This window comes from Pipistrellus kuhlii, unplaced genomic scaffold, assembly GCF_014108245.1.
Source record: "Pipistrellus kuhlii isolate mPipKuh1 unplaced genomic scaffold, mPipKuh1.p scaffold_m20_p_1, whole genome shotgun sequence".
In the NCBI taxonomy this organism is placed as follows: domain Eukaryota; kingdom Metazoa; phylum Chordata; class Mammalia; order Chiroptera; family Vespertilionidae; genus Pipistrellus; species Pipistrellus kuhlii.
This window is the reverse complement of record NW_023425404.1, coordinates 84,775,786-85,929,218: the sequence shown is the minus strand read 5'-3', so window position 1 is coordinate 85,929,218 and position 1,153,433 is coordinate 84,775,786. Positions and strand designations below refer to the sequence as shown.

General features: G+C 39.4%; 3 protein-coding genes, 1 non-coding gene and 1 pseudogene across 39 annotated transcripts; 3 read left to right on the top strand and 2 right to left on the bottom strand.

Annotated features, from left to right (window-relative positions):
* The first annotated feature begins 19,267 nt into the window (after nucleotides 1–19,267).
* CUL2 (cullin 2) lies at nucleotides 19,268–143,295 on the top strand. 4 transcript variants are annotated; one of them, XM_045586344.1, is made up of 21 exons: nucleotides 19,268–19,415; nucleotides 63,269–63,409; nucleotides 71,788–71,890; nucleotides 74,218–74,312; nucleotides 86,275–86,380; nucleotides 90,122–90,204; nucleotides 92,133–92,229; nucleotides 92,315–92,425; nucleotides 96,205–96,367; nucleotides 99,441–99,565; nucleotides 101,792–101,899; nucleotides 103,291–103,350; nucleotides 104,167–104,295; nucleotides 104,403–104,489; nucleotides 106,602–106,754; nucleotides 107,053–107,130; nucleotides 132,682–132,748; nucleotides 137,364–137,566; nucleotides 139,746–139,847; nucleotides 141,300–141,416; nucleotides 142,711–143,295. In XM_045586344.1, exons 2-21 carry the CDS (start codon nucleotides 63,291–63,293, stop codon nucleotides 142,840–142,842), a joined length of 2,238 nt encoding a protein of 745 aa, XP_045442300.1. In that variant the 5' UTR covers nucleotides 19,268–19,415; nucleotides 63,269–63,290; the 3' UTR covers nucleotides 142,843–143,295. The 4 variants fall into 4 exon arrangements, with proteins under 4 accessions (XP_045442300.1, XP_045442309.1, XP_036310325.1 ...); XM_036454432.2 differs by lacking the exon at nucleotides 19,268–19,415 and adding an exon at nucleotides 19,481–19,656; XM_045586347.1 differs by lacking the exon at nucleotides 19,268–19,415 and adding an exon at nucleotides 50,194–50,214.
* On the bottom strand, nucleotides 103,617–103,718 carry LOC118710219. The gene has a single exon (XR_004985335.1). It is a non-coding gene; the product is annotated as a U6 spliceosomal RNA (small nuclear RNA).
* A 74,549-nt stretch (nucleotides 143,296–217,844) lies between the features above and the next one.
* On the top strand, nucleotides 217,845–219,340 carry LOC118705627 (annotated as a pseudogene).
* A 19,099-nt stretch (nucleotides 219,341–238,439) lies between these two features.
* On the bottom strand, nucleotides 238,440–240,672 carry LOC118705586 (F-box/LRR-repeat protein 18-like). The gene is given in 4 exon segments (XM_036414510.2): nucleotides 238,440–239,137; nucleotides 239,140–239,666; nucleotides 239,669–239,718; nucleotides 239,720–240,672. Coding segments are annotated over 4 exon segments (1,983 nt in total). The 3' UTR covers nucleotides 238,440–238,684.
* Nucleotides 240,673–318,022: 77,350 nt separating this feature from the next.
* PARD3 (par-3 family cell polarity regulator) lies at nucleotides 318,023–887,078 on the top strand. Of its 33 annotated transcripts, none has more exons than XM_036454275.2 (25): nucleotides 318,024–318,419; nucleotides 409,894–409,995; nucleotides 457,790–457,970; nucleotides 500,015–500,193; nucleotides 508,561–508,692; nucleotides 559,476–559,564; nucleotides 561,668–561,751; nucleotides 578,383–578,508; nucleotides 580,566–580,948; nucleotides 585,272–585,411; nucleotides 588,482–588,610; nucleotides 592,254–592,292; nucleotides 607,289–607,477; nucleotides 609,920–610,090; nucleotides 617,299–617,449; nucleotides 624,426–624,615; nucleotides 631,016–631,077; nucleotides 632,204–632,248; nucleotides 637,177–637,404; nucleotides 659,654–659,885; nucleotides 695,498–695,608; nucleotides 709,481–709,723; nucleotides 866,082–866,202; nucleotides 877,007–877,134; nucleotides 885,087–887,078. In XM_036454275.2, exons 1-25 carry the CDS (start codon nucleotides 318,300–318,302, stop codon nucleotides 885,478–885,480), a joined length of 3,969 nt encoding a protein of 1,322 aa, XP_036310168.1. In that variant the 5' UTR covers nucleotides 318,024–318,299; the 3' UTR covers nucleotides 885,481–887,078. The 33 variants fall into 33 exon arrangements, with proteins under 33 accessions (XP_045442246.1, XP_036310296.1, XP_045442294.1 ...); XM_036454226.2 differs by having other exon boundaries at nucleotides 631,016–631,164; XM_036454223.2 differs by having other exon boundaries at nucleotides 631,016–631,167.
* Nucleotides 887,079–1,153,433: the final 266,355 nt, after the last annotated feature.

Sequence of the window (1,153,433 nt, the reverse complement as noted above, 5' to 3'; positions counted from 1 at the left end):
TTCCAACATTGATGTTTTGCACACTTAAGCACTTAAAACCAATTTGGCACTTTTTATCAACTACCTTCCTTTGCCCAGAGACTATGTTTTCTTTTTAGCCCATTTACTAGTATCATTGTTCTAAATTAGCTTCCTTCCAGACTTGTTACATTTGATTTGCTCTGCTTTCTTTGTTTCTTTCTTCTATCATCACTTTTATCTGGGTGGATCATGATTCATGTTCTAACTCCAGTGACACACATCCTTTAAATATGATGTAACAGTTAAGAAAAATACCTTCTCTTTCACTTGTCACATATTACTTATTGCATTCCTTTACTCAGATTCACTCTCGAGTCCCAGTTCTGAGAAATCACCTTCTAAATGAACTCTCAAATGATGTAAATATTGGTATTTCTTTAAAATCAGCTCTCAACAGAGCCTTAATCTTGTTAAGTTACCTTTCTGAATGTGACTGCAAAAAAACGTAAAGGACTCATAGATAATTTTTTTTTATGTAAAAAATAATACATTTTCTTTTATTTTTTACTAGTGACCCAGTGCATGAAATTCGTGCATATTAAAAGGGGATTAATTAGAGGAAATAATTTATAATAACATTGCTATTTGCCCTTTCTCTTTAATAGAAGTGTCAGAGATGAAAGAAAATTAGTTAAATGTATATGAAAACCCTCTCCTGTCAGAGTCTGGGGCATACCACGGGACCCAGAGTCAAGTCCCCGCCCATCCACATGCACCTCAAAATCATGTGAGACCCAGTCACGGCTGACCCTCCTCCCCCATTGGGCTAGATTCAGACCCGGCCAGTCCCACCTTTGTCAAGCCCTTCTGGGCAGGGGACATAGCCTCACATCCCATGGCCTGAGGTCCCCCAGCCCAGACGGAGGCGAGGGGCGTGCCTTGAGGTCCACCATCAAGCCCTGCCAGGTAGGGGACACAGTCTAAGATCCCCTGTCAAGCCCTGCTGGGTGAGGGGAATGGCCTGAGGTTCCCCGTCAAGCCTCGCCAGGTGGGGGTGAGGGGGAGGGGGATGGCAGCGCAGCCTCAAGTTCCCCAATCCAGCACCTGGAGGGGTACATAGCTTCAGGTCCCCCATCAAGCTCCGCTGGGCAGGGGCTCCACCTGAGTTCCCCCAACCTAGCACTGGGGGTGCACCTTGAGGTCCCCATCAAGCTCCACCGGGCAGGGGGCATGGCCTCAGGTCCCCTGGCCTGGCACTGAGGTGGTGGTGCAGCCTGAAGTCCCCTGTCAAGTTCCAGGGGTTGGGGGAGGGCATAGCCACAGGTCCCTGGTGATTGCTCATTAAGGCTCCTTATGGGAACTTGGCCTCAGCTGTGGGTGCAGCCATCTTTGTGACAGAGGGATGGCAAAGTAGCATATTCCCTCTTTATTAGATAGGATTGCCTAAGTCCACACTTCATTCCCATTTCCTTAGCTTTTCTCTGATGTTCCATTCCTGACCCATTTGCCACCCAGGATTCCATACTGTTTATTCCTCAGGCTCCTCTGGGCTATGACAGTTTCTCAGAGGATCCTGTTCAGAACATCTCTCCCTGAGACTGCCTGATGTTTCTCCCAGGACATCCTCCTGGTTACTGCCTCTCTACCCTCACAGTCCAGTGCCATCAGCCTCCTGGGCTCTGGGCTCAACAAGTCATATTTTCAGCATCTGGGTTTCTGCTCAGAAAGTCACAGTTCTATTCCTGACCTGAAGTGACAGCACAGTGAGAAGAGAAAAGGACAGTGTCCTGAGAGAACACCTAGGTGGAGCGCGTCCGGGAGCCGGCACCCGCGGCTGCATGTCGAGGTGTGCACCTTCTCACTAGGCAGACCTCTGTGGAGGGGACGCTGTGGGAAACAGGCCACAGTCAAGCAGGTGAGCAGGAAAGGCTTTCCCAGGAGAGGGCATGTCGGGGGAGGGAGGACGGGGAGACAGCCTGCTCAGCCTGGGCCCAGGCAGCTCCGCCAGCCCTGCGCACACCTACTGCTGGGTCCACCTCGGCCCCAAGTGTCACTCCGGAGTGGAGCTGTTCTTTCCTTTCTTGCTTTCTTGCTTTCTCTCTCTCTCTCTCTCTCTCTCTCTCTCTCTCTCTCTCTCTCTCTCTCTCTCTCTCTCTCTCTCTTTCCTTTCTTAAATACTTTAAAAAAATACATTTTATTGACTTTTTTACAGAGAAGGAAGAGAGAGGGATAGAGAGCTGGAAACATAGATGAGAATCATCTATCAGCTGCCTCCTGCACACCCCCTCCTGGGGATGTGCCTGCAACTAAGGTACATGCCCTTGACCCGAATTGAACCTGGGACCCTTCAGTTCGCAGGCCCACGCTCTATCCATTGATCCAAACTGGCCAGGGCAGAGTGGAGCTGCTCTAAGCGTGTGCCACTGTCCCCTGGACACACTGCGTCGCCTCCCGGCAGGCGGTGCTCTCCGCGGGGCGGACAGACAGCGGTGGTGGAGAGGCTTGCTGGCTGCGCCAGCTGTCCATGGCACTGGCTTCCTCTCAGCCTCTGCTCCATGGCCCTCAAAAGCAGCTGTTCGCTTGGCTGAAACTCTATAATTAGTACGCTGCAAGGAATTCTAACCAGCCGTTTCCATGGCAATCTGGCGTCTTGACGGCTTGTCTTCTCCTGGGCAAGGCTTGCCAGGATGCTCGGATGCTCGGGCAAACATGAATGACGAGCTCGGCGTCCCTGTGCTGAGAGGACAGAGGCCTCCTCCAGTTCCATCTGCGTGGGCACCGTGCAGGGGTCACCTTCACCACTGTGAGCAGCTGACCCGGTGGGAGCTGCACATCTCACTTCCCCACGGAGCTCCTCAGGAGTGGGCGTCCCATTCAGGCTGGTGATCTGGATGTCCCTGCACGCGTGGGATTTGAATAAGTGAGCGCTGATCTTGGTGGGCGCTTTTGAGAGCAGCAGTGTCACAGTTGAGCTCTGAGGACTAGGTGTCCCAATTCAGTCCCCAGAGAGAGGCAAGAGTAAGGCAGGAAAAGCAGGAAGGAAAGGGAGGATGATCTGGACCTGGGAACGAACCCAGGGTGCAGCCCAGGGCAGAAAAGGGTGTGGGAGGAAGGGGAGAACTGGAAGAGGAGGGAGAGGAAAGGGAAGGGCAAAGAAATGCAAAAGAGGAGAGGGAAAGAGGAGATGGGGAAAGGGAGGAAGGAGCAGAGGTCTGGAAGGGAAGGAAGGACGTTTTCTTTTCTTTTGAAATAGCTTTGAACCAGAATTTTCTAGGAGAGTAAAAGACACAACGTGTTCATTTCGTTCCACCTTCCCATACAGAAAATCTTAGGGGCTCCTAGCTTTTCTGATTAGAGACTTTGTATTTTTGTTTTTCTTTGAAGTGTACAGTTGGGTGGTTTTAAAAAAATTAATGACTATTTTTTAGAATATCTTTAGAATTTACACAAAAATTGAACAGTTAATAAGAAGTTCCCATTTACCTTCTTTCACTCACTGCATCCCGTTTTCTATATTAACATCTTACATTAATATGAAAATTTGTTACAATTGATGAATCTATTTTGATATTGTTAATTAAAATCTAAAGGTTCAGATTTTCTTGTGTTTTGTTTTGTTTTGTTTTTCCTAATGGCCTTTTTCTGTTTAGGATCCTATCCAGTATATCACAACACATTCACTACTCATGTCTCCTCTTGTGACTATTTCTCAGGGATGTTTTTGATAACCTTTTTTTTTTTTAAATAAATCTTTATTGTTCATATTGTTACAAATGTTCCTCATTTCCCCCCTCTTCATTGCTCCCCTCCACCAGGTTCCCACCCCACACTCTGCTCTTTCCCCATCCCCCATTGTCCTCATCCATAGGTGCACAGTTTATGTTCAGTCTCTTCCAACACCCCCCACCCCTTTTCCCTGAAAATCGTCAGTTCACTTATATTCACCAGTTAATATTGTTCATCAGATTTTTTAATTCCCTTGGTTTTTAGATTCACTTGTTGATAGTTATGTATTTGTTGTTCATAATTTTTATCTTTATTTTCTTCCTCTTCCTAAAGAACCCCCTTCAGCAATTCATATAATTCTGGTTTGTACTCCTTTAGTACAATTCATATAATTCTGGTTTGTACTCCTTTAGTACATCTGGTGATGTACTCCTTTAGCTTTTTTTTAAAAAATTTTTTATTAGTGAAGCTCTTTATCTGGCCTTCAATTGTGAGTGATAGATTTGCTGGGTAGAGTATTTTTAGCTGTAGGTTCTTGCTATTCATCACCTTGAATATTTCTTGCCATTCCTGTCTGGCCTGCATGGTTTCTGTTGAGAAATCAGCTGACAATCGTATGGTGCTCCTTTATAGGTAACTACCTGCTTTTCTCTTGCTGCTTTTAATATTCTCTCTTTGTCTTTTGCTCTTGGAATTTTAATTATGATTTGTCTTGGTGTGGTTCTCTTTGGATTCCTTTTGTTTGGGGTTCTGTGCACTTCCTGGACTTGTAAGTCTAGTATTTTTACCAGAAGGGGGAAGTTTTCTGTCACTATTTCTTCCAATATGCTTTCAGTACCTTGCTCTCTCTCATCTTCTGGGACCCCCATAATTCTGATATTGGTTCTCTTGAAGTTGTCCCAGAGGTTTCTCACATTATCTTCAACTTCCTGGATTCTCTTGTCTTTTTGCTTCTGCGGAGGAGTGTCTTCTGGCTCTTTATGTTCCAAATCTTTGACTTGATTCTTGCGATCTTCCATTCTGTTTTTAGGACTCTGTATAATATTTTTTTATTTCAGACAATGTATTCTTTATTTCTAGTTGATCCCTTTTCATATCCTCATGGGTCTCCTTTATTTTATCGGCCTTTTCTAGGAAATTCTTGAAAAATCTTATAAGTGTGGTTTTGAACTCTATCCAGTCGCTTTTTGTCCTCCATTTCCTTCGTTTGTGATCTGTTTCCTTGTCTCGGCATTTTTGCAGCTTCCCTGATTTGGTAGCCTTAAAAGTTTCTGTGTTCAGCTTGGATGGGGTGGAATTTCAGGGTGGAGCCTACAGCCTTGGCTTCCGTCAGCCCCACCCTATGAGGTTCCTGAGTCTCAATGTTCCTCAGGGTCCTTTAGTACTTGCTGCAAGCACCTCTGAGAGAAAGGTGCCCTCGAGTTTAGTCTAGGCTCTCCCCCAATGAGTCTGGAACTGGGGTTCAGTTCAGTTGGAAGTGGGGTTGAAAGTAGGGTTCAGAGCAGTCTGGAGCTTTTATCTCCTTCTTGATAGGGCAATCCAGCAGCACAGTCAACTGTCCTTCTCTGAGCGCAATGTGTGTGCCTCCAGGACTTCCTTTTGCTGCTCCCCTGAGTTTCTGCCTTACAGCCCAGGCTCCCTCTGTATGAGCCTGGGTCCCCAGGGTCTGGCCTAGAACTGGGGTTCAGTGCAGTCGGAACTGGGGCTCAGCACAGTCTGGAGCTTTTGTCTCCTTCCCGCTAGGGAATGCCAGCCAGGCACTCAGCTTCCTTCTCCTCTCCGGCTCCATCCTCTCTGTGTGCGCAGCATGTCTCCGTACCTTAGGCTTTTACAGCTCCTCTGATTTTCCTTCTGGTTTTCTCTTTCCTTCTCGTTGTAGAATTTCCAGTCAGTCGACTTTCCTGTAGTTCTGGGAAATGTCCATTTTGTATTTTATTTGTATTTTATTGAAATTGTTGTGTGAGGCTGCAGTTAGGTGTTTACCTATGCCACCATCTGGGTTTCTCTCTGAAATCAGTTGTTTTTGATAACCTTGATAGTTTGAAGAATACCAGTCAGGTATTTTGTAGAATGCCCCTCAATTGGAATTTATATGATGTTTTTATCATGATTAGATTGGAATATATGGGTTTGAAGTAGGAAGATCACAGAGGTAAAGTGCCATTGTGGCACTGATTATCAACAATGAGTTATCATTGTTAATGCTGACCATAATCATTTAGCTGAGGTGGTATTTGTCAGGGTTCAGCACTGTAAAGTTACCCATTTATTTATTTATTTGTTTGTTTTAGACAGTTCTGTCTTTACCCAATGAGAGTGAGAAATTCCTCGTCCAGGAGCTCACAGCTTCTGGGTTTGGGCCCGAGAGCCAGTCCTATTTATTTATTTATTGTTGATTTTTAAATAATTCTTTATTGTTCAAAGTGTTACATATGTCTCATTTTTACCTCCATTAACCTGCTCCAGTTTGCCCCTGTTCCCTGCCCCAGGCCCTCATCACCCTATTGTCTGTGGGCCATGCATATATGCATGAATGATTCTTGGTTGATTTTTTCCTACCCACCCATCCTCCCCCACCTTCTCTCCAAAATTCCATACTCTGTTCCATGCTTCCATGTCTCTGGAGCCACTCCATCAGTTTATTTTGTTAATTAGATTCCACATGTGAGTGAGATCATATGATACTTGTCTTTCTCTTTCTGACTTCTTTCACTTAGCATAATACTCTACAAGTCCCTCCATGCTGTTTCAAAGCATAAGAGATCCTTCTGGATCTTATTTACTGCTACATAGTACTCCATGGTATAAATGTACACTGCTTTTTTATCCACTCCTCTACTGATGGGCAGTTGGGCTGTTTCCAGACCTTACCTATTGTAAATTGTGCTGCTATGATTGGTGTTTGGTTTTCTTAGGATATATTCCTAGAAGTGGGATCACTGGGTCAAATGGAAGTTCCATGTGTAATTTTTTTGAGGAAACTTCATACTGTTTTTCATATTGGCTGCACTAGTCTGCCTTGCCATCAGCAATATACTAAGCTTCCCTTTATTCCACATCCTCTTCAGCATTTCTTATGTGTTGATTTGTTGATGGTAGCCGTTCTGACAGGTGTGAGGTGATACCTCATTGTCATTTTAATTTGCATCTCTCTGATGATCAGTGACTGAGCATTTTTTCTGATGTCTCTTGGCCATCTGTATGTCCTCTTTGGAGAGGTCCTTTGCCCATTTGTTAATTGGATTGTTTGTCTTCCTTTTGTTAAATTGTATGAGTTCCTTATATATTTTAGATATTAACTCTTCATCAGATGTATTATTGCCAATTATGTTATCCTATACATTGGGTTCCCTTTCTCTTTTGGTGTGCAGAAGCATTTTGTTTTGCTGTAGTCCCATTTGTTTATTTTCTCTTTAGTTTCTTTTGCCCTAGGAGATATATCCATAAACATATTGCTAAAAGAGATGTCTGAGATTTTTCTGCTTATGGTTTCTTCTAGGATTTTTATGATTTCAAGACTTACATTTAAGTATTTTATTCATTTTTTTTAGTTTATTATTGTATATGGTGTAAGTTGGTGGTTTAGTTTTATTTTTTTTGCATGTATCTGTCCAATTTTTCCAACACCTTTTATTGAAGAGACTGTCCTGGCTCCATTGTCAAATATGAATTGAGTGTAATGACTTGGGTCAATTTCTGGGGTCTCTGTTCTGTTCCTTTGATCTGTATGCCTGTTCCTGTGCCAGTAGTAGGCTGTTTTGATTGCAGTGGCTTTGTAGTATAACTTGAGACCTGGTATTGTGATTCCTCCAACTTTGATTTTCTTTTTCAAGATTGCTGTAGCTATTTGGGGTCTTTCTTAAACTCATATACATTTTGGTGTATTTGTTCTAGGTCTGTGAAATATGCTGTTGGTATTTTAATTGGAATTACATTGAATCTGTAGATTGCCTTGAGTAGTATGGACATTTTAATGCTTTTGATTCTACCAATTCATGAACATGGTATATTCTTCCACTTGTTTATATCTTTTTTCAACATCCTGTAGTTTTCCAAATACTGGTCTTTTGCTTTATTGGTTAAGTTTATTCCTAAGAAACTTAAATTTTTTGTTGCAATGCTAAATGGGATTGTTTAGTTTCTCTTTCTGAGAATTCATTATTTATTATAAAAAAGTCACTGATTTTTGGGTGTTGATTTTGTATTCTGCTGCATTGCCAAATTCATTTTGTTGCAGAAGACCAAAGAAAAAACAAGCGATGCCTTAAAAAAGAGGAGGGACACTGTTTAATACACCGGACTCAGGGAACAGTCTTCCAAATCTGAGTGAAGGAACATGCATGGGGCTTTCCTTTATATCTCCCTCCCTGTGGTCCTTGTCCCACAAACATGGATTATACTTCTGGTCTTTTTGCAGGCCTTGCAAGAAGGCCCCAGGTGTTGTGGGTCTCCAGGCCATATCTGCTGGTCTGGCCTGGCGCCAGCCTTAATAACCCTCCCTCCAAGGCAGCGCACTGTTCACAGCAACAGGTTCTGCAAGACCAGTATCTGGGAAGGAAGTAGTGACTTAATTATAGGTTATCAGGAATGTATACTGAACTTGCTGGCATGGATTCAGATTGCTAGCCCCCAAATATCAGGGTTACATTGGAATTAACCCTTTGTACCCTTTTCACTTTATTAAATACAGTAGTTTTTTGGTGGTCTTTAGGGTTTTCTATGTACCATATCATGTCATCTGTGGAAAATGAGAATCTTACTTCCTCCTTTCCAATTTGGATGCCTTTTATTTCTATTTCTTGTCTGATCACTGTGGCTAGGACTTCCATTACTATGTTGAATAAGAGTGGTGAAAGTGGACTTCCTGTCTTGTTCCTGTTCCTAGGGTAAATGGTTTCAGGGTTTGCCACTTCTGTGTGATGTTTGTTGTGGTTTTGTCATATATGACATTTATTATGTTGAGATATTGTAAAGTTATGCTTTTAAAATTCCGTTTTGCCCTGGCCAGGTAGCTCAGTTTGTTAGAGCATCATCCCAATATGCCCAGGTTTGGGGTTTAACCTTGCATTAGGGCACCTACAAGAAGCAACCAATGAATGCATAAATAAGTGGAACAGCAAATTGATCTCTCTCTCTCTCTCTCTCTCTCTCTCTCTCTCTCTCTCTCTCTCCTTCCTCCTCTTTCTTCTCTCCCAAATCAATAAAACAAAATTCCCCCTGGCTAGTATGGCTCATTTGGTTGGGCATCATTCCATGCACCAAAAGGTTGCCAGGTCAGGTCACATGCCAGGGTTACAGGCTCAATCCATGGTGTGGGATGTGCAGGAGGCAATCAATTGATGTTATACTGCTTCATTGATGTCTCTCTCTCCCTCTCCCCTCTCTCCCTTGCTCTCTTTCTAAAAATCAATAAACTGTTTTTTAAAAATTTTCTCTTCATATTATATTCTTTGGAAGGAAGTCACTCTTTCTGGTCTGCACTTTGGTGAAGAGTTATGCCACCTTCCCCTTTTGGGGTGAAGTATCTACATAATTTATTTGGAACTCTCCTGCATATGACTGTTCTCCCCCATTTATTAATTTATTCAATCATTTATGTATATGAATGTGTGTCCATGAATATTTATTTTATTTTATTTTTAAAATATATTTTATTGATTTCTTACGGAGAGGAAGAAAGAGGGACAGAGAGTGAGAAACATCGATGAGAGAGAATCATTGATCAGCTGCCTCTTGCACACTCCCTACTGGGGATGTGCCCGCAACCAAGGTACATTCCTTGGACCGGAATCCAACCTGGGACTTTCAGTCTGCAAGCCGAAGCTCTATCCTCTGAGCCAAACCAGTTTCGGCTATTTTATTTTTGGGGTTATAATCCTCAACTGCATTATTTTCATGCTCAAATTTTCTAGTGTTGGCCACAGGGAGCTCTTTCAGTTGATTCCTGTGCCCTTAGATAGAACACATATCAACCTAGATGTTTTTATTTTTGAACATTTCCTTACTTTCTTACATTGCAACATGCTCCAGGCTCATCATGTGTATACCTGATACAGTCCTACAGTCAAGATATTTTTCCAAAGAGGAGCCTGTCACTTTTATAAGAATAAAACTGCCCAGTAAATATTTAAGAAATAGTTATTCTGATTTACTATATAGAATATGAAAATGTGATAAATTATTTAAAATCATAAGTGTCTCAGAAAAGATAGGGCTCTTTGGGTTTCATGTCCATAAAGAAATAGTTTACTTAAAATATTTTTCATGGGAGGATCCAAGATGGCTTCATAGGTAAACACCTAACCTCAGCATCACACAACAATTTCAATAAAATACAAATAAAATACAAAATGGACATAACCCAGAACTACAGGAAAGTCAACTGACTAGAAATTCTACAATGAGAAGGAAAGAGAAAACCAGAAGGAAAAGCAGAGGAGCTATAAAAGCCTAAGGTACCGAGACACGCTGTGCACTCAGAGAGGACGAAGTCGGAGAGGAGGGGGAGGCTGAGTGCCTGGCTGGCGTTCCCTAGCGGGAAAGAGATAAAAGTTCCGACTGTGCTTAACCCCAGATCTGACAGCACTGAACACCAGTTCTAGGCCAGACCCTGGGGACCCAGGCTTATACAGAGGTAGCCTGGGCTATAAGGCGGAATCTCCGGGGAGCGACAAAAGGCAGTCCCGTAGGCGCGCACATTTTGCACAGAGGACAGACTGTTGACTCTGCTGCTAGATTGCCCTAGTGGGAAGGAGACAAAAGCTCTGGATTGTGCTTAGCTCCAATTCTGACTGCACTGAACCCCAGTTCTAGGCCAGACCCTGGGGACCCAGGCTCATACAGAGGGAGCCTGGGCTGTAAGGCAGAAACCCAGGGGAGCGGCGAAAGGACGTCCCGAAGGTGCGCACATTGCGGCAAAGAATGGATGGTTGACTGTGCCGCTGATTGCCCTAGCGAGAAGGAGACAAAAGCTCCAGACTGCTCTGAACTCCACTTCCAACTCCACTTTCACCTGAACTGAACCCCAGTTCCGGGCTCATTGGGGGAGAGTCTAGACTGTTTGGTGGCAGGCGAAACTCGAGGGCACCTTTCTCTCAGAGGTGCTTGCAGTGAGCACTGAAGGACACTGAGGAACACTGAGACTCAGGAGCCTCATTGGGTGGGGCTGAGGGAAGCCAAGGCTGTAGACTCCACCCTGAAACTCAGCCCCATCCAAGCTGAACACAGAGACTTTTAAGGCTACCAACTCAGGGAAGCTGCGAAAATGCCGAGACAGGGAAACAGATCACAAATGAAGGAAATGGAGGACAAAAAGTGACTGGATAGAGTTCAAAACCACACTTATAAGATTTTTCAATAATTTCCTAGAAAAGGCCGATAAAATAAAGGAGACCTTGAGGATATGAAAAGGGATCAACTAGAAATAATAAGGGATCAACAGAAATAATAAGGGATCAACAAGAAATTAAGAATACATTCTCTGAAATAAAAAAATATTATACCTAAATGTATAAAAACAGAATAGAAGATCACAAGAATCAAGCCAAAGATTTGGAACATAAAGAGCCAAAAGATACTCCTTCACAGAAGCAAGAAGACAAGAGAATCCAGAAAGTTGAAGATAGTGTAAGAAATCTCTGGGACAACTTCAAGTGAACCAACATCAGAATTATGGGGGTCTCAGAAGATGAGAGAGAGCAAGGTACTGAAAACATACTGGAAGAAATAGTGATAGGAAACTTCCCCCACCTGGTGAAAGAATTAGACTTACAAGTCCAGGAAGTGCACAGAACCCCAAACAAAAGGAATCCAAAGAGGACCACACCAAGACAAATCATAATTAAAATTCCAAGAGCAAAAAACAAAGAGAGAATATTAAAAGCAGCAAGAGCAAAGCAGGTAGTTACCTATAAAGGAGCGCCTATACAATTGTCAGCTGATTTCTCAACAGAAACCATGCAGGCCAGACAGGAATGGCAAGAAATATTCAAGGTGATGAATAGCAAGAACCTACAGCTAAAAATAATCTACCCAGCAATGCTATCACTCAGAATTGAAGGCCAGATAAAGAGTTTCACTAAAAAAAAAAAGCTAAAAGAGTTCATCACTGCCAAATCAGAATTATATGAATTGCTGAAGGGGTTTTTTTCAGAAGAGAAAGTAAATAAAGATAAAAATTATGAACAACAAATACATAACTATCAACAAGTGAATCTAAAATCCAAGGGAATTAAAAAAAAATCTGATGAACAATATTAACTGGTGAATAAAATAGAATCAGAGGTAATGAAGGGGAGTGAACTGACGATTCTCGGGAAAAGGGTAGCGGGGGGTGTGGGAAGAGACTGAACATAAACTGTGCACCTATGGATGAGGACAATGGGGCGTTGGGAAAGGGCAGAGTGTGGGGTGGGAACGTGGTGGAGGGAAGCAATGGAGGGGGGGGGGAATGAGGAACATTTGTAATAATGTGAACAATAAAGATTAAAAAAATAAAAAATAAAATATTTTTCATTAATTTTCTTTCTTAAACATTAATTTATAAATTATTTGCCTAAGAATTATTTAATTGTGCTGATAAAGATCAAGAAGTGGCTAAAAAATAGCATTTATATTTTAAAAATATTAGCATATCTATAATAGGATCTAACTTGTATATTTAATCATATTCATAGTAAACTAGGGGCCCAGTGCATGAATTTGAGCACTTTTAAAGGAACTGTGGGCCACGAGGCTGCAGTGGGCATAGGGGTGGGTCTAGGTCCGTCCTCTGTGCCCCCATCCAGCCCCTCCCCCCATAGCCCCTATCCCCTGTCTGCCAACAGCCCCCTCCCACCACTGCAGCTCCCACTTGCTGACCGCATCAGCCCCACTCGCACCCACTTATAGTTCTGAGTGATCAGGATCAGTGCAATACTGGCAGTGTGTGCGAGCAGCGGCTCTAGCACCAGCTGTGGGTGCAAGCAAAGCAGGAGCTAGCAGTGGGTGCCAGTGGTGGGCGGGACTGCAGCACATGGCAGCAAATAATTTTCAGTAACCACCAGAGGCTCATGCTGATGACAGTGACCAGAGCCCCACCTTGGTCTGGCGCCCCCACTCACCTGCTCCACCATCCTGTTGAGGCTGATGCTCACCATGTTCCAAGCTCTGCCTCCTACTGCTGATGCTCGCCATGTTCTACACACGCCCACTGGTGGTTAGCGCACATGATAGCCACCAATTGTTCAGTTATTTGGTTGTTCAGTCTATGTGCTTATTAGCCTTTTATTATATAGATATATTAAGGAATATTTATCAACCTTAACATGGCTGCCTATTTCTGTAATATTGGCAGTTTTTTTTTGGTTTGTTTTTGTTTTTTTGTTTGTTTGTTTACAAAAAAGCATTTATTACTTTTGAAATTAAAAAAATAGAGGAGTTTTCCCTACCAAATTTGCTCAGTGGTTGGAGCTTTGGTCCATGGACTAAAAGGTCCAAGGTTCAATTCCAGTCAGGGGCATATACTTTGTACCTCCTTTACAGGCTCGATTTCCCACTCTGGTCCAGGTGCCTGTTGGAGGCAAGAAACCATGTGCTTCTCTCACATCAATATTTCTGTCTGTCTGTATCTCCTTTTCCCTTCAACTCTGTCTAAAAATCAATGGATGATTTTAGCTGGATTGGCTCAGTGGATAGAGCAGCATCAGCCTGTGGACTGAAGAGTCCGGGTTCGATTCTGGACAAGGGCACATGCCCAGGTTGTGGGCTTGATCCCCAGTAGGGAGTGTGCAGGAGGCAGCTGATCAATGATTCTCTCTCATCATCGATGTTTCTAGGTATCTCTCCCTCTCTCTTCCTCTTTGAAGTCAATAAAAATATATTAAAATAAAAAGAATATAACATGCACACACACAAATAAAAAGCCTAAACATATCTAGTCTTTGTTAAAAAGTAAAACAAGGAAAGAATTTATAGATGAACTAGGATTTGAGGTTTAATTTGGAGATGAAGACCATCCATTGGTTGAATTGGTGGTTTGAAAGGTTGGCTAAAGGGTACCTTTTTTATTTCCCCAGAAGGAAAAAATTAAACTAAATTTAATATTAGGGGGTTGGATGCTATAACTTTTTATGAAATGTCTTGGTTGAATAAGCTATGATAGGATGAGAGAAACTTTGAAATTTAGAAATAGAGGGATGTTGTAGTGATACATGTTTCACACTCTTTATGCTAGTTCATATCTCTCAATAAAGTTCATTTTTAAAAAATTGTATTTATTGCCGAAACCGGTTTGGCTCAGTGGACAGAGCGTTGGGCCGAGGACTGAAGGGTCCCAGGTACGATTCCGGTGAAGGGCATGTACCTTGGTTGCGAGCACATCCCCGGTAGGGGGTGAGCAGGCTGCAGGTGATCGACGATTCTCTCTCATCGATTTTTCTAGCTCTCTATTCCTCTCTCTTCCTCTCTGTGAAAAATCAATAAAATATGTTTTTTTAAAAATTGTATTTATTGCTTTGAGAGAGAGAGAGAGAGAGAGAGAGAGAGAGAGAGATTGAGAAACATTCATGTGTTGTTTCACCCATCCATGGACTTATTATGGGTTGTTTCCTGTATGTACCCTGATGGGAAGTAGCCGGCAACCTTGATGTATTAAAGGATTCTCTAACCAATTGAGCTACCCGACCAGGGTTCTAGCTAGAGTTTAAAAGGAAGCGGTGAGAGCAGAGGTGGTTATGAGTCACAGCAATGGTTCTCAGACTTTTTGTTCTCTGAAACATTTTATACTCTTGAAAAGTATTAAGGTACTCAAAGTGCTTGTGTTTGTGTGGGTTATATCTATCAATAGTTACCAATTTAGAATTAAAAAATATCTTTAAAATTATTTATTTAAAAATAATAAACTTAAGCACATGTTAACATAAATTAAATGTTTCTATGAAAAGTAACTATTTTCCAAAATAAAAATTTTAGTGAGAAGAATGACATTGTTTTCCATTTTGCATATTTCTTTCATATCTGGCTTACTAGAAGATAGCTAGGTTCTCTACAGTTGAAATATATGAAGAAAATAGGAGGCCTTCGGAAAATAACTTAATAGTCTTTTTGCATAAATATGAATATTCCTTCTGACACTATAGAAAACTTGACAAGTGGTAGTTTCTTACAGGTTAATTGTAATGAAGAATCTAAAACCACATCAAAGAACCTTTGTATTCTGCTTTTATGTATGAAAGATTAAAGTTGGTGGTGCTGTCCTAGCCGGTTTGGCTCAGTGGATAGAGCATCAGCCTGTGGACTGAGAGGTCCCAGGTTAGATTCTGGCCAAGAGCACATGCCTGGATTGCAGGCTCCCTCCCCAGTAGGGGGCATGCAGGAGGCAGCGGTCAATGATTCTCATCACTGATGTTTTTATCTCTTTCTCCTTTCCCCTTCTTCTCTGAAATCAAAATAAATAAAATTAAAATAAAAAATAAAAGTTGGTGGTGCTACACTGGCAGGCTAAATAGCCATCTTAGTCAGTGATTTTTTAAAGCATTGAATTGATTTAAGGAAAAGGGGGCAGGGTTTGGGATATCCAAAGGGAAGAGCTACACTGAGAAAAGGGGGCCTTGGAGACAGGTTCAGGGGGTTAGCCATGGAAGAGCTGCCATTGCCCATTGCAAGCCTCATGAAGCCCCTTAGAGGTTATAGGAAATGTGCCTGCGAGGGAAGTAAAGAGCAAAGAAAATGTCAGGAGTGTGCTCCTTGGAGGAGAGTAACACTGGGTCCTTTGTCCTGAGCATGTTTATCTCTCTCTTGCAGTGGAAATCTTAGGGAAGGTCTCAGAAGAATGGCTCAATAGAATACCCATCAGCTTTCCAGGTGTGCTCTTTCAGGGTTCTGGTCTCTACTGATTGGTCGGTGTCAAAGCAGGGGCTTATTAATCAATGTAGCTGCTCCTGAGGCAGCCACTGAATCTTTTATCTGGTTTTGCTGCTTTTCTGGGCTTGGGGCTGAAATAAACTGAGGCCTAGATCTTTAGAGAGGAAAAGATTAGGGGGTTAAAACTGCCTGACCAGAGATTTGAATGATCCAGGATCCAAACCGCATGACCAGTGATATGCTAGGGAAGGATAGATTACCTTGGGAGTGAGGTTCTTGTTTTCCCAGATTTCCCAGCTAGGCATTCGGAGCTTTCTGCCTTGGTGAGTATCTTCACCTGGCCCATTGTCCTTGCTTTGCTCATCTCTAACAATGTGTGCACACACATACACATATGTGCACACATACCTATATGTCCACTGGTCTATCTTGCAAGCTGGGTGAATCTTTTATCCATACATGATTTTGTAATGTACTGCATTGGTCATTTGGAAAATGTTGGTTCATTGTGTCATGTAGATGACCCATATGTTTACATACTTCATAAGATATCAAAATGTCATATTCATTAATCACACTGCAGTTTCCTTAGGAAAGTCTGTAAGCTGTCAAATTCATGGTGGTGAGCACAATTTCTGCAAATTTTCAAATTTCACTTGAACACTAAATTGTATCACTGGTAACAAATACTGTCAAGAGTTCTGCTTGAAGTGTTAGGCTTATTTTGGAGAAATATTGCTTAATTCCTAAGTCAAAGTAACATTAGTTTGTTAATTGTTCTCTTAAGGAAAAATGATGTTCCATGAGAAAATTACATAGTTCAGCTTATAACTCAGTCACACAGGTGTCTTTCTTTCAGTCATTTTAGCATGTGTATTTCCCATTACTTCTCACAGACTATTAGAAAGATATATACACAGGGTTGACACTTAAAAATTTGATACTTTTTACTACCTCATCAAGGATATTCTGAAGTTAATTTTTTAAACAGTTTTGGCAAAGTTATATAAATGGCATGCCTATATCTAGTTTTCTCTTTCCCCCTTTCCTGTTAAGTAATAACCAGGTTATCACAATGACTAGTAGGGTAGTTTTGTGTCACCCTCTTGATTCCTGATAATGCAATGTCAGTAATATTACTATTGTTTTGTACATCACTAGTACAAATGTGACCTCCACACGCCTAAAAAGACAAAAAGCATGTATGATTATGAAAATTGTTTTTTTAAAATATATTTTATTGATTTTGTACAGAGAGGAAGGGAGAGAGATAGAGAGTTAGAAACATCAGTGAGAGAGAGTCATCTATCAGCTGCCTCTTGCATACCCCCTACTGGGGATATGCGCGCAACCAAGGTACATGCCCTTGACCGGAATCGAACCCGGGACCTTTCAGTCCCCAAGCCGACGCTCTATCTATTGAGCCAAACCGGTTTCAGCTGAAAATTGTTTTTTAACCTCTGGATCCCAAAAGACTTTCAGATTTCCAGAGGTCCGGGAACCACCCTTTAATTGCAGAATTAATAGAGGGAGAACATGTGAGAAAAAGGTCATATAATGGAAATGTAGTAGGCAGTTAGACAGATGAACAGAGCAAGGACGATGGGCCAGGTACAGAAGGTCACCAGGAAAGAAAACCCCAGGTGCCTAGCAATGGACAATTGTAGATTGGGACCTCATCCCCAGGGTGACCTTTCTTCCCCTAGCATATCCATGGTCATGCGGTTGGGACTCCTTGACCTTTCCTCCCTTGAGATAACATCTAGGCCTCAGCTGTATTTCAGCTGTATATCCAGAAAAGCAGCAAAACCAGACCAGTGACCCCCTGGCTGACCTTAGGACCAATTGCATTGAATAATGACTCCCTGCCTTGGAGCCCACCAGTGAGTCAGTGGAGGCCTAAACCCTGGAAGGATACACCTGGAAAGCTGCTGAATATTCTATTAAGATCTTCCCCTGAGCCCTCCCCTAAAATCTCCCTCCTAAAAACACTTAAGGTGGAGGGCCCAGTCAGCTCTCCCTCTCGGAGGCATGCCTGTGCCTCCCCCACTCCTCCAGGCTTGTTAGTTTCAAGCTTCAAGGGCCCTTCCTTTGCCTCTAAAACTTGTTTTCTAAGCCCATCTCTTCTACCAATTACCTTTTCCACCTCTGTGCTTTTATAAATAAACTAGAGGCCCGGTGCACGAATTTGTCCACATTGAAAGAAAATTAATTAGAAGAAATATTTTAGAGGCCAGGGAGGGATCGAGGGAAGATTCCAGGGTATATCCTGCCCATCTTGCCCAGTCCTGATCTGCCAGACCCCAGCAGCAAGCTAACCTATCACTCAGAACGTCTGCCCCTCATGGTCAGTGCGCGTCATAGCCACTGGTTATGGATGTTCTTTTACAATTGGAGTCTGAAGTCTTCCCTAGCCAAGGTTAACAAAGGTTGCTGAATCCAGGTCCAGTCTGATCCTATGGGTCTAACACCCAGTGCTGTCAAGCAGCCTACAGCAGAAACAAACAGTTGAATTGACTTTAGTATATAATTTTATTAAAACAAAGGATACAGACTTCAAGTACCAGGAGAAGCAGATTAGGAGAAAGACCAGTGGGAGACAGGATTTTAAATGGGCCTTGAAGGATTTGTACAAATTGTCTGAAGAAAGGGTTGGAAGGTAAAGGCTTGCTCAAAACATGCAAAAAAAAAACATGCAAAAAAACATGCAAAAAAAAACTAACCAAGGCTCTGACTAGACTGACCACTAAGATCTTGTGGAGATGAAAGGCAAGTAAAGAATAATACCAGGCTTTTGTTCCATTGTGGTCCTATATATAGGAGGTGATCAGTAAATCTAGGTTGTCAATATTACCTTCAAAATTGTGAGGGAGCCCTATCGGTGGTTGAGTGGTTGAGTGTTGATCTATGAACCAGGTCATAGTTCAGTTCCCCGGGTTGCAGGCTTGATCCCTGGAGTGGGGGATAAAGGAGGCAGCCAATAAATGATTCTCTCTCATCATCTCTCTCTCCCTCCCTCACCTTTCCTTTCTGAAATCAATAAAAATATGTTAAAATAAAATAAAATTGTGAGGGAGGCCCTGGCCAGGTAGCTCAGTTGATTACAGCCTCTTCCTAATACACCTAGGTTGTGGTTTGACCCCGCATCAGGGCACATACAAAAATCGCCTAACGAATGCATGAATGGGTGGAACAGTCGATCTTTCTCTCTCCTTCCCTCAATGAATTAAAAAAAAAAAAAAAAAAAAAAAAAAAGTGAAGGAGGAAAGTTCTTTACACTGATAGACGGTAATGATGGGGAGGTCAAGACTCAGCATTTGTCTGTAGATGAAAATCTACTAGAAAAGGAGTATGTCAGAGAGAAAAGCAGTTTTGCTAATGTATTCCTGATTATTGGAAAAGCTCATAGGAGCAACTTTTCAGCCTTTTGGCTGAAATCAAGTGAAAAGCCCGTGGAATCGTTTGGCAAGGAAATGGGGGTGTCTGAGAATATTCACACAGGTCTGGAAAAACTCAAAGGAAAATACTTGTGTTGAAAACAGCATTCCAACATATTATGAGTATTGCAGATCCAAATTCGGTGGGCTCCAAGTCTCTTGAGCTCAATGAATGGACCCTGGCAGCATCCCTTCAGCCCGGGGCTGCCAGGCTTTTCGCGATTGCATAAAACGGGCCCTCTGCGCTTGCCGTAACGCGGACTCTACCATTGCGCTCCGAGGGGGGATTTGGCGGCAGCGGAAGAAGGCGAGCACAGGGTGTGTGTTGGGAAGCCGGGCCCTCAGGAGGACAGTGGTTTCACGGATCCTCAACCAACCCTTCCTTCTCCCCTTCACCCCTCCCCTCCGCCCCTGTCCGGCCCGGGCCTCTGTGTCTCCTCGCGGTGGCAGGTGAGCGTGGGGCGCGCGGGCTCCCGGGTTTCGCCGCGCACCCCCTGAGTCCCGGGGCGGATGGCGGCGGCCGGCCGGGGAGGCGGCCTCGGCACAGTAATGGCAGCGCTGTGAGCGGGGGAACGCGAGTGACAGCCGCCGCCGCCGCCGCCGCCCACTCTCCGCGCCTGGGCTTCGTCTTTCATTCCTTCGAGCTGCCTCCCCTCCCCTTGCCCCTGTCCGCGTCCCGCTTCTGTAGAAGGTAACCCCTCGGAGGGGCCGGGAGCCGGCTGCGGGCGCCGGGAAACTTGCCTCCCGGCTGATGGGTGGCGGGGATGGGGCGGGGGAAGGAGTTGGGGGCAAGGACGGGGGATCGGGAGGGGGGAGCGGGTGGCCTGGGAAGATGGTGTCCTCTAAGTGTGCCCGGCGTCCCAGAGCGCTGTCCCCTGAGTCCAGCCACCCCCTGCACCGGGTCCCTGGCCTCCACGACCTGGCCTTGGCCGCCCCTCCCTTGGCCCCGTTTTCCTCGGGAGGAAGGAAGGTGAGGGTGCGTGTACTCCAGTGCTTATTGACGTGCTCACAGGGACTCACAACTCTGCGTTTGTGGTGGGGGGCGGCGTCAGTCTCTGGCATCCTTACCACGAGTATTTTCACTTTTGTTTCCGCAGACAACGAGGATTGATAGCTATGGGGAGGAGTAGCCTGTGTACATGCTAGCCTGGCTTAACAATTAGGGTCTGATGAAATAAGATCCTTAGGCTCTCTTCAGAGCACTTACACACGAGGAAGTCTGGACCATTCCCTACCACCCCACAAATGACGTGCTTGTAAATAAGACATCTGTGAATTGCACGCCGATTATTGTTACATCTCCCCCACCCCCCCACCCCCCCACGGGTTACTATTACCATTGAAGGACCTTACTTTGGAAGTTTAAAGTTTGAAAATAATAAGATATAAACTGTTAACAGTATCTGTAGATCTATCCTCTACCCTGTGATTTTTCCATGTTTTATAAGTGTGAAGTTAGTTTACACGTCTTTTATGATCACCAGCCTGTCACTAAATTTAATGTTGTGGATCTTCTCTAAAGTCATTTTTGCCTTGTCTATCAGTTAAATATTTATTAAGCACCTGGTTCTTATGCGAAGCTTAAAACACTGAAATTTCAGTTCTGAAGTTTCAGTTTTGGTGGTAGGGTGGGAGAGATAGCCAATGAATGAGACATAGGAATAATTTCAGAAAATCATGTGTTATAAATAAAATAAAATAGGGAGTTGTGATAGTGACTGGGAAACTACTTCAGATGCTGTGATCAGGAAAGCTCTGAAATGACATTTGGCTTGATATCAGGAAAGTGAGAGGGACCTAGCCTTTGGAAATCTGACTGAAGTGTTCCTGTCTGAGGGAGCAACAAATGGAAATGCCCAGAAGTAGTATCAAGTTTGGTTTAGGGAACTGAAAAAGCTCTGATAAGGCTCTAGTGAAAGATAAGAAGTAAGGTCACAGCCTGCGGCCAGATTGCGTAGGGTCTTATTGCCCAAAGGCAGTTGGCTTTTATTTTTTTAAAGTACTTGTATTGGAATTTTTGCAAAGCTGGGAGTGTTAGGGACTGATTTACAATCTGACTGTGGAAGAGTTAGGATGAAAAAAAAAAAGGAAGCAGGAAAACTCTAAAGACTGTGGCAGGCTGAGTAGAGTAGTGCTAGGGACAAGTAAAAAAAGGTTTTGAGGTAGATTTTGGAGTTAAAGGTATTGAATTTGTGGTTTGGATGGAAGTGCATTTGGTTGGGACTGATGCTTTCTGGGTTTTGGGCTTTAACTGGAGGATGGCAATACCATGTATAGAGATGGGGAAGAATTGAGGGAAGCAGGTTATATGGGGATAAAGTAGGATTGGACATGCTAAATAGAAACTATTAGATGTTCAAGTGGAGATTAGAAGTAGGCATTTGGATATGCAAATTTGGAATTTAGTGGAGAGGTTAAGGAGTTGTTTATTCAACAAATATTTTCCAAGCACCAGCTATGGACCAGGCAGTGGGGATATACTAGTAGTGAGAAAATAGATAAAAATCTCTGCCTTCATGGGACTTAACTTTTGATGAGGAGAGAAAGAGATGGGGACTCATCAGCATTTATCTCTTGGGTTATTTATGCTTTGAATAAAAACTACATTCACGTGAGTCAAAATTTAAAATGTTTAAAAAAATGTTTAATGGAGTATAGAATGAAAATCTATATTTTTTGTCTTCCATTACCAGTTTTGCTTGGAGCCAAACAATATAAATGTTTCCACATATAAGCAAATATGTACATATTCTCCCTACTTTGCAAAATTGGTAGCATAATTCACCTGCTTTGACATCTTCCATTTTTTTTAGAGTATTAAATAGTATTTAAAAGTTATGAAACATGAAGGGCCCATCTAAGAAAACACGTGGAAAGAAGAGAAGAAAGTCATGGGGCGTGGCAACATTTTCTGTGTTGTTCTTTGCCCTCTGAGTTTTGGACCTATAGATGTGGAGTTGTTTAAAGAGCTTTTTGTGAGATGTTTTATAAAAGTTAGCATTGTTTATTTTGTGTCCCTTTCTTATCTGCCTGTTTCCTTTAAAAAGTTAAAAAAAATTGATTTCAGAGAGACGAAGGGAGAGGGAGAGAAAACTAGAAACATCAATGATGAGAGAGAATCATTGATCTGCTGCCTCCTCACACCCAGTACTGGGGATGGAGCCCACAACCCAGTTCCGTCCTGAAGGGAAATCAAACCATGGCCTCCTGGATTATGGGTTGACGCTCAACCACTGAGCCATATCACAGGGCTGCATGTCCTCTTTATATGCTGGAAAAATATTTGATTATTATCGAAAGCACTTTTTTCATGTATGTATTCTCAAAGTAAATTGGTGATGGGATCAGGCCTTGAATCTTAATATGTTGAACACTTTTTACTGGCTAATGTTAAATCTTGGAAAAAGAAGCAGAAATTTGGAATGTTACTATCTTACCTAATAATAAACAAACATGTAAATTGACCATACCTTTGTTATGCCCATGGCCAATCAGAGTGACTATGCAAATTAACCCAAAACAAATGGTGGGTAATTTGCATACACAGGCACACAGATCATTGTGAGGTAAGCCCTGGGCAAGAGCGGACCTCTGCGATTGATCAAAGGGAGTGGGGGCTCTCATCCTCTCCAGGCCGAAAGCCCCAGGGATCAATCTCAGGCAGTTGGGGCTTGGAGCAGGAGCGGACCCCCATAGATCCCTTCTGCCTTCAGCCTGGGCAGGAGCGGACCCCCTGTGATCTATGGCAAGGAGCTGGGGCTCCACCCCTGCCCAAGAGGCTTTCTGGCCTGGGCGGGCCTGGGCAGGGGCGGAGTCCGTGATCAGAGGGAGCTGGAGGGGCCCTATCCAGGCTTTGCCAAGAGGCTTTAGGCCTGGGCAGGGTCCAGCCTGCGATTGGTGTGAACTATAAAGGAAACACCTTTTCTTTTCTTCTTTTTTTTTTTTTTTTAATAAACCTTTATTGTTCATATTATTTCAAAAGTTCCTCATTCCCCCCCTCCCCCCTCCAGGTTCCTACCCCACCCTCTGCCCTTTCCCCACCCCCCATTGTCCTCATCCATAGATGTACAGTTTATGTTCAGTCTCTTCCCACACCCCCCACTCCTCTTTTCCCCTAGAATCATCAGTCCACTCCCCTTCCATACCTCTGATTCTATTATATTCACCAGTTAATATTGTTCATCAGGTTTTTTGATTCACTTGTTGATAGTTATGTATTTGTTGTTCATAATTTTTATCTTTATTTTCTTTCTCTTCCGAAAGAACCCCCTTCAGCAATTCATGTAATTCTGGTTTGGCGGTAATGAACTCCTTTAGCTTTTTTTTATTAGTGAAACTCTTTATCTGGTCTTTGATTCTGAGTGATAGCTTTGCTGGGTAGATTATTTTTGGCTGTAGGTTCTTGCTATTCATCACCTTGAATATTTCTTGCCATTCCTATCTGGCCTGCATGGTGTCTGTTGAGAAATCAGCTGACAATCGTATGGTGCTCCTGTATAGGTAACTACATGTTTCTCTCTTGCTGCTTTTCATATTCTCTCTTTGTCTTTTGCTCTTGGAATTTTAATTATGATGTGTCTTGGTGTGGTCCTCTTTGGATTCCTTTTGAATGGGGTTCTGTGTGCTTCCTGGACTTGTAGGTCTAATTCTTTCACCAGGTGGGGGAAGTTTTCTGTCACTATTTCTTTCAGTATGTTTTCAGTATCTTGCTCTCTGTCATCTTCTGGGACCCCCATAATTCTGATGTTGGTTCTCTTGAAGTTGTCCCAGAGGTTTCTTACATTATCTTCAACTTTCTGGATTCTCTTGTCTTCTTGCTTCTGCGGAGGAGTATCTTTTGGCTCTTTATGTTCCAAATCTTTGGCTTGATTCTTGCGATCTTCCATTCTGTTTTTAGGACTCTGTATAATATTTTTTATTTCAGAGAATGTATTCTTAATTTCTTGTTGATCCCTTATTATTTCTTGTTGATCCCTTATTATTTCTAGTTGATCCCTTTTCATATCCTCATAGGTCTTATTGATCTTTTCTGGGAAATTCTTGAAAAAACCTTATAAGCGTGGTTTTGAACTCTATATCCAGTGGCTTTTTGTCCTCCATTTCTTTCGTTTGTGATCTGTTTCCTTGTCTCGGCATTTTTACAGCTTCCCTGAGTTGGTAGCCTTAAAAGTCTCTGTGTTCAGCTTGGATGGGGCAGAGTTTCAGAGTGGAACTTCCGTCAGTCACGCCTTATGAAGCTCCTGAGTCTCAGTACTCCTTAGGGTCCTTCAATACTCGTTGCAAGCACCTCTGAGAGAAAGGTGCCCTTGAGTTTCGCCTGCTACCAAAGGTGCCCTTGAGTTTCATCTAGGCTCTCCCCGAATGAGCCCGGAACTGGGGTTCAGTTCATTTGGAAGTGGGGTTCAGAGCAGTCTGGAACTTTTGTCTACTTTCTGCTAGGGCAATCCAGCAGCACAGTCAACCACCTATTCTCTGAGTGCAATGTGCGCGCCTCTGGGACTTCCTTTCGCCGCTCCCTTGGGTTTCCTCCTTATAGCTCAGGCTTCCTCTGTATGAGCCTGGGTCCCTGGGATCTGGCCTAGAACTGGGGTTCAGTGTAGTTGGAACTGGGGCTCAGCACAGTCCAGAGCTTTTGTCTCCTTCCCACTAGGGCAATCTAGCAGTAGAGTCAACAGTCCCTCCTCTGCGCGTAATGTGCTCTCCTCCGGGGGCTCTGCCTTTCGCCGCTCCCCTGAGATTCCGCCTAACAGCCCAGGCTCCCTTTGTATGAGCCTGGGTCCCCAGGGTCTGGCCTAGAACTGGGGTTCAGTGCTGTCCGATCTGAGGCTCAGCACAGTCCGGAGCTTTTATCTCCTTCCCGCTAGGGAACGCCAGTCAGGCACTCAGCCGCCCCTCCTCTCCGTCTCAGTCCTTTTTGTTTGTGCAACTTGTCTCCGTACCTTAGGCTTTTACAGCTCCTCTGCCTTTCCTTCTGGTTTTCTTTTTAAAATATTTTATTGATTTTTCACAGAGAGGAAGGGAGAGGGATAAAGAGCTAGAAACATCGGTGAGAGAAAAACATCGACCAGCTGCCTCCTGCACACCCCCTACTGGGGATGCGCCTGCAACCAACATACACGCCCCTGACCGGAATTGAACCCAGAACCCTTGAGTCCGCAGGCTGATACTCTATCCACTGAGCCAAACCAGTTTTGGCTCGGGGTCTTTTTTTATTCCAGATGAATTTTTAGGGAGTTCTTTCTAGATCTGTGAAATATGCCGTTGGTATTTTAATGGGGAGTGCATTGAACCTATAGATTGCTTTGGGTAGTATGGGCATTTTAATGATGTTGATTCTACTAATCCATGAATGTGTTATGTTTTTCCATCTGTTTACATCTTCCTCTATCTCTTTTTTCAGTGTCCTGTAGCTTTCTGTGTATAGGTCCTTTACCTCTTTACTTAAATTTATTCCTAGGTATCTTAATTTTTTTGGTGCGATGGTAAATGGGATTGCTTTATTAGTCTCTCTGTAAGTTCACTATTGGTGTATAGTAAGGCCATAAGTTTCTTGGCATTAATTTTGTATCCTGCTACATTGCTGAAATCATTTATTAAGTCTATTAGTCTTTTGATGGAGTCTTCTGGTTTTTTTATGTACAATATCATGTCATCTGCAAATAAGGACAGCTTTACTTCTTCTTTTCCAATTTGGATGCCTTTTATTTCTTCTTCTTTAATTGCAATGGCTAATACTTCCAGTACTATTGTCAAACTGGAGTGGTGAGAGTGGGCATCCCTGTCTTGTTACTGTTCTTAGAAGGAATGGATTTAGTTTTTGTCTATTGAGTATGATGTTTGCTGTGGGTTTATTGTATATAGCTTTTATTATGTTGAGGTATGATCCTTTATTCCCACCTTGTTGAGAGTTTTTACCAGGAAAGGGTGTTGGATTTTGTCAAATGCTTTTTCTGCATCAATTGATATGACTATGTAATTTTTATCTCTCAATTTGTTTATGTGATATACCACATTTATTGATTTGCGGATATTGTATCATCCTTGCATTCCCGTGATAAATCCTACTTGGTCATGGTGTAGGATCTTTCTGATGTAGTGCTGGAGCCGATTAATTAGAATTTTATTGAGGATTTTGGCATCTATGTTCATGTGGGATATTGGCCTGTAATTCTCTTTCATTGAGTTGTCTTTATCTGGTTTTGGTTATTAGGGTGATGCTGGCTTCATCGAATGAGCTTGGATGTGTTCCTCTTAAATTTTTTGCAATCGTCTGAGGAGGATAGGTTTTAATTCTTCCTTGAATGTTTGGTAAACTCCCCTTTGAAGCCATCTGGCCCCAGTCTTTTGTTTGCTGGAAATTTTTTGATGATTGATTTAATTTTTTACATAGTTGTCAGCTTTTGAGTTTTTAGAATCTTCCTGATTGAATTTTGAAAGCCTAAGTGTCCTTCAGCAGATGAGTGGATTTAAAAACTGTGGTATATCCATAAGTGGAATACTATACTGCTATATTCAAGGAATATGTACATTTCCTCCAGGTTGTCTAGTTTGCAGAATAGAGTTGTTTATATATATATATATATATATATATATATATATATATATATATATGTATGTATATATATATATATATATATATATTTTTTTTTTTTTAGCAATCCTTTGTATTTTTGTGGGGTCTATTGTTATTTCTCCTCTTTCATTTCTAATTTTGTTTATTCTCTCTGTTTGCTTCTTGGTTTGTCTGGCTAGAGGTTCATCAATCTTTTTTTTTTTTTTTTCATTTCTAAGAACCAGCTTTTGGTTTCATGGATCCTTTGTATTATTATTATTATTTTTTTATTTTCTTTTGGTCTTTCTGTCATTCATTTCTTCTCTGATCTTTATTATCTCCTTTCTTCTGTTCACTCTGGGCTTTTCTTGTTGCTCTCTTTCTAATTATTTGAGTTGTAGAGTTAGATTATTTATTACCGTATTTTTCGTGTTTTTTTTTTTTTTTTTTTTTTTTTTTTTTTTTTTTTTTTTTTTTTTTTTTTTTTTTTTTTTTTTTTTAACTTTCCTCTCAGGACAGCTTTCATTGTGTCCCATGGATTGTTGTATTTTTATTGTCATTAGTTTCCAGGATGTTTTAAATTTCTTCTTTGATCTATTTGATAACCTAGTCATTGTTTAGTAGCATGCTATTCAGCTTCCAAGTGTTTGAATTTTTTGGATTGTTTTTATTGTAGTTTTTTTCTAATATTATTCCACTGTTGTCTTAGAAAATGCTTGATATAATTTTAATCTTCTTGAATTTGGAGAGACTTTGCTTGTGACCCAATATGTTGTCTGTTTTTGAAAATATACATTGTAGCCAAAACCGGTTTGGCTCAATGGATAGAGTGTCGGCTTGGGGACTGAAAGGTCCCTGGTTGGATTCCTGTCAAGGGCATGTACCTTGGTTGCGGGCATATCCCCAGTAGGGGGTGTGCAAGAGGCAGCTGGTCGATGACTCTCTCTCATCGATGTTTCTAACTATCTCTCTCTCTTCCTCTCTGTACAAAATCAATAAAATATATTAAAAAAAAAAAAGAAAAAGAAAATATCCATTGTGCACTTGAGAAAAACATATATTCTGTGGCTTTGAGGTGAAATGTTCTGAAGATGTCAGTTAAGTCCATCTGACCTAGTAAGTAAGTTATTTAGGATTGCTGTTTGTTTGCTGATTTTTTGTCTCTAGTGATGTCAGTGGTATATTAAAGTCTTGTGCAGCTGCTGCTCCTCGGATGAGGGACAGGTTGCTTGCTCAGCTGATGCTCCTCGGGCGGGAGTGAGCTGCATGTGCTGCTGCTGCTCCTTGGATGGGGGTGCGCTGCTGGTCGGACAGGTGCCAACTGTGTGTGGCTGTTGCTCCTAGTACCAGTGTGAACTGTGCAGGGCTGCTGCTCCTCAGATGTGGGCAGTCTGCTCATGTGGCTGCTGCTCCTCAGACTGGGGCTAGCTGCTTGGGTGGCTGCTGCTCCTTGAATTGGGGCGAATTGCTCACGGCACTGCTGCTCCTCAGGTGGGAAAAATGGCCATTTAGTTAAGGTTATGTGTTTCTCTACTTATAAAATTACTATCTTTCTCTTTGTAAATACTATCTTGGGGAGATTCTTTGAAATTCTGCAGATAACTTTTACATTTTCTCTGCTGCAACCCTGGAATCAATCATTCTTCCAAGGGTCTTAAATATTTTCCGTACTTAGAATATAAATTTTTCTAAACCTGTTCATTTAAAAAACTAATTATAGTATATTATCTTACCTGAAATTTAGGCTCCGGTATTATATTTTATGGGTAATTTTTTGAATGGCCACATATATATCTAAATATATTTTTTATTAATTTTAGTGATAAAGGGAGAGGGGGAGAGAGATAGAAACATCAGTGATGAGAGAGAATCATCAATTGGCTGCCTTGATTTTCTTAATTGCTTCTTTATTCTCATCTTTACATTAGGTTACCTAGCTGTTCTCTTACAACTGGTAACTGATTTTAAAATTGTTGATGTCAAATTATTAATATTTACTGATTTTTATGGGCATAATAAGGAAAGCATGGTCTTATTATTATTTTTGTTCATTCCAAAGAGGAAGAGAGATAGAAACATCAATATTGAGAGAGAATCATTGATTGGCTGCTTCCTGCACAACCCTATTGGGGATCAAGCCTGAAATCTAAGCATGTACCCAGACTGGGAAATTGAGCCGTGGCTTCTGGTTCATAGGTTGATACTCAACCACTGAGCCATGCTAGCTGGGCTGTTGTTGTTGTTGTTGTTGTTGTTATTATTATTATTTTGCTAATCTTTACCCATGGATATTTTTTCCATTGTTTTTTAGAAAGAGTGTGAGGGAGGGGAAGAGATAGAGATAGAGAGAGATAGAGATAGAGATAGAGAGATAGAGAGAGAGAGAGAGAAACATTAATATGAGAGACACACATTGATTAGTTGCTTTTACTTGTGCCTTGAGTGGGTTTGGGGATTGAATCTGCAACCCAGGTACATGCCCTTCACTGGGAATCGAACCCGGGACCCTTCGGTGTGCAGGTTAACGCTCTAACCACTGAGTAATACCAATCAGAGCAAGTTTTATTTTTATTTTAAAATATGTTTTTATTGATTTTGGAGAGTAAGGGAGAGGGAGAGAGACATAGAAATAGAAACATCATTGATGAGAGAGAATCATCGATAGGCTACTTTCTGCATGCTGCTGATTGATGATCGAGCTCACAAACCCGGCATGTGCCCTGATAAGGAGTTGAACATTGACCTCCTGTTTCATGCTTTGATGCTCAACCACACAGCTATACTGGATGGGCAAGTTTTATTTTTTTATTAAACAAACAAACAAAAATATATATATATTTTCCCAATAGGCCGTTCCTTATTTATTAGATTCCAGATACACGGGGCCAATCCTAGGGGGGTTGCATGTACAGGGGCGTCCTGGGGGTAACACATACAGAGGAAATACCATAGGTGCTGATGCAATGAGAGATGCCATTTAAAAATATACACACATCTTAAGCCATTCCAGCCACATTAGCATTATTAGAAAATAAAATCATCTTTCCCCGTAGTGCTTTTCTTTGGTGCTGTCCCCTGGGCATGGGCCCCTCTGCTTGTCCGAGGTTTGCCACCACTTCCCCAGGCTCACTCCTCCCCACCTCTCCCACCTGCACAGGGGGGAGTATTAAACAAAATATTTGATACATACTAGATTGTAAGTTAAAGTGTTTGAAGAATTTTAAGCATAGGGCACGATATAATTAGATTTGTATTTGGAAAGCTTCCATTGGTCATGGGATGTGGGGCAAAAAAAGATACAGGCAGATCATGTAGGAGGTTATTGGGTGGTAGTTGGGTTAGAGGTGGTGGTTTGGATTAGGTTGATGTTAGTGGAAATGGGAAGAAATGTGTTCAAGAAATGGTTAGGCCCTGGCCCATGTAGTTTGGTTTGTTAGAGGATTGCCCCATACACTGAAAGGTCATATGTTGGATTTCCATTCAGGGGGTTTGGTCCTTGGTTTGGATGTCTAAGAAAGCCAACCAATTAATGTTTCTCATGTCAATGTGTATCTCTCCTTTCTTCTCTCTAAAAATCAATAAAGATATCCGTAGGTGAGGTTAAAAAAAAGAAGTGGCTTGAACATAGAGTTGGCAGAAATTGATTGATTGGATTAATTTGTAGAGGAGAGTAGGAAATCCTACATAATAATAGAGTAATATGCAAACTAACCATTACTCCGCTATACCCACAAACTATGCCCACCAGCCAGTCAGAGTGAGTTTGCAAATTAACCCAACAAAGATGGCGGTTAATTTGCATACACAGAGGGAGGGAGGAGTGTAGACTGAAGACAGCATAGAAGAAAGGGAGGGAAAGCGGAAAGCAAGGTGGCTGTGGCTGCTGGAGGGAAAGCATTGGCAGTGCAAGCGGGGCGGGGCGAGGTATGCAGCGGTGGCGAGAGGTAGCAGGGGCGGTGGCATGGCAGGGCAGATTGTGCAGCAGAGTTGCGCACATGCCCTCAAAGGCGGTGGCATTGGCCATGGAAGGTGGGGGGGGGCGGGGGGGGGGGCGCGAGAGAGGTGGTGGTGGGGGAGGGAAGCCCACCAAAGTCTTGCAGGAATAATCCTGCAACAGGTCGCTAGTCCAGAATAATTATAAAATTAAATTTCTAGCTTGAGTGAGGTGCATGACAATGTCATTACTGATATGTGGCATACTAGAAAAGGATGGACATCTTTCATTTTGATGGGTTACATTTGTTGAGGTATTACTTACATAGAGTAAGTTTCACCCTAAAAAAGATACAATTCTTTGAATTTTGGAGAAAAATTTTAAAAAATCTTCAAACGAGGATGTTTTTTAAAAATTGATTTTAGAGAAAGAGGAAGTGAGATAAAGATTGAGAGAAAACATCGTTGTGAGAAAGAAACATCTATTGGTTGCTCCTATATGTGCCCAGTCTGGGATTGAACCTGCAACTTTTATTTTTATTATTTTTATTTTTTAAAGGATATTTCTTTATTGATTTCAGAGAGGAATGGAGGAGAGAGAAATAGAAACATCAGTGAGAGAGAATCATTGATGAGAGAGAATTATTGATTGGCTGCCTCCTTCACGCCCCCTACTGGGGATCTAGCCCGCAACCCAGGCATGTTGGCCTGAATTGAACCTGGGACCTTTCAGTCCACAGGGTGACACTTTATCCACTGAGCCAAGCTGACTAGGGCCGAACCTGCAACCTTTAGATACACAGAATGATCCTCCAACCAACTGAGCTACCTGGCCAGGGCTTGTCTCTGATGGCTTGTAGATCATTCTGAGCCTCTGACAACAAATGATCTGATGTATGTTCCTATATTTTGGCCTTTTACAAAGTCATATTATTGAATAATATTGTACAATATGTAGCTAATGAGTCTGTCTTCTTTCACTTAGCATAATTATTTTGAGACTCACCTACTGTTTTCTGTGTATCGGTAGTTTGTTACATTTTATTGCTGAATAATAGTATACCGTTGTGTGAATGCATTACATTTTGATTTTCTAGTAGTTAGTTGATGGACATTTGGATTGTTTCTACTTTTTGGCAATTATGAGTAAAGGTGCTCTCAAAATTTGTGTTTAGGTTTTTTTGTAAGTATGTGCTATTTTTCATATATAAATACACAAATGGGATTGCTGGGTCACATGGAAACTGTAGTAGAAACTGTGTAGATGGTTAATTTATTTTAAATTTCTACCTGCAGTAAAGGAGAGTTTCAGTTGTTCATGTCCTCATTATCATTTGATACTGTTAGTTTTTTTGAGCCTTTCTAACAAGTGTGTAGTGTGATATTTTGTAGAGGTTTTAATATGAATTTCCCTAATGACTAATGAATTGGGTATCTTTTATGTACTTAATTTGCCATCAGTATATCTGAACTCTGTCTTTTGGCCATTTATTAGTTTGATTGTGTATTTTCTTCTTATTGAGCTTTGAGAGTTTTTAATATATTTTGCATACTTTTTCTCCCAGCCTGTGGCTTATGTTTCATTTTCTTTTTCTTTTTTATTGAGATGTTAGAGGCCTGGTGCATAGATTTGTGCACCAGTGGGGTCCCTTGACCTGGCCTGCTCCCTCTTGCAATCCGGGACCCCTTTGAAGGATGTCGGACTGCCCGTTTCAGTGTGATCCTGGCAGGCCAGGCTGAGGGACCGCACCGGTGCATGCACCAGGCCTTTAGTATGCATATAAGATTCATGCACCAGGGCTCCAGTATGCATATGAGATCTTCAATTAATCTCTTCCCGCCCTCCCCTCTTCCCTCTGAGATTCATCAGTTTGTTCCATGTTTCCATGCCTGTGCATTGAGCATCTGCCCCCTGGTGGTCAGTGCGCATCATAGGTATTGGTTGAACAGTTGCTTAGGCTTTTATATCCTACTAGAGGCCCAGTGCAAGAAATTCATGCAAGGAGGGGTTTGTCCCTCAGCCTGCACCCTCTCCAATCTGGGACCCCATGAGGGATGGGATCGGGCCTAAATGAACAGTTGGACATCCATCTCACAACCCAGGACTGCTGGCTCCCGACTGCTTGCCTGCCTGCCTTCCTTTTTGCCCCTAACCGCTTCTGCCTGCCAGCCTGATCACCCCCTAACCATTTTCCTGCCAGCCCGATTGATGCCTAACTGCTCCCCTGCTAGCCTGTTTGCCCTTAACTGCCCTCCTCTGCAGGCCTGGTCAGCCCCCCAACTGTTCTCCCCTGCAGGTCTGCCTCTCCCCTCAATTGCCCTTCCTTGCAGGCCCAGTCACCCCCAATTTCCCTCTTCTGCCGGCCTGGTCACCCCTAACTGCCCTCCCCTGCAGGCTTGATCGCCCCCAACTGCCCTCTCTTGCAGGCCTGGTCCTTCCCTACTGTCCTCCCCTGCTGGCCATCTTGTGGTGGCCATCTTGTGTCTTCATGGGGGACAGGATCTTTGACCACATGGAGGCAGCCATCTTGTGTGTTGGAGTGATGGCCAATCTGCTTATTACTCTTTTATTAGATAAGATAGAGGCTGGTGCATGGGTGGAGGCCGACTGGTTTGCCCTGAAGGGTGTCCCGGATTAGGGTGGGGGTTCCCTTGGGGTGTGGGGAGGCCTGGGTGAGAAGCCTATGGAGGTTTGCAGGCTGGCCACATCCCCTGGCAACCCAAGCGGAGGTCCTGGTATCTGGGGTTTATTTATCTTCTACAATTGAAACTTTGTAGCCTGGAGCGGAGCCAAGCCTTCTGCTTTCTCCTTGGCACAACCATTTCTGTTGGGACTTATGTATCTTTTATAATTGAAACTTGTAGCCTTAAGCGGAGGCCTGAGCCGGCAAGGGTGTGCAGAAAGCTTGGCTTCCTCCATTGTTGGCGGCAACCCTAACCTCCTGCTCTTTCCAGCTCCATGGCTGCTGCCATTTCTGTTTGGATTTATGTATCTTATATCATTGAAACTTTGTAGTCTTGAGTGGAGGCTTAGGCTGGCAAGGGCAGGCGGAAAGCGTGGCTTCTTCCATTGCCTGGGAAACCCAAGCCTCCCTCCTGCTCTCTGTGGCTGTAGCCATCTTGCTTGGGTTTATTTGCATATTCGCTCCTGATTTGCTGGTGGACATGGGTTGTAGGCATGAGTTGTAGGTGTAGCGGAGTGATGGTTAATTTGCACATTACTCTTTATTAGATAGGATACTAGTAACCCTGCACATGAATTCGTGCTCCAGTAGCTCTCTGCTGCCCTCCTGTAGTTCCTCCCTCCCTACTCCCCCTTTATAGCTTAATGCCCTGCCCTTGCCCCACTCTTCTTCAGGTCCATGATCCAGTTGTTACACCTCATGATGTAATGCATAATTAGCATATTCCTCTCTTATTATATAGGTTAATAAAGAGCTAATGTGCTAATTAGAACAAATGGGGGAATGACCTTTTGGAACAACCAATGAGGCAGCCGGGGCTGTGGGCGCCTACTCTTGCACATATTTTGTGCATAGGGCCTCTAGTATATAGATAATTGACATATAATATTATTAGTTTCAGGTGTACAACATAATGATTTAGTGTTTGTGTATATTGCCAGATGATCACCACAATATGTCTACTTAATATCTATTATCATATAAAGTTATACATTTTTTCTTATAATGAAAAACTTAAACTTTATTTTCTTTATCAGCTTCCAGATGTGCAATATAGTATCATTCACCATAGTTATCATGCTGAACGTTACATCCCTATGACTAATTTATCTTATAACTGGAAGTTTGTACCTTTTGACATTCTTTACTCATTTTGCCAACCCTCCACCCTGCCTCACCTCTGGCAACCACCAATCCTTTTTAAAAAATATATATATTTTATTGATTTTTTTTTTTTTTTTACAGAGAGGAAGGGAGAAGGATAGAGAGCTAGAAACATCAATAAGAGAGAGAGACATTGATCAGCTGCCTCCTGCACACCCCCCACTGGGGATGTGCCCACAACCAAGGTACATGCCCTGACCAGAATCGAACCTGGGACTCATCTGCAGGCCGATGCTCTAACCACTGAGGTAAACCAGTCTCAGCGCAACCACCAATCTTTATCTGTATCTGTGAGTTTGGTTTTTTGGTTTTATTTTTTATACAAATTTTAGCATTGTTTTTTCTATTTGTGAAAAATGCCTTTGGAGTTTTGATGGGAAGTGCATTGAATCTTTAGATTGCTTTGGCTAGGATGGACATTTATAAAAATGTTTTAAATCCATAAACATGGCATATCTTTCCATTTATTGTGTCTTCATTTTTTTTATTAGTGTTTTATAATTTTATGTGCTGATCTCTCACTTTGTTGCTTAAATTTATTGCTAGGTTTTTTGTTTTATTTGTTTTTTAAATACACTTTTATTGATTTCAGAAGGAAGAATGAGAGAGAGATAGAAACATCAATGATGAGCGAGAATCATTGATCAGGAGTCTCCTGCTTGCCTCCCACTGGGGATCGAGTCTGCAACCTGGGCTTGTGCCCTTGACCTGAATTGAACCTGGGATCCTTCTGCCCACAGGCTGATGCTTTATCCACTGAACAAACCCAGCTAGCGCTATTCCTAAGTTTCTGATTTTTTTTGGATGCAATTGTAAATGGGATTGTTTTAATTTCTCTTTCTGATAGTTCATTATACTAATAAAAGGGTAATATGCTAATTAGACCGGATAGAGAGGACATCTGGGGTGAGGGGTTAGGTGCAATCAGGCTGGCAGGGGAGAGCAGTTAGGGGCAATCAGGTGGGCAGGCTGAGGTGGTTATGAGTGATCAGGCAGGCAGGCAGGCAGGTGAACAGTTAGGAGCCAGGGGTCCCAGATTGCAAGAGGGATGTCCACGTGCCAGTTTAAGCCCAACCTCTGATTTTGTGCACTGAGCCTCTAGTTCACATGTGTCAAACACAAGGCCCGCGGGCCAAATCCGTCCCGCCAGGCCTTGCAATGTGGCCCCCACCGCGCTGTCATCACTGCACTCCGCTGAGTTTCCATCACAATGACAGTTTATGACTGTTCAGTAAACCATTCGGCCTGCGATTTAGGCTGGATTTTAGATTTTGGCCCCTTCTCTGATTGAGTTCGACACCCCTACTCTAGTTAATGTATAAAAAATGACTATTTTTTGCATATTGATTTTGTATTGTTCAACTTTACTTTTGATTCTAATAGTTTTTTGGTGGAGTTTTTAGGTTTTTGTTTTTTTTTTTGTATGTAATGTGCCATCTACAGTGACAATTTTACTTTTTTCTCTCCTGATTTTGATGCCTTTTATTTCTTTATTTTTCTTGTCTAATTGCTTTGCCTAGGATTTCCAATATTATGTTGAATAATAGTGACAAGAGTATAGGATATTAAGGTGGTTTGTCACATATGGCTTTATTTTGTTGAGTATGTTCCCTCTATATCCACTTTGTTCAGTATCTGTACAATAAAAGACAATTGAATTTTTAATGCTTGTTCTGTATCTTTTGAAATCATCATTTGATTTTTATCTTTCCTTTTGTTGATGGTATATTACATTGATTGATTTGTGCATGTTGAACCATCATACCCCTGGAATAAATCCCACTTGGTCATGGTTTATGATCCTTTTAATGTATTGTTGAATCTGGTGTGCTAATATTTTGTTGAGGATTTTGGGATATTGGCCTATCGTTGTCTGTTCTTGTGGCATGCTTGTATGGTTTTGGCATCAGGGTAGTGCTGGCCTTATAAAAGGAGTATGGAAGTATTCCTTCCTCTTCTGTTTTCTGGAAGAATTTGATGAGGATTGCTATTAATTCTTATTTGAATGGTTGACAGAATTCGCCAGTGAAGCCATCTGGTCCTGAACTTATATTTGTTGGGAGGTTTTTTTTTTAAATAAGTTTTTATTGTTCATATTATTACAAATGTTCCTTTTCCCCTCTCCCCACCATTGCTCTCCTCCACCAGGTTCCCACCCCACCTCTGCCCTTTCCCCACCCCCCATTGTCCTCATCCATAGGTGCACAGTTTATGTTCAGTCTCTTCCCACATTCCCCTCTCCCCTTTCCCCCAAGAATCGTCAGTTCACTCCCCTTCCATACCTCTGATTCTATTATATTCACCAGTTAATATTGTTCATCAGATTTTTTTTTAATTTCCTTGGTTTTTAGATTCACTTGTTGATAGTTACGTATTTGTTGTTCATAATTTTTATCTTTATTTACTTTCTCTTCTGAAAGAACCCCCTTCAGCAATTCATATAATTCTGGTTTGGCGGTGATGAACTCCTTTAGCTTTTTTTATTTTTTTTCTTAGTGAAGCTCTTTATCTGGCCTTCGATTCTGAGTGATAGCTTTGCTGGGTAGATTATTTTTGGCTGTAGGTTCTTGCTATTCATCACCTTGAATATTTCTTGCCATTCCTATCTGGCCTGCATGGTGTCTGTTGAGAAATTAGCTGACAATCGTATGGTACTCCTGTATAGGTAACTACATGTTTCTCTCTTGCTGCTTTTAATATCCTCTCTTTGTCTTTTGCTCTTGGAATTTTAATTATGATGTGTCTTGGTGTGGTCCTCTTTGGTTTCCTTTTGTTTGGGGTTCTGTGTGCTTCCTGGACTTGTAGGTCTAATTCTTTCACCAGGTGGGGAAAGTTTTCTGTCACTATTTCTTTCAGTATATTTTTCGGTATCTTGCTCTCTCTCTTCTTCTGGGACCCCCATAATTCTGATGTTGGTTCTCTTGAAGTTCTCCCAGAGGTTTCTTACATTATCTTCAACTTTCTGGATTCTCTTGTCTTCTTGCTTCTGTGAAGGATTATCTTCTGGGTCTTTATGTTCCAAATCTTTGGCTTGATTCTTGCGATCTTCCATTCTGTTTTTAGGACTCTGTATAATATTTTTTATTTCAGAGAATGTATTCTTAATTTCTTGTTGATCCCTTATTATTTCTGTTGATCCCTTATTATTTCTAGTTGATCCCTTTTCCTATCCTCATAGGTCTTATCGACCTTTTCTGGGAAATTCTTGAAAAACCTTATAAGCGTGGTTTTAAACTCTATATCCAATGGCTTTTTGTCCTCCATTTCTTTCGTTTGTGATCTGTTTCCTTGTCTCGGCATTTTCGCAACTTCCCTGAGTTGGTAGCCTTAAAAGTCTCTGTGTTCAGTTTGGATGGGGCGGAGTTTCAGGGTGGAGCCTACAGCATTGGCTTCCGTCAGCCCCACCCTATGAGGTTCCTGAGTCTCAGTGTTCCTCAGGGTCCTTCGGTACTTGCTGCAAGCACCTCTGAGAGAAAGGTGCCCTCGAGTTTCACCTGCTACCAAACAGTCTAGGCTCTCCCGCAATGAGCCTGGAACTGGTTTTCAGTTCAGTTGGAAGTGGGGTTCAGAGCAGTCTGGAACTTTTGTCTACTTCCTGCTAGGGCAATCCAGCCGCACAGTCAACTGTCCTTCTCTGAGCACAATGTGCGCGGCCCTGGGACTTCCTTTTGTCCTTTTCCTGGGTTTCTGCCTTACAGCCCAAGCTCCCTCTGTATAAGCCCCAGGGTCTGGCCTAGAACTGGGGTTCAGTGCAGTCGGAACTGGGCCTCAGCACAGTTCAGAGCTTTTGTCTCCTTCCCACTAGTGCAATCTAGCAGCAGAGTCAGTGGTCCATCCTCTGTGCGTAATGTGTGTGCCTCTGGGGGTCTGCCTTTCACCGCTCCCCTGAGATTCTGCCTAACAGCCCAGGCTCCCTTTGTATGAGCCCGGGTCCCCAGGGTCTGGCCTAGAACTGGGGTTCAGTGCTGTCGGATCTGGGGTTCAGCACAGTTTGGTGCTTTTATCTCTTTAACACTAGGGAATGCCAGCTAGTCACTCAGCCTTCCCCTCCTCTCCGGCTTCATCCTTTCCGCGCGTGCAACATATCTCCTCTTATTTTCCTTTTGGTTTTCTCTTTCCTTCTCGTTGTAGAATTTCCAGTCAGTTGACTTTCCTGTAGTTCTGGGTTATGTCCATTTTGTATTTTAGTTGTATTTTATTGAAATTGTTGTGTGAGGCTGCAGTTAGGTGTTACCTATGCCGCCATCTTGGATTCTCTGTTGGGAGGTTTTTGATGCAATGTCTTTAGTGTGTTCATATTTTCTGTTTTTTTTGTTTTGTTATTTTTTTCTTCATGAATCAGTCTTGGTTGGTTTTATGTTTCTAAGAATTTATCCACTTCTTGGTTGTTGAAATTGTTGCATATAATTATTCATGGTAGTCTTCTCTGATCTTTTATATTTCTGTGCTATCAGTTATAATGTCTCCTTCATTTCTGATTTTATTGTTTGAGTTCTTGCTTTTTTGTTCGTGGTAAGTCTAGCAAAAGTTTTGTCAATTTTGTTTATTTTTTTTAAAAGCCAGCTCTTAGTTTCATTGATCTTTTCTATTGCCTTTTCAAGTCTATTTCGTTTATTTCTACTCTGGTCTTTGTTATTTCATTTTTTTGTATTTTGGGTTTTTATAGTTTTTTGATTTTTGAAGTTAGGTTGTTTATTTGAAATTTTTTGTTCCTTGATGTGGACATTTCTTCCCTCTTAACACTGGTGTTGCTGTAGTCCATAAGTTTTGGTTTGTTGGGTTTCCATTTTCATTTGTCACAAGGTAGTTTAAAATTTTTTATTTCTTCTTTAACTCATTGTTTAACCTCCATATACATGGATAGGCAAAAGTAGGTTTACAGTTATTCCTATAAAAAAAGATATGCAGGTTATGATTTTTACAATAGCTTTATTTATTTTATGTTTTAAAATACACTTTTATTGATTTTAGAGAAAGAGGAAGTGAGAAGGAGAGAGAGATAGAAACATTGGTCAGCTGCCTCCTGCACACCCCCAAATGGGGATTGAGTCTGCAACTCAGGCATGTGCTTTGACCTGGAATCGAACCAGTCACCTCTTGGTTCATGGGTTGATGCTCAGTGACTGAGCCACATTGACCAGCACTACAATAGCTTTATGAACTCAAAAGAATAAACTTGGTTTTGCATGCTTAAAACTATAAACCTACTTTTGCCAATCCTGTATTTGTGACTGAGTTTTTTTCTTGTAATTCATTTCTTGTTTATACCATTATGGTTAGAGAAGATGCTTGATATGATTTCAATTTCTTCAAGTTATTTTAAGACTTGTTTTGTGGCCTAATATATAATCTGTCCTAGAGAGTGCTCTGTGTGCATTTGAGAAGAATATGTATTTTGTTGCTTTTGGGCAAAATGTTCCATGTACATTTGTTTATCTGCTCTAACGTGTTGTTTAAGGCTGATGCTTCCTTATGATTTTCTGTCGGGATGACCTATCCATTGATGCATAGGGGGTATTAAATTCTTCTCCTGTTATTGGATTGCTGTTTATTTCTTCCTTTAGGTCTGTTAATAATTTGTTTTATATATTTAGACATTCCTATGTTGGATGAATAAATAATTATAAATATGATATTCTCTTAAATTGACCCCTTTATCATCAAGTCCCTTTATTAATGTTTCTTGTTAGTCTTTGTTTTAGGCTGCTTTTTTTCTGGTACAGGTGTAGCTGCCACACTTTGGTTTCTATTTGCATGGAATGTTTTTTTCTTTATTCACTTTCAGTCTGTGTGTATTTTTACATCTGAACTGGGGTCTCTTGAAGGCAGTGTATAGATGAGTCTTGTTGTTTTTAATCCATTCAGACATTCTGTATCTTTTAAAAATGTTTTTATTGATTTTAGAGAAAGGGAGAGAGATAGAAACACCAATGAGAGAGAAATATCGATTGGCTGCCTCCTGCACGACCCTCACCAGGGATGTGCCCTGACTGGGGATTGAACCTGGGACCTCTAGGTTCATGGTTTGATGCTCAACCGTTGAGCCACATCAGCTGGGACCAAGCTATATCTTTTGATTGGAGAATTTAGTTCACTTACATTGGAAGAATTATTAAGTATGTACTTATTGCAATTTTTTTTATTGTTTTCTGGTTGTTTTATAGTTCTTGTTTGTTTCTTTTATTCTATTTTTTTGTGGTTTGATGATTTTCTTTAGTGGTCTGCTTAGCGTACTTTATCAAGTCTTCTTGAATTTGTAGAGACTTAGACTTATGTGTGATCTTTCTTTGATAATGTCCCATGTGTTTTTTTTTTTTTTTTTTTTTTTTTTTTTTTTTTTATATATATTTTATTGATTTTGTACAGAGAGGAAGGGAGAGAGATAGAGAGTTAGAAACATCGATGAGAGAGAGTCATCGATCAGTTGCCTCTTGCACACCCCCTACTGGGGATATGCCCGCAACCAAGGTACATGCCCTTGACCGGAATCAAACCCGGGTCCCTTCAGTCCCCAAGCCGACGCTCTATCCATTGAGCTAAACCGGTCTCGGCTCCCATGTGTTTTTGAGAAAAATTTATATTTTCCAGCTTTGTTGTGAAATGTATCTGTAAATGTCAATTAAACCCATTTGATCTAGTGTGTCATTTAGGGTCTTGTTTTCTTGTTGATTTTTTTTTTTTTTTTGTCTAGAAAATCTATCCATTGATGTCATTGGGGTGTCAAAACCTCCTACTATGACTGTATTGTGGTTTATCTCTTCAAGTTCTCCAGAAGTCTTTTTATATATTTGGTTGCTTCTGTATTGGGTACATATATGCTTACCAGGCTTATATCCTCTTGTTGTATTGGTCTCCTTAGTATTATGAAGTAGCCTTCATTTTCTCTTATGGCTATTTTGTCAGGTGTAGTATTCCTACCCTAGGTTTTTTTGTTTTTGTTTTCATTTCCATTTGCATGAAATATTTTTTCCCATCGCTTCACTTTCAGTCTTTGAATCTTCTGATTTGAGCTGGATCTCTTATAAACAGCATATATATGTGGGTTATGTTTTCTTATCCATTTAGCTATCCTATATCTTTTTATTGTAGCTTTTTAAGCCATTTACAACTAAGACTATCTATAATAATAAAAGCCTAAGTGACCATTGCAACCAAACAGACGACTGAATAGGCTGTGTGGGGCAACTAAGCCAACAGGGTGGTTAGTGAGGGACGACCAAACAACTGAGCAGCAGGCTGCGTGGGGTGATCAGACCAGCAGGGGGGTTAGTGAGGGGTTATCAAACAATTGAAGAACAGGCTGCATGGGGCAACCAGGCCAGCATGGGGATTAGTAAGGGGTGACCAAATGACCGAACAGCAGACCGTGTGGGGCAACCAGGCCAGCAAGGGGGGGTAGTGAAGGGCAACCAGGCCAGCAGAAGGGGGTCGTGAGGGGCGACCAGGCTGGTTGGGAGCAGTTGGGGGCTACCAGGCTGGCGGGAGGGGGGGGGCAGTAAGGGGCGACCAGGCTGGCATGGGAGGCGACAGTTAGGGGTGACCAGGCCTGCGTGGGGGGCAGTTCAGGGTTACTAGGCCGGCAGGTGGGGTAGTTAGGGGTGACCAGGCCAACAGGGGTGCAGGTAGGGGCGATCAGGCAGGCAGGCAGGCAGGCAGGTGAGCAGTTTGTGAGAGGGATGGACAATTGCCGGTTTAGATCCAATCCGAGAGGTCCTGGATTGGAGAGGGTGCCGGCTGGGCTGAGGGGACCCCTCTCTGGCCTCTAATCTATATATATAAAAGCCTAATCGACCAGCTGACTGGTCAACCGTAGCTATGACATGCACTGACCACCAGGAGGTAGACATTCAACACAGGAGTGGAAACCACAGACATGGAAACATGGAACAGATTAATGAATTTCAGAGGGAAAGGGGGAGGGTGGGGGAGGGGCAGAGATTAACCAAAGATCTTATATGCTTACTAGAGGCTGATGCATGGATTTGTGCACTGTGGGGTCCCTTGCCTGGCCTGCAGGAATTAGGCCAAAACCAGCCTGATGCACAAATTCATGAACTGTTGGGGTCCCTTGGCCAGGCTTGTGAGGATCAGGCTAAAACCGGCAGTCTGACATCCCCCAGGGACCCCTGAATGTGAGAGGGTGCAGGCCAGGCCTCTAGTCTCTGTATGTAAAAGGATAAGTGACTGGCTAAGCAGCTGACTGGCTGGTAAATATGATGTGCACTGACCACCAGGGGATAGATGCAACAACAACTTCGCAGATTGCCTCTTGCACTCAGGGATCCCTTAGGGCACATGTGTCAAACACAAGGCCCGCGGGCCAAATCCGTCCCGCCAGGCCTTGCAATGTGGCCCGCACCGCGCTGTCATCACTGCACTCTGCTGCGTTTCCATCACAATGACAGTTTATGACTGTTCAGTAAACCATTTGGCCCGAGATTTAGGCTGGATTTTAGATTTTGGCCCCTTCTCTGATTGAGTTCGACACCCCTATCTTCGGGGATGTTGGACTGCCAATTTTGTCCAGATTCCTGCAGACCAGGCTGAGGGACCCCACCTGCTGGAGAGAACCTGCTCACTCTGCAGATGCCCTTTGAGCCCTGGCGTTGCTCCAGGTCAGAAAGGGACCATGGGAGATTGGCTCCAGGGCATGTCTGGCCCATCTCACCAGCCCTGCCCCACTGGCTACCTTTTTTTTAATTAAAAAAAAAAATTTTTTTTTTAGTACGTTTTATTGATTTTTTACGGAGAGGAAAAGAGAGGGATAGAGAGTTAGAAACATCGAAGAGAGAGAAACAACTTCTACTAGGGATTTGCCCACAACCAAGGTACATGCCCTTGACCAGAATCAAACCAAGGACCTTTCAGTCTGCAGGCCAACACTCTATCCTCTGAGCCAAATGGTCACGGCTCTTTGGCTACCTTCTAATTAATTTCCTTTTAATGTGCATGGGTCAGTGTACCGGGCCTCTAGTTTTTAATAGATAGTACTTATATGTTGCCATTTTTATTCTTTATGCCTGTGTTCCCCTCTTTCTCTCTCCATTTCTTCTTCTTACAACAGTCTCTTTAGCATTTCTTACAGTGCTGGTTTGGTGGTGATAATCTCTTTTAGCCTTTTTTTTTTTTTTTTTTTTTTTTTTTTTTTTTTGTCTCCATAACTGCTTGTTTCATTGCTGGATAGAGTGGTCTTGGATTCAGTCCCTTCGTTTTTATTACTTTGTATACTTCATGCTATTCCTTTCTGGCCTGAAGTGTTTCTATTGATAAATAAGCTGACAATCAAATGTGAGCTCCCCTGTAAGTAAGTTTCTGTCTCTCTTGCAGCTTTTAAGATTCTTTCTTTGTCTCTAATGTTTACCATTTAAATTATAATGTGTCTTGGTGTGAGTCTTTTTTAATTCATTTTGATTGGGACTCTTTTTCCTGAATTTGAGTGACTTTTTCCTTCACATGATTAGGGAAGTTTTCTGTCATTATTTCTTCAAACAGATTCTCTGTTCCTTGCTTAGATTCTTCTTCTGGAACTCCTATAATTCATATGTTGTTATTTTCATGTTTTCTCAAAGATCTCTTAAATTCCCCTCCTGCTTTTTAATTGTTTTAACAATTGCTGCTCTGAATGGGTTTACTTTCTACCCATGTTCTATTTGCTGATTCGGTCTTCTGCTTCTTCTAGCCTACTATTGATTTCTTCCAAGGTATTTTTATTTTATATGCCATTCTTCATTTCTACTTGATTCTTATTCATGTTTTTTACCCCCCTCTCTACTTTTTTTTTAATGCTGGTATAGTTCTCATTAAGTTGCTTAATCTCATTAAATTGCTTCTATTTTTCATTAAGTTGTTTGAGTACCCTTCTAACCATTACTTTGAAATCTTTATCTGACATAATGCTTGCTTCCAGTTTATTTAGTTCCTTTTCTGGTGATTTCTCCTTTTCTTTCATTTGGGGATTGCTTCTGTGTCTTCCCATTTGCACTGTCCCTTTGTATTGTTTCTGTGTATTAGATTAAACTGTTAAACCCCCCAGTCTTTGTGCAGTGGTCTTATGTCATAGATGTCCTTTTGTACCCAGTGGTGCAGTCTCTTAGATCTAATGAGTTTGGTGCTCTAGGAATGACCCTTGTTTGAGTTATTTGGGTTCTCAGGTTGTAATTGGGTCATGAATGTTATCCCAGTTTTTGATGGAATCTGTTCTCAGCATGGCTGATTGAAGCTCACCTCTATCACACAGTCCAAGCTCTTATGGAGGTGCTGGCAGAACAAAACTAAATATAACAAAGCAAAACATGAAATAAAATAGAAATGTTCACAAACATTTGTACAAAATGTACATCAAAAGAAACCACAAAATAAGAGAGAATTAGGAAAGAGAAGAGAGAGCAAGAATGATAGAAAAAAACAGAAGAAAAAGGATTATGAAAGGACAGAAGTGTAATAAAGTAAATAAGACAACAGAATAGAGGAAGACTGTAAAAGAAAGGAAGAAAAAAATTAAAAAAATATATATTTTATTGATTTTTACAGAGAGGAAGGGAGAGGGATAGAGAGTCAGAAACATTGATGAGAGAGAATCATGGATCATCTGCCTCTTGCACCCCTCCTCCCACTGGGGATGTGCCCGAAACCAAGGTACATGCCCTTGACCAGAATCGAACCTGGGACCTTTCTTTCCGCAGGCTGACACTCTATCTACTGAGCCAAACCGGTTTCAGCACAGAAGAAGAAAGTTTGAAAAGGAAGATAGAGGAGAAATCAATAAAGAAATATAAAAAAAGAAAAAGAAAAAAAACTCTTTGGCTTTCAGCAACCTTTTTAAAGCTCCAAGCATTCCACAGTTTTTGTCTGTGTCCACTACTTGACTGCACACAGGAGGGGCCAGGCTGCCCTTAAAGCAGGTTTGTTAACAGGACTGGGCCAGCAAACTTCCCTAGGTTCTCCAGGCCCTGCCTCCTCCTGCCTTTGTCTGCTAGCTAGCTGTCGATATTAATCACTCAAAAGTCTGTTTCTGAAAGGGCTTTAGGGGGAATTAGGAGTATGTATAGACTTCTGGGTTTCCTGTGTGAGGGAGGTGCTCTTCAGATTTCAGGGAAAGTGGTGTATTTCCCTGTCCTAGAGCTACTCCTTTCAGAGTGACCCAGACAGAGTGGCTAGCGGAGATTCCTGTAAGCAGTCCAGTGGAATCAGCTGGAAACTTAGAATTCCTATCATTTCTCCCATGAGGCGGAAGCACCACTCAGGTTCCCACCCCCAATGCACTTCCTGATGCTTCCTGAGACTGTTCAAACATGTAGACTTGGCCTCTGTTGCCATCTCCTCTGCAAAAGAGGTGATGGCAGAGTGTGGCAGTCAGGGCTTCGGAGGTTGTGGTGGGCTATATCACCTAGGGTGGTTTTTTGGTTTTTTTTTCTCCTGAGCTGTGAATTCTGGAAGGGGCTATTTGGTTTTGGGGTGTGTGTGACTGAATACAGGGCTCCCAGCTGCCTTTATTCCACATCTCCCCCCAATGCTTCCCACCCCAACATTATCCCTCAAGCAGAGGCTAGGATGAGTAGCTGTTAATGAAATTCCTGCTGTGTTCTGGTTTAAGAAAAAGAAAGAAAAAACAAACAAACGAGGCTTTCTCTCAAAAGAGCTCTGGCCTACTAAGCCCAATCTGGTTTCTGGGCCTCCATCTTCTTAGAAAAATCCTCTCATAGCCGAGCAATCCCTCATCACTCTTGACTTGTCAGCCCACAAAAGCTTGTCAGCCCTTCTCCAGGTGTTTTCCTTGATATAAATCTCCTCAACTGGACCTCAGTAGGTAATTTCAGGTGAATGTTCCCCAATTTACTTTTATTTCCAGTCTGGCCCTGGGAGGAAGTGCAAGAAAGACCTGCCTATTCCTTCCTTTAAAATCTTGCTCATTGCTTGTAAACGATTGGAAATTGTTTGCTGGGCAATGTTTAATCTTTCTGAGTTTGTTTAATGTTTCTGAGTTTGACATGCATCTTCATCCAATAATGCTTGTAATTGTTGGTCTTCAAACATATTTGGTTGACCTGGACATTCTTTGTCTTTTCCATTGAAAGCATCACTTTTAAAGCGTTCACAAGTATTTTGAGATGGAGCACGTTCACCATAAGCTTCCCGAAGTATATAATAACGTTCAGCAGCACTTTTCTTCAAAACAAAATAATGAATTAAAATTTTCCACAAATGCTCTTTTTTTGTCACAAAATTTGACATTTTTTAAAATAAATTTTTATTGTTCATATTATTACAAATGTTCCTTTCCCCCCCTTCTCACCCCTCCCTCTGCCCTTTCCCCACCCCCCATTGTCCTCATCCATAGGTGCACAGTTTATGTTCAGTCTCTTCCCACATCCCCCTCTCCCCTTTTCCCCAAGAATAACCAGTTCACTCCCCTTCCATACCTCTGATTCTATTATATTCAACAGTTAATATTGTTCCTCAGATTTTTTTGTTTTAGTTTCCTTGGTTTTTAGATTCACTTGTTGATAGTTACGTATTTGTTGTTCATAATTTTTATCTTTATTTACTTGCTCTTCTGAAAGAACCCCCTTCAGCAATTCATATAATTCTGGTTTGGTGGTGATGAACTCCTTTAGCTTTTTTTTATTAGTGAAGCTCTTTATCTGACCTTTGAATCTGAGTGATAGCTTTGCTGGATAGATTATCTTTGGCTGTAGGTTCTTGCTATTCATCACCTTGAATATTTCTTGCCATTCCTGTCTGGCCTGCATGGTTTCTGTTGAGAAATCAGCTGACAATCGTATAGGTGCTACTTTATAGGTAACTACCTTCTTTGCTCTTGCTTCTTTTAATATTCTCTCTTTGTCTTTTGCTCTTGGAATCTTAATTATGATTTGTCTTGGTGTGGTCCTCTTTGGATTTCTTTTGTTTGGAGTTCTGTGCGCTTCCTGGACTTGTAAGTCTAATTCTTTCACCAGGTAGGGAAAGTTTTCTGTCACTATTTCTTTCAGTATGTTTTCGATATCTTGCTCTCTCTCATCTTCTGGGTCCCCCATAATTCTGATGTTGGTTCGCTTGAAGTTGTCCCAGAGGTTTCTTACATTATCTTCAACTTTCTGGATTCTCTGGCCTTTTTGCGTCTGCGGAGGAGTGTCTTCTGGCTCTTTATGTTCCAAATCTTTGACTTGATTCTTGCGATCTTCCATTCTGTTTTTAGGACTCCATAAAATATTTTTTATTTCAGACAATATATTCTTTATTTCTTGTTGATCTCTTATTATTTCTAGTTGATCCCTTTTCATATCCTCATAGGTCTTGTTTATTTTATCGGCCTTTTCTAGGAGATTCTTGAACAACCTTATACGTGTGGTTTTGAACTCTATATCCAGTCGCTTTTTGTCCTCCATTTCTTTCGTTTGTGATCTATTTGGTTTAGGCATTTTCGCAGGCAGCTTTCCTGATGGGGCGGGGTTTCAGGGTGGAGCCTACAGCCTTGGCTTCCGTCAGCCCTGCCCTATGCGACTCCTGAGACTCAGGGTCCTTCAGTACTTGTTGCGAGCGCCTCTGAGACAAAGGTGCCCTCGATTTTCACCTGCTGCCAAACTGTCTATGCTTTCCCCCAATGAGTCCGGTATTGGGGTTCAGTTCAGTTGGTAGTGGGATTGGAGGTGGCGTTCAGAGCAGTCTGGAGCCCCTGTCTCCTTCCCGTCAGGGCAATCCCGCGGCACAGCCGGCCGGCCCTTCTCTGCGCGCAGTGTGCGCGCTTCCCGGACCTCCTTTTGCCGCTTCCCCGGAGTCCCGCCTTACAGCCCGGCTCCCTATGGATGAGCCTGGGTCCCCAGGGTCTGGCCTAGAATTGGGGTTCAGAGCAGTTGGAGCTGGGCCCAGCACAGTTGGAGCTTTTCTCTCCTTCCCGCTTGGGACCGCCAGCCAGGCACTCGGCCTCCCTCCTCTCTGGCTCTGTCCTCTCCGCGCGCACCGCGTGTCTCCGTACCTTGGGCTTTTACAGCTCCTCCGCGCTTCCTTCTGGTTTTCTCCTTGCTTCTTGTTGTAGAATTTCCAGTCAGTCGACTTTCCTGTAGTTCTGGGTAATGTCCATTTTATATTTTAGTTGTATTTTGTTGAAATTGTTGTGTGCGGCTGCGGCTAGTTGCCTACCCGAGCAGCCATCTTGGATTCTCTCCAAAATTTGACATTTTTAAGTGTAAAAATATCTATGATATTAACACCTTTAGAAGATTTGTCATATGAACGTTTGAAGCTTGCTGTCAATACAACAAAATAGCATACATATCAAATCACATATATATCAACATATGTGTAATTCCATCTACTGGAAAAAAAATGTGCATTATTAACTGGTACACCTGGTAGAATCAATCAATGAGTGTATAAATAAGTGGAACAAGTCGATTTTTCTCTCTCTCCTTTCATCTCGCTCTCTAAAATTAATAATATTGATAAAAGGGCCTCATTTTAGAATTATTATAATTATACAAATAAATTCTTTAAAGTCAGATATCCCAGCATCATTTTTTTTTTTTTAAATCCCACCAGCAATATAAAAGTGTTAAATCTGCCCAGCCAGCATGGCTCAGTGGTTGAGCATCAGTCTATGAATCAGATCACACATAGTTCAATTCCCAATTAGGGCACAAACCTGGGCTGCGGGCTGTATCCCAGGTGGGGTTATATAAGAGGCAGCCGATTGATGCTTGTCTCTCATCATTGGTGTTTCTATCTCTCTCTTCCTCTCTGAAATGAATAAAAGTATATTTAAAAAAATAAAAGTATTAAATCTAGATCCAAATAAGATTAATCACTATTTCATTAATGTCCTTTTTAGTCTATTTTAGGACAGTTCCCCTTTCATATGTCTCTCCTCTCTATTTTTCTCCTCTCTCTGTCTCCTATGTGTGTGCATAGTTTATTGAAGGAATTTGATAATCCAGGAGTTTCCTACAGACTGGATTTTGCTGACTTGTAGGTTGAACATTAGTTATGCTTGTATATATGACATATATGTACATATATGGGATATGTATATGTAGTGAAAAGTATATAGAAGGCATTTAATCAATAAATATATATAGCAAATGTAACTTTGTCAAAATCTTTATAAGAAAACTTTGTAAAGAGAACTTACTAATCCATTTTTAAAAAACCACTTAACTCAAAATTATTGATATTAAACAAGGCATTTTAATTGTGGGGAAGTCATCGTTTGTCAAACCAAACATAGTAGAATGGATCCAGATACAGGCAAATGAAATAGTACTAAGATTAAGGAAATCCTATGTATTAATATGGGATACTTCCCCAGGATACTGTTAACTGAATATACTATTGAGTAGTATAATACAATTTATGTAAAACAGATGAAAAATATGTATATTTGATTTGTATAAAGGGGCAGAATAACAAATCCTATATGTGTAAATTATACCCAGATATATATATATATATATATATATATATATATATATATATATATATATATATACACATACACATAGCCTCTGGGAGGAGCTGGTGGACTAGAGCATAGGAGTAAAAGGGACACTGAAATTTCAGAATTTGCAATCATGTAAATATACCTATTCTTCCTTCCCTCATTAAATTGCACTGAAGTTTTGATAGAATTCTGATTTCATTTTTTAAATGTATAACATCTTTATTGAGATGTATTTCACATACCATCAAGTGTACCTATTTGAAGTGTACAATTCAGTAGTTTTTAGTACATTTACAGTATTGTGCAACCATCATGACAATCAATTTTAGAACATTTTTATCACCTAATTTATTTTATTTTATTTTTATTTATTTATTTTTAAATATATATTTTATTGATTTTTTTTACAGAGAGGAAGAGAGTCAGAAACATCAATCAGCCGCCTCCTGCACACCCCCTACTGGGGATGTGCCTGCAACCAAGGTACATGCCCTTGACCAGAATCGAACATGGGACCTTTCAGTCCGCAGGCCGATGCTCTATCCACTGAGCTAAACCGGTTTTGGCTTATCACCTAATTTAGCAGTTTCTTTCCAATCTCTCCAAGTCCCCTAGCTCTTACCAACCACTAAAACTCTTTCTGTCTCTACAGATAGATCTATTCTGCATATTTCATATAAATGAAATCAAATAGTATGTTTTTTTGTGACCAACTTCTTTCTCCAAGGATAATGTTTTTGAGCTTCATCCATATCATAGCATTTGTCAGTGCTTCATTACTTTATATTGTAGAATACATTTGTATGGTTATATATATTTATATATTTATTTACCCATTAATCAATTGATAGACATTGGAATTATTTCTACTTTCTGACCTTTATGAGTTTACAGAGAACCGGAATAAATCAAGCAATGCTCGGAGAGTTTGGAGTCACACTTTATTCACTGGTGGGCTCAGAGAAAATGAATTCAAATTACAAGCAGAACTTCCCTTTTTATTAAAGAGCCAGCCTCTGTGTGCTTGGTGGTTATCTCGCTGGTGGTCTTGAAAACAACATTGTTCTATCCAATTAGAAAATACACCTGGAATGGCATTGAGAACATGGGCGTACCTAGTCTCTGGCCTACAAGGTCAGACAGCTAAATTTATCTTCCTCATTATTCAAGCAGGCTAGAGCAGGCTGAAAAGCAAAGTTATTATTACTATTTAAAAAAAAAATAAATAAATAAGAGGCCCTCTAAAAAAAATAGCAGAGAATTCCAAACAGTAATTTTACAAAATAGGGCTTAGCCTTCTCACTCGGGTTACAGATGTCCGTGCCTATAGTATGACTTAACACAATTTTTGCCATAAGTTGGAAACCACCTATATAAGTACCTACATCACTCACGTGGATCACATATACAACAGTAATGAAGTGACACAGTAAAATTAAAAGATAACAATTCCTGACCTTTACTTGTGGTAAATAAATAATAAAAAAAACGTAAAGCACATGTATACATATCGAAATGAAGGAACTTTTTTTTCCTTTATTTTTTAAATTTTCTTTATTGATTACGGTATTATATATGTGTCCTTATCCCTCCATTACTCCCCCATCCACCCCTACTCATGCCCTCACCCCCCTGTTGTCTGTGTCCATTGGAACTTTTTCTTAAACAAATAAATGGGAGATGGCAACGTAACCACGAAATGCCGTACGTCCAGTTTGACGTAACCCGAGGACTGCCTGTAATGCTGCTTTGAACATTTGTGTATAAGTTTTTGTGTAGACATGTTTTCTCTTGAGTAGGAGTTGAATTGCTGGGTAATACGGTAACTGTTTATATAAATCACTTTTGTAATTATTTAATTTACTATTGATAGTTTAGAGATGGAGCTCTAGTGAGAAAAATCTAATCTACACATTGTTTTCAAATAAAGGAAAAAGTTTAAAATATAGTTAATATTGCCATCTGAAAACGTAATTAAACATGAATTTTTATTTTGCCTTTTAAAAATATTTATAACCTATGATTTATTTTTAGGCACAGTATCTATGTGCCAAAGAGTTAAAAAACCAATATTGCAAGACTCAGAAGAAAGCTAGAGGAGATTATGATAATTCGAGATTTGAACTTTGCCAGACACTCAGTGGGACATAATTTAACTGAAAGTGGATGGAAGTGGTCCTGACAAGACATCAGGGATAGGACCATGATGTCCCTAGTTAGGTCTAGGAATGAATAAGACTCATATTTTTATGAGTTGTCTGACAGCTTGAGAGGCAGAGAAGAATAGTGCAGTGGTCATGGCTTTTTCTCTAGCCTTTCTCTTTCACATCCTTACATAAATTCTCCATGAATAAATTATCACTTAAACAATTTATTAAAATGAAAGAACTTACATTTTTTTATTGTATGTGCTTTCTTATTGGGCAAGCAATTTCAGCATACTTTCTGTTATTGGTTTATTAGCTTTAAAAAATATTTTTTATTGATTTTTTTACAGAGAGGAAGGCAGAGGGAAAGAGAGTCAGAAACATCGATGAGAAAGAAACATCTATTAGCTGCCTCCTGCACATGTGCAGGAGGCAGCTAATAGATGTTTCTTTCACCTACTGGAGATGTGCCCGCAACCAAGGTGCATGCCCTTGACCAGAATTGAACCTGGGACCTTTCAGTCCGAAGGCCGACGCTCTATCCACTCACTGAGCCAAACCAGTTAGGGCGGTATATTAGCTTTTGAAAATATATTTTTGTTGATTCCAGAAAGGAAGGAAGAGAGAGAGAGAGAAACATTAGTGATAAGAATCATTGATCATCTGGCTCCTGCATGCCCCCTACTGCAGGGATCTAACCTGCAAACCGGGCATGTGCCCTTGACTGGAATCAAACCAGGATCCTTCAATCTGTAGGCCGACTATTCACTGAGCCAAACTGGCTAGGGTGGTTTGTTAGTTTTTAATGTGTTTCACTGGGCTTGTGCTTCTCTCATCTTGATTTCCATATGTATCATTCATCTAAGAATTGGTTATCACTATACTTGAATCCATTCTATCATAAATCTGCTGGTCTCTGCAGAGAAGTCTGTGATAGTGATTCTGTCAAAACTTGATAAGGCTAAAAGACAATCTCTGCAACAATTAAAATGATTTTAAGCAGTGTGTATAATATCCCATTTTTATAAGGGGGGCAAAATAATATGAATTGGACATTGCCAACTTTTTGGTATACAGTTATAAAATAGTCCCTATCCTTAAGAAACGTTCAGATACTTATAGTAGAGGTAAGCATAGAGTTCTCATTTCATATGTAAAATACCTTATCAAGCTTAAGTGGACTCAGTTTAGGTTTAAAAACAGATGCATTGGACCAAGGCTTTTTTTTTTTTTTTTCATGTGTACAAATATTTATTTATGATATAATAGATCTTTATTGTTCAGATTATTACAGGTGTTCCTCTTCCCCCACCCCCCCATAGCTCCCTTCCACCTGATTCCCCACCCCACCCCATGCCCTTACCCCCGCCACTGTATTCATCCATAGGTGTAAGATTTTTGTCCAGTCTCTTCTTGTACCCTTCAGACCCCCTTCTCCCCGAGAATTGTTAGTCCACTCCTTTCTATGTCCCTGATTCTGTTATATTCACCAGTCCATTTTGTTCTTCAGATTTTTTTTATTCACTTGTTGGTAGGTATGTATTTGATGTCTTTTTGTTGTTCATAATTTTTATCTTTACCTTTTTCTTCTCTTCTTAAAGAATATCCTTCAGCATTTCGTGTAATCCTGGTTTGGTGGTGATGAACTCCTTTAACTTTTTCTTGTCTCTGAAGCTCTTTATCTGACCTTCAATTCTGGATGGTAGCTTTGCTGGGTAGAGTAATCTTGGTTGTAGGTTCTTGCTGTTCATCACTTGGACTATTTCTTGCCACTCCCTTCTGGCCTGTATAATCTCTGTTGAGAAATCAGCTGACAGTCATATGGGTACTCCCTTGTAGGTAACTATCTGTTTTTCTCTTGCTGCTTTCAAGATTCTCTCTTTGTCTTTTGCCCTTGACATTTTAATTATATGTCTTGGTGTGGTCCTCTTTGGAATCCTCTTGTTTGGGGTTCTGTGCGCTTCCTGGACTTGTAAGTCTGTTTCTTTCACCAGGTGGGTGCCGTTTTCAGTTACTATTTCCTCAAATAGGTTTTCAGTATCTTGCTCTCTTCTTCTGCCACCACAAAAATGTGGATGTTGGTACGCTTAAAGCCGTCTTAGAGGCTCCTTACACTATTCTCACATTTTTGGATTCTTTCTTTCTGTCTCTCTGGTTGGGTGTTTTTTGCTTCCTCATATTCCAGGTCTTTGGTTTGACACTTGGAGTATGTTGATTGACAGTTGAATTTCTGTAATTCTTTATTTTAGACAGTGAATGCTTAATTTCTGACTGGTTCTTTTCCTTTTTTTTTTTTTTTTTTTTTTTGCATTCTTATTTAGGTCCTTGAAGGTCTCACTAAGCTTCTTGGAGGACTTATCAAGTTTCTCAGCAGTTTTTAGAAGATTTTTGAGTAACCTTATAAATGTGATTCTGAACTCTGTGTCGTCCAGTTGTTTACTTTCCTCCATCTCTCCCATTTGTGACATGCTTCTGTGTCTCTGCATTTTGGCTGCCTCCCTGTGTTGACTGAGTGGCTTTGTGTGGTATTATATGTGTCCTATAGGGGCCAGTAGCTCAGCTTCCCCAGTCACCTGAGATGGTTGCTCTTGTTACACCCCTTTGTGGGTTGAGTGCAGAGTCTTGGTGTAATTAAGCCTTGATTGTTCTTGGTACACTGGAAGGAATTGATCTCCAGGCCAATTGGCTGTGAGGACCCACAGTGTCTATAAAGTAAGAACTGCTGCGCTGGAGATGCGCCTTGTTTCAGTGGGGCTTTGGTGCTCACTGACTCCGTCTTCCGAATATGTCACTTATGGGTGTGAGGAGTTGAAACTGACCACTAGGAACACTGGCTTCTGGATCTCCAATGGAGTGCAGTTCAACTACTGTCTGAGGCAACTCTGCAGGAGCTATAGCAAGAGCCACAGTCCTCCCTCCTTAGAGCTTGGAGGCTTTGGAGCTGTCTGCACAAGGTTGCAAGTTTCCTAGGTTAAAATGTACTAGAGAAGGCCATTCATATGCAAAAGTCATTGCTTGGAGCTTGGGTGTGTTTGTAGATTGTGTGGGGCGGAGTCTCAGTGTGTCTTAGGTTAAGGCGTAGCTAACAGTGATGTCCTCAGCCATCTCTACCTCTCTCACCATGTCCCTGCGTCTCCCTGTTTCTAGTGCCCCCGCACAGCAAACAATTATTCTTGCTCGCAGCTCTGCAAGCAAGCCACCCTCACTTTCCAACCCGATGGCAGGCAGTCCAGCTTCTCTCCAGAAACTGGATTTCAGAGAGATTGGGAGCTTGTCTGTCTCCGGTTGAAGAAAGCAACGCCCTCTGCTAGCCAGGATCTGCCGTCAGCCCGTATCGTGCGTGCCCTCGTACCTCAGTTTTTGAGCACTTGTGCCCTGAATGCTCCTTTCTCTTTCAGTCTAGTTGTAGAGCTTCCACCCAGCCAGCTTTCCCATGGTTCTGGGTGATAGACGTTTTGTCTTTTAGTTGTACTTTTGATTTTTCACAGAGAGGAAGGGAGAGGGATAGTTAGAAACATCAATGAGAATCATCAATCAGCTGCCTCTTGCACGTCCCCCACTGGGGATGTGCCCGCAATCAATGTACATGCCCTTGACAGGAATCGAACCTGGGTCCTTTCAGTCTGCAGGCCGATGCTCTATCCACTGAGCCAAACTGGTTTTGGCTAGTTATAGTTTTGAAATTGTTGTGCATGGCAGCAGTTTAGGTGTGTTTTCCTACGCTGCCCATCTTGGATCCCCTGGACTAAGGCTTTAATGTTAGTAAGAGTTAGTTGAATGGGGGAAGATGGAAGTAGGAAACAGAAGAATTTTAGGTGTAGAAAACAAAGGTAAAGGCAGGGTGTGTGAATCGGTTCACTGACCTCTAAGCACAAGTTACTGATTATATTGTTGAAGAGTTTCTCATAAGAAGAAGCTGGAGAGGTGCTTTAGTATAAGTAGGGTCAAATGGAAGTTTGGTGTGCCATGTGGACATTAAACTGAATGCTGTGCATAGTGGAAATTATTAAAAAAATGATAACATTCTCAACTTTTTGGTTTAGGTAGGTTATTTTGGTCTTTGAGTGCCTATTCTGATATTCTAATTTTTTTGAAGGTCAAAACTGTGTTTATTGATCCTAGAACAGTACCTGGCAAATATCTAAGTATTCCCTAAAAATGTTAGTAAGGCAGTATAGTTTGCATATAGCAGTTTGAGAGCTTGGGCTCCTGCACAGTTCTGAATCTTGATGCCACCATTAAATGACTCTGTGACCTTGAGCATATTTCTAAACCACTTAATTTTCTTATCTAGGAAATATAAAGAACAGCAGAACCTACCTAATCAGATAAAATGAGTTTATATAAAGCACTTAGAATAGTGCTTGGCTCATATTAAACACTATATAAATATTAACAGTTCTTTCTTTTATGAATGAAAGATACAATACAAACTAGAGCTGCTAAGAGCTTGATCCCAGAGCATACGCAGAGTTACATAGTAAAGGATGGAGTTAAGAAATATTCAGAAACACAGTTGGATAGGATATGGTAAATAAGGATTAGAAGGAATTAAGCTTACTTCTCTGATAGGGCTTTAGGTTTTCTCTCCAGGGTTCCTGTCCCTTCCACAACACTCAACACACACACAAAGAGTAACTAGTAAATGATGACTAATTTATTCTAGTTAGTACAGGAAATTTAAGGCCAGGAGATGAAGTCTTTGGTAGGTTGAGGAAAGCATTGATGAATTGTGGCACATCCTCTTTTGGATTTTTGTTTGGTTTTTCTCTGGTTCCTATTCTTTCTCTTTAAAAAAAATTTTTTTTTAATTTAATAAATCTTTATTGTTCAAATTATTACAATTGTTTCTCTTTTTTCTCCCCATAGCTCCCCTCCACCAGCTTGCTATCCCACCCTCTGCCCTTACTTCCCCTTAACTGTCCTCATCCATAGGTGTACGCTTTTTGTCCAGTCTCTTCCCACACCTCCCACTTTCTCTTTCCCCCAAGAATTGTCAGTCCACTCCCTTTCTATGCCCTTCATTCTATTATATTCACCAGTTTATTCTGTTCATCAGATTTTTTTATTCCCTTAGTTTTTCATTCACTTGTTGGTAGGTATGTATTTGTTGTTCATAATTTTTATCTTTACTCTTTTCTTCTTCTTCCTCTTTTTTAAAAAAATATATTTTATTGGTTTTGTACAGAGAGGAAGGGAGAGAGATAGAGAGTTAGAAACATCAATGAGAGAGAGTCATCCATCAGCTGCCTCTTGCATACCCCCTACTGGGGATATGCCCGCAACCAAGGTACATGCCCTTGACTGGAATCGAACCCGGGACCTTTCGGTCCCCAAGCCGATGCTCTATCCATTGAGCCAATCCGGTTTCGGCTCTTCTTCCTCTTCTTAAACAATACCTTTCAGCAGTTCATATAATATTGGTTTGGTGGTGATGAACTCCTTTAACTTTTTCTTATCTGTGAAGCTCTTTATCCAACCTTAAATTCTGAATGATAGCTTTGCTGGGTAGAGTAATCTTGGTTGTAGGTTCTTGCTGTTCATCACTTTGACTATTTCTTGCCACTCTCTTCTGGCCTGCATAGTTTCTGTTGAGAAATCAGCTGACAGTCATATAGGTGCTCCCTTGTAGGTAACTAACTGTTTTTCTCTTGCTACTTTCAAGATTCTCTCTTTGTCTTTTGCCCTTGGCATTTTAATTATACTGTGTTGGTGTGGTCCTCTTTGGATTCCTTTTGTTTGGGTTTCTGTGCGCTTCCTGGACTTGTAAGTCTGTTTCTTTCACCAGGTGGGTGACATTTTCAGTTACTATTTCTTCAAATAGGTTTTCAGTATCTTGCTCTCTCTCTTCTTCTAGCATCCCCATAATTTTGATGTTGGTATGCTTGAAGTTGTCCCAGAGGCTTCTTACACTATTTTCAACTTTTTGGATTTTTTTTCCTTTTCCTTTTCCAGTTGGGTGTTTTTTGTTTCTTTGTATTCCAAATCTTTGACTTGATTCTTGCGTTCCTCTAGTCTGCTGTTGCGTCTCTATAATATTTTCTATTTATTTAAAAAATATATATTTCATTGATGTTTTACAAAGAGGAAGGGAGAGAGATAAAGAGTTAGAAACATCGATGAGAAAGAATCACCAATCAGCTGCCTCCTGCATGCCCCCCACTGGGGATGTGCCCACAACCAATGCACATGCCCTTGACCAGAATCCAACCTGGGACCCTTCAGTCCGCAGGCCGACACTATCTACTGAGCCAAACCGGTTTCAGCTGTATACATTTTTTTTTTTTTTCTTTTTCTGTCAGTGTATGTTTAATTTCTAGTTGATCCTTTCTCATATCTTTGAGAGTCTCATTAAATTTATTGGCCATTTCTAGGAAATTCTTGAAAAACCTTTTAACCATGGTTTTTAACTATATATCTAGTCGTTTACTTTTTTCTATTACCTTCATTTGTGACCTGTTTCTTTGTCTCCACATTTTGGCTGCTTCCCTGAGTTGATGGAGTGGCTTTGTGTGCTAGATGTCCTAGCAAGGCCCAATGGCTCAGCCTCCTCAGTTACCTGAGGTGGATACTCTTGGTGTGCACCTTTGTGGACTGTGTGTGCAGTCTTGTAGTTAAGCCTAGATTGTTGTTAGTATCACTGTGGGGAGTTGACCTCAAGGCCAATTGGCTGTGCGGATCAGCTGTGTCTCCACTGGGAGAGCTTCTGTGCTACCCTTGGATGGGGTGAAGTCTAAGAGCTGAGCAGACATCCTTGGTTTCCTCTCAGCCCCGCCTTATGAGGCCCCTGTTTCTCAATGTCCCGTGGAAATGGCTGCACGCACCTCTCAGAGAAATCTGCCCTGAGTTTTGCCCATTGCCAGACAGTCCAGTTTCTCCCCAAATGAGTGAATATTTAAAGTCTCTCTCGGAACTGGATTTCATTGCAGTCAGGAGGTTTTGTTTTCCTCCTGAACAAGAAAGCTAGCCTGTGCTTGCTGCCTGCCCCTCTCTGAGAGCTGCAAATAAGCCAATCATGTATTCAGCCACCTGCCCTTTCTATACACGTGGGTTTCCGCAACTGTGTCCTCCACAGCTCCTCTGAGTCTCAGGGTCCTTTTTATATTATTATTATTTTTTTTAAAATAAATCTTTATTGTTCAGATTATTAGATTATTATAGGTGTTTCTCTTTTTAATTTTTCCCCCCCATAGCTCCCCTCCACCAGATTCCCCACCCCACCCCATGCCCTTACCCCCCACTACAGTCTTTATCCATAGGTGTAAGACTTTTATCTCATCTCTTCCCACACACTTCAAACCCCCTTCCCCCTGAGAATCATCAGTCCACTCCCTTTCTATGTCCCTGATTCCATTATATTCACCAGTCCATTCTGTTCATCAAACTTTTTATTCACTTGATTTTTACAGTAGATTCACTTGTTGGTAGGTATATATTTGATATCTTTTTGTTGTTCATAATTATTATCTTTATCTTTATCTTTTTCTTCTTCTTCCTCTTCTTAAAGAATATCCTTCAGCATTTCATGTAATCCTGGTTTGGTGGTGATGAACTCCTTTAACTTTTTCTTGTTTGTGAAGCTCTTTGACCTTCATTGATACCTTTGCTGAGTAGAGCAATCTTGGTTGTAGGTTCTTGCTGTTCATCACTTGGACTATTTCTTGCCACTCCCTTCTGGCCTGCATAATCTCTGTTGAGAAATCAGCTGACGGTCATATGGGTACGCCCTTGTAGCTAACTAACTGTTTTTCTCTTGCTGCTTTCAAGATTCTCTCTTTGTCTTTTTCCCTTGGCATTTTAATTATGATATGTCTTGGTGTGGTCCTCTTTGGAATCCTCTTATTTGGGGTTCTGTGTGCTTCCTGGACTTATAAGTCTGTTTCTTTCACCAGGTGGGGAAAGTTTTCTGCCATTATTTATTCTAATAGGTTTTCAATATTTTGTTCTCTCTCTTCTTCTGGCACCTCAAAAATATGGATGTTGGTATGCTTAAAGCTGTCCCAGAGGCTCTTTACGTTATCTTTGTATTTTTGGATTCTTTTTTCTTTTTGTTTTCCTGGTTGGGTGTTTTTTTTGTTTCCTTGTATTCCAGATCTTTGGTTTGACTCTTGGAGTATGTTGATCAACAGTTGAGTTTCTGTAAATTCTTTATTTCAGACAGTGTATGGTTAATTTCTGACTGGTCCTTTTCCTTTTCCTTTTCCTTTTTTTTTTTTTTTTTTTTTTTTTTTTTTTATACATTCTCATTAAAGTCCTTGAAGTTCTCATCAAGTTTCTCAGCAGTTTTTAGAAGATTCTTGAGTAACCTTATAAATGTGGTCCTGGACTCTATATCGTCCTGTAGTTTGCTTTCCTTCATTGTCCCCTTTCACAACATGCCTCTGTTTCTCTGCATTTTGGCTGCTTCCCCATGTTGATGGAGTGGCTTTGTGTGGTAGGTGATCCACAGGGGCCAGTAGCTCAGCCTCCCCAGTCACCAGAGGTGGTTGTTTTTGGTACACCCCTTTGTGGGCTGAGTGCAAAGTCTTGGTGTAGTTAAGCCTTGATTGCTCTTGGTACCCTGGGAGGAATTGTTCTCCAGGCCAATTGGCTGTGGGGATCTGCTGTGTCTATAATGGAAGAACTGCTGCGCTGGAGACATGCTTATGATGCAGGACTTGTTTCAGAGGGGCTTTGGTGTATACTGAGTCTGCCTCTTGAATGTGGCAGTTATTGATGGGAGGAGTTGAAATCTGTGTCTCACAGTGACCACTATGTTCCCTGGCTTCTGGATCTCCAATGAGGTGCAGGTCAGCTACTGTCTGAGGCCACCCTGTAGGAGCTACAGCAAGAACTGCAGTCCTCTCCTCCCTGCTTGGGATTTGTACATTATGGAGCTGTCTGCACCAGTTTGCAAGTTAGCAGCAAGTTAGCAGAGATAGAGAAGGCTATTCGTATGCAAAAGCTATTCATATGCTTTGGGCTTGGGTGTGTTTGTAGATTGTGCAGTCTTAGGGTGTTACTATGTTAGGGAGTGGCAAACAGCAATGGCTACTAGTCAGCCATCCCGCACCTCCAACCACATCCCCACGTCTTGCGCCCCAGCACAGCAAACAATTATTCCTCTGTGCCGCTCTGCAAGCCAGTCACCCTCACTTTCCTATCTGATGGCAGACAGTCCAGTTTGTTTCCGTAGGAATTTCGGTCTCTAGCTTCTCCCTTTCTGGTTGAAGATAGCAATGCCTACTGACAGCCGGGATCCGCCATCAGCCCATATAGTGCGCACCCCCGTACCTCAGTTTTTTAGCATTTGTGTACTGAATATTCCTCTCTCTTTCTATCTGGTTGTAGAACTTCCACTAAGCCTGCCATCCCGTGGCTCTGGGTGATAAATATTTTGTCTTTTAGTTGTAGTTTTGAAATTGTTGTGCACAGCCGCAGTTTATGTGTGTTTATCTACGCTGCCATCTTGGGTTCCTGAAAAATATATGCCTGGTGCTGTTAGGTGTAGAGACGTGAGAGCAGTGCTCCCAGGAGGATGTGTCTCAGTGGCCTTTTATCTTTCCTTCTAATTGTAGAATTTCCACTCAGCCAGCTTTCCGGTGGTTCTGGACGATGTCCACTCTGTCTTCCTGTTGCAGTTTTGAAATTGTTGTGCGAGGCAACAGTATAGGTGTTTTACCTATGCCGCCATCTTTGTTTCTTCCTCTTTCTCTTTCTTGAAGTCTATTTCTTGGACTCCTTTTGAGTCCTTTTCTTTACAAGTCAGAAACATAAGAAGGACTTATGACCACCTTGACCTATTTTCCTTCCTTGCCTCCTTTTCTCTTTCTCTTTCTGTCCCCTCCCAAACCCCATTATTTTCCTAGCCTTTTTTTTTTTGCCACAGTGGGAGACTAGAGAATAGATGTACCTTCCTTGTTTGGCCTGGCTCCAGACTAGTTTGGTGTTTCACAATCCTCAGTAATAAGGAAAAAATAAATACGTTTTTCTTAGTACCAGCAGTTATTCTCTTGTGCACTTAAATTTAACTTTAAGAGGTTTCTCTTTTAATTCTGTTCTCATATGATATTGAGAAAGATTTGAATCTAGCTTTTGAAGCAAGTTTCTATAATCTTTTTTGCTTTAGAAACCAGCTAACTCCTAGAATACAGCTTGTCTGCTAGGCAAAAGGAATCTTTTAGTTCACGATTAGGCTGGTGAAGTTCACCTGAGTCAAGGGTTCCAAGCCAGAGTTGTGCTGTTTATTAGTGTAGTGGGGCTGGAATATCATGAGAATCTGAGAAGGAGCAACCCTTCTTTTTCGTTTTTCTTTTTTAAATATATTTTTATTGATTTCAGAGGAAGGGAGAGGAAGAGAGAGAGAGAAATATCAATGATGACAGAGAATCATTGATTGGTTGCCTATTGCATGTCCCCCACTGGGAATCGAGTCCGCCCTTGACCGGAATTGAACCTGCGACCCTTCAGAGTTCGTAGGCCGACTCTCTATCCACTGAGTCAGATCAGCTAGGGCCCTGCTCTTTTTTTGAAATCTTTATTTTAATATAGTAGTTTTTAACCTTTCTGATGCCATGACCCTTTAATACAGTTCTGCAAGTTGTGGTGACCCCCAGCCATAAAATTATTTTCATTACTCCATAACTAATTTTGCTACTGGTATGAATTGTAATGTAAATATGTGTGTTTTCTGATGGTCTTAAGCGACCCTCCTAGCGGTTCTCAGCCTGTGTATTTTCGTTGCTACTTCATAACAGTAGCAAAATTACAGTTATGAAGTAGCAATGAAAATAATTTTATGGTTATGGGTCACCACCACATGAGGAACTGTATTAAAGGGTCGTTGCATTAGAAAGGTTGAGAACCCCTACCTTAACGATTCATGTGAATTATACATTCTGCTCTAGAATTCATCTTGGTTTGTTTTACTATACATTTTCATTTCCTTCCTGATATTTTACCTAAACTGATGCTCGGGAAGATAAAACCTTCCGTTTTCTTATGTGTTCTCCTGGTCCCCTGCATACCACCTCATTTTCCAGCTTTTAAGGATTTTCGGCCAAAACCTTTTTATTAAGTGTCTCTTGCATATTTCTCATGGTGGTAGATGGCCTTTGGCTAACTGAGTTACAACTTCTTAGCTTTAACACATTAAATAATGCTTCTAAATCCTGATTATAAATAATTTGTACTAAAAGCTTTTCCATTGTAAAAAATGCAAATATTCTGTGGAATTCCTTGTCTAGGTAGTCATAAGAAGGTAATAGTCAATGTTTATTGTGATTTTACTGTGTGCCAGTTTCTGTTCTCACCCCTCTAATCTATCATGCTATTTAATTATGCAGTGATTTAAAAATAAATAACTGATCTTATGGAACTCATGCTACATTACTATTATTTATAATTAACAGATTTCAACACTAAACTTGCACAATGTCTTTGAAACCAAGAGTAGTAGATTTTGATGAAACATGGAACAAACTTTTAACGACAATCAAAGCTGTTGTCATGTTGGAATATGTTGAAAGAGCAACATGGAATGATCGCTTCTCGTATCCTTTCAGTGACATTGATACATGGTCTTCTATTGATAATGATATTATATTGATAAATATATCAATTATCATGATAAATGTTCTAAAATTGATGCACTTGTTCAAAAGTGAGAACAGGTTCAAACATAAATGGGAGAATATTCCAGTGTTCTTGTATTACTGTATACATTTCCAAGTTCATCACCTATATGTGGCAGTCATTAATCTTTGATATCCTTTCAATCAACTTATATGTCAGGTTTTACTTTAGGGGATTCATTTGTGAATAAAATAAACTACTTTCTGTTCACTCTACTAAGTGAAACAAACAATAAACATATTAAAAAATCTAATGCCAGTGCTTCTAACAGGGAGTGATAAATACTGTGGAGAAAGTAAAGCAGGATAAGGGCCATCAATTCCAAAGGAGACTAGCCAAGAAATGAAGAGAAGGCTAGACTCAGAAGGGTAGCAATGAGAGAATTCGGAAAGATCACCAAGAGCAAAAATGTGTCATTAGAGACAAGGCTAAGATCATCTACCCTTGTGTTTCCAATTATTGTGTACTGATGCAAAAGCTGGCAGTGAAGAAGGCTGATAGGAAAAAAATGGATTCATTTGAAATATGGTGTTGGAGGATAGCTCTATAGAAACCTGAATTGGAAGAAAGACAAGTGAGTCCAAGAGCAAATTAAGCCTGAAACATCTCTGGAGGTAAAAATGAAAAAAATGAAACTGTCCTATGTCAGACATTTCATGAGCAGGCAGGGTTCTTTGGGAAAGCTAATAATGCTGGGAAAAGTAAAAGCCAGCAGGAAAAGGGAAAGACAAAAATGAGTTGGATTGATTCCATAAAAGAAGCCACACGCTTGAGTCTGCAGGAGCTGAGTGGGGGATATCACTCATTCATGGGGTGGTAGAAAGCCAACTCAACAACACAACAGTGGTGTGGAGAATGGTTGAAGTACATACATGAATGGCTCTTTTGGAAGGGATATCAAAGAAGGCCTTTTTGAGGAGGATGATAATTGAGGATTGGCTGGAACAAAGTGAGGGACTAAGTCCTATAGATATCTGAGGGGAGGGACTGAGACAGAAACATGTTTTGTTTTATTTTAAATATATTTTATTGATTTTTTACAGAGAAGAAGGGAGAGGGAGAGTGAGTTAGAAACATTGATGAGACAGAAACATCGATTCAGCTGTCTTCTGTATATTTCCTACTGGGGATGTGCCTACAACCAAGATACCTTGGCCCCTCAATCTGCAGGCTGATGCTCTATCCACTGAGCCAAACTGGGTAGGGCACCATGTGTTTTTTTTTATTGGGCTGTCTATATCTGTGAATTTGGAGTTGCGTATGAAGAAACAAATATGAGGTTTCCCATTCTAAAACCTGGTGTCCTGCATTTCTATTATACATGATGGCAATCTTAAAAAAAAAAAAGTATTAATGTGTACAGTATATGATTACTTATATAATAAGTATATTTATTTGTATAATAAAATGTAATTTAAATAGTATCGTGTATATAAGAGCCACACTGCAAACCTAGCACTTTGGGTATAAACTCTGGCACCAAGAAAAAAAAACCCAAATATTAAAATACTTTAGCTTCTTGGGATTTGACAGGTTAAGGGATCTCTGGGAATCCTTTGCTATAGGTTATGGACAGAGTTGTTGTGGACAGCAGTCTTAACAACACTGCCTAGTGTTTGCCAGGGACCATAGTGGGGTAAACATGGGGATAACATATGTACATTGAAATATGTATACTGTCAGACTCCTGTGCCACTTCAGTCTTTTACCACAGGAAATAACCACATGTGTCACATCTCAGGGTGAAAAGGGGGGCAGGGTAGAGGCCTGGGTTTTGGGTCCAAATAGTTTGGCAGTATCCTAGGGTCCTGAAGGAGGACTTGAGGACTGGATGGACACTCTAGGATCAGAGATTCTTTCTGAAAAAAAGCGAGGTGAGAAGTATTCAGAATGTGTATGGAGGTTCAGAGTTTTTTCAGGCTCTATGCTGCCTCTCTAGCAATCTCATGGGGCTAAAGGATGGGTACTTTTAAGGCTATTTGAACTAAAATAATGAGCAGAGAGAGAAGAAATTGTTGATTACAAAAAAATATGGAAAATGAATATAAGATAGAAAAGAATAGATGTGTTCTTCATTATTGTACAGAATATAGAGCTTAATTGGTTGGTTTGTAAATGGTTTTGAAATAGCTGACATACCTGGAAAGTCAGTTATTATTTTTAAGATGTTTATTGTTTGGTACATCTAAGATGGACTAGTTATTCTTGACTTGATCATGGATTTTTCTCCTGCTCCCCTTAAAATAATAATAAAAAAAATCTACAAAAACAATAAATTAAAAGTAATCTCTCACTTTAATTTGTAATTAAGAAAATAAAGGGCTGTGTTACTAATTGTCCCAAAGTAGAATTTCCTCCATTTCCCTGTTATTTTGCCCAAGAATATATGATTGATTTCTGACCTTAAGTAGAATTTTAAATGCCATAAAACTTTAATATATTTTGAAGATGAAAAATGCTCCTTGAAAACTGTGTACTGCCATATGTATTAGTACTTGGGGGTGTGTGAAATATAATACATATGTGGAAAAGCTTGTAAGATATACATGTAGAGTTCAATAAATAATTATAGCACCTGTATAATCACCACCCAGGTTGGTTAAGAACTAGAACACTGCCAGCATCCATCAACTCCACATCACCACATGTCACAGTATAACTACCTATATACACAACCTTAAACAATATTGGTTAATTCTTTCTGTGTTTTGAACTTTATATAAATAGAATTGTACTATATACATTTGTCATTTTTTTCAATTAGTTGTTCAGTTAAATTTTTACAAATGACCTTATAAAATATGCATTATTAGTCCAGTTTTGCAGTTAAGAATATTGTGGCCCAAAATGGGTAAGATGACTTACTGGTATTGTAGGATAGAATGTTGGGGTAAAAATGCCCAAGGCTTGCAGTTGGCATTTAAGGAAGCTTGACTGCCAATCGAAGTTAGGAAAGCTTTTCTCTGTAGTCATCTCTGGTTGGTGCACCAGCAATACTTTTATTCTATGTTTCTAAATTAAATCAAACCAATATCTGATGTTGATGCTGATTCTAGTTAATGGTTTTTATTTTATATATTTTAAAAAAATATATTTTATTGATTTTTTTACAGAGAGGTAGGGAGAGAGATAGTTAGAAACATCGATGAGAGTCATCGATCAACTGCCTCTTGCACGCCACGCTCCCTACTGGGGATGTGCCCACAACCAAGGTACATGGCCTTGATAGGAATTGAACCCGGGACCTTTCAGTCAGCAGGCCGATGCTCTATCCACTGAGCCAAACCGGTTTTGGCTAATTAATGATTTTTACATATTCATTTTTAAATGTGGCATTTTATTCTTTAGAAATGTCAAACATCTCTTCATTATAAATAAAAAAATTTTTTGTTTGTTGTCTTATTATTTTCAATGTTAAGATAATTTTTACTTTTATCACCATTTCAAAACTCATTGTGACCCACTACACACTAGGATTAATAGAGTTAAAACTCAAAATTAAGTCCAAATATAGGAAGCACCTTTTAATGGAGAAAAATGAATTAAATAATTTTGCTGCTGGCCAACACTATTGTGGTTGTAACAGTTCAGAGCTTTTGCTCTGGAACAATTTTGTTTTTGACTGAGAATTTTTAAGTGAAAAGTTCACAAACAGGAATTTTTATATTCCTGAAGAAAGATTTAAGGAAAAGATAACTTTGGGGAACTGAATGTTTAAATCTGACCTCCAGATATTTCTCGCTTTTTGACTTTTAAAATATGCTTTTATTGATTTTTTTTTCTTCCTTTTTTAGAGAGAGGAAGGGAGAGGGAGATAGAAACATCCATGAAAAAGAAACATCAATGTGGATTGGCTGCCTCCACAGCCCCATCATTTTTAAAGTGTCTTTTAAAGTGTCTTGAAAAATGCTCTTCTTGGGTTGTTTTTCCTAAGGCCTAAACATATCCATTGAATATTTGAATAAGTTAGAGAAAAAGAACATATTTAGGAATATATTTTAGGCAGTTGAATAAAATTAAAAAAATGGTTAACTGAGATGAGTGAAATATTAATTTAAAAATGTCGTTAAAAAGGTGAGTCCAGCCAAAACTGGTTTAGCTCGGTGGATAGAGCATCGGCTTGCAGGTTGAAGGTTCTTAGGTTTGATTCCGGCCAGGAGCATGTACATTGGTTGTGGGCACATCCCCAGTGAGGGGTGTGCAGGAGGCAGCTTATTAATGTTTCTCTCTCATCAATGTTTCTGGCTATCTATCCCTCTCTCTTCCTCTCTGTGAAAAAAATCAATGAAATATATTGAAAAAAAAAAAACTAAACAAACAAACAAAAACAGGTGAGTCCATTAAAATATTGGAGCATCGTATCATACACCAGAAGGTGGCGGGTTTGATCCCCTCTCAGAGTGAGTGCAAGAGGCAGCCGATTCATCTCTCTCTCTCCCTCTTTCTTCCCTTCCTTCCTCTTTCTTAAATCAATAAAAATATTTTTTAAAATATATGAATACATTCTCACTTATATTTGTAATGAAAAGGGAAAGTAGCCCTAAATTGCCTCCCCTGCAGAAAAAAAAGGTAAGCCCTATGTTGTGAATTCTTATAGTCAATTTCGTGTACATGTACATGCAATAGATATATTGAGAAACCATTTGAGCCCATAATTATCATATGGTGAATTTATGGAATTGAATAATTTTATTTTTTAATAGGTTTTTATTGATTTAAGAGGGAGAGGAAGGGAGGATAGACATGACATCCATGCACATCCCCACTGGTGACTGAGTCTAAAGCCCGGGCATGTGCCCTAACAGGGAATCAAACCAGTAACCTCTTGGTTCATGGGTTGATGCTCAACCACTGAGCCATGCTAGCTGGGCTGGTATTGAATCATTTTAATTTTTTAGTATTGAGTAAGTTGTGTATTGTAGAAATAAGTGCATATAGCTTAAGGAAAAAATGGGTGAAGCAAATATTTTGGATGAAAATTCTGTAAGTAGGTATTTAGAACTTAATAATATTAAATAAATCACATTTTTACTAAAAGGGTTATTGATCTAAATTCTGGCTGAATTTAATCTTAAAAACACACATGAGGAATACAAATGAATTTTCACAAAGTGAACGTACTTGTGTATTCAATAACTAGAACACTTTAAAAAATATCCTTACCAGAGGATATGTTTATTGATGGGAGAGAGAGAGAGAGAGAGAGAGAGAGAGAGAGAGAGAATATATATGAATGAGAGAGAAACATTGATTGGTTGCCTTTTGTACATACCCGCCTCATAGTCGAACCCACAACCTAGGCATGTGCCTTGACCAGGAATTACACCTTTTTTGTTGTACCAGATGATGTTCCAACCAACGGAGTGACCAGACCAGGGCAATAAATAAAACACTCTTAGCACCCTCAAAAACTTCTTGTTCCCTCTCAGTTACTAACCTTAACTACTATCCTACACCTAATACATTTAATTCAAACAGCTCTTTTGTATTTGATTTTACTAGGGTAGTGAGTGATGAGTAATGGAGATCGAGTATAACTCTGTTAGGACAAACACAACAAAACTTTTAGAGATTTAAATTATGTAGTGAACTAGAACTTTTTAAAAAAATATATATTTTATTGATTTTTTTACAGAGAGGAAGAGAGAGGGATAGAGAGTTAGAAACATCGATGAGAGAGAATCATGGATCAGCTGCCTCTTGCACACCCCCCACTGGGGATGTGCCCACAACCAAGGTACATGCCCTTCACCGGAATCGAACCCAGGACCTTTCATTCTGCAGGCCAATGCTCTATCCACGGAGCCAAACCGGTTTTGGCAAACTAGAACTTTTTTTAAATAAAAGGAGTTTGTAGCTGAAACCTAGGGGGAATCCAAGTAGGATCCAGAGCTCATATAGTACCTTTTTTTGAAGCTCCTTTATTGATGCCTGTTTCGTCTCCCATCCACCAAACCATTATTATTAATTTTCTATAGACTTTGTGTCCAGATAAATTCTTACCGGTACTTAGGTGGTGTATATTCAGATCTCTACTTTCTTTGTAATATAGGTTAATATTTTGATATGTTATTGCTGATCTTATATAGTATTTTACTTAGATAATCTTTTCATTATTTTATCTGAGTTGATTTAAAACAATTGTAGTAGTTTCCTATTTGTGTATATATGTACATATCCTATATAATAAAAGGCAAATTGTCCCCACAGGCAGGTGTTAGACCTATCGGGAGTTAGATATGCGCTGATCACGAGGGGGCAGTGGTGACAGGCAGCGGTGCGGGAGGGAGGGGAGGGGGGAAGGCTCCAGCCAGTGGCCAGCAGCTGCTAGGGACCCTACCTGTGCATGAATTTATGAAAAAATCTGGCACAGTGATGTTACACTTTATGGATATTTTTGGTTCACTTTTTTTAATATACAGAAAATTTTAGCCCTAGTAGGTAGGTCAGTTGCTTAGAGTAGTGGTGGCTAGCCAGTAGTCCGTGGATCACCGATGGTCCATGAGGTCTGAAAGGTTGGTGACCACTGGTTTAAGGAAACCTTTGGAGCAACAGTTGCTAACTGGTGGTCCGTGGGATCTGAAGGTTGGTGACCACTGGCTTAGAGCATTGTCCTGATATGGCAAGGTTGCAGGTTCGATTGCTGGTCAGGGCACATATAAGAATCAACTAATGAATGTATAAACAAATGGAACAGCAAATCAATGTCCCTCCCTCTCTCTAAAATCAAAACCTTTAAAAAAGAAAATACTTTTATTTAATAAAATAATATTGAAGAAATATATACATATATACATGAAGATAGTTTATTTTTTACTAATATTAATTAGTAAAAGGAACATGGGAAAGTCTGACTGATATCTACCAGACTTCCATGTGAGGAAGACTGCTTGCTCTTTCCAGAGTAATGATACTAGGTTAATAGGCAGAACATGTGTGATTTGATTCCTAATTCCTTTGCATCACAAAGCATTGACTAAGTGTCTGTTACATGCCATGAACTCTGCCAGGAGGCTGGGAATATAGAGATGATTAAGAATAGGATAGTGTGGATAACAAAGCTATAAATAATTTTTACTGTATAAAAATAAGTTTTATAGAAGAAGAATATATAAACTAGTAGCTCTGTCCATGAATCCATGTGCCAGTAGCTCGCTTCCACCCTCCTGAAGCTCTCCACGTGCTGCCCTGCCCTCCTGTAAACCGCCCTCACCCCCCCCCCCACCCCGCCGACCCTATACGTAGTATATTGCCCTGCCTCTCCTGTAGCTCCACCTCCAGCTTGTAGTTCACTGCCCCACCCTCCTGCAGATCTGTGATCTGTTACATGGTAATTAGCATATTCCTCTCTTATACAGGATGTTATGGGGATTATAGATGGGAAGAACCTACATTTTATCTCTGGTATATTTTTAAAGTACACATTTTTATTTTGTCATATTTCCTGATTCTATGTTCAATAGAAATACTTGACTCCATCCCACATAACCTTATTTTCAGATTTTATCTGCATCTCTAATTAGGCTGGTTTCAGATTGCTTCAAGTGTGTTTTTTCCACATTTGGTGCTTTTACATAGATGAATTTACTTGGGTCTTATAAGAATCTATAGAGATGTCCTACGTAATGTTATCTTTATCTTAGAGATGAGGAAATAGCCTGGAGAGGTTAAGAGACTTGGCCAAGATCACTGGCTAGTAAATGCCTCAAGCCAAAAATCATTTTCTCTGACTCTTGATAAAGAACTCTGTACAGCATATGACCTGTGATACCTAGCAAAGTACTTAGTGGGTGTTCAAAAACTTAATTGATATTGCTGATCATACTATAATTCTTCTAATAGATTAAATGTTAAAGGACAGCAGATAGGCTGTAGAATATTCTGATGGATACTATGGTTGGGAAAATATATCAAGTGAGTAATTTTTGTAACTCGATTTTCAAAATTGCTTGAGTCCATATCTGCCGCTTGTGATATTCTATAGCCCTTTGTTGGTATTATGTTTATGTCCTTTTTTACATAAACCGTATTTTGTAGCTGCCCCTCTGAATTTTAATTTCTCTGAGAGGAACAGTTTTCTTTACCATCAAATAATCCTCAATAAATATTTGTTGAATGAGTAAATGAACATATCTTCTAATGCTTTTAAGTAAGCATGGTCATAATTTCCCTTTTGTTCTTTATCTATGTCTGTATAATCTTAAACCACAAAAATGTGTGAAGCTTGAGTTAAATAAATCTCATTTGTTGTAAAGAATATTTCCAATAAATGTGAAAACCTTAACAGTTTAACTAGAGATATCTATGCTTTATGTGTGGCCTATCCTGAACCTCTTGGAGAAAGACTTTATACAGAAACTAAGATTTTTTTGGAAAATCACGTACGGCATTTGCACAAGGTAAGGAATGATACATACATGATATAAATATGTTTATAGTTGCATAGTTATTTGCTTAGTTCACTGTTTTGCACTGCAGAACTAAGATCAAATTAAGGTTTATTTGTTTTGTTTCCTAAATGGCATTTTTTCTAGTTATATATATTTAAGATCTATTTGTCAAGAACTGTGCTTTTCCCACAAGGGAAATTAGTGTAGTTGCTCAAGATTATGTAAGTAGTAAGTGAAAGAGGAGGGTTTATTCACTTTTAAAATGTGTTCCTATGTTCTCTGGGAAGGATCAAATTTTCTCTTATTGTTGCTTCCCACCTCTTGGTATATCTGTCTTTATTATTATCTGTCAACTTGTTAGCTGCCTCTTCATATCCTGTTTAAAGTCTTACAAAAACCTAAAATTAAAAAGAGAACCGGTAAATTTAAAAGCATGATTGAATTTTTTTCTGACCAATTTATTAGGTTAGTATATCATGTATATAAGAATAACATCACAGACTTGTTCTGTGCAAAAATAAATTTGCAGTGTCTGACTTGCCTACTGATCTTGTTCAGGCGTTGAGTGAGGTCATTTATTATCTGAGCTAGTAACTTGACTCTCACCTTTTAGTAGCTGTGTGACCATGGACAACTCACATAACCTACTTTAAGTTTATAAAATGGAGATAAAATAACACAGTCTAATGCCTAACCCTTAGAACAGATAGTTTTCAAAGTGTAAATAACTCATAAGTAAAGTCCAGTTGATTGATCATATGATAGTTTCCTTTAAAACATTCAGAGGATATGCTCTATTTTCTTTTGTATATGGCAGAATCAGTGGTTCTTAATATGTACATTTACTAGTTCATGAAAGCGATGTTGATCACAAGTACTTCAAATCAGTCTTAAAATATTTCCTATGTTAAGTTAGTTTTAAAATTAAAGTTCTGCTAGGGTGAGCATAATTGATAATTGTTTAAGGCAGTTATTAATTTTGTAATTTTATATTTTAGCATAGGTTGTAAGTGATTTAAAAAAAACTGTGAAGTAATTTTAGATTTATGGAGAAGTTACAAAAATAGTAGATCTTGTTCTCATATACTTTTAATCCAGTTTCTTAATGATAATGTCATGCATAATAGTGGTATGGTTAAAAATTGTATTTTGAAGTAGTTTTATGATAGTTTATAATAGTTATACACTATATGTTCTCATATCCAGTGACAAAAAAAGAAGTTGGCTAATGTGTAGATGATAAAGTAAATTGTTAATATAGCCAACAAAATCAGTTTCACCTCTGAGAAGAAAAGAAAATTAAATATATCTTTATTGATTTCAGAGATGAAGGGGAGGGAGAGAGAGATGGAAACATCAATGATGAGAGAATCATTGATAGGCTGCCTCTTGCACGTCCCCCACCTGGGGGATTGAGCCCACAACCCAGGCATGTGCCCTTGACTGGAATTAAACCCAGGATCCTTCAGTCCACAGGCTGACGCTCTATCAACTAAGCCAAACCAGCTAGGGCTGAGAAAAAAATTTGATTTGATTCGGGGAGGGAACTTTTTAAATTACTAAAGTATTATATTACCATTACAAATAATTTAGGATATACAGATAAGCAATAAAGAAGAAAGTAAACATCACCATACATAACTCCAGAATTAATCATTGTTAATAGTTTCCGTATATGTTTATTAAAATAAATCTCTTTTGGTACATACTAATACACATGTAATTTGATTTAATGATTACTATAATGTATATTTTTGCTTTGTGTAGACTTCTATTTTTTATTAGAAAGGTAACTTTAAAATATTGAACCTCAGATTTAAGTTTGATTTTCACTTTTTCAAAAAATAGCATTTTCTCTTAAGTAAATAAAATAAAAAATCTTGCTTGGGGTATGTGGAAAAAGTATCAATTTTCATAAATATTCTTATTCACAAAAGTGAATAATTTGAAGTAATGATATATCAGTCTGATTTACTTATATACTAGCAGGTTGATCACATGTTATAGATTTGAGGAAACACATAGAAACATGACAATAGAATTGTATTCTATATGAACTGATCTTAATATATTCTAGTCCAAAGAAAATTTCAAATCATTACACTTGTCCTTTTATCTTAGAGAATGAAACAGTTACTCTCCAGTATGATGCTTCACTTTCATATCTAAGACTCACATGTTTTTCTAGTTGTTTCTTAGAATGGAATTTATAAATGTAATTTATAATGTTTAAATTATGTCTGTTACTTTAAAATACTAACTTTTGACAAATTTTATAGCTTACAAATGAAAGTGATTAGTGCTTTCCAAGTGAAAAATTTTTCTTCTTTGTCTAGAGAGTTCTGGAATCTGAAGAGCAAGTACTTGTTATGTATCATAGGTATTGGGAGGAATATAGCAAGGGTGCAGACTATATGGACTGCTTGTATAGGTAAGTATTCTTTTAAGCTCTATGACAATTTCAACAGTATTGCTTGCATTTATAATTGAAGTGTTTTTAAAGATATTTTTATTTTTTAACTTTATTTTTATTGTTGACACTATTATAGATACCCCATTTTCCCTCCCTTTGCCTACCTCCACAATCCTCACCCCTCTTCCCTCTGACTCTTATCACTGCTGTCTGTGTCTATAGGTTATGCACATATGCTTTTTGGCTAATCCCTTCACCTTTCATCCAGTACCCACTCCCCTGTCCCCGCTGACTCTGCTTCTACTTTGTTCATTAAATTCCACATATTATTGAGATCATATGGTATTTGCCTTTTTCTGACTGTTACAAAAGGTAAGAAAGATTTTCTTTTCTTTTTAAAAAAAAATATAATCTTTATTGTTCAGATTATTACAGGTGTTCCTCTCCCCCCCTCCCCCCATAGCTTCCCTCCACCTGATTCCCCACACCACCCTACCCCATGCCCTTACCCCCTGCCACTGTCTTCATCCATAGGTGTAAGATTTTTGTCCAATCTATTCCCGCACCCCTCAGACCCTCTTCCCCCTGAGAATTGTCAGTCCACTCTCTTTCTATGTCCCTGATGCTATTATATCCAACAGTCCATTCTGTTTTTCAAACTTTTTATTCACTTGATTTTTAGATTCACTTGTTGGTAGGTATGTATTTGATGCCTTTTTGTTGTTCATAATTTTTATCTTTACCTTTTTCTTCTTCCTCTTCTTAAAGAATACCTTTCAGCATTTCATGTAATCCTGGTTTGGTGGTGATGAACTCCTTTAACTTTTTCTTGTCTGTGAAGCTTTTTATCTGACCTTCAATTCTAAATGATAGCTTTGCTGGGTAGAGTAATCTTGGTTGTAGGTTCTTGTTGTTCATCATTTTGAATATTTCTTGCTACTCCCTTCTAGCCTGCATAGTTTCTTTTGAGAAATCAGCTGACAGTCGTATGGGTACTCCCTTGTAGGTAACTAACTTTTTCTCTTGCTGCTTTCAAGATTCTCTCTTTGTCTTTTGCCATTGGCATTTTAATTATGATGTGTCTTGGTGTGGTCCTCTTTGGATTCCTCTTGTTTGGGGTTCTGTGCGCTTCCTGGACTTGTAAGTCTGTTTCTTTTACCAGGTAGGGAAAGTTTTCTGTCATTATTTCTTTCAATAGGCCTTCAATATTTTGCTCTCTCTCTTCTTCTGCCACCCCAAAAATGTGGATGTTGGTACACTTAAAGCCGTCTTAGATGCTCCTTACACTATCCTCACATTTTTGGATTGTTCTTTTTTCTGCCTCTCTGGTTGGGTGTTTTTTTGCTTCCTCATATTCCAGATCTTTGGTTTGATTCTTAGGGTATGTTGATTGACAGTTGAGTTTCTATAAATTCTTTATTTCAGACAGTGTATGCTTAATTTCTGACTGGTCCTTTTCCAATTTTTTGGTATTCTCATTAAGGTCCTTGAAGGTCTCATCAAATTTCTCAGCGGTTTTTAGAAGATTTTTGAGTAGCCTTATAAATGTGACTCTGAACTCTGTGTCGTCCAGTAGTTTACTTTCCTCCATCTCTCCCATTTGTGACATGCTTCTGTGTCTCCACATTTTGGCTGCCTCCCTGTGTTGACTGAGTGGCTTTGTGTGGTATGTGTCCTATAGGGGCCAGTAGCTCAGCTTCCCCAATCACCTGAGATGGTTACTCTTGGCACACCCCTTTGTGGGCTGAGTACAAAGTCTTGGTGTAGTTAAGCCTTGATTGCTGTTGGTACACTGGGAGGAATTGATCTGTGATCAATTGGCTGTGAGGACCTGCTGTGTCTATAATGGAAGAACTGCTATGCTGGAGACACGCTTATTATGTAGGCCTTGTTTCAGTGGGGCTTTGGTGCTCACTGAGTCCGAATGTGGCACTTATAGAAGTGAGGAGTTGAAATCTGGTGTCTCACACTGACCATTAGATACACTGGCTTCTGTATCTCCAATGGGGTGCAGTTCTGCGGTCACCCTGCAGGAGCTACAGTGAGAACCACAGTCCTCTCCTCCCTGCTTGGAGGTTGGAGGCTTTGGAGCTGTCTGCACCAGGTTGCAAGTTGCTAGGTTAAACTGCAATAGAGAAGGCCATTCATATGCAAAAGCTGCTACTTGGAGCTTGGGTGTATTTGTAGATTGTGTGGGGTGGGGTCTCAGGGCATCACTAGATTAGGGCATGGCAAATAGCGATGGCTGCCAGTCAGCCTTCTTTGCCTCTCTGTCTGCGTCCCCATGTCTCGCGCCCCCGCACAGCAAACAATTATTCTTGCTCGCAGCTCTGCAAGCAAGCCACCCTCACTTTCCAACCCGATGACAGGCAGTCCAGCTTCTCTCCAGAAACTGGATTTCAGAGAGATTGGGAGCTTGTCTCTCTTCGGGTTGAAGAAAGCAACACCCTCCGCTAGCTGGGATCCGCTGTCAGCCCGTATCGCGCGTGCCCTCGTACTCAGTTTTTGAGCACTTGTGCCCTGAATGCTGCTTTCTCTTTCAGTCTAGTTGTAGAGCTTCTACCCAGCCAGCTTTCCTGTGGTTCTGGGTGATAGACGTTTTGTCTTTTAGTTGTAGTTTTGAAATTGTTGGGTATGGCAGCAGTTTAGGTGTGTTTACCTAAGCCACCATCTTGGATCTCTCCTTTTCTTTTTAAGCTGGTGTAGTATTGGTTTGTGTAAATGTACCACAACTATGTATGTATGTATGTATGTATGTATGTATGTATGTATTTACATATTGATCTTAGAGGAAGGGGATTACATCTACATATATATCTATATCTATATCCTTATATATCTATATCTATATCTATATCTGTATCTATATTATTTCAGAGAGGCAGGGAGAGGGAGAGAAAGATAGAAACATCAATGATGAGAGAGAATCATTGATCAGCTGCCTCCTGAATCCTATTGGGATCGAGCCCACAACCCACACATGTGTCCTAACTGAGAATTGAACCATAACCTCCTGGGTCATAGGGCGATGCTCAACCACCCAGCCATGCTGGCTGGGCTACATAGCTTTTTTACATACTCATCTACTGATGTGCACTTGGGCTGTTTCCAGATTTTGGCTATCCTATATAAAAAAAGGCTAGTATGTAAATAATGCCCTTGGGAGTTTGACCAACTGGGAGTTTGACTGCTTGCTATGACATGTGCTGACCACCAGGGGGTGGTGCCGAATGAAGGAAAGGTCTGGCAGCTGGGGAAGGAATGATCGCAGGTCAGGGACCCTACCCATGCATGAATTTCGTGCACTGGGCCTCAAGTTGTAAATAATGCTGATGTGAACATATTCTTTTGAATTGCTATTTTGGGATCCTTAGGATACATTCCTAGAAGTGGGATCGCTGAGTCAAAACAGTTGCATTTTTTATTTTTTGAAGAAACTCCATGCTGTTTTCCACAATGGTGGCACCAGTCTGCATTCCCGCCATCAATATAATAGGGTTCTCTTTTCTCTACATCCTCTTTAGCACTTGTCATTTTTTATTTTGTTGATGGTAGCCTTTCTGACAGGTGTGAGGTGATACCCCATTGTTGTTTTAATTTGCATCTCTCTGATGATCAGTGACTCTGAGCATTTTTACATGTCTCTTGGCCATCTGTAAATCTCTTGGAGAAGTGTCTATTTAGGTCCTTTGCCCATATTTTTAAATTGGATTTCTTCCTTTTGTTAAATTGTATGAGTTCCTGCCTTAGCTGGTTTTGCCCACTGGGCAGAGCATTGGTCTGTGGACTGAGAGGTCCTGGGTTTGATTTTGGTCAGGGGCACATGCCCACATGGCCAGCTCAATTCGCAGTAGGGGGAGTGCAGGAGTCAGCCAATCAATGGTTCTTTCTCATTGATGTTTCTACCTCTCCCTCTCCCTTCCTCTCTGAAATAAAAATATATTTAAAAAAAAAAGTTTCATGAGTTCCTTATATATTTTGGATATTAATCCTTCATTAGATGTATCATTGCCAAATATGTTCTCCCATACAGTGGGCTCCCTTTTCATTCTATTGATGGTTTCTTTTGCTTTGCAGAAGCTTTTTAATTTGATGTAGTCTCATTTCTTTTCTCCTTAGTTTCCTTTGCCCTAGTAGATGTGTCCATAAACATGTTGCTATAAGAGATATCTCAGATTTTGCTGCTTCTGGTTTCTTCTAGGATTTTTATGGTTTCTCACATTTAAGTCTTTTATCCATTTTAACTTTATTCTTGTATATGATGTAAGTTGGTTGTCTACTTTTTTTCGGTTTTTTTTTTTTTTTTTTTTTTTTTTTGCACATATCTGCCCCAATTTTCCCAATACCATTTGATAGACTGTCTTGAGTCCATTGTATGTTCTTGCCTCCTTTTTAAATATTAGTTGAATGTAATGGCTTGGGTTGATTTCTGTCTTCTCGGTTCTGTTCCATAGATATACACTGAGTGGCCAGATAATTATGATCTCTGAACATGTAATAATCTGACCACTCAGTGTGTGTGTGTGTGTGTGTGTGTGTGTGTGTGTGTGTGTGTATGTAGAGGCCCGGTCCATGAAATTCGTGTATGGGGAGAGGGGAGGGTCTATCTGTCCCTCAGCCCAGCCTGAACCCTCTCCAATCTGGGATCCCTCTCATAATCCAGGACTGCTGGCTCACAACTGTTCTCCTGCTTGCCTGCTTCATCACTCCCTAACCACTGCCCCACCAGCCTGATTGATGCCTAACTGCTCCCCTGCTGGCCAGATTGCCCCTAATTGCCCTCCCCTAAGGCCTGGTTGCCCCCAACTGCCCTCCCCTGTGGGCCTCGTCCCCCCTAACTGCCCTCCCCTGCAGGCCTGTTTGCCCCCAACTGCTTTCCTCTGCTGTCCCAGTCACCCCTAACTGCCCTCCCCTGCTGGCCTGATTGCCCACAACTACGCTCCTCTGCAGGCCTGGGTCCCTCCCAACAGCCCTCCCCTGTAGGCCTGGTCCCTCCCCACTGCCCTCCTCTGTTGGCCATCTTGTGGCGGCCATCTTTGATCACATGGGGGTGGCCATCTTATGTTTATGTGTTAGAGCACATGTGTCAAACACAAGGCCCGCGGGCCAAATCCGTCCTGCCAGGCCTTGCAATGTGGCCCACACCGCGCTGTCATCACTGCACTCCGCTGTGTTTCCATCACAATGACAGTTTATGACTGTTCAGTAAACCATTTGGCCCGCGATTTAGGCTGGCTTTTAGATTTTGGCCCCTTCTCTGATTGAGTTCGACACCCCTATGTTAGAGTGTCAGTCAATCTGCATATTACCCTTTTATTAGATAGGATATTAGAGGCCCTGTGCATGAATTTGTGCATGGGTGGGGTCCAGCCAGCCTGGCCAGGGGGAGGGGAAATAGGCAGTTAGCCATCCTTCCTGCTGGTCGAACTCCTTGGTCGAGGGGACAATTTGCATATTAGCCTTTTATTATATAGAATAATATAATAAAATACACTGAGTGGCCAAATCATTCTGTGTTCAGAATCATAATAATCTTGCCACTCAGTGTATATGCCTTTTACTGTGCCACTACTAGGCTGTTTTGATTATGGTGGTATAATTTGATATCTGGTATTGTGATTCTTCCAACTTTCTTCTTATTTTTCAAGATTGCTGTGGATATTTGGGATCTTTTTTGGTTCTATATAAATTTTTGGAGTATTTGTTCTAGATCTGTAAAATATGCTGTTTAATAGGTATTGCATTAGATCTGTAGATTGCCTTTGGTAGTATGGACATTTTAATGATGTTGATTCTACCAGTCTATGAACATGGTATATTCTTCCACTTGTTTATGTCTTCCTCAATCTCTTTTTTCAATGTCCTGAAGTTTTTCGAGTACAAGTCTTTTGACTCTGGTTAAGTTTATTCCTAAGTATCTTCATTTTTTTTGTTTTGTTGCTGTGGTAAATGGGATTGTTTAGTTTCTCTTTCTGATAATTCATTATTGGTGTATTAAAAAGCCATGGGGGTGGGGGAGAAGCCATCAATATTTGGGGTGTTGATTTTTATATTTTGCTACATTTCCAAATTCTTTTCTTAACTCTGGTAGATTTTCTTGTGGAGTTTTTTGGGCTTTCTATGTACAATATCATGTCATCTGAGAATAATGAGAGTTTTACTTCCTCATTTTCCATTTGGATGCCTTTTATTTCTTCTTTTCTGATCTCTGTGGCTAGGACTTCCATAACTATGTTGAATAAGAGTAGTGAAAGCAGACATCCCTGTCTTGTTCCTTTTCTTAAGGGAAACGGTTGTTATTTTTTCCCATTGATATGATGTTTGATGTAGCTTTGTCATATATAACCTTTATCATGTTGAGATAATGTTCCCTCGGTTCCCACTTTGCTGAGAGTTTTTATCAAAAATGGCCCTTGATTTTTGTTGAATGCTTTTTTTGCGTCTTTTGATATGATCCTGTGATTTTTGTTTTTCAATTTGTTTATGTAATGTATTACATATATTGATTTGTGAATATTGTACCAGCCTGAATCCCTGGAATAAATTCCCACTTTGCTTTGGTTTATGATCTTTTAAATATATTGTTGGGTCCGATTTGCTAATATTTTATTGAGTATTTTAGCATCTTTGTTTATTTTGGAATTAGGATAATGCTGCCTTATAAAAAAGTTTGTAAGTATTCCTTCCTCTTGGATGTTTTGGAATAGTTTAAGGAGTATAGGTGTTCTTTTTTTAAATGTTTGGTAAAACTCCCCTGTGAAGCCTTCCCAACCTGGGCTTTTGTTTGCTGAAAGTTTTTTGTTTAGTGTTTCAATTTGATCTTTTGTTCTTGGTCTATTCAGGTTTTCTGATTTTTCCTGATTTAGTTTTGGGAGATTGTATTTTTCTAGGAATTTGTCCATTTCATCTACATTGTCCACCTTGTTGGCATATAGTTATTAATAGTATTTTCTTTCAATCCTTTGTATTTCTATTGTGGCAGGGTTTTTTCAGTTTTTGTTTCTGATTTTATTTACTTGGGTCCTCTCTTTTTGTTTCTTGATGAATCTGGCTAATGGTTCACCAATCTTTTTTATCTTTTAAAAGAATCAGATCTTGGTTTCATTGATTTTTTTTTTTCTTTTTCTTTTTGGTCTCTATGCCATTTATTTCTGCTCTAATCTTCAGTAATCCCTTGTCTCTACTTCCTCGGAGCTTTTCTTGTTGTTCTCTTTTTTTAATTCTTAAGTTGTAGGGTAAATAGTTTATTACTAATTTTACTTGGTTTTTTTTTTGAGGTATGCCTGTAGTGCTAAGAACCATGTCCTAGAGATTTTTGGTTGTTGTGTGTTCATTTTATTCATTTTCATTTGTGCCCAGGAAGTTTTTTCATTTCTTGATTTCATTGGAATCCATTCATTGTTTAATAACATGTTATTTAGCCTCCATATGTTTAAATGTTTTTACTGTAGTTGATTCTAATTTCATTCCACTGTGATCTAAGAAGATGCTTGATATGATTTCAATCTTCTTTAACTTGTAGAGACTTCTTTTGTGTCTTGACATGTGTCCTATCTTTGTGCATGACCCATGCACACTTGACAAGAATGTATATTATGCAACTTGGCACAAAATATTTTATAAATGTTAGTTAAATCCATCTGGTCCAGTGTATCATTTAGATTCACTGTTTTCTTATTAAATTTTTGTCTGAAAGATCTATCCATTGAGGTCAGCAGTGTGTTAAAGTCCCCTACAATAACTGTTTTGTTGTTGATCTCTCCCTTCAAGTCCTCCAGAATTTTTTTTTAAAAATATATATACAGGTGGTCCTATATTGGGTGTATATATGTTTACCAGAGTTATATCCATGTGTTGGATCTATGCATTTAGTATTTTTAGAGACCTTTATTGTCTCTTCTGATGGCCTTCTTTTAGAAATCTATTTGGTCTGATATAAGTATTGCTATCCCAAGTTCTTTTTTGTTTTCATTTGCATGACAGATTTTCCCTAATCCTTTCACTCTCATTCCGTGTGAACCTTCTTTATTTTTATTTTGTAGCTAGAGGCCTGGTGCATGAAATACATGCACTTGGGCGGGGGGTTAGGCGGGGGGTCCTTCAGCCCAGCCTGCACCCTTTCACAGTCTGGGAGCCGTCATGGGGAGTGAGTCTACACCATCAGTCAGACATCCCTAGTGCTGCTGCAGAAGCCTGAGAGGCTCCCACCACTGCCACTGCACTTGGCAGCCCTGAGTCTGGCTTCTGGATGAGTGGTGCTTCCCCTGTGGGAGCACACTGACCACCAGGGGGCAGTTCCTGCATTGAGCATTGGCCTGTGGTGGTCAGTGCATGTCAGTGCATGTTTGCTGTTTGGTCAGTTTCCATATTAACCTTTTATTATATAAGATGGATTTCAGAGAGGAAGGAGATAGAAATACCAGTTATGAGAAAGAATCACTGGCTAGCTGCCTTCTGAATGGCCCCCACTAAGGATCGAGCATGCATCCCAGGTATGTGCTCTTAACTAGAATTGAACCTGGGAATCTTCAATCTGCAGGCTGACACTCTATCCACTGAGCCATACCAGTTAGGGCAGTGTATGAGTCTTTTGTTGTGAGCTGAGTCTCTTGTAGACAGCATATAATTGGCTCATGCTTTTTCATCCATTCAGCTACATATTGTCTTTTGATTGCAGCATTTAATTCACTTACATTTAAAGTTATTATTGATAGAGATGCTTATTTATTGTCATTTTAGATCTCTATGCCTACATTTTTCTTTCTTTTTTTATTTTTATTGATTTTTTTACAGAGAGGAAGAGAGAGGGATAGAAAGTTAGAAACATCGATGAGAGAGAATCATCGATCAGCTGCCTCTTGCACACCCCCTACTGGGGATGTGTCTGCAACCAAGGTACATGCCCTTGACCGGAATCGAACCCGGGACCTTTCAGTCCGCAGACGCTCTAGCCAAACTGGTTTAGGCTCTATGCCTACATTTTTCTTTCTATTTCTTCTCATTACAGCAGTTCCATTAGCATTTCTTGTAGTGCTGGTTTGGTGGTGATAAACTCCTTTAGCCTTTTTATTTTTATTTTTATTTTTTATTTTTTATTGTCTGGGAAGCCCTTTATTTCACTATCTATTTCGAATGATAGCTTTGCTGAATGTTGTAATCTTGTTTTTGGATTCTCACTTTTTATTACTTTGAGTACTTCATTCCATTCCTTTCTGTCCTGTAGAGTTTCTGTTGAGAAATCAGCCAGCAGCCTTATGCAGCTCCTTTGTAGGTAACAAATTGCTTTTCTCTTGCTGACTTTAAGATTCCCTCTTTTTAAAATTTTTTTTGTCATTTTATTTATGAAGTATCTGGGTGGGTGTCTGTTTGGATTCATCTTGCTTGGAACTCTCTGTGCTTCCTGATTTGTGTGACTTTTTCCTTTACCAAGTTAGCGAAGTTTTCTGCCATTATTTTTTTCAAACCAGTTCTCTAGCCCTTGCTCACTTTCTTCTCCTTTTGGCATATCTATTATGTGAATATTGTTACATTTTATTTTGTCCTACAGCTCCCTTAAGCTGTCCTCTTGTTTTTTTATTGTTTTCTCTTTTTGGTTGCCTGATTGAGTGATTTTTTTCCCCCTACCTTATCTTTTAATCCACTAATTTGATTCTTTGCTTTCCCTAATCTGCTCTGTATTCCTTGCAGTGTGCTTGATATTAGAGCCATGTCATTCTTCATAACTCTCATATCTTTTCTCATGGTTTGAGCATTTTTACCATCATAATTCTAAACTCTATGTTTCATAAATTTCTTATCTCCATTTTATTTAGCTCTTCTAGAGAATTCTTTTTTCTTTCTGTTGGAGGTTTTTTGTCTTCCCATTTTGGCTGCTTATTTGGGTTTGTGACTGTATTAGGTAGATCTTACCTAATCTTTAGTGCAAGACAATGTCACACACTGTTTCTGACTAATTAGATCAGATGCCTCTTGATCTAATTAGATCAAAGCCTCTAGAGTAGGGGTGTCGAACTCAATCAGAGAAGGGGCCAAAATCTAAAATCCAGCCTAAATCACGGGCTGAATGGTTTACTGAACAGTCATAAACTGTCATTGTGATGGAAACACAGCGGAGTGCAGTGATGACAGCGCGGTGCGGGCCACATTGCAAGGCCTGGTGGGACGGATTTGGCCCGCGGGCCTTGTGTTTGACACATGTGCTCTAGAGACTACCACTGCCTGTAGAGTGATTGTATTGTCTAGAGTTGCCTCAGGCAATCCTCCACAGGTGGAGCAAGAGGTTTTCCTACAGCATGGGGCACTTATTTCTGCCAGAAGCTAATTGTTATTCTCAGTCTCTTAATGGCCCTCAGAAACTCCACAGGATGGGGCCCAGGTTTTCCAATAGGGTGGGTCAACTGTCTACCCCTCCAGTCAAAAACCCATTTTGATAGCAAAGGTCTCCCCCAGAAAGATGACCTCTGCGTGGTGAGGAAATGACTTACTATAGGAAACCGGGGTATCTGCTCTCCGGGATCTAACCCCAGAGCCCTTAACCCTGGCTTCTGCTCACACAGCTCCAAACCACTCTTTCCTTTCTCTGCTGGTGCACAAGGTGAGTGGCTGCACACTAAATTTTGTGTGTTGGCTCTTTAACCAGTTGACTGCCTCAATATTTTGAATATAATTAAAAAGGTCCTACGTTTGCATCCACAGATGCAACCTTGCTGCTTTTCACAGCCAAATGTTATGTGGGCACCTTTCTCAGTTCTGATGCTCTCTGCTAGAGGCCTAGCTTGGGGATTAGATCACAGAATTCTCAGTGACAACCCCTTATCGCTGAGATACCTCTCTGGAACTTCAGCTGCTATCTCTGGGGGCCTTCACAGCTCTTCTGTGCCTCTGCCTTTCCTACCAGTATCTATGCGGTCTCCACTTTCCATCCTTGGAAAAATTATTGCTAGTTTTAAGTTGATTATTTAGGAAGATTATTTTGTATTTTAGTTGCAATTCCAGTTTTCTCCTGGGTTTGTGTGTATAGCATCCATTTACTCCACCACTATTTTTAATCTCTTAGAAACATTTTCTTTATAAAGCTGTTTTTCTCAGGTAGACAGAGCGATCAAAATGTCAGCTTTATTCATACTTCTTACGTTCTGTAACAATTAATTTCATTTTCTTACTCACTGATTGTAAATTTTTTTGTTTAAAATTGAAACCTTCAATCCCCAACCCTCTCTCTCCCACCGCCCCCCGGCAGGGAAAAGTATAAATTAGAGAACATACCTGACTTTGAGTTTTTAACCATTTTCTTTTTTAATTATTTGCAAAGCAATCTTATTTCGACTTACCGAGAATGATCTGGAAATGATCTAATGAGATTGTTAAAGGGTTGTCTGTTGGATAGATCCATTAGGCTATAGGCTTTTGGAGTTTCTACATCCCTCCCTCCCTCCTTCCCTCCCTTCCTCCCTTCCTTCTTCTCTCCCTCCTTTTTTTTTGTTTTTCTTCTTTTCTTCCCCTCATCCAAGTATATGTTTATTGTTTATTGACTTTAGAGAGAAGAAGAGAGATATGTGAGAGAGGAAGAAACATCAATGCCTCCCATATGTTCCCTGATTAGGGATCGAACCTATAACTATGTATAGACTCTGACCAGAAATTGAAACTACAATCTTTTGGTGTATAGGATGATGCTCCAACTAACTGAGCCACCTGGCAAGGATCCCTTGAGTTTTTTAAATTGAAACTGTGATTATAGGTTGTTTTGTTTTTGTTTTGTTTTGTTTTGTTTTGTTTTTGCTGCTCTAACGGTCTTATCCTTTGTCTCTTAATTCCTTACATAGAAAGTTGGGTAATAATTTTAAATCTTTGGATATATTACTCAACTACGTATTCTGTATTTGATTTGTAACCCTAAAATTATTGTTCCAAAGTTGCAAGCTATTTGTTTTCCTACCTATTTGACATACTTTTCAATGATATTACATTTGTTTTTCAGGTATCTTAATACCCAGTTTATTAAAAAAAATAAATTGACAGAAGCTGACCTTCAGTATGGCTATGGTGGTGTAGATATGAATGAACCGCTTATGGAAATAGGAGAGGTAAAAAATTCTTTAAAATACTGTCAAGCATAAGAATGTTTTTTATTTATTTAAAAATATTTGGTTCACTGTCCTTTTTTAAAGGACACTGAATTAACTAGGTTAAAATTCAAAACATTCTAAATTTTAAATAAATAAAATACTGTAATGATTTTCTAAGAAACTTCAAATAGATAAGAAGAACAGAAAAGATATAAGAATTTTATATTTTAAATTTTAAAAGTAATTTAAAGTAAAACAGTGATATATGCAGCTCAGGTAGTTTATTCAAATTTAAGTGTGGAGAATTATATAATGCATGTGCTGATTGTGAAAGAAATACTCTAGTATAATGTTTGCTTTTCCAGGTAATATGTATTTGTTGAGTAGCCAGAAATGGTAGATGCAGTGGTGAACAAACATAAGGTCCCTGTCCTCATGGAAAGCAGATGCCAAAGAAGTAAAGAAATTAATGTTAAATTATGATGAAGGAAATAAACATAAGATGTGGTTATTGAAGGAAATAAACATAAGATGTAGTATTATTAGAGATTTACATTAGAATCATCCTTTTAAGAAATTTGTTGGAAATTTGTTTGAAAGTATTCCTTGCAGTCAAATTTATAATGGATAGACAATATAAATTTCCAGTGGCCAACAATAAAAAGCTTATATGGAAGAATATATCCAGTATGATTTTGTTATAAAAGTGGGCAAATGAATAAAACAGTAGTAGAAAATGGTTCATAGGACCTTTAATGGTATACTTAATAGGAATAAAATTGAAGGGGGAAAAAGGATACCGTGAAGCACATTAGTGAGAAATACCAGTATCTTAACAATGGTTGCTTTAATTTAGTCGGTTTATAAGTGAGTATTTTATTGTACTTAATGATTATTCTTTATTAACCCATCAAACCTGCTCCTTTTCCCTGAGGAAATCACTATACACAATTTGATTTATATCTTTTCTGAATTTTACCTGTGTATTTGCATATAAATTTCATGCATACATGGATAATAGTTTTTATTTTATTTTTTAAACTATGGTGTCATACCATATCTAAAGTCCTCGAACTTGTATTTTATACCCTTTTTGTTAACATGTCTAAGAGTTCTTTTCACATTAGTTAATTTTTGTGTGAGTGGTTAATATTCTACATTAGGCAAATAACAATAATTTATTAATAATTTATTAAATGATTTGTCTTTTTTTTTTTTAGAATCTTTTTAAAAAATATATATTTTATTGATTTTGTACAGAGAGGAAGGGAGAGAGATAGAGAGTTAGAAACATCGATGAGAGAGAGTCATCGATCAGCTGCCTCCTGCACATCCCCTACTGGGGATATGCCCGCAACCAAGGTACATGCCCTTGACCGGAATCGAACCCGGGACCCTTCAGTCCCCAAGCCGACGCTCTATCCATTGAGCCAAACCGGTCTCGGCTTGTCTTTTCTTTTTTTGTTATTACAAACAATATTACAGTGAACATCATTTATTTATTAAATATTTTTGAATCCCTCTGTGTGCCAGGCACTGTTCTGTATTTTAGGAATACAGTAGTGAACAAAGTAGACAAAAAAGTTACACTCATGGAATTATATTTATGTATGTATCTTTATATAGAAGCAGAAATTTTTATAGAGTGGGTACCTGGAACTTGATTTTCTGGGTTAAAGCTTGCTCTGCCAACTTGCCTTTCAAAAGGCTTTACCAGTTTGCCTTCCCACCACAGCTCAGATTTAAGTGTGGAGAATTGTATAATGCATATGCTGATTGCGAAATAAATACTCTAGAGTAATGTTTGCATTAAAACATTTGTATTAAAATCTCATTTTATGTATTACCTTCTATTTTTACTTGTTCATGCTATTTTAAAAAAATGCAAAACTTGAAGAATGTTCCTTGTAAGAGGACAGATGCTTTTATTTATTTGAAATAGAATTACCAATGGACCTGAGTAGAGTTACTCCAGAGAAACAGAATATAGAGGCAAAAAAAGTCTTATATCTCTGTTGATGCAGTTCAGTTAGAAACAGGAGCAATTAGTTTTTGATTCTGGAATAATTTGTACTATGTACAGGAAAAATATACAGTAGTTTAAAGGCTTAAATGTGAAAGGGAAAACTTGAAAACTTTTGGGAGACAATATAGAAGACCTTATGATCCTATGACCATACCCTTATGATCTTAGGGGAGGGAAAGAGTCCTTAAAAGTCACAAAAAATACAAATGATAAAGGAAAAGATTGATAACTTTGAGCATATTATAATATATTTTTACAAAAAAAAAAAGTAAAAAGTCAAGTCACAAACTATAATATGTTAAACTGTCAAGGGGTTAATTTCTATAATATATAAAGAACTCCTAGGTTTCATTAAGAATGAGATAAATATTAATGAGATAATGGGCAAGAGGTGAATTTCACAAGAAAAAAACTGATATGCACCATAAACATATAAAATGATACTCAATTTCATTTGAGAAAAGGCCATTTAAAATTACAGGAGATGCTATTTTACATCCAACAGATTGGCAAAGTTTAAAGTCATACTTGTTGCCAAGGACGTTAACTAATGGGAACTCTCATTCATTGCTTATCTTCTTCTATAATAATAAAAGTATAATATGCTAATTAGACTGGATGACCTTCCGGATGAAGCCAGGGCTGTGAGGGAAGCTTGGGTCCTGGGTGCCTGGGGTGCCTGTTGGCTGCTGGAGGGAAGCCAATGCCGGCAGCCAGGGGAAGGAAGGCCTTCTTTTGCACGAATTTCGTGCATGGGCCTGTAGTGTGAGCACATATTGGAAAACCATTTGGCTTGACTTAATAAAGCTGTATATGTCCCTAGCCCTATAAAGCAGCATCTCCAATGATAGGTGTATATCCGAGAACTTTTTGCTTATGTTCAACAGAAGATATATACAAGATAGTAGCATTTTTCTCAAATAGCAAAACTGGAATCACAAACATGTCATGGGCAGTAAAAGGGAAAAATAAATCATGGTGTATTTATACAATAGGTTACTATGTAGCAGTGTCAATGATTAAACTATATAGCTGTATCTTTCAATTTAGATAATTTCAGTAACAGTTAAAAAATTTAAAAAACCATTCATAAAAAAAGTATACAGTGTGATTTCATTAGCAAGGTCAGAAATGGTCAACTTTAAAAATATTATATGGGGATACTTATATATTTGGTCCAATTGTAAGTGAGGGAATGATTAGCACAGATTCAGGATAGCAGAAACATCTGAGGGGGAAGTAGGAGTACATTTGGGGCAATGGTAATGGTGAAGTCGTATTTCATAAATCTGGTAAATACAGATTTATTTTATTTTACTATCCTTTAAGTTGACTTATCCTTTTATGTTTGTATGAGAGGCTTTATAATTTAAAAAATTAGCTAATAGCCAAATTACATTATTTTATTCAATGTAACTCCTTTGGTTGTTACAATCTTGGCATCAATAGTCCCTCCATAATACTGAGCATTTAATAGTTATATAAGGTTTTATAAAAATTAATTATTTCTGTAAAATTTCAACTAATTTAAAGAAGGTTTATTCTGTTTTTTGTACAAGTCTAATATGTCATTTAAAATTAGACATTAATTTTCCTTACATTTATTAAATTTTATTTGAATTTTGAAATATTTTAGATAATTCTTTTGCTGGATATTTTTTAAAAGTCTTAAACAAATGTTATAAAGAAATACTAAGTAATTCAGTCTTTGATAGTTTTTATTTTTTTGGCAGCTAGCATTGGACATGTGGAAGAAATTACTGGTTGAACCACTTCAGACCATCCTTATCCGAATGCTGCTCAGAGAAATCAAAAAGTGAGTTCTGATATTTACCTTCTTGAGTCAGTTCTAATTTGCTGTTTTGATATTGTTTAATAGTTGCTTGGCTATTGACCAGACATAGGTCTCATTTTATTGTAATGAGCCTCATTTTCTATCTTAATGCCGATGTTTAAAAATTGTTGTTAATTTTTGGGGGCAAGTCTTTGGTCTATACTTATAGCTTAAATGTGCTTAGTAAATAAATAAGTCCTTGAGGGAAGTAAGTCCCTTACTGTTTTTCAGTTCTGAAACCTCTTGGACTTTATAGGGAGTGCTGAGTTGTTTGAACATATTATTTCAGTTTAAAGCCTGATGAGGATAACCTATTCAAGAAAGCAGATTATTCTAGTTAGTTCCTTTTCTCTTAGCCTCAGTGTTAAACCAGTAACTTGCCTGTTACTGTCTAGCAGATTTATGGGAAATAGCTTTCCATTCTACTCATGGCCCGGAGTGATTAACTCTTTACCTAATTGTTATGTGAATCGAGGTTGAGACAAAGGAAGTTTTCCTATGGAGTTCAGAATAGAATATCCGTGGGTCAGCTCTGGCTTAAAAGATTTTTACTAGGAAGTCAGAAGAATTAAATCAGCTTTGGAGAAACAAAAGCATTAAAAATCAGTTATGCAATTTCAGGTTACTGGAACTAATGTTTATAGGAATTACTTAGACTAGTGAATTGCAGTGTGATAATGACCACTCTATCGGAATCTTCTTTCTTTTTTACTTCTTTCTTATTTTTTAAAATTTAATTTTAAAATTTTTATTTTATTATTAAATTACAGTTTATAGTCTATTATTTTGTGTTAATTTCAGGTCTATACATAAGCACATATTTTTTACAGTGTTCCCCTGATATTTCCAGTACCCACCTGGCACCATACATAGTCATTATTGGCTATAGTAGAGGCCCGGTGCACAGAATTCATGCACAAGTAAGGTCCCTAGGCCTGCCTGGTGATCAGGGCCGATCTGTGGAGTGACCAGCAGGGCGATCGGGGGACCCCCACTGGCACCCGCCTTGGCAGACCTGGCGCTGCCCACTCATCAGCCCTACCCCCTGCTGCCGCCACTGGTTGCCTCCCTCTGCAGGAGGTGACCAGTAGGGCGATTGGGGGGCACCATTGGCCTGCTCACCAGCCAGCCCCAGCCGCTCACCAGTTAACCCCTCCTGCTCCCTTGGCTGTTGAACAGTATAAGAAAAGATTTCCCTTAAAGGTAAAAAGACTCCTGTGCTTGAATGGGAAGAAACTCAGCAACTCTTGCAGATCTCTCTCTCTCTCTCTCTCTCTCTTTTTTTTTTTTTTAATATATTTTATTGATTTTGTACAGAAAGGAAAGGAGAGGGATAGAGAGTTAGAAACATCGATGAGAGAGAGTCATTGATCAGCTGCCTCTTGCACACTCCCTACTGGGAATATGCCCGAAACCAAGGTACATGCCCTTGACCAAAATCGAACCCGGGTCCCTTCAGTCTCCAAGCCGACACTCTATCCATTGAGCCAAACCGGTTTCGGCTCTTCCAGATCTCTTAGAGAGAACTAGTTATTAGCCATTTCAGTGAGTGATATGTTCTATAGACAAATCTTATAATAGTGTTTTTGGTGAGTGAAGTTCAGATATTCTTGACCACCAACATTAAAGTATTGAATTGATGGGCAACAGAATAGGCTTAGTAGCAACAGAATAGGCTTAATTTTACAATCAAGGCTTTTATTTATTGAAATGACATCCAATGTGTTCACTAAGTATCAAATATTAATTTGGCTGTTAAGTGAAAAAGTTAAAATTTTAAGTGTTATGACACATTGATGCTTTACAATTTAATTCAACTAATAGAATAAGCAGTCATGTTTTGTCATACTTTGGTATTTCCATAGATAATTTGTGTTCTTAAGAATATTTTGTGTCATACCTTCTTTTAGTGATCGTGGTGGTGAAGACCCAAACCAGAAAGTAATCCACGGGGTTATTAACTCCTTTGTTCATGTTGAACAGTATAAGAAAAAATTCCCCTTAAAGGTAAAAATCTTGTGTAATCAGACCTTTAATTTCTTAAATTGCTTGTTTTTATTTTTTTCAATCTGATTTTAATTAATTTATTTAGTTTTATCAGGAAATCTTTGAGCTCCCCTTTCTGACTGAAACAGGAGAGTATTACAAACAAGAAGCTTCAAATTTATTACAAGAATCAAACTGCTCACAATATATGGAAAAGGTAAGAAAGAAACGTATGTTAAACACATAATTTCTTATATTCAGGCATGGTTTTATGGAACAGTTTTCTTGTTAATATATATTTTTGATGAAAAAGTTTCTGTTTGGTATTTACTCCGAGTTATAGTTAATGTACAATACCTATTGATAAATTATTTTTCTTGCTGTAGCATATTCCATGAAGAAATGTGCTTTTCTGATTTTTATCATAATTGATACTTTTTGATAAATCCTGATTGCTTGATTTGCTTGTCTTTAAAATTAACATGTATTTATGTTTTGGCAAAATCTATCTTTCATGCTTAGTGGATATGTTTAGGGAATAGTATAGATGCTAGGTGTTTAGGTTTTTATCTTCTTCCTTTAAAATGGAAGGAAAAATATAATAATTTTGTAGATACTTGGATAGATCACTCTTCTGGTCTATAAAGTTTTTAATGAAAAAAATTTAATTTCTCCACAAGAAATTTTTATTTTTGAAATTGATTTCAGAAAGGAAGGGAGAAGGGGAGAGGAACAGAAACATCATTGATGAGAGAGAATCAGTGATCAGCTGCCTCCTGCATGTCCCCCACTGGGGAGCGAGCCCGCATCCCTGGTATGTGCCCTAACCGGGAATCGAACCATAACGTCTTGGTTCATAGGTCGATACTCAGCCACTGAGCCACAGTAGCTGGGCTCTCCACAAGAAATTTTAATCATTAAACCAACACATATTGATGACCATATTTAAAATTCTATGTGTATTTTCTCAGTAAAAGTATTAGTCATAGTATAAATTCAGTCATCACACAATATATGTAAGAAATTTTAATAAGGTTTTTTTTTTCTCCCATCTGCAGTATTGGATTTCAAGCATTTCATTATAGGATGATTTTTCTAATTTAAGCAAGAAAGATAAATATAAGTAGAATAGCTATAGTATGTACATAGTTCATAGTATAGAACATAGGTCAAGAAATACCATTACTTACTGATAAGCTGTTATATATAATATTTCACAAAATCCAGGCCTAGAAGTCTTAGCTGTTTAGCCTCTTCCTTTTTTTTGTCACTCATTAGCTCTTGAGTAAGTCTGGGGCATTTTCCTCCATCTATTGCATGCAGGTTACACATTAGTCCTCAGCTCTTAGCCTTTATGCATCTTAGACTCTTGTTAAAGGATCTAGATCCAATCTAGAAAAGTGCTCACAAAATTAAGTGATGCATACACCTCATTATATCTGGCTCTCAAAAGAGGCCATTGGCAAAAATATTTTATACTTTTTAGATGAAATATCTAGAATAGGCTAATTCTTAGAGACAGAAAGTAGATTAGAAGTTTTTAGAAGGTGTGGATAGGGAGTTATTGCTTAATGTTATAGAGTTTGGTGTGATGAAAGAGTTTTAGAAATTGTTCATTGTGAATATAATGCCATTTAATTATATATTTAAAAATGGTTAAAATGGCAAATTTTATGTTATATACATTTTATCACAATTTTGAAAACACTAATAATCTAATATACCAAAAACTTGAATTCACCCTTGCATGGGTGAATCATATGATATGTAAATCTTATATCAAACTGTTAAAAGCTCTGTTGGGAAAATAGCATTTATAAGAGTAATCAAACTAAATAATGTAGCCTTCCTACTTCCCTTTCTATATATATTTCCTCTTAATTTTTGCCTTTCCCCCCAGCTATAGTGGTTTTATAGCTATTGAAGCCCTGATCCCGACACTCCAGCCTTGTCTGTTTCTCTTAATATGCACCTAAGCCTCAGCCCCACCCAGTTAGCAGTTTTCTTTTTCTCCTCCTCCCTTAGCTCCCTCAGACCCACACTCTTAATTAGTGTTGCATTTAGTTAATCCATAAAATATTAAAGTTAGAGTATGGTATAAATAACTACTAGACATGCTACTTTTAGTACATTTTTATTTTAATTAATTTTTAATTGAACTTATGGGTATTTGTCTATCTTCACATAATCATCTTCCCTCTGTATAAGAACTTATTTATTTTTATTTTTTTAAAATATATTTTATTGATTTTTTAAAGAGAGGAGGAGAGAGGGATAGAGAGCTAGAAACGTCGATGAGAGAGAAACATCGACCAGCTGCCTCTTGCACACCCCCTAGTGGGGATGAGCCCTCAACCAATGTACATGCCCTTGACCAGAATCAAACCTGGGACCTTTCAGTTCGCAGACCGACGCTCTACCACTGAGCCAAACCGGTTTCGGCAAGAACTTATTTTTTAAATCTTAAAAATATACTTTTATTAATTTCAGAGAGGAAGGGAGAAGGAGAGAGAAATAGAAACATCAATGATGAGAGAGAATCACTGATCATTTGCCTCCTGCATACCCCCACTGGGGATTAAGCTGGCAACCTGGACATGTAACCTGACTGGGAATCATAGATTGATGCTCAACCACTGAGCCATGTTGGTCGGGCAGGACTATTTTTATTTTAAAAGAAAAACATGATGACCAAAATGACTTACTTTGTTGATGAAATACTCTAGACCCCACCTTTGGTTTCTATGACTTTGCCCTGAACTCCTGGCTCCACACAACATGGTAGCACAATAAGAAAGATAGGATTGTATCTCTCAGTCTTGACCTCACTTTCATCGAAAGATATCTGAGAGGTTTCCAGGAATGTGTTATTTCCCCTCTCAACATCATTTTCTCTCTCAGCATCACCTTATGCACAGGCGAACTCAAGCAGTTCTTCCCAAAGGCTTAAATGCACAAAGTTCCTGGGACCAGTTCAGAAACTCTAGATCCATAGTTTTACATTACAGAATACTTTCCTTTTTCTGTTTTGTTAATCATCACCTGAAAATATATTTTTCATTGATTTTTAGAGAAGGTATAGGAGAGGGAGGGATGGGGGGCGGGGAGAGGGAGGAATGGGAAGGAGACATCAATGTGAGAAAGACACATCAGTTGGTTGCCTTCCACAAGGAATGGAACCTGCAACCCAAGTAATGTGCCCTTGACTGAGAATCAAACCCAAGATCCTTCAGTGCATGCGCTGACGCTCTAACCACTGAACATGTCAGTCAGGATCAGAATATTTTCAAATCTAAACATTTGTGTATGTATGCTCTGTGCTGGCATGATTTTCATTGCAAATTAGTTTTGTTTTGAGGTAGAAATTAGCCCAATTCCCTGGCTGTTATCTTTCTTAGTTCTTGTTAATGTTAACCAGTGTATTGTTTGTAGCTCAGTGCTTTTTATGTAGGAAAAATAAAAATAAAGGTCTTGATCGACATATTTAACTATGCCTAAGTATATTTTGACTTAAAAAATTTTAATGAAATCTTTACTGTGATAGTTAACTATGATATTAATACCATTTTCAAGGCACCAACATAAAATAATCAGATTAATCTACTTGATCCAGTTAATATGACTTATTTTTATATTAATAATTAGATATTTATAAAGTGACTATCTGTTTGGTTTTTAATAATCTTTACTCGCTTGTCCTATTGCATGTTAGGTTGTCTATATGATAGGATGATCAGGATCAGTAAATGAAGACAAAATGTAGACTACATAACTTTAGTTCTTTTTCATAAGACTGTGGTGAAATATAGGTGACAGCTAGTAGCTTAAATTAAATTTGAATTCATTTATGGAATGTGGATTTAAATTGCTTGTGTAATCATTATTCATTACTTGGCCATGTTTAACTGAACCATTAAATTAGGCTACCTAAGCTACTTACTGATATTACAGTTTTTTTCTCCTGGTAGTTTATGCTATAACAATATATTTCTAAAGGTTCTAGGTAGATTAAAAGATGAAGAAATTCGATGTCGAAAATACTTGCACCCAAGTTCATATACTAAAGTGATTAATGAATGTCAGCAACGAATGGTAGCAGACCACTTACAGTTCTTACATGCAGAATGTCATAATATCATTCGACAAGAGAAAAAAAATGGTAAGTGACACGAAATATAAATGTAAATTAAAATAGAATTATAAACCACTTTTTATGGAGTCAAGTTAACTTAAATTTAAAGTATATTTTAGTCATAATCTCTAAATTCATAATTTATTTTAAAGGACTATTTTGGAACCAAGTATATTCACAAAGGGCATTCTAAACTAAAAGAAAAACCTGAGAAAATAGGTTTGCACATTTTTATGTATTATAAGAGCTAATTGCCTTAATTAAGAATTTTAATAACAATAGGAAAAAGGAAAAGAATATAGCAGGGAAATATAAATGAATTTTAAATATATGGAGATGCACAATCTCACTCAAAATAGGTGGCAGACAAAATAAAAATACAGCAGCTCTCTCTATAGAGCATGCCTGCACCTTTTCCCAGGTGCATTTTCCTGGTCCTGGTCTCTCTCTTCCTCCTAAGCTCCAAGAGCCTTTTTTGCTTCTGTAACTTGTTTTTTAAGCCCATTTATTCTACAGATCACTACTTGTAACTCTCTGACTTTCTAAATGAACTTTCTCTTATGGCTTCTGGTAAATAAATAATTAAAAATGAAAATACTTGATTTAAGGCAAAAGGGGCACTACAGAGTATTAGGTGAAAGATGATAGTCTTTTCAACCCATAATGTTGAGTCAACTGGCTATTCATTAGAGAAATATGAAATTTGATCTCTACCTTAGACACTATATAAAAATCAAGTTATTATAGGCTTTTTAAAATCCTCACCCAAAGAGTGAGGATATTTTTTTCTACTGATAACTAGAAAGAGTAGAAGGAAGGAGGGAGGTGGAGAAAGAGAGAGAGAGAAACAAGACACATTGATTGGTTGCCTCCCATACAGGTCAGGAATCGTACCTGGGACACAGGTTCATGCTCTCAATTAAGCAGGAATGGAACCTTTGAAATTCTGGTGTGTAGGCTGACACTCTAACCACTGATTCATGCTAGGCAGGGTCATTGTAGGCATTTTTTTTTTTTTTTTTTACTATATATATTTTATTGATTTTTTTACAGAGAGGAAGGGAGAGGGATAGAGAGTTAGAAACATCGATGAGAGAGAAACATCAATCAGCTGCTTCCTGCACACCCCCTACCGGGGATGTGTCTACAACCAAGATACATGCCCTTGACCGGAATCGAACTTGGGACCCTTCAGTCCACAGGCTGATGCTCTATCCACTGAGCCAAACTGGTTTTGGCTCATTGTAGGCTTTTGATCTAAATGTAAAACAAAAATAATTCTAGGAGATAATATAGGAGAATAACTTCATGACCCTGAAATAGGGAAAGATATTTTAAGTAAGACAGAAAAAGCACCAACCACAAGGAAAGATTGATCAAGTGGACTGCTTTAAAATTAAGAACTCTGGATTATCAAAAGATAGTCATAGGGTAAATATATATTTGCAGTGACTACAAAAGGTTTATGTTCAAATGTAAAATGGCCAAGAAATTTGAACAGGCACAGGAGAGTAGAGGATATCCAGATGGCCAATAAACATAAAAAGGCATTTAATCTCATTAAAACAGGGGAATGCAAATTAAAACCACACTAAGCTATCAATACTTCTGATTGAAACTTTAAAAATTAAAAATAATAATTTTGGACCCTGGTCAATGTGGCTCAGTATTTTGGGCATCATCGCAGGCACTGAAAGGTTGTCAGTTAGATTCCCAGTCAGGGCACATGCAGGGATTTGGGCTTGATTCCCAGTAGGGGCTGTGCAGGAGCAGGCAATCGGTGTTCACTCTCACATAGATGTTTCTCTTTCCCTCTCCCTTCCTCTCTTTCTAAAAATCAATTATAAAAATCTAAAATAATAATAAGTGTTGGGAAGCATGTAGAATAGTGGGAATTTGTTATATACTGGGCTGAGAATATAAATTGATGCAACCACTTTGAAAAAACTGGCATTAACTGCTAAAGTTGAATATATGAAAGCTATCCCTTTCCTATACATATAATTCCCTGGCAAAAGAATATGCAAATATATACAAAAAAGTTCATAGCAGCATTTTTTTGTAATAACCAAATGGAACAACTCAAATGTCTAATAACAATAGAATAGATGAAGTACAGTATATTTATACAGTGGGATATAATAGAAGAGTGAAAATGAACAAATTACATTTACATATAACAACATACATATAAACATTTGAACAAAAGAAGGTAAACATAAAAGAATTGTATTGATTCCATTTTTATAGATAGTTCAAAATAGGCAAAAGTAATCTTTGGTTTAGTTCTTATGACAGTGATTACCATTGCAGAAGAGCAAGAGGAGTAATGATTGGGAAGAGGGGGGAAGGGGACTTCTAGGTGTAGGTAATGTGTTTTTTATCCTGTGTAGTGATTACATGAAGGTGTTTGTTTGTGTTCACTTGTGATAATTTATTGAGATACACACTTTTCTGTATGTATATTATATACTTTAATAAAAAAAAGTTTAAAAAGAAGCCTTTCGACAGACATTTTTCACCTCTCATTGGCACAGGTCAAAATGCTTGATAATACATTGTTGGCAAGGGAGCTTCCTGCTATTGGGAGCCCTGTTTAGAAGGATCCTTCTAGAAGATTAAGCTTTGACCCAGCAATACCACTTCTAGGGATTTATACCATAGATGTTTATGTCCATATACAGAACTATTAATTGTAACATTGTAGTATCAAGAGATTGGAAGCAACCAAACTTCCAACAGTTGTTAAGTAATTTTATATATAATAGAGTGCTTTAGAGTTGTAAAATATGAAGAAATGCTCAGTGTACTGATAAAAAAAAAAATCTCTGAGTAAAAATGTATTTTGCAGTTACAAATAATACACAAAATAAACTAAACTCTTATAAAAAGGGGCAGAGGGAAGAATATATGTACTTGCTTGAGTGTGCATGAAAGAGCTTTGAAAGAACAATATTGCTTTCCCATGGGAAGGAGGACTGGGTGGTTGGGAAACAGGACTTGGGGATTTTCTCTGCATACTCTTTCTGCATTTTGAGCCATATATTACCTAATATTTTAAACATATTTGGAAATCTAATACAAATTTTTCCCCCCTCAGACATGGCAAATATGTATGTCTTACTCCGTGCTGTGTCCACTGGTTTACCTCATATGATACAGGAGCTGCAAAATCATGTCCATGATGAGGGCCTTAGAGCGACCAGTAATCTTACTCAGGAAAATGTGAGTTATATAAGGAACTGGGGGATTTTTCTCTTAATCAGATTATCATGCATTTAGGTTTTTTGTTATCACTTTACTGTCTTTAAACAATGAAAAAAAAGTCTTACCATGCCAATAGATTAAACATCTTTATTAAAATGTTTCAAGCCTAAAATTTATTGGACACACTTTGGAGTAATCAAATTATTAGAAAATAATTGAATGAGATATGTTTTTTCTTAGATATATTAATATGTTCACTTAGCATTTTAAACAATTGTATTTCTATATAACTAGCACTAATAGTTGTAGTGGTAATGAAATTAATCAATAGTAATATGGAGAACTGACAATTAGCTTTCTTTATATATACTATGAGTTTGATAGCCCAGGAAGCAAAGTTAGATTAAAATGATCTTCCCTAAATATATGCTTACTACCCAATGGTTACCACTATGTCCCTAATACCCACTTTTCTTTAAGAGTTCTCTGACAATCAATGACTATTTACAAAAAGGCATCTTTTCTATCACTGTATTCCTATCATCAATCTTGTTGGACCACCTTGTTTTTACTAGTGATGTTTGATGAATAAATAGATATGACATGAGATGTTCTTTATCCCAAGTAGACCTATTTACTTGTCATCTATAATGCAGTAATTGATAATAGACAACATTATTCAGATGATTATCACTTTAGTTGTAGATTTATTTGTCTTTGGCAAATCTTAGGTTTTATGTCCTACCACTGTAATACAAACTATTAGTTGCCCTATCTGGTTTGGCTCAGTGGATAGAGCATCCGCCTGTGGACTGAGGGGGTCCCAGGTTCAATTCTGATCAAGTGCACATCCCCATTAGGGGGCATGCAGGAGGCAGCCAATCAGTGATTCTCTCTCATTATTGATGTTTCTCTCTCTCTCTTTCTCTCTCTCTCTCCCTCCCTTCCTCCCTCCCTCTTCCTCTCTGAAATCAATAAAAATATATTTAAAAAAATAAAAATAAACTATTAGTTGATATATTTTTATGTTTATTAATCTATTATTTATTGGGTTTATTAGTCTACGGCCATACCACCCTGAACGTGCCCGATCTTGTCTGATTGGGTTTATTAATTAATTTTATTAGTTTTACAGATTCAGGGTGTTAAATCATATTCAGCATGGAGGCATAGAGTTTGCTTCAAGGACTGGGAGATAGAAATAAAAGAGAATGAATTTGTAATAGATTCTAATAATTTTAGCTGACTTAGTTAACTCTTAAGTACTATATAATTATCCCCATTAAGAGGGAAAACTTACACTCTAAATGGTTGCTTAGTGGTTAGAGCATTGGCTCAAGGACTGAGGGTTTGTGGGTTTGATTCTAGTCAAGGGTATGTACCCCAGTTGCAGGCTCAGTCACCAGCCCCAAGCAGGGCATGTGCAGAAGGCAATCAATCCATATGTCTCTCTTACATGGATGTTTCTCTGTGTCTTTACCTCTCCCTTCCACTCTCTCTAAAAATCAATGGAAAAAATATCCTCGGGTAAGGATTAACAAAATAAAAAAATAAATAAAATAAAAAAAGAGTGAAAGCTAAGTATTTCCTCACTCTGAGTTGTGGGGGATTGTTCAAATCCAGGGATCTCAATTTTCACAGATACTTGCTTTTGAGCTCTGCTCTCTCTTTCAGACTTCAGCAGCTTTGGAGGCAGTTTTTGTTTATATAATCCTCTTTGAAAGTGATAGGTTTGGTGGTTCAGAGACTGTGTCTTGTTACCCTTAAGAAACAGTATTCCAATATTGGAGAGAAGTGTGTTTTCAGTGAGTTCTTCAGGCAGAGGAATTATAGCACTGCATTGCTGGTGTTGAATGACAGCTAATTTCAACATTAAAGTTTTAGATTTTTAAGACAGTTTCTAAAAATATATATATTTTAATTGATTTCAAAGAGAAAGGGAGAGGCAGGGAGAGAGAATCATTAATGATGAGAGAGAATCATCAGCTGCTTACTACACTCCCCACACTGGGATTGAGCCTGCAGCCCAGGCATATGTCATGACCAGGAATCGAACTGTGATCTTCTGGTTCATAGATCAATACTGAACTACACCGGCCAGGCAAAACAATTTTAACTAAAAATATTTTTTGAGAAAGTGTGTGCTTGCATAACATTAATTTGCTTGGAAAAAACTTAATTAAATGACAATTTTTGATAATCCTAATTATATGTTTGAACTTAAAATCTATTTTGTATTTATAGATGCCAACACTATTTGTGGAGTCAGTTTTGGAAGTACATGGTAAATTTGTTCAACTTATCAACACTGTTTTGAATGGTGACCAGCACTTTATGAGTGCATTGGATAAGGTAACTTTAATAATATCTATATCTACAGATGCTTCTCAAGTTATGACGGGGTTATGTCCTGGTAAACCTGGCATAAGTTAGAAAAATTTTAAATAAAAATTTATTTAATGCACCTAACCTACTGAACATCTTACCTTAGCTGAACCTACCTTAAACATTCTCAGGACACTATCATTAGTTATAGTTGGGCAAGGTCATCTAAATTCATGGGGGAGTATCATTATTTATGGCACACTTAACAGAAAACTGTGGCTCACTGCCACTCCCCAGCATTAGTATAGAATATTGTACCACATATCACCAGCTTTGGAAAAGATCAAAATTCAAAGTACAGCTTATTGAATACGTATCGCTTTCTCACATATTAAAGAAAAAAAAATCATCTTAAGTCAGGGAATAGTCTGTATAAATACAGTTGACCCTGGAACAATTCAGGAAATAGTAGCCCTGATACTCCTCTCCTTTAGTTGAAAATTCAGATATAACTTTTGACTTCCCCAAAACTTCACTACTAATGGCCTACTGATATTACCAGAAGCCTTACTGATAGCATAAACAGTCACTAAGTGCATATTTTATATGTTTAGAATAACTATATTATTACAAAGTAAGTTAGAGAATAAAAAATGTTATTAAGAAAATCTTAGAGAAGAAAAAATACATTTACAGTATTTGTATCAAAAATCCGGGTGTAAGTGGACCTGTGTTGTTTAAAAGTTAATTAGAATTCTGTTTCTTTATTCATTCTTTAGGGTGGTTTCAGGATTGAGGCTTCTAAATTACGAGTTTTCTAATCTTGACATGGAGATTACATAATTTAAATGTGAACATCAAAATAATAACACAACTTTCAAATTAATAACAAATAGTTAAATTGAATGTTAGAATTATATGGAGATAGAATTTCTCATGATTATGAGTACAATGATTCTAAGGGGAATTGTTAGTAAACATTCTAACATGTTCTGGAAAAACATGTATAATTTTAATGTTTTAGTGCTGATTTTTAATTTCAATATAATCTGTAGGCTATATAAGTAATATTTCAAAGAAATAAGTATATTTTACAAATTTTTGAATTTTGGTATATTATACTTTAAAGGAAATTTGCTGATATGGTTATTTTAAGATTTTTTAAAAATTTAGTTTTATTTTATCTGTGTTCAAATATCAGTAATGAGTTATAAAGAACAGCTTTCAGTAGGAATGGAATATATAATTGGTCTATAACTATCATGAGGCATATAGTTAGAGGAGTTTACCCTGTGTTCAAAATGAAAACAAAATTAACAAACTACAACCAAAATATTGTGTTTTGTGTAGGTTAATAATTTATGGATGTGCAGATTATACCCTATTACTAGTTAATTACTGGCTTGTTTTCTATTTAGGCTCTTACATCAGTTGTAAATTACAGAGAACCCAAGTCTGTTTGCAAAGCTCCTGAATTGGTAAGTTTGATGATTGCTTAAAAATAATCTTATGGACATCAATATTAGAAAATGAAAACTGAGGAGAATGTTAAATTAATATGTATTTGTAACATTTTTTCAGAAGAAAAATCCATGAAACTAAATTATTAAAAGTAAAAATTATCTACATCATATATAATTTGGCACTTATTTAAGGAATACAGTTGGGCCTATGTACTATAACCGTTTCTTGAGAAATAACTGAAGGAAAAAATATTTAATATAAAGTTTGTGTGTGTGAGTGTTTTAATATGAAATGCTTCACTGATTTGTGTGCATCTTTATGCAGAGGCCTTGCTAATTTTCTCCGTTGTTCTAATTTTTTTCAAGGCTTCTAAAATCCAAGCAGTACAGTTTGGGTTTTAAAGTATGTCTTCTTTGAAATAATTTGCATCACTTCTCATAGAGATTTTGTTTTGTCAGAAATTTGATGATAATTAAAGAAAATTTAATTATAAAATTGTGGTAAGAATAAAAAAAGTAATTATTTAATGTCGAAAATTATAGAACTACTCAAAACGCATCTAGGTGTTCTTTTGAAACTTCTGTTGTTTATGTTAGTGTTTTATTGTTCACTAAATGTTGATTGTATTTTTGACTTGTTTATAGTTTTCTTAAAAACTTGCCTTATGACATATTTTGAATTCTTTAGTGCATGTTCATAATTTTAAAAACAAAAGCTTTAGGATGGCAGAGACTTTATCCATTGATATTTTGTACTATTGTCCTTTGCCTCTGTTGAAGCATGTATATAGAAGGGCCCTTTATAAGATATACTCTCCATTTCTATTTGAGCTTGCTAAGTACTGTGACAACTTACTAAAGAAATCAGCAAAGGGGATGACTGAGAATGAAGTGGAAGACAAACTCACCAGCTTCATTACTGTTTTCAAATATATTGATGATAAGGATGTTTTTCAAAAGGTAAGTTGTAAATAAAGAAGTTTTATTTGGTTTAATCAGATTTTATTTATTTTTGAAATATAAGTCATCAGAAAGAAAGTAATCTTTAGGAATATTTTTTAATATAGTTCTACGCAAGAATGCTGGCGAAACGTTTAATTCACGGGTTATCTATGTCTATGGATTCTGAAGAAGCCATGATCAATAAATTAAAGGTAATGTGAGCCTTTCATCTGATTATGTCCTAGAAATTATTCTACTAGCACGAAGAGATATTCATTGTAGTATTAGATATAACAACAGGAAATAATCAACAGGTGATTGGTTAAATGTATAATGGTATATCTATATGATGGGATATGCAAATACTGTATTAAAGAAAGCTCTCTCTATATACAGGTGTCCCTTAAAATTTTATACACACTTTGAATATATTAGGTGTACCAGTTAATAATGTGGATTTTTTCAGTAGGTGGAGTTACACATATGTTGATATATATGCTATTTGTTGTATTGACAGCAAGCTTCAAAACTTCATATGTCAAATTTTCTGAAGGTGTTAACATCATAAATATTTTAATGCTAAAAATGTCAAATTTCATGCCAAAATAAGAGCATTTGCGTGAAGTTATAATTCATTGTTTATTTTGAAGAAAAGTGCTGCTGAAAGTTATTGTTATACCTTAGGAAGCTTATGGTGAACATGGTGTATTTCAAGATACTTGTGAACATTGGTTTAATGTGTCAAACACAAGGCCCGCGGGCCAAATCCGTCCCGCCAGGCCTTGCAATGTGGCCTGCACCGCGCTGTCATCACTGCACTCCGCTGCGTTTCCATCACAATGACAGTTTATGACTGTTCAGTAAACCATTCGGCCCGCGATTTAGGCTGGCTTTTAGATTTTGGCCCCTTCTCTGATTGAGTTCGACACCCCTAGTTTAAATGCTTTAAAAGTGATGATTTTGATGTAAAAGACAAAGAATGTCTAGGTCAATTGAAAAAGTTTGAAGACCAACAATTACAAGCATTATTGGATGAAGATTCGCATCAAACTCAAAAAACTTGCAGAAAGATTAAACATTGCTTAGCAAACAATTTCCAGTCATTTACAAGCAATGGGAAAGATTTTAAAGGAAGGAAAATGCGTGCCACATCAACTGAATGAAAGACAAATGGAAAACAAATAGTCATCAGTAAAATGTTGCTTTAATGGCACCAAAGGAAGTCTTTTTTGCCTCGAATTATGACTGGCTATGAAAAGTGGATTTATTTTGAGAATCCCAAATGCACAAAATCCTGGGTTCCAGGTCAACCATCAACATCGACAGCAAGGCCAAATCACTTTGGAAAGAAGACAATGCTCTGTGTTTGGTACAATCAGGAGTGTGTGGTGTTTCATAAGCTTCTAAAACCAGGTGAAACCGTTAACACTCATTGCTACAGATAACAAATAATCAGTTTGAACCACGCATGCTTTGATCATGAAACAACCAGAATGTGCCAGAAGACATGGTAAAGTAATTTTGCGTCATGATAATGCACCACCACACACTTCAAAACCAGTTGAAGACACATTAAAAGATCTTGCCTGGGAAGCATTAACCCACCTGCTGTATTCACTAGACCTTGCTCCTTCAGATTACCACTTGTTCCATTTGATGGCACATGCACTTTATAACAGCACTTCAAAATGTACAAAAAAGTGGAAAATTGGGTCTCTGAATGGTTTGCCTCAAAACAAGAAAAGTTTTATTGGGACGATATCCACAAATTACCTGAATGATGGCGAAATGTGTAGCTAGTGATAGACATTACTTTGAATAAAGCACTTTTGATGTTTCTCTTGAAATTATCATGTTTTCTTTGATTATTATTAACAGGTACACCTAGTAATTATAAAGGCAATGTTTATTAAAATATATTTTATTTTCATTTAACAGCTATCAGGTATTAAAAGTATATACATTTTTTGGGACATTCTGTATATTGATATAGACTTATCCACAAAATAAACAGTATTAACAAAAGATTTACATTATTTATAAATAAATGCACCTGAAATATTCCTTTAAGTACGTTTTGTAGTGCTGTTGAATTTTAGTTTATTTTTGCTTCATTTTAGGTTACACATTGGTGAAATAAGTAGTAGCTGAGACATATTTATGCTGAAATATCCAGTAGTTGATAATTTTTCTGAAGAGTAGACTTGAATATAATATGAATACCCTTGACCATAGAACTAGCAATAGTAACATGTTCTAATTAATTAATATGTTTTATTATTATTCTTTTTAAATCATGTGTTTGTTTTAAACTCTTTTTACAGCAAGCATGTGGTTATGAGTTTACCAGCAAGCTGCATCGGATGTATACAGATATGAGTGTCAGTGCTGATCTCAACAATAAGTTCAACAATTTTATCAAAAATCAAGACACAGTAATAGATTTGGGAATTAGTTTTCAAATATATGTTCTACAGGTATGACTATATGTTTTATTCTAGGCATTTACTACTCATTTCAAATAGTCTGATCCAAACAATTAATAAATAGGGACCTCATTGCATTTTCTTCAATAAATGGATTGTAGCTTCTAACGTTATATGTTATATTGATTTGGAATGAAATGTACCAAGATAGTAATCTAATGAGTTTTATCAACATTTGAGAAAAGAAAAAAAGAGGTGCTTTAGTTTAAATCATTTTTTTAAATAAATATTTATTTTCAAGTTAGATGCTTGTCTATTTAAATTTTTTATTTTACTTATTTTCTTCTAGGCTGGCGCATGGCCTCTTACTCAGGCTCCTTCATCTACATTTGCGATTCCCCAGGAATTGGAAAAAAGTGTACAGATGGTAAGTTTGCAGGATATATATTAGAAGACCTAAGGAATTTTAATAATTATCTTCATGTTAAATCACTTTAAAAATTTTCCAAAGTCTTAATTGCTTGTGATATAAAATATATATTCAGAAATCAGTTATATACGTTGTAGGAAATGTAAATTATTAGTTTTTAATATTAAAACTCATAAACAAAGGTTGTCATAGAGTTCTTTGTGAAAACATGACTCTTACAGTTAAACCTATTATCAGCTCTTAAGCAGTTTTAAATTACAAAAACTCTTGATATTAGAAGAAAGGTTAGAACTTAATATTTAAGTCACTTTCTAATTTTTTATTTGAATTTAGAGCCATTTTTATACTTCATTTATCCCTTGAAGTTTTTTATTTCTGGGCAATTTTTTTTTTTTTAAACTAAATTTATTGGGGTGACATTGGTCAACATGAACATACAGGTTTCAGGTGTGAGTTTCTATGTTACAAGATCTGTATATTGCACCAGGTGCCCACCATCCACAGTCAGATCTTTTGTCACCGTATATTAGGACCCTTTTCTATTCACAATATCTTCCCTCTGGTAACCACCACACTGCTGTTTGTGTTCATGAGTTTCAATTTTCTATCCTACATATGAATAAAATCATATGGTTCGTAGCCTTTTGTGACTGACTTATTTCCCTTAGCATAATGTTCTCAAGGTCCATCCACATTATTGCAAATGGTGCTATTTCATCCTTTCTTATGGCTTTATTAGAATTTCATTGTATGCTAGGTATATCACTTAATAATACAGATTTTGTATTCAAAGTAAGCACAATAATTTCAAGAGAAACATCAAAAGTGCTTTATTCAAAGTAAAGTCCATCGCTAGCTACACATTTTCCCCACCTTTCAAGTAATTTGTGGATAACCAATCCAAATAGAACTTTTCTGTTGAGGCAAACCATTCAGAGACCAAATTTTCCACTTTTTTGTACATTTTGAAGTGCTGCTAAGAAAGTGCATGTGCCGTCAAATGGAACAAGTGGTAATCTGAAGGAGCAAGGTCTGGTGAATACAGTGGGTGGGTTAATGCTTCCCAGGCAAGATCTTTTAATGTGTCTTCAACTGGTTTTAAAGTGTATGATGGTGTGTCATCATGAAGCAAAATTACTTTGCCATGTCTTCTGGCACATTCTGGTTGTTTCATGATCAAAGCGTGCGTGGTTCAAATTGATTGTTTGTTATCTGTAGCAATGAGTGTTAATGGTTTCACCTGGTTTTAGAAGCTTATGAAACACCACACACTCCTGATTGTCCAAACGCAGAGCATTGTCTTCTTTCCAAAGTGATTTGGCCTTGCTGTCGATGTTGATGGTTGACCTGGGACAATCCAGGATTTTGTGCATTTGGGATTCTCAAAATAAATCCACTTTTCATAGCCAGTCATAATTCGAGGCAAAAAAGACTTCCTTTGGTGCCATTAAAGCAACATTTTACTGATGACTATTTGTTTTCCATTTGTCTTTCATTCAGTTGATGTGGCACGCATTTTCCTTCCTTTAAAATCTTTCCCATTGCTTGTAAATGACTGGAAATTGTTTGCTAAGCAATGTTTAATCTTTCTGCAAGTTTTTTGAGTTTGATGCGAATCTTCATCCAATAATGCTTGTAATTGTTGGTCTTCAAACTTTTTCAGTTGACCTAGACATTCTTTGTCTTTTACATCAAAATCATCACTTTTAAAGCGTCTAAATCAGCCTTTCCAAGTATCTTGAGATGGAGCATGTTCACCATAAGCTTTCCGAAGTATTCAGCAGCACTTTTCTTTAAAACTTCCTGCACATGGGCCCAAAAAAGAGGGCGGCTGGCAGGACAGAAGTGAGGGAGAAGAAGTGAGTGAGTGAGGGTGTGAAAGGAGAGTGTGTGGATGTGTGTGGTGTGTGTATGAGTGAGTGAGGGATAGTTAAATCTTGTAGGAGCAGCAAGGGCTGGTATACCAGGCTCTCTTGGACAAGGAGAGACTACTACTGCTGTGGACACTCCCTGGATTGCAGGACTCAGACACAGGAGCCCACAGCATTTTAAAGGGAACAGCGGCCTTCTCTAGAAACTCAGGAGCACCACCACCAAGATAAGACTTTGACACTGTCCACGACCCACCAGCCATTCCAGCCAAAATCCTGCTATTGTAGCTGCAGACCCATGGACCCTGGGACCTCCACCTCCAAAGGTGCACCATTCCCACAGCAGTAAGTGCATCTTCCCCCTTCCCAGCGGCAGAACTCTGGACACCACTTTCATGCGTTTCCAGCCGCACAGGCATCCAGGGCACACCACTCTGCAGGCAGTGCCTGGGAGCCATGGAGATCCCCTGTTGGATGTGATTCTGTACAGACTAGGGTACACTACCCCACATATTTGGAGAAACTTACACATTTCTTCTAGATTATTGAATTTGGAGGCATATAGTGTTTTATAATATTCTAGTATGATTCTTCATCTATGATGTCTGATAATTTCTCCTCTTTCATTCCTGATTTTGTTTACATGGATCTTTTCCTTTTTTTCCCTTAGTGAGTAAAGCCAGTGGTTTATCATTCTTTTCAAAGAACCAGGTGTTTATTTTATCGAATTTTTGTATAGTCTTTTTTTTTCTCTGTTTCACTCAATTCTGCTCTAATTTTTATTATTGTCTTTTCTTCTGCTTTTGTTCTTTAAGATGTGATGTTAGGTTGTTTACTTGTGATTTCTCTTGTTTCTTGAGATAGGCCTGTAATGATATAAACTTACTGCTTCTGCTACATCCCAGAAGTTTTGATATATTGTATTTTCATTCTCATTTTTCTCTATATATCTTTTGATCTAATCTTTTATTTATCCTTTGACACAGATTTTTTAGTACTATGTTGTTTGATCTCCAAGTATTTGTGAATTTCCTTACTACCTTTTTGCAATCGATTTCTAATTTCAAGGCATCGTGGCTGGAGAATATGCTTGGTAAAATTTCAGTCTTTTTGAATTTGTTAATGTTAGTATGGTGACCCAACATATGGTCTATCCTTGAGAATGTTTGATGTGTAATCTGATATTGGGGGATAAAAGGTTCTGCAAATGTCAATTATCTCCATTTGGTCTAGTGTTTCATTTAAGGCTGATATTTCTTTATTGATTTTCTTTTTGGTTCATCTGTCTAAAGCTGTTAATAGAGTGTTAAGGTCCCCAACTATGATTGTGTTTGGATCTGTTTTGACCTTTAATTCTGTGAGTAATTTTATATACTAGTATTTCAGTGCTCCCTGATTTTGTGCATAAATATTAAGAAGTGTTATATTTTCGCCGGCACCGGTTTGGCTCAGTGGATAGAGCGTCGGCCTGTGGACTGAAAGGTCCCGGGTTCAATTCCGGTCAAGGGCATGTACCTTGGTTGCGGGCACACCTCCAGTAGAGGGTGTGCAAGAGGCAGCTGGTCGGTGATTCTCTCTCATCGACGTTTCTAACTCTCTATCCCTCTCTCTTCCTCTCTGTGAAAAATCAATAAAATATATTAAAAAAAAAAAAAAAAGAAGTGTTATATTTTCTTGATGTAATGTTCCATTTATCATTATAAAGTGAGATAAAAATATGCCTACACCTGCTTTTCTGTGGATATTATTTGCTTGGAGAATCATTTTCCAGTTTTTACTTTGAATCTACCTTTGTCTTTGCATCTTTAGTTGTGTCTCATGTTGGCAGCATATGGTTGGGTTTTGTTTCTTTGATCCACTCTGCTATTCAGTGCCTCTTTATTGGTGAACTCGGCCATTTACATTTAGGATAATTATTGATGTATGAGCATTTCCTATAGCCATTTTATCTTTTGTGTTCTGGTAGCTCTGGGCCTCCATTGGTTCTTTTCCTTTGTGTTTCTGTCTGTTTTTGTTTGGTGGTATTTCATACTTTTTCCCTCTGTTTCCTATTTTTTTAAGTTATGTGTCCTGGTTTGGGAATTTGTTTGTGTGGTTACCAGTAGGTTTATAAAAGATAGACTTGCATATATATCATTTTTTTTTCTTTTGAGTTCATCTGACCTTTATCCTCTTTTGCCAGCGAAGACCTTTAGCCCCTCCCGACACTCTTACCTCCTGAACCAAACCAACGGGGGCTGATAATGATTATTAGTGATTTAGTTAAGTAAGGTTTTACATCTTTTGTCTTCTTTGCTTTTTTCTCACATGAGGATATGCTTTTAAAATAGATTTTTAGATAAAGATAGAGAGATTGAGAGAGAGAGAGGAAAAAAAGTATATATAAGAGAGAAACATTAATTGCTGCCTCCTGTATATATTATGACCAAAGATCGGACCCATAACACAGGCAAGGACCCTGACTGAGAATTAAACCTGCTACTTACTGAGCACCACCAACCAGGAAATAGCTTTTGTCTTTTTTTTTTAATTTTTATTTTTATTGTCTTAAGTTTTACATATGTCTCCTTTTCCCCCTGAATTGAACTTCCCCCCACTTTCCCAACCATCCCACCCCTGGAAAGCCCCCACTACCCTAGTGTCTGTGTCCATTGGTTATGCTAATATGCATGCATGCAAGTCCTTTTTGGTTGCTCTCTAACCTCTCCTCTCCACTGCCATTTATCTCTGGATCTATTCTTATTCATCAAATTATGTTGATAATTTTATCTCACATATGAGTGAGATCAGGTGATATTTATCTTTCTCTGACTGGCTTATTTCGCTTAGTTTAATGCTCTCCAGGTTTATCCATGCTGTTGCAAATGGTAAAAGTTTCTTCTTTTTTATAGCAGCATAGTATTCCATTATATAGATGTACCACAGGTTTTTAATCGACTCATCTGCTTATAGGAACTTAGGTTGTTACTAAATCTTAGCTATTGTAAATTGTGCTGCTATCAATATAGGGGTGCATATATCCTTTCTGATTGGTGCTTCTGGTTTCTTGGAATATAGTTCTGGAAGTGGGATTACTAGGTCAAATGGGAGTTCCATTTTAACTTTTTTTTATTTTTTATAATTATCTTTTTAAATATATTTTATTGATTTTTTACAGAGAGGAAGGGAGAGGGATAGAGAGCTAGAAACGTCGATGAGAGAGAAACATCAACCAGCTGCCTCCTGCACACCCCCTACCGGGGATGTGCCCGCAACCAACGTATATGCCCCTGACCGGAATCGAACCCGGGACCTTTCAGTCCGCAGACCGACGCTCTACCACTGAGCCAAACCAGTTTCAGCTCCATTTTAACTTTTGAGGAAACTCCATACTGTCTTGCATAGTGGCTGCATGAGTCTGCATTCCCATCAGCAGTGCACAAGATTCCTTTTCCTCCACATCCTCGTCAGCACTTGTCATTTGTTGACTTGTTAATGATAGCCATCCTGACAAGTGTAAGATGGTACCTCATTGTCATATTATTATTATTATTATTATTATTATTATTATTAAGGTATTATATGTGTACATTTCTTACCATTGCCCCCCCCCTCATCCCACTCCCATACATGCCCTCACCCCCCCCCAATGTTTTGCATCTCTTGGTTATTCTTATATGCATTCATATAAGTCCTTTGGTTGATCTTTTATTTCTCCCATCTCTCCCTAACCTTCCTGCTGTAATTTGACAGTCTGTTTGATGCTTTACTGTTTCTGTATCTTTTTGTTCAACAGTTTATAATGTTTCTTATTATCCACAAGTGAGATCATGTGGAATTTTTCTTTCATTGACTGGCTTATTTCACTTAGCATAATGTTCTCCAATTCCATCCAGATTGCTGCAAATGGTAAGAATTTCTTCTTTTTTATGGCAGCATAGTATTCCATTGTATAGATGTACCATAGTTTTCTGATTCAGTCATCTGCTGATGGGCACCTAGGCTGTTTCCAAATCTTATTGTAGATATTATAAATTGTGCCTCTATGAACATAGGGGTGCATATATCCTTTCTGATTGGTGTTTCTAGTTTCTTAGGATATATTCTCAGGAGTGGGATTACTGGGTCAAATGGGAGTTCCATTTTCAGTTTTTTGAGGAAACTCCATACAGTTCTCCACAGTGGATGCACCAGTCTGCATGCCCACCATTAGTGCATGAGGGTTCCTATTTCTCTGTATCCTCGCCAAAACTTCTTTGTTGATTTGTTGATGATAGCCATTCTGACATGTGTGAGATGGTACCGCACTGTCATTTTGATTTGCATCCCTCAGATAATTACTGATTTTGAGCATATTTTCATGTGTCTCTTGTCCTTTCTTCTGTCTTCTTTAGAAAAAGATTCTATTTAGATCCTTTGCCCATTTTTTTTATTGGATCATTTATCTTTCTTTTATTAAGTTGTATATGCTGCCTATAGATGTTGGAGATTAAACCTTTATCAGTGGTAACATTTGCAAATATGTTCTCCCATACAGTGGGTTTTCTTGTTGTTTTGATGATGGTTTCTTTTGCTATGAAAAAGCTTTTTATTTGGATGCAGTCCGATTTGTTTATTTTCTCTTTAGCTTCCATTGCCCTAGGAGCAGTATCAGTGAAGAAGTTCTTTGGGCATATGTCTGAGATTTTGCTGCCTGTGGATTCCTCTAGTATTTTTATGGTTTCCTGTCTTATGTTTAAGTTCTGTATGCATTTTGAGTTTATTTTTGTGTATGGTGTAAGTTCGTGATCTAGTTTCATTTTTCTTTGCATGTATCTGTCCAACTTCCCCAACACCATTTATTGAAGAGAATATCTTGGTTCCATTGTATGTTCATGCCTCCTTTATCAAATATTAATTGAGCATAGTGGTTTGGGTCGATATTCTCCATTTTATTTCATTGATCTATATGTCTGTTCTTGTGCCAGTACCAGGCTGTTTTGAGGACAGTGGCTTCATAATACAGCTTGAAATCTGGTCTAAATTCCTCCTTCTTTATTCTTCTTTCTCAGGATTGCTGTGGCTATTCGGGGTCTTTTTTAATTAAAAATGAATTTTTGGAGAGTTCATTCTAGGTCTGTGAAATATGCCGTTGGTATTTTAATGGGGAGTGCATTGAACCTATAGATTGCTTTGGGTAGTATGGACCTTTTAATGATGTTGATTCTATCAATCCATGAACATAGTATGTTCTTCCATTTTTTTATGTCTTTCTCTGTCTCTTTTTTTTCAGTGTCCTGTAGTTTTCTGTGTATAAGTCTTTTACCTCCTTAATTAACTTTGTTCCTAGGTATCTTAATTTTGTTGGTGCGATGGTAAATGGAATTGCTTTTTTAGTCTCTCTTTCTGTAAGTTCACTATTGGTGTATAGAAATGCCATAGATTTCTTGATGTTAATATTGTATACTGCTACATTTTTGAATTCTTTATTAAGTGTGTTAGTTTTGTGATGGAATCTCTAGGGTTTTTTATGTACAATGTAAAGTCATCTGCTAATAAGGACAGCTTTGCTTCTTCTTTTTTAATTTGGATGCCTTTTATTTCTTGTTCTTGTCTAATTGTAATGGCTAATACTTCCAGTACTATGTCAAACCAGTGGTGAGAGTGAGCATCTCTGTCTTGTTCCTGTTCTTAGGAGAAATGATTTTGATTTTTGCCCTTTGAGTATATGTTAGCTTTGGGTTTATCATATATAGCTTTTATTATGTTGAGATATGATCCTTCTATTCCCACCTTGCTGAGTGTTTTTATCAACAAACGGTATTGGGCCAAATCTGGTTTGACTCAGTGGCTAGAGCATTGGTCTGCGGACTGAAAGGTCCCAGATTCGATTCCAGTCAAGGGCAAGTACCTTGGTTGCAGGTGCATCCCCAGTAGGGGGTGTGCAGGGGGCAGCTGATCAATGATTCTCTCTCATCGATGTTTGTAACTCTCTATCCCTCTCTCTTCTTCTCTGTAAAAAATCAATAATATATACACACACACACACACACACACACACACATATATATACACTTTTTTTTTAAAGGGTGTTGGATTTTGTCAAATGCTTTTTCAGCATCAATTAATATGACTATGTGATTTTTATCTCTTAATTTGTTTATGTGATGTATCACGTTTATTGATTTGGGGATATTGTACCAACCTTGCATTCCTGGAATAAATCCTACTTGGTCATGGTGTAGTATCTTTCTGATGTAGTGCTGGATACGATTTGCTAGAATTTTGTTTTTGGAAGCTTTATTTTTTTAAAAATATATTTTATTAGTTTTTTTGTTTGTTTGTTTGTTTGTTTTTTCAGAGAGGAAGAGAGAGTCAGAAACTTCAATGAGAGAGAAACATCTATCAGCTGCCTCTTGTACACCCCCTTCTGGGGATGTGCCTGCAACCAAGGTACTTGCCCTTGACCGGAATTGAACCTGGTCAGCAGGCTGATGCTCTGTCCACTGAGCTAAATTGGTTTCGGCTTGCCCGAAGTTTTTTAATGACTGCTTCAATTTCTTCCATAGTTACTGGCCTATTGAGCTTTTTAGATTCTTCCTGATTGAGTTTTGGAAGGTTATATTTTTCTAGGAATATGTCCATTTCCTCCAGGTTGTCCAGTTCGTTGGAATAGAGTTGTTGGTAGTAATTTTTAATAATCCTTTGTATTTCTGTGGGTCTGATGTAATTTCACCTCTTTCATTTTTGATTTTATTTATTTGGGTCATTTCTCTTTGCTTCTTGGTGAGCCTGGCTAGAGGTTCATCAGTCCTGTTTATCCCCTCAAAGAACCAGATCTTAGTTTTGTTGATCTTTTGTATTGTTTCTTTGGTCTCTATGTCATTTATCTCCGCTCTGATCTTTATTATATCCTTCTTTCTTCTTACACTGGATTTTCTTATTGCTCTCTTTCTAACTCTTTGAGTTGTAGGGTTAGTTAATTTATTACCATTGTTTCACTTTTTTTGCAGTAGGCTTGTAGAGCTGTGAATTTCCCTCTCAAGACTGCTTTTGCTGTGTCCCATAGATTTTGGATTGTTGTGTTTTCATTGTCATTTATTGCCATGATGTTTTTAATTTCTTCCTTGATCTCTCTAGTCATTCTTTAAAGCATGGTGTTTAGTCTCCATGTGTTTGATTTCTTTGGATTGTTTTTATTGTTGTTGATTTCTAGTTTTATGCCACTGTGGTATGTGGAGATGCTTGATATGATTTCTATCTTCTTGAATTTGAAGAGACTTTGCCTATGTCCCAACATATGGTTTATCCTCGAAAATGATAGACCCATGTGCACTTGAGAAGAATGTATATTCTGTGGCTTTGGGGTAAAGATGTCAATTAATTCCATCTAGTCTAGTGAGTCATTTAAGATTGATGTTCCTTTGCTGATTTTTTGTTTTGAGGATTTTCCCAATGGTGATAGTTGGGCATTAAAGTCTGCTACTATTAATATGATTGTATTGCTGTTAATCTCTCCCTTGATATCCTCCAGGAGTTTTTGTATGTATTTGGGTTTTCCTATATTGGGTGTGTATATGTTTGCCAGAGTTATTTCTTCTTATTGGATTGCTCCCTTAGTATTATGAAGTGGCCTTCCTTATCTCTTGTTATGTCCTTCACTTTGAGATCTAATTTGTCAGATATAAATATTGCTACCCCAGCTTTTTTTTTTTTTTCATTTCCATTCGCCTGGAGAACTTATTCCTTCCCTGCAGCCTCAGTCTGTGTGCGTCTTTTTTTCTGAGGTGTGTTTCTTGTAGACAAGATATGTGGGTCTTGTTTTCTTATCCATTCCATTACCCTATGTCTTTTAACTGGGGCATTTAAGTCATTTACATTTAAAATTGTTATTGATAGGTACTTATTTGTCGCCAATTTTATTCTTTACCCCTGTGTTCCTTGTTCACTTCCTATTTCTTTCTTTTATAGCAGACCCTTTAGCATTTCTTGCATCGATTGCTGATTTGGTGGTGATAAATTCCCTTAGTCCTGTTTTGTCTGTGAAGCTCCTCATTTCACCTTAAATTTTGATTGATAACCTTGCTGAGTACAGTATTCTTGGATTGAGACCCTTCCTTTACATAACTTTGTATATTTCATTTCATTCCCTTCTGGCCTGATGAGTTTCTGTTGAGAAATCTAGTCTGATGGGGGTTTCTTTGCTTTTATTTTTTTATTTTTATTATTATTTTTTTTAATCAACAGAACTTTTTTTTTTTAAATAAAATTTTATTGTTCATATTATTACAAATGTTCCTTCCCCCCCCCCTTCTCACCCCACCCTCTGCCCTTTTCCCACCCCCCATTGTCCTCATCCATAGGTGCACAGTTTATGTTCAGTCTCTTCCCACATCCCCCTCTCCCCTTTTCCCCAAGAATAACCAGTTCACTCCCCTTCCATACCTCTGATTCTATTATATTCAACAGTTAATATTGTTCCTCAGATTTTTTTGTTTTAGTTTCCTTGGTTTTTAGATTCACTTGTTGATAGTTACGTATTTGTTGTTCATAATTTTTATCTTTATTTACTTGCTCTTCTGAAAGAACCCCCTTCAGCAATTCATATAATTCTGGTTTGGTGGTGATGAACTCCTTTAGCTTTTTTTTATTAGTGAAGCTCTTTATCTGACCTTTGAATCTGAGTGATAGCTTTGCTGGATAGATTATCTTTGGCTGTAGGTTCTTGCTATTCATCACCTTGAATATTTCTTGCCATTCCCTTCTGGCCTGCATGGTTTCTGTTGAGAAAGAAATCAGCTGACAATCGTATAGGTGCTCCTTTATAGGTAACTACCTTCTTTGCTCTTGCTTCTTTTAATATTCTCTCTTTGTCTTTTGCTCTTGGAATCTTAATTATGATTTGTCTTGGTGTGGTCCTCTTTGGATTCCTTTTGTTTGGAGTTCTGTGCGCTTCCTGGACTTGTAAGTCTAATTCTTTCACCAGGTGGGGAAAGTTTTCTGTCACTATTTCTTTCAGTATGTTTTCAATATCTTGCTCTCTCTCATCTTCTGGGACCCCCATAATTCTGATGTTGGTTCGCTTGAAGTTGTCCCAGAGGTTTCTTACATTATCTTCAACTTTCTGGGTTCTCTGGCCTTCTTGCGTCTGCGGAGTGTCTTCTGGCTCTTTATGTTCCAAATCTTTGACTTGATTCTTGCGATCTTCCATTCTGTTTTTAGGACTCCATAAATATTTTTTATTTCAGACAATATATTCTTTATTTCTTGTTGATCCCTTATTATTTCTAGTTGATCCCTTTTCATATCCTCATAGGTCTTGTTTATTTTATCGGCCTTTTCTAGGAGATTCTTGAACAACCTTATACGTGTGGTTTTGAACTCTATATCCAGTCGCTTTTTGTCCTCCATTTCTTTCGTTTGTGATCTATTTGGTTTAGGCATTTTCGCAGGCAGCTTTCCTGATGGGGCGGGGTTTCAGGGTGGAGCCTACAGCCTTGGCTTCCGTCAGCCCTGCCCTACGCGACTCCTGAGACTCAGGGTCCTTCAGTACTTGTTGCGAGCGCCTCTGAGACAAAGGTGCCCTCTATTTTCACCTGCTGCCAAACTGTCTATGCTTTCCCCCAATGAGTCCGGTATTGGGGTTCAGTTCAGTTGGTAGTGGGATTGGAGGTGGCGTTCAGAGCAGTCTGGAGCCCCTGTCTCCTTCCCGTCAGGGCAATCCCGCGGCACAGCCGGCCGGCCCTTCTCTGCGCGCAGTGTGTGCGCCTCCGGGACCTCCTTTTGCCGCTTCCCCGGAGTCCCGCCTTACAGCCCGGCTCCCTATGGATGAGCCTGGGTCCCCAGGGTCTGGCCTAGAATTGGGGTTCAGAGCAGTTGGAGCTGGGCCCAGCACAGTTGGAGCTTTTCTCTCCTTCCCGCTTGGGACCACCAGCCAGGCACTCGGCCTCCCTCCTCTCCGGCTCTGTCCTCTCCGCGCGCGCCGCGTGTCTCCGTACCTTGGGCTTTTACAGCTCCTCCGGCTTCCTTCTGGTTTTCTCCTTGCTTCTTGTTGTAGAATTTCCAGTCAGTCAACTTTCCTGTAGTTCTGGGTAATGTCCATTTTATATTTTAGTTGTATTTTGTTGAAATTGTTGTGTGCGGTTGCGGCTAGTTGCCTACCCGAGCAGCCATCTTGGATTCTCTCTTGATGGGGGTTTCTTTGTATGTAACTTTCTGTTTCTCTCTGGCCCCTTTTAAGAGTCTTACTTTATCGTTGGTGTTTGCAATTTAATTATTATTTATTTGTTTATTTATTTTTTATATATTTTATTGATTTTACACAGAGAGGAATTGAGAGGAACAGAGAGTTAGAAACGTCGATGAGAGAGAAACATCGACCAGCTGCCTCTTGCACCCTCCCACTGGGGATGTGCCCACAACCAAGGTACGTGCCCTTGACCGGAATCGAACCCTGAACCTTTCAGTCCGCAGGCCGACGCTCTATCCACTAAGCCAAACCGGTTTTGGCAAAAAAAACATTCTTTTTTAATTAAATTTTATTACAACAAAAACCTTTTAAAAGAAAGAATAATGTTCACACTTGCATTGTTTGTTGATTTATTTTACTTGAACGGACATTGTGGTAGGCAGCCTCTAAAATGGCCCCATGCCTTGGCCAGTATGGTTCATTTGGTGGAGCACATCACATACACCAAAAAGTGGCAAGTTTGATTCCCCTTCAGAGCACATACCCACGTTGGTGGTTCTATCCCCAGTCAGGACAGGTGCAGGAAGCAACTCATTAATATTTCTCTCTCTCTCACCCCACTTCCTTTCTCTAAAATCAGTTTTTGTTTTTTTTGTTACGTTTTTGTTTTATTAAATTATTATCTGTGTATATATTTTAACATTGTTCCCCCTCCCATATATACCCTCCCTACCCAGAGTTTTATGTCCATTGGTTGTACTTATATGCATATATACAAGTCCTTCGGTTGATCTGTTATCTCCCCCAGATCTAATTTAAGTGCCTTGGTTTCAGTCTTTTAGGGTTCATTTTGCTTAGGACTGTGTGAGCTTCTTGGATTTGTGCAGGTTTTTTCTTCCCTATATCAGGGAAGTTTTCTGTCATTATTTCTGCAAACAGGTTTTCTATTTCTTGTTTAGTTTCCTTTTTTTCTGAAACCCCTATTATACGGATGTTGTTTTGTTTCATGTTGTCCCAAAGTTCCCTTAGGCTCTCCTTCGGTTTTTGGTTTGTTTTTTTTTTCTCTAGATGCTGCTCTACTTGGATATTTTTTCCCACCTTGTCTTCTAGCTCACTGATGCAGTCCTTTACTTCTAGTTTATTACAGATGCTTTCTATTGAGTTGTTTACAGCAGCAATGTCATTTTTCATTTCTTCTTGGTTCTTCATTTCCTCTTAGTTGTTACTCATATTGTCAAATTTGTCTGCCATACTTTTGAGCCACCTTATGACCATTTCTCTGAATTATTTCTTTGACAGCATACTTGCCTCTATTTCGTTTACTTCCTTTTCTGGTGATGCCTGCTTTTCTTTCATATCCTGGCTGTTTCTTTGTCTCCCCATGGTCTCTTCTCTGGTTTGCTTGTTATGTAGTTCAGCGTTTTTCAACCGCTGTTCCGCGGCACACTAGTGTGCCGCGAGATGTTGCCTGGTGTGCCGTAGGTGCAGACAAGACAAGAATTTTATAATTTTTCACTATTTTGTTTACTTAATATTTCATAATAAAGTAATTATAAAATACTTTCTTTGTGTTTATTTGATTCCTATTCAAGAGAATTACTTTATATATAGTCAATATAGGCACAGAGTTAAATTTTTTAACATTTTCTAATGGTGGTGTGCCTCGTGATTTTTTTCATGAAGCAAGTGTGCCTTTGCCCAAAAAAGGTTGAAAAACAGTGATGTAGTTCTCTCTCTCCTTATCCCAGGTGAAGTCTGACCTTTATGTGGTGGAGTGAAGGGCTCTTTTGAATCTGCGTGTTTGTCCCTATTGGGGACAGGTGTTTTGGGACTCACAGCTCTTCAGTGGTTGCTGCAGTTGTAGTTTTTCAGGCTTCTGATAAGATCCACTTTCCCCTTCAAGATGGCCTTTTCTCCGTTTCTGAGACTGCATCTCCAGGTTGGGACCCAGCAGCAGTTGGGGCTGCCTGGTCAGGGGAACCCCATCCAGCAGTCCCTCATCTTCTCCTGGAGTTTAGCTGTCCCTTAACTTGCCAACAAACAGTCCCCATTTGGCCCTCAGCTGTTCTTTCTCTCTGCTTCGGGACAAGGCTCGGAACATGGCTATCTATTCCGCTGCCATTTTCTGCCTGAGCTCATTGTCATTTTAATTTGCATCTCTCTGATGATTAATGACTTTGAACATGTTTTCATATATTTCTTGGCCTCTGTACGTCGTCTTTCAAAAAGTATCTATTTAGCCGAAGCCGGTTTGGCTCAGTGGTGGAGCGTCGGTCTGCGGACTGAAAGGTCCCAGGTTCGATTCCGGTCAAGGGCATGTACATTGGTTGCGGGCGCATCCCCGGTGGGGGGTGTGCAAGAGGCAGCTAGTCGATGCTTCTCTCTCATCGACGTTTCTAGCTCTCTATCTCTCTCCCTTCCTCCTCTCTGTGAAATATCAATAAAATATATCTCTTTAAAAAAAAAGTATCTATTTAGTTGTCTATTTTTTTTATTGGTTTGTTTATCTTCCTTTTGTTAAGTTGTATGAGTTCTCTAGATTTTGGAGATTAAACCCTTATCTGAAATAGCATTAGCAAATATGTTCACCCATGTGTGGGCTTTCTTGTTGTTTTGTTGATGGTTTATTTTGCTGTGCAGAAGCTTTTTAATTTGATGTAGTGCCATTTGTTTATTTTCTTCTTTCTGCATTGCCTTAGGAGTTGTGTTGGGTAAAGATATTGCTATGACATATATCTGATATTTTGCTGCCTGTGGAGTCTTATAGGATTTTTATAGTTTCTCGTCTTACATTTAAGTCTTTAAGCATTTGGAGTTTATGTGTATGGTGTAAGTTAGTGATCTTGTTTCATTTTTTGTATGTAGCCTACCAAATTTCCCAGCACCATTTATTGAAGAGACTGTCTTGACTTCATTGTATGTTCTTGATTCTGTCAAATATTAATTGAGCATAATGGTGTGGGTCAATTTCTGGGCTCTCTGTTCTGTTCCATTGGTCTATATGTCTGTTCTTGTGACAGTACCAGGCAGTTTTGAGAATCGTGGCTTTGTAATATAGCTTGATATGTAGTATTGTGATTCCTCCAACTTTGTTCTTCTTAAGATTGCTGTGGCTTTTTTTTTTTTTTTTAATTCCAGATGAATTTTTAGAGAGTTTATTCTAGATCTTCAAAATATGCTGTTGGTATGGAATTGCATTGAATCTGTAGATTGCTTCGGTTATTAGTATGGATATTTTAATGATGTTGATTCTTCCAGTCTATAAACATGGTATGTTCTTCCATTTTTTATGTCTTTCTCTGGCTTTTTTCAATGTCCTGTAGTTTTCTAAGTACAGATCTTTTACCTCCATAGTTAAATTTGTTCCTAGGTATCTTAATTTTTTTGGTGCAATGGTTAACATGATTGTTTGTTTAGTTTCTCTTTATTTGAGTTCATTATTGGTGTATAGAAAGGCCATAGATTTCTGGTTGTTAATTTTGTATCCTACTATAATACATTGCCGAATTCATTTATTAGGTCTAGTAGGTTTTTGATGGGGTCTTTGGGTTTTCTAAGTATAGTGTCATATTATCTGTGAATAAGTACAGCTTTACTGCTTTTCCAATTTGGATGCCTTTTATTTATTTATTTATTTATTTATTTATTTATTTCTTCTTGTCTGATCGCTATGGCTAGCACTTCCAGTACTATATTGGACAGGATTGGTGAAAGTGGGCATCCTTGTCTTGTTATTCTTAAGGGAAATGAGTTTAGTTTTTGGCCATTGAATATGATGTTGGCTGTAAGTTTGCCATGTAAGGCTTTTGTTATGTTGAGGTATGTTCCCTCTATTTCCACTTTGCTGAGATTTTTTTTTTTTTAAATCAAAAAAGGGTGTTGAATTTGTCAAATGCTTTTTCTGCATGGATTGATATGATTGTGATTTTTGTATCTCAGTTTGTTTATGTGATGTATCACATTTATTGATTTGCAGATATTGTGCCATCCTTGCATCCCTGGAAGAAACCCTGCTTGGTCATGGTGTATGATCTTTCTAATGTAATGCTGAATTTGATTTGGTAGAATTGTGTTGAGGATTGTCCATCAAAGATACTAGCCTGTAGGTCTCTTTTTTTGTGATGTCTTTATCTGGTCTTGGATTAGGGTAGAAAGAGATTGGAAATGTTCCTTTCTCTTGAATTTTTTGTAATAGTCTGAGGAAGATAGGTTTTAGTTCTTATTTGAATGTTTGGTGGAACTCCCCTGTAAAGCTATCCAGACCAGGGCTTTTATTTGCTGGTAGATTTTTTAATCACGCCTTCAATTTCTTTAGTGGTTACCGGCATATTCAGGTTTTTCCTGATTTGAGTTTGGGAGATTTTACTTTTCTAAAAATATGTCCACTTTGTCATGGTTGCCCTTTTTGTTGTAATATAGTTGTTTATAGTATTTTTTTCATTATCTTTGGATTTCTGTGGGATCAGTTGTTACCTTGCCCCTTTCATTTCTGATTTTGTTTATTTGAGTCCTCTCTCTTCTTTGATTTGTAGGGTTAATTAATTACCGTTGCTTCTTGTTTTTTGAGGTAAGCCTGTAGAATATGAACTTCCTCTCAAGACTGCAACAGCAAAACACAACACACAAGGCACCAAACACAAATGTATTCATACCAATAACCCAAAATAAATGTGACCACCAGAGAAATGAGAGTTAGGGGAGACCAAAGTGTGTAAAAATCACGAGGAAATGAAAAAATGCAAGAGAGAATAGAAAGAGAAGAAAAAAGAAGTGGGTTAAAGACATATATGGGGAGAAAAATCCAACAAACCAACTACTAATCCAAAAACTGGAAACAACAAACACTTAGAGAAGAATACAAACAACAAACAACAACTAATTAAAAAAAATGCAAACAACAAATATTCAAACAACAAATACCCAGATTATTATAATGAGATAGAGCTTATTTCTATTATAGAAGGTAAGGTCAAGGAATTCAGTGAATGGGGAAATGGCCACGATTCAGTACAGAGGAGTGAGATAGAGAATGAGTGTATAAGAAGAAAAATAATAAAATATTTACAAAAGAAAGGAAAATATATATATTAAAATATACATATTAAAAAATCCTATATAATAAATGGCTAATATGCAAATTGTCCCCTCTATTGGGAGCTTGACCAGGGAGTAGGGCTAGCCATCAAACCTCCCACATCCCCTCTCCCACAGCCAACCCGGGGCCGATCAGTCTCTATTGGGGTGGGCTGACTAGACCCAACCTATGCACAAATTTGTGCACCTGGCTTCTAGTAATGTATATGTATATATATATAAATATAGTGTGTGTGTGTGTGTGTGTGTGTGTGTGTATTTTTTTCATACACACACACACACACATTACTAGAGGTCAGGTGCACAAATTTGTGCAAGGGGGAGGTGTTGTTCCTCAGCCCACCCTGTACCCTTTCCAATCTGGGACCCCTTGAGGGATGTCCAACTGCCCATTTAGGCCCAATTCTGATGCAGTTGGATATCCTCACAGTCCAGGACTGCTGGCTCCAAACTGCTCACCTACCTGCCTTCCTGATTGCCCCAAACCACTTCTGGCTGCCAGCCTGATCACCCCCTAACCACTCCCATGCCAGCCTGATTGATGTCTAACTGCTCCCCTGCCAGCCTGTTTGCCCCCAACTTCCCTTCTCTGCTGGCCTGGTCACCCCTAACTGCCCTCCCTGGTTGCCTGATCACCCACAACTGCTCTCTCTTTCAGGTCTGGTCCTTCCCATATGCCCTCCCCTGCAGGCCATCTTGTGGTGGCCATCTTGTGCCCACATGGGAGCAGGATCTTTGTATACACGGGGGCAGCCATGTTGTGTGTTGGAGTGATGGTCAATCTGCATATTACTTTTTTATTAGATAGGATAGAGGCCTGGTGCAAAGGTGGGGACCAGCTGGTTTGCCCTGAAGGGTATCCTGGATCAGGGTGGGGGTTCTCTTGGGGTGTGGGGTGGCCTGGGCAAGGGGCTTGTGGTATTTTGCAGGCCAGCCACATCCCCCTCTTCCCCCCAGTGACACAAGCATAGGCCTTAGTATCTGGAATTTATTTACCTTGTACAATTGAAACTTTGTAGCCTGGAGTGGAGCCAAGCCTCCTGATAGCTCCATAGCTGCTGCTATTTCTATTGGAATTTATTTACTTTCTATAATTGAAACTTTGTAGCCTGGAATGGAGGTCTAGGCCATCCAGGGCTGTAGAAGCTTGGCTTCCTCCAATTCCTGGGGAAACCCTAGCCTCCTACTCTTCCAGCTCCATGGCTGCTGCCATTTCCAGCTCCGTTGCTGCTGCTGCCAGAAATGGAAGGAATTTGTTTACCTTCCATAATTGAAACTTTGTATCCTTGAGTGGAGGCCAGGGTGTGTGGAATGGTTGGCTTCTTCCATTGCCAGAGGAACCCAAGCTTCCCTCCTTCCCTCCTGTTCTCTGTGGCCGCAGCCATCTTGATTGGGGTTAATTTGCATACTTGCTCTGATTGGCTGGTGGGCATAGCAGAGGTATGGTCAATTTGCATATTACTCTTTTATTAGATATTTATATATGTATATACTCACACACACACACACACACAGCGGGGACTTTATTCTATCTATGTATTCATCTATTTTGAGAATACATGCCTGGGTTGGTGATTGAAAATAATTAAGCTATTAATAGAAGAAGAGAACAAGTGAGGAGAGAAAACACAGCACCAAAAAAAACCCCAAAACAACAACAACAACAACAACAACAACAAACCAACAACCAAAAACAACAAGACAGAAAGAAAGAAGGAAAAGGGGAGAAAAGGAAAGAAAAAAATTTGGCTAGTGAAGAAAGAGAAGAGAGAAGAGTGCATGGACTTGTGGCAGGGAGAGGGAATAATACACATGAGTAAGATCTATTTTTGACGGTGAGTGAAAAAAGGGATAGAGAAAAACTAAAGCAGGAACAGGATAAGAGAAATGGGAAAAGTGAGGAAGAGAATGTTGGCATAAAAGAAAAATTGAGATAGGGGAAAAAATGCTAAAAGGAAAATAAAAAGAATGTAGAACACTGATTCTAAAATAAAATAAAACTTTAAAAAGAAAAATAATAGTAATAAAAAATAGTAAATTAAGTGGGAAAAGATGAAAAATTAGTGTCTTAAGTAAAAGATCAAAATTTAAAAAGTGATGTAATGAAGTTCATTCACTTTAGCGGGGCTTCGGTGACGCAGGGGGCTCTTTTAAGACCCCATTTCCATTGTTGCGTCTTGCATGTCTTTTCTGTCAGGTAGTCAGCACAGTGATGAAGTTCCCTGCAGTCTACTGCTCCTGTGTCATAAGCCACAACCTTGTTTTCAAGGTGGGATGTCTCTGATCACTTTATTTCTCTGCCTGCCTTCAGTTGTATTTACATAAGAGTCAATTTCTGACACTCGCCCTCGGTTTCTAGGTTAGTTTCCAGGACCAAATGGCCACTTGAGCCAGTTTTTAGACTCTTCTTTCTCTGCCACACTTAATACTGAGTTAGAGGAATGGACCGCTTATCTCTCCTAATTGTGACACTCTGTTTCCACAAAAACAACTTTCCCCTGATCTCGATGAGAGTTTTTAATTGGAAGATCCTATGTACTGGGCTTAGCAAGCAAAAGTACGGAATTCCAAAAGACAAAGCAGTTGCACCGCCTCGTGTCTTTTCCCTCCAGCACTGTAAGGTCAATATAGAACTTCAGGCTGCCTTTCTTGGCACAGTCTCCCATGGCATCTAGAATTCCCCTCTGCCAGCAGTCCTGTGGACCCCCTTCCACATTCGAGGGCTGCACTGACCCCAAGGGCCACAGATTTGGTGGGGTGCAGTGTCCCTCTGAGACTCTAGTCTCTGCTGTGTGTATTTCTCCATCCAGCCCAGATCCCAGATCTCACCTCTGTCCAAGGGATCTCTGACCTTTCCATCCACTGCTTGCCTCACCAGTTGTGTTTAAATTGATCATTTTAGGTGGGTGTTATTTGATTTAGCTGTTCCTTCTATCTGCTCTATGAGAAAGAGCAGGACCCCACCATGTATTCGGCCACCACCTTGTCTCCCCCTAGACAAACTTTTTAGGGGCCGGTGGTCAGAGAGACTGGAGTTTGGTGTTCATCAGTTCACATTAGGTTCCTGAGTATTGTACCTGTAGATACCAGGAGGTATCTGAGGTTTCCCCAGTTGACGGTAAGGCTGGGTTTCTGAACATAGCTGCTCTCACTTCAAGATGGCGCAGTCTCTGCAGCAGAGCGGCCGCTTCTGGAGCAATTTCAGTAGTAGGAGATGCTGCCCAGCCAGGGGAGCCTGGTCTGCTAGTCCCCAACAGTCCTACGGAATATAGCTGTCCCTCACTCACAAATACCAACACTCCCTGCACATCCATGCACTCTCCTTTCGCTCTCTCACTCACTATCTTGCAGCCTACCATCCCATTGGCCACCATCTTGGATCTCAGCTTCTGTCTTTTAATACCAAATAAATTTATATTATTCTCATTTAGAACAGAATCTTTTTGTTATGATTAGCTATTCAGATATTTAATTTAAGTATAGAGTAATGGGTGTTTTTTTGGCATATCAGACGAGATCGGGCGCATTCAGGGTGGTATGGCCGTAGACGTGGCATATCAATATCATCAATAAAATTTTACTAATAGTACCAGTTGCTAGGAGTAAAGAGAGGTAAAACACGTGTCTTCAAGCTTTGAATATATACCCTTTGAATATATAAAGATCTTTTTGCAGTTAAATAATTTCTAAAGGACATTTATCAGTTGTACCGGTTAATAATAATGCGAATTTTTTTCAGTTGATGGAGTTACAAATATGTTGATATATATGTGTGCTATTTTTGTATTGACACCAAGTTTCAAAACTTCATATGTCAAATTTGCTGAAGGTGTTAACATCATAGGTATTTTTACACTTAAAAATGTCGAATTTTGTGCCCAAAAAAGAGCATTTGCAGGAAATTTTAATTCATTATTTGAAGAAAATTGCTGTTGAAAGTTATTGTATACTTCCAGAAGCTTATGGTGAACATGCTCCATCTCAAGATACTTGTGAACATTGTTTTAAATGCTTTAAAAATGATTTCGATGTGAAAGACAACATTCAAGTCAACCGAAAAAGTTTGAAGACCAACAATTAAAAGCATTATTGGATGTATCAATAGATGCATGACAAACTCAAAAACAACTTGCAGAAAGATTAAACATTGCTCAGCAAACAATTTCTAATAGTTTACAAACAATGGGAAAGATTTTAAAGGAAGGAAAATAGGTGCTACATCACTGAACAAAAGACAAAATGGAAAACCGAAAAGTCATTAGTAAAATGTTGCTTCAATGCACCAAAGAAAGTCTTTTTTTGCATCAAATTGTGACTGGCTATGAAAAGAGGACTTATTTTGAGAATCCCAAATGCACAAAATCCTGGGTTGTTCCAGGTCAACCATCAACATCGACTGCAAGGCCAAATCACTTTGGAAAGAAGACAATGCTCTGCGTTTGGTACAATCAGGAAGGTGTGGTGTATCATAAACTTCTAAAACCAGGTGAAACCATTAATACTCATTGCTACCGACAACAAATAATCGTGAAACGACCAGAATGTGCCAGAAGGCACGTCAAAGTAATTTTTCTTCATAATAATGCACCGTCACACACTTCTAAAACAGGTCAAGACACGTTTAAAGATCTTGCCTGAAAAGTATTAACACACCTGCTATATTCACTAGACTTGCTCCTTCAGATTACCACATGATCTGATCGATGGCACACACACACTCTTAGTAGCACTTCAAAACAAGATAAGTTGTATTGGGACGGTATCCACAAATTACATGAAAGATGGAGTAAATGTGTAGCTAGGTGATAGACATTACTTTGAATAAAGCATTTTTTATGTTTCTCTTAAAATCATTGTGTGTTTTTATTACAAAATCCGCGTTATTAACTGGTACACCTAGTAAACTTTTATCAGTTTCAGAAATGTTTTCATTTGCTTTTGTCCACTAATTAATTATAAATGTTTAAAATCCTATATAATATAACCCTAATATATCGATAGAAATTGACTGAATGGCTGAACAACTGGTCGCTATGATGCACACTGACCACCAGGGGGCAGACGCTCAATGCAGGAGCTGCTCTCAGCCTGCCGTCCCTGACCAGCTGTGGCAATGGGGAGCGAGTCCAACATGTGGGCAGGGCCTGGCCAGCCAAGGCAGGTGCTAGTGGGAGCCCCCCTGCAGGTCACCACGCAGATTGTCCCTGATCGCCAGCCAGGTTTAGGCATCTTATCCGTGCAGCAATTTTGTGCACCATGCCTGTAGTTAAATAATAAGCTGTGTAACAGTAACTTCATTTTATGAACACCCTTGGAGATTATTAGTTGGTCAAAGGATACTTCTGGGATCCTTTTGTGACATATTTTTATTTTCTCTTTGTCTACATTTGAATTAGGAAAGAAATCTTAAGTATTCCAGGTGCCAATCATTTCCTCTTCATCATGCAAAGTGTATGATGGATTTGCTTATAGAGGAGAATGATGCACTCTTGAAGGGAAAACAAGTGTATCTTAGTTTCCTAGGAGTGAGCAAAGTTGGAATAAACTGCTGAAAGAATTTATTAATTTTCTTAGCTGAGAGTGATTAGTTTTGTAAGGAGTGAGCATAGTGCAGTTGATTGGTCAAATGTTACTAATGGCTTTATTTAAACTTCTTTTTGAAAGTACAAATGGTAAAGTTTGATACACAAATAAAAGCTTTATATATATTATATATGACACATCATTCTAAAATGTGTGGCCACATTCTGGCCACTGTGGCTCAGTTGGTTGGGTACTGAAAGGTTACGGCTTTGATTCTCGGTCAGGGCACATGCCTGAGTTGTGGGCTTGATCCCCAGCAGGGGGTATGCAAGAGGCAGCCCATTGATGTTTCTTTCTCTCCCTCTTCCTCTCTATTAAAATCAATAAAAAAATCTTAATAAAGGTCTGTCCACAATCACAATTCAGAATTGTGACATTTCAATAAACTTGACTTTATCTTTTTAATGTATAAGTTTTATTTTCTCACTATATTTATGTAATAGCTTATTAAAGATAATAATTGAGTCTTGTCTGGGTTGCTCAGTTGGTTACAGTGTTGAACTGATATGCCAACCAACATTGCAGATTTAATTCCTGATCACTGCACATACAAGTATCAATCAATGAATGCATAAATAAGTGGCACAACAAATTGATGTTTTTCTCTTCTCTCTCTTCCCTCATTCCCTCCTCTCTAAAGAATATAAAATTATAATAAATAAATAAAGATATGAACTGTGTTTTTTGGATTAGTGTCCTACAATTGCAAATTCAGACAACAAATGAATATTTTTTAAAGTTACAATAATAGAATGTTTGATTTTTTGTAATAATATCCATAAGAGAAGATACAAAGATAAGTACTTTGAAGCTTTGCTTGTATTAGTGTTCTACTGGATGTAGAAGTTAAATATTGAATGTCGATTTATACTAACCACTGATATATTAACCTCTCCTTCCGCAAAGGTATATATATACATTGGCAAATAGATTAAAAATAAAAGTATGACTTGTATTTTCATATTGAAATTTATGATAGTGTTTTTGGTTCGCAATTAATATAAAGTCTGAATTGATAACTTTATTATTTATTTATTTTTAAAATTTAATAAGTCTTTATTGTTCAAATTATTACAATAGTTTCTCCTTTCCCCCACCCCCATAGCTCCTTTCACCCAGTTCCCACTCCACCCCCTGCCTTACCTCCCCCCAACTGTCCTCATCCATAGGTGTACAATTTTTGTCCAGTCTCTTCCTGTACTCCCCACACCTTTTCCCCCCTGATAATTATCAGTCCACTCCCTTTCTATGCCCCTCATTCTATTATATTCACCAGTTTATTCTGTTCCTCAGATTTTTAATTCACTTGATTTTTAGATTCACTTGTTGATAGATATGTATTTGTTGTTCATAATTTTTATCTTTACTTTTTTCTTCTTCCTCTTCTTAAAGAATACCTTTCAGCATTTCATATAATACCAGTTTGGTGGTGATAAACTTCTTTAGCTTTTTCTTATCTGTGAAGATCTTTATCTGACCTTCAATTCTGAATAATAGCTTTGCTGGATAGAGTAATCTTGGTTGTAGGTTCTTGCTATTCATCACTTTGAATATTTCTTGCCACTCCCTTCTGGCCTGCATAGTTTCTGCTGAAAAATTAGCTGATAGTGTTGGTGTCACTGGGAAGAATTGACCTCTGGGCTAATTGGCTGTTAGGACCCGCTGTGTCTATAGTGGAAGAATTGCTGTGCTGGAGGCATGCTTATGGGGCAGAACTTGTTTCAGTGGGGCTTTTGTGCTCACTGAGTCTGCATCTTGAATGTGTCCCTTATGAGAGTAGTTGAAATATGGTGTTGTCTCACACAGACCACTAGATTCACTAGCTTCTGGATCTCCAATGGGGTGTAGGTAAGCTGCTGTCTGAGGCCACCCAGCAGGTGCTATAGCAAGAATAGTTTTCTCCTCTTTGCTTGGGGTTTGGAGGTTTTGGAGCTGTCTGACTGGAGCTGCAGTTAGTTTGGTTAAACTGCAATAGGGCAGGCCATTTATATGCAGAAGCCTCTTTGTGGAGCTTGGGTGAGTTTGTAGATTGTGTGAGGGAGTCACTAGGGTAGAGGGTGGCAAATAGTAATGGCTGCCAGTCAGCCTTCTCTGAGTTTCCGCATTTCCAAGTCCCCGTGTCTTGTGCTCTAGTGCAGTAAACAATGATTGGTGGGTGCACCTCTGCAAGAAAGTCACCCTACTTTCCGATACTAATGACCAACAGTCCAGCTTCTCCCCGTAGGAATTTGGGTCCCTCACGTCTCCCCAGAAACTGGTTTTCAGTGTAATTGGGAGCTTGTCTCCTTTAGGGTTCAAAAAAAGTAGCACATTCAATTGCCCGCCACCAGCCCTATTCATCTGCCTCTGTACCTCAGCTTTTCAGCACTTGTGCATGTCTCAGTGCTCTTTTCTCTTTCCTTCTAGATGTAGAACTTCCACTCAGCCAGCTTTCCTCTGGTTTTGGGTGATAGACATTTTGTCTTTTAGTTGTAGTTTTGAAATTGTTGTGCGAGGCAGCAGTTTAGGTGTTTACCTATGCGGCCATCTTGGTTTCTTGATAATTTTAAAAGACGATATTGAATCACTACGTTATTTCCAATTTTATTTTTAAAAATGTCAAATTTGTAGGACTGTGTTTTAGTAGAAAGAATCCTGGACAAGGTTGTAAGTGAAAAGAGCTGGAGTAATTTTCATATGTTGTTTAGAGACTTGCACATATGTGTTTTCTCTTTTGTAAAACAAGTAGATATATCTGATGGGGTATAATGTCTTTTTATAACATAAACTTTTAAAAACTTTTTTTAGTGTAGTAATAGCCAAGTAAGTTGTTACAATCGTGGAAAATAATTTGACTTTTTTAATTTTTTACAGTTTGAATTATTTTACAGCCAGCATTTCAGTGGAAGGAAACTTACATGGTTACATTACCTCTGCACAGGTAAAACAAATTTAATTATATGTAATTTAATGAAATTTATCTGCTCTGATTATGGTAATAATTTAGAAAGAGATTTTCTGTAGCTAAATTGTAAATTGCTATTTTTCCTCCTACTGATGGTTTTTAACCTTTTCTTCTCTACCTTCATTTCTGGTTATCATTAAAGCAACTAATAATGAAATTCAAGTGCAGCACTTTAAAAAAAATTTATTTCAGAGAGGAAGAGAGATGGAGAGATAGAAACATTAATGATGAAAGAGAATCATTGATAGTCTGACTTCTGCACACCCCATATTGGGGTTTGAGCCCATAACCTGGGCATGTGCTCTGGCTGTGAATGGAACTTCGACCTCCTGATTCATAGGACAATGCTTAATACTGAGCCACAGCAGCTGGGCTGGTCTAGCACTTTAAAATAGTATTTTATAGTTATGGGGCCCGTCAGCGGAGGGTATCTGTATGGCCCTGGGCATGAAGCCAGATTTGGTGCCAGCAATCTCCCGAAGGGGGCACTTTATGGCTAGTGCTGGAGTGGAGAAAGGAAGAGAGCCAAAAATTGCTCTGGAGGAGGTATGAGATGGTGTGGTGGGAGTGGGATCTGCTAGGTAGAGTGACGAGCTCTTAGGCTGCTGAGACAGAGGAGCCATAGACTAGGGAACCGGGGGATGATCAGTGGGATCAAAAGTGGTGAAGGAGGAGGGGGATTTGAGATTCTCTGGGGGCTTAGAGTAAAGAAGGAAAAGTCTGGTGAGGGAGAGCATCTGTTACAGAGAGAAGGATGTGTCCTTGAATGTAAAAAAAAAAAAAAAGCCTAGATATATATAGAATCTCAGACCACTTATCCTGCCTATGGCAGTAATAGTCAAGATCAATTAGTATTTGGAGATTGAAAGTACCATTTTACTGAGACCAGACGTTCTGCATGAATTCTAGGGTCTGAAGGCTTTTAAGTAGACAGCTGGGAGGTGTGGTGCGGGCAGTGATCGACTGCGAATTCCCCATGGTGACTGGCAATGGCTTAACGCGTTTTTTGTCTTCCGGACGGAAAGTATAATGTCAGTCACTGGTGACTGAATAGATGCTTAACGTGTTAAGGTCTGCTTTCCATGAAGTTAAGGCCAGAAAGGCATCCCTGTCTCCCCTTAACGTTCACAAGAAATGGATGGAGCCCTCCCTCTGTGACAGGCGTCCCCATCAGGAGAATGGGCAAGGGAACCTGGTTCCCCCAGAGGACTTGTCTGGAGCAGCGCTGGATTTCCATGGGGCCGGCTGAATAGTATCAGCCCAAAGCCTGGCTCTAAACACAAAATGACAGGACAGCCTGGAAGGAGGAAAACAGGCTAAAGCCACTTACTTAAGAATCTATGCCTGGCGTCGATGCAGGGGACAAGGCAAGGAGGGGTCCCCTATCCAATCACGGGCGAGCACAAGCAGACCAGTCCCGAGGAAGGCTAGGGGGGCCAAGTAAGTGTTGTGAGTTCTGCAGAAGTTCACCTGTGCAGGAGCCTGGCTGAGGGCTTCTCCTGACACAAGGGAGCTCAGGAGCCGGACGATCATGGTTTCTCTGAGTGCCAAGTGCGGTTGCTGGAACCTTGCAACGGCTCTTACCAGACCCTTCAACTAGACCTTTCCGGCTTTTGGCACTAAATGAAATGTTCAGAGTGGGCCGGGGTGGAGCACCTATGACATGTGCCATAATGTATCAAAAAATATTTTATTCCAGGTACCTGGGTGCAGGTGGGCTGAGATAGAGAAAAACATCAGCAAAGAGAGCATTTTTAAGACTGACATTCTGGATTTGTCACATTATTTAATTGTGATGTATTTTATTTGTTTTCTGATTCCCTATATTTTCTGTTAAGTGGAAATTAGATCTAAAAGTTTCATTATAGCCGAAACTGTTTTGGCTCAGTGGTAGAGCTTTGGTCTGCGGACTGAAAGGTCCCAGGTTCGATTCCAGTCAAGGGCATGTACATTGGTTGCGGGCACATCCCCGGTAGGGGGTGTGCAAGAGGCAGCTGGTCGATGTTTCTCTCTCATCGACGTTTCTAGCTCTCTAGCTCTCTCCCTTCCTCCTCTCTGTAAAATATCAATAAAATATATTTTTTAAAAAGTCTAAATAAATAAATAAATAAATAAATAAATAAATAAATAAATAAAAGTTTCATTATATTTAGGTTAAATATTGTTGGCAAGAATACTAAGGATTCTCTGATCTTAATAGTACAATAGAGAACATGTAATATCAGATTGTTTCACTATTAGCGACACTAAAGTTGCTCACTTGATTAAGATGGTAACCAACAGATAGCTCCATTGTAAAGATATATTCCCCTTTTCATTTAGCAGGTAATTTGAAGGGCAATATTTAGGTCCCAGTCTTTTGATCCATAAGCTGACCAGTAAGAGCATGATGTGGAAAAACGGGAAGAGGTCCATGTATCCCTGATCTTGATAATTTATTTAAAAAAATATATAGCAAGAAAAAGGTGTGATACAAAGTTTACTAGTTGAGCCCTTTTTAAGTTGCAGACTATACTTGATAATAAGTTATAGACTATATTTGATAGTAAGTGACACTTTCACCCCTTATTTGCAGTCTCCTCCTGCTATTTTGATTATAGTGGTAATAAAAGACTGTTTATGTCACAAAAGACTCGTTCTGTTTCCAAACCCATGGCAGCATATTACAATATCAAGGACATGCTTTCTGATGGTCTCATTTAGTCATCGAGGTGCTTGATACATCCTATATAATAAAAGACTAATTTGCAAATTGTCCCCTTTACCAGGAGTTCTACTGGAAGTTCAACCAGGGGGCGGGGGCGGCCCAGCCCAATTGGCCCCTATGGGGTGGGCCAGCTGAACCCCACTCATGCACAAAACTATGCACTGGCCTTCAGTTGCTTTATATTTTTTTCTATACTAGTACGGCTAACAGTCGTCACACAAATAATAGAATATAGTTTATGTGATGTTTTGCTCCATGCCACATTTTCCAAACTTACATGTTGAGATGAAAGCCCTTAATGTACTCTTTATACCACATGTGTCAAACACAAGGCCCGCGGGCCAAATCTGCCCCGCCAGGCCTTGCAATGTGGCCCACACCGCGCTGTCATCACTGCACTCCGCTGCGTTTCCATCACAATGACAGTTTATGACTGTTCAGTAAACCATTTGGCCCGCGATTTAGGCTGGATTTTAGATTTTGGCCCCTTCTCTGATTGAGTTTGACACCCCTACTTTATACTAATTGTTAGTAGTGCACACTAGTGACAATTTCTTACTTAAACTCTTTGTGTGAATAGAATATTCTAATTAATATATTAAACTTTCTTTTATGAAAATTCAGAGATTAGGGATTTTTTTTCCCCCTCCCAAATAATTTTGAAGAATATTTCTGAATATCAGGTTTTATAAAAAAATAAGTCAAGGTATAATGAAACTTAAAATAGGCATGTATGTGCTGATAATAAATTGGCAAATTTATATTCTTTAAAATATTTAAATAGTGAATAAAGTACAAAATCTTGGTCAGAGTTACTAATATGGGGAATGCAGCCTCTGGGGTTCCGTTTACTAGTATGTTAAATACAGCTTCCTTCAGTTAAAATGTAGGGTTCTGAAACCAATTTTCATGCTGGGTTAGTTTACAATCCATTGACAGTCAAATAATGCAAGGTGTGTGTGTGTGTGTGTGTGTGTGTGTGTGTGTGTGTGTGTGTGAGTGAGAGAGAGAGAGAGAGAGAGAGAGAGAGAGAGAGAGAGGAGAGAGAACTAGTACAATCACTGTACCACATTTGTAGGAAGCAGTTCTTTGATTTACCTTAACTTTTTTTACTGTTACTGAGGTTTACAGAATGCATACATGTTGGTCATACAGTTTGTTGCAAGCTTTTCAGTGTTCTATTCCTAGAATATTAAAAAACTGCAGTATGCCTAAACCTGCTGTATATTTAATAGCTCTTGGGGGTAAGGTAGAGTCTAGCACACTGTTATTCTATCAGCTGTTTAAATTAAGATCTGTCTGTGTCTCCTCCCATTCTTGTTTTCCCCTAGAAAATTGCTGGGAAGAAAAATGTAATTTTAACAATTTTGGCAGAAGTTATAGTTTAATCATAGCTGTAGGATAAGCAGCATTTCCTTTGTGCTCATAGACCTCCCCATAGGCTTGACCCTTCCCTAGGATAGAGCAGATGGAGACAGCATATGAAGCCATTGCTAATAGCAATCCAACATTCTCTACCCTTTGTTTGTTTGTTTGTTTTTGTGGTTTTTTTTTTTGGTGTGTGTGTGTGTTTTCCTAACCTCAACTTCTCTTACTGTTTTTTTCCTAAGTTTTAGTTACCCTTCCATTAACTAAAGACATTGTTTAAATTCTGCTGGTAAAGTTATGATAGCTTAACCATGATTTATACTCAAAACTAAGAGCCCTACCCCCAATCCATCAAACAAACAAAATAATTGTATTGCTAGCAGGAATGGCTTTACAACAATTAATAAGTCCCTATTTCAGGAGAATAATATCTAAAATAAACAGTTATTATTTAAGTGATTTCAAAATGTTTTTTTGAATGACCAGTTTATTGTCACAATTTTGTTTTAATTGTAGGTGAAGTTAAAATGAACTATTTGGGCAAACCATATGTAGCCATGGTTACAACATACCAAATGGCAGTTCTTCTAGCCTTTAACAACAGTGAAACTGTCAGCTATAAAGAGCTTCAAGACAGCACACAGATGAATGAAAAGGAACTGACAAAAACAATCAAATCATTACTTGATGTGAAAATGATTAACCATGATTCAGAAAAGGTATGGAATTTAAAGATCTAGGAATTTAAAGTTATAAACATTAAAGCATTTTCATGGGATGTTCACAGTATTGAAAGTAGGTTATAATTGTTAATGCCCTTGGTACTTTGGAAAGCACTTGAATCAGCTACATTACTGCTGGTTTCTTACAACTGTGAACTTGAGGAATCACAGACAAGGATATGTAAATTGGTGCCTATATACCTTTTACAATTTGATTTAATTTTTCCTATACTTTGACAGTGTACTGAAAAATTGGGAAAAAACGCCATTGAGAATTTTTGATTGAGGTTGAAAACTGTAGCTTATCTTAAAATTTTCCAAGATACTTTCTCCCATATATTTGGTTAATGTTTAATTGCATGGTTCTGTAGTAGGAAATGACAGCTTATTGATGTCATTTGTATGATATTTAACATATGTAACTTCAACCCAAACACACTCATTTTCATATCCTTTAATTTTAGAACTCAATCAGATTTTTAAAATATCTATCATGAGACTAGCAAGCCAAGAGTATATTCCTTTTTCTTTATAACTTTTATTTATTATAGTAAGTTTTTGTTATTGTAATATATCTTGGATAATTAAATAGTTGTTTTTTGGGGGGGGGGTTAGTTTTGTTTTTTTAAAAATATATTTTATTGATTTTTTACAGAGAGTTGGAGAGTGGGATAGAGAACTAGAAACATCGATGAGAGAGAAACATCGACCAGCTGCCTCTTGCACACCCCCTACCGGGGATGTGCCCGCAACCAATGAATAGTTTTAAAAAAGCAACAGATATGAGTTAAATCTCCTACTTTAAATTATTGTACCTATAAGAAAAAAATTCTTGTAGATGGTATTTCATTTTTATTTTGGTGAAGTTGATAGCCTACAACTTATATCTCTCATCAATTCATTTTGCTGACATCTCTAAGATTAAGATAACATTTTATAGCCCATAGTTGAACAGCTCTAAAGTACATATATTCTGAAATTCAAATCTTTTTAAAGGCTTTTCTTAATTTTGAGAAGTGATTAATTTTTTTTACTTCAGAATCTTTACATGTTAAAATTCTTAATATTAAGATTTTAAATACAGAAATTATGACTTAAAGCAATTAATTTATTTTTTAAGGTAAAAAATGTTAAGCTTAATTGCTGAATTAGAAGTTATATATATTTTTGAAATGTGTTATTTTCACTGCCCAAAAATATAAAAAATAAATGTAGGTTGTTTGCACATTAAATTTTAAATATGAGTCTGTTGGTTTCTTAGAATTTCTTAGTTTATTATTGAAACTGAGTCTATTTACCTTACTACGTGCTTCTTCTTCTTTTTTTTTCTTTTTTTATCTACATCCAAGTAATATCTTCTTCATTGATTTTCAGAGAAAGTGGAAGGGAGGGAAGGCAGGAGGGGAGAAAGAAAGAGACATGCACATGCCTTTGACAGGAATCAAACCCTCCACCCTTCGGTGTGAGGGTCAAAGCTCTAACTACTAACCCACACTGGCCAAGGCCTACTTAAGTGCTTCTTGATCCTGCTGGTAGAGAAATTTCAGTATATGATATAAGTGGCTTTCTTAAGCCTGATAGAGAAGTTGTGATTCTAAAAGTTGCCTTAAAAACTTTCACTTGAGAAAAGGCCACTTGCTTCTGGCAGAGTGAATAAAACATGAATTGAAGAGCAGACTCCTGGCAGAATCACACCAGGGTCATGGAGAAATGATACTTGTGTGCCACTGGAAACAGCTTGCTTTTATAGTCAGGTAACTTATAATTGGTATTGTTATTGCAGCACTTAATAAAACATTTGGTTCAGTTTTTCAAAATGGGGTGATGGGGAAATTATGAGTCATCATTTCATAAAATTTGAAATGTCAAATTCTGTGTAAGCCAATAAGCTTGATTCTTTTGTCTTATACAAAAATAATAATGTAATAGGCAAGAAATTTGCTTATTTATTTAATCTAAATTGATTAAAATTCTATCAAGTGTAAATGAGAAGAATTGTTTTTTGCTTCTTTGTTTGACAGAAGACAATTATTTTTCTCTCATAATTTTTATAATGTAAAAGATTACGAGAATTTAGGACGTCTTTCCTTGGTTATCACATAGCATGTTTTTTGCAACAACTCTTATGTCATTGTTTTATGTTTTATAAATATAAGTGAATTATTTGTAATTGTAGGAAGATATTGATGCAGAATCTTCATTTTCATTAAATATGAACTTCAGCAGTAAAAGAACAAAATTTAAAATTACTACATCAATGCAGAAAGACACACCACAGGTAAGTGCTTTTCTATGTCATTTCTTTTGGAAATATTTAAGCATCGTACTTTGCAAGTAGAGAAATATTGAGAGATGATGCAAAACTCTGCACATCAAAATTAATAATATGCATATCTTTTCTGGCATATTCTTTGCACTTACTAACCTTACAAACAAAATCTCTGCCAGTAGTTTAGATTTTAAAAACAGTAGTATAATGGGTACCTAAGGAAAAGGGTGCTGCATTGCTCTTAAAGTAAATGTATTGCTTTGCTTTGCATCTTTTTAATAATTCCTATGTTGAATAGTAATATAATATCTTACATTTTTTCATTAGTAAAATAAAGGAAAGTTTTTCTTTCAAAGGAAAATTGTTAAAAATGCTTCTCAAACTTTCATGTGTAAATGAACCACCTGGGAATCTTGTCAGAACTAAAATTGTGATCTATAAGGTGTGGAATGGAGTGCAGACTACCAGATAAGCCAGTTTGCATGTGTGCTGTTGATTCTTTAACTCAGCAGTGATTATTGCTTATTTCTGGATGGCCTATTCACATCACTTATGCTTCCTTATTGCTAACTTGGGCTTGGGGCAGGATGTTAAGGTATATATGATGTAAGGCACTCTTCAGGAACTTCCCCATGGGGAAACAAATGTTAATGAATTGCTATTAAATTTGAATCCTAAAATCTTCAATATTCTATTTCCTTCAGACTAATGAATAATAATTTGTAAGATATGGGTTATATTTTTTTCTGTTAAAAGCTGTTATGAGATCCCTATTAATGTTGTATTGCCTACTTCTGTGTCTTGCTTCTATTGTTACTGTGAGCTGTATGATTTATGCTCTTTTTGGCCCATTCTTTCTGGCTTCTCTGCTTGAACCAAATAGAACCCTCCACAGTTCTTCCTCTGGAAGCCTAATCTAGTATGCATCTGGAGCCAATTACTGAAGCATCTAAAAGCATTGTGGCATATTATCTGCACTCACTGATAGGACAACAGTCTTGAAAATTACTGTTCAGTGTCATTTAAATTCTTTATTGCCTGTTTACATTAAATACAGTCTGTAATAGTGTTAATTTTTTAAAATAACCTTCCAACTTAAATCCAACAAATTGCGTATAGCTCATTGTACATATTTTTTTTGTAAAGATTATTTGATTTTGGGCTTATAATAACTGTATAATTTTAATGCTCATTTTGTTTTGTTTTGTTTTGTTTTGCCTTTTTATTGAATTTATTGGGGTGACACTGGTTAATAAAATTATACAGGTTTCAGGTGTACAGTTCTACAACACATCCTCTGTTCACTGTATCATATGTTCACCACCCTAAGTCAATCTCCAGCATTATTTATTCTCCTATACCCTCCTCTACAGAATGCTCAGTATAAATGTTCACTGATAAAATGAATTCAGAACAATTATGATTTAATGTCTCATTTGCTTTTTCCCACCTGTAAAACAGGAAATGGAACAAACTAGAAGTGCTGTAGATGAGGACCGGAAAATGTATCTCCAAGCTGCTATAGTTCGTATCATGAAAGCACGAAAAGTACTTCGGCATAATGCCCTTATTCAAGAGGTAAAAGAGGGAAAAGTCTTCAAAACTTCTTGGGGTAGAGAGTATTACCAATGTACAGATGAGCAATGTTTCTCCATTGATTTGCAAACAGCATAAAGATATGCTTCATTACATATGGGAACAGTACCCATTTACAATTTCAGAATTAAGTTCAGATTTGCTTTGGCTTGAGTTCAGATATATAAACTTTACCAGTTTATTGAGTCTTTTCTCCAGTTATTAGAGGAAGTTGATCACATCAAAGACTCATTCCATAAATAATATTGAGTGTCTATGGTGCAGTAGCACTGTGCTTGCTGTTGGGGGTTTAATGCAGAGCAAAGCAAAATGTGGTTCCTGCCCTTTTGTAGTTCAGAGTCTAATAGGGAAGAAACATATTATTGAAATAATCTCTCTATATAAAAGCCTAAGCAACCATCTGACCATTCAACGGGTAGCTATGATATGCACTGACGGGGGCAGATGCTCCATGCACAGACTGATGAATCTCAGGGGGAAAGGGTGGGAAGAGATTAACCAAAGATCTTATATGCATAATAAAGGCCCAGTGCATGGATTTGTGCACTGGTGGTGTCCCTTGGCCTGGCCTGAGGGGATCAGGCAAAAACTGGCAGTTCAACATCCCTTGAGAGGTCCTGGATTGCGAGAAGGCACAGGCCAGGCTGAGGGAACCCCACTGGTGTACAAACCCATGCACTGGGTCTCTAGTATGCACTATAAAATTACAGAAATATGCACTGAAAAAAGTTATACAATACTGTGAGAATGTACATAAAAATCTTGACTTAGAGATACTGGGGAAAACTTTCTTGAAAAAGTGTTATTTCAGCTAAGAGCTAAAAGTTGAGTAAGGGAAGCTTGAGAGTATGGGTATTTAGTAGATTAATTAGTTTTTAGTTTTATTTATGTGTGAATATTATATATATATATATGTTTTGCATTTTAATTCCTTCACAACATAAACATTAGACTTTTTCCTTTGCACAAATTATTACTTTTGGTCATTATGTCAAAATTGATCTAATTCTCTCTCCTTATGCACTGCTCTCTGAGTTTAAAATTTTAAATATTGTTATGGCATTCTCTTACTTGATATATCACGTGTATCCATTTAATATGATTTTATTCTGTTTAATATAATTTCATAATTATTTTAAGTATATTTTTCTATATGGCTTAGATATCCTTGATGGAAACTCAATAAAATTGAGAAAATTTTATAGCTGATTGGTTAAAAGTAATTATTTGTAACTGATTAATTGGCAGTAGTTTGACACCCATGTCTCTCTTACAGGTGATTAGCCAGTCAAGAGCTAGGTTTAACCCTAGTATCAGCATGATTAAGAAGTGTATTGAAGTGCTGATAGACAAACAGTACATTGAACGCAGCCAGGCTTCAGCAGATGAATACAGTTACGTAGCATGATGTTGCTCTCCTCCTGTGTGGGTGTGAGAAGATCATTGCCATCACCATTTGGTGTGTTCCTGTGGGGAAAAGAGCAGGCCTATGCCTCCATAATTTGGTCATTTGGCAGCCCCTGTTTTTCTGCTGTTTACAACATCACCAGTGCCACGTCATGAGCGTCAGAGAAAATGCCTAGAGATATTTCAAGCTCATGTCATTATGACATTTCTTAAAACTTTATTAAAGAATGAGTGAAGTATTGCTGAAATGTGGAAATTTGGTTGGGTACCATGCTTTTTCTCCCTTTCACGTTTGCAGTTGATGTGTGTTTTTTTTTTAAATGTATCTTAAAGGACATAAAATAAAAATCTTAAATATCATAATATGACAGATAACCTAATAATTGTATCTACATTAAAATGACAAACATAATATTGCTGCTTGTCAAATAAAAAAATAAAGAAGTAGAATGCCTTTTTTATGTGGATGGAGTATCACACTAAATCATATATGAATGTTCTTGAGTCATCAAAGCAGCGAATGCAGCTTTAGTTGCATTTTTATCTGAATGGTTTAATTCACTTGTACTCCTACTTAAATCTTACTGAAATATGTCGATTTTTCTAGAGTGCGTAAAAATGCATTCATCATAAAGAATATTTTCTTTTTAAGGATTAGAACTACATTGGATTTGAGCATTTTGAGTATTAAGGATTTAATTCCATCAACAGTTTCTGGTGATGTGCTACACCACAGAAATGGAGGATGAGGGGGATATGTGATGACTTCAAGTCTGGCATAAAAAGAGTCTTTCATTTAAAAGTCGTCTTCTGTTTTCATAATATATTAATTCTAACATAGAATAATGCTACCACTCTTTCGCTTTCCCCTCTCTACCTTTCTCTGAGTTGCAAGAGATCCTATCATACCAAAAGATCCTTATACCCCTCTAACATTTCCATGCTAGATTCATAAAACACAGCTATGCTTAGCAATGCATAGCCTAAACACTTTTTAAAAAGTCTGTATATTGGTACGTGTTGCCAGACTCTTGGTTAAGAAGGCCTCCTGGCCCAAGACCCTCCTCTTGAGTTACCAGCTCATCATCATCAACCAAGAGACTACGTTCATTCTAATCAAGACTTGGAAGGGAAAAAAAGTTGGAACCATCCTGGGAAGGACCCTATCTCATCTTGCTCACCACTGAGACTGCTGTTCGGACTGCAGAATGAGGTTGGACCCATCACACATGGGTTAAGGGCGGACCACCAGCTTCTCCAGGTGGAAACACCTCAACTTGGACGGCCATACCAGGACATAGCCCCTTGAAAGTAACACTAAAGAAACTGTAAGCTGTCTATTTGCTTTAGGGCCCTGGCAAATTACAGGGACTTATAATGTGGGCTGGGGAAATGTGTACAATCTAGATCATGCTTACCCAGTTAAGTTATTGATTATAGACAACTTGAATGACTTGGATATTTCAGCCTTTAGGCCAAAAGGTTGACTACCACTAGCTTTAAGAGTAGATGTCACAGGACAAGATACCCTAGGCCAATGTCACCACCATGTGAATAGAAGTAGGATATAAGGGAACGAATGCCTGGTTGGAATGGATTAAATAAAAGAGACTGTTATACTTGTATTGTCAGGAATGCTAGAGGCTCAAGTGGTCCCATTTTCATTCAGATAGACCTCAGACAGAAACGGGATGGAATATGTACTTGCCCTGTATCAGGAGAAAAATCGCCTGGGGAAACAATTCATGTAAGACTTTCTCCCTGTTCCCATCCAATAGAGGTAAAGAGCTAGGACCCTCCCTTTCCCCCCTCACCCCCCCCCCCCCAAAAAAAAAAAATGATCCGGCCTTAGTCTTCCACCGTAAACTACACCTCCTGCCTCTCAAGGTAGGAGAACAGTACGTGGAGTTTATGAGGAATTTATCCGGATGTGTAAATGGCCAAGTATCATCAGAAGCCAATCTTTCTGCACTGTCTATACCCTGTGCTGATGTCTGGTAGTATTGCAGGGGACCATTATTTGTGACCTTGCCCAGCACCTGGAGTGGAACTTGCGCTCTGCTACAATTGGCTGTCCTGTTCACTTTGGCATATTGTAAATCTTTTTCAAAGGGCAGACAGACTAGGAAGAAGAGAGAAAGAGAGAGTCCGGGGGGCTCCTGTGATCTTCATATTTACATAGATTCCATTAGGGTTCCAAGAGGGGTGCCAAATGAGTTTAAGGCTAGAAATCATATTGTGGCAGGATTTGAATCAGTCCTGTTCTGATGGCTCACTGTAAACAAGAATGTGGATTGGATTAATTATTTACTATAACTAACAAAAGATTGTTAACTATACTCGAGATGCAGTTAAAGATGTAGCTGAACAACTAGATGCCACCAGCAGGATGACCTTGGATATGATTCTGGCAGAAAGGGGAGTTTGTCTAATGTTGGGGGCCAGTGTTGTACATTAATCTCTGACAACACAGCTCCAGACAGAACCATTACTAAGGCCCTACAGGGTTGAACACCTTGAGCTATAAGTTAGCGTAGAATTCTGGAATTGAGGATCTTTCTCTGATTTAACTAGAGCAATGGTTCAGAAAATAGAAGGGAATGAAGGTGTCCATATTCACCCCTTTGATAACCAGGTTAGGAGACATTGTAATGGGATGTTATATCGTCCCCTGCATGAGAGGTCTTATCCAAAGGTTAATTGAAATCACATTGATCAAACAATCTCATTCTCCTACACACTGCAAAGCATGAAAGTCAGTGAATGTTAGCCAAGTTTGAAGAAAAGAGTTAAATAAGAAAAGGGGGAATTGTGAAAATAAACAAGTAATCTTTTTTGTCAAAGAAAGGAGTTTGGTAGATCCCCTGGGGGGCTGCCATTTTGAAACAGCAAAGGTCAACTCTTCCCTTTTTTCTTTAAATTAGCCAATCGTGTGAGAATGTGAGCCTGGCTCTGGCCAATTAAGAGTGAGGGACAGGTGACGTTCGTCAGGCATAAAACCCTGAGCAGACTGCCTGCTCATTGTACGTGCTGCCAGACTGTTCGTACATACCCTTCTGCAGAAGTGAAGATATTTTCCTTGCACACACACAAAAAAAATCTGTATATTGTATTACACCAGGTGCCACTTATATAGAGACATGTAATTCCATTATTTTGTTTATTATATATATCAACAACCAGTATTAGAATACTGTGGTCTGTTATCATATTTATTACCTACTTACCCTATTTCCCCCACCAATACAACCCACACATATACACAACTCTTTTAGGTAGAATCTTTTAAAGCATCTTCCACACAAACCATTTCACTTGCAATACTTTAGTGTACGAATATTCTAATAGATAAGGCCTTTTATAAAAAATAAAAACAATTGACTTTTACAGTTGGTTTGGTTGTACTTTTTCCAACTTATGTCTCCTAAGTGTTTAAAAAAATTCTCATGAGCTTATAATAACTTATATACTATATATCGCATTTTACCTTCCTCGAGAGAAAATAATGGCAACCATATAATATAGATTTCACTGTCAAAAAACAATCCTTTGTTCTAATAACTTTTTTTATAAAGTTTTTCAAATTGATTCTTTTTTACTTAAATATTTATAAATCTTAAATCAAGTCTTATTCCATTATCTGTTAAGAAAATACAGGGTGGGGCAAAAGTTAGTTTACAGTTCTCATATGGAAAATAATAGAATAATTCATTAATGATACAACAATAAATTCTGTGTTTTGTGTACTCACAACTATAAACTACTTTTGTCCAACCTGTGTATTATATTGGAAAGGGGGCAAAATAATGTGCTGAAGTCTACAGAAATGACTGGCAAGAGTTTTCTCCGCATCGTTTTTCCATTTTATCTGAAAGGAAATATATCGAAGTTATGCTTATGCATGAGTAAGAAAGGCCAGATATGTTTAACCAAGCCATCAGCTCCAAAGGAAACTGTTTAGAATGAATTTAGGCCATATCTTCCCCCTCAGGGTAGTGAGGGAAGGGTTACAGTCTCCTGAAATCCTTACTGCAGGAGATCTGAGCACACAGCCCAGAAGAGGTTGTATGCTTCCTGCTGTGGGCAGAAAGGGACAGAGCTTAAAAAAGGAAAGAAGAGGAAGGGAAGAGGATGGTTACTCTGTGCTTTATTTCAGAAACCAAAAATAATGTTATTAAAGCTTCAGAGCTTAAAAAATATAATACTGAGGTAGTTAACATGCATGAGTCTGATACATTTAATAGCTAGTGCAGTTCTTGTCAACAATCCATCCTTTCCCTTTGAAACCTAAAATGGTTATACATTTTATACATTGCTACAGTAAATGCAGATTCATTCTAAGATTTAGTTAAATATTTTATGATAGTTTGATTTGATACAAACAAAAGACTAGGGAGTCTGAGATTTGTGTTTTACTTTATGAAGTATATCTATAGTATTTTGTAACCTGTAAATCCTGCAGTGCTGTATTTTTTTTTTTTTTAACTTTTATTAAGTGCAGGTTAGGACAGGTGCTTCCACCTATGTTCTTTTATTTGATCTTCAGATAATCTTGTTGATGAGGCAATGTTCCTCTTGTTACTGAAACAGGTCAGGCTACTTGGTAGGTATCAACCAAAAGAACACTCCATGTTTGACTGTGTTAGTCGGAACTTTATTGCAAGCGCTGGAGCAAGGAGTGCACTGGGGATTATTCCCTGAGCGGAACCTGCCCAGAACAAAAGACCACGTGGTATAAAGGGATAGTTACTTACATCTTCATATTTTAAGGTATGGTTTGGGTGAACATGAGCAGAAGTGGGAATGGCTATACATATATTGCCTATGTAGAAGATGGTGTGTAAGTTCCACCTTGGGCAGAGATTTTAGTATTATAATGAGGGTATAATTAGAAAAGTTCATGCTATCAAAGGGTCCTCTGGTCTGGAGTGGTTTTCTAATCTGAACCTTCTAGCCCTGAAGGCAAGCTTTTGTTAGCAATCAAGCAATGACCAAGTTTAGCAAATGCTTAGGTCATTATATAGGTTTTCTCTTGTGCCTTCATCGATGAGAAAACTAATAGAGTTTTTCAGGAGTCATTGCCAGAAACTGCAAAACCTGAGTTTAATCCCATTCAAAGCTGTGATCCTAATAAATGTAGCACAGCCTATAATAGAAATAGCCTCATCTTATACATTAAGAATAGTTTTTCCTGACTTTTAAAGAAAATTTTTTTTTCTAGTTAAATAATTTGTGATACTAAACACTTCTTTTTTTGGTTCTTAAAATACTTATTTAAGATGTGAATATAATGGGTAAGTGGCTTGGCTTACAGCCGAATCATGGCATAGGGTACTTGTGAATATAATATTTTACATTCACATGTACAACTATAGAACATTTATTTCAGGTCTATTTACCGTATTTTTCGGACAATAAGACGCACTTTTTTCCCCCCAGAAGTGGGGGGGAAAAGTCCCTGCGTCTTATGGTCCAAATATAGCCTACACATATACTTAAAAAAAAAAAGTTTTTTTACTTGCCCGGCTCTGTGTGGTCTGTGTGCTTGCCCGGCTCTAAAATGGTTCTAAATGCTGCTGTTTACTTTACAGGGTTGATTACATGTGTTTATGACTGTGATGTTGGGTTTTAATGCACATAAAATATTTTAGGACACTATTTGTTTCAGAATCTTTTTTTCTTCATTTCCCTTCTCTAAAAACTGGTGCGTCTTATGGTCCGGTGCGTCTTATGGTCCGAAAAATACGGTACTTAATGCAAACCTGTTTTCAGTTAAAATGAATAATTTATTGAGCCTTTCCTTTTTGGTTCCTAAGAAAAATTTTTGGTTGAGCAAGGTCAAATGTGAAATGATATGAACTTTTAAAATTCTAATCCTAAAGGCAGTACACATGGTCCTTAGCTAAATGAATGGCAGTTAATATGGATAAGCCCACTGGTTGGAGTTCGATATGTTTATGAAGCATTTCTAAGGCTGAAGCAATTAGGCAGTCTATATACACACACACACACACACACACACACACACACACACACATATATATATATATATATATATATATATATATATATATATATATATATATAATTGAGTTTTTACAGAGAGGAAGGGAGAGGGTAGAGAGGTAAAACATCTATGAGAGAGAAACATTGACCAGCAACAAAGTACATGCCCTTGATTGAAATCGAACCCAGGACCCTTCAGTCTGCAGGCCGACGCTCTATCCGCTGAGCCAAACCGGTTTCGGCTAGGCATTCCTTATATGAAACAACTTTTAGTTTAGAATTCATTAAAAGTAGGATTGTTTTCAAATGCAGTAACTACACTTCATAGGGAATTATAAGGTATTTTCCTTTCCAGCCCTCCATATATAACTCAGGAAGTCATCTTCCTTTCTCTTATAGCAAACCTTTACTAGTGCCAAGGTATAGTGGATATAGTTGCTGCAATGATTAGACAAGAATATAAGGTTTGTGCCATATGGAACTGTTAGACATGTCATAGTCATAAATATGCTATTCCAAATATGAATACTTGTGAAGGGAAATCCTGGGTACTCTGAGGAGAATTGCATGGGAGAAGTTAAAGGGGCAATGAAAGCAGGAGAGCATATTTTTAAAAATATATATATATTATTATTAATTTTTTACAGAGAGAAAGAGAGGAATAGAAAGTTAGAAACCTCAAAAAAAACAACAAAAAACAACAACACATCAATGAGAGAGAATCATTGATCAGCTGCTGCTTGCACACCCCCTACTGGGGATGTACCCGCAACCAAGGTACATGCCCTTGACTGGAATCGAACCTAGGACCTTTCAGTCCACAGGCCGACGCTCTATCCACTGAGCCAAACTGGTTTTGGCAGGAGAGCATATTCTAACAGGAGTGACAGCTAAGAACCTGAGGTAAGAAACAGCAGCCAGAACCCAAGAATCAAAAGACCTGTATGACTGAATTATGTGGATTTTAAGCAGGGGAGTTATATTTGCATGAAAAAAATATTAATATGTTTTAACTTGGGTGATGGGTGAATGAATATTCATTTTATTATACTTTATAGCATACATATTTATATATTTTTCTTTGTGAGCTATTTCATAATATTTGCAGACTTTAGTGGGAAATGGATAATCTGGATTAAGGTGAAGAATGAACTCTAGACTCGAGGCTAGTAAGGGGGTGGGACCTCGTAGAAGATACGTAGTTTATGTGAACGGCAGTAGCTATCTCTGGGGGAATAAAGTAGGTAAAATTGACACAGTTTAATGCTGGGTTGGAACGGGTTGGATGAGTGAAGAAAAGGTTGAATCGAAGAAGACACCTAGATTTTTGGCTTTCACAACTAATGCCATTCAGTGAGTGAGGAACCCTGGACAGGGCGAAGATGGAGAACGCATATATGGTATTGACTGTAGACACCTTGCATTTGATGTGCTTTTGAGATAGGTGAGTGGAACAGGCCTGTCTGATCTCCACTACATGAAAGTTCTGATTTTGATCTTAGAAACCAATCCATAGAGACATTTTAGTCCATCTCATTTCTCTGATATGAAGCCCATGGATTAATATCTAGGTTAAATGTGACTAGAGAGTAACTAACATTTACCACATGAATATATTACTACATACATTTTTAACTCATAAACACAAGAATGAAAAGGTTGAGTGTTTAGTTGTTTAAAATGTTATAGGATATGCCTTCCTAGGACTTGAGTGGGTATCTTTGGTACTTCACCTTGAGGCAAGGAAACATTTATAGAAGTTGTGTAATTGAACCAAAAGGAAATCTGTCATCTGATTATCTCTCTTTAAAATATATAAATCATTTTATTTCTATGAATCAAAGGGCTATAAATTATTTGGCATAGATTTACAATTATTATCTTATATTCACAAATCTTTGTCAACTACTGGTTAAGCAATGCTCTTGAGGTAGAAATAAGTCAATGTTTTGCATTTTCCTGACAAGTTTAACAGTACAATTTTTCAGCAAAAGGAGAGAACCTTTGGGAATCAATTTATGGAAAAGAACTTCATTAAGAAAGAAAGGGTTTTTAAGATTTTGTTTATTATTGTTTCCTTTTCCCCTGTTGTTAGTAGCTTACTATTTATAGTTGCAGTAATTGAGAATTTCAGACAATGTTGAAGTTAGCACTGCTGGGGAAGGGATAAAGTTAGTGGATTGCTAATTTCTGTATTGACAGATAGGTATTTTCCTTGACAGAGCTCTGGTGTTGCAGAAAAAGATGTAAATTTTCTGTGACTTTATAACCAGGTTTGTTTAGGTATCAGCTAGCTCATGAGACTACTCCTAGCATAGCATGCAATCCTGTGCTGAGAGCCTCAACTTCTTAAAGTGGGTGGTTTTACCTGTTTTCTAGGGAAGAAAGGACCCACATAATAAGCAAAGATCTACTTTTTGCCTAAATAAAATGGGTTAGCATAAGTTCTTTAGCATAACATCTGCTCCAAGGAGGTAAGTGATACAAAGGAAGTACTCTGACATTAAAGGAAAAGTTAATGCTGACTAGAAAACAACAAAAAAGCTGTTTTATCATTTTAGCCTATATATAGCTGAAGTGATTAAATTCAAATCAGTGCTATGCTTTGAAGTAAATATCTGAGATTCCTTATTTAGATGATACATTTTAAAATAACTATCTCTAAACGTTGATAGCCAAGAAGAATGAGGCCCTCCAGCCACTTGGTAAGTGGAATATGGAATGGAACTACAAGGTACCAGAAGCTGCCTGCTTTCTCTAGTTGTCACCCATGTGCTTGATCCTGGTTGGGGCCACCCTCTCCACTGCTCCATAATGCAGGGAGAGAGGCACTCAGAGCAAGGATGAGGTGTCCACTTTGCTGCTCTCTTCCCACAGAGTTGGCCTGTGTCTAAAAAGGGCTCCAGTTTGCATTCCTTAGGGGGCTGCCTTTTTAGGAGGTCAACCGTGTAACCTACCAAATATACAGATTAGCAGGTAGCCTAGCAGAGACTTTTATTTAGAATTCATAGCTTGGCTAAGCTTAACCTGTAAACACACTTAGATCACCCTAGATATTATGAGGTTTGTGTAACCACAACCTATAATTTGCTGGTTTTAACAGAAGGCTGAGACTTAATTGGTTAAACCTTTATATCTGCACCCTCCCTGACATTGACAACGTCCAGACTATCTTTTCAAGGACAAGCCAAGCCCAGGATGATTTACAAGACGAGGGGCTGATCTGGCTCAAACCGCTCGAGGCTGACCAAAGTGGCTTGGAGAACCCTCTACTGACCTCCCGTGAACTTTTCTCACTATAACTTCATTTTAGTATAAAGTTCTCCCAGGGGCAGAGATTTCCCACCACTTTTGAACATATGAACCATGTTTTCTAACTGTGAAGGCACAGAAATGCCTCTACCTAAACATTCAGTGACAAAGCTCACCTTGTTTACGCATGATTTCCCCAAATAAAGACAAACCCAGTCCTTTGTTCAGAGACACATGCTTTGGGAAGTAGCCTTCTCAACTCCCCTTCGCCCCCCCCTCCCCTTTTACTCCCATTTCCTTGCCTACAGCTGACAATAATGTATATGTCTTCTCATGAAATCTCGGAGTTGTCATTTGGCTGGCAACTACTGAGTAATTGGACCCAGTTTGGTCTGGTAATGACCTTTGTTCTAAAAAAAATCAGTCAGGCTCACTGCCAGATCTCAATCCAATCTGATTAGATCAGAAAGCTCTGAGACCAATTTAAAGTCCTTGAAGCAAGCAATCTGGAATTCTCTGGGATGTAAATAAAGGAAGAGGAGGATCAGACAACTAGCTAATTCAGTTTGGTCCCTACTACACCATCAAACCTACCAGGAGTGGCTGATAGAAGAGCAAATATGTGGCAAACTGAAAACTCTCATGGGACATAGTGGAACTTAAGAGTGCTGTCGTTTCTGAAAATAAACCAGAAGTACAGTGAAGTGTGATGTGAACTCAATTAGGGTAAGTCCTTTTTTGACTTGAAGTGCTTGTTAACTTCTTTGTTTTACAGTTGGTGGGTATGTTGATTTTTATGGGAATCATCTAATACCTTGTATTTAGTTACATATTGATTGTACCCTGGTTGGGGCCATCCTATTCACTGCTCCATAAAGCAAAGAAGTTAGTTATTGCATTGGGCTGGATAAGGCCTCCTCCCCGCCCGCCTCTACCCCACCCCAATCATGTCCACTGAGAACCTGGAAGTGTGACCTTATTTGGAAATAGGCTTTTTGCAAATATAATCAAGGTCATAGTGGATTAGGGTGGGCCCTAACACAATCATGTTCTAACAAAAAAGAAAAATTTGATCACAGACACACAGGAGAGAAGACCATGTGAAGACAAGCAGAGATTGGAGTGATGTGGCAACAAACCAAGGAACACCAGGCTTCCTGAGCACCTCCTGGAACTGAAGAGACGAGAAAGAATCCTCCTCTAGAGTTCTCAGGAGAGTGCAGTCCTACCAACACCTTGGTTTTCAACTTCTAGCCTGCAGCTCTGTGAGAAAATAAATTGTGTTGTTTTAAGCCACCAAGTTGATTGTACTTTGTAACGACAGTCCTAAAAACTAATACATTTCCCTTAATAAAGGTTTTAAATTGAATTGCTTAAAATTTTTGTGGGCTTTTATATTTTAAATGTTTTATATTTTATTTAGGAGATTACACTTTAATATAAAAGCCAGCTAAACAAAATCTTCTGTTTTTTCCTTAACAAAACATAGAGAAAATAATTTCTAAAGAATCACCACTTACCAGATGAAGAATGAATGAATATAATATGTATATACATATACATATTATATTCATTCATTCTTAGTGTGTGTGTGTGTTAATAAAAGGGTAATATGCTAATTAGACCGGGAGACCTTCCGGACATCCTTCCTGATAAAGCCATGGTGGTGGACCAAGGCAGAGGTGGTTAGGGATGATCAGGCCAGGAGAGGAAGGCAGTTGGGGGTGATCAGGCCAGCAGGGGGGTAGTTGGTAAGCAGGCCAACAGGCAGAGTGATTAGAGGTGATCAGGCTGGCAGGCAGTTGAAGGGTTAGGAGCCAGTGGGCCCAGATTGCAAGAAGGATGTCTGACTGCCTGTGGCCTAAATTGCCCATTGGACATCCCTCTCACAATCGGCAGTCAGACTTCCCTTAAGGGGTTCCAGATTGGAGAGGGTGTAGGCTGGGCTAAGACACCCGCCCCCCCCAACCCCCCCGTGCACAAATTTCATGCACCCAGCCATTAGTATGTATATAGATATAAATCCTATCTAATAAAAGGGTGATATGCAAATTAGCCATCACTCTGTCACAAAGATGGTTGCGCCCATAGCAACTGGGGTGGGATGCCCGTAGCATCACCCCAGCAATGTGAGTCCAGCATTCCACCACACCCCAACCACGTGGGTGGAGGGAGGGGCTTCTTGGCCAGAGGCTGGCGTGAGGGACACTGGCACTGCAGGTTAGGCTGAGGGACACTCTCCTCCCCTTCTCCCCCCCTCCTGCACAAATTTCATGCACTGGGCCTCTAGTATATGAATAAAAAGCCAAACTTCTACCCACAGGTATGATTGGTTAGTGTATTTGGAGAGAGAAGATTTTTCTTCAACTTTGCATTTGCTGAGGTTGGAAAACAGACTATTCCATGGGAACTTGAGGAAAGAATTTCAGGGAACTACACATGGGAGACTGTGGTATGGTGGCATGGTTTATTTGTGATGTAATATCAAAAGAGTTCACTTCCTGGTTTCCAATGTCCTGTTTCCATCTGTCTTACTGTGGAAAAATACAACTGTGTTTTCACAAGGCAAAGGCCAGTGCCCAGAGTTTCTGCTTCACAGTCCTTGGAAGCCGTGCAGGCTGACGCAGCCACTAGACCTGTCGCATGCTCCCCAGCGGGAGATAACGTGAACAAACAAGTTGAGTGCAAATCAGAGAGAGAGAGATTGAGAGATTCTTTGTACATCTGGATTTTGAAATTATGTATTCTGAGGCTGGGAGGAGCCAGAAAGTTTTTGGAAATAACCATTTAGCTTTCCTGTGCTTGCATTGGCTCCACGCCTTCCAAACCCCCAGCCAATTTTCTTTGTCCCAGATTTGACTGGCAGGCCTCTATAGTCTAGCACAGTGTTTTTCAACCTTTTTTGGGCAAAGGCACACTTGTTTCATGAAAAAAATCACGAGGCACACCACCATTAGAAAATGTTAAAAAGTTTAACTCTGTGCCTATATTGACTATATATAAAGTAATTCTCTTGAATAGGAATCAAATAAACACAAAGAAAGTATTTTATAATTACTTTATTATGAAATATTAAGTAAACAAAATAGTGAAAAATTATAAAATTCTTGTCTTGTCTGCACCTATGGCACACCAGGCAACATCTCGGAACAGCGGTTGAAAAACGCTGGTCTAGCACCTCCCCTATGCCATTTTGACTTGATTACACATGTGCTTACCTCACCTTTGTTCTATCCCTTCCCCCAGTGACTTAAGAGAACAGACTGGTGATTTTCTGAGGGGAATATGAAGCTATGACTTCCTGGTGAAGCTAAAGGCCTCTGCTTACCAGAAGAATATGCTCTGATTTCCTTTTGCTCTCTTTTCTTCTTCTTTTTTTTTTTTAAATATACATATTTTATTGGTTTCAGAGAGGGAGAGAGAGATAGAAATATCAATGATGAGAGAATCATCGATCAGCTGCCTCCTGCATGACCCCTATTGGGGGCCACCACTCAACCACTGAGCCATACCAGCCAGCTCTTTCCCCTATTAATAACCAGCTACCTACAGTAGCACATTCAGTGCAATGTGTGCATATGATCTTCACTGCTCACTGGTCAATCTGCTCTGTCTCTGCAAATGTACACCAAACCCACTCCGACCAGGAAAAGTGAGGGAGATTTGAAGCAAACCCAAACCTGCAGTAAAAACTTCAAAAAAGTAATTGCTAATACCGGTAGTGAGTATGTAGCATCCTCTCTGCATATACAGCAAGGCACACACTAAAGAAACTCAATGAGGGAAAACCGCTTGGATCCTATCACGTGGCTGTGTGAATGGCTGCTAATTATTTGCCGAAGAAAGCGAGCAGTTTTCCAGTAAGCAGTCTTCTCTGCTGGTTCTTCCTCTTATTTCAGATTTCAATGTAGGAGTCTCTTGGTTCAGTCCTTAAACTTTTTCTTTTTTCTCTTTTCATCAACCTTTTGGTGACTTCATCTAATGTAATGGCCTCACTCCTATCTGTGTCCCACCAACGTCCAAAATAATAACCACACCCCTCTTCCAGTCCACACCTCTCTCCCACATTCCAGAAGTATCCAATAACTATCAGTCTCCATTCTTAGATGGTTAATCGACCTCTCTGGCTTAGCATATCCAAAAATGAACTCCTAATCGTTCCCCAATCCTATATGTGTTCCTCTTACAATCTTGCCCATTGCAATTTATGGCAATTTCTTCCTTCCAGTTTCACAGGCCAAAAGCCTTGGTTTTTTTGTTGTTGTTGTTGCTGTTGTTGTTGTTGTTGTTGTTGTGTGTGTGTGTGTGTGTGTGGTTTTTTTTTTTTTTGTTTTGTTTTTCCATTCTCATCTCTTTATTTCACATCTCATAGCTCTGCTTTCAGAACATATTCAGATCTGGCAAATGGGTTGCCCCAGAGACAGTGACAGTAGTCCAGCAGCATAGCAGATATGTATCAAAACATTCGCTGCAGATAAGCATACCAGGATTACCTGAGGTAAGGAGCACTCAATAGTATGGACAAAAAGGGAAGGAGTCAGCAAATATCAGGATGTGGAATGTGCAAGCAAAGGCCCAAGGCCTAGGGAACAGAGATCCAAGTATAAGAAGCAGGACAAATCCCCAGTTAACCTCAGTGGAGTCTTGAGCATCTCAGAAATAGGAAGACATTCACCTATCAGAATTTGGACAACAGACAAGCCTGAGTCAGCAGTGTTAGACTATAAACCTCTTTTATTGCACAGATTAGGTCTAGAGGACAAAATGGGGCTACACCTACAAAGGGTTTTGGAAATATGTGAGATACTGGGTTGGAAGTCACTCTGGCCTGACAATATACTAACAGGTTCACCAAGGAAACTTGTTTCTGAAATATTCCATTTCCAAACAAGAAGAATGGCAAAGTTATGCATATACTAGAGGCCTGGTAAAATTCATGCACAGGGTGGGATGGTGTCCCTCAGCCAGGCCTGCATCCTCTCCATTCTGGGAACCCTTGGGGTATGTCTGACTGCTGGTTTAGGCCCGATCCCAGGGCCTAAACCGGCAGTTGGATATCCCTCTCACAATCTGGGACTGCTGGCTCCTAATTGCTCGCCTGCCTGCCAGCCTGATCACCCCTTAACCCCTCCCCTACCAGCCTGATTGATGCCTAACTGCTCTCCTGCTGGCCCAATTGCCCCCAACTTCCCTCCCCTGCCAGCCATCTTGTGGTGGCCATCTTGTGATGACCTATGCTTTTAGTTGTTTAGATAGTAAGGACCTGAGATGTAGTTCCCAGGTCTTGTGTTTTATCAGACCCTGTAAGATCAATGCATTCAAGTTGGATAGGCCTTAAAGAGCAAATATTTAAAACTTTCACACTGAAAGATCCCCTTCTCAGAGCCTGACAGACTGGTCTCTGAATAGCGTTTATGATATTTAAGTCATCATAAGCCTACTGAAATGGCTCCCAGTAGGCCCTGCTTTGCTGTCTCTACCCCAGCTTCCCTAATCTTCCCTAATGCCACACAAGGCATTTCATTCCCCAGGCCCACATGCACTTTCAGCACACCATGGTCCTGTGCATACTGGGCCCATTGAAGTGACCTTAAACTATAGTGCTCCTTGTACTCTTTCTTACCTACCCCCTTTTCTCATTCCCCTGGCCAAGTGCATTGGGTTAGCTTAAAACCATGAGTCTCTTCCCTTAATTTCTGTGCAGTTACCCAGCTCCAGCCAAAGACAGCTTTTTCAGAACTCAGGTGATTATGAGGGACTTCGTCCTGTTGGCTCTGGCCCCCAACTTTTTGCCATTGGTGTTATGGTCCTTTGAGGAAGGACCAGGAACTGTTGTCTAGAATCCTTAGCTGTTGTTCAACCTACTGCATTGGAGCACCTGGTTTCAGTGACTGCCCACCTGGTGCTGAATTTACCACATTATCTGACACTAGGTTTTTTGTTTTGTTTTGTTTTTTTAATATGTTTTCTTGTTTTTGTTTTTGTTTTACAGAGAGGAAGGGAGATAGGTAGAGAGTCAGAAACATCGATGAGAGAGAAATACCAATCAGCTACCTCCTGCACACCCACTACTGGGGATGTGCCCACAACCAAGGTACATGCCTTTGACCGGAATCAAAAATGGGACCCGTGAGTCTACAGGCTGACGCTCTATCCACTGAGCCAAACCAGTCAGGGCTGATACTAGGTTTTGAGATAGCGTGAAGTTATTGCAGGAGAAAGACTCTAGCTATGTGATTTTTTCCCACTCCTTGTTTCCACAACTTCTCCACAGATCTTTTCCCTGCCTAGTTTCCAATATGCCTCATACCCAAGACAACCTATTGGTTCCAGTTTGGTTCTCTGGAGCAGCAGAAAATACATGCAATCTCCTGCTGCATAGTAATTTTTCACAACTTATTTCCTGCAAACTAAGCATCTTAATTTAATATGGTTTCCAAACCATTTTCTATAATAGTGCACACTCTTTTGCTCTCTAACTGGGAAGTCTTTGTTAGCTCAATTCTTCAAGTGTCACTGCTGAAGAGGCTCATGACTTGCCTAGAATGACCATGGGCAAAAGAGGAGTTGGGTTTTGTTTTGTTTTGTTTTTATCTTCTCCTGAGCATATACATATTGATTTGAGAGAGAAAGAAAGGGGGTGGGGAAAACATCAATGCAAGATAGAAACATTGACTGATTGGCTTCCTATTTGCCCCAACCGGGGAATGAACCTGCAATGGGGATCAAACTTACAAACTTTTGGTGTATGGTATGGTTATTTTCAGCAGATTACTGGATCAGAAAACTATGGTACATCTACACAATGGAATACTATGCTGCCATAAAAAAGAAGGAATTCTTACCATTTGCAGCAACCTGGATGGAATTGGAGAACATTATGCTAAGTGAAATAAGCCAGTCAATAAAAGAAAAACACCACATGATCTCACTCATTTATGGATAATAAAGAACATTATAAATTGATGAACAAAAAGATAGATACAGAGGCAGTAAAGCATCAAACAGACTGTCAAATTACAGAAGGAAGGTTAGGGAGAGTTGGAGGAGATAGATCAACTGAGGGACTTGTATGCATGTATATAAGCATAACCAATGGACACAAAACACTGGGGGGTAAGTGTATGTAAAGGAGTGTGGGGGGGTGGGCAATGGTAAGATATGTATACATATAATGCCTTAATAAAAAAATGAAAAAATATATAATAAATAAATAAATATTTAAAAATAAAGTAATTGGGGCTATTTAATATGATTTAAATTACATGGGAAACTTTGCTAAAGAAAAAAAATAATAAAAATATATACTATTTGGCCGAAGCCGGTTTGGCTCAGTGGTAGAGCGTCGGTCTGCGGACTGAAAGGTCCCAGGTTCGATTCCGGTCAAGGGCATGTACATTGGTTGTGGGCACATCCCCAGTAGGGGGTGTGCAAAAGGCAGCTGGTCGATGTTTCTCTCTCATCGATGTTTCTAGCTCTCTATGTCTCTCCCTTCCTCCTCTCTGTGAAATATCAATAAAATATATTTAAAATATATATATACTATTTGTATACATATATTTTTATTAAAATGAATGTTCTAAACATTTCAACCTGCCCTAGGGAGGAACTTGTGAAAATTCAAAGCCAAGTTCAAACACGGAGCTCCCAGGGATAGCAGGTGTTCTGCCAGTGACATCAGGCAAGCCAAGAATAGTTCCCTGTGGGGAATTCTGACAGTAATACTCCAGGTGTCTGTGCTCCATACATCAGGAGTTTATGAATTGTTTCTAATGCTCAATGCACATTTCTGATAAGCCATGTGCAATGTTTTAAAATCTTGCATATTATTTACTTTGTATATATTGAAATTGTGTATTTAATCTAATATATGTATGTGAGCTGGTATGTATAGATATATTTTATATACTTTACTTTATGTCATTTTACAGTAACTTTATTTACCAAGAAATTATTGTCTTGGAATGTTATATCTTATAGCAAAGCAGAGCTTTTATAATTACATTATAATCAATCTATAATCATGCCACTTTAAGTTTTTTCATTTATAGACATTGTATTACTCTAATACATTTGCAAATGTATTACATCTTTAGAAAGATCCATGAAAAGGACGCTGACTTATTCTAAATTACAGGTTTCTAAACATGTCATATTTTGTAACTAGATGAAGATTTATGTGGTAGGCAGTAGACAGATATGGGCAGAGCAAGGACAATGGATCAGGTACAGAAGATCATGAGGATGGAAAGCCTCAGGAGCCTAGTAATGGACAATCCATTCTATTATAGGATGGGACCTCGCCCCAGAGTGACTTTTTCTCCTTTAGCATATCACTGGTCATGAGGTTTGGACCCCCTGACCTTTCCTCCCAGCTCCAGACCCAAAAAAGCAGCAAACCAGCCTCAGGACCAGCTGCATTGAATTATGGCCCCTGCCCTGGTGCTGGCCAATCAGTGGAGACCACAACCCTGAATGGACACACCTGGAAACTTACAGAATCTTCCCCTGAGCCCTCCCCTAAAATCTCCACCCTTAGAGCCCGTATGATGAAGGACCCAGTGTGCTCTCCCTCTTGGGAGCAAGTGCATGACTTTCCCGTCCCCCTCTCCCTCCCTGCCCCCGGCAGTTACCATTAGCTTCCTCACGCCCAAGCTCTAAGGACCCTTCCTTTACCTCTACAACTTGCTCCCTAAGCCCATTTCTTCTGGAGATTACTTCTTCTACCTCTGTGTTAACCAAATAAATGTTCTCTTACAGTTTGGGTCTGAATTCTTCTGACCCCACTAGTCAGACATGTGGTTTGCTGTTCCTGCTGCCTACAACACTAAGAAATAATGGAATTCATGAAAATACTGGCAAATAGCCCTGGCCAGTGTGGCTTAGTTGTTTGGGTGTTGTCCTGTGCACCAAAAAGTTACAAATTCCCATTCAGGGCACATGCCCTTATTTCAGGCTTAATCCCAAGAGGAGGTTGTGCAGGAGAGAACTGATTGATTTTTCTCTCCCACATAAATGTTTCAATCTCTCCCTTTCTCTTCCTCTCTTTTTAAACATCAATTTAAAAAAAATAATTTTTTTAAGAAAAGAAAATACTGGCAAATAATAAGGATAAACAAAGAATTGGTTATGGGACTAAATGAACTGAGGATAATTATTATTCTTATGACTCTGGTTTAAATAGTGCTGATTTTAAAATCTTTTTTTCCCAAGTGTTAAACATTAGAAGAGCCCCAATGCCAGTGGTTCTGGCAGAACACAAAGGATACTTGAGAGCCAGACATCAAGGTAAATACCATATTTTTTCATGTATAAGATGCTATTTTTATCTAAAATCTTTAGACTGAAAATCAAGGGGCATCTTATACACGGAAGTCAGCCGAGGAAGAAGCCACATGAGTGGGTAGCTGTCCATACCTTGTCAAAATGGTTTGCTCCAATCACAAGCATTATTGTTACTGATGTCAGCTGACACCGTAATTAGAGGTGGTGGTGGAGAATGCGCAGATGCAACAAGGATCAGAGCATTCTGAGCCCATAAAGATATCAAAAAATAAAAAGATAAATACCAGTAAGCAATTGTCTTACTCTGCAAAATTCAAACGAAATGTAATCAGCTATGCAAAACAGCATGGAAATTGAGCTGCAGAGACAATTTGGACCTCCTCCCACTGAGTGTATGATCAGACAGTGGAGAAAACAGGAAGAACAACTCCTTAAGATGCACAAAAGGAAGAAGGCCTTAAGAGGAAAACCAGTGATACCAACAACAAGCAAGGCTTAACAACAAGACTGCACACACAGCCCACAAAGGGCTACACCAAGACTGTCCACCTCAGGTAACTGGGAGGCTGACTCACTGAACCATATAGGACACCTTAGCACACAAAGCCACCCTACCAACTCAGGGAAGCTGTGAAAATGCCAAGACAAGGAAATAGATCACAAACAAAAGAAATGGAGGAAAAGAAGAGACTGGATATAGAGTTCAAAACCATGCTTATAAGGTTTTTCAAGAATTTCCTAGAAAAGGTCAATAAGACCTATGAGGAGATGAAAAGGGATCAACAAGAGCTAATAAGGGATCAACAAGAACTAATAAGGGATCAACAAGAAATAATAAGGAATCAACAAGAAATAAAGAATACATTGTCTGAAATAAAAAATATTATACAGAGTCCTAAAAACAAAATGGAAGATTGCAAGAATCAAGTCAAAGATTTGGAACATAAAAAGCCAGAAGACACTCCTCCACAGAAGCAAGAAGACAAGAGAATCCAGAAAGTTGAAGGTAATGTAAGAAACCTCTGGGACAACTTCAAGCAAACCAACATCAGAATTATGGGGGTCCCAGAAGATGAGAGAGAGCAAGATATTGAAAACATACTGAAAGAAATAGTGACAGAAAACTTCCCCCACCTGGTGAAAGATTAGTCTTACAAGTCCAGGAAGCACACAGAACTCCAAACAAAAGGAATCCAAAGAGGACCACACCAAGACACATCATAATTAAAATTCCAAGAGCAAAAGACAAAGAGAGAATATGAAAAGCAGTAAGAGAAAAGCAGGTGGTTACCTATAAAGGAGCACCATACGATTGTCAGCTGATTTCTCAACAGTAACCATGCAGGCCAGATGGGAATGGCAAGAAATATTCAAGGTGATGAATAGCAAGAACCTACAGCCAAAAATAATCTACCCAGCAAAGCTATCACTCAGAATTGAAGGCCAGATAAAGAGCTTCATTAATAAAAATAAAAAATAAAAAGCTAAAGGAGTTCATTACCGCCAAACCAGAATTATATGAATTGCTGAAGGGTTTGTTTTTTTTTTTTTTTTTTTTTTTTTTTTTTCTGAAGAGAAAGTAAATAAAGATAAAAACTATGAACAACAAATACCTAACTATCAACAAGTGAATCTAAAAACCAAACAAATTTAAAAAAAAATCTGATGAACAATATTAACTGGTGAATATAATAGAATCAGAGGTATGGAAGGGGAGTGGACTGACGATTCTTGGGGAAAAGGGGAGAGGGGAGGTGTGGGAAGAGACTGAACATAAACTGTGCACCTATGGATGAGGACAATGGGGGGTGGGGAAAGGGCAGAGGGTGGGTGGGAACCTGGTGGAGGGGAGCAATGGAGAGGGGTGGGGGATGAGGAACATTTGTAATACTATGAACAATAAAGATTTATTTAAAAAAAAAAAAAGAGGAAAACCAGCAAAATGGGCAAACTTGGAGCAGAGGCTTAAGACTTGGATTATGTGTGTGAACCAAGCTTATTTGATGTCAGGCAAGAATGTTTGCAAGTGAGATGAACATTGTTGATTTTATAAGAAGGGCAAAATGACACTTCATTTTCATGAGGAGAGAAGGGTTAGCTATGAGAACATGAACAAAATTAACTCAAAAAATGCCAGCAATTTATGAGGATGATCTCACATATATAGACAGTGACTCAGAAGACAGAAGTAATACAATAGAAGTAGAAGAAATTGATGTGTAAAAGAATAGTGATGAAGAAGAGAGCAATGATGCAACAGAGGCTGAATAAAGTGATATGCTGCATAATATCATAGTACTGGTATGTAAACATTACCTGCAGTAACTACTAAATAAAAATGTGTTCTGTTTTATATTTAAAATATTGATTTCTTAATTTTGGGTTAGAAAAGTGGGGGCGTCTTATACATGAGGGTTTCTTAACATGGAAAAATATGTATCTTTATTTGTGCAGAGGATATTCAACCAACACAGGGTCTGGTAAGCACACATACCAAATAGGAAGTCCACTCAGATTTTTTCCCTTTCGCCTGCCTTCTTTTTTATTTATTTATTTATTTATTTATTTTTTATTGATTTTTTACAGAGAGGAAGGGAGAGAGATAGAGAGCTAGAAACGTCGATGAGAGAGAAACATCGACCAGCTGCCTCTTGCACACCCCCTACCGGGGATATGCCCGCAACCCAGGTACATGCCCTTGACCGGAATCGAACCCGGGACCTTTCAGTCCGCAGACCAACGCTCTACCACTGAGCCAAACCGATTTTGGTTCGCCTGCCTTCTTTCCCTCACTCTTGATTGGTCAGAACTTAGGTTCACATTCTTGCACAATTGAATAATTCAAAAGACTTGTGGAAGGGTTGACGTTTACAATTTCAAAATGGCAGATGCTTAAAACCCTTCTTTGACAGAAAAGATTCCTTATTTATTCTCACAATATCTCCCTTTTCTTATTTAACTGATTTCACTCTTTTCTTCAAACTCGGTCAGAAGTAGCTAATTTTCATGCTTTGCAGTATCTAGGAGAAGATTATTTTGCTGTTTGGTCAATGTGTTTTCAATTAACCTTTGGAAAAGACCTTTCATACATGGGATGACATAACCTCCCATCATTGTAACTCCTAACACAATTATCAAAGAGGTGAATAAGTATACCATCACCCCCTTCCATTTTCCGAACCATTGCTCTAGTCACTAGACTCTAGAGAATCAGAGAAAGGATCCTCAATTCCAGAATTCTCAGCTAACTCATTAGCTAAAGTTGTTCATCCCTGTGGGGCCTTAGTAATTGTTCCATCTGGAGCTGTGTTGTCTGGGTTGAATGTACAGCATTGATCCCCCAACATTACACAAACTCCTCCTTTTTCTGCCAGAATCTTTCCAAGGCCAACCTATTCCCCACATTATCCTGCTGGTGGCATCTAGTTGTTTAGCTATACCTTTAACTGTATCTCGAGTATAGTTAATAAAACTTTGTTGGTTATAGTAAATATAATTAATCCAATCCACATTCTTATTTACAGTGGACTACCAGAACAGGACAGATTCAAATCCTGCAGCAATCTGATTTTTAGTCTTAAACTCATTTGGCAGCCCTCTTGGAACCTTAATGGAATTTATGTAAATATGGAGATCAAAGGACTCTGTCAGTTTGTTGAAAAAGGTTTATGATATGCCAAAGTGAAAGGGATAGCCAATTTTATGAGTGAAAGTTCCACTCCAAGTGCTGGGCCACAAATAATGGTCCCCCGCAATATCACTAGACATCAGCACAAGGTATCGACAGCACAGAATGATTGGCTTCTGAGGACACTTGGCCATTTATGCATTGGATAAATTTCCCATAAACTCTGAGGATTTGGAGTTAGGATGTATAGTTTATATTGGAGAATGGGGGCCAGGTTGTTTTGGGGGATCCTTGCTCTTTACCTCTGTTGGATGGGAACAACAGGGAGAGAGTTTTATAGGAAGTGTTTCCTCAGGCAATTTCCTCCTGATACAGGGCAAGTACACATTCCATCCCATTACTGTCTGAGATCTATCCACTTGGGCCCTTAGCCTTTCTGCCACACAAGCATAACAGTCACTTTTATTTAGGGAGTGTACAGAATATTTAATCCATTTCACCCAGGCATTCATTTCTTTATGTCCTACTTCTATTTGCATGGTTGTGGCATTGGCCTAAAGTATCTTGTCCTGTGACTTCTACTACTAAATCTACTCTTAGCCAATATTTTGGCCTAAAGGCTGAAATATCCAAGTCATTCAAGTTGTCTATAATCAATATCTTAACTGGGTAAGATTGTACACATTGTAAGCCCACATTGTAAGCCCCAGCAATTAGGCCAGGGCCCTAAAGCAAATAGACAGCTTACAGTTTTTTAGTGTTACTTTCAAGGGGCTATGTCCTGGTATGGCTGTCCAAGTTGAGGTGTTTCCACCTGGAGAAGCTGTGGTCCGCCCTTAACCCATGTGTGATGGATCCAACCTCATTCTGCAGTATGAATAGCAGTCTCAGTGGTGAGCAAGATGAGGTATGGTTCCAACTTGTTTCCCTCCAGGTCTTGACCAGAACGTAGACTCCCAGTCGATGACAAAGAGCTGGGGATTCAAGAGGAGGGCCTTGGGTCAGGAGGCCTTCTAACCTGAGAGAGATTAAAGTAGAAGCAATACCCAGTACGTACAGTATTTCTTAAGAAACTGGTCCTTAGTCACTATTGTAGGAAGATCTTAAGGCATTCTAGGACCTATTGGAATGACCTAAAGCCAATTCTAAATCAAGAAAAAGTTTAACTTAATTTGTCCTTGGGTGTGGACAGCAAATGACTCTAATTGGATTTCTGCTGTCTCCCAGAGTACTTTGATGTAAGCTATTTGCCCTCTGGTTAGGGAGGCAAAATGCAATTCATTTACTCTTAAGTGTCCTTGGTTTAAGGAAGATGAGATTTACTAAATGGCTCCAAATTGCTGCTTACTCATCTCAATTTCCTTATTCTATATATCCTGGCTTACTGGAACGGGACATTTATATTACTTCCTTTTAACATTTCTCTTTACAAACTTTACCCTTCCTTACAAATGTTACAACTTCCAGAACCCACATTTTTTCCCTTCAAAATGACACCAAAACAATAATTTATTTCCAATTAGAGTTATTAACCCTTAGAAACGTTAATCTTTAGGTGATGTGTAAGTAATTCACATTCCTCTGATTAGCAATATATTCACATTTTTGAGAAATTTTATATAAAATACAAGACTTATTTATTAACAGATTCAAATCCATCCTTTAGTTTCTCTATACAATGCAAACTCAGATCAGTATAGTCAGTATCCTGTTATTTCAAAATTCTTTTTTTATGTATATATTTTATTGATTTTTATACAGAGAGGAAGGGAGAGAGATAGTTAGAAACATCGATGAGAGAGAGTCATCGATCAGCTGCCTCTTGCACACCCCCCACCGGGGATATGCCCTTAACCAGGGTACATGCCCTTGACTGGAATCGAACCCAGGACCCTTCAGTCCCCAAGCCGACGCTCTATCCATTGAGCCAAACCAGTCTCGGCTATTTCAAAATTTCTTGATATTTAACAATTTTACCATTTAACCCAGCAAATTTTTAAGTTACAGGCCCCAGGATGTGGGGGTCAACTTTGGAAAGTGGTCCACTCTCATCCAAGAACTGCCCATCATCATGGAAACATTAACCCTGCCCTAACTGGTTTGGCTCAATGGATAATGCATCAGCCTGCAGACTGAAGAGTCAGACTCTATTCTGGCCAAGGGCATGTACCTTGGTTGCAGGCATATCCCAAGTGGGAGGTGTGCAGGAGGCAGCTGATCGATGTTTCTCTCTCATCGATGTTTCTAACTCTCTATCCCTCTCCCTCTCTGTGAAAAATCATAAAATGTGTTTTGTTTTTTTTAAAAAGCAGATTTAAAAAAAAGAAACATTAACCTTGTTACCTAAACAATGAAATCCCACCCCAGCCCGCATTGCTTACTTCCCCATGCCTTTAATTCCTACTTCACCATGTCACACCAAGTCCCCCAAAATATAGAAAGCAAGCAAGGCAAATAAGTAACCAAAATTACATTATAGACATACAGACAAAAATCTTACTAGTTCAGAGTTTCTGATGGCTGATGCCCTGAGAGGGAAAGCAGAAAGGTCGCCAAGCTGGAATGCTCCTGTAATCTCTGCCACATGTTCAGTCTCGCCATAAATAGCTGCCTCCCCCAAAGCAGCATGTGCCACATATTTAAACAAATTAAACTAAATAACAAAGAGACACAAAAAATCAACACAAATACTCTTAGACAGGTGCACGTGACCCACAGACACCACAGAATGCCCTGCCTAAAAACCACCGAAGCAGAGCAATGTCTCCTGTGCTGAACCTCAGCATTATCCCCAATGAGCTATTTGGGGGAATGTATTCCTTAGGTCTAGAATTTTGTTTTCCATCCTTGGAAAGTCCCCAGTCACATATCCCCAACCTCTGAGGACACCCAGTCACCAAAGTGTACTCTGTCCAGTTTCCCACTTTGGCTCATGCCATGGATCTTGCTTGCTTTGGGCCTTCCTGTATTGCTGGCTGACTCTCCATCCCAAGCTCATAGTGTACCTGAGGGTAATGGCTGCCCTCCTCACTGAGGCCACCGCAACTTGGCAGCAAGGCGCACCTCCTCAGGACACCTCATAGTGACCAATGAAATCCCTGATGAGCCCCTAAATATGTTAGAAATAAGGCGAGCCCCCAAAATGTGGGGTCTTGGCAGAACACAAAGGGTACTCGGGAGCCAGACAGCAAGGCAAATATCTTCACTCCTGCAGGAGGGTGCACAGCACATGGCCAGGGAGCACAGCACCCTGAGCAGCGGTCTGCTCAGACTTTTATTCCTGACTCATGTGGTCTGTCCATAACTCCTGATTGAAAAAGCTTAGGCTCACAATCTTGCACAACTGGCTAATTTAAAGGGAGGGGTTGACCTTTGCTGTTTCAAAATGGCAGCTCCCAAGTCACATGACCCAAAATGGCTGCTGCCTAAACTCCCTTCTTTGACAGAAAAGATTTCTTGTTTACTCTCACAGACCCCTGACCTTTCCTCCCTAGAAATAACATCTAGGTCTCAAGTTGTATATATACCAGTATGTATTTCAGCTCCAGGCCCAGATAAACAACAACCAGTCTGATCTCAGGACCAGCTGCAGTGAATAATGACCCTTGTCTTGGAGCCCATAATCACTCAGTAGAGATCTAGACCAGTGTTTCCCAACCTTCTCTCATGATGAGAATCACCTGGTGGAGTTGTTAAAACAGATTCCTGAATCCCAACTAAGAAGTGCTAAACTAGAATTTTTGGGAACATATAGGTAAAATTGTATACTTAACTAGTGCTCTAAGACAGATTTTATATACAGAGCACTAAGTTAGGTATGCAATTTTACCTATATGTTCTCAAAAATTCTAGTTTAGCACTTCTTAGTTGGGATTCAGGAATCTGTGTTTTAACAACTCCACCAGGTGATTCTCATCATGAGAGAAGGTTGGGAAACACTGATCTAGACCATGTAAGGAAATACTTGGAAAGCTGCAGAGTATTTTAATAAGATCTTCCCCTGTGATTTCCCCTAAAATCTCCATCCTTATAACCCTTAAGGTGGAGGATCCAGTGAGCTCCTGGTTCATAGGTCAATGCTCAACCACTGAGCAAACCTGCTTGGGCTTAAAAATATTTTAAAAAATAAACAAAAGAACAGATAAAAAAAAAATACTTAAAATTAGATCCAGAATAAGTTACACATGAATAATAAAATTTTCAGAAAGAAATGCTAACTCTTCTGTTTTAGGAATGAATACAAACATAATGTGCTGGTTCTTGAGTCAAATTCAGAGCCATTAATGCCTTATCTTTGAAGCTGAAGTAAGGGTTAGAGTCAAGGTCTGGCAGGATGCACAATATTCCTCACTCTAGATTGGTCAGAGTTTAGGCTCACATTCTTGCACTATTGGCTAATTTATTGGAAAAAGGGAGATGTTGACCCTTGCAGTTGTCAAGTCATACAAGCCAAAATGGTGGTTTCCTATACTCCCTTCATTGACAGAAAAAATTGCTTATTTATTCTCTCAGGGATCATGGTCCTGAGTTTTTCATCCTGGGCATGGCAGGAGGCCTCCTCCCTCACCTGCCTGCTGATCTCAGCTTCTGCTACATTAGGAAAAGAAGTTGGTAGTTAAAAAGGGATTAGAAAGAAAGTGTGCTACCACTGAGTTGGTTTAATCTAGTATAAACAACCATGACAATTTCCATGAAAGGACTTATTCTTTGGCTGCAGAGAGAGATCTTTATATTTATTACTAAAGGCCTGGTGCGTGAAATTTGTGTGGGGTGGGGGTAGGGGTGGAGGGGGTGGGCTCTGCCCAGCCTGCACCCTCTCCAATTCAGGACCCTGCAGGGAATGTTCAGTGCCAAGCCTGCACCCTCTCACAATCCTGGACGGCTGGCTCCTAATCGCTCACCTGCCTGCCTAGTCACCCCTCATTGCTTCTGCATGCAGGCCTGTTTGCCCCCAACTGCCCCCTCACTGCCAACCTGGTAGCCCCAAACTGCCCCCCCACCAGCTGAGTCACCCCTCACTGCACACCCTGCCAGCCTAATCACTCCAAACTGCCTCCCAGCTGTCCTGATTATCCCCATCTGCACCCTCCTGCCAGCCTGGTTACCCTCAGCTACCTCCCCAACAGCCTGGTCACCTCTTACTGACCTCCTGCTAGCTTGGTCACCCCACACAGCCTGCTTATTCAGTTGTTTGGTCGTCCCTCACTAACCCCTCTACCAGCTTGGTTGCCCCATGCAGCCTTGCTTGTTCAGTCCTTTGGTCATCTTTCAGGCTGTCCCTGGGTGGCTGGGGGCTGAGGGGACTGGGGGGCTCTGGAGGCAGGACCATGGAGTGGCTGGGCCCACCTGGGGGCAGGCCCGGCTGTGCCATGTGCCTGCTGCCCTGAGGGCTGAGAGGACTGCGCGCTGCCACACTTGAGGGTGTGGCAGTCAATTAGCATATTACCTCTTTGCTGGCCGTGGGCACTGCCATCTTTGTGAGGGTGTGGCAGTCAGTTAGCATATTCCCTTTTCATTAGATAAGATTGAATCTATAGGCAGGCAAATATTATTTATCAAACACTTAAAATGCTAGGCTCTTCAGATAAATTATCTCCTTTAATACTCACAAGGATGCTCTGGTTATTGTTTGTTGAAAAATATTAAGGAACCTACTCAGGGTTACTGCAGGCAGCTATTTTGGAGACTAGAATTATTCAACATCTGTTGAGTGTCTATAGTTCATCATGGGGCCAGGGACCGAAACACAGCCTTCCTGACAAACTAGATTCCACATCTTTAGTTCCTGCAACTTGCACATACATCATGCACTTGCACAGGTACATATACCAGTTGTTACAACAAAAAGGTACTACCCTAGCCGAAACCGGTTTGGCTCAATGGATAGAGCTTTGGCTTGGGGACTGAAGGGTCCCGGGTTCAATTCCGGTCAAGGGCATGTACCTTGGTTGTGGGCATATCCCCAGTAGGGGTTGTGCAAGAGGCAGCTGATGGATGACTCTCATCGATGTTTCTAACTCTCTATCTCTCTCCCTTCCTCTCTGTACAAAATCAATAAAATATATTTAAAAAGAAAAAAAGGTACCACCCTCGTTGGGAAGACAAAACTTCATATTCTAAAAGAGAATAAAACTCACCCCAACATTTGAATGTGTTAAGTTACAATGTATTGCTTGTATTTGCTTAAACGCACACCACCAGAGGGAGACAAAGAGCTCTAGCTGCGAACAGTGGGAAATGTTTATTTTCCAAATTTGGGCTTCCTCTCAGTGTCTCTGCCTTTTCCACATCTCTGTGAGGTGATCCTCCCACTTCCAGGGCCCTTCAGGCTGTCTCCTTCCGACCAGAGTTCAGGATTTGTGACCCGAATCCTTCAGGTGAACAGAAAGTTAGTTGCTGGTTTGTCTGATGAAAAAGCAAAAGTATTCCAAAATGTGTGAACATTCTCAGAAAATCAGTTTGCACAACTAAATCCAAAGGAATCTTGAATAGGTAAATTTTAGACACTGAGATCAGGGTAATATTTGGAGGTTGTTTTTGGTCTGAGATTTTTCCAGACCTTTTGAATGACAGTGGCATAGAAGCCTGCAATTCTGCTTCCATTCTAGAGAACACATTTTTGGTTTCCCAAGAAATTTTATCCTAGTGTCAGGGAAGAAGATGCCCTCAGTCCTCTTTCTTATAAAAACATAGGTAAAGCATTTGTTGTGTCTCATATATCCTATTCCTCTAGACATCCTTCCACTTGGCTCTCAAAGGGAACACCTTGAACTTTATACTCTAACTAGCGGCCCGGTGCACAAAATTCGTTCACTGGGTGAGGTGGGGGGAGCTTCTCAGCCCAACCTGCCCCTCTCACATACTGGGAGCCCTCAGGGATGTCCTACTGACAGCTAAGCCACAGGCTGGCCTCCCTTTGTGGGAGTCAACCAGGCTGATCAGGGGAAGGCACCAGCCCCAACACCTGCTGCTGTAGCCACTGCCAGTCACCACAGCCACCAAGGTGTATTCATCAACATGGACTCCAGTCCCTTCACCAAGAAAAAATGACAACTTTCTTTAGGCATTTTCAAGATGTATCTTTCATAGGATATGCATTTCTTTCTTTCTTTCTTTCTTTCTTTCTTTCTTTCTTTCTTTCTTTCTTTCTTTCTTTCTTTCTTCCTTCCTTCCTTCCTTCCTTCCTTCCTTCCTTCCTTCCTTCCTTCCTTCCTTCCTTCCTTATCCTCACCTGAGGATATGTTCCCATTGACTTTTAGAGAATGTGGAAGAGAAAGGGAAAGACAGAGAGAAAGATCAAAGTGAGAGGAACACTTTGATTGGTTGTCTCCTGCATGAGCCCTGACCTGGGCCCCGGCCAGGGAGAAGCCTGCAACCAAGGTACATGCCCTTGATCAGAATCGAACCCAGACCCTGCGGTGAGCAGGCTGAGACATTATCCACTGAGTCAATCCGCTTATGGCAGGATATGACATTTCTTAGCGCTCCAGCAGCGGACCTTCATTTTTCCTCCAGGAGTGTGGTGGGAAAAGCCTAGATCACCTTTTTGGATTCTTATTACCCAAGTTACTAAGAATATTACCAGTGGCATTCAGGAAGCTTAGCCAATGTGCAGTCAGAAAAGGTGTTTCCTCTATAGTTCTCACACCGACTGTGGGCTGGGCCCTGCCCAGGCCTAAAGCCTCCAGCTCCCTCTGACCTCAGGCTCTGCCCTGCCCAGGCCTGCCCATGTCGAAGGCCTCTGGCTGAGGCTTTCTTCTTTGGGCAGGAGGGGACCCCAAGCTCTGCTCCTGCCCCCTCATTCTGATTGCAGACTTGGCCTTGCCCAGGATCCCCCTGGCTTGGGCCCTTCCCAGGGTGCTCTGGGCCCAAGGGGCCTTACCTCACAGTAACCTGGGTGCCAGGATGTTCCTGGAACACAGACGCTGGGTGCCTATGTATGCAAATTAATCACCATCTTTTTTGTTAATTTGCATACTTACTCTGATTGGCTATGGGCATAGCGAAGGTATGGTCAATTTACATGTTTGTCTATTATTATGTAAGACTAGAGGCCCGGTGCACGAGATTTGTGCACAGGCCTCTAGTGTTAACTATAATTACTGTTAGGATTTAGCCAGTGACTGGGCTGTGAAAGAACTCACAACTAAAAGAAGAGTTGCAGAGAGGAAGTTTATTTTATTTACAAAAGGAGGAAAGGGTTGGTGAATTGCTAGTCAATACATGGCAGGGAAGAAAGAGTGGCTTCTGCTTTTAAAGAGTAAGCAACTGCAGTTGCCAAGGAAGTAAGGGAGGGGATTGTGTTGAAAATGAGCACATACTAGAGGGTTGTCTTGAAAAGTTACAATTTGTTCGCTTTCCAGGAGACAGTCCAGCAGATGTCCTAAGTATTTTCCAAGCTGTAAAACATGCTTAGAGCAAAAGTTACAGAGTTCAAAAGAGGTTTGTTTGAAAGGGAGAGGACAGGGAATTTTCTATTAACTAGAGACTCCTTGGTTGAATAATCCCTGAGGTATAAAAGCACCAGGGAGGAGAGGATGCAATAATGCAACCTTGAGAGTAGTTTATCTTGTCCTTCAGTTTGAACAATCTCGAGGTTTATTTACTATGTGCTTCTCATAAATTGTGAAAGAAAAAGAGAAGCCTTTTTTATGGCCATACAATCACCATGCTGTGCATTAGATACTCAGAACTTATTTATCTTCTAACTGCAGGTGTATATCCTTTGACCAACATCTTTGCAATTTCTCCACCTGCCAGGATACCTATATTTTGGTAAGCTGTTTCCTTTGTCTAAAAAAAGATACAAAAAATTATCATCAAGACTCAATTTACAATTTAGTGTAGCTATTATGATTATTTTGTTACCTGTTATACCTGTAATAGGTGTGAGCAAGGCTGACCAACTGTAGTTAAGTCCTGCAAGCCCATGGTGAACATGTTATTAAATGTATTTTCTTCCTTTCCTTCCTTTCTGCTCTGTATACAGGATTAGTAAATCTCTGGATTTCTAATGAGCTACTCTCCATAGGATACATTACTGACTCCAAACCACTTCCTAGATCCTTTGTGACCTTTGGTTAACTCACTTGATCCCTGCTCATTGGCTGAAGTCAGGGAAGGAAAGAAAAATTATGAACAGGTAATAACAGCAAAGAGTGAAAACAGGGGTTCTGCCCACTTTTTTTTTTTTTTTCATCCCATTGATCTTTCCTCAATAGCAACATTATGTTGAACTGACCAGATGGTCCATTATCATTCCTCCTCTAATAGAAACCGTTTCCTCAATTTTTATTCTAGAACACTTCTAGCTCTTTTCTCTAGTCTTCACTTAATCACTGAGCACAAAAGGTAAAAAATCTCAAGAATAAGCTTTCCTATATGCAAAGTCATTTTCTTAGGGTTGGCATTAGTGTTAACTCTTTTTTTTCTTTCTTTTTTTAAAAAAATATATTTTTATTGATTTTACACAGAGAGGAATTGAAAGGGATAGAGAATTAGAAACGTCGAATGAGAGAGAAACATCGACCAGCTGCCTCCTGCACACCCTCTACTGGGGATGTGCCCGCAACCAAGGTACATGCCCTTGACCGGAATCGAACCTGGGACCCGTCAGTCCCCAGGCCGATGCTTTATCCACTGAGCCAAACCGGTTTTGGCAGTGTTAACTCTTTTTAAAAATCATTTTAAATATTTCAATTACAGTTGACATACAATATATATTAGTTTTAGGTGTACACCCCAGTGATTAGACATTATAAAACATATTAAGTGATCATCCCAAAAAATCTCATACCCATCTGACACCATACATAGTTATTAAAATATTATTTACTATATTCCCTATGCTATACTTTACACCACTGTGACTATACTATAACTTCTAATTTGTATTTCTAAACCTTTTCACCTTTTTCACCCATACCTCCAAACACCCTCCCATCTGGCAGCCATTCAAAATGCTCTCTGTGTCTATGAGTCTGTTTCTGTTCTGTTTATTCATCTATTTTTACTTTTTGATTAAATTTTTGATAGATATGTATTTATTGCCATTTTATTGTTCACATTTTTATCTTTTCCCCCCTTCTTCTTAAAGAAGACCCTTTAACATTTCATATAATACTGGTTTTGTGGTGATGAACTCCTTTAGCTTTTTCTGGCCTGGGAAGCTCTTTTTCTAACCTTCAATTCTAAATGATAGCTTTGCTGGGAAATCTTACTTATAGGTCCTTGCTTTTAATCAATTTGAATATTTCCTGCCAATCTCTTCTGGCCTGCAAATTTTCTGTTAAGAAATCAGCTGACATTTGTATGGGTGCTCCCTTGTAGGTAACTAACTGCTTTTCTATTGCTGTTTTTAAGATTCTCTCTTTGTCTTTAATCTTTGGCATTTTAATTATGCTTTGTTTTGGTGTGGGCTTCTTTGGGTTCCTCCTGTTTGGGACTCTGCATTCTGGGCTTGTATATTTATTTCTTCCACCAGGAAAAGGAAATTTTCTGCAGATTATTAAACTGATTGCTGTTTCCAGTTTCTTAGGATATATTCTCAGGGTCAAATGAGAGTTCCATTTTTAGTTTTTTTTTGGTTTTTTTTTAAATAAATCTTTATTGTTCGGATTATTACAAATGTGATCCTCTTCCCCCCTCAATTGCTCCCCTTCACCAGTTCCCACCCCACCCTCTGTCCTTTCCCCATCCCCCATTGTCCTCATCCATAGGTGCACAGTTTTTGTTCAGTCTCTTCCCGCACCCCCACTCCCCTTTTCCCTGAGAATCGTCAGTCCACTCCCCTTCCATACCTCTGATTCTATTATATTCACCAGTTAATATTGTTCATCAGATTTTTTAATTCCCTTGGTTTTTAGATTCACTTGTTGATAGCTACGTATTTGTTGATCATAATTTTTATCTTTATCTTCTTCCTCTTCCTAAATAACCTCCTTCAGCAATTCATATAATTCTGGTTTGGTGGTGATGAACTCTTTTAGCTTTTTTTTATTTGTGAAGCTCTTTATCTGTCCTTTGATTCTGAGTGATAGCTTTGCTGGGTAGATTATTTTTGGCTGTAGGTTCTTGTTATTCATCACCTTGAATATTTCTTGCCATTCCCGTCTGGTCTGCATGGTTTCTGTTGAGAAATCAGCTGACAATCTTATGGGTGCTCCTTTATAGGTCACTACCTGCTTTTCTCTTGCTGCTTTTCATATTCTCTCTTTGTCTTTTGCTCTTGGAATTTTAATTATGATATGTCTTGGTGTGGTCCTCCTTGGATTCCTTTTGTTTGGGGTTCTGCGGGATTCCTGGACTTGTAAGTCTATTTCTTTCCCCAGGTGGGGGAAGTTTTCTGTCACTATTTCTTCTAGTACTCTTTCGGTATCTTGCTCTCTCTCTTCTGGAATCCCCATAATTCTGATGTTGGTTCGCTTGAAATTGTCCCAGAGGTTTCTTACACTATCTTCAACTTTCTGGATTCTTTTATCTTCTCCCTTCTGCAGAGGAGTGTCCTCTGGCTCTTTGTGTTCTAAATCTTTGTCTTGATTCTTGCGATCTTCCAGTCTGTTTTTAGGACTTTGTATAATATTTTTTATTTCAGACAATGTTTTCTTTATTTCTTGTTGATCCCTTATTATTTCTAGTTGCTCCCTTTTCATAGCCTCATAGATCTCATTTATTTTATCGGCCTTTTTTAGGATATTGTTGAATAACCTTATAACTGTGGTTTTGAACTCAATGTCCAATCTTTTCTTTTCCTCCATCTCCTTCCTTTGTGTCCTTCTTCTTGTCTGCATTTTAGTTGTTTCCCTGATTTGATGGAATAGCTTTGTGTGCTATGTGTTCTGGTAGAGCCCAGTATCACAGCCTTCCCAGTTACCTGCAGTAGACAGTCTTGGTGTAGCCCTTTGTGGGCTGTGTGTGCAGTCTTGTTGTTAAGCCTTGCTTATTGTTGGTATCACTGGGAAGCTTTGATCTCCAAGCCAATTGGCTGTGAGGATCAGCAGTGTCTCAGCTAGGAGGGTTTCCGTACTCTGCTTGAATAGGGCGGGGTCTCGGGGTGGTGCAGACAATCTTTGGTTCCCTGTCAGTCTCGCCTTAGAAAAGTCCTGTTCCTGGAGAGTTTTGGAAGATTGGTTGCAGGCACGCGTGCACCTCTTTGGTAAAGGCGCAGACAAGCTTTGGATTCCTGCAAGTCCTTCCTTAGAGAAAGCCAGCCTCTGGGAGAGCTTCTGTGCTCAGCCACAGGTAGGGCGTAGTCTCGGGTTGGTGCAGACAAACTTTGTTTTCCCTTCGGCTCCTCCCCAAGTCCCGCAGTAATGGCCTCTGGCTTCACACACCTCCAAGAGATCTCTGCCCACTGCCTGACAGTCTGGCCTCTCTCTGTCTGGGGCCGTCTATCAGAGCAATAGGGTGATTCTGTTTTCCTCTCGGACAAGAAAGCCAGCGCGTTAGCTGTTCGCCCTCTCCGCGTCAGGAGTAAGCCAGTAGCGAACTCAGCCCGGCCCGCCCTCTCTGCGTGCAGGGAGTAAGCCAGCAGCAATCTCGGTCCAGCCCTTCCTCTCCGCACCTGGATTAAGCCAGCGCCTTTTTGCGCACACAGTTCTCCGTACCTTCACAGTTCCTGAGGTTCAGCGTGCCTTCTCTCTCCTTCCCAGATGGCAGAGCCTCCTCTCAGCCAGCCGTCTGGCGCTTCAGGGCAATGCCTCCCCTGTTTTTCAGTTCTAAATTCAAATTTGTTGTGGTAGGCTGCATTCGGGTGTCTACCCTATGCCGCCATCTTGGTTTCATTTTTAGTTTTTTGAGGAAACTCCATACTGTTCTCCACAATGGCTGCACCAGTCTGCATTCCCACCAGCAATGCATGCCAGCTTTTCCTTTTTCTCCGCATCTTCGTCAGCCCTTGTCATTTGTTGATTTGTTGATGATAGCCATTCTGACAAGTGTGAGATGGTACCACATTGTCGTTTTGATTTGCATCTTTCAGATAATTAGTGACTTTGAGCATGTTTTCATGTGTCTCTTGCTCTGTCTTCTTTTGAAAAGATTCTATTTAGGTCCATTGTCATTTTTTTTCATTGGATCATTTATCTTCCTTTTTTTTTTTTTAATTGTAAAAGTTGCCTGTAGATGTTGGAGATTAAACTTTAATCAGTGGTAACATTTGCAAACATGTTCTCCCATGCAGTGGGCTTTCTTGTTGTTTTGTTGATGGTTTCTTTTGCTGTGAATGTAGTCCCATTTGTTTATTTTTTCTTTAGCTTCCATTGCCCTAGGAGCAGTATTAGTGAAGAAATTCTTTGGGAATATGTCTGAGATTTTGCTGCCTGTGGATGCCTCTAGTATTTTTATGGTTTTCCATCTTATGTTTAAGTCCTTTATGCATTTTGAGTTTATTTTTGTGTATGGTGTAAGTTGGTGATCAAAGTTTCATTTTTTTGCATGCATCTGCCCAACTTCCCAACATCATTTATTGAAGAGACTGTCTTGACTCCATTGTATGTTCATACCTCCTTTGTCAAATATTAATTGAGCATAGTGGTTTGGGTCCATATTTGTATTCTCTATTTTATTCCATTGATCTATATGTCTGTTCTTGTGCCAGTACCAGGCCATTTTGAGAACAGTGGCTTTGCAATACAGCTTGAAATCTGGTATTGAGATCCCTCCTACTTTATTCTTCTTTCTCAGGATTGCTGTGGCTATTCAGGGTCTTTTTTTCTTCCAAATGAATTTTTGGAGAGTTCTTTCTATGTCTGTGAAATATGCCATTGGTATTTTAATGGGGAGTGCATTGAATCTATAGATTACTTTGGATAGTATGGACATTTTAATGATGCTGATTCTACCAATCCATGAACATGGTATGTTCTTCCATCTGGTTATGTCTTTCTCTATCTCTTTTTTCAGTGTCCTGTAGTTTTCTGCATATAGGCCTTTTACCTCCTTAGTTAAGTTTATTCCTAAGAATCTTAATTTTTTTGGTGCAATGGTAAATGGGATTGCTTTTTTAGTCTCTCTTTCTGTAACTTCACAATTGGTGTATAGAAAGGCCATAGATTCCTTGGCATTAATTTTGTATCCAGCTACATTGCCAAATTCATTTATTAAGTCTATTAGTTTTTTGTTTTTTTTTTATGGAGTCTTTCAGGTTTTTTATGTTCAATATCATGTCATCTGCAATAAGGACAATTTTACTTCTTCTTGTCTGATTGCTATGGATAATACTTCCAGTACTGTGTAAAAAAGGAGTGGTGAGAGTGGGCACTGTCTTATTCCTGTTCTTAGGAGAAATGGTTTTAGATTTTGCCTATTGAGTATGATGTTAACTGTGGTTTAATCATATATAGCTTTTATTATGTTGAGATATGATCCTTCTATTCCCACCGTGCTGAGAGTTTTTATCAAGAAAGGGTGTTGGATTTTGTCAAATGCTTTTTCTGCATCAATTGATATGACTGTGTGATTTTTATCTCTCAATTTGTTTATGTGATATATCACGTTTATTAATTTGCAGATATTGTACCAGCCTTGCATTCCTGGGATAAATCCTACTTGGTCATGGTGTATAATCTTTCTGATGTACTACTGGAGCCAATTTGCTAGAATTTTGTTGAGGATTTTGGCATCTATGTTCATGAGGGATATTGGTCTGTAATTCTCTTTTATTGAGTTGTGTTTTTTTTGTTGTTTTTTTTAATCTGGTTTTGGTATTAGGGTGATGCTGGCTTCATAGAAGGAACTTGGAAATGTTCCTTCCTCTTGAATATTTTGGAATAGTCTTAGGAGGATATGTTTTATTTCTTTCTTGAATGTTTGGTAAAACCCCCCTTTGAAGCCATTTGGCCTAAGGCTTTTGTTTGCTGAAAGCTTTTTGATGATTGCTTCAATTTCTTCCATAGTTATTGGCCTATTGAGCTGTTCAGATTCTTCCTGATTGAGTTTTGGAAGGTTATATTTTTCTAGGAATATGTCAATTTCCTCCAAGTTGTCCAGTTTGTTGGAATAAATTTGTTCATAGTATTTTTAAACAATCCTTTGTATTTCTGTGGGACTGTTGTTATTTCACCTCTTTCATTTCTGATTTTGTTTATTTGGGTCATCTCTCTTTGTTTCTTGGTGAGCCTGGCTAGAGGTTTATCTGTCTTGTTTATCCTTTCAAAGAACCAGCTCTTCACTTTGTTGGTCTTTTGTATTGTTTCTTTGGTCTCTGTGTCATTTACCTCCACTCTGATCTTTATTATTTCCTTCCTTCTGCTTACACTGGGCTTTTCTTTTTCTCTTTCTAACTCTTTGAGTTGTAGGGTTAGGTACTTTATTACTTTTTTTTTCTTTTTTTCTTTTTTTTTGTAGTAGGCTTGTAGAGCTATGAACTTCCCTTTCAAAACTGCTTTCGTTGTGTCCCATTGTGTGTATGTGTGTGTGTGTGTGTGTGTATATATATATATATATATATATATATATATATATATATATATTTGATTTTTTACAGAGAGGAAGGGAGAGGGATAGAGAGTCAGAAACATCAATGAGAGAGAAACATCAATCAGCTGCCTCCTGCACACCCCCTACTGAGAATGTGACCACAACCCAGATACATGCCCTTGACTGGACTCGAATCTGGGACCTTTCAGTCTGCAGGCCAACACTCTATCCACTGAGCCAAACTGGTTTTGGCTAGATTTTGGATTGTTTTTTCATTGTCATTTGTTGCCATGGTGTTTTTTATTTCTTCTTTGATCTATTTGGTAATCCAGTCATTGTTTAATAGCATGCTGTTTAGTCTTCATGTATTTGATTTCTTTGGATTGTTTTTATTGTAATTGATTTCTAATTTTATGCCACTGTGATTTGAGAGGATGCTTGATATAATTTATATCTTTTTGGATTTGTAGAGACTTTGCCTATGTCCCAACATATGGTCTATCTTTGAAAATGACTGATGTGCACTTGACTTGAGAAGAATGTATATTCTGTGGATTTGGGTGAAATGTTCTGAAGATGTCAATTAATTACATCTGGTCTAGTGAGTCATTTAGGATTAATGTTTCTTTGCTGATTGTTTGTTTAGAGGATTTGTCCAATGGTGATAGTGGGTTATTAAAGCCTTCTACTATGAGAGTATTGCTGTCAATCTCTCCCTTGATGTTTTCCAGGAGTTTTTGTATGTATTTGGGTATTCCTGTATTGGGTGTGTATATGTTTATCAAAGTTATTTCTTCTTGCTGGATTGCTCCCTTTAGTATTATAAAGTGGCCTTCATTATCTCTTATATGTCCTTCACTTTGAGATCTAATTTGTCAGATATAAGTATTGCTACCCCAGCTTTTTTTTCATTTCCATTCTCCTGGAAAACCATTTTCCATCCCTTCACTCTCAGTTTGTGTGTGTCTTTTTTTCTGAAATGGGTTTCTTGTAGATAGCAGATATATGGGTCTTGTTTTCTTATTCAATCCGTTACCCTAAGTCTTTTGGTTGGGGCATTTAATCCATTTACATTTAAAGTTATTATCGATTGGTACTTATTCGTCTCCATTTTTATTCTTTACCCCTGTGTTCCTTCTTCACTTCCTATTTCTTTCTTTCTTCCTTTCTTTCTTTCTTTCTTTCTTTCTTTTTATTTTTTATTTATTTATTTTTTTTTTCAGCAGACCCTTTAGCATTTCTTGCATTGCTGGTTTGGTGGTAATAAATTTTCTTAGTCCTTTTTTGTCTTTGAAGCTTCTGGTTTCATCTTCAATTTTGGTTGATAGCCTTGCTGGGTACAGTATTCTTGGTTTCAGACCCTTCCTTTGCATGAGTTTGTGTATTTCATTCCATTCCCTTCTGGCCTGATGAGTTTCTGTTGATAAATCAGTTGCTAGTCTGATGGATGTTCCTTTGTATGTAACTTTCAGTCTCTCTCTGTCTGATTTTAAGATTCTTACTTTGTCGTTGGTGTTTGACAATTTAATTATAATGTGCTTTGGCATTGGTCTTTTGCTTGAGCCTCTGGGAGCTTCTTGGATTTTTGTGGATTTTTCTTCCCTTTATCAGGGAAGTTTTATGTCATTATTTCTTTAAACAGGTTTTCTAATCTTTGCTCAGTTTCCTCTTCTACTGACACCCCTGTTATGTAAATGTTGTTTTGTTTTGTGTTGTTCTAAAGTTCCTTTAGTCTCTCCTCCTGTTTTTTAATTTTTTTCCTAGAAGCTGCTCTACTTGTTTTTTTTTTTCTACCTTGTCTTCTAGCTCACTGATGCAATCCTCTGCTTCTTCTAGTCTACTGTTGATTCTTTCTTTTGAGTTCTTTATAGCAGCAATGTCATTTTTCATTTCCTCTTGGTTCTTACTCATATTGTCCACTTTATGATCATTTCTCTGAATTCTTTCTCTGACATGTTGCTTGCCTCCATTTTGTTTACTTCCTTTCCTGTGATGGCTACTTTTCTTTTATATGCAGGCTGTTTCTTTGTCTCCCTGTGATCTCTCTTCTGCATTGATTTGAAGGGACAAAATACAACACAACTTGGCACAATGCACAAGGCACTGAACAAAAATGTATTCATAATATTAATAACTCCAAATAAAGATGACTACCAGAAAAGGCAAATTAGACTATAAGAAAAAAAGATTTAAAAAAGGAGTGCAAAAATGAAATTGGGAAAAGGAAAAAAAAGTAAGTGAGAAAAGAAGGAGAATAAGAAATAAGAGGGGAAATAATTATTTACATGTGGAAAAAGCTCCAATTAGAACAGCCACTAATTCCAACAAATGCCAGCAACAAATACCTAGAGATGAATGCAAACTACAAGCAACATCTAATATCAAGTGATGTGAGGGAAAACAGAAGCAAAAAACAAAACAAAACAAAACAAAAAAAGAAAAAGTGAAACAATCTCACAAACAAGCATAAAAAACCAATTTAGTCAACAATTAAGCAAACAACACTGAAAGACAGAGGGGAAAATTTTTGCATAGTGAAGAAAGAGAAGAGAGAGGTGTGTATGGACTTGGAGCAGGGGATTAGAAATTAGATGTATAAGTAGGGTGAAATTTTAACAGGGGGTAAAAGTAAGGAATAGGGAAAATCTAAAGCAGGAATAGGGTAAGAGAAACAGGACAAGAAAAGGGGAAAAGTGAGGAAGAGATTGTTGGTATAAAAGTAAAGTTGAGATAGCGTAAAATGATGCTAAAGGAAAGATGAAAGCAGAATGTAGAACACTAATCCCAAAGTAAAATAAAAAGAAAATAAAATGACAATTAAAAAAAAAAAAAGGTAAAATAGTAGTAGTAATAATACTGATTGAAAAGAAAAAATATAATTAAAAATGTAAAATCAAGTGAGGAAAAGAGAAAAAAATTAGTTTCTTAAGTAAAAGATGAAAACATAAATAAAAATAAAAATATGCAGTAGTGAAGGTCATTCACTTACTCTACTGTTCTGTTTGGCATGCCTGTTTCCTAGTCAGGACAGTATTGAAGTTCCCTGCTCTTCAGTGTTGTAGGCCACAGTCCTGATTTTCAAGCAGGCAGTACTTCTTTGTTTCTTATATTCCTTTATTTGAGTTTACATAAGAGTCAATTTGTAATTCAACCTCTGGGTGGCAGTGTTTCTGGATTGGCCTCTGGGTCTATAAGTCCTCTCTAGCTAGTGTTTAGGTTTTGCTTTCCCCGTGTCACTTACTACTGGTTTGGGGGAACAATCTCTGATGGTTATTCTCTGATCTGATTCCCAGGTTCCAGAAAACAAATTTCCCCTGCAGTTTCTTAGAGTGTCCCCAATTGGGTGATCCTATGTATTGGGCTCAGTAATCAAAGGCAAGGAGAGAGGAAAAAAAAAAAAGAGCCAGAGTAAGTGTGCAAACTCAGGCGCTGTGTGCAAGTCTGTGCAGTCTTTCCCTTTGGGTCTAAGCAGCCGGCACACTTTTAAAACCTTTAGGCTGTCCTTTTGCACCCAGTTCCCTTCTGTTAGCAGCTCTGCGGATCGCCTTCCACATTTGTGGATCACACCAGCCCCAAAGGCCATGGAGTTTTTTGGGTGGAGACTTCCCCGGATCTTTCAGCTCCCATAATGCTTGTTTCTCTCTCCTGCCTGGACCACAGACTTCACCTTACTCTAGGCAAAATCTGACCTTTCTGTGAGGGGGTGCAGAGCTCCTCTGAATCAACATGCTCATGCCACTTGGGGTCTGGTGTTCTCGGGTTCTCAGCTGTTCACTGCTTTAGTTGTAGATTCCTGGGCTTTTCAGGCTTCCGATATCATCCACTTTCCCCTTCAAGATGGTGCAGTCTCCACATCAGAGCCAGTCGCTCCAGGAGGGAACCCAGCAGCAGTGGGGGCTGCCTGGTCAGGGGAACCCTGTCCTGCTGTCTCCTGGAGTATAGTTGTCCTTCAACTCACCAAGGAACATTCCCTGTGTTACCACACACTCTCCCTTTTTTCTCTTACTCACACACTATCTTGCAGTCTCTAGTATCCCATCTTTAGATATTAGGCAACCAAATTATTTTACCTGTGGTAAACAGAATCGATCTTGTTCTTTCATAGCTAGCTATTGTAATAGGTATATTGTGTCCTTTTGGGAGTCTAGTAATTTTCTAGAACATCAAACAAAACCATTCACATATTGGATTAGAGTGGAATACCCTGTTTCCACCGAAAATAAGACAATGTCTTATATTAATTTTTGCTCCCAAAGATGCACTAGGTCTTATTTTCAGGGGATGTCTTATTTTTCCATGAAGAAGAATATGGTACACATTTATTGTTAAATGAAAATAAAGGAAATTTATTATCTGTATATAGTATGGCAGTATGGTAGTTGTCAACACAAACCAGACAAACTGTGAATCCTACAGTATCAAGAATTTACTCATTTATTCAATGACAATCATGTCATCATCTTCTGGAACATCATCATAACAATCCAATTCCTGAATTTTCTGGTGAATTTCTTGTGACTCCATTTCTTTCAAAATAAGTGAACCAAATCTCTCATGTTTAGCCTAGGGGGCGCCTTATTTTCGGGGAGGTATGCTTTATATTTCACTCAGAAGGAAACCTGTAAGTAGGTCTTATTTTTGGAGGATGTCTTATTTTTGGGGAAACACGGTAGCTAGGAAATTTAACATCATTTAAGTCTGCATTTAGTATCTATAACAATAAAAGCATAATATGCTAATTAGATTGGACAGCCTAACGATCTTCCAATGTCATTCCAGACATCAGACATCATTCTGGATGAAGCCATGGCAACAGGGGCTGAGACAGAGACAATTAGGGGCAATCAGGTAGGCAGAGTGGTTAGGGATAATCAGGCAGGCAGGCAGATGAGTAGTTAGGAGCTAGCAGTCCTGGATAGGGAGAGGGATGTTCAGCTGCTGGTTTAGGCCTAAACCACAGGCCTAATCTGGCAGTCAGATATCCCCCAAGGGGTCCTGGATTGCAAGAGGGTACAGGCCAGGCTAGGGACTCCTTCCACCCTTACCTCCCATGTACAAATTTCATGCACTGGGCCTCTAGTCTAAGATAATAGGTGAGATTCTTTGTATATACTTGAAGTGTTTACTATCCAAGTAAACTTTTGATTTTTCCAGGTTAAAGCAAATAAATATTGACTGTCTTTCTACTGAAATGCTGAAGAGGGCACTACATAAACTTACTATTGAAATAATTTGACAGTCCACAGGAATGGCTACAAATAAGATATTTGAATTTGAAACCATAGGATGCCTGGGAATAACTACCAGCTTATTTATAGCTCTGAAAATTTTGTACAAATCTTTGTCATTTTCCATTTGGTTTCTTTACTAGAGGATAGGAAAATTATAGGGACTTATACATGGAATTATAAGCGCCCTTTTTTATAATTTTAATTTCTCCCAAGCTATTAATAAGGAGAAATGGAAATGCCTTCTTGTAGTCCTCAGAACAGCCCTGTGCTTGTTTCTCTGGGTGTGTTTTTAAAATCCCATTACAATTCCCTATAATCCTTAAAGTGGACAGACTTTTCTACAGGGAGTACTTATTTAGTAATTCTGTTACTTTTGCTCCCAAAAACCAGTAGACATATTAGTTGAAATAGGTTAGAATAGCCAGGATCACATATTCTAATAGTTAAATTTCTTTGCAAACCCATCAAAGTTCCAGAGAATATCAGGAACAATTGCTGGTTCTTTCTGGCTGAAACCAACTTTTCTCCAAAAGGAGCTATTAGAATTCCTATTCTCATTTTCCTTTAAGTCAGTAGGGAGTGTAGTGGAGGAGATAGAAAGGGAAGGAAGAAGGATGGAGAAGGGCAAGTTCAGACAAGGAAGCTCAGCAAAGGTTACAGTAAAGGAGCTATAGAAGGGGAAGGAATGGGAGTAGGCATTTATTAGCTTTAGAAGACTTCAGAGGCAACAAAATTTCCTGAGGTATTAGTGGTAAACTGACTCATTCAGGTGCATTCTCTCCTTTGTTTATGGCCTGAGAGATGCTTTTTGTCATGCTAATGTAACTGCATGAAAGGGTTACCAAGACATATTCTCTGTGAACAACTTGGTCAAGAACCAAATTATTTGAGATGGGATACATTTGATGAAGTTTGACTGTATCTCAAACAAGCCTCAGCATACTGTTTACCTCTTGCTAAGTGGCCCCCGACCCAGCACGTGTGGCAGCCTAGCATGTGGTTCATAGATGGGCCTCTCCTGGGCACCTCTAAGCCCAGCACAAGCAGCAGCCATTTGAATATTGCTTTGTACCTCATGCAGGGTGACCCCAGACAGAACTCAGGTTGACTGATATAGGCTAGCACCTTGCAGTAGACTTCAGAGCCATCATATCCAGTGGACAGCTTCAGATCACAATGAATCACCACCCAACCAACTCCACAAGTGACACATCAGAGCCCCACTGAAGTAAGTTCTCCAACTTGGGGTGGGTTCCTAAATAGCTTATCCTTAATGGTAGTCACAGTCAGTTCTTGCAGCAGATTGGCCTGGGGGTAAATCCTTACCATTGACATGACAAGTGAAATCAAGGCTAACTACAGCAGGAAGGGGTTAAAAAAAAAAAGGTTTTGTAGGCAGTGGAAAGAGCAAATTATGGTGGGAGTGGGAGGCACAACTTGAGTGCTCAGACTGGGTGATCAGGAATGCTGTGCTACTGGACAACAGAAGACACCTCCTACACTAGGTCATTCTACCAACCGCAGGATATGTAGCACAGCTCTGCTTAATATATAGAAACAAATGCAGGGAGGATGCCAAAATGAAGAGACAAAGAAACATGTTCCAAATGAAAGAACAGACTAAAACTCCAGAAACAGAACTATACAAAACGAAGACAAGCAATCTACCAGTCACAGAGTTCAAAACACTGGTTATAAGGGTGCTCAATGAGCATAGGGGAAGAATAGATAAACTTAGAAAGAATTTTGTTAGCATAAAAATGGACATGGAAACCATAAAAAGAACCAGTCAGAAATGAAAGATACACAACTAAAATGAAAATAATTTATAGGGAATCAAAGGTAAAGTAGATGAATCTAAGAATCAAATCAGTGATTTGGAATATAAAGAAGCAAGAAATAACCAATTAGCAAAAATTGTAATTAGGAGAATAGTGTAAGGAGCCTCTGAGATCACTTCAAGAGTACCAACATTCGCATCCTGGGAGTGGTAGAAGGAGAAGAAAGAGAACAAGAAATTGAAAAGCTACTTGAAAAAATATGACAGGGAGGAAACCTAAGCCGCCACCTCACACAACAATTTCAAAACAACAACTAAAAGACAGAACGGACATCATCCAAAACCATAGGAAAGCTGGCTGAGTGGAAAAATCTGCAACTAGAAAGGAGAGAGGCTCACGGATAAGGGGAGCTGCAAAGCTCTGAGATATAGTCTGGCCTGCATAGTTTCTATTAAAAAATCAGCTGATAGTCATATGCGTGGTCCCTTATAGGTGACTGTTTTTCTCTTGTTGCTTGAAAGATTTTCTCTTTGTCTTTTGCCCTTGGCATTTTAATTATGATGTGTCTTGGTGTGGTCCTCTTTGGATTCCTTTTGTTTGGGGTTCTGTGTGCTTCCTGTACTTGTAAGTCTATTTCTTTCACCAGGAGGGGGAAGTTTTCTGACATTATTTCTTCAACTATGTCTTCAATATCTTGCTCTCTCTCTTCTTCTGGCATCCCCATAATTCTGATGTTGGTGTGTTTGAAGTTGTCCCAGAGGCTTCTTACACTATCTTCAACTTTCTGGATTCTCTTCTCTTCTTGCTTCTCCAGAGAAGTGTCCTTCGCCTCTTTGTATTCCAAATCTTTGACTTGATTCTTGCGTTCCTCTAGTCTGCTGTTGGGTCTCTGTATAATATTTCTTATTTTCATCAGTGTATATTTAATTTCTAATTGGTCCTTTTTCATATCCTCGAGGGTCTCGTTAAATTTATAGGCTTTTTCTAGAAAATTCTTGAAAAATCTTATAACCATGGTTTTGAACTCTATATCCAGTCTTTTGTTCTCAATTTCTTTCATTTCCTTGTCTCCCCATTTTCACTGCTTCCCTGAGTTGGTAGGGTGGCTTTGTGTGCTCGGTGTCCTACATGGTCTGGTGGGTCAGCTTCCCCAGTTAACTGAGGTAGACACTCTTGGTGCTCCCCTTTGTGGACTGCGTGTACAGCCTTGTTGTAGTTAAGTTTTGATTGTTGTTGGTATCACTGGGAGGAATTGACCTCCAGGCCAATTGGATGTGAGTATCACCTGTGTCTATGCCATGATACCTTCTGTATTGGAGACAGTCTTATAGGATCAGACTTGGAAAATTGCAAAAGCCTCTGTGCTCAGCTTGGATGTGGCAGAGTCTCAGGGCTGAGCTGCCAGTCTTGGCTTCCTGTCAGTCCTGCCCTTGTGCGCGTGCCTCAGACCTCTGCCTTCCACGGATCCCCTGAGTTTCTGCCTGACAGTCCAGATTCCCCTTGTAAGAGCGTGGGTGCCCCAGGTGGTCGCCCTGAACTGGGTTTCAGTGCTCAGTGCAGTCGGAGCTGGGGATTCAATGCAGTTAGGAGCTTCTGACTCCTTCCACTATGGAGAGGCTGTAGCAACCTCCACGGTCAGACCTCTCTGCATGTAGTCACGCGCTGCAGCTCCCGGCTTCCCCGCATCTCCCAGACTCTGAGTCTCCGGGTGCCTTTCTCTACAGTCCAGACTCCACTTATGTGAGCCTGTGTCCACAGGGTTTCGGCAGGGGCTGGGGTTCAGTGCAGTTGCAACTGGGGTTCAATGCAATTGGGGGCTTCCTTTTTCCTCCCGCCAGCCTGCACTTGGCTGCCCTTCCTCTCTGTGCGAGTGTCTCTCTACCTCAACGCTTTGCGGCTCCCAATCAGCTCTGCGAGCCTCTCTCCTTTCTAGTTGTAGATTTCCTGCTCGGCCAGCTTTCCTGTGGTTTTGGATGATGTCTGTTCTTTCTTTTAGTTGTTATTTTGAAATTGTTGTGCAAGGCAGCAGTTTAGCTGCTTACCTAGGCCACCATCTTGGTTCTCCTCACAATTTGTACTTAATCACTTTCTTTTCACTCATCACCCCCAACCCTTTTTCATCTTGCAATTGTCAAAAATGTTCTATGTATCTACGAGTTGGTTTTTAGTCTGCTTGTTCTTTATTTTTGGTTTTTCAATTCAATTGTTGCCAGATATGTTAATTGCTATTTTATTGTTGATAATTTTGTTCTTTTTCCTTCTTCCTCTCCTCCTCCTCCTCCTCCTCCTTCTTCTTCTTCTTCTTCTTCTTCTTCTTCTTCTTCTTCTTCTTCTTCTTCTTCTTCTTCTTCTTCTTCTTCTGGAAGACTCTTTAACATTTCATGTAATACTGGTTTGGTGGTACTGTAATAAACTTCTTTAGCCTTTTCTGGTCTGGAAAGCTCTATATTTGTCCTTTGGTTCTAAATTATAACTTTTCTGGGTAAAGTAATATTTGTTGTCATCCCTTGCTTTTCATCACTTTGAATATTTCATGCCAATCCATTCAGATATGCAAAGTTCTGTTGAGAAATCATCTGACAGCTAAATGGGGGCTCCTGAAAAGCAGGTAACTAACTGTTTTTCTATTGCTGTTTTTAAGATTCTTTCTTTGTCTTTAACCTTTGGAATTTTAATTATGATTTGTCTTTGTGTGGGTTCTTCTTATATGAAATTCTGAAATTACTGTATTTTGTATGTTTATTTCCTTCACCAGGTTAGAAATGTTTTCTGTCATAATTTTTTCAAATAGAGTTTAAATTTTTTGTTCTCTTTTCTCCTTCTAGCATCCCCATGATACAAATGATGGTATACTTAAGTTGTCATATGGGCTCCTCATTGTTTTTGGATTTTTTTTCCTTTTTGCTGTTATGATTGGTTGTTTCTGCTTCTTATATTCCCAATTGATGGTTTGATTCTTGGTTTCATCTACTTTTACTGTTGACTCCCTGTAAATCATTCTTGGTTTCAATTGTGCAGCCTTCATTTCTGACTAGTCTTTTTTTAATGCTGATGAGGTTCTCACTAAGTTCATTGAACAGCCTTATAACCAGTGGTTTAAACTCTGCATCTAAGAGATTGCTTGTCTCCATTTTGTTTAGTTCATTTTTCTGGAGTTTTGTTCTTTTCTTTTATTTTGGGACATGTTTCTTAGTTTCCTCGTTTTGGCAGCCTCCCTCAGTTAGTTTCTACGTATTAGATAGAGCTGCTCTGTCTCCCAGGCTTGGTAGAGTGGCCTAATGTAGTGGCACCCCCAGGCTTGGTAGAGTGCCAAAGCCTCCCTGATCACCCAATCTGGTCCCTGAAGATGCAGCTCCCATGTGGGCTGTTTACACACTTTTGTTGTAATTGGTATTGGCATGTCAATAGGAGGGGTTTACCTCTAGGCCAATCAGCTGCAAGGACTGGCTATGAACACCAACCGCTGACCTCTAACCATTGTCAAGGAAGAGTTGTACAGAAACCTGACCCACAGAACTTACTTCATCAGGGCTCTCTGGCTGCTGAGTCTACCCCTTGAGTGTACTGCTTATAGAGAAAGGTGGTGGTGCTTTGATGTGGTCTGAAGCTGTCTACTGGGTGAACTGGCTATGGATCTTCCTGGGACTTGCCAGCCAAGATCAGCCATCATCTGTGTCCTGCCTGGGGCCACCCAGCATGTGCTATAAAGCAATTTACATATGGCTGCTACTTGTACTGGGCTTGGAGGTACCCAGGAAAGGCCAAGCTGTGAACCAAGGCCAGCTGCCACTAGTACTGGGTCTAGGGCCACTTAACAAGAGGTTTGGGGCTGGCCAAGACCAGAAAAATCTGAAGCATGAACCAAGACAGTCCATTTGTATGAAAAGCCACTGGAAATAGGATGGATAGGCCTGAAATTTGCCTGGAGTGGGGCTTCAGGGTATCACCAGGGCTGGGCAAACTGTGTGAGCCAGGTTTATGGAGTCTCAGATATGGCACGAGCCTGTTGGCTCTTTAGAGGGAGGTCTCAGAAAAGGAACAATGGCCTCTGCCAGCCTTCTCTCTGAGAGAAAGCTATCCCACCACCATCAGTTCTCACATTGATGCTGAACAATTCAGTTTCTCCTCATATATCTTTGGTGCCTTTCAAGTGCTGCACCAATGCTTGAACTCAGATGGACTGAATCTGAGTAAGTTCATGCATGGACTTTCTAAGAGGAACTGCCTGGGGCTACAGCAACCCTCTGTCCATTGTTTTTTTTTATAGCAAGAAGTTATGGTGATTTCTCTTCCTGGCACTGGATCCCTGGGCTGGGGTGCAAGTGGTAATTTGAAGGAGCAAGGTCTGGTGAATACAGCGGGTGGGTTAATACTTCCCAGGCAAGTTCTTTTAATGTGTCTTTAACTGGTTTTGAATGTGTGATGGTGCATTATCATGAAGTAAAATTACTTTGCCGTATCTTCTAGCACATTCTGATTATTTCACTATCAGAGCGTGGTTCAAATTATTTGTTGTCGGTAGTGATTAGTATTAATGTTTTCACCTGTTTTTAGAAGCTCATAATATACTACACCTTCCTGATCCCACCAAACACAGAGCATTGTCTTCTTTCTAAAGCAATTTGGCCTTGCAATCGATGTTGATGGTTGATCTGAAACAATCCATGATTTTGTGCATTTGAGATTCTCAAAATAAATCCACTTTTCATTGCCAGTCATAATTCGATACAAAAAAGACTTTCTTTGATACCGTTGAAGCAACATTTTACTGATGACTTTTCGGTTTTCCATTTGTCTTTCGTTCAGTTGATGTGGCACGTATTTTCCTTCCTTTAAAATCTTTCCCATTGCTTGTAAACTATTGGAAATTGTTTGCTGAGCAATGTTTAATCTTTCTGCAAGTTGTTTTTGAGTTTGACATGTATCTTCAACCAATAATGCTTGTAATTATTGGTTTTCAAACTTTTTTGTTTGACCTGGATGTTCTTTCTCTTTCACATCGAAATCATGACTAAAACTTTTAAACCAGCATTCACAAGTATCTTGAGATGGAGCTTGTTCACCATTAGCTTCTGGAAGTATACAATAACTTATTCTTCAAAATAAAGATTTAAAACTTTCTACAAATGCTCTTTTTTTGGCATAAAATTAGACATTTTTAATTGTAAAAATATCCATGATGTTAACACCTTCAGCAAATTTGTCATATGAAATTTTGAAGCTTTCTGTCAATACAACAAAATAGCATACATATCAAACCACATATATATATATCAACATATGTGTAACTCCATCTATTGAAAAAAATCTGCATTATTAGCTGGTCCACCTAGTAAAACTAAGAAACCAATATTGATACATTACTATTAACTGAATTCTAGACTTTATTTTTTTTTCAGTTTTGTTCCAGGATCTCAGCCAGTGCACTTAGTTGTCATGTTTCCTTGATTTCTTCTGCTCTAGGACAGTTTCTTGTTTTTTTCTTTCTTCTTCTTCTTTTTACTAGTATATCTTGTCAGTTTTGAGACATATTGGCCAAATATTTTATAAATTAGGTCTTATTTTTAAAAAAATATATTTTATTGATTTTTTACAGAGGGGAAGAGAGAGGGATAGAGAGCTAGAAACATCGATGAGAGAGGAACATCGACCAGCTGCCTCCTGCACACCCTCTACTGGGGATGTGCCCGCAACCAAGGTACATGCCCTTGACCGGAATCGAACACGGGACCTTTCAATCCGCAGGCCGACGCTCTATCCACTGAGCCAAACCGGTTTCGGCAATGGTATCTTTTAAAAAATAAAATTTCTAATTGGCTATTGTTAGTAAATAGAGTGCAACTATTGTTTATATGTTTATATCTATCATCTTGCCAAATTCAATTTCCTTTTTATATTTACTAATTTATTTGTTAATTCTTTTCAGTTTTCTATGAAAATAACCATATCATGTTATTATTTTACTTTTTGTCTTTTAACTCTTATGACTTAAATTTTTTTAAATTTTTTTTTAAATTTATTTATTGATTAAGGTGTTACATATATGTCCTTATTTCCCCATCTCTCTGAATTTATTTTTCTTGACTTATTTGTCTGGGACATGTTGACTGGACATGGTGAAAGTGGACATTTTTGTCTTCTTTCTGGTCTTAAAGGCTACTATTCCTTTTAATTTTAAAGTAAGAGTTATACTTCTTCCTGAAATGAGTTTGGAGTAATTTTTTCCCTCCATTCTCTACAAAAGTCTTTATAAAGTTAGAATGATCTATTCCTTCCTTAGGTAGACTTGCCTGTGGAGGTGAAGCCCATCTCTGACATCCATCATGCAATTTAACAAGACACTAGTTTTATTCATTTATTTCTTTACTCTAGAAATTTATTTTTATTTTTATTGAATTTATTGGAGTCGCTTTGGTTGGTAAAACCATACAGGTTTTAAGTCTACTCTAAAACACATCTGCATACTGCATTGTGCATTCACCATCCAAAGTCAAGTTTTTCTGGCTCTGGCCTACTAACTCAGTTGGTTAGAGCATCGTTCCAATATGCCAAGGTTGTGGGTTTGAACCCCAGTCAGGTAACATATAAGATTCAACCAATGAATGCATAAATAGGTGAAACAACAAACTTACATGTGTGTTTTTTCTGTCTCCCTCCCTCTCTCTCTTAAAAAACAAGTCTCTTTCTACCATCATTTATCCCCTTGTTGCCCTCCTCCAACCCAAAACACTAATTTTATAAGCAAAAACCTATTAATGACACTCATTTTGTTAATAAAAAGACTCTCCCACTGAAGCCTTTGTAGTAATTGACTGCTGACTCTGCTGTGAGGCTTTAAGGTTAAATGTTAACTGACCATTCCTGAAGAGCAAGTTCCTGATGAAAAAACTGACTTCTGCTTATGTGCATTTTAGAAGAAAACAGAGAGAGAGAGAGAGAGAGAGAGAGAGAGAGAGAGAGAGAGAGAGAGAGAGATCATATTTTCTTGCAAATATTTTAAAGAAAGTTATAACATTTTAAAGTCAGTGAATTTTCTTTGTGTAGATTTTAAAAATATATTTTGTGATCCCAGGCTGACTTTTTTTTTTTTAGACACCAAGTTAGTCTACTCATTTGCTGCCCTACTTGCTGAAACATGAATATCTGGAAAGAAAGCTCTCAGTGAAGCAGAGATTAACTGTGAGAAAGAGGAAGAAAAACAGGCATCTATAACAAGCCTGAGCAAGTTACTCAGGTATTCGTTAAGATTCAGTCCTTCATGGACAGACTAAACTCTTATTCCCAAAGATAAGATCAACTTTTTGGAGGAAATGTCAAAAATGTAAGAAAGCAGAATAAAGTCTTTATTAACCATTCACCCATTCATATAGCAGTTATTGAATGCCTGCTATGTGCAAGTAACTATGATAGACACCAACATTATGAAGAATAAATATGGAACAATTTTTGCCCTCAAGTAATTCACAGTCTAGATATAAAAGAAACTTGAGCCGAAGCTGGTTTGGCTCAGTGGTAGAGCGTCGGTCTGCGGACTGAAAGGTCCCAGGTTCGATTCCAGTCAAGGGTATGTACATTGGTTGCGGGCACATCCCCAGCAGGGGGTGTGCAAGAGGCAGCTGGCCGATGTTTCTCTCTCATCGACATTTCTAGCTCTCTATCTCTCTCTCCCTTTCTCTCTGTAAAAAATCAATAAAATATATTTTAAAATAAAATAAAAAGAAACTTGAATATGCAAAGGGTATTATGAGTGAAGATGAGTGTTCATACTCAAGACTTTGTTATCAGTAAACAAAATAAATGATAACTCAATTTCTACTATGAGATATGAGCTAAACTACATAATACTCCAATTCTCTTGTTGAAACAAAAAAACCTTAGACAACATGTTGAAAAATATATTTTATTGATTTTGTACAGAGAGGAAGGGAGAGAGATAGAAAGCTAGAAACATCGATGAGAGAGAGTCATCGATCAGCTGCCTCTTGCACACCCCCTACCGGGGATATGCCAGCAACCAAGGTACAAGCCCTTGACCGGAATCGAACCCGGGTCCCTTCAGTCCCCAAGCCGACGCTCTATCCATTGAGCCAAACCGGTCTCAGCTAGACAACATGTTTAAATAAAATAAAATAAAAAAGCCTTTCTGAAAGCATCAAGGACCTAGAAAGATAGTGAAGAGATACAAGGATAAGATCTGGGATGAGAGAAGTTCAGGTTGTTCCAGGGGTAGAAGAGGCATGAAGGATGACATTCAGGACAGATACTCTGTGGGCAGCAGGAGTGGATTTAATACTTTTAAGCGCAGGAAAAATTATGACAGAGGTTACTCTAGTCTGCTTAAGAGAGATTTGGGGGCAAAACCCCAGAATCGTTTTTTAGTGCTGCAAATTACACCAGCTTTGGAAATAATTGTATGTCTGCTGGGATACAGACCAGTTTTAGTACTTATCAGAATGGCTGTGATAGCACTCCACAATATGGAAGTAATGTTCCAAATATGCACAGTGGTATATGATCCAACAGGAATATGCATATCCTGCTACTACTGCTGCACCTATGATTGGTTATCCAATGCCAATGAGATATTCTTATTAAGACTCTAAAAGTATATGTGAATGTCTTTTTTTCATAATTGAATTTTATATTGTGTGTTATCAGAAAAGATAGTTATTTAAGGAAAATGGGTAACGCAGAAATAACTGCAGTGTAGTAGTAATTATGGTGCACTTTCCCCCCTTAAAGTTGTATATTTCTCTACATTCCTAAAACAATTTTTGTGGGTTTTTTTTTTGTACTAGAAAATGCAGGAAATATTTTCACAAACGTAAATGTACAGTTATTTGAAATATAATAAATAAAAGCAATGCATGGCCTTCCACTAAAAAAATATTTGAAGACTGAAAATCAAGGATATCTCTTATAATGACATAAAAATGATAAACTACTTAAAAGTAAGTCTTACTAAATATGTGTAAGATCTCTATGTACAAAATTATAAAATATTGTGAGAAGTGAAAAAGAGCTAAATAAAGTGAGAGTTATACCATGTTTGTGAATGGAAGACTCAGTACTAAAGATACCAAATTTCTGTAAATTGATGAATAGATTCAATGTGATTCTATCTCAACAGATTTTTTTTTTATAATCTGATTTAAAAATTTTATGGAAATACAAAGGACCAAAAATAATCAATACAGTCCCTTTAAGAAAAGTAAGGTGGAAAATCTTTTTTTAAAATATATAATTTATTTATTTTTTACAGAGAGGAAGAGAGAGGGATAGAGAGCCAGAAACATCGATGAGAGAGAAACATCGACCAACTGCCTCTTTGCACACCCCCTACTGGAGATGTGCCCACAACCAATGTACGTGCCCTTGACCAGAATCGAACCCAGGACCCTTCAGTCTGCAGGCAGACGCTCTGTCCACTGAGCCAAACCGGTTTCGGCATGGTGGAAAGTCTTATTCTTCTAAGTTCCAAGACTTATTGTCACAAATATTAAGTCAACACTGTGCTGATATGACAATCAGCAGTAGGATAGAATATAGAGCCCAGAAACAGATCTTTGAATATATAAACATTGATGTTAGCAAAGGTGTCACTGCAGAGCAGTTGGGAAAAGATGCATTTTTAAATTAATGATCCCAGAACTTTTAAATAAATGGTCATTCATAAGAAAAAAATAAAAATTGACTTCTACCTCATACCATGCATAAACCTCGGGTAGACTGTGGATTAAATGTGAAAGGCAAAACAATAAAACTTGTAGAGAAGAATATAAAAGTATCTTTATGATCTTGCATTAATATTAAAATTTTTTAGAAGATTGATATATTTGCATACATTAAAATTAAGTTTATTGGAAGATACCAACAACAGAATACAAAAGGCCAGCCATAGATTGGGAAAAGATCTTCGCACCATGTCGAACTGATGAAGGGGCTATATAAAGAATATGAAAAGAAGTGCTGCCAATATTACAACAGAAACATTGGCAAAAGATTGATTACATTTTACAAAAATAGAAACCCAGATGGTCAATATACATGAAATGATGCTTACCCTCTTCAGTAATTAGGGAAATGAAAATTAATAACACAATGATAATACTATTTCCCTCTCACCAAACTGGCTAAAATTTTAGAGACTGACTATTCCAGGTTGTGAAGCTACTGAAAATTGCATGCATTACTGGTGGGAATAAAACTGGACAATTATTTTGGGGAACTTTGGCACTGTCTCCCAAAATTGAAAATACCAATACCCTGTATCCCAGCAATTCTATTCCTAGATATATATACTCATAGAAATTAAAGAGATACATGAAGATCTCTTTTATAATGATACGTAGCAGTGTAATAGCCTATGGCTGAAAAGAATCCAATGTCTATCAACAACAGAATGGATAGACCATGGTATAATCAAGTATAAAGTGCAATGAAAATGATATTCATTGAAAGCGATGCTAATGAACTACAATATGTGCAACAATCAGGTAACAATTGAAGTGACAAGGAAGACCCTACCCTGAGTTGGAGAAAAGTGAGCACACCACACAGAGAAGCCCTGGTTGGAGATGCCTCAGTTCCCAGCTCTCAAATCCGAGGTCCCATCTGCTTCCTACTCCCCCTCGTTCTCCTTGCAGTGCTCTAGATCCTTTCTCATTTCAGAATCTTCAACTCGTTGTTTTTTTGTTTTGTTTTGTTTTGTTTTGTTTTTTAATCCTCACCCGAGGATATGTTTATTGATTTAAGAAAGAGAGGAAGGGAGAGAGAGGGATAAACAACAATGGGAGAGAGAAACACTGATTGGTTGCCTCCTACATGCCCCCTGACTGGGATAAGAACCTGAAACCTAGGATGTGCCCTGACTGTAAATTCGAAACTGCAACCAATTGAGCCACCCAGCCAAGGCCAACTGGCTGTCTTGATGAAAGTCCCCTTCTTTCTCAGGGTTCCTCATTAGCTTATCATTAGTCTCCCTACTAAGATGTAAGCTCCTCAGGGCAGATACACAAATCTGTATGGATCATTTCACTTGACGAGGGCCGGAGAGGGCATAGTCTCACAGAAGAGGCTCAGTGACTACAGTTGTCTGATTGAAACCCGGTCCCACCTTAGCCTTGACTCGCAAAGCAACACTTAGCAATGATCTTACTCTTTCCTGGGTTCCCATCTCTTCCCCTGTGAATGAGTTCTACTCCAGAATCCTACGATTCTCTGACCTTTGGTACTGGCCTTTGTAACATGTCACCCAGTATGCTAAGGAGTGGATGAAGAGGGAAATATTCTCCTTCACCTTTTCCCTCTTCCATCTTTCTCAGAGGAGGTTTGGAAAAGATCTGAAGCAGAAAGGCAAAGTGGAGTAAGTGAAGTTTAACTGAGTGCCAAGGTCTGTGATGGGCTCCCCATATTTTTTTCTCTTGTACTTAAAAATAATTTAATTATCAAAACAACCCTTTCAAATGGCTGCCATTATCTCTTTTTCACAGGAGAGTTAATGGAGGTTTAGAAAAGGTGAACAATCTGCAGAGTCATCAGATTGTATGGCAGACTGGCTGCAGGGTTCCTGTGCTGCTCTCTCTATTGTCTCCCCAGGTCTGATCAGAGGGCATAAGGTAGTAAGTGGAAAGAGGATCAGTTGTGAAATTAGCCTCTGTCTTAAGTTGGAAACGGACTTCTATCATGCTTTCTTTAGGTTGTGATGCCTTAAGCAGTTTACTTAACATCTCTGAACTTCAGGTTCCTCACCAGTAAAGTAGGCAAACGGGACAAGATCTCTGTGGCCTGATTGGTATTCACTTGGCCCTGGGGAGGTGCAGGTGAGCACTGTGCTCTGGGTGGGTTTCACCAGGTCAGGAGTTCAGGTGTGTTCCAACCTCTGCTCTGTCCTGTCTCCAAGTCTGAGAGGGGCTGGAATGATGGACACCTCAAGGGCAGCAGGTTTTTGAGGGAAGCTTCACCTCACCTGCACTGAAAACTCCAGGGGAGGATCAGAGTCCACAGGTCTGTAGTGCCTCCTAAGTGCCAACCCCTAAGTGCCACCACCTGACATGTGTGATGTGTTAGTTGCAGGACATTGCTACAGTACTTTGGATACTACAAAGTCCCCCTCTAACCCTGGGCCCATTTGTACCATCTCCTTAACTTCTACCTTAGAAAATACCTGCTGTTGAGTCTTGTTTATTCTGCTGAAGTTTTCTCAAAAAGGTCTTCATTCTTACTCCTTCAAGCTGTGAACTCTTCTACAGACTGCTGCTATGGCCTCCTCCCTTCTAATCTCCTTATACTGTTCTCTCAGCCTCTTCAGATCAAAATCCCACCCATCTTTCAAAGTTCAACAACTTGGCCACCTTCCCTAATCTCTTTAACTCAAGTTAAATCCTTTGATGCCCTTTCCAACCTTTATTATGACATTTGTTTCACAATTCTGTGGGTTTCTGTATTTCCACACATGGATGGTGAGCTCCTTAAGGGCATTTGTCTCTGTCACCTCCAGTGCTGGGCCCTCACTAAATGCTTGAGTGAGTGAATAAGGAAATGACTAAAGAATTCAATGGTCTTCATTCCTTTCCTCTGCTACTGATCAACTTGAAAGAACATTGAAACATTTCATACTGCTCTTTGCTCCTTTCTCTCAATTTTTCTTTTCTCTTCTTCCTTCTCGTGGCCCAAAATATTACAGTCAGAGTCAGGGGTGGCCAAGTAACATGCATGGGAGATTCCAAAATTCTCCAGCTGGTCTTTTTTCTTAGACCTCCAGAAATGGAGTACTTGGAATCATTTATACTGCTTATCTGGAATGCATTTACTCTCGAGATTTGACTCCCAAGACTTCTTCCACTATATTTTAGAGAAGATGTTGTAGAGATGCTCTTTTCTCCTGTATGTTCTCCATTCCTCCAGTCAGAAGGTATAATCTAGGGAGAACAAAAATGCACCCAGACCTGCATATAAGGTGAGGCTCAGGCAGTGGGTCTCTGCTCGGGCAAAGAATGTTCTCAGGATATTTTTTTCATTGCAGTTCTCTTCTTCTCCCACCTCAATTCCAAAAAGGAAATGCTCAGCTTATAGATGTTCTGAGGCTGAGTTTTGGGAGCTCCCCAGCAGTGTCAGGCTGGCTTGTGGTCGCTGCAGAATCTCAAGGAGTTGTGAGTTGGCAGTGAGGGCTCAGGGTTAGTAAGAGAAAGGAGCATGATTCTAATTCTGGGAAGGGGGTGATAAAGGTCTCTAATGTCTGTAGATACCATCAGGATTTTCTAACTTGTGGGGTTGAGAGTCTGACTCCAAGAACCTCCAAAAGACTGGTCCTGCTTATTCAGGGTCTATGACTGTTTGTAAGTCTGCTTCTTGACGGAGGCTTCCACATTCTGAGGACTGTAGCACTCGGGAGGGAGCCTAAAAGCAGGGCACCAGCCTCTGTCCTTGGCTGGAGCTCAGAGCCTTAACACTGACTATGTTCTTGCTGATACTTTCTGCCTTCAGGGTCTTCACAAGTTTGATTCTACCTATCCCATGAAAACCCCTATGCCTGCCTAATTCTCCTTACTTCATAAACTTTCTTGGCTCTGAACTTCCTCAGAGGGCATTTATTTCAAATCAACAAAAATTCCTTGAGATTCTAGAGTTTTGGTCTCTGCCTTCAAGGAGTCTTTAACTTTTGTAGTTGTTACGAAGCAGGGTCCAATTTCTCAGTAGTTGCCAGCCAAAAGACAACTTCTAGACAATGATTTTAGGAGAAGGAACAAACTTTATTGGCAGCACACAGTGTGTGTGTGTGTGTGTGTGTGTGTGTGTGTGTGTGTGTGAGAGAGAGAGAGAGAGAGAGAGAGAGAGAGAGAGAGAGAGAGAGAGAGAGAGTTTCCAAAGTGTTGTGTGTCTGAACAAAGGATTGGGTTTGCCTTTATTCAGGGATATCATGCATAAACAACAAGATGAGCTTTGTCATTGAATGGATAGGTAGGGATATTTCTGTGCCTTTGCAGTTATAAAACATATCTATACATACATCATATGTTCAAAAGTGGTGGAAAATCTCTGTCCTTGAGAGATTTTGGTATTATGATGAAGGTACAGTGAGAAAAGTTCATGGGGAGGTCAGTAGAGGGTCTTTTGGTCAGCCCTGGTTGTTCAAGTCGGATCAGCCCCCTGGTCCTACAAATTCCATCCTTGGCTTGCTCTTGAAAAGACAGCTTTGGCAGCCATCAATGTCAGGGACGGCATAGATATGAAAAAAAGTTTAACTAGCCCTTCTGTTAAAGTCTTAGCAAATTATAGGTTGTGGTTACAAAACCTTATAACATCTAGGGTAATCTAAATGGGTTTATAGGTTAATCTAAGCAAAGTTATAAATTCTAAATAAAAGTTAATCTCTTTTTTAAAACAAAAAAGCAAAAAAGAAAAGAAGAGAAAAGAAAGAGAGAGAGAGAGAGAGAGAGAGAGAGAGAGAGAGAGAGAAAGAAAGAAATAAAGAAAGAAAGAAAGAAAGAAAGAAAGAAAGAAAGAAAGAAAGAAAGAGAAAGAAAGAAAATCTCAAATAAGCTACCCAAGGTCTAATGGTGAGGCTGAGATTTGCCCCTGGGTAAGTGTGACTTTAGAGCCTGTAATCTCTACCTATGAGCTGTGATAGTTCTTAATTTTTGGTTAACTAATTTCTGAAATAATGTTAAATTCTGAGCCAGATTGATGTATAATCCTAGGTTTCTGAAATAAAAAGTATGAAGTTATTTTGGAAACTTTCAAAAAGTTATTTTGGAACTGTTGTGAATCATCTCTTAATGGAGAAGCTATGGATTTAGAGTGCCCAGTCTTGAAGAAATCATGGATAATGTGAGTATTGCTTATTTATGGCAAAGTATGAATATACATGAATATTCTATCCAATAAAGAAGGAATATGCTAATTGACTACCATGCCCTCAAAGATGGTGGTGCCCATAGACACAAGATGGCGGCGCCCAGTTCCCTCAGACCCACGGGGGGGGGGGGGGGGGGCGGCATGCGGCATGGTCAGGCCACTCCGTGTGGGTCTGGCCACTCCGTGTGGGTCTGGCCACTCTGTGTGCCTTCCTCCAGAGTCCCCCAGTCCCCTCAGACCCCAGCTGCCCAGGGCCGGCCTGAGGCACAGGCAAGCCTTGGATGGCAGCTGCACAGTAGCCCAGGCCCGGCCGAGGCTTGTGCTGCCGGCAGTGGCAGCAGAGGTGTGATGGGGCATCACCTTCCCCTGATCGCTGGGTTGCCTCCTGCCTCTGAGGGCTCCCAGACTGTGAAAGGGGCAGGTGGGCTAAGAGACCCACCTCCAGTGCATAAACTTTTATGTACTGGGCCTCTAGTCTATATATAAAAGTCTGACAATCCAACCGTCCTACTGGTAGCTATGACGTGCAATGACCACCAGGGGGCAGATGCTCAATGCAGGAGCTGCCTAGCGACAGCAACTTTGCAGAGTGCCTTCTAGCACTCTGGGACCCCTTGAGGGGTATTGGACTGCTGGTTATCAGACTCCTAATCCCTGCAAGCCAGGCTGAGGGACCCCACCTGCTGAAGAAACCCCGCTCACTCCACAGACACCCTTTGAGCACTGGCACTGCCCCAGGTACGGCTGGCCTGGGAGAGACTGTGGGAGATTGGCTCCAGGGAGTGTCTGACCCATCATGCCCAGTCCTGCCCCACTGGCCACCTTCTAATTAATTCCCTTTCAATGTGCATGAATCCATGCACCAGGCCTCTAGTAATAGTATATATATGGAACTGTATATGAATATGTTAAGATTCTATGACACACTAAAGAAAAAAAAGTTAGTCCCTGCTAGGCTACCTGCAGGGCTTTATATATAAAGTTTAGGTTACATAGTGAAAATAAGACACTTCTACAAAAAGCAAAATGTAGCATGTGGTGAGTGTTCTAGCAGTTGGGGAAGCAAAGGGCTACTGGAGCATAGAGGAGGATATTATTTCCAAATGAGTAGAGGGAAAAAGGGTAGGGTAAACTTGGGAAGGCTTCTTAGAGGAGGTGGCATTGAGTTGGGCTTAAAAGATGGCATATGCTTCAGGAAGTACAGATGGTTGGACGAGGACAGTAGACAAAGAGAGGGCATGTTTGAGGAATTACCAGCATTTTGCTATGGCTCAAGTATAGTTGAGAAAGTGAGATAGGAAGGGTGCAAAGGAAGGTCGAAATGTAATTTAGGGTCTTCATATCAAGCTCAGAAGCTTACACTTTTGTAGATAAAAGGAAGCTGGTGAAGAATTTTGAGTGAAGAAATGCCCTGCTCTCAAACTGGGAGCCATTCATATCCCCATTCAGTCACCAAATCTACATTCATAACCTCTTTAGAATCTCCCCAAGTCTCTCCTCCCTATAGTATCAAGGATTTTGTTCATGCCACAATCTCCACTCACCTGGATGATGCAACAGCACCATGACTAGCCTCCAGATTCCCCTCAAACACATCCACTTTTAATGTGTTTTCTTTGTCAAAGTGCAAATCTAATCATGTGAATTTTCTGCTTGGAGACTTTTAAGAGATTCTCTTTACCCTTGGAATAAAGTAAAAATTCCTTATGAGGCACCTGTCTCCTGCCAGCATATTAAATGATCTCTAATTCTGCAGTCCCTTTCTCAATGGGCATGCCCCCTTCACTCATCACCTGGCTGAACCTTCCAGGTTGGTGAGTCAAGGTTCAGCTCAGGTGCCACTTTCTCAGGGACCCAGGTCTGACTGCCACCCCACCCCCTGGCTTCTCCTGCTGTCTGTGCTTCCTATTGGCCTAGCACTCATCACAGTGTTGAAATTGTCTGTTGGTGTATTTCCCCTGCTCTCTATTTTACAATATGACCCATCTTCCCACAGAGAAGGTTCTTGGAGCTCCAAACAAAAAGTCATCAAAGGGATGAATAAATGCTCACTTCTCTTTTTTTTTTTTAAATCCTCACCTCAAACAGAGGAAGAAAGAGGGAGGAAGAGAGAGAAATGGGGGGTGGGGGAGAAGAGAGAGGGAGAAAAGAAACATTGATGTGAGAGAGAAACACCAATTGGTTGTCTCCTATACCCACCCTGATCAGGATTAAACCCTCAACTTGGTACATCCCCTGACTGGGAATCTAACCTGCAACCTTTTGGTGTATGGGACAACACTCAAACCAACTGAGCCACCAGCAAGGGCTACTTCCTCTTTTGACTGACTTATCCTGTCCCCCACAGGACAAATATTTTGCTCCTGTTTCTTCTTCTTCCCATCGTTTTTCTGTCCTTACTTCTGTCCAACGAGGTGACCGTGGTGCAATAGAAGAACACACAGAGTCTTTTACAAACAATAGCTATGGAAGAAGCTGGCCAAACATTAACAGTCGTGAATAAAATATAATCTCTTGTCCTTCTCCCATAGACCAAACATTAACAGTCGTGGTCTCTGGGAGAAGGACAAGAGATTATATTTTATTCTTTCTATTTTACTTTAATTTATTAAATTTATCATTGTATTTTATAATGGGAAACTACTCTTTTTTAAAAGAAAGACTACTAGGCCAAGACTGAAAGAGGTTGGTTTCAGTCAAAATAGTAGAATAGTGTATAAATTATCATATCTAAATAAAGAAAAGTAGAAAAGCATATATTTACAAAATCTTTCTGAAGGGACATAGAAGAAATGGACAATGTCAATCAGCTCCTGATAGGGCAGCATGGAGGTTGGAGCCCGGGGAGCTAACTTTACACCATACCCCTACATACATTTTGGATTTAGAACCATGTGACTCTACTAACTATGCAAAAATTAAATAACTAAAGTGTCAATTAAAAATAGCTGAGCTTGAATTCTAACCTCCTGGATAACTTGAGAAGCTTCACTTTCCCCATCTGTAAAATGGAATGCCCCAGCCTCACAGGGCCATTGCAGGAAGTGTGGATACACACATGGTGAAACAACACCTCTGGCCTTCCAATTACACCCAGTCATCTCTCCTTTTCAGCTCTTCTCAGCCTGAAAATGAAGCTGTCAAGGCCAAACTCTGTGTCTGCCAACATATCCCCACAGGAGTTGCCTCTCCTGTTGCCCTGCCTGCTGAAACACAGCCAACAGCAGGAAGGGATAGCAACATTTCGAGGATCTAGGCATTTCAAAGCAGGCAAACAGCTCTTTTTGTTTCCTCAGGCTCTTCAGTTTGCCAGCTAGTTCCACACATTAGAAATATTTTGGGTCAGCACTATAGTTGGCAACCATAGCGGAGTCATTTTGTTTCATAACAACTTTCTTATAATAGCTCTGGGAAAAGCTGCACTGAGCCTAGTCCCAACCCTTCTCTTGGGCTTTGCAAGGTCCATTCAAGATGGGGTCTTGGGTAATAATCATAAAAGACGTCAAACTCTCCTGCAACTCTCTGGGACTTAACCTAGAAAAAGGATTGTGTAGGTTGAATTTCTAAAGGGCTGCCATTGCTCCTTCCTTCCTTCCTTCCTTCCTTCCTTCCTTCCTTCCTTCCTTCTTTCCTTCCTTCCTTCCTTCCTTCCTTCCTTCCTTCCTCCCTCCCTCCCTCCCTTCCTCCTCCTCCTCCTTCTCCTCCTCCTCCTCTTCCACATCAATTGATTGGCTCCCACACATAGCTCCAACTGTGTGGCTGAGGAACTGCAACCCAAGTAGGTGCTCTTGACTGAGAATTGAATCCATCATCCTTTGACATGATCTGTCATGACCTTCTAACTGTTTGAGACAGAAAAAGGAGCTTAATTTATCATATTTCTGCTGGATTAGTTTTTCCTGCTTTTCTATGCAGCCAGTGGATTTTCTCTCCTATTTGTGAATGTTTACTGAGTGTTGATAAGAAGGAGGTACTTTCTTTGGTACCTGGGATACGGCTGTCAGCTCTTGCAAATAAAAATACAGGGCACTTAAACAAAGGTTCTAGTTACTCAATAGACACCTTTTTAATTTAAGTATGTCCCATGAAATATTTTCATACTGATATTAAATATTATTAACTAGTGGCCTGGTACACAAAATTTGTGCATGGCTGGGCAGTGGTGTCCCTCAACCCAACCTGCATCCTCTCCAATCTGGGACCCCTCAAAAGATGTCCTACTGCTGGTTTACAGGGATTGGGCCTAAATCAGCAGTCAGACTTCCCTCTCTCACCTGTCTGCCTAATTACTCCTAACCACTCTGCCTGATGGCCTGCTCTGCTTGCCCTTAAATAATGGCCCCCCCACCAGCCTGATCACCCCCACTTGACACCCTGCTGATCTGCTTGCCCCCAACTGGTCCCCCTGCTGGTCTTCACACCTTCCAACTCCCCCCCCCCCCACTCCCGCCAGCCTTATCACCTCCCATACTCACCCCCCCACCCCCGCCAGCCTGATCACCCACAACTGCCCTCCCCTCTTGGCCCCTAACTGCCTCTACCTTGGCCCCACCACCGTGGCTTTGTCCAGAAGAACGTCCAGAAGGTCTCCTGGAAGATCTCCCCAGTCTAATTAGCATATTACTTTTTTATTATATAAAGGCCTGGTGCATGGGTGGGGGCTTGCTGGTTTGCCCTGAAGGTTGTCCCAAATCAGGGTTGGGATTCCCTTGGGGTATGGGGCAGCCTAGATGAGGGGCTTGTGGTGGTTTACAGGCCAGCCACGCTCCCATGGTGAGGAGCTGAGGGCTGTTTTCAAGCTGGCCACACCCCCTTTAGGGTGGGGGTTCCTGCTGGAGTGCCAGCCTGAGTGAGGGTCTGATGGCTGTTTGCAGGCTGCCCACACCCCTCAGCAGGGACTCTTTCTCCATGGGGGCATGGTCAGTCTGTGTAAGGGGCTGAGGGCCATTTTCAGGCTGGCCATGCCCCCAGTGACCCAGGCTTCCAGCCTCTCCTTGAGCAGAGGCCATGGTGGGCAGGAAGCTTGGCTTCCTCCATTGCCAGGGGAAACCCAAGCCTCTTGCTTGCTCCAGCTCCATGGCCACCAACATCTTTGTTGGGTTAATTTGCATGCTCACTCCTGATTGGCTGGTGGGCATAGGGGAGTGACAGTCAATTTGCATGTTTCTATTTTATTAGTGTAGATTGTTGAGATTCAGATTTAATGGGTGTCCTTTATTTTATCTGGCAACCCTGTCTTTGAGAAACCAGGAGGCCCATTTCTCTTGCTCTCTTGCCTGGTCCTATTCCTTTAAACCTGAGTCACAGATTAAAACCCAAAAGGAACAAAGCCTCAGCTCACTTGCTTTGTGACACACACACTCTCTCTCTTAGGACTGTGCCTCACCCTTTCTAGCACTCTGTTTCTGGAACAGTATCTGTACAGGAACTCCCAGTTCCTGTCTTAGCACCAGGTTTTTCTTCAGGCTTCTGCTCTGCCTGGAACTCATTGCCATCCCATACAGCTTGTCTGGGGTGCCTCACTCCTTTAGCAACGCACCCACATTTTCTCTGAGTCTCTTCTGTGTCCACTCTAAATAACAATTCAGCTTGAGTCAAGGCAGCCCCTATAGCTTGCTCTGGTCCCAGACCCTTTAACTCCAGCTCTAGATGTGTCGATTCCTCTTAAGATGAGTCCTGGGTGTCAGGATTCAACTCAGAGAAGGAGATTGTAAAATACTATCAGTCTAGAGGCCCTATTTCCATAAAGCCAGTTGCTTTTATTGAAAGTCTATTATCTGAAGCTGTGGGTGGATTCAGAGGCAGGAGTAACATGCAACTGTTCTGAGTTCCAGAACAGTTGGGCTCAGTCTCTCTGGGGTAGGTGGCGATAGGGGTATACTTGCTGAAGTTTCGAGCTGGCTCAGCAGGTAAATCTCCAGTAGAATTTGGGCCAGGGTCCTCAGAAAGAGCTGTGTCATCTGAGAAGACAGAATTTAAATTAGACTCACTTTGCACTGCCAGATGCCCTGCTAGCCCTGGGAGGCCCATGTTCAATCAATGACTTTCTCACAATTGTGCCTTGTGATGTGACCCTTTAATGAGTGGCCATGTGAATAAGCTGTCTTTGCAACTGATGGTCACCAACATGGTATTCAAAGATACCCCATTTTGGCTTACTGATACCTGACATTATGCTTCATGTCTGGTATAAGTCAGAAGGCATAAAATAGCAAAATCTGTGGTGGTTTGCTAAAGCTGGTGTAACAAAGTGCCAGAAATTTATTGTCTCTGTTCTGGGGACTGGAAGTCTAGTATGGGGACCACACTGTCTCTGAAACCTGTAGGAAAGGACCCTTCGTTGCCTCTTCCTGACTTCTGGTGGTTGCATATCTCTCTTTGGTGTCCACTGGTTTGTAGACATATCAGTCCAACCCTTCATCTTTTTTAAAAATATGCATTTTTATTGGTTTCAGAGAGGAAGGGAGAGGGAGAGAGAAATAGAAACAATCATTGATCGGCTGCCTCTTGCATGTCCCCCGCTGGGGGATCGAGCCCACAACTTGGGCATGTGCCCTTGACCAGAATCAAACTTGGGACCCTTCAGGTTTGACTCTACTGAGCTAAACTGGCTAAGGCCTAATCCTTCATTTTCACATGGCTTTCTCCCTGTGCTGTCAGTCGAATGCTTCTGATACACATGAATTTTAACAAAAAGTTATTGGTTGCTAATAAATAAAAATTGAAAAATTTTACACAAGTCTGGATTACTGTAGGCCTTTGTAATTTATTTATTTGTTTGTTTATTTATTTATTTATTTCTGTTAATACTCACTCGAGGATATTTTCCTATTGATTTTCAGACAGTCAAAGAGAGAGGGAAAGACTGAAAGAAATATTGATATGAGAGAAACATGTCGATTGGTTGCCTCCTTCATGCTCTCTGACCAGAGCTAGGGCTGGGAAGGAACCTGCAACCAAGATATGTGCCCCTGAACAGAACTGAACCGGAGACACTTCTGTCTACAGGCTGACTCTCCATCCACTGAGCCAAACCAGCTAGGGCAGGCCTTTGTGATTATGATTACAGTTTAGACTTTTTCAGGGAGCAGGTGACAGTTTTGTCACACACAAGTGTAAATGAGTTTGTCATATATTTTTTTCACAGGCTCTGGGCACTTGAGGTAGGAAGTCAGAGTGACAACACCGAATGGAGTAAAAATGAGGGGAGGGTGATGGAAGCTAAAAGGTGGGTGCTGAAGGCTGTCTACCCCTTGGCAGGCAGGGGCAAGGTGGTTCAACAGGCAGAACTGAACCTCAGACTCTTCCTGTGTGCCTCTGGGCAGCAATCCTGATGCTCATTCAGCCATCCTCAATCCTCCTCTGCGTTCCAACCTCTCAAGGGTGTCATACTTCTCTAGAAAATTCCTCAGTCATGAGAAGAGGGTTTTCAAAGGGTATTTTTGGAGACATTATAATACAAACAAGTTTTGGTTAAGGAAGTATTTGCTTCAATTCCTGGTGGTACCTATTGGCATCTAGTTTTACATGATTTTTGTGGCCATCCTCAACCTTCAAGTTAGAGTTCTAATTTTCATTAATATTTTTCACTATTTTTGTATTATTTAGAGTTTTAAAAAAATATATTTTATTGATTTTTTACAGAGAGGAAGGGAGAGGGAATAAAGAGCTAGAAACATCGACCAGCTGCCTCCTGCACACCTCCTACTGGAGATGCGCCCACAACCAAGGTCCATGCCCTTGACCGGAACCGAACCCAGAACCTCCATCCACTGAGCCAAACCGGTTAGGGCTTACTTAGAGCTTTTGCTGAAAACAGTTCCACAAATTGACATCTCTCTTTATTTTTCTGTTTCTAGAGCAGAGTGTGCAGTAATTTGTTCACATCCTTGCTCCAAGCCAACACCTTAGCTAAAATTCATCCCCTTAATTTACCCCAAATTTGGACTTTCCTGGTTAACAGTCATCACTGTCTTAATTTTTTAATTTTTTTTTTTTTACCTTCATCACTGATACATAGCATTTGGCCTTTTAAGGGCTATTTCCTACAAAGCTACTAGTCTTTTAAACATTTAAAGTACAATATAATATATGCACAAGCTAAAAGGTTATAATTCTTCATGAGAGCTGGAATGAAAAGAGTTCACTGAGCTTCAACTGCTGGTGGTCAGCAAGGTGGGATGATTGGGACCCATTGTTCTGGGTTTACAATATACAAGATGCTAGCTATGTGTTTCACTTGCATGACTCTATGAGGTAGACATTACAATCACCCATGCATGGGTTAGAAAGAGAATGACGACAGCTTAGAGCCGAGGGCACTTGCCCAAGTTCACTCAGCTACTACATGGCAGAGTAAGAATTCAAACTCAGTTCCTCTCATAGTATGCCCAGTTCTTCATGACTGTGCTCCTCTGCTTTCTTGCCAAGTGACTACCTGCCACACCCCTCAGGAAAGTCTGGGAGGAAACACACTCTTTTGTGGAGAAGGTGGTGGTGGTAGTTAGCACTTGGCAATAAATAGCAATAAAATATAACTTTAGTGAAATAATGAATTAATAAAAATAAATATATTAAACATAAATGAAATTGGGAATTTAGCAAAATTGCATTATTTCATGTCATTGATTTTTATAATCTTTTGAAAGTAGTTGAAACTGCATTGTAAATCCATGAATATTAAGAGTCTATGATGGTAGCTTAACTGCCATCATCTTGTTTGAACAAACTTTAGCTCTAGATTTCTGTCTCATATGTTTACTGACTACCTTATAATTTTTTTCATGATACAAATATATTAAAAATACATGAAAAAAAATAGGAATGCACAAAAGATGTCAAGTCTCTCAGAACACTGAAACTTTTCATTGCACCTTTCACCATCTTGGGCAAATTGCATGAACATTCTCGTCCTGGGTAGACTTTGCTGGTACTGTTGGAAATAACTGGCTCTTATATGGCAATAAGAGCAAAAGATCTTTTTGCTTAGAAAAACAAAGCAATTGGAAAACAATTAAGAAATAGAAGTTATATGAGAAGGGAGACATATAGTAAGTACACTGCTTAAGTCAACAGTAAATATGTACCTAGTTAGTATTAAATGGACCATTAACATATAAGTATTAGGAGAATGAAAGAAAGAAATAAGAATAAGTAGTTATGCTAAGTTCACAAAATCCTGTCAAAACACTGGGTCCAAAGTTAAAATATACCAGAAGCATCAGCTAAACTGGTTCTGCTTGTTGCTATTAGAAGTGGGGCTTAGTGTGTGGGACTACTCTTTTTCATTAAAAACTCCTAATTCTTTATTGTTGAGGTTCTTAGTTGAGACAACAATCTTCTTGAGCCTTTACTCTTATGAATAAAGGAGTTTGTTGAGAAATAACTGTGGCTCCAAGAATAATGAGGAGGTCTGGAGAGGGAGACTTGAGGCTGTGTCCTCCCAGCAGTTCCCAAACCTTCACTGCACCGAGGGGGTGATGGTTTCTTACCAAGACCCGGGTGGCCCCAGATGCCCCCTGCTCCCGCTGTCAGCAGCAGGTTGAGCCTCCCATCACAACCGGGGCCAGCAAAACACAGGCCCCACACCCATCTCCTTGCCCACTCATTCAGTTCCAAACCACAAGTGTCCAAAGGTCAGGTGACAGCAGACCCACCTCACATATCCTGGAAGTTCCGGGACCATAAAAGTTTAAACACTCGGTTGGGAAGGTGTGTTTGCATAATGTGAAACTGTTCAATTTTTTTTAAGCCATGTAGACATATTACTTTGATGAAAATAAAAAGAATAAAACAAGAGAGGACTTCCTGATCTTTATTTTTTTAAACTATATTTTATTGATTTTTTACAGAGAGGGATAGAGAATTAGAAACATCGATGAGAGAGAATCATCAATCAGCTGCCTCTTGCACCCCCCCACACTGGGGATGTGCCCGCAACTAAGGTACATGCCCTTGACTGGAATCGAACCCGGGACCTTTCAGTCCGTAGGCCGACGCTCTATCCACTGAGCCAAACCAGTTTTGGCGGACTTTCTGATCTTTAAATAGAGCCAACTTCTAGCACTGCCAAGTACTTTTGTTTAATTCCCAAGGTAACATTTTCACACGGTGTAGGTAGAACATTATTTGAAGGTTTGATTTTTGTTTTACTTCTTTATTTTAAGAGGTTCAGAGTAGTCATTTTTCTGGCTACAGTTAAATAAAAGGTAGGTAATGAGCTATGCCTTTAATTAGGAAAGAAAGGCACACAGTGAGTGGGTGCCTTCTTCCCAGGGTCTTTTCTGAACTCATACTCTGGACCTTCCCTTTCCTCCTTTACTCAGACCCTTTGCGCTGACATTTGGAACTTGATTATCCTAAAAGCAGGCACCTGAAATCGCACTGGGTCCTTAGACGGGTAGCTGGCAGGGACAGGTGTCCATGACAGAAGGAAGAAATTGCAGTGTACGGTACATATTTCTAGTAGATGGAGCTAAACGAAAATACAACCAGCCTAATCCTAAAGCGCGTGCCAAACACAGTGGTGTGAAGACCTCCGTGATGAGTGAGTCCAGTGCGGGGGAAGAAAGGCCCACGCGTCACAGAAAGCTCTAAGGAACAGCGCTGCCCGGTGATCTGTGTTACCTGTGAAAGGGACACACAGAAGGTAAATGGCCACAGGCAGCCTGAGCTCTCGTCACACGTCTGGCTTTCCCTCCGTTAGAGGCAGACAGTAGAGCACAGAAGGGCAGCCAGGAGGAACTGCAGAAATGCTTTGGATGAAATCTGAAGGGCAAGAGAGGACTTTATAAAGCGACTGCACATTTGTTTTACTGAAATATAATTGACATATACTATTATATTAGTTTTAGGTGTGCAACATAGTAATTTGATATATGCATATATTGTGAAATGATCACTGTAAGTTTAGTTAGCTTTCATCATCTCACATCTTTTCTTTTTTAAAATATATTTTATTTATTTTTTACAGAGAGGAAGAGAGAGGGGTAGAGAATTAGAAACATCAATGAGAGAGAATCATTCATCAGCTGCCTCCTGCACACCCCCTATTGCACCTGCAACCAAGGTGCATGCCCTTTACCAGAATCGAACCCGAGACCTTTCAGTCCACAGACTGATGCTCTATCCACTGAACCAAACCAGTTTCGGCTCATCTCACATCTTTTTATTCACAGATTGAATCACTGGTAAGTTTGTCATTAGTGTACATTGTGTCTGATCTGTTGAAATGCACTTCTGGAAACATATGAAACGTTAGGGAAAACTGCTTCCACAGTGGAAATATTGTTGCAAGTTAGAAAAACCACTTTCTGAAGAAAGAAAAATGCTGGGCGGAGAAGCAGGGAGTGTGCCTCTTGGGACCCTGTGCAGAGTGGGCATGGGGATGTGGCCAGGGACCAGATCCCAGACCTCAGGGACTCTGCCAGGTAGGCCTGGGCTCACTGCACACACACAGCCAGAGACAAGCCCTGGAGAGATGTCAGCTCCTGGTACTCCCCACCATCGCCCACCACCCAGGGAGTGAGGCTGGGCGCTTGCACCACGCCCCACAGCGCTGTTTTGGAGTGAACTGGGACTGAGGAACCGGAGGACTCACTGGAGTGAGGACTGACGAAGGAGGGCCCTGGATGGCCCACACTTAAAAAATCATAAAAGAGATTTTTTTCTTTTTAATGAGAAATCTGAGCTAAAAAGAAGCATACTGACATGAGACTTGGGCACAACTACACACATTTCTCATTTCCTGGACATGTACACTTTGTTGGGTTGGTTAGTCACAGTTGGGTTGGGTTGTGGGTTCAGGCAATCACTGGGGACTTGGTCAATCACAGTTGTTGTTTTTTAAAGAATGTCTATAGCATCTTTATTACTTTTTGGGGGGAGGCAATCACAGTTTTGAGAGTTAAAACAAATAAAGAAGATTGTATATGCATGCCTCGAAGTGGCTCAAAGCGAAAGGAGAAAGCAGGGTCTGCGTGTCAGCTGGCAAATGAACTGGAAAAAACCTGTTCCCTCACATGCTGACTAAAGGGGAGGACTGTGTATATCAAATTTCCTGTGCCTTTGTCCTCTTATTTCCACCCACCCCTGCCTTGTCCTGGCCTCCAAAACAAAAGTAAGCTAAGCTAAGCCTAACTAAACCAAACAAACGAATACAAAAGTGACCATGGTGGCTAGCTTATAAATAAGAGTTGTGAAAAAAAGTCAAACTAGATTTTGAAGTCTGCCCTGCTTAAGCTACTTGCAAGTAGTTAAATCACACGTCTGGCTTCCCCTCCAGTTGGGTTGCCCTGGTTTTAGGATACCCCAGGTGTCTTTAATTATCTGAGGGCTATTGTGAAATTCTAAAAATAAAATCACTTTAAGTTCTGCAATTTAAAATAATCTCACACCTTATATTCTCTAAAGCACACAATTTTAGTGGGAAAAGTGATTGTGAAACTCAGCCCAACAGATGCCACAGAAACCAAAATACCACTTTGTGTGTTTTTAAAATATGTTTTATTGATATTTTACAGAGAGGAAGGGAGAGGGATATATTTAGAAACATTAATGAGAGAGAAACATCTACCAGCTGCCTCCTGCACATCCCCTACTGAGGATGTGCCCGCAATCAAGGTACATGCCCTTGACCGGAATCAAACCTGGAACCTTTCAGTCCACAGGCTGACACTCTATCCACTGAGTCAAACTGGTTAGGGCCAAAATTCCACTTTGTATTTGGGTAACGCTCCACAGCTTTGAGAGTATTTTCTGATTGCTGGGTTAGTGACTAAGCAAGTAAATTAATACAAAAGATGACTGTTCTAGCCTCAACACTGCACTAGAGGGAGAAACAGAAACCTGCCCCTCCTTTAGCAGGAAGCTATTGCTACCGGGACATAGTAACTCAACTGTGAAATTGGAAAGAGGCTGGTGGCTGCCCTGGTCTGCGGTAGCATTGCTTGGGCGAGGCAGATAGGGGCACTGTCGAAGAGAAGTGGGGAAGCTCCTGCTGGCTCTTCATTTGGCCCGAGCTCCTCTGGAAGCTGAAGTCCTGGGCAGAGCATGGGTGGCTGGCCAGGGCCTGAGGAAGGAGCCCCATTCTCCTCCTTTCCCTGGCTAACAACATACATTAGGATATTGTTACACAGTTCTTTGTTTTACAGTGAGAAATGGAAGTCATTAAGCCCCATATAAATAACATCGTTGTTAAGGACTGTGATTGCCATGCTATTTTCTCTGCTGCTGTTTCTCCCCTCTATAGTGCCTGGGAGGCCTGGGGGTCTTGGGGGGAAGAGTTCTCTCTAGAGAACTCGCAGTGAGGCCTGAGTCAGTGCTGGCAGGAAGCCCTCTCAGTGAGGTCAGCTCTTTTGAGGAGCTGCTCTGGGGGTCTTGAGGATCTTTCCTTCAAGATGCCCAGAGGAATCTACACTCCTTGGACTCCACCACTTTTCCAGATCAGAGCACTGAGCCTCAGGCCACCAGGTAGAAAAGCAGAGAACCCTGCCCCAGCCCACCTCTGCCTCAGCTCCCCGTCGCCAGAGCTGCTCCCCTCACTGCTGACAATGCAGGTGAACATCCTGCACTTGGGCCTGTTTCCTGGAAGAAACAGGGCTCTTGGGGATTGAGAGAGCAATTTACTTTTTCTATGTTCTTCACTGCAAGTGCTTCCTGGCAGTCCAAATAAGTTGTTAATATAAAATTCCTACAGGACTTTATAATTTTCAAAGTGCTTGACCAAATTCATTCAGACCTTCAAATGACCATGTGAGGCAATGATCAGCTAGTTAGAATGCCTACCCTGTGGTGGCAAACACAGCAGTACCTTAGTTATTCCTCAGGCAGTGAGGGTTGAGTATCCATTTTTCGGAAATATGAGATCAAATTAGTAATGGAAGACCCGACTGAGATCTGGGTCTGTTTACTCTGAGCTCACATGCTTACCAACCTGATTGGCTACCTCTCAATATAATTCTTAGAACTGAGTTGAATTCAGAGAAACAAGAGTCTGCTACCTGCAACCTTAATAGGTTTTTATTTATTTTATAGCAATACTGTGAAAATTGTAGAGTGGAGAGCAAAATTGATTGTAAAGAAAATAAATACAAGCAAAACTGAAAGAAAGGAATGTTTGTAATGGAAACCATAACTTGGAGAGATTAAGGCCTCCTGCTTAATCAAAGCTTCTTTTCCTCTTCTTGCCTCTGGATTCACCTGCATAGTGCTACCCACCCTGTCACTCCCACCTGAAGTGGGTGTTCTCCTGGTAGTTTTAATGCCGATTGGACAAGATGGCTCAGGGGCTCTTCATATGAGAGGAACAATTGAATGAGCAAATGGCCCAGGAAAGAGAAAGCAGCCGAGAAGGCTGATAGACAACCTAGAAAAAGTTAATGAAGGATATTAGTAATGAAGTTTGTGGTATTTTTCTCTAGAAATATAGTCCAGAGGGTATATTGAGTATTTAAAGAATTAATTAAAATTGGAAACATAGAAATGCATATCACTATCAATAGTTTATGTGACCACATGTGACATTCACATGTACTATATACAATTGTTCTGAATACAATTTCCAACCCATAGATGAAAATAATTTGGCAAATTAATAATTTTCACAGTCATCTACTCATCTCAGTAGATAACCATCATATAAACTCATATCCGCTCCTGGAATTTGACATAGTTTATTTGTATTTTGGGGAGTTGGAGCTACTAGTAAAGCTGCAATAAGTACATCAACACTCACTGAATCCAGAGAATACTGTCATATTATTTTATATTTTACTCTGAAGGAATAAAATAAAAAATTTAAGAATAGAAAAACATATGTAAGAAAAATCTTTATTTCCTTTGTAAATTGACCAATTCTGGCTGTATGCTTTTAATTTATTTCAACATTTTTACAATGTATAGTTAGATCTGCATAAAAATTTTATCATTCCCCAGAACATAATATACATTATAGAAAACTACTGTCCTACTGTATTTACACTGACAAACAATTACAAAATGAAAAATCTAGAAACTAGAGTCTAGTTCATTTTCTGCAATAGTCATAAAAAGCAAATGTCTGTTTTCACTTAGGAAATAGGATGAGCATTATGCTAAGTGAAATAAGCCAGTTAGAGAAAGATAAATACCACATGATATCACTCATTTATGGAATATAATGAACAACATAAACTGATGAACAAAAACAGATCCATAGATAGAAAAGCAGCGATCAGACTGTCAAACCTCAGAGGGAAGGTTGGGGAAGGTGGGGGTAAGGGGGAGAGATCAACCGGAGGACTTGTATGCGTGCATATAAACCCAACCAATGCACACAGACAACAGCGGGGTGAGGGCATGAGTGGAGGGGGGCGGTTTGGGAGTTAATGGGGTGATGAGGACACATATGTAATACCTTAATCAATAAAGAAATTAAAGATTGAAAAATAAAGAAAAATAGGATACATTTAAAAAAATGAGATTAGACTTCTGGTCAAGATGAGGCTGTAGATACATGCAGTACTCGCCTCCTCTCACAACCACGTCAAAATTACAAGTAAACACGCTCCTCCATCGCCTCAGGGACCTCGAGTGGTTTGCCAAGCAGTGACAACAGACTCCAGTAGCCAGGAGCCTGCTCCTTCAACCCCAGACGATGTCTGGCAAAAACTCCATGATTCTGGCCTACAGTGGTGGCCTGGACACTCCTTCATTCTTATGTGGCCAAGGAACAAGGCCATGATGTCACTGCCTACCTGGCCAACATCAGCCAGAAGGAAGACTTGGAGGAAGCTAGGAAGAAGGTGCTGAAGCTTGGGCCCAAAATGTGTCCATCGAGGACGTCAGCAAGGTGTTTGTGGAGGAATTTATCTGGCTCTCCATCCAGTCTACTGTGCCGTATGAGGACCATTACCTCCTGGGCACCTCTCTGGCCAGGCCCTGTGTCACCTGCAAACAAGTAGAAATCTTCCAGCAAGAGGGAGCCAAGTAGGTGTCCCACGGCGCCACGGAAAAGGGCAAAGACCAGGTCTGGTTTGAGCTCACCTGCTACTCACTGACCCACCCAGATTAAGGTCTTTGGAGAATGCCTGAGTTCTACAACCACTTCCAGGGCTGCAGCAACCTGATGGAGAACACCGAGCAATATGGAATTCACATCTCGGTCACCCCCAAGAACCGTGGAGCATCACATCAGTTACTAGGCCAGAACCCTGGAGAATCCCAAGAATCAAGCCCTTCAGGCCTCTATCCAAAGACCCAGGATGGCTAAAGGACCCAACACCCCTGATGTCCTTGAGATTGAGTTCAAGAAAGGGGTCCCCGCAAAGGTGACCAATGTCAAGGTTGGCACCACCCACCACTCTCATGATTCCCTGAGACCCTGGGAGCTCTTCATGTACCCAAGAGAAGATGGGGCAAGCATGGCTGGGCTGCCTAGACTTTGTGGAGAACTGCTTCATCTGGATGAAGTCCCTGGGTATCTACGAGACCCCAGTGGGGACGGTCCTTTACCACGCTCATTTAGACATCGAGGCCTTCATCACGGATCGGAAAGTGTGTGAAATCAAGCAAGGTCTGGGCTTGAAATTCGCCGAGCTGATGTGCCCAGGTTTCTGGCACAGCTCCGAGTGTGAATTTGTCCGTCACTGCATTGCCAGTCCCAGTAGAAGGGAAAGTCCCGGTGTCTGTTCAAGTGCCAGGTGTACATCCTCTGCCAGGAGTCCCCACTGTCCCTCTACAACGAGGAGCTGGTGAGCATGAACATGCAGGGCCAATACCAGCCGATCAATGCCACTGGTTTTATCAACATTAGCTCCCTGAGGCTGAAGGAATACCATTGCCTCTAGAGCAAGGTCATTGGGAAATAGACTAGCTGACAATGAGGAGCTGGGCCTTCTCACTTTGTCCATTTCCCAAGTACAGGCTTTGATTGTCCTGATAATTTGTAGTTGTGACTTGTTCTCTGGACGGGGCTGGCAGCTCAGTGGGGGTGCCAGACTCCAGCTTTGTTCCCTGGTCCCCTGTAGCCTACAAAAGTGGTCAGTGAAGGGAAATGACAATTAAAAAAAACAAGATACACAAAAAATATTACAACTAAATTACAGAATAATCATCATTCAAAAGCATCTGAAATCTAGCTGAATGGAAGTCCTACAAGTGAGGTTGAGGGACAAGCTCCTCCTGGGCGAGACTTGACCTCCTGGGCAAGAACAATCAGAAGAACATGCATGAACAAGCAGGAAAATGTGCCATGTTTTATGCCACACAAAAGCAGCCACAGCAGACTGGTCAGTGGCAGCTTGTATAATGCTCAAACAAGCTCAAACAAAAGTGGCTTCTCGTCAAATAGTAACATCAATATTTTGGTTACAGAAAGGCATGTTGGCGTAGTGTAAAGCTTGCAGCATCCTTGGACCTGCATGTAGTATCTTAGCCTTGAGCACCCTAATTAAGCCCAGGCTTAGAGTAGCCTTAAACATCCGGTGTATTCTAGACAGGGCCCCAAAGAGGATATAAAGAAGAAGCCACATTGCCTGGCCAGTGTGGCTCCGTAGTTGAGTGTCAACTCATGAACCAATCAGTCCCCAGTTCGATCCCCTGTAGGGGGCATGCAGAAGGCAGCTGATCAATCTCTCTCATTGATGCTTCCATTTCTCTATCCCTCTCCCTTTCTCTCTCTCTAAGATCAACAAAAACATTTTTAAAAAATAAAGAAAAAGCCACATTGAGACTGGTAGAATGAGCGGGGCTGCGAAACAGGCTGGCCCCATGCCTATGTATGGTGGATAAAAATTGGGAGGGATATCTCGGCTGTAGAGGTCATCCTTGAGGAGTGAGGGGTCATAGCCTCATATCAGAATCCCCAGTGCAGGTTTCCAGTGCTAGGAAGAGAAGTCAGCATAATTTCTAGCTGTAAAAACCAGTGTGTGTGTTTGGGGGTTGGGGGGAAGGCAATGGTGGAGGGTTGGGGGAAGAGGACAACAACAGTGAGTTTTTGACTGAGTGAGATGGAGGGCAGCTGGAGCCCCTGGCAGTTCCTCTTAAAGGGCTTATGCACAGACTTACTTTGAGTTCCATCACTGGGGAAGCAACTTGAAAGGTACCAGGAATATAGGGGGAGGAACTGAACTGTCTGATATCAGGGTAAGAGTTAGAGGGATAGATTTCTGCTAGACAGAGGTACTGGCAGAGGCCATTGTTCTTTTGATGATCCCCCCTACAGCCCCCACACAAAGCCTGCAGATGGGTGCCATAACTGAGTCTCCATCACTCTTTGTCTTGCTCTCATGATTCCCTTTCCTACCCAATTTTCATGCCTACCAAAGCTGTTTCTAGTGGCTTTTCTATATCAGTGGCCTGTCTATGCTTAAGACTTGCCTAAATTTCCTCAAACAAGAAGCATCTGGCCTCAGCATGCCCATTACCTCACCCTAAGTAATCCAAGGATGGCACTAATGGCAGCCTACCTTGGTTCACAGCTTGGCTTCTTTAGAACACCTCCAAGACCAGCACAAGTAGTAGCTATCTGCAGATCACCTTGTGGTTCATGCCAGGTGGCCCTGGGCAGAACTGAGGCAGTGACTGATTTTGGGTCCAGAGACAATGCACCTAATGGACAGCTCCGGATTACATTGAAGCACCACCGATCTACTTCTACAGGTGACACAATCAAGGGGCAAACTCAGTGGACACGAGAGCACCTGCTGAAGTAAGTCCTACTCCATGGGGCAGGCCCCTGCATAGCTGATCTTTCACAGTGGTTGCAGCCAGTTTTACAGCTGATCTATATGGGGGAAATGCCTTCAATTGACTTGCCAATAGCAATCAAGGCTCAACTACAACAGGAATGTGTGTACAGCCCACATGGGGCACACCTAGAGTGCCCACTCAGATGAATAGGAAGACTGTGCCACTGGACCCGACAGGACACTTCCTACATTAGGCCATTCTACCAACCTTGGAATATGTAGCACAGCTCTATATAATACATAGAAATAATCATAGGGAGAATGTCAAAATGAGGAGAAAAAAAAATGTCCCAAATGAGAATAGCTTGGAAACCAAGATGGTAGCATAGGTAAATGCCTAACTGCAGCCTCACATAACAATTTCAAAAAATACAACTAAAATACAAAATGGAACCACAGGAAAGTTGACTGACTGGAAATTCTACAACTAGAAGGAAAGAGAAAACCAGAAGGAAAATCAGAGGAGCTGTAAAAGCTTAAGGTACGGAGACATGGTGCGCACATGGAGAGAGGACAGAGCTGGAGAGGAGGGGGCAACTGAGTGCCTGGCTGGCATTCCCTAGCGGGAAGGAGATAAAAGCTCCGGACTGTGCTGAACCCCAGTTCTGGGCAAGACTCTGGGGACCCAGGCTCATACAGAAGAAATCTAGGCTGTAAGGCAGAAACTCAGGGGAGCAGCAAAAGGCAGAGCCCAGAAGGCATGCATGTGAATACGCGCAGAGGACGGGCTGTTGACTCTGCTGCTAGATTGCCCTAGCAGGAAGGAGACAAAAGCTCCGGGCTGTGCTGAGCCCCAGTTCCAACTGCACTGAACCCCAGTTCTAGGCCAGACCCTGGGGACCCAGGCTCATACGGAGGGAATCTGGGCTGTAAGGAGGAAATTCAGTGGAGCTGTGAAAGGCAGAGCTCTAGAGGTGTGCACGTGAATGCGCGCAGAGGACCGACTGTTGACTGTGCTGCTGGATTGCCCTAACGGGAAGGAGACAAAAGCTCTGGACTACTCTGAACCCCACTTCCAACTGCACTGAACCCCAGTTCCAGGCTCATTGGAGAGAGACTAGACTGTCTGGCAGAGGGCAAAACTCCAGGGCACCTTTCTCTCAGAGGTACTTGCAGGGAGTACCAAAGCAGCGAGTACCAAAGAACACTGAGGAACACTGAGACTCAGGAACCTCATAGGGTGGGGCTGACAGGAAGCCAAGGCTGTAGGCTCCACCCTGAAACTCTGCCCCATCCAAGCTGACACAGAGGCTTTTGCAATTTTACAAGTCTAGTCAAATAAGGCTGTCTCCTGGCATAGACACAGCTGATCCGCACAGCCAATTGGCCTGGAGGTCAGTTCCTCCCAGTGATACCAACAACAAGACTTAACTACAATAAGGCTGTACACACAGTCCACAAAGGGGTGCACCAAGAGTGTCCACCTCAGGTAACTGGGAGGCTGGCCCACTGACCCATATAGAACACCGTAGCACACAAAGCCACCCTACCAACTCAGGGAAGCCGATACAAGGAAACAAATCACAAATGAAAGAAATGGAGGACAACAAGTGACTGGATATAGAGTTCAAAACCATGGTTATAAGGTTTTCCAAGAATTTCCCAGAAAAGACTGATGAACTAAATGAGACCTATGAAGATATATGAAAAGGGATCAACTAGAAATAAAGAATACATTGTCTGAAATAAAAAAATATTATACAGAGTCCTAAAAACAGAATGGAAGATCTTAAGAATCAAGTCAAAGATTTGGAGGACAAAGGACAGAGGACACTCCTCCTCAGAAGCAAGAAAACAAGAGAATCCAGTAAGTTGAAAATAGTGTAAGAAACCTCTGGGACAACTTCAAGCAAAACCAACATCAGAATTATGGGGGTCCCAGAAGAAGAGAGAGAGCAAGATACCAAAAACATATTGGAAGAAATAGTGACAGAAAACTTCCCCCACCTAGTGAAAGAATTAGACTTACAAGTCCAGGAAACACACAGAAACCCAAACAAAAGGAATCCAAAGAGGACCACACCAAAACACATCATAATTAAAATTCCAAGAGCAAAAGACAAAGAGAGAATATTAAAAGCAGCAAGAGGAAAGCAGTAGTTACCTATAAAGGAGCAACCATACGATTGTCAGCTGATTTCTCAACAGAAAGCATGCAGGCCAGATGGGAATGGCAGGAAATATTCAAGGTGATGAATAGCAAGAACCTACAGCCAAAAATACTCTACCCAGTAAAGCTATCACTCAGAATCGAAGGCCAGATAAAGAGCTTCACAAATAAAAATAAAAAAAAGCTAAAGGAGTTCATCACCGCCAAACCAGAATTATATGAATTGCTGAAGGGGGTTCTTTAGGAAGAGGAAGAAAATAAAGATAAAAATTATGAACAACAAATACGTAACTATCAACAAGTGAATCTAAAAACCAAGGGAATTAAAAAATCTGATGAACAATATTAACTGGTGAATATAATAGAATCAGAGGTATGGAAGGGGAGTGGACTGACAATTCTCAGAGAAAAGGGGAATGGTATATGTGGGAAGAGACTGAACATAAACTGTGCACCTATGGATGAGGACAATGTGGGGTGGGGAAAGGGCAGAGGATGGGGTGGGAAACTGATGGAGGAGAGCAATGGAGGGAAAAAAAATGAGGAAGATTTGTAATAATATGAACAGTAAAGATTTATTTAAAAAAAAAAAAGGAAAAACAGAAATATCCCAAATGAAAGATCAAAACAAAACTCCAGAAAAAGAACTAAAAAAAATTGGAGACAAGCAATTTACTAGATGCAGAGTTCAAAATACTGGTTATAAGGATTCTCAATGAACTTAGGGGAAAGAGTAGATAAACATAGAGAGGACATGGAAATAATAAAAAAGCAATCAGTTGGAATTGCAGAATACACAAACTGAAATGAAGAAAAGTTTATAGTGTTGCTCGGTTGGTTGGAACATTGGCCCATACATTGAAAGGTTCTATTCCCAGTCAGTTCACATACTCAGGTTGTGATTTCAAGTTCTAGTTGGGGTGCATGTTTATCTCTCATATAGACTCTCCCCCACTTTCTTCTTCTGTTTCTAAAATCAATAAAAAAAATATTCCTCGAAGATTCTGAAATGGCAGCGAAGTAAATGAAAGTTACATTGACAGTATGCCAGGACCAAGTTGGAAATACAACTAAAATAAAGAAAAACCACCCTGATCAGCTGATGACTACCTGAAGAGAGCCCTGATAACCAAGCACAGAAAGTGGAGACTGTATAGAGACTGGAAGGAAGTGTGGAGTCATGAAAGGGCTGGCCGGGCTTCCAGAGTCAGCAGCTGAATTTCCAGAGGGATATCATAGCTGTGGGCAGTTCCCACTTAGAACTCTGGGGTTTAAACCCAAAGCTGAGTTCCCTGGCCCAGAGCACCGGAGTGATAAAGGTGCCCACATAACAGCTGTCTGTGAAAAGTTACAAGGTTGCTGTCTGCCAGTGTGAGACGCCTGGAAATGTAGGCACCCTCTTAAAGGGGCAACACAAAATTTCACCTGTAGCCACTCACCTTGGGCTCCGGCAGAGGTAGGGCAAAGTGGACTTGAGCTATGTGAGCAGAAGCCATGATTGAGGGCTCTGGGGTTGGAGTTTGGATGGCAGCCAGCCCAGTTTCCTGTGCTCGGCCATTCCCTCACACTGCAGAGAAAAGCTTACCCAGTGAACATTTGGTATACAGGCAGATTTTGTATAGTGGGAAGGCAGCTGCCCTATCCTGCTGGAAAATCTCTCACCCCACCCTGTGGACAGTAGCCTGAGGATAATCAAGTCTGAAAGTCAATGGGGCTCAGGCAGAGGAGGAGTCTCTAGAGGCTTTGAGTCTTTACCTGCTATAATCTAGAGCCCAGGCTAGAAAAGCAGACCCTGGTGCACATCATGGTCCTTTCCAAAGGTACTCAGCCCCAGGAGAGGGAGCCACAAGCCCTGGATAGCTCTAAGCAGTGTACTCAGGGCCAGTCACAAAGAGGCCTTGTCCTGCACTAGAGGCTGGGAGTCATGGTAGATCAGACCCAGTGACCTCACTTCTAGAAATATATCCTAAGAAACCTGAAACACCTATCAGAAAGAATGTATGCACCCCTATGTTCATAGCAGTGCCATTTACAATCTCTGAAACAGCCCAAGTGCCCATCAGTAGATGAGTGGATAAAAAAGCTGTGGTACAGATATACCATGGAATACCAATCAGCAGTAAAAAAGAAGGATCTCTTATCCTTTGAGACAACATGGATGGACCTGGAGAGTATCATGGCAAGTGAAATAAGTTAGTCAGAGAAAGACAAGTACCGTGTTTCCCCGAAAATAAGACCTAGCACATGGAAAGATAAGACATCCCCTGAAAATAAGACCTAGTGCAACTTTGGGAGAAAAAATTAATATAAGACACTGTCTTATTTTGGGGGAAACAGGGTATCATATGGTCTCACTCATATGTGGAATCTAAGTAACAAAATAAATTGGTGAATGGAGTGGATCCAGACATGGAAGCATGGAACAGAGTGTGGAATTTGGGAAGGAAGGCAAGGGAGGGTGGGTGGGTGGGAGATACTTTGCCAAGGACGTTGTATGCATTTATACATGGCCCATGGACACAGACAATGAGGCGGTGAGGGCCTGGGGCTGGGGGCAGCTCCTGCATTGAGCACCTGCCCCCTGGTGGTCAGTGCACATCATAGAGACTGCTCACTTTGCTGTTCAATCTATTTGCATATTATGGTTTTATATACATAGACTAGAGACCTGGTGCACAAAATTCATGCATGGGGTGAGGGGCGTCCCTCAGCCTGGCCTGGCCTGCACCCTCTCCAATTTGAGACCCTTCAGGGGATGTTAGACTGTCTCTCGCAATCCAGGGCCGCTGGCTTCTAACTGCTCACCTGCCTACCTGCCTGCCTGATAGCCCCTAACCCCTCTGCCTGCTGGCCTGATCACCCCTAACCACCTCTATCTGCCTACCTGATCCCCGCTAACTGCTCACCTACTGGCCTGATTGCACTTAACTGCTTCTGCCTTGCCCTGCACCTGGGACCCGAGCTTCCCTCACTCTGGCCAGCCTCAGGCACCCAGGACCCGGGCCAGCTTTACCCGGGCTAGCCACAACCACAGGAGACCATGGGTGGACGGCTTCTCCCAGGCTGCAGCCACAGGCACCTGGGACAGCGGAGCAGGCAGCTTGACCCTCTCCCAGGTTGCAGCCACAGGTGCTGGAGCCTGGGACCATAGGGCGGGAGGCTTGTCCCTCTCCTGGGCCTCAGCCCCAGCCGCTGATGCCCGAGACCACAGGGCAAGTGGCTTGTTCCTCTCACTGGATGAGGGTGCAGCTGCTGGCACCCGGTTCTCGGGGACCTTGGGGAGTGCAGGTTGTCCCTCTTCGGGGCTGCAGTTACTGGCACAGCCTCTGATGCCCGCAACCACAGGGCAGGCAGCTTCTCCCTCTCCCAGGTCGCAGCCCCAGCTGCTGGTGTCCGGGACTGCGAGGCATGTGATTTGTCCCTCTCCCGGGCTGCAGCCTGGCTGGTCCCCAGTCCTCTCTCCCCAGTGTTGAGTGTCTCAGCTGTTACCGTGTGATGGTGTGAGGGTGTGATGACCATTTGCATATTATCTCTTAATTATATAGGATAGGTCAGATATGGAAGCAAACGTCCATTAATCAAAGAATGGATAAAGAAGTGGTGCAGCCGAAACCGGTTTGGCTCAATGGATAGAGCGTCAGCTTGGGAACTGAAAGGTCCTGGGTTCGATTCCGGTCAAGGGCATGTACCTTGGTTGCGGGCATATCCCGAGTAGGTGGTGTGCAAGAGGCAGCTGATCGATGACTCTCTCTCATTGATATTTCTAACTCTCTATCTCTCTCCCTTCCTCTCTGTACAAAATCAATAAAATATATCAAATCTTAAAAAAAAAAAAAAGTGGTGCATATCTACAGTGAAATATTATCCATAAAAAATACTGAAATTTTGCCACCTGCAACAATATGAATGGACCTAGAGTGTATTATGCTAAGTGAAATAAGTCAGACAAAGACAAATGACATATGATTTTTTTAATATTTGAAATCTAATAAGCAAAAGAAATGAACAAACAAAACAGAAACCATGTCATAGATACAAAGAGCAGACTGGTGGTTGCCAGAGGGGGAAGGAGGGTGGAGACTGGGTGGAAAAGAGGAAAGGATTAAGAAGTATTAATAGGTAGTTACAGAATAGTCATGGGGGCCCTAGCTGGTGTGGCTCAGTGGATAGAGCATTGGCCTATGGACTGAAGGATCCCAGGTTTGATTCTGGGCAAGGGCACATTCCCAGGTTGTGGGCTCACTCCCCAGTGTGGGGCATGCAGGAGGCAATTGATAAATAATTCTCTCTCATCATTGATGTTTCTATCTCTCTCTCCCTCTCCCTTTCTCTCTGAAATCAGTAAAAATATATTTTAAAAAATAGTCATGGGAATGTAAAGTATAATCATGTGAATGTAATTTTGCTACTGTTATGAGTCTTAATGTAAATGTCTGTCTTTTCCGATGGTCTTAGGCTCTACAGCAGTGGTTCTCAACCTGTGGGTCATGATTGCCCCTTCCTCAACAAGCTTGCCTTGGGTCTTTGTCTTGAGGTATTTTTTATCTTTTTTTTTTTTTTTTTTTTTTTTTTGTGTGTGTGTGTGTGTGTGTGTGTGTGTGTGTGTTAGAAAATGTTAGGGGAGGGTTTCAGTAGAATATTTACCAGCTTTCCAGGTGCATTATTAATATGCTGATGCTCACAATGAGCATATGGGGGAATTTGGGATTATTCTTTGGTCTGCTTTACTGTTTTACTTTTATCTTGGGTCTGTCTGGCTTTAAAGGGGTTTTTGTTATTTGTTCCCAACTTCATCTGTCCTTGGGTTTAGCTGGCACAAGTGGTATTAATTGGATTTTTGTTCTCTATTTTCCCAAGTCAGGGTGATTTAAATTATGTTTTCTCTGGTTGGGGAGAAGAGGTAGAAACCACTTGCTCTCAAGTGGTTGGGGAAGATAAGGTCTTGCTATTTCCAAGCTGGTTGTAGGTTGTTCTAATTGTTTGGACTTGTTTAATTTTCTTATCTCAGTTTCCCCATTCCACTTGCTCAGGAATTTTCCTAGCATCTTATTATCCTGCCTCACTATAAGGAAAATAAATGTCTTGAATGCTGTGTTTATAAACCTTAAGGAAATATAACACTATAGCAGTATGTTTTAAAAGTAAAGGTTTGAGTATTAAAGGGTGGCTTTAAAGACAAATTAGTTGAGACACTTAGTTTATTTGGAGAAAACTCAACTTTTATACCCTTCATCTACCTGGTACCAGGAAAAGCTTCCGTAGGAACATGGAAAGTCTCCATTCTGCTGGGGCTGTAACACCTTGTGGAAAAACAATCTGTAGGGTTCTAACGGTCTCAGTGGTCTCTTTGGGACTTACCTGTAGGAAAAAAAGGAAAATTACCAATTTCCTTTCAGCGCCTGTCATGGGCCTGCTGAAAACACTTTTCCAGGAGGCCTGCTTCAAGCAGTCTGGCTCAGGACTCCTTCCTTTGCTCACCAACCCCACTCCGACCCCCAAAGAGGAAGCCTGACAGCTCTAGGCTGCAGCCAAAACTGCCATTGAAACCCCATGCTCTGATAGCTCCTGCAGAGACCACTCACGTTTTTTGCTTTGGAATCACCCTCTCCAGGAAAAGCCTTATAGGAAACATTTAAAACTATGTAAAGTCACAAAAATATTCTTACTGACAAAGAGGCAGGAAGAGCCAGAGGCTGCCTGACTTTTGGTGAGGGCCATCCTTGACTCATCCAGCCCGGGCCTGCCCGGATCTACTTCATCAGTGCAGGAACTGACCCTAGCAGCTTCTTTCTCTAAGGCCAGAAATTCCAGGGCACTGGGTGCAGGTGAGCCATGCTGTCTGCCATATCCCAACTGGAGCTGGTTATGCAGCGGCAGGCAGTCTGCGAGGACTCCTGTCAGCTCTGGACTCTGAGGCTGACTCCAGTTCACCCTTTCAAATATGCTCTCTTGATGAATGTCTGTGCTCATTCCTTAAAACTTTCTGAAACAGGCTATTAAGTAACTGATGACTTCAATCTTAAATGAAAAGGAGTAATAAAAAATATAATGAATGTTTACATAGCATCTTTCTTCAAGAAACATGAAGCACTTTGTATCCAGAGGAAGTCTTAAAATACAGTCCACAGACCCCAAAGCTCCAAGTTGCCATTTGTCTCTTGCTATAGGACTCTGGGTATATATAAATATTTTTTCAGCTCTTTAATATATTTGTTGCAATAGTCCATGCATCTGGTTTAAATAATTCCAACAGAGCACAAGGGCTTCATGGAAAGCCACAGGTTCTTGTCCTTCCTCTCTTCACCCTTTCCTCCCCCTGCCCTCTCCTTTCCTCTCGGCTTTTGTCAGGGTACTTTTCATTTTACATAGTCATGGGTAACATCCTTCAGAAATAGAACGGAATATGCTGGGCTCTATCTGTAGATTTAGTCCAAACATGTAAATGTCAAGACCTGTGTCTATGTGATCACAAAACAAAACCTGGCGTGGTCCATCTTCCAAACATCCCCTTTGGGGTGACAGGAATCATACAGGCAAAGGTTCTCCATTTCATCAGATGTACATGGCTTGTGACCAGATTTGTGAGGCATGCACAGACACTGCGCAATTACCTGAGAGGTAATTACCAACTATGTCTTGCTCACTGAGTTGCAATAAAAATCAAAGAGTAGGAGTCCACAGCTCAACCTTGTTCAGGTCACCAGAAGGCCCACTATAGACTTCTGAGCATGAGTTTTAGGCCAGAAGAAGTAGAGCTGGCAAAAGTGAAAATGCAGGCTTTTGTTTAGTTTTCAGTGCACGTTGACATCGTCCTGCATAGGCAGAAAAAAATTTTTAAAAATAAAATAAAATAAAAGATTTCTCGCTGAAACCGGTTTGGCTCAATGGATAGAGCGTCGGCTTGGGGACTGAAGGGACCCGGGTTCGATTCCGGTCAAGGGCATGTACCTTGGTTGCGGGCATATCCCCAGTGGGGGGTGTGCAAGAGGCAGCTGATCGATGACTCTCTCTCATCGATGTTTCTAGCTCTCTATCTCTCCCTTCCTCTCTGTACAAAAACAATAAAATATACTTAAAAAAAAAAAGATTTCTCAAAGCCCTTGATAGACAAAGTACTTTTTAAACAGATGCAAAAATCCTTCTCATCAAATAATGGTTATCAAGTACCCACATTCAGGCCATTGCTCTGTGAATATCAGCAAAGCAACGACGCTCCTGCTTTCAGTTTCGGAGACTGGGTTCAGATGGATGCAGGTTTGATGCTTGGCTTTGTCCCTCATGTGTTGTTGACTCTGTCAATTTAATCTCTGTAGGACTGTTTCATAAGGTGTAAATGTACCTGCTATGTATTTCTTGTGGGATAATGACCTAACATGCTCAGCACAGAGGGAATAAGAGCTGTTTCTTCTCATCTATGATTTCTTCTTTTATTCCAAGGATTTTTGGAGTTTTTACTCTAGCCGATCCTATTTCAGACAGGGTTGAGCCAACAACTGAAGACTGACTTTGTCTTCAAATGCATTTTTTAAACTAGAGTTTCTGGAAAGAATTGCAGCTATTTATCCATTCTGCTTTTACTGACTGGAATTTTTAAATTTCAAAGTATTTTACCATACAGCTTTACTAAATGGAATTTTTAAGTTCCAAGATATTTTACCTTTTCCAGGTAGGTTAAAAAATAACATTCTTTTTAATTTCTTGACATGCAATACTATAAGCATTTAAAGATATGTAAATCTCAGTCAGACTAAGCCTACTGAGTTGGAGCCAGAGTGAGATGATAAAATTCTGGTGTCTTATGATTATCTAATGGAGATACAGAATGTGTGATACGTTCCAGGTGAGAAAGCATAATATGTATCTGCATGGGCCTAATTTAGTGTTAGGATTAATTTCTAGTCCAAATTTTTAAAAGCTGACCATGAGTAAAAAAGCCTTTGTACTATATGATCTCATTTATTAAAATACTAGAAGCCTGGTGCACAAAATTTGTGCACTATGGGGGGAGGGTCTCTCAGTCTGGCCTGCACCCTCTCGCAAGGATGTCCGACTGCTGTCCGATTCCTGCAGGGCTGTGGAATTGGGCCTAAACTGGCAGTCAGACATCCTTCTCGCAATCCAGGACTGCTGGCTCCTAACTGTCCTCCTGCCTGCCTGCCTCATCACCCCTAACTCCTCTGCCTGTCTGCCTGATTGCCCCTAACCACTTGACTCTGCCTCAGCCGCCACTGCTGCGGCTTCATCCAGAAGGACATCAGGAATGATGTTTGAAAGGTTGTTCAGTTTTCCAGTCTAATTAGCATATTATGCTTTTATTATTATATTATAAATAGCTATATCTCACCTATTAAAACCACGCACATTTCCATTTAACATAGTGACAATCCTATATAATAAAGAGGCAATATGCAAATTGACCATCACTCCAACACACAAGATGGCCGCCACAAGATGGCCAGCAGTGGAGGGCAGTTGGGAAGGACCAGGCCTGCAAGGGAAGGTAGTTAGGGGTGACCAGGTCAGCAGAGTAGGGCAGTTGGAAGTGACGAGGACTGCGGAGAAGGCAGTTGGGGGCAATCAGGTCAGCAGGGGATGAATTAGGTGTTGATCAGGCTGGCAGGGGAGTGGTTACAGGATGATCAGGCTGGCAGGTGGAAGCAGTTAAAGGCAATCAGGCAGACAAACAGACAAGTGGTTGGGAGCCAGCAGTCCTGGATTGTGAGGGGGATGTCCAGTGGGATCGGGCCTAAACGGGCAGTTGGACATCCCTCAAGGGGTCACAGATTGGAGAGGGTGGGTGCAGTCTGGGCTGAGGAACACCCCCCTGCCCCCAGGCCTCTAGTAATTGAAATAAAGGAACATTATTGGTAGGTATAAATATATACAAAAATCGCCATCATTACTAAATAAGTTGTGCATTCAGAATTAATGAGCAATGAAATTACTCTTTTGCACTTTAACTCAATGTTTTTAAAAATATATATTTTATTGATTTTTTTACAGAGAGGAAGGGAGAGAGATAGAGAGCTAGAAACGTCAATGAGAGAGAAACATCAACCAGCCGCCTCTTGTACACCCCGTACCGGGGATGTGCCCTCAACCAAGGTACATGCCCTTGACCGGAATCGAACCCGGGACCTTTCAGTCCGCAGACCGACACTCTACCACTGAGCCAAACCGGTTTCGACTAACTCAATGTTTTAAAGAAACTCTTGAGGCATCTTCAAACAAAATAAATGAACAAACATAGGAGAAGCAAACTCATAGATACAGGAATCAGATCAACAGTTGCTAGCAAGTTTGGGGGGCTGGGTGAAAAAGGTGAAGGGATTAAAAAGTACAAAATTGGCAGCTACAAATGAATATATTATTTGGGGCCCACATATTTCCACAGATAAGAAAAACCTAAGGAGTTCATCACCATCAAACGAGTATGATATGAAATGCTGAAAGGTATTCTTTAAGAAGAGGAAGAAGAAGAAAAAGATAAAGATAAAAATTATGAACAACAAATACATATCTATTAACAGTGAATCTAAAAATTAAGTGAATAAAAAATCTGATGAACAGAATAAACTGGTGAATATAATAGAATCAGGGGCATAGAATCAGGGGCAATTCTCGGGGGGAGGGAAGGGGTGTGGGGGTGCGGGAAGAGACTGGACAAAAATCGTACACCTATGGACGAGAACAGTGGGGTGGGCGATAAAGGCAGAGGGTGCGGTGGGAACCAGGTGGAGGGGAGCTATGGGGGGGGGGGGGAAGAGGAACAATTGTAATAATTTGAATAATAAAGATTTATTAAAAAAATAAATTAAAAAAGGAGGTTTTCTCTATCCACCAAAATATTTAATTTGTGGCTAATCCAGATAGTTTAAGTGAGCTGTCAACTTTGGCTTCAGTAGTTGCTTTGCCTCCTGGCTTACCCCAGGAGGCTGTGAGTGGCCTGCCCTCTTTCCTTGACAGCTGTTGGAGTCAGTTCTAACCAATAGCCATCTGAGCCTCCAGCATGAAATCACCTTCGTCTGCCCTGGGTCCACTTTTAATCTGAGTGTTAAAAGAAAAGGCAGAGCAAGGAATGCGTATGCAGTGCAAGTAGAAAGTTCTGGTTATTTTGCTTAAGGAAAAAGAAGTTGGTAAGATGGAAATAAATTCATATACTTTTTAGATTTTAACAATATACTTTAGAATCTCTCTATTTCTTTCTTAGAACATATATTTCAACAGAGAACAAGTCCAAAGGCAGAGTTGGCTGTGAACATCACTAGACATAGGCTTCACCTTGCTTTTGCCGGCTGCTCAGAAGCTGGTGACCTCAGAAGCTGGGTGACCTCTGCCCTCTGCTGCCTTATCTATATTCAGCTGAAAAAAATGGCTGCTGTCAGTTGAGGCTGAACCAACTTCGTGCCATGCACTTGCTAACAATCCATGTCTTAGAAGCCTGCAGGCCAAAACGACTAATCTTTTGTTCAGTCTATTGATGAATTATGAAAAGCAGACTACTACAATTTGCCACAATGCATGAATTTAAAAAGGGGAAGCTGCAAACCTGTTGAACTTAGAAATTGCTCTGAGAATGTGTTTGGGGATATTTACAGTCCTTGAGCACAAGGCTGTCTAGTTGTCTACTTTCCATACAGTAATGGCTGATCTAGTATTTACAAGGGGCAGCTTCATCTCCATCTGGTCTATTCCAAGGAGCTACTGGAATAGGAAATGCTTTTTTTGGGTGAGGGGCTGGTTAGACTGCTTTAAATGAATTCCAGCAGAAAATTGAAAAGCCAGTGTCCTCTTTAACTTCTCCAGCCCTCTCTGCCCCTCAGTCAAGTCTTCCAGCCTTGATCAGAACAGAGCTGCTCTGTTATTCAACACTGCCCAGCTTTAGGGGGAGTAAAGTTCCCAATCTCTTACAGCTCAACCAAGTGTGAAGAATTCTACTATCAGAGAGCTTTCCTTGGTTTCCTTAGTCACTCTGGAGCCGGAGCCTTTTTTTTGAGCAGGTGCCTTTAAAACACCACGGTGTGGCCTTAGGAGGGTAATATCAAAATGCAACTTTTGTTAGTTCATATTCAGAGATCACATTTGCTAGCTGTCACCTGGAGAAGCAGAGAGCACCTACTTCTTGGTGGGGAATGGGAAAGTTGAAGTGCTGAAACAGGGAGACAAACAGAATGCTGGGGAGAGACTCCTAGAAAGTCCTTGTGGTGGTGGGTCTCCTAAGGATTATCCTAAGGATAATTTTCTTGCTTAATTTTGCATATGGCCTCTAAAATCTAAAACAAGTCAGCAAATTTCTAGAAGGGCTAGTATTATTGTGATGTAAATCACTGTTTAAAAGATTCTAGTAGTTACTAGTAATAGTTCAGTTTGAGTAGGCATCTACTGCTCATCTGTTTGCTGTTAAAGGTGTCATTGTAACATTCTTCAGCTGGCAGGAAATAAATCCTAGGTCCTGAAGGCAGATGAACAGGGGTGGCTTATGTACAATTGCTTTGGCTCAAGTTCAATTGCTTTATGACTGCCTAATAAACCCCATGGCTATTTTTAGCTACTATAATACCATTTGATTTCCCCTTTAATCTGCTATAAATACATTTATAAATTCAACATCTTTATTTTCTTCAGAATTTTTATATATATAATTGAATTATTTAGGGCCCACATATTTTCAAAAACTGCTCACTATAATTATGTCTAGTTGTTGGATCCCAAGTCTAGAGATAAATATGGTCAATATTATTTGGCATTTGCATACTAGCAGGGTATGTGCTCAATGGGCTCAACAGCACGAAATAAGAGATGATTGCTCTTCTGACCAAAAGCACTTTCTTGAATGGCAATGATGAAATGGATCTCCTGACTTGAAATCACACAGAGGAAATCAAATAGGAAAGAACCTTGGTTTTGATACATAGTGCCCAAAGGACAATGGTTGAGTTCTAAAATCCCAGTATCCTTTCTTCAAAACCATTTTATAGAGTTTTTCAATCAAAGTGCTTTCTGCAGCGAGAATCTTCCTGCAGAGGATAATGCCTTTGAACCTGCCCAGTTCCTGTGGCCCCAATGTAGGCTTGCAAGAGCTAGACAAGCATCTCTGAGTAGTTCCCAGCAAGCTGGTTCTCCTCTCATCAGTGTGTGTGCTGTGTTCAAATGCAAAAAAATATAGGCATTCATGCACCAGCAGAGTGTATGTTCAGTGAGGAGTGGGACACTAGAATTCCAATTTCTACTTGAAATTAAAAATAAAATCAAGTTTTAATTTCCAACAATTCAGGAACAATGATTACTGAATGCTTATTTGTTGAGTACCAGGCACTTTCTAGGCACTGGAGATTGCCTGGGAGTAAAGAGAGTAAATATTGCTGCCCTTATAGAGCTTACATTTTAGTAAGGAGAAAAAAGACAATAAAGTAAACAGAAAAGGAAGAATACTATGAAGCGGAGGGGGGAGAAGGAAGTTAATGAAGGGAATGGTGATGTGAGGCTTGTATTCGGAAATGTAGCAAACTGAGTTGTTTAATAGGCATGACCATGTTTTCAGCCTGGTTTATGATGAGCGGGTACGCTACCAGCCCTGGTGTCACAGCACTGTCCTTTCTTGCTTCTGGCAGAAGTGCTAGGAATACCATCATCATGTTAGTTCCATTTGAGTTATCTTATCTAATAAAAGAGTAATATGCAAATTAACCAGCATTCTGTGACAAAAATGGGGACGCCCATAGACACAAGATGGCGGTGCCCAGTCCTCTCAGGCACAGGGAGGACTGCACTGAGAGCAGGCAGTATGAGGCCCCGGCTTTGGCCTGGGAAGCGCCTTCGCACTCCGGCGCGATCAGCTCCCATCCTCAATCAGGGCAGTGGCCTGGGAGGTGGCCATGCACCTCCGCCCCCTCCTATGTATCCCCCCCTGCGTGATCAGCTCCCAGCTGCAACCTAGGCCATAGGCCTGGGAGGCAGCGTGCACTCCCTTCATGATCCACTTCCAGCGGCAACTCTAGCTGTGGCCTGGGAGGCAGCTGTGCCCCCAAGAGTTATCTCTTCCCTGGGACAGCCTGGGGTGTCAGCCTCCAAAGGGCCTGCACCCCCATGGAGTGATTCTACCCCCCCTCCCACACACACACACCTATAGCCTTGGAATTTCCCTTGCCCCCAGGAGAGTGACTAGAGACAGAAAAGGAATAAAAGGAGAAAAGAAAAAAGGACAAAAGGTGAAACATCAAGAAAAGGAAAGAGAAGGAAAAAAGGAAGAAACAACCACATGATATCACCTTTCCAAGGTCTCATGAAATTCCTGTTTTACGAGTTTATTTTATGACACCTTTAGTTTGGGTTTACATTTTTACTGGTTTGTCAAGACCATGGCAGGTACACTGTCTAATATGTTAAAGAAAAAAATCCTATCTAACAAAGAGGGAATATGCAGGGGAGGGCATTTGGGGGTGACCAGGCTCTCAGGGGAGGGCAGTTGGGAACTATCATGCCAGCAAGGGTTAGGCGTCAATCAAGCTCCCAGGTGCAGGGGCACAGCACAGGCTTCCCGCTCCCCAAGGCAGCGCCCCCTCCGGAGCGGCCCCTCCCAGCATCTATGATGCCCCTGGGAAGAGTGCCTGCTCCTGAGACCACCACCCAGGTAGGGCGAGGGGCAGGCACAGGGCCACAGCACGGGACCAGAGAGCCCAGCCCCCTGCCTTCCCCCAGGGCTGTGCCCATCCTTCCTGACCATCCTCGCAGGGTGGCCTAGAGGGCCACCTTAAAGGAATCCCAGAAACTGGGGAGGGGTGCCCCCCAGACCTTCCCCTACTGCAGAAGATGAGGGGCCGGGAGACAGGGCCAGGGTGCTGCTCCGGGCTGGGGGCTGGGTGAGGATCCGGAGGCGGGGCTTCAGGCCTGGGTGGTGGGGGGAGACGGGAGGCGCTGAGGGCAGGCAGAGCTGGCGGAACCGCTGGGAAGGAGAAAGATCCCAGAGGCCTGTGCGCCCCGGGCCGGCCCTGGGCCTCGTGCAGCCTCCACCACTGCAGGGCGCCCGGACCCTTGCCTGGCGGTCGGGGCTGAGCTGTTTGCCCTTTGGGACTCCAGGAAGGGCCTGGGTCGGTACCAAGGGGCCCGGTGCCCAGTCCGTCAGCAGCAGGTGAACCGCAGGACACATAACACAGAAGGGGGTGGCTGTCACCTTGGAAACGGAGTGGGCCGAGCTGAGGGCCAGGTTGGGCAGTGGGGTGTGGGCAGGCCTTGTGGGCTCTGCACCCCCAGCCCAGAGGGGAGGGAGGGGGGGTGAGTCAGGCCCAGCTTGGGGAGCGGCCCCGCCCAGCGATGCCCTCGGAGGGCTCGAGGTGAAGGCGGCAGGCGGGCACAGGAGCCCGCACATGGCAGGCCGGCCACGGGTGGAACAGCGTGGAGCTGGGTAAAGTGCTGCGTGAGGGCGGCTGCCGGGGTAATGCGATCGTCCTCGCCTCCTAATGAAGCCACAGCCCCTTCTCCCCAGAACCACAGGCCCCCTCCCCCGGAACTGCCATCTGAATGCCGCCTGGGAGGCCTCCCCCTGCCCCACCCAGCTCTCCCCGCTCCCAGCCCCTGCCCCACCCCCAGGTGACACTGTTGTGCCCAAGTGTCATCAACCCCAAAGACTACCAGGGAGCCGAATCCGATGCAATTGCAGAAAGCCTGTATTTATTTCGGACTAGTCCGAGCCCAGTCTCACCTACACCAACGAGGGCATGGCGAGAAAGAGGAAGAACTTAACATATCAATGGGTTTTATAGGGAGGGTGGTGCCGCTACCTTGGCTGACCTGATTGGTTGGGTTAGGCCTAGGGTCCAGTTACCTGGAGCTGTACCCGCCCCGCCCTGCCCTCTCACCCCGCCTGCCCTCTTACCCCGCCTGCGCTTACCCCGCCTGCCCTCTCAACACAACCTGGCTGAACCGCTCTGGACACTGGGGTGAGCGGTCTTCCTGGGCAGGAGCCCCACACCGCAGCCCCCCTGCGGGCTCCTCGCTGACCCTCACAGGGACCTGCGGTCGGCTTGTCGGGCTGGGCCCAGGCCGCCCCTCCACACAGCAGGTGACCAGGAACGTGTGAGCCGAGGACACTCTTGGGGTTGAAGTGGGGCGCAGCATTGGGACCCGGTCAGAGCTCCGAGAAACCGGGGCGCTGCGTTCACCTCTCAGCTGGAAAACGCTCCGGCCAGGCTGCGCCGCTGGCTGCAGACTCTTCCCACCTCTGCTCAGTCACACCGTCCACTGGAGAGGCCTCCGGGGCCGGCCTGAGGGGGGCGCTGCCTCCTCTGTGCCCCCGAGCCCGGGGCTGGACAGGCACCGGCACCGAGGCGGCCCGGCAGACGGAGGCCGCACACCCCGGAGCAGTCCCGCATCCTGGGCGCGGACACAGGAGGTGGACGGCCGTCACCACCACAGGTTGGGCCGCTCCTCGGACACGCGGCTCTTGAACAGGGTGATCTTGTCCAGGTGCGCCATGGGCACGTCCCGGATCACGTCCACCAGGCCCCCGTGCAGCAGCGGGAAGATGACCACGTTCAGCGCGGGCCGCTAGGCCTAGGAACTGCGGAGGAGGGTCTGCTGCAGGCTCCTGCAGGTGGCCGGGGACTCGCCGGTGAACATGTGGCACACGACGACGTGTGGGCAGCGGGCCATGAAGGCCAGCACGGCCTCGGGCTGCAGGGTGCTGCGGCGGGACACCAGGCACAGGCGCTGCAGCGCGGAGCACTGGCTCAGCGCCTGGAAGAACTGCCCGTTGGCGCTGAAGTAGGGCTGCTCCAGCCTGAGGTCCTTCAGCCACTTGCAGTGCTTCAGCATGTCAGACAGGGTGGACATGTACACCTCCTTCCCCATCATGCTCAGGTTGGCCAGAGAGAGGGACTGGAGCTGCTGGCACTGCAGGCCGATGCTGACCAGTCCGGAGCCTGTGAGAATGCTGGGCAGCTGGGCCAGCGTCAGGTGCCTCAGGAAGGCCAGCTGGCCGATGGCAGCCACCGCCGTGTCCCCCGCCCGCTCTGCGCCCGGCTGTAGGGCGGCAGCGAGTTGCGGTTGGCGAGCTCGTTGCAGGGCATGGCAGAGGAGAAGTTGGACCCGATCAGCTCGAGGCGCTGCAGGAAGGGCAGGCTCTTCAGCAGAGACCAGAACATGGAGGAGGGCTGCAGGCCTGCCTGCCCCGGGAATGGACTGGGACAAGCCTGCACGCCGATGCGCACCTTCTTGCTGAAGCCGCAGGGCACGGTGTGCATGGCGGGCTGGGCGGGCTTGCGGTCGGCCCACGGTGCCGAGTCGGCCACGGAGCAGACAGGCAGGGACAGGGAGCGCAGGTGGCTCAGCTGGGCCAGCAGCTGGCACAGGTGCCGGCCCGGGCCCCCGGCGCTGTGGTGGTGGGCGGCCGACAGGTTGAGGTGCCACAGGTTGCAGCAGGCAGCCACCAGCGTCTCCAGGATGCCGCTGTCGATGTCGTCCTCCACCCTGCGCAGCTGCGAGTCGCAGGCCAGGCAGTGGGTGCAGCCGCTGAGATTCAGTCTGGCCAGGCTGCACAGTCCTTGCCCCCTTTGAGGATGTGCTGGATCAGCAGCCTGCCCGACATGGTAGAAGGGGTTGTGGAAGCACATGTGCTGGAGCAGGGCCGAGCCGCTGAGCCAGGACTTGGGCAGCTGCAGGGTGTCCAGCACCACGTTGCGGGCCATGGAGTCCAGCAGGTTCTGGGTGGCCCCGCTATCAGCGAAGCTGCCGGGCACGGAGATGAGGAAGGCCTGCAGGTTCTTGGGGGTGCGGTCGCTGAGCACAGCCACGTAGAGCTGCACCACCTCCTGGTTGATGTAGCCGAGCCCCAGGCGGGCGTAGAAGACGCTCAGGTTCTGGTAGTGGGGCACGTTGCTCTGGCCCACCATGAGCTGGCCCGACAGGATGGCGCCCTCGCACGTGCGGTCCAGGATCTCGAAGTAGAGCAGCAGCTTCTCGAGGCTGGTGCAGCTGGTGCAGCAGGGCATCATGCCGTACGAGGGCGTGAACAGCGTCTGCCGGAGCTCCCGTAGGCAGCTCAGCGCGGCCTTGCACTCGCCGCTCAGCTGGCCGGCATCGGGGCTCAAGTCAATGGCCAGCGAACACTGGTGCTGCAGGGCCGACAGCACCTTGGAGAGGCGCAGGGAGATAAGGTGGCAGCCCGACAGGTCCGCCTTCACCAGGCTGCGGCAGCGGGCCACATGCTTGATGGTGGCACCCGACATCCAGTAGCAGCCGGCCATGTTGAGTTCCTGGATCTCCCGGCCGATCTCCCGCACGAGCTGCTTCACCTGGTCCTCGCAGGCCTCGTAGTCTTTCTGCAGCAGCACTGTGTGGATGAGGCTCTTGTCCAGGCACAGCTCCACCAGCTTCCAGCACGTGTGCCGCACGTTCACCACCAAGTCTGTGCTGGGGACATAGCTCAGGATGTGCAGGAGGATCTCGTGGGAGAAACCCAGCAGGTGGGCACTGCCTGCCACCGTGGCGGCCACAGGGGGCAAGTTGCCATCACTGGGGAGGTCCTCTCCCGAGCTGGCCATCTCGAGGGCCCCAGCTGCCGCCACCGCCCTGCGCCTCCTGCCTTGGTGACCCAGGACGCCCAGAGCCTGCGCGTCCGCCGCTCCACAACCCCGGGGAGGATGGACTATTGACTGTGCTGCTGGATTGCCCTAGCAAGAAAGAGACAAGGGCTCCAGACTTCACTGAACCCCGCTTCTGATCCCACTCCCAACTGCACTGAACCCCAATTCCAGGCTCATTGGGAAAGAGACTAGACTGTCGAGTAGTGGGCGAAACTCGAGGGCACCTTTCTCTCAGAGGTGCTTGCAGCGAGTACCAAAGGACACTGAGGAACACTGAGACTCAGGAACCTCGTAGGGCCGGGCTGACAGGAAGCCAAGGCTGTAGGCTCCACCCTGAAACTCCACCCCATCCAAGCTGAACACAGAGGCTTTTGCAATTTTCCAAGTCCAGTCGAATAAGACTATCTCCTGGCATAGACACAGCTGATCCTCACAGCCAATTGGCCTGGAGATCAGTTCCTCCCAGTGATACCAACAACAATCAAGACTTAACTAAAATAAGGCTGTACACATACTCCACAAAGGGGTGTACCAAGAGTGTCCACCTCAGGTAACTGGGAGGCTGACCCACTGAACCATATAGGACACCTTAGCACACAAAGCCACCCTACCAACTCAGGGAAGCAGAGAAAATGCTGAGACAAGGAAACAGATCACAAACGAAAGAAATAGAGGACAAAAAAGTGACTGGATATAGAGTTCAAAATCACGGTTATAAGGTATTTCAAGAATTTCCTAGAGCTGAAACGGGTTTGGCTCAGTGGTAGAGTGTTGATCTGAGGACTGAAAGGTCCCAGGTTCGATTCCGGTCAAGTGCATGTACATTGGTTGTGGGCACATCCCCAGTAGCGGGTGTGCAAGAGGCAGCTGGTCGATGTTTCTCTCACACAGATGTTTCTAGCTCTCTATATCTTTCCCTTCCTCTATATAAAAAAATCAATAAAATATATTAAAAAAAAAAAAAAAGAGGGGAAGGATGCGCCATCTTACCAGGAAAGGAGTAGCTTCTCTAAGGCCTGGAAAACTCACACCAGCGAGGTCCATCGAGCAGCTGAGAAGCCCGAATCGGCGCAAACACGTGGATTCAAGGGAGTTCTTCGGTCACCCACAGAAAGGAGAAGGAACACCACATAACCAGACATCCTAAAAAGAGAGGCCATGGGGAGACAAAAACATAGTCTGCACGTGAAAGAAAAGCAGGCATCACCAGAAAAGGAAGTAAATGAGTCAGAGGCAAGCAGCCTACCAGAGCAAGAATTCAGAGTAATGATCATAGGATGGCTAAAAAGAATGGAAGAGAAATTTGACAATAGCCAAGAAGAAATGAGGAAGAACCCTGAGGAACTGAAGAAGAGCCATGAGGAACTGAAGAAGAACCAAGAAGAAATGAAAAATGACATCGCTACCATGAAGAACTCAATAGAAAGCATCAAGAGTAGACTAGATAAAGCAGAGGACCGCATCAGTGATCTAGAAGATAAAATGGAAAAAAATACCCAAGTAGAGCAACTTCTAGAAAAAAAAGATTAAAAAGCAGGAGGAGAGCCTACGGGAGCTTTGGGACAATACAAAACAAAATAATATTCGAATAATAGGGGTTCCAGAAGGAAAGGAAACTGAGGTAGACATGGAAAAAGTATTTCAAGAAATAATGACAGAAAACTTTCCTGAAATAGAGAAGAAAAAACCCACACAAATCCAAGATGCTCGCAGAGTCGCAAGCAAAATGAATCCCAGAAGACAGACTGCAAGGCACATTATAATTAAATTGGCAAACAACAACGACAAAGTAAGAATCTTAAAAGCAGGCAGAAAGAGACAGAAAGTTATATACAAAGGAACCTCCATCAGACTAGCAACTGATTTCTCAACAGAAACTTATCAGGCCAGAAGGTAATGGGATGAAATATACAAAGTCACGCAAAGGAAGAGTCTGAATCCAAGAATACTGTACCCAGCAAGGCTATCAATCAAAATTGAAGGGGAAATCAGGAGATTTACAGACAAAAAAAGACTGAAGGAATTTATCTCCACCAAACCAGCAATGCAAGAAATGCTAAAGGGTCTACTGTAAAAGTAAAGAAATAAGAAGTGAAGAAGGAACACAAGTATAGAATAAAAATGGCATCAAATGAGTACCTATCAATAATAACCTTAAATGTAAATGGATTACATGCTCCAATCAAAAGACATAGGGTAACAGATTGGATAAGAAAACAAGACCCATACATCTGTTGTCTACAAGAAACCCACCTCAGAAAATGAGATGCACACAGACTGAGGGTGAAGGGTTGGGAAAAAGTTTTCCAGGCAAACGGAAATGAAAAAAAAGCTGGGGTGGCAATACTTATATCTCACAAATTAGATCTCAGAGTGAAGGACATAATAAGAGATAATGAAGGCCACTTCATAATATTGAAGGGAACAATCCAACAAGAAGAAATTGAAACAGTCATCAAAAAGCTTCCAGCAAACAAAAGCCCAGAGCCAGATGGCTTCACAGGACAGTTTTACCAAACATTCAAGGAAGAACTAAAACCTATCCTCCTCAGACTTTTCAAAAAAATCCAAGAGGAAGGAACACTTCCAAACTCCTTCTATGAAGCCAGCATCACCCTAATTCCAAAACCAGATAAAGACAACTCAATGAAAGAGAATTACAGGCCAATATCCCTCATGAACATAGATGCCAAAATCCTCAACAAAATTCTATCAAGTCGACTCCAGAAGAACATCACAAAGATCATACACCATGACCAAGTAGGATTTATTCCAGGAATGCAAGGATGGTACAATATCCGCAAATCAATAAATGTGATACATCATGTAAACAAATTGAAAGATAAAAATCGTATAGTCATATCAATTGATGCAGAAAAAGCATTTGATAAAATCCAACACCCTTTCTTGATAAAAACTCTTAACAAGGTGAGAGTACAAGGATCATACCTCAAAATAATAAAAACCATATATGATAAACCCACAGCCAACATTATACTCAATGGGCAAAAACTAAAACCATTCTCTCTAAGAACAGGAACAAGACAGGGATGCCCACTCTCACCACTCCTGTTTGACATAGTACTGGAAGTACTAGCCATTGCAATTAGACAAGAGGAGGAAATAAAAGGCATCCAAATTGGAAAAGAAAAAGTAAAGTTATCCTTATTTGCAGATGACATGATATTGTACATAAAAAAACCAAAAGACTCCATTAAAAAACTAATTGACTTAGTAAATGAATTTGGCAATGTAGCAGGATACAGAATTAACGCCAAGAATCTATGGCATTTCTATACACCAACAGTGAAACTACAGAAACAGAGACTAAAAAAGCAATTCCATTTACCATCGCACCAAAAAAATTAAGATACCTAAGAATAAATTTAACTAAGGAAGTAAAGGACCTATATGCAGAAAACTACACGACACTGAAAAAAGAGATAGAGGAAGATGTAAGGAGATGGAAGAACATACCATGTTCATGCATTGGTAGAATCAACATCATCAAAATGTCCATTCTTCCTAAAGCAATCTATAGGTTCAATGCACTCCCCATTAAAATACCAATGGCATATTTCACTGACCTAGAAAGAACTCTCCAAAAGTTCATTTGGAACAATAAAAGACCCCGAATAGCCACAGCAATCCTGAGAAAGAAGGGTAAAGTAGGAGGGATCTCAATACCAGACTTCAAACTGTATTACAAAGCCACTGTTCTCAAAACAGCCTGGTACTGACACAAGAACAGACATATAGATCAATGGAATAGAATTGAGAACCCAGATATCAACCCAAATCACTATGCTCAATTAATATTTGACAAAGGAGGCACAAATATACAATGGAGTCAAGACAGTTTCTTCAATAAATGGTGTTGGGAAAATTGGGCAGACACATGCAAAAGAATGAAACTAGATCACCAACTTACACCATACACAAAAATAAACTCAAAATGGATGCAGGACTTAAACATCAGACGGAAAACCATAAAAATACTAGAAGCAGCCACAAGCAGAAAAATCTCAGATGTATGCCAAAAGAACTTCTTCACTGATACTGCCCCTAGGGCAATGGAAGCTAAAGAGAAAATAAACAAATGGGACTACATCAAAATAAAAAGCTTTTTTACAGCAAAAGAAACCATCAACAAAACAACAAGAAAACCCATAGTGTGGGAGAACATATTTGCAAATAACACCACTGATAAAGGTTTAATCTCCAACATCTACAGACAGCTGATACAACTAAATAAAAGGAAGGTGAATGATCCAATTAAGAAATGGGCAATGGACCTAAATAGAATATTTTCAAAAGAAGACAGAAGGAAGGCCAAAAGCCACATGAAAACATACTCAAAGTCACTAATTATCCAAGAGATGCAAATCAAAACAACAATGTGGTACCATCTCACACCTGTCAGAATGGCCAACATCAACAAATCAACAAACGACAAGTGTTGGCGAGGTTGCGGAGAAAAAGGAACCCTCTTGCACTGCTGGTGGGAATGCAGACTGGTGCAACCACTGTGGAGAACAGTATGGAATTTCCTCAAAAAACTGAAAATGGAACTCCCATTTGATCCAGTAATCCCACTCCTAGGAATATATCCCAAGAAACTAGAAACACAAATCAGAAAGGATATATGCACACCTATGTTCATAGCAGCACAATCTACAATAGCCAGAATTTGGAAACAGCCTAGGTGCCTGTCAGCAGATGATTGGACCCAAAAACCATGGTATTGTACATCTACACAATGGAATACTATGCTGCCATAAAAAAGAAGGAATTCTCATCATTTGCAGCAACCTGGATGGAATTGGAGAACATCATGCTGAGCGAAATAAGCCAATCAATGAAAGAGAAACACCACATGACCTCACTCATTTGTGGATAATAAAGATCATTATAAACTGATGAACCAAAAGATAGATATAGAGACAGTAAAGCAACCAGCAGATTGTCAAATTTCAGCGGAGAGGGGAGGAGGATCTGGGGGAGATAATACATCAACCGAAGGACTTGTATACATGCATATAAGTACAACCAATGGACATAAAACTCTGGGGAGGGAGGGGATGTGTGGGAGGGAGGGAGGGGGCCAAAAAAAACCACAATAAAATATGTAAAAATAAATAAAATTAAAAACGAAGAAGGCACATGTTAGAAAGCATAAAAAAAAAAAAAAAAAAAAAAAAAAAAAAAAAAAGAATTTCCTAGAAAAGGCCAATAAAATAAATGAGACCTATGAGGATATAAAAAGGGATCAACTAGAAATAAATAATACATTGTCTGAAATAAAAATATATTATACAGAGTCCTAAAAACAGAATGGAAGATCGCAAGAATCAAGGCAAAGATTTGGAATACAAAGAGCCAGAGGACACTTCTCTGCAGAAGCAAGAAAACAAGAGAATCCAGAAAGTTGAAAGTAGTGTAAGAAACCTCTGGGACAACTTTAAGCGAACCAACATCAGAATTATGGGGGTCCCAGAAGAAGAGAGAGAGCAAGATACCAAAAACATATTGGAAGAAATAGTGACAGAAAACTTACCCCACCTGGTGAAAGAAATAGACTTATAAGTCCAAGAAGCCCACAGAACCCCAAACAAAAGGAATCCAAAGAGGACCATACCAAGACACATAATTAAAATTCCAAGAGCAAAAGACAAAGAGAGAATATTAAAAGCAGCAAGAGAAAAGCAGTTAGTTACCTATAAAGGAGCACCCATATGATTGTCAGCTGATTTCTCAACAGAAACCATGCAGGCCAGATGGGAATGGCAAGAAATATTAAAGGTGATGAATAGCAAGAACCTACAGCCAAAAATAATCTACCCAGCAAAGCTATCACTCAATCGAAGGCCAGTTAAAGAGCTTCACAAATTAAAATAAGCTAAAGGAGTTCATCACCGCCAAACCAGAATTATATGAATTGCTAAAGGGAGTTCTTTAAGAAGAGGAAGAAAATAAAGATAAAAATTATGAACAACAAACACGTAACTATCAACAAGTGAATCTAAAAACCAAGGGAATTAAAATATCTGATGAACAGCCAAAACCGGGTTTTGCACAGTGGATAGAGTGTCAGCCTGTGGACTGAAAGGTCCCAGGTTCGATTTTGGTCAAGGGCATGACCTTGGATGCGGTCACATTCCCAGTGGGAGGGTGTGCAAGAGGCACCTGGTCGATGTTTCTCTCTCATAGATGTTTCTAACTCTCTATCCCTCTCCCTTCCTCTCTTAAAAAATCAATAAAATATATTTAAAGAAAACAAATCTGATCAACTATATTAACTGGTGAATATAATAGAATCAAAGATATGGAAGGGGCGTGGACTGACGATTCTTGGGGAAAAGTGGAGTCTGGGGATGTGGGAAGAGACTGAACATAAACTCTGCACCTATGGATGAGGACAGTGGGGGGTTGGGAAAGGGCAGAGGGTGGGGTGGAAACCTAGTGAAGGGGAGCAATGGAGGGGAAAAAAGGTGAGGAAGATTTGTAATAATATGAACAATAAAGATTTATTTAAAATTTAAAAAAAAAGAGTCTTGCTGAAACCAGTTTGGCTCAGTGGATAGAGCGTCAGCTTGCGGACTGAAAGGTCCCAGGTTCGATTCCAGTCAAGGGCATGTACCTTGGTTGCAGGCACATCCCCAGTAGGGGGTGTGCAAGAGGCAGCTTGTCAATGATTCTCTCTTATCGATGTTTCTAACACTCTATCCTTCTCTCTTCCTCTCTGTAAAAAATCAATAAAATATATATATTTTAAAAAAACAGTTCTTCACCTGGTTAGATAAATTTTTCCTAAATATCATTGACTATGATATTTCCTGCTGACTTTTCATAAATGGCCTTTATTATGTTGAAGTAGTTTCCTTTTATTAAGTGTTTCTATCATATGAATGTGTTGAATTTTGTCAAAGACTTGTTTTGCATCAATATAGACTATCATGTTTTCTTTCCCTTCATTATGTTTATGTGGTATAGCACACTGATTTATTTTTAAATGTTGAACCACCCTTGCATTACAGGATGAATTCTTATTGGTGATGGTGTATAATCCTTTTAATGTGCTGTTGAATTTTGTTTGCTAGTATTTTGTTGAAGATTTTTGCCTCTATATTCATTAAAAATATTAGTCTGTAGTTTTCTTATAGTGTATTTGATTTTCATATCAAGGTGATGCTGGTCTCATAAAATGAATTTGAAAGTATCCTTCCTTCTCTTATTTTTTGGAATTAAATGAAATTTATATAAACTAACTGTTGAAAGTGTCTGTATTTAGCATTTCAAAAACTATAGTTTTATTCTAAGAAACTGAAAACCAGAGCAGTTCTACTAACCATTTCCTAACCCTTTTTCTATCCTCTTTGCAGTGTTTACAGTTTACTGTCTTCTACTCATTCCTGATGACATGAATACAGGTACAGCCCAGCAGGTGTGGCTCAGTGGTTGACTGTTGACCCATGCAGCAAGAGGTTGCTAGTTCGATTCCAGGTCAGAGTACATGAACGGGTTGTACCCTGGGCTCAATGCCCAGTAGGGTGCATGCAGGAAGCAGCTATCAATGACTCGCATTATTGATGTTTCTATATCCCTCTCCTTTTCCCTTTCTCTTTGAAATCAATAAAAATATATCTATACATATAAAAGCCACGTAACCAGAATGACCAAAATGACTGGAATGACCAGTTGCTTTGACAACCTCCCGTAGGCCTACCCCTGGCCAGCCCGGCCCCGATCACCCCCAATAGTGGTGGGGTTGGCCAGCAGACATCCCACAGCCCTCCCCACCGGCCTGGCCCCAATCAGCACTAATTAGGGTGGGCCAGCCAGACCCACCCATGCACAAATTTATGCACTGGGCCTCTAGTATTTAAATAAAAACAAATGGGTACAAACATGATTCTGTTTAACTCATCCTTCAGATAAAGAGCCTGACTCAGCTTTTTCTCACCATCTCCACTAGTATGGTTGAGGTCCAAGCATGGTCATCTTTTGTTGGCATTATTTCAGTCACTTCATATTATATTATGCATGGAATTATATCTTCCCAAAATGTATATGTTTAAGTTCTAATCCCGGTGTGACTATATTTGGAGATAGGGCCTTTAAAGAGAAGGTTAAATTCAGTTAAATGAGGTCATAATTTAATATAACTATTATCCTTACAGAAGAGGATACCAGGAATGTGCACACACAAAAGAAAGGCCACATGGAGACACACGGAGAAGATGACTATCTTCAAGGCAATGAGAGAGGCCTCAGGAGGAACCAGCCTTCCAACACCTTGATCTTGCATGCCTAACTTACAAGATTGTGAGAATGAAAATGTCTGTTTTCTTTCCAGCCATTTTATGATGGCAGCCCCAGCTGATTAATATAGCTCTTGTCTGGTCTCCCTGCTTCTGCCTTTGTCCCGGTGGTCTATTTGCAACACAGCAGAAAGGTGAGCCTGTTGAAATGTGATTATGTCATGTCTTCCTTCTGCTGAAAATCCTATTGGTTTCTTATGCAACTCAAGCCATAGCTCCTTCTCATGCTTGCCACAATCTGTTATTTAGATTTTGCTCTCTCTTTGACCTCATCTATTAAGTCACCCTTTTTTTTTTTCTTCTTCTTTTTTTTCTTTTTTATTTTCACATGACTCCAACATGGTGGCCTCTTTTCTCTTTCTCAAACATGATGAGTATGCTTCTGTCCTAGGGCTCTGGTGGTTGTCTTTTTGTCCAGAATACTCTTTGTCCAAATATCATCCAGGACTCACACATTTCTCCTTCTCCTGCAGAGTGCCCCTCAATATCATCCTTTCAGTTGATCATTCTGACCAAGCAACATAAAATAACAAACTTTACCCTCAGCCCAACACTTTTTATCCTCTTTCTGAATTTATATCTCTTTGCATTCTTACTATCCTCTGACAATACACATCTGATTCTTTATTATTAATTTTCTGAGTTTGTTTATTGAATGAACAAAGAATTAATAAAGTTTCTTTATGTTCTTTCTACCTGTAAGTATTCTACTATTGTCTGATTTTATTTCTAAGGACTTGTGATGCAAATATAAGGGGACTATTTATGCCAAGTATTAGGAATGAAGTCAGAAGATCAGGCTCCATGAGTTTCGGTGTGGTTTTACAATACTGGAGTGGGGGTCTCTCAAGACCTGGGAAGTAGCAAATGATAACATCATAAAAGCTGGGCCCTTGTTACTGTGTTTAAGTGAAACAAGTGCAAGTCAATTAAATACTGTGCTCTCGTCTTTGAGTGAGAAATAAATATATGTGAATTGCATATCCTTAACAAAAAGTTAATGGCTGTAAATTGGGGCACCAACTGCCACTGGCCATAATTAAAATAGAGTATTATGGAATTATAATTCTGTTAAATACAAATTCATCTTGCAGGGAGTGTTAACAAATGAAGAATGACTTGCATTAGACACAACTACCTACTCAAACTGTGCTATCCAGCCTGGCCAGTGTGGCTCAGTGGTTGAGCATTGACCTATGAACCAAAAGTCACTGTTTGGTTCCTGGCAAGGGCACATACCAGGTTGTAGGATCAATCCCCAGTGTGGGGTATGCAGGAGGCAGCCAATAAATGATTCTGTCTCATCATTGATGTCTCTATCACTTTCTCCCTCTTTCTTCCTCTTTTAAATCAATAAAAATATTTAACAACAACAACAACAAAAACCTGTGCTGTACAATACAAAGAGGCCTTGAAGGCCGCTTACTGTGCACCTGGGAGCTGTGGGTGGAATTGCCCCTCCTTTGACGTGTGTCACAGAGTGGCAGCTGTGCAGAGTGAAACAAAGCTCCCACCCCATCAGATTTTCAGTGATCAGGGAAGAGACACTAGAGACACAGCTGTAGTTTGGATCAGCTGGCATTAGTGATATCTAAGGGGATTTCTTTGCCTCTTAAACTTATTAGTGTCTTCATAAGAATGATTTTGCTGTGATTAGTAGGTAGATATGACTCCTCAGGAAAATGGAATGAGAAGAAAATGTGAAGGGCCTCCTTTTTGAAGCAGCTGGAAAGTCCTGTCAGGAGGTGGTAAATCCTAGAGAACAACTGATTACACAAAAGGAGAGCAGCTGAAAGGGAGTCCCTGGAAGCCACTATCCCAGAAAGCCACTGAGCTGGCAGGCCTGGAAAGGCAGAGCTCTCCAAGTTGAGCTGACAGCTGACACTTAAGCCTCATCCCCAGCAGGGTCATTTTCCTGGGCTGGAAACTGGAAAAGTGGGACTAGCATCTCTAATTCAGCTGTTTGGGTAATTCTAAGCACTTGGCATCACCTCTGGTGTTAGTGATTTGGTTACTGTTTAATATATTTCATTTCACATTGAATATTGAGGGATGAAACTAGTCACCCACAGAAGCAGAGAGTGTGGAGAAAGAACTCACTTCTGAACAAGCCCTAGGGTCACAAGGTTAATATACTTCTATGGCTGTTAATTGAAGCATGGCTCAAGTCCAAGAATACAGGAATGTTCTTCCTCTAGTCATCGCTGTATTGTTATGATTACTTCATTCAGCTCCTCCTAGTGGTGACCCCCTCTGCCTTCTCGTGGATGCTACCAACTGCTAGGATGTGGTTGTCTGTCACAATACAACATTTGTGTTTTTCTGTCACTCAACTGTAATTTAGATCTGGCTCTTTAAAAAGAAAATTTCTAATACTCAAGTTGCATCTGAGTCATTGACATGTGATAATTTCATAAGAGCAGACAGATGAAAGATAGTAAGCATGAAGCATTGCTGTTATTATTACTAGAGTCCTCAGTGGGAAAGGGAATTGTGTGTCCTTTAAATAGTGAGTCTTAGGGCAAAGCATGTGGGGTTTGGACATGGGTTTGCATTCAGATTCTGCCTCTTGAAAGTTGTGACTGTGGACGAGTCCCACAGCCTATGTCCTCTCCTCTGAGTGAAGATAACTCCAGACCACAGATGATTCCTGTGAGTCCAAGGAGACGAGCTATGCAATACAAACACGGGTGGCCTTCTCAGCCTGGAGGATTTCAAAGCTCTCCATAGCATGCATGCCTGTCGCATGTCCCCTATTCTTCCTCCAACCTTGCCCCCCCCCCCCCCCAGCATAACTCTTCTGTTCCACCTTATCTTCCTTTTCCCATTTCCATGCTCTTCCTCCTATTCTTCCTAAGCTTCAGCTACAATACATTCGTCTGGGAGAGACCTCAGTGATCTTTGAATTTGTCATCTGTGTACATCATTTAACACAGGAGTGACAGCATATCTTTCTCTACCTACCTCTGTGCCAAGTCGTCTTCTTCGTCATCTTCGTCTTTGTCTTCTTCTTCTTCTTCTTCTTCTTCTTCTTCTTCTTCTTCTTCTTCTTCTTCTTCTTTTAAAATGTATTTTATTGCTTTTTTTACAGAGAGGAAGGAAGAGGGATAGAGAGTTAGAAACATCGAAGAGAGAGAAACATCTATCAGCTGCCTCCTGCACACCTCCCACTGGGAATGTGCCTGCAACCAAGGTACATGCCCCTTGACCAGAATCGAACCTGAGACCTTTCAGTCCACAAGCTGACGCTCTATCCACTGAGCCAAACTGGTTAGGGCCCAAGTCTTCTTGAGTAGATTCTTAATCCCCCAAGAGCAAAATGAAACTTGATGTACTTTTCTGGCCATAATAGCCAGTTGGGAGGCTCAACAAACACCCAAGCGCCTACTTTTCTGATGACAGGATTGAAATGGTTTTGTTGAAATTGTGTACTAGTTTTTCAGAGTTTTCTGTTATCCTCATCCAACTTGGAATTAAAATGCCTACCATTGATAGATGGTGGGACTGCCATTCCCTGGAGAAGAGAGGAGGCCCCAGGCTGACTGGGTGCAGGAAGATGGAGGCTCCTTCCACTGCTCTGCCAGCCTCAACTGAGCTGTTTGAAGAGCATCCTCAGAATGGGGAGTGGGGCCAGCAAGAGCCAAAGAGCTCTTTTGTTTCCAGAAACAAAGGCTTTCTTGTGACTTTTCTTTCTTATTCTAAAACATCTATTGAGCTTTCACAATGAGCCAAGTACTATTTATAAAATATCTAATAAGATGGTTCTTACTCTCAGTGTCAGTTTTAAAAGCACAGTAATCATAATATTTTAGGTAGTAAAGAAATTTGTTTTCCCAAGTTGCAAATGGCTGAGCCTGCCCATGCTGTAATTTGCAGCTCAGTGGACCCACAGAGGTTGGCTTTGGCAAAGCTGGGGAAGTAAACAGTGTGGTCTCTCCAGCCCAGGTGTAGCATCCTTCTTGTTGGTGTTCTGCTGCTAGCCATGCAGCCCAACCCTAGTCCTGAGCAAACCTTTCTATATCCCTTGCTCTCTAAAAGATAAAACTTGCACTACTAGGATGAACCAGACAAAATGTAAGACAAATATCAGAAATGCCTTATAGATCATCTAGTATATGTCAGATTGACAGAAACAGATAAGCTTATTTTAGTTAATAACACAAGGTATCTTAGGCTCCAGAGTTAGACAGGCTCCAGAGTTAGACAGGCCTGAGCTCAAAACCTGATGCTGCCTCCCCGGCTGCCCAGCATGATAACTGTCTGGTCCGTTATAAAATGGAGATACTAATGCCTACAGTGGAAGTTTGGGGTGACAATTAAAATTCCAACCTGGAAGTAGGCTCTCAATAACTGGCAGGCATTTACTACTGGTAAGTCTTTTTTTTTTTTTTTTTAATACATTTTATTGATTTTTTTTACAGAGAGGAAGGGAGAGGGATAGAGAGTTAGAAACATCAACTAGAGAGAAACATTGATCAGCTGCCTCCTGCACACTTCCCACTGGAAATGTGCCCACAACCAAGTTATGTGCCCTGACCAGAATCGAACCTGGGACCTTTCAGTCTGCAGGCCAACTCTCTATCCACTGAGCCAAACTGGTTTTGGCTACTACTGGTAAGTCTTTTTTTTTTTTTTTTTTTTTTTTTTTTTCTCTTTTGATACATTTATCTCCTCCATGTATAGTCCAGGTGGCAGAAATAAAACACATGGACTTTGGGGGATATGTTTGACATTAAATACATATATGACCAGATCATGCTATTTTCATTTTAGATTTCCATTTGATGCTTCCATGTGTCATACAGCCAATAAAATACTATTGATAGTATTATAGATGATTGTATAACCTTTTACAGTTGACTTGCAGCTGAATTCTTTTTTTTTAAATAAATCTTTATTGCTCAGATTATTACACTTGTTTCTTCTTCCTCCCCCCCCCCCACCCCATAGCTCCCTTCCACCAGGTTCCTGCTACACCTTCTGCCCTTACCCCCCACACCCTCGCCATTGTCCTCATCCATAGGTTAGACGATTTTAATCCAGTCTCTTTCTGCAGCCCCATACCCCTTTCTCCCTGATAATTATCAATCCACTCCCTTTCTTTGCCCCTGATTCTATTATATTCACCAGTTTATTCTGGTCTTCAGGGGTTTTTGTTGTTGTTGTTTTGTTTGTTTTTTTGTTGCCAATGCAAAAACTAAACCACATACATGTTATTTTCAAAACTTGAATGTCAAGAGCAAAACTCTGACTATTAAATAATAACAACAATGCCAATGCAAAACAACAAAATGAGAAATCAGAATTATGGACAGACATATTAATATTTTTAGCTACTAAATGAGTCTCTTTTGTTGCTGGTGTAGATTTACTCAGAGTCCTTGGACTTGCTGCACAAGACTTTGCAGAAGACTGAAAGCTAACAAATGCTAGCATGAGCAGGAACATGATTAAAGAAGTAGCTTCCATTTCAGTCTTTAATTTCTTCAGATGACTCCATGTTGGCACCTCAGTCCCTTGTGTAGCCTTCAGTTTTTTTCTCCCACTTTGCTGTCGTCTGGGCAACTCTCAGTACTTTTGGGTGAAGGGACACAGGAGCTTCTCTGAGTCCATTCTGATGATGGACATAACACTCTGGTACCCGAATTGGCTGCATTGCTCCTTCTTTCCTTTCATTTTGTTTTTTCTTTATTTTTATTTATTTATTTATTATTTTTTAAAATATATTTTATTTATTTTTCACAGAGAGGAAGGGAGAAAGAAAGAGAGCTAGAAACATCGATGAGAGAGAGTCATCGATCAGCTGCCTCTTGCACGCCCCCTACCAGGGATGTGCCTGCAACCAATGTACATGCCCTTGACTGGAATCGAACCCGGGACCCTTCAGTCTGCAGGCGGACGCTCTATTCACTGAGCCAAACTGGTCTCGGCTTTCCTTTCATTTTGAACCCAGGGCTTGACCCCACAACACTCCGGGCCTGGCTGCTGCTGCTCCAGGCCTGGCTGCTGCTGCTTCAGGCCTGGCTACTGCTGCTCCAGGCCTTGTTGCTCCAGGCCTGGCTGCTCCAGGCCTGGCTGCTGCTGCTTCAGGCCTGGCTGCTGCTCCAGGCCTGGATGCTCTGGGCCTGGATGCTCTGGGTCTGGCTGCTCCGGGCCTGGCTGTTGCTGCTCTGGGCCTGGCTGCTGCTGCTCCGGGCCTGGCTGCTCCGGGCCTGGATGCTCTGGGCCTGGCTGCTGCTGCTCTGGGCCTGGCTGCTCTGGGCCTGGCTACTTCAGGCCTGGCTGCTCCGGGCCTGGATGCTCTGGGCCTGGCTGCTGCTGCTCCGGGCCTGGCTACTCTGGGCCTGGCTACTTCAGGCCTGGCTGCTCTAGGCCTGCCATTCTTCCATTTCTCCAGCTGGTCACATTTTAAGATCCCCATCGGTCCCTCATTGCTCTTATTATCATGTTAATTGTTGACTATTAACTACCCAGTACCTCCTTCCTGTGGTTTTGGATGATAGATGTCCTTCATATTAGTTTTAGTTTTTAAATATTTATGGGAGTGGTAGACCAGTTTTTACCTATGCCACCATCTTGGTTTCTCCTACTACTACTGGTAAGTCTTGATGGTGTATTGGTAATGGAGCAAATCTTAGACGGCAAGTTTTCCTTCATCTGTATGGAATGCTTAGTGCATACACATCAGCACTGTTCTAAATAGTTGACATGTATTATTGTGTGTAACTCAATAACAACCCTCTGAGATGCTATTATGATTATTATTCTCATTGTATAGATAAATAAATGGAAACACAGAGGGGCAATTCACACAGCTGGAAAGGGGCAGTTCTGGAAATTCAAATCCAGTCTGCCTCCAGAGCTCACATATGTAACCTTCCTGCATCTTACTTCTTTCTTATACCTGTAATCTACTAGGATATGAACTAGATTAAAAAAAAAATGTCTTATTAAAAAATGGGCAAAATACCTTAATAAGCACCTCACCAAAGAATATATATAGCCAAAACCGGTTTGGCTCAGTGGATAGAGCATTGGCCTGTGAACCGAAGGGTCCCAGGTTCGATTCTGGTCAAGGGTATATGTACATTGGTTGCAGGCACATCCAAGGGAGGGGTTGTGCAGGAGGCAGCTGGTTGCTGTTTCTCTCTCATTGATGTTTCTAGCTTTCTATCCCTCTCCCTTCCTCTCTGTAAAAAATCAATAAAATATTTCTTTAAAAAAAGAAAGAATATATACACATGATCATAAGATATGAAAAGTGCTGAACATCATATGTCACTTAGGAATTACAAATTAGAACAATAGTGAGACACCACTACATAGCTATTGGAATAACTAAAATTCAAAACACTGACAGTACCAAATGCTGGAGAGGATGTGTTACAGGAACTCTCACTCACAGCTGGTGGGAATGCAAGATGGCACAGCCACTTTGAGAGACAGTTTGGCAATTTCTTACTAAACATGCTTTTACTGTAAAATTTAGCAGTTGTGCTTTTGCATTCATCTGAACACAAAAAAACCTGAACATGGATGTTTATTGTAGCTTACTTAATAACTGCCAACACTTGGAAGCAACCTATATGTCCTTCAATAGCTGAACAAATGAATTAACTGTGGAAATTTCAGATAGTAGAAGATTATTCAGCGTTAAAAATAAATTACTATCAAGCCACGAAAAGATATGAAGGAGCTTACGTGCGTGTTAGTGAGTAAAAAAGCCAATTCAAAAAGGCTACATACAGTGTGATTCAAGGCATATGCCATTATGGAAAAGGAAAAAAAAAATACTATGGAGAAAAAAAAGATCAGTGGATGCCCGGGTGAAGGGGGATAAAGGGATGAATAGGATGGCACACAGAGGATTGTTAGGGCAGGGAAACGATTCTGTATGATGCTATGATAGCAGATATTTGTTATACATTCGTCAAACCCATCAAATATACAACATCAAGAGGTAAACTAATTGACTTTGTGTGACAATAATGTGTCAAGGCTGGTTCTTCAATTAAAACAAAAACAAGCGGAGGATCCAAGATGGCTGCTCGGGTAGACACCTAACCGCAGCAGCACACAACAATTTCAATGAAATACAACTAAAATGTAGAGTGGACATCGCCCAGAGCTACAGGTAGTCAACTGACTGAAAATTCTACAACAAGAAGGAAAGAGAAAACCAGAAAGAAAATCAGAGGAGCTGAAAAAAGCCTAAGGTACGGAGACATGGTGCGAGCTCGCACGCACGCGCGCGTGGAGAGGTCGCAGCCGAGAGGAGGAGAGGGCTGGGTGCTGCCTGACGTTCCCTAGCAGGAAGGAAGTAAAACCCCCAGCCTGGGCTGAACCCCCGAACCGGCAGCGCTGAGCCCCAGATATGAGCCAGACCCTGGGGACCCAGGCTCCGGCGGGGGAGACGGGGCTGTGAGGCGGAACCCCAAGCGAGCAGCAAAAAGCAGGGCCCCCAGAGTCGCTCGCACATTGCACGCAGAGGACTGAATGTTGACTCTGATGCTGGATTACCCTAGCGGGAAGAAAGAAAGCCTCCGGCGGCGCTGAGCCTCAGTCCAGACTGCTCTGAACCCCAGTCCTGGACCAGACCCTGGGGACCCAGGCTCGGGCAGGGGGAGATGGGGCTGTGAGGCAGAATCCCAGGGGAGTGGCGAAAAGCGGAGCCCCCAGAGTCGCGCGCATTGCGCGCAGAGGACAGTCTGTTGACTCTGATCCAAGACTCCCCTAGCGGGAAGGAGAAAAAAAAAAGCTCCAGACTGGAGGAATGCGACAGGGAGCAGGAGCCCCTGCCGGACACCAGCCAGCCGGGCGCAGGCAGAGAGCCGGGCGACGAGGCCCCCGGGGGGGGGGGGGGTGGTTTGCCCCTGAGCCTTCGACCTCTGAGCGCAGGCAACGGAGCCAAGGCCGGGGGCTGCTTCTGGGCAGCGCCGACCCGGCAACAGGCTGAAGCAGCGCAGGAGCCGGCGGAGAACAAAGGGGTGCCACAGGCCAACCTGCTGAGCTCCCAGGACAAGGAGGAAAAAACCAAAGTTCTCAATGTGAAGAAATCAAGTGAGAGCAAAAGATAGTAAAATTACTTAAGAAAGAATACAAAGAAGATCTTGAAAAATCAAAGACTAAGTCAGAACTCAACTCACCAGCCAACACTGCAACATAAATGCGTTTAAAAAAAAAAAAAAAAAAAAAAAAAAAAGACAGAATGTTGGAATAGCGGCGGCCTAGAGTGCCCAGGCACAAAGCAGTGGCAACCGGGCCTGGAGCAGCAACAGCCAGGTCCCAGAGCAGCAGCAGCCAGAACCAGAGCAACAACAGCCAGCACTGGAGCAGCCAGACCTGGGGCAGTGGCAATCAGGCCTGAGGCGGAGGCAGCCAAGCCCAGGGTGGCCAGTCCAGGAACACCCAGACCCAGAGTGGCCGGGCCCGGAGAAGCCGGGCCCAGAGCAGCCGGGTTGGGAGCAGCCAGGCCCAGAACAGCAGTAGACAAGCCCAGAGCATCCAGGCTGGGAGTGGCCAGACTCGGAGCGGCCGGGCCCGGGGCAGCTGGGCCCAGAGCAGCCGGGTCTGGTGCGGCCAGTCCCGGAGCAGCTGGGTCGGGTGCGGCCAAGCCCGGAGCAGCGGCTGCCAGGCTGGGAGCTGCCAGGCCCGGAGCAGCCGGGTCATGTGCGGCCAGGCCCGGAGCAGCAGCAGCCAGGTCCAGAGCAACTAGGTCGGGAGCAGCAGTGACCAGACCCAGAGCAGCTGGTTGTGGAACGAACCAGAGCAACAGAGGCCAGGCCCGAAGCATCCAGGCCTGGAACAGCTCACTCCTCGCCTGCCCCTGCCCCACGGCTGCCTTTCAGACATGGCTGGAAACTTTTGTGGGAACTTGAGGGTCTGCTGAATCAAGTGATGAAGGCTTAGATCTGGATGTGTTGAGTTAGTATAGGGCTGGGATGTTGATCTGTGTTGATCTGTGAGTGCCTTGGGTGAGGCCTGGATGAGGCTGGTTGACCTATTTGGAAATGTCTTGTATGTGAAATGTATCATTGGGCATGTGGTGGTATTATTGATATGAGAAAATGCTAAGTAACTGATTTACTATCTGAAAAGGGATTTACTATCAGGGAATGGAGGGAGGAAGAGACTGAACCTAAACTGCACCTATGGATGAGGACAATGGGGGATGAAGAGGGGGCGGGGGGTGGGGTGGGAACCTGGTGGAGGGGGGAAGAAATGAGGAACCTTTGTAACAATATGAACAATAAAGATTGATTAAAAAAAATAATAATAAATAAATAAATAAATAAATAAAACAAAAACAAAACAGTACACTCTGGTGAGAGATGTTAATAGTATTTAAGGTTTTAGGTGTGTGGGGACAGGGGTAAACGAGGAATCTTTGCAATTTTTAATCAGTTTTTCTGTGAAACTAAAACTGTTCTAACAAATGGTTTATTTAAAAACAGCACCACCATTTTTGGAGTGCAAAGAAAACTTTGGGCTGACTTTACCTTTAAATCCCCTAGAATCTAACTTCATCACTTAGAAAGAAAAATTTCTAGTCAAAACCGCTTTGGCTCAGTGGTAGAGTGTCAGTCTGTGGACTGAAAGGTCCCAGGTTCGATTCCAGTCAAGGGCATGTACATTGGTTGCGGGCACATCCCCAGTAGGGAGTGTGCAAGAGGCAGCTGGTCGATGTTTCTCTCTCATCGACGTTTCTAACTCTCTCTCCCTTTCCCTTCCTCTCTGTAAAAAATCAATAAAATATATAAAAAAGAAAGAAAGAAAGAAAGAAAGAAAGAAAGAAAGAAAGAAAGAAAGGCTTCTAACTTTATACTCAGAGTTCACCATACAAACATCAGGCCTTGCCAAAGTTATTTGCATGTTGATAGGGGAGAATTCCATGTTCATACATGATATTAAAACATGGAGCTGAGAAATTAGGAAGTTTCTAGATATTAGAGTGGACAGAAGAACTTTCTGGTAGCCTAAGCCCAGGATTTTCAGGCCAAGGCTCTTGGCATATTAATTATGTCTTTGACACACTTGGAGCATATGGTGTGTGGGCTCATGTCAGGCAATTACATGTGAATGAGTCCAAAGAATTTTTAAAAAATCCATGCTGTTTGTAAAGTCAATATATTAAACACATGTAGAAACATCAACACTGTGCCACTAGGAGGTAATCTTTAGACGTGTCTGATGTGGAACTAATAAACTCAGATGCTGAGTTCTGAAATATTGAAATATTTATTCTGTCCTTCATTTCTTTCTTATATTACAGTATCAAAACTCAAACCATGTAAGTCTGCCCACTAAATTAATTTTGACTAACAATTTCAGAGACTAAATGGAATTATGGCCAAGCTTAAAAAAAATCTCAGATTTGAATAAAAATTAAAATACCACTTGTAGCTAAATAGCATGGTTTTTAGGCAGTACCTCTCTTTGTAGCCAAATGCTACTTCTGTTGTACCTGAACTATAAAAGCAGATTTATAAGCTGAGTTTAAAAATTCTATCTTTAACAATTTGAGAGCATCCTATATAATAAAATGGTGATATGCAAATTGACCATCACTCCAACACACAAGATGACTGCCCCCATGTGGTCAACGATGGCTGCCCCCATGTGGACACAAGATGGCTGCAACAAGATGGCCAGCAGGGAAGGGCCGTTGGGAGGGACCAGGCCTGCAAGGGAGGGCAGTTGGGGGCAATTAAGCCTGCAGGGGAAGTCAATTGGGAAGGACCTGGCCAGCAGAGGAGGGAAGTTGGGGGCAATTGGGCTGGCAGAAAAGCAGTTAGGCATCAATCAGGCTGACAGGCGAGTGGTTAGGGATGATCAGGCTGGCAGGCAAAAGCAGTTAGGGGCAATCAGGAAGGCAAACAGGCAGGCAGTTGGGAGCCAGCAGTCCTAGATTGTGAGAGGGATGTCCGGCTGCCTGTTTAGCCCCAGTCCTACTGGGATCAGGCCTAAACAGACAGTCAGACCCTCGAGGGGTCCCAGATTGGAGAGGGTGCAAGCTGGGCTGAGGGACACCTCGCTCTCTGCACAAATTTTGTACTTTGGGCCTCTAGTATTACATAATAAGTCTGCTGTATTGGAATCGTGGTATTCAATTAGAGTAGAGGATAACTCACTTTGTTATCTTCTGGGTTTCTATTTTTCTTTAAAGAGTATTTCTTCTGGATCATTCTCCCCTTGTGAGGAGGTTAAACATTGATGAAGAAAAATACTTACCATACAAGACCCACCTTTGTTCTTTGCTTAGGCAAATCAAAAGAGTACCCAAAAATTCTGAGGGGTCTTTTGTGGTTTACAATTGCTTTAGATGTAAATTATTTGGAGTCAATACTTACCTCTATTTTTATCCACATTTTACTAGACTGTTTTTCATGCTGACATATTTAGTGTCCCTTAAGAACTAGTTATAGCTTGTTTCTATGAATAACTAGTTTTGGGAATAGAAAAGAATGTGTAGAAATAATTCATACTCTTCAAGAAGTACTCATTATCTGTGAGGTGTTCCTTCCTTTGGAAAGTCATTTGAAGGGTTCATGGTAGATAGGGCAAGAATACTCTGTTAGGGCATAAAAGAAACTTTTCTTAGATATTCTTTAACAAAAAAGTGAAATAAGTTTTTAGTCTGGCATAAAGTCTCTAGATACTACATTACTTTATGACTCTACTTAAGGGATGCTCAGGGAAATGGTTATCATTTGAGCTACTTGATCATCTTCTCAAAATGATTTAAAAAATAATTTTTATGAGGCCAGATAATGTTTTGTATGTGCATTTCTTTATCTTGCTAAGTGATTTGGACATGTAGAGACTAATTTGAAAATATATTAAGATGAAATTATGAGATTATAAGTTTAAATCAACAAGGAAAATGAGTTGTCCCTTTCACTCTGTCAAATCATTCCACAAATGAATCCCCCACCTGTGAGACTGGTGGTCAGCCATCAGGAATGTGGTTGAACTAATGAGAAGCTGAAGGTCCAGATTTCTAGGCTGTGGTTAGTGATGACAATGCCTAGACACTGTTGACATGTGTTCAGTCTGAGGAGTTCATTAAATTTCAGCTAAACAGCCTCAGCTGGTAGTTGGAATGAAACATTTGAACTTGATGCATCAAGATAATATTCTCAACTGCCATCTTTCCTAGAAGCTCATAGTTATGACATCAGGCATCACATCCCGATGTTATATGGATCCTATTACTTTGTGGCACAGTGCAGAACTGCCTAAGACCCTCCTAGCTGGGGCTGGCCTGGAGAGTGGGGCTAGCAGGGCCAGGTGGGATCCCCTGCTCTACCTAGTGCAGTGGGAGAGCTCTGGACCCAGGCTCTACCCATTCTGGGCTGTGACTACTCTTGACACACTGTGCCTATTCACTCTCATTCTCCTCTGAACATTTACATTTCCCAGAATGCTTTTCTCACATTACATTGTGTTGTGTTATTTTTTAACTAAGGCCCAATGCATGAAAATTCATGCACTGGATGGGGGATCCCTCAGCCCAGCCTGTCTCCTCTCATAGTCAGGGAGACCTCAGGGGCAGGAAGCAACCAGGCGATCAGGGGAAGGCGACACCCCCATTACACCTCTGCTGCTGCTACTGCCAGCAGTGCAAGCCTAGGCCACCCCTGGTTACCTGAGCCTTGGGCGGCCCTGGACAGCTGGGCAGCCGCCATCTGAGGCTTGACTGTGCCTTGGGCCAGCCCTGGGCAGCTGAAGGGCTGAGGGGATTGGGCACCATCATCTTGTGGCTGTGGGTGCTGCCATATTTAAGGGCATGGCAGCAATTAGTATGTGCCCTTCTTACTGGCTGTGGGCACCACCATCTTTGTGAGGGTGTGAGGGTCAATTAACATATTCCCTCTTTATTAGATAGGATTAGGCTATTGGCACTAAGTTAGAACATACTGTTTTATTTTTGTTTCATGGTGACGTGGTAGACCCTCTGTTCTGGTCACTCACAGCTCCAGGGATGATATTTAGAGAGTAAGTACTGGTAGTAAACACAGATTAATTGATTGATTGATAGATTGTTTCTGCTTTTTGCTTAATTTACTACAATGCATCCCTTTGAGAAAAGGATTGTGTGCAACTGAAGAATGGGCTTTGCAATTGGCTGAGTCTAGAAAACCTCTTGTCCAAGAGGTCCAGCTCTAAGAGACTGGATTAAAGATTAAATCCAGAGAAGCCTTAAAGCACGCAAAACCTTAGGATTAAAAAGTTATGGGGAAAAGTGAGTTCATGCGTGGCAGGCCCAGACTGTTTGCAGTCTTCTATGGCTCAGGATCATGTGCAACAAAATAAAAATAAATGTTATAGTCCTGGTTTTTGACTGAATGAATTAGTCAGAAATATGGAAGATTTATTTTCCCTTTGAGCCACATAGTCTCCTACTACAAGGAACTAGTAAAAAAAAAAAAAAAAAAAAAAAAAGGCCATTTGAATAGCAAAGAGAAGTTATAACTCTACTGGTATTCTCGAAATTGTAATGTCTATCTTTGTCTTTAGGTTAAATGTTGAGCACTGAGGATCAGAATTTTATTATAAGTCAGAGAAGATTTTAGCTGCCATTCCCAGGCTCAAACTGACTCAATGAATGCATGGGTTTTGATTTTTGTATTTATAATTCTTGGCAAAAATAATACTGGTCAGGCTAATTGCTAAATTAAGCTTAATTAAACTCAGCTGATTAATTTTAAAGGTAATTGATAATAGACACTCATTAGGAGTGTTTAACCAAGCTAATATGTATTTTTAAAACAGAAATCTTATGCTAACCATACTCTAAGCCTACTAAATAAAAACATGCATTATAAAGCCCTACCCATTATCCACAAAAGGAAAATTATAGCATATATATATTATATATTATATTTATATACCTCATCTTAGCTAAAATTCTATAATTTGTTGGGTACGATTATAGAAAAAGGATAAATAAGGAAATGGTTTTGGTTCTGATGAAATTTTAGCTATAAAATGTTACAATGGCTTGTAGCTTATTTAAAAATCCCCCTGCTCAGGTATGAAATTGATGCAGATGTTTTAGAATGAATAAAATTCAGATGCATAGGGCTTCACCTCTAAAAAGCCAAAGCATTTTTTAGCTATAAAACTATGATTCTTTTGCCAGAAGATTTAAAAATCCATGTCCCATATTCCTATAAATCATGAATACTCATTTGGCTAATTTTCCTTGTTATAATAAAGTGATCTGTTCTATAACTTGGCATTTCTATCATTGGCAGGAATGTGTCTCTAACCAGAAAAACATGTTGGCAATTTTCTGGCTCTGTGTGGCCCATGGAGCTCCATGTGAAACTCTGATTTATTTGTTAAAAGTCAACTAATATAAGTGGGGGGTAGGGACAGCCATTTCCTCGCCCCTCCTCTGGAGTATTTGGGGAAGAGTCTGGTTAGAGTTCTGCGCTCTGCCTCACAGCAAATGTTATAAGCCCAGGGTTTAGGTATTAGGCGGTGAAACTACCCCCATTGGGCCTGAGATTTGATGTTGAAGAACTGGGTCTCTTGACTTGGTGTCTTACTTTTAAAAATATTCTTTTATTTTCACAGAGGGGTATATTCTGACTTGACATAAGGATGTTTCTCAAGTCATAAAATTATAAAACACACCTGCACATATGCACACTGGAACTCAGTGGAAAATTCCAGCCCTTGATTCCCATAAACCTGGCTTCAAATATAGGTTCAGTTCTCATAGCTCTGTGATCTGAGGGAAGTTAATTTATTTTATCATTTATTTATTTATAAAATGAACACCATTATGCCTATCTTGAGAGAGATGACAGATATAATGCTCCTGGAAGAGAAAAGAGTATATTTTAAAAGGCCTGGGTACCCATACCTTCATGGTGCTGCTACGGATCAAAAGATCTATTTTAGTACCTGATGTTTACCAGTACACTAACCCATTTAGAGAATAGACTTTGAAAGTAGGGCTAAGATTTCTGGTTATTTCTCTTTCCCGATGCTAGAAGAAACACAGACGAAGAGATTGTGTTATATTTTGTTAATTGTGCAGTTTCCTCGCCACCTAAATATCTGCACAAGCTTAAAGGAGAAAAAAGTACTTGACTGAGGTACCTTTCACCTAGGTGAGTTTGAGAGAGTTGATGGATTTCTCTGAGCTTCAGTCTGTTCATCTATGAACTATAGAGATTAACGTTGAGCTTACTGAATCATTTGGACGTGTTACATAACCGAACATGAAAGGCTGCTGCCATGAACACATTGTTTCATTTCTCCAAGTACAGTCAGCAGTGCCTCTGAGGAGATCCCCTGAGAAGAGAAGACAAACTGGTCACGTGAAGCACTGACCACCTTCACAATGAGAATAGAGACTGTGCAGCTGGACACATGGTAGTTTTTCAGGAACAAATATTTCCAAATCATTATATGACCTGCTTTTGTTTTTTTCCTCTATAGGAGAATAGGAAATTTAAACTCTGAGTCATACTCCTCTTCCCCAATCCTCAGGAAATATAAACACATTTGAATAAGCATATTATTAAAATGATAAAAATATATTCCAAGGCTAGGTACATATTGTGTTAGGATTATTAGATTCATGTTGACCATAGTTTTACCTTCTTCTCTCTATGTGATAGGTTTGATAAACTTACAACAAATCATAAAGTTCTTTTTTACGAGTCAGGGACATTCAAGTGAGAGATGGGAGAATTGTTTTTCTCAACTGTTTGTTACTCAGAGTAGACATGAGCCCCTCTCCCCGCATGAGCCCACTCAGGATGTGACTGCGTGTCCCACAGGGGTCCACTGGGACTGGCCTCCACGCCTGTGCTCCTGATACCCCTTCCTGCTCCAGCCAGAGGTCAGCCATACCTACTTTCTATTCAGACCACCCACTACCAGAGAGATTGTAAGAACAAAGTCTGTACCTAACATCACTTTGATTCCCAGGAGATTTTCTCCTGACTCTGGAGTTTCTCTGACTTTTCAATCTGCACTTGACCCCCTTAGGAGGAATAACAGGTTAAGCTCCTATTACTGAAAGGAAAACAAATTCTTTTTTTTTTTTTTTTTTTTTTTATTTTTATTTTTTTTTTTTTTTTATTTTTTTAAATATATTTTATTGATTTTGTTCAGAGAGGAAGGGAGAGAGACAGAGAGTCAGAAACATCGATGAGAGAGAGTCATCGATCAGTTGCCTCTTGCACACCCCCTACTGGGGATATGCCCGCAACCAAGGTACATGCCCCCGACCGGAATCGAACCCGGGACCCTTCAGTCCCCAAGCCGACGCTCTATCCATTGAGCCAAACCGGTCCCGGCTGAAAGGAAAACAAATTCTTAAGTACATTTCTTATCCTCTCAGAGTAAGACCATACAACACTCAATGTCTAGTAACATCATATTTCATTTTCATCTTTCTGTTCAGTGCTTTCCTATTCTTTTCCCTGGCCCTCACACTTTTCCTTCTTCATTTTATTTTATTCTTAAAATAGATTTTTATTGATTTCAGAGAAGAAGGGAGGGGAAGAGAGAAAGATAGAAACATCAATGATGAGAGAGAATTATTGATTGGCTGCCTCCTGCATGCCCCACCATTGAGGACTGAGCATGAAACCTGAGCATGTGCCCTGACTGGGAATTTAACTGTGACCTCTTGGTTCATAAATCAATGCTCAACCATTGAACCACACCAGCACCTGAGCATGGGGACTTCCCTAGTGCACGAGCTCTGGCATCCTGGAGAAGGGTAGCAGGGTGAGTGAGAGTGAATTCAGCAGACACCCCACATTCTCACCACACCTTTGTCCCAGTCACCCCCACCCCCATGTAGCCTGCGAGAGGCTGCAGCCCCCCCTGGAAGGCCTAAAGGCCCACACTGCGCCCTGGCCTGTGGTGTCTGGCTGCGCTCACTTAATCTCCACATGGGGACTCGGGCACTGTGACTCAAGCAGAGGACAGTGAGTGGGGGCCTAGGGGCCTAGGTGCTGCCCAGGGCCCAGAGGGTCAGCTGGGACCTGCCCTTCCATGCCAGACACTTATGCTTTGATTGCCTGGCAGACCTAGAGACCGAACCTCTGCCCGAATTTTATACACTGGGCCTCTAGTTAGATTATAAGTCCTTCCTATCAGTTGTATCAATAGTTTGTGTTAGCATTATGAGGACCTTTTACATACTGTTTACTGCTGAGCCATACAGTATGCTATAATTACTTTTTCTTCCTTATACTTTTCCATTTCCAATGAATAATCACTTTTTTGCCTTTTTGTTTTTTTATAAACTTAATCTTTTTTTTAAAATATATTTTATTGATTTTGTACAGAGAGGAAGGGAGAGAGATAGAGAATTAGAAACATTGATGATAGAGAGTCATCGATCAGCTGCCTCTTGCACACCCCCTACTGGGGATATGCCCGCAACCAAGGTACATGCCCTTGACGGGAATCAAACCCGGGACCTTTCAGTCCCCAAGCCGATGCTCTATCCATTGAGCCAAACCGGTTTCAGCTATAAACTTAATCTTAATTTGACCCATAAGCTTCACCTAAGATATTAAAAATGTTTCAGTATTATTTTCCAAGCGATCAGATTAACCAGTTAATTTATCAATCCCAATTCTCCTGCCCTTCCCACCACAACGCCCTCCCAGAGCCCTTCACTCTGCTATTTCCGTCTGTGCTGGCCTGGACAGAACTGTCATCATGGAAAGTACCTTATTGCTTACTGCTCTCTTTTGCTGAATTCCATTTCCTGGGTTGCATGCAGTGTTTCTTTATTTATGCTCTTCATTTGCCGGGGTACATCCTTTATTCTTGAGGAAGAAGGCATGGGAGGTAATTTTGAGTCCTTGTAAAATTCATGTTAGAGACTTTCCCCAGGTGTTATCATGCTCCTTGCCTACCCATTCATTATTAAGCCCTAGTCAGTTTGGCTCTTTGGATAGAGTGTCGACCTGCAGACCAAAGGATCCAGGGTTCAATTTTGGTCAAGGGCATGTACCTCAGTTGCAGGATCTTCCCAGGCCCAGGCCCTGGTCAGAGCTTATATGGGAGGCAAGCAATCAAAGTATTTCTCTCAAATCAATGTTTCTCTCTGTCTTTCCCTCTCTTCTTCTCTCTCTGTCTTTCCCTTTCTTCCTCTCTCTCTGTTCCTCTCTTCCTCTCTCTCTCTCTCAAAAAAAAAAAAAAAGGTCAATGCAAAAATATCCTCAGGTAAGGAATAAAACAAAAAAAAAGAGCAAAGCATTCAAAAAGTTCTTCGAAAGTTCTCTGTATGGTCATGGAGCTTGTTGGCTCAGAAGCTTCCCTGTTGATGACTAGGTTGCTTTTTCACTGGCGATTCCGTAAGTGTCAGCATGTTCAGTGTATTAGAAGAATTCTTAAATCTTCTGTTCTCCTTTCCAGGGGGCTAGAGGGCATATTGCTAAGATTCTGAAACAAATTAAGAAAGAATAGAGTCAATTTGAAGAATTTCACAAAATATTCCTGCTTTCTCTCTGTCTCTTTCAGAGAATAGATTTCTGATCTCTTGACATTGTGGGAGAATGATGGTTGGGGTGATGGGGAGGAACCTGATTTCTGGGGCTTGGGGAGTGAACTTCAACTTTCACTTCCTTGTCTTCAGGTTCTGAGCCTTTCGGGAAAAGGACTAGTTGTCTCTTTAGTAATCCCTCTGCAGACACAACTATTAATCAAGTTGGTATTTCATCCTCTATTGCACATGTGTCAAACACAAGGCCCGCGGGCCAAATCCGTCCCGCCAGGCCTTGCAATGTGGCCCGCACCGCGCTGTCATCACTGCACTCCGCTGCGTTTCCATCACAATGACAGTTTATGACTATTCAGTAAACCATTCGGCCCGCGATTTAGGCTGGATTTTAGATTTTGGCCCCTTCTCTGATTGAGTTCGACACCCCTACTATTGTCTCCTTGACCAAAATATACTAGTATAAATTCTAGTGGTTTATATTTTTTTATTCTGAAAGAAAAAAAAAAGATATATGTATGACACTAATTCATCATATTTTGTCACTAATTTATCACATTTAACCAGAAGCCTTAAGTTTGTTGATTTTGCTGAAGAAATTCCTCTAGCACTGATGATAGGAGTGAAGAAACAGAGGTTCCTCCACTTTGGGGGCTAAAGTGTCTGCTGAGTATTCTGTAAAACTGGAGAGGTTGTTCCAACTGAAGTAGAACAAAATTTATTTCTAGAACATTCTCTCATCCTTTTAGGTCTTCCCCTATTCAGTCAGCCATATTCATGGCTTTGAGCATAGACCATACAGCAGAAAGGCAGAGTAAAGTTTTTAGACAAGTTTGATAGCTTGGGGTCCCTGGACTGTATGGAGTATTTGTGGATAGAATTCAAAGAGTCCATGAAGTTGGATGGAAGAAATATTATATCTTTATTTTCAATAGCTTCTAACTTAAATTTTATTCCTTCAATTATGAATGTGGTAGTAGACCACAGAGGTAATGGCTCTATCTGTGGACACTGTCATAAAATTAGGGCTCTCCTGGCAAAAAGAAATTCAGAGTGGTGGTGGCTAGCAAAGCAGTATTGCATGTTCCATTGGATGACACTTCCCCAATTTTCTTTTGGAGCCTTTGTGCTCTTGTTGAGATGGTGTTGATGTACTGTGACTCTCAACTTCCACAGACAGTATGAGCACCCCGTTCTTGTTATTTCACAAGTCTCACAAGGAACAAACTGAGGCCTCTTCAATCCTAGGAATGAGAGAACTGCCTTGGAGGGCTCCCGCTGTGTCATCTAACATCTGTCTCTTCCTCTTGTACATGCTTTATACCCCCTGCCTGGGTTGTTGGTTAGAACTCCCACTCTACTCCAGTGTCACAGGTCAGGCTCTCGTTCCCCTGAGACTTGGAGTCCCAGCACCAGTGAAGAATGCCAAGGTGCTTCATAAATGTGTCTCATGAGGATAAGGTTTATCCTAAGCAGGTGGTTCCCTAGGTCTCTGAATTGTACTTGGGATGTTCCAATGAAATAAAATCAATTTTAGATTCAGGTGAACATTTCTTTAAAAAAATTTTTTTTACTTATTTCAGAGAGGAAGGGAGAGAGGGAGAGAGATATAAAAATATCAACGATGAGGGATAATCATTGATGGGCTGTCGCCTGCAATCCCCCTACTGGGAACCACAACCTAGGCATGTGCCCTTAACCAAACCTGGGACCCTTCAGTCCAAAGGTCGATGATCTATCCATTGAGCCAAACCAGCTAGGTCTCGGGCAAATGTTTCTTTATCTTGAGTATATTGATGAGATGAAGACAGTAAGACTTTTGATACATACACACCAACATTAAATTATCTTTGGATTTTGTTGTAAAGGTTGAACCATAAATATTCAGAGTTAACACCACTCTCCTGTTAAAATTTGTTTCCTGTCACAGCCCTAGGTATTCTGATGGGATTGTAACTCCAGTTTATTTTGAAAATTGATGTTCTAGGACAGTGATTTTCAACCAGTGTGCCAAAAAATTTTTAAAGGATGCCATACATGACTATTTAGTCAGGGATACTGACCTTTCCCCCCCTTTGATTTTTAAACAAACAAACAAAAATAATAACAGCCCACACTGTGATTGAATCAAAATTATACCTATTTTTTTTGTCAAATCTGCAAAAAATATATTTTTTGGTGTGCCGCAGAATTTTAGTAGTTTATGTGTAACATGAGATGAAAAAGTTTGAAAATTGCTGTTTAAGGGTGATCTCTTGTTTTTATAATTTGCATGTCTTCCTTCCTTTATCCCAAGTGGCAGAGGCTGTTGTCATCTGGCAACATCATCTAGGGAAGGTCTGGGCAACTCTTGGCTTGCCCTCTGCAGGCTGGCTTTTATTCTGTCTTGACTGCAGTGAATTAGGGCGCATCTTCTCTCCTCTAATCATGGCATCTCTGAGATCTTACAAGGAGTTATAACATAAGGTTGAAAATCTCCCAGTTTTTGGCTTTCTGTTTTGTTTCTATATATAAACCTGAAATTCCACCTGCCCCCAATTTTCCATGAAACCATATTGCTTCTCCCTTTTCTCCTCTCCACATTGAACACAAGTAAACTTTGCTCTGAGCTGTAGAAGAGCCCAAGGCCTGGTAAGAGGAAAGATGAAGAGAATAACTTTAAACACCAACAGACAAATTCAAATATTCTTTCCTGGCAAGTGTTAGAATCTTCACCCTTGTCCACACCCATACCTGGTTGAGGGCTGACACTCTCTTACAGTACTTACTTGAAGCTAGATCCTACATATCCAGGAGCAAGTCCAGCCTGAACCAGAACTGCTTGAGGAGGCTTCTTCCAAAGGGTAGTGGCTGTAAGTTCTGTCTCCAGGGTTGCTTTTGAGCCTATGGGTCAGGGGCAGATTGAGAAGAAGGCTGTGGGCTCTCTTGGCATGGAGACCTAGGTTCACAAGCAGGTACAAAGAGGGGAGAATTCATTGAAATACTGGACAGGCAGATATGGAATGAGAACCTGACAGTTATAATTTAGGTGAGCTGCTGATTGCAGCCTAAGAATCTGCTGATTTTACAACTGCTTGCAACTATCCTGTGGTAGAAATACTAGGCTACATCAATCCTTGGCCCCAGTGCTAGCAGACTAGGCTGCCAGGTAACACTGTAGAAAGTCACTCATGCTGTGTAATATGAGGGACACCAGCTGTTTACTAGGCCCCCAGATGTCCTTTTTCTTAAGGTCTTAGTGTCTCAGATGCCTGAATCATTTACTTGGCCTACAAATAAAGAAAATCCAAAATTAAAACGCAAATTTGTTACTCTGAAGGGCATTATGGTGCAGACAATGTATCATCCATAATTACCCATTACAGAAAGGTTGTTTGTCTAAGTAAGCAGCCTGTCAGAGAAGGGGCTTGAAGAATGAAGACCAGAAATCACTCGTTTTGAGGGAAGGTGGTGCAACTGTCTAGGACTTTCTATTTTTAAAAAACCACCTTTTATTGATATTTTTACAGAGAGGAAGGGAGAGGAATAGAGAGTTAGAAACATTGAAGAGAGAGAGACATCAATCAGCTGCCTCCTGCACACCCACTACTGGGGATGGAGCTGCAACCTGGGTATGTACCCTGACCAGGAATTTAACAAGTGACCTCTGGGTTCTTGAGTTGGCACTCAACTGCTGAGCCACCTGGCCATGCCTAGGTTGCATTTTCTTAAGAATGACAACAAAATCATCCCCACATATTTTGTATATTTAATATTTTGAAAGTTATTTGTTTTTATAATTTTTGCATTAATAAATAATATCAATTTGAAATTTTTATTGTAAAAGTATGCAAACTCCGCTTTCAAAATCAATGTTTTATTTCATCAAATAATTCCAGAGTTTTCTTCTAAGATTTGAAATAATTTAAGCAAAATTAAGTACTACCTTCTTTTTAAAGATTTGGTAGACTGGTCCTGTGAAACTTGTTGGGTATTTTTGAGGGAACTCTTTAACTTTCTCTCTTTCTTATATGAAAATCAGTCTGTTTTGACTTTCTCTGTTGGGAATCAATTTTGTCAAATTACATTTTCCTAGAAAATTATGTTTCATTCACATTTTCAAATATCTTTTCATGGTGTCAAGTAAAGTAGTTTTGTTTGTTTTTTTAAATATATTTTATTGATTTTTTTTATATATTTTATTGATTTTGTACAGTGAGGAAGGGAGAGAGATAGAGAGTTAGAAACATTGATGAGAGAGTCATTGATCAGCTGCCTCTTGCACACCCCCTACAGGGGATATGCCCGCAACCAAGGTACATGCCCTTGACCAGAATCGAACCTGGGACCTTTCAGTCCCCAAGTCAACGCTCTATACATTGAGCCAAACCGGTTTTGGCTTTATTGATTTTTTTACAGAGAGGAGGAGAGAGGGATAGAGAGCTAGAAACACTGATGAGAGAGAAACATCGCCCAGCTGCCTCTTGCACACCCCCTACCGGGGATGTGCCCGCAACCAATGTACATGCCCTTGACCGGAATCGAACCTGAGACCTTTCAGTCCACAAACCGACGCTCTACCACTGAGCCAAACTGGTTTCGGCAAGTAAAATAGGTTTGTTTTTTTGTTATTTTAATTTAATATTTTTGAGGTAATTTTGCTATTATTGTTTTTTATTTTGTAAATTGCATTTCTATGTGCTTCCATATGGTGGTGGAGTAGGTGGGTCTTTCTTGTACCTCCTTCCAGAACCAAATTGGAAATAAAACTAAATTGGGAAACATTCACCCTCAATTACCAACTGAAGATTAGCTGAAGAGGAGACTTTTAACATGGAAGGGCAGAAACCACCTTGAGACTGGTGAAAAGGTAGGATCCAGAGTGGGGCTCAAATCTCACGGGCAGCAGGCTGAGAGTGAAGAGGGATAGCTTGGCTGCAGAAAGGTTTTCCCTGATATGAGTGAGGCTCAGACCCCAGGCTGAACTCCTCAGTCTGGAGCATCAGAATGGAGAACAGCAGCTCACTTAACATCTAACTGTGAAAGGCAGTGGGGCTTCTATCTACCAGGGAGAGACAAAGCCTGTCGGAGACACAGCCACTTTAAAAACATACAATAGAGCACAAGATTTTCATTTGTAGCCACTTAATGGAGGCTTCCGTGGGGAGAAGGCAGTATGGACTGGAGTCACCTGAGGAGAGTCAGGAGTGGAAAGAACTGGGGGATATGTGAAGAGGACTTTAAGGGAGAGTTTGACAATAATATAGTCATAGTAGGAGACTTTAACACCCCACTGACATCACTGGACAGATCTTCCTGACAAACACTTAATAAGGAAAGAGCAACCCTAAACAACACACTAGATCAGATGGAATTAATTGATATTTATAGAGCATTCATTCCAAAGAGGCACAATATTTATTCTTTTCAAGTGCACTTGGAACATTCTCAAAATTAGACCACATGTTAAGATACAAAATAAGTTTTAACACTTTTAAGAAGGTTGAAGTCACATTAAGTATCACAATACTGTGAAACTGGAAATCAACCACAGTAACAAACATACCCTCAAAAACATTCAAACACATGGAGTTAAATAGTATGTAATTAAACAATGAATGGTAAATAAATAAATAAATAAATAAATATTAAAAAAAATAAAAATAAAAACAATGAACGGTTTACCAATGATATTAAGGAAGAAATTAAAGCCGAAACCGGTTTGGCTCAGTGGATAGAGCGTCGGCCTATGAATTTAAGGGTCTCGGGTTCGATTCTGGTCAAGGGCATGTACCTTGGTTGTGGGCATATCCCTGGTGGGGGTCATGCAGTAGGCAGCTGATCAATGTTTCTCTCTCATTGATGTTTCTAACTCTCTATCTCTCTCCCTTCTTCTCTATAAAAAATCAATAAAATATATATGTTTTTTTTAAAGGAAGAAATTAAAAACTTCCCAGAAATAAATGAAAATGAACATACAATCCAAAATTTATGGGACATAGCAAAACAGTTCAGAGATGGAAGTTCATAGCATTACAGGCCTACCTCAAGAAGTAAGTAAATGCTCAAATAAACAATTTACCCTACAATTAAAAGAATTATAAAGAGAGCAAGAAAAGAAAAGCCCAGAGTAAGTAGAAAAAGGAAATAATAAAGTTGGTTTCATTGATTTTTTTTTAGTCTTGATGTCATTTATTTCCATTGTGATCTTCATTATGTTAAACAAAATAAGCCAGTTAAAGAAAGACAAATATCACTAATATGTGGAATATAACAAATAAAATAAGAGATTAACCATATATATAGTCCATGGACACAGACAATAGTGTGGGGAAGGCTTGGGATGGGACAGGGGCTGGGGCTGGGGCTGGGTGGAGGGGGGCAAAAGGGAAAAAATGAGGGTTATCTGTAATATTGTCAACAATACAAAATATTAACTAATAAAACATTTCATTTCTACTTTTATCCCTTAAGTTAGAAAGTTTTGCATTTTCTCTTATTAATTCCTTTTCTCTACTTTCCTTCAAATTATTTTGTTATACCTTTTTAAATCTAGATACTTGATTTATTTTTATTTACTTTTATTATTTATTTATTTAAACCTATAAATTTTCCTTTGAGTGCTGTTTTGGCACTATCTCATAGATTCTCATATGTAGGAAATTTTTTTAAATTATTTTTTATTGTTGTCATTTTCTAGGAGTTCTGCAATTTTTATCTAAAAATACTTAAAATATTAAAATTCTTTTAAAATAAATTTTAAAAATTTCTAGGTGGAAGGGAATTTTTGTTATCTGATTTTAAAAATTATTCTATAGCTTTATTGCATAGTGATCACAAAGTGTTGCTTATGTTATTTCAACTTTTAGGAATTTATTGATTTTCTTTGTGGCCTAATAATGTGGTCAGTTTTCCTGAATGTTTTATTCTTGAATGTTCTCAAAAATAAGAACACTGCCTAAAAGAGTTCGATACACCTATAATAATAAAAGTATAATATGCTAATTAAACCAGACATCCTTCAGGATGGCCTTCTGGATAAAGCAGGGTCTGCAAGGGAATCCCAGGTCCCAGGTGCCTACCAGCAGTCGGAGGGAAGCCTGGATCCTGGGTGCCAGAGGGAAGCCAGTGCCAGCAGCCAGGGGAAGGAAGACCTACTCTTGCATGAATTTCATGCATCAGTTCTCTGGTATTTTAATAAGAGCTATCATATTTAACATGTTATATGAGAGTTCTACATTATTTATTTTATCCTCTTGATTTGTCATAAACTAAAGACACAGGAATAAATCCAGCATGTTTTTATTTATTTCTCCTTTTATCTCCTTTTTATCTGCTATTGCTTTGTTCTTTGGTGGTTAGCAATTTATAACTATTATATCTTTACTGTGAATTGGCATTATAAGGAGCTTTTATTGGTCTTGTTTAATCACTTTTTTGGCCTAAACTCAATGGTCTAGAAATGTCCATTCTGTTTTCTGAACCTTCCTATTGCAATTGGTTCTTGAGTAGTGTTGTCCCTTTTGTGGGTGGCCTTGGTTCTCAGGCTGGCTGTCTATGAGACTCAACCCCAACCACGTGTGGCAGCTGTTATAAAGGAACTGACAGAATAATACAAGACAAAACAGGACCAATTCAAAAACAACACATACATAATAAAAACTAAAAACAAGAACCAAAACCACCCCACCAACATCAACACAATAAGAATAAAAGAGGAAGAAATGGAAATAAAACAAAAAAGTATAATCAAGAGACCAAAATATTTAGAGTAGAAAGAAAGAAAAGAAGGAGGGGAATTTGAAAGAAAAAAAAGGTGGAGAGAAGAAAGAAAATTCTATATAAAAGCCTAAATGACCTTTATACCTGAATGTCCGGAACATCTGGTCAACCAGTTGCTATGACCACACTGATCACCAGGGGGCAGACACTCAGTGCAGGAGCTGCTCCACGGTGGTCAGTGCATTCTCTTCCCACCACTCAATGTAGGAGGGGGTCAAAAAGCAAACAAAACAAATACAAAAACCAGCCCCTCTTGGTACTTCAATCCGTGCAGCCAGCCACCCTCTGGCAGGGCTTCTGCCCAGGTTCCATTTGGCTAGATGTCCGTGTCCCCCGCCGTAGGGGTACAGATTTCTAGCCCTGTGCCGTTTTCCTTTGGCTTGGATCACAGCAGAAGGAGAAGATCTGGCAGATTCATGGGTTGGAAGTAGAGTGCCATCAGTGCGCTTAAGGTGGAAGTGAAGTAGGGAAGTCTGATCTCATTTTCCCCCTAGACACACAGACCAGCCCTGTCTGGCTCTCTGCCTAATATTTTACCAAGATTGGAGACCCTTTCAGAGTCATTGGTGGGATCAGCTGTCTCTGCAGTTGAGCTCTGCTGAGGTGCCTTTTCTGCAGCAGCGGTTTCAGCTGCCCACGGCTCAGTGGGATTCATCAAGAGTCTCTGGTGGACAATGTTGCTGGCCCACCCTACAGGAGGGGCAAACCATTTCCTCCTTGATAGATTAAATAGAGAAGGTAGACCAGAGACCCGGATGGCAGGATACACAGGCTTTACTAGAGGGAAGGGTACCCCTGCCAGCTGCTTCCACTGAGGGATGCGGAAGAGAGAGAGCGAGGGGCTTACAAGCACCTTTAAGGATAGAGGGCGGGGCTTAGGGCACTCAGCACACACTGATTGATTAGGGGACTTATCCTGTGTGTCCTGCCACCCAGTCTCTGGTCTACCTTCTCTATTTAATCTATCACCCAAAAGGAGCTTTCCCAGGAGATACAGACCTACTAATAAAATCTCAATTCTGTGAGGACCCTCACACCACAGATCCAAGCAGGAGGGGTTCCAAAATCAGGCGCGTGCAGGACTCAGATCTCTCCGCATCGCTGGTTTCAGCCACAAAGGGCCAAGAATCCCAGCTCTGCTGGTGCTCTCATCTTGTCCTATTTTAGGCCCAATCCCCCCTATCTGCCCAGCTCCTCCATGCTGTGCTGCTAACTCCACAGGAAGAGCAGTTCCTGAGCCTCCACAGGTGGGAGTTCCAGCCCCGCAGAGGAGGAGGAAGAATCCTCCTTTTGCCCTAACCAAACTGTTTAGTCACTAATTGGAGCTCTGCACATGCCTTCCAGGAAAGTAGGGCTTCCCTCCAAGTCACTGCTGGGTGCAGGTTCCAGGCCCCCTTTTTTTGGACCCACAAACCGCAGCACAGCCTTTCCAGTAGTGACAGTCCAGGCGAACTTCCCAGGCTGGACTCCTTCCCTGGGAGTGTGTGGTCCCAGCCTCCGAGGCAGACAGAATTCCATTAGTTGTGACAATCCCTGACATTTACAGACACTGACAAGTATCTCCTGAGTAGTAAAACCACCTCTGGTTGAAAAATGCTGTTTTAAAGGAAAGATCTTGCTTTGCTGTTAAAAGGGAACCAATGTGTCTATATCTTCCTCTCTCTCCTTTTCACTTTCTAGTAATGCCTCTCAAGAAAAAGAAGGCTTCGATCCCTATCCCTGAAGTTACCAGACAACTTGTGCAAGAGGCAGCTGATCGATGACTCTCTCTCATCAATGTTTCTAACTCTCTATCTCTCTCCCTTCCTCTCTGTACAAAATCAATAAAATATATTAAAAAATTATCTTTAAACCCTCATAATAACCCAATAAAAGAATACTGTTTTTATTTGCATTTTGGGAGTTGGTTAAATCAAAGTACAGAGAAGTAACTCACCCAGAGTTACACAGTTAGTATGTGGCAGAACTAGATTTTGAATCCAAGTAATGGGCTTCCAATATGATGGTCTTATCCATAGCTGCCTCAATTCTTATCTGGTTCCAGTCCATTGTCCACACAACAGACTGAACAATTATTTTAAGGTAGATTTTATCAGGTTAGTTCTCTGCTGTAATTCCTTCAATGGATCCTCATGACCTTTAGGGAGAAATACAAACAAACAAAACCAAAACCAAACAAACAAAACTTTGATACAGTTCATAGGACCCTGCATGACCTGACCCCTGCCATTCTTTTCAATCTCATTGAAGCTCCTTTCTCCTCACTTACTACCCACCTTATTTTGGTCATACTAATCAGTACATCAAATGGTTTCCTGACTCAGGACCCTTGCACATGCTATTCTCATTACAGAGAAGCTCTGCCTCTACCCTACCCCACATCATTGGTGACACCCTCTCCTCCAAATCCAACCATATCTCCTAGTTATTTTCATTTTCACCTATGCTTTACAGCCATATTACTTATCACAATTTGAAATTATTTTTCAATTTCTGTATATAACTGGTATGACCTGCTTCACCAGCTTGGGTTGAAAATTGAGTCACAACACTTTATTCTTCAAGTCAGAACTGGCTCTAGTTCCCACTAGCCAGATTTACAGGAAGCTTATTCCCTTCCTGCTTTTGTGAGGAGGTTCTTCTCCCATCAAGTTGTCTGGTAACTTCAGGGATTTACACTTAATTCTAAGGGGCCCGTCTTAAGTAAGCTGGTGCCTCTGATTAATTCAGTAGTTCACTCTAGTTTTTTAAAATGTTAGTGCTTCCCTAAGTTTTATTTGGATTTTTGTTTGTTTGCTTTTTGTTAATCTTTACCCGAGGATATTTTCCCATTGATTTTTAGAGAGAATGGAATGGAAGAGGAGAGATGAAGAGAAAGAAAGAGCAATGTGAGAGAGACATATCCATAGGTTGCTGAAGATCAAGCCTGCAACCAAGGTACGTGACGTGCCCTTGACCAGAATTGAACCCGAGACCATTCAGTCCATGGGCTGATGCTCTATCCACTGAGCTAAATCTGCTAGGGCTTGCTTCCCTTAGTTTTAAAAACTGACCCTATATTCTGTGATGGGCCAAGTGTCCAGTGACCTTAGTACACCTTTGTCGGCCCAGAGCTCACTCTTTGGGCTTATTGGGCTGGCATGGGGATGACAGAGGTGGCCGTTGGCTTAGCCCCAGGCTGGGCTAAGGTTTGCTCCTAGACCCTAACTTCTTACATCCCCTGTGACCATAGATCCTAGCACTATACCCTCTCACCAGCCAGCCGAGCCTGTTTGTGGCATTTGATGACAAGATTCTGCTGAGATTCAGTAGGACCCCTTCCTCCCACTTCAGAGTGTAGACAGCTTATACTCCAGAGCTCCCCATGGAACCTGCTGAAGCTGCCCTCGGGAAACTCTGCTGGGAGCACATCCTCCTGCTCCTTGTCAGTCCTGCTTCCCCATTCCCTAAGCTTCTCCCGGGACAGCCGCCTCAGGAAACCACTTGCTGATGAATCCTCATTTGTCTCAGGGTATCTTCTGGAAGGGATTAAAGACACTCTGTCACTGTGAGCCCCTCTTCAGCACTCTTGATATTCTTCCTGCCAGCAGATCTCTGAAGCCATCGTCATCTTAACAGTTCTAAAACTTTGCACCCATCTCAAAGTCTCCTTCCCTTTCATTCCAGGAAGTTCCTTGGCCCCTGTCTGAGTTAGCTCACAGCCCCAGCTTACTCAGGATTGGGAAAAGCAGCTTCTATTGGGCACACACACCAAGTGCCTTATCTCCTTGTCCTAAAATAATGGGTGCCACTCACCCTCCCATCATTAAGCAGGGTCACTCAGGTGATTTCTTCTAACACAAAGACAATTTATTCCCCCAAACTGGAGATTTTCCTAAATAGAAATTGTGAGAAACTTTTACATAGAGGCTCATTTCAGATTTTTAAAATTTCAAACTTCGTCCTAGCTGGATGTCTCTCTCCCTGATTAAGTCTCAGATTTTCTGCTTTCCTGTCAGCCCAAGGCCTCATACCACTCCTGGTATCTGATGGGCATTCAATTAGTGTTTGTTGAATGAATGAATAAATGAATGAATGAATCATCAACTTCTGAATAAAACAGTGTCTAAGAATGAATAGTTTGAGAACCAAAGGATCAACAGAGGATTATCTAATTATTTAATTAAAAGCTGATCATGGCCAGATATATGTCTATATACTTGCAATTTTATACTCTTATTTTAAAGAAGAGCTTCTCCATTTTATTTTAAACTTTCAAGAAAGATTTTAGACATTCAAGATGGTATAAAAATAATATAGCAAATGCCAGGAAATCCACCCTAAAGTTTAGGAAATAAATCAGAAGTAAATTAGTTAAAGTCACCTAAGTAACCTGCCTCCCTTCCCCCCTCCCTTTCCTTCCCACTAGAGGTGACGATTGTCCTGAATTTAAGGAACTTCCACAGTCCTCAAACAATCACTCAAGGCATGGCCTTGCCCCGCCCCCTCCTAACACAGGTGATGAAGCAAAGGTGGCCTGACACACCTAGGTTATTCTGCTGCTGCTTCTCAGGAATTTGGAATTGAGAGCCTGATCAAATTTGTTATGCCAATTTAGGGGCTTAGACTTTTTTGGGGGGGTAGCTATGGTGAGCCTGGGCAAAAAGAAGAGTGTGAAAAGTGTGGAGGGATGAAAAGACAGAGCAGAGGAAAAATAATGGGGTGAGGAGGGAAAGAGCCTTTTTCCTTATTTCCAAATAGTTTTCCACTTCCCTGTTCTAGCCTTCTAAGACTTTTCCTAGTTTTGTGAGAGTTCTTTATAAACTTCCCATGATCTTCATTGTATTTGAACTAGTTTGGATAGGTTTTATTACTTTTATTGTAGTTAAGTAATCCTCAACATAAGCTTTCCCCACACAAAAAAAAAAAGAAAAAATTTTTATTCACCAGTACAAGTGGTCAATGTTCCTAGAATCATACAATTTGATTCATTTGACAGGTCTTTATTGAGCACCTACTATAGGGTGGGGCAAAAGTAGGTTTGCCATTGTGAACACAAAAAGAAACACAGAGTTTACTTTTATATTATTAGTCACTCTATTATTTTCCATAGAACAACTGTAAACCTGCTTTTGCCCCACCCTGTATATAACAGGCTTTGCACAGATCTTCAGTCCAACCTTCCAACTAGGTTGGGCTCAGTTTGTGGGGACTGTTCCAGTTTTAGTACTAAAAGAGTTACGCCCTGAAAACCACCTCAGACTGGGTGAAGTGAGGCGTTGAGTTGCATTACTTGCAACCAAAGCAGGAACCCTACTACAAAGTCCCTTACTGGTCTCCCACCTGGAGATATTACACAAGCATTTGGCTACACTTCAATGGCTAGAAAGTTCTTTTTGCTGAAGTTAATTCCATCTTTATAGAGTTTTTACTGATGTATTCTGCCCTGATTCTTCCCTTATAATCCATACTAGAAGCCCAGTGCACAACATTCCTGCACTCAAGGAGGGGAGTGCTCCTCAGCCCAGCCTGCACCCTTTAGCAGTTCAGGAGCCTTTGGGGGATGTCCCACTGATGACTTAGGCCAGCTTCCCCTGTGGGAGTGCACTGACCACCAGAGGGCAGCTCCTGTGTTCAGCATCTGCTCCTTGGTGGTCAGTGCGCCTCATGGCGACCGGTCATTCTGCTGTTTGGTTGAGTTGCATATTACCCTTTTATTATATAGGATTTTTTTCAGTGTTAAAACTTATTCCTTTCTGACCAGGAGTATGCTATAATTTAGGTCTGAATTGGTTACCTACTGCCCACCCACAAATAGGGTGCTTCCCAGGCTCCAACAATCCCGCTGTGGTGGTGCCTATCTATACCCGTCTCTTCTTTAGGAGGGGCTCTTGAGGTCTCCACTTTTTTTGCCAAGTGATCCCAAAGGGGTTATCAGTACATGTGAGCAAGACTCCTTCATTTGTTCACCAAACACACCCATAAAACCTCTGGTCTATAGACAAGTTGGGGAGAGGAGTCTTGAATGCCAATAAATATAATACAATGTCAAAAGGGCTAAATTCTGCAAGGGAGAAGGATCCAATGCTAACATGACTGAGAGGAACGAGTGACCACAGGCAGCTGTGGGAACCAATTACCTGAGATTAATACACTGTCTGGAAAAGCAGTGGCTCCACTGCACTTCTCTAAACTCACAGACCAAGCACACTGACATCATTTTCAAATTTGACTCATTTAACAAGTCAAACTTTTGGAGAATGAAAAATGTTTGTTTCATGTTCATGTCAAAGTGCTTAGAGCCCTCTTCCTTTGGGGAGTTGCACAACCTACTCCTGAACTTCATGTACATCTCTGTTTAAATAGCATCTTCGTGAAGGACTTCTCAGACCACTCTTTCTAAAATAACACCCGCAGCCACCATTCCCTAGCCCCTCATCATGCCTCTTATCAGTCTACTAATTTTAAGCTTCTGTTTGTTTAATCTCTTCCCCTGTCTGGTTAGGAGGTAAGCTACATGGCAACAGGGACATTATTTATGTGACTCTCTGTTATATCTACAGAGCCAAGAACAATAGGTGTTCAACAAATATTTGCAGAAGAGTAAAGGGAGACAGGTAAGTTTTAATGGGAGAGGAAGTGTTGCCGAAGTAGAGCAAGTTCATGCAGTGTCCCCCAGTTTTGGCACTTACTTGGCTGAGTGACCTGAACTAGTTACTTAATGTCTCTGAACCTCAGTATCCCCATCTGTCAAATGGTGATAATAACAGTACCTGTGGGCCTTGAAAAGTTGACAGATTACATGGGATTCTACATATATTGCTTAGCAAAGTGCCTGGAAGTAGGATAACATGCCCAATGCATAGCTGGAATGATTCAGGGGGTCCATGATGGAGATGCATTTGGTAGTTGGTGATGGTTGATGACCCAATCAAACCTTTGCTCTAAAAACCAGTTTTTCAAACCTCCAGATATCACAGAGTTTCTTTGAGGATCAAAAGAAATACCTTACATGAAGTTCCTTTTAAACCACAGATTGTTAGATAAAGGCCTGCCACAGCTTTACTGCTGCAAGCGTTCAGGAATCTGAAGAAGGGCTGTGTGTAAATGAATAAACCAGACATAAAATGCCAATTTTGAAGTCATGGGGAAAGCCAGGCAGAAACTTAGTTCTAGTGACTAAGTGAGCAGTTGGGAGCCAGCAATCCTGGATTGTGAGAGGGATTTGGATTGGGCCTAAATAGACAGTCGGACATCTCTTGAGAGGTCCCAGATTGGAGAGGGTGCAGGCTGGGCTGAGGGAAACACACCCCCGTGCACAAATTTCATGCACCGGGCCTCTAGTGTGTGTGTGTGTGTGTGTGTGTGTGTGTGTGTGTGTGTGTGCATGTAATCTTGGCTCATTTTTATTCCCATAATTCTCTCCTTATTCTTTTTTAATAGCATGTTTTTTTTTATTGATTAAGGTGTTACATATGTGTCCTTATCCTCCCCTTTGCCCCCTATCCCACTCCCATTCATGCTCTCACACCCCTGGTGATTTTTCGATTGGTTATGCTTATATGCATTCATATAAGTCTTTTGTTGACCTCTACCCCTTTCTCTCATCCTCCCATACTGTCCCTCTGAGGTTTGAGCATCTGATATATGCTTCTTTGTCTCTGGATTTGTTATTGTTCATCAGTTTATGTTGTTCATATAATCTGCAAATGAAGAGATCATGTGATATTTATCTTTCTGTGACTGACTTATTTCACTTAGCATAATGCTCTCCAAATCCATCCATGGTGTTGCAAATGATAGGAGTTCCTTCCTTTTTACAGCAGCATAGCATTTCATTGTACAGATGTACCACAGTTTTCTAATCCACTCAACTGCTAATGGGCACTTAGGCTGTTCTTCTTAGTTAAATCTGTTATTGTAAATTGTGCTGCTATGAACAGAGGGGTGCATATATACTTTCTGATTGGTATTTCTAGTTTCTTAGGATATACACTGAGTGGCCAGATTATGATCTGGCCACTCAGTATATATTAGGGGCCCAGTGCATGAATTCGTGCATGGGTGGGTCTGGCCAGTCTGGCCAGAGGGAGGGGACATGGGCATTTGGCCAGCCTTCCTGCTGGTCGAACTCCTGGTCAAGGGGACAATCTGCATATTAGCCTTTTATTATATAAGATATACACTGAGTGGCCAGATTATTATGCATTCAGAGATCATAATAATCTGGCTGCTCGGGGTATTCCTAGAAGTAGGATTACTGGGTTAAATGGCAGTTTCATTTTTAGTTTTTTGAGGAAACTCCATACTACTTTCTCTATAGTGGTTGCACCAGTCTGCATCCCCACTAGTAGTTGTCATTTGTTGATTTGTTGATGATAGCCATTCTGGCAGGTATGAAATGATTCCTCATTGTCATTTTGATTTGCATCTCTCTGATGATTAGAGACTTTGAGCATGTTTTCATATGTTTCTTTGCCTTCCTTATGCCCTCTTTTGAAAAGTATCTATTTATGTGCAGTGCCCATTTTTTAAATTGGATTGTTTATCTTCCTTTTGTTAAGTTCCCTATAAATCTTGGAGGTTAAACCCTTATCGGAGATCACATTGGCAAATATGTTCTCCCATGCAGTGGACTTTCTTGTTGTTTTGTTGATTTTTTTTTTTTTTTTTTTTTTGCTGTGCAGAAGCTTCTCATTTTGATGTAGTCCCATTTGTTTATTTTCTCCTTAGTTTACATTGCCCTAGGAGCTATACCTGTGAAGATATTGCTTCCGTATGTGTCTGAGATTTTGCTGCCTGTTGATTCCTCTAAGATTTTTATTGTTTCCCATCTTACATTTAAGTCCTTTATTCATTTTGAGTTTATTTTTATGTATGGAGTAAGTTGGTCTAGTTGTCCTTTATTCATTTTGAGTTTATTTTTATGTATGGAGTAAGTTGGTCTAGTTTCATTTTTTTTTTGTTTTGCATATTTCTGTCCAATCTTCCCCAAACCATTTATTGAAAAAACTGTCTTAACTCTATTGCATACTCTTGCTCCCTTTGTCAAATATTAATTGAGCATAGTGGTTTGGGTCAATTTCTGGATTTTCTATTTATTCCATTGGTCTGTATGTCTGTTCTTATGCCAGTACCAGGCAGTTTTGAGAATAGTGACCTTGTAATACAGCTTTATATCTGGTTTGAGATCCCATCTACTTTGTTCTTCTTTCTCAGGATTGCTGCAGCTATTCAGGGTCTTTTTTTATTCCAGATGAATTTTTGGAGAGTTTGTTCTAGGTCTGTGAAATATGCCATTGGTATTTTAATGGGGAGTGCATTGAATTTATAGATTGCTTTGGGTAGTATGGACATTTTAATGATGTTGATTCTACCAATCCATGAACATGGTATGTTCTTCCATCTATTTATATCTTCCCCTATCTCTTTTTTTATATAAATATATATATTTTATTGATTTTCCACAAAGAGAAAGGGAGAGGAATAGAGATCTAGAAACATCGATGAGAGAGAAACATCGACCATCTGCCCCATGCACACCCCCTACCGGGGATGTGTCCGCAACCAATGTACATGCCCTTGACCAGAATCGAACCTGGGACCTTTCAGTCTGCAGACCACAGCTCTATCCACTGAGCCAAACCGGTTTTGGCTTCCCCTATCTCTTTTTTTCAGTGTCCTGTAGTTTTTTGCATATAGGTCTTTTATCTCCTTAATTAAGTTAATTCCTATGTATATTAATTTTTTTGTGCAATGGTAAATGGGATTTTTAAAAAATCTTTCTTTCTGTAAGTTCACTATTGATGTATAAAAATTATTTATGGACATTAATTTTGTATCATACTACATTGCTAAATTCATTTATTAAGTCTAATAAATTTTGATGGAGTCTTTGGGGTTTTCTATTTATAATATTATGTCATCTGTAAATAATGACAATTTTACTTCTTCTTTTCCAATTTGGATGCTACTTATTTCTTCTTGTCTGATTGTTGTGGCTAGCACTTTCAGTACTATGTGAAACAAGCATAGTGAAAGTGGGCATCCCTGTCTTATTACTGTTCTTAGGGAGAATGGTTTTAGTTTTTGCCCATTGAGTATGATGTTGGCTGTAGGTTTGTCATATAGGCTCTTATTATTTTGAGGTATGATCTCTCTATTCTCAATTTGCTGAGCATTTTTATCAGAAAAGGCTGTTGGACTTTGTCAAATGCTTTTTCTGCATCAATTTATATGATTATGAAATTTTTGTCTCTCAATTTGTTTATGTGATGTATCAAGTTTATTGATTTGCAGATATTGTACCAGCCTTCCATTCCTGAAATAAATACCACTTGGTCATGATGTAAGATCTTTTTAATGTAATGCTGGATCCAGTTTACTAGAATTTTGTTAAGGATTTTAGCATTTATGTTCATATTTATTTGGCCTGTAATTGTCTTTCTTTGTGGTGTCTTTATCTGGTTTTGGAATTAGGGTAATGCTGGGTTCCCAGAAAGATTTTGGAAGTGTGCCTTCATCTTGAATATTTTTAAAACTCTGAGAAGGATTGGTTTTAGTTCTTCTTTGAATGTTTGGTAAAACTCCCCTGTGAAAAAATCTGGTTCAGGGCTTTTGTTTGCTGGAAGCTTTTTTTTAATTACTGTTTCAATTTCATTAGTATTTACTGGCCTATTCAGGTTTTTTTAATCTTCCTGATTGAGTTTTGGAAGATTGTATTTTTCTAGTAATGTATCATTTCATTGAGGTTATCCAGTTTGTTGGAGTAGAGTTGTTTGTAGTTGTTTGTAGTATTTATTTTAATTTATTTTTACAATCCTTTGTATATCTGTGGGGTTAGTTGTTACTTCACCTCTTTCATTTCTGATTTATGGTTATTGGGTCCTTTCTCTTTGTTTCTTGATGATCCAGGCTGGAGATTCATCAATCTTATTTATCCTTGAAAGAACCAGCTCTTGGTTTCTTTGATCTTTTGTATTGTTTCTTTTGTCTCTATGTCGTTTATTTCTTCTTTGATCTTTATTATTTTCTTCCTATGGTTACTATGGGCTTTTCTTGTTGCTCTCTTTCTAATTCTTTAAGTTGCAAGGTTAGATAATTTATTATCTTTTTTTTTTTCTTTTTCTTTTTTGAGGTAGGCCTGTACGGCTATAGCTTCCCTCTAAGGACTGCTTTCATTGTGTCCCATAGATTTTGGATTGTTCTGTTTTCAATGTCATTTGTTTCCAGTATGCTTTTTACTTCTTCTTTGATCTCTTTGGTAACCCAATCATTGTTTAATAGCATGCTATTTAGCTTCCAATTGTTTGATTTTTTTCATTGTTTTTATTGTAGTTGATTTCTAGTTTTATGCCATTATGATCCTGAGAAGATGCTTGTTATGATTTCTATCTTCTTAACTTTGAAGAGACTTTGCCTGTTTCATCACATGTGGCCTAGTTTTGAAAATGTCCTGTGTGCACTCGATAAAAATGTATAAAAATGTATATTCTGTAGCTTTTAGGGTTGCTCTTTCTTTGGCAACTTTTTGTTTAGAGGATTTGTCCAGTCGTGTCGGTGGGGTATTAAAGTCCCCTATTATGATTGTATTGCTATTGATCTCTCCCTTGATATCTTCCAGAAGTTTTTTTTTTTTGTTTTTTTTTTTTTTAATGTATTTGGGTGCTCCTATATTGGGTGCATATATGTTTACCATAATTATATCCTCTTGTTGAATTGCTCCCATTAGTATTATAAAGTGGCCTTCCTTATCTCTTGTTATGACCTTTACTTCAAGGACTATTTCATCAGATATAAGTATTGCAACCCCAGCATTTTTCTCATTTCTATTTGCCTGAAAATTCTTTTTTCCAGCCCTTCACTTTCAGTCTACGTGAATCCCTTGTTCTGAGGTGTGTCTCTTGCAGACAGCAAATATATGGGTCATGTTTTCTTATCCATTATCTACCCTATGTCTTTTGATTGGAACATTTAATTTAGGGATCAGACATGGAAAATGAGTTCTTTGTAATAGCCAATAAGGTTCACTTTTTAAATAGACCCAAGGCACTCTTCGGGGCTTCTTTGAACCAGTCAGAAATAACCCTATCTAATAAAAGAGTAATAAGCAAATTGGCTGTCACTCAAACACACAATATGGCAGCCCCCATGTGGTCAGAGATGGCTGCCTCCATGTGGACACAAGATGGCCACCACAAGATGGCCAGCGGGAGAGGGCAGTTGTGAGTAATCAGGCTAGCAGGGGAGGGCAGTTGGGAGTAACCAGGCCTGTAGGGAGGGACAATTGGGGGGAGGGGGGACCCAGGCCTGCAGGGGAGGGAAGTTGGGGGCAATCAGGCCTGCAAGGGAGGGCAGTTAGGGGTGACTAGGCCAGCAGAGGAATGATGTTGGGTGCGACCAGGCTGGCAAGGGAGGGCAGTTAGGGGTGACCAGGCTGTCAGGGGAGTGGTTATGGGATGATCAGCCTGGCAGACAGATGTGATTAGAGGCAATGAGGCAAGCAGGCAGGCAGGCAGGCATGCAAGCAATTGGGAGCCGCAGTCCTGGATTGTGAGAGAGATGTCTGACAGACATCCCTAGAGGGGTCCCAGGATGGACAAGGTGTAGGCTGGGCTGAGGGACACTCACCTCTTCCCCCCACACCCATGCAAAAATTTCATGCACTGGGCCTCTACTCTATCATAAGTTGGGTCCTCCTAACTCTGCCAGTGGACAGGTCATGGACTCAGTGTTTTGCTGTTGTAATTACCTCTTCCTCAGGAGAGAGCAGGTGGCAGGAGCTGTGCAATAACAATGCAATAACAACACAAATGGCCAGCACTTGCTAAATGTTGACTTTGCCCCAGGTGTGGTATTTAGTATTTAGATTCATTCTCTTATTTTTTAAAATATATCTTATTGATTTTTTACAGAGAGGAAGGGAGAGGGAGAGTTTAGAAATATCGACGAGAGAGAAACAATAATCAGCTGCCTCCTGCACACTTCTTATTGGGTATGGACCTGCAACCAAGGTTCATGCCCTTGATCAGAATCAAACCTGTGACCCTTGAGTCCGCAGGTCGACACTCTATCCACTGAGCCAAACTGATTAGGGCCATTCTCTTATTTAATCCCTCAAATAATACTGAGAGGTCAATGTTATTACTGTCCCATATTACACATGAGAGAATGGACAAAAGAAGAGATTCCTAAGTTTTTTCTTAAGTTAAAAGTTTATGGACCAAGGGTTCTGCAAGCTTCATGTGATCATCACCCTTTCTTATTAAACTGAAAAGTCCAATTCAAATATATCTTACAAAAATTCTGAGGCTACTTTGCAAATGGTCAGCATGTTCTCCTTTTCTTCTGTAATTTGAAGTTTGTTTTCTCAATGGACTGGTCCTTCCTTGGGCACCCTGGAGGTGTAAAGTGACATCACTATCTGAGCAGCATCTGAAAATATGTTGGCCAATTGTTTAAAAATAGAGACCTCAAATGTGCTATCTTAATTATATTTGACCATTTGAGCAGGCTGCATGGAAACCCTGGGCAACAGCCTGTTCTGCAATTTGTTTTTAAAACAAGTTCTTCAGTCTTTCAGGCTAAGAGGATTCTATTTAGAGGGTGTATAGTGTGAGTCACAGTTTCAAAGGGAAACAACAATACAAATCTCAGCCAAGCAATTTGTAAAACTGGATTGCTGGCAGAAACCTAGGAAGCAGCACGAAAACAACCCAGCACAAAGAAGTCAAGTGCCTGCATGGACGTTGAAGTAACCATGTGGAATGAGCCCAGGATGAAGCGGATGAAAGAGGGAATAAAGGATTCCAAGAGGCAGTCTTGTTCTGAAAAGCTGGCAGAGTGTGATGATCTGAGCCTGAAATCATTTGGGAGCCCAGGGTGGCAGGTTCCCCTGCATTTGGTACACAAGCTGCCTTCACCTGCTCTTAATATGTGCTCTGTTCACCATGAGAACAGGCGCCTGAGTGTACGTGGGTTTTTCTATTAGATTCTGTGCTTCATTATTTTCATTAACTCAATCAGTACAAATCTCTTTACATAATTACTTTAATATTTTTTGGTCTTTTTTTTTTTTTTAACAACAACTAATATATATTAAGCTTTCTACCTTCAAAATGTATCCAAGTCTCTCTGAATATAAGCTCCACAAAGGCAGGGAATTTTATCTATTCTGTTCACTAATGTATTTATAGAACCCAGAATAGTGCCCAGTAGGTAGTAGTAGAGGCTCAGTAAATGTTTGATGAATAATTGGATGGGTAAACAAACATCTGTTGCACTTTAGCAGGCAACATTCTAAGTGCTTTATTGATAGGTTTAGTCTCCATCACAATCCTATGAGAATTTACTATTAGTCTTGCTTTACTATTCGTCCTGTTTTTCAGATGAACCAATGAAATTCTATTGAAATTAATTAGCTTGTCCAAGGTCAGATGGTTGTAAGGAGAAGGGAGGCAGAATCAAACTTGGGCAGTCTGACTCCAGAATCCACTTCTCCACACTGTTAGTCTTCAAGCTTCATATTTTCACTTTTAGTCTTTTCCTTCATTTCCCTACATTTAATCTTATATAATAAAAGAGTGATATGCAAATTGATAATCACTCCAACACACAAGATGGCTGCCCCCAGGTGATCAAAGATGGCTGTCCCCATGTGGACATAAGATGGCCACCACAAGATGGCCTGCAAGGAAGGGCAGTTGAACCCAAAAAGAACTGCACCAAGACACATTATAATTAAATTGGCAAACACCAAGAACAAAATAAGAATCTTAAAGGCTGCCAGAGAGAGAGACAGAAAGATACCTATAATGAATCTCCTATCAGACTATCAACTGATTTCTCAACAGAAACACATCAGGCCAAAAGGGGATGAAATGAAATATACAAAGTGATGCAAGGTAAGGGACTGAATCCAAGAATACTACAGGCAGCAAAGCTATCAATCATAATTCAAGGTGAAATCAGGAGCTTCACAGACAAAAAAGGACTAAGGAAGTTTATTATCACCAAATCAGCAATGCAAGAAATGCTAAAGGGACTGCTGTTAAAAGAAAAAAATTTGAAGAAAAGAAGGAGCACAGGCATAAAGACTAAAAATGGTGCCCTAACCAGTATTGCTCAGTGGATAGAGTATCGGCCTGTAGACTGAAGGATCCCAGGTTCAAATCTAGTAAAGGGCATGTACCTTGGTTGTGGGCATATGCCCAGAATAGGATGTGCAGGAGGCAGATGATCCATGTTTCTCTCTCATCAATGTTTCTAATTATATATCCCTCTCGCTTCCTCTCTGTAAAAAATCAATAAAACATATTAGGGGGAAAAAAGAATATAAATGGTGACAAAAACATACCTATCAATAATAACTTTAAATGTTAATGGATTAAATACCCCAATCAAAATACATGGAGTGGCTGAATTGATAAGAAAACATGACCCATATATCTCTGTCTATAGGAAACCCATCTCAGAACAAAGGACTCACATAGACTGATAATGAAGGGATGAGAAAAAAATTTTCTGGTGAATGGAAATGAAAAAAAAAGTTGGGGTAGCAATAGTTATATCTGACAAATTAGACCACAAAGTAAAGGCCATAACAAGAGATAAGAAAGGGCACTTCATAATACTAAAGGGAGCAATTTAACAAGAATGTATAACTCTGGTAAACATATATACACCCAATACAGGAGCACCCAAATACATAAAAAAATACTTCTGGAAGATATCAAGGGAGAAATCAACAGCAATATAGTCATAGTTGGGGACTTTAATACCCCACTAACACCACTGGATAAATCCTCTAAACAAAAAATCAGCAAAGAAACATCAATCCTAAGTGACTCACTAGATCAGAAGGAATTAGTTGACATCTTCAGACTATTTCACCCCAAATTCATATAATACACTTTCTTTTCATGTGCATATGGGTCATTTTCAAAGATAGACCACATATTGGGACACAGGCAAAGTCTCTTCAAATTCAAGAAGATAGAAATCATGTCACGCATCTTCTCAGATCACAATGGCATAAAATTGGAAATCAACTGCAATAAAAACAATTTTAAAAATCAAACCCTTGTAGGCTAAGTAGCATGCTATTAAACATGATTTCAATGGAACTTTATTGGTTCATCTGAAAAACATGATTGGGTTACAAAAGGAACTTCATTGGTTCATCTGAAAAATAATGATTGGGTTACAAAAGAGCTCAAAGAAGAAATAAAAAGAATCCTGGCAACAAACAATAATGAAAACACAACAGTCCTAAACTATGGGACACAATGAAAGCAGTCTTAAGAGGGATATTCATAGCTCTAAAGGCCTACCTCAAAAAAACAAGAAAAAAATGGTAAAAATTGTCTAACCCTACAACACAAAGAGTTAGAAAGAGAGCAACAAGAAAAGCCCAGTGTAAAGAGAAGGAAGAAAATAATAAAGATCAGAGCAGAAATAAATGACATTAAGACCAAAAAAATATATACAAAAGATCAACAAAACCAAGAGTTGGTTGTTTCAAAAGATAAAGAAGCGGATTGGCAGCGAAGGGGCAGTGGAACTCTAAAGGAAGGTAAGGAAGGGTCCGCTGGACAGGATTTCCTGACCAAGCAACCAGTGCTGCAGCGGCGGAGACCTCTCCCGGAGCTACCGGCTCAGAGGGAAGGCTGCGCCATCTTACCAGGAAAGGAGGATCTTCTCTGAGGCCTGGAAAATCCCACAGCAGAGGAGACCAATGAGCAGCTGTGATGCCCCAATCGGTGCAAACACGTGGATTCAAGGGAGTTCTTTGATCACTCACAGAAAGGTCAGAGTTTGTGGGGATAGCGTGAGGGTTCTGAGTCCCCGCTGTGCCTGCAGCAGCTAGCCGCAGAGCTCCAGCCCCACCTCCACTGTATCCATGGAGCACCCGAGCAGCCACCTGCGCCAAGCTGCACCGAAAGAAGGCTGCACTGCAGAGAAAATCCTTCCCTAAGCGAACCAGTGCTGGGTTTGGTGTAATCTTCCCAGAAGCGGGACTTTTTTTAAAACACCAAGGGACACGGGACAGATTGTTAAGAATCGGGACTGACCCACCAATGGCGGAACATCTGGACACCTTAACGCCTGTTCCCCTTCACCCCCTTGCTTCTAAATACTAGGGAAGGAAGGCACAGTTGGGCATATCCTGGGGACTGCAGGGGAAAATTGTCTTCCTGGAAACGGGGAATCAGAGCCAGCTGGCACTCTGCCAGCTAGAGCCATAGAAAAAGAAGGCCAGAGCAACCAAAAAGACTGAAAGGTCAAACCAGAAACACTGCCACCTAGGGGCTGAACTACAAACTGCCTTTTTTTTTTTTTACTTTTAATTAATCAAAAATAAATAGACACAAATAACTATGATATAGCCTACTTAAAATTAAGGACTACCTAACAAAACTGAGGTGTAGTGGAACGATGGGAACTGCAAGAATGTCTGGTCTGAGAATCAGGAGTGCCAAATACAATAACAGAGGAAGTGAATGACCACTACTGGACATTTTTATGCTAATTTTACTATTCTTTATTTTATTTTCATTTTTTTACATCTTTTAATTTTCATTTTTTACATCTTTTACTTAAAAAACGAATTTTTTCTTTTTTTCTTACTTGATTTTACCTTTTCAATTATTACATTTTTCAATCTCAATCATCACTATTACTACTGCTATTTTGCAATTTTTGTTTCATTTTTCTTCTTTTTTTTCCTCTCCAGTACCATTTTATTTTTTTCTTTATTTTACATTGAGAGTAATCTTCAATCTATTTTAATCTCTACTATAGCATCATTCAACCCTATCTCAACTCAACTTTTACACCATCACTCTATTACTAAACTTTAACCTTTTAGTCTTCTGTTTACCCTATCCCTTTCTGGCTTGAGTTTTTCCTCTATTCTTTCTGTATACCCCCTGCTAAAGCTCTCACTATACTTATAGACCTAAGTTCCAACCCCTAATCCAAGTGTATAAATACCACTCTCTGTACTATATTAACTAGTTAAAAAAACAAAACAGGGAGGAAGATCTGGGGGAGATAATAGATCAACCGAAGGACTTTTATACATGCATATAAGTACAACCAATGGACACAAAACTCTGGGGAGGGAGGGGATGTGTGCGAGGGAGGGAGGGAGGGGGGCAAAAAAAATCAATAAAATATATTAAAAACATAAAACAAACAAACAAAAAAAACAAAAAACTGTTCTCCTCTCTATCCTTTTGTCATTGTTTGCGTGAATCTTGATTATTGTGAATTTTTATGCTTTTTAGTGAAATTGTTATGCTTAATCCTGTGTTGTTATTGTTGCTTTGTATTTTTTTAAAAAAAATCCCTTGTTTTTGTTTGTTTTTTACTTCTGTATATCATAGCCTTACTTAATAATAGTGGATATGTAGTTAGTATTAATCTCCAAGTATTGTTGCTGGCATTGGCTGGGATTAGTGGTTGTTCTATGGGAATTTTCTCCATATATATATATATATATATATATATATATATATATAGTTTGTTTCCTGTTTCTCTTTTAGTCTGCTTTTCTCTTTCTCTCTTTCTCTCTCTCTCTCTTTCTCTCTCTCTCTCTTTTCTCCCTGTTTTCCAACTTCATTTTGTCATTACTTTTTTTCCTTCTTTTTCTATCTCTTTATCCCTCTTTATTTATTTATTTATTTTTTAATTTTTCTATATTTTAATTTTATCATTCCTCCTTCTTTCCTATACCCTAATTCACCTTTCTCTAGCAGTCACCTTTATTAGAGGTTATTAATATCATAAATACATTCCTGTTAAGTGCCTCCTGTGTTGTACCTGGTAGTGTTGTATTTTGTGCCTTTAAATCAATGCAGAAGAAGGACCACATAACCATACACCCTGAAAAGAGAGACCATGGGGAGACAAAGAAATAGCCCGCACATGAAAGAAAAGCAGGCATCACCAGAAAAGGAAGTAAACGAGTTAGAGACAAGCAACCTACCAGAGCAAGAATTCAGAATAATGATCATAGGATGGCTAAAAAGAATGGAAGATAAATTTGACAATAACCAAGAAGAAATGAGGAAGAACCATGAGGAATTGAAGAAGAACCAAGAGGAATTGAAGAAGAACCAAGAAGAAATGAAAAATGACATCGCTACCATGAAGAACTCAATAGAAAGCATCAAGAGTAGACTAGATGAAGCAGAGGACCGCATCAGTGAGCTAGAAGACAAGATGGAAAAAAAATACCCAAGTAGAGCTGCTTCTAGAAAAAAAGATTAAAAAGCAGGAGGAGAGCCTATGGGAGCTTTGGGACAATATAAAACAAAATAACATTCGAATAATAGGGGTTCCAGAAGGAAAGGAAACTGAGGTAGACATGGAAAAGGTATTTCAAGAAATAATGACAGAAAACTTTCCTGAGATAGAGAAGAAAAAACCCACACAAATCCAAGATGCTCACAGAGTCCCAAGCAAAATAAATCCCAGAAGACAGATGCCAAGGAACATTATAATTAAATTGGCAAACAACAACAACAAAGTAAGAATCTTAAAAGCAGCCAGAGAGAGTCAGAAAGTTACATACAAAGGAACCCCCATTAGACTAGCAACTGATTTCTCAACAGAAACTTATCAGGCCAGAAGGGAATGGGATGAAATATACAAAGTCATGCAAAGGAAGGGTCTGAATCCAAGAATACTGTACCCAGCAAGGCTATCAATCAAAATTGAAGGGGGAATCAGAAGCTTCACAGACAAAAAAAGACTGAATAAATTTATCTCCACCAAACTAGCAATGCAAGAAATGCTAAAGAGTCTACTGTAAAAATAAAGAAATAGGAAGTGAAGAAGGAACGTGGGTATAGAATAAAAATGGAATCAAATGAGAACCTATCAATAATAACCTTAAATGTAAATGGATTAAATGCTCCAATCAAAAGACATAGGGTAACAGATTGGATAAGAAAACAAGACCCATACATCTGTTGTCTACAAGAAACCAACCTCAGAAAAAAAGACGCACATAGACTGAGGGTGAAGGGATGCAAAAAGGTTTTCCAGGCGAATGGAAATGAAAAAAAAGCTGGGGTAGCAATATTTATATCTGACAAATTAGATCTCAGAGTGAAGGACATAACAAAAGATAATGAAGGCCACTTCATAATACTAAAGGGAGCAATCCAACAAGAAGAAATAACCCTGGTAAATATATATGCACCCAATACAGGAGCACCCAAATACATAAAAAAAAAAAAAACCTGCTGGAGGACATTAAGGGAGATATTAATAGCAATACAATCATAGTAGGAGATTTTAATACCCCACTGTCACCCTTTGACAAATCATCTAAACAAAAAATCAGCAAAGAAATATCAATCCTAAATGACTCACTAGAGCAGATGGAATTAATTGACATCTTCAGAACATTCCACCCCAAAGCCACAGAATATACATTCTTCTCAAGTGCACATGGGACATTCTCAAAGATAGACCACATTTTGGGATATAGGCAAAGTCTCTTCAAGTTCAAGAAGATAGAAATCATATCAAGCATCTTCTCAGATCATAGTGGCATAAAACTGGAAATTAACTACAATAAAAATAACCCAAAGAAATCAAACACATGGAGACTAAACAGCATGTTATTAAACAAGGACTGGGTTACCAGATAAATCAAGGAAGAAATTAAAAACATCCTGGAAACAAATGACAATGAAAACACAACAATCCAAAATCTATGGGACACAGCAAAAGCAGTTTTGAGAGGGAAGTTCACATCCCTACAAGCCTATTGCAAAAAGCAAGAAAAAATGGTAACAAAGGATCTAACTCTACAACTCAAAGAGTTAGAAAAAGAGCAACAAGAAAAGCCCAGTGTAAGCAGAAGGAAGGAAATAACAAAAATCAGAGAGGAGATAGACAACATAGAGACCAAAGAAACAATACGTAAGATCAACAAAACCAAGAGCTGGTTCTTTGAAAGGATAAACAAGATAGATGAACCTCTAGCCAGGCTAACCAAGAAACAAAGAGAGAGGACCCAAATAAACAAAATGAGAAACGAAAGAGTTGAAATAACAACAGACCCCGCCAAAATACAAAGGATTGTTACAAAATACTATGAACTACTCTATTCCAACAAACCGAACAACCTGGAGGAAATGGACATATTCCTAGAAAAATACAAACTTTCAAAACTCAGTCAGGAAGAATCTAAAAATCTCAATAGACCAGTGACTTGGGAAGAAATTGAAACAGTCACCAAAAAGCTTCCAGCAAACAAAAGCCCAGGGCCAGATGGCTTCACAGAAGAGTTTTACCAAACATTCAAGGAAGAACTAAAACCGATCCTCCTCAGACTATTCCAAAAAATTCAAGAGGAAAGACTACTTCCAAACTCCTTCTATGAAGCCAGCATCACCCTAATACTAAAAGCAGATAAAGACAACTCAATGAAAGAGAATTACAGGCCAATATCCCTCATGAACATAGACGCCAAAATCCTCAACAAAATTATAGCAAATTGACTCCAGAAGAACATCACAAAGATCATACACCATGACCAAGTAGGATTTATTCCAGGAATGCAAGGATGGTACAATATCCGCAAATCAATAAATGTGATACATCACATAAACAAATTGAAAGATAAAAATCATATAGCCATATCAATTGATACAGAAAAAGCATTTGATAAAATCCAACACCCTTTCCTGATAAAAATTCTTAACAAGGTGGGAGTACAAGGATCATACCTCAACATAATAAAAGCCATATATGATAACCCCACAGCCAACATTATACTCAATGGGCAAAAACTAAAACCGTTCCCTCTAAGAACAGGAACAAGACAGGGATGCCCACTCTCACCACTCCTGTTTGACATAGTACTGGAAGTACTAGCCATTGCAATTAGACAAGAGGAGGAAATAAAAGGTATCCAAATTGGAAAAGAAGAAGAAAAGTTATCCTTATTTGCAGATGACATGATATTGTACATAAAAAACCCAAAAGACTCCATTAAAAAACTAATTGACTTAATAAATGAATTTGGCAATGTAGCAGGATACAAAGTTAACACCAAGAATCTATGGCATTTCTATACACCAACAGTGAAATTACAGAAACAGAGACTAAAAAAAAGCAATTCCATTTACCATCGCACCAAAAAAAAAATAAAGATATGTACCTAGGAATAAATTTAACTAAGGAAGTAAAGAACCTATATGCGGAAAACTACAGGACACTGAAAAAAGAGATAGTGGAAGATGTAAAGAGATGGAAGAACATACCATGTTCATGGATTGGTAGAATCAACATCATCAAAATGTCCATACTTCCTAAAGCAATCTATAGGTTCAATGCACTCCTCATTAAAATACCAACGGCGTATTTCTCTGACTTAGAAAGAACTCTCCAAAATTTCATTTGGAACAATAAAAGACCCCGAATAGCCACAGCAATCCTGAGAAAGAAGAGTAAAGTAGGAGGGATCACAATACCAGACTTCAAACTGTATTACAAAGCCACTGTTCTCAAAACAGCCTGGTACTGGCACAAGAACAGACATATAGATCAATGGAATAGAATAGAGAACCCAGATATCAACCCAAATCACTATGCTCAATTAATATTTGACAAAGGAGGCACAAATATACAATGGAGTCAAGACAGTCTCTTCAATAAATGGTGTTGGGAAAATTGGACAGATACATGCAAAAGAATGAAACTAGATCACCAACTTACACCATTCACAAAAATAAACTCAAAATGGATACAGGACTTAAACATCAGACGGGAAACCATAAAAATACTAGAAGCATCCACAGGCAGCAAAATCTCAGACATATGCCAAAAGACCTTCTTCACTGATAGTGCTCCAGGGCAATGGAAGCTAAAGAGAAAATAAACAAATGGGACTACCTCAAAATAAAAAGCTTTTTTACAGCAAAAGAAACCATCAACAAAACAACAAGAAAGCCCACGGTGTGGGAGAACATATTTGCAAATGTTACCACTGATAAAGGTTTAATCTCCAACATCTACAGACAGCTTATACAACTAAATAAAAGGAAGATGAATGATCCAATTAAGAAATGGGCAATGGACCTAAATAGAATATTTTCAAAAGAAGACAGAAGGAAAGCCAAAGGGCACATGAAAACATGCTCAAAGTCACTAATTATCTGAGAGATGCAAATCAAAACAACAATGCAGTACCATCTCACACCTGTCAGAACGGCCAACATCAACAAATCAACAAATGACACGTGTTGGCGAGGTTGCAGAGAAAAAGGAACCCTCGTGCATTGCTGGTGGGCATGCAGACTGGTGCAACCACTATGGAGAACAGTGTGGAGTTTCCTCAAAAAACTGAAAATGGAACTCCCATTTGACCCAGTAATTCCACTCCTAGGAATATATCCCAAGAAACTAAAAATACCAATCAGAAAGGATATATGCACCCCTATGTTCATAGCAGCACAATCTACAATAGCTAGAATTTGGTAACAGCCTAGGTGCCTGTCAGCAGATGATTGGATCCAAAAACTGTGGTACATCTACACAATGGAATACTATGCTGCCATAAAAAAGAAGGAATTCTCATCATTTGCGGCAACCTGGATGGAATTGGAGAACATCATGCTGAATGAAATAAGCCAATCAATGAAAGAGAAACACCACAAGACCTCACTCATTTATCAATAATAAAGAACATTATAAACTGATGAACCAAAAGATAGATATAGAGACAGTAAAGCAGCAAGCAGACTGTCAAATTACAGTGGGAAGGGGAGGGAGATCTGGGGGAGATAATAGATGAACCGAAGGACTTGTATACATGCATATAAGTACAACCAATGGACCCAAAACTCTGGGGAAGGAGGGTATGTACGGGAGGGAGGCAGGCAAAAAAAAAATCAATAAAATATATTTTAAAAAAAATAAAAATTAATAAAATGAAAAAGAATTAGGTCATTCTCAAATTAAAGGCTCCCCATTGTCACCAAAAATAAATAAATAAGTTAATTAATTAATTAGTTAATTAATTTTTTTTAAAAAAGATAAAGAAGCTTGATGAACCTCTAGTGAGGCTCATCAAGAAGCAAAGAGAGAGGACCAAAATAAACAAAATCAGAAATGAAAGAGGTGAAGTAACAACCGACCCCACAGGCATACAAATGATTATAAAAAATACTATGAACAATTCTATTCCAACAAACTGGACAACCTAGACGAAATGGACAAATACAAGCTTTCAAATCTCAATCAGGAAGAATAAAAAAAAACAAAAAAAAACCCTGACTAGGACAGTATCTACCAATGAAATTGAAGCAGTAATCAATAAACTTCCAGCAAACAAAACTCTGGTCCCAATGGCTTCAAAGGGGAGTTTAACAAACATTCAAAAAAGAACTAAAACCTATCTTCTTAAGATTATTCCAAAAAGTTTAAGAGGAAGGCATATTCCCAAGCATTACCCTAATCCCAAAACCAAATACCGACACTATAAAGAAACAGAATTGCAGGCCAATATCCCTGACAAACATAGATGCTAAAATTTTCAACAAAATTCTAGCAAATCAGATCAAGCATTATATTAGAAAGATCATACACCATGACCAAGTGATGTATCTCTCTCACGTTGATATCCCTCTCTCTCTCTCTCTCTCTCTCTCTCGCTCTCGCTCTCGCTCTCGATCTCGCTCTCGCTCTCGCTCTCTCTTTCTCTCTCTTCTGTCCCTTCCACTCTCTCTCAAAAAATCAATGAAAAAATTATCCTCAGGTGAAGATTAACATAAACACATACACAAAAGTTTATTCAGCATGTAAATTTTTTATTTTTTAATAAAAAGTGGATTTTATTAAATTTACCAATAAGTCATATACTCTGCTGCTTTATTTACTCTATTGTTCACACAATACTGAGATAAAAATTACATCATTTTTACAAATGGAGAAGTTGAGACTCAGAGAGTCTAAGTTAATAAAGTTTAGGTTATGTCACATTATAATATGAACTGAGTCTTAGAATAGACTAAGAACAAATTTTTTATTTGGGGAGGGGGTGAACTTTCCTGACACAATTGTCTAACATGGCATCCTTTGCTTCCTAACTGACTTTAAAATTTTTGTTTTAAAATAATCTTCTAGGCGAAGCCAGGTTGGCTCAGTGGATAGAACATTGGCCTGCAGACTGAGGGGTCCCAGGTTTGATTTCTGTCAAGGGCACGTACCTTGATTGCAGGCACATCCCCAGTAGGAGGTGTGCAGGAGGCAGCTATTCAATGTTTCTCTCTCATTGATGTTTCTAATTATCTCTCTTCCTTCCTCTCTGTAAGAAATCAATAAAAAATATTTTTTAAAAATTAAAATTAAAAAATCCTCTAGCTGCCGAAACCGGTTTGGCTCAGTGGTAGAGCGTCGGTCTGCGGACTGAAAGGTCCCAGGTTCGATTCCCATCGAGGGCATGTACATCAGTTGTGGGCACATCCCTGGTGGGGGATGTGCAAGAGGCAGCTGATAGATGATTCTCTCTCACCGATGTTTCTAACTCTCTATCCCTCTCTCTTCCTCTCTGTAAAAAATCAATAAAATATATATATATATATTTTTAAAATCCTCTAGCTTCATCAGTTTCCCAAGAGCCTTTCTTCATCTTTTGATGATCAAATCACTCTTATTTGAAGCAGTTACCTTGCATCACCTTTGCAGAGTCTTTATTCAGTTTTAAACAGGTCCTCCCTGGGCATAGTTCTGCCTATGATGAGAGCCATTCTCCAGCATTGTTTCTATGAAAACCCTCCTACTTCATAAGATTGCAATTCCACTCTGTTCACATCTGCACCAGATGTTTACATATTAGACAATCAGATAGTTAAACAAATAAGACTTTGATGAGCTTCATGGCAAAAGAGACATGAACCTTTAATAGAAAGATATATTGGTCATGCATGGTGCCCTTGATCTGAATTGAACCCCAGACTCTTCAGTCCTCAGGCTGATGCTCTATCCATTGAGCCAAACTTGCTAGGGCCATACTGAATAGACTTTAAAGGGTAGAGAGAAAGAAAACAAAGTGGAGTTTGTCTTACATTACTTTGTTTTACTTCATGGAAAGACTACTTTCACAAACAAGGTAAGATGTCCAGAAAGAGGATGTGCCAAACACTAGTTATCTCTGGAGGCAGGGACAGGGGAGGCACTCACTTTTTCTCTTATCTATTTCCATTTTGTTTGAATTATGGAAGCAGAACATGATTACTTTTATAATAAAAAACCATGATAATAAGTGTGATCTCTTAAAACATCAAGGGAAAGAAATCATTGCTATGAGCAAAATATTATTGATGAGAAAGAGAGCAAGCTGAAAAACAAAATAGCAATCATCATAGCTGACATTTGTAGAATACATTGCATTTTACAAGACAATTTCATTTTAATGATCTCATTTGATTATTATCCTAGAGTTATGCATTTTAATCATTCACATTGGGTAAATGTAGGAACAGAATGTCATAAATGTAGTTACATCACTTGACCAATGACACTGCTAGTGAAGTGAAGGCTCAAATTCATATTTTACAACACTGAGTATTGTATTGTGAAGATACAATAAATATTTACATGTTTATTACATATTTATTTGTCAGGAACCTGGTCTACTCCCAATGGACTGTACATGGTGTCCTCCTGGACATGACATAACAAAGTCATGTTACCACAGCCACATTGACAACACTCTTCTGAACCGTATTTCGCTTCCCTCTGTGAATGTTGGAATCTTGATGTGTTTAACACCTCATCTTTGCCCTCTAACTTCTAACTAACATTCCTGCTTAATTCCAAACCTATCATTGACCCCATCATTTTTTAGTAGTATATGCTTAAATTCCAGTTTTCTTTCCTTTCTCCTTGTCATTTTATTCCATAGTTGGTCATTTTTAAGACATTTTTTTGCTTCTCTTTCATAGGAACTCACAGATCTGTCCATTATCCATTTCCATGGATTGGATCCTCCCCACATGATTCAGTGACTTGCTGATTATCATCGATTTTTAAAAATTATCTTTTTTTTTTTGAAAGCTTTGCCTGACCACAGAGGATTCTCGCCCTTGTATCTGTGGGAACTGCACACTGCATTATGATGGCATATTTACACCACTCTCCTGCCACACCACTCCCACAACCAAGAAAAGGACATCTTGAGACAAAGATTGCATCTCACCTTATTACCATTATTTAGCACAGTGCTTTGCAAAATTCTAACTTCCCAATAAAATTTGAATGAGTTAACAATTTTTTCACAAAAGACTCAAAGATCTACAAGGACACCTTTAGAACATATGAAATATGTTGTGCAGAAGTGGGGACAGGGATGCTAAATGTCAGGAGAGGTAGGGAGATGACCAAGGCACCTAGACCTTGGGCTGAGATCCAGTTATGCTGAAGAAGAGGAGAGGCAGCCTCAGTATCATTTTATACCGGAAAAAGGAGCTGGCTTCATGCTATGGCCTACCCTTTTCCCCCGCGCCCCTAAGTCACTCCTGAGTCTGGGCAACCTATGGGAACATTTCGGAGGGACCTGCCACATCTCTAGCTAAGGGTAAGGGAGGTGAGTGAGCCAGCTCGGGTTCACTGTAGAGGTTGGGGAGCATCAGGATTGGGAGAGGTGAGCTGCAGCAGTGCAGTGGGGAACCTGTGGTCATGTCCAGAGGCAGTGACATCAAGTGATTGTATCCAAGAGGGCAGCCCAGTGAGCAAGTGAGCCCTGCTGACGGCCAGCCCTGCAGAGGGGAGGTGCTCACCATTCAGGGGAGGATGGCTTCCCAACCCCTCACTGCAACCACTTCTCGTTACTGTTTGTCAGATGATGAGGCAGGGAGATAAACCCAGATGATCTGTCTCCTTTCCCTACCAGACACTTTCACGACCCCACTCTTGTACTCCAAATCCTTCAGACTCCTCACTGACTACTGAATAAAAAGGAAAGTTTGGCATGAAAGGCCAGCCATAGTCTGGTGCCCTAGCACACCGTTCACCCTCTACCTCCAGCCACTGACTTCCAAGAATCCTCCACTTTCTTGGGCTTATTTGGTCCTCTGTGCTTCACCAAAGGCTCCTGCGGCCCTGCCTCCTGCTGGATGACTTGGAAACCATCCTCAGGACGCAGGAAGGGAGGCTCCACACTGTTGCAGAGCTGCCAGGGACCCAGGGCAGCACAGGGTGGTTGCAAATGCATGCACATGCAGAGATCCAACAGCCCCTGGCATGTCCTAAGCAAGGAGGCCCTCACTCCTCTTTTCTAGAGTCACCTTTCAGGTGGTATTAAATGTTCATTTTGAAACTTTTGAGATACTTTATTCCACAACTCGACACTAATTTTAACTTGTTTTAGATGTCACTTTGGGTTAGTTCTTCAGTACTAAGCGCTCCATACCACCCTAACATGGCCCTAAATACAATTATCCATTACATAATTTATTCAACACACAAAAGAACTTTTTCTGTGCTGTTCTCTAGGGGCTAATGGTGAGTAGGACTTGTAATGCTCTAGAAGTCCAAGGAGACAAACCGATTAACTAAGAGACTACTTTGAGATAATAGACTATTAGTTGAGTAAGGGATTAGGTGTGTTTTCATTTTGTTCATGGCTATACCCTTAGGGCCTAGTAGACACTAGTAGACATGCAATAAACATTGTTTGAATGAATGATAGAATTGCATGCAAAATGTAATGGGAACCCATAAGTGGGAGGCTGTTCTGGACAAGGGATTTTGATAATAGCTTCACAGAGGAGGTCATATTAGAAATTGAATAGGTATTTTTTTAAAAAATATGTTTTTATTGATTTTAAGAGAGAGAAAAAGGAAGAGAGATAACAGAAATAGAAACATTGATGAGAAAGGAACATCATGGATTGGCTGCCTGCTGCATGCTCCCTCAGGGAGTGATCCTGCAACCCAGGCATGTGCCCTGACCAGGAATCAAACCAGCAACCTCTTGGTTCCTGGGTCAATGATCAACTGCTGAGCCACACTATCTGGGCAGAAATTTTTATCAGGGGAGCATGTTCTAGCCAGAGAACACAACATGTAGTTGTGGAGGTGCAAGAACATGGTATGTTTGACACTCATTCCCCCTTCAGCCATTTCCTGGTCACTTCAGTTTTGACCACTTCAGCGCATGGTGACATTTCCTTTTATTTTTAGGACAACAAAGTTAGTGTTTTGATGACTTAAACTAGTGATAAGAATCAATCAAGATTTCAGAGCTGCACTCTATATCTACTGAATCAAAATCCATGTGTTTAGAAGCATCCTACATAATTATTGGCATCAAGCCATACTGCTTAAGAGGAGCCTTAAAATGTCAAGGTATTTTAAAATATAATTCAAGGAGTTTATTATATAGACATATAACTGGGAAAATAGCTCACAGGTCACAAAAAAAGAAGTGGAGTCACACCTATAAGAATGGCTATCATTGACAAATCAACCAACAAGTGCTGGTGAGGATGTAGAGAAAAGGGAACCCTCATGCATTGCTGGTGGGAATGCAGACCAGTGTAATCACTATTGAAAACAGTGTGGAGTTTCCTCAAAAAACTAATAATGGAACTGCCATTTGACCCAGTAATCCCACTTCTAGGAATATAGCCCAAGAAAACAGAAACACCAACCAGAAAAGATATATGCACCCCTATGTTCATAGCAGCACAATTTACAATAACTAAGATTTAGAAACAGACAAAGTGCCCCTCAGCGATGAACGGATTAGAAAACTATGGTACAATTACACAATGGAATAGTATCTTTTTATTTTAAATAAATCTTTATTGTTCATATTACAATTGTTCCTCTTTTTTACCCCCATAGCTCCCCTCCACTAGGTTCCCACCCCACCTTCTGCTCTTACACCCCCCCACTGTCCTCATCCATAGGTGTACGATTTTTGTCCAGTCTCTTCCCACAACCTCCACACCCCTTTACACCTGAGAATTGTCAGTCCACTCCACTTCTATGCCCATGATTCTATTATATTCTCCAGTTTATTCTGTTTCTCAGATTTTTTTATTCACTTGATTTTTAGATTTACTTGTTGATAGATATGTATTTGTTGTTCATAATTTTTATCTTTACCTTTTTCTTCTTCTTCTTCTTCTTCTTAAACAATACCATTCAGCAGTTCCTTTAATACTGGTTTGATGATGATGAACTCCTTTAGCTTTTTCTTATCTGTGAAGCTCTTTATCTGACCTTCAATTGTGAATGATAGCTTTGCTGGGTAGAGTAATCTTAATTGTAGGTTCTTGCTATTCATCACTTTGAATATTTCTTGCCACTGCCCTCTAGCCTGCATAGTTTCTGTTGAGAAATCAGTTGACAATCATATGGGTACTCCCTTGTAGGTAATTAACTGTTTTTCTCTTACTGCTTTTAATATTCTCTCTTTGTCTTTTGCTCTTGGCATTTTAATTATGATGTGTCTTGGTGTGGTCCTCTTTGGATTCCTTTTGTTTGGGGTTCTGTGCTCTTCCTGTACTTGTAAGTCTATTTCTTTCACCAGGCGGAGGAATTTTTCAGCCATTATTTCTTCAAATAGGTTTTCAGTATCTTGCTCTCTCTCTTCTGCTGGCACCCCCATAATACTGATGTTAGTTCGCTTGTTGTTGTCCCAGAGGCTCCTTACACTAACTTCATATTTTTGGATTCTTTTTTCTTTTTGCTTTTCTGTTTGGGTGTTTTTTTGCTTCTATGTATTTCAAATCTTTGACTTGATTCTTGTGATCCTCTAGTCTGCTATTGGGTCTCTCTATAATATTTTTTTAATTTAATTAAAAAATGGAACTGCTATTTGACTTAATGATCCCACTTCTAGGAATATATCCTAAGAAACCCAAAACACCAATCAAAAAGAATGTTCATAGCAGTGCTATTTACAACAGCTAAGATCTGGAGACCAAGTGCCCATCAGTAGATGAGTGGATAAAAAAGCTGTGGAACATTTATACCATGGGATACTATGCAGCTATGAAAGAGAAGTATCTCTTACCCTTTGAGAGAGCATGGAGGGACCTGAATAGTATTATGTTAAGCTAAATAAGCCAGTCAGAGAAAGACAAATACCATATGATCTGACTCATATGTGAAATGTTGTGAACATGATAAACTCATGAACAAAATAGATCCAGAAACACAGAAGCATGGAACAGACTGTGGAATCTCAGAGGAAAGGTGGGGGGGTGGGTGGGAAGAGATCAACCAAAGGACCTATATGCATAGTCCATGAACACAGACAATAGTGTGGTGAAGGCCTGGGGTGGGGAATGCAGTGTCAAGGTGGGGATCAATAGACAAGCAAAAAGGGGGACATCTGTAATACTTTGAACAATAAATATAAATTAAAAAAAAGAGGTGGAGTCAGATTTCGCCTGTGGGCTAAACAGACAACTATGCTTTAAAAATATATATATATGTAAAAAATCAAATATATATATATATATATATATATATATATATATATATATATATTATTGATTTTTTACAGAGAGGAAGAGAGAGGAACAGAGAGTTAGAAGCATTGATTAGAGAGAATCATCGATCAGCTGCCTCTTGCACACCCCCTACTGGGGATGTGCCCACAACCAAGGTACATGCCCTTGACCGGAATGGAACCTGGGACCTTTTAGTCTGCAGTCCGATGCTCTATCCACTGAGCCAAACCGGTTTCAGCGACAACTATGCTTTCATGAGTACACACCTTCTCTTTCATGGAGAGGGCAGGTCCACTCACCACAGGTACATCTATCTGAGCACACATAACCATGCACACAGATGGCATCTACTATTTTTAAAATAATAACTTAGGAATTATAATGACATCTACCTCACAAGGCTGTGCTTTGAAATGAAGATGATGCCACACATTCACTAGGTGAAAGGAAAAATTCCCAAGTGACAAGTGTCTTGCTGGTCATTATTACCGAACTTATATAACAAACTAGGGGCCCAGTGCACAAATTCATGCACCTTTGAAAGGAACTGGGGGCCAAGAGGCTGTGGTGGGCATTGGGGTGGGTCTCAGCCCATTCTCCATGCCCCTGCCCGGCCCCTCCCACCATGGCCCCCACTCCTGTCTGCCTGCAGCCCCGCTCCCACCTTTGCTGCTCCCACCCACCGACAGCTCAGAGCAATTGCGGCTGGGGCCAGCAGCGGGTGTGAGTAGTGCTGGTGCTGTCAGCAGGTGCTAGTGATGGATGCTGCCCCAATTGCCCCTCAGGAGCACAGGGAGGTGGAGAAGTCCTTAGGAGTACCCATATTTTCCGGTGTATAGGACGACCCCCTAATTTTACAGTTAAAACATAGGTTTAGGCCTATATTTGCTGTATAAGACTACCCCCTACTTCAAAGAAAAGACTTACTTTGCCGTCAAGATCTGCAGGTAATTTCTGTGCAATTTTCGTCTTTTGCCCCCAATTTTCGGTTGACTTTTTTTTGTTTCAAAAGTCATCTTATACGCTGGAAAATACGGTAGTTGGAGCTGGCTGCCTGTGCTTGCATCCACTGATAGCACAGAGTGATCCAGACCAGTGTGGGGTGCAGGCAGCAGGCGTGAGCACCGGGCAGGACTACTGTGCCCAGGAGCAAAGAATTTTCTGAAACCACCAGAGGCTCACCCCAATGACAGCGCCTGGCTACTTTGTCTTGGTCTGGCACCCCCACTCACCTGCTCCACCACCCTGCAGTGGCTGACACCTACCATGTCCTGTGCACACTGCCTAGTGATTAGCACACGTCATAGTGACTGGTTTTTCAGTTGTTCCGCCCTTTGGTCTATTTGCATATTAGCCTTTTATTATACAGACTAAGCACAATTGCAATTGCAGACACAGAGGACATAGTATGTAACAAAGTAGCAGAGGTCTCTGCTCAGGGAACTTATACACTTTTGGAAGAGATAGGCCATTAATTAATAAGCAAGTAACTATAATGTTACCATATGATATGTGCTATGGGGAAAAATTGTTATTCTATGTTACCTGGTCAGGAAATGCAAAAGTGGCATTGGGCAGAGGCTCAAGGAAGTGAAGGAGAAAGTTGAACAGATACTGGGATGAAGAGCATTCAGGCTGAGGGAACAGTAAGTACAAGGCCCCAAGAAGGTGCCTTCTGAGCCCGTTTAAGGACCAATAGGGAGACCAGGGCTCCTGGGGCAGAGTGGACAGGAAGGGTACTAGAAAAGGCTGGGGATAAAGAATGGGTAACATAGACCCTTGTATTAGTAAATCATTCTAAGGACTTTGCTTTTATCTCTGAATGTGATAGAGAGCATTGCAGGGTGCTGAGCAAAGAAATAACATGTTCTGCCTCACAAGATCACCCATTTGATAGAGGGCTGGGGGCATGGACATCTGTGACTGCTTTGTCAGCATAAAGATTTCTTGCTTCTGTGGGTCTAGCTACAGAACTGAGTCCTACTTCATCATGTTCACACAGTAAACCTCCCCAGATGACATAAGCTTGTAGCCCCTGCTTAGACACTGGGAAGATGAAATTTTGAAGCACCAGAGCAAGCTTTTGAAATTGAACTCTTAGTTTAAAAGAGTAACTTAACAGAGGAGGTAAGAATGAGGGAGCCATTTAGCAGCGATGGACACGCACTGGTATACCTGAATCATTACATAGAATGCAATGGGCTTCATCGGAGAGTAACCTCACCACCACTCACCTTCTTCTGACATAAGCAGGTCTGGCTCTGGGGGAAGAGGACTCAGTGATGGTGGGGGCATGAGAATGGTCTCAGGCTGGTAACCCAGGTATGCCCACAGCCAGGAGGCACTCTGAGAAGGTCCTGCATAGTTTGTTTACCTCTACCACACTGACTGCAGTTAAAGGTTTTTGTTTTAATTATTTCTGTATTGATTGATTTGAGAGAGAGGCAGAAACATTGATTTACAGTTCCACTTATTTATGTTCTCACTGGTTGATTCTTGTATGTGCCCTGACCAGTGATCAAACCTGCAACCTTGCCGAAACCGATTTGGCTCAGTGAATAGAGCTTCTGCCTGCGGATTGAAGGGTACTGGGTTCGATTCCGGTCAAGGGCATCTACCTTGGTTGCGGGCACATCCCCAGTAGGGGGTGTGCAAGAGGCAGCTAATTAATGATTCTCTCTCATCAATGTTTCTGACTCTCTATCCCTCTCTCTTCCTCTCTGTGAAAAATCAATAAAATACATTTAGAAAAAAAAAAACACCAAAAACCTCCAACCTTGGGGTATTAGGATGATGCTTCAACCAACTGAGCTACTGATCATGGCAGTTAAAGCTTTTCTCTTACTCATCCTCATTGTTTCAGGATTTGATAATTGCAACCATTTAATCTTGACAGGGTCAAGAAAAAAAAATATTGTTTCAATTATTTTTAATGCACTTTCCCCTTTTTTTCTTTACTAATGAAACTGCTTAAACATATTTGTTAAATAGTCTTTAAAAGCTGATTCATATTCCCTTAACAGATGTCCTTTAGAGTTCAAATTTATCTAAGCTTTGGTGAGAGATTTTATGTTAATTTATTTCATTCTTTTTATCATCAAAGGTTAAATGTCCTCTGGGTGAAGAGAATTTAACTTCATAAGAAGTTATTAAAATAATTTCCTTGATCACCTCATTTTCTCAGTTTTTTTAGAATACAAAATCACAAGTAAAAAATAAGACTCAGTACATTATGTTCCTGATAGAACCCTGCAGGAATTGTCTTCTACCCAGCAGAGAATTCTGATTCAGACACTAAAATTCCATCAACAGCAGTAATTTAACTAGCTACACCTTTGGTTTCTCCAACAAATTAGAAGGTAAGCACTCTAGGCCTCATTAGGGAACTTGACCTTGAACTTTGCTCTCTAAGATTCAGATGAAAGAACTGGCATTTACTAAGAACTCTGTGGAAACACCTCTCCACACCTCTGGATGCTCTGAACCCCCCTGCAGGATTAACAGAGTAAGTGGCTTAGCTGCTTGCTTAACCTTCCAGAAGATTGTTAAGATTTAACAATGTTTGGTATAACATAGGCAAATAATAACTATTTGGTGAATAGTGATCCAATTCACCTACTAGCCTGAACTTGTGGGAGATGAAGCATACAAAATTGTTAATCTGATTTTAAGTATAATATTCTTGACTAGGCACTCAATCCATGTGTGTGTGAAATACCCCAGAGATAACTTTAATTTCCAAAGTATGACAACATTTTAAAAACTCTTATAAGGCAATAATATATTGGGCAATACAATGCTGTTCCTATACACTTGGGGTGTGTTTTTATTTTATGAATGCTATATATATTTACATATGTACATATGAATGCTGATGGATATAGTTGAAATTATAGTCCATGTGGCCACACCTGCTCATTTGCAGATAGGCATAAAGGCTAGGTGGATCTTAATTAATCCTTGGAATGTTCTGGGGTTTTCACAACTGATTGAACTAATCAACTGTAAAAGAGACATACATCTAAGAAAAGGGTTGTAAGTTTTTACTTGAAATATGCAGATTTTGAGTAAACACACAGGAAAATATTTATGTATCGTCTGTCACTTTACTTCCATGATTTTGCTTCTCTTTGGGACTGGGTTGACTTTTATGTTCACCTCAGGCCAGAGCAATTTAAGCGGAACACTTTGCAAATGGGAAGGTAGCCTGGCCCTGAAGCTTTACGGCTAGATGTTGGGTGAATATATTAGCGAAAGTAGATACATTATTTGTGAGGAAATTTTATGAATTAGACTCAAAACACCAATGTGTTTGATATCTAAAATTAACACAGCATTAGTTTTTTTTTTATCATCAATTATTAATATGAAGGGAATCACTATCTATACTAATAAAAGCCTATGTGGTCGTCATGCCCTCATGCCGTGATGCCCTCACGATCTCACACCATAACAATCCATCACCAGGAGGCTGCATGCACAGTGGGTGTGCGTGGGTGGGCGGGGACTGGATGCTGCGTGTGCGGCACAGAGGTGGGTCCCAGAGGCTCCCTGTGGCTACAACAGGGGCGGGACCCCACAGCTCTGGCCTACCTCTTTGTGGCAATCCATCAAGGAGCCCCAGATGCTTGGGTGGGGCCTACTTCTCTGGGGAGATTGATTGCGGGGCTCCGACACCGTGAGAGGGCACAGGCTAGGCTGGGGACCCCCATACCCAAGTGCATGAATTTCATGCACCAGGCCTCTAGCATCTAGATAAAATAGGTAGGTTTGCATAAAGCTTTAAAGGCTTTATCTGGTTAGTTGGATATTATAGTTATTAAACCTACAGATCATATTTTTTAAAAATTGTCTAAACCTTTATTAGCTATTGCATAGAACAAATTTATGTAAATAAGTGATATGCATACACTCTTTTTGAAAGTAGGTCTCCCTCCCCAGAAGTACCATTAACATTTTTCTAGAACTTAATATTTAATGTCTTGAATTACAGTTATTGAAGCTATTTTATTCTAAGCTTTATATTGTCTTTCCTTACTCACCTTTATAATTCTGTAAAATTTAGCCAGTGTTTTCCACATGGAGGATTTTCTGTAACTGCATGTAGAATCTAATTGAAGTGAATTTAGTACAGGCCTGAGGGTTATAAGTCTTGGTCCAGTTCCTCAACATTCTTATCTCTAGCCCAGTTATTCTTGGACCTTGGCTCCTGCTCCCCTTGTTTTTCTTTCACCCTAACATTATAATTTGCCATTCTGTCCTGACTTTGTTACCTTTCACCTACTTTATGGTAACTGAATGGACTTTACTACACTATACATTTCCATGTGGCAGCATATACTAAATGTCTTAATATGGTACATTATTTTATTTAATCCTCATAATTTGAGATGGAGATAATCAGTTCTGCGTTTAAGCTGAAAAAAAACAACAACAAAAAACAAAACTGGAGTGAGATTGAAATCCATATTTAAGGCACTAGTTAATGGTAGAATCAGGATCTGAACCTAGATCTATGTAATGTCTGATGTACTGTGGCTATTGCCTTTTAATCAGAATTATTTTGAAAAAGCCCTATTCTAAGCTGGTATACTCCTCCCTCTCCAATACATTAAAATAGAAATATCTATAATTATCAGCAACTGCTGTGAATAGAAGTATTAAAATAAGAAGTAAAGATGACCTCAACAGGAGTAGTCATAGTTGTCACAAATTTAATCAGTGGGTAGAAAGATTGAAAGTTGCAGCAACATAGGACAGTACTATGATAACCATGGATGTGTAGAAGGAAACCTGGGTTCCATTCCTGGGTCTGTCTCAAACTTTCTCTCTGGTCTTGGGTAAGTGACTTCACCATCCCATCAATATCCTGGGGTAAGGTGGAAATGATTATAAACAGTGCTACTTATAGCACTTGGTTTACTAGGACATGAATGAGTATAATACTTGCTCCCATCTATTAGGTCTAGTAATAATTAATGTCGTTTTCTAATACTTTTTTAAATCGAATTTATTTAAACAATACAACAAAATTTAATCAACAATATAGTTGCCGTTGTTTTCTACTACTTGTGCCCAATGCTCAGGAAGCATTTTAATCCCTCTGTTGTAAAATTCTTGTAATTTTGATGCAAAAAATTCGGTCAATGCATTTTTGAGGCATTCTTCATTATTAAATTTTTTTCCAAGAAGAAAGTTTTGCAAAGAACGAAACAAATGGTAATCGGAAGGGGCAATATCAGGAGAATATGCAGGTTGAGGGAGAACTTCCCATTCCAACTGGCGCAGTTTTTCAGCAGTGATTCTTGCAGTATGCGGTCGTGCGTTATCTGGTGAAAAATTACGCTCTTCCGATTAATCAGCGCGGGTTCTTTTTCTCTTAAAGCTTGGGCTAACCTCGTCAGCAGATGATTGGATCAAAAAACTATGGTACATCTACACAATGGAATACTATGCTGCCATAAAGAAGAAGGAATTCTCATCATTTGCAGCAACCTGGATGGAATTGGAGAACATCATGCTGAGTGAAATAAGCCAATCAATGAAAGAGAAACACCACATGACCTCACTCATTTGTGGATAATAAAGAGCATTATAAACTGATGAACCAAAAGATAGATATAGAGACAGTAAAGCAACAAGCAGATTGTCAAATTACAGCGGGGAGGGGAGGAGGATCTGGGGGAGATAATAGATCAACCGAAGGACTTGTATACATGCATATAAGTACAACCAATGGACATAAAACTATGGGGAGGGAGGGGCTATGGGGGAGGGAGGGAGGGGGGCAAATAAAAAATCATTAAAATATGTAAAAAAATAAATAAATAAATAAATTTAAAAAAAAAAAAAAAAAAAAAAAAAAAAAAAAAAAAAAAGCTTGGGCTAACCTTTCCAATTGGGCACTATACACTGCACTTGTAATGGTTTGGTTAGATGGTAAAAGTTCATAATGAAGAATTCCTTTAAAATTCCACCAAACACACAACATCACTTTTTTTGCATGCAAGTCAGGTTTTGGTGTGGGCTGCAGAGACTCATTTTTGTCCAACCATTGAGGCCGCCTTTTCAAATTAACATACAGCACCCATTCTTCATCTCCGGTAACAATTTGCTCTAAAAACGGCAAACGGTTTTGACGAGAGAGGAGCGAACTGCAAATTGTGACTCTTTGATTACGGTTGTTGTCGGTCAACTCATGAGAAACCCATTTTCCAAACTTTTGGACTTTGCCAAGTGCACGCAATTGATTGGAAATTGTTTTTTGTGAACAATTTAAAGTTGTCACAAGCTCTTGTTGGGTAATTTGAGGATTTTGCACCAAAAGAGCTTGAAGAGCTTCTTGATCAAAATTGGACACACGGCCTCAACCACTCTTGTCATCTAACGAAAAATTTCCCTCGCGAAATTTCTCAAACCAACTGCTGGCATTTTCTGGCGCTAACTGCATCTTGACCAAGAGCACTACAGATGTTTTTTGCAGCCTCACTTGCTTTTCTTCCTAATTGGAACTCGTAAAGCATGCAGTGCCGAATATGCTCTTCATCTGCCATCTTCTTAGCCCTAGTTTTGCAACAAAAACCAAACCAAACACAAACTTTTTCAAGCAAAACTTGTTAATTGCACTTCACACGTTCTGTAGATACCACGTGTTTGAAGGTTATGTCAATACAAGTCAACGCCAAGCAAGATTTTAAACGAATGTTTAAAAACGACATTAATTATTACCCGATACAATGCTTCATATGATAAACTGCACTATCTCTGGGACAGTGGGGAAGGTTGCAGGGATTCTGGGGAGCAGATGGATTTCTTTCTCCTATTTTCTTATTTTAAAAGTAGAGACCCAGTGCAAGATTTCATGCACCTTGGAAGGAACTGTGGACCCTGAGGCTGTGGTGAGCACAGAAATGGGTCTTAGCCCATTCTCTATTCCCCCATCTGGCTTCTCCTGCCATGGCTCCTGATCCCCTGTCTGCCTGCAGCCCTAATCCCGCTGCTGCCACTCCCATGTGCTGACTGTGATGGCCACACTCACACCCGCTGAAGGCACAGATGTGAGGTGTCAGCAGTGGGTGCAAGTGGTGGCTGCTGCTCCTCAGGAGCAGGGGAGATGGAGAAGCCCTCAAGGGCGATTGGGCTGGCAGCTGCTGTTCATACCTGCTGATGGCGCTAAGTGATTGGGACTTTCGCCAGGCACCAGCAGTGGGTGTGATCAGTGGCTCCAGCACCGGTAGCAAGTGTGAGCGGGGCCATCACTGGCAGCAGGTGCAAGCAGTGGCTGTTGGTCCCTATCTCCCCGCAGGAGCAGGGGGAAGTGGAGAAGCCCTAGGGGCAATTGGGGCCCACAGATGCCGGTCACACCCACTGATGGTGCCTAGTGATCAGGACTAGCATTGAAAGCCGGCACTGGGTGTGAGCAGGGCCAGCACCAGCAGCAAGTGCAAGTGCCAGGTGGGAATGTGGTGTGTGGAAGCAAATAATTTTCAGTAACCACCAGAGGCTTGCCCTGATTACAGCGATCAGCGCCCCGCCTTGGTCTGGCGCCCCTGCTCACCTGCTGTACCGTCCTGCCGCAGCCAACGCCTGCCATGTTCCACACACACCCTCTGATGTCAGTACACATCAGAGTGACTTATTGTTTGGTTGTTCTGCCATTTGGTCTATTTGCATATTAGCCTTTTATTATATAGGACTAGAGGCCTGGTGTATGGATTCGTGTACTGGTGGTATTGCTCGGCCTGGCCTGTGCCCTCTTGCAATACGGGACCCCTTGGAGAATGTCAGACTGTTGGTTTCAGCCCAATTCCCGCAGGCCAGGCTGAGGGACCCCATCGGTGCACAAATCTGTGCACCAGGCCTCTAGTATGCATATAAGATCTTTGATTAATCTCTTCCTGCCCTCCTCTTCCCCTTTCCCTTTGAGATTCATCAGTCTGTTCCATGTTTCCATACCTGTGTGTTGAGTGTTTGCGCCTTGGTGGTCAGTGTGCATCATAGCTACTGGTTGAATGGTGGAGTGGTCACTTAGGCTTTTATATATATAGATTATATGGAATTAGTGGTCTGATGAATGAAATTTGTGCAAGGGTCTCGATCCTTGCAGTTGCAGCAGCTGCCTTGGCCCTCATAATCCCAGCTTCACCTGGAAGGTCATTGAGCAATCAGATCTAATTAGCATATTATGCTTTTATTATTATAGATGGTAGGTGGAGTGAAATGGATGGTCTCCAGCTCTTCCTGCTCAAAATGTTGAAATTTTACTTGAGCTCACAAGAGCTGTTAATGGCCTTCACATATTCTACAAATAGCAAAAATAAATTGACTACAGTTTGGGACATACATGGGTCAAGGACTCTTGCTGACATATGCCATTCTTTAAACACAATAGCATCCAGTTATTAAGGAATCACAGTTCACAGCTAAGGCAGAGATGAACGTCAATCACTTTTCTTGACTTGGCCCACATTCTTTTGAAATGACTCAGGTCCCACCAGCACCAAGGCACTAGAGTCCATTTTCGCCGGGGTGGTGGTGGGGGGGTGAAGGGAGGGTCAGCATCACATTAAGTGCTCCAGCATCATCCCTTCCAAATCCCCCCCACCGCATTCTGAAATTTGGTCATAAGTTTGCGTTAGGGTAAGTGGGTTGGTTCACCACGAGGTCACACAGGAAACTTGAAGGTTAATAGTGGCCCTCAAGAGAAAGGCCAGATCGAGTCAAAGCTTCACCAGCCTCTCTCCAGAGCAGACGATTAATTTTTACTTTCAAGTATAATGTGGTCTGCTAGGCCCAGCAGCCCAGCGAGAGCCGGTGCCAAACCCTGCCAGGCTGTGCGTTCCGCCGGCCCAGCCCCGTCCCACCTTCCCCAGAAGGCGGAGACCGCTCCTCTCCAAAGATCTAGGCGCCAGGAGTAAGTCTCTCACTCTGGAAGCGAAATCCCCGGTACCCCTCAGTCCAAGAAAGGGGATTAAAGCGACAAAGAAAGAAGGGGAGGGGTTGCTCCGGAGAGACGCGGGCGCCTCGGAGGGGGGCTGGGGTGGGGCGAGCGCAGCCCGCCGCGCGCCGGGCTGGCGGGGGCCGGGACGCGGAGCCCGGCTCCCGCGGCGGGGTCCCGGGCGCGCTCCGCCTCTCGCGGGGAGCCACCGCCTCCCGCCGCACGTGCGCGGTGTTGTGTGCCGCGGCTCCTCCCCCTCTCAGTCCCTCCCTCCTTCCTTCTATCCCTCCCTCTCTCCCTCCCTCCCGTCACCGCCGTCCCCTCCCCCGCCGCCGGAGCCCGAGCCCGAGCCCGAGCGCCGCCAAGCCCAGGCCGCCGCCGCCGAGCGCGCGAGACGCCGAACAGGTGGCCGGACCGCGGGCGCCGCGGGGACAGGCGGGACGGGCCCCGGGGGCGAGGGCGCCGCGCCGGGCATGTGAGCCGAGCGGCTCCTCCGCGTCGCTGCCCGCGCCCCGCAGCCACGCGCCCGCCGCCCGCCCCCGGCCAGGGCCGCTCGCCGCCGTCAGCGAGGGGCGCGGGCGCGGGCCGGCCCCGGCGGCGGCGGCATGAAAGTGACCGTGTGCTTCGGGAGGACCCGCGTCGTCGTGCCCTGCGGAGACGGCCGCATGAAAGTGTCCAGCCTCATCCAGCAGGCAGTGACCCGCTACCGCAAGGCCATCGCCAAGGTGAGGGGCCGGGGCGCGGGAGGCGGGCGGCGCGGCGCCGGGATCAATATGGCGCTTCCTGGGGAAAGGCGGAGGGAGCGGGGAGGCGGGGAGAGGGAGCGCGCGGCGCCGCGCGGCCTCCGGCGCCCCCGGCCCCGGGCTGCCGGCCGGAGTCCCCGCGTGGCCGGGTCGGAGCGCCGTCCCTGCGGCCGCGCGGGACCCGCGCCCCGGGCCGGCCGCCGGGCGCCTGTCCCCCGAGGGCCGGCGGCGGGGCGGCTGGTGCCCGGCGCCCCGGGAGCGGCCGGAGCGGCGGCGTCGGACCCCGGCCTCTCCCCGACAGCCTGCCGCGGTGGAAATCCAGCCCCAGGCCTCTCCCGCCCCCAGGCCTCGGCGGAGCTGGGACAGGCAACTTTTGGTCCGAAGGAGAGTTTCCTTATCCATCCCGCCGGAGCGTGTCTGCTGCCTCCACTCCCCGCGTCCGTCGGGGAAGGACCTCGGCGCCGAGCGAACCTCCCGCCCGCGCGATGGCCCCGCGGGCAGCGGGGGCCGCCGGCCGAGGGGGGCGGGCGCGGGGCGCTCCCCTCCGCCAGCTGGCGGGCAGCGGGGCCCGGGCCGGAGCCGCGGGGGCCCGGGAGCAGGGCTGCCTGGTGAAGCCCGAGCCTGGGATGAAAAGTTTTCCTCCGAGGCCTCAGCGCGGACCGAGTGGACTGGCTTCATGTGGTGTCGAGGCCGCGGGGCCTGTGATTTCGGAGTTGAGTAGGTTTCCCTTTTTCTGGTGGAATGATAACATTGTCCCCACTTCACTGCATTCCTGTACAATGTGTCAGAAGTGAAAAGGCATTTTGTTAAATTGTTTTATCTGCTGTGCCTGACAACAGGCCAGCCACCGAAGTTTTCTCTCAAGCAACTGAGGGTATTTTCTTTGCAGTAATGTGTGATAGAAAGCATATTCATATGTAAAATTTCCCATTTATTCCCGATAGTGATGGCTCCTGTGAGATTTGGGGCAGCAGGTGAGGGGGACGATAGCTTTATCAGCCTGAGTGTGTATGGGGTGCTCCAGGTGGCATCCCCTAATTTTCTCGAAAAAACAAAACAAAACTCACACCTTTTTATATTTTTTTTTCTTTTAGTATATATTGGAAAAATAGCTTAAGTTTGGCTTTTTAAAGGTAATCTTGGAGACGTTTAGAACCTGACACACATGTTGACTAACAATTCTAAAATGTTCCTTACAGTTAATTGAACTCTCACTGAAAGTCAAATAAATTTAGCAGAAAGTAGGCACCTGCTTATTTTGCAACGCCAATGGAGGGGGAGTGGTGGTGGTGTGATGGGTAGCACAGCAGATAAAACAATACCTACATTTAGTATTTTAAAGGATTGTTTGTGAGTGACAGTTTATGATTTAACTTTTATAAAGCACTAATCATCCAACAAAATGAATCCTGAAAGGAAAGAGAAATACATTAATATATACTTTGCGGTGTGCTTCGTTTCCTGAATAGGGAAAGGTGGTCCACATTTTCTTGCTTACATACTTGTAATTTACATGCTTAAATTATTTATATGATTAACAATTTATATGCTTAAAATGATTCACATTTCATTATGTGTACAATACACATTGGTTGAATAGTCTGGGAGATGCAGATGCAGTTGTTTGAGTCATTTGTTCATTCCACGGAAATTTTTAAGCATCTGCTGTACTAGTCTGTTCAAGGCATTGTTCTGGGTACTGTATGTTTAGGGGACCCACTAGCTGCTTTGTGGAAATTGGGCTGTAAGAGTCTAGGACCAGAGTCTCCATGGCCCTCCATGGGGAGGAGGCAGTGGAGTGAACTGGTGTGTTGTGCAGTGGGGAGAAAAGGAGTTGGGAGGCCTTGGTGGACCCTTAAAAATAATAGTACCGGTGGTTATTTCACAGTGACTTAGGAGTCTGGAAAAGTAAGTGCAGTTATCTTAAGGGAGTCTGGGAACTCACCCCAAAGGGAAGGGGCATATGGGCTGAGTTTTGAGGGAAAGTAGATTGCCAGATTGGGGAGGAAGTAAGGGTAATTCTCAGGGTGATGGTAGTATTGGAGTTGGATAAAATGAGAGTGAGGAGCCAGATGATTCAGGGGTTTGCAAAATTATTTAAATGCTCTTTAAGTGCAACTCATATTTCAGAAGGTGAATTTTCTGGTGAGCTTTGTAGTATATGAAGTTCAGCCATTGGATTATCAGACTCTTTGACTCTCAGATGTTTCAAGAGCCTGAGGATCTTCTAGGTCTATTTGTATTTCTCTCAAATCAGTGATTCTCAACCTTTCTAATGCCCCGACCCTTTAATACATACAGTGTCTAATGTTGTGGTGATCCCAACCATAAAATTATTTTCGTTGCTACTTCATAACTGTAATTTTACTAGAGTTATGAATCATAACGTAAATATCTGTGTTTTCCGATGGTCTTAGGCTACCCTGCTAGCAGTTAGTTCTCAACATGTGGGTCGAGTGCTGTAGAGCCCAAGACCATTGGAAAATTCAGATATTTACATTACGATTCATTAACAGTAGCAAAATTACAGTTATGAAGTAGCAACAAAAATAATTTTATGGTTGGGGGGTCACCACAACATGAGGAACTGTATGTATTAAAGGGTCACGGCATTAGAAAGATTGAGAACCACTGATTTAAGAGAAAAAAGTACAAATAGACCTAGACTTAATTTAAGACTTAAATTGTCAGGTAATGGTTACAAAGAAATTTCTTTATTTCTCCCACCTCATTTAAAATAAGTATGAAGCAATACATATTAACACCAATTTCACCTTTTATTTTTTATATTTTTTATCTCTTTCTTATCCCTATTGTTTAATAGAACAAAGATACATTTTGTATGAAGAATTGGGAATCTGGGAATCTGTAGAGTGGTGTTTAGGTTGCTAGGTGACATGCATGACAAACTCCTGCTCAATCTAGTAGAAAATGTGGAAAGATCATGTTTATGGCTTTGTATAAACACCAACTAAACCAAAGAAGGGAAAAGAAGGATAAGAGAAAGAAAGATCCCAAATCACTGAGGCTTTCTCTGCAGTAAGCATTTTGTGGTGTGTGTGTGTGTGTGTGTGTGTGTGTGTGTGTGTGTGTGTGTAGGGGGGCGGGGGGGGGGTGCGGAGAGAAACGCTAATTTTTTGGCATTATATTTGAGCTGTTTTCTCTTTGGGTTAAACAAATCAGTTTTTCTGACAGTGAGTGGTGTGACTTAATACCAAAAATATCCTCAATAAGCAGATATTTAACGTCTTACTCTTAGTCATAGCATTTTTTGTCTAGTGAAAACCATTTTTTGCTTATGATCATTGACTGGTGAAAATATTTTTGCTGTTCATCCCCATTCATTGATTTTCTCAAGTGCTTACAATGGGAGGACTGATTGCCTGTGTATGTGTCTGCTCTATTGCCTGTGGCCTGACTCATCCATGGTTTCCGATGAATACAGGGAGTGGAGCCCCAGCTGCAGTGGCTGTTCCTGTGGTATGCTAGGGCTTTGTTGGGGACTCCTTAATTCTTAGTGAATCAAGGGTGGCACTGAGTGAGGCTTCCCATTTTTCCTGCTGTGCTTCCAAACTTAGGAGAAAAATAAAATTGCTATGCTTGTTTTAAAAAAGGCTTCTGTGTACGAAGTGCCATGCTCTGTGAAGAAAGAGACTCAATTCTTGCACTCAAGAAACATACAATGTAGGAGTCAGGACAATTATAGAAAACTACAAATAACAGTAGGCTTTAGCATTAATTGGCAGCAGGGTGGTACAGATGGTAATTGCTTCTGGATTCAGAGATGGGAGTGGTCATAAATGGCCCTGGGTTTGCATTGGGTATAGTGAGTGGGAAGTTTTGCCTTGTTTTGGGTAATGGAGTGACCTCATAAAGCACATGCGTGGCCAGGGCATTTTGGTTATCTAGGCCTGCAGTGGGGTCCAGGCATGTGAATGTGGAAAGTGTCTGGTTGATTCTGAGGAGTAGGAGGGAGGGCTTTGTAGGATGTGAAGCAGTCTGAACAAAGGTGTGCCAGGCTTTCGGGCTCTTTTGGTTCCTGTGAAGCATCCAGGTGAGGTGGTGGGTCATGATCGAGCTGAGGAGGACGGAATGCCAGGGCGAGACAGCATTTTATGTAGTCTGGTGGTTTGCGAAGAGCTGGGGTATTTGGGTAGAGCAGCAGTGTGTACCAGTGGTCCTCTGGCAGAGGCCGGGAGCTGTGGTGTGTGGGATTCACCTCTGCTGCTGACTGCCGAGTAACAACTTAAAGAGAGAAAGGACTGAAAGGGAGGGAGGTGGGGTAGGAGTTGTGGGAACCTCTTCACTCGCTGCTCTCTGGATTGGGTGTGGAGACCTAGGTTTTTTTCACCATTTAATGTTGGGCAAACCAACCCCACAGAGCTTCACTTTCCTCATGTCTAAAATGGGACACTCCCTTGCAGGGTCAAGGTGAGTGAGTACCAAACAGGATGGTGAATGTGAAACTCAGTCCTGCATCTTAATCATGAGTATGTTTTTACTCATCAAACAGTTTTACTCGATGGGAAAGTTTCCCAAGTATGCTATTCCTGTTTGGTTTCTTCTCTGCTTAAGAAGGTAGTGTGATATGGAGGAGATAAGAGATCAACCAAAGGACTTGTATGCAAACATATAAGCATAACCAATGGATGAAAAACTCTGGGGAGGGAGGGTATGGGGAGGGAGGGCATGTAGGGGTGGGGGTGGGGATTGGTAAGGTATGTATGTACACATGTAATACCTTAAAAAAACAAACAAAAATTCCTGGAACAAACAGCAATTTAATTGGGTAGAGCAGCATGTACTGTTAATCAAAACAAGATATCTCAAAACTTTAATAAATGTAACCCTGTTGAATTTTATGTTACCACTATCACAATATCAGTAATGTTTAAAGTAACTTTTAAATATGTTTAATAATAATAATAATAAGGTAGTGTGTACTTTAAAGAATAAGTGACAAATGGTTGTTTTTTAAAAAAAATATATTTTATTGATTTTTTACAGAGAGGAAGGGAGAGATATAGAGAGCTAGAAACATTGATGAGAAAGAAACATCGACCAGCTGCCTCCTGCACACCCCCTACCGGGGATGTACCCGCAACTGATGTACATGCCCTTGACCGGAATCAAACCTGGGACCTTTCAGTCCGCAGACCGACGCTCTATCCACTGAGCCAAACCGGTTTTGGCCACAAATGTTACCGTTTGTCCCAGCAGCATCACAATCAGAAGTGCAAATTGGGTGAGCAGTGTGTGTGTATGAGGCAGGGAGTATAGTTATTATAAAAGCTACAGATATTGGCTGAATTCTAGATTGATTATCTGGTGTTTTTTTTTCTTTTGGGGGGGCAGGGGTCACTGCATCTGTCCCTCAAGCATGGAAACCTTAGAGCTATTTAAAAAACAACCAACTTGAGTTAATGGGCAGTAACTTATCTTTAAAAATGTTTTCTTTTCCAAATATATTTTTATTGATTTCAGAGAGGAGGGAAGAGGGAGAAATAGAAACATCAATGATGAGAGATAATCATTGATTGGCTGCCTCCTGCATGCCCCCAGTGAGAACCCAGCTGAAACCTCATGTGCCCTGCTGGAAATCCAGCTGTGAGCTCCTGGTTCATAGGTCTGTGCTCAACTACCGAGCCACTCCAGAGGGACGGACAGAGGGACTTTTAAAAATGTTTGCTTTTTTTTTTTTTTTGTGCTGAGAGAGGACTAGAGACTACTAAATCATGTAAGTCATGGTTTTATGAAAAATCTTGTTCTGGTTTGAGTTTTTTCTGTGAATAAGTGCATGTTGTTATAAACTTAAAAGCTTACTGAGACTTTTAGGAAAATACTTATATTATTTCAGAGTTTGAATGACAATAGAGGCAAGCATAACAATAGTCTAATAAAATAGATTTTGTTTTATTAACATTTTTTGTCTTATAAAAAAATGTTTGAAAGGCTGGTCTCTCTAAAATGCAAATCTTATTATACTTTCTGCTTAAGTGCCTCTGTGCCCCCTTTCCTCAGAGGCAAGCCCTGCTGCCTCAGCACAGCCTGCCTTGCAGGAATCCCTCCTGACTGCAGCTTCTCCCTCTCCAGACTATCCAGCCCCACACCCTTGGACTTGTTTGCATTTTTCTACCTTTGCTCTGGCATTTTCTGTTTCTTCTGCCTGGAATTCTTGCTCCTCCCATGACTGCTTATCTGTTGAGCCACAGCTCAGACCAGCCTTCTCTGCTCCTAAAGTTGGCTGAAATTCTCCCCTCTTCCTCTCAGCACCTGCGCTGACCTGGATGAATGTGCTCGCTGTAGTGTGTTTGTCTGTGGAACCCAAGAATTGTGCTCCTTCCTCCAGGCGAAACATGTGAAGGCCTCCGCCACATAGAGTTGTCTTAAAGGTTGAGTAAATAAAAAGTTAAGAATAAATACATCATACATATTCTTCCACAAAAAAAAAATACACTTTTACATAGGAGATTTTAACCAGCACTTGCTAATTTTAAGGACATTAATAAGTGTTGTGTTTGGCATATTGCCACAGAGAGCTTGCAATTGAAGTGAAGCTTTAGTGTGATTTGGAGTTTCTGGAGTTATTCTTTTGTGTCAGCTATTTTGAAGGAGCTCAGTCTGTTTTCAGACCAAGCAGAGGATAGTCCTGGGGTTTGCATTGGACCAGATTCAAGGCAGGTGGCCAGTGCAATGTGGGAATCTGGCTTGAAGCACACCTATGCTCTGTTGGTGCCTCTAATTCTGTCAGTTGGGATCTTTGGGATAGTGCCAGGAGTAAATAGAAAAGTTTAGGATCTGAGATTTGCAGGGAGAGTGACTGATGTGAAGTGCTTCTTGGCTCACAGTGAACATGCATGAATTAACTGGTCATGGAGGTAGCACTTGCACCACTAACCCATAGACAGATCCTCCATCCGTCCTGGGAGTTTTTACTGCCTGTGGAGTTGGATGCAGGTTGGTGATGGTGAACACTCAGTAGATGATTGCAGTTCAAGGATAGAAAGAAATATGTAAGATTGGTTCAGGAAGGTGCTTTCCACAGGTTAATTTTCAAGGTGCGAGAGGGAGGTGTTAGGTTAGGCCCATGTGTGCTTTCCTCCTGCATGGCCGCCCATGCAACAGTCCTGGATGGGACCAAGGTCAAGAAAGTAATGCCAGGGGGTCAGTAACTTTATATAGTTTTACTCACTTTTGTTATCTTTTTAGTTATTATTTTACCCTATTTAAATTTTTATTTTTATTTTGGAGAAATTATATAAAGACTAGAGGCTCATTGCACAAAATTCATGCACTGAGGATTGGGGGTGTCCCTCAGCCCAGCCCACACCCTCTCCAATCAGGGACCCCTTGGGGGATGTGCGACTGCCTGTTAGGCCCGATCCCACACCGGCAGTTGGACATCTCTCTCACAATATGGGACTTATCAGCTTGATCACCCCCTAACCACTCCCCTGCCAGCCTGATCGATGCCTAACTGCTCCCCTGCCAGCTCCCCAACTGCCCTCCCTTGTCAGCCCGGTCACCCCAACTACCCTCCCCTGCTGGCCTGGTTGCCCCCAACTGCCTTCCCCTGCTGGCCTGGTCACCCCTAACTGCTCTCCCTGCAAGCCTGGTCTCCCCGTCCCCCCAACTGCCCTCCCCTGAAGGTCTGGTCCCCCCTAACTGCCCTCCCCTGCTGGTCTGGTCTCCCCAACTGCCCTCCCCTGCTGGCCTGATTGCCTACAACTGCTCTCCCCTGCCAGCCATCTTTTGGTAGCTATCTTGTGACCACATGGGGGGCAGCTGTCTTGTGCGAGGGTGTGAAGGTCAATTTGCATATCACCTCTTATTATGTAGAATGACTTTTCTTCACACTCTTTGTCTTGTGTCTGGCCTGTCACCTTTTCATTTCATTTTATTTTTAAGTTTTTGTTGTTGGAAGTATTACATATGTTCCCTTTCCCCCCTATTGACCCTATCTAACCTGCCCCACCTCCCAACCTCCACCCCAGGCCTTCACCACACTATTGTCTGTGTCCATGGGTTATGCATATATATGCATACAAGTTCTTTGGTTAATCTCTTCCCATCCACCCACTCACCTATCCCCATCTTCCCTATGAGATTCAACAGTCTGTTCCATGCTTCTATGTCTCTGGATCTGTTTTATCAGTTTAATTTGTTCATTATATTCCACATATGAATCAGGTCATGTGGTACTTGTTTTTCTCTGACTGGTTTGTTTTTCTCTCCAGGTCCCTCTATGCTCTCTTAAAGGGTAAGAGATCCTTTTCTTTCATAGCTGCACAGTATTCCATGGTATAAATATACCACAGCTTTTTTGTCCACTTATTTACTGATGGGCACTGGGCTGTTACTAGATTTTAGCTGTTGTACATAGCGCTGGTATGAACATGGGGCGGGGGGGGGGGGGGGGGGAGATGGGACACACAGACACACAACACACAGATACACATATATTCTTTTTTTTTTTTCTTCACATATATTCTTTCTGATGTGCATACATTCTTTTTGATTGATGTTTCAAGCTTCTTAGGATATATTCCTAGAAGTGGGATTGCTCAGTCAAATAGTAGTTCTATTTTTAACTTTTTGAGGAGACTCCGTGCTGATTTCCACTAGAAGTGCACTAGGGATCCTTTTCCTCCACATCCTGGCTAGTACTTGTTTGTTGATTGGTTGAGGTGGTACCTCATTGTCATTTTAATTTGCATCTGTCAGATGATTAGTGAAGTATTTTTCCATATGTCTTTTGGCTTTTTGTATATCTGCTTTGGAGAAGTGTCTTTTTAGGTCTTCTGCCCATTTTTTGATTGGGTTGTTTATTTTCATTGATTTGTATGAGTATTTTATATACTATGGATATTAACCCCTTATCACGTGTCATTGGCGAATATGTTCTCCCATACAGTGGCTTCCCTTTTCATTTTGATGCTGTTTTGTTTATGTGGTGCAGAAGCTTTTTAGTTTGATTTAGTCTCATTTGTTTATTTTTTCCTTTGTTTTTATTGTGCCAGGCATTTTATCAATGTGAGATGGCTGCTATTATGCTGCCTATGTTTCCTTCAAGGATTTTATGGTTTCATGACTTATATTTACATTTTGAGTTTATTCTTGTGTATGGGGTATGTGATTTATATCATTAAATAAAAATTTTTGCTTATTTTTTCTCCATGAATTGATATTAGAACTTAGAAATAAAATTTCAAGCCTCGCCGAAACCGGTGTGGCTCAGTGGTAGAGCGTCGGTCTGCGGACTGAAAGGTCCCAGGTTCGATTCCGGTCAAGGGCATGTACATTGGTTGCGGGCACATCCCTGGTAGGGGGTGTGCAAGAGGCAGCTGGTCGATGTTTCTCTCTCATCGACGTTTCTAGCTCTCTATCCCTCTCTCCTCCTCTCTGTAAAAAAAAAAAAAAAAAAAAAAAAAAAAAAAAAAAAAAATTTCAAGCCTCATGTTTAAATGGTGTGAAATGTCAATTATTTACTTTTTCTATTAATATTATACTAGTGAGCCAGTGTACAGGTTCATGCACATTGAAAGGAAATTAGAAGGTGGCTGGAGGGTTGAGACTGGGTGAGCCAGGCTGGACACTCCCTGGAGCCAACCTGTAGAGTAAGCAGGGTCCCTCTGGCAGGTGGGGTCCCTTGGCCTGGCCTTGGGGGGATCAGGCTGAAACCAGCTCTCCGATATTCTTTCTGATTGTCGTTTCAGGCTTTTTAGGATATATTCTTAGAAGCGGGATTCCTCGATCAAATAGCAGAAGTGGGATTGCTTGGTCAAATTGTCTGATGCATGCTGAGGGGTCCCGGATTGTGAGAGGGTGGTTCTCGGGTGACGCACTCTGGAATCGGGCTCCCTCCTCTTTAGTTCCAGGGTGCATCACCAGAAAACTGCCACTGCCAAGTCATTGCAGCTCAGCAACTCCTGTGTTGAGTGTCTGCCTTCTGGTGGTTGGTGCTTGTAAATATCTACCACCTGGTTGGATGGTTGGATGGTTGCTTAGCCTTTTATATATATAGATATGAGAAATGAAAACACCTGTCTTCACACAAAAAATGTACATGAATGTCCATAGCAGCATTATTCATAACTAGAAACCTGATGCATGAAATTAGTAGAAGGAGCTCAGCCTTCACAGCCCTGGCTTCATCTTGAAGGTTGCCGGGAGGTCGTTTGGCTGTCCGGTCTAAATAACATAGTATGCTTTTATTATTATAGATAGCAAGAAAGTGGAAACAGCTCATATTTATCAACCTAACAAAATATGGTATATCCATACATTAAAATAATAGTCACAATAAAAGAATAAAGCACTGATACATGCTATGATGTGGGTAACTGTGCTTTATGAAGGAAGCCAGTCACAAAAGCCCATGTATTGTATGCCTTCATATACACTGAGTGCCAGATTATTATGATCTCTGAACGCTGTGTGTGTGTGTGTGTGTATTCATGCATGGGTGGGGTCTGGCCAGCCTGGCCAAAGGGACTGGACATGGGCTGATGGCTGGCCTGCCTGCTGGTTGAACTCCTGGTCGAGGGGACAATTTGTATATTAGCCTTTTATTATATAATGAGTGGCCAGATTATTATGCGTTCAGAGATCATAATAATCTGGCCACTCAGTGTATATGAAATGATCAGTATAGGCAAATCTATAAATAGAGAAATCAGAGTAGTGGTTCGCCTAGAAATGGAATTTGGGGGTATTGGAGAGTGACTGCTGATGGCTATGGGGCTTGGTTTTAGGGGAAACTAAATTTAGATAGTGATGATGGTTTTGTGAATATGGTTTTGTGGTATGATTTTGTGAATATACTAAAAATCATTGAATTGTATACTTTAAGTGGATGAATTTTATGGTATGTGATATTAATAAAGATTTTTTTTTTCAAAAACAGGCTACATAGCCACTGTGAATAAACTCCACTTTTAGGTATTTTATAGTTCTGAGAGTCCCATATAACATTTGTTTCTATGTCAGAGATGTTCAGAAACATTACATAAATGTGTCTATATAAATAAAAACAGGTAAGCTAACTATTAGTAATTTGTCAATTTTTTAACGTATGCATTTGGAAAACCTATTTTATTATATAACAGACTTTCAGCTTTAATGGACATCCTCTTGCCTGAATTAGTCTGTTATATTGAGGTTTTATTGTTCTTTTAAGTATAGAATAAAAACTAGATGCCTGCTGAAACCGGTTTGGCTCAATGGATAGAGCGTCGGTCTGCGGACTGAAGGGTCCCAGGTTCGATTCCGGTCAAGGCATGTATATTGGTTGTGGGCACATCCCCAGTATGAGGTGTGCAGGAGGCAGTTGGTCGATGTTTTTCTCTCATCAATGTTTCTGGCTCTCTATCCTTCTCTCTTCTTCTCTGTAAAAAAATCAATAAAATATATATTTAAACAAACAAACAAACAAACAAACAAAAAATAAACTAGATGCCTGACTGGTGTGGCTCATTGGTTGAGGGTTGATCTATGAACCAGGAAGTCACAGTTTGATTCAGGTCAGGGCATATTCCCTGGGTTGTGTGCAGGAGGAGGCATGCTGGAGGCACCTGAGAGCATCATTGATCAATGATTTTCTCTCATCATTGATCAGTGATTCTCTCTCTCATTATTGATGTTTCTATCTCTCTTCATTTCTCTTCCTCTCTGAGATCAATAAAAATATATTTTGAAAAATCTAGAAAAACTTCTCATGTCTTTATTTTAATTTTCTAAATTCAATATTAAATCCAGAATTAAAAAGTAAACTGTTTTCCTGTAAATACACTTTCTTATACCACAAAGGCAGTTAAGGTATATAATTTATAATTCTGAAGCCCATTGTGCAAAGTCATATGTGAACAATAGTCAGGTTTCTGCCCAGCAGCCTGATACTCTGCACTGAAATTTTTCTCATTGTAGCCAGCAGCACCTCTGGAAGAGGGAGGTGATATTAGTTCCTAGAATACCACCTCACAGGGCAACTAATATCTAAGCTCATTCAAGTTGAATGCAGAATTTGGCACCTTTACACTTGGTTCAAAATATGGAAAAAGCTTTCAGACAAATCAAGGGTTTCTGAAAGTGAAATGCATCATTTAGCTTGATAACGGTATAAGCAGCTACATAGGAAGATGGTGCTTTTTCAGCATTTGTACTATCCGAAGAATACAATATAGGTATATTTTAAATTATGAGGGCACATATCACCAGAGTTATCTTATTTTTTCAAGGAAACCCTGAATTTCCTGTGATGGGCTCAGTTTTATCATTGGTATTTTATGACACACTTTTTAAAATACAGATGCTTACAAAAACACAATTAGCTAAAGGTGGAAAGTTTGATGGTGGGTGTTTTTTTCTCCTAGGAGGCAGGCGTATAAGATTTCATGTTCTGGACCAGGGTTCTGAAGAGCAGTTTCCATCATTTATGTGTCTGAGAACAAAAAGGATAATCCTGTAAGCCTAAGATCTGTGGCTTCAAAAATACCTCCTTCTTCACGGGACTATTGTGACTATTGTTAGGGTTCAAACAGGACGTAAAAAAAAAAAAAAAAAAAAAAAATAGTGATGTTAGCAGTACTATTCTTTTGTTTTTGCTAAGAATGGTTACTAGTGATTTAGACTCATTGGAATAAATTTTCCTAAACTATTTCTTCTCATGTGCCTCTTGGCCTTCCTTCTGTCTTTTTTGGAAGATATTCTATTTAGGTCCATTGCCCATTTTTTAATTGGGTCATTCATTTTCCTTTTATTCAGTTATATAAGCTGTCTATAGATGTTGGAGATTAAACCTTTATCAGTGATAACATTTGCAAATATGTTCTCCCATACAGTGGGCTTTCTTCTTGTTTTGTTGATGGTTTCTTTTGCTGTAAAAAAGCTTTTTATTTTGAGGTAGTCCCATTTGTTTATTTTCTCTTTAGCTTCCATTGCCCTAGGGGCAGTATCAGTGAAGAAGTTCTTTTGGCTTATATCTGAGATTTTGCTGCGTGTGGATGCATCTAGTATTTTTATGGTTTCCCGTCTGATGTTTAAGTCCTGTATCCATTTTGAGTTTATTTTTGTGTATGGTGTCAGTTGGTGATCTAGTTTCATTCTTTTGCATGTATCTGTCCAATTTTCCCAACACCATGTATTAAAGAGACTGTCTTGACTCCATTGTATATTTGTGCCTCCTTTGTCAAATATTAATTGAGCATAGTGATTTGGGTTGATATCTGGGTTCTCTATTCTATTCCATTGATCTATATGTCTATTCTTGTGCCAGTACCAGGCTGTTTTGAGAACAGTGGCTTTGTAATACAGCTTGAAGTCTGGTATTGAGATCCCTTCTACTTTTCTTTCTCAGTATTGCTGTGGCTATTTGGGTTCTTTTATTGTTCCAAATGAACTTTTGGAGAGTTCTTTCCAGGTCAGTGAAATATGCCATTGGTATTTTAATGGGGAGTGCATTGAACCTATAGATTGCTTTAGGAAGTATGGACATTTTGATGATGTTGATTCTACCAATCCATGAACATGGTATGTTCTTCCATCTCTTTACATCATCCTCTATCTCTTTTTTCAGTGTCCTGTAGTTTTCCGCATATAGGTCCTTCCTTAGTTACGTTTATTCCTAGGTATCTTAATTTTTTTGGTGTGATGGTAAATGGAATTGCTTTTTTAGTCTCTGTTTCTGTAATTTCACTGTTGGTGTATAGAAATGCCATAGATTCTTGGCATTAATCTTGTATCCTGCTACATTGCCAAATTCATTTATTAAGTCAGTTTTTTAATGGAGTCTTTTGGTTTTTTTATGTACAATATCATGTCATCTACAAATAAGGATAACTTTACTTCTTCTTTTCCAATTTGGATGCCTTTTATTTCCTCTTCTTGTCTAATTGCAATGGCTAGTACTTCCAGTACTATGTCAAAGAGGAATGGCGATAGTGGGCATCCCTGTCTTTTTCCTGTTCTTTGAGGGAATGGTTTTAGTTTTTGCCCATTGAGTATAATGTTGGCTGTGGGTTTATCATATATGGATTTTATTATGTTGAGGTATGATCCTTGTACTCCCACCTTGTTGAGAGTTTTTATTAGGAAAGGGCGTTGGATTTTATCAAATGCTTTTTCTGTATCAATTGATATGACTATATGATTTTTATCTTTCATTTTGTTTATGTGATGTATCACATTTATTGATTTGTGGATATTGTACCATCCTTGCATTCCTGGAATAAATCCTACTTGGTCATGGTGTACGATCTTTGTGATGTTCTACTGGAGCCGATTTTCTAGAATTTTGTTGAGGATTTTGGCGTCTATGTTCATGAGGGATATTGGCCTGTAATTCTCTTTCATTGAGTTGTCTTTATCTGGTTTTGGCTCAAAGTCACTAATTATCGGAGAGATGCAAATCAAAACAACAATGCGGTACCATCTCACACCTGTAAGAATAGCCAACATCAACAAATCAACAAACGACAAGTGTTGGCGAGGTTGCGGAGAAAAAGGAACCCTCGTGCACTGCTGGTGGGAATGCAGACTGGTGCAACCACTGTGGAGAACAGTATGGAGTTTCCTCAAAAAACTGAAAATGGAACTCCCATATGACCCAGTAATCCCACTCCTAGGAATATATCCCAAGAAACTAGAAACACCAGTCAGAAAGGATATATGCACCCCTATGTTCATAGCAGCACAATCTACAGTAGCTAGAATTTGGAAACAGCCTAGGTGCCCGTCAGCAGATGATTGGATCCAAAAACCGTGGTAAATCTACACAATGGAATACTATGCTGCCATAAAAAAGAAGGAATTCTCATCATTTGCAGCAACCTGGATGGAATTGGAGAACATCATGCTAAGTGAAATAAGACAATTAATGAAAGAGAAATACCACATGACCTCACTCATTTATGGATAATAAAGAACATTATAAACTGATGAACCAAAAGATATATATAAAAACAGTAAAGCAACAAGCAGACTGTCAAATTACAGCAGGGAGGGTAGGGAGATCTGGGGGAGATAAGAGATCAACCAAAGGACTTGTATACATGCATATAAGTACAACCAATGGACCCAAAACTCTGGCGAGGGAGGATATGTATGGGAGGAGGGGGGGCAATGTTAAAATATGTACACAGATAATAATTTACTAAAAAAAAAAATATATTGTAAAAAAAAATAAATTATTTCTTCTCACATCATAAGAACAGGCTCTAGATGTGTGAAGCTGAATGTGTGCTAAAACTGTTCTCCCTTAAAAAAAATCACAGGATAAAAAATTATTTAAAAAACTTTTAACTTAAATTAAAAAGTCTTTTTAAAAAATAAAAACAATTTTTAAAAAAATCACAGAATAATTCTTATGCTATTTAAGGAAATTAAAAGGAATTTTTAAGAAATTTTACTGCCATTGATTTAGATACCACAAAGATGAGTGTAACAGAAGAGCTTTTCCAGTTTTATTTTTTATTCTTTAGTAGTTTTCAACTCTGGCAAGTTCTGTAAGTTCTTTGAGCTTCAGTTTTTCCACCTATTATTTGGGAATGCTCTCTTTTGTTGGCTTCTGTGATTTAATGTAGAGAATGCCCCTGTCATGTAATAGGCTCTTAGTCAATATTAGATCTTTTCTTTCTCTTCAAGTTTTAAACATTATTAGGCACAATTATAATGGCTAATTCATGAAGTCATCTTGATTTTCATTTTATTTATGCTGCCAAGTATTGTTTTTCAAGATGATTTGGTAAAAGATAATTTTTCCCCCTTAAAAGTATAGAAATTCCAGTGTTAGTATTTACTAAGAAATCAATAGGAAATAGATGAAAAAGGTGAAAATAGACAAAAAAGTAATAGATGAATATGAAATAGTCACCCAGTACAATAGTTAAAGATGATTCTTTTATAGGTCGAGGAGAATTGTATTTGTCCAACTATCTTAGTTATATGCCCTTTTGCTTTTACTATTAGCCATTGTTACTTTACAAAATCTGCCATACTGCTAGATCAAAGGAAATTATGTAAAATTTATTTGCTGTATTTACAATATTTTAAAAGACATTGATTACACATTTTACATTAAAACATCTTTTGAAATTTGGAAAGAATGAAACTAGCAACTGTAAATACTTTTGATATTTGTAAAATGCACAGATGTTTTAAAGTCCTTTAGTATTTATTTATTGGTAGTTCTGAGAATATCCTGGAGCTCAGAGATAATCTGAGGTATAAAATAAAATGGGAAAGTCAACATATTTGTGATCTTCTTAATTCTTTATTATACAGGCCTCTATAATTTATGTGTCCATAACCATTTACCCTTCTCTGGATCTCACGATGCTTTTGGGCAGCTAAGGCAGCAGTCAGTGAACACAGAAAGAACATCATCTCCTTAGATAGGTGGTTGTAATGGTTGACAGATTGATGCAACTTTTAATACTTAGTTCACGCTAGTCACCTGAAGACTTCACCCAAGAATTGACCTATTTATCATACTAAATAGGGAGTGGTGTCTTTAAGGCTTGCCCAGGTTCTGCGCATGGTAGTGTTCTTGCGTCAGATTTGCCAAATTGTCAACAAAGCACTGGCTTCGTGTTCAAGAGGACTAACCCTCTCATTCATATTTTCCACACCAAGATATTGTAAGTTGTCCTTTCTTTGAAGATCTTTGACATCTTATTAATTAAAATTATGCTTTCTCCCTCTCTTCATATGTGTTTAGGGAAGTTGCTAAGTAGTGATTAAAATAATAAAACTCATCTAGTTATGCAGTGCTCATATTTTGACTTTGATCTCTTACAGTATTTGTAAACATTGTTTCACATGAGTGCAGTTGAAATCCAAAACTTGTTTAAGACAGGACGTGAAAAACAGATAGAGCAGCACGGGAGACTGAAATTTATATCTAGCTCTTTCTTTTACAACTTCCTGTGTTTTTTTCCTTTGTTAATAAAAGTGAAAATTCAAAAATTTTCTAGCCGTGTCCAGTGTGGCTCAGTGGATAGAGTGTTGGCTTGTGCACAGAAAGGTTGCGGGTTCAATTCCTGTTCAAGGACACATGCCAGTTCGGTCAGGGCACATGTGAGAGACAACCAATAGATGTGTTTTTCTGACATCGCTGTTTCTCTCCTCCCTCCTCGTTCGCCGCCCCCCCCTCCCCCCAGTCTCTCATCCCTTAATCCTTTTACTTTCTAATAATTAGTGGAAAAAAACTTCCCAGAATACCCCAGCATTTTATAGTAAAACTGTAGAGAAGTAACTTGGTGGGAAATTTTTCTTTCCAGGTTTAGCCTATATAATAGTTACTATGCTAATTAGACCACACAGTGGAACAACCTACAACAACCAGAATGACCAGTTTGTGGGGGGCGGGGCCATGAGGCCGTGGGGCCATGAGGCTATGAGGCTATGAGGCTGCTGGGCTGTGAGGGCCTACGCTTGCACTATTTTCATGCATTGGGCCTCTAGTTGAGGTATAACTGACAAATAAAATACTAAGATATTGAAATAAATACATATATATTTCAGAAAGGAAAGACAAGGAAGAGATAGAAAATACCAGTGAGAGAGGATATTTGATCATCTGCCTTCTGTATGCCCCCCATTGGGGATTGAGCCTGCCTGCAACCTGGTGGGCATGTGCCCTCGCAGTTAATTGAACCATGACTTCCTGAATCATAGGTTGACACTCAACCACTGAGCCACACTGGCAGGGCAGAAAGATATTTAAAGTATACAATATGGTGATTTGATATACTGCTTACACATTGTGAAGTGCTTCCCCCATTGTGTTAATGAACACATCTATCACCTCATATTTACCTTGTTTTATTTTATTTTATTGGTTAGAATATTTCAGTTCTCTCTAGTCTGTTTTGATATGTGAAATTTTAGTCTGAAGCAGAAGAGTTTTTGGTCCTGGAGGTGTGGGTACTTTTAGTTCAGTCTATGCTTTTGGTGCCATTACATTTTTTGGGTCAGGACTGATGATTGAAAGCTCTTGTGCAAGGGGTGCTATATCAGAGGCATCTCCCTATCAGGTTTGGGAGTTGTTGAAGAAGTACCTTTAACCAGATGCCTATCATGTTTCTCAGTCCCACTTCATGGAGGGATTTCAGAGAGGTAGGAGGAGAAACTAGAAACAATGGTGTCAGGAAATTGTGGAGGTAATCCCATTATTACTGGTAATAGTGTACATTTGTGGAGCATTTTGTACTGGGTTCAGTGCTTTCTGTGTATTCTTAAATTCCATGGAGTGGTGGTGGTGTCAGTGCAATCCCAAGTTTACAGGTGAGAACACTTGGGCAAAAGAGGATGAGAAAATGGCAAAAGGACAAGAAAGACACATGTGCTGCATGGCTTGGCCTTCTCTGAGTGCAGAGCCCGCATTGTGACCACTGCCATGGCACACTGGTGTTTTTCGTACGCTAGAATGTGCAACCACAAGAGCGAGTGCCCATTGGACGAGACAGGTCCGTTCTGACTTGCATTTGCTTGGATGGCTCATGAATTTGGGGAAGAAGTGCCCTCTGGGATGACAAAGTTGGTGAGTGTGAATGAGGCTGGGTTACCTGTTGAAAACCCTTACTACTCAAGTGTGCTTTATGGACTAGCAGCATTGGCATTCCTTAGAAGCTTATTAGAAATATGGAATCATAGACCTCCTCCAGACTCTATTAGAATTTGGGCTTTAATCAGATCCCTGGATGGTACCAGAGCAGTTGTTCTCAACCCTAACTGTAAGTAGGAACTCTAAAAACGGATGCCCAGTCTCCACATAGAGCAAGGGAAGTAGATCTCGGAGTAGTGTTTGGATATTGGTATTTCTACACAGCTTCTCAGTAGTTCTCTGTGCAGTCTGGGTGGAGAGCTGTTGGTCTAGAACAACTTCTAATCTTCTAGGGTGGTTGTGTTAAGTGATGTGGGATTCTGCTCCTCTTTTTAGCTGTACACAGAAATTTCCAGAATACAAGTTGGGAGGATCAGCTAGGGTGCTCAAGGGCTGATCCTTTCTGTGGTAACTAGAGGCCCAGTGCATGAAATTTGTGCACTCGGGGAAAGGGGGTCCCTCAGCCCAGCCTGTGCCCTCTCCCAGTCCGGGAGCCCTTAGGATGTCCAACTGACGGCTTACGCCCGCTCCCCATTGGAGCTGCACACCTGCCCATGGGAAGCCTAAACCATCAGTAGGACATCCTTAGCTCTTCTGCGGAGGTGGGAGAGATCCCTCCACTGCCACTGTGCTCGCCAGCTGTGAGCCAGGCTTCTGGCTGAGGGCGCTCCCCCTGTGGGAGTGCACTCACCACCAGGGCGCAGCTCCTGTGTTGAGCGGGATCTGGCCGGCTCTCTGACATCCCCCCCGAGGGGTTCCTAGGCCTGGCCTGAGATCAGGGTCTTTCGGGGCTTTTCTTCTCCGGGCTGTAGGCAGCTGGCCCCACCACCACCATTACCACTGCTTGCCATCTGTGCAGCGCTGCCCCTCCCCCCCTTCCTGCCATTGGTCTCCTCCCTCTACAACAGGCATGGGGTGTGATGGCTTGGCTGGCCTGGGCCTCCCTCTGTGGGGTGATCGCTGGCCAGCTGCACACCTGCCACAGCGTCGCCGGCCAGTGGCCTGGGCCTCCCTCTTTCTTCTTTTAAGTAAGAGTAATGTTTACTGAGCGATATGGAACTGAGTACTATGAAGAGTTTAGCAGGATGGAAATGCACTGCACCCCGCCCCTGCCACCCCCAACACCCAGACGCTACAGTACTTAGAAGTTACACGCAACGGCCATAACTGCTGAATATCTGTTTGTAACAAACTATAGCATATTTATATTGTTTCACATCGAGTGATTATAGAAATAAATTTATATATTGCTTGTATAAAATATTTTTGTAAGAAATATTAAATGAAAATAAAAAATAAAAACGTGCATTTGAAAGCCCAGCCAGGACATCCAGTCTGTAAACATTCAGTGAGTATGTGCTTTGGAAGGGCTCCTGTGCCTCATGCCCACAGCAACTCCAGCAGGGCTGGCGAGGATGCGCCCTGGGTGGCTGCCACTTCGGGCAGGACTTAGCTGGACCACAGTGGGTGGACTGTGCCCTTCTCTAGCCTTGTATCAGGATCAGGGTCAGGGTCAGGGCTTGCGGCAGGGAGATTGCAGATTCACTCTAGTTCCATACTCAGACTAATTTTAGTTGTAATTCATGGCTTTTCCTGGCTGCTCGGAGGTCCTTTGGGTGGGTGCCCTGGTGGAGAAGCCGGAGAAGTGCCCACAGCTGCTTGGTTGGGCATCTCTCCAGCCCAGAGCCTCTGTCCTGCCTCCTGCAAGCCTGGCCCCACGCAGAAAAGTACCCTCTTCAGGATTACTTTGGTCTCAGCGCTTGGTCCTGGGTTTAATCAGCCTGAGTCTCTTCCTGGTGTGGCTGATCTGAGTTTCACAAAAAGGCTTGGCCGATGCTGGTTGTGCTGAGCCTCATTGAAGAGTTTTTCATGCAGCAAGGAAGAGCCCTCTGGGACCCTCCTCCTCCTCCCTCTTCTCACGTCCTCCTCATCTACCTTCCCAGCCCATGGTCACTTCTCCAGCTGCTCCAGCAGTGGGTTGCCTTCTGAGTTGGGAGTCTTAACACCGTCAATTCTGACAATGCAGGTGGGGCGATGCCGGCTGAGCATCAGGAAGAGCTGCTGCCTCTCCTGCTTTAGCTCATCCATCTGGGTTTCCACCTCTGCATTCATGAGCTCCAGCCACTCAGATTCCCGCTGCAGAAAGTCCTTCTTCTTGTTCCGGCATGGGGCTGCTGCCACTGTATTCTTTCCCCAGCACCTTTTCCTCCGCTCTACTTGTAAAATGCCAGTCACTAAAATTTTTATGATGATTCAATTTTATATCAACTATATATCCAGGGATTTAAGTTTTTTTTTTAAAAATATATTTTTTATTGATTTTGTACAGAGAGGAAGGGAGAGAGATAGTTAGAAACATCGATGAGAGAGAGTCATCGATCAGCTGCCTCTTGCACACCCCCCAGCGGGGATATGCCCGCAACCAAGGTACATGCCCTTGACCGGAATCGAACCCAGGACCCTTCAGTTCCCAAGCCGACGCTCTATCCATTGAGCCAAACCGGTCTCGGCCAGGGATTTAAGTTTTAATATAATATTTAGTGCCCATCCACTCCTCCTCAGCTCCTTATGATTTTAATTCTTTATTCATTGAAAAAAACTAATTACCATTCAATATATGCAAAACTTTTGTAAAATTGATTTTTAGATAGAGAGCGGAAAAAAGAAATGGAAACATCGATTTGCTGTCCACTTATTTATGCATTTATTGGTTCCCTGGAGCCTGCAGGCAGGGGAAGGGACCAAGAGGCCAGTCTGATGGCAGCATGCCTCTGAGGGGGAGAGACGAACAGGTGCTCCATGCACTTCATGGTGACCGGTCATTTTGGTTGTTTTGGTCATAAGGCCTCTTGGCCTTTTATTATTATGATGGGTCAGTCTCTACATTTTTATTTCTGACTGTTGAAGTCAATTCTCCTGCCTGTTAATTTTGAGTTTTATTTGGGGAAACGATTGACAACAGCTGTATTAGGAATTTCTTAGGTTTTATCTGTAAACTTCATTACGTTCTGATCTGAGTTTAATGACCACTTTACTAACAGAAATACGTTAAGGGGGCCAGGAGAGACAGTAGAAAGAGGAGTGGAAGGGTAGTGAATGGGAGAGGGAATGATCAACATGAGTAAAATACCTGAGTGATGGTGTGAGTCAGGTGATAGCATCTGGGTGCCTGTAACAGAGAGAAACAGGACAACTAAGATTTTGGTTTGAGGTAGAGTAAGGAAGAGAGCTTGTAGTAGATTAAATATATTCCTCTTGCTAGAGTTGCTTCAGCTTGTTTGTGGATGTACATGCTTGTGTTGGGGAAACAGTACTGTGAGAGAAGACTGTGGACGCTGTAAAAGGAAGCCCATAGGGTTCATTTTATACACTTTTCATGCCGAGGCTGGCAAATATGTGCTTCTGGTCTGAGACCTCTTGAAACATGGGTCAGATGATTTGCTTGCCTGTGGACCAGTTTTATCATCTTCAACACAGCATTGTCATTTTTGTTTTCCCTTTCTGCATGGCTCTTTATACATTTCATATACCATTAAAAGTAGGGAAAAGAGGAGACAGATTACCAAGATGCCATTCTTTGTACTGACAGCCTGAGCTCAGGCATGCACTCCTGTGCAGGCCTTTACAGCACTCCTTCCTGACCCTCCCGTAGTGCTGTGTGCACCGAGCAAGCTGAGGACTTGCATAAAACTCCCAGTGTTTGTGCCAAAACTGGTGAGAGGTGACTAAAATAGGAAATAATTTCCTCAAGAGTGCTTTCAGAGCTACAAAGCACAATTCTTGGTAACACTATTTAAAACATTGTCTTCAAATATTATGTAGCTCTAAGAACATACTAGTACTGAATTTTATAGACCTATATAGACATACTCATGTAAGAATTTTCCTTCTTATTTGGCAGTTTCAGATAGCACATAACCATAAGTTGATTAATAAAATTGTTGCTTGAAAATTAATGTATATAATATATATGTGTATGTATATATATATATATGTATATATTATATATATTGCTGCATAACAGACTAAAACTTGATGACTTACATCAATCACTATTTAATGATATCTCATGATTTGGTGGGTCAAGAATTTGTCAGGGCTCAGTTGGGTGATTCTTTTGCTCCACTTGGGGTTACAGGAGGATATTCAACTGGCAAATGACATGCTCTGAAAGGTCCTAGATAGGGCCTCTCACATGATGCCTGGTGCTTGGTGCAGATGGCTAGAAACCTGGGCTCAGCTGGGACTGTTGACTGTAGTGTTACACATGGTGTCACCAGCATGGAAACCAGCAAAGCATCATTATCCCCATCTTCTACTACCCTGTTTCCTTGAAAATAAGACAGTGTCTTATATTAATTTTTGCTCCCAAAGATACGCTAGGTCTTATTTTCAGGTGATGTCTTATTTTTCCATGAAGAAGAATACGGTACACGTTTATTATTAAATGAAAATAAAGGAAATTTATTATCTGTATACAGTACGGTAGTACGGTAAAGTTGTCAACACAAACCAGACAAACTGTGAATCCTACAATATCAAGAATTTACTCATTTATTCAATGACAATCATGTCCTCATCTTCTGGAACATCATCATAACAATCCAATTCCTGAATTTCCTGGTGAATTTCTTGTTACTCCATTTCTTTCAGAATCAGTGGACCAAATCTCTCATGTTTAGCCTAGGGAGGCCTTATTTTCGGGGGGATGCCTTATATTTCACTCAGAAGGAAACTTGTAAGTAGGTCTTATTTTTGGAGGATGTCTTATTTTCGGGGAAACATGATAGTATGTGCCAGACCAGTCACTGAGTGACCATGATCCTGGGGAGAAGGACAAAAGTTGATCTCCATTAAACAATACAAGGAGTGTAAAAAACCTTGTGGCCCCTTTTATTCCTCCATCAGTATGTGTGCATGCATATGTGTTTATTGCATGTAGCATCAAACACTTAGTCTTTTTGTTGTTCTGTGTCATGTTTTAAAATTGTTCTATTTTTGATCTGGACATGGGTAATAAAATATATATCCTGAACTTCTTTTTTTAAATGTATTTTACTGAATTTTTACAGAGAGGAAAGAAGAGAGTCAGAAACATCGATGAGAAATATTGACCAGCTGCCTCTTGCTCACCCTCTACTGGGGTTGTGCCTTCAACCAAGGTACATGTCCTTGACTGGAATCGAACCTGGGACCCCTGAGTCTGCAGGCTGATGCTCTGTCCACTGAGCCAAACTGGTTAGGGCTATATCCTGAACTTTTAAAGCTGTCAAACCTAAGAAGTAGTTTGCATTCGTAATTTATGAGTCCAAAGATCTGACAGCTTTCCCAGGCTCTGTAGTCGAAAGTAATAAGGAAAATAACACTTTAGGTGTATGTGGCATCTTCTTCTCAGAGGTTCAGAGTGGTTGTGCCACTCACAATCCCTTTATCAGAATGTCCTGTAGGGTAAATAAGCTGTAGTACCCCTAAGTTTATACATAGACTAGGAAATGAGGTCATGCCATTAGTTTGCTAATGAATAGAGGAGATCAACTTTTGTACATCAGATGATATTTTAAATTATATACCACTAGAGGCCCAGTCATGCTCTGGATGGGGCCCAGTGATCAGGAGAAAGTGACATCCCATCACATCTCTGCTGCTGTCACTGCCAGCAGCACAAACCTCGGCCGCCCCTGGTTACTTGAGCCTCGAGTGGCACTGGGTGGCTGGGCAGCTGCCATCCGAGGTTTGCCTGCACCTCAGGCTGGCCCTTGGCAGCTGGGCAGCTGACATCTGATGCACAGGCAAGTTTCGGGGGCTGAGAGGGCTGGGGGATTTCGTGCGCCTGCCACCCTGGCAGGACTGAGGGGATTGGGTGCCGCCATCTTTGAGTACATGGCAGTCAATTAGCTTATTCCCTCCTTATTGGCTGTGGGAGCCGCCATCTTTCTGAGGGTGTGGTCTATTAGCATATTCCCTCTCTATTAGATAGGATTTGCCAAGCAATGTCAAGTTTAAAGAATAGTTACTTTTCTAATGTGATTTTTTTTTTTTTTTTTTTTTTTTTTTTGTAGAGGCTTATGGGTATTTCATCACAGGAATGCTTCCCTTTAGTGGATTAAATTTTACATGCTCAGCAGAGACAGAGACACTGGAAAAGTTAAAGGTAGTGATGTGGCTGCCCCTGAGTGTGTGGCCTGGGCTGATGGTGACATTTGAAGAGGGAAATCCTTGAACCCTGTGTAGAATGCTCCTCAGTGGCGCACCCCATAGTGATCTTGCTTACATCTATTCAATTCTGCTTAAAATGAGATACTTTACATATCATTGACAGGTATCAAGTTTGGGAATAAACATATCTTCAGCCCCAATTTGTTATGGCTGTCTCCTGGTTCATGAACATCCACCCATGTGAAATGAACCCCCTACACAGTTCCTAAGGACAGATTTCCTCATAGTCTCTCCAGGACGGAAACCCATAGTTCTGCAGGGCTTTCCAAGTCACATTCAAATTCATCAGCCTGAAAATGGACCCAACCTGCCTTTCCCGTTGAGGTGCCACCGCTTCTTCTCACTTGCTATCCTATATCATGACAGAACTGACCCAAAGGTCATGCTGAGTCCATGAGTCAGTTCCCTTCACTGTGTACATGTCCCTTCACCTGGAATTCTTTCCCTCGTTTTCTCTCTCTCCTTGTTTTTTCAAGTCTTTCCTCTGTACTGCTGCCAGAGCTATGGTGGCTTTGCTTAGAAAGTTTAAGAGGCCTCCTATTGCCACCAAGACAGTTGTGCCTCTTCTTACCTCCAGTGGCATTCGAGGGTGTGCTCTGGGGGTTTCTCTCTTCCTGGGCACCACATGCCATTTCCCAAGCCCACACTGGGTCATCTTTCCACAATCCTAGGCATAGCTCAAATGGTGCCTTCTCACCACCCCACCCACAATCCTGAAATTCAAAAATAGATATGCTGAGTTAAAGAGATAAAAGAATCCCTATGCAAAATGTACTTTTTAAAAGGAACTTAATACAGTAATTTTGATTGTTACTACATGTTTTATTATAGGGAAATAATTAAAAGTGGAAGAACTTTTAAGAGCTAAGAAGTTGATACCATTAAAAAAGATTTTAAAAATACATATTTTTATTGACTTCTAAGAGGAAGGGAAAGGGAGATAAAGAGATAGAAACATCAATGATAAGAATCATCCATTGGCTGCCTCCTGCACATCTCCTACTAGAGATCAAGCTTGAAACCTGGGCATGTGCCCTGACCAGGAATTGAACGGTGACATCCTGGTTCAAAGGTTTGTGTTCAACCACCAAGCCACACTGGCCAGCTGAGAAGGATTTTTCACAAAGGTTTTTCTTTAGTGTGTAACTATTCCATTAGCCATCTCTATAAGAGACTCACAGCATCCTACACCTTACTCTGATGACAACTGTCGCTCGACACACTGGATTTTCTGTGTTCAGGTGTTGCCATAAAAATTATGGGTAGATATGTAAGTTCCAAGTGGTGGATGACTTGCCTATAAAATGGATAAAAGTGTGAAATGTATCCATTGTGGAAAAACAGAGTCCTTGAAAACTTAAGGGCAGTTATGACTGACTAGAGGTCCAGTGTACGAAATATGTGCAGGGGGGTGGTGTTCCTCAGCCAGCCTGCACCATCTCCAATCTGGGATCCCTCTCACAATATAGAACTGCTGGCTCCCAACTGCTTGCCTATCAGCCTGATTGCACCTAACTGCTTCTGACTGCCAGCCTGATCACCCCCTAACCACTCTCCTGCCAGCCTGATCAACGCCTAAATGCTCCCCTGCTGGCCTGATTGCCCGAAACTGCCCTCCCTTGCTAGCCTGGTTATCCCTAACTGCTCTCCCCTGCTGGCTTGGTACCCCTAACTGCCCTCCCCTGTGGGCATGGTCCACCCCAGCTGTCCTCCCCTGCTGGCCCTGTCACCCCTAAGTGCCCTCCGTTGCCAGCCTGGTCGCCCCTTATTGTACTCCCTTGCAGGCCTTGTTCTCTTTCCCCCACCCCCACAATTGCCCTCCCTTGGAGGCCTGGTCCCTCCCAACTGCCTTCCCCTGCAGACATGATCACCCCTAACTGCCCTCCCTTTCAGACCTGGTCACCCCTAACTGCCCTCCCCTGTTGGCCTGGTCCCTCCCAACTGCCCTCCTCTGCTGGCCATCTTGTGGTGGCCATCTTGTGTCCACATGGAGGCAGCTATCTTTGGCCACATGGGAGCAGCCATCTTGTGTGTTAGACTTAGAGTGATGGTCAATTTGCATATTACCCTTTTATTAGATAGGATGATATAGTTAATTAAATACTCCTCTGGCTCTGAAGAGGCAAACTATTTTTTAAAATTAAATCTCTTATAATTAAGCCTGAATGAATATTAAAGGTTTTTCTTTCTTTCTTTCTTTCTTTCTTTTTTTTTTTTTTTTTTTTTTTTTTGCGTTAGTTGTATTCTGAGGAGGGGCATCTATGAAAGTTGCTAATGGGAGAACATGTGCTGCTATATAAATGGGAACATTTTTGAACTGAGTGAGGAAGGAGAACTGGAAGCTGGAAATATTTATTTCTTTGCTTCTAAGAACTCAGGCTTTTTGGACTCCTTTCTGTCATCACTGGTTTTCTCTCTCTTAGTGTGGGGCAAAACAAGATTTGTGCAGAGCATGTGAGTTAAATGCACCTTGCCCAGAGGTTGACTTGGCAATTCTGGAGGTGCCTGGGAGGCTTGAGGGAGTTGGATAAAGCTGGGAAGGTGGGCAGCATCCAAAGGATTCCATGTGGAGACCAAGGACTGCATCTCAGAGTGTGCAGGCTCTGGAGTTAGACAAAGTGACACCATTTTAGCTCCCCAAGGAGATGCTGAAGGGCGGCTGTTTCTGACAGGTGGGAACCTTTGCTATTCTGTCTCTTGCTGCCCCACATCAGCATGTGTTCTTCATTCTTGTCTCTAACCAAAAGAAGTTCTTTTAAAGAACTTGTCCTTTCAATCAGAGCACAGAATTGGTTTAGCTCACAACTTCCTGTGCAGATGCCTGCTTGTCGTGAGGGGCTAGGCTGCCTTTGTCACTCACCGCTCCCAGGGTCTTGTGCTTGTTGCTGGCACAGGCTTCATGTTTTGAGAGCTTTGCAAACATTGGCTTGATGGTTGCCAGCAGCACAGTGTAACATTGACTCAGTGATGAAGACTCAGGCAAGCTGCTTCTGCCAGTGACTGTCAGGTTGCCCAGACTTAGCTTAGGGTGGTTTGAATTGACTAGTGGCCTCTGGTGTGGTTACTGCTCCGATGTGATTTCTGTCCCTCTCAGTAGCATCTTATATAAAAAAGAAGAGTACTATGCAAATTGACTCTAATGGCAGAATGCCCAGGAACGACGGGTTGCTATAATGCGCACTGACCACCAGGGAGCAGATGCTCAGTGCAGGAGCTGCCTCTTGGTGGTTAGTGCACCTCCACAGGGGGAGTGCTGCTCAGGCAGAAGCCAGCTCATGGCTGGCCAGTGCATGGGCGGTGGCAGGAGCCTCTCCTGCCTCCGTGGCAGTGCTAAGGATGCCCAACTCCTCACGTATAACTGCTGTCTTAGGCCCGATCCACTAGGGAACAGGCCCAAGCTGACAGGTGGACATTCCCCAAGGGGTCCTGGAATGTGAGAGGGCACAGGCTGGGCTTAGGAACCACTGGGCCTTTAGTAGAATATAATAGAACTAGAGGTCCGATCCATGAAAATTGCACAGGGGTGAGTGTGTGTCCCACAGCCCAGCCAGAACCGTCTCCAATCTGGGACCCCTCTCACAATATGGGACTGCTGTCTCTCAACGGCTCCTGTGCCTGCCTGCCTGATTGCTCCTAACCACTTCTGCCTGCCACCTGATCACCCCCTAACCACTACCCTGCCAGCCTGATGGCCCATTTGCCTCTCTAATTGCCCTCCCCTGCCAGCCTGATCATGCCCCAACTGCCCTGCAGGCCTGATCTCGCCCCAACTGCCCTCCTCTGCATGCCAATTTGGTTCTCATTGGTCAGTTTTTTTTAAAAATATGTTTTATTGATTTTATACAGAGAGGAAGAGAGAGAGAGATAGAAACATCGATGAGAGAGAATCATCGATCAGCTGCCTCTTGCATACCCCCTACTGGGGATGTGCCCGCAACCAAGGTACATGCCCTTGACCGGAAACGAACCTGGGACCTTTCAGTCCCTAAGCCGACGCTCTATCCATTGAGCCAAACCGGCCTCGGCTCATTGGTCAGTTTTTATGCCAGTCAGTGTCAAAAGCTTCACCTCCTAGGCAGCCATTGGTTCCTTACACTTCACCCAGATTTGATTCTGATTGGTCAGTTTCTATGCCAGTCAGCATCTCTAGGCTTATCTACACTGAGCTGATCAGCAGCCTGGCTGTAGACCTGGAGAGAAATGGAGGTGCAGCTGCTGGCCAGACTGGTAGAGAAAGAGAGAGGCAAGTCTTGATAAAAAGTTGCCACAGAGGCAACGGATCAGTCCCTGCTTCTCTCTTCAGGCCTCTCTCTGGCCCTGATTTGCAGCCCCCTCAGCAGTTTTGGGGCACCATGCCTGTAGCAGCTTTGAGTTGCCATCCTTCCCGTTGGTCAAGCCTCGGTCGTTACTGGACGTTACGACCCAGGGTTAGGATGATGACTTCAAATTAGAACCTAAGTGTGCATCTGTGAGGGTATGCCCATGTGCACTGTTGGTGAACATGTGTCCATGTATGTGCATGTGGGAGGCTGAGTTGCAAGGGATTGTTGCTACTGAACTGTGAGTTTTCTAGTGAAAGACTTGGAATTTATTTTACATTCGGAGGCTGTCTTTCCAGTAACAAGTAATTCTCTTGTGTATTTCTATGGATTAAAAAAGTTACAGCCAGTTTTTGTGTGGCTCAGCAGATTTAGAAAATTCCACTTGTATTGGGATACATTGCTGGAATATTTACTACAAAATTTGTCATCTTTTTCATTTTTGGGGAATTAACTCGACTACCACTTGATTTTTCCTGGTTTATTTTAAAGAGGATGATCACTCCCCTCTCCCCCCCACAATTTCCTGGTATTCTAACTTTTCTTGCGTGGATGCTGGCTGTGAGAGAAGTGAGTGATGGGGTGGGTATTGAAACAGAGTAAATGAAGAGCTTGCTAGCCATGTCACAGGGAGGGCACAGTTTCTTAAGTTTTTATTCTCTGTCACTTTCAGCTGACTTACCATGTGTGCACTATGCTGTTACCAGTGAAATTATTTTAGCTACTTTCCTCCCCTTTGTTTATGCAGCAGCATCATTACTGTGCATGGCCCAATGGTAATTAGTGCTGGCAGAGGAAGTAGGAAGACAGTGTGCAAGTGTGTTTTATTTAAACAGATACACTCTATAGTTTACTTAATTAGACTTTGGTTCTCTGAATGAGAACACCAGAAGAAATCCTATTACTGTTTAGGAACTGTTTGCTCATACCAGATTACAGGCTTTGGAGTGTGTTGCTTGAAAGCATGTTTTTAATAAATGAGGTAACTTCCCGATTCATCAATAATTAATCAGGAAAATGACAAGTTTTGAGTTTTTACAGAGAGGAAGGGAGAGGGATAGGAAGCTAGAAACATTGATGAGAGAGAAACACCTATCAGCTGCCTCCTGCACACCCCCCACTGGGGATGAGCCCGCAACCAAGGTACATGCCCTTGACCGGAATTGAACCTGGAACCCTTCAGTCCACAGGCGGACGCTCTATCGACTGAGCCAAACTGGTTTTGTAAGGAAAATGACAAGCTTTATCCCAACCTGAAGAGTCAGTGTGCCAGAGCAGAGGATTCTTCCAGAGATACTGGTTTCAGTGAGGCTAATGAATATTTTCTTGAAAAACGGTTAAGCATTAGTTGTTTACAATAAAATAAATAGTCTTATTGCAGGAAATTTGTAATATACGTGTGATAATTTTATAGAAGATAGAAGTCACTCATTTTGCCACCCAGAGTAATATAAAATTTGAGTATTTCTTTTCAGTCTTTCTGTATGTCTGTGTGTCTGTAAAGTATATACTTTTTAAAATAGTTGAAATCATGATGCATATACCATTGTTCTTGCTTAATGTACTTAACATATTTGCATTTTCTCTTGTCTTTAAAAACATTGTCATAATAAAATTTAAAGACTATAGTATTTTCACTTTATTGAAATATGTTACATACATATATATTTGTGTATATATGTGTGTGTATACACACACACACACACACACATATTTATTTAACTATTTGACTGTTATTGGAAATTTAGTTTCCCCCTTTTCTCAGTTAAAAATCTTGTGATATTCTGCATAAAGATTGGTCCACAGTTTGTATTATTTAAATTAAGTATATAATTATTGGGTGGAAAGTCATGAATATTTTTAAGGCTCTCAGTTCATGCATTTTGCCAGCTTGCTTTCAAGAAAAGTTGCTCCAGTGAGTGTATGCTTGGCCTGGCTGGGAGATCGCTGCCTCTTTCTGCCAGGGAGACCTCCTGGGCCAGGGGTGACAGTGCTGTTGCTCTTTTGCAGCTGTGCCTCCCTGGGCCCAGGAATGAAGTCTCCAGCTTAATTTTGATCATATTAGTTGGGGTGTCATACCAGCTTCACCTTGGAGATCAAATGAAAGACGTATATGTAAAGGGTCTGACCTAGAGTTTGGTCCAAGATAGGCAACTGATGCAAGATAGTTCCTGTGATTGATCTTATGTCCCCTCTACATTTTTCTGTGTTAATGGGCAGAGTGATGGGTTGGGAAATAAAAGCTGATTATATTTCCTTGTTTACACTTTCAGGAAGACACATATGCTTCTAGAAACAGGGATTTTATGTAAAACAATTTGAAAACCAGTATTTAATACCCAGAAACTTTTCCTTTCTGAGAATGTTATGTGGAATGGAATTCAAAGGTATCCTTGTGTAGATAATTTCTCATTTGTTGACATGACCACTGTGTCTTGTAAGACTCTTGGATGAAACTGGCCATTGGTGCTTGGTTACTGAATGTCAGCTAGCCTCTCTGCTCTGTGCTTTGGGTGTGGGATGACATTTTTCACAGCTGGATAATGGGTATGAAGGTTATCTCTGGTACATGCACTTTAAGACACATTTCATTTGCCTCTTTGATCTTTATTTTTTTTTCAACTTTAATGTGCTATAAAATTGCTGAGTATCTGCAACATTATTTATCCAACTGCTTAAATGTTCTCCAGGTTGATTTAGACCACTTGCACATATACTGTTATAAGTTTCCTTGATTATTCACATATTTGGTGACTCATATTCTCATTGAGGTGGAAACTTCTTCCGCTTACTTTATCAACATTTTGTCTTTTGTTAAGAGTCTGCCATTTTGGAATCATTGCTATTTTGTTTTCCTCTTCTTTTGAGTGTATCTTGTTCCCCCCATTTTATGTAAAGAATGTCTCCTTGTTACCTGTTGCATTTGTATTAATCTGTACTTTTTAGTACTATTCATATGAACTGGGTTTTATCTTTGTATTCTTAAAATGAATGATTTTTGATAGTCTTTAAGAATTAAGGAAAGATGTGAAAGACCCTGAGTGTTTTTGATTACTTGATTTTGAGCTGGATGTGATGCTAAATTTTAGATTAATTGCTTTAGAGAACTTTTAACAAATTTTATTGGTTTCAGAGAGATGAAGGGAGAGAGAAAGAGAGAGGGAGAGAGAGGAAGAGAGAGAAAGAAGGAAATATCAATGATGAGAGAGAATCGTAAGTTGGCTGATTGCTGCATGCCCCTACTGGGGATCGAGCTTGCAGCCCAGGCATGTGCCCTGACCAGAATCAAACCATGACCTCCTGGTTCATAGATCGACACTCAACCACTGACCTACACCAGCTGAGCACTTTAGAGAACTTTTAAAAAGTTTTTCAACTGTGTCTACTGTTCTTGGCGTTTTATCTATCTGAAATAATGTGTATTAGTTGCTTTTTCTTTGCAATCTTAATGACATTTTTGGACTTTTATAAACTAGTGCCCCAGTGCACAAATTTTTGCACATTGAAGAAATATTTTAATATTGCTATTTGCCCTTTCTCTATAATAGAAGTGTCACCCAAATTCATGACTGACAATAACAGATGGAAACACATGCATGCAGTTGGCACCAGTGACATGCATATGCAAGTCAACTTAGCCTTTCATAGATATAGAGTAAACTTGCTTAATTAGACCTGCTTTCTGATTTAGCTAAACTTCTTCCAGCCCAGTGAAACACCCCAGCTTCTCTTTCAGGTGATTGTCAGCAACACAGCAGTTAATATCAACATGAAGCAGATTATTATAGATCACACAGGGAGAACAAAGTGTAAACTATTTAACTGTAGCAGTGTTTGACTATATTCTGTACAGAAAACCTGAAGTCTGAAGTCATTTTCAAGTTCCACCATTTCTTATTTCTTTTCAGTTGGGTCAAGTTTCTAAACTTTCTAAATCTCCATTTTCTAGCTAATGAAAAGAAAATAGGATTCTACAGAGTCTCCTATCTACCTACTCCAGGACTTCTGTGAGAATTAAATGAGATGAGGCATGTGAAAAGGCTTCACAAACATTTGGTTGAAGTGTGAATGTTTGCATGTGGCTATAAAGCATGTTGTGTTACTGGGCGGAGGAAACTACGTGGAGGCTAGTTATTGCTAGGGAGAGGAAGCTGAGCGTTGCCACGTGACATCATTAACCGAATGGTTGGACGCTTAATATATTAGTTTTCATATATACATAGGCCCAGTGCACAAAATTCTTGCACTGGTAGGGTTCCTATCAGCTGCTGGCTGCTGGCCAGGTACTCTCTCCCTTCCCCCAGCTGCCTGTTGCCTCCAGGGCCTCTCTCCTTTCCTTGGCCACCAGCCAATAACAGGGCCTCCCTCCTTTCCCCTGGCCATCTGCTGCCAGGGCCTCCCTCGCTTCCCCGTGGCTGCCTGCCAGTACCAGGGCCTCCCTCCTTTCCCTTGGCTACCTGCTGCTGCCAGTGGGGTTCCTCGGCATAGCCTGTGAGGATTGGGTTGAAATTGGCAGTCCAATGTCGCCTGGCACTCCTGCCTGCCAGTCCTGCTCATCTCGGCTGCGCCTGCTGCCACCGCTGCTCAGGAGGCTCATTGCCACTCTGCTGTGGTCTGTGGGTCATGGTGGCTAGCTGTACCCTGCATCTGGCGCCTGTCGGTCAGCTGAGTGGCACTCCTTCTGTGGGAGCGCACTGACCACCAGGAGGCAGCTCTTGCAATGAGTGTCTGCCCCCTGGTGGTAAATGCATGTCATAGTGACCAGTTGTGTGGTCTCTTAGGCTTTTATATATATAGACTAGAGGCCCGGTGCATGAATTTGTGCACAGGTGGGGTCGCTCGGCCTGGCTGGCAATTGGGGCCAACTGGGGTTGTGGGAGGTTGGCTAGTGGGAAAAGGGGCCACGAGAAGTTGGCCAACTGGGGGGAGGGGCTGTGGGAAGTAGGCTGGCTGGGGGGAGGCGCCGCGGGAGGTTCTGATTGGGTCCATCGGAGCCAGCTGGCTGTAGGGAGTGGCCACTGAGGGTTGACTGGCTGCCCTGTTCGTGGCCAAAGCGGCCAGACAGCTGGGGCAAAGGACCATGGGAGGTAGGCCAGCCTGGGGGAGTGACTGTGGGAGATTGGTCAGCTGACCCTATTGGGGGCCTATTAGGGCCAGCCAGCCAAGGGGAGGGACTGCAAGAGGTTGGCTGGCTGTGGGAGGTTGGCTGTGGGAGTGCACTGACCACCAGGGGGCAGCTCCTGTGTTGAGCATCTGCCTCCTGTTGGTGAGTACGCAATATAGTGACCAGTTGTTTGGTTGTTAGGTTGCTTAAGCATATATTGGAGGATGGCTAAAGGGCTGAATGTATTCTTTGGTGATGCTAAATTTGATGTTCCTTCAGAGACTTTCAATTAAGCCAGTTGAAGGCAGTATTTTATGTGAAAACTTGTTTGTAGGGTGGGTAAATAAGTGGTGACAGATTTCATCAGGGTAGTGGTCTGAGAGCAGTGGCTGCATATGTTGTGTTATTGGAAGTCCACCAGCATTGACCATACAGAAGTCCTGATATTCAGCTGTTGCCCTCAGCACTTATCAAATAGCTGCACAGCATGACACAGAGCAGTGAGCAGTATGTGGGCCAACTGTGATTTTATGGAGAGTGAAGGTTTATTGACAGTGACATCAGTTTGAAGTTGACATAGGATGGGATAACAGTATTTATTCAGTTTTAGCAGGAGGCAGAGTTAAAGGAATTTATTGATGGAATCCTTGAAAGGGGAGGTGTTGAACATGAGTGAGTATTACCAGATATGTGCACTGAGATTGACAATGAACTAGAGTTCAATGCTGGAAACGGGATATTTACCTGTTTATACTTAAGTGAATTGTACCCATCAGAGCTCTTTCTCCTTGCACTCGGTTTTTCTAATTCTTTTCTAATTCTAGGATTTGGCCACATCCTAATTATGCTCAGCAGGTGATGGCATGTGGGTAGGGCTGAATTCAGCCAGGGCTGGGAGCCAGGGACCAAGCCATTTGCCTGGCTTCACATCCGGTGTTCAGAGAATAAAAGTGGGCCAGTGCCAAGTCAGGTCTCTCTCTCTCTCTCTCTCTCTCTCTCTCTCTCTCTCTCTCTCTCTCTCTCTCAGGTTTTTTTTTTTTTTTTTTTTTTTTTTTACTGTGTTGTGACATTCTCAGATAATTCTAGGCCTATATATGGTAAACATGGATCCTTAGATGGAACTGACAATATAAGGAGACGAATGGGAAAATTTTTGCCCATTTGTTTTCAAAAGAAATGAATGCCTGTTATAGAAAGATTGGAATCTCTTAACATTTACATTTCATCTCTTTTTCCTCTCACGCTTTATTAATTTGGAGGTCATACTAAGTACGATCATTTCCTGCTTTTAAAAACATATTAGTGTCTGGTTAGGTGGCTTAGTGGTTTGGAGCATCATCTAGTACATCAATAGGATGTGGGTTCGATTTCCAGTGAGGTCACATATTGAGATTTTGGTTCGATCCCTGGTTGAGTGAGTATAGGAGCCAATCGATTGTTTCTCTCTCACATTAATGTTTCTGTCTTTTCCCCCCTTCCTCTCTCAATACAAAAAAAAAAAAATCTCAGGTGAAGATTTAGGGAAAAAAAAGAATATAATTGAAAAGTAAGATAAAAAAGTTAATGTTTTCTTGTTAATGTTTCACACTTTCCTAATGGCTTACATGTAGTTTTAGATCCTAAGCAGAGGATATTTTTTCCTATTTTTTGAAAGAGAGAGAGAATGAAAGAGTGTGCATGCACATGGAGGAAGCAGGATGCAGGGTGGGAGAGAAACATCAGTGTGTGAGAGACACACATAGATTGGCTGCCTCCCACAGGAATTCCAGCTAGGCCAGGATGACCTGCAATGCACACCAGTCAGGGGAGCTTATATGATTCTTTGTATGGATATACACTGAGTGGCCAGATTATTATGATCTCTGAACTCATAATAATCTGACCAGTCAGTGTATATCCTGTATAATATAAGGGGAATATGCAAGTTGTCTCCTTGACCAGGAGTTTGACCAGCAGGCAGGCCTGTCAGCCACCCATGTCCCCTACCCCTGGCCAGGCTGGCTGGACCCCACCCATGCATGAATTCATGCACTGGGCCTCTAATATATATCTATATGTCTGTATGTCTATATGTCTATATGTCTAAATGTCTGTATCTATAATCCATAATCAACTGGTTGGCCAGGTTATTATGCATTCAGAGATCACAGTAATCTGGCCACTCAGTGTATGTTTATATAACTTTCATTCTTAGACACAATCTGTTGGTAGAAATATCCCTATAATGAATTTGTTTATATGTATGTAAATTCTTATCTAAATATCCAATATTATCTTGAGGTTCCAAAAGAGGAATTATTAGGTTAAATTATTATGTATCTTGCTGTGTTGCTTTTTATTATTATTTTTAATTTTATACTTTAAAGTACTACAAATACTAGTACATGTCGCCCTCCCCCCCCATTGACCTTCCCCTATCCTCTGGCACATGGCCTCACCACCCCCACTCCCCCAATGTCTTGTGTCCATTGGTTATGCTTATAGAAGTCCTTTGGTTGATCTCTTACCTCCTTCCCCCAACCCCTCCCCAGCCTTCCTGCTGTAATTTGACAGTCTGTTCGAAGCTGCTCTGCCCATATATCTATCTTTTTGATCATCAGGTTATAATGTTCTTTATTAACCATAAATGAGTAATGCAAATGGTAAGAATTCCTTCTTTTTATAGTAGTGTGGTATTCTATTGTGTAGATGTACCACAGTCTTCTAATCCACTCAACTGCTGATGGGCATTTAGGTTGTTTCCAAATCTTACTATTGTATATTGTGCTGCTGTGAACATAAGGGTACATATATCCTTTCTGATTGGCGTTTCTGTTTTCTTAGGATATATTCCTAGAATTGGTATTACTGGGTCAAAAGGCATTTCCATTTTTAAAATTTTGAGGAAACACCACATGTTTTCCACCGTGGCTTCACCAGTCTGCATTCCCACTAGCAGTGAAGGAGGGTTCTTTTTTCTCCCCATCCTCTCTAGCACTTGTCATTTGTTGATTTGTTAATGATAGCCGTTCTGACAGGTATGAGGTGGTACCTCGTTGCTTTGATTTGCATCTCTCTGATGCTCTGATGATTAGTGACTTTGAGCATGTTTTCATATGTCCCTTGACTTTCTGAACGCCCTCTTTTGCAAATTGTCTATTTAGATCATTTGCTCATTTATTGAATGGATTGTTTATCTTCCTTTTGTCAGGTTGTATGAGTTCCCTGTAAATGTTGGAGATTAAACCTTTCTCAGAAATAACATTGGCAAATAGGCTCTCCCATGCAGTGGGCTTTCTTGTTGTTTTGTTTATGGTTTCTTTTGTTGAGCAGAAGCTTTTTATTTTGATGAAGTCCCATTTGTTTATATTCTCCTTAGTCTTTTTTGCTGTAGGAGCTGTGTCTGTAAAGATATTGCTACAGCATATGCCTGCAATTTTGCTGCCTATGGAATCTTGTAGGATTTTTATGGTTTCCCGTCTTACATTCAAGTCCTTTTAGCCATTTTAAGTTTGTTTTTGTGTATGATGTAAGTTGGTGACCTAGTTTCATTTTTTTGCATGTATCTGACCAAATTTTCCAGCACCATTTATTGAAGAGATTGTTTTGACTCCATTGTATGCTCTTCCCTCTTTCGTCAAATATTAATTGAGTATCGTGGCTTGGGTCAATTTTAGGGTTCTGTATTCTATTCCATTGGTCTATCTCTGTTCTTGTGCCAGTACCTGGCAATTTTGAGAATCATGGCTTGGTAATATAGCTTGATGTCTGGTATTGTGATCCCTCCAACTTTGTTCTTCCTTTTTCAGGATAGCTGTGGCTATTTGGGGTCTTATTTAAATTCCAGATGAAATTTTGGAGAGATTGTTCTAGATTTTTGAAATATGCCGTTGGTATTTTCATAGGTATTGCATCAAATCTATAGATTGCTTTAGGTAGTATGGACATTTTAATGGTATTGATTCTACCAATCCATGAACATGGTATGTTCTTCCATTTGTTTGTCTTTTTTCCTCTATTTCTTTACTGTCCTATGGTTTTCAGAGAACAGGTCTTTTATGTCCTTAGTTAAGTTTATTCCTAGGTATCTTAATTTTTTTTGGTGTAATGGTAAATGGGATTGTTTTTTTCGTTTCTTGTTCTGTTAGTTCATTATTGTGTATAAAAAGGCCATAGATTTCTGGGTGTTAATTTTGTATCCTGCTACATTGTCAAAATCATTTATTACATCTGGTAGTTTTTTGATGGAGTCTTTGGGGTTTTTTATGTGTAGTATCACGTCATCTGCAAATAATGACAGTTTTACTTCTTTTCCAATCTGGATGCCTTTTATTTCTTCTTCTTGTCTGATAGCTATGGCTAGCACTTCCAGTACTATGTCGAACACGAGTGGTGAAAGTGGGCGTCCTTGTCTTGTTCCTGTTATTAGGGGAAATGAGTTTAATTTTTGCCCATTAAGTATGACTTTGGCTGTAGATTTATCATATAAGGCTTTTATTATGTTGAGGTATGATCACTCTATTCCCACTTTGCTGAGTGTTTTTATCAAGAAAGGGTGTTGGATTTTGTCCAATATTTTTTCTGCATCAATTGATAGGATTATGTGATTTTTGTCTCTCAGTTTGTTTATGTGATGTATCACATTTATTGGTTTGAGGATATTGTACTATCCTTGCATCCCTGAAGCAAATCTCAGTTGGTCATGGTGTATGATCTTTCTAATGTATTGCTGAATTCTAATGTATTTCTAGAATTTTGTTGGGGATATTAGCATCTATGTTCATCAAGGTTATTGGTCTGTATTTCTCTTTTTTTGTAGTGTCTTGATCTGGTTTTAGGATTAGAGTAATGCTGGCTTCATAGAAAGAGCTTGGAAGTGTGCCTTCCTCTTGAATTTTTTGAAATAGTCTGAGGAGGATAGGTTTTACTTCTTCTTTGAATGCTTGGTAGAACTCCCCTGTAAAGCTGTCCAGTCCAGGGCTTTTATTTGCTGGAAGATTTTTAAAAAATAATATATTTTATTGATTTTTTTTTCTTTTTACAAAGAGAAGGGAGAGATATAGAGAGCTAGAAACATCAATGAGAGAGAAACATCGATTAGCTGCCTCTTGCACACCTCTTACTGGGGATGCGCCCGAAACCAAAGTATATGTCCTTGACCGGAATCGACCCTGTGACCCTTAAGTCCACAGGCCGATGCTCTATCCATTGAGCCAAACTGGTTAGGGCTGCTGGAAGATTTTTGATCACTGTTTCAATTTCTTCAGTAGTTATAGGACTATTCTGTTTTTTTTTTTTTTTTTTTTTAATTCTTTTTGGTTGAGTTTTGGGAGCTTGTATTTTTCTTAGAATATGTCCATGTCCATTTTGTTGGAATAGAGTTGTTCATAGTATTTTTTCATAATCATTTGTATTTCTGTGGGATCAGTTTCTGATTTTGTTTATTTGGGTCCTCTTTCTTTGCTTCTTGGAGAGCCTGGCTAGAGGTTCATCAATCTTCTTTATCCTTTCAAAGAAGCAACTCTTGGTTTTGTTGATCTTCTGTATTGTTTTTTTGGTCTCTATGTCATATATATATCTTTGCTCTGATCTTTATTATTTCCTTCTTTTTGCTTATACTGGGCCTTTCTTGTTGCTCTCTTTATAACTCTTTGAGTTGTAGAGGTAGGTAATTTATCACTTTTATTTTTTATTTTATTTATTTATTTTTTTTTTTTGCTGTAGGCTTCCCTCTCAAGACTGCTTTCATTGTGTCCCAAAGATTTTGGATTGTTGTGTTTTCATTGTGTTTTGTTGTCATGATGCTTTTTATTTCTTCTTTGATCTCTCTGGTAACCCAGTCATTGTTTAATAGCATGCTTTTAGCCTTCAGGTGTTTGATTTTTTTTTATTGTGTTTATTTTAATTGATTTCTAGTTTATGCCTTTGTGATTTGAGAAGATGCTTGACATGATTTCTATCTTCTTGAATTTGAAGAGACTTTTGCTTGTATCCAATATATGTTCTATCTTTGAAAATGACCCATGTGCACTGAAAATAATGTATATTCTGTGGCTTTGGGCTGAAATATTTTGTAGGTGTCAACTAATTCCATCTGATCTAGCAAGTCATTTAGGATTGATGTTTTTTGCTGATTTTTTGTTTAGAGGATTGGTCCAGGGGTGTTGGTGGGGTATTAAAGTCCTCTCTATGACTATATTGCTGTTAATCTCTTCCTTGATACCTCCAGATGTGTTTTTTTTATAATCTGGGTGCTCCTGTATTGGGTGCATATATGTTTACCAGAGTTATTTCTTGTTGGATTGCTCCCTGTAGTATTATGAAGTGGCCTTCCTTATCTCTTGTTATGACCTTCCCTTTGAGGTTCTAATTTGTCAGATATAAGTATTGCTACACCAGTTTTTTTCTTCTCTTTCTTTCTTTTTTTTTTTTCATTTTCATTAGTCTGAAATACATTTTTCTATCCTTTTACCATCAGTTTGTGTGAGTCCTTTTTTTCTGAGGTGGGTTTCCTATAGACAGCAGATATAGGAATTATGTTTTCTTATCCACTTAGCTACCCTGTGTCTTATGATTGGGGTATTTAATCCATTTATGTTTAAAGTTATTATTGATAGGTACTTGTTTGTTGCCATTATTATTTTCTTTATTCCTGTGCTACTTTTTCCCTTCCTATTTCTTCTTTTTACAGTAGACCTTTTAGCATTTCTTGCATTGCTGGTTTGGTGATGTTAAAATCTCTTAGTCCATTTTGTCTGTGAAGCTCCCGATTTCACCCTCAATTTTGATTGATAGCTTTGTTGGATACAGTATTCTTAGATTCAGACCCTTCCTTTGCATGACTTTATGTATTTATTTCCATTCTCTTCTTTTCTGATGCGTTTTTGTTGAGAAATTAGTCACTAGCCTGATAGGAGATCCTTTGTAGGTATAGGTAACTGCCTGTCTGTCTCTGGATGTTTTTAAGATTCTTACTTTGTCATTGGTGTTTGCCAATCATTATATGTAAAATGCCAGCGACCAGAATGCTGTTATGACTGGAATGACCGGTCGCTATGACGCCCACTCTGACCAGTGAACTGGCTTGATTGGGGGTGGGCTGGATGTGGGTTAGGGCTGTGGGAGGTTGGCTGGCCTGCCCTACCCCCAGTTGGCCCCTTCACCCTGATCAAGGATGGGGTGGGGCTGGCTGGCCATACCCCAATCAGTCCACGACCCCTCCCCCGCTCAACTCCACCTCCTATTGGGCCCCCCACTCTGTTCAGGAGTAAGGCTGGCGGCTACCACCCTTGGCGCCTCCCCCCAAGCCAGCCCGACCCTGATAAGGCCCCAATTGGGGTAGGCTGGCTAGCCAAACCTCCCTCTGTCTTATCCTGACAGGCCTGGCCCCATCCTTGGGCTGGCTGGACCCCACCCATGCACTAATTCATGCTCTGGGCCTCTAGTTTAATTATAATTTGCTTTGGTGTCGGTCTTTGGGTTTCATTTTGTTTGGCACTCTGAGCTTCTTGGACTTGTGTGAATTTTTCCTTCCCTATATCAGGGAAATTTTCGTCATTCTTTCTTCAAACAAGTTTTCTGTTTTTTTGCTCTGTTTCATCTCCTTCTGGCAGCCCTATTATGAAGATGTTGTTTCATTTTGTATTGTCCCAAAGTTCCCTTAGGCTCTCCTCCTGTTTTTAAGTTTTTTTTTTTTTTTTTTTTTTTTTTTTTGTGTTTTTTTTTTTCTAGATGCTGTTTGCTTGGATATATTTTCCTATCTTGTCTTCTAGCTCACTGATGCAGTCCTGCACTTCTTCTACTCTACTGTTGGTGCTTTCTATTGAGCTCTTTATTGCAGTGATGTCATTTTTCATTTCTTCTTATTCTTCTTCATTTTCTCTTGGTTCTTACACATATTGTTGAATTTGTCTTCAAACCTTTTTAGCGATCTTAAGTCCATTTTTCTCAATTCTCTCTCTGATTGATGTTTCTCTCTCATTGATGTTTTCTCCATCCTCTTCCCTTCCTCTCTTTAAAAAACCAATAAAATGTATTTAAAAAGAGGAGAAAAACTATATGGGGAGAAAACTCCAATAGAACTACAACTAATCCAAAAAAAATGTAAACAGCTAACACCCAGATATGAATGCAAATTACTAACAACCACCAGTAACAAGCGAGGAGAGGAAAAACAGAAGCAAAAATAAATAAAATAAAATGACACTGTCACACAAACAAAAATACCAATCTAATCAACAATCAAACTAACAAAAAAAATAGGATAGAAAGAACAAAATGAAATAAAAAATAAATTAAAAAAACTACAAAAGACAAACAAAAAAGAGAAGAGAAAAAATTGGATAGTGAAGAGAAGAGAGAAGTGTATATGGACTTGGAGCAGGGTATCAGAAATTAGATATATAAGTAGGATAAATTTTTAATGTGGTAAAAAGAAGGAATAGGGAAATTCTAAAGCAGGAATAGGATATGAGAAACTGGACAACAAAAGGGATAAGTGACGAAGAGACTATTGGCCTAAAGGTAAAGTTGAGATAGCGTAAAATGATGCTAAAAGAAAAATGAAAATAGAATGTAGAATACTAATCCTAAAATAAAATAAAGAGAAAATAAAATGAAACGTTTAAAAAAGGTAAAATAATACTGATTAAAAATAAAATAGAATTAAAAAGAGAAAAAAATAAAAAGTAGTTTCTTAAGTAAAAGATGAAAAAATAAAAACATGCAGTAGTGAAGGTCATTGGCTTTCTCTACTGTTCTGTTTGGTATGCCTGTTTCTTGTCAGGTATTTAGGACAGTATTGAAGTTCCCTGCGTTCCACCATCCTCTGTGTTGTAAGCCACAATCTTGATTTTCAAGCAGGCAGTATTTCTTTGTTTCCCAGAGTGCCTTTAGTTGTATTTACACAAGAGTCAATTTGTGATTCAACTCGTGGGTGGCAGTGTTTCTGGATTGACTTCTGGGGTATAAATCCTCTCTAGCCAGTAATTAGATTTTGTTTTTCTTGCTGTACTTAATGCTGATTTGCGAGAATGGGCTACCACAGAGCTGGTTTTCTGATAATTTCTCCCCTCTGATCCCCAGGTTCCACAAAAACAACTTTCCCCTGCAGTCTCTGAGAGTGTTTTTCCTATGTACTGGGCTTAGTAATCAAAAGCAAGGATTTAAAGAGAAAAAGCCAGAGGAAGCGGGTGAACTCGTGACTTTTATCTCCCAGTACTGTGTGCAGCTCTGCTCATGTCTCTGTGCTTGTTTTATTCCCTGGCACAGCACAGCTGATATACTGGTGAAACTTCAGGCTGCCTTTTTGTGCCCAGCCCAGCTATGAGTTGATTTCTAGAGTTTCCTTCTGCTAGCTGCCCTGTGGATCCCCTTCCACATTTGCAGACCACACTGGCCCCAACAGCCATGGATTTTGTGGGGCACAGACTTACTATGAACCTCAAGATCCTGATGCAAGCGTTTCTCCCTCAATCCTGGATTGCAGACCTCACCTTTCTATAAGCAAAATCTGACTTTCCCTGAGAAGGTGCTGAGCTCGTCTGGGTTTGCGTATTTGTGTTGCTTGAGCCCTGATGTTTGTGGGTTTGCTGCTGGTCCCTGCGTGCAGTGGTTGTAGGGTCCTGTGAGGTATCCAGTTCTTCCCAACGGAAGGTAAGACGAGGCTTCCAATCACAGCCACTCTCCCCTTCAAGATGGCGTGGTCCCTATGGCTGAGCTGGTCACTCAGGGAGAGATTTCAGCAGCAGTAGAGGCTGCCCGGTCAGGGGAGCCAATCCGGCAGTCCCCAACAGTCCCTTGGAATATAGCTGTCCCTCACTACAAATAGACATTCACCATATGTCCACACACTCTCCTGTTGTTCTCTCACTCACTATCTTGCAGCCTGCCTTCCAGTCGGCAGCCATTTTTGATCTCCTCTACCACGTTGCTTTTTAGAAAGCCTGTAATTTTATATTCTACCAGCATATTAGTATTGTACACACTTCCACCTTTATCAATTTAATGATATAACTTCCAAATTTTGCTAACTTTTCAACAATCGCAATTAAATAAAGTGCGATGGTTTCTGGAAATTTATTGAATTTGCATCCATTAATGATTTGGATTGCAACAGAAACAGGTTTGGAGCTATTTGTCAACCAAAACCCCAAAAAGAACTGAATGCCACTTTTCAAGATGCTTTTTACTTGTATTAACAAAAAGTTGTTTGCTGAATTCCCCTTGAGGTTGAATTTAAAAGACCAGTCAGTTGAGCCTTCTCAGGCTGCACAGGTCTTCTGGAGCACCCTGTGAGGGCCTGTCAGTTACTTACCCTGTTTCCCCGAAAATAAGACAGTGTCTTATATTAATTTCTTCTCCCAAAGTTGCTCTAGGTCTTATTTTCAGGGGATGTCTTATCTTTCCATGCACTAGGTCTTATTTTCGGAGGATGTCTTATTTTCAAGGAAACACGGTATGTCTCCAGAGCTGTCTTCCTCTCTCTTCCTGTTCCCTGAAGCCACCTTTCCAGAGGAACAAGGTTCAGCAGCTAAGGGAGCACACCTGCTCTTCTCTATCTTATTATCTTGTTTTCTTTCTTTCAGTGCACTGTCATCAGCTGAAATTTGCTTATATCTTTGATTCTGTCTTGCTTCCTTAGAATCCAAGATCTCTTATTAACAAGAACTTGGTCTTTCTTACTCATGTTGTCTCCCCAGGATCTGACTACATTACGTGCTGGATATATATGTTCATTGAATGAACTCCACAGGCTTTCTGTTGCCTGTGGAAACAAGTGCAGACTTTCACCCTATCTTCAATTTGCCCTGTGCTACCTTTTCAGACCGTCTTCATGAATTACACTTTTCCAAATCCATGAGCTGCTTTCTCTGGTCCCAGGTGCGCTGCAGTGTGGGGTGGGAGTCTGGGAGTCCTTTACCTGGAATGGCTCCTTTCACATTGAGCCTGGGTCTGAAGAAATGTTGAATCTTTAGTACCCAACTCAATTTTTTACTTGTCTCCTCCACAAAATCTTTTCTAATTAATCACTTAAAATATGGCTGGTAGGAATCTTGACCAGGATCTAGTCTCATTAGAATGTGTACCTGTGTTTTTCCATTAACTTTTGCCCCAGGAGCTTCAAAGAATCTTTGGGGCTAGTAGCAAATGTGGATAATTGTTTCTTGATTAGGAGTCAGATTTGACACTTCCTACTGAAATGTTTTGCTGTCTGGGATTGAAGCAGATGGTCCTTTATGGCAGAACAGATGTGTTGTTGAATCAGATCTTTTTAATCTGCTCTTGTACCCTGAAGTGTTTCCCTGGGGCCTACGCAAATGCCCACTTCTGACCTGCTTGTTTCAGCTGTTGGTGATTTCCCCCTATTAAGGGGCAACATAGAGCATTACAAATAAATCTGACAAAATATGGTGAACAAAATACAAATTGTAATAGAATGCTGGTTAATCCTCATACTTATTCCAAGGCAAGTACAATGTTTTCATTGAAAGGTAAGCAGTGATTCATTAATAAACTCACAGTTAACACAGGCTATTGATTATAACACTTGGAACGGTAATTTCAATTAAATATAGTTTGATTCTTAGGATTATTTGTTGAGTGGTAATATCAGTGGTTAAAAGCATGGACTATAGGTGGGCTACCTGGTTTTGAAACTCAGCTCTGTCAGTTAAGACCTGTATAACTTTTAGGCAAATCACTTAACATTGCTGTGCTTGATTTCCTCATCTGTAAAATGGGAGTGGAGGAGGATGGTAATAATAGTATTTACTTTTAGGATTGGGTGAGGATTACATAAGTTAACAGATGAAAAGTGATCATAATCACTATAGAAATGTTAGCTCTGTTATTATTATCATACTTGTATCATCATCATTGTTGTCTTTTGAGAAATAAGAGCTCTCTGCTCATGTACAAAGAGTAAAGACTGGAGGAAGTACCAAATGTTATTAAGAAGTGCCTGCTGAAACCTATGAATGGTCTACCTGGTGTGGTTTTGTTTCTCCTTCTATAGGAGTGGTGGAACCAACTGTCACCTGGGAAGCGAAATGCCTGTGAACTGCATTGATTTAAAAGTATAGGTTTTTGGACATCTTGTTGAGGTTTGAGTCATCATCCTCAGATTGTACTATGTTATTCTTTGTTTGAGAATAGAAATGTTGAAAAAAGTTTTAGAAAACAAGTGTATTGAAGTTGAACTGTACTTTTTTTTTGGTAGTTATCTAAATGCTATGTAATTCCTTTTGGCCCATATAATTTCAAACATGGGGAGGATGCAAGAGTCTTATAATAGGCAAATCTGTGTTTTTCATGCTGTGGGTGGTACTAAGAACAAAGATGTCTAATTCCACCCTCCCAAAGTTTTTAACCTGATTGGAATGTAAAGTGTAGTATTGATAGTGCAGGCTATTTAGGAAGATAAATGTGGTTTTATCGGACAGTGGTTTGATTCAGTGTTGTGTGCTGGGCTGAAAAAACACACGCACACACGTGACAGCAAGGCGTTCCTCTGGAAGTGACTTGTCTCCAATCAGGTTAAAAACTTTGTACTTTGTGGTGCAAAGCTCACATGGAGAAGGAGACCCCCCCTCCCAGTCTCAGTTTTGCCTTCACTTTCTTTTCAGCAGTAGTTCCACCAGTTTTCACTTCACATTTCACATGCCTCCCTCCAAGTGTCCCCCCACATTTTTTTTTATTATGGAAATTTTCAAACTTGTAAGTAGAGAATAGAATAATGAGCCTTCAGGTATCCATTACCCAACTTCAACAGGTATTAACACATGACTGATCTTGTGTTTTTTCTTTTTAAATCCTCAACGAAGGATATTCTTTCCATTTATTTTTAGAGAGTGTGGTGTTGGGGAAAGGAGGAAGGGAGGGAGGGAGGAAGTAATGTGTGAGAGAGGCACATTGATTTGTTGCCTCCAGCATGTGCCCCACTAGGGTTAGGGATAGAACCTGCAACCAAGGTACGTTCACTTGACCGAACAGAACCTGAGATCTGTGGGTCCATGGGCGGATGCTCTACCAATGAGCAAAACTGGCCAGGGCTTAACTTCTGTTTTCTTTAACTCCTTTCCCCCTGCTGGATTATTTCAAAGTAAATTCCAGAAAATATTATTTCCCCCCTGTAAATTCTTCTGTATATATCACTCGAAGATAAGGACTTTACAGATTTTTTTATTTTAAACTGTATTTCCCACAATTTTTTATTCATGAGGATTTCATTTACTGGCAGAAATAGATAGGTTGTCTATAACAGTGTAACCCAGATTTGGATGGCATTCCTTCAGAAGTTTCAAAGGAATCCTAGGTTGCTCATTCTCCTGAGATTTTGGCAGATATCTAACCCCTATTGATAAAAAAACAAAACAAACAAACAAACAAAAACTTATATTAGCTTTTTGAGAAGCCTAAACCTGTAGTAATATATGACCAATAACTGGGTATCTCAGAACTTTAAAAAAAATACATATTTTTATCGATTTCAGAGAGAAAGAGATAGAAACATTAATGATGGGGTAGGGGAAAGAAAGAGACAGAAACATTAATGATGATAGAATCATTGATTGGCTGCCTCCTGCACGCCCCCTACTGGGGATAGGGCTCTGCAACCTGGACATGTTGCCCTGACTGGGAATCAAACCCTGACATTCTTGTTCATAGGTCGATAATCAACTAGTGAGCCACACTGGCTGGACAGAGCTTCTTAAACAGAATATAAGATGGTGATGCCCATCAGTCCTCAGGGAGGCCAGATATGAGTAGACTCAGGGTATTGTATTAATTCTATTTTAAAAATATGAAATGGAGTCAGAAAGGGTCAGGAACCACAGCCTATTGGTGATGGCCATATGGTCTGAGTTAAAATACAGCAAGATTACTCTGTTGATATTTTTTTTGTCTTGTAAATATTTGGCTGGAAGGGATAAAGTCAGTGGAATTTATTTAAAATTTGAAAAGAAGATTCTACCTGTAGAGGTTGGGAGAAGTTTTGCACAGTAAGTATGGTGGCACAAAAGTCAAATAATTGAATTGGGAGCCAGGAGATGTGGGTTTAAGTACCCTGTCTCATCTCCTGAATACCTAGGTATACTTTGGTTACATACAGCTTTCGATTTTCATTTCCTCATGTTTAGGAGATGGATTAGGAATGGGTTATAAATGAGATGAAGATTGCTTTGGCCTTCCTTTGTGGAGTGGAGTGCAGTGAATAGGTGATTTACTTTCTTATCTTAAGCTGCTGAGTTCAGAGTGGTGGTTCTCTACCCCATATGACTGAACATCCCTTTTTTCTTTTAAATTTGAAATAGTTATAGATTCACAGAAAGTTGTGCTGATAGTACAGAGAGTGCCCATGTATCATTCACTTAGCCTTCCCCAGGGAGTGGCCAAATTGATGACTCATGAAAGTGTGTAGCATTGGCCACTCAACATCACAAACAGCATTGCAAATGGTAACCAGTTTTTACACAGTTCTAGATAGTCCTTGCTCAATTTATCTGATAACTATATTCCTGAAATATTGAGTGCTGCTAAAACTGTGAAAATAATTCTGTGTTTATGTGTAAAACATATTTAAACTCAAGGCTTAGAAATCTGTAAATCTCTGACCTTCAGAAATTAAAGACAATTCCTTCTTGGAGACTGTCCAGATATTGCAGGATGTCCAGCATTCCAGACCTCTGCCACTAAATGCCAACAGTACCCCAAACAATTTTGACAACAGAAATTCCACAATGTCTCACAGGAAGTAGAATCATCACTTTGAGAGCTACTAAGAGAGGGATAGACATGACTGTTCATGATGGAATCTATCTTTTTATTTTATTTTATATTTTTATTGATTTTGTACAGAGAGAAAGGAAGAGGGATAGAGAGTTAGAAACATTGATGAGAGAAAGTCATCGATCAGCTGCCTCTTGCACACCCCCTACTGGGGATATGCCTGCAACCAAGGTACATGCCCTTGACTGGAATTGAACCCAGGACCCTTCAGTCCCCAAGCCGATGCTCTATCCATTGAGCCAAACCGGTCTCGGCGGAATCTGTCTGTGCGTACCGGTGCTGAAGAGAGAATTCTCAGGGTATGGAGTCTTGTTTTGAACCAGTATGATAATTTTGATGCTCTGAAGTTTTTTATTCTTAATAATAATAATAATTTAGTGGAGATATATGTTGGTTTGCAAAGGAACACATTGTGTGCTTTGAACTGTAACTGGCAGGTTTGCTGCTTGCTGGATGTTAGAGCTAGAAGCCTGGTCCGTCTTCTCTGTGAGTGCAGAGCTTTGCTAGTCCAAGCATAGGTAGCTGGGGTTTTTTCATCAGCAACAGTCTAACTCAGTCTCTAACCAAATAGTTAGCATCATATGGATAGAAACTTAAAAATAGTAAAGTGTTTAGTAAAATAGGTTGCTATTATAGAGATCTGGGACCAGGTGGTCAAAGATGGCTGCCCTCATGTGGACACAAGATGGCCAGCAGGGGGGGCAGTTGGAGGTACCAGGCCTGACAGAGAGGGCAGTTGGGGGTGATCAAACCTGCAGGGTGGGGGGGGGGGGCAGTTAGGGGTGACCAGGCCAGCAGAGGAGGGAAGTTGGGGGCAACTGGAGCTGCAGGGAAGGGCAGGTGGGGGGTGACCCAAGCTTGCAGGGGAGAGCAGTTGGTGGGGACCAGGCCTGCAGGGGAAGGCAGTTAGTGGTGACCAGGCCTGCAGGGGAGGGCAGTTAGGGGCAAATAGGCTGGCAGGGGAGCAGTTAGTCATCAATCAGGCTGGCAGGGGAGTGGTTAGTGGGAGATCAGGTTGGCAGACAGAAGCGGTTAGGGGCAATCAGGAAGGCAGGCAGGTGAGCAGTTGGGAGCCAGCAGTTCTGAATTGTGAGAAGGATCCCAGATTGGAGTGGGTGCATGCTAGGCTGAGGAATACACACCCTCCGTGCATGAATTTCTTACATTGGGCCTCTAGCATGTGTGTAAATGCATACACTCACACATTGTCTAACCTTGCTTTTTCACCTCTACCTTTGTGCACCTGCCTACTTGCTAAGATCTGTAACTCCAGAATCAAGGCTTTCAGAGCTTCCTTGGCCATTGGGCCCAGCCAGGGTGCAGGAACTCTGTAGACCACATGTGTCAAACACAAGGCCCGCGGGCCAAATCCGTCCCGCCAGGCCTTGCAATGTGGCCCGCACCACGCTGTCATCACTGCACTCCGCTGCGTTTCCATCACAATGACAGTTTATGACTGTTCAGTAAACCATTCGGCCCGCGATTTAGGCTGGATTTTAGATTTTGGCCCCTTCTCTGATTGAGTTCGACACCCCTACTGTAGACAGACCCATGTTCACAGTCCCAGCTGAGGTCCAACAGGTGCCACTGTTTTCTTGTTTCTGCTCTAGTACGCGAACTGGGGTCTGCCTCGCCACAGGTTCCATTGGGGCTTTGGCATTTCTCTGCTTCCTGGTGGCGTCTGGCTGTGTGGGACGGCCAAGCTGGTGTCCAGTGGCTGCTGGTTCCCTGAGCCCGAGAAGACTGCGTGGTAAAATCTGGAGAAAAGATCGCGTTGTAAGCAAGTTCAGGCTGCCCCATTTCAACCTAAGGAATCAACAGCAACCATCACATACGGTGTCCTTTCCACAGAAACACAGCGCTGCCCCGAGCAAGCACGGTGCCGGCTCACTGGGGCCCACAGACCAGCAGTGATGGCCACTTGTGTGATGCTGGTGGTGAGTCCATCCTGGCGCACGTCCGGACCTAAGCCCCACAGTGAAACCTGTGGTCAGGCACCGACAGGCGGCTCGGGGGACCGACATAGCCATGTTGCTACCACCGCATTTTCTCTATGCACGTTTAAACCACCCGTGTTCTTCTGGATAGAAGGGCTTTTTCTCCCACTCTGGATGGCCACACTACCCCTGCGGCTCCTGAGGACCTGGAGCCTCCCTGGCACTCCAGCTTGCTGACCCAGCGGGTCACACTGCCCTAACAGCTCTGTACCTCTGTGCAGCCCGCCTGCGCTGTCCAACGCAGTCTGTCCATCTGCACGTTCCTCAAAGCTGCCCAGCCACACGTTCTCGGGCTGCTCCTGCCTGGACTCTTTTTGCGGCTGGATATGGGCCTAGTGCGCCCGCACAGAGCTGCGCCTCGGTGACTGCCCTTTGAGAAGATGCCCTTCCTTTATTTTTAAAAGACTGCACCGCACAGGGGCCACCAGCGGTTTGCAGGCTGGCAGCGCCCCCGATCATGGTGGGGATCATGGTGGGGATCCCCTCTGGGGCGCTAGGCTGGCCTGGGCGAGGGCCACCAGTAGTTCCTAGGCTGGCCACATCCCTGATCCATGCGGGGTCCCCTCTCATAGTGACCAGTTGTCCGTCTGGTTGTGATGGCCCTAGTCTATTACTGTATAGATATCCTATATAATAATAGAGGAATATGAAAATTATCTGGGATGCCCTCATGGGTAACGAGTGGCAGGAGCAGGTGGACATGGTTGTGTGCAGCTCGCGGCCTGGGGACGTGAGGCTGCGTCAGATAAAATAAAATGCGCTCACATGTCCTAAAGCACCAACATCCCAGCAGATAACTCAATTCGGGTTATTATGTAATCACAACGATTACACAATAAGTCTCAATGATTACACAATATTGATTACACAATAAACTTATTTTCACCAAAATAATATAACACTTTCATTTAAAGATGCCCCAGTAAGGCTGCGGAGGCTTTCATCTGTCCCTTTCTACTCCGAAGACGACAGGGTTCAAGGAGGAAGGGCTCCAGTTTCGTTTTCTCAGCTCCCAGCTAGGCGGCCTCCCTGGGTGGCTCTCCCCTCTGAGGGAGAAAGAAAACTCATGTTTGTGCCTTGAGTAAAGCGAGAGGGAGAGAGAGAGGCTATAGTTTTTTTTTTTTTTTTTTTAAGGTAATTGAACCACTTTAGTATTAAGTTTAGAGATTTAAAAGTGTGACTAAAAGAATCCTTTGCCAAGCCAGGCTGGTGTGGCTCGTTTGCCCTAGCCTCTTCCCTTGAACCAGGAGGTCACAATTGATTTCCGGGCAGGGCACATGCCTGGATTGTGGGCTCTATCCCCCGTAAGGGTGAGTAGGAGACAGCCTATCAATGTTTCTCTCATATGAATGTTTCTCTGTTTTTCTCCCTCTCCCTGAAATCAATAAAAACATATTTAAAATAATTATTTGCCAAGTCTATGCAGTGCCACGTTCTTCAGTCTAAGAAAAATGATGTATTTTTAAAATTGATAAATGTTCATGCCGAAGCCGGTTTGGCTCAGTGGTAGAGCGTCGGTCTGCGGACTGAAAGGTCCCAGGTTCGATTCCGGTCAAGGGCATGTACCTTGGTTGTGGGCACATCCCTGGTAGGGGGTGTGCAAGAGGCAGCTGGTCGATGTTTCTCTCTCTCTCATTGACGTTTCTAGCTCTCTCTCTCTCTCTCTCTCTCTCTCTCTCTCCCTTCTCTGTAAAAAATCAATAAAATATATTTAAAAAAAATAAAATTCATAAATGTTCAAGACATATACATTAGAAAAAAATAGCATAGCCAAAACCGGTTTGGCTCAGTGGATAGAGCGTCTGCCTGCAGACTGAAAGGTCCCAGGTTTGATTCCGGTCAAAGGCATGTACCTAGGTTGCAGGCATATCCCCAGGAGGGTGTGTGCAAGAGGCAGCTGATCGATGATTCTCATCGATGTTTCTAACTCTCTATCCCTCTCTCTTCTTTGTAAAAAAAATCAATAAAATATATTAAAAAAAATAACATAGTCTTTCATATTCAAAGCTCATTTGAGTTATTTGTATTTTCAGTGCTGAGATTTGATTAATAGAAGCAGCAGTATTTTCTCTTCTTCCTTTATTTTGATTTTCATTTCTCTTCAGTGCCTATGCTTTTGTAGATTTTCTTTTTCTATTTTTTACCCTTTCTGCTCTTTTTGGGCAGCAGTGAGTATCTGAAGTCATCCTTCGTTTATCCTGTATTTGATAATCTGTTCTGTCTGACACAGCCTTCCTTCATGACTTGGTTTAGCTGTTTCAGTCACACCCATTGCAGCTTATATAATGGGGGATTTACAGTGTTATTGTGCCTTGCTTGTCACTCATCACCAAACTGAAGTTATCAGGGTTCAGATGTGCTTTCCCCAGGGGTGGGGCTTGAACTCTAGTTCTTGCTTTTATGTTAGGACATGATCTTGGAAATTTTTTTTTTTTTTTATGAATGAATAACTGAAATTAATTCAAATGCAGTGCTCCTAGGATTAAAATGTATTTACATATTACACTGTCTATAAGTTAAAGGTCCATAGTTCTTGATTGCCTCAACTGAAAAATGAGTCATACTTAGGTAGAAAGTATGACATGATACAGGAAAAAGGAAATTGCAGGTGAAACAATGACTCTTACAATTCACTTTGCTTTGCTAATATCCTTTATTTCAAAGCTTACCTCCTGCACTGAGATACAGTGCAGTGTGGTGGAGAGGCTTCAGAATGATGTTCTGCCACTTTCTAGCTGATAATTGGGAAAAATTACTAATCTTTCTGAACCTGGTTTCCTGATCTCAGAGACCAGCTTAGGTTATCTGTTATCACCAGAGTTGCAGGTCCAGTTCACAGTGGCTCTGAGCCCAGATACACTCTGTAGATAGTACCTTATGAGCTACCATTTGGACCTCCTGAAAGGAGGATTCCCTGTCAGATATCCTCTGGTGTGGGCCCTGTAGCTGTTATTGAAGCTGTGAGCCCTTCCATTGCATCTGAAAACTTTTGTCTTTGGCTTCCTACACTTGGTTTATGGATCTTGGAAAAATGACAATACCACCATTATTGAAATCTTCAATTTGTTCGTAAGTGCAGGGGATTTCTTTGTTTTTATTTTTTTTTAATTTTTAAAAAGCTTTATTGTTGAAAATATTACATGTCTCCCCTTTCCCCCACTGACCTCTTCTAGCCCACCCCTGCCCCTTACCCTAAGCCTTCACCATCCTATTATGTGCGTCCATGGGTTATGCATATATGCATACAAGTTCTTTGGTTGATCTCTTCCCATCCACATACCTTCTGCCTTCCTTTTGAGATTTGACAGTCTGTTCCATGCTTCTGTATCTCTGGGTCTATTTTGTTCATCAGTTTATTTTGTTCACTAGGTTCCACATATGAGTAAGATCATGTGAAACTTGTCTTTCTCTGACTGGCTATTTCACTTAGCATAATATTCCCCAGGTCCCTCCATGCTTTTATTATGCTGAGGTATGATCCCTGTATTCCCGCTTTGCTGGAAGTTATCAAAAACAGGTATTGGATTTAGTCAAATGGTTTTTCTACATCAATTGTTATGATCATGTGGTTTTATTATTATTTTTTGTTTTGTTTTATTTTGGCAATTTGTTTATGAGATGTATCACATTTATTGATTTTAAAATATTGTGCCAAACTTGCATCCCCAGAATAAATCCCACTTTGTTTTTGGTGAATGACTTTTTTTTTTTTTTAAATCCTCACCCAAGTACAATATATTTTCTCTCCTATCAATGTTTCTTATTTCTTCTTTGATCTCTAAAAATAGGAAATAGAAGAAAAAGGGAGAGAAAAAGTAAAAAAAAAGTGAAGTGGTGTTCGCTTCAGCCGAGGTTAGTGTCCCATGGGAGGTCGCTTTAGATCTCACTCTTCTGTCTGCCAACTCTGGCCTTCTTGTTAGGTTCTTAGGTGCTAAGCACTGTCAGGCACTGTCCTTTGGCTTTCAGCAACCTGCTTGAAGCTCCAAGCGATCCACTGATCCATCATTTGTGTCTCTTTCCACAGGCCTTGGTTGCAAGCAGAAGGGGCTAATCTGCCCTTTAAAGTTGTGTTGATAGTAGCAAAGTGCCCAGGACTGGATCAGCAAACTTCCCCTTATTCCCTGGGCTCAGCCTCTGTCCTTCTTTGCCAGCTAGCCAGCTGTCAATCATAATCATTCAGAGGTCTGTTTCTGAAAGGGCTCTAGGCAAGGGAGGTGCTGCTCAGCTTTCAGGGAATGTGCTGGGTGTTTCCCTGTCCCAGAGCTACTCTTATGTTAGTGGCCCAGAGATTCGGCTGGACAGAGATTCTTGAATGGATACCAACGGGGTCAACTGGAAACCTGGAGTTTTTATCAGTTCCCAGGGATATTGCTGGTTCCCAGGATAGTGGGGTGGACAGCCCTGTCCACAATCCAGTCAATAAGGGCTTCTGAGACTGTTCAAACCGGTAAGCTTGGCTTCTGCTTTTGTTTCCTCTGAGAAGCTAAAAATGCAGGGTGTGGCATACAGGGCTCCTGAGGGGTGGGGGTGGGGTGGGCTGAATCACTTAGGGTGGGTTTTTCCCTGTACTTGCCTCCTGGGAGTGGCTAGCTACTCTCAGGAAATTTGGCTGTTTCAGTTTGGGGACCTTTTACCAAATGTTCCTGGCTGCTGTTTTTCCAAGTTCCACCACAATCCTTCCCAGCCCAGCCTCTCCTTATGTGCCTCGAGTGTGTATCTCCCTCCCTGCACCAAAACCTTGAGTGAGTAGCTGCAAATGAAAACTCCTGTGCTATGAGTTAAAAAACAAACACACAAAAACAAACACACAAAAAACCACACACACACCTGCCCCCCAAAACTACAGCTTTCTCTTCAACCAGCTCCAGTCTCCCTTATGGCCAGCAGCCCTGCCTCCCTTTACGGCTGAATGTTACATGGGCCATTGGTCTTGGCTTTGGTGCTCTGGGCTGTGGAACCAGCCTGTATTCTAGACCCCTAATGTCTGAGGGAACAGACCCTCATAGTCCAATGTCTCCCTCATCTCTCAGCCTGCAGGACTGCGGCCCTGGAAGCTAGTTGATCTCTTTTGACCTCACCTTTCCTATGGGTCTCCAGGTGTTTTCTATCCTTCCTTGATATATCTTCTCCTCAGGTGGACCTTAGTTGATAATTCCAGGTGAATGTTCTCAAATTTAGTTGTATTTCCAGTCTGGCCCTGGGATGAGGTGTGAGACAGGTCTGCCTACTCATCACCCTTTTTTTTCAGTCTCTCAAGGGATTTCTTGCAAGAGATCCTGCATCTTTGCTAATTAACCCAATCTGTGTTCTCATTACTGTTTTTTTTTTTTTTTTTTTTGTCTTTGGTTAAGTATCTCTTCCTGTTATTAATTACTCAAATGCTATTTATCAAGATAGAATTGGGGGTTCTTCTAGAAATTTTTGTATGCTTTTATTTAAGTCTGTAATCTAACAGTCTGAAATACAAGGTGTCCCTCCATATATACACTTTAAAATCTGATAGCTCAATTTTGAAAATTAAATGTATTTTAATAAACACTGCCTTTATAATTATTCAAAATGTGTGCATACATTTTGTGGAGACACCCTATAGTTTTTGGAAGTTGGTATGGTTTCAATTTAGCCTAACTTGTTCAGAGAAGCCTAGAATTTATTGGTTTTACCAGAATATGGAAAATCTGCTTGATTTTGAAATCAGTGACTTAACAACTGTGTATATGTGATATGAAAAGGACATATTTATCTAGACAATATTCTTTATTGCAAATAAGGTATTTGAGTATGCCATGAATAGCCACATGGATGCACAGAAAATGGATTAATTTTAACCGTTTGCACTCCGAACCATTCTGGACATTGGCTACCAGCTACTCGACGCTATTTTGCAGCGGACATGTGCGTTGAATTAACTCAATTCCCCGTAATCACTAATTAACTGCAATGTCCCCCCTGAGAGGGGACATCCGAGTGATATGCTAGAATTCCAATGTCCCCTGAGAGGGGACAGCGGAGTGCAAAGGGTTAAAATATAATATTTGCTTTTAAGGAAGTTGGCTTTTGGAATACAGAGCAAGATAGAAGATGTCACCTAAGGCAGGGTTGTAGTGTTAGAAATAAGGCGAGCTCCCCAAGTCAGGGATCCTGGTAAAACACAAAACATACTTGAGAGCCAGGAAGCAAGGCAAACATTTTTACTTCTACTTAGAAGGGTGCGCACACATGGTCTAGAAGCGCACGCACCGAATAGGCTGTCTGCTCGGGTTTATAACCCCTGACGCATGTGACCTGTCCCTTACCCTTGATTGGAGATCAGGCACACAGCCTTTTGAAATTGGCTAATTCAAAGGGAGGGATTGGCCTTTGCTGTTTTAAGATGGCGGCCCCCAGGGGAGCTGCAAGCCATGTGGCCAACATGGTAGTTGCCAAGTCACACAGTCCAAAATGGCGGCTGTCTAGACTGTTCTTTGACAGGAAAGATGATTTGTGTATTCTCTCAGTGGTAATAGCCATTATGGCTTGTAAGTTTTTATTGGGTTTGTGAACAAAAACTTATATATTTTTCAATCAAAGATCCAGCAAAATTAATAAAATATGCTGTCTTCCCTTTGACAACTAATTTTTGTTTCATTTTTCTATAGTATCCTATAAATCACTTACATATAGTATGTTATTCAAAACTTTTGGTTTTTGTTATAGGCACCACCATTTTTATTTTCTTAACATGCTATAAGCCTAACAAGCACTCCTATTTTCTAAAGCATCGTACGTTAGAAATATCTGCTTCATTTGTGTTTTGAGGTTGTCGTGTGTGTCCCCCCCCCCCCCCCAACTTCCCCCCTCCCCCCACACACATACACAACCTTCTTGCTTGGCAAACTTTGAGATCACTGTTGTGGCTCCTCTTTCCCACAGCATGCTCTCTTGTGATTCTCTGCTTTTCTCTGGCTGGATTTTCTGGTCCATAATTAGTAGAAGAAGATTCGAAGGAAATGTCCTCTTGGATTTTATTAATCAAACATTGGAAATCCCCGAGTTCACACAACTTTCTGCGCTGCCCTCTGGAGACCATCTGGCTGCTTGGAGGATGTTCTCTCTTCTCAAGGAGTTCTCAGGAGTCTGGGAGCAGACTGAGACACTTGTTGTGGAAAACCAATAAAGGCACTCAGTATGGAGGGAAATAAACTTGTTTTCAGATGAAGTGTGCCACTAGATAATTCACTCCATATCACATTGATTAGTAGAGGATTTTGTAGGTTGGAAACAAAAAATGCCCATTCAGGAGATCCATATACTTTAAAAGAATGCTGTAACCATATTCAATAGCACTTGTATTTTATGGTGTGAAATAATCGATGTGTATACTTTATTCAAATGGGTTAGGATTTAAGGGAGAAAGGAGGAGAGGAAAACTTACTATCAAATTAACAAAAATTAAAAATTTGCTTTTAACTTTCAATCTTGGTCTAAAACTTCCAGTTCTCTGTGAAAAATTTATTATGCTCTAGTATCCTGTTACAATTTTTGTAAATAGCTAAATATTTACTTTTATCCTCACTATTTTGATATGCAGTAGTAAATTATAAAGTTGTATTATTTGACTGGAGTATGAGGTATTTTATATGTTACTTACCATTTCACGTGGTAAGGTCTTAGAAATATTTGTGCCTTTGGACATTTTAAATGAATACATTTCCAAGTGTCATTTGTAGTGGTCTGCTCTTCCATTGGAGCATTATTAAAGTAAAATTAATTGGTGTGTTCATTCAGCTGTGGCACCTGGTGCCAACCTGTGATTTCACAGTTGGCACCAATTTGCCTCTCCTTTGAGGTTTGCCGGAAGCTTGGATGCCAGCTTTTCCCAGGGTGTCCTAGACTCTTGGTTTGTTTTTCCATTTGTCAATTTAAGTGCCCTTTGGTTGTGAACAGTGTGCTATCCAGTTTTGCTTCTCAGTTGGGTATATGTGAAGAGGAGACTTCATTTGTACACATTGTTTTGAGGATCCGAGCCAAGCTGGAGTCTGAGGATTAGCCCTGAGGACATGTCCTTGGGGTTGGAGATGGCAACAGACTGAGGCCACCCAGTGTGTCAAGGAAGGGGTTTACTTGCTATTTTGGGTATTTTCTTTCATCCTCAAACTTCTCAGGATGGAAAATTTGGAAAAAGAGGTAGTGGTATAAGTAGAAAGAATTTCCACTCTCACTCTGAGACAATTTCTATTAATATTTTGGTGTGGAAGGATAAGCTTTTGGCTGAGACAGCTCCTGGCTCTTTATTGGTAGAAAGTACGACAAATCAACGCACTGTATTCTGGCAATTACTAAGTACCAATCTTTTTAGTGTGACAGATAATAGCATTCCTTTCCCCCTTAAGAACAGGTGTCTGTTATAAGACATCATGTGCACAGTCTGACACATTTTATTTGAATTTTTTGAGATTTCATTAAATTGAGGGACAGTAAGTATTTGATGTAAGTGATTACATCTGATCACATAAAACACTCTAAAAACCGCCACAACTGGTCTTCCTATCAGTTAGCTTCAGATGTGAACACACACGTGTGTGTGTGTGTGTGTGTGTGTGTGTGTGTGTATTCTTGCAAGACTTTATTAGCTTTTTCTGTGGCTTCAGAGTATTTGAATGACTCTTCTTAAAAAGCTATTACATAAGTAATTAAGAGGGCTGATTTAAGTTAGTAGTACAGTGATCTGTACTTACTGCCAAATTGGCAATGCTGTCTGCGCTGTCTGCACAACATGCTGACTTGGATAAGTTATTAAGGTTTGAACTTAGGATGGGAAGAAGATAGCTTTTATCATACACTTCTTCTCTGACTAGGTATGAGTTTTTCTCTTCTTGTTTACTCACCTGCAGTAGTGCATTATAATTTATAGGCACCTTAGAAGCTGTTTTTTTCTTTTTGTTGTTGTTGTTACACAGGAAAATGCCCCACAAAATAGTTATTGACCTGGCTGGTGTGGGTCAGTTGTTGGGTGTTGTCTTATGCCCAAAAAGTTTTCAGTTCCATTCTGGTCAGTACATGTCTGGGTTGTGGGCTGGATCCCTGGGGTGGGAGTGGGGCAGCAGGAGGCAGCTGTTCAATGTCTCCTTTGCATATTGATGTTTCTGTCTTTCCCTCTTCCTTCCTCTTTTTCTAAAAATCAATTTAAAAATCTTTTAAGAAACAGTTATTTGTTAGGAAAATGTGACTAAAATACAGTGTTCTGGGAAAAGCATAATGTTAAATTAGGAGAGCTACATGTCTTTGTTGTATAACCCTGTCTTACAAGCAGAGTACTATGTTAGTAGAGGTGGTGTTGCTATTGTAACCATAGTCCTCATCAGGACAGTATCCATACATTTATTATGGAATTATGTACCAGGTATGAGGCTGAGAATTTTTATTGCATTTAATATTTACAACATTTCAGTGAAGGTTTTGCAGATAAAAAATGGTCTTATAGAAAATAAGCAACTTCCCTAAGATAATGCCAGCTGTGTGGCAGAGAGGGGTTTTGAGCCTCACTTGTCTGATAGCAGAGCCTGTACTTCTTTCTCTCTGTGCCTACCATCCCCAATTTACAGTATAAAAGAGTATAAATGAGAAAAGAAAAAAACGATTCTCTGTCACTACTAAGAATAATCCAAATTGACATGAGAAAAATGTATAAACATTAGACAAGTTAATCAGAACATGCAAGAACTAAAGACTGTGCCCCTGCTCATCTCCTCTACATGTAGACATGTTAATTGTGCCTTCTGTATAGCCTTCCAGTGTGTGTGCGTGTATATGTGAGAGAGAGAAAGAGAGGGGGGGAGGATAGGGGGAGGGGAACATAATCCAATCTAGCATCCAGCTAGTTTATGATAGAGAATATAATACCAGTTTGAGTAACAATAAAAGTATGTCTATAGCTTTCTAGAAATTGGGTCATTTTTCTTTTAATAACCACTCTCTTCTGTTTTTGCTTGAAGTGTCCTCCTATATAATAAAAGGGTAATATGCAAATTAACCATCACTCCATCACAAAGATGACAGTGCCCATAGCCACAAGATGGAGTCCCCCAGTCCTGGGTGGGTGGCCGCTGAGAGTGGGCAGCATGAGTGTCCTGGTGGAATACTTGCTTTGTTGTTGTGCCTTGCTCAAGTCGGCCCCCCAGAGCCGGAGTAGACAGGACAGGGATGGGGGCTGGCCTGCAGTCTCCGTGGCTGAGCGCAGGCCCAGAGGAGATGGCAGGCCCACTTCCCATGGAAGCAGTGCGGGTCCCTCCCACCGCCCGTGGAATCGGCGCGTGTCCCTCCTGGCTCCCGCTGAAGCAATGTGGCTCCTGGTGAAGATATGTTTGACTGTTTCTGTTTCTGTATTCTGGTCCATTTACTTACTTTTCTTCTTCTCAGTTCCAAACTTTAAAATTTTAATGAGGTGCTCCCACATGGCTCTTTGTTTTCATAATTTTTTGAATTTTTTTTGCTGTATTTCAAGATTATAACTTTAGACTTATTTTGTTGAAGTCACTCATTCTGTTACCCTTGCAATTAGCTAGTTATTAATAATAGGAAGAACGCAAAAGGGAAGCCAAATGTTATAGGTATGGCCCTCTGGGCAGCTTCACCAGGAAGCCACAGCTTTGCACTCCTCAGGGAACCACTGGTCCATTCCCTGCAGATCACTGTGGGTAGGGGCTGGACAAAGGGGAGATGGACGCATGCACGGAAAAATTAGGGTGATGTGGGGTGTAGGGAAGGTGCCTTTCGCGTCAAACCTAGGTACTTAACCCTCTTGATTGCTATTGTCAACTTTTTCTTGTTATATTTATAGATAGGCTACAATTTGTATATGAGAAAGCAATTTTATTAAAATAATTTCTGTGATCTTTATGAGTTATCTTAGTTTTATAGTGCATTAAAATAATGATAATTTTGCTTCCTTTCTGTATTCATAGCATATCTTTATTTTTCTGTTCAGATATGCTGGCTAGCATTTCCAGAATCATATTAAGAAATAGGGTGTTAATAAGAATCAATATAACTATATGCTGGACTACATAATAGTGCTAACATGTAAGGTTCTCAAAGTCTACCATAAAAACATGTGACTATCTTATTTATAGTTTTTGAAGAAAAATAAACACAAAAGTACATGGGGGAGATACGAGAACAGAGAAGAGTTTGAGAGGACTAAATAATGGGAAAATCTAATGGAAGAAGATGAAAGTCAGTCGATGGATGGGTTGCCGTTGATGGTTGCTACCTATGTATTCCATTAGTGCTTCATAGTCAGGGAAATGTCAGGCAACAGCTGTGAAAATCAGGAAGTAACATCTTTTAATGAAACATTCCAGACACAGGGGGTTCTCGAACAGTTTGTGAAAGAATACATGAAGCGAGGATTTTTACTGACTGGGTGTAGTGGAATCCTGGATGTTGTAAATGTGTCATTGGGAACAGTTGTCATAGGATTTTACAACAAGGCACTTCGTCCACCTTTATGGCTGCATTCCCTGCAACCAGAACAGTGTTTGGCAAACTTAGTTATACATAATTAATAGGTTTTCAGGCATACATTAATAGAGGACAGAAATCACTACTCATGATTTTTAGCCAGTGTCATGGAGGAGGTGAGCTAGGTTTTTGCTGATAGAGAGAGTGGATGGAGAGGAAGAAATGGAAGAGTTTGGTGCAAGTGAATTATCAGAGTGGTATCAGAGTGGAGGAGCAGATCTGTTCTGTTTGAATTATAGAGTATTTGCAGGGAGCCAGGTGTGGGAGGGGAGAACATAGAATGGCAGAGAGCAGGGCTTTCTAACTGCTTCAGGTGGAGGTGTCTGGTGGCCTATATTACAACCTTTGTGTGACTGGCTGGCTTAGGCACTTGGCCCGACATTATCTGTGTTTTTCAAAAGGATTGTCCAGGTACTACTTTCCATCCATTCCTGCATGCCATCCCTGCTGTTTGGTCGGGTTTGGTTTATGCTTCATCTGTTGGAGAACTGTTTCATGTGCTCAGCACAGTTCCAAGGGATCTTTCTGCTTCCCACTCACCTTACACGAAGACAGCAAGGTTCAGAGGGGTTCAGGAATACAGTGGAACCTCGGTTCTTGAACTTAATTCTTTTGGGAAGCAATTTGTTTGAAAATGTAATAATTTTTTCCATTTAGAAATAATATAAATTTAATTAATTTGTTTTAGACCCACAATTTATCCCATTTTAAACTTTCTTATTACAGTACATACCTAATGTACTGTTTAACCTATTAACAAACACTTTTCTTAAACTTATTGAACCATCCCTACTAATCTTAAATGAATCACTTTCAGCATTCAATCTAGGGGTGTCTTTCAGGAGGTCAATATGTGGCATTTTCACTTTTCACATATCACTGCTTCTGAAATGCTGTCACCAGCTAATTGCTTTTGTTTATCTAAATTAGGGGTGTCGAACTCAATCAGAGAAGGGGCCAAAATCTAAAATCCAGCCTAAATCGCGGGCCGAATGGTTTACTGAACAGTCATAAACTGTCATTGTGATGGAAACGCAGCGGAGTGCAGTGATGACAGCGTGGTGCGGGCCACATTGCAAGGCCTGGCGGGACGGATTTGGCCCGCGGGCCTTGTGTTTGACACATGTGATCTAAATCAACAACAGATTGTCTACCTCTTCAGTTGCCTCTGAGCATTGTTTCTTTCACATCATGAGCAACATTTGCACTCTTTATGTTTTACAATTGTGCTAATTATCTATTTTACCAGCAACAAAAGGGAAAAAACCCACAAAAATATTTACAGCATAATTTCCTGAGGTGTTAACAATGTGAAGTTTAGCCGTAAACTGACTCACATTTTCTCCTTTGTTTATGGCCTGAGAGAGACTTTTTGATGTATCAGCATGAAAGGGTTGACAGGTCTAGAGCTGAAGTTCACTAACTGTGATATTATTTTCATTAACAGCTTGGTTGAGAACTGAATCGTTTGAGATGGTAGACATTTGAAAACTGAGGCAATCAGTTGCAGTGTCTGCCTCAGAACTATCCTAAAAAGCTGTTTCTGTAACTATTATTCTTTCATCCACTATATTGTGAATATATTTTAGCATCTTTCATGAGTGGTGTTTTAGTTATTGTTGGTCATGGAGCCTTTGATGAAATGAATTCTTGTGAGGGAGCTTTGTATAATGGACTATTACAAAAATAACTGCTTTGTGTTTGGGAAGGTGTTGAGAGGAAAAGAGCTAAGACCACCTATCCTATTTAATAGAGGTAATATGCAAATTGACCATCACTCCAACATACCAGATGGCCACCCCCATGTGGACACAAGATGGCTGGCAACAAAGCAAGTATTCCACCAGGACACTCATGCTGCCCACTCTCAGCGGCCACCCACCGAGGACTGGGGGACTCCATCTTGTGGCTATGAGCACTGTCATCTTTGTGATGGAGTGATGGTTAATTTGCGTGTTACCCTTTTATTATATAGGAGGACACTTCAAGCAAAAACAGGGAGGGCAGTTGTGGGCAATCAGGCCAGCAGGGGTGGGCATTTGGGAGGGACAGTCCTGAAAGGGAGGGCAGTTGGGAGGGACCAGGCCTGCAGGGGAGGGCAGTTAGGGGTAACCAGGCCGGCAGGGGAGCGCAGTTGGGAGCAGTTGGGTGGCAGGGGCGCAGTTAGGCATCGATCAAGCTGGCAGGGGAGTGGTTAGGTGGTGATCAGGCTGGCAGGCAGAAGGGGTTAAGGGCAGGCAGGTAGGCAGGCGAGTGGTTGGGAGCCAACAGTCCTTAATTGTGAGAGGGATGTCCGACTTCTCGTTTAGGCCCACTCCCAACAGAGTCAGGTCTAAATGGGAAGTCAGATACCCCTCGAGAGGGTGCAGGCTGGGGTGAGGGACACACAACACACATACCCATGCATGAATTTTGTGCACCAGGCCTCTAGTTTTACCATTATATCTCCTCTCTGGGACTTTGAGGGAGGTGAGGGATATAGGCTGGGTATTGTGGAAGCCCCTTAAAGCTCAGGAAGAATGCTGGCAAAGAGTATTTGTGATAGCAACATTTTCCACTTTTCATTGAGTGACCTAGAAGGTGGCAGTAGAAATTAGGAAGATTGACTCTACATTCATAGCTTGCAGTATTTTGCTATTATTTTTTAAAGGAGGATAATAATATGTCCTTCAGTATTTATAAGTGCCACCCTTATTGAAATACAAACCCCTGCAGGGCTTCGGTTAGTGGTAGCTCCTGAAGGAGAATGGCCAGGAGGCAAAGGAATCGGCACTTTAACCTTTTCCAAAGACAGTGCCTCTCTCCAAAGTCCTCTCTGCTTTCTGTGACTGTGGTCACACCCAGGCACTGCAGCTCTTAGAATCATGGCTCAACTGATATACCTAGAATCCATTTCCTGATTTTTAAAGCTAAGTGAAAAGAACCCAGAAAGTTAGTCAGAGGGTGGAGACATCAGAAATATTAATTTACAGTGAACAACTTTCTGTCCTCACAGTATCAGCAAAAGCAGGAGTGAGAACCAAATTCTCTTTAGTTGAATGTACTTAATTTCCACTACAAGGAAAGTTTCAACAAATCAACACAGAGGAGCAGAGACCAGGGCTCACCTTCTAATTCCTGCTGTGAAGGGCTGAGGAGCAGATATCTGAACCCGGAACTCTAGGTCTTCATGCAGAAGCCAGAGTGTTCTGCCTGAGCATGGCTAAGAGATTATTTTATATATATGTATATGTATATGTATATGTATATGTATATGCATATGTATATGTATATATATGTATTGATTTTTTTACAGAGAGGAAGGGAGAGAGATAGAGAGCTAGAAACATCGATGAGAGAGAAATATTGACCAGCTCCCTCTTGCACACCCCCTACCGGGGATGTGCCCGCAACCAATGTACATGCCCCTGACCAGAATCGAACCTGGGACCTTTCAGTCCACAGACTGACACTCTACCACTGAGCCAAACCGGTTTCAGCGGATTATTATTATTTTAAGTCTCTGGAAGAGGATATGGTTCCTTTTCAGTAAAAATTTCACAGAAATTAACTAATATTTTATAATTTAATTTCCCAGTGCTTCATTAATTGAAGTAAATAAATTCTGGTTTCTAAGAGGAGATTCCTGGAAACTTAGAAATTTGACATTGAAAGAAAATTGAATATGCAAATAACTGTTGTTTGGGTTTCTTTCATAACTTTTCACCTTTTAAAATAGTTAAGTTGGCTAAAATGTTGGACTACTTATGGGCATATTTACAGAGATACTTAGAAACCTAAATTTGAGACATTTAACTTCCATAGTTTCAAATATAAATTATGTTGCCAATATTTTGAAAATAGAATTGAGAAATTAATTTAGAGAGTTATTCTTAGAATATGCTGTGCTATTTCCTTTATACAAACAGGGTCACTAAGTTAATAAAAAACAGTTACATGTAAGATCCTAGCTTTGGGGGTGGGGAGGGAAGAAGCCCATTGCAATATTCTAAGTCAGAAGAAACTGTTTAAGGTACTTTATGTTTTAACAGGAAGTTCATGAGTGTGGGTACAGTGTGCTTTGAGAATCCTTATCAAAAAGTGTTTGTGAGTGTATCTCATTTTGGTGTGGAATTTTAGTACAGAGTTGCTTACAGAACTACCTTTAATGAACAGATTTTTGATAAATTGTTATGGGAAGGACTCTGGTATTTTTTGTTCAGTTATATCACAGAGTAGGGGTTTTGTGTATTGATACATTATTTTATTAAGTTCTCACACTAATTCTCTGAGATAGGTAGTATTATTCCCAATTTGATAATAGACTAAATTGAAGTAAAGTTAAGAAACTTGCACAATCTCCCAGGGCCTGCAGGTGAGAGAGGCAAGATTGATGCTCAGAAACGCCTGGCTCTGGAGTTCTACTGGGATGGAGGAAGTCAGGTCCCTGGGCTGTGAGGTGATTTAACCACTTATTGGAGAGCACATTGTGTAGAGGGGGCTGCTAATATTGAGAGGGAGTGGGAGCTAGGATTTCTAACTATTTAAAAAATTCAGAATTCCTCGACTGCACTGTGGTGGTAAACTTAACTGGTCAGCCACCATCAGAGCACACGTAAGTCCTGACAAACCCGTATCTTTTACAGCTTTATTTTTACACTTAGCCAGTGTTTCCCAAACTTTTGACATATGTGTACCCCTTCTATAATTTTCGTAACGCTGAGTACCCATCGTACTCATGAGAACGTAGAATTAGGCGCAGCTAAGCACGGTGCAGTGCATATCCCCACCAAACTCCGGTGCAACGCATACCCCCACCAAACTCTTCCCGTACCCCTGGGGGTGCGCGTACCACACTTTGGGAAACACTGCTCTAGGCCAAACTCATTAGTCAACAGAGCAAATATCAACAGTACAACGATTGAAATTTCTTTTGAGAGTCACATTTTTTAAACTTATACTTCTTCTAACGCCACTTCTTCAAAATATACTCACCCAGGCCGTGTTATTTTGTGGAAGAGCCACACTCAAGGGGCCTTAAGAGCCACATGTGGTTCTCAAGCTGCAGTTTGCCCACCATGGCTCTAGGTAATTTCTTTATTTCTTTTGCATTCATGAACAGTACACTGAGGTTTTCTGGGACCCCAGCACTTTGCAAGACAGTATTCATTTCTGAAATTTGTCTCCTTGATTCCCACTTGTATAAAATACAGGGCTGGTTTCTCCGTTACTGCTGTTCACTGGGGTCAGGACAGAGACTTGGTGCCTAGGAGGACCCACAGGATCCTTACCTTTGCTTTCTCCAGCTGATGCTTCATCCTGTTTGGAGGTGGAGAATTGAGCAGAAGGTTGAAGTGAAGAACAAGTGATAGGTGTGGCTGTCTCTAACCTGAAGTACCTGTGCTCCTGGGTGAGCACTAATTTCCTGACGCCTATTTATGCTCTTCTGATATCCGAGGGGAGTAGTGTGGCTTGTGATTCTGATGAACATTTTGGAGAGGAATTTTTTAAATTCCCTTCTTATCAGACAGGACCTACAAACAATCCTATTTTTATTTAAGATTTTGACATTTCATTTATCATGGATTTTTTGCATTAATTTTGATTATTTTCAAATACTATTTTAAAATACTTATGACTACTGAGATTTTGGCACCCCCTTAAATTTTGTCTCAGAGGCAGGTACCTCTCGTGCCACCCCAGACCTGGCCCTGCTCCCATCAGTGCCTTGATAAGACTATAATTTTTTTCATTTGTTGGTAAAAGTAGCTATCAAAGTCAAGTAACTTGGAAGCTTAAACATAAGATTCTAGTGATATGCTGGTAATAGATGTCTGTTTATGCTGACTTAGTGGCTGGGCAGTAGCAGTTGCAAAAACCTGACATAGAAACAGGTGTAAAGGCAGGCCGTGATAGAGCCTCCATTCTCTTCCCTTGGGGTGAAAGAAGCCTTTCACATTTTATTCCTGGAATATAACTATACACAGCCAATTATTGAATTAACTTTTAAAATTTAGTTACTTTTTATAAAACATTTTAAAATGTTTTATTGATGAGAGAGAGAGAGAGAGAGAGAGAGAGAGAGAGAGAGAGAGAGAGAGAGAAAAGGAGAGTGAGGGAGGGAGATATAGATAGATAGATAGATAGATAGATAGAGATAGAGAGAGAGAGAGACAGACAGACAGCCACAGACATCCATGTGAGAGAGAAACACCATTTGGTTGCATCCTTCATTTACTCCAGCTGGGGATCAAGTGCATGTGCCCTGACCAGGAATCTGACCTGCGAGTCTTCAGTAACCTCTCAACCAACTAAGCCACATGGACCAGAGCTTGTATTACTTTTGAGATGGTAAACGTAATACCCTTGCTATTGAATTCCTCTTAATATTGAGCATGTTTTAAAATTGGTATTTCTTACTTTAAATATTTTAAGATTAATATGGAAAATGCAAATCTTGCCCCAACGTGGGTAATGTTAGGAGAAACAGATCTGTCTGGCTTATTGCCTTTTACCGATAACATTTAATTGCTGTGCTAGTGATTATTATTTCTAAAGTAACACCATGGAGAGACCAGGATAAGATGCAGGAGTGAAGCTCTCCTTGACTGGTCTGAGCAACTGAGATTCATTTTCCTCTGTTATTTGGATGGGCCCAGGTGTGGCTGTTTATTGCTTATTCCGCAGCTCAGTGTGTGTGTGTGTGTGTGTGTGTGTGTGTATCTCTTCGACTAGCAGAGACATGCTTTTACTCTGAGCAGTTTACAGGTAGCCCTGAGGGAGTATTTGTCAGGGGCACAGCACTGCCAAATATGGCAGGGAGAGGGCAGCAGTGGGAGGACCTGCCATGCCTAGCAGGGTGCAGTCATCATGGCCATTCATGTGGCTTACTAGTGTTCTCAGATCAACCTGCTCTGTTTTCCTCTCCCCTCCTTCAACCTTGACACTGACTTTTCTATGCTGAAATGCAGGTTGAAATTTCACAATAAATGCAACATATCTCTTCAACTTTAGAGACTCATTTGCCAGTCAGTGGTGTATGTAAAATTTGTTAAGGTTGGTTAGGATATTTGTGTGGCTCAGCAAAAGTGGATTTTAAATAGAAGAGAATTTGGTGACTTGGCTTTGTGGTTCTGTGTTCTGCACTAATTGGCAAGTAATCTCAGGATCTGAAATTTAGTGTATATTTTAATCCATTTTAAGGCAAGTATGAAATACGGTCCTCTGTGTGGCAGGTGATAATTAAGTTGGATTCTATTAGGGGAGATTAATCCCATATTTAGTGTATAGTTAACAGGCCGATCAAAGCACTAGTCTAAATTTATGTCACCTTTTCTTCCAAGATGACAAAGTTATATTGGGTCTTTGGTTTTGAGCAGACAAGAGGACTAAAACTTTGAACACATTGTGTGTGTCTGGTTCTTTAGGAAACTGTTCACTTGATGAAGACAGCAGCAGACAAACACCGTGGCCAGGTGTGGGATTCTGTCAGGACATTGGCCCCTTCTATACACATGTGGTCATGGAACCTAGAAGTTCCCAGAGGGTTTCTTGCTAGAAGAAAGATATAATGGAAAAATAATAATGAGAAGATGATGATAAGATCTAATTGCAAATCTACTAAGTCCAATGCATTCTCCCAGTCTTCAACATGTACATTTATAGCCCAGTGAGTTTGGTATTATCTTTATTTTATATAAGAGGAAATTTCGGGTTGGCAGTCTTAGTAATGGTTAAAGGGGACTTGGAGCCAAGACTGTATGACTAAAGCTTTTGCTTTTAGCAAGGAATCTGTGGTAGGAATGTGCTGTCACAGTTTCTGATGATGGCAACTTGCCTTTCCCTGTTGCTGATTATAGATTCTTCACGGTGGAAGCAGATAATCTTGCCTATATAGTTTCCCTTTTTTTTTTCTTTTCAAAAAATTGGTTTTAAAAGTAATACATATAATTGTAAACAGTATGAAAACATTCCCTGTGGCCTGTCCTGTTTACAAAGTGAAAAGGTGATGTGACGAGATTGTTCGGCAGTGATCTGGTGGTTCAGTGGGCTTCTTTGTATTTTTTAGGTGCAAGTAATGACACTTGATTTTGTGATACAGTTTTACTCTTAACCTGACAGAGAAACAACAACAAAAAAAGTAAAGAACTTGGGCTGTAGGATATGTTAGATGGAAACTGCCCATGGGGGTGATGTTGTTTAGAGGCTATCAAGCCAAGAACTGGCTGGGATCAGAAAATCTGGTGTGGCAGTAGATGCAGTTAATCTTTTTGGTTCCTCACTCTGCTCTTCCATGAAATGGGGATATCACATGCATTTCCATCTCCCAAATATATTTTGTAAACTTTTATGTTTCTAATGATTTCAAAATATTAAGAATCATTCTGTGAGTTATTAAATAAAACCCAATCATTACTTTTTGTATTGAAGCATTTTACTCAACCTTTTTTTTTTAGCTTCTCTGTGTTGTATGTGCTTCATTGATTTCTATGAATAATGAGTGATTTATCCACGAAGTGGATAGCATACTTATTTCATACACGATCAGGGATAATATGATCCCAGAATCTTTTCCTTAAGGGTACCGAGTGCCATGATGGCACTGACCAGCAGGAGGAGTTTCTGTGCATACAGAGGGTATTCTCTTTGTTCTCTGGTCCACTTGCGTTTGGATGTCCTTATCTGTACTGGGACTACATTTCTGCATGTTTGGGGACATTCAGAACTATTATAATTTTTCCTGTACAACAACAACAACAACAACAAAAAGGACACAAGTGGGAATTAGCCATTCTTCTTGTTCATCAAAGATTTTTTTTAAGATAGAAATAAATATTTCTGGCCTTATAAAAACATAATAATAGGCTTTTCTATAGGCAATAACCTTATTTTTAGGTTTGCTATTTTGTTTGGAGATAAGGTCTGCCCATCTGGAAATATAACAATTTCATTAAGCCATGATATTCATTTTGGGGGGAATGTTTTGTGTAAATAAATAATTTGCATTTACACTCTCATGTGTTTTGTTAAAAGTTCAAGATTCAGTGATGTGAGATATGTACAATATTATGTGTCCACCAGATTGTTGATGTAGCGATGTTTCTACATAGACTATTAAAGTTGTTTCACATTTTAAACCACTGTTTACAAATTATACTTGGTATAATTGGTGACTAAATTTGTGTTTTTCTGTGAAATCTGAATCTAAAAAAATATTCAAATTTCTTTTAAAATTTCAAGTAAAGATTCTGTATTTGAATTACTAAGAGAGGGAAGTGAACATTATCAAGAGGCTGGTGGGGGAAACATTTTGAAGCTTCAGAAGAGATTGATGTGGAAATACAGGACGCCTAGGGGCATTTTAGATATAAGGAGTGAAAGATGGGAGGTGTGAGAATTGGGCAGGGGCCAAAGGAACAGGTCAGCTCTTTTTTTTTTTTTTTTTTTTTTAATATATTTTATTGATTTTGTACAGAGATAGCAAGTTAGAAACATCGATGAGAGAGAGTCATTGATCAGCTGCCTCTTGCACACCCCCTACTGGGGATATGCCCGCAACCAAGGTACATGCCCTTGACCGGAATCGAACCCGGGACCCTTCAGTCCCCAAGCCGATGCTCTATCCATTGAGCCAAACCGGTCTCGGCAGGTCAGCTCTTTTATAGTCCTGTCAAGAACTAAGGATAAATCTCCAGCCTATATACCGTATTTTCCGGTGTATAAGATGACTTTTGAAACGAAAAAAAAACCGAAAATCGGGGGCAAAAGACCAAAATTGCACAAAAATTACCTGCAGATCTTGACGGCAAAGTAAGTCTTTTCTTTGAAGTGGGGGGGAGTCTTATACAGCGAATATAGGCCTAAACCTATGTTTTAACTGTAAAATTAGGGGGTCGTCTTATACGCCGGAAAATACGGTAATAAAAGGCTAATATAGAAATTGACCGACCAGCGGAATGACTGGTTGCTATGATGCACACTGACCACCAGGGGGCAGATGCTCAAGGCAGAAACTGTCTGCTGATGGTCATTTTTGCTCCCACAGGGGAAGCGCACTACTCAGCCAAAAGCTGGGCTCACGGCTGGCGAGCACAGCAGAGGTGGTGGGAACCTTTCCACCTCTGCAGACGCCCTAAGCATGTCCAACTGCCAGCTTAGGCCTGCTCCCTGTCGGCTCCCGGACTGTGAGAGGGTTCAGGCCCGGCTGAGGGGACCCTCCCCTCTCCCCCTGAATTTTATGCACTGGGCCTCTAGTTTTGTTACAGCTGGCAAAAGTGATTGACAGAGGAAGTTGTTGATTTCACTGCCACTGATTCAAAAGGCTGGTGACTTTGAGATACTTGGATCATGAAAGAAGCTGAATCCTAATGGTGAATTTGTTTATGGAGAGACCAGATCTCTTGATACTTAATTTTTTTTTATTTTTTTATTTTTTTATCATTTTGCATTCAGAGCATCCATGTCTTCTTGAATTAACTACTATCACAGAATGTAGGCGAGCTCTTGGAGTCATCTCCTATCAACTCATCTTAGAGCTTTGCGGGGCCCAGCCTGACATGCACTGGTTATAATGTTGAATTGTCAGTGACATTGGGAACCTTTTTCTCTTACCTCTGCAATGGTTTCATATTGCCTTTCCTTTCCTTTCCTCTTGGGATGGCATTAGGGGCCGGCTCTCAACAGCTGCTATCTTTACTTTTCTTCATTCTTTAACTAAAGCGATCTGAATCTTTCCTCCCGCCCACTTACTTCCCTGTGACTGTGCCTCCTGTGCCAGCAGGTGGGAGTGGTGCCGGTGTTCCCACCTTTCGTGGTGATTATCATGTGCCAGTTCTGAGATCTTGTTCAGCTCTTACCTTTAACCATTTTTTTTAAACAAAGAGAGAGAATATTTCCCCTTTAGATTCATGAAAATGTTTTGTAAAGAGACCCTCTGTGTGTGAATTAGTGTTTAGTTCTAGGATATCAGTTAAGAGAACGATATTTTCTATTTTCTCTCACTTCAATAGCATAGCACTGGTGAAATTAACTGTTAAGGATGCTTCCCTAAGTTTAGGAAAAGCTGTCAGATGTGGTATTTAGAGAAGTGGAAGGTAGTGCCTGTAGGGAAATCTCTAGGAGTCTGGCACATGTCAAGGTTCTGAGGTCTTTCCCAGCTCCCCAACACAAACTCTGTTATTCTTTCCCTGCTTCCCAACTCTCTCCTGGCATTTGTGAGATTTTAGCATTTTAATTAACATAGGGCCAGTGGGCACTTACCTTGCGAGATTTTTCAGCAGTACTTGAAATGGTTGATACTTTCTATTTTCTTGAACAACCTTAGTATAGTATTAATTGCATTAAAAAATAAACTGTTAATTTCGGAATGCTTTCAGATTATAGAAAAGTTGCAAGGAGAGTACAGAGAGTTCCTCTATACCTACCACCTAGCCCTCCTTGTTCTTACCATGGTTCATTTGTCAAAACTAAGAAACCAACAATGGTGTATTACTTAACTAAACTCCAGTCTTTATTTGTTTTTTTACCAGTGTTTCTGTTAATGTCCTCTTTGTATTCTAGGATCCACTTCAGGAAATCACATTACATTTAGTTGACAACTGTATTTTAACTAAAAACTTGCATATATTTCAATGATTGGTAGTTTTGTTTAAGGGGGTTGTGGGGAGAGAGATATTTTCTATTGTTTCTTTCCATTTGTAAATATTTCATTCTAACATATCATAGCCATTTGCTGAATAGCTCCATTTGTACTTGTTCTATCTTTATGTTTTGTAGTATTGTGTACTTTAAACAAATTTATATACTACATAATAAAAGCCTAATATGCAAATTGACTGAGCGGCCGGATGTGCACTGACCATCAGGGGGCAGATGCTCAACGCAGGAGCAGTGGTCAGTGTGCTCCTACAGGCGGAGCACTGCTCAGCCAGAAGCCAGGCTCATGGTTGGTGAGTGCAGTGGTGGTGGCAGAGTCTCTTCTGCCTCCTCCGCTGCAGGCGGGTGGTAAGGAGTAAGGGGTCTCCAATTGCGAGTGCTCCAGACCCTTCGAGGGGTCCTGGACTGCAAGAGGGCACAGGCTGGGCTGAGGGGACACGATTTTATGTACTGAGCCTGTAGTTTACCAATAAAATTAGCAGTGGGTTCCCTTCCACTTAAGAGATTTTGAATACATAGCAGTTTTGATGTGCCATTGAGCTGATTAGAAATAGTATTCTACCTCTCGGCACAGGTGGGTTTAGTACCAGCTTTCCCAGTAGTTCTTGTAAAAGATTGATCATTCTCTCCAATTATCTGACAAAAGTATTTAGATGTGTGTAGCATATAGAATGGTTAGTCCAATGTATGTGGGGGAAGGGAGTGGGGAGGAGAGGTTGTGGGTTTTTTTTGTGAGTTAAACCTGGCCAGTGTCTCTCAGTGGTTGAATGTCATCCCATGTGATCAGGAGGTCACAGTTTGATTCCAATCAGTGCACATGCCTGGGTTGTGGCCTTAATTCCTAGTAGGAAGCGTGCAGCAGGAAGCTGATAGTTTCTCTTGCGTTGATTTTTCTGTCTCTTTATTCCTCTCCCTTCCTCTCTCTAAAATAAATAAAAAATATTTTTACAAAAGAGAATAAAATAGAAAATATTTGAGAACATTGCATGCATTAAGACCCATAGCCTTTAGGAGAAAAAGTTCAAAATTCCAACTTATTCAACAAGATTTTACATCTCGTCTTTGTCCTGGGCTGCCCGCTGAGATGCATCCTGTATTTTGGATTCTCTACCCGCGATCGGTATTCTGCATACCACTTGCTATCTGTCTCGGGCTTTCTGGCTGTGGCTGCCTTGCTTTCGTTTTACCTCCCTAAATATAAACTTGTTGGGGAAGGGGAAATGACTTTCACCTCTGTGGCCCTGGGGTAAGTTCTATGCAGCAATGTTTATGGCAGATGTCTTCCCAGTCCATGGTGGGGCCAAGGTTAACTGCATGACTTCACCTGTTCCTGAAGGCAAAATGGAGCCAGGACCTCCAAAAGAGCTTTTAGCTTTTGACTGCTATTATTGCAGAAACAGGATGTTGTCCTTGCCTGACCATGTAACCACAGAATAAACTTTGGCTTCTGTTAAAAAGTGAAAAGCAAATTGTATGAGTGAGATACCGTTGACCTCACACCTGTTAGTTCAGCCACCTAAATACGTACACTGTAGGACAGCGTTTTTCAACCGCTGTTCCGCGGCACACTAGTGTGCCGTGAGATGTTGCCTGGTGTGCCGTAGGTGCAGACAAGACAAGAATTTTATAGTTTTCACTATTTTGTTTACTTAATATTTCATAATAAAGTAATTATAAAATACTTTCTTTGTGTTTATTTGATTCCTATTCAAGAGAATTACTTTATATATAGTCAATATAGGCACAGAGTTAAATTTTTAACATTTTCTAATGGTGGTGTGCCTCGTGATTTTTTTCATGAAACAAGTGTGCCTTTGCCCAAAAAAGGTTGAAAAACACTGCTGTAGGATGAATTATTGGAACCAGGTCAACACCCTGCACCACTGTTCCTATCTCTATGTCCTTCATTTTTCTGATGAGATTTGGATAATCCACCTGGGATTGTGCCGTATCTCAACAATAAAAGAGGAGGGAGAGACTTGTTTCTGGAATGTCTAAAATAATCTCTTTCTTTGTTTCTAATCCTCACCTGAGATATTTTTTCCCCTTGATTAAAAAAAAAAAGATATTTTTATTGATTTCAGAGAGGAAGAGAGAGGGAGAGAGAGAGAAACATCAATGATGAGAAAGAATCATTAATTGGCTACCACCTGCACACCCACACTGGGAATTGAGCATGCAACCTGGGCATGCACTCTGGGCTGTGACCTCCTGGTTTGTAGGTCAGTGCTCTATCACTGAGCCACACCGTGGTTGAGCCATGCTGGCTGAGCTCTGTTGATTTTTAGAGGGTGTGGGAGGGAGGGAGGGAGAGAGGGAGGTAAGAAGAAAGAAAAGGAGAGGGAGAAGGAGAAGAAGAAGGAGAGAGAGATGTGAAAGGGAGAGATCCATCTGTTGACTCCCACCCTCACCCTGACTGGGATTGGGATTGAACTGTAACCCAGATATGTACCCTTGATAGAGAATCAGACCCTTGATCAATTGGTGCCCAGGTTGCCACTATAACCATTGGGAAACACAGGCCAGGGCAAAAGAACCTATTTCTAAAATTTCAAAATAGTTTGTAAGCATTCTTCTCTGCAGTTGACACCTCCTCGCCCCCCCAGCCCCACTGCTCCTGCCGGAGTGGCTCAGTTGTTTGGATGGTTGTGGGTTCATTCTTGGGTCAGGCCACACATCCAGGTTTCAGGTTCAATCTCCACTTAGGGCACATACAGGAGGCAATAGACAGATGTTTCTTCCCCTTTTTTTTCTTCACTTCCTTTCTTTAAAAAAAAAAAAAAAAAAAGGTACATTTGTTACTTAAAAAAAAAATCCTCACCTGAATATTTTTTTCCATTGATTTTTCTGACAGAATGGAAGGGAGGGCGGAGGGAGCCAGGAGAGAGAGACATTGATTGTTTGCCTCCTGCACGTGCCCTGACTAGTGTCAAACCCACAACCCATGACGCTCCAATCACTGAGCAAAACTGGCCTGGGCTAATTGTCACTTTATAATGAATAAAGACAATAGTACAGAATCACTTAAGTAACCTATTTTTTATTTTTTAAAATAACACTGTTAATGAAAAAAGTCAACTATAAATTGAGTTTAACCACACACATAATAAATGCATGTGGTGCCTGAGAAAGTGAACTTAACCTATTAGAGGAAACCATTTATCTGTTTATTCATTCCACGTTTATTAATTCTATACTTCAGACTGGATTCCATTCTAATTTGGGCTATGGTAGTGAATGGGAAACATAGCCCCTGATTTCATGCAGTTGGCTTACTGTCCAGCTGTGTGGATGGTGGTATCCATCACTGAAGTGGGGGTGTCTGGGCAAGAGCAGGCTTGGAGGGGCTCAGACGGCTGCATTTGGCCAATGTTGAGTTTCAGATGCCAGTAGTATATTTTTTTTGTTTTTGGAAAGTCCAAAATTCTGTACTTATTTTCTCATGACCAAAGAAAATCATTACACCCTCCTAATGTTTTATTTTGTAATTTAAAAAAAATTGCCGAAACCGGTTTGGCTCAGTGGATAGAGCATCGGCCTAACCCAGCGTTTTTCAACGGCTGTTCCGTGTCACACTAGTGTGCCGCGAGATGTTGCCTGGTGTGCCGTAGGTGCAGACAAGACAAGAATTTTATAGTTTTTCACTATTTTGTTTACTTAATATTTCATAATAAAGTAATTATGAAATACTTTCTTTGTGTTTATTTGATTCCTATTCAAGAGAATTACTTTATATATAGTCAATATAGGCACAGAGTTAAATTTTTAACATTTTCTAATGGTGGTGTGCCTCGTGATTTTTTTCATGAAACAAGTGTGCCTTTGCCCAAAAAAGGTTGAAAAACACTGGCCTAACCTGAGGGGTCCCAGATTCGATTCCGATTAAGGTCATGTACCTTGGTTACGGGCCCATCCCCAGTAGGGGGTGTGCAAGAGGCAGCTGATCGATGACTCTCTCTCATTGATGTTTCTGACTCTCTGTCCTCTCTCTTCCTCTCTGTAAAAAATCAATAAAATATATTAAAAAAAATTTCTATTTTACCAATATAATGGTCATCTGTTTTTCTTTTTTCAGTTATCATATATGCATTAAATAAAAATGAACATTTTATTTCGATTGTCTTCTCTTCACCCCATTGATGGGGGAGGGATTTCTTCTGTAGGGTTATGAGGATGGCCAGACACATATATTCACAGCTCAGAGGAGGAGAACACTGCTTAGCAATCAGGAACACTGATTTTTTTTAATCTTCACCTGAGAATATGTATATTGATTTTTTTTTTTTTTTTTGAGGGAGAGGGAGGGAAAGAGAAAGAGAAAGAGAAACATTGATGTGTTAGAGAAATATCCAATGGTTGCCTCTTGTACTCAACCCGGGATTGAACCTGCAGTCTAGGTATGTGCCCTGACCAGGAATAGAACCTGTGACCTTTTGGTGTACAGCACATGTGTCAAACACAAGGCCCGTGGGCCAAATCCGTCCCGCCAGGCCTTGCAATGTGGCTCGCACCGCGCTGTCATCACTGCACTCTGCTGCGTTTCCATCACAATGACAGTTTATGACTGTTCAGTAAACCATTCGGCCTGCGATTTAGGCTGGATTTTAGATTTTGGCCCCTTCTCTGATTGAGTTCGACACCCCTAGTGTACAGGATGACACTCCAGTCAACTGAACCACACTGGCCATGGCTCATTCCTACATTTTAGAGGGCAGTAAACTATTTGGGAAAATGAATGCACAGATAATATCAGTATCACAAAATATGCAATTATCATGTGAGTGACATAAGCTAGTGCCGGAGTTAACTGCATGACTTAACCCATCCATCTTCTTGTTAAGCCACGGCTTAGCTGGGGCCAGAGGACTGATTGGCAACAACTCTGTGTGGCTGGATGGAGACCAGAGCCTAAGTGGCATCTGGGAGCATTCTCTCAGTATGCATGACTGGCTAGGTCTGTAAAGGATTTTTTTTTTTTTTCCTTGAGGAGAACACATCCTCCCAGGGCCAGCTCTGTTATGAGGCCAAGGGACTTTTCTTTCTATGAAATTTTAACTTCCGTTATCCTTGCTAAAAAGAAGAAAACATGCCTGAATAAAAAACTTAGTGTTTCAGATATCGATATTTAGTTAATGATAAGTATACTGAAGTGATTATAGGGAAAGTGTACTGATATCTGCGACTTATTTTGAAATACATCAAAAAATAAGATGGAATAATGGGTATAAATATAGAGGCATGGATATACAGATTTGTGGTAAAGCAACCATGGCATACACTTAAAGTAGAATGTAAGTATTGTGTACACAGGTATTGATAGTATAGTTCTTTCAATTTTCCATGTTTGAATGATTTCTTAATAAAGTAGGATAGAACATATGGGATGTATTTTATTACTGGGAAAAACTGGTATTAAGAATTCAAATATTTGCATGCACAGATAAGACTGTTTAGTAGACTTTTTTAAACTTTGTGTTTCTGTATAATGCTGAAAATTATATTTTTTACAGTTTGAATACACTAGCCTCAGGCATTTTTCGGTGTATTAAAGAGCAGTGGTGATTTTGAGGCTCTAGAAAGATTTAGCACAGTCTTCACCTTGCAGCGTCTGCTTAGTAAAGAAGAGCTACAGTTAAGTAGATGATATTCCAAGGGTCTGAATTAATGAATTTTTGTTCAAGGAATTGATGTTGTTGAAGAATTAGCATAAGTATTAGCTCATACCATCAGCACCAGCAGTATCTTGGAATACTTGATGTATAAGTCCAATTTGCTTGTGTTGTAGCAGATCCTTTGAGGAAGAATGGGGATAATGCAGAGAATTTAGACTGCTAGTTATATTGGGGTTCAATGTCAGATTGAGTTTGGATTTCAGTTTGCATCTAGTGAGCAGTTTTACAATCATCAGTGCATATCCCATATTATTATTTGTTTCCAGGAAGTTTTTTATTTCTTTCTTGATCTGATTGGCAATCCATTCACTGTTTAAAAAAAATTAAATAGAGGGAGGGAGGGAGGGAGGGAGGGAGGGAGAGAGAGAGAGAGAGAGAGAGAGAGAGAGAGAGAGAGAGAGAGAAGGCAGAGGGACACACAGAGAGAAACATCGATGAGAGGAGAGACAGAACAACATTAATCAGCTACCTCCTGCACATCCCCCACTGGAGATCAAACCTGCAACCTGGCCATGTACCCTGTCTGGGAATCAAACCAGTGACCTCTTGGTTCATGGGTCAAGGCTCAGCTACTGAGCCACACTGGCCAAGCCCTGTATCTTTTTAAATGAAAATAACATTTCCTTTTTGTGAACTCACATAGTATTTTTATGTCTATTTTTTATGACATGTGATCTACCTATTTTAAACTATGATATTTGATGAATTTTAATTTCTCGCAGTAGATAATGATTGCTTTAACTCAGTGCTTTGCACAAAGTAAACACTCAGTGTTTTTTATTGACATGGATTTCTCAGTTACTTTTCTGATGTTATACATATATATTTTCACTTGAAAACTGGACAGGATATAGACCATTGCTGTATGCCATGGTAATGTAAGAGTAGGGCACTATTTCCAATTGCAGATACTTTTCTTGAACCTTGCTTGGGCATAATATATGAAGAGCCCCTTTGGTGGGGGTCTTTAGAGTTAGAAAAAGGGAAAACAAGTTACTGCCTATTTTTTCAAAGAAGGATTAATAGGATTAAAATTATTTTGATATGTAGTATTGCAAGGTTTTTCTCTTCCTTACATTCTTAACCTATTAATTCTGAGAAGTTGAAGAAACTGTCTTGGGAAACATTTTCCATTTTTCTTGTCTCACATATTTACTTTGTTTCTCTAGTAATTACTTAAAAATTCATTACAGCATTTACTTTTCTTGTGGTTTACTTTTAAGGTAAAGATTTAGGCAAAATATGTGGCATACTGAAAAACATATTGCACTAGTTGTTAGGATTCACTTAAAGTTCAGTGATTTTTAATGGCAAATGATTGCTTTATATTATTTTATGGCCTAGAAATTATTGTTTTATGAAGAACACTAGAGGCCCGGTGCATGAATTTGTGCACTCAGGGGGGTGTCCCTAAGGTTGAACTGCACCCTTTTGCAGTCCAGGAGCCCCATGGGATGTCCTATGGGGAATCCTATGGGAAGCGGGCCTAAGCCATCAGTTGGACATCCTTAGTGCTGCTGTAGAGGCGTGAGAGGCTCCCATCACTGCTGCTGCACTAGCTAGCTATGAGCCTGGCTTCTGGCTGAGCCGTGCTTCCCCTGTGGGAGCACACTGACCACCAGGGGACGGCTCCTGCATTGAGCATCTGCCCACTGGTGGTCAGTGCATGTCATAGTGACCGGTCGTTCTGCTGTTCAGTCGATTTGAATATTAGCCTTTTATTATATAGGCTAATATAATATAATGTCTTATTATAGGCAAGACCTCTAATTCAAGTTTTTTTTAGGTAGTTGATAGGAGGGGCAGGATTTTCACTTGAGCCTGAAGCTAAAATTGTCCTTCGCTCAAAAATCTACATACTGTCGAAACTGGTTTGGCTCAGTTGATAGAGCATTAGCCTGCAAACTGAAAGGTCCCGGGTTCGATTTCGGTCAAGGGCATGTACCCTTGTTGTGGGCACACCCCCGGTGGTTGGTGTGCAGGAGGCAGCTGATCGATGTTTCTCTCTCATTGATGTTTCTAGCTCTCTATCCCTCTCTCTTCCTCTCTGTGAAAAATCAATAAAATATATTAAAAAAAAATAAAGTCCAGAATAAAGCATTAAAAAAATCTACGTACTACTGAGACACATCCTAGTGAGGCTCATTCTGAACCCCTACACAGTTCTGTTATGTGTCTAAGAATTGGGAACCATCTTATCTCTTTAGTGAAAGGAACCTTTTGTTATGTTACAATGACTAACTCTATCTCATGAGTTGTGTTTTGGCTTCAAGCCTATATCCAGTATTCTTGCAGCAGTTTCAGCTCTTCTGTTCAATATTTATCTGGCATATCTTTTATTATCTCTAAATCTTTCTAGATTTTTATGTATTAGGTAGGAATAGCTCATGGATACAGACAATAGTCTGGTGAAGGCCTGGAAGGGGCGGGTGCAGGGTGAAAGAGATCAGTGAGGGAGTGGGGGGGGGAGAAAAACTAAACAAAGGGATATCTGTAATACAATAAAGATACATTTTAAATAAAGGAAAATATCTTAGTTGAAAAGAGGTTTATGTGAAATAAGTAATTGCTCTACACTGTACTTTATATTCTCAATTCCTCTCAAAAGATATTACACATGTGTCAAACACAAGGCCCGCGGGCCAAATCAGTCCCGCCAGGCCTTGCAATGTGGCCCACACCGTGCTGTCATCACTGCACTCCGCTGCGTTTCCATCACAATGACAGTTTATGACTGTTCAGTAAACCATTCGGCCCGCGATTTAGGCTGGATTTTAGATTTTGGCCCCTTCTCTGATTGAGTTCGACACCCCTAATTTACCCTATGTTCATTTAATGTTAATTGACCTTATGTTCATTGACTGCAGTTCTGACTTCTGCCTCACCAACCTAGCATTGACTGTCATGGGGGCTGCGATCAGACCCTGCTTTTCTCTCCTGGCCTCTGTCCAGGCTTGATGGCAGCCCCCTCAGCAGTCAGTGCTGGGTCACTGAGGTGCCTGCAGCGCCATGGTGACCCAACACTGACTGCAGGACTGACTTCTGGTGTTTGGTCAAGCCTTCAGTTGTTTTGGATGTTATGGACCCTGGCGCTTGCGTGTGCGCGCTCGCGTTCTCTCTCTCTCTCTCTCTCTCTCTCTCTCTCTCTCTCTCTCTCTCTCTTTCTCTCTCTCTCTCTCTCTCTGTGTGTGTGTATATATATAGAGCTATAGGTTTTTGTGTTGCTTCCAATGAAATTTTGAATGGTAGTTTGCTTGGCACCTACTGTAGTCAGAATTAGAGCAGTAAGTCTAAGTTAACAACTGTCAGTGTTAGCAGTGAGTGTAAAGGACTAATGTGAAAGATTAAGGTAAAATAACATCCCTCTAAAAGTTGAGTGAAATTTATAGGGCAACTGAGGAAGATCTCATACCAGATTACATACTGTTTAAAACAGCCCTAATATATAGAAGAGTTTCTAAAAGAAGGTGATCAGTCATAATAAAAATTCTGATATTTTTCTGGGTCTGAAGGCCATAAAAAGTTGAGGGGAAAATACAGTGGTATAAAGAGATAGGCCACAGCTTATTATCTCAATATCTTATTCATGTATACATTCACAGAGATATAAATATCTTTATAATGTGGATACTCTGCCTATGGAAATTCATAGCTATAAAATTCTTAAATTTGGAAACAAAATTGTATATTTTATAAAACTGGGCTGTGTAACCAGATCAGATTATGGTTATGTAGCTGTTCCCTCTTCCATTGCTTGTGCCATTAGGTCATTTCCCTTTAATGAGGAGTGTTAAAAAAAAACATGCTTTTGAAACTCAATGCAGGATTTATGAAAGAATGATTTTGAAAATATGCTTTACTATGTCTCACACAGCATTCCCTGAGAATCCACAGAGGAATTTCTTCCTGGTGATAAATGTAGTTGTGATTGTCTTCTTGTGCTCACTGAAAGGCATCCCCTCCTTGTCTAGGCTGCTAGTGCTGTCACAGCCAATCTGGAGACCTCATGCAGTGCCTTTTGAGTTTTCTAACTCATGGGTTAATTAGAAGTCTGCACCTTTACTTTCAAACATTTGGAGTTTCCAGATACCTTTATTATTGATTCATAATTCTGAGGCTAGAGAATTTATGTTGTATTATTTCAATCCTTTGAAACTTATTGAGACTTATTTTATGATTCAGCATATGATTGTCTGGGTGATATTCCAGGTGCTCTTGAAAACCCTTTTGGTTCTTATTCTAGCTAGAAAAGGAAAATAAAAAGGGATTTTTCAGTGGCTAAGGTGTGGGAGTGATGCAAGCTTTTGTGTTCACAGTGACCTTGCTATTGTATTGTGGGAAGGGAGGCTGGGAGTCCCCTTCCATGTGTGATTGACTGCAAGGCTGTAATAATGAAACAGGAGGCATTTATAGCCTATAAAAGGAAGATTTACTAATTGGTTTCTTCCTCAAATTGCAAATTTACTCATTCTTTGGGCACTAAAAAAGTGATGGAAACATAATTTGTGTTATTGAAATTCCACTTTTCAGCAGTAGGTCTATCTGTAATATGTATACATATTCTAAGGATGATAATTTTATAGGTGGATAAATTAATTTTATTGTAAAATGACAATTTATGCACTATATGTTTTCCCATTAAAATAAGTACTAAGTTTTGCTGCCTTGAGCTCTTTCTATCTTAACTTATAATTTTGTAGCTGGAGTATAGCAGGTAGAACAAAACACTCTGAGTTAGGACAAAATTATTTTCACATTCCCTTATAGAACTTAGACCAGCAAAGGACTCTATCAAATAAATAAAACTAATTTTTTTTTCTAGGAACATTAACCCAACTGAATTCCCCTAATTCCTAAACGTTGGGTTTTTAAAAAACACTTTTCCTCTACTGGATTGCCATAAATTTAAAATCATGACAAATCACAATTACAACCAAAATTATCAATTACCTCAATACTAATAATATTGATATATTGTTCAGCACACATTAAGGCCAATGAAAAGCAAAAGTAACACGTCTGAGAAAATTTGATTTCAACCATTCATTGATTTATTAAATAGTTGAAAGTTTTGAAATATTTACTATATCTTTTGGAAAGCTTGGTAACTGCCGTCTTGGTTTCTCCCAGAATTCTGTTATATTTTGAATGCAAAGTCAACTTTGGAATTGGTATCTTTATGTAGCTATTGGTCTTTGTAGAGAGTGTGACATTGCTTAAGATTTACTAGTATATGTAAGCAACTCAAGTTGCTTCACTATCCTATTTTCTTAGGCAAGCTTTTTCCAGGATACTTAGAATAAACTAATTACTTTTTTTTTTTTTTTTTTTTTTTTTTTTAGGATTTTTATATTGCCTTTCTAGCATTATGCAGCAGAATGTTTTATCAGATGCCTTCTAATTAGTCTGAAAAGTGTTTTCTTTTACTTCATAATATTGTGACTTCTCATTAAATAAGAGTGACAGCTCCTTTTTTTAATAGTACACATTTAAAATTTATTATTTTATTTCATTTTTTTTAATATATTTTATTGATTTGTACAGAGAGGAAGGGAGAGAGATAGATAGTTAGAAACATCGATGAGAGAGAGTCATCGATAAGCTGCCTCTTGCACACCCCCTACTGGGGATATGCCCGCAACCAAGGTACATGCTCTTGACCGGAATCAAACCTGGGACCCTTCAGTCCCCAAGCCGACATTCTATCCATTGAGCCAAACCGGTCTCGGCCATTTAAAAAATTTTAAATCTTTGCTTGGGGATATAGTGATGGTGGTGGGGGGAGAGAATGGGGTGGTGAGAGAAAGGAAGAGGGAGAGAGAGAGAGGGAAAACAAGAGAAAGAGAATATCTGTCAGTTGCCTTTCCTATGCTCCCTGACTGGGGATCAAACCCACAACCCAGGCATGTGCCCTATCTGGAATTAAACTGGCAACCTTTTTGTGCACGGATGACACTCAACCAACTGAGCCACTCCGGCAAGTTATTTTATTAATATGAAAAATATGGTGAATTTTTTCTTACTAAAAATTTGGAACATTTTTATGACTTAAGTTGAGGAGAATTCTTGAGACAATGCAAAATGGCATTGTTTCCAAGGCAGGTTTTAACATTTTATTTAAAAAAAAACAAACAAAAACACACCCAAGTTTCAGTAATCGACACTGCATTTATTTACTAGAGCAGTGTTTCCCAATCTTCTCTCATGATGAGAATCACCTGGTGGAGTTGTTAAAACACAGATTCCCGGATCCCAACTAAGAAGTGCTAAACTAGAATTTTTGGGAACATATAGGTAAAATTGTATACTTAACTAGTGCTCTAAGACAGATTTTATATACAGAGCACTAAGTTAGGTATGCAATTGGGAAACACTGTACTAGAGTGTGAAATTGATTCTTAACACACTTACACCGTGAACCAAAATTTTGGTGCCAGTCCTCATTTCGTAGTCCATCCAAATTACAGACAAGTTTTTGCAGGAATATCAGATGACTGTGGGGCAGGTGGGTAATGAAATTAAACTAGAGGCTTTGCATCAAAACCACTTGTGCTTTGCCTCTCCTGTGGCATCATATATTGCCGGGGCTGACTGGCAGACCGGTGAATGATTACTTTAACCTTTTGTTTCTGTGAAAGAGAGGGCTAATGCACTACGTGGCTATCACCGCCACGTAGCCCTACTCACCTACCTCCTTTGGCTTTTTTAGCTTGAACTAAAATTAACTTCTAGATGCAATCATCAGGGTTAGTATCCTTGGAAAAGTATATGCTTCTACCAGGTCCGGTCTTTAAAGACTAAACATAGAGATTCTAGTAAATCACCCCGGGGGATCAGACTTGTTTGGAAAAGTCAAAGTGGGGCTGCCACCTCAGAGGCTCCAACCTTAGAGAATCCTCCTTATAGACAAATCCTGTGCTTCCCCACAAGAATGGGCTCTGCTATTATATTTCACATATGTGGTGCTAATTTTATGCTAATTAAGTCATGTATGTGCTATTCATTAGTTCAGCTGTGCTGTGTAAGTTAAACGTTTGTTCAAATCTCAAGTTGCCTTTAGCAGAAGAAGGTAAGATGGTTGTGTGGGAACGCCTCATTGCTGCATGGCATCAAGCTCATCTACCATAAGAAGGCGGGTTGCTGTTTCTCTTGCATTTTTACTAACATATTTGTGGCCTCAGCTGTCAGACAAGTTTTGTTTTTCTTGTCTGGTCCTGTTTTATTTTAGGCTTTTGATAAACAGGAATAGCTGTTGTTATACTCTAAGGGAATGTTTGAAGAAACTATTAAACAAATTGAGAACTGAGAGTTTTATCCAGAAAGGATTTAACTTTAAAAAGGGAGGAGTTGGGGGGAGAATCAAGATAATCACACAATTCTTAATATTTAGGATAAAAAATTGGAGTCTTTTAAAATATTTTTTTCCCCTTCAAATCTCAAATTTGCTGCAGAAGCACCAACTAGTTATTTTCCTAGTTGTTTAAGGCAAGTGTGACACTTGAGGTGATGAGCTTGAGTGCTATCAGTTTTCACCCAGGTCTAAAAAGTCGCCTGTAGTCCAGCCCTCCCATGGGTCCTGTGCATGGCCAGTTCAGCTAACCCTATCGTGGTGCTGGGGGAAAGAGAGTATGGTGAAAGCCAAGTGCTGAAGGAAGTCATGCCCAGGCTTTATTCCCTGTCCTTCAGACATGCCATGCATGTTTTGGCCTCCTTGCCTTGTGCTAAGATTTCTCCGGATTGAAATGAAGTAATTTCTTCCTGAACTATTCTGTTTTTTCTGAATTTTGTAATGGTTGGCATTTTGTTTTTGTAATTGGGTATTGTTAGTGAGTTTTCCATGTGCCTATGGGTTGCCTTCCAAAATTGATATTAAATTATCATAGATTTGGCTGTGCCTCCTTTACTCCCAGTTACTTGCAGACTGAGAAGGTGGGTTGCTGTTTCTCTTGCATTTTTGCTAACATGTTTGTTGCCTCACATGTCAGACGAGTTTTGTTTTCTTAGTTGGCTGGTTGTATGCACAATGCCAGTCAACTACCTCCACTTGTTATGGTTTGCACTAACAGTGGAGATGTTTTCAGTCATTAGGAACCTCCATGTGGATGGTCTTCTTATCCTTGGCTATTCCTGCTGACAGGATCCAGCAGTCCACATGGGGCCATGATCTTGCTTGCTGTGGTGTGCTTTTCTACTGGGGGTGTGTCATGGTTCTGACATCATCACTGGACTCTGGTTTGAAAAGCTGTTCTGAGTAGATGATGTCGGCAGAGTTCAAAACTCTGCTACTGCGAGGACACATGTTTACAAACATATGGCTAACAGAGCACGTTGTAGGAAGGTTAGGCAGTTTTTAAAATTTTTATTGATTTTTAGAGAGAGAGAAAGGAATAGGAGAGAGAAACATTAATGAGAGAGAAACATCTATTAGCTGCCTCTTGCACGCCCCCTGGGGATTGAGCCCACATGTGCCCTGGCTTGTGCCCTGACCAGGAATTAAACTGACAATCTTTTGATGCATGGGAGATGCTCAACTGACTTGTGCAATGTCAGACCACTTAACTCAAAATATTTTTATTTATATAAAATATTTTATATATTTTATAAAATATATAAAACGTTGATTATATATTTAAAATATAAAAAATTTGACATATTTTATAAAACATATAAAAGGTTGGTAACTTTGGTTAATAAAGTTATATAAGTTTCAGATCTACAGGTCTACAATACATCATTTGTATATTGTATTTTGTGTTTACCATCCCAGGTCAGGCTTCCTTCCGTCATCATTTATTCCTTCTTTACCCTCTTTTACATCCCGCCACCCCCTTTTCCCTCTGGTAATCACCATACTGTTGTCTGTGTCTGTGAGTTTTTTCCTTCCAAAGAGACATTTTATTGCCCCTTTTTGTGTGACTGCTGAAATAGTATGTGCCACTAGATGCTTTTGTCATTAAAGTCCTAAATTTTGTCATTAAAGCACTGGATTCTTATTGCATCTACTCTATCTGTGCATTTTTAAAATTCTCACCCAAGGATATTTTTTCATTGATGTTTAGGGAAAGTGAAAGAGAGAGGTAAAGACAGAGAAATATCGATGTGAGAGAAACATCGATTGGTTGCCTCCTGCATGAGTCCTGACCAGGGCCTAGACTGGGTAGGAGCCTGGTACATGCCCTTGACCAGAATGGACACTCCATCCACTGAGCCAAACTGGCTAGGGCTATCTGTGTATCCTTAAAGCTTCATAAACTAGCTTTGCTCCTCTTTGTAACCAACCCTTTCTGGTACAAGTTACAAGTTTTACTGTTTTTGAGATAGTCCATTTCATACTTTAATTACTAGTTATGTAATTATGTTGTGCTTAAATTCTCATAGAGTTAATTTGTTTACTTCGATGCAAGATTTTTGTTAACATTTTACTTTTAAATATGCTACAGAATAGTAATAGTAGAGACTGTGGTATGTACTTGCTGTGTTTTTTGTTTTAGTGCTTAGATTGTTGTACTCTTCTCCCCCCCAACCCCCCATAGTATGTACTATAATTTTCAAAAGGAATAATTGAAGGCACAGATATGTAGATTTCAAATACTTCATAGGGGAAAACTTTATAAGGGCAGAAAACTAACCATATATTTAAGGAATTAAGAAATAATGTGGCACTGATGTATATAATCTCCTTTACTTGTAGTTAATAAGGTGTCTTTGAGCTCCCATTTAAACAGTCCTCATTTCATTTGCATTTGAAATTGACCAGATTGGCCTAGGTAAAATCTTAGGTCACATTAGGGACTTTTGAACCACATTAGGGACTTTCAGGAAAAATCTGAGTGCCAACAAATTTCGAAACAAATAGATTAATAAAAGAATACAGATTGCTCTTTGGCTTGAGATAATCAGTAACGTATTTCAAAGCATTCTATGGGGGTGTGAAGCTATCATTATGAAAAAGTTCCTGTGCTTTCATATACTAGACTAAATATTCTAGGAGAGTAGGGACCATATATTTGTCATCTTTGTGTCTGGTTCAGTGCCTGCCACATAATAGATGCTTCGTAAATATTTGAATGAATGCATAACCTCCACAGCCCTGTTAGGACAATAAATTGTAACGATGGACATGTACATCCTCAAAACATTGTTGTAAGTGCTATGGAGGTGTAGGATAGAAAATAAAGTGGGAATGCAGACTGATGTTGCAAAGAGATAGGATGTTAGGAATTGAAATTTGGGTAAGATTTTCTTTCACTAGTTAAGAGATGGGGAAAACTTTTCAGGAGGGCACAAATAAGCAGTAACACATTTGAGTGGCAAGGAGATCCCATAGATGACTAGCTGATATCTTGGTGTATATGAATCTACACATATATGCCCTTTGTCTGTCTGTTTTGCTCCTTTCCCTGCTGAAAACCTTTCCTAAAAGCTGACATGTAATCGGTGCCTGCAGAGATGTTCTTGGTAATAAGACTCAGGTGCACTCTGGTCTTTGTCAAATCTTTTGAAGATATTATCGTGGCTCTTCGTAAACGATAGTAGGAGTGTCCTGGGAGGAAAAGGGAACCCCACCTCTGGCATCAGCAGTCCTCAGGAGACATGTTCCTTCACTCTCCCAAGTGGGTATGGTCTGAGTCACATTCTGAGTACCGCCATCTGGTGTCCACTGCCTTGAGCCACACTTACTTCGTGATGTTACAGTGCTGTGTTACTCTCAGCTGGACCCCACGGAGTGTGGTGCTGGATTTGAGTATAGGAGCCTTAAAGTATAATACAGCTGGATACCCATTTGCTCAGGTTTCAAAAGAGGAAATCTGAGGTAGGTGCAAATCCTCTGAAAAATTTCACTAATTCCATACAGTCTTCTTCTCTGTATGAGCTTGAGAATATTTCTTTTGATACAGTCATGTTTAGTATTGCCAGGTGTAAGGAATTAATCATGTATTTTAAAGTAATTTGAGATATTTAAGAAAAATTTGGAGGTGGTTTTGGATAAAGTAATATGAGTAGGGAGTGGAGATCTGCTTTGGGGTCAACTTTTTGTTGGTTCATTGTAAAATTCTGAGCCATTTAGAGTTGATCATGTTTCATTGAGGGTTTCTTTACAGCTCAAATTCCCTTTTGTCTAACTCAGTCTCTCTTGTTTGCTAATAGGAGAGTATAAGATATGTGAGGGTAGGTTTTTCTTTTGTGAGGTTGGATGACTAACCGTAGGGATCTCTTGGGTTGGTTATTTCTTTTATAGATACTAGAAAAGTCTTCAGCATTTTAGTTCGCTTTAAAGGCTCTCACACCACATAGTGGTTAATGTCTTAGCTGCACGTGGTCTATGATAGGCCATAGAGTGAGTCTGTAACTTCAGGCATAGAGGCCTTATTTTAATGTTCACAGATTGTTTTTTCTGCAGAGTTGGATCTAGCACTATCTAGTGCTTCCTAATCAATATATCTTTGATAGATAACGTGGTGTAAATGATTATTTCCTGATATTGAAATTAGTGAAATATATTAATTAGTGAGTGGTATATTTTTCGTTTTAAGGAAATTCTTTCTTTTTTTTAATAACAGGAAGTTCTCACAGTTAAAATGTTGCATTTTCTTTTTGTGATGCTAACTTGATGCATTTGATATTTGTGTTCCTTTGTACAGGATCCAAGCTACTGGATACAGGTGCATCGCCTGGAACATGGAGATGGAGGAATATTGGATCTTGATGACATCCTCTGTGACGTAGCAGATGATAAAGACAGAGTGAGTTCAAGTGTAGGGAAGCTGCTCTGAATGCCTGTTATGAAGACTGGGAGGGAGTGGGTAGGTGGGAATACTTTCCTGTTTTAGACACACGCACTTTAAAGAACATTTGGGCCACTCACTCTGGAATATTTGTTTTATAATAAGTATTATGAATTTTCACTACCCTGAACCCTAAGGTATAATGCTTTCCTTGATACCCGGGATGCAGTGCTAAGTTTTGGAATTTTAAAATTGTAACTAAGTGGATATATCTTAAAAGGTGTTTTTTCCCCATCTCCTTCTCCCTTCCCCTCCCCCTCGTAGCATCTTTATTGACAACTCTCAAGTCCCTCATTGTGATCATTATGTGTTTCAGTGTGCGGTACATAGGTTTCTGAGTTCTCATCCCCACTTTGGCTCATCCCGATAGCTGGCCTGTGGGTTGCACAACCTGGCTACAAAACCAGTGTGCAGCCCTAGGATCTCCCTTGTGTCCTGGGCTCTCAGAAAGCCATCTTTTCCTTCATGTTACTTGGGTGCTTTTACGGGAATGCTGTCTTTAATGAAGCCTGTTATTTTGGCATGGTGAATGTGGCCACCCACAGGCACTTCATTATTTGCTTGTACTAACCCTTTTGACTGCACCCTAAGTGGGGAAGGAAGGGGAAGCGAGAGAATAATAACTCTGCATTTTAAGAATTTGTGAGAGGATATTTATTTCTGCATATTAAAATCAGCAAATTTTAAAAAAAGTATTTTTATTGATTTTAGAAAGGAAGGGAGAGGGAGAGAAATAGAAACATTAATGAGAGAGAACCATTGATTGATTGGCTACCTCTTGTATTCCCCCCACTGGGGGTGGAGCCTAGTCATGTGCCCTTACCAGGAATTGAACTGGAATTGAACCTTGACTTCCTGGTTCACAGAGCTAAGCAGTCCATACATCAGTAAATTCTTTATTGTAATAAGGTGCTGTGACTTGAATAGGCTTTGGCCACACCCTCTTTTGTGTTGCCTTATAACAAATTGTAGAAAGGCTCAGTGGCATACACAATTGTGTCATCATGGCCATGTAATAGCACAAGTTAGATTAAACCAGCGAGGATATGTCCTGGGGTTGATGGTAAAATCCACTGGGCTCTGGTCCTGCTGGGAGCTCTCTCTTATTACTGGTTCTTTGCCTCATCCTTCATCCTCCTCTTTGCTTGGCTGTAAGCTGGGTAAGCACAGCTGTTATGTCTTGTTTGCTCCTACATTAACATGGTTCCTGCCTCAGAAATAGTGGGTGTCTTATATGTTTTCTTGAAATATTAAAAAAAATTAAAAATTTCAGGTACCAAATATTATGCACATTGAGGGATATCTGATTTTATTGTTTCTGTGGGCCAGGAGCACATGGTGTTAGAAATGCAGAATTTTTCTGCCCATTTGTGATTTGCTGTCATTTATCTCTTTTGAACTTTCCAGTGGGGCAGGAGTAGGTGACTTCCAAATTCTTTGCCTGCCTTCCACATAAAGACTTAAATTATAGTCACTTTATTGTGTGGTTCAGCTCCAAAGCTTAAGGCAACTACAGAGATTTATATAGGTTTTAAATAGGTTCCCTTCCCTAGACATAATATTATGTAGCAGGCTATGGTCATGCCTTTGTTTCAGTGCTGCATGATAGATGTTAGTGTCCCCATTTTATTATTTTATTTTTTAAAAATATATTTATTGATTTTTTACAGAGAGGAAGGGAGAGAGGGATAGAAGTTAGAAACATCAATGAGAGAGAAACATTGATCAGCTGCCTCCTGCACACCCCCTACTGGGGATGTACATGCCGAGGTACATGCCCTTGACCAGAATCGAATCAGTCTTCAGGCTGATGCTTTAGCCAGACTGGTTAGGGCTGGGTAACGCTTTTAACAGTAGTGCAATATATAACAACACTTTGTTGCCTTTAAATTTCCTGTGCTTGTATCATTTATCAGTAGATATTCTGGTTTACACTAATGTTTGATTATGTAGTCTCTTCAGCTTTGTAGTTTCTTTAATGATTGCTTTATGTGGTTTTTAAAATAATAATGGCATTGCTCTTGCTAACAAGTAATAAACTCTTAAGATTATTAGATAAATTAAAAAATATTTTCTTGAATATACTGCCTTTCAGTTCATGGGTTATGCTTATGTATGTCCTAAAGCTTTGAGTTTTGTGGGCTCTAGTTTAATAGTACCGGAGTATTAATTGTGTTGTGAATATTCATAGTATTCAATGCTCACTAGAAACCTAATTCTCCTTTTTCTCATGTATTTTATTTTCATGTTCCCTCCTCACACTCAGCTTCAGTTTAGTTAGATCTGAAATGAAGTGAAGGAAAGGTACATGTGTTGACTTTTGAGGGGATACATAAACACCTCTGATCTTTTTTCTGGAACAGAGAGGTGTTTTAGACTCATTTCATTTTCTTGTGAATATTTTGTCCTATATTTATCTGAGTAAAAGGTGTATATTTAAGCATTTGATCACTCCATTTCTCATACACTGGAGGCAGAGAATGTTTAAGGAGCCAAAGGATGGTCCTGCTAAGAGCAATCCTGTTTTTGGAGTACAAGTTATGTTTTGATCCTATCCTATAACCTCTGTCTATTTTGGCAAAGAATGAGTTGGAACCTTTGAACCTGATGTGTTTACTCACACCCTGCTGACAGAAGGTGTGTTGCTACACCCTGTTTTATTCCAGTGTAACTCCCTCTGCCCTGTTTAATTGGCAAAGGTTCTTTCATTTAGTGCAGTGGAGCCTGTCCTTAGTCTCCACTAAGCCTGGATCAGTGCTGCCATAAGCAAAGTCCTCAGTCCATGGAGTGTTACTTAGCGTGGGGTGGGCTCTGTCCTTATTTCCCACTGATTTTCATTTTGCTACTTTCTTGAGGACTTAGCCTAATGCAGGTCGAATATCAGGATTTGGGGACTTTTTATTTGAGGATCATTTTATTCTGTACTTAGTTTTGGAATCAACTTCCTATGGATTTTACCTTCCTTATAGGGTGAGTGGGCAGAAAGAGTGAAGAGAAAATTACAGAGAGGTATTACTTTTTTTCTGGTTCCTCTCTAAAGGTCTTATTTAGTGAAGGCTCTGAGATTTGCAAAGTCATTGAACCTCAAACGGGCCATTTCAGAAATCAGCCAAAAGTAGGTTGGTACAAAAATTTTTCCTCTTTAAATTTCCTTTGGAGTTGAAGAAAGTAATATCTTTTTTATTATTTATTTCATAATATTCTTTTGGAAAGGTTTCTTGATTAATTTGATCATTTTTTATAGCTTCAAAGCCATATTGACATTCTCTGTGCTGTCATTCAATTTATGGATGTTTATTTTTATTGTATGTCACAAAACAAGCAGTTGTAATATTATCAGAAGATTCTGATTAATATGGAATCTTCCAAAATACTATTTTAATCAGGATCCTCATGGTACTCAAACATGTTGTTGAATGAACTAGTTGACCTGTATGCATAAACAAAATGTTAGAATAAAAGCTAATTTGTGCTTTTATAATAACACTAAAGGCCCAGTACACAAAATTCATGCATGGGTGTGTGTGTGTGTGTGTGTGTGTGTGTGTGTGTGTGTCTGTCCCCATCCATCAGCCCAGCCTAGACCCTCTCCAATCTGGGATTTCTCTCGTAATCCAGGACTGCTGGCTCCCAATCGCTTGCCTGCCTGATTGCCCCTAACTTCCCTCCCCTGCTGGCCCAGTCACCCCTAACTGCCCTCCCTTGCCAGCCTGATCACCCCCAGTTGCCCTCCTTGCAGGCCTGGTTCCCCCCAACTGCCCTCCCATGCAGGCCTGGTTGCCCCTAATTGTCCCATGTCTCTCTCCCCCCCTCCCCCCCAAGCCTGGTCTCCCCACACAGCCTGCTGTTCAGTCATTTGATCACCCCTCAGTAAACTCCTCTGCCAGCCTGGTCACCCCACACAGCCCACCGTTCACTCATTTGGTCGTCTCTCATTAATCCCTTTGCCAGCCTTGTTGTTCAATGCAGCCTGGGTTAGTCCATCCAGTTGTTTCAGGTGTGACTGCCCCTAGCTTTTTATATACTAGGATTTATTATATAGAGGCCTGGCACACTAATTCATTAACTAGTGGGGTCCCTCGGCTTGGCCTGTGGAATTGGGCTGAAACCTGCTCTTCAATATCTCCCAAGGTGTCCTGGATTGTGAGAGGATGCAGTGCAGCCCAAGGGACCCCATTAGTGTACAATTGGGCAGAAAAAGGATGTGGGATGTTGGCCAGCCAGGGAAGGACTGCCGGAGGGCTCCAGGGCATGTCTGGTCTGACTCACTTAGTTCTAATCGGCTGAACCCCAGCAGCAAGCTAACCTACTGGTTGGAGTGTCTACTTCTTGGTGGTCAGTGCATGTCAGAGCGACTTGTAAACTGGTTGACAGTCTGCCCTCTGGTGGTCAGTGCACATCATAGTCAATGGTTGAGCAGCCTTAGCATATCATTAGCATTTTATGCTTTGATTGGTTGAATGGCCAACTGGACGACCGGACACTTAGCATATTAGGCTCTTATTATGTAGGATTATTATTTCCCATATGAACAACTGTATATCTACTTTTGCCCACCCAGTATTTTTGTCTTCACATGTATGCTAAATCCTGAGTACTTTTAGTTTCATCTTCTTTTTCCTTTATTTTTTTATTTTTTTATTATCATGGAGACCATGATGTATCAGAAACAAGTCAAGTATGAGAAATTCCTAATCTCTAATATATTTTCTCCAGCAGAAACCACATTCATAATAGATATTTGTGGCTAAGAATTTTCAACAATCCTGAATTATTTCAGTGTGGCAGATTTTATGTTCAGATCAATATAATTTGAGTTAAGGACTCAGTAAAAACCTGTTTTTAAGAAATTAAACAGAATATACAGAAAGTAAAACAGCAATAAATGAGGAAATTAAGGGTGCTGATCCAGTTTGCAAAATCTTTTCTTCTGTCCCTTTGAGAAACATGGAGTTTATAAAACAGCTTTAACTTGAGGAGGGGCCCCTATGTGTTGGCATTGAAATGAATGCCATGTTTCGCCATTAATGACTTCATAGCACTGTTTATAGAAGTTGGGTTCTCTGCTCAAATCCAGTTTGTTTGATTAAGTTCTTCCGATCATTTTGAACTCCCTGCGCTAAACTACTTCTAATGGACTGTAGTTTCAGTGGTGGTAATGAACATGCTTCTAAGTTGTTAAGTTCTGAGCTGTCAGGTAATATGATACTCTTTCTCACCTTAAAGATGAGTTGTGGTCTTTTGGAGGTTGCAGGAGAAGAACTTAGACCTCCTACGCACCTGGGTCATTTTTTAATGATGAAAAAGATACTTCCCCCCTCCCCCTCAAGCAAGACATATGTCCTCTTTGGAGCATTGTTTCTCTGCTACAGCTAGTGTGTGACATTTAAGCAGTGATATAATTTCAGTTATTGCATCACTTTGAAGAAAGGTTTCCATAGAAAATGTAAGTTTCAAAATTATTGTTTTGTATATTCTTTGGGGGTTAGGAGGATGATAGTTAGAATAAGAGTATAGAGTTACCTCCATGAGTTGTCAAGTGGGTTGATATAATCCTATATAATAAAAAGCTAGTAAGCAAATTGACTGACTGGCTGAACGACAGGTGGCTGTGATGCACACTGACCACCGGGGGCAAATGCTCAATGCAGTATCCACCCCTTGGTGGTCAAGTGCTCCTACAGGGGGAGGGCTGCTCAGCCAGAAGCCCTGAGCCAGGCCACAGCTGGTGGGCACAGAAGCAGTGGTGGAGCCTCTCCCGCCTTTGCGGCAGCACTAGGCCATCAGTCGGACATCCCCCGAGGGCTCCCAGACTGTGAGAGGGCACAGGCTGGGCTAAGGGACCCCCCCAACCCCGAGTGCATAAATTTCGTGCACTGGGCCTCTAGTATCTAAATGAAAAATAATTCAGAGAAGCTGAAATGTTAAATATTGGACAGCTTGCTTGGCTAATGCAAGGTCTTCAATTTAAAGCACGTATGGTAAAAAAAAAAATCTGCCTCAACAAAAACAACATAGTTTTTGAAGTAAATGGTTGAAATTCATGTATCATGTGTTCATGTTTTAGTGAGTGGATTTCAGTCATTTTATGTTAACACCAACACTGTGATTACTTATCTATATATCTTATCTAGATGCTGATTTCTCAATCTTGGTAATATAGAAAATCATGTGCATGTAGAAGTCAGCAGAATGATACATTCCCACAAGGTAACTCAATGGTGGGAAACAATGAAACTGACTCAGAGTTACACCATTTTTAAAATTCAACAAAGAGAAACCTTAAGAGCTTTAAGTTAGATGCACAATTTACAGCTTACCTGTTAAAAAGCCTTTTGTTATAAGCAGAACACACTGAACTCAAAATAGCTGCTACAAATGTAGGTGCCCAGGTAGTGCCTCCACACAGTGCTTGTGCAGTCCTCCATCAGAGATGACTTGTTGGAGACTAAACCTTAGAAATTCAGGAGCCTGCTAAATTTGGTCCATTTAATACTTAACATCCACAGCTCCACAGCTGTATTTATTTATTTAAAAAACTTAAAAAAATATATATATTCTTTTGTTTTTTTTACAGAGAGGAAGGGAGAGAGATAGTTAGAAACATCAATGAGAGAAACATCGATCAACTGCCTCCTGGGGATGTGTCCGCAACCAAGGTACGTGCCCTTGACCAGAATTGAACCTGGGACCTTTCAGTTCTCAGGCTGATGCTCTATCCACTGAGCCAAACTGGTTTAGGCTCCACTGCTGTATTTAAATAGGACTCATTCATAGAGACTACAGACCTTTATCTTGGCGGTTCCCCAAAGGGCAGCAGGAATCTCAGCCCATCTAGGAAGTGTTAAATGAAACGATAGGTCGTGTGAGATAACCAGGCCTCTTTGAAGCCTTTGCTTGTAGGAACATCTATTTCCAGGTTTGCATCGTATTCTTTAGATTTCACATTATTACAAGGTGTTCTTGGTCTTACCAGCGACTCCTTACAACATCACCAACATGAAAAGAGGAACATTCACAACAGATCTTGAGTTTGTTTTAAGATGAAATACATCAATATTAAGAATTAAACAATAAAACATTCATGAAAGTTCTTACCATTTCTTTTAAGAATTTCTTTTGAAGCTGACTTAACATTGTTGCATTTATTACAGTCATTTTACAGCTCAATTTGGCTTTTTAGGTTTTTAAAAAATATATATTTTATTGATTTTTTATAGAGAGGGAGAGAGAGGGATAGAAAGCTAGAAACATTGATGAGAGAGAATCATCGATCAGCTGCCTTTTGCACGCCCCCCACTGGGGATGTGTCCGCAACCAAGATACATGCCCTTGACTGGAATCGAACCCAGGACCTTTCAGTCCGCAGGCTGACGCCCTATCCACTGAGCCAAACCAGTTTTAGCTGGCTTTATAGGTTTTTAATCTTGTGTTTTAAGATGATATAGCATTACATTAAGTTTCAATTCATTTATAAAAGTCAAATGTAGTTCTCAGATCCAGGTGCATCCCACATGGCAACATTAGAATGAAGAAAGTCTTTTTATTTATAAACAAACTAGAGGCCTGATGCATGAAATTCATGCAAAAGTAGGTCTTCCTGCTGGCACTGGCTTCCCTCTGGCATCTGGGACCCAGGCTTCCCTCACAGCCCCTGCTTCCAGTCTGATTAGCAAGTTACGCTTTTATTATTATAGATTTTTCATTTTTCATGAGTATTTGAGATGTGATTTGTATGTTGGGTTTCTGTCTGGAATTGGTTTCTCCACTAGCACAGAGAAGGATCATGAAACATCGCGGTCTTATTGCACCTTACTCTTTTTTTTTTTTTCCATCTTTTTTTTTTTCTTTTAATATATTTTATTGATTTTTTACAGAGAGGAAGGGAGAAGGATAGAGAGCTAGAAACATCGATGAGAGAGATACATCGACCAGTTGCCTCCTGCACACCCCCCACTGGAGATGTGCCCACAACCAATGTGCATGCCCTTAACCGGAATCGCACCTGAGACCCTTGAGTCCGCAGACCGACGCTCTATCCACTGAACCAAACCGGTTTCAGCTGCACCTTACTCTTTCACCTTGTTCTTTAAGGTTTTCTTTTAGGCCCCTGAAGCTGTGCTTAAGTGCTCCCATTCTGCTAGTTTCAAACACTATGAAGCTAGGGTTCCAAATAGGTTTACTGTTTCTTGACTAAATATTTTCGAAAGTTGACATGCCCTAGGATTTCTCTCTAATAGTAGTTAGCAACTACTAATATTGATTAAAAAACAAAAAGTGAAATTATGTTGTGCCTGCTAGCATTCAAACCAGTGTGGTACACTAATTGCTGCAAGAAAAGGAATTTTCAGAGTTTTTTCTTTCATGTACAGATGTGCTTCTGTGAGCTTAAATAGGAGTCTTTAAAGCATCCACTTTTACTTCCCTGGTACTATTTATGTCTTACAATACAAAATAACTTAAATTTTGTGGAGTTGTATTGGTAGGATTATTGTCTTTGTGAAAGCTTTGCTCAGCAGTTTTCGAAGTCACCCTCTTTATTTAATTCATCCATGCTCCCCTTGGTACATGTATGTTGAATGCTTATAATGCACTCTTCCAGTATCTGGCACAGAGTAGGTGAAGACAGGGCCTTGTCCCCAGGAGACTGTCTCTCAGCTTGTTGCTCACCAGTGGTGGGCAGTTTGAGGGTTATTTCCAGGAAGGGATGAGTAATCGGTGTTTGTTCAAAATGTGATTCCCATTAGGTATAGACATAATGAAGTTCTGTGTATAAAAAGATGTCTCACTTTATTGAAAACAACTTACCCTCCCCTGTTTACTCATAAAGTGAATGATAGCAATCAAGGTGGAATAATAAATAAAGCTCTTTGCTTAAATAAAAGCAAATGCTTTCACATTTCTAAGAAATAAATACCTCTGCCGAAACAGGTTTGGCTCAGTGGATAGAGCGTTGGTCTGCGGACTGAAGGGTCCCAGGTTTGATTCCGGTCAAGGTCATGTACATTGGTTGCAGGCACATCCCTGGTTGGGGGTGTGCAGGAGGCAGCTGGTCGATGTATCTCTCTCATCGATGTTTCCAGCTCTCTGTCCCTCTCCCTTCCTCTCTGTGAAAAATCAATAAAATATATTTAATAAAATAAATAAATAAATAAATAAATACATCTGTGGGAGGCAATATCTAAGATAAGAGGTACTTGGGAATTTGGAGAGGAAGACAGTAATTATATAAGAGAACATGCTGTTATTGAATTAGTGATGTCAGTAGGGAAAGTTCCTCTCTAAGAAACAATCGTGTGCTTCTGTGAAGACTGTTCTCTGATTGACATAAAACACTAGCAGAACTTTCCTCTCGGGCTGTGAGTAGATGATGATCATACTTTGTAACTTATTGCCAAGTTACTATTATGCTCTCTGAGGTATGAAGTGATATTAATGATCATTTTTTATCAATGAGAAATAACACTTTATAGCATTGCTATAATGTAAATATATTAAAATATGTTGCAATGGGGAAGAACACCCTGGGGAGAGAGAGAGAGAGAGATGAGACTTAGGAGTTGGGAAATTATTTGGACAGCAGAGAAAGCTTTAGGGCAAAATTTCAATAAAAAAATACATTATTTTCTAAACTATTCAGGAGGGAAGAGAGTCTTCTATTCATGTATCCCCTGGACTTAAATATTGTTACAAATAAAATGTTTAGCCAATTGTAGTCACTTATCTGCACTAATAAAAAAACAAGAAGTTATTGATAATGTTTTTTCAGAAAAAAAATTTATTTTCCCACTGTAAGCATTTAGAGTTTAAAACCGCATTCTTAGTATTTCTATTTTGTTTCATAAAAACCCATACTTTTGTACTGTCGTTATGTTTTGGGGGATAATTTCCTAGTTCCAATAACATTTAGTTTGTCAAGGTTCAGAGTTATCCTGAAAGGCAATCAGTTGAAGAATTTCTTTTTCATTTTTAATTTAGCCTAAAGTGTTATTCTTAGTAATAAAATACTATCTAATTACATAACAGAAAAATTAGAATTCATCAAATATAATAACACATTTAAGAATATTTATTTATTTATTTATTTATTTTAATAGAGTAGAAGGGGTAGAAAAAAATATCAATGAGAGAGAAACATCTGTCTGCCTCCTACCTGCCTGCCCCTTGCTGGGGATCAAGCTCACAACCTGAGCATGTGCCCTGACAGGGAATTGAACCTGTGACTCCTTGAATCACACCAGCCATGCTATAATACATTTTTATAGTTTGCTCTAAAGATCTGTTAATTAGTTGGTAACTTTCCCCTATATTTTGACTCCTCTCTGTCTCTCCCCTACCCCCCAGTTTCTTGGAATTTTTATTAATTCACTGATCCATTATTTACTGTGCTGCAGGAATCAGGTTGTGCTCAGCACAGAGAGAAGTAGCTGCCATCCCAGCCATTCCCCTTCTCCACTTCCCCCAAGATAAGAGGCCTGCCTAGATTAAGTCCTAAGCCATCTGGCAGAGGCCATGGGGCTATATTTAAGGCTCAAGCTCCAGAGGCCGTGTTGCATCAGTTCTGGGAACATAGGGACTCCAAGTAGTTATCTTGGTCCTGCTGTTCACACCCAGTGGCTTTCCCCGCTCCCCCAAGTCCCTTTACAGAGGCTGAGGAAGCTGGTGTGGCAGGAGAGCTGAGTGGTTCTAGCACTTATTCTTCAGCCCTGTCTCCGTTATCCTTAAGAGGACAGAGTCATGGAAATACTGAGGGGCTGCACAGTGGCACTTCAGAGCTCCAGAGGCCGAACCCTGGAGCCCACGGCAAGCCCATTTCCAGGGCCAGTATTTCTGCTCTTAAAGCTAAGTTTATTAATTTCTTCACGAGACCATGCGTTTCGAAAAAATGCTTAGTTGCTTTTAGTGGCAGTGTTGATTCTAGAATCCCATTATCTCTCTCTAACTTCCTTCCTTCCTCCCTCCCTCCCTCCCTCCCTCCCTCCCCCCCCCTTCCCTCCCTCCCTCCCTCTCCTCCCTCCCTCCCTCTCTCTCTCTCTCTCTCTCTCTCTCTCTCTCTCTCTCTCTCTCTCTCTCTCTTTCTCTCTTTCTCTCTTTCTCTTTCTTTCTTTCTTTCTTTCTTTCTTTCTTTTTAATATATATATTTCAGAGAAAAATTAAGAAGGAGAGGAGATAGAAACATCAATGATGTGTGAGAGAGAGTATTGATCACTGGGGATTGAGCCTGCAACCCAGGCATGTGCCCTGACCAGGAATTGAACCATAACCTTCTGGTTCATAGGTCAATGCTCAACCAATGAGCCACACTGGCTGGGCATATTATCTTGGTTCTTTATGCAGTGTAACTTTCTTCAAATCATACTATCTGCTTATTTGACACCTCTCTTGGAAAATTAGGTGAGCATCCCAACAACACAAGAAAACTTAGTGGAATATCCAGTCTTCATTTTACTCATTTTAAATACTATATATTTTTTACCCTTATTGTTGAGTCCAAGTTCCTCTTCCAGGGACTTGCCCTCTTTAGATGTCAGGAATTGGAAAAAGATATGAGTGGCTGTAGGCAGGTAGGTTATTCTTTACTGCAAACAAAGCAGCCAACCACCGGCTGGTGAGTGGCACTTTGTATACTCACTCAAACAAAAGAGGCCTCATGCCAATTAGTGACATCTGTACTAGTATTACATTAAAATAAGTAGTAGGTTATATAAGGGTGCGTCTGTGCCGTGTGTATACTGTTACTGCTGAGTCATTGCCCTCACACACGCATATGGCAAGTGGGCCTGTAGTGTCTGGCGTACTCTAGTCAGGTTCCACACTTTTTCAGCAAATCGGTTCCTTAAAATTCATAAACTGTGATCCTGGCTGGTATGTTTCAGTGGTTGGAGTGTTATCCAAAAGGTTGCTGGTTTGATTCCCAGTAGGTTCATATACCTAGGTTTCCAGTTTTTTCCCTGGTTGGAGTATGTACGAGAGGCAACCAGCCAATGTTTCTCTCTCACATCGATGCCCACCTCTCCTCCACCCCTATCAAAATCAATGAAATGTCCTCGGGTGAGGATTGGGGAAAATCTGTAGACTATAAGATTTAATTCCAATTTTCTTGTCATTGAGAATTCTAGTGCAACTGAGCTGCACATGCTGAATGGATTTTATGTGGCCACATGCTAAGATTGCATGGATGTTGTCATACCCGCTAAAGGACATCCTCCAGAAACTGGAGCCAGACTGTTATCCTTATTCTGTAGATTTGTTCTTGAAATAAGTTGCCAAGAAGATTCCCAAGATTCCATGTACACTAGTGATGTGTGAAGCACTTAGTGTGCCTAGAACCTTGTGGATGACTCCTCTCGTCAGCTGCTCTTGGCCATGTCTGCACTGTGGCACCAGAGAATACAACTGCTGCCATTGAGCAGTCATAGCTGGGCCATTGGCACTTAGTTACTACTTGCTTGAAGCAGTTTTAAAATATTAAACTTGATAAACTGAGCTGGGTAAAGACTTTGTGTCTTGCCCCAGCTGGTTTTATTCAGTAGATAGAGCATTAGCTTGTGGACTGAAAGATCCAGGGTTCGATTTCGGTCAAGAGCATGTACCTTGGGTGCAGGCTTGATTCCCTGACACTGGGGAGGCAACCAATCCATGTGTCTCTCTCACATCGATGTTTCTCTGTCTCTTCCACTCTCTAGAAATCAATGGGGGGAAGATTAACAACAGCAACAAAAAACTTCGTGTCCCTTGGATCTGCCATATTTGATGGGTTTTCAGCTGGAAGGCAATGTAGCTCCTCTGGCTACACTGTTAGGCACTAGGATGTGTACCTGGCAGGCTTGACTCTGGAAGCCCCAGAAGACACAGAGACATGGTTTGGAATATTGTTTGTTTCAGAGTTAAATATTCATTCACTGTGGGCAGCTTTACAATGTTTTGCTGCCTAAAAAAATTATGCAGGCAGTGAATGGAATAAAAATCTGAAACACAGACACACAGAGACAAACACACGCACATGTACATCCATGCATGGAGTCTTTTCCTTCTGTATGTTCTGTAGTCCTTTTTTAGATTTACATGAGAAATGATGTTATTTTAAAATATGGAGCCTTGAATTAAGCTCTTCCCAGTGGTACTATATTTATAAATGTCAAAGCACAAAAAGAATAAAAGAAAGCTTTTGTGCCCATTTGACTTATTTATTTAGACTGTAAAATCACAGAATGACTTATTCATTCACTGTACAGATGTTCTTTGAGCTTTTTCTCCCAAGCCTCGTTTTATTGAGATGCAATTAACACACGACATTGTGTAAGTCTAAGGTGAACAACATGATGATTTGATACATGTATGTATTGTGTAATGTTTTCCACAAAAAGGTTAATTCACACCTTTCTGACCAAACAGAATTACCTTTTTATGTATATGTGGTGAGAACATTTAAGATCTACTTACTTAGCAAACTTTAAGTATACAATATACAGGGTTGGGCAAAAATAGATTTACAGTTGCCTGTATGGGAAACAGTTTATTCTTGTAATATTATTCTTGTATTATTTATTTGTATTATAACTGTAAACCTACTTTTGCCCACCCCTGTAATATTGTTAACTATAGTCACAATGTACATTACATCCCCAGAAGTTATTCATCTTGTAATTGAAAGTTTGTATTCTTTCATGCATTGTCCCCACTACTGAGCCTCTGCAACCATCTGTCAACTCTTTTTCTCTTCGTTCCCATTTTGTAGATTTTACTTCTCAGTGAGAACCTATTTGTCTTTGTCTAAATTACTTCATTTAGCATAATGCCCTCAAGGTTCATGGTTTTTCAAATTTCAGGATTTCCTTTTCACAGCTGAATAATATCCCTGTGTGTGTGTTGTATGTATGTGTGATATTTACTATATCCATTGGCAGGCACTTAGGTGGTTTCCATATCTTCAGAGCTATACCCAGGAGTGGAACTTTTTTCCATAGTGTTTGAACCAATTTACATCTCCACAAACAGTGCACGAGGCTTTCCCTTTTCCACATCTTCATCAACATTTGTCTCTCCTCTTCTTAATGAACAGGGATGAGGTGATGTCTCATTGTAGTTTGGGTGTTCATTTCTCCAATGATTAGTGATGTTGATCACCTTTCCATGTACCTATTGGTCATTTGTATATTTTCTTTAGTAAAATGCCTGTTCTTGTCCTTTGCCTATTTTTGATCAGATTGGCCAAGGGAAGATGGGGGGTAGGTTCTGTCCTGCTGGGGCTGGGAAGGGCAGCAGAGTTGGAGACTCCAGTTGAAGTAGTGATTATGGCGAGACAGTTCATACCACTCACTTTGCTCAGCACCATTGTAGGCTCAGTGAAAAAGCCAAGTTTCTGTGCTTGTGATCTTTATACTATGAAGGTGGACAATGAGTGTTATTGCAATAGACAACAGTACATCAGGAGGTGGGAGTGTGGATGACTTGTAAACAGGGTGGTGACAGAGTGGCCAGAGGTATGGAATGCTGTTTTAGATAGGCTGATTCTGTGTTTTCTCTAGTGATAACACATTTCAGGCCCTTTTAGGCATAGTAAGGTTTCCGGATCAGTTATAAGATCACAGGGAGCCATTGAGGGGTTTACAAGGGAGTGACCAGATGTAGGTTTTAAGAAACAACTCCATTGCAGGTCATTAAGCCAGTGAAGAGGCTCCTTGGATCTAGAGTAAGAAGAGAGAGGGAAGAAGGTGGATTTGAGAGTGATGCCATTCAGGAGGGGAATTGACTGGTGAATGAGTCCTCCAGGGCATAGGAGAGAAGGGTGTCAGCCTTTTTGGCCTCAAGGATTCTGGCTGGTGCAACAGAGAAGGGGGGATGAGATTGGACCTGAGAGGTGATCATGAGGGGAGATATGGCCACTATGAGTGGTTGTGCTGTGACACACTGAGTGGATGTGCTGTGTGGCCCTCAGATTTCTATATTGAGCAGATCATTAGATTTGGGGCCCCGAGGAGAAATCTGGGCTGGAGAAATTACCTTGTTGTGACTGAGGAACAGAAGTGATTGGTTAGGGAGAGTGTAGGGGGTTTGAAGGTAAGAGAGCCTCTAGCATTCAAGGCTAGCTCCTGAGGGTGGGCACCCGCTGAGGTGTTCTTGAGGATGGAGGCCCTGTGGAGAGCTAGATCCTCTGCTGGGAGTGGACAAGGGGAGAACAAGCCGAGGCAGCAGGTCTGCAGAGGGAAAGGCCGGTGAGGAATTTGAAATTGCAGAGTGGGATATGGCTGAGTAGGGTTGTAGCTGAAGAGGGAAGAGGATCCAGTCCAGGATGGTGTTGGAGGAGTGGAAAGCAAAAGAATAATTTTGGGAGTTATGGTGATAGCTGAACTTGTTTACAGGGTAACTGGAAGGATGGGTGGAGAGACAGGTGGATGATACAGAGGCAGTGAGAGACAATGGACAGGGCCAGGATTGGAGGAAGCAGGAAAAGCTGGGACCATCTGGTGGGTGCTGGGGCGTAGGCACAGGGGCCTCAGGAAACGATTGGTATTTGTATGGAACTTTTGCAGTGCCATTTAATCTTTTTCACAGCTGTGTGGGAAAGAGCTTGCCCAGCCAGTAGGTGGGACCTCAGTGCTTCTCATTTCTTTTGAGCACATGACCAGCACATCTTGCCCTCTTTTCCCCTCCTCTCAACACACCATAAACATACACTGAATGTTGCACGGGACAGGATTAAGGTTCAGCCAGTGATAACCTGCTGAGCCATTCCTAACAGGCGCCTGCCTTCCAGCAGTGTTTCAGTATCCTGTTTCATAGACGAGGGGGCAGACTCAGAAGTGAGGAATTGCATCCAAGCTTGCCCAGCACTTTTTATGGCCATGCACCCATGGGCATACAAGGCCCAGGGCCCTTGGAGCAGGGGTGTGGGAGGAAGGGGGTGGGCAGCAATGTGTGTGTGTGTGTGTTTTAAAAAAAGATATTTTATTGATTTTTACATAGAGAGGAATTGAGAGAGATAGAGAGTTAGAAATGTCTTTGAGAGAGAAACATCAACCAGCTGCCTCCTGCACACCCCCCTCCCCCCCTAACCGGGGATGTGCCCGCAACCAATGTACATGCCCTTGACCGGAATCGAACCCGGGACCTTTCAATCTGCAGGCCTACACTCTATCCACTGAGCCAAACCGGTTTCGGCCAGTAATGTGTTTTGATTGGCCCTGCTGTCCTGTTTCCTGTGCATGTCCAGTATCTTCAGGACAGGATCTAAGGAGAATCTAGAGGCCCTGAGACTCTTATGTAGTACATGTTATCATTACTTAACCTGCTACTATTAAGTGCAAGGTTGGACTAGAATGTAGAATTCAAGTGCTCTTACATTTCTCCTGTTCAGAAGTTAGCTCAGGGAGGACTATGCCTTCTGCTGAAGAGGCAAAGACTGGCCCAAACCTTACGCCCACATAGCTTCTCTGAGCTCTGGTAGGCCCGAGTACAGCATGGCTGATTTCATTGCATTGCAGCTTTGGCTTCTGTCGTTTCCTCATTGGCTTCAGATGTTTTTAACACAAGTAAGAATTCAATTTTGGAGTTTGTGTAATTATAAAATACACTGTGCTCATGGTGAGGAATCATATATCACAGGAGAAGGTGAGGGAGGAAGAAGATAGAAGTGTCCTGCCATTTCCATCTCCATTTTATTCGCCACAATTAATCACAAATTACATTTTTCATGGCGCATTGCTGTAGAAATTTTAAGTCTACAGAAAGGCTTTTGTAGGTAAAATAAATTTAATATGTAATTTGGGTCTCTTTCTTGATGAGCATATTCTGTTCTTTTTAATGATCACAGAGTATTTCATATTTATTCATATATCACAGTTTCTGTCTTCATTTTTTTTTCTCTCTGTAAAAAGCAAGACTGTATTGAACTTGTTTGAATATAATTTGCAGAATATATAACTGGCAATGGAATTGCTGGATCAAGGGGAGTGTACATTTAAAATTTGGATGGGTGTTCTCAAATTATCCTCACTACAAATGCCTTTTAGTGGAGGATTTGTGAGGGCATCTAGGATTATGAAACCTCCTGGGCCAGGATGGGCAGGGATACTTCTGAGCTTCCTTGGTACCCTCATTGTCTTCAGCAGCATTTGTGCTAGTTGCAGCAGTTTCTCCTGTTCTTTCTTAAATTGGACAAGAGGAAGTCAAAGAATGCTAGTCCAAGAGGGTGGGATTGATTTCTGCCCTTAGCATAGAACCTTGGAATGTTTTGTGGAGATAAGTGGAGGGACCACCGTCGTCTGTCCTTTGTCTTCTCCCCATATGGATGTGCTCATATATAGTCTAGTGTTTGTCAAGTTTGAGATGTGTGCTCAGCGAGGTATCTATGTGAATTCTCATAACAACTTGCTCTGTCACTGCTGTTCCTCCTGCTTCACAGTTGAGGAAACAGAGGTTCATGCTGAATGGAGAAGCCTAGATCTGCTCTCACTCTGTACCCTCCCCACACTGATGGGCTGCTTTAGCCCATTTGTTTAAAACAGCCATTTTCAACCAGTGTGCTGCAGGAATATTTAAAACAATACCTGACTAGTCAGGGGCACTGATCTCCTTTCTCTTAGATGGTCAAATAAAAAACATGACAACAGCCAACACAATAGCTGTCTAGTGTGAATGAATCAAAATTATACCTATTTTTTGGTGTGCTTCGGCATTTTAGTAATTAGTTTGTGTCAATAAGATGAAAATAGTTGAACATCAGCATGTTCCTATGAGTATTAAAAGAAGTTGTAGTCATAATATATACTTTATTTTCCTGTGCACACTTCAAGAAGAGGTTTTGTATCATCTTTATTTAAACATTTTATGCCTAATTATATCTTGTTTTATGACTAGAATGAATTTGAAACCAGAGAAAAATTTAAATATGCTAAAAGGCATGAGGAGCTTAGGCCTCGTAAGAAATATTATTTGAAATAACTTAATATAGTCATATTTAATATTTCATATTTATTTTTTAAGAATTATGAAATAATTAATTTTATTTCCCCTGGAGGGAGAATTCTGAATCATAAATACAAAGATGTTTGTGGGTGGTTATAAATCAGTTTATAACTGATTTCCAAATATTGTAAAAAATAAACTCACTGAAAGCCTAAGCTTTTCTTTCAACTGTTTGGTAAAACTAGGTTGAGGGGCTGTTCTAAGACTAAATAATTGAGCTGTTCTGTGGTATTTTTATTTCAAAATACTCAGAAAGTCAATACTTTTGTCTTTTTAGAGTGTTATTCTCAGAATACCCAGCAGAGGTCACTGCCAGGTTGTGATTGAACATAATTGCAGACACCCAGGGCAAGACTGTGGCTGTGGTGCTTTCCAGAGGAAATAGATCTGAATGTGATGTGAAAATAGTTATATTTTATTTAGAATGTTTTCATTAAAATTATTATAGGTTTCATAACAGCATTTGTAAAGTATCTCAGATGACATAACTGTTTCCTACTATGTAGAAGTACTGAACATTTTACAGTTAGCCACTTATCAATATGGGGAATGATCCTAAACATGGCTTGATTCCCTACTTTGATTCCTGTCCCAAAATTGATTTGAGTTTTAGAAATGAAATTTTACTACTTATGAATTTAGGGAGCAAATATAATTTTTGGTAAAATTTTATTTTTTTGTACACTCCAGTAACCAGACATTACATAACTTAATACATGATCATTACAATAAATCCTGAACCCATCCAGCACCACACCTAGTTATTAGAATATTATTTATTATATTCCCTATGTTTTATTTTCATCCCCAAAACAACTATTCTGTAACAACCAATGTGTATTTCTTAAACCCTTCAATGTCCCCTCGCCCCCCAACCTCTTTCCCACCTGGCAACCAACAAAAAGTTCTCTGTATTTATGAGTCTGTTCTGCTTGTTCATTTTGTTTGTAGATTCAATTGTTGATAGCTACATATTTATTGACCTTTTATTATTCATATTTTTATCTTAATTGTTGGTATAATTTAATAAGTAGTAAAAAAGAAAGCATGACAAGTCCTTAAAGGTAGCTTCATGACTTTGTTGAGTTTTAATTGTTCTTAAATTTCAATAAAATATTCCTTAATCAGTTCTGAATCCTGGTAAATAACTGTGCTTTAAATGAAGAATCATATAGCCTAGTTACCGTATTTTTCGGACCATAAGACACACTTTTTTCCCCCCAGAAGTGGGGGGAAAAAGTCGCTGCGTCTTATGGTCCAAATATAGCCTACACATATACTTTAAAAAAAAAGTTTTTTTACTTGCCCGGCTCTGTGTGGTCTCTGTGTGCTTGCCCGGCTCTAAAATGGTTCTAAATGCTTCTGTTTACTTTACAGGGTTGATTACATGTGTTTATGACTGTGATGTTGGGTTTTAATGCACATAAAATATTTTAGGACACTATTTGTTTCAGAATCTTTTTTTCTTCATTTCCCTTCTCTAAAAACTGGTGCGTCTTATGGTCCAGAGCGTCTTATGGTCCGAAAAATACGGTATGTGTACTCTCCATTTTTCCTTCTCCCACAATGTCCAAATTATTATTTTTTGTATTCTTTGTCTACTAGATTAACACAGCCATTATATTTTTGTGGACTTTGAATTGCCACAGTTTTCCTCAGTATACAAATGGTGGGGTGCAATAAATGTACGTGTGTGTATTGCGTGTGTTATATATTGCACACATATAGATACAGATACATTTTGCCAAAGTTTTTCAGTAAGTAAAAGTTTTAGATAATGTCTACTAGTAGACATGTCTACATTTATGAGATTTGAGTATTTCTTGCCTGTGAACTCGAAAATTTGATGCCCATAGAATACCGTTGTATTCTTTAGCAGAGAATCATTTTATATTTTCTTAGGGTAACTTTTTCTGTTTCTTCTCCTTACATTAATTTGTTTCAGGCCTCATCTTTCTTGCTTATTTCACATTTTTTTCCCTCCCCAATTGCTCTGTGCTTCTTTAGAAATACTGTGTTGGCAGAGTCCACGAGAGGGCAGCAGAACTCTGCAGCAAAGGTCAGCTTGGCTTTCCAGTTGGCAGGTGCGAGGTGCACTTGTGAGAACAAAGCTCATTGTTACTAGAGGGCAGAAACCTCAGTGACAAAGCATTGTAGTGAATTCAAATACACAATTGGGAAATTCTCTGTCCCCATTGACTAATCTCCACCACAAGGCCTATGCACACAAAATCGCTTGTAATTAAACTAACACTGTGGATGGGATTGAGCTAAATGCTAATAGATGCCTCATTGTGGAACTTCCAAAATCTGTGGCAGGCCTCTGATAGTGAGTTATTTTTTATTGCTTGAATACTTATGAGTCATAAAAATGGAGGAAAGCTTGCTCTGGCCTCATCTTTGTTTTTTAAAGAATGGAAAATACTTGCAAATAAAGACACATGGATTGCTTTGTCCATCTTACAAGAAACTTGCTCATAATACCTGACTGAGTCCTTGCTAACAAATTAATTTTATTTATTGATTCCTAGAAAAAACTGGACTGTTTAACTATTAAGTCTTTGGAAAAGTTTGTTTTTATTTTATATTATTAAGTTTGTTTTTATATAATTTGTGTTACACTTTTTCTTGATTTTTTAAAATTCTATTTTTCAGTACAGTTGACATTTAAGATGATTTTGTATTAGTTTCAGGTGCACATCATAGTAGTTAGATAACAAGGTTCTCCCCAGACTTTACCTTGAGTTTAAGTTCTTTTTTTTCCCCCCTCAGCTTTCATGCCTTATTTTCAACTTTCTTATTGCATCACATAGAGTTTTGAATGTGATAAAGCCAGGCAAACATTTGTCTAAGAGGTTTTCATAATTTAAGCAATTGCAAAATTCCTCCACCCTTAGATCTCATGTTTAGCATACTTTTCCCAAACCCTGCACTGCTGCTCCTGCCTGTCCATTATAGCAGCCATGCCAACCTGCCCACTTTTTCTTCATGTTCTAGCCCTCTAATCTAGCATGCAGGTGAATTAGCAGAGACATAGCTAATTATGAAGTAAATCCGTTTATTCTGTTAATTAGTTGACAACATTAGCCTTGATGGGAACTGGCACTTCAGCACCACTGCTCTTTTGACTTTGGGTGGGATTTTTGTTTTTTATTCTCCTGCGTGGCAGAAGCACTTATGCAGTAACTGTGTTTTTTTTTTTTTTTTTTTTTTTTTTTTTTTGGTCTCTTGCTTCAGTCTCTCTCACCAGCAGCCTGCACAGACTGGGTGGTGAGATCGGCAAGGTACCAGCAGTGAATAAGTGTCAGAGAACTGAGACTGCTACGAAAGGTCAATAAGAGAGGAGGTGTTGGCCACAGGCCCTGATGGAGGGGTAGGGCTCATGTGGAGTAGAGTGCAGCTGTCATGGACTTGGGTCACTGGGTGGTATGGAGATGCCAGCCCTGATGGAGGGCTGGGAGGGGTTGTATTTAGATGTACAAGAGCCTAGGGCTGATGGTTGGTTTGGTTTAAACTGATGAAGGGCTTCAACACATGCAGAGGAATTAGTTCATCTTTCAGGCAGGGTAAGAAAAACCACGGGAGTCTTTTTGTTTTAAAGAAAAACAATATATTAAGAAAAGTAATTCCTACCATCATTGGAACCAAACTGATAGAATATGATGTGATGTGGGTTGTGTACAGACTCTGTACTCATCAGGCCTGGGCTTTAGACTTTGGTTTGCCACACATCATCGCATCTGTGATCTCAGATAGTTCAGAACCTGCTCAAACTTGGTCCATTGATCTGTGTAATCTCTACTCACATAGCTCATGTGGAGATTGTTAGATTATGTTTAGAAAAGTCCAGCACATTATCTGCTAAATTCCAGCAGGTGTCACACATTGGTTTTCCTTTCCACATTATCCTTTCCAATTCAATTAATAGAAAATATAGTAATTAAAACAAATATGTTGAGTATTTTCTACACGTTGATTGCTGACCTCAAGGAATGAACAGTGTAGCAGACTTGATGGATGCGTTTACGATAATAGGTGATAGAATTTTGAGCTTTGGGTTTATACCAGCTACTGTACTAAGTGCTTTATTATATTAGTCCTTTTAATAACTCTGTCAAGTTGGGAGTCCTTATCACTGCTAAACTCAGCTTACCCCTGAAGTCACTAGGGACAGACGGAAAGGCTTAACTAACGTTTCCATGATGGGAAAAGAAAGAATCAGGCCTCATGCCCATTGTCTGGCCCCAGTGCCCAAGGCCCAACCATCATGCCCAGTGCCACTCACTCACAAAGGTAGCCCAGAGCTGACCTTAGCAAAAATTGATTTACTAAATCTTTGTGGTCCTGCAGCTGAAATACCATGCCTTTAGCATTTCCATGCATATATGATGAGTGCAGGCAATGTGGTCAGTACAAGCACCCAGGGGGAAAGACACTTAAGCTTGAGCAAGTCATGTCATGCCTGCAGGCACAGTTCTCCTATTTGGTGCAGTGTTTTACATCAAGGCATTGCCAACGATCTGGAACTACAATTAGGAGTTACTATTTGGGGACCTTTTGGAGGACCGCATTCTTCAGGCTGATGTTGGGCATTAAACAGTGTTGTGTATGTTGTCTTTATTAATGCCAGCCAGCTGGCTCTTGCCTCATTCATATTCAGGATGTCACCTCTTTGCCTTTTGATGCCTTTTGTTACCAGCACTGCAGCTTCCCTCTTAACTAGAAATCACCTAACAAATGGAAAAGCTTCCAATTATGGAAATTACTAGAGGCCCAATGCACGAAATTCATGCAAGAGTAGGTCTTCCCTTCCTCGGCTGTGGGCACCGGCTTCCCTCTTAGCCCCAGCTTCATCCAGAAGGTCACCCAGAAGGACTTCCAGTCTAATTAATTAGCGTATTATGTTTTTGTTGTTACAGATATTTTGTAGCTTTCTTTTAATATGTAATGGTATCCACAAAAACAAAGCTTTTCCAAATTACATTTGCAGTGTAATTACTGTGTGTGAGGGGACTTTTAGCTATGTTTTGTTTCTTTCCTTTTTATTAAACAGAACAATTCTTGAAAACCTTGCACCTGCCCTACTTTGAAAGTTTTCTGTTCCGTTACAGCCTCAGTTTTTTTATGTTTTAAATTGTAAATGTAGTTCATGCTCATGGAAAAGAAAGTGTGTAAGTATAAAATTAAAAAAAAAAAGCCCTGAATACCACTCCCCTTCCCTGCCATGGAGGGAAAATACAATCATCTTTTTTTAAGGAGTGGACATCCTTCCAGAAACCTCTGTATGTATATGAGCATTTCAAACATCCCCTGTCACTCCCCCACACAAATATTTCTTACATACTGTTCTGCCAGTGCATCTTGGATATATTTCTGCATCAGCAAATATAGATTGACTTCATCTGTTAACAGCTCCTTAGTATTTAGGGGATAGTTTCTTATAACTCCCCTATTTTTTTATTTGTTTCACAAAAACATGTTTTGGACACATTCCCACTCCACTTCCTATTATCCTTGCTCTTCCTGTCCTGCTCCCCCAATCTACTAATATTATCCACTTAGCATTTCGTAGTTTTCGATTGCCCAGTTGTTAACCACTACCTTTTTAATTAGAAGGGTCAGGTCACAGAACTCGAGCTGGAACTATTATAGATAGGCAAATGCATTGAGTATGGAATTGGGGCGGGGTGATGGGGGGAGAGGAGGATGTCGCCTCTTTGCCATTTGATGCCTTTTGTTAAATCTCAAAACTGTAGCTTCTGACTCCGGAGAACTTCTGGGGATGAAAGTTCTGCCTGGTTATTTGATTGACAACCCAGGCTCCCCTGCCAGAACTCCACTGCTTCCTGGGTTCCTTCCTGAGTTGTCTTTGTCCTCAGGGCTCTAGTTACCATTTAGATTTAATAGGAAGTAAAAAGATGCTCAAACAGTGTATTAGAAAAGCCATAATCAAAATTATAATTGACTCATATTTGAACCAATATAAATGTTATAAGTGCTTTGATGATATTATAGTTTGCTAGGTTTATTTTCTATAACTGTGTGCTACCAACAATTTATATTTGTGTATAATCAGTATAATTAGCTCTTAACAGCATAAAATTTTCATTGTTAAAATGTACACCTTTATCCAATCCCTTTTTAATTTTTCTCTAAATTAGACACAGCAATTCTGAGTTTTTCTACCTGATGTAAATACCATAGAAGCTGGGGTTGGCAGCATAATCTATGATTATCTACACCAAACTATTCATAACACCCCTGTTTACTTTTGTTTCTGTATGTTTTGTTTGTCAATCTTTAAAAGTTAATTCCTTTATGCTAAGTACCTTAAGCCTGATGCACCGCAGTTCCTTAATCTCCTAACTGATATCAGGTGACGGCAGGGGTGGTTTGTTTGGTGCAGATTATGGAGTTAGATTCTGTGTGTGAGCACATTGCGGACAGGAGAAGGAAGGTTTAGGAAGCAGAATAGGTAAAATCGGCAAAGAGCCAGATGGTGTGGTCTTAATGGAACAGTTTTTTTTGTTTTTTTGTTTTTTGTTTTTTTGTTTTTTTAGCTGACAGCACTATGAATTTTTAATTCTCTCATATTTGTTTAAATACATATAAGTGCCAATAATTCCAAGCAATTACCAGTCCTGTATTATGTGAAGTTGGAGTAGTAGGATTTGTTCTGTTGTTTTTGCGATTCCTCTAATGCTGTGTGTCAGTTATCTGAGTAGACAGCTGGGGGAAGGTAGGGTCAGGTCCTTCACTGGCACCATAAAATGGAGAGTGAGGCTCCCAGGCTCCCTATAACCACCACCCATCCCATCCTAAGGGCGAGCTGACTGCTGGCCTGGAGAATGTTTTTTCTGCACTTGTGCCTTGACTCTCACCTTACCCTGGTCAGTATACTTACCTTGACATCATTTACATTTTCCGGCCATATATGATTATGTTTTTGTATGAAATTTAGCAGAAAGCATGTTGGATTGATTGATGGAGGGTAGCAGGGGAAGTTGGTCACATAGACATTTTGCCTCACTAGTTAGTTACATCAGCCAGTTATGATAACTTGTGGATAGAAATCACCGTGTGTGTGTGTGTGTGTGTGTGTGTGTGTCTCCTTAAAGAGAATGGTTGCATGTGGATGGAAATGTCCACGTGGGCTGGCGGCCATGGCTGGTCATGCATTTGAAGGGCAGGAACCAGGACACAGAGGAGCTGCTTCCTGCGGTGGGGCCGAGGCCAGCCTTGAGCATGGTGCGGTGGCCATGTTTTAGACAGTCATAAAGCCAAACAAGACCTAGGAATGAGTTTGTTTTTCCAGTTTTGGTGATTGGGGACCATCTCTGTGCTGAGTAAGCTCAAGACCCAAAGGGAATGGAAATATTTTTTTATTTTCTAAAATCTTGAGTTATCATTGCTGTGGCTGTCATTTTAAATCTGTCCTACCTCTTCCCTCTCCACTCTCTTCTTGTTTGATGGGGTGTCTGTTTAGGTAACTTATGTAAGAGCTGCTCATTTATGTGGGGAATACCGATCAAGTTCAACTGACTACAGTGGGGACAGCTGTATGTGTCTTCATGTATCTTACACATTATGTATTTAACTAAATATCTACATACTACATATACTCAGTATCTGAACATTCTCTGTCTATAGTATTTGCTTAGTGAATAAATAAGCACCATGGACTGTTGACCTCAGGAAAATGACAAATTATTTAAAGAAATAATCTTAAAATCTCCGAATGAAAGCTGAGTGTCTTGAATATTTTGGTGCTTGTTGTTTTAAACACGTAACTAAACACGTTTGACAACCAGATGAGGTATTTTATCTTAAGCATTTGAGCTACTGGGTGGTCTCTTTATGGGTCCTCAATAATGCAGTGCAATATTAATTTTGATCAACCTTTGTGCCTACATATGATATATGGGCATTTGGGCCCATTGAGGGCTTTCCTCTAGCAGATTGGGGGTGCCTTTATTTCTGGGGTTGTAGTAAATAGCTGCCCTAAGCAGCAGAACAAACACACTGCCATATCTGTACTCAATGACCTTAACTCCCATGAGGCAGGGAGGGAGAGAGGGAGAGAGAGAGAGAGAGAGAATATATTAAGGGAGGAAAATCCCCCCTTAGTATTTTGTTACAAGTAGACTGAAAGACTTCCTCTGCTTTTTGGTAAGACTATAAAGAGAGACTACATTAGTATAACCTTTGCCTCCTAAGGTGTGGGTGAGTGCCTTGTGGTTGGAATTTAATTTTAACAGCTTCTATCAAACTGCTAAAAGATATTGAAAATCTGTAATGTGAGAATCAGGGGCAGTAAATCACACTCAGGCTTGTTAAAATTGATGTGCATAGTGTATGGGTGCAAGGACCACGTGTTTCTGCCCAGGGACTTTTCATGACTGTGCCAAGCTGTCCGTTACTCTCACCTTATAACTTTGCAATATTAGATGGCTCATAGAGCCTGTGTTGAAGTGGGGGTTTAACACCTTCTTTCTCCTTTTTGGGACAGGGTTGAAATACCTATTATTTTTCCCATTTGTAGGTTGTTTGGCTTTTCATAAGGATTTTAAAATATTGTATTTGAAGCATATAGTTAAATAATATTAGTGTCACCTGTGACATTGAATATTTGCTTGTGAACTCTATCATCAGTGATGGAGAAGGGGTGGCGATGGGGTAATGCCACATGGGAGACTTATCCTAGCCGCAGGAGTGTTGATGTGCAGAGGCAGAATGTGGGCCTTGAGGTTGCAGTGCCCTGATGGCCCTCACCTGTTTTGACACCAGAGTCAGGTGAGCAGCCCTTGCCCTGGGTGGGTCTCTATGGGTGTCAGCTTTCTTGAGGGGCCTGCACAGGGTGGGGTGTCAGACTTCTGCAGAGGATCCAAAGGAGCAAATATAATGAAGACCTATTCTCTTCTCAGCTGCTCTGGTTATCATAGGGTGGGTCTTGCTGACTGTGTTGGCCTCTGGGCACACCTGTGACATCTCAAAGGGCTCACCTGACTTTGGGGTGACAGGGCTCACTGTCTTTCTGCTTTGGGTGTATGAACTGGATCCATTTAATTCAGTCTTGTGGCTTTAAGCAGAAATGAACTTGTCTGCCCAGATTCTGCCCTTAGTCACCACAGGTCCTTTCCTTTGTGGTTTCTATCCAGTTTCTTTTCAGAAAGTTCTTCTTTTCTCACAGTTATGTGACAGGGGTTAAAATATAGTGCTTATTATGTAAAAGTTGTGGCTTATATTCCAACTGCTAGTTTCCTAACCAAGGGGAGGGGGCTTTTTAGTTTTTTATGTACATTTTTCTGCCTAAAACACAGGCATAAACATTATAGTGGGAGACACCATCAGGAAATACAGTTTTTCACTGAGAATGTATGTATGTTTACCATGAGAGATGAAAGAAAATATTGTGCAGATGATAGCAGTGGGTACATGATTTTGTGTGAGTTTGTGGGCCAGACAGCGTGTGGCCAGCAGTGTAAGAAGGACACGTGAGTTTGGGGTGAGATTGTCCAGCAGGCCTGTTTGGAGAAGGATTTGGAGGTCAAAGAATGGATTGGATTATTACCTTTGCTGAAATGTGCCTAGTTAAATTTTTCTGGCCCCTTTTGGTTACCTGTGGAAAGTGTAGTCTCTTAGTTTTCCTTTTAAAAAATCTATATTGTTGACAGTATTACATATGACCCATCCTCCCTTATGTGGGCGCCCCCTCCCATCCCCTCCCCAACACACACATTGACCCCTTCTAGCCCCCACCCCTACCCCAGGCCTTCACCATCTATTGTCTGTGTCAATTAGTTATGCATATATGTATACAAATCCTTTGGTTGATCTCTTCCCACCTCCTTGCCCTCTTCTTTTAACCACTTGTTTTGTTAAGATGGTAAAACATTCTTGTTCCAAAAGTTTTAAATTCAAACACCTTGCTTTTAATAAAAATTGAAGCTTTTACATTAATTAAAACTGAACACGATTAGTTAGGGGAAAAGTTTGATAGCCTATTAAAAGATGCATATAAACTTCCCATTTTGGTTTAGTAGCATCCCTAAACAATGCATCTCTGATGTACAATACATCAGTAGTCATGAGCCTGGAGATGTTGTCAGACGTGGTGAAATGCTGTGCTTTCACACTGGGAGCAGCCTTTGGTGTTCTGTGCTTCATACAGTAGGTGTTACCAACACAACGTGTGAAAGTATCAATTTTCACTTTTGGGGCTATTGAAGCTCAGTTTATATTACTATGTTTTTCTGTGTCTTAGTAGGACACTATTGGGGTAGATTTTTGTTGTTTTATTGCTTTTCTTACTTTACCTTCAAGGCCCAGAAACACAAGTTTTACATGTAACCTGCAAACTCTTAAACTGTCACAAAGGCTGAAGAGCTTGAAGAAGGTTACACCATTTGTCAGGAAAAAGAGGAAATAAATACAAAAAGGTACTGAAAATGTTTATTAACACTCTTCCCCAGTGGTCATTTTGGAAGATTATAAGAAACTAGAGGCCTGGTGCAAGAAATTTGTGCACAGGGTTGTGTGTCCTTCAGCCCAGCCTGCACACTCCAATCTGGGACCCCTCTCACAATCCATGACTGCTGGCTCCCAACTGCTCATCTGCCTGCCTTCCTGATTGCCCCTAACCGCTTCTGCCTGCCAACCTGATCACCCCCTAACCACTTTGCTGCCAGCCTGATTGATGCCTAACTGCTCCCCTGCCAGCATGTTTGCCCCTAACTTCCCTCTCCCGCAGGTCTGATTACGCCTAACTGCCTTCCCCTGCAGGCCTTGTCCCCCCCAACTGCTCTACCCTGCAGGCCTGAACCCCCTATCCCCCTCATATGCCCTTACCTGCAGGCCCGGTCACCCCCAACTACCCTCCTCTGCTGACCCGGTCACCCCCAACTGTCCTCCCTTGCAGGCCTGTTCCAACTTCCCAACTTCTCTCTCCTGCTGGCCATCTTGTGGTGACCATCTTGTGTCCACATGGGGGCAACCATCTTGTGTATTGGGGTGATGGTCTATTTGCATATTACTCTTTTATTAGATAGGATAATATTCACGTGAAATATTCACTGGGCACTAAAAAACAATAACCCTGGCCAGTGGGTCTCAGTAGGTTGGAGCATCATTCCATACACTGGAAGGTCATGAGTTCAATTCCTGGTAAGGGCACTTACCTGAGTTGCAATTTTGATCCCTGGTTGGGGTGCATATGGGAAGCAACCAACTGGTGTTCCTCCCTCCCTCCCTCCTTTTTCCTCCTCTTTCCCTGCTCTCTCCTCCCTCTCTAAAGTCAAATATAGAAAAAGCAACAAAAATCACAACCCAGGCAGTACTATTCTGTCATATATATATATATATATATATATATATATATATATATTTTTTTTTTTTTTTTCTTTTCTTTTTCTTTCTTTTTTTTTTTTTGTCTAGAAAAAGAATCTTGTAAAGGAAACTAAACACCTGATTAAAGTTTATCCAATAAATTCATTCACCCATAATTTATTTATTTATTCAATGTTTTTATGTAGTCTGATGGGGCTAATTATAATTGATATCTATCTTCCTTATAGATACAAACTCACTTTATCTTTAAGTGACCCCCCCCCCCCCCACACACACACACCACAGAAGGAGGAAAGCATTCTCTTGTGACAAATACCTAACTCATCCTGTGTGATGATAGAAATGACTAGCTTGATTTAAAAAAATTATATTGTAAAATTATTTCCAGAAATTTCAAAGAAGAAAGCATAATTTCCCCCCACACATACCATTTTCTTTTTTGATATCCTTTTGTTTAATTCATGATATCTGGAGGCTTTGGATTTTAATTTAAAATATTAGCCTGCAAAATCAAAATTGATATTTATGTAGAATTTATGGAAAATATAAATCATAAAAATTAAGTTCTTTTGAATAAATGATGATCTTGAATTTTTGTTCCTGGAATGTTTTCCAAATTAAGTTCTATAAATGTATCTTTCCTTCTGGATATCTCTAATAGGTGTGTAATATATGCCCTGTTAGAAGACGTCTATTATTTGCTTTCAACAGAGATTATGGTCAGATGTAATATGAGCTTGATTGGGGTTAAGTAAAATTCTCTAATTGAAACAAGTAAAGGAATGGCCACCTTTAGGGGAACCTGGTTCTTCTACTGAATTTTACTAAATCTGTGTAAATTCAATAATAAATAAACAATTGAGATTTATGTGTTGAGAACTTTCTTTAGCTGGCACAGAATGTTATGTAAACCTGAGCTCTATGGGTTGGATACTTATAAAATTGCATTTTAAATCAAAATATACTTAGATTCCCAATCCTTTTCCAGTTTTAGTACCACGAAGCAGGTATAAGAAGAGAAAATTTTGACATTAAAAGAAATTAAATCTGTGCACTATATGATTGTATTTGTCCTTATTGGAATAGCCTGTCACTAAACTTTTAGAAATTAAAAACATTATGCATGCTTCTTCAGAAAGTATAGTGTTTAAATAAAAGTTAATATAAGATTTGTGTGCAGAGGTGTGAAGGTAGAGGGACTGGCTATTCATTTTAGTTCATGGTGGTGTTGCAGATAAGCTTCCAGGTGACGCAGGAGATTAATCAGCCAGGCACTCAGAGGGTATTCAGAAAAGTAGCCTCTATTGAAGATGCACTAGTGCTGTGACTCAGGGGAGTCAGTCTCCAAATCCTGAGTGATGGATATGGATGAAGCTTTCCCTTTATACCTTTAGTTTGTGTCCCCCAAATATGGATCAGGCTTCTGGACTTTTCTCGGACTTTGCAGCACCCCATGAGTTGGGATGGGGGAAGTGAGATTACACTCAGAGGTTGGGCCTGTCTGGCGCCAGTGCTGCTAACCCCCTTCGGGGGTTGAATATAGCTCATGGTTTATGGTCTCTGTAAAATGGGAGTATTCTGGGAAACAGGTTCAGCAAGGCAGGCCAGGCATCACAGATAGGAATGGAATTAATTTTCGGCTAGCAAGAGTATGCATCAGAATGCAGGTTACTGGCACAGATTCAGATAGCTAGCTAGGTGCCCCCTCCCCCCAAATATCTTATTTTCCCTTTCTCTCTCTCTCTCTCTCTCTCTCTCTCTCTCTCTCTCTCTCTCTCTCTCTCTCTCTCTCTCTCTCTCTCTCTCTTTTAAATAAATCTTTATTGCTCAGATTACAATTGTTTCTCCTTTTCCCCCCATAGCTCCCTTCCACCCGGTTCCCGCCCCACCCTCTGCCCTTACCTCCCCACCACCCCTGCCATTGTCCTCATTCATAGGTGTACGATTTTAATCCAGTCTCTTTCTGCACCCCCCAAACCCCTTTTCCCCCGATAATTATCAATCCACTCCCTTTTTTTGCCCCTGATTCTATTATATTCATCAGTTTATTCTGTTCCTTAGATTTTTAATTCACTTGATCTTCTTCCTCTTCTTAAACAATGCCTTTCAGCATTTCATATAATACTGGTTTGGTGGTGCTGAACTCCTTTAACTTTTTCTTATCTGTGAAGCTCTTTATTTGCCCTTCAATTTTGAATGGTAACTATGCTGGATACAGTAATCTTGGTTGTAGGTTCTCACTATTCATCACTTTGAATATTGCTTTCTCTTTTTAAAAATATATTTTATTGATTTTTTTACAGAGAGGAAGGGAGAGAGATAGAGAGCTAGAAACGTCGATGAGAGAGAAACATCGACCAGCTGCCTCTTGCACACCCCCTACTGGGGATGTGCCCGCAACCAACGTACATGCCCCTAACTGTAATCGAACCTGGGACCTTTCAGTCCGCAGACCGACACTCTACCACTGAGCCAAACCGGTTTGGGCCACTTTGAATATTTCTTGTCACTCCCTTCGGCCTGCATAGTTTCTGTTGAGAAATCAGCTGACAGTCGTATGGGTACTCCCTTGTAGGTAATTGCTTTTCTTTTGCTACTTGTAAGATCCTCTTTTTGTCTTTTGCCCTTGGCATTTTAATTATGATGTGTCTTGGTGTGTTCCTCTTTGGATTCTTCTTGTTTGGGGTTCTTTATGCTTCCTGTACTTGTAAGTCTATTTCTTTCACCATGTGGAGGAAGTTTTCTGATATTATTTCTTCAAATATGTTTTCAGTATCTTGCACTCTGTCTTCTTCTGGCACCCCCATAATTCTGATGTTGGAACACTTGAAGTTGTCCCAGAGGCTCCTTACACTATCTTCAACTTTCTGTATTCTCTTTTCTTCTTGCTTCTCTAGAGGAGTGTCTTTTGGCTCTTTGTATTCCAACTCTTTGACCTGATTCTTGTGTTCCTCCATTCTGCTGTTGGATCTCTGCATACTTTTTTCCAATTTAGTCAGTTTAGTTTAAATTTTAGTTGGGCCTCATGAAATTTATCAGCCTTTTTCTAGGAAATTCTTGCATAACCTTATAACTGTAGTTTTGAACTCTACATTCTCTATCTTAGGGGTGTCAAACTCAATCAGAGAAGGGGCCAAAATCTAAAATCCAGCCTAAATCGCGGGCCGAATGGTTTACTGAACACTCATAAACTGTCATTGTGATGGAAACGCAGCGGAGTGCAGTGATGACAGCGCGGTGCGGGCCACATTGCAAGGCCTGGCGGGACGGATTTGGCCCGCGGGCCTTGTGTTTGACACATGTGCTCTATCTCTTTCATTTGAGATCTGTTTCCGTGTCTCGGCATTTTCGCTGCTTCCCTGAGTTGGTAGGATGGCTTTGTGTGTTTGGTGTCTTATATGGCCCAGCGGGGTCAGCCTCCTCAGTTGCCTGAGGTAGACACACTTGATGCTCCCCTTTGTGGACTGTGTGTACAGCCTTGTTGTAGCTAAGTCTATTGTTGTTGGTATCCCTGGGAGGAATTGACCTTCAGGACAATTGGATGTGAGTATCAGCTGTGTCTACTCCAGGATACCTTCTGTATTGGAGACAGTCTTATAGGATCAGACTTGCAAAATTACAGAAGCCTCTGTGCTCAGCTTGGATAGGGCGGAGTCTCAGGGCTGAGCTGACAGTCTTGGCTTCCAGTCAGCCCTGCCCTTTTGCACTCGCCTGAGTTTCCACCTGACCTCTGCCTTCCACAGCTTCCCTGAATTTCTGCATGGCCATCCTAGATTCTGTGTGCAAGAGCATGGGTGCCCCAGGGGCTTGCCCAGAATTAGGTTGGGTCTCTGTAGTCTGGAGCTTCTGACTCCTTCTGCTATGGAGAGGCCACGGCAACCTCCGTGGTCAGATCTCTGTGCGTACTCACTCCCACGAGACTGTAGACCTGGTTCCCCGTCTCCCAGTCTCTATGAGTCTCTGAATGCCTTTCTCTACAGTCCAGACTCCACCCATATGAGCCCGGGTCCATGGGGTTTTGGCCGGGGTTGGGTTTCAGTACAGTCAGAAAAAGTTAAGTGCAATCGGGAATTCCTTTCCCCTCCCGCCAGCCAGCCAGGCTTTCAGCCAAACTTCCTCTCTGCGCGCGAGCGTCTTCCTACCTCAGTGCTCTGTGGCTCTCAATCTGATCTGTGAGCCTCTCTCCTTTCTAGCTGTAGATTTCCCACTCTGCCAGCTTTTTTGTTTTTGGATGAAATCCGTTCTGATTTTAGTTGTTTTTGAAATTGTTGTGCCGGGCAGCAGCTTAGGTGCTTACCAAGGCCGCCATCTTGGTTCTCTCTCTTATTTTCCCTTTCAGTGTGGAGCTAGGTGTTGTGGTCCCCACATGTATTCTGGAGCTGCTAAGAATGTACAAATATGTCATGCTCTAATGTGAAGTGTTGGAAACTACTAATCCTTCAATGTATCTTGCCAGATCAAATCTTCTGTGCAAACCTTGGAATAGAGTGTTCTCCTGCTGTGTCTGTTCAAAGATTTCTTACCAATATGTCATTGCTGAGGGAAGGCTTGAGGTCACACCTTGGCCTCCTCGGTAAACGTGTGCCATTCCTGATATTGTGGCAACACTTGCACACCATGCTCACTGAGTTGCCATGAAACTTTAGGTGACTCAGCTGGGTGATAACTAGAGAATGCACGTGGCAATATGGTGATGTCGGCCCCTCCCATTTTTAAGGTTTGAGTGCTTCTCATTGCATGTGTAGTTTTCATAAGGAATGAGAGTTGGTTCACTGTTAATGATTCAACTTTGATTCAGAAATTTCTCACTTCTTTTTCAAGCTTTTGAAACAGTTTAATTAGAGTATCCAGAAATTGCAAATTTTATTTGTAAGAATTTTAAGCTGAGAATGTGTAAGTACTGTAAAACAGAAATGCAAAAACTAATTGGGTTCTGAAGTTCATATAATCTTCAATCCCAATTTCAGTTTACTGTTTAATTCCTCAAACGGCCCCATTGTTTTCTTCAATTGTCTTTTTAATAACAAAATACGTTCCAAATTAGACAAGTTTTTGCTGATGTTGATTTAGTCTGTTTTTATAAGAAGGTTCTCTGAAAGATTTTGTTTGCAAAATGTTTTCTCCTCCTGGTTCAGAGAGTGAAATGGAGGGAAAGAGAGAGAGTTTTTATTTTACAAGTCACGTGACCAATGAGAAAGCCTTGGGGAGTGGTAGCCAGGTGACATTAGAGAGGAAACTGGGTCATTGTGGTGGACTAAACTATTTCCCTGGCATTGGGGTACATTCTCTATGATTGAATATGGAGGGAGAGGTGTTGATAAGTGAAAAAATGACGAATAAGACATGAAGAATGTAGTATTTTGGAGATCCAATTGAAAATGGTCAATGAGGGAGATAATGTAGCTAAAAAGACATTTGAAGTTTGGAAATGTCATCTGTTTTGAAATGGTTCTCCTCTTTGTTGCTTTAAACATGCATTTGGTTTATTTCGAGTCTATTACTTTTGTGGTGCATTTTCTTTAAAAGTGGGATCATAGGTATTTACCAGAGTGCTATTCTTCTTTTTTTTGAGAAATTACTTTCTCATTTCTACACTAATTGTGACTCATTTTGTCAGTGTTTTGGAAGTGTTCTCACATGCTGGTGTCACTGATGCAAGATGTCACTTAACATCTCCAGCCTTGAAAATAGCTATTTTTAGTGGGGTGGGAAAGGAAGGCATATAAATTTTTAAATGCATCACTTAATTTTCAAACAAAGGTAAGAATTTCTAGAGCTTAGATATTTGTGCATTTTGTAATGTTGGAAGGTCTTAAGTGAAAAGGCTTCAGATTTTATTCAGGTACTTTGTAGGTCATTATTAGTTATTCATTATTGAATGCTTAACAAACTTATCCTTTGTTAACATTTAAAAAATATTTTGTTATTGATTTCGGAGAGTAAGGGGGAGAGAGAGTTAAAAACATGAATTATGAGACAGAATCATTGATCAGTTGCTTTCTGCATGCTCCACACTGGGGATTGAGCCTGCAACCTGGACACATGCCTCACTGAGAATTGAATCAAGATCTCCTGGTTCATAGGTTGACCCTCAATCTCTGAGCCACATAGACTGGACAGTTCTTAACATTTTAAAATAAAGATTATGAAGACTGAATTTCAGAAGAAGTGAAAGAGAAGTTGTGCTTTTTTTTTTTTCTTCCTCCTAGTGTTAGGGTACACAGAGATCATGTTTTGAGGATCTTCTGTTGGTAAACTAATACAATTTTTGCAGCAGAGAATATAGGTGACTACCAATATTTAGAGATAGGCCATAGCTAAACTTAAATTTCAAAGTAAATTGCATTTCTTTTAATTTTTACCTCTCACTGTTTTGCCCAAAATTAATAAGTAATAAATAAATAAATAAGGATAAACATATAAAGATGTACATTTAAAGATGTAAGTTTGCTTTCTTTAAGCTCTTTGCATCCCTAGAATATAGCCCTTTATTCTTCAAGGGTAGCTGTCCCTTTTATGAGTTTAAATGTACGTATGAAACTTTTCCTTCCTTGTATGTGCTCTGTTTTCAGTGTGTAAATCTGTTAGTTAATTGTGGTCAATAGGGCCAAAATCCTAGGTTATTAATAGACAAATTGAAATATGCTTTAGAAAGCTTTCTTTTAAAATTATGTAAAAATGTCAACAGGTATGTAAAATGTTTTAACATTCGTTTAAAATTTTGCTTGGTGTTGACTTGTATTGACATAACCTTCAAACACGTGGTATCTACAGAACGTGTGAAGTGCAATTAAGTTTTGCTTGAAAAAGTTTGTGTTTGGTTTGGTTGTTGTTGCAAAACTAGGGCTAAGAAGATGGCGGATGAAGAGCATATTCGGCACTGCATGCTTTATGAGTTCCAATTAGGAAGAAAAGCAAGTGAGGCTGCAAAAAACATCTGTAGTGCTCTTGGTCAAGATGCAGTTAGCGCCAGAAAATGCCAGCGTTGGTTTGAGAAATTTCGCGAGGGAAATTTTTCGTTAGATGACAAGAGTGGTCGAGGCCGTGTGTCCAATTTTGATCAAGAAGCTCTTCAAGCTCCTCTCTCGTCAAAACCGTTTGCCGTTTTTAGAGCAAATTGTTACCAGAGATGAAGAATGGGTGCTGTATGTTAATTACAATAGAAAAGGCAGCCTCAATGGTTGGACAAAAATGAGGCTCCGCAGCCCACGCCAAAACCTGACTTGCATGCGAAAAAAGTGATGTTGTGTGTTTGGTGGAATTTTAAAGGAATTCTTCATTATGAACTTTTACCATCTAACCAAACCATTACAAGTGCAGTGTATAGTGCCCAATTGGAAAGGTTAGCCCAAGCTTTAAGAAAAAGAACCCGCGCTGATTAATCGGAAGGGCGTAATTCTTCACCACGATAACGCACGACCGCATACTGCAAGAATCACTGCTGAAAAACTGCGCCAGTTGGAATGGGAAGTTCTCCCTCAACCTGCACATTCTCCTGATATTGCCCCTTCCGATTACCATTTGTTTCGTTCTTTGCAAAACTTTCTTCTTGGGAAAAAATTTAATAATGAAGAATGCCTCAAAAATGCATTGACCGAATTTTTTGCATCAAAATCACAAGAATTTTACAACAGAGAGATTAAAATGCTTCCTGAGTGTTGGGCACAAGTAGTAGAAAACAACGGCAACTATATTGTTGATTAAATTTTGTTGTATTGTTTAAATAAATTAGATTTAAAAAAGGTATTAGAAAACGACATTAATTATTACTAGACCCAATAGTTCTTCTTTGAATGTTTGCTAAAATTACCTGTGAAGCTATCAGGTCCAAGACTTGTTTGCTGGGAGATTTTTGATTGAGTTTTGGAATATTGTGTGTTTCTAGGAATTGGTCCATTTTGCTTATGTTGTCCAATTAATTGGCTCTTGACTTCATTGATCTTTTGTATTTTTATTTTTTGGCCTCTATTTCATTTATTTCTGCTCTGATCTTTATTATTTCCTTCCTTTTTCTTACTCTGGGCTTTGTTGTTGTTATTGATTTAGAATTAAAAAAAATTACAAATACATTATTTTCTGGTAGTCTATGCAGTTTCTATTGGAAAAAATTCTCATTCCATTTTACAATTAGGGAAGATGAATCCTATTATAACTCATCTTATTAGAGCATCAGTGATGAATTTGGGCAGTGCAGGGAAAGGGTGTGAGGAGAACATCCTGGATTCTCATTCAAATTAGATTCATTAAGCTGTTCTATGTTTTCAGCAGCAAGGCCAGCCATTTGAGACGTTTACAATTTTGAGTCTGGGTTGTCATAATAGTTCAGTGCATGAGACTGGAAAGGTCTCTTGGGCAAAGATGCTAATTTAAGAATGTAATCAGTTTAAATATTCCTAAGGATTAAGAAAATTCTACAACAAATAAAAAGACATGTTTGGAAGATTTTCCCCTCAAGTAATTTCCAGAAGACTTACACGAGTCGTTCACTAAAACTAAATATGCAGTTATATTAATGAGGCCAGCTCACATGAATTGGCAGTCACTAAAGGAACTTCATCTCTAGACTTGGGTCCAGCTATATGAGCTATATACTAATTTTAATTAGAATGTATTTATAGTTAGAATCTGCTCCTGTGCTTTTCCCCTCAAGAGTCAGTCTTGCCTCCTCATTAGTATTCAGAGCTCCATCAATCGGCAGTTAAAACTCTATTTCCTTGTTTTGTCAGAGAAGATGATGGAGCAAGGTTGCTTAGAAACACTTAGCCACACTCTTAATGGGAATTATTAATCTGTTTGGTACATACACCTCTACACACAGGGAGAGAAAATTGAGTTTTGCTGTTGACAACTTTAATTGATTGAAGTTGTTTTAGTGGTTGTATGATGTTGAAAACTAGATTTCCTTTCACTTTTATGCAGTAGATGAGAGAAATGATAGTGACACATTTTACTGTAACTAAAATTATCATAGAGGTATTTAATCATAGATTTGTATGTTTTAGTTTTCAGATCTTGAAAATGGTTAGCCTATAGGATTATCTTTGGATTTTAGAGACTGTTTCTGTAGTGATTCGTTGGTTTCTAATAAATTCACATAGCAGTCTCCTTCAGTAGAGTTCTGAATACTGTAGTCAAGAAGTGACACATGTGCCGAGGCCGATTTGGCTCAGTGGATAGAGTGTCGGCCTGCGGACTGAAGGGTCCCGGGTTCGATTCTGGTCAAGGGCATGTGTATTGGTTGCAGGTGCATCCCCGGAGGGGGGTGTACAGGCGGCAGCTGGTCAGTGGTTCTGGCTCTTTATCCCTCTCTCCATAAAAAAAATCAATAAAATATATTTAAAAAAAAAAAGAAAAAAAAAGAAGTGACACATAGAATGCAGGGTGTTTAGAGGAGTGAAATGAAAACCAGCCACCATATGATTACCTCAAATTTTATATGCTTAAAACAATGCCTTTGTCTCTTTTTTTTTATTTCTGTCCTCCTCCCCTATGTTCTAGTCAGATAGTTGTCTTAAAAATTTTCTTGCCCTAAAATGTAGCGTAATGAATACAGTTTGTGTCTATGGGTGATTTCATTTGACTTGAATTCATTTTTAATGATTCTCTGAATTAGATATTTCAGCTCTTAAAAGCTGAAAGAAATGGAAACACTGCAGATGAGAGCAAGTTAAGACAAGCAAACAAATAAATATCCTTCTGACGTAGGAACAGGTAGATTTAGGGTAAGGAAGAGATGCCAGAGACAAGCAAATAATATTATTTTGTTTTGGACCTGTAGCTCTTGTCCTCCATAGCACCTAAGCCAGCTCGCATATTTAAGATATAGTGTCTTTTGCCATAACATATTTTATCAAGGACTCCCATTGAAATGAATGGCTTGAGATTTGGGGAGATTTACCTTTTACTCCTTAATACTGGTTCTTATTTATTCAAGACTACAGCTTCTAGAAAAATGTCCTTTACATTCTAGAGAGAAAGAGTAAAAACAAATAAAATCAAAGTATTATTAGGAAAATAATTATGAACCTAAGAACCCCTAAAATAGGCTTCAGGAAACCAAATGTCCATATGAATCCAGAACTAGTTCATTGTTTTAAGCTTACACAATCTTAAAAGGAAGGGCTCCTGTCCTTTAATAATTAAAAATGAGTCAAGCTATAAACTGTATTATTTCATTTATATGATACTCTGAAAAACACAAAATATAGTAATAGAGAGCAAACCAGTGGTTTATCTTAATTTTTAAGCTACTAGGATTAATCTGCTAAGAATGTAAAGTCCTTAAATTCTGAGAAATTTATGTTCTCCTTTCACTATTACATAAAAATAAAACTTGATAAAAAAATGAGGGGAAAAAAAATAAAGTGCTTTCCCTGGCCCATTTTACCTCAGGGCTGTACCAGTACATGTGCATCTACAGCTCTGACGTCTTCCCTGAATACACAGTCCTTCTCTCAAGTCCTTCTTAAACACCCACGGTGTTGTGTCACTTTCTTGCTTTCTCTCTGAAGCCAGTTGCACAAAACTTTTCACACACTCACACAAAAATATTACATCTATTTTGGCTGAAACTGGTTTGGCTCAGTGGATAGAGCGTCAGCCTGCGGACTAAAGGGTTCCAGGTTCGATCCCGGTTAAGGGTCTGTACCTTGGTTGCAGGCAAATCCCTGGTGGTGGTGGTGGTGGGTGGGTGTGTGTGTGTGTGTGTGTGCAGGAGGCAGCTGATCGATGTTTCTCTCTCATCATTGATGTTTCTAACTTTCTACCCCTCTCCCTTTCTCTCTGTAAAAAAAATCAATAAAATATATTTTAAAAATAAAAAATAAAACTCGATTTTAAGCCATGTATTAGACACACCATTTTTTAAATTAAATTATTATGTGTACATATTTTAACATTGCCCCCCCTCGCATACATACCCTCCCTCCCCAGAGTTTTGTAGACACATCATTTTTTAAGAAAGGCAAGCACTAAAAAGTATAAAGAAAGTTCTTAAGCTACCTTTTTTCAGAATTTTTCACATTCATAGGTCATTTTAAACATTCATCAACACTTTATTACCAACATGGAGTATAAGTTAATGATATGCAAAGTTTTAAACCTCTTATATTCAACTAGAGGATCTGTTAGCTTTGAAAGCAGTAAATAATAATTCCACTTACTGAATTTTAAATAGGATCTACACGTTGAATTTTCGTGTAGGGTACATAAAGCATTTTGTGTTATGCTGTGCAACTTGATGTTCTGAGATTGCAGTAACCTTTTAGCATTTAACCTAAAGCCTCTTCCTTATTTTAATATGGAGTATTTCCTCCCTTTTAATTGCTAACATGTTTTTCAAATATTTACAAATTATTTTTAAGGTGCTAATTGGCACTAGAATAACTGATGGCTGGTAAACTCTTGGGATCAACATTAACTTAATGCAAATCCATAATAAATTTTTGTATCCTGGCCTGGAATTGCTGGCATTTGTGTGTTAAATGCATCACTAGTCTAGCAGTAAAATACATAAAACAGCAGCAGGCACTTTTAGTATTTACATCACCAGAGTCTCAGGATGCCAGCTCTTGGGTCCGTTGGCTCTGACAGAAATTGATAGAGTTTTTTGTAGTATTGTAAATGTTATTGTGAGGGTCTAATTATTATTATTATTATTTTTAAACAAAGCATTCCCTATTTATGTGTTTCAGTGTTTGGTTTTTTTTTTTTTTTTTTTAAACTTCTTCTAAAACCCTTAAATTTGATTAATGTAAACTTTTGTATCTCACGCTGGCTTTTTCATGACTGCAGTGAAGGACTGAAGGTTGATTTATGGTGATTTGCACATTCTTCTAAGTCATCGCCAGGATCTCATCCAATATATGTTTGTTTTAAAGTATGGCCACATAGTTTAGTTTTTTAGTTATATTATGTAGTGTCATTTTGTGGGGTGTTTTAGTATTTGAAGTGCTGCTTTACGTAAAGGCATAGTCACTTCAAGTTATTACTGATAAAAGTTTCAGTAGGTTTCATTATTATGTTCTAACTCGTGGCCTGGTGCAAGTAATTCATGCCTGGGGTAGAGGGTCCCCTTAGCCCAGCCTGCACCCTCTCCAATCGGGGATCCCTCGGATATCCCTCTCACAATCCTGGACCGCTGGCTCTTAATCACTTGCCTGCCTGCCTGCTTGACCCTTTAACTAGTGTGTAAATTCAGTGCATTTTAGGAGATGTACATGTTTTTACTACAGAAAAAGCAAAAGTGTACAATGGGGGCAAGGAGTGGCCAGCCTTCCACACTGTGCAGAAGACCTGTGTAATCAACTACTCACTCATGCCATCACATATCATCTGACTTCATATTGTGGGTTGTGGGCTATTTTTGTCAGGGTTCAAAATGAAAGTAATTCTCAACTGTATAAAGAGAATACAGGAGCTGTGGATAAAAGAATGTTTTGTTTGTTTTTGACTTAATGGGTTTCATCATAAAATGTTAGCTTTTAGATGACCTGGGTTGTCAAGTGCCCTAGGTCAAAGGCAGTCATCAGAGTTTTGCTGCTATACAAACCCATAGCATACCCCAATAAGGCTCTTAATTCAGAGGGTTTCTCATGTGGAAACAGCACTATTGCAAGCAATTTCCAAGGTATTGGATTTTCAAAGATGCTACAATAAATGTATTAAAGAAAAATACATTGGATTGAACTTTCTATTGTTGTTGGAGGATGCCAACAAAAACATTAAAAAACTTAACTATTGAGTTGTGCGTTATCTGATGGTTGCAGTATAGTTTTCCTGCTCCTGCCCATCCTCCTTAGAGGTGCTTTGGTAGTTTGATTAGTTGGACACAGCAGAAATAAGAATGAATATGCCTGGATTATTACTCTCTGAGTAATTCAGGGTTGACTTTTTATAATATATTTTTATTGATTTCAGAGAGGAAAGGAGGAGGAGATAGAAACATCAATGACAACAGAGTATCATTGATTCACTGACTCTTACACGCCTCCTACTGGGGATCAACCCAGTAATAACTGCAACCCAGGCATATTCCCCTGACTGGAATCAAACCTGGGGCCCTTCTGTCAGCAGGTTGACGCTCCATCCACTGAGCCAAACAACCAGAGCCAAGGCTGACTTTTGAGAATGATGAACAGAAAATTATATTAGGAATGTGATAAAGACCAAAGGAATACTTGATGGAAGTGACAAACATTTAAAGCATTTACAAAAGTAAAGCCCATCACAAGCTGCCTCTGCTGTGGCTCTTTCTTTAGTTCTTGCCCTAGGTCTGGGAAACAGTGAGAAGACTGGCACTTCCCATTTAGAAGACTAGTGTTGAGGAACTTTCTTCATAAGCCACATTCAGACTACTTACTATAGGGTAAAGCCAATGCTATTTGGGTAGTGAATTTCATGCTACTTTAAATAGTAGAGAAACTTCTATAGAAAGCAAGATAGAAAAATGAAAAGAGGGTACAAATAGTTTTTGACTTATAGAACCCTGAGTTCTAGCTTTAGTAAATGTTATTGCTTTCAAATAAGTTTATTATATAAAAATAAATTTATTTATTTGCTTGCTTTTAAGAGAAAACCATAATCAGCAATCAGCATTTTCTCATGGATTTTATGAGAGAAAGAAAGAGAGAGAGAGAGAAAGAGAAAGAGAAAGAGACAGACAGACACTAGGGAGGGAGGGAGAGAAATATCGATGTGAGAAAGTCACATTGATTGGTTACCTTGGTTGCCTCTTGCATGTACCCTGACTGAGGCCTAGGTGTGAACCTGCAATCCTGGTAAGTGTACTTAACCAGGAATTGTGGGCCGATGTTCTAACCTCCTTGCAACACTGGCTGGGACTGCTTATATATTGTAATAGCTGTCCTACTACAATATATGGATGTATAGTGATTAATGTAAAGTATTTAAAAGTTTTAGTAGAATTATTACAAATATTTTTTCTTTCAATGTTTATGTTGATAGGTTCTTCTTGACATCTTGTCCATATGTTTATCTTTGCCGACAAGTGCTTTTGAGCATCAGTGGTGTTTGAACATTGTCTCTCATTTACATGAGGAAATGCCACTTTGAGAAGATTCCACCTTACAACTTGATTCATAGAGTTAAGTTCTCTCTCTCTCCTATCTAGACTCTTCTGATTGGGAAGCTGGAATTTTGGTACATTGAATTCCTGTCCATTCATTTTCCTAGCTTTTCCACACTCAGGTCCTGTTCATTCCTTCTAGCTTTTGGTGTGCAGGGGCCTTATCCATTCATCATTATAGCTTTGGCAGCTTGGTGTACGGAATTTCTCCTGTGCCATATTGCCCATTTAAGGAGGCACCCTGTTGCTCTGATTGAGTGTCTAAGGTAACACTACTGATCATTGCTCCAAGATACCTTCCCTTTTCCGAAAGGAAGAGAAACCTGCAGTCTCAGCTCTCTCCTGGTTTTGCTTCTGATTTCCATACTTGATCCAGATTTAGACTGGAGAGCTTTTCTAAACTCATAGTCACTGCCACTCAGTAACATTTCTTTAGCCTTCAACTCCCTTTCATTCCCAGTTGTCTACTGGGAATCATATATATTGAATATCTGATAGTTTTATCTGAAACTGAATATTGTTTTTTGTCCCAAAGTTGGTCCTGTGCTTGCCTTTGCCCAGTTACCCACACCACAAACCAAGCATCTCAGATTCATCCCCTTTCATGCTGCCGCCCACTCACCATGTAACAAACTCTTTTAAATAAGTCTCTGTCTGTATTTTAACAATTATACATTTTAATTGTCTTTTCACTCCACTGGGCTTTCCATTAATTTAGACCTTCATGACTTCTTTATTATCACACAAACGAGCTAGGAGTGTTTACCTTTTTGTCCTTTATTCTTGAAACCTGCAGAATAAATGCAACTTAAATATATGTGCATTCAAGGGTGAAGCCTCTTTTGGATAACCCCAATCTCTTAAAATTCTCTCAAGTGAGAATTATACTAGCTAACATTGTTTGAGTACTTGCTATTTTCAGGAACTATTCTGAGCAATTTGTTATAATTAAAGAAGATAACAGATAACACTTATCATATGCCGTCCAGTACTAAGACTTCTGTTAAAAAAAAACTGCTCAGGTTTACACAACTGGTAAATTGTGTAAACTGGACTCACCTTGGGGAACCAATTCAAGATTAGCAACCTCATGGTGGAGTGTACCGCAGGTGACAGGATACATGTGTCTCTATCTCCACTGTTCAGGTCTTCTATTTTCCTGTGAGATAATAAATGACAGGAAAGTACAGGCATTGCTTTCCTCAAATGTATTTCCCTAAAAATTAAGTTTCCAAACTTTTTGTGTTTGGCTTAATCCATTAGATGTCATTTTATTTAAAAAGATTTGCATTAAATTTCACTCATAAAGCGATTTGTGGATTGGGGGAAATGTTTAACTTGTAACATTTCTTTTACTTGTGAAATACAAGGGATAAATGATTTGCACACAATTAGTATTTATTCTCTGCTTTCCTTTTGAAAAAACATTACTAAAGAGGTTATACAGTTGAAGAGTTGTTATAATGAATTTAATTATTTGTTTTCTGAATAACCCTGCCAACTGATTAAAATTAACCTAATTTAATCAGTATTGTATTCCATACTAAAGGTAATTTAGGCTAATGTCAAGAACATTTTTATCTTTGTAGAAGGTATTGAAATAACTAATGTCACAAAAAAAGAAGTCAGAAAATGTTTGAAGTTTTCCTTCCTTGCCTCTGGGATTTTGTAAAGCTCAATTTTCCTTTTTGCATGCAGATTAAACTGAAAGGCATTTTGTAATATAACATTAGCACTTTTCACCATTTCTTTGTTCAGTTCTTTATTTGTATCATGGTGGACTCACAGATACTTAGTTTATTTCTGGGTTATGATTTATTTAGTTGTTCACAGGTTATCCCAGCTTTGGCCATTGGGATCCTCTTCAGGTTGTTACCCAATTCTCTTTGATGTGCCTCCATCATTTTTGAGTGCATCACATGAGTCCAAGCTCATCATGTTTTCTATCTGCCCCAGTCCTGGAGCTATTTTTCTAAGGAGCCTAGTTTATTTATTGGAGAATGGTAATAGAAACCAAGATCTGGGTACTTGTGTTCATTGGTACTGGGTGTTATTGATTCTATCGGGTCCAGTAATAATTAATGTCGTTTTCCAACATTCGTTTAAAATCTTGCTTGGCGTTGACTTGTATTGACATAACCTTCAAACACGTGGTATCTACAGAACGTGTGAAGTGCAATTAACAAGTTTTGCTTGAAAAAGTTTGTGTTTGGTTTGGTTTTTGTTGCAAAACTAGGGCTAAGAAGATGGCGGATGAAGAGCATATTCGGCACTGCATGCTTTACGAGTTCCAATTAGGAAGAAAAGCAAGTGAGGCTGCAAAAAACATCTGTAGTGCTCTTGGTCAAGATGCAGTTAGCGCCAGAAAATGCCAGCGTTGGTTTGAGAAATTTCGCTAGGGAAATTTTTCGTTAGATGACAAGAGTGGTCGAGGCCATGTGTCCAAATTTGATCAAGAAGCTCTTCAAGCTCTTTTGGTGCAAAATCCTCAAATTACCCAACAAGAGCTTGCGACAACTTAAAAAAAACAATTTCCAATCAATTGCGTGCACTTGGCAAAGTCCAAAAGTTTGGAAAATGGGTTCCTCATGAGTTGACCGACAACAACCGTAATCAAAGAGTCACAATTTGCAGTTCGCTCCTCTCTCGTCAAAACCATTTGCCGTTTTTAGAGCAAATTGTTACAGGAGATGAAAAATGGGTGCTGTATGTTAATTTGAAAAGGCGGCCTCAATGGTTGGACAAAAATGAGGCTCCGCAGCCCACGCCAAAACCTGACTTGCATGTGAAAAAAGTGATGTTGTGTGTTTGGTGGAATTTTAAAGGAATTCTTCGTTATGAACTTTTACCATCTAACCAAACCATTACAAGTGCAGTGTATAGTGCCCAATTGGAAAGGTTAGCCCAAGCTTTAAGAGAAAAAGAACCCGTGCTGATTAATCGGAAGGGCGTAATTCTTCACCACGATAACGCACGACCGCATACTGCAAGAATCACTGCTAAAAAACTGCGCCAGTTGGAATGGGAAGTTCTCCCTCAACATGCATATTCTCCTGATATTGCCCCTTCCGATTACCATTTGTTTCGTTCTTTGCAAAACTTTCTTCTTGGAAAAAAATTTAATAATGAAGAATGCCTCAAAAATGCATTGACCGAATTTTTTGCATCAAAATCACAAGAATTTTACAACAGAGAGATTAAAATGCACAAGTAGTAGAAAACAACGGCAACTATATTGTTGATTAAATTTTGTTGTATTGTTTAAATACATTCGATTTAAAAAAGTATTAGAAAACAACATTAATTATTACTAGACCTAATAGGATCTGGTAGTAGATGAAACTAAGAAATACATTTTTTTTTTTTTTTGCCACACATGCATTAACATCCATTTATACTCATCTGTCAGTCGACTTACCTACTTACCTACCTACCTACCTACTTATAAAAACCATGAGTTCATATTAATGCTTTTAGTTCTAACCTAATATCAAAGAGTGCATTTTCTTATTTGTATCTTTAGTTTTGACAGTAAGAATTTGGCTCCCATTATCCCAAATATTTTTCTTTTTCATTTATTGCTGGTGTGTGTGTGTGTGTGTGTGTGTGTGTGCGTGCGCGCGCGCGCGTGTGTGTGTGTGTGTGTGTGTGCTTGCACGTGAGCATGGTAATAGTAGTGGTTATGGTCTTAGTAGTGTGAGAATTTATAAACTATACACTTGTAAGAAATAAATTTACTAACCAGAATACAGTTATTTCTAAGGCAGTTCTTATTGTCATTTGCTTCACATTAAACAGTGAAAAAGTTTTTCAAAGTCACTCAGTTTATATCTTCCCTAACACCTTCAGTTGGTTGAATTTTTCATTGGTAACATATTAGGTTTATTTGTATTCCATTTTAGATTATCCTGCTCTGTGGTTGATTTCAATTATTTATTTGTGTTTTAGGTATTTGGATTATTATGATGGTTCTGAGAGCCACTTACAGAAGTATCACTGCACTAGTATTTCCATTATCATTATCATTCTTTCTCTACCTCTCTTTCACCCCTATTTCTACTAACTCATTGTAGGCAATAAATTTCATTTTATATCTTTCCTACATTTCTATCTCTCTTAGTATTCTGTGACATTAAAACATTTTTATTGTTTTTCACCCATATAATTTTGGATATGAAATGCACAACTTAGAAAGGAAAAAAGTAAAGCATCAAAATTCAGGGAAAGACAATTTCTTGAAGTTTTGCTTCCTAAAACATAACATTGCTAGTAGTATAAATATCAGTACTGCTTCTTTGTCAGAGTAATGGAAATGCCTTGGTATATAATATCCCCTTTACCTTTCTTTTCCAGCTGGTAGCAGTGTTTGATGAACAAGATCCACATCATGGAGGTGATGGCACCAGTGCTAGCTCCACAGGCACCCAGAGTCCAGAGATATTTGGCAGTGAGCTTGGCTCCAACAATGTTTCAGCCTTTCAGCCTTATCAAGCAACAAGTGAAATTGAGGTCACACCTTCAGTCCTTCGTGCAAGTAAGCGACAGTTCTTTCTTTAATGCACATTTTATCTTAAATTACAGGCATGCCAACTTTTATTATCCAGCCATGAACCTGTGAATGGGATTTTATAGAAATAGTTTTTATAAAAATTGATTAAGTTTATAATCAGAACAAATGTATTTTGCAAAAGAAATAGGCAAGGTTCTTTACATTTACATAGATTGTTCTTATTTTACTTTGGACTGGTAGACTTTTAATTGTTCACTAAAAGTATATATTTAAAAGCCTAATATGCTAAGTGTCTGACCACTCAGTTGATCGTTCGACCAGTTGCTATGATGCGCACTGACCACCAGGGGGCGGACACTTTGACAATAAGTCAGCTTGCTGCTGTGATTTGGCTGATTGGGACTAGGTGAGAGGGGCTTGACACACCCTGGAGTCAACCTCTCTCAGTGGTCCCTCCCCAGCCTCTAAAATATTTCTTCTAATGAATTTCTTTTAGTGTGCACACATTCATGCATTGGGCCTCTAGTATTAGTAGAAGAGTTAATTTCCTGAATTTTTCTTTCATATAGTTCTAACAGAAATAACTAAAGAGCTTTACATTGAAATAAAATATAGCATGTTTGATTGCCAGTCAACTTGGTTATAACCATTACTTGAACTTTGTTGAACAGGAGGAGAGACCTCAAGGCCATAATTATCTTCAGAGATCTGGAAGAGATGTATTAGAATGCCATCTCAAGGAAAGAAAACATAGGATAGAGAGAGTTTATATTAGGAATCCTAGGACCCAGAGTACGGTAGTTCCAGTACACTTGCTTGAAGAATTCTGTCAGTCATTCTTAAAAGGTTACTCAGAAAAGTGAGTAACTTTGCTGGAAAATATGTTTAGGTTTTTTTTTTTTTTTTAATTGTATAATCTTACTAGATGCCAGTGCATGAAAATTCTTGCACTGGAGGGGGGTCCCTCCACCCAGCTTGCCCCCTCTCACAATCTGGGATCTATCAGGAGCAGAAAGCAACCCGGCATTCAGGGGAAAGTGACACCCCCATCATGCCTCTCCTGCTGCCACTGCTGGCAATGCAAGTGTCAGCCACCGTCTGAGGCTTGCCTGTGCCTTGGGCTGGCCCTGGGTGGATGAGGGGACTGAGGGACTCAGGTGCTCAGAGTATTGTAGAAATAATATTTAATTATAGTACATAAATAATGTTACTAAAATTTTTCATGTTGAATTTTCTTGGGGCAAAATATTTTAAAAGATGAGGCTTAAACTATGTATAGTATACTAGATAATATATAAATGGTGTACAGGTTACCTTATTTTGTTTCCTGTTTTTAAAAACATGTTTTATTGATTTTAGAGAGGATAGGAGAGGGAGAGAGATAGAAACACCGATAAGAGAGAAATATCAACATCTGTTGGCTACCTCCTGCACTCACCCTGCTGGGGATTGAGCTTGCATCCTGGGCATGTGCCCTGATAAGGAATTGAACCAGGACCTCTTGGAGCATGGGGTGACATTTAACCACTGAGCAACACATGCAAGAGTAAGCCTTCTTTTCCCTGGCTGCTGGCACTGACTTCCCTCTGGCATCCAAGCCCCAGGCTTCCCTTGCAACCCCAGCTTTATCTGGAAGGATGTCTGGAAGGACATCTGGTCTAATTAGCATATCATGCTTTTATTATTATAGATATACCAACTCATTAAATCTGTGCTTTAATCCTTATCTGCTTAGAATAAGCATGTGTATAAAGTAGATTGCATTTAAATAAAAATTCAATTATACATATTCAAGTACCTGAGGTTTAGAATATAGTGGTTGTATGTGAATAATTACATCCTAATGTACATTATTAAATACAGAATTTTTTTGTTACTGTTACAGTTTTTTTTCTCATCCTATGTAATAAAAGGGTAATATGCAAATTGACCATCACTCCAACACATAAGATGGCTTCCCCCATGTGGTCAAAGATTGCTGCCCTATGTGGACACAATATGGCCACCATAAGATGGCCTGCAGAGGAGGGTTGTTGGGAGTGACCAGGCCTCCAGTGGAGGACAGTTGGGGGAAAGAGGGGGCAGGCCTGAAAAGGGGGAGGAGGGGCAGTTGAAAGGGACCAGGCCTGCAAGGGAGGGCAGTTCAGGATGACCAGGCCTGCAGGGGTAGGCAGTTGGAGGTGATCAGGCCAGCAGTGGAGGGGAGGTTGGAGTGACCGGGCCATCAGAGGAGGGCAGTTGGGGGAGACCAGGTCAGCAAGGGAGAGCAGTTGGGGGCAACCAGGCCTGCAGGGGAAGACAGTTAGGGATGACCAAGCCTGAAGGGGAGGGCAGTTGGGGTTGACCAGGCTGGCAGGGAGGAGAGTTAGGGGCAACCAGGTTGACAAGGGAGTGCAGTTAGGGTGACCGGGCCAGCAGAGGAGGGTAGTTGGAGGCAACCAGGTCTGCAGTGGAGGGGAGTTTGTGGGAGACCAGGCCTGAAGTGGAGGACAGTTGTGGGAGAACCTAGGCCTGCAGGAGAGGGCAGTTGTGGGACCAGGCTCCAGGGGAGGATAGTTAGGGGCAACCAGACTGGCAGGGGAGGGCAGTTAGGGGGACCAGGCTCCAGGGGAGGATAGTTAGGGGCAACCAGACTGGCAGGGGAGGGCAGTTAGGAGTGACCAGGCTGGCAGGCAATCAGGCCAGCAGGGGAGCAGTTAGGCATCTATCAGGCTGGAGAGGAGTGGTTAGGGGGTGATCAGGCTGGCAGGCAGAAGCAATGAGGGGCATTAAAGCAGAGGCAGGGAAGTGGTTGGGAGCCAGCCAGCAGTCTTGGATTGTGAGGGGCCATCTTTGACCACATTGGGGCAGCCATCTTGTGTGTTAGAGTGACATCAATTTACATATTCCTCTTTTATTAGATAAGATGGTACCTATATAATAAAAGGTTAATGTGCAAATCAACCAAATGGTGGAACAACCAGTCACTATGACATGCACTGACCACCATGGAGCAGAGCAGGCACCGAACACAGGAGCTGCCCCCTGGTGGTCAGTGCACTTCCACAGGGGGAGTGCCGCTGAGCCAGAAGCCTTGAGCCAGGCTCATGGCTGGTGAGAGCAGTGGCTGTGGCAGGAGCCCAGGCTGTCAGTTGGACATTGCCTAAGGACTCCCGGATTGTGAGGGGGTGAAGGCGGGGCTGAGGGACACCCCCTTTCCCCACCTAGTGTACCAGGCCTCTAGTTAAAAAACAAAGACTCTAGGAAATGTTACTAGAGTTACCTAAAGGGCCCTGTGGTCAAGTTTAGGCTCCCATTGCCCCAAGAGGGACAATTGAAACATGAATAAAGATAGTAACAGCAGAAAGTTCATGCATTCATAATGATAGTAAGTAAGCAAGTTGTGGAAAAAATGCTAGTGAAACAACTTTTAGTAATTGGAAAACATAAAATCAGCATCTATGGTGCATTTCATTTATAAATGGTATTATTGATTAACCAAATGGTAGATGAGGAGAGGTTTCTTTTTATAGATTTGACTAGAGGCCTGGTGCACAAAATTTGTGCATGGGGGCGGGGGTTGTCCCTTAGCCCAATCTGCACCCTCTCCAATCTGGGACTCCTCAAGGGATGTTGATGATTGCTTATTTAGGTATTGGGCCTAAATGGACAGTCGGACATCCCTCTCACAGTCCAGGACTACTGGCTCTCAACTGCTCACCTGCCTGTCTTCCTGATTGCCCCTAACCGCTTCTGCCTGCCAGCCTGATCACCCCTAACCACTCTATTGCCAGCCTGGTCACCCTCTAACTACTCTGCTGCCAGCCTGATTGCCCCTAACTGCCCCCCCTCCCCCCTGCAGGCCTGGTCACCCCTAACTGCACTTCCTTGCAGGGTTGATCACCCCCAACTGCCTTCCCTTGCAAGCCTGGTCCTTCTCAACTGCCCTCCCTTGCAGACCTGGTGCCTCCCAACTGGCCTGGTGCATGAGTAGTGGCCAGCTGGTTTGCCCTGAAGGGTGACCCAGATCAGGGTGGGGTTTCCCTTGGGTGTGGGGCAGCTTAGGCGAGGGGTTTGTGGTGGTTTGCAGGCCAGCCACAGCCCCTGGCGACCCAAGCAGAGGCCCTGGTATCTGGGATTTATTTATCTTTTACAATTGAAACTTTGTAGTCTGGATTGAAGGCCTGAGCCAACCAGGGCTGCAGAAGCTTGGCTTCCTCTATCACTCAGGGCAACCATAGCCTCCTGTTCTTCCAGCTCAGTGTCTGCTGCCATTTTTGTTGGCATTTATTTACCTTCTACAGCTCAGTGTCTGCTGCCATTTTTGTTGGCATTTATTTACCTTCTATAATTGAAATTTTGTACCCTTGAGTGGAGGCCTCGGCCAGTCATGGTATGTGGAAAGCTTGACTTCCTCCATTGCCAGGGAAACCCAAGCCTCACACCTGTTCTCTGTGGCTGCAGCCATGTTGGTTGGGGTTAATTTGTATACTCATTCTGATTGGCTGGTGGGCGTGGCTGGTAGGTATAGCAGAGTGTGGTTAATTTGCATATCACTCTTTTTATTAGATGGGATGAGTCAGGGGTCCTGTCCCTAAGCAGGTCCGCCTAGACTAGTGTGTGGATTCTTAACTTCATGAAGGAAAGATTTCACCATATGAGTCCAGGTTACTATGAGGGTACATTTGTTAAAGTTGGGGACGGTAAAGCAAAAAGGAAATTAGCATAGAAGAAGCAACAGGATAGCCTAGACTGGTTACTTTGGCTCACTGGGAAGTCAGAGAAAAGGGCGGCTTGAACACATTCAGAAGGTTACCCCAGGATGAGTTGCTGCTGCTCATTGCTTCCCTTGTTATAAGTCTTGTGGGTACCTTTTTAGTTTTGGAGATGCCAGGGGTATGCTGCCCAGATGGAGAATGCAGGCTGGGTTCTTTGTCTTGAAGGTTTTTAGACGTCTCTTATAGGCTGCAATCTTAGGGGAGTTTTTAGGAAAGGGTTTTAGCAGAATATTTATCAGTTTTCTAGGTGTTCTTTTTCAGGATCTTGGTGTCTACTCATTGGTCAATGCTAGAGGTCATTAATAATTGCAGCTGGTCCTGGTGTCCTACACCTAGTTTTGATGCTTTTCTGGGCATGGAGCTGGAATACATTTGAGGCCTAGATAATTGTTTCTAGGGAAGTGACCGGTATCCGCTGTAAATTGCTCTTCCAGTTTGTTCATCTACCTCAGTTTCCCCATTCCACTTGTCCTGGCTTAGTGGCCTATCTCAGAAATATTCCAGCTAATAAGTGAAAAAGTAATGATAGAATTAGAATATCACTATTTTACAACTTTTGTTGAAACAGTGGATCTACACATTGATCCTTAATTACTGCTAATGTAAAATCCTATCTAATAAGAGTAATATACAAATTAACCATTGCTCTGATACAAAGATGGTGATGCTCATAGCTATAAGAAGGCAGTGCCCAGTCCCCACAGCCCTGACAGAGTCCCGCAGTCCTGGGTGGGTGGCCTCTGAGAGCCAGCAGCATCAGTGGCCTGACAGAATACTTGTTTTGTCTCTGTGGTGATGAGGCAAGCATCCTGCCCTTGCCTCAGAGAGCCTCTTGGCCGTGTAGATCCTCTGGTCAGCAGGCATGGAGCGATCAGGCCCCGCAGAGAGCAGATAACCATGGAGAATTGGCCTATACCAACCAGGCTCCCGGATTGCAGAGGGCTTCGCTGAGGGCTTCACTGAGGGCTCCCAGATTGGAGAGGGTGCATGTTGGGTTGAGGGAACCAACCCCTGTGCACAAATTTCATGCACCGGGCCTCTAGTGTTATTATAAATTAAGGCATTGTATTCCTGATGGAGAAATACACACTTAGGAAGTGGTCTTAACAATAGAAACCTATGTCTCTTCAAACATCTAGATCCAACTGCCAATTTATAGGAAATACAGAACCCTGGGAAACATGTTAATACCATCGGGTTGCAATCAGCCAGGACAATACTGTGGAAATGACACAAGACAAATGACTCAAATTCTTGAATAGATCATTCGCAAGGAGGGAAAACAGAGAATTTACAGATTAAGACATTTAGGAGGCAAAGAATCCAATCATAATGTGCAGATCTTGTTTCAATCTCAATTTAAATAAAACTTAAAACAACATTTATATGCTGAAGGAGAGTTGAATGCAAATTGGGAGTTATTAAACATTTTTTAAAGAGTCTTTATATTTTAGTGATTCTTAATGAAATATGTGTGGTGGAAATTATTTATTTAGAATTTGCTTTAAAATAAAGCAGGCTGTGCAAGTTGGGAATGGATACTTCAGTGGATACATGAGGAGTTAGTATATTATTCTGTCTACTTTTGTATGTATTTAAAACCACTATTAAAGGTTTTTGTTTGTTTTAGGAAATACATATATATGACACATTTCTTTAACACTTTGAAAATTTACTTTATTCTTTTTTCCTTCTTGAGATTATATTTTTTCATTTCATATAATTCAGAATTTTAACCTAATATATTTTAAGCTTGAATGTATTTTGTTGGCCATGATTTTATATTTCTATGAAACAAAGAATATATATTGCAATTTTTAACTCTTAGATTTTCTATAAAATGTAAATGTACTGTGTGACCATTATTAGTGTACAAGTGATCAAAATATCATAAGTATAAAATTTAAAATTTTTGCTTATAAATGAAGAATATTCAAATGAGAACTATTTGTTATTCAGAGATTTCCACACAAGGGTACCAGCCACTATTACTTGCATTTGGCAGAGGCTCAAAGCAGGCAGAGGAATGGGAAAGGTTTTTAGCTGGGAGAAAAAGAGAGGGTAGGGAGTAGGTTTTAGGTGTGCCCTGACTGGAATCTGTAAATGGGCATTCTAAAAGTGGGTTATCTTTTGTGATTGGTTAAGGGTGCATTTTTGGCTTTTTCTGGTTGTTCTTAATTTTGAAGAAGCGTAAAGCATTAGGTAAGTTGTCAGTTGTAAATACGGTCCTGGCTGTTTTCAGCTGATTATTACAGGGCTATTGTTTGGCTTCTGAGCTGCTTGCTGCAGATCATAATAGTCTAACACCCTGAACTGGCTACTGTAGGTAGCAGGCTGGCTTCCTAGGCTGGTCTCCCCAGATTGTGGATAGATTTCTGTCCTTTGCATAGATTGGGCACTGTCCATTTTTATATTTAGTCTGATAAATTATAAAAGTTATTTTTATTACAAATGTATTTCTTTAAGATGGGATTTCCTCCTCCCTTAGTACTGTCATCCAGTGAAAAATATTAAATATTTGTAGACTAAGAAATCTTTTTTATAGACATAAATAGAAGGAAGTAGATGGAGTTTTATTATAACCTGATTACCTAATTCTTATAACTCCTGCCAAGGGGGGAATGTCAAGTATCAGTTATTCTTCAACACAAATTATTTTTATTGATATGTCAGAAAACAGACAACCAATTGCCTAATGTCAAAAGGAATGAACTGGAAACTAGCTGACTGGCAAAAGGATTTGTTACTCTGAGTCATTTACTTTCTCAACAGGTCACTGTATAAAATGTTCCTTTGCTTGGCATTCTGTAAGTTTTTATGTGCTGTTGTACATTGCGTCAATTGTAAGATGCAGGTTAGGTAATACTTATTTTGTATCTCATAATTTTTAATTAAAAAATTATTTTAACTAGAGGCCCAGTGCATGAAAATTCATGCACTGGAAGGGAGGGGGTGTCCCTCAGCCCAGCCGGCATGCCCCCTCTCACAGTCCAGGAATCCTCAAGGGTGGGAGGCAACCTGGTGATCAGGGGAATGTGATGCCCTCCTCATACCTCTGCTGCTGCCACTGCCAGCAGCACAAGCCTCGGGTGGCCCTGGGCAGTTGGGCAGCTGCCACTGAGGGTTGCCTGTGCCTTGGGCCTGCCCTGGATGGCTGGGGGGCTGAGGGCGGGTTAGGCTGCACAGTGTGCTTGCCACTCCCCTGGCTGGCTGAAAGGAGTGGAGGACTCAGGTGGGGCTGAGGGGACTGGGCACTGCCATCTTGTGGCTGTGGGCACCACCACCTTTGTGATGGTATGACAGTCAATTTGCATATTCCCTCTTTATTAGATAGAATTTTGTGAAGAAGGAGGACGTGCCTAATTCTTCACAGACCCCCTCCTTCCTTAATACTATCAATAACAAAAAGTACATATCATATAACCTTACATATTTCAATATTTTATTTTTTTCTGTCCTAGGTTAAATTTAATACTTTTTAATAGACCCTAAAATTATTATATTTGTATGATGTGAGAAAAATTAAAACAATGTTTTTCAACTTTCAAAGTTCATTTTTTTCCTTCTGATTTTAAGAGAAATTAAAGCATTTGGACCTTTCTTAAATATATATATATTTATCTATTTTATTTCAGAGAGGAAGGTAAAGGAAAAGATAGAAACATCAAAAACGAGATAGAATCATTGATTGGCTGCCTCCTGCATGGCTTTCCCCCCTGTCCCTTCTTCCATTGGGGACCACGCCTGCATGCAACCCAGGCATGTGCCCTGACTGGGAATGAAACTATTGACCTCCTGGTTCATAGATGATTGCTCAACCATTGAGCAACACTGGCAAACATTGGACCTTTAAAAGTACTATTGACCTTAGCACTGTGCCTCATGAATATGTTAGCCTAGGGCTATTAACAAAGGAAAACTGAGTGGGAAGAACCAGCATTTTACTTGACCTCTTTGTTTGCAGGCGAGTAGAATCATTTTAGGGAATGATGCATATGGAAGGTGAAGCTTTTGACATCAAATCCCTAAACTTCCATATTCTCTGATATGTCTTGGAAAGTCTACCTCATCCCAGGCATAAGCATATTTAAATTTAAAGCTAATTGGTTACCGAGTAACCTACATAAATTTTACTGTATTCAACCAGACTTTTGATAAGTTTGAGTGGGAGTATGTTTGACTTTAGGCTTTTTAAATATGAGTTTACTCTGCAGTCACTCCATTCTAGGATAGTAGTGAAATGTACTCATAGTTCAAACAGAGTACTGAAGATGTCACATCAGTCTGGACATTTGGGCAAGATTAGTAATCTTTCCAGCCTCAATTCTTTAATCTCTTAAGTACCTACCTCATAATTGTTATGAGTAGTAAATGAGATGTTTAGGGTACTAATACATTGCCTGACACATAAGCACTAGATTAGTAGAAGGTTGTAGAATGGTAATGATGATATCTCTTGAATGCAAAGCCACTTATTATTATTTGAAAGGGTTGAGAAGTCACAGAAACCAAATAACTAGAATATGTATTCTCTTTCTTTTTTTAATCCTCACCCAAGGATATTCTCCCATTGATTTTTACAGAGTGGAAGGGAGGGAATTTTGGAAAGAGATTGGGAGAGAGAGGAGAAAGAGAAACATGGATGTGAGAGACACATTGGTTGCCTCCTCCACATTTCCTGACCAATACTGGGGACCTAACTTGCATCTCAGGTACATGCCCTTGACCAGTAGTCTGATGGCCAACGTTCTAACCACTGAGCATGCCTGCCAGGGCAGAACATGTATTCTTGAATATGACATACTGGTCATCTTAGTTAGGTAGGGTGTAGTACTTTTATACAGAATCAAATGGACCCATTTTTCTTTTAATCTCACAATTCGGTGTTAAACATTTAACTGTCTCCAATTTCCGTGTTTACAAATCCAGACTTAAAAAAAAAAATATATATATATATATATATATATATATATATATATATATATATGTATGTATATGTATATGTATAAATATGTATATATATATATAATTTCAGAGAGGAAGGTAAAGGGAAACCTAATGTACTCAGGGCACACATATCCTATGAAATCATTGAGTCCAAGTCCAGTGATTTTTTTTCACTCATTCTTTTTCTTTTTAAATTATCAAGTTTTTTTTATAGAGGTCATATAGTTTGGGTAACCTTGCCTTAGAATGGTGGCTGGATTCCTTTTAACTCGAGAATTCTGATTTTGTTTATTTGTTTAATGTTTGTGCTGGAAGATTCAGGCTGCAGACTCAAGATTCCTTTGCAAGTGGCATATGCCCTTAGTGATGGTAAAATTTCTGGAAATAGTATTGTTATAAATTTTTTGAGTAATGAAGTATCTGATTTAGTGTGTGTGTGTGTGTGTGTGTGTGTGTGTGTATACTGTCTTTTAACATTTAAAAATTTTTCTAAGCTATGTTAATGTTTCAGTTACTTTTTATCCATTATGCAGCTAATTTTTTCTGAAATGGTGCTACTTAATTAATTGGTAAGATTTACTAGCATCCTAACTTTAGATGTAAAAAGGTATCAATAATTGTTATAGAAGGATCATGTTATAAAGTGAGCACTCCTTCCCTTTATGTCTTAATTTTTTTTTTCTTACCCAACAATATGGATATTGATTTTGTCTTACTAGGATATCCAAGATCTCTGATTTAGAGATCTATCTTCTTAACATTAACTGGTATTAGAATAATATATTCTGGATTTGATTTAAATATATATTGAAAAATAGGACTAATATTCCTATTGTGTTTCCTTTTAACTTGTGAAGTGGAGCATGGCATACAAATGATATTCTCAGTATTTCAAATAATTACCTTCTTACTGTGCAAATTCCTTTCAGCATATAAAACTCATCCAGTTTTGTTATAGATGCAATCTGATTATTTCATGTTGACAGGGTCATATATCTATTAATTGGATTGGAGATAGGATACAAAATTGCTGTAATTATTGTAATTTTCTAGCTAATTGCAGGGTTGGTAGTGAATATTTTACTTCTGCAAAATGAAAAACAGTTTTCCATCAGAAGTTGTGTTATGGGGATTCACATATTTTGTTTTATATCTTTGGTGCTTTTTGCCCACAGTATCTCTCTCTTTTCTGTGTGTGTGAGTGAGTGTATGTGTATATCAATCTGTCTCTGACTGTCAGAGTGCTCATTTTCAGGGATCAGTAGAAGCAAGCAAAGACAGAGAGCAGAGTGGTACTCTAATCTGCCTTTGTCCTGGTTTCCACCTTACCTCTATTGTTTATTTATAAATTGGAGTACTCTCCTTTCAAAACTATAGTAAAGGTTAGACGGGTCAGATCCAGTTGGAAGAGTAATTCTTTTATCTGCTCTCTTGTCACCTGTGCTCTTCTTAGAAAAGCTCCCTAAATTGAACATTTTTAAATTAAAATTCAGATTGTGTTTGCAATAAAAATTAAGTGAATTATTGGTCAGGCCACTTAGTATTGTTGTGTGGAGCCTGTTTTGCATATTGTCTCTCCTGTATTTATTTTATTTTTATTTTTATTTTTTTACCTTTATTGAAGCTAAGCAAGCTTTCAGAGCTGAAAGCCCACTTGACATTTTAAAAATAATGGCACAGTCTCCTTAAAACTCAGAAACAATCAGTAAACCTAAATAGGCCAATAGTAAACAGCTGATGGAATAGAAGCAGTAATAAAAACAAAAACAAAAACCTCCCTACAAACAAAAGCCTGGGTCCAGATGGCTTCCCAAGGGAGTTTTACCAAATATTCAAAGAACTATCACCTATACTCCTAACTATTCCAAAAAATCCAAGAGGAAGGAATACTTCCAAGATCTATTTATGAGGCCAGCATTACCTAATTCCAAAACTAGGTACAGATAGTACAAAGAAAGAGAATTACAGGCCAATATTCCTGATGAACATAGATGCTAATATCCTCAAAAGAATATTAGAAAATTGGATCCAACAATACATTAAAAAGATCTTACATCATGTATCGTAAACTATTGAATGAGATACAAGATGCCTTAATGAGCCAATTAATTAGGAGTCATTTATTCCTATGTGACCCAGAGGGAGTTGTATTTTCCAAATCTCTGAGCACCCCACACAGGAAGTTTTTCCGTATTTATACTTTTCAAGTCTCCTTGTTTGCAGATATTACAAAGGGCTCTGTGTGAGTTATTGTTACAGACAGTTATAACCTTGAAAACATAATGAGTTTGTACTTAGCAAAATTATTATCAGTATTAATCTATTAAATTGGATGGCTAGCTTGCAAGGTTAGATAACTAAGTTTATCTTTTTCTATTATTTGAATGAAAAACAAAGTCATTTTACAGAATAACAGACTGTTTTAAAGGACAAAGTTTATAATGACAGAGTTTACAGGACTAGGGACTTTCTAACAATAGCAAAGAGTTTTAAACAGTTGTTTTTTATTTAAGATGGAGGTTACTATGCCTCACATCAAAAAGTGGGATTAATTCCAGGGATGCAAGACTTGCACAATATTTGCAAATCAATAAACATGATACATCACATAAACAATTTGAAAGACAAAAATCTCATGATCATATCAGTAGACACAGAAAAAGCATTTGACAAAATCCAACACCATTTTTTTTATTAAAAACTCTCAGCAAAGTGGGAAAAAGGTATCATATCTCAATATGACAAAGGCCATATATGATAAACCTACATGTACATCATACTCAATGAGCAAAAACAAAAACCATTTTTCCTAAAAACAGAAATAGGACAGGAACGTCTGCTTTCACCACTCTTATTCAACATAGTACTGGTAGTGGTAGCCACAATGATCAGATAAGAAAAAATAAAAGGCATCCAAATTGGAAAGGAGGAAGTAAAACTCTCATTTTCCACAGATGACATGATACTGTCATCATTATAGAGTCTTTAGAAAATACTAAATATCTACCAAAAAACCCCAACTAGATTTAGTAAATCTTTTTGGCAGTGTATCAGAATATAAAATCAATATCCCAAATTGATGGCTTTCTTATACACCAATAATGAATTCTCAGAAAAAGAAACTAAACAATCCTATTTACTATTTCAACAAAAAAATTAAGATATTTAGGAATAAGCTTAATCAAGGAGGCAATAGACCTGTACTCAGAAAATGACAGGTCATTGAAAAAAGAGTACAAGAAGATATAAAGAAGTGGCAGAATATACTATGCTCATGGACTAGTAGAATAAAAATCATTAAAATGTTCATACTTCCCAAGGCAAACTACTGATTCAATGCAATCCCTATTGAAATACCAACAGCATATTTCACAGAGCTAGAACAAATACACCAAAAATTTATAGGGAACCAAAAAAGACCCCAAATAACTACAGCAATCTTGACAAAGAAAAACAAAGTTGGAAGAATCACAATACTAGATTTCAAATTATATTACAAAGCCACTGTAATGAAAACAGTCTAATACTGGCATAATAACTGGCATATAAATCAAAGAAATAGAACAGAGACCCCAGAAATTGGCCCAAGCCATTATGCTCAACTAATATTTGACAAAGGAAGCAAGAGCATACAATGGAGTCAAGATAGTCTTTTCAATAAGTGGTGTTGGGATAATTGGAGAGATACATGCAAAAAAAAAAAAAAAAAAAGAAACCAGACCAGTAACTTACACCATATACAAGAATAAACTAAAAATAGATAAAAGACTTAACTACAAGTTAGGATACTATAAAAATCCTAAAGAAACTATGGGCAGCAAAATCTCAGACATCTCTTGTTTTGTATGTTTATGGATACATCTCCTAGGGCAAAGGAAACTAAGGAGAAAATAAACAGATGGGACTACATCAAAATAAAAAAAGCTGCTGCCCAGCAAAAGTAACCAACAAAATTAAAAGGAAGTCCACTGAATGGGAGAACATATTTGTGGATGATACATCTGATAAAGAATTATTATCCAAAATATATAAGAACTCATATAACTTAACAAAAGGAAGATAAAACAGTCCAATTAAAAAATGGCAAAGGACCAATACTTATCCATTGTAGTCAGTCATACAGATGGCCAAGAGATATATGAAAAAATAATTAAAATCACTGATCATCAGAGAGATGCAATGAGGTATCACCTCACACCTGTCAGAATGACTGCCATCAACAAATGGCAAATGCTGGTGAGTATATGGAGAAAAAGGAACCCTATTACACTGGTGCCACCATTATGGAGAACAATATGACGTTTCCTCAAAAAATTAAGTATGAAACTGCCATTTGATCCAGAGATCCCACTTCTAGGAATATATCCCAAGAAACCGAAAACACCAATCAGAAAGAATGTATGCACCCCTATGTTCATAGCAGCACAATTTACAATAGCTAAGACCTGAAACAGCCCAAGTGCCCATCAGCAGATGAGTGGATAAAAAAGCTGTGGTACAGTTATACCGTGGAATACTAGGCAACAGTAAAAAAGAAGACTCTTTTACCCTTTGAGACAGCATGGAGGGATCTGGAGAGTATCATGCTAATTGAAATAAGTCAGTCAGAGAAAGACAAGTATCACATGATCTTACTCATACGTTGAATCTAATTAATAAAATAAACTGATAAATGGAGTGGATCCAGAGACATGGAAGCATGGAACAGAGAGGAATCTGAAAGGGAAGGCAGGGGAGGGTGGGTGTGAAATAATCAACCAAAGTCCTTGAATGCATATGCATAATCCAGACACAGACAGTACGGTGGTGAAAGTCTTGGGAGTGGGCGGGGGTGGGCTGGAGAGATCTATGGGGTAAAAAGAGGGACATATGTAAACTTTCAACAATAAAGTATTATTGAAAAAAAAGCCAAAACCAGTTTGGATCAGTGGATAGAGCATCAGTCTGCAGACTCAAGGGTCCCAGGTTTGATTCCGGTCAAGGGCATGTACATTGGTTGCAGGCACATCCCCGGTTGTGGGTGTGCAGGAGGCAGCTGGTTGATGTATCTCTCTCATCTATGTTTCTGTCTATCCCTCTCCCTTCCTCTCTGAAAAATCAATAAAATATATTTAAAAAAAAATAACCCCCCCCCCAAAAAAAACAAAACAAAAACCAACAACAAAGTAGCAATTATTATTAAAACCTGTTAACCGGGGAGTTCCCTTTTTAATGACGCAACCTGTAACGGGGGCGTACTCTTTCACTAGGACGTGTCAGTACGTCACGCCTGGAGGACGTAATTTCATATATATATATTTTTTATTTATACTTAATGAAAATAAATGAAATATATATATATTTTCATTTATTTATATATATAAAGCACAAAGGAAAATACAAAATTACAAAAAAAATAGAAAAGAATACTGACAAAAAACTGGACACGTCGAATTAAAAAATTATAAATTTTACAAACAATGATAAAGATTACAAAAAATAGCCGAAACTGGTTTGGCTCAGTGGATAGAGCATCGGCCTTCGGACCTAAAGGTCCCGGGTTCGATTTCGGTCAAGGGCATGTACCTTGGTTGCCGGCACATCACCAGTGGGGGGTGTGCAAGAGGCAGCTGATCGATGTTTCTCTCTCATCTCATCGATATTTCTAACTATCCCTCCCCTTTCCTTCCTCTTTGTAAAAAAACCAATAAAATATTAAAAAAAAAAAGATTACAAAAAATATATACCATCCCTCTCGGGGTTCAACATATATTTCAAGGACGTATTCATACGTCCTACCTGTTCCCGATATTGTTTACATTTGATGTATTTATAGGTCCATCTCGGTTAACAGGTTAAAAAATAAAAATAAAAAAAATAAAAAATAATCCTATATAATAAAAGCCTAATATGCTAAGTGTCTAGTCATCCAGTTGGCCATTCAATCAATCATGTCATACTTTGGTAAGATATGCTAAGGATGCTCAAATGCTTGCTATGACATGCACTGACTACCAGGAGGAAGATGCTCTGAATTGTAGGTGAGCTTACTGCTGGGATCTGGCTGATCAGGACTGAGCGAGACAGGCCGGACATTCCCTGGAGCCCTCCTGTGGTCCCAGCTGGCAAACCTCCTGCATCCCTCTCTGGCCCCAATTATGCACTGGTGGGTTCCCTCGGCCTGGCCTGCACCCTCTCACAATCCGGGCTGAGTGAAACTGCCCCTCCAAGTGCATGAATTTTGTGCACTGGCTCTCTAGTTAAAAAAATAATGGTCAGTACACAGGTGAGTCTGTTTGGAGGGTAGCATATGGGTAGAATGATGCTTCTAAGTGGGTTTGGAAGCTCACTGAGGAAGATGGTAAAAGCAGGCTGATGTTTACTCCCTTTTGAAACACACTGGAGGCGCAGGTGAAAATTGCCGAACCTAATGAGCAATTTGGCAGATAAGACAGTTCTTCAGAAGCTATCAGTTCAGCAGCAGGTGCACTGTCTATGAATGAACCAAATTGTTTGTTCCACAGGACCACATTTAAATACTGTAAATAAAACTCTTTCATTGGTATTTGGTATCACAAAAAAAGCCTTCAGTTTTCCAATTAACCAGCAAAAATCTTATTTTAACTTTGGAAAATTATTTTTAAACTTTTCTGTTCACATGTTTCATCTATAAAGAAGCAAACAAAATTTATTTTCCCTGTATTAGAATATGATACAAGTTAAAAATTAGGCTTTAAAACCAATAATAAAATGTAATTGATCATTTGCTTCATTGGACTAAAACATTCATTTGTGGTCTTTAGGTTGGAACACTCGAAAGTATCTTTATAGTCTTTTTAATGTACTGTGTTATTTATATTTACCCAGGAACCGTTTCCTTCCATTGAGCATATGAAAATTTTGGCATGTGCATATATTCTTCCCACTGTGGCTTTTAGTATATTATTTGGCACAGGAGACATTTGGGAAAGCTTTTCATATCTCTGTAGAATGTTGAAGTCCCTTAGGAAACTTCCAGATCCACATTCTTTATTTTTACCATTGGGAAGTGGTGTCAGAATCCAGTAAACCAACACAATCTGGGTGTAAGGCATAACCACAGCTTCATTTTTAATACCAGGAAAGTTATTGCTCAAAATGTGTGACTATTTACTGTATGTCAAGATGCCTCTTTTGTTTTCTTTGTGGCATATCCAAACCATCTTTGCAGTTCCTACCTGGCATCAGTATTTCTGAGGTATCCTTCAGCAAAAGAAGCATTTGCTCCTTAAATAATTTAATTATATCTATGTGAAGCACTTAATTTTTACAAATCTTCACACATATGTATTTAATAATAATTTACATTTAATAATAGTCCATTGGGTAGAAGAATGTTATTATTTTTTAAATTATCTACTCCATGTAGTCACATGGACTTCAGCCTCTAGTTAGCAGCCGATCCTTAGATAGTGTATTCATCTGAAAGGCTTGCCTATAGGGGATTCCTAGTGTTGCCTATGCAGAACTCCTCACTTTGGGGTGGGATGGTTTGAAATTAAATGGAAATCATGGGGAACTGGACATGTATACAAAGGTCTCTGTATCAGTCAAAATGTTGTGGCAGAATGCACGGGATAACAGTCGATCAGCATTCTAAGGGAGGAAAGTTTAACCTTTATTTTGCAGGTCTGCTAGTCCAGGGGAATTCCGATCCTAAGCCTGAACTGAACTCCTGGGGAGGCTCTGACCTATATATCCCCTCCTGTGGAGGGCCCCTGATGGTCCCTGCAGCTCCGCCCAAGTCAGTCTTGGTGGGCCTTGGGGGCATGCTCTGCCGCACTGCCCAAGTCAGCTGTGGCAGGGCCCTGGGGCTAGGCTCTGTGCCGCTCCATCCAAATCAATCAGAGTGGGGAAGTAAGACTACAGTTTTAACCAGATATTGAATTGGGTTGCAAACACCCATTCTCTTTTTCAAAAACTGGCTAAATCTTTGGGAAGAACTGTTTTACCGATTCCTCTTCCTCCCCCTAAAGATTTCTCCATTGTGCAATCAACTTCTTCCCTTCTAACTTCTTTTGTCCTCAGCCACTGTTTTTCTTGATCCTGAGGTCTTGCCTTGAACTCTTGCTTTTGTATGAGAATATACCTTATTTGTCCAAGTATATCCTCTTTTTAAGAAATGCAGAAACATTTGATGAATGCTACCACTTAATAGTTTTTAATAGTAATATGGCTATGAATATATTAATACAGGTATAATTTAAATCAAAGTCAGAAGGCCCATTTCCAAATTATTATATAGGGAAAATAATACTGTGAAAATGTTTCAGTTGAGAAGATTAAATTGTAAACAGATTTCATATTCATTTTCTTCCATTCTAACCAGCTATTAAGGTTCTTTTCACTATTATTGCAAGTCACAGAGAAACACATTTTAGATTGTTTTGTGACCATGAAAGCAAGGCAGAGGAAATATTTTCTTCTCTTCTTGCTGCACATGTTATAGATATCCTGTTTACTTTTTGAGACCAATATTGGAGAAATGCGTGGATGGTCTTCTCCATTGCTAGTGAGAGTGTGGTTCTTGGAGTCCTACTGGAATAAGAATTTCCAGAGGTTCTCACTGGAGTTAGAGAGTTTTATTTGCATGGAATTATATAATTGGGTCTGCAAAGTCCTATTTCCCTTATTCCAGTCCTGGAAAATGGGCAGTTGGGGATTTAGATCTAGAAACAAAGCCAGACCAGAGTTTCTGTTCCATGATGGATCTGGGTATGCTATGGCATTGGACTAGTTGCAGTCCATTAGTCCATTGGTGGGCCACGTGGGCAAATGAAGGGGAGACGAGAGTGTACACCCTGCAACAGGAGTCCCAAGAGTCCCACGGAACTAAGATGCAGAATAAAAAATTCCTTTATTTAGGAGTTTATCTCAACTCTTCCTGCACTTGCAGTGGCCACATCTACTCTGGACAATGACCTGTTCCCAGGTGTTATTGATAGGCAAGTAACTTTCCTGTATTACCTAGACTTTACTGGACGTGCGTCCATTCTCCTTCTCTGATTCCTTGCGAGTGTTAAACTGCAGCTTACTCCCATAGCTGCACTAGTGACATGTCTATAAAATTTGGCCTTCCTTTTGTTCCTTTGCAGTTATTCATAACTAGTTAATTACAACAGTATCAAGACTATGTTTGCTTCTTTATATTTTCATTGCTTTTAATGTCAGAAGTGGCTTTGCATTCCCAGTCTTGTTTGCTAGTGTTTGGGCCCAGGACCCAGTTGATCATATCTCAGAATAATTGTGTCAGTCCCACATGTTTGAAAGACCCAGAGGAAGCTACACAAAAGGCACAAGGTGCTTGGTAAATGTGACTCTGGACTCTGATCTTTTATCCCCTTCTGGAACCAACATTTTAAAGGAAAATAAGTTTAAATTAGTATATTAATTCATTATGCTGTTTTATTTACTAAATGTATTTATATTGACCTAAATTAATTTATTAATCATTATTTATCAATTCATTGTCTACATATCAGCAAATAATTCTCCTTCCTAAAGAGTCTGGGTGCTACCTTGTGTTCACATAGTGTGCCTTATGAATGTGTAAGTGCACATGAGTGTAGGTGTGCTTGAGGAACACATTTGAGAAAGGATCAATATTGCCTTTTCACAAAGAGTTCTTTTTCTTGGACCTTTTTCAGTGCTTTAGATTTGATGCTGCCTTTAAATATTTTTCTTGTATTGGCACTTGAGAGTACTTAAGTAAATCTAGAATTTTTCTAAGTCCAAAAAGCGGAGTATGTTTTCATTTCCTTACCTACTGTTTCTCTCTCTTGGTCTCATAATTCCAAATCATTGACCTAGCTTACTCTTCAATACTGTCACACACTGATTTGTAGGATGGAATGCCTTTCTGTCTGCATTATCATTACACATTTTCAGTGTTCTAAACCTTGTAGAAAGTTTTCTGTACCCTACATTTTTATATCCGTCCTGGGGATTATATGACCACTATCTTTTATTTTTTACCTCTTATGTGCAGAGTCCAGGGCAAATATAGCCATCACAGCAGCTTGTCATCTGCGTTGCTTTTGTTTTTTCTAGCACAGCATAAAAGGATCTTTTTCTTGTATTTAGAGTGGTACCCTATTTAGTGAGGCTGTATATGGAAGGAGTGTAGAAGTGGCATGTAACTTCAGGAAAACAAATTGTTTTGTAATGATGACTCCCTTGTTTAAAGATGGAAAATTATAACTGGGCCAATTTAGGAAGCCTCAGACCAACAATAATATGAAAACACACACACACACAAAAGAAACAGTGACCAAAGTCCAAGTGGTTAGGGTGTAGAGGATTACAGGTTCAATTCCTGGTCACCAACCTGGTTTTCAGGTCCTGGTCCGGGCACATGTGGGAGGTAACCAATGGATGTGTCTCTTTCACATTGACGTTTCTTTCTCTCCCCCTCCCCATGCGCCTCCCTCCTCCCTGCTCCTTTCCCTCTCTTCCACTCCTCTGAAAATCAATAGAAAAAATGTTCTCAGGTATTAAAAACAAACAAAAATAACAACAAAAAAGCATGATAAATTAGAAAAATATTTATTTTAAATATATAATTTTTGTTAATGCACTGGAAAAGAAAATTCTATGGCAGAGATGTTACAGCCTAAATATTTATGACTTAGAACACCAAAACTAGCTGCTGGTCTCTTTGCATGAGAAGTATGTATCTACTAATATTTAATGATAGCTTAATTACAGTTAATATATAGTTTATTTGCCTCCAATTTTGAACAACAAGGTGTATGTAATTTTCTTTGTATGTGTATTTACATATTACATGTATTAGTTTTCTTGCTATAACAATTTGATACAAACTTAGTGGCTTAAAATAACACAAATATCTTATAGCTCTCTAAATCTGAGCTGAAATCCAGCAGTTGGCAAGCCTGTGTTCCTTCTGGAGGCTCCGAGGGAGAATCTGTTTGCTTGTTTTGTCCAGCTTTTGGAGGTTGCCTAAGTTCCTTGGCTCACAGCCCCTTCCTCCATCTCCAGATCAGCAAGCTTGCCTCTCTGTGTAGACCCAGTGCCCCCTCTTTTCTTCTGCTCTTCCCTTCCATTTTTAAGGACTCATGTGACTATATTTGGCCCACTTATATAATTTAGGTTAATCTCCTTATTTTGAAGTCTTTATCTTAATCAAAAAAGCAGAGAAATTTTTTTTGTAAGGTAAGATACCATAACAGGATCTATGGATGAGGTTGTGGACATTTCTGCCTACCACAGTGTATTAATGTTTTAATACTGTAGAGTAGTGTGGAAAAAATACCACTTCCATTGCTTTGCTATGATGGCATTTTCTTCCCTGATCAGGTGACTGGTTATGACAATGAGCCAACAACATGCATATGGTGGTTCCTTTGATTTAAGTGCTTTGGGAGGGAAAGCAATGAACAGTGTGGCAAACCACTTCATTTGTAACTATTTCTTTGAGACTTATTTTTTATTTAGGTGTGCCCAAATGGAGAACTAGTCGTAAAACTAAAACTCTAACCATTGTTCTATGATTCTGTTTGCTTGGTAAAAATAATGTGGTAACAAATTTGATTTCTTTTACATAATTAAAAGGAATTTTCATAACAGTAATACTTTTTATGCTTATAAATATAATTTTTATTTATAAAATTATGTACACTTTGTGAATATTAAAACATTGGATAATTTTGTATTCTCTGGTGTGCTCTCTCTTACTGCTCTTTTCTACCCTTCTTTGTGATTTATTTTTTAAGCTTTACAAATTATTGTAAACTAGAGGCTTGGTGCATGGATCATGCACTGGTGGGGTCTTTTGGCCTGGCCTGTGGGGATTGGGCTGAAACTAGCCTGGTGCACTGTTGGGTTTCCTCACCCTGGCCTTTGGGGATCGGGCCGAAACTGGCAGTCCGACATTTCGTGAGGGGTCCCAGATAGTGAGAGGGTCTCTAATATGCCTATAAGATCTTTGTTTAATCTCTTCTCACCTTCCCCTTTCCCCCCTTCCCTCTGAGATTCATCAGTCTGTTCCACGTTTTCATGCCTTGTGCATTGAGCACCTGCCCCCTGGTGGTCAGTGCGCATCATAGTTACTGGTAAAATGGTCGAACACTTAGCATATTAGCCTTTTATATATAGAGATAGATGTTTACTTATGTTCTAGACTTATTCATAAGGGATCTGAAAGATGAATTCCAAGATAATTACAGAAGTTGATGAAACTTGTAAATAAATATTGAATGTAATTTTTAGTCTTGAACTTCTATATCAGTTCCTCTTATCAGGCTATTTTATTTTATTTTTATTTATTTTTATTTTATTTTTTTATTTTTTAATATATATTTTATTGATTTTTTTTTTTTTTTGCCCCCCATCCTCCCTCCCATACATACCCTCTCTCCCCAGAGTTTTATGTCCATTGGTTGTACTTATATGCACGTATGCAAGTCTTATCAGGCTATTTTAGAAGCCTCTAATAATTTGACTTTCAACAGAGGCTTAAAAGTGACTGAAGTCTAGTTCTAATGAGTATTCATGAATATATTCACTTAAAGACCTTTTGTCTGTATTACTTCATTTTTTTTAATTCTTTTGATTATTAATAAGTATATTCTTGAGCACTTACCAATCTTTTAAAGAATAATGTTTTCTTAAATATTTCATGTTTTTTTTTTGTGTTTTTTTTTTTGTGGGTCCTTATGTTGTGCTTTATTTTGTATCTACTTATGTACCTCTCTAGCATGTAAGTTGGTATACAGCAAAAATCATATTTTCATCATCGCTTTGTGTATATTGCAGCTGGCTCACTGCTTTGCATTCCACAAGGATAGTTCCCTTTCCTCTCAGTCCCATGTGACTGGAAGTGTATACAGAGGATAAAGCATGGACTCTGTCAGAGCTGGTTTAGAGGGTAGAGAGTCTATTTAATTCAGTTTCTAGATAATGTAACAAGATAAAAAGACTATTCACATCTACTGAATGTAACATTTCAACAGATCCAAATTCAAAGGTATACTTGATCTTTTAATTTTTTTTAAAATTTGCTAACATTTCTTTAGTAGGAATGTTTTTATATATCGAAGAAATATCTTTTTGAACATAATTTTTCAGATATTTCAATTTTTGTTCATTCTACAAGATAGTAAATTTACCTGGAAACCTTATAAATAACCAGTACATCTATAATCTCAATTAGATATTGAGAATATCCTGTGTTTGTTTCTATTTATTGGATAGAGCTGCTTGTTTAGTGGCTAATGTAACGCTCTATTATTGTAGAAAATATTGAGATACTTGATGAGATAAAATGTCTCCTGAAAGCACATCTAAAATGATTACTCTCTGCTTTCTAGTTTTGTAATCCACCTTCATTCACTCCCTTTATATAAAGAAACTAAGGGTCCAGTGCATGAATTCGTGTACCTTGAAAGGAATTGTGGGCCTTGAAGCTGCGGTGGGGATAGCAGTGAGTCTCGGCCCATCCTTTGTGCCCCGGCCTGGCCATTCCCACCATGGCCCTGGTTCCCTGTCTGCTCCTGCTGCCACAACTCCCGAACGCTGACAGTACTGTCTGAGCTCGCACCTGCAAACGGCACAGAGCGATTGGGGCCAGCGCCAGAAGTGGGTGCAAGCGGGGCCAGTGCTGTTGTCGGTGTGAGTGGTGGCTGTTGCCCTGATTGCCCCACAGGAGCAGAGGGAGGTGGAGAAGCCCCCAAGGGAGATCTGGCCTGACAGCTGCTGCTTGCACCCAGCATTTGGGGTCAGTCCTGAAAGCAGGTGTGAGTGCTGGGCAGGATGGTGGCAGCACATGGGAACAAAGAATTTTCAGTAACCGCCAGAGGCTCACCCCAATAACAGCCACTGGTGCCCCACCTTGGTCTAGCGGCCCTGCTTACTTGCTCCACTATCTTGTCGCAGCCGATGCCTACGCTGTTACATGTGTGCCCCCTAGTGGTTAGTGCATGTAATAGCTTACCAGTTGTTTGTTCAGTTCCGCTGTTCAGTCTAGTATTTGCATACTAGCCTTTTATTATATAGGATATTAAATTGCTGCATTTTTGTTAAAATCTTATAGTATAAGGTTTGATTGCTTCAGTAGAGAAGTTTTATTTAGCTTTTTTTAAATAGCAACATTATGTTTTTCTTTATTGTAGATGTGATACAGTACTTTTAGACACTCATTTAACTAATTGGTTTTTGAAAATATGTGTACATGATACAAATTTTAAGGGAACAAAGTACATAGAATAAAATTATTTCCTACATACTTATTTCTTTTTCAGAAGCAGTCACTTTTTAAATATGGAGTTGCATACAAATTCTATGTATATACAAATAACTCCCAACATGTGTGTATATGAGTGTAATTATAGGATAATTAAGTATCTATTCTTGGCCCGCACCCCCCAAATACGATCATGTTTCATACTATTTTGCACCTTGCTTTTTTTTGAAACTATATATTGGAAATTGTTTCATATTAGTAGATGCATGGCAACCTCTTTTTTCCTAAAAGGTACATTATATTTTGTTGCATGAATGTAGTGTCATCTTTTAAAAATTTCTTATTTTTAAACTAGTGCCCCAGAGCATGGATTTGTGTACATTGAAAGGAAATTAATTAGAAGATGGCCAGCGGGGCAGGATAGGGTGAGACAGGATGGACACGCCCTGGAGCCAACCTCCCATGGTGCCTCCCCGGCCCACAGCACCAGGGGTGGCACCACAGCTTGAAGGGAATCTGCGGACTGAGCAGGGACTCTCCAGCAGGAGCGGTCCCTCAGCCTGGTCTGTGGGGATCAGGCTGAAACCAGCTTTCTGAATTCCCCTAAGGATCCCAGATTGTGAGATGGTGGTTCTCAGGTGATGCACCCTGGAATCAGGCTCCCTCCTGTCTGCTTCTGGGTGCCTCACCGTAGAACTGCCACTGCCAAGTCACTGCAGCTCAGCAGCTCTTACATTGAGCATCAGCTCCCTGGTGGTCAGTATGCATCATAGCTACTGGCCAGAGCATCTGCCCTTTGCTGGCAATTGCGTGTCATAGCTACCAGTCTGACAGATAGTTGCTTAGCCTTTTATATATATATACACTGGAGGCCCGATGCACGAAATTCACAGCCCCACTGCCTCAGCTGGCCCTTGCAGCCCCAGTCGGCCCTCACAGCCCTTCCCAGCCTCGGCCAGCCCTCACAGCCCTGGCTTGGTCCAGCAGGTTGTTCAGCTGTCTGTTCTAATTAGCATATTATGCCTTTATTATTATAGATAAAATAATAATAAAGTTAAGTTCATTGAGTATCCTTAAAACCAGTGTTTCAAACTCTCCATCTGGAGGAGTGTTGTTTATTTTTGGAGTTTTGTTCTGTTCTTTCATTTGGGACACATTTCTTTTTCTCCTGGTTTTAGCTGCCTCCCTGTGCTTATTTCTATGTATTAAGTAGGGCTACTATATTCTTGTTCTTTGTAAAGTGGTCTTATTTAGTAAGTGTCCTGTGGGGCCCAGTGGCAGAACCTCCCTTGTTACCTGAGCTGGGTGTCCGGGTGTGCCCCCTGTGTGGGCTGTGTGCACCCTCCTGTAGTAGTTGAGCCTTGATTGCTTTAGCATGTCCATGGATGGGAATTACCTTCAGGCAAATCTGCTGCAAGGACTGGCCTAGACCTCCGTGGAAGATATGTTTGTTGTGTAGGGGCCAACCCCACACAGCACATGTCACTTCAGCAGGGCTCAGATACCTACTGAGTCCACTCTTGGAGTGTGTTGCTTATGTAGGTAATATTGCTTCACATATTAATAGCAATATTAAGGAATATCATATGACATGATACTATTTACAAAGCTGAAACACTCTTTTTCGGCATGGTTAGTATATTGTTTCTGAGTAAATGAAATGTTATATTTTCTAGATTTTAAAAAAATTTACTGTCATAAATTCTGTCCTTGAAATACACACACCCATATACATACATGCCACACACAGGTATACTTTTATAGGCATTATTAATCTGATAAACTTAATATATACTGAAGTCTAACTGCATCTGACTGCCTTTTATAATTTGCTTTTAATTTCTGTAGGTTTTATGCTGCTCACATTTGAAAGTTTTGTTTTTTTTCCCTATCTACTGATTTTATTGATAGATGTTATCTTTTTGAACATCTATTAATATGCTTCAAGGACATTTAAAATAATCTTTATATATAAAAAGCCAGCCACCGGAACAACTGGTTGTTATGACGCCCACTGTGGTCAGTGAACTGGCTCCATCAAGGTCAGGGCCCACAGCCAACCCTCCAGCAGCCCATCCCCCAGGTGGTCCCTGTCCCCAATCAGCTTCCCCACCCCAATTGGCCCACAGCCCCTCCTACCCAGCCGGCCCTGGCCCTGATCGAACCCTCACAAGCCCAATAGGTGGCGGGGCCTGTTGACCAACCTCCTGCAGCACTTCTGCACAGCTGGCCTTACCCCCAATGGCCCTCCATCCCAGTCGGGGGTGGGCCTTCTGACCAACCTCCCGCCGTCTCCTCCTCCTCACAGGCCTGCCCTGATCTGCCCTGATTCACCTATGCATGAATTTGTGCACTGATCCTCTAGTATAAGAATACCTAGTTTTCACATTCTTCACCATTTCTTATTGTGTATCACTCCACTGTTCCTTTAATTATTTTTTCAGAAAGATCTACTAGATATGTGTGGTCATAATGCAATTTCTTATTTGGTCATGATGAAATGTACTCATCTTTCTGAAAAATAAAAGAAATGAGAATAAGTTGCATTTGTGACTTAACCTTTTTAAAGTCAAGGTGCATTAAAGTAAATGGGGTTCATGCCCACATCTAGACTGACTAATCATGTTGTTAAATTTCATATTACATCTTAAGTCATTTAATTTGTAAGAAAAACCATTTTAGGAGGCTGGACTTAGGAAATCTTTTCAGTAAAGCCAAATCTCTTCTGAATGAATATTTTATAAAATTAGCACAGTTGTTCTAAAGAGATTTATTGAACTGTCGTGAAATCATTATGATGGATATGCAACTTTATAAAGGCAGCTTTCCTTTTTAAAAAACTTTATATAATTCTCTTTGTAAAAATGACTGATTTAGTATCATTGCTTGCATCTACTCATCTTTATATTTTTGTACTTTGCAAGATCATTTGTCATTTAAGTTTATGATATAAAATTTCAAACATATACAAGACTGAAGAGAGTCTATAATAATAAAAGGGTAATATGCTAATTAGATTGGACATCTTTCCAGATGAAGCCTGGGCCAGAGGAAAGCAGCCTGAGCCTCAGGTGCTTGCCCATGGCGAAGACTGGGTCCTGGGTGCCAGAGGGAAGCCGGTGCTGGCAGCCAGGGAAAGAAAGGCCTACTCTTTCATAAAGTTTCAGGCATGGAGTCTCTGTGTGTGTGTGTGTGTGTGTGTGTGTGTGTGTGTGTGTATAAAATCCTAATATGCAAATAGAATGAACGGCTGAATAACCAAATAACCAAACAACTGGATACTATGATATGCACTGACCACCAAGGGGCACACACGAAACATGGTGGGCATCGGCAGCAGTTTGGAAAATCGGAAGGAGCTGTTTGTATTGGGCTTGGAGGTGCCCAGGCAAGGTCCAGGTGTAAAGACAGGCAGGCTGGTGCTAGTGCCAGATCTTGAGTCTTTTATTGATATGTTTGGGGCATGCTGATGCCACTTGCAGTTTGTTTGAGAGATTTTAGCACAGGTGGAAGCCTGAGCAAGGACAGGCCATTTATAATGAAAAGCCTCTGCAAACATCTTGGGTAGGGCTGCAAATTGAATGGGGTGGGGTCTCAGGGGGTCACCAGGACAGAGCAAACAGTGTGGGCCACACTGATGGAAACTCAGATATGGCTGGCAGTCAGCCCTGTGATAGGAGAAGTCCCAGCATAGGAACAGTGATCCCTGTGAACACCCCATTCTGGGAGAATGCTGCCTTTGATGCCAGACAGTCCACTTCTTAACCATATGTGCCTGGGTCCCCCAGAGCTGCCCTCAGGTATTGGAGCTCAGAGGAAGTGGGACCTTGCAAGTTTGTGTGCCCGCCCTTTAAAAGGAACACCCTTGTCTCCAGTAGCCTCTGTCAATCAGCTACAATCCCCTCTGGTTTTTATAGCCTGGAATCCTGGGGATTTTCTTCCCTTCCCATCTTTGGAACCCTGGGCTGGACCCCTTGCTCCTCACAGGCAGCCTCTCCAGAGACAATCTCCCTCTCAATTAAAATAACAGCACATATGGGTGTTGGACCTGCCAGGTCCATTCCTCTGCCCCTCCTACAAGACTCAGTGTGCTTTCTTCTTTACTTCTTTAGTTGTAGGATTTCCATTCAGCCAGCTTTCAGGCAGTTCTGAATGATGGTGGTTTTGTACTTTAGTAGTTATTTTTATGTGTTTTTGGGAGGTGGTGAGTACAGGTGTTTACCTACACCACCATCTTGGTTCTCTAATTTTGATACTTTAAAACTTACTATCCATTGTGGAAATATTTGATTTACATTGTATAGACCCAATAATGTATGTTTTGATTATGGTAATATATTGATCTCTAAAATAACAGAAATAATAATCTCTAATATTGTAATAAAAGCACAATATGCTAATTAGATCGTCTGACCGTCTGTCTGACCGATCTTCCAGATGAAGCCACAGCTTTGAGAACCGAGGCAGAGGCAGCTGCCATGGGCTGCAAGGACCAAGCCCTTCGCACAAATTTCATGCATTGGGCCTCTAGTTAGGAAATAAAATTAGAGAATTATGAAAAAGGACAATGTAAGTTGGAGTTTCAAACTCAGAAAAAGGAATAGAAATGTTAGCTAGATTTATATCTTATCACATAGTTTTCAGGGCCATAGTTTTGGGTTTGTTTTCTAACAGCTAATGTGAAAAGGAAAACAAGGTTGATATTTTTAACTTTTTCTTCTTTATCAAATATTTTGACCAAGCCAGCTTTGTCAGACTCCTGGCAGCTATACACATAATTTGAGTCCATTGACTTGTGAGGATCTTTTAGCATTACCCACTTTTCTTTTAATGGCCATATTGCTTAAATTTTCTTTGAGCTTATGTTCATCTGTAAAAGCTAATTTCTGTGGTAGTTTATTGACATTAAGTGTTCTGAGTATTAAATAGTAAGAGAATATACAGAGTAAGTTAAAAAGCAAAACAACAAAAAAAAAAACCAACAACAAAAAAACCCTACAGAAAACAACAAAAAACCTGAACAAAACAAAAAACACCTCCCCCCAAAACAAATATAAGTGAATTGAAATTAATGTGTAAGAAGGTACTCACTAGCACACATGCTGCTATTTTATGGAATTTATTTTTCTATTATAAGCTGCTAATCTTGCATTATAACCACTGTTATATGAGAATGAGTATATAGCACCAGTGGAGTACTTGATTCATGAAAGAACATAGATCCAGTGAAGTCCAAAGGCAGATGATTATCTCTGGGGAATGAATTATAATACATTAATCTAGCCTTTTGGGATAGACAATTAGAAAAATGGTAAACATTCTTTCTTGGAAAGCCCCATTTTGCTTTTCATTCCTTTAATTTACCAATCATTGAGAGGTGAATTAACAGAAAAGCACCACAGTGCTCTTTGCCTGCAGCTACTAAATTGGTAGTTTTGCCTGATTGTTTAATCATTTCAACCTAAATTTCTAAATTTACGAAGCCTGGGAATGAAAGGACTACTTTGGTGGAACTATAGTTTGTTTCACAAGATTGCAGTGACACATGTGTGAGAATATAGATTAAGGGCATCCAGCACATTTCTGTTCATCCAAGTAACTATTCCTGGTATATTAGTAGGTATAAGAACAAATGCCATCATGGTTACAAAAGCTGATGTAAAGTGTAGACATTTTAACAGCCATGTAGTAGGACATTTCAAATAATATCTTGTAAAGATTAAGTGCTAAAGTGTAGATCTTACAAAGAAAAAACTTTTTACGGTAAGTGGTTTAGAATAACATACAACAAAGGGTTGAGGGCATGTGGGGGGGGGTTGGGGGTAATGGGGGAGATAAAGACATTTATGTAATATTTTAATAAAGAAGTTTAAAAAAGAATCTTTATTCTGTAAGTTATGTTTCTAGACAAACAGCCCTTCCATATTTATTTCTAAAAACCAAAAGCTGTAGAGTCAAAGGTCTTTGAGATGCACTCTAAATTCTTGTAACAGATAAGGAGACTGAAACCACGTGAGAAGGTGAACAGCCCAGTGCTGTTTTCTTTTGTGCTTTGAAATGTGGTGGAATTAAGACTTAAGTATCATATATATGAGTTTGTCTCTATAACAGAAGGTGACTTACTTCTGTTGTATGTTGTATCAATGTATGGTCATATTTTCAGAGAAAACTAAGGTTGCATGTTAAGGAATCTATACTAATCTAGCTAAATTTTGTAAAATCAAACAAGATGGATTACCACCCCTACTTAATTCAGAGCCAAAGAAGGGAATCTAATTTTTCCATGACTCATTTGCCATAATGAAAATGGCATTTTGCTTTGAATCTGTTTCAATGAAATAATTTTCAATATTATTATCTTTGTGACATTTTGACAAGTAAAATGTATTTTTGAGCCTACTGGAAATGCTGCTAATTTTTATTTTTTATTTTCCACTAGCTGTGCTTGTTGCCTAGGAAACCACTATTCTGTTTGCTTTGTTGTCAGGCTCTCGGAGTTATGGGTTTTGGTTTTCTAAATGTGGAAGTGTTTCTTAGATATTAGAAATATATTAGTAACTACATTAAAGTGCTTTATCACCTCAAAACACAGTCAAGCAGTTGTTTGATTTTTGTAATAATAAAAAGAGGATTTCCCTCCCTTGATAATTATTGAAATTTTTTGCTTTGTATTATTTTAATTGTTACATTGGTTTAGTTCTAAATATAGCACTTCAATGAAAAATTCTTTCGTAAAATTTGTGTACTGCTTTGGGACAGCTGATTCCCCAAGTATGCAAATATAAACATTATATTCTAACTATATAAAATGCTAATATGCTAAGTGTCCTTCCCTTCATTTGAGTAATGACATCAAGTAGAAGCACCTGGCTTCCTCTCCCTAGCGGTTAGCCTCCTTGCAGTTTCTGCAGCCCAGGAAAACGACTTGCTTCATAGCCAGGTGGAAACACTTCACACCATAACCAGATGTCTGTGAAGTGTTTTCCTGTACATTATTTCATTTGATCCTCTCAGACGACTTGGAGCAGGTAGATAGGAGGCTCCGTGGAATTCTTTTTTCTTTTAATTAGCTGGAAAACAGAGATTTAGAAAGCTTAGAACCGTGACCCTGAAAAAAGTAAGAAACGGTGGACCTGGAAAATGACTTCAGGTTTTCTCACTGCACAGAACATAGTCAAACACTGCTGCAGTTAAATATTTTACCCTTTGTTCTCCCTTTGTGTCTACAATAATAATGTTCTTCATGTTGATATTTACTGCTGTGTTACTGACAATTACCTGAAAGAGAAGTTGGGGTGCTTCCTTGGGCTGGAAAAAGTTTAGCTAACTCAGAAAGCAGGTCTAATTAAGCAAAGTTTATTCTATATCTATACAAGGCTAAGTTGACTCATGCATGCATTATACATATAAAGCTCTCTCTGGTGCCAATTGCATGCGTGTGTTTCCATCTGTCATTGTTGATCATGAATTCGGTTAACACTTCTATTTTAGAGAAAGGGTAAATAACAATATTAAAATATTTATTCTAATTAATTTCCTTTCATTATACACAAATTTGTGCACTAGGCCACTAGTATTACATAAAACATGTAGTGAAACCTTTGAAAATACAGGCTATTTAATCTATATCTGAGAAGCTAGAACCACTCTTGTATAACCTTTTTAAATTAAACTTAAAATGAAAGCCTCAGATATTATCCTTTCTTAGTGATTAAAAGTTTATAAAGCTGAAACTATAAAATTAGTGAATATTTAGTTGTTTATTATTTTGCTTAGCCAAACTTAGTGTTCTACAGAATTGTTTAATGCAATAAACATTTCAGAGATATGCCTTTGCACATTATGGTAGCCACTAATGCCATGTAGCTGCTGAGTCATTGACATGAGGTCGGGGTAACTGAAGGATGGAATTTAAATAGGTAGCATGGCTAGTGGCTGCTGTATGGTACAGCACAGGTAGGGGACTTGTTAGAATGCAGAATCTCTGGCAGCACACTGAACCAATACTGAATCAGAACCTGCCCTTTTTTCTTTTTACATCCTTCCTGAGGATATTTCTTCCATTCCATTGAAATTTATCGAATGATGGGAGGGGAGGAGGAGAAGGGGAGAGACAGAGAGAGAGAGAGAGAGAGAGAGAGAGAGAGAGAGAGAGAGAGAGAGAGAGAGAGAGAGAAACATCAACATGAAATAGACATATCGATTGTTTGCCTCCCACACGAGCCAGACTGAGGTCTCAAATAGAACCTGTGATGCCTCAGTTTGTAGGCCAACTGAAGGGTCAAACCGGTTAGGGCAGAACCAGTATTTTATAAAAAGATCTCTTAGGATTGATTGGCAGTGCTCTCCAGTCAAGAGAATTGATTCCCAATCTTGGCTGCACATTTGATTCGTTTGGGTAGATTTTAAAAGTAATACCTGGGCATCTCATCCTTGATCCATTTTTCAATATTTCTGGCTGTGGGCCTGGGAACTAGCATTTTACAAATATTATTTTAAGTGTCAGCTGTTCTAAAAGTTTATTTTATCCACCTATGGTTATTTTCATCTATGTACTTTGTTGCACTTATTACTCTTATGCTAACCTTTTTTTTTTTTTTTTAACTAAAATGAAAAAAAATATTTGTCCCGAGCCCATCACTGAGGTAGTCTATTAGAGTACTTGCTCCCCTTTGAATGTTCAGATTGAAATTGAATTGCAGTGATTTTTGGACAATCAGTGACTCTCAGACCCTTTAGCCATTATTTTAAAAAAAATCTATAGAATAATCATAGTGTTTAGTAGATGTCTATTGATTGAAGTAGCTAGACTTTATACCTGCTATAGCCAAACTTAATAGCACTGCTGGCTCTGCTCTGGGAGGTCTGAGTACTCCCTGGTGGGTCCTGCTAGGTGCTCAGGGTTCTGACTAACGGACCATTTCTCCTGAGCTGTGGTTTTCTTAGCAGAGGATTTTGAGACACTAAGTTTTTATGTACAGATTCAGTAGCAGGTTTATATTTTTATAATCAGGTGGTTATTTACATAACTGCCTTAGGCCTCGCCCTACCCTCTCCACTAGGAGACAGGAAGATAAAAAGCTAAAGGCTTTTCACCTCTACAGCCTATTCTTATATTCTTATACACCTTAACCACTGTTTTCTACTCTCAGGGGGATGAATGATAGGAATCACTGGATTGTAATATTATCTTTCACAATTGGGGAATATTTTGTTCTTGACTGATGTATTTTAACCAACTTCTAAAAATTTTAGTTCCTGGTGTGTGTGTGTGTGTGTGTGTGTGTGTGTGTGTGTGTGTATGCGCGTGCGCGCGCATGTGTGTGTAGGAAGGGAGGAAGGGTGGTGACAATAGAGTGAATATTTGTCCTCTAGTTAAATGACTAGCTGATGCTATCAGCAGCAGAAATTAAGTGCATTGAGAGAAAGGAACAGAGGAATTCCACTAGCATCATGAACTACATAGCTTTCTTGTGTTCCTCCAGATTCACTGTCCATTTTTGTCTCATGTTGTCAGGGCTGACCTCTCATGTGCCATCAACCAGGTTCTGGAATCTAGCTTAGGCCTGGCGATGCTCCTGGAGGGCATTGATGGAGAGTGGGAAAAGAGCAGAAAACACCTCTCATTTCTGGGCTACCTCTCTAGTTGGCTGTGGTTTGCTGGTAGCTATGTCTCTGCAAACCACAGCATAGCTCTCCTTGCTCTGGGGGTGGTAAAGGCCTTATGGGGACTTCATCGCTTGTTGCTTTTTCTTAATTCTACCATATATTTGTCAATGGTCTTTCCAATAAAAGTTCCTCTAATACCCCTTTCTGGATTAGCCACCTGTTTGCTGGTGGAACACTAATACTGTAGCTGACAAATTTGAGGAATTGGTACCTTTTGAGGAAAACCCATAGAGCTTAGGAAACTGTACAGCAAAAGTTGTAAGTGGGATAGAGGGAATATGCTGGCCAGTCTGTTGTCATTGGTAAGGTGTAGAGTTGTCCTGTTGTGAGGCATGTTGAGGAAGCCATCAGAGTGGATATTCTACAGCAAGCATGCCAAACTCAAAGGCTAACACAGGCCAAATAAACAAGGTTTAAGTTTATGTAGGCCACAAAAAAACAAAAGCTTCAATTTTAATAGAAATACAGGTTTAGCCAAAAACGGTTTGGCTCAGTGGATAGAGCGTCAGCCTGTGGATTGAAAGGTCCCGGGTTCGATTCCGGTCAAGGACATGTACCTTGGTTGCCGGCACATCCCCAGTAGGGGGTGTGCAAGCGGCAGCTGATCCATGATGACTCTCTCTCATCGATGTTTCTAGCTCTCTATCCCTCTCTCTTCCTCTCTGTAAAAAAATCAATAAAATATATTTTAAAAAAAGAAATACAGGTTTATTTCATTAGAGACAAGCTGAATACAAATGAGTAATCGTTAATATAAAATAATAGAAAATTTTAATAAAAATTAATATTTTTTTCTTGAACATTAGCTTACCAGACACTGAATAGCTGCCCAAATTAATAAGTGTAACTCAAACAAACCTATTTTTAATGTTCTCCAAAAGCGAAATATTTCCTGTTGGGCACACCAAACAAGTCAGTACAAGAATCATGACTTGGCAATTGGCTGCTAAAATACTCGCTACTAAATGGTGTGCTTGTGTGTAAGGGAAATGAATGCAACACAATTATAGTAATCAGTCATTAGCAAACATTGTAATTCCTTATTAATAATTGTGAGTAGCAGGATATTATAAAAATTATGTTGGAATTTTTATTAAAATTCAGTGAACCATTGAAGCTGTCCTATTATCTATAGAAATGTTTTACATTCAGCTTTTTCAATAAATCACCTGTTATCTCCAGTGAAATGTAAGCATAATGTGGATTTGACACATTTAGTTCTTCCCAGACAGCAGTGTGGTCAAATCCAAATTGTAAGGGCAGGGAGTCAGTTAACAAGCTTTCCTTTTACAGTTGGGTCACAGAGCAGTGTGACTTGTGACTCATCCCTAAATCTGTCTGTTTGGTTCTTAAAGCACTCATCTGTAAGTGAGATATTTTAATTTATATTTAAGGCAAATTCCAACTACAGTATTACTTATTATTTACAAATAAAATGATAACAGGGTGATAAAATTCATTTTATATCCTCTCTCTGAGTCATTTACCAATTTTTAAAGCTTATTTCTTACCTTGCTTTCCATAAATTTCTATTAAGGATTTTTATCCCAGTATGTGAAATACTAGTAAATATCTTTATAAAAAAGGGGCAATATACTGTATATTGGAAGGTCAGTTTTGCAATCTTGATGACAGGTTTTTATCTCATGGCATGTTAATAACTTGATTTTTATCCCTGGGAGATATGTCTTTGGAAACGTATAATATCCCCAAAGATTGGGAGGCAGTCTTCATTATGCATAAAAGTAATTTTTGCTTTTGGTATCATAACTTCTAATAGATCATATTAAACTATATCATTTGTAGATTTGATTACATACCTCTTTGCTTGGAGATGGTTATTTATTGCTTTGAGTGGTTAAATAATTTAGAAATCACTAGAAGAATGAAACAAGAGAAGCAATTGGAATGCTGATTAGGAGTAAGTATGGCGTATTTAACAGTTAAAAATATACACTGAGTGGCCAGATTATTATGATCTATGAATTAATAATAATCTGGCCACTCAGTATATATCCTTTATAATAAAAGGCTAATATGCAAATTGTCCCCTCTACCAGGAGTTCAACCAGCAGGCAGGTTGAACTGCCCATGTCCCCTCCCCCTGGCCAAGTTGCCAGGACTCCACCCATGCACGAATTCATTCACTGTCCTCTAATACACACACACACACACACACACACACACACACACACACACACACATTAGAGGCCCAGTGCATGAAATTCATGCACAGGGGGTGTGTGTTCCTCAGCCCAGCCTGCACCCTCTGTAATCTGGGACCCCTCGAGGGATGTCCAGCAGTCGAACATCCCTCTCACAATCCATGACTGCTGGCTCCCAACTGCTTGCCTGCCTGCCTGCCTGCCTTTCTGATTGCCCCTAACCACTTCCACCTGCCAGCCTGATTGATGCCTAACTGCCCCCTTGCCAGGCTGTTTGGCCCTAACTATCCTCCCCTACAGGCCTGGTTGCCCCCAGTTGCTCTTCCCTGCAGGCTTGGTCCCTCCCAACTGCCCTCCCCTGCTGGCCGTCTTGTGATGGCCATCTTGTGTCCACATGGGGGCAGGATCTTTTACCGCATGGGGGAAGCCATCTGGTGTGTTGGATTGACGGTCAATTTGCATATTACTCTAATTAAATAGGATAGAGGCCTAGTGCATGTGTTGGAGCTAACTGGTTTCCCTGAAGTTTCCCTTGGGGTGTAGAGGGCCTGGGCAAGGGGTTTGTGGTTGTTTGCAGGCCAGCCACACCTCTCCCATGATCCAAGCAGAGGCCCTGGTATTTGGAATTTATATATCTTCTACAATTGAAACTTTGTAGCCTCCAGCAGAGCCAAGCCTCCTGCTTGCTCCATGGTGGCAGTCATTTCTGTTGGGATTTATGTATCTTCTATAATTGAAACTTTGTAGCCTGGAGTGAAAGTCTGAGACAACCAGGGCAGCAGAAGCTTGGTCCTCCGTTGCCGGGGGCAACCCTATCCTGCTGCTCTTTCTAGCTCGTGGCTGCCGCCATTTCTGTTTGGATTTGTATATCTTCTATCATTGAAACTTTGTAGCCTTTTTTTTTTGAAATATATTTTATTGATTTTGTACAGAGAGGAAGGGAGAGAGAGTTAGAAACATTGATGAGAGAGAGTCATCGATCAGCTGCCTCTTGCACACCCCCTACTGGGGATATGCCCGCAACCAAGGTACATGCCCTTGACTGGAATCGAACCCGGGACCTTTCAGTCCCCAAGCTGACGCTCTATCCATTGAGCCAAACCGGTTTCGGCAAAACTTTGTAGCCTTGAGTGGAGGCCTAGGCCAGCAAGGGCAGGCAGAAATTCAAGCCTTCCTGCTGCTCTCTCTGGCTGTAGCCATCTTGGTTGGATTTACTTGCACATTCGCTTCTGATTGGCTGGTGGGCGTGACTTGTGGGCGTGACTTCTTTATGCAGTATATGTCTCACCAGGCTTGTGGATGTAGCAGAGTAATGGTTAATTTTCATATGACTCTTTATTAGATAGGGGACACACACACACACATACACACACACACACACACACACACACACGCACACACACACACACACACACACACACACACATAGAGTGGCCAGATTATTATGCGTTCAGAGATCAAAATAATCTGCCCACTCAGTGTTTATCTGCCTTTTTAGTATTTGCTATAATTCATTATTCAATTTGTCATTTCCCTCTTATTTCAGAGGCATCCTACCTAAAGAAGCATTAGTGCTTACAGTGAACTAGCACCACGGAGGATTTTAAATCTTGTGATGAGAGTTAATTGCTGTTTTATCACTCTTCAAAGGAATGCACACATCAAACCGTCACCACCATCCTTCTGGACCCAGTGTCATTGCACCAGTACCTATGTGCTTCAGTCAGCAGCTTAATTATTGAAAAGCCTCATCTTTGACTTTTCTTTTTAATAGAGAATAAACTTTGAAAATTTATATTAAAAAAAATCTGATATTACAGGCAGGAATTACGTTTTTAAATACATTGATTTCCTTAAATTGAGGATGAGGAATAGTAGTAACCAATGGTAATGAACAAATTACCTTAAATGAAAAACTATTATTTTAATTGTTAAGTAGTGTTTCAGTGTAGAGACAACAGATTTTTTAAAATATATTTTTATTGATTTCAGAGAAGAAGGGAGAGAGAGAGGAAAAACAAAACAAAACACATAAATGATGAGAGAGAATCATAGATCGGATGCATCCTGCATAACCCCCAATGGGGATTGAGGCAGCAACCCAGGCATGCACTGTGACCGGGAAAAGAATCATGATCTCTTGGTTCATAGGTCAGTGTTCAAACAGTGAGCCATGCTGACAGGGTGCTCCTATTAATTTTAATTACTATAAAGAACACAAATTATATAAAAATAGCAGTAATGCTGACATACACTGTTGGTCCCAGAAATATGAACAAATCATAGAGGAAAAGGCTGTATTCACATTTCTTCCACTGAGTGCAAGACAATCGTGCTTGCTTTCTTCTTTTTTTTTTTTTATATATATATATTTTTATTGATTTCAGAGAGGAAGGGAGGGGGGAAGAGAGATAGAAATGTCAATGATGAGAGAGAATCCAAATATGCATTCTTTATGCAGTATATGTCTTACCAGGACAGTGAAAGGTGAGAAACCTGTGGGATGAACCAGGCAGTAGGGTTTTATGTTTCATTGTTGATTAAGGCCCAATGTTTATAGTATTTTTTTTCTATAAAATCAGGCTCAACTTGGCACAAGGCGTCATGCCATTTGTGGCTGCATCTGCACCACTACCTATAGCTCTGGTGTTGCTTGTAATACTTTAACCAGTTTTGAGGCACCTGATAATGGTTGCTGAAAAGGCTTTGAAATGCTTTTATTATTATTTTTTAAGTACATTTTCCTTAAGTGTTATAAGTTCTGCTGGGATGAAGCTTGGCAAGTGATCACTGGTGTAGGTGTGTATAAACTTAAATGAAATAACATATTTTTGCATAAAAAAGATCTGACCCCATCAGTCCAGCCTCTGTTTTTATAGTTTTGGAGACTGAGGCCTGGAGAGGTGAGAGAACTTGCAAGGGTTGCAAGTCTAGCCAATGGTTCTTCATAGGTAGTCTATGGGTCATGTGAGTCACAAAGACCATGTCAAGGGGATAGTGAGGGCAAAAGGTGTTTTTTTTTTTTCATAAACTTACTAAGATAAATTTTGTGTTATTTGCTGGGTTGTCATCTGTGTCAGTGATGCCCTGGCACTGATGGGTAAAATGCATGCCCATAAGACATATCAAAGCAGTGACATCATATGTGTTTACCCAGAACACACACAGGGTTTCTTTTAAAGATTAGTGGTTTTTCTTCAGAAAAACTTTTATGTGATGGCTTGAGTTGAAGTAGCCATTTTTATTTGAAAGAAGGACAAAAAAAACTGTGGGTATTTAGCTGTTGGTGTCTGGAAGATTTAGAAAACGAATGAAGTTACAAGGCAAACAACTGACAGCATTTGTTGTCACAAATAACAGTAAGCTTTCAAGTGAAAATTCGATTTGGGAAAAATTACATCCTGCTGTGAACATGACAACTTCCCAATGCTCAGTGACTTTTCTGATGAAAATGGTGGTGATGTTTGTTCACACACGTAATTTTCTGATATGAGGAAATATATTAGCACTTGGAAAATCGGCATAACTCAATTACTAATATATTTCAAATAACAAATATTATAAATTTTTCATGGGTTTATGATCCATTCAAAGGATAAAAGACAAATAGATTTTAATGTAACTAAGAATGAAAAGTTTACATTTTCATTGCAGCTAATCTTTGGGAAATTCATTTATTAAGCTTGGTGTGGTATCAAAAAAGAATATTCATAATTACCTAGAAGAATGATTAAAATGCTGTTTATTTTCCAAAGGACTTGTATGCACACATATAAGAATAACCAATGAACACAGACCAGGGCAGTGAGAGCATGTGCTGGGAGTGGAGAGGGAGTGACGAGAGAGGTCAGTGGGGGAAAAAGGAGACATATGTACCGTGTTTCTCTGAAAATAAGACATCCTCTGAAAATAAGATCTAGCGCAACTTTGGGAGAAAAAATTAATATAAGACACTGTCTTATTTTCAGGGAAACAGGGTAATACTATATGCAATACTTTAAAAAATAATGAATTTTTTAAAAATGCTGTTTCTTCTTCCAGTTAAATATTTTTGAAGTTTAAAAAAATATTTTGTCATATTACAGCAGATTGAATGCAGAAGCAGAGATGAGAACCAGATGTCTTCGATTAAGCAATGTGTAAAACTCCCACTAATTTTGCTATTTTGTAAAATGGAATTTTCATATAATTCTCTCCTTTATGTTATGTAATGGTTTTATTATTAACTTAAACATGTATTAATAAAATTTTTTTCAATATTTTTTTTCATTTTTACTTCTAATATGGTAACTGTTCTTAACTATATCCCACATAAACAAAAGTTTTTGAGGTCCTCAGTAATTTTTATGGTGTGAATGGATCCTGAGAAGAAAGTTCAAGATATCTGCTACAGGGTCTTGTTTTCTGGAACATTCTTGTTAGTTTATACGCTAGTGGCCTGGTGGATGAAATTTGTGCATTGGGGTGTGTGTCCCTCAGCCCAGCCTACATCCTTTCCAATCTGGATCCCTTGGGTGATGCCCGATTGCTGGTTTAGGCCCAATCCCAGGCCTGAACTGGTAGTCAGACATCCCTCTTGCAATCTGGGACTGCTGGCTCCTAACTGCTTACTTGCCTGCCTGCCTGATCGCTCCTAAACACTCTGCCTGCTGGCCTTCTCACCCCCAACTTACCTCCCTGCTGGCCTGATCACCTCAACTCATTCCCACTGCCAGCCTGCTCACCCCCAACTGCCCCTCCTGCTGGACTAATTACCCCCAACTGCTCTTCCTCCCCTGCAAACCCAGTCGCCCCCAACTGCCCTCCCCTGCTGGCCTGGTCATCCCCAACTGGCCTGATTGTCCACAACTGCCCTCCTCTACCGGCCATCTTGTGCGAGGGCATGATGGTCAATTTGCATATCACATCTTTATTATATAGGATAACCTTTAGTGCCTGTAATTAGTTTGTCTTTAACATCCTCAAGTATCTATGAATTTGTATCATTGACCAAAGCATTAGTGTTCTAAAAATGTTTCTCATAGTGTAAATGATGAGTTTAAAATACCGCTAAATCTGTTTTCTTAGAGACCTTTTAATAAATATTTAACCTGAATCCTGGTTTTTGAAAACAGATTTAGCATATATCAAGCTAATTTTTTTTGCCTTGTTTTTAAGTGATTTTGCTTGGTTGATGAGTAGGGCTTTTGGGTCTGATTGTCAATATTATAGACTTACATACTTTCATTTTTCTCATTTTTTCTCTACATAGCAGTGATTATATCTGCCAAAATGTTCTTAATGCTACTGGTAACATATGTTAACCTGGGTGTCTTAATTGATTTTGTTACAGCATTTGCAAACTCCTTTCTTATACAAATAGTTATTAAAATGTCTTCTATGTCATTTTGTATGTGTATATGCCAGATACTTATTAGCATATACTTTTAATATTTTTAATGTTAAGGACACAAAATATGATTAACTTTCTGATAATAATTTGTTGAACAAAATAAATATTTATTGAACAGAATTCTTTAATAGTCTAGATAAACACTGTTTAGATTTATATTTTTAATCCAGTAGATATGATTTAAATTTACATGAAATTTGTTTTGTGGCTTATATTTATTAGTTATACTTTATTTTTAGAATATATATTTTATTTAGAAATATTAAGATAATAATGACAATAATGGTCATTATTACTCTCTGCTGAGTATACACTTTGTATCTGGCCCTGTGTTTTTAAAAAAAAAATATATTTTATTGATTTTTTTTACAGAGAGGAAGAGAGGGATAGAGAGTTAGAAACATTGATGAGAGAGAATCATTGATCAGCTGCCTCTTGCACACCCCCAGTTGGGGATGTGCCCGCAACCAAGGTACATGCCCTTGACTGGAATCGAACCCGGGACCTTTCAGTCCGCAGGCCGACGCTCTATCCACTGAGCCAAACCAGTTTCGGCGTATCTGGCCCTGTTTTAAGCATTTTATATCATTTAGTTCTCACAGAAAGAAATACTGCTGTTTTTGTATTTTGCCTATGAATGCACTAGAGACAGAGGCTGGATAAGCAACTTGCCCAGAACCATATGAGTGGCGAAACACAAATTCAAGCCCAATTTTACTTCAGAACAGGTCTTACCTCATACCACATTTCTTTTTCAATAAATTGTTTTAAAGGAACTAATGGAATTTCTGTCTAGAATACTGATCCATCTTAAATTGTTATTTTGCTCTTTAATCTTTGGGAATTAACTACTTTTAACATGTAGTTTCCTGTCTTGAGTTACCCTTTTTAAGAAAAACGCTGTTTTGTATTTGTAGATATGCCTCTTCATGTCCGACGAAGCAGTGACCCAGCTTTAACTGGCCTCTCAGCTTCTGTCAGTGACAGTAATTTTTCCTCTGAAGAGCCTTCACGAAAAAACCCCACACGCTGGTCAACAACTGCTGGCTTCCTTAAGCCAAACACTGCTGGTAGCCCTAAAACCTGTGACAGGAAGGTAACCGCTTCTATTTTGTCTTCTTAGTTTCTTCACGATAGTCAGTGTATGTGCTTAATGAACTTTCACCTCTAAGTTCAGATAGCTTCCTATTTTATATTGCCCTTGCATTTTATGATAACATTTGTGCTATATATGATGTACATTTATTTATCCAATTTTGAATAGATAATATATTCACAGGATTAAAATGAAAACTTTCTGATATGAAGTATCAAGTATGTGCAAGTAAAGTCCCTACCTTGTTTCCTGTCTCACCTCTCTTTTCTTTATGGGCATTGCCCTTGTTAGCTTTTTGCATGTTTTACAGGTACATTTTACACATGTATAAACAGATACTCATATTGGGACACAAGATACATTAAAGAAATTATAGCATTATCGATTTTGAAGGATGAAAATGTTCTCTATGGTCATTTATTCTAACTACACAATTGATAACTTTATTTTCCTCCAAAATGGAAGTGTTCTTTAGTCCAGTGGTCGCCAACCTTTCAAACCTCATGGACGACTAGTGGTCTGCAGAAGAACAGTTTGAGAACACTGCTAGTCTACAAAATGAAAATTTATTTTTTGACCTAATTTATTTTAGTCCTGGCCTAATTTTTTAGTCTGTTTTGTTTATTTTTTCTAATTTGTTTGTTAATGTTCTTTGTCATATATTTCTACAGAATGCTTATCATCTTATTCTGTTATACTTATAACCCTTTACCTAATGAGCTTTAACCTGTTAGTCATTTTCCGTATTGAACCTATTGAATAATGTTCAGTAAAAATCTACTGAGTGAATTAATAAATATTTTTCAATAGTAGCAGTTATGTATTGTGTGTATGTGTATATGTGTGTGTGTGTGTGTGTATTGAGAAATGTGGAACTATACTAATTACATGTTAATATAAAAATGAATGTGGCTTGAAGTTTTCTTTATTTGTTGCATCTATATGAAAACACCCATTTAAAATTTTTTCTTTTAATTTGGTTTTGCATTTCTACAAACTTTGTATTAGTTGAAGTAAGAAAACAATTATGTAATACATGACTATAAACTGCAAAGCATCTACCAAGAAAAAAAAGTTTACTGAAGTCTCTGATTTTTTTGGATTATGGTTTTAACTGTAAGGCCCATTCTTCTGAAATAGTTTATTATATATTTGATGAGGAATTTGGAGTATTTCAAATACAACTGGTCTCATTTGGAGTATTAGCTTGAAATTTTAGAATGCTTTATCATGTAGTAGAAACATGCAGAATCCAGTTTATAAATAGACCTCATGATATTTAACTTGTGTTCAGAATAGATCTAATTTCTATGGATATTCATAAATGTATAAAGTCGAAGAGGTGAAGTGATTGAGGTGGGGGTGGGGAGCAGAAAAGAAAGAAAGAGAAAGCACTCATGGACACAAACAACAGTGTGGTGGTTGAGGAGGTGGAAGAGGGCCTAGGGGGAATAAATGGTGGTGGGGAAAAAATTCATTATTTTTAAAATAGGGTTTTAAAAATTATTATTATCATTATTTTATTGAATTTAGAGTGGAAGGGGGTTGGGGGAGAGGTAGAAACGTCAATGATGAAAGAGAATCTCTGATTGGCTTCCTCCTGCATTCTCCCTACTGGGGATCAAGCCTGCAACCCAGGCATGTGACCTTGACAGGAATCAAACCAGGGACCCTTCAGTCCACAGGTCAATGATCTGTTTACTGAGCCAAACCAGCTAGGGATAAATAGCTTTTAAAGTAGTTGAAGTGTAATGGGTCAGAAGTTGTTGAGTGTAATCATTTTTTTCTTCATAACTCATTTAATATCTTGGGCGTGTGGTTCAGCTTCAGTTGTAGCAGAGAAGCACAGTAGCCATGGACTCAGATGACAGAACTTAGGCTGGGTATCAGGGATAACTAGAATAGGTCAATGGGAAGGAAAAGGAGACATATGTAAAACTTTTAATGAAGATTTAAAAAAAAAATATTGATGACAAAAATTTGTGTTTATTTGGTTTTCTCTTCTTTAGGTAATAAAGTTTTGCAAATACATTTAACTTAAAAACTGTTGAATTTTTTCTTTTTTAAAAATTCTCACCCAAGGATATTTTCCCATTGATTTTAGAGGGTGGAAGAGAGAGGGAAAACAGAGAGAAATATTGATGTGAGAGAAACACATGGATTGGTTGCCTTCTGCATGTGCCCAGACTAAAGCCCAGGCTTGGAAGGAGCCTACTAATGAGGTACATGCCCTTGACTGGACTCCAACCCGGGACCTTTCAGTCCACAGGTTGACCCTCTATCCACTTAGCCATTCTGGCTAGGAGTGTCCACTTTTTAAAAATACTTGACTCTAGTTTGATTATTGAATAACATAGATAATCTTACATATTCATAGTTAAGACTACCATATTTAAAAAATCATTTACACCAAAATAATTGTTTCCAGATTGAAAATAGAATATACTATGTACATTTCAATCAGAAACAGTTAATTTCCAAGCATATATTGTGAAATAGAAAATGTTTGGAAAGTTAAGATGTGAGTGATGCACTCACATTGTACAGACAGTATCATGACTTTACCAGTATAGGACTATATTCTTTGTATGTATGTGATCCAAACTTCAGACAGAATTGTCAGCAAGATCATGGCTGGCTAGTAATACCTGCATGGTGTTATCAACAAAGTAATATATGTGTTGCATAGTGATTAATAATATATTTTATAAATTCTTTATTTGCCTAAAAATGAATGAAGACTACTGCAATTTCCCCCCCACACATCACAAATAAATTAATATATGAATTCATTATTGACTTTACCATCACAAGGAAAATTAGGAAAACATTTTTGTTATCATGGCTTAATGTCAGTTTTATTTTCTTACCAAGTAACTTCTCTGAGTTGATTCTAAAAATATAAAACTGTGAATGTTTCATGTGGACTTCAACATTTATCTGATTACTCTGTAGTTGTCTGCTGCATGAATTACATGTCATAGTTAATGTAACTGGAGATATTCCACACTGCTTTTAAGATGATTTGGAAATAATTGCATTTTCCACAGACATTGAATACTGGAGGTATGACATTCATTTAAAACAGGCACATAACAATGGTTTACATATTTTAGGGTAAATCTGAAAATTCTTTTACTACATTTTCACTGAAGTTTATGTCTTTTAAGGCATTTCATTATCAATTTTTTAAAGAACTTATAGAAGTATTCTTTCAAAGTGTTAGTATTATGAAACCATCTGAAATAAGAAAACATTGTATTTAAGGACAGCCATCTGAGTTGGTGTAGGCCACTGAGCTAAGTGTTTGAGTGGAAAGATGCATGCTGATATTTTGCCTAGGTTTCACTGTAATAGTGGAAATAGTAATTTAAAAAATTAAATAAATTATAACTTAGAACTATAATTAGAAGTAAAATTAGAATATAGTGTTAATAAGAAACATGACATTACCAGTTCTATTGATAATCATGGAGTGCTTCTTAGAAAAGGTAGACTTTGTACTAGGGGTTGATAAGTGTTTGTTTTTTTACAGAATAAATGTTCTTGAGAGTCTAGGTTAAGAAAGATGATTGAAGGTCAAGCACACTTGCCTGGGGTTCCTCTGGTAACTTACAGTGCTTGTCCTAGGTGTGACTTGACCTAGCATACCTTTAGAAACAGTCTCTGTGGGACAGTGCATGGTACATTGTAAGAGAGCATAAGGCTTAGCCAGTGTCCAGCTCAAAGGCTATAGTAATTTCAGATAGGAGAGAAGGTGATCCTGAATGGTGATGGGCTAACTGTAAAATCTTGGCAAAGAACAGAGATTACCAAGATTTAGCAATTGTAAGGATTAGAGAGGAAGGAAATTGTTGAAGAGGATTATGAATATTTTTCATTGGTAGATGAGTTTCATTTTGAATCTGTTGATTTTGATGTATCTTTGGGACATCATATTGGAAATTTGGATCATGAATTCAGAAAAACCTTTAGAGTTGGTGACCTTTGCCTGGAAGTTGTTAGGGAGGAGGTGTTGATATTGTACACTTTTGTCTGGGGAGGCATTAGTAAGCTATTTATTGTAAGAGTCAATAAGAGTCATTTAAAGGAAGAGCAAGAATGACAGAGAATCAAAAGGAATGTAATGGAAGTACTAGTAGCATACTGTGTTCTCGACACCAAGAATAGGAAGCAGTTTGTGGCATCTAGTCTCTTTATTTTAAATATATATATATTTCTCTTTGTAAGTGGTATTTTGTCACCGTGCACACATCCAGATCAGTGTTCACTTTTTACCTAACAGTTTTTGCATCCATTGATTATCTTTGAATGAATGAGTTATTTCATTAGGAGTTAAAAATTGTGATTTTTGTAATTTTATTATTTTACTTTCACTAATTGGCATTTTTCTGACAAGACAAGCTTTTTTCCTTCTTCCACTGACATTTTTGGCTTCTCTGAAATATGGTTTCTATTCAAAGTAAGAGTATTTTTAAATACTTTTTTTTAAAATACATTTTTCTCTTTAATGTGTATTTAGCCCAAAAATCCTTGACATAAAAATTCTACTTGTGTTTCTCTATACTTCCAACTCCTCTTGTCTTCCTGGACATTTAAGGTGCTATCATTAGTAACTTTATGAGCTATTTATGACTTATTTGAATTTCTCATCAATATGGACTATCCTGTGAAACTGATAGTTTTGCTTTGTTTTGAAGTTAACATGTTCAAATTTTAAGGAGGGGTTCTTAGTATTTAGGAATACATGGGCTTTAGTATTTTTATTTGCTTCATTCTTTTTTTGGACTTCGTCTCTGCCCTCTGTTTATTTACCCTTTCTATGTTCTTACAGGCAAGGTCAGTCCCCAGTCTCTGGGCCTGGAGCAGCATCTAACTCCTACCAGCATTCTTTTGCACTCAGGATTATACTCTGTCACAGCTTTTTTGAGCTGCTCTGACCAGAAATGTACCAAGATTTTCTAGTAAAAAGTACTTGCTTCTAATGTTTAATGCTGCTATTACTTTTTAAAAAGTTCATTTTCTGGCCCCAGCCAGCTTTGTTTAATGGATAGAGCATTGGCCTATGGACCGAAGGGTCCTGGGTTCGATTCTGGTCAAGAGCACGCATTTAGGTTGCAGGCTTGATCCCTGGTCCTGGTCAGGGTACCTGTGGGAGGCAACCAATCAATGTGTCTCTCTCATATGTATGTTTCTCTCTCTCCATCCTTCCCTTCCTCCCTCCCTCTCTCTTTAAAAATCAGTGGAAAAATATCTTTGAGTGAGGATTAGCAAAAAAAAAAAAAAGTTTATTTTCTGTAGGTTAATTCAAAAAACTTTAAAAATGTCATGCTAAAGTTTACATTGATTAATATGTATAGATTAAAAGTATTTCATTTCTCAGTATTGTCATAGATCCAAGACTTATAAATTAATTTTTAAGTTTTATTATCTTAAGGGACTTATGAAGGAACAAAAACAATATCCTAAACTGTTGCTAAGATCTATATAATGCAAACCTTTTATATCACACTTTTTTCTATGTTTATATTCACGGTTCATGATTTAAGTAATGAAGAATAAGAATCAGTCATGTATGTAAGATGTATAGATACATTTAAAAAATATATATATTTTGTTGATTTTTTTACAGAGAGAAAGAGAGAGGGATAGAGAGTTAGAAACTTCCATGAGAGAGAATCATCAATCAGCTGCCTCCTGCACACCCCCTACTGGGGATGTGCCCACAACCAAGGCACATGCCCTTGACCGGAATCGAACCTGGGACCTTTCAGTCCGCAGGCCGACGCTCTATCCACTGAGCCAAACCGATTTCAGCTATAGATACATCTTAACAAAGTTGTTAAGGAGAATGTTTTAGTACTTCTTTTTAAGTGGAGTATTGATGTAAGTGAGATGAAGGTAGGTTAACATTTCTAATTTGTTAATGTAGGAGATATATAGATTTAGTTATTGAACTAAAATGTTTGTATTTCCTACCTTATATTAGTCTTCTTATTTCTTTTTAGAGCATTAAAATTAAGTTTTATAGCCTGATAGCCAAAGCAAATTATTTAAGCTGTGGTTTAAATCAACCATCTAATAGCCTATGGTTACTCTTGACATTTTAACCCTTTCATGCTGTCACACGAACATAAGGGAAAGCTTCTCTCACGCAACAAATAAAGTAGAAAAATGCCAGTCACTTAATCTAAGGTTGTTAATATCTCAGGAAATTGTGCTGTGAATATTTTTCCTGTTTTTGTTTTGTTTGTTTTTTTCTTTTGTAGCTTGTGAAAAAGATGATAAGCACAATTTTAAAACATAAAGAGGCCATCAAGTGTGTTGATGTTGCTAAGGGTGGGAATAGAAGAGGTAGAAAAACTGTTGATTTAGATAAAGGAAAAACAGTTAGCCAATGACAGCATTTTGGAGGCAGTGATATAAAAAAAAAAGGGAAGATGTTGTGCTTCTGGAAGGAGCACTAATGGTGACTTGTTTAAGACTACTAGGGAGTGGTTCGATATATTGAAGAAAAGAAGTGTTTGTTTATAGTTCAAACTGTGCGTTAGACATGTACTGTATATAACGAAAGTTAAAATAGGGAACAGATTAATTCAATTTACATTATTTTTAATGAGGAAACAATCATTTTGTGTGTGTGTGTGTGTGTGTGTGTGTGTGTGTGTGTGTGTATTTAACAGATTACTTCTCAAACAGCCTTTCAGAACAAATTAAGTTTGAGAATTGAGGTCCCACTGTATTTATTAACTGACTAGTTTGTGTGTGTGTGTGTGTGTGTATGTGTGTGTGTGTGTGTTTTCTTTTTTGGAAATCAAATGTTTAATACTGTAAGAAATATGGTGAGCCCCCCAATTCAGGAGTCCTGGTAGAACAAAAAACATAATTGGGAGCCAGGCAATTAGGCAAACATCTTCACTTGTATGTAGAAGGGTGTACACACATGGCCTGGGGGCACGTGCACTCTGAGCCAGGTGGTCTGCTCAGCTTTATAATTCCTCATGCGCATGACCTGTCCCTTGCTCTTGATTGGAGCTCAGGTGCACAGTCTTTTGCAATTGGCTAATTCAAAGGGAGAGGTTGGCCTTTGCTGTTTCAAGATGGCGGTCCCCATGGGAGCTACAAGCTATGCAGTCAACATGGCAGCTTCCAAGTCATGCCGTCCAAAATGGTGGCTGTCTAAACTGTTCTTTGATAGAAAGATGATTTGTTTATTCTCACAATACTATTCCCTTACACAATCAATTTTTCAGGTTGCATCACATTTGGTCAGGTTTTATGGATACAGAGGATGAATATCATAAATCAAATTGAAACTGACAGTCTTGCATTGTCACAGAAGAGTATTAAAGATTCAAGTTATCACTCTAGCAGTAGAAACAACTTTGGTCTCTAACAGCTTAAAGATATCACTGTCATATCCCTGTGGACAATTATGCTCTATTAGAGGCCCAATGCATGAATTCTTGAATGGGTGGGGTCCCTTGGGGTGGCCTGTGGAGTTCGGGCCCCAGCTCGTACCCCCAGCCTCGTACCCCCTGCCTGGCACCCTTCCTTGACCTAGCACTGCCCTCTTACCTGCTCCACATTCCTGCCTGCAGGGCGATCGATTGGGGCCACTCTTCCTCCTGTCCTTCCGCCAGGCTAAGTGACTGGGATCCGGGTGGTGGTCTGTGTCCTCTCCCACCTCCCCCCTTTCCCCCCCTCCCACACACACACACACACACACACACACACACACACACACACACACACACACACACATGGTCACAGTCTGCAGGGTCCCACTGTCATCAGGGTCCAATGGGCCTGGCAGCACCTCCACTGCTGCCAGCTGCCAGCACCGTGACACCAACGCCTATTATGTTCTGCTCTGTCCCCTGGTGGTCAGCACACATCATAGCAAGCATTCCAACTCCCCATTGAATGACTACCAGAGAGGACAATTTGCATATTAGGCTTTTATTATATAAGATTATGTACCATGCATTGGGATAGACTAATTTGTTTCTTTACTTGATATCTGAAATAATGCTTACAAATAGCTTGTGAACATTACAAGGGTCTTACATTTCTTGCTCAAAGTCATAAAACTATAAAGATCTAAATAGGGAGCCAAATTCATTAGTCTTTCTTATTTTACTAGTAAACCTTTTTGGTAAACTATAGAAAATATCTCAAAATATTATGAGATTGGAAAGAAGAAGAGAATAAAAACAGTAAAAGTTTTATATAGAAAGTTTTTTTGTTTTTTTGTACATATACTTGGCTTGGGGAGGTTGATGTGGGAGCAAGTGCAAACCAGGTGAATCATTAATTTGCAGAATCTGTTTTTTACAACACAACTTTTTGTTTCTTTTTGAATAGAAAGATGAAAATTACAGAAGCCTCCCACGAGATACAAGTCACTGGTCTAACCAATTTCAGCGAGATAACGCCCGCTCATCTCTGAGTGCTAGTCACCCCATGGTGGACAAATGGCTGGAGAAGCAAGAACAGGTAACATAAGTAATCCTTTTCTACATTTTTGGTAACCCATATACCAAGATATATTTTCTTCCATTTCAATGAGGGTTAAAGGTAATTTATTCAAACAGAATTTGGTTAAGTAACGGGCTGTATGTTATAGTTTGTCTAACATTAATATAAAATGACTCTGTGGTGGTTCCTGAGCACAGGTTTCTCATAAGGAGTTATCAATACTTGTGATACTGATAGTTTTAATTAAGACTATGTTTTAGCCGAAACCGGTTTGGCTCAGTGGTAGAGCGTTGGTCTGAGGACTGAAAGGTCCCGGGTTCGATTCCGGTCAAGGGCATGTACCTTGGTTGCGGGCACATCCCCGGTAGGGGGTGTGCAAGAGGCAGCTGGTCGATGTTTCTCTCTCATCGATGTTTCTAGCTCTGTATTTCTCTCCCTTCTTCTCTGTAAAAAATCAATAAAATATATATTTAATAAAAAGACTATGTTTTATAGGATAAACCTAAAATATTTTTTGAATGTAGCATGTTCTAATATGAAACTATTAAAAAGAACAGTTTGAATTGATACCACTGATGGTAAAGGACATGTACTGATTTTTATCCTAAGAAAACATTAGCACACTATAACATTGTGTGGTTGAAATAATTTTGGATAATCAGAAAATCATGCAAATTCTATTTAGGTAAAACATAGTTTTTTCAAAATAATACAGATTTTAAACTAATTGGTATTATTATTTCATTATCACTTAAAAGAAAATGTTTTTAAGACTCAGATTATTTAGCATGGGCCTGGAGTCAGACCTGCTGATTATTAGCTTTTTACTATATATGAGATTTAACATGAGGTTCTGGCATAATGTTAAATTAGTCCATACCTTAGTTTACTCATTTATCAAATGGGGATAATCATAGAACCTTCCTCAGATGGTTGCTGTAATATAATACCTGTGAAGGAGCTGGAATCATGCCTGGTTAAAATTGTCTGCTGATAACAGAAAATCTAGATTGTATAATAAGGAAACATTCATTACTCATTGATAAGAAGCCTGAAGGAAAGGAAGGGGGAGGCAGAGTGGTAGTGGAGAGTGAGGATGTTCATTTGCACCTCAGTGACCTCACTGTGAATCTGAATTCTCCATCACTTCAGGAGCCTTCACAGGGCTCCTTGCTGTGCTTGCAAGCTTGTTCTTTCCTGCCAAAGACCCAACCATCAAATCCGTGCACAGAGGAAGAGGAATAGTGCTTTTTATGATGTGGGGACTTGCATTACTTGCCTGTTGAGTTCTAAATCAAAGGGAGTAAGAGAACCTTGGTTTAGAGTTTGGCTGGTTGAGCTTGTGTGAGGTGTAGTCAATTCTCTTCCCTGAAGTATATATAGCTACTCATCATTGAATGCAATCGAGGTTCTGTTAAGCAAGGAGGGAAGGTACAGTTAGCTAAATATGTAAATATGACCATTTTTATTACAAGATTAGGAGAAAAAAATGTCATCCCAGAGTTTTAAAAATATTATACATTTAATTATATTCTAAAAGCATAACTTTATCTTACTACTGCATTTGTAGATTTCTCTTAAGGAAGTAATATTATTTGTCTTTGTAAATCCTATATAATAAAGGAGTAATATGCAAATTGACTACCACACTCTCACTTATTTGGCGGCACCCACAGTGGGGGGTGGGGCAGCGGGGAGCAGGCTCCACAGGCCGCCTTCACCAGGAACTGCTGACTCCCCAGCCCACCACTGGCTGCCTCCCCACTTGCCTCGCCCAGCTGTCTGTCTGCAGACTGCGGGTTCCTAGGCAGGCGGGATCCGGCGTCCTCAGACTGCAGGGTCCTAGGCAGGCGGGGTCCGACGTCCTCAGACTGCAGGGTCCTAGGCAGGCGGGGTCCGACGTCCTCAGACTGCAGGGTCCTAGGCAGGCGGGGTCCGACGTCCTCAGACTGCAGGGTCCTAGGCAGGAGGGGTCCGACGTCCTCAGACTGCAGGGTCCTAGGCAGGCGGGGTCCGGCGTCCTCAGACTGCAGGGTCCAAGGCAGGCGGGGTCCGACGTCCTCAGACTGCAGGGTCCTAGGCAGGAGGGGTCCGACGTCCTCAGACTGCAGGGTCCTAGGCAGGCGGGGTCCGACGTCCTCAGACTGCAGGGTCCAGGCAGGTGGGGTCCGGCGTAGTCCACGCTGAGGTGGGTGAGGCGGGTGCGTGGGCCAGGGCAGTCCCTGTGGTGCAGGGACAGACCGAGACTTCAGGTGACTCTCCTGTGGCTTCCAGGTGTCACTGGGCTGCGCTTGGGGTGGGGAGGGCTGGGTTGCGGTGTGGTGGGGTGGGTGGGGGCAAAACCTACTGCAGGCAGCAAGGTTTAGTGTGGGAGACAGGGAGGGGCGTGGCCCTTGGAGGCTGTAGACCTGGAAGTCCCTGCTGGGCGGGGCACCACCTGAGGTGTGGGGCGGGTCTGGGAAGGTAGAGCCCAGCCCTGGACCACCTGGAGCCAGACAGACACTTGTTGTGGAATTTCACGGTCACCCTGCACTTCTCTTAATATTTTCAAAACTAGCGCAATGCACACAAGTGGGAGTCCTGTATGATAGGGAGTAGACCTTAGGAGTGGTGGCCAGAGGAAGCCTGAGGCCCAGGGGGTCATAGAAGCAGGCCCCCAAAGACTGACCTCCCGCCTGTTGGGAGGACGGGCTGAGGTGATAAAGTCCACAGACAGGAACAGTAGGATGCAGGCTGCAAGTATGTCTCACAAATCCCAGTTGCTTTGTGGTAATTACCATGCCCGGAGTATTGTGTAAACCCTGGAGAGAAATGTATAGGTCATTTCAGCTTTTATCTCTTAAAAACGGGATTTTTAAACTGCAGCTCTGTTTCACATTCTGAATGTAAGGCCCCATATTTCTTTGAAGGGATGTGACCTAACATGGCAGTCATGTCAGGATTAATGATATATCACGTAAATTGATACCATGTGGTTAAAAAACAGGACTTGCCTAAGTCAACAGGTAAATTCCTATTTTAAATTCCCTATATGAAAATAAAAACAGGTTGCCTTTCTGGAAAGATGTCCATATCCTTTTAGAAAATAAATTAAGAAATAGCTTTGCTTTAATTGTCATGATTCTCTTATGATAATATTCTGACTTTTCTGGGAGGGGTCTAGAGTTACAGTTTTGGTCACATTTTTAGATCAATGTGATTCCTCCCTCCCTTTTCCCCCAGCCATATATTTCTGTTGTAACTATGAGATTGATCTAATTTTGCATTCTTATTTATGCTAATATTCCTTTATAGGCAACTTTGGGGGAGGGCACAAAAGTCTTCTTTGAAGGGCTTTGGATAGTTACTGAAGGGTGTCAGAAATAGTGTTGATTGATCTATTTGGATTGACATTGAACTCTCAGAAAAACTGTCAGACATTACTGAAGACATTGAATGCTGTTAGGTCCCACTAAGCTGCCAAGGCCAAGTTCCTTTGCATAATGTATTGAGCTGGCAGTTGGAAATCCCCCAAGGGATTGGAGAGAGTGCAGGCTGGACTGAGGGAGCCCTGACCTCCCACTGTGCATGAATTTCATGCACCAGCCCTCTAGTTTGATATAAAATAGTTTATTTATTTATTTTTAAAAATATATTTTATTGATATTTTACAGAGAGGAAGGGAGAGGGATGGAGAGCTAGAAACATTGATGAGAGAGAGACATCAATCAGCTGCCTCCTGCACACCCTCTACGGGGGATGTGCCTGCAACCAATGTACATGTCCTTGACTGGAATCGAATCTGGGACCCTGCAGTCTGCAGGCCGACGCTCTATCCACTGAACCAAACTGGTTTCGGCTAAAATAGTTTATTTTTTAAGCAAAAGGGATTGCATGTAAAAGCCACATATTTCCCCCCCAAAAATTGTCTTGATTTGTTTCTCTTGAAATTATTTGAAGTTTTAGTTGCATAATCGAGCTTTGTAGAAAATAAGTACTTCCTTTGTCTATGTGATCTAATATAGATGACATTAGCTATGAATCCTGAGCTTAAAAAATCTTTTTCCGCCGAGACCGGTTTGGCTCAATGGATAGAGCGTCGGCTTGGGGACTGAAAGGTCCCGGGTTCGATTCCGGTCAAGGGCATGTACCTTGGTTGCGGGCATATCCCCAGTAGGGGGTGTGCAAGAGGCAGCTGGTTGATGACTCTCTCTCATCGATGTTTCTAACTCTCTATCTCTCTCCCTTCCCCTCTGTACAAAATCAATAAAAAAATATATTTAAAAAAAAAATCTTTTTCCTTGGCTTAAGCTTAAAAAATGATGTAAACACTAAATTTATGTAAACAGGATAATTAACTAGACTGAAATCTATTTAACTGGACAATAACAGCAAAAAACTAAACCTATATTAAAACTTAGACTGAAAGTTGTTTGTGCAGAAGAGGACTAATAGGTTATGCTTCATGCACTGGAAATGTCTTCCAGCTATTCTCATTTAATTGTGAATTCATTCTTGTAACTGTTCCCTATTAGTCACCTGACTTTAATGACCTGATGGCACTTCTGTGGCTTTTTTCCAATTAGGTTTTGCCATTAAAAATATAGTAAAGAGAATGGTATCACATAGATAAAAGAATGCTACATATGGTAAAAGAACAACAACCACAAACAACCCTCTGCCTGTACAATTGGGATTACCAGGGTAGAAATGGTGGCTGGCTGCCTTATGTCATCTGGACTAAAGAGGTTTATAGAGTTCTAGATTTTATATGTCTCCAATGTTTTTGTCATTGCTCTGTTTCCTACTAGAGTGCTTGTCTCTTGTTATCTGTTTTGTTTGAAGACAGTTATGAGCACATCAGCTTTGGCAGTGGGAATAAACAGTAGAAATTGAAAAAGACAAAAGAGTGCATAGAATGCTGAGCTGGCAGGCACCTCTGGAAGCTGAATGTGTCTTTCTCCTTTTTGTGGAGTTGGTCCTACATAAGGAAATATTGAATCTTCTTTTCCTCTGTTAGAATATTAGTGAGTTATGCCTCTATAACAAAAGATTAGTGATATGCTGTATATTATTGGAACTCTGTACCAGGAAGCACTTGGTATCAAGCTCAACATTTTTTCCAAAAATAGTAGTCTTGCTTTTTAGTGAGTAGTTCACTTTGCTCAGAATTGCCTAGAGCTGAATCCTATATCAGGTTCATTTCAGAAAGTAAAGGATTGTGTATCTTTCAGAGAACATCCTTTCCTTATGTTAACCTGTGACTTCCTTTTTCTGAGAGATCTCAGAGGAAGCACAAAGGATTTGAAGAATAAATGGGTGGTGGTTGTATTGCCTTAAGAAAGTGTTCATGCTTATGCAATTTTGATTCTCAGACCAAAGAAACAATAAAAGAAACTAAATGTTTAATATACTTTAAGAAATCTGAATTCCTTTTAACCATTACCATTTCTCTATGTGTAGACTATAATTTAATGTTGGAAGTTATTAGATTATATGCCAACTTGTTCTTATATCTCCACTGTTTATTTCAACTAATTAATTCTACAAAAGAAAGTCAGGAACTTTACACTAGTGGCCCAGTTCACAAAATTCATGCACACTAAAGGAATTAATTAGAGGAAATATTTTAATATTACTATTTGCCCTTTATTATAAAAGTGTCAGAGATGAAAGAAAATCAGTAAAATGTATATGAAAATTTTCCTCCTGTCAGAGTCTGGGGTGCACCACGGGACCCAGAGTGAAGTCTCTACCCACCCACATGCACCTCAAAATTGAGCTAGACCCAAACCCGCCAGCCCAACTGCGCCCCCCACCCACTTTGGGCTAAAGACCCAGCCAGTCCCACCCTTGTCAAGACCCTCTGGGTGAGGGGATGCACCCTCAGGTCACCTGGTGCTGGGGTGGGGCGGGGCCCGAACTTCCTGTCAAGCCCCACGGGGATGGGGGTGGCCCAGCGTCAGGTGCCTGCTGGTTGCTCATTAAGCCTCGCTATGGGAATTTGGCCTCCGCTGTGGGTGCAGCCATCTTGTGTTATGGAAACCCCTGCCTCCACTGTGGGTGCCACTATTTTTCTGGTGCAGTGACAGTCAATATGCATATTCTCTCTTTATTATATAGGATTATTGAAAGAATTAAGGACCAGAATGTAGAGTTCTTGGTGTACAGGCCTGGAACCAATTAGCAAAGATAGCAAGAAGGTGCTAGTTACCTTCCAGCCACAGCTTAAGCTCTGTTATAGGGGAATATAACCTTTAGAGGAAAATCCATGTTCTAGGTGTTCTCCCCCCCCCCATTAAGCAAAACCCTTACGTGATTGACAGATTATACTAAAGGAGACAAACTGTTTTAGGAAAACTATTTTAAATGTTTGGTGATGACTCAATTCAAGTGTGTCACCCTCACCTTTGTACCCTTGTCTGCAAGTCCCTCCCTTCAGTGTCAAGTTTCAGTCTCGAAACCAGGAGTTTTAGGAGCAAGCTCAATATCTTTTTCCTTATTTTATGCACTTTTTTCACTGTCTCCAGCCATAATGCTTTTATTTCATCCTTCTTCATACTGAACATAGCATTCCTGACTTGTTTATTCCTTCTACATGAAGATGGCTAATATAGGAGTTTTGTCTGTTTTTCGTTAGCCTGTATTTGTTGAGTCCTAGATATTAGGATTAAAGAAATAGCTAAGTGTTAAATAAATAGAAAACATATTTAAATAAAATATTGCTACAGAATGCTTATTGTTTCTCTTATTTCCAAAGAAGAATAATTCAACTATTCTAAAAGTATTATTCTAATACTTTTTTAAACGTTTGAAAATATTTATGCATTGTAACAAATATTTGCATAATAAACAACAAGTATATTTGTAACTAGAACCAAGGTTTGGCTGCTTGTCTCCATAAAAACTAAAAACATGAGACAGGTGCCGGTAAGAAACAGGAAAGAGGTTTATATAAGTGCTGATCACCTGAGAATATGGGAGACTTTTATCCAAAACCCATCTTAGCATTTTCAGTGCAGGCAGGGGTTTTTATAGTGAGGGAGAGGGTAAGAAAACAAAGAGATCAGAAGGTGGGGCTGTGGACATGCGGTCTTGTCTTTGCTCATCCCCACATGGACCTTTAATGTCAGCATACTGGAGCTGACAGCATACCTCCAGCCAATTCCTGCAGTTGGGTGATCTGCATCAACTGAAGTTATGATCATGGCCTTTAAGTATGTGAATTCCTTTTATCAGTTTGTTACTACATTTTATTATAATTTCATTTAATGGTTAGTCAGTGTAGCATAGACTTTTTATTCCCTATTACATATTCACAAACATGGGAATGGTAGGTTTCTAAGAAAGTGTTTCCATTTTATTTTATTTATTACAGTTTGAGGCCTGGTTTTTGAAGCTCTCGGGCAAGCATGTCAAAGTCAAAGGCTAACATGGGCCAAATAAACAAGGTTTAAGTTTATGTGGGCCACAAAAAAACAAAAGCTTCAATTTTCATAGAAATGTAGGTTTGTGTTGATAGAGACATGCTGAATACAAAGGGCTGAAATAAATGAATAATCATTAACATAAAATAATAGAACATTTTAATAAAAATTAATTTTTTCTTGAACATTAACTTTCCAGACACTGAATAACTGCACAAATTAATAAACAATGCAAGTAAACCTATTTTTCTTGTTCTCCAAAAGCGGAATATTTCCCGTTGCGCACACCAAACAAGTCAGTGCAAGGCTAATGGCATGGCAATCGGCTGCTAAAATATTCACTGCTAGTATTAGTGGAGAGAAATGGTGCACCTGTGCATAAGCACATAAGGGAAATGAATGCAACATGATTACAGTAATCAGGCATTAGTGAAAGTTGTAGTTCGTTATGAATAATTATGTATATCAGGATATTGTGAAAATTTATGAAATTTTTATTAAAACATTTCTTACATACAGTTATATTGGCTGGGCCACAAAAAGACTCATGGGCTGCATGCGGTGCACTCGCTGCCAGTTTGACATGCTTTTAATTAATCTAGGGGCAAAAGTAAGTTGAAAAATTAGAGTCTGTTTTGGATGTGAGTAAAAAGATAGTAGTCAAGAAACATTTTACTAGTAAACTTAACCAGATTTGCCCAACTAGTGTAGCTCTTTGGCTTAATGTTGAACTTTGAACCAATTTCTGGTAAGGGTACATGCTTGGGTTGCAGGCTTGATTTCCAGTGGGGGGCATGGAAGAAGTAGACAATCAGTGATTCTCATCATTGATGTTTCTATCTCTCCCTCTCCCTTCCTCTATGAATTCATTAAAAATATATATAAAAAAATAAACTTACCCAGAAATTACTTGGGCATACTTTATAGCAAATTATCAAGGCAGCCATTAAGTCAGGTTTTTCCTGTTTTCCTTGATGTGATGAAATGATGGATATGGAGTGATCAGGCCATGAGTTCTGCTTTCACAAGTCTTATCAGTTAGTTTCTCCGCTGATCTGACTGCATAGGGGAAAATTTTCTTCCTTTCCCTTATATAAGTGAAAAAAATTCTCATTTCACAGACATCGAGAATTATCCAGCTTATATAGAGTTCATATTATGAAATGATACTTAATAAAAAATTAGAAGGTGACTTCTTCAGAAAGCTGATTTTAACAGCTGCTGACTGGTCAGTGAAATGACTGCAGAGTCATTTTGCTAAAAGATGCAGGAGCTGTAGAAGTTTTGACATATGCAGCCGTATCAGCCATTGTTAATGGTAAGGTTCTGATGCTAGAAGATACCAACTATAATGCATTTTGTTTGTTTATGTATTTTTTAATTATTTAGCCCATAGACACTGAGTAACCAAATAACTGGGTTATAGGATTAAAATAATCAAAGGCCCCTGCCTCCAACTTCTGATTATAGTTTTCTATTAAAAGGAAAGGAATTGCCGAGACAGGTTTGGCTCAGTGGTGGAGCATTGGTCTGTGGACTGAAAGGTCCCATGTTTGATTCCGGTCAGGGGCATGTATGTTGGTTGCGGGCACATACCCGGTAGGGGGTGTGCAAGAGGCAGCTGGTCGGTGTTTCTCTCTCATCAACGTTTCTAGCTCTCCATCCCTCTCCCTTCCTCTCTGTAAAAAATCAATAAAATATATTTAAAAAATAAAAATAAAAAATATAAAAGGAAGGGAATTTATTTTTTATTTTTATATTCTCAAGGGATTCTCTACATTTTATTTTATTTTATTTTTTAATAAATCTTTATTGTTTAGGTTATTATAATTATAATTGTTCCTCCTTTCCCCCCCATTGCTCCTCTCTACCCGGTTCCCACCCAACCGTGTACAATTTTTGTCCGGTCTCTTCCCACACCCTCATATCCCTTTCACCCTGAGAATTTTCAGTCTATTCCCTTTCTATGCCCCTGATTCTATTATATTTACCAGTTTATTCTGTTCTTCAGATTATTAATTCACTTGATTTTTAGATTCACTTATTGCTATATATGTATTTGTTATTCATAATTTTTATCTTTACTTTTTCTTCTTCCTCTTCTTAAAGAATACCTTTCAGCATTTCATATAATATTGGTTTGGTGATGATGAATTCCTAATAGCTTTTTCTTGTCTGTGAAGCTCTTTATCTGACCTTCAATTTTGAATGTTATCTTTGCTGGGTAGAGTAATCTTGGTTGTAGGTTCTTGCTATTCATCGTTTTGAATATTTCTTGCCACTCCCTTCTGGCCTGCATAGTTTCTGTTGAGAAATCAGCTGACAAATGTATGGGTACTCGCTTGAAGGAAATTAAGTGTTTTTCTCTTGCTACTTTTAATATTCTCTTTGTCTTTTGACCTTGGCATTTTAATTATGATATGTCTTGGTGTGGTCCTCTTTGGATTCCTTTTGTTTGGGGTTCTGTGCATTTCCTGCACTTGTAAGTCTATTTCTTTTGCCAGGTTGGGAAGTTTTCTGTCATTATTTCTTCCAATAGGTTTTCAGTATCTTGCTCTCTCTCTTCTGCTGGCACCCCCATAATTCTGATGTTGGTAAGCTTGAAGTTGTTCCAGAGGCTTTTTACTCTATCTTCAAATTTTGGATTCTTTTTTCTTTTCTGGTTGGGTGTTTTTTGCTTCTTTGTATTTCAAATCTTTGACTTGTTTCTTGTGATCCTCTAGTCTGCTGTTGGATCTCCAAATATTATTTTTCATTTCAGTCAGTGTATGTTTAACTTCTAGTTGGTTCTTTTTCATATCCTCAAGGGTCTCGGTAAGTTTATCGACCTTTTTTTTTTTTTTTTTGATATTGTACATAAAGAACCCAATACAACGGATTGTTACAAAATACTACGAACAACTCTATTCCAACAAACTGAACAACCTGGAGGAAATGGACATGTTCCTAGAAAAATACAAACTTCCAAAACTCGATCAGGAAGAATCTAAAAATCTCAATAGACCAGTGACTTGGGAAGAAATTGAAACAGTCATCAGAAAGCTTCCAGCAAACAAAAGCCCAGGGCCAGATGGCTTCACAGGAGAGTTTTACCAAACATTCAAGGAAGAACTAAAACCTATCCTCCCCAGACTTTTCCAAAAAATTCAAGAGGAAGGAACACTTCCAAACTCCTTCTATGAAGCCAGCATCACCCTAATACCAAAACCAGATAAAGACAACTCAATGAAAGAGAATTACAGGCCAATATCCCTCATGAGCATAGATGCCAAAATCCTCAACAAAATCCTAGCAAATCGGCTCCAGCAGAGCATCACAAAGATCATACACCATGACCAAGTAGGATTTATTCCAGGAATGCAAGGATGGTACAATATCCGCAAATCAATAAACGTGATACATCACATAAACAAATTGAAAGATAAAAATCGACCTTTTTTTTTTTTTTGAAAATTCTTGAAAAACCTTATAACTGTGGTTTTGAATTCTATATCCAGTTGTTTGCTTTCCTCCATTCCTTTTGTTTCTGATCTGTTTCTTTGTATCTACATTTTGGCTGCATCCCTTAGTTGATAGAGTGGCTTTGTGTGCTAGGTGTCCTATAGGGCCCAGTTCAGCCTCCCCAATTACCTGAGGTGGACACTCTTGGTGCAGCCGTTTGTGGGCTGTGTGCACAGTCTTGTAGTTTTAATCCTTGATTGTTGTTGGTATCACTGGGAGGAATTGACCTCTAGGCCAGTTGGCTGTGAGGATCTGCTGTTCTATGCTAGCAGAACTTCTGTGCTGGAGACACCCTTATGAGACAAGACTTACAAAAGTCTCTGTACTCAGCTTGGAAGGAGCGGAGTCTCAGTGTGGAGCAGACAACAATGGTTTCCTGTCAGCCCTGCCCTAATAGGCCTGTGTGTCTCAGTGTCTTGCAGTAATCGCTGCAAGCACCTCTGAGAGAAAGCCACCCTCAAGTTTTGCTTGCTGACAGACAGTCCAATTTCTTCCCGAATGATTCTGGGTTCCCAGAGTCTTGCCTGGTACTGGAGTTCAGAGCAGTAGGGAGCTTTTGTTTCCCTCCTGATTGAGAAAGCCTGTTGCGTTGCCAGCCTTCTCAGCACTTGTGCCTCCCTACCTTTGCCTTCTGCAGCTCCTCTGAGTCTCAGTGTGCTTTTCTCTTTCCTTCTAGTTGTAGAATTTTCACTCAGTCAGCCGTGGTTCTGGATGATGCCCGTTTTGTCTTTTTGTTGTAGTTTTAAAATTGTTGTTCGAGGCAGCAGTTTAGGTGTTTATGCTGCTATCTTGGTTTCTCCTTAGAAGGGGATTTAGTATTATTTTTTAATTGGCAAAATTTTGCAGAACTTATGCAGAAATTAGCATAATTGTGTTTAGCTCTAGCAATAGCAAATGTAGAAACAAAAATCTGTGTTTTAAAATTAAATTCTGTTTTTGTTATAAAATCCCAGAGCATTTCTTTATAGAAGTCTATCATGTTCACAGTAGCAACAAAAACAAAAACAAAAACAAAAAACTTTTGAAGAGAGTTGCCATATCACCTGGATATATTAATGCCAATAGTAGATTATTTTGTTGATCTTTGATAATATGATGACTGGAACCTGTCTTAAACTTAGACAAATTTTAAAACAATGATTAAAGCATCCCATATGTATGTAGCACATAATTATTTTCTATTAGCCTTACATATTTTTACTTTTATTATCAATGAACTGTGGAGTAGAAACATCAAGTGAGGAATAGTACTGGGACCTAAGGACCTGGTGGAAATTCTTCTGAAGTGGACATACTAGTACTCATTTCCAGGGGAGCCTTGCCATCACATGCAAGGCCTACTTTGGGTAGTGTTTTCGAGAGCTATAGGCAGCATTTCAACCTTACATAAATTCAGCATTGAAGACGGTGTGAGCCTGGAGCATGTGTACCAGAATTGGAAACCTGCCCTTCCAATGCGGGCCCTATTGTCTGCCTTCATTCACTGCTTATGTGGCCTTGTCTAGGTTATGTAAACTCCACACTCTTAATTTTCACTGTGTGTGAAAGGGGGAAAATAATACTTGGCTTTGTGTTTGAAAATAATCGATGTAGCACATGTGAAAATGTGGGTCCTGTTTGTAGTGTAGTGTTGTAGGCACTCATTACATGCTACTTTCCTCTTAATTTTGGGTAAGAATAGGGTTAGTGGTTATTCCTCAACAGCTCTCTAATAATAAGGAACTAATTTTTTTCCTTAAGTAATATTTCCTCTTTCCTTATTGGAAGTACCATTTGGTATCCTGGGCTGGTTCATTTTCATCCCTGGTGTCTTTTTAATATGCTCTTCACTCTTTCAGAAATTTTATTATAATTAGAGTAAAATATAATCTTTTAAAATCACTTCTGAATAATATAAACTGACATAAAGACATTAGTTTTCATCTCTATGTCTGTGTCCATTTTTAATATTTACTTTTGGTTTTGGCAAGCATACATGATTTTAATGCAATTAAATCTAAGGATATTGTTTAAGAATGTTGAGTTTCTTAAAAAAGGCTTTGCTTGGCTACTTGCTAAACATCTGGGTTCCTTTCTAATATATGCAAATGGCAATACAGAGTGATTTATGTAGTTTAAGGGGTACTCATCAGTTCTCCTGTTCCTTTATGACTGGCCATGCTATTGCTTCTTTGGCCTGTGGAGCTAAAAGCCTAAAAACAGCAGGGAAGTGAGTCAGAAATTCTACTGGATGAAAAATCTTTGATGGTGTGTGGATTACTGCATGGGGAATCAAGGACACTCATGATTTTCTTGCTTGAGAACACAGCTGCTAGAACTAGGCATTAAAGGCTTGCACTGTGGATAAAGATATCCACATTCATTTTTAGCTGTGACCTTCAGGTGCCTTTTTATATTTTCATTGCAGGCAGTCATAAAGATATTTGTTCTAAGCTGTGCAACTGAATATGATGATGAAAATAATAACTTTATGTACTAATTCTCTTTATTCTTACTTATCTGTATGCCATTTGTTTTAGAAAAATTTTTCTTCTACGATCAGTGAGCAATGGAGTTGCTATTCTTTAAAAAATATTGGTTAAGAAATTGCATTAACATTTTAAGCCTACAACATGTTGTTCTCACTAATCATGAGGCCTGCCTGTAGAAATAGAATCAACTCATAAGCCACTTTTAGTTTTGAAATAATATGATGCATATAATCAGTGCTACACAGGCCTTTTCCAGTTGCCTTTAACATGGTTTTATAATGGTCTAGAAAAATTGCTATTTTAAGTGCTAAGACATTTTATCCAATGGTTTTATGTTCTTTATTTCCTCATTGAGACCTAAGTATATGTGCCCTATTGTATTTTCATTTGGTATTTCTAAGAGCTGTTTTCTTGTGTTTTTCTTTCTTCACATTTTCTTTTTTCTCTGTTCTTATGGCTGAAAGGAGATTGTAGATCAGCTTTTAGTAGTTGAACAAATTATATACAGAAATTAAAGTACTGAAAGTAAGCATGAAGTTTCCACAACAAACTCCTAATGATATAAGGGAATGTTTTGGGGTAAGTTTTCGGGTTTCTTTTAATGTATTATCTTATTACTTTCTTTTACAATAAGCAAGTATTATTACTTTGAATTTTTTTTTTAATTTTAGTAAGTAAATCTGACTGCATAAGATTTGGAGAGTGAACATTTTTTTCATTTTTTCTACAAATACTATAATTCCCATATTGTAAGATGAAATAGTAATATTGCTATTTATTGGAATTAAGTTAAACATTTGAGAAGCATTGTTGCTTCCTACTTTTAATAATCCCTAATTCTCTAAAGTAATTCATTAACTGCCCCTCTTCTCCATACTCCACTGAAGACATAGAAGCCAAGCTTCCACAGCCTTGGCCTGCCTGCCTTGGTCTCTGCTCAAGGCTACAAAGTTTCAATTATAGAAGATAAATACATCCCAACGCAAATGGCTGCAGCAGGAGGCTTGGCTCCACTCAAAACTACAAAGTTTCAATTATAGAAGATAAATAAATCCCAGATACCAGGGCCTTCTCTTGGATCACCGGGGAGCAGGGCCAGCCTGCAAACCACCACTGGTCACTTGCCCAGGCCACCCACACGCCAAGGGAACCCCCACCCTGATCTGGGACACCCTTCAGGTCAAAACAGCTGGCTCCCACGGATGCACCAGGCCTCTATCCTATCTAATAAAAGAGTAATATATAAATTGACTGTCACTCCAACATACAAGATGGCTTCCCCCATGTAGGTCAAAGATGACTGCCCTCATGTGGACACAAGATGGCCACCACAAGATGGCCAGAAGGGGAAGGCATTTGGGAAGGACCAGGCCTGCAAGGGTGGGTAGTTGGTAGCGATCAAACCTGCAGGGAAGAGCAGTTAGGGGTGACCAGTTCGGCAGAGGAGAGAACTTGGAGGCGATTAGGCCTGCAGGGAAGGGGACTCAGGCCTGCAGAGGAGAGCAGTTTGAGTGACTCAGTTGGGGGGGGGACTCAGGCCTGCAGAGGAGAGCAGTTTGAGTGACCAGGCTTGCAGGGGAGGATAGTTAGGGTTGACCAGGCCTGCAGGGGAGGGCAGTTAAGGGTAAACAGGCTGGCAAGGGAGTTGTTAGGCATCAATCAAATTGGCAGGGGAGTGATTAGTGAGTGAACAGGCTGGCAGGCAGAAGTAGTTAGGGGCAATCAGGAAGGCAGGCAGGTGTGCATTTGGGAGCCAGCAGTCCTGAATTGTGAGAGGGCAGTCAGACATCCCTCAAGGGGACCCAGATTGGAGAGGGTGCAGGCTGGGCTGAGAGACACACACCCCTGTGCACAAATTTCATGCACTGGTCCTCTAGTGTTTTCATATGTCTCTTGGCCTTCCTGTGTTCTCTTTCGAAAAGTATCTATCTAGGTTCTTTGCCCATTTTTAAAATAGTTCCTTTTAAGCATTCTCTAAAGCAGAAGGCTGGTGACACAGTTGGCCAGTATGTGAGCTGAAAATGGCTTAAGCAGAAGCCACTCAATTCTCCTTATTTCTGTAAGAAAAAGAAAGAATTTAGGAGGGAGTGGAGTTCCTGTTTTAGAGAGTTGTGTTCAGTTCTTTAGTATTTGCATATTTCTGTTCAGAAATACCTCAGCTGGTCTCAATTTTTCTTTCTCTTTTAATCCTCACAGGAGGACATGCTTACTGATTTTAGAGAGGCATGGAGGGACGGAAGGAGGGATGTGGAGAGGGAGAGAGAGAGGGAGAGGGAAAGGGAGAGGAGAGAGAGAGAGAGAGAGAGAGGAGAGAGAACATCAGTTGGTTTCCATCTGTAGGTGCCCTGACCAGAGATTCAAAATCTATAAACTGGCAACCTTTTGGTATATTGGATCACGCTCCAGCCAAATGAGCTACACTGGCCAAGTCTTAATTTTTTTCTTCCTTATTTAACTTTAATTTCTGTATTTTTTTCTTCCAAAATCCCTCAATTTCTTGGCAGTTGAGTGAGCACTGTGAGAGCTTAAATGTAGGAGAGCATTCAAACCTTATAAAATTGTATTTTAAGTTATAAATAGTTATGAAGATTATAATTTTTTGTTTACTATGGGATCAAATTGATAAGGTTGAGTGTAAGAAATGATTTTCTTCACTTGCCTTCCTTGGAAAAATTTAAATAACATTTTTGTTACTATTAAATATATAAAATTCACAGAAGTGAGATGATATTTTATAAAAAAAATTTTGCCTTTGACATAACTTTGTATTTTTTTCACATTGTAAATCTCAGGTATTCATATATATATTTTCTATTATGAGTTAGAATGACCATATCCTCCCAGAGGCCCTCCCCCCAAATCTTCTAGTTGAGGACAACTGATCAATAATTATTCTTATTTACATAATTTGTTCTAAAGCAAATGAATTCATTGATGGTACAGGGAAAGGACAAGATTTTTTAATGAGTAGTTCACTAAGTACTTCTTGAAAAATAAGTTTATGCTCAATTTGCAAAATAGTAATTTGTACACATAAATTCTGTTAGAGCAGAATCAACGTTGTTTTTCCTTTTAATGTAGCTCATGGTGAAGAGTTATTGAGATTGATTTCTGTGTTTATATTTTCCCCCTGCTATCCCTTGACCTATTTGTAAGACTTCAATTTCTTCTCAAACTTAAACATGTTGTGTTGTCTTCAACCACTTGGATTTAAAAAAAGGCTCAGCTTCTTGAGATACAAGGATTTGTTTTGATGGAATTGGTCTGTTTGGGGTTTGAGAATGTTGGCGAACAGATATTAGTGTGTTATTTATAACCTTTGTTATCCCTTGAAGGATTGTTACAAATTTAAATTCACTTATTCTTTTATCACCTATTAGGACCTGGTATTATTCTTCCTCTTTCGTTCATTGTCCTAACATTTCATGGCTTATGTAAATGTTGGAGGAATCCGGCTGATCAGAATCTTCTGACTGTGGATGTACTGCCTGCAAAGTAACTGGTTTAGATTATCATTGTTATTTCCAAACATCTCCCATTCTAGTACTGAGAAAGTTGAGGTGGTAAGGTTATGGTACCTGCAATTTCAAAAGAAGTATCAGTGATAGCTACAAATGCAGTGATTTCATTCTTAGTTTTTTTTTAAATTTTATTTATAGCTTTAAAATGCAGACCAGAAATGGTTACAAGAATACATACACCATTTAGAATTAATATTATATTAATTATAGATATCAAATGCAAATCTCTAAAATTTCATTTAAGTTCTAGAAAGATGGGATATATGTCACCATTTAAATGCTCTTTATAATTCCTTGTTCCATGGGCACTTTATGTCAGTTTTCCTATCCCTTACACATAGATTAAAGTAGTTCTAATGTATTAAATGCCATGGTTGATAAAAATTGATATAAAATCTGGCTCAAAGTATAAAGCCTTGATAAATATGCATATATGTTGGTATATGAATGTGGTTGTTATTACCTTACCTAGAAGCTATTTTTACTAAAGAAAATATAACCTAGGATCCTGTTTCTTGCATCTTCGACCAACCAGTGATATTTTAAGTATTATTTCCCACCTTTTCAATTTATTTTCTCTGTATCTTTATTCCTGGATATTTTCTTTCAAAGTGTCCTTAAATTTACTCCTCTCTTTCTATTTTATTTTCCTCCTCCGGAGTTCAGGCTGCAGTAAATTCTCATGTGGTCACTAGGAGAGCATAGCGGCATTCTCTATTGTCTGTGTTTCCACTGAAGTCAGTGACATGTGATGAAGAACCATGTACCTTTAGGGCTTTGACTGTCCTCAGGAGCAGTCAGAGGCCAAGTGGTTAATAGCTGCCTTATTTCAGAGTGTGTTGGGTTGGAATTTTATAGCATGTATAATGCTAAGCAAATTTCTGAAGTTTCTAAGCCTGAGATCAGGTTTCATAACTTTCTAAGACCTGTTACAGAAGATTATGAAACTTAGATGCATCACTTTATATAAAACTTTAAAAACAGTGCATAACCAACTGTACAGGAAACAATAATATTAGCTTTGATGTGGTGTTTTGTTGTGGTTGTTTTCTCCTTTCGTTTGTTCTTTCACTGCAGCTCAGTTGCTTCTCCATTGTAGTCCCAACTGTACTACACTAATTCTGGTCTTCAGCTGCATCTTGCTCTTGCATATTTGGCCTTTTCACATGCTAGCAGATTCTTTTCTCTTCCTGATCCTACTTTTTTGTCTCAACTTTGAGATCTCCATCTTCAGGATACTTTTCGTAACAGCTATGTATATCCTGCTAAGTTTTCCATACTCCTCCCCTGCCAAAACTAGAGAAAATGCAAATGGTCTCCTTTAAAAAAAAAAAAAAAATGTATTGTTTTTTTTTTGAGAGAGAAACATTGATGAGAGAGAAACATCACCATTTGGCTGCCTCTGCACACACCCACCTTGGGGATTAAGTCTGCAACCCAGGCATGTGCTCTGTGTGGGAATTGAATCCACCACCTCTTGTTTCCTGGGTCTGATGCTCAACCACTGAGCCATGCCAGCCTGGCAACAAGTGGTCGCTTTATATTCTTTTTACATCATCATATTTAACACACTTCATTTTAGTTATTCGTTTTTTTCTTTTAATGAGGACATGAGCCTTATCTATTTTTCAGCGGTTTTCTTTTTTGTTTATTTTTGAGAAAGGCATGACCAAACTTCTGGTGGCATTAAATCTCTTTTATATTGTTTGCTCCTAAGCACACCAGACTTTACGAACACACTTGTAAAGAGCTATATGCTTGTAGTGTGCGTATGTTAAAATGTTCTCTTAAAACATTTTTATAGCAAGAATTTTGATTTAAAAAAGTACCTTATTCCCTAGATAGCGGTATCTTTCTTTATATTGAATCTTTACCTTTTCAAGAATCTCTTCTAGATTAAATTGGAGGAAGTTTGAGGGGAGGGCAAGGAATTTTAGACTATATAGGCAGAAATTAAGATTTTCGGACTTACTCATATTTTTAAGTCCCTTCAGGAACTAATTTTCCTAGAACTTTGTATTTTAATCATAAACAGACCCAATGCAACAATCTTTTTATTAATTCTTGGCTAAGACGTTGGTATTAATGTCCTGAACTCTTAGAAAAAGAAACATATTTTTGTAGGTTGGCCAAGAAAAATAGTTCTCAATTCAAGTAAAAATAATATGTTTGTTATTTTAAAGATATTTTTTCCACTGAGATATGCATTAAACTGTTTGCTAATTTAGTTTTCTAAAATTGCGCATGACTTAGGCAGTGATTTAAATTATTTTCTGTGGCTCATTTTTCACTTTTGACTTCAGTAAGATTTGTTAGTGTATATATTATTGTTTAATGGTTAACTTTTATTTATTTTTTTCTGGATTTTAATAAAAGGATGAATCCTATGTCTTATTTTCTTAAATATATGGAAATTGGTAAAATGTGCAAAGAATTCTCCTGAACAGTGAAAATATTTTTTAAGGTACATGTGGAGATTTTCTCCTGCTGTTAGTAAGTGGCTAACCGAGCACTTTGAATCTATTGGATCCCTGAAAAATTCCTTCTTGGCTTCTCTGACATCCTTTTTCTAAGCTCAATTGTTTCATCATTTAAAGAACCATTTTTTGTCTTTTTTGACTGTGTGTGTGCAGGTTGTTTTTTTTAGCTGAGATTTAATATTTTCTTCCTTAATGTGACATTTTAGTTTCTGTTCCCATCTCTCCAGCCTAAACTTAGCCACAAATACTAGCTGGGTAATTCTAAGTCTTTGAATTATCTTTGTACTTCTCCATAGTGAATCCTTTATTCCCTAGTCTGTAAGGCAAAGTTGAAACCCCTTGTTTTGGACCTGATTCTGCATCTAGTTGTACAAAACATTCCAGTCTTTCTATGCCAGAATGACCTTACCCCCTGTGAAAATGTAAGTAATTTCCAAATATTTGCCTAGACATAGAAGAGTGCATATTTGTGTATGATTCTCTGATTTCCTGTAATTTTGACATGAGTCTCCCAGGTTGCAAATTACTTTTCTTTCATTTTTTTCTACTTCTTCACTTCATGCTTGCCTATTGCCAGGTATTATATGTTCTGCCTTTATTCTTTCATATGTGTGTGTATCTTTCTACTTTCAAAACACCTCTCCTAACTTCAGCAATATTCCTTAAACTGATGTAATATTTGTCTTCTACCATCTGTTCCCTCTTTGATCAATTCTGCATATTCCTTTTTTCTTAATTTTTCAAACCACAACTTATATTGTATCAACTTTAAGTTTAAAAGAATGAAGAAACTTCCTACTGCACTGTCTTAAAATTAAACTCATCAGCTTGGTATACTATGTACTTCGCAATACAAATTCCAGCTGAACTTTTTTAGACCTCATTTTTCTATGGTAATCTCATGCATATCACAAGATCTATGGGCCTACTATTCCTTCCTTTTAGTTTTTTTTTTTTAAATTTAATAAATCTTTATTGTTCAGATTATTACAGTTATTTTCCCCTCCTTCCCACATAGTTCCCTCCACCTGGTTCCCACCCCACCCTCTGCCCTTACCTCCCCTGCACTGCCTCATCCATAGATAGGTGTACAATTTTTGTCCAGTCTCCTCCCATACCCACCACACCCCTGTTCCCCTGAGAATTGTCAGTCCACTCCCTTTCTATGCCCCTGATTCTATAATATTCACCAGTTTATTCTGTTCCTCAGATTTTTAATTCACTTGATTTTTTATTTACTTGTTGATAGATATGTATTTGTTGTTCATAATTTTTATCTTTACTTTTTTCTTCTTTATATTCTTAAAGAATACCTTTCAGCATTTCATATAATACTGGTTTGTTGGTGATGAACTCCTTTAGCTTTTCCTTGTCTGTGAACCTCTTTATCTGACCTTCAATTCTGAATGATAGCTTTGCTGGGTAGAGTAATCTTGGTTGTAGGTTCTTGCTGTTCATCACTTTGAATATTTCTTGCCACCCCCTTCTGGCCTACATAGTTTCTGTTGAGAAATCAGCTGACAGTCCTATGGGTGTTCCCTTGTTCCCTTATAGGTAATTAAGTTTTTCTCACTGTTTTTAATATTCTCTCTTTGTCTTTTAAAAAAAATATATATTTTATTGATTTTTTCAGAGAGGAAGAGAGAGGGATAGAGAGTCAGCAACATCGGTGAGAAAGAATCATCAATCAGCTGCCTCTTGCACACCCCCTTCCGGGGATGTGCCCACAACCAAGGTACATGCCCTTGACCGGAATCGAACCCAGGACCTTTCAGTCCGCAGGCTGACGCTCTGTCCACTGAGCCAAACTGGTCTCGGCTCTCTCTTTGTCTTTTGCCCTTGACATTTTAATTATGATATGTCTTGGTATGGTCCTCTTTGGATTCTTTTTGTTTGGGGTTCTCTGTGTTTCCTGGACTTGGTTTCTCTCTATTATTCCTTTCTTTTAATTAAATAAATATTCTGTTCCTTTGCTTCATATGTCCTTTACCTACTGAATCAGCAGTATGTTATTACTTAATTCAATCTCTAATCACTCTGTATTGACACGTTGCTCTAAGACATCAGCATGTTTGAAGATAAAGTGGTTAGACAGAGATGTTAGGTAGACCAAATGGAATTCTAGTTCATATTTCTTAACTGGAATCTTGAGTAAGCTACTTACACTCTAGTTTCCATAAAAGCAGAACCTAGTTTGAAATGGTTACTTAATGAAAATGAATATTTCAGAAAGCACTCTGGAAAAAATGATGGTGGTAAGATCTTGTGGAAACCCAAATTGTTTATTTCAATTAATGATTTTTCCACAACATACCAATTAATTTTTGTTGTAATACTTGCGTGTTTTTATGACAATGAGTAAACCTCTTCTCCCTGTGTGGGGAGCCTTAGGAGGTAGTGATGTCTTCTACCTATAATTCGAGGCTTAGATTCTACTTCCTCTGAGGGATTTATTAAGCTAACCTCTCTAAGCTGCCATTTCCTCATTTGAACAATTGGGGAAATTACCTTTCTTCCTAGTACAGTTTTTTGTGATCATACCATAGTGGTCAACATCTTACTCTCTCGATCCAGAAAAAGTTAGATTCCTGTTGTGCTTATCTGTGGAACTTTGGTCACATTGATTTCACTCTTTCCTGCTTTGACTTTCTTATTTGTAAATACGATAGATAATAGAAACTTTCTATTTCATGGGCATTTGTGAGGATTAGATTAAGTCAAGTAACACAATATTCAATATATATTCATAATTGTAATTATGCAATGTGCTAATCAAAACCTAATTTAGATTTTATTGTTGTTCTCTGACACTCATTCTGTCCTGGTGATTGCTACGCATTTTCTGTACTCATGTACTATTCATTAGAAACCAAACCTGTTTTGTATATTTACTTATAGGCATTCTTGGATAGAATAATAAGCAAATTATATACAACAGTCTATTCTACTGTCAAAATTCCAGGTTATGATTTTTTTTATTTGAAACATATTTGTAGTATATAATCTGTATTCTGTTTGTATTTTTCATAAGTATTAAGCAGTTATGCTTTTCATATATTTATATGTATGGTTAAAATCCTTTGATAATTGAAAACTTATAGCCAATTCGTATATTTTTCTACTAGCACTGAAAACACTTTATTTCCAGTAACTATGTGGGGCCATACCTAGTTATTATAATACTAGAGGCCCATTGCATGAAGAGATTTGTGCAATAGGCCTTCCTTCCCTTGGCTTCCAGCACTGGTTTTCTTCCAACACCCGGGACCCAGTCCTTGGCTCTGGCTGGAGTCTGCCTTCTTCATCTTTGCTGCAGACTTAGGCCAGAGTCTGCCATTTTCGTCTTCTCTGCTTTGCTGCAGACTGCCATCTTCGTCTTCGCTGCAGCCGGAGTGCCTCTCCTGTAGATCCCTTGGTGCATCCTGTCCTCCCTCCCTCTCATAGCAGGCATCTTGCCCCTGTAACACTCTGCTCCTGGAACAGCTGGGTGGCTGCCATATTTGCATATTCCCTCCTGATTGGCTGCTGGGCATTATGGAGCTATGGTCAATTTGCATGATTCTCTTTTATTAGTGTAGATTATTGATTATATTCTCTATACTGTACTTTACATTTTCTTGACTATTTTGTAACTACTAACTGTATTTCTTAATCTACTCAGCTTTTTCACCAAGTCTTCCAATTTGCCTCCCTTTTGGCAACCATAGGTCTGTTTGGTGAATCTCTTTCAATTTTTGTTTATTTTGTTCTTTAGATTCCATATATAAGTTAAATTATATAGTACTTGTTTTTGATTGCTTTGTATAATACCTTCTAGGTTCATTTATACTCTTACAAATGCTAAGGCTTAATTTTGTTTGTAGCAGAGTAATAGTCTATATATGAATAATTTATTTTTGCATTGCTATCCCTCACATTCAAGTATAATGTTTGAAATAAAGGCAATGTGTAGAATATTGGGAATTTTCAACAATAAAATAATCATGATTATTCGTGAGTAGACAAGGAAATTTTGTTGACTTGGGACTCTGCATTGTCTCTGAACTTACTAGGCCTGTTCCTAAGAACAATTACGTAAGTCACACTGACTTAAAATTTCATGTTCCCCGGGGCAGGTGGAGATAGAGAGGTTCTTCCTCAGTGAAGCTTCCTGTTCTGAAAGTTGGGACCTCATAGAGGTGCACTGGAGGATGATTTTACTGTTTGAAGTCATGAGTTGGGGAGTTGCCCAACTTGCAGGAACCTTAGGACAACTGCCCTTTCATAGCTTTTTCTGGTTGTCATTTTGTATTTCAATTCCTTACCCAGTTTTCCCCTTACCAATATAAAGTGCTTGGCTATTTTTTTCTTCCTTTGCCATACTGGTGCTCCATCTAGCCTCTAAGACACCCTAGGTTGACTTCATTTGATTCCCCTTCATGGTTATTATGAGTAATTTTTAAAATAGAACTTAGTGAGGGCCTTCCACATTCTTTACACTGCAAGCGAGGTACATTTGTAAAACGGAGCATTTATTTGAACAACACAATATTTATTAAATTTGAGTTCTTAAAATTAATGTGGTAGGATATTGTTATTTAAACTACGAAAAAATTAAACATTTTATACTTTTAAAAAAATCTCCACCGGAGGACATGCTCCTGGTTGACTTTAGGGAGAAGAAAGTGGATTGAAAGAGAAACATCAGTGTGAGAGAAAAACACCTACCAGCCACCTCCCACACTCGCCCTAACCAGGGATTGAACCGAAAACTCAGGCATGTGCCCTGACTGAAACTCAAACCCACAACCTTTTGGTGCGTGGGACAATGCTCCAACCAACCAAGCCACCAAGTCAGGGCTAAAAAATTAAACATCCTATCTAATAAAAGGGTAATATGCAAATCACAAAGATGGTGATGCCCAATCCCCTCAGCCTCCCCAGAGTCCCCCAGTCCTGGGGGGCGGCTGCTGCTGAGAGTGGGTATCATGAATGGCCTGGCAGAATGCTTGCTTTGTCACCATGGCTACAGAGGGCCTCTGGGCAGCAGGCATGGAGTGGCTGGAGCTGGACACTTGCTTAGTCGCCGCTGCAGCCACAGAGGGCGTCTGGGGGACAGGTGGGCTGGCCTGCAGACTAAGGCCGAGCACAGGCTCGTAGAGGAGACAGCGGGCCTGCCTCCCACAGAAGCAGCACAGATTGCTTCCGCCTCCCGTGGAAGCAGCGTGGCTCTCGGCTGCATGTTGTGGTTCCCACCGGCTTCCATGTAAGTGGTGGGCGACCTCCGCGCAATATTGCATGATGAACTATTAGTTTAAAATAATAATAATGTAATTATTGATGTTTAAGCTGACATTTTTAACTTACAGAAGTAGATTTTATAGTACTATAACTTTTTATTCTCTCTTATTTCTTTTCTGCAAAAGACTACTTTTTTGCAAAGGATCATTTTAGTATAGAATAAGCCAAATAGCACATGCAAAGGGTGGATTCTTATTGAACTTTTAAAATTAGTTGAGTTTTATTCCTAAGCTAGTTGATTCTTCAGTCCAAAATGTAGTATTAAAATGCCCTTTTGTTTTTGTTCATTTTTTTTTCCTCCTGTAGTATTGAAATACTACTTGTAGGCATTGGTGTTCAGTATTGACCAAGTAATTCCACCCTTCTTCTCAGATACCTTAAAGTCTGCTGGGTCAGCAGAAAACTGGGATTATTTTTGTGCCTGTGATGGAGTAATAGAGGCAACTTATGAACATTTCAGTGGATTTGACAGTTGGATAGATATTTGGGTTCTTCACCAAAACACTTGGACTAATTTGGGTAAATAGATGGTATTCACTTGAGTCCTGAGGGATTACAGTGATAACCTGTTGGAGCTAGACGGATTCTTGTTTGTGATAATGTGGTGCATTAAGAATTTAGTGTTCATGTGTGTAGAAGATGAATATTGGAATTTAAATAGGACTCAGGCTATAAAAGTATACAAATATGTAATAATGCAGAGACAATATTGGTGGTGGAGCAGAAGGGTATAGTCTATTACATTGGTTCAAAATACATTAAACAAAAACATTAAAATATACTGAAAATTTTGAGGAGAGCCCCCGCTAAGAGTATAAAAAGTAATGTCCTAAACCCAGTGGAAATGGAAAGAATAAATGGGATAAATATTAAGAGGTAAATCAAATGATTTTGTCAATAATCAGGATGTGAATTTCTATGACTGAGACATTAAAATTGGCTCACAATCCTGGCCAGGTTGCTTAGTTGGTTAAGCTGTTGTCCTGTACACCAAAAAGGTTGTGGGCTCGATCCCTGGTCACCACACATATGGGAGGGAACTGATCCATGTTTCTTACCTCTTGCTCTAGCCTTCCCCCTGCCCTTCTCCTTCCCCTCTCCTTCCCTTCTTCTTCCCTTTCTCCTCCCCTCCACTTCCCCTATCCTTCCTACTCCCCCTCTCTCTCCCTCCTTCCTTCTTCCTAAAAGAATATTAATAAAAATAAAAAACAGGAAACCAAGATGGCGGCATAGGGTAGACACCCGAATGCAGCCTACCACAACAAATTTGAATTTAGAACTGAAAAACAGGGGAGGCATTGCCCTGAAGTGCCAGACGGCTGGCTGAGAGGAGGCTCTGCCATCTGGGAAGGAGAGAGAAGGCACGCTGAACCTCAGGAACTGTGGAGGTACTGAGAACTGTGTGCGCGAAAAGGCGCTGGCTTAATCCCGGTGCGGAGAGGAAGGGCCGGACCGAGATTGCTGCTGGCTTACTCCCTGCACGCAGAGAGGGCAGGCTGGGCTGAGTTCGCTACTGGCTTACTCCTGGCACGGAGAGGGCGAACAGCTAACGCAGCTGGCTTTCTTGTCCGAGAGGAAAACAGAATCACCCTATTGCTCTGATAAATGGCCCCAGACAGGGAGAGGCCAGACTGTCAGGCAGTGGGCAGAGATCTCTTGGAGGTGTGTGAAGCCAGAGGCCATTACTGCGGGACTTGGGGAGGAGCCGGAGGGAAAACAAAGTTTGTCTGCACCAACCCGAGACTCCACCCTACCTGTGGCTGAGCACAGAAGCTCTCCCAGAGGCTGGCTTTCTCTAAGGAGGGACTTGCAGGAATCCAAAGCTTGTCTGCGCCTTTACCAAAGAGGTGCACGCACCTGCAACCAGTCTTCCAAAACTCTCCACGAACAGGACTTTTCTAAGGCGAGACTGACAGGGAACCAAAGATTGTCTGCGGCACCCCGAGACCCCGCACTATTCAAGCAGAGTACGGAAACCCTCCTAGCTGAGACACTGCTGATCCTCACAGCCAATTGGCTTGGAGATCAACGCTTCCCAGAGATACCAACAATAAGCAAGGCTTAACAACAAGACTGCACACACAGCCCATAAAGGGCTACACCAAGACTGTCCACTGCAGGTAACTGGGAAGGCTGTGCTACTGGGCTCTACCAGAACACCTAGCACACAAAGCTATTCCATCAAATCAGGGAAACAACTAAAATGCAGACAAGAAGAAGGACACAAAGGAAGGAGATGGAGGAAAAGAAAAGATTGGACATTGAGTTCAAAACTACAGTTATAAGGTTATTCAACAATATCCTAAAAAAGGCCGATAAAATAAATGAGACCTATGAGGATATGAAAAGGGAGCAACTAGAAATAATAAGGGATCAACAAGAAATGAAGAAAACATTGTCTGAAATAAAAAATATTATACAAAGTCCTAAAAACAGACTGGAAGATTGCAAGAATCAAGACAAAGATTTAGAACACAAAGAGCCAGAGGACACTCCTTTGCAGAAGGGAGAAGATAAAAGAATCCAGAAAGTTGAAGATAGTGTAAGAAACCTCTGGGACAATTTCAAGTGAACCAACATCAGAATTATGGGGATTCCAGAAGAGAGAAAGCAAGATACCGAAAGAGTACTAGAAGAAATAGTGACAGAAAACTTCCCCCACCTGAAGAAAGAAATAGACTTACAAGTCCAGGAAGCCCGCAGAACCCCAAACAAAAGGAATCCAAGGAGGACCACACCAAGACATATCATAATTAAAATTCCAAGAGCAAAAGACAAAGAGAGAATATTAAAAGCAGCAAGAGAAAAGCAGGTAGTGACCTATAAAGGAGCACCCATAAGATTGTCAGCTGATTTCTCAACAGAAACCGTGCAGGCCAGACGGGAATGGCAAGAAATATTCAAGGTGATGAATAACAAGAACCTACAGCCAAAAATAATCTACCCAGCAAAGCTATCACTCAGAATCAAAGGACAGATAAAGAGCTTCACAAATAAAAAAAAGCTAAAAGAGTTCATCACCACCAAACCAGAATTATATGAATTGCTGAAGGAGGTTATTTAGGAAGAGGAAGAAGATAAAGATAAAAATTATGATCAACAAATATGTAGCTATCAACAAGTGAATCTAAAAACCAAGGGAATTTAAAAATCTGATGAACAATATTAACTGGTGAATATAATAGAATCAGAGGCATGGAAGGGGAGTGGACTGACGATTCTCAGGGAAAAGGGGAGTGGGGGTGCGGGAAGAGACTGAACAAAAACTGCACCTATGGATGAGGACAATGGGGGCTGGGGAAAGGACAGAGGGTGGGGTGGGAACCTGGTGAAGGGGAGCAATTGAGGTGGGGAAGAGGATCACATTTGTAATAATCTGAACAATAAAGATTTATTAAAAAAAATAAATAAAAAACAATAAATATATCCTCAGGTGAGGATTTCAAAAAAAGCTCACAAAAATCACAATAGAAGGGAAGCACATACATGAGATTTCTAGGGGGGTTGAGGAATAAATGGGAACTATAAAAGATGTAATGCAAAGAGAAATGAGGAAAGTATTTGTTTGTTTTTTTAAATGACTTTCCTGCTAATGGGAATGATCCACTTACTCTTTGATAGGGCTATTTGCTCAAAACTTAAACCTAATGAGAACCTTGATTCCCTTTCATTAATAAGCCAAATTTCATCATGCTTCATATTTGATTATTTCCTTCTGGAAGTTTTCAAATATATTTTTGGTTTCTACTAACCTAAATAGTTATGTGTTATTGGTATTTATCTTGTTTGTCTCATCAAATTTCTATGCATATCAGAGGCCCATTGCAGGATATTCGTGCACTGAGGGGGTGTAGGGGGATCCTTCAGTCCAGTCTGCACCCTCTCGCAGTCTGAGACCTCCAGGGATCAGGCCTAAGTCGTACAGTCCCTAGGCTTCGCAGGCAATCAGGACCATCTTCTCGGGCTGCCTGCAGCCAGCCCTGCCACCCACTGCAACCCATCCCACATTGCCTGACAGCTAGGGGAAGGGACCGAGAAGTGGGCCATTCTGCCTGCTCCCCAGCCCTGCTGCCACCCACCTCAGTTACCCATTTGCCATCGGGCAATCGGAACCTGTGAGCCTGGGAAAGGGACCAAGAGGTGGTCAGCGCGCCTCATAGTGACTGGTCGAGCAGTCGTTCTGGTGGTTCCATTGTTAGGATCAATTTGCATATTATCCTTTTACTATATAGGATATCTAAGGGATTGCCAGAGATGGAGAAAGCCAACCAGCTGATACAGATGTGTTAATCAGGCAACAGTGGTCACAGAGAGAAAGCAGAATCAGGATGAAAGAGCTGGGAGACTTTTATTAGAAATTTCCTAATGACATGTTCCCGGATTTGAATAGGAAATAATATTTGGTATTCAAAAAAATTCAAAATTAAGAGAAAAGAGGTCGCTCTGGCCCTTGAAAAGCTAATCTGAATAACAGTGGAAGTGTTATTTATCTTTGCCTTCTCATTATTTGCAGATACTATGCATTGTGCACACATTAAACACATCCATTCTCTGGAGTGATGGCATTAGGTGGCTAGGTGTTGTCGCTTTAAAAATTAGACTTTCTGTCTAATAAGTAAAACTTTATTTTAGTTTGTTATTAGTTACAAAGCCTGTTTTCTACTGAATTGATGTATTGATGGGTAAACTTTAAAGAGAGAAAATTCCCACTACTAGTAGTCCAGTTTAATCTGGTCTATTTGAAACATAAGCAGATAACATGATCCTGATGTCAGGAATAAATAAGTAAAACAGTTCCTATCCCTGAGTATAACCTAAATAAATGCTTTAAATCTTTTATTTTTGTGTCTGAAAATAACTAGTATCTGTTGTGTTTTATATTTTTTATTTGTCCTATATATACTTTTTGTATTCATTTATAGAAAAAATTGTAACAAGTCTCTTACTTTGAAGGCAGCACTTTCTGATAAATATTGATGAGACAATCTTTCATATAAAATGAGGTGAGTTGTTTTTTTTTTAGTGCATTTGCAAATCATGAATTCCAGATTTAATTATATCCTAAGGGAACAACCTAAGGAAACCACGAGTACTGACATGATTAGATAAGATTGTGTAATCAAAAGCAAATGATGGGGTTATTAAATCTAATGAAGTGATTTCCCAGCATTTAATTCATTTCTTTGATTGAAGAAACTTTGGCAATAATAAGCCGTGTTGAAATGGACATTCTAAGCAATCACCATTCCTAAACAGTTCTTTCCTTTGGACCATTTTTGGTTGGAAATAGTTTTAAAGGTTACATGTAAGAGCAGATAGTTACTATCCTTTGGGACATCTGTGAAAGGAAAGATGGTAGGAAGTGAATTTGTGTCCTTATTAAAACCAAAAAGAAAGCAATGAAAGAAGCAAATTGCTTATATAAAGTACTGTTTTCTTGTATTATCACCTCCATTTCACATAAGATGAAAATGAACCATTTCACAAATATGATATGTTCAACCTCACTAGTAATCATAAAGTCAAAGATAATAGCAACAAGACTTCTATTTTTAAATTTTTATTTTAAAAAACTTATTAAATGTTAGAGGATATTTATACACAATTAACAAATCCTTTATAAACAATTGCCAATCTTACCAAATTGTAATTGTTTCTATGCAGTCTTGGAAATTTTGTAGTGAAATTGGGTCTACAAAATATTTTTTTAAGAAAGCTTTAAAACTAATCGTAGGCAAAATTATGTTGAAAACTGAAACCTCTGTATGCAAGTGAGTGAGGTCTCAAACACACTTATTCTTTGTCCCATACTTTTAGAAGCAGTGTCATTACAAGGTATCAATAATCATGTACTCAAATAAAATGAATATTAGTCAAATTAACTTTCTAGGAATAAAATACTGCTCTAAAGAGGCACCTCTTGTGTATGTTAAAGAAGTGTTCATTCTGAAGGCTTTGGTGATAACCATAAACTATATAGGAGATAGTCTCTTTACACAGAATAATGATAATTTATCCCTTTTAGAAGAGAATAACATCTCTTTAATAGTGTTGCTGAAAAAAAACAAAACATGAAAGAATACACACACACACACACACACACACATACACATACACACACACACTGAGTGGCCAGATTATTATGATCTCTGAACACATGATATTCTGTCCACTCAGTGTGTATGTGTGTGTGTGTGTGTGTGTGTGTGTGTGTATTAGAGGCCCAGTGCATGAATTCCTGCATGGGTGGGGTCCAGCCAGGGGGAGGGAACATGGGCAGTTGTCCAGCCAGCCTGCTGGTCGAACTCCTGGTCGAGGGGATAATTTGCATATTAGCCTTTTATTATATAGGATATACCCTGAGTGGCCAGATTATTATGCATTCAAAGATCATAATAATCTGGCCGCTCAGTGTGTGTGTGTGTATATAAATATATAATTACAATAGTAATAAAAGGGTAATATGCTAGTTAGACCAGACATCCTTCCATGCATCATTCCAGATGTCTTTCCAGATGAAGCCAGGGCTGGAGGGAAGCAGCCCGGGTCTCAGGTGCCTGCTAGCAGCTGGAGAAGGGAAGCCCAGGTCTCGAGTGCCAGAGGGAAGCCGGAGCTGGCAACCAGGGGCAGGAAGGCCTACGCTTGCACAAATTTTCATGCATGTATTGTATGAAATACACACACACAAGTTCAAAATATGATGGCAACACAAAAAGTGGCCAATAGTTTTTTGTCTTTGTTTGAGGAGTACAGTCTGTGTAATTTAACAAAAACTGACTTTGAATCTTTATTTCAAAAACATTCTTCTTTCCTGATACCATTCCAGATAGCAGATTCCAAACCAACTTAGCTTGGATATAGTTCAATGAAGAAAATGGCAACCAATTTACATAAAAGATTAGGAACCAAAATCATATCAAAGTATTTGAAATCATAAGGAATTTAAAAATTTGACACTTTGAAATGTTCCTCCTGAGCTAGGATGCTTTTTATGTATAGTTGCTAGTAAAGCAGATGCATTCCACCATTCCAAGTTGTACTTATAAATGATGCTTGGTGTTGAAAGTAGATGTTATGTTTTAGCACAAAATGGTAGCAATTATGTTTCATGAAAATCTTTGGTCTGACGCAGTCCTGTAGAAACCACCTTATTTTGTTTCCCTCCTCCCTCCTAAGATTCTTTGAGTATTTAAGTAATTTTCAGAAGAGAAACTAGAAGACCATAATGAAGGACCAGAAACCATCCTGCTTTGCTGTATCACCTATTTCATATCAAATTTCTCTTATAGTTTGATACTGTATGCTCCAGCAAGTGATTGCCACATATGATATCTACCTGACAAGCTGGATCAAGATCCATTTTTCTTCTTAGAAGAATATTTGCAGTAGTTGCTTTTCCTGAAACTCGGAGAAACTTATTTTCCTATGGTTTAAATATCCCATGCCTTTATTAGCACCATAAACTTTAGTATTAAAGACCTATCGAGTTCAGGTGGAATCCAAGACTTTCTTAGATCTTTATTTGCTTGAAGGGACTGGCTGTGGTTTAGGTACTTTTAGACACCTTTCTTTATAGAAATCTTGCATTTGCTTCTCTCCTCTTCCCCCCCTCCCCCTTTTCTCTAGGTTGATAACTAGTTTGTATAGTAATTGTTGGTCCAACCTTATCTTATAAAGTTATGTCTGATGTACTACTATGTTGCAAGCTTTCAAAAGACATGAGACTTCTGAGTCAGAGTCAAAAGATTTCATTACTTTAGCACTTGTAAGAAGCACAAACCTCAGCATATTTCATTCTGTTTCTTTTATTCCCCAAACCCTTGGAAGTGTCACCAATGGGTGCAGACGGAAATCTGCACACTCTGTGGGTTATGTTACAGGAGAGGAACCATGAGCTGAGGAAATCTGACTTTATAATGCACTATTAAGATTCCTACCCTTTGCTTGGGACTTGAGAAGGAGATACTATCTCTGTTCTGAAGACATGCAAATATACAAGAGTTTAATGAACAATTTTCTTCCAATGCAGATAATAAATGCTGATATTAGGCTCTGTACCAAATGGTTTGGTCCTTTTAGAAGGTAATTTGGGCTGTAGCTGGTTTGGCTTGGTGGATAGAACATCTGCCTGTGGACAGAAGGGCCCCTGGTTTGCTTCTGGTTTAGGGCATTACCTTGGTTGCAGGCTCCTCCCTGGCCCAGGCCCTGGTCTGGGTGCATGTAGGAGGCAACCAATGTTTCTGTTTTCCACCTCTCTTGCACTCTGAAAATCAGTGGGAAAATATCCTTGGGTGAGGATAAAAAAATAATAAAAAAAGAACAATTTGGCCCTTAGTACCTTAAAATCATTTTCACTTAAAACATTCTGTGTTTTTACTTTTTTCAAAGAAAATAACCTAAATACTGAAATATTTTTATTTAGATATCTATAGTTACTGAATTTTAAAAATGTGTTTGGATAAGTGAATTTGTGAAATATTAAATCATTAAAAGTGGTTTCTTTCTGTAAATTTTGAAATAAAATCACACATTAAAATATTTATATTTTATTATTATATAAACAAAACCTATGATTTGAAAAAAAATGGAAGGAAATGTCAAAGCAAAGGTGGAGGAGGTAGGAATCATGTCATATCAGCACATTGTTTTTTTTAGCATGGCAGACTTAATATAATCAAGTTTTTGTTCCATATAAGATAGGACATAGGTTTATTTGTTTATTTTTATTCTATATACAGATATGTTTTAGAGAGAGAGAAACATTGAAGTGAGAGAAACATCAACTGGTTGCCTGCAGTGCACACAATTAAAAACCAACAGATTGCATAATGAGGGATCAAATCCACAACCATTTTCATGCATAGAGTTACTCGCAAACCAACTGAGTTACCTGGATAGGGTGTGGACTTATTTTTAAAACCAAATTACATGTTGTACATCAAGTTTCTAAAAAATATATTTTTTGTTGATTTCAGAAAAGAAGGAAGAGGGGGAGAGATAGAAACACAGTGATCAGAGAGAATAATCAAATATCTGCTTCATGCATGCCTTCTAGTGGGAATTGAACCCGCAATCCAGGCATGTGCCCTGACCTCCTGGTTCATAGGTTGAAGCTTAACCACAGAGCTACACCAGCCAGGCAAGGTGTTTCTTTCTTTGTAATTTATGTAGAAGACAGTATTGAAAACCTATGTATCACCTAATAGTTCTGAGACAATGTTTTAAGTATTTTACATTAGTTAACTTTAAGTTCCTTATAGAAACTCATAGATACTATTATTATTTCTAGCTTATAAATAAGTAAACTGAGATAGAAAGGTTCAACAATTTTTCAAAATCAGGCAGAATTCGTTTTTCTTAAAACCTAGGTTACCTTGCCAAACCAAATATAATGTGTGTTTAATACTTCAAATTAGTGTACTTGTTTAATAATTTACATTTTTGTTTGGCATTTGTATCACATTCTGGATATAAAGGACAGTGCAGTAATACACAGCAAATCAATTTTACGAATGCTAATCTCTAAATTTATTTTAAACTTTTGAACCATGATTTAAAAATTTAGCATTCAGACTAATGATTTTTAAATTGAGCATTTTAGACTAATTATCTTTGCAATGTACTTTGTTTCAAACATATTATTAACTTTCATTTCTTTGAGGGAATATAACCTTATTTTTAAAAAAGGAAACATTTATTTATTTCTCATTGATTTCAGAGAGGAAGGGAAAGGGAGAGAGAAATAGAAACATCAATGATAAGAGAGAATCATTGATGTGCTGCCTCATTGCACATCTCCTACTGGGGATGGAGTCTGCAACCTTGGCATGTGTCCTTGACCTGAATTGAATTGGGACCCTTCAGCTGTAGGCTAATGCTCTATCGCCAAACTGGTTAGGGAGAGAGAATGTAACTTTTTGAACCTCAGGAAATCTATCAGTTGGCTTTTGCTTCATTAATTCAACTAGAAAATTGAATGAAATCAAGATTTTTTTTAAAGCAATTTAAGTTTATCCAAGTTATTGATTGGTTTGTGAAATCATAATTATTATATTGGACAGTAACAAACTTGAATAAATATTTACATGACTGGATTTTGTTATAGAAGCCATGTGTTGCTCCTTGGTATTTAACAAATTAATGAGGTGTAGGACTTTTGTACTACAAAATGTTTTCTTATAAGGCCCTTCAAAATTAATAATGGTGAAATATGTTTTTATCATCAAGGAAAACACTGAAAATATGTGGCTTGCTGCCCCTTATGTTTCTGTGGACCACAGAGCTCAATGATGAACTTGCCTTGTGTGATGTTTCTTCATTCTTAACTTTATTCTTTCTTTGATTCTGTTGAATTGAAATTTCTTCCAGTTATCTAATTTATTTGATATGGCAATTTACCTGACTTTTCTTATCTTAAACTTTTTTGCTATCTGAATACTATACCAAAATATTGATTAAAAAGTCACTCTGCTCATCATCTAGGACAAGTAAAATGTGATATAATGCATCAATATTAATGAATATACAATAGTTCCATCTTTGTACTTCCCTATAATGTTCTATTTTCTTTCTAGGTCCTTGGTTTTTTGTGCAGATACATTTTAGAGAAATTATAATGTAATAATAATATGTACTAGTAAAAGAAAGTAATTTATAAAAGTATTGTAAGGTATGCTTTTTTTAAAAAATGGCCTTTATTTCTAAAATATTCTATGCTCAGTGTGTAAGTTCTGAATATTATAAACACACAGTTAAAAATCTCTTGTTGTCCTGCCACCCAAACATAGCCACTGGTAAGATTTCCTGATGTTTCTCCTAAAATGACAATTTGCAAAACAAATATTTGAATAATAATTTTCACTCTATATGAAATAATATTTATTATATGTTCAGAATGTAATATGTTTTTACAACAAATTTTATTATGTTTTCTTCTGATAAATTTTATACCTCACATGTACTAGTTGGCTAGGGTCACCTTTATTATTTAACTAGAGGCCTGATGGATGCACGAAATTCATGCACTGGTAGGGTTCCTAGGCCTGGCTGGTGATCAGGGCTGATCTGCAGGGTGACTAGTGGGGCAATTGGAGGCCCCACCTACTGGCATCCACCTTGGCTGGCCTGGGGCCTGTGGGCTGAGGGCAGCTCCTGTGTTTAGCGTCTACCCCCTGGTGGTTAGTGCACTTATAGTGACTGGTTGTTCCACTGGTTGTTCCTCTGTTCGGTCACTTTGCAAATCAACCAAACGACTGAATAGAACGACTGTCCATATGACCTTCCGGATGACCACGCTATAACACACACTGGTGCCAGGCCAGCTAAGGCCCGTGTGATGCAATCGGTCTGGGGGCCCACCATCGCCCCACGATGGCCCTGCAGAGGAAGGCTGAGGCCACCGGCCAGCAGGCTGATCAATCAGCGGGCTCCACAATCACCCCAACAGGGAGGCCCAGACCACCCTCTGTGGGGTGGTCCATGTGGGGGAGTGATCCATGATCAGGCGCCGCCCCCCCCCCCCCCCCCCTAGGGAGGCCCAGGCCACCCTCTACAGGGTGATCAATTGGGGGGCTCCATGGAACTGAGCAACCAGGGGTGTGGGGTAGTGGACGTGGGCAGTGCCAGGCAAAGGCGGGTATGGGTAGGGAGTGGGACTGTGAGGCAGCCAGGGCTGCTTAAGGCCTACCTTTGCACAAATTTCATGGCATCAGCCTCTAGTATAGGATAATCTGGCTCACTCATTTCTGAGTGAAATTGAGTGAAACAGACATGGTGAAACTGAAGGACCACAGACCTTGATGCAGTTTTTCAAAATCTCAACTATTATACTAAAGAGAAATGTGAAATATTTTTTAGGCGTAATTTTATCACAATAAGAATTCTAGCTTTTTGTGATGATTAAATGAAACAGTGTGTATAATTTGTGGTACATTGTATATGTTTAGTGAAAATAGTTCTTTTTCTTTTTCCTCAACAATTTATTTTTATAAGTAAGGTGCTTTGCATGTAGTCCAGGAGTATACAACGATAAGCTTATTAGATCGATTAAGTAATTTTTAAAACTATAAGTTTATTTTTAAATTAAATGGCTTAGTTTGTCCTCTTCTACAAACGAATGAAACTGGATTAGTTTGTCCTCTTCTACAAAAATTAAATCAAAATGGATCAAAGACCTAAATATAAGACCCAAAACCATAAGTTTCATAGAAGAAAATAAAGGTACCAAGCTTATGGACCTTAGTCTTAGAGAACACGTTATGAACTTGATCCCAAAGGCAAGGGAAGTAAAGACAGACACACACACACACAAATGAATGGGACTGTGTCAAAGTAAAAATAATTTTTAAAATTCAGATTAAGAAAATAGAACTTGGAGAGATGAATAAATTCATGGCAGAGGCAAGTTCTTTATACCTGTGCACATGCTGGATGGGTCAAGTACATTTGCATGAAAATTTTTTCCCACCCCTTCACTTTCATTCTCTATGAGTCTTTTGTTCTGAGGTTAGTCTCTTATAGACAGTATATATGTTTCATGGTTTCTTATCCATTCAGCTACCCTATGTCTTTTGTTTGGAGTGTTTAATCCATTTATATATAAGGTTGTTACTGACTAGAGCCCCGGCGCATCAAGATTCATGCACTGAAGGGGGTTTTCTCAATCCAGCCTGCCCCCTCTCACAGTCCAGGAGCTGTCAAGGTTGGGAGCCAATCTAGTGATTGGGTAAGGTGATGCCCCAATCACACCTCTGCTGCTGCTACTGCCAGCAGCACAAGCCTCTGCCGGTCCTGGTTACCTGAGCCTCTAGCAGCCCTGGGGAGCCACCATTCAAGCTTGCCTGTACCTCAGGCCAGGCTTGGGCGCTGGGCAGCTGACAGCCGAGGCTTGCCTGTGCATCAGGCCGGCCCTGAACTGCTGGTTTTTTAAGGGGACTGGGGTACTCTGGAGGCAGGCACCCTGGCAGGACTGAGGGGATTGGGTGCCACAATCTTGTGGCTGTGGGCGCCACCATCTTGGAGGGTGTAGCAGTCAGTTAGCATATTCCCTCCTTATTGGGTGTGAGCATGTTATGTTTGAGGATGGGGCAGTCAATTACCGTATTTTCCAGCATATAATACGACTTTTGAAACGAAAAAAGTCAACCGAAAAGACGACCGGGCATATAAGACGACCCCCTAATTTTACAGTTAAAGCATAGGTTTAAGCCTATATTCGCCTATTTTCGGGATATACTCGGCGTATAAGAATACCCCCTTTTTTCGTTTCAAAAGTCGTCTTATACGCCGGAAAATACGGTACCCTTATTGGCTGTGGGTGCAGGTCTCTCCCTTCCCCTGCCACACCTCCCTCCTTCCCCCACAGCGCTTCACACCACTGCCTCCCCTTAGACACCTAGAGTCTGCACTACCTTCCTCCCCCCCCCCCCAAAAGAAAGCCAAAAGCTAAGAAAAATATATGAAAGAAACAATAGAGACTAATCAGTAAAGCAGATAGATTAAGAATATAAATGAAAAGAAAATAAGAAAAGTATGAAGTTATGTTCATCTCAGCAGAGCTCAGTGCTGCCTCAGAGTTCCCTTTGGAACCTGCTCTTTTGATGACTGCAGCTGACTCTTCTGTCTGCCAATTTTCTGTTTCCTGGGTGATAAATAGGTGCTAACCATGGTAGAAACTACCCTCCTTGGGCTTTCAGCAACCTGTTTGAAGCTCCAAGCCATTCACAGTTTCTGTCTGTCTCTACAAGCCTTGACTGCATACTGGAGGGGCTTGCTGCATTCTAAGGGTGGTTTGTTAGTGGCAAGGGGCCCTGTGCTAGGCAGCAACTTCCACATGTTCCCAGGGTTCTCTCTGCCTGCCTTCACTTGCCAGCCAGCTGTTAATCTTACTCATTCAAAAGCCTATTTCTGAAAGGGCATTAGGTGGAATCGGAAGTACAGCTATCTGGGTTCTCCAATGTGGTGGAGATGCTGTTCAGATTTCAGGGAAAGTAGTGGGTATGTTTCCCTGACCCAGAGCTGGTCCTCCCAAAGTGTTTTAGAATATTATTCTCTCCTCAGCTGGGTGGAGTACAGTAGGATCATTTGGAAACCTGGAGTTTCTATCTACTCTCCCCTGTAGGGGAAGCACCAGTCTGGTTCCCAGGATAGTGGGTGGCCCCAACCCCAGTCAAGTCTCTGATGTGGCCCGAGACTGTTTAAACTCCTAGACTTGGTCTCTGTGGCTGTCTCCTCTGCAAAGGTAGACATGCATGGTGTGGCAGGCAGGGATCCTGAGAGTGTGATGTGTGCAGGGTTTTTCCTTTACCTTTTCCTGAGCTGTGGCTTCTGTGAAGGGCTAGTGTCTCAGGAAAAATGGCTGTTTTGGTTTTGGGGAGGGGAGGGTTGTGACCTAATGCAGGTCTCTCCCTTCCCCTGCCACACCTCCCTCCTTCCCCCACAGTGCTTCACACCACTGCCTCCCCTTAGACACCTAGAGTCTGCACTACCTCTCCCCCCCCCCCCCCCCCCCCCCCCCCCCGCCCCCCCAAAAAAAGCCAAAAGCTAAGAAAAATTCCTGTGCTCTGGGTTTAAAAACAAGACAAAACAAAAACCCCGAGGCTTTCTCTCTGACCAGCTCAGATCTACTGGCTCCAGTTTCCTGGTCAGCCAGAAGCCCTGCTGCCTTTCATGCCCAGATATTACTTGAGACTTTTGTCTTGGTTCTGGTGCTCCAGGCTATGGAGCCCAGCTTGGGTTCTGAGCCTCAGTCTTCTCTGGGAATTAACCCTTAGATAGCCTCCTGTTGAATCTGCTCTTCTTTCAACCTTGCTCTTCCTACTAGTTTCCAGTTGTTTTCTGTCCTTCTATGATATAAGTCTCTTCATCATCTGGGCCTCATTTGGTAGTTCAGTTTTATTTCCAGTCTGGCCCTGGGAGAGATACTAGAAAGTTTTGCCTATTCAGCTGCCACCTTCTCTTCTCTGGTATTTTTTATTTTAAAAGGTCTTGTTATTATAATACTTAAAGTATTTGAATTAAGTTATTTTTTATACATATACTAGGGGCCCAGTTTATGAATTTGTGCACCTTGAAAGGAACTGTGGGCCACGGTTGCTGCAGTGGGCACACGGGCTGGTTTCGCATCATCCTCTGTACCCCTGCCTGGCTCCTCCTGCCAGGGCCCCTGATCCCCTGTCTGCAGGCAGCACCACTCCTAATGCTGCCACTCCCACACGCTGATGGTGCTGGCCCCACTTGCACCGGCTGATGGCTTGGAGCAATTGGGGCTCACGCCAGCTGCCAGCTGCGGGTGCAAGCAGTGCCAGCAGATGTGAGTGGCAGCTGCTGCCCCAATTGCCCCTAGTGGCAGGGGGAGGTGGAGAAGTGCTCAGGTGCGATTGGTAAGCAGCCACTGATTGCACCCACCAACAGCACCAAGCGAGGGGGAGCAGTGCCAGGTGCTCACAGCGGTTGTAAGTGGGGCCAGTGCCAATAGCATGTGTGAGCACCAGGTGGGACCACCGTGCACAGGAGCAAAGAATTTTCAGTAACCACCAGAGACTTGCCCTGATGACAGTGATTGGCACCCCACCTTGTTCTGGCGCCCCCACTTACCTGCTCGACCATCGTGTCGCAGCCAATGCCTGCCATGTTCGTGCTCTGCCGCCTGCTGCTGGCACCCGCCATGTTCTGTGTACGCCTGGTGGTCAGTGCATATCATAGCAACCAGTTGTTTCAGTTGTTTGGTTGTTCCGAGGTTCGGTCTATTTGCATATTAGCCTTTTATTATATAGAATGTTGCTAATCTAGTGGAATATAGTGACTATGAAGTAAAATTATGTTACACAATTCCTGATTTTATTTCTTTGAAGGATGCAATAGATTTATCATTTTTAGTTATGAAGTCCTCATCCCCCAGATATTTTTTTTTTTTTTCCCATGTTTGGTGGGAAATTACTTTTCCCTGTGATTTGATCAATTAATCAAGTAATGGCAACATTAATACAAAAGCTTTCTGGAATCCTCTTTGTGATACTAAGGGGACTTTGAAACTGAATCCCCTTGGAATTATTTTCCACCAAATGTGATCCTGCACAGAGTGGTTTAATTCTTGTCAACCAAATATATATTTTCTCTGGGATACTCTAGCTTTTTGGTAATTTGCATGTCACTCATTAAATTTGGAGATTCTTAGAGATACCTAAAAACAGTGTAGAAAAAAGGCAATTTAGTAGAGCATTTTTGTGGCAATATAAATGAGCCTATTACATTATTTTACTGTTAAGAATAATAATAAAAACACTTGAGGGAAAATATTTTAACCAGTTAACTTCCACACATCTAAAATGGAAAACATCCCCACATGCCATAATATTTTGAATTTAATTTAAAAAATCAATTTTCAATGAATATTATAAAAAATAAATATATTACTCAAAATTCAGGTGTTCTTGAATATTTTCAGTTGAAAATTCTTAGGAAAAAATATTTTTAAAGTGTCTATAGATGCTTATGGTGTAGAAAGTGTTAAATTAATTTAACAGGGTACCATCAGGATTTTCATTGTCTTTTATATCTTTTTAAAAAATCTATGAATATAGAGAAGATAATTCATATTCTAGAAAATATGCAACTATTGGGTCGGCAACTAAGTAATTGCGGATTTTTTAAAGAAAATCAAAGACAATTTTTTCATGGAACTAAATAACTTTATTCTGTAATGTATTGCCCATTTTGATCAATGACCTTTTGCCATCTTTCAGGCAGCATCATAATCCCACATTCAAAAAACTTCTGGTTTTTATTAGCAAAAAACTGAATCAGGTACGATTTGACATAATCATCATTATTGAAATTTTTACCATTCAAGGAGTTTTGTAAAGATCGAAACAAAAAGTAATCAGATGGTGCAAGGTCAGGAATATATGGTGGATGTGGCAAAACATCCCAACCAAGCTCCATTAATTTTTGCCGAGTGACCAAAGATGTGTGTGGCCTTGCATTGTCATGATGGAATACAACACCTTTTCGATTTGTCAATTCGGGCCGCTTTTCTTCAACTGCATTGTTTAATTTCGTTAGTTGTTCAGTGTAGACATCAGAATTGATCGTTCGGTTGGGTGGTAAGAGTTCAAAGTAGACAATTCCTTTGTAATCCCACCAAACTGATAACAAAACCTTCTTTTGATGAATATCAGCTTTTGATGTTGTTTGAGTTGGTTCACCTGGCCTGCTCCACGATCTTTTCCGCTTGATATTGTTGTAAACAACCCATTTTTCATCGCCAGTTATCAGTCGTTTTAAAAATGGATCATTTTCATTTTGACACTGCTGTTCTTTTAAGGCTTCGTCACCATAAACAGCACATAACTTTTTATGAGCTTGCGATGCGTTTTTCCCTTTGCGGAAATAAAAAAGCAAAATATGACGAAAATGTTCCTTTTGATTTTCCATTTTTCAACGAATGCCAAACGAAAACTACAAAACAGATCAAAAAACTTTTTTTACTGATTAACAGCTGAATAGCCAACTATCAAATAACAAAATGTGTTTTACATTTGTACTACGTCTGCAAACCTAAAAATTGAACTGAAGCTATATATGTGTGAAACACGCAATTACTTAGTTGCCGACCCAATATATATTTTTTCAAATTAAAAAGATAAATAGGTGACCAGTCACATTTAGTTTTCTTACACACATCCTTCAGGTGAGTGCTGGTGATTTCAGTATGCATTTTCCATTGGCTCTTTCAGTCAAAGGTTTTTCAATTGAGGGTTAGCCTTTACTAGGTACAGCGGTTAATGTGGATTTTTTTCTTTTCTTTTTTTTTTTTTTTTTAAATATATTTTATTGATTTTTTTATAGAGAGGAAGGGAGAGAGATAGAGAGCTAGAAATGTCGAGGAGAAACATCGACCAGCTGCCTTTTGCACACCCCCTACCAGGAATGTGCCCGCAACCAAGGTACTTGCCCTTGACCAGAATCGAACCCAGGACCTTTCAGTCTGCAAACCGACACTACCGCTGAGCCAAACCGGTTTCGGCATGGATTTTTTTTTTCAATAGATGGAGTTTTACACATATGTTGACATATAAATGATTTGTATGTATGTTATAAAACTTCAAAACTTCATATGTTAAATTTTCTGGAGGTGTTAACAGCATAGGTATTTTTGCGCTTAAAAATGTTGAATTTCATGTAAAAAAAAAAGCATTTGCGGGAAGTTTTAATTCACTACTTTATTTTGAAGAAAACTGCTGTTAAATACTTCAGGAAGCTTATGGTGAACATGCTCCATCTTAAGATACCTGTGAACGCTGGTTTAAATGCTTTAAAAGTGATGATTACGATGTGAAAGACAAAAACGTCCAGGTCAACTGAAAAAGTTTGAAGACCAACAATTACAAGCATTATTGGATGGGATAAAGATGCATGTCAAATTCAAAAACAACTTGCAGAAAGATTAAACATTGCTCAGCAAACTGTTTCCAATCATTTACAAGCAATGGGAAAGATTTTAAAGGGAGGGAAATGGGTGCCACTTCAACTGAACAAAAGACAAATGGAAAACCAGAAAGTCATCAGTAAAATATTGCTTCAACTGCACAAAAGAAAGTCCTTTTTTGCATCGAAATGTGACTGGAGATGAAAAGTGGATTTATTTTTAGAATCTCAAATGCACAAAATCATCGGTTGATCCAGGTCAACCATCAAAATCAACTGCAAGGCCAAATTATTTCAGAAAGAAGACAATGCTCTGTTTTTGGTGGGATCAGGAAGGTGTGGTGTATTATGAACTTCTAAATCTAGGTGAAACCGTTAATACTGATTGCTACTTACAACAAATAATCAATTTGAATGACATTTTGATTATGAACTGGCTAGAATGTGCTAGAAGACATGGCCGAGTACCGTATTTTTCGGACCATAATACGCACTTTTTTCCCCCCAGAAGTGGGGGGAAAAAGTCCCTGCGTCTTATGGTCCAAATATAGCCTACACATATACTTTTAAAAAAAAAGTTTTTTTACTTGCCCGGCTCTGTGTGGACTCTGTGTGCTTGCCCGGCTCTAAAATGGTTCTAAATGCTGCTGTTTACTTTACAGGGTTGATTACATGTGTTTATGACTGTGATGTTGGGTTTTAATGCACATAAAATATTTTAGGACACTATTTGTTTCAGAATCTTTTTTTCTTCATTTCCCTTCTCTAAAAACTGGTGCGTCTTATGGTCCGGAGCGTCTTATGGTCCGAAAAATACGGTAATTTTGCTTCATGATGATGCATCATCACACACTTCAAAACCAAAGACATGTTAAAAGATCTTGCCTGGGAAGTATTAACCCACCCAAGTATTCACCAGACCTTGCTCCTTCAGATTACCACTTGCTCTGATCGATGGCACAGGCACCTACTGAGCAGCACTTCAAAACATATAAAGAAGTGGAAAATTGGGTCTCTGAATGGTTTCCCTCAAAAGAAGAAAAGTTCTATTGGGAAGGTATCCACAAATTACCTAAAGATGGGGGAAATATTTAGCTAGCTATGGACATTACTTTGGATAAAGCATTTTTGATGTTTTTCTTGAAATTATCTTGTTTTCTTTGATCACAAAGTTTTCATTATTAACTGGTACACCTGGTATATATTTAGTGTTGTGGAAGAGAGTTTCCAGAAGCAGCAAGCCAGTAGTTTCACATGATGCTCTTTTGTCTACTTGTCTAATACAAATTTCTAACCTGATGTAAAACTCATCCTTTTCTCCCAAGCCAATGAAATAATCATTTGCTCTCCATTAGTTTCTGTCCTTTGACTATTTTGATTCCTTCATCTTTTAAAAATATTGCTTAGGTCAATAGATTATTATATAAAGAGTTAACAAAATTATTTTCTCCCTTTTGCATGAGAATTTAAACTTTGGTTAACCTTTGGCTTCCTTTTTCTGGAAACCTGATAAAGGTTTCCATCTACTGCCTTGTTATGGCAAAAGTGACCTCTGATTGATAAATTGCATCTGGACTTGAAAAACTGTAAATGTCTGACAAACAGGTATGTCTCTGATGTTGTTAATACAAAAAATATTTCTAGAAAAATACTGGCTTCTCTGAGGCAAGAGGCTTGTCAACTAGGGCTATGCTTACAACCAGCCAATGTGTCTTTCCCTGCATCTGAACTGTCAGCAGGGAGACTCACTAGAAGAGCTAGCTCCTGGAAGCTGTGCATATTGCTCCTCCCAAGAACAAAAGAAGGCTGATGCCTTGCTAGCAAGTTGGGTTTCTTGACTTACCTTTGAAGTAAATCTGATGCCAGGTACACTATAGGGGTCTCAAGAGTCTGGATGTTTACTTGTATCATAGATCCCTTTCCACCCTTGTTAGGTTTTCAAATATGTAGTCAGAATAGCATAAATAAAAACTAGGTGTCTCTGTTATACTCTTCTTGTTCCTGGGCCCTCTGTCTAGAAGCTACAAATTTAAATGTATGCAGGTGTTTGCTCTGATATTTACTTGCTTGTCTCTAAATAAACCATTTATGGCATCTGTTGACTGGTTATTATGGAAGATTAGAGCTTTTCCTTTTATGCCACTTTCCCTCTCCATGTTCATATCCTTTCAGTATTGTTACATCAAAAGTCCAAGTAAGTCACTAATATAATTTGGTTTGTAGGAATTGCCCACTGAGTAACCAAGTGGGAACTCTGTATAAATTCCCTCTTACACATTTTCTTTTGTTGTTCCTGGAGGTAATTGTTTTGATTTTTTAAAATTTTGTTTTGTTTTCTCTGTACATATCTTTACTTTTCTCTCACACACTCTACATATTCTGTATCAAAGTATGTCCTAAATGTTAAAAAATAAGAAGCCAATTACTAATTTTTTTCCCCTTCTCATGGAGATTGATATCCAGCATTTCTCCATTCTGCTGTTCTAGTGTGAACTGGTTTCTGGTTCTCTAGGCTGCCTTTTCACTATATTCTGGGACTTTCCTTGGGTTCTCTCTATTATTTTATTGAATTCCCTGGATGTTGTTGGAGCAGATTCAAATATAGCTTCTTATGAAAGAGCCTATGGGAAGTAAAGTCTTTGCATGTCTGAAAAATATTTTTCAACTTTCTCATTTATTTTTTGTTTTTTGGTTGAATGTAGAGCTCTAACTGAAAGATAATTTTTTTTTCTTGATTTAGGAGGGATACTTCTTTTATTTAATAAGATTTAATATTATTATTAGTTCCTAATAATGAAGACATTATCTTAGGGCATTTCTTATTGCTATTCCTAAGTTTATTTCATTATTAATCATATAAATGCCGCCATATAAAAATACTTAGGTTAAACTCTGTTGTTGGGAGATAATTCTCTGTAGTTTTTTTTTTTACATCTTCATACTTCTTGTTCTGAATGACTCTTTAAGGATGTGGGTATAGCAAATAGCCTTGGAAGATAGGCAGTCTCTCCCTCTATAGAATTGAGCAGGCATGCTTACTAACTGTATGAGATTCTCATTCCATAAGCTCATATTTCTTCTGTGTGTGCCAGTGTTCCCTTGCCCTCTTCACATCACCTTGTGAAAACTTTAGCTTGAAGAACCAGTGCATAAAAGGATGATACTCTGACTAATGCTATCGCTAGATAAACATTTCTTTGTCTCAAGTTTTATTTCTTAAGCTAGCATACATGGAGCCATGGCAGGCTAACTTAGGACTTTCCATGTTGGGTGAAATCCTAGACCTTTTTCAGCCCTTGAATCTATTTTCTTTTTGAAAATTTCTTCAACCAGTCACCCATAGTGTTTTCCTCTCCTGCCATTTACTTGATTGTACACAGTATTTGTTTGCTTATATTTTAATGTGTTTTTTAATTCCAAAGGCTTCTTAAAAAACATATTTCCTTTGATTTTGGAGAAGAAGGAAGAGGGAGGGGGAGGGAGAAACATCAGTAATGAGAGAGAATCATTGATCAGCTGCCTCGTGTACTCCCCTACATTTGGATTGAGCCCTCAACCCAGGCATGTGCGCTTGACCACAATCGATCTCAGGACCCTTCAGTTCCCAGGCCAGTGCTCTTTTCACTGAGCCAAGCCAGCCAGGACTATTCTACAGGCATTTTACAATGAAATTACTTTGTGTGCAGTAAAGCACAACAAATATCGGGTTTTATGCAAGTTTCTAGAATATAGATGCTACAATGATGTATTTGAGTAGGTGTAATATGTTTAATATTGTATTGCAAGGCACAGAGTATGAATGGATGAATATGTATTCTTAAAATATCTTGTAGTTGCGTAAAGTTACTATAAAATATTTATTGAGGTATATTTTATATGTCATCTATTTTTCTTTTCAATAATAGTTAACATTTATTGGGCAATTACTGTGTGTCAGGCGCCATCTTATCCTCTCAATTGTCTTTTGAAGAATATCTCCCCCCCCCCCCCCCTATTTTATAGAAGGAGGGATAGAAATATATTGTAGAAGGGCTGTATTAGCATATGGTAGAGATGGCATTGAAACCCAGGGCTGTTTAATTTTCTAATCCAAGCTCTTAACCACTACAGCTTGCTAAAAAATGGAGGAAAGGGAAAGCATTTAAAAGTATATTGACTATATCAACTCACATGGAGATTTTTTTAAACTTTGTATAGTTTATATTAATACTATGGGCCTTCACTATTTATTTGACATAAATAACACCAATATTCATTTACAGTAATCCTTTACCCAGGGTTTTGCTTTCCATGGTTTCACTAACTCACTGTCAATAGCAGTCCAAAAATATTAAATGGAAGACTCTATAAATAAATAATTTATAATTTTAAGTTGTGGGTCTTCACATTTTGTCCCCCTTGGGACAGACTCACTCCTATGTTCAGCTGTATACTCACCTTGCCCGTTAGGCACTTACCAGATCCCTTATGTGAGGGGAAGGGTGTCCACATTCACATAATTACAGTATATTTTAATTGTTTTATTTTATTATTTTTATTAATTTCTTACTGTACTATATAACTTGAATTTTATCATAGATACTAGAGGCCTGTTGCATTAAGATTTGTGCAATAGGCCTTCCTTCCCCTGGCTGCTGGCACCAGTTTTCCTCTGGCACCTGGGACCCAGGCCTTTGCTCTGGCCGCTGCCTTCCGTCTTTGCTCCAGCCGGAGTCTTCAGTCTTTGCTGCGGCTGGAGCCTTCAGTATTCACTCCAGCCAGAGCACTGCTTCTGTAGCTCCCTCTGACCCCCATTCTCTCCCTCATAGCAGGCATCCCACCCCACCCAGCTGCTCCACACCTGTATGCATACTGCCCAGAGACCCAGAGCAGCTTGGGGGCGGGGCCACCACCATCTTTGTTGGGTTAATTTGCATACTCCTGATTGGCTGTGAGTGTCACAAAGTGATGGGCAATTTGCATATTTCTCTTTTATTAGTGTAGATGTATTTATAGGCAAAAAAATCCTATATAATAAAGAGGTAATATGCAAATTGACCCTCATGCCCTCAAAAGATTGCCATCCCTATGTCATCACAAGATGACTACCACCACATTGTCACATGATGGCCACCCCCACGTGGTGACAAGATGGCCAGCAGGGGAAGGCAGATGGCAGCAGTTGGGCAGTTGGGGAAGATCAGGCTAGCAGGGAAGCAGTTAGGTGTCAATCAGGCTGGCAGGGGAGCAGTTAGGGGATGATCAGACTGGCAGGCAGTTAGGGGCAGTTAGGGGCAATCAGGAGTAGTTAGGGGCAATCAGGCAAGCAGGCAGGTGAGTGATTAAGAGCCAGCAGTTTCGGATTTTGAGAGGGATGTCCCCCAAGGGGTCCCAGATTGGAGAGGGTACAGGCTGGGCTGTGGGACACGCCCACCCACAGTGCACGAATTTTGTGCAATGGGCCTCTAGTAGTATAAATAGCATTGGGCACCCACTGAGGGTCTTGGAATGCACCCCCTTCAGATCAGTGAGGACTATTGGATTGCTTATAATGGAATTCAATGTATAACTCTTGTTAAAATTAACTATGTTCAGAAACTGCTTTTTAAAAGTATAAAACAAGAACTAAAGCAATATAGGAATTAATATTTCCACATCCAAAAATTGGTAAATTCTAAGTTGTGGCTCCCACCACAATTGCAGCCCAACTTCAGGTCAGTGAGTATTGCAATCTAAACTGAACATTATATGAAGCTTCATAAAATAATATTTTACACACTCGAGGAGGCCTGATAATGGCCACTGTGGGCACAGATTATCAGTAACTGTTTACCACTGTGGTTTGGGGCATATCGTTTATGTGACTGCTTTTCTTAGTGCAACATAGATGTTTCAAATATTGTGGTGGCATTTCAGTGGTGCTTAATTATTCATAAATACTGAGCCAAAGTACCTTTAATTGTAAGATTATGTTTTTCATCTGATTTATAAACAGTCACTTTGCTCTCCTCCTCTATTCCCAATCCCAAAGGAAAAGATACTTTTGTGGTATGTGATCCCATCTACTGGTACAACTCAGAGAAATTCGATTCTCAGAGGAAATGTCAGTTGGACATCATCAACTGCTTTACTTTGCCTTAATATTGCTTCAATAATTTGTAATATTTTTGACACTGTGTCATAAGCTTTGCTTATCATTTTATTGATTGATGTCTCTATTGACAGCAAACACATTTCTATTATGAGTCTCTCAAATGCATGTTTAAACATAAAATTTTTGCTTATGATGGACTATCATATAGGTAGTTGTATAAGTTCACGTATAAAATTACTGTTATCTAATTCATGTGATAGAAAGGATAAACTTCACAGGTTATTTGTGTACATTAATTATATACATAAACTTCCAAGAATTAAATTCAGTAAATTGTATTTAGGTGTGATTTTGTTTTTATTAGCAAAGTATTTACAGAATATCCAGTGGGTGCCCAAAACACTGTGGTCCAAGGTAAAGCTTACAAGAGCGTCTTAGCCACTATGTTTGGAACTCTGAGTATTTTCTAAACATTCTAATTTGGTTAGGAAGACCACTGATGTCAGTCAGGCATGTTTATTATTATTATCCAAATGATCCTGAGAAGGTGGCTTAACTGTTAGTGAACTCCCTAGTGCAGTGTTTCCCAAACTTTTGACATATGTGTACCCCTTCTATAATTTTCGTAACGCTGAGTACCCCTTGTACCCATGAGAATGTAGAATTAGGTGCAGCTAAGCAAGGTGCAGTGCATATCCCCACCAAACTATGGTGCAACGCGTACCCCCACCAAACTCTTCCCGTACCCCTGGGGGTATGCGTACCACACTTTGGGAAACACTGCATGAAAAAAACAATGACCATGATTATATATAAAATAAGTTTAGTCTTGGGTGACATTTCATTTATTTTTATGAACCATCACATTTAATCCACATGGCACCTTTTTGAGTTTCAGCATCTTACCCAATCCCAATTTGTACAACATGTTGGAACATAATTTTTTCATGATTCTGCCTTTGTAAAAGTAAGGATACCAAGGTGAGGGTTGATTATGTTGCTCTGTGCCCTTTGCTTGGTCCTTCTCTAAAACTAAGATCTAAATGCCTTTACAGGTAACTCTAGCCAATTGGCTCAGAGTAACTTGAAGCGATATTTTCCAGGATGAAGGAGTTGAGTCAAGTATTATACTTACTGCATACTCATTTTGCCAAGCTGTGTTAGTGAAACTTAGGGACTGACAAATAGGACTTTGCAGATTTAGTAGTCATTAAGGATTATAATGGTCTCCACTGTTGAGTAAGAATTTTAAACATACATAGTCAGTGTCATGTACACATATTTATTAATATATTGATACTATATTATTAACATACTATAACATAAAATTACTTTCTAAAATATAAACCAAAAAGTGAAGTAAAAATGATAAAAATTAACATCAATTAGAAGTTCTAATGTTTTCTTATTACATTGGTATCTTTTTCACCTCCTGAGAAATGCTAAATCAGTTGACTATTGCTTTGAAATGCAACTTTTCATATATACATACCCATCTAATTATTAAAAGTCATCTTCAGTAGAGAAAATACCTAATTATAACATGATCATAATGCCTGCCAGTCTCGTTTTATCCAGCTTTCTTTCACATTTTAGGATCAGATCTAACACAGAGTGTGCTATTCTTTGTGTTGTGCTCTTAGGATGAGGATGGGATAGAAGACAACAGTCGTGTTGAACCTGTTGGACATGCGGACAGTGGTTTGGAGAACATACCCAACTTTTCTCTGGAGTAAGTTACTGATTTTTTAAATTATATATGTGATATACCTGCAGCATCTCAAAGTGTTCCAAAAACATGGCATGTGTGGGATGTTTGTGCTGAGTTAAAAACATGCCTTGCATTAGTTTGTTTTCCAAAGAGCATCTTTCATTGATTGTGTTAATTATTATCTAATGTAAAAAGAATAGCATGGAAATTCACATGTCTCTGTCCTGTTTCATGCCTTGCCAAATACTATTAAGTTAGAATATAAAATAGTGTTTGATTAAAAATGTTTGCTGTGTTTACAGCACTACAACTGTTTTCAGATTGCTTTTATGTCAGTATTTTGGTCATTTGTTTGTTGTTCAACTTATCTAAATTAAAAAGATTATAAACATACTTTAACTGAAAACTATTTGAATCGTATAAGCATTAGCTATTTTAGCATTTATATTTTGATTTAAAAAATAGAAACTCTCAAGGAATTTGAAAAATTATAGGTCATAGGTTAGGGACCTGAACATGATTTTAAGTATGAAAGGACAGAGTAAAATTTTCTTATATTATTATCACAACTGTACAATTATTTTAAATATTGGCATGTTTAAATGACTGTGGGTAAAAGTTAGGGGATCTAGGCATTAACATTTAAATTTTTTCTTCTTTGGGAAGGTTCTAAGAACTTCCTCAGTGAGATTAGGCACTAGAATTAGATTATGTTTGGATATGGAGTAACCAGCACTAAGTATTTTCTTTTAAGAAATACTTGCCATTTCCTAATTCTTTTTAGAGAAAATGTAAAATAGCAATAATTTGAGTAACTACACTATTCTTAGTGGACAAACCAACCATTAAAAACTGTGTAAATGGTAAATAGTATCTAAAATGGTATAAAATTCTATGAGAATATTCTTAAAAATAAAAATTCATTTATTGTTTCTTTAATTTAGCTAATTTTTTATTTTGTCCTAATTATTATATATGATTAAATCTGTGCACAAATGTATTTCAATTTCGTTTTCAGCCAGTACTTTTCTTTAGCCCTTAGGCTTTTATTTAGGTAGTTTAAGAATTGGCATTTTCCATTATATAAAAAACTATATTGTGACCTTTGTCAAATCTATTGATAATCATTTATGGTTGTTGGTGTTGCTTAAACTAGGTATTTAATTAAAATACTACTTTCAAATATTGCCTATTAGATAAGCACTGCTTAGATTTCTATAGAGTATCCTCCCCCTTGCGCGCATGCATGCACGCGGACGCGCACAGGAGCACACAAGCAAACAAAATCTGCAAAGGAAGTGAAATCTCATTTAGTTTAGAAAGTTTGCATTCTCTAAATTATACCAACTTGCATTAAACTTGGGCTTATTACATTAATAGTAAATTACTTAAGTTATATAATAGAAGTTACTTTATATAACTAGCTTCATTACTTTAACTTCCATTTTCAAACACTTTTATGAAAATGATTTGTTTTTTATTGGAAATCTGTTAGCTTTGAAAAAGGAATTTCATGACCTGCACTTGCAGTGGTTTAAGAAATGGCAACTTAAATTGTTATGGAACGGTGGAAAGTCGGGATTGCTGGATTACATCTGGACTGTCACCTGACCACAAGAGTAAAAATTTTGACTTAATTGAATTATTGAAAGAGTCAATGATGTGACGTATTTAGGAGCTCTTTGTAAATTATAAAGTGCTCTGTAGCTTGCAACACCTTTATTCAGTTAATCTTCAATGCCCTTGAGTGTAAATATTGGGATGGAAAATTTTCATTGGAAATCTAGAGATTTGACTTGAAAATGCATACTGTATTACACAGAAGAGTATGGGCCCAGAGAAATGGTTCTGTGTCATTTTTAATGTAGTTATTTCTGATGATTGTTCTCCTTCCATGCCATCAGACTAGTGTTCGGGTATGTAGTGTTTAATGTTGCCTTCATCACCATGCTTATATTCCAGAACGTGTGTGTACATGCTTGTGTGCTTGGTGGGATTTTGTTTCGTTCTCTTTTGTTGTTTATTGTGTGTCTGTGTTATTGTGTGTGTTTTTCTGTTTTGTTGTTGCGGTTTGTTTTGTTTACAGTCCATGTTCATGCTCCCTCATTCATCATTGTCTCACAGTGATATGGTAAAGCTCGTACACGTCCCCAACGATGGAGGGCCTCTGGGAATCCATGTAGTGCCTTTCAGTGCTCGAGGCGGCAGGTAATGTATCTTGCAGGTTTTTAATTGAATCATAATGTGGAGTGTTTTATCTTTATTTATACTCAAATATATAGAGTTTTCAATTCATGTTTTCATTTGTGGCAACTGCCATTTAATTCAGATGTTTATATCATAATCACAGAAGGCACTTAAGCTGATGAGGAAATCAAGCATTCAAATTATCCTAATAAATTTATTGTACATTGCATCTTACTTTGCTATAAATTGATGATAGATTTTAGTGTCAGAACTCCAGATGAATTCGCAAAGTGGAGGGCAAGAGCTTATTGTTTATGTTTATTTAGTTCCTTAATTTTATAAGATTTTTATGATTATGTTTGACATTTTAAAAAGTAAGATAAGTTCTAGCTTTACATCTTTGGTTCCTTCCTTTCAATATCTTCATATTCAAATGTGAACATTTTATATCGTTTATTAATACGACTTCATCCTTGTTTAGAACATATATCCTTAAAAACTTAAAGTATTATGTGAATTTCTCTCATTCTGCTGCTTTTTTCTGTAAAAGCATTATTTTGTTTTAATATACTCAAATACATAGTATGAACTGATTTTGCAGCTAATGGTTGATGGGCTTCTGCCATGGACAGGCCTTCCCAGGACACTAACCATGCACATTTAACTTGTTGAAGTTTTAGCACATCCTCTTTTATTTACCCACTTAATGACTACATGGAGAAATATTTATTTTATGTAGCAGTGGTGCCACTCACTACTATCCCTAGAGACCCACAGCAATATTTTTTCCCAATATATTTTTATTGATTTGAGATAGAAAGCGAGAGGGAGAAAGAGATAGAAACATCAATAATGAGAGAATCTTTGATTGGCTGCCTCCTGTAGGCACCCTACTGGGAATCAAGGCCACATTCTGGGCATGTGCCCCAACCAGGACCTCCTGTTTCATAGGCGATGGCCAACCACTGAAGAATATAGGCTGGGCTATTTTGACTTTGTTTACACTGTGTGATGGGGAAGCTGAGAAGTTGCCTTAGATCTGTGATTGAGGACTTAGAACATAGTTTAAATTCTGGCCAAGGAATTACAAGCATCCTGTGTTGTAAAAAAAACAGATGTAATTTCAATACGAGCATGTGATGGGTATTTGAACAATTGTACTACATTCCTGTTATGTCTTCCTATCTATGGCAAGTCTAGATTTCATCTCTTTAGTGAATGTCTGGATGCTGAAACTAAGTTACCCTGAGCTCAAACCCAGAGTCTGAGGCTTGAATGTTAGTGTTGTATAACAAGATGTGAAATTCACCTTTAATTTTGGGGTGGTGTTACATTCACAGAGTTGTAACTGCTTTCACTTTTTTTCCTCCTTTTCTCTTTTAACTTTTAAATGTTGGAGAAGCATTGACATTTTTTCAAGGAACTTTTCAGTTAAACAAACTTCGTTGTTTTCAAAATGGCTAATGTTTTCATTTTCCTTTAAAATATATCATTTTAAATGATCTGAAAATGTAAATCATCTTTCACTTATAAGTAGAAAAATAATATAAATGTATGGCATATAGCTCTCAATATTAATGTGTCTTTAACCACCTGTAGAATATAACTTACTACAAAGAAACTTAATTGTTTATATACCACCTTTGAACCAGTATCTCAATGGCACACATGTTATTTTATGTCATCATATATTTCCTTTGTCAGTGTGTAAGGATATTAAAATAAAATAAATCAATGAAAAGCCTAAAACAAAAGGGGAATAAGAGAAAAATAAACATACTCTAGATTAATTCAATGGAAGGCATTTCACAGAATCCACTGCAGTTACTGGTTACCATGGTGTTCAGTTTTGATACACAGAACACATTTAAGTAGACAAGGATCCCTTTGCAGAACAAGAAATTATTTTTCAGCCAAGTCATTACCTGTTGATTTGACAATCAGTGAAGAAAATCTCCTGCAGCTTTCCTATTTAAAGGACAAAGGGATTAATAAAATCAAACTCTTTACCAACCCTATAAACATCATCGGTTTTCTTATTGGGAAACAGAACTAAATTTTTTCCAAAGCCAGTGTTGTATTTTTAAGCTTCCTCTTGGACTTAGTAATGGCCTCATAGACGTAGGCTGATAATAGGGGTGGATGCCCAGACAGGTTGCTCAGAATCACAGGAGCCGGAAACATCCTTCTTCCTTGTTCTCAGAAATGCTTACCAGTGGGTTCTTCTCATTCAGTTACATACCTTACCAAGCATTTAGCCTATGGTAATTCCATTTTTAGGACCTAGGAAACAAAGATGAACAGGACTAAGTCTTTCTTTTTTAAATGATCTCAAAGGTTAAATTTTTTTTTTTTTACTTAGTAGTAGTCATGGTGGAGTGATAGCTAAAAACTCACAGAATTATAATTATGTGATGAATGTTGATATCCTATATGATAAAAGCCTAATGTAGGGTCGCTTGCTGCTGGGATCTGGCCAATTGGGACTGCGCAGACCACGCATGCCCTGTGGTTCGCCAGCCACATTCGGCTCTTTGGCCTCTTGAGTGGGCTCTTCCACAAAATATCATGGCCTGGGTGTGTCTATTTTGAAGAAGTGACAGTAGAAGAAGTTTAAGTTTAAAAAATTTGTCTCTCAAAAGAAATTTCATTCGTTGCACTGTTGATATTTGGCTCTGTTGACTAAGGAGTTTGCTGACCACTGGTTTAGGCCCACTCCCTGCGAGTTCATAGTCTATGAGAGGGTGCAGACTGGGCTGAGAGTCACCCCCTCCCCCCAGCACAGTGCATGAATTTTGTGCACCTGGCCTCTAGTAGTTATATAATAACTACTCTATGAGCTCATAAAGTATTGTCTAAATTAGGTAATTGAAACTGGCTTGTGGGAAAAGATAATTTTAAGTGTGATGATTGCTAATAAAGGTAACCTCATCATCTTCATGGTGGCTGTAAGAGCAAATTATGCAATTCAGTATAGGAGAAAGGAAGAAATTGAGTGGAACTTGTGAAGAAATTGCACATATATGTAGTGGGAATGCAAAACTGCATATTCATAGGATGTAAGGTGAAATTTCTAAGAATAACTTCCTTTTTATGAAATTCCAATTCTACTTGGGCCATCTCAATTTTGGTGATACAACTAATTGAATAACACCAAGTAATTACAGGAATATAGTAGGTCCTTATATAACACTAGAGACAGGTGGACAAGTTTCATGCACTCAAGGGTGGCTGTCTCCTTGTCCTGGCCTGTGCCTTCTCACAGTCCGAGAGCCCTTGGGGGATGTACCACTGATGGCTTAGTCCCAGTCCCTGTGAGGAGCAGGCCTAAACTATCAGTTGTACATTCTTAGTGCTGTCTCAAATTCGGGAGAGGTTCCCATCACTGCTATTGCACTGGCCAGCCATGAGCCAGGCTTCTGGGCTTCTGGCTGAGCGATGATCCTTCTGTAGGACCACACTGACCACCAGGGGCAGCTCCTACATTGAACATCTGCCCCCTGGTGGTCAATGCAAGTCATAGCAACTGGTTGTTTTGCCATTTCGTCAATTTGTATATTACCCTTTTATTATATAGGACTAGAAGCCCGATGCACACAGATTCGTGCTAGAATGGGCTTTCCTTTCCCTGGTGGCCAGAGCCACCTCTTTCCACTCCAGCTCTACCTCCCCACTCTGCCCAGAGGCCCTGGGATATGAGGGTGGGACAGAACACCTGCATCCCACCCACCCTGTCACTTGGCACCTGTGTATGCAAATTAACCACCATCTTTGTTGGGTTAATTTGCATAACACTCCTGATTAACTGGAGGAGTAGTGGAGGTACAGTCAATTTACATGTTTATCTATTATTAGGTAGATAGTTTTGTTCAACCTTATCTACCTAATAAAAGAGTAACATGCTAATTGACCATACCTTTGTGATGTTCACCAGCCAATCAAGAGTGAGCATGCAAACTAACCCAACATAGCTAGCAGGTTAATTTGCATATAAAGGTGCCCGGTGGCCGGGACTGGCGGGACGCTTGCATCATCTCCATGGCTGCGACACAGGCATTCTGCATCACCCAGCCGCTTGGGACTTCTGGGCAGTGTGGGAAGGCAGAAAGGCAGAAAGGCCAGAACAAAGGCCCATTCTTGTACAAATCTTCAATCGTACATTGTGCATAGGGCTACTAGTTTTGTTATAATGTTTATGAGATGTGGTGGAAGCTTAACTCATATTTACCAATTAGCCTGTGGTAAAATGTGTTGTTTTTATCACATTGCATTATCTTATCCATGCTGTTAAGTGAAGGCTTACTACACCTGTTTTTTGTTGCACTTCACTTTGAGTTTTGCTACTATTACACTCCTTATAAATTAAGGTAGACCCTTAACACATAAATAATTTATGGCTCGCTGAAGGCTGAGGTAAATGCAGGCATTTTTAGCAATAAAAAGCATTTTGAATTAAGGTATGTAAATTTTTCTTGTCAATCCTAAGGATATGTTGTTAACCTAAGGAATATTTTTCTTTTTCTTTTTTTCTTTTTTTTTTAAGAGAAAGTGGGAGGGGGAAATACAGAGAGAGATACATAGATTGGTTGCCTCCTGCACATGCCCTGACCAGAGCCAGTGATTGAGTTTGCAACTGAGATTCATGCCCTTGACTGGAATATAATCTGGGATCCTTTGGTCCAAGGGGTGAATGTTCAGTCCACTAAGTAAAACTGGTTGGGGTAAATTATGTACATTGTAAGACATTAATGCTAATGCATACTTGCTAAACTATAATACAATGTAAACACTTTTATATGCATTTGGAAATCAAAAAATTTATGTGACTCATTTTATATTGTGATATTTGCATTATTGCTTTGGCTGTAACTGACCCTACAGTATCTCTGATGTCTGCCCTTAGTTTTATAAAAATGGCACATATGTCAGTGTTACTTTCTGGTTTAGATTTCAAAGTCAGTGGGTCCAGGGAACAATACAGACTGGAATTATTTATCAAAAAGAAACAACTCAATGCAGAACATCTCAAATATAAAATATAATTAGGAAAATAGGAAAAATGTGAAGTCAGTGTTGGAGAAAAATTTAAAGCCACTGAGGTATAATTATGGCCTGAAGGTATAATGAAGTTTTATGGGGTTTTTTGTTTGTTTGTTTGTTTTTAATAAAGATCATACTGGGTTTTCTATAATAGGTTGGGTGTTGATCTTTGAATGGGGCAACTGTGACAATTGGCATGTAGTTGCTCATCTTCAAGCCACTGCTTCTTATTTCCAGAAATAGAGACAAATACAGGTGTTCCCTCAAAAATATATATGATTATATGAATGATTATATGAATGATTATAAAGTCAGTGTTTATTAACATAGAGTTAATTTTAAAAATTTAGAAGAATCTATGCCTATTTTTAAACTAATATCTGTTCTGGTCCAGGCACTGCTGATAACTTGAAGCAATTAAATTACAGACGTCAGGAACCATTTTGTTCAGTATTTGTGTACCCTTAATTCATCCATTTTGCAGGTTTTGTACCATAGATTTTTTATGCATCCCCATAAAAATAGTCTAGTGGCACTTTGGGATAAATTTTTTTTTGTTCAAAGCTTAGTCTGGCCATATCCATTATTTCAAATCAGTTAAACCTCAAAATGAGTGAAAATTAAGTAACCTATAAGCTGTGTGTACATGTGTTTGAGGTTTACCCTATAGACACATAGAAAAGGCAGCCTTATCTTCCCCTTGCTGCCATTTCTCTTTAATCATCATCTTTTATGTTATTAAAAAATAGTTAATTGACCTGCAAGCAGAACTATTTATTAATTTTAATCACCTAGAAATCAGTTTTCACTTCATACAAATAATTGCATTCCGTCCTTATTTACTTTGTCAAACAAAATTTCCTTATTTAAATAACAATTATTACTATATTCAGAAAGAAAAAATTATTTCCTATTGTACATACCTGGGTTCTTATTTGGATCTTCATCCTGGTAGGGCATATTCTGGAAGCAATTGATGTGTTACTTTCACATCAATGTATCTCTCTATCTCTCTCTTACTCTCCTTCTCTCCCTCCCCTTCTCTTTTTCTCTCACTATCCTTTTCTTCTCTCTCCCTCTCTCTCAAACTAAATGGAACCAGGCTAGTGTGGCTCAGTGGTTGAGTGTTGATATATGAACTAAGAGATCATGGTTCGATTACCAGTCAGGGCACATGCCGAGGTTGTGGTCTCTATCCCCAATAGGCGATGTGTAAGAGACAGCCCATTAATGATTCTCTCTCATCATGGATGTTTCTGTCTCTCCCTCTCAATTCCTCCCTGAAATCAATAAAAATATATATATTTATAAAAATAAAGCTCAATGGAAAAAAAATATCATCCAGTAAGGATTAACCAAAATAAGAAATAAAAAAGGTTACAGTTAAAATAAAAGAGACCATCTCTTGATGACCATACATGAAAATATGTATTCATGTTTTAAAATTAATATTGAAAATGATTGAAATATAAAGTTTGTTTTCTGTATCAGATGACCATACTGAATAATTTTTCTCTCAAATAAAAACCAAAGTTTTCATAAAGTATTTAACTAGCCTGTCTACAAAAGTAGTTACCAACTGTCTTTTAAAGGTCTTGAAAATTTCGTGCTCACTTAATTATTTAGTAAAAAATCTGAGCTTGGTTTTCCCTCCTAAGATTAACATGGTCATAATTATTCTTATTTATAACTTAGCTCATCTAGCCTATACTTTATTAGTTACAGCACATCAAAAACAGAATTTTCATTTTCTTTTCAGAATTTTAGTTAGAAATGTATTGCTTCTCTGTGTCAATAAGTTCTGACTTGAACAGATGCAAAGTTTCTATCTTATTGTTAGAACAGTCCACAGTTTGAGGCCAGGGATACCTTTGAATGGAGCTTGGCTCTCTTGTTTTAGTAAGTGTGGCCTGGGCAAGTTAACTTCACTGACATCGCCACTCTTCACACCTGAGGGATGTGATAGATACTCTTATGGCTTTGTACACTTTTAATAAGAAAATACTTACAATTATACATTAAAATACATGTGGTACTTGGCTGTGGCCACTATGAGAATACATTTTTTTGTATGCCTACCATCTAATGTCAAATCTTCTTGCATCACCATATATACTTGATATATATATATATATATATATATACACACACACACACACACACACACACACACACACATTATCTGTATGCTTGAAATCTATTGAATATGTGATCTTATTAACCATTATCTGCCCAGTAAATTTAGTTTAAAAATAAAAAAAGAATGATTTTTATCTTTCTCTATGTGCATTAAAACTCGCTCCTTAATGCTTTGTGGTCTGGTTTTCTAGGTAAGTGCAGATTAGTGTATATAATAATAGAAAAATTATCACTTTTTTTTTAATCATGAATCTAATATGAGGTTTTACTGTTATATCATAAATTTGAGAATATCAATACATACTTATCCTGTATAATAAAAGGGTAAAATGTAAATCAACTGAACAGTGGAATGACTAGTCGCTGTGATGCCGCTGACCACCACCAGGCAGACTCTCAGTGCAGGAGCTGCCCCATGGTGGTCAGTGCAGTCCCACGGGGGGCGTGCTGCTCAGCCAGAAGCTGGTTTCTTCTGCCTTCAGGCAGTGCCAAGGACGACTGACTGTGAAGGACCCCCTCCCCCCGAAGTGCACACATTTTGTGCACTGGGCCTCTAGTTATGTTAATAAAAAATATAGCCAATTTGGATTTTATGCTACTACCTCAGTGTAAAAGAAAGCTTTATTTGAGTTTTTTATGTTTCAGTTCACTATAGAGTTTTAAAACAGATATTAACTCTAAAAGAAAAAAAATGCTCTTGAACTTTGAACACTCAATTTTAATTTATTTACTTTAGTAAAAACCAATTTAACGTGACTGCACCTATTGATTTTTTCTGAAAGTTTTTAATTGTACATTCTCAGCTGCATACTTGCTTGTTCCAATAAAGGACATAGTAAGTAGATTTGTTTTTGAAAGAAAAGATGGATTTTACATTTAAATACATCTTATTTCTTTGTAGTAGTATGATGTCTTGTCATTTCTGCCTTAATCTGAAGAAATTCTCTATTTTTACTTACTCTTTTTTGAATCTATTTCATCTCATCCATTAAAAAAAAAAAAAGAAATCAAGATACTGTTTTAGCTTGTAATTCCTTTAAACTTTTGTTTGTTTGTGTAGGCTAAGACAGTGGCTGTGGTTCTCAGTGATCCACTGTAGTTAATTGCCAGCCCCTTCTGTTTATCACTCAGTGAGGTGAGAGGATCAGTTGATGGGATCCATTCTATCCATTCGTACTCGGACTTCATTAAGTTGTGGTGTTTATACTGTGTCAGTTTTTATTAAGATGAAATGTCATTATTTTCACACAGCTGGGTGGTAGTTGTGGGGATTTGAATTATCAAAGCAAAACTAAGACTTGCTCAACAATCTAGTGTCAATAAAACATTCCTTATTTATTTTCAGTTTTATCATTGGTTGTAATTTATACTTAGATTTAAAATTGTTAACATGTGTGACTGAGTTTATTTAATTAAGTGTCTAATTAGGCTAATGAATCTTGTAAAAATGTAGTGGTATAATCCTTAATATAATCAAAGCAGTTAAACTTCTAATTATGCATCCAAGATCATGTGCAAAGATGCACTATTTCAATGGCATGCTTTCTGTGTCTCGATCTCTTTTTCTATTTGGGGAGTTTGCATTATGTTTTGTAAGAAACCTTATTCAAAAGCCACGAGGAAAGGCTTAAAAACAGTGGTTCTCAGCCTTCCTGATGCCGCCACCCTTTAATGCAGGTCCTCATGTTGTGGTGACCCCAACCATAAAATTATTTTCGTTGCTACTTCATAACTGTAATTTTGCTACTGTTAATGAATCATAACGTAAATATCTGTGTTTTCTGATGGTCTTGGGCAACCCTGCTAGTGGTTCTCAACCTGTGGCTCTATCCACTGAGCCAAACTGTTTAGGGCGGAATTAACCCTTTTCAATCTGGCTAATAACTTGTATATTCTAGTAATGCTTCAGAAACACAGACACATATAATATGCTTTTGGACTGTTGCGGAGAAAAGCTGGGAGGACGTGGCACCCACCTATTCCCTTGTCACCATGCTCCTATGAGCGCAGAAGCCACCATTCTGTGACCACCACATAGCCAGCCTCAGTTCTGCGTGGGTTGGGGTGTCACAGGCAGGCACAAACCACCCCGTTCAGGCACTACTGATACTGTGTACCGACTGCATACGGGGTGTTTTAGGCATGATTCTGGGCAGGCTTTGCAGATTTCCCCGTCCTCTCCCTTCCTGGGCACCTGAGAGGGTTTCGCAAGTGCAGCCTCTCATTCTGCTGCTCTGAAACCTAAAAGCTGCTTCTCAGGTTAAAACTACCTCTTTTTCCTCTTCCCCCTCCTGTTTTTCCTCAGGCAAGGAGATAATGGTTTGTTAGTTGCAGGAGGGCTACAACTTTAGCTAGTAGTCTGGCTGTTGTTTAAACTTCCCTGGGTTAACACATTTCTCTTCAACCTTATCACATATACAACCTCACAAATTTTATACTTTCAAATTAGCCTCAGAATCTTAAAATCTTAACCCAGCACAGCAAAATGACCTTTGTTTCTGAGGGGCACAAAGCCTACACAGCACAGAATCAGAAAGTTCCCTATGTGCATAAAAAGACGAAGAGCAAACTAAACCAGCAAAAAACATCAGTAACCAAAGTTACATTCCAGACACATAGACAAAACGTCTCTCAGAATTCAAACCCTCAGTTTCTGGCTGCTGATGCCTTAAAGTTCCTGAAATCCCTGCCATGTGTTCAGCCTGTCCACAGGCAGCTGGGCCCCCAGCCAAGCTGGGCGTGCCCTATCTTTAAAAAGATCGATCCAAACAACAAAGACACAATATCAATAGAGACATCCTATACCAGTACACACTACCGTGTTTCCCCGAAAATAAAACATCCCCTGAAAATAAGACCTAGTGCATCTTTGGGAGAAAAAATTAATATAAGACACTGTCTTATTTTCGAGGAAACAGGGTATTTACTGGCTCCCACAGTCACCACAGAATGCCCTGAGTTTAAAAAAGCACCAAAGCAGAGCAATGTCTCCTCTCCTGGTTTGGGGGATGACCCTCCCCGGAACCTCAGCATTCTCCCAATGGACTATTTTGGGGAATGCATTCCCTAGGTCTAGAGTTCCTATTTCCCATCCTCGGCACATCTTTTGTGCAAACCCCAGAATGAGATCTGCTTTATCCCTCCAGGCCATTTCCCTTGCAGGAGAATAGAACCGCAAATCAGAATTCTGCATTCACTTTATTTATGTCCCAGACATTTCCCAGTCACATGTGCCCGGCCTCCGAAGATACTTAACCACCAAAATGACACTTAGTTCAATTCATCAATTTGGCCCATGCACGTGGCTTGCCTGGTTGTCTCGTGGATATCCCCCTTGTGTCATTTCTCCATCTTCCAAAGACAAATAGTCTCCGGCCTATTCTATAGCATCCATGAAGAGATGGGGCTTAGGCCAAGAGGCCACCCAAGATTGGGTGGTGCGTGCCTCCCCTTAAACCAGCCTTCCCCTCTCCAGGGGTATAGAAGTCCTGGACCCGTCCCTGAGTTGTGAGAAATGGCTCACCTATCCAAATTTCTAATTACAGACCAGGAAACAAAAACTTGGAGAAAATAAGACTTTGAGTAACACTCTGGAGAGTAGGTGCCCATTTTATAGGATCACAATAAAGGCAAGAGACAAGCAACCTAGTAATTAATTGGCTGCCTTAACAGCTGTGTCTGGCTGTAATGCTGAATTCTCTGAAAGGCTACAACTTCTATGGGGGGCGGTGGCAGAAGTGGCTAAGGGCTGTGATTAACTCCTTTTATGACTGATGGGAAGATGTAGGGCTATGCTCCTATGCCAGGAGTGGAAAACAATTGGCTGGCTCCACTTCTGTTAACTCTTGCCTGAAAGTATTTCCTTAGGATCCTTACTAGAGAGGCCTGCACAAATGGAGGCTGAGGAGTTAAGCTTTTGGGATCCGGACTGCTGAGGCAGAGATCTTGGCTGGATGCTGTTTGACCTGACTGAGATAGCAGATGACTCTCTGATTAAAACCTTGGGATCTGGGCCAGAGGAGTGGGCATATGTAGTGGGTCAGAAATGTGCTGTTTTTGGAAACCTGGAATGCTGGGTGACCAACCCTTATTTGTATCCCCTGGACATGTGTTGTTTCTATGAGGCTGCTTTCACACCATGGAGATGTTTCTCCCAGCACCCTTGCAGGGCCTTTTACGCACTTAAAGACATTCAAATTTCTCAAACTAGAGGGAGGAATTTGCCTCGTGATTCTTCTGAGCCCATTCACTCATTCAGTTGATGGCTGGGCTTTGTCTTCAGACTGGCAGCAGCCTAATGCTTAATCCGACCGGCACCAGTTTATCCTGACATGGGAGATTTTTTCTTCTAGTGGCAATTGCCCTAGTGGCTTTTACTTGACTGACGTATGGCCGCTGTGATTTTGGCCCTGGAGAATACATCCAGAAAGGAGTAGTGAAAGAGAGAAAAATGCCAATTTTTTAGATGGTATCCAAGTTTAAGTGTCTGGTGGGTCATCCATCAGCCTCAAGATCAGGAAAGGGACAGAATCTGTGGGTATATTCACTGTTCGACGTGAAGAGGGCTGACACACAATTTTTGGATGGAACACGAAGTGTTCCTCTGGGCAGGATTGCTTCCCCAGATTATTTGTCCGTCGGAATCAAAGATTGAAACCACAAACAGAAGATGGTATAGCAAAAGTGGAAATTAATTGAAGAACAAGTATAGATGTGGGGAGCAGGGAGAGGGAAAGAGTCCCACTGAGTTCCTTTATCCCGGTTTATAAAGGCTGCAGTTTTTATGCCTCGATATCCTCTCTGATTGGCCACTCTTCCCCTTTGACTTGATTAATATAGAAACTCCTGTGCTTAAAGGTCAAACTGCACAAAGGATATGAGGCCCTTCTTCATTTTTTTTTTAAATTTAGATCTTTGGTTATTCCCAGTTCCCTTATTTTATGGAAATATAACTTCTGCCTTTCCCTTGTCTTATGCAAATGTAACTTTTTGCAGCTTAATAGAATGTGCTTTTTCTATGTTCCCTTTTAATTTTTAGAAGTTCCCTAAACCTGCCTATTTCATCCCTAAAAAATTCCTATTTCATTTGCGTTTTTTAAAATAAATTTATTCAAAAGTGAGATTTGTGGATATAGTAACACACACACACACACACACACACACACACACACTCACCGTGGATGTAGTATTCTCCCTCCCGCTACCCTCCCCCCTCCCCCTACATACACACGATTTTGAAAAAGATTAATAAGAAGCAGTAGAAAAAGACTGTGTTTGGGAATGTTTCAGATTTATAAGAAAAAATATTTATTTGCTCAAAAATCATATGTGCTATGTTGGGTTTATATTAGATTCATATGGGAGGTCAAGGAGATTGTGTATCATACACCCCATAATCCTGTAGCCACATCTTCATAATTCTGCTGTTCCAGTATCCAGTACACCAAGTCTTCTTTCTATCTGGGTGGTTGTTTCTGTTCCTGTACTATTTCCCCCAAACAAAGTTTGTCCAGCTCCTCATTTCCCTCTCTTTCTCTTATTTTTTGCAAAGTGGTTTCTTTTGATGGAAAATGGTTGCTCTTAATGAGGAATCCTGGTAATCACCAAGGTGAAAAACTATTCTCTGTTCCAGCATATTGACATCCCAAAATGTTTTGAAGTTCATTACCTTCAGTTATTTTCTTTACTAAAAGTGTTTTAGGAACCACAATACCAGAGGTAGTCAATTCTTTATTACTTCAGGTCAAGTTCTAATTGATGGTTGAATTTGCAAGATAAATACTTTAATTGTTTTAATTATATATACTATTTGAGATTCCTTTAAATTGAATGTGGGAGGAATAGAAATATATCTGCTTGGACACACACATTTTCCAGGAAGATGGAAGCATCTGTTATTGCTTCCCGTTGATTTCCCTTCAGAAAGTACTTTTCATTCTCAGTCTAGCTGTTATGTTATCAGTTTAATTTTCTTATGAAGTTTTTTGATAGGTCATTCTCATTGCTTTGTAGCCATTTTCACCTAGTGAAGCTAACAAGATAATTTTGCAGATTGTGCTACTTTCCTTTTAACTGAATTCATTCTTTTTCAGAGAATGATTCTAATAGTATGGTCAAGTACTTAGAAATCAGAAGGCTACTATAATAACTTCTGAATTCAGTCTGTTCTTTCATTCCCTGATTACTTGCCATGTCAGTCAGGGTGAAAATCTTCCTCTGCTGACTAACTCCACCCATCTGTTCTCTTATCTCTTACCTGCTGAGAAATAGGATTCTGATATTTTGTGACTATTTTAACAACTTTGAATTCTAAAGCTTCATTTAGTAAACCTCAGTTATATTTTATGTAAGTGTGGTAGTTTATTATTTGTAGTATTTGGCCATAAATGAAGAATGCCATGCCTTTTTACTTTAGATTATCATCTAGAGTGATTCCCAGAAAGAAAAAAGTAAAATTTAAAAGAAAAATAATTATTTAAATGAATATAAATCCATAGACCTGTTCATCTGAAAAATATTGATGCTACCTATAGAGTTAAATTATAGATTTCTAAGTTATATTATTTTATATGTCATAAATACTGAATTAATACTATTAGAGATACATTTATAAACTTAAATTATCAGTGTTATCTGCTAAGTAATTTCTGTTAAACATAGTCTATATATTTTTAAAAAAATATTCTGTGGATCTTTTGAAACACACCAACTATTTTAGACTATATCAAAACATTATTACTCAATTTAGGCTGTAATTATGATTTCACTGATAAAAACTAACTGGATTACTCTTGGTAGCATATATTTTTACTGCAGAAACTATGTTTTGTTTTGTGGGGCTTTTTTTTAATCCTCAGATGGGGATATGTTTTTATTGATATTTAGGGAGAAAGGAAGGGCGAGAGAGTGAAAGGGATAAATATTGATGTGAAACATCAATCAGTTTGCTTCCTGCATGTTCCCTATCCTGGGATTGAACCGGCCCTGACTGGGAATGGAACCTGCATCCTTATGGGACACTTCAACCAATTGAGCCACCTGCCAGTGCTGTATTTTTATTTATTGTTTAAGTAGTCTCAGTCTGTAGAAGCAGCTTGTAGCAGCAGGTGTGGCACCACATTTGCAATTATGTCACGATGGCTTTTGGGTCATTTAGTCACATTTTCCTTTGAAGGTAAAGCAGCTAAATGTCTTTACTTGTTCCACTAGTATCAGTAACTGAGATTTAATATGATTTCTCAAATTATTTTGTCCCATTCAACAGAATCATAGATATGTCTTAACTTGATTCTTCTTCTAGAACACTGTTCAATTGGACGTAGAAATAACTTAAACAATAGGGAAGCAAAAGGAGGTAGACTTTAGGTATGATGATATTTTAACAATAACTTCATCATTGGTGTGGCATATTATGAAATCTCTTTTCTTCCAAATACAGATTCAGTCTGTTAAGTTGCTCATGCAGCTATGTCAGTATGCTTTATTCTTACCTTGAGTTCAGAGAATTTTTATATTGATTTATTTCCAATATATGGTAGTAAGCAATAAAAATTACTTATATCATTCACTATATTTTTAGACTCTTACACTAGTAGATGCTAATCCTCAAATGGTAAAGTTGCAGTAGGCAATTTAAATGTTATCTTCTCTTGTTTTTCTTGCTAGTTGTTAGACTTGGCCTAATAAAACACAATGCTTCCTTACTATATTTAATAATAAAATTTAGAATGAAGGTAAATGATGACTGTAAATATTCATGAAAGAAACAAAATTAAATTGCAAAATAATTGAAGAAGAACCTTTGCTACAACTTAATTTCTTTCAGTTCAATTATAGATTTGGTGTAAATGACACCTTCACCAAGGAAAAGATCTGAGTTTCAGTTTCATTTCATTTGTATTCTATTTTGCAAAAGCTAATTAGAAATATGAGACTTGTTTGCCTCAGCTACTCTCAGTCACCCATTCATTCCATTGTCACTTACCACTTACTACTAGTTAAGTGCCTGAGCACATATTATTGAAGCCCATCTTCTCCATCTTCCAAGAGCTTACGGTGCAATAGCAGAGAGAAAGCATATCTATCAGTAACAATAACAGAGGAGTAAGATGAATGGCCACAGAACAGATAACAACACTTACTGTAAAAGAAGAAACTCTTTGGGTATAGCTCTACTGGAAATATATGTAGGGTACTTCAAATTGTATGTTATTGGAAAATATTTATATAAGCTATTGGAAATGATAGTATCTTCAACTTTAATTTATGCAGGATTCTAAATTGTATTATCAATCTGGGCATTTTTTTCTCTAAATGATAGGGTTATAAAATAAAACACAAACTTTGGAGAGGCCGAAAATAAGTTCATAAAAATTTTAACATGATTCTGATATAGAATTTATACTATCCATCAAGTAAGTCACAGCACTAGAACTAAGTAAAAATTCATATTTCTTATATTGTGTCCTATAAAGTTTTACTGTTTGCTCTGGGGAATGAATAATGTCCTTCCTTGTCAGTCAAATAGTTCATGTTCTAGAGCAGTGTTTCCCAAACTTTTGACATATGTGTACCCCTTCTATAATTTTCATAACGCTGAGTACCCCTCGTACTCATGAGAACATAGAATTAGATGCAGCTAAGCATGGTGCAGTGCATATCCCCACCAAACTTCAGTGCAACACGTACCCCCACCAAACTCGGGGGGTACGCGTACCACACTTTGGGAAACACTGTTCTAGATTATGTACAATAGGAATTTTTACCTTTCTCCCCTTCACATTAGTCTCTAAAAGTTTATTCAGGCTTTTCTTTCAACCTGAAGTTTGAATATACATTAAAGAGATGAGTATGTGGCATTATTTTTAAAATGTTACTTGTTTTCCTCCATAGGAATAATGACAACAAGTTACTACAGGGAGATCTAACAAGTTTTGAAATTCAGAATATTAGGTCAGATCAAATTCAGAAGCCAGGAATGGAATGTCTTCTATTTTTAATTCTTTTATATTTTCCTTCTCAAACGTATAATGTGCTCAAGTAGTCTTTCCTCCCTCCTTTTACTTTCATGGTAAGATGGAGGTTGCCATTAGCAGTGTACCAGCTGGTGGAAAACAGAAAACCGACAAACTTATGTACAAATGCATGCTCATCCATAACCCACACTGCCATATCCACTGAGCCATCAGGCTAGCTCTGTTTAAAGCATTTTTAAGCATAGAGAGAAGTATACAGTTTGTTCCAGAAACACAATACTAACCAACCAGAAATGATTTGTTATATTTTTTGAAAGGATTCTTTTCTACACATCATTTATACTATTTAACTTTTTCTGCAATGCTGTTTAAAATAGCAATTTAATGTGCCCCTTTATTAGGAAGTCTCTATAACTATAATACCAGCATTAAAGCAGTGGGACATTGTACATGATCAAAATATTATGTGTGTAATGATATGCATTCTTAATGTTCCAGAACCCTGGGGTTATTAGTAAAACGATTGGAGAAAGGTGGTAAAGCTGAACAAGAAAACCTTTTTCATGAGAATGATTGCATTGTCAGGATTAATGATGGCGACCTTCGAAACAGAAGATTTGAACAGTAAGTGTGCGCTGGAGACATTGCAGTGCTTCCTTTCGTTAGGCATGATAGAGTGCAGTCATCGAAATTCTTCCCACACCAAATCTGGGATCTCTGTCCTTGTATGAGAGAAGTATTTTCTGGTTTATGTAACTTTTAAAAAATATATATATATATATTTTATTGATTTTTTTACAGAGAGGAAGGGAGAGAGATAGAGAGCTAGAAACGTCGATGAGAGAGAAACATCGACCAGCTGCCTATTGCACACCCCCTACCAGGGATGTGCCTGCAACCAGTGTACACGTCCTTGACCGGAATCGAACCTTGGACCTTTCAGTCCGCAGACCGATGTTCTACCACTGAGCCAAACCAGTTTTGGCTGGTTTATGTAACTTTTAAACATTTAATCAAATTGGAGCTAATTACTACCATCAGACTGTATTTTAAAATGCCCTCTGGCCCTGGCAGTTATGCCCAGTGGATAGAGCATCAGCCTGCGGACTGAAGGGTCCCTGTTTTGATTCAGGTCAAGGGCACATGAGTGGGTTGTGGGCTTGATGCCCAGAGCGGGGCACATAGGAGGCAGCCAATTGGTGATTCTCTGTCATCATTGATGTTTCTATCTCTCTCTTCCTCTCCCTTCCTCTCTGAAATCAATAAATATAAAAATATATTTAAAAAATATAAAATGTCCTCTGATTGGTAGAATATTTCTTAAATTATTATGGCCCCAATTTAGGCTTTACAGTTTTGGTATTCTCACCTTTTGGAAAATTTACCAGGATACCAGTTTGTTTTAACTCACATTTCCAACTTTGTCTTATATATATATAATGTCTCTCAGGACAAATAAGCAAAGGTTCTTAGAACCACAATGAATGGTTTGTCCAGATTTTCTTATCCTGATCATTTATACAAAGATAAAGTTGATCAGTTTTTGTAAATCGGAAGGAGTGAGCAGAAATCATAAGGACTTTGCAATTAGTATGAGGCAGTGCAATTCCTGGACTGGTCATGGAGTAGCACGGGGTCAGTGACTCCTAGCATTCTGAATCATGGAGGCTTATTGGTGTTCTTAAAGTTTTTGCATACACAGACTTGGATTAATTTTGCTGATACATAATGTGCTTTCTATTGTTTTGTAAGTATATTTCTAAGTATTTTTATTTCTTTAAAAGCTTAAATGATTCCCTATAAGGAAATAATTTAGAAATTTGTGTGTGTGTGTGTGTGTGTGTGTGTGTGTGTGTATGTAAGTATATTTTTATTAATTTAAGGGAAAGGGAAAGATAAAGAGATAGAGAAACATCAATTATGAGTGAGAATCATTGATCGGCTGTCTCCTTCATGCCCCACACTGAGAACCGAGCTGGCAAACTGGGCATGTGTCCTGACTGGGAATCAAACCATGATTTCCTGGTTCATAAGTCCACCCACAACCACTGAGCAATACCATCTGGGCTATAATTTTTAAAAATATATTTTTTATTGATTTTTTTTTACAGAGAGAAAGGGAGAGAGACAGAGAGTTACAAACATTGAAAAGAGAGAAACATTGATTAGCAGCCTCCTGCATACCCCTTACTGGGGATGTGCACGCAACCAAGGTACATGCCCATGACCAGAATCAAATCTGGGGCCTCTGAGTCCGAAGGCCAATGCTCTATCCACTGAACTAAACCATCCAGGGCTGGGCTATAATTTTTTAAAAGTGGTATTGGAGTTGTAGAGAGGAGATTGTATTTAATTTCTATTAATATTAAAATTATAATGCCTCTATTGTACTTAAAACTATATTATTTAATGATTTATAGTTTAGAGCACAGTATTTTATCTGTAGTTATGATGATTTTCTCCTTTTTATTTAGAGGATGAGAAATTAAAATTTGGAGAAACAGCTATGCTTTTATCAGAGCTTGAAAATTTGATTGATAAATGGGATATCAAAATTTTGGTTTTCAGTCTCAGCAAACTATATCATTTCTTGTTGCTTAATTAGTATACTTAATTAAGCTCATAATGTCTTTTGTCTGCAAGTCTTAATTTGCTAATTTTCTATTCATTCTCAAACCCAGAGCACAGCATATGTTTCGACAGGCCATGCGAACACCCATCATTTGGTTCCATGTGGTTCCTGCAGCAAATAAAGAGCAGTATGAACAACTCTCCCAAAGTGAGAAGAACAATGACTATTCAGGCCGCTTCAGCCCTGACAGCCAGTATATTGATAATAGGAGTGTGAACAGTGCCGGGTTTCAGGCACCGCAGAGAGCACCCCGATCGACCCACCAGGCGGAGCAGATGGACTCACACTCACGACTACCTCAGAGTACACAGCCTGTGGGAAAGCCACCGGCAGCTCCAGCTCCAGCACCACAAAGTGTATTTGGAACAAGTGTAAGCAGTGGTTATAACACCAAAAAAATAGGCAAGAGACTGACTATCCAGCTTAAGAAAGGTACAACCTAACTTGTTTTGAGTTTATTATAAAACTAACTTGAATTTATTCTAAAACTAAACCAACTAATCCAAAAACACCCTATGTTTTATTCCATTATGTGAAAGAAGTAATGTAATGATTTTTTTAAAAAGTACTTAAAATGTATTTTTATGCTTCTCAGATTAATTTGGCTATATAAAAATTCAAATGATCAGAGAATAAGACTAAAAAATAAGTTTCATTTGAAAGTATCAGTTACTACTGTAGTAAAATTTTTAACAATGAAGGAAAATGATTTCAGGATGTTATATTCAAACCCAAAACATGAGGATTTCACTGTTTTGATCATCCCTCTTGATGTGGACTTTAGAAATGTCCTCCATTTCAACCCTACCATTTTGGTTATTGGAAGTGATTGATTCCTTTGACACTGTCAATTGCTTGTGGTTGAATGAGGAGAAACTAGTTCATTGTTCCAGCATATTACACTGCTTCCATTTCTTAAGGAGACAGGAAGATTATAATGGGCCTTGCTAAATATTTATTATATCTATGTTATGTCAACTTATTTCTTTAAGTATCCCTGTCCTATAGACCATGGATCCTTGTATACAGGATCTATGATTTAAAGCATATACTAGAATTTCTGATTTCCAATTGCTGTCCTCTCCAGGCATTGAGATATATTTTCACTATCAGTCATCAATTTTAACATCATTTTGATATGTTTTTAAATTATGTCTTTAAAAATGGTATTATTGTAAGAACTAGAGGCCTGGTGCATGAAATTCGTGCACGGATAAGGTCTCTAGGCCTGGCTGGCAATCAGGACCTATTGGGCCTTCCAGCAGCCAGGTAGGGCCTTCCTTCATTCCATGCCGCCCCCTGGTGGTCAGCACATGTCATAGCAAGCAATCAAACTAACTGGTCAAACTCCAGAGGAGACACTTTGCATATTACCCTTTTATATCTATAGATTATATATATAGATACTTTTATTTTTGTGAGCCCAACCAATTCCTATAATTAGATGGAAATGAACTTGCAGAGAAAGTTGAGCAAATTATCTGACATCACCTGCCTGTTGCTGGCATTAATTTCCTGTTAGAACATTCCATATCTTAACATTTAGCCAATTTTCTTTCCATCTGGGCTAAGGTTTACAAGGTTGTAAGCTTTGAGATTCCTATTTACTTTCTAAGTCATGTTCTTTCATTGAGGTTTATGTGAACCACAGATTCCTTATTTCTGGTAATTGACTTTTAAGCTCCAACTACTTAGTTGACATGATTAGGAACTGACAGCTTTATTCCACTTTTGAAACACATTACAAACAGAATCATAACAGCATAAACCTCTTTTAGCTCTATTAACTCCTAAATGAGAAATGGCAGATCCTTTTCCTGTTTCTGTACTAAAATGTCAGGCCCTAATTTTTAAGCAAAAACAAGAAGCACAAATAGAGTTATAAAAAAGATAAAATTCTGCTTGGGATCTCTCAACAAAAGAAAAACATTTTACCTAGTCATTGTCATATAGATATTGGTCACAAATATCATTATCTTTTTACACTGTTACAGGCATACTTATTTAATTAATTACAGTTTTTGACACAATTCTTATATTTTAGCAGTTCATGATATATGAACTTTTTAAATAAAGTGAAATGTTATTTGCTATTAAAAGAATCATTTTTGAATAAACTTTTATTTTAAGAGCATTTTAAAAGCTATGGTTATATTTTATACAAGTTAATTTACAAATAATGTGCTCTATCAACCTAAGAAAAATAGAAACATTGATATTTAAAAAATATTTTGCTCATCTTGAGTAATATAAATATTAGAGAGCTTCATAGATCTACCATGATTTTAATTTACTGTGAAAATACATGACAAAAGGTTGGAACTGCCTATGGATTCCTGCCAATACTTACAAATATTTTACATAAAAATAGTTTACTGTAAATAAGAGTGAAGAATGCTGATTGTCTTTGATTAATACTAAATACATCTACTTAAATAATAATTGCATGGGAGTTGAACAAGCTTTCATTGTAATTAATAGGTGTTTTTACCAATTATGTTACATTTAACATTTTAATTAATTTATTTTTTAATCCTCCCAGGATATTTTCCATTGATTTTTAGAGAGAGTGCAAGACACAGGGAAAGACAAAGAGAAATATTAATGTGAGAGAAACATATTGATTGGTTGCCTTCTGCATGTGCCCTGACCAGGGCTTTTGCTGGGGAGAAGCCCCTAACCCAAGTACATGACCTTTACAGGAATTGAACCAGGGACCCTTCGGTACATAGGTTGACACTCTATCCACTGGGACAAACCAGCTAGAAGACGTTTAACATTTTTAAAGAAGTACATAAGATACTTAGGGTATGTCAGTGTTAAACTTTAAATTCAATTCTATTTAACCGAACATGCTTTGACAGAAGCTCTTTATAAGCTGAGATCAGTTTTAAGTACTTAAAAAAAGAAGCCTTCATTATGATAATTCTTTGTCATAATTTTGGAATTATGCCATATAACATCACAAAATAGAGTAGCCCTATGTACTTTCTTCCATAATTATGATTTCTTAATATTTATTGCCATTCTCAAATACCCTGCTCTTTTGTAGAAATTAGCTTTTTAATAAAGTCAGAAGGGAAGATCAATAATCTGTTTCAGTCAGTGCAAAATATTTTGTTGGCTTTGATAAATGAAAATTGTGACCTATCTATCTTTCTTTTAAAGGTCATTGCTTGAACTTTGAGCTTACTGATTTAGAGGTTATTGCTAACATTTTAGTAGTATTAAGGTTTAATCAGCCTTTATAATTCATTTAAATTAATATTGCAAAAGGAGAATAATTTAGAATTTTTTCTTAATAAATGTTATTCCAAGTCATTTGAGTTTCATGAAAGCACAGAGACATATGGAAAAGTCCCAGCAGAATAATTAGGAAAATTTCATAAAGACAATGTGCCATTCAAGTCTTCAGCACAGAAGATTTAAGAAATAAATAGTCTAGGCATATTTAAAGTGACTTTAGATTTACAGTAAATGAATGCTTTGTTTGAACTTGAAAATATTTACGGTAGGTTGTGATGCAGGTATAATTATTTGATATTTTCTTCATTTCTACTTTATATTTCTTCTTTAACTCACTTTTTCATTGGTATTTATTTGCCCATATTTGTTTGTTTACTTATAGTATATATTCTGTTCCTCATAGTTTATACAGAGTGCTGAATCAAATGAATGAATGTTATAAATTTTTTGCCTTTATACATCATCTATTCATTCTGAAATGAGCAAGTATGTGTTCGAATATCATTTTAACTGAAATGCAACCTAATATCTTAAGTTTAACTTTTTTAAAACTTCTAGTAGAAATTAGTCATTATTAAAATGTTATAGAAGTTCTTTGATTCATTAGAAATTTTTAATCTTCACATTTTTTTCTAGGCTTATTCTGACCTATTGCATATTGGTTCCAGTGATACATAAGCACCTTCTACATTGTATTGAGCTTATAAGAATGTCTGTCAAGAAAGCTGCCAAGTGACTTTCAATTGAAATTATACAAAGCAGCATAGTAATTCTTAAATGATTCATTAAGTTTAGTACCTTTAAATATGATATGTTGATTTTCAGACCTGCCATCTATGATCTGTGATGGGTTCTTCACTGGGTATTTTTGCCTTGGTTGTTTTTTCCCCCCCATATGTACATGGTCAGATTTAGGTGAGTTAGAAGAGAACGAGGCAATTATAATGGTTTCATTCTGTTGGCAAATTGCTGTGACTAATTATAGTTTGGAGAGATTCTGTTATCTGTATCTAGAAAAAGTTCTCTTTATTTCTTTTTAATCTCCCTGAACATTTCTCTTCCTCTCCACCTTCCTACTTGTCAAATGTAGATACCATTATTCCACAATTATACTTGCTATTGGAGGTACTGTGTATTTTAACAAATTTTGTTTTGTGTCATAGAGAAATTAAATTAATTTTCATAATCAAAGGTTTAGACCAATTTAAAAACTATAGCAACCATATTTCTATATATGTATATTATCTTTAGACTGTCTTTAGATAGATTCCATTTTTTTCGCAAAATAATGAATTTTGATATGCAACGCATTTAAACCATTCAGAATTTAGTCTATTTTGAAAAATCTGTTGCAACTTTTAAAATACTAGAAGACATGTAGGCCATTGTGAAAGTTATAAAATGTTAAGTTGGTATAGAGAATAATAACAATTTTTTAAAATGTATAATATACTTGTAAACTTTGACAAACCTCATTTTATTTGCTTTCATTTTCTGCTATATATTTAGGTACAGAAGGTTTGGGATTCAGCATCACTTCCAGAGATGTAACGATAGGTGGCTCAGCGCCCATTTATGTGAAAAACATCCTCCCCAGGGGGGCTGCCATCCAAGATGGGAGGCTGAAGGCAGGAGACCGCCTGGTGGAGGTGAGAGGCTTCCAACTCAGAAGTTCCATAACTCTTGGAAGTTACTTTTTAAAAATATTTTTATAAAATATGAAACATATTTTAGCAGAAGTATGCATCACGAAAAAATACATTTCTGCTTTACTTTTCTGTTGTCCCATGTTATTTGATAAGAAATATAATACATTTTTCATTTAGAGTACTCAGTTTTAGTAACCCAGACATTTGTTTTCTGAAGTATAATACCATAATGACATTTTGACATTATTTAAGTTCAATGCCTATGATATTATATTCTAGATGGCTTTAAATTTATGTCTGGCAATATAGAAATGCTATCTAGTTTGTAATCAGAAAAGAGACAATTGAAGTAAATGAAAGTGTATTTTAATGAGAGAAACAGGAAGTTTTTAAATGGCAGCATGGAAAATGAATTGAGACATAATAATCAAATGTCAGAAGAAAAAGAAAACAGTTTTCAAAATTTCCTTTCTGTGCCTCATGAGTTTTGGTTCATGGGTCTTTGGAAATGTTTTTGATTTTCACATAAACAGAAATTCTGTATATTTATGTGTGTTTGTGCATATGGAAATAAAGGGATTAACAGTGAGTAAAATATACTTTATTTGCTATTTTTTCTTACTGTTTTCTTCAGAAAACATACTTTATATTCTTAACACAAGATATTAAATAGTATTCAAATTCCAATGTTTTTATATTACCCTTTTTCCTGTATTTTTATACATTTTTAAATTTAACTTTATTTTTCCATCATCTTTTATCTCCTATATACCCTTTACCACCTCTACCTATCCATCCCCCTTCACCCCAGCAATCACCACACTGTTGTCCATGATGTCCATGAGTTCTCTCTCATTTTTTCCCCAATCCCTCCCCCTGCTTTCCCCTCCCACTACAGCTGTCTACGCTCTCTGTCTGTGATTCTGTTTCTATTTTTCTTGGCAGTTCAGTTTGTTCATTAAATGCCACATATGAGTGAAATCATATGGTGCTTGTCTTTCACTGATTGGATTATTTCACTTAATAATGCTCTCCAGGTTCATCAATGCTGTCACAAAGGATAACATTTTCATCCTTTTTACAGCAGAATAGTATTTCATTGTGTAAATGTACCACAGTGTGTTTTTCTAATCCACTTAGAAAATAAGTGGATTAATACAGACAATCCATCTACTGATGGATTTTTGGGACTATTTCCAATTCTTGGCTCTTTTAAATAATGCTGCAATGAACATAGGGGTGCATATATTCTTTCAAATCAGTGTCTTGGATTTCTTCAGATAAATTGTCAGAAGAGGAATCATTGGATCATTTGAACTTTCCATAGTTAACTGTCCTAAACATTTCTTGATTTTTTTCATGCTTACATTTTATACCTAGATTACTTAAATCTTAAGCTCTTATTCTTTTTTTCTCATTTCATATGGCACTATATTTTAAACAGACACTGATAGAAGAGGCTGAATAAAAGGAAATGTTTGAGTACAAATTATACTTAAGGTGTTGTTTATAAAAGGGACCCCTTGTCCTTGGTATATAAATTGTGAGAATTGATCATTGCACAACACTGACACCCGTGCATTTGAAAATCTAGTATAACTTTTTTTAAATTTAAATTTCTTATTGTTTAAAGTATTACGTATGTCTCCTTTTCCCCCATTCACATTTCCAACCTCCAGCACATGCCCTCACCCCCTTACTGTCTGTATCCATTTCATAACCATTTAGTATAACTTTGATTCCCCATAAACTCACACCTACTGGTTTTCTACAGTTGATCAGAGCCTTACCAATAGCATAAATAATTGATTAACATATATTTCACATTATATGCATTATATAATGTATTCTTACAATAAAGTAAACTAAATAAAATGTTAGTAAGAAAATCATAAGGAATTGAAAATACATTAATAGCACTGTACTTATTTGTTGAAAAAATATCTGTGTATAAGTGGGCCTGTGTAGTTTAAACCCATGTTGTTGAAGGGTCAACTAGATTATTATTTTTAGTCGGTATTTGTAGTTTTTTTTATTTAGTAAATGTCTCAACTGGGACTTGAATCTTTGCCTCTAAGTCCTCTCTTCCCCCCAGAAAAATGTCCTTTTTTCCCAGACTTCTTCCTATCCCTGAATTTGTCCCCGTGTAACCTTCTTTCTTCCTTATTTTATTTTTGAGTCTCTCTTTCGTCACATAATTGCTCTACTGTTTAAAACACATCACAAAGACAATTTTTTTATTTTATTTTTAGCAATGGGAAGGGCTTGCAACCTGCATTTTTTCTGAATTAGGTTTTATTTTTTTATAGCTATTAGCTTTCTCTTAAAGTTAAAACTACATTTCACATATTTTAAATCTAATTCCACTCTCATTTCTGTTAAATATATAGTGCTTTCCGATAATGTTGTTATACTTTCTACAAAATAAAAATGATGCAATTCTCAAGACTTGGTTGTTTTAAATCTTTTGTTTTGGTAGAATTTTTTTTAAAACATTGAAGTATATTGAGGTGAAATATTGCTATTCCTCCAAAATAATCCCCAGGATTATTTTGTGGAGATTATTCTTTAATGCTAGCCTTTTAGAGTCGAAAAAGTTTATCTTCATAATTGTTAGTAGAATTTCTTTGAAAATTAAAATATTTTTTAGTTTGTTTTTACTACCACCTATAAAAGATACAACTTTTTATTTTGGTGTAAAACAGCCTAAGCTGCCCAGGCCATCAAGATATCTCAGTTCACAGCCAGGAAGTTTTGTGTTAATTTGACATGTTATATTATTTGTTTATTACTTGTTACTTGTTAATGCTCTGGTGGCTGTAGCTTTTGATTTATTGATAAGCACTGAAATATTTACTACTTCATGTCTCACTTCTAGAAAACTTTCCTGCAATTTTTTTTTTTTTTTTTTTTTTAAAGCACAACAGCCTGGTAGTTACCAAATTATGCAGAATTTTACCATGGAATGAGTTATATTTTATAGCAGATATAATCTGTTCTACAATGTGTGTCTTTTCTTCTGTTATCTGTTTGCATAGGATTGCAGCTGAAAACTTTTTGTTTGTTTTAGGTAAATGGAGTAGATTTAGCAGGCAAATCCCAAGAGGAAGTTGTTTCCCTGTTGAGAAGCACCAAGATGGAAGGGACAGTGAGCCTTCTGGTCTTTCGCCAAGAAGATGCCTTCCACCCACGGGAACTGGTGTGTAACCTTGGAGCACATGAAAGATTTCTCTTGCACTTGAGCCAGGGGTGTTCTGGGCTACCACCTACCCTATGTTTATTGGGATATTTTCCAAGCAGTTTCTGTATTCTGTATGTCTTTCAACCTTAACTTAATACAGGCATTCTTTTCTCAAATTTCTTCACGTTTAGGAATAGATGTCTACAATGTTGAATGGAGGGTTATTTAAAAATAAGATTGCAGGGATATTTTCTAGGACAGCAAATGTTTATTAATTACTGAATGATTTCAGATGGCCTATTGAATACAGGGATGTTGATTATTACATTACTGTCTCACTTCAAAGTCTCTTGGTGAAATCTTGCTGTGTTCTCTACTACCTATGACAAACCTTCAGATTTCAGATTCTCATGGACCATGTAGCCAAATAAATAAAGATGCTTGCTTCTTTAATGAAATGGGATACCTTTAAAATATTGTTATTGCAAATAAAAAGACTTGAGTGTCAGTAAGCCCATGACCATTAGTTACTAACATAAACATTATTGCAAATAACATAAATCAAATGAAAAAAACATTTTTTTTTGTTGCAAACTTTCACTTTTTAAAGAATATATATTTTATTGGTTTTTATAAAGAGAGGAAGGGAGAGGAATAGAGAGTTAAAAACTTTGATGAGAGAGAAACATCAATCAGCTGCCTCCTGCATGCCTACTACTGTGGATGTGTCTGCAACCAAGGTACATGCCTTTGGCTGAAATCGAACCTGGGAACTTTCAGTCCGCAGGCCAACGCTCTATCCACTGAGCCAAACCGATTAGGGCCTGTTTCAATTGTATGCATACATCAACACATCTAAATATTAATTAGATAAGGGTATTTATGTAGTACTGGTGAAAAGGAAATATGTATATTAAGTTAACATAATTCTAAGTGTTTTTCTATATACTAGAGGCCTAGTGCATGAAAATGTATGCACTGGAGAGGGGTGGTCCCTCGCTCACCTGCCCCTCCTGTCCGGAAGCCCTCAGAGGCGGGAGGTGACCCGGCAATTAGACATCCCATCACACCTCTGCTGCTTCTACTGCGGCAGTGCAAGCCTTGATGGCCTTGGTACCTGAGCCTCGGGTGGCCCAGGGCCGCTAGGTAGCCATCATCCAAGGTTTGTCTGGTTCTCAGGCTGGCCCGGAGGGTTTGGGGGGCTGAGGTGACTGGGTGACTCTGGGGGCAGGCATGGCTGAAGGGACTGGGTGCAAAATCTTGTGGCGGTGGGCACCACTGTCTTTGATGGTGGGGCAGTCAATTAGCATTTTCCCTCCTTATTGGCTGAGGGTGCTGCCATCTTTGCGATGGCATGAGGTTCAATTAGCATATTCTCTCTTCATTAGATAAAATATAAGAAGCCAGCTATCATAATGGCCATAACAACCTGTTGTTATGATGACCACTGTGGCCAGCGAACCAGCCCGATCAGGGGTGCTGGTGGCCAGCAAAACTTGTGGCCCTTCCCCCCTGCCGTCCTGCCCGTGATTGGACTCTCCCAACACAATCAAGAGTGGGATGGGCCAATTGTCCCCTCCCTACCCTCCCAGCCCCACCCTCATCAGCCTGCCCCACCATGATAGGCCCACAGCCCCTTTCCCACCTGCCAGCCCCTGATCGCACCCCCACCCCAATAGAGGGCAGGGCTGGGCAGCCAACCTCCTACAGCCTCTCCCCCTGACCACCTCATCCCTGATCACATCCCCACCCAAATAGGAGTGAGCCGGCTGGCCAATCTCCTAAAGCCCCTCTCCTTACCTAGCCCCACCACACTCAGGGGTAGGGCCAGCTGACCAACCTCTCATAGCCCCTCCCTCAGGTCGCTGGCCACTGATCAGCACACCCAATCCCATTGGGGAATGGCACTGGCCGGCCTATAGCCCCTCCCCATGGCCGGCCCCACCCCCATTTAGCCCTCTAACCCCAATCAGTGGCAGGGCAGCCAGCCAATCACCTGCAGCTGGCCCAGCCCTGATTGGGCCCAGATTGGGGCCAGCCAGCTGGCCAACCTCCCTCCAACTCCTGATCCCTATAGGTCCAGCCCCGATCTGCCCCAACTGGGCAGGGCTGGCAGGCTGGCACCCATCTGTACATGAATGCATGCACTGGGCCTCTAGTTTATATATGAAAACAATGTAATTTGAGGAATCAACTTTCTCTTTTGATGTGGTGAGAATTGTTTTACTTCAAGTACAAATGGTATTTTAAATATTTCAAAAATATTCGAGCTGGGTCATTTTACAACATTTGACGTCTCTTTCTGCTAGCTTTATAGCTTTATCTATAAAACAGTTCATATATATTAAAGCGGCAAGGTTTTAGGGGCACAGGTCCTAATTTGTTTTATAGCCCTAAATCTCTTAAGCTGATACTTCAAGTATGGATGTGTCATGGTGAATAAAATTGTGTCAGATAAATTTTAGTTATAAGAATATCTGATCTCATGGTTACTAATAGATCCAATTTTTTGTGATTTTGTAGAAATTTCAGATTTTGATAAAAATGAAAAGTGAGCACTTTTGTTTTAAGTAGATTTTGAATAATTTCTATTTTAAAATGTTTAATGCATTACTCTTTCCTCCACACTGTTATCCAGTTTTGTGCTTAAAATGCCACCTGATCCTAAATTTGGAGATGTCTTTATTAAGTTGTAAATTTGCATTTAAAGCAAAACTAAGATTTAGATATGTTTTGATGAAGCTTTAATTTTTCCTCAGTATGAGATTTTGGGTAATAGCATTATTAGATTGCCAAAGCTTGCACACGCTCTTAAGCAGCCTTTCCAGAGTTAGTGCCAACATACAGTCAGCTTAAGGTTATTTAGGTTCTTCTTGTCCAATTTTGATATTACAGGCTTCTGTTTTCCCCTTCTGCTACCTACTTTTTTTTTTTTCTTGGTTATTTAATTTATTGCCTTTGAGTGTTTCATTAAGGAGTGAGCCAGTAGGCTGTCAGTCTGTTACTAATTTTGCATCTGCTTGTCATGATTTAAAAGAATAAAATTCTAAAAACTTAAAGAGGGCATAAAATGGTCTTTTAATCCAATGACCAAACTCTTCATTGGTTTGGGGTGTCTGTGTATAAATTCTGTGTCTACAATGAAATACTTTTATCAATATGTAGATTTTAAATTAATCAACCTTGTAACTGTAATTAAATCTATAATATATGAAATAAATCACATTTAAAATCTTTGTAATATTTTTAAGTACAATGCTTTAGGTTCACACTGTCATTACCTGGTCTAGCTATCAAGTTATATAACTTATAATATATTTAGTTGGAAAAATTAAAAATAAATTAGAAATAGTGCTATGAATAGAAAAGCTCTTTGTTGAGATTTGTTTTTCTTTCTGTATTAAATTGATGATGTACTGTGAATGAGTGATTAAAAACATACATCTAGAAAAATTTCTTAACCCCCTTCCCCCAGAAGATAACATAAGCATCGCAGTGAAAGTTTGGAAGACAGTGTAATACATCAACCAAAATATAAACATACTCTGTTTTGTGGATTTTAGAAGCCATAATTTTCTTTCAACTAAAGCTTTATGTCCCTGTGTGTTAAAGATGGCTTTGGTCAGTCTTATATTTATGTTTTTTTTCCCAATTCTTCTAGAATGCAGAGCCAAGCCGGATGCAGATTCCAAAAGAAATGGTAAGAGCTTTGTCTTTTTCAGGATGCAGAGTTGTTTGAAAGATAAATGGCACTAACTTCTTACTAATTAAGTAAATATGAAGTTAACTTGTCCTCCCTTTTCCTGGCACATATTATTAAATTCCAAAGTGGTATTGTCTTAAGGCGATTTACTGTTATTATCCCCAATATAGAATATTGCATGCTCATTTTTGGTTAGACAAAAAAGGGAGATAAATTAGATTAGTTTTCTATTAACTGCATAAGAGAGACCAAAAGTTGGTGAGTCTGGTAGTTTAACATATATCTAAAGAACTTCATCAGTTGTGAAATGCTTTAAGTGGCTACAAAGTGAAAAAACAAAACAAAAACAAAACTTGATTCAGACACAGAAAAAATAGGCAGGGCTAAAAGCACAATAGAAATGTGTCATAATCAGGAAAAGTAAAATGTCAGTAATTAGGCTAAATATACTACTTTTCTTAATAACCCAGAGGTATTTTAGTATAAATTATATTAGCCTATTATTAACAGGTAATTTAATAAAAGTAAGTATTCCCAACATGGATTAAAATGCAAATCTAGTTGTATTCTGTTTAGAAAACAAACCCTAATATATACAAACTGGAAATCTATACTAATAAAAGGATAATATGCTAATTAGACCAGATAGATCAGGCGTCTTCTGGAAGTCCTTCTGGACAAAGCCACAGTGGCAGGGCTGAGGCAGAGGCTTGTAGCGGCAATCAGGCAGGCAGGCAGAGTGGTTAGGGGTGATCAGGCCAGCAGGCAGAGGCGGTTAGGGTCAGTCAGGCTGGTGGGAGAGAGCTGTTAGGGGCATCAGGCAGGCAGACAGGTGAGTGGTTAGGAGCCAGCGAAGGGATCAGGCCTAAACCAGCAATTGGACATCCCCTGAGGGGTCCCAGATTGGAGAGGGTTCTGCCAGGCTGAGGGCTCCTCCACCCTCATATGTACAAATTTTCTGCACCAGGTCTCTAGTAAAAAGAATATGTTGAGTTCTACCAGGTAGTACTAACACAATGAAAGTAAGACATGCCAAATGAGTTGTGAAAAAAAATTTTTTTTAAATATATTTTATTGATTTTTTACAGAGAGGAAGGGAGAGAGATAGAGAGCTAGAAACGTCCATGAGAGAGAAACACTGACCAGTTGCCTCTTGCACACCCCCTATCGGGGATGTGCCCGCAAACAAGGTACATGCCCTTGACTGGAGTCAAACCCGAGACCTTTCAGTCTGCAGACCAATGCTCTACCACTGAGCCAAACCGGTTTCAGCAAGTTGTGAAAATAATTTTTTAGCATGGATGCCCTGCATGGAAAAATAAAGAAAAAGTGTTTATATCCTATCTAATAAACAGGGAATATGCTAATTGACCATCACTGTCACAAAGATGGCTGCACTCACAGCTGAGGCCAAGTTCCCATAAGGAGCCTTAATGAACAATCGGACCTGAGGCTATGCCCTCCCCCACCCCCATGGGACTTGACAGGGGACCTCAGGCCGCACACTCCACCCCAGCACCAGGGCAGGGGTCCTCAGGCCATGCCCCCACCCCAACACTGGCCCAGGGGACCTGAGGCTGTGCCCCCCTGCCTGGCTGGGCTTGACAGGGAACCTCAGGCTTTGCCCCCACCCAGTGGGACTTGACAGGGGACCTCAAAGTGCATCCCCAGTGCTGGGTTGGGGGAACTCAGGCTGTGCCCCCCACCCAGTAGGGCTTAACGGGGGACCTGAGGCTGCACCTCCACACCTGGCAGGGCTTGATGGAGGACCTCAGGCCATGCCATCCATCCACCCGGGCTTGATGGGGGACCTTAAGGCATGCCCACTGCCCTTGCATGGGCTAGGGGACCTCAGGCCCTGCTCCCCATCCTGGCACAGGGCCAGAGGATCTGAGGCTATGCCCCCTTCTCAGTGGGGCTTGACAAGGGTGGGACTGGCTGGGTCTGGATCTAGCCCAATGGGGCAGGGTGGGGGGGGCACGCGGCCAGGACTGGGTCTCACGTGATTTTGAGGTTCATGTGGATGGGGGTACTTGACTCTGGGTCATATGGTGTGCCCCAGACTCTGACAGGAGGAAGGTTTTCATATACATTTTACTAATTTTCTTCCATCTCTGACACTTCTATTATAGAGAAAGGACAAATAGCAATATTAAATTATTTCCTCTAATTAACCCCTTTTAATGTGCAGGAATTTTGTGCACCAAGCCATTTGGTAACATTCTAACAGGGTCTTTTACGCATTAAATAACATAACACAAAACATCATTTCTAAATTCTTATAAGGAGAAAGAAAATTTAACAAAACCATAGCCACATGGTGATGCTTATATATATTTTCAAAAATTTTCATATTAGGTAGACCCAAAATGGTAAGGATATGAAGAATTTGAATAACATAATTAGCAGGTTTGATTTTCTTTACAGATTCATAAATAAGCGAATTTGAATCTAATCAAACAAAATGTTTAAAACCTACACAATATTTTAAAGCACAGTGCTTGTGGTTCTATCATCACTAATAAGTATTTTAGTTTTTATAACTACCAAGTTATAACATAACTTACAACTTACATTTAGTTGGAAAAATTAAAAATAAATTAGAAACAGTGTCATGAAGATTTCATAATTACAAAGATGGATGGCAAATCAGACCCGTGAGGAAAATCAGTTAACAATCTTGATAATATACATTCATAAGTATGGGTTGTAGAAAATTATAGTCTTAATTTTTTATTTCTAAAGTCAATTGATAAGTGACAGCCAGTCAGAATCATGGTGGTGGTGTGTGTGTGTGTGTGGTGGGGTGGGTTGGAAAGTGAGGGAAGTTGAACAGATTGATTATAAAGAATAAAGTGGGCACAAGAATGATTTTTATACTATTTTAAAATTGTGAAAGAAAGTATTCTAAAACTAAAATACTTACTAGTGATGATATAGATCTTCTGTGTAGATGTACGTTAAGGATGACATTTCAAAATAATGGTAAAGGATGGTTTCTTTAATATTTAAAACAATTAATTCGCCATTCAATTTAAAAAGTTCGATTTCTTTTTTATCTCACCATACTGTAAAATAAGTCCCAGTTGATTCTGAAATTAAACCTAAAAAACACCAAACATTTTAAGATAAGACATGTGAAAATCTCTTTGTTAACTTTGAAGGAAGAATGCTGTGCAAGCAGGAAGAAGCCACCATGTCCCTAGATAGTAAATGGGTGGTAGATTATTTGTGTATGAATGTGTGCATTTGAATACTTCTGTATAGCAATAACCAAAAGAAATGCTACATGGGGGCAATATTTTCTAGTATAATCCCCGGGTAAAGAACATTCTTTGTTGTTAGAATCTTAATAAAATAGAAATTTCTGGAAAACAGAATGATTTCAGACATAAACTACATCAGTCAGTGTTTATGACAGTTTGAGATAAACATGATGCTCTAAGCAATAAAGATAGTATGTTCTTTCAAAATATTTAGTCTGTGCTAGTGAGGGCAATGGTGATTAGCCCTGAACTTTTCAATCACTAAGGGGAAGCAGCAGCAGCATGGACTTTTAAGTGTGATATTTATTCCAGTGAGAATCTCATGGTCCATTCTAATCCACTCCTCACCTACAAGCCCTGTGTATTCATGAGAGCATGCCAGAGATAATGACAATTCAGTCACCTTAACAAAAGAAGTACTATACATATGCTTGCTGCCTGGGAGTTCCAATTACAAATGGAATTTTTTTTTTTTTTTCCTGAGGTGAGTTTTCCTAGCAAAATGAAAAAGCATGCAGTCTTTTTTTTCCAAATGTTTTCTTTTCAAAACATGTCCTCATATCTTTGCCTTTGTTTCTGCTCTTGCTCTATATAGAGTACCATTTTGGGTTGTGAAAAGCTTTCTGTTAAAATTTTAATTTAGCAAATTGACTTCCAGGGCCTCTCCCACTCTTTATACCATGTGTTGACTAACATTAATTTAAGTCTTGGAATTCTCTATTATTTAAACTGTCATGTTATTGTAAGCACCTTGAGAACAGATAAGTCCTAAAGCTCAATGAGTTTGTAGACTGGTTTTTCTCAATGATCCATAACTGATTTAGTTTGAGAAATTAATAAGAGTATTAAGGTTGATGATTAGGGTAACTGCATAATAGTTGCTAATAGACTTTGTTTGAACTTTTGTGATGTAAATTTCCTCTACATTGTTGAAATATTGTATTCATTAATGAGAGTGGGAAATTAGAAACTGGTTTTAGGTTACCTAATTCAGAATGGGACAGAAAGCTGAATTATTCAGCAGTCTCAATGTCACGTGTTTCACGTCATGAACAAACTCTTTGCCTTTGAAAAGTTTATTCACTTGATATAGGACACTCATGTGAATGTCCAACTCGGATAAGATATTCATGGATATATTAGAGCTCTCCAGATAAAACCAGTAGAATGTGTGTATATAAAGAAATATATTTAGTGTAATGAATTGGCTTGTGTAATTGTGGATGCTAGTAAGGCTCAAGACCCAGGAGAGCTCTATTCCAGTTCTATTCCTAAGGCTGGCAGGCTGTAACCCAGTAGAACAGTGGTACAGATGAAGAACAAAGTCGGTCTGTTTGACAATTCACCCTTTGCTCTGAGAGGCCTTTTCTGCTCAGGCCTTTAACTGATTGGATGAGATCCACCTACATAGTGGAGGGCAATCTGTTTTAGTCACAGTTTACCAATTTAAATATTGTCATTCATAAATACCCTCTAAATCACATGTGTCAAACACAAGGCCCGCGGGCCAAATCCGTCCCGCCAGGCCTTGCAATGTGGCCCGCACCGCGCTGTCATCACTGCACTCCGCTGTGTTTCCATCACAATGACAGTTTATGACTGTTCAGTAAACCATTCGGCCCGCGATTTAGGCTGGATTTTAGATTTTGGCCCCTTCTCTGATTGAGTTCGACACCCCTACTCTAAATTGATACCTAAAATTAACATTAGAATAAGGTAGTGAAGTTACCTGTTGGCTCAGGCCTTTACTTCCCCAAATGTCACTTTCTTCCTGGACTAATGCAAACCAACATACTAAGTAAGCCCTACAAAACTCTTCGTTAAGATCAAGGTAAGAATATAATTGTATGTTAAATAAATTCAGGGCTATTGGATTAAAGTAGAGCTTTAGAAAATATTACAGTTTATAGATGTTACTAGACCATAGAAATAAGATATGTTTACTTTATGGTTAAATATCATGTCAAAATGAACTCCAGAAAGAGTTAGTGGCTTCTTACAGAAACTGCAGGGATTTATTGGGGATTTTTGGGGAACCTTCCTGAAAATCAGAAGTCATCTTGATAAGCTAACTTCAGAAGGAATGAATAGCCTTGATTTAGAAATTTAATGAGCAAGGCAATAAGCATGGTTACTAATGGGTTCAGCTGACTAATGATTGTAACAAATCAAGCAAATGCTACCATATTGACTCTCTGCCCCCGTAAATCAGAAAACAGTTGAAGAAATTAAGAAATAAATTCCATTTGCAACAGCATTAAACAAAGACTAAAATACAGTTAGGAATAAACTTAACCAAGGGGTAAGAGATCTGAATGCTGAAAATTATAAGGCAATATTGGGAGAAGTTGAAGACACAAATAAATGGAAAGATAGTCCATATTCATGGATTTGAAATATTAGCATTGTTAAAATATTTGTTTTACCCATATGATAATACAGAATCATTGCAATCTATCAACATTTCAATGGCATTTTTCACAGAAATAGAAAAAAAATCCTAAAATGTACATGGAACTATGAAAGACCCCAAGTAGCCAAAGCAAAGAATAGCAAAGTTGGAGGCACACACTACCTGATTTCAAACTATATTATAAAGTTATAGTAATAAAAACAATATGGTTTTGACATAAAAACAGACACATAGATCAAGGAAACAGAATAGAAAGTTGAGAAATAAACCCATGCATATATAATCAATTGGTGACAAAAAAGCAGTGAGGAACAACATTCTCTTCACTAAATGGTGTTGGAAAAATTTGATTACTGAATGCAAAAGAATGAATTTGGCCACCAATTTCACATTCAACTCTTAAGTGGATTAAATATTTGAATGTAAGACTTGAATCCATAAAACTCATAGAAGAAAACTTTTGGGGTAAACTGCTTCACATCAGTCTTAGCAATATATTTTCGTTTGTTTTTTGAATTAGATACCAAAAGCAAAGTCAACAAAAGAAAAAATAAATAAGTGGGACTAAATTAAATACAGAGCTCTGCACAGCAAAGGAAACAACAGCATTAACAGAATTAAAAGGCAATCTGTGGATTATGAGAAAATATTTGCAAATCATAAATCTGTTAGGTTAATATTTAAAATGCATAACGAACTCATAAAACTCATTAGCAAAAAAAAATAATCTGGTAAAAAAATTGATAGAGGGTCTGAATACATTTTCCCCCCCAAAAAGACATACTAGTGACCACCAGGTTAGGAAGAAGTACTCAACTAATCATTAGGGAAATACAAATCAAAACCACAAGATATTATCTCATATCTGTTAGAAGAATGTCTTATCAAAAAGACAAGAGATAACCTATTGGTGGCCATATGGAGAAAAGGGAATCCTTGTTCACTGTTTTTTGAAAAGTAAGTTCATGCAGCCACTAGAGAAAACAGTATGAAGATTCTTCATAAAATTAAAAATAGAAATACTATAGGTTCTAGCAAGTCTACTTCTGAGTATACAAGGTATCTTTCTGAAATGTATACACTCTCTAACAACTGATAATTCAATTTTAAAAATGAAATGTATTTTAATAAACACTACCTTTATAATTATTCAAAGTGTATACATACATTTTTTCAGACATCCTATTTATTAATGGAAGTGAAATCAGGATCTCAAAGAGCAAGCTGTGCTCCCATTTTTGTTGCAGCATTATTCACTATAGACAAGTTACGGATAGACTTAACTATATATCAACAGATGAATTACTAAAAAAGATATGATATGTGTATGTGGAATATCACATAAAATTGAATATTATCCAGCCATGAAAAAGAAGAACATCCTACCATTTACAACAACAGTATCTACTATAAGGGCATTATGCTAAGTGAAATAAGTCAGAGAGAGACTGATGTTTGATACATGTATAACTGACATATCGAATCTAAAAAAGCCAAACTCATAGAAACAGAGTATAGTGGTAGTTCCCAGGGCCTGGGGGTTGGACGGAAAGGGGAGATGTTGGTCAAAGAGAATAAACTTATAAGATGAATAAGCTCTGGACATTTAATGTATAGCATAGTGATTATAATTATGAATACTGGAATATAAAGGTGTCTCCAAAAACGTATACTCACATTATTAATAATTATAAAGGCAGTGTTTATTAAAATACATTTCATTTTCAAAATTGAGCTATCAGCTGTTTAAAGTGTTTATGCTTGCTAAAAAATAGTTCTTGCTAAAAAAAATAGTTCCTAAATATTCTTACCCCCCAAAAGAAATGGTTGTTATGTGGCATTGGAGGTGATAGGTAATAGTATGGTGATAATCATTTTTCTGTGTATAAGTTTATGAAATCGGCATGTGGTATACTTTAAATTAACACAATGTTAATTATATCTCAGTAAAGCTGGGGATGAGGAAAAAATAGATGAACCAGACAAAGTAAATGCGGAACATAAGGGAGAAATAAATTGAGTCATTATATCTTTATTAAAAATTTATACTAATTCTTTGAGATAAACTCTTCATCAAACAATGATGTAGGTTTGGGCTTATAATGTAAGTTAACTTTGATATCTAGAGAACATAGATGAAAGTGTACAAAACTTTATAATTTGAGATTTTGTTGAAAATTTATACTATCATGCACTAAATATGTTGACCTTAATGATTTGGTTTTGAGTGTCCAATGTTGCTATTGTCATGAAGAATTTTATAAAACACTAGTGGCCTGGTGCATGAAATTTGTGCACATTATAAGGGAATTAATTAGAGGAAATATTTTAATATTGGTATTTTCCCTTTCTTTATATTAGAAGTGTCAGAAATGAAAGAAAATTAGTAAAATGTATATGAAAATCCCCCTCCTGTCAGAATCTGGGGTGCACCATGGGACCCAGAGTCAAGTTCCCACCCATCCACACTTGATTTATAGTCAAGTCCCGCCTACCTGTGTGCACTTAGAAATTGCTTAAGATCCAGACCTGGCCGGCCTCACACCCATCAAGCCCTGCAGGGCTGAGGGCGCAGCCTCGGTTCCCCAGCCCGGTGCCAGGCTGGTGGTGCAGCCTCAGCTCTCCCAGCACCAGCACGAGGGCATAAATGTGTGATGACCATTTGCATATTAGCTCTTTATTATATAGGATTTACTACCGTATTTCTAGTGCTTTAGATGCTCAAACTTAAACTTATAAAGTAATTAGATAAATGTTATTCAAATGATTCACACTTATTTAAAAATCTTATTGCAAAATTGGAATATATTAATATTTTCATGATATTAAAAAATAGTAATGACTTTCATGTAGTAATCTGTCGATGTTTAAGGATTTCATTTGAAATTGCTTTTTATAACTATAGTAAGATAAGGATTTCTTAATTTTTAGTATGCTTTTTTTTAGGAAATATATCTTATTTTTTATTGTCTTTTTGTGGTATAGTGACAAAATAGATATCTTTACAATTTAGTGGTTCTTTTTGCTGTTGAACTCAGATTATTTTAAAGATTATGTTGGTAATAATATCTGATTTAAAAAAAAACTATATTAGATACAGAAAAACTATTCTGAATAATTTCGTAGGTATAATTGTTATTCTGATATTCCAGAATTTTCAGAAGTTTTAGAATTGTTCAAAGAGCTTCAGTATATCCTTCACCCTCTTTTCTCAGTTGTTAATTTCCCACTTTTGATATATAACTTTCTTCCATTCCTCCCTCCCCCGCTTTTCCCCATTTTTGATATATAATTTTCTTCCATTCCTCCCTCTCCAACTTTTACACATTGTAAAAAAGCATGCAGAAATGAATGAATGTTTGAATGAATGCATAAGCATTAAAATCTTGTTTAGGTTCCAGTTTAGGATCAGGCATGAGACTTAATCATGTCTCCTTGTTCTCCCTCAATTTGAAACATATCTTTAGTTTATATTTATTTTTCAGTTTTGAAGAGCAAGTTACTTTGAGAATAGCTCTCAATTTCGGCTTGTGTGACATTTCTTTGAATGGATAAGGATTTTTTCTAGCTTAACATTACAGATCAATGGTATGAATCATATATTTTTCAGTATTTGTGTTATCAAGGAACACATTTCTAAATTCTTTAAATTTCATACCCACTATTTGAATTAGAAAAGAGCACAATAAAGCCAGATGTGACATTGTTAACTTTGCCAATAGGAAAATTAACCCTAAAATATTATCACAAATAATATGCATAAACATTCATTTCACATATAGGATAAACTAAAATATTTAACATTAAGCAACTTTGGGAGTAAGTATGACTGGAAAGTTATTTTTTTAATGCAAATATCTAACCTCTATATTTAAAAATCATCTTCTTAATTATAAACAGAAATGTTTACTATTTATGGTAACATATTTAATTATAATATTCACTTTTATAAGAACTTCCGTTAGGTGTGAGAATGTGATGGCAGCCACTATGGTGTAATTGTTTTGTAAGAGCCAGTCTTCCCCTTCCCAGCACCAGCCCCTGCCCAACATTTCCTTCTCTCCCATACTGTGTTTTTGAAGGAGTGTTAAAGAATGGTACAGAATGGGGGTTTTATAATGCACAAAAGTAATGTATATTGATGGTAGAAAATTAAGTCAAACAGAGAAAAATATCAACCAATCACCTGCAAATCTGTGACTTCAGTGCCATCATTTTGATGTGCATTTTAAAAAATGATTTTCTTCTTACCTATGTAAATAATATATATTATATCCCAGTCATATGTCATGTAGCTTATAAATGTTACTTCCCAGGCAGAAGGAAAGACTGGTATATCTCTTCCTCATGAAGCTTTTACCAACGTGAAAAGACAGACACTGAACAATTTAGAAGAATAGGATATCAAGGTTGATGTGAATGTGAAGTACTGGAAATTATGATAGTCCACAGGGTAAAACCCAATTTCTTAGTTATAGATGTTTTTATCTCACTAGTGTTTTTAAAGGACAGTTTAATAGTTGAATGGTATTCCATTGTGTAGGTATATCTTAATCTACTTAATATTATACATAAAGCTTATTTTCAATTTTTAGCTATTGTGATTATAGCAGTGTCCACCCTAACTGTTAAATTTTTTTTCCTAACCACAATTAGCTTTTTAATCACATATTATTAGAAGTTATATTTCTGGGTTAAGCAATAAGCATTGTCAAATTGGCTTCCATATATATTGTAGTATAACTTCATATTTTCGTTAGCAGTGAAAAACATGTGCTTCTGAATTATTGAATATCATTACTTAAAATAACTTATTTATTTATTTATTTTTTAGCCATTTGATAACTTTTGTTGATTATGTGTCTTATTGCAAGTAAGATTGAGCCTTTTAGTTATTTTTTTGGTCCTCTCATCTTTAGTGAATTGCTCATTCATATCTTTTTCCCATTTGCTGTGGCAATGTTCACATGTTGTTAATTTATCATGACCTATGCAATAAAAATATTAACTCTATGGAGAAGAAGTAGCAGAGAAATCAGTAAATTAAGGCAAAGCCATGAGCAGGAACAAACTGCTGTATTTCTCTACTCACACCTATCAGATGTGTGAGCTTTTCTACACCAAGCATTTCTGACATTAGCCTGGAGTTGTTGTAGACCCCACAAGTTAAAGACTTAGTCCCCCAAGACTGTCTCCCCTTCAGATGCCAATGTCAAGGAGTGGGTCCCCAGGTTACACACAACTTCTAACTCTCTCCTTGAGTTCAATAATTTGCTAGAACAACTCACAGAACCCAGGGAAATATTTTACTTACTATTGTTGATTTATTTCAAAGGATATTTTAAAGCATGTGAATGAATGGTCATTTGAAAAAATATTTAGGGTGAAGTCTGGAAGGTCCCAAGCTCAGGAGCTACTGTACCTGTGGGTAGAGGTGTGTCACCCTCCTAGTATGTGGATAAGTTCATTAAATTGGAAACTCTTTGAACCCCATACTTTTGGGATTTTTATGGAGGCTTCATCATGTAGGCATGATTGATTATTAACTTTATTTCTATCTCTTTTCTCTTTGGAGAGTGGAGGTAGGAATAAAAGTTTCAAGCTTCTAATCATGGCTTGAGCTTTCCGGTGATCCACCAAAAATCACTTCATTAGAATAAAAGATGCTCTAATCACTCAGAAAATTCTAAGGGGTGGCTGGCTGGCATGACCCAGCATTTGAGAATCTACCGTATTTTTCGGACCATAAGACGCTCCGGACCATAAGACGCACCAGTTTTTAGAGAAGGGAAATGAAGAAAAAAAGATTCTGAAACAAATAGTGTTCTAAAATATTTTATGTGCATTAAAACCCAACATCACAGTCATAAACACATGTAATCAACCCTGTAAAGTAAACAGCAGCATTTAGAACCATTTTAGAGCCTGGCAAGCACCCAGAGACCACACAGAGCCGGGCAAGTAAAAAAACTTTTTTTTTAAAGTATATGTGTAGGCTATATTTGGACCATAAGACGCAGGGACTTTTCCCCCCCACTTCTGGGGGGAAAAAAGTGCGTCTTATGGTCCGAAAAATACGGTACCTGTTGATCCAGGAGGTTGCGGTAAGATTTCTGGTCAGGCCACATGCCTGGGTTGTGGCCGCAATCCCCCGTAGGAGGATACAGGAGGCTGTTGATCACTGATTCTCTCTCATCATTGATGTTTCTATCTATTGCTTCCTTTCCATTCCTCTCTGAAATCAATAAAATAAATATATTCTAAAATCGTTTAAAAAAAGAAAATTTGAAGGGGTTTAGGAGCTCTGTGTCAGGACCAAAGGCTAAAATATTAACAGGAATCAGATTTCACAAGTGATAAAATAATATTTCACAAGTGATAAAATATGTGCTGAGTCACTTATTTCTTTTCTGAGCCCCATATCAGCAATTTTACTCATATCTATAATTTTATGGACTCATGATATATATCAAATCCTGTTTCTTTGGCATCTCTTTACTATTTTGTATACTCACCAAAATTTCCATATGTTGAAGCTCTGATTTCTCTCTCTCTTTTTTTTTTTCCTACTTAATATAATTAACATTTATTTCTTCTGTTAGCAGATGCATTGTAGACTCAGAGTGACCTGGGGGTCATACTGTTGTTGGGGAAGAAGGAAAGTTGGGCCTTGTTGGGATTTGTGTCTGGTTTTGCTGTCTCACTGCAGATAGAAGGATGTGTCTTGTCTGCTGTTCTGAGGATAATGGGAAGTAAATAGCTTGCAAATTGCCTATCCTTCATGTATATATGTATATGAGGGACATGTATGTATATGAGGGACATGATTATGTATATGGTTTGAAGAGCAAATTCTATAGAAAGAATTTGATTCAAGAAACTTGATAAAGTTTAGAATCTGTATGAAATAATAACTAAAGTGATAGAAAATTTGCTCCTCTTTTGTATCAGAATGAAGAGGTCCTATACTTAGAAGACTTTGTAACAGTTCTTAAGATTATAAGAGGGATGTCCGATTGGACAGGGTGCAGGCTGGGCTTATATCTTTATTCTATACTTTTCCTGTTTTAATATTAGTAGTACTAGTTGCCCTGTGCATGAAATTTGTACACAGGAAAGAGGGGTTCTTTTAGCCCAGCCTGCACCCTGTCCAATCGTACATCCCTCTGTAATGAAGCATTTAGAATACTAAATATGTGATAAATGATATCAGTATAATAAATGTGTGGCAATGGCATCAGTATATAAATATGTGTTAATGATATCTGTATACTAAATATGTGATATCATCAATATATTTATGTTATCAGTATACTAAATGCTATCAGTATTTTGATGTGAATATTTAATGTTTATTTCTCTCTAATACCTTGATTTTATTTGAGCTATTACTGTTCATATTTACTGTGATACCAAAGTTTATTTACTTTGTATAATTAATGTAGCTTCTGCTCTGTATCTTTACAAAGCTATTCTTATTTTATATCTTTATTCTATAGTTTTTCTGTTTTAATATTAGTAGTACTAGTTGCCCGGTGCATGAAATTTGTACACAGGAAAGAGGGGTTCTTTTAGCCCAGCCTGCACCCTGTCCAATTGGACATCCCTCTTATAATCTTGGACCGCTGGCTAACCTGCCTGCCCGCCTGCCTGCCTGATCACCCCTAATTGCCTCTGCCTGGCTGCCTGATCACCCCTAACTGCTCACGCCTGCCGGCCTAATCTTGCCCCCAACAGCCTCTGCCTGCCTGATCACCCCTAACTGCCCTTCCTTTGCCAGCCTGATCTTGCCCACAACTACCCTCCCCTGCTGGCCAATTTGGTTCTGATTGGTCAGTTTCTATACCAGTCAGTGTCAAAAGCTCTGCCTCCTAGGCAGCCATTGGCTCCTCACAGTTCACCCAGATTTGGTTTTGATTGGTCAGTTCATATGCAATTTTTGTTGATAGAATATGTCATCTCACTGCAATTAATTAGATTAGATTTTAAGCTTTCATTTCTTCCTTGCTGTGTTAAGGTGTGCAAAAGTTTATGTAAGTTAAAATAATTAATGTAGCTTCTGCTCTGTATCTTTACAAAGCTATTCTTATTTTATATCTTTATTCTATAGTTTTTCTGTTTTAATATTAGTAGTACTAGTTGCCCGGTGCATGAAATTTGTACACAGGAAAGAGGGGTTCCCTCTTATAATCTTGTATTCTAAAACAGTCTTTTATGCCTTGATGACTGCAATTATGGCATTAAAGCTTGTACATACAGCTAATTACTTAAACAATATCACTTGAAAAATTCCATCTATAGTATGTGAAAGGTTAACAATGGGTGGTACTTGGGCAGGCTAAATAGCCATCTCGGAGAGTGGATAAAGAAAAATTGAATTTATTTAAAGAAGGGATAAAGGATGGGATAACCAAAGGTTGCATAGCATCAAGCCAAGGGGACATGGGGTCAATGATGGTAGCACCAGGAGCTAGAGTTTCATCCTTCTCTGACGTTACTGGTGGGAGGTGCTTGTGAGTGGGTCTGGGAGGTGAGTTGGTGGGCTTGGAATGCGGATGGAATGCAGGTGTGCCATCAGGTGCCTTCAGGACAGTTTCCATTCCCTTATACACTCTGATTCCTGGTGTCCAGCAAGTTTTTCCTGGTCTTTGTTCTCCTATGTCAGGAAGCTTACAAATGGCCTTTAAGGATTGTATCTATAGTCCTAACATTATATTTGGTACAGTTTTGTGAAAAATCTTCTCTGCATAAAACTATTAATAGCATTGAAAGTTCCTAATGAAAAGCAAGGGACAAATGAGTTATATTTACTTATTTTGATTTGTATATTGTTTTTCTCCTGTGGTTTAGAATATATACAGGATGAGGCAAAAGTAGTCCATAGTTTTTTGCATTGAAAATAATACAATGATTAATAAATAACTCCGTTCCATTTACTTTAAACAGTAAATCTACTTTTGCCCCACCATGTACAAACAGAAACCCTCCTGCCTCTCTCTTCCCCCCCCCCAAAAAAAATCCCAAACTCTAGGAGTCTACATGTTTTCAGTCCTTTTCGCTATATTCCCCCTATCTTTCTAATCTGTTTTGGGTTTGTTTCAATATTTAAATAAATGCTGCATATAAATAATAACAGCTGTCCCCAGGAATCCTTCCAAGGGGTACAGATGCACTGCTAGTTTGGATTTTGTCATGGAACTCTGGTGGAGATGTTGTGCCTGTTATGATTAAGAACTGCTCATTATCCCTTTAAAAATATCTGTGAGGAAGAAACATTGGAATATAATATGCTTTGCAATTTTGTTCCCTATTAGAAAGCAGACGAAGAGGATGTTGTTCTCACACCAGATGGCACCAGGGAATTTTTGACATTTGAAGTTCCACTTAATGATTCAGGATCTGCAGGTCTTGGTGTCAGTGTCAAAGGTAACCGGTCAAAAGAGAACCATGCGGATTTGGGAATCTTTGTCAAGTCCATTATTAATGGAGGAGCAGCATCCAAAGTAAGCAAATGTCAACTTTATTGAGCTTATGTCCATTAACAAAATCTTTAATTTTACCTCTATAATTATTTTGGAAATGTATACACTGCAGAGGAGGACAGACTTTCTATACCTCATAGATTGTGTTTCTGAGGCCATTAGTTAAATTTGTGAGACAAAAGCCAGATTAATAGGAGAAAAAGGTTAAAATTTTATTGAAGTTAATATTTTAAATTTTATATATATTGGGGCTCTACAGAAAAGAAGTGTAAACTGAAGAAACAGAGAGACTTGGAAGGTTATATTCCATTTAAGCAAAGAGCAATCAATACATCTTATCTAATAAAAGAGTAATATGCAAATTAAGCATCACTCCACTAGACCCACAAGCCATGCCAACAAGCCAATTAGGAGAGAGAATGCAAATCAACCCATCAAGATGGCTGTGGCCACAGAAAGAACACGTGGGAGGCTTGGGTTTCCCCAGCAATGGAGGAAGCCAAGCTTTCCGCATCCCCTGGCCATGTAGGCCTCCACTTAAGGCTACAAAGTTTCAATTATAGAAGATAAATAAACCCCAACAGAAATGGCTGTTGCCATGGAGCAAGCAGAAGACTTGGCTCCTCACCAGGCTACAAAGTTTTAATTGTAGAAGATAAATAAATCCCAGATACCAGGGCCTCCATTTGGGTCACCGGGGTGTGTGGCCAGCCTGCAAATCACCACAGCCCCCTCACCCAGGCCAGCTCATGCCCCAAGGGAACCCCCACCCTGATCAGGGACACCCTTCGGGGCAAACCAGCTGCTCTTCACCCATGCACCAAGCCTCTATTCTGTCTAATAAAAGTGTAATATGCAGACTGACCATCACTCCAACACACAAGATGGATGCCCCTATTTACGGTAGTCAAAGATCCTGCCCCCAGGTGGACACAAGATGGCCACCACAAGATGGGAGGAACCAGGCCTGCAAAGGAGGGCAGTTGTGGGTGATCAGGCAAGCAGAGGAGGGCAGTCATGGGGGACCAGGCCTGTAAGGCTGTAAGGGAAGGTAGTTGGGGGCAATCAAGCCTGCAGGGAATGGCAGTTAGTGGGAACAGACCAGCAGAGGAAGGAAGTTGGGGACAAACAGCCTGGCAGGGAAGCAGTTAGACATCAATCAGGTTGGCGGGGGGGTGGAAGGGGAAAGGTGATCAGGCTGGCAGGCAGAAGTGGTTAGGTGCATTTGGGAAAGCAGGCAGGTAAGCAGTTGGGAGCCAGCAGTCCTGTATTGTGAGAGAGATGTCTGACTGCTCCTTTAGGCCCAATCCCATCAGGATAGGGTCTAAACGGGTAGTCGGACATCTCTTGAGGGGTCCCAGATTGGAGAGGGTGCAGGCTGGGCTGAGGACACCCCCCTCCCTGTGCATGAATTTCATGCACCAGGCCTCTAGTTGTGTTTAATAAAAGAAAAAGGGGTTTGGGCTTCTATGAGCTGTAAATTTTGGGAAAGTAATTATATCTGTGAAACTAATGATAGATAAGGTTTATTTTGTAAGGTTTGTTTATGCAGACTATTCTTTTTGCCATCTATATCTCTGGTGATGAATATTGTCCTTCCTTCCTGGTTTGGGAGAAGTGGGAACACTTTCATAAAGGAAATACATGTCCTTTGTTCAGGCAGAAGGGAGAGCAGAAAACACCTGTTGTGTCTGTCATTTCTCAGTTGCCATCAGCTCAGAATCCTTATGCCAGAGTGGTATGTTTTGTGTTGGCATATTCTGATATTCTATAGCACTTAATGAATATTTTGTTTGTGGGGTTTCTTTTTCATAATATCCTAACCATGATCAAGCAACTAGACTAAAAATCAGTGATCTCTCACTTTGGGTTGGTGTCCATGGCTTCAACTACTTTGTCTCACATATTTTACAGTCCATAATCATTCTAGTTAAATTAGGAGAATCTATGCAAAGACCTAGTTTAGGTTCTGGCTTTGATCTGCCACAAAATAAAGGTTTATCTTTTCTTTTCTCCCTTACTGTCTATGGATCATTTATCCTATTTCCCAGTCTAGAGAAAATTTCCTGGTTGTTTGTTAAAAGGGCACTTGTCTCTCTGACTTGTCTAATAGCCTTGAGCTTTGGCATGTGTTGGGTTGTAAATAACCTTGTGGGTGTCTCTGGAAGGAATAAAGTAATCACTTTGAATCCTTTGAATTAGTATGCTATTTTGGTAAACAGATTATGATAATGACTTGATTTACAAATGTATAAATGATTGAAATGGACAAAGACTACAGTGACTGCTTGGACAATATGCTAGTACTCAACTGGGAAAGTCCATTAGGATTAAAGTCATCCAGTCCCCCCTGTCTCTTCTTTTTTTTTTGGCATTGTTTTTATTTTATTATTATTATTTTTTTAACTAAAATGAAAGCAACTTCTTTTACAATAGAGTTGTTTTTACCTGTTTTCTTCTCAGGATGGAAGACTTCGGGTGAATGATCAGCTGATAGCAGTGAATGGAGAATCCCTGTTGGGCAAGACAAACCAAGATGCCATGGAAACCCTCAGAAGGTCCATGTCCACTGAAGGGAACAAGCGAGGAATGATCCAGCTCATTGTTGCAAGGCGAATAAGCAAGTGCAGTGAGGTAAAGAACAAATAAATGAAAAGACCAAAGGCATTTGCATTTGAAATCATAATAAGACTTAGTTTCAGTCCTGACTTTGGACTGAGCATAGCAAGTCCTGGGACTTTTCCTTGAACCACTATAAATTATCTTTGCTTGCTGTGGTTTTATTGTTTTATCAGTGAGTTGTGATGTGTTTTCGTAGTCTGTGGCCAAAATATTCCTACTTGCACATTAGTATTTCTGTTGCCAACTCAACAGATAAGATGGGGATCTTCAAGGCACCTTTGGCTGACATCATACCTTCCTTCTCAGAGCCAACATTCTACATTCTATTCTATTAAACAATGTTGTAGCTGGTAGGAAGAAACAAGGAAACTAGAGTTGTTTGTTTTTTTTATCAAAAATGGGTGCCTCTGACAAAGCCCCTTGATCCTTTGGCATTGTCAAAAGTATGAGCCTCCACTTCTATCTGTTACCTCCTCTTCCTCCTTCATTATAAGGTTAACTGTTTTTCCTCTTGAGTGCCTGATTTTTTAGTTATATCTATTATGTAATACATTCTTAGTTCAAAATACATGCTGTGTTATGTAATTAGGGGTTATGGTCCTGTCTTCCCAAATAAATAAAAACATGTTCTTTTTTAGCAAGGCATTTGAAAATTAAATATAAAAATAAATTTATATATATATATATATTAAAAAACTAATATTGGAACCTTAAACAAATTTCATAGATCTATTGTAAATTATATGCCATCTATAGAATAATTAGAACTTACTCAAAATGTAGTTTATTTTTATTGATGCTAAAATTTCCATATTTTTAAATAAAGTAAGAAAAAATTACTAACAAATCACGCATATTGAAAATGCTATCAAAATAGCTTGTGCTTTTCTTAATTTTAAAGTCTATGTTTAGTAAGTATCTAAAGCATGCTTTCTAGGTTGTGATGATTACTTATCTGATCCTATAATACAATCATTTTTTGCAAAAAGTATATATATACATACATACATATATATATACATACATATATATATACACATACATACATACATACATATATATATACACACACACACACCCTTGAACTCAGTGGGTAGTCAATGTAGAGGCAACCATGTTTTGAAAGGTTATTGACCATTGATTTGCTTTTGTGTTATTTTTTAAATGGAGAATGAGTTAATAGTAATTAAATTAATTTTTATACCAATAAGGAACAATGTAACTGTAACTAAACATCGCACAGTGGAAAGCAGTATGATGTAGAAACATTCACTTTTATTATATAACTAGATGCCCAGTGCATGAAATTCATGCACTTGGGGGTGGGGGAGTCGTCCCTTAGCCTTCTGAAGCATTACTAGAATATAACAAGTTATTAGCCAGATTGAAAAGGGTTAATTCCACTCAGTGGATAGAGCTACAGGTTGAGAACCACTAGCAGGGTTGCCTAAGACCATCAGAAAACACAGATATTTACATTACAATTCATAACAGTAGCAAAATTATTTATGAAATGGCAACAAAAATCATTTTTTGGTTGGAGGTCACCACAACATGAGGAACTGTATTAAAGGGTCGCAGCATTAGAAAGGTTGAGAACTACTGGTCTAGAGTATTATTGACCCGTTCGTGGATGGAGTCTCCTTTCCGGGTGTCTGGTTATGTGGCTCATTCTCTAGCACATTGGCCAAACAGAGTAACATTCACCTCGACAAGACACAACATAAAGGGAACAAAACATGAATGTATTCACAACACCGATAACCCCAATATAAGTGACCACCAGAGAAAAGAGAATTGGGGGAGAGTAAAGAGAGCACAAATGATATCACAGAGAGAAAAATGGTATGAGAGAAAAGAAAAGGGAAAAAAAATTTATATATATATATATATAGGGAAAACACCAGAGAACAAACAGATAACCTAACTTACAAACACCAAATTTTCAGTAAAGAGGGTGAAGGCAGAATCTTCTATACAGAAAGTAAGGTTAATAATTGGAAGAATATGGGGAAGACCTCAGTTCACTCTAGAGGAAGTAAAAAGAGGATGAGTGGATAAGAAGAAAGAGAAAATAATAATAATCCTATTTAATAAAAGCATAATATGCAAATCGACCAAATGACAGAATGAGCGGTTGGTGGGATGTATGGCCGGTGAGCAGGTGGTGCCAGGCCAGCCAAGGCGTGTGCCAGTGGGCAGAGGGAGTGAACAGTGATTGGGGCTGGGGAACGACCAGTAGCAGTGGAGGGGCGATGGGAGTGGGGGTTGGCACCATCCCATGATTGGCCCATCTTGTTGCCTCCCGCAGAGGGAGGCCAGATTGCGGCTTAGGTCTGCTCCCCGGGAAGCTGGCCTATACTGTCAGTAGGACATCCCCTGAGGACTCCTGGACTCTGAGAGGGTGCAGGCTGGCTGAGGGACTCCCTCCAGTGCACAAATTTTTGTGCACTGGGCCTCTAGTAATAAATAAATTGATTTAAAAATAGGATAAAAAATAAAATAAATTAGAATTATGGAAACATAATGTGAAAAGAAATAGAAAATAAAGAAACAAACAAAAAAAGGAAAATAAAGAAAGAAAAAAGATATAAAGTAATAATAAAATAAAAATGAAAAAGTGAAGTGTCCTTCCTTTGGCTGGCTTAAGATCCCACTCTTCTGTACTGTCTGCGGTTTCTGTTTCCTGTTGCTCGGACTGAGGGCCTCTCTTCAGGCCAGTCCCTGTGGACTCTCAGGGGCTTTTCAGATTTTTTTCCCTTTATACCGCTCAGGGTGGCTGCATTGGTTTCCTGGAGACTGAAGCGAGGGGCTGTCTCTTTAGGAGAAAATGGCAGCCTAGTCCAGCTTGTCTGGTCTGACTCAGCACCAGACTCATGGCCACCTCTCCCGGACTTTCCTCTCCTCAGCACGCCCCCCCCCCCCCCCCCCCCCCCCCCCGGCTCCACAAGTCCGCACCTCAGCATGACTGAGTGTCCGCATCAGAAAGGTCCTGTGAACTAGATTCAGCGAAGTAAGCAAAGACCACAGAGGGGGGAAGACTGCGCCTCTGGAGCCCCTCTCCCAGCACCGTGCAGTCTGGGCAGCCGTGCTTGGTGGCCCTCTGGGCTCAGTCTGTGGTGACTATGGGCCCAGATCTAGAATCCCCTGCCCACCTCCTTTCCACAGACAGACGCTGTGCCTGTCCCAAGAGGCCAGCCTCTGTGCCATGAGGTTTCCTCTGACCCTCTGGGATCGGAGGTCTTGCAGTTCTCCCAAACCCTGATTTACTGTCCTCCAGGCAGTCTCTGCTCCCCGCTGCTAATTGTCTCACCAGCTGTGTCTACTTCCCCAATTCGGGATGGATGTTGTTTGATTTAGTTGCTCCTTGAATCTGCTCTGGGACAAGGCTCAGGACACGTCCATCTATTCCGCCACCATTTTGTCTCTCTCACGTTCCTCCTTGTGCATGTGAGTGGGTCTCATTGACTATGAATGTTTTGCTCAGGCAATTTGTATTCTGATGGTATTGGGATGTAGTGCATAATGAAAGCACAGACTTTATTTATGTTTTTATTGATTTTAGAGATTTTAGAGGAAGAGGAGGAGGGAGGGAGGGAGGAGAGGGGGAGAGAGAGAGAGAGAGAGAGAGAGAGAGAGAGAGAGAGAGAGAGAGAGAGAGAGAATATGAATCCCCTGAGAGAGAGAGAGAGAGAGAGAGAGAGAGAGAGAGAATATGAATCCCCTGCACACCTCTCCTGAGATCGAGTCCACAACCTGTGAATGTGCCCCAGGAATCAAGCTGATGTCCTCTTGGTGTATGGGACAATACTCAACCCACTGAGCCACACCACTCTCGGCAAAGCACAGACTGTATTATCACATTTATGCTCTGGGTTTGCCATGTACCGGTAGAATAACTCGGGGAGATTCCTTCACCTCTCTGATCTTGCTGTTGTCCACATGGGGATGGAAAGGAAGTTAAGTGTGGTCCTGCATGAGAGCAGGACTTGAAACTGGATTCTAAATGTCCTCCCAAAGCTAAACCCTGTCTATTCATTGTTTTCTGTTCACGTATCCTTTGGATGTGAGTATTTTCTCAATGCATAATTGAAATGTAGGTCATTTCTTTTCATTTCAACATTGTTCAGTTCCATCAACTTGAAAGGCCTGCTTCCTTGTGGCCTAGTGTGTATAAGATCTCTATTAACCAATTTAAGGAATCTCTGAGTCATTGATTTGGGATTAACTTTATTCATCTCATTATTCAACCAGTGTGTGCTCTGTGTCAGGCATTGGGGATAACAGGTTAAATCCATGATGACTGAAATATCGAATAATAAGATTGTGCCAAATACTGAGTAGGACCCACTTTTAAATTTGTGGAAGCTGGTGAGTGCCATATGTATACCAGCTTTTCAGTGTTTACAGTCGAGATAGTGGGATACATTTTTTAAATTGAAAGACATCATTCAACCTGCTATGCATACTTTAAACAACATGAAATTTTATTAAACCCTACAGAAATTATATTAGTTTTATATAAGAAACCAAGATTTTAATTTTTCCTAATATGAAGAAGCTATGTATACAATTAAAAGCATATTTATTGGACAACATCCAGTTTTTTGTTACTAAATATCATTTGTTATTTCCTGATTATAACAACAATATATGATCATTTGAATATCTTTTTAAGGAGCATATTATTCATATTATTTTTAGATATTGAGTTCATTCCCAATTTTTATACCTTTTCAAATAAAGTTCTGAGAAATATTGATTTCCTTGAATTTTTATTATTCACTTTGCTTATTATTTTGTAAGGTTAGTGACAACAAAGTGAAATAACTGGCCTAGTCAAACGTATAAGGTATTTTTTGAACCGTCATATATACTTTATATTTCCACAGTACTTTAGGAAAAGACGGCATCACTTTACACTGCTACACATTGTTATTTTGCTTCAACCTGGAGCTTATTTGTCTTCAGCAGGTGTTGAGCTTTACCATTTGTAGGGATGGAGCTCTGAACGGAATGAAGCGGGGTTGATTAACGTTTTTGCACTCTAAACAACTAACGAAAAAGTGAAAATTGCAGTTCATTTCCCCTCTTTTCTAATTAAGCTTAATTTTGATAAAGTTTTGCTATAAGGAGTCTGAAAGGGCCTGGGAGCAGCCTGAATGGTAGAAAGGCCTGGACTGCTCTCCCAGGGCCACGGGGCTCTGCCTCCTCCCTGAGAGCTGAGTGCCACTCTGAGGACACTTCTTGTTCTTAAACTTGTTTTCTAGTACACTCACACAAATCAGCAAGATATTTGAAGTCAGGTTTTGTTTTGTGTTTTTGTATTTTTTTAAGTAAAAAGACATTGTATCTTCTGTTAAATATTTATGTAGTAGTTCATTGATTTCTCCATTTAAATCTGTCTTTTGAGATGTAAATTAGATGTGGTTAGGGAGGCACAGGAGGTACTCAGTTTCAGGGAAGTGGTCAAGTGGGAAGTTCTATCTGATCAGGCATCTTACTGTTTTTCTCAAAAAGCCTGCATGGACAGTTTTTAACATCTTATTTTTATTTGACTTTGTAAAATTCTAAAGTAGCCTCTTGATATATTTAGGACTTCCTCATAAGGAGCTTTATAAAGATTTTATCATCTAGAAAACTGCAGTTATATAGTTTAACTATTTGTTAAGCAAACTTTAGGATATCTTATGATGAAATAAATTGTTGCATAACAAGTGTGTCTTGTGTGTAGAGCACCTATTGTATAGCAAGTCTTTAATGTATATGCTCATTTAAAAAATTCAAATATACTTGTTCTTAAAGATTCCAGTATTTGTTTCATTTGCTTTTGTTTTTATGTCTCCAGAGTACCTTGGAGTTTAGCCTTATTATTCTTTCAGAAAATATTCTCTTATTCTTATACATCAGAGACCTTGAATATTTCATTTACTTTTCAGAAAAGCTGTCAGTTGTAATCTGCAACTTAAAAAAAAACAAAAAACAACTAATAAAACAAATGCTCATTTCACAATTTAAACCTTATTGAGTCTAATTTACTCGCGCTGTGAGTTTATTTTTCTCCTGCAGTTTGACGTGCCTCAATTGTAATTGTGTTGACCCTCCAATGCATTAAATCTCCCCAGTGCTTATCCGACTGGGAGAGATAAGTCTGCAATTCGGAACTTCATTAAATATCTCATTTATATTAAACAGATGATATCTTCTTACAGAAATCATAATTTGTTCAGGCAGCAGAACTGCCACAGTGGGGTTTCATCTGTTTGGAAAATGCATTCTCCTTCCAGCTTCGCTGTGTTGTGCTGGGCCGCCCTGCCTCCCAGGCACTCTCTGCCTCTGGCTGCAACCAGCACCAAACATCCTAAGATATTGGTCCCTGGGTTAACCTCAGAGCCCACATTGGGAGGAGTGTGGTTAAGTGTGCTTTGTTCTTCCGTGAAGAAATGTAACGTAGGTTTTTTATTCATATTATCTTTATGGGGAATATGACTTACAAGGCACTGCTATTTTAAAGAATGCCACATGTAATTTTATTCATAGTGATAGAAGTTGACCCATTGTATATGTTTGTGAAATACACATCTTTGCCTATTTCGTTAGAATATGGTTTGTATTATATTAAAGTGCTTTTCTCAGTTATTCACTGTCTCATGCTTAAGATTACAATGAGAGAATAGGATGGTTATTCTTAATGTCTAGCAGAAGAAATTTAGGCTCAGTGTATTGTTTAAGATACATGAGCTGACAAGTGATCTTTAAGTCTTACAGCATGAGTAGTAATTATACCAGCACATACAGAGACTGTAGGTGTAAAAGTAAAATTTAATTTCCAGCTTCCATTCTGATATTGCCTTGTGCAAAGCAACATCTTGTGAAAAACTTTGAATTAAATCTTTACATATTGATTTCAAATAGATACTAACAGTCAATCTGAAAAACATAAGCAACCAGATAAGTTTTTAAAAAAAAAGCTTTTAATATACATATTTAATATACATATCTAGTGGTTGAAATCTGACAGAACTTAATGGGAGGCATGGTGTACAGTGGCCCAGAAAGTTTGTCATTAGGCAGAGCTGCCATCACAATTATTATGGTATGTGGCGAAGAGGTAGTTTGGTTGGTACCAAGTTGGATGCTAGCCTTGGACAAGTTGTTATAATATCCCCGTGCTACTCACGGGCCTCCAGTCCTGACTCCCCTGTCCCCTTTCTCTACAGCTGAAGTCACTGGGGAGCCCCTTGGCACCTGAGCTGCCCATTGAAACTGTGTTGGATGATAGAGAACGAAGAATTTCCCATTCCCTCTACAGTGGGATTGAGAGGCTCGATGAATCCCCCACAAGAAATGTTGCACTCAGTAGGATAATGGGTGAGTCAGGTAAAGCTGTTTATCACATCTTATTTTTATGCTTTAACTGGTTCACACAGAGATTATTAATGTAATATTAATGTAAAAGAGGGCCATGTTTTTCAACAGGAAAAGGGAAGAATCATTATAATCACTCAGGAAGGGTTAATATAAAGAGAGTAAATCAATACATTGCTTTTTAAAAGTGAGTTTTAGATTCTGTAATGTAGGAAGAAAAATAAAGGGATCCCATAGAAATGTTTTCCAGTGATCAAGATATTTTTAGCTTGTTTGAGATAATAAATGAAGCCGTGTTTTTTAAAAGATCAAAATGTAGTGGTTTATGGCAAGGAGGCTTCACGGTAGCGCTGTTTGGAGGGAGAGGGAAAATATGTACGTGTATATAAGATACCCACATTTATTTTGTTTGCATTTAATTGGAGAGTACCATTTTTTCTTGCATCTCTACATTTTCAAACCTTCATTTTAAAATCCTAAAACAAGGTTTTTGCATCCACTGTTTGATTCAACACCGTGCTGTGTGCATGGCCCACTGTGGGTAATCAGGTTGTGCACATTTGCTCTGTAGCAGGGTAACTTCTACTAACAGACCCAGTTAATAAGACTTATTTTGCCACGTGACTGTTTGGATGTACTGAGTTGCTCATCTTGGTATTACCTTGGGAGTTTTCGAATTTAAAATACAGCAAGCTGTTTTCATTAAAATGGCAACTGACATAAATACTTTTATTGCTGGTATAGTTTGCTAATATGAAGTTAAACTCTAAATTGTACTCTATTTTGAGTACAATTAAGTATAGATTTAGTACATTTAAATTTTCCATTATGGAGCTTCATTAGAAGGATTTATTTCATTCATCAGTGGATGTTTATTGGCAAGGCATTGCATACACACTTTTGTTATTGATTCAAAGGAATACAAACAATCTGTGCCTTCAAAGAACTTTCTGCTGGGCATGATAGGAAAATACTTAAACATGACTGCTAGAGTTTTCTGTTGTTCTTTCTCTAATTCCTCTAGCTTTCTAGTTTGGAAAAATTGCTAAATTCTCATTTATTTTGTTACACATGGAATTTAGACATGCCAACTGTAGTTTTATTTTGTCACCATTCTTCCTTTCCCATGGTTGGCTTACATGAAAGCAGAGGAAAATGATAAAGATACTGTGCACCTTTCAGGTGACAGGCATCTCACATAATTATCACATTAATTTATCACTGTTGTTGGATTTTCCATACTTTCTTGGATTTGGTATAAAACTTTATCTTTGCTAAATACTTTTTTATTGATAAAAGTTCAGACCCCTTGAGAGAGAGAGTGCATGTGTGCCTGGATCTGTGTGCATACAAAGTGATATGCTGTAATTTCCCCTCTATTATAGGAACATAGGACTTGCCATACTGAATCAGACCATTGGTCCACCAGTTCCTGTAACCGGCGTCCTGCCTCCAATCCCTGATGCTTCAGAGGAAGGCGAAAAACTAAACTAAAATACAAACCAAAAACCAAACAAAATCCACCTAGTAACCTTTTGAAGTGCTGTATATTTGGGTTGAGGATTCCTCCATTTTCATTATAGTCTATTGCCCTGATTTTGTTAGCTATGGATTCATGAGTATGCTTACTTTTGCATTGTCATTGGCATTGTTTTCCATTCCCTCAGATAGAGATGTAATGGACTTTTAAAACTTTATACGCTTCCCTCAAGATATTTAACTTCCCTCCCAGCTCTGTGCTTTGTGAAATACTGTGCATGCCCTTTGGGCTGGGGGGTGACAGACTCTTCCCATTGGATAATAGGCCAATTGATGTTGAATAATTAGATATTTTCTTAAGACAATATTTTTTATATGTTGTACTGTAATCTAGGGATCCCATTGAGTGTTACCCTGAGAAATACATGTACTTAATGTGATTTATTTTTAGTTTTGAAAATCTGAGAATTCCTCAGTCTTTGTCAGCCCCTATTTCAATAGCATTGGCCCTAAAACACAAATATGCTTTAAGTCAGTTCCCCTTAAAGTTAGAAATCCTGAAAATCATGTTACCTTATAACAAAACAGGTTACCAAATATAAAATATTAAGAACACTGAATTTCTATTCATCTCTACCAATACCAATAGAATTTATTGATTTGCATAGTATCTAGATACATGGAAATTTCTCACATCTTGCTTAGTAAATGTCTGTCTTTTATGCTTTTAGATTAACTCCTGTTAGATACTAGTGGGGGTGACAGTATTTACTTCATGATCAGTTATGATTCTATTAGAACTTGGTATTGAAATTCTAGCTGACTACATTAAGAAATTATTTATTTTATGCAAACAGGATGAATTTTCACATAAAATATTTCTTACGCAGGCCTGACTCCAGACCAGAATGACTTTGAGACTTTCTGACTCATATCAATGGGAACATATCCTAGGAAATAAGCTCCTAAAAAATAGATTTAAAAGGGTAGAATTGTTAGAAATGGAAGGATATCAGATGCCATCAGCCACACTTTCCCAATTAAAAAATGAAGGAATGAAATCCCAAGATCCCATGGTGATTTTTATTTGTTTTCTGGGGAATACTGAGATCACACAACTTGTGACATTCATTCTTTATTCCTATCAATTTATAAGTACATCTTTAAGCAAAAATCATTAGACATTCTCTAAAATCTATTCCATTTTGGCAAGTACTGTGATCTAAAAATCAACGAAGTCAATCTTTTAAAACAATGTTAGAAATCATATAGTCCAACCTCCTTATGTTCTGTTTAAGAAATTATAGACCAAAGAAGTTAAGTGACAAGTCTGAAGCTTTATAGTTTCTGTGCTTCTGAACCAAAATGATGATGTATATTTTTGAGTCATGAGTCCCACATTACTCAAACCTATTCCATCTCCTTAGCTTTTTAAAAAAATTTCTTTATTGATTAAGGTATTACATATGTATTCTTATCCCTCATTGTCCCCCACCCTTCCACTCATGCCCTCACCCCCCTGTTGTTTGTGCATCTCCTTAGCTTTTGATAAGGTCAACCATATTTGCAAACAAAGGCAAGATGTCTCCAAATGTCATTCATATTGGCTGACTTTCTACTATTGTGCATTTTAAAAGAGTCATCCTGGACTTTTATCACAAAGAAATCTGCAGTGAGTCTGCATAAGATTTCTTTATTTTAAAAGCCTTAAAAATATTTTACAAGTTTTTAGACCATCCTAACTAGTTAATAATAACAGTTCTAGGCATAGCTAACTTAACCAATATACTTATTTCATAAAGTTACAAGCTGACATTTGGGAGCATTGAGCCTTAAGTTTTTTCCAATGTTTTAATCTGAAGAATTTTTCTATCTAAAGTAAAAGTGAAATCTGTTGTATCCATTTTAGAATTTAATCTTAGTAGCTTTTATTTTCACACATTTGTGGTGAATTTTTTTAAAAAAAATGTTAATATTATTTCATCTTGTTAGAAATTCAATATAGAAAAAAATGGAACATTAATATTTTATTGTGAGTCAATCACTGGAAAAATTTTTCTCATTTCATCTGTTTTTTATATCATATATGGCATTGCCTTCTATGTAAATGTGCCAATGAATAAATGTTTAGTAAACAACCATCCTGCATCCCATTGTTTCCCTCCTCTTCAGGATATTGACTGGTTGACATTTTAGTTTGTAGTTGTTAGTTAACTAGTTGAGGACAAGGGAATATTTATCCATCAAAAAATAGATCAAAGGCTTCTCAAGTCATCCTTCAAAGGTTTCACATTTATGATGTGCCAAGTATAGCGAACGTAATTAAGAGGTATTGACTAGGTGGAGTTTGGTACAATATGGAGTTGATAATTTAGTCATCCATTACTCCCAAAATGTTCCTGGAGTTGGATTCTAAAACTATATTCCTAGCAAGATGTTAAAAAGTAGAATATTGATGGAAAATATGAATTCTCAAATTTTAAAAGATATTAGCCTCCAGAATCATGGATGAGAGAAAATAGCCAAATTCCTATCTCACTATTAGGGAAATTTCTTGCCATTCATTTATGTATAATTTTTTTTTAATCACTAAGGTACAGTATTGCTACTAAAAATGTCTTATGAAAAAGGATTGTCATTTGAAGAACCATTCAGTGTTCGATATTGATTATTAGGCTGTCAGAATAGATTGTATAAACCCAAGAGTTTTAGTTGTTTTAAAAATGAGTATACTGTAATTACACCATAATGTTTCCTTCCCATATATTTTGCCTGTGTGGGGTTTTGGCATTTAATGCTTTAACACATGCCTTGTCAATTTCAAGCTGTCAGGGGAAATTCAGGTTTTGTCATTTTGTACGCTTTTGGGGGGAAAAGTATGTCTTGAGAAGGAAATATTTCTTTGGGGAATAGTGCTAGACTGTCTAAACCTTATTTATGAATGATATTTTATTGAACAGATTTCTATCTTTCTGCTAATATCCTAAAACTCTAGTGGGAATAAATGAGTGACTTGAATTCAAGAAAGGCAAACAATTACTAAATATGATTTATATTTTTTTTATTAGTGTTCATAGAGGTTGCTAGTTTTTATAGTTTGTCAAAATGAATGCATATCAAATCAAAGTAGAGTGTTCTTCTTAATAAAATACCTAGTAGAACTTTTAGTGAACATGTAGTAGTTCTATAATAGAGTAGTTTATGCTAAATAATGAATGCCTCTGAAATTTCTAGCAAAGTTGTTTTTGTAGGATATCCTGAAAAAAAATATATATATATGACTTAATTTTTGCTTCTTTGTTGAAATGTCTGGTGTTATTTATATTTTAGAAATCCTTAAAGACCATTTGACATCCCTAAATTTCCATAATAGTATTAAGACAAAAATTATCATTTACTTCAAAATTTAAATCTTAAGACTGATGTTGAAATGCTAATAGACTTTCTATGCATTGCTCTTGTGCTATTTTAAGCATTCCTATCTAATAAGAGGGAATGTGCACATGCTGTCACAAAGATGGCGGCACACACAGCCAATAAGGAGGAAATATGCTAATTGACTGCCACACCCTCAAAGATGGTAGCACCCAGTCCCCTCAGCTCCACCGTGTACCTGACTCCATTGTACCCCAGTCCCCTTGGCCCCCAGCTGCCCAGGGCCTGCCCAAGGCACAGGCAAGCCTCGGCTGTCAGCTGCCCAGCTGCTCAGGGCTGCCCAAGGCTCAGGTAATCAGGGCTGGCCAAGGCTTGCGCTGTTGCCAGTGGCAACAGAGGTATGATGGGGATGTCACCTTCCCCTGATCGCTGGATCTCCTCCACCCCTGAGGGCTCCTGGACTGTGAGTAGGGCAGGCTGGACTGAGGAACTTCTTTTGCAGTGCATGAATTTTCATGCACCAGGCCTCTACTGCTTTATAATACAGGAAAAGTGTACTTATTATTTTTATTGGTATTAAGAACTATTATAGCTGATTTAACAGCTTTGGACATTGGAGTTAAAAATGAGAGTTTTCTCATTCTCTTGTAAGATGATAGGAAAATTGTCTATTTTCCTTGCTTTGTTGGAAAAGCCAGGGCAGTGGGTCCATATCATCCATGCTACAGATTTCTGTGCGTATGGCCTCCCTCAAAGTATTCATGTGGATCAAAGCTTGGTCCACAGTTCTTCCTCATAATTATGGCACAAGGTTTTGGTAGTTAGTCAGAAGAACAATAGGCATTTTTGGGAGGAAAATGGCATCATTCAGACCCCAGCTTTTTCTTTAAGGGCCTGGAATCATAATTTTATTATAAGAAATGTAAATTCCTGTCACGCTGATCTGTGAACCTGAGCCAGTTTTCCTGAAAAATACTAATAAGTGTAGACAGTTCTGGGTCTTTCCTTACCAAGAACACTATATCCTAATTGAATAAATCAAAATTTATAGGCTCCCTTGTCTTAGGGCTTAGGCTAAAAATCTCTGGGCAGTCAAATTCTTGTTGTTGTTTTTTTTTTAATCCTCACAGAGGATATTTTCCCATTGATTTTTAGGGAGAGTGGAAGAGAGAGGGAAAGACAGAGAGAAACATCTATGTGAGAGAAACACATCAAATGGTTGCCTCCTGCATGAGCCCCAACCAGGGCCAGTGCTGGGGAAGAGCCTACAACCAAGGTACTTGCCCTTGACCAGAATTGAACCTGGGACCCTTTGGTCCGCAGATCTACGCTCTATCTGGGCCAAACTGCTAGGGCTCAGATTCTAATCTTTACTTTTCTAGATCAATTGTGCCATCTTCCCCCAAATCTTTGATTCTGTATGTGCTCATCTTTGAAGCATCACTTTAATGCACAGTGCGCATTTCTGCTTCATGCATTGAATAATGATCCTGTCGATGAAAAAGACCTTATTAATCATTTAACCCCCAACTCGGATGTTAACTTTTGTTAAGATTTGGAGCATCCTCTGTCTCTGGTTACCCAGGCAGTAACAGCACTAGAGAATGCTACAGTACTTACTGCACGTCATTCATAGCACCAATCAGTTATCACCTTTTAAATGTCTCCTTCTCTAGGGATTGAACGATTTAGGAGCAGAAATTAAGTCTTTCTTACATGCCTGCTACATGAATGAATGGGTGAATGGTTGGTGTAAGTCTGCAGGGCTTCCCTCTGAGTTTCCTGATAAAAAATTTCAAAGGACTTTCATAATGTAGAAACTATGTAGCATTTTCACACTAGAAGACATTCTAGAGATCATCTCTGCCTTTATGAAATCTAAAACCAGAGAAAATGAGTACTCACATCAGAGCTACATAGCCCTGGTGGTAGAGGAAGGAATAAACCTGAGGTGTCCATTTGACATTCATCTATGAAAAATAAATTGCCTTAATTAAATTGTGTTCTATCAGGTTGAACAGATGTTTGGAAATTTAGATTTTTTTTCTGATGTAGCAAAGTATTAATACACATTAACAACAGGAGTCTAGAATTTCTTTCTTTTCTTCTTTTTTTTATTGGATAGGTAAATACCAGCTGTCCCCCACAGTGAATATGCCCCAAGATGATACTGTCATTATAGAAGATGACCGGGTGCCAGTGCTTCCTCCTCATCTCTCTGACCAGTCATCTTCAAGCTCTCATGATGACGTGGGCTTCGTGACAACAGACGCTGGCCCCTGGGCTAAGACTGGAATCAGTGATTCAGCAGACTGGTAAGTTCACACTCCAAGAAATAAAAGAAATTAATGAAGACATTAGTGAATTACAATCACAGTTTATCTGTATTTTTTAAAGCTCTATCACTGAGCACAGTTAATCTATTTTTTTTGGGGGGGGGGCGGGCAGTGTTCTATTTTCATGGTTTGAATACTCTTATTAGTTATCATTCTTTTAATAAAAAAATTCCTCAAAACCTATGAACTTGCCCAATTGTTTTAGTCTTTGCAGGGCTGTATAGTAATTTAGCTAAAACAATAACAAAACTACCAGAAATTGGAAAACCCTATTTGTTTGTTAATTTACTATTTATTGGTTTTTATTAGTGTCAATTTGATGAATTGTTTTTCTATTAAGTAAATACATTTTAAGCAAATCTCTAAGGTAACTCAAAATTTTTTTATAATTAGATGACCTTGGCCAAATTAATAGTTGATACATTCTGAGAATGGGAAGATTTATTTTAAGAGTGCTATAGCTAAACTATTTATTTTTCATGGGCTTTTATTTTTCTTCCTAATTGAATTTATTGGGGTGACATTGGTTTACAAAACCATACAGGTTTCAAGTGCACAACTCAATAAAACATCATGTGCTCACTGCATCGTGCATCCACCACCTTTTACCCACCTCCACCCCCACTTCCCTGTGGCGGTTCCCACTGTTTTCTGTGTGTGTGTGTGTGTGTGTGTGTGTGCACGCGTGCATACACACACACACACACACACACACACACACATTTGTTTTTTTGGGGGGATAATCCCTTTACCTTCTTTCACCCAGTTCTTGCTTGTAGCATTGTAACTTTGGGGTAGTCTGATGCAATTTTTTTTTCCTCCTGTATTTTTTAAATTGAAGTAAGCTTTTGATATTATTGAGCAAATGTGTGGTCCATGAATGTGAATGTGGGTTTTAGTTTGCATGCCTAGCAATTATATAAATCAATAAACAATAGGAAAGTGCTGCTTCTCGATGAGCTTGTAAGATTGTAGTGATAATTAACACAAATGGTGTGAAGCATTATACCAGAATTTTCTCATTGCCCTTTCTCTGGGATCTTTTAGGAATACATCAGCAAAATTATATTTTAATGCTAGTGGCTTAGTGCACAAAATTTGGGCACATTAAAAGGTAATTAATTAGAGGAAATACTTTAATATTGCTATTTGTCCTTTCTCTATAATAGAAGTGTAAGAGATTAACGGAAATTAGTAAAATGTATATGAAAATAATATATAAATTTATTAATAAACTGGGTGGGAACACAGGCAGGCAGTATCACATTTCAGGCCGGGAACACAGGCAGGCAGCATCACGTCCCTGGCCAGGGACACACGCAGGCAGCATCATGTTAGTGCTGGGCAGGCTTGGAAACCTCTGCCAGGGGCCACTTCCAGGCCAGGTGGCCTCCAGGCCAGGCCATGCAGGGGCCGGCTCCACCAGGGACCAACTCGGGCTGGGCCGCATGGAGGCCCTCCTGGTGATGGCAGTCCCCACCCACCCGCTCCTTCTGTACATGCCTCCTGCTGAGCAGTTGTGACATTATGGTGTCCTGGACAATTTGCATATTCCTTTATTATTATGTGGGATTATAGTATTGTTCCTTCACCACTTACCCATTTCTGCTTCTCCTCTTCCTTAGACTTGCATCAACATTAAATATTAGATAGGAAGAGTCCTGGTGACTGGCATTTATTTGTGTTAACATTTTAGTGATGACATTAATAAAATGAATGACCCCTGTAGTCCTCTTCCCCCATTCTTCTCATGAGCTCATGAAAACACATTCCGGTCATGGGTCAGTTCTCCTGGGTCAGTGTTCCTTGGGATCAATCTCACCTTTTATTTGCACCCTTGAAAAGTTCATATCTCTTTTTTCTCTCCTCCCCTCCCTTCCCCTACTATCTTCTTCTTTTTCTCTTTCTCTTTCTCTGCCTCTTTCTTATCTCTTTTTCTCTTTCTTTCCTTAATTCTCTTATTGAAGCACAGGATTTAAAAATGGACCTCTAGCCCAACTAGTGTGGCGTGGCTCAGCAGTATATCATCGACCCAGGAACCAAGAGGTCACTGGTTTAATTCCCCCATCAGGGCACATGCCCAGGTTGCAGGCTCAATTCCCAATAGGGGGCATGCAAGAGGCAGCTGATCAATGATTCTTTCTCATCATTGATGTTTCTATCTCTCCTATTCCTCTTCCTTCCTCTCTAAAAATAAAATATATATATATATATATATATATATATATATATATATATATATATATATATATATTTTAGACTCCACAGATGCTTTTACATTTGCTGCTGGAGAGTTTATCTTTCTGAAGTGAGAGCAACAACAGGGAAAAGCATTCATCTTAGGGACAAAAGCCTTTGAATCTCTACCATGATGAGAAATTGTGATGGTAGCAGAGGAATAGTTCCATCGTGGTCTGTGTGTTGGTGAAAGTATATAAATAACTAGCAGGGATTAATTGTGGCATTATCTTCCCTGAAGAAATTCCTGAAATGGCGAGGACTTGTATGGTTTTTCTCTGGGGGATGTGGGGCAAGGAAAACAATATGAATAAAGGGTTATCTAAACAAGAATGGCAGCTGTTCTGAATCACAGCAGAAAATGTAAACTTTTCAACCTGACAATATCTCCCTAATCCTTGATGAAAATGTTATGAAAACAAAAGGGAAATAAGACAGGATTAATAACTGGAATTTTAATAACATTAGGGGTCAGGATATGGTTACATTCTTTAAAGAGTCAGCTGTTAGTCCTGAATTCTGCTGCCCTGTTTATTGTGTCTGAAAGCAGTTTAATGGGTCTATTGATAGGGAAGAATTAATATGTCATGGTTTAAGAATATTTAGTTATATTAAGACTCATTAATTTACTAACTCATTTGACATTTTAAATTGTGTGTGTTTACAGTTCACTGTACTGGAAGGATTACTATGTCAAATGGCTAAAATTTTAATTTGTTAACTAATAGAATATATTTTTTTCAATCCATTAGTTGATTTAGGGAACATTAACAATGGTTTATGGGGAAAATAGTATATCTAATTTTAATGACAACATAACTTTAGAGGATATAAATTGGTTTATGAAATATAATAAGTAGTTTTCAAATAACATTACCAATAACAGTTTATATTTCTTTGAAAAATTTTACCAGTAATTTTATTAAAATTGTATTTCAAACTCATTCTGTTCATCAATTTGATGCCTTATTGGAGTTCAGGTTTAAAAATATTCCACATGACATTAAAACAAACAAACATGCAGAATGGTTGAAGAGATCGACTTTCAACATATGAAAAGTAATTTTATTGAAAATGTGTTATTTTGAGTTTTCCATTACTGGATTTTAATTATATGGGTTTTAATTTTTCACTTCTAGGACTGTATATTTAAATTGGGATGTATGTGCTTTGGAAATTGTAAGCATAGTATTATAGTATCTGAATACTACTATGTAAGCATAACACACAAGCATATATATTTAAGAAACATGCATAAATAATGTACAATTATATATATATATATATATATATATATATATATATATATATATATTGCTCACTATTTCTGTACATACCTATATACACATTGCAGTTGACCTTTGAATATCATGGGTCCACTTAACGTAGATTTTAAAAAAATAAATATTGTACTGTTTCCATCTGTGATCAGAAGTCTGCAGATACAGGGGGCTGACTGTATGATTGCTCTACACCATTTTATATTGAGAACTTGAGTATCCATGGATTTTTGGTACTGGAACCAATCATTATGGATACTGAAGGACAACTTAAGTTTTTGGGGATTAAAAACATATGGATGTTTGATTGCTGAGGGGGTAGGGGGACAGTTGGCTCCAGAAAACCCAGTGTTGTTCAAATATCAGCTGCCTGTAAGCATCCTTGGATATGAATGGGCACATGAGGCTTCAAGATAAAGTTTTATAATATATATTAAAAATGGGAAGAGTTAGTATAGAATATAAACAAAATAACTTCACTAGTGCATATATGTATATGGTAGTGTTTTAAAAACAAAAACAAAAATACACTGTTATTGCCTTGGGCTCACCCCCCAGCCTCTGTGGGTATGACCTTTTTCAGGGCTTGGCCCAGGACAAGGTGAGGCAGGGTACTTGCCCAGGGTTCAAAATGCTTACTCACTCGTAGGTTCCAACCCTGAACTTGCATGGTCCTGAGGGAGAGTACTGCCTTAAATTCAGAGCCCTAGGCACTTACCTTGCCTCATTTTAGGGGAATTCTTTGTATTTGGTGGAAAAGATTGAGAAAGAGTATTCCTTGTGTGGTTTTTAAGGATCCTATTTCCATGATCATATTTAGTATTTCCTTTTTAATTTGAGAAAGTCTTTGTTGGGCAATAGTAATTTATTTTGTATAGGGTCTTGCAGTTTACAAAAGGCTTTCACTTATGTCATTGAATTCTCTCATGGGCCTTGTGAGATGGATGAAGCAGCTAGTATTCTCTCTATTGAGCATGTAGGACATGCAGGTAATACATTTCAGTTCACCTAGCCCTGTGGTCAGCAAACCGTGGCTCGTGAGCCACATGTGGCTCTTCCACAAAATACCACGTGTGGGCACACACATACAGTGCGATTGAAACTTTGTGGTCAACCGCAGAAGTCGGTTTTCGGCCTGGGTGAGTCTATTTTGAAGTGGCGTTAGAACACTCAAGGGGCCAAAGAGCTGCATGAGGCTCATGAGCCGCGGTTTGTTTACTACTGACCTAGCCTGACATGAGAGCATTTTCCTTGGTGTCTTCTTTTTCACCAGTTTTGGTTTAGCTACTTTGTAAGAGCTAGTTATTTTATGCTCAGTAAGTTGTAACTTAATATCTTAAAGATTTCCAAAGTAGATCACTATCCTTTTCTCTATATGGAGGATAATTCTCAAAAAGGGCTCGTGAAGCTTGCTTCTGTCAGGAGCATAAGGAAGGTTGTCATAAACCCAGTGACATAGTGGAAGTGGCCCCCTCACATTCCAGTGGATTAGGTAACTGGGGAAGCAATTCTGCTACCTGGTCAGATAGGTAAGGTGGCGCAGCACTGACACAGGAAAGCTATTTTCTCAGTGTGCCATCGGAGAATGATTTTCATTGTATGGGCTGCGCTCAGAAAACCTGAGATGCTTTTTAAAGTCTTTACAGGTTTTTAAAATAGGAGTGATTTCCTATCATCCCTGCCACTTCCTTTGGGAAAACACATCAAACTGTATCCTGTTCCAATGGTTTGCCATACACTTCATCATCTCTGCTTCAACCACTGTGTTGATATGACCATATCAAATGTCATCTAGTCTAAGTCATGCTTTTCCTGACTTCCTCAAATACTGCTTATTCTCTCAGCTATGCATCCACAGCTTCTGCTATATATTTCTTGTTTGGCATTTTTCTTAGGAGATTTGAGATCTTTTTCTTTTTTAAAAAGATACATTTTTACTGATTTCAGAGAGGAAGATAGAGAGATTAAAATATCAATGAGAGAGAATCACCAATCACCTCCTTGCATGCCCCACATTGGGGATCGAGCCTGCAAGCTGGGCATGTGCCCTAACTGTGAATTGAACCATGACTCCTGGCCATGCCGGTCAGGCGAGACCAGAGGTCTTTTGATTTTGGTACCCAGTAGGAGGCCTTAATCAGTATAGGTTCTAATAAATATTGTTGAGTTGACATTCTCAGTTGATTAAGTATTGCAGAGAAACTACCTCCTTATAAAACTACCATTTTCCCCTGAAAATAAGACACTGTCTTATATTAATTTTTTCTCCCAAAAGTTGCGCTAGGTCTTATTTTCAGAGGATGTCTTATCTTTCCATATGCTAGGTTTTATTTTCGGAGGATGTCTTATTTTTGGGGAAACACGGTAGATGCCATAAGGTGCTTTTGTTTTTTTGTAACCCCAGCTAAAGGATATGTAAGAAGACCAGAAAACATATATCTTTTTTAAAACTTCTATTCATTTTCAATTTATATAGTTGTTTTCTGTCAATATTTATATTAATATATGAAAAATTTCCTGAAATTTTTAATCATTTTAATGTCTAAAAGACACAAGGCTTATTTTTGATAATTATTTAAAAATAATAATGTATTGTCAAGTAGGGTGAGGAAAATGTCACAGGAGAGTAGAAGAGGAGAGAACTCACATGGAGAAAGAATTACTAAATTAAATGTTGTATTTTTCTATTACTATACAGTCACAGTTTAAAAAAATGTATTATATTTGTGTAATTTAGTTGAAATGTTTTTGAGGAATATACTTATATACACACTCATATACACAGGTATATATAACCTTTCCTAAATGGAATGTCTTCTTCTTTTAATAAATATGTTTGTTTTTCTTTCTTTTCATACCAGCTCTTTGAGTCCAGATGTTGATCCAGTTCTTGCTTTTCAACGAGAAGGATTTGGACGCCAGAGTATGTCAGAAAAACGCACAAAGCAATTTTCAGATGCCAGTCAATTGGATATCGTTAAAACACGAAAATCAAAAAGCATGGATTTAGGTAGTGAGTACAGTCTCCATGAATCTTTATCTATATAGATGCTTTCAGATTACAATTGATGGTCCTAAATACATGTTGTTTACTTGGAGCAATAGAGAAATGTGAAATGTGATAATTTGGCAAAAATTAATTTTTCTCTGAGTTTGACATAAATATATTTCTCATAAATGGCATGCTTATATAATGTGCAATATATCAATATATATGTTTTCTAATGAGAAAAGAAACAAACACATATGCATATCATGCTGTATTCATATATCTTTATTTGAAGCAATGAAATGTTTTAACACTGGCTGTTTAAAACCAATTTCATTGAAATAATATTTGTTTGGTTTTGGCATTATGAACTAAAAGAAAAAAGTTTTGGAGAAAAATCATTATCTCAATCCATGTCTAGAATTTGGGTACTTCATATTTTCCTTTTAATGCTATTCTTTAAGGTTTATTTAATAGAAACTCTCGTGTGTTGAGAAGAAAGGCATTTAATTGAGTAGTAATTTGAGAGACTATTGTAGAAAGTATTTGAAGCAAATGAGAGCAGGAAAATAACCATAGTTGTTCAATCAAACACCAATCAGGTAGTGTCTCTTTTTAAATTCTAATCCACCCAAACAAACAAATAAAATAATCATGTCTGTACACTGATTGAATGATTTTTAAACCCTTTGTTAATCAACTGTAACTTATTTATGCTATTCCTTGGTGGCTTTTTATACTTCAAGACTAAAAGCATTAATTTAAATTAATTACATTGTACATGCATAGAAGAAAAATTTGGCAATACATTGCTTTGGCTAATTATGATATGCTAACATAAATAACATTACATGTCTGTGAAATGAAATGACTGGCATATTGCATGGAGACACTGCTTCCTCCTCCCCTTTTGATTATATATATTTGCTTGAGTTTTCATATTATTTGCATGAAATATTACATAAGAATTACCTCATAACTGAAAAGATCTGGGAATGGTTGAAGCATGTTGGGCTGTGGGACTAACTGGGCTAACCGGTATACATTTACCTTTTAACAGTAGCTGACGAGACTAAACTCAATACAGTGGATGACCAGAAAGCAGGTAAGAATGGACCATTAAACTGTTGCCATAGAAACTGTGGTCCAAGAAGCTTATCATAATTATAGAGCTGCCAATCATACTGTATGTACACATAAATATTCCAGTCTTGCATGGATATTTTCATTGTACAAGAAGAAAACGTTTCTGTTAGGAGAAATTTATTAGTGTAGTACATCTAAATTGAAATGTAATTTAGTGCTTCAAAATTGCTTAATCAATCTAGATTTTCTTAATTGTATTTGTGTAGGAATGTTTTGTCACAATTTAAGAAAAATCAAAATCCTAAAGGCATGATCTCTTGGGTAGACTTTTGTTTTTAAATTATTTGTTTTGCCTAGATTAACATCCAAAGAAATATTTTCAAAGTGGTGACTTTTACTTGAAGGGTAATAATAGCACACGTGTAAATATTTGTCATCGAAGGTCAATGTCTAGTATTACTATCATCATTCACTCAGAAAATCTTTTTTTTTCTAATGTAAGAATTAGGTCATAGTTTCCTGACATTGAAATTAGACTGTATTATGCATATTGTTCCTTATCTTAACTTTGTGAACCTGTCCAAAAGTTTTTGTCCACTAGACAGTTTGGCTCAGTGGGTACAGCTTTGGTGTGATTCTGTTCACACCACAGTTACAGGCTCCTCCCTGGCCCAGGCCCTGGTTAGGGCGCATGTAGGAAGCAACCAATCAGTGTTTCTGTCTTTCCCTCTCTCTTCCACTCTCTTAAAAAATAAATGGAAAAATAGCCTCAGATAAGGATAAATAAATAAATAGAATAATAAAAGTTTTTGTTGTTTTGTTAACTATTTAGGGTGACTTCAAAATGCTGTGTAAACCATTCCATAAAAACAATGACTTATATTGAACTGGGATTTTTGCATTATAGTGTATTTTACTTTTTATATTATTTTATGAAAATAATAAAAGGAAAGTTTTTATTTACAATTAAAGTATTGTGCTCTGTACAATTGAGAATAATGTTTTAATTATTCTAGGCCCAATATGATGTAGCAGTTATACCACTTACCACTAATAAGGTTCAATTCACCTTTTTAACCTACAGTAGTAATTGGTTTGAAAATGTTTCTCCCACATATATATGTAAAGATGATTGTGAATTGGAGTTTTTACATTCTGTAGAGTAAAAGATGGATTGTAAAAATTATATCCAATAAATCATGGATTCACTATAGTACACGGCAAATCAGTAGTTATTTCTCTTATCAAACATAAAATTCATTTAAATTTTGAAATAAGGCTAAAGAAAATAATTTTTCATAGTTCCCATATGCAAATTAGTTATTAGTTTTTGGAGATATTATTGCACAGTACTTTTAGGAAGTAATTTCTGTCCAAATTAATGTTCATAAAAACCAAAGTGAAAAAAAATTCAATAAAGAACATAAATTTTTATATTATGCCATTTAGGTAAAGTAAAGGAAAATACTTAATTTAAACAACTCACTACAATGAAAAAAGAATAGAACAATTCATTGTGATTAAAATATAATGATATTTAGATTTTAACTAGAAACATTAAATAACTTTCAAGATGAGAAGGAGAATTTTATCACCTTAATTGAATTGTGTTTATTGTATTTTAAGATCCTAGATATAAAGAGCTTTTTATTTATTTTTTCTTTTTTTACTATGTGCACTCCATTCTACAAATTAAATTGGAAAAACTTGGGCTGGAGGAAAAAAAATTATTATATAGACAACAAATTTTCAGTTATTTTTCTCATTTCACTTCACTTCACTTGAATTGTTCAGATTATCTTGATTTTATAGTTTAGTTCAGGGTTTTTTTGTAGAGTCATAGTGGAATTTTTAGCATAGATTGTCTAGCCATAGCCTTTTCTAATGAAAACTGAATTCCATTTCCCTTTGCTCCTTGTTTTTCAGCAAGATGGGTAGGAATAGAAATAGAGACTTAGGGAAAACAGTGTGATGATTATTTTCATTTAATTCCTGGAATTAAGGGTTTTCTGATATTTGGGAGGTAAATTTACTTTCTGAAAGAAAAGAGAAAACAGGAATTAGAAGAAAATTGGGTTGCTAACAGTTTAATTCTTGAATAGAAAAAGGAAAATATCCTAATGAACCAAAAGATTTATTTAAGGAGCTTTAAATATTGTTTAAATATTAAAAGATATTGATTTTTTGTGTGTTTTGTAAATACCACTAATTCTTTGATCATATTTTAATAGAGAAACAAATTTTCAATTTTCCTTACTAGTAAATGCAGAATTTTTAATGTTAGGGATCTCATTAACCCTCATCTAGGAATTTAAATACATTAGTTAGCTAAACCTTTGTTAAAGTTTCTTTGACAAATATAATATTCAGGTGAATAATATCCATTTTACAGATCAAGAATTAGCAAGCTCTTTCTGTAAAGGACCAAATAGCAAATATTTACATAGGCCATTATAGCAGTTACTTAATTCTGATGTAGCATAAAGCAGCTATAAAATATATGTAAACAAACAGGCAAGATTTGTTTCAATTTTTTTTCTAGATTTGGCCCCAGGTCTAGTGATCCCTATTATTGATTCACAACTTACAGGTGCTTTGTTTTATAACATTTTATTGTGAAAAATTTTAACCATATATTAATATAGAGACAGTAGTTCATTGATCTGTCATATATCATACACTCACCATAGATAATTATCAACATTTTGTTAAAATGTTATTCTACAGTATAACCTCTGATTTACACTTATAAAATATCTATTGCTTTTTTAGTTATATTTGTTTTGCTTCCCAGATTTGCTGTGTTTATATATTTTTTAAATTTATTTTTTGATAACCATCACCCAAGGATATTTCTTCCGAGTTTTTATTTTTTATTTATTTTCTTTTTAAAATTTATCTTTATGGTTGCAAGTATTACAGATGTCCCCTTTGTTTCCTTTTCCCATTGACCTTCTCAACCCCACACCAGCCCCTCCCAGGTCTTCACTGCACAGTTGTCTGTATCCATGGGCTATTCATACATGCATATAAATCCACCAGTTAATCTCTCCCCACCTTTTTTTTATCTGTTCCATGCTTCTATGTCACTGGATCTATAAAAGTTTGTATTTTGTGCATTTTATGAAACCAAGAAATCACCAAATATTTGCTTTATTCACTTTGATTCCTTGATTTCTTACTTTTTGTTCAGTTACTTGGAACAAAATTTGTTTTCCATCCTGTGACATAACTTTTACGTGTATTTAGAATACAAACTTATCAAAAGTTATACTAATGTTATCAAGAGAAAAAGTAATATTGATCATCCTGGAAAGAAATAGTTTATGTGAATTTTTGTCATAAAATAATCTATATATATGTAAACCTACATTGAGAAAGTTAAATAAATCATCTTTTTCTTCCCAAGCACAATATGGGATATTTCTTCTTTGGAATCACCCGTCTGTCTTTCTGCCCATTACATTTTTAACATATTTAAATTTAAAATTGCTATCTCATGAAAATAGATGAAGATGTAATGTAAATGAATCTTAAAAAGATAATTCTTGTTTTGACTCTGAATTTATTTTTTACTCAGCTTTACACTTTGAGCCATTGAAAGCCTATGTCAGTGGTTGGCAAACCATGGCTCGCTAGCCACATGCGGCTCTTTGGCCCCTTGAGTGTTCTAACGCCACTTCTTCAAAATAGACTCGCCCAGGCCGAAAAATGACTTCTGCACATGGGCCACAAATTTGATCGCACTGTATGTGTGCACCTGCATGTGGTCTTTTGTGGAAGAGCCACATATGGCTCTTGAGCCTCGGTTTGCTGACCACTGGTCTATGTCATCACCATATATCTTTTAGTAATACCATACCAAACTAATTCTGAGTTATTAATCAATCTAGGGGCTGATGACCCATGTAGGGACAAACTAGTCTCTCCTACCTGCGCATTTGTTAGGAGTCTTTCTAATCATGTACATAAGAACTAATTCTGTAACTTGGATTTCCCAGGTGGTAGTACAAAACAGTTACTTCAGTCATCTAGAGGCTAAACTTATCTACTTCTAAGTCCCAGGTCAGGCAGTGATGGATGATACTTGCTTACTTAGTTAAAGAAATCTGTTTTGATTGCCTTCTAAAACATGGTGCTTTTGGTGTTATCTCAGGCCTTTCTGCCCTAGATCTCAAGAAATAGGGGCAAATTGTGAATTCTGAGTTCTTCCCTCCATATTACTGAAAAGTTTTTTGGTACTTGGTAAGCCTTCTTCCTTCTATTTAGCAAATCTTTCTCAAGGAGTATTTCCAGGCCTGGAGGCCTAACTCCTCATGTCAGCTCTTCAATCTCTCCTCCAGACCTTTCTCTAGGAGAGCCCTTATGTAATCTGTTTCTGTTCAAGTCTTGTATTGACCCTTTCCATAGCATGCTAATACTGCCCAGACGAGGTTTCAGCCTGGGGTCAGGGTGCCTTCATGGTATTGGTGACATGTAGTTTTTTGTGCTCTCTTTCAGGTATGAGTTGTGAACCTGCACTATACTTGACTGAGCTCATTGATATGAAAGTGTAACTTCTGTTAAAAATTGGAAATATATTTCCAAATTTTGAAATATCAAAAACTAATTTTGGTGAAGTTAAAAAGAGTAGTACTCTTGGTTGCTTACCTTTGCCTTCTAATTATTTGTGCTCTACTAGTGAGCCTTTGGGTTATTCTGGTTCTTTTACATTATTTACATAACTTGGAATAGATGATTTGACAAAAAATTCACTTGGGCTAAAAATGGAAATTAATAACTTAAAGCTTAAAGTTTTACCTCATGAAAATAAAGAAAATAGACAAAGTTTAATATATGTTTGGGAAAAATAAAAACAACTTAATTTTCCTCATAATTTATAAGTGTTCAGGAATATAAATTCCACCACTAATTCTAATTAACATTTTATTTTTGTAATCCTCCAAGGTTCCCCCAGCAGAGATGTGGGGCCTTCCTTGGGTCTGAAGAAGTCAAGCTCATTAGAAAGTCTGCAGACCGCAGTTGCTGAGGTGACTTTGAATGGAGATATCCCTTTCCATCGCCCACGACCTCGGATAATCAGAGGAAGGGGGTGCAATGAGAGCTTCAGAGCTGCCATTGACAAGTCTTACGATAAACCCACGGTGGATGATGATGATGAAGGCATGGAGACATGTAAGTTTACAATGTCATAAAGAAAAACAGTTGAAATAGCTCAATAAAGCAGCAGTTTTTTAAAGAGTACTTCAGGCAGCCCAGGGGTTCACAATACCCTTCACAGGGAGGGCTAAACTACTTTCATAATAATACGAAGTTGTTTATCTTTTCTAATTCTCTCACAAGTATACAGGGGGGTGTTTGTAATGTGACATTATGGTAAAGTGGATGCAGATCAGATAGAAGGATCTGTTTTTTCAACTAGGTATTTTTTTATTTTTTATTTTTTAAAAAAATATATTTTTATTGATTTTTTACAGAGAGGAAGGGAGAGAGATAGAGAGCTAGAAACATCAATGAGAGAGAAACACCAACCAGCTGCCTCTTGCACACCTTCTACCGGGGATGTGCCCACAATCAATGTACATGCCCCTGACCGGAATCGAACCTGGGACCTTTCAGTCCACAGACCAATGCTCTACCACTGAGCCAAACTGGTTTCGGCTGTTTTTGATTTTTTAATTTAGTAAATCTTCATTGCTTAGATTATTACAGTTGTTTCTCCTTTTCCCCCCCATAGCTCCCTTCCATCCATTTCCCACCCCACCCTCTGCCTTTACCTCCCCTGCACTGTCCTCATCCATAGGTGTATGATTTTAGTCCAGTCTCTTCCTGTACCCCCACACCCTTTTCCTCCTGATAATTACCAATTTACACCCTTTCTTTGCCCCTGATTTTATTATATTCACCAGTTTATTCTGTTCCTCAGAGTTTTAATTCACTTGATTTACTTCTTGATATATATGTATTTGTTGTTCATAATTTTTATCTTTACTTTTTTCTTCTTCCTCTTCTTAAAGAATACCTTGCAGCATTTCATATAATACTGGTTTGGTGGTGATGAACTCCTTTAGCTTTTTCTTATCTGTGAAGCTTTTTATCTGCCCTTCAATTCTGAATGATAGCTTTGCTGGGTAGAGTAATCTTGGTTGTAGGTACTTGCTATTCATCACTTTGAATATTTCTTGCCACTCCCATCTGGCCTGCATAGTTTCTGTTGAGAAATCAGCTGACAATCATATGGGTGTTCCCTTGTAGGTAATTAACTGTTTTTCTCTTGCTGCTTTTAATATTCTCTCTTTGTCTTTTGCCCTTGGCATTTTAATTATGATGTGTCTTGGTGTTGGCCTCTTTGGATTCCTTTTGGTTGGGGTTCTGTGCACTTCCTATACTTGTAAATCTATTTCTTTCACCAAGTGGGGGAAGTTCAGCTGGTTTTAATGAGATTTGCTAAAATATAAAACAGTGCCATTGTTCTCACTATTATTTTTGGAAAAAACCAGGTATTTTTTTGTAAAAACGTAATTCCTGTTAATATGAAATTTTATTTTTATAATGTAATTAATATTTTTGAGTTTTCTGTTTTAATTCACTCAATATTGATAATACATAATATTTTTATTTTGAGTTTTCAATAATTTTTAGGAGCATAAAGGTATCCTGAGATCAAAATGTTTGAAAACCACTGCAACAAAGTATATGTATAAAGTGATGTCTCCAATGACTACATTAGTAATCTATAATTTTAAAAACATGTTTTTGTTTTATTTTTATGAATTAATCATACTTTCCTTAAACTGAACTAACAAGTTATTTTTGTGAGTGTATATTTCCAAATTGCAAAATATTTTAAGCCAAGGCAATTAAAAGTCAAAGGTTAATATGAATGATCAATATGTTTTCCATCATATATTGGGGGGAAAATTAACATTTATAAATATGTACAATCATATGCCTCAGGGAGTTATCAAATATTTATGGTATAGTATAACCATTTAATTTAAAAGTAAGGGAAAAACTCTACTAGTTTACTTGGAAGAGAAAGGGCTAAAGAGTTTTAATAGTAAAAACTATTGATTAGCTTATATTTTTCATAACTACTAATTTACATTAAGAAAAGTTGGAGATACCACATCTTGAAGATAAAGCAAAGACTAGAGATAATTAAAGTGGAATGCAAGCTACTTGCAATTTAACTCTTAGTTATAATTTATTCTCATACTTATGTAAGAAAAATTGTGGCGAGGAAGAGAGTTGTTTTTGTTGTTGTTTTACTTTAAATTCTTTATTATTTAAAGTATTACATGAGTCTACTTTTCCCCCATTGACTTCTCTCCCCCCACCGGCACCTCTAAGCACAAGCCCTCACTCTCTACTGTCTGTGCTATTGTTTATTATATTCCACAAATGAGTTGAGATCATGTGATATTGATCTTTCTCTGACTGGCTTATTTTGCTTAACATAATGCTCTCCAGGTCCATCCATGCTTTTGCAAATGATAAGAATTTCTTCTTTTTTTATAGCAGCATAGAATTCCATTGTGTAGTTGTACCATAGTTTTCTAATTCATGCATCTGCAGATGGGCACTTAGGCTGTTTCCAAATCTTAGCTATTGTAAGTTGTGCTGCTATGAACATAGGGGTGCATAATATCCTTTCTGATGGGTGTTTCTAGTCTCTGGGATATATTCTTAGAAGTGGGATTACTGAGTTAAATGGGAGTTCCATTTTTATTTTTTTGAGAAACCTTCATACTCTTCTCCACAGTGGCTGCACCAATCTATAAATACATTCCCACCAGCAGTGCAAAGGGGTTCCATTTTTCTCCACATCCTTGCCATCACTTGTTTATTGATTTGTTGATGAAAGCCATTCAGACAGGTGGGAGATTTGCATCTCTCAAATGATTAGTGACTTTGAACATGTTTTCTTATGTCTCGGCCTTCTGTATATCTTCTTTCAAAAAGTATCTATTGAGGTCCTTTGGCCATTTTTTGATTGGATTATTTATCTTCCTTTTGTTAAGTTGCTTGAGTCACCTATAAAATTTGGAGATTAAACTTGTTTTGGAGATAACATTGGCAAATATGTTCTCCCATGCAGTTGGCTTTCTTGTTGTTTTGTTGATGGTTTCTTTTCCTGTACAGAAACTTTTTATTTTGATGTAGTCCTATTTGTTTATTTTCTTCCTTATTTCTATTCCTTCAAGAACTGTATCAGTGAAAGTATTGCTACAACATATGTCTGCTATTTTGCTGCCTATGGAGTCTTATAAGAATTTTATGGTTTCTGATCTTACATTTAAGTACTTTAACCATTTTGTGTTTTTTGGTTTTGTTTTGTTTGTTTGTTTGTTTTGTTTGTTTTTTGTATGTGGTTTAAGTTGGTGGTCTAGTTTCTTTCTTTCTTTCTTCCTTTCTTTCTTTCTTTCTTTCTTTCTTTCTTTCTTTCTTTCTTTCTTTCTTTCTTTCTTCTTTCTTCTTTCTTTCTTTCTTTTTTTTTTTTTTTTTTGCAAGTATCTATCCAATTTTCCCAACACCATTTATTGAAGAGACTATGCTCTTGCCTTTTGTCAAATATTAATTGACCATAATGGCTTGAGTAGGTTTCTGAGTTCTCTGTTCTGTTCCATTGGTCTATATGTCTGTTCTTGTGCCAGTATCAGGCAGTTGTGAGAACAGTGGCTTTGTAATATAGCATGATATTTGGTATTGTGATCCTTCTACATTATTCTTCTTTTCTGAGTATTGCTGAAGCTATTCAGGGCCTTTTTTTTACTCCAGATGAATTTTTGGAGAGTTTTTTCTAGATCTTTGAAATATGCCGTTGGTATTTTAATGAGGATTGTATTGAATCTAGATTGCTTGGGGTAGTATAGACATTTTAATGATGTTGATTCTACCACTCCATGAACATAGTATGTTCTTCCATTTGTTTATGTCTTCCTCTGTCTCTTTTAAAAGCATCCTATAGCCGAACCGGTTTGGATCAGTGGATAGAGCGTTAGCCTGTGGACTGAAAGGTCCTGGGTTCAATTCCGGTCAAGGGCATGTACCTTGCTTGCGGGCACATCCCCAATAGGGGGTGTGCAAGAGGCAGCTGATAGATGACTCTTTCTCATTGATGTTTCTAACTCTCTATCCCTCTCTTCCTTTCTGTAAAAAATCAATAAAAATATATTTTTTTAAAAAGTCTCCAAAGAGGAGACTTTAAAAAATAAATAAATAAATGCATCCTGTAATTATCTGAGTACAGGTCCTTTACCTCCTTGGTTAAAATTATTACTAGGTGTCTTAATTTTTTTGTTGCAATGGTAAATGGAATTTTTTTAATTTTTATTTTTTAGTTTCTCTTTCTGTGAGTTCCTTATTGGTATATTAAAAAAAACCATAGATTTCTGGTTGTTAATTTTGTATCCTGTTACATTGCCAAATTCATTTGTTAAGTCTAGTGGGGTTTTTTTTTTTTTTTTTTTTTTTTTGTTGTTTTTTTTTTTTTTGTGTGTGTGTGTGTGTGTGTATATATATATATATATATATATATATATATATATATATATATATATACACACACACACACACGTATTATTGATTTTGTACAGAGAGGAAGAGAGAGGGATAGAGAGCCAGAAACATCGATGAGAGAGAGTCATCGATCAGCTGCCTCCTGCACACCTCCCACTGGGGACGTGCCCGCAATCAAGGCACATGCCCTTGACCAGAATCGAACCCGGGACCCCTCAGTCCGCAGGCCGATGCTCTATCCACTGAGCCAAACTGGTTTCGGCAAGTCTAGTTGTTTTTTATGGTTTTTAATGTACAATGTCACTGCAATAATCTGCAAATAATGACTATTTTACTTCTTCTTTTCCAATTTCTTCTTCTTGTCTGATCACTATGGCTATCACTTCTAGTACTATGTCAAACAGGAATGGTGAAATAGGGCATCCCTGTCTTGTTTCTGTTCTTAGGGGAAATGGTTTTAGTTTTTGCCCATTGAGAATGATTTTGGCTGTAGGTTTGTCATACAAACTTTTATTATGCTGATGCATGATCCCTCTATTCCCATTTTGCTGAGAGTTTTTTTTTATCAGAAAAGGGTGTTGGATTTTGTCAAATGTCTTTTCTGTATCAATTGGAATGATTTTGTGATTTTTGTCTTTCAGATTGTTTATGTGATGTACTGTGTTTATTGATTTGTGGATATTGTAGTCGCCTTACATCCCTGGAATAAATCCCACTTGGTCATGGTGTGTGTAGTGCTGGATTTGGTTTGCTAGAATTTTGTTGAGGATTTTAGCATCTATGTTCATCAGGGATATTAGCCTGTAATTTTCTTTCTTTGTAGTTTCTAATCTGGTTTGGGGGTTAGCGTAATCCTGACTTCATAGAAAGAGCTTGGAAGTATGCCTTCCTCTTGAATTTTTTGGAATAGATGGAGGATCGGTTTTAGTTCTTTGAATGTATGGTAAAACACCCCTGTGAAGCCATCCAGTTCAGGGCTTTTGTTTGCTAGAATCTTTTTGATTACTGTTTCAATTTCCTCCATAGCTATTGGCCTACTGCGATTTTTAGGTTCTTCTTGATTGGGTTTTGAAAGGTTGTTATTTTCTCTAGGAATACATCCATTTCATCAAGGTTGTCCAGTTTGTTGGAATAGAGTTGTTTGCAGGTTTTTTTTGTTTTTTTGTTTTGTTTTATTTTGTTTTGTTTTTTTACAATCCTTTGTATGTCTGTGGGATCACTTGTTACTTCACCTCTTTCATTTCTGATTTTGTTTATTTGGGTCCTCTCTCTTTGTTGGTGAGTCTGGCTAGAGGTTCATCAACCTTGTTTATCTTTTCAAAGAACCAGCTCTTGATTTCTCTGATCTTTTGTATTTTTTTTTTTTTTAAATCTTCATACCATTTATTTCTCCTCGATCTTTATTATGCCCTTCTTTCTGGTTACTCTGGGCTTTGTTTTGTTGCTCTCTTTCTAATTCTTTAAGTTGCAAGGTTAGATAATTTATTACCATTTTTTTGTTTGTTTTGTGTGTGGGGGAGGGAGTGGGGGTTGTGTGTGTGGTAGGCTTGTACAGCTATGAAATTCCCTCTCAGGACTGCTTTCATTGTGTTTATAGATTTTGGGTTGTTGTGTTTTCATTGTCATTTGCTTCCAAGATGCTTTTTATTTCTTCTTTGATCTCGTTGGTAACCCAATCATTGTTTATTAGCATGCTATTTAGCCTCCAAGTGTATAATTTTCTTCATTGTTTTTATTGTATTTGATTTCTAATGTTATGCCATTGTGATCTGAGAAGATACTTGTTATGATTTGTATCTTCTTGAATTTGAAGAGACTTTGCCTATATCCCAATACGTGGTCTATCTTTGAAAATGTCCTATGTGCATGTGAGGAGAACATATATTCTGTAGCTTTGTGGTTAAATGTTCTGAAGATTACAATTAAGTCCTGATCTAATGAGTCATTTAGGATTGTTGGATTTTTTGTGTGGATTTTTTGTTTGGAGGATTTATCCAGTGATATCAATGGTATATTAAAATCCCCCACTATGATTGCTATCAATCTCTCCCGTGATATTGTAACAAAGTTTCTGGAAGGAAGTTTTTTTTTATGTATTTTGGTGCTCCTGATTTGGATGCATATATATTTACCAGAGTTACATCTTCTTGTTGAATTGCTCCCTTTAGTATTATGCAGTGGCCCTCCTTATCTCTTGTTAGAACCTCAACTTTTAAGTCTATTTTGTCAGATATAAATATTGCTGCCCCAACTTTTTCTCATTATTATTTGCCTAGAAAATTTTTTTCCCTCCCTTCAGTATTGATCTATGTGAATCCTTTGTTCTGAGGTGGGTTTCTAATAGACACAAATACACTTAGTGGCCAGATTATTATGATCTCTGAATGCATAATAATCTGACCACTCAATGTATATCCTATATAATAAAAGCTAATATGCAAATTGTTCCCTTGACCAGGAGTTCGACCAGCAGGCAGACCAGTCAATAGCCCTTGTTGACCCCATCCATGCACCAATTCATGCACTGGACCATATATATATATATATATATATATATATATATATATATATATATATATATATATATATATTTCCCCCCCCCCCCCCCCACACACACATATTTATATTTACACACTGAGTGGCCATATTATTATGTGTTCAGAGATCATAATAATTTGGCCACTCAGTGTATATGTGTCATGTTTTCTCATGCATTCAGTTACCCTGTCATTTGATTGGAGCATATAATACATTTACATTAAATGTTGTTATTGATACTAGAGGCCCAGTGCATGACAGTGGTGCACGGGAGGCGGTGGTCTCAGCCCAGCCTGCACTCTCTTCAATCCTGGACCCCTCAGAGGATGTATAACAACCTTTCATAATTTGGGACTGCTGCGCTCAACCGCTCACCTGCCTGCCTGCATGATTGCCCCTAACCCCTCTGCCTGCTTGCTTGATCACCCATAACCACCTCTGCCTGCCTGCCTGATTGCCCTGAACTGCTTTCCCACTTGCCTGATTGCCCCTAACTGCTCCCCTCCTGGCCTGATTGCCCCTAACCACCTCTGCCTCTCCCTGCACCCAGGAACCAGGATTCTCTCCTCTGCCAGTTGCAGGCACCCAGGACCCAGACCAGCTTTGTAAGGGTCAATCGTAGCTGCAGGGGACCAAGGATGGGCGGCATTACCCGGGCCGCAGCTGCCAGCGCCTGGGACTGCATTACAGGCGGCTTGTTCCCCTCCCGGACTGCAGACATAGACACTGGTGCCTGGGCCCGCGGGTGGGCGGCTTGTCCGTCTCCTGGACCACAGTCCCAGCCACTAGCACCTGGAACTGAGGGTGGGCAGCTTGTCCCTCTCCCAGGCCGCAGGCACATGCACAGCTCTTGTGCCCGGGATTGCAGGGAGGGAGGTTTGTCCCTGTCCTGGGCCGCAGCCTGGTTCATTCCCATTCCTCTCTCATGAGCTCATTTGTATCTAGCTGATCCCCATTCCTCTCTTCCCAGTGTTGAGGGTCTGTGGGCGTAAGGGTGTGAGGGCATGAGGGCATGATGACTATTTGCATATTAGCTCTTTATTATATAGGAAGTACTTGTTTGTCACCATTTTAATTACTTATGCTTGTATTCCTTCTTGCCTTTCTATTTCTTCTTTTTACAGCAGTTCCTTTAGCATTTCTTGCATTGTTGGCTTGGTGGTTATAAACTTAAACACACACACACACACACACACACACACACACACACATGTTTTGTCCTAACTGATTTGGTTCAATGGATAGAGCATCAGCCTGCAGACTGAAGGGTCTTGGGTTAGATTCTGGTCAAGGACACATGCCTGGGTTGTGGGCTCAATCCCTAGTGGGGGTTGTGCAGGAAGCAGCCAATTGATGATTTGTTCTCATCATTGATGTTTCTTTCTGTCTTTCCTTCTGCCTTCCTCTCCGAAATCATTAAAAAATATCAAACAAACAAAAAACATGTTTTTATTGATTTTAGAGAGAGAAGGAGGGAGAGGGAGATAGAAACATCAGTGAGGAAGAAACATTTATTGGCTTCTTCCTTTACGCCTGGTGCTGGCGATCAAGCCTGCAACCTAGGCATGTGCCCTGACCTGAAATCCAACTGGTAGCTTCTTGTTGTATGGGTCAATGTTCAATCAACTGAGCCACACTCACTGAACGAGGAAGAAGAGTTTTGAGTAAAAATCACATTCTTGATGTTGAAGATGGTGGCATAGGTAAACGCCTGTACTAGCCACTTCCCACAACCACATCAAAATTACAACTAAAATGCAGACCACCCATCTTTCAAAACCACTGGAATGCTGGCTGAATGGAAGTGCTACAACTAGAGAGGTAAAGAAGAAAGCACACTGAGACTTGTAGGAGGTGTGGAGGGGCAGAACGGGCTGGTCCGGCAGTCATGTATGCCACTCTTTTAATCAGGAGGGAGATCATCTCTGCGGAGGTTGCCCTGGGAAGCAAGGAGTCCCAGTCTCATACTAGACCCCATCCCAGTCCCAGAGCTGGGAAGAGAAGTCCCTACTGGCAGTAAAAACTATGGGCTATAAAAACTAGTGCATATTGGGGCTCAGTGACACAGGCTGCTGGACACCCAGCTATTTCTCTTAAAAGGCCAGCACCACAGCTGAATGTACAAGGTCCTGTTTTCTCTTGAGCTCCAGGACCAGTGCAAGACTCTTGGTAACACAGACACATATGAGCAGGAACTGGATAGTGTAGCGTTGGGGCAGGAACTCGGCAGGGAAGCTTTCTCTCAGATGGAAGTATTCATAGGGATCATTGTTCCTATGCTGGGACCCCAGGGTCAGGTCTTTATTGTAGTTCCTGCTAGGTAGCCCCAGGCAGTGTGTACACCCTAGAATCAGTGTATCCTGTGGTCAGTGTCCTATCATATCAGATTACAATTCTACACATCTGTAAGTGACACGCTCAAGGGGCAGCAGACTCAGTGAGCATTAAAGCCCATTCAAACAGTTGTGCTCCAAAGGGGTGTTTCCTACACAGCAGCTCTCCCAACTACAGCCTCAAATGGTCTGGAGGTCAGTTCCTCCCAGTGACAACAACAACTTTCAAATCTCAACTACAACAAGACTGCTCACAGCCCACAAAAGGGTGCACCTAGAGCTCCCAGCTCAGTTGAATAGGGAGGCTGAGCCACTGGACCCCATCGAACACCTACTAAACAAGGCCACTCTACCAACTCAAGGAGACGTAGCAGCTCTGCCCAATACATAGAAACAAACACAGGGAAGCAATCAAGATGTGGAGACAAAGAAACATGTCACAAATGAAAGAAGTGGAAAACCAGCTGCTGGATTTAGAGTTCAAAACCACAGTTACAAGGTTACTCAATAATCTTGTAGAAATGTTTAAAAAAAATGGAAAAGGACCATTCAGAAATCAAGAATATACTGACTAAAATAAAGAATAATATACAGGGATTCAACAGTGGAGTAGAGGATTCTGAGAATCAAATTATTGATTTGAAATACAAGGAAGCAAAAAACACCCAACCAGAAGAACAAAAAGAAAAATGAATCCAAAAATATGAAGATATTGTAAGGAGACTTTGAGACAACTTCAAGTGTACCAACATTTGCACATTTGCATTATGTGGGTGCCAGAAGAAGAGAGAGAGCAAATGTTGAAAACCTATTCGAAGAAATAGTGACAGAAAACTTCCTCTACCTTGTGAAAGAAATAGACTTACAAGTCCAGGAAGCACAGAGAACCCCAAACAAAAGGAACCCAAAGAGGACCACACCAAGATAAATCATAATAAAAATGCCCAGGGCTAAAAACATAGAGAGGAACCTAAAGCAGCAAGAGAAAAGTTAGTTACCTACAAGGGAATGCCAATAGACTGTTAACTGTTTTCTCAATGGAAACTGTGCAGGCCAAAGGGAATGATAAGAGATATTCAAAATGATTAATAGCAAGAACCTACACTTAAGATTATCCAGCAAATCTATAACTTAGAATTGAAGGTCTAATAAAGAGTTTCATAGACAAGGAAAAGCTAAAGGAGTTCATTACCACCAAATCAGTATTACATGGAATGTTGAAGGGTATTCTTTAAGAAGAAGAAAAAGAAAAAGATTAAAAATATGAATAACAAAATGGCAACAAATATATACTTAACAACAACTGAATCTAAAAATATAAATAAATAAAAATCTAATTGACAGAGCAAGCTGATAAATAAAATAGAATCAGAGACATAGAAATGGAATAGATTAATGATTCTCAGAGGAATGGTGGTTAGGGGGCTGGGAAGAGATTAAACAAAGATCTTATATGCATTACCTATGGACACAGACAGTAGGGTGGTGAAGGCCTGGAGTATGGAAGGAACTGAGGGGAAGAAGATAATGGGGAGGAAAAGAGGGATATTTATAATAATAGCAATAATACAAATTATATATATATATATATATATATATATATATATATATATCACATTTTTAGGAGTTTTAAAATATATAATTTTTGCCTTTTGCATATAATGTGTTTGGGAAGATGAATATTGCTGCCATAATATAACATGCAAAGCAAAACTTAGAAGATTGCTCCACCTTGTCTCCCTCCTAATTCTCTGTATATATCTGGACAGTTTGTGGTGTTTCTTTTTCACTTCACTCAGAGATTTCAAATTTATGCAGCCTATTCTTGCCAGACGAAGAATGTATTTTTTATATTTGCTGCCTCACCTGATCTCCAAGATTGAGTCATATGAGCTTTCAACTTTCTTGAGTTTTTCCCATTGTACCTATGGTTCCTTGCCATCCTAACAAATATGACTTGTGCAGCTCTTCTAAGGCAGGAACTGTATTACCTGTAGATGTTGCCTCTGTATCTACTGGGAATATATTTAATAAGAGATGTAGTACTACATCTAATAAGTACTACATCTCTTATTAAATATTAAGCATCTATAATCTATGATGCTTATGAACATGTTCTTGTTAAAAATGTTATTTAAATTCCATTGTTTAATGAAGTTCTTTTCACTTACATTACTCATTTCAAATGCAACAGGGGATGAAATCTTAATTCTATAGGGATAGAGCTTCCCTCCAAAGTGGACATCTCAGTTTTTCCCTATATAAACTTAATTTGCTTTTTAAACTATAGATAACATATTTATGAATATTATATTAAAGCTTATTCATCCAACTATTGTGAATACCAAAACAAGTAAATAGACTAATTACAATTTCTGAGCCTGAAGTAAAGTTCTGGACAAAGCTGGCAATGACACTTGTGACATGAGCACTCACAACTACAAAGTACCCTGTTTTCCAAAGTCTGATTTTTACAGAGCAGTCTTCTGGACTTTGGATGGCAAGTGAAAGGCAACTGTCATACATTTCTAATATTTGCAGTTTGAATTGTTGAAATTTAATTATTAGAGTGGAGCAAACACTGACCTGGAGTTCAGATGATTTGCATCCTAGTCTAACCAGCTTGGAATGTGGTCAAGTCATTTAAAATCTTTTTGAGCTTCTCACTTGTGAAAATAAAGATTTGGACACCTAAGTCACTGATTTTCAGATTGTGTATGGTGATGTCTGGTCAGAAGGCCCTCAATGGTTTGGGGATCATCAGGAAACAAATGGGAGGCTGAGCAATTGGAGTCTGCAAAGGCTTCATGCCTCCCTTGCTGTCACCACTTCTCTGTCTTGACAGTTGTGGGGTTTTTTAGATAAACCACTTTTAATACATTGTGGTCCTTTATAAATTTTAATTTTAATAAAAGGTAGTTTGTTGTTATTCATAAAAATTTTGAAAGACTCTGGTTTAGATGATTTCTGAAGTCCCTTCTAGTTTTCCTATTTCATGTTTCTTGTATACCTGTCAGTTACCTCCCCAAGTCCTGCCTGCAATTTCTCTCACTTTTGTAAGGTCCATGAGGAGAACACAATTATGTCTATTTAATGTATATTTGTTATGCCACTAAGTGAGCTCCTACATAACTAGCACCATTGTGTGCCAGAGGGAGGGAGAGAGAAAGAAAGCGAGAGGAAGAGAGGGGCACTTTCAGAATGCAGTAAATGGGATGGTCATGACATTTTGCTGTTCTTGTTTGGGCCCAACACTGGACCTGCATGTTACTGACCTCAATATCTCAGCAAACTTTTTCCCCCAAATTATATATACATATATCTCACGTATATATTATATAAAGAATATATGTCTATAATCTGTCGAGGCTTGTCTTACTGCCTGTAGTCATTAGACTGTCACTTTCACATGTAACTAGAAAGAAAAAGGTGTTTCATGGCTCCAATCATGAGAAAGAAGTCAGCTCAGCTAGCTCTTCCTTTTCAAAGCCTGGCTTGTGGATTCTCACAGCACACTTCTGTTGCTGGGCCTTTCCAGAATCTGTGTTCCCATTTCTAGTTGTGCTCCTGCATCCCTGCCTTGCAACATGACCCTTGCTGTGTGCCCAGTATCCTATCGTTGTCTGTACTCTGTGGGATTCTGGCAGAGTGTACTTCTTTGTAAGGTGGTATGACAGCTGCAAACACTTGTTGAGATGAAAGTGCGATCACTGTTGAATGTTGCTTTGAAAAGTAGACCAGTGTCTGAGCAGAGCATTTTTTGTTATCCAGGACGTCTTGTAAGGATGCAGGTAGTACACCCTGGAAACCTTGGGCTGGGGAGGGCCTGTTGTAAAAAAACTGCATAAGGAGAGTCCAGGCTGGGTGGTGTAGGCAGGCTTAATTGCTTTCTCCCCTCATTGAGCCCTTTTCATCTTAGGCATGGGTACCATTGATTGTTCTTGTCACTTGGGTTGAGCATCTCACTGGTGGCTGTATTTCATAGCTCTGAACAGGCTTGTCTCTTCTTAGCAGTGTTGAAATCATGGCATTGACACAACACAGGGGCCCAAAAGACAGGGGCAGGATCCATATGGTATCTGGTATCTGTCATATTCTGTAACACTTGCACTCTTCCCGTGGAGATGGCAGAAGTCAGCATTTTAATCTCTCTTGTAATCCATCTGGCCTCTCCATGTTGTATGTATGTTTGGTTCAAGATGGAGCTTTGTGCCCTGGGACTCATTATCTCTAAGGTTGTAGCCATGTTGACAGGTCAAGGCATATACAGTCTGTTCTCTCTTTTATGTAAATTACATACCCTGCTTGGCTCTCACCAAATGGCTTTCGCATGCCCCATAATTAGTCAGTTTCTGTTGCTACCAAGAAAATGCATGCAATAACATTTCTTTGTTTTCTTTTTGAAAAATATGTAGTTCTGTCCTAGCTGGCCTGGTCAGTGGATAGAGCGTCTGCAAACTAAAAGGTTTCAGGTTTGACTTCAACCAAGGGCACATGCCCGGGTTGCAGGTTCAATCCCATGTAGGTGGCCTCCAGGAGGTAGCCAATCAATGACTCTCATCATTGACATTTCTATCTTTCTCCCCTCTCCCTTCCTCTCTGAAATGAATAATATATAGTTCTATTATTTCTCAATTAAAAGTTGAAAACTTTTTTTGTTGGGATCAAGGAGGTGAAACACAACAAAACCAAATATATCCTATTGATTTGAATATGCTTAGAATTTTAAATGTGAAAACCTGTGTACCTTAGAACATAGAGATAAATTGCTTTGGAGTAGCTTGCCTACTTTCATATGTATTATTAGGAGAAAGAGAAAGCATTGCTCTACAATAAAAATAACTTAGGTTAGCAGTATCAGATTTCAAGAAACTAAATTTACTACATTAGTAAGCCAGCTAATATGAAAGCTTCCTTGGGAATTATTGTTTGTTTTATTAGCTGCAAAATAGCATATTGCATTTGTTTTCCTGTGTTTTTTTTAAATGTTTATTTTATTTTTTATTTTTGCATTTTAATTTCTTTCTTGGTTAAGGTATTACGTATTTGTCCTCATCTCCCATTACCTTCCCAAACCCTCCCCCCACTCATGCCTTTCTTCTCCCTCCCCTCCCTTGTCTGTTCACTGGTTAGGCTTATATGCATGCGTAAAGTCCTTTCCCCCCCACCCCTCCCCACCTTCCCTCTGAGGTTTGACAGTCTGATTGATACTTCCCTGTCTCTTGATCTATTTTTGATCATTAGATTGTGTTGTTCATTATTTCCCATAGATGAGTGAGATTATGTGATATTTATCTTTCTCTGACTGGCTTATTTTGTTTACCATAATGCTCTCCATTCCAATCCATGTTCTTGCAAATGGTAGGCATTCCTTCTTTTTTAGCAAAACATAGTATTCCATTATGTAGATTGGACCACATTTTTTTGAATCCACTCATCTGCTGATAGGCACTTAGGCTGTTTCCAAATCTTAGCTATGGTAAATTGTGCTGCTATGAACATAGGGGTGCATGTTCATAACAGCACAATTAATCCTTTCTGATTAATGTTACTAGCTTCTTGGTATATATTCCTAGAAGTGGTATTACTGGGTCAAATGGGTGTTCCATTTTTAGTTTTTTGAGGAAACTCCATACTGTTCTCTACAGTGGCTACACCAATCTGCATTCCCACCAGCATTTCACGAAGGCTCCTTTTTCTCCTCATCCTCTCCAACATTTGTTGTTTATTGATTTGTTGATGATAGCCATTCTGACAGGTGTAAGATGGTACCACATTGTCTTTTTTATTTGCATCTCTTGGATAATTAGTGACTTTGAGCATGTTTCATATGTCTCTTGTCCTTCCTTCTGTCTTCTTTCGAAAAGTTTCTATTTAGGTCCTTTGTTCATTTCTTTGATTGGATTTTTTGTCTTCCTTTTGTTGAGTTGTATGCATTCCCTGTAGAGGTTGGAGATTAAACCCTTATCAGTGATAACATTGTCAAATATGTTCTCCCATGAAGTGGTCTTTCTTGTTTTGTTTATGATTTCTTTTGCTGTGCAGAAACTTTTTATTTTGATGTAGTCCCATTTGTTTATTTTTTTTTTATTTTCCATAACAGTGTCAGTGAAGAAGTTCCTTCAGCATATGTCAGATTTTTCTGCTTGTGGATTCCTCTATTATTTTATGGTTTTCCATTTTATGTTTAAGTCCTTTATCTAGTATTTGGAGTTTATTTTTGCGTGTGGTGTAAGTTTGTGGTCTAGTTTCATTTTTTGCATGTATGTGTTCAATTTTCCCAACACCATTTATTAAAGAGATTGTCTTGATTCCATTGTATGTTCATGCCTCCTTTGTCTAATATTAATTGGGCATAGTCGTTGTTGTCAATTTCTGGGTTCTCTATTCTATTCCATTGATCTATATGTCTGTTCTTATGCCAGTATAAGGTGGCTGGAAGGCTGAGTGGACTGGGGGACTCCAGAAGTAAATGCCTTGGTGGGGCTGAGCACTGCCATCTTGTGGCTGTGGGTACCGCCATATTTAAGGGTGCGACAGTCAATTATCATATCCCCTCTTTATTGGCTGTGGGTGCCACCATCTTTGAGGGTGTGGCACTCAGTTAGCATATTCCCTTCTTATTAGCTGTGTGCTCTGCCATCCTTGTGGTGGCATGGGGGTCAATTAGCAAATTCCCACTTTATTAGCTAGAATGTTGAATCCTTTGTCTTCCAAAGTAAATTATAAATTACTCAATAATACTTGTTTATCATTAGGTATTTCCAGTATTGGGGGTAATTCTTTATGAATAGGAAGTAATAAAGAATAGTTTTTACATGGTTGGCTTTTTGTTCACTCTGTCATTTACTCAGCAGATATTTTTTAAAAATAAAATTGATTTTTTTACAGAAAGTAAGGGAGAGGAATAGAGTTAGGAACATCGATGAGAGAGAAATATCGATTAGCTGCCTCCTGCACACCCATTACAGGGGGTGTGCCTGCAACCAAGGTACATGCCCTTGATTGGAATCAAACCTGGGACCCTCTATCCTCTGAACCAAACCAGTTATGGCCACTCAGCAAATATTTAAGGATGCTTATTTGGGCTTTGCCTGCAGAGGGGAATGCTTGTTTACTAATTAATAAAAGTAATTATATAATTTTTATTTTGTATTCTTCTGTTTATACCTATTGAACAATTCATTGAACTCTAGTAAAATGTCTGAACAAATTATTTAATTATAGTAAACTTGTCAGAGCTGCCTGGAATGACATTCACTGTTAAATCTTAAACTTATTATAAATAGCATTGTAGGTATTTCAAAGTTGCTGTAAAGTCTGACTTATATAATGTACTTATTAGGATGCTTTTAGCTTCATTCACTAGAAAATTCAATTCATAGCACTTTGCACCATTAGGAAATACAGTCTTACATAACTGAATTCTAGAGTTAATTGGGAAATGTCTGGGATTATTGATTCCACAGCCTTAGCTTTGTTATCAAAGACCAACATCTTTCTGCTCATTTAACTGTACTGTTCACAATCCAGAGGGTAACTGCAGAGCTCAGAGGCATTTTACTTTCTTGTTCATATCCAACAGAAGGCAGTGAGCCATCTTCCCAAGCATGGAATATGTCCGTTCAGATTAATGGGGTCATTCTGGGCAATAATAACACTGGGCTATTAAATCAATAAGTTAGACTTATGTAAACTTTATAATGGATTAACTCCCTTGGAGCTGGATTGCATTCCTGAACACAGAGTCCAATTAGGAAGAAGAAAGGGAGAAATGGATTTTGGATAAGCAGCCAGCAAAGATCAACAGTACAAAGATCAATACTAACAGTAGTATTATTGCTGCTGCTGCTGCTGCTGCTGCTGCTGCTGCTGCTGCTGCTGCTGCTGCTGCTTCTTCTTCTTCTTCTTCTTCTTCTTCTTCTTCTTCTTCTTCTTCTTCTTCTCCTCCTCCTCCTCCTCCTCCTCCTCCTCCTCCTCCTCCTCCTCCTCCTTCTCCTCCTCTTCCTCCTCCTCCTCCTCCTCCGTCTCCTCCTCCTCCCCCTCCTCCTCCCCCTCCTCCTCCCCCTCTCCTCCTCCTTCTTTTTTTATTAAATATATTTTATTGATTCTAGAGAAAAAGGGAGAGGGAGAGAGAGATAGAAACATCAATGATGAGAGAGAATCATTGATTGGTTGCCTCCTGCATGCCCCCTCCTGGGGATCAAGCCAGCAACCCAGGCATGTACCCTTGGCCAAAATCGAACCCTGGACCCTTCAGTCAGCAGGCCAACACTCTGTCCATTAAGCCAAACCAGCCAGGATGGCATTGCTTCTTAATGGTGAGGGTGAGGTCAAGATCATTGAGTGGCTTATAGTCAGCTTTTGACAATAAAATGTTTGTGATGACTAAATAGAAATATTTATTTATGGCATAAGGTACAGAACCTTGAGTTTCAGCTGAAATTGGAAGTCATTTTCTTCATAATCATTAACATATCAGTGCCCAGTTTTTTCCAAACTTCTTGGTGACTCAGTCCTAACAGGATGCTTGGCAGAATTGAGTAGCTTAATTTGTAACACAGACTAGAATTTTAATTGAGTTTTATTTGCATTTGTTAAAAACATGGTAATTAAATGTCTTAATTGTACGAGTGTGCTGCATTAAAGAGAAATAAGCAGCTTCATGTTATAACTTCTTTAAAAAGAGAAACTTCAGAGTATCTATTGTTATAGGTAATCACATAACTGATAGTTCAGTGCATCAAGTTAGTTAAAATAGGCATAAATGTTCATAAAAAATAGAAATTTCTATTTGTTTGGAAGGAGATCATATTTCTTTGTGTAGCCTCTCTGCAAAGGGAAAGGTAATAATCTATAAAGATGAGCAAAATTAAAGAGAAGAATTGTAAAAATTTATATACTATTTAAAATAGTAAATTATCTAAATGTAGGATTATGGTTAATTCTTACACTGTAATTTTCTATATGAACACAGAGAAAATTATATATATATATATATATATATATATATATATATATATAATTTTTTTTTAATTAAGCATGGGCAGCCAATTTGTTAGGTTTTTAAAAGAGTAATCTTGCATAGGATAAAGTGAGATATTCCCATTTTTCCCTATCAAATAATTTTAGAGTTTGAAACATATGTAATGCCATATTTTAAAAAACATCTTATGTTTGTATCAATACATATGAAGCTACATATTGCTAAATATTTTTAATTAGTTAGCATCAAATGGATTAGTAAAATAAGTACACCCCCAGAAGAATTTCTGTGATAATGTATTATCAAAATTAGAATGTTCAAAGTAAGTATAAAGAATTCTCAAATGTCAGATTATCATCTTAAATAGTTCACTGGCATGGGGCGGGAAACTGTGGGATATTTTATTTTATAAAATGTGTTTATAAAACCCAAAGTTAATAAATGATTTAATACTGATTTTCTCTGTTTCACCCAATTTATAAAATAATTGGTATTACATATACCAGAAAATTGTTATGATTATGAAAAGAATTGGCAACAAATGTAACTTCAGTGCCCAGTTAGTTGTGATGGCTCTGCCTTTATTCTGTTACCAAGCCAAGAGCAGACATATGCCCCTGTACTTCTGCCAACTATCAGGCGAAGAACTAGCATTCATGCGTTATGGTGATGGCTGCTGTGGAAGACAAAGTTGTTTAATTTACTGGGCTCATTTTTTTGTTTTTAGTTTCAAACATTGATGAGGGTTGTATAATCCATTAAACAAAACATACAGGACTAACAATAATATAATAAAAATATATCGAAGATGATGAGAGCGGAAACAAGTACAGTTGACCTTTAAATATCGTTGAGTTTCAACTATACGGGTCCACTAACACATGGGTGTTTTTCAGTAAATAAGTACAGTACTGTCAGTGTATTTTCTCTTAGGGTTTTCTTAATGACATTTTCTTTAACCTACTTTATTGTAACACAGTATATAATACATATGCTATACAAAAGCTGTAAATTGACTGCTTATGGTATCAGTAAGGCTTCAGTCAACAGTAGTCTATTAGCAGTTAAGTTTTGGCAGAGTTAAAAGTTACATGTGGATTTTTGACTGTGTGGAAATTGGTGACCCTAAACCCCGTGTTGTTCAAGAGTCAGTCTTCCCAGTGTTACTGTACTTAGGGTCTGGCCAGTGGGCATTATTCTGAACCTAGAAAAATGGCCATACCCAGAGACTGCATAAATGTTTGTATGATTGGGATAAAGCAATGAGTTAATAATCTTTCATTTAAACAACCTTTTATGAGCAGCTGTTGCCTGTCTGGCATTCCTCATTTTAGAAGCTCAGAAAGTGGGAGATAGACATATGTGAAGTGCAATAATAACAGTTTGTTACAAAGAGATATGGAAGTATATAGGTAAAAGGAGTTTTGCATGTTTGGTTTAGAAAATCCACTACCATCCATCTGTTTGAGTATAACAACCAACCTAGATTTGTAGCTGGCAAGAACTTTTTAGAATTGTTTTATAGTGATTTGGTCATTTATCTCAAAGTTGAGGCCACACCTATTTCCCAAAAGGTTAAGAGAGTGGTTGGTAATCAGAGCATAACCATATCAAGGGTATTGACAAGGTGCTGCAGCCCTACTAAAGCTGTATTTACATTCTTCTGGGAGTCTGTCATTGAAATGGCTTCACATAATTTGCAAGTTCTTGAAACACTAGGCCAGAATATTCTTTCCCTCCTCTTTGTAGACCACAAAAAATTACAGCCTTAGCTCACCATTTATTATATTTGCAAGGCTATCGATTTTTACTAGCAGTGGCCATCAAAATTGTAACTGGCTTCCTTCAATAAATCTGCACAATTCCTATTTATGCATTAGTTGAAAAAGAATAAAAGAAACAAGTTGTTGTGGTTTTTGTTTTTTTTTTTTAATATATTTTATAGATTTTGTACAGAGAGGAAGGGAGAGAGAGAGAGAGTTAGAAACATTGATGAGAGAGAGTCATCGATCAGCTGCCTCTTGCACACCTCCTCCTGGGGATATGCCCGCAACCAAGGTACATGCCCTTGACCGGAATCGAACCCGGGACCCTTCAGTCCCCAAGCCGACGCTCTATCCATTGAACCAAACCGGTTTCGGCATGTGGTTCTTTTTTTTTAATCTGCCATGTTAATAGGAAGAAGAGAGTGGCTCACGTTTGATAACCCAGTACAGAAGGAGGACAATCTTTCTGAAGTCATTTCTATAGTTGCTAACCCATCCTAGAGCCACTGCACAATTGATCTTGCTTCTTGAGTGATTCATCAATGTGAGCCACAAGTCACAGTATTCAGTTACCATACAGAGTTAACAACACGTTTCTGAAATATACTTCTGACTGCTGTAATTATCTTCTGGGAAGACTGTGTAATGACTGGTTGATAGATTACTGAAATATATGCTGAATGAAACATGGAATCTAGCCAGAGTTGACTAAAAATTCATGAAGGTCTTGCTAAAGTACAACTGTACAAGGATATAATAGTAGAAAGATCCCCACGCAGGAAGTGTGCTGGACCCAAATCTTTCTGTTTCCTCAGCATTTAGAGGAAGAAGTTGGTCTAAATGACCTCCAGAGTACTGCCTGGATTTAGACTTGGTGATATTCTTACTCTTTTGCTAGACCTAGGGTATGACCTGCTGAAATGGGCAATAAGTTGGCTCATGTCTTTAACTTAATGTGTCAACAAAAAGAATTCTTTTAGTATTATGGTAAATAGCTGGCATTAATAAAAGTATCAATTGGCTGTATTCATGTCATCATTTGATAGTCTCTTTTCAGATGTGTGAGAGTTTAGTAGCATAACCTAAGATATTGAGTTTGTTTTAATATGTCTTCTTATACTCCTGTTATTGTGTATTGCTAACTTAAGTGCTCCTCACTGAATTTCACTTGAAGATACATTAACTTGATTTAGAGATCTGTTCTTTGTGAAAGATTGGGAAGAGGCCTACTTGTTCTTTTTGGTTCTACATTAGAAGAAGCCTAAAAATATTGATTCATACTTTGTTGATGGAGAAAAAAAGATGATCTCAGAATTGAAGGGGTAACACAAAGCCCCAAATCATAGGCAATCAGTCTCAGAAAAGATCTTATGAAAATGGCTGACTATGTGTATCTATTGCTTCACAACTTAAATTCTGGAAGATTTTTTGGTAGGTGGAAACCCACTCTAGTTACCTGTCTTCTTTCAAATGCAAACAGTTTGGAGTATTGGCCATATTTTTATGAAATGTTGGTTCACAGGATGAAATCTTGTTATTTAAGTACAGCTTTTATCTGCAAAATTCAGAGGAGTATGGGGTTATTAAATCACACATTTTCATGATTCTATCCAACTCTGTTTATCTGCTATTGTGTAGACTCACATGCAAAATTATTTAGGATTAGAAGATGTAGTACCATTTGCTTGTGATGTTGACCTTATTTAATAGCATCATAAATAAAAGCTGCAGAAGCTGTGAAGATCCAGTCTTCTGTTTGCAGAAATGACAAATGGACATGCTTCGGAGCTTGAGGAAACAAATTATTGTACTACCATTGGTGTGCTAACTAGAGAGTGGTATAATATAACTCATTAATGAGGGGCCAGAGTGGATCCACTTCATTCTTACCCAGGAGGAATGTAAGCACTTGGGGAAGGACTGCTTATTTTCATTTTGCAAATATCGCAAAAAGGACCATTACGGGTTTGTGCTGTGATGAGGACCAGCCAATTCCCACAGCAATACATGTTCTGTGTCAAGGAGGATGTTACTCTGGGGAAATCAGCACCTGGCTGAAAAGCAGCTTCTCTTGACCTATTGGCACATCATTTTCTATACAAACGTACAGAGGTCATCCATATCACATACTCAGTTTTAATTCCACGCAGAAGTAAATGCAGCCCATGTTAATAGCAACATGTGGGAAAAGAAAATCCTCACATATATTTTAATTCCTTATTTTTGTTCCTTTGTTTCACTACATTCCTTATCTGTTTTTGTTTTTGTTTTCTTCCAAGTGGAAGAAGACACAGAAGAAAGCTCAAGATCAGGGAGAGAGTCTGTGTCCACAGCCAGTGACCAGCCTTCATATTCTCTGGAAAGACAAATGAATGGAAACCAAGAAAAAGGAGATAAGATTAATAGGAGAAAGGATAAAACAGGAAAAGAGAAGAAAAAAGATAGAGATAAAGAAAAGGATAAAATGAAAGCCAAGAAGGGAATGCTGAAAGGTCTAGGAGACATGTTCAGGTAAGTCTTTACCAACCAAATCAGATCATTCCTCAACATATGTATGAGGTTAATAAGAAATACTAAAACACAAATTTGAAAACATTATGTTTGAGCTCAACCAAAATTCTTTTCTAATTTCCAGTCTTAATTACTTCATTGTTATATTCTTAATGATTTCACCTTCATGATTTTAGACCATTTTATCAGCCTTAAAGATGATACCTTGCTAACTATGGAAATGACTGTAGAGAGGAAGGAGGGACAAGTCTGTATCTTAGCTATGCATAAGATTAACAGCCCCATTGAGACAAAAGACTATTAAAGCAGTGTTTGTACTTTTGTGAGTATGAACAATGATTCATTATTTAAATTTAACATAGAGCTCGAGTTAGAGGTAGCATTAAAGGTTCATTAATAACAAGCCTAATAAAAATATTACAAATAGAGCTTTAATTAAACTATGTTGATTAATTCATGTTATTTCAGTCTTTAAAGTTTAACTAAATGTAGTCTCTAGCTGTTTTCTGACAGAAGTTTTTGTGCCCCTCAATTATATTATAGGATTACTTAGCATATCATGCTTTACAAATGATTGACACACAATAAAAGTGACAAGTTTTTCTTAATTTGCACTGCAACTCTTCCATAAATGTTCATCTAAGGTGATTTATAATATTTAGGTATTTAATGTACAATATAAAGATTAGTTGATTGTCTCATAAATTAAACCCCTAAACATATCATGATGATGGTTTAAATTGAAAACATACAGCATAATCATTCAACTCTTCAAAAAGTAGTTACCCTATATTATGAATCCCTTCCTTTTGACCTTTTTTAATTAAAAATGTGAATGAGCTTTTCACAGAAATTTTTTATTGATGATCCTGAGGTTACCCTCAGTAACTCAAGAAATTATAGATATGTCAAGCCTAGAGCATTGAGGACTTAGGGTTAAGCCTTCAGGCTACACAGCACAATAGATATGGTGCTGTAGATGTCTGATTAAGACAAGTGCATGGAAGAAGTAAGCAATAGATCGAGATAACACAAAAGCTGGCCTATTAAACTGTGTCCATTTTATTTTAAGTACAATTGGATTTCCATTTCCGGTGCCTCAGAACATTGGGATTTTGATAGTTTTACATTTTTTTTCTTGCTTATATACTGATTCTTCTGAATCCATTTTCAGTCATATCATTTTTCATTATATTCCATGTCCAAGAACACTTGGGGTGAAGTTGCCTTAATTGCCACTTTATTTCTGTTTCTGTGTTAGCCAGGGGGCTTTCATTCCTTACATGCAAACTGACAGCTCCTAAATGGTCACCTACATAACACACATAAATAAGGTGGTTGCCTATCAATTAAAATTTGAGTAATTTGTACTACTGTCTTGTTCAAATTATAGAATATGAGAGGTGAGCAAACCTCCTTTGAGACTTACAGAGCATACTTGGAGCCCAGTCACGTTTTCCAGGGTTTCTCCTGAAGTCTTATTGAAATCTAGTGGCTTATTAGTTTTCATTCATCAGCTAATATTTATCTAATAGACACAGTGCTCCATTCTCATGGAATAGGGGATAAGAAAACTTTTAGTTTGTCTATAACTTATTTAATAAATTATTTTAACCATAAATGCTTTTTTTTTTTTTTTAAATTTCAGAATAAGAGAGACCTTATAGTAGACTTTTCTTTTGGGGGCCAGAGGAGTGGAGAGTGTCAGGGCCATGGGGAAATATATATTGTTTCAAAGGGACCCTGAAATACAACACAGTACAACCTTCTTTTTGATAAAAGTTCTCTGAAATACTACATGATGTTTTTTCTAGATCAAATTCTATAGCTTATACCTTTAACAGTGTTGTGATGAGGAAGTGGACCCATTTATGCTTTCAGGGCCTGGTATTCTTGAAAATAAACTTCTATGTTTAGGTTCCAGGGCTGAGGTTTTTTTTTCCTAAGAATTAAGTTTATGTCCTTCCAGTATTTAAGAATGGCTATTAATAAAATCAGAGATGTCTATTCTTTTCTGGGTATATAACATGGTTCTGCTAGAATAACATGACATTGGCTTATGAAAGCCAGTTGTTCAATTTTTAGAGATTTTTGCCAACCAGTTGTTAAATACAACCATTACTAAAAATTAAATAAGTTCTACAAAGTACTCAAAATCTGTCACATCTTAATTGTTTTATTACATTTTACTATAATCTCTGCTTCTGAGGTTATTGACACTGGTGCTAGCTATTGGCATGGTGCTAGTACTGTGTACGGTGTGCTCTTCTCAGCTTCAGTTCTGGGACCTCATGCTGCCAGCTTAAAATCAGCCATGTTGGGAGGACTTGCGCTATGGAAGTATGTGAATTCCACAAAACTGAGCTTTTTCTCCCATGAGAGCACCATACCACATGGGGAGGAGAAACAAATTCTCTGCTACCCTTCTAAGTTATCCCAGTTGAAGAAATAAACAAAATAACATGAGACGGATTAACAAGAGAAAATTACCAGATTTATTACCTGTACACATATGGGGTTCCTAAGAACATGGGACCTGCCTTTTTAACAGTGGGACACAGAAAGGACTAACTAAATGACTCTTGATAGGCTCCTCCCTGCCTATCACACTAATTCATATTAAAATATAGTCATATATGATAATTGCTTATTTAGAACAAGTCTTCTAAATTCTTTCAGAAATTTAGGGGGAAGATCAAAGATTTTTCCTGATTCTGTCATTCCTTAAAAATAACTAGTTTAAAATGTCTTTAAAAAAAGGGGCATATTTTGGGGTGGCAAACTTGGCTTCCCCTTACCATGGAGAATGTAAATATGTCTTAAGCAGAGTTGTTCTATCTTGTCTACTTCTCTTGATCATGACTGTCTTTCTGACTGCAAACCAGTGCTTATTCCTCTGGAAAATGGTTAAAGCTTACCAAACACTCTCCTTGGAAATGAGAATAACTTATTAAACATAAAGTAAGTTTTTTGTTTTACTATTGGCTCTCAGTCATTTCTTCATACTATTTTTATATCTCTATAGTATTTCAGAAGACTTTTAAAGCATTAGTAGGTTTTTAAAAATATTTTTACTGCCTTTCATACATATTGGATCTAATTATTTGAGACTAATAGACTCCCAGATTCTTTTATGCTTTTTTAATAGCATAGGGAAAATAGTAAGATTTTTAAATTAGTCGTTTCCCTTCTCTTTGTTCTTTTAAATAGTATGTGATTTCCTTAGCAAGGTTGCTTTTAAATAGCTTAATAAAAAATGTGTATGTGCATATAGATTTTTTAGAACAGTGTGTAAGGAGATTCAAATATAGCTTGCCCATGTTGGCCTAAACTACAAAGCAGGGATGTGTATGTGTGTGTTATGATTTTGTTTCTGTGTGTTGTTTCAGATAATAGAAAAATGTTTTTCTCTTTAGTTGCTTGACAGAGTAGTAAAGTGTTTTCTTTTGAAGATAGGCTCACAAGCTCTCCTCCCTCCCTCAATTCCACCCCACCCCCGCACCTTTCAAAAAAACAAACCAACCACACACACTATTCCTACCCCGATAGGGTGTATGTGATTTTTGGTTAAATTTGATGAGGGCCTAATAGATGGACCATATTTTTAAAACTCTACGAGAGGAAGGTGTGGAACATTGAGCAGGCATTTTAATTCATTGGTATATACAAATGACATTGTTTTCTGTTTCACACACTGAATAATAGCCACAAAAATGATTTAATTATTTTTGTTTTTTAGTCTAAAACATTTGTCCATCTTTACAGCTGATATGTTTTAATCAATGAGAGAGGAAACAGAGATAAACATTGATTGATTGCCTCTATACGTACCTTGACCAGGGATTGAACTGGCAACCTATTGTAGGTGCCCTGACTGGGATTCAAACCCCCAACCTTTTGGTGTACAAGACAACATTCCAACCCATTGAGCCATATGGTCGGGGCAAAAATGATTTAATTATTGATAACTCTAGGAAAGAATATGTTTCACATGAGTTGTCTATAAATTATGGAGTATATAAAGTGCAAAGTTGTCTTAATACAAGTTTTAAATCTACAATATAAGGAATCAACAAATGTAAAATGTGTCATGTTTGTATGAATTTCTACTTGAATATACAACATGCATGAAGCTTACCAAACACTCTCCGTGGGAATGAGTTGAGAATACTCATGTGTGTGCTTATTGAATAGGTAACATGACTTTCTGAGTGCAAAGTGCAGAGTAGGGGGACCGGCTGAACTTTTGAGTCTATATATGTTTGATTCTCAGATGCTTGACTATTCAGATTTAATACTCTAAAATACTTCTGAGAATTCTGCAATTGTATGAGATTGGCACCAAAGAGGGACAGATATCTATTGTGTAATTTTTAATTTTTTAATTTTTAAAAAATATATTTTATTGATTTTTTTTACAGAGAGGAAGGGAGAGGGATATACAGTTAGAAACATCGATGAGAGAGAAACATCAATCAGCTGCCTCCTGTACACCTCCCATTGAGGATGTGCCCACAACCAAGATACATGCCTTTGATCAGAATTGAACCTGGGACCGTTCAGTCCGCAGGCCGATGCTCTATCCACTGAGTCAAACTGGTTTTGGCTCTATTGTCTAATTTTTCAAATGTATTTATTTTAAAATGAGAATAATAGCATTATTATTTCTTAAATTGATTTTTAGAGAAGAAGGGAGAGGGAGAGAGAGAGAAATATCAATGATGAGAGAAATCATTGATTGGCTGCCTCTAGGATGCCCCACACTAGGGATCAAGTCTGCAACCCGGGCATGTGCCCTGACTGAGAATCAAACCTTGACCTCCAGTAACAGCATTATCAAGCAACATGTTTTTGCCTCATTTTCTATCTCCAGCTTGAATAATTAGCAAGATATTAAGCATTTAAAAATACTGTTCTTCAGCCCTGGAGTAAGTGCAATTTTATATTGCTTTTCTTGAAAACTCAGAATTATTATCATTTGAATGTCATAGAATTGCATGCACTGAAGATCTTTCTGTGCACGAATCAGGTTATTTGTGCTGTTGTCCTTGTGTGGTAGCCTAGACCCTATCAGTGGAAGCTCAAGAAAAAGTAATGTTGCAATTTTCCTATTATTAAAATAGAATCCTCCAATTACATTTAAAACGATGATCTGAGTCCCTGTGGCATTGTTTACTCAGTTCTGTAAGAAGAAATAGATCATTTAGTTTGAAACCTTGTTTGGTTTAGAATATAATTGTTTTCAGAACATAGTGAACATGATCACATTTTAACAGTTAATGTGCCAGCTGGTGTTGGCTCAGTGGCTGAACATCAACCTATGAACCAGGAAGTCACTGTTTGATTTCCGATCAAGGCACATATCCTGATGTTTTTATCACTCTCTCCCTTCCTCTCTGAAAGCAATTAAAAATATGTTTAAAAAAAGTTAATGTCGTAGTTGGGTTATACCTTTTATACTGTTGAGACAATAACAAACACAATTTACTATTGCTTCTTCCCTTACTTGTGCGTACTAACTGTGTGTCTGTACCGTGTTTCTCGTTCAGCCTGGCCAAACTGAAGCCTGAGAAGAGATGAACAACAAACCAGATTCAAAAATGGCTTGAAAAGCACATGTTGCACAGATGTTTTTAAACAATAAATTTACTTTTAATGAATTCTTAGTGGCTGTTGACAAATTTTGTTTACGACATCAGCAGTTTTGATGGCTTAGTAATTTCCATATTAATCAATTTGGAACTTCTTTATTTTGATTTCAATCTTGGTGTTTAAATCACTGCTTGGAAAGGCAAAGAAGTCTTTTTTCCTATCATTTTAATGGAAAACCATATTCCTAGCTGCTGGCGTATTCAGAAATCATCAGCACACACCGATTAGATGTAAGAATCAATGCTTTCAAGTGTATGTAATGTACTAATTTGGTTTCATTATGAAGGTCACGGCTAGGGACACAGGCAGACAGCAGATGAACAGTTCAAGGGAAGGAGGTGTGTCCATTGGGATAGTCGCTCATCAGTTGATGACGAAGTGGGCCAGGTAGAAAGTGACCTTTGGGCAAAGAAAAGTGCCTTCATGGGTTACAAAATTTAGATTTAAAAAAAATGAAGGGTTAAGAAAATATCTGTGTTCAGGGATGGCTGAACCAGCAAGTACTTCCAATCAGAAAAGTGGAGATACTTTGACCAGTAATCCTGAGGTTTGTTGAGACCATAGGGAATGGGGGAACACACTTTTATAGAAATGTTTCTGGAGAGAGTCTGCCTGGGTAAGTGCTCCAGTCACAGATCCAAGTGCCGGTCCAGTGTCCTTACGTTAGAATGAAGCTTTGTGCTGGGAAGAAGGCTTTGTTTTTCATGGCCCCTCAGGATTTCACACACAGTCTTCATTTAGCAAGCTCTGTTTCTCTGAAAACCTTATGGTTACTGCATTCCACTTAGAAATGAATGTGATAATGAAAAAAACACACACACACACACAAAAACAACACCACCACTATTTAATAAAAGGGTATTGGAGAACTGGGTTGTGTGCCAGGAGAAGGATTTCACTCTGAAGACACAGTAGAGCTTGCCATGCCACCTTCGCTCCCACTCTGCCAAGTGGAATTTACCTGTATTATAGGAAGAATACACAACAAAACAGGGTTTGTTTGTGTCAGAAGTGTTGGGACTTGTAGTTTTGTAGGACACGGGCCCTGTGAATTAATGTGACCAGTTTCCTGTTGGTAAAATCAAATGGCATCTGATACAACCTGCCGGGGATTTAGGGGATGCAATTTAAATCACCCCAACGAGGTGCAAGAGCAATACTGCTTCATGGCAAAGGCTGAACTTAAAGGGAATGATTCTGCATAATCTTACTTGTCGTCTTATTTCATCTGGAATATAGCATTTATTGTTCTATAAGTACACCTACTGGGGAGTTTCCTTGGAATAAGTTCCAAATTTGTAAATCCCAAGTACTTACTGTATGCTTCTTTTAATTTGAATGTAAACAGAGGTTCCATTTTTTTAACGCAGGAAAATAAGTGTCAGCCTGACTTGTTAGCAAAGACAAGTTCTAGGGAAGCTGATATCCTACTCTTCAAGTATTCTTTTCCTTGTTGGCAGTTTTAAGTAGAGTGCTGACATCTATAGCACTGGAGCTGACTGCAAAGGGAGCCAGAGGGGCACAGAGCATGACAGCTAGGCCTTTCTGAGGCCTTCCTGGCACTTCTTAACATTTCTTTTCCGTAGACCTGCACATGAATATAGAATGCAAGTATCATGAATGACACTTACTTTATAGTCTCTGCAAAGCAAATCTTTTTGCAAAAGAATTTTGACAGTTCAGAAATGCTAAGTCAATTTCAATTTTAGACTGGCTAAGAAATGGAATCCTTTTTTTTTTCTTTCTTTCTATTGATATGAAAATTGAAGGCTAGTGACTATTCACCCTCTAATAACACAGGGTAAATAAATACTATCACACCATTGAAAAATATACTAGAAGACAGGCTCGGCTAATGACATTTGCCACAACATGTATTGGCAATATTATATCTGATGTTTTTGATTTGTTACCAGTAGAAGTTCTGTATCTTTTACATTAGAAATAATGGATCAAGTACATGTTATTTCTAAATGTATTTTTATCATGCCACAAATTATTATATAAAGGTAATTGTTTGATCCTTCCAAATAGTTTTTTAAACAATTCACTGGAGAAGTAACCTCTTTCATAATTAAATGTAAGATGGTTTTTTGTTTTTTGTTTTTTTACCTATCTTTAATAATAGCCAATTTAGAAACAAAAGACAAATTGGATTAAATTTCCTATCATAGCAAAATGACCATGTCTTCTGTTAACATTTCTACTTAACATTTTATTTTAGGACTAGATGCACGAAAATTCATGCAAGAGTAGGCCTTTCTTCCCCCTGCTGCTGGCACTGGCTTCCCTCTGGTACCCGGAACCCGGGCTTCCCTCTTTTGGCTGCTGGCAGGCACCTGGGACCTGGCCTGGCTTCCCTCCAGCTTCGTCAGGAAGGACGTCCAGAAGGACATCCAAAAGAAGTCCTGTCTAATAAGCATAGTACCCTTTTATTATTATAAATGGGTGAGCCACCCATGCTTTAGGCCAGGAATTTTCAACCTTTTTCATCTCATGGCACACATAGACTAATTACTAAAATTCTGTGACATACCAAAAATTTTGATTCATTTACACTGGACAGCTATTGTATGCTTTTTTATTTGACAATATAAGGGAATAGAAGTCAGTGCCCCTGACTAAGTAGTCAGGTATTACACGCCTTAAAAATTCTTGTGGCGCATCAGTTTGAAAATTTCTGCTTTATGCTAAGGCCATGCCCCCAAACCCATTCTGATCCTTTCTTGCCTGTTCCAGCACTTTTGCCTATCCACAGTTCATTCTCTCTCCCATGTCAGGAATTGCCCTTCTCTACTAGACTATTTTCACATTATCCTACACTCAGCTGTTATTTCCTCCATCTCAGAGAAAATTCTCTCTCTACCTACTCTTTCAACTGCTACCTCATTTTCTCTTCCACTCTTAAGAGCAAACTTTTGGATACATTTGTACTTGTTGTCTTCATTTTCAGTTCTTTCTTAAACTCCCTGCAATGAAACTTTCACCCTCCGTGGTCCCATAAAACCTGTTCTCATCTAGTTCACCCATGGCCCCTTTATGGGTGAGACTTCCCTGTACCTCCTCAGCCCCGCAACTGCAGGTGCACTTGGCACATCAGCTCTTGCTTTCCTTGGAGATCACCCTTGCTGTTTTTCCTTCTTCCTCTCTGCACACTGTTTTGTCTCCTTTGCCAATTCTGTATCTAGCTCTGTTTTCCTGATATTAGAATGCCTCTTTTTCTCTTTTCAGTAACACAGAATTTTTTTATTCCTAGGAAACAGAGCTTCAGGGCTCTAAAGACAGCTTATGCACAGATGACTCCCATTCAGGTATCCACTGTGAACTCTAGATTTGGAGGTCCAACTGTCTCCTTGATATATTCGCTCATATGTTAACCAGGCATCTGGAACTTAATATGCTCTCAGCTCAGTTCCAGACATTTTCCCCCAAACGTCTGTCAGTCTTCTCTTTCTCAGAAAATGGCAGCCGTGTTTTCAGTTGGTTAGGTCCAAAACCTTGGAGTTATCCTTGACTCTTAGTTTTCACTTATACCCCACATTTATTAATGTTCAAAGGCCAAAGCCCTTTTGATTTGGTTTCAGCACTTATCTCCGATCTTAGCACTTTCATGCCCCCACTGCTGCCACCACTGAGGAAGCCCTCATCCTCCTTACTTTCCCTGATTTCACACAGAACCTTAACACGATAGCTAGAGGTCACATTACTTCCCCGCTCTTTCAACTCACTAGTAGCTTTCTCAGTCACTCAGAGTAAAAGTTGAAATCATTAGTCACCTGTTGGACCCTATAGGACTTGCCCCCACTCTCTCTGACTTCATTCCTTCTACTATTTCCTTAGCTGACTGTAGCTACACTAGCCTCCTCTTTTCTGATTCTATCAGGTACACCAGAGTCTTTGTCCTTGCTTACTGTCTGCCAAGAATAATCTTTTCTCAGATAACCATGGGTTCTCTCTTATGCCTTTAACATCTTTACTCAAATGTCAGCCTTTCGGAGGTCAAGCCAACATCATAAACTTTGCTCCCTTCCACCTGATACTTTCTGCCCCCAATTTTTGGCATTGTTTATCTCCTCTGCATTCATTACATAACATATACTTATATCCCCCTGACTTGGGTTAATAGTAAGTCAAGAGTGGCAGGGCTTGTTAACCCTTTCCCCCCACTGTATTCCTAGCAGACTTACTGGTGCATAGTCAATGCCCAGTAGTGTAACAGATGCCCAGTAGTGTAACAGATGCCAAGTCACTGGTAGCCCTTCAGTGCATCCCCCAACTTTAGTGGCCAGTTTCTGCCTCTGTGCCCGAGGACTTTCTGGAGCCTTGGAAAAAAGCGCTGCTTCTCTCTGCAGGACTACCAGTATGCCCAGGTATGACACCTCTACAGAACAGTCCTCAGCCAATGACCCAAGAAAACCAGTGTAAATCCAGGTACTTACTCCAATCCCTTTGGCCCCTAAGAATATAATTCTAGGGTGTCAGTCTATACCCTTAGCTCTTAAAGTGGGTCCTTAGACTAGCAACATGGAAAGATCTGGAGCCTGTTAGAGGTGAAGAATCGCAAGCCCCTCTCCAGACCTACTGACACCAGAACCCACAGTTTAACATCCCTGGATATGTCTGTGCATGTTACAAGTTAAGAGCTGGCCTGTGGGATTTAGCTCTTCTGGCCCACAGTAGTAGCTGGCTTGAGAACTCTTCGTCTGGGTTGCCTTTCTGCCCTTCTGTCACATCTCCACTTCCGTACCGTGATTCTTGCAGCTTTCATAAAATCCCTGTCCTGAATATCTGTCTCAGAATTGCTTTATCACAAAATTCAGACTAAGATAAGTGTTGTTTAAAAAAAAAAAACAGTAAAATTTCTAGAATGAGGGGGTCCTATACACGAGGAATTTTTACCTGGTGTAATTTCATAAAATTATAACAAGTTGTCACTCCTGGGCAGTGCTAGTGCTGGTGTTTGTTCTCATCTTTCGAAAGATGATGCACTTCCAAAGTCAGCCTTGACTAAGGAACTGGATCTCTTGGAGAGCAGGCCTTGTCATACTCTCCACCAAACATGTCAAACTCAAAGGCTAACATGGGCCAAATAAACAAGGTTTAAGTTTATGTGGGCAACAAAAAACCAAAAGTTTAATTTTTCATAGAAATATAGGTTTATTTTGATAGAGACATGTTGAATACAAAGGGCTGAAATGAATGAGTAGTCCTATATAATAAAAGCCTAATATGCAAATCAACTGAGCAGCAGAACAGCTGGTGAAACAACCGGTCACTATGACATGCACTGACCACCAAGGGGCAGACGCTCAAAGCAAGAGCTGCACCCAGCCCACGGGTCCTGACCGGCAGAGGTGGCAGCAGAGGGTGGGGCTGGCAAGTGGGCAGTCCCAGGCCAGCCAAGGTGGGTGCTAGCCAGAGCCCCCTGACTTCCCATCGGTTGCCCTGCAGATTGGCCCTGATTGCCAGCCAGGGCTAGGGACTCTACCCATGCACAAATTTTGTGCACCAGGCCCCTAGTTGTTAACATAAAATAATAGAACATTTTAGTAAAAATTGATATTTTTTCTTGAACATTAACTTACCTGACACTGAATTACTATACAAATTAATAAGCATAACACAAATAAATCTATTTTTTTTCTGGTTCTCTGAAAGTGAAATATTTCCTGGTATGCACACTAAACAAGTCAGTGTAAGACTAATGACATGGCCTGCATGTAAGGCAAATGAATGAAACACGATTATAGTAATTAGTCACTAGCAAATGTTGTAGTTTGTTATTAATAACTAGAAGCCCAATGTACAAAGATTTGTGCAAGAATGGGCCTTCCTTCCCCTGGCTGTTGGCATCACCTTTCCATTCAGGCCCTGGAGCCTCCTCTTTCTATTCTGGCCTCACCTTCCCATGCTGCCCAGAGGCCCTGAGTGGCAGGGGCAATGCAGGACCCCCAGCCACTTGGCACTTGCATATTAACCTACCATCTTTGTTGAGTTAATTTGCATGCTCACTCTTGATTGGCTGGTGGGTGTTGTGAAGGTCCAGTCAGTTTGCATATTTTATGTGTAGATTATGTGTAACCGGATACTGTAAAAACTTGAGTTATGACATTTTTATTAAAATGTTTCTTGTGTACCGTTATATTGGCTGAGCCACAAGAATATTTGTTGTGGGCCATGTGGACTGTGAGTTTGACATGCGTGGTCAACAGATTCATAGTTTGTTCTTTGGTTTGTTGTTGAAATTACCTTTTTCTTGTCTTTTAGTAGACATAAAAGATGTAATTATTTCCTATTACTGCAGATTTGCAAATCTTTATTTCCAAATTAAATTTATTTCAAGCAGTTTCCATCCTTCAGGCTGCGAGTTGTATAGTTGAAGGTCATGCCCAGAGTACATGTTAAAATTGCCCTATTGATGTCTTTGTAAGCTTCAAAATGCCAGCCTCCAGGAGATGGTGTAAAAAGTCAGAACCTTGACTTTACTCTTCACAAGTTTGTGATCAGCTGCTGTGTGGAGAATGAACTCCTCTGGAGGCCAGGCTGGCAGTTAGCAGACTGCTTACCCTCGCTGGTACTCTGGAACTTTCCCATTCCTCCCATCAGCCCCATGCACTGCTGAGCCCAGAATCCCCCTTATTCTCCACCAGGGGTGGAGACAATCTCACCTCTTAACTTCTCCTTTCATAACATCTATAATATTTGTATTATAATTTGAATTTCTTCTGTAATCATTTCTCCCTCTTTGGTTATTTAACAGTTCCAGTTCTTTAAAAAAGAAAACAAAGGAATAACTTTACATTCTTTTGTCCACACAAAGAAATAGAGACTTTGAAATGAACTAAAGTGACTTAACACTAACTGCAAAAAGTCCCTTCTTTCTATGCTAGAGTGCTCCTCCAGGTGACTTCTGAGGTTACACATTATCACTTCAGTTCCCCTTTCTGATTGTTTTGGGTAACTGCTGGTTATTATGTCTTACCTAAGGAGAAAAGTATACCATGACTCCCCTCAATACTAGGGCTGCTGGTTGGCACTTACTGAACAGTCTGCTAAAACTGTTTGTAATAATCACTCAATCCATGTAATATCCCTCAGGTAGGTGCTCGTTTAGTCCCATTTTATGGGTGAAGAAACTGAACACAAAGGTTCAGAGAGGTAAACTAATTACCAGGTTCACACAGTGGTTGTATGTGGAGCCACGCTGAACCCACTTCTGGATTCAGAATACTGGTCCCCCTCTAAGGCACGTGCAGGCCCCCTCTGCTGAAATAGCCTCTTCCACTGTGTTTTGCTGCTCCCAAACCTGTGTGGAAGCCAAGATTGCTATGTAGTTCAGCTGTAAGGCAGCATTGTTCCTGTGTGCTATGAAAAATATAGATCCTGCTTGCTAACTGGGAAGTGAGGAAGTTAATGTCCTTTGAAGCTGGCTTTTCGTTTGTGTTCCTGCCCTATTTAATTTCTGTAGCTTTCTGTGTCTGAGTCCTTTCTTGTCCCAAAATCGTTCCTAAGGACTCAGGATTTTGTTAATTTTAAAACTACCAACTGCCATAGTCCCTCGCCAACAACTGATTGACAGATCTGCCTAGACTGGACCAGGAACCCTAAGGGAGATGAAACAGCGGAGTGTAGCATTCCTCCTGCTCTTTCTCAGGTGGCTGCTGTAAATGCTCTTCTCCTTCCTGTTTTGATGCTCATTTCCCTCCCCTTTCTACACACCTTCTTGTACCTCAGCTCTGCTCCACTGCTCCTGTTACTTTTATCTTCTCCCATTAAAATAATTGTGAAGCTATGCTTCTTTTCCTCAGGCTTTGTTGGAAGTCTGTGCTTTGCCTGCTAACCCTTTGGAGATTCTTTGTCTCCTCACCCTTGAATCCTGTCATCGCTGCCCAGACCAGCATGTCTGCCTGACCCTACAGATGACTCTGAGGCCAGCTCACTCTGGGGCTCAATAGGAGTTGCCTGCCTGTAGGGCTCCTCTGCTCACATGTCTGTCTGAGCTTGGTGAATTCCCACTGCTGCTTATAGGGAAATAACTTCTTATCTACTTCTGTTTTTATAACTGATTTTAGTCATGAGGAAAGCATTTCTGATTAGTGTACTTTTGAATTTCTAGAATTTCAGGTTTCATTTCTTTCTTTTTTTATTTCCTTTTAGAATGTAGTCATAAAAACATTTTTTATATTGAGTAAGTGATATAATCTACATACTTTTCTTCAGTATAGGTTGATTCTGAAACAACTGGAAGACAGTGAACTTTAAGCCAGCTGTCAGTAGGACCTCTCACGGGAAGGATAGTTCCCTCTGGTGTTCTTTCTAGAGCACAGCAGCAGCCAGTTCCTGGTGTTACTTAGAGCATAGTTGGGAGCATGGGTAATTGTCCATGCAGGACACTCTCTGCTACGCACCTGAATTGTTCTAGAGATATTGGGGGAAAGGCTCTTGCCCTGACATAAACTTGGTCTGCTGTGTCTCAACACCAAGTAAGTATAAATGAATAGTAAACCTCCTGATGGGGAGTCATATTTCAGCACCTAACAATAAGTACCCTATTAAAGATTAGCTTGCACTACTCCTTTGCCAGTTGGCGGGTGAGAGCTGCAGATCTGGAGGCAAAGAAATCTACAGTTTGTGAAGTGAAGCCTGATGAGTGTGTTGGCCACTTGGTGCTTCTGGTGGGAAAGGCCAGTAACTTGCTGTGAGAGGGGTGTGGACTTGTAGCCCTGGTTACCTCTCAAGGGAACAGTTTCATTTCCTTACCATATGCAGTCTCTGCTTATGTTCCCCTGTCCACTGTAGGTCTATGTAACTCCAAGACAAACACGGGGGGTATATACTCTGAGTGGACAGATCATTATGATCTCTGAACGTATAAGAATCAGGCCACTCAGAGTGTGAGTGTGTGTGTGTGTGTGTGTGTGTGTGTGTCTATTAGAGGCCCGGTGCATGAATTTGTGCATGGGTGGGGTCCAGCCAGCCTGGCCAGTGTGTGCGTGTGTGTGTGTGTGTGTGTGTGTGTGTGTGTGTGTGTGTGTATGTATGTGTATTAGAGGCCCGGTGCATGAATTCGTGCATGGATGGGGTCCGGCCAGCCTGGCCAGTGTGTGTGTGTGTGTGTGTGTGTGTGTGTGTGTGTGTGTGTATTAGAGGCTCGTGTGTGTGTGTGTGTGTGTGTGTGTGTGTTTTAGAGGCCCGGTGCATGAATTCGTGCATGGGTGGGGTCCAGCCAGCCTGGCCAGGGGGAGGGGACATGGGCGGTTGGCCTGCCTGTCTTCTAGTTGAACTCCTGGTCAAGGGGACAATTCACATATTATCCTTGTATTGTATAGGATATACACTGAGTGGCCAGGTTATTATGCGTTCAGAGATCATAATAATCTGGCCACTCAGTGTACATGCATGTGCCTTATACAAAGAATCACTTGGGCAGTGAAGTAAATTAAGGATTTTACTGTTCACCTGGCAAGAATTGTTTTTGGCGATGAGTAGGTGGAATTTTTTAATTCCAGTTTTGGAATGTATATGATTCTTTAGTACTTGTAAGGTAAAACCATTAATTTACATATTCTACCAATATTTAGCAGAGGCCTACTAAATGCTAGGCCTCATGCTAAGTGAGAGGACTTTAGTGGTGGGTGTAACTCAGCAAGCAGGTGTTGAGAAAGGGCCTATGGTCATGGTTGTGTGAAGGCCTTGCCCAGACCAGGAGAGTCAGCCTCCCTCTGGAAGCTGCTAGTGAAAATGAGACCCAAAAGGTGTTTGAGTTCTCTGTCTGAGGAAGGCTCTGGGGGAAAGGAGTATTCAGACTCTTTTGATGTGATCTGCAGTAAGAAATCCGTTCCACCTTGCAACCTATGTAGACATACATACACAGTAACTGAAACATTGCACAAAGTTAATGCTTGTTCTTCCTCTCTATGATGCGCTCTGTTGGGTATTGCTGAGAGGCAGCCAGTTAAGGGCCTGGACTCTGAAGTTAGGTTACCTGGCTCCAAATCCCAGTTGAAAGGCAGAGTGGCTTAATGTTAAGGCCAATTGAAAGCCATTCAAAAGAATGATTTGATAATATTTACACTTTTTAGAAAATTAAAAGATTACTATAACCACAGTGTGTAGGATAAATTAAAGAGCTAAACCAGAGTGAATGCCAGGAACATTTTTAGGTAGCTATTGTAAAAATCATGGCCAGAAATGGTGGTGGCTATGGGGACAAAGATTCCACATATATTTCTTAGGAGGAATCTAGGTTATTTGGTTAGATCAGTGGTTGGTAAACTCATTAGTCAACAGAGCCAAATATCAACAGTACAATGATTGAAATTTCTTTTGAGAGCCAAATTTTTTAAACTTAAACTATATAGGTAAATTATTATAAACTATATAGGTACATTGTTATTAACTTAATTAGGGTACTCCTAAGCTGGCCTTTGCTAAAAACTAAGGGGGACAGAGTCACATGTGGCTGGAGAGCCACATTTTGCCGACCACTGAGTTAGATGTAAGAAAAGAAGGAAGACTAAGAAGTACTCTCACAGTTTTGACCTGATTACCTGGGTGGATAGTCATACACTGACTAGAAAACATGAAAGGTGGATCATATTTGAAGAAACATGATATGTTGGATCTGACTTTCACTTGTCTGCAGTTTGCCCAAGTGGAGGTGCCTGATGGGCAGAAGAGGGGTAGAGGCTGGCCAGAAAGCTGATACTTAACACCATGGCAGTGCTAGTGGAGGGTGGTCTGGGAAGCCTGCGCTGAGGAAGAGGAGCAGGCTGAGGCCAGAGTTCTGAGGATTCTTCACATACAGGGGGCAGCTCAGGGTAGGGAGTGGACTGGGCTGGTGGAAGATGTTGATTATTGAGAAGAAGCTTCTGTAGAGAAAGGAAGAAAACCCGAAGAGGATGGTCATTAAAGCCAAAGCTAGAGTATGTTTTTATTAATTAAGTACCTGGTCAATGGTGTTCCTGCTGAGAGGTCAAAAGGTACTCATGGTCTCAGCTGCGTTGGAATTATCGATGCCAGTATAAATCACTGGACCGGTTTGAATGGTTGCTCCTTGTTATATGATACCCTTTACTGTTTCTGCATGATGCCAGTACAGACAATCTCTTGATGCTAGTGTTTCTTCCAAGTTAAAGATATTATATATTAATTCTTATTTTAAGAAGCAAAGCTCTTTCCCATACTAACATTCCCTACATAAACACAGAAACCTGTGCCAGATTTCCATATTTTTGAGACATTTGTTACTTAAATAAAATTTAAGTAACATTAATCCTAATTGTAGTTTTTTACAAAGGATTGTAGAAATTAGGGTGCAAATTTTTTTAAAGTAAATTATTACCAAAATATAAGTTGGAGGGAAAATAAATTTAATGATTATTTTTATTGACATGGGATTACTTCTTGCCTTCAGTGATGAGAGAATCTATCATCCATCCCCTATCTGTTTCTCTTTTGTCTTATGTGGTGGCAGTTGTGGTATTGACCAGAGTTGGTGTGGATTCTGATGACATCAGCTACTCTAAATTAGAATAGTACTTAGTTCCAATTTTTGCTTGTATTTATAAAACTAGGAAAGTAATTAGGTCAGCTGTATAGCTTCTTTCATCAAAGTACCAGGTTTAAAATTACTTTCTTTGAAAATATATTTTTTTAAATTATGACATTTAACCATTATAACACATAATCAGGAGTCCTCACTCTATACTTTCACACATTTCAGACTGTTTTCCCAGGACCTTTTTCCCCAGGGTTTGTGGGTATTTTTCATTCTCATGGCAAAAAAAAAAAAAAAAAAAAAAAGAAGAAGGAGGGGGAAAAAAAGAACTGTGATTTGCAGATGTCCTTGTTTTTCAAGGCAACACTTCACTTTTTATGTTCTGTTATAAAATGTTGGGCATGTCCTAACTATTAATGCTGAACAAATAGGCTATTGAAACTGCTATATTGAGCATGCCCAAGATTTTAGTTCGTCAGCCCTTTTAGAAGTGTACCTAGCTGTGGTCTGCATACCTGCATGATTTTTAAGAATATTTTTGCTCTTTTAACCTGTATTTTAAATATGAATCTTTTGATGATTATGTACTTTATGGTCATTGTTGCATCAAAAAACATTTCAACTAGATTTCTTTCCGGAAATATATTTCCCAGGAAAGTGTAGAATTATGTATATGATTCTGTGACACATTTTGGGTTTTTAAAAAGTAGAAGACAGTCGAAACCAGTTTGGCTCAGTGGTAGAGCATCAGTCTGCGGACTGATAGGTCCCAGGTTCAATTCTGGTCAGGGGCATGTACATTGGTTGCGGGCACATCCCCGGTAGAGGGGATGTGCAAGAGGCAGTTGGTCGATGTTTCTCTCTCATCGACATTTCTAGCTCTCTATCTCTCTCCCTTCCTCTCTGTAAAAAATCAATAAAATATATTTTAAAAAAATTAAAAAGTAGAAAACATAATTGGTTAGTAATTGTTTGGTTCTAGGCAGATACCATTGCAGCAATAGGTTTTTACTGATTTTAGGTCTGCCTTTTCAGTCTTAAGATACAAATAGAAAAAAGTTATAAAACATCTTTTTCTGTGTAACTATTTTTTGGAACGTTCCTATATTTAAATATAGTTTTATTCATATATGTCTTATTTTACTGTCCATGTTCTACAGTTTTACTCATAGAGTAGACCCCAGTCTATTTTGTTGTGCCAAACTCCTATGAGATGGAAGTCATATAATTCACTAAAGCAGAATTTTCATACTATTTCCAGTTACTCTTGTCAGCAGTGGAAAAGAACCTTTTCTTTTTTACCTGTCTTCTGCTGTTCTATGTACATACAGCTGATGGGCAGCCATCTAATTAAAGAGAAACCCCTATTGAATAAAAGAAAGTTTGTGAAGGCATTTCTACTCACTTAACTGGCATCAGAAACAATGGAGATAAAATTAAAATCATTTCTGGCTCATGTAGTGTTGTTTTCCTCTTGCCTTCATACTGGAAGTCTTTGTCAGCTGGAATGGCACCTTGTGCTGAATAGGTGGGGCTGCATATGATGGTTATTTTATCAATTAGTTCTACTCTTACACTCCGGAAAGGCTGTAGGTGCCATCTTGCCCTCTGTTGGCTACATAAATTGACTTTGAGCTTACCGTCTTGACTATAGGACTGACCAGTGAAGAATTGGTGTGAAGATGGGATCATTTACAAAGATGTTATGAATAATATACTTTTCTTTTCTCTGGCTGGGAATTCAAATATGTAAAAGGAAATAATTATTCTTGTCTTTTTAGGTCTGTGATTTTATCTGTGAAAAATTGTTGAATTGTAATATAGACCCAAGTAATTATGGTTTAAACATGATAGCACTTTTTTTTCCTTCTAATTTAAAAGAAATATGGAGATTGGTACTCCAAGGCATATGTGGTAGTCCCAGAGCCTCCTTTTGATGCAGCCATGCTTAAAATGTATTCCTTTATTTTTTTAAATTGTGGTAAAATATACATAACATTCATTACGTTAGCCATTTTTAAGTGTTCAGTTCAGTGGTATTAGTACATTCACATTGTTGTTCACTCATCTCCAGAACTCTTTTCATTTGGCAAAATAGAAACTGCCCTTTAAATACTAAACCCATTCCCCTTCTTACCCCTTTCTATATTCTGAATCTCTGAATGTGAGTACTCTAGAGACTTCATGTAAGTGGAATCATACAGTAATTATCTTTTTTGTCATTGGCTTATATCACTTATCATAATGTCCTCAAAGTTCATCCATGATGTACTAAGTATCAGAATTTATTTTCTTTCTTATGGCTGGATTGTATTCCATTATATGTATATGCCATATTTTGTTTATCCACTCATCCATTAATGATCACTTAGCTTGCGTCTACCTTTTATACCATGAACACAAGTATCCTCACATGTATTTCTGTCCTCACTGTCACTTGGTAGTTACAGTTCTATCCATTTTGTCAAAATTCTAAGCAGGAAGGGGAAATGACAACTTCTAGTAGAGTTGGCCTCCTTTTTAAGGATCTTTCCCAGGAGTCCTATTAATATAATCATTTTTATGAACCAGAAGTAAAGAATAACAATGATAATAAAATTGTTAATATTTACTGAAAGCCTATATGTGCTAACACACAGTAAATGTATAATTCATTTAATTCTCAAAATAAACCTGTGATATGATGACTACGTTTTGTCAAAGAGAAACTGAGGCCCAAAGAGGTTGAGTTATATGAGTACATGATTCACATGGCTGCACACCACCTAGCTAGTAAGAGGCAAAGCTGGGACTTTGATTAAGGAATCTGGCTCTGTTTTTTTCCTGTTTTCAAAGATAACTGGGAAGAGTAGTTTTATCTCAGTAGGCATATTTCCTCTCTCTACCAAATTAAGATTCCACTTCTAAGAAGAGAAGGATAATGTATATTGGGTAGGCAACTAGGAAAACCTGTTGTGGAGTGCCTTCTCCTGGGAACTGCCTCTCCAACCCACTGTGTTTGAAGCCAGGTAGCCTTGGGCTTCTGAAATTGTAACTGCTTCATAGCACACTCTATTGTGCTGACCAAGACCAACTACTACTGGCCAGATCATTCTGGTTTAACCAAAAAGGCAGGGAATAGAGCACCAATGCTGAAACATATCCACCACTTACAATGGCTATGATATTTCCAACTTAGGGAACCTGGAAGAGCTACCTGGAAATGGAGGAGGGAAGGAATGCCTATAGAGATATTTTTGTTAAAAAAGTGCATCTCTTTTTTCTTTTCTTAGAGTGAGGATTTCTATAATGTGCTTCATGTTTAAAAACATGCTCATATTTAATATTTGATACTACTATTTTTATAAATATTTTATTAGTATTCCATAGTGACAGTTGTTAAACATCAAATAACAATATTTTTCTGTGCTGAACCAGCTCATCCAGGTTCAGTGAGCCTGAGAGGGTCAGTGAAGGATTGATGAAAGACAGACAATAGAATAAAAGCTGGTTCTGGGTGGAATGCTGCCCTCTCTGATGGAGAGAGAGAGTGCCACAGCCTGTAAGCTGTCTCTTTATTTTATACTCAGATTCCATGAGGCAAAGTAAATGCATGGTTACAAAGTAAATGCGTGGTTACAAAGTTCTTGTGAGTTTCAAATCTACTCAATTACAGGCACCGAACTCTATCAAGCCCACATCATTCAGGCACATGGGACCATATGTTCGGACCATAGGTTCAAGCTTACAGGTATAGCCTCTGGCTATCATTGTGCTGGGAGGGCTCTGTCCTCCAAGCTGGGACTTGCACTTGGCAATAAGAGGACTGTGCCCTCTCATTAGCCCGAGACTTGTACCTGTCCAATCAATGTAGCCACTCTCCACATATTCTCTCACTCCTTTTTTTAAAACACTTCTGTTTACATCATCAAAAGCTCTTGGCAAATTATTCAGCATAATCAACATCAAGAACAAATTTCTGACTATTAACAAAACAACCAACACAGTAATATTAATGTGATACAGCAACAAGAGAGAATGAAACTCTATTAATAAAACAATAAAAAAGCAATGTCAATGAAACACAGCAATAAGAGAAAAACCAAACTAAAGACATGTTAACATTTTCAGGATATCTTAATCAGAGCCCTCAGATTTAGCTGTGCCAAGACTTTACTGAAGACTGACAGCTCACCAATGCTAGCATTGCCATAAACATGGTTTCTACTTCTTGCTTTTCTGCCATTTGCCCGGCCACAGTCCTCATCCTCTTCAGCTGACTCCATGTTGATACCTCAGTCCTTTGCATGGTAAGATGCCGTGATGTGAAGATATCGTCAATGCAAGGCTGATCCACTGGATCAGGCTGCTTGGATGGTTGGCTTTGGGACTGAGACAGCACTAGTTCCAGTCAAATCAGCCCCATCTGCGCTGGTGGAAGTCTGGTTCCTTCCTCAGTTTTTTTCTTCAGCCACTGCTACATGGAAACGAGCAGTCCTCAGTCTTTCGGAGCTGGAGACCTCCATCTCTGAGTCTGGAACTAAAATTCCAGGGAGCTATCAGGTCACACAAGAAAGAAATAACCAAAGCCCAGAAACAATGTGACTGCCTCAAAAGCTTACAAGCTAGGGCAGAAATAAAAGTTACTTCCTCAAACAGCATCAACCATAGCCATTTTTTGTTTCACAGTCCTTAACAAAATGTCCTGGCCTGGCTTTAAGCATCCTGCTGACCAGGATTTCCATCCTTAGCTTTAAAGTTCCCAATGATCTATCTCTTATTTTCTATCTTCTATTTCTACCACTTGTTTTCTCCCACTTATTTTTTACAGCTTATTTTCTACTTTCTTTTACTCTCTTTAAATAACAATTATGCTTTACAGATCTGTTTTTATTGCTTCAATAAGCATTGCTTTAGGGATCCTCTTTTTCTGTTTTTCATCTTATTTCTTAATCTATTTTCTACTGCTTTACTAAGCATTATCCCATGTTTTACACCCAGTAATTACTAAACCTTGCTCCCTACCCTACTTTTACTTTCTGCACGCATGCTTAAAAGAGCCTCATTTCACCTCACAATTACAATTCCCCCATTCTCGGGCCCCATGTTGGGTGCCATTTGAGCCGAGCCAGCTCATTGAGGTTCAGTGAGCCTGAGAGGGGGCGGTGAAGGATTGAGAAAAGACAGACAACAGAGTGAAAGCTGGGTCTGGGTAGGACAATGTCCTCTCTGATGGAGAGCCTCTCTAATGGAGAGCTAGCAACAGCGCCACAGCCTCTAAGCTGTTTCTCTATTTTACAGCCAGATTCTATGAGGCAAAGTAAATGCGTGGTTACAAAGTTCTCATGAGTTTCAAATCTACTCAGTTACATGCACCTGAACTCTATCAAGCCCACATCACTCAGGCACATGATACCACGTGTTTGGACCATAGGTTCAAGCTTACAACTATAGCCTCTGGCTATCATTGTTCTGGGAGGGCTCTGCCCTCCAAGTTGGGACTTGCACGTGACAATGAGAGACCTGTGACCTCTCATTAGTCCAAGGCTTAAACCTATCCCAACACTGTAGCCACTCTCCACATCTTTCTGATTTTTTAGTATAAGCTCTTAATCAGTGCTCTACTGTACTGACTTTGATGCCTTTTTAATGTACTGGTTTCTATGGCTACACCCCCCAAATATATTCTTAGGTTATAGTATGCTAGATCTTATCATCTAAGACTTAGCCAGTTATTTGCATTCAGCCTTACCTATCTCAGTAGAGTCTTGCTTCTTCAGTTTTTAGAAAGTACTAGATGGATCACTGAAGGTAAAGACCAATAAACCTCCCACTGTCCTTTGAATCCTCTTCTTCTTCTTTATAAATAAGGAATATATCTCATTGAGCTTAGTTGTCTTAAAACACTAACCCAGTGGTACTCAACCCACCAGGGTTTTGCCCACAGGGGACCCTTGGCAGTCTCTGAAGATTTATTTGGTTGTCACAGTGGGGAGGGGTACTACTCTCATGTAGTTGCTACAGACCAGGGACGCTGCTAAACAACCTGTGATGTATTAGAGAGCCCTACTCTCCCCTCACTATACAGGATAATCTGGCCCCAAATGTCAGTGATGCCAAGGTTGAGAAACCCTGCTCTTGCCATCTCATCTACCGTGTGATATGTTATTTTGTTGATCTTCACATAAGTTATCTGAGTTTTGAGTGTTTTATGCCTAATTGTCCTCAGGTCCATCCACCAACAACACATCTCCATCTTTGTTCTGTGTGAAGAACATTGTACCATGCATTTAGGAGGGCGCTTAAGAGTTAAAATTACAGAGACCACTTTCAAGTATTTTACAGTCTCATTAGTATTAACACCATTTAGGGTGCTTCCATAGTGATCTTTAAAATTTATTTTTAAATATTATTTCAGTGTAATAAATAAGTATTTTACTAATTCATGAACTCTTAACATGTAAAGTAACATGAAGAACTCAAGAGGCATACGAAGAGATTGAGGGCAATCTGAGAGGGAGAACAGTGTTCTGTTAAAGAAAGAATTTGGGATTTAGACTTTGAAGTTCTCGCCTCTCAATCCAGCTCCACATCTCTGGCATTTAATCTGACAGCCTCAGTTTTCTCATTTCCATGTTCTTCATACTTCATTTTAAGAACTAAAATAATGTGTATGAAAAGCTTTTTGAAATTTAAAGTACTGTACATCTGTCAGCTTTTTAAGTTCTTTTCACGTGGGCTTTCTTTTCTTGGATTAATTATGATATTTCTGCATTAGTTTGTAGATAGGTATTTTGCATATCTTTGATAAAACATTTTATGTGGGTTATTTCTACCTTTTAGGATATACATCTATCTATAAGTAGATAGACAGACATAGTGTCTTCAATGAAGTGAGGTTTGCTAATACACCATGATTATAAATACTAGCTTGAGCTGGACAATTTCAAACTTTAGTCAAGGAAAAGCAACCTAATGATATCTTGTAAAAGCAGCCATCCTTGGGAAGACTTGAGGATTTAAACTGATATTGGTGGTATTGGCTCTGGTTCCAGGACAGCTTATTGGACAAACACATCTGCTCTTCCAGAGCTCCACTTTTGCCAGCAAGTCCATGAGCCTCGGATCACACAGCAGGCTGTGCAGATGTGACAGTTCTTAGGAAATGGGAATAAGTTGGAATGAGAGGAATTCTAGGCAAGTACACAGATCAACAAGTTCTCTGTTTGAATGCTTGTTGAACTATTTAGCCAAATAAGGAAGAATATGGTGGTTTACCATTTATCTAATTTCCTATTTCCCTTCACATGAGGAGTGTGCTTGAATGGGGCTGAGACACCAAGCAGATCTTCTTGTTGTAAGCCTTGTCACTCCATCCCCAAAACCATCCCAAAATTTCAGATCCTCGTTGCCAGCTGGGTTCTAACCATGGTTGAGTCATAAATAATTCTCAGAGCTGTGCATTCTGGTCTAGTCAAACTGCAGCACAGAAGCGTAAAGAATCTTTTGGAAAAGAGAGGTTGCCATATTTAATGCCACACTATCATCTCTGTGTCAAATTTACCAGGAGTCAGGTGTGCTGCAAGAACACAGAATTTAACCAACTGTGTGTGGCCTTTAGTCCCTCATTCTTCAAGAGGCTGCTGTGACTCAGATAGGCAGTGGTGTTGGCAAGGAGGCCTGGGAGTCTGCAGTCTCTGCAGGAATCTGCTCTTTCCTGTTCTGAGAATTAGGCATGGCCTCAAGCTCTGGCAGCTTGCCCCCAGAGCCCAATAAGTGAATCAACTGAAAGATAAAACATGGAAATCCACACCTCTTAATTTACTCTGTAGAGAGCATTCTCCAAGAAATGGAAATCAACAGAAACTGTTTCCTGACATCTTCAGAAAAAAAGTGCTAACACCTTAACTTTACAGATAATGAGGTCTTTGGGGAAGTTTTAATCTTTCAGTTTCCAGGAGCTTTACAAAAAGTTTGTTCCCCTCCTTCCCACATCAATGACCATTTTCTGCCTGTCTTTATCAGTTCCATTTGCTCTATAAACATAAGCATGAGAACATAAGGTGTTTCAGCTGTACTTGTAGGTAGGTCTCACAGCAGTAGGTACAATGTTGTTTCCCAATGTGTATTTAATTGAGGGTAAATATTTCTAACTCAAAAAGGTATGCATGTAGCTCTAGCTTGTCTGGCTCAGTGGATAGAGTGTCAGCCTGTGGACTGAAGAGTCCTAGGTTTGATTCCAGTAAAGGGCACATGACCGGATTGCAGGCTTGGTCACCAGTAGAGGGCATACAGGAGGCAGCCAATCAATGATTCTCTTTCATCATTGATGTTTCTGTTTCTCTCTTCATCTCCTCTCTTCTCTGAAATATATTCATTTTAAACAAATGTATGCATGTATTAATTACCTCATAAGCATTTACAAACTGAAGGCCAATTTGATTTCCAGATAGGCAACTGGTAACAGAAATTTTTTAGAATAATTATCATTGCTACTAAATACCCTTGATTCTTTTTCCTAAAAGGAAAGAAGCTGTGGAGTGAAATCTTGTTCTACCTTTTTACTTTTTCTTCTTTCAACTGCCCTTTTAAATGATGTATTGTTTTTTTGTTTTGTTTTGTTTTGTTTTTACTTGGATCTCTTAGCATTTCACGCAGAGACTGCCTTTGCCAGTTCTGCTTACTAAATTGTTGTGATGCTTTAGGAAAAGGAAAACCGTGGTAACCAGATGCAGGGAATGATTATTTGCCTCTGACCTGACAAAGTCAGGGATTAATAAAATAAGCTTAATAGAAATGTTCAAATTGACCCTTCTCATCACTTGGGCTAAGAGCTCAATCAGTCTCACATTATTATCAGAGTTATTTGAGCAAAGGCAGTAGTGATAGTATTTTTCATAATCATTCCTTGAGTCAACTGTAATTGCAATTTGCAGTAAAATGAGCAGAGCAGAGTTAACAGTGAGGAAGGGCCCAGAGGAGTTTTGTGGAAGACTCTCAGCATCATTTTAAGTGAATGTCTCTGATTTCGGTGCCACATTGAACATTTAGAAAAATCAGACTTATGTGTTATTTTAACTGTGTTTAAATGTGTATATACTCATAGCTAATTTTATATATAATATATATTATTTATTATAAAGTCAGTGTAGAGGGGAAACAGAAAATATTATTTGCAATTTACTTGTATTTGCATGCTTGGCTTTATAGGGTTATTAGTGTGGTTTGATTATTTGTAAAACAAATAAGGTATATCAAGCCTTATAAAAAATCTCCTATGGAGCAGTGATTACTAACTGACCCCTTTTTACAAAGAGGAATTTATTTGTGCAGAAAATATGTCATGTGATCTATGAACTAGCTATTGCCTAAAAAACTATAACAGTATAAATAAGATATACCTTCACTAGTTTTCTGTCATTTTACTTGAATAGCTCTAAGTATATATTATATTGTTATTTTTAGAATTACTTAGGTATTTATCTTATGTTGTGAAGGATTACTGAATTTGCTTGGGTTTGTTGTTTTTTTCTTGTCTTTTTACCTAGATCCCACCGGTATGTTTGTGTCTGTGTGTGTGTATGTAGTGTGCGCGCGCATGTGAGTGTTTTTTATTTTGTTTTTGAGATCTTTGGAGTCTACCGTAATTCTTATAAAGAAAAACTGATAATGTGCTTGTTCAGTTTAATTTGTCTGTTTATTTGTTTTGTTTTGTTTACTATTTTCTTGTTTTGTATCCTGGTAGGGCTGCTGAAGTGGAGAGTGAGTAGGCGTATCAGTGTACTCTTGTTTAGATAGCGCAAGCTACAAGGGGACAGTTGCACTTATACGGGCATTTAATAGGAGTCCTGAGAAGGATATGTTCATTAAACATATATTGTACCGCCTGGCTGGTGCTGCTCAGTGGTTGAGCCAGGAGGTCACTGTTTTATTCCTGGTCATGCCATTGTTGATGTTTCTATCTCTCTCTCCCTCTCTTTTCCTCTCAGAAATCAATTTTTAAAAAAATTTAAGGGTGCATTGTACCTCTAAAGGCTATTCTAGTTTGGCTATATAGAAGCAATATTTGCTTTGGAAAAAGTAACTTCCGCCAGGCCAGCATGGCTCAGTGGTTGAGCATCCTCCTGTAAGCCAGGTCACTGTTTGATTCTCGGTCAGGGCACATGCTTGCGTTGTGGGACATGCAAAAGGCAGACAATCAATTATTCTCTCTCATCATTGATGTTTCTATTCCCTTCTCTCTCTCTCTTCCTCTCTCTGAAATCAATAAAAATATTTTTTTAAAGGAAAAATCACTTTCTCCTGAATGCCAATCAACAAAAATTTAGTTTATTAAATCTAATCAGACTAGCACTGATGAAAACTGCGCACAATAATGATTCTCAAGTTTGTGAATTTTTGTTTAAAGAGAACCCCTGCTAAACTCTGTCAATTTAGAAATGAATCCCATTTTGCAAAAGCTTTAGTGAGTAGTCATGTGCCTTTTTCTAAGGCCCCTTTTCATATTATTAATTACCAAGTTATTGGGATTTTCTTTTTATCTGAATAGGAGCTTTATTGTCAGCCTGCACTTCCATGATTCACCCAGCATTGCCACAATCTACTGTTGAGCACATTAGTATTCGATCATGACTATGATTTCTTAAAATGTTACTGAAGTATATAAGATCTTGTATGGAAAGAACATATTAGGAAGTGGTTAAGGGAAGCAATGGCTGCCAGTCAGCTGTGCACCAGAGAGGTCCCTGGGTCTCTGCATGCTGCACCCCTGTGCAGGAACAATGATTGCTGCGAGCACCTCTGAGAGAAAGCTGCCCTTGCATTCCTGTCTCGATGCCAGATAGTCCAGTTTCTCCCTATATGTGTTTGGGTCCCCCAGAGTCTGATCTGGAACTGGAGTTCAGAGCTAGTGGGAGCTTGTATCTCTCTCCTGATACAAGAGCAGCACTCCAGGTGCCATCACTTTCTGAGCCTCCACACCTCTTAGCAGTCTCAGTGGGCTTTCTTCACCTCTCTACTTATAGAACTTCCACTCAGCCAGCTTTCCTGTGGTTCTGGGTGATAATTGTTCTGCCTTTTAGTTGTAATTTTGATGTGGTTGTGAGAGGTAGCAAGTATAAGTGTTTATATATGCTTCCATCTTGATTCTCCCCTTCCTTACTTTTTTATACAATAATCTTGACTGTAATTTGAAAAATAAAAGTACATTTTAACAGTTTGGTAATAAATTTACAAATAAAAAAATATTATGAAACAGTCTAGGAAACTAATATTTTAATATAATACAATGAGAAAAATGTGATTCTTAAATGTGAGTCAAGATTTTGTTTTTCTTTTTAATCTTGTGTCTCCATGATAAAAGGCTGAAAGTTGGTAAACTTAGGTAAAAAACTAAAACTTTGTTTACAAAGTACACCAAGACCACTATAAAGGAAATGTAATATAGGTAATTAAACTCAGTGTTAGGTTTGCAGCTGAAAATATATAAACTGTTTTGAAACATGGAAAACTCACTAAAATTTTCATTTTATTATTAACACAATTTTCTTGTAAGATGAAATTATACCTTTTTCTGTTTCACACATATCAGAATGATTACCACCAACATATCAACAAACAAGTACTGTCGAAGAGGTGGAGAAAAGGGAATTCTAGTACATTGTTGGTGGGAATGCAGACTGGTTCAGCTACTATGGAAATCAGTGTGGAGTTTCCTCAAAAAAATTAAAAATTGAACTGGCATTTGACACAGTGATCCCACTTATATGACTATATCCTAAGAAGCCAGAAACACCAATCATAAAGGATATATAGATTCTTATGTTCAGAGCAGAATTATTTATAACTAGAAGCCCAGTGCATGAAATTTGTGCACTCTGGGTGCAGGGGTCCCTTAGCCAAGCCTCTGCCCTCTTGTAGTCCAGGATCCCTTAGGGATGTTTGACTGATGGCTAAGCCAGCAGTCTGATATCCTTAGCTCCTGTGCTCAGCAGCCGTGAGCCTGGTTTCTAGCTGAGCTGCACGCCCCTTGTGGGAATGCACTGACACCAGGGGACAGCTCCTGCATTGAGCATCTGACCCTGGTGGTCAGTGTGCATCATAGCAACCAGTTCTGCTGTTTGGTTGATTTGCATTTTAGCCTTTTATTATATAGGATAGCTAAGATCTAGAAATAGCCCAAGTGTTCATCAGTAGATGAATGGATTAAATAAGGGTACATTACTCAACGGAATACATTGCAGCTGTAGAAAAGAAGGATCTCTTACCCTATAAGATAACATGGAGGGATCTGGAGAGCATTATGCAGAGAAAAATAAGCCAGTCAGAGAAATACAAGTATCACAAAAATCTTATAAGTAGAAGCTAATGAACAAAATAAATGGATGAACAAAAAAGATTAAGACATTGAAGTAACAGCCTGACATTGAGGGAAGGAGGCAGGAAGGGTGGTAGATCAAACAAACAACTTACATTAGTACAGGAAAGGCCTGCTGAGGGGACAGGAGGGAAATGGAGGGGGTCACTGAGGGTGAAAAAGAGAACACCTATATAATACTTTCAACAATAAAGTTAAATTTAAAAATATGTTCTCTGTATCTATGGGTCTATTTCCGTTCTGCTTGCTCATTTAGTTATTTATTTTTTAAAACATTTTTATTGATTTCAGAAAGAGAAAGTGAAAGGGAGAGAGAGTTAGAAACATCAATGAAGAGAGAGAATCATTAATTGGCTGCCTCCTGCATGCCCACTATGGCCTCCTGGTTCATGGGTGGAAACTCAACCACTGAGCACAGTAGCTAGGCTAGATTCAATTACTGATGCATATGTATTTATTGCAATTTATTTTTCATATTTTTAAAATTAATATCTATTGTTGAAAGTATAACAGATGTCTCCTTTTTTACCCCCATTGACTCTCCATCCTGCACCCATTGTTCCCCCTGAGCCTTCACCACACTATTATCTGCTTCCAAGAGTTATGCATATATGCACATAAGTTCTTTTCTTATTTTTTATCTTATTTTTTCTTCTTCATCTAAAAGAAGATGCTTTAACCTTTTATATAAAGACTAGAGGCCCATTGCACAAAGAGATTCGTGCAATAGGCTTTCCTTCCCTTGGCTTCCGGCACCTAGAATTCAGGCTTTTGCTCCAGCCAGAGTCTGCAATCTTCACCTTTGCTGCAAACTCTGGCCTGAATCTTCCATCTTTGTCTTCACTGCAGACTCTAGAATTTGCAGCATTGTCTTCACTGCAGCACTCTGCTCCTGTAGATCCCTTCACACCCCACCCTCCCTCTCATAGCTGGCATCCTACCCCACCTGGCCATTCTATGCCTGGAGCAGTTGGGAGGCCACCATCTTTGACCTTATAATTTGCATATTCACTCTGATTGGCTGTGGGTGTAGCGGATGTATGGTCAATTTACATGTTTGTCTATTATTATGTAAGATACATGGACTCCCTTCCTGGTACTGGAACCCTGGGCTGATGAAGAGGCTGAGGGACCCCTGGTTTCTTGGGGAACCTCTGCAGACAAGATATCCCTCCCAATTAAAAACTGCCACAAGTAGGTGTGGGGCCAGCCTGTTCTCAGTCTCTACCGCCCACTCCTTATCAGTCTCCATGCAGCTCTTTGATTCCCTAATTGTGGGACTTCTATTCAGCCAGATTTTAGATGGTTCTGAATGATAGTTGTTCTATAGCTTAGTTGTAATTTTGATGTGATTGTAGGTATGGGAGGAGGCGAGCACCTCCTTTGCCTACTCCGCCATTTGACAAAAAAATCCCAGAAATTAATACATTATATATTTCCAGATGCCTCATTGTTGCAGAATTTTTAAGATTGAAATTTACATGGGCTTCATATACTGTCTACATGCTGATGACACTGTAGTTAATCTGTTTAGCCCTGTCCTCTCCCAAGAACTATTTTTTTTAAATAAAGTTTTTATTTTTAATGCTCTGTGGATGTTCAATAAATTTTTGTCAAATAAACATACATTATGTTTTAGATATTGACTTGGACTGAGATGTATACACTTTTAAATATTCATTCATTCTGTAAACTCCATCATTATGCTTAACTTTTAAACATTATTGATTAAAAAAATAAAGAAAGAGAAAGTTTTTATTTAGGAATATATCCCAAGAAACTAGAAACACCAATCAGAAAGGATATATGCACCCCTATGTTCATGGCAGCACAATTTACAAGAGCTAAAATTTGGAAACAGCCTAAGTGCCCATCAGCAGATGGGTAGATTAAAAGAACTGATACATCTATACAATGGAATACTATGCTGCTATAAAAAAGAAGAAATTCTTACCATTTGCAACAGCATGGATGGAATTTGGGAGCATTATGCTAAGTGAAATAAGCCAGTTAGAGAAAGATAAATATCACATGATCTCACTCATTTATGGAATATAGTGAACAATATAAACTGATGAACAAAAGCACATCCAGACCGTCAAACCTCAGAGGGAAAGTAGGGGAGGGTGGTAGTAAGGGGGAGAGATCAACCAAAGGACTTGTATGCATGCATATAAGCCTAATCAATGGACACAGTAACCAGGGGGGTGAGGACATGAGTTGGGAGAAAGGAGAGGAAAAGGACACATATATAATACCTTAATCAATAAAGAAAAAAAAAAGTTAATAAAGAAACTAACCAGAAAATATAACTGGGAATAAGGAGTAAAAAGGACAAACTTGCTAATTATACTAAAATACTATTATTTGATACTTGTGGCCAGGTGCCCAAAATTTGTGCACATTTAAATGGGATTAATTAGAGGAAATATTTTAATATTGCTATTTGCCCTTTCTCTATAATAGAAGTATCAGAGATGAAAGAAAATTAACAAAATGTGTATAAAATCTTCCTCCTGTCAAAGTCTGGGGCATGCCACATGACCTAGAGTCAAGTCCCCACCCACCACCTGCATGCACTTTGAAAACACAGGAGACCAAGACCCGCTGGCCCCACTCCCATTGGGTGAGACCCAGACCCGCCCATCCCCACCCCCGTCAAGCCCCTCCAGTCAGATCCCCTGTCAAGCCCTGCCAGGTGGGGTACGTGGCCTGAGGTAGCTCGGGCCTGTGCTGGGGTAAGGGGTGTGGCCTGAGGGCCCCCATCAAGCCCCATGGGGCAGGGGGTGCAACCTGAGGTCTCCTGGCCCAGTGCCGGGGCGAGGGGCATGGCCTGAGGTCTCCTGGCCCATAGCTGGGGCGGGGGGTGCAGCCTGAGGCTCCTGTCAAGCCTAGCTGGGTGAGGGGCACCGCCTGAGGCCCCTTGTCAAGTCCAGCTCCTCCCTCCACCCCCTACAGTAGGGGTGTCGAACTCAATCAGAGAAGGGGCCAAAATCTAAAATCCAGCCTAAATCGCGGGCCGAATGGTTTACTGAACAGTCATAAACTGTCATTGTGATGGAAACGCAGTGGAGTGCAGTGATGACAGCGCGGTGCGGGCCACATTGCAAGGCCTGGCGGGACGGATTTGGTCCGCGGGCCTTGTGTTTGACACATGTGCCCTACAGCATCACATCAGCGCAGAACAGGGATGCACACAGGCAGCTTCATATCAGTGCTGGGCAGGGACACGGGCAGGGACACACGCAGGCCCACAGACTGGTCGTGACTGGGACATTGTAAAGGACAAATTAGCATATTACCACTTTATATGTATAGCTATTCCCATTTGGTTACATTACTTTAATAAAGATATATTTTAAAGCCAAAAAATGGTTTGAATATAATAGTTTTAAAAGTATATTTTATCCCCCATTAGAATTGTTTAGATGCTGGACTTAAATTCTTGGGATTATTTCTTTTCTTTTTTTTTCAATTGAAATGATCTTCTAATTTCTAAGTAACATTAAAATTTAAGTGTAGACATACACTGAGTGGCCAGATTATTATGATCTCTGAATGCATAATAATCTGGCCTCTCAGTGTGTGTGTGTGTGTGTGTGTGTGTGTGTATTAGAGTCCTGGTGTATGAATTCATGCATGGGTGGGATCCAGCCTGGCCAGGAAGAGGGGACATAGGCAGTTGGCCAACCTGCCTGTTGGTCAAACTCCTGGTCGAGGCGAAATTTGCATATTATCCTTTTATTATATAGGATATACACAAGTGGCCAGATTACTATGTGTTCAGAGATCATCATAATCTGACCACTCAGTGTATTTTATAGAATACCAGCCTGATCACCTCCTAATCACTTCCCTGCCAACCTGATTGACACCTACCTGCTCCCCTGCCATCCCAATTGCCCTAATTTTAAATCCATTTTTGAGTGCTATCTAGTACTCTTACATACTTTTTAAAGTAATGGTGGTGGTGGTGGTGGTTTTTTTAACTTTTCTATTTTAACACTTTTAAGGATGCTTTCTTTTCCTTACATACATTTGCAGAATATGAGATATTGTCATGCACACTTCACACATCAACCAATATTTATCATCAGATTTATATCTATTATATAATAATAAAAACATCATATGCTAATTAGATCAGACATTCTTCCCAATTACTTTCCAGATGAAGCTGGGGCTATTATGGAAACCCGGGTCCTGGATGTCAGAGGGAAGCAGATGCCAGCAGCTGGGGAAAGGAAGACCTACTCTTGCACGAATTTCGTGAATCAGGCCTCTAGTTAATAAAATAATGACCTATTCTACTAACCAATCCATTACTTGAAATACTTTTCTTTCTTTTATTTAAAACTTGAGTTTACCCTTCACTTCTCTCTTTTTTCATATGATTGTCACCAAAACTAGGTTCCTCAGGTAGAAATATCAGTATACTTATTTATGAATGCTTATGAGTAACTGTCTATAAAATATTTCTGGAAAGCAAATCACTATAGATCAAGATTATTTGAGGGTATGTAGCATAAGTGTACAGACAACATGGTCTTTTATTGGAGAAAATAAAAGATCAGGAAAGGAATTGGTACTAAGGCTGACATTGCTTAGTGTTTTCTTAGAGAGCCTCAAGCTCAGTGTCTATCTGTGGAAGTTGGTTTGGACTGTTTTTGAATCATGCATTTGTGTTGTTGTTGTTTTTAATCAGATATAGATTTCCAGGTTAAAGAGTCTACCTTCAGCAATTGCTTTCCATCAGATTTAGGAAAAGAATTTGATGAGAATTCAATTTTGTAAGCTAAAAGTATTATAGCACTGTAAATTATCCTTTGTACTTTAAATTTTACAGCCATGGTCTGGTTTGTCAGTTTTTAAACTGTCATGAAAGTTTCCAATAAACTTGATTATGAAAATAAAGAATAGTTGTTATACAGAGATTATTACACAGATGACTGTGTATTATCATTCTCTCTTCCTAACAGAAACTGCTCCAATTCAGACTTTTATCCTCCATTATCTGAAGTATTGGGCACTCAGTCCTACACATTTATTAATTACTAGAGGCCTGGTGCATAAAATTCGTCCATGGGGTAAGGGTGTCCCTTAGCCAAGCCTGCACCTTCTCACAATCCAGGACTGCTGGCTGTCAACCACCCGCCTACCTGCCTGCCCGATTGACCCTAACTGCTTCAGCCTGCCAGCCTGATCACCTCCTAATTATTCCCTGCCAACCTGATTGACACCTACCTGCTCCCCTGCCATCCCAATTGCCCTAACTGCCCTCCCTTGCTGGCCTGATCACCCCTAACTGCCCTCCCTTGCAGGCCTGGTTGCCCCCAACTGCTCTTCCCTGCCGGCCTGGTTGCCCTCCCCTGCAAGCCTGTTTGCCACTAACTGTCTTAGCCTGGAGGCCTGGTTGCCCCAGCTTCCCTCCCTCTCTGGCTTCATCACCCCTAACTGCCCTCCCCTGCAGGCCTGGTTGCCCTCCCTTGTAAACCTGTTTGCCCCTAACTGTCCTTCCCTGCAGGCCTGGTTGCCCCCAACTTCCCTCCCCTACTGGCCTGGTCACCCCTAACTGCCCTCCCCTGTCGGCCTGAGTCCCCCCCAACTTCCCTCCCCTATAGGCCTGGTCCCTCCCAACTTCTGTCCCCTGCTGGCCTGATTGCCTACAACTGCCCTCCCCTAACGACTATCATGTGGCAGCCAGCTTGTGTCCACATGGGGCAAGCCACCTTTGACCAAATGGGGCAGCCATCTTGTATGTTGGAGTGACAGTCAATTTTCATATTATTCTTTCATTAGGTAGGATTTGTTTAATAAGAATGAAATTAAGGGTTCTATTATTGTATTGTTGTTTATTTTTGTTTTGCAAAACAAAAAATGGATATTGAGGTCATTTTCCAAAATAGTTTTCCCTGGCAAGTTTTAATAAAAAAGGAATAAAATAATCAAGTTAAATGTTAATACTGGGCAAAACTAGCAAACCACAGGAGACAGTTTGGCCCTGATTTTTAGGGAGCTCACATTTATTGGGTATATATGTCTTTATCACAAAAGAAGAACTTATTTTGGATATATTGACAAGTTAGAATTTTTTGTTGTCAACAGGTTTGGCAAACATCGAAAAGATGACAAGATTGAGAAAACAAGTAAGATAAAAATACAGGACTCCCTTACTTCAGAAGAGGAGAGAATACGAATGAAGCAGGAGCAGGAGAGGTAGATATCAGTTATTTGATTAAACCTCATTAGATAGAGGTTCTTTTCTTTCTACTCTTTTTTTTTTTTTTTTTAATATAAAGAATTTGGCCCTGGCTGGTGTGGCCTAGTTGGTTAGAGCGTTGTCTTGTACACCAAAAGGTGGCTGGTTTGATTCCCATTCAGGGCACATATCCAGGTTGTAGGGTTCACTCCCTGGTGGGGGTATGTGCGGGAGGCAGCTAATCAAATATTCCTCTCTCCCTCTCTCCCTCTTTCTAAAATTTATATTTTAAAAAAAAAAAGTAAAAATTTTACATTGAATTGATTTTTATTTTTTCTGCATGAATCCAGATACTGATGGTTATGGGATGAATACAATGAAAAAAAAAAAAAAAAAAAAAGGTTCAAATGAAAGAAAAACTTACCGTATTTTCCGGCATATAAGATGACTTTTGAAACGAAAAAAAGCCTGCTCAGATTGGCCAGAGAGGCGGTCTATTAAAAAAAGAACTGGTGTTGCCTCGGAAGTGGGGGGTAGTCTTATACAGCGAATATAGGCCCAAACCTATGTTTTAACTGTAAAATTAGTGGGTTGTCTTATATGCCAGAAAATAGGGTACTTTTTGGGGGAGCATTACAATTGATTTTATTGGTTTTAGCTAAGCCATTTTGCATAGGAGGTAGTAAGACAGTAAAGACAGTAGATGCATGCATCTGGAAGAAATAAAGAGTGTTTACTCAGTTGGCTTCAAACTTAGTGTTCAAGTTCTCAGAATTTTGACATCAGAATCAGAATCCATGTAATTTCAGGTAACCTTTGCATTTAGGTCACACATTGTCATAGAAACAGCTTCACTTTTAAAAATTAACCTTTTTATAGAAAAACTAGAGGCCTTCTGCATGAAATTTCTGCACAGGTTGAAGGGTGTCCCTCAGTCCAGCCTGCACCCTCTCCAATCTGGGACCCCTCTAGAGATGTCCGATTGCCTGTTCAGGCCCAATCCTGATATAATCGGTCCTAAACGGGCAGTTGGACATCCTTCTCACAATCCAGGACTGCTGGCTCCCAACTGCTCGCTTGCCTGCCTTCCTGATTGCCCCTAACAGCTTCTGCCTGCCAGCCAGATCACCCCCTAACCACTCCCATTCCAGCCTGATTGATGTCTAACTGCTTCTCTGCCAGCCTGTTTGCCCCCAGCTTCCCTCCTCTGCCAGCCTGGTCCCCCTAACTGCCCTCCCCTACAGGCTTGATTGCCCCTAACTGCCCTTCCTTTCAGGTTTGGTCCTCCCCACCCCCCAACTGCCCTCCCCTGCAGGCTTGATTGCCCCGAACTGCCCTTTCTTTCAGGCTTGGTCCTCCCAACTATCCTCCCCTGCAGGCCTGCTCCCCCGAACTGTTCTCCCCTGCAGGCCGGGGTCCCCCCAACTGCCTTTCCCTGTAGGCCTGGTTACCCCCAAATTCCCTACTCTGCCAGCCTGGTCACCCCTAACTGCCCTCCCCTGAAGGGTTGATCACCCCCAACTGCCTTTCCTTGCAGGCCTGGTCCCTCCCAACCACTCTCCCCTGCTGGCCATCTCGTGGTGGCCATCTTGTGTCCACATGGGGGTAGGATTTTTGACCATCTGTTGGAGTGATGGTCAATCTGCATATTACTCTTTTATTAGATAGGATAGAGGCCTGGTTCATGGGAGGGGGCCGGCTGGTTTGCCCTGAAGGGTGTCCCAGATCAGGGTGGGAGTTCCCTTAGGGTGTGGGGTGGCCTGGATGAGGGGCTGTGGTGGTTTGCAGGCTGGCCATGTCCCCTGTCCACCCAAGCAGAGGCCCTGTATCTGGAATTTATTTACCTTTTACAATTGAAACTTTGTAGCCTGGAGCGGAGCCACACCTTTTGCTTGCTCCTTGGCGGCAGCCATATCTGTGGGGATTTATGTATCTTCTATAATTGAAAGCTTTTCCCTCTCTCTCTCTCTTTCTCTCTCTCCCTCTCCCTTTTGAATTGAAGTTTCTTAAGCTTTAGAAATTGAAGTGTTTGGAATAAAATGGAGTAATTTAAGTATGCAATTGATTTTCCATCCTGAGGAGTTGGTCACTCCTTTTTTGGACATAAAAAGATTTTACTTCATAGTCATAAAATAGTTATTCTCATCTTACTCCAATGCAGTTAGTGATAAAACCATTTATTATAAAATCAAAAATCTTCATGAATAGAAACGTTACAGGAACAGAAGTCTTGTATGTTTTATCTTCATCATGCAACATCCATCTTAATTAGAGAAAAGGGTTGTGAACACTATGACAAGAGTCTGGAATGAAATCACTAATTGATGTCAAGCTGAAGAGAGACTGTTAGTATGAATTTAGTGACAGCAGGACAGAAATTAACCTTATTATTTTATTTAGTATATTACATTAGTTATGTATTATTATCAATGCAACTTCAAGGCCACTTTGTTACCATTATGTAAACGAACCCCCTCCTTCCTTTTTTAAGCAAAAAGTAAAGGTGTGAATATTTTTATTTCAATTACAAATTGAAATGATAATTTATTTTAAGTCTTAGTAAAAAACATTAAAGGTTTTAATATTTATTTTCCCTCCCTCCTTTCCTTCCTTCTTTTCTCTCTTTCTCTCCTTACATGTCAAGGCTAGGGAAATATCGATAGTTCATGATGGTGCTACCCAGCAACATTAGTCAGTACAGCTGTCTATGGTCATTTAAATTTCAGAAGAGCTCTGTTGTTTATAACTAAGAAGGACTTTCTGAAAGCAATATATATTTATTTCCTTTGCTAAGTTTTGGGCTAATCAGTTTCTTCTGTCATTGTTGAGGTTTGGCCTAAGATAAATAAGAGGAATGCTAAACAGCAACCTGACTCTTCAGAAAAAGGAATGACTCATATCTTAGAGATAATTTGTGACTTCAGGGTCACAAAAAAGAATAGAGGGGGTGTTTGTTTATGGTATTGACCATTACAACCATTGTGGGCTCAACCATGACACACTATCTTTTTTTAAAGTTTCCTTAATAAACTATACTATTTTCTCCTCTCAACCAATTATTCCTTTCTTGAAATAAGTTTCTCCACAAAGAAGGGAAATATATAATATGTAAATAAAACTCTGGTTGTGTTACAAAGTTTATTTTCTCAAATCAAATCATAATAAGCAAGACATTCAAGTATAAAAGTATATAATAAAACCATTTGTGTATTTTGTTACTTTGACTAAGTTGTCACTAAAACTCCCCAACCTACAATGCATTCCTAGTTTCTAAAATCTGCTTTTAAGTGACATTTGCACAGCAAGCTTCCTTAGCATTTCCTTCTATATAATAGAATGAACTTTAAAATGCACACTCACTTAGGCTAACCATCAGATTTTGTAGCTTGCGCAGCACTTCCCTCACCTTTGTGCGCAGCAAGCCTGCTATAGTTTAATTTAATGTTTTCATTGCAAGTGTGAGCCAAAGGGTGGAAAGGAGGAGTGCAAACAACTTTTTTTTAAAAAAATAAATCTTTATTGTTCATGTTATTACAAATGTTCCTCATTCCCCCCTCCATCTTCCTCCCCCCCCCCCCCCCCCCGGGCCATTGCTCCCCTCCACCAAGTTCCCACCTCACCCTCTGCCCTTTCCCCACCCCCATTGTCCTCATTCATAGGTGCACAGTTTATGTTCAATCTCTTCCCACACCCCCTCCTCCCCTTTTCCCCGAGAATCGTCAGTCCACTCCCCTTCCATACCTCTGATTCTATTATATTCACCAGTTAATATTGTTCATCAGATTTTTTTTTAATTCCCTTGGTTTTTAGATTCACTTGTTGATAGTTAGGTATTTGTTGTTCATAGTTTTTATCTTTATTTACTTTCTTTTCCGAAAGAACCCCCTTCAGCAATTCATATAATTCTGGTTTGGCAGTGATGAACTCCTATAGCTTTTTATTTTTTATTTTTTATTAGTGGAGCTCTTTATCTGGCCTTCGATTCTGAGTGATAGCTTTGCTAGGTAGAGTATTTTTGGCTGTAGGTTCTTGCTATCATCACCTTGAATATTTCCTGCCATTCCCGTCTGGCCTGCATGGTTTCTGTTGAGAAATCAGCTGACAATCGTATGGGTACTCCTTTATAGGTAACTACCTGCTTTTCTCTTGCTGCTTTTAATATTCTCTCTGTCTTTTGCTCTTGGAATTTTAATTATGATGTGTCTTAGATTCCTTTTGTTTGGAGTTCTGTGTGCTTCCTGGACTTGTAAGTCTACTTCTTTCACCAGGTGGGAGAAGTTTTCTGTCACTATTTCTTTCAGTATGTTTTCAATATCTTGCTGTCTCTCATCTTCTGGGACCCCCATAATTCTGATGTTGGTTCGCTGAAGTTGTCCCAGAGGTTTCTTACATTATCTTCAACTTTCTGGATTCTCTTGCCTTCTTGCTTCTGCGGAGGAGTGTCTTCTGGCTCCTTATGTTCCAAATCTTTGACTTGATTCTTGTGATCTTCCTTTCTGTTTTTAGGACTCTGTGTAATATTTTTTATTTCAGACAATGTATTCTTTATTTGTAGTGGATCCCTTTTCATATCCTCATAGGTCTCATTTATTTTATTGGCCTTTTCTAGGAAATTCTTGAAAAACCTTATAAGCGTGGTTTTGAACTCTATATCCAGTCTCTTCTTTTCCTCCATTTCTCTTGTTTGTGATCTATTTCCTTGTCTTGGCATTTTCACAGCTTTCCTGAGTTGGTAGGGTGGCTTTGTGTGCTAAGGTGTCCTATATGGTTCAGTGGGTCAGCCTCCCAGTTACCTGAGGTGGACAGACTTGGTGTAACCCTTTGTGGGCTGTGTGTGCAGTCTTGTTGTTAAGCCTTGCTTGTTGTTGGTATTACTGGGAAGTGTTGATCTCCAAGCCAATTGGCTATGAGGATCAGAAGTGTCTCAGCTAGGAGGGTTTCTGTATTCTGCTTGGATGGGTGGAGTCTTGGGGTGGCACAGACAAGCTTTGTTGAATCTCACACAATTGGTTGCAGGTGCTCGCACCTCTTTGGTATAGGCGAGGACAAGCTTTAGATTCCTGTCTGCCCCTCCCTAGGAGAGTCCTATTGGCAGCGAACGAGGAAGCTAGCTAGCCACTGGAAGGGCCTCTGTGCTCTGCTTGGATGGAGCGGAGTCTTGGGTGGTGCAGAGAAGCTTTATTCAGCCCCTCCCTAGGAGGGTCTGGTTTCTGAGTCCCGCAGTAATGGCTGCTGGCTTCACACACCTCCGAGAGATCCCCGCCCACTGCCCGACAGTCTGGCCTCTCCCTGTCTGGGGCCGTCTATCAGTGCAATAGGGTGGTTCTGTTTTCCTCCCAAACAAGAAAGCCAGCCGCACATTAGCCGTCCACCCTCTCCGTGTTCAGGGAGTTAGCGGGTAGCAAACTCGGCCCGACCTCTCCGTGCTCCACAAGCAAGCCGGCAGCGAACTCTGCCGCACTTTTTCACGTGCAGTTTTCTGTACCTTCACAGTTCCTGAGGTTCAGCACGCCTTCTCTCTCCTTTCCAGATGGTAGAGCCAACCCTTAGGCAGCCTCTCCGGCGCTTCAGGGTGATGTTTCCCCTGTTTTTCAGTTCTAAATTCAAACTTGTTGTGGTAGGCTGCATTCTGGTGTCTGCCCTATGCCGCCATCTTGGTTCTTCTTTCGCAAACAACTTTTATAACAATTTTTTTTATATAACTAAATTCATTGGTGATGACAATGTTAACAATAAAAATATAATTTCTTTTGTTATTGAGCTTAGAGAATATCAGGTTTTTTGGATTCTACTATAGAAGTGACTGTGATATTTATTGGATTTTATGATAGTGGCAATTCGTAATATTATGTCAATTTGGGTAAGAGAAAGCAATTAAGAACAGAGCTTTATGAATAGTATTTCATGCTGCTGAGCATTTCTTCTGAGCAATTGACTTGGTAAAAATTGACCTTTTTTGAACATTTGTTTCTGAGTGATTTGGCACAAAGGAACATTCAAATCTAGAACTCATCAATAATATAATGACACTAGAGGCCCAGTGCCAGGAATATCTGCACTGGTGGGAGTGTGGCCTGTGGGGATTGGCCTGCTGTGGGAGCACTCCTCAGCCCGGTCTGCCAAGCCACTGTGGACCTGCCCTCTGAGTGGCTGCTCCCTGGTCCAGGGTCTTCTGAAGCACTCACCTCTCCAGGGGACCCAGTTGGGGCTGGGCCCAGGGACAATAGCACTGAGAGGCAGAGGAGTAGGCCTTAGTCCCACGGCGGCCATGAATCCGCCTCTCAGCCTCTTAGGTCAGTTCTGCGAGTAGCACACTGACCACCAGGGATCAGCTCCTGTGTTGAACCTTTGTCCCAGATGATCAATGTACATCATAGCAACAGGTCAACTGGTCGTTCCGGTCATTCAGATGCTGGGCTTTTATTATATAGACTAGAGGCCCGGTGCACGAAATTCATGCATGGGGCTAGGGGGATGTCCTTCAGTCCAGCCTTCACCCTCTCCAATCTGGGACCCCTTGAGGATGTCCCACTGCCCATTTAGGGCAGTCAAACATCCCTCTCACAATCCAGGACTGCTGATTCCAAACTGCTTACCTGCCTGCCTTCCTGATTGCCCCTAACCACTTCTGCCTGCCAGCCTGATCATTCCCTAACCACTGCCCTGCCAGCCTGATTGATGCCTAACTGCTCCCCTGCCAGCCTGTTTGCCTCCAACTTCCCTCCTCTGCTGGCCTGGCCACCCCTAACTTCCCTCCCTTGCAGGCTTGATTGCCACAACTGCCCTCACTTGCAGACCTGGTCCTTCCCAACTGCCCTCCCTTGCTGGCCATCTTATGGTGGCCATCTTGTGTCCACATGTGGGCAGGATCTTTGACCACATGGGAGCAGCCATCTTGTGTATTGGAGTGATGGTCAATCTGCATATTACTCTTTTATTATATTAGATAGGATAGAGGCCTGGTACATGGGTGGGGGCCAGCTGGTTTGCCCTGAAGAGTGTCCTGGATCAGGGTGAGGGTTCCCTTGAGGCATAGGTGGCCTGAGCGAGGGGCCTGTGGTGGTTTGCAGGCTGGCCACACCCTGTGGCAACCCAAGTGGAGGCCTTGGAATCTAGGATTTATTTATCTTCTACAATTGAAACTTTGTAGCCTAGAGTAGAGCCACGCCTTCTGATTCTCCATGGCAGCAGACATTTCTGTTGGGATTATTTATCTTCTATAATTGAAATTTTATAGCCTTAAGTGGAGGCCAAAGCAGGCCAGGGCTGCAGAAGCTTGGATTCTTCCATTGCCATGGACAACCCTAGCCTCCTGCTCTCTCCAGCTCCCTGGCTGCCAACATTTCTGTTGGGATTTATTTATCTTCTATAATTTAAACTTTGTAGGCTTTAGTGGAGGCCTGGGCCAGCCAGGGTGTGCAGAAAGCTTGGCTTTCTCCATTGCCAAAGGCTTCCTCCAAGCCTCCCTTCTGCTCTCTGTGGCCCCAGCCTGCTTGGTTGGGATGATTTGCATACTCAGTCCTTATTGGCTGTTGGACGTGGCTTTTGGGTGTGTAATGATTAATTTGCATATTACTCTTTTATTAGATAGGATAATTCCCTGTCATCTTATCACATGCATTACTTTGGCCCACTTGAGAGAAATCAATTGCTTGTAATTGTTGGCTATTTCTGGGTTCTTAATTCTGTTTCATTGGCTTATTTGTCTATTATCCACACAGTCTTAATTAATATAGATATATTCCAGTCTTTCAAACATGAGTGTGATTTCTCCCACTTTATTTTTATTGTTCTTTTTCACACTTGTTTAGCTATTCTATTTTTTGCCTTTTTATATAAATTTAAAAATAATCTTGTCTATAGTTAATTAATCTTGCTGAGGTTTTTATAGAAATTACATTAAACTAGTATAACAATTTGGGAAGAATTGACTTCTTTATTATGTTGAGTCATCCTTAATCACAATGTCTTTCCACCTTTTGATATTTGATTCTTTCATTAGCATTGTGTGGTTTTCAGCATAGAAGTCTTGTACAGGTTTTGTTAAATTCATATTTGTACATTTTTAATATACCTACAAACTAGCATTTATTTATACTGTGTTTCATTATTAGTGATTATAAATTGCAGTGTATTTTTTATTTCAGCTTCTGTCAACTTATAGAAATTCAATGCATTTTTGTACATTGAAGTAGTATCCTGTTATCTTACTAAATTTGCTTTTTAGTCATAGGAAATTTTTATAGGTTCCTGGGGATTTTCTATATAGATAATCATGGCATCTATAAATAAAATGGTCTCATTTCTTCCTTTCCAATCTGTATGCCATTGATTTCCTTTTCTAGCTTAGGGCGTTGTCTAGAATTTTCAGAACTATTGCTTGATTACAGTGGTAGGAACAGCTATCCCTATCTTTTTCCTAAAACTTAAGAAAAAACATTCAATCTTTCTTTAATATGTATAATATTACCAAAAATTTTTTAGATGCTCATTATTAAGATTAGTTCTTTTCTATTACTAGTTTTTATTTTTAGAGTTTCTGTCATGATGAATATTGAATTTTATCAAATGCTTTTTTCTGCATCAACTAGAGCATGTGATTTTTTTTTTCTTTATCCTATTATATTGATTGATTCTTGAATATTGAATCTATCTCGCATTCCTACATAAGCATCACTTGGTCATGCTGTAATTCTTTTTATATATTACTAAATTCTATTTATATATTACTAAATTCATATTTTATTAAGGATTTTTTATATCCTTAACATATTCATCAGGAATATCATCCTGTAGTTTTCCTTTCTTTTTAAACATACTTTTATGGGTTTCAGAGAGAACGGGAAAGGAAAAGAGAGATAGAAGCATCAATATATGAGAGAGAATCATTGATTGGTTGCCTCCCTCATAGCCCACACTGAGATCTACCCCTAATCAGGGCATATACCCGAACCAAAAATTAAATCATGACCACTTGTTTCATAGGTCAATGCTTAACCACTGAGCAACATCAACTGGAGCTTTAGTCTTTCTTTCCTTCTTTTTTTAATATCTCAAGAAAAGCTATTTTAAATATAAATAACATGCAATAAGCACCAATTATTAAAGAAAAAAATGATTTTAAATATAATATTGCATGCAATAAATATTAATATTTCAGGAAAAAATGATTTTAAGGACACAATATTACCAAAACTGTAGTAACATAGTATGATATCACAAAAGTTGTATGAAATATTAAAAATCTGCAAATAACAGGATTACTTCTATTCTAAATTATTTTTCTTCTGGCTCTGTTTTTGTTCATCAAATTATTTTGTTCATTATATTCTGCAAATGAATGAGAACATGTGATATTAATCTTTCTCCAACTGGTTTATTTCACTTAGCATAATGCTTTCCAGGTCTATCCATGCTGTTGAAAATGGTAAGAGTTCCTTTTTTTTACAGCAGCATACTATTCCCTTGTGTAGATGTACCGTTTTTTAATCCACTCATGTGCTGATGGGCACTTAGGCTGTTTCCAAATCTTAGCTATTGTAAATTGTGCTGCTATCAACATAGGGGTGCATATATCCTTTCTGGTTGGTGTTTCTGGTTTCTTGGGATATATTCCCAGAAGTGGGATTACTGAGTCTTATGGGATTTCCATTTTTAATTTTTTGAGGAAACTCCATATTGTTCTCCACAGTGGCTGCACCCAGTCTGCATTCCCACCAGTGCAAGAAGGTTCTTTTTTCTCTGCATCCTCTCTAGCACTTGTCGATTGTTGATTTGTTGATGATAGCCATTCTGACAGGTGTGAGATGGTATCTCATTGCTGTTTTGATTTGTATCTCTCAAATGATTAGTAATTGAGCATGTTTTCATATGTCTCTTGGCCTTCTGTATGACCTCTTTCAAAAAGTATCTATTGAAGTCCTTTGACCATTTTTTTATTGTGTTGTTTATCTTCCTTTGTTAAGTTGTATGAATACCCTTGTAAATATTGGAGATTAAACCCTTAAAGGTGATAACATTGGCAACTGTGATCTCCCATGCAGTGGGCTTTCTAGTTGTTTTGTTGATGGTTTCTTTTGCTGTGCAGAAGCTTTTTATTTTGATGTAGTCCCATTTGTTTATTTGCCCTTTAGTGTCCATTGTTCTATGAGCTTTATTGGTAAAGATATTGCCTCAAAATATGTTTGATATTTTGCTGCCTGTTGCTTCTTCTAAGATTTTTATGGCTTCCGATCTTACGTTTACCGTATTTTTCGGACCATAAGACACACCGGACCATAAGACGCACCAGTTTTTAGAGAAGGGAAATGAAGAAAAAAAGATTCTGAAACAAATAGTGTCCTAAAATATTTTATGTGCATTAAAACCCAACATCACAGTCATAAACACATGTAATCAACCCTGTAAAGTAAACAGCAGCATTTAGAACCATTTTAGAGCCGGGCAAGCACACAGAAACCACACAGAGCCGGGCAAGTAAAAAAACTTTTTTTTTAAAGTATATGTGTAGGCTATATTTGGACCATAAGACGCAGGGACTTTTTCCCCCCACTTTTGGGGGGAAAAAAGTGCATCTTATGGTCCGAAAAATACGGTAAGTTCTTTATCCATTTTTCAGTTTAGTTTTGTGACCTGGTTTCACTTTTTTGCATGTATCTGTCCCATTTTCCCAACACCATTTATTGAAGAGACTATCTTAACTCCATTGTATGCTCTTGCCTCCTTTGTCAAATACTTATTGATCATAATGGCTTGGATCGATTTATTGGTTCTCTATTCTCTTCCATTGGTCTGTATGTCTGTCTGGTGCCAATACCTGGCAGTTTTGAGAACAATAGATTTGTAATATAGCTTGATATCTGGTATTGTGATCCCTCCAACTTTGTTCTTCTGTCTTAGGATTGATATTGCTTTTCGGGATATTTATTTATTTATTTATTTATTTATTTATTTATTATTTAATTCCAGGAGAGTTTGTTCTAGTTCTGAGAAATATTCCACTGATATCTTAGTGGGGATGTATTGACTCTATAGATTGCTTTCGGTTATATAGACATCTTAATTATATTGATTCTATCAATCCATAAACAAGGGTTTATTCCGCCATGTGCTTATGTCTTCCTCTATCTCTTTTTTCACCATCCTGTAGTTTTCCGACTATAGTTCTTTTACCTCCATGGTTAAGTTTATTCCCAGGTATTTTAATTTTTTTGGTTCAATGGTAAATGGGATTTTTTTAAAGTTTATCTTTCTGTAAGTTCATTATTGGTATATAAAAAAACCCATAGATTTCTGGGTATTGATTTTGTATCCTGCTACGTTGCTGAATTCATCTATTAAGTCTAGTAGCTTTTTGATGGAGTCTTTGGGGGTTTCTATGTACAATATCATGTCATGTGGGAATAATGACAATTTTATTTCTTCTTTTCCAATTTGGATGCCTTTTATTTCTTCTTGTTCTCTGATTGCTATGGCTAGCACTCCCACTTCTATGTTGAACAGGAGTGTTGAGAATGGACATCTGCATTGTTCCTGTTCTTAAGGAAAATAGTTTTATTTTTTTTCCCCATTGAATATAATGTTGGCTGTAGGTTTGTCATATATGGCCTTGCACCCTCTGATGCCACTTTGCTGATAGCTTTTATCAAAAATGGGTGTTGGATTTTGTTGAATGCTTTTTCTAAGTCTATTGATATGATCATGTGATTTTTGCCTTTCAGGTTTTTTTATGAGTATGTTATGTATCACATTTATTGGTTTGCAAATATTGTACCAGCCTTGTATTCCTGGGAGAAATTCCACTTGATCATGGTGTATTATCTTTTTCAATATATTGCTGGATATGATTTGATAATATATTGTTGAGGATTTTGGCATCTTTTGTTCATGAGGGATATTGGCCTGTAATTCTCTTTCTTTGTACTGTCTTTATCTGGTTTTGGAATTAGGATAATATTGGCCTCAAAAAAGAGTTTGGAAGTGTTCCTTCCTCTTTGTTTTTGAAATACTTCGATGAGCATAAGTGTTAGTTCTTTGAATGTTTGGAAGAACTCCCCTTTGAAACTGTACAGACCTGGGCTTTTGTTTGGTGGGAAGTCTTTTGTTTTTGTTTTTAATTACTGCTTCTATTTTGTTAGTTGTTATTGACCTATTCAGTTTTTTTTTTATTCTTCCTGATTCAGTGTTGGGAGATTGTATTTTTCTAGGAATTTTTGTATTTCATCCACATTGTCCAGCTTTTTGGCATGTAGTTGTTCATAGTATTTTCTTACAATCCTTTGTATTTCTGTGGTGTCCATGGTTGCTTCTCCAATGTTTCTGATTTTATTTATTTGGTTTCTCTTTTTTTTTGTTTCTTGATTAATCTGCTCATCAATTTTGTTTATCCTTTCAAAGAATCAGCTCTTGTTTCATTGATTTTTTTTTTGTCTTTGTTATTTATTTCTGCTCTAATCTTTATTATTTCCCCCTTGCTAATGACTGGGCTTTTCTTGTTCTCTCTCTAAGTTGTAGGGTTACATAGTTTGTTGCTGTGTTTTTTTGTTTTGTTTTTGAGCTATGCCTGTGGTGCTTTTAATCTCTTAAGTAGTCTCAGGGCAAAGTGTTTTCCAATAGGATGTGGAAAAGATGTCCTCCCCTGTGTGAGGCAAAGACTCAGTCCAGGAAACTTGGAGTGTCTGTCTGATGAGCTCTATTCTCAGAGTCCCCAGTCCTGGGTTCTGCTCTCACAGCTCCAGTCCACTTTACACTCCCTCTGCCAGAGCACAAGATGGGTGGCTCCACAGGGAATTTTTGTGTGTTGGCCCTTCAAGAGGGTGCCTGACTTTCAGCTGCCACTCCCTGAAAGACAGCATTCCGCAGCTTTTCAAAGCTGCATGTTATGTGGGTACCCTAATCAGATTTGGTGCTCTGCTAGGGAGCTCAGCTTGGTGATTAGATTCCAGAGTTCTCAGTCGTACCCTTCCACATATGAGATATCTCTCCAGAACTTCACTTGTTGTCTGTGGGCACCTGGCCAGCCCTTTTGTAACTCTGCCCCTCCTACCCGTCTCTATGTGGTCTCCATATTCGTACTTCAGATATCAGGGTTCTCTCCTGTGATTTCCTTTTTTCTCTTATGTACTGTCTTTATCTCATGTTTATATATTTTCCCCATAAAACATCATCAAAAATATTTTTGCATCAAAAATAATTAAAAATTATGAAAATCCTATATTTAGCTAAATAAGATTGACTTAGAATAACTTATATCAATATCTTCTTCGTTGAAGAGAACTTTATACCAAATAGCTTAATAAAATCTTAGGAAATAATTCAATACATTCTAAGCGAAAGAGTAAGACATATACATAATATGCCTAGACCTAAATGTACAGTGACCACCAGGGGCATCTCCTGCATTGAGCGTCTGACCCCTGGTGATCAGTGCATGTCATAGCAGTCATAGCAACTGGTCATTCTGCTGTTCAGTCATTTTGCATATTAGCCTTTTATTATATAGGATGGTTCTTGTGTGTGTGTGTGGGGGGGGGGCAGTAACTTTTAAAGAATCATTTCTTGCCTTACAGAAGTTCATGTTGAAAATATAATTAGATGCCTAAAGCTTTCTGTTCTTTGTGGATTTTTAAATCTACTTAATAAGGCACAATTTAAATTAAGGTGTACATCATGACTATACAGTACTCACATTAACAAAAGCTATCTGACATTATTATTTTTGAGCATCAATGACATTAGTCTGAAATTAATATAACACTGTTTATACCATAAATTTTCATATACTGCATGAAATAAAATGTATTTTACAACATATTTTGATGAATGTTTCTGTATGCAGTTCTTAGAGGAGACATAGCTTTTCTTATTTCAATTTTGTTCTCATTTTACAGGATTCAAGCCAAAACTCGAGAATTTAGAGAACGACAAGCTCGGGAACGTGACTATGCTGAAATTCAAGATTTTCATCGGACGTTTGGCTGTGATGATGAGTTGATGTATGGGGGAATTTCTTCTTATGAGGGTTCCCTGGCTCTCAATGCCAGACCCCAAAGCCCAAGAGAAGGACATATGATGGATGCTTTGTATGCCCAAGTAAAGAAGTCTCGGAATTCCAAATCTTCACCTGCAGACAGGTAGGCTGTCGTGGGTTGGTGGGGGCCACTCTAGCCCAGGATCAGAGTCACTGGCACTCAGCGTGGCCTCATGCACACACCTAGAATCAAGGACCCCACTTGCGCTATGCTGAAACAGAGACCCCGCTGTGTGTGCTGAAATTCAGAGTTCCCTAGCACATGCCAGGAGTCAGAGTACCCTTGTACCCGCACTAAAATTAAATATTAGAGTGTCTGTTACTTGGTGCAACCTCACACCGAGAATCCGGGTCCCTATGTGTGCATGCACCAAGAATTGGAGCCACTGGCTCTTAGTATGAATGCACTGGGAATCCGGGATCCTAGGCGCTTGTGATGAGAAACAGAGACAAGTCACTTGTGCTCAGTGCTGCCTCTCACATGGAGAATCAGGGTCCCCAGTCTGCTTGGGGGACCGGGCTGCACAGTAGCACTGTGTTGGCAGCAGGTTCACTCCTACGCTGCAGAAAACAGACTTCTGTGTGCACTTGCCCAGAATTGAAGTCAGGTGGCACAGCAGTTTGGTTCTAGTGGGTATGGCACTGCCCACAGCCTGCAAGGAGGGGGATGGGCTTTGTGCTCACAGAAATCTGTGGCCCGGATGTCTGGATTCTTGGTGTTGGTGGGTCTGCAGCTGTGGTCGCAGGTCTCTGTCCCCAGTGGCTGCAGGGTCCTGGTTTTCGTCTGAGACCAGACTGGGTGGTGCTGAGGCCAAGATTCTAGTCTCAAGCAGCTCTGTTTTTCCTATCCTACACCTTTTGATAGGAGCATTTAATCCATATACATTTAGGGTTATTATTGATAGGTACTTATTTATTAACATTTTAATTCTGTATGGCTAGGTTTCTCTCCCTGTTTCTTCTTCTAATTAGAGCAGTTCCTTTAGTATTTCTTGTAATACTGGCTTGGTGGTGATACACTCTTTAGCCTTTTTTTCTTTCTTTCTTTTTTTTTTTTTTTTCCTGGAAAGTTCTTCATTTGACCATCTATTTTGAATGATAGTCTTGCTGGATATAGTAATCTTGGTCTCAGATCCTTGCTTTCCATTACCTTGGGTAGTTCATGCCATTCCCTTCTGGCCTGTAGCGTTTCTGTTGAGAAATCAGGTGTCAGCCTTATGAGATCTCCTTTGTAGGTAACAGTTTGCTTTTCTCTTGCCACCTTTAAGTTTCTTTCTTTGTCTTTAATTTTGGGCATTTAAATTATGATGTGCCTGAGTGTGGGCCTGTTTGGGTTCATCTTTCCTCAGGGTTCTCTGTACCTCTTGAACTTGTGTGACTTTTTTCTTTACCATGTTCTCTCTTCCTTCCTCTCTGTCTCTTCTGGCCCACCTACTCTTCTAATATTATTACGTTGCACATTGTCCCACAGCAACCTTAAGCTGTCCTCGTGCTTTTTTTTTTTTTAATACATTTTATTGATTTTTTTTACAGAGAGGAAGAGAGAGGAATAGAGAATTAGAAACATCGATGAGAGAGAAACATCGACCAGCTGCCTCCTGCACGCCCCCTACTGGTGATGTGCCCGCAACCAATGTACATGCCCTTGACCAGAATCGAACCCGAAACCTTTCAGTCCGCTGGCCAATGCTCTATCCACTGAGCCAAACCTGTTTCGGCTGTCCTCATGCTTTTTAATTGCTTTTTTCTTTTTGGTTCTCTGATTGAGTGATATTTTCAACTTTTTCTTCTAATTCACTGAGTCTATGCTCAGCTTCCCCTAACCTGCTGTGTATTTCATCCAGTGTGTTCTTTGTGTAATGCCATTCTATATCTAAGAATGTTCTTTTTTATACTAACTATACCTTTTTTTCATGCTCTTGAGCATCTTTACTATCATTACTCTGAACTCTATTTCAGATAAATTTCTTATCTCTGTTTCTTTTATCTCTTCTTCTGGATTATTCTCTAGAACTTTAATTTGGGTGTTATTTCTTTGTCTCCTCTTTTTGGCTATCTGTGTGGGTTTGTGCCTATGTATTATATAAATTCTCTACACCTCTAAATCTCTAGTACAGGACAGTATTAAAGGCTGTTTCTGACTAATTAATTAAATCAGGCAAAGACTCAAAGACTCCAGAGACCTCTTCTGCCTGTGGACTGATAGAATTCTGATGTGAATTGCCCCCCGAGGCAATGATGCTCAGGTGTGGTGAGAGTTTGTTTGTTTTTTCAACAAGTTGGGGCAGTTGCTTCTGCCTGGAGGCTAATTGTTATTTTTAATCTCTTAAGTGTACCCATTGCAAGATGTTTTCTAATAGGGATATCAACTGTCTTTCCCTCAGGCAATGTAAATGTCTATGTGGGAAAGGTACCTTATGCAGTGACTCAGTCAAGGAAACTTAGGATGTCTGCCTTTTGAGCTCTATTCCCTGATTCTCCAGTCCTCACTTTTGCTCTCACAGCTCCAGTTTACTTTCCCCTCTTTCTGCTGGCTCCACTGGGAATTTTTTTTCCATTGGCCCTTTAAGAGGGTGCCTGAATTTCAGCTGTCACTCCCTGGCAGATAGCATCTTGCTGCTTTTCACAGCCAGAAGTTATGTGGGTACCCTTCTTAGTTTCCGTCCTCTCTGCTGGAGGCTCAGCTTAGACCCCAGTGTTCTCTGTGCAACCCCCAGAATTGAGATATTTCTCCAGGACTTCAGTTGGCATCTGTGGGTCCCCGGCCACCCATTTAGTGCCTACGCTCCTCCTATCTGTTTTTATGCAGTCTCCACTTTTGGTCCTTGGTATCAGGGCTGTCGCCTGTGAGTTTTCCATTGATTATTCAGGAAATTTTTCTGTATTTTAGTTGTAATTCCAGTTTGTTCCTGGAAGCATGTTTGTGCAGCATCCACGTACTCTGCCACCATTTTAAGTCCTCTGCCAGCTATATTTAATAGAGGTTTGCAACGATAACAGGTAACCCTCAGGCAAACCCAAGAGGAAACATATTAAAGAACAGCAAAGGCAAAGTAGATCTTAAGGTAAAACTCTGGTCAGATATGTGTTCTGTTGTTTCTTTTTTTTGTTCATTTTGTTTTAAGTTTTCTTTATTGTTTTGTGGAAATCTGATGTTGGCTGTAATGAGTGATTAATGTAGGTTAATATAGGAGGCTTATGGTTTATTTACACTCCTGTCCTGTGATCACCTAAAAGGTTCACAGTACTTATCAAATAATACAGATGTGTCAAGATTCAAAGACTAAGGTTGTTATTAGTGACAGTGACATTTTCTTAAAAAACTTCTTACTGGGCTTTTGCTGTTTGTAGATAGTCAGATAGCATCTGAAGGTCATGAATGTCCATTGAAAGTTGTTTTCTTGGGAGAAAGAACAGGAGAAACTCTGGCATTGCCAATTAGTAACTTTTGGAAAAACTATAAGAAAATTAGTTATTGTGTAATTGGTCATTGATAAAAGTATTAATCATTTTAGCACCATCCACATCTGGTTTGAAAGTCTAAATAATAGTGGATGTGTAGTTGTTCCCAAAGCTCCGAGGTCTTGTCTGACATGAGAGTTGGTAGTTAGGAGGCATTTTTCTGGCTCCTGATGGCAAGAAACTATTGCTTTAAACCCCAGTTTACACCCTAGTGCCTGAAGGTTTCTGCAAATTTTCAAAAGGGCTTATGTGCTCAGAACCCTGTCTCCTACTGGGCTCCAGCATCCCTACCTTCATTTCTACTTGCATGAATGCTGACCTCACCTTGAAACTCAGCCTTCTGACTAATTTCCATAAAAAACTCACTCAGCAAAACATTCCAGAGAAGACTTAAGTCATGGGAAAGTCATGGGAATGAGTCACAAAAGCAGTGAATAGCTCAAAATCTCATAATAGACATTGCTGCATTCAGAAGGCTACTTGCTGAGGACTGTACAGTCTATGCATTTGTCCCTGTTCCCCCTCCCCCCAAAGGGTATTTGGACTAGAGCATTTCTTTTATTTTTAAAAAACACACACATTTTATTTTTTCCATCACTATGCATCCCCCCTATACTCTTTCCACCTCTAACCACCCTGCCTCCCTTTTCTGCAGTCATATCCTAGAGGGTTTCTAAGACATTTCCAACTCAAGGGAGAGAAGTTTTTTAAAGACGGATCAGAGAAATGTACATTTGGGTTTTTTATTTTATTTTATTTGTTTGTTTGTTTATTATGCAGAGTAAGATGCCCATTAAATGGTGATATTGCTAATCCAAAAAGTTGGGACTTAGCACACCTGTGAAGTACTTCTTCACCAACTGGAAATTTAACATAAATTTGATGAAGAAATAATGGCATCACCTCTATTGTCTATTTCTGACAGAGAGAAAACTATAGAAAGCTGTTTTTTAGACTTGAGTATTGTAGAGACTCTTTTAAAAGAAAAGACAGTCTTTTGATACTGCCATATAGAATTCAATTGTTTTGATTAAAATGTTACTTAAATGTATAAAAATAAAATAGGACTAAACTCATTTTGCTTACAGCCATAATACAACTATAAAACCAAACATCTTTACAAATTAAATACAAACAAAACAGCAAAACCATGACATCCAAATGAATGACATTAATTTAATATGGTCAATAATTGGTGTTTTTTAATCTAAACTCTTGCACAAATCATGAATATGGTGGCTGCTGGGTGGCAGGTTCCTTTGAGATTATTTGCGTGAAATCTACAAGCCAGGGGCTGCCTCAGTTCACCCTCTGTTTTGCTTAGTCCATCTCTGCAGTTCTTTTGCAGGTCGGTATGCAGTAATCTTCGGCCTGGGTGTGCTTCATCAATGCATTATTTATGCAGCAAGTCCAGCTTGCTTCTATTTTCATTAATAGATGTGAAAGAGAATAGACAGTGAAAGTAACATTTTTTGGTGCCTTCATATTTGTAAACTCAAATGGAGACAGTGAAATAACATACCAATAAGATGATCTAGAATATGCTTCTGTTAACTCTTTAAAAAATAATTATTTAAATGGAAAATAAAACTGAAAGGTCCTCAGAGAATATATTATATCTTATATGAGGAATATACATGACAAAGAAATTTCTATCAATTAACTAAATTTCACCCAAATTTGCAATTGGTGTCTGATGAACTTTACAATTCTGATTTTTTTATTTTATGGGAGTCTAGGCAGTCAGTTGACAATTTGAAGCATAGCCTGAATTTGTTCTGAGATTTTCCTTGTTCAGTGAGAAAGCAATATTCTGAATTTCATTGCTTAATCAATTTGATTGAACTTATAGTTAGAAATGTGGACCTGGTAGCTCCACATAGAAATAGCCAGGGATAATGTATTAAATGCTGTGAATTTAATGTTGAAATAGGGTACTCTCTCGATTTCATGTGTCATTTAAAAAATACTTTTTTAGGATAGCTTTATATGATGTCTGGAAATATTTCCATGCCTGTTTAATCTGATTGACTCACGAGTTCTTATCTGACTGTATGCTTTGGTCACAGTGTCATTGTTGCCAGTATTTATTCATGCCCTTGGTAACATTTTTATTTTTCCAAGAGAAGCTGACCCTACCCTTCTGTTAGATATGAATAACAAGGCTGGAATTCACAGAAATGTTGGTGAATTTATCTTTTATATTGCTCATAACTAGAGACCTCAACGATTTAGCTATTGTAAATAATTCATAATTCTATATTTATTTGGCAAGAGTGCATTTTCTGTTTGGTTGATATGTCTTCAGCTGGTGAGAATGCGATCTGATACGGTACTTTCTCTGTTCCCACCTTTCTGCTCCACTGTGGAAGACACTCCAGTTGCCTGTCTTATACCTCTTCTCTTTTCTTCCTTACTTAATAGAATCCTAATTTTGTTCAGGCTGACAATGTGCCCAGCTAAAAATTTCAATATTCCAGGTTCCCTCATAGTAAGAGGTGACCATGTGCCTAATGAGTTAAAAAGTGGGTCTAAGATGGGACTTCCTGCAAAGCTAGTTTTTTCCTGATTAAAGTGGCTCTGATTCAGCTTTTTCCTTTTGCCATTTTTCCTTCTCTCTTCCTGGAATTTTGATCAGTGCTCCAAGGTGGGGTTCACATGAAGGTCACATAGAGCAAGAAAGAAACAGCTTCATCCATTCCTGGCCGGTACAGCCTCTATTCCTTATTATCTTTGGAACTGAACCCCTTACTTTTTTTAAAAAGTATGTCTTTATTGATTTCAGAAACAGGAGGGGAGAGGGAGAGAGAGAGTTTGAAACATCAATGAGAGAGAAACATGACACCCCGACTGGTGATCAAACCCACAACCCAGGCATGTGCCCTGACTAGGCATCGAACTGGTGACCTGGCGCATGGGATGATGCTCAACCAACTGAGCCACACCTGCTTGGCATGAGTTCCTTACTTTTTAGGTCACTCTCAATCAGCTTTCTGTTTCATGGAGCCAATACCAATCTGAGTACAGTGAATCATGCACATAGGAGCTCAAAGAAAATCATCATTTTTAGATAAAAACAACTCCACAGAATTTTATAAAATTAAATGGACAGAACTCTCCATTGCTGGGCAATTAGCTCTTCTTCTTTTCGTTTTGTTTAGCTTTTACTTAAAGAAGTATTAATAATCAAATGTTTGCTAACATAGATCCTTAACCCTGACATACTACTATCTGCAGGCAACTCCTTCTGCTAGCAACTCCATTCTGCTCTAAAGTAGGAGACAGCTGAGTGTGAAGTACAAGACAATAAACTATGGAGCCACGCTGCCTGCATTTGATTCTGGGCTTTGCCACCATCAGCTGTGTGAACTCTATGCTTTATTTTCCTGAACTGCAAAATGGGATAATAACAGACTCAGTCCTCTTAAGCTTAGGGAGGACTGAGTGTGTTAGCACTTACAAAACATTTAGCATAGTACCTTGACCACAGTCAGCACTGTTGAAGTGTTTGATGTTGACGTTGCTATTGTTAGTTAGGAAGCAGGCACTTGTTCTTCAGAAAGCACTGCACTCTCACCTGGATGCAGAAACAAGCAAGGAATAAAAAACAAATTAATAAAAATAGGTTTTATTCCTTATACTTTACAAAGTTTGGGGATACAATTCAGTGGATACCTCTTCAGTCATTAAATAGCTTGATCTCTAAGTGTTCTCTATGAGTCACATCATATCATGAACAGTTTCTCTTTAACTTAGAATTTACTGAGTTTAGTAGAACAAATGCTTTGGCAGAAGAAATGCTTGGAATAAAAGTGCTGCAAATGGCTTATCTGAGAGTGACTTGGGGGACAGTGGTGTAAAAACATGATATCAATCAATTTCCATCTGTCCTTTGTCAATTTGGAAGTCTCCATTTTGTATTTTTATGGAATTATTTGAAATTCTTCATATTCTACTTTCATAAAATTTTTGCTGATTCCAAGCTTGTAATGCTCCATGGAGATATGGAGGCTTAAAGATCTCAAACCTAGTCTAAAATATTGATATTTCTATTATATAATTATCTCTAGGCAGGGCAGGGAGGCAGGAATCTTGATTTTTTAAAATTAAATATCCTATCTAATAAAGACACAATATGCAAATTGATTGTCACTCCATCACAAATCTGGTGGAGCCCAGTCTCCTCAGCCCTGCTGGAATTGTCCTTTTTAACCCTTGCCATGGTGAGGGGAGAGAAGACAACAGGGCCCTGCCTGCCCCTGGCTGTAGAGGCGAGCAGCAGGCAGGCCCTCTCGGAGAGTAGACGCCAGGGCCTGTGGCGGTGATGAGCAGGCAGGTCTGCAGAGAGCAGAGAGCAGGTCTGAGCCATCAGTAGGACATCCCCTGAGGGCTCCCAGATTGGAGAGGGTGCACGTCAGGGTGAGTGGCCGACTCCACCCCCATGCATGAATTTTTGTGCACCGGGCCTCTAGTATTTGGATAATACTAGTTAATAATATATGTTTCAAGTGTACAACTTTATTATACAGTATTCATATACTCCACCTTGTTGCCCATCACTTGAAGTCTAATATCTTTTCAAAAATGTTACTTTCACTGTCTATTCTCTTTCACATCTATTAATGAAAATAGAAGCAAGCTGGACTTGCTGCATAAACAGTGCATTGATGGAGCACACCCAGGCCGGAGATCACGGCACACAGACCTGCAAAAGAACTGCAGGGATGCACTTAGCATTGACCCCTTTTACTCTCTTTGTCCTATACTTACCCTCTGGTAACCACCATTTTGCCGTTCTGTTGTCTGTGTCTATGAGCTTGTTTGTTCATTTGTTGCTTTTTGTTTTATATCTCACATTAGTAGAATCATACAGTTCTTATCCTTTTCTATCTGACTTATTTCACTTAACATGACACTCTCAAGATCCATTCATGTTGTCAGAAATAGCAGTATTTCATCTTTTTTTGGCTGGATATCATTCCATTATATGATATATGTACCATATCTTTATCCAATTATCTATCAAAGGATACTTCAGTTATTTTCATGTTTTTTGGTTATTGTGAATAATGCTGAATGAACATAGGGATACATATTCTCTTTATGAATAAGTATTTTCAGATTTTGTCGGTAGATAGACATAAGAGGGATTGCTGGGCCCTATGATATCTCTATTTCTTTCTCTCTCTTTTTAGGAGAATCTATTGATATACTGTTTTTCATAGTGATTGCACCAATTTATATTCCTATCCAATGCTTGTTATTTCTTGTTTTATTGATAATAGCCATTGTAAAATATGTTAGGTGGTATCTCATTTAAGTTTTGATTATCATTTCCCATAGAACTAACTAAGCATCTTTTCAATTATCTGCTGTCTGTCTATGTCTTTCTTGTAAAAATATATTCAGGTCCTGTGCCCATTTTTTTAAATTGGATTGTTTGGGGGTTTTGTTGTTGTTGTTGTTACATTGTATTTGTTCTTTATATATCCTGGATATTACCTCCTAATCAGAGGTTTCGTTTGCATATATCTTTTTCCATTTAGTTAGTTGCTTTTTTAAATCTTCACAAAAGATATGCTCTCATTGATGAGACAGAGAGAGAGAGAGAGAGAGAGAGAGAGAGAGAGAGAGAGAGATCAGTTGCCTCCCATTCATGCCCCAACTAAGAATCAAACCCCAAACCTTTCAATGCATGGGAATGCACTTCAATCTTCTGAGCTATAATGGCCAGGGCTGCCTTTTTGTTTTGATGTTTTGTTTGCTGTGCAGAAGCTTTTTAGTTTGATGTAGTTTCATTCATTTATTTTTCTTTTACTTCCATTGCCTTTGGGGTCAAGTTCACAAAAACCCCTCTGAGACCAAAGTTCATAAGTTTAGTGCCTATGTTTCCTTTTATGTATTTAATTGTTTCAGGTCTTATATTCAAGTCTTTTATCCATTATGAGTTAATTTTTGGGTGTAGTGTCAGATAATACTCTTAGTTTCATTCTTTTGCTTTGACTTTCCAATTTTCCCAACACCATTTATTTAAGAGGCTTTCTTGCTTCCTTTGTCAAAAATTAGTTGCCCATATATGTGTAGATTTATTTCTGGGCTCAGATTCTACCAAACATTAAAAGATATAATACCTATCCATCTCAAATTTTTCCAAAAAATTAAAGAGGATGCAATACTTCTAACTCATTGTACAAAGCCAACATTACCCTGATACTAAAACATGGCACAGGCAACACAAAGGAATAAAATTATAGACCGGTATCTCTGATGAATGCAGATGCAAAAATCCTAAACAAAGTACTGGCAAATCAAATACAACAATAAATTAAAAAGATAATAATACATCACGATCTAGTGGGGTTCATGCCAGGGATGAAAAGATGGTTCAGCATAAAAAAATAAATGTGATACACCACATTAACAGAATAAAGGATAAAAATCATTGATTTATATTAATAGATACAGAAAGCATTTGACAACATCAATTTGTGATTAAAACACTTAATAAAATGGGTATAAAAGGAAAGTACCCCAACGTACTAAAGGCTATAAAGTATAAGTACCCCAACGTACTAAATAAAGGCTATCTATAGCAAATTCTCTGCCAATATCATACTCAGTGGTGAAAAATATGAAAGCTTTTCCTCTAAGATCAGGAATAAGACAGAAATGTCCATTCTCACCACTGTTGTTCAATGTAGTACTAGCCAGGGCAGTCAAGAAAAAGAAATAAAAAGTATCCATGTAGGGAATGCAGAAGTAAAACTGTCACTCTTCACAGATGACATGATTGTATATATATATCAGTGGTTCTCAACCTTTCTAATGCCACGTCGCTTTAATACAGTTCCTCATGTTGTATTGACCCCCAACCATAAATTATTTTCATTGCTTCTTCATAACTGTAATTTTGCTATTGTTATGAGTCATAATGTAAATATCTGTATTTTCCAATGGTCTTAGGCTACAGCAGCGGTTCTCAATCTGAGAAAGGGATCACAACCCACAGGTTGAGAACCACTAGCTGGGTCGCCTAAGACCACCAGAAAGCACAGATATTTACATTACATTTCATAACAGTAGCAAAATTACAGTTATGAAGTAGCAACAAAAATAATTTTATGGTTGGGGGTCACCACAACATGAGGAACTGTATTAAAGGGTCGCGGCATTAGAAAGTTGAGAACCATTGGTATATATAGAAAACCCTAAATACTCCACCAAAGGACTATTAGAAACAATAAACAAATATAGTAAAATTGCAGGATACAAAATCAGTGTATAAAATTCTATTGTGTTTCCATCTACTAAAAATGAAATACCAGTAAAAGAACTGAAGAAAATGATCCAATTTACAATTGCAACAAAAAGGATAAAATACCTTGGCATAAACTTAACAAAGGAAGTGAAACTTGTGTACTGAAAACTATAAGACATTGTTGAAAGAAATTAAAGACACAAAGAAATGGAAAGATATTCTATGCTCATGGATTGGAGGGAAAAAAAAACATTTTTAAAATGGCCATAGCTGTAAAGCTATATACAGATTTAATGTATATAATGTATATTTAATGTAAATCCTAGTGGCATTTTCCACAGAAATAGAACAAAACCAACAAAAAATCCTCAAATTTGTATGAAATCACAGAAGACCCTGAATAGCCAAAGCAATCCTGAGGAAAAAGAACAAAGATGGAGTTAACATACTCCCAGACTTCACACTATATTGCAGAGCTACGATAATCAAAACTATTGCCTTGGCGAGAATCATGATCTTAAGAACTGTCACAGAGAGGGTTCCAAAATAGTGACTTTTCAAATTTTAGCATGCATACAAAGGACCTGGATGACATGCTTTGCACAGATGCAGTTTTGTTGACCTCTCTGAATGGAATAGTACGCAGCTATATAAAAAAAAAAGGGGAACTTTTACCATTTGCAACAGCATGGATGGAAATGTAGAGTGTTATGCTAAGCGCAATAAGCCAGTGGGAGAAAAATAAATATCACATGATCTCACTCATATGTGGGATATAATGATCAATATAAACTGATGAACAAAGAAGTATTCTGATTCAGTAGATCTGGTTGGGGGCTAAGAAACCACCTTTTCTTTTTTCTTTTCTTTTCTTTTCTTTTCTTTTCTTTTCTTTTCTTTTCTTTTCTTTTCCTTTCTTTTCTTTTTTATTGTTAAAGTATTACATATGTCTTCTTTTTCCCTGATTGACTGACACCTGGCCACTCCCACCCCTGAGGACAAGCTCCCACTGCCACCCCAGTGTTTGTGTCCATTGGTTATGTGAATATGCATGCATACAAGTCCTTTGGTTTATTTCTACACCCCCTGCCCTATCATTTGTCTCTGGATCTATGTTTGTTCATCAGTTTATATTGATCATTATATCCCACATATGAGTGAGATCATGTGATATTTATTTTTCTCCCACTGGCTTATTGTGCTTAGCATAACACTCTACATTTCCATCCATGCTGTTGCAAATGGTAAAAGTTCCCCCCCCCCTTTTTTTTATAGCTGCGTACTATTCCATTGTATAGATGTACCACCATTTTTTAAATACACCCTTCTTGTTGTTTTGATTTGCATCTCTCAGATGATTAGTGACTTTGAGCATGCTTTCATATGTCTCTTGGCTTTATACATGTCTTCTTTTAAAAAGTGTCTATTGAGATCCTTGGCCCAGTTTTTGATTGGGTTATCTTCCTTTTGTTAAATTGTATGAGTTTCTTGTAAATGTTGGAGATTAAACACTTACAGGAAATAACATTGGCAAATATGTTCTCCCATGCAGTGGGCTTTCTTGTTGTTTTGTTGATGGTTTCTTTTGCTGCGCAGAAGCTTTTTATTTTGATGTAGTCCCATTTGTTTATTTTCTCCTAAATTTCCATTGTCCTAGGAGCTGTATCGGTAAAGATATTGCTATGATTTACATCTGATGTTTTGCTGCCTGTGGATTCCTCTAATATTTTTATGGTATCTCGTCTTATGTTTAAGTCCTTTATCCATTTTGAGTTTATTTTTATGTATAGTGTAAGTTGGTGGTCTAGTTTCTTTCTTTCTTTTTTTTCTTTTTTTTTTTTTTTGCATGTATCTGTCCAGTTTTCCAAACAGCATTTATTGAAGAGACTATTTTGACTCCATTGTAAGCTTTTCCCTCCTTTGTCAAATACTGATTGAGCATAATGGCTTAGGTCGATTTCTGGGTTCTCTAAAAACCAATGTTCTCAAAACTGCTGGAGCTGGCACAAAAACAGATATATAGACCATTTGTGCCAGTTCCAACAGTTTTGAGAACATTGGTTTTGTAATATATTATAGCTTGATATCTGTAATATACAATAGCTTGATATTGGTTTTATAATATGGCTTGATAGTTCCAACTTTGTTCTTCTTTTGCAGGATTACTGTGGCTATTCAGGGTCTTTTTTTATTCCATAAGAATATTTGGAGAGTTTGTTTTAGGTCTGTGAAATATGCCTTTGGCATTTTAATGGGGATTGCATTAAATCTATAGGTTGCGGTGGGCAGTATGCACATTTTAATGATGTTGATTCTACCGATCCATAAACATGGTATGTTCTTCTAATTGTTTACGTCCCATAGATTTTGGATTGTTGTGTTTTCATTGTCATTTGTTACCAGGATGCTTTTTATTTCTTCTTTGATCGTTTTGGTAACCCAATCATTGTTTAATAGCATGCTATTTAACCTCCAAGTGTTTGATTTTTTTTCCATTGTATTTATTATGGTTGATTTCTAATTTTATGCCATTGTAATCTAAGAAGATGCTTAATATGATTTCTATCTTCTTGAATTTGAAGAGACTTTGCCTATGTCCCAATATATGGTCTATCTTTGAAAATTACCCATGTGCAGTTGAGAAGACTATATTCTATGGCTTTCGGGTGAAATGTTCTGAAGATGTCAATTAATTCTATCTGACCTAGTGAGTCACTTAGGATTGATGTTTCTTTGCTGATTTTTTTGTTTACAGGATTTATCCTGTGGTGTTAGTGGAGTATTAAAGTCCCCTACTATGACTGTATTGCCGTCAATCTCTCCCTTGATATCCAGAAGTTGTTGTTTTTTTTGTTTTTGTTTTTTTATGTATTTGGATTCTCTTGTATTGGGTGCATATATGTTTACAAGAGATACATCTTCTTATTAGGATCCACCTTTTCAACAAGCTCTTCAACTGGCTTTTATACCACCAGCCCATGCACCCTTTGAAAAGCACTGCTTTGGGGCTAATAAAAAAACAAATTGGGAAGCCAATATAAGTTAGTTTATTAAGGCCTTTTAACAGTGAAGCTGTGAAATCCTATATAATAAAAGCCTCATATGCAAATGGTCCCCTCAACTGGGAGTTCGACTGCTTGCTATGATGTGTGCTGACCACCAGGAGGTGGCACGGAACATGGCAGGCGCCAGCGATGCAGCCCTAGCAGCAGGCAGCAGTAGAAGCACTGCTGGCCCTGAAGGGCCCCGAGGAGAGCAGGACCATGGTGGAATGGTGGAACAGGTGAGTGGGTGGCACCAAGCCAAGGCTGGTACGAACAGGGCTGATAGCCCCACAGATGGCGACCAGCAGCTGTGGCAAGAGGCAGGGCCACTGCCCAGCTCCCAGGCACTGAGAATGTCAGGCTGGGACCCAATGGCTCAGGCAGAGGGGGCACGTGGAGGTATGGGGGCCCAGGTGCTGTCTAGGGCCCAAAAGTCAGCTGGGGCTTTCTTTTCCATGAATTTTGTGCACCAGGCCTCTAGTAAATTATATTTCTATATTGGACACAGTCTTATCTTGGCATTCATAAATTTCCATTGTTCACCTAATAATCATTTTATTTAAAAGGTAGCCTGCCATTGTAATATTTGTAAACATTATTAAGTATTTCCTTTTTAAATTAATTAATTTTTAATCCTCCCCTGAGGATATTTTTTCCAATGATTTTTTAGAGAGTGTAAAGGACGGAGGAAGGAGAGACAGAGAGATAGAGATAGAGATAGAGATAGAGATAGAGATAGAGAGAGAGAGAGAGAGAGAGAGAGAGAGAGAGAGAGAGAGAAACATTGACATGAGAGAGACACATGGATCGGTTGCCTCCTGCTTGTGTTCTGACTGGGGCCAGGGATTGGCCTGCAACCAAAGCATATGCCCTTGAGTAGGAATCAAACCCACAACCCTTCAATCTGTGGACCAATGCTTTAACCACTGAACAAAACTAGTCAGTGCTATGGAGTATTTTTTTACACCAATAAATTTCTTTTCATAGGAGTTATACAATTTCAATTAAAAAATTTAGTATGCTTTGAACTCAAACAAATGATGAAATAAATGCTGGTCAATAATGCTTTTTTTATTATTATTAACTTGAGGCCACAATGTAATTCATATTTTTATATCCAGATATCAGAATCTGTAGTTAAAAACCTCACAGAAAGATAGCTCTAGTTGACATTTGCTAACTGTCACTATACAATCATATGCCACCAAGAGTGCATTGTCCTCACATATAATTGAAATAGGTACTGTGTTGCTATAAATCTAAAGAGCAGGAAAATAGTAGGCTACCCTCCCCTGCTTGTTGAGGGCACCTTAATGGAAACGTAAATACCATAATCATTTGCTTTTTACATGTTTTTTACCACTAAGAGAAAAATGATGATTTTAAATGAAAAGACCTTAGTGAACTTGTTTTTCCATCATTAAAACTGGAATCCAGCTGTGTCAAAAGGAAGTCTGCCAAACACAGAAGAAAACTAATTTCCTTAGACACAGACAGTTATTAAATGTGTATTCTTTTAAAAATGTTGGGTCATAACAAAGTTGTATTTGCTATTCAAAAAGTTAAATACCAGTTTATTTACTTACATTTACTTGGCATTATTTATCTCTGCTTTTCTTGAAATGTATGGAAGTAATTCTCAAAGGTAGTCAGTCTCATTGTTGTATGAGTTCTGCATGTTGTAGCTATTGCCATTGTTAATTAACGTGCTCTGCCTTGGCCCCTCTCCAGGTCCTTAGCTGACCATTTCTTAACATGGCCAGTTCCATTCACCTCAGCAAGTGTTCCAAACTTTGTTGTTCCTTCAACATACGTCGCATCTTCACACCTACCACCCACTTACATCTGCACCTAGGCTACCTCTTTCTCTGCTTCCAAGCCAGCTCTGTGAACACTGCCAGATTTCCACCCTCTTACTGCCTCTCTACCTTTCCTTCAGCCTGTGCCTCTCCGCTGACACTTCTGCATAGCTGGTAAACATGCTAAGAATGTAAAATGTCTTTATCATGTTAAGAAAATACTTTTTTACCTCTAACCATTTTCCTCTTCACTTATAATCCAAACTTGTTGAAAGATTAATCTAGATTTGATATTGACTGCTGCATCTTCTTTCCCACATCTTGTTCACTTTGGTAGGCAGAATAATAGTTCCCCAAAGATATCCACACCTTAATCCTTGGAATTGTGAATGTGTTACTTCACACAGCAAAAAGGACATTGCAGATCTGATTAAGTTAAAGATCTTAAAATGGGGAGATTCTCTTGGAATATCCAGATGGGTCCATTGGAATCTTTTTAAGTGAATAAGGGGCCAGGAGAATCAAAGTCAGAAAGGGTTTGGAGATGCTAGGTGGCTGCTAGCTTTGAGATAAGGATGCAAGTGGGTTCTAGGAACTAGAAAAGGCCTGGCTTCCCAGAGCCTGTAGAAGGACCTCAGCCCTTCCCACACTTTGATTAGGCTCAGGGAAACCCATTTTATCAATAGACTTCAACCTCTAGAACTATCCTATATAATACTAGTAAAAAGCTAATATGCAAATAGACCAAAAGGCGGAACTGAATAACCAGTTGCTCTCACATGTGCTGACCACCAGGAGGTGCATGCAGAACATGGCAGATATAGGCAGCAGGTGGCAGAGCATGGAACATGGGTTATCAGCTGTGGCAGGATGGTAGAGCAGGTGAGTGGGGGTCGGTTGCTGTCATAGGGCTGAGACTCTGGTGGTTACTGAAAATTCTTTGCTCCCATGTACCACTGTCCTGCCTAGCACTCTCACTTGCTGCTGGTGGCTGGCTTGCTGCCCTGCTGACACCCACTGCTGGCACTGGAGCCACCACTCACAGTCGCTGTCAGTGCCCAGTGCCAGCCCTGATTGCTCAGAACTGTCAGTGGGTACCAACAGCATCTGTCTGCCCCAGTCTCCCTTCAGGGCTTCTCCACCTTCCTTTGCTCCTGAGAGATGATCGGGGCCAGCACCTCTTGCACTGCAGCTGGTGCTGGAGCCACCGCTTGCACCCCCTGCCACTGCCCTGAGCCGGTCCCAATCACTTGGCACTGTCAACAGGTGTGAGCGGCAGCTGCTGGCTCTGATAGCTCCTGAGGCTTCTCCCTCTTCCCCTGTTCTTGAGGGGTGATTGGGGCAGCAGCTGCCACTTGCACCCACTGATGGCACCAGCCCCAATCACTTCACACCATCAGTGGGTGCAAGAGCAGTGGGGGGAGCCAGGCTGTGGCCAGACTGGGAACCAGGGGCCATGGTGGGAGGGGCCAGGCAGGAGCACAGAGGATAGGCCAGACCCACTCCTGTGCCCACCGCAGCCTCGAGGCCCACAGTTCCTTTCAAGGTGCATGAATTCATGCACTGAGCCCCCAGTAATATAATATATACGTATTATCATAAGGCACTAGTTTGTGGGCGCTGGTTACAGCAGTTAGTTTCCTAATGTCCCCTTGATTCCTAATTCAGTAAGCACTGCTGTTCTTTTCATTCCAGATCTCTCTCTGGTATTCCTGAAACTGTTCTCTTAACTTCCATGGGTGCTACTGCCATCTCTTGCTTCCGCCTTGCTTTCTGACTATTTCTTAACTATCTCTTTAAAATTCTCTTCCACTTGCCCCCTAATTTTGAATTCCGTAGGAAAATAGCTCAACTCCACTGATATACCCTAGGTGTCCTTTTGGATTGATTTAACTACCAGTTGGCACTGGTTAGTACCAGTTCCTGGAGCTAAGGATCAGCTGGGAAAGTGTGCTTCCTGTGTCTCTCAGGCACCTAAATACCTAAATCCAACTTAATTCAAAACCAGATTCATAATTTTCATTCCAAACCTCCTTTAGTTTTATGAGCCTAATGTCAGATAATGCTATCACCACCCACACATCTGCACAAGCCTTAAGCCTTTCTTTTGCTTCCAGCTTTCCCCATGGTTCCCCATTCACCCTCCACTCCCCTACCCCCTACCCCACGGATCAATCAGTGATAAGATCTACCAGTTTTACATTCTAAATCACCCTGAATCTTTTCTCTCCCTCCGTACCACCACACATGGATATGAGAAGTAGTTTCCTAATTTTCCTCCCTGCCTCTATCCCTGCTCTCCTCAAATCCCTACTTCACCCAATAGCTGAAACTTTCTATCTAAAATAGAAATATGACATCTCATTCTCTAGTTTTAAGATACCCCATGGTAGTTTATTGTCTCCACGATGCAGTCTAAGCCCTCAGCATGGTGTTTGTGGGCTCTGAGACCTCCCTTTTCAGACTCAGCCCTAATTATATCAGATTACGTCATATTGGTTCATGTCATACTTTTCTAATGAAGACTCAGTCTCAAAGTATAAATCTATACATGTGTAAATTAAGTGGCTCTGGTGTTATATGTTTTGTAAATGTTAAATCTTGGTGAGTAAAAACAAGTAATCACCATCCATTAAGCTATTCTAATATAGTTAGAGATGCATCAGTGAAATTAAAGGCTGAGGTGGCATAAGCAACCCAACAAATGAAATCTTAAGACTAATGACACCATTAATAAGGGCATGGCTAATTGTAAAGCCTTCTTGTTTAATTCTTTTTGTTGATTAACATTGCCTAAAACTACAATTTATTTGTAGAAGAAATGTGTAATAGGTTGTTTTTTTATATATTTATTTTAACCTTAGGGAAAGTTTAAATATTCTGTAGAAATATGAGAATAACAGAAAACTACTTTAGACCTTGATAGCAGTCATCAGGCAAATAGTCTTCCAGCAGAGAGGTTTTTTTTTTTTTTAAATTTATTCTTTTTATTTTATTTTAGAGTCTTTTCCTCTTCAGGGCACTGAGCTTTTGGGTCTTTGATGATGAGCTGACCACACTGTGATCAAAGTCTCCTTGAGCTGCATTGTATTTCATTTGACTTTAGTCTCTAACAGATGCTCCAAGATCCTGCTTACCTGAAGATTGGCATGATAACTCATCTTATTATTGGACCCAAACACCTGGTTCTTCCATTACACAGGCCAAACCCACAGATTCCAGTACCCAATCTTATTGGTATAGTGGTCTGAGGTTGGTGTTATTTTCTTTCTTACTCCTGCACGAGGATGAAATATCAGTCAAGTTCAAATTTAAATTCATGAGAATTTATGTGAAACCCTGTTGTGAGATGTATTTTCAGCTTCTTAGGAGACTTTGTCAAGACTTGAATCTAAAATCCATTTTAATTTTTATTTTTGTTAATCCCCACCCAAGGATATATTTTTTTTTCTATTGATTTTTATAGAGAATGGAAGAGGGCAGGGGGTGGGGGGGTGGGAGGGAAGAGACAGAAAGAGAGCAAAAAGATGAATATATATCAACTAGTGACCCAGAGCACAAAATCATGCGAGACCCAGACCCGTGGGAAATTGTGCGAGACTCAGGACCCCAGAACCCGCCCCGCTGCGGGACATAGCCCTGCCCACCCACGCACGCCTCGCGTGACCAGTCTTTGGTCGTTACAGCATTAGGGCCACTGGGTTTTTATACATAGATGTGAGAGAGACATATCAATTGGTTGCCTGAGTTCTGACCAGGGCTCTGAATCAAACCTGCAACCCTTTGACTGGGAATCAAACCCAGGACCCTTCAGTCCCCAGGCTGTTTGTTTATTTTAAATATTTTTATTGATTTCAGAGAGGAAGGGAGAAGGAGAGGGAGATAGAAACATCAATGATGAGAGAGAATCATTGGTTGCCTGCCTTCTGCATGCCCCTATTGGGGATCAAATGGGCATGTGCCTGACTGGGAATCGAACTGTGACCTCCTGGTTCACAAGTTGATGCTCAACCACTGAGCCGTGCTGACTGGGTTCACAGGTATTTTTAAAACTGAGTTTTCAGTATCAGTTTATGTGTTTCCTTATTACTTCTTCCCAACAGCCTATACGGGGTTTATATTGTAGAATCCTTAGAAATGCAGTTTTAAAAATATATGTTCTCAAAATACTTTGGGGCCCGGTAATTGTCTCCAAGATGATTCCTTTGGCAAGGGGCAGGGTAGGTGGCTAGCTCTTTGAGCTTAACTGTTTTACAAGTAAATTTACTACAGTGACTAACTGGGAGGGAGGAAGAAAAGGTGACTGTCACCATTTTCCCCACAGGAGCTAGGGTGGGCTTGTTGGAGTGCATTCTGGAGACTGGTTGGGCTTTGCCTAGGGATTGCCCAGTGTCCCCCCTTTGGGGGGAAATGACTGGGAGGTGTATAACAGGATGGGATGCTGACAGCTCCCTTGGACTCTGGGTGCCAGCTGTGGCCTTTGGTGGTGGCTCTGCTTTCCCAAGAGCTGCTGAGTGTGAAGTAGCAACTGTCAAGCCTCTCCAGTCACCAGGCATCATCATTCGGTGGGATCCTGAGCTTCCTAGCCCTGCTGAAGCTTTGGAGCATCTAGGTGGAGCATCTAGGCAATGGGGCAATGGTTTACACTCTGCTGGGAGACACCTCTGATTCTTTTGCACTTTCATGTTGTTTAGGTTTAAAATTTAAAGTTGTCTTAAGAGTGTTGCCACCTTCTTTTTTACTTTACCTTCTGTCTGAGTTTCCAATTAAAGGAAAGCCAAAGGGTGGAGAAATGGTTTCTTCAAGTTCCCCAAAGCTAGTAAGAATGAATATAAATTCATTGTAAAGCTTAGGTAATATTTTTGTAGGTCTCAACACCAACTTAAACTATTGGAAATACTATCCATTTCAGGAGTATTCAGTAAGTTCATTTGCTTTGGCAACCAGGCAGGGTAAAGAGATAAAAGGTTATAGATTCAGGTTTGTTAAATCGGGTATTCCAGATGTCGAATTGAGTTACTAAGAAACCCAGGAGGTTTGTGTTCTGTTTGCAAAAATTAGAGAAAACTGGATGAGGTTAGATTTAGTTTCTTTGGCATTTCAGGTGGTTAAGAAATGCCCAAGGGGTTAAATAAAAAGGAATTTAAAAGTAGTCCTCTAAGTGAGAATAATTAAAATGTTTGATTGACAGTTGAGATTTTAATGGCACCTTATTTCTTGTTGGGGCATGGGGGCTAGGCTGATCCTAATCAAAGTTTAGTTGCATAATTGGTGCCCAAACGCCATTCGAAGGAAAATAGGACTTTTGAATTTTGTTTGAATAGATATTACTTAGGCATTTAAATGAGTTATTTTTTATGCCCTTATTAAAAAAAAAAAAATGTGACTCAAAATTGGATTAGGTTACTTGTAACTGGAGTAATTGGCTCCTTTAAAACAGTCTCATGCCCAATGGATAGATTCCCTTTGTCATACGGGAGTACAATATAAAAATTCAGATGAAAAACAAGGTGTTTCTTTTTAAAAAGTTTTTTAAATTTATACTTTCTGTATCTTCCAGGTGTTATATCTGTATTTGGTAATCAGAAAAGTTATTAAGCCCATAGCTCAGTTGGTTAGAGCATCCTCTTCATACTCCATGGTTGTGGGTTTGATCCTGGTCAGGGCACATACAAGAAGCAACCAATGAGTGCATAAGTAAGTGGAGCAACAAATTGATGTTTAAAAATGTTATTAAAAGAATCATAATATTTTTTAAATAAAATAAAATATTATTGGGTAATAAATAAATAAATAAATAAATAAATACCCTTGACCTGAATTTGTGCTGCTTTATTATCCTTGTGTTAACTGAAATGATTGATTACCTCCCCAAGAGGCTCACCTGGTTCAGCCTCAGGTGATGTGAACCTTCCCAGGGTGGAGCCTGACTAAATCTATAACAAACTAAAGAGCAACAGGCCACAGAATACAGCTTATAACCAAACCCAGGCTAGCCTCATGAAATGGAAAATATTACCTTAATAAACTGGACCTGAATCAACCACAGAGTAGAAAAGTAAAATTTTAATTCCAAGTTTGCTTTAAATTCTAGTGTCACTTTGAATTCTTAAAGAAGGTTGCAGGAGAGGGTGGGTGACATGTAAATGGAATTGGGGAGTGCTGGGGGATATAGGCTATCAGTGGAACAAGTTATGGACTAGACAACTCCAGGGATTTCCATAAAACTACTAATTATTGTGATTTGGACAGTTATGGTGGTTTTTGTGTCCAATGGCAGTCAGTAAGGGTTTTCTCCAAATTTCACCATGTCATTGTGTGGTCTGTGGGGGAAAGAAGGAGAACTTAGAAAAATAATTTAAATTCTAAATTATAATTCAGGCACAGAAGACCTTTTTTGTTTGTTTGTTTGTTTGTTTTGTTTATACAAGCTGCAGTAGCATGATTTTTATTTTTATTTATTTATTTTTCTAATAAATCTTTATTGTTCAGATTATTACAGTTGTTCTTCTTTTTTCCCTCCATAACTCCTCTCCACCCGATTCCCACCCCACCCTCTGCCCGCCCCCCCCCCCGCCCCCCCAAAATGTCCTCATCCATAGGTGTACCATTTTGGTCCAGTCTCTTCCCACACCACCCACACCCCTTTCCCCACTGAGAATTGTCAGTATACTCTCTTTCTATGCCCCTGATCCTATTATATTTACCCATTTATTTTGTTCATAAACTTTTTATTCACTTGATTTTTAGATTCTCTTGTTGATAGATATGTATTTGTTGTCACTTTGTTGTTCATAGATTTTGTCTTTAACTTTTTCTTCTTCCTCTTCTTAAAGAATATTCTTCAGCATTTCATATAATACTGGATATAATACTGGTTTTGTGGTGATGAACTCCTTTAGCTTTTTCTTATCTGTAGAACTCTTTATCTGACCTTTAATTCTAAATGATAGCTGTGCTGGGTAGATTAATGTTGGTTGTAGGTTCTTGTTATTCATCACTTTGAATATTTCTTGCCACTCCCTTCTGGCCTGCATAGTTTCTGTTAAGAAATCAGCTGATAGTCATATGGGTACTCACTTGTAGGTAACTTTTTTCTTGCTGCTTTTAATATTCTCTCTTTGTCTTTTGCTCTTGGCATTGTAATTATGATGTGTCTTTGTGTGGTCCTCTTTGGATTCCTTTTGTTTGGGGTTCTCTGTGCTTCCTGGACTTGTAAGTCTATTTCTTTCACCAGATGGGGGAAGTTTTATCTCATTATTTTTCAAATAGGTTTTCAAAAATCTTGCTCTCTCTCTCTCTCCTTCTGGTACCCCCATAATTCAGATGTTGGTATACCTGAAGTTGTCTCAGAGGCTCCTTAAACTATCTTCATATTTTTGGATTCTTTTCTTGTTTTGCTTTCTAGTTGGATGTTTTTTTCTTTTTTGTATTTCAAGTATTTGACTTGATTTTGGGGATCCTCTAGGCTCCTGTTGGATCTCTGTTTATTATTCTTTATTTCATTCAGTGTATGCTTAATTTCTAGTTGGTCCTTTTTCATATCCTTGAGGGTCTCACTAAATTTATCAGTGGTTTCTAGAAGATTCTTCTATAACTTTATAACCATGGTTTTGAACTCTGTATCCTGTAGTTTGCTTTCCTCCGTTTCTTTCATTTGTGACCTGTTCCTTTGTCTCCACATTTTGGCTACTTCCCTGTGTTGATATCATGGCTTTGTGTGCTAGGTGTCCTATAGGGCCCAGTGGCTAAGCCTCCCTAATTACCTGAGATGGACACTTTTGGTGCATCCTTTTGTGGGCTGTGTGCACAGTCTTGTAGTAGTTAAGCCTTGATTGTTGTTGGTATCACTGGGAGGAATTGACCTCCAGGCCAATTGGCTGTGAGGATCAGTTACATCTATGATGGGAAAACGTCTGTGCTGGAGACACCCCTTATGGGGCAAGACTTACTTCAGAGGGGCTTTGGTGCTCACTGAGTTTGCCCCCTGAGTGTTTCTTTTATGGATCTGAAGAGTAGTAGTCTGGATAGTCTCTCTCTGGCCACTGGGTACACTGGCTCTTGGATCTCCAAGGAGAGAGGCCACTCAGCAGGAGCTACAGAGAGATCTGAAGATCCCTTCTCTTTGTTTGGGGTTTGGAAGTGCCCATATGAGGTTCAGCTGTGAAGCAATGCAAGCTGCCGTGGAGCCTTGGGTCTTCTTTTGGAGGCTCTGGTCTCTTTGACCCAACTGCAGTACATTAGATTTCAGATTGCAAAGGGCCGGGCTATTCATATGCAAAAGCCTCTGCTCACAGCTTGGGTGAGGTTGTAAATTGGGTGGGGCAGGATCTCAGGGAATCATCAGGGTGGAGCCAACAGCAATGGCTGACCATCAGCCCTGCCTGGAAGAGGTTCTGTTTCCCGTGGCACCTTGCAAGTACAATGATTGCTGCAAGCATCTCTGAGAGAAAGCTGCTCTCTAGTTCCACCCAATGCCACAGTCCAGTTTCTTCCCAGAGTCTGGGTCCCCAAGAGTCTCTCCCCAAACTGGAGTTCAGAGCAGTCAGGAACTTTTATCTCCCTCTTTATTGAAAAGCCAACAGCATACCCAGTTGCCAGCCTTTCCACAACGCGTGCCTCGGTACCTCTGCACTTCACTTCTGCACCTCCACACATCCTCCAAGTCTCAGTGTGCTTTTCTCTTTCCTTCTAGTTGTATAATTTCCAGTCAGCCAGCCTTTCCGTGGGTCTGATTGATACTTGTTTTGTCTTTTAGTTGTAGTTTTGAAGCAGTTGGGTGAGGCAGCAAGTTCAGGTGTTTACCTATGCCGCCATCTTGGCTTCTCCCCTTCAGTAGCATAATTTTTAAAAAGCACCTGCGTTGTAACAAACTAAAGCTGAGAATACTTATTTCTAATTATTCTCTTTTTCTTCCATTTCCTTCTTTTCTATAGTTTGTATATTTAAGCTTTGTAAAATAACGCTTAAACTCTTTGAACAAGGCCAAAGTTCTTGTGCGTGTTTGTATTCCAGCCTCTGTGACTGTCCTGGCAGGTATTCAGTGGCTGCTGTGCTAAGGATTGTGGAAGGTTTCTGGGTCACAGAATAAGCAAGATCTGACTCACCTCCTAAGTTACTCTCACTTGGTGCCACATGACAGACCACATGCATTATGTTGTACAAAGAATGATAGGAATGAAATAGGATTCTGAGAATATTGACTCGGAAGGAGGAGCTTCTAAGAGGAGGTGTGATTGAGCTAAAAGTTTCAAAGCCATATATATAGTTTTGACTTTGAATCCAAGTGTAATCTAATTAAGATGTTGGATTTATGTACTGTTGGTGAATATTAAATATGGTCAACACTTTACTTTGTAAATTGCTTAATATCTCCAGCCCCTAAAAGTCACTGGCAGAACTGGTATGAGGCATGCTCAGCCTCTGAAGCTCTTGGTGTTTTAAACCCTCAAGCAGGTGGAACAAATACAAGGAGATGCTACAACCCCATTAGGTAGCATCTGATTTGGGGTGGGGGGCACGGTGTGTCCAGGATTCAGGTACCTTAAGTGACAGCTGTGGTTGGTGATACTGTCTTTATGGATCAGTTCCAAAGTAGAGATGTGAGAATATTAATGTCTTTAATATGGTATCACTTTAAGCATTTGAGGAATTTAAAATTCTTGTTTTGGGTATTCATGACATCTGAATTGGGTAAAAATGACATCTGAATTGCAATATTGCTAGGGCCTGCAGGCTTCCCTGGAGCACAGAGGGAGAGGTAACTACATGATTCACTGGCAGTTATCAGTTAAGCATCTGCTAGACACACACAAGTCACTAGTCCAGTTCAGAAACATTGGTGGAACTCATAAAATCATGATTAACCAACATCTTTTTTCTAATGGTAGTACTAAAGAATCTCATTTGCTTCTGGGAGAGTTCTGTTAATCTTTTTTGTAATGGATGAATTCAAAGTGCACCATCCTATTTTCTCTTAAATATCAGAACATCTGAATTGTGTTGGTTGATATAGAAGACTTCAGCTTTTATACTAGATCAAGGCAAACTGGTTGTAGGTGTAGTGTGGCCCTTGCTGACTGTGGGGCTTTACACTGTCCTACAATACTGGCATACTTTGAGTTGAAACAGTGTGTTGGTTGACTTTCAAAGGGCAGGCAGTGCTCTGATTGTTACTATTATTGTGTTAGGATATTACTTCTCCACTTTTATATCTGGATATCAATAGAATTATTTCAAGCTACACAGATGAATCTGTTAGAAATCTTGTAACAAGAATGTGGCCTGCAGACAGGAAACCCTACTTGAGGGTTCAAGACAGCAAGAGCTCTAGAAGCTGGCTGTGCCTTACTTGCTGAAATCCCATAAAACTTTCCAAATATACATCCTGATTTCCAAAAAAGAAGATGCCAAGAAGTGCAGTAACTACAGGACCATTTCCCACACAAGTGAAGTGCTGCTTGAGGTGATGCAGCAAAGGCTTCTGCCTTATAGAGAGCCAGAAATGCTGGACAGTCAAGCTGCGTTCAGAGAAGGAGAAAGCACTCGAGACCTAATTGTGAACATTCACTGGGTACTGGAGTGCCACACAGAATCCCAGAAAAAGGTTAATATGTTGTGTAGACTATACTAAAGTCTTTGTGACCTTCATGAAAAGCTCTGGGTTGCTCTGAAAGCAATGGGCATGCCTCCGCACTTGATTGTCCTAATGTTGCTGTCACAGTATATGGAGAGAGAATGGTTTCCTAGAAGCAAAGGTGTCAGGCAAGGGTGCATTTTATCTCCCTATCTGTTTATCTGTACACAGACCATATCATAGGAAAAACTAGGCTAGACTCGGAGGAAGGAGGAGTGAAAATTGGTGGAATAGCAATAATTTAAGGTATGGGATGGCACCATCTTACTTCTGAAAAGTAGCAATGACTTGAAACTTCTGGTGAAAGTGAAAAAAGAAAGTGCCAAAGCAGGACTGCACTTAAACATTAAAAAGATAAAAATCATGACTACAGCCGGGACCGGTTTGGCTCAGTGGATAGAGCGTCGGCCTGCGGACTGAAAGGTCCCGGGTTCGATTCTGGTCAAGGGCATGTACCTTGGTTGCGGGCACATCCCCAGTAGGGGGTGTGCAAGAGGCAGCTGATCGATGATTCTCTCTCATCGATGTTTCTAACTCTCTGTCCCTCTCAATTCCTCTCTGTGTAAAATCAATAAAATATATTTAAAAAAAAAAAAAAAATCATGACTACAGAAGAAATGTACACCTTGAAGATACTGATATTGTTAAAGATTTTACTTTGGTTCAGTCATCAATTTCAATGGAGACTGTAGCCAAGAAATGAAAGAAGGCTGAGACTTGGAAGGGCAGCAAATGAAAGATTGACGAGAGCAAAGATGTGTCATTAGAGACCAAGACTAAGGTCATCCACCTTCTTGTTTTTAATTACTACGTACAGATGAGAAAGCTGGCAGTGAAGAAGGTCGAGAGAGAAAAAAAATGTATTCACTTGAAATATGGTGCTGAAGGATAGCTCTATGGAAACCTGAATTAGAAGAAAGACAAGTGGGTCCAAGAGCAAATTAAGCCTGAAACATCTCTGGAGATAAAAATGACAAAAATGGAACTGTCCTACTTCAGGCATTTCATGAGAAGACAGAGTACTTTGGAGCAAATAGGGATACCAGAGGGGGGGGAGGGGGGAACAGCAGGAAAAGAACAAATATGAGATGGACTCACTCCATAAAAGAAGACACAGGCATGAGTCTACAGAAGCTCATCAGAGCTGCTGAAATAAGACATTGTAGATGTCGCTCATTCATAGAGTCTCCAGGAGACTAAATGACATGTAGGTCACACACACACACACACACACACAGATTTTGAAAGTGTTTAAAAGTAAAGTCACAGTGCCAATACCACTCTCTCACATGTATGTACGAATTGGTTGGACGAGATTGCATTCCTCAGAAATAGAAACCATGGCAAAAAATAGCAAAATAGGTACTGGTGATATGCTCCATCATCAAGGGAGAATTTGGACCTGAGACAGATACAAGCCAGGGCTCTGCCACTTTCCTATCATGGGACAGGCATGTGGAGTCAGGTGTCCTTTTTTTCTATGGACTGAGGCCCTTCTTTCGTGTTTTCTGGGCTCTGGGCCATGCTTGCAAGTGGCCACCAGGGTGACTTTTCTTATGTGGGCTTCCTGCTTTCCTCTTCGCTGCTAACAATGGGAGGGCAGAAGAGGAAATGATTGGTTAGGGAGTGGAAGATGGGCCAGGTGACAAGTTGGTTTGCATTCCAAGCAAATTCTGGGCCAACCTTTGTAGGATCCTCAGCCCTTAGGAGGGAGAGTCACAATGCTTCTAGGTGGAATGCCATGCTCTCTGGAGCACTCACCTTGGAAGAGCCCAGGTGCCTCTGAGGGGGCCTGGCTTTGTCCCCACAGCAGCATGAGGGAGGGTGGTGCAGGCAATGCTACCAGCAGTGACTAAAACCAATTGATATGAGAAAATACAAATAATTTAAAATTTCAACTCTGCCTTCCTTCTCCTTGAACTTTCTGCCTTTCCTGCTATGTTTCTTACTAGTGCTTATAATGTGATGGTGTGACATCTTCACACTTTAAAGTTTTTGTCTGCCAGTCATCTCTAACAATTAGAATGAAATTCCATTTTAATGTAGGACTTTTTGTCTCTCGTCCATTCTAGAGCCTGAAACATAGGTATTCAATTATGTTAATTAAATGAACAAATGTGTAAACCCAAGTCTTCATCAGCATAGCAAAGACCATTTATGGAGTGTAGTATATAATAAAGAAAAATGGAAGTTGTATTTAAATACAGAACATCTGCTTTAGAAAAGAAATGTGGAATTTCAGCAAAATATTGTTAAACATTTTCATTGTTTAAATCCCCTTTGCTTATATGTCAAGTCCATGACTATTCTACGTTTTCTGGAACTTATATAATGTTGAGAAGGAGAGAGGGAGAGCGATGTCATAGGGTACCATACAACATGACATGCTAATAGGATGTGATGTAAATATGGTTAAGAACATAGGCTCTAGTGTCAGCCTGAGTTCACAGCCCAGCTCTGTCTATAAACCTTCTGAGCTCCACTTCTTGCATCTGTAAATGGGGATAATAATAGTACTTGCCTCATTGGGTTTTATGTGAAGATTAAATGAACAACTACATATAACTCACTTTGAATACAATTATTATTATTATTATTATTATTATTATTATACCATCACCACCACCATCATTATCTATATTCTTGAGCTCCAGGACATTTGGGAGTTCCAGTTTGCTGCATGTGAATTATATATTTTATATAATGATTCTATATTTTTAGCATATTTTTTGTGTAAAAATTTATTTTAGGTTTCTCAACCTTTTTTTTTTATCATTGTCTGAAGCTTTTTACATTATATAGTGGTGCTGAAATGTGTGTTGCTGTGGACATGGGGTTAACTTCTGTAATTAGGAAGTACAAGGATTTGGTGGAGTGTTTAACTTGAACAGCCACAGATTCGTTTCAGAGCAGGAGGCTAAGGTTATGAGGGCTGTGGCATCAGAGGATGGATGAGGCTGATACAGGCCTGGGCTGCAGCCTGTGCATGTTCCCACCTTGGAAGAACTATTTGCTGCTTCCCTCTGGGAGGCCAGGGGTGAAATAATGACAATAAAGATAAACTTAAAAAAATTAAAAATAAAATACACACAAAAATAAATTAACAGTTCTGTGATATACTGAAATAAAAACTATCATGTAATTGTGTAATATTAGTATTATAAATGCCTTCTATCCATTATATCAGCAATTTTCAACCTTTTTCATCTGGTGACACCTGTAAACTAATTACTAAAATTCTGCAGCACACCAAAAAATATATTAGTCCTGGTCAGATGACTCATTTGGTTGGAACATTGTCTTGTACACCAAAAGGCTTCAGGTTCAATTCCTGGTCAGGGCACATACTCAGGTTGTGGGTTCGATACCTGGTCAGGGCACATATTAGAAGCAAACAATCGATGTTTTCTCTCTTATACTAGTGTTTCTCTCCCTCCCTTCCTTCCTCTCTCTCTCAAATCAATAAACATCTTTAGGTGAAGATAAAACAACAACCATGTTCTCAGGTGAGGGTTTAAAATATATAAATTTTATATCCATACTAATAAAAGCCTAGGTGGTGTCTTGCCCTTGCGTCATCCCAAGATGACGCCCCATGTCATCACAAGATGGCCGCCCCCACGTCATCACAAGATGGCCACCCCCACGTTATCACAAGATGGCTACCACAAGCTAGACACCCCATGTTATCAAAAGATGACTGCCACAAGATGGCTGGCAGGGGAGGGCAGTGTGGGGTGACTGGGCTGGCAGGGAAGTGGTTAAGGGGCAATCAGGCTGGCAGGCAGAAGCTGTTAGGGGCAATCAGGCAGGTAGAAAGGGGAGTGGTTAGGAGCCAGCAGTCCTGGATTGTGAGAGGTATGTCTGACCAGCAGTCAGACATCCCCCGAGGGGTCCCAGATTAGAGAGGGTGCAGGCTGGGCTGAGTGACACCCCCCTCAGTGCACAATTTTGTGCACTGGGCCACTGTGTGTGTGTGTGTGTATGTGTGTGTGTGTGTGTTCATTCACACTGGATGTCTATTATTGTGTTGGTTGTTGTCATTTTTAAGTTGGCAATTTAAGGAAAAACAGGTTAATGCCCCTGACTAAATAGTCCAATATTGCATGTTTTAAAAATTATTACAGCACACTGGTTGAAAATCACTACATTATATGTTAATTAATTAAAATAAGAGTGTTAATAAATATATAGTACAGAGTATTATTGATGTTATATTTATGGTAAACAACAAATAGCTCAAGTGATTTTTTTTTTTAATTCCTAGCTTGGAAATGTTAGATCAAATAGTTTAAAAAGGCTAGACTTTTCTCTTATATATCTTTTTCTGGCACATTTTGTCCACTCACATGCGATCACCTATATACATCACAAAATGAATTCTCATTATACCCAAGGACAACTAAATCCTCGTCAAGGAATAAATGAATGTGTTTGAGTTGTTTTAATTAGCTGGGTGTGATTTAAAGGTTGCTGAAATCAAGAAAGCTTATTCATTTTTCATCAATAATCACTTACCTTAATATTTCATTAGCACTCGCTGATTTGCAGACCTCCTTCTGGGCTTGGATTTATTATGATGGCAGACATAATTTGACTTCTCTCTTTTTCTCATTCTGTAGTATACACTTTTGCCTCTGAGACACTGTTAAGATGTTTCCAACATTCACAGGATTGCTAATGATCCAACTTTTGAAAAATTGTACTTAAAATTAAAAGTTCTAGGCTGTAGAAAGATGTGTGTGTGTGTGTGTGTGTGTGTGTGTGTGTGTGTGTGTGTGTTTAGGCAGTTTTCTTTCATCATTTGAACAGCTGCTAGTAAGGTGCACACTTCCTGTTTCATATGTTTGAGAGAACATATTGATGTATCATATGCAAAAGTCAGAAAGTAAAGAGTTTGGACATATTCTTAGAGTATGCCATCAATTTGCAAGAACACAGCACCTTGTGTGTGGCATACTCAGCAGATGAGATCACTATCTGCAGCATGTACCTCATTTCAAAACCTTTCTCTGGCTGCTGCAGACACAGCCTCACATGTGGCCTCAGATGTTCATTGTGCCTCTGTATCCTCAGGTAGCATCACTGTCCCAGGCTTCTGTGCTGCCACCTAGGGAGTGCTGCTCTTCACAGGGAAGTCCAGAGCCTGCCCTCACTATAATATGATGCATGTGCAGAAAGTAGCTATTTCTCTTCTTAGACTATCCACTGGTTGGATGTAAGTGACCACAGCTAGAGACATCCCAGGCAGGGTAGGAAATCTGCTTGGAACCTCTGCAAAACCAAAATTCCAAGCACTTCTCCTTAAATGCACAGATCTAGTCTAGGTTTTTAGAAGAAACAAATCTAGAACATGGAAACATCTCATACAGACTGAGATTCTGACAGCTAACTCTGGCAATGAAAAAATGAATAGATGAAGATATTTTCTTTTTTCTAGATTATAAAACACTATGTCTGTATTTTATACAGCCATGTTTAACAGTTTGTATAAAGTACATATTATTAATTTTCACTAGCTATAGCAGTATTGAGCTGGGCAAAAATTGCTAAATATTAAGAAATAAAAATGTGTACACTTGAACATTTGGAAAACGTATATGTATTCAGAATTATACATATTTTCATTGGCCTGGAAACTTTCTTTCCTTTTTAATATTTCCCAGAAAACACAATGCTTACTTTCCTTTTATCCCAGATTTTTATCCCAGAAACATGTTTAAAAAATTAATGAACCACCAAGTCTCTACTTATGGAGAATTAAAAGAGCACTTTTGTGTGTGAGGAAATATTACCCACCATTAAAAGTTATAAGTCCTTGTTCACCCAGAGCTATTCTTCACATTTTGCTTAGCTTTGGAATCTGTGCTGATAGCTCTTTCCATAAAATACATTCATTTTTGTTACATATTAGCATTACTGTGACTTGCTAGCTGGTGTTTCGATAATTCTGTTTTTTGCTTATGATACTCTTCAGGTTTCCAGGAAGAAGTTTCAAGACAGTGTATAATATTTCTTTACTGGACTCCTCCTTTATCTTTGTGATCCAGCAGCCTTTGTTCTAGTGTACGGGCAAGTGCAGCCAGGTGATAGAGGAGACCCATGTGGCTTTATGTTCACGTCTTGGCTCTGACACTTACTTGGATGTTTGGCAAGTTATTTAACTTCTGTGAGCTTCATTAAACTCATCTGTATTTTAAATTTTTTGCCCCATTGTTAGACCATATGTCAGCTGTGTTTTATATGCAGAAAATATGTTCTTTATAACCATGCTTCATGATCTGTGTTAGAAAGTATTGGGGCTGAAAGAGAAATCCAGATCCAATCTCTGATAGTAATGCTCTTCCAGTCTTTTGGGAGAATAACAGATGGACTTAAATAGCACAACCAGTTTTATTGACCATGCTGTTTATTTTAATAGCTAGACCAGAATGATTTGATTGACTTTTTTAAAATCTGGTATTTTTTTTACCATATGGACAAGGCCATATCTAGAGTCCCAACTTAATAAGCCTTCTTTTCTCTGACAATGAACCATGAAAAATGTTAGCAAAATGTTTTATTTCGAATTGATCCATGCTCTTGGTGATGTAAATACCCATCTTAAGAGATAAAATGCAGATTACCATTCATTAGTTGTTGGAAATTTGTTGCACCAAAGAACTGTAGGCAACCAGTATGTGAAATGAGCTAGAAATGAATGTACACAGGGAGGTTGGGGAACCTACAAGTGGAATAAAACTACCCGAAATCAGTCGATTGTGGGTATACAGGACAGGTTGCTTTCTTTAAATGGTGTTGTAACACTTCAAGAATGTAAATTTAGAAGTACTTACAGTCACATTTTAAAAAGATAAGGCTTAAAGCAGAAAGACTTTGTGTGTTTTTCCCCTCATTTTTACAATGGGCTTCCTAGTCAAATCATTCTGAGTCAGAATACCACTAATTGCTATGTTTGTTATTGAAATACTATAACACCATTAAGTGGTCTTCTAATCTAATCAGTTCTTAAGTATTCATTTCATCCGTAGCCTCTTTGGTACAATCTCAATATGTGTACCTTCCATTTCTCTCCTCATGTTGGTAGTATTCCTTTACGTCCTTTAACATATATACTGAATCTAAAGTCCCTTGTAAAATGTCATTTCCCTCTAATTCCATCATAAGGACTCTTTCTGAATCTTTCCAATTATTTTTCTTCTGGTTGTGGATCACATTTTTTTTCTCCTTCTTATATCTGATTTTTTTTTTTTTTTTTGTACAATGTTAGACATTTTGAATTTTATTATGTTGAGGCTATTTTTTGTTTGTTTGTTTGTTTTTGTTTTTTTTCTGTAATTTTTTTTTTTAAGTGTTGGATCTTTCCTGGCAGGGCATGAAATTACTGGCTAATTACTGGCTAATTGTTATTTTTCTGTGTTGTTATTTTTTTTTTAAATCCTCAGCCAAGGATATGCTTTTATTGATTTGAGAGAGAGAGGAATGGAAAGGGAGAGAGAAAAAAGAAAGGAGGTAAAGATAGGAGATAAAGAAAAAGAGAGAGACAGAGAGACAGACAGACAACAGACATTGATGTGAGAGACAAACATTGATCAGTTGCCTCCCATAAGCCTGACTGGGGATTGAACTTGAGACCCTGTGGTGCACAGGACAACACATATATTTATTTTTAGGTGGCTTTTTAATGTTTTCTAGGCGAGGTCCAGGGTAGTCTTCATGCAAAGGCCTCATTTAATCCCATTTCCAAAATGTTCCCTTCTTGACGGAATGAATGCCCAGTGTGCTCAGCCTGCATGTTCCATGAGGTCTCCTCTGGTTGGAGCAGATGTGCCCAGTTCTGGCACTGTAAGAATGCACACGATTGTTCCTCTTACTACTGCCTGGAAGTTATTTTTTTTAAATTTCTTTATTGATTAAGTTATTACATATGTGTCCTTATCTCTTCATTGCCCCTTCCCCCATACCCTCACTCATGCCCTCACCCCTCTGTTGTCTGTGTCCATTGGTTAGGCTTATATGCATGCATACAAGTCCTTTGGTTGATCACTCCTCCTTCCTCTCACCCTCCCCTACCTTCCCTCTGAGGTTTGACATTCTGAAAGATGCTTCTCTGTCTCTGGATCTTTTTTTGTTCATCAGTTTATGTTGTTCATTATATTCCATAAATGAGTGAGATCATCTGATATTTATCTTTCACTGACTGGCTTATTTCACTTAACATAATGCTCTTCAGTTCCATCCATGCTGTTGCAAATGGTAAGAATTCCTTCTTTTTTATGGCACAATAGTATTCTATTGTGTAGATGTACCACAGTTTTTTAATCCACTCATCTGCTGATGGGCACTTAGGCTATTTCCAAATCTTAGCTATGGTGAATTGAGCTGCTATGAACACAGGGGTGCATATATTTATCCTTTCTGATTGGTGTTTCTAGTTTCTTGGGATATATTCCTAGAAATGGGATTACTTGGTCAAATGGGAGTTCCATTTTTAGTTTTTTGAGGAAACTTAATACTGTTCTCCACAGTGGCTGCACCAGTTTGCATTCCCACCAGCAGTGCACAAGGACTCCTTTTTCTCCGCATCCTCACCAACACTTGTCATTTATTGATTGTTGATGATAGCCATTCTGACAGGTGTGAGATGGTACCACATTGTCATTTTGATTTTCATATATGGGATAATTAGTGACTTTGAGCAAGTTTTCATATGTCTGTTAGCCTTCCTTCTGTCTTCTTTAGAAAAGTATCTATTTAGGGTCATTACCCATTTTTTTGATTGGGTTGTTTATCTTTCTTTTGTTAAGTTGTATGAGTTCCCTGTAAATGTTGGAGATTAAACCCTTAAAAGAGATAACATTGGCAAATATGTTCTCCCATGCAGTGGGCTTTCTTGTTATTTTGTTGATGTTTTCTTTTGCTGTGCAAAAGTTTTTGATTTTGATGTATTCTCATTTGTTTATTTTCTCTTTAGTTTCCATTGCCCTAAGACCTTGGTCGGCAAACTGTGGCTCACAAGCCACATGCGGCTCTTTGGCCCCTTGAGTGTGGCTCTTCCACAAAATACCATGGCCTGGTCTATGTTGAAGAAGTGGCATTAGAAGAAGTTTAAGTTTAAAATATTTGGCTCTCAAAAGAAATTTCAATCATTGTACTTTGATATTTGGCTCTGTTGACTAATGAGTTTGCCGACCACTGCCCTAGGAGCTGTATCAGTGAAGAAATTGCTTAGACATATGTCTGAGAGTTTGCTGCCTGTGGATTCCTCTAGTATTTTATCATTTCCCTTCTTATGTTTAAGTCCCTTATCCATTTTGAGTTTATTTTGGGGCATAGTGTAAGTTGGTGGTTTCTTTTCTTTCTTTCTTTTCTTTTCTTTTCTTTTCTTTTCTTTTCTTTTCTTTTCTTTTTTTCCTTCCTTCCTTCCTTCCTTCCTTCCTTCCTTCCTTCCTTCCTTCCTTCCTTCCTTCCTTCCTTCCTTCCTTCCTTCCTTCCTTCCTTCCTTCCTTTCTCCTTTCCTTTCTTTCTTTCTTGCATATATTTGTCCAATTTTCCCAACACCAGTTATTGAAGAAACTGTCTTGACTCTATTGTATGTTCATGCCTCCTTTGTCAAAGATTAATTAAGCATAGTGGTTTGGGTCAGTTTCTGGGTTCTCTATTCTATTTCATTGATCTATATGTCTGTTCTTATGCCAGTACCAGACTGTTTTGAGAACAGTGGCTTTGTAATGTAGCTTGATATCTGGTATTGAGATCCCACCTTCTTTATTCTTCTTTCTCAGGATTGCTGTGGCTATTCGGGATCTTTTTTTTATTCCAGATACATTTTTAGGAATTCTGTTCTAGGTCTGTGAAATATGACATTGGTATTTTAATGGGGAGTGAATTGAATCTATAGATTGCTTTGGTTAGTATGGACATTTTAATGATATTGGCTTTACCAATCCATGAACATGGCATGTTCTTCCATCTGTTTATATCTTCCTCTATCTCTTCTTACAGTGTCCTATAGTTTTCTGCATATCAGTCTTTTACCTCCTTAGTTAAGTTTATTCCTAGGTATCTTAATTTTTTTTTGGTGTGGTGGTAAATGGGATTGCTTTTTTAGTCTCTGTTTCTATAAGTTGACTATTGATGTATAAAAATGCCATAGATTTCTTGTCATTACTTTTGTATCCTGCTACATTGCCAAATTCATTTATTAAGTCAATTAGTTTTTTGATGGAGTCTTTTGGGTTTTCTACATACAGTATCATGTCATCTGCAAATAAAGATAGTTTTACTTCTTTTCCAATTTGGATGCCTTTTATTTCTTCTTCTTGTCTAATTGCAGTGGCTAGTACTTCCAGTACTATGTTGAATAGGAGTGGTGAGAGTGAGTATCCCTGTCTTGTTTCTGTGCTTAGGAGAAATGGTTTTAGTTTTTCCCATTGAGTATGATGTTGACTATGAGTTTGTTATATATGGCTTTTGTTATGTTGAGGTATGATCCTTCTATTCCCACCTCGATGAGAGTTTTTATCAAGAAAAACTCATTTGGATTTTGTCAAATGCTTTTCCTACATCAATTGATATGACTATGTGATTTTCATCTCTCAATTTGTTTATGTAACGTATTACGTTTATTGATTTGTGGCTATTCATAGAATGAGTTTGGAAGTGTTCCTTTTTCTTGAATATTTTGGATAGTCTGAAGAGGATAGGTTTTAGTTCTTCCTTGAATGTTTGGTAAAATTCCCCTGTGAAGCCGTCTGGCCCCAGACTTTTGCTTGCTGGAAGGTTTTTGATGACTGCTTCAATTTCTTCCATAGTTATCAGCCTATTGAGATTTTTAGATTTTTCTTGATTGAGTTTTGGGAAATTGTATTTTTCTAAGAATATGTCTATTTCATCTAGGCTATCCATTTTTGCTGGAATAGAGTTGTTCATAGTGTTTTTTCATAATTATTTGCTTTTCTTGAGGAAGGTTTATTACTTTACTTCTTTCATTTCTGATTTTGTTTATCTGGGTCCTCTCTCTCTGACTTATTTGAGATAAAGAATGTTCTTCATTAACTGCAAGTTCAGCTTGTCCCAGGATATAGGACAGGCTGCAAGCCTTTGGCCATCATATCCAGGTGTTTTTCTTAGCTATTCATCATTCATCTCTATAGCTATACAATATTCATCCAGATTTTGTCCATATACAGTTCTACCAGTGGAAATTTCAGAGAGGTATTCTTAGAGGTATTTGCCTAAGGTGGGTCTTTTATAGTAGAAATAGCCAGAAAAAAATGTACCAAAGCTTATATTGATAGTAGGAGAATACCAATGTGTGGCCAGGAAAGCATTAATTTCACTATCATACCTGATACTCAGAACATCATTGTGTAGTAGGTGGGAAAGATTAGCAGGTATTCAAGTTAAAATTTTCATATCTAATAAAAAGGAGGTCTGGGGAGGCAGATATTGTTTCCGCTAGAAAACCATAAGGATGATAATAATAATAATATGAAAATCATTTTATGTACATTCAATCAATAACAATCAGGTGATATAAAAACAAGGTTTAAACAATATAAGTTTGTGAGCATACAGGCCTAGACATCGTCTTGGGATAGCTGTCTGCCTCCGTGGTCAGGAACTTCTTGTTCTTGAAAAGTATCAGCTGTTTCTCATCCTTGAAAAATCTTTGATCTCCGATGCAGATAGAGATGGGTGTCAGAGATGGGAGTAGATATCCATTCACAGTCAGGTGCCTTTTTTAAATAAGAAATGTGAATCATTGAGCTAACTCCTTTAAGTTTAGCTGCACATGGGTTAGTTAATAATACCTGGTAAGGTCCCCTCCAACGAGGTTGGAGAGAGTCTTTTATGTGGTGGTCTTGGAATCTCCTTGTTGTAAGCCATGATCTTTGAAATCCTCGTCTCCTGGGAGCACACTGTAAATGAGTCTGTTACCAATTTGTTAGTTCCTACAATGCAGAATGTCTGTTCTTTACTTTTCCTTATATTTGGGAAACAAAGGTTTGAAAGCCATCAATATTTTAAACAGAGTCATAAGAATAATTATCCTCAATTCATTTAGTCCCATAGTTATTTTTGTTTTTCCTGATTATTTGCCGGTAGTTTTTGAATTCAGTTATTCCTTGGAGTTCTATAAACCTATCCAATTCAAAAATATGACCTGCTTAGAAGCCTGATATTCAGAGTAAGTTAGAGTCCTTTTCATTGATTTTTCTAAATATATAATATACCTACAAATGCATCAGAATAAAGCTATCCAGGAATGACAAAATTTAAAAGTAGCATGGTTATAGATTTTACAAAAAAACTTTGCTTTTCTATAAAATATAACATTCCAAGACAACAATTTCTTGGTAAGTAATAATCCCTGTAAAATGTCATAGAGACTAATATAAAATTTGTATACCTTTAGATTCAATTACAATTTCAGCATATAAAGAACAAGTAATATGTAAGATTTTAAAATGAGGACATGGCTTATAGCAAGCAGTGTACTGAGCATTGAAAATAATTCATAAACTTCCAATATGTGAAAAACAAATACCCAGAGTATCACTGGCAGATGACCCCACAGGGAATCAATACTCTTGGCTTGCCTGGACATATGCTACCCCCCTGAAAGTTTCCAGTATGAACCTGGCTCTGAATATTTGCAAGTTTCTTTCTGAAGCAGAGTGCCTTAATGCACGTGACCTGTCCCTTGCTCTTGACTGGAGCTCAGGTGCACAGTCTTTCCCGACTGGCTAATTCAAAGGGAGGGGTCGGCCTTTGCTGCTTCAAGATGGCGGCTCCAGGGGAGCAGCAAGCCATGTGGCCAGCATGGCAGCTGCCAAGTCACACAGTCCAAAATGGTGACTGTCAAAACTATTCTTTGACAGAAAAGAGATTTGTTTATTCTCACAATAAACAAGGGAAGAGCAAACCAAAGTCCCTAAAAGATAGCCAAAATTATATTGCAGACAAACAGAAATCTCACCAGCTGTTCTGGTGGCTGAACCCTGAGAAAGAGAGCAAGAAGAGCCCCCAGGATTAAGAATTCTTGGCAGCTGCTGGGAAGTTCTTGCAATCTCTCTCATGCTTTCAACCCTCACACACATAAGTAGGCTTTCCCAAAGTGGGACTTGCCTCTTCTTAAAATAAATTAAACAACAAAGAGACATAAAAGAGACATAAAAACATCAATACGCCCATACAAGCATGCAGAACATATTAAAAGTTTACACCAGAGGATGTCCAGCATTAAAAATTACCAAAGCAGTGTCTTTTGTACCTGGTTTAGGAACTGCCTCTTTCTACAATTTCAGTATATTCCCAATGGACTATTTAAAAAAATGTTCTTTTCTAGTTGCCTCTAAATCAGAGACAAGCTTCCTATGGGGGAAAAAACAGAGTGTAGACATTTATTAACTTCAGAATAATTCTGAGACAGTCTCTAAATTTTGTATTAATTTCCATCTTATTGGAATAATTTTTTTTCTATGTTTTTACTTAGAAGCTTCTAATTTCCAAATCAAGATATGCTTCCCATATTTCAGAGCCATCATTTTCTAATTTCTGCATGCAAAATGTTAACAAACTGCATTTTTGGCCATTTCTCAGTTAATATTGTCTAGTTAAATCTTCCCATTTCTGTAAAGTACTTGCAAGTGAAGTCTTCCTATCAGGAGTATTAAATGAGGGCTGGGGTTTTGGGAGCTTCTGGCCTTGGAGGCACAATTTCCCACATTAATTTTTTTTTTTTTTTTAATTTTGAATATCTGTAGTCTGAGCAAACTTTCTAAACATGTTATGTAGTGGGTCAAATGTGGCCTCAGTTTCTCTCCTGGCTGTCTAAAACCACAGGAAAAGTTCTGGGCCTGGACAGACCAAACCTTATGGTGGCCCCTTAGATGAGCCATTTAGTTCATTACAATTGCATTGGGACTTCCCTTTGGGCCTCCTGCATTTCTGACACCTCCACAAAAATTCTTAGTCACCTAAAAACACCCCAGAATTGGGCTATTCTAAAAAAAAAAAAAAAAAAAAAAAAAAAAAAAAAATAGAGAGAGAGAGAGGGGGGGGGGGGAGAGAGAGAGAGAATGTTGCCCCTTTATCCTCGGAGCTGAATGAGTTCAGCTCATTTATACAGCAAAGGTTATTTTTGCTCAGCTCTCAGCAATTCCAATTAAAAAAGCCAAAATCAAAGCCAGCCACACATTTTTCCCTCTATTCCCACCTTAGCCTAGGTTCTGCCAACTCTTAACCTGGGATTCTGTCAACCCTGGTTCGACCTCGAGGATTTTAAAACACAGCTCAAATAAAGTCAGACCCTCTACCAAAGCAAAGGGAAGGTCCTGAATCCAAGAGACAACTCACCCAAGTTCACCCAATGGGCGGCGAAGCAGCAGGCTCATGGGCCCTTTGCTGAAATCTAGCATTGAGTCCAAGTCGATGGTTCTGGGTGAGCTTCTTTGGAATCCTGTTGACTATACCAAGTAATGTCAACGTAAAAAAAAACATTGAAACCAGTAAATAATTTTTGTGAGTTTATTGAGCCAGACTGTTGACATATGCCAAGGAAGTAGAACCTCAAAGAATTGAGCTAATGCTCCTGGAAGTTAATTTTTCATGGAAGTTGTTCCTGTCTGGGCTGGTAGAGTTTTACTCACATGCACTTTGGTGTTAAAGCTAAAGAGGATCCTTACAGGTTTCTGGATCTTTCTCTGTGTGGATACTTTCAGGTAATCTTTCCCACAAATTCTGACCACCTTAGCTTCCCCAAATTCAGAATTCTGTCTCCTCCCCTTGTGACTGCGGTGATGTTGGTGTTCCTTTCCCTGCACACAGTTTGAGAAGTACCATCAGAAAGCAAGCCTCGGTGATGGCATGGATCACTCCTTTGTTTCCTTTCCTCAGATATTTCATTCTAGGCTTCCTCATCCCCTATTCCTGAAAGTATTTGTATCCTGTATTTTTCTATTTTTCTATTTGCTTATTGTAAAAAGATAACCCTAAAATACATTATTTTCTCATTGCTGGGAGTGGAAAGCTTTTAAAATTATTTGAATAATTGCTCTGTCAAGGGCTTTTCCCTCTTACCTCATTCTTAGACCAGAACCACTCACATTGGCCTCAGCTCCTCTCTGTTAAGACTCCTCACAAGTGACCAAATAAATTGCCAAATCTGGGTATTTGTACTTTCTGAAATATTTAGTCTTTTTTTTTTTAATAAAAGAGAATTGTGTCAACTTTGTTTTTAAAAAAACTCTTATTGTTGAGAGTATTACAAATGTCCTCCCTTTCCCCCTCATTGTCCCCTGAAATATTTAATCTTGATGATAATTCCTCCACATGATATTGAGAAGTCATCCACATTCAGTTTGCAGAACGCTCTTCCTTGGTCTCTGATGCTCTTATGTATTTTCTCTGCTGACCTCCACCCTTTCAGAGGATTCTTTGGTCCCCTATATATTGCAGTTCTCAAGCCCTACTCTCCCACCTCAATTTGAAAGTAAGTTGGTCTATTTCTGAGTGCCAGACCTACTTTCTACAAGTGTCTCTGGGTATCCTGACAGTACCACAAACTCAACAGGAACAAATCTGGTGTTACCTTTATATCAAAACTGTGGCTACCATGATGTCTTCTCTCTGCTGTTTCCACCACCATCCTCCTTATCTCCTATGCTTTCTTCATCTCCTTTCTTTATCCCAATAAGTAGTTGAGAGGTTTTATTGATTCTATTTCTAGACAGTTTGTCTTATCAATTTATTTGCACTTATTTCATTTTCCCAATTTAGGGATGCATTATCCCTTGTCTAGTATAACAACAAAGCAGCACTTACATTTTCACACCTCTCTCCACCACTCTGTGATCTTCTTACACAATCGTGTCAGCATTTTCTTCCTAAAGGTCACCTTGCGTGGCATTACTCCTGCTCAAACAAACCTAACTGCAGAATCAAGTCCACACTTTTTGGTGTGGTATTTTCCTAGAGATCCACCAGTCTTACTCCTCCGTACTTGTCCTCATCAAAACTAGTCACTCTAGGTTGTTTCCTATCCCAGAATATCAAGCATTTTCCTACCTCAGTCCCCATTTTGAAAGCTTTTTTCCCCCCAATCAGTAAAGAACTGGTGCATATAGCCTTCAATATCTCTATTATTGATATACCAGTTCTCAAGTAGCATCTCCTCTGCAAATTTAGTGCATCTCGTTGGAATGTCTCTCTTCTCTTACTTGGATTCAAAGCAGTTCGCATGCCTACTAAAGATTTCCTTCAAAGCCTATACAGGATAGTATCTCCTCTACTCTTCACATGGTTTGTGTTTTTCCGCATGTTCTTCTGGACATCTTTAGTGATGGTGGGAGATCACCAAGGCCTTCTCGGGAATGTCCCTGCTTACAGTAGGACTTATGCTGCTGCTAGAAAGCAATCTTCTACTTGGGGACCTTATGACTCCTAAAGGAGATCAGGATAAGGTCATGCCTTATTCACCCTTATACCCTCCAAATGCTTCTGTACATTTTTAAAGAATTTAAAGGTGGAATCTAAGATGCAGGAATGAAAAAAAACTTGACTTAAAGTTGTTTAATGACTTGATTTATAAGAAGATTCCATAAAGTAGCATGTGACTTCAGCCTGTAAAGAAGGTTCAATTTATAAAAATTAGGTATACTTAGTTTTAGTAACATATCAATGACATAGAACAGAATATATTGCTTTACAAATCCATTATTATACTGTAATTTATTGGAAGGACTCCCCTCCCCCCCCAAAAAAAAATTGTAATTCAGAAGTGATAAAGCTGTGTGTGTGTGTGTGTGTGTGTGTGTGTGTACATGTATATACTAGAGGCCCAATGCATGAAATTCATGCAAGAGTAGGCCTTCCTTCCCCAGCTGCCTGCACTGGGTTCCTTCTGGCACCTGGGCTTCCAGCACAGCCCTGGCTTCGGTTAGAAGAATGTCCTGTCTAATTAGCATATTACGCTTTTTATTGTGAAGATATGTGTAAATTTCTTAAGCCAGTGATTATGATATATCCTTCACTGATAATGTTGGATTAAATACCAGGCATCCGAAGGAAACAAAGAGTATATGCTATTTGGGGATCCTCCAATATCTTCACTCTTGTCTATGTTTTTTTCTGTGCCGATATTCAGATATTACTGGGCACTATGTTTAACTAGACACAACGTTTTTCAGATTTTCTTTAAATGTTTCCTGAAAAAAAAACACCCACATTTTATCATTTAATCAGCATCTTTTTAGATATCTGTTTACACTAAACAAAATCGTATTCCAATTAGTTTCAAATTCTAAGCAAAAGCTCTGGTAATTAAACATTGTCTGATGGAACATCTTGTTAGTGTACTGCAATTTTGAAGTTGAGGTGCAGTAGAAATAATACTAGTATTAAGCTTATTAGCACACTTACCAATTTAAATGATCAACCAAATAGAAGGACTAAATATGACAGAAGGATTTTTTCCCCATCTGAATTTAAGAAGCTTAACACCTCTATTTTGTCATCTGTAAAATGAAATACTAGTAACTATATATGAATAAATAAAAACCACTATCTTGTAGCATTGTATAGGATAGATGAGATAATATAGGTAACATATTTGGCATAGTGCCTGTTTGCAGTGTCATAAATATATGTCTCAGAACAAAATTATTTTATGATAAAAAATCCTTCTAATGAATTGATCTTGAGAATTCAATAAGTAGCCTAGTTTTTCGAAGAAGCATTTATTTTTAGCAATTGTAAAATTTTGGACAACTTTATGGACTTAATTTTTTTCCCCTTTAAAAATGTTTATTGTTGATTCTATTACAGGTGTCCCTCATTCTCTCTCCACTCAGCCCCTGCTCCCCCCAAGCCTTCCCCACTTTATTGCCTGTGCTTGTGCTTATGAGTTATGCATAAATGTATGTATGTTCTTTGGATGATCTCTTTCCAACCTCCCTACACTCCTCCCCTCTGAGATCTGTCAGTCTGTTCCATTTGTCCATGCCTCTGGTCTTGGACTTATTTATTTTTTATTGATTATGGTATCACATAATTGTCCTCATTCCCCCATTCCCATCCCAAACCCCTCCCCACATATGCCCCCATGCCCCTGTTGTCCATGGCCACTAGCTAGGCCCATATGCATGCACACAAGTCCTTTGGTTGATCTCTTCCCCTTCCCCTCACCCTCCCCTACTTTCCCTCTGAGGTTTGAGAGTCTGATCGCTGCTTCTCTTTCTCTGGGTCTGTTTTTGTTCATCAGTTTATGTTGTTCATAATTTCCTCTAGATGTGTGAGATCATGTGATCTAAGAAATACCCTTGTAAGAACCTAAACTGAGACAAGCCATAATGGTTATGCTGAGAGGCAAATGAATCAGTCTGTAGTGAGTCCCTTTCTGGGCCAACAGTACTTTTGAGTCCCAATTACAATGTCAAAGAGTTCCTTATGTGTACATGTCAGCCATGGTATTTCAGATCTGGTTGGTGAACAAATGGTGGTGATGCAGGTCCAACCATCTCTGGTTTGGTCCTGGGCATCCTTCAGCAACATGCAGCTGCTGTCTGCTGGTATGGCGAAGAGTCTTCAGTGTCTTCCATCTCTGAATTGTTGCTCTTCTGTCTTCATGGCTGGAGCACTTCTATCTATTCCTCTCTATTACAGGAATTGGACTTATTTTTAAATGCAATTTAATCTATATAAACTGCTGGCCAAACAGTGGGTAAGCAAAATGAAGTAATCTCTGAACATGACATATTGCACAATGTACTTACTCTGTGTTGCATATGCATAATAACACTTTGTATCTGCCTATTATAATGTTATCCAGATACTGTTGTGAATGTGGGCATCAGCTGGATGAGGGCATTTCAAACTTCTGTAGCTGAACCACTATAGCATTAATTGGCACCAGAATTTATTTTATGTGTATGATCTGTTGCAGTTGTAAAATAGATTATTGTTAGATTCCTATATAAAATTGTTTTCTCACTAGATAATTATAGTCAGCTCTGTGTGTAATATAAATTTTAAATATTTCATGTTATTAGTAACATCAGTGTAGCACAGGAATTATTAGCAAGATAGAAATGCAAATACATTTCCTTGTTTCTTAAACTGTGCTGCAAACAGAGAATTTGTTCTGTAAATTATTTTTAATGTGCACATTTTTTAACAAGGTCCTTAAAGTGGTAATCATTTCCTGGATTCCACCATCATGGGGCAGCAATGCTTTGACAGCTTTTGTTGGTGATAAAATATTGGTTTTCATTAAATTTTATGTTAAAAACTTATTTAGAATCAGAGATTTTTTACCTCATAATAGCTGGAAGGAACCTGATCTAACAGGCCTTTTCTTACAGAAGTGGGAGCAGAGGGGTGGAGGTGCAGATGAAGGTGGTGGCTGCTTATGTTGTGTTCACTTTTAAGGAAGTATTGGTTCCATGGCAAGAATACCTGACCTGGAGTCAGAAACCTCGGGGCTTTAAATAGACGTGTTGCCTGTGTGAGTCACCTCTTCACACATTTATAAAATAGAAACGATCACATAAGGAAGGGAATACTGATCAAATAAGGTTTGTGTGAGAGCATACTTAAAAACATAAAATATGCTATTATAATTACTCTGCCGACTGACCTCTTCCCAGACCTCTGAAATTATGGAGCAAGTTGATTCAAAGAGAAGATGTACGTGATAGCAACTTTAAGAAGTAGAGCATGCCTTCCCTTGCCAGCAGGTTATTGGAATTCTAGATGTTTCTGTAATAAGTAATACCCAGGCAAGGTCTTAATGGACTTCAAATGAGGAGGAATTTTTTTTAAAAAAGAACTTAAAACGAACAATATAAGTAATTATAACTAGATTTACTAGTAGTTCAAAGTTAAATGGACAGTTATGTGTCTGTGATTCAACAATGCAATGTGATTTCAATGTTTGTTATCCTTTCTCATTTAGAACTTGGTAAGGATGCTCTGACTTGGATGTCTGGGTCCATTTCCTCTAAACTCCATGTCATCTTTACTATTATGCTGGCCCAAGTGGTTGCGGGGCCCTTAGCTGTTGTTAGAGATTCTTGTGAACTATCCCCATGTCTCTTCATTGCAGTGTGACTGGTATATTGAACCTGTTCTGCATTCAATGCTCAATTTTCCTGCTTTCTTTGCTTTGGCCCAAACCACCCTCTGCCCCACCCTGGGCACTGCTCCCCAGCACCCTACCCAGCAATACTAGCCTCCTCAGGGCTCCTGGACCAGGCGGAGAGGAGTGGCCACTTGCAAGTGTCTTTTCATCTGCTGGATGCCGTGCCTTGGATCCTGACATGATGGCTTCTTCTGTCATCCAGGCTTGGCTCAGAGTTCCCTTTGCAGAGCAGGCTTCTTGATGCCCAGTCTAACGCAGGAGGCTGCCTTCCTCCCAACCCTCTCTAGTCTGTTCCCTTCTTCAATTCTTTGCATACATGTATCCCTGTCTCACATTGCCCTCTTTTTTCATGTGTTTTTTATGTCTAATTCTGCTCTCTTGACTATTAGTCTGCCGGAGCAGAGACCCCATCTGTCCTGTCTACATATGTGTCTGTAAACTAACAGAGGCTGGCAAGCAGTAGGTGCTAGTTAATATTTGTGTGTGTGTGTGTGTGTGTGTGTGTGTGTGTCTGTATTTATGGGTGTTTGTGTACGTATGTATGTATTTATACTTGTATATATGCATATTTGTATACTCATGAATGTGTGTATGCTTATATTTGCATGTATATTTTTGTATGGATGGATGTTTGTGTGTACATATGTATGTTTGTATGTTTTGTATATATACTTGCATGTATGTGGATATATTTGTATGTATCTCTGTGTGTTTGTAAGTATGTATGTGTTTTTATGTGTGGTTTATGGGTACACATATGTCTGTGGAGTGTGGGCTCCCAGCCCATGCTCACATTCCTTTCCTTGTTGGGTAAGCTCTCTCAGGCAGTCCTCTGTGCTGTCTGCTCTAGTTCCTCGGTTTACAGTTTTGAACTCTGCCTGGTGGGAAGGACTATTTGTCTAACCTCAGAATATATTGTTGGATGGGTGTGGCTGACTCCTGGGTGTGCCACCAAGAAGATACCCCTTCCAAAAGCAAAACACCTCTATGGCACTTTCTATTTCTTATTTGTAGAGTACTTCCTTTCATCAAGTCCAAAATCCTCCAAGCCTAAAGGCAGATATATATATAAAAGATTTTGCTTTAAACCCTTCGTGAGTGCCTTTTAAAAAAATTTCTGGGATAAATTTAGTGGAAGGCTTCTGGAAATTGCATTAATTAACATACATTAATAGTATGACTCCTTTAACTAAACCTTAAATTAACTTAATATTAAAGTCATACTTTTAAAATAAAACTGAGAAAATGAACATCCCACCACAAAACAATAACTGTTAACATTTTAGAGTATATTCTTACACGCACACACAGATTGATATTTGTATAGTGAGCTTATTCAAAACTAAAATAGAATTGTACTGTACATAGCCATTCAGTAACCTGCCTTTTTACTTAACATGTCACAGACATCTTTCCATGCCAGTAAGTATTCTCTTACAAAAGTATTTTTTTAAATGGCTGTGATATTTTATTTTATGGCTTTATCTTGCTTAAATTGCCTAACCAGTTTTCTAGCCTAGAGGGCTTAATGATCATGCCTTCAGTGGTCTCGGGGAATTAAAGGAGAAAGTGCACATAAAGCACTGAGAACAGTGCCTGTCACATAGTAAGTGCTCAGTGATCAGTCCCTGTGATTTCTATTGATCCATCTCCTACTTTCTTTTAACAACTTAAAATGTACTTTGATCTAGCCTACTATTTCTTATACATCCAAATGTGTACTTGTATTTTACCAGTAAAATATTTTAAGCTCTAAAAATAAAAATGTTCTTTATTTTCAAATAATATTATCAAAAATGGTAGAACATCTTTAGTGAAGGCTAATCCCAAATTAAAAACACTTTGGTTTTATAAAAGCAATTGCTTCCAAGGTTTCCATCAGCAAGTAGAAGTTTCTCCCTCTTCACTCATCCTCTCTCATCCTCGGCTTCTGCTACCCAAACTTTGACCTATGACCACTGGCTACATTAGTTTCCAATTCTCTGCAGATTCCCACCAGGTTGGTTCAAAATGCAGCTCTGGGCCTTCTACGATCTTCTCCTTAGTCCTCTTGTTGCAGAAGACCAGAGAAAAACCAAGAAATGCTTTAGAGAAAAGGAGTTACACCAGTGGAGTCCGTAGAATAACTTCCAAGTCTGAGCAAAGTAACATGCAGGGAGCTTCTCTTTTATAACTTTCTGGTATCTTTGTCCCTCAAATATGACTATGCTTCCAGTCCTTTTCACAGACTTTGCAAAAAGGCCCCAGGTATTGGGGGTTTCCAGGCCATATCTGGTGGTCTGGTCTGCCGCCAGCACTAATCACCTCCCCTCCGGGGCTGTGCACTGGTCATAGTTTTATGGCCGCTGTGAAATATGAGCATTTAGGTAACAGGTTCTGCAAGACCAGTTTCTGGGAAAGAGGTAGTGACTTACTTATAGGTTATCGAGAATGTACATTGGGCTTGCTGGCACAGATTCAGATTGCTATCCCCCCAAATATCAAGGTTTCACTGGAATTAGCCTTTTTAGCCTCCTCACTCTTTTCATCCCCTCTTTAGGCTCCAGCCTCAAGGTGGCATTAGACTAAAAGCATTGTCTGTTAGTGTTGAGTAATTCAACAACAATCTTTTAGAGTGCAGGTGACCTTAACTAAAAAGTTGTTTAATTTGATTTAAAGTGAACCTTCTTATTTGAACCTTATTTATCATTGGGTTAAGCATGTAACTAAACAAATTTAGAAATGTTGAATTGTTTCTGTTATTTTGCATTATTTAAAAAAATGCCCACCTCTATTTCTAATAAAGATCTATTTCCCTTTTAAAATATGTCAGTTAAATTTCAGGCTGAATTTATACATATTAAAAATCTATATTCATAGTTTCATGATAGTCATTAAGAACTGGAAAGAAAGTGTTGTTTAGGTTTTAAGTTGACACCGTATATCTGTTACTTTTTCTCCATTTATAAATTACTCATATCTTTCTAGAAGAGGTTAGAGTAGAGAGATATATTCCTTCACAGTAGAGTCAGTAAAGCGAGCATCTCTACCCTTGACAACTATTTCTCAGGGATTTAATGTGTTCTGTACTGCATAGGGGTTTTTTGTTTTTTTGTTTGTCTGTTTGTTTGTTTGTTTTTAAACATTTTCCCTGCTTTGGAAAATATTTTGTTTCCTTTTAAAATGTCATATCATCTTTTTCATATTTCCCTTTCTTAATTTAAACCTATTATTGGCTGCCAGCTCCTGGGCCCCTATGTTTGGGAGATATGTGGGATTGAAGGAGTTTGTTAGCCCTATGAACATTTATATTATCTAAGTGGAAATGGCTATTGAAAAATGCTAACACAAAACCTCAGCCACTCCTTTATTCATGCATTAAAGATCTTGACCAAATTTATAACCCAGGAGAATCTTGTTGAGCCTGAATCTGTTAGGCTCTGAAATGCACCCTGGGTTTTGAAGAAGTGAGCACATTTATAGCTTTAATTATTCATTCGGGATACTACAGTCTGTTGCCAAAGCCAGTTATCATCAGCTTTGATTAGAAATCACGAAAGACAGCTGCTGAAATGCAGCGTGAAAAGAATTGTATTGGATTAGAAAGGCATTCTTTTGAATCTGAAAGAGAAGGAAAGTATCTTTGGGAAACATCTGAATATGCATTTATTTTAATAATGGAATGGCTAGAGGTATAGCACAGTACATTCTAGGTTGAAATGGTTTTTATTATTAAATTAAGTGCCTTTGTTCAGTTCATTTGGATCTTCTTATTGGATGCTGTAGCCTTTGTCCTCCTTTAGCTCTGTTTGCTGCAGTGTTACATCCCTATTTGTGGTTGAAATGTGTCAGTATTCATAAACTAAACTCATGGACCATCTTCCCAATTATTTGGGTTGATGAAACACCATTTACCAGAGTGAAGCCAAGCCAGGAGAGGCATATAAAGCCACTTTCAAATGCTAAGCATGAAAAGGCAGTTTTTCCTTCCCAGTCCCGTGTGTGGAGGAGCACTACTCTGAGCCATATTGTTTAGCCATGGATGGCAGTGTATATCAGAGTAATGCCGCATGCAGATGCCCCTAAGTAAATAAAAATTTCAGTGCTCAGTTCAGAACATGGATATTTCACAGTTTGCAAAATTGAAAGACGTGTCAGGAAGATTTGCTTTCTGTATCTGTAAGCTGTTTGAGATATTGTATGGCAACTCAAATCAGGCTATATCCTCTTATCTTTAGTTAAACTTTGTTAAACAGCAGCATTCCTTCTATTTCTACAAAAGAGGATTTTAGTTGCCATATATTATATATGTTACACAAAAGTATGTCTAGCCATTAAATAGCTATATAAGCACTAAGAATGGTTGTATTTGTGGTCATATTTACAGGAGAGTAAACATTTATGCAAATACATTAAGAAAGATTATCAAACACTTTGTCTCCATGTTGTGCTCTAGCTTCAAAGTAAAGCTGAGAATTTTCACCCAATTATTTAACTCTAGGCAGTGTAATGCTTTCAACAAAACAAAGATAACATTCTTTACCTACACAATGGATCAAAACAGCTTCCTTCATCCTCACTTTGGACCATCTGTTTAAAAGAAACTAAAAACCTCCAGGAAGCAAGCCTCTAATCTGTGGTTAAGAGTTTAAAGACACATGGCTCCTCTGACAACCAGGGCTCCTGGTGCTGCAATAGTTTTGTAATGGCTTGACCTCAGCATCTGTCAATTACAGATTCTCTGTTCTTGATAGGGATTTAAAAATTCTTTTCATAAAATATCTAAATCTATGTTGTTTTTAACACCAACTATTACAAATATTGGCAGTGATATTTAAAGAAGTAAATTATTCTTAAAGTTTCCACATACTTTGAGAATCTTAATTCTCAGCCCACCCCTGCCTGTGTGATGAAAGGAGCCACAGATAGGTGCCAGTGACCTGCTGGCACAATGAGAGTCGTTCAGCTTTATTGGAGACTAGACTTGATTGGTGCTAAGAGAATGTGAAGGCCTTTATCCCACACTATCCCTTCTTAAACCCCACTAAAACTTTGGAAAATTTAACCATGGTTGAAAGATTGTCCTTTGGGAACACTGGCAGTTTGAGCATCAGCGTGAGGTAGAGCCACTTCTTGTGAACAAGTGCTGCAGACAGCTTCCACATCACACTGACGGGGAAACGGCAACAGAAGGCACCTGCTTTACTAGAGGTGAAATAACGTTTTCCAAATTAAAGCTTTTCATTATTTATCATATATTCATTGTAGAAAAATGGCATTATTTTTAGTCTTATATTTGACATAGTTAAGTAAATTATTTGTTCTTTGTTATAATTATGGGAAAACTCTATTAAAAATGGCAATAATACTGTACTGATCAGGCAGCCCTGGAAACTGAAGTGGGGTGGGGATGGGGAGTAAAAGTAACTTTCAGTGTCTGAGTGGAAAAGTAAATATAGTGTCTATTATTCGATACTTTTCTTTGATTGACATTCTGTCACTGGACCACAGGCTGTCTAGATGTGGAATCTAGTCATTAAGCTTCCAGAAAGTGCTCACTCTCCATTTCTCTGGGTCATAAACCATGGATTATTCATATGATAGCCATCACAGACCCTGACACCAGCCCTGCACTTTTTGTAGATGGTTGTGTTGGATACAGTCTTCAACTTTTTTTTTTTTTAACTCTGTCTCACATGCTGAGTATTCACCAATTATGGAACAGATGACATTGTCATACTGGCACCCTTTAGTTGGGCAGAATGTTCTTGGTATCTTCTGACTCCATGATACAGACACCATTAAAAAACACATGAATGTTCTTATCTGGTTGCATACTTTTGGAAGAAAATATTGTGTTTGGAAGAATTTCAGCTGGAAAATGCATTGCAATAAATATTGTAATATATTTTCTTAAATCAAATAAAAATCATTTAATACTATGTAAAATATCAAAGACATGCACATACAGAAGCAATTATTGCAACCCTCACTTCTACAAATAGGCATCACTGATTGATACTTAGATCAATAAAACCTCAAGTGAATATCATTAGTCAGAAAGTGGCAAAACTTGACTTTATGCCAGTCAATTAACACACACACACACACACACACACTCCTTTATGTCAGTCATCAGAACTCAGTAAATGGCAGTGGTAGTAAATGTGGCATTTTATAAACACTGTATATAAATTGGAAATAGTGAATAGTGAACAGTTGCAAATAATGCCTTATCCATCAGAACAATATCTGTAAGTAGGAAAGAACAAGATTAAGGTGAATAATTTGAGTGAGGGTTTACAGAAAGTCCAAGTGCAGAGTCTAGAAGGATGCCTAGAACCTCTCCGTCCCTGAGCGAGTTCTGAGCCAGCTCGTCTGTCCTCAGCAACACCAGTGGGCTGACGCTGCAGAGCTCTCATTGCTCCTTTCTCGCACCAAACAACACATTTTATATTTTCAGGAGAACTTATGATTCCAACCTATGGAATTGAAGGAGTGTTTATAGTTCTATAACATAATAATTTTACTTTAAAAAATGAATGCAGGAAATACAATGAAAGTTAATAAATTCACATTAAGTAGGAGCACAGTCTAACTAAATTAATGGCCTGAATTATAGAGTCTTAAAAAAAATAATGGTAATTTAAGTACTTTCCAATTCATGGCGTTCCTTGGAGAAATTGCTTTGATAAGTACTAGTAGATAGAAAAATAGCATATCAGTTAGTAAATAAAGCAATATTTCTAAAGAATCCACCAGGGACTGGTATTTTTAAGTGGTTTCCTCCATGAAGTATATGTATGTTGATAATTGGCCATTCAAAATCTTTATTTATAAGAAAAAAAGAGCCGAAACCGGTTTGGCTCAGTGGTAGAGCATCGGTCTGCTGACTGAAAGGTCCCAGGTTCAATTCCGGTCAAGGGCATATACATTGGTTGCGGGCACATCCCTGGTGGGGGGTGTGCAGGAGGTGGCTGGTCGATGTTTCTCTCTCATCAACGTTTCTAGCTCTCTATCTCTCTCCCTTTCTCTCTGTCAAAAATCAATAAATTATTTTTAAAAAAGAAATATTTCTAACTTTTAGATTATTTGTGATGTTTGGAAATCATTCATTTACAGAAACATAGGAATAGTAGTCACTCATTTATTTATTCATTCATGCCTTTTTTTATTGAACAAATATATGGGGAGGTCATTTTACTGGGCACACATCAGTAATTTCAACAAAGTCTCTGCCTCTTGTATCCTGGGGTTGGGGTTTACTAAACATTTAAAAAACAAGTAAATATTTAATTGCAAGCTATGATAATAATGCAAACAAGATACAGAAATACTTTCAAAGGAAGATTTTTTAAAAGAAGGTGCCATTTGCCCTGGACCCTGAAGGATGTGTAGGACTCAGATGGGGGGAAGAGCAGCTTAGGCAGAGGAGCTGTGTGAACTAAGTGACAGGCAGGGGAAATTTCAGCATGTTCCAGAAATTAGAAGAAACCAGAGAAATGTGTACATTGAAGAGAAATGTGTACATTGAAGCTACCTGGGCAATGCTTACAAGATGAGTTTTATTCAAGGTGTCATGGAGGAGCCATTATAGTGTTCTTTAGATTATAAGCACAATCTGGTTTATAATTTTAAAATATCCCAGTGTCTGCTGGGTGAACGATAGATTATAAGGTGGATGTGTCAGCCAGGAGAACAGAAACTGCACTAGGTATTTCAACAGGTGGGACTTAGAATAGGGTCTTGGTTACCAAGGTGTTGCGAGAGGAGAGGGGTAAGACAGAAATATCTAGAGATAAAAATGTAGGAAACAGCTCCAACAACATGGAGCAGAGCCTGAAAAGGTGGCTTTGGAGCCCAGATTTGCTAGATAAATTCCAGCTCTGTGGGCAGTAGCAGGCGCAGGAAAACTGTTGCACTTGGGCAGGAGATGAAACAAGGCAAGCTGGGACTAGGCGGTGGGATAGAAAATTAACAGATTTGAAAGAGATTTTGGAGATAGAATCAAGAGGACCTGCTGTGATGGGTTTGTGTAATTGAGTAGGAAATCAAGATTGACTTTAACAACTGAATGTATGGTGGTACCGCTTATTGAGGTTGGGAAACCATGAGGAGCAGGTGTGGGAGAAATTTAAGTGGTGAGTTTAGAACATGGGAATGTGAGAGGTCAAATGAATCATTTGATATGTGAGTATGGATGTCAGGATGTATAGGCTGATACAAGTGTGAGAATCATCAATTTGCAGACAGTATTGAAAACCATGGAAATGCTGTAGCATCTAGGGGGAAGATGAAGAGAGGGGCTATTTCCTAGTGCTGTGAATCGCCTGTGTTGCGAGGTCAGTGCAGGAGTGGGAGAGAGCAAAGGGAGCCGACACAGGCTAGAAAGACGATAGAAGGGAAGTCAGGAAAGTATGGGACTGTGGAGACCTCGACAGGAGGGGTACAGTGGTCAGTGTTTCTATAAGAAATAAGGGGAGCCCCCAAATTCAGGGGTCCTGGTAGAACACAAAGCACACTTGGGAGCCAGGCAGCTAGGCAAATATTTTTTTTCACAGAATGGTGCACACACATGGTCTGGAAGCGTGTACATACCAAGCAGGTGGTCTGCTCAGCTTTTTAATCCTTACGCACATGACCTGTCCCTCATTCTTGATTGGAGCTCAGCGGCACAGTCTTTCATGATTGGCTAATTCAGAGGGAGGGTTGGCCTTTGCTGTTTCAAGATAGCGGGCCCCAGAGGAGCTGCAAGTCACGAGGACAAATAGCGGCTGGCTAAAGTGTTCTTTGACAGAAAAAATGACTTGTTTATTCTCACAGTTTCTAATTGTGTCAGAAAGTGGAGTAAGATGTGGACAGGATGTGATTACATTTAGCAACATGAAATTTGGCTACATTCCTGATGAAGTGAAAGGCAGAAGAGTTTACAGAAGTCAGAGGCACTCCATCCTGACCCAAGAGTCCTAGGGGATATAAAAGCCAAATTGTATCTTCAGCTTAGGTCCCAGCCAGAGCTGGGGAAAAAATTGTTATTCATATTTGACCCTAATGTTTTGCATTCTGATAGTGTTCCTAGTATGAATTTTTATACCTATTATCAGTCAGAGATCCCATCTACTCTTCCAGGTTGCTGCCTCAGCATTATAATTTGGGGACCACGTGGTTATTTACACTTTACAGCATCCATTAGAGAAAAACCTCGATATAACAGACTAATTCAGGCAAGGGGGTGTTCATTAAAGCTGAAAGTACATCATGTAATAAAGTAAATTTTCCAAGTGCATATGTTAAAAATTTGACAAATTAGCTGGCTTACCTATTTTTACCTATGTAGACACATTTGCATAATTAAAATTAAGTATGTATGAAAAGATCAATTTCACAGAAAAGTTTTCTATATGTATTACTGTAATTTTTAATTTATATTGAATAGAGGCCTGTTGCACAAAGATTCCTGCAATAGGCCTTCCTTCCCCTGGCTGCCGGCACCGGTTTTCTTCCGGCACCTGGGACCCAGGCCTTTGCTCTGGCTGCTGCCTTCCATCTGCGCTCCAGCCTGAGCACCACTCCTGTAGCTCCCTCTGCCCCCTCATAGCAGGCATTTTGCCCTGCCTGGCTGCTTTGTGCTTGTATGCATGCTGCCCAGAGGCCTGGATGGGCCACTGCCATCTTTGCAGGGTTAATTTGCATACCCACTCCTGATTGGCTGGTGGGTGTTGTGACATAATGGTCAATTTGCATATTTATCTTTTGTTAGTGTGGATAGGTCTAGTATATGCGTGCATTCCCTAATCACCATGAGGAAACAAAAGTGCCCCTCTGGGGTGTGGCTTAGTGCATGTCCAAGTCTTGGCCTTAAAACTGCTGCAGAAAGTCACACCTCAGAGGGAAGGCAGGGGAGGGTGAGTGAGAAGAGATCAATCAATGAACTTGTATGCATATGCATAACCCATGAATACAGACAATGGGATGGTGAACAGGGTGGGGGGCTGGGAGCAGGCTGGAAGAGGTCAGTGGGGGAAAGGAGACTTAGGTGATGTAATACTTTCAACAATAAAGATAAAAAAGACAAACATCAAAAAAATATAAATACATACATACATACATACTGCAGAAAGTCACTCACAGACAACAGAACCTAGTACTGAGGGTGGTTCTGTGTGAACACATGCTAATAATTCACCAAACATTGTTCACAAGGGGTGACTTCTTAGATTTCAATATGTAGACTCCTTTGTTGATACACAATGTGTATTTATGTTGGCAAAATTACATGTTTTTTCCAGCATATGAACTATTTGCTAAAATTTGTTAAAAATAACAGTGAATTAATGACAAAAATAATAACCTGCTAATTTAATTATAAGCAAATCTTGGTTAAAATGATTTAAAAATTAACAAAGTATTAATTTTCACATATGACATGTGGACTGGAAATTTTGTCCATTAAACCTGAAGTTTGTTTAATTAAGGTCTGCAGAATTGAGGGTTTACTGTACTTAACTATTTTTATGACCAACTTTCTTCAGTTATACTGCTCAATAAAGGAGTACAACTCCATCTACAAGTCTAAAAGTCTTCTTGTTTGAACATCTCAGGATATATTTTAAGTCTAATGAAAGGCTTGCCTTTTCTAAGTGCCAAAGTGAAGTCCACATGCAGCATTTGCATGTTTCCTGAACTCTGTAGGTCTTCTCTGGGATACCAAAGATCAGTGTTACTGTAATCTTTCCAGGGGTTCCTCCTATCTGTCATAAACAGGTCAAGCCATCTCAACTGAATAGAGAGGATGATGAAACTGCAGTTATTGGAATCTGTGGAAATCAATATTTTCTCAACTTTATTCAGTCCCCAAATATCCCATCTGCACTAAAAGCATACCTTAGGTGTTGCTATTGTCTACCTATAAGACTTTTTTCTAGTGACACTGTCTCAGTGACAATAGCATCTGCCTCTACTCTGGGAGCCAGGATTGGAAAAGGGATTGTTCTAAATGATTGATTAATATTTGAACCTTTATTAGATTTCCATGGAATGCTTGACATAGCACTGAGATGTCTAGACTATTACTTCTTCATGCATAAGTTATCTTTCAGTTTGCTTTGCTACCATAATTAGAGAGATGAGAGCAGAAATCCTATTTGTTAATCAAAGTGCTATTTTTATAGCAGGACAAAACGTGCATTGTTTTACTTTACTTATCACCAGGCCACACTGCTATTCACTAAGGTTGTGTTTAATAAGTATGTTCTGTTGGACCAAAATGTCAAATCTATCCCTAATGAGTTCAATGACATCACCGAGCGTGCTCATGTTCCTTGCCAATAGTCTGCATTGTAGGAGCAGATCACATTAGCTGTCATTCAAGCGCAGATGCCTGGGTCAGGGCATTAATAAGCAAGAGAGCCTCAGAAAAAAGATGAAGATCTAAAGCAAAGTCTGTCCTTGTCAGAGGACAATGGGCAACTGTTTAGAGGAGAGTGGCGGAGACTTTCCAGGAAACGCATTTGCCTCAGACACATTTTCTGGACATCTCTGCCTGTGAAACTTGTGTAAGACAGTGATGGGCCTGGAGATGCTTCTTTAACCACAGCTGCCACTATGAATGTGGGGTTTTGGAATATGCTGCAGACAGCCCTGACATTCTAAAACTGATTGAAATTTTATGACCTTCAGAGGTAACTAATATATTTCCAGCTATTGTGACTTCTGGGAATAATAAAGTTCAGCCACCAAAGTTTATTCTTCACAGCAAATAGTGCATGAATGCAGTTCATTTGTTTTTATAACACTGAAACATGTATCAAAAGGGGAAAAAGCTCATATAATATATATACTTCCCTGTAAGCATGGAGTTTATAATTTCATTTCAAGAAACATTGTTCATTTGTGTATATGTGGATATCTGATCTAATTGGACAAACCTTGTCAGATTTTTGTGGCTGGATGAGCCTTTTGGGGACAGCTAGAGCACTTAGGAATGAAAGGAACCCAAGGGGAAATTGGTGTTTTCTTTTAAGTTATTGCTTGTACACTTTCCTTTCTGACCTTGTCATTTTTAGGTGAATAGAGAACGAGTTCTTGTGTTTCAGGTGACTAGTTTGCAATGTAAAAGGCCAAAATGGAGAAAGACATCTCCAGTATTAAGCTGAAAGATGCATCGCTTGGAGATGATAGAGCCATTCCAGGGCTCTACGTGTTTAGAGGGAGTTGCTAGGCATGGAAAGCTTCCAGTCTTTTCCTTCTCTAAACCAACATCTACATATTGACTATATTGAAATGTTGTTTTACTGTTGCTTTTTGATAAATGTAAACAAAGTGCCTAGCCTTACCAATGTGAATTTGGAAGGAAACCTGTCTTCGGATAGCCATGTGGGGTGGAAGGAGTGGGCAAGAATGGATGGGTGTGCAGCACTTCAGGGCCAGCTGGGGCTGCGGTCTGGGCTGGGCAGTGCCTGCTCTATTTTTCTCTGGTCTGGAAATTGACAACTTGAGGCTTTCCTGGTTTCTGTATTTGGGTTTGTTTATGTTCTGCTGCATGTATTTCTTTACTGGTTGCAGTCTTTGATTTGTGGTTGCTCAATGTATTAAATAGAGCCAAAAGGCCAAATTGTTTCATCATCTCAGGGCCTGCCCAGAGCTGGGCAAGGAAAAGTTATTCATATCTGACATTAATGTATTTGAGTTTCCTATCTCACCTCATAGCTGACCAAAGGCATTAATATGAACTAAAGCTATGTTGTTTTCAAACTACCCAAATGTAAATAGTAGTTAACATCAGAGCCACGCGATAAGAAAGGGCTAGTGGATGAATATTTGCACTGAAGACTTTTCTTGTGTAACTAAAGGTATTTAAATGGGAAAATTGGATTAATCATTTAAAATGAAAGAAATGTTTCTTGTTGCATCAGCAGTTTATTCATTCATTCCTTTGGTCATTTATTTCCAAACAACAAAAATGCATTATGTGCAGGGCATTATTTATGATGTTTAGTTTTTAATCTGGTTGTAGACACACACACACACACACCCCAATAAGAAAATAATAACAAAGGGACATATGAATAAGAGCAAAATTAAGAGACATTTTTAGGCTTAATAGTTATGAGATACGTTCTGAAAGACGAGTGTTAAGCCACATTTGGAGAAACAGACATACTAGTAGGTGCTCTGGAGACTAGGAGGGGGGTTCTATGTAGAGAGAGTCCTGTGGCTGATGCTTGAAAGCCCACTTGCCAGGCGTGTTAGTGAAATGGAGTAGCTATTTGGGGGAGATGTGGCTTTAGACCAAGTGATACAGAAGAGGTGGTTGCTGGAGGTTTTGAAACTGAGGAAAATTATCAGGAAACACTTCATCTCATCTGTTTCATGAGAAACAGACCAGGCGACTTTAGTAATCTTAACTAATAATACACAAACATGTAGATTGACCATACCTCTGCTATGTCACCAGCTAGTCAGGAGGGAATATGCAAATTAGAAGGACAAAGATGGTGGCTGCCCAGCTGCTCCAAGTGCAGAGTGGTTGGGTGGAACAGGACACCTGCTATGAAAGGGAGGACGGACTGGGGGGGGGGGGGGGAGAAGGGGGAGGAGGTATGTGTGAAGGGATTTACAGGAATACTCCAGCTGCAGTGAAGACAAAGATGGCAGACTCCAGCCTGAGTCTGCAGCGAAGATGAAGGTGGAAGGCTGGCCAAAGTCTGCAGCAAAGGTGGCAGACCCTAGCTGGATCAAAGGCCTGGATCCCAGGTGCCAGAGGAAAACCAGTGCTGGAAGCCAAGGGAAGAAAGGCCTATTGCACCAATCTCTGTGCAACAGGCCTCTAGCTTAGATATACAGAGTAAGAAAGCACAGTCACAGGCAAAATAGGGTGACTATATACATGAACAGCAGAAAGGAGAGAGAATTCTAAATAACTCACAGTTATTCTTCAAGCACAAAAGTACATGAGAAAAGAGTTCTGCATAGTTGAAGGTATTTATCAGCATATGTTGGGGGCATGATGTTCATTCTTTATGCATTTGTTTCAAAAATTTTATCGTGCACTAGACTAATTCAGCTACCATGCTGCCTAAAAATTCTTATCTTTCTCTCCTATTTTTATCTTAACCAATAATTTTAACAGCTTTATTGAGGTATAATTCACTTGTTTGAAGTGTATAATTGAATTATTTTTAATAAATTTATAGCTTTATACAACTACAATTCAGTTAAACAATTTTCATCTTCCTCAAAAGTTCCCTTATGCTTATTGGCAGTTGTTCTCTGTTCTCAACCCCAACCTCAAGCAACTACTGATCTGTTTTCTGTCTTTATATAATTGCCTTTTCTAGACATTTCATATTTCATATAACTTGAACTATACAACATGATATTTTGCATTTGGTTTCTTTAACTTTTCTTAATGTTTTTAGATTCATCCATGTTATAGCATATATTAATAGTTTATTTTTATTCCTTCATAGTATTCCACTATGTTGATACATTATATTTTGCTTGTTCAGTCACCAGTAAATGGATATTTAGATTTTTTTAGTGTGGGGCTATTATGAATAATGCTCAGAATTTTTATATACAAGTTTTTTGTGGACATGTTTCATTTCTTTTGGGCAGATAACCAGGAGTGAAATTGCTGGGTTATACACTAAGTTATATTTAATTTTTCAAGAAACTTCCACAGTTTTTCAGAGTGGCTGTACAATTTTATATTTTTACCAGCAATATATGAGGTGTTTTTTTTTGTTTTTGTTTTTTAATTTTATTCACATCCTCACCAAAAATTGTTATAGTCTCTTTTATTATAGCCATCCTAGTGATAAAGTAATATCTTATTATTTTAATGTGCATTCCCCTAATGACTAACAATGTATAACATATTTTCATGTACTTACTAGCCATCTGCATATCATTTTGGTAAACTATTCATATATTTTGCCTATATTTTAATAAGATTGTTTTTTTTTTGTTATTAGGGAGTTATAAAAGTCCTTTGCATATTCTGGATATAAATACTTCAAAAGATATGTGATATACAAATATTTCTCATAAACCAGATTGTCGGTTTTCTTAATGATGTGTTTTGAAGTACAAAAGTTCTTAATTTTGATTATGCCAATTGATCAATTTTTCTTTTCTTGATCATGATTTTAGTGTCATGTCTAGGAATTCCTTCCCTAACCCAAGGCCATATTTTCTCATGTTTTTTTCTAAACATTTTATTTTTAGCTCTTCGTTTAGGTCTTTGATTCATTGTGTGTGTGTGTGTGTGTGTGTGTCTAAGGAACTAAAGTCATTTTGTTTGAATGTGGATATCCTAACCAATCCTATCTAATAAAGAGGGAATATGATAATTGACCATCATGCTCTCACAAGATGGCAGCGCCCAGTCTCCTCAGCCTCACCTCATCCAGCCAGAGTCTCCCAGGCCACTCAGCCCCACCTTATCCAATAACGTCAGTCCCCCAGTCCTCTCAGTCCCACCTCATCCAGCTGGAGCTCCCTAGCCCCTTCAGCCCCGCCTTATCTAGCCTCAGTCCTCCAGTTCCCTCAGCCCTACTCATCCAGCCAGAGTCCCCAAGTCTCCTGAGCCCTGCAGGGGAAGGCAGTTGGGGGCAATCAGGCTGGCAGGTGAGGGCAATTGGGAACGATCATGCCAGCACGGGAGCAGTTAGGGGCTATCAGGAAGGCAGGCTGAGTGGTTAGGGGCAATCAGGCAGGCAGGCAGGCAGGTGAGTGGTTAGGAGCCAGCAGTCCCAGATTGTGAGAGGGATGTCTGACTGCTGGTTTAAACTGGCAGTTGGACATTCCCCAAGGGATCCCAGATTGGAGAGGGAGCAGGTTGGGGTCAGGTACCTCCTCCTTCCTCTGTGAATAAATTTTGTGCTCCAGGCCTCTAGTAATTACATAAAAGATAGACAAGAGTCTGCCTGGAAATATTTCATTCATCCTTCGTAACCCATCTTGGATATTTAAGTTCTCCATGTGCAAGCTTCTCAATTCTGATAGAACTTACTCCTTTCCTATCTCTTTGTATCACTGTTGAATGTAAGACCCTATATTATCATGATGTGTTTATGTCTGTCTTTCTTGTCAAAATATGAGCTTCTTCATCTCTTTATTCTCAGTGTTTGAAACATATTTGGACCAAAAATATTTCTGGTTTAATTTTATTAAATATGAACTTATATGATCCTTGAAAAGACTTTTCCCCCTCTCTCTCTCTTTCAAAATGTAAAGTAGGTTAGCATTTGAAACAACAGCAACAATGACAGTAGTCCAGGGAACCAGTGTATTCAGGAAAAGGTATTAATCATCCTAGCTGTGAGAACCCAGATTTCTGCAGAGCTGCTGTAGCTTTTTGAGAGAGACATATGAAAAGAGACAGTGATTTGATGGGACTTGAACATGGTGATGGATAGCTGCCACAGTTCTGATGAAATAGTACAGCTAAGAAAACCTGGACACCCTCAGATGACAGCAGACATGCACACAGCTCTCTCTCTATGATTTACTTGCAGTCTTTCTGTGCTCTCTTCAGCTCAGGACTTTCTTTGTCCCAGTTGATCACAAAGACATGTCCCTTTACTTCTCCCCATCCTGCACACTTCCTGCTGTGGTTCCTGAGACACCATTGTCTTAGTCCACAGGTGAGACATCAACCAATAACTTGGATTTATTTTAAACTTGTGCCAACAAAGGTTTGATTATAGAATCCTACCTAATAAAAGAGTAATATGCAAATTAACCATCACTCTGCTACATTCACAAGCCATGCCCACCAGTCACGCCCACAAGCCAATCAGAGTGAGTATGCAAATAAACCAAACCAAGATGGTTATGGCCACAGAAAGCAGGATGGAGGCTTGGTTTCCCAGGCAATGGGAACATCCTCTGGACACAGGCTACTCCTAGCCTGTAGGCCCGCAGGCCCTAAGCAACAGGGGTCCCAGAATGTCCCCTGGCTACTCGGAGCCCGTGAGTGCAGGCACCAAGCGGCTGGAGGCGGGGCGGTGACGCAGGGACGTCTCATCCCACCTGCAGCCACTTGGGAATGCTTCAGCACCAAGCGGCGGTTTGGGTCCATGCCCTCAGCCTAGAGTAGGGGTGTCGAACTCAATCAGAGAAGGGGCCAAAATCTAAAATCCAGACTAAATCGCGGGCCGAATGGTTTACTGAACAGTCATAAACTGTCACTGTGATGGAAACGCAGCGGAGTGCAGTGATGACAGCGCGGTGCGGGCCACATTGCAAGGCCTGGCGGGACAGATTTGGCCCGCGGGCCTTGTGTTTGACACATGTGGCCTAGAGTCTCATATTTAATAAAATTAAACCCATCGGGCCATGCTCCCAGCCTGGGGTCTTGGGCTGGCAGAGGCAGGCAGACCCACACAGAGATCCCCTCCCGGCCCAGCCTGGGTTCTCAGCCACTGAGTCACACCAGCCAGGCAGATATGGAGGAATCTTAAATGTTTCTTTTTTATATATATTTTATTGATGTTTTACAGAGAGGAAGGGAAAGGGATAGAGATCTAGAAACATCTATGAGAGAAAAACATCGATCAGCTGCCTTCTGCCCAGTCCCTACTGGGTATGTGCCCCCAACCAAAGTACATTGCATTGACTGGAATCAAACCAGTTAGGGCTGTCCAATATGTTAAAGAAAAAACCCTATCTAATAAAGAGGGAATATGCAGGGGAGGGCATTTGGGGGTGACGGGGCTGTCAGGGGAAGGCAGTTGGGGATGATCAGGTCGACAGGAGAACAGTTAGACACCCAGATTGGCCAGGATGAGGAACCCTCACTCCATGCACAAATTTTGTGTACTAAGCCTCTAGTTTCTTTATAATCAGGTGATCTTTCAGTTTACTTTTTCCTTACATATTTATTGAGGATTTAGTATGTATTAAGCTCTTTGCCCTATGCCCTGCATAAATACTTACTTGAATGAGACCTGGCCCTTCCCCCAAGTCAGGGTATGGTTCAATAAGTTTAAAGCATTAATAAAAACAAACAAAAAATGTTGCCCCAATTTCCTTATGTGCCTCTGTAAAATTTGTGAGATTTTCCCAAATCTGACTGAGAAATAATCTTTCCATATTGTCAATTTAAGCAGGATTCAATGAGTGATCTATTTGGATATTGATCTTCTTAATTATGTCTTATGGAAAGCTTTTAAGTCAACCCCTTAAGGTTTATTATTTTGAGATAGGAAATTAAGGGCAGTAATGATCAGTACTTGGCATAGACTCTCAGAATGAGACGTGTCCCTCCTGAGGCTGACGTACACAGGAGTTGTACCATATTAAACTGTAGGGATCAAATATATTCTCAAGGTTTAACACAAGCACTTGAATATCCACCTTTATTTCCTTATCACTCATCTAATTTAAAGCATAGAATAATTAGGCTGGGATTTGAAATTATAAAGACCTGGGTTGGAATCTTGGACTGTGTGTCCCTGACATATTACATGGCCTCACTGAGCCCGTTTCCTGTTCTGTAAAATGGTGTTCACTAAGGTTAACTAAGAGATATAGAGGGTGTGTAGATCTAAGCATCACACATAATAAGCTCTTAATAAATGGCTGTCATTACTGTTTTAAACTATTTCTGTGCTGACATGAATTTTGTTAAGTCTACACGATCTCTTCATAGCATTCTGTGCCTTAAGTAGTGTCCTTGCTTTTCCTTTTATGCTTTAGACTAGAGGCCTGATGCATGAAATTTGTGCATGGGGGGAGGGTTTCCCTCAGCCCAACCTGAACCCTCTCCAACCTGCACCCTCAAGGGATGTTTGACTGCCCTCTCACAATCCAGGACTGCTGGCTCCCAACTGCTCACTTGCCTGCCTTCCTGATTGTCCCTAACGACTTTAGCCTGCCAGCTTGATCACCCCCTAACCACTCCCCTGCCAGCCTGATTGATGCCTCACTGCTCCCCTGCCAGCCTGTTTGCCAATAACTGCTCTCTCCTGCAGGTCTGGGTCCACCCAACTGCCCTTTCCTGCAGGACCAGTCACTCCCAACTTCCCTCTGCAGGCCAGGTCACCCCTAACTTCCCTCCCCTACAGGCTTAATCGCTCCCAACTTCCCTCCCTTGCAGGCCTGGTCCCTCTCAACTGCCCTCCCCTGCTGGCCATCTTGTGGCAGCCATCTTGTGTCCACATGGGGGCAGAATATTTGACCACATGGGGGCAGCCATCTTGTGTGTTTGAGTGATGGTTAATTTGAATATTACTCTTTTATTACCGTATTTTCCGGCGTATAAGACGACTTTTGAAATGAAAAAAAGCCTGCTCAGATTGGCCAGAGTCAGAGAGGCGGTCCATTAAAACAGTGTTTTTCAACCTTTTTTGGGCAAAGGCACACTTGTTTCATGAAAAAAATCACGAGGCACACCACCATTAGAAAATGTTAAAAAATTTAACTCTGTGCCTATATTGACTATATATAAAGTAATTCTCTTGAATAGGAATCAAATAAACACAAAGAAAGTATTTTATAATTACTTTATTATGAAATATTAAGTAAACAAAATAGTGAAAAATTATAAAATTCTTGTCTTGTCTGCACCTACGGCACACCAGGCAACATCTCGCGGCACACTAGTGTGCCGCGGAACAGCGGTTGAAAAACGCTGCATTAAAAAAACGAACTGGTGTTGCCTCGGAAGTGGGGGGTAGTCTTATACAGCGAATATAGGCCTAAACCTATGTTTTAACTGTAAAACTAAGGGGTCGTCTTATACGCCGGAAAATATGCTAGATAGGATAGAGGCCTGGTGCATGAGTGGGGGCCAGCTGGTTTGCCCTGAAAGGTGCCCCAGATTAGAGTGGGGGTTCTCTTGGGGCTTGGGATGGCCTAGGTGAGGGGCCTGTGGTGGTTTGCAGGCTAGCTATGCTTCCCGGCAACCCAAGCAGAGGCCCTGGTATCTATAATTTATTTATCTTCTATAATTGAAACTTTGTAGCCTTGAGTAGAGGCCTGGGCTTGCCAGGGTGTGTGGAAAGCTTGGCTTCCTCCATTGCCAGGCAAATTCAAGCTTCCTGCTCCATGGCCGCAGCCATCTTGGTTGGAGTTAATTTGCATACTCACTCCTGATTGGCTGATGGGAGTGACATGTGGGTGTAGCAGAATGGTGGTTAATTTGCATATTACTTTTATTAGATAGGATTTCTTATTAAAGAAATTACATATTAAAATGTGGTCAAATTTATCTCCCATTCCATTCACCTTCTCCCCTTAAAGAGGTAAGCTGTCTCATGATGTTTGTCTCTGTCATTTAGTCCATTTTTAAATACTCTGCCCTTCCTAATCTATGGTGATGGATTATCTGGCTGGGTGGTGGGCATACAGTTCGACATACAATACACAGATTTTGTAATGTAGAAATCCACACCTGAAACCTCTTTGATCCTCTTAACCAATTTCACCCCAATCAATTTAATTAAAAAAAATACTCAATCCTAATAAGTTAATATTGATTCAGTGGTATCTAATATATAATCCATAGCCAATTTCCCTCTTGGTATACTTTGTTTTTTATTCATGATCCAGCTGAGTTTTATGTACTGCATTTGCTTGCAATGTCTCTTTTAGCTTCTTCTGATCTAGAACATCCTGCAGATGCAGGTGCATCCCCCACTCTGCTCTTGCTTCATCTGCAAGGCCACATGTCCTACTGACCTCTCAGAACCTGCTTCTCATCTAAAACACGCGTACACCACAGAAGATGGTCACGAGTTCCAAATGAGGTGATTTATGGAAAGGCCTAATACAGGCACCTGGTCGATGCGCAAAGAGGCGGCCAGATAGTAGAGGGTATCAGTGAGAGAGAGGCCCCCAGGCCTGGAGAGGATGGGAGTAGACAAAGCACATCCTAAATGACAGTGCCAACAAATGTCTGAGAGGGTTGGGGTTTTGTTTTCCTTTCTGGCATTTATTCCTCTGTGACGTGGGGTCCAGAAGGAGCAGTGCAGCTGAGGCTTTGGAGCAGGAGACTGAGGGGCTGCTAAAGCAGAAAAGTCCCCTGTGAAGGGGGAAGGTGTAAAGACCTTGCTGCTGTGGGCAAACTGAAATGCCGGCGGAGAAGCCCTTTGTCTCCCTTCACACCTCCAAATGGATCTCTGCCTCTCTGAGTGTTGTCAGGCTGGACGCCAGGAAGCTGCTGCTGTGACTGTTGCTTCTGTTGGCACATTTATTGCAAAAGCAGTAGGGCATATGGAGGGTTCCTAAATCTTTAAAGTGTCTTCACATTTGGAGCTTCGTGTCATTGGTCCCTAGGAGCACTCTTATCCATGCTGCTCTCTGTGAGAAGGCCAGCTCCTAGTCCTCCTTGGACAAGCCTCAGGTTTGCTTAGGTCACACCATGGCAGAGGCTTACACTGTCAGTGCTGGCCACGTGGCTCACAAGGCCCAGTACAAAAGGAAAACGCTGGAAAACGCAAGAAAAGTGACATTAAAGGCGCAAAAACAAAAAGCTTGTTGTTTTTCTTCTCTGGTCTCTTTTCTCATCTGTCATGATGTTTTTCATTTCCTTTTAAGTTGTTTTAAGTAAATAAACATTGAAATTTTAATTACTAGCATGAATTTTACCGTTCATCTTTAGATTGTGCAATGCCAGTGTTTAATTGCAGTAAATACTACATAAAATTTCCCATCTTAACTATTTTTAAGCTCAGCAGTGCTAAGTACATTCACATTGTTGTGATTATTGCTAGTTTGAAATTCAAATATAAGAGTATTTAACTCATTCATAATTCGTAGTAGCTCATATATTCGTATGTGTTACATTGTCAGTAGAGTAGTGAAAACTGTACAGAATTTTTATTTCATCTCTTGATAGTTACAGTTTCTACCAACATTCTCTACTTTTGTCTTACCAATGAATAAGGACTAAAGGAGAAGGAACTCGGTGTAGTCCTGTCTTTCTGTTTGCTTCTATTCTACCCTTTACATTGTGTGTAGGGCTATTTATGAGAATTTACATGAATAAGAAAGAATACCACGGGGCTCCTCAGTCATTCCTATTTCTTGGAACACCATTGCCTTCTTTCTGCTTTCAAATCTAGTTCTGGTTAGAATGGAAAGAGTGACCCTGGGGCTGGCACAGCTCTGCTGTACCCGCAAAGGAGGTGGGCGCTCCCAAACCCTGTGCTGCGGGTGTCAGGGACGGACAGTGCTTAAGGAGGATAGGAGCAGGGTGCACAGGGACAGTGCCAGGACCTCCTCTCCTCACACCACCTCCAGTGTCCTGTCAGAGGTCACAGACTCCTAGATAAATTAGACTTCGGGACAGTGACATCAGAGGCCTCTGTATATGGTGCCTATGTGACTGACTGCCCTGGTCGTACCAGTGAAGCTGGCCCTGCTCATGGGCGTTGCTTGGCACAGCTTTGCAGGAGGGGAAGATACTGGGTACCACACGCTTTGGGGAGCCCCTTCAGTCTCCCCACTTCACTTCCTGCTCCCACCCTCTGTTGTCTCCCTGGGTTCCCAGAACTAATGCAAGCAAGAAGGGCAGTTGGGTTTGCTTTTCCCATCAGAATACATTTAACTAATTCAAACAGTTTTTGTGAACCAGTTATACTTTTATCGAATGTATAAAACATTAGTTACTTAATGAATATTTTATTGAATATATTGCTGGGAGGGGCAAAGGATATTCACGGCTGTGTCCTAAGAAGAAGCTATCATCAGCCCATTCTTAGCTGATGCGATTGAGGCCCCAAATAGGTAGGGTGGTTTTGGCATTCCTCAGCCACATTGCAGGCCCCCAGGCTCTGATCCCAGAGCTTTGTCGGTCATCTCCTGATCAGAGGGCTAAAGGAAACTCCATCTCTGCCAAGTGTCATCAGTCTTCTGAAGCAGTTCATGTCTGAGCATAAAACTGTTCGGGTGAAATGCACACGAGGAGGTGCAAGGTGCCATTCAAGTGGAGGACAGTACTCATTATTTTGAAGGTTGCAAATGGATTTCTAAAGTGGGACTGTCCCTTTTGCTTATTTCTGGAAATGAAAGTGCACAGTTCTCTCAACATATTTTTTCAAAAGCTATCAGAAACCTCATATTTTTAAAAAAGCAGTGTGTCACTCCCCATCATCTCTGTAGTTCCCCTGTGATTTAACATTTTAATCAGCTGTTTTGTGCTGTAAAGATTTTTCATTTGATTTACAACTTGTAGGAGTGGAGTTGCAGTGAGTAATCAGGGAGAATGCCAGAGAGGACATGGGGAAGGTGAAATGCAGTGTTAATAATTCAGTTTCAATAACCTTAAAAGGTTTACTGTTCAGTTTTAACCTTGTATCATCCCCAAAAGCAAGCTACTGCAGTGAATCATAAAAATGTTTCTTTTAATTTGCAAGTGATTTCTTTAAGTCCACTTGTGGGGCCTGATGTGTCCCTTCACACAGAGGTCGGCAGCGCTGGCTTCCATTCTGCCTCTTTGAGGTTGCTCTGCCTTTAATGGGAAAGATCTTAAGGTTTAAATGTTGTAGAGGCTTGTTTTCAAAATTTATGGATTATTATAGTGTTAAATTATTAATTTAATAATGCTTTAGTTCTGAGCAAGTCAGAAAAAAACTGATGCTGGTATAGAGGCAAGGAGAATGTAGAGGTGATTTTTGGTGGGGACAAGATTTGCAAGTGATATTTAAAAACTAATGTCAAAACTAGGGGGCATGCTGGGGCTATGCTTTGTGAGGAACTTTAAAACACTTGCAAAGTATAATTTTAACATCTCAGAAGGATGGCTAAGTTAACAGGTTTATCACCCAGATCTCATTACCAACCCTATTAAAACAATCCCTGCTGAGCATTATACTACACCATTGCATAGAAAATCACCAGGTGCATAAAGGTGAGCTTTGTTTTATGATTGAGGTGGGTGGGGTGGGGAAGGGGATACATATTCCAGCTAATGTGAACGTGGTAATGGAACATTTCTTTGGGGATCTTCCTTGTCTTAGATTAAGACTATGTACCATAATAAATAGAACCAGTTTTTTCTAGAATTTTTATTTTATTTCTGGTAATGAGGTTTGTCAGTGTAGTAAGCCATTGCTTAATGTTGTCGACGGGTTCTGTGACTTTAAGCAAAACAACATTCACATAAGGAAGTCAGTTTTATTGCAGGCCAATTGACAGAAACAAGAGTGAGTCCCAGGGCATCTCTCAGTGTTGATCTGAGCGGTGTTGTTTGAGGACTGCTATATTTGTTGCTCAGTTTCTCAGGAAGTATTGAGCAGGACTTCCTCTTGCTGGGCCCTTCCTGCAGCTGGGAGGGAATAATCTTGAAGAGCAAGAGAGGCTATGGTTATCTGGAAATCCAGAAGGAAGTTACTTGATCTCGTTTTGATTTTAATGATTTAAATTAACAGACCCAATTGAGGAGGGGAACTCATAATTCCTAAGTCATCAGTGGATTTTGATTTTTAAGGTGAGCATTTATAATGGGCTCTTCCGTTTTCTCCTGGCCTGTGAATACCAAAGTCCTGTTGGTCCATGCCTGCAGTTTCCTCCCTCAGGGATCTGAACTGCTGACTCAGTGTCTGTGGGTGGGCGCGGGAGTGCACACTCTGACAGTCTGAGCTGGACTGAGACTGGGGTGCAGCACAGCTTCACCCTGGGATCCCTGGGCCACTTCTGCTCTTTCACCTTCTGAATTGGATGCACCTGTAGTCAGGCCCGCCAGCAGCCCTTCTTCACCAGTTAGAAAAGGTGCCCCTTTCTCCAGTTTCATTGTTTCCTCTCTCCGTGGCATTTTAGGAACATGGGACACTTACTGTGACCTGCCATAAAATTGTCATCACAATTACAGATTGGCTTTGTTGCAGTGGTGCCCGCGGAGTCATGGCCACGTATGCGCTGTGCAGCCTGGGCAGCTGTGCGAGGAAAACTGAGGGGTTGTGAGGAAGGCTTCGGGGTCAGTCACGGCTCTGCCACTCGCCAGTCCTGTGGCCTTGAGCGAACGGTCCGAACTCTGACTCCGTTTTCTGTCTGTTAGGAATAAGGACAGAACCTCCCTGTCAGGTGGGCACAGTGCTACACACACAAAACGGTATTAGTTTCTGTCTTTTCTGTCGTTTTCGACACACGTCATGAACTTCGCTATGCTTGCATTCTTGAGTGATAGAGAATCACCTCAGGTTGTGATGGGCTCCATTGAAAATGACCATTTCTTTTTTACATTTTTTCTATTGATATCTCTAATATAAGGGGTTTTTTGTTGTTATTTTGAGTTCTTTTTGTAAGAAAATTTGTCATTGTTAATTCTAGCTTGTTCTTTTAAGATTAATAAAAGTGATGTTAAACATGTGAAATCTTAATAAATGTCCATCTTAAACTATTGAAATTCAGGCAAAACTCCATGATTGAACAGCCATCCTGTCACCAGTGGGCTAGCAGGTGCTCAGCAAAGACATCGCCTTGTGTGTTAGCATAAGTTCTGAGGAGGCCTCTGATTTGGGAAATAGGTTGTTCACAGGCCCCCTCTGTTTCCTGTCTTCCGCTCGCACGCTCCAGCCCTCAGTGCGGTGCTGCTGAGTCAAAGTAGGTCCCTAACAGCGGTTTCTTGGTGCTCTTGCCACTGGGCACCGGCACTGATTCCAGTTCTTCCAGCGGGGCTCCTAGGTCTGTTGATTGGAAATTTCTTGGATGCTTTGATTCTTCTGTGAGCTTCCTTTTTTGCTTATATTTGGCACATTTTTCTCACTCTTTTGTCTTAGAAAATGCTAGGCTAGTTTCAGTTAAGTAGAGGAGATCTAATTTAATTTGCAAAAGCTGACCTGATCTTAAAATATCCTTATGGTCTGTCATTCTTGTGCCACTGATTGCAGGACAAATCCATTTTGCTCTTCCCCTTCCTCTGTGGTCTTTAACATCCTAGTCATCCATGCCTTCCTCTCTCCATGTCCTCCAGGCCCTCCGCCTTCACCCGCCTCCTCTGTGCCTTCTCCACCCAAAGGTGGGGTCAAATCACTTGTTACACTTCTGGTAAAGGCCCTTTTAAGGATGAGTGATAATGAATTGTCCTTTCCAAAGGCTTACAAATGTATGGAGACTTTTACAAATGGAGAAGGATCCATGCCCTTTCTTTTTCATAAGTGAAGGACAGCATGCATCAGTACTGTGGTGGCATTAGTCCTATCTTCCAGGTGAGGGCAGTATCTGGTTCTGCCTTCCTGGAGGGAGGTAAGCAAGGGCTCAGGGCCAGGCTGGCAGTTGAGGCGACTTACCCCGCCTAAAGATGATGTCTCAGGAAGTGCCAGAATTCATGGATTTTAGTCTCTAATCTTCCATGCTAGAAATAGTTCTTCCTCCAGCCCACCAATTCTTATCGCCCACACTGGTCTGAGGAAGAAGAATGATGTCTTGATGGGTATTCATTTAAGGTATCACAAATAAAGAAGCCATTTGTTCAAAATATAGTTAAATAAGAATCAAATATATTTGAGATGAATAGTTCCCCCCCCCCTCCCCCCCCGCCCGGAAAGATGCCATTGCATGGGGGTGACTATTCCCCTTTTAAAGATATCAGTGGTCAGAACATGTGTATCAAAATAATTTCTCCTAAAGTGTAAGTGGCTTTAGTGTTAATCTCTATGTCCACAGACAAGTAAATCACCATTGTAGTTTTCACATATGAGGGACATTAAACATGCCTTGTTTACATTATTGCCATTTATAAAACATTTAAACAGCTCTTCTGCTGAGTAAACTTTTAAGAGCCTGAAAGATAAGTCTGAAAGATAAGCATACCACTTAAACTTCTTAAGATTAAACTTTCCAAACCATTTCCTGTCGGGGGGACACAACAGCAAAATTGCAAACTGTGTATCCGAGATGAGATAGGCTGAATTAGATTAAGCAGCTTACTGTTGACGTGTCTATTTATCTGGGTTCAGTGCAGCTTCCTGTCTGTGCCAGCAGCCAGGTTGCTGTGTACAGTGACAGCGGCCTGGTTTATGTGGAGGGACTCCAGCATCAATTACTCCAGGAAGGCAGTGGCACCCGGAGATAAGGTTAAGCTGCTCGCAGTGTTTAAAACTACTAAAATCCAAGCAACGTATTTGCTGTCTAAAATGTTGCTTATAAATTTGACAGTGTTCCACTTATAACATTTCCAAAGAGATCATCCACTGTTATTCTCTGCAGCAGACGTACAAACATTATGAATGCTTATTGTTAAAACAGTGTAACCCACTTCCTCAGTTTCATGCCCTGTTTCTTAAGTATTTGTGTAAAGATGCTGAATTGGGTGGCAGGACATCATGAATGTTGCAGAGCCACTTTACTCTAAATAATGTCAGCCATTTTATATTTGGATATTTTGATTTCTTTTTTTCTGAGACCAATTGAATAAATTCAGTGGGTAGTGCTAATACCCACTCATATGTTCTTAAAGAGCACTATTTTACTCAATGCAAAATACTACATCTTCAATGGAAAAACCATGGGGAATACAGGAAAGCACGATGGGAAATACAAATGTCACCATCCAATGATAATTATTATGTGTTTTTGGAAACAGGCATTATTTTAAATTTGTATCTCTCCACTACCCCTGCATACACACATGTGTACATTCTTATTCTTTACTAAATGTTCATTTAATTGTGAATATAATTTGTTTTTTTTTATTTTTGATTAAAGGAAATACATCTTTCCTTAGAAAGTTTTTACTATTTATCTTGCTTCACACTTAACAGAAAGGATGGAAGTTGAGCCTGTATACTTCTCTAGAGACTATCGGAAAGGCAGAATTATTATCCATGGAGTTGGAACTCCTAAAAAATTCTTGGTGGGTCCACTATTTAAGTCTGTTCACACAAGTTGTTATGTTTCATGCTTAAAAATGTAACTCCTTTTATTCCTATAAGAAATGTTCACAGAGTAAATTCCATGTTTTCTGATGAGACAAAGATACTATGGATAAAAGGATAAATTTTTAAAAGTGATATTTCAGCTTGCCTATCATGACATTTTATGTATTTTTCAACACACATTTATCTTACAGATATATTTCTTTAGTACAGGTAGAAACAGAGCTTCATATAAAACTTAGAAAATCCTTTAAATGTAATTTGATGGAAACTAGACCTGGAAATTTGGCAATTCTGAGTACATTTTACTAATTTAATCATATTTTCTAGATTGACCTACTGAGATTGATACCATCCTCAATAAGGCTTTGCAACATTCACACTATTCTATCTCCTAAGAGTGATGCAAAATAAATGTATTCAACATGAACTTAGCATTTATTGGCATAGTTTTAGGTTTTATCTTTTAATGAGATTTTAATTGGTTTTATTGAAGAATTTATACCAGGTGCCTGGAATGCAAATAGAAAAGAGAGACCTAATAATTTAAATGGGCCATTACAATTAATGCTAATATGACATCTGTTAATAGAGCTAGCGTATTAACTTCCTGACTAGGACTGATCCTAAAGGAAGGCAATGGCACTTTAAGCTTTTCAAGTAATCTAGACTCTCTGAAGTGCTGAAAACGCATTTCGTAGTCTTCCTTTACTAAAAAGTCCTCACTTTGAAAAGTTTTTTATTTTTTATTTTTGTTTTTTTACTTTTTATTGAAATTAGCGATGACATTGGTTAATAAAATTATATAGGTTTCAGGTATACAATTCTATAGTACATCCTCTGCATATTGTATTGTGTGTTTATCACCCCAAGACAAGTCTCCTTCTCTCACCATTTATCCCAACTATACCCTCTTCCACCTTCCCCCACTTCCTTTTCCCTCTAGGAAAGTTCTTGTCTTCAAATTGCCACTTTCTGATGTTAGACTTCTCCTGAGAAAGGGTTGTTAAAGTCCCCTTTCTGTATGATACTTTCAGGGATTCTCTAGGTGACAAGTTCAATAGAAACAACCACGCTTTCCCCTAGTTACTCAGAGGTGGTGGCGACCAGAAGAAAGAGCCGCTGGGAGACCCATGGTTGTTCTCTCCTCTGAGCACAGAATAGCCACAGAACAGTGCTTGAAACCGTAAGGCCTTTGAGGTCTGTTTACCTTGTCATTGATGATGTGAAAGGAAGAAGCATTAAATTATTTCATAACATTTGCATGTATAGCCAGATTAAAAGTGACAGTGACTTCAGGACAGTTTCCTGAAACCACAAACATCCACCTGCTCCCAATATCTGGACCCCAAACAGCTATAAGTTAAGGTACTCTACTTAATCAAAAGAGTCCACATATAAAAATTAGCATGAAAAATTACCCTGTAAAAAAATCAAAATAGTTGGAAAATGTGTAACAGAAAAGTCATGTTTTTGGGGGTTTGTTTTTTTTGTCATCAAATGAAACAGTTATAAAATGGAAGTGGCATTGGCTGCCTAACCTGCCATCCTCTGAGTTGCCTGGGTAGTTGTTTGCCCCTCATCCATGTTACTTATAACATCCAATCTCTACTACCAATCTCTACTACAAGACAAAACATGTTTTGGTCTTATCTGCCTTATATTTGTAAAATTTTATGGTTATACATTGGAAGTTATATCCCTAAGTAAACATTTTGAGAGCCTCTCTTTACATCCCCACACAACTGAATGTCACAGAAAGCCATTCACTTATAATCCTCAGTAAATTTGTATTTGTTCATTGACTGTATCAAGTTAGGCCAATAGTTTTCTAGGTATGAGTGGGATGTAGGGAGTGAGGATGAAATAAAGGTTGGCTTCATTGGAGAGAAGACACAAGGGTGTTTGTGAAGCCCTGAAGTAGTATGAACAACAAAGAGAGGCCAGTGAATTGAAGTTGATTAAGATGATTTTAAGAGTGGAATAGGATAAGAAAATTGTTGGAGATTAAGGAGCTTTTAAGAAGCATGTCTTGATTTTTCTGATGAGCCTGAGGGTTGGTGGAAGTGTTGATGAAGATAAAAAATCTTTTTCCTGGCCCTGATCAGGTAGCTCATTTGCTTAAAGTATGTCCTTTATACCAAACCTACATGGCGGGTTTGATCTCTAGTCAGGGTGTATATGAGAGGCAACATATCTCTTACATTTCTCTCTGTCTCTTTCTCTCTCTCCCAAAAACCAATAAAAAACATATCCTCAGGTGACTATATTTTTAAAAAATCTCTTTTGTGGACTCTTGCCAGAGCTTTCTAACTTTTTTTTGTCATGACCTTCTCCTCTTTCCAATTCATTCTCAATATGAAGATTTCAAACCAGGTTGCACTCCTGATTTATGAGCAGCATTTCTTAGTACTCTCCCTTCCCCCTCTCCCCCCCCATTAGGTAAATGGTCATATCCAGGCATTTTACAGTCCTACAATGACCTGGGGTCCATCAGCTATCCTCTCATCCCACTACTGCAGTCTAACTCCTAGTTCCCCCAGCACCCTTTTGCTCCCCCATCGGAAGTCTCCCATCAACCCTTCCATTCTTCTGTACCCCACAAGAGACTGGAAGACTGGCAAAACATGTTTTGGTCTTGTCTGCCTTATATTTGTAATATTTTATGGGTACACATTGGAAGTTATTTTTTTAAGTGAGGTTTTTTTTCTAAATAAATCTCTCAGTAGCTGCCACAGCCTAGAGTATTCTGACTTCAGAGTGATGGGAATAAAGCTGGAAAAAGAAAGGAGAAAACAAAATAATGATACTACTTTGGGCTAAAAGATACTGCCATCGGGGATCAGGCTGAGACAATATGAAAGATGGAAGGCTGCTTAGGGAGGTGTTGACACCCACAGCATCCAGAAGAATGAGCCTAGATAGCAGGACTTTGAATTCTGTCTTAAGTTTATTAGAGATGTTTTAAAATATATATTGGCAAAGTTGTGGGAATATAGAAAATAAAAGCAACGGGGAGAGGAATGAGTGTCAGATTTTCCAATATGACTCATTTGATACCATCATAAATTTAGTTTGGATAATAGTGAATTGAGCATACTTAAGTAATTAGAAACAAGAATGGGAGGAATGGGCAGAAAAACACATGGGGGCAATATATAAAGCTAAAATTATGGGAACAAAAAAGAAAGGAAGTCAGATTCTGAATAAATATTACCTGGAGCACTAAAAAGAAGTCTTTCCTGTTGGTGGAAGGAGGAAAGGCAGCAGAGAGTGCTGGTGAAAGGTGAACAGTAGCAACACTCATGCTGACAGAGAATGAAGCGCTCAGGAGAGGACAGACATCTGTGCTCGGTTTTCCAACTGGCACTTTGCTTCCTGCTCCTTTTCCTTATTTCTTCCTCTGTCTTTGCCTTTGTCTCTCTCCTCTCGGCTTATGCCCTCTTCATATGCTGAGCATTTCTAGCATATAGTCCTTCCCTGTTACCACGACTGATTCTAAAGAGAAACATACTTTGTAGGAGGTGAACGGCAGAGAGGAAAGGGCTTTGGGGACCGATTGGCCTGAATTGGGCTTGTATCCTTACTCAAGACATGTTTCTGTATCTATTGGTTGGGGGTGATTATAGTGACCTCAGAGAAATGTAAGAATTAAAGGTTAAGGGAAGAGAACCAACATTTTTCAGTGTTTATAATGTACCAGTCACAAGTATAGGGCTGTGTATCAATTCTCATGACAGCCCAGTGAAGTAGGTGTGATTAAGTGAGATAGCATCCATAAATAGCTTGATAGAGTGCATAAAAAGCAGTACATTGTCAGCTTCTCCTAATATTGGGAGAGGGAATCACAATAGGGTATGACACCATACTCTTTACCAGCACACTACATTGAAGAATTAAGTCAATAAGAAATTGTCTATGAATGGCCACTGTGGACTGAATTCTAGTTTTCTTAGGAATCAGATGGTTGAGATAATCCCAGACCACCACATGTCCTGGGAAATGAGTCTAAGTTGTGACAGGGATGGCAATGTTTTAAAGTTGAGGCATTTTTACAGGTAGCAAATTGGTGGTAATTATTATTTATTATGTCAGTCAAGAGAGAATGATAAATTATTTCCACTTTGTGCCACTGATATATCATTTCTCAATGGCATAACAAGAGGCATAACAATCTGAGTTGTTCAGGTGCTACAAGAGCATTCAACCTCAATGCAAAGGTGACCTATAAGAAATACTTTTCATCTCTACTGGTGTCTTCAAGTGGTCACCCAACACTCAAACACAAAATTTGTTAGAGCAATATTCCTGTGAAAGAGCAGTTGTGATATGTGTTAATATGTCATGGAAGAATTAAACCATGACCTTATTGAGCAGAGAAAAGAAATAAAACCCAAATGTGCCTCATATTCTTTCAATTGCTCCTCTCTCCACCACATACAACACTCACATATGCATAACATGTTCACAAATGCACAACACATATGAGTGCACACACCCATTTTTACATTTATGGTAACGGAGGAGAAATATGAGATATTTTCTTATATATTGGGAAATCCTTAGTCCTGGTCTTGTACATATCACAAAAAGACTATGGCACGCAAATGTTTACATTTCAATATGAATTCTAAAAAAATCTTCCTATTCTTACAATCTGTGGATAATTTTGTTTTTACTTTAAATAATTTTTAAATTATAGTTAACATACAATATTATATTGGTTTTGAGTGTATAACCCAGTGATTAGACATTATATAACTAATTTATCATCTTGATAACTATAGTACCCATCTCACACCATACATAGTGATTACAACATTATTGACTATATTCTCTATTCTGTAATTTACATCCCAATGACTATTCTGTAACTAACAATTTGTACTTCCTAACCCCTTCATCTTTTTCAGCCAACCTCTTAAACTTTCCCCCCACATCTGCCAACCATCAAAATGTTCTCTGTACAGAGAATGTTCTATGAGCATGTTTCTGTTCTGTTTGTTTGTTTATTTATTTTGCTTTTTAGATTCACATGTAAGTGAAATTATCTGGCATGTGTCTTTTTTTCCGTCTGACTTTTTCCCCCCTCAGCACAATATGTTGTAGGTCCATCCATGTTGTTGCAAAAGGCAAGATTTCTTTTGTGTGTGTGTGACTGAATCATATTCCATTACATACATATATATATATATATATATATATATAATTTCTTTATCCATTTATCTATTGATTAACACTTAGATTGCTTCCATATCTTGGCTACTGTAAATAATGCTACAATGAACATATGGATGTACTATATTTATCTTCCTTTTAGTGTTTTGGGTTTCTTCAGATCAATACCGAGAGGTAGAATTGCTGGTCCTTCTTTGTCTCTTATTATATATATAAACAGCCTTTGTTTTTGTTTTTTTTTGTTTTTTTTTTGTTTTGTTTTTTTAAAAAATATATTTTATTGATTTTATACAGAGAGGAAGGGTGAGAGATAGAGAGTTAGAAACATCGATGAGAGAGAGTCATCAATCAGCTGCCTCTTGCACACCCCTACTGGGGATATGCCCGCAACCAAGGTACATGCCCTTGACCAGAATCGAACCCGGGACCCTTCAGTCCCCAAGCCGACGCTCTATCCATTGAGCCAAACCGGTCCCGGCAACAGCCTTTGTTTTAAAGTCTATTTTTTCCAGTGTAAGTATTGCTACACCTAGCTTTTGTTCGTTTATTTTCATTTTCATGAAATACTTTTTTCATCCATTTACTTTCAGTTTGTTTGTGTCTTTCTAGACAACATATGTAAGGGTCTTGTTTTGTTATCCATTCAGCCTTCATGTGTTTTGATTGAAACATTTAATCCATTAGCACTTAATTACCTGTGATTCCCTGAAAATAAGACATCCTCCGAAAATAAGACCTAGCGCATGGAAAGATAAGACATCCTCTGAAAATAAGACCTAGCGCAACTTTGGGAGAAAAAAATTAATATAAGACACTGTCTTGCTTTCAGGGAAACAGTGTGTTGATAGATATGTATTGCTATTTTATTATTCATATTAGAGGCCTAGTGCTTGAATTCATGCATGGAGGGGTTGGGAGAGAGGGGGCACGGGAGGTTGTTGGGGGTGGGGGGAAACCACGTGAAGTTGGCCACCAGCCCTCAGCCTCCCTAGGAAAGGGACTGCATCCATCGCCACCCACCCATGGTTCCCCATCCTAGCCTGGGCCCGAAGGCCCTGGTGGGGTCAGGAGAGGAGGCAACAGTCGCCAGGCTGGGCACAAAAATAATGGATGCCAGACACTGACACCACCATTGGTGCCCCACCACCACACGGTTCCCCACCTATCCCCTTCCTTCTCCCCTCACTGCTGCACCACTACCAAGGGAGAGAACAGGAGCAAGACAAACCCTTGTGTTAAGGGCTGGCTTTCAATAGATTGCATATATGAAAAAGCCACTGGAAAGTGCTTTAGTGGGCCTGAAAGTTGGATGGAGTGGGGTAACAGGGACACACTCAGGTTCAGTGAACAGTGTTTGCCACGCTGATGGAGAGTTGATGTTGTGTCCTCCTGCCAGCTCTGTGGGGAAGGGCTCAGGAAAAGAACAATGGTCTCTGCAGGCACTTATGTCTGGGCCAAACCTTCCCCTACAGCTCTCACCCTGATGCCAGACAATTCAATTCCTCCCCATATGTCCCTGGTGCCAGAGCTCAGAGCAAGTGAGTTGGAGTAAGTCTGTGCAGGTCCTTTAAGAGGAATGCATGGCACTCTGACAGCCTCTGTCTCACTCAGCTACAATCCCTGCTGGTTTTTATAGCCAGAAGTTATGGTGACATCTCTTCCTGGGCTGGGGGCCTAGTGCAGAACTGGGACCCCTGTTCCTCAGGGAAGACCTCCACAGCCCAGATATCCCTCCTAATTTTATTTGCCTCTGCAACTCTGCTCCTCCTATCAGTCACAATGTGGCTTCTTTAATTTCCTATTTGTAGGCCTTCTGTTCAGCTAGATTTCAGGTGGTTCTCAATGGTGGTGGTTCTGTAATTTACAGTAGTTGTAATTTCAATGTGGTTGTAGGAGGTTTGAGTACTGTGTTTACCTACACCTTTGTGGATAATTTTAGAAAAATATATGTTAAAATTGCAATGAATTTAATCTTTCTAGGAAAGATTTTTGGTAACTGAGAATGAAGTTTACATATGAATGATAATCAAAGTGGGTACCTGTTTTTATTTCTATCCATAAATATCTTACCTGAATACCTTTATCATTGCACAATCTTGTTATAAAAATAATAATGTTAATGATAACCAATAATAGCTAACATTTAAGTACTTTCTCGTGCAAGAATTTGCATGCATTTTCTCTCTTTGTTTTTATTGCATCTCTGTTAAGCGGGCATTTTTTAAACCACTTGACAGTACTCAGAGCTTACAGAGACTTAGAGATTTCCTCAGCTAAGAAGTGGTGGAACCAACATTTGAACCCCTATTTCTCAGACTCTAGTTTCTTTGCTCTTGAATCTAAAAACCAAGGAAATTTTTTAAAAAATCTGATGAACAATATTAACTGTTGAATATAATAGAATCAGAGGTATGGAAGGGGAGTGAACTGACGATTCTTGGGGAAAAGGGGAGAGGGGGATGTGGGAAGAGACTGAACATAAACTGTGCACCTATGGATAAGGACAATGGGGGGTGGGGAAAGGGCAGAGGGTAGGGTGGGAACCTGGTGGAGGAGAGCAATGGTGGGGGGAGGGGGAGAGGAACATTTGTAATAATATGAACAATAAAAATTTAGATATAAAAAAAGAAAACTGAATTAAGAAATATTTTCCTGTTTATAAAAGATGTTGAATTTTTACTTTGATAGTAGTTTTCCCATAGCGCATTAATATTTTCCAGTAATTTTAATACCTTTTATCTCACAAAGAATAGAATCAGCTATGCTTTGTTTCTCAGAACACTTCTCTTACTGCCCGAACTCTAATACTGGCCCTGATGCTGTGTCCACGTTAATTCTACCCCTCTTTCATCTCTAGAATATTTAATGGTATGATATGAAAAGAAGTTAAGTACTATTGAATTGTTTGGGTTCCTGAAAACCAAATAATTATCCTACTAAATATTCTGTTAGATGTTTGATGAGAAGATATGTTTCCTGTAAAATGAAGTTTGTTTCTCATTAAAGCAACTAATACATTAATATTTTGTTCATCTCTCAGCCCAAGAAATGAAATTTAAAGTAATTGGGGATAGTTAGGTTAAAAAATAATATAAAGTAATGTTTCTCTTCTATCTAATTTTAAACCACAGGATTAAAGTTTACTTTGTCTTATTTTTTATCAAAATATCATTTGTGAAAATTTAATTTGCATTAAATGGTTATCCTCAAGTGATATTACTTTTCCCTTCTAGTCAGAATATTCATATATGTATCAGTCAAGTATATTTCTGAACATTTAAAGAACTTGAGATATTTAAATTTGGGGAGGAAGTTTTACTGTATAATGTCTGTTTTTTTATAGAGGTTTCCAATGCTCAGCTTTTGTTGAAGAATTATGAACTCCCTTTGTGCTATTTTTTTTTTTTTTTTAATATATCAAACCCTATGACTAAGTGTCTGCAGGGTCCTTAGAGACCATGTCCTGGACTCTCAGAACATGTGGGGGTTCTGATGGCCATGGCTTTCCAGCTTTGTGCACAATCTGATGTGGCCATTGTTAAGGTGGGTACACAGCTCCTAATCAGCATGCTGTTGTCACTGAGGAACCAGGGAACCATCCTGTCATGCATCACACATTTCTGCTGACACATTTGCTGCCTCTCTTCCCTGCTTTCACTATTATCTTTAACCCTGTGCAAAGTAAGACTCACAAAAAATCAGCTATAGATGTGCCCAGGGCAGGAGGGGTTGTAAATTGTCAACAGCCTTGTTAAAAACGCATTTAAAGGGCCTTAGCCAGGTGGCTCAGTTGGTTGGAGTGTCATCCCATGCATCAAAAGGTTGCAGGTTCATTTCCTGGTCAGGGCACTTATGGGAGGCATCCGAAAGATGTTTCTCTCTCTCTCTTCCTCTCTAAAAATCAATAAAAAAACATACCCTTGGGTGAATCTTTAAAAGTAAGAAGAAAACACACACACACACACAAAAAAAAACAAAACAAAACAAAAAAAACAACAACAAACAAACAAACAAAAAAACCCACAAGAAATGTATTAAAGGGTTGTGATTCCCCTGGTGGTGTTGGCAAGTATTTTGAAGATGGAAGACAGAAGGGATATTATAGTGATGTTAGATGAGAGCTCACTAGTATTGGAGTTCTCATCTTCAACAACTGAATAAATAGTCATGCAAAATCTGTGCCATTTACTTCAGCTTCCAGAATTCAGGCTACCTGTAGGCAATCTGCCTTATGAGTTAACCTTATTATCAGTTACTTTTCTTTGCTAAAATAGTTCTTCTTTAATGAATGCTATTATTTGCATTTGATTTGACATGACAGGCTGATTTTTTAAAATGATATATATGAGGAAAAAATAAATCTTATGTTCATGGTTATTTGTCTCTAGAAAATACAATTCTATTGACTTATGGCTAAAAGCCAGCCTATTAATTAGCAAAAGTACTTACAATCCTATATAATAAAAGCCTAATATGCTAAGTGTCCAGTTGTTTGGTCAGCCATTCAAACAATGAAAATATAATATGCTAATGATATGCTAAGGCTGCTCAACTCCTCGCTATGATGTGCAATGACCACCAGGGGGCAGATGCTCCAACTGGTAGGTTAGCTTGCTGTTGGGGTATGGCTGATAGGACTGAGCAAGCGGGGCTCGACATACCCTGGAGCCCTCCCACAGTCTTGCCCCCTCCTCCATCCTCTTCCCTCCTATACTGGCCAACCTCCCACATCCCTCCCTGGTCCCAGTCATGCACTGGTGGAGTTCCTCAGCCTGGCCTGTACCCTCTTGTAATCTGCAATCCCTCAAGGGATATCGGAGAGCTAGTTTTGGCCCGATCCTGCAGGCCAGGCCAAGGGACCACACTGGTGCACAAGTTCGTACACCGGGCCTCTAGTTGTTTTATAGCAGAGAGAATATCCAAGTTTTGAAAAACAATGCATGAGAATCTCAGGCATATTTTGTCCAGAGAGATCTAATTACTTTTTCCTCTTATGAAAAATTAGATCACTGTCTCTTTTGACATAAAATTTCTATTTTTGAAAAAGGACAGGAAGCATACTTATTTTTTGTTTATTTTAAAATCAGCCATTTAAACTTTTCTAATAAAGTGTCAATGTCCATCATAAAAAGTAGAATCATACTGGTTGTTTATATTTAAAGTTGGGATTGAGAAATTTAATATGAAATCTACTTGGTAAATATCCACTGGGAATCTCATAAGATTGACTGTGTTTTTACTAGTGAGTATTTTGGGGAAGAGATTTTTTAAAAATTTTATTTATTGATTAAGGTATTACATATGTGTCCTCATCTCCTCATAATCCCCCCCCCTCCTAAACTCATGCCCTTGTGTGGGAGATTTGTAAAAAGAAGGGAAAGGGAAATAATCTTTTCTTGGTTTAAGAAAAAAAAAAAAAAAAAAAAGGTGGTATATACATTTAACCTTCAGTGACCCTAGGCCTTATTTATGTAACTAGCCTTTGTCAGGAGTGAGTGAAACTCCATCCTTGGTGTTTCAGCCTGCAGTGACCCCTGACCCTCCATCTGAGGGCCAAGGGGCAGCTGTGCTCCACACACTTTGGAAATGTTTTTACCAGGAGTCCCATGGCTGGGGCTTCACTTTTCTTCCTCCCAACTTGTTTACATTAAATTAACTTGTAGGAGAACAGCAGTGATATCTCCCAGCAGTTGGTCTAAGGGGTGCTTACTGAAAATACTTGCTGCTGTGCTTATTTTTATTTATTTCATTGCTGACACTACCCCCCACCCCCCAAGATTTGCAAAGCAACCAGGCATTTGAATGAGAGATAATTAGAAGACTGAATCTTAATGAATCATAAGATAAAGGGAGAATATATTTTAGGCGGGAATTCATACTATAAGCTCAATAAGTCTTGTTTCTCTGGTTAAATTGTAAACAGGGTGGCATTCCTGCCCCAGTGCACCAAACACACAGACTACTGTGCTGACGGCGTGCACACACACTGGCAGATGGTGACGTAAGGCTAGGCACTGGGTAACTGACAACCAGATGCCTGTTGGTTGATGAAACTATATAGAGTCCAGTATTATCCCTTTTGATTGTAGGGAGAGTACACTGTTTTCCTCTAACTATATTCAAGAAAACTTGCTCCAGAAACATACAAATAGGACAGACCTAGATCCAGCAGGAACCTGACAAGTCTCAATAGCAAAAGGAGGGCCATAGCCGAAACCAGTTTGGCCCAGTGGATAGAGAGTTAGCCTGTGAACTGAAAGGTCCCAGGTTCAATTCCGGTCAAGGGCATATACCTTGGTTGCAGGCACATCCCCAGGAGGGGGTGTGCAAGAGGCAACTGATCGATGTTTCTCTCATATCTATGTTTCTAACTCTCTATCCCTCTCTCTTCCTCTCTGTGAAAAATCAATAAAATATATCTAAAAAAAAAAAAAAAAAAAGGAGGGCCATAAAAGGAGACTTGGGAGTTCACTCAAGGTATTTTATGTTTTCTGAGATCGCTGGATTTGCTAGGACTCTCTCATGACAGACACATGAGACCTGTAGACTAGTTTGATACCCCAATGTGCTAAAGACTGGAATTAGTAGCCAAGGCACAACAGAGCTCTTGACCAGTCCCCATGTGCTCTTTTCTCTCTGTCTCTTTGCCATCATGTCAGGCACAGTTCTGGCTCTATCTCACCCAGCAGCCACCTCTCACATCTGCTCTAGAGCCACCCACCCACCCTCCTTCTCTCTTCCTCAAGAATGAAGATAGGTCCAGTAAAATAATGCATGGTGTTGACCACCAAATTGTATGCCTGTGCAAGAGTTTTTTACATCATCCATCCCTCCCCAACACTTCCTCCACAACGCAGCTCCTCCCACCCTCAGCATCAGTCTTCAGCCATGATCCACTGGGTTTTGGTGACAGCAGCCCACAGATGCCAAGCTCCAGGGGTTGGAGGGGCCCTATAAAGATTTTTTAATTTTTAAAAATACTACAAAAAAATTTCAATACTTTAAATTAATTTATTTTCTAATACATTGAAAAGTTTTCTCTTTACAAATGGCCTGTTGTGGGAACCCTAATCAGAGCACACCGAATGATCCAGGCCAATTTGCCATCCGCAGATATGCAGGCTAGGACACTGCAGTATTAGTTGGTGAAAGGCCCCGTTGATCTTAGAAGGTGCAAGGGCAATGACTCAGTAGTAGCAATATCTGTACCGGGAAAGCTCACCCTTATGCTTTCCTGTTTATGTTAATGCAGCACGAGCATGGACCACTAATTGGCACCAGGCCCCTTTTGTGTGAGTGTGTATATAACTTGCCACTGACCAGCGGTGCCCGGCTGCTTTTGTGGGGCTACTTTGAAGAACTATGTTGTATGATGGCTACTTGGGTTACAATAAAGTCTCTCCTATATATGCCTGTGACTTCTCATGTCTTCCTTTCACATCCGGCCTCCTAGGAGCTGTTCCTCCAACACCTGGGTAGGCAAACATAAGGTTATTTTAAAATTGAGTTCAGATATCAATAACAGACTAAATATAGTCAGATTAGACAAGTTTAACATCAGGCGTTAAGATCTCAGCTTCTGCTAATTCTCACCTGAAAGTTCCAATGACTTCAGCATCAGCTGTTTCTTAGTTAAGAAACAAAATCAAAGATTTCCCCCCATTGTTAACTAACACACCTAATTGATTTCACTGGAGCCCTGAGGCTGCTGTTTATGAAATGTGCTTATGATGCAAAGGTTTATAGTGTGTTGTTTTCCTTTTTTTTTTTTTAAGATGATTGTCCCCAGACTCAAATTATACCTTACATTTGCTGTATTGATGCCAGAATAATTATTTTTGCTTAATTATGGTTAACTGCCTTTTCCTTGAGTCATAGTAAAGTTTTATTGAAGCTCTTTAGTATGATTATAAAAATTAATAGGCTTATAATTAGATGTGAGAGAAACAAATCCAAAGTTTGCCCAACAGTTGTTCTATTTATTAAAGTAACAACTGACCAGGAAACCATAATAGAGATGGTATGCATTGAAAAATCTTATTCTGGCTAATATCCACATCAAGAAATATAATTTGAGCCCTGGCTAGTGTGGCTCAGTTGGTTGAATGACTTCCCATACACCAAAAGGTTGCTGGTCCCATTCCCGGTCAGGGCATGTGCCCAGGTTTTCTGATTCAGTCCCCAGTCAGCATGCTTATGGGAGCCAATCAATCAATGTTTCTCTCTCTCTCTCTCTCTCTCTCTCTCTCTCTCTCTCTCTCTCTCTCTCTCTCCCTCCCTCCCTCCCTCCCTCCCTCTCTTTCTCTCCTCCTTTTCCCCTAAAATCAATTTAAACTATTTAAAAAAAAGAAAAAAAGAAATACAACTTAAAAATTAATTTAGATCCTCTTATAACTTTCATTGAAAAGGTAACATTATCATCATTGAAATTAGTACTGTCAATAAATGTTGATATGTTTACATCGTGTACACCTTCCTTTTTGGAGATCTAGACTTAGTCAATACATGTATTACTCAGAAACCTCTAATATGAAATCATATGGTTCTTAGCTTTCTCTGACTAACATTTCACTTAGCATAATGTTCTCAAGTTCTATCCTTGCTGTTGCAAATGGCACTATTTCATCCTTTCTTATGATTGCATAATACTCCATTTTGTATCTGTACCACATCTTTTTTATCCAGTCTTCTATCACAGGACACTTTGGTTGTTTCCATGTCTTGACCACCATGAATAATGCTGCAATGAACATAGGGGTGCATATATCTTTGCGAATACATGGTTTCAAGGTTTATATCCAGGAGAGGGATTGCTGAGTCATAAAGTAGCTCTATTCTTAATTTTTGGAAGAATCACCCACTGCTTTCCACAGTGGTTGTACCACTACATTCCCACCAGCAGTGAGTGAGGGTTCCCCTTTTTCCACCACCTCTCCAACACTTGTTATTATTTATTAACAGTAGAACTGACATATTTGGTGTACAGCTCTGTGGATTTTAACATACAGAACCACACAAAAAGTCAACTCTACTCTATGTTGATTTAAAAAAAATTTAAGTCTTCCCCTTTTGAAAGAATCACTGTTGGCACACTGAAGAGATGGATCAGCAGCTGGAATTTCTCTCCAAAATAAGCTAGTCTTTATTATATAAATGGCATTTCATTTCTTTCTACTTTTTAAATTATATTTCTCTTGTTTTTCTAATAATTTTTAAGTAAACTTTTGTTTATGCTGAGATAAGGATCTTTCTTGTTAGAAAATATTGTTTTTAAATAATGGGAGAATACCTGTTTCCTTCCAAGAGTCTTGCTGTGGAAATAAAATATAGTTTATCAGTCTTATACATACACACTGGAGGGGGTAAAAGGAGAGGTTTGCCAAGACTGTGCCAAAGATTTTGTTCAAGTTGCCCCTGTTTCTGAAACGGTGAAGGCTCATGTAGGGACAGCCACTGTCCTCTAGGTGCCTGTGCCGACCACCACAGCCAGCCAACAAACCACCTGCTCTGGCATTTCTGGCTCTGCATGGGAGCTTGCCATTCATGCTGCAGCAATACCCCATGTGGCTTCGAAAAGTGATAGCCTAATGACTAAAACTTTGTTCCTTCCTTCCTCTTGTCACTCCTTTGAGTCCATTGATGCTCAGTCCACAGCAAGTCCCAGCACCATGAGCTATCAATACCTTATCAGAATTGAATAAGTGCTAACCCTTGTGGATGGGCAGAGAGCAATTAACAGTTTCTGTTTCTGATACAGACTGACTCCTCCGCTGCAGGTGAGCAATGGGTGGGTTGGTTCTGCGCACTGCCACACATCCATTTCCTGCCGTGTTTCTTCCCTCCTGGGAGGTTAACGCCTCAGTTTCTCCACAGGGCAGCAGCCATCTTTCAACCTCCTCTCATACTCAGCGACTATCACATGTCCTTAAGTAAGCTAACTGTCAGCAGAAAATTTATTTACTTTCTTTGTTGTTAAGAGGTTTTGGAAATCAACACTCTTGGAGTATTGCTCATCCTGACTCTAACTTGCTGGGTGACATTTGGCTGGTTATTTTCTGTCTCTAAGCTGTACTTTTTCGCAAAAGAAAAGTCATGGTGCTCCCTCTCTCATGTGGATGGGTTTGGAATTGAGACAATAAATATAAACTGCTTCCCATCGCTGGAGATCAATACATTATTCTCACTATTTGTAACAAAGACTCATATGATCATAACCTCAAAGATAGTTCATTTCTAAAAATAGTTCATATACAATTCCACTTTTTCTGAGCAGGACTTTACTTACCAATCCCATTTTATGACTCAACAAAATCCTGGAATCACTGGATATAGTATTCTGCTCTATATGACAAAGTCATATAATTGTCAGGATAGCTATGCAGTTGCTACTCATGTTTCAAGAATAGTCTTTGCTGTTTAAGCGCCTAGGAGAGTGCCAAATGAAGCTAGAACTAAGCACTCACTCCTTTCTTCTGGCCCAGCTGAGTATTTGTTCAGAAGTGAAAGGTTGCATCCTTATTCTTAAAAGTGGGAGTGACAAGCAATTGCTATATATTAAGTACTTGGCAGGAAAGTGAATTTTTAAGACCCTAATTGCTTTGTTTTATTAATGTTTCCTCAACATAAGAGGCCGGCCTTTGCTGACAGTGAACTGGAGTTAAGGGCACTTTCAGTGGCTTCAGAGCAGAGCAAAACTCCCTAGTCACCCACTGGAAACTCTGGCCTTGGTCTCCTTAACTCTGGGTTCTGCCTGCGCTAACCAGCCCCAGGGGATTGTCAGCTGTTATCTGTTGGTCCTCACACCAGTACTCCTGGGAAGGTCCTTCCTCCAGTTCTGTGTGTGGCGTGCGTGTTTGTGACTTCTCCAGGCTGAAGTCAGTTCTTATTTAATTTAAGTCATCCCTCTGCCCATGGAGCAGAGACACACATATTATACAGAATGGGCAAAAGTAGGTTTATAGTTGTGAGCAAAAGAGAGAGTTTATTATTGTATTATTACTTATTCATTATTTTTCATACAAACAATGGTAAACCTATTTTTCGCCAACCTGAATAGTGCAAAGCTATCAAGTCACAGCCCAAATTAATTCAAGGTCTGAGATTTAATCTGACAATTGTGCTTTTCCTTTGTATTTGCCTATTTTCTGAAGGAATTAACTTCTTTTGACAATTCTGTAATCTGTAAAGATATGTCACGGGTGATTAGGTGGTTCAATTGCCTGTTGTAAAGCAAAATGGCAGCCAATGAATATTTTCAACCAAAATAGAATAATTTCACTTTTTTAATGATAAAAGGAATAGTGTTAATTATAAAAAGTCAAAACCACAGACAAAGATAAAGAAAAAAAAGGTGATTCTATGTCCTACCAGGAGCCTTCTAGGACCTTCCTGCAAATATCTCTTTGTATTGATATACACAAGCCAGTCAGTGGTTTCAAATGGGTATTTTTCTAGATTTTAAATTAATTTGGGTTAAAATCAATATTCATGTAGATTAGAACTTATTGATATAAATATTTTGCTGGATCACTAATTGAATGTTAATTATGAGGGGGGGGGAGTCATATAATTGCCAGAATAGCAATGAATTTCTTTTTAATGTGTGTGTTGATTTTTAGAAAAAAAGAAAGATAAAGAAAAACATTGATTGATTACCTCTGTACTGGTGTGTTTGAGATGGTTGAGTGTCACCCCCATGTTCTATGAGGTTACTGGTTTGATTCCTGGTCAGGGCTTATACCAAGGTTGCAGGCTCAATCCCTAGTAAGGCGCATGCAGGAGGCAGCTGATCAATATTTCTCTCTCTTCAATGTTTCAATATTTCTTTTCCTTCCACTCTCTCAAATCAATAAAAACATATTTTTAAAAATTGAATTAAAAGTACAATGGTTTTAAATTTTAAGTTGATTAGATATTATGCATGTTTTTTACTTATGGATAGAATTTTTTCACATTTATATTTACTGCACCATCTTCTAAAAACTTGCTGCTATCATTACTAATGTTAAGAGATATTCTGTGAATGTTGAGTCCTAAGAGCATTTCTCATCTTTTTTTAAAATACTGATAATAAATATTCTGTAGTTAGAGACAAGGTCACACAGTAAACTATAGTGGAGAATTCAAACAAATAACTAATTAATTTGTTAGAAAATACTTTGATGTGTTAACCTGAAGTCCTGAATTTGCTAGTTCACTCAGTAAATACCTCATAAGAGAGATTTTTATGTCCCAAGGTCATTAAACACAAACTAATGATGTTTGCTTTGCATCGTTGAAGATTTGATGATGGAATACATGCCAGGAACTTGAAAGTGTAATCTGTTCACCAGGCACTGCATAAGCATTTTACGTGGATCCAGTAAAGTTTTGCAACATTTCACTTTCACAACTCTGAGTTCCTACTATTGTCCACATTTAATACATCAGGAATAGGTTTAGAGATGAATGAGCTTGCCCAAGGTTCCATAGCTAGCAAGTGGCCAGCTTTTCTCTGTATACCTAAAGAATCTCTCGTATTGTTTGATGGCACCATGCACTCTTCTTAACATTGTTTGGGGTGTTTGAGCCATCCACATGACTCTTAAATACATTTTAAGTGATGCTTCTTATGGCACTTTCTGATCCTTCGTGGTTTGCATGTAACATACAATACTTTATAATTTCAGCTATATAAATGTATCTTGTCTCATAAGCTAGAGCTACTTTCTTGAGATTGATAATTGTGACTTCTGTCTCGATCCATAATATTATACCATAATATTATATAAATGTTGCTTTGACAATGGAGGGAGAAAAGTATTTGCTGGGGAAGAGAATTGGAGAGGTGGGAAGAGGCCATATGGGGGATAAATGGTGATGGGAAAAAATAATAATAAAGTAAAACAAAAGAAAAACAAAAAGAGTTATTTCATGAATTATTTTAGGATATGCAGTTCTCACTGATTTCCAGAGACTGGAGTTGACACATAAATTCTCTAATTTATTTAGTGAGATCAGCTCAAGTATAGACTCTGTTTTTGCTTTTTCTGTGAAATCTTGGTGTTATATCGGTAGGACTGAGGCACAGGCAAGTCATGTGACCAGCTTGGGCTCACATAAGAAGCTTCGATAAGCTCTGTGTTGGGAACTTCCTCCAAAGAATGGTGCCTCGGCCTCCCTTATGTTCATATCTAGCTTTTCAGCTGTCTATCGAGGATAAACTCATCTGCCAGATAACATTATTTACAACTAAAAGAATGTCAAAATTCTAATTTTGCTTAGGTTTGTCTAATTTTCAACAGACAGCTCTCTTCTATGAAACTCAGTCAGAGCATTGACCTAAAATTACTTCCAATTTGTAGAGTGGACTGCCTTCTGTAAGTGCAGTGGTTATTTGTGAAGCTTGAATGGTGGGTGAATTCCCTGCCATGTTTTAATGAAATTAGAGAGATAAAATGATAATGTTGAAGGCACTTATATTTTAAGTGTTTTCTACCGTTATGCTCCCTCTGAATTCCTTGCAGAGATGGCTGCTGCAGGAAACCCATTCCCAGAACCCTGTCTGAGCCCAGGCTCAAGGCCCAGGAAGAGAAGCACCTGCATTCTGTGTTGTTAGTAGAACTACAAAAAGCAACAAAGAATGGCCCCTGCTTGTTCTCCAGCTTCAGACAGTGCTCTCTTTGGGATGGGGGGATTTTCCTAATATAAATTCAAGCTCAAGAAGAGAGGGATGTGGAGGAAATCCAGTTAACAGTGAAGGTCATACAGAATAAACTACTCGTCACTAAAAGAAATAATTTTTAAAGTGGATGAATATTTAGATTAGAATTGATAAAATGTCCTTATTGTAGAAGAAAGATGCGCTTTACAGGTAATATTTTTTAGGAAGCATCATCTGCTTGATGATGTTTTCTTTCTTATTAAGAACATGATCAGAAGTTTGGAGCCTTTTTCATCATAACTATTAGCATGCAGGGAAAAGACTTCCTATTGCTCTCTGTGTATACAAAAATTAGAAATTGTCTTGAAAGTACTTTAGGTAAGCAAGGAAAAATGCCCTGTTTGTTTCCGTATAGAAATGACATTTTTATTTAGGAAGAAAAAAAATCTATGAATTTACAATCTCTCCCTTTCTCTATTTTTCAGCTTTTCTTGCAAATTGTATGTAAATGAATGCAAATAAGCAATTTTCACTATCAAGCTTCTGAGAAGTATACGATGCATAAAATTAAGATGCTGAGAGAAACATGCAACTAGTTAAGATAGCAAGTAAAGAAATGTTTAAATTCAAATTAGATACTTCAGTGAAAAATATTAGTTCTTTAATTCAAAAGGTGTTTTATATAATTTAGGGAAGACTTGTCCTCAGTAGTGTTTCCATTTTCTTCAAAAATAAGTTTTAGGAGCTTGCACTGGCTCCATTAAACTAAAAATTGAGTTTAACCTAAGAGTTAGAATGTAATAAAAATGTGTTCTAGTTTTAATGCTTCTACTATCAGCACATATAAGGGAGTCAGGTGTGATCATCTGAGAGTGAAGATGGTGGAAATAGGGATCATTTTCTATCCCATGCACATGAAGCCTCCGTGGTACTTCCATGTAATAGGCTCATAGAAAGCCTTCATACACAGACCACAGCCAGCCAGTTAACCCTAGACCCACAGGTTTTCTGTGCGATGCAGGAAGGATTCCACCCACGCCATCGCCAGCACTTGCCACCTTCCATCCAGGCATTGGGCATCTGCCAGCCCTAAGAGGGACAGAAGAAAAGCAAAGAACTTGGTCTCCAGTTAGGAGCCGTTAGTTTAAATAAATGAAAAACATTTTTGCAAGGCATAAAGCAACAAGGAAATTATAGAATAATTTAAGATCTTTGTTGAGAAGATGTAAGCTATCTTATAAGATTGGTGCTATTTCTGCCCCCAGACATAAAAACAGACAGGAAAGTGGTTTGTGCTAGTTTTCCAAACGCTCAACTTTGAAAGTGTTCCACAAAGTTCCACTTAACATGGGGAGAGTTGTTGTTTTCTACCAACTTGGTGTTCAGACTGGGTTTTCTTATTTCAACAAAGCCCATGTTTTAGCCCAAAATATCTATTTCTTGGCTTCAGAGATGAAACAGCTTTGAACACATGTAGCGTTCAAAACTCTATCATAGACTTGGGTTCCCTCATCAGCAATTCCTCTGTCTGTGTCTGATATGGGGAGTCAGGAAATCAACATTTTTACATTTTTAAAAATCCTTTTAATATCTTGCTTTTTAAGAAAACAGCTAGATTCTCATAACTGCCGCTACATTCACTCTGGTTCAGTGGGTTGTTTTGTTTTCAGTTTATGAAGATGGTGAACCTCAATTATGGCTAGTTTTCTGCCTGAAGACTTGATGAGTGATAGTTTCTTACCTGCTATTGTAATGTGAACCCTGAAACCACTTACCTTTACCTTTACCATATCTCCTGCTTTCAAACCTTTTTACCCATGTGATTGTGTTATACCAGGCATTGGTCACTGAGAATATATGGGTCCACTGAGTTTTAAAGATTTTCCAAATGATGATACAGTTATAAAAAAAAAAATTAAAAAGACAACAGAGATCTCCAAGTGCTAAAAGCTATCAAACTCATGGTGATAGATATAAGTTTTCCAAAGTTCTAATATTTACTTGATAGCTCAAGTTTTATTATTGGCAACAAATATTGTCAGTAGCTTTCCTCAGAACAGTTCCCTTTGTTCATTTTCAAGAAAATGCCTTTTGAATACTTAAGTCTGAGAAAAGATTTTTATCAGTTGATCTTCTGAAGTAAAAACGGTGCTAAGTGGGGAAAATGGCTGGTTCAGCTGCAACTCAATCACACCAGTGCTTTTCCTTGAGACAAACATCAGACTCAGGTGTGTAACAGAGTGGCTTTATGTATACTTGCTTTCTTGTGACAGAATATTAGAAAGAAGTGTATTCAGGGTCAAGATTTATTAAAGTTGATATTTATGGCCTCACAGTGGTGTGCTGAGGTGAAACTGACTTTATTTTCCTTCACATGCTTGGAGGGGAAAAGTACAGTGACCATTAGTATTGTTTGGGGCCAAAAGTGTCTTTTCACTGTCACTGCAAATGTTAATCTAGTGAAGGAGGCAAATAATGTTTTAATCCTATATAATAAAAGCTTAATATGCTAAGTGTCCATCGTCTGGTTGGCTGTTCAACCAATCAAAGTGTAATATGCTAATGATATGCTAAAGCCTCTCAACCACTTGCCATGATGGGCACTGACCACCAGGAGGCAGACATTCAACTTGTTGACCAGTTGCTATGGCATTCACTGACCACTAGGGGCAGACACTCCTACCAGTAGGTTAGCTTACTGCTGGGGTCTGGCGGGTCAGACTGAGTGAGCCAGGCCAGACACACCCTAGAGAACCTCCCACTGTCCCTCCCTGGCCCCTATCATGCACTGGTGGGGTCCCACGGCTCAGTCTGTGCCCTCTCGTAGTCCAGGACCCCTTGGGGATATTGGAGAGCCAGTTTCGGCCCAATTCTGTAGGTCGGGCTGAGGGACCCTGCTGGTACACGAATTCATGCACTGGGCTTCTAGTATTACTATAAAACAGTTCTGACCTGGGGAACCATTTAAAGTTCTTGGAGACCTCCAAGAGTCCACAGAACAAACTTTGAGTGCCAGAGGGCTCGAGAGCCAGGTAGAGGCCCTTTGCTTGAGGCTTTAGAGTTAGTCTGTGATGGGCTGGGAAGGATGTGAAAGGAATGAGTGGCATGGTCAGATTTGTACCCTAGGGTGACAGTGGTGGCAGCAAAGGGGAACTCATTCCTGGAAGGAAGTTGGAGATTGGAACTGGGCATCGTTGCCAAGAACTAGCCATGTTTTTTTGTGTGTGTTGCCAAATGACTGTAAAAGATTGAGTAAGCCACAAACTCTTAAACACATTCAACTTATGCATATAATAAGTTTAAGATATACAATATATCTGGGTGTTCTTATTTCTACTCTGTGGGGTATTCAGGGATGAATCCCAGGCGTGTGTGTGTGTGTATATATGTGTGTGTGTATATATGTGTGTGTGTGTGTGTGTGTGTGTGTGTGTATGTGTGTGTGTATACTTTGAATGTGCATCGTTGGCTCATGGGCCTCCCAGGTTGCTATTTTCTAGCCCAGTTTGTCATTGTCCTTTATCATCAGCTCATTTCCTGGATGACACACATTCATCCTGTATCATATGTGGAAAACATTTATTTACCATGGAGACTCATTAGTTAGAAGGTCTAGGTCCATATGATATTCAGAAGTAATCACAAATCATTCTGACCAGCTGGCAGTACTTGCTTAGGACTCCTGCCTCTCTCTTGATATTAAGCAAAGACAATGAATCTTCAAGCTCAGCTGACTTCATTGTGATTGATCTGAGCCAATTTTTAAGGTAATTGATGATTTTGCCTTACTTGAGTCTATTAGTGCAAATAATTATTAATCAATATGCTCTCAGCTCTTACTTCAGAAGATAATTCTAACCCATGATTTATTCTGAACATTTCACTTGAGCTAACTTTACAAGAGGAAAATCAATTGGCAAGTGGTCTAAAGCACTTTAATTATCTGTAGCTCCATATTCCTTTCTCAGCCATATTTACCCAGGTAGCTTGCTATCCCTTTCTGGCAATGGTGACAGGAAGGTTTTTATTGCCATGATGGCAAGATAATATATAGTTCATCTTTGATTGACTATGTTGATTTATAGTGATTTAGTTAAATGTCTTAAAAACAAAGTGTTGTGGCATTGCTTTGGAGAGTAGTTAGCATTGCCCTTGAAAAAGAAGGAACATATTGCCTGTTGGAAAGCAGTTTACTAGTGTGGATAGTGATGGAAGTCAGTTTACCCTGAAAACACAGGGGTTTTCAGGGTAAATCACAGGACATAAGGTATGAAGCATTTTATGGGCTGAGCTTATAGTATTCACCACATTGTTTCTATTGTTGAAGATGCCTGTGGCTTCCCTGTGCTAAGGTGCTCCTACCTGGGAGTTGGTGTTTTGCCAGGAAATGTCTTGAAAGTTGTGGTTTGATTTTTATTTTTTCTGTGAGAAAAGATGCAGAAGAAAATAGTCAGCACCAGGAATGAGCCTGCATTTGTTCCCAAGTGGAGTGTCCAAGCATCTGTTTTTGCTGTACTGTGGAGGGCACAGGAATGTGTGGGCCTTGACCTGAGATGTCCAGACATGATTTTAACAGATGGGAATTCTAAATGTCAGTTCCCTGAATTGTCATTGTAGAAGCACTTCAACCAGCATTGAGATTCTCTATCACACCTCTTGAACAATATCTTGCCTCTTGCTATTGCAGCAGATCAAAATGGCAAAACATTAATGTGTCCAGCAGCCTTCAAGGCCAGTTCTTCACTGCCTCCACTCCCTACACCCATGCACTTCCGGGACACCCAAAGCTTGGGCCCAAGACCTCACATACCAATAAACTAAAATTTCAACTCTTTGTTAACAGCTGGCTTGGTGTCATGTTTCCAGAAGGTAATGTTCTTAAGCATTGAATAGAGCTTATACTATAAATTAAACAATGAGAGAGAGGGAAGGTGGGTTTTGAGCAGACTTGGGGTTTCACAGAGCTAATTCAGTGGATGCCTGGCTTGGAATTAGCACTGTAGGGAAAACCAGGAAAAATGAGGTCCTGCTTCTGTCTGTAGGAAGTCCCAGATCTGGTAGGGAGGGTTGGAGTAGGGAGGGTTGAAGTGAGACAGGAAGAATACAGTAGAGAGGGGGATGACACCAGATGGACAGGCTGATGTCCAGAGAAGAAGAAAGAGAGGCTGATAGACAAGACTGGTTGATACCATCCAGGAGCCCTGAGACACCATTGCTGTGTCTCCTCCTCCCCTCTCCCTGCCACCCCTCTCTGTTCTCTGGGAAGAGCAGCTAACTCCAGGCTGATCAGAAGAAAACTGAGGCTTAAAACCTGGGGCCAGCTATGGTCTTTGTGATGACTCTTGAGTGACTGTCTTTGAGTTGCAAGTGAAGTCCAGGGGACCTTGTAACAGAGAATAGAGACTGAGTATCAGAACCATTGGGGTTCCAGCTCACAGATTCCATATTGCAGCTCACAGATGCAAATCACAGTGTTTGGAAATTTTTCTGACGAGGGGGCACTTTGGAAGCTGGTGTGTCACCTTTCCTAGAACATTCCTCCCATCACACTCCTCCTGTATTTCTTCTCTCACCACCTTGCCTCCCACCTTGCTTGTAAGTTGAGAAGTGTTGAGAAGTCTAACCTTCTCCATGGATTGGCTGTTCCCCAGCCTCAAATGCAGGTTGTGCACCTTGATTGGCAGTGTGAATCTTGGATATGTCACTCAACTACTTTGAGGCAAAGTTTTCCTGTCTGTAAAATGGATATAATACTTTACTCATGGGATGGTTGTGAAAATTCTTAGATACAAATTTTAAAGAACTTTATAAATAAACTATAAAACCCTGCAGTATAATATATAATATGTATACACATATGTATCATTGTAGCATGATTAGTAAGTTTATTTTACATTTTCAATATTATTATTCCTCCTTACTTACTGTCTACTCTGGGGCCCGTTAACATTCCTATAATTGTTTTAGTTCTGAGATGGAGCCCTGAGTAGTTATACTGATCCCTGTTTGCCTTATCCTTTTCTATCCAAAGTGACTTAAATGTTCTAGAGCCAAAATATGAAAGGTAAAAACATCCTAAAAATTCATGTCTTTGTTGCATAGAGTACTTCAACAAATACTTAGTAAATAAAGGAATTATTTAAAATGGTTCCTTCTTTTCCTTTTGTTTTTTGTTATTGTATTTTTCAGTGTTTTACATACAAGAAAACTAATTTAAAGCCTTTCTCCTTCTTCTATGTATATTTAGAATCTTATATGACAATTTTGCTACTATCCTTGTGTCATACTAATGACAGCATATGAAAAGACAATGTTCTTTAGGACAAAGGAATGGAATTTTAAAGACCAGTAAAAATTGCCAAAGACATACCAGTATGTGGATAAGGATCCAGGGCAATGCTTACATAACCTCTCAACTGTTTTCCCAGGTTTAAAGTGAAAATAAAGGCAGTAATGACATGTCTAAACATGATATATTAATATCTGATCCAATCTACATAAACAAAACAAACCAGGGGTCTAGGCCCTAAAAGTGATAGCCATGGCATCGAATATCCTGTTCACATTTATTCTAGAAGATAGAACTGTGGCAGTGAAACACAGCACTTGTTTACACAGAGGAAGACTATAAAACATTCAAGGGCAGGAAGTGGCAATGGGTAGAACATGCAGTTTGGAGCAGTGGGACCTCGAGGTGAGCAGAATGCAATCACTCAAAGTGGAATTCGACCAGGGCCTCCTGAGTCCCATCAGGACACAGTGCACTTTCTAAAATGTCAAAGACCTCTGTCTTATCTCCTCCCAAAGATGAGAAAGTGAGATATGAAGCCCTATTCTGGAGGTGGTATTTGTTTTTAATGATAGGTTCTGATCTCTTTTGCAGGCTTTGAGCATATGAACCAAGAGTTCAAAAATAGCTCCTTGAGGGAAACAAAACAAAACAAATCCCCAGAGGCCTGGAACACAGGTTGATATGCAGACATCGGTGATCTGGGGTTGTAAATGGACAATTCTGTTAACAGATGATGATCTAGTTAAAGAGACTGTGTTCTTGTAAGGCATGAGTCAGTGCTCTGGGCAGTTTGCCCCTTTGGGAAACAGAGTAAGGCTGATAATTTGCATGATATAATACCCCTTGGCTTGTATTGAAATAGCTCTACAAGAACTTCGCAAACGTTAATTAATTCTCTAAACCCCCTGTGAGGCAGGGGTGTCACCGGTAACCCTCAGGAAGGCAGGCCAGTGATCCTAGCCAGAGTGGATATGCACATTAGAAAGCACTGCAGGCTCCAGAGCCCAGGAAGTTGAGTGAAATATTTATGAGGAAAAAAACAACAAAGGTTGAATGTTTATCAGCCTATATGGGTAATAAACCTGTATACTACCTTATTTCCCTGAAAATAAGACAATGTCTTATATTAATTTTTGCTCCCAAAGAAGCACTAGGTCTTATTTTCAGGGGATGTCTTATTTTTCCATGAAGAAGAATACGGTACACGTTTATTGTTAAATGAAAATAAAGGAAATTTATTACCTGTATACGGTACGGTAATACAGTAGTTGTCAACACAAACCAGACAAACTGTGAATCCTACAGTATCAAGAATTTACTCACTTATTCAATGACAATCATGTCATCATTTTCTGGAACATCATCATAATCCAATTCCTGAATTTCCTGGTGAATTTCTTGTGACTCCATTTCTTTCAGAATCAATGGACCAAATCTCTCATGTTTAGCGTAGGGGGGGATGCCTTATATTTCACTTATTTTTGGGGGGATGCCTTATATTTCACTCAGAAGGAAACCTGTGAGTGGGTCTTATTTTCGGGGAAACACGGTATGACCATGGGTGAAGTTCTAACATCTAATTATTTAGTTTCTCTCCTATGATCCCAGGCATTTGTTATGAAGTGTGCTTTGTGACTGTTTTGTCTTTGGTCTTTCTTTCTTCATTTTCAAAGCTTGTAAGGGGTTTCAAACCCCAGTGTAAAGATCAGGGCCTAGTGTATGAGGATGAGTGGCAGCCAGACCATAGTAGAAATAGTATTTTTATAGCTGTTTTAACAGTCAATTCAAAGATTCATTCATTGATTGACCTATTTACTCAATCATTACTTTATTTGACAAGCACAGGTTTTTTAGTTTGCTCCCCTTTAGACATTGAGGTACCCCAAGAATTTATATGTAAGAAAACCATTTCTCTGCTCATGGTCTAGGACTCAGTACTATTTTCTTTATTCTCTTCATGTTTTGGAAGTATTTCCATTTCGCCAGTTTGTATCGATACAGGTGTTAGGACCATTGGAATGTTTTAGCACTTTGGATGTAATTTACCAGTGAACGTTATGTACTTGAATTTCTTATAAGAAAGACATACTGCATAGAAGATCATAATGATGTGGCATAAAAGAACCCACTTCTCTGTGTACTTAAATCTCACCACCTGTTAGAAGGCCTGTTGGAATTTGTAAAAAATTCAAATTTTAACTTTTTTAAAAAAAGAAAGTGTGTGTGTTTTTTTATGAAGTACTAGAGGCTCAATGCAAAAAAATCATACAAGAGTAGGCCTTCCTTCCCCGGCTGCCGGCACCAGCTTCCCTCTGGCACCCGGGACCCTGGCTTTCCTAGCAGCCCCTGCTTCGTCCAGAAGGACATCTGGTCTAATTAGCATATTATGCTTTTGTTATTATAGATAGTTTAATGCTAGACCAACAAAGTGCTACTTACTGATGGTCCTTGGGGGATTTGCTTGTGCTGAATAGGTAAAATTTGTGCATGATTTGGCTTGTGTCATGTGGAATGGATGGTTGTTCTGAGGTACTGAGAGCTGATAATAGCAGTTGTTTTTCATAATAGATTCCCATTGTGTTCGATTTTTTTAAAATTAAAATAATTTGCACTTTTTATAGATTAGTTCAAAAGCCAACTTCAACCTAACTCTTCCCAAGTTATAAAAATTGGTGGTATGTGAATTCTTGGGATGTACTATATGTTCACATACTGTGGTGCAAGCCAGATAAGATGTTACTTTCAGGTTAACTAGAGAGACCTACTGGGGAAAACAAGGTGTATTATTTCTTTCAAGTAATTTGGAACACTAGGAAAAAGAATGAGATTATGCAGTTGCTCCCAAAGTCCGAGCTGGAGCTGGCTGTCAGGACAGCCACCCAGGCATGGCCTCAGGAAGGGAGTGCTCTGTGAGGTGTGTGTGAGAGATCAAACACACCAGGCTGGACTGCTCCCAGCAAGACAAGCACTTTCTTTCAGTCCGTTGCCAGTTGGTTTTGCTGTGGGCAGTGTTAAGCTTTATGGATTGAAAACACCTGGCTTTCCATCGGCCTTGTGTACCCAACAGGAGAGCAGTGTTAGCCAAAATAAATTCACCAAATTCTTATCTGACATATTTACTTGACTTGAATTTAATAAGTTGGGGCAATTTCTGAGAATGAATCTTGTTATCAACTGTGCAACTGTTCTCGTCTATCCTTACCCTGCCTTTGGAAGAATCTTCATTTTAAAATATGGACATAAACCTTTATTTGGGGCTTTCAAATGCAATGTCAGTAGTGATTCCTGAAGGTACCAAGTTATTTGCATAGAGGTCACACACACTGTTTCCTGTAGGAACTTCCTGACTGAGGTAGATTCAGAGCAATCCCATGTGACCAGATGTCAGCAGGTTCCCAAAAACGACTTGTGACCTGTTGCAGTTAAGAGCATTTGAAGTCTAGTGTTAACTGATTTCTGAAGAAATAAAGAAAAGAAAATGTGTAAATAATAGAAAAGCTGTATTATCTACTAGATACAGCCTGAGAAACAGGTGCTAATTATGGTGCTGGGACTCCTGGTTGCCTTTACCTTTGGAAAGCATTCTTTATGATTTTATAGCCATTTCTTCTGCCCCATTTTACCTGGCTTGGTAGAGAAATTTCAAGACTGAAGCTTAATTTAATTCTACCTCTGAGTTAATTCCAAAATTGCCACCACACAGGTTCAGACCTTTGAGCATCAGTATACAGACCCCACTGAGTTAAGACTTCAGAGCTGACTAATCTGTGTTTATAATTGGTTGGGTGTTGTCATTGGTCTTAGCACTTTAACTTGAAGTTAATGAGAAAGTTTTTCTTGAAGAGCTGATAAAAGCCAGGACTATTTATATTGTGCCAGCAGTAATGTTGAACACCTATTATGTTCTATCACAATAGTAATCCTATCAAGATGGTAGTAATTATCCCCATTTTACACCGAGGCTCAGAGGTAAAGCCCCTAGCTCCAAGTCGCACAGCTAGTAAGTTCCTAAGATAGTTGTTCCCCTGGTAACCAAAAATGCATTGGAGCCTAGGTATCCGTGGGTTTTTAGCCTAGCTCCTCCTCCATATTCTAAATTGCTCAGAGGATAGAAAGCAAGCTAATATCCTTGAGCATGCAGAGTGATTTACCAAGCACTGGGCTAATCATAATTCCCCTTGTGATTGGTGCTGTAGTCACGGAGGCTTCTCTTCTGGTCCACACATACATTTGCTGTTGCCTCAGGGCCTTTGCACTTGCTATTTCTTCTGTCTACAATTCTGTTTCTCCAGATTACCATATAATATTGAAGTACTACTTGTCATTTTGAACTCAAGCCCCTCTTCCTTAGAGTCCATCTAATCACATTGCCTCAACAAAATTATATCTCAAACCACTCAAAAGAGACTTGACTCCCTGCAGATATTGAGAAATGGCCTCTCTTACTTCTCTATCTCCCTGACTTATGGCATCCTGATTATTAATCAATCTGGCCTGTTTAAACCTACCCCTGTACCTTTGCCTCTTCTCTTTTACATCACAGGTGGGAACATCTGACCTACAGGCTGTTTAAGACCAGAAAAATCATTTGATCTGCCCCTGATAAGGCATTAAGTGTGAATTAATTAAATGTTTGATCAAATATAGCAGGCTGACTTTTAAGTTGATAATTTTGTATGACCTTCAAATTATGGTATAAATATCCAAATGGCTCTTGGCAGAAGAATGTTTCCCACCCCTGTTTTACATATTCCTCAAGAAAACAAGTGAGAAATAGGCTCTATTAAAAATGTCTGTTTGATGAATATTGCTTTCTTGTTGCTTTTTACCTTGGACTTAGCCTTCCCTTTTTAGAAGCCTAAATATGTGTTTTGTGCAGGTTTGTTGGATTAGAACTATTAATAGATATCAACTAGAAGATAATTTTATTTAGAACAGGTATAACCAAGCATATGGTATTTGGTATGCATTATGTGAAGAAAGTCAAGTTACATTATGAACAAATGAGTTCTGAGTTTCTTTCTAATGTGGAACATTTATTTATCTTGGATTATTACAGTGATTTTCTGAACTTTTTTTGTTATAATTACCTGATTAATATTTAAGTGGTATGTTTATTTATATGAAGCTTTGCTTTTTCAACACTAAGACACTCAGGTTTTTCGTTACCCTAGTCATAGAAACCATTCTCTCTGCTCCATGCCTTCTGCATCAAAGGCTTTCCCAGTTAAAGAATGTTAGTGTTCACCCATATTTTTGTGAAGTGGCAGCAGTCACATAGCCAAAATGTTCCACCAGAGGGCTATCCTTCCAGATCTTCATACTATTTATAGAGATCTTTACTTAAGACCTCTATGACCTGCAGTAAATTGTACAATAAAATACAGTCTTTAGCTGTGTGTGTGTGTGTGTGTGCACGTGCAGTGTGTTTACTGCACATGAATTTCCTTTGTGTTATTTCTGTGTTAGAAGGGCAGGGAGAAATCTTGACATCTCCCACCACACTCCTGCGCCATATTGGTGTTTTTCCTCCATTTCCCTCTCTACCAGTTCCGCTGAGAGGTGAGGCTCAGGGGCAGCAGCATTCATTTGCCTGACTGTCTGGGTGGTGTGCAGAAGCCACCTGCCACTGCCCAGCCTCAGGCACAGGCATGGAGTCTGGAATTCCACTGCTTATTTCCTATCATATCATCATCAAATCATTATCTTCTTTGAACTTCAATTCCATTATTAGTAAAAAATTTATAACTAGAGGCCTGGTTATAATTTCTGCACAGGTAGGGTACCTAGGCCTGGCTGGTGATCAGAGCCAATCTGCTGGCTGACCAGGGCACCTACTGGCACCCACCTTGGCTGGCCTGGCACAGGCTGCTCACCAGCCCCACTGCCACTGGTTTCCTCCCTCTGCTTGGGCAATGCAGAAGGAGGAGGGCTGGCACCTGCCTTGGCTGGTGACCTGGAACCATCCCCTGACTGCGTGCCCCCCTCCTCCCTGCCATCACTACTGGTCAGGACCTGTGGGCTGGGGGCAGCTCCTGCATTGAGCATCTGTCCCCTAGTGGTCAGTGTGCATCATAGTGAGTGGTTGTTCCACCATCATTCCACCATTTGGTCAATTTGCATATAAGGGTTTTATTATATAGAATAGTATATAATAGTAGTTCACCAGTAGCTTGCTGCCACCTCCTGTAGCTCTCTGCCTGCTACCCCAACCTCCTGTAGCTCCCGTTGTCCCCCTCCCTCCCGCCCTCCATAGCTTGCTGCCTTGTCCCCTCCTGTAGCTCTCCGCTTCCCACTTGTAGTTCACTGCCCCACCCTCCTGCTGATCCGTGATCTGATCATTACGAAGTGTAACGACCATTTGCATATTACATCTTTATTATATAGGATTGTATTAGCTGATCACTATGCAAATTATGAAAAGTTAAAATGATTATATATCCGTTATCACCAAAGAAATTTCCCCCTCATTCCACCACAAATCATTCTTTTTTGAAGTTGGCAAATGTTCATTGCTTTGTAGACCCCAGCCCCCGTACCTCAAGGCCCAGTGTTTCAGGATGAGTGCAGAGCTGGTCTGTGGTGATTGCAGGTAATACAGGAGAGCCATTTAGTCAGGAGGATCCATGAGGTCTACTTAACCCTTTTTTTTTCCTTAGGAGAAATCCTCACAATAAAGGTCAGTGTTTGTGAAGCATGCTACCTCTCCTGGCTTTCTTTCTTTTACATGGACTTTAAAACTCATTGTCTTATATTCAGGAAAAAAACAAACAAACATTGGTAACAACATCTTTGAGGGCTGTGTGAGCTATTGGCCTACCTGACTTGTTCTCAGAATGTCTTGATTTAAATTAATCTCCCCTTTCAGTGCTAAAATCTTAGGATTTTCATTTGCTGAACTTGGATTATAAATAAAAGAAACCAACTTTGCGGTAGGCAATTATGTTGGAAGAAAGTTTACTAGTGTCACTGTTCATTTCATTAGAGAAGGCTCAGCTTATTCACGATGCATCTTTTATCCCTCATCTCTATCAATGCACAGTTTACAGATTTGCAGCCAAAAATGTGTTCTAATTGGATCCCTTTTATCAAACATAAAAATTTCATTTATATGTTATCTTTTATAGCAAAGACAGTAGAAAATACTCTGTAGACATTGATACGTATACTTAAGATTATGTTTCATTATTGTAATGTATCTCAGGACAATGATAATAATGTGTGTAAATTAACTTCATCGGGTCTGAATGGCTGAGGGCTAGAAATCCCCTTCAGGAAAAGAAACGCATGGCGGGTGCAGATTAAGGGGTGAGTGCCAAGGAAGCTCGCACTCTTTCTGGTGTCGCTGTTAACTGGGAGGGCGGATGTCACAGGATCTTTAAAGCATCTGTGATGTTCCAGAGACTGGTGCCGGCTTCCTGCCCTTTCAAGGGGATCCTTGATCATGCATTAGACTGAAAGGAGGTGGTTGGAAAGCAGTTCTTGTGTTCTAATTGCCCAGTGGGTTGAGGTTTGGGGACAATAAGTGGATACCAAGGAAGGGTCAGGTTTGAAAGCTGGCATCCCAGTGAGCAGACCAAATCAAAGAGAATGGAGGATGACTCTTTAAAAATATTATTTTGTCTAAGATAGAGGTTTTCTTTCTTAAACATTTTGAAATCTGCTTGATGAATACTTGTCAAATTGATTTGACTTGTCTTACCTTTTATCTCATTTGTCAGATCATTAATGAAAATCACAGCTCTAAAAGAGGTTTAGACCAAGGATTGTTCCACAAAAAGGATAATAAAGAGCACAGGAGCTATGAAGGGCGGGGAGTGGGAGAGAGGAAGGGCACAGAGCCAACCTTGTGCGGGTGGGGCTTGTGGTATTTCCTGCTGCTGCCTCCAACATCTGCTGTGCTAGCATGTGATTTTAAATATCTGGCATATTCTTTAAAAACTACAAGACCTTTTGCTACTTTCTTGCCTTCAGCAGAAATGTTTATATATATCAGCCTTAGATTTAAAGATATTTGTCATAAAAACTAATAGTAAACTGGTACCTTCAACCCCACTCCTCCTAAGGAAGGATTTTTAAAGAAAAACAACTTGTACACAATTGCAAATCATTTCCCATTGACAGTCTTTTAACCCAGGAAAGCCAGTTGAATTGCCTTGCTTTGTCATTTAGAGTTTTATGATTGGTTGACTTTATTAATCCCTGTAGCAGGGTTTATCATTTGCAAGTGTGTGTGTGTGTGTGTGTGTGTGTGTGTGTGTGTGTGTGTGTGAGTGATTTTTCGAATCTGATTGCACCAGCCTTTGGAACACCCAAGTCCCTTACCCCAGAAGTCCAGGCTTCCTTCGTGGCTTCTGATGGTGCTGGAGAGTGATTGGCAAGCCTGAATGGGGGCAGGAGGGGATTGCAGGGACTGGTACAGGTGGCAGAAGCTGCCCCAGAGACAAAATATGACACCACTGGGCCCATTATTTTGGTAGGAAATACGTAAGAAAACCTTTTCTCAAGGTAGAAACAATAAACAAATTATCCACTTCCACAATGAGCTAACTGAAACTGTCTCTCAATAAACAAGTGGATAATCTTCAGTGCTTTTCTGCCTTCCCCCCATTTTACTTATTTTCACTGAATTTTTTTGTATTGTTTTATTTTTGTTAATCTTCACCCACAGATATTTTTCCCATTGTTTTTTTAGAGAGAATGGAAGGAAGGGAGGGGGGAGGAGAGAAAAATGGATGTGAGAAAGACACATTGATTGATTCCCTTCCATATATGATCCAGCCAGGAATGGGGATCAAACCTGCAACCCAGGTATGTGGCCTTGACTTGGAATTGAGCCTGGGTGCACAGTTGAGGCTCTAACAACTGAGAGGCACAGACCATGGCTCACTGAAATCATTGAAATTACATTACATCTTAGTAATACTTAATACTGTATCCCTGTTTTTGCATCCTCTTGACTCAAAGTCCATGACTGTCATTTGATTGCATGTCACAGTTGTTTTTAATTGAAATTAAAATTAAATTGATTTTATATTCTTGGCTGTAATAAGTCAAGGAAGGGAAATGGCAGCCACAGCAGCCCATGGGCATGCAAAACTAGTCATTTTAACAGCAAGTCAGTAGCCTCCTTTTTTATAATCACACATTATTTTAAAATTATTAGATTACAATTTGTTAAGTATTTGAATAACCTACTAATTGTTTCTGGAATGTTTTCAACCAGTGGATGAAGGATGCTTAGTAATTGAAATCACTGTTTGGAAATCATCTTAATATACTGAGAGGAAGAGAATGCTGTAAGCATGAAGAGCGTAGTCTAACAACTTAAACCCTTATTTTCTGTTTAGCAATATAAGGTGTTTTAAATAAATTGATAAGGGGAGATTTAACCCTTAAAATATCAATATAACTTTATTTTAAAAATGTTAATCATCTCATAAAATTGATTTTTTAAATCTTCATTGCTGAAAGTATTGCATACCCCCCTTTTCCCCATTGACCCCTTCTAACCCATCCTCACCCCAGGCCTTCACTGTTTTAAATTCCCTTTCTTAGTATCTCCTCTATTCACTCTATATTACCTCTGAATTCAAGAGAAAGTAGTAGCTTTATTAAGCTTCTTAAAATTAAGAACGTTCATTTATTATAATTTGCCTGATACTTGAATGTCTAAATAAAATATCCCATTGCTTGCCTGAGGAATATTTTTTCCCAAGTGCAAATGTTCTATGTGATTGTGATGGTGAAATTGCTTAGTATACTTTTGAATCAAAAATTCTTGTAGACAATTTAAATGTACAAGTTTATGATCAAGTCTCGGGCCCATGCACTGGAGTATGGAAGCATACTTGAATTTATTTTTAATTTCTTTTATGACTGGTCATGATTTCCTTTGATTTAGACACATGCATATTCACTTGTGTAAATGTGTGTGCGTGCGCATGCATGCATGCATGCACAAACACGCACACACACACACACACACACAAACACACACATGCAGAAAGTATAAACAGGGCTTTTCCAGGCTATCAAGGCAATTTTCTGAATGAGCTGCAAAACTGAAATTAATATCTTTTTTTAGAGTCATCAAGGACAAAGCCCATCACCTATTATCCCTGCCTGATGCTCAACTCTCCATGAAGTTAATGTGGATTTTGTACATAAGGGCACATGATCAGGGGAAGCAAGCAATTCCTTTGACCATGCACAGTTAAATCCATAATGGTGCATGCTCTGATTTAATTAGTTCTCATATAATGTGATGCAGCCAGACTAATGTAATTAACAATGATGGTGCTGGCAAGAACTTTGCCATTACAGATACTAGAAACTCCAGGTTTCAAGTTAAGTATTTATATTGTTTTAACAAGACTGTGATATTTAAATTAATTTTGAAATGAACTTTACTAAAAAGAAAAAATTGCTTTAAATTAATCAATACTGCTCTTTCCTGTGATAACAAAGAAGGTAGCTTTCTATCATCTGTGTCATTCTTTTTTTTTTTCTTAAAAAAAATTGTGAATAGAACCTCAGCATATAAAACTCATCAAAACAATTTCATTAGTATAAACTTAGATTTAAGGTCAAAGGTATTACATTTATTCTTAATATAAGTTTTTAAGTATATTGAGTCATCTCTGTAGCATCTTAGCTTTCTAAGAAACATTGTTTGAAAAACATCCATCAGCTGGATGGTATCCAAACTCTTTGATTTGATGATTTTCTTACTTTATCCACAATCCAAATTTCTGCCTATCCTTTTTGCACCAGCCAGACAGGTTACCTCACTTGCCCTGAGCATCAGGGTTTCCTAACAACATGTCCCTAATCTGGAATATTGTTCCTCACCTCTCTTTACACAGTTTCCTGATCTTCAGGATATGGTTTAAGCACTTCTTTCTTATGATTGGTGCTATTTCAAAACACCTCTTAGCTCTGTAAGTCACTTACCTGCTTATATGTGCACTAGAGTCCTGGTGCATGAAATTCGTGCATGGGGTGTTGTCCCTCAGCCCAGCCTACACCCTCTCCAATCTAGGACCCTTCAAGGGATGTCCGACTGCCCATTTAGGCCTGATCCCATCAGGATTGGACCTAAACGGGCAGTCAGACATCCCTCTCACAATCCAGGATTGCTGGCTCCCAACCACTCACCTGCCTGCCTACCTGATTGCCTCTAACTGCTTCTGCCTTCCAACCTGATCACCCTGTAATTACTACCCTATTAGCCTGATTGATGCCTAACTGCCCTCCCCTGCTGGCTTGGTCATTCACAGCTGCCCTCCCAAGTTCTCCATCTTGTGGTGGCCATCTTGTGTCCATATGGGGGCAGCCATTTTTGACCAGATGGGGTGGTCATCTTGTGTGTCAGAATGATGGTAAATTTGCATATTTATTACCCTTTTATTAGATAAGATGTCTTGTATTTCCATGTAGATTGCAAATTTCTTGCTTTAAAAATAAGGGGGAGGTGGACCCTACACTGTTCCCAAACTTAGCCTAGCATGATGCTGTGCATATAGTCACTATATGACTAATATTAAAGGATGAATTTATGACAGTTCTATCTTTGAAAATCTATTTTGAGCAGTCCTACTCAAATACATAGCACCTAAATTTATTTCTATTTGTCCATAGGTAAGCCTGAATACATTTTCATGGAGAGCATTATTATGCTTGGTGACATTCCTGGTCAGCCCACCCAACCAGCACATATGACATTGCTCCAGGACCAGTTATGTAGCATGATTATAGGAAGAAAGGCTTCCTTTCCTTGCCTGAGAGGGAGTTAGCAGAAACTTCTTAGTGGGCTCCCTTGGTGATGGGGATACGGCCTTGAGTCCTTTCACTGAAGAGCAACTTAAAGTAGGGAAGGGAGCCAAAGCTATGATTCTTGGGGCCATATCAATTTATTGACCTTCTTTATTGTCTGTGATAAGAAAACCTTCTGTGTCTATTTTCCCAGGGGTTCAAATGTGGAAATGGGGTGGGGGGCAGTGACTGGGCAGCTGTGTGAAGGGGCTTTTCAGAACCTGGGAATGACCTGGCCCTTAGAGAGTCAGTCAAATATATGTCTTCCTGCCAGAAGAGTGAGAATAATGGTGTGAAAGTTGGAGGTTTTGATAAACACTTCTCCTAGCTTTGCTATCATGCTGGTAAGCTGCTTCTCTGCTTTAGTTTACCCAGAAGAAAATGACAACATTCTTCATCTTAACAAGTTTCCTGTAAAGTTGCATGAATAAAAAGTGGGTCCATTCAACCCCTGGAGGGAAGAAATAAATTCCAAATTTTTTTTATCAAGCCTTGCAGTTATGTATTGAATGTTTTCTCAGAACATTGGAAGTTTCCTTACCGAGCTCTGACATCTATCCCCTGCTCTCAACCCCTAATTCCAGGTGGCAAATACAACTGGATGTTACAATTAGAACAGCATGAATTCTTATATTGTGTACATGAGTATGGCTGGTTGTATGGCCTTGGTTTGCCAGTACTGATTTTATAGGGCATGCAGTTTATTTCATAGTCAAGAATGCATGTTGAGGGACTCTTGAAAATTCAAAAGGAAGAAGACATAGTCCACACCATCACAGAGATTAAAAATCTCTATATGAAAAATTAATGTGTGCAATAGGACTAAACATTCCTGACTAACTAGTCATGTGGTAAACAAAAAACTGCTTGAATTCAAAACAGGCCATGTCTCTGAAGTATGAATTGATTTGGAAGATTTTTCTGAAAGGATTCCCAGTGCAGTAGGATATCAAATAGTAGCAGAGCTGGTGATGATGAATATTTGTTGTTTTTTATTTCTTTTTTCATTGTTCATGTGTAATAATGAATACATTGCTTATTCTAATCAGTAGATATTATTATGTAAATTTTATAGCAATTATCTATACCTGTTTAGCAGGATATTTTAATTCCCATTGATGTCATTTTACTTGGATTTTTTTCCCTTCTGGTCATCAAGTGAATTGGAATCTCAGAAAGCTCAGAGATACATAACTTAGTATAAATTGCATGTGTTGAGTGGTGACAGCAGATGGGTGATCTAGATTGATTCTGGCTGCTCAGATGTGGCCTGTGGACTAGCAGCAGTGGCATCACCTGGGAGCTTGTTATAAGCACAGCAGAATCTGAGGCCCCACCTGAGACCTGCTGAATCAGATGTCATTTTCACAAGATCCCCAAATAACACATGTACACATTCAGTGGTAGGAAGCATTTTCCTCAGCTACTCACACTGGGCATTTAGTGTTGTGTTCTCATCCCATTTATTGGAACTCTTTACCAATTGTGAAGGTAGGTGTTTAATCACTCTGTATGCTAGGGGTGTCGAACTCAATCAGAGAAGGGGCCAAAATCTTAAATCCAGCCTAAATCGCGGGCCGAATGGTTTACTGAACAGTCATAAACTGTCATTGTGATGGAAACGCAGCGGAGTGCAGTGATGACAGCGTGGTGCGGGCCACATTGCAAGGCCTGGCGGGACGGATTTGGCCCGCGGGCCTTGTGTTTGACACATGTGCTATATGCAGTCTTCCCTGAGAAGGATACATTCTCTAACAGAATAAAGTTTTGTAGCATTAGGGATGAATGATTCTGGCCAGAGTTTAAAGATAAGTGAATACCTAAACTATTTTCCCAGCACTTGGAGTTTTTAAAAATTCAAACCATGTTTTGGAAAACACTATTTTCCCTTTTATATCTAAGTCCATATGAATTCAATTTTGTGGGAAATTTAAGCCACATGTTTCTGATTCATTTATATTTAACCCGTGAGAAGCTTGTGTTTGTTACAACAAAAATTGCCTGTCCAAAAAATTCTTAGTTTTTTAGTAAATCCTTCATAGGGCAGAGAGATGGGGAAAAGAGAAATGAGGAGAAGACATTGGAAAGATCCAGAGAAGATGGGATTTGAGTTCAGGACTCTGAACCTGGAGGTAGATCTGTGAAGATTCCACCTGGGGAAGGCTTCTGTTGTACACATCTTTGGCAGGAGTAGGGGAGGGCACTATACTAGTATGGTCTCATGTGGATCATGCAGCAGAGACAAAAGTCAGACTTTTATTAATCATCCTAATATATAAAAAGCCAGGGGGTGTCACAACTGAAACCAGATGGACAACCAAACAGCAGGCTGTGTGGGGCAACAAGGCCGGCAGGGGGTTAGTGAGGGATGACCAAATGACTGAATAGCAGGCTGTGTTGGGTAACCAGTCCAGCAGGAGGGCAGTTGGGGTTGACTAGGCTGACAGGAGGGGGGAGGAGGGGCAGTTGGGGATGACCAGGCCAGCAGGGGAGGGCAGTAAGGGGCAGCCAGGCTAGTTGGGGGGGGGGGGGCAGTTAGAGGTAACCAGGCTGGCAGAGGGGAGAAGTTGGGGCTGAACAGGCCAACAGAGGGGCAGTACAGGGTGACCAGGCTGGCAGGGGGGCACTTAGGGGTGTCTAGGCCAGTGGGGGGGGGGGGGATAGTTGGGGGTGACCTGGCCAGCAGTGGGAGTAGTTAGGGGTGATCAGATCAGCAGGCAGAGGCAGTTTGGGATGATCAGGCTGGCAAGGAGAGCAGTTAGGGGTGATCAGGCAGGCAGGCAGGTGAGCAGTTAGGAGCCAGAGGTCCCGGATTGTGAGAGGGATGTCTGACTGCTGGTTTAGACCTGATCCCTGGCAGTCAGACGTCCCCTGAGGAGTCCCAATTGGAGAGGGTGTGGGCTGGGCTGAGGGGAAGTCCCCCTCTCCCCCCGCCACCTCCCCTCCCATGCACAAATTTCATGCACCAGATCTCTACTACATTAATATTTCTCTTCCTTTCTTCTACAAGTTGTATTTTTGTCATTTTGTGAGAGTTCTGTATTTTGATCCCTTCAAAGACCTTGTCCATATTTAGTAACAGCCATCCTCTTAGTGATGCTGACAGGCGAGAGGACCAAGTGCTGCACATAACTGCTGGGAACCTCAGTGGGGGACGAACTTAAAAAAGCAACCTTCACTCTCTTTACTTGGAGTGTTATAATTTGATCTGATGTGTAAACAGAGAATTGGAAAAATTCATTAAGCTTCTTTTTGCCTCCCAACAAAGCTTGAATTCTAGCTTGTCAAGTTGTACATTCAATGTGACATTTTTTATTGATTGATGGATAGAATTTCATATAAACGCATGTGTATTCATATGAGAATATATGTTATGAATATAGAGTGAGTGTTTATGGTGGAAGAAAACAGTGATCAAATTAATCATGTTTTCTATTTAGACGTCTATCCCTACATTTCATGCGTTTGTTTAAATAAGAGAACTTGGCTTGATTACAATTCTTAGTAGCCGTTGGTAAATCAAAGGGCATTTGAATTCTATGTCTAACACATTATCCCAGGCAGCCAACAAATACATATTCATATGACAGATGCTCTAATCAAGGCTGAAGGTCTTAAGTATTTAAAAAAAAAAAAAAAAAAAAAGCAGGCTTGATGCTAGAAGGCAAATAGAATGCTAGGAGAGATTATGATTTTGCCAGTTTCCCCCTGCTATGGGCTTTGCATGATCATCTTTTTTGTGGCGTGTAATGCCTTCAAACATGCCCTTCTCACTCTCTAGAGGCCCTTTCCACTCTCTAGAGCACATGTGTCAAACACAAAGCCTGCGGGCCAAATCCGTCCCGCCAGGCCTTGCAATGTGGCCCGCACCACGCTGTCATCACTGCACTCCGCTGCGTTTCCATCACAATGACAGTTTATGACTGTTTAGTAAACCATTCGGCCCACGATTTAGGCTGGATTTTAGATTTTGGCCCCTTCTCTGATTGAGTTCGACACCCCTACTCTAGAGAGAAAGCCTTACTCCTCTGTCATCAGCTGCCTGACTCTTTTTCTCCAGCCTCACCCAAAATCAGTCCATTAACCTTCTCTGTACCCTCTGTCTAGCATCAGTGTCCACCATCTGTGCTTACCTCTCTAACTGGTTATGTGTCTGTCTTCCCCAGGGTAGTGACTCTGTCTCGTGTAGCTGTATACCTACCACCAAACAGGAAGCCCTCAGTGAGCAGTTGAGTGAATAAACCTGTGACTTACAGAATAGTCTAAACCAGCTCTAAAAGCTAAACATTTTCTAATAATGCCAGACTAAAATCTGAGTTTGTAGATTGAGTCTGATAAGGATTGTGTAAATGAATCTCATGTTGTAGTTTCCTGTCACGTGGAAGCTTTGCTTCTCTGAGTTCAGTCTGGGGTCCTCTTTGCTGTCCACCTCAGAGATATCCACTGTGGGTCAGTGAGGCTGTGAATGAGCAGGATGGCTCACTATGACCTTCAAGGCCAGAAAAAATAATCCCAAGCAGATGTACAAAGAAGCAGATATACCAAGATGTACTTTGTTTGGTCCTTGGAAGTTCGTGCTCTGAGGTTTCCTTAGGCTAGTAGTATGTGCCATACCTCATCTGCTCCATTTTTTAAGCTGTTGAAAATACAGCCCAGTTTTAAAGAGTTTCACAAATGACATTTTCACTTTTCTTCTATAACCTATTCCATTATTTGTTTAGTAAGTATCACTGTCATAACTGTATTCTTTTTTTCTTATCTAAATCCCCAAATGCCCATTCCTCCATTCAGTCCCCACTATGGAGGGGAACAGCTGGCCCCTCAAAGTTTTCTTCTCCATCAGCCTCTTGGATCATGTATCATTTCCCTAGGGTTTTCAAAATTTCTCATTATGTTTGTTAGTAAAAATAAAGACTCGGATATTCAACTTCAAGTTTATCATTAGAAAATCCAGCTCCCTTTGTCACCTCCTGCTCCACGTCTTCTCCCAGGCTATGTTCTGTTTGCTTTTGTTATCGTCATGGGAACCCAACTGTATTCTGTTTGCATTTGGTCTTCCTCTGCAATTCATAAGCTTCTTGAAAGCAAAGATTCATGGCTCTTTGTATTTCCTGCAATGCATGGTACTTAGAAATGGAATTTTCAACAGCTGCTCCTTTCTTTGACATACCTAGCCTCAGTTTGTCTAAAATTTATTACAAAAATGGAGCTGGTAGACTTAATTCCTACTGTTAGGGGAAAGTTTGTAGAAAGAAGAGGCATTTTAGGAAAGGAAGTTCATCAAATTGAATATGAAAAACACAACATGGAACAGAGAAAATTCTGCAGTATACATTCCAGAGTTCTTATTCATTAACAGGCAGCAGACATTCTAGGTAGCATTAAAGATATTCCATTAACTGCATTTCCATGGTGCAATTCAGTATAGAAAGTGGATTCATTAATATTACAGATAATTAGGATAACAGTAACATCAATAATTACTGTGAATGTATTTTGTATGACATAATTAATGCCCTCCAAATATTGAGAAATTCATAGATGAAAGAAGATACAGAAGTGGGTGTTTTGGTGTTGAAAAGACAAAAGCAAACTGTGTTTGAAAGAAGTTACCAAACATCACGTTTTATGAGCACAGATTGTCGAGACAGCAGGACACAGCTGTTAGTGATAGATGCTCTTTTCAGTAACTGCCTCAGAGCCAGTGACCCTGTGCAGGGAGAGCCAATCAGGGCCATCACAGCAGAGTGTGTTGCCCTCACTGTGACTTACCAGGTTGCATGCCTGTCCTGGAGATGTCCCCCAATGTCTCAGAAAGTCTGAGACTAAGTGGAACCACAGAGCTAGCTATGTGTGAGCCTGAACGTGTAACATCAAAATCAAGCTTTGGCAAGATATGCTGGCATAGCTCAAAACATGCTCTTCATTATGCAGATGAAGGAAAAATAAATTAAAATCAGAAACGCATTTTAAAATTAGTGTCTGCTATGGCATGTTTTATACTAACATAATTTTGCAGGAAAAAAAAACATTTTAAATCAAAGTATGCAGCAAGGGAAACGTCTACAAAACTCTCATACCAATTACAAAAATATTACTAAATAACTATTTCTGAAACTTAATATGTAGTCTATAATATATGATATTGTTAACATTTCTGTTGGAGGAGGCATTTTCAATAAAATATCTCAGCACTTGATTTTGGCAACTGATACTAAAGATATAAAATGAAGATAGTGTGCATGTTACAGTTCTGTCACGTACTTAGTTTTTTCATTAAAGAAAAAGAGAACGCGGAGCTTGAAGATGGCAACTGAACAGTCGGACTTGTTCTGACTCTGGTCCCAGAACAGACAAAAGTAGCGTCTGAGCAGCTCAGGGAATGTTGATTGGCAGCTGAGGGGCAGCGGAGTTCTCAAGGAAGGTAGGGAGCTGTCCGCTGGGCAGGATTTACTGGCCGGGTGGCCAGCACTGCCACAGCGGCGGAGGTGGCGGCGAGCTGAGGGCTGCGGCTCGGGGGCTCCGCCACCTTACCAGGAAAGGAGTAGCTTCTCTGAGGCCTGGAAAACCCCAGCGGAGAGGTCCATCGAGCAGCTGAGAAGCCCGAATCGGCACAGATACGTGGACTCAAGGGAGCTCTTCGGTCACCCACGGAAAGGAGAAGGAACACCATATAACCAGACATCCTGAAAAGAGAGGCCATGGGGAGACAAAAACATAGTCCACACGTGAAAGAAAAGCAGGCATCACCAGAAAAGGAAGTAAATGAGTCAGAGGCAAGCAGCCTACCAGAGCAAGAATTCAGAGTAATGATCATAGGATGGCTAAAAAGAATGGAAGAGAAATTTGACAATAGCCAAGAAGAAATGAGGAAGAACCATGAGGAACTGAAGAAGAGCCATGAGGAACTGAAGAAGAACCAAGAAGAAATGAAAACTGACATCGCTACCATGAAGAACTCAATAGAAAGCATCAAGAGTAGACTAGATGAAGCAGAGGACCGCATCAGTGAGCTAGAAGATAAGATGGAAAAAAATACCCAAGTAGAGCAACTTCTAGAAAAAAAGATTAAAAAGCAAGAGGAGAGCCTACGGGAGCTTTGGGACAATACAAAACAAAATAATATTCGAATAATAGGGGTTCCAGAAGGAAAGGAAACTGAGGTAGACATGGAAAAAGTATTTCAAGAAATAATGACAGAAAACTTTCCTGAAATAGAGAAGAAAAAAACCACACAAATCCAAGATGCTCACAGAGTCCCAAGCAAAATGAATCCCAGAAGACAGACTCCAAGGCACATTATAATTAAATTGGCAAACAACATCGACAAAGTAAGAATCTTAAAAGCAGCCAGAGAGAGAAAGTTACATACAAAGGAACCCCCATCAGACTAGCAACTGATTTCTCAACAGAAACTTATCAGGCCAAAAGGGAATGGGATGAAATATACAAAGTCATGCAAAGTAAGGGTCTGAATCCAAGAATACTGCACCCAGCAAGGCTATCAATCAAAACTGAAGGGGAAATCAGGAGCTTCACAGACAAAAAAAGACTGAAGGAATTTATCTCCACCAAACCAGCAATGCAAGAAATCCTAAAGGGTCTACTGTAAAAATAAAGAAATAAGAAATGAAGAAGGAACACGGTTATAGAATAAAAATGGCGTCAAATGAGTACCTATCAATAATAACCTTAAATGTAAATGGATTAAATGCTCCAATCAAAAGACATAGGGTAACAAATTGGATAAGAAAACAAGACCCATACATCTGTTGTCTATAAGAAACCTACCTCAGAAAAAGAGATGCACACAGAATGAGGGTGAAGGGATGGAAAAAAGTTTTCCAGGCAAATGGAAATGAAAAAAAAGCTGGGGTAGCAATACTTATATCTGACAAATTAGATCTCAGAGTGAAGGACATAACAAAAGATAATGAAGGCCACTTCATAATACTAAAGGGAGCAATCCAACAAGAAGAAATAACCCTGGTAAATATATATGCACCCAATACGGGAGCACCCAAATACATAAAAAAAACTGCTGGAGGACATTAAGGGAGAGATTAATAGCAATACAATCATAGTAGGAGATTTTAATACCCCACTGTCACCCTTTGACAAATCATCTAAACAAAAAATCAGCAAAGAAATATCAATCCTAAATGACTCACTAGAGCAGACGGAATTAATTGACATCTTCAGAGCATTCCACCCCAAAGCCACAGAATATACATTCTTCTCAAGTGCACATGGGACATTCTCAAAGATAGACCACATTTTGGGATATAGGCAAAGTCTCTTCAAGTTCAAGAAGATAGAAATCATATCAAGCATCTTCTCAGATCATAGTGGCATAAAACTGGAAATTAACTACAATAAAAATAACCCAAAGAAATGAAACACATGGAGACTAAACAGCATGTTATTAAACAAGGACTGGGTTACCAGAGAAATCAAGGAAGAAATTAAAAACATCCTGGAAACAAATGACAATGAAAACACAACAATCCAAAACCTATGGGACACAGCAAAAGCAGTTTTGAGAGGGAAGTTCATATCCTTACAAGCCTATTGCAAAAAACTAGAAAAAAGGGTAACAGATGATCTAACTCTACAACTCAAAGAGTTAGAAAAGGAGCAACAAGAAAAGCCCAGTGTAAGCAGAAGGAAGGAAATAACAAAAATCAGAGCACAGATAAACGACATAGAGACCAAAAAAACAATACATAAGATCAACAAAACCAAGAGCTGGTTCTTTGAAAGAATAAACAAGATAGATGGACCTCTAGCCAGGCTAACCAAGAAACAAAGAGAGAGGACCCAAATAAACAAAATCAGAAATGAAAGAGGTAAAATAACAACAGACCCCACCGAAATACAACAGATTGTTACAAAATACTACGAACAACTCTATGCCAACAAACTGAACAACCTGGAGGAAATGGACATATTCCTAGAAAAATACAAACTTCCAAAACTCAATCAGGAAGAATCTAAAAATCTCAATAGACCAGTGTCTTGGGAAGAAATTGAAACAGTCATCAAAAAGCTTCCAGCAAACAAAAGCCCAGGGCCAGATGGCTTCACAGGAGAGTTTTACCAAACATTCAAGGAAGAACTAAAACCTATCCTCCTCAGACTATTCAAAAAAATCCAAGAGGAAGGAACACTTCCAAACTCCTTCTATGAAGCCAGCATCATCCTAATACCAAAACCAGATAAAGACAACTCAATGAAAGAGAATTACAGGCCAATATCCCTCATGAACATAGATGCCAAAATCCTCAACAAAATTCTAGCAAATCGACTCCAGAAGAACATCACAAAGATCATACACCATGACCAAGTAGGATTTATTCCAGGAATGCAAGGATGGTACAATATCTGCAAATCAATAAATGTGATACATCACATAAACAAATTGAAAGATAAAAATCATATAGTCATATCAATTGATGCAGAAAAAGCATTTGATAAAATCCAACACCCTTTCCTGATAAAAACTCTTAACAAGGTGGGAGTACAAGGATCATACCTCAAAATAATAAAAGCCATATATGATAAACCCACGGCCAACATTATACTCAATGGGCAAAAACTAAAACCATTCCCTCTAAGAACAGGAACAAGACAGGGATGCCCACTCTCGCCACTCCTGTTTGACATAGTACTGGAAGTACTAGCCATTGCAATTAGACAAGAGGAGGAAATAAAAGGCATCCAAATTGGAAAAGGAGAAGTAAAGTTATCCTTATTTGCAGATGACATGATATTGTACATAAAAAACCCAAAAGACTCCATTAAAAAACTAATTGACTTAATAAATGAATTTGGCAATGTAGCAGGATACAAAATTAATGCCAAGAAATCCATGGCATTTCTATATACCAACAGTGAAACTACAGAAACAGAGACTAAAAAAGCAATCCCATTTACCATCGCACCAAAAAAATTAAGATACCTAGGAATAAATTTAACTAAGGAAGTAAAGGACCTATTTGTGGAAAACTACACGACACTGAAAAAAGAGATAGAGGAAGATGTAAGGAGATGGAAGAAGGTACCATGTTCATGGATTGGTAGAATCAACATCATCAAAATGTCCATACTTCCTAAAGCAATCTATAGGTTCAATACACTCCTCATTAAAATACCAACGGCATATTTCACTGACCTAGAAGGAATTCTCCAAAAGTTCATTTGGAACAATAAAAGACCCCGAATAGCCACAGCAATCCTGAGAAAGAAGGGTAAAGTAGGAGGGATCTCAATACCAGACTTCAAACTGTATTACAAAGCCACTGTTCTCAAAACAGCCTGGTACTGGCACAAGAACAGACATATAGATTAATGGAATAGAATTGAGAACCCAGATATCAACTCAAATCACTATGCTCAATTAATATTTGACAAAGGAGGCACGAATATACAATGGAGTCAATACAGTTTCTTCAATAAATGGTGTTGGGAAAATTGGGCAGACACATGCAAAAGAATGAAACTAGATCACCAACTTACACCATACACAAAAATAAACTCAAAATGGATGCAGGACTTAAACATCAGACGGGAAACCATAAAAATACTAGAAGCATCCACAGGCAGCAAAATCTCAGACATATGCCAAAAGAACTTCTTCACTGACACTGCCCCTAGGGCAATGGAAGCTAAAGAGAAAATAAACAAATGGGACTACATCAAAATAAAAAGCTTTTTTACAGCAAAAGAAACCATCAACAAAACAATAAGAAAGCCCACGGTGTGGGAGAACATATTTGCTAATAACACCACTGATAAAGGTTTAATCTCCAACATTTACAGACAGCTTATACAAATAAATAAAAGGAAGGTGAATGATCCTATTAAGAAATGGGCAATGGACCTAAATAGAATATTTTCAAAAGAAGACAGAAGGAAGGCCAAAAGGCACATGAAAACATGCTTAAAGTCACTAATTATCCGAGAGATGCAAATCAAAACAACAATGTGGTACCATCTCACACCTGTCAGAATGGCCAACATCAACAAATCAACAAACGACAAGTGTTGGCGAGGTTGCGGAGAAAAAGAACCCTCGTGCACTGCTGGTGGGAATGCAGAGTGGTGCAACCACTTTGGAGAACAGTGTGGAATTTCCTCAAAAAACTGAAAATGGAACTCCCATTTGATCCAGTAATCCCACTCCTAGGAATATATCCCAAGAAACTAGAAACACCAATCAGAAAGGATATATGCACCCCTATGTTCATAGCAGCACAATCTACAATAACCAGAATTTGGAAACAGCCTTGGTGCCCGTCAGCAGATGATTGGATCCAAAAACCATGGTACATCTACACAATGGAATACTATGCTGCCATAAAAAAGAAGGAATTCTCATCATTTGCAGCAACCTGAATGGAATTGGAGAACATCATGCTGAGTGAAATAAGCCAATCAATGAAAGAGAAACACCACATGACCTCACTCATTTGTGGATAATAAAGATCATTATAAACTGATGAACCAAAAGATAGATACAGAGACAGTAAAGCAACAAGCAGATTGTCAAATTTCAGCGGGGAGGGGAGGAGGATCTGGGGGAGATAATAGATCAACTGAAGGACTTGTATACATGCATATAAGTACAACAAATGGACATAAAGCTCTGGGGAGGGAGGGGATGTGTGGGAGGGAGGGAGGGGGGGAATATCAATAAAATATGTAAAAATAAATAAAAAAATAAATAAAAAAAAGAAAAACCCAATATCAAGCCATTATTAGTGGCATAATCTTTACTCAACTAAGTTCCTGTTTCAACGAAACACTCCTGCCCCCCTGGGAGCAGGTAAAGGCCGAAGGTCAGCCCTTTCTGTTAATGCTGGGACATGCTTTAGGGCACAGGGTCAGCGGATATTTCTGTTAGTACCAAGAGCCTATTATGCTATTATTATACCAAAGGACACAAGAAGTAGCAATAAAATAATTAAACTATGGCCAGCTGGTGTGGCTCAGCAGCCCGTGAACTAGGAGGTCACAATTCAGTTCCCGGCCAGGGCACGTGCCCGGGTTGTGGCTCAGTCTCCGTAAGAGACATGCAGGAGGCAGTGGCTCAGTTATGTTGCTCTCTCATCTATGTTTCTCTTGAAACACCCTCCCTTACTTTCTCTAAAAGTCAATAAAAACATAATTTAAAAATATATTCTGGCAGATTATTTTTAAAATAACTACCTTCCATTCCTAGAGTAGAGACATGTTCATGTATAAATAAATTATTCTGTTTGAAATTGGTAAAACAAGTTTAAAATGTATCAGTGAGAAATTACCCTTTAAGAAAGGTATTTTACTTGGTTCTGCTTTCTGATGTTTTTCATTTCAGATGTTATTTTTTCCATTTACCTGAATATTATTTTTTTCTATTTTCTACTACTAACCATAGAACTAATTGACCTGTGGTTTTAAAAAATACTTCTTTAGAGACTGATAAAGCCAAGTCACTTAGAGCACTTCATGAAAAGGACTTAGTGCTCTTCCTGGTGTAGACTTGTTATAATGAAAAGGCCTCACAGAGAGCCTGACTGTGCAGCATCGCATGCCATTGGTGCCCTAACCCATCACACACCAGGATGCACATGCTGGCCACCTTGAGCAATGAGGGCTGATGGTCACAGTAACCTGAGGGGTTCAGTATAATTTTGGGCTAAGGATACTTAATTATAGTTAAACTTGTTGGAAGTAAGATCCAGATGAATAATAATTAGAGAACAATATTTAATTGGTCTTTGTGGATAAGCAGGAGATTTCTACAGCCAAGCTCAGCTGCTCCTGTGTATGAGGTTATTCCCTCAGATAGGCCCCCAGACAAGCCCTCCAGCAGCAAATTTAAAGAGAGCGGAAAAACCAAGCTGACACCAAAGCAGGTATAAATCTCTGGTTTATATCGACTTGGTTCTGCCGAGACAAATTGGTTATTCTTATTTTATTTGTCTTCACAAATTACTCTCTTAATTAGCTTCATAGTTTTGTTTTGCAAATAGTGACCCCCAACAGTGTATCAGTTACGATAGATTATTTAAAATGTTGATATTGAATTATCCCAGCCACCTTTCCTTAACTAGAAATGGAGAAAAAGAGAAGTTACAAATATCTTTAAGGTTTATTATATAGGATACTTTTAAAAAGGAGTATCCTATATAACAAAAGGCTAATATGCAAATTGTCCCCTCGAACAGCAGTCCAATCAGGAGTTCAACCAGGGGGTGGGACTGGCAGGCCAACTGCCTGCAGCCCCTCCCCCTGGCCGGCCCAGACTGGCTGGACCCCACTTGTGCATAAATTCATGCACTGGGTCTCTAGTTCAAGGAGAATTATAGGTTGGGGTTTGTGCGTGTGTGTGCATATGTATGATGCAGAGTGGTTGTGTGGGTAGTATAGCTGACCCTTGAAAAAACATAAATTTGAACTGAGTGTGTCCAAAGATATGTGGTATTTTTCAATGAATATGATATATTTATTTTCTCTTCCTTATGATTTTCTTAATAACATTTTCTTCAGCTTACATTATTATAAGAATACAGCATATAACTTACAAAATGAGTGTTAATTGACTGTTTTATTGATACAAATTCTGATCAACAATAGGCTATTAGTAGTTAACTTTGGCAGGAGTCAAAAGTTATATGCAGCCGAAACCGGTTTGGCTCAGCGGTAGAGCGTCATTCTGCGGACTGAAGGGTCCCAGGTTGGATTCCGGTCAAGGGCATGTACGTTGATTACGGGCACATCCCTGGTTGGGGGTGTGCAAGAGGCAGCTGGTCGATGTTTCTCTCTCATTGACATTTCTAGCTTTCTATCTCTCTCCCTTCCTCTCTGTAAAAAAACAATAAAATATATTTTTTTAAAAGTTATATGCATACTTTTAACTGGGCTGGGGGAAGGTTTGCACCCCTAACCTCTCATTGTTCAAGGGTCAACCATATTTCTGGTTGTTCCATCTGTCAGGGTCAAATAGAACTTTATCTTGAGACTCCAGAAGAATTAACATCCATTAATACTCTTTAAGGAAGAGCAAAGTCCATGCTTTGGAACACACCAGTACTTATTCCTAAATTTAATGTTTTCTTCCAATTAATTTTATTCAATAGGACAACTATTTGTTAGAGCTTAATTTTTATCAACCATAAAGTAAACTCCCTTATTTCTACTTTCATATCTTTGAGTCCAGCTCATTGAATTTGAGGGAGGGATTAAAGAAAGAATTTAAAACTTTAAAGGCAGAATGGTGCCTTGGCCAATATGACACAGTTGGTTGAGTGTCCAGAGGTCACTGGGTCATTAGTTCAATTCCCAATCAGGGCACATGTTCAGGTTGTGGACTTGATCCCCAGTTGGGGACATGCATGAGGCAAATGATTGATGCATCTGTCTCATCGATGTTTCCTCTCTCTCTCTCTCTCTCTCTCTCTCTCTCTCTCTCTCTCTCTCTCTGTCTCTCTCAAAAATCAATAACAACATATTTAAAAATAAAGACAGAATGGTGATAGCATTAACCAATATAGGAAAAAAAGAAAGAGGGGAAGTTTTAGGGAGAAAGATTTTATTTTTGTATATAACAGGTTCACAATGTTGCCAGCATATCCAGGTGAGATTGATATCCACGCAATTAAAATAATGAATGTGGTCTTTAGAAGAAAGGTCAGAGCTGAATCTGTAGATTCCACTGCATGAAAATGATTACTGATGGGCTTGCCCAGTGGTCAGCAAACTCATTAGTCAACAGAGCCAAATCTCAACAGTACAACGACTGAAATTTCTTTTGAGAGCCAGATTTTTAAACTTAAACTATATAGGTAGGTACATTATTAACTTAATTAGAGTACTCCTAAGCTGGCCTTTGCTAAAAACTCAAGGGCCAAATAGCCGCATGTGGCTCTCGAGCCGCAGTTTGCCGACCACTGGGCTAGCCTATAGAAGCAACAAACAGAGAGAGATAAAAGATGATTAATAGTTTGGGGATAGTCCTTAGCAAAACAAATAACAAATAATTCTTGTTTTAGCCAAGGGATGAGAGTCGGCAGGGTCAATTTTTGCAAGAAATATGAAGACCAGAAAGAAGAAGCCACTCACTGCCTTAAGATCTTAAAAAATCATTTGTGAATGCAGAGGGAGCTCCTGAAGCCAAATTGCTGGATATTGAGAAAACAGTGTGTACTGAGGGAGTGGTGTGTGATGACTCTCATGCAATGTTGGGTATAAAGAAGTAGATAAAGAAATTAGTATTTATAACTCGATTGAATAGGAAACTTAAGGAAAGATTAATCAACCTGAGGTACATCAACCAGCAAGGAAAGAGGCATTGATGGTATCAGGGGAAAATAACTCAGGCAGTAAAGTCCTAATGACTCATCCAAAATGAGTGAGGATAGAGAGGGAGGTGGGTGGAGGAGGCCATACAATTAGAGACACAAAAGATAGAGTTGTCCTTGAGAAAAAGCAAGAACAGTTTTTCCTCTTGGGCCATGATGGCGTTTGTCCCCATACATCACATTGCAAAATGCTATATATTCAGTAAGATTTCAGCACACACAAGAGTGGCTTTTAAAATTTCTAAATTTTCCCAATTTAAATATTTGTAAAATTTGGTATCTGTATATAGAAAGGGAAGTGGAGAAGAAGGCAAGCTTAACAATCAGTGCTAAGGGATGGAAGTGAGGCTCTATGGGAAAGTTAGAGAATTGAGATTCACTCAGCCTGTAAAACTTAAAACTGGTTGGAGGCCTAGTTCTTATTCTTTGAAACACAAAGGGTTTTATGAGGAGGAGTCTGACCAGTTTGCCCCAACTCTTCTGGAGGCCAAACAAGGGAAAGTGAGTTTAAATTAAAGGAGACTTTTGTCTGTGGTTTAAAAATAATTTCATGAAAATGTTAGGATGGGATTGTAATAGGGGCTATAGTGAACTTTAAAAAAATCTGTTTTAAATAATTTATATTCAGTTGGCTGAAGTCAAGGGTCAAGGCCAGGTAATTTCTTGAAAATTTTCCAGTTAGTGACTTGATAACATCTATGGATTAATTCAGTTAGTCAGTTTGTTTCAGAAATGCTACTACTTGCTTTTTAAAACTCAAACAAGGGACTATGAAAATAATTACTGTGTGTGTCCACCCAACTAGGAGGGAAACTAAAAGTAGTTTTTTCTAAATTTTGAAAAAGGAGCAACATCTTTAAGTGAAAGCCAGTTTTAAATTGCACACAGTAAAACTACAAGTCATCTTTGGCAGTGGCTATAGAAAGAGTGTGTAAAACTAGTCATTGGAATTTGCTTAAATGTTCCACAAAGTAAACAAAAAAGTACTGGTTCTCATTTATCCAGACCTCTGCTTCTGACTATGCTTCTGTTGTCTTTCACTGTTCTATGATCTGAAAAGAATAATCCAACAAGAACTATTCTTCCATGAAAGCTTTGAAATTTTATTTTCTAGAATATGCAGTTGCATTATAGAATATATTAGCAATAAGTGTATTATTATAGTATAGAATGACCTGAAATTATCTATTTTGGGTTAATTCCTAGAGATTACAGGAATTACAGCAGTTGCATGCAGGAGTAGTATGCGTTTGCCTATTGCAAAACTAGTGATCATCTTTGACATAAATTGTGATCATCTTTGACATATTTAATGTTAACAGCTCAGTGAAAAAGGTCCACATTTAAGAAAGCAAGTGACTGTTCTACTGATCTCTCAGGAGTCAAAAACAAAACGAAATTTTTATGCTCATTTTTTTTTTTTTTTTTTTTTTGGTAGCTCTTTCTTTCAAATTCCCAGCCGTCCATGATACTTGGCTGCTTTAGGCAGAGGCTGTGCTAGTGATTTGCTTCATTGCCCTCCATAGTTGACCATGGTGTGTGTATAATTGTGCCATTTTTTGGCCCATGTTTACTCATTATGTATTAAGAAAATAATAAATATGTAAATTAAAATATGGTATAATAATTCAGTTTAATTACTTTGCCCCTTATTACTTCTTTCCCTTGGGTATTTATTGTTTTTGGAACCCTTTGGTGTAAATAACGAGGATTCATTCCTTCAGTGTGTTAATGTTATTCATTGGACTCCTCTCTTCCAGACCCTTGATTCTGATTGTGCTGTCCAAGTAGCTATTGGACCACAATGCTTAAGCAGATCATATATTTCTGAAACCCACTACAGCAGGGGTTTTAAACTATGGGTCTGCACACAGAGGTGTGCAAAGTAAACTTTGTTTAGGTATTGTCTGTGCCTGTTTTTGAACTACAGAGACAAAGCTGAACAGTTAAAACAGAAATATTTTCTAGTTGCCCCCTATTTAAGAAGTTTATTAGTGGTTCTTCATCCCACTGTGTATTATTTTACCCCTATTTCTATATAATTTCATCTTCTAGTCTTCAGTAAGGCATCCTATGTCCCCACCAAAGTGATCTTACTTTTTTTAAAAATCTAACCACAATATTTTGCCTATTTTATTTTTCATCTCCTGCACTTCCTTTATATTTGCAAATTCTACTTCTGTTTTAAGATCTAACACACATGCGCCGAAACCGGTTTGGCTCAATGGATAGAGCATCGGCTTGGGGACTGAAAGGTCCCGGGTTCAATTCCGGTCAAGGGCATGTACCTTGGTTGTGGGCATACCCCCAGTAGGAGGTGTGCAAGAGGCAGCTGATTGATGACTCTCTCATTGATGTTTCTAACTCTCTATTTCTCTCCCTTACTCTCTCTATAAAATCAATAAAATATATTTAAAAAAAAAAGATCTAACACACATGCTTCCTCACCTAAGAAGTCCTACCTAATTCCACCAGCATTAATTTCTCTAATTCCACAACATGAATTTTTTATTTATTTATTTATAATGTATTTTATTGATTTTTTACAGAGAGGAAGAGAGAGGGACAGAGAGTTAGAAACATCGATGAGAGAGAATCATTGATCAGCTGCCTCCTGCACACCCTCCACTGGGGATGTGCCCGCAATCAAGGTATATGCCCTTGATCAGAATCGAACCTGAGACCTTTCAGTCCACAGGCCAATGCTCTATCAACTGAGCCAAACCGGTTTCAGCAAATTTCTCTATTTAAAAAAAATATATATTTTTATTGATTTCAGAGAAGGAGAGAGAGAGAGAGAGAGAGAGAGAGAGAGAGAGAGAGAGAGAGAGAGAGAGAGAGAGAGAGAGAGAGAGAATGAAATACCAATGATGAGAGAGAATCATTGATTGGCTGCCTCCTGCATGTCCCCACTGGGGATCGAACCCAGGATCTTTCTGTCCACAGGCCAATGCTCTATTCACTGAGCAAAACCAGCAAGGGCAGAATTTCCCTACTTTTGATCTAATTTTCTATCCTGCATTTTGTGGGGACTTTCTATCCTGGTCTAGATGTCCAGAAGCACATGTCTTTCTTTAGGCTTAACTTTCCAGATGAGTATTCAGCCCCTCACTGACATGGCTGCTCTGAGTTCCAGCTTGGGTGTTGGGCTTAAATCCCCATCTTCAGTCTAGTGGGTGATAAAACACTTGTTTCTGAATTAAAAACGTAACAATTATCTAATACAAGGCCCTGGAATTAGTCTGTAGCAATGTGGAAAGCACAAACTCATGCACATCCGTAAGAGCACGAGCTTATTTCTGCACTGACAGAGTCTTGGACAGTACTGAGCTGTGTGTGCTGTGCATTCCCTTAGACTCTGTTTGCCAGTTTTTGGAAGTGTTTCCAGCTCTGAAATTATGGGTTTCCCATGTGATAGTGCCTCTATGCAAGCAACTCACTCCAGAGTTTGGGGGATGAATTTGAATTGTCATACTCCTGTCACAAATGTGTGTCCAGGCTGGTCACTTTAAATGCCCTCAAAGTGCACTTTCATTTCATTGCTTGTAGGACTGTTTAGCCTACCAGGTTAACTTTCAGTGAAGTTTCTCTACTATCTTTTCCATTTATTTCAAGAATTCAGGTCAATGTTGTAAACTTAACTCAATCCAGATAACCTCATTTTTCTCCATCGTAGCATATAACACAATTCTAGTTAAAATTTATCATCAGCACAATTGTTCCATGAGGACAGGAAACATACCTGTTCTAGTCATCACTTTATGCCCAGCACATAACATACTAGGCTCTGCCAAAGGCATGCCAAAACATATGTATAAATTTGTAATCTCATGTCTCTCCTACTTTAGTGACTATCTTATTCATCTCTTTATTACCAATAAGTGTTTCATAGTGCCTTTCACTCACTGTGCACTGTAGAAATGTTTGAGTAAATCTACTTCTCCCTTCTTGGCATTGAATATCAATTAAATACTCCTCTCAATTCATGCTCACTCCATTCTCTCTTTCATGATGCTCCTCCCTAGTTTGCAATGGCCTAAGACTAAACCTACTGAGGGATGATGAAATCTTCCTCCTTATTCTACCCAGCTGAGCCTGTGTACTAGAGACAGGCCCCAAAGGTACTTTACTCTTTTTCCGATGAGTGTTGCAGTAAGTTACTGCCCCCCTGTCCTTTAGTCCAACTGGTCAGTAACCGCACGTTGTGACTGGTCAGAGTTCACATGTTGGCAAAAAATCTGGGGCTACACATCATGTTCTCTTGTTTTCTTTTTCTATTGGAAAGCAATTGCTTTCAACGCCAAAACATGTTTTCGGGAGATTATACTTTTTAAAAGCAATCTCTGCATCTTGTTCAGTATGAGAACATGGTCTCTAAAATGTAGTGTGACTTGCACAGCAATTATGCACCTTGTTAGATCTAATTTCAGAACACCTCACTTGCCCATTATTTTAGCACATTTTTTAAAATGTACCCAAAAGCAGTGTTGAAGTTGCAATTCTCTTGAAGTTGTTGACCTGGTGCCTTCTGGTTGTACCAACCTGTATATTCTTTTTTTCATTGTAAGCACTTAAAGGGCACCGAACCAATCTGTTGTGTTGATTGTAGCCTTATTATTCTACATGACTATGTCATATGTTCAGTGTAGTGAATATTCCAAAAAACCGAAGCTTACTACTTTTAAGAACCAAAATCTCTTCCTATATTGTCTTTAGTATTTAATGGGGATTCTCTTAAAGTATATCTAATGACTCCCTAACTTCTTCAGCAGTATGTTCAAATGACAATTGAACCTTACTTGATGGCTCTAAGTCCTGTATTTGCATTGATCATTTTCTTGGGTGATGAAGTTTGAAAGGACTGATTGCACCTATATTAACTAACTTAAGATAGTTAAAATACTTTAGTCTGTTTTATGAGACTTCTCTGTAGTCATCTATGATTTTTCAACTTCTGCTGTTGTGCCCTTGATGCTGGCTGTTTAATATACTATCTCATTTTAAATACAAATTTCTGGGTGAGTCTGTTAAGATGAGTGTATTCCATATAGACCTACTACAGGCCATGTGTGTAGCAAATATGGAATAATAATTCCATGTGTGCACTTTGTTTTAATCCAAGTTCTGCTTTCTACCGGCTGCTGATTTTGACCATGCTACTTCATTTTTCCATTTCTCTCCTCACTTACCTCATCTAGTGAGTGGGCATACTAGTACTCACTTTCTAGAATTGTGTGGATTAGGTGCATAGCACAGTGCCAAGTAGCTGTGCCAGCTGTTCTGTGGTGGCTACACTAATGAATGAGCTAGCTCACAGACCCAGTTTAGGCCTGCCATGTTCTAGGTTTGAGGATTTACCAAGAGCACAGATTGTAAACTGGAAATTTGCTATTCAGATTATTTTATCTCCTGTAACTTCTAGATTTCCATACCCTTTTCTGGGAGTTACACAAATGTAAAGTCAGCTTTCTCTGTGTGTGATTTAAATCCATAGTTATCAGGAACTGGAGTAAGAATTGTCTGCACATCTGCCTGTGCACACACTATTGAGTATTGTGAATAACTACCACATATACCTACCCTAAGCCTCAGCACTGAGTGCTTCCCTTCCACCCACTCATTTGCTTCTTAGAGGAGCTCATCAGTAGCAGGGGAGACTAAAAAGATAATTTGTAATTTATTCCAGGTCTTACAGCCAATCTAAGCATAGGCCTTTCCAAAACCTTACAGTGAACTAGTTTCTTGCCTCCTCTACCCCTCAAAGAACATTCAGCTGTTTGTCACAACACCCTTCACTGTATATGTAGTTGGAAGAGATTGCTATTTACCAATGACTGAATTCCACAGCGAAACTCTTAATTTTTAATTTTATTTACTTTTGTTTTGTTCCATAAGCTCTATTTCTCTTTCAAGCTTTGAAAATGCCAAATGCCTCAATTCAGTCCTGAATCTTGGAAATATCTGGTGGAATAAAAGAGTCAGGATAAGTATCTCCAAATTCTTATCTGTTCCTAAGCCTTATGACCTCATGTCTCTACCCGTCTTTAATAGGTATGAGGGCTGTACTGTTCAGTATGAAAGCACTAGACACATTTGGCTTTTTAACTTTCAATTAATTAAAGTTAAATTTAAAATTCAGACCCTGACCAGTTTGGCTCAGTGGATAGAGCATCAGCCTGTAGACTGAAGGGTCCCAGGTTCGATTCAGGTCAAGGGAATGTACCTTGGTTGTGAGCACATCCTGGGGGGGGATGTGCAAGAGGCAGCTGATGGATGTTTCTCTCCCATCGATGTTTCTAACTCTCTATCTCTCTCTCTTCCTCTCTGTAAAAAGTCAATAAAATATATTTTTAATTTTTTTAATTCAGTTTCTCTATTGAATTAGCCACATGTCAAGTGTTCAATCAACACATGTAAGCTAATGGTGGCCATACTGTAACATACATATCGAACATTTCCAGCATAGCAGGAAGATCTGTATGGGGATATTCACAGAGACCCATGGTACACACACACTGTGACTAGCTAAGGTTTGGGACCTCGTTGTTTGTTGATGCGCTGTTGTGTACAGTGTTTCCCAAAGTGTGGTACACGTACCCCCAGGGGTACAGGAAGAGTTTGGTGGGGGTACGCGTTGCACTGGAGTTTGGTGGGGATATGCACTGCACTGTGCTTAGCTGCACCTAATTCTACGTTCTCATGAGTACGAGAGGGTACTCAGTGTTACGAAAATTATAGAAGGGGTACACATATGTCAAAAGTTTGGGAAACACTGGTGTACAAGACAGGGTCCCAGGTGAGCTTCAAGGCTTCCTCTGTCCTTGCAGAATAAAGCTGGGCTGACTGGAGTCAGGGCTAAGCAGGACCTACTTTTCTGTTTCTCCTGGGTTCTGTCTGCTTCCTGCTGTTCTTACCATGCAGGCAACATGAAATGGAAGAGAAGAGAGAGTCAAACAGAAGTTATCCAGAGCCATGGAGGTGGAGATGCAAAGAGTGAATAAACCTGAAAGTGATTTCCCCAGAGGTTCTAAGTTCTTTGGCTTCTTTCATGAAAGTTATTGCCAACATTATGGAATTTAATGACTGAATTTTGCCTTTGAATCATATCAAAACTTCTCTCTTGAAATGAAAAGAGAGGTGGACACTTTGAGGTTATAAACCATGAACTACCTCCCATCAGGTTATGAAATCATCTTAGTAGGTTGGTATCTACAATTTTTAAAGAGAATATTATAGAATAGAAAATGTAAGAGTACAAATAGTTTCATCTTATAATCTCTATTTCAGTTATATATTTATGTGCATTTGTACTGGTTGCTATGCCAAATGTACTTTTTTATCATGGGTTGTGGTCAAGTCTGACTAATACTGGTTAGAATTGTAGTTAACACAATAAATATAATTCTTTTTCTAATTTCCCAATGCTTGTTTCCTTCATAGTATTAAACTTAGTCATTTGTTTTAGGTCATCCTTGTATGGGTATCAGAACCCTGAAAAATTAGTGCTTCATTTTATTATGTGTGGTTAGGATGGGAGAATACTGAATAGGAAGAAGATGATGGTCTCAATCTTTAAACATGAGTCATGCATTTGGAAATCTTGGAAATATATAGTAGAAAGAATTTTATTAGAAAACTAGAAGTCCAGTGCACAAAGTTCACACATAGGGGTTGGGGGATGTCCCTCAGACCAGCCTGTACCATCTCCAATTTGGGATCGAGGGATGCCCAACTGTCTGTGGGATCAGGCCTAAACAGACAGTCAGACATCTGTCTCATAATCCAGGACTGCTGGCTCCCAACGGCTCACTTGCCTGCCTGCCTGATTGCCCCTAACTTCTTCTGCCTGCCAACCTGATCACTCCCTAACCATTCCCCTGCTGGCCTGATTGCCCCTAACTGTCCCCCCCCTGCTAACCTGGTTACCCCTAACTGTCCTCCCCTGCAGGCCTGTTTGCTCCCAACTGCCCTCCCCTGCAGGCCTGGTCATCCCTAATTTCCCTCCCCTGCAGATCTGGTCCCCAAAATGGTCCTCCCCTCGAGGCCTAGTCCACCTCAACTGCCCTCTCTTGCAGGCCTGGTCCCTCATAACTGCCTTCCCCTGCTGGCCTGATTGCCCACAACTCCCCTCCCCTGCTGGCCATCTTGTGGCAGCCATCTTGTGTCCACATGGGGGCAGCCATCTTTGACCACATGGGGGCAGTCATCTTGTGTGTTGGAATGATGGTCAATTTGCATATTACCCTTTTACTATATAGGTTTTGTAGAATTAAGTAAAGGGAATCCTTCCTGATGTTCTGTGTTGCAAGGTGCAGACACAGAATATAAATTTTTATAAAAGAACATTTTTTAAATTGGAGGAAATGCCTGGAAAGTGACCAGAAATTTTCATTCATTCAACACATTCATGGAATATTTACTTGCCTTGCCTTGGGATTAAGGTTAAGGAAACAAAGAGGAATATGACAAGGTCCCTCCCCTCAAAAAGCTTGCTGAAGAGCATGAGCATAAAACAGCTGAGCACAGAGGGCTGGTGGCCAGAGATGCTGCTTACTCAGTGGAAGGGTATTTTCATCTTTGAGAAAGCCTTATCAAACCCAGAATCTGGTGCCCCACAGCACCCTCACTGTCCCAACCAAGTCCTGCCACTGAGATCAATGGCATTCACAAGATTCATAAGTAGCTATAAAATGAGATTTTAAAATTCAGTTTGAGTCTTTTCATATTATAATTATGTTCATTATTCAGCACAGGTTTTTTTATTTGCATTCATACTCAAAGGCTGGTAGTTGTTGTTTTGCCTCCTTTTTTCCACTAAAAGAATGCTAACAGGAATAAATTGAGTGGGCTGAGCCTTTATTGTCACCTTTTGTCACTTAGGTATTTATAATAAGAAAATTAAAAGTGCAGAAGGTGTTCTCCTCGTTCATGCAAACCAAAGGTGTATGGAATTGAGTAAGTGCCTGGTGGTGCTTTTGTTTAAGAATGGCATCCTGGGAGCTGGAGCCCAGCTAAGCCTGCCTCCACGGTCCTGGGTGGCTGCTCCGCACCAGCATGGAAGCAGCCAATTCCAGCAGCTGCATTCCTGCCCTGGAGTTGTGTGGGGCTGGAAGCCAGTAGGACCTTCTTAAGCAGAAACCTTAACTGGCAATTCTCTTCTGTCCCTTCTGAGTTTTCATGAGGGAATGCTTGCAGTCCAATCCTTCCCTTATAACTCCTTCCCTCATTTAATACAACTTAAAAATTAGGACATGTACCTTCACTATGAGCAGTCTGTCATGGATATAGGCTATTTGAATGTGTGGGTGTCCAGCAAAATCCAGGACTTGTGACTATTCTATAAAAGTATGAAATGTAGTCATTTCGTTTCATACTTATTTGTAGCTTCTAGGTCATGTGGCTTGCATGGCATTGCCCCTCCTGTGCAAAGTACTCTTCATTGTTATCAGAGTGGGAAGCAGCTTCCAGGTCCACAGTGTGAGCCACAGCCCTCTGGGACTGAGGTAAACTGCTGTTCACTGTGAATGAGCAGTGTGGCCTCTGCTCCTGCTTCTGAGGATCATGGTCAGTGCATTGTCCCAGCAGCACATGTTCAGTTCTCAGAGGGCCTATGTGTCCACCGGTGCCCAGCTTCTCCATTGAGCTCCTGTCATTGGCCATTACTGCTGCCATGAGAATGCCCAAAATTAATTTGTACAGTATACATATGAAAAGGAATTTTTGGATTGGAACCCAGATTCATTGTCCGCCAGAGTAAAAAAAAAAAAAAAAAAAAAAAAAAAAAGGGGAATCCACGGACAGAAGGTAACATAGCAAAGATGGAGATTTATTAAAGAACAAGTACAGACTCCCATGTGGGGAGGGGGAAAGAGTCCCACAGACTTCCTGTTTCCATGGTTCCATGGTTTATAAAGGCTGTAGTACCTGTGTCCTAATATCCCCTCTGACTGGTCAGTATTCCCTTTTGAATTGGTTACTATTGTAATTCCTGAGGCCTTCCTCCCTCACTGTCCTTCCATTCCTTCTGGGCTTTCTTCCTCCTTTATTTTGTAAATATAGATTTTTTTTGGCTACTTCCAGTTCCCTTGTCTTCTGGAAATGTAGCTGTACCAGGCTTCCTAGTGTTATGGAGATATAGCTGTTGCTGCTCCTTTGTTTTATGGAAATGTAACTGCACCTGGCTTCCTGTGTAATGGAAATGTACCTTCTCCCAGTCTTTAGCCCTGTGTTTTTTCATGGACCCCAATTTTAAATATTCCCTAAGCCTGCCTATATTCTCCTAAAGTTCCTGTTTCACATACGTATATGTGTATACACAGATATTCTTAAAGGGTTTCTGAAGATGGGATACTCTCTCATTATTGATGTTTCTATGTCTCTCTCCCTCTCCCTTCCTCTCTGAAATCAATAAAAAAATTATTTAAAAATGCCCAAGGATTCATCTGTTCTAGCCCACATGTATCTGGCAGGGGGTGTTCAGAGGTTACTGTGTCTCCATTCCCAAGTTATTCTGAAAGTTTCCAGGTTAGGCCAGGGTCATATAGAACTGACTCAAGGTTCAGGGTCATCAAAGTAATATTTATTCAAGACACCTGGGTGTAGGTGGACTGAATTTGAGAAAGGAGTCAGTGGCAAATGGGGAGGGACCAGGCTTTTTAATATGCCCAGGCCCTAGGGAAAGCTGCAGGCTTCGGCTGACATTTGTATCTGGGCCATGCTGCAGGCAGCTTCTTGTTAACCATGTGTCGGGGCTGGGCTTCAGGAGGCTTCTTTTGCTGTAGTGTCTGGGCCGGGCTACAGGCAGCTTCGGTTGAGCATGTATCTAGGCTGTGCAAGAGTTTGTGGTCTTAGAAGTTCCTGTAAGATATTTGCTCAAGGGGAACATGTTTTTACAAGGCTCACGCTTGCAGAATGAGTTTCTCTTTAACATTTGTTAGATTTTTGTAAGGCTCAAGGCTTGTATTCTCCAGTTAACCCTTTCAGTTCCTGGGCCCTGCAGAACTGAAACTGCCTCTCAGCATCTTCCCTGATGCAGGCTGTGTCTCATTCCTTAACGTTCAGCTTCTAAAGACTTATCTTTCATTTATTTTGGTCTCTTATTTTTTTTTTATCTTTGTAGTTTTAAGACTCATTTTTTCTTTGTTCATGCTTTAGCGGGGTTTTAGAAGTTAGCTGAGTCATATACACTGAGTGGCCAGATTATTATGATTTCTGAAAGCATAATAATCTGGCCACTCAGTGTATATTCTATATAATAAAAGGCTAATATGCAAATTGCCCCCTCAACCAGGAGTTTCACTATTAGGCAGGCCAGCCAACTGCCCATGTCCCCTCCCCCTGGCCAGGCTGAACCCCACCCATGCACGAATTCATACACTGGGCTCTAATATATATATATATATATATATATATATATATATATACACATACATATACACATACTGTGAGTGGCCAGATTATTATGTGTTCAGAGATCATCATAATAATCTGGCCACTCAGTTTATATGTATTCAGTCTGATTTCTTTTCTTCTGGTAGTCTTTTTAAAAAATATATTGAATTTATTGGGTAACATTTGTTAATAAAATTACATAGGTTTCCAAAATATTGCATAGGTTTGAAGTGTACAATCTATAATACATCATCTGTATATTGTATTGTATTGTGTGTTCACAACCCAAATTCAGATGTCCTTCCTTCACCATTTACCCCCGTTTATCCTCCTTTACCTCTCCCAACCCTCTTTCCCTCTGATAATCACCTTCCTGTAGTGTCTGGAGGGGATTTTTTGCTTAATCCCTTGACCATTTTTATCCAGCCTCCTAATCTTTAACAGCTCTCAGTCTGTTCTCTGTATCTATGAGTCTGTTTCTATCTGTTTGTTTATTTTGTTCATTATGTTGTGGAATTGGCATGGAAAAGCTACAGTTAAGCACTCAGGGTATCAGGAGAGACCTTTATTCAAGCAGTGCTGCTGGCTCATGGGATTCGAAGATCCAAAGCCTGAACAAATGATATAATGAGAATGCCCCATATATATATTCCTAGGTTTCTTCGTTTCCGGTCTGTTTCCTAACTACCAGGCTTTTGTGGTGGGCTTCACAGCCCTCCTGAGTCACTTAGAATTGGGAAGTTAGAGATTGTAGTATCTCAATGCCTGTTCTGGGTAGTGCCTCTAGCTAAGCTGTTACATTCTTTGTTTATGGCCCTTTGTAAATTGGGAGTAATTAGGAAAACAGGTCTTGTAAGACCAGATTGTTAAGAAAGGGCAGTGACTTAATCATAGGCTACCAAGAATGTGCACTAGGATACTGACTAACAGAGTCAGGCTGCTAGCCTTTCTATATTCTTTCTCAATTAGATTCCACATACTATAAATGAAATCATATGGTATTTGTCTTTCTCTGACTGGCTGCTTTTTTTTTTTCTTTTTTTTTTTTTTTTTCTTTTTTCTTTTTTTTATCCACTCATTTACTGATGGGCACTTGGGCTGCTTCCAAACCTTGGCTATTGTAAATAACATTGCAATGAACATGGAGGTGCACCACTCTTTTGAATTAGTGTTTTGGATTTCTATGGGTCATAAGACAGTTGCATTTTTAATTTTTGAGGAAACTCCATACTGCTTTCTATAGTGGCTGCACCAATCTGCATTTCTACCAAAAGTACATGAGGGTTCCCTATTCTCCACATCTTCACCAACACATTGTTTGTTGATTTATTGGTGATAGCCATTCAAACAGGTGTGAGGTATATCTCATTGTGGTTTTAATTGCATTTTTTTTTAATGATTACTGACATTGAGAGTTTTTTTCAAATGTCTATGGGCAATCTCTATGTCCTCTTTGGAGAAGTGTCTATTCAGATCTTTTGACCATTTTTTAATTGGTCAACCTGTTGTGTTTGATTGGAGGTCTCAGCAGCCCCTTTTTTAGGAATAATCAACATCCACTTAGGAACCATTGACTGCTTCTTAAACCTGCCTCACCTACACGTGGTCATATCTCAGCCTGGCTGATACCCACTCCTCACTCCAAGCACTCCTTAAGAATTGATCACCCCCTCCTCTTATTTTCACAAAATAGTATGCTTTACCTGTATCACTTAAGACATTACCTATTTTTATGTTACATGTTGATTGTAGGAACCACTTATCCATCTTTATTCTTAATTATTTAAGTGGTAGTACCTGCCACTTAATAGGTGCTTAATAAATAATGATGGTAGTTGTGGCTACATATTGTGAATTAAAGAAATATTTTATACCAGTCTTAAGTCTCAACTAATCTTCCCATATGAAATGGAGAAAAACATTTTCAAGCACAAGTAATGAGTACCAACCCTGATGGAAGCTACTAAAATAGCAGGCATGGTGTGTTGTGGGACTAGGGAGGATGCAAAGAAATAAGCTACCATCTCCTGCCACCTTAGCCACTCTCTCTCTCTCTCTCTCTCATTAGAAATGAGAGGAGAGATAGAAGATGGGGGCACTGTCTGGGAAGAAAAAATCTCTTGAGTAAATGTGCTTTAGTTTCCTACGAGGCAAGTGTGGCCTGCGCATTCAGCCTTTGAAAATAATTGTACCTGCTCATTTATCCACTAGTGTTCCTTATTGATGAGGAGGATCAAGTGATGCCCGTCTGGAATTGCTACATCACTCCTTGTTCAGAATCCAAGCACGTTCATTGAATCCATTGCCAGGAAGGCCACGCTGTGGGTCTTAAGGGGATTCACGTGGCTATATAGTTTACAGCATTTCTTTTCTTTCAAACTCACTGAGGAGAAAGTTTCACTTTTATTTGCCCAACACAAATTATTATGTTCCCATAGGTAATTTTTTATTGAAGCCACCCATTATAGTTTCACATCCAACAGACTATCTCCACACAATACACACGGTGATTTCAGTGGCAAGTATGTTTATCAGAAAACTCTAATTGCTTTATATGTGAGAACATTAAACTGCAATAAATTTATGTTCACAGCTGCTCCATTACTAGAGAACAAGTTTTATCTCCTAATAAATTGATGTTTCTTTTTAGTGTCAACTAAACCCAAAATTTACACCAGAGGAAGTGAACTTTAACATTAAGTAATTACTTCAATGCCACTAGTGGTGAGAAAGGGTACTTACTACTCTGCTCTAAAAGGCCTGAGCAGGGGAAATGGTGTTTTCCTCTGTTAATTGTTTCTGGAATGCACAGTTGCTCAGGGGCTTTAATTGAAGCAGGAACAGAAGCTATGCCCTTTCAAAGCAGACACTGTAAATGCTGTCATCATTTGGCATGAATTACACCATAAAGGAAAATATTGAAAGTTTTATTTATGTTAGAGGGTAAGGGGAAGAAAAAGATTTGCTTTGGTGGTTTGTCTGAAGTTACATTTAAGATAATGGAATACTTAAAATTCTCTGGACTTTAATATTTAATTCACTTTTCCTATAAGACTCTGAATGAAACTGATTGCTAATAAAAGATACATCTTGAGCAAAGGAATTATATAAATTTGACTGACTTCTGGAGGATCTGAGTTGAAATGGCCAAAGGCTGGATTTCTTATTTTTGTTTTTATTATACCTCAAATATGGTACTCTTTTAGGAATGATGTACATCAAAGACTTCAACTGTTGATCTCATGTGGGATACATAAGAAATAGTATCATGTTTACTTTAAATTTATATTTTGAGCTCAAAGTTTATTCTGAGAGAGACAAACAGATAGAAAGCATGCACACACTTGATATCTCCTAATTCAAGTATGGCACAGATGAGAAATCTCTCCCTCCACTGTCTATGGCCCAGGAAGATGTAACTCACAATAGAGTGTTCACACATGTGCCAAACCTGGAATAGCCCTGAGCTAAGAACCTACATATTTGCATTGCCCTACGCCTGCCATCTCCTACTTTGTTGACCATGGCATGTTATTTTATCTCTCTAGGTCTCAATTTCCTCATCAATAAAATAAAGGATGGGTCTTGGCTTAGCTTCTTTGTACACTACTACTTGGACATTGGTTGAACATAAAAGTACAAGAAAAGCAGTGTTAGAGTCTGTTTGGAAAGGATAGCACTGAGTTTTAACAGATGCTTTGCTCCATTTTTTTCTCCTTGTGCTCAGGTATAAGCTGGCACAGGTCCTGCCTCAGTGAACTTCAAACACCAAGGCTGGTTTTGAAAAGTGCACCTGAGTTCCTGTGACCTTTGCTTCTTCTCCCCTTGGTTCCTGGCACCGTGGCTGGGTGCTACTCTTCCTCTGTCCAGCTCCTCTTTGTTAATGGGAAGATCAAGAATCCTGTGTTTATTAGAAAACAATTCTTCATTAAAACCTATAAAATGTTAAATGACTTTTTTTCCCCCAAAAAAAAGTTGTTAGCAAATTGTCAAATTAAAATCTTTGAACATTTTAGATATAGAGATTTGAAATTTTTACCTTATCAATCAATTTATAAAGGTCAAAAGTTTTTCATCAAAATTTTAATTTTAAACAATTTGGTCTGGAATTCAATATTATTGATACTTTTTGTTTAGAAGTTTGAAAATTCTTGAAATTAAGAGAGAAAAATGTCAAACCAGAAGAAAATAAAATCTCTTTTATTATGAATATCATGCTCACAAAATAAGTAAAGATGTTTTCTCATTTTATTTAGCTATAGTTTAATTTTAAAGTCATGTTTAAGCACTACAATACAGTAAAATCTCGCAAACCCACAGCTAACCAATGTGTTTGAAAATTAATTACACTTTTAGAAGAAAAATGTAGATGCATGCAAAAGTACTGCTGTTGGGAGTTGTAAAAATAAATCAGAGAGAAAGCAAAAGGTCTTTTGGGATAATGCCTGATGAAGCAGGTGATGCTTTTATTTTAAACTTTAGTTAGCATTTTAAAATATAAACTGCACATAATAGTTATTACTTTGAAAACATGGAATTTACAAAAGAATGATGCAAGCCACTTTCAAATCCATCAATAATTCCAAATATGAAATGAGAAGTTAAATTGACTGGCATTTCTAACTCTTTTAGTTCCTCTATCCAGGTAGATTATTAGTGCATCAGGACATGGGCAAATTGTGAATAGATAAAAAGCCTAGGAAATTATTAATTAAAGTTAAAATTATTAACTACTAATTATGAATTTAACTAGGAGCATAAATGGAAGTTAAGAAATTATTAGCGAAGAAAAATATTTCAATGATCTAAAAAGGGTTTAAAAATTAGTAACGCATACCAATTTTTTCATTTGGGCACATTTGTCAACCAGTGTTCATTGGCATCATTTCAATGCCAACAGGAATCCCCAAATAGGGTTGTGGGGGTTGTTGGGGGAGAGGGGAGACTTTATTCAGTGCAGACTGCTCAATTGTGATACAGTATGGCTGTGAAAACAGCACAACTGTGTCACAGCTCAATTATAAAACAGCGCGGCATGGCTGTGTCCAGGGCCTGGTGGCCTAGGGCTCTCTCCCGCTACACAGCTCTGCTCCTGTCTGCTTCACCCGCTCTGGTCTGCTCAGCTCTGCTCCTGTGCTGCTCTCCTCTGACAAGGTATCTTTGTTGTTTAGGCTCCAGCTGGTGAAAAGCAGTCTTCAGTCTTGAACAGAAAGGAAAAATGCACATTTGAAGCCAGAGGGGAACTGACTTATGTAGATAGACATCCTCACCTCTGAATCTCTGATTGGTCTGTCCAAACAAGAACTCCAAATCCTAACAGTTTGATTGGTCCAAAGAGCATTGATCTGATTGGTAGAGTGGAGCTGTTCTGATTGGTCAGTGAAAATGCTAATGTTAATATAGCTGCACAGCTAACATGAGATGGAGAAAGTCACAGTCCTATTGGTTGAAATACAATGCCAGGAACTCCTTTAAAAGGGAACTCCTTTACAAGTGCTGTTTCAGATGGGAAAAACAGTGCAGACAGGCAGTTCAGTGCAGGCTTCTCCCTGAAGTGCAGTTTGCATGACAGGCTTGTGTGTAGAAAAGGCTGCTGGCCCAGGGGTATTTTTGTATGTTTTTAAATTGGAACCCAGTTGGCCACCAAGAGCCTTTCTTATTAGGAATCTCCTTTCTCAGGGTTCACACAGCCAGTGTTCTGGCTTTAAAAAAAACACACACACGCGTGCGCGCGCACACACACACACACACACACACACACACACACACAAAAAAACTAACCAATGTATGTATCTACTTTTATTCTAGTGCTCAGAAACATTTCAGAGTTAGCAACTCATAAAATATACATTCTTTTTCATTTTAAGGCATTTCAGGAAAGCCATATAGAATTTAGCCTTGATTTAAAATTATGACATGAGCATTAAGCACTGCATTATACTGAAATTTTTATCTTTTTAAAAAAGCTTTTTTTGTGTGTGTAGTTGTTTGTTTTTTTGCAATTATTCTATCATTAAAGACAGAGATTACAAAAATAATGAAAATGTTAGCCTTGAATTCTATCATTACTTCCTGATTAAATAATTAAAATAATGGCTCTACAATTACTATGTTTGAATGATAAAACACTTTTCCAATATTAATAAGAACTTGGTAATCATTTTCATTTTATAAAAATCTATCAGGTTTTATAATTTAATTTTCACTGCTTTTTTATTTCAAATTTTTTATCATGTATTCTGATGTTTGCTCTTCTTTTAGTTTTTCAACTGTAATATTAAATTCCTTTTCTTCTTTATTCAGGCACCCAAGTGTATATTTTTGTTTGAAGCACAGACTTTAACTGTGAGTCACACTGGCTAACCTTTATATTCCCAGTGGTTTTATTGAAGGAATACTATAATGCATAAATTTTCTTCAGCTCTCTAACCTATTAGAATATCTTATATACCATTGCCATTTATTAGACAGTTCATGAAAATCACACACTGTCAGCATTAACCCCAAATTATAACTGCTTCTCGAGTTGTTAAAAATGATGACAGATGCAGTTTCTTATACATAGTAACATTTAATTTTCAAGAATGCATTTAGCTCTGGCCAGTGTGGCTCAATTGGCTGGGTGTTAGCCTGTGCAACCAAAGAGTTGCTAGTTCAATTCTAGGTTGCAGACTCAATCCCCGGTGGGGAGCATGCAGCAGGCAGCTGATCAATGCTATGCTCTCTCATTGATATTTCTCTCTCTCCCTCTCTCTCTCTCTCTCTCTCTCCCTCCCTCCCTCCCTTCCTCCCTCCCTCTCTCTCTCCCTTCTTCTCTCTCTAAAAATTAATAAAAATAAAATTTTAAAATGAATACCCTTAAATTCATTGAGATACCTGGGAAACATTTTCTCTCCCATAATTTATTCATATAAAGCTACACAAGGTAGCCAGCTAGCAATTTTGGAAGACTCTAGAGCAGTGGTTCTCAACCTTCCTAATGCCCCGACCCTTTGATACAGTTCCTCATGTTGTGACCCTCAACCATAAAATTATTTTCGTTGCTACTTCATAACTGTGATTTTGCTACTTTTATGAATTGTAATGTTGTGACCCACAGGTTGAGAACTGCTGTTGTAGAGCCTAAGATCATTGGAAAACACAGATATTTATATTACAATTCATAACAATAGCAAAATTACAGTTATTTTATGGTTGGGGTCACCACAACATGACGAGCTGTATCAAAGGGTCGCGGCATTAGGAAGGTTGAGAACCACTGCTCTAGAGTCACAGAAAACGGCTCTGACCCTGTCTGCCTTCAGGGGACTGCAGAAGTTCCATTTGGATTTTCCCATTATCTTGGGTTTTGAGCTCTAACATTCACTCTCACAATATTCAAAAGTAATTTCCTTAAAAAATTTTATTAGAATGCGGTTTCTGAAACAACTTTGATAGTTTTGTGATAATTTTTTAAAGCTTGCTAAGTAATATTACTTTTGTGCCATCTTAAGCCAATGCCTCATTGGAGGTGTGACTGCAATAGGTTTATAATCTTTTTGGATAGAACCTGAGTTGGATTATTTCTGTGATATTTACTAGTCAGGAAAAGCTTCCTCAGGCTCATAATAGAATGTCTTTTTTTGAATGTGTTTGTTGTTGCTTTCTGAAATTATGTATATCTGTGCACATATACATGTTCTATGTAGCTGGAATTCCCTCGAAAAAGGAAAGCTAAATTTATCTCCTGCCTGAGACCAATGACAGGCTAGTGAGGAAGAGTGATGATAATAAAAAAATGGGTGAGGATTGCATTCCTGAGATTTTCCTGCTAATAAAAATGATAGCCCTCTTACTGAATGACCATGGAGGGACTAGGTGAGATCGAGTCCTGAGACTTCCTGATGGAGACAGGCGACCATCCTGTTACTCATCACATCAGAAGCAATTATTAAGCAGTCTTAACAGCATAGAGACTATCCTTTTAGCCCAGAGAACATAGCTGCATGTTTTTAATTTGTGATGATTTATTACACTGAAATTGGTGTGAAATGGACAACAAATCTTGGGTGTCAGAATCTGAAAATGAGTGTGAGTGCCTTTGGCACTTGTGAAAGTTTCTCATAATTCTTTTCATAGTATAAATGATGAGTAAAACTGTGATAATAAACTGACAATGGCATGCTATTTCCTAATTTAACATGTATACAAACACATAAATACCAATATGGCACTTAGCTTCACTTTAGACTTTGTCTTTAATTCAAGGTAGTTTGTATATATCCAAAGAAATATTTGCCTAAAAACAAAGTAAATATGAATACCATTTGTTGTAGCTCAAAGACGTCTGGGATTATCTATAGAAAAATGCAAACATTGTAACAAAGTTTTTAATTTTTTTTTTTTCAGTTCAAACTTGAAAGAGAATTTATACCTCCATGCCAATATAAAAATGTTAAGATTGATGAAAAAGCTGCCCTAGTTAGAAACTAACTTTGCATGCATAATTAATTTGAGCACCACATTCCTACTTCACAAGCAGAAGAGAAATTGAATTCAGGTGTTTGGTGAACATGTGGGGGATTTACTGTGAATTTATGACCTGCGGTTTGAGTGTAAAACCCCAAGAAACTTGCTGATAAAACTTAATGAAGCTTGTACAGAGGAGCTATTTTTATTTGTACTTTGGTAATTGATACATTTCTTGGTTTAACCCTCCCACTCCTTCCCCATAAGCTCATAAATCTTCTGGTTTGAGTGATCCATAGTAGAAAATCCCAGTCTAAGCGAGGTTACTCTAATGCTTCACTAATCTGAAAGTTCAAAGTTGGCTTTTTCACAGCATTTGAGTCTATTCTTTCTTTCTGTTTTAATGTAGTGATTTATGCTTCCTTGCCTGAGTAGGTGACAGGAGGCAAACCCAAGCATCTAGGGGGAAGTGCTGCAGGTTCCTCCAAAAGAAGCAAAAACTTTCTCAGGGAGCGAAGGAGGCAAAGATGAAGGCACAGTGTAGCTCACTATAAAAATGTGGTCAACAAATTCTTTACCATTAAACGGCTTTTCTCCCCAAGAATAAGCACATGTTCAGGGAGAGGGATCTATCACGCATACAACCCTAGCAATATCTGCTTTCACGTCTATACCCAGGAGTTTACAAAAAAATACTATTGATTTGAGTGTCAGGAAGGAAAACATTTTGCAGGTACTCCATTTTATCATACAGTTGTAATGGGTTTAAATGAGAAACCTGTGCTTGCTCACTAATTTACAGCAATTACAAACTCAGTTCTGACATCTGTGGATTTTAACTCTTTGGTGATTACAGGATCAGGAATACTTTATGGAATTGCTAACCAGTATAGGAGCGCATTGCGTTGTTTATGTATAGTCTCTGAATGGCATCAGTTCCTGGGGGTTGTGTTGGCATCCCATTTTAGTTCAGTGACATTCTGCCCCCAATGCTCTAGTCCTCCCTGTTCAAGACTTGTTTGTATCTGCTTTACGATGCTGACAATCTGTTTTGAAATGTACAACTCTGCAAATCCATTCATGACATCACAGTGAAGCATTGCTTAATGATCTGAGACACTTTTGGTCATTGCTGGCTGCCTGTTTCTAAAGCTATGTGACAGGTCTGTCCTACATATGTTTTTCCCATTGTCACTTTTTGCCTAACCCAGTCCTGGTGTCTGTTTTAAGTGACATCTCTGAAATAGCTGAATTTTAGATTTGTCACTGGTCCAAATAAAGGGACTGAATGTTTTCTCTTTCTTAGGATGCAAGAAGAATTAGTAATTGGACAAGGTTTAGGGTGGAATGTATACATAATGTGCTGAATCTTTAGTCTTCCATTTGTGTAATTACCAAGGAAGTCAATATAAGTGACTAAAAAACCATGGGAACCTCCTGTGCAGGTTGCATCATTACCTAAATGCAACATCAAGGCTTGGAGAAGTCAAGATCCTTGAGCGTAAATGGAGCCCTTGGAGCTTTAATATACTGCCTCCTCTCTTCTAAGAATGCTGGGATAGACTGTGCTGAGGTTCAGAAGTCTTGACTGGGAATCCCAGAGCCTGTGCGACCCTAGGACTCTGCTGCTCTGGCAAGTGGAGGAGAAAGAGCTCCTTAAGCAGAGAGTTGGCAGTTAGCAGAATTCTAGCATTGTCCCTCCGGCTATGTGTGGGAATACCTAAGTAAGAGAAATACAATAGGGAAAAGCATGAGTGTGGAGATTCATTGTTTCCAAGATCTCATGATATAATTTGGAAATTTATTTTTGTATTTTTTAATTGGGAAAAGAATAATGCCCTTTTGTATCCCCAGTAATTGGATGCCAAGTGCAGGTGTGAAATTCATTAGCATTTGGAATAAGATTTTGTACTTAGGTTCAAAAATAAATTACTAGGGCTGAGAATTAGATATCAAAAATGAAAAGGCTAAAGATGTAAGCAGATATGGTTACCCCTAATCTTTTGTACATTGGGGGTTTGGAGGACATCTGTTAGCGCCTGGACCCTTGGCAAACTAAGTAAAATCAGTCTTAAAACCAAACTAAGTTTTGTGGACTCCAAGAGAGAAGGGCTTCTGGTGGCTAACTGGACTCAAATTGTAAAAAACAGAGCCCAGCAGCCATCTCTCCATAGGGACCTTTCGTGCAAACTGCTCTTCAGAGAGAAGCCTGCCCTCAACTACCAGCCTCTGCACTGAACTGCCTGCCTGCACTGTGTTTCTGCCAGCTCAGCTAGCTGGTATAAAGGAGGTCCTGGAATTGTATTTCAACCAATAGGACCGAGGCTTTCTCCATCCAATGAGAGCTGTGTAGCTATATCTCCATCAACATCATCACTGACCAATCAGGACAGGGCCTTTTGGACCACTCAAACTGCCAGCATTTAGTCCTCAGTTGCATGAAGACAGACCAGTCAGGTACACAGAAGAGGGGACTTCTGTCTGTATAAGCCAGCTCCCCTCTGGCTCGGAGAGCATACTTTCCTTTTCCATTGAAAACTTAAGACTGTGTTTCTCTGGGTGAAACACCAGACTGCCTCACTGGAGCAGGGCAGTGCAGGCCAGAACAGAGCAGAACAGAACAGCATGCTGCAAGGCAAAGCAGACCTGTCAACCAAGAGGGTTGTATTCCTGTTAGCACTAAATTGGCATCTATGACCATTACTAGACAGTTTAACCAGGAATATATCTCCTTGTGAGATTCTAATAGGTCACCCATCTCTGCTAGGAGTGAGCCCTTGGGTTCAGTTTTACCAAATGACCTGGTTGGCAGGTCTAGTTTCACTGCACTCTGAGGGAATGTCCACATTTCTGCTTTGATCTCATGAAGGCTAATTTTCAGAGATCAGAGCCAGAGTGGTGTGATTGGGAGGCTGACAAAAAGGAGTCATGCCTACATAAAATACAAAGTTTATTCTTGTACTATTATTTATTAATCATTGTATTATTTTCTATGCAAACTGTAAAACTACTTTTGCCCCACCCTGTGTTTACTTAGTCCAGTTTTTCTCTGAGACCCAAACTTTGGCATAACTAACTATATTCATAATAGTGGTAAAATTTATTCTGCAAATATGGTTCCTCTCATTTATTCTATTCTCACCAACTTGCTTTTGCAACAGTTAATATTTGTTTGGTTGCAACTGTGGATAGGGCATAGGTCTGTGTGCTTCTAGATTACTTTCTTTCATGTAATATGTATAACCCCCTAATATTTTTTAAAGTGATGTGGTGGTAGTAGTGTAGTGTAGTGTAGTGTAGTGTAGTGTAGTGTAGTGTAGTGGGGATGCCCATGTGTGTATTTGGAAAGTGTAGGGAGTTTGTTATCTTTTGTTGCAATGAAACACAAGAGAGCAGACTCACCTTGCCATTTTAAACCCCTATTTGCCTCACATCCCACTGTCATCCTATTAGCCAAGTCAAGTCACATTGCTGACATTGGCATCAATGGTATAGTTTTCTATTGCTGCATAACAAACTAACAGAGACTTAGCAGCTTAAAACACACATTAATTACTAGATACCAGTTGATAATGGCAGATTTCTTAATCAAAGAAAACACGACAATTTCAAGAGAAACATTAAAAGTGCTTTATTCAAAATAATGTCCATCGTAAGCTACACATTTCAGGTAATTTGTGGATACCATCTCAATAGAACTTTTCTTATTTGAGGCAAACCATTCAGAGATCCAATTTTCCACTTTTTTTTTTATATGTTTTGAAGTGCTGCTTCATATGTTTTTGAAGTGTGCCATCAATCGGAACAAGTGGTAATCTGAAGGGGCAAGGTTTGGTGAATACAGCTGATGAATACTTCCCAGGCAAGATCTTTTAACATGTCTTTAACTGGTTTTTGAAGTGTGTGATGGTGAATCATCATGAAGAAAAGTTACTTTGCCATGTCTTCTGGCACATTCTTGTCATTTCACGATCAAAGCATGGTTCAAATTTGTTGTCGGCAGTGATCAGTATTAACGGTTTCACCTGGTTTTATAAGCTTATAATATTCTACACCTTCCTGATCCCACCAAATGCAGAGCATTGTCTTCTTTCTGAAGCTATTTGTCCTTGCAGTTGATATTGATGGTTGACCTGGATCAACCCATGTTTTTGTGCATTTGGGATTCTCAAAATAAATCCACTTTTCATCTCCAGTTACAATTTAATGCAAAAAAAGACTTTCTTTTGTGCTGTTGAAGCAACATTTTACTGAAGACTACAGTTTTCCATTTGTCTTTTGTTCAGTTGATATGGCACCCATTTTCCTTGCTTTAAAATCTTTCCCATTGCTTGTAAATGATTGGAAATTGTTTGCTTAGCAACATTTAATCTTTCTGCAAGTTGTTTTTGAGTTTGACATGCATCTTCATCCAGATATGCTTGTAATTTTGATCTTCAAACTTTTTCGGTATACCTGGATGTTCTTTGTCTTTTGTATCGAAATCATCACATTTAAAGTGTCTAAACCAGCATTCACAAGTATCTTGAGATGGAGCATGTTCACTATAAGCTTCACAAAGCATTCAGCAGTAGTTTTCTGCAAAATAATGAATTATAACTTCTCGCAAATGCTCTTTTATTGGCACGAAATTCAACATTTTTAAGCATAAAAATATCTATGATGTTAACACCTTCAGCAAATTTGACATATGAAGTTTTGAAGCTTGTTGTCAATACAATAAAATAGCATACATATCAAATCGCATATATATTAATATTCCATCTATTGAAAAAAAAATCTGCATTATTTACTGGTACACCTAGTATATCTGTGTCTGTGGGTCTGGAGTCTGGCAACCACTTAGCTGAATCCTCTATTCAACGTCTCATCCAGGGTATCAGCCAGGCTGGGTTCTCACCTGGAGGCCCCGGGAGGCAGTGTTATTCCTTTCCCTGAAGTTGTTGGCAGCATTCTGTTTTATGCAGCTATAAGATCCATGGCAGCTTTCATCTTCAAGAGAGATGGACTATTAAGGAGGACATTGTTCTTATATAAGCACAACAATGTGATCATATACATTCCTTGACCTTTGTTGTATTTCACTGCACAGAAGCAAGTCACAGGCTGGCCACACTCAAGGGTGGGGCTTTGCACAAATGTGTGAATAGCAAGAGGTGGGAATCACATACCCACCTTAAAGTCTGTCCATCACAAATTTGTCCCGACTCTGAAGCCTGTGGGCATTGTTTTAAAAAAATTCACCACATGGCACCTCCAGTGCTTTTGCTGAACACTTTTTCCTGCCACAAGAATGTAGCATACAATATATATATATTTATATATGCTAAGTGGTTGTGATAAAGGTATAAATTTAAGAAAGAAATATACATGTAAGTTCTATTGTAAAAACACTGTTGGGTCAGAGGATACTTATTATTGAAGAATTGAAAACAGGTGAACATGGGATGGAGTAGTTAGGAAAGGCTTCAAGGAAGTGGAATTTGATTTCTTAGATTTACTGGTAGAATTATAAAAATGAAAAGAAAGGTGGAGGTTATTTCAGCAAGAGATGAGCAAATTTATCTTACCCTTTTCATTGGTAATTTATCTTCTTTTATGATAGAGATTATAATTATCTCCCCCTATGAGGACCATGGGTAGCCTGCCAAGATTTATTTCCTCCCTCTGTTTCCCTCCCCCTTTTTTTCTTCCATGGGAAGGAGAATGTATACTACGATGGTACCTCCCTTTTTAAAAAACTGCGTGGTTGTTTTCCCTTCTATTAAATTCTGAATCTTAAAGCTGTGCCCTTTAGTCCAATTTTTCACATTTCCTTTGCCTAATTAAAAATGTAAATTTGAATGTGCTCTTACTCCATAACGAATCAGTCACATCACAAACTTCTTTCTCAGCACATGCAGGTCTGTAAAGATAGGCCAGAACTCAAGCCTGCAGGGCAGCCAGTGTAATCAGGGTTTGACAGATAAGAGGGAGCAGACACTTCACAAGAGGCAAGACTATCTGTACAATGCCCATTGTTTTAGCATTTGCTTTCTGGGACTGGGACCAGGGGACCACTGGCCTTGTCTTGATGCAGTAAAAGTAAATTGCCTAGAAAAGCAACTATAAAGTCAGCAGCAGCTGCAGAATAAAAAGTAGAAGTTGCAAGATACTACACAACAGACATTTCTGGGGAGGGGGCTCATCTAGCATCTTTAAAAAAGCCAACATTTAAAATTTTGGGCAAAAACTGTAGTTCTGACTTTAAAAAAAAAAAAATTAGAAGCAAAGCCATCATCAGACCTTCAAGGCAACAACTTACTAGAACCAAGTAAGAGCCTCCCTTCTAGACCAAGCTTATTACTCCCATTTGTCACAGAATACACGCTGTGCTTCCAGGGGGGTGTCCTTCACTCTTCAGTTAATGACCCGCAAGCACTGGAATTTGTCCCGACTCTGAAGCCTGTGGGCATTGTTTTCAAAAAATTCACCACATGGCACCTCCAGTGCTTTTGAATATATGCAGATTCCTGGCCCTGCACAGGACTTACTGAGTTGGAAAATATCCAGGGCAATCTCAGTGAGTCGGCATTTTTTAACTAGCCCTCGGAACGGCTCTCATATAATGTGTGAACATGAGGACCATTGCCATAAATTTTTCCCCATTCACTCTTCGTAAGGAGATGGTTGGCTTGTCATCTGTGGAGCACAGGTACAGGACAGGTACCATGGCTGCAGCTGGCAGGAATTGTTCAGCCCCTTTTGTGAAGCACATTGCATAGGCCAATCTGAAGGTTCTAAAGCCTAGTATACTGTGCGGTCTGCCTCTGACTGGAGAGGACACATCCCCTGGCAGTTATAGATGGGAAAGATTAGAGTTCCATATATTTCACGGTGTTGACATGCATGCCAGGTTAGGAATCTCCATAGTGTGTGATCCAGTGTACCCTTTCTTAACTCAGACTATTATCAACTAAAACCAACCCTCTTTACTTAGCTAACATATAGGGTGTCCCCAAAAATGCATACACATTTTGAATAATTATAAAAGCAGTGTTACTTAAAAGACATTTCATTTTCAAAATTGAGCTATCAGCTGTTAAAGTATGTATGCATTTTTGGGACGTGTGTGTGTGTGTGTGTGTGTGTGTGTGTGTGTAAAATTAAATTTTATTTAGGCTATAAGTACCAATTATATGGAGAGGCTAAGTGTTAGTATTGGACTCTACTGTCTTATTGTCCTCACCACTTCTTTCTGTTAACTATTATTAAAAAATTACTAGAGGCCTGGTGCACAAAATTTGTACACGGGTAAGATTCCTTAGGCCTGGCTGGTGATCAGGGCCGATTGGGGCCTTCCAGCTGCCTGGCGGGGCCTCCCTTCCCTGGCTACTTGGCAGGGCCTTCCTTCATTTTGTGCTGCCCCCTGGTGGTCAGCACACATCAGAATGAGCAATCAAACTCTCCTCTCCCGGTCCAACTCCTGAGGGAACAATTTGCATATTAGACTATTACATATATATATATAAAATTTACTGACTTCTCATTGACTCTTATTGTCTTACTCACCCATCAGATTGATTCAGGTGGTATATTTATTCTAGTCTTCTCAAAAATATAATGAGCAATTTTAAGTTGTCAGTGAATCCAAATATAAGTTGGTTGGGGTGGGTAGCCATCAGTGCTAATGAAAATTTAAAATTTCCTTTGGCTTTCTTGGCAGAAGAGCTAACCAAGAATATTAGAAGTCTAAGTAAGAATTATTGAATCATTATAGATGAGCCTGAGAAACAGAACTGAGCAGCTGCAATGGTTTCATCTCTTGAAGCCAGGATTTTACCTTCAGATGCCAATGTTATTCCCCAAGGATGCTGAATGGCCTTCCAGCCTTTGGAAGTCCTCATCAATCATGAAAACCATTGCAGGCTGCTTTCCAATTTCAACCCTTGGAGGGGCTTTCCTAGTGTTAGGCAAGTTGGTTGGCATTCTCTAGCATAGGAGAAAGGAAAAGAATGTGCAACAGTGGTCTCACTAACTGCTCAGATTTGGAAATAAGGGTGAAGTGACTTCCAAAACTCTTCTAATACTGTGAAAAACACTGAAGTTGCCAAAATTTCAAATGAAGAATACTAGGTCAATTCCTGTTGGGAGATATGCTTTCAATTATTCACAAATAGTTAGAAGTCAGTTTTCATCAATGGCTTGGACTTCATGAACCTAGTAATTATTGGATTAAAGCTGTCTGTGCTATCGATACATGAAAATAATATTATAGAAACATGTTTGTAGTGGTATTTGTTGGTCAAGCCTCCTACAATTCTGCTATAAATGTTATGAAGTATGCCCAGAACATAAAAAAGTACAGCTGGAAAGATGGCAATGAGATTAATGAATGTTTACTCTTCTATCTCTTTGTAGTGTAACACTTCTCATGCCTACGCCATCACAGTTTCATGGAGAGAAACTCGGTATCGCATTGGGAAGCCAGTACTGATAATTTATCTGTTCAAACAAATGTTTTAAAAGCCAAAGGAAAAGTAACCTGCCTGGCTCAAGAGTGTGAAGGTCAAGTTTTAAAGCTGTACATAAATATGGGCTGAAGCCTCATGTTGTCAAGTAGCACATTTTAGAGACCCATTCACCTTTAATGTTCTCAGGCTAATCAATTCAAAAGATTTGTCAGAAGAAAAACAACCTTTTATTGACTGGAAAAATAATCAAATTGAGTATATTAGCAAGATATTAGAGAATCTCTATTGAAATTGATAAAAACATAATGATGATAGGGACCAACCCAGTAGATTAAATGATGACAGACTATCCCGCATTCATGGAAGATATTAAGACTTTGGTCCTATACGTGAGCATTTTTAATTTCAGATTTTTAAGCCTTAGCAGTTCTTCAAAATATGTGGAATTATACAAAGACATGTTGGTTTGAGAATTGTATATAGTCTACCATAGCAGACTTTTATTTTTCCAAGCTACTTCATAAATTCCATCACTCAGGAGTGTGTGCAGCCAAAGGAACTCAGCAGCACACTGAGTATCCAGGGCAATCTGTTTTCAATGAAGAGACTTCATCTTCCTAATAACTTACTGCTTACCATTCTGCTAGCAGTTTAAAGGGTAAATGTGATAAATATAAGACGTGATCTGAAGTCTTCTTGGGGAGACAGTATATTCCTAGTGTGCTTGAATAGCTTTTCTGATAGGATGCAACTTACTGCTTAGGGAATGGGATGAACCAAAAGTGGTGGGAGGTTTGAGATTGATTTACATTTGGTCATCTCTATTACTCTTTCAAAATACTGTTTTAAAATCTGTATGATTTTGTAAAGGGGGGTTTTAGAATATAATATGTGTTTTATTAACTGACACATGGTATAGTGTGATGGGGACTGGACTCTAGAACCCAGAAAAATCTGGATTCTTGTCTTACTTTCGGCAGATGGGAGGCTTTTAAAAAGTCACTTGTCTTCTTTGAATGATAGTTTTTACATTGCTGTATGTGTAGGGGTGTAATACTGCCTTCTGAGCCTATGTTATAAGCATTTGTGAGAATATAGTCAAATTCAATGCAAGAAAAAAAAAAGAAGGCAACATCATTATGAACTAGCTGATTACATCAAGCTAGCACCTGAAGTTATTTTTAAAAATGCTTTTCATTTATGCTCTGAGAGTTGCATTTTATGCATAGACCTCTGATAATGCATAGGTAGGAACTTTATATAATATTATGATATAATACTGTAAGACTATATTGTGTGGTATTATCTTACTTGATTGTTAACAGCATGATATTTAGAGCAAAGCATGGTTATTATGTTCATTTCATATATTTAAAGAAACTTAGTCTAAGAAGGTGATGGGGCTAGTACTGAATCCTGATATTTCTGACTTTTAAAGCAATATTTTCCCAAAAAGTTTTTCTGTGGATACCTTGCCAAATTACAGAAAGAAAATTAGGCTTTTACTAAAAATACTACTAAAATACTGCTAAAAATACTACTCTCCCTCTTGAATATTTGTCTGAAATAACTTTAATAAGTCTTAATTAAAATGAGAACATATTTCAAATGCCCAGATACTGTTTTTAAAATTCACTTTCTTTTAAATAGTGTCATCTGCCAGCAAGATGCCCCTTTCCCTAGTAGCTGCAAGGCACAGATTGTATTTGTGAAGGGTGTTCATTGTTGCCCATTCTCTCTTTTAGCAACAGGTCATCTACTAACAACCATGATCGGATACAGCGTCTACGGCAGGAGTTCCAGCAAGCAAAGCAGGATGAAGATGTAGAAGATCGGCGACGCACTTACAGCTTCGAACAACCCTGGGTGAGTATTTGGTTCTTTGACACAATGGATAGTCCTGCAACTTTCTGCAACAACAGCCACTAAACTATGACCTCAGTCTTTTATGAAGCGAGACAATATGGAGCCAAATTCCTTTGACTTTTAACATATCAACTTCTCCTCATTTCCATGTGGGTTTCATCATTGCTAATTTCATTTTACATCTCGTTGCACCATCTGTCTATTGCACAATAGCTTTCATTTGCCTTATGACAAGGCATAACAAAACTATTCTTGGTCTCAATTATACATTTTTTAAGTTCAGTAAATGTTTTTCTATATATATATTTTCCTCAGAATCAGTCAGAATAAATTAGCTCAACTACGCATGACTGTAGTGTACTTACTATATGAAAGTACAGTGTTTAGTCATTCTTATTTCTTTATTCTTCCACAGCCTCTTTGTGTAATTGCTGAATCCCTCTCATTTATCTGCTTCTACCCTGTTCAATTCATCCTCCACATGACCGCTAGAGTGATCTTTCTAAAGTAAAACTTTCAATGGCTTCTCAGTGCCTACAGGCACAGTGTGGCATGCTAATAAACACTCTTCAGTCTTGGGCTTCCATCTTGTTTTTTGCCTTAAAGATTATGGGAATGGGAGGTATTAAAGCAGACTTGGGGGTTCAAGATGATGGGAATGTTTAGGAATATCTTTGGAAGCTTGAGGAAGAGTCCTTTGAGGATGAATAAATTGTCTGCTTGAGGCAAATAAACCTAACTTAGGGTATTATTAAGGTTCCATCAACATAGTAATGTGACCATAACCAACAATGCTTAGAGGACTAGGAATTCTGTGAAGGAGATTGGCAAGATAGACTTGGCAGAAAGTCTAGACAATCACTCTGGAACCCTGGTGAGGATGCAGGTGAAGCGCCATCCAGTCTGAGTAGGGTGGTAAGTACTGCTCAAGGAAGGATTACCTTGATTGCCTAGGATAAAGCAAGAGAGGACAGAGGCAAGGGATCATAAAACCTAGGAGACTGTTATCAAGATAATCCATTATTGGGAGTTTAGAATCTTGGAGGTGGCCCAATTCTATGTGATGTTGAGGTCCAAGATGTGCCATCCATGCGTGTGAGTTCCTAATGTAGATAGTAGGGTCAAAAAAGTTAATGAGTTCAATTCAAAGTGTTGGGAATATAATTACAGTAAAATATTTTTTTTTTTGCGGGGGGGGGCAGAAAGAAGAATGGCGGTAGGAAAGACTTGAAGTGAAAAAAAAAAAATCTGTTTTGTTTGGGGAAGGATAGAAAAAAAAATTCCCAGCTAACACAGAACTGAGAGATTGGTGATATAGAAAAGAAGAAAGAAAAGTAGAAATATATTGGGAGCCTTTAATGTGAGATTGAAGGTTTGAAGATGATGGACAGAACACTCTCCCACTAACCAGGTGATCTGGTTCTCCAGGCACCAGTTTTCTTATTTGTAGACTCAGAGAGTTAAAGTAGGTGACTGGGTGTTTGTTATTAAATAAACCCTTTGTTTGAATGAATACGTAAGAGGAAACTGAGCATGTAAAATAAAGAAGATGAAAGTAGAGCTTCTCCAAGTGTGGTCCACAGACCATCACCTTTCCTGATGTGGGAGCTTGTTAGAAATATACCTTCTTATTCTGCCTCAGATCTACTAGATCTGTACCTCTATGAGTGAGGCCCAGCAATCTGTATTTTAATAAGCCCTCCAAGTCCTTCTGAAACATGTTTAACTTTGAGAAGCACTGCTGTAGAATTTCTATCATCTCTCATTTGTCCTAAAATCCAGCACCCTCAATATGCTCTTACACAAGGCCAGAGAGCTAAAAAGGTTTTTTATCATGGGATTTACTGATCAAATTGGAGTTGGTGGAAGATGAATTTTGTGAATGCAAGGAGAAGACCAAACAGTGAGAACACCATTACTAGTGTGAAGGACTTTGGTGTAATTCAGGTGCGGAATATGGAGCCTTAGAACAGGCAATTGTCAATATGAGGCCAGCATCCACTAGTAAAAACTCCTGAAATCAATCCTAACCCAACTTTGGGATGTTATGGGAAAAGTCCAGCAGATTTAATATCTAAGAAAATCTCTAGTTATTCTCTGCAACAAGATTACTATTAGTGGAATTTTAAATAAAGTTTATATATAATAGTTTATTTTTCTAGATGATCAAGTAAATTGAGTCATTTTCATGTAACAATATAGAATTTTTTAATCTACTTATGTAGTTTGGCATAATTGACTCAATCTACTTTTACTAGGTTTCTTAAAGCAGTGTTCTTTTGTGATATTTGGTAAACATCCTTACCTGTGAATATTTTCTCAAAGACATCTTTAACTGTGTATATTTGAAAAGAGAATGAGTACAGGACAACTTGTTCTAGTCATTGTGTTTGGTGCTGAAACAGAAAGATGAGAAAAAAGAATGCCTTTAGAACTTTTAGTTCAATTTGTGATAAGGTTATGCACAGACTTTTAAGCACAGAGCAATCAGTTGTGGGTGGTTCGGGAGACCTGAAATAACACCTCTTCGAATTTAGAATGTATTTTTTTCTTTCTTCAGCTGTTTTATCTTTATACATATATATGAACAATTACTTTATTTTTAAAAATCTATCTTTATAGTTGAAAGTATTACAGATGTCTGCTTTGTGATTCTTTTCCCCCTTTGATGCCGTCACTCTGCACCACTCCTCCCAAGCCTTTGCCAACCTATCTTCTATGTCTGTGGGCCATGCATGTTTGCACTTAAGTATCCTGTTAATTTCTCCCCTCCAGCCCTCCCTGCCCCCCACCTTCTCTCTGAAATTCATCTGTTCATGGTTCATGTCTCTAGATCTATTTTATTTATCAGTTTATGTTGTTCATTAGATTCCATATATGAATGAAATCACATGGTACTTATCTTTCTCTGACTTATCTTGCTTAGCCTAATACTCTCCATGTCCATCCATGCAAATGGTAAGAGTTCCTTCTTTTTTACCACTGGGTAGTATTCCATTGTGCAAATGTACCACAGTTTTTCTATCCATTCATCTGCTGATGGGCACTTGGGCTTGTTGGGATACATTTTAAATGGATAACTTTGAGAAATAGAGAAAGGTCTGTTTGGGAACCAAGATGAATTGGATTTATTTCTGGTTGGTGACATTGTATCCAAATGCTTCACCTCCAAGTTTGTTTTAGGCTAAAAAAGAATTTCCTACTCTTAACTCTAGATGTTTTTCACTGGGAGAGGTGGAAAAGATTTGATATTCATTTTGATTCCTTTATTTGTTTGAATGAAGACTGTAAATATGTTTCTATCTTATCTACTTAATATGAACAATCATATTAAGAAAAATGTTTGACAAAATTTTATGGGTTTAGAAATGCCACTGTTGAAAGTCATGAGCCAAATTATTGTATAGCAAAATGCAATAGCAACTTTAAACAGGCAATTTGGCTTGTAGTTATCACTTCCTGTAGTTAATGAGAAGGCAGTTATTTGGATGACAGGCTGATTACTTTAGGAATGGAATAATTTCCTAAATTGTGGGGTCAGAAGTTGGCCTTTCTTTTTATTTATTCATTTTATTTTCAAACAATTGGGATTTTGTAGTATACTCTCCATTTTACTTGTCATATAAATGAACTTCAAGTGACTATAATTCTACTTAGTGTATTAATTTTCATACCAATTCTCATTGCTACTCTAATAGGAGGTACTTGTTTATTCAAAATGCAGCTTAGTATATGGTATTTATTATATGTTTTACAAACTGAGCTTTGAGTATCTTGGAGTCTTTTTTCTTTCCCGTATTTGTTTTGACCTTGACAGGTCACTATGTTTGGAAAGAGTGAGAATCATTTTAGTTTTAAGGAACCACATGCTCATCTTCAAACTGTGTACAGCTTAAACCATATTAGTTGAATTTGCCATGCTTGTTAGAAATGCCCACACACAAAGTGCAACCAGATGTGTCATACAGAAAAATATCCAAGCCAATTACTTAATATACAGAGAGAGATACTGCAGAAAATTCATCCGAGGAGCTCTTTTCGATTCAACCATTTTCAAAATGTTCTCTCTAAACTCTATGGAATATGCACCTGTTTCTGGGCTTTTGTTCAAAATGATGTTTGGGCCTGAGGGAGCTGTTTTGTGGCACAAAAGGTCTTTAGAGGAGCAGAGGCCCAGAAAATTTCCTTAGCTTCATAAATGAACTGAATTCTCTCCCAAGGTGAGTAAGAGAAGAATCAGAAGAAAAAAGAAGAAAAGAAAAAAAAACGAAAAAAAAAAAAACCTTCTTCCCCACGTAGTGCCAGGTGCAACGTAAGTAAAGCAGCAAGTTGCTTTAAATCTTTCCTAAGTTAATGGAACAGTAGCCAAGGTTAGGGTTATTATCACAGAGCTTAGAAAGGGACAGGACTTAGTGTTGCTTTTAAAAGAATTAAATTGCAGGCTGCAGACATAAGTATAGTATGCTGTTCAAACTTTGCAGACACTTGAGTACTGCCCACAAGGAGACTTGCTGGCTGAGAGGACTGATAGATGGGATAATGGAGCCTTTAATAGCTATGTTGCTAAATCCTTCCCATCCCAGGCTGGTAATGACTGAGAGTAGTTTAGTCCTGCAGATAGAAAATTGATCCAATGCGATGTGAATATCCTCTTCTCCCCCAAGCTTTCTTCCTAGCTGTCTTTAAATAAATTTTTAAAAATCTTCTTGGACTTTTAATGGCTTCTCTTACCATTGTAGAGTTTTGCCTGCTGAAATTAAAGAGCCAATCTAGAGTACACAGCTGACAGCCACCCTGCACCGCTAGATTGTCTTCCCTACACCTGGGGAATTTGAGAAAATAATGGTTTTCTTTTAATTTTCATCTTTTTAAAGACTTCAAATGTATGTGCTCTTATTTCCTTACAGTGAATATCCATACTTTAACTCAAAAACTGCCTTCTTAGTTGATAGCTTTGAAGTAATATTGCTCCAGTTCACTTTGGTGGAAATCACCTGCCTTGGAAATTGACCTGGAGAAAACCATTCTTGCAGCAAAGGGGTACCCTTTAGTCATGGCACAAACCTCTGTATGGCTGCAAAGTTGTCCCCTTTTCCTATAGCCTGGCCCATCCAGCTGAGCAAAACTTCCAAGACCTGTGAGCCATACCACGGCAAAGCCTAGGAGATTCAGAAGCTGCCTTAGTCTGTGAGCCTGCAGCACCACCTTTGTTTTCCATGCAGCTGCTACTTAGATGGGGGGAAATAGATACAAACACTGGTTGGGAAAGGTGAGATGAAGATAGTAGTACTAAAAATGTTATGAGAGAAATAGGCATGCTCTGCAGATTTCTCAACCATTACATTATTATTGTAGTAGCAATTAAGCTTTCCAACATTCAGAACCTATAAAAGTTCAATTAATAGTTATCTAAATATAGTGGATAATGGGGTAGAGGTGGATTGGAAAGACAAGATTGATAGACAAAAGTTAATGTTGGACTAAAATGATTAAAAAAAAAAAAAGTCTTCTATCCTAATAAAAGAAAATCATGCAAATTGACCATACCTCTGCTACACCCACAAGCCACATTCACCAGCCAATCAGGAGTGAGTATGTAAATTAACCCAACCAAGATGGCAGCAGCCACAGAGCTGGAGCAAGCAGGAGGCTTGAGTTTTCCCTGGCGATGGAGGAAGCCAAGCTTCCCAACACCCTGAGGATACAAAGTTTCAATTATAGAAGATAAATAAATCCCAGATACCTACTTCCAGACTATGCTTGGATCACCAGGCTTCGGCCAGCCTGCAAACTACCATAGGCCCCTCGTTCAGGCTTCCCCATTCCCCAAGGGAACCCCCACCCTGATCCAGGACACCCTTCAGGGCAAACGAGCCTGCCCCAACCTGTGCACCAGGCCTCTATCCTATCTAACAAAAGAGTAATATGCAAATTGACCATCACTCCAACACACAAATGGCAGCCCCCATGTGGTCAAAGATTGCTGCCCTTCATGTGGACACAAGGTGGCCAGCAGGGGAGGGCAGTTGAGAGGGACCAGGCCTGCAAGGGAGAGCAGTTGGGGGCAATCAAGCCTGCATGGAAGGACAGTTGGGCGGGGGGACCCAAGATTGCAAGAAAGGGCAGTTGGGGGGGCGGGCAGGCCTGCAGGACAGGGCAGTAACAGGTGACCAGATCTGCAGGGGAGGGCATTTGGGGGGGACTTGGCCTACAAGGAGGGAAGTTGGGAGGGGACCAGACTGGCAGGGAAGAGCAATTAGGGATGGCAGGGGAGGGCAGTTAGGGGTGACCGGGTCAGCAGGGGAGGGCAGTTGGGGGGGACTAGGCCTGCAGAGGTAGGCAGTTGGGGGCAACCAGATCTGCAGGGAAGGGCACTTAGGGGTGACCAAGCTAGCAGGAGAGGGCATTTAGGGGCAATTGGGCTGGCTCAGGGGCAATTAGGCATCAATCCGACTGGCAGGGGAGTGGTTAGAGCACATGTGTCAAACACAAGGCCCGCGGGCCAAATCCGTCCCGCTAGGCCTTGCAATGTGGCCCGCACCGCGCTGTCATCACTGCACTCCGCTGCGTTTCCATCACAATGACAGTTTATGACTGTTCAGTAAACCATTCGGCCTGCGATTTAGGCTGGATTTTAGATTTTGGCCCCTTCTCTGATTGAGTTCGACACCCCTAGGTTAGAGGGTGATCAGGCTGGCAGGCAGAAGCAGTTAGGGGCAATCAGGCAGGCAAGCAGGTGAGCAGTTGGGAGCTAGCAGTCCTAGATTGTGAGAGGGATGTCTGACTCCTTGTTTAGGCCCAATCCTGTAGGATCCGGCCCAAACATGCAGTTAGACACCCTCGAGGGGTCCCAGATTGGAGAGGGTGCAGGCTGGGCAGAGGGACACCACCCCCTCCATGCACGAATTTTATGCACCGGGCCTCTACTAGGAAATAATGACCTATAATACCAATGGCCACTTATAAACAGAGTAAACTATTTATCCTATTTATATGATTCAGTGCCATAAAAATTACTTTTCCCTCTACCAAATCTTTAAATTATAATTATTATATCAGCGTATTGGGGTTATAGCACAGTTGAATTGCTAAAATAAAGATTATAAATCTCAAGGGGATATCAATATTCTTTCTGCTATTGCCAGTCTCATCATTCTCATCATCACCTTCACAATAGGTGTTGATGCAAAGCACACACATCTGTGTATTCTATTTTTGTTTTCTATACTTGCCATTGCATATATGTGGAAATTTGAAAAAAGTTTCTTATTCAGAGTATTTTAAAATTATTGAATGTTTTATGTAAATGTTAATAAAACAGTAATGGATTTTATTTCATAAGGGACATGTATACTTTTATATTAACCTTTAAAAATCTTATTATCTAGTTTTCATTAATACTGAAACTTTGCACTGTATTTTTGTTCTTTTTTTAGTCTTATCAACTGTAAGCAGGGTTGTTTTTTTTAATTTTATCTCTATTATATTGCAACCTCTATCATATTGTCTTGGCAACCTTGTCATCAATATCATCAACAAGAAGACCAGGATTATTTGTAATTTGCTCTTTTGAAATAGAGTTATTGCCTTGTTATCTGATGAATCTCCAGAAGTTTTCCAAGTATGCTTTACCTGTATGTTTCCCTGTATAGATGTCACTTTTTGTTAAAGCTTTTGATGCTGTTTTCTTTGAACACAGACACTTCTCTCTGGGGTTACAAAATATCTCTTCATGTTTGTCTATGTTTTTGTAATTTGGTACTCTCAATACATTATTCTGTTTCTGCCTTACACATGGAAAACTACAGTATTGAAAAATCAGGATTGTAGGTTATAGTTCTGTTCCCACAATTTACATTTTTATAAGAACTTTATTGAAATAATGAATGAGGTTATTTTCTATTCAGGCCAAATATAAAGCTTCCCAAATGGACTTAGTAAGTTGTTGCTTTAAGCTGGTCATATATCCAATCTTCCTGGAAATCTCTGGCCCAATAAAATTTCATCTTAAAGATAAAAGTGATTCTTTTTAATAACCTACCCTTTTGTATGCTCTGAAAAGAGAAATTGAGTAAAACATTAATGGTAAGCCTGAGATTCATATTTCATCATAGTGAGCACAATAGCATGAAATACAATATGTCAATATGCTGATACCAAACTCATTCATTCATTTTTTTTTTAAGTTTTCAGATTTCATCTCATAATAATTTCATTTTGAAGTTCATCAAGCTGCAACTAGATGCTTGCTGCTTAATAAAGTTTGAGATGAACAGTATCAGAAAACACACAGTTAAGGAAACAAAAGCCCTTCAACTTTTTTTTTTCTTTTCTATATTAGAATCAAATTTCCAGGTCTGGTAGAAACAACTTAAAAGTACACCTGATTCCCTGACCTGTTTGGCTCGATGTTTAGAGCATTGACCCACAGATTAAGGGTAGTAGGTTCAATTCCCGGTCAAAGTTATGTACCTTGGTTGCAGATTTGATCCCCAGCCCTTGTTGGGGGCATTCAGGAGTCAACCAATTAATATGTCTCTCACTTGGATCTCTCTCTCTCTCTCTCTCTCTCTCTCTCTCTCTCTCTCTCTCTCTCTCTCTCTCTCTCTCTCTCTCTCCCTCCCTCCCTCCCTCCCTCCCTCCCTCCCTCCCTCCTTCCCTCCCTCCCTTCCTTCTACTCTCACTGAAAATAAATGTAAAAAAAAATCCTCAGTGAGTATTTAAAAAAAATACACCTGAAATTTCTATAAGACCTTGCATTTTCTTTTCACATCTCCACAGCCATGTGTCACAAACAGCATGAGCTTATGAAACTGGTTACTAAATCTAAATCTTGCTGCAGAATGCCAGATCCTTTAAGGCTGCTTGATACGTGTATATGACTTATTCCAAGTGAAAAGAAAAGGGAAATATGTTTTTGAAGGCATATTGTGTAGTATTTCCTTGCTTTACTTTCCCTCGTCCAGTAGCTTCTCTCAGGATTCCCTGTAAACACTAGAACAGCTTGATTTTCTATTTAGCCAGCCTCTTCAAGTGCAATGGAAGAAAATGTTTGTCTTCTTCAATGTAGTTGAAGAAGATTGTTTGATGCTTTGTTTGCATAAACAGAACTCACTCAGTGAAATGTTTTTCTTGCTAAAGGCACCATTGATTCATTGAATCCCATGTTGTGGAGAGGGTCTGTGGACACACATTTGTTCCTAAGAGTATGGCTGTAAATACCCACTTGTAGAAATTGGGGTAATCTTCACACATTATTTTTGTATCAGGGTATTTTTAATATGTTCACTGGCTATGCCCATATGCTTTGAAATTTTTATCCTGTGTATTGCCATATTGTTGCTTACCAATAAATAAGATAATGCTGGCCAGGCAGAGTGAATGATAGATGATGCTTGCTTTCTGTTCACACAAAGCATTATTTAAGTTACATGATTTCTTATAGCTCTCCAAATGAATGCTATAACTCTATTATTCTAGAAAATTATTATGAGGTCAAAGTCTGCCATTGGCTTTCAACTCTAAAAGAAAATTGATAACTTGTTTTTAACAGACATTCAGAATTTGCCCATTGCATAGCACCAAGGGGAACAGAAGTTAGCATGCGCCAAAAGGATTATTTAAGAATGTGAGCCACTGATGCTATGATAAACCATCGTGGGGTGTTTGTAGCATTAGAGGCATCGTTGTCTATTTTTTATTTCAAAAAGCCAAATCTAGAAAGTAAGCTAAGACCTGCCAGTGAGAAGCCAGAGCATCCACAAGGCTAGATCTATCCAACGCAGTGTGTACATTCAGTATCTGATTTGAGCGAGAGGCACAATCAGCAGATGACTGCTGACCAAAGTGTTCAGCAGACAGGATTGACATTTCTCATAGGATATGATTAACCTAGGTAAAAATGCCATTTCCTTATCACTAAGGCAAAATGTCTGGTCTCATAATTAATTCAAGTAGCAATTAGCTTTCAGGTTTTTTAATTTGATAAGCATTTCTATTCCCCATTCAGCTACCATTCCTGGACTAGAGGACACTTGCATATGGCTAACAGCAGGTAGTTTCACCTAAACTTGATTCAAATTTAACTGTTATTCTTTTTCCCCCTTAGTTTTTTGTTGTTGTTTGCTTGTTAATTAATCCTCACCCGAGGATATTTTTCCTTCCTTTCTTCCTTCCTTCTTTCTTCTTCCTTCCTTCCTTCCTTCCTTCCTTCCTTCCTTCCTCTCTCTTTCTTTCTTTCTTTTGAGAGAGAGTGGAAGAGAGGCAGAAAGAAACACACAGAGAGAAACTTCTAATAGTTGCCTCCCAAATGGGGGCTGGGAATCAAGCCTGCAACCCAAGTGTGTGCTCTTGACCACAATAGAACCTACAACCCTTTAGTCCACTGGGTCGGCACTCTAATCACTGAGAAACATTAACCAGTGCTTAACTGTCATTGTTTAGGAAAAGGGGGATCAGCTGTTGTGTCCTACTGTTAAACTAAAATACATAACTATCGAAAACTTTTGCCAGCATAGCTAACCTTCAATTTTACTTATTTACTTGACATTGAATTTGCCAAACCTCATTAGGAAGACTTAGGAAGGTTGGACTCTCAATTTCTAACCATTCTAAAGCCATAATTAAAATTTAAGATGATTCAATATTTGGGACTCTTAAGAGCAATTAGATAAATGCCTCTCTTCTCAAACTTGAAATTAAATTTTATTTTAATTTCACAGAATTTTCCAAATGTTTCTAAGTCAGTCTACAAGAAACGATGTGATTCCCTTATCGTGAATTATTTTGCATTTTCTTCCTGCAGCCCAGCTCCCGCCCTCCAGCGCAGAGCGGCAGGCACTCGGTGTCCGTGGAGGTGCAGATGCAGCGCCAGCGGCAGGAGGAACGTGAGAGCTTCCAGCAGGCCCAGCGCCAGTACAGCTCTCTGCCTAGGTACAGTACTTACATACGCTCCTAAAATTGCCCTGGCTTCTCCACCGTACCCACGATGGTCAGAGAGGAACTGCAAGAGGAACTGCAAGTAGGGGTTGTGGCCTGGCTTCAAGGCCATCTTACTGTGTGGCAAGAAAACTAGAAAGAAAGGTGTTTCAGGACATGCCAACATCATCACTTCAATACTGAATAATGCAAAGGCAGTGCAGGGATTGGACCTGGGTTATAGCTTTGGTTCTGCTGCCTCCCATGTGGAGAAAGTTTCCTCATCTGAAAAATGGAAATATAACTCTTATTTTACTTAGTTCCTAGGGTAACTAGAATAACTGCTACTTCAGATATCTAGAGCTCTGTAGAAGGGTGGAGTGAATACTCCATGCTCTATACTTAAGTGGGCTCCTTGGTCCCTAATCCTATTGCTCTACGTCCAGCTCTGTGTTTGCTTGTGTTGATCCTCAGAGGATCCCAGTGTACCCACCTCGTTACCTGACAGCCACGTGAAGGTACCTCTGCTCTGGGGGCTCTATCAGGCCTAGAAAATGCTCAGGTGACTGAGCCCTCACACATGGAACAACAACCATTTTTCCATCTGAGTATTTCATTATACACACTAGTTGCCCGGTGCACTAAATTTGTGCACATTACAAGGGGATTAATTAGAGGAAATATTTTAATATTGCTATTTGCCCTTTCTCTATAAGAGAAGTGTCAGAGATGAAAGGAAATTAGTAAAATGTATATGAAATTCTTCTTCCTGTCAGAGTCTGGGACACACCATGGGACCCAGAGTCAAGTCCCCGAACACCCACATGCACCTCAAAATTGCACAAGACCTAGACCTAGCCAGCCTCTACCCTATTGGGCTAGATCCAGACCCAGCCAGTCCTACCCTGTCACGCCCCACCAGGTGAGGGACGTGGCCTGAGATCCCCTGTTGGGCAGGGGATGTGGCCTGAAGTCCCCCATCAAGCCCCATCAGGAGGGGGACGCAGCCTCAGGTCCCCCAGCCTGGCACTGGGGCGGGAGGTGTGGCCTCGGCAGGGGGGAGAAGGGGTGGCAGCCTGAGGTCCCTCGTCAAGCCCTGCTGGTCAGGGGGGTGCAGTTTGAGGTCTCCAGGCCTGCCACTGGGGTGGCTGTGCAGCCTGAGGTCCACCATCAAGCTGCGCTAGGCGGGGGGCATGGCATGATGTTCCCCAGCCTGGCGAAGGGTGGGGGTTGCGGCCTCAGGCCTCCTGGTCTGGTGCTGGGGCAGGGGGTGCAGCTTGAGGTCTCCCATGCCAGGTGAGGGGCATGGCCTGAGGTCCCTTGGCCTGGTGCCAAAGTGGGGGCACAGCCTCAGGTCTCTGCTGATTGCTCATTAAGACTCCTTACAGGAACTCGGCCTCTGCTATGGGTGCAGCCATCTTGTGTTACGGAAACCCCACCTCCTCTGTGGGAGCAGCCATCTTTGTGGCAGAGTGATGGTCAATTTGCATATTTCCTCTTTAATATATAGGAGGAGAGTAAAGAATAAAAATGTTTTAAAATATTCAGCTTTCCAAACTTCCCAAAATAAGTCACTCTTAGTAATCACAATCTTACAGGCATTTGTTTTGCTACTTCAAACCCGGTGACAAAAACATTTCGGGTACAAAAAAAACCTCCACTTACCTTGTTTTTATCAACTGTTTTGAATTTGAACAGAACAACTTTTATTTGAGGGGAGGAGAGGGAACAAATGCTTATTTGTGTAAACCTAACTGACCAATATAAAAGTGATCTTGATTCAATTTCTAATAAAGATGAGTCCTTTTAACTGTTAAATAATCACTATATTAACTGTGAGGGATTCGACTACATTGACCCAGGTAACCATGGGAATGTGGATGTGAATGAGAATCTATACTGGGGTGAGTGCCATTACTACAGTAACTCATTCATTCAGTTCTTTTTTCCAGTTCATAAAATTATATTTCCTTTGAGTAATTTGTGTTTTTTCTTGTATACAGAATTATATTTTCTTTTAAATAGGAGGATAAATAACAGTTATTTAGCTAAGTAAGTGTCATTGAAATTTAAGTGTGGACAGGACCTGGAAATCATCTTGTCTTACAAGGAAACAGCTCTTTCCCTAAGGTCACACAGGTAGCATGGAATTCAAACACAAACCTACCCATGCCCTTTATAACCATTAATTTCCGTATCTCATTGCCACCAAAGCTTTTGCTCCCAAGTTTGGAATATTGACAGATGCAGGTGTAAAGTCCCCTTCTGGGCTCTATTGTCCTTAGCATTTGGAAGGAGCCCCTGCATGGCTCAGCCCAGGGTATCAGCTGCTGGATGCCTCGAGAATTATACATAAAGTTTCTTCCATGTGAGTGCCTTCTCTAGCCCTTTGGCTCTCAGTCATCAGAAAGATGAGCATGATAAAGAAGATGGATTGACATGCTGGGTATGGCCCTGCTCCCACAACTATATAGGTGGCCCGTAGCACATCCAGGCCTGTGTGTGTGACTACACCGTGCTTTAGGAATATATTGTCTGTGCAGGGACTGGATTCTTAATCTGTTGGCAAATAGTTTGGCTTTCTGTATTTTAGTTGTGTTTGAGAGTATTTAATAAGTGAAAGAGAACTATCATATCTATACTAATAAAAGCCTAGGTGGCCCTTGCATGTGATGTTGCCACAAGATGGCCATGCACACAGTGGAGGCAGGACCTGGCAGCCGCACCACATGGTGAGGCCTGGGGGCCCTGCGGCTCCACGAGGCGTGGAGGAGGCTGGTCCTGGAGGAGGAGGTGCGTCACAGCAGGGGAGGGCGGTTGTAAGTGATCAGTCTGGCAGGGTAGGGCAGTTGTGGGCAATCGGGCCAGCAGGGGAGGGAAGTTGTGGGTAATAAAGCCAGCAGGGGAGAGCAATTGTGGGTGACCAGGCCAGCAGGAGAGCTGGTTAGGGGCAATTAGGCAGACAGGCAGGCTAGTGGTTAGGAGCCAGCAGTCCTGGGTTGTGAGAGGGATGCCTAACTGCTGGTTTAAACTGGCAGTCGAATATCTCTCAAGGGGTCCCAGATTGGAGAGGGTGCTAAGGGCCACCCCCCACCCCCTGCACGAATTTTGTGTACTGGGCCTCTAGTAGTGTATATAAGAAGAGAGTGAATTGACATGCACAGAACTAACAACGAGATGTGAGACAGATGGTGACCAGATGGCCTGGAGGGATGGGTGCACTGGCAGGAGAGAGACTAGGGCCCTGTTCCTCGGGAAGAGGACATAGATCAATGCTTCCGTGGAATTTCTCCTGGTCACATTCAACAGGAGCTCAGTATTCCAAGCATACCCTTTTATCCTGGCATGTCTCTCACCTCTTCACTCACCACCTGTCCTTTTCCACCAACTCACTCTGCCTCCCTTCCTCTCTCTCCCTCTCCTCCTGAAGCACCTGGTAGAAGTATCTGTATTTTCATGTAGAAGATGATTGCTTCTATTGGAACTACTAGTGTCATTTAGTGTTTCCCTAAATAACTGAAACTTTCCATCTGGGTATTGTGACTCCCTGATTATTAGCCATTTTAATCTGAGCAGATATGAGAAAAACAGAAAACTCAAAACCAAAGAGTTGTGTACATTTAGGCAACTGGGGTGGTCATGGTGCTCTTCTTTTTGAGCAGTGGTTCTCAGCCTTCCTAATGCTGCCACCCTTTAATACAGTTCCTCAAGTTGTGGTGACCCCCAACCATAAAACTGTTTTCGTTGCTTCTTCATAATTGTAATTTTGCTACTGTTACGAATTGCAATGTAAATATCTGTGTTTTCCGATGGTCTTAGGCGACCCCTGACAGCGGTTCTCAACCTGTGGGTCACAACCCCTTTCACAGGGATTGCCCAAGACCATCAGAAAACACAAATATTTACATTGTGATTCATAACAGTAGCAAAATTACAGTTATGAAGTAGCAACAAAAATAGTTTTATGGTTTGGGGTCACCACAACTTGAGGAACTGTATTAAAGGGTCTTGGCATTAGGAAGGTTGAGAACCACTGTTTTAGAGAATCATTCTCAATGTGAACCTTCACACGTGTGGGGAGGATTAGGAGTGCAGAGCCTTGTGCCCCACTGGCTTGCTAGCAGGGCGGCTGCACTCCACGGCAGACATGTGCGGAAACTTGAACTCGGTAAAGAACCCAAACAGGAGGTCAGAGGAGGACAGCAGCAGCTTGTATGAGCTTGAGTCCAGTCCACGTCTCTGACATGTGATATTCTTCAGAGACACTGACCTCTGCTTTTCGGATGTTGACAATTAGCAGGGTTTTATCTAAACAAGTTGGTATGGCATTTGATACCAAAAAAGTTTTTACACACACACAAAAATAGTTCAGCTGCCAAGTGGAACATAAAGTAAAACAAATGGTCAAGACTTTGTCTCAGTCACAGTAGATAAGGTGGTTTGAATTAGAGGGATGTATATGAGCCAGAGTAGTTTGAAATTCTAACTGTAATTAAAGAAGCCGATTGGCAGAATTCAAGTTTCATTTTGAAATGTCAGTAGGAAACATTAGCCAGGTGGTAAAACTGGTTCTGTAGGAAAGGGGTCCTGAGTGGCCCCAAACTCAATTCTCAATCAAACTAAGATTATTTTTTTAATTTTTTTAAATTCCTAAATCAGTTTTCATTTTTACTTTCTTTGTTAAAATATATTTTTAGTCTTAAATTAGTTCCTTTATTTAGTATCCAAAAGGCAAATCTCAAACAGAGAATGTTCATAGTCATCAACAGAAAAACTTAAGATTCTTTATTAATTTTTTAAAATTTTCCTGCTGTCTCCCCATTTCTTCTTCATCTTTCCCTCTCCCTTGGTTTCACATCTGTTGGTGTCTTACTTCTCTGCTTTGTACGTCTCACTTCTCCACTATGTCTTCACACCCTGACGTAGTCTCCCCACCACGCCCATTTGTTATGTCTCTGAGCTGCTTGTCAACTTGTTAGCCTTGGTTTTTATATCTTTCATCATCCTTCTGCATCCTCGTCACTTCGGTGGCTAACTAGCTTTCCACAAGGTGAGTCCTCCACATGATGATGGCCTTCAGACCACTTTAAAGATAATTGTAATCATTGACAAACCAGGTGTGTGTGCTTTCAGCGGATTCAGAAATCTTGAGTGGGCTCATTCCAAGACCAAACAAGCCTGCATGTTGGGTATAAAGAAATTCACATTGATGGACATTGATGTTTTCTTACTGCTGTTGTTAATGTGGCATTTGGGCAATCATGGGACATTAGAAAGCTTCCTTCTTATCTCTGTGGAATTGTGTGGGCTTGTCCTCACTTAGTGAGGATTCTTCAGTTATTCTCTAGTACCTTTCTCTCCTCCTTGTTTCTACCCAATTTCTCTGGCAAAGGAAAAGAAAGCTAATATTTTTCTTCATTGGTTAGAAAGATGCTTCCCAAAACCCAGAGCCTACTCTTTGAAGACAAAGTGACATTGCCTTCAAACTACTCCTCCAACTCCTATTAGTCAGCCATTTACTTGGGGCCATACCTTTCTAAACATTTTGCATATGTTATTTTGTTCATTTCTGCCTCATAACCCTATGAGGTTAGCTATTATTCCTATTTCACAGATGAGGAAATTTGGACCCAGAGAGCATAACTCTCCCAGCATCCCCCAACTGGCAAATGGCAGACTCTACATGTGAATCTATGTCTATATAATCCAAAGCCACTCTCCCATTGTGCCTAGTACCCAGGTGATGGGTTTCCTAGTGTTGGAAACTCTTATTGTCTGCTGCACTCTTATGTTTCTCTGTGACCTGCTCATTTCCTGTGTCTTAATTAAGAATTGTGGGTACCTCTAGCTTTCTTACCAAGGAAGCATGTGTGTGTATGTGTGTGTGTGTGTATGTATATGTTTCTACATGTATGTACTTTCTCTCCATACCTTACTTTAAACTCAGGGAGGTCTGTTTCCTTCTCTCTATACAATTAGTTTGAAAAAAAATTTTAGCTAAAAGAAATTCTTCCACATCGTCAGAATTTCTATTCCTAACAAACCTTCAGTGAGTTCTCAGTGTGTTTCTGGAATGGGACATGACCTCCACAGAGCGCATCCTCAGGCTTTCCAGAGTTGGGAGTGAGGCTGAAGAGGGTTCATGGGTCTCAGTAGGACAAGTATGAGAAAGCGGTGAAAGGTCTGCCGCCTATATCTGATTATCTTTAGATTGATAACCAGCTTATGAAGGAGTCCCACTTTTGTTACTGTAACCTCAGTACCAAGTTTGTTGTTTTAATTAAAATTTCATGATTAATGTCAAACCCCTGGTTTCATGCTGGCTCTTTCCATCATTCCTGTCTCTGCAGATTAATGTATGACTTTTTAAGTGAAGATAATCAGTGCTTTGGGCAAATAAACTATTCCACCAAATATAAGGAGTCTTGCTTGGGCTGATTGTACAAATGGTCTGATTCCTATTAACCCCTTGAATGTCATAAGCATCTATAGATGCTTTAAAATCAATTTTTGTGAGAATTTTCAACTGAAAATATTCAAGAACACCCAAATTTTGAGTAATATATTTATTTTTATAATATTCATTGCAAATTGATTTTTTAAATTAAACTCAAAATATCGTGGCATGTGGGGATGGTTTCATTTCCCCACTCTCCCATTGTGCCTAGTACCCAGGTGATGGGTTTCCTAGTGTTGGAAACTCTTATTGTCTGCTGCACTCTTATGTTTCTCTGTGACCTGCTCATTTCCTTATTGAAAATATCCCTACATTTTAGGCCATATGAAAAATAGGCAGATTTGATCCAAAGCCCTATTGATGGCGCTTTTGAATGTTCAAAATGCAAATTGCTTCATCCCTGTGGGAGATCCAGTGACTGCATCGACCCTGTTTTTCCTCTGCAAGGGCCCTTTTGAACATTCCATCATGTGTTTTGATGCAAAAGGCTGAGTAATATATACTGTCACCAAATGGTTCTCTTACTGATATATGGAGCAATAGATTTTGTTTTATTACTGGATTCTCTTTCCCATCTTTAAAGCTAAATATTAGGGCTTGTCTTCCTTTCTAACAAAAATTTGTTTTACTTTATCATATCCAATCTTATTGTGAATTCATAAAAGCACCTAGAGAATTGATAATAAATTAAAGATATTTCAAAACAATAATGTTTCCTGAAAATGATGCGTAACTTTATTGCACAAATGATGATAATTTGAAAGTTCTGTGTGACTGATTTATTCCCCTGTCCTGTGGTGCCAAATGTGAGTTTAGTAAGCTGTCCTGGCCTTCGGTGAGGGCACAGTGCAGAGAAAAGCAGTGCTCACTCTGCAGACTTCCAGGTCTATAGTCTTGATGAGCATGTGATCTGAGGAGTGTCCATTGCTGACATATACAACTCAAAAGCCAGGTCTGTAAGGGACTGCCTGTTGCATTTTTAATCATAAAGGAGTTGGGACTTAAATCTCTCATAGCTGGACTCGCATTGTAATCCATTACATGTACTTCCTATTAGCCAGCATCTCTGGCTCCATGGTGGCAGTTGTGTAAAATATTTGTTTTGCTTGTTTAAAATCGAATTGTAATGTTCTGAAGCAAGCAATTATTGCTAGAGTAGATGCTGCCAAATCTCTAATCCTCCTCTAAAGCATTTGCCAATGTGTCTGAATTGCAGGAGATATATGTTCCCTAAGTAGAATAGACAGTACCTCCCAGACATGGAAGGCAGGCCCTATTTCTGAATAGCTGCCGGTTAGTTCTCTCTCCTGTTGAGCCCTTGTTTGTTCACTTGTCTGAGATTTGAGCTTGCTGACAGTCACATTTTCTTCCTCTAGCCCCCATCACAGTGCTTGGAGCACAGAACTATTTGTTGAAATACTGAAATGCATATGACCCCTTACTCCTCCCCTCCTCCTTTTATTTCTCTCCTTCTCCCAATCTCACACTGACCTTTGACTTTGCTTTCTAGGCAAAGCAGGAAAAATGCCAGCTCTCTCTCCCAGGATTCCTGGGAGCAGAACTACTCGCCTGGGGATGGCTTCCAGAGTGCCAAGGAAAGCCTCAGGTACTCCAGCTACCAAGGCTCCAGAAACGGCTACCTGGGCGGGCATGGCTTCAATGCCAGGGTGATGCTGGAGACCCAGGAGCTCCTTCGCCAGGAACAGAGGCGGAAAGAGCAGCAGATGAAGAAACAGCCTGCTCCCGAGGGACTCAACAGCTATGACTCATATAAGAAAGTCCAGGACCCCAGTTATACTCCCCCTAAGGGGCCCTTCCGGCAGGATGTGCCCCCATCCCCATCTCAGGTCGCTAGGCTGAGCAGACTCCAGACTCCTGAAAAAGGGAGACCCTTCTATTCCTGAGCAGAAGAGCGGATGCTTCATTCATGCAATAAAGGACATTTTCCTATGGAGACTTGTATCTGGGGAGTTTTTTTAAAAACCTCCTTGGTACTATGGAATATTTCTGTTGTTGGTATCAGTGCCTTTAAGAAGTATGAGCAAAGAAATGGAAGGCCTTAATGTCTTTGCCAGTATGTCTCAAGTGTATTTCATGGAAGGATTCCCTACTGTCTGACAATCATCTGCCTGAAGCATTTGTCACAGCATCTCTCAGGAGGACCAGGAATTCTTGGCCTGACTCAAGAGATGTTCATGGATTTGTGTCACAGCCCCGTACAACTAGTAGTGACAAATTACCTTGAAGCTGAGGTAATGTTGTTTTCTTTTCATTCCCTTTAAATTTTCTGAGATGTGAGGCAAGTCTCAGTTTCTGGTGGATGAAAGTGGGTGACATACTCCAGAAATTGGGGCTTTACAGTACCTCATAGCACAGTCATTTATAATTGGTATGGTTTTCCCTTTTCATTCTCTGCTCTTCATAACAGGAAAGTTCCTTCATGTTATTAAGACGTTAAGCCATATTCCATCACTGTCGGGTTTTCATGGGGCTTCTTTTGTAACTGCTTTATAACTAAACATTACCAATAAAGTGATCATCTATTCTGAGATTATGAATGCTCTTATTTAGTTGTGTTCCTAACACATGTGTTGAGTCACCACACTATGTAGGGAAGGCTGGAGGGACCTCTGGCGGGGTCTGGGCTGCCCATTGTCCTATGCATATCATGATGTGGGAGGTGGTAGCTAAGGAAACAATTCTCCCAGGATGAGCTTCTGGTCCATTATATCCAAGTAATTATTTTAATTAGTTTTTGATTGACAGGTTGGCAGGAAGGGCATAGAGTGGGACAAAGATAGGTCATTCATTTGGAGATTCTAAAAACTCATCTGCTTTTTACCATTCCCAAGTCGATAGGAATTGACATATGTCTAATGCATCCACATGCTATATGTCTGCTTGGTGATGCCATCCATGTTACTAAATAATTCTGCTATGAAAAAAAAAAGACAAATTAGGGAAAACCTGTCACACTTCACAAGGAGAATATTCTGGTGTCTGCAAACAGTGGTGACAAAAGTGCTTCTCATGCCAATATTTTCACGTACATGTGGATCACTGGACTTCATCTGCTTTCACATTTTCATCTTTTTGTCTCAACATCATGTATTGTAAACCATGGCTGAGTTGCTAAAGTGCCTGCAAATCCCGATGTGAAAAGCTTGAGATGAAAGCTCCACATCCATGTGTTAATGAAAAAGGAAAAACAAAAAAAAGAGACATGTACTGATATGTCTATTTTTTTTTACTGGCACATTGTATTTTGTGTCCACTTGTTTTTAGAAAATGTGTGTGAAGTGCCCATATACGTACCTATGTCTCTTTTGCATTTCTGTAATGTTCTATTTGTTCATGATGTGCAGTGATGTTCAGTGGTTTTACCAAGGTAAACACAGTGACCTTGAATGACAGGGCTCTTTCTCACAGCCCGCCCTAAGCTTGAGAAAGAACTTTCTCTGTACATATGAAACTTAAAATAAAAGGCATATTTCTTCCTGTTGTTTGTGGTGTCTGTAGTATTCTTGTGGAAACTCTCCTACCTGGAGTTATTTTTTTTATGTATAGGGTATTCCAAAAAATGTATACACACACTTTGGATAATTATACAGGCCAGTTGAGATAAAGAACCTGCATTTTGGGCATTTGCAAAGGATCAGCCTCCTGGTCAGTGAGAAAACTAACGATTTTTTAAAATTTGTTAATTAAAACATTAAATTAAAAAGAGTTTATTAAGGCGAAACCAGTTTGGCTCAATGGATAGAGCATCGGCTTGGGGACTGAAAGGTCCCGGGTTCGATTCCGCTCAAGGGCATATACCTTGGTTGCGGGCATATCCCCAGTAGGGGGTGTGCAAGAGGCAGCTGGTCGATGACTCTCATCGATGTTTCTAACTCTATCTCTCTCCCTTCCTCTCTGTACAAAAATCAATAAAATATTTTTTAAAAAGTGATTATTAAAACATTGTTCATTTTTAAAGTTGAGCTGTCAGCTATTTAAGTATGTATACATTTTGGGGGGACACCCTGTATATTAGCAGATTTGGGATATTTTTTTCATATTTAGTGAAAATTGGAAAAGGGACCTTCTTTTAAAACATATTTTAAATTGGTTTTTAGAGAGGGAGAGGAATGGGGAGAGACAGACAGACAGATATCAATCTATTTTTTTACTTATTCATGCATTCCTTAGTTAATTCTTGTATGTGCTCCGTCTGGGGATTGAACCCACAACGTTAGCATTGTCAAGGGAACCTTCTGGTGAGTCCCATGGAAGGCCCAGGCTGCCAAAAGAAGCCTGGGAAATTCTGAATTGAAAGAACCAATACATTAGAACTAAATTTAAAACAAAAGGCAGAAAACTATTTCTATTATTGCCCTTTCCTCGTTTTGTATCATTTCAGCAAACCAAATGTTTTGATTGTGTACAGTGAGCCCAAATAAATGTCCAAATTCTAGTTCACTTCCAATATTAACCTGTTTTATATTTCTCAAATTATGAAATAAGGTTTTGCTAAATCTTTCAGGTGGACATTTGGTAATAATTGTATGATGCTTTGATGATATGTAGATCCTAGGTATGTCTTCTGCATAAATGTTGACATGGTCCCTACCCAAAAGGCAAGCTTTGCTAAATCCTGTCAAAAATACCTTCTTGTGGAGTGCCTGGCAACAGTTAGTTACTTGTCACAGCAGTCCTCATCTGGTCCCGAGATCCAAATTCTATCACCTCAGGATTCTAATAAGAGATGGATAGCAAGCCAACTAATAACATATCGTTGGTTCTTATATGCATGCAAGGTGTGGAAAGTAGAAAAGCAAGATGGACAGATTTGTTAATTTTCTCACTGACCAGGAGGCCGATCCATTGCAAATGCCCAAACTGGCAGGTTCTTTATCTCAACTGGCATTGAGAAGTAGAGCAGGAGAGGTAATATTGAACATTGTGGGGACCCAAATCACAAAGGACTTTGTAGATTAAAACTGGCTAAGTGAGCCATACTAGAAGTAGGCATTGTTATGGGTCATCACAGCAGTGAGACTCTGCTCCATGAGGCAGTCTTGTCCAAACAAGCTGATGACCTGTGGCTCCAGAACACTTCACCAGGCCTTGCACAAATCATGGGGAAAGTGTGGCTATGGAAGGCCAGGCTGGGCTGGTCTGCACATGCACTGTGCTCTGCTCATACCTGCAGGGGACACCCCAAGTCATGAAATGGGCAGCCACATTTGGATGAGGAATCACTTAACTGTCCCTCAGAAAACATGGTTTAATTATTACATTATCACCACTTTAGACCATTAAGACAATATAGTCTTAAAAGAAATTAATATATAAACTAGAGGCCCAGTGCACAAAATTTGTGTACAGGGTGGGGGGTAGGGGGTTATTCTCAGCCCAGCCTGCACCCTCTCCAATCTGGGACCCCTCAAGGGATGTCTGACTGCCCGTTTAGGCCTGATCCTAGTGGGCATCCCTCTCACAATCCAGTACTGCTGACTCCCAACTGCTTGCCTGCCTGATTGCCCCTAACCGCTTCTGTCTGCCAGCCTGATCACCCTCTAACCACTCCCATTCCAGCTTAATTGCTCTCCCCTGCTTGCCTGGTGCCTCCCAACTGCCCTTCCCTGCTTGCCTGATCACCCCCAACTGCCCTCCCTTGCAGGCCTGGTGCCTCCCAACTGCCTTCCCCTGCTTGCCTGATGGCCCCAAACTGCCCTCTCTTGCAGGCCTGGTCCCATCCAACTGTTCTCCCCTGCTGGCCATCTTGTGGAGGCCATCTTGTGGGCAGGGGAGGGCAGTTGGGAGGAACCAGTCCTGCAAGGGAGGACAGTTGGGGGTGACCAACCCTGCAGGAGGAGGGCAGTTAGCAGTGACCAAGTTGGAAGAGGAGGGGAAGTTGGGGGCAACCAGGCCTACAGGGAAGGGCAGTTGGGAGGGACTCAGGCCTGCAGGGGAGTGCAGTTAGAGGCAAACAGGCTGGCAGGGACCAGTTAGGCATTAATCAGGCTGGCATAGGAGTGGTTAGGGGGTGATCAGGCTGGCAGACAGAAACAGTTAGGGGCAATCAGGAAAGCAGGCAGGCAAGCAGTTGGGAGCCAGCAGTCCTGGATTGGGAGTGGACAGTCGGACAACCCTCGAGGGGTCCAAGATTGGAGAGGGTGTGGGCTGGGTTGAGGGACACTCCCCCCCCCCCCACAAATTTTATGCACCAGGCCTCTAGTATTATATAATGTATCTATATTATATGTAATTTAAGCACCACCACCACCCACTGGTCGATTAGAACACGGTTGCTCAGAGGTCAAAGCACCCACAATGGCATGGCTTGACCCATGAACAGGAAGGAGAAATTTGTTTCACTGGAAACCCTGAATGAAAGGGGCCAGAAAATAGTCAAATGGAGCTGACCACTTTGTGGGCATATTGTTGCCATGTAAGACCAGAGATTGTCATTGCTTAAGACTTAGCCAGATATCCTGGTCATCTTGGGGACTGCTCCCTTTTCTTTAATTGCTTTTATTAGAGAGTACATGTTTGTATAGACATGTAACAAGCATGTGTAGCATCTATAATAATCTATAATAACAAAAAGTAATATGCTAATTAGACTGAACGTCCTTCCAGATGAAGCCAGAGTCAGAGGGAAGCCGGGGTCCTGAGTGCCAGAGGGAACCTGGTGCTGGCAGCTGGGGAAAGGAAGGTCTACTCTTGCATGAATTTTGTGCATTGGACCTCTAGTATTTCTATAATTATGTGTCTACTAGAGGCCCTGTGCACAAAATTCATGTACGGGGGTGGGGAGGGTGTCCCTCAGCCCAGCCTACACCCTCTCTAATCTGGGACCCCACTGGATCAGGCCTAAACGGGCAGTCAGACATCCCTCTCACAGTCCAGGACTGCTGGCTCCCAACTGCTTGCCTGCCTGCCTTCCTGATTGCCCCTAACCACTTCTGCCTGCAAGCCTGATCACCCCTTAACCACTCCCCTGCCAGCCTGATTGATGCTAACTGCTTCCCTACCAGCCTATTTGCCCCTAACTGCCCTCCCCTGCAGACCTGGTCACCCCTAACTGCCCTCCCCTGCAGGCCTGGTCCCTCCCAACTTCCCTTTCCTGCAGGCCATCTTGTGGTGGCCATCTTGTGTCTACATGGGGGCAGGATCTTTGACCACATGGGGCAGCCATCTTGTGTGCTGGAGTGATTGTCAATCTGCATATTACTCTTTTATTAGATAGGATAAAGGCTTGGTACATGGGTGGGCCTGGCCGGTTTGCCCTGAAGGGTGTCCCAGATCAAGGTGGGTGTGCCCTTGGGGCATGGGGCAGCCTGGATGAGTGGCCTGTAGTGTTTTTCGGGCCAGCCATGCCCCCTGGGGACCCAAGCAGAGGCTCTGGTATCTGGGATTTATTTATCTTTTACAATTGAAACTTTGTAGTCTTAAGCAGAAGCCTGGGCCGACAAGGGCAGTGGAAAGCTTGGCTTCCTCCATTGCCAAGGAAACCCAAGCCTCCCTTCTGCTTGCTGTTGCCTCAGCCATCTTGCATATTTGCTCCTGATTGGCTTATAGGTGTAGCTTGTGGGTTTAGCAGAGATATGGTCAATTTGCATATTATTCTTTTATTAGATAGGATACTAGGTATATTGGTTAATAATGTGGATTTTATAATCAAAGAAAACACAATAATTTCAAGAGAAACATTAAAAGTGCTTTATGCAAAGTAATATCCATCGCTAGCTACACATTTTCCCCATTGTTCAGGTAATTTGGATACCTTCCCAATGGAACTTTTCTTGTTTTGAGGCAAACCATTCAGAGACCCAATTTTCCACTTCTTCATATGTTTTGAAGTGCTGCTCAGAAAGTGCCTGTGTCTGCCATCGATCAGAACAAGTGGTAATCTGAAGGAGCAAGGTCTGCTGAATACAGGAGGTGGGTTAATACTTTCCAGGCAAGATCTTTTAACATGTCTTCTACTGGTTTTGAAGTGTGTGATGGTGCATCATCATGAAGCAAAATTACTTTGCTGTGTCTTCTGGCACATTCTGGTCATTTCACGATCAAAGCATGGTTCAAATTGATTATTTGTTGTCTGTAGAGATCGGTATTAAGGGTTTCACCTGGTTTTAGAAGGTCATAATACACCACACCTTCCTAATCCCACCAAATGCAGAGCATTGTCTTCTTTCTGAAGCTATTTGTCCTTGCAGTTGATATTGATGGTTGACCTGGATCAACCCATTTTTTTGTGCATTTGGAATTCGTAAATCCACTTTTCATGGCCAGTCACAATTCAATGCACAAAAGACTTTCTTTTGTGCTGTTGAAGCAACATTTTACTGATGACTTTGTAGTTTTCCATTTGTCTTTGATTCAGTTGATGTGACACCCATTTTCCTTTCTTTAAAATCTTTCCCATTGCTTGTAAACGATCAGAAATTGTTTGGTGAGCAACATTTAATCTTTATGCAAGTTGTTTTTGAGTTTGACATGCATCTTCATCCAATAATGCTTGTAATTGTTGGTCTTCAAACTTTTTCAGTTGTCCTGGATGTTCTTTGTCTTTCACATTGAAATAATCACTTTTAAAGCATCTAAACCAGCATTCACAAGTATCTTGAGCTGGAGCATGTTCACCATAAGCTTCCTGAAGTATTCAGCAGCACTTTTCTTCAAAATAAAGTAATGAATTAAAACTTCCCGCAAATGCTCTTTTATTGGCACAAAATTGGACATTTTTAAGTATAAAAATATCTATGATGTTAAGATCTTCAGAAAATTTGACATGTGAAGTTTTGAACTTGTTGTCAATACAACAAAATAGCATACATATTAAATCACATATGTATCACCATGTGAGTAACTCCATCTATTGAAAAAAAAAATCCTCATTATTAACCGGTACACCTAGTATTTGTTTAATGTGTTCCTCATTTCATCCTCTGGGTCCTTAAAACCCAGGTCTTGCCCCCAGTCAGAACCAACCTAGGTGAAGCAGGTAGCCTTTTATTTCCGGGTCTGCTAGTCATGGAGAGTGTGCACGAGTATACTCTATGTCCACTCCATCACTGACATCTTGCTTTGCATGGTAGAGTGCGCCATAAATTTAAATGTCTATTTAACAACCTTTTTCCCCTCACAATGATTACTCTAATGATGACATGTCAGGTAAGAAGATAATTTTTTTTTTCTTCAGAGACAGGATATCATCTTAATAAGACAGCTAATAAGAGGCTTCACAAGTCAGAAAGTGAGAATGACTAGGTGCTTTAATGGAAAACTACCTTTAGCTCTGAGTAATGATTAGATCACAAAGTTCACTGAATTAAAATGACTTTTTTTTTTCTTTTAGTGTGTGGAGGAGGAGGGTTGTAATTCTGAGCATAAGCTTTTCATTTCTCTCTCTCTTTTTTTTTTTTAAACAAGAAACTGATTATTTTAGTTTGGATCTCATGGCGAAAAGGGAAAAATTATCATTGCATTCCACATAGAAGAAACTTGTCTCCTGTCAAATGTGTTCTTTCTGCCCAAACTCATCACCTTCCAAGCCTGCACTCATTTCCCTGCTATTCCTTTTCTCTTGGTTTTCATATCCCATTAAACTAAGTAAAAACCTTTGGGTGTCCTTTATCCATAGATCTAGTTTCTTCAGGTTAAACCCTATAATAGAAAATTTCATTTTTAAATGATTCCATTTGGTTCTATTGATCAATCATCCTTTACTAAGGCAGATAATTACCTTTCCTCACAAGTTTTTTTTTTCTTCTTCTTTTTGAGTTTAGATTTAAAGGATCCATTTTTTTCATTTTTAGTTTTTTAAAGCAAGTTATATGCATGTTACCCTGCACACAGGAGAAAAGTGTAAGAAACAAGACCAAGACCTTTTTCCAGGAGGTGGAACAATTACTCATCTTTCCTCCTTAGCACTTATTTGCTCACAGGATCAATTAAATGTGTGAAAACACACTCTTCTGAACCACTCAAGTAATTGCTGTCACCTCACACTGTTGTTGGCTTATAAAAGCCATTTGGACTTTGTCCCAGGACACTGGAGCTGCCTCCTATGTGGCACCAGCCCGAGAGGATCAACTGCTGGAGCGGGGGCTGGTGGCAGGAGCCTCCATCTCTGAGGCAACTTTGCCACTTGCTGTGAGGCTCCTCCTGAAACTGAATGTTGGCTTCCACAAGAGGTTTTATGATGCAAATATTTTAAGTACAACTCTGAAGAGTTTGCCATTAAAAACAGTCTCACTTGGCTCAGGGCCCAGCCTACTGCAAACTACAAGGGGGGAAGAGTGCCACGTAATGCTGGCAAATGATGGGCAAGAGAACATCACAAATTTCTAAAACAGTCATAACCTTGGCTAATGACCAGGTTTGGGGTTTCGGTTCAGATCGGACTTGCTTCTATTCAGCTCTAGTTGTCAGTGGCAACATACTTATCACAATTGTTTGTGTTGAGATGAAATGGGTGAAAATGTCAACTCACCAACCCAGAGACGGGTCGGATTAGGATTTGCCAATGAACACGGGGTATTTTGGCACACTACAAACCTTTGAACTTGTTTTGTGAAACCTCAGAGGGAATTTGCCCTGCACATGCCTTGACCTGCTACTCAATTTCCAAACTTTTTTTTTTTTTTTTTTTAACTTTATCTGCTTGGTTTGCCTCCCATCTGAGCCCACAGATCTCCCCTCTGATGCAAGCACCCAAAGTATTTTCACAAAATCTGCAATAAGAGTGCATAGCTGCCCCTGGCTGCTTTACTCACAGAGCACTTTAAAATTTGTTCAACACTCTCTTGTTTTTGGACCCCTAAACCTCGTGAAGTATGATAGAGAAATGATAATCCAATTTTTCAAAATTTATTTTTATTGTTGACAGTATTACAAATGCCCCCATTTTCCCCATTTGGCTCCCCTTCCACCGGCCCACCCCACCCCAGGCTTTCCCTACACTATTGCCTGTGCCCATGGGTTATGCATATACACATTTAAATTCTTTGGTTAATATCTTCCCACCCATCACTCCTCCTTCTACTGCTTTCCCTCTGAAATATGACAGTCTGTTCCATGTTTCAATGCCTCTGGACCTATTTGTTCATCAGTTTATTTCATTCAGTAGATCCACAAATAAGTTAGATCATGTGATAATTTGTGTTTCTCTGACTGGCTTATTTTGCTTAGCATAATAATCGCTAGGTCCATTCATGATGACAAAGGATAAGACATCCTTCCTTTTTTACAGCCGAATAGCATTCCACTAAGTTTTTTTTTATCCACTCATCTACTGATGGGCATTTGGACTGTTTCTAGATTTTAGCTATTCTAAATAACTCTGCTATGAACATGGGAATGCCTATATTTTTTCTGATTGGTGTTTTAGGATTCTTAGAATATATTCCCATAAAAGGGATTATGGGATCAAACAGCGTTTTCCATTTTTAATTTTTTGAGGAAATTCCTTAACATTTACCACAGTGGCTGTAACAGTCTGCATTTCTAACAACAGTCCACTATGATTCCCTTTTCTCCACATCCTCACCAGCACTTGTTTGATGATTTACTCATGGTAGCAATTCTGACATGTTTGAGATGATAATACCTCATTTTAGCTTTAATTTGTATCTCTCTGATGATTAGTAATGTTGAGATTTTTTACATGTCTTTTGGATATTTGTATATCTTCTTTGGAAAAATGTCTATTAAAGTCTTCTGCCCATTTTTTAATTGAATTGTTTGTCTTCCTTTTGTTGAGTGTTATATGTGTACTTTATATACTTTGAAAATTAAGCCCTTATCAGATGTATCATTGGCAAATATGTTCTGCCATACAATGGGCTCTCTTTTGATTTCTGTCCTGGAATATTTCCCTGATCTTGGCATGGCGGAGTCCCTCTTAGGCAGGCCAGTATGGCTTGCTGGAAGCCAGAAGTTTCTTTCAGTTCTCCCATGAGAGGGAAGTGCCAGCCTGGTTCTCCAGAAGGTGGGGGGAATGGCCTGTCCCTAAACCAGTCACTGATGCTTCCTGAGACAGCTGTCTCCTCAGCAGGGATTGAGATGCAGGGTGGGGTATGCTGTATTTTAGAGCATGTGGTATTTGATATTTCTTAGGGTGGGTCCAGATGTATTCTTTGTGGGTGCAGGTGGGATATTGCCTTTCTCCAGGCTTCTGTTATTGGGTGGGGTTTGAGGCTCAGGAAAAATGGCTACTGTGACATCATGGGGAGAGGTGCAGAAGATAACCAGCACATGTACCCTGGCATCCTGGCAGCTTCCCTGCCCCCCTCCCACTGCAACTTTCCCCAACTCCTCCTACCCCAGTCTTACCTTAGGCAACTCCAGTCTGCACCACCATCCCTTGGTGGAAACGGTCAGGAACAAAAATCTGTACACCAGCACTTTATAAGAAATGGCTTTGTCTTCAAGAGGCTCAGACTCTCTTTGGCAGATAGAAGCCCTGTGGCTAGTTACTGTGTGGGTGATTTTTCCCAGCTCTGGCTATCTGGGCCAAGGTGCCTAGCCTGGGATCCAGGCCTCTCTTCTTTCAGGGGGACCCCTCTTCACCCTTGGCCTGTTGCTTCTGGGAACTGGGCCAGCCCCTCTTGAGACCCCACCCTTCTACCTTCCAGTGGTTTCTGCCTTTCTTTGTTTGAAAGTGTCCTCTTCAGCTGCTAATTCAGGGTGAATATTCCCCAATTTAATTTTAATTCAAGTTTGGTTCTGGGAGGAAGTGCCAGAAAGATCCACATACTCTGCTGCTATCTTAAACCTCTCCCCTACAGTAGCTCAGTTTTACACACAAGGAAACTGAGACTCCAAGAATTTGTGACTTGCCAATTGGTGAGCAGCTCAATCAGAACACACATCTATTTGCAAATATGTTCTCCCACACCGTGGGCTTTCTTGTTGTTTTGTTGATGGTTTCTTTTGCTGTAAAAAAGCTTTTTATTTTGATGAAGTCCCATTTGTTTATTTTCTCTTTAGCTTCCATTGCCCTAGGGGCAGTATCGGTGAAGAAGTTTTTTTGGCATACATCTGAGATTTTGCTGCCTGTGGATGCTTCTAGTATTTTTATGGTTTCCCGTCTGATGTTTAAGTCCTGTATCCATTTTGAGTTTATTTTTGTGAATGGTGTAAGTTGGTGATCTAGTTTCATTCTTTTGCATGTGTCTGTCCAATTTTCCCAACACCATTTATTGAAAAAACTGTCTTGACTCCATTGTATATTCATGCCTCCTTTGTCGAATATTAATTGAGCATAGTGATTTGGGTTGATATCTGGGTTCTCGATTCTTTTCCATTGATCTATATGTCTGTTCTTGTGCCAGTACCAGGCTGTTTTGAGAACAGTGGCTTTGTACAACCAATGGACACAAAACTCTGGGGAGGGAGGGGATGTGTGGGAGGGAGGGAGGAGGGCAAAAAAAATTTAATAAAATATGTAAAAATAAATAAAATAAAATAAAAAAGAACACACATCTATTGTCCTGAGTGCAGGCATCCTTGCGATGTAAAGGTTTTATCAAAAGAAAAATTTTTCATTTATAACAATTTTAAATTTCTTATTTGATGGTAATATTTTGATTGGGAAAATAAATACAATATAATGAATAAAGAGTTATGAAATTTGCAAGGCCTTGAAAATAAATTTTATTTTATTAACCACAGTACTATTTACATACACTAGAAAATTACATTTATATATATGTTTGTGTGTGTGTCTGTGTGTGATGTATGTTTGTGATATAAATGTAATGGCTTATTCACACTTTAGGCACAGAGTGTTGTAAATTTAAAATGCCTGTTGAAACTGACAATGCCAGGCTTCCATGTGGATTTGCAGACCCAGCAGGCCCCTTGTTGGTAACCACTCCATGCTTTAGACCCTTTGCTTCATCATTTAAATCTCTTACACAAGAAGGTATTCATTTCTAAGCCAGGCTTTCATTTTGAGAAAACAGTCATCTTATATTAAAGCCATTTATATATTAACAAATATATAATTGAGTAGTATCTATAACATGAGGAAAGTAGGATGCAATGGATGCAGTGTGGCTACAGCAAGAAGAAAACCATTCCTAGTAGGTCAATTTCTAAAGCAAATGCAAAAGAGACACCAAATGCTAATACAAAATAGAAAGGACTGCAAGGAGCTTGTGTGAAACAATAAAAAATTTACATTAAATCATAAGCTGTATTTAGCACAGATGGAAAACCCTGTTACAAAATGTTGTAAGATATTTGCAGCAGGTTTCAAGCTGGACGTGCATTAAAAAAAATTCTTAAGCTTTTCACTGTGGGGGGGGGGGGGGGAGTAAATCATTTTTTTGTGAGGATTTTTTTCTTTACTTATTATTTTTATTTGTATTTTTGTGTGTGTGTGAAGAGATGACATAGTACTAGCCAAGGGGAAATGATCCATTTGCAGAGTTGGATAAGTAAAATTCAAAGATGCAGAATATGAATTATACATGGAAGGAAACTTTTAGCTTTGAAACATTCCCAGTGAAACAAGTGATTTATTTCACTCAAGATCCTAATCAAACACAGTTACAGTATCTCAGAGAGAAACACTGGCAGTTCCTGAGCGTGGTTTGTATTTTAGAGCTGCAAGCAGAGTTTGGGAAGCTTAGGGGACTGACACAGGGGTTGTGCCTATCCTTTGTGTGTATGGAGCATCTCCTCCCTCCTCCTTTAAGTGGACCACAGAGTTGTGAGTCAGGAGCCAGGAGCTGAGGCTCTAGGTCCCTCTCCTCTGATAGCATGCTCCCAGAGAAGAGATACAGACAGTCACAGACTCAGTGTCTGCAAGAACTGGCTGGCCTAAGGAGACGTGTTTCCAATAATGAATCCAGCTGAATGAGGCACTTCTTTTGGCTCCCACTCTCCTTCCTGTAAGCCAGGAAATGTTCTACCCCCTCATTAGGGGATGGCTCATCAGGGATTTCTAATCTCTGGTTGGTTACTGGATATACTATGCTGGTATTTCTCTGCTGCCTAGCTTCAGTCCTCTTAGGTTTCCCTCTGGATTAATTGAAAATCATGGATATCCTGTTTGTGTGATTTGTTCAAAGTAGTTGTAAGAGGCTAATATTGATTTTTAAAGAAGATGCCACTTTGTTTGACCTGAAATGTGGAGTCAGTTTAGAAAAAATAATGATCTCATATTCATTCACTCAATCATTCGGTTCATTCATAGCTGCCACTTTATGACAGATGCTGTACTAGATACTGGGAATAATCTAGCCAATAAGTCTTATTCTAATGGGAAGTAGCTATATAACATTAAGTGGGTGAGACTTGGCATGAAGAAAACATGGTAAAGTTTAGGGGATAGAAAATGAAAAGTTCCAAGGGACTACTGTTTCAAGCAGAGTTAAAGAATAATTGGAGTTGGGAGATAGAATGGTCAGGGAGTCATGTTCTATTATAAATAGCCATTGTGGGGGGGGGGGGTATTGATAGGTGTGACCATGTGGAGAAGGTGGTTGACTTGATGTGAGGTAAGACAAGGTCAATGGAGATAAGCGGTAAAGGAATAGAGAGACAAGTATGTTAGGAGGATCTTTGTGGATATTGAAATCAACAATAACATGGTTGTAAAATAGTTATTCAAGTATTAAGATCTTCAGAAAATGATAATCTTCAGAAGATTGCAACAAAAGTGAAGTAATACAGATTGTAGCTAATAAACAGGTTCAAAAAGATGAGGGGGTTAGGGAAAAGAGATGAATAATGTCAAGAGGAGTAAGAGAGATATCCACCCCATTTCTAAGACTGAAATATGTGCTGTGTGAGTGAAAAAGAGCCATCCCTGGGAAGGCTGTGGGTGCATTTTGAGCAAGAAATGGATGGGAAATAGGGAATACCCTTTAGGGATGTCAGGCCACACAATGAGGGTGACCTCATAGTTTTGGGCTTTTCCTTTTGAGATCTAAAGTAAAAGGGGATGCAGAGCACAGTGAAGTTCTGTAGTTTCTAAGGGGAGATAGAAATTAATTTCTAACAATTCTCTACTTTTTCAGATGCTGAGAGGTAGTCTTGCAAGGAGCACAATGGGCCTCCAGGTCTGTGGCAACCTTGTGTGGAGCAAGTCTATTGGCACCATCTTTCCAACAGCATTTGCTCTCTTCATGTTTCTATGTTACACTGTGGCAATTCTCACAATATTTTACACTTTTCATATATATATATAAAAGGCTAAGTGACTGAGCATATGTCCACCTGACCGACTGTCTTGCTGGTACACATGACATGCACTGGCAATTTAAAAACAAATGTTGACTTGTGCATGTGCAATACATATTAAAATATTTTGTATTTTAATTTTATAACACATAGAGGCCCAGTGCACAAACTTGGTGCACGGAGAAGGGTCCCCTCAGCCTAGCCTGCACCCTCTCCAATCTGGGACCCCTCAGGGATGTCCAGCTGCCAGTTTAGGCCCGATCCCAGCAGTCAGGATTGGACATCCTTCTCACAATCTGGGACAGCTGGCTCCTAACTGCTCACCTTCCTTCTTGCCTGATCGCCCCTAACTGCCCCCCCACCCCTGCCAGCCTGATCACTTCACTTGATCACCGCCTCTGCTGCTGGTATGACCACCCTTAATTGTTCCATGCCAGCCTGGTTGCTCCCAACTGCCTTCCTCTGCCAACCTGGTCACCCCCAACACCCCCCACCCCCACTGACCTGGTTGCCCCATGCAGCCTGCTATTCAGACATTTGGTCATCCCTCACTAACCCCCTTATTGGCCTGGTCTCCCCCTGCCAGCCTGCTGTTTGGTTGTTACTGTTACTGTGATGGCATCCCAGAAATTTTGCATATTCTTCTATTATTAGTACAGGCAGTTCTCGGGTTACATCAGACTCAACATAAGTCATTTCATGGTTACATCGCCATCTCCCATTTATATATATGAGATATATATAAAGTTCCATCATTTTGATGTATGTACATATGTGCTTTATGTTTTTTATTATTTATTTATTACAAGTAAAGGCCAGGAATTTTTTTTTTTTTTTAATTTTTTTTTTACTGTTTCACTTCATTACTGCTGTGTATGTGCTCCATGTGAGTGATGTAGGTGCTTATATAGGTGGGTTAAAACTTACGGAAAAAATCATGTTACATTGTGCTGTAGGAACGGATCTCCGATGTAACTCGAGGACCTACTGTATAGATATTATATATACTATTAATATCTTGACATGTAATTTTTTGCAGTAAGGTAATTACTGCATGAATCTTTCTTCTAATTAATTTCCTTTCAATGTGCATGAATCTGTTCACCAGGCCACTAGTTATTATTATATTTGTTATGGTAACCTGTGATCATTGATCTTTGACATTACTATTTTAATTGGTCTAAGGTGCTATAAACCACTCCCACATAAGATAACAGACTTAATAGATAAATGTTGATGTGCTATGACTGCTCCACCAACTGGCCATTCTTATATAGCTCCCTCTTCTTGGATCTCCCTAATCCATGAGAGAAAACAATATTGAAATTAGTCTCATTAAGAATCCCACTTTGAAACAGACTAATTTGAGAAACCAAGATGGCGGCATAGGTAACCACCTAACTGCAGCCTCACACAACAATTTCAAAAAATACAACTAAAATATAAAGTGGACATTATCCAGAACTACAGGAAAGTTGACTGACTGGAATTCTACAACTAGAAGGAAAGAGAAAACCAGAAGGAAAATCAGAGGAGCTGTAAAAGCCTAAGGTACAGAGACACTGTGTGTGCATGGGGAGGGGACAGAGCTGGAGAGGATTGGCGGCTGAGTGCCTGGCTAGCATTCCCCAGCGGGAAGGAGACAAAAGCTCCAGACTGTGCTGAGTCCGGTTCTGACTGCACTGAACCCAGTTCTGGGTGAGACTCTCGGGCCCCATGCTCATACAGAGGGAATCTGAGTTGTAAGGCAGAAGCTTAGGGGGGCTGTGAAAGGCAGAGCCCCCTAGTCCCACACATTTCACGCAGAGGACAGACTATTGATTGAGCCACTGGATTGCCCTAGTGGGAAGGAGACATAAGCTCCGGACTGCTCTTAACCCCACTTCCAACTGCACTGAACCCCAGTTGTGGGCTTGTTGGGGGAGAGACTAGACTGTCTGGTAGCAGGCAAAACTTTAGGGCACCTTTCTCTCAGAGGTGCTTGCAGCAAGTACTGAAGGACACTGAGGAACACTAAGACTAAGGTACCTCATAGGGCGGGGCTAACTGGAAGCCAAGGCTGTAGGCCCCACCCTGAAACTCCGCCCCATCCAAGCTGAACACAGAGACTCTTGCAGTTTCCCAAGTCTAGTCGAATAAGTCTAGTCGAATCAGAATACAGCTGATCCTCCCACCCTACCAACTCAGGAAAACAGTGAAAATGCCAAGGCAAGGAAGCAGATCACAAATGAAAGAAATGGAGGACAAAAAGTGACTGGATATAGAGTTCAAAACCACGCTTATAAGGTTTTTCAAGAATCTCCAGAAAAGGCCGATAAAATAAACAAGACCTATGAAGATATGAAAAGGGATCAACTAGAAATAATAAAGGATCAACTAGAAATAAAGAATACATTCTCTGATATCCCAAGAAACTAGAAACACCAATCAGAAAGGATATTTGCACCCCTATGTTCATAGCAGCACAATCTACAATAGCCAGAATATGGAAACAGCCTAGGTGCCCCTCAGCAGATAATTGGATCCAAAAACTATGGTACATCTACACAATGGAGTACTATGCTGCCATAAAAAAGAAGGAATTCTCATCATTTGCAGCAACCTAGATGGAGTTGGAGAACATCATGCTGAGTGAAATAAGCCAATCAATGAAAGAGAAACACCACATGACCTCACTCATTTGTGGATAATAAAGAACATTATAAACTGATGAACCAAAAGATAGATATAGAGACAGTATATCAACAAGCAGACTGTCAAATTACAGCAGGGAGGGGAGGAAGATCTGGGGGAGATAATAGATCAACCAAAGGACTTTTATACATGCATATAGGTACAATCAATGGACATAAAACTCTAGGGAGGGAGGGGATGTGTGGGAGGAAGAGAGGGGGGCAAAAAAAAAATTAAAGATTTATTAAAATCAAAAAATTAAAAAAAATAAAAGCTAAAAATAAATAAATGCTCTCACAAAATGCTAAAAAAAAAAAAAAAAAAAAAAAAAAAAAAAAAAAGAAAACATTCTCTGAAATAAAAAATATTATACAGAGTCCTAAAAACAGAATGGAAGATTGCAAGAATCAAGTCAAATATTTGGAATGCAAAGCCAGAGGACACTCCTTCGCAGAAGCAAGAAGACAAGAGAATCCAGAAAGTTGAAGATAGCGTAAGAAACCTCTGGGACAACTTCAAGCGAACCAACTTCAGAATTATGGGCATCCCAGAAGATGACAGAGAGCAAAATACTGAAAACATACTGAAAGAAATAGTGACAGAAAACTTCTCTCACCTGATGAAAGAATTAGACTTACAAGTCCAGGAAGCGCACAGAACCCCAAACAAAAGGAATCCAAAGAGGACCACACTAAGGCACATCATAATTAAAATCCCAAGAGCAAAAGACAAAGAGAGAATATTAAAAGCAGCAAGAGAAAAGCAGGTAGTTACCCATAAAGGAACACCCATGCGATTGTCAGCTGATTTCTCAATAGAAACCATGCAGGCCAGACAAGAATGGCAGGAAATATTCAAGGTGATGAATAGCAAGAACCTACAGCCAAAAATACTCTATCCAGCAAAGCTATCATTCAGAATCGAAGGCCAGATAAAGAGCTTCACAAATAAAAAAAAAGCTAAAGGAGTTCATCACTGCCAAACCAGAATTATATGAATTGCTGAAGGGGGTTCTTTAGGAAGAGGAAGAAAATAAAGATAAAAATTATGAACAACAAATAGGTAACTATCAACAAGTGAATCTAAAAACCAAGGGAATTAAAAAACCTGATGAACAATATTAACTGTTGAATATAATAGAATCAGAAGTATGGAAGGGGAGTGGACTGATGATTCTCAGGGAAAAGAGGAGTGGGGGATGCAGGAAGAGACTGAACATAAACTGTGCACCTATGGATGAGGACAGTGAGGGGTGGGGAAAGGGCAGAGAGTAGGGTGGGAACCTGGTGGAGGGGAAACAAATGAGGAACTTTTGTAATAATATGAACAATAAAGATTTATTAAAAATTAAAAAATAAATAAAAGAATCCCACATTGGCCTCTATGTGTTCATTCAATTGAAAGGAAGAGTCTCAAAAACTAGAAATGATCACACTTAGTGAAGAAGGTGTGTTGAAAGCCAAGACAGGCTGAAGGCTAGGCCCTGTGTGCCAAACAATTAGCCAAGTTGTGAAAATAAAGCAGTGGCAAGGTTTGAAAGGATTGAGTCCAATTTTAAAGGAGTTCCACTGTGGATAAAATGCTATAAGACAGGATCACATGCTACAAAGAAATAATTTGTGAAAGGAAGAGTCCATCAATGTAGCAACCTTCACTGTTGTCTTATTTTAAGAAATTGCCACAGCTACCTCAGCCATTAGCCATCACCATTCCAGGGGTCAGGCTACTGAATATTCATTTATTCATTCATTCACCAACTGTTCATTGACTGGATCAGGCGCTATTTGAGGTGAACAAATCAGATAAAAATCTCTGTACTCATCAAGCTTATATTTGAGTATGTGTTGGGAGAGTGCAGGGAAACAGACAATAAGCAACCAGCTCAATTAGTGCAGGTTATAGCATGTTTAAAGTGATGCTTTGCTGGGAAGGAGCAAGCAAAGCAGGTGTATAAGTGAAGGCCAGGGGCTGGTTGCAGTATTGAATAGGTTAGTCCTGGGAGTGCCTCATTGATACCTTGTTTGTGTAAATACTGGGAAGCAGGGTAGTGAGCCATGTAGAAACTGAGATTATGAAAGAGGTATTGGTTATGACAGGTCCTAGAGTGAGTGGTTAAGACACATGAAAGATAATTGGAAGATAGATGTCTAAGAAAGAAGCAAGGATGTTATTATCATTATGAATACTGAGATCACCATAAATGATGACAAGAACAGCACTGGTAAAAGTGACAGCAAACCAGGACAAAAATCCTTGAAAAATGAGGAAGAATGATATGATGTGATGGATAATAATCAATGATTGAGGAGACTTTTGTGAGAGAAGAAAAGTCTGGAGCTATAACAGGATAAAGGAAGATGCCCATCCTAGCTTTGGGCCCAGAACAATGAAGAATGTAGGAGACAAACAGCCACCACATATGCTGGCTGAGGAGCCATGCCCTCAGAGAGTTAGGCTCAGAGATGAGACTGAGAATACAGTAGCTTTGCTGTTGTAAATCTGGACACAGCAGTCCTGAAGCACTGGGGAGAAATCTAAAACTAGAGTATGGCCAGAAATGAGAGCAAAATGGGGGGTGCACAGAGTTCTGTAGGGTTTAGAGTGTTAGGGCATCTGTGGCTTCTTGTGATGACCACCATAAACATGAAAAATGGGCATAAACAGGAGGAGTGGGTATCAATGGCTTTTTATGAACCCCCATTAATGGAGGCTCTAGATCTGGGAAGCCACATCATACTCTATGCCTGGGGCCACCTCTTCACTCCCATTGAAGGTACAAAGGCTTGGGAGGCATGGGCTTCACACCAGGATACTGGCTTGGTTTTGACTCTTGTGGAGTTTCCAGGGCTCCTTCATGCCTCCTGAGGATTAACTTGAGGATGTCTGGGGAAGCCATCTATAGGATCAAACAAGGGAGGGATAGGATAAGAGCAGCATTTGAGAAATATTAACTATACCACATATGCAGATGGAATGGATAGTACCCTGTTTCCCCGAAAATAAGACAGTGTCTTATATTAATTTTTGCTCCCAAAGATGCGCTAGGTCTTATTTTCAGGGGATGTCTTATTTTTCCATGAAGAAGAATATGGTACACATTTATTGTTAAATGAAAATAAAGGAAATTTATTACCTGAATATGGTATGGTAGTATGGTAGTTGTCAACACAAACCAGACAAACTGTGAATCCTACAGTATCAAGAATTTACTCCTTTATTCAATGACAATCATGTCATCATCTTCTGGAACATCATCATAATAATCCAGTTCCTGAATTTCCTGGTGAATTTCTTGTGACTCCATTTCTTTCAGAATCAGTGGACCAAATCTCTCATGTTTAGCCTGGGGGGGGTGTCTTATTTTTGGGGGGATGCCTTATATTTCACTCAGAAGGAAACCTGTAAGTAGGTCTTATTTTCGGAGGATGTCTTATTTTCAGGGAAACACGGTAAGATTTGCTAAAAGATGGTGGGGGAGGGCATACAGTATCAGAATGTGCACAAACCCTAAGAAATTTTACTAAAGTTCTAGGAAGACAACTTGGTTTATCTCTAGATTTAATGAATTACGTGCTGAAGCTATTTGGTGGTGGTGACAAAGCCTTATGCACTTTGTATTGGATATTTGGAAATGATCTTTTCTCAGTGAAATAATATATGCATTAGTCTAGGTCTTTGAGAAGTACACACAAAAATGAGATTGGTTGTATGTTATTGGGGAGAGCTGGTGAGGTATAACAGGGATGGAGCCAGAGGAATCTAGAAGAGACATCTAATCATGCAATTCTACTTGCTATGCAAATAGAGGGAAGGAAGAAAGGCCACAGACTAAAATAAACTAAAAAAGCTTGATAAGGCCCATAGGGAGTCTTTGAGTCAAAGTCATCTCTCAGAAGAGCCCGGGAACAACTCTGCCCTGGTATCCTGCTGCCTTGCTGCCTGAGAGAAGATCATGGAAAATACAGCCTTGATAAAAGATAGGGATGAACATCAGAATGCAGCAGTCAGGACTTTCAGTCAACTACACTAATTCTGTAGAGAATCCTAGAGGTTCCCCTTTACAGTACACAAGTCTTTGGTTAACTCTCCATTCAGGATGATTGCCAGGACCATTTGCATTTTGTCTATCATCCAATAGATTGTATGAACCTAACCAAGCCCTCATGCCTGGTTAGGTCCACACATCTTAGAACATAGTTGGGAGTTCCTATAGGACACAGGGATACTGTGTCATCATGTGTGACAAGTTTTTTTTTTAATATTTATTATAAATTTTATAATACAGTAATACCTCAACAATACAATAAATGAACTTTAAATGTACTGCATATAGAAGTTTATTTTTTTTAAATATTATATATTTTTATTGATTTCAGAGAGGAAGGGAGAGGAAGAATCATTAGTAGGCTGTCTCCTGCATGCCCCCACCAGGGATGGAGCCTAAAACACAGACATGTGCCCAGACTGGGAATTGAACCACAATCTTCTGGTTCATAGGTCGTCACTCAACCACTGAGCCAAGCTGGCTGGGCTTCATGTTCTTCTTTTCTTTTTTAAAATATTAAATTCTTTAATTTTGAAAGTATTACATATGCCCCCCACCCCCGTTTTCACTCCCCCCTTTCACCTCCTTGGCCTCTGCCAGCCTGTCCCCACCCCCCAGCCCCGGACTTAATCATTGTCTGTGTCCATTGGTTATGCTTATTTGTGTACAAATTCTTTGGTTGATCTCTTATCCCCTGCTAGCCCACTTTCACCAACCCTCCCCTGCCTTCCCTCTGAGGTTTGAGGCTCCATAGTTTTTTAATCCACTCATCTGCTGACAGGAATATAGGGTGTTTTCAAATCTTAGCTATTGGAAATTGTACTGCTATGAGCATAGGGGTGCATATGTTCTTTTTGATTGGTGTTTCTGATTTATTGGAATATATTTCTAGGAGTGGGATTACTGGGTCAAATGGAGGTTCCATTTTTAATTTTTCGAGAAAACTCCATACTGTTCTCCATAGTGGCTGCACCAGTCTGCATTCCCACCAGCAGTGTACTAGGGTTCCCTTTTGTCCACATACTTACAAGTACTTATGATTTGTTAATGATAGCCATTCTGACTGTTGTGAGGTGATACCTCATTGTTGTTTTGTTTTGCATCTCTCAAATGACTAGTGATTTAGAGCATTTTTTCATATGCCTCTTGGTCTTCTGTATGTCTGCTTTCAAGAGTGTCTATTTGCCCATTTTTTGATTGGATTGTTTATCTTCCTTTTATTAAGGTGTATGAGTTCCCTCTAAAATTTGGAGATTATACCCTTATCAGATGTCACATTGGCAAATATATTCTTCCATGAAGTGGGCTCTCTTGTTATTCTGTTGATGGTTTCTTTTGCTGTGCAGAAGCTTTTTATTTTTATATAATCCCATTTGTTTATTTTCTTCTTAATTCCCTCTGTCCCAAGAGATGTAAGAATAAATATATTGGTAGGAGATATGTCTGATATTTTGCTGCCTATGGATCCATTTAAGATGTTTATGATCTCCCATCTTACATTTAAGTATTTTATTCATTTTAAGTTTGTTCTTGTTTATGGTGTAAGTTGGTGGTCTATTTTCATTTTTGACATGTATCTGTCTAGTTTTTCCAGCTCCATTTATTGAAGAGACTGTCTTAACTCCATTGTATGTGCTTGCCTCCTTTGTCAAATATTAATTGAGCATAATGGCTTGGGTCAATATCTATCTGGGTAATCTGTTCTGCTCCGTTGGTCTATATGTCTGTTCTTGTGCCAGTATTAGGCTGTTTTGAGAACAGTGGCTGTGTAATATAACTTGATAGCTGGAATTGTGATGCCTCCAACATTGTTCTTTTTTCTCAGGATTGCTGTGGCTATTTGAGGTCTTTTTTTTTATTCCATATACATTTTTGGAAAGTTTTTTTTAGGTCTTTGAAATATGCTATTGGTACTTTAATGGGGATTCTGTTGAATTTATAGATTGCTTTAGGTAGTATAGACATTTTAATGATATTGATTCTACCAATCCATGAACATGATATATTCTCTAATTGTTTATATCTTCCTCTATTGGTTTTCCAATGTCTTGTAGTTTATTGAATACAAGTCCTTCACCTCCTTAGTTATGTTTATTCCTAGGTATCTTAATTTATTTATTTTTATTTTTTTGCAATGGTAAATGGGATTTTTTTTTTGTTTCTCTTTCTGTGAGTTCATTATTAATATATTGATTTTTGGGTGTTAATTTTGTATACTGCAATGTTGCTGAAGCCATTTATTAAATCTAGTAGGTTTTTTAATGGAGTCTTTGGTGTTTTCTATGTACAATATCATGTCAGTTTACTTCTGTGAATAATGACAGCTTTACCTCTTTTTTTTTTTCCCCAATTTGAATGCTTTTTATTCTTCTTGTCTGATCACTATAGCTAGTACTTCCACTGCTATGTCAAACAGGAGTGGTGAAAAATGAGCATCCCTGTCTTGCTCCTGTTCTTAGAGAAAATAGTTTTAGTATTTGCCTATTGAGTATGATATTGGCTGAAGGTTTGTCATATAAAGGTTTTATTATGTTGAGATATGATCCATTTATTCACAGTTTTCTGAGAATTTTTATCAAAAATGGGTGTTGGATTTTGTTAAATGCTTTTTCTACATTAATTGATATGATCATGTAATTTTTATCTTTCAATTTTTATGTGATGTATCACCTTTATTTATTTTTGAATATTGTACCCACCTTGCATCCATGGAATACATTCCACTTAGTCATAGTGTATGATCTTTTTAATATATTGCTGGATGTGATTTGCTTATATATTTTTTAGTATTTTAGCATCTATTTTCATTAGAGATATAAGCCTGTAATTCTCTTTCTTTGTAGTGTCTTCATTGGCTTTGGGATTAGACTAATGCTGACTTCATAGAGCTTGGAAGTTTTCCTTCCTCTTGAATTCTTTGGAATAGTCTGAGCAAGATAGGTTTTATTTCTTTTTTGAATGTTTGGTAAAACTCCCCTGTGAAGCTATCTGGACCAGGGATTTTGTTTGCTGGAAGTTTTTTGATTACTGCTTCAATTTTATCAGTAGTTATCTGCCTATTCAGGTTTTTTTATTCTTCCTGATTAAGTTTGGAAGATTTTATTTTTTTAAGGATATATTCATTTTATCTATTCAGTTTGTTGGAATAGAGTTGTTCATAGTTTTGTTTTGTTTTGTTTGTTTGTTTTTACAATCATTTGTATTTCTGTGGGGTGTGTTGTTCCTTCATCTCTTTCATTTCTGATTTTGTTTATTTGCATACTCTAGCTTTGAATTTTGGCTAGAGGTTCATCAATCTTATTTATTCTTTCAAAGAAACAGCTCTTGGTCCTATTGATCTTTTGTATTATTTTGTTGTTGTTGTTGTTGTTGTTGTTGTCCTCTTTGTCATTTATTCCTGCTCTGTCTTTATTATTTCCTTCCTTCTATATACTCTGGGCTTTTCCTGTTGCTTTCTTTCTAATTTGTTAGTTGTAGGGTTAGATAACTTACTACCAGTTTTTCTTGTATTTTGAGGTAGGCCTGTGGTGCTATGAACTTCCCTTTCAGGGTTGCTTTCACTGTGTCCCATAGATTTTGAATTGTTGTGTTTTCATTGTCATTTGTTTCTAGAATGTTTCATATTTTTTCTTTGATCTCTTTGGTAACCAAATCATTGTTTAATAGCATGCTATTTAGCCTCCATGTGTTCTATTGCCTTTTATTGTAGTTAATTTCCAATTTTATGCTATTGTGACCTGAATAGATGCTTGATATTATTTCAATCTTCTTGATTTAAAGAGACATAGCCTGTGTCCTGATATGTGGTCTATCTTTGAAAATGTCCCATGTGCTCTTTAGAAGAATGTATATTCTATAGCTTTGGGTTGAAATGTTCTGAAGATGTCAGTTTGTTCCATCTAATTTAGTAAGTCATATTGGATTGCTGTCTCTTTGTTGATTTTTGTCTAGAAGACGTATTCAGTGATGTCAATGGGGTATTAAAGTCCCTACTATGGTTGTATTGCTTTCAATCTTTCTCTTGATAACTTTCAGAAGTCTTTTTTTTTTTTTCCTTAATGTATTTGGGTGCTCCTGTATTGGGTGCATATATGTATACCAGAGTTATATCCTCTTGTATCGATCCCTTTAATATTATGAAGTAACCTTTCTTATCTTTTGTTATGGCCTTCACTTTCAGGTCTATTTTGTCAGATATAAGTATTGTTAAAAAGATTTTTTTCCCTTTCCATTTGCCTGAAATTCCCCCCCCCCCCCAGCTCTTCACTTTTAATCTGTGTGTGTCCTTTTTTCTAAGGTCTTATAGACAGCATATATATGAGTCATGTTTTCTTATCCAATCAGCCACCCTATGTCTTTTGATTGGAACATTTAATCCATTTACATTTAAGGTTATTATTGATAGGTACTTGTTTGTTGCCATTTTTATTCTTTATGTCTGTGTTTCTTCTGTTTCTATTTCTACTTCTTACACCAGTCCCTTTAGGATTTCTTGCATTGCTGGTTTTGTGGTAATAAACTACTGTAACCTGTTTTTTATTCCAAAGCTCATAATTTCACCTTCAGTATTGAATGATAGCCTTACTAGATAGAGTAGTATTGGATTTAGTCCCTTGCTTTTCATTACTTTGTATACTTCATTCCATTCCCTCTGTCCTGATGTGTTTCTGTTGAGAAATAATATGATAGTCTAATGGGAGATCTTTTGAAGGTAACTTTCTGTCTCTCTCTTGCACCCCTTAAGATTATTTCTTTGTCATTAACATTTGACATTGTAATAATGATGTGTCTTGGTGTGGGTCTTTTTGGGTTCATCTTGTTTGGGATTCTCTGTGTTTGTGTGACTGCTCCCCAAGTCAGGGAAGTTTTCTGTCATTATTTCTTCAAATAGTTCAACTTCTACTCCTTTTGGCACCCCTATTATGCATATGTTACTTGTTTTCATATTATCCCAAAGCTCCCTTAAACTCTGCTCCTGATTTTTATTTTTATTTTCTAATTGCTGTTCAGATTGGATGTTTTCAATACCATGTCTTCTAACTCACTGATTTGGTCTCAGCTTCTTCTAGTCTATTGTTGAAACCTTCCATTGTGTTCTTTATTGCAGTTATGTCATTCTTCATTTATTCTTGATTCTTACACATGTTGGTGAATTTCTTATCCAGATGCTTAAGCATCCTTATAACCATTAATCTGAATTCTTTCTGTGACAAATTGCTTGTCTTCATTTCCTTTAGTTCTTTTTCCTAAGATGCCTTCTTTTCTTTCCTTTGGGGATATTATTTTGTCTCCCCATTTTTGCTGTCCCTTTGTATTTGTTCCTATGTAATGTGAGTTACTGTCAGTTTCTGGCCCTTGGAAACCTGCTTGAGGTACAAGAAGTTAAAGCCCTTAGCAGTCCAATGGTCTAGGAATCCTTAGCCCAGAGGCTGAGTCTACCTTGTGTTTTACACCTTTATTGTCTCTGCTCTGAGTTGTATTTCTTTCCCCCATGGATCTGTTTCTTCAATTGTCCACTGTAGGTACTCAGAGTTGGTGGGGGCATGTGCACACTTCCTCTGGTTTTCAACTCCCTGTGAAGTTCCAGAGCCCTCTGGCATGCAATTCACTGTGTACCTCAGTGTCTGAAACAGGGTGGTTCCCTAAGACCCTCTCACTTTCCCCATCAGCCTGGTCCTAGGGTCTGAGCAGGTTACTGCCTCAGGTTTTCCTGGCTCACACTCATTGGTGTGGTTCTGCTACCTGGGCAGGGAGGTGCTTGGGGTCCCTCTGGCTTGCACTCAAAGCAGTGGGTCCTAGACTGAGTGGTCCTGAAGTACAGGATCCAGGAGCATGGGGAACAGGAGCTCGGTGGAGAGGCAGGACACAGGAAGTCCCTCTGGCTTGTGGTCACTGCAGATATCTGGGAGTGAGCAGTGAGGTAAGACACCATTCACTGCAGGGGCACTGCTGTGGTCCCTCACAAGTTATGGCTGGTGAGTAGCTCACTGAGTGCGTTCATGGTGGTGTCTGAGGGCAGTCTGTGTATTGGTGTGGCTTCCACTGCTCCCCCCTTCAAGATGGCATAGACTCTGCCTGAGCTGTGCTGGCTTGGGACTACCCGTGGTAGTAGCAGGAACTCCCCTTCTATGAGAGCCTGGTCTGCCAGTCCCTGATACTCCTGCAAGATCCAACTGTCCCTCACTCACACAGACACACAGACAGACACACACACACACACACACACACACACACACACACCACACTTCTACACATTCCCCTCTCCTTTACTCACTCACATTCTCCCTCACTGCCATTCTTCTGGCTGTCATGTTGGGATCTCGCTTAATTGTTTTCTTAATAAAGCATCATACAGATCATGAATGTTCTTACAAGTGAGGATCTTTTCTCTGATATACTTTAATATACCACTTAATATTAATATTAAGAGTAATAACCAAAGTTGGGAATATTATTGATGTAGAATAATAATGTCATATTTTATTTTATTTTATTTTTTAATCCTCACTCAAAGCTATTTTTTCCATTGAGTATTTTAGAGTGGAAGGCAGGGAGGAAGGGGAGGAGAGAGAGAGAGAGAGAGAGAGAGAGAGAGAGAGAGAGAGAGAGAGAGAGAGAGAAACATTAATGTAAGAGCGATACATCAATTAATTGCCTCCCATGTGTGCCCCAATTGGGGCTGGGATTGAACCTGCAACTGAGGTACATGCCCTTGACCTGTAATTGAACCCATGACACCTCTCAATTCACAGGCTGACATTCTAACCACTGAGCAAACAGGCTAGGGTAAAAATGTATCATATTTTAATCAGTTCCTTTTCTTAAGGGTCTTATTATACCGTGGTAGATTATAAGAAGCCTCAAAGAAATGTGAGTACTAATACGATCTCCAAGTGAGTGACCTTTGACAAAACTTTGAGTTGTCTTACTTATAGATTTGCAATAGTAGTTTCATTTACTCTGTACCTTAAATAGCTTTCCTCACTGCTCCTCCCCACCCCAGGTTATTCCTTATTAGTTTCTATCTAGGAATGATTTAATCTCTTTCTGCTAGTAACCATTCTGTGTTCTATGGGTAAGTAAAATTAACCAAAATTGCTTTAATTGCTCTGCAAATCTATTTGCTCAGTGGCAATTTGTTTGTATTTACCAGTGTCTTACACTAAAGAAGGTAATAGATAAACTAACTGCCACTGAGTGTGTGTAATATGCTTTACTGAGTTCTTCCCCTCCACTTAGCCCTATTTTCAAAAAAATTGGATGCATAAAGAACCCAAGAAGTTTTCAAAACCCTCAGGTTGATTCAGAAACAAAAGCCTTACATTCTGTTTGCCTCTTTTCTTAATCATTGATAGAGTAGGTAGAACAACTTTTCTTACAATGATAAACCCTTGGCTTGATCTTTCTTATTGACCATATGGAAAGATTTTTTAAAGTTTAATTAGCATAAAACTTCAGCATTTGCAAATACTTTAATTAAAAGGTCTCACTTACCTGTTGGGAACCTCTAGGATGGAGAATAGGATTCTAGGGGAAAAACAGTTATGAAGACAGTGGTTCTCTGCAGCACAGAGACCACCCAGGGTTTCTCTCCACACCTTTTTGGGCCCAAATCACAACTTTTTCAGAATGTGCCTACAAGATGACTATTTTTCACTAGAGATAAAATTGATGATGATCTAGAGATAAAGAGAACTCATGTAACATACTGGAATTTAGGATATAAGTTTTTCAGTTTCTTCTTGAGGGGAAGAGATTTGGGAGGACTGGGGCCCTAGTACTCATACAATCCTTTGGTTCTAGAGATGACAAGAAGCTTAGGATTCCAGGGCAATATGTTTACTATTTAATAATGTGGCTATTAGGAGACCATCAAAGATTCATGTTCAGCAAAGAAGTGCCAACTTTTCTTTTGTTGAGTGTTAGAGAGACTAGCAACAATGCTGGCTCGGGCTGATGGTCTTTTGGCAAAGGTGGGAGTATTGATCACCCTTGAAGGGAGAGAAATGCTGCTTCATCTCTGATTAAAAGTTTCTTACAAAGGAAAACAAAGGCCTAAAGTGGTGGGCATGGTTAACAGCCTACATTAAAGAAATCTCTATATTAAGGATTGCACAATCTGATTGTCACCACAGTGGAACTTTAATGGATCCACTGTTGTTCTTCTTTTCCATCTTTAGGCTGACTTAGTCATCATTCATTTTCTCTTTGCCATTTTCTTTATAAACTTTTCTTTGCTAAGATCTGTGGTTTTTCCTTTGAAAATTGAACCATCAGTTGGAAAAAACAAAAACAAAACAAAATACCATGAATACTAGGATTTTTACGAACACATATATTAAGTCCCATTTTGGTAAAACTGAAGGTAAGATTGCATCACCTTAGAAAATGACTCATCCACATGATACAGGAATAAGTGTTTAAAAATAATTGGAGCCCTTGCCATGGTTGGGGGGCTCAGATGGTTAGAGTGTTGCCCTATACACCAGAAGGGTTGTGGGTTTGATACCAGGTCAGAGAACATACCTAGTCAGGGCAGGTATAGGAAGTAGCGGATTGATGTTTCTCTCTCACATTGATGTTTCTTTCTCTCTCCTTCTCCTTTCCTCTCTCTGTAAAATCAATGAACATATCCTCAGGTGAGGATTAAGAAAATAATAATAATAATAATAATAATAATAATAATAATAATTGGAGCACTCCAATACCATTTATGCACCCTGAATCCCTGATCTCGAGATAGCCCTGAAGCACAATTCTGATGCTTAATATGCATATTGATCCTTTCATCATTGTCAGAGCAGTCAGAGCACTGGTACTCTGAGTCCATATATTCTTCTGAATTCTGCTTGACTATGCCAACTGTCAGGACAGGTTCCTTCTCAAATGCTGCCCATTGCACTAACTGTCAGGGCCAAGCCCCTCTGCCAGGGGCTGGACCCTCTTAGGTGCCAGGTGGTAGATGAAGAAGCCATGAAAAGTTGTGGGTATATATAAGAATCTTTATTGTAGAAGCTAGTGGCCATATAGCCATCAGACAAAAAAGTCCTTTACAGCAAAGTACCATATAAGAAGCCGCACACTGGCTAATTAGCTAATATATCTTTCCCATACGCAGTAGTAGTCTCTGTACTGATAGCTATTATCTGAGCAGCCACAGGCTGCCCCTAAACTAACTGCCTCACATAGTAGTGGCACCTGAGCTCTCTACTCTTGCCTCTCTGGCCTCTTCCCTCTCTTCAGCTTTTCCTGCACTCCTGGACTCCTCTCGCAGCAGCAGCCATTCACTGGCTGACCAGTAATGTATTATACCATTTAGACAAAAGAGGCCAATTGGCAATAGTGACATCAATCATTTGTGTCATAGTATGCCATGAGATTATTGTGGCTTGCACCTGCTTATAGTATCTTATCTTTGAATATTCTGATTAAGATTCCCACTTTCAGAGTAGCCTTGGCCATCCAGCATATTAAGAACAAGGCCTTGACTATATGGCATCTCCGGTGTGGTTCTCACAACCAGTTAACCTCAAGGATTTGTTTAAACCCAGTATTTTGATTTAGGCTTATTTCTGCTTTTGGTTTTACTTCTATATTAAACAAGTCCTTCTTTGGTTACTTAATGCTCCACTACACTTTGGTTTGACCAAAGATCACAGCTTTATTTTTCCAAATTACTCCAGGTTTGGATCACACTCTGCTGCCCCCAGAGATACTACATCTATCACTTCTGATAGGTTAACTTTGTGAAAATGATTGACCATGATATTAAACTGGCCCCTCCTGTTTGCTTCTTTTATCATAGTAGGCACCATAAATGTTTGTTGAGTGAATGTTTTGTGTGAAACTTTATTTAAAGGAGTTAAACTTTTTGTTATATTTTCTTTCTAATTTTCCTTTTTTCCCCTTTTTATTGAATTTATTGAGCTGACATGAGTTAACAAAATTATTCAGGTTTCAGGTGCACACAATTCTGCAACACATAGTCTGTACACACTATTGTGTGTTCACCATCCCAAGTCAAGTTCCTCTCCATTACCATTTATCTCCCATGCCCTCCTCCACCTTCCTCAATCCTGCATCACCTGTGTCCCTGTGTTTTTCTTTCTTTTCTTTTTTGCTTATTCTCTCTATCCTGAACATCTGATTGCCTGCTCTCTATCTGGATTCTGTTTTCATTTTGCTTTTTGGTTCACTTTGTTCATAAGATTTAACATATGAGTGAAATCATATTCTACTTGAATTTTCTGTAAACAATGAAAGAGAGAGAGACCGAGGGGGGGGGGCAGTGGTGTGTGTGTGTGAAAAAGATGTTACTGTGAGTCTGAAATAGAAAAACTTTAAAAAGGCAAATACTTGTAGATGACTTTATTTGGGAATTATCCTTAATGAAATTCAACATGTTTTAATAAAATTGGGTTGATGAAATCTTGACTCCCTCCTTCTTGGGTTTAATTTTGAGAATCCTTTGTTAATCCAGAAATGTTGGTGCTCCTCTGGGATCTGTCCTGGCCCCTCTTCTCTCCTCTCCTCTCCTCTCCTCTCCTCTCCTCTCCTCTCCTCTCCTCTCCTCTCCTCTCCTCTCCTCTCCTCTCCTCTCCTCCCCTCCCCTCCCCTCCCCTCCCCTCCCCTCCCCTCCCCTCCCTCCCCTCCCCTCCCCTCCCCTCCCTCCCTCCCCCTCCCTTCTCTTCTCTTCTCTTCTCTTCTCTTCTCTTCTCTTCTCTTCTCTTCTCTTCTCTTCTCTTCTCTTCTCCTCTTCTCCTCTCCTCTCCCCTCCCCTCCCCTCCCCTCTTCTCTCCTCCCCTCCCCTCCCCTCTTCTCTCCTCCCCTCCCCTCCCCTCTTCTCTCCTCCCCTCCCCTCCCCTCTTCTCTCTGTCTCCTTCCTGCATAGTTTTTCCCACAACTATCTACATGTTAAAGACTTCCAGCCCAAATGTCTCTGGCACCTTCAATTTTCTCTTGGTCTTTCGTCTGGCCTGTCTTGCTCCTCTATGTGGGCCAAGGAGTCACTTTTGTTATTTATTAACAAAATAAATACCCTGAAAATGTTAGTTGTTCTTCTTCCTTACAGATTCCTTTATAAATCATCTCCTCAAGTTCTTTTAGCATTAGGCTCAGAAGGGAGTTGATAGAAATGTTCAGAAAAACTAGATCCTAAACAGACAGTAAATGTGCTCTTCATCTCCCACTCTTTGGCTCTCCTTTCCTATTTCCTTTCCTCCAGCAGAAGCCTTTTATGTAAATTGACTGTTGAGAGCTTTGGCCTCTAATTCATCATAAATTCAGAGCTTCTGCACCCAGCTGGGATGCTATAATCAACAATATTTCCAATATTGTGAATTTAACTCTTTCTCCGTGAGCAGAGACCACCCTTGCTCCCAGAAGAGCCTGTCACCTTGCCAGCCTGTGGATGACTGCTAGCACCATTGCTCTTTGAGGACAGGGGAACATGGTCAGGATGTTTTCTCATTTTTAGTTTTGTTGTTTCTGAGGGAATTTCCCAGCATGTTTATATGATAGTTACTTAAGTAACTTCAAAATCATACTTTATTTTTGAAGCATGTTATTCTCTTTAAGTGTCATACATTATAAAAATTACCAGGCTTCTTGGGAAGTTGTGTTTTAGAGTAATTTAATTCCAACCTGTGGGAAACAATTGGGAACTGTCGGGGGGGGGGGGGGGGGGGAAGGACACACTAAAAAAATACCTATTAATTCATTCTTTACTTTTCCTGATTCTGTAGTCCAGTGAGGCTATGGATCCAGGTATGAGAAAATTGGTCGATTACCAGCTTGCACAGATGTTATAGGAATTCTCAAATGACTCCTTGCTTTTGTTTTTATTTTGTTTCTTTTGCAACAAGAAGGGCTCCCTCCATGAAAACAGCATGTAGAAGCAATGCCAAACTGTGAGTGAGGAGTGTCCGGTGCAGGTGGACACATAAGGACTGAGGAACACAGCCACACTGACCCTGAACAGTCGCTAGTGGTCAAGACCAGTTTGCCCAGTGCTGTCTACACTTGAATTATCCAGTTTGGGCTGTATCATGAAGCAAGACCAACTTCCCTCAAAACCAACATTCTAAAGTTATTCTGCAACTTCCTTTGCTTGGTTTTGAGGCTTTCCATAATCAAGACTACCTTTCCAGCCTTTTATTTGTCATGTCCCCTCTCTAAACTTCTAGCAAGTCATATCCTGCATTCCTGTCTGATTCTTGGGTCCATAACATTACTCTGGGCTGAAAGTTTTCTCTCTCCACTCTTCTCACCCTGAGCCTGAAGCCCATTTACCCTTTAAACTCTGACTCAATTTCTATCTCCCTCCTATAGACTCTCCTGGGCCACTCCAATGTTGTGACTTCTCTCCACACAGAGCTCTTCCATTACATATTCTACCCACAAAGAACTCTCCTACTTGGTTTTTCATTATTGGCAATGTTTTTGTGTGCTCACATCTTATTGGTGCTATTGGTCTGTCAATTGCCTAGTGGCAGACTGTACTTTGTGGCTCTTCATATCTCCATGGTGCTTTCCTCATGATGGCTTTCCTGAAGTGTCCTTGACTCATTGGTTAATTGAAAGCAGGTCTCTTTGGAAACCAGCCAGGTTGTCAATCCCATAATTCTCTGCTAACAGCAGTGAAGAAAGACATGATAGAATCAATTTCATTCTGATTAAGGTATAAGAACTAGTTTAAATCCATTCAGTAAGTATTGAGCAGGTACTACAGGCTGAACACTAGGCCAGATGTTTAAAAAAAGAAAATAACTCAGGCACAGTTTCTACCTCCAAACAACTAGCTGTTTAGGAGGTATTATTTCCAACATGAAAGAGTTAGGAAACATTTAAGCCAAAATAAAAGGCCATACCCATTAAAATGCTAAATTGGTAGAACTCAGCATTGAGATATGTGGAACAGATAGGAAGTTAGTGGGTTACAAGATGAGGGGGAGATCAGAAAAGGGGTTACAAGCCCAAAATAGCTTTAGGGAAGAGGACAGGACCACAATGCTCTCATTTTATTCTGTGACACTGTTTGGCTACAATATAAACTAGATAATAAGTCTCAATGACCAGATACCAGCACTTTTAATTTTAATATATTGCACAATTTAGGATAATTGCTGTCACTACAATGGAAAATGGTCAGAGATTCCCTATATGCAGGCCTTTTTCATCCTTCTGTCCAGAAGTTCTATCCAAAGTTCTACCCAGCAGAGCTTTCTTTCACACAAAGCATCATACCCCTAACACTTCTGATTCTGAATCTACTTTTGATTCTGCAGACCATTGACCTCCACCTTTTTCCCTATCTCCTCCCTCATCTGCAGTAGATTCCCAAAACACAGGCCCTCCTAACCCGCAATCACCTTCTCCCTGGACCCTGGGAGCCCAAATCCCAAGAACACAAGCTCCAAAACAGTTTTTTTCCCACTAACACTTGCTTCAGCCCATCCAAAGACCACCTTCCACAACAGCCTCTTCTATGCCCACGCCCATTCTACTCCTGAAGGAGGTAGCAGGAACTGAGGTTATCGTTTGGGTACATATTCCATTTTCCACGTCCGACCCTGAGAAGCATCTCAGGTCTTTTTCCATTGACCTGACCACCTTTACTAAAGAATTTAAGTACCTGACTTAGTCACTTGACCTGATCTGGCATGACATCTAAGTCATCCTGTCCTCTCTCACCCCAGAGGAGGAGGAGCACATCTGACTAGCAGCTCAGGACCATGTTGATGCCCTCCAAAGACAGGATTTAGTGGCCAACCTGGTTGACGCTGACGCAATTCCCTGAACTGATAATCCCCGATGTGGGACTATCAGGTCAATTCTCCAAGGTGCCAGCTCTGTAGCCACATGATCACCTGTCTTATTGTTGGACAAAAGACTGCCCATAAGGCAGTCAACTATGACAAATTTAATGAAATTACTCCAGACCCTGATGAAAACCCAGCTCTCTTTCTCGTCTGCCTCATGGAGGCCTTACAGAAATGTACCACCTTGGACCCCACCTCCACAAAGGAATTACTTCTAAACACCCATATCCCAATCAGCCCCCAACTTCAAAAAATAGACACAGGTCCCACTAACACCTCAAAAAGACCTCTTTAACTTGACCTTTAAGGTCTTTAATAATAGAAACAAGGAGACCCAAATCCAAAAACAAAGGCAAGATCAGGCTAAGGCTGAGGCCTAGAAGGAAGCCTTCCAGCTCCTAGCCACCATTCTCATGAACCCCAAATGAATTGCTGGTCCTCCAACCAAGGGTAAGTCAGAGGCTAACTCTCCTCTGGGCCTATGCTTCAAATGCAACAAGAAAGGACACTGACCAAGTCCTGCTCAAAACTAAGACCACCGCCTAGGCCCTGCCCAAAGTGCAGAAGGGAAGGCAACTGGAAATCAGACAGTAGTCTGGCCATTCTAGGTAGGACCTCAGACAGTCCAGCAAGGCTGTCTTCTGGTTCCAAACTGGAGCTCCCAGATCTCCTGGGAGTGACTACCAAAGACTGAAATTGCCCAGGCCCTGACAGAGCCCCACAGAATTACATCACCAGAACAGAGCCTCAGGTAATGATTGTGGTGGCAGGTAAGCTGAGATGTTTTTAATTGGCACTGGGGCCCTTATTCGTCCCTCTACAAATTTGCTGGGACCCTTGTCCCCTCCTCAGTCTCTTTTATAGGGTTGACAGATTAGTGTCACAATCATTAGCCACCTCACTTCTTAATAAATACTTCCTTTTATTCTTTTCTAGTTCTACCTTGGTGCCCGACCAGAGCTACTGTGCATCCCCTCATAAAACCCGGTTGTCCCAAAGGACAGTCACCTACCTTAGGTTCACTCTCACCACACAAATCCACACCATTCCTTAGACTGTAAATGCCTTATCTCCTCCATGACTGTCCCCTCTTCTAAACAAGAAATACTCTCCTTTCTCAGGCTCGCTGGCTGCTCTCACCTCTCAGTTCCCAACTTCTTGCAAAGCTCTTCTATGACATGACATGGTGAAGGGACCCCTCACTGAGCCTTTAGATTCTAAGGCCAGCATTCTCACCCCTTTCATGCTCTGAAAACTGCTCTGACCTCAGTGCCTTCTCACAACTCCCCCACCCCCTTTCCCAAAGAACAACTTCATTGCAAAATTTGAATGCTTACCTTATAATGTGGATACTATCAGAAACTGAACTCATTATCACCCAAACCTTAGCATGTTATCTCTAAGGAAGAATGTGGCAGTTTTAAATCCAAGTGGCTAGAAGCCTGAAAACAGGCTGCTCCCTCCTTTCCCCCGCCTTTTCTCCAGCTTTATAGCCTATATATAATTTTTCCAAAAGTCTTTGCGAACTTAAAGGAGCATTGCTGGGTTAAATGGTAAACATTTAAATATTTTCAAATAGCATAAAATACTGAAATATTGATTGCTAAACATAATATACAATATATATATTGATTTTAGTGAGGAGGGGAAGAGGAAGAGAGAGAGAGAAAAATCAGTGATTACAGAGTATCATCGATCGGCTGCCTTCTATAATACATGCCCCCTCCCGGGGTTGAGCTCACAATCTGAGCATGTGTCCTTGACCAGAATCAACCCAGGACCCTCCAGTTTGTAGTCCAATGCTCTATCCACTGGCCAAACCAGTTAGGATTAGACACGTTTTAATTCACCTGCTCTTAGTTGCTTTTACAGAAGGTTTCTTGTACTTTGTTGAATGTATATTTTCTTGAAGGTAAGAGTGTGTTTAAAGTGTGTTCATAAATGTTGATCTAAGAAATGCAGGGCTATTTACTTTTCAAAAAATATATATTTTATTGATTTTTTTACAGAGAGGAAGGGAGAGGGATAGAGAGTTAGAAACATCGATGAGAGAGAAACATCAGTCAGCTGCCTCCTGCACACCCCCTACTGGGGATGTGCCTGCAACCAAGGTGCATGCCCTTGATCAGAATCGAACTTGGGACCCTTCAGTACGTAGACTGATGCTCTATCCACTGAGCCAAACCAGTCAGGGCAACTTTTTTTTGTAATCATTGGAAAATTAAGGTTTCTAAGAGTTAAAAATTCTAATTAAATTGGAAAGAAATTGTATGGTTTTGATAATAGAAGTTATAAAGCATGGACATGCATTTTGAAGGAAAAAGTGAGTTAAAGTTATAAGAATGTTTGTTAAAGCTGTAAGAAGGTTTGTGAAAGTTGTAAGAAGGTCTGTGAACATTATAGAAGGTTTGTAGGGAGAAATGCTAAAAGGAAGTTATATAAATGACACAGGTCAGTAAGTCAGGACAAGCAGAATAAGAAAACTGAGATAGTAAAACAGCAGTTTGCAGCTATCTCGGAAAATCTAGATGCCAAGCAGTTTGAAGCCATCTAGAAAACCCTATCATCCCTAAATCAAGGACACTTAAGAGTAAATGATTTGAAGATAAACTATAGCCCGCCAAACTATTGTGGTAATATCTCTTTCCTTCTACCAGACCATTTATTAATTATTCTTCTTCTAGCTTTTATCCCAGTAATATTAAAATTTATAAAGCAGTTTGTCTTCCAGGATAGAAGCTCTACGTGTACTCAGGAAATACTACCGTTATAACCTCTTTTTGTGCCTAGGCCTCATTGTCCCTTTAACCCCCAGCAGGGGTCCTCAAACTTTTTAAAGTGGGGGCCAGATCATGGTCCCTCAGAGAGCTGGAGGGCCGGACTATATGAACTACTAATTCCTACTGTAACACCTCGGCTGCGCTCACTGCCCAAAAAACCTGGCGGGCCGGATCAGACTCCTCTGCGGGCCACATGTGGCCCGCGGGCCGTAGTTTGAAGACCCCTGCCCCAGAGCAAGGATGATGGTCCAGGTACAGGATAGGAACTCACTGGGTCAGAAAGCTTTAGATACTAGCAAGGGGCAAAACTAGGAATATAAGAACCTTACCCCCAGAGTAACCTATCCTCCCCTAGCGAACAAATAGTCAGGCAACTAAGACCCTGATCTTTCCCTTCTAAAGATAACATCTAGGCCTCAGTTGTATTTCAGCTCCAGGCCCCCCCAAAAAGCAGCAAAAACATAAAGTGACTCTGTGACAGCCTCAGAACCAGCTTTTACCTCCTAAGTAACTCAATACCTCCATTTCCAAGCCTTTACCAACAAGTCTCTTGGGGAAATCATGCTGCTGTGACCCCTCATCCAGCGAACTACTATCAAAGTCCATCCCCCTATGATCTTTAAGTCTCACCTCAGCAGGAAGTAAATATGGAAACTATGACCTTTGTCCCTATTCCATAAAACAAAAAGGCTGGAATGTTAGGTCTCATCAAAGAATTGAATCGATACTCCCTCCTCTGGGAACTGACCGTTAGGCCACTTCACAATAGACATTCCACTTGCTTACACCACATTACACTTGCTAAGACCAGTATCTCTCCCCTCTGGAGTTTCCCAGAATCTGGACCTGCACAGAAAATTCTCTGCCCAGAAAGAACCCACCTAAAGTCCTTTAAAAATCTCAGAATCCCCATCTTTGGAGGCTGGCACCATTTTGGTGCTCAGCCCATCTGGGTATCCAGATTACCTAATACATTCATAATTCTTCACCCCTTTTGGCCTCTTGAGTTCCTCCTTTGGTGATCCTAACAACTATCTAATTTTACCACCTACCAGCTGAAGTATAGTAGCAACCATACTTAGGTAAAAACTGCTGTTTGAATTTTAACCCTACTATTCTGGCTTTGACACTCACTTACTTGCTTAAACAATAAGGTAGTTGCCTCAGTTTCCAGGTTGAGACCTGGAGGCTAAGGCAATTTTCCTGCGCCTGTGGATCAGGACCACAGGAGATTGATTCCCACTGACTCAGTAGCTCCAGGAATAGAAACTGTAGATAACCTTTAGAGATTAACCACTCAGCTCTGCTTCTGTTCTATCTGCTATCCCAAGGTAGGGCCACATTCCAATGTCCAGCAGGATGTGGCTGGGAACAACGCTGTGGGCTGTTCCCAGCCTTTAGAATTTAGAATTTAGAACAAAGGAAAATTCTTGTGGTTTAAACCTTTAAAAGGACTGCCTACACCTGCAACGGTGTGGTCGTGAATGTGGCCACCTGCATGTGGTGCTCTCATGGCCGTCCTGACCAGTTCAATAAATCCTTGCCTGCTTTTTTTAATCAATCAGCAGCCTTCGGTGGTCTTTATTCTGACTCCAAGGTTTGACCCCACAACACCAGCGATGTAGGGGAATTACACTTCTACATCCTTGTAAAGGGCATATATTTTCTGTCTGCCACTTGACATGAGGGAACCTGAAATTCCAAGAGTAGAGTCATTGGAGCAGTCAGTCATTGCAGGCTCTGCCCAGCCACCAGGCCACCTAGCTTCCTCTCAGCTCAGCTGGGTGGCCGCAGAATAAGAGCAGCTTTGAGAAAGCCTCCCCGAGCTCACTGATGGCCATGCAGTCACAGTGCAGAGCCCAGGCTGGTGATCTTGTTAAACAGCCTTCCTAGGAAAGAAGAACTATAGACACTGCCCCTTCATCATTTTTCCTGAGGAGAGGTTTCATTTACATCTACCTTGCAGGACTCAAATCCTTCCCAAATGTATGCTACTATTGTTGAGGAGGATTACAGAAAATAGCTCACCAGTCCCAAAGCCTGCCTTGCATACATTTTCCCCTTTAAGCTGGCCAGCCACCCACCTTGCTTTGTCCTGGATCTGATTGCATAATCACACTCCAGTGGTCTCTCAGAGCAGACAGACAAATAAAGGACTCCTGCTGTTTCTCTTTGACCAGCCTTCACTTCAGAAACATTTTAACCTAATTCTTTCTGACATTTCCTACCAGATTCGAAAATGTAGTGATTGAGAGAACAAATGTGTGCTCCACAACATACTTCCAAAAAAGTAGATTGTTATATCTAATCCCCTCTCTTGGCCCCAACATTAAAGGAAGGAATAGCTAACACCAAAGAAGATTAAAAAGAAAACACAGCAATGCCGGATGTGTCTGTCCAGAAAATGCCATGGTCGGATTTGCCAACTAACTGGGCACGAGTTTTCCAAGCATTGACCCAAGAGCAGTATTCTCTTTTCTCTTTTCACAACTGCCCAGAGCAACCCATATCACTTTCTTGGTATTCTAGCCACAGTTTCCTGGCTTCCTTCTAGGGAATTTTGGTTTAATTTGTACTGTTGTCTTTGAATCCATGGATTTCCAGGGATTATGCTTAGGGGAAATGTGCTAACAAAGGAAATCAGAAAATTGAAAGTGATGTTTGCCTGGTGCAGTATCCCTTTGGAATTTGGTATGTTGGTCTCACAGCCCACATGGAAATGCTAGGGAAAGTAACCCCACCATCCTTGCCCAGAAGAGAGCCAAGGACTCTAGAGAAAGCTGCCTGCCATGCAGGGTCAAGAGCAGAGCTGGTGTGGGGCAGGGAAACCAAGGGACAAATCAGCTGACAGTACCATGGGGAGTAGATGCCATATCTAAATTGAATGTTTTTCATCAAGTTTTCCAAGAGCTGTCTTTTAGGGGTCTTAACCTCCTGGAAAGTGTTCCTGTATTTCTTCATGTCTGAAAACAATGAGAAGAAAAAAAGGCATGTGTGGAAATCATGGTGACAGAATGATAGCCTTGAAAAGACCTCAGTGACCCCCATTCAAACCTGGGATCTGCAGGTCTGAAAACAAACCCAGTGACAGGCTCATCCATTTTCTTTAAATGTTTGATTCACAAACTATGTACATCGATTTGGCCACAAATAACTCTGAGATAAGAGGAAATCCACCATCAAAGCAAAATGTGACACATTTGGGCCAACAGACCACACTGCCTGAAAGGAAAGCTCTGACAATGTCCCTATGATCTGAGTAGTGGCCTCAGTGATACCAAATTTTTGGACTGGAACCCAGATTCTTTGTCCGCCAGAATCAAAGAATGAATCTGTTGCAGAAGACCAAAGAAAACCAAGGATACTTCTGAGAAAAAAAGGAGGAACATTGTTTAATATGCCAGCAGACTGAGGGAACAACCTTCCAAATCTGAGTGAAGGAACATGCATGGGGATTTCCTTTGTATCTCCCTCCCTGTGGTCTTTGCCCCACAAACATGGTTTATGCTTCAGGTCCTTTTTGAGGGCCTTGCAAGAAGGCCCCAGGTATTGGGGATCTCCAGGCCATATCTGGTGGTCTGACCTGGCTCTAGTGTTAATAACCCTCCCTCTGGGGCATTCCATTGTTCACAGTAACAGGTTTTGTTATTGTGGTGTAACCTCCATCTTACAAAGGACGCCTCAAAAAAATCAAATTATGGAGTCATTCATTAAAAGCCAGCGGCATACTAGGGAGCAAAAGCTCTCCAGACCTCTAAGCCCCGAACAGTCTGCCACTTAGGCTTATGTTGGCAGAATATCACAAAGGTATCGATTACATCTTTGAGTCTGGAATGAGGAACCTGTTTCTCATAAAGTGTTTTTACAGCAGAATTTGAGCAACTTAGTTATCTATGAATCACTGAATCAACAGAAACACATTATCATTATCTGGGACCACCTGGACAATTTAGAATAATTGTGCTGTCCAGATTCTGGGATTACTGAGTCAACAGAAATGCACAATCTGTAGCTACTGAAGCAATTTAGGATAATTTGTGCTCTTATTCCAGGACCACTGAGTCAACCAAAACTCAGTTATCTATCCTGGGTCCCAGAAAAATGTGCTTCGATGACCAGTGAGTGAGATCACAATCAATGGGACATTCAAACCATCATCAATGGAGTATTGGGATAGCATACATAAGTTCAGAAAATCAAAATAACTTTCTATTGTTTTACCATACAAATAAGTACAGAATCCAAACAGCAGTTTCTACTACCATACTTCATTGCAAGACCAGTATCTGGGAAAGAGAGAGGGACTTAATTATAGGTTATCAGGAATGTACACTGAGTTGCTGGCTTGGATTCAGATCACTAGCCCCACATATTGGAATTAGCCCTTTTTAGCCTTTTCAAATCCACTCAGACAGAAAAGTGGCTTAGCATAGTTGGTAGGGAAGGGGAAAAGTCTCACAAAACTGATTCCCATGTGGGGAGGAGGAGAAGGGTCCTCGAACTGACTCCCACATGGGGAGGGGGAAGAGTCCCAATAGGTTCCTCTTCCCAACTGCTTATAAAGGCTGCAGAACCTGGTGCCTGGATATCCCCTCTGATTGGTCACTATTCCCCCAGACTGGTTACCATAGTAACTCCTGGGCTCAATGGTTGAACCTCACTAGTCCCATTTGAGGTCTCCCCTCCCCCTCTCCTCATTGTTCTCCTATTTCCTTTGGGCTTTCTTCTCCTCCTTCTGAATGAAGGGCTTCCTTCTCTTTATTTTGTAAATATGACCTTTCTTGGCTACTTCCAGTTCCCTTGTCTTATGTAAATATACATGTTGCCACCTCCTTGTCTTATGGAGATGTACCTGCATCTGGCTTCCTTGTATTATGGAAATGTACCTTTTCCCAGTCTGCAGCCCCTTTTTCCCATGGACCCCAATTCTAAAAAATTCCTAAGCCTGCCTATATCCTCCTAAAATTTCTGTTTCAACAGTATTTGTGTTAGCCCACCACGAAGAGCTGACTTTGGAGTGGAGCTACCATGTTGTCCACTTGCTTCTGAACCTTTTAGTTCCCATTTCTTCAGGAGTTGGCTTGCTATGAGCCCAACTCTACCTTCTTGTTCCCTTCATCCTTTCAATAAATATTTTGACACAGTATCCCATGTCCCCGCCTCCATTCCGGGCCATTTTCTCCTAGAATGCATGCTTTAAGAGGGCAAGGACACCCTTTGGAAAGTGGCAGTGGAGGGAGGGAAGCAGCCTTCCCATTCATGCAGAGCCCACCCAGAGCTTCCACCGGTCCTCATGCAGAATTCCAGTCTAAGACCCTCCTCCCAGACAGTCATCCTCAAATTCAGCACCAGATTCCCAGGGCAGGGACTCAAGCTGTGGAAAAGAGCATAATTCTGAGGACACCACGTTATACCCACTTAAGTGGTGTCTAGAAGCATAAGTGGGAGGTGGTTCTGTCATGCCCAGATTTCAAGATCCCCCCAAAACACCAGCTGAGCTGAGCTCGATGCAAAGAGCCTTTTATTCAAGCTTGAGCCTGGTCTCTCCACCCTATAGAGGCAGCAATAAGGTGCAGAGAGCCCTGAGTTTCAAAAGTCCAGAAATTTTATAGGACTTGGGGTTGGGTGGTGGGGTGATGCTCGGACCATGGAGTTGGCTGATTCTGATTGGCTGAGTGAGGGCTAGGGTCCAGTTACAAGGTGACAGGGGCAGTTAGCATACTTTTGGCCTTTGGTAATAATTTCCCCTTGCATTCCTATTGGCTGAGTTAGGGGTGGGCTGAGTAACTGACACATTGTGGGGTTTTTTCTCAGAAAGGGGTCATGTCAGAGACATAGTTACACAAGATGAGGACACAGTACAAAATGGAGTGGGTCCTGTCCTGACCTTTCAGTTCCAGAATCAGAGAAAAGTACAAGGAGGCCAGAAATTGGGTCCTGGAATGTGGGCCCTTGGGTTGCTCTGTGCCAATGACAGTGTTGTAGGTCCTTCTGGAACAATTTCTTCTGGACTCCCTAACACCACCTTGCATTCAGCTCTCTTCCAACATCGATTGTAGTGCTACTCCTAGCACCCACCCTTGTGGGATGCTGGCCAGAAGAAGAGCCAGTTATGGGTAGGGCATGTATTGGGAGGGAAGTCCTGATTCAAAATTTGGGTCTGGGTTTTCTGCTAATCTAATGTTTTTTCTCTGGCTGCACAATCATATTGTTTTGGTTGCTAAGAAACCCTCTTTTATTGAACATTGGGTTTAGTGGCTATACTACAATCATTCACATGCAGATGTCAGGAGAATAGCACAGTGCCCAGTGACAATCAGGACCTTTCTCATAAAGAGCTTGTCATAATATACAGGTTTCTTTCCAGATTTCCCTCACAGGATGACGAGGTATTGAAATTTACCCCAATAATTGCAAATGCAAGATTTCCTCCCAAAGTCTGTGACATGGCCCTGCACTGTGCTTTCTGTGCCTATAACAAAACTCAGCTTTGTTTCAGAGGCTGATATTTTGTGGGTTATTAGTTTGAATGAACCACTATCTTAATGGTCAGATCATTATAATGGTGCATTAGTTTGATGCAGGATAATAAAATATTGTTACTTCAATAGGTCTGGCTATCGATTATGGACTTGATCTCATAATCCCTGCTTAACAGAGGCACCCTTGATTTCCTCTGTAATAAAGAGCGAGCACCTGATTGAAGACCTCTTTGGAAAAAGGACTTTAGTGTAATTTAGAAAGCTAAGATTAAAATTTAATATTCCTAATAGTAATTGCTTTCCATTTTGTTTTTCACAATTTAGAGACATTGTTTGCCTATATCTCTAGAGAGAGGTGAGACAAGCAGGCAAATAACCCCAGCTCTGAATGCCTGATAAAATTAATGTGCTCCTTTACTTAGACACAGAAGGAGGCTTATACATTGCTAGCCAAGCAGTTTTCTAGCACACGAATATAGTGGGCTGCAAGATGGGATACATATCTGTTAGCTAAGAAGTCTGCTATGGGCCCAGGTTGAGTTGAGGGTATCCATAAATGCAAGAACTTAAGTAGCTATTTATTTTTCACCCAAAATGGGCTGATTTTAGTGTTTAAAATGTGGCCTGAATAACATGAAAGTAGTTCAAAAGCTGGCATATTTTAGTGGATAGAAATAGATCTGTATGTGTGTGTGTAATGTGGGTTTTTTTTTTTGTTTTGTTTTGTTTTGTTTTTTTTACTAGGAGTTATATCTTCTCTCTGCTCCCCTACAAACAGGTGGTATTCCATCTGTGGCAGAATTCTTTGATTGTAGGCAATAGAAGCTCTGCTGATCTTCATCTAAAATGGAATTTATTGAAATGATATTGAGGGACTCACATCTAAAAAACAACCAAAATATTTGAACAACAAAGGATCCAGAAGAACATGGACTAAAGTACCTATGGAGCATCTAAATCTGAACCCAGTAGCTTCAACCACTTCCTGTATTTTTATTACTTCATTTGAGGTTCAAATTTCAGGTGAGAGCATGTTTAGTGAAGGTGACCAAACGTTCCGCTTTTGGCGGGACAGTCCCGATTTTTAATAATTTGTCCTGCATCCCATGGCGTTTTAAAATAGTCCCAATTTTTGGAAATAATGCAATACTAGCTAGGGAATGGCGGGAGAACAGGAAGGGAATATACAGTTTTCAGCGACCATGTAGCTATTTAGCCAGGATATGAGTTTTATATTATTTTTGTTAAATTTATAATGTTAAATTTTAATAATAACAAATAATTGTTGAGAACTGATTATTGAGAACTGCTTATCAAAGTTCACATTGTTGATCAATTGTTAGAATTCGACCACCATTGTTTGGACTTAATGAACAATGGCATTTTTTGAGATTGGCAATGATGAAAACATTTTGTAACTGTCTCTCCGATGATACACATCGTACTGCGTGCTAGTAAGTTAGTTAAACAAGTAATATCTTTACAAATCAGCTATTTAGATAATTTAGGTAAGTAACTTATTTATTTCATAAATACATACATTTTCTTAAATTTAGCAGACAGTTCTTGTATTATTTATATTTTATAGTGGTGGCAAAAGTCTAGCGCCGGCCTTGAAAATGACATTTACGCCTAAACCGGTTTGGCTCAGTGGTAGAGCGTCGGTCTGTAGACTGAAAGGTCCCAGGTTCAAGGGCATGTACATTGGTTGCGGACACATCCCCAGTGGTGGATGTGCAGGAGGCAGCTGATCAATGATTCTCTCTCATCGATGTTTCTAGCTATCTATCCCTTTCCTTTCCTCTCTGTGAAAAATCAATAAAATATATTAAAAAAAGAAAATGACACTTATGACTATACATATTTTTTAAATTATACATATATTTGTAAATTGTATTTATGTCTAAATAAAAAAAATATAACACTATTTTTTGTTTCTATGAAAATGTTTGTTGCTCCATATAGACCTAATTTTTAATCAATAAATCCCCCCTCCCCCTTGCCAATGTTAAAATCTGGTCACCTTATGTTTAGTTGCTCTAAGACAGTGTTTCCCAACCTTCTCTCATGATGAGAATCACCTGGTGGAGTTGTTAAAACACAGATTCCCGAATCCCAACTAAGAAGTGCTAAACTAGAATTTTTGAGAACATATAGGTAAAATTGCATACCTAACTTAGTGCTCTGTATATAAAATCTGTCTTAGAGCACTAGTTAAGTATACAATTTTACCTATATGTTCCCAAAAATTCTAGTTTAGCACTTCTTAGTTGGGATCCGGGAATCTGTGTTTTAACAACTCCACCAGGTGATTCTCATCATGAGAGAAGGTTGGGAAACACTGCTCTAAGAGATGCTCTAGAATTTATATGTAGGAGGCACTTATATGGTGATATGGTCAGAATGCTCTAGAGAAGCACAGAGCTTGCAGTGATTTTGTGGAGGGGTGATGTGAGGGGGCTGATGAAAGTTTTGAGTGACTTGTAATGCCCAAAGTTACTTCTCAGTGTCAGGACTATATCCCCATAGCCTTGGCCAATGGGTAATGCAGTGAACCTTGACTGATAATTCCTTCAAGATTGAAAAAAGGGAAACAACAGATTCTTTCTGTCCCACCTTTGTTAAGTATTTTGATAAATTATCATCATTAAAGTTTCTAGACAGTTTCTAGGGCCTCAAATTGTAGCTATTCCTTTATTCTAAAGCAGTGCCTGCTGTCTCCATGGCAATACCATTGGTTGTCCTTTAATATCCATTTCCGACCCCTTCTCTGCTGGCAGAAGCCACTCCTCACAAAAGACTAAAAAAAAAAAAAAGCTGAATATTTATTTCGGCATTCTCTCCTGCAGCCATGTGGCACTTTTGGGGTCGTGCAGATAAGACTGAACTGGAGAGTCCATGAGCTGAGCATGGAAGATTTAAGTCCTTGGTGACTTATTGTCCTGCTGAATTTACTAAACTGGAAACAAACTATGTCTAGGCCTTTTGCTAAGTGGAATAATCAATACTCTTCACATATAAGGCATTTTAATTAGGTATAGCTTTTTGTGCAGCTGAAGCATCCTAATATAAATATTGCAAAAATGTTCAGTTATCCTTAGAGGAACTGGTCCTCCTGAGAGTAAGTACAAGAGGAAGACAAGGTTTGCAGATGGAGCTTCCTCCATGGTCTCCCAAGAGCAAGGACCAGGAAGAGTCAGCAGTCTCCTTTTCCTCCATGACCCCCTCTCTGACTCTCCGTCCCTGAGCAGTTGGCAGCTTCTTGCTGCATCCCTCCTCTGTCCTAACCCTCTTTGAGGGAAGGGTCCAGCTGGGAATGGGGGTTGAGGGAGCTTCTCATGAAAAGAGATATTGTGAGTTGGCCCCTTTGTGCAGACCTGGTTCCTCACTGTCCTGGAGAATGGGGTGGGAGAAATACAACTCTTTGGCTTGGCCTCTCCCTCAGCCTCAGGTCCTACATAACCTTTGATTACAGCTAAGGCCACTCTTCATCTGCCTTCATGCTAGCCCTCAACCTGGTTTCTGACCTCAGGCAGGAGGGATTTAAGGACTTGGCATCAAATCCCTTTTTCTATTCATGCAGTTTTGACTTTGGGCCACATCTGGTCCTAATAACTGCATGTATTTGTTTTTGAAACTCAGTTTTGGTTTTGTATTTATCAAAACTAGACTAAGTTCTATCCAGGCAACATGACTGTCAGCCCAGTGCCCTAGGAGCCTAGCTGGGGAGTCGTATGTTGCATATGGGGTGATGGCTAAAACCAGCTTCTTACTTGCCTTCTTATTTCCTCTGACAGTTGCAACTGCTCTTCTGCTTGGGCTTCTCAATTTCACTTGTCTCTCTGCTCCTTCTGTCCATGTTGTGTGTGAGAGGGCAGGGCGGGGCGAGGATGAGCTCCCAACTCCGCCCCGTAGGGCGGAGTTATCCCTAGCCCTCAAAACCCCTGCACTGGGAGAAATTTGCTCTCTTCCGCCATGCTGCCTGCATGAGTGGGAGGAGCCCATTGCTAGCATGGTACAGGCTCTTTTGTTTATTGCATCGGACTCGGCTCCCTGGTGGTCCTTGGGGATCACGAAGTCTGGGCATAACAGTGTGTAAGGGTTGTTGGACTGACAGACCTACATAAAATGACATTAAAAATTAAGAATTTATTCACTCACATAAAGAAATGCTTGGAGATAAGCAGTCCAGGACTCCTATGATATTTTTAGAGTCATAGAGGATTCAAGTTCCATCTATTTTTCTGTTTGGTTTTAGGATGATTCTGAGGTCTTCCGCTTTCTCAGATGGTTGCAGGAACTCTAGCTGTTATGTCCGTATTCTAGCCAAGAAGAAGAAAGAAAAGGACGAGCAGCTGTAGAAGGACTCCCAGAAATCCCATTCAGTGGTTTTCATTTATATATTGTCTGCCAAGTCCTAACTCCTAACTGAATAGGGTTAGTGTGCTGTTACCAGGGAAGAGGGGAGATTGGATATTGGTTAAGCACACAACAGTCTCTGTGGCGTCTTACTCTTCTGCCCTGTTAAAACTGGTGCCGACTGCTGGCAGGAGGCCCATCTGTGCTCTTCAGTTGTACCCTGGAGGTCCCATGCTTTCCTTCCTCTTCCACATTTCCAGCTGGTAATGTGACCTCCTGAGCCTGTCTCACTAGGGAAGACCTAGTTCCAGGGTCCAGTCCCCTCCTAAACCACCTCTCCAACAGCAGTTCATTGGGCTGACCACTGGCTGTTTGATCAAGACAGTTCTTAGTATCTCTGTCCTTTATCTGTCACCAATAATTCTGATTGAGATTGTTTTTAATGTGCAGTACATTGGGCTGAGAAATATGGATTTAGTTCAAAAAGAATTAGTTCATTTTCTAATTACTTCTAATAAACATTTTGTTTCTCACTATCTAGACTCCCAACCTCCCAATTCTGAGAGGCTGGGTGGGAGATAGGGCTTCACTTCTGACTAAGAATGTTTCAGGGCCATTTATTCCCTTTCCCCCACTTTCTGGAAAATGCGTGCAATTACAAGACCCAGGCCTGGATATCAGGCACTCCTGCTTTGGATCAGACCTTGAGGAATCAAGTCAAACATAGGGAAATAACTGACAAAGTATCCATGCTGGCAGGAATCCAGTGGCATCAGCCTCACAACAGAGCCGGAAATGGTGCTGAGTCTCTTCCGGTGGTGCTGCAGGGGTGACAGAAGAGGCCCTGTGGTGCACTTACCTCTGCTCCCTTACAGTCCATTTGCCAAACCTTACTTTCTAGTTTTGTTTAAAGAGTCCATGACCTTCTTGATAGCCTTATATCAAATCCCTTTATAGCTTAAATGAACTAAAGTTAATATGTTCTTTGCAACTAAGAACTGTCGATAGGGTTTTTTTATTGGGACTTTTCTTTTCCTCAGCTGCTCTTCACCATGGACTGTGTTCCTCTCACACCATAAGTTTCTAACACTTCTTAGAGGAAGTGGCAGTTACTCAGTGTCTTGGGGGAGACAGAAGAAAGGTGTCAGGAGAAAAAAGTAGTGTGAATAAAGCCATGATGGCAGGAACCAACAAGGTGAGTGGCAGGTGTAGAAAAGAGGGATGGGTGTGTAAGTGGCCAGAAGAGAAATGGCAGCAGAAACTGAGGAACCCAAGAAGATTTATAAATGGGAAAAATAACCTGAGGGAAGCAAAACCAATAAAATTAAGTTAGACAGTTATTTTTCATTTTTTAATTAAAGTTTACATGTAATATTATTTTGCATTAGTTTCAGGTATATAGCATAGTGGTCAGACAATCATATGCTTTACAAAATGTTCCCGCAATATTTCCAGTAACCTATATGGCACCATACATAGTTATTAGAATACTAGACTAGAACTTTGTGCACAGTTAGGGTTCCTAGACTTGACTGGCAATCAGGGCCAATCAGGGCTTTCCCACCGCCAGCCAGGGCTTCCCTTCCCCAGCTGCCAGTTGGGGCCTTCCTTCCCTGGTTGCTGGCTGATGGCTGGGATCTTCCTTCATTCTGTGCCACCCCCTGGTGGTCAGTGCACATCATAGCAAGTGATCAAACTCCTGATTAGTGGAATTCCCAAGGGGCCAATTTGCATATTAGGCTTTTATACAGATAGATTTGTTCCCTAGGATAGAAATCCCTATGATAGCTAACAAAGTACAATATTTCAACAATAGTAATCATGATGATGATGATGTTAAAAATTGCAAGTGCCTGCTTTGTGACAGCCAGAGTTGTTGTAAACATTGTATAAATAGCAACTCATTTTAGTGGATAGTATTACTGAACACTGGGCACTTGGCTTCCTTTCCCTAATCCACCTGACCCTGGTGACACTAATAGGAGGTAGGCCATGTCTATCTACATGAATAAAAGAGAAATATGTAAATTGACCATCACTTTGCAACACCCACCAGCCAATCAGAAGTAACTTTGCAAATTAACCCCATTGTCTCCTTGGAGACTGACAGCAGAGAGGAGGCAGCTCCCAGCAAGGCCTGCTTGGCCATTGCTGTGGTGACCCGGGAGCAGGCAAGTGGGGTTCGCAAGCAACTCTCAGCATGGCCTCAGTGGCCCAGGGGCAGTGAAGTGCAGTCCACAGGCAGCACCCAGCATGGCCTGCTTGGCAGTTACAGTGATGTGGAGCAGGCATTTCCTGCAGAGAGCTGAGAACCATGGGGAGCAGGCCTAAGCCATCAGTAGGACATCCCCTGAGGGCTCCGGGATTGGAGAGGATGCAGGTCACGGTGAGGGCCTTCCCCATTTCCCCCCTCCCCCCCATGCTCAAATTTTATGCACCGGGCCTCTAGTCCTATGTAATAAAAGCATAATATGCAAATTTACCAAAAGGAGGAATGACCAATTAGCTGGGGGGTAGGGCTGGCAAGCAGGCAGCTCCAGGCCAGTCAAGGCACATGTCAATGGACAGAGGGAGAGGATGGCAATGGGGGGAGGTAGCAGCAACCAGCAGCGATAGAGGGCTGATGGGGGTGTCACCTTTCCCTGAATGGCCTGTCGCCTCCCGTTCTGTAGAGGGAGGCTGGTAGTGGCGGCAGCAGTGAGGAGATGGGGGTGGTGCCTTCCCCTGATTGGCCTGCCTGGTTGCCTCCTGTAGAGGAAGGCCAGACTATGGGCCTAAGCCATCATTAGGACATTCCCTGAGGGCTCCCAGACTATGAGAGGGCTCAGGCTGGGGTAAGGGAACGCCCCCTCCAACAAGTGCACAAATTTTTGTGCACTGGGCCTCTAGTAAAGAAATAATTTACTTTGTTGAGGTGGTTAAAGTTTCTAAACCATGAGCCACCCTCATCAAAGAATAGTAATGGTAACCCAACAACAACAAAAAAAAGGTAGCTTTATTTACCTATTACCTTTTGCCATCTTAATGTGCAATGATAAAGAGTTTTGTCTTCACTTTACTTAGATGAAGAAGTTGAAAAACAAGCAAGGCAGCCATCTTAATCTTATCCTTTCCCCTCATCCCAGACCCCCAGTCTCTCATATAATAATTAATAGGACAAGTGGGTTTTTCAGATTTAAGTCTTTCTTTCCTTTTTTTGCATGTAAGATAGTCACCTTTTCTCTTCCCTTCAGAATGCTGCCAATTTATTCAATGCATTCCCCAAGTCTCCCTCTCAGCTCCAATGTACTAAGGCAGAGTTAAAGCTGCCTAAGGCCATGCCACATGACCAGTAAGAGGTGCTAGCTTAAGAAAGGGGTTCCCTTAAACCAGCTGCAAAGAGTGCGAGGTCCAGTCCTGCTGCCTTTCTCCTCCACTGGGAGCACCCACCACCCCAGGCCTTGGAAAGCTACATTTCCAAAACTACACACTCCCATTCCACCACAACAAGCTTTCTGAGGGCACACCCCTTTCCCAGTCTCTAGAAAAACACCATTACCAGGCAGGTGTCTTCTCCCCAAATGTGCCTCCTACAGCTCTGGGCCAGGGAGCCTCACACCGCTTGGTCCCCTCTAGCCACCCAAGCTCTCTGGTTCAGAAGTGGGGGAGTCAGGCGAAGGGAGGCTGAACCCAGGGCGATTTTCAAAAGCCCGGGAGAGTTGAGACAGCTGGTAAGCTGAAGCTCGCCCACTCACCACCCAAGTCCTGTAACGCCACAGCCAGACTGGCCACTTGAAGGGGTAGCAAGTTCCAATGCTCCCTGCAAGTGTCGGTGTTCCCTGCATCTGGCAGCGGGGAATGGAAGGCAACTCCCAGCCCTCTGCCAATGCTGTCCCGCTGAATTAGACTTTCACACCCTGGGATTTCTGTTTCCTGTATGGAGAGAGAGAGGAAGAAATAGAGGATGGGAGGGGGGACCGTGAGGAAGTAGGTTGTGAGATTTGTGGAGGGAAAGGGTAAGGGCTGGTTAAAGTCACCTCTCTGTCTGGGACAGAGCCTGACTTAGGGGCAGTGGGCTTGCCTGTCGCTTTGTTGCCAGTATCCCGGTCACTGGCACACATGCTGTGAGCAAACCTCCCTCCCCCAACCCCCACCCACCCCAAATCATCACAACCAGCCAAAAGGCCCTTAACAGCCCAAACCCTTTGGCAGAAGAATAAACTGGTACACAGGCACTTCAGCACCAGGTACGGTGGTTTGCCTCTGAGGACCATTTTAAAAGCCACAATAATGAGGATCATTAAATAAAAGAATTAATAGTATTTTGTTTTCTTCCAAGTGTTTGGGAAAATGAAATTCAAGTTTTCAACTGATCCACTAACATTTATAACCACCTGTGGTGAAGAGTGGTGTGTGTGGAGGCTGGGGGGGAGATTGGTGCTCAAAATGAGGAGCGCAAGGAGGTGCAGAGGTGCGCTGTGTGGAGGGCGGTCTGGGGACCCGGGTCCCCAATGCCATTTGTGGGGCTGTGGCACCCACCTGCCCACCTCGCCTGTGGATGCAGTTTCCATAACAATGAGCAGTGGTTGGGCAGGATTCAAGCCCAGTTCCCAGGGTGCTGCTTCCTCAGTCTCCCGTGCTCAAACCCCAGCCAGGCTCCTCCGCCTGTGATGCCAGCCTTGCCCCTTTTGGTGTCGCCACTTCATCCTTCCCTTCCTCCAGGTCCCCAAATCACTAGGACCTGGGGCTAGCCAGGGGCAGCAGCTCTTCTTGGGGATTGAGTGGCGTGGCCATGGCTGGCGGTCCCTGGGTGGCGCTGGCTGGGGTATGGAGGTGTGGTGGCTGGACCAGCTGGCTCTCCCTGCTGTCGCGCCCCCTCCCTCCCCTCCTCCCCGCCCCGCCCCCCCCCCCCCCCCCCACACACACACACACACACACACACACACACACACACACACACACACAGAACTTGGGAGACTGCCATGTACGCACCATAGCCACTGCTGCTGCCGCCACAGCTCTGGTCAAGCTACTGCCCACCGTGCTCCCCTTCAACAACTCCTCCTGTTGGGGATGATTGGGCCAGGCTGCCTGAGGGTTAGGGGGTGAGAGAGGTTGGGGGAGTGAAAGGGGTTGGAGGGTGGTGTGGGAGAGGTTGAGGGGTGGAGAGATAGGAGGTGGGAGTGGAGGTGAGGTAGGTGGGGAGGTTGAGGGGTGGAGTGGGGGTGGGGGTGGAGGGAGTGTGATTGGGGGGGGGGGAGGGCAATTGGGGCCCGGATCAGGCTGGTTGGCTGCTGCAGTGCATGTCATAGCCACCGGTAGTCTGAGTCATTCTGGTTGTTCCACCATAACAATCACTGGGCTTTTATATATATAGCTTATTGACTATATTCCTTATGCTTTACTTTATTTACATCCTCGAGACTGTTTTATAACTACCAATTTGTACTTCTTAATTTCTTTTCTTTTTTCACCTTGTTCTCTAAACCCCTTCCCTATGACAACCTCCAGTCTGTTTTCTGCATTTATGAACCTACTTATATTTTATTTATGTTGTTTTTTGATTCCACATATAAGTGGAAGTCATATGGTATTTGTCTTTTTCTGACTGACTTTTGACTTACTTTACTTAGCATAATAAAAATGACAACTTTTTTTTTTTTTTAATATTTTTATGGTCAAGATATACTAGAGGCCCAGTGCAGATTTGTGCACCATTAGGGTCTTTCAGCCTTGCCTGCACCCTCTCACTATCTGGAACCTCTCAGATAGGGTTCATAGGCCTGGCCTGAGATCAGGGCCAATTGGGGTTTTCCTTCCCCTGGCTTTGGGAAGCTGGCCCCACACCCACTGCTGCCACTGTTTGCTATCTGTGCAGTGCTGGCCCCCCTCCCTTGCCACTGGTGGCCTCCCTCTGCAGGTGCAATGGCTTGGCTGGCCTGGGCTTCCCTCTTTCTTTGCTGTGGGGCGGGGCTAGACCTTCAAGGGGCCATCTGCCTACCTGTCTCCCCTAACCACTCTGCCTGGCTGCCTTATTGTTCCTAACCACTTGTTTGGGAGTGGGCCAGCCTACGAGGGGCCATGGTCTGGTCTCTGGTCATTTAGGTCGTGATGCCTCAGTTCTTTTATAAAATATATATATATATATATATATATATATATATATATATATATATATATATATATATATCACTGCTTTTTTATCCACTCATCTATTTGTGGGTACCTGAGTTGTTTCCATATTTTGGCTATGGTAAATAATGCTGCAATGAACATAGGGGTGCATACATTTTTTCAAATTAGTTTTTTTGGTTTCAGATACATTCCCAGAAGTGGGATTGCTGGACCATAAGATAGTTCCATTTATAATTCCCTGATATACCTCTATACTACTTTCCACAGTGGCTGTACCAATCTGCATTCCCACTAAGAGAGTATGAGGCTTCTTTTCTTCACATCCTCAACAACACTGTTGTTTGTTGATTTATTGATTTATTGATTCTGACAGGTGTGAGGTGATATGGTGGTTTTAATGTGCATTTCTGATGTGGTTTTAATTTGCATTTCTATGACAGTTTTGTTGAAAATTTTTTCATGTCTATTGGCCATCTGTATGTTTCTTTGGAAAAGTTTCTATTCAGGTCCTCTGCCCATCTTTAAATTGTTTTTTTGTTTTTGTTTTGTTTTTCTGGGTGTTGAATAGCATAGGTTCTTCAACTTAAAAACTTGTATACATATGCGCATAACTCATGGACACAGACAATAGCGTGAAGGCCTGGGGTGGAGGGCAGGGATGAGATATAAGGGGTCATGGAAGAAAAAGGGGGACATATGTAATACTTTCAACAATAAAGAAAAATACAAATACATTTTGGATATTAACCCCTTATGAGATGTATTATTGGTGAATATCTTCTTCTGTTTAGTGGGTTGCCTTTTTTGTTTTATTGATGACTAGAGGCCTGGTGCACAGCATTTATACCCTGAGGCAGGGGTCCCTCAGCCTGGCCTGCATCCTCTCACAGTCCAGGACCCCTTGGGGGATGTCCACCTGCTTCCCTGGGGATTGGGCACAAGCAGGCAGTCAGACATGTGTCTTGTAGTTCAGGGCTCTCACAGTCTGGGACCCCTTGCTCCTTAATGCCCACCAGCAGTGCTCACCAGCCATGAATCTGGCTTCTGGTTCCCTGTGGGAGCGCACTGACCATCAGGAGGCAGCTCAGTGTTGAGTGTCTGCCCCCTGGTGGTCAATGCATGTCATAGCTACTGTTTGTTCTGCTATTCGGTCAATTTGCATATTAGCCTTTTATTATATAGCATTTCCTTTGGTGTGCAAAAACTTTTTAGTTTGATCCCACTTGTTTATTGTGTCTTTTGTTTCTATTGCCCAAGGAGATATATCAGAAAAAAAAATATTGCTAAAAAAAAGGTCAGATATATTAAAAGCAGTAGGTCATTAAAAACCTAATTCTTAGATCTCAGCCTGGGAGACTAGATGGCAGAACCATCCCTAGTAAGACATCCACTGTGTCATAGTGCTGCCATGAGTCCCAGTGCAGAGTTAATAAGATGGATGGCATACAAGGTGGCATGTTAGCTCAGGAGAATGAAAAGTCCTCTCATAGATTTGACCTACGCCACGGCCTTGGCCCCTTTACAAGGCTGAGATTCTCATTACTCAGAGTGTCATTACCCAAAGCTGGACAGCAGCTTGTCTGTCACATGGATGATGTAAGGGCAAAGCCAGCCTGGAAGGAAGGATGGATTTAATGTGAAAGGTCAATATAACTACATGAATCTATGAGTTTATTAAATGGAAGTATTCATATTTTTAAAACATGTAATAAATACTATTTGTGTATAATAAAAATACTCATATATAAAATAATATGCATTTATGAGATTATCTCTTTTGTAAGATTACATACACATTATGGTAAGTGCAGTTGAATGACTTTTAGTCAGGAACTAGGAAGAGTATATGAGAATAAAGAGGAATAACTATATTAATTATTTGAGCCAGAGGAAAGAAAAAGATGAGATCCAAGTACATGCATTTTTTGTATTATTATTTAAAAGACAGAAGATAGTGGAATGCCAGTTTCTGAATGAGCTGGTAGTCAGCAGTAAAAATTTTATTTTTAAACTCTCATTATTTTGAAGACTACTAATACTAAACTATTTTTAAACTCATTATTTTTTGAAGAGTACTAATACTAAATAATAAATGTTTCTTTTATATGGAGACATTATTATTTATTAAAGCAATAAAATCAGAAGCATTGCTACGATGTCCTAAGTGGCTCTTTACCTGAGAACTCCATAAGTTACATCACTATAGCCACAGTTTGTTTTAGCTTGCTCTTCATTGTAGTATAAGAGAAAATATAGTTGATTTTTAAATTTGTCTTAGTTGGTTTTTCTGGAACAATTTTCTCAAAAAAATTTTTTTCACAATTATCTATATCATCAGAAAAATGTAGTAATTCTTAAAAGACTGCACAATATATTTGATTTTTTAAAACAGAAGGAAAATTCTGTTTCTGCAATGAGATTCACTCTTTCCTACCCCATAGAAAAACCTGTATTGCAAAACAACTTTAATGAGTCACATCAGCTAATTTAGCTTCACTTAATTTAAAAGGAGATGTGAAATTATTCCCAAATAAAATTTGACATTCAGATTCCTTACTAGTGTGTCTTCAATGCTATCAATAACTTTCTTGGCTCTTTATTCTTTCTTGCATCTCAGACAACCCATATGGGATTAATTTTTTTTCTGCCCAAAGTGCATTCTTTAAAGCTGTGCTACTATAAGTGTGGTCCACAGAATTGTTGTTAGTCTATAAACTGTTAGTTATCAGTTCACCACAAAATAAGCATTGAAGGTGAGTATCTAAACCTTATACAGCAATTTAATATTGTTGTAATATCCAAGTGTATTATCAGAGTATTGAACCTGATGAACAAGTTATAAACCAAAGGTTCAGGACATGACAGATTGGAAATTTAAAAAAATACATAGTAAAAATTCAGGTCCTTTAGCACTGAGTTTGAGAAGTACTGCTTTAGATTTACTTTAGTGAAGATATGCTGTGGACAAGCTCTTTTTATTTTATTTTATTTTATTTGCATATTTTGAAATTTGATGCACACTATACTAGTAGAATTCTACATTGATGATACTTTTATTCCTACATAAAAATATTTTCCATTGATGTTTAGCTTTTAGTGTTACTTTTGAGAAGTCTACTGTCAGTCTAACTGTCCTTCTTCTTTTCTGATTATTTTTAGATTTTCTTTTTACCTTTAGTTTTGTACAGTTTTACACATGATATATGGTGGTGTGTATTTTTATTTGCTCTACATGGGATTTGTTGTAGTCTTTAAATCTATAATTTGACATCTCTTATTATTTGGGAAACTATTCAGTTATTATCTTATAATATTCGTTCTTCCCCTTCTTCCCCCCCCCCACCATTAAAATTTATTTTTAAAAAATATTTATTGTTGAGAGTATTACAAATATCTCTCCCTTTCCCCCTCTTGACCTCACCACCTGGTTCTTTCCCTGCATCAGGCCTTCACCACTCTATTGTCTGTGTTCATGGGTAATGCATATCCTATATAATAAAAGGCTAATGTGCACATTATCCCCTCAACTGGGAGTTTGATCAGGAGTTTGACCAGGGGGCAGGCCAGCTGGCCAACCACCCACAGTCTCTCCCCACAGCTGGCCCCACCTTCAATCAGCCCCCACAACCCCAATTGGGACAGATCAGCCAGACCCCATCCATGCACGAATTCATGCACCTGGCCTCTACCCTGTTTCCCCGAAAATAAGACAGTGTCTTATATTAATTTTTTTTCCTCAAAGTTGCGCTAGGTCATATATTGTGCAAATATATGACAGTATTTTTATCCATTCATCTACTGATGCACACTTGGGCTGTTCCCAATCTTGGCTTCTGTAAATAGCACTGCAATGAACATAGGGGTGCTAAAGGCAAATTCTAGCATGTCATAATTATGCAAGAAGTTCATCAGAAGGCTGATGGACCTCAGAACTTCAGCAGGGTTGAAAATCTGCATATTATTACCTGCTGCTGAACAGCTATAGGCATTTTCCCTGAACTGATAATCTTTTCCTGTTTATCAAACCTTACCTTTGATATGTATATCTGCTTTACTAAAGGGGAAAATGTGTTAATAAAAAGCTGTGGGTCCGGACATTGAGAGAGTTTAGTCATTAGAGCTAAGTTTCTGCCTGTTTCTCTCAAGTGCCTTTCAAATTTATATTCTTATCTAGTATCTATTCATTTATGTGCAGCCCTTCTCCAGAATTCTGAACTTTTGCTGTGAAAAGACTGTGGCATTTATGGTGCCTCAATGAGAGACATCCGGATAAGAATATTTGCCAATAAGAAAAAAAAAGGTTAATCACCTGTAAAGGTTGGCATCACCAGTAAAGGTGGGAGTCAACGAAAATTTGGTGGGGAGATTCATGTACCAAGCTTAGGAAATCATGAACCTAGGTGGGTGAAAACGACTTTTACAAGCTAGGCCAAAATGGGGAAGAATTTGACCAAAAGGCACAAATGCCATTATAAATTTTTAGCTTCCATGCTCAAGGACAAATAAATTAAAATCTCAAAAGGTACTTTCTTAAATCAGGCTCAAGAAAAAAGAGTGCCATTTCATATTTAACTATGTAGGTTCTTGTTCAAATTGCAAAATGCCTAAAAAACTCCCACCATATCCTCCACTTCTGGTTTCAAGAGGCAACTTGAGAGAGTGAAGCTGTCAGCTCTCACAGAGGAACTCTGATGCTTTGTTTGAAAATTACCATGTAACACCTTGGGACAAGCAGAAGTTAGCTAAAATAACTTTGAAAGGTAGTCAATGCTACCTTTCCAGAGAAATTTCCAGGAAAAGAACTGTGATTTATTAAGTCTTATCTATACTAGTATGTTTGTTGAATGTAGTTTTTTTCTGTCATTTTTGCTTAATTTAAAGTGTTTATTGTTAGTTTATTAAGCATGAAAAAAATAAGGCTGGTTCTAAGCAACAAGATTAGTGTTTCCATAATAAAGGGTAGTTTTTAAATAATAGACCACATTCCAAAGTTAATTGTAAGGCTATTGAAAGTCAGTAATTTATCTCTCCGTTACAGAATTTGCCAAATAAAATGCCTTGGATAATAATCATTGGCTTTAAAATCTCAAAATTATTGAAACATGGATAAATAATGTAACTAAAATGAAGGATTTGTAGTAAAGCTTTTTAGTTAGACTTATAGGTATATTAATAATGGGGGTTCGCTCCTTGATGGAGGAGGAGGCTGGCCAAGATTCCCCATGGCAGCAACCTCTAAAGAAAGAATGTGGTGATTTTACATTTAAGTAGCTACAAGCTTGCTTCCCTCTCCCTTCCCCTCTAAACATACTTTTTCAAAGTCTCTGGTAACTTAAAACTTTGGAATTTACTGAATTAAATAATAAAAATTATTAAATATCTAGGTATTTTGAAATGATAAAAAACTGAAATATTAACTTGAGTTTGCCTCCTATGAAAAATCTAGAGGATAGAATTGAATCTATTAATTAAATATGTGTTGTATTTTATTTGAAATATATTCTTAAAAATGTGAAGTCATTGCTAATCTGAGAAATGCTAAGTATTTAACTTGCCACCTATAATTTGAGGCTTATAAAGAGTTTAAATTTCAAATTAAGTTAGGAAAAATCATATAGTCATGATAACAAAATACATAATGTATAGAAATTTATTTTTGATAAAATAATTCTTGTATTTTCTCTGCAGAAATTAGTAGTTTAAAATATATTGTAGTCTTTATGTGTGGTAAAATTTCAACCTACATTTAATTATATAAAAGGATTAATTCTGTGGTCTGAACCAAATTTTTAATATAAAACCAATTTAAATTTAATATATATCTTTTAGAATAATTCCAAAAATATATATTATAATCTTTGGGATATCTATACTAATAAAAGGGTAATATAAAATGATAATTAATTATACCACATGACTGTCCATCTTCTGGACCTCTGACTTCCCTAGACAAAGCCACGGTGGTGAGGGCTGAGGCAGAGGCAGTTAGGGGCAATCAGGCTGACAAAGGAGGTCCAGTTGAGGTCCATCAGGCCAGCAGGGGAGGCAGATGGGGCCCATCAGGCCAGCAGGGGAGGGCAGTTGGGGGTCATGAGGCCAGCAGGGGAGTGGCTAGGTGGTGATCAGGCCAGCAGAGGTGGTTAGGGGCAATCATACAGGCAGGCAGGCGAGTGGTTAATACCCAGTTGTCCCAGATTGTAAGAGGTATCCCAGATTGGTGAGACTGCAGGCCAGGCTGAGGGACACAACACCCCATACACAAATTTTATGCACCAGGCCTCTAGTAAATATATATACTACAGGCCCAGTGCATAAAATTATATATATTTGATGATCTTTCCAGGTTAAATTTCAAGACTTTAAATGAGAGATGACCTTGGGACATCCAAGGGCCCTGGAGTGATTCAAGGATTTATTATCTCTTCTTAAAAGAAATATTTTTTAATTAGGTCAATCTGATATACTTGAAACACTTGGAAAGCTTTATCAAATAAAAATTAATAAATATATTTTTATATACATATATTTTAAATGTTATAAAGGTTTTAACCACTAAGGGAGGGTAAGGCAAAGTTGCTGAATATTTCTTCAGCAGCAGAATTTTAAAAAATGAAAGCAACAAAAATTTAAAAACAAAAGCCCTCAGGCATCCTGCTTTTCAAATAGGCTGCGGGGTTGGGGACAGATGGGACAGCATCTGTGCTTCATGGGTCAAACGTATAAATTTGCTTACTTTACTTTTTTAATAGAGATGCCTACTTTAATTACTTAATAAATTAGCCTTTTATAATATGATCAAGGTCTCATATAAATTAAATTATATTATAAGCAAATATTTTTGTAAATGATTGATTCTAGTAAAGTCCTCTGAAATAGTTCCTAAGACCTCCCATAACCCCTCAGTGTATGCAAATAAGCACTAGCCAAAAAGAATGCTGTTTAAAAGTAAGTTTTAAGCTTAATAAAAAGGAGAAATTTTAAAATATCTTCTGCTACTATTTACAGGATAAACTGAAGGTTACTATTCAAGCATTAAGTTTAATCCTTAATAAAGTCATCATAAATACAAAGAGAGTCACTTAAAATGTATGCAGCAGTATTGGCTAACATTAAGAAACCAACCAAGTTTATTGCTCAGTCTAAAAGAAAGAAAAAATGTTTTTTAAAAGAAATTGTCTAAATATGGCATAGAAAATACTGAGAGGAAAGGTAAATGCTCTTCAAATATCTGAAAAATTATAATTAAAATTCAATGTAGTAGGCCTCAAAAAGAAAAGTTAAGTAATTTGTATTTTGCCTCCCTAACAAAGCTTATGTAGAAATACTCATAGACTGATAGCAGAAATTTAATTAATGTCATTTACTGTCCACACCCAAGGACAAGTAAAGTTAGAAAATAAGCCTTATTTCTGACTGATTTAAATTGGCAAATTGAAATAACTATTCAGACGAACTTAGTTATAATAGGCAGGAAACTATTCCTGGAGCACTAACTATTTTTTACTGATAGTTAATCCAGTAGAGCTGCTTATAACGCAATGAATTCAGACTAGTCATACTTCTATACTAAGAATTGAATCAAAAGCTATCAAGGCTGCATTTCAGGATTTAAGAAAAGCTTCTTGATATTATTTGAAACAAAAAAGGGAAATAGTGAAAAAATATAATGTAAGTAAATTATATCGAGCCTTAATTACTTTAAATTTTTTTACTTAGAAATTTTTTCACTTGTAATGCTGATGGCAAGACACACATAGTGTCAGAATAAGTCAAAGGAAAATGGTTTGGCAGAATGAAAAGATCCTAAATCTAGTTTACAGAAGGTCCTTTTATTAACCTTTGGCTGAGAATATGCTTGTATATTTCCAGAAAACTTCTCCAAGCCCATGTGGATTCCTGCAACAATGGATCCAAGAGAGAAACTGACCAGACTACTCCAACCACAGACAGCCGTGGCCCCAAGCAACATGCTGATAAGCCAGAGGAGAAACAGTACAGAGAAGGGGGATAGTGAAGATGCCTTGCCATGCTAGCAGTCAACAACTGTGCATCACTGCAGGTTGCCCAGGACCAAGCCAAAGAAGGTTGGACCTGCATTGACATTGCTCACTGTTTGTCCACCATTGAGAAGTAGAGTATCATTACTTTCATGTCACAGAGAACAGTGATTGAGAAGGGAACCCATAAAAATCTGTTGGACAGTAATTGGAAAGGGGACTCAAAGAACTGTTGGCCCAGAAGGAGCTTACTGCAGACTGATTCCTTTGATGCCTGGCAGCAGTTTAAAAAGGAGATGAAGGAACTCAATCCTTTCCATTTAAAAATCTTAAAAGGACCTGAGCTCTGCAAATGGCATTTATTCTTCTTAAATTTATTAAGTAAAAAGGGAGATATGGAGGTAAATTCCAGTAGGTCATAATTATGCAAGAAGTTCATTAGAAGGCTGATGGACCAATATGAAAATCTGCATATTATTAACTGCTGCCAAACAGCTATAGGTATTTCCCCTAAACTGATAATCTTTTCCTGTTTGTCAAACCTTACCTTTGATATTTATATCTGCTTTCCTAAAGGGCCAATGTGTTTTCTAGTAAATAAAAAGCTGTGGGTCCAGACTTTCAGAGAGTTTTGTCACTAGAGCTAAGTTTCCACCTGGTTACCCCAAATGCCTTTCAAATTTATATTTCTTGTCTAGATTCCATTTATGCACAGCTCTTCTCCAGATTCCTGAGCCCTTGCAGCACAAAGACTGTGGCATAGGAGTGCATATATTCTTTCTGATTGGTGTTACACAGCCATTATAACCCAAATAGTCTGGTTTTGGCACAAGAACAGGAACGTAGATCTATGGAACAGAACAGAGAACCCAGAAACTGACCCAAGCCATTATGTTCAATTAGTATTTGATAAAGAAGGCAACAGCATGCAATGGAGTTAAGATAGTCTCTTCAACAAATGGTGCTGAGAAAATTGGACAAATACATGCCAAAAAATGAAACTAGACCACTAACTTACACCACACACAAAAATAAACTCAAAATGGATAAAAATAATTAAATGTTAGCCGTGAGAACATAAAAATCCTAGAAGAAAACATAGGCAGCAAAATATCAGGCATTTCATGTAGCAGAATTTTAACATTGCCTAGGGCAAAAGAAACAAAGGAAAAAATAAACAAATGGGACTACATCAAACGAAAAAGATTCTGCACAGCAAAAGAAACTAGCTTCAAAATGGAAAGAGAACCCATGGCATGGGATGATACATGGGTTAATGATACCATGTATACAATGATACATCTGGCAAGGGGTTAATATCCACGATATATAAAGTACCCATACAACTTAACAAAGAAAGACAATCCAATCTTCTCCCCTTTTAAAATATCAAATAAAATGTATATTAGATATTATGTCTGCTCACTATGTCTCTTAACCTTACTTCTGTATTTCTTGTCTTTTTGTTTTCCTGTGCTACATTCTGGGTAATGTTTTCTGATTTATAATATATGAATATACTATATTGATAATTATTGTCTGATAATTTCAATATCTGAAGTCTCTTTATGATGTATCTTGCTCCTCTTATTCTTTGCTCATGGTGTCTTGCTGCCTTATTTGCTTGGTTATCTTTGACTGACTGCTAGTCATGCTTATGAAAATTATTTTTAGGAATCATTTGAGATCTAGACTGAAGGTACCTTTCTTCACAAAGAGTTTATGTTTGTTTCTGTAAATGCTTCTGTGTATTACCTCTCTCAGACACTTAAAGCAAATGTAAGACTTGAGAGAGTATAAACCTGGATACAAATCTTTAGGTTTTGGCTACTTCTGGGTGACTCTTACCCTAAGATAGTGCCTCTTTTGGGCACCAGTTAATTTGGGGGCCACCTACACCTTTTGTAAACTCTGAACTATGATTTGTGTTTTCCTCCATCACAAACTTATCAGAATAATATTTCATATTTGCTCAGATAGGCAAATGCTCTTAGGGAAAAAGTGCTTCTGTGTTTGCCTACCTCTCTGTGCTAAAGATTCATTTCTAATCACATTTTTATGAAAGTAGAATTTTGTTGTTGTTGTTTTTAAAAAATGTAGTTAGTGAATTTTGGCTGCTTTCAGCAGGCTAAATAGTCCAAATATCTGCCCTACTATTCCTCAAAATATTCTTAATTTGTAATATGAAAATCACTGGTGTAAGAAGTGCTTCAGGAATGGTCAGTAAGAGAGAAAGTCTGTTGGAGTAAGACCCTAAAGGCAGGTAGGAACTTTACTTACCCATGACTCTTTGGGTCACTTGAGTATCATGCTACAAATGTAATATGAGATGTGGTAAAATTCAATCCATCAGTCTATCTAGGAGAATTCGTAGACATTTTTCAGTTTTTCCTAGAAAACATTTTTTTAAAAAATTTAGAATTGTCATGGCCATTAAACCAAACACTCATTTTCTTTAAAAGACTCTACCTAAAAGAGGGGCACCTAGTCTTATTTTCTACACTAGTAACTGTGAGCTGCCATTGCAAGCTGTGTTGCCAATTTATTTGCAATTCCAACTTTGGTTCCTTGAGCAAATAAACTTACTCAAATGAGAGTTGCCAAATGTTATATTACATAAACACAAGCACTCTACAGCTGTGTTTCTTAAAGGTTAATGCACTTATGAATACCATGGAGACCTTGCTAAAATGCAGGTTATAATTCCATAGGTGAGGGGTTGGGCAGGAGATTCTGCTTTTTTAACAAGTTCCTAGATGGTTGTGGGGCTGCTGGTTCCCAAAATACAGTTTGAGTACCAGGTCTATAGCTCAGAACATTCCTTAGTGAACCTCGATCTTTGTTCATTCCCCATATAAGGCTTTCCCATGCACAGAATTTTTTTTGAATTTAATAAGAATTTAAATGGCAAGCCCTGGATTTTTTGGCTCAGTGGATAGAGCATCAGCCTGCGGACTCAAGGGTCCCAGGTTCGATCCTGTTCAAGGGCATGCACTTTGGTTATGGGCATGTTACCAGTACGAGGTGTGCAGGAGGCAGCTGACAGATGTTTCTAACTCTCTATCCCTCTCCACTACTCTATGTAAAAAATATATTTTTTTAAAAAAAGGATTTAGATGACAAGAGAGGAGCCATTTCAATTATCTCCTTTAGACCCAGATGTGGATAAAGCAGAAGGCAGCATGATCCTCTATGGCAGCACAACCCCAAACCAAAATTAGTTAGGAGTTTTCACATTTTACTTTCATTGAACATACTAATGAATGATTATTTTTATTTGTTTTATTTTTCTTGTTTTTATTTTAATCAACCCTTTCCATTTGTATCCTTGCTTCCTTAAGAAAAGATGTTCATTTGAAAAGCTTTATCTTTTAGTTAAGAAAAGAGTTAGAAGGAGAAACTGATTAAAGAAAGTGAAGCTAGTGTGAGAAGAGGAACTGACACCATTCAATGGACTCACATGAAACAACTGTGTTTGCTTGGTTACTTGGTCTGGGCATTAGACTGTGCAGATGTGTGTGGTTTTAGTTCTCAAACCATAGCCATATCTGAAGAGTTGTACTTGGGTCTAAAACAATACTCCATTTTCATCCTAGGTTGTTTCTGCATCTTAATAAGCAAGATAGTGTTTTGCTTAGCCTTAGTGGTTTAGTATATTTTCACTTCTATTATTTAAATTCCTGGGCAAAACCATGCTAGGTACTGATCATCTTGGAGAACATGTTGAGCTGGACAAAAAAGAAAAGAATGAGCAGCTTTAAATTAGCTAGTAATAAACATTTCATAATGCCTTACCCTAAGAATTAGATGGGGAGGAGAGTGTGAGGTAGGATTGAAGAGGAGTTCCTTCCTATATAAAGTCAGATTTGCCATTTGCAGGTAAATCAATCAGTGACATACAAGTCAATAACATATGGAGAACAGGAAAGATACTGGAAATCTCAGAACCACAACTCCCTCAGCACCACAACTCCCTCAGCTTAGGTGAAGACTCTTCATAACAGGCTCTGCTACACCGGTGACACATAGGCACACTTCCTCAGATTGTACTAGTGAAGAAAATATAAAGGTTTTAAATAGTACATGTAAACCACACATGGGATTCTCCATTCTCTAGCAGCCTATGACTTGAGCAATCATGGATGGACATGGAGAAAAGACGTTGAAAATGGTGCGTCTTGGGATTAGGTGGAATGTTGTTGGGGGACATCTCTCATGAGAGGTTGGAAGAAGCCAGAGATAGGCTAAGCACTGCAAGAACCAGAGTACATTTCTTTTCCAGGCTGCTGAACTTTGTCACTCTGCTCTCAGAATTGCACCCTCCCTCTAACCTGTTTGGGGGCCACTTCTGAGTGAGGTGGTGCCAAGTTGTCACACTAGTAGGAGCTTTGCCACTCTATGTGTGGTCTGCGAACATCAGCATTGGCATCATCATCATCTGGGGCTTCTTAGGAATGAAGGTTTTTAGGCCTCACCCCAGACCTGAATCAAGATCTGAATTTTAACAAGAACCCCTGGTGCTTCATATGCACATTGAGAAATGCCAACTTACAAAGTAGATAAGTAATTCTAATTGAAAATTTCCTTTCTCAACCGAGTTTGGATAACACCCTGTGCCCTGGCCAGGAAAGCAGACAAGGGCTGTTGGTAAGCTCTTTCTTAAGACAGAAAAACAACTCAAAAAAAAAAAAAATCCAAAGCTCTGGACCAACAGTGTTTCTATGGACTCATTCTCATTCTCCAAGCTGTGATTCAGAGTTGCCTGAGTTTTACACTTTGATATAATAAGATGAATATATAGTGTTGGAGTCTCTTACTCCCTCTTTACTAGACAGTTCCAGAAATAGTCATTCATAAGCCATAGGCAGTTGAGATGAAAACTTTTGGAACATAAAATTTTGGTCCAAATGGGTTTTTTTCTGGTGTTACTAATTAACATTCTCTTCAAAACTAGGCCAGCCCCACACTATCCAGTTGGCAGTGTTTTGAGAATCCCTCGGTAAACACGCAGAGGCTTGTACAAATAGGGAGGCTTTACTTTCCCATCATAAAGAGGGCCTGAAATAAATCCCAGACAACTCTAGAAGTTTGTCTTTGCCATAAATATAGTAGAATTCATTGAGAGCTGCCTCACTGCAGCGAGACAGGACACAGGCTGGCCTGTTAATTGGCCATGAGAACCACTGGGTGGTGGGTTTCCCTCTGCTCAAACTGCAGGAGGGAGGCCAATCTTAGCTTCACTTTTGGGATGTTTAAAGCTTTACATCTAGGTCATGCTAGTCTTTATCTGGAGTAAAGGAGACAGCCCGATTTCCATTAATGAACCTGAACAACTCCTCTGTAGTTGCTCTTCATGAAAAAGCCTTCCAGAGATTTACATGGCTGGAGCCCAATATTACTGTGCTTCTTTTCTGCGATGGAAAGCCTGATGATTAGCTCTTCTGTATTGTTGGGACAGGGGAAGAAAGATGGGAGGCTCACACTGTTTTCTCTTCATACACTGGAGGGGGTGAGTGGGAGGCCCACACAGCCTGAAAGTGATGGAGCTGGATAGAGCCAGGGCTTTGAGCAAACTACCTCAGCCTAATGCTTTGAATATTGTATGAACAAATAACTTTGTTGAGTGCATGGCTGAGTAATTGATTCTTCATAAGGACAGTGATTTATTTGTTATGCTCATCTCTGTATACTCAAAGGCAAGATCAGTGCCTGATATGTAGCAGATTCTCAATAAACATTGGAGCTCTGGGAGGTAACTGTTGAAATGAGGGCATTTTGCTTACTTATCCTTTTGCATTTTTTCTCATTTTAAAATATATTAAAAAAATTTATTTTAGAGAGAGAGAGGGAGAGGGAGAGAGAGAGATAGAAACATGAAGTATAATAGAGAATCATTGTTGAGCTGCCTCCTGCATGCCCCACTGGGAAGAGAGCCCACAACCTAGGCATGTGCCCTTGACTGAATCAAACTGATGCTCTGTCCACTGTGATGGGGAACATAAAAATACATTTAGGAGAGGCGGCTAGCAGCCTGACTCTGTACCTAGTTAATCAGTATTGCTAATGCACATTCTTGTTAGGCTATAATCAAGTCCCTGCCCCTTCCATAATTATCTGGTCTTGCAAGACCTATTTACCTAAATACTTTCATTTTTCAAAGGCCATAAACCATGAGCCATACACACACTCCAGAGAGGGTTATCAGTGCTGGCGTCAGGCCAGGCCTTTAAGTGTCATCTCATGTCTCCCATCCCAACAAACGGGGCTGTTTGCAAAGTCTGCGAAAGGTCCAGAAGTCTAGTCCATATTTGAGGGACAAAGAAACTAATTCATATAAAGGAAAAGCTTGCTCCACATTCATGGGCTCAGGATTTGGAAATAGGCTCCCTTGAGTCCCTGTACTAACACATGTGAAACATCTGAAAATACGTGGGTTTAACCTGAATATCCAAGTACTCCTGTGTATTTTTCGGTCGCCTGGTAAATTCTGTAACAATGAGCCAAACCAGCTAAAGCTCTACTCATTTTACACTGCTTACAAGTCCCTATTCTTCTTTCCTATGCTTTCTTGATGGGGTCATTCCAATACCTACCTGAGCTGACCCAAAACTAATGCTTGTGTTAAGAGTCATTGCTTGTCTTTCAAATCAGGACATGAAAATAGGAACTGAAATCCAGTTATAAGCAGTTTACAGACTTCTTTTAAACAATAACAAATGGGCATTTTACTTTGGAAATTTGCTAAGACTTAATGTAAGTATAAGTACATCTCACAAAATTGCACATAATTTAACCTAGCTATTCAGCACTGCTTATGTGCTATATAAAGACTTAAGTGATGAGGTTTTAGGATTGCTTGGACAAGGAAGACATAAGAAGGCGAGTGCCTCAAATTCTGCTCAGTCACGCTTATTCTGGAACAGAGGGTGTAGTTGGAACTGTTTGCACGAGTCAGAGAGACGGTAGAGTGCATCCAGCATGGCCAGTGGGGACAAGTGGGTCTCTTTCTGATGCACACAGGCTATGTTATTGTGAATATTTGAGACAGCAACTTCAGGCATACAGTAATGACAATTGCAGCCATTTATTGAGCATCTTATGATTCTGACCTAAACTTTGGGAATTAACCATATATGTTACAAAGAGAATTAACATCATTATGTACTTATCTTGGTATCATATCAAGTGAAGGAGATACAAAAAATACTTCTTTGCACTAACCCAACTTTCTTGTGAACATTTCACTTGTGTTATAATAATAGGCACACATAACCACAGGCCAGTTCTGTGGTTCAATATCAATGCCTCCTTTCTAGAGTCCACTTAAGTAGTAGTGTTGGCTAAATCTGGGATGATTCTCTGTGTGTATGTGAGTATATGTGCATGTGTGTATACATATGTATGTGTGTATTTTTAAAAATTCCCAAGGCACTTCTGTTGCTTGTTGGCTTAGAATCACTATTCAGAAGGCCCCATTGCTGTATTAATTTATGCAAAGTCTTTGTAAAATTTACCTTCCGTACACATATTGTAAACAATTTTTTGAAAGAATCTCAAACTTAAAGAAAAGTGGCCAATACTTTTTTCTCTGGAGCTTTTTGAGATAAAGTTCCAACTTAAGATGCAATCATTTCTGGATACTTTAGAGTGTATTTCCTATAAACAAGGACATTCTCCTGTGTAACCACAATGCAACCATCAAAATTAAAATATCAACAATGTTACCTGTCTATAGTTTAATCTTGTAACCTCATTCCAATATTTTACCAGTTGTCTCAATAAAGGCTGGTATAACAAAAAGATCCACTCAAAATCATGCATCCCATTTGTTTCAGGCCACACGTCTGAAACATTTTTTCAGTTTTTGCTTCCTGTTCTGGATCTTGATGTTTTTGAAGATTATAGTCTTGTAGAATGTTTTTTAATTTGGGTTTGTTGGATAGGTTCTCATAATGTTTCAGTCATGTACATTGAGGAAATGATGTGTTTTTCTCAATTCATCCTATCAGGTGGGACACAAATGTAATTTCTCCCACTGATGATATTCACTTAGATACTTGATTATGGTGTCTGCCAGCCTTCTCCTTACTAAATTTATTTCTCTACTCTTTGTAATTCATAAGCATTTAAGGGGTGGATGTAATTTGAAACTATGTAAATATCCGGTTACTCTATAAACTTTCAATTTATGTATATGTATATAAATACGAACCCATGTTTTTCTTTTTAATTTCTTGGATTATGATCTATTGCTAATATTATTTATTTTGATTCCCCAATTGTTCTAGATTTTGTCATCAGAAGCTCCTTCAACTTGTTTCTGTGACACTTTGAAATCTACTTCTACTATTCAATCATTATTTGAACACTTCCTTTTTTTTTTTTTTTTTTTTTAATAACTAGATGTTCTAGTTTGACTTGCTTGTCCTGCCCTAGACATGAAATCATTCATGTGTCCAGGGAGCCCAGGTTCCTTTCAGTGGCTCCAATTCCCTAGGCTGGACCACTGCTGTGCCCCCACCTCACCCAATGTAGAGGACTTCCTTGCCCTGATTGAAATCTGGCACCATAGGCAAGCAATCCTCCTTTGGGAATGTCCCTTTAATTTTCCTTGGCTTCTTCATTCAACTTGGAGATACTGTGACTCCTTCCTTCTATTCCTTATTCTGCTCACCTGGTAGCTCTAGGGCTGAAGAGTTCATGAAAGTGAAGGAATAGAAAGGAAAGTAAGGGAAGGGGAGGAGAAAAGGGGAAGAGAGAGGAGGAAAGGGGTGGGAAAAGGAAAGGAAAGAAAAAGGGGGGAAGGAAAGGGAAGGGAAGGGAAGGGAAGGGAAGGGAAGGGAAGGGAAGGGAAAGGAAGGGAAAGGATAGGAAAGACCATACCAGGTTTTTATGATTTGGAATAAAAGCTTTTCCTTTGTTTGAAAGATTAGTTTGAATCAGTACAAAGTTGATCTGGCTCCAGCCCCATCCCCAGGATAAGGTGGAACCCAGTGCTGCTCTGGGATTGTTTTGCTGTGGTTCTAGTGGATAGCAAGCTCTGCATTTCCACTGAGTTGGCCATTGGAAACAAAGGTTTCCTTTCCCATCTTCATATTTTTTATAAATTGCATTTCTACTTTACTGTTCTCTGTTCTTAGCTTATGCTTCTAAAATCCAACAAAAAAACTTTCATAATCTTTAATGCTTTCTGCTGATGCAGTGGGAAAGGATTATAACCATATGATATTAGATAAGAAAAAATCCTTAAAGTTCTTTTCACTCAACCTCACCTTCATCTCTGATGTTTTTTATATATTACTACAACCAACCCATCCTTAAGGGAATATCCAGCTGCTGTTGCTATTTAAGAGGTTTGCACCCCTTTGGTTGGGTTACATTAGCTTCCAGCTGGCCCCCTATCACATACTTTGTCAGTGTGAGGATGGCCTCTGACAGAAGGCACTGTCCTAGGTCACCTTTGTGCTTTCCTGCTCTCCAGCTTCTTGTTTCATGGCAATGCCACTCATCTATTTGAGGACAGGGCTTCCACTAAAAGGTGTGGTCATGTCTACTGTGTTCGGAAGTGTGAAACCACAGTAGATGTTTGGCAAAAGCTTCCTGAAATAATAGGAACTTTTATTTTTCAAATAATTTCTTTCAAAATCATTACTGATGCATGATAAGTGTTAATGTAGGCAATACTGCTTGCAGTGGGAGGAATGTTAGCTTCCTGTGTTTTTTTCTTTTTACTTTTAAATAAATCTTAATGGAACAAATGACATATCAAAATACTCTGAAAGCCTCTGAAACACGAGATCTACCTACATATGCTTCTAGATAGCATCCTGACATGTCTGAATGCTCATGTTCAGTGGGCGTCTCCACAGCTGATTCACAGCTCATGCCCTGCTCCATGCTCAAGGACTCAGCGCCTTCCCTACACACTCCCCTCTGTCTCCTTTATGTAATCAGGCAAGGCCAGGCAAGTGCCCTCTCAGCCGTTTCGAACCCCTGGAACTTCCCTCAAATGAGTTTGGCTTTTAAATAGTGCCCACAGGGAAGAATTTCCCAGCACTAGATTTACATTATGTTCCTGCTGTGCTTTAGATATCATTTTAAAATTCCATTCACACTATGAGAGGGAAACAGTTTCAAGAAAATAAGGGTTTGAAAATCTATCTTCTCTGCACACCTGTAATTCCCACTCTGCCCCACTGTCAGTAAATGGAAGAATCTGGCCAGCAGACCTGACAGGAAATGACCTTCTCTGGAGCTGTCAAAGATGATTTTTAAAAAACATGGTAGGAGAGGAATATGGTTCCTTCAAAATGCTTCATTCATCTCTCTATATAGGTAGGACAGTCACTTTTCCCAGTTGGATGGGATGTCTGTGTTGGGGATGTGGTCTTAGGAGTCACTCTATAAGCCACTGTTTGTTAGGAAGAGAGATCTGGGCAGCAAGATGTCATAGCTGATAGTGTGAGAAAAATGACAGTAAGGCCAAGTTTACCTGGAGACAAGTGGCAAACTTACTCAAATCCTTCCTCAAGTTGGGAGAAGCAAGACATCAAGAACATCAGTGCTCAGAACTCCTCAGGGAACCTGGGTTCTTAACGTCATAGTTTTCACAAAGCTAAACTGATAGGATCTATGTATAGTAAAGTGCTTAAATTAAATCCAGCTCAGTCAAGTGTGTCTAGAGAACCCTTTGAAGAGGTGCTTAGAGAAGTGATGATGACTCTTAACGGAATTTTTAGACTGGTGTGGAGAGCAAACTCCTACAGTTTATGATTAAGTGGTCATTCTCCTGCTTCCTGTAGGTAGACAGGGCCAGTGGACCAAGCTGCCCTAGTGAGTTGGTTCAGTAGAAAGAACTTATGCTTGGCCATGTGACATATACACATTTACAGACTGACTGAAAGGTCTGGGAACAATTTTTAAAAATCTATTGTTTATTTCATTGATTCATCTCCTAGAGCTTTATCATTTTTATTTGTGATGGAAAATAATGTAATGGGAAGACTTGTGGAAAATCAGTTCAATATTCTCAATTCTATTGCTTCAGAATAAACACAAGCACCCACCAAGCAGATGATAGTCATCTACCATCATTATTTTGTCTTCTCAAATGTTCCTTGCATTAGCTAGCTGTCAATACCCTACATTTCTATCACTAAGTAGCACTTTTAATGTAAAGATATAGATGTTAAAATGAAACCTGAGTCATGTAACAAATATTGATACTTGATACTTTAGTAGCCTGTAAAGCCTGCCAAGGTGGAACCCAACAGAATGGTTGAGGGGACAGACACTCTTAGGGTGGAAAAGAAAGAGAAAGCCTATAACTGGGTCATGGTAGGCCAACCCTTGGAGGTAGATGCTTTGAAACATTGTCATTGGAACAGCTAGGTTCTTGCTTGCATTGCAACTAGATCCCTCCCCCAGCCCTCCACCCAGGTCACATTTCCTCAGAGAAGACAAAGTTTCATAACGTTTGCCTTCTTCCCGACTCTCTGAATACTGCTTGGTTTGGTGTATGGGCTCCTTGAAAGTGAGAGAGTACATCATGAGAGAGCTTAGAAATACACATAAACTTGGGGCTTCTAGTCCTGAGCAGGAAATGAAAGCCGAATAGATAGAATGCTCTATTGGGAGGGCAAAATGTTACCGAAGCTGTCAGATAGCTGCCAACCCCAATGCCGTTCTCTGATGTGTATGACAAGACTCAATAATCATGTGTGACTTTCCGTACTCAGGCCACCTGCCAGCAGGAAAGTCTGTTGTGGATCTGTGAGTAGGAGTTTGATAACATTTTGCCCCTGGGGGTTGATGCGAAGGGAAAACCATGCAGTCTTTTTTAGCTTTGAGCTCTGTGATTCTGTGGCAACAAGGCAGCGGTGCTGAGAATCCACTGAAAGAACAGGGAAAACAGTGAAGCTTTGAGGTGGGGAAGGAGAGCAGGAGGGGGCCGAACGGGGTTTATTTGGGACTATACTTCACTTTCATGTCTGGGATCTGAAGGAGGAACTTTTTCAACAGGCTGTGGATTTGGATCTAGGTGAGAGCATTATTGGTCATATTTAGAGAACAACTTTGGAGAAGAGAAGAAAAGGATGTCTGGATATCCTATTGTCTGGGCATTTTCAACCTCATCTTGTTAATAACACTTTGGCCCTTTCTGAATCAATTTAGAACAATGAAATAGTAACACAACGTTTTATCTATTTATTGTAATAGTGGTGGGAAAACTTCTAAAGCTCAGAAGTTCAGCCCTGGGAATGTATGAATGCTTGAGATGCCCAGTGCTTGCATGTCTCCATCTGCCACACTGATTGTGCAGGGGAGAGCTTGCACATAGACTGTGTGGCAGATGGTCAGACTGCTCTCAAGTCGGGCTCACATGTGAATATTTACATATACCCCAAACATGCCCCAGGCAGCTGTCTGTTCTTGTCCCTGGCAACATGGGAAACAGGGTCCCCTAGGTCAGCAGCCCCAGTCATTGTCACCCCATTACTCCTCCCCCCCTGCCCCCATCAATCCATAGTCCCTTCTGACTGCAGGGTGCAAAGTAGAAGTCTCAGAACACCTCAATCTTTGGGCATACTAAGGGTGTAGTGGGGGAGACAGATTGGAGGGCTAGTGAGAAAGTATAGTTATTGATCTCAAAAAATTTGAGACTCCAAAGAGTGTAAGCAGATGCTCCGTTCAGTGCCTGGCTTGAATTCTGAAAGACCAACTGCAGTTAGCCCTTTCCCTTACACTCATCTGCTTTATTTCCACATCTGTGTCATTTGATGTGAAATTACATGATTAAAAAATAATAGGTGACAGGAAGCCGTGGAGGAAAGGGACTTTTACCTAGAATTGAATACAAATGAGCTTAATTGACAAGGCCTTTACTTAAAAATTTAGTATAACCTACATAGATTTTTATGATCTTTAACAAATACTTGTTCATCAATGTCCTCATCAGAAAGCATTTCAGAACTGGGTGGTTGGACCTGCATGCTTAGCAGCCAGGGTCTCTGCTAGGAATTCACCCTGTGAAATGATGACATTGATACTGGCATGCACGCACATATCTGCATAATGAAATCTGTGATTGAACAATGAATACCTGTGAAAATGACAGGACCTTTTTGACCAGCTGGCACCAGTGTGATAAATACTCTTCTGTTTCTCCAAATTGCCCAGCACAGCACTTCTATACACAGAACAAAGGAGTTAGGTCCCGCACTGTCTGATGGATGCTTCTCTTCTGCTGGGGGGACTCCTAGCCTGGACTCCCTGGTTATGTCCCAATGAAATATCCCATATTATCTGGGCTCTAAGATTACCACCCTTCAGTGCATGCTCACATTCCCAAGCAATAAGCCAAATGTTGCCTGTACTGGCTTTCTGGGTCTGGAGGGGCCTTGAGCAATAGGCCCCTCTTTTGTGGGACAAGTCCTCTCCCATGACCCTCAGGCCCTTGGCTGAGCTCGGTCACCAGCACAAACCCCATCCCCTCTTGTGAAATGACTGTTGGAGGCCTTGGCTTCTTTCCTGGCCACAAACTACAGAGTCCCCTATCCTACATTGACCTGCTTCTCTGGTTTCCAGAATTGGGATGCAAGGGCCCAGGCTTCCCTGAAATTGGCATGCTTCCTCCGCAGAACTACACCCAGGGAGTCCTGGGCTTCCTTCCTTCAGCCTGAAAAGGGTCTCTCCTGGATTTTCTTCATGTCAGTGGGCCCCTGCTGGCTCCATAATTGTTTAACTAAGAGAAGAAGCCAAAGGTATTCCTCATAATAGTAAAAATCAGTTCTAAATTTACTTGTTGGTTATACCTAGGGGAAGAGAAGGGGCTGAGCATTGATTCTCAGTACCCTGCATTGCCTATAAAGAATAAAGCAGCACTCTGCTGAATGAGGAATGGTGTTTGCATTTTGAGGCAAGTAGATATAAACAGGTCTACTGTGTCCCTAAGTGCCACAATGGCAGACTGCTTGCCCTTGTCTAAGCAGGTCCCAGATGTTCCCACTTCTTCCTCATCCCTTTACCATCTGTCACGGCCCTGAGCCTCTCCGGAGCCTGTGTAAATCACAGCTCTCTTTAGGGAGCCCTACTGAAGCTTTCATCTGCCTGTGGACTGGTGATGTGGCCTTGCTTTGCCCCTCTTATGGGTTTTCACTTACTCTACACCATAAGTGTCATTTTTGTTCTTGTCTAGACACACTAAAATATAATTTTCTTGAGGAAGGGGCATTGTTTGGCTTACCCAGTGCTTCCCTCCCCTAGCCCAGCTGGAATCATCCCCGACATGTCATGCAGCTGGTGTCGTGCGAATGTCGGCACAGTGAAATGAGGTCTGTCCAGGCAGCAGTTGTGGGGAGCAGCCAGAAAAACTGACAGAAAGTGAGATGCATAGGAGCCCCAGGATAATCCTGAAATGGTGACCGGTTTGATGAGCTGAAGAGGTATCATATTGAGACATGGGAAATAGTCCTCTTCCTGACAGTAACATTCTATAATATATGGGCTTGGGAATTTTTTTTTGTTATTAATTACAACAGTCATAGTTACCATGCTAAGGTTTTACTTCCATAAATCTGATTTTATCCACACACAAAAGCTAATCAGTAACAAATGTTATTTCTAATTTTAAAATGAAACGGAAGCTCAGAATATATAGCAGGTCATTGTGGAAAGAGGAATCAAATGCATGTGTGTCTGCTGTTGTCCTATTGCATCAAACTGCCACTCCCTGCTGGCCTCTTTGGGACGCTTATTAAAACAGCTTCTAAGTTCCAGGGTCCTGTGACATCCTTGAAGGTGTGTCAGACGGGAGCTGGGTAAGGGACTGGGCCCTACTGTCCTGCTGGTGACCCTCTGACAGTGCTCTTTCATCTTCTTGTCAGTAGGAGGGGCCTTGACTGCTGCAGTGTGTACAGCTATATCCTCCATAGATTTCTATACTCTACTACAAATCTAGATAGAATTTGTTGATCTAAAATTTTATGAAGATACTAAAAGTGGTAGTTAATAAATAATACTGAATCTACACTAAGAAATGAGAGCTGAAGTTTTCTGTTTAGCTATCTTAAGCATAAACATATACAATAAACATTTCTATGATTGATATATTAGTTCCCTTGCTGCCATTGTAACAAATCACCACAAACTAGTGACTTAAAACATACAAGTTTAGTCTTTTATAGCTCCAGAGACTAACATTAAGGTGTGAGCAGACTGGTTCCTTACGGAGGATCCAAGGAAGACTCTGTTCCTTGTCACTTCCAGATTCTAGAGGCTGCCACATCCTTGGCCTTAGCCTGCAGCTGCATCATTCCAATCTCCACTTCCATTGTCACATGACCTGCTTTTCTTTTGATCTCTAGCCTCTGTCCTTCAAGGACCCTCGCAACTACACTTAGGGCCCATCCTCCCATATCAAGATCCTTAGTTCATTGTATCTTCAAAGTCTCTTTTGCCATATTCTATATTAATAAAAGAGTAAGATGCTAATTAGACTGGGAGACCTTCTGGACATTCTTCTGGACAAAGCCATGGTGGTGGGGCCAAGGTAGAGGCAGTTAGAGGCCAAGAGGGGAGGGCAGTTGTGGGTGATATGGCTGATGGGGGGCGGGGTTGTTGGAGGTAAGCGTACCAGCAGGGGGGACCAGTTGGGGGCGAGCAGATTGTCAGTGGGGGTCAGTTGGAGGTGATCAGGACAGCAGGGGGGGGTGCAGTTTGAAGTGAGCAGGCCAGCAAAAGGGCAGTTGGGGGTGAGCAGGTCAGTGAAGAGGGAAGGTAGGTGCGAGCAGGGCAGCAAGGGGGGCAATTGGGGATGAGCACACTGGCACAGGAGGCAGTTGGGGGTGATCAGGCTGGCAGGGGAGCATTTGGGAGTGATCAGGCAGGCAGTGGGAGGCAGTCGGGGGTGATCAGGCTGGCAGGGGAACATTTGGGAGTGATCAGGCAGGCAGTGGGAGACAGTTGTGGGTGAGCTGGCCAGCAGGCAGAGTGGTTAGGGGCAATCAGGCAGGCAGGCAATAGGACATCCTACTGTAAACCAGCAGTAGGCCATCCTTTGAGGGGTCCCAGATTGGAGAGGGTGCAGGCCAGACTGTGGGACACCCCATCCCATGCACAAATTTCTTACACCAGGCTTCTAGTCTTAATAATAAATGCCCAGGATTGTAATGACCCCTCATGACCGAATGCTGACCATCCAGAAGTCAGCGCTGGGTTGCCCAGCTGCAGCCTGGCAAACCAGCACTGACTGCCCAGGTGGCTGAGACCCAGAAAGTGAGTCAGGGTCTTATCTGCAGTCTCAATGGAAGCTATTGATCAATGTACTTACCTCTCTTCCTCTCCCTCTTTCTTTCTGATCTTTGCCAGCAGCCAGATCTTCTTTCTCTCCTGGCCTCCACTGGGGCTGCTATTAAGACCCACCTCTTTGATCAGGCCCAGAGATAGGCCTGGAGATGCTGACTGGCATAGGAATTGACCAATGAGAACCAAAGGTGGGTGCTGTGGGGGAACAATAGCCAGCAAAGTAAGTTGAAAATGTCATGTCATGTCACCACTAAACACTTTATTCATCTCATGAGACTAAGGATATTCACTTACATGACCACACTACTATTATCACATCTGAATAAACTAATAATTTTATAATAACATTTAATATGTACCTCATATTTTTATTTCTACAACTTTCCAAAAATTTCTGATATCTTTTGTAGTTTATACACATAAGGAATATATATATATGAGTAGCAAAATTGAAGAAATGGGAGAGATATATGCCTGAAGATTATTGGGAATACTTCTGGTGTAAATTATTCTAAAAGTCATTATGATGATATCTGTTGAAAATTTTATGGATTCTAGCATCAGACTGTTTTCTTGAAAGCAAGTCCACATAAAAACTAAATCTTGAGATATCCCAGCATTTTATTTTTATTACATAGGCTAGGATAGTGATTGGCAAATTTCGGATCACAAGCCGGCTCTTTGGCCCGTTGAGTGTGGCTCTTCCACAAAATACCATGTGTGGGCACTCAAGTACAGTGTGATTGAAACTTTGTGGCCCATGTGCAGAAGTCAGTTTTCGGCTCTCAAAAGAAATTTCAATCGTTGTACTGTTGATATTTGGCTCTGTTGACTAATGAGTTTGCCAACCAGTGGGCTAGGATAATAGCAGCTATTCTTTATATTTAATTTAGTGGTTCTCAGACTTTAGGGTTCTTAAGAATCACTTCAAGTGTTCATTAAAAGCGCAGATCCCACCAAATTATTCTGATTTCATTGGCCTACTTCAGAAGGGCCCAGAAAGCTGCACTTTTTTTTTTTTTAAAAGATGCATCTCTCCTTAAAATAAAATACGATAAAAAATTATATATATTATTTATTTCAGAGAGGAAGAGAGAGGGATAGAGAGATAGAAACATCAGCGATGAGAGAGAATCATTAATTGGCTGCCTCCTGCATGCCTCTCATTGGGAATCGAGTCCGCAACCCAGGCATGTGTCCTTGGCTGGAATTGTACCTGGGATCTTTCAGTCTGCAGGCAGAAGCTCTATCCATTGAGCCAGATCAGCTAGGGTGCACTTTTTTTTTTTAATAGAATTTTAAAAGTATACATTTTTATTGATTTCAGAAAGGAAGGGGAAGGGAGAGAAAGACACCAATGATGAGAGGGAATCCTTGATTGACTGCCTCCTATTTACCCTGAGTGGGAATCTAACCTGACCTCCTAGTTCATAGGTCAATGCTCAATCACTGAGGCACACTGGTCAAGCTCAGAAAGCTGCAGTTTTAAAGAATATTCCAGGGGATTTTGAAACTTAAAGAAAGAATGACCTAATCAAGCTTGTTAAAGATATACTTAAAAAAATAATTCCTTCACAGTCAAGAATGTACATTTTAGAATTCCAAAAGAGTGATTCATTATATACTTTTGGAAACTACACTGTGAGATGAAAATCAAGTATACATATTGAAAAATAATAAGAAATATGGATTTCTTTAATTTCAGTTAATAAAAAGAGAATGAAAGAAGCCCAAGTCATGATTGTCTTTCCAAGGCCCCTCTATTCTGGTCACCAGAAAAACCCCTGCTGTGTGTATGTCTTAAAACAGATCAGCTTTTTATGTCATTAGGTATTCTTGGGTAGATTGTCTTTAGGATGATCCTGTTCAAACATATTGGACCATGTCATCTCACAGAACAGAAACAAAACCTTCTAGCACTTTTTCAGGGGTAAAATGTGGTACAAGAAGAGTATTATTGCATCTCAAGGACTTTTCCAACAGATTTGGCATCTCCCAGATATGGTTTTACAGTGATTAGGCTCTCAGAGTTGGAAGGAATGCAGGGAAGGATACATAGGGCAGGTATTATGCCAGGAGAGACATTTTTCAGAACTGAGGGATTTTTTGAAAGAAGAGATTAGAAAACTTAAGGAGTCTAAAGAGACTATTTAAAAGAGATATGAATATACTTAGACTAGATTAGAACTTATAGTTGAGGGATGAAGTAAATTATCTGTATCTTGAGTTCATTTTTAAAAAAAGAAATGATTTACTAAAATATTTTCTATGTACAATTACTCAGAATAGTGATGTCATTGGAAGGAACTGACCAGTTGTTTGAATGATAGTAATGAGCACTCTGAAGTTTTGTCTGAGTGGAAATATAACTGTATTAATTCAGATTTTTGCACTGAGTAGTATTAAATGGTCCATAAATACCTGTGCTCTGGTGACTTCAATACATTTAAAAGCCTGTAGGAAAATATTTGATGAATTGCAAGAATTTGATGTTTCATGCATTTAATAAATATATTAATAAAACCCAGTAACACTAAAAGAATCCCTTTGCATATATATATATATTTAAATATGACAACACCACTCTTTTTCCTTGAGCCTGATTTAAGAAAGTGCCCTTTGACATTCTAATTTCTTTATACTTGAGCATGAAAGATAAAAATGTACAATTATATTTTTTATTTTAAACCGAATTCTTCTCTATTATAGTCTGACTTGAAACAAAAGACGTTCTTGCCCACCTTGGTTCATGACCTTCAAGGCTTGATGCAAGCTTTACATGCAGTGAATCTCCCCACTGAATTTACTGGTGACCCATCTTTACTGGTGATTAATTTATTTTCTTCCCTCATTTGAAACTTCTCCAGACATCCTTATCTTGGGCACTATTAATGCTGAGGTCATTCTTAGCACTTAGAAGGGTTCAGGAATCTGGAAAAGGTGCTGTGCATAAATGAATAAAGAGACTAAACGTGAAGTTTGGAATACTTGGGGGAGCCAGAGGAAGCTTAGTTCTAGTGACTAAGTTCCTTGAATCTCTGCACACAGGGCTTTTTATTCACACATCTTACTCTCTAATGAAGCAGATATACATATCAAAGATAAAGTTTGGTAAATAATAAAAAGATTATCAGGTTGGTCATTATATTCCACAAATGAGTGAGATCATGTGATATTTATCTTTCTCTCACTGGTTTATTTCATTTAGCATAATGCTCTCCAGTTTCATCCATGCTATTGCAAATGGTAAGAATTCCTTCTTTTTTTTTTTTTTTTTTTTTTTACTGCAGTGCAGTATTCTTTTGTGTAGATGTACCACAGTTTTCTAATCCATTCATCTGCTGATGGGCACTTAGGCTGTTTCCAAATCTTAGCTATTGTAAATTATGCTGTTATGAACATAGAGGTGCATATATCCTTTCTGCTTGGTATTTCTGGTTTCTTGGGATATAGTCTTAGAAGTGGGATTACTGGGTCAAATGGAAGTTCCATTTTTAATTTTTTTTTTTAATTTTATTCAGGAAACTCCATACTGCTCTCCACAGTGGCTGCATTCCCACCAGCAGTATAAGAGGGCTCCTTTCCCCCTACATCTTTACAGCACTTATCATTTGTTGATTTATTGATGATTGCCATTCTTACAGGTGTGAGATGGTACCACATTGTCATTTTGATTTGCATCTCTCAGATGATTAGTGACTTTGAGCATGTTTTTATATGTCTTCTGGCCTTCAATATGTCTTCTTTTAAAAAGTGTTTATTTAGATATTTTGTCCATTTTTTAAAATTGGATTGTTTACTAATACCTTGTTTTTTTAAGGCCTATGAGTTCCCTATAAATTTTGGAAATTAAACCCTTATCAGAGATAACATTGGAAAATATGTTCTCCCATGCTGTGGGCTTTCTTGTTGTTTTGTTGATGGTTTCTTTTGCTGTGCAGAAGATTTTTATTTTTATGTAGTCCCATTTTGTTTATTTTCTCCTTAGTTTCTATTGCCCCTGCTAATATTTTTAAATATTTTTTGAGATATGAAACAATGAAGCAATTTCCCTCAGTTTTCCCATTTTTCATTTTGTCCTGTTCCCCATTCAGGTTGTTTGACCATTTTGTGACCATTGTTTCTTATTTATTTATTTATTTATTTAAAAAATATATTTTATTTCTTTTTTACAGAGAGGAAGAGAGAGGGATAGAAAGTTAGAAACATCGATGAGAGAGAATCATCGACTAGCTGCTTCTTGCACACCTCCTACCAGTAATGTGCCCGCAACCAAGGTACATACCCTTGACCAGAATTGAACCTGGGACCTTTCTCTCCACCTGGGACCTTTCAGTCTGCTGGCCGACGCTCTATCCACTGAGCCAAACCGGGTTCGGCCGACCATTGTTTCTTGAAGGGGAAATGAGAGAATAAATCAGAGAAGACACTTTGTTTTGGTTTTATTTTCTTTTAATGGGAGATAAAAAGATTCAACTTAAGTAATATTGTGAGAGAACCTTATGACTCAGCTCAAGTCTCCTAATCTCATCCTTCCTCACCCTTGGCCTCCTGCATGAGGACAGATGCCCAAGCTGATAGAAAGGGGTGGACACAGTGAGAGGTTGGAGAGCCCACAAGGAAAAGGGACTGAGATTGATTCACACACTGCCCAGCCTCCTCTTGGATAAGGCACAGCCAGCACTGCTCTCATAGTACTCAGCTGATGGGGACTAGCTGTGTCCTCATGGATGCCCACCAAGCTGATTAACTCCAGGTGGAGAACTTCCCTTAAAATATCCCTAAAAATATTTAAAAGAAAGACATGGGGCTCTGAACACCTAACTTAGCCAGCAGTAAAAGGGAATAGGATACTCCTCACACCTGGGCTTAGGAACAAGCTGGAAGACCCGTGAACCAGGACAATGCACAACATATTCATTTACACTGGTGCACCATGCACCTGAATGTTACCTGTCATGATGTCATATATTATTTTAATCTTTATTTATGAGAGTATTAAAAATATCCTCCCCTCTTCCGTTCCCCATTACCACCCTCCCACCCTACCTCAAGCCTTCACCACCTATTGTCTGTGTCCTTGGGTAATGTATATATGCATATAAGTTCTCTGGTTAATATCTTCCCACTCCTCCTCCCCCTTCCTTCTGAGATTCATTAGTCTGTTCCATGTTTCCAGCTTCTGGTTCTATTTTATCCATCAGTTTATTTTATTCATTAGATTCTTTGTTTATTTGTTTTTAATTTTTAGAATATATTTTTATTGATTTCAGAGAGGAAGGGAGAGAGAGATAGAAACATCAATGATGAGAAAGAATCATTAATCAGCTGCCTCCTGCATGCCCCCTACCAGGAATTAAGCCCACAACCTGGGCATGTGTCCTTAATCACAATCAAATCTGAGATCCTTCAGTCCACAGTCTAATGCTCTACTCACTGAGCCAAACCAGCTATGACAATTTAGTTGCTGATAGATATGTTCTTATTGCCATTTTATTGTTCAGATTTTTAATTTTTAAATTTTTCTTCTTACAGAAAATATCTTCAATATTCTATCTGATAAAGAAGGAATATACAAATTGTCTCTCACTCTGTCACAAACATGGCCATGCCCATTCCCACAGGATAGCAGTGCCCAGTCCCCTCAGCTCTGGGGGGTCGACAGGCAAATAGTGCTGCTTGCCTGCCACTGGAGTCCCTAAGTCCTGCCAGCAGTGAGCAGGTAAGTGGGCACTGCAGACAGCAGACAGCAGGGCATGCTTACTCATTGTTGTGGCACCAAACAGGTAGGCCCTTGCTGAGAGCAGAGAACCATGAGGAGTGAGCCTAAACTGTCAGTAGGACATCCCCTGAGGGTTCCCAGATTGGCGAGGGTACAGGCCAGGCTGAGGGATCGCCCCCATGCACTAATTTTGTACACTAGTTTCATATAATACTTGTTTTGGGTGATGAACTCCTTTAGCTATGTCTGTGAAGATTTTTATTTGATCTTCAATTCTAAATGATAGCTTTGCTGGGTACCCGTGTTTCCCTGAAAATAAGACATCCTCTGAAAATAAGACCTAGTGCATGGAAAGATAAGACATCCCCTGAAAATAAGACCTAGCGCAACTTTGGGAGAAAAAATTAATTAAGACACTGTCTTATTTTCGGGGAAACGGGGTAGAATAATCTTGGTTGTAGTCCTGACTTTTCATCACTTTGAATATTTCATGCCACTCCCTTGTAGTCTACAAAGTTTCTGTCCAGAAATCAGCTTACAGTCATATGGACACTTCCATTAGTAGGTAACTAACTGATTTTCTCTTGCTACTTTTAACATTCTCTCATTGTAAGATTTTTATTATGATGGGTCTTGGTGTGGGTCACTTTGGGTTCATCTTGTTTGGGAGACTCTGTGCTTTCTGAACTTGTAAGACTATTTATTTCACAAGATAGGGGAAATTTTGTTATTATTCTTTCAAATAGGTTTTTAATTTCTTTCTCCATATCTTCTCCTTCTGGTACCCCAATGATGCAAATGTTGGTATGCTTGACGTTCTCCCAAAGGCTCCTTATACTACCTTCCTATTTTTATTAAAAAATTTTTTTTGTTCCTTTCTGATTAGTTTTCTCATATTCCAAATATTTTATTTGATTCTTGGCATCATCTACTCTACTGGTTATTCCCTATACATTATGTTTCATTTCAGTTATGCTTCATTTTTGAGTGGTCCTTTTTTATGTTGTTGATGTTCTCACTAAATTCCTTAAGTTCCCATTAAGTTCCTTGAGTATCCTTATGACTATTGTTTTGAACTCTGTATCTGGTAGTTTTCTTGCTTCCATTTTATTTAGTTCTTTTTTCTGGATATTTCTTCTGTTCTTTCATTTGTGACATGTTTCTTTGTCTCCACATTTTTGCTGTTTCCCTGTGTTTGTTTCCAGTGCTGCTATGTCTCCTGGAATTGGTAGAGTGACCTTGCGTAGTATGTTTTCTATAGGGCCCAGTGGCTCATCCTCCCAGGCACCTGAGCTGGGCACTCCAGGTGTGCCCTTGTGTGGTCTGTGTGCACTCTTCTGTTGTAATTGAGCCTTGATTGCTGCTAGTGTCACTGGGAGGGATTGACTCCCAGGCCAATGGGCTCTGCAGACCATCTGTGAATACAGTGGAAGAGCTGATGTGTAGGAGGTATCTCTATGAATCAGGACTTGCTTCAGTAGGGTTTTGATGTTCACCATGTCCACACCTTAAGTGGATGTGGTAAGGTTGTACTCTGAAGCTGGTAAGGTTGTACTCTGAAGCTGACCACCGGGTGCACTGGTTCTGGGGCCTCCCAGGAGGTGCAAATCAGCTACAGTTTGAACCCTGTCTAGGGCCACCCAGCCCTAGCTATCTGCAGATGGTTGCTACTTGTGTTGGGCTTGGATTTTCCCAGGAGAGGCCAAGATGTGAACTGAGGCAGACTGCTGTTAATGTTGGGCCCATGGAAACTTATTAATGGTATGGGGCCTTCTAAGACAAAATGCTGCTTGTTTGAGACATTTTAATAATGTCTGACTCATGAGCTAGGATAGGCCATTCATATGAAAAAGCCACAGCTTGGGTGGGGCTGCAAGTTGGGTGGGGTGATGTCTCAGGGAATCACCAGGTGAACAGTGTAGGCTGGGCTAATGGGGACTCAGATATGGTGCCTTTCAGTTGGCTCTATGGTGGGGAGGTCTCAGCAAAAGAAGAAAGACCTCTGTTAGCACTTTTGTCTGGGAGAAAAAGTTATTTATTGCCTTAATAGTAGACAATGTATTCCCTCCCCATATATCCCTGGATCTTCTCAAGCTGCTGCCACAGTGCTGGTGATCAGGAGGTGGGGAGGAGTGTATATGAGTAAATTTGTGCATGGCACTAAAGAGAAATGCCTGGGAATCTTAGCAGCCATCTGTCTCCCTCAGCCTCAATCCCCTCTGGTTTTTACAGTCCAAAGATATGGGTACTTCTCTTCCCAGTACTGGAACCCTGGGCTGAAGGATCTGGTGTGGGGATGGTACTCTTTGCTCTTCATGAGGGACCTCTACCATCAAGATATCCTTTCTGATGAAAAATATGGCACATGTGGTGTCAAACCAGCCCACTCTATGCCTCTACCCCTCCTACAGATTGGCTTCTACTTTACTTCTCTAGTTGTGAGGCTTCTGTTCAGTCAGATTTCAGGTGCTTCTAAATGTTGGTTGTTCTGTGTTATAGTTGTAATTTTTATGTGGTGTGGGAAGAAGTGAATGCCTTGTTTACCTACATGGCCATCTTGGTCCTCTCTCACCATGATGTCATTTTTGTATCAACAGTTTGGTTTTAGAGGTGAGATAGTGGATATTCACACTCTTGTAGTCATTAAAAGGTAAAATAAATCTCTCTGCTAGGGTTGGCTTTTCTAAAATACAGATTTAATCAGGTCATTTCCAATTTAAAATCATTTAGGAGTCTCCAGGACATGACTAAAGCATGAAGTGTAATGCCATTTACAGTTGGGCCAACTGTACCAATCCAGTAACTTGCTATCATCTGTAAACCCTCCATGAAGGCACATGAAAGTGCTCCCCAAGAGTTTACCCTTTAATGCCTTTCTCTTCCAGGAGCTCCAGTTCTTCCTTACTCTCATTTATCCTACTCACACCCACCCAACAACCCCCATCTCCGAATCGCACCACACATAATCTGATGGTTAGGAAAATCTCATCCTTCACTTAAAGCCAGGGAAACAACACTTTCTAATTTAGCCTTACCCTGCCTCCATCCACCAACCCCACCTCCAAGGAGAATCATGCTAGTGGGCATTATACTACTTGGGTCTCCAAACATCTTTATGAATTGTAAATCCATCCTCCTTACAATAGAATTGTGATACCAGAGAGCAGACACTATGTCTTTTTCATTCTTGTCTTGCACGTGGCATAGAGATTTGCATATAGCTATCATTCAATTGGTATTTGTTGAGCTAATTGAAATAATAGGAAAATAAATTTTTGGTGGTTATTAACTTATATGGATTTTTAAGCATATGAGATACTTGTATTTTGTTACAAGATTGCAGAAACTACTCTATAGGGAAGGTGGTTCCTTAACAGTCTTTCAGTGATGCTTGAGTACCTATCACAGTTTGTGCCAAACATTTCAATAGCCATTATAGAGCATCATGTTTGCACCAGAAACTGCCCATGATTACCTTTGGTTCTTCTTCCACTGTGCTAAAGAGGATAGGTGGTCACAAGGAAGTGAAGAACAGAATATAGGACGCTCAACTACTCTGAGCCCTTCTTTTTGCCATTCCTATTGAGTTGCCAGTGCCTAAAATATTCCAAGGTGGGAGGAAATTTGGGATGTTCTCCAGAAAAAGAGAGAAAGGACCATGGTGCAGAAATCTGTAACTCTTGGCAAAGCTGAGCCGAAAGTGAGCTAATGACTGTGCTTCTGTGAAGGTCAGATGAGAGTGGAGAGAAGATTTATATGTTACAGAATAAGATGTGGCCAGTGAAGGTAAGAAGTGAACATTTACATCCTATATTTGGTATGAATCCTCTAGAAGTGACACACATTCCAGGTTTTTGCTTAAGAGCTGATTGAGTCATTTTTGGCCAGAGAGAAATTCTGCAGCAGGAAAAAGATGGCAAATTTTCATGCTCCTTCAGTGCAAATGAAAGTCATACTTCTATAGCTAGAGGACAGTTAGAATTGTGAACTAAGCTCAGAAACAGAGACTCAAAGCCTGGGTGTTTACTTCAAACTCACTCTGTTTCAACATGTAGTTGGCACCCTGCTCAATACCATGACTAGAACATGGTCCTTATCCTTAAAGAGTGTATATAACTGATGCAGTGAAAAGGGCTAATATACACTAGCAATTAATAAACTGCCACAATGAGTCAAGTTAAGTGCCAAAATAAATGTCTGTCCTTTCCTCCTTCCTATCACTTGCTTGGCTTGTGGAATATACTGAAATGCAGGTCTGGGTGAAAAGAGCCCAAGGGAGGCCTAGATTCTTTAGCCACAATTAATATTTTATCTGCCCACCAGCCATGGCTGCCCTCTAGATCAGATCTCCAGGGCCATGTTGCTGGACATAGTCCTGTGGTAAAATCTGCTCTGCCCAGAGCAAAGCCCAGGGATTTGGGAGAGCAATGTAAGGGGAGGATATCCAAGAAGAAAATCTGCAGTGCAGCAGCCACACACCTGGTGGACCAGAACCTCTCTGTGGATACTGCTTGAGCTTGTAGCTACTGATGTAATGGAATGGATAGTAAGAAGAAAATTATTGTAAAATATTTGAATAAAGTTTCTGATTGCCATAATGTACTCAAATTTTATGTCCCATCATCTGTGTCACTTGCTGGTTTATAGGTGAATAGTTTTTTGCAATTATAAGCTCAGCTGGATGTGTGTTTCTGGTTGTGTAAATCACCAACCTAGTTCTTTCAGGATTAATTCTTGTCTTTCCTCCATATATCATGATCTTCACTCTTCTTTCATCAAATTGTTTGCTTTTTCTTTGTAATCCCAGTCCTTCCTAATATTATTTTCATTCCTATCCCTTTCTAAAATGATGGCACTGTTTCACAGGACTTGACATTTGTACTTGAGAATAAAGAGCAATAAAGGGAATAGAAATGATTCTCACCTGTGTACACAGGACCCCAAGGCAAGGCTGAGGTGTTCATTGGAGCATAGCTTTGTAGTCCTTCTAAACCCAATGGCACTACTAATGGGCAAGACTTTGAGTGATAGTTCATGGTACAGGAGGCATGTTTACAGTGCAGTACACAGGGAAGTTTTCCCTTTCTGATATTTTTTTCAGTTTTATTACTCAGAGACCAGTGCTATTCCCAGGATACAAGCAGCTGCTCCTGGGTTCTATGCTAGGCCTGGGAATTCCTTCCTAGAAGGAGAAGTTGAGTGATGGCACTCATATTCTTATTACCTCCTCTCTCTCCTGATGATTGGCTCACAATGGATGGGCCTCCATAGTGACTATCCCTGTGGTGGAGGGAGCACAGATTGCTTCAACTGACTCATGTCTACCTCAGAGGCCACCATGGTGTTAGAATTGGGTGAATACCAGGAATTCAGAAGCAAACATATACTTTCTTCATGGTTATTCTCTTCTATAAGTTCTAGTTTTTAACAGGAGTGTGGATGGAAAGAGATGATGTGTCAAGTGAGTCATACTGTTCTTTCTAACAAACATGCTGAGGTACAGAGAATGGAGACTCCTGAGGAGAGCTATTATGTTTACCAACTCTCTGCATGTACCACATCAACTGGGACAGGTCTTTGTTTAAAGTATTTAGGAAACAATGGATTGGCACCATAATTAATTCATGTGCTCATCCATTCACTGATTCCATAGACACATACTGAGGGCCTACCATGAACAAGGTGGGATTGAGCACACTCACTTGATGACAGTAAAAAAAAAAAAAAAAAAAAAAAAAAAAAAAAAAAAAAAAAAAGATGAAGGGATTAAGAAAAAATATATAACATAAACACAGATAACAGTATGGTGATTACTAGAGAAAAAGGAGAATGGAAAAAGATGGAAGAGGACAAACGGGGATAAATGGGGAGGAATAGGGACTTTACTTTGGGTGATGGGCACACCATGGAATATGCAAATGATGTTCTGTTGAGTTGTTCACTTGAAACATGTATGATTTTATTAACCACTGTCACCTCAATAAACTCAAGATAATAAAAAACCTATTCAGAGAAAAAACAGGAAACATACAGTGATTATTGGGCCACAGCAAGGATCAAATTCCCCCAGGCAGAAATAGTAACAGCCCCCATGCTGAGGTATAGTCATTTCCTTGGTAGGTACCCTTGGAGCCCCTTGGTGAGAAGAAGACTCAGACCTTGACAAATTCACCGAGCAGAGGGGAAAACCAGCTTTGTTAATAAGAAACCATTATTTCAGGTGCCTGAGACATCAGGGAAACCTATATATTAAGAAATACAGTTCTTTTAAAAGTTTTTTTTCAAAGATTTGGAAGCCAAGAGAGATTCATTCATAACATTTTTGTCCATCAGGACTTTTTTTATATCAAGTGAGAAAAATCCACATCAAGTAAGCTCAGGCACAAGGTGGGGAGGAGGGGGATAATAGCTAGTGGGCCCAAACTATGGGAAAGGCAAAGTTGGATCTTGGATTGATGTAATTGGAGCTGTACAGTCGCTGGGTTATCTGATTCTCCTGTCTCTGCTGCTCTGGATGTGTCAGCATCCTATTTTCCTTCTATAAACCTGCTACTTCTACATGGTGGGAAACATGACCACTGGTGGTACCCAGATTCCACTTCAAAGCACAGTGACCTATTTTCTTAGTTCAAAGTCAGAAGTTTCTAGGATAGGGCTCTGATTGCCAAGCTTGAGTCATGTGCAAGTAAACCATGTGCTGGACAGCCCCACTGGCAGTTCTTCCTTTAGCGGGAAGGAAGAGGGGAGAAGTCTAAGCAAATACAATAGGTGCCTCCTATGTACCTAGGGTGGACGCTGAGGACTGATTAAAGTTTTCTGATTTTTGATCCACTGTACTTCCCAAGTTACATCTTTTTTCTCTCTTTTCTTTGTTTGTCTCAGTCCATCTTGATTTCCACAACAGTGAAGTCTGACATAGTTAATTATGGTTGGATCTAAACTATCTAATTCCAAGTTCTGCAAGGATACAGTGTCAGGGTAATAATCATTTTCAGTCTTGTGAACCAGTTAATGCTGCTAACAGGCAAAACCATTAACATGCTGACTTACTTTCTGAACATAATAATCCTCTGGCAGCCTGAGCTCTACTAATTTATATTTGACCTAATAAAGCTGATTTGGTTAAGCTTATCTGATCTCCAAGGAGTTATTCTAACTGTGGGGATTAAAAAATATTTTTTGTTAAAATAGGTTTAATATATTTACAGAAATATACTTTCTAATCATCATGCTGGACCTGACTATGAGCATCTTCTGTTACAGACTGTGTGGAAATGCACTACAAAGCCTGAGGACCCTCTCAGTCAGCTGGAGACCTTCATGGCAAAGGGCTGTAGGTCCCATCCACGAATGTGGAATGATTCAGTGGGTTAACTCAAGAATCCAGAAGGCCAACAAGGAAATCAAGTAATAAAACTCTAAACAGAAAAAAAGGAAGCTAGCAAACAATAAAACATGGCAGGAAGGTTCACAACCATCTGCAACCCATTAGAATGTTGGACAACATTTTTTCCAGAATATTATTCTGGTATTCTTTTCAGCTTCTTTGCTTGTTAGGAAGAGCCCATTTGGGAACAAGGACAGTGCAATTTAGTAAACAGACATCTTTTAGGCAAGCTAGTCCCTGAGAATTTTTTTTTGGAGTGTCTGTTGGGGTAAGTAGTAAAATTACAGATAAGAACAGCCAACTATTAATAAGTATGTGCACTTAAACTAACGTCCATAAAACTGATTTTCTAAAGATACAGAGTAGTTAGAAATTCATATAAGCTCCTTAACTATTACAGAATTCAGTTGGATAATTAAAAAAAATTAAATCAGAAAAATTGTCTCTAGAAAATTTAAATACTGTTGTCTAAAATTTTTAAAATGGACATATAATTTTTTTTGAATTAAAAAAATGATTTTCATTTTTTAAAAAGTTAAGTCCTGGAAAAGATCTTCAAGCAAATTGCTCTTAAGAGGAATGTGAAGAAACTATTAATACTTTATATTCTTGTTTAAAATTCGTATTTTCATTTAAATGTGTTTTAAGATGTATCTCTGAGAGGAAAAGTGATGATAATGGTCATTTTATTATTTATTTTTTAAAATAAATATTTATTGTTCAGATTATTACAAGTGTTCTTCTTTTTTCCTACCATAGCTCCCCTTCATCTTATTTCCCACCCCACCACATGCCCTTACCTCCCCATCGTCTTCATCTATAGGTGTAAGATTTTTGTCCAATCTCTTCCTGCACCTCTCACACCCTATTTCCCCTGAGAATTCTTATTCCACTCCCTTTCTATGTCCCTGATTCTATTATATTCATCAGTCCATTCTGTTCATCAGATTTTTTATTCACTTGATTTTTAGATTCACTTGTTGGTACGTATGTATTTATTGCCATTTTGTTGTTCATAATTTTTATCTTTACCTTTTTCTTCTTCTTCCACTTCTTTTTTTTAAAAATATATTTTATTGATTTTTTACAGAGAGGAAGAGAGAGAGATAGAGAACTAGAAACGTCGATGAGAGAGAAACATTGACCAGCTGCCTCTTGCACACCTCCTACTGGGGATATGCCCGCAACCAACGTACATGCCCTTGACTGGAATCGAACCTGGGACCTTTCAGTCCACAGACCAATGCTCTACCGCTGAGCCAAACCAGTTTCGGCTCTTCCTCTTCTTAAAGAATACTCTTCAGCATTTCTTATAATCCTGATTTGGTGGTGATGAACTCCTTTAGCCTTTTTTTTTTTTTTTTTTTTTTTTTTTTTTTTTTTTTTTTTCTTGACCTTCAATTCTGAATGATAGCTTTGCTGGAAAGAGTAATCTTGGTTGTAGGTTCTTGCTGTTAATCACTTTGAATATTTGCCACTCCCTTCTGGTCTGCATAGTTTCTGTTGAGTAATCAGCTAATAGTCCTATTGGTACTCCCTTGTAGGTAACTAACAGTTTTTCTCTTGCTGCTTTTAAGATACTTTGTCTTTTTCTCTTGGCATTTTAATTATGATGTGTCTTGGTGTGGTCCTCTTTGGGTTCCTCTTGTTTGAGGTTCTGTATGTTTCTTGGACTTGTAAGTCTATTTCTTTCACCAGGTAGGGAAAGTTTTTTGTCATTATTTCTTCTAATAGGTTTTTAATGTTTTGCTCTCTATCTTCTTCTGGCACCCCCATAATTCAGATGTTGGTATGCTTAAAGTTGTCCCAGAGGTTCTTTACCCTAGCTTCATATTTTTGGATTATTTTTTCTTTTTGTTTTTCCGATTGGGTGTTTTTTGTTTCCTCATATTTCAGATCTTTGGTTTGATTCTTGAGGTCCTTTGATCTATAGGTGAATTTCTGTATATTCTTTATTTCATACAGTGTATGCTTAATTTCTGACTGATCCTTTTCCTTTTCCTTTTTCTTTCTTTTTTTTTTTTTTTTTTTTTTTTTTTTTTTTTGCATTCTCATTAAGGTCCTTGAAGGTCTCAGAGGTATCATCAAGTTTCTTGGTGGTTTTTAGAAGATTCTTGAGTAACTTTATAAATATGGTTTTGAACTCTATGTCCAATAATTTGCTTTCCTCCATTTCTTTCATTCTTGACATATTTCTTTGTGTCTGAATTTTGCTGCTTTCCTGTGTTGATGGAGTGGTTTTCTGTGGTAGGTGACCTATAGGGCCAAGTGGTTCAGCCTCTCCTATCACCTGAGGTGGACACTTTTGGTGCACCCCTTTGTGGGCTGAGTGCAAAGTCTTGGTATAGTTAAGCCTTGTTTACTGTTGGTACACTGGGAGGAATTGACCTCCTGGCCAATTGGCTGTGAGGACCTGCTGTGTCTATGATGGAAGAACTGCTGTGCTAGAGACACCCTTATGGTGCAAGACTTGTTTCAGTGTGGCTTTGGTGCTCATTGAGTCTGCCTTTTGAATGTGTCACTTATGGATGTGAGGAGTTGAAATCTGGCATCGTCTCACACTGACCACTAGGTACACTGGCTTCTGGATCTCCAGTGGGGTACAGGTCAACTACTGTCTGAGGCCATGCAGCAGGAACTACAGTGAGAACTACAGTTTTCTTCTCTTTGCTTGGGGTTTGGAGGTTTTAGAGCTGTCTGACCAGCTTGTTAGGTTAAGCTGCAATAGGGCAGGCCATTAATATGCAAAAGCCATTGCACGGAGCTTGGGTGGATTTGTAGATTGTGTGGGTTGGGGTCTCAAAGAGTCACTAGGTTAGGGTGTGGCAAACAGCGATGGCTTCCAGTCAGCTATCTCTGTGTCTTTGAGTTTCCCTGTCCCTGTATCTCATGCCCCAGCATAGTAAACAATGTGATTGCTGTGCATATCTCTACAAGAAAACCATCCTCACTTTCTGACCCAATGGCAGACAGTCCAGCTTCTCCCCATAGGAGTTTGGGTCCCCAGTGTCTCCCAAGAAACTGGAGTTCAGAGTAGTCAGGAGCTTGTCTCCCTTTGGGTTGAAAAAAGCAGCACACTCAGTCACCAGCTGCCAGACCTATTTGTGAGCCTCTGTACCTCAGCTTTTCAGTGCTTGTGCATGTCTCAATGCTCTTTTCTCTTTCCTTCTAGTTGTAGAACTTCCACTCAGCCAGCTTTCCCGTGGTTCTGGGTGATAGATGTTTTGTCTTTTAGTTGTAGTTTTGAAATTGTTGTGCGAGACAGCAGTTTAGGTGTTTACATATGCCACCATCTTGGTTTCCCTGATTATGGTTATTAAAAAAATAAAAATATCTGGGAGTGCCTTTGAAGCCTGCAAAGTTTAATACAGATGGCCTCATGAGTCTGATGCTCACTCGTCCTGTGCCCAGGTTCTGGTGTTTGGGTTGGGAAAGAATACTTTCATAGGCAGCAGTAGAAGGGCACAGGCTTTGGGATGTGACAGTCTACTGAGTCTTTGGGACATTCTTCTACATGAGTGTGTGTTTCTGCTTACAGTGGATGAGTCACTTAATCAATAGGCATTACTGGGTTCTCACCTGTAAAATGGGGAAACACTAGGATGATTAGAATGATATAAAAAATGTGGGCTGAATGTTTGATCAGAAGGAGTTTTCAATATTGTTGTTATTGTTATTATCACGACTATTACTGTGAGTCAGGATTTCATCTCGATCTAGGACTCTGATGCCTGCAAGGAGCTGGCCACATTTTTTATGTGTTCCTTCTCATCTGGGAAGGCTTCCTTTTCCCCCACCAATGTCCTACTCATCAGTCACTTCCCACTGAATGTGGAAATGCGGAAGGAATTGCATGGAGTTTGTTTTTCATCTTAGCTTGTTTTGCCCAACTCAGTTTAATTAGGAACAGGCTCTCCTCTTGCCACCCATCAGGGGAATTCCTTTGCCAAAGAAGAGTATCTGCCCCTGCTCTCATATGCACTAGGCTGCCAGCTGTTTCTTATTTGCCTCACCTGTAGGGCATTAGGCCAGACCAAGGTGAAAAGAGAATAAAAGCATATGGTCTTGGGAACAGTCCATTGTCTCAGCATCAGAGTTCTGTCTCTCCCTTGTCTGAGTTCCCAGCTAATTTTGTCCTTGCTCTCCCTGTGATGTGGACTGCTGACAGTGGTCTCTTTCCCTGACAATCTTTTTTGAACTTTGTATTTCTGGCTTTGAGTTTCCTGTCATCTTGAACATTTTTTGCTTGTTCAGTCTCCAAGCACATTGCTGCCCAAGTTTCCTTCCCCTTCTCTATTCTTTTTCCCTGCCTTTTCCCAACTTAGAGAAAGCAACTTTTATTAAAGGCAATGAGCACTATGTGGGAAGAGCATGAGCTTTACAAACATGCAGATCAGAATTCTATTCTTATCTCAGTCATTTACTTGACCTAGGGCACTGGGTATGATACTTAACCCCTCCGAGCCTCAGGTCTTTCATAGGTAAAGTCACAAAACTGTAGTTTCATCATAGTGCTCATAGATGCTCTTTGCATGTGGTAAGCAACATACAACCAGGCCTCTCCATTAATAGACTGGATCAATAATTGGTAAAATGTCATAGCATTCCTGACTGTGAACTGACAGTGAAAAGATAATTGTGATGTTATCTAAATTAAATCAATAATTGTATAATAGCCATTTGCTATTTGGATGGAAAAAACCATCATTTTCAAAATGTCCTATTCAGGGAAAGGATCTATCTTTGTTCCTACAAAGCCAGCCTAAGCTTATGACCCAGGAATCTGGATTGAGCAGCACAGTGATGGATGTGTGTGGATAGACTTACTACAAGCTTTTCCATAAGCTACAGAGTACTGAGGAGGTAGACACTAAGCCAAGCATCAGGAAGGCATCAGACATGCTTAACTTCTCCTTTTCTTTTAGTTCTTTCTTTAAAATTGTATCTTATCTTCTGTAACTTCTTCATAGATTATAAGTGTGCCAATGAATCTCAACTGAAGAGTTTACTCAATAAGATCACTTATATAACCCTGCTTATGTGGCTCAGTGGTTGAGTATCCACCTATGAACCAGGAAGTCATAGTTCGATTCCTGGTAAGAGCGCATGCCTGGGTTGCAGGCTTGATCCCCAGTAGAGGGCATGCAAGAGGCAGCTGAATGATGTCTCTATCTCTTTATCTCTCTTCCTCCTGTCTCTCTAAACCACATATGTCAAACACAAGGCCCGCGGGCCAAATCCGTCCCGCCAGGCCTTGCAATGTGGCCCGCACCGCGCTGTCATCACTGCACTCCGCTGCGTTTCCATCACAATGACAGTTTATGACTGTTCAGTAAACCATTCAGCCCGCGCTTTAGGCTGGATTTTAGATTTTGGCCCCTTCTCTGATTGAGTTCGACACCCCTACAGTCTAAACAATCAGTAAAAACATTTTTTTTTAAAAAAAAGATTACTTATATAATTACAGTTAAATCATAGTATACCAAAATTTCTATTACTTTAGAATCTATTCAGATAGAAAATAAAAATGTTCAGTTTCTGTAAGAGTCTCCTGTCACCTACTAGCAGTTTCTCCAAATTATGACAGAGCTTCATTAGCTATAGGGCTTTAGGGTCATGCAGAGCTAATCCAACCATATTATTAATAAAAACCTCACGTCCCTTCCTTGCACAGTGTATAAATTATTGGGAACCTGTTCTTTATTTCTGGCTCTGTATTCCTACCAAGTGGATTTAGTTATTATTTACTACAGCTGATTAGAAAGAACCCCATTCAGTCAAACATTTAATATTGAGTTATTACCCAAGCCTCATTTATAGAAATAAACATTGATCTTGCCCCTGAACATGGCACTCAAAGAAATAGAGGCATTTTCTGTTCAGAAAGAAGCAGGCAATATTTTCTAGTCTTCTGTGCTAACGAGGCAAAGAGGTGGCACCCTCATTAAGCTCCAGACTACATTCTTAGAGAGTCCACCACTCAGGCCTAAAAATGAAAGATGACATCTTGAGACATAGTTTTTGTAATAATCTCTTTCAAAATTAACAGATAATGGTCTCCAAAAGCTATCAAGGCAACTTATGACAGAGATGGATGCAAGCAATACCCTGTTAAATATATCCATTAATCACTATTTAAAACTATTTTTTTTACAACCAAAGGTTTTTCTTTTATTTTTAGTTGTAGTTTTCCTTTGAAGAAAGTTATTTGGTTAACTATTTAAGTGGATGTAGATGCTATCAACCCTTTCTCTCCCACAGATTTAGCCTTCAGTGCTAAAGGAATTCAACACATCTTATCACACATCTACTATTTCTGTGTTGATTATATTAATATAATCCTTGGTATCTCACTAGAATCATTATAATAAATTTCATAGGCAGTAACTTTGGTATGGTGTGGCTTTTCATGATATGGCCATGTAAGAAGTAGAAAAATATTTGCTCTTTGGGGATGTATGCTTCGTTTAACCACGTTTAAAAAGCTAGCAGATGGTGAGATGTAGACTGGAGTAAGATTGGTATTGCCATATAGTAATATGCAGGAATATTCTGATCCATATGTGTGCACACATCTGCATGGGGACTCACACAAACACATGTATATATGGTAGTCATAATGAACATACTATGTCTTAGCTTTAGAATGGTACAAAGTAATTGCTATTCTCCAAACTAAGTTCTGAAAATCTTAGACAACTTATTGTGTGACTAAGTACCAGCAAGAAAGGTCCCTAAATCTTGGGGATGGCTTTCATAACAATGGGTCAGAATTGTCCTTGAACTATCATATTATCTCCTTCCTTGTTCTCCTTTCTGCCCCACTCCAGGTTTCTGGTATCTCCTTGATATATGTGGTGTTTCAACTTTTGTGGCTATTACTCAAGGTGTACAATACTTGACATTACCTGCCTCTGATGTCAGGTGGGGTTTGTGTTTTCAGGTCTCACAAGGCTATCACAAACAAAGAAACAGTTAAGGGAGCACCCACAACACCACCCAAGCTCAGTGAAGAGTGAAGAAACAGAACTCCTATGTCCAAGTCTTCCTCTGAAAGAAGCATATTTTCACACTTCAAATGCTGCTACTTGAGGATCTTGTTTCCAATCAGCCTGCATCTAGGTGCTGACTGAGATCTTCCCCTTTGGGACACTGGCATATCCTCAACTGCTAGAACCCCAAAGAAAGTGGCTTGGACAATCACAAATGTGTGAGAGGCAACCAAAAGATAAAATGAAACTGCATGATAAGATTCATTTCCTACAAGATACCACTCCATAAAGACTGGAAAGGTGACTTCTAGCTAAGGTGCAAAAAGCAATATAGAGAGTTAAGGAAAGTGTAGAAACAAAGGGTTATGTTCCAAATAAAATAACAAGATAGAACTCCAAAAACAGATTTTAATGAAGTGGAGATAAATAATTTTTGACCTCTTGCTAATGCATTAGAAAGAATGGTCATACAAATTGTTCACCAAGGTCAAGAGAACAATGCATTTCCTCTTGAAAAGCCCACACATGGACTTAATCAGACTCATTCCCTTTGAGCTATAGCACTGGAGTGACAGCTTGAAAAGAAACCTGGGACATTTGGTGGAGGGAAGAAAATAAATTGTCTGAATCAGGGCAACAGCTAATGGGGTAGCTTTCTCGAAGACAGTGCTACAGTGCTTGTAAATGCCAGTGTTACTTTACTGAGCCTTTCTACCACAGAAATGACAGGCTTTGCCATATCTGAATTTCTATCAACCTGGCTCAAACTTTTCACACTACCCTGGTGATTTCATGGGATCCCACCCCTCCCTACTTACAGACTCATCCAAACCATTTCCTGTGGTTTTCCCATACATCTGGCTTTTCTTGTCTCATGCTTTGGACTTCCCTAAAATCTCTCAAACAAGCAGAAGCTGGCATCAATGTGCCCTGTACCTCTCCATAAGTGGCTCCAGGCCCAGCACTAGCAGAAGGCTGTCCTGATTCACAACTTGGCCTATTCTGAGAAAATGCAACAGCAGAAGTAGTAGCCAGTTGCAGATTGCTTTGTAGCTCATGCTATGTGGGCCCAGGCAGAGCACAGGCAGAAGCTGACTTTTCACTTCCTAAAAGGCTCCAGAGAGAGCCTATATACCTGATAGTTTCAGAGCATGCCAGTTTACAATCCTTCCACATCCACTAGCAACATAATCAAAGGGCAAACTTGTTGACCACCAAAGCCCCACTGAAGCAAGCCCTGCTTCATAGGGGCATCTCTTGCACAGCAGCTCTTCTATTATATTCACAGCTGGTCTGCACAGCCCATTGGCCTGGGGGTCAATCCCTACCAGTGATGCTGACAGCAACCAAGGATCAACTACAACATGACAGTGCACACAGCCAATACAGGGGCGGGCCTGGAGTGCCTAGCTGGGGAGATGAGACTGGGCCCTAACAAACACCTACTACACAAAGCAAGACCAGGAGAAGTAGCAGCTCTACATAGAAATGAATACAGGGAAGCAGCCAAAATACAGAGACAAAGAAACATGTCACAAATGAAAGAATAGGAGAAATCTCCAGAAAAAGAACTAAGTGAAATGAAAGCAAGAAAATTACCAGATACAGAGTTCAAAACAATGGTCATAAAGATACTCAAGGAACTTAATCAGAACTTCAAGAAACTTAATGATAATTTCAGGGAACTTAGTGAGAACATCAATGACTGAAGAAAAGGACTTATCATAAATGAAGCATACACTAATTTAAATAAAAAATAATTTACAGGGAATCAAACAATCAAGCAGAGGATTCCGAGAATCAAATCAGCAATTTGGAATATGAGGAAACAAAACAAACAAAAAAAGAAACTACCCAATCAGAACAAAATAAAGAAAAGAGAATCTGAAGCATTGAACAGACTATAGCATGAAGGCTGGGGAGGGTTGGGGGAGGAGGTAAGAGATCAACCGAAGGATTTGAATGCATGCATATAAGCAGAACCAATGAATGAAAGACACTGGGGGCTGAGGGGAGAGGACATGTGCCAGGGAATAGGAGAGGTTGGGGGAAGGTCAATGAGGAAAATAAGGAGACATATGTAATACTGTACTTTAAATACTGTACTACTATTTGTAATACGGTACTTTAAAAAATAAATTAAAATTTAAAAAAATAAAAAAACCTAAGAATATGAAGATAATGTAAGGAGCCTCTGGGACAATTTTAAGTATACCACTAGTCACAGTATGGGCATACCAAAAGGAGAAAAGAGGGAGCAAGGAATAAAAAACCTATTTGAAAAAATAATGACAGAAAACTTGATAGTGCACACAACCAACTCAGGGGTGGGCTTGGACTGCTCCAGACAAAACATTAGCAAACTAAATTCAACAATATATTAAAAATATATTGGTCATACACCATGATCAAGTAGGTTTTATTTAAGGAATACAAAACCTACCTGGTAAAAGAAATAGACTTACAAGTCCAGGAAGCACAGAGATTCCCAAAAACATTAACTTAAAAAGTCCCACATCATAATTAAAATGCCAAAGTTAAAGACAATGAGAGAATCTTAAAAGCAGCAAGAGAAAAGCAATTAGTTATCTACAAGGGAGCACCATACAAATGTCAGCTGATTTCTCAACAGAAACTTTGCAGGCAAGAAGTGGCAAGAAATATTCAAAGTGATGAAAATCAAGGACCTACAACCAAGATTACTCTCACCAGCAAAGCTATCATTTAGAATTGAAGGTTAAATAAAGATCTTCACAGACAAAGGAAAGCTAAAGGAGTTCATCACCACCAAATTGATATTACAGGAAATGTTAAAGGGCCTTTTTTAAAAAGAAGAAGAAAAATAAATCAAAGATAAAAAAATATGAACAATAAAATGGCAATAAGTACATATCTATCAATAATTGAATCTAAAAATAAAAGTAAATGAACAAGAGGTCCAATGAACAAAATAAACTGATGCATAAAATAGAACCAGAGGCATGGAACTATGGAACAGACATAAATCTCAGAGGAAATTGGGGAGTGGGCTGGGAAGAGATTTACCAAAGAACTTATATGCATATATGCATTACCTCTGGACATAAAGAATAGGACCTGTCAGAAATGAAGCATACACTAATTGAAATAAAAATAATTTACAGGGAATCAAACAGTAAAGCAGGGGATGCCAAGAATCAAATCAGCAATTTGAAATATGAGGGGGGTGGGGGGAGAAGAAAAAAACACCCAATCAGAACAAAATAAAGAAAAGAGAATCTGAAGTGTGATGAAGGGGGGGTGGGGGTGGGAACTGGATGAAGGGGAGCAAAGGGGCCCTAAAAAGGGACATCTGTAATATGCTCAGCAATAAAAGTTTAAAAAAATACTGGCTCAAAAGCAAGGAAAAGCAAAACAAAACAAAGTGTGTGTGTGTGGGGGGGGGACCCAAACAAATAAAAATGCATTTTCCAGACAAGAAAATGCTGAATGAATTCATCAATATTAGACTTTTTTTTACCAAGAAATTTTAATGGAATTACTTCAATCTAAAATGCAAAAGATCCTAATTTGTAACAGGAAAACATAAAAAAGGTATAAATTTCACTGGTAAAGGTAAATACGTATATACTTAAATCCAGAACATTTTAACATTGAAATAATAGTGGATAAGTCACATATAAATCTAGTATGAAGGTTAAAAAACAAGAGATAAAAATAACTAACTATAAAAATTTGTTAATGGTTACATACAAGATAAAAATGCAAATTGTAATATCTTAAATAAAACATGAGGAAAGAAATGTGAAAATGTAGACTTTAGTATATGTACAAACTTAAGTTGTCATCCATTTAAAATATGCTGTTATAAATATAAGATGCTATATATAACCCTTGTTGTAATCACTGCAAAAACCTATAATAGATACACAAAAGTTATGGAAAAGTATCTAAGCATTCTACAATAGAACATCATCAAATCACACACACACACATACACATACACACACACACAAGAGAGAGAGAGAGAGAGAGAGAGAGAGAGAGAGAGAGAGAGAGAGAGAGAGAGAGAGAGAGAGAGAGAGAGAGAGAGAGAGACAAGGGGAAGAAGGAAGGAACAAAGAAATTACAAAGTGGCCAGAAAACAATTAACAACATGGCAATAGTAAATCCTTACCTATCAACAATTAACTTAAATGTAACTAGACTAAATTATTTAATCAAAGACATAGATTTGCTGATTGGATAAAGAAAAAAGCAAGAGCCAATTATATCTGCCTAATAGAGACTCTTTTCAGATATAAGGACGTGTACAGACTGAAAATGAAGAGATGGAAAAAGATATTTCATGCAAAGGAACAAAAAAATAGCGGCGGAATAGACAGAAATATCCTAAGCCTTGTCCAGGAGCAGCAAGAAAAAACAGCTGAGGGTCGCATGGGGAGTGTTTGTTGGTGAGTTAAGGGACAGCTATACTCCAGGAGACAGTGAGGGACTGCTGGACAGGGTTCCCCTGACTGGGCAGCCCCCCTGCTGCTGGGTTCCCTCCCAGAGCCACTGGCTCGAACTCAGAGACCGTACCATCTTGAAGGGGAAAGTGAATGTTATCAGAAGCTTGAAAATCTACAACTGTGGCACCCACCAAACAGCTCTGAACCCCAACACGGGTCCCCAATTGGCGCAAACATGCGGATTCAGAGGAGCTCTACATTACCCCATTTGGAAAGGTCAGATTTCGCCCTGGATGGGGAGAGAGAGAACTACAAAACCAGACTTTAGGAGAAGAGAGAGCATGGAAAGACAAAGAAACAGTTCGCATATGAAAGGAAATCTGACCTTTCCGAGAGGAAGTATATAGCTCCTCTGAATCCACGTGCTTGAGCCTCTTGGGTTTTTGCAGCTGTTTGGTGGGTGCCATAGTTGTAGATTACCCAGGATTTTCAGGCTTCTGATAACATTCACTTTCCCCTTCAAGATGGCATGGTCTTTGAGTCTGAGCCAGTCACTCAGGGAGGGAACCCAGCGGCAGTGGGGGTTGCCTTGTCAGAGGAGCCCTGTCCAGCAGTTCTTCATACTCTCTTGGAGTATAGCTGTCCCTCAACTCACCAACAAAGACTCACTGTGAACCAATATTCTCTCTCTTTGTTTTCTCACTCACATACTATTCAATATTTTTCAGTCTGCCTTCCTATATATATATATATATCCAGCTGCCTTCTGTACACTCCTGTGGGGGATTATGAATCATGCCCACAATCTAGGCATATACCCTGACTGGGAATGGAACTAATAACCCTTTAATGCATGATGACACCCAACCAATGACCCACACTGGATTGTTTGTCTTCCTGGTGTTGAGTTATATAAATTCTTTAAGTATTTTGGCAATTAACTCCTTATCAGATGTATCATTGGTAAATGTGTTCTTCCATGTAGTGGGCTCCCTTTTAATTTGTTTTTGTTCTCTTCTCCTCTTACTGTCCCCCAATCACTTCAATTGCCATTTATATATTAATGACTCCCAGATCCTATCTTCAAGTCAGAATTCTTTTCTAATCTGCAGACCCACATTGTCAATTGCCAACTAGACAGTGGAATGTTTCATAGTATATATATTGAACTCAAAACCATGAATACTCAATATGTCATCTTTTGCCCTCCCTACTACTTCTCTTTACACAGATAAAGCTATCACTTCCTTTGTTATCAATCGCAGTGAATGATGCTAGTTACTTAGTTACCCAAGGCAGAACCCTGGGCATTATCCTCAACTTCTCCACCTGTTCACTCTCATATTCAACCAATCACTTGCTCCTGTAAATGTTTTCTCAATATCTGAGAACCTTACCACTTTTCTTTATTTGCATCATAATTGCCTGGGCCCAGATTACCATATTCTCATGCTCCATCTGCTTTCCCTATGACAAGTCTTGACAATATTCTCTTTCTTCTCTACAATACAGCTTCATAGTATTTAATAATTTTATTCATCTAGGATACTTCAGTGTATTTTCTTCTTTTTAATTTAAAAAAAGTTAATAAATCTTTATTGTTCAGATTATTACAATTGTTCCTTTTCCTGTCCTACCCCTCATAGCTCCCCTCCACCCAGTTCCCACCCCACCCTCTGCCCTTACCTCCCCCCACTGTTCTCATCCATAGGTGTACGATTTTTGTCCAGTCTCTTCACACAACCCCAATAACTTTCCCCCCTGAGAACTGTCAGTCCATCCCTTTCTATGCCCCTGATTCTATTATATTCACCAGTTTATTCTATTCATCAGATTTTTTATTCACTTGATTTTTAGATTCACTTGTTGATAGACATATATTTGTTGTTCATAATTTTTATCTTTACCTTTTTCTTCTTCCTCCTTAAAAACTACATTTCAGCTTTTCATATAATACTGGTTTGGTGGTGATGAACTCCTTTAGCTATTTCTTATCTGTTAAGCTAACATTCTGAATGATAGCTTTGCTGGGTAGAGTAATCTTGGTTGTAGGTTCCTGCTATTCATCACTTTGAATATTTCTTGCCACTCCCATCTGGCCTGCAGAGTAGAAATCAGCTGACAATTGTATGGGTGCTCCCTTGTAGGTAATTAACTGTTTTTCTCTTGCTTCTTTTAATATTCTCCCTTTGTTTTTTGCTCTTGGCATTTAAATTATGATGTGTCTTGGTGTGGTCCTCTTTGGATTCCTTTTGTTTGGGGTTTAGTGTGACTCTTTCTTTCACCAGGTGGGGTAAGTTTTCTGTCATATTTCTTTAAATAAGTTTTTAGTATCCTGCTCTCTCTCTTCTTCTGGCATCCCCATAATTTGGATGTTGATACACTTGAGGTTGTTCCAGACTATCTTCAAACTTTTGGATTCTTTTATCTTTTTGCTTTTTCCACTGAGTGTTTTTGCTTCTTCATATTTCAAATCTTTGACTTGATTCTTGTGGTCTCCTAGTCTGCTGTTAGGTCTCTATATTTTTTTTATTTCAGTCGGGGTATGTTTAATTTCTAGTTGGTCCTTTTTCATATATCCTGGAGGGTCTCACTAAATCTATCAACCTTTTCTAGGAAATTCTTGAAAAACCTTATAACTGTGGTTTTTGAACTCTATATCCAGTCATTTGCTTTCCTTCATTTCTTTCATTTGTGACCTGTTTCTTTGTCTCCACATTTTCGCTGCTTCCCTGAGTTGGTAGATCAGCTTTGTATGGTAGGTGTCCTATAGAGCATAGTGGCTCAGCCTCCCAGTTACCTGAGGTGGACACTCTTGGTGCACCCCTTTGTGGGCTGTGTGCTCAGCCTTGTTATAGTTAAATCTTGATTGTTGTTGGTATCCCAAGGAGGAGTTGACCTCCAGGCCAATTGGCTGTGAGTATCAGCTGTGTCTACGCTGGAAGAACTTCTACACTGGAGACACTCTTATGAGACAAGACTTGAAAAATTGCAAAAAGCCTCTGTGCTCAGCTTGGATGGGGTGGAGTTTCAGGGGGAGCAGTCAGCCTTGGTTTCCTGTCATCCATGCCCTATGGGGCCCCTGGGTCTCAGTGTCCCTAGGTAATCACTGCAAGCAACTCTGAGAGAAAGCTGCCTTTGAGTTTTGCCTGCTGCCAGACAGTCCCGTTTCTCCCCAAATGAGTTGGGGTTCTCAGAAACTCGCCCGGAACTGAAGTTCAGCGCAGTCAGGAGCTTCCATCTCCCTCCTGCTTTAGAAAGCCAGCCATGCACTCAGCCGCCTGTGCATTCAGTAGTCAGTCCTCTCTGCACGAGAGCACCTCCAGACATCTGCCTTCCCCAGCTTCCAAGTTTCAGTGTGCTTTTTCTTTTCCTGACAATCCAGATTCCCCCCCAAATAAGTTTTCTAGAGTCTCACCTGGGACTGGAGTTCAGTGCAGCCAGGGCTTCTATCTCTCTTTCACATTAAAAAGCCAGCCATACACTCAGCGACCTGTGCACACAGCTGCCAATCCTCTCCGTGTGTGCATCTCCATACTTCAGCCTTTTGCAGCTCCTCTGAGTCTCAATGTGCTTTTCTCTTTACTTCTAGTTGTAGAATTTCCACTCTGCAAGCTTTACTGTGGCTCTGGATGGTGTCTGTTTTGTCTTTTAGTTGTAGTTTTGATATTGTTGTGTTAGGCAACAGTTTAGGTGTTTACCTATGCCACCATCTCAGTTTCTCTTCAGTGTATTTTTTTTTAACACCTTATAGGTAAGGTCAAAACTTCTTAATATGGCTCATAAGATCTTGGCATGATCTTGTCACTGTTTGTTTCTCTGATTCCTTTCTTCCCTTCTTCTCTTCCTCCCTCCCTTCTCTCCATATCTCTCTCCACACCTTTGTACTCCTGTTCAGCTTAGAATTGTTCCTCTAACATGTTCTTTCTTCCCTCCTCACTTCAATTCCCTCCTCTAGACCAATTTCTTCTAAACCAGCTTGACAAACTTTACTATCTGCTAGATACTATTTATCTTTCAGACTTCAACTGGGATAGTTATTTAAAAAATTATTTATTTTATCTTCCTGAGGTCAGTAACATATTCTGCTCTTTTCTATGGCATGACCATTGAGTCACAACTGCTTGTGTAATTCTGTGTATCTCTCTGAGTTGTAACTTAATTTATATATTTTTTTCTTGAATCAAATGTGTAGTATATTGCCTGAGTTATAATAGTCTCTTAGTATTTATTGAATTGGCTGTGAATGAGATATTAGCTCTGGAAGATAAAAGATAGATGATAATATGAATAGCCAATTCAATAGGATGGTTTGAATATTTTTCATTTAGTAAGGTTTTTAAAAGGTCGTGGGGAAATAATCAGTGACTGAACCCTGACTTCACTGTTAATTAGGTAGGATAAAATTTGTTTCAGTCATGAAAACACATAATAACAGATTATATTTTAGAAAAATATAGAGTTATATTGTTTTAAAGTACCAAAGAGAATAGTGAACAAAATGAATATAAGAATTTATAATTAACTTATAAATTTGAATCAAATGGATGCACCTGATGTAACAAAAAACAAAACAAAAAAAACACACCTCCACAAAAACACAAACATATAAATAAAACTTCCATTCAATAACAACAAAACCTTTTACTCAGTCATTTTCTCTTAGTGTTATTCGTCATTCTCTATTAGTTTGTCAGCAAGTAGACTACAAAAATAAACCTTAGTATTATATTTGATTGCAAATTAATGAGTGAGAATCATAGGCTATTAAAGCTCAAGTGTCATTTAAAGATTATCTAATTTAAATCCCTGACTTGGTAGTTGACTAATGAAGTCTTGCTTAGTTAACAAAATACCTTACATACATATATTTAATGAACAAATATTTACTTATTACTATGCAAGGTATTATGCCAGGTATAGTTGGGTGAGTTATAAAAATATCTCAGTCAGTTAAGTGACATTAATCCCTTATGTAATCTCATTTTAACAGCTTTTGTGTCAATTAGTTTACTGTCTATTCTGAAAACATGATAAGTTTACATAAACAGACAACTAACTCTACCAATTAGGATAAGTACTAAGTGAATGTTAGAGATAAGAACTGTGGGAAAGAAGGAAGAGCGGAGCCATTGACTTTGTGCTAGTCTGGTCAGGAAAAGGCTTGATAATTATTAGGAGACCTCATTGTATAGCAGACAAACCCCAGAATTTACCCTTCTTCTACTTATGTGTTTTTTCTGCTCATCAAGTAAACAATCACATATATTTGGAAAGGAATAGAATAATGTGGAAACAGAATTCAAATATGACACAATGAGTCAGAGGACTGGGTGGGATGGACAGGGTGGTTCAATGAGTAGAGAATGAGGTTTCCCAGGTTGAGTCCTTTGGGGAAGTCACTCTGTCCAGGTATGAAGCAGGCAGTCATTAAGATGCTGAAAGAATAAACTGTTCTTCTGTTTAGGTATACAGAAATGACTTGCATTTTTCCTTATTAAGCCAAGGGATACTACTTACTGGGCATAATTAGGTGGTGAGAAGTTGTCCTTTTAAATGTGTTTCCAGAAGTTCTGCTGGGTTTTGGTGAAGCTTTGGTGTTGGGTTCTCATTCCACTAGAGATGTGTATTTCTGAAGCCACCCTGACCCTGTTCTCCATTTCATCATTTCTCTGTCTTAAAAGCCCATATGGGGTTTGACCTGCAAACCTGACATCATTAGCATTGTTTTTGAAACAACTAAGCTAACCTCTTCATAGCATTCATGATTTTGTTATGCTAGTGCAACCGCCCCAGAGAGGAAATAATTTCCTCTCAATTGCTTGTGAATTGTGTTTTCTCTGACAAGTAAAATGGATCATGGTGTCTATTAGAATTGTTGACCTGCCTAATAGGTCATCTGGAACATTACAACTTTTTGTGTGGTTTTGCACCTGGTCTACAGGCACATAAGATCAAGAAGTTTTCTGAACAGCATCACTTCATGTGATTTTGGATCAATTCAACATTAGGATCAAATCCTTATTATTTTTTTATACATCAAATTTATGCTTTTTATTAATAAGAGAATGCTTTTTGCACCTTAATATCAGAAATGGAAACATGTGTATCTTATTATATTTGGTAGAATTTAGTTTCTTTGTGTAACAGACTTTTTAAACCAGACCATTCCTATAATTTTGTTTAAAAATTATATTTTACAGTAGTCTTGAGAAGTAGTAAAACAGTAGAATATTTGAGAGCTTGTTTGAGAAAGCTGCATGTTTACCCTGCTTATCCATAGGAAGTTTTCTACACACGCCACAAATGATCCATTTCAGAATGGAAACCAAAGATACAGGACAGGGAAAAGGAAGTGATTGAGACATCAAGGACACTGGAGGGGATTCTGTCCTAGGATTTTCTATGTGATTTACAGACTGTTATACAGTAGAAACAGTGTCTGTTTCAAAGTCATGGCGGGAAGAGCTTGCCTGATCCTTAAGAGGCCAATTCACGTACTTCACTTTGATTAAAATGCTCTGGCTCTGGCACACATAAAAAATGGCTTTAGGAGAGAACAGTTTAATGCAGAAGTCCTCTCGCCTCTCAAGGACAATGAATGGCATTCACTTGGCTGCAATTAGAAGCCACTTGTGCAGAGAACTTGGGCCACTCTGACCTTGTGCTGCTTGGTCTCCTTCATCTTGAGGAGGGTCCCTGGCTCAGTGATGCCTCATTCACTGCCACGTTACAGATGGTTCTGACACTTCAGCCAAGCCCCGCTGATTTTTCTGGCTGGCCACATTCTTTTTATCTCGCCTGCTGAACAGAGTGGCAGCAATGTTCCCGTTTATCATATACTGTTCTGTGCTGTCATTTAGAAATACTCATGCACTCGCCTAGTGAATATTGATAAGATACCTTTGGAGTGAGATAAAATATGGTAAAGGAAGCATCTTTACAATGTGATAAAGAACTTTACAATATGTGATAAAAGCACACTACAAGGCCATCAATGAGAACTCAGGAGTAAGGGACAAGGGAGAGTGCTTATTGTTTGAATTTGCTATTTCAAAGATTTAGGGCTTTTCATTTGTGTTTCTAAGGGAAAAGCTCTTTGAAGGTCATGTTTGAATTAAAAGCTGTATTTATTATCTGTCTTTCCATGTTATCTATATTATAATTGCATATTGAATTTGGGACACAGTATCTCCTGAAGGTAGTCCCTTTCTAATTCCACTTTTATCCTACCCTCTGGTGTAGTGCATGTTTGCATCTGCTGGAGCTGATAAGGTAGGATTTGCTACCTGACTAACATTATTATAGTTCTCTCATCCTTCCTCTCTCGGCCAGTTTGAAAAGATTATCGCCTCTGGACTCTAGTCATCTGCTCAAAGACAGCACAGCTTCCAGCTGCAGCATGCACTTCTCTTTCCACTTTGAAGAAATGGTGGCTCCAGATATTACCAACCATTGGCTCATCCTAGTCACCATGCCAGCAAGAAAGGAAAAGGATCTGGGGTGGGGGGTGCAGTGTCAGGTGGAATGAGTACAGGATGAGTATTTTTCATAACCACAGCCATGGGCTCACTCCTTGCTCAGATTACAGAGCAGGCAATTAATCTCTCATTTGACTACAGGGCTTCTGCTGTAGTAGGTTCAGGAATAAGTAGGCATGGGGTAAAGAGCAGCATTCTTAAACTGACCTTGTTATGGAAATATTTTCTAAGTATATCTAACTCAATTTGGGAGGGAAGCAATAATATCAATAACACCCAGTATTTATTTTAAGCCTGTCATTTGCCAAGCATTGGAGTTTACATTGCCCTTTGAAACAATGAATGAAGTAGATCCTGCTAAAAATCACCATTTTAGAGTTGATGGAAGCAGAGGCTGACTTATAAAGTATTAAACCCTGGCCAGGTGGCTAACTCAGTTGCAGGATTGTCTCATGCACCAAAAAGTTACAGTTTGATTCCCAGTTGAGGCATATACTGAGGTTGCATGTTCTATTCCCACTTGGGGTGACTATGGGAAGCAACTGATAGATGTTTCTTTCTCTTTCACTTCCTCTTTCTCTAAAACTCTGAAAACATATCTTGTGTGAGGATTAAGAAAAAAATGATTAAGTGACATGCCCAAGGTTGCACAGATATGTGAGAGAGACAAGTTGAATGCATGTAATTCTTATATTTTTCTTGGTGGAGTTTCCTTTAGGCCCCTTCTATTCTGAAAGAGATAATGTTGCTTCTAAACTCAGCCTTTTGTAGGCATTAAAGTGTTCTGAGGGATGAACTCATAGTTCCTTCTTCCCAGTTTTATTGACCTAAACATTGTGTGAATTTAAAGTATATAAGGTTTATTAGATATACATATATATTACAAAATGGTTAACACCATGTTTATCATGTCACATAACTTTCAATTATTTTTGTGGTGAGAACATTTAAGATCTACCTCTTAACAACTTTCAAGGATGCAATATAGTATTATTAACTATAATCATGGTGCTATACATTAGATCCCCAGAACTTATTAATCATACAACTGGGATTTTGTACCCTTTGATCAACATCTCCCTATTCTTCCCCTGATCTAGAACCTGGTAACCACTATTTTATTCTCTGTTTCTGAGTTCAGTTTTTTTTTTTTTAGATTTTACATATAAATGATATCCATACAATATTTGTCTTTCTCTTTTGGCTTATTTTACTTAGCATAACATCTTCTAGTTCCTTCTATATTGTTGCAATTGACAGGATTTCATTCTTTTTATGGCCAAATAATATTCCAATGTGCGTGTACACTTACACATACAAAAGAATTTCACATCTTTATCCATTTGTCTGTTGATAGGCACTTAGGTTGTTTCTATATATTGACTATTGTCAATAACCCATTGTGGTTTTGGTTTGCATTTCCTTACTGACTAGTGATGTGTCATGTACCTATTGGCCACCTGCATGTCTTCTTTGGAAATTCTTTTTCTTTTTTCAGTCTCTCTGCCTACTTTTAAATCAGCTTGTTTGTTTTCCTTTTTTTTTTCTCCTATAAATTTGCATACATTATTTTTTAAAAATATATCTTTTTAAAAATATTTTATTGATTTTGCACAGAGAGGAAGGGAGAGAGATAGAAAGCTAGAAACATCGATGAGATAGAGTCATCGATCAGCTACCTCTTGCACATCCCCTAATGGGGATGTGCCCGCAACCAAGGTACATGCCCTTGACTGGAATTGAACCCGGGTCCCTTCAGTCCCCAAGCTGATGCTCTATCCATTGAGCCAAACCAGTCTCGGCTAAAAAATATTTTTATTGATATCAGAGAATCATTGATGGGCTGCCTCTTGCATGCCCCCAACTGGGGATTAAGCCCATATTCCAGACATGTGCCCTGACCAGGAATCAAACTGTGACTTCCTGGTTCATAGGTTGATGCTCAACCACTGAGCCATGCCAGTTGGGATGCATACATTTTTAATGTATATTCAATATTAACCCAATATCAGATACATGATTTACAATATTTTCCCATTCTGTAGGTTGCGTTTTTATTTTGTTGACTGTTTCTTTTGCTGTGCAGAAGGCTTTTTTTATAATCAGGTTAAGAAAGCAAGATTAAATTCTAACTATTGCTATCCTCATCTGCCCTTCTACCTGATACTGCAGTACAATAATTACATTTAGTTCCCTTTTGTGCCAAGGGACATCAACTACTCATAAAATTTAAATGTGTTCTGAGCAAAAAAATAATTCTAAGACATTAATTACTAGCCCTCTTTTCCGTTAATTTTTCTTAATGATCACTGGCTAGAATTAATAATTTATATAGTGCAGTTGCTGAACATTGACTATGTGCCAGACCACGTTACCATATTTAATTCCCATTGTACAGATGAAGAAGTTCCCAAGCCTGGAAATAAGAAATCTGATTCTTAAGTCTAATACATTGCCTGACAGCAGGCCTTTCGGCACCAGCTCTGTCATGCTGGTGGAGGTAATCAGACAGATCAAGCATGTGCAAATTGTGGTCAGAATGCTCAGAAACAGCACTGGCTTTGTTCTGAGAACTGTTTACTTTAACATGTTTTTCTTTCCCTTGAAGGTGTATATACCCTAAAAAAAATAGATTAACATTTCTATAATCTTGAAGAGGATTTTGATATCTTTTAAAAAATATATTTTATTTATTTTTTTACAGAGAGGAGGGGAGAGGAATAGAGAGTTAAAAACATTAATGAGAGAGAAACATCAATCAGCTGCTGGGGATGTGCCTGCATCCAAGGTACATGCCCTTGACCAGAATCAAACCTGGGACCCTTCAGTCAGCAGGCCGACGCTCTATCCACTGAGCCAAACTGGTTAGGATGGATTTTGATATTTTTAAAAAACAAACAGATTGCTGTTTTTTTGTTTTGTTTATTTGTTTATTTTTAAATCAGGGTAGGATTAAAGTTTTTCTAAAATTTTTAGTTTGGGGGGGGGATCTAGCCATAGTTTATTCTAGTAATAAAGGTATGTCTTCACATATGCAGGGAAAATGTGCCACTACAATGTCTGAGTTATTATGGAGATGCCCCTTGGCACACCAATAAGTGCTGTAGTTTCCAAATCTGCTGTCTGGTTGCAAATGAGTTTGGTGTGAGGTTTTCAGAGGACTCATGGCTGGCTGAAGAATTTCAATTCTTGCCTTCCCATTCTGTCTTTGCCTTCCACTCAGAAACCATACCAGGGGGAGAAATGAAGCAAAGCAAAAAAAGGAATACATTTCTTCTAAAACACACACACTTCCATAACAGACTATCTTATTCTACCACCCAAGGGAATTTGTGGTGTATAGAAAACCCACTGAGAGCAAAGTATCGTCAAAGAAAACTAATTTCTCAGAAGAACATTAAAGACTTAAGAGTGAGGGAGTAGTAATTTCTTAAATTTTTATTTTCTTTTAAAATTCTATTTCCCTTTGCTTCTTTTGTCTTTCTTCCCATGCTTTGTAATTTGTTCATTGCCTTCAATTCTTAGGTTTCTAAATATAAGGTATTTTGAAAATGCAAAATACTTGTTATTCATGTTAATCATTACTTGTTTTTTTATATTTCACAATATTCACATTCATCTTTTTAAAAATATATATATTTTATTGATATTTTGCAGAGAGGAAGAGAGAGGGATAGAGAGTTAGATACATCAATGAGAGAGAAACATTTCAGTCCGCAGGCCGATGCTCTATCCACTGAGCCAAACCGGTTTCGGCTTCATATTCATCTTGTTTATTTTTTTTTCTGCAGCTCATTTCTACTTATGGCAATTTTATTTCATAATTTAAATTTTCTCTGATCCTTACTACTGAATGAAAAAGAAAAAAAAATTACTGCTTCTATTCAAATAAATGTCTTTGTTTTACTCAGAGCTGCCACTTTTACTTGTAAGATAAGATGATTTTAAATAAAATAAAATTTGGTAAAGCTGACTTTACTAAGAAATACTGACATACAGTCATAAGAGTAAACTCTTATTTCTGATTGAAATAGAAACATTAGTAATATACTTTACTATCTTGTAAACAATTTATAATACCACAAAATTGCTTATAAACTTCTCATTTTCTCTTCTCACTGGGACATTTTTAGTCATTTAAACTGATAACAATTACAATACTGAAATTGTTAACAGAGGTTATTAATACAATGATATCTTGTACTCCCAGTAATTTAACTAATAGAAGATAGTATTTCAGAGACCTAAAGATTCTAGAGCTAAGTTAACAGGGTGGTTATGATGATATTGAAACAATAACTTTCCAGATTTTGATTTGTCAACTTCTTGCTCAAATGTTTATTTCTATATCCCATGCTAGTAGATGTAAGAGAAGAAAGCACCTGTAAATCCATGTACAGAGCTTTTAGTTGTGGGGAAACATCATTCAGAAAGTTTGTAATGATTTTCAATGAAAATAAAGGAAATGTGTTAGAGGGTGTTATGTGTCAAATGAGTTCATAAAGCAATGTAAGGCATAATGGAACTGAAAATAAATACACCTTTATGATGAAATGTTTACCTCAAGAACTAAAACTGCTTTTAAAAGATCCTGTTTTTGGATATATACCAAGAAGTGGGATTACTAAGCCACTAAAAATAGGCAGTTCTATTTTTATTTTTTAAAAGAAACTCCATACTGTTTTCCACAGTGGCTGTACCAGTCTGCATTCCTACCAACAATGTATAATTCCAGCCCTGTATCTTCACAGTACTAAAACCAGTGGAAAGATGAAGATTATTTTCCCATAACCCCTGAAAAAGTCTATATTCACTCTAATTGGGTCATCCTAGATGATGTTACCCTGGAGCCAATTATATGTAAGAGGATGCAAAATACTTAATGGCTTAAGCATTGGTTACAGGATCCATTTGTTGAGCAGGAGGTTGAAGACCACCCAGACCACAGTGACTAAAAGTGGGAAAAGCTGAATTCCCCAAGAATCTAGAAATGTTACAGGAAGAAAGGGATGGATGCTGGGAAGGAAAACAATAAATGTCTACTAGGTTAGCTGTTCTAGATCCAGCTCACACAGGAAAAATAATTTATAACTATAGGTGGTGACAGATGTTAAGTAGACATTATGATAATTTTGCAATATATGTAAATATCAAATCATTGTTATACACCTAAAACTAATATAATGTTATATATGTCAATAAAAATGAAGCCCTCTAAAATTTTACTTTGATATATAGTTCAACTCACCTCCATTTAAATAATTTTCTGTGCTCTAAGCTCCCATTATGTTTTGTGCCTAATTTCTGATAACATTTGACTACATGGGTGTCCCAGAACTTCTTATTCACGTTTTATGAGCTGAGTATAGAAAAGTGCTTAGTAGGCTGAATGTGTTTGGAGGAATGTATATCATTTGCTAACACCAAAGATCTAATGGAATAGATAGGGGCCTATGTTTGAACAACCAAGTTCTAAATACTTGAAGCTGATGTATTGGAGTGAGGATGGGATATGGGAGATACATTAGGGGCAGGACAGCAAGCCCCAGACCTCTGAAAACTTGTTTCCCAAGTTCACCCCATCAAGATTTATTGAGTAAATAAATATAATAGTAGTAGTAGTAGTAGCAGCAGCAGCAGCAGCAGCAGTAGTAGTAATATAACAGCTACCATTTATTATGTTGTGCTCCATACACCAGACTTCATTTTATAAATTACCTATTTAATTCTCCTTAGAATCTTAGGAGGAAGAACAATTATTAATCCTAAGATTGTAGAGAAAAAGAAACTAAGATTTAGAAAAACTAAGCCACCTGCTCCTGACCACACATCCAAAACAAAATCAGATCCATGTGATTCTAAGCCCCTGCTCTTACTCATCAGATGACTTTGCTTTGCAGATGTTAAGTGGCAAGGAAATGATGATGAATATAACAATTTCTGTTTTAAAGCAAGCCATACCTAGGTATTGAGGGTTGGTTCTCTTCATATTAATTACTTGTTTTAGAATATTTAAGAATATTTTGAGCCATATTTGCTTTGATATGAGTAGTCTTTTTAAAATTTTATTCCTTAGCTAATGGCATTCTAAAATAGCCTTTTGTCTCTGGTGTTTGAAAATCCAATTCACTCTGTAGCCTGAATATAAACGCAAATAAGAACATTGATTTCTTCATTTCATTACCTCTAGAGAACAATTCATAAAGTATGGAAGTTCTAACTAGTCAATCAATAGTCACTACTTAAATCAGAGACTCAAAGAGTAGTCTATTATTAAAAAGTGTTCATCTGAAGATAATGTTAAATAAAAATAAAGGAACCAATCTGGCCTATGACTTATATTAAACTTCAGGAAATAATCTGGAGGAAAGGATTCTGTTAACTGTATTTAGAGCTTTTCCTGGTTCTGGTTTCTGCCTGAGGAGAAGTGGGGAAAATCCAATTTCTCAAAAGCTACTTAAGTGTTATTAAGCAATTTATAAACACAAGGCTAAGCTCTGCTATTGGCAGGGCTTACCCTGCCACAGTGTACAAACCAAATTTGATGTTCAGCTCTCTGTCTCATTTTGGCTTATACAGGATAGGGCAAAAGTAGGTTTACAGTTGTTCAATGGGAAATAATATGATTATTTTATTAATAAATTAATAAATAATTATACAAGAATAAACTGTTTTGCATACTTCAAACTGTAAACCTACTTTTGCCCCACTCTATATTTGACTAAGAAATAAATACAGATCTGTATGAAATAGACCAAGACTAGCAGACACATTGATTATTGGAAATGTTATCTTACCTAATCTGTAATTCTCTTTTGGAATCAGTTATGTAATTACACCCACACAGAAGAGGAAACTTTGACCTGAATTACATTTAAAATGAGCCTTTCACTAAATCAGGAAGAATGCTATTTTTCTTTCTTAATGAATCATAACTAGAAGGCGGTGATAGATGCAAGTGTGACTATATGGAAGAGGAAATAAGAAAGCCATTTATTTTTTGAAGTAATTAAAATATTTAAAGTCCTATTTTATCACTCCAAGTTGGAGTTTCAATTGGACAATTATTTATGCTTGTCTATTATTGTTCTTAAATTCAAGATGCTTTTAGTGCTGATGGGGATTACTGAAATCTAATTTTTAAAAAAATGTAGATGAGAATCTGAAGTCCAAAAAGATGTGATTTGCTCAAATCTCAGTGGCAGGTCTATGACTTGAAGTTTTGGAACTTTGATTCTTAGTTCAAAATCCATTCCATTGTACTCTTTTTTTTTTTTTCCCCTCTCTCTCTCTCTCTCTAGGAATTATTCAGAAAATGGAGAGTTGACTTGGCAACTGGAATTTCTATTGTTCTTTCTTATCAATAAGATATTTGTAGATAAAGTAGGTAAGAAGACCAGTGAAATTGCCTGAAATCTATAGTTTCTTCTCTTCCTTATTTCATGGAAATTTTCTTTAGATACAAAGAATAGTATATTAGTATAGTCTTGCTATCTGTATTTTGAAAAAGCATAGAGAACCTTGAATGCTCTACATTCATAAAGAAATTGTGTAGCATTTTGCAAAGTGCTATGGTATAATGTTGAATTAAAATAGTCTAATAAATTCTTATAAGTAATATCTGGATTTATGCTTAAAATTTAGTGCTTTGCTTTTATAAGAATCAGCTTCCACATTGACAGAGAAACATAACATGATTGAAGGTGTGCTTGGGGCTCTTCTGGAACAGACACCCTATTTTCTGGTTGTCCATTGCAATCTGAAATCTCAAATTTAGAGTAACTTTTTTTTCTGAAATGTCAAAAAGTCATTATTACTGTGCAAAATAAAGTAAAATACTGGATACAAAATACTGAATATTTTGCTGCATTAGCTATAAACTTCTTAACAATATGGGTCTAGCTTTCCTAATTAGGGGAAATTTCTACTGAATGGGAAGGCACCAAATATAAGTTTTGCCTACTTAACAATTTTGCCTAGAGCCCAAACGGTGTATTACAATGAATAATAAGTGAAAGTAGCTTAAATTCCATTAGTAACATAGTTCCAGTCAATAATTCTATACTTGAAGTAGATGCTATTATAAATCATTATTATTTTATGTTTAGAAAATGAATGCACCAACATTTCCAGTAATGAAAATGCAAGCCAGGCTTCAGCTTTTCTCCTGAGGAGAGTGGTGCACTGGTAGGCATTTAGAAAATGCTGCATGTCTTCTGATTCTAACCAACTTTGCCCCCTCCTATAATGTCCATCCGTGAATTAGGCATTTTTCAGTGTGGATTTTTATTTTATTTCTTTAAACTCAGCATTTACTGATTTAAAAATAGATTCACTAGTGTAAAAATACACATTGCCTTTGAAAGAAACCTGTTATAATAAAAGCTGTGAACAAAATGCATTGTGTTTTTCTACATATTGATAATAGCTTATTTCATTCAAAGATGTGTCTTATTTCTCTGGGCACAATGCAGTTTAATAAGTAGATGGCCAAATATTCTCCCTGGCAGTGCCCATTTTCTATGACCTATTTGTTAACGTTTCCTTTCCTAAAAAGACCCAGCATTAACTAAGTAGAGTGGACAATGGAAAAGGGAAGAGTTGGTCTTTAGCCACTGGTAGTATGGGGACTCTGTAAAGCCAAGACTATAGTTGGCTTTTTCTACTTAGTAGGTAATAGATCCTTAATACTTATAAAGTGATTAATTAATCTGATATAAGGTAGACTTTAAAATCCAATATATAATAAATACTCAAAGTTTAAAAAAGTAAATCTATTAATATAAAAAATGAAAAAATTGAGTATTACTTTGCTATTCATTGCATGTCATAAAACAGGTCAATTTCCATTGAATATAGAAAACCAAATATTAGATATCTTTGTAATGGCATAAATAAATCTTTTCCTGTGTTCCATTTTGCCAAAATGTACAAAACTTGAAAATCACAAAATAACTATGTCTGGGCTTGTGTATCTTTGTGGGGGAGAAAAGTGGCAAGCTACTTTGTTTTTCACTCAGTAAATCAACTTTACCTGTAAAATTAGGACAGAAAGAATACAATAGAACATTTTGTGAAGTATATTTTTTCCCCTAAATATTTATGCAGCATACTAATTGTTTTTTTCTTCTAAACAACACTAACAATTTGTCTTCGGGTCATTGAGATCCTTCCCAAGTTACAGTCAATAGATGAATAATGTATGATGTTATGTCTCAGTGATTCACATAGCTAAATTCAGGTAAATATTTGATGTAAAGTTTTGATTTTTTTTTAACATAACAGGTACTACATTGGAAGAAAACTTTTTTAGTTGGGTGTTTTGGAAGACATTTTTAGCCAAGACATAAATGCATGGATTGCCTTAGAGCACTTATTTTCAATATTTTTCATCTCATGGCACACATAAACTAATTTCTAAAATTCTGCAGCACCCTGAAAAGTACTTTTTGGTGTGTTGACAAAAATGAACAAACATATAATGGTTGGTTGCCTATTGTTGTGTAGGCTGTTGTCATTTTTTTATTTTTTGACAATCTAAAGGAAAAGAGGTCAGTACCTCTTTTACTGAACTATACAATGAACCCAAACATTGAATAGTCAGGTATTGCATGTTTTGAAAATTCTGGTGGTCCACTGGTTGAAAATCACTGTGGTGAAGCACTATGAATTAAAAGAAACCACCTCTTTTTCATCTAATATGTTGAAGACAAGATGTTAATGCTGAGAGTGTTTGCAAATTAACAGGCCAGATAACCAGAAAAGGGGGTTGGGAAGGACTAACTAGGAGAGCTATTAATTCTAGCTGCAAATAGCTGTAAAGTCAATCTTTTGTATATGTAACTTCTACCCAGGGGCCAGATTCTGTTCTCCTTAAAAACTAACATTATGATGTATCAGATATCAGAACTTTTCATACTTAAGAGACCCCAAAACATGACTGGAGAAGGATAACATAAGCTTACTCACATTTTTTTCTATACCAGGGTAAATGGAGCCAACAATAGATGACATATACCTTAAAAGAGATCACATTCTGGAATGAACACAATTCATGGTATGTGATGGAAGAGCAAAAGTTTCTTATTAGAGAAATACTTGCTCAACTGATGGTACTCTGAAACTGCCTGTCATTTTAAGCTCAGTTGTAGGAAATAAGCACTTGTTCACCCAAGCCCACAAGAGTAAAACTTTGTAGCTTGAGGGCACCCTTGAAAACAAGGACTAAATGTGGATCCAATTGGAATTTCGCTGCCCCCTTTCCCTAGAGTAGCTTTTCTGGTCTCTCCTTACCTCTGCCTGGTCCTGCTGTCTGTTGGATGCAGCAGTGGGCTGGAGCCCCCAGGCTTGGTAGGCTGTCACACTCCAAGATAACTCTGTTCCAAAGGGGTTAGAGAGTGGCCAGAGAGGCATCAGGGCCACCTGCTGTGGCCTGATGTCTGGGCCTGACAGAACCTCTCTCTCTTGGCTAGGCATTAACCCTCAAGTCCCGTGCTTGTGGCAATCTTCACAAAGAGCCAGAATGATCTGCATCTTGTTTTGTTCTGTTTCATATTGAACTTGTACTCAGCTAAGCATGAGGTGATTATATGAAAACTGGAGAAAGAATTCTGGGCATTATATGGATAGAGTCACACTTTGTTTAAAAAACAAAGGACAAAAAGTTAAATGCATTGTGTAGCCCAGTAATTTCTTATTTCTTTAAAGTTTCTAATATTCTTTGGCTTTATGGTGTCTTATATGTCATTCTTTTTTTCTGTAGGTACTTTGTGAAACATACACACACACACACACACACACACACACACACACAATACACAAAACACACACAAACTAATCAACTAATTTGTCCTGAAGAATTTGAGTAGAGTCAATGATATTTTTATTTGGTTCATGCTTAGAAACATCAAGAAGTTTCTATGGTTTGATTGATTGATTTTAAGGAATGTTTTATACCACAAAGTCAATATCAATAGTTAGGTTTTTCTTCATGGGAAATTCTAAATCCACTTTGGTTGCTTACTGACAAATGAGTTTTTTAGAAGGAGTTGGCAAACAGGTTATTTTGTAGTTAGTAGAGAAATAAAGAGATGCCTCAAAACCATTGCAAGTGGACTATATTGCTTCCCAAGGACAAAGAGTTGGGTTGAGAGAAAAAGTGCCTATATATGTCAGCTTTTAAATAAAAATGATTTTCCAGTAAGGAGGTGAAAATGACATTATTTTTCAGTTGAATCAAATTAAATTTTTTTGAAGGGGGAAAAGTCTCTTTGTCAATAAAAGGTAAAAGGCATTTATTTTAATATATCAAAATGAACAACACTGCAGTGTTATAGCAAAGCAAGCTGGTGTAGTAAATACGGCCCAGATAATAAATTGCACATAAGCTTAGTGCTAAATACTACTGAGTAGAAATTAAGATTGGATGACTTCATTGCTCTTAGTCAGATATCAGGAACCAGGAATTAACATAAAAATAAAATTTCTGGGGAAAAAAATCTGTCCATTAAACTCAGCAAGACAAAAATGTCCTCATTTAGTGCCATCCTCACTCAGGCTCACAGCACATTTCCAAATGGTAGGTAGACTCTCATTCCCATGGCCACCAGCCCCTCAAAACTACTGTGACCATATTTTAATTGTTGGGTCTTAAGTCCAATCTTCTTCATTTGCTTAAACTACCTTCAAAAACAGGTTAAACTAACACATGTTCATTTGTTCTGGTCCTTATGGCATCCAGAGATACAATCTCCAAGAACTGCTTCCAGTTTATTTTTCATACATAGCTTTCCAACTGTTCTCACATATGGTCAGCTAGCCAATGGTTTTTAATGTGTTTAATAGATGGAATAGGACTGTTGCTTTAACTGTCTCTAACAACCCCCATGCATAGTGATGGGGAAATGCATTGCTGAAGGAGCAGGAGTATAGGGAGGGGGATAAAGTTCTAGAATCATCAATAATAGCAATGAATTCTTGGATGTGGAAAGAAAATGGAGGTAATGTGTGGAGAAAAATGGGTGGGTTAGTACATATTTAGACAATACGTACAAGGAGCAAATGTTGGAGATTATGTAATGAAAAAGATAAAGAATTCTGTTGAAGCATATTTTGAAAGTTGAATGAAATGGTAGAGTGACATTCTAGGTTTGTGAAAAGGGAGTTTGGGTCATTCTGGAGGAAGGTATTTGAAGTATGTTTTATAGATCAGAAATGAGTGGTACTTACAGCAAGAATGAGGTTGGCCGATGAGGAGCACAATTTCCCCACCTCCTCTTTGGAATGAATGTACTTGGAGATTTTGGTCTAGACTCAATTCTCTGCTGTGAGTTCCTACGAGGGCAGGTGATTTCTTATCCTCTAACAATCTTCATCAGAAATATTAGAGAAAGGCTATTTTTCCTTCTAATAAGGGCATGGAGCTGCATTTTATAAAGGAGATTGAAAAAGGGACAGGAAAAATTTACACGTGTGGACCATTATCCTTTGTGTTGTAGATTGAGTCATTCCTACCACCTTTTATCTGTTGGGATCTCATCTAGGTTCAGGCCATGATTTACACTAACTACACTAACTTGCTTTTAAGAGGGGAATAAACTTTCATAATGAAAAATTACAAGAGCTTTAATCAACCCATCATAAGTAACTGGAGACCGTACTGAATACATAATCATTTTATTAAGATAAAACCCTAAGATCTTAACATGAGTGCAACTTGAACCGAAAAAAAAAAAGATAACTATTTGCCTATTAAGAATATTCTGAAAATTGTATTTTGGTAGAGAAAAGTAAAATATTTCATTAAAAGTTCTGTCTGCACTAAAAACTAAATTTCATGTGAACAAAATATGATCTTTACACAATATATTATTTTCAGACACTGACATTTCAGTTTCCTCAGACACAGGTGTAGTCTGTTCATCACTACACAGCCATATGTGCAGGTGGATTTTTAATAGATGTTCATAAGTGAGGAACTTTTGCTGAATTTGTGACTGTATGCACTGGTTTTTCTGATATTAAAATGCAGAGTTGTAATATAGCTAAGTTTTCTCCCTCTAAACCAAATGATAAGTTGCTTAATATGGTCACATATATAATAACTTTCTGAGCATCTTAAAATGATAGGTGTGCAGTTTGGATTGAAAAACATATATGTGGAATGAAGTGTGAGATAGAACTGACACCCTTGCATTATTTTATTTTGCATTTAAAAAATGTAATACAACCATTATAAGACTTATTTTTGTCTTAAATAAAGCCAATTAAATTTAAATCTGGACTAATTTAATAAAAATGAATTTGGAAAATATAATCAAAATGTGTATCCAGTAAAAAAAATTTACACATTTTCTTGCTCTGCTGAGAGAGGCTATTGGGCTGAGATATTCTTGGCATTAGTTCATTTAAAGATAAGGATAACTCCCTTCACCTAATTCTGTGAGCAGTATGCAATGAGGATTTCATCAAAGTCTGTATAATTCTGTAGACATGTTCTCGGGAGTTATATAATTTTTTACCCATCCTCATGTAATTTTACATGCAGCCCCTATGGATGAGTTTTCTAATTTGTGTTGGATGAATGATATATTTTTCTAATTAGGCAGATGCTTCCATTTTAGCTAAGGACCAGAAGACAATGTCTAACTGAGCTCTTTTGTTTGTTTATCTTGGACAGTGCCAGAATTAGGCTTGGAATTAAGTCTCTTGATTGACTCATGTCCTAATTAAAGCCCAATTTGATTGATTCTGCTTGTGCCTTTCCATAGGAAACAGAACAACTTCTCACAGTCACATGTTGGATTTACTGACTGCTCCTGATTCCCTTGATGTGTTTTAACATTCATGGCCATCCACAAAGATGCCCAGTCTGCTACCAAATATGTGGTCTCTTTAGCTCCAACACTGACAGATCATCCCACCTTACCTTTTATTATTCCTTTGTTGTAATACATGTTTAAATCCTACATAATAAAAGCCTAATTTGCAAATTGTCCCCTCTGGTGGCCATTTGACCAAGAATTCGACTGCTTGCTATGATGTGTGCTGACCACCAGGGGGCGGTGCAGAACATGACGGGCATTGGTGATGCGATACCTGGGCAGGGGGCTGCGACCTCTCACTGGCTACCCAGGGGCAGGGGTGACAGGGATGGAGGTGTGGTGAGAATGTGGGATATCTACCAAGCTCACTCTCACTCCACCTGCTACCCTCCCCCAGGGCCCCTGGGCCGGGGAAGTCTCCATGTTCAGGTACCAGACACCCAAGAGAAGCCTGCCCTGCACTCTCATAGCCTCTTCTGGTTGAACCAGGCCACAGCTGCTGGGACTACAGGGGTTGGTTGGGCTCCCCATGGATTTGTGCAGCCCACCCGGCTTCTGGGCGGTGTTGCTGGGTGGCCTAGAAGCCCACACTGCACCCTGGCCCATGGCGTCCAGCCATACTCACCACATCTATGCATGGGGACTCCAGCACCATGAATCAGGAGGAGGGAGGTGCATGGGGGTTGGGGGCCAGGACCCCAGGGGCTCAGGTGCTGCCCAGGGTCCAGAGGTCAACTAGGATCTGTCCTTTCATGCTTTGATTGCCAGCCAGGCCTAGGAACCATACCCATGCTTGAATTTCTTGCAACTGGGCCTCTAGTATAGTTATAAAATATGATCTTATGGAGGATATACAGTGAAGTTGATAGTTTCTATTCTCTTAATCCTATATAATAAAGAACTAATATGCTAATGGTCATCACACCCTTACACCCTCACACAGAAACTGCTCAGACACTCAACACTGGGGAGAGAGGAATGGGGATAAGCCAGGCACAAATTAGTTGATGAGAGAGGAATGGGGACCATCTAGGCACAAATGAGCTTGTGAGAGAGGACTGGGGACCAGTCAGGCTGCAGCTCAGGAGAGGGACAAACTGCCCGCCCTGTGGTCCTGGGCACCTGTGGCTGTGGTCCAAGCAAAGTTGTATGCTCATGGTCCCTTGCAGCTGCGAAGCTGGCCCGGGCCCTAGGTGCCTATGCCTGGCCAGAGGAAGGGAATCCTGGATCCTGGGTGCAGGGCAAGGCAGAGGTTGTTAGGGGTGATCGGGCCATCAGGGAAACAGTTAGGATCCATCAGGCAGACAGTCAGGTCAGCAGTTAGGAGCCAGCAGTTCAGGATGGTGAGAGGCAGTTAGACATCCCCCGAGGAGTCACAGATTGGAGAGGGTGCAGGTACGGCTGAGCAACCCCCCTCCTCTCCACAAATTTTGTGCACTGGGCTTCTAGTAAAGAGCTAATATGCATATGGTCATCATGCCCTCATGCTGTAACACTATAAGGGCTCAGACACTCAACACTAGGGAGAGGAATATTAGCTCATGTGAGAGGAATGGGGACCAAGTAGGTACAAATGAGCTCACGAGAGAGGAATGGGGACTAGCCAGGCTGTGGCCTGGGAGAGGGCAAGCCATACAACCCAAGGTCCCAGGCTCTAGTGGCTGTGCCTGTGGCGCTAGGAGAGGGACAAGCTGCCTGCCCTGTGGTCCTGGGTGCCAGCAACTGTGCCTGTGCCTGCACCTGTGGTCCAGGAGAGGGACAAGTTTCATGCCACGTGGTCTTGGACATGAGGCCCAGGAGAGGGTTAATCTGCATGCCTCACAGTCCCCATGGCCCTGGGCACCAATGGCTATGTCTGTGCCTTCAGCCTGGGAGAGGGAAAGCCACCCATTTCATGGTCCCAGGTGCCAGCACCTGTGGCTGTGGCCTGGGATAGGGATAAGACACATGTTCCACCAGTGCCTGTGGCTGTGGCCTGAGTGAAGCTGCCCATCCAAGGTCCCCTATGGCTGCAGCCAGTGCAGTCAAAGCTGGCCTGGGTCCTGGGTGCCTATGGCTGGCCAGGGGGAGGGAAGCCTGGGACCTAGGTGCCTGCAACTGGCTGGAAGAAGGAATCCTGGGTCCCAGGTGTGGAGCAAGTCAGAGGTGGTTAGGGGTTATCAGACCAGCAAGGGAGCAATTAGGGGTGATCAGGCACCCCCATGCACAAATTTCATGCACCAGGCCTCTAGTAGTTTACATAAAAGAGAAAAATCATTTCCAGAATATGAGCAAGCTGGAGATGATCTTCCACCCTATCTCTTCCCCCAGCTTACTTTTACCTTTGATGATTTGGAAAGTCCTATTATAAAAATTAAATTGGCTTCATCTAATGCATACAGATGGCAATGCCTTGTGCTAGGTACAGCTGTCATTTTCTTCCTCAAAAGTGAAGGGAAAGTCTCATCAGCTTAACTACAGCATAAAACCTGCATTAGAAAGATGAGCACTCTGCAAAGAATAAGAAAATATGTCTTCTGTAACGCACCAATGTAAAATAAGATCTTTTCTTTTTGGAAAGAGAGTTTTCCAAGTAACTCATCACCTGGGTTACTCCAAATATACTTTCAGTTTTAGAAAAACAACAACACAAAACAGGTTTGTATTGTTGCTAATGACACCATCATTTGAAAGCTTTCATGTTTAAAAAATGAAGGCATGGTGTTTGTGGAATCATTGGTTAGATTCTCTCCCCAACTCTTTACATTAAGTACTGAGAGTCCATCCATCCTCTGACCCAAGATGGCATTAGCCTTTCTTCTGAGGAACCATCCATTTCTCTTAGAGCATGTCCAATACTCATCCTATGTGAAGTTTATCTCTTTCTACTACAGACAAGGTCCTTAACTTGCCTTATCAGTGTTTATTAAATGTTTATTGAATGAATATATCGACTTCTATTCAAATAATGCATATGTTATACTGCTTCATTTAACACATGCAGTGAAGACATCCATTCTGGGTCTGACTTCTACTTGTAAAGGCCTCATAAATTCATAGCTCCAAATATAGTCCAAGTTTGTGCATTTTCATTAGATAATGCAAATGAGGAAAATAGAGAAATGATCAGGCTTCAGTTTACAGAGGGGGAGACATGCTCACTTAGCAAGCTCTCCCTCAGCAGATTGCTGAACATTCTCTGAGTTTATTTTATAGTATGCGTAGGCCCACTTTGCTAGGGGAAGGCAATTGAAACAGGCTTTGCGAGAAATCTGGAATAAGGTTATACTGGTGCCATAAAAGAAAAAAAAAATTTAGGAGATCATGTAGATCTATTTAGGCTATTTTTTTCAAGTCTGCATTTATCCCTGGGTCAGTAATAGGAAAAATTTGCTATTATTATAATTTGAAAGAAAGTTAAAATTGACCTCCAGAAATTTGACTTGGCAGCATAAGACTTTTACCACTCAAGTTTTTGAAACTTGTCTTTGCATAAACATTATCTGCTGACCATAGTAGGATGTTTTCTTATCAGAGATTTAGCCAGCTTCATTTAATTACTATGTTCCAGGAAAGGTGATATAAAACAATTTTTATATTTTAAAAAATGGAATCCTATTTTAAAGTGTTGAAGAAATGTTCATTTGTAAGGGACATTTTTATGTAATAATTCACATGAGTGTAAATTTGGATTTCAAAATATCAATTTTACCTAAAAGGACATGCTTCTGTACTTGAAGATAAATAACCATTTGGTTACAGACAGTAGAATTAAGTAATGTCAGGAAATGAATTAACATATTGACCCTGTGAAGACCTAAAATGAAAGCTTGCCAAGATGAAACCTTTGCCAAGTTCCTACCTCTTTTATGTAATTTAGACTGCACATATTCTTCTGATTTACGATTTACTTGCTTTAATAAAACAGATTGTTTGAGTTATATTTAATTGAATGTACATTTCTTCTACCTTTTCTTTAAGTGTTGGTAACCTCAAAAATCCAAGCGGCTCTAACCTGTTTGGCTCAGTGGATAGAGTGTTGGCCTGTGGACTGAAGGGTCCCAGGTTCAATTCAAGGGCACAACTTTGGTTGACGGAACATCTCCAGTACAGGGTGTTCAGGAGGCAGCTGAATGATGTTTCTCTCTCATCAATGCTTCTAACTCTCTTTCCCTTCCTCTCTGTAAAAAAAATCAATAAAATATATTAAAAAATAAATAAAAAATCCAAGTGGCTACTAGAGGATGAAGTTGAAAGGACACTTGTCCTTGAGCCTGAACACAAGCTCAGGGATCAAAAGACCTAACAAAGACAAGGCACTAGGTGGGAAGTTGAAATAGACCAGCTTACACCATACACAAAAATAAACCCAAAATGATAAAAGACTTAGATGTATGTCATGAAACCATAAAAATCCTAGAAGAAACCATAGGTAGCAAAATCTCAGACATCTATTGTAGCAATATGTTTACTGATAGATCTCCTAAGGCAAAGGAAACTAAAAAGAAATAAACATATGAGACTAGATCAAAATAAAAGCTTCTGCACAGCAAAAGAAACCATCAACAAAACAAAAAGGAAAGCCCACTGTATGGGAGAACATATCTGGTAATGATACATCTGATAAAGGGTTAACATCCAAAATATATAAGGAACTCATACAACTTAACAAAAGAAAGACAAATAATCCAATTACAAACTGGGCAAAGGACCTAAATAGACACTTCTCCAAAAAAAGGACATACAGATGGCCAAGAGGCATATGAAAACATGTTCAAAGTCACTAATCATCTGAAAGATGCAAATCAAAATGATAATGAGATACCTGTCACAATGGCTACCATCAATAAATCAACACATGACAAGTGCTGGCGAGGATGTGGAAAAAAGAGAAACCTAGTCCATTGCTGGTAGGAATGTAGAGTGGTGTAACCATTATGAAAAACTAGAGGAAGGTGTCCCTCAGTCAAGCCTGCACCCTCTCCAATCTGGGGCCCCTCAGGGGTTGCCCAGCTAAACCTGAAGTCGGGTATCTCTCTCACAATCCGGGACCACTAGCATCTAACCACTCACCTGCCTGCCTGACTGCCCCCTAACTGCTCCTCTGCCAGCCTGATAGCCCCCAACTACTCTCCCCTGCTGGCCTGATCACCCTCAAGGCTTTTATTAGTATAAATATGACCCTTCACAGAAAATTTTACTAACCCTGTTTTACAATAAGGGCTTGACAATTGAATCGTTGGGACCAGACACCAAGATTTCCTTTCTTTGAATAATGGAGGGAATAATTATCTTGTCTTTAAATTGCCCTGAAATTAAAATGAGATAATGTCTTAGAAAAGTATAAAAGCACCATATAAAGACAACTGTCCTTTTCCTGTACTGAAAAGACAATAAAGTGGTAAAATGAAAAACACTATTTTTTTTTATTCTCCCCCTTCCTTCCTTTACAGCACATATGTCAAACACAAGGCCCGCGGGCCAAATCCGTCCCGCCAGGCCTTGCAATGTGGCCCGCACCGCGCTGTCATCACTGCACTCCGCTACGTTTCCATCACAATGACAGTTTATGACTGTTCAGTAAACCATTCGGTCCGCAATTTAGGCTGGATTTTAGATTTTGGCCCCTTCTCTGATTGAGTTCGACACCCCTACTTTACAGCCTTTATTTAAACTTTGAAATTTATAAAAATTTCACTCCAATTTTCATTTCTTTACATTCAATATTATTTTGTATTGGTTTCAGAATAGTGGTTAGACAATCATATGCTTTACAAAGTGTTCCCCGATATTTCCAGTACCCACCTGGCATCATACCATCATTACAACACTAGACTGACGATATTCCCTATTTGTGACAATGGGTTTACAGGTTCCTTCCAGTCTTTCTTTTGTGTTGTTTGCCTTTCCTTTTCTTTCTCACTTCTTCATCACTTTCCTTATATAGTACCTCAATTGGCCATCAAAGCTCAGTGAAGGCACTGGGACATGCTTAATCCATTTTATAGACCAGGACACTAAGGCCAATTCCAGTTGGCTGTGGAACTTGACTCAGCTTGCAGGGAGGCCTCAGAGCCATGCTCTTTACCCTTCCTAAGGGGCAGCCACCCAGCAAACAGAACAAACCTTCCAGTCAGGCTTCCAAGCTTCTTTCTCAAGCACTTCTTCATTGCAGACGCTCCATATTCTTTCCTCTCCCTGGTCCCCTGCCCCGATTCTTTACTGCCCATCCCTCCCTCCCCACCGGGTCTCCAGAGCAGGTGGAAGGCTTTGCACTCACCACCTAGGCATGCTCTGCTGTGGGGCAGGGCGGCCTGAGCTTGCTTTTGGGCCAAGGCTGGAGCAGGAGTCACCATCTCTGAAGTTTGAAGGCGGTTAGCACTGGGAGCTTCTCTGAATCATGTCAGTCAGTCCAGTACCCTGCAGTGTGGCACCCCTCCACTGAAGTGGCACCTCCCCCCTCAAACCCCGCCTCAGAGCTGAGGATCCTTGCCCTTCTACCTGGGCTTCCTTCCATGGGTCTTGAGCCCTGCCCTTGGTCTCCACAAAGCTGTGAATCTGTGGCCAGAGGCCCGGTCTGGGACTCAGCAACCCCTTGCCTGAAATGTTCCCAGCGCCCAGCTGTGCCTCCCTGGGCAGTGGTGTTCCCAGGGCCTCACGGGTCCATGCCTCCTGTGCTGCCATGCACCCGGAGCCTCAAAGGAGTGGCTAAGCAGGCCCAGCCACTTCTCCCCTGGGCTGTGATGTCCCAGGGCCCCGCATGCATGGCAGGCATGGCTAGACAGGCTGCTGCCCCTCCCAGGGCCTGCGATGGACCTGGGCTCAGGTGGCATCTGGTGCTGCCCACCCCACTCCCCTCATGGGCCTGATGGACTGGTACCTTGTGGGCAGTGTCTGTTGCTGGTCTTTCTCACCCAGATGGGCCCAAACCCCCAGAAGCTGGCCATGGCATAACAGCCCCACTGGGTATGCAAATTAACCTCCATCTTTGTTGGGTTAATTTGCATACTCCCTCTGATTGGCTGTGAGCACAGGGAAGGTACAATCAATTTACATGTTTCTTTATTATTAGGTAAGATAGTATGGAGTTTCCTCAAAAAATTAAATATGGAACTGCCATTTGAAACACAGATCCCACTTCTTAGAATATATCCTAAGAAACCTGAAGCATCAATCAGAAAGAATGTATGCACCCCTATATTCATAGCAGCACAATTTACAATAACTGAGATCTCGAAACAGCCCAAGTGCCCATCAGTAGGTGAATGGATAAAAAAGCTGCGATACATTTATACGATGGAATACTATGCAGCAGTACAAAAGAATATCTTACTATTTGAGACAGCATGGAGGAATCTGGAGAGTATCATGCTAAGTTCAATAAGTCAGTTAGAGAAAGACAACTGTCACATGACCACACTCATATTTGGAATATAAGTAACAAAATAAACTAATGAATGGAGTGGATCCAAAGACATGAAAGCATGGAACAGAATGGAGTGGATCCAAAGACATGAAAGCATGGAGGGAAGGTGGATGGCTCGGGGCTACTCTGCCAAGGACCTTGTATGCATATATGCATGACCCATTTACATAGATAATAGAGTACTGAAGGCCCCGGGGTGGAGAGGGGGTGCAGCTGGTGGGTGTCAATGGGGGGGGGGGGGGAGGAGGGAACATATGTAATACCTTCAACAATAAAGAATTATTAAAAATAAAAAGAAAGTAATAGATGGTACCCAACTTTTCCTCTTGTCTCATGTTACTTATCTCAGATTCCAGAAGAAATGGGAACCCCATCTGTTCCCAGGCCTTGCCCTGCGCATTAACAGAGGCCCAACCTTCACCAAGCACGCCTAGAGCCACCCTCAGTCCGAGCAGGGTGGCAGAAATGCTTCGATGGCACACAGATATTCAAATTTGTTTGTAAAGCTGTTCCAGCCTAAGTTGCTAAACATGCTGAAACCTCCCTAAGATAACATGATATTTTCCCCATAATACTGTCCTACCTTTATGACAGCATTTCTCATAGCCTGCCTTGGTGATAGTTATCTATGTCTATGTCCATGTTTACTTCTTTCTCGACTAGCCTTTCACAGGGCAGGAGTCAGATCTCACTCATCTCTTCATTCCTCACAGATGTTAGAGAAGTTCACCTAGAGTATGGACTCTATTAATGTCTAACATGTTTTAGTTTTGCTAATATTTCCTTAGTTTCCTTTTAGCTTTCTTAAAAATTGTTTGAAATCTACTGTTATTATAATTGAATTAAAAAAAAACCCAATATGTGAAGAACACAAACAGATTTCATTTTGCTTACTATAAATCTACCCCTTATTTTAACTGCACAGGAGGCCATGATGGCAGAAACTATGCTTTTCTTGTTTCTGTATCTCCAGCACGATGCATTGTTTCTGGTACATGGTAGCTACTCGATACATAGTAGTAGCTATTTGAATAAGCGAAATAATTTAGATGTGGTATTCCCAGGCATCATGCTAGGTACCAGAGACCTACATGAGATGAATCCTACCCAAAGGAATTTAGAGTGTACTTGATGACAACAAGGGCATACCTGACGTTTATTTTAGAGCTTAACTTTATATTTGTATAGAGCTTTTAATAAAGTTGCTTTCAATTACATGGTTTCATTTGGTTTCAAAATCTAGTGAGGATATCAGGACAATCATATTCTTCTTGTTTGTAAAAAGTTTTAGTTTCCCTCTTTTCCTGAATACAGAAATTTTCCTATTATTTTCATATCTTTTTTATAGAAAGCACAAGGGATAGAAAAGAGCAAAATCTATATCTTTGCATCTATGTATATGCACTCATATGCACACACATTTTATATTTTACTTCCAGGTCTTTGTCCTGATGTGATTTTTTTTTTTTTTTACATAAATATATGTCAATACCCACAGAGTTCTAGGCTTTTTCAGAGGTCTTGGTGAATATAAAGTCAAATAAGAAAGTTTTTGTTCTCAAATTTACAATCAAATAAGGAAGTAAAAAATGAATCAATAATTATGATTGAGGCCTGTGCAGAAACACTTTTTATAGAAAAAAAAAGAATGTGAAGTGCAATAGGATGGAAACTGTGAGAAAGCTAGTGTTGAAGTACAAGACAAGAGAGAATTTCAGGTACTGAGAGTATTAAGTTCACCCTACCACACATATGTACAAATATTAACTCAAAATAGATCAAAGCCTCAGATGTACAATACTAATAATAGCTAAAACTATAAACTCTAAGAAAAAATATGTAGGAAAGCATTCATGACCTTTGATCAGGTTGTAGTTTCTTAGATAGGATACCAAAGCATAAATAACAAAACAAAAATTAGAGAAATTGGACTCTGTCAAAGTTAAACACTTTTGTTCTTAAAAAGACATTATGTCAACAGTGAAAATAGGACCCACAGAAGAAGAGAAAAATTGCAAATGATATAGTTGATAAAAGATTAAAATCTAGAATACATCAAGAATCTTTTACTGCAATAATAATAAGACCTATAAAAAAGGTGCTCAGCAGCATTAGTTATCAGAGAAATGCAAATCATAAGCTCAGTGCATGCCTGGTCAGTGTTGTTCAGTGGTTGAGCACAACCTATGAACCTAGATGTAAGGGTTCAATTCCTGGTCAAGGAACATGCCTGGATTGTGGGATTGATCTCCAGTGGGGGGCATGCAGAAGGCAGCTGATCAATGATTCTTTATCATCACTGATGCTTCTATCTCTTTCTCCCTAACCCTTCCTCTCTGAAATCAATAAAGAAAACCAAAAACCCAAACCAACCAAACAAACAAAAAACCTCAATGTGCTACCATGTCATATCTATCAGGATGGCTATAATAAAAGTAGACAATAGCAAGTATTGATGAATATGTGCATAAATTTGAATCCTATACACTGATGGATAGAAATTAAAATGATGCAGCCACGTTGGAAAATATTCTGGCAGTACCTCAAAAGATTGAACATGGAGTTACCATGTGACTCAGTAACTATTCCTAGGTACATACCCCAAGTAAAAGAAAATGTATGTTCAAACAAAAACTTGTACACAAATGTCCATAAGTGACATTATTTATGTTGGCCAAAAAGTGGAAACAATCCAATGTCCATCAACTAATGAGTGGATAAGTAAAATACAGTGTATTCATACAATGAAATATTACTTGGCCATAAAAAGGAACAAAATACAGTTACTGATTCATACTACAACACGGATAAACTTTCAAAACATTAAGCTCATGAAAATAGCCACCAAAACCATACATTGTATGATTTATTGTTCCATATATGTAAAATGTCCAGAAAAGGCAAATCAATAGAGACAAAATTCAGATTAATGATTGTTTGGAATGATAAAGGAGATGAAGAGAATGAGGTGACTGCTAAAAAGTCTGGGCTTTCTTTGGAGTGATAAAAATGTCTAAAATTTATTGTGGTGATTAATCACACAACTCTGAGTATACTAAAAACTATTGAATTGTATATTGTAAATGAGTGAATTGTACTGTATGCGAATTATATCTCAACAAATATTATTACCAAAAGAAACAAAAGAAACTAAAACTAAAAATTAAAACAACCAACCAAAAAAAGAATATCAGTGCTACATAGTAATCAATAAAATGGGGATTTGAATTTTCCTATTGAGTTTACAACAAGGTGGTCAAGTAGTAATCTTAGAAAGAGTGATTTTGGAGAAAAATCTAGACTTGAACAGTTGGTAAGCAAAATAAATAAATAAATAAATACAATAAATACAATAAATACAATAAAAACTGGGGCCAAGTGTTGATCATTGTTTAGGTAGCTTGACTCTGAAAGGAAAAGTAAAGGATGGCAGCTAGAATAGACATGATATTTAAAAAAAAATTTTTCTGAAATGGAAGAGACTGAGTAGCTTTGAGCCCAACAAAAAGGCTAAAACTATGAAAGTTTGTAGTAATTAATTGATGGAGCAGCATCAAGGAATGGGATAAGATGGCCTGGAAAGCATAGAGGAAGAATCCCACTTCCAAAAAGCCAACAAAGGAGAAGAAAAGGCTATACTGACTATATAAGGTATTATTTTTCCCCCCTGAAAGAATTAGGAGAAGGAACCTGTAGGAATGAGCAGGGAGTATTGCCTTAGAAGAGGTGGGAAATGACATTTCAACATAAGACCATGTGACTGGGCAGATGTCCTCAGTGGGGCTATGCAACCCAGGAGTAGAATTAAAGAAAGCTGCTGTTTGGGTTATACCAAGATTGATGTCATAGGCAGGGGAATGATGGACCAGGGACAGAAAACTGAAAGATGCCTAGAGAATGAAGGGTATACTGCCTGAAAGAGAAAGGGGAGACATAAAGGAATGAATTAGAGCATGAATGAAGTGGTCAGGAGCCTGCAGTAGAAATAAGTTTAAAGAATAGATGCTTGGAGAACGGGGATGTAAGAGGAGATTTTGGTCCATAAATGAATTAATATATTGTAAACTTTAGGAGAGAAAAAATTTCTGGCTAATAATATCTAGAATGATCATCAAGGTAGGTTTTTAGTAAGGATGGAATATTGTTGGCATTCCAAAAAATCAAAGAACCATAGACCAGATGAGTGGAAGTATGTTACACTAGGACAATCACATTATCCAGGAAGATTGAGTAAAATTAGGGTGGAGAGAAATGTGGAAATATAGGTGCCCAAATGCTCCATGTATGTATGGGAGTAACTGAAAAATCAGCAGATAACAGTGACTAAAATGAACAAAATGATCATTGGTTTATGCCATTTTAAATTTTCTCCTAATATTATAAATGATTTCCTTCTTATCATCTACTTTTTAAATATCCTATCTAATAAAAGAGTAATATGCAAATTGACTGTCACTCTAACACACAAGATAGCTGCCCCCATGTGGTCAAAGATGGCTGCCCCATGTACACACAAGATGGCTGCCACAAGATGGCCAGCAGAGGAGGGCATTTGGGAGTGATCAGGCCAACAGGGGAAGGCCGTTGGGAGGGACCAGATCTGCAGGAGAGGGTAGTTTAGGGGGATCAGGTCTTCAGGGGTGGGAAGTTAGGGGTGATGAGACTGGCAGGGGGGAGGTGGTAGGGCCAGCAGGGGAGGGCAGTTGGGGGGGACCCAGCCTGCAGGGGAGGACAATTGGGGGGGGGGGACCAAGCCTGCAGGGGAGGGCAGTGGGGGGCAATCAGGCCTTCAGGGGAGGGCAGTTGGAGGGAACCAGGCTGGCAAGGAAGGGCAGTTAGGGGCAACCAGGCCAACAGGGAAGGGCAGTTAGGGGCAATTGGGCCATCAGAGAAGCAGTTAGGCTGGTAGGCAGAAGTGGTAAGGGTAATCAGGCAGGCAGGCAGGTGAGTGGTTGGGAGCCAGCAGTCCTGGATTGTGAGAGGGATTTCTCAGATTGGAGAGGGTGCAGGTTGGGCTGAGGAATATACCCCCTCTCCCTGTGCACAAATTTTGTGCACTGGGCCTCTCATATATTTTATAACTGATGTTTAAACATAATTTATGTATTCCTTAATGGATTGAAATTAAAAAATATACAGTGGTGCCTCACACAACGAACTTAATTCGTTCCAGGAGCAAGTTTGTTATGCGAAAAGTTCGTTATGTGAAACGTGTTTTCCCATAACAATACATGTTAAAAAAAATAATTCGTTCTGTAGCATAAAATATGCTAAGATGACATAAAAAAAGATAAATTTTTTGTTATTTTTATTTAGATACATCTAAAAACATAATTTTTTTTTTAAAAACACACATTTTTTTAATTTTAAGACAGACTAAGTAGAGTCTACCGAATCTTGCACATCTTCATCCATTTTCTGCTTTTTGGCCGATGGTTTCATGAAAAACCTGTCCAAAGTCGTTTGTTTTTCTCTTTTCTCCAACATCTGGCAGAAATAACAGACAAGAGTATCGGAGTAAAGATCGTTGATCCTGTTTGCTTCAGCTGAATCCGGATAGTGGGCATTGGTAAACTCCTGAACTGCTTTCCATTTGACCAGGATGTTCTTGATGTCAGCAGTTGGGATTGGTTGATTGTTTGATTGTTGCTCCTCGTTATCAGATGACGCTTCCCTTTGAGCATTGTCCTGTTGCTGGACCAGAAGTGCTTGGAGCTCTTCAGTTGTCAGCTCTTCTTCGTGTTCCTCAATAAGCTCCTCTACATCCTCTTCCTCTACCTCTAATTCCAACCTTTGGGCCACTGTGATGATGTCCTTCACCACTTCTGTGTCATCAACTACTGCTTCTTCCTGGGTCCACGAAGGCACAAGCATCTTCCAAGCAGAAATGAGGGTCCTTTGTGACACTTCTTCCCAGGCCTTCTGTATAAGTCGTATTGCCATAAGGACATCAAATTTCTCCTTCCAAAACTTTCGGACAGTCATATTGTCTCCACCAAACTCGCATTCTTCAAACACCTTATTAAAGAGGGCTCTAGTGTAGAGTTTTTTAAAGTTCGCAATAACTTGCTGATCCATTGGCTGAAGAATGGATGTGGTGTTTGGTGGCAAATACTGCACCTTGATAAAAGGATAATTTTCCTGCAATATTTCCTCTAGGTTTTTTGGGTGAGAAGGGGCATTGTCAAGTATCAGAAGGGCTTTGAGCGGCAGTTCTTTTTCCAGCAAGAATTTCTTCACAGCAGGAGCAAAGGTTTCCAGAATCCATTCGTTGAAGATAACTTGGGTCACCCAGGCTTTTTGATTGGACTTCCAATGGACGGGCAGTTTGGACTTAATAACGTTATTTTTCTTGAAAATTCTTGAATTTTCAGAGTGATAAACCAATAGAGGTTTGATCTTGAGGTCTCCGCTGGCATTAGACGAAAACATAAGGGTAAGTCTGTCCTTCATGGCTTTGTGTCCTGGCAATTTCTTCTCCTCTTTTGTAATGAAGGTTCTGCTCGGCATTCTTTTCCAGAAAAGACCCGTTTCATCGGCATTGAACACTTGTTGTGGGCAGTATCCTTCATCCTTAATACATTTTTGAAAGTTAATAGAGAACTTTTCTGCTTCTTTCTTGTCAGCACTGCCAGCCTCACCATGCATAGTAACGCTGTGGATTCCACACCTTTTCTTAAATCTAAAAAACCACCCCCTGCTGGCTTTGAATTCTTCTTCATTATCTTGATTGCTGCTACTTCCAGGGACGTTTTTCTTTAGATTGTCATAAATTCTCTTGGCTTTGTGACAGATAATATCTTGGGTTGTTATGTCACCTTTCACCTGCCTGTCCTTAATCCAAAATCGCTAATAGCCTCTCCATTTCCTCGTGGATTGAAGACCTATGTTTTTCATGAAATAGTTTTGATACTCTTTTGGCTACTTTGGCTGATTTGATTGCATCCTTATTTGTCAAAATGGTGAAAATGGTGGTCTTGCTGAGGCCAAACTCTTTGACGAGGTCACACTGTTTTACCCCACATTCACTCCTTCTAATTATTTCCTGTTTCATTTCAACAGAAATCACCTTCCTGCTTTTTTTAGAAGCCATGATATAAAAAAAATATTGAGTTTAACTTAAAAGGACGACTGCCGTGATACGTGCGTGATTTAATTCGTAATGAAGAATGATTGCCGCGATACGTGCTTAAGTTAAGCGCAGTGACTAAGGACTGCCTGCAGTGCCTGCGAGGAAGGATGCAATACATCGGCAGCGATCGTGGAAGCTCGGGCGACTTCGTTGTGTGAAACGAAGTTCGTTGTATGAATCATGAAATGAAGTTCGTTGTGTGCAGCGTTCGCTGTGCGAGGCGTTCTTTATGTGAGGCACCACTGTATATTTTATTGATTTGTACAAAGAGGGATAGAGAATTAGAAACATAATAAGAGAGAAACATAGATCAGCTGCCTCCTGCATGTCTCCTATTGGGAATTGAGTCTGCAACCATTGTACATGCCCTTGACAGGAATCGACCCTGGGACCCTTCTTTAGTCCACACACTAACTTTCTATCCACGGAGACGAACCAATTAGGGCTTAAATTGTTTTCAATTTTTCATATTAAAACTAATGCTATGGTAAATATAATTTAGTCTTTTTTTATTGAATATGCATTTGCAAACAAATTTGAAGTCAATTTTTGAATTCAAATAATTGTTTTATTTTTTATTTAACAACTCATCAAATTTGGTCAAATCACTTTGTTGACTGGTTAAATTAATTTAATTTAAAATATTAAAAAACTAAGCCCCTGCCATCCTCCCCCTCCCCCCCCAAAACACACACACACACACACACACACACACAATAAACAAACAAACAAAAACCACACCAACAAAACAGAACTAGACTCTGCCCCTCTGTAGTTTCAGATTCCCAGTCTGTTAAGAGAAAGTGGTGGGTAGATAGCACTTCTGAAGAGACAATTAGGTATTTTTCTGGTTTTCAAACTGAGAAGAGAGTTTTCTGACTGCAGTCCAGGGAAGCTGCCAGATCAGATCTGTGAGGTAATCCAAACTGTAAATTAGAACTTCAGGCAAAATGTGTCTGAGTATATGACAGCTATTTGTAGCAACATATGATTAATGGTTATATCTTGGTGAGAGATATTATAAGTAAATATTTTAGTTAATTGTTAGAAAATCAGAAGAGAGGCATTCGAGTCCAGAAACCCAGTAAGTCAATGAAAGCCTAATCTTCAAGGAGGGAAGCAGAAAGTGGTAAAAGAAGGAAAAAAAATATTTTAGAAGATAGATTGCAAGATTACCAGGAAGAAATTCTCAACTAAAGTAATACTAGACGATAAAAGGATAACATGTCAGCATGTTCTGGGAATAAAAACTGGATATAACTATATAAAAAAGGTCCTAACCTTTACTGTGAGCCTGTTACATGCTAGGCATACATTATTTCATCCTGACAATGACTATGTAACATGGGAATTCTCATCAATTAGGATTAGGATTGACTGCCTATAAGAGAAAACTCAAAATTATGCTGACTTAACCAATCACTGTTTATTCTCTCAATTAAAGAAGTGTGGATGAGTTTGCCTAGGGCAGATGTAGCACTCCCATTTTATCATAAGGGACCCAGACACCAGCTTTTCTTTTCTTATTTTTTGAGAGTATGGCTTCATTTTTTTTTCTCTCCTACCCTAACATGGTGATCTATGCTTGGTTAAATGGTTTCCAATGAAATGCAGTCACTGGAATTATATGTAGTAAAATATAATTTATAACCATCACATTTCCAGTGAGAGTTTTGTCTCTCCTACCAGATTATACACTCTCTGAAACAGGAAAAACATCATGTTTGTGTATTTTAAGCTTACTTAATAGATCACATTGTATGCATTAAATATATAGTAGTTTATCATATAAAATAATTTATTTTTTTTCAAAATCGATATACAACATACAACCCAGAGGCTAATTGGACTCTTCCAGGCCACGGAGGTAGAAGTTTTGGCATTGGTGCAATCTTATCAAAACACGGCTTCACTGACTTTTCAAGAACTCTTAGCACACAGAACACATACAATTGTGCCATTTCACTGAAGACTGAGAGAACTCAGGAGAGCAAAAAAGGCATCATCAGACGTGATGATTAACTTTGTGTGCCAACTCAGCTGGGCCATGAAGTGCCCATGGATTTGGTTAAATATTATTCTGAATATGTCTATGAGGGTGTTTCCAATGAGATAACATTTGAAAAAGTAGACTAAGTAAAGCAGATGGCCACCTGGGTTCATTTTTAAGATCCCAGAATGACTGCTGGAGCTCACATCTAAGTTCTAAGCATCAGGAAAAAGGGACTACAAAAGGTTTGCCCTGCCCAACTTTCTCAGTTTAAAGAAGTCTTCCCAGAGTGCAAACTGATATAGCCACTAAAGAAAACAACATGAGTTTAAAAAAAAATAAAAGTAGAACTATCATATGATCTAATAATCCCTCTTGTGGTTATATATTTGAAGAAAATTAAGTCACTGTTTCAAAGAGATATCTGCATCCCCATGTACACTATTCACAATAGCCAAGACTTGAAAACAGCCTAAGTATCCATCCATGGATGAACGGGTAAAGAAAATGTGACTATATATATATATATATTACATATATGCCACATTTGCACAAATTGCCACACACACACACACACACACAAAGATATTATTAAGCCATGAAAAGAAGAAAACTTGAGGACACAATGCTAAGTGAAATAAGTCAGATAGAGAATGACAAACACTATGATCTCACTTATATGTGAAATCTAAAAAAGCCAAACTCCCTCCATGCATGGGGGAAGTAGACTAAGCTCACCTGGTGAATGACCCACACATGTGTTCAATACTTTACTTTCATTCCCTGGATAATGTATTTTCAAGGACTTTTTTCTTTATTTTTGTTAACATTTTAAAATGTGTGTGGCATGACAATTACTTAAACGGAAGACCAGGTTTCCTTCCCCCTCTAAGTGTATGATACACTGATACTTCAGGCATTAAAGCAGAGCTCATTTTTCTTCCCTAGTTCTATGTGGGCCTGTTTTACAGAATGGGGTTAAGTTTGTTTTTAAGATATGTGTATCCTAATGTTTGATAGCTTTGTGGTCTAAAGTGTTATCTCTTGATCAGATCCCTAAGTAGACCAAAACTGTAATTGTTAAAGATAACTTCCCCTGAGATCTACTTTTTAAGCCTAACACCCCCTGTAGTTATCAACTTCTTGTACAGCCTATAGAAATTGAGATGCTAACTGGACCAACATGATGGTAGTAATTATCCTGCATTTGTCTCCAAAAAAAGGATTGTTTAGCATAGTAGAATTATAAGCCTACAGAGGCATGTTGTAAAGCAGCTTGAAAGTAACTCAGAGCAAGTTTTGTGAATAGAAATGTAGTGCTCGAGTCACATTCTGCTTTACAAGGTTGTAGCAAATATAAACAAATTAAAAATAATAAAAAATAACAAAAATTAAAAAGCCAATCTCATAAAACAGGCTGGTCCTTGCCACAGGTGGGGGTTGGAGTAGGGGAAATGGGATGTTGATCAAAAGGTAAAACAGTTACAAGATGAATAGCTCTGGGGATATCATGTAGAACAAGCATGTCAAACTTAAAGGCTAACATGGGCCAAATAAACAAGATTTAAGTTTATGTGGGCTGCAAAAAACAAAAACCAAAAACCAAAAAACACCACACAGACAAAAGCTTCAATTTTCATAGAAATGTAGGTTTGTTTTGATAGAGACATGCTGAATGCAAAGGGCTGAAATAAAGAAGTACTCATTAACATAAAATAATAGAACATTTTAATAAAAATTAATATTTTTTCTTCAACATTAACTCACCAGACACTGAGTAACTGCACAAATTAATAAGCGTAACTCAAATAAACCTATTTTTTTTGTTCTCTGAAAGCAAAATATTTCCTGTTGTGCACACTGATCAAGTCAGTATAAGAATCATGATGTGGCAATTGGCTGCTGACATATTCACTGCTACCCTGTTTCCCCGAAAATAAGACAGTGTCTTATATTAATTTTTGCTCCCAAAGATGCACTAGGTCTTATTTTCAGGGGATGTCTTATTTTTCCATGAAAAAGAATATGGTACACATTTATTGTTAAATGAAAATAAAGGAAATTTATTACCTGTATATGGTACGGTAGTACGGTAGTTGTCAACACAAACCAGACAAACTGTGAATCCTACAGTATCAAGAATTTACTCATTTATTCAATGACAATCATGTCATCATCTTCTGGAACATCATCATAACAATCCAATTCCTGAATTTCCTGGTGAATTTTTTGTGACTCCATTTCTTTCAGAATCAGTGGACCAAATTGCTCATGTTTAGCCTAGGGGGGGCCTTATTTTTGGGGGATACCTTATATTTCACTCAGAAGGAAACCTGTAAATAGGTCTTATTTTTGGCAGATATTTTATTTTCGGGGAAACACGGTAGATAGGATTATGTATAACAAGATATTGTAAAACTTCAGTTATAAAATTTTTAGTAAAATGTTTCTTACATACTATTATATTGGCTGAGCTGCAAAAATATTAATTGCAAGGCCTCAAGTTTGACATGCTTGATGTAGAGTATGGTGACTATTCACAATATTATATCATATACACACAGTCCTCAATGTACAATAGTTTGTCTCAACAATTTTTTTACTTTATGATGATGTGAAAGCAATTTACATTTAGTAGAAACTGCATTTTGGATTTTGATCTTTCCTGGGCTAGTGATATGGAGTATGATACTCTCATGATGCTGGGCAGCAGCTGTGAGCTGCAGTTTTCAGTCAGGCATCCAATCACCAAGGTAACCAACCCATACTCTACAGTGAACTATGTTGTCACAGTTTCTTAGATACTGTGTTTTGTGTTTTTACATCCCATCCTATGTATAAATGCCCATCTGAGTCTCCTGCTTCTGGTGAGAAGAGGAAGGCAATTACAGATGCTCCTTGACTTATGATGGGGTGATGTCTTTATAACGTTAAGTGTTCTGTGCACATTTGAGATAGGCTCATCTAAGCTGTGATGTTAGTAGGCTAGGTGTATTAAATGCATTTTAAACTTATGATATTTTCAATTTATGATGGGTTTATTAGGCCATACCCCATCATACTAGTAAGTCGAGGAGCATCTGTACTTGAAAGCTGCTAAAAGAGTAGATCTTAAATTTTCTTACTACACAGACAAAAAAAGTAATTATGTGAGATGATGAATGTGTTAACTAATTTTATTGTGATAATTATTTCATAATATATATGTATATCAAAACATCATGCTATATACCTTACACTTACACCATCATATATAATAAGAAAGGAATATGCTAATTATCCGTTATACCTTGCAGTGTTTCCCAAAGTGTGGTACCCATACCCCCAGGGGTACAGAAAAGTTTGGTGGGGTACGTGTTGCACAGGAGTTTGGTGGGGATATGCACTGCACTGTGCTTAGCTGCGCCTAATTCCATGTTCTCATTAGTACGAGGGGTACTCAGCGTTATGAAAATTATAGGAGTACACATATGTCAAATGTTTGGGAAACACTGCAAGTGAGGCATAATGACCAACCACTTAGCGACCAGATCACGGACTTGAAGCAAGGTGGGGCAGCAAACTACAAGCAGGTGATGGAGAGCTACAGGAGTGGGCAGGGCAGCAAACTATAAATAGGTAAGAGGAAAGGGTGAGGGGAGTGAGGGGAGCTACAGGAGGGCGGCAGAGAGCTACTGGCCCACAGATTCGTGCACAGGGCTACTAGTGTTATATATCAACAGAGCTGGAAACATAAAGAAGTCTTCCCAGAAATCCCACAACTATTTTCCTCTACATCTTATAATTCACTCCTAATACATAACGCCACATTAGCTGCAAGGGAATTGACTTTGTCAAACATTCACTTGGTACAATTACTTCTCAAATAAAAAATGGGATTCTGATAGTAAAGATGAAAGGGAGAACAAATATTGGGTAGTTAACCAGCATTCTTTGATACTTCATTCTCTTGTTTTCTTTTTGTATTTGTAGAAAGTAAGCCTTAGTGCATTGCCAAGGCCTCATGACTAACAAATGGAGGTGTCAGAATTAGAACAAGTCTCACTTCATTATGTGGCATTGGTTCTCAACAGAATATAATCTTTTCAGAGAGTGGAAGACAGTAGGTTGTGAACCAAAAAAGTGAGGGTTCAAGAGGTTGAAGCCAAAAGGTTATTACCTGATCCCATTTTCCTTAAATGGATAAAGTTAGACTCTGGCTTGAATATAACATTTCATCTTTAAAATAATATTGCCTTTTATTCTTTGAGCAATTTTATTTCTGGGAATTTTACATTTTGATATAATTAAAATTAATGCAAAAGTTTATGTACTAGAATATTTATTGAATCTTTATTTATAACACTGGAAAATTAAAAACAACCAAAATACCCAACAAAGAAAATTGGTTAAATTACAGAATACTGAAACAACTATATGGTACTACACATTGTATTAAGTAGAAATCATGTTCTTCAAGAATATTTAAGGACATGCATGAAACACTCACAAATTATATCAAAAGGATTATGAAGTAATAATTACCAGGATCCCATTTTTGTAATGTTCATGTATAGAGTCATAGAAAGAAACATGGAAGAATAGACATCAGAATATTAATAGTGTTTCTTTTATAGATATAGGATTATCAGTTATTCTGAATTTTATTATGCTTTTCTGAATTTTTCAAATTTCTATAATTAATATGTATTACTTTTATAATAAGAAAAAAATCACTTGTCATTTGAAAATATGCTTTCTCCTTAACAAAAACAGTTTTGTTATTCTCAAGATGATTGGCTTAAATGTTTAGCACTTTCTAAGTGCTAGCATGAAGGTTACAGGAGATTGACTTTATTGAGTGTTGGCCAGGTGTAAGCCACCAATCATTCTGGGGATTGGGGGAGTGAGTAGGGGAAAGGTTTGAGCTACAAAGATAAACAAACCATAGGCCCTGTCCCCAGAGAGGTAACTCTCTGAGAAGGGCTGTCCTTGAAAGGTGATGGTCAAGGGAAATGACTATAGACATTTATGGAGTGTCTGCCAAGGCAGAAAGGCCATGATGTAAGACTGAGTATAAGAGTGCAGTAAACATGTAACTTAGTTATGAAAAACACATTTCCCATTGCCTAGATGCCAGGTGTAGTGCATTAGATTGAAGTTAGCTTGGGCCATTCATAAGCAGAACTACCAACCAGATCTCTTCAATGAGAACTTAGAGTCTTGATTGTGAAAATCAACCATTCCCAATAAGATACCCCTCTTGACCTTAGATGATGAAGATAACAACAAAAATAACAACAATGAACAAATGACTCAACTTATTGATGGAATGAGGATTCTATGCAATTTTTATATAGCCAATGAAGTATCATTTTGCAACAAAAGAATTGGTCAGTGTTCCTATCTTGACACCACCATTTATCAAGATTTTGGAAAAAAAAAAAAAAAAAAAAAAAAAAAAAAAAAAAAAAAAAAAGGAAGAAAGGAAGAAAGAAAGAAGAAAGAAAGAAATCCTATTTCTTCTTATTTTGAATTGGTGAGAATGCTGAGCTTGGTTTGGGTATGAGAACTGGTTCTGTTAGAATCCAAGCCATATGTCTCCTTTTGAGTCCACCAGAATTGTTTTTCTGTGGCTTTTCACAATTCTTCCTTTGGCTGGGGGGTGCCTGCTTCATGTAGCAAGGTTCTTAGAACCATTGGGGGGAAATTCTCAGCCTCTGCCTCTTCTCTTGCTCCAAGTTCACCCGAAGGACCAAATCTCTGATGCATTCTAAGGAGGCTTTACTTTTCCCCATATGCTATTCATATTGCATGCCATCTGTGATTATGGCCTGAAAACAACTTTCTTTATTTGTGTGGCCCTGAAGCTTTCTCTTTCTCTCTGAGAGCTCTCTAGGTTTTTGCCTACAGCTTTTGTGTTTTTATGTTATGCTTTGGTAATGGGAAGGGGTTGAGATAATTGAATTACTGGCTAGGTCAAAGTGAAAAGGGTTCTTCCAGCTGAGGCAGGTTTGGCTCAGTAAATAGAGCGTCGACCTGCAGACTGAAGGGTTCCAGGTTTGATTCTGGTCAAGGGCATATACCTTGGTTGTGGGCACATCCCCAGTGGGGTGTGTGCAGGAGGCAGCTGATTGATGTTTCTCTCTCATCGATGTTTCTAGCTCTCTATCTCTCTCCCTTCCTCTCTATAAAAAAATAAATAAAATATATTTTAAAAAAAAGAAAAAGAAAAAAGAAAAGGGTTCTTCCAATGGGAAGAGGCTGTCCTGCATCCTGGCTGGTGGTCTAAGTGGGGAAATGGAGGCAGGTGGTGAAAAGGAGGTGGTAAGTGAGTGGTTAATCTTATTTCTTCCAGTGTCAAGGGAATGCTTCTTTGACATACATTTCTTTTTAAAATAAAATAAAAAAGTGATTTGGTTTTAGAAAATATAACACCTGTCTTCAGAAATTATTCTTCAACAAATTAGCCAACTTACTGCTCTGTTCAATATCCCTTTCCTCTAAAAATAATCCCTTTTCTTCCATTGTTTCTTCCAGGAACATGCCAGGTGTATGTTTTCTTCCATTGTTTCTTCCAGGAACCATATGTTTTCTTGGCTGGGAGTTGCTATCCTTGAATTTTCTTTCACAATAAATAAGCGGCTTCTAACTACCTGACTTCTAACTACTTGAAATGCAGGAAAGGTCCAGGCATTTATAGGGGTCAAGGGACAGGGAAGCAATATGCTGAGACCTGAGGGGCACTCCTGTGAGAGTGTTCAGTGTATGGCTCTCATTGTTGCATCTCAAGGCTTTGTCATCTTCTGTCATTATCTATCAGTGGAGGGAAACCTCTTCATGGGGCACATTTATAGCAAATACTGCCACGCTGCAGGGCATTCAAATGGTCCTGGATGTCTTCGCATCATTTTCATCTATTACTATGAGGAAAATGCCTTACATGGTGAGTGGTTAACCTTATGATGATGGTGCACATAGTGGCACTTAAGAGGCACTAACTACTGAAACAAATGTTGATGCTTTGTTCAAGTCAAGAAAAAGGCAAAGTATTTTTTTAAGTCAAACTTTGCCTTTAAGCAATACTAGATATTGCAAATTTGACATTCAATGGCACAAACGTCTCATTTTGTGTGATTGAAATCCTCTTTCCTTATGCTAAGGTGGAACCTTGCATTAAGCAGTCTTCACTTTCCAAATGGTAGAGGAGTAACAGTTTGACCATAGGTGTCTGTTAAACCTCAGGCTTACTCTTCTTCCACCTCTTAGGAGTGGCGGGATATTGGACAAGCTAAATAAACTTCACAACTCAGGTTTTTTTTTCCTCTGTAAAATACATTTTCAGCATTCCACTTTATTTCCCCATGGATCAGTCTTGTGTTTTACCAAACTCTATTTCTGGTGAGAGATATCTCTGCTTCTGGTTTCTGAGCCTCAGGCAGCCCCACATTTATACCTTAGGTGCAACCCCAACCCCAGGGCTCCAAATAGCCACCCAGAGAGTAAATAGTCCTCCTGAAAATTAACATTATACTGATCATGAATGGTAGTCGGGTAGACCTTTATTTGAACAGGTAAAATGTAGTCTGGATAGCTCAGGGGTTAAAAAGAAACCTGCTCTCTCTGTTTAATCATAATCATTTTGTTTTGTCCTCTAGCCTTGGTAAAGCATAAAGAACATTCAGGTTTCTTATAAAGTATTGTAGGTCTAAGGGGTGGGGCAGGAAATGGGAGAGGAGGACCCTCAGGAGGAAAAGACAGCACATGGCATATCAGAGTACCCTGCGGCTCCAATCAGAGCATGGTCACTATTAGCCCTTTGTTTTTTAAATCTGAGTTGCCTTTCTGTTTGTATGGGTATATTTGGCATGACATTGTTCCAATGCATTTGTTTGAGACATTTCAAACACAGTAATCTAATGAGTAGCAATAAAAATATCTTTATTCACACAATGTCATTGTTTATTCATATAGAACATATATATAAAGGTGCAACATGTTAAATCTGAGAAGCTCAGGGGAGCCCAACATGGTCAATTTTACAAACCTAGAGACCAAAGTAACCACACAGAATGGTCTGAAGGTAAAAATTCTTAATTAAAAGTGGGTCATGGTGAGTAGTCACATCTTTGGCCTGTGCCTTCCTTGACAAAGGTCAAGTTTAACTTAGAAAAATTTTTATTGTCTTTGTGCATCTAACATACTTTTGAAATATCAGAATAACTTCCTTTTCCCACAGGCAAAGTTTGACTTAAAAAAAACACGGGCCCCAGAGAAGGTGACCACAGAACCCCTTATTGTTATCTTTTTGCCTCTGCTATACATGTGAATTATTAACTATAAGTACCCACCACTGTAAAAAGAACATGTCTCTCCTCTTTGCTTTTTACCCAATCCCAGAGACTTCCCTGCTTTACTTTCTCCTTCCTCCCTAATCCACACCAATATATGTATTTCTTATAAGTCATCACTCTTACATCTCTTCCTTTGATTCTAATGTATAAAATAAGTTGCACAACTGCCCTTCTCCAGAACATTTTTTCAATCCATTGAGATTTTGCTTCTCAGCAATGTCATCAGTTTGGCTCAGATAAACTCTTGTAAGGCTTTTTCTGAGGCTGGAATCTCTTTTGTTGGCAAATGTAATCATGTTTTGTATTTTTCTGGATGTGAAACAATATGAGTTTTGAGTATAATGGCAGGCAGGAACATGGACTATGGGGAAGTTGCTAGGAACAAAAGACCAGAGCTACTGTTTTAACATTGCTACAGATGGTTAATGACTTAAGAAGCATACCACTTTGTATATAAAGGTTGCATTTTTGAGGCATTGTGGTATCAGTCCAGATAGCTTACCTGAGGGTTTCTACAACAGGCAGCAGTGGAGGTGTAGATGTTTTTTTTCTAACCCATTCATTCAACTTGTGTTATACTTTGTACTGTGAACAGATTGCTTGAATATGAGATTTTAAAAAACAATACAGTGTTAGGTGAAGGATGATAATGAGTTTTTATTTAATTCTAAGAGAGTAGGTTAAATTTTTGGAAAACTGTCATATGTGGACAAGGACTATACTGCAATTGTAAAAAGACTAATATTTATTATTCCCACTGTGCAATATTCACTGAATCCTGGACATGTCTCTAGTGGTTAGATAATATTACAGGGTAAAATGTAGGGTAGATGACTTAATCTTTTGTTTTTAAGTGAGTCTAATGGTTTGGAGCTATCCAGGAACAAGTCAGACAGTTCAATCGGGATATTTTTATGATTAAAATATTTACTTTCATGAGTAATCCTTATATATCTATGAGGGAAAGAGAGCCAGGGAGGAACCATGGGAGGGCTCCAGGACATGTCTGGCCCATCTCACTTGGTCCCAATCGATGAGACCCCAGCAGTAAGCTAACCTACCAGTCAGAGCATATTCCCCCTGGTGGTTAGTGCACATCATAGCAAGCAGTTGAGAGGCCATAGCATATCATTAGCATATTACACTTTGATTGGTTGGACAGCTGACTGGTGGACTAGACATTTAGCATAGAAGGCTTTTATTATATAGGATGGACTGTTTGTTAGAAATTATGTAAAGCCAGTAAGAAGACAAGAATATTTTCTATTCTCTATAGAACTTCTAGCCAATGCAGTAAGTTGGAGAAGGAGTTTGGCAGAGGGAGTGATAGCCACTGGAAAGAGAAATTAAGTAATCATTACCAGCAGAAACCCTCACCAGTCACATCTTGACTCTTTCCTCAGACACATTCTGTACTCCAGGCATGGTGGTTTTAATTCCCTAAATGCTAGTATAGATCCACCTATAGGTCCTTACTATTCTTTCTGCTTGAATCTCTCTTTTTCTTCCTCTCCCCTGGTTATGTCTTCCTTGCCCTTTAAGAGCCAGTTCAACATCCCCCTGATTATGTCTTCCTTGTCCTTTAAGAGCCAGTTCAACATCATGCATTTTAAGAATTACTTCAATACATTTAATTTAATTTTATGGTCCCACAATGCTTCATAGAATGTGTCTAAATTCAATTTAATTATTTGTGCAATTAATTGTGTAATGACTATATATCCTGCCAGAATATAAGCCCCATGTATACAGACATTCTTGTCTTATTCACCTGTGTATATATTTTTTGCCTATCACAATTCCTTGCATTAATAGGTGCAATAGTTTTATGGAATACTGAATGGAAATAAGCAAAAAACGTTATTAAAGAGTAACAGAGAACCTGTAGCAACAGATAAACATGATACATTTAAAAATATATTTTATTGGTTTTTTACAGAGAGGAAGAGAGAAGGATAGAAAGTTAGAAACATCAATGGGAGAGAATCATCTATCAGCTGCCTCTTGCACACCCCCTACTGGGGATGTGCCCTCAACCGAGGTACATGCCCTTGACTGGAATCAAACTTGGGACCCTTGAGTCCGCAGGCCGACGCTCTATCCACTGAGCCAAATCGATTTCAGCTAAACATGATACATTTTAAAGAATAAAACAGTGTATTGCTTGCATCAGAATTAAATAAAAGATCACTAAAACAGAACATAAATCTCAGGAACAAATCCTCATATAGATGAATTTGGTGTTTAGATATAGATAAAGATGATATACTACATATAGATAAAGATAATATACTACTAGGTAAAGTACAATTTACCTAACATATGGTGCCAAAATAATTGGTTAGCTCTTTGGATAAAAAATGTAGGGCTCTACATCCTAAATAACAAAATAAAATAATAGAAAAGAGCATATTTCATAAATGTGCTCAAGGAACACTAACCTGTGGGCTGACAATAAGGTTAACATGAAACAATAGTTCTATGGGAAGTGCCAAATTAAACTAAATAAAACAGTTTTCTTCCTTTTTCCCCCATCTCCATTTATCCCTCTATACGCTCTTCCACAAACTGTTTTTTTACTGCTATATTTAGTTCAGCATTTGATATAATTATGTAGAACTTTTTTATTTTACTTTCAAGTATAACATTGATTTGGGAAATTTAGATTTAAAACTCTGTTAGGAAGGCCTTTCTAAACAATATCAAAGGTAGAACTGTAAAAGGAAAATGGAATTATTGAGGGTTCTTTGGTTATAAATAGCAGAAATCCTCTTGGATTAATTAAGTATAATAGACACTAATAGAGTTTATAAATATTTTCTATCTCTCCAGAGGGAAATGTTATGCTTCTCTGCCCATGTAGCATCTGACTTGGCCATGTGACTTGCTTTGACCAATGAAAAATAAAAACTTATAATGCTCCACTTCTGGTTGGTTTCTTTGTTACCTTAGCATAGACTTACTTATACTGACTGATTCATTAAGGGTAAAGATAGTTATTGAATTCACATCAGGAGCTCACAGAGTAGAAGCTTGAAAATAGGCAGGCGTGTTCAGCACAAGCACTTTGGAGGCTAGGAAATGAAAATTATAGGAATGTTTTTATAGCAGGAGACAATAATATGGTCAGGGCACTTTAACAAAAATCAGATAAATTCAATCCTTTTTCATTTACATTTTCCTGCAGCTAAAAATTTATATTATAAGGAAAGTATTTCCTATGGGCCTAATTTTTATCATATATCCACCCTCTGGCTAAGGAAGGTGGGGCTTATGATTGTAGTCCCATTATACAGCAGTGAAGGAATTTCCAAAATATAAACAGCCAGAAAATTTTTATAAAGTACAATTCACCAGCTTTCAAATAAATGCAAATTAAAACAAAGAGATATTTTTATTTTCAAATTTTTCAAAATTGATACTCTTTTTTTAAAGGAGGAAAATTCCCCATATGAACATCAGATTACAGAGAAAACAGTATTTTTCTCAAAGTCTGTGATGAGTGTAAATTACCCAACTTGGCTGTCTTTATTCAAAATCTTAATAATGCTTAAAACCTTTGGCTTAATAATTTCACTCTGAAGAATTTAACCAAAGAAAATAGCCTTAGATTTGGGCAATTTTTGCACATGGCCTTTTATATATATATAGACTAGTGGCCCGGTGCACAAAATTGTGCACAAAAATGGGGATTCCCGCAGCCCAGCATGCACCCTTTTTAATTAGGGAACCTTTGGGGGATGTCCGACTGCTGATTGGACCTAAAATGGCAGTTGGACATCCCTCTCACAATCTGAGACCTCTGCCTAATCATCCCTGCCTTCCTGGTAGCTCCTAACTGCCTCTGCCTTTTAACCTGATCTCACCCCCAACTGACTCTACCTGCCTGATCATCCCTAACTACCTTTCCCTGCCAGCCTGGTTGCCCCCAACTGCCCCCCCTTGCTGGCCTGATCTTGCCCCCAATGCGCCCCCCCCCCCTGATGGCCTTATCTTGCCCCCAACTGCTCTCCCTACTGACCTGATTCCCCGTAACTGCCTCTGCCTGCCTGATCACCCCTAACTGCCCTCTCCTGCTGGCCTGATCTTGCCCCCAACTGTTCTCCACTGTTGGTCAATTTGGTTCAGATTGGTCAGTTTCTATTCCAGTAAGTGCAAAAAGTTCTGCCTTCTAGGCAGCCATTGCCTCCTCACAGTTCACCCAGCTTTGGTTCTGATTGGTTGGTTTCTATGTCAGTCAGTGTCTCTGGGACTTATAAGAGAAGCAGGGCTGATCAGCTGCCCCTGCAGATACCTGGAGAGAAAGAGAGAGGCAATGGCTGATCAACAGTTGCCACAGAGGCTGTGGATCAATGCCTCCCTCTCCGTGCCTCTCTTTGGGCATGATCCATAGACCCCTCAGCAGTCAGTGCTGGGTCACTGCACCTGCACCACCACCAGTTGGTGCTGGGTGGCCATGGCAACTCAGCACTGACTGATTTCTGGTTGGTCAAGCCTTTGGTTGGTCATTATGGACCCTGGGTTTTTATACATTAGGATGTAAAAAATATTATAAAAGAGGTGCTATAAAATACCAACTAAATAGAAAAATATTTAATGTGATCATATAATAAAATGTTAATGATTTATTTGGGACATGGTCATCTAATAATGACATGAACATTTTTCTTTGTGTTTTCTGAATTTCTCAATTTTTCTATAATAAATTATAACTTTTTCCAACGAAGTCTAATTAATAAATGTTAATAAAATGTATCACTTTCAGTACATTTTAAGAAGCTATCGATTCATAGTAATTTGCACTTCAAAATAATGTGTGCCATAATTTTGCTTTAACATGCAATTTTCAGGAGTTACAAACAACTATCTAAAAATATTTGTTGTTATTGAAAATTTCTCTGTGAAAATTAATTTTGACAAGTATTTTTCAAGTGATTTTATGTAACTGATACCATAATATAGGATGGCGTAAGAATTTCCTTTGAGGAAATTATAGCCAGTAGATTAAGACCTATTGTGCAGAAAAGGATAAACCTAAGATGAGAGAGAAGAATTGATTTAAGTTTTAGTTGGCCTGGTATACTGACTAAAACCTTTAGAATGTCAACTCACAATGTAGGATTGCATTTAACCTTTCATTGTCTGTGTAAATGGCTACCAAATTTCTCTATATGAGGATTAAAATGAAAGATTTATAATTCTAGCAACTTTATTTTCAGTTACTGCAATCCTTTCTGTTCAGTGTTTAAAAGAAAGATACTGTTTTTGAAAATAATCTGATATTAGTCTTATGTAGGTGCCTTCTTCTTTGAAGAATGGATATAAGCTTGCCATTCGTTTCTACTATTCCAAAAGATTTAGGCATATATTTATTGTCTACTTCTGTTTCTATGACTATATGACAATGGATGTGTCTCCAGAAATTTCCTGATTTTGCTTATTTTTAGGTCACTACTGTAGCTATCAACACAAATGAAGAAATTCAAACAAATACTCTACAATTACAATAGTTATACTCTACAATTAGTTATAATAATATGTTCATTTATATATGTGCATACACTCATATATATCACATCTACATTAAATAGACAATATAAGTTTCCAGTTAATAAAGTGCTAAATATTCAATAAATGACATACATGATAGGGATTATTGGTGTCCTGAGATGATGAAGAACAGTCTTAAAGGGACTTTAAAGGCTATAGAAAGGTAATTTAGATATTAAATATTACTCCAGATTACTGTTGTAAAGAGAGAATAAGATGTGTAGTAAATCTATATTTAAAAATCTATTCTCAAAAATCACTGTTCCATAGCTGGTTCCAGAAGTGAGCTATATTGTCTAGGAGTAATTTACTCTAGGCATTACATGCATTCCTGAAAAGGTAGGTAAAGTGTCATTTGCTGAATTAAAATTATTTCCATAACATATACAATTTAGAAAAATAACTCCAGGGCTGTTCTGGGAATTATATATGAATTTAAGAAAGAAGTTATTCTATTTTCATCATTGGAAAAAAAATGAAAATAAAGTTACATATGATTAAACTTGACTATAGATCATAGAGGAATTTCCCTGATTTTAGCTATAGCCAACTGTTCCACTTATCCTCTCTCAAGCTAGAAAATTGTTCTATTTTTCTCTCTCTTCTATATTACCATTTTTTCTTTAACAGTCGATTCTTCCATCAACACACAAATATGTGCTTATTACTTGCATTTTAGGGAAAACAAAACAACAAACAAACAAACAAACAAACACACTCTACAGACCATTTCCTTTATTCTACTACTCTGTTTCTCTCCTAAGAGTTTCCCATACACATTCTAATTTCCTTCACTCGCAATCCAAGGGCTCATTGTTGGTCATCATTTTACTGTAGCATTTGACAACATTGTTTATTCTTTTTTTCTTGATACATTTTGTAACTTAATTTCCATGTTATTCTTTTCTAATTTCTCCCCTTCTCACTGGCCAATCCTTCTTGGACTCTTTTGCTAGTTTTTCTTTAGAGAAACCTACCTGTTAACAGTCAAGTGTTCCAAGGCTCAGTCCTCAGACTACTCTCTTTTCCATCTTTATACATTGCCTATTATTTTATTCAGTTCCATAGTTTTAAATATCACCAATTCTCTGATCAATGCCAGTTTACATATTTGGCTATAACTGTAAGGTTCCCGCTGAAAGGTTTGCAACGCAGAAGCAAGATACAGAGTCCAGGCGATTAAAAAGGGGGGAGGCTTCCTGGACTTGTAAGTCTAATTCTTTCACCAGGTGGGGGAAGTTTTCTGTCATTATTTCTTTCAGTATGTTTTTGATATCTTGCTCTCTCTCATCTTCTGGGACCCACATAATTCTGATGTTGGTTTGCTTGAAGTTGTCCCAGAGGTTTCTTACATTATCTTCAATTTTCTGAATTCTCTTGCCTTCTTGCTTCTGCAGAAGAGTGTCTTCTGGCTCTTTATGTTCCAAATCTTTGACTTGATTCTTGCGATCTTCCATTCTGTTTTTAGGACTCTGTATAATATTTTTTATTTCAGACAATGTATTCTTTATTTCTTGTCGATCCCTTATTATTTCTTGTTGATCCCTTATTATTTCTTGTTGATTCCTTATTAATTCTAGATGATCCCTTTTCATATCCTCATAGGTCTTATCGACCTTTTCTAAGAAATTCTTGAAAAACCTTATAAGCATAGATTTGAACTCTATATCCAGTCGTTTTTTGTCCTCCATTTCTTTAGTTTGTGATCTATTTTCTTGTCTCAGCATTTTCGCAGCTTCCCTGAGTTGGTAGACTTGGTGCCCTCGAGTTTCGCCTGCTACCAAACAGTCTAGGCTCTCCCCTAATGGGCCCAGAACTGGGGTTCAGTTCAGTTGGAAGTGGAGTTGGAGGTGGCGTTCAGAGCAGACTGGAGCTTTTGTCTCCTTCCCGCCAGGGCAATCCCGCAGCACAGCCAACCGTCCCTTCTCTGCGCACCTATGGATGAGGACAATGGGGGGTGGGGAAAGGGCAGAGGGTGGGGTGGGAACCTGGTGGAGGAGAGCAATGGAGGGGTGGGGGGGGGAAAAGAGGAACATTTGTAATAATATGAACAATAAAAATTTATTTTAAAAAAAAAAGGAGTCTTGAGTTGGCATGAAGAACACACAACAAAATGATGAATTATAGAAAGTAGGCTCAGGTTGTGGTCAGATGAATACCTAGACAGATCGTGAAAACTGTTTCTAAAATTTTCATATCAAGTTGCATTTAAATTGGAAGTTAGTTATTGTTACCTAAACTATGCTTACATGATCTGTCTCAGTGATGCAATATTAACTTGGGAGTTTTTTTTATTGAAAATATATCAAGTAGATATATTGGAAGTAAAGAACTGATTCAAAAAAATAAAAATAAATAAAAAGTAAAGGGGGAGAGGTTTTAATCTTGTGCTCCCGGTGTAGCTTGCTGGTCATAGCTCGCTGGTCGTAGCTCACTGGTCAGAGAGTGGGTCAGGGAAGTTCGCGCCAAAAAGGGTCATTGGTACTTCTTTTATATAGTTGTTTCGTGAGGGGAGGGTGAAGGGCATGAGAGGTGTGGAATTCCTGCCTCGGTCCAGGGGTCTAGGAAGGCCCTAGGAAGGCGCCAGCTAGCTAGCTATCTTTGTCACCATCCACCTTGCAGATGCTTGCATCGGCTCTGGGCTTCTCCCCTGTCTCAACCTAACAATAACCTCTATAGATAACTCTATCCCTAATTCTCTACTAAGCACTCTACTTAGATGTATGTTATGTATCTCAAACCAAACAAGTAGGACACTGAGTTCTTACAATTTTCCTTAAAACCTTTTTTCCCTAAGGTCTTAATGTCCCAGCCATGGAAATGGTTGCCTTCCAGTTGTTTGTCTTTGATTTCTCTCCTTCTGTCCTAGTCCAAATTTTATCTGTAAAAAAATGTTACAATTCTACTTTCAACCTTTACTATGGGTGTGCCAAGTTTCCAGTAGTTATACTATGATGATCCAAGGCACCATTATCTCTTTCCTATTTAAGAAGCAATAGCCTCAAGGACAAGATGGCTGTGACATAATTGGGGGCTTTATGTCCTTGGTCCTAACCATGGATTGGACTTACAGCTAAAGTTCTGTTCAGTCTGGATGAAAAATAAGAGAAGTATAGCTGACTGGACATATTTTGTCTAAGGAGCACTGAAGAAACAATGTAAAGACTGATAAGAGAGGGGGAGCCCCCCTGATCTGAGAGGCCCAAGTGATATTGGCCACAAAGCTCCCTTCCCTTTAGAGTAGGGGTGTCGAACTCAATCAGAGAAGGGGCCAAAATCTAAAATCCAGCCTAAATCGCGGGCCGAATGGTTTACTGAACAGTCATAAACTGTCATTGTGATGGAAACGCAGTGGAGTGCAGTGATGACAGCGCGGTGCGGGCCACATTGCAAGGCCTGGCGGGACGGATTTGGCCCGCGGGCCTTGTGTTTGACACATGTGCTTTAGAGTGTAGATCTCCATCCCCACACAGACATCCCAAAACCCAAACAGCAGAGCCTAGAAGGATAACCTGCCTAGGAGAGGGCAAAGGAATTAGGGGAAATCTGTCTGCCTGGAAAGCTGGGACAGTACCACCCCAATGAAAGAGCATGGCTACTGTAGGCAGCCCCAGTGGCAGACATTCATCCAGACTCTGACTGCTGGAAAGGCTGTGCTGCAGTGTTTGGAAAAAAAAAAAAAGTGGGGAGTAGCCTGAGGGCTCCACCCAGCAGGGCCTTTGTGAGATCATTTGTTTTCCTGAATGGCATTGTACACAGCCCCAGAGAGTGACTAGACTTGAGGCATGGGCATGGAGGAGAAGATTCTCCCACCTTGAGGTGGGGTTGGGACCCCACACACCACCCGAGGAGCAGCAGAGACTGGTCCGTGCTGTGGAGATGCAACAGGGCAGATTGCGGAATTTTGACCCACACTGAAGAGAGTTAGAAGCATGAACAGAGCTGAGATTCTTGGCCCCAGCTTTATGGAGACCAGTAGTGCAGAGAAATCAAAGTCCTGTGTGGGACTCATTTTCTAACACCTTCTGCTTGGACATACGGTATAATGGCCCAGGGTCCTTGCAAAGCAGCATTTTTTGGATGGGAATCTTTTGTTTGTTCTGACTTGCTTCCTGTTTGTGTGGTTTTGTTTTCTTTTATACTATCAGCATCTGTAGAAAGACTTCCATGATGTGGTTATGGCTGAGCCTTATAGTAAGCCAGTCCTATGGAAGAGCCCACCCATGAACAGGACGGCAAGAACAATCAGGACTTAATTACAGCAGGAGAGCCCAAATAACCCATAAAATGGTTACTTACAGAACATATACTTTTGTTGTACCAGAAGACCACACAACTGGGTCTGGCAGAACATTTACTATGAAAGCCCACCCCATGAAGCCTGGGAATCATAACAAGTATCTCTCTCTCTCTCTCTCTCTCTCTCTCTCTCTCTCTCTCTCTATATATATATATATATATATATATATATATATATATATATATATATACACATATATAAAAGTTTAAGTGATCATTGGGACAGAATGACTAGAATAACCGGTCGCTATAATGTGAACTGACCACCAGGAGGCAGACTTTCAACACAGGAGCTGTCCCTAGCCTGTAGGCCCTGATTGCCAATTGGGCCTGTAGGCCAACCTTCTGATCCCTCCCCCTGGCCGGCAGGTCTAAATTGCCCATGGGGCTGGACCCCAGACTGGGATGGGAACCAGGAGTGTGTGGGGCAGATGTGGGTGGTGAGAGAAGGAGGAGGGGAAAGTTGGGGAGGCAGGGAACTGTGTGGTGGTGGTATGTGGGCAGTGAGGGAAGGAGGAGGTGAAGAGGCAGGGAGGTGGGGAACCATGCAGTGGTGGTGTGGTGCTTGGGGACAAGGGAAGGAGGAGATGAGGAAGTAGGGACCCTGATTGGCCCTGATAGCTGGCTAGGCCTAGGGACCCACCCATGTACAAATTTCATGCACTGGGCCTCTAGTATCTCATAAACATATATAAGCACAAAGAGACAATTTAAATGGGGAGACACAGAAACAATCTCTAAATTTTTTTAAAAAAAAGGAGGAATCACCAAGAAAAGATCTAAATGAGATGAAGCAAGTTATCAAACACAAAGTTCAGAGTATTGGTAATAAAGATGCTTAAGAAACTTAGTAAGAACTAAAAGTAATTTAATGAGAACTAGAAAAATCTTAGTGATAACTACAAAGAACTTAGTGGGAATTTTATCAGCATAAAAAATCACATAAAAATTATGAATAAGAATCAGGCAAAAATGAAGAATACTATATCTGACATCAAAAATATGCTGGAAACAATGAAAAGCAGGCTTGATGAAACAGAGGGTTGAATAAGTTAATTAAAAGATCAGCTAGAAAAAAACATTCAATCAGAGTAACAACAACAACAACAGAAGTTAAAAAGCATGAGTATAAGTTAAGGCAGTGGTCGGCAAACTCATTAGTCAACAGAGCCAAATATCAACAGTACAATGATTGAAATTTCTTTTGAGAGCCAAAGTTTTAAAACTTAAACTTCTTCTAATGCCACTTCTTCAAAATAAACTTGCCCAGGCTGTGGTATTTTGTGAAAGAGCCACCCTTAAGGGGCCAAAAAGCCACATGTGGATCGTGAGTTGCAATTTGCTGACCATGGGTTTAAGGGAACTTTGGGACAACATGAAACAGAAAAATATCTGCATCATATGGGTACCAGATGGAGAAGAAAGTGAGCAAAGGCTAGAGAACCTGCTTAAATAGATAATGACAGAAAACTTCCCTAAGTTGGTGAAGGAAAAAGCCACAGGAGTCAGAAAGCACAGAGAGGGCTAATAAAGAACCCAAGAGACCTACTCCAAGGCACATCATAATTAATGACATACATTAAAGATAAACAGAGAATCTTAAGAGCAGCAAGAGAGTACTAGTCAATGACTAACAAAGAATGTTCCATTAGGCTTCCAGCTGATGTCTCATCAGAAACAATACAGGCCAGAAAGTAATGGCATGGAATATTTAAAATAATGAAAAGCAAGAATCTAGAACCAAGACTATCCAGCAAGGCTATCATTTGACACTGAAGGTGAAATAAAGAGTTTCCCAGAAGAAAAAAAAAAGGCTAAAGGAGTTCATCATCACCAAATCTGCAATGCAAGAAATGTTAAAGGGACTGTTATAAGAAGAAGAAATAGAAAGAGAAAGGAATAGCTGAAACCAGTTTGGTTCAGTGGATAGAGCGTTGGCCTGCGGACTGAAAGGTCCCGGATTTGATTCTGGTCAAGGGCATGTACCTTGCTTGCCGGCACATCCTCAGTAGGGGGTGTGCAAGAGGCAGCTGATCGATGATTCTCTCTCATCAATGTTTCTAACTGTCTATCCCTCTCTTCCTCTCTGTAAAAAAAACAATAAAATGTATTAAAAGAAAGAAAGAAAGAAAGAATATACTCATAAAGAATTAAAATGGCAATAAATATCAATAATAACCTTAAATGTAAATGGATTAAATGCTCTAATCAAAAGACATAGGGTAGCTGTGGCCAGTGTTGCTCAGCATTGGCCCACATGACAGGGTCATGGGTTTGATTCCAGTCAAAGGTGCATAACTGGGTGGTGGACTCAATTCCTGTCCAGCCAATGTGTTTCTCTCACATAAATGTTTCTCTCTCTCCCCTTCACTCCCTCCATTCCACTCTCTCTGAAAAGCAATGGAAAAAATGTCCTCGGGTGAGGATTAACAACAACAACAAAAGGCATAGGGTAGCTGAATGGATAAGAAAACATGACCTATATACATGTTGGCTACAAGAGACTCACCTCAGAACAAAAGACTGATACAGAATGTAAGTGAAGGGTTAGAAAAATTTTCCATGCAAATGGAAATGAAAAAAAAAATGGAGAGGTAGCAGTACTTATATCTGACAAAATAGACGTCAAAGTGTAGGCCATAATAAGAGATAAAGAGATAGAGAAGGCCACTACATAATACAAAAGGGATCAATCCAACAAGAGGATACAACCCTGGTAAACAAAATGCACCCAATATAGGAGCACCTTAATGTACAAAAAAACTCTTGGAGGACTTCTTTTTAAAAAATATCTACAATAAAAACACTCAAAAACAATAAGACAACCCAGTCAGAGTGGCTAAATGGTTGAGCATTAACCTATGAACGAGGAGGTAGTGGTTTGATTCCCAGTCAGGACACATGCCTGAGGTGTGTGCTCAATCCTCAGTAGGGGGCATGCTAGAGGCAGCTGTTTAATCACTCTTTCTCAGCATTAATATTTCTATCTCTCTCTCCCTTCCTCAATTTGAAATCAACAAAAATATATTTAAAAACAAAACAAAAACATTCAAATACATGGAGGCTAAATAGCATGTTCTAAACCAGTGGTCAGCAAACTCGTTAGTCAACAGAGCCAAATATCAACAGTACAATGATTAAAATTTCTTTTGAGAGTGAAATTTTTCAAACTTAAACTTCTTCTAATGCCACTTCTTCAAAATAGACTCACCCAGGCCATGGTATTTTGTGGAAGAGCCACACTCAAGGAGCCAGAGCCACATGTGGCTCACAAGCCGCAGTTTGCTGACCATTCTAAACAATAAATGAGTTACAATGAAACCAAGTAAGAAATAATAATAATAATAAAAAATAATAAAAACTTCATGGAAACAAATGAAAATGAACATTCAACAACCCCAAATCTATAGAGCACAACAAAAGCAGCCCTGAAAGGAAAGTTCATAGCATCATAGGCCTATTTCAAGAAGGGTTAGAAAAAAAAGAAAACTCTCTAATAAACTATCTAACCATACAACTAAAAGAATTAGAAAGAGAAAAAGTATTGAAATAAATGAAATAGAGACTAAAAAAATCAGTACAAAAGATCAATGAATTTATGAGTCAGCTCTTTGAAAAGAGAAACAAGATTAATGAACCTTTAACCAGATTCATCAAGAAACAGAGAGGACCCAAAAAATAAATAAGAAATGAAAGAGGTGAATTAACACTGACAACAAAATAATATGACCAACTATATGCTAACAAACTGAACAACCTTGGAGAAATGAATAAATTCCCACAAATATATAATCTTTCAAAACTTAATGAGGAAGAATCAGAAAACCTGAATAGAGCAATAACAACTAATGACATTGAAGCAGTAATAATAATAATAAAAGAAAAAAACTCCTAGCAAAAAAAGTCTTGGACCAAATGGCTTCTTGGGGGGTTTTACCAAACCTTCAAAGAACAACTAACACCTATCACTCTCGGCTAAACAAAAAAAATTCAAGAGGAGGGAATACTTCTAAGCTCTTTCTTATGAGGTCAAAATTATCTGAATTCCAAAATTAGATGAAGGCACTACAAAAAAAGAAAATTATAGGCCATTATCCCTAATGAACATAGATGCTAAAATCCTCAACAAAATATTAGAAAATAGGATCCAACAATACATTACAAAGATCATATACCATGACCAAATGGGATTTATTCTGGAGATGCAAGGCTGTACAATACTTGCAGATTAATAAATGTCATACATCACATTAACAAAAAGAAGGATAAAAATCACATGATCATGTCAATAGATGCAGAAAAGCATCTGACAAAATCTAAAACCTATTTTTGATAAAAACTCTCAGCAAGGTGGTAATAGAGGTATCATACCTCAAAATAATAAAGGTCACATACAACAAGCAAAAAACCAACAACATACTCAATGGGGAAAAACTAAAAGCATTTCCCTTAAGAACACGAACAAGACTGGATGTCCACTTTTACCATGCTTATTCAACATAGTACTGGGAGTCCTAGCCACAGTGATCAGACAAAAATAAAAAATAAAAGTAATCCAAATTGGAAAGGAGGAAATAAAACTGCCATTCTTTGCTGAAGACATGATATTGTACACAGAAAACCCTATGGGATCCACTAAAAAACTACTAGAGCTAATAAGAGAATTTGGCAAAAGAGCTAGATACACAATTAAAATCCAAAAATCAATGGCATTTTTATACACCAATAATGATGTTTCTGATAGGGAAGAGTATACAATGGAGTAAAGACAGAACCTTCAATAAAATAGTGCTGGGAATAATTGGACAGGTACATGCAAACATAAATAAAACAAACAAACAAATAAACAAACAAACAAGGAGAAACTAGGCCACCAACTTACACAATACAAAAAATAAACTCAAAATAGATAAAGAACTTAATTGTAAGCTGTGAAACCATAAAAATCTTAGAAGAAAAGATAGGCATCAAAATATTAGACATATCACATTGCAGAATCTTCACAGACACATCTCCTATGGCAAGAAAATCAAAGGAAAAAGTTAACAAATATGACTACATCAAACTAAAAAGCTTCTACAATACATAACAAAAGAACTATCCTCAAAATGAAAAGGGAACCCACTGTATGGGAGAACATATTTTCCAGTGATACAGGAGAGAAGGGATTAAATTGCAAAATACAGTCAAACCTCATTTCTGGAATGTCTCTCATCAAGTAGTTTCTTGATCAAGTTGTTCATATAAAAAATGTCTCTGTTGTAGAACCAAACTTCAACTTCCGTTTTCAACCTGAAAATATTTTCATGCTAATACCTCAGCATGAAAATATCATCTCTCAGGCTATAAAAAAAGGAGAGAATGCTTTTGTTGCTGGCTAAATCAATGATTAGCACAATTTTAAAACATAAGGAGGCCATCAAGAGTGCTAATATTGATAAACAAGGATCATAGGCAATTGAAGAGGTAGAAAACTGTGTTGATTTGGATGAAGGAAAAACAGTCAGTGACAACATTTTGGAGGCAGTGATATCTGAGCAAGCAAAGATGCTGCATACTGATGTCAAAGACACCTCTGGAATGAGTGTTGAAAGTAATCCTTCAAGGCTATTAGGGGGTAGTTCAATAAATTTAAGAAAAGTGTTTACTTATACATTAAATAGTACATTATATATATAATACATGTACTATACATATATAAGAAAGGTTAAAACAGGGAGTAATTTGGAGATCTGGAATGAATTGGTTCAATTTACATTATTTCTAAAGGGGGAAAATGGTTCCATTTTCAAATAAATCGCTTCTCAAACAGGCTTCTGGAATGAATGAAAATAGAGAACCAAGGTTCCACTAAATATAAGGTACTCATACAACTCAGCAAAAGGAAGACAATCCAATTAAAAAATCGGCAAAGAACCTAAATAGGCACTTTTCCAATGTGGACATATAGAAGGCCAAGAGATATGAAAAAACGCACAAAGTCACTAATCAGAGAGATATAATTTAAAACGACAATGATGTATCACCTCACACCTCCAAGCATGGCTACATTAGCAAATCAACAGATGACAAGTGCTGGTGAGGATGTGAAGAAATGGGAACTCTAGTACACTGCTGGCAGAAATGTGGACTGGTACAAGCCACCATGAAAAACAGTATGGAGTTTCCTCAAAAAATTAAAAATGGAACTCCTAGTTGATCCAGTGATCCCGCTTCTAGGAATATATCTTAAGAATTCAGAAACACAATCAGAAAGCATATATCAATCCCTATATTTAAAGCAGCACTATTTAGAATAACTAAGATATGGAAATAGCCCAAGTGCCCATCAGTAGAGGAGTGAATACAAAAGCTGTGATATATTTACACAATGGAATACTACACAACTATAAAAAAGAAGGATCTCTTACCCATTGAGACAGCATGGAGGGACCTGGAGAGTATTATGCTAAGTGAAATAAGCCAGTCAGAGAAAGACAAGTATCTATGACCTTACTTATATGTGGACTCTAATAAACAAAATAAGCTGATGAACAAAATAGATCCAGAGACAGGAAAGCATGGAACAGACTGACAAATCTCAGAGAAAAGAGGGCAGGGGGATGGAAAAAGATTGATCAAATAAATTATATGCATATATGCATAATCCATGGGCACAAACAATAATGTGGCAGAGGCCTGTGGTGGGGCGGGGACATGGAGAGGGGGAGCAATGTGGGAAAATGTGTGACATTTGTAATACTGTCAATAAAAAATAAAAAGGAATAAATATATTTAAGGAAAAAAAGCAATAGCCCCCCAATTGACATTTCTACTTCTCCTCCCCTATTTTTCTATCCCAACTATACTCAGCACAGCAGCCAAAGTCATCAAAAATCCGCTCATGTTACCACTCTGTTTAACCTCCAAAATATTTTCTGTTCACTCAAAGAAAATGGGGGCTGGCTAGAAGTAGTCAATGGGGGGGGGGGGGGGGGGAAACGGGACATCTGTACTACTTTCAAAAATAAAGATAAATTAAAAGAAAACAAAAAAACAAAGTCTTCGAAAGGCCCTGCAGCTTAACATGATCTGCTCTTCTCCCGCTATTTCTTTGACTGTTCCTCCCCACTGCTTATTCCATTTGGACTTACTGTTTCTTCCTGCTCCTTTAACACACTAATTAGAATCCCAGGTAAGAGCCTTTGCACCTGCTTTTCCGCTGTCGGTAGTGCTTTTACCTCAGAAATCAAAGTGGCTTACTCCCTTACATTCTTCTCTTAGTCATACGTCATGCTCTTAGTGAAGCTTTCCTGGCCATTCTAACCAGAATTACAAACTCCAGCCCAATATTTCTCTTACTCCTTACATACTTTAAAAAAATTGTCTATCATTTACTCCAGTGTGTTCAACACAATGACAAAGATTTTATGCTGTTTGTTCCCATCATTAAATCACTAACTCATTTGTATATTTGTTTAAAATCACACAATGAGTTGAGCATTAGGATTCCAAATATTTATAAAAGACATAATCCTCAAAACTTTACACTAAAAAAGTAAACAAATAAACAGTGAGGTGCATAATCTTAATTCTGGCACACTGTCCTTAGAATGAGATCTTTACCTCACATAAATTTTCCAAAATAGAGGTTAATATTTTTATGAGTTGATGTTATTTTTGTAATTTAAATCTTTTTGTGAGAAATTCTCTTGTAAAGAACAAGCATTCTGTAGTTCAATCACAGACTATTGTAACTGTATAGACAGGTATCTTATAAATTTGAGAAATTTGCCAACTAGAAATAATCTACACTAATCTGCACTAATAAAATAGAAACATGCAAATTGACTGTACTGCCAATATGCCCACAAGCCACAACCACATTCCAATCAGGAGCGAGTATGCAAATTAACCCAACCAAGATGGCTGGGGCCACAGAGTAAGCAGAAGGCTTTGGTTTCCCTGGCAATGGAGGAAGCCAAACTTCCTGGATGGCCCTGGCCTGTGCTCAAGGCTATAAAGTTTCAATTATAGAAGATAAATAAATCCCAGATACCAGGGCCTCTATTTGGGTTGCTGGGGGACATGGCCAGCCTGCAAACCACCATAGGCTCCTTGCCCAGGCCTCCCCATGCCCCAAGGGAACCCCCCCCCCCCCCTCCAATCAGCCAGCCCCACCAGTGCACTAGGCCTCTATCCTATCTAATAAAAGAGTGATATGCAAATTGACTATCACTCCAACACACAAGATGGCTGCTCCCATGTGGTAAAAGATGACTGCCCCCATGTGGACACAAGATGGCTGCTATAAGATGGCCAGCAGGGGAGGGCAGTTGGGAGGGACCAAGCCTGCAAGGGAGGGCAGTTGGGGGCAATCAAGCCTGCAGGGAAAAGCAGTTGAGGGGGACCAGGCCTGCAGGTGAGGGCAGTTGAGGGGGACCAGGCCTAGAGGGGAGGGCAGTTAGGGGCAATAAGGCTGGCAGGGGAATGGTTAGGGGGTGATCAGGCTGGCAGGCAGAAGTGGTTGGGAGCCAGCAGTCCTGGATTGTGAGAGGGATATCCGACTTCCCATTGAGGCCCTATCCTACTGGGATCAGGCCTAAATGGGCAGTCGGACTTCCCTCAAGGGGACCCAAGACTGAAAAGCATGCAGACTGTGCTGAGGGACACACCCCCCATGTAAAAATTTTGTGCACTGGACTCTAGTCTACATAATAAAAGAACAACATGCTAATTGACCATACCTTTGCAATGCCCACCAGCCAATCAGGAGTGAGTATGCAAATTAACCCAACAATGATGGCAATGACACAGGCATTTCGCACCACCCCAGCCACTCTGGGCCTCCAGGCAGCATGGGAAGGCAGAAAGGCAGCTCCAGGCCAGAGTGAAAAGATGGCTCTGGGGAGTGGAAAGGCTGCTCTTGCCAGAGTGAAGGCGGTGCTACCAACCAGGAGATGGAAGGCCCATTCTTGCACGAATCTTCATGCATCAGGCCTCTAGTGTCATAATAAGAGTAATTATACTTATTATTTTTTGGATATTATCTACCAGATATTGTGCTAAACACTTTGCATATATTATTGCATGTAATATTTATAACAACACCATCAGTTGGTTATTAATCTTGTCTGACTTTTATAGATAAAGAAAACTGAGGCTCAGGGAATAATTTGCTGAAGGTTACACAGATGTAAATGGTAGACCTTCCAGTCACACCAAGATCTGTTTTATAAATTAAGCCCAGGTTCTTGATAAATGGATATGTTACACTTGCCCATAGTATTTCATAAGTAATTCATAGAGTGGAAGCTGAAATCCTTTCTCTGATTCTTAATCCAATGTTTTTAGACAGAAAATTAGTATTTTTGTTTCAAATGTTTTTTCTATGTTGTTTTTATCTATGGTGGGTATTATGGTAAACTGTATCTGAGGATGTGGGAGTATTGGCATATATAGACATACTAAATCCTATGTGAAAACAACTGTTAGTAGTTATACTATGGCCATCTCTTTTATCTATCTATCTGTCTATCATCTATCTATCTATCTATCTATCTATCTATCTATCTATCATCTATTTATAATTTTCACCTGAGGATATGTGTGTTTTTTAAATTGATCTTTAGAAAAAGAGGGGAGAGAGAGAAATATCAATGTGAGAGAGAAGCATCAATTGGTTGTCTCCTGTACACGCCTTGACTGGGAATTGGACCTGTAACATTTTGGTGTACTGGATGACATTCCAATCAAGTGTGCCACCTGCCAGGACCCTTTTTCATTTACTTTTTAATGTTTTAGAAATAAGAAAGAAAATTCAAATGGAGTCAATTTTTTTTTTTTTAATTCTCACCAGAGGACTGAGGATATTTTTTCCATTGATTTTAGAGAGTGGAAGGGAAGGGGGAGGAGGAGACAAGGAGAGAAAAATGGTTGCTTCCCACACATTCCCCAGGTTGGGGCAGAGATTATAACTGCAACCCAGGTACATGCTCTCTATGAGAAATTGAACTCAAGAGCTTTCTGTGCCCAGGTTGACACTCTAACCACTGAGCAACACTCCCCAGGGCTGGAGTTACATCTTTATAACAATGTCAATAGTCTCTTTTGTTTATGTCATTAAACCAACATTCTGCAGGAGAGCAAACCATCTTAAACAGTTCAATAGTACAAGAGCAAGGAAGTCGCTCTTTGAGATCAATTGACATTGTACATGACTGTTTACATGCAAATGCACACTGTAATAGTAGAACAGTTTGCTATAGCCAGAGAAAATGATTGTAAAAGTGTTTCCTTTCCTTGCATCACCCCAGAATTGTTTACTCTTCTTAATGACAGAGCGATCTATGTATTTTTGCAATCACAGTAGGTAGCTGTAGATAGCCTTGTGATAACATCAATAGAAGCACAGTATGGTAATGCAAAGTTAATGAGTGAAATGGCAATCTTCTTTTTAGGCAAATTACACTTTATAATGCAGAGCACCCACTCAATTAGTGTGTTCTCAGGAATCAGAAAATGTGGGTATTGCTGTGAAGTGTGTATCTGAAGATGTGGGACCAACTAAAGAAGATGGTTGCTATTAATAGACAATGTACAAGGGTTGTTTGTAATATATAAACAACACTGACAGTATGCATTTATTGTTTATGAATTTATTTGTTGATTCTTTCATATAGTCAACAACATAATTAAAACTTAACTGACTTGTAGTTAATAAAATATTTAAATAAAGTAAATAAACAATATGTGAATGCCACCCCAAGTTTTCCTGCTTTTCATAAATGGTATATATTCAATATACCAGCAAAATGCATAAAGACCTAGCCTTTCTTCCCATAGTAATTATCACTTTCATCATTGAGGCTGAGACTCTGATTTCCATGCCTAGTGTTCAGATAAATCTCTTAATAAATACTAAAAAAATTGTATGATGAAGAAAAAGTACTGAATTTATTTGCATCATTCTCTGAACTCTAGTATGTACTTGAGAAACTGATAACCAGACATCTCTTAATAGATTGTACTTTTTATTTATCCAAATTTTAGGGGAAATATATGTGGATTACCCACAGAATTAATTTATTTATCTAAAAATGTACATCTAGTGTACTCTTTGTGAGTCACCTGATATTGATGCAAAGACAAGATTCTCAGAACGGAGGCTGATGTCAACTGAAGGAGGCATAACTGGCCAATTGATATAATGCTCTATATACAATCATGGATTTTTTTTCTTAATTAAGCATGATATCATAAGCATTTTTCTTGTCTTAACAAGCTCTTCATAAACACTACTTTAATGACTGCATGATGCTTTATTTTATGAAGTTTTCATAATTTACACAATCACAACTTAATTGACTATATATTTGTTTCTAATTATTTTTATATTGTTTGTGATAACAAATAATTCCTCATTAACATTTTTGTTCACATCTTAGTTCACATTTTAAATCATTTTGAGTCTAGATGTTGGATTTTGGGTCAAAGGGAACAGACACTTTTCAATGTTTCTGATACATGTTGCCAGATTTCTTCCCTGAGAGGTTGCACTGAGATGTGTTCTTTGCAGCAATATGTATTGACTAATGTGTGGCAATTCCTTCTCCCCCAAGTCAAGCATAGCCAGGGTTTTCCATATAAATAGTCATAGCTTCTGGCATCTCTGATGACAGAGCTCTTCAGTCGACTTGCACACAATGTCTTTCCTCTGGGATATATGGATATTTGTTACCTCTTATCAAGCAACCTTAGGACTGTTCTAGATCTGAATGAGTAAAGGTTATTTAGGTGTGTTGCCAGGTCATAGAAAACTGCTAGAGCAGACATTTAGCTTATTAGCCTTTTATATAGATAGATAGATAGATATCTTTGAAACCAAAATACCTGCCTCCCTAAAAAATATTGAGAGAGCAAAATTTATAGCTGTTTTAGAAAGAACAATATATTAATAGCAAGAATTGTTGCTATAAAAGATTTACTTATTCATTAATTTAGTTAGCCAATGAAAAATTTTGAAATGCTTACTGTGTATTATACCCTTTATTTACCACTATGATGTATAAGAAGAAATATGTCAGAACTCATTTACCACTATGATGTATAACAAGAAATATGTCAGAATTCCAGGAAGCAAACTAGCAGAAAAGCTAAGATAAGTGAAAAAAATTACAACAGGGTTGTTTACCTGGTGTACAAGCTTAGAAGATAAAAGAGGAAGATACTATTTTTTTTATTGAAATAAGGTGGAAAGCTTAGAAAATAAAGACATTTTTGATTGAATTTTTAAGAATGCATTGAGTCTTGATAACTGAAGGTAGAAGAGAGATGAATGATGGCCAAGTTAGAGTGAGAGACCATGAAAACATTTCAACCAGGCAGTGGGTTTGTTGGAGAAGAGCAATTAAAGGTATTTTGAAGAGGTTTAACTGCATGGTTTAAGTTATAAAACTATTTCATGGGCTAAAGGAAGTCATTCACTGGGAATTTCTGAGTAGAAATTTAACACGAACTAATAAATATTTTATGGACATTAATTTAGTATCAGTACAAAGTGGGTTAGGGTTTCAAGAGACTGAAACACAGTTGCTGTACCCTAAGCATAAGAGTTAGTGAGTGAAAATGTAACCTGATGTAGTGTTAGTATCAAGTGAGGAATCTGGGTACAATGAAAATGTGTTCTCTCTCTCTCTTTTTTTTTTTCTCATAAGAAGGGAAATTGGGTCGGGTGACATATATGAGAAGTTTTGAAGTAGTGAGGAAAAGATGGAGGTTGAGGACTTTTGAGGGAAGGGAGATAGAACTTATCAAACAAACTCTCAGCAGTCCTGGGAGGGGACTCCATAAACCCAGAGACAACAGAGAGTCTAGCAGCCTACCCAAAAGACACAATAGCCAATTGGGAACAAAGGAGAGACTGTGGTCCACTTTCTTCCTTGTTTTTCTTCCTCATCATTTCTTCCTCATCATTTTGCTCATTTTACTCAAGCTCTATTCATTAAGAGTTTTGACTGCTGATAAAAAGATTGCCACAGAAGTTTTAGATCCAGAGTCATCCCAGATTCCATTCAAAGGCATCAGCTGCATCAGCATAGTTTACTGCTGTTTGAGCCTGGGGGTTAGGGGAATGGAGAGTAGGAGAGATTCAACAATGTTGTTTAGGAGAATTAATGAAACTTGGTGAATTATTAGATATGAAGGGAAAAGGAAAATAAGGAACAACACTAATTCCATGATTTTGTGTCTGGGTAACCAGGACAATTTCAAAAGAAGATTAATTTGTTTATAGAACCTCAACTGAAGCTCATTTAGTCCAACCTCATTTCCAGTGTTCAGATCCCCTCCATGTCATCTTGCCAAAGGAAGGTTCAATATAAGAATGGAAATCTTCAATAATAGGGCACATTCTATCTCCTCTAACAGTGTTATCTATTTTGGCATTTCATTTCAGATTTCTTGTGTTCATGATGAAAAGAGGTTTAGATTATTGGAAATACAGAATTTTAAGTCAGTATAGAGACCAGATTTGGAGCCAAGGAGATGAGCTGACATTATGACAAATGGTGAGGAGAAACAGTCAGTAATAGAGAGAGAGAAGCAATGAGTAGGGAACCATGACTGGGGAGTGGGAGAGAACCACAATGAAGAAAGAGAATAAAGGAGGAAAACAATTACATATGGTAGTTTCATGGAAGATAGGAAAAGAGAGTTTCAAAAGAGGGTGTATAATGGCAAATGCAGCAGAGGACAAGGAGAAGAACCAGATCAGGAATGTCATTCTATATTATTCTGGTTCAGATCTTCATAGCATAACTTGATTATTTTGTTGTAAGCAATTTCATGGAATATTAGCATAGACTATTTAAAGTTAAGGATAAAATTACATTCTAAATTTAAATATAAATAGCTTATTCTTTTAAAATTGTTTGAGACTTGTGCATGAACCTGGCTTATTACATAGCATACCCCTTTTCTTATTAAAGGTGAACATTTTAATATTAAAACCAGGGAACTCTGAGATAGTATGTATATTGTATCCGATAGAACAGTATTGAAGTTTTGAGTATATTGGGTATGTTTTTGTATGAATGCTTTCTTTAGTATTTTCTTACTGTTTTAATGGATTCCATGGTGATGTAGTTAGAGACGTGAATGTACTATTGGGAAAAATGTTCCAAGTCTGTCATAGGTTGTCATTGTATGTTGATTATGATTTCATTTTAATCCTTTCTGGTCATTTTCCCATATCATAGAATCACTGACCATGAAATTTGGCAGAAGTGACAATTTTGTTTAGTGTAGGGCTAGCACTACCAGGATACAGGATATTATAGAACATATGTAAAATGTTAATCACTGCTGCCTGGAAAGTTCTGTGGCATGTGAGGTTACTTTCTATAACTTATTACCTAACCAGTGAACCTAATAATCATGTATAAAGAATTTATTTTATTTTGTATGTATGAATAGCAGGGATTCAAGAAAGTACTCCTCAGGAAAAAAGTTTCACCTCAAGGACCTTGCTATAAAGCCTTGAAATTCACACATAGTTGCATTTTGAGGGTCCAGTTAAAGTATTTACTCATAAATATGCTCATCTGATTAATTAACTCAATGCACTACAATCCTTCCTTTCCATCAGATGGATAGAGGATCAAAACAGTTTGATGAAAAGGATGTTTGGGAAAGTCCAGGGTTTGGGATGTCTGGAAGGGCATGCTGTGGCCACCAATGTGAGAGTGTGGGGGAATCTAGAAGTGAGGAAACCAATTCCTGGGGACTGGTGAGCACTCAAAGACAGCAGACAGAATTTCTTTACCTCTGCCTGGAGAAAATTTTAGATACCTTAAATAGCCAGAAAAAAAGCATAAATATAAAGGCTGGGTACAGGAGCCTCCTCTGTGACATTGCTTCCAGGGTAGCACAAAGGATACTGTTGCGATCAGTTTTCCTTTCCATTCTATTAAATAGACTTATCTCTAGTGCTCAGGAGGATCACTAAGAATCCACTCCCCTGAACCTACAGGAAACCATAATAGGGACATGCTTTGGAGAAGCCAGACCAGAATTAAAAATGCAATAGCTATCACTTTTAAACTTGTAAAATTTGGGAACATTGCTAGCATTCTTTCAGTTGCTTTCATCTATTAAATTTACATATCTTCCTAAGAATGCTGTTACAAGAATAAAATGCAATAGCTGGCATTACATACAACCATTCCATATGATGCCCGATGCTGATCAATGTTTTTTTCTTGCTTCTTGGTCCAGACTACCTTTCATAACAGAGTGGAGGACCCCCTTCTGAGCTGGTTTGTGTGTGTTTCTTGAGGTTCCAGCTCCATCTGAGAGGTGCTCCCTCCGCCAGAGGCAAGGCTGGCTTCATGCCATGTGTGTCCTGAGAAGAGCCCTAGGCTTGGTTTCCTGCTCCATTGTTTCCACCTGGAAATGCTTAATAATTTTTGAAATAGGGTCCTGGTGTTTCATTTGGTTTGGACCCCACACGTTATGTGCTGGTTAGAGGATGTTCAGTTTGTGGCCTGGGCACTTTCCCCTCCACTTTTCAGAGAGGAACCACTAGGAGGTGGTGACTAGGCTAGCTGCCTGCTGTGGGGAAAGTGAAGGAGAAGAATAAGAAAGACTCTTGGAAAATTCTTTTCTGATGTGAAAGAATAAGAAAAAATAACGAGAGAAACATACTTTCTACTGAGGTTTATTTGATCAGTGAAAGCATTGTGGAAAGTCAAGATGAGTATTTAAGTATATTCCTTCTCTACTTCTTTGCATTACATATTTGGAGCCTTAAATTATACATAGCCTCATGTCCTTAAACACAAACCAAATAATACAGCTGCCAAAGGATTTAGATATTTTAGGACACATTTTCTTATCTTACTTTTATTTGTTGTCTAAACACAGTCTTTTGAAGTGAAAATTCCCTCATCCTACCTAATGTATTCACATCTTTACATTGACTATCTATAGTTTGCATGATGGGGTGATGCTGAAGCTTTTTTTCCAGGCTCTTAAAGCAAAGATCAATGCCCTGCAGAGCATCTTCACTGGGAAGAGGAGACATGAATGATTTCAGTAAACTTGCCCATTTATTTTGCCTAACCTGTGCCCTGCTGCCTAAGAAACTGCTCTCTGGCTGAATTAACAAAGAATAGAAATCTGCTTTTGAAATCTGCTACCCCTAATGCTAGCCCATGATTTGGTAGTCAACAGAAGCCAGTGTGAAGGGAGAGATGCCAAGAAGGGTCAGAATCAAAACGAAGACTCAGGAACTATTAAACACAGGTGACATGGTTCATAATGACACTGAAAGCAATCATGCTATAACACATAAGGAGATGTCTGAGTTTCTTTGCTTCTCTCTGGAGAAAATTTTGGATACCTTAGATAGCTAGAAGAAAGCATAAAGATAAGGCTGAGCACAGGAGCCTCCACTGACATTGCTCCAGTCAAAGACTCAGAGAGTTTGGGGCTGGAAAAAGAGAGAGAAATGGACTTTTAATTGGTGAATCACCTCTGACCAAGGCTTATCACCTACTAGAGGCCGGGAGCATGAAAATTCATGTACTGGAAGGGGGAGAGGGGTTCTCTCAGCCCGGCCTGCCACTTCTCACAGTCTGGGAGCCCTTAGGGGTAGGAGGTGGCCCAGCAATCAAGAGAAGGCAACACCCCCATCACTCCTCCGCTGCTGCCACTTCTGGCAGCACAAGTCTCTACCAGCCCTGGTTACCTGAGCCTCTGGTGGTCCTGGATGGCTGGGCAGCCAGTATCTGAGGTTTGCTTGCACCTTGGGGCCAGCCCTGGGTTGCTAGGGAGCTGCCATCAGCAGCTTTTCTGTGCCCCAAGTGGCAAGAGGCAGCTGGGGGTCTGAGGGGACTGGGGGACTCTTCAGGCAGGTGCAGGAAGCAGCTGGACCTGGGGGTGGGCCCAGCTTTGTCACACACCTGCTGCCCTGGCAGGGTTGAGAGGACTGGGCACCACCATCTTGTGGCTGTGGGCACTATCATCTTTGAGGTTGTGGCAGTCAATTAGTATATTCCCTCTTTATTGGCTGTGGGTGCTGCCATCTTTGAGAGGGTGTGGTGGTCAATTAGCATATTCCCTCTTTATTAGATAGGATAAAATGAAGATCAGTGTTGGAAGAAATAAAAGGAGCAGAGGAAAGATTTTATTTTATTTTCCTTTAGATTTTTGACTAGAATAAGGATTAAATGCCAAAATTATTACATGAAAGCCTAGTAACTGGATATTGTCTCCTAATTTAAAACAAAACAACAAAATATATCACCACAACCTTTTCTCTACAGTTCAAACAATTTTATAGCATGGTGTGATAAGCCAGAGAAATTTGGATAAGCATCTAAAATGTTAGTTAAATGTATTAGTGGTCATGATAGGACTTTGCAAAATATAAAGTGTAATTTAATTTCCAGGTGGTATTATTTATTAAAAAATTAAATATCAACTTAAAACTTTTAAAATATGAAAATTGTTCTCAGATATAGTACTTCATTGGAGGATAAAGTAGTTTTTTATCATGGAAGAAAAACAAATTGGGACATACTGACCACCAGGGAGTTAGGGTTATTATGAAATTCAGAAGAAAAAAAAAATGATGGTTAAAGTCAATTCCTGGGACTAAAAAGTCAAACATTCATTCCTAATGTTAAAGAAGGGAGGCGGGAAGTTTTACATTGGAATGCTAACAAACCAACAGGAGGCTATCAAATGATTTGGAAAATAAAGAGCAAAGTTAGTAGTGTGTTGCTAGGCAACAGATTTCTAAGCTGACTTTTCATTTCTTAAAGGTCTGGTGCAATGTTTTGGTTTTGCATACACCAGCTCTTTATTTACATATTCATTGTGAATTAGAATGGCTGTTCTCGGAATAAGACTGGCTAAGCCAGAAAGAGCACAATTGTAAGCAATTAGAATATGATTAGGAAGCCAAAAGTTGGGCATAGTAATTAGGCATTTGCTATGTGGGGTGAAGTATTGGCTACTTAATGCTGCTCAGACCAAACAAACAAAAAAAATGACCAAGATGATTCTTCATTAGTTCTTCAAATCAAAAATAATTACAGATTACCAAAAACTGTATTGCAAAAATTAAAATGACTCATTGAAGACAAATAGCTGAGAGACTGACAGCAAAGAAAGTGAAGAGTTGTCTTTTAGAAAAAGAACCCAGATGTGTGTTAAAGGGTCATGTCCTACAGGAGGCTGTTCCCTGTAGGTCATCACTTTACAAACATGCAAGATGGGTTGCTGCCAATTCTCAGGTTTGATCCAACCCCACCTTGGAGGAGCTCACAGGGGGCAGCTGATAAGCCATAGGCCCACAGGCCTGAGGTTTAGTAACTAGTTCTGACTAGATAAATGGAATCTGTGGTCTTTGAGATAAAAGTCCTTCTGAGTCTCCCTTACCACAGAGCCAAGTCATCAACTTTCCTAATGTGGAAAAAGACTAAAAGCTAGAGGGAGGGAAGAAAAACACTTTGGATGCTTGAGAAAAGGGAGAGAATTTGATTAATGTCCAGCTAGGGAGTGAACCAGTTCTCAGGGAAAATAATCTTTGATCAGTGATATGAAGAAACATCTTTCAAACCTCCCAGATTCCAGCCATTGTCAAAAGAACAAAAAGAAGCTGTTTCAGAGCACAGCTGTTGTTATTAAAAATAAAGCCAAAACAAACGAAGGAAAGGAAAAACTGTGAAATATCAGTATCTCCAATGGATTACCTGGAACAGCACCAAATGAATAATGTTTCTCATCACAATTCACTTGAAAACTGGGGAGCAATGTTTAGGCCACTGGGTCAGAATAAGCACAGGTCTTCCGGAAGAGCTCAGGATGATTTTGTTACTGGTCATATTTTTCCTACAGAATGGACATCCTCTAAAAAAGGCAAGCTGGCCTGTCAAATATTAGTTTGATTCAATCAATTGCCTTTGATCAATTGCCTACTGTGTGACATGGGTTATCTGATTTAAATGGCAATTTTTTTTTCCCCCTGAGAATTTAAATGTATGAATTTGCTTAGAGAAAATATAGGTTCTCTTACATTAACAAACAATGGACAGATGCATGAGAGAATGTGCAATCGTTTCACTTCACGTAGATGATGTGCAGTTTGTTCAAATGAGTCCTTAAATGTCAGTTTTTAAGGCCAGCTTTTTGAGAAAGGTGACATTGATTATTTTCAGCCAACCACTAATTTAAATGTATTGGATGTTTTTCTTATTCATTCCAATCCTCTCAATGAAGTATTTGCACATAAAGGAAGATTTTTTTTTTTTAGCTCGTTGTTGTTTTCTTTTAAAAGATATAAAAATATGAATTTAGGTCTCTGAGTCCTTCACTCTGAGGGCCTATGTGGGTCACCCACAACTAGCTGCTGAAACATTCCTGGCTTTTCTCTTATTCTTGCTGACTGCATATCAGCTTGATGTTCTTATTGCTTTCAAATCTTTTCATGAATTTCTAAGTTCTTCAGCAAAACTGCAATATTTGTAAAGCCTGGTCTACTTTGCTGGTCGGAAAAAGGAATTGTTTCTGCATTATTACATATGTATCTAGTGAAATGCATCTGAGCCTTTACCAGCAGAACCAGCCCATTGGGAGGCTGCCCTGATAAGGACTCCAGTGCCCCTTGTACTGCTAGTGTTGGATCTCAGGTATCTTGGTCAGGCCCAAGTGCTTAGGAGGATGCAGCTGCAGCGACTCTTCCAATCACAGCTGCCAGCGGTGCAAGGACAGCAGCCTACTTGGTTAGCATGCCCCCCACCTCCGGAGCAGGCTCCTCAGTCTGAGTCCGAGAGAGCACCTGTGGTTCACAGAGCTGCTTTCACTAGGTGTAGACAGAGTCCAGATCTACACAAAGCCCCATGCGTTACAACCAGGGCTCAGGTCTGTTGACTTTTAGGTGTGATTTCTGGTCTGCACTGGTCAGCATTTTCCCAAGGGCCCCTTGATTGCCTTCATGTGGTTTTCCACTTTGCTTCCTGAGGCACCGCCTGTCAGTGTACCGCTGAGAGAACATAAATCAGTGACAGCTCTCAGTTCTTTATCTCCAGTGAGGATCTCTGACTGCAAGAAGGGCCTCTGGTTCATAACCAGATATATTGATCTGAGCCTGCTGGAGTCTGGGCTTAATGCATATACTGAACTGGAGTTTGCCATTAAGTGTGGAACTAAATAGTTCATTTTCTTCTGTGGGATAGAGTAAAGTCACTCAAAGAAGCATTTGGGATTAAAGAACACACTAGTTAAAAAGCTATGGAAGGAAAAAAATTGAGTTTTTGAGGATTGATTGCAATATTTCTAAAGCTATTGTTGACTTTTTTCACAAAATCAAACTTTCCATTTGGACTTGTTAGTGTTAACTTTTAGGGCCACCTGTTTTTATGATTGGTTCTTTTTGATGAATAGAAAGTTGTTATTGTTTTCTTTTTCCCCCCACTGTAATAAAAATCAAGCTGTCTTATGGGATTCCTTTAAATAGAAATCAAGAGATGACTTGAATAGAATATTAACACTACTCTTTTAAACTTCTATTTTATCTTAAACCCGTTTTAATAAACTAAATTTTAAACTGATTCCTCTCTAGAATGTAATCTGTATTTTGTGAAAATATGAGCATTTACGACAGAACTTAATCACCAGATTTCATATAATCTTTTCTATTTACAGACAGCAGAGAGAAGAAAGGCTGTGGCTCATTCTTCTGAGTGCTTAACGAGGCCAGTCAGAATGTGTGATTAGATGAATTTGGGCATCTCAATCACGTTTTCATAGCTATTGTTACAGTTTAGAATTCATGGGGCATACTTCTTAATTCAAGACTACAGAGTAGATTTCCCTTTTAAAAAATGATTTCTCAGTTTCTAGTAATAAGGCTATTTAGAATAAGGCCTCAATCTGAGAGCACAGTGGAGCATACTTTCTATGTGGTGACTTTCTTTAACCTTATCCTACAGCAAATTTTAAAACTTCAGCCAACCCTGATGTTCCCAGAGGTTCTGAGGCTCTCTCAGAATCTTTAGCCGGTGTCAGAATTATTTTCATAGTTTTGCCTTAAAATCTCTTTTATCTGAGCATCCTGAGCTATTTTCTGCCACCTTGTTTGCATCAACTAGTCCACTCAAACACTATTTCTCAACCTTTCTTTTATTAATATCCCCCCCTCCCCGCCTGAGAATTTTTAGACATTTTCCCCTAACTTCTCCCTTTCCCCATGAAATTTTAACACCTCGGATATACTGTATATCTGTTTATGTACTGTGGCCCTAGGTATAAATACCAAATATTGTAAGACCGTTTTTGCCCCCCAAGGACCAATTTTCATCACCTTGGGACAAAAATATTGTTTACCCACTTGTCCCGTACTCATACTAAAATATGCACACACTATTGCCAAGTAAATATTGCATTTTTTTCTTAAGTCACTACATGTGACTAAAGCCTTTTGAAATGATTGGCTACTGATTGAAATGTATTTATACTTAATGTATATTTGCCCTGAAAGATGCTGGACTTTGCATATGTATTTCCTCTTGGTAATGACAGCATCACAGATGCTGGGCGATTAGGGGCTGTAAGGATACAGCTGGTCTCAAGCTGGACATCAGAAGATGGCTTTTGGCCTGAAAGTCTATCACCAGAATTTAGCTCTGACCACTTTGGGAGGGAAAGAGCTCCAGCTAAGCCCCGTCTGCGCATTGCACTCATTTTATGGGCTTACTGCTATGGCTTCAAGGTGACAGAGATTTTCTTCCTCCTAATCTTTTCAACTTGATTCTGACATCATCAACCGTAAAGATGCAGTTTCACTTTCTCCACCTAGTTCTACAATGTTTGAGTTTTGGCACCGAAGAGGGCAAATACAGAAAAACAGGAATAAAAGAGGAAAGGAGGAGAGAGGAAGAAATAGGAGGAGATATTAGGAACTGCATTAAAAAGTATCTTATATGAGATAGATAGAAATAAGGGAAAGTGTTTGAGAATTGTTCTAAAAACCTTGTAGCCACAAAATCTGTCCAACAAACTTTTGCTAATCCACATCCTTATTTTACAATGAGATAAAGATTATATAGAAGGTACTTATAGGGAGGTTAAATGACTTGTCCAAGGTTACACAGCTAGGAACTGTAGAAGCAGGATTTGAATCCTGACAGACTGTTCCTTGGGTCCACGCTCATCATCATGTACTTTCTACCTTTGCACTAAGAACATGCCCAGATTTCCTTGATAGCTCCCTTTGCTAGCCACATTTTCTCTGAATTTGTTTTACTGTCTGCAACAATGTTTTGAGGTTTTTTTTTTTTAAATTAACATTTTATTAATTTTTTAAACCATACTAGTGAGAATCAAAATTGTCAATTTTTAAATGACAGTTTCTGTTTATAAAATCTTGTATTTCTCAAGAGCTTTTGAAACATGTAGAAAATATGTAAAAAATATCCCAATGAATGAAACATACTAAATGTCAGTAATAAGTGAGACACATTACTTTGGGGAAATGGCTGTTAAATCCAGTCTGTATAATGCAAAATAAAGCAAGGAAATTCAGTCTCTTTTCATTGTTTAAAATCAAATTTTCTTAATATATCAGTCCACAAAATTGAAAGTGAAGGACTAAAAGGTGAAAAGAGGGAAGGAGAGGGGATAGAACACACACCATTAACACAAAAAGTAAAATTGTACAAACTTAAAGGAGTTTATAAGAGACCAGGGTCACATTGTAAGATACCAAATGGTGGTTGAAGAAATTCACCATTCTGCAGGAATAGGGATTTGCACTGCTGTGTGAAGAGCAATTAGAGCAATTCCCTTCCCATTCCAAATCCTGGCTTTGGCACCTGGTTCGGCCTCTCATTCCATGACCCAGCCCACCTGGAGAGCCTGTATGTCCTTCAGTCTTGTTTTCTCAATGAACAATGCCACTACAGAGAGGCAGTGAGTTAAAAGTTATAATCCCTGATGGATATAGAGTGTGTGTATGGCTATCTTGCTGGCCCACCTTCCCTGGAAGCTCAAATCTTCACTTCCACATTCAGATGGACCTCACCTCTGAACATGATGAGTCTGTTGCTAAGGGCCTCTTGGACAAGCTCAGAATCATCAAACACATGAAACAAAAACTGGGTAATTTTCAACTGCTGTTAATGTACAGTTCCACCTCATTCCCATAATTTTGAAAGAAATATTTAAGCTCTGATTTTCCACCTCATGAGGCAGATTGCCAATGAAGAATTGGTGGCTGTGAGGGTGTTTCACAATTTTTCAGGGTTCAACCCCTCTTGGATGATGCTACTCAACTTTCAGTATTTCAAAGAATTCCTCAAAAATCTCATTTAAAATGCAGATTCTCATGCTTGATGCCTGAAAGTGGAAGATCTAGAGGCTCTAAGTGGAGCCCAGAAATCTATCATTCTAGTGACTATCCTTCAGGTGGTCTCTGTACCTTCTTTTTCTGGGTTCTCATTTCACTCAGAGCAACTCCATCCACATTGTGTCTGTTGCATTATTGGACCTCTGTCCAAGATTTCCTTCAGGTGAGGATTCTTTGACCATGATGGGTCATAAAACTACTGGTCCTAGTGCTCTTTTGGGGAACATTATAATAAGGCATTTAATAAAAAATATGTTTTTATCGATTTCAGAGAGAGAAAGGAAAAGGAAAAGAGAGATAGAAACATCAATGATAGAGAGAGAATCATTGATTGGCTGCCTCCTACTAGGAATCAAGGCTGCAACCTGGGTATGTGCCCTGTCTGGGGATCAAACCCTGACCTCATAGTTCATGGGTAGGTGCTCAACCAATGAGCAACAGTGGCCAAATAAGAAATCAATTTTGATTAATGAATTACCAACAACTTTAAGCATAGAAATATGAGTATAATGTAAATTTTATTAGTATTATTTTCTTTCTGTCTTATTGGGCTACCTATAAAACTCAATACAATGCAATACTATTTTAAAAGTGATAAAGAAAAAATTGGTTAGAAAAATGAGATAAAGGTGGGATATATTTATACAAAATATGTGCTGTATGGTCCAATATGTTTGCTACACCTGAGCAAATTGGCCTGTGAACTTTCTAGCAGCTCAAGTAAAAATAAAGTTATCTGTGTTATGATTCTTTGCAAGAAGCCACTTGCGCAGAAGGAGTATAACCATTCTCAGAACCCCAGGGAAATTGCTCCCACTTTAAGGCAACAGTGTGTGTTGCTTTGAATGGCATCTTCGCAGTAAACCCAATTGTGAAGCTCATCTGACATTTCTTACATTGCCCTTTTGACTAGTAATATAGTCAAAAGTCAAAATGAAAAAGTCAGGTATGCCACTCTCCAATGGTCAAGAATGTGTTTGAAAGCAGCTTGACTTTAGGATGTGGTTGGCAAATTGTGGCCTGTGGATCAAAAGTAAATGTATTTGATTTATAAGTGGCTGACAAAAAGAATAATAATACTTCAAGACATATGAAAATTATGTAAAATCCAAATTTCAGTACTGACAAATAAAATTTTATGGAGTACAGCCAAAACTGGTTTGGCTCAGTGGTAGAGCGTTGGTCTGTGGACTGAAAGGTCCCAGGTTTGATTCCGGTCAAGGGCATGTACATTGGTTGCGGGCACATCCCCAGTGGGGGGTGTGCAAGAGGCAGCTGGTCGATGTTTCTCTCTCATTGATGTTTCTAGCTCTTTATCTCTCTCCCTTCCTCTCTGTAAAATATCAATAAAATATATTTAAAAAAATTTTTTTATGGAGTACATAATATTCATTTATTCACATATTTTCTGTGCCTGCTTGGTGCTGCAACAGCAGAGTCACACAGTTGTGACAGAGACCATATGGCCCACAAAGCCTAAAATATTTACTTGCTGGTCCTTTAGAGAGAAAGTTTGCCCTGCTATAGATTTTTGAGAAAGGATGGATTGTATATCCTTCAGTTTTATTTTTCTCAACTGAACAATACCGCTACAGAGAGGCACTGAGTTAAAGGTTGTAATCCCTGATGGGTATAGAGTGTGTGTATGTGATTTATCTCCTAATAAAGTAAACTTGTTTCTAAATAGTCAGTTGAATTGTGGGTAGAAACATTCCTCTAAAACCACAACCATGAACACACGTACTAGTATACATGGGAAAAGACCCACATGTTGAACCAGCAAGATCAGCTGTTACTGAGTTTCCCTCTGTTTAATATTGGTTCATCCACTCTTTCATCTGCGATGTATTCTAATGGACACTAGGGGCGAGAGCACCAAGGTTTCAAGAAAAATATATGCCAGAAAACCTATTTGACAATCAGTAACTCCAACTTTTTCCTATGAACAAATTGTCTGACGTTATTGGCTTTTACTTGTGGATTATTTTGGCCCAGCACTATTATTTTATGGAAACAGTTTGAGAATGAGTAGTTTAAAACAGAAGTGGACTTTATTGGAAGACTGGTGTCTGGGATTTTACAAGGCAAGGAGAGTGCAGAAGTGACTCTATTATCAACAAACTATATAATTTTATCATCATAGTAAATTTTACGAATCCGGGTGCCTGGATATGTATGTTCCTAAAAGTACAAAATGTACACATAACTAACAAGCTTATTTTGGGTTCATGAGAGTAAGCATATACCAGTCTCCTGGCCATATAAGTCTGTATGGCAACAAAATTCTTAGGATTCTCTTTTTAAAAATATATGTAGATTACAAAGGTTGGGTAGGGTATTGCTTCCTAATAATGTACCAAAAGCTGTCCTGGCTTAAGATGCAATCTGTGTTTAGAAATGTCACCTATAATTTGTAGCTTGCAAGTCTTCACTTGTGGACCCCTGGTGCTAATTGAATACATTGATTTCTGCAAAATCCCCACCTGTCATCAATTCAGCAGTAGGTATGATATTGAAGCTCTAATGAACCCAGGGATAACTTTAAATAGCCAGTTGGGTTTCTTTTGATATCATTACTGGATATAAAGTTTGGATATGTTTGAATATTTAGGAGGGAACTACATATTTTTTATGGTCTTTTGTAACTTTTTATTAGGATTCAAGCTATTTATGAAGGAAATCAAGTTTTTTGTTTGTTTGTTTTTACACCCCTTTCTTATATATAGAAAGGTTGTTAAAATTTAGGAACTCCATCCGGTGGAGCTTGGTTAGAAACTGTAGGAAAAATGAATCTGGAATTCTTGTTAACGAAGAACTGACTTGTTTCACACTACAGGTAGAAAGAGGCATTCGGAGGAATGGGGTGCAGGTACCTGAGCTTTGGGCTGCTGCCTGCATTGCGTTGCTTAGGTAGATATTTTCTCTGGTGCTTCAGTTTCAGAGCTGAATTCACTTGCAAGTCTGTCTTCTATTGCTGTGGGAATTCCAGTCTCTACAAGCAGATACTGTCCTATCACAGGGAACTGCTCTCAGGGAGAAACATAAACATTTGGATGCACCCCAACAGGTACCGCTGGTTCTTTGATTCCACAAATGAAGCTACTAGTGTCCTTTTCCTAACAGGGCATTCACAGGAGCTGGTTTTGGAGGGCACATGGGTGGCTCTGTCCATATTGTCACCATTTCCAGTTGGACTGAAGAGCGGTGGTCTTTGTCAGAATATTATTTTTATGTTTTCTAGGGCAGAAAAAGATTTGCTACCTTTTTATGTTCAGTTAGATGGAATGTAAAATGTGTCTTTTCCCCCCAAATACTCTTTCACTCACCTAAAAATGCCACAGGAACCAAATGTTCTTATGAAATTCATGTTTATTGTTACGAAGCAGTTTGCTTTTATGACAATGGAGAACTTGAGTGCCAGCAAGGAAAACACACTCCTATCCCATTATACAATTTCCCCAAACTAGCAATTTATTACCCTATGCCCATAAACCAAGGTCTAAATGCTATCAATGTGAATAATTTAACTAATGTTATTCCTGTTAGTGGAGCCCCAGGGCTCTTGCTGTGGCTTTCATCCAGGCACCAAAATAGACAAGTGAGAAAAGAACTTGTAAAATTACGCAGCCTGGTCATCTGATCCCAGTGGATATTCCTCTGGTATGTCTTTCTGATGCCCTGAATTGCTTGGATTTGAATAATGCAACAGACTTTGGTGTTCTTCCCTGGGAATTGATAATATATGCTCTTCTCGATTTTGGCATTTAAAAAATGTCTTGATGTACTCAGTCATTCTTAGGAATGCCTGTGCTGGCTCTCTGCTTACAGCACCCTCCTGCTGTATTTGCTGAGACTTACTCATCAAGGGGATATGGGACACCTTACAGCTCTGACTTGGAAGCTATGGTCATTAACATTTTCTGTCCCCCCCCTCCCTCATAATTTAAGGTATTTCTCTCTCTCTCTCTCTCTCTCTTTTTTAAATAACAATAATTTTTTTTAAGAATGTAATTTTGAGACAGATGTTCTAGGCATTATTTAATCATCCAAAGTCTCTTTATTATCCCTAAACCAGGCGATAAATAACTGTCTAATTATAATTTGAAATTTGTAATAAAGTATTTTAAGTAGATCCTATGGTAGGCAGTAACTTATATGACTAATAATAAGGTGACAGCTTCTGATTGCAAACTCCTTTGAAACTATTACTATTTATAATTTGCCCTTGAGCTATCCTGTGGTATGTTTCCAGCCATTGTTTTTCTTTCTTTCTTTCTTTCTTTCTTTCTTTCTTTCTTTCTTTCTTTCTTTCTTTCTTTCTTTCTTTCTTTCTTTCTTTCTTCTTCTTCTTCTTCTTCTTCTTCTTCTTCTTCTTCTTCTTCTTCTTCTTCTTCTTCTTTTTTGTTTTTTGTTGAGTGTATGTGAGAATAGACTATTTGAAATGTGGTGTAAACATCGATTGGTTGCCTCCTGAATGAGCTCTGACCAGAGCCTAGAGTAGGGAGGAGCCTGTAACTGCCTTGACCAGAATCAAACTGGGACCCTCTAATCTGCAGGTTGATGGTCTATTCATTGAGCCAAACCAGCTAGGGCTACGGTCTCTTGTTTATACATTTTAAGGCACCTCATATACTTTTTGGTACAAAATAAATATAAACATATACAATTTCTTTTTAGAAGCTGAGGACAAAAAGGGGCACATACTAACCTGAAAAGCTTAGGGAAGAGCTGCATGGTGGTTTTGCAAACTCAAAGACCTAAAGTAACCATAAATGGTCTGAAATTAAAACTAACTGAAAACAGTTATGATGGATAGTTACATCCTAGGCCAGTATCTTCCCTGACAAAGGTCAATCTTTACCTTAACTGGGCCTATTGTTTTTTGCATCTAAGATAACATCCTTGTGAAATGTCAGGATAACTTGTAACTTTTCTTTTTCTGGACTCCAGCACGGCACAATCAAATGTATCAGGACACAAGAACTGGAGACCACAAATTCCTTCAATGTTATTGCTATCATGTTAATTGTTGACTGTTAACTATTTTATATCCACCTAAGTAAAAGAATGTGTCTATAATTTGACTTTTTATCCAATCCCAGAGGTTCTCCCCAGTTTACTTTCTCCCACCTCCCTAATCTATCACCAGTGGATTACATGTAACCCATTTAGGTCCTCTCATTTGATTATAATGTAAAAAACTAGGTGAAAACTGCCATTCTCTGGAGCATTATACAAACCCATTGAAATACTGCTTCCCAGCAACTTTTGAAAGTTTAGTTCAAATAAACTCTCAAAAATTCTTTAAATGAATGAATGAATGAATGAATAAATAAATGTGGTGTGAATACATTGAGACTTTTCTCAACCATGAAAGAGATACTCAAGGGCATTAATTATATAATTTACTAATTTTTAATTCTAAAACATTATCCTCTAAGGATAGTGAATAAAACTAAAGATGAGGAATGGCATTTATGTTCCATTTGATCCTAAATACTTAAAACTAAGAATCTAATCTATTTCTCATGTTATACAATGTAAAAATAAAGAAAAGAAAGCAACTAAAAATTTCCCCAAAGATCAATGTGGTTTCATTCTCTAGCTTTGTTTTCTGTAATATTAAAATATTACTTCTAAAGTTATTGAATAGTAGAGGCCTGGTTCACGAAATTCATGTATTGGGGGAGTGGAGGGGCCACTCCCCCCAGCCTGCACCAGCCTGCACCTTCTTCAACCTGGAACATCCCTCTCAATCCAGGACTGCTGGCTCCCAGCTGCTTGCCTGCCTGCCTTCCTGATTGCCCCTAACCACTTCTGCCTGCCAGCCTGATCACCCCCTAACCACTCCCATGCCAACTTGTTTAATATCTTACTGCTCCCCTGCCAGCTTATTTGCCCCCAACTTCTTTTCTCTGCCAGCCTGGTCACCCCTAACTGTCCTCCCCTGCAGGGCTGCTCACCCCCAACGGCCCTCCCCTGCAGGCCTGGTGCCTCCCAACTGTCCTCCCCTGCTGGCCATCTTATGGTGACCATTTTGTGTCCACATGGGGGAAGGATCTTTGACCACATGAGGACAGCCATCTTGTGTGTTAGAGTGATGGTCAATCTGCATATTACTCTTTTATTAGATAGGACAGAGGTCTGGTGCACGGAAGGGGGCCAGCTCGTTTGCTCTGAAGGGTGTCCCAGATCAGGATGGGGGTTCTCTTGGGGCGTGGGGCAGCCTAGTTTGCAAGCTGGCCATGCCTTCTGGCAACCCAAACAGAGGCCCTGGTATCTGGAATTTATTTACCTTCTATAATTGAAACTTTGTAGCCTGGAGCAGAGCCAAGCCTTCTGCTTGCTCCATGACTGCCACCATTTCTGTTTGGATTTGTTTATCTTCTATAATTAAAATTTTGTAGCTTTGAGTGGAGGCCTAGGCCGGCTAGAGCAGGTGGAAAGCTTGGCTTCTTCCATTGCCAGAGAAAGCTAAGCCTCCCTCATGCTCTCCCTGGCAGCAGTAATCTTGGTTGGGGTTAATTTGCATACTCGCTCTCATTGGCTGGTGGGTGTGACTGGTGGGCATGGCTTGTGGGCATAGGGGAGGTAATTTGCATATTACTCTTTTTTAAATTAAATTATTATCTTTGTACATATACCATTGCTCCCCCTCTCATACATGCCCTCCCTCCCCTAGTTTTGTGTCCATTAGTTGTACTTATATGCATGTATATAAGTCCTTCAGTTGATCTCTTCTCTCCCCCAGATCTCCCTAACCTCCCTGCTTTAATTTGACAGACTGCTTGTTGCTTTTCCGTCTCTATATTTATCTTTTGGTTCTTCAGTTTATAATGTTCTTTATCATCCATAAATAAGTGAGGTCATGTGGTGTTTCTCTTTCACTGACTGGCTTATTTTACTCAGCATGATGTTCTCCAATTCCATCCAGGTTGCTGCAAATGATGAGAATTTCTTCTTTTTTATGGCAGCATAATATTCCATTGTGTAGATGTACCATAGTTTTTGGATCTAATCAACTGCTGATGGGCACCTAGGCTGTTTCCAAATCCTAGCTATTGTAAATTGTGCTGCTATGAACATAGGGGTGCATATATCCTTTCTGATTGGTGTTTCTAGCTTCTTGGGATATATTCCTAGGAGTGGGATTCCTGGGTCAAATGGGAGCTCCATTTTCAGATTTTTTGAGGAAGCTCCATACTGTTCTCCACAGTGGTTGCACCAGTCTACATTTTATTAGATAAGATTGTCAATGTTCTCTAACTCAGACATCAGAGCAGATTAAATCAAACATTCAAACAAGAAATGTTCTTCAGTTATGGTGGGGTGGTGAAGTCATAGGTGACTTAATTGAGATGATGGAGTTTCTTCTAGTGTTGTAGAGGATTAGAAAAAACAAACAAACAAGCAATGCTTTATATAAATGGAGTTACACAGTTTTATTACATTAGCGCAGACTCAGTGGTATAATTTACAAAGTCTGAGCAAAGTAATATGCAGGGAACTTCTCCTTTATATTTTTCTGGTGTGGTTGTCCCCAAATATAGATTATGCTTCCGATTCTTTTGAGGGTTTTGCAAAAAAGGTCCCAGTTGGCCCTAACTGGTTTGACTCAGTGGATAGAGCATCAGCCTGTAGACTCAAGGGTCCCGGGTTTGATTCCAGTCAAGGGCTTGTACCTTGATTGTGGGCACATCCCCAGTGGGGGGTTTTCAGGAAGCAGCTGATTAAAGTTTCTATCTCATCAATGTTTCTAACTCTCTCTCCCTCTCCCTTCCTTTCTGTAAAAAATCAATAAAATATATATTTTTAAAAAGGCCCCAGAGGGTTTGGAATCTTGAGACCATATCTAATGGTCTGGTCTTGTGCCAGCACTAATTCCTCCCCCCCCCCCCCCCCACCGCCCCTCTCCTGTACGGGCTATGCACTGTTCATAGTTTATGACCTCTGTATTTAGGTAATAGGTCTTGAAGACCAGTTTCTGGGAAAGAGGCAGTAACTTAATTAAAGGTTATCAAGAATATACACTGAGCTTGCTGGCACATATTCAGATTGTTACCCCCCATCCCCCAGCCTCAATATCAGGGTTACATTGGAATTACCCTTCTTAGCCTTCTCACTAGAGCAGTGATTTAAAAAAATATATATTTTATTGATTTTTCACATAGAGGAAGAGAGAGGGACAGAGAGTTAGAAACACTGATGAGAGAGAATCATCGATCAGCTGCCTCTTGTCCCCCCCCAATGGGGACGCACCTGCAACCAAGATACATGCCCTTGATCGGAATCGAACCTGGGACCTTTCAGTCTGCAGGCCAATGCTCTATCCACTGAGCCAAACCGGTTTTGACTAGAGCAGTGATTTTTAACCTTTTTCATCTCATGGCACACATAAACTAATTACTAAAATTCTGCAAGACACACACACACACACACACACACACACACACACACACACACATATATATATATATATATATATATATATATATATATATATATATATTCACTAATGTATATTGGCAAGTATATTTTTTGCCAATCTGACAAAAAAGATATAATTTTGATTCATTCACACAGCATAACTATTGTTTTGTCAGCTGTTGTCATTTAAAAAAAATTATAATCTAAAAGAAAAGAGGTCAGTGCCCCTGACTACATAGTGAGGTATTTCATATTTTAACAATTCTTCAGTGCACTAGTTGGCGATTGCTGTTCCAGAGACTTCACATAATGGGATATCTGTTGATACATGAGTATTTTTTTTTTTTTTTACCTTTATGTGTCTCAATGCTTAATAACTCAAATAAACTTGGTTTCAGTTACACCCTTTCTTGAGAAGCCATCTTTAGTTGAAATCATCTCCTTGTCACTGAGCATAACTTCTTTAAGTACTTGTAGATATGTGGACAGTGCTTGCCATCTCAGTGATACAGTCTTATTAAACAAAGATGTGTACAATGATAAATGTGTGGATTTGGTGTGGAAGTAAGAGTCCTGTTACATAGACTCAGTCACCTGAAGTTTCTTTCCCTCAGGCTTTCTGTTCACTGGTATTTTCCTGTTCTGGGTCTTCCTATTTTTGCTAAGTGTGGTGTTTCTGGGTTTGAAGTTCCTGGGAGTAGAGCAGTTCAGCCCTTGCAAGATTGCCCTTGGATAGATACCCAGACACATGGATTCTGAAACCCTCCATTCTCATTCTTTCTGCCCCTGAGCTTCTTTTATAAACATTCTTACTTTACCCCTACAGAGTGAGGCACTAAGCTACTTACTTTTCTGTCTTAATGCTGATTCTGTTTACTGACAGTTAATCTGATTCTCATCCTAGGTGATTGTGTGGACAGTCATTTGTGAGGCCAAAAGATATAGGCCTAGACAGAGAGTCCTGCCTCTGGTCTGGGCACATACTTATTGTGAATGTGAGGAAGAATAATTAATCTTCGTTCTACCTTTCTAAACTCATCAAGCTGGAGTAATAATCAAATTAACATAAGACAGATTAGAAAATAAAGTTTTAGTATGTATACATGGGGAATTCACATAAACATGAAAATTCCAAAGATTGTAAGGCAAAATTATACAAGAAGATGAAAAGAATTAATGTTTGGTAAATAAGTGTTTGTAGGTCCATCTTGAAATAGTGGGGCAGCAAAAACTTTGATTATCACAAACTAGCTCAGATTAAACCATAGTCATCTGTGATGATATCTCCCTTCCTAGAGCAGGTCTTCCATTTTAAACTCTTTTACCCAGTAAGGGGGAAAGTCAAAGGTTTTTTCCCCTGAGTCTTTTGTTTCTTAAAAATAACCAGCTTAAAGTAATCAATATTCCAAAGAGGCATATTTTGGGGTACTTGCCTTCATAAAATATACTCAATTGATTCCTTGAATTTATCTTCTAACAATTTTTGTTCTTAAACTGAGAGAATGATGAAGAAAAACACTCCTGTTCCTTTCTCATCTGCTCTTGAGTCTCACCTATCCATTCTGAGAATCTCTATTCAACTTGTGGACAAAAAAAGGTTTAATAGAAAGTAACCTCACAGGGTGATTTCATCTTACATTTCTTACTGGGCAGGTCATGGTGGATAGCCATGTCCCAAGCATACAACTTTTTAGTAAAACACTTATCTCTGCCTTAAGTAAGCCCTGTCCATTGTTCCTGTGAATCTAGGTTAACACACCTTTAACATGCCTCCTCCAGACCCCTTCTTCTAAAGCAGGGCCACCCTCAAGAGAGCACATAATCTTTATCCTTTAATTAATCCCCATCTTCATGTCATCTTACTTACATTTCCTCCTTAAAATCAAATGCATTAAAAAAAATAGCAAAACTGTCATTATCCAAAGCGTTTTTCTCAGTTTGTTGGGATCTGGCTTCCAGGCATATCCTCTGTATGACTCAAATAAACTTTCATAAAAATTCTCTATAGGTTTGGACATTTTTTACATTGACAAACTTATCAGAGTTCTCCAACAGGAAAATCTGACTTGCGATGTCTTTGTGCCAAGCCCATGAATATCTTTTAGGACTACCTTGGTTACCTAAAAGGAAGGATTTTGTTTGTTTGTTTTGAGAATTAAATGTATTTAAATTAATAGAATTATAAGCATGTGCCAGTGTGATAGGCAGTTAGACAGACATGAATAGAGCAAGGGTGATTGGCCAGGGTGGAAAGCCCTGGATGTCAGGCAAAGGGCAAGTGTAAGGTGAAACTACACCCCCAGGATGACCTTTCCTACCCTGCACAGATCATGTGTTTTGGACTTCCTGACCTTTCCCCCCTAAAGATAACATCTAGGCTTCAGTTGCATTTCAGCTCCAGGCCCAGAAAATCAACAAAAGCAGCCACAGCTGACCTCAGGACCAGCTGCACTGGCTAATGACCTCCTGCCCTGATGCTGGCCAATCAATCAGTGGAGACCACAGCCCTGAATGGATACACCTAGAAAACTGCTGAATATTCTATTAAGCTCTTCCCCTGGCACCTCCCCTAAAATGTCCACCCTTAAGACCTGTAGGAGGTCTTTCCCTCTCAGGTGCATGTCCCTGCCATTCCTTTCTCCCTCCCTATCCCAGGGGCAGTCACCTTTTTTTTTTTTTTTTAAATATATTTTTTATTAATTTTATACAGAGAGGAAAGGAGAGAGATAGAGAGTTAGAAACATCGATGAGAGAGAGTCATCCATCAGCTGCCTCTTGCACACCCCCTATTGGGGATATGCCCGCAACCAAGGTACATGCCCTTGACCGGAATCGAACCTGGGACCCTCCAGTCCCCAAGCCGACGCTCTATCCACTGAGCCAAACCGGTCCCGGCGGCAGTCACCTTTATATCTTCCTCACTCCTAAGCTTCAAGGGCCCACACTTTACCTCTATACAGTGGTGCCTTGCATAAAGAACGCCTCGCACAGCGAACGCTGCACACAACGAACTTCATTTCATGATTCATACAACGAACTTCGTTTCACACAACGAAGTCGCCCGAGCTTCCACGACCGCTTTGCCCGAGCTTCCACGACTGCTTCGCCCGAGCTTCCACGATCGCTGCCAATGTATTGCATCCTTCCGCGCAGGCACTGCAGGCAGTCGTTAGTCACTGCGCTTAACTTAAGCACGTATCTCGGCAATCGTTCTTCATTACGAATTAAATCACGCACGTGTCACGGCAGTCGTCCTTTTAAGTTAAACTCAATATTTTTTTTTATATCATGATGTATCTAAATAAAAATAATAACAAAAAATTTATCTTTTTTTATGTCATCTTAGCATATTTTATGCTACAGAACGAATTATTTTTTTTAACATGTATTGTTATGGGAAAACACGTTTCACATAACGAACTTTTCACATAACAAACTTGCTCCTGGAACGAATTAAGCTCGTTGTGTGAGGCACCACTGTAACTAGTTTCTTAAGCCCATTTCTTCTATAAATTACTTCTACCTCTATGATTTTATAAATAAATGTGCTCTTATAGTTTGAGTCTGGACTCTGAATTCTTTCCTAACCAGAACTCAAATACCAAGGTTGCAAGGTTGCTGAACCCAGGTCTGGTCCCACCACTGACATACTTAAAGGCTCTGAAATAATAATTTGGTAGAAAATTTCCCAGCAATGAATGGGCTCTGAAGTCAGTCAGATCTACATTAAAAATCCAGCTTTGTCAGGTAAGTGACCTTAGACAAGTATTTAACTTTTCTGTATTTCACTTACCTCATTTGTAAAATGAGAATGATAATTACTGGAATTCATCACATTGGGTTGTGAATGATTAAATGAGATGATTCATGTAAAACACTAGCACAGTGCCTCATAAATCTAATATGTTATTAGACCATTGCCATTTCTAAATCAAGGAGTACAAAACACAGAGCAGAGTCTGCTGCTCCCTTAAATTTAGTCTGGGACTGTAATTTAGCTTGTCATTGAAGAGAGGAGCATTCTGGAATGGCGTATCCAGAAAGACATAACAAAAACCTTAATATTAATTAAGTTGTTTTTATTTTATTTTTCTCCAGGCATCCTATATAATAAAAGCCTAAAAGCTTAATATGCAAATTAACTGAACAGTGGAACACCAGGGGTCATACACTCAATGCAGGAGCTACCCCCAGACTGCAGGCCCCAACCTGATTGCCCACAACTGTCCTCTTTTGCAGACCTGGTCCCTCCCCTGCTGGTTATCTTGTGGCTGCCATCTTGTGTCCACATTGGGGCAGCCATCTTGTGTATTGGAGTGATGGTCAATTGCATATTATTCTTTTATTAGATGGATTAGGTAGGATAGAGGCCTGGTGCATGGGTGGGGGCTGGCTGATTTTCCCTGAAGGGTGTCCTGGGTCAGGGTAGGGTTCCATTGGGGTGTGGGGTGGCCTGGTTGATGGGTCTGTGGTGGTTTGCAGGCTGACCACACCCCTTGTGACCTAAGCAGAGGCCCTGGTATCTGGGGTTTATTTATCCTCTATAATTGAAACTTTGTAGCCTTGAGTGGAGGCCTGGGCTTGCCAGGGCAGGCAGAAAGCTTGGCTTCCTCCATTGCCAGGGAAACCCAAGCTTCCAGCTCCCTTCATGGCCACAGCCATCTTGGTTGGGTTAATTTGCATAACTGCTCCTGATTGGCTGGTGGGTGTGGTTTGTGAGTGTGGTGGAGGTGTGGTCAATTTGCATATCACTTTTATTAGCTAGGATTTCTTCAAATAATTCTTTACAGCTTCTTGTTGCCTATAAAATAAACTATAAACCCCTTTCTAAGAGACTTAGAAGTCTCTTTATGGACTTTCTGCTACTAAAACCTCATCTTTTGATGTCCCTTTTCCCTCATTCTGTTAGAGATGTATAGAACAATTATATTATTCATCATACATTTATTCACTCAACAAGTGTCCACTGATTGCACATGATACACCAGACCTTGGGTTAGAACTTGAGCAAAGCAGTGGACAAAGAGGTCTCATTGTTGTATTTTCTCTAGAGCAGGCACACCCTTCTGAAAGCTGTATTATTTGCTCTCCCTTCTCTTAAGATCTACCTGCTCCCAGAGATTTTCTGTGACTCTGAATCTCAGTTTTTCTTCCTTTGTACTACTTTACCATAAAAAATATATCTCCGCCATATCAATGGTCACTTATATCACTTAATTGTTTACTTTTGTGACTTGCTTTTTCAAACCATTACTTCCATTCAACATGCTTCTCATGTTTAAGTTCTTTGTAATTTTAATGCAGGATCTATTCATGTCTTATTCACATTTTTTATCCTTAGACCTGTACAGCATCTGACATATAATAAACATTCAATAACAAATTTGCCAAGTCAATGAATGATTATTTTTTTTTTGTTACCCCAATATGCAGAATTATAGATTTATAATGTGGGGTTGATAGATTTTTCTGAGGCCATTTCTAACTCTCCACACCACAGGTAAAGCATTTCCTAGTTGAATCACAGGAAGCAATTCAAATACCAGATCCCAGTGTTCAAGCAGCAGAAAATCTGTGAACAGAAATAATAGCTGACGTAAGAGGAGACACTTCAGTTGAGCAGCTAGTGTAAGTGAAGGAAATTTGCACAACAGGTAAGACTCTTGGGTAAAAACAGACTATGTTGATGTCTGTTCTGCTTATTTGGTTCCAAGCTTTAGAGTCAAGATCTACAAAACTTTCACTCTACTGTGAGCTGGATGATGAATCATGCGTTATAGCCTCATGTGTATAGATGTATATAAATGACTACAAGGTGGGGTGAGAAAAATTGTTTAACACCAGGTAGACCATCTGAGACATAGTCAAGTAGAGAGGGAAGTGGGAGAAAATGGTTTTTATTATATAAAGGGAAGCAGGCCTTGAGTCTGTGGTGTACAGAGAGCTGTGGTGTGCAGGAAACAAGAGTTTGCTCCTCTAGAGGAGATTAACTCTTTTCCTCCTCTGATGTATCCTCTCTTTTCATTACCTCTTGCATTTCCTTTTCTTCTCTCCTTGTGTTTCTTCCATAGAAATGGTGGTTAGTCTTTGGCACCAGTTCAGTTCAATAAAATGCAGCTGCCTGTGAGCGTTAGGGAGCATCTGCTTTCTATCTTCTCATAAGTTGTACTTAGAGTAAGTTAAGTTCTACCAGAGTGGATCTGCCCAAGAAAACATCCAACAACTTGTAGAATATGATTAAACTTTGTTAAGGTAAGAAGTGAATTTTCTCACTGGTAATTGATGACCAGGCAATCTGATGTTTGAAGTATGTCCTCAACCTAGTGATTTGCTTTTTTAACTGATGCATAGGCCTTTTAGCCCATCAAATTATAATTGTTCAAAATGACCAGAGAGGGAAAACAAAATACCAGTTTTCATGTCTAATTAAAAAAAACAATCTCTCTTGATGCATTAAGTTCTTAAACCAGGACCATTAAAAATGTTTTAAGATAAAAAGTGAGCCTTAACTGGTTTGGCTAAGTGGATAGAGCATTGGACTGCCTGTGAACTCAAGGGTGCCAGGTTCAATTCCGGCCAAGGGCATATACCTTGGTTACGAGCACATACTCAGTGGGGAGTGTGCAGAAGGCAGCTGATTGATATTTCTCTATCATTGATGTTTCTAACTCTATTTCTCTCCCTTCCTCTCTGTAAAAAATCAATCAAAATATTTTTTTAAAGTGAGTTGTTAACAAATATTCTGATATTTATAAATGACAAACTCTGGCTATAAGTTTAGATTGCATATCTTCAAAAAAATTTACAAGGAAGTGCTCACTATGGCCTAGATGTTCTTTCTCTGGGTTATAACAGCTTAGGGAGTAGCCCATAATATATTTTATTGTAGGCATTTATTTATTGTTTATATTATTCTTCAAACTCCAAGTAGTGAAAATTAAGGTCTTTTACATAGATAGATATTAACAGTTCATTACATAGAAATTGGACAAATATTTTTATCTTAGTATTTTTATTCCAGTAAACATTCATAATGGTGCCTTCTAATTTTCCTGATTCTCCTTACATTGTTGGTTAGACAAAACTGTTTACTGATAGAAAACTAATAAATGCGGGACAACTACAAGGTCTGAGCTACCCAAGAGAAGGAGGAAGAACTGAGAGGACAAAAGCGACTTTCAGGCTTGTTTTCTGTTCAGAAAATGTGTCATGATTTTTCTCTCAGAATTTGAAGCTAATGTGTCCAGCAAAGAAAGTATCATACCTTGTTTGTTTCTATGTTTCACACTTCTTTTAATTATTAGTTTGATCAGAAACTCTAATTTCCTTTTTATATACAATTCTAACAGAACTTGGCATATTTTAAGTACCTCTACTCAGTCTTCTAGGAAGAAGACTTGGCTTTGTTTTTCCTGAAGCCATGTCAAAATTTATAATGGTTTGATATAATTTTAAATATTTGATACATTTTAAATTTTTGAATAGCTTATATATTAATAGTAAGATATTCAAAACATATAAAGGATATGCATGAAAAACAAACCTTTTTCCATCCCCTGTCCCGTGGTTTCCCAGAGACAGTCATGATTACTCGTTTGCTTTCAGACAAACATATACTAGTACTTACACATGCATAATATTTACACTCACTCTTCCTCTTTGGTACAAATAGTATATTACACGCTGTTCTGTATATTGTTTTCCTCACATATCTACATGTTTCAGAAAAGGTTCCAAATCAATATATATTAAGTACTGTTTCATTTTTAAAGCTGCACTTTATACCATTTTATGGAAATACTATAATTTATCCAACCAATTCCTAATTGATAAATATTAGGCTGTTTTCATTAACCTCTGTTCTGCAATGACTATCTTTGTTCATATGTTTTTGCATATACATGTGAAACTATCTGTAGGATAAAGTATGAGATTCAAATTGCTTTGCCAAAGGGAATATAAACAGATATGTATTGCCAAATTATACTCCAAAAATGTTTTCTCAATTTATATTCACAATAATATTGTTTGAGAATATGGGTTTCTCTTTCAAATGTGCACCATCTATAAAGAGAGCTACTCTGCTTAATATTTGCCACTATGTCTTGTAATCAGCAACTAAATAAATCTACCAGACACTAAATATAATTAAGAGCCTATTACAGTTAACTACTGAAATTACTCAATGTAATGTTCTTTCTCACCTTCCCCAGCTGATTAAATGTATACTTAATATCCATGCCTCAACTGGAAATCTTGGGGGTCTTCAGTGACCTCACACAGAGCATTTGATAGCTATGATCATTGACAGGAGAGAGTATTCTGTGCGTTTTAGACAAATAAAGGTCAGTGTCTTAAGCCTGATGCTGTTTTGTTAGACAAGTACTTAAATTGTGATCTTATATATCAAAATTCAGCAAAATATTAAACATTATGGTGAATTCTGCAATTGCTTGCATTCCTGCCTAAAACTGTCTACATTTTTGATGTTGGATCATAATCAGATTTTTTAGACTCAGCCTGAAACAATTCTGTCTGCTATTAATGTCTAAGTAAAAAATAAAAATAGTTTTATTTTTTGATTTTAGAATTAGAAATGTTAGTTGTTGTTGTTATTATTAGTAGTAGTAGTAGTGGAGTAAATATTTTATAATGAATCCCTTGTAAGTAATTAATTGTACATATTTGGAAATTCTCAGTTTATACAATGAAGCTCAATTTTTGTCTTTGATGTATTACAACCAAGCCCACCATCTTAGAATTTTGATGTGAATTCTTTTTATTTTATTTTATTTTATTTTATTTTATTTTATTTTATTTTATTTTATTGATATTTTACAGAGAGGAAGGGAGAGAGATAGAGAGCTAGAAATGTCGATGAGAGAGAAACATCGACCAGCTGCCTCTTGCACACCCCCTACCGGGGATGTGCCTGCAACCAATGTATATGCCCTTGACCGGAATCGAACCTGGGACCTTTCAGTCCGCAGACCGACGCTCTACCACTGAGCCAAACTGGTTTCGGCTGATGTGAATTCTTATACTTTGCTATGTTAATCTGGCTCAGTTCTTTGACCTTTTTAGACATCAGTCTGCTATCTACATTTGGGGTCAGTGTTTTCCTGATAAGATGAAGCAGCTTGTAACACAAAAGCCTAATGATGAAAATCAAGAATTTTAATTATGTAACAACTTATAAGCAACTCATTAGGAAATATCTACACCAGTAATAGGAATGATGAAAATCAAGAATTTTAATTATATAACAACTTATAAGCAACTCATTAGGAAATATCTACACCAGTAATAGGAATCTTTACCATTCTTAATTTTAACATCAGAAGTTAAAGCCATTTTTATTTTACTGACCTGATAAATGCTAAAAACAGTCAATAGTGGTCAGTGAAACTTCTGTTTCTAAGTGTCAAATGTCCTTACACAAAGAGTAGCAATGATCCATAAAATACCATAGAAATCTATGATCACAATATTTTGCTCATGCAATTCTATTTTTATAACCTACTTTCTTTATTACTACTTCTTCTAACCTTACCTTTTAATAAGTCACTTTGTGAACACTCTGCCCATTGAAAGCAAATTCGACATATTCCAAATTAAACTTACCTCCCCCAAACCACCTCCTCTCCAGAGTTCCATGCTAGTGGGTAGTGTCACCATGTAGCAGTGGCACAGTTAACACTTTCTTCTTCCTCCTCTGACCTTCCTGCACAGTCTATCAATCATCAAATGCTGCTGATTCTACCTCCTACATATCTCTTCATCTTTCCCGCACCATCCTAGTGCTACCTGGACATAGCCTGCTAAATGATATCCCTACATTTACTCATATCAATTCCAGGCCACTTTTCTACATAAAGAATGTAAGAGTAAAATTTCTATTTCAGGCCAAAGTAAATTAACATGGACCAGATTTATCCTTTCACATGAAAAACTAAAAGACTAGAAAAAAATAAGTGAAACAACAGTTATCAAAACATTGGACATTAGGTTACCAGGCAATACAGAGGCAACTGAGCAAAGGAAACATGATGAGTCCATGATGACTGGCTTATTATGTGGAGGAGGTATCCAGAACATGATGCAGGGAGTAGAAGTCACATGTAACCTGGTAATCTCTGAATGGAGGAGAAGGGAGCTGGGAGCACAGGAGGGTCAAGTTGGTTAGATATCATAGCACAGAGTACCAGAGAGAAGATAGCTGGAGAGAGAGAGAGAGAGAGAGAGAGAGAGAGAGAGAGAGAGAGAGAGAGAGAGAGAGAGAGAGAGAGAGAGAGAGAGAGAGAGAACACTCTGGAGATCTGCTGGGTGTCTTTAAGTATTCAGCTGAATACTGATCAGACCACATCTCTGAGAAACTACTGGGGGTGGAGCAAGAATTAGTCAAAAGGATTAGAATGAAAAATGCCCAGCGGTGTATTAGGGCTACAAGAGTGCCTACTCCCAGCAGTCAGAGTGGGAAACCTGGTTATGGTTCACTGAGCAGAGTGCTCACAGAGTGCTCAGAAGGATATTGTCTCTGTAGTGAGGAAAGTTCTCTGTAGACATAACGCTCCACGGGGCCTGCCTAAAAGCAAAACCCAAGAGAATCAAGCACTTTCCAAGTAATTTGACCCTCTGTGCAAGAGAGAGAGAGAGAGAGAGAGAGAGAGAGAGAGAGAGAGAGAGAGAGAGAGAGAGAGAGAGAGAGAGAGAGAAGAGAAAGAAAAGAGAAATCTTACCTTTGGGACATTAAGGATGGACTTGGAGAATATTATGCTAAGTGAAATAAGCCAGTCTGAGAAAGACAAATACCATATTATTTTATTTGTATGTAGAATCTAATGAACAAAATAAACTAACAAGCAAAGTAGAGAGAGACTCATAGATGCAGAGAATAGACTGACAGCTGTCAGAAAGGAGGGTTTAGGGGCTAGGTGAGAAAGGTGAAGGAATTAAGCAAAGAAAAAAAAGAAAAAGAAAAGAAAGACTCATGGAAACACAAAACAGTATGGTGATTGACAGAGGGAAAGTAATGGGGGAGCCAGAAGAGGGTAAAGAGGGCTAAAAGGTGACAAAAGGAGACTTGACTTGGGTTTGGTTAGCACACTATACAGATGATGTATTATAGAATCATATGCCTGAAATATATAATTTTATTAACTAACTAGAGGCCCGGTGCATGAATTCATGTGGGGGTTGGGGGTGGGGGTGAGGTGGGGAGTGTCCCTCAGTCCAGCCTGCACCCTTTCCAATTTGGGACCCCACTCACAATCCAGGACTACTGGCTCCCAACAGCTCGCCTGCCTGCCTGCCTGCCTGCCTGCCTGCCTGATTGCCCCTAATTGTGCAGTAGTCTGCTGCCCCTCCCATCTGTCTGCCCCTTCCATCTTTCCGCCCCTTGCTGCACTTGTGCCCTACCTTCCCACCTGCCTACTGCCCTGCCATGGTGCTCACTGCCCCATTCACCTGCCCACACCTGCTTGCAACATTTGAACTCTCTTAAGGGTGGTTGGGAGGGAATTTCCAATCCCACTCCTTTTCCTCTAATGGTTTTCCTGCCCTTCTCCCCATTTCCTATGCTAGTCTGGAGAGCCTCTGGTTGCTCCCCACCCAAGGGCTAATCAGGGGAAGGAGCCTTTGACCTTGGTTATAAAAGCACCTGTCTAATCACTGAGCTTATTAGTCCACCCGGAGTGCAGATGCATAAGTTACTTCAAATAAACATTTTTGGGGTGTGTGTGAAAATTTAGATCTCTGATATTGAGAGAAAAAACTATTGCTTTAAAATAATGACAACACCTATTTCAAATATTGTAAATGAAAGTATGAAACGTAAAAACCGTCACATAAAAAGGCTGCAAAAATGTAATTTTACTTTGAAAATAACAGGTTTCTTTCAGGCCACATCCTAAAAAGGTAGCTGCTTTTTTATGTCTTAAGCCTATACAAACATCTTCAAAGACCCCTGACCCTGCCTTCTGAAGACTTTAGGTTAACACTTTTGTCTTAAAAACTGTGAGGTAACTAATTTTTAAAAACAACCGGCCACACCCCCTTCCTCAACCATATTGTCACATCATCCAAGTTATTCTTTATAAACAGCCTTGATGTGCTACACACCTGCAAAAAGTACACAAAGTGGGTAAACTACTTTGCCTTAGAAGTATATATTTAGTAATCACATAGTTACATTATTTTATTTTTGTGAAATAAGAACTGATCGAACAAACCTTTCAACCAGACCCTCCAGAGGATAAATATCACATGTTTGATTCATAGTACATTTAGGCATAAACATTTCAATTACAGCTTTGTGTTTAGTATCAAAAACCTTTTCTTGTGTGTGTGTTTTTTCTACAGATCCCTTGCTCTGGGATTACATTTTGAAAACTGCCTATTACAGATAAAGCACCTTTCCAGGTCTGCTTCTGAGAAATGGATGTATTTATGCACAAATGTCCATATGATGCTACACTGCGCTCCCAGCACATGCCCACCACGTGTGTGCAGCTGAGCACCCGGGTCCTGGCATAAACAGGCTGCCCCCAAACATGCAGAAGCCCTGCCATCTTCCCCAGCAAACTTAACTGGCATCGCTACACCAGCTGAGGTGCAGACCTCTCCACTCTGCCTGGGGCTCTGCATGGGGTGGGGTCAGAGTGGCCAGTGCCTAGAGGCACCTAGGAGAACCAGTGGGTCTTTATTTTCACAAATCCAAAGGCACCTAGGAGAACCAGTGGGTCTTTATTTTCACAATGCTGCCCAGTTTGGGCGAGGGGCCGCCTGGAAATCGTGGCAGAGGTCCCCTCTGGGGTACTGGGCCGGCCTGGGCGTGGGGCCACGGGGGCATGGGGCGGTTGGCTAGCTGTTCCACCCTCGGGGTGGGAGAGGTTAATCTGGGATGGGGCCAGGAGAGGGCTGGGTTCATTGGCCGCAGCGGGCATCATAGCAACGGGTCTTTGGTCGTTTTGGTGTTTCTATTATATAGGAACATTGGTATATAATCTTTGTCTGAACATATATTTTCTTTTCTAAGAGTAGAATTGTTGGGACATATAGTAGGTGTATCTTTAACTTCTTAAGAAACTTACAGGCTATTTCCAAAGGTTCTTTTATTAATTAATTAATTAATTAATTAATTTATTATTATTTTTTTATGTACATGCCCACAAGCAAAGCATGAAAGTTCCAGTTGCTCCAATTTCTTGCCAACATTGGTATCATCAGTCTTTTTAATTTTAGACATTCTAATTGGTGCCTAGTGATATGTAATTGTGGTTTTAATTTGTATTTCCCCATTTTCAGCATGTTTCCATGAGCTTATCTGCCATCTATCTATCTCATTGGTGAAACGCCTATTAAAATCTTACGCTAATTTGGTTTTTGGCTATTCATCTTCTTATTACTAAGTTGTGAAACTTCATTATATATTCCGAATACAATTTAGCTCATCAGTGGTTGTCTTTTCTTTCTCTTTTCCATGCTTTCTAAGAGCAGAGTTCTTAAATTAAACTTACTTATTTTATGAATTGTGATTTTGATGTTATATATAAATAGTATTTGCCTAACCAACCAAACATCACAGATTTTCTCCTATAATGATAGTTATTTTCTTCTACAAGCTTAATCATTCTTTTATATTTAAGTCTGTGATCTACTTAGAGTTAATTTGCTTATATGATTCAAGGTATGAACTGATGTTTACTTTTCCACATATGACTATCAATTGTTCCAGTAAAATTAGCTGGAAAGACTATCCTTTATCCCTTAAATTGCCTTTGCAACTTTATAAAAAATGTATTGAATGTATATTTGTTTATATTGAATATATATATATATATATATATATATATATATAGAAATATATATATAGAAATATATATAGAAATATATATATATATATATATATGTTTATGGACACTCTTTGAGATTTGTTTTTTTATCCTTGCAGCTGTATCAATTTTTGCTTCCTATATTTTGAAGTTCTGTTATTAAATGCAGTAATTCTTATAATGGTGTTCTACATAATGAATTGATCCAGTTATTATTATGAAATGATAACTTTATCCTGGTAATATCCTTTGCTCTAAAAACTTCTTCATCTCATATTAATATAGCCATTGAAACTTTCTTATGATAATTGTTAGCATAATATATCTTATTCCATACTTTTACTTTTATAGTTAAACTGTATTTCTTCCAGACAGCATATAGTTATCCTTGCTTTTTTTTCACCTACCAATTTTTGACTTAATTCTAGTGTTAGGTAATTGCAATTTAATGTACTTTTGGAAATGAATGAGTAATACCTACTATCTCACTATTTTTTTTATTTGTCTCATTAAATAGTTGAATTACAGATATTATTTTACTATTTATTTGTCCCATCTATTTCTTGTTCCCTTTTTCTTTTTTCTATGCTTTCTTTTGGATTAAGATTTTACTAATTCTTTTATTTATTTTGAAACTATTAATTGATATCTACTCTGTGTCAGGCATTGCCCCAGGCACTGAAAATACAAGTGTGAGTAAAACAGACAAAATTCCTGTCTTATGAGACTTACCCTGTAGTGGGAGAGATAACTAGGTGATCAGATGGCTAGAGTAGGATATGCAAGGAAGAAATTGAAGTAAGAGGCTCAAAGGTCAGATCATACAAGTTTTTGTAGATCATGGTATGTTTTTGGATTTTATTCTCTGTGTGAAGAGAAGTTACTAACAGGTTTTGCGTATGAAAGTAAATGATTTGATTTACATTTTTAAAGAATCATTCTGGCAATATGTGCCAAAGGTTGAGTAGAAACAGAAAATGCAACTGGTCTGAAACTGGTTTAGCTCAGTGGATAGAGCATCAGTCTATGGACTGAAAGGTCCCAGGTTTAATTCTGGTCAAGGGCATGTACCTTGGTTGTGGGCACATCCCAGTAGGGGGTGTGTAAGAGGCAGCTGGTGATGTTTTTCTCTCATCTATGTTTCTAGCTCTCTATTTGTCTCCCTTTCTCTCTATAAAAAATCAATAAAAAATATATTTTTTTTTAAAAAAGAAAAGAAAAAGAAAATACAACTGGGAGGCTATTGCAGTTTCCTAGGGAGAGAGATGAAGCAGTTCAGATGGTAAGTGGTTGGATTCTAGCTATTTTTTTTAAAGGTAGAACTAATAGAACCTAATAATCAATTGGATTTGGGAAAGGAAAGAGAAATTGGGATGATTTCTAGGTTTTTATCTGAGCAAGTACATGAAAGCTGATGCCATTTGCTACAGATGATCAGGTTTGGACATATTACGTTTGGGATGCTTATTAGCTATTCAAATGAAGAGATCAGTTAAGAAGTTGGTTTGGAGCCTAGAAAATGAAGGGAGAAGTCATACTAGAGAAGAATATTTCTGAATCACCATTGGGTTTGTGTAAACTTTTACAAAAATATCTCAATTGCTCTATCTCAGGGGAAGAAGAACTTATTTTCTTGTGATGCAAACATAGTATGTTTCGTTGTGCTCAAAGTTCAACAATCAGCCTATGTTAGTGAAGATTCTTTTGATCACATACAACATAAACTGACTGAATCGCTAAAGAAAAAGAAAGAGAAAGAGGAAATTAATTGCAAGGATTTTTCTGATTCAGTCACAGAATTGAAGGAATATTGAAAATTATGATATAGTAAGGGCAGTAACCAAGACCAGACCAGAGATCATGGTAAGTGTTAGAGGAATTGCTATTAATAAACTGAAGTCTAGTGAATTTTAGGTCCTCAATGCGATGCTCTAAAACACCAGAAAAGTCTTCTGTTCATCAACTGTTAGAGAAAGGGATTGAAAGAACCCCTTGCTACTCAGAGTATGGTTCTTCTTTAAAAAAAAAAAAGATTTTATTGAGTTTTTACAAAGAGGAAGAGACAGGAATAAAGAGTTAGAAACATTGATGAGAGAGAAACATTGATCAGCTGCCTCATGCACACCCCACACTGGAGATGTTCCTGCAGCCAAGGTACATGCCCTAGACCCGAATGGAGCCTGGGACCTTTCAGTCTGCAGGCTGACACTCTATCCACTGAGCCAAACTGGTTTTGGCTGGTTCTTGGATTAAAAGTTTGCTTGGAATGTAGAATCTTATATTCCATTACAAACCTAATCAATCATAATTTGCCTTACAACAAGATCACCAAGTGATTAAAACACATATTAATGATTGAGAGACACTAAATGAAATAATCTTCTAGCCATAAACTTCTTTGATGGTCTGAATTGGGCAAATGTTCATATAGCAGCTATATTAGTGGAAGTTCCTTTTGGATTCTTACCCAAATTAACTTTAGCACTCCATGTTGATTTAAACATTCTTCAAGGGCAGGTCTGCTAGCAACAATTATTTTAGTTTTTCTTCATCTGAGAATGTCTTTATTTTCTCTCCATTTTTGAAGGATAATTTCACCAAACATGGTACTTATAACTGACAATTTTTTTTTTTTTTTTTTTTTTTTTTTTTTTTTTTTTTTTTTTTTTTTTTTAGCACTTCAAAATTGCTGTGTCACTTCTTTCCAGCATTCATAGTTTCCAATGAGAAATCCACTGTCATTCAAATTGATGTTTTCCTGAAGGTTATTGTTTCTCCCTGACTGTTTTCAAGGTTTTTGTCCTGTCTTTAATTTTTAGAAATTTAATTATGGTATATGTTGATTTCTTTGAGTTTATTCAATTTGGAGTTTACTAAGTTCCTTGAATATATATATAGTTTTTTTTTGTGTTTTTTTTTTTTCTGGTTATTTGCTAAAAATTTTTTTCATTACAGTATTTCCTTGAATAGCATTTTGGCCCCATTCTCTTTTTTCTTCTCCCTTTGGGATTCCACTGATACTAATGTTAGATCTTTTGTTATTGTCCCACCAGTCCCTGAGGTTCTATTCATTTTTTTTCTAGTCTCTTTTCCCTCTATTATTCAGTCTAAATAAATTCTATTAACCTGTCCTCAACTTTATTGAAGCTATTCTCTGTCTTTTCCACTCTACTACTGAGTCCTTGGTGAAGCATTTTTATGATGACTGCTTTAAAATCATGTTTCTTGGTAAGCAATAATTTTTTTTTATCATATCTTGGACATTAGACTTTTATGTTATACAACTCTGGGCCCTATTTAGATCTCTTATGATAGCACACAGTCACCATATAATGTTTAACACACAGGTTCTGAGCTAATTTTGTGGGCTGTGATTCCAACGATCACTTAATTTTCAGAACCATGTTGTGCTATTTTTCCTGTTTGTTTCATTGGTGCCACTCAACTCCCTCTAGAACTGTTGGTACTAATTGGGGTGGTGGGGTATATTTTTCCTAAGTCAGAGTATCTAGTGCCTCTAGATGGGGAAAGAGATTCTCTATTCAAGAGTACAAAGAGACATTCTAGACCAGGTTCTTATTGTGGTGGGTTTCCTTGCTAGAGCCACCCAGCCACTCAATGTCCTTGAATTTAGCTTGGGAATCTCCAGCCTAGAGGAGAATTAGAGCACTTCCTGGGTTAGTTTCTTATTGCAGAGGATACCTCTTGCCAGTGCCTCTCTATGTCTTTGGTTGAGGAGGGGAGTCTCAGCTCCAGTGAGAAATGAGAGTTCTTCTCTGAGCCATTTATCACTAGCAGGGCTATCAATCAATCTCCATTTCTGATGCTGCTAAGCTTGCCCAGTGCTGTCAAGGAGCTTATTCAATCAAAGGTATACGTGAGCCTATCTGAAACTGCCTTCTGTACAGGTTGGGAGTCAGAAAATGCTAATCCTCAGTTACTTCTTTTATTAGGTAAGAGCATCACAAGACTCCTTGAGGTTGTTTTTCCACTAGTCCTGAGGTCTCTAATCAATTTAGAGTATTCCTTCAGTTTCCTTTTGTATTATTTTTTAGGGAATAGCTATACAAAACAGGGAGAAATGGATCTGTACTATTTTATCTAGACCAGAAGTCCCTGGATTGAATTTTTTGTTTGTTTTTTTGTTGTTGTGTTTTATGATGCTCTTTACCTCCTGTGTTTTATTTCTTTTTAAAAAATATATTTTTATTGATTTCTGAGAGGAAGGGAGAGGGAAAGAAAGAGAAACATCAATGATGAGAGAGAATCATTGATTAGCTGCCTCTTGCATACCCCACACTGGGGATCAAGCTCACAACCTGGGCATGTGTCCTGACCAGGAATTGAACCATGACCTCCTGGTTCACAGTTAGACACTCAACCATTGAGATTATGCTAGTTAGGCCCTCCTGTGTTTTCTTATTAGCTATATTAGCTATAATGCTCTGTGGCATTATTTTAGTAATTATTCTAGAGCTTAGAGTATAGTAGGTAATTTTAGCTTATCAGAATCTATTCTCAAATAATATTATGTCTCTTCACATCTACACTAATAAAAGAGAAACATTCAAATTAACCGTCACTCTGCTATGCCAAGCCATGCCCACCAGCCAATCAGGGTGAGTATGCAAATTAACCCATCAAAGATGGTGGGTAAATTTACAGAGGCAGGTGGGTTGGGCAGTGCCATGGCCTGCCTCTGGGGATCCAGGTCCATCAGGGGACGGGGGAAGCCTGGTGGGCAGTGTCAGATGCCACTGGCAAGGTACTAGTCCATTGAGGCCCTGAAGGTTGGGGTAGGCAGTGCCAGATGCCACCCATAGGGTCTGGGTCCATCTCAAGTTCTGGGAGGGGCAGCAGCTTGCCTAGCCATGCCCTGGAGGATTGGCTGGGCCTGCTTAGCCACTCCCCTGGGGCCTGTAAACATCTTAGGCTTGGGGTTGCTAAGACCTAGATATGGCCTCTGGCCACAGATTCACAGCTTCAGAGTGGAGGGGTACCTCTCTGCAGGGTACCAGACTGACTGATGTGATTCAGAGAAGCTCCCAGTGCTAATGGGCCTTGCTCAGGCAGCCTTTGCACTTCAAAGGTGGTGACTCCTGGATTGTGAGAGGGCCTAAACCTGCAATTGGACATTCCCAAGGGGTCCCAGATTGGAGAGGGTGCAGGCTGGGCTGAGGGACACCCTCATCAGTGCACAAATTTTGTGCACGAGGCCTCTAGTATAGTATAAGAACCTTATAACTGTATACTCATACTTCTTCCTTTCAGATTTCATGCTATATTGCCATACATTTTATTTCTACATATGATTAAGTACTTCAGAATATATTGCGATTGCTTTAAGCAGTTGATTATCTGTTCAAGAGATATAAATAATAAGAAAAAATTCTTCTTGCTATCTACAAAGTTATCATTTTTGGGGTCCTCATTTCTTTGTGTGGATATAGATATTCATTAGGAATCATTTTTCTCTGCTTAAAAGACTTTCTTTAACATTTCTTGTAGTGTTGCCAGTAATTTTTATTTTTAGCTTTGTCCATCTGAATAAATCTGTATGTGATGCTTTCACTGCTACAGACCCTAAATTGGCAGTTTTCGTCTTTGAAAGATTTTAAAATGTTGCCCCATGGTCTTCTCACTTTCATTATTTCTGGAAGAAGACTGCTTTTATTTGTTCTTCTGCATTGAATGTGTCCTTTTCCTCTGGTTGTTTTTAATATATTCTCTTTATCACTGGTTTTAGACAAATTGATTAGATGTACCTTGGTGTATATTTCTTCATTTAAAACTTCTTGGATCTGTTTATACTTTCCATAAAATTTGGAAATATCTTAAACATTATTTCTTCAAATAATTTTTCTGTCCAATGAAAATTATATAATATTAAACCTCTTAAAGTTGTTCCAGAGCTCAGTGGTACTTTTCTGCTTATTTACCTCTTTTTAAAATTTTGTCTACTTTTTGTTTTATTTTGGGGTTTCTATTGCTATGCTTTCAAGATCACTAATTTTTTATTACACAATGTCTAATCTGCTGTTAACCACATTGTATGTATTTTTTACCTCAGACATCATAGGCTTCATCTCTAGAAGTTTAAATTGGTTGTTTGTGTTTGTGTGCTTTATTGAATTTATTGAAATCACATCCTCTATAATAAAGAGGTAATATGCAAATTGACCATCACTTCAATACATAAGATTGCCACCTCCACGTGGATGTAAGATGGCTGCCACAAGATGGCTGGAAAAGGAGGGCAGTTGTGGGTGATCAGGCCAGCAGGGGAGGGCACTTGTGGGCAATCAGGCCTGCAGGGGAGGGAAGTTCGAGGTGACCGGGCCTGCAGGGAAGAACAGTTGGGGGGGACCAGGCCAGCAGGAAAGAGTAGTTAGGTGAGACCAGGCTGGCAAGGAAGGAAAGTTAGGGGTGACCAGGCCAGCAGAGGAGGACATATAGGGGCAACCAGGTTGACAAGGGAAGGAAATTAGGGGTGACTGGGCCAGCAGAGGAGGGCAGTTAGGCGCAAGCAGACCTGCAGGGGAGGGCAGTTGGGGGGGGGGGGGGTGCAGGCCAGCAGGAGAGGAGAGTTAGAAGTGACAGGCAAGCAGGGGAGGGAAGTTAGGGGTGACCAGGAAGGCAGGAGAGGGCAGTTAGGGGCTAGTGTGCTGGCAGGAGAGAAATTAGGTGTCAATGAGTTTATAATAATCCCAATCTGGGAACAATTGCAATGTTTATCAACATCTGAGTGGATAAACAAACTCTGGTATCTCTGCATAATCAAATACTCCTCAGCAATAGAAAGGAATGGATTACTATGTATTAATATTTGCAAGAACATGAATGCTTCTCAAAATAATTATACTGAGTAAAAAAATTCAGTAAAAAATGAATTTATACTATATAGTTGTATTTGTATAAAATTCTAGAAAATACAAAGTAATCTGTAGTTAAATAAGACAGATCAGTGGGAGATTGAAATGGGATTGGCTGACAAGAAGAGGGATTATAAGGAGCATAAAGAATTTACCTGGGTAATGGATATATTCATTATTTTGATTGTGGTGATGCTGGTTATATATATTAATAAAAAATTATTGAATTGTATACTTTAATTATGTGCAGTTTATTGTATGTCAATTATCTTTCAATATATGTTTTTTAAGAAAGAAAATAGGAGTTGACCTACTTGAATGTCTCATATGCTGCTGTTTGACTTATAAAATACTAACTTTTTAAAAGGTGTCTTTTTTATTATAGTGTAATCACACATTCTTAAAAGTGTCAGTGAATCAAAATTATAATCCTATAAAACATATAATCAAAGAAACCTTAGAGATTCTATAATAATTTTTTTCAGGTGAGAAAACTAAAAGTGGATGGGGTAAATTGATGCATCTCAAATTATATAAGAATTCTATCTCAGAGAAATGAAAGTTTTGATTTCTTGCCACTTATTAAGCTAAGTCACAGTGACATATAAATACATGGTCAAAATGTTGCAGACAAATGGTCTCAACTTGTTTAAGATCAATGTTTTCTGATGGTCTTAGGCAATCCTGCTAGCGGTTCTTTACCTGTGGGTCACAACCCACAGGTTGAAAACCACTGCTGTAAAGCCTAAGACCATCCTAAAGCACAGATATTTACATTACAATTCATAACAGTAGCAAAATTACAGTTATGAAGTAGCAACAAAAACTATTTTATGGTTGGGGGTCACCACAACATGAGGAACTGTATTAAAGAGTTGCAGCATTAGAAAGGTTGAGTACCACTGCTATAGAAAGTTGCAACAATGAGGATTTGCATGTATCTTTATTAGAAACCTAAAGGTCCAGTGGACAAAATTTGTGCACTGGGAACGGGGTGTCCCTCAGTGCAGCCTGCACTCTCTCCAAACTGGGACCCCTTGGGGGACATTCCTCTCACAATCCAGGACTGATGGCTCCGAACTGCTCACCTGTCTGCCTGCCTAATTGCTCCTAACCCCTTCTGCCTGCCAGCCTGATCACTCCATAACTATTCCCCTGCCAGCCTGATTAATGCCTAACTGCTCCCCTGCAAGCCTGATTGCCCCTAACTGTCCTCCCCTGCCAGCCTGGTCACCTGTAACTTTCCTCCCCAGTTGGCCCAATCACCCCTAACTTCCATTCCCTACCAACCTGATCACCCCCAACTGCCCTCCACTGCAGGCTTGGTTACTCACAACTTCCCTCCCTTGCAGGCCTTGTCACCCACAGCTGCTCTCCCCTGCTGGCCATCTTGTGTGTTAGAGTGATGGTCAATTTGCATATTACCTCTTTATTATATAGGTTTATTATATAGGATAGAATGTAGCACTAGGAGATTAGAAGTTTAAATTGCTAGCCCTAGCTGGCTTGTCTCCTTGGATAGAGTGTTGGTCTGGATTGAAGGATCCCAGGTTCGATTCCAATAAAGGGCACATGCCTAGGTTGTGGTCTGGATCCCCAGTAGGAAGTGTGCAGAAGGCAGCCAATCAATAATTCTCTCTCTTACTAGTAATTGATGTTTCTATCTCTCTGTCCCTCTTCTTTCCTCTCCTAACTGCTATAATTTCAAACAAGCAATTTTCCTCCACTGGCAAGCAGAAGTGTATTCTCATACCAACGTACATAAGCTATTTTTGAACTAATTTTATTTACATGGAGGTTTTGGGGATATTTAAGAGTTAGAAACAAGATTTTTCTCCATCGTTTGGAAAAGTGCTTTAAACCTTGCTTGCATGAATTAAATGTATCTAAAGCAACAAGTTCAATTACATTTTAGAAAAAAAAGTTGCAGTAATAGTCGCAGTAATATTTGTTGTAGATGACTAAGGATGAGGTAATGGTGGCTTAGCAACATGTTTTAGTTAAGACTGCACTCAAGAGAATTTGGTTTGCATCCCAGCTCCACAGTTGGGCCAAGAAAAGTAATTATAGTGATTAATAATAATATTTGATTTTTTACTCCTGTGTTAGAGTTGGTAGTGTCTGGGGGCAGAAACAAATTGTAGGGAGGAAATGGGAAATATATAATATCCTACCATTTTAATTCTTAAGCAGTATATAGTACCAAATCTGCTCTTACAAAAGCTGTCTGTGTCACCTCATGAATTTTTACATGGAGTTTTCAGCTTCTTGATTTCCTAATCACCTTGGAACTAAGGGCAGAGCAGAGGTGATACTTTTACTCGTTAGGAACAAGTTTTAATTAATACCCCCTTAAGAAGCACCTCCTCAGGTTTATAAGTGCTGTTAAGGAAGTTGTAAGTGGTGATGAAGAGAGGGAACATGTAAATGAATCAGGGTCTCTGATATGAAAATCAAAAGTACAGTAAAACAAACAAAAATAATATATTTTTTCTTTAACATGAGAAAGGATCTCATATTCTTACCTCTGTTTGGATTCGTAGGGCCAATGCAAAAAGAGTTATAAAATAACCCAGATTTAATATAAGCAAGTAAATGAAAAGAAGGAGAGAAAGAAAAAAATAAAACAAAACACAAAAACTGCTCAGGGCAGGACTGGGTTTCCAGACTTGAGTAGCTTCAGTTCTTCTACTACCAGGAGGAGTTGCTATGGGAATCATTGCAAAAGATTAAATACATCAAGAAAACGTGATTGTGAGAAATTGGTGGGAAAGGAAATTACATTAATGTTGAAATGATGGTTTTTCTTTTGTGGGGTTTTCACATTTCTTTTCTAACTCATCTACAAAAACTCTCCCACAAACACAGAGCTCATTAGTAAGTCTCTGCTCTATGCTAAACATAGGGCAGATGAAATGTTCATGTTTTGCAGTAAATATTAAAGGGCTCTAACTTTTGTAGCGCTTGCTTGTTTCTAACCCCCTGCATCACTTTTGGAGTAAAATCTGTTATCGCCTCTTGACTGAAAAATAACTTCATAGAGGTGTATTGGCAGAGGGGTTGGAGCAGGTCAACGTGGGGCTCCTCACTGTTCCTCTCATCCTGCCATCATCACATATATACATCACATATTTATTTTATCTCTAGAATCTGGAAAATATTTTTAATCTTGTTATTCATTGACATTCTCCTTAAAAAAAAAAACTTACCAGGAAAGTCAAAGTTAGAAAAATGAGTCTCTTAAAGCACTTCCTTAAAATAGTGTGGAAGCTATGATTTAGGTATTCACAAAGTTCAGAACTTTTCAACAGAAACTTTCATCTTGTTATTGTTATTATGGTGAATTTTTGTCAGTCTCTGAGAAGTCAATTGTTAAATCTCACCTGGTTAGTAGGAAAGCTGGATCAGAAAATTTCAGTAACTGGCTCATGGAGTCCTGGTCACCTGGAAACTCTGCACTATCACTTCATTGTTTTGTCCTTGACCACATTGCTTCTTTGCCCTGTTAAAAGAATTTATTTATTTTAAGAAGATTACAATTAGAAAAGCCCATTATTTCTTAATTTTAAATTATTCTTCAGGTGAGGTAGTTTTCTAAAGAATTACTGGAAAGTAATTCCCTCTTTTGCAATTATTATGGATCATATTTCAAAACAAATCTCTGTAAGGAACATATTGCACTTTTTTGTTTGCTTTTCCTTTTCCCACAGCAAGAATTTCACCCTTTCTTATTGTTGTCACAGTTGGCTGGAGGAGAATTGTATGTCCAATAAGGTCTCCAAAGATTTAGTCTATGAAACAAACATTCTGTTCCAGAGAAATTCTATCTACTAAAGAGGGAATATTCTAATTACCATCAGACTCTCACAAAAATGGTAGCGCTCTTAGCCAATAAAGAATGAATATGCTAATTGACTACCATGCTCTCATAAGATGGCAGTGCCCAGTTCCCTCAGCCCCCTCTCATCCAGTGGAGTCCCCTAGTACCCCAGCCCCCTAGGGGAGGGTAATTGGGGGTAACAGGGCCAACAGGGGAGGACAGTTGGAGGTGATCAGGCTGGCAGGGGAACAGTTAGGTGTCAATCAGGCCTGCAGGGGAGAAGTTATGAGGCTATTAGGCTGGCATGCATAGTGGTTAGGGACAATCAATCAGGCAGGCAGGTGAGTGGTTAGGAGCCAGCAAGCCCAGATTGTGAAAGGGATGTCTGACTATGGAATTGGGCTTAAACTGGCAGTTAGACATCCCCCAATGGGTCCTAGATTGGAGAGGATGCAGGCTGGGCTGAGGGACATACACACACCTGTGCTCAAATTTTGTGCACTGGGCCTCTAGTAGTCTAATAAGAAATTTATTTTTTAAAATTGCAGCATCTACCACATATTGCGGTGGGCATTTTCTCTGTTTTCCACGTCCCGCAGGGAAAAACAACAGGGTTCCTGAGTGGAGGAGCTGGGGATGAAGAAATTAGAGAAAGAAAGAGACAAGAGGCAGAAATAGATTCATAAAGCTGGGCACTAGGTGGGCGTCATCTCTCTGATGGAGAGATAGTCACACTCACCACAGACAACACAGCACATTTATTGATTTCCAAAGGGGAAGTTTAAAGTCAAGAGGAGTTTCAGGTGTGCCCATATCCTATTCATCAAGATCTGGGTAAGCTCCTCATGTTTTTGGTACAAGATTTAGCATATCAAGACCTGGGTGAGTCAAGGTCCTATTTATTCCTCATTCCAAGCACATGGATAAAGATAAGAAATCGGTACTGATAACTGGATTCTGCCAGTGCCCTAGGGCTCAGCTGATAAGAATCAAAAGAATGCCCATGTGCCTTCTCAGGTGGCTCTCTACAACAAATAGATGTATTTAACTTGATATTTTAAGAATTAAGAAGTAGCCGAAGTTTGGAGATGCTGCCCTGTATGGGAGACAAAGGGTAGTATCTATGGACAATTCTTTGGGGAAAAAATGATCAAGTTTTCTTCTGTTAATAAATAAGATAAAACAATAACAAGCAATACCAAACTTGACACAGACTAAAAGGCCACTAGCTGCCACTTGCTTCTCAGACAAGAGCATGCTGATTATCTTCCTCTGAAGCCACTGAGAATGTGGACTATCATGTGAACAAAGGCTTTTATGCTTAGAAACTGAAGCTCTGAAGCTAAAGTGCACTGTAACAAGACACCTCCATCTTATCTATAGTTGGGAGGTTTCAGACAGCAAAGTAACATTGGATAACTTTTTATATTCTTTTTATTTTTTATTTTTGTTCATTGATGCATTTTTATTTCCTTTTCTGTATTACATCCTTAGAAAAAGAATCCCAGGATTTCCCCTCCTGTGTGTTTTCATCTTGCTTCTCAATGTACATGATGCCTGCTTGTGAAGAGCGGCTACAGTGTTTGGACAGGTTCAAGCCTCAGACTAATGAGAGGGCACAGTCCTCTCATTGCCATGTGCAAGCCCCAGCTTGGAAGGCAAAGCTCTCCCAGCACAATTATAGCCAAAAGCTATAGTTGTAAGCTTGAACCTATGGTCTGAACACATGGCCCCACATGTCTGAGTGATATGGGCTTGATAGAGTTCAGGTGCATATAATTGAGTAGTATTGAAACACACGAGAATATTGTAAACATCTTGACCATGCCCTTACTTTGCCTCGTGGCAATTGGCTTTAAAATAAAGACAGGGCTTGTAGTCCATGGCCTTGTCACTAGCTCTCCAGCAGAGAAGAAAACATCCCACCCAGACCCAGCTTTCTTCTCTTGCCTGTCTTTTCTCAATCCTTCACCACCCCCTCTGAGGGTCACCAAACCTGGCTAAGCAGGCACGACACACAAAGGTGCCCAATGTGGGGTTGAGTTTGCCATGGCTGTGCCAGCTCACGACACCTGCTGAGGTTGTCAGTACAATGAAACCAGATTGACAGGACAGAAGTTGGTTTATCTGCCCTTTTTCTAGATCTTTGAGTTATATCAAATCTAGAGCTGATTACTCCACACTTGTTCAACCTGCCTGTGAGTTTCATAACAATTTCTCCAGCTCTGTGGTCCTTAATAACTTCAAATTTGCCAAGGTAACCATGTTTCATTGTTACAGATAGGAAGTGGGGGATGAACTTGGACTTTGTCTCTCTTTTCGGCATTGTTGATACTCTGCAAAACACCAGTCCTTATGGCAGTACAGAAAGATGGCAGAAAGAGGTGATAATCCCTTTTATGCAATAGTTAAGGATCTTTGAGGACTGTGGCCAGTGACAGTAATATTCTTCTCCAAGTTAGAAGTCACCAGCTTTCCTTCTCCACCCCCTTTACATGAAACACTTCTTGTCTTTTCAACTCTAGAAATGTGTCCATACTGATTTCAGGAGGATGAGATTATGCGAATTAAACTAATCCTATCACCACCTTTTGCTGTAGGACTTTGACAAGAACATATTAAATGTATGTACCTCATTTCTTTTATAGATTTGTTCTGAATGATCTTAGTGTGGAAGGAAATCAAATGCAAAGTCTTGTTTGAATGCATTTAAGACTAGAGGTTTACATTCAACATGCTTCAGTTTCATTTGTGGGTATTTTCCTCCTAAAGTGCTGTCAATTGCCACTTTGTTTGATTCTTTTCAAATGCAGGTTGGCAGGAATGCTGACCACATCAATTTCACATTCTCTTTTGTCTGACTCAAAAATATCAGACACTATTTCATCTTAATGAGGTCTAGTTCTACTTCTATTACCAGGCTATTTCCCTCTGATAAATCACAGTATCCAGTGGTGTCATTGCCCCCTTAATAGGAGGCAGGTGAAGAGCAAATGATGCTCCCGATGCTTCTCTCCTCACTGAGCCATTGCTCTGATGCCAAGCTGCCTGGTCTCAAAATCTTGAGCAAATGTTCATCTGGTGGATTTCCTAGGGTCATGACTAGGTTTGCTGGGCACCAATGCTCTGATTCGTGGTGTAAAGTGAGATTGTCTTAGGAGGCTATGACATGTGGCCTGTTTGAAATTTTTCTTTTTAGTTTATAAGGAGAGTCAAACTAGGCAAAAAAGGTTGAGTTAAATAAATGAAAAACAATAAATAAGCTGTATTTTCTTCCATAATGCAGCCAAGAGAAAATTCCAAGATGGACATTCAATATTAATTGAACTTCAATTTTGGAAAATATATTGTTCTTATTGATGTGTGGGATGCACAGTTGAGTGGCCTTGAACACTCAGTGGGATTGGAGCCTCATTTGGGGTAAGGTCAGAGAAATAGTTCCACTGAAGGAAACAGCAAGCATTGACATAGAGATGAAAAAGTGCAGAATTTATATAGGATCAGGACATTTGGAAAGGTACTTTGAGATCTACATGTCACAAATTATTCTGATAAGTAAAAGAAAACAAAACTTTTAAAGTCAGAGGAGTGCTTTGTTAAAATAAAATTTAATTCCATCCAAACTATTCCAACTCTTCCCAAATTGTTCTTCAAGCGATATGCAGAATGAGGCTTGGGGGGCATTGTTCAACATTTTCAAAGGCTTGGTTTCAAGGTAATACCCAGGAACGACTGTCTGAATTATATCACGCAAGAAAAATGTCGAAAATATTACAGAGTATTCTCTCCCCCACTGAGCCTTGTAAAATTTCTCACTGAGGTCTCAGTACCAATACCAGAACTAATTATGCTCTTCTTAAACAATTCATTTTAAAAAAATAGTTTCAAAAAGTGTTTCCTTCTCTGGCTTGGCTGCTAGAAAATGTGGATCCCCATAAATAGGAGATTTCTAATAAAGTGTACTTGGGACAATCACTTTTTATTTTTCCTTATTTTCTTGGCTTGTTTTTAAAATATTATGTAAGTCACATAAAATCACTTTAGAAATACAAAGTGACATAAACACAAACTAAAATAAGAGTTACAGAAAACACTTAGAATTTCAAAGTATTCTAGCTAAGACTTGAACTTTCTCTCTCCCCCTGCTTCCCTGCCAAGGATTGAAGCTCTGACTCATTCATTTACTGGAATCTACAATAAAAAACAACTTTTGAGAAAACTTTTAGACTTGTAGAGGACCCACATTGAGATATGTTTCCAGTTTGTATTGTCTTTTGGCATTGTCTGATGTGACCAGTTACCAGCTAGTTATATAAAGGAAGTTCTTAAAAGTAAATATGAACCAAAAAAGCAAAAATTTCACAACTTTGGAACTCGGGAATTCTGAACAAAATGAGACTAGAACATTACGTTCTCCAATTTTTTGATGTAGAATTTATTTCAAGAGCTATAAAACAGCCCTAGCCAATTTGGCTTAGTGGATAGAGTGTAGGCCTGCTGGACTGAAGGGTCCCAGGTTTGATTCCAGTCAAGGGCACATGCCCAAGCTGCAGGATCAATCCCCAGTAAGGGACATGCAGGAGGCAGCTGATGAACGATTCTCTCTTATCATTGATGTCTCTCTCTCTTTCCCTTTCTCTCTGAAATCAATAAAAATATATAAAGGAAAGCTGGCTTTTAAAAAAGAGCTATAAAACAATGGAAGAATGTTTCTCTTTTCTCATATACACAAACAGGCACATACTACATACAGGAGAATAGTTTCACACTATATATTCTTAAACTGATTTTTCTCTTCCATAAAAATTTGGTCAGAACTTTGCATACACAATTTCTTCTGGAATATATATGCATTAATCCCAGAGTCAGATACATCTGCAAATAGTTGAAAATCAAACAGTTCATGCCACTTACACTGCCAAAGTGACACCCCATTTAAATTTTTCATAAATGTTTTCCAGATTTGCAAATCCTCTTTGATGTTTTAAATTTAAATTTAATGAACAAGTGCTGAAATTGTTTTACAGTGGAAGTAAGGCTTTTCAACCACTAGGTAAAGTGGTGTCTCCCTCAGATCATCTGGGGACACAATTTTTAGATGGTCAAACAGGATATACCTGTCTGGGAGTCATTGACTTTTTAGCTGAATGTATTGTGTATATCCTGAAATTTCCCTTTGAGACCATCTGATCCCATCACTACCAAATTAAGTTCAACACCAAAAAAATCCAACGTGTTGAATAACCTCAGCTCTCTTTCCAGAGCTAATGTGATTCTCGGTTGTCTTGACAGGTGTTCAGAAGTCTCCAAGGACTTTAATAGGCCTAGGTAAAAAACATGGCTATGAAGAAGGGGAAAAAAACATCCCAGCATAATATTCGGGATATCTTGAATTTTGTCTTAAAGACTGAGAACAGCCCTGGCCGGTGTGGTTCAGTTATTTGGAGCATCAACCCATGCACCAAAGGGTTTTGGGTTTGATTCTTAGTTGGGGTGCATATGGGTGGAAACTGATTAACGTTTCTCTTTCACATTAATATTTCTTTCTCTTTCTCTCCCTCTCCCTCCTCTCTCTCTAAACGTAATAAAAAAACACACCCTCAGTTGAGGGTTATAAAAACAAAACAAAACAAACAGAACAAAATAACCCTAAGGACAACAGGAAGTGGAAAAACAGAATACCTAAGTTTTCTATTCATTTAGAGAAGGGTTCAAAATGCTGTGTATATATTTGAACCAAACACTTCTCAATATGACCATTGTGACAGAGATGGTTCTGTCACAAAGAACCAAGAGTTGGCAATGAGTCTTTTCCCCTGCTTCTTGGGAACATGGGCCCACTGGACTGACTGATGCTCCCCACCTGAAAGAAAGTCAACATCATTTCCTACTAAGAAATCTAACAGAATACAGTATGTCTTCAATGTCACCCACAGATTGCTGGAACTTCAGGGAAATGACATGTCATAGACTAAATTGATATAAACAAGATTTAAGTTCTTATGGCATTTTATCAATGTTATAATGAAACTAGAGGCCCGATGCATAAAATTCATGCACAGGTAGGGTCTCTAGGCCTGGTTGGCAGTCAGGGCCAATCCGTGGGGCTACTGGTGGGGTGAACAGGGGGCCCCCTGCTGGCACCTGCCTTGGCTGGGCTGGCACTGCCTGATCGCTGGTCCTGCCCACCACCACCACCGCTGGTCACTTCCCTCTGTAAGCCACTTGAGGCACTACTAGCGTTCCCCACCTTGGCTAGCCTGGGGCCTACGGGAAGGGGGCAGCTCCTGCATTGAGTGTCTGCCCCGTGGTGGTCAGTGCACATTATAGCGACTGGTCATTCCACTGGTTGTTCTGCTGTTCAGTCAATTTGCATATTAGGCTTTTGTTATGTAGGATGATGTTATTTGAGGACCTGCTATATGCTATTGCATTGCCTGTTAAAGGAATATAAAGACTGAGTTTCCCATAATATTACATACTTGAATGTTAACCAAACTCTTTTGTAGAAATGCATCTATCTACAGAACCAGTATCATTGACACTACCTGGGTGTTTGTTAGGTATGCACATTTATTGGCCCCACCCCAGACCTAATCAGAATCTCTGAGCTTGAGGTCCCCTTCCCACCACTGGCTCATGCTTGGCAACAGATGATTCTGATGGATACTGGCCACTAACTAGAGGCTGTTCTGCTCCCGGGACTCTTCATGCCTTTGGCTTTGTGCCCTACTCTCAGCTGTTCTGGATATGGGACCCACATTCACAGACTTAGAGATGATGGCTTTTAGCTGTTTCCTCTCAGCTGGCATTTCCCCCTACCCTACCAACAATGCAATGCCTTCTCAATTATTTCTTCTAACGTTGGTGCCATCTTATGCTTCTAATTGATGGGAGGCAGGAGAACTTTTGACTATCACTGGAAGCAGAGAGTAAAACTCCTCTTCAATGAAAAAACAAACAACTTTTTTTTTTTTCATTTCTCAAATGCCAATACCATATAGTTTAATGGCTTTTTTCTTCTTCTCATTTATTTTGTTCTAAGTCACAAAACTTGAATAATTCATCTCCCCAGTAGGAGAGGTGGAGCTAGTTTAAAAACTGCTCTTTAACATTCTGCCTGATTGTGCTAGTAACTATTTTGACAGAGACCAGGATCATTCTTCCTCTGGTAGTCTAGGTTTCTCAAAGTTTAGAGCTAGTGAGGGAGTGGTGGCTGAATGTGTATCTGTTTTCCATTCTGGGATCTAAACACTTGGTCTGTTTTTCACTCCTGTTCACTGTAGTGGGGCTAAGTTGTCCTGCTCTTGCCCAAATTCCTGGTGGTGTTAGTGTACATATATGTGTGTCTGAAAATATAAATGTTGGATAACAAAATGGAGGAAGAAATAGAAAACATGACAATATCATCAGTAAGACTCTCTGAAGTCCATGATGAAGCTAGCAGTTGAATCTTCAAAAACAACTTTGGGGGCTGTAGGATGTGGGCAAACATTTGGAAGTGAAGGTTGTTTCCTGAACCTTTCATTAGGACCTCAAATTCATCCTGGTTATACAGAATGCTTTCGAATGTTTTTCCTTTTTTTTAGGATCTTAAAGAATTTACTCCCACCTACCCCTTCCAAAAAAAAAAAAATTTTTTTTTGGAGTAAGGTCAAAGGGCAAGCTGTGTTCCCCTTTTGAATACACAAATTAATGAGTTTATTTCACAAGAGCTGGCTTTAATTACCAGTCATATGAAAGATTTGGGATCCTAACTCAGGAATCAGGATATTACGTCATCTTTCTATGAGACTGCTTTGAGCCTTAACAGATTGATCCAATTAATTGCCCCTTCCCACTTATTGCTGCCTTTTGTAAGCCATTATTCTGCTTCTTTTGAACTCCATTTCCTGCTCACCACTCAACCTTCACAGTGGCATACATACATTTTTTCTTTTCCCTTCACCTTTATCCCAAACTCTTTTGCTTTAAATATCTTTCCAAAATATCTCTCCAAACCCTTAAGGAAACACTTAAATTGCATAAGAATGTCACCTATGTGCTGTGTTTCCAGAAAAAAAAAAAGTGTTATTCATTGCAACCTCAGTGTTAACTTTTTCAAGCCACAATTAGCTCATCCACCAAGTTCAATTAAAACTGTCATCTTGGAGGAGTCACAGAGCAGATCAGTAGCTGGTCCTGCCTACCTTTCCTTGCAAGCTTAGAGATTTGTTCAGCGCTGCTTATATTTTCCAATATAGCATTCCCATCCGGCCTGGAAGACAAGAAAGTGTTGCAGTTACCCCCAACCAATCAGCTTTGTCCTGACACCTCTTCCTGAGATTATGACCTAGACCTTAGAGCTGGTGCCCAAAATGGTGGGCTACTTCTGTTCATGAGGAGAGTATGACAAAGAGAAATATGTATTGCCTTAGTCTGTTCCAGCTCTTATAACAAAATAATATAGTCAGTTACCAGGTGTACCATTTAATAATGCAGATTTTGTAATAAAAGAAAACACAATAATTTCAGGAGAAACATCAAAAGTGCTTTATGCAAAGTTATGTCCATTGCTAGCTACACATTTCTCCATCTTTCAGGTAATTTGTAGATACTGTTTCAATAAACTTTTCTTTTTTTGTGGCAAACCATTCAGAGACCCAATTTTCCACTTCTTTGTACATTTTGAAGTGCTGCTCAGAAAGTGCATGTGCCATTGATCGGTACAAGTGGTAATCTGAAGGAGCAAGATCTGTTTAATACGGTAGGTGGGTTAATACTTTTCAGACAAGATCTTTTAACTTGTCTTTAACTGGTTTTGAAGTGTGTGATGGTGCATTATCATGAAGTAAAATTATTTTGCCATGTCTTCTGGGATATTCTGGTAGTTTCACAATCAAAGCATGGTTCAAATTGATTATTTGTTGGTAGTGATCAGTATTAATGGTTTCACCTGGTTTTAGAAGCTCATAATATACCACACCTTCTTGATCCCACCAAATGCAGAGCATTGTCTTCTTTCTAAAGCAATTTGGCCTTGCAGTTGATGTTGATGGTTGACCTGGATCACCTCATGATTTTGTGTATTTTGGATTCTCAAAATAAATCCACTTTTCAATTCCAGTCACATTTCAATGTAAAAAAGACTTTCTTTTGTGCTGTTGAAGCAACATTTTACTGATGACTTTTCGGTTTTCCATTTGTCTTTCATTCAGTTGCTGTGACACCCATTTTTCTTCATTTAAAATCTTTCCCATTGCTTGTAAATGATTGGAAATTGTTTGCTGAGCAATGTTTAATCTTTCTTGGCAAGTTGTTTTTGAGTTTGACATGCATCTTCATCCAACAATGCTTGTAATTTTGGTTTTCAAACTTTTTCAGTAGACCTGGACATTCTTAGTTTTTCACATCAAAATCATCATTTTTAAAGCATTTAAACCAGCTTTCGCAAGTGTCTTGAGATAGAGTATGTTCACCATTAGCTGCCTAAAGTATACAATAACTTTTTCTTCAAAATGAAGTAATGAATTAAAACTTCCTGCAAATGTTCTTTTTTTTTTGGCACAAAATTTGACATTTTTAAGTGTAAAAATATCTATGATGTTAATACCTTCAGAAAATTTTAAATATAAAGTTTGGAAGCTTGTTGTCAATAAGCAAAATAGCATACATATAAAATTGCATGTATATCAACATATGTATAACTCCGTCTATTGAAAAAAATCCATATTATTAATTGGTACACCTTCTAGCTTATAAGCAACAGAAATGTATTTCTCACAGTTCTGGGGGCTGGAAGGTTCAAGATCAAGGTGGTGACAGAATCACTTTCTGATTCATAAATGGTGGCCTTTTCTTGGTATCCTCAAAGAGTAGAAGGGGGCCAGGAAGCTCCCTGAGGCCTCTTCTAACAGGGCACTAATCCCATTCATGAAGACTCCACCAGAAGAACTTAATCCACCTCTCAAAGGCCCCAACTCTCAATATCATCGCTGCAGTGGTTAGGTTTTAACATGTATATGACTTTGGAGGGACATCAACATTCTTTCTATAGTAAATATGTAAATTTTAGAGAATTGATAGATGTTCTAAGTGTTACATGTGTAAGTATTTGTGGAAATGAACAACATTAAGGGGAAAACTAAGGAAAAAAAAGATGCTACTTGAGGTACAAAAAGCACCTCCAGAAGCTTCTTGATAGTGGAATGGGGGAGACCCAAGCTGTGCACTTAACTAACCATGATTGTGCCAAAGTGACCTTCAGGATCCTTCTTCCTCTCTTTCCAGTGCTTCTAATACCATCAACATTTTACCTTACCTCCTTTTTGGTCTATTTTGCTCTTTTTGCCTCTCAGCCCCACCCTTACCCCTGCTGTCTATATGCTTTAGATATTCAGTTATCAGTGGCTAGAGCCTGATGACTGTATGTTATTCTCCCTTCTCATTTGCACTTTATTATTTTTAAAAATTTATCTTTATTGTTGAAATTATTATAGATGTCCCATTTGTCTCCCCCCCGCCCCATTTAATCCCCTCCACCTTGCATCTGCTTGCTCCAAGGCCTTCACCATACTATTGTCTGTATCCATGGGTTATGCATGTATGTAAGTTCCACTGTTAATCTCCCTCACCTCCCCATCCATCTTTCATCTGAAATTTGTCATTTTAAAAGAGGAGAGGACTTCTATCTGGAAGTTTCATGAAGGCAAAGAGTTTGGATTTACAATGGATACCAGTAAATATGTGTTGACTGATTGTTGCTGTTATGAATGATTGTTCTTGAGGTATCATGACAGGCCTACTGGAATGTTAACGTTGTAGGTAGGGCAGAACAAGAGTGGTTGGGATGTATTTTAGTCATACTCAAAACAGAAAAGCTGACCCTGTGTGACGGCTGAGCTGCCCTCAAGCTAGGCCATATTGGGAAGAGGAATTAGTTTTAAAAATCAGGCAAAACCTGGAGTGTGCAGAAGGGAGAAAGAGGCAAGAAAGTCCTAAAGAATCCACACTTGGTTTCCTGCTTTATGCCCTTCTGAATATTGTGATTCTACTAAATGATGGGTTGGAACTAGAGAGGGATCCAGACTGGGGTTAGGATGAAGGGTCTCAAGGTGGCCATTTTCAAAATCTCACTGGCTTACAATTTACAGTTCTATCCTAGAAGTCACCTTCATCAACTAGCCCACACTGACAACGCCAATGATGAGCTGCAGGAAAGGCTTACAGAAAGCCAAGATAGTTATGGGTTGGACAAAGCTATTACTTTGCTGTCAAAAAGAAAGAGAGCACCAACCAGGGCTTTAAGAAGCCAGACAAGGTTCCTCAAATACTGCAGCAATAAAAGGGCCTTTTTGAGGGGTTATTACCTGACCTTTCTTTGCACTGAATGCTACTCACTTTTTTCCTGGTTTCTATGCTTCAAAATCCTGTACGTGATTGCCTAGAGGCTTTTCATGTGTGTTTTTATTGGGCACTAAAAGAACAATATAAAGATTAAAATATTTATGTACATTTTAGAGTATTGTGTGAGAATTATTATAATTATGAAGAACCTCTTTTCATAGATTTCCAAATACTGATCCTGTTTTAAAGATAAGCTATTTCCCCTAACTCATTTCAGTTCAGTTTTCACTGTATCTAGAAGGTCTTTGTTATGTTATTTCTTTTATATATAATATAACTAAAGGCCTGGTGTATGAAATTTTTGCATGGGTGGAGAGGGGGTGGGAAGAGAAGAGATGGCAGTTGGATAGCCCTCTCACAACCCGAGACCACTGGCTCCTAACTGCTAACCTGCTTGCCTGTCTGATTGCCCTTAACCACCTCTGTCTGCTGACCTGATTGCCCCATAACTGCCCCCCACACCAGTCTGGTTGCCCCTAACTGCCGTCCTCTGCTGGTCTGGTTGCCCCACACAACCTGCTGTTCAGCCATTTGATAGTCCCTCACTAACCCCTCGGCTGGCTTAGTCACCTCACACAGCCTGCTGTTCAGTTGTTTTGTCATCTCTCACTAACCTCCCTGCTTGCCTTGTCAACCATACAGCCTATTGTTCGGTCATTACTGTTTCTGTGACAGTAAACCTGACAATGTGCATATTTCACTATTATTAGTATAGATGAATAATGTCTCTGATTCTTTTATGTGTGGGAGAATCAATTATTTAAAATTTTATTGCTGCTGATTTTTTTATATGTGATTAAATTGCTATTGTGTGAACTTTACATGTGAATATGATCCTCAGTCATGGTTTAAATATTGGTTCAAAGCAGGGTGTTCAACAGAAATTTCTATGAAAATGGAATTTTTTGTTGTCCAACAGAGTGGCCATAAGCCCTTGAAATATGGCTAAAGTGATTGGGACTCTAAATTTTATTTATCTTTAGTTAATTTAAACAGCCACTTGTGACTACTGTTTATTATAACGGGTAGTGCAGGCTGATTCGAGTGATTTCAGAGATACCAGGAAGAGCCCTTTTGCCAATATTATGCCTAGAATATTTAAACAACAATAAGGCTGCTTATGGACTGAATGTGTCTCTTCTTCCCCCCTACCCCCCAAATTCATATGTTGAAATCTTAACTCCCAAAGTGATGCCACTAGGAGGTGGAGCCTTTGGGAAGTAATTAAGTCATGAGGGTGAGGCCCTCATGAATGGGACCAGTGTCCTTATGAGAAGAGACATGAGAGAGCTTGCTTCCTCTCTCAGTTTTCATCCATGTGAGGACACACAAGAAAGTGGCCATCTGCAAACCAGGAGGTCCTCACCAAACCCGACTGCTGCACCCAGATCTCACACTGCCCACCCTCCAGAACTGTGAGAAATAAATGTTTGTTGTTTAAACAACTCAGTCTTTGTAATTTTTTATAGCAGCCAGAGCTGACTAGGCCAAAAGTCTGAAGTATAAGTGTCAAGGCACTTAAATTCTTGTTAAGGTTGAGGTGGTGGAAGCTCTACAGTAAAGGAGGACTTGGTTTTCTATAAGTGATGGAAGAAAATCAGCCTCCTTACTTTAGAGTGAGGATCAATCCCTTGTTAAAAATGCAATGCATTGTATTTTCAATGAATGACCGAGAAAAGGAAGGAAAGTGTGAGCCAGGTGATAGTTTCCGAAATGGCTGGTGAGAGGGGCCATGAAGCAACACATTGAAGGGGAGAAAATAGTGGGGTCAAGACAAAATAAAGAATTCATACTCTTCTTCTGTCATGTCCCCTAGGCTGAGAAGGTTAAACAGTGAGAGGACTGCAAAGAGCCCACGAGTCCCAGAGCGAAGGGGCCTTGGCCTGGCCACCCCCAACAGTGTCAACAAACGGGGAATTTCATAGTTCCTCCCTTGGTATATTCTATAGGGGGCAGGAGTGTGCTTTGTTTATATTTTTTATCCCTGAGGAGACTATCTCCAACAACCTCTTGATGAATATTTGAGGACTAACTGGAAGGGTGTCTCAGCTGTGCTTTTCCATCTTCACTAACTCTTTTCATAACTGACCACATCCTGTCTTTTTCTCCCATCTGCCTGTGGGGAACTCATTTTGTAGGTCAGGAAGGCAGAACTGTTATTCCTGATCTCCTTTTTTCCTTTGAGGGTTTGTAGCAGCCTGAAGGGCACAGTGGCTAAGAAGAATTTTAAATGTCTTTCCTGCCAACTTGTTTGAGAACAACACAAAAGAATGCTAAAGTTGAAAAATGCCCAGGCTTTTTAAATGATTTATGAATTCCATTAGCTAGAACTCATTTTACCTTGTCCTTGGCAGTTGGCTTGAGAAAAGGTGAGGAATAACTCAGAAATTTCTGAAATCTACTGACAGAGGTGGAATGTCCTTTTTCTCATTTATTTTTTAACTAGAGGCCAGGTGCATGAATTCGTGCACAGGTGGGATCCCTTGTCCTGGCTGGTGATCAGGGCCATCTTGCCCAGTCCAGGGGGAGGGACTGTAGGAAATTGGCCAGCCACAAGAGGTTGGTGTGGGAGCACACTGCCACCAGGGGGCAGCTCCTGCATTGACTGTCTGCCCCCTGGTGGTCAGTGCAGATCATAACGACATTTGATCGACTGGTCATTCTATTGACTGGTTGTTTGATTGACTGGTCGTTGGGTCATATATATATATATATATATATATATATATATATATATATATAGAGAGAGAGAGAGAGAGAGAGAGAGAGAGAGTTAAAAGTTAAATTTTGCATGTGGGATTTCTCTATACAACTCCCATCTTCACTAGCCTGACTCATTCCCTCCTTTCTATCTTTACCTCCCACCATCACTCTTGTGGCAAAAATATTATTTTTTAAATGAAAGGCCATGGTTCTTCAAATTATTAATCCTGCCAAGGGTATGTTAGTGAAAATCATTTCAGGTGATATATTCACTATGAAGTTTTAGAAAAAAACTGACCATTCATAAAAGGAAGACTCAGATTTAAGAGTTAATATCTTTTTTTTTTAAATCAATCTTTATTGTTCATATTATTACAAAGGTTCCTCATTTCTTCCCCCTCCACCAGGTTCCCACCCCACCATCCGCCCCTTCCCCACCCCCCATTGTCCTCATCCATAGGTGCACAGTTTATGTTCAGTCTCTTCTTCCCTCCCTTTCCCCAAGAACAGTCAGTCCACTCCCCTCCCATATCGCCAACTCTACTACAATGAACCACTATTATTGTTCATCAGGTTTTTCAATCTCCTTTTTTTGTTGTTGTTTTTTTTTTTTTTTTTAATTAATAAACTTTTACACTTCTAAGAATAAATTTTAAAATCTAATAATTTTAAACCTTGTTTTTTTTTTCTGCCCTGGGAATTGATAGCAAACTTGTTTACATGTAAACTTGCCCTTAGGCTATCAAAAGGTGTAGCCATTCAAGTGTAAATGGACATTGTTTAAACATAGCTGCTGGTTGGAATTGGATTACCTGTTCTGGGTGGGAAGGACTTGTCATTCCCTTTCTCCATTAAAATTAAGGTGTTAGCTTTAAAACCTCTTTTTGGCAAGAGACCTTAAACTTTCAGAACTTTAAATTTTTCAGATAGTAAATCAGTTACTTAGCATTTTCTCAAATCAATAATACCTCCACATGCCCAAGGATACACTTCATACAAAAGACATTTCCAAATAGATCCACCAACCTCATCCAGGCCCCACACAAGGCACTCACAGATCAACACCCCAACGCTATACTAACTCAACACATCCAGATATAAGCCTTCCTCATTTGATTCAGCAGACCCTCAAGTTCCTCCAAAAGTTTCCAGCCATGTCTGAGAGGCAGCCTTGGGGCGGAGGCAGGCGAGGAGCGAGCTGTTTCAGGCCTGGCTGCTTCGGGCCTGGCCTCTGTTGCTCTGGTCTGTTCCACAACCAGCTGCTCCGGGTCTGGCCACTGCCGCTCCTGACCTGGCCGCTCCCAGCCTGGCAGCTGCTGCTCCAGGCCTGGCCGTACCCGACCTGGCTGAAGAGTTAATATCTTAATAATACTTTTTATTGGTAGAGTACAGAAAATTTTACTGAGCAAGCTCATAAATTGATAATGTGAATACTATAATATTTTCCATATACACTGGTATAATAAAATAGTTCTAAAAAACACTAAGTTCTTTCATGTAAGGATGTTATATAAATACAAATTGTCAATAACATTACAGTTCTCCATTTCTTTTCTCCCACTGACAACTTTTTCTTCTTCTGGCACCCAACCACTCAAGGGTGAGAAGAAAAAAAAAAATCAAGTGCTTGGAGAAATAATCATTGTCTATAAGTTAGCTGCTATAATGTGCCACTAGTATCAGGAAGAAAAGTAAACATAAAACAAAATTATTTACAACAGTTGATGAACTGAAGTTTTTTACTCAAGGAGTGCTTCAAGAGATTGGACATCCTGTGCAATAAGCCATTTCCGGCAGCAGGGTGATTGAGTTCTTAGATTCAGAAATTCCACTGGGTTAGCAGAATGCCATAGGTTCATCTAATCATGTAATTTATTGAGCAGAGCAGTGCTCCTGGTACTTTACAAAAAATTCTTGGATTTTCAAATTGTTGCTATAGTTTGTTAATGGAAGTGATGCTCTACAATACAATTGCATCATGTTATGCCTTTTTAAAGTAAATTCTAGATGGTAGGAATAGCTTCAATTTAAGCTTTCAGGAGCACCTGCTTCTTAAGGTACCTAATATCTTCCAGCCTTTATTTGTATTTGACTTTCATTGAGTTCAATATTTTCTGTAACTGGGGCTAATGCATATATATTCATATATTTCTCCCTTTCTCCACTCATTCATTTAATGGGTGCTATTGATATTGATTGATATTTATTAAGTGAGTAGCACTGTGCTGGTTGCCTTTGGCTCCTACTTTATGCAGGTTTTATTCCCCTGCTCATCACCATTTCTGGCTCTTAGCTCTTTTCATTCTGCAACTCTGGACTTGAATGCCTGATTGTTTCTTCAAATGAGACAGGTCTAAGACAGGTTCCTGTGCCCAACTTTGGTGACATAGTTGTCTTCTCCTTTCTCACCCCTCAGGTCCAACTCATATCCAAGACATTGACCCATCCTTTGTTCTGTTTTTACCATCTGTCCATGACTTCTAGCCCCACTGTTACCATTTGGTCGCTCAGACCTTTACTTCACTTGGAGATTACTCAACAGCTTCTAAGATGCTGTCTGCTTTGTGTCCTTCTTATTTCCAATCTAATCCACTGCATGGTCAGATTCATCTTTCTAAGAATTCTGCTCTAATTATGACAATTTCTTGCTAAAAAAAACTCAGTGGCTCTCTTTTATCTACAGAATAATTTAGATTGCCTGGCATGGAAGTCAGACCAAGCAAGGTAGGACCTCCAGCTGCTTCCCCAGCTTCTCTTCTGCCTTATCACTACACCCTCTCCCATGCTTGCTGCTCCCCATGCTTTCTCCTCCCACAGCCCTCCCTGATGAGTCATCCACACTCTGCCTAATCTTCAAACCTTGCTCAATCGCTGCTTACTTCATGCAGCTCTTCCAAACTTCCTAATCACAAGTTCTTTTCCTCTCTGGGTTCCTATAACACATATTAAATAAGTTGGATTTATTTTAATTAAAACATTTTTATTTGGTTGAGGACTGATGATACTGCATTGTTACTCAAATCAGCACTCCCTAGCTTTATCTAAAACTCAAACTCACTTTATGTTTACCTCCAAAGTGCACTGGTCGGCGAATTTTGGCAAGGATATACACATTCCTTGTTTCCTCTATGGTGCTACAAGGACACTGTTCGCATTGTTGTGATTAACCATTACATTATGGCAATGCACTTTGACCATCATTATGAAGTAGTTAGGAGACAACAGTTCTATGGTACTCTGCCAGGTGAGCCTCAGCCATGTGCTGAGCAGACTTTGGATCTGATCTGTGGAGAGGGAGAGGAGACAACCAGGCAAGAAGATGAGCTTGATAGCTGTTAAGCAGAAGTTAAAAGAGACAACTAGGCAAGGACAGTGCAAGTCATGTGCCACAGAAAATGTTCTTTCTTTGCAGATGGTATACGTTGCCAAGTTGAAACAAATTTCTCTCTTAATAAGATGAGTAAGATCTCTTTTATTCCATCCAGGGGCATAGAAAAGGAGACTAGGATCTTTAATGAGGAATATAATTGACTTGTGCATGATTTTGTCAGTTAACAATAAGTAATGAGTTAAAAATACATCTTAAAATGACTATGACTTCTATTACATCGAACAATGCCCTAGAGATTAGGAAAAGTGAACACTTCTTATGAGTGATGGGCATGGGTTGTTTATTTCTATAAAATGATTCTTTCCATCTCTATCAACTCTCCTCAAATTAAAGCCTTTAGTAATTTTTTCTGATATTAAGACTGTATTTTTCAGCTCTGACAATTTGCAACATTCTCTTCTTTAGCCCCTTAGCATCCCATGTGCAACTAATCTTGCTGTAAAAATTTCTGCCAGTTTGATATTTAGGCTCTAAAGAAAATGTTTTAAAACATGAAGCATTTTTGGTAAGGAAACCATATATTTCACCCACTTTATGAGTGTAATAGGGTTAAGGTCTCTGAAAAAAAAAAAAAGAGTAAGCTTTTGGGCACTTCAAACCTCATCAACTACATTTGATCCCAGATATTATCTAGGTTTATCTTGAATAGAAAAATGCCAAAGGCTCAAGTACTGGAAGACTTAGAGAGCATTTTGACTCACCAGGAAGCTGATTAAGCTTATTATTTGCTGTCCAAAACCTTCAGGTGCTTACTGACCTGGGCTAAACTTGAAAACAACAAAGGGGGAAAAAAAGAATGTGCTTCTAATTGAAAGCTTTAAGGAAACTGGGTTGACTAAGTAGAAATGGACACTTCTTGGTGCAAGCTGAGGAACTGAATTTTTCTGCCAGGGGTCCTGGGCCTGGGAAAGCTCATTTCCCACCATCCCTTGAGATCAGTGATATCTAACACCATATTTACAGAAGTTCAGCCATGTTTTCACACCTGGTTAAGTGTCCATATTTCCTTGCATCCAAACAAGAAGTGGGTTTCACTCAAATATTTGAACTCTCAAGAGAACCATCCAGCAGTCTGGTTCCAGAGTTGCTCAGCTCCAAAGCTCAGGTTCATTCAGTACCCACAAAGGACTCTGATGCATGCCAAGAAAAACAGCACAGCAGCTGCATTCTTGCTAGTGTGCTTTCCAATATCATTTTGAAAACACCACTATGGAAACCTATAGAACCTTTGATTATATTTTTAATGATGGCTAATTAGTGTAATATCTTCCCAAATTCACACTTGTTTGTTCAATTGACTATGGTTCCCCCCAATTTATTAAACCTCTCAAATTTTATTCTACACAATTTATTTTAATTTTCCTATAGAAATTACTATATTTACCAGAAGAAAAATGTGGATGAAAAAATTACTCGGAAACTACTTCTGTTATAAACTATTCTTTTATTTTTATTAGTTTTTTCACAATGGGGTATTGATGGTGGAAATTATAATTAATTCAGTGTTACCAGTGGGAGAAGCTCTTTTATTTTAAAAAAGTCATAGCCTGACTGGTTAAAATTAGTGTAAAGTCCCATTCTCTGTCTTCTGGGGAAGATGAGTTTGGGAAAAGCCACAGATGGTGTGGCAGCATTTAAAAAACTTGCATACTTTTACTTTTTCCATCAAGCATTTGATAAATCAAAACATATTTTCTTTATTTTATTCCAAAAGGCAATTTTTTATCTCTTCTGTGAATTCAGCATTTTTCAACCCAAGAGAAGGTAAGGTATGAGATGTGGAATTTTAGTAGCCAAGGTAAGCAATCTTCTACTAACCCAAAATATTTACTGCACTGGTAAGCTTTCTTAATTTTTTGGGAGGTTTGCTAAGGGGCAATGGGAATGGAGAGTTAAATCATCCAGAATTTCCAACTTGATATTTTGCTAGTGTATCTTTTGTATTAAACAACTACAATTTAGCAAACTACAGTATCTTCACCTATACTATTTCATCATTTAGACTTTGTCACATGTTGCATGACCATATTTTTCCTAGCTTGGTCTTGTAGTATTTTCTCTTGGTAAAAAGTAAGTTGCCAGATAATGACCCTTTTTACTCCACCTCAAGACTGTACATTTGCTATTGTGGTGTTTTCCCCCTATTTATTTATTTATTTATTTATTTATTTATTTATTTATTTATTTTTATCTGCCATTTCACTCTAGATCTGAAAGCTCCTGAAAAATTCCATATAGTTCACTGTATCTTTTTTAGGGCCAATTCATCCCTGTAGTATATACATCAGTAAGTATCCCAAAGTCAAGGAAAACATTCAGAAGAGCAGAGATCTCACTTGCAATCAAAATTTCAATTCTCTCTGCAGGAAGATTATGGTTTACCTTAGGAGGAAGATTTTTGAAAGATGCAGGAATGGAAATTTAAGCTTTCTTCAGAAATTTGAGTTCCAGTATTTAAAGTTCCATATGGGAATTGTCGATCATTTACATTCCAGGCAAAGAAAGGATTTTGGCTTGTTCCATTTTAGAACTCCAAGTTAAAGGGAGAGGGTCTTCCTTACTTTTCTCCATTTGTACAGTGCAGAGGTCTCCACTGATCATCTTTTACAACTTGAGGAACCCGAGGTCTCAGAATACTTGGGCTCTCATTACTCTGGCTTGAGTATACCAATTCTTCATTTAATGATGGTTGGAATTATTGGAAACCTTCTGAACAGCAATTGTTTGTTCTTATTTCCTTTAACATTTCACCCCACGTAGAGCCTTTTCTCTGGGGAGCTCAGGACCACATGCCACATTTAAAAGACTTAATTTGAAGTTTAATTATGCCTTGCTGGGCCAGTGATCTGTGAGCCAAATTATCAAGACCTGCTGATGACCTGACAAGGAGAAAGCCAACCAGGGCAATTGGAAATAGTAAGAAGTGAAAGAAATGTGGAAATAGTAAGATTAGTTTGTAAGAGGAGAAATTGCAAGGAGCCAAAGGTCAAAATGTAAACAGGGGGCATATTAAAAAGTTTCTGGAGGAAAGGAACCCAGAAAGTTTTGGAAAAGCCCACTAAAGAGATGCAATTGAGTAGAGGGAGGAGAAGGAATTTTCTACAGTGGAACTATTCAGAGTCAGGCTGAGATACACTGTTATTGGATTCTAACTTTTCACTAGTAATACTTCATTTTTAAAACTATTTTGTATTTATTGTGACCAGAAGACACAAATTATATAAAAGCCAAGCAACCAGAACAATGGAATGACTGGAACAACTGGAATGATGGCTCCCTATGACTTGCACTGCAGTGGCCAACCAGCCCAATTGGAGCTCTGATCATCCCTTCCCAACCTTCCAAGGCATCTCCCCATGGCTGGCCTAGCACCTGATCAGTCCCCCAAACCCTAATCAGGGGCAGGGCCAGCCAGCCAACCTCCCACATCCCCTCCCCTCTGCCAGCCAAGCCCTATGTCCCCTATTGGGGCAGGCTGGCTGGACCCCACCCATTCACAAATTCATGCACTGGGTCTCCAGTTATGTAATAATACTATTAACAAATAATAGTGTTATGTATTATTATGTATCCTTATATATCAATAATATTATGTATTAATAATTAATAATAATAACAATCTATAATAATAAAAACATAATATGCTAATTAGACTGCATGTCCTTCTGGATGACCTTCCAGATGAAGCCAGTGCCTGTTGGTGGCTGGAAGGTCCTAGGTGCCTGCCAGTGGCTGGAGGGAAGCCTGGTCCCAGGTGCCAGAGGGAAGCTGGTACCAGCAGCTGGAGGAAGGAAGGCCTACTCTTCATGAATTTCGTGCATTGGGCCTCTAGTCTATATCCTATCTAATAAAAGAGTAATATTCAAATTGACCATCACACCAACACACAAGATGGCCACTCCCATGTGGACACAAGATGGCCACCACAAGATGGCCAGCAAGGGAGGGCAGTTGTGGGCAATCAGGCCAGCAGGGGAGGGCAGTTGGGAGGAACCAGGCCTGCAGGAGAGGGCAGTTGAGGGGGACCAGGCCTTCAGGGAAGGGCAATTGGGGAGGACCATGCCTACAGGGGAGGGAAGTTGGGGGCAACCAGGTCAGCAGGGGAGGGCAGTTGGGAGGGAACAGGCCTGAAAGGGAGGGCAGTTGGGGGCAACCAGGGCTTCAGAGGAGAGCAGTGGGGGGGACCAGGCCTTTAGGGGAGGACAATAGGGGGGCGACCAGATGGGCAGGGGAGGGCAACTAGGGTGACTGGGCTGGCAGAGGAGGGCAGTTGGGGGGAACCAGGCCTGTAGGGGAAGGCAGTTAATGGCAACCAGGTCTGCAGGGGAGGACAGTTGGTGGCAACCAGGCCTTCAGGAGAGGGTAATTGAGGTGGGGGGGAACCAAGCCTACAGATGAGGGCTGTTGAAGGGAACCAGGCCAGCAGGGGAGGGAAGTTGGGGGTTACCAGGCTGGTAGTTAGGGCCAATTGGGCCAGCAGGGCAACAGTTAGGCGTTGATCAGGCTGGCAGGCGAATGGTTAGGGGGTGATCAGGCTGGCAGGCAGAAGTGGTTATGGGCAATCAGGCAGGCAGGCAAGCAGTTGGGAGCCAGCAGTCCTGGATTGTGAGAGGGATGTCCGACTGCCTGATCCCAGTGGGAACAGACCTAAACAGGCAGTTGGACATCCCTCAAGGGGTCCCAGATTGAAGAGGGTACAGGCTAGGCTGAAGGACACACACTTCCCATGCATGAATTTTGTGCACCAGCCTCTATTATGTATATAAAAGCCTAAGTTACCGAATGACTGGTCTACTGGACACTATAATGTGCAGTGCAGGAGCTGCCCCCTGGTGGTTAGTGCACTCCTACAGTGGGAGTGCTGCTCATATTTAATGATATGCACCAAATGCCGGGCTTGTGGCTGGTGAGCACAGCCGCGGCGGTGCAAGCCTCTCCTTACTCTGTGGTAGCGTTACCGAGCAGCAGTGGTGGCAGGTGCACTGGGGCCAGGATAAGCAGGAGCGATGTGGTGCCTGGCCCAGACTTTGTGCACTATTATATCCCTTGGAGGATGTCAGACTGCCGGATCAAATCAAAACTGGCAGTCTGACATCCCCTGAGGGTACTGGATTGCGAGAGGGCACAGGCCAGTCTGAGGGACCCCACTGGTGCGCAAATCCATGCACCAGGCCGCTAGTACTAAAGCATTTTCCATTGTTAAATGCCTTGAACACATATGCTTGCGCATTTCCCACCCAAGTGCTTCAAAGCTGACAGTAAATAATTTTATGAGGTTTAAAGCTGAAGAACAAAGTGAGTGAGTGAGGGCACAGAATGTACTATAAGTGTAATGAAATTTCAGAATATGGACAGTTAAGAGGAATCACAAAGAAATGTATCTGAAATCTGTGTGTCTTCAGAAAGAAATGACAACGAGGAGTCCTTTTATTATTTCACAAGAGGCCTGGTGCACACAATTCTTGCATGTGTGGGATCCTTAGGCCTGGCTGGTGATCAGGGTTTATTGGGGCCTTCCTGCTGGCTGTTGCCTGCTGCCTGGGGCCTTCCTGATGGCTTTTGGCTGCCAGCCAGGACCTCCCTGACAGACGAGGGGGGAGAGGGACCATGGGAGGTTGGCTGTGGGAGTACACTGACCACCAGGGGGCAGCTCCTATGTTGAGTATCTGTCTCCTGGTGGTCAGTGTGCATCAGAGTGACTGATTGTTCTGGTCTTTCTGGCCGTTCCAGTGTTCTAGTCACTTAGGCTTTTATATATATAGATAGGCTTTTATATGTAGACTAGAGGCCTGGTGCCTGTAATTTGTTCACTGGGAAGGTCCCTTAGCCCAGCCTGCTAGTCCGGGAACCCTCAGGGGATGTCCTTCTGACAGCTTAGGCCTGTTCCTCCTAAACCAGAGTCTGGCCTCCTTCTGTGGGCTGACTAGGGGAAGGTGCCACCCCCATCACCCTGCTGCTGCTGGCTCTACTGACCCCCAAGGTGTTTTCATCAACATGGAGTCTAGTACCTTCACCATGAAAAAAATGACAACTTTCTTTAGGCATTTTCAAGATGGCTCTTTCATAGGATGTGACTTTTTTTTTCCTTTTTTTATCCTCACCTGAGGATATTTTTCCATTGATTTTTTAGAGAGCATGGAAGAGAGAGAGAAAGACAGAGAGGAATATATATATATATATATATATATATATATATATATATATATATATAAATAAAATCTGGGACAGGTTCAAGATGGGGCAGCAAAGGGATGGATTCTGTTCATGGAATAGTCAGGACCTCATCTCCTCTTCCTCCCATGCTGCTGAGTGACTATTTCTCAGACCTGATTGAGTAGGAGGCAGGCACAGTCATTAGCCAGTAGAAAGTGCAGCACAGGACCTAGCTGCTTTGGCTCAGTAGACAGAGCTTTGGCTTGTGGACTGAAAGGCCCCTGGTTTGATTCCCCTCAAGGGCACATGCCCATGTTGCAGGCTTGATCCCCAGTAGGGGGTATGCAAGAGGAAGCCAATCAATGATTATCTCTCATCATTGAAATTTCTATCTTTTCCTCCCTCTTTCTTCCTCTCTGAAATCAATAAAAATATATTACAAAAAAAGTGCAGAATAGAATCTGGATTTGGATTCACCAAGGCAATTAAAGGCAGGGCATGTAGCAATAACAAGATCAGAGATTCAGTGAGCATGTCTTCCTGAGAGATGCATTTTCCTCTCTCAGCTCCCTCTGCTGCTGAGGCTCAAGTACCCTGGCAGTCACTTGAGATTGAAGGATTTCTCTTTACAGAAATTGATTGGTTCAAGAAAAAAGACTTTCTGGTATTGATATTTTGGATCATCCAGTAAAATGGCTGGTCCTGTCCTGGCTGGTCAATCTCTCTCTCTCGCTCCCCCTTCCTCTCACTAAAATCAATTTTTAAAAATAAAAGAAAAATAAAATAAAGATTTCAAATAAATGTAAAATAAAATAAAAATAAATGGCTGGTCCCTTTTTGGCACGCTATTACAAAGCTCATAAGGCCACTGTGGCACCTTCTAATTAATTTCCTTTCAATGTGCATGAATCCATGCACCAGGACACTAGTATGTAATAAGTAAAAATTCCAGAAAAAGAAAGAGAACAAATTATCTACATTAATAAAAGAGAAAGACACAAATTGACCATACCTCCACTATGCCCACCAGCCAATCAGGAGTATGCAAATTAACCTGAAAAGATGGCAGTGGCCCCGCCCCCCAGGGGCTCCAAGTCTGTGGGAGTTGGAGAAGTTGGGCACTAGTGCCTGAGGCTGGCTGCAGCCTGGGAGATAGGAAGCTGCATACCTGTGATCCCAGGCAGCAGCCAGCAGCAGAAGCCTCATGTCCACCCACCCCATGTCCTGGGGAGACAGAAAAACTGGGCCCCAGCGCCTGAGGCTGGCTGCAGCCGGGGAGATGAAGAAGCCACCTGCCCTGTGATCCCAGGCCCCAGCCAGCTAGAGAAGTCACCCACACTGCATCCTAGGGAACATGGAGATGCCATCTACCCTGCAGTCCTGGGTGCCAGCACTTGTGGCTACAGTCCAGGCAAAGCCACCTGACCTTCATCCCCTGTGGCTGCAGCCAGTCTGAGTGCCTATGGCTGACCACAGGAGGGAAACCTGGATTCCGGGTGCCTGTGGTTGGCTGCAGGATGGAATCCTGGGTCCTGCATGTGGGGCCAAGGCAGAGGTGGTTAGGGGCAATCAAGCCATCAGTGGAGCAGTTAGGGATAATCAAGCTGGCAGGCAGAAATATTTATGGGCAATCAGGCAGATAGGTGAGCGGTTAGGAGCCAGTAGTTCTGGATTATCAGAGGGATGTCTGGCTGCTGGTTATTCCCTGAAAGGGTGCAGGCTGGGCTGAGGGACACACTTCCACCCCTTCCCAGCCCCAGTGCATGAATTTCATGCACCAGGCCTCTAGTCTCTCTCTCTATATATATACATAAAGCTAGTGTCTGTGACAACCGTGATGACAAAACAACCAATCAGCATGAGGTGCTCAATGCACCTCTCAGTGTCTCACCCCCAGCCCACAAGCAGGAAAGGGCAGTACTGGGGACTGAGGAGTGGGCTGAATGGCTGACCTCTTGATCCCTGCCCTCAGGCTCTGATAGATCAGTGATGGTGAACAGAGGAATTGGGGTGGGTGATGGGAGGACTGATCTAGCTGTCAGGCATTGGGATCACCAACTCATCCCCAGCTGCTGGGGGCCCGGGCCTGCGGGAAAGCAGGTGCCAGCGACTTCACCTCCATTAGCTTGGACTGGGCCAGCTGCTGATGGAATGTGCTGCTCACTCGGGATGCTCACACTGGAACAGGTAGGTCATGGGTGCACCCCACAGCTTCCGTCAGCGCCTCAAGCCCCAGCAGCAGCAGCAGTGGCAGAAGCAGTAGCAGCGGCAGTGCCCACGTGAGCAGCCCTGAGCAGGCAGTACGTTACATCAGCGGCTGGCCCTGTGCACACACGGAGGAAAACAGGTGCCTGCTTTCCCACAGGCCTGAGCCCCTGAGCAGCAGGGGATGAGCTGGTGAACCCATTGGCCTGGCAGCATGGTGGTGGAGGCAGCATTTTGCCTGGAGACTGGCGAATGGGCAGAAGATGTCCTGATCGCCAGAGGCTAGATCCTAGGGACCCTACCCACACAATTTCATGTAGTGTGTTTCTACTCAAGAATATAATTCAAGAAAAAATTTAAAACTGAAGGACATGAGTTTCTACACTGAGATTCCAAAATAATAGATTAAAAACAAATAAAACAAAACAAAATACCCAAGACTCACTATTATGAAATTCCAGAGCAACAGGAATAAAGAGAAAACCCAGAAGCTTCTACAGATGAAAAACAAACAAATGTACAAAATAAAATAACACACACACACACACACACACACACACACCGACACACACAGAACTGGGTTGTAGAATTGCACCAGACTTCTTTCTTAAAATTTTAAAAAAATTATCAAAATAATGCATCTTTATTATTTGAGTTAAATCCTAAAATATGGAAAAGAAGGAAATAATTAATACTCAGTACCCTAAAAGGTGATTAATGGTTTATTAAAAAATTTCTATTTTTTTTCCAATTACAGTTTACATTCAATATTATTTTGCATTACTTTCAAGTGTTCAGCATAGTGGGTAGACAATCTTATACTAGATAAAGTGTCCCCCCTGATATTTCCAATACCCACCTGGCACTGTACATTTCACTAGCCTTCTTATAATAACAGTGTCATTTGGAAAAACAGTATAACAACACCTTCAAATTTCTGGAGGAAATGTTTTCCAACTTGGAATTTTTTAATCAAGTAGAGTTAGCAAATAAAAGGGAGGGTTTTAAAATACATATTATATCTCAAAACCGACCTTTCACACATCTTTTATACAGAAGCTACTGGAAGATCAGAAGCTACTGGGAGATCATTATGATAAGACAAAAGAATAAATAAAAAGATAGGAGATCAGGACACTGTGCATCTGGTGTAAAAACAAACAAACAAAAAAAGACAACAACAACAAAAAAGACAAAAAAAAGAAGTTCCCTGTTGATGATGAAGAGAAGGCCCAAAACTGCAGCTGTGCACACAGTGAGAGCAGAAGAGAGAGGGCTCCATTAGAGGAATCAAAACATATTAGATTCCTGATACAAGCGGCCATCTGAGGAAGATCCCCACCTCATCCCTGTCAAAGATAAACTTAGTGATGGCACTAATCAATCACCCAACAAACAAACATTATCTAAATTACTAACTAGGAGAATTATGTGGAAAAGGAAATGTATCATAGTCCATTCTGTGGTCCAGCTGGGGACAATAATCACATACAACCAAAACTTGTTATATAACATTATGGGAGGTTGGTGGGGAACAGAAAGATAGAGACTGCACCTGTGTGCACACACACATGTGTATTTTTATTGGTGTAATAGAGTTAAATCCTTAACTGTTTTAATAGGGAACTGATATATCAGGTCTGAATTTAATGATATTTTTTAGAAAAATGAAAGCAGTTCTCAAAAGAATCAGCTAACAAGCTGAAAGCCATTGCTTCCTTGGAGCAGGACTGAAAACAAAGGGTAAAAAGAGGTGAGGGAAGACTCCTGTTACTTATGATAAACTTTGTAGCACCATTTTGCTTTTTAATTTATGTAAGAATATTAATTTTATTTAAGCAGGCCATCTAACACTATACTATACCCTGGGAACTCTTTTTTACAACTTTACATAAATTATTGCTTTTAATTCTCACATAATTAATATAAAAGGTAGGTAAGCACCTTACTTTCCTCATTGAAAGCTATGTGGTAGATACAGACTTCAGACATAGAGAGGATTAAGAAATTTGCTGAAGGTAACACAGCTAGTAGGTATCATAAATGGGCAATGAACTCAGGGTTGACTCCAGAGGCTGTGCTTATAATCACTATCATATTCTACTTCTCAAGCCATATTTGTGCAATGGTTAGGTAGCTTGCAATTATATACTTTAGCATGTCAATATTTCATAAATCATCATTCTAGTAAATGCAATAAAATTGTTTAATGGTAAAAGTTAAAAAAATTAAGAACAGAACTGATGGGAAAATGGTTTTAAAGGGGATATAAATAAGGCAATTTACAAGTGTGGATCACTGTACATTAGTCTAATGCTATTGGGCCAGGAGGTGACAGAGCTGGGGCCCCAAGCCAGGTCTCAGAATTAAAAATGAAATGTTTTTCTCTATCACCCATCTGGAGATTGGGTATGACTTGCCAAGCAGAGCACTAGAAATAAGCAGTTCTGTGTTTTTGTCATCCACATTGCTGGGTGAATCGAGGAAAATAATGTGACTTATTTGAAGTGAGGACCATGAAATTGTCATTGAAAGCATTCCATGTCTCTCTGGATGATTTTGAATAATTATGAGTATAATAAATGTATACAGAAATAAAGAGAAAACCCCACAAGCTTCTACAGATAAAAAACTAACAAATGTACAAAACAAAATAAAACACACACACACACACACACACACACACACAAACACACACTTGCACAGAACTGGGTTGTAGAATTGCACCAGACTTCTTTCTTAAAAGTTTATCTTTAATTCAAAGTCAGAAGGAATACTCTTTATTTATTTATTTATACAAGAGGCCCAGTGCACAAAATTTGTGCACTGGGGGCGGGGGGTTTCCCTTAACCCAGCCTGTACCCTCTCCAATCTGGGACCCCTCAGGGGATGTTCTGCCAATCAGGCCTAAACCAGCAGTTGAACATCCATCTCACAATCTGGGACTACTGGCACTTAACCACTCGCTTGCCTGGCTGCCTGATAGCCCCCTAAGTGCTCCTTTGTCAGCCTGATTGACACCTAACTATTCCTCTGCCAACCTGATCACCCAAAACTGCCCTTCCTTGCAGGCTTGGTTGCTCCCAACTGCCCTCCCCTGCTGGCCATCTTGTGACAATGTGGGGGTGACCATCTTGTAATGATGTGGGGGTGGCCATCTTGTGAAGGCCATCTTGTGCTGACATGGGGGCAGCCATCTTGTGACAACGTGGGACAGCCATATTGTGACATGAGGGTGGGAGGGTCAATTTGCATATTACCTCTTTATTGTCTATATATAATAGAGAAATATGCTAATTAACCAGGAGGCAGTAATGGGTTGATCAGACAGGAGGTTGCACTTCAAAGGCCAAGAGCTAGGCAGGGCCAGATTGGCGACTTGAGGTGGGGTGGCTCCCTGCAATTTCAAATTGTACACTGGCCTCCTAGTATAAGATAAGCAGATACATTATTTTGGGAGTGAAGTTGAAATTTTTTATTTTAGCTATATTTACTTAATTTGCTTATAGAGCTAAAAAGGGCAGATGATTGTCTGGATGTTGCAAAATGTTTGCTGAGAGAAAAGTGAGGAGGGACAGGTCACATATATTTGTCATTCCTTTGATTTTCACAGAAAAACTGAACAAGATCCCACAGCAGTGAAGTGTGGGAGAGCAGGCCATTGTATTCAACCTCCTAGTGCCCTAGGTTATCTCTTTAGTACCAGCCCTGACTTTGATATTGAATTTTTCAGGCTTAAAACACAAATAATTGCATAATCTCTTTAACCCCAGACCCTGAACATGACTTATCCCTGCATTTGGTGTCTTTCATTCTGCATTCTCAGCAGGGTGGAAATGTAAACAGAGATGATTGTGTTGTAGACATAAGATTATAAAACTTTATATACTGTGGGTACCTTTAACTCTATAAAAATTGTTGTTTATGTCCCTCTTTGGAGTTGGCACCAGACCAGGAAGGCGTGAACTGCAGGTCTGAGGAGCCCTCTTGACTTCTCTACTCATGTCAATGATTTAACAAATGAAATCTTAGAAGTGACCTTAAGCAGTCTGGTTTTTTGATACCTGGTTATGTTTTCCTTAACCACTTTCACAATTTACCTTTAGAACTACCTCATCTTTGTAAGTCAATGAGACTAAGCAGTGTCAGCTGCTGGCTTAGAGTTGTTTCTCTGAGGGAGGCGTTAATATTTTTGTGTTCTCACCTCCTTCCCTTGGAGGCATTAGCTTACATACCTGGAGCATTTAGTTCCACCCCAGATGTTAGTCTAAGGCAAGTCATGGACAAATGATGTGGAAGTCACATGTTTCTAAATCCTCATTCACAAACTTTGTACTATATTAAATACACAAGGAAATAATTATTATTCTCTCTCACTTATACATTAAGAATTTAGGTTTAGTTCAAGTGGGAGACACGAACAAGCTACCTGCCCATGGATAATAGAATATTCCAGCTTCCTTCTCTTCCTTGTATTTCTCTGTTTTAGTTTATTGTTCCATTTTTCTTTACCTCTCCTGGGAAGAATAGTTAAAACTGTGATACTTTTGTTGCATATTAGGTTATTTTGTTTCATTTTTTTGAGAGCTTAAATTTAGATTTGTACTTTAATTTACTTAAAACATTTTATTTTATTGTTTAAAGTATTACATATATCTCTTTTCCCTGATTGACACCCCTCCCCCCCACTTGCAACTCCCATCTCCCAGGACAAGTCCTCTCGGCCCCAGTGTCTGTGTCCATTGATTATGCAAATATGCATGCATATAAGTTCTTTGGTTGGTCTCTATTGAGGCCTCCACCCCCAACTCAGCTTCCCCCTACACCCCACCTTCTCTCTAAGGTTGGATGGTCTGTTCAGTGTTACCTTGTCTCTGGATATATTTTTGTTCATCAGTTTATGTTATTCATTATATCCCACATATGAGTGAGATTATGTGATATTGATCTTTCTCTGACTGGCTTATTTCACTTAGCATAATACTCTCCAGTTCCATCCATGCTGTTCCAAAAGGTAAAAGTTCCTTCTTTCTACAGAAGCATAGTATCTCATTGTACAAATGTACCACCATTTTTAATTCACCCATCTGCTGATAGGCACTTAGGCTGTTTCCAATTCTTAGCTATTGTAAATTGTGCTGCTATGAACATAGAGGTGCATATGTCTTTTCTGACTGGTGTTTGTGGTTTCTTGGAATATATTACTAGAAGTGGAATTACTGGTTCAAATTGGAGTTCCATTTTTAACTTTTTGAGGAACTCCATACTGCCTTCCACAGTGGCTGCACCAGTTGCATTCCCACCAGCAGTGCATGAAGGTTCCTTTTTCTTTACAACCTCACCAGTACTTATCATTGTTTGATTTATTGATGATAGACATTTTGACAGGTGTGAGCTGGTAACTTATTGTTGTTTTGATTTGCATCTCTCAGATGATTAGTAACGTTGAGCATGTTTTCATATGTCTTTCAGCCTTCTGTATGTCCTCTTTTGAAAATTGTCTATTTAGGTCCATTGCCCATGTTTTGATTGGATTGTTTATCTTCCTTTCATTAAGTTGTACGAGTTCCCTGTAAATGTTGGAGATTAAACCCTATCTGAGATATTTAGCATTGGAAAATATGTTTTCCATGCAATGGGCTTTCTTGATGTTTTGTTGATGGTTTCTTTTGCTGTGCAGAGGCTTTTAATTTTGATGTAGTCCCATTTGTTTATTTTATCCTTAGTTTCCATTGCTCTAGGAGTTGTATCAGTAAAGATATTTCTATGACATATGTCTGATATTTTGCTGCCTATGGCATCCTCTAAGATTTTTATGGTTTACCATCTTACATTTAAGTCCTTTAACCATTTTGAGTTTATTTTTGTGTATGGTGTAAACTGGTGATCTAGTTTCATTTTTTTTTTTTTGCATCTATCTGTCCAATTCTCCCACCACCATTTATTGAAGAGACTGTCTTGACTCCATTGTATGCTCTTGCCTCTTTTGTCAAATATTAATTGAGCATAATGTCTTGGGTCTATTTTTGGGTTCTCTGTTCTGTTCCATTTGTCTATATGTCTGTTCTTATGCTACTACCAGACAATTTTGAGAAGATTGGTTTTGTAATATAGCTTGATATCTGGTATTGTGATCCCTCTGACTTTGCTCTTCTTTCTCAGGATTACTGCAGCTATTAGTTGTTTGTTTGTTTTTTTTTTTTTTTTTGTTTTTTTTTTGAGTTTGTTCTAAGTGTGTGAAATATGTCCTTGGTATTTTAATGGAGTTTTCATTCAATCTATAAATTGCTTTGGGTTGTTATGACATTTTAATGATGTTGATTCTACCAATCCATGAACACAGTATGATTTTCCATTTGTCTATGTCTTCCTGTATCTCTTTTTTCAATGTGCTGTAGTTTTTTGAGTACAGGTCTTTTACCTCCTTGTTTAAGTTTATTCTTAGGTATCTTAATTTTTTTGGTAAAATGGTAAATGGGATTTTTTTTTTTGTTCTCTTTCTGTGAGTTTATTATTGGTGTATTAAAAAGCCATAGAATTCTGGGTGTTAATTTTGTATGCTGCTACATTTATGAATTCATTTATTAAGTCTAATAGTTTTTTGATGGATTCTTTGGGGTTTTCTAGGTACAATACGATGTCATCTACAAATAATGATAATTTTACTTCTTTTCCAATTTGGTTGCTTTTTACTTCTTCTTCTAGTCTGATCACTATGGCTAGCACTTCCAGTACTATGTTGAACAGTAGTGGTGAAAGTGGGCATCCCTGTCTTGTTCCTGTTCTTGGGGAAAATGGTTTTAATTTTTGCCCTTTGAGTATGATGTTGTCTGTAGGTTTGTCATATATAGCTTTTATTATGTTGAGGTATGATCCCTCTATTTCCACTTTGCTGAGAGTTTTTATCAAGGAAGGATATTGGATTTGTTAAATACGTTTTCTGCATTGATTCATATGATTATGTGATTTTTGTCTTTCAATTTGTTTATGTGACATATTACATTTATTGATTTTCAAATATTATATCCTCCTTGCATCCTCAGAATAAATACCACTTAATCATGGTGTATGATCTTTCTAATGTAACACTGCATCTGATTTGCTAGAATTTTGTTGAGGATTTTAGCATTTATGTACATCAAGAATATTGACCTATAATTCTTTTTCTTTGTGGTGACTTTATCTGGTTTTGGAATTAGGGTAATGCTGGCTTTATAGAAGGAGCTTGGAAGTGTGCCTTCCTCTTGAATATTTTGGAATAGTGTGAGAAAGATAGGCTTCAGTTCTTTGAATGTTTGGTAGGACTCCCCTATAAAGCCATCAGGATGAGGGCTTTTGTTTGCTGGAAGATTTTTGATCACTGCTTCAATTTCTTTGGTAGTTATTGGCCTACTTAAGTTTTTTGATTCTTTCTGATTGAGTTTTGGAAGCTTGTATTTTTCTGAGAATATGTTCATTTTATCTAGGTTGTCTAGTTTGTTGGATAGAGTTGTTCATAGTATTTTTTCATATTCCTTTGTATGCGTGTGGTTTGGTTGTTACTTTACCTCTTTAATTTTTTATTTATTTTTTATTTTGGGTCCTCTCTCATTGCTTCTTGGTGAGCCTGGCTAGAAGTTTACCAATCTTGTTTATCCTTTTAAAGAACCAGCTCATTATTTTATTGATTCTTTCGGTCTCTGTCATATATTTCCACTCTGATCTCTATTATCTCCTTCCTTCTACTTATTTGGGGCTTTTCTTATCATTCTCTTTCTAATTCTTTGAGTTGTAGGATTAAATAATTTATTACCATTGTGTGTTTTTTTTTGTTTGTTTGTTTGTTTGTTTTTTTGAGGTAGGCCTATAATGCTATGGACTGCTTTCACTGTGTCCCATAGATTTTGGATTGTTGTGTTTTCATTGTCATTTGTTTCCAGGATGCTTTTTATTTCTTCTTTGATCTACTTGGTAACTCAATCATTGTTTAATTACATGCTATTTAAGCCACTGAGTATTTGATTTTTTCATTGTAGTTGATTTCTAATTGTATGCCATTGTGATCTGAGAACATGCTTGATATGATTTTAATATTCTTAAATTTGAAGAAACTTTGCCTGTGCCCCAATATGTGGTATATCTTTTGAAAATGTCCCATGTGAGAAGAATGTATTCTGTAGCTTTGGCCTAGAATGTTCTGAAGATGTCAATTAAATCCATCTGATCTAGTGAATCATTTAGGATTGATGTTTCTTTGCTGACTTTTTGTTTAAAGAATTTATCCAGTGGTATGAATGGGGTACTTAATTCCCCTACTATGATCATATTGCATTGCTCTCTCTCTTGTTATCTTCCAGAAGGGACAACTTAAATTATCTTCCAAAAAACAACTTAAAAAGCAGGAGGAGACCTTAAGAGACCTTTGGGGACAACACAAAATGAAACAACATCTGCATAATAGGGGTGCCAGAAGAAGAAAGAAATGAGCAAGGAATATAAAACCTATTTGAAGAAATAATGACAGAAAACTTATATATAATTTGGATGCTTCTGTATTAGGTGCATATATGTTTACCAGAGTTATATCTTCTTGTTGAATCAATTCCTTTAGTATTATAAAATGGCCTTTCTTATCTCTTGTTATGGCCTTCGCTTTGAGGTCTAATTTGTCAGATATATGTATTGCTACATCAGCTGTTTTTTTTTTTTCATTTCCATTTGCCTAAAAAAAAATTTTCTATCAATTTTTTTTTCCATTATCAATCTGTGTGAGTCCTTTGTTCTGAGATGAGTCTCTTGTAGACAGCAGATATATGAGTCATATTTAGTCATCCATTCAGCTACTCTATGTCTTTTGATTGGAGCATTTAATCCATTTATGTTTAAGGTTACTACTGATAGGTACTTGTTTGTAGACATTTTTATTCTTTATGCCTGTGTTCCTTATTCCCTTCTTATTTCTTCCCTTTAGCATTTCTTGTATTGCTTGCTTGGCAGTAATAAACTCCCTTAGACCTTTTATGTCTGTGAAGCTCCTTATTTTACCTTCAATTTGAATGATAGCCTTGCTGGGTATAGTATTCTTGAATTTAGTCCCTTTCTTTGAATCACTTTGTATATTTCATTCCATTCCCTTCTGGCCTGATGTGTTTCTGTTGATAAATCATTTGATAGTCTAATGGAAGATCCATTATAGGTAACTTTCTGTATCTCTTTGGCAGCTTCTAAGATTTTTTTGTTGTTGGTGTTTGACAATTTAATTATGATGTATCTTGGTGTTGGTCTGTTTGGGTTCATCTTTGGGACTCTGTGAGCTTCATGGACTTGTGTTAGTTTTTTCTTCCCAATATCAGGGAAGTTTTCTGTCATTATTTCTTCAAATAGGTTTTATATTCCTTGCTCATTTCTTCTTCTTCTGGCACCCCTATTATGCAGATGTTGTTTCATTTTGTGTTGTCCCCAAAGGTCTCTTAAGGTCTCCTCCTGCTTTTTAAGTTGTTTTTTTGTTTATTTGTTTTTTTGTTTTTGTTTTTTTGTTTTGGTGGTTTTTCTTTTCTTTTCTTTTTTCTCCCCCCCCCACCCCCCCCCCCCCCCCCCCCCCAGGTGCTGTTCTTCTTGGGCATTTTTTTTTTCCTACTTTATCTTCTAGCTTACTTGATCGGGTCCTCAGATTCCTTCTTCTAGTCTATTGTTGATGCTGTTTATTGTGTTCTTTATTGCCACTATGCCATTTTTCATTTATCCTTGGTTGTCCCTCATTTTCTTTTTATTCTCACACATGTTGTATAATTTGTCTTCCATTCTTTTCAGCATCCTTATTACCATTTCTCTGAATTCTTTCTTTGACACATTATTTGCCTCCATTTCATTTACTTCATTTACTTTCTTTCTTTCTTCCTTTTTTGTTTGTTTGTTTTTTTGTTTTTGTTTTTTGTTTGGAAGCTGTTTCTTAGTTTCCCCATTTTTGGTCCTCTCAGGGTCTCTGGTTATATAACTCACTCTTTACCACATTGACCAAAGGCACAAAATACAACTTGACAAGACACAACATAGAGGGAACAAAACACAAATATATTCTTGGTATCGGTAATCCCAAATAAAGATGACCACCAGAAAAAAGAGAATTAAGGGAGAGAAATTAGTGCAAAAATGATATTGAAAAAAGAAAAGAGAGAAAAAAAAAAGAAGGAAGGGGGAAAATTATACATATATGATGAGAAAACTCCATAAAACCAACAGATAAACCAAAAAATGAAAACAATAAACAACCTCCAACCCCCCAAAAAGGGGGAGGGGGAATTATAAAAAACAAGTACATATCAGTAACTGAGTGAATAGGCAAAGCTTATTTCCAAAAGGTAAGGTAAAGGAATTGAATGAATGGAGGAATAGCCAGGATTCAGTATAGAGGAGGCAGAAAGAGAATGAGTGTATAATAAAAAAAGTAAAAAACAAAATACTGAATAAAATAAAATAAAAATTAATTAATTAAAATTTTAAAAAATATATTAAAATATATGTTTATAAGAATTTTTTTTCTTTAATCTATCTATCTATATATTTGTCTATTCTAGAAAAGGAGACTAGAGAGCAGATAGGCCTGAGTTTAGTGAGTGAAACTCATCAAGCATTCTACAGGTGTCCCCTGTCCTTTCCTTCCATGGATTGTGTCCCCATCTGTGTTTAGTTCACCAATTCTGGGTGGATGTTATTCTATTCAGCTATTTCTTCTATCTGCTCTATGAGAAAGTGCAGGACATATCCGCCTATTTGGCCACCATTTTGTCTTCCCCTAGACATACCTTTCAAACTGCTTTACTTTTAATCTGGGTCTTGACTTTATTCAAGAAATTAAACTATTGATATAACATTAGAATAATAAATCAATTAACATTTATGATTTTTTCTCAAAATAAGAATTCAATTAAAATATACTTCAATCCACCGATATGATCATTTGTTGCATTAAAGCTTTCACCTAAATATTTTTCTAGATCTCAATAATGACTTCTATAAAATGATTTTTATCTATGAATACTCTTTCCAACATATGGCCACGGCATTAGGATAAATGGTTTGCTTGGGTTAGGCTAGAGAAGAAAACAAAGCTTTGGGTCAGTAATTCTTTAGCAACTCTCCTCTTCATCTTGGCTCCCAATTGTCCCTGCAGAAATCTATGGTCGGTTATTAAAACCAGGAATACAAAAGTAGAGTTACAAGAAGCCTTGTGGAGGGAGAATGGAGGGACCTGTTGTTCAATGTCTATAGTTACATTTAACTTGAGATTCTCCACATAGGTGATTGTTTCAATTATCAATACATTCTTGGTTGTTGTTTTTTTTTAATTTTAAAATATATTTTGTTGATTTTTTACTGAGAGGAAGGGAGAGAGCTAGAGAGCTAGAAATATTGATGAGAGAGAAACATAGACCAGCTGCCTCCTACACACCCCCTCCAGGATGTGCCTGCAACCAAGGTACATGCCCTTGACCGGAATTGAATCTGGGACCTTTCAGTCTGCAGACCAACAGTCCATCCACTGAGCCAAACTGGTTTCAGCACATTCTTGTTTAAAAACCCACTGGATGAAGGGGAATGCCTTGAAGTCATCCCTCAGTATAATTTATGTTATTTGTGGTTACTGATAAAGTTATAACCTTTGCTATTGAGGGCTTGGTTTTTTTTTCTCACTTTGTCTACTTCCTCTGCTTAGGGAAACCTCACTTCTTATTAGTGTAAGTATCTTCACTTAAACAGAGGCTTGGGGAGAAATTTGTGGATTTTAAAGATCCCCCTCTTGACCTGTTACCACTAAATTTTTTAATGAAATCACCCCATTAACCTTGGTTCCTTATTGCCAGTTTTTCTATTGAAATAGTTGAGTTCGCATAGATGCACGTTGGGGGAGAGGTAAGGCTGGCTGTAACAATGGAAGACTGTACTTTTCCTCTGCGACCTAGCAGTTCATTGTATTATATCCAGTTGAATTTTTATGCCATCACAACTCTCTAATGAATCTAGGTAAGAGATTTGCAACCTGAGGGCGTGGTCATATGATTTGGGGACAGTATATCAATATATATCTTCAGGTGATGTATTTTAGGGACATGGGTCTAGCACCACCCTTAAGAGAAAGTAGCTCAAACAACACTATATATTTACAAGTACGATCAGTTAAAGCATCTAAAGTAGCCCAAAGGAAGAAAGAGAACAGGATGGTGGGGAGGGTTTCTGGCAGCATCACTTTCTCCTTTTGTGAAGTTGTATACCTTTTTGTCTGTGCATGTGGAAACCAGGCTGGCCAGGTGATCATGAACAGCATGAGTGTTTTCACCTCATCTCTTTTACCTGGTAGTGAACCAGATGGGATCTAAGTGAAAGGGAAGAAGGGGTGGGGGAGCTGATCAGGGCAACAAGGGAAATGGAATTGGTTCTGTGCTGTTTCAAACCCCTGGAGAAGGGTATGGTTCTGGTATGGCTCCCTGATACCTTTCATCCTTAAAGGCCCTAGTCTGCTCTTTTTCAGTCACCAACCTTCATTTATCCAACTGTATTGTCCTTGGGATGAAGTCCAGCCTCCTGAAGATTATGCATGAGGCCCCTCATGTAGATGTTTCTCAGTACAGCGACCACTTATTGCTCTCTACATGCCATTCACTGTTTTAGTTCTCTCTCTAACATGCTCTCTCTCATCTCCAGGATCTGATAGACACTATTTTTTTTCTCTTCCCAGAACTCAGGGTCAAACCACCACTTCAATTTCACCTGGGGATATGTGGGCACATACCATTCTCTCTTAGAGATTCTGATTCAAAAGGTTGTGAGAAACAGATCTGGAATATGTAATTCCAAAGGCTCTCCTGGGCATTCTGAAGAGCAGCTGAGGTTGGGAAGCATGTGTAGACATAACTCCTCTGGAAGCTTCACTGATCTGCTCCTCTGATTCTCAGTTGTTCCTTTCCAAAACAAACTGCAGTGTCTCTAATTGTATGTCTCTTCTATGAAGGTCCATTAGTGAGGGCAAGGTCTCTCTCTGGCTTTGAATTGGTTCATAGAATGTTTGAATTGAACTGAAACTTTCTTCCTCTTCTGCTCTTGCTAAAGAAAAAGCAAACTTTTTGGGCTAGTTTGTTTGTGTTTAAAGAAACAAGATTTAATGCAAACAAGACACTAGGAAAATTACAAAACTGCAAAAATAAATTCTAACAAAAGCTGGTAATTTGGTCCTTGGTGGTTGTTTAAGTTTGAATGATACCAAACCCACACTTTTGCTTAACATTTTTTGGCAAATATTTACTCCAGTGAAATCTCTGCTTCTCATTTCATCAGTCTTTTTTACCACGATGTGGAAGGCATTTTCTCAGGAAGAAGGCTTACATGCTTGATTTGTTTCCTTATCTCCCCAATATTTCCCCCACCGTTCTCTCTGTCACATACATGCACTTTTCTGATAGATCTTGCCAGGACTGAGAAATAAAACCCAATCATTGTGGAGTCCCCAAGTCTGCAAGATTCTATCATCCTCCTTGGCTCCCCACTCTCCCATTTTCAGCAGATCCTTGTTTCTAGAAGTCTCCTGAGGTAAATTCTTTTCATGGAAACTAAGGGAACCAATGTCTGATACAAACTCTTATGTCTCAGAAAATAGGAAATACACAATTTTATGCTATTTGCTGTTATTTTTATTGATACAGATACTATAATCTGATTTGAACATTGAAGGCATGATTTATTTTGGAGGATTAAAAAAGAAAAAAGAAAAAAAAGGAAAACAAAGCCAGCACCATTTAAAAAAAGAAAGCTTGTAATAATTAAATATACTTTCCCAGAGAACAGAGGAGCAGATGTCCTGTCTCTCTCATGTAGTGGGAGGGTGTGGAGGCTTAAGGGAATTGTACCCAGAGCACATTTCATAATCTTAAAAAGTCAAGGGTTTTGAGGAAAGTCCCTAAACATGGGAGGTCTGGTTGAGATAAAATCATTCTTATACAGAAACACAAAAGAGAATTTACCACATTTTTTTGGGCAATCATGTATTTTTGATTTTCCCCCCAACTCACATGATGTGATTGTCATCACTACAAATTAATAGCATTTCTGAGATTGACATTAAAACAAGCCCTTTTCACTTGGCTAAGACAGTTTTGAGTAAATTATTATAGTGATTTCCAGAAAAGCTGACCATAAAGAAAAAAAGGCAGGCCACATGAAAAGTAAAGCCATTTTAGAGGAAAGAACATTAACAATATAGATGGAAAAGAACTGAAACTCTTTTTCTAATTCATATAAAGTTATTCTGAAACAGGTAAGACTATTAGAGTCTCCTAAGGAACCTTTTCAAATGCACCCCTGCTTTCCATCATCCTCTTCCTAAGTATAGACTCCTATAATTTGAAGCACCTTCTTTAATTTTAGTGCCAGTGCCATAAAATATAAACTGTAAAGGAAGTATAGTTTCCATGGCTTTTTGAGAGGGAGGATGACTTGATGTCCCTTGTTCATTTGACAGCCAGCCTCTGAAATCCACTCATGACCTTGGTCCTGTTCAGACAGTTTAGCCTGTGAAAGTGAAGGCAAAAACTTGTTTTCCCTCAGACATTTGTTTTCAAGTGTCAGAAGCTCATTTCATGTGCTGTATCTGTGATTAAATTCCCTATCATCTTATATAATAAAAGCATATTATGCAAATTAATCCCCTTGACTGGGAGTTGTCCAGGAGTTTGACCTGGGGGCAGGGCCGGCCAGGGGAAAGTAGGGAGTACCTGGTTGGCAGCCAGGAACTGCTAGAGACCCTACCAGTGCATGAATTTCATGCATTGGGCTTCTAGTTTATTATAATGCTATTTTTTTTTTTAAATGATCTCTCAGTGAACTGGGAATATCTGTATATCTGAAATCTTCTGGGACTCACATAAATCCTCAAAGTTATAGTTTTTAGAGTTAGAAGGAGAATGAGAGATATCTCCCACAATTTTGCAGGAATTCGTTTTGTAGTATCCTAGTCAGTTGCTGCTTGGATATTTTAAAAAACTAGGACCCATTACCTTACAAGGAAGTGCATTTATTTGTGAAGAGTGCATTAGTGAGCCAAATAAAATTTATTCGCTTTTTAAAGTTATCCAGTTCTATGAATCTTAGAGATAAATGACATGTCTTCCCCCATAACTGCTCACGAGCCCCAAATCAAGCTGTCAGTTTGCTTGGGAGTGGAACACTCACATTTAGCAATCACAGACTGAATGCCCTCTGCTGAATTTGACTGATCAGTAAGTAGATTCACCATTCTTCTGGCAATCAAGTAACCAATCTTTTGCTGGAGGATTAGGTGGTGGAATTCTTTCATTGCTACTTGGAGCAGGGATTCTTGGGGCACCACTGGAATAAGAATTTCCAGAAGCCCCCACAGGAGGATGAGATGTGCTAGAAAGCTTTATTTGATTGGAATTACATTTCTTAGATGCAAAGTCCCATGTCCCTTAAACCAGTCCTGGTAAAGGTGTAGCGAGGATCCAGCAGAACCAAAAGTAGGGCCAATGTCCAGAGTTTCCCTTCCATGGTAGAGCTGAGTCTGATGTAGCATCAGGCCGATTATAGTCCATTAGTCCATTATGTGGGTCCCACATGTTCCTGAGCCATATGGGCCAATGTAGCGGAGTGTGCCCCCTATAACAGGAGTCCAAATATAGCAAGAGAATCAACAGCCAGAGAGAGAGGGAACCTTTTTAATTCAGGAATTAAGTATCTTAGATTTTGTGCCCTTGTAGTGGCCATACCTATTCTGGCCACTGACTTGCTCTCAGGTTGACTGACAGATAAGCATCTTCCTATATCACTCAGACTCTACTGGGCATGCATCTATTGTCCAATCCCTTCCCAGTGATCTGTGAGGAAAAGACGTGGAGAATATTAACTGCAGCTTCCTAGTTGTATAAATGGCCTGCCTATATTATCTAGTCTCTTTTCCTGTTAATATTAACCAGGTTAATTACAATGGTATCAAATCCATAGCTGGTCACAGTAGAATGTCAAAGGCTTTCTGTCCTGGAGGAGATAATACTGGTCACCTTGTGGCGCTTCCTAGAGGCATGGCTTCAACTCTAATTTCTCCTGCAGGACACTGGTTCAAACTGTTAGTTCTGCACAACAACAGTAAAAACACAACATTTGGCTTCTGCTCGATACATTTTCACACCATTATCTGGTGGTTTTGGCATTACTAGAATACAGTTTTAGTTTTTGTGTGTATAGAGAATAATAGCCACTTGCTGTCTGCGTTTCTGGGTTCATTTCTCACATTTCTGCTCCAGAAATGTGTGTACTGAGTAGATATGTTTTTATGGTTAACATTAAACTTGCATTTATTTATTTATTTATTGTTTAAGGTATTACATATGTGTCCACCCCTTAACTCTTGCTCATGCCCTCATCCCCCTGGTATCTGTGCCCATTGATTATGCTTATTTATATGCATACAGTCCTTTAGTTGATTGCTCCTCCTTACCCCAACACTCCCCTACCTTCCCTCTGAGGTTTGACAGTCTGATAAATGCTTCTTTGTCTCTGGATCTGTTTTTGTTCATCAGTTTATGTTGTTCATTATATTCAACAAATGAGTGAGATCATGTGATATTTATCTTTCTCTGACTTATTTCACTTAGCATAATGCTTTCCAGGTCCATCCATGCTTGCTTTTAAATTAAACCATTGGACCCATCTAAATCATATCTTTCTAAAAAATTCTGGTGCAGTTCCCTTTTTTACTAATATTTACAAATTTCTATCATCTAAATACTTACTTTGCATTCCGTTTATCTCCTTCATTGACACTTAATAAAGATTTCAAAGACTCTCTCTACTACAGTTCCTTTCAAAATTTCATGTGTTTGATTTGATGAGCATCTTGTGCCTGCATCCTGGAGACACTGTATGGATTGAATTTAAGACCAACCCAGAAGGGAAGATTGATTCTTAAAGTAGTTCCCTCTGTTCCATGTGACCCAACACTTTTGGTTTGAATTATCTTCCCCAAAAGAGATGTTGATATCCTAATTATAGTACCTGCGACCTTATTTGGAAATTGGTATATTTACAGATACAATTAACTTCAGATGAGCTCATACTGATCTTATTGGATTGTGACTGATTTCCTTATTAAAAAAAAAACACACAAAATAAAACAAAAGGGAGAGACACACAGATATACACAGAGGAGAAGGCCATATGAGAATGAAAGCAGATATTGGAGTATGCAGCTACAAGCCAAGGAACGCTGAGGTGCTGGTACAACAAGAAGCTAGAAAGAGGAAAGAAAGGTTCCTTTCCTCGAGCCTTCAGAGAAAGCCTTTACTCATCTACATCTTTATTTCAGACTTCTAGCCTCCAGAACTGAGAGAAACAATTCTGTTGTTTTAAGTCAACAAGTTGTGATATTTTGTTAAAGCAGCCATAGGGAAACTAATACAGTGCTCAAAAAGGGCTTTCAGTTTCCTTGGACTAAAGAGGAAGTAATTTGGAACTCCTGTTTCCCTGTGTCCTGGTGTTAGAAACAGAGCCTTGGAGGAAGAATCAAAATATCCAATCCTTGTAGCTCTGAACAATCACTTACCCCGTGAGCCTCCGGCTTATGAACTCACTCCCTCACCCAACAAGTGTCTGCTGAGCTGGTATGAGCTGTTCTTTTATGAGCTTTTGTTCTAGTAGGGGAAGACAGAGAATACATAGGGAGACAGGTAAAAAAATAATTATGTCATTACAGACAGTGTTTAGCATCAGGGAGACAATAGTGTGCTCCTGGATCCGGCCATAGCTCCTAAAATCTTTGCAGTTTCCAGAGTGAGAAGAGTACCTTTTGTATGCTAGAGAAATGACTAGTGGTTGAGGAAGCCTAGATAGTTTTAGGATGAGGCTGGTCAGCAGAAAAACCAAGGCATGATGAAAAGGTTGCAACTTTCAACCAAATCCCCTACTAGGAAAGGAGAAGGGACTAGTGATTAAGTTAATTTCCAATAGACAATGATTTACTCAATCATGCCTACATAAAGAAACCTCCATGCAAAGCCCTACAAGTTGGTGAACACCTTGAGGTAGGGGTGGTACGCACCTGGGGAGGGCTGGAAGCTCCATATCTATCTACTGACAATTTGCCCTATGAATTCTTCCATTTAGCCGTTCCTAAGTTGAGCCCTTTATAATAAACTAGAAAAAGTAACTAAAGTGCCTGAGTTCTGTGAGCCATTCTAGAAAATTATTAAACCCAAAAGAAAGCTGTTGTAGGGTACCCCCTAACTCTGTTGACAAGCTAAACAGAAACATGGTTAATCTAGAGATGCAAAACATGCAACTGGAATCTGAAGTGAGAGCAGTCTTGTGGGACTGAGCCCTTATCCTCCGGAGTCTGATATTAGTGTCAGAATTGAATTGGATTTTAGGACACCCAACTTGTGTTCAGTCAGTTGGAGAACTGATTGGCATGAGAGGAAAACCATATAATTGGTGTTAGAAATATGGTGAATAGAAACAAACCAGAAATGGGATAAATAAAATTAATACCCAAAAATCTATGGCTATTTTACCAACAATGAACTTACAGAAAAACTAAAAATATAATCCCACTTACCATTGCAACAAAAAATTAAGATACCTATGAATAAAATTAACTAAAGAGGTAAAAGACCTGCATTTGGAAAATTACAGGATGTTAAAAAAAAGAGATGGAGGAAGACATAAACAAATGGAAGAATATACCATGCTCATGGATTGATAGAATCGACATCATTAAAATGTCCATACTACCCAAAGCAATATATAGATTCAATGCAATACCCATTAAAATACCAATGGCATACTTCACAAATCTAGAACAAACTGTCCAAAAATTCATATGAAATAAAAAAGACCCCCAATAGCCACAGCAATCCTGAGAAAGAAGAGCAAAGTTGAGGGGAATCACAATACCAGATATAAAGCTATATTACAAAACCAATCTTCTCAAAACTGTCTGGTAGTAGCATAAGAACAGACATATAGACAAATGGAACAGAACAAAGAACCCAGAAATAGACCCAAGCCATTATGCTCAATTAATATTTACAAAGAAGGCAAGAGCATACAATGGAGTCAGGAAAGTCTCTTCATAAATTGTGTTGGGAAAATTGAACAGATACACGTAAAAAAATGAAACTAGACCACCAACTTACACCATACACAAAATATACTCAACAGGATAAAGGTTTTAAACATAAGATGGAAAACCCTAAAAATCTTACAAGAATGCATAGATGCATAGGCAGACAAATATCAGACATATGTCACAACAATATTTTTACTGATAACAGTTCCTAGGGCAATGGAAACTAAGGAGAAAAAAGACAAAACGAAACAAATGGGACTACATCAAAATGAAAAGTTTCTGTACCAAAAAAGAAACCATTAACAAAACAACAAGAAAGCCCACTGCATGGGAGGATATATGAGCCAATGTTATCTCTGATAAGAGTTTAATCTTCAACATTTACAGAAAACTCATATAACTTAACAAAAGGAAAATAAACAAGCTAATCAAAACATGGGCAAAGGACCTAAATAGATCCCTTATGAAAGAGGACATACAGAAGCCCAAGAGACATATGAATACATGCTCATAGTCACTAATCATCCAAGAGATGCAAATTAAAACAACCATGAGGTACCATCTCATACCTGTCAGAATGACTATCATCAACAAATCAACAAATAACAAGTGCTGGCATAGATGTGAAGAAAAAGAAGCCCTCTTACACTGCTGGTGGGAATGCAGACTGGTGCAGCCACTGTAGAAAACAATATGGAGTTTCCAAAAACAAATTAAAAATGGATCTCTCATTTAACCCAGTAATCCCCTTTGTATGAATATATCCCAAGAAACCAGAAACAGCTGAAACCGGTTTGGCTCAGAGGATAGAGCTTTGACTTGCAGACTTAAGGGTCCCAGGTTCGATTCCCGTCAAGGGCATGTACCTTAGTTGCGGGCACATCCCCAGTAGGGAGTGTGCAAGAGGCAGCTGATTGATGATCCTCTCTTATCGATGTTTTTAACTCTCTATCTCTCTCTCTCTTCCTCTCTGTAAAAAACCAATAAAATATATTTAAAAAAAAAAAGAAACCAGAAACACCAATCAGAAAGGACATATGCACTCCTATGCCCATAGCAGCATAATTTATAACTGCTAAGATTTTGAAACAACCTAAGTGCCCACCAGCAGATGGGTGGATTAAAACATAGTGATACATCTATACAATGGAATACTATGCCACTATAAGAAAGAAGGAACTTTTACTATTTCTAACAGCATGGATGGAACTGGAGAGAATTATGCTAAGCAAAATAAGCTAGTTGGAAAAAGATCAATATCACATGATGTCACTCATATGTGAAATATAACAAACCATATAAACTGATGAACTAAAATATTATATATCCAGAGACATAGAAGCATTGAATAGACCATCCAACCTCAGGGGAAAGAGGGGGGTGGGGAGTGGTAAGTGGGAGTGGGAGGCATGAGTGTGGGGGTGAGAGATCAACCAAAGGACTGTATGCATGCATATAAAGCATAACCCATGAAGTCAGTTGAGGGGTGAGGGCACATGTGGGTGTAGGGTGAGAATGAGCCAGGAGAGGTCAATAGGGTACAAAGGATTCATATGTAATACTTTAAAGTTTAAACAATAAAAAAATTTAAACAAAACAAAACAAAATGAAAACCCCCATTGTTTTCCACCATCATCCACCTGGGGGGAAAAATGTATTAAAAAAAAAAAAAGGAGTAAACTAGTGAGAGAAGATTGGATGATTTGGAAAGGCCTTTCTGAGGGAGCTAAAGAACACGGGGAAGGCATGAACCATGCAAAGTTTTAGTGGGAGAGTGCACTAGGCAGAGGGAACATCATATTGCAAAGGCCCTGTACTGGAATATGCTGGGTGTAAGACAAGGTGCAAAGTAGACTGGACAGCTAAATTGGAAGGACCTAGAATGGAAGAAGCAAATATGGGGGGAGGGGCATGGAGGATGAGTTCAGAGAGCTGTGCCCTAAGGCTCAGGTCATGTGGACCTTGTCAATTACAGTAAGGAGTTTAGATTTTTTAAAGTTTGAATGAGAAGCTTTTGATTAGTGGTGTGTGCATTTATTTAACATTCTAATCTGTCAAAGAAGAATCAAAGTTTGCATAATTTTAAAAAAGAGGTTAAGCTTTAAGATAAAGGAATGACACTCATCAATATAATTATAGACCCAAAAGATGATCTCTAGAGAGACCATCTTCTGACTTTCCCCTGAATCATGAGACACTGAACCAGGGGAAAGGCTTTCTCCCCATTCCAGATGAGAGTTTATTTTTTATAAGGACAGCTCACTGCAGGGACTCTGGCTTTACTGCCTCCTGTCCTGGCTAGATGGAGAGTCTGGGATGCTCAAAAGTGACAATATTAAAAGGCCCTAAACGTGCAGTATTTATTGAGTATCTGCTCTGTGCCAGGTGATGCCCACTGCCAAAAATATAACAGTGAAATCAAGCGTGGTCCCTCCCTTAAGGAATGCACAGTCTAACAAGGGTGCATATAGTCCCCGTGCAGTGTGAACCAGAGCCATAACAGCGACAGTACACAGCTAGGAAGCATAAAGAAAGGGAGAAAGGGCACCTAACCCGAAGGGAGGTGTCGCTTTTCCTACTTAGAAATGTCTTCAGAACAAAGGGACATAATCTAATCTACTAATTTACAGATGGTCTCAATAGAGTGGGCTTTAACATAGGATGACATAGGTCCTTAGGCAATGGAGATCAGTTATACAGGGATGTACTCTGGTGTCTTTTGCTGCCTTTGTTTTGGAAACAAGTAAAATATTTGTCAATCTTTTGAATTTCTAGGTTTACTCTAAATATGATTCTCTTTTGCTAGGCAAATGATTATACTGCTCTGTAATTATTTGCAGGTAGAATGGTAAAAAAGGTAACCTATTTCCCTATTATCATGTAAATCCTATTTTTTAATATTTCAGTGTCAATATATTTGTTTGCATTGTTTCTTTTCTATCAGGCCTGTATGTTACCATCAATAGATTTTATTACTATTTTTAGTTTGGTAAATCTGAAGTTTTCAGAGAGCTGCATCTGGAGATTCTAATATGTGTATGTGTTGAGAGAAGGGAGAATCCTAAGCAGCAGCTTACACTGCTGACAGGGTAGCCCCAACAGCAGGGCAGATGGAAGAAACTAAGGCAGCAACACATGTGCCCAGAGATGGGTTGGTTTGTGCTTGAATTTGTCCCATTATGAGTTGAGAGATGGCCCAGCCAAGGAAGATTGGGGGATGAAGAGTGAATAACTGGTGTTCTTAACAGAAATAATTCCTGGAAGTGTGGGCAGATGAATAATTAGGTGGAGAAATAGATGACTAAGCATGTATTTCCCACAATAGACAGGCTGCCCTCTGCCTTTATGAATGTCTGATGAGCTGGTGTACTTGTTTCAGTTTATGAGAGAGTAAGCTCAGGTAGAAAGAAGATAGAGACCCAGAGCTGGCTTCAAAATTAAAAGGCGAGGACTTTTAAAGTGATTTTTTTTTTCTCTGCAGAGATGCAGAGCCCAGATCTGATGGCAAGAACTTTGGGCAGCTTTTGTAAAACAAAGCATTTTGCTGGTTTGGAAACTGGTGGGCACCTGCACTGGCTCTAGCAAGAGAGACACATTCATTAGTGTCATTCAGAGGAAAGGCACAGATAAAGTGTTGGTCTCTGAGGCTCTGTTCCAAGATAGGTGATGTAACATGAAAACTTATTAGTTATTATATCAGCCATACGGCCTAGGTTAACTTATAATGACAAGTGACCCCTACATCTCAGGTGTTATTACACCAATATGTATTTTCTGCCCATGGGCAGAAAATATTTTCTTTTCTACTGCTTTGTCCTGTTTCTAGGACCCAGTTTGATAGAACAACCATCAGCTAAAAAAATTGCTGGTCAATGAGGCTGAGGGAAGAAAGAGATAATGGCAAGATGCACACTGGCTCTCCAAGCTTCCCTCCTGTGTCTCTTACCTGCCAGAGCAAACCACAGGTCCACAGATGACTGGGATGGCAAAAAATTTCAATCCTTCTATGTGCTTAGAAGAAAATCCAGAAAGGCATGCTATAATAGATGGCAGTAATGATTTTCACAGCTATAAATAATGCATGCAGTGAACTATGGACAGACCATGGAGGTGATGGCAAAACTCATTTCTCATTTCTTGTGAATGAGCATGTTTTGTGTGCATGTGTGTGCATGCCAAAGTGAAGAGCTAAGGTTGACTACAGATGGCTTTAAGGAAAGTTAAAAACACTGTACCCTCGCCACTCCAGTACCCAATACACTTCTGTTCTTCCAGGTGCTCTGCTACACTAGAACTGTTCAATTTATGTCTAAGAACTTCTGTCTGCTGGCTGAAAACAAATTGAGGCAGCTTCTGGATATGACTGAAGAGCTTTTCTGAGCCAGAGAGAAGCCTGGAATTGAACTGTTTTATTCAGGAGTCGGGAAGGCAGCTATCCACTGAGGACACCAACAGGAAGCATGGTGGCTTGGAGAAAATTGGAAAGGCTATTCCAGTAGAGAAGCAATTCTCATCCTTTAGGTGTCTAATCTTGTGAATGATTTTATACGACCCAGAAGGAATTAGGGAAATGACATATTTTCTGTTTTCTTTACCCAGAGGGTAATCCTTAAAAAGAGAGTGATTATTTTTGATACAACTTCTCAGATCTAACCTTTATTATTTTTTTTTTTTTGCGTGACTATTGTTTAATGAGATTGCAAACTGTTCTTGAACAGCTGCTTCCCACTCAGCTAGGAAGAAATTGACAGTTTGCACATCCTCTCTGAGCTTCACATTAATTAAGCTTCACCCTTGTGTTATTCACATGGGTTTTTTGAATAATGCTGTTTACAAATAAGGTGAAATCCAAATGCCACACTTGCACGTGAATGTCCAGATCCAGGCCCATTCTTCATCGCTGTGTGCAGTGAACGAGGGAGCAGGTAGGCAGAGATGGTGAGCTCAGGTTCCTATAAGATAACTGTTAGAGCTACATAACCTTCTTTCCCCTTGCTAAATGAAGTTTCTGGAAGCCAAATATCTGAGCCATTTTAACTATAAATTTGCCTGTGCTCATAGCCATTTCTTCACATTTAAGCTTTCACTCCCAGAATGTCAACATAAGCAGCTTATCTTGGGTAAAATCTGAGATTCATTACTTGGTGTATGAAAAGGTGGAAAAACAAAGAAACAACTCTGAAAAAAAAAAAAAAGTAAACGTTTGGCTGATAGAATCTTTGTCAATGTTGTTATTCCCAAAGAGCAAAGCTTCATTATTGTTTTTCATTTACCCACATAATTCCTTTGTTTAAAATAGAATAGATTGGTGACATCTACTGATATCAAATTTTAATGATTGTTCCTTAAACTTGTTTAAATGAGATTAATGTCGATTTTAAAAATAAAGAGTAAACCCAATATGATTCCCTGATTCCCTCACTAATTAGAAAAGAGTTTCATGTTTTTTGGCTATTATCTAAGTTGTTCAGACTGATCAAACATTCAGACAATTTTATGTGTTTATTATTCACAAATTTGTTGAAAATTAGTAATTTTTTCTTGGTAATCTGATGTGAGATTCTAGGTACTGTTGTATCTGGGTCTCCCTGAAGTTTTTAATTCCCAGACTCATCCACATGAGCCTCCAAGCAACATAATTCAAGTTCCTTATAGCTCAGGCTTTCCTCCCTGCCACTGGCTTCCCGGGAGGCTGCCACTGTGGTAGCCACTCCAGTACACTCTCCTGTGATCTCAGGACAATTGTTGATTTTACAGTTTTTTACTTGTTGTGATACCATTGTAATTAGCTAATTATTAACAATAGGAAATTAGCGAAGGGAAAGCCAGACCTTATAGGCATGTTCCCTGCAAAACATTGGGAGTAGGGGACTGGACAAAGGGAAGACAGACTCATGCACAGTAAGTTGGGATGACCAGGGAACAGAGGTCAGTGGCCAGAATGTGTGTGGACACTGCAAACAGGCAGACATTTGGGATACTTAATTACCCATTCTGTTTGCAGGTAATTTCCTGCTTTTGGCTTGAAATACAGGTATTACAAATAGAGTCAATAAATCAGAAAATTTGGATGGCTAAATTTTTAAGTTTTTACTTCTATTACTTGAGAACTTGCATAGATACATCCTATTTTTTTTTAAATACCCAAGAGTTTGAAACACTGTCCCTTTTAGTCCTCTCTCCCTGTTTCTCTCACTTTGAACTACTTATATGTACACATATCTTTCCTCCCTAAGAGATATTATATTGTTTGAGGGCAAAAACCATGTTTCTTTAAAAGTATATATATCTTAACTCTATTAGAAGTACTAATGGAAATGTGAGTTTGATAAACATAAAAAGCAAAAAGTCAAATCATAGGGAATAATGATTTGGAAATAAGAAATCTTATCTATATTTACTTTAAGGGGAGAAGAGGCATTTTGAAATGCTTTTGTTTCTGATGAAACTTTGAAAGCTAATTTTTGTTAAATGGGTTTATGTATAAATTTTAGTTCTGTTAGTTAACTCAAGAGTCTTTTTACCTATGTTTAAAGTCGCTGACAATATCCTGCCATCTATCTAAGGAAAGAATTCCCTACTGAGATCAATGGGGATTTCTATGTAAAAATCAATGGCAGGATATGGCCTGTAAGAAAAGTGGTCACTCTAGGCTTTCGTCTGAGAGGCCACTTATAAATGTAACTTCCGGGTAACCCTTGAGACTATGTTCAAAAACAACAATGACAAAAATTGCTATTCTTTATAAGGGGAGAAAATGATAGGAAGGAAGTGATTCATGTTTGTACAGGATAATCTACATGTTCCCACAGTTTAACAAAAGCTTTGCTTTGTCTGTTTAAGATTCTCAAAGGAAAATCAATGGGAAAAGACAAATGCTTTTAAACAATCTATATTTCCTGATTGGAAAATAAGTGCATATTACCATACATTGTAACACAGATCAGCTCATTTGAGTGGAATCAACTGCTCCCTCCTCATTCATACAGTAGCCCTGGATCACATTTACACTGTGTTAGCAAAGGCAAAATTGGCACATCAAGGCTGAGAGGAGAGGAATACAAACTGTGAAGATGCTCACTGTCGATGTTAAAGACCTTGGGTTTTCCAGGCAATAAAAATATCTGAAAAATTGTCCAGCATGTATGGCTCAAGGATATTTCTCTATCCCTCTCCATTCTGCTCTAAAAATCAATAAAAACATATTAAAATATATTAAAATTAATTCTAAAATAATTTTTGAAAAAAAATGTGGACCA

Coding starts and splice junctions, on each gene's coding strand:
- CUL2 (XM_045586344.1), top strand. CDS start 63,291: ATGTCTTTGAAACCAAGAGTAGTAGATTTTGATGAAACATGGAACAAA. Junction 106,755..107,052: donor TTCAAATATATGTTCTACAG/GTATGACTATAT, acceptor ATTTTCTTCTAG/GCTGGCGCATGGCCTCTTAC. Junction 139,848..141,299: donor TGCAGAAAGACACACCACAG/GTAAGTGCTTTT, acceptor CCTGTAAAACAG/GAAATGGAACAAACTAGAAG.
- PARD3 (XM_036454204.2), top strand. CDS start 318,300: ATGAAAGTGACCGTGTGCTTCGGGAGGACCCGCGTCGTCGTGCCCTGC. Junction 580,949..585,271: donor GACTATCCAGCTTAAGAAAG/GTACAACCTAAC, acceptor CTATATATTTAG/GTACAGAAGGTTTGGGATTC. Junction 659,886..695,497: donor GGTCTAGGAGACATGTTCAG/GTAAGTCTTTAC, acceptor TGTTGTCAACAG/GTTTGGCAAACATCGAAAAG.